The 1,153,433-nt window shown below is 39.8% G+C and overlaps 7 protein-coding genes, 1 long non-coding RNA gene and 5 pseudogenes across 23 annotated transcripts; 5 read left to right on the top strand and 8 right to left on the bottom strand.

The window, feature by feature from the left end:
* The first annotated feature begins 14,819 nt into the window (after nt 1-14,819).
* Nucleotides 14,820-16,389, top strand: LOC114221016 (importin subunit alpha-1 pseudogene; annotated as a pseudogene).
* Nucleotides 16,390-34,147: 17,758 nt separating this feature from the next.
* Nucleotides 34,148-63,181, top strand: MIER3 (MIER family member 3). Its single transcript, XM_028119137.2, has 12 exons — nt 34,148-34,183; nt 37,175-37,320; nt 44,398-44,532; nt 45,745-45,865; nt 46,819-46,904; nt 47,102-47,174; nt 49,372-49,523; nt 51,805-51,886; nt 53,525-53,619; nt 58,748-58,875; nt 58,959-59,101; nt 59,207-63,181. The coding sequence occupies exons 2-12, from the start codon at nt 37,222-37,224 to the stop codon at nt 59,662-59,664; spliced, it is 1,572 nt and encodes a 523-aa protein (XP_027974938.1). The 5' UTR covers nt 34,148-34,183; nt 37,175-37,221; the 3' UTR covers nt 59,665-63,181.
* A 3,512-nt stretch (nt 63,182-66,693) lies between these two features.
* Nucleotides 66,694-73,675, bottom strand: SETD9 (SET domain containing 9). Of its 2 annotated transcripts, XM_028119107.2 has the most exons (6): nt 73,519-73,675; nt 71,708-72,075; nt 70,375-70,498; nt 69,982-70,097; nt 68,971-69,076; nt 66,694-67,140 (listed from the first exon to the last, which is right to left on the bottom strand). In XM_028119107.2, the coding sequence occupies exons 1-6, from the start codon at nt 73,614-73,616 to the stop codon at nt 67,053-67,055; spliced, it is 900 nt and encodes a 299-aa protein (XP_027974908.1). In that variant the 5' UTR covers nt 73,617-73,675; the 3' UTR covers nt 66,694-67,052. The 2 variants fall into 2 exon arrangements, with proteins under 2 accessions (XP_027974908.1, XP_027974909.1); XM_028119108.2 differs by lacking the exon at nt 68,971-69,076.
* Nucleotides 73,389-146,341, top strand: LOC148164344 (uncharacterized). Its single transcript, XR_015768167.1, has 3 exons — nt 73,389-73,830; nt 113,977-114,076; nt 146,133-146,341. It is a non-coding gene; the product is annotated as an uncharacterized LOC148164344 (long non-coding RNA).
* On the bottom strand, nt 88,800-89,915 carry LOC114220988 (hsc70-interacting protein-like; annotated as a pseudogene).
* MAP3K1 (mitogen-activated protein kinase kinase kinase 1) lies at nt 116,092-190,556 on the bottom strand. Of its 3 annotated transcripts, none has more exons than XM_028119105.2 (20): nt 190,069-190,556; nt 149,113-149,263; nt 146,131-146,331; nt 142,428-142,628; nt 141,908-142,024; nt 141,394-141,542; nt 135,957-136,078; nt 135,283-135,364; nt 134,990-135,173; nt 132,765-133,043; nt 129,107-129,228; nt 127,484-127,575; nt 126,820-127,009; nt 125,224-126,505; nt 124,703-124,855; nt 123,793-123,955; nt 122,104-122,235; nt 120,892-121,034; nt 120,027-120,158; nt 116,092-118,693 (listed from the first exon to the last, which is right to left on the bottom strand). In XM_028119105.2, exons 1-20 carry the CDS (start codon nt 190,548-190,550, stop codon nt 118,544-118,546), a joined length of 4,527 nt encoding a protein of 1,508 aa, XP_027974906.1. In that variant the 5' UTR covers nt 190,551-190,556; the 3' UTR covers nt 116,092-118,543. The 3 variants fall into 3 exon arrangements, with proteins under 3 accessions (XP_027974906.1, XP_087879444.1, XP_087879445.1); XM_088023318.1 differs by lacking the exon at nt 190,069-190,556 and adding an exon at nt 188,970-189,346; XM_088023319.1 differs by lacking the exons at nt 116,092-118,693; nt 120,892-121,034 and having other exon boundaries at nt 120,040-120,158.
* A 30,898-nt stretch (nt 190,557-221,454) lies between these two features.
* On the bottom strand, nt 221,455-225,375 carry LOC114220989 (dual specificity protein phosphatase 5 pseudogene; annotated as a pseudogene).
* A 117,263-nt stretch (nt 225,376-342,638) lies between these two features.
* ANKRD55 (ankyrin repeat domain 55) lies at nt 342,639-834,256 on the top strand. 9 transcript variants are annotated; one of them, XM_088023314.1, is made up of 23 exons: nt 342,639-342,800; nt 450,152-450,301; nt 530,408-530,600; nt 558,160-558,310; nt 559,548-559,667; nt 560,757-560,836; nt 564,574-564,627; nt 567,531-567,946; nt 568,726-568,822; nt 584,989-585,209; nt 646,886-646,994; nt 703,152-703,306; nt 743,348-743,438; nt 768,306-768,428; nt 780,460-780,590; nt 784,174-784,283; nt 794,145-794,205; nt 804,785-804,913; nt 815,853-816,037; nt 820,149-820,316; nt 823,245-823,906; nt 831,604-831,696; nt 833,888-834,256. In XM_088023314.1, exons 13-23 carry the CDS (start codon nt 743,381-743,383, stop codon nt 834,007-834,009), a joined length of 1,842 nt encoding a protein of 613 aa, XP_087879440.1. In that variant the 5' UTR covers nt 342,639-342,800; nt 450,152-450,301; nt 530,408-530,600; nt 558,160-558,310; nt 559,548-559,667; nt 560,757-560,836; nt 564,574-564,627; nt 567,531-567,946; nt 568,726-568,822; nt 584,989-585,209; nt 646,886-646,994; nt 703,152-703,306; nt 743,348-743,380; the 3' UTR covers nt 834,010-834,256. The 9 variants fall into 9 exon arrangements, with proteins under 9 accessions (XP_087879440.1, XP_087879438.1, XP_087879437.1 ...); XM_088023312.1 differs by lacking the exons at nt 450,152-450,301; nt 564,574-564,627; nt 567,531-567,946; XM_088023311.1 differs by lacking the exons at nt 450,152-450,301; nt 558,160-558,310; nt 559,548-559,667; ... (1 more) ...; nt 564,574-564,627; nt 567,531-567,946.
* On the bottom strand, nt 432,981-433,064 carry LOC114221038 (U2 spliceosomal RNA; annotated as a pseudogene).
* On the bottom strand, nt 555,770-555,870 carry LOC114221036 (U6 spliceosomal RNA; annotated as a pseudogene).
* A 91,743-nt stretch (nt 834,257-925,999) lies between the features above and the next one.
* IL6ST (interleukin 6 cytokine family signal transducer) lies at nt 926,000-965,422 on the top strand. The gene is made up of 16 exons (XM_028119056.2): nt 926,000-926,089; nt 931,158-931,237; nt 936,422-936,727; nt 937,619-937,739; nt 943,643-943,809; nt 944,352-944,506; nt 946,255-946,414; nt 948,294-948,376; nt 949,040-949,250; nt 949,696-949,878; nt 951,982-952,083; nt 952,256-952,402; nt 952,731-952,871; nt 956,530-956,626; nt 959,466-959,547; nt 960,334-965,422. Exons 2-16 carry the CDS (start codon nt 931,174-931,176, stop codon nt 961,069-961,071), a joined length of 2,757 nt encoding a protein of 918 aa, XP_027974857.1. The 5' UTR covers nt 926,000-926,089; nt 931,158-931,173; the 3' UTR covers nt 961,072-965,422.
* Nucleotides 965,423-995,689: 30,267 nt separating this feature from the next.
* On the bottom strand, nt 995,690-1,044,119 carry IL31RA (interleukin 31 receptor A). The gene is made up of 14 exons (XM_028119080.2): nt 1,044,038-1,044,119; nt 1,031,427-1,031,544; nt 1,027,362-1,027,543; nt 1,025,080-1,025,231; nt 1,021,360-1,021,525; nt 1,015,421-1,015,500; nt 1,012,980-1,013,196; nt 1,006,838-1,007,020; nt 1,005,816-1,005,917; nt 1,004,810-1,004,956; nt 1,001,332-1,001,472; nt 998,732-998,825; nt 997,547-997,628; nt 995,690-996,139 (listed from the first exon to the last, which is right to left on the bottom strand). Exons 1-14 carry the CDS (start codon nt 1,044,093-1,044,095, stop codon nt 995,690-995,692), a joined length of 2,172 nt encoding a protein of 723 aa, XP_027974881.2. The 5' UTR covers nt 1,044,096-1,044,119.
* Nucleotides 1,044,120-1,078,437: 34,318 nt separating this feature from the next.
* DDX4 (DEAD-box helicase 4) lies at nt 1,078,438-1,147,499 on the bottom strand. Of its 5 annotated transcripts, XM_088023637.1 has the most exons (22): nt 1,147,428-1,147,499; nt 1,138,985-1,139,045; nt 1,127,420-1,127,497; nt 1,123,817-1,123,894; nt 1,116,202-1,116,252; nt 1,112,376-1,112,435; nt 1,106,136-1,106,158; nt 1,102,308-1,102,410; nt 1,101,290-1,101,370; nt 1,099,808-1,099,855; nt 1,098,048-1,098,095; nt 1,097,895-1,097,942; nt 1,097,531-1,097,673; nt 1,096,736-1,096,888; nt 1,094,967-1,095,121; nt 1,091,603-1,091,732; nt 1,089,969-1,090,135; nt 1,085,562-1,085,707; nt 1,080,717-1,080,816; nt 1,079,675-1,079,945; nt 1,079,209-1,079,319; nt 1,078,438-1,078,524 (listed from the first exon to the last, which is right to left on the bottom strand). In XM_088023637.1, exons 1-22 carry the CDS (start codon nt 1,147,497-1,147,499, stop codon nt 1,078,438-1,078,440), a joined length of 2,214 nt encoding a protein of 737 aa, XP_087879763.1. The 5 variants fall into 5 exon arrangements, with proteins under 5 accessions (XP_087879763.1, XP_087879764.1, XP_027974877.1 ...); XM_088023638.1 differs by lacking the exon at nt 1,106,136-1,106,158 and having other exon boundaries at nt 1,102,308-1,102,409; XM_028119076.1 differs by lacking the exon at nt 1,106,136-1,106,158 and having other exon boundaries at nt 1,078,438-1,078,515; nt 1,102,308-1,102,409.
* Nucleotides 1,147,500-1,153,433: the final 5,934 nt, after the last annotated feature.

Here is a 1,153,433-nt window from a genome sequence, read left to right as displayed (position 1 = left end):
TAAATTAAAAAATTGAGGAAGGTGTTGAGAGATGGCCATTCAAAGCAAATAAGAGGAAAAGAGATGAAAGTGAAGTCTGTATGATGTTAGCCAGAATTTCCTGTCACTGATCATTCTAGTTTGGGCTGCTTTTTGTAATCACAATACTGTTTTTATACAAAATCTTGGTTATCTCTTCCTAAGGGATTCTAAAACATGGGGGATTTTCAGTCCTCTTCACCCAGCCAGTTGGGGTCCAGGACAAAGTTTTTTGTAAATAAGGTTTCATTTAGTGTTTCTCTGAAACTTTCTTCCTTAAATTGTAAAGTAAGAAATTAACCTAAGAAATTTCCTGTTTTTCTCTGCTTTGATATTTACATATCAAAATGAGCATAATGCTGGAGTGATTTGTATGCTCTAAGAGGCAAAATCAAACCCCTACTTGGTGTAATTTACTCAAATGCCAGATTCTCCTGGGGAAACTGGGCTCTCTTTATAACTTGATTCAAATAACTACTCTGATTCTCAATAGCTTTTATGAAATTAGCATGTAGCGCCCAAATTGGTGCAGCTGAATTAAATAAATATCAGAGCTTAACATTCTTAATCGCAAACCTTCAATTTAACCAACCGTTCATTATAATCAAAAAGCAATCAATATGTTGATTGTGGTGACATGCAAATGGAGATAGAATTATTAGTAATTACCCTATATTTGTAGTTCAGTGTGATGGAGAAATAATTGGAAAGAAATTTTAAAGCACACTACAGTTAAAGGACTGGTTGCTATGTTTTGGAGCAGCATGCTATATTGATTGTAGTCTTTAAATAAATTGAATAACATAGGTTGCTGTCAAACATGTGAATTATTCATGAAACAGTTTGGAAACACTAAAACAGATACTGTTTATGAATATTCAAATGTGTCAATATATGAACAACTGACCCAGCATTCACCAATCCTTGCATAAAGGAAAAGTCTCAAAAAAAGTAGAGATCTATTAGGCAAACTCACTGTCTTGGGTCACTCACTTGAAACGTAATCAGCCAGGGTGAGAGATGGGTAATGAAGCCTGAACCCCAAGTCAGAGAGGCATTGGGTCAAGGAAGGAGGCATTGGGAACACTTAATGGCATTAAATTTTTTGCAGGTTCCAGGGACCTTGGAGTTTCTATGATCACATTTCTGGTGTGACTCTTGGATCCCTTCCTATCAATATTTGGACCTATATAGCAACACATCCTTGGTTTGCTTTTTCAGTCCTATTTATGAAAGGATGCAAGAAAATTATAGAGCATTCCATTTCTGAGAAATCCTAAATGACGATTTTCTTTTTTCTGAGTAAGTCTCCACAGTGCCCCATAAGTTATATGTTTTAATATTTATGAGATCTCATTAGGAACAAAATCCTTATTTCCTAAAAACTCTGGATATCATTGAGTCTTGGGAAGATATATTTTAGTAAATGATAAAATAGAGAATTTGTCTGAGATTATCAGACTATGCAGAGTCTCAGAGGGAGGCAGTGGTTTGTGACCAATTAGGGTAACCAACACAGGTTGCCTGGGACTCAGGGGGTTCCCAGGATGTGGGACCTTCAATTTTAAAACATGGTGCATTCTCAGGCAAACTGGGATGAGTTGGTCACTCTACCAGTCATACCAGTTTGACCAGAGGAATCTCCTGGGATGTGGGACTTTTGGTGTTAATACCAGGAAACTTTTGGACTATTGGCCACCCTACCCAAACCACGAAGTGAAATGGACAGATTTGGAGGGATCTACTCATGTTGATCAAGTTTCTAAAAGACTAATTTACAAAATTAAAAGCTAACCTTTTAATTTACAAAAGAGTAGAAATTTTACTGTGAGTAGAATTTTATGCATACCATTGAGGATACCCTGTTCCATCATTGACATGGCTGAGTTTTTAAATAGAACATTTCAAGTGTATGATTCCGGAAAGTTATTGTATATCAGAAGAACTGTAGGAACTTTGTAAGAAGATGGATCCTTGAACCCTACTCCTAGAGGTGTTCTTTTAGTAAGGGTTGGGATGGGGTTTGGGAACTATTGTTTTATAAGCTCACAGATAACACCAGTCACGTTTAGGACCAACTGATTGTGGACATATTTCATTCAGGTCAACGTGGGACTCGATGAATTATTCCTGTCCTGCCATAGGACACCTCTTGAGTAACCATGATTTTCATGTCCTGTGTGATTCAGTGAGCTCACTGACTTTCAGCTTCTGGTATCAGAAACCATTCGTCACCTCTGACACTGATGCTTAGAAACTGAAAATTTAAAGCAGGTCATTTGCACTCCCTGACCATCTGTTTCTTCATCCCTTAGAAGGATGTAACAAGGGTAGCTATTTCATAGAGTTGTTAGGGAATTAAATGATACAATATGCTGAAATATTTAGAAGCATGAGAGCCACAGGGTTCAATGAGTCTGATTTAATGTCTCTCCCTGAATAGTGATGAAGAAACTGCCAAACTCTTTCTCTTTTCTAGCTCTCTCTTTTACTGAATTCTCCGAAGATCATTTTCTATGAACACACTCTTTCTTCAGATAGAACGCTTCACCTTGTTAGGTTTCAGATTAAAATATTTGACTACATTAATGTTTGATTGTGCCACAATTTCGGATCTGTTGGTACAGTCATGTTTCTGAAGGGCGGACCCAAGTCAACCCAGCTCATTCTGGGTGTTATCAGATCCTCAGTCACCCGCATCTAGCCAATCTATTAGATCTCTGTCAGGGATCGCATGAAACATTCCATTCTGGCATGGTGATCATGAGTTGGTAGTTGAAAAAAAATAAGTCCTGGAATAAAAGACGTGGTTGAGAATGCCCTCCTTTTTAACGTCTATCTCATCCTCTCCTGTTCATTGCTCAAATACGTGGGATTTTGATATATTTCAGGAATTTGGGTTGGCTTCAGTAGGTTAATTTTCACGTCTTCATTTTCTACTTCTTGGAAGGCTGTCTCACTCTCACCTCCATGTACCATGTAGGGTTACCATGTGGGAGTCGTGCTCATCTTGGCTGCAACTGGCTGGTTGATTACCAAATTATTTTCCTTTTTCTTCCAGTCACATAACTAGATTTTTCTTAGTCTTCCTCACTGTTAGACATGGTAATATGACTGAGTTCTGGACAATGGAATTGGGTGATATTATGTGTTATATCTGGGAGCGGCTAGGAAAACCTCCTGTGCAACCCTACAAATTCTCTCTTCCCTCCCCTGTTGACCTAATGTAAAGAATCTAGTGAAGCCAATAGATTGAAAGAGACTTGGTTCCTGGATCACTGCTCAGAGAAGAATTGCTTAAGGGAGCTGCCTAGGGACAGCTGCATTGGACCACTGCATTTATAAAAACTAACCTCTCATTGAATTTAGTCATGAGATGTGGGGCTATCTGTTTCATCCTGTTAGCCCATCCTGACTTTTCAAGTAGGAAAGAGGGCTTGTGGATGTCTATGACAAACATTTGGCAAATAGCATTTTTGTCCTCTGACATTGTTATTCTTTTCTATAAACTGGGCTTTTAAAAATAAAGTTATGTAAGTCTTTACATATTTATTCTAGAAAACTTAGAAAGAAGGAAGAAAGTTAACATAACCCATAATTATACCATATATTCTTCTGGCCTATTTTCTCTGTATTTAATTTTTTTTCTCAAAACAGGCTCATCTGTCCTTAGTATTTTATAACTGTTTCCATTATTCAATGTTTAACGTAAACATTGTTACATTTCAATCATGTTTTTATTAAAGATTTTATTTATTTATTTGAGACAGAGAGAGAGAGAGCGGTCATAGCAGGGGGGGAGGAGGGCAGGGGCAGAGAGAGACGCAGAAGAGCTCGACAAGGGGCTGGATCTCAGGACCCCAAGGTCATGACCTGAGCTGAAGGCAGATGCGTAACTGAGCCACCAGGTGCCCCTCAATCATCATTTTTTATGACAGTATCATGGTCTATTTAGTGACCTGTTATTGAACATTTAAAATTGGTCTCAATTTTTCCCTATAAGACAAATCCTGCCAATGAATATCTTTGTATATTAATCTTTGTTCATATCTTTCTTTTCTTTTTTCTTTTTTTTTTAAAGATTTTATTTATTTATTTGACAGAGAGAGAGAGATAGTGAGAGCAGGAACACAAGCAGGGGGAGTGGGAGAGGGAGAAGCAGGCTTCCCACCGAGCAGGGAGCCCGATGCGGGGCTCGACCCCAGGACCCTGGGATCATGACCTGAGCCGAAGGCAGACGCTCAATGACTGAGCCACCCAGGCAAACTCACTGTCTTTATTTTCTTAACATAATTCTTTATTTTCTTAACATATCTTATTTTCTTAACATAAATTCATTAAAGCGGAATTGCTAATTTAACATTTCATTCTTACAACTAGTGCAGGGTTGCCTAATTTCATTGACCTTGACCAAACAACAGCTGATTGTAAGTGTGACCAAGGGAGGGTTTGCCAGCTTTAACTGTTATATCATGGGCTATAAGAAGAAAATGTCTCATTACTTAGAATTACAATCTCTCGCCACAAAATATTTTTAGAGTGGGTTTATTACAATGGAAATTCCTTGGAAAATGAGATGTGAGCCTAGGACAGGCTTGTTGCCGTTCTTCCACACATTCCTATGTCAAGGTCTGTGTGGAAGGATGCAGTTAAATACATATTAACCTAAGACACATGGACCCATATTAACCTAAGACACATGGACCCGTATTAACCTAAGTGTTGCATTTAACATTCTGAGGAAATCATTCTGGCCAAGAAACTTTTTATTTTCAAATTTGCTTAGGTACTTAAATGATTTTTAAAAACTTCCTTAAAATTTTGTTATTTTAACTATTAACACCAAAGTTAGATGAAAATATGAGGGATGAGGGATGATTTTATCTTAGGATGAACTCATGGAATGTTGTATATATTGCAAGTCATGCCATTTGAAGGTTTTTAAATCTTATGTGACTGGTGGATTTCAAAATCAGTTCTCTCAGGGAAAACAAGGCAGTAGAATGCATTTTTTAATTTCAGAAAGGACTCTGTGGTGACTTGTCCGTTCTCAATGACACTGTGCAATGATAGCAAGGCCACACACAGTTGCAAAGACTATTATCTTGTATCTGCAGATGACTTTGTGTGGCATTGTCAAATGATCCTCTTTGGAGGCTAAGTGACCTCGCTCTTAATGCCCTTTAACAGCTGGCTTCAAAGATGAAGAAGAGTGCAAGTGGTTGAAGGCACAGATAACGCGGGTTGTGGGCTCAATTGTTGGCATATGCGAGAGATATTTTTGGAAATCTAGAGGCTAAGAGCATGCTGCCCTAAACATTTTTAATCAGGATCACACACATATTTTTAAAATATTTTACATGGCAATACTTGATTTTGGTTTAAACCATTTGGATGGATGGATAAAATCCAAAGACAGATGATGGAACTTCTTTATGGAGCCCAGTTTCATAAAGTGCTCCTACTATCAAAAGGACTGGGCCATTTGCTTGACACGGTTGCACTCCCTTCACATCAGTGTTTCCTTCTGGCTGCTCAGTCACCAAAGCACAGTCCAAGAAGATGATCGTGCCTCATCATTAAGTGGTGTCTTAGTGGCCCCATGGAAAGTGTCACTCTTGGTGGTGTTTTTGCTTACAATAACATCCTGCTCTCTGGCAACCTAAAGCCAAGTAGACTTACGTATAGATCCTTGGAGTGTGAAGGATTGAAAAGAATTTAAACTGTAAGCAGAGGCTGTGGTTTTTATTTTGGTCTTTGCACAATGAAAAAGCTGTGGCTGTTTCAGTGTTGAGTGAGTTCTTGGCTCTTCACAGTAGAAATAAGTAGCCTTTCCTCTGAAATCAATAGCCATGTTCTTAAGACTTTGCTGTTGCTTCAGGAAAAGACATTGCAATGGTGGTGAGGGTTTTCATAATAGAGATCATAAGTCTTGAAATGGAATCTCATCTAAATCATTCCCAATTAGTGAACATCTCTTTCAGACTCTTCTTTGAAGCACCAAAATTGGCCTGTGACACTGGTTCCCTTTCTCTTGCTAAAGGAGATACTTCCCTGATAAACCATGCCCATCTGCTGTACTCTGTAGGCTTAGAGTTGTAGGATAAGGCTTAGTTGGCAGGAGGGCTTTTCAGACTGTGGAGGGGAAGAACCTAAAGATAGGACAGATCCATGGCCCCTCTACCCCACATTCGATGTGTGATCCTAGCATGCCTTTTTTCCCTCTTAATCAGACCATCTGACCAGTTCTCTCAAACTGGTGTTTTGCCTTTTGCAGAAAACAGTTATGTTTGCTGATTAATTTACATTTTATACTAACTACTTTGAATACTCTTGTAATTTTAGTAGCCATGCTAAGTATTTAAATGTGTGATATTGGACAAGTCACTTCACCACTCTGGACCTTATTTCTCTCATTAAATAAGATGTTTAGCTGAACTCTAAGGTCTCTCCAGACTCCAAATTCTATGGTTATAAAAACAACTAAATTGATTTATTCATCCATTTATTCAGCAGAGACTGAGTGGTAGGCATTGTATTGGACGCAAACAACTTCAGATCTAGTTCCTTGCCCTCTCTCTAGTAGCTGTTGTCTCAGGCAGGGAATAACAGAATCAGGGCTAGGGCTCCTGGGGCGTGTGTAGTTTGACAAAGCTCCCCAGGTGATGCTCGTACTCACCCCCTCTATCAGTTGAGAACTCGATATTCACTCTGTAAAGGTCAGCCACAATAGGTCATTAGGACACATTATTCCCCTGTGGATTGGCTAGATAAAATCCAGCTGGAGGCCACCTCACTCTGTATAGCCTCAATTTCACCATCCATCACGTGGCACATGTGTAGAATATCAGTGTAGCCAATGCTAGGTAGCTGGTCTTTCAGAGGCATAGGATTTCTTTTGCATGAAAGCATTCCCTGTATGCTCTGTGAGTGCTTCTGTTTCTCTCGTATTGTCAGGAGTTAACATAAGGGACTGTTGGAGAAAGGACTGGGTGAATGGTGAGTCCTTTGACTTGGGCCTCTCTGCTCCATACCCCATGGTTGGATGGGGGAAGGGGAGAGTTGAACATGACAGCTGCCAGCTATGAGGGTGCACCTGCCACACATGTCTGTCACCATCCTAGGGGTGAGGGTTTCCGAGGCACTTTGGGGCTTGTCAGTCTCCTGTAGTTTGTCATCAATCCCTCCGTCAGGGCCTGAGTAGCCCCTCCGTGTGCTGATTACGCCCATCAACTCTTTGATCTTTTCTCTCTGCATATACACACACACACATCTGTGTAATGATGGTTGCTCATTGCCATTTTCCTGTCATCATCATCATTCATTCATCAGTCCATTGATTCTTTGATTCATTCACTGATTTATTCATTTGGCCATTCATTTATTCGTTTCTCTGTAGACCAGTATTGAAAAGATTTATACACAGGGTGACTCAATCCTACCACAAAATGCTTCGGAGCATACCTGCATTCTCTTTATATAATTTCCTTTTCAGTGTTCTTTCATCTCAGACCTCACTTAGAGCTGGTCCCTTTTCCCTCCCTCCTTCTGTTCCTCTCATCTTCTATGTAGACATCTCTGATGGGCTTTGTTCAAGGAGATTGCTCACACGTTTAAAAGGTCAGGGCTGGCTGTGTAGAAAGAGCTCCATGGGCTGGTGCTGGTGCAAGGTGGCACCAGAGAGTGAAAGAAGTTGACTAACAGTCAACTGCAAAAAATACTGTAAATATTTAAGTTGCCCAAGTTTTCCTTTCTCTCTTTAATAATAGCTCTGTGGTGTGTATGACCTGTGAGTCTACTCCAGGGCAGCCTATGGGAAGGGAATGTTCTGGAACCCAGAGACTCCAGTGTGCCTGTTACTGTGCTCACAATGGGGCAACGGAAACCATCAGAGATCCCACAGCCTCCTGACCGTTGTTAACCCCCCATGCTCCTTTTGTTCAGTCTGAAGCCTGGTTTCTTCATTTTCCTCTCCCCACTGTGCAGCCTTTCTACTCCAGCAGAGCTACGACCGACCCACACAGGGATCCTTCGGCAGCACCTACTTGGTTCCTGAATTCTCCATCTACTTTCACAGGCTCCATTTCTTGAATGTGTGCTTCTGGATTTGAGCCCGTTTTCAATAACCTGGCTGATGTCCCATCTCTTATCCTTGGCCATGCCAGTCCAGCTCCCAGAGATCAGACTCAAAGATATCCCCCCGGGCTGACAGACTGCTGGCTTGGGGTCCTGAATTTCTAAGGGTGATCCACTTTGAATGCCCCATTCCTGTGCTTCACACACCTGCTGGGCTCCTGTTCCCCCTCAACCGCCTGCTCAGGCTGTCTGCAGTTGTGCTCGCCTGCCCCGCACAAAACCAGAATTCACTGCAGCTGCAGCTGCTCGGTTCCCTCTCCCTCCTTTGTGTTTGACCCATGGGGACCAACAAAGATGCATCCAAGGCCCGCTGCCTCTCCCCCTTCTATCCATCCGTGAGTATTGCCAGGCCTGGCTGAATCCCACAGAGTGACACAGGCGACTGTCATGCGTGAACTCAAGGTAATGGCATTTGCTGTTGTGTAGATCTGTGCCATAAAAAGAAGAGCCAAAACTTGAATGAGCAGAGAAATTTCGGGACCACATGCAAAACTTCTCTCTGTGAAATGTCTCCAAGAACAGAAAAGACAACTAGTTGTGTACTTTGATGATTTCCTAGTTTTGCATTCTGGAATGTGAGCATAAAAATGTCTTTAGGGGGGCGCTTGGGTGGCTCAGTCGTTAAGCGGCTGCCTTCGGCTCAGGTCACGGTACCAGGGTCCTGGGATCGAGCCCCACATCGGGCTCCCTGCTCCGCGGGGAGCCTGCTTCTCCCTCTCCCGCTCCCCCTGCTTGTGTTCCCTCTCTCACCATCTCTCTCTCTCTGTCAAATAAATAAATAAAATCTTAAACAAAAAATGTCTTTAGGATGCATGCTGTGCCGCTCCCTTTTATGCCAACCCTCTTGATAATGCGATTATTTTGTATTACTTTATCAAAATCATTTTCATGTGTCTTTAAAGAACCTGCTTAGTAGCAGGGTATCCTAGTGGAAAGAGTACTGGCCTGTGTTCTGGTCCAGTCTCTCTGGAACATACTAGCTGTTTGTGTGTTTTGTTCTCTTTTGTTTTTATTGAAGTGTAATTGAAATACAATATCCTATTAGTTTCAGATGTACATCATGGTGATTCTATGTTTTTATACATTATGAAATGATCCCCATAAGTCTAGTTACTATCTGTCACCATACGAAATTATGACAGTGTTATTGACCATATTCCCTATGCTGTACATAACATCCCCATGACTTAATTATTTCACAGCTGGAAGTTTATACCTCTTAACCCCCTTCACCTATTTCACCCACTCAACCCCTCCTCCCTCTGGTAACCAGCAGTTTGTTTCCTGTATCTATGAGTCTGTTTCTGTTTTGTTCTGTTTGTTCATTTGTTTTGTTTTTAGATTCCACATATGAGTGAAATCATATGGTATTTGTCTTTCTCTGACTGACTTATTTCACTTAGCATAATACCCTCTAGGTCCACCCATGTTGTTGCAAATGGCAAGATTTCATTTATTTTAGTGGCTGGAGATATATATATATATATATATAGAGAGAGAGAGAGTATATGGTATATATACATACATACATACCACCTCTCATCTATTCATCCGTTGATGGACACTTAAGTTGCATAAGTGGTCTGGATTAATTTTCTGGGAAAGGGGTCTGTTCCCCCTTTGAAGTCTTGGAGCCCAACTGTGAGGGTATACCCTCACTCATTTCACCCATTTAGTCAGTTTGCATGAATGTACCAACACATATTTATTGAATATTTACTATGGACCATGAAGTGTGTTAGGTGCTAGAGATATAATCATGAATGAACACCTATATGGTTCCTGTTCTCTTGAAGGGTTCTCCACCTGGGCACTTTTGACATTTTGTTTTGAGACTCTCTGGGGCACTGTAGCATGTTTATCAGCATATCTGACCTCTACCCACTAGATACTGGTACCACCTCTCTAGTTGAGACATCCAAAAATGCCGCCAGCCATTGCCAAATGTTTTTTAGGGGAGAGGGGGAAGGGGGGGCAGATTATCCAGGGCTGAGAACGACTGGTCTAGAATTATTAATGATTAACAATTACTGAGCTCTTACTAGGTGCCAGGTGCAGTGTTAAGCACAGCTAGCCAAAAGGTAGATAACAGTGGAAATTTGTAAGCAGTCCCTACTAAAACATCTATCACAACAATATTTACTAAATGTAAGAACACATGCATACAAAACAGTAACACTCAGTATGCAAGCATATACATACAAACCAAAAGGTGTTCATCATGCCCATTAGAAAGGTTGCTTGGGTAGGTTATGGGAGTAAAAAGGAATAAACGTAAAGGAACATACAAACAAAGGCCTTACATGGGATCAATGAAGATAAGGTGTCTCAAACTGAGTATGAGTAACTCAGCTTCCAGACTCTGGAGACCTAAATAAACAGATCAACGTAGTGCCCACCACCTGCCCCCTGAAAAAAACCTGAACACAGAAGCAGCCTCTTTGGAGTTCTTGAATAGCAAGTATAGGAGCAGTCTTCTGTTTTAAAAACAGTAGACATCTAGCCCACCCCTGGTCCTTTAAATTCAGCCCAACCTATCATTGCCCTTGTGTTGCTGCAAATACAGACCACCAGCAACGGCAACTCCCAGCACTATCCTAGGAGAGCTGCCTCAGGTTGCCCCACATGCCTACTCTCTCTCTCAACCCTCCCTTCTGGCTAGCTGCTGGGCTTTCCATTCCTGCCCTGGTCCCATGGTTCTTCCCCCCCGCCCCGAAATAACTTTATTGAAATGTAATTTACCTGCCATACAATTCACCCATTCAAAATGTACAATTCAATGGCTTTTAGTATATTCACAGAATTGGGCAGCCATCACCACAATCAATTTTTGAATATTTTTATCACCCCAAAAAGAAACACAGCAACGCCCAGTCCTTCTGTGTGCCACCTCCCTCCCCACCCCTCCCCCACTCTAAGGCAACCACCATTTAACTTTCTGCATGGATAGATTTGCCTATTCTGGACATTTCATACAAATGGAATTATATAATATGCGCTCTTCTGTGACTGGCTTCTTTCACGTAGCATAATGTTTTCAAGATTCATCCACGTTGTAGCATGTTTCAGTGCTTCATTCCTTTTTATTGCAAAATTATATTCTGTCATGTGAATATACCATATTTTATTTGTTTTTTTCTTCAGTTGATGAACACTTGGGTTGTTTCCAGTTTTTGGCAATTATGTATAATGCCGCTATGACATTTGTGTATAAGTTGTTGTGTGGACATACGTTTTCATTTCTGTTGGGTGTACATCTAGGAGGGGAATTGCTGGGTCACGTGGTAACTCTCTATTCAACCTGTTGAGGAACTGCCAGACTGGTTTTCCTCAAAGCAGCTGCAACATTTTACGTTCATACCAGCAGTATATGAGGGTTCCAGTTTTCCCCATCTCTGTCAACACTCACTATCATCTCTGTCTTTTTTTTAAAGTTATTTATATATTTATTCGAGAGAGACAGAGATAGCGAAAGGGAGCACAAGCAGGAAGGAGAGGGAGAAGCAGGCTCCCCACCAAGCAGGGAGCCTGATACAGGACTCCATCCCAGGACCCTGGGATCATGACCTGAACAGAAGGCAGACGCTTCACCGACTGAGCCACCCAGGCGCCCTCATATCTGTCTTTTTGATTATGGCCCCCTCATTCTCACTATTGGCTCCTGGCTCTTGTTTGGCTTACTAACCTTAGGTGTCCTGCATTTCCTTGATCTCAGGAATTTTTTGGTTTCTTGTAAAAGGTGTTTTCCATCACACTGGCAGAATTAGCCCTTGACTTCCCCCACTAAGGAAAAAGGCTTGCAGATGTTGGTGTTCTCAGATGCCACCCCCAAAATAAAAGACTAGAGAAAGAAGAAGGTGAATGTGACTGACAGTAATGCTTTTCTTTCTTTCATATTCCAGTTGCTGGACTGACCAGCTGAGGGGCTGAGGAGGGGCTGACCTGAGGACAGCAATCATTTTGGATTCCAACCTGAGTGTGCCAAGGATGATGACATGGCCAGTGCAATTTTAGGTTTAGAGGTAATCTCTCATTTCCTTTGTTCTTTTTATTTTCTGCAAAGGGAAAGATGAGGGAGAGGATTCTCTGCACTAGGTATGGTAATAATAAATAACTGTTTTTACTGACAGTAACTTACAATTGATAATGATAATCGTTTCTCTTATCAGTGACTTCTCTTTTATGACTGGTTTATTTAGAAACAACTGCTGGCGTTTGTACCATTTCTATGTGTTCCAGGCTGAAGAGTCCTAGTTGAGGGTAAGACAGATTTCAGTATTATCACAGCTAAAGGAGAAACGCTGTCAGCACAAAGAGAAAAGCTATCAGAAAAGTCATGGATTGTGTTTCTGTTTAACCCCCTTTTCTTAGACCAGGATAACAAGTAGAGTCTTCTGACTTGGAAAATTGACTTGGGTTTGGATTTCTCAAGCATACTTGAATTTTACCTTAGGAAACCAGGCTCAGTGAGTACACTTATTTCAGTAACAATTCTATACACAGCAGAAGCCTTTACTTAACAACAATTTAGATTCAGGAATAGATTAAATCCATTAACTGGGCGGGTGTTTTCTCCCTCACTGTGGTTATTAACCAAATTGCTAGCATTAGTTGTAACACAGATAACCATGTTTAAAGATAACCTAGACCTACTATCTTAGCATTTTTATCTTAATGGGCTTGGTTAGGAAATACATTCTTAACCTATATAGTTTTATAGAATTCAAGTATAAACTTTTATTTTGTTTGTTTAAGGGAGAGAGAGAGAGCATGTGTGGTGGGGAGAGGCAGAGGCAGAGGGAGAGAGAGAATCTCAAGCAGGCTCCAGCTTGAAGTCAAGAGTCAGATGCTTAACTGCCTGAGCCGCCCAGGTGCCTCTCAAGCGTAAACTTTTATAAACATCAACTCTCTTGAGATATAATTCACTTATATTTTAAGGGTACTGATCAATGAGCTATACATTTTTGTAACCACTACTATGCTCAATATATAGAGCATCTCCATCACTTTTTCCTCCTGTCCTTTGTTGTCAATTGCCACCCATTGTCTGGCCCCAGGCAAACACTAATATACTTTATGTCACTAGATTAGTTCTGCCATTTTGTGAATTTTATATAAATGGAACCAGAGTGTTTTTGAGATTCATCCATGCTGCTGCACGTATCAATTGTTCATGACTTTTTACTGCTTGATATTTCTCAGTGTATGGATGCACCAAAATGATAAAGTTTATCCTAGGAATGAAAGGTTGAAAAGACATTGGAGGGCACCTGGGTGGTTCAGTCATTAAGCGTCTGCCTTTGGCTCAGGTCATGATCCCAGGGTCCTGGGATTGAGTCCCACATCAGGCTCCCTGCTCCTTGGGAACCTGCTTCTCCCTCTGCCTCTCATGAATAAATAAATAAAATCTTTAAAAAAAAAAAAGAAAAGACATTGGAAATCACCATGTTACCAGAATAAAGGTGAAAAAGAATATGATCTTCTCAATATATGCAGAAAAGGTACATGACAAAATTCGATACCCATTCACAATGAATACTCTCTGCAGACTAGTAACAGAAGGGAAATATCCTAACTTGATAAAGGACATAAACAGGAAGCATGATACTTAATGGCTATATCAGTTATCTATTGCTGTGTAAAAAATTATCCCCCCAAATTAAGCAATAAACACTTATCATCTTACTATTTCTGAGGGCTAGGGATTTGAGAGCAGGTTAGTAGAGTGGTTCTGACTGAGATTCTTTCATGAGGTTGCATTCAAGATATCAGCTGGGACTACAGTCATTTGAAGCCTTGATTAGGACTAAAAGATCTGCGTCCAAGATAGCTCATACACAAAGCTGTTGGGACAAGGCTTCAGGTGTTTACTCATTATTTGATGGAAGCCTTAGGTCCTCACCATATGGATCTCTTCATAAGTCTTCTTGTGTGTTCCCAAGGCTTGGTAAATGGCTTCCCCAAGAGTAAGTGATCCAAGAAAAAGAGAAGGCAAGAAGGAAGCCCCAATGCCATTTATGATCTGATCTTCTGGAAGTCACAGTCCTTTCCAACAGAATCTATTCATTAGAAGTAAGTCACTAACTACTGCTCTCAATGAGAATTCAGGGGAAGGGGAAAAGACTGCACTCTCTGAGGGGAGGAGTATAAAAGAAATTGTGACTATATTTCAAAACCACCACAAAGGTGAAAGATGAAATGCTTTGCTGCAGGAATATCAGGAACAAGGAAGAATAAATACTCTCAACATTTTTATTCAACACTCTCCTGGAGGTCCTAGCCATCGCAATACAGCAAGTAAAAGAACAAGGCATATGGATCAGAAAGGCAGAAGTAAACTGTCTTTATGTGCAGATGACATATTTGTGAACATAGAAAATTTAAGGGAATCTGCCCAAAAGCTATAAAAATCTAAATAAATTTTGCAAAGTTGTATGATACAAGTTCAATATACAAAATTTAATTAAATTTTTATATACTAGCAACAATCAATGGTAAAGTGAAAATTTTCAATGCCATTTAAAATACTATCAAAGACACACCGTCTTTGGGGGTGATCCATGGTAGACATCTTGAGGGCAGCTGACCCGCAGACTGTGCGCCCCGGACCACCTCCTGTGGAAGCCTGAGCCGGCCGTGTAGCTTTCTCCCTTTGTCTCATAAACATGGCCACCAACGAGAATGCTAATTCACCAGCTGCCCGCCTTAACAGATTCAAGAACAAGGGGAAAGACAGTACAGAAATGAGGCAGCGCCGAATAGAAGTTAATGTGGAGCTGAGGAAAGCTAAGAAGGATGACCAGATGCTGAAAAGGAGAAACATAAGCTCGTTTCCTGATGATGTTACCTCTCCACTACAGGACAACCACAACAACCAGGGCACTGTAAATTGGTCTGTTGATAACATTGTCAAAGGCGTAAATAGCAACAATTTGGAAAGCCAGCTCCAGGCTACTCAAGCTGCTAGGAAACTGCTTTCTAGGGAAGAAGAGCCCCCCATAGACAACATAATCCGGGCTGGTTTGATTCCAAAATTTGTGTCCTCCTTGGGCAGAACTGATTGTAGTCCCATTCAGTTTGAATCTGCTTGGGCTCTCACTAACGTTGCTTCTGGGATGTCAGAACAGACCAAGGCTGTGGTAGATGGAGGTGCTATCCCAGCATTCATTTCTCTGTTGGCATCTTCCCATGCCCACATCAGTGAACAAGCTGTATGGGCTCTAGGACACATTGCTGGTGATGGTTCAGTTTTTCGAGACTTGGTTATCAAGTATGGTGCAGTTGACCCACTATTGGCTCTCCTTGCAGTTCCTGATATGTCATCTTTAGCATGTGGTTACTTACGTAACCTTACTTGGACACTTTTAAACCTTTGTCGCAACAAGAATCCTGCACCCCCATTAGATGCTGCTGAGCAGATTGTTCCTGCCTTAGTTCGTCTCCTGCATCATGATGATCCAGAAGTATTGGCAGATACCTGCTGGGCCATTTCCTACCTTACTGATGGCCCAAATGAATGGATTGAAATGGTTGTGAAAACAAGAGTTGTGCCCCAGCTTGTGAAGCTTCTAGGAGCTACCGAATTGCCCATTGTGATTCTTGCTCTAAGACCCATAGGAAATATTGTCACTGGGATAGTGAACAGACTCAGGTCGTAATAGATGCAGGAGCACTTGCTGTTTTTCCCAGCCTCCTAACAAACCCCCAAACTGATATTCAGAAGGAAGTTACGTGGACAATGTCAAACATCATAGCTGGTCGCCAGGACCAGATACAGCAAGTTGTGAATCATGGATTAGTCCCATTCCTCGTTGATGTCCTCTCTAAGGCAGACTTTAAGACACAAAAGGAAGCTGTCTGGGCTGTGACCAACTATACAAGTGGTGGGACAGTTGAACAGATTGTATACTTCGTTCATTGTGGCGTAATAGAACCATTGATGAACCTCTTAACTGCAAAAGATACCAAAATTATTCTGGTTATTCTGGACGCCATTTCAAACATCTTTCAGGCTGCTGAGAAACTAGGTGAAACTGAGAAACTTAGTATAATGATTGAAGAATCGAAGTTCTACAAAACCATGAAAATGAGTCTGTGTACAAAGCTGCATTAAACTTGATTGAGAAGCATTTCTCTGTAGAGGAAGAGGAAGATCAGAATGTTGTGCCAAAAACTACCTCCGAAGGCTATATGTTCCAAGTTTAGGATGGCACTCCCGGGACCTTTGGCTTTTAGATTGTACAGCTGAGGCAGAACGTTGTTTGTTGTGTACTCTGTTTGGTAGAAGTTTGTCTTACTCTTTCTCTTCTAAGAACTCTTTTTAAATGTGTTTTGTTATTGTAGCACTTTTTACAACAAAACTCTACTTGACGAGTTCCAAACTGTACAACCTGTATGAAGCTCCTCCTCACAGTGGGTTTCTTATTTCTATGTGGAATCTCCTCTCTTGCAGTGTCCTGTAAATAAAGATTAAATTCCACTCTTTTCTTTAAAAAAAAACTATCAAAAATACAACAAATATTTAAGCATAAGTTTGGTAAAAGGTGTGCAAGACCTGTACATTGAAAACTATGAAACATTGCTAGGAGAAAGTAAATAAGACCTAAGTAAATAGAGTGATATGTCATGTTCATGGATTGGAAGTCTCGTGGTTGCTCAGATGTCATTTTTCTCCAAATTGATCTATAGATTCAACACAATCTCAAGCAAAATACTAGCAGGCATTTTGTAGAAACGTATGAACTGAATCTGAAATTCATATGGAAATAAGGAATATTGAATAGCCAAAATAATTTTGAAAAAGAACAAAGATGAAGGGTTTACACAGTCTGATTTCAAGATTTATTACAAATCTTATTATTATAAGTCATCAAGAATTGTCTTATGACAGACATATAGAATAATGAATCAAAACATAGAGCCTAGTAATTGGCATTATACATGTAATTTTTCATATATATGAGTGAGAAATATATTTATATATATGTGTGTATATATCTATGTCTATATCCAGTTGATTTTTGACAAAGGTGCCAAGTTATTTCAATGGGGGAAAGCTTTTCAACAAATGGTGTTGGGACAACTGTGTATCTCTATTGAAAAAAAAAGAACCTTGACCCTTAGCTCACACTATATATAAAAATTAACTCAAAATGGGTCATAGACCTGAATGTTAAAGTTAAAACTATAACATATTTTGAAAAAAAAGATAACTGAGAAAATCTTAGAAAACTTGGAGAAGACAAAAAAATTACATAGGCTACAACAAGTACCAACCATAAGAGAAAAAAATGGATACATTGGATTTCATCAAAATTAAAATCTTCTGTTCTTCAAGTATACATGCAAACAAGAGAATAGCAGGGATCAGGGTGGAGAAGGCGGTGTGTACACTGGATCCTCCATTGGTGAAGGACAGTGGCCAGGTAGTCAGTAAATGAGAGTGACCAGGAATGAAGACAGTATCATGAATATTAGGATTCTCAGAGGTTGGAGCATCCTGGCTTCCTATCAGAGGATCAAGGACGTGGACCTCCCTTCCTGACCCTAGGTTTGTGCAGTCTGAAATGGTGGTGTCCTGGGTGGGCCAGGCAGGGAAGACCAAGGCGGGGAGCAGATCTCAGTAAAGGCAGGTGGTGGAGAGAAATGCCCAGGGAACTGGTTCAGGATGTAAGAGGTGTGTGGTTACAGAGTAAGACTTCCGGGGGCTTGGTATAAGAATTTGGGAGGATTAAGGAGGGCATGTGTTGGGATGAGCACTGGGTGTTATACGCAACTAATAGGTCACTGAACACTACAATAAAAACTTATGATGTACTATCTGCTGGCTAACTGAACATAATAAAAAAATAAATAATTTTTTTTTAAAAAGGAGTTTGGGAGGAAAATGAGACATGTTAGGAAGGAGAGGTCCTGAGGGTAGAGGACAGGAGAGACATGTTTTGGACCATGGATTTAGGAAAATTTAGTCCTCTCAGTCTCTCACAGCAGTGAGAGGTGTGTGAAAATTTTTTCCTTGAATAGTCTCACAAAAGAATTTTGAAAACCCTCTTTACTTTTGCTGTTGTTGTTTTTATTAAAATATAACTTTTCTAAGATACACAAATCTTAAGTGTACCAGCTCAGTGAACTTTTCCATATTTATACACACTCACATTATCGCCACAAAGATGGGGATGTAGAACATTTCCAGTACTCGGCAGGCTCCCTCCTGCTCCCTTTTTAGTGATACCTTCCCTTTCCCTCCCGTAGGTAACCAATATTCCGACTTGTATCACCATCCTCTCACATTTTTAAGTTAATGTGAAAAGTTTTCTATTGTAAATCTAAGGAATTGCAAAGGATGTCATTTCTGGCATATTATATAGTGTACCTTGGCCCGCAGACTTAACCAGTTTCATTTATGGTAATGTCTGCTGTGTATCTAAATGGCAAAGCCAGTCTTCATTGTCAAACCAATTAGCCAGACTGAATTTGCAGTTAGAAGAAGTCAGACTTCATTCATCAATTCATATAAACGTGTTCCTATGTCTCCCTGTGATGGATTTATCTTACTTTTGGACTCTAATTCTAAAACAGATAGATGGGGGCATAAAACTCAGAGATGTGCCAGACGGTTGTTACCTGCATGAAACAAGGCACTGATGCTTTCATATTCTTACGAAGCTTTTTGTTTTGCCCCCAGGGACTGCCTCACTGATTCTCCCTCCGCACAGGAGAGAGCCAAGCATTTTCCCCCTGTCCTTTCTTAGGTACCTCCTAAGTTTTTAGATGTGGGCATGCATATTTGGGATTTGGGAGAAGGGTTACCGAGAGAGAGGTTGGAAAGGAGACCTGGCTGGCTATTGCAGACCAAAGTCAGGAAAGGGTACACCTGGAAATTAAAGATGTGTAACCAGCCTGCCGCCAACAGTCCGTGCCCGCTTACCGCAGGGAAGATGACGCACACTGATGGGCGCAGTTTCTCCCTCCAAGCACTCTTGACATGTTGAGTCATTTCATTCTTTGTTATGGGGGGCTGTCCTGTGTGTTGTAGGATATTTAGCAACATCCTTAACCTCTACTTACCAAACCCTAGTAGCAACCCCCTCCCTCACACTGTGACAACCAAAAAGGTCTTCAGACATTGGCACACGTGCCCCTGGGGAGCAAAAAACCCCTGGTTGAGAACCACTGCCTTAGGGTGCTCCCGTTTGAGGACTGCTATCCTGGAAGATGGTAGCTTCACAGAACTCATCTGCAACCTGGACACCTGGAAACCAGAGTCGTAGTGGGGACCTGGTTTTCCTTCTCTTTTTAGTCTGCAGAAGGGGAACTCAAATCTCGTTTCCACTAGGCTAGATGGCAGCAGGAACAGGGAGCCCAGGAGTATAGGTCAAGTTGTCCTCCTTGCAGCGGTGAGCGGAAGGAGTGGGCAGTGGTTTTCACCCTTGCTTCTAGCCACCAGCACTGAGGGGAGGGCGGGGACCTCCTGTAAATGTAGTTTGATGACAGCATCAGAGATGTTCCTCAGAGACCCCGAGAAATAACTGAATAAGACTTTGGAGGGCTAGGGATCTTTTAGCAACAGAGAAGGGCAAATGTTAGAAAACTTCTTTTTGACTTTTATAACATATCAATCAACATACTGCTTCCTTCACTGAGAATATCTTGCTATGAAAGAATGTCAACTGAATTTAGTGCTTAATGACTTTAGTGTATAATGACATAGCTTATTTACGTTCTGGCTTCAGTTCTTTAACTTGCTGTGGCAGGAGTCCACACTTTGCATAGCTAGGTTATGAACCAACAGTCTTTAGAGGGTCATGAAATCAATTCAAGACTTGCAACCTTTGTTCAAAAAAAATCGAATGAAATGGAAAAATACCAGAGTATACGTTATAGAATAAGTATTTTATGAATCTTTTGTTTCAGTTGTATATGTGTATGTACGCATGCACACATGTGTACTGAGTCACAATGCCAAAAAATATATTTCTAAGTGTGGGTATTAGTGAAGTTGAAAAAAGTACTGGTCTAGGAAAATATGAAAGTGCAACTGTGCTGATTTAAGGCTGGATTGTGGTCTAATATGATCTTCAGAGCTTTTCCAGCCATCTGTCCGCAGTAGATGCTGCTGATGCTCGATCCATAGTCCTCAGTCAGTCCCAAAGCCACCTTCAGACGGCACCTTACACACCTGGTTCCTGCATTTCTCTGCCCAAGAATGTTAACTGGCTGAGACAATGGGCTGGGCCCTCCCAAAGGACAGGACAAAAGTCCCTGAGAGGTAATGCCAGGAATTAGCTTCAAATGGGGATGGGAATTGGTGGATATAATTCCAGCTTCCACATCCCTCAGTGGGACAATTCTAAAGTATTACACACTCTTGGGGTGCCTGGGTGGCTCAGTCGGTTGAGCGACTGCCTTCGGCTCAGGTCATGATCCTGGAGTCCCGGAATCGAGTCCCGCATCGGGCTCCCTGCTCAGCAGGGAGTCTGCCTCTCCCTCTGACCCTCTTCCCTCTCGTGCTCTCCATCTCTCATTCTCTCTCTCTCAAATAAATAAATAAAATCTTAAAAAAAAATAAAGTATTACACACTCTTTATAAGAGGGTTACAACACAGACTGAAAAGAGGAAACAGAGGTTCAGATCAATGCCAGTAACCTTTAAACCCAGGTCTGTTTTATTCCGATGTCCACTATGCCGTATCTGTGTTATACTTTTTCTCCCAAGGGACACTTCCCTGCCCCATAGAGTTATTGACATCTAACAATTTCCCCAAATTAACCTACTTTGTTTTCTGGGCCAGTCCTGAGCTTGTGCCATTAATTCCCTTGAACTCCTCCACAGGGCAAGGGCAGCAATTCCTACAAGCTCCATTTTGCAGGCTCCTGGGTCAGCTGGCTTCTTCTTCGGTTCAGGTAATGGGAGGCACTGGCAGAAAATCAGAGAGGAAGGGAGAAGCCAGGATACTTGTCCCTCTTTCTCTGTCTCTGGTTCCATCCCCAGTACAGCTCTGGCTAGGCAAGCACACCATAGTTCCAGCTCCCCCCACTCACTGGCCCCTGGCTGTGGTAACATTGATCATTCTTTGTTTCTCCAGTTTAGGACTGGAAGCACTTTCTGCTTCTGCAAATCTCCGGATAACTTGACAGTCGTCTGTTTGGAATCTCATCTCTTTCAGGACCTGTGCAACCGATTCGTGGTTTCATTTCCTCTATTTTAGTTTTTATTTTTATTTATTTATTTGAATTTCCTCTCTTTTAAATCTTAGAATGGTTTCTGTTTTTCTATTCGGAACTGACTGATATACTTTCTAATCTTACATTTCATTAAGAGTGATGATGAGTTTTCTGAACTCAACATATATCATGCAGGACCATGTTCTGGATTAACTGATAGTGTACTATCAGCCCCAAGATTCCTTGTCAATATTTGTCTCTAATTACCAGGACTTTTTTTTGTCTCATTTTCCATTTGTCGAGTGTGCCAGTGGTCTAGCGCAGGTTCCCTAGAAAACAGAGCCTGAGGCAAGGATTAAGTGATGATGTATTTGGGGATAATTGGTGATGCAAAGCCACGGCAACAAGAGTGAGGAAAAAGGGAAGTTAAACAGGGAAGGACGAGAAGCAATGCAAGGTGGTGCATAATTATGTTGGTCATTGTCTTATGAAAAAGTCACAGGAGGCCCAGCAGGTGGGCTGAGCAGGTGTGGTCTACTCAACCACGCTGGACATCTCAAGACAGGTTGCTTGGAGAACCAGTACCCCAGAGTCATCCATCCAAGGGAAGGAGAGAGGAAATTTAACTGCCTGACACTCTTCAGTCTCCCGTGTCTGCAAAATTTATTTCATATAGAATCAAAACTTTCATGTTTCTGCCCTACACCATCTAGCCCCTCCAGTAGTTACTCAAGAAGCCAGATTCCATGCTCTGCAGCTGGTGTATTGTCTGAGTACAGAAGTGGCAGAAGAAGCCAGATACCAGCATGCAGTTCCCTACGCAGAGTTGGTCATCCATGGCAGAAGCTGTGAGTCTGAGAGGCAGATTGGGTGGAAAGAATCTGAAGGGGGCACATGTTATGGCTTGAATTGTGTCCCCCCAAATTCATATATATTTTTTAAAGATTTTATTTATTTATTTGACAGAGAGAGACACAACGAGAGAAGGAACACAAGCAGGGGGAGTGTGAGAGGAGAAGCAGGCATCCCCGCAGAGCAGGGAGCCCAATGCGGGGCTCGATCCCAGGACTCTGGGATCATGACCTGAGCCGAAGGCAGACACTTAACAACTGAGCCACCCAGGCACCACCCCCCCAATTCATTTGTTGAAGTTCTAATTCTACAGAACCTCACAATGTGACTGTATTTGGAGATAGGGCCTTTAAAGATGTGACTAAGTTAAAATGAGGCCATTAGGGTAGGCCCTAATCCCATCTGATTGATGTCCTTAAAAGAGGACTTTTGGATACACAAAGAGACACCAAGGATACATGCACACAGAATGATGGCCATGTGAGGACATAACAAGAAAGTGGCCATCTAAAAGCCAAGGAAAAAGGCTTTAGGAGAAACCAGACCTGCTAACACCTTGGTCTTGAACTTCCACTCTCCAGAACTGTGAGAAAATAAATTTCTGCTGTTGAAGTCACCCAGCCTATGGTACTTTGTCATGGCAGCCCTAGCAGACTAATACAGCTCATAAATGCTTCTGATATAACCAGTTCCAGAAAGTCCTTCTTTCTACGTCTAAAAGTTCTGCCAAAGAATAGGCTTGTTCTTGGGGCACCTGGGTGGCTCAGCCGGTTAAGGGTTCTAGTCTTAATTTTGGCTCAGGTTGTGATCTCAGGGTCATAATATTGAGCCCCATATGAGGCTGTGTGCTCAGTGAGGAGTTTGCTTGACAATCTCTCTCTCCCTCTGTCCCCCTTCCCCATGTGCTCACGCACCCTTCTCTCTCTAAAATAAATAAATTTAAAAAAAAATAGACTTGTCCTTGCACAACTTTGACATGGTCATTTTGGCTAGAAATCCACTCAGTGGTAGGGAAGATTCATTTGTTGGAAAGATAAGTGTTAGGGTATAAGTATTTCAAAAGCTGAAATACAAGTTGGTGAGTGAGGAGAGCTGCTTTGCATTGTAGTTTTGTAGATCCCAGCACAGTGAGCTCAATATGTCCCTTCCTCTCCCAGATGGAAGGCCAGGTAGAGCTGAGGTGGCTTGTGTGGACAAGGAAAAATTTGCAGTTCTGGATGAGTGGAGGTTCCAGAGGGAATGCAGGGGGTGAAAGCCAAAGAAGCATGTTCCAGTGAGTCATAAAAGTAAGGGGGCCCTGAGGGACATTACTCTGTGCTGCGATATCACGGGGAGTTAGGCGTCTGAGGTGGGGGAGAGAGATGGACCACAACAAGTCAGAACAGGTGAGCAATGGGGCTGCCTGAATGCACAGTGAAGTCAGAGGGCCCATGTCCCTGGCTGGACTTCCTGGTCCATGCATTGCATGGGTGGGCCCAATCCAACCAAAGGCCAGGCACGGAAGTGATTTGTAAATGGATTAATGAGTGAATGACTGCTGCCTTTAAACACCCTTCCAAATGATGCATTAGGACACATTGCCTATTATCATCATATTGTATACTTTGGGTCATTTGGAAGTGGCTGTAGTTGAACTAGATCCTGATTCATTCATTCATTCAACACATATTTACTGTGTGTGTGCACTATGTGCCAAGTGGTGTGCTAGGCCAAGTGTATTCAAAGAGGGACTCGTTGGACACAGTCTGTGCTCTCTCAGCTTGCTATCTTTTAAGCGCTATATAACTCAGATTATTTTACCTAACTGAATGATTATTACAACAAGTTGATATGATACACATTTTTTTCTTTTATCCAGTTTCATGGCTTAATCCCAATGGGGTCCCTTAGTTTAGCATGTTTTTTCCTCCAAAAGAGTTTGCTTAGTCTCATTCATAATTACCAAGATTTCAACTAAATGCTTTTTTTTTTTTTTTTTTAGTAGTTCTTGGTTTCCCCATTGACATCTTGATATGAAGAAAAGAGCTCAGGCAGATTTGTGCCCAAATTTAACTCTGTCATTTGCAAGCTAGGTAAGTTTTAATTTCTGTTAGTTTCTATATCTATAATATAGAGATAATAACCACCTCCAAGGTGGTTGAGAGGATTATATGAAATAATATGCACTTAATAGGTACTCAATAAATGCTTATAATGTGGAATCATACTGCATTTACATTTAGTTTGTGCAAACTAAATGAAGAAAAATAAAGATAAAAAGCTATTTAAATGGCATACTTTTTGATATTCCTTAAACATTTCATAATAATTATTTTATTTATTTATTTAAAGATTTTATTTATTTTGAGTTAATCTCTACACCCAACATGGAGCTCAGACTCACAATCCAAGATCAAGAGTTGTGTGCTCCACCAACTGAGCCAGCCAGGCACCCACATAATAATGATTTTAAATTTTATGTATTTATTTACTTTTCTTTTTAAGAGAGAGTGAGCACAGGGAGAGAGGGAGAGGGAGGGGGGTACTCTCAAGCAGACTCCCTGTTGGGCTTGGAGGCTGACAGATTGGGGCTTGATCTTATAACCCTGAGATCATGATCTGAGCTGAAACCAAGAGTTGGATGCTTAACTGACCGAGTCATCCAGGTGCCCCTATAATCATTTTTTTAAAAAATTGAACTGAAGAAAGAAAGTATTAGGAAACTACCACATTGGAAGTAGACATAAAGCCTCTCAAAAAGTCCAATGGAGTCAATTTTCCTTCAGTATTAGGTGTCTCTTTAGTTGAACACCAGATGAAGAAGTTGGCTTATATTTGTAGGCCATGCTGTACCTCTGCCCCCAAAATTGTACCTTTAAACACCAGAATTACACTCAGTACAGCAAGATTCTCACATTGTGAAAAGCCAACCAAGAGTATAGAAGATGCAAGTCTTTCAACTCGAGCTAACACCAGAAAATTCATTGGGGGGATGGAGAGCAAAGTCACTGGTATTCCTTAAATTGTGCATTCTTTCTTCAAGACAATTTATAAGTCTAGTTCTGCTAATACCCTGGGAGATGATAATGATCCTCCATTGAGAGAAGACCCTGTTTATCCAAGCCCTGTGCATTCCATTGCAAACCCAGTTCTCCAAACTGGTTGCTTGTTACTTAGTGCTGAAATTCTGAAATTGTCAAATTAAGCTTTTTTAAAACTCTTTCTGGTTTCCATTCTAATACAGCACAACATAGAATTACGAAACACTTGTCAGTACTTAAATAGTTGTTTTGTTCATCCTGTTTTCTGTTTTGGTCAATTGACCTAGAGAAGTGAATTTTTTTTTTTTTTTTTACAATTAGAGTTATTAAGATATAAGGAGAAATCTTCCCAGTGTATTTTTATTTTTTTAAATTTTTATCTATCTATCTATCTATCTATTTATTTATTTATTTTAAAGATTTTATTTATTTATTCATGAGAGACAGAGAGAGGGAGAGAGAGAGAGAGAGGCAGAGGGAGAAGCTGGCTCCCAAGGAGCAGGGAGCCCGATGCGGGACTCGATCCCAGGACCGTGGGATCATGACCTGAGCCGAAGGCAGCCACTTATCGACTGAGCCATCCAGGCGCCCCTCATGGTGTATTCTTAGAAATACACATTAAAATGAAGGATATATAATAAGCTAATAGAACTTACTTAATGCATGTTAAATCTTCCTGTCATATATTTTTTAGGTTAAGCATGGTGTGAAGAATGGAGTATTTTGGTCCTTGTTGGGATTTTTTGATATCAGACAGTATGTTGTGGAGTGTAGATAGTGAGAAGCAGAATAATTTTCATTTAGTGACTTTATTTATTTTCTCTCCTGACCACTGTCAAAAAAATGCATTGCTCTTGAAGGAGGGTTCTAGAAAGAGCAAAGTAAAGCCAGCATTGATAGGCAATAGTAAACACTATTTAAACAAGTATTTTTCAAATAGTTTCAAAATACATTGTAGGCCATGTCTCCGAGAGGAAACTGAAAATTTTTTCAGATTTATATATATCTATGAACACTAGATAAAACTCACAGATAAAAATCCTTATGTAACTTCATCTTGTGATATTTTCCCACTTCTTATTAAAAATAAAAAGAAAGGCTAACTCCTGGACTGATTATTTTTAGCAGCACATACCTTCCTCTATCATCAAATATTAAGTTTGAACACAAATGAAATTAGTGGAGTATTTCTGATTTTTTACTCCTAATTCTTTTTTTCCAAAGCAAATACCGAAGTTCAATACATACATGTACACATTTGCTAAAGGATTACTGTGCCTTTTACCACATCCCTTGCAATATAAATAACTTATCAATTTTAGCTACACATTACATGAATGAAAATAAATGAAGTAATGAGGAACTGCATATTGATTATTCTTTATAACTTATGATACAATGAATAAATTCTATTAGATCTTACATCATTTTAATCTTGAATTGCCTGCTTTTACTAATCTATTTTATAGTAACATGTTTTGTGATTTATTTCCCAGTGGTTTTTAATATGCCTCAAAATATGATTTAACACACTCATTAGAATTGGAAAATGAAGTCAGACTTTTTCTGAAAGAAAGCAAATCTGACCTGGCAGTTTGGTTTCACAAAGAGGACAGTCTTTGCTAGTTGGGTTGCCTAGCAAATATTTTCCACAAACTGAATGGGCTGAATCTACAGCTCCATGGTTTTGACAAAAATATATTTAAAATATGTGACAAGATAAAAAGGATTTTATTTTAAAATACTACATTGACAAGAAAGTATTAAAATTAAGAATATTTCCATTTTCCCTCCCTTTTCTGAGTGTGTTGGCTTAAACATGTGCCTCTAAGAGAAAAAAAAGTAACCAGTACAATCAGTCATTTGGTAAGTCTTGTCAAAGTCTTTTTTGGTATTTATCAAGATTGAAGTGAATTATAGTGAAGGACCATTAAGGACTGGGTAACAAATCCTTTTGCAATAAGGTAGTTTTTAAGTCTTCACTTTCAACAAAATTGAAGACAATCAAAATAACAGTGTAAGATTATTAACAATATGTTTGATGGAAGATCACAGCATGATATATTACTAAGGGTTCAAAGAATTCAGTGATGGTTTAACAACAAAGCCCTTATTGTATGAATATGATTTCTCAGAGTTTACTTCTGTACACATAAGGAATGGAACCAATGTTAAACTCGTTCTCATTCTAGTATTCTGTAAAATGTATCCACAGGTACATGAACTAATTTTTTTTAAGGTCCCATTCATCTTATTAAGGGATTGATTTCAGTGCAGTTTTGATTTTCATTCAATAAGCTTTAATCAAAATTTGTAATACAGGTATATTGTTTTGATCAATTGTGAATTAATACTAGGACTAAAAATAATTGCACTGATAACTTAATCTAGAGGGAAATTATTAACTTTAAGTGTCAATTTATAGAGATATTTTTTGTTGTAGAAAAAGATAGTAGGGCATCACCAAAAAACTTTTAGGCTTGGGGCACCTGGGTGGCTCAGTCAGTTAAGCGTCTGCCCTTGGCTCAGGTCATGATCCCAAGGTCCTGGGATTGAGCCCCGCATCCCTGCTTCTCCCTTTCCCTCTGCTGCTCCCCCTACTTGTGCTCTCTCTCTCTGTGTCAAATAAATAAATAAAATCTTTAAAAAAAACTTTTGGCTTAAGCATATTACACTGGGATAAAATAGAATGGGAATATGAGTTCAGAGAGAAAAAGGAATTATAAAATATTCAACTGTTAAAGAAGAAATATATTCTCTATTTATAGAAAAGAATGATGGACATATCAGATTGCTATGGTATTTAGATTCCATTGCGTACATTTTATTTTAGTTTTTAAAAGACTGATTTGTTTATTTGAGGTGGGTAAGGGCAGAGGGAGAAGGAGAGAGAATCCCAAGCAGACTCCACTCCAGGCTGGATCCCATGACCCTGAGATCACGACCTGAGCTGAAACCAAGAGTCAGATACTCAACCACCCAGGTGCCCCCCCACTGCATACATTTTAAAGTGTTAAATAAAGGCTTTATTATTATTATTATTATTACCACCACTGTAATACATTGGGAAGTATAGCCTTTGCAACTCTTTAAACTTACAATGGAAAGATTAGATGTCAACTTGGATATGTGCAAAGGGGTATCAATATTCACAATTCTTTTGAGAATATCCCTTAAATTTAAAGTTACTGAGTTGAAGATCTAATTTGGATCACCTTACAAAGGTGTGTTAGCCTGATGCCTCCATCATATTTTAAGGACAGACTTGACTTATGGGTCATGTTCTCTTCTTTGTAATGAACTAAGGATTCATTCTCTTTTCATCTCTGTGAATACTCTTTTTTTTTTTCCTGAAGAGCATCTCCCTTCTGTTAGCAATCTTTGCTTAGTCGAAACTTATTATAGTGAATTAGTCTTCTCAGAGACTAGTCATTCATTCTAACAAAAAAAAAATACTTAAGTATCTCACAGAAGTGGATATATTTAGAAAAAATGCAAGTAGTTTAATCCAACAGAGAGCTGAATTGTTGGCATTACAGTCTTATTTGAAACCATTTTGAGAGGTAATATTAATTGGATATTCTATGTTAGGGTCTACAAACTGGAAGCTCACAGCATGATTTACTTAATGTGACTTATTTGGCCTACACTGTGTTTAAAAATTTAATTGACAAGTTTTAAAAAACAGATTTCATAAAAATATAACTTTCTAGTTGTTTTTGGAAAATTGAAATGTCTGGAAGCACAGGGCCCACATCCTTACAAGGCAAGAGCCAGTCTGAGACTAAGTTTGTGGCTGCCCCATTTAGGCAGGATTATTATCTATTGGTTTGCTATTGCCCCCATTTTTGCCTTCATATTAACTTACTTCACCCATTCATTATGCCTGCCTAACTACCATAGACATTAACATTGGATAGCCTATTATTTTCCCTTGGGTTAGATGGAATCTGTAGAAAGCTAAATATTTGCATTGCATTATGGTGGCCCTATTAAAACTACTTTCAGTAGGTCATACAGCCATATAGTACTCTCAACTTTCATGGATGGTCACTAAAGGAAACAGTGTTGTAGAACCTGCTAATGTATTTGAGGATCTGGTAGAGGGTATTTCCTTCTACATTACTATGTTACTATGTAGCTCAGGCAAGATATTTCTTTTAAAGTGTGCTGAAAAGCTTTGTTGCCATTGAAGAATTTGTATATTTCTCTTCAAAGACGATGAAAATCAAACAATTAATTGCAATTATTTATTTATTTGCTTTTTCTTCAGAAAGCTGCAAGCCAAATTTATAGTTTAACTCTCATACTGTGTTACATCTCATTATCTGAATATTCTTGTTCTTTTTCTCTGGTATTAACCTCCTGGTCCTCATTTTTCATATTTACATTTTCTTATTTTATTTTACCTATTTTTTCTAAAATGTCTCAAAGTACACATTTATAAACTTTTCTTATTTAATTTCTTTAAAAAAAATTTTTTATGGGAGAGAGAGAGCACGCGCACACAAATTGGGGGAGGAACAGGGGGAGAGGGAGAAGGAGAGGAGAATCTCAAGCAGACTCCCCACTGAGCGAACAAGGAGCCTCACCACAGGTAGGGGGCTGGGGAGGCATGATCTCACAACTCTGAGATCATCACCTGAGCCAAAACCAAGGTTGGATGCTCAACCCACTGAGCCACCCAGGCTGATTTACTTCATTTTTAAAGATGGCTGGAGGATCTGTTACATTTTGGTTCTCCTTAAAGGGTTACCATGGTTTCAGTTTTGAGTTTTCCTTCCTCTTCTTCCCATCCACCACATACAAGAATACAGTTACACTATAAGCTTTTGAGAGACAAGGAATCTTATGGTGATCCTATACTGCCCAGTGTCCAGCATAGGACTTGTTCTCTATATAATGTCATCGGTTGTGTAATGACAGAATAATAAAAACAATGGTAAAAAGCGATTTTTTTATTCCACTCCCTGGAACAAGGAGACTTTTTTTCTGTACCAACTCCTGGAAGTCTTGTCATCAAAAAGAATGAAAGATCCATGTACATAGGTAGACTTTACACACTTTATTGTAAGAGGAATGTGTTATGTAAGACTGGGCAATAAACTTTTTCTCTAGTGATTAGAAGGTGAGAAAATAGCTCTGCTTCTTTAAACTGAAAATTTATTTAGCTTCACTATTTTTCTATGAATCCTTAATACCCTGGACACAGACTACATAAACTATGAGAATATAAGCAGTCAAAATTACAAATGCCTATATGGAATCTTTACAGTTTATTAAAAAAAAAAGAATCTGCAGAAACTCTACTAAGTTCATGCAAATGAATGAGTCTCTATACTTCTTGGACATGGCAGAATGAAATCTAAGACTGCATTTATAGTTTGGATTAGCCAAGTTTTGCTATGAAGAAAACATTTTTCCTAGTATTAAGTACAAGGCAGGCTGTTGGAGACATTTTCTTCATGATTCAGATCCTTGACTTGGTCTGTGGTGGCTCATGCTGTGGGCAAGCAGATCAGGACACTGTTTAATGGCTCTGTCCACAGGGCATGCTCACCACATTTCTAAAGTTAATCACTTGCACTTAATTTCAAGCCATTTTTTTTTTAACTTTAAAAACTCTAAACGCCTCATTGAGGACAGTACATACAACATGTGCCAAGCCTCTGGTTTCAAAGTTCAGCTTTGGCTGGACAAAAGGTCGAAAGATATCTTTCACAGCAGGGAAAGTGTAATTTTCCATGTCTTTACGATGTTTAGAAATGGTTGAAGTGATTTTCCCCTAAAATTTCCATAAATAAATAACGTTTACCAGTGGAGTAACTTTAATTTTTAAGATGCCTTGGCCAAAATGTTGAAAGTAACTCTTTACCTTCCTATCCATAATCCAGTCTTCAGCCTCAGCCTCTGTATGTTCTCTTGGAGGAGAGAATCAAAGGTGACCCCAGCATAAAAGCAGACCTGTCGCGTGTGGACTAAAAGTATGGAAATTTTCAGCTTCTAGAAAGGTTCTCAACTTGTGAGCAAAAACCTCAACTCTGTCATTTAATATTACATGTTTTAGCAACAATTGGGAGAAGAACTCTGATGTCCGAGATCACTCTCCTCTGCAAGTCTCTGTAGGGTCCTGCCATACTTTTCTGAGTATTTGCATCTGCCTTATCTATGGACCGTACAGGAGACTTTTCTCTTACACATTTTTAAACTTTCTTTTCCATACATATTGTTATTTCTGGCTTCCTGCCTCAAGACAATCCTATACCAAGTCGACCTGACATAGTGACTTGAACTTGGAGGATTTACTTCTGTGGGCTACCCATGACTTGTTAGTGAATGTTTCTGTGTACTTTGCTTAAAGTTGTTCAGTGTGGATATGGATCTGCCAGGAGTTAGACTTACCTCTCCCAGTGAAGAGCAAATGGCCAGAAGGCACCTGTAAGAGTAGGTATGTCTGTTAAGCCTTGTCCTCCCGTCTCCACCCATCCACTTGACCACAGGACTAGTTTTCTTTTTGACCCTAAGCAAATGTTTGGCCTTCTGGGGCGGAGGTAGAGTTTTTTAGACTCAATTTAGGGCCTTGGATATACTGTTTTGCTCTTCTACAGGTCTATCAAGTGTGTACCCTCTGGACTATTTAGTAATTAATAACCTCTAGGATTGTTCTAATTTTGCGGGTACATGCGCAGTTTTTATTTTATGAATGTCTCCTCTGAACTGTGCAAGTCTCTTCATATTCTTTGCCTTGTCGATCTTTTGCCTGTTCTTCTGTACTGTCGCTATCTTCCAAAGGCTGTGTGGCCAAGGACCACTTCCACCGGCCACTCCAGGAGCCAGAATATGCCGGTTTGCACCCCGCATTCCTCAGGTTTCTTCGGGGAAACCGCAAAGTGCCTGGTCGCTGTCTTCTCATTCTGGACGGACCCTGCCGTCCATCAGTCACTTCTCCCATTTTCCGGGGCTTTCTCTTGTGCATCAGTCTACTGCACTGATCACCCCCCTTTCTTTTCACTTGGGGATGTCTGTCGAGTTGTCCCTCCACGTCTCCTGCCGGCCTCCCCCGCGTCCTACTGGACTAGAGTGTCCGTCCGTCGAGTCTCCGCTGCCCCGGCCGGCTCTTCGGCCTCGACTGCCTGGACGTGGGTCAGTCCCATGCCCGAGTTTCCATTCGTCCCCCACTTGCCTCCAATTCGGCAGGAACTTTACTCCAGCCGAGAGGAGAAGGGCCGGTGAGCGCCGGTGCGCATCGGGCCGTCCGCAGCGAGCGCGGGGCGCGGGGTGCGGCGTGGGGCTCCGGGCGGGGTGGGCGTGCGAGCGGGCCGGGGGCGTCGCGGGCCGCCCTGCCCTATAAGGGGCCGAGCCGCCTCCGCCGCCGGGCGGGTGCCGGGCGGACCGCGGCGGCGGCGGCGGCGGCGGCGGCTGCGATTGGCTCAGGCGCCCCATCCGGGGACTGGGCTCGGCGCTGCTCGTTCGCCCTAAAGGTACCAATATGGCGGAGGTGAGCGGAGAAACCGGGCAGGAGCGGCCGGGCTACAGCGGGCGCCCGGCGGTCCCCCGCGCCCCCGGAGCCCGCCTGGGGGATCCGGGGCCCTTCCCGCGGCCCCACGGGGGAGCGGCGCGGTGGGGCGGGGGTGCGGGGCGGCAGCGGGCCGTGGCGGGGCCGGCCGGGGGGCGGGAGCGGGCGCGGGAGCGGTCTCCCTCCGGGACTAGGCCGCGGCGGCTCCGGCCCCGAGCCGGCTGCGCGACGGGGCCGGACCGGAGGTGGCGACCGGAGGCAGCGAGCCCCGGCCTGGGGACGGCGCCGTGCCATGCCCCCGGGCAGCTGACGCGGGCCGCCGGAGCCTCCGCGCTGCCTTCTAGGGCCAGGGTGGGTGGAAACCGGCCGAGCCCCCCCCTCCCCCCGCTTCGCGGACGGATTGCAAAGCGGGGAGCGGGCTGCGCCACTGTCCTGCGGGAGGAGTGCTCTGTGCCCCCGGCCCACCGGGTCCGGGCTGCGGCGCCAAGGAGCCTCACGCTCCACTTTGCTCCGGGCACCGAGGCAAGCGGGATGTACGGTCGCCTGGCTTCGCGGGAGGAGAGCGGGACTCCTCGCCCCGCAGCCCTGGAGGTGGGGGAGCCCCTGGGTGTGAAGGGGGCAGTCCAAGACTCTCGACGTTATCTCTGGGGTCTCTCGGTAACCCCACTTTCTTCTGGGCTGAAGGAGGGAGGCAGGGCGAGCGAAGCTGCTCTGGTCGTGTCCCCCGGGACTGGTGAGCTGGGGGAGGGGGTGGCGCAGCAGGAGCCCCTTCGGCTGCAGCTCGCTGGGGCTAGGGGCTCGTTGGCGGGCCTAGGGAAGGACTGCACACCCTGGAAGGACCTAGCATCTCTGGGACCGAGGGGCCACGTCTCCAGTTTCGGGAGAGAGAATGGGGGGGTTTGCGCTTTGGTTTGGGGGCGGATGTCCAGTTTCGAGCTGGCCTGCGCTCAGGTCAGAGGACAGCCTCAGAATTGGGGCTCTCGGGCCCCAGGGGTAGACTAGGTGCTCGGAGGACGATTTCCTTCCAGGAAAGGGTATTGCTTTGGGAGGTGTTGTTTGGGTCCGTGGAGAGACGGGTGGGATTTGGGGGACTCCCGAGATGCCGGGCACTGGGGACCGATGCCGTGAGGCGACTGCTCTGGGTTTTGCTTCTCCGCTTTGTAACTTGCTGAGCTCCAAGGGGCGGCTTGGAGTTGCCTCTTAGACTCTGGGCTCCGTCCCGGGTCTGCGAGTTTGCACACTGGGGACTCGGGGAGGAAGGCGAGGCAGCCAAGAGGGGCCCGAAAGGGGCTTGGAGCGATTGGAGCGAAGCTACGTCTTGTACTTTTGGCAGCTGCGGAGGAGCTCTGGGCTCCGCCTCCTCTGCGCCCTGTTGCCGGCGCTGCCCCCCCCCCCCCCCCCCCGCCCTCCCCGGCTGCGCGATTTAACCGCACGTTTTCTTCTCTCTCCTAGGCTTCTTTTGGAAGTTCGAGCCCAGGTTTGTCCTATTTTCTTACCTCTTCAGTGGGTCCCAGAGGGTAATGTAGGGGGCTCAGAGATGTATTACTAAAGGTTTTCGCACAAAAATTTGTCCTGCGAGTTTTTTCATTTGTTTTTGAGAGTTTCAACGTACATTTGGTAATTCAGTTCGAGGTAGGAACAGTTATACTTTTCTTTTCTTCATGCTGAAAAAAATAACTAGTTACAAAGCTGCTAACAGACAAGTGTTCTTTTTAAGTAATATATCTTTAGTTATCACATACCGTTTTTTTCCTCCAAGCCTGAAACAGTTAATCTCAAATTAACTTTACACTAACTTTCTTAGGTTAGTTTAGATTTTCTTTTTCGAGAAATCAGCTCTTTAATTTGTCGAAAATTTGGGATTACTCCCCATCTCTCCTTATTTTGTCTCCTAAATTTTTCACAATTGAGAAATGACTATAGATTGTATTAAAATTGGAACTTGAGAGTTAGGTAAAGCTACCTTAAAAGTAACAGAATTCCAAGTTTGTCACAGGAAAGTGGTAATACAAAAATTTGAGGTGAGGCAGCCTTAGATCATTGAGTAGTGGTTAACCTTTTTGAAATGGGAAACACTTGTCAGGTTCTGATGAAAGCAAGGGACTGTCTCTTGAACTCTCCACATATGCATCATTGCATACAGTTTGGGGTTTCTGGCTCCCCTGAGTCCCATCATAGGACAGTTTGGTTTCAATCTCTCACCCCCTTTCCAGCCCTTTTTTGGCTGTCTCTTTTCCCTCTGATAGTCTACAGGAAAAGTACCTCTGAACTACTCCAGGTCCCTTATTTTTCACTGGAGAAGACTTTTTCTCTACTGAGAGTCACCTAGTTAATAGAGCCTGGAAAAGCTTCAAAAGCTTCCAAATTTTCCCTTGCAACATGTTGCCTTAGAGTGAACAGCCAATTTCCTTGCATATTATTTTGTGCATTTAGTTGACTTTTAAGGTCTCACTTGATTATCCTTCAAGGTATTATAAAATAATTAGTTACCAAGTAGAAGAAATTTGTGGTTATTTTTCAAATAGCTGTCTACATCTTTACATTTAAAAAATTGTTTTAAAAAGTTTCTCTAATTTTGAGACAAACATTTCTTTGTCATAACTGATTTCAGGAACAGAATATTTATATACATGATGCCAAACATCTGGATGATAATGGAATTTTTCCATTTTGCATCACTGTCTGCTTTTAAGAAGTTGTAATCTAAATAAAGAGCAAGAAGACATTGTGGCTTTGGTGTTTAAAAAAACTTTTATAACCTGTTTTTAATCACTTAGCCAATTTTAAAGAAAATATTAGAGCTTAGAAGAGGCTCTTGAGGTCATCTAAACCAACACTATGCATTTTACAAATGAAAAACTGGACCTGGGCCCAGAAAGTTTAAATGACTTGCCTCAGGTCTCAGCAGGCCAGGGACAAAGCCAGGAGTAGACCCATAGGCCCTTTGATTTCTGGCCCTTAACTGAATACCTTCCACTTTAAGAGGGAAGAGCGCTGTGACCAGTGATGTGGGGATTACAGAAGAGGACAGAGCTCTGCCTTAAAGAGGTGGAAGAGTTACCATCTGTTTCATCCCTGACACTTTATATACCGCAGAGGTTTCCAGGAATTCCTCAAAATAGGAAATTGATAATGGTGGATGTTGTGCTTTTGAGGTCTTTAATAAATTTCATTTTTTTCCTTAAAATTAAGTTAAACCATCTGTATTTCAACAGGTTTTAAAATGAGCAGATAATATCTTTCAACATTAAAAAAATAACATCATAATGTAAGCTTCCTAAAGAATTAAGTTCCATAGAAGTTGTATTTTTAGGACTAATGATTAGAGTTCTCCAAACTCAGAATCAAAATTATCGAATTATGTCTGTATTTTTTCTCATAGCGAAAAATCTTTGGTGTAGGTCAGTGTTTTGGTAATGATCTCATACTGTCCTTTAATGTTTGAAATTTAAAATATTAAATAGCTTTACTAAAAACAGACCAAACTTTTTATGTTAAATGTACTTCCTTCCACTTCACCCTTCCTCTACTCCAAGATTCTGGTGGTACTTTGCTTCCCTGCTCCGAGAGTTACTGGTCTAATTGAATTAGATACTAGAGTAAAACAGAGAATTCTGTTTTTCATAGATTCGATTTCATTCTCTTGGGATTATGAATCTTACTCATTTCTCAACTTTGTTTTCAGAGTATCCTGTTGACTTCACATTTGCCTATAAAAAGCATTATAATTTTATAAACCAGTATGAATTGGCCAAAACAACTTGCAGCAGGATACATCTTCCAAAAACCTGTAGCTATGATTTTTCTATATTTCCTTCACATAATCTTAAAAACTAATTACCTTATTAGTTGTATAAAGAAAAGCATGCTCTTACAGTTTAGTGCCTGTGTGGAGAGCTTGAAATACAGTTATAGACATGAAAAGTGACATACTACTTTTAGAGACTGACTTGCTGTATAGTTGCTTCACAAAAACTTGTATTTTTCCCCATGAACCAGATTTCTGTTGTGTTTTTGAGGGTTGCAAGTTGGGTAACATATATATTCTCTTTGCCTGAAGTGTTGAGCTTTAGTGGATAACAGATTCTTTTGAAATCTTCCATTAATAATCCTTCTTTCATTTTTCTGTTGCTTTGAGACAAATGCATTAAACTGACAAGTTTGACTTTTCTCTTAGAACATTTTTTTAGGACTCCTCCGTTTAAATCACTTTGCTGCCATTATAAGTTCTATTCTCATGGACTGGACTTCTTATTAAAGTGTTTTTAAATTACTCTGCCTTGTTCTTTTGCTGATTTAGATATCTTTTCAGAACTGTATGGTCTTTATAACCTGTTAACTATATAGTAAATGCATTTAATAAAGCTCACATATAAACATTAAAAGGAACTGGCAAAAGAACACAAATTATTTTCTTTTGTAAGTAGCGTTGTGAATGTGTAAAGTGATTCAGTTTGTTTCATTCCAGTTGGGTCTTTGTCTTCTGAGGATCATGATTTTGACCCCACTGCTGAGATGTTGGTCCATGACTATGATGATGAGAGAACTCTTGAAGAAGAGGAAATGATGGATGAGGGTAAAAACTTCAGTTCTGAAATTGAAGACTTAGAAAAGGTAAAGGATTTTACTTTCATATTTTAATAGCAAACTTATAGTAAAGATTTTGAAAATCTATTATAAATTTTATATTTTACAATCTATCTGAAATAAAAACAGGATCAGGATCTTCATTTTTGACCTTTTATGGACTGTCACTGATTTTCACATTATTTTAAAGGAAAGCCTAGTAAGTAGATTTTCATTTAATTTTTCAAAATTATTTTGTATCTCTTAATCTCATTTTTAAGTATTTGAAGCACAGTGAAGTAGGTACATGTGGTCATCTTACAGATGAGAATAATGAGGTATAGAGAACTGTGGGCCCTAAACTTGGTTCTGAATCGTAGCCCAGCCCAGTGCATTATACCACACTGTTCTGCTTAGTGTCACACTTGAGTTTAATTAAACACTGCAGTAGATAGAGGGAGAAGTCTTTTCCTTTAAATAGCTTGTAATCTGGTAGAATACTAAAAGAACATTGAAAGTGAAAAAGTTTTACTCTTTTTAATTGTAAAATAGTAATGTTCCATTTTCCATCCCTCAGCCATCTTTTAAAAGTTGGCAAAAGTAAATGTAGTTTATAACTTCTTTAACCCAAAATCAACAGAAATGGAAATGAACTGGATTTTAAACACATATTTATACCAGGACTACAGAGAGAGGTCTCCATAGGGGTCACTTGAAAAATGTAGGATTATACTTATCTATACATTAACCTTATTTGCACATTTCTGATCAGCCCAGAATAACAAAAGCTTTCAGGAATAATACTGAATAATAATAATCCTTTGAATTTTTATACCTCTTTTTCTTCAAAGAGACAAGACACATTCTTACATAATCTCTTCTGCTATCCTTGTGAGGCAGAGATGAATTCTTACTGCATTTCTCCCTTCATGTTAATATAAGGGAAACAGAGGCAGTCTTCAGGATCTAGACCCCAGGCTTACTCTGGTAGACCTGAAAATTTCTAAACATGTTCATTCACTTGACAAATTAATCCAACACAATTGCTGTTAGGTTTAATCATTAAAAAAAAAAAAACAAAAAAAACCCCAAACCAACTTAAGCCAAACAGATTTGAGAATATAGAGATAAAATGGTTGGGAAATACTTAAGAAAAGCTTTGGGTATTGATCCTTTCAGGGGTGTTGATAAAATATTGCCTTTTGATAAGAAAAGATGTCCAAGAGTCTTGAGTTCTGCCTTGGCTTTATTCGGGCACTTTTTCCTACCTCTTATGAATGGGTAGCCTAGAATAATTGAGAATTATATAATCCAGCTAACATTATCTCTCTGTCAAATAAATAAAAACTTAAAAAAATAAACACTGGTAATTAATTTTTTGCTTTGTAATGATATCTATCACTAATTTGAAGATTCAGAAAAATTAGAGGTCTTTAAATATTTCAACTTCTCTGTACTTGGACAGTTTTGCTTCTTGGTATTTTATGACATTCTTGGAAATTGGGACAGAAAACTACAGGTGATCTTTAAACAGATTCTAGTGAAGACCTAAGAACTGTGTCTCCACTTAGAAGCCTAATCTTTCTCTCATTGAACAGTGGATAAGAGGAGCTATTTCTAAGAGTGACTGACTGCCCACTTCCTCTGAACTATAATTCTTATCTATAGTAAAGCATAACTATGTAGATGTGGTCTCTATTCTTTGTTGATATTTAATGAAACATGAAACTGAATAAAAAACAGCAGATAGAGACACAAATACAAAGAGTAAAGATTGTTTATAGAAGAAATTTAAAATTATTTCTATATCATTTAATGTACTCTGTTCATCTTTTATTATTGGAACTTTGATTTAGGTATTCGTACATGTTCACAGTCTTAGGGGCTTGATGTTAATGTTTGTTTTTAGAAATTACAGGAAGTTTTTATACTCATAGTAAACTCGATAGTTTATAGACTGTGAATATGGTCTGTATTTTAGTGCTTACAAATTTTTAGTACGATATGTATTAAAAATAGATAAAAAACAGTTTTTGTATGGTAGAACTTTGGTATAGAAAATACATTATGTGACTAGATTTATGTTAAACGTATAAAATAAGGTTTACATTGTGTCTTACTATACTTTATTCATGTTATTGTTTTGTGAGGTTTTAATTTAATGCTCTCCAGCTATAACTTTTAGAGAAGTTCTTTACAATAATATGTAGATTTCTCCCTTGATATTCATTGTGAAGTGAGAAAATAAAAATCACCTTTTCTACCACTTACACTTTGGTATAGATCCTTCCTGTTTTGTGGGTTTATTTTTTAATTTTTTAAAACTATATGTATACTGTTTTGCAATACATATTTTAAGATATCAGACTGGCGTTTATATGAAAATTGTTCTACACTTCACTTAGACAATTTCTTTTGATCAATCCAGGAACACCATCAGGTGTATTGGATGAGTATTAGCATTTTTCCCTTGGTTAAGAGTCCTTGTTGATTGTGAAATGTACCATAGATTTAAAGAAATAATACAGATGGAGGCAGGGAAGAACAGTACTATGGGAAATGTGTACATTGGTAATGGGATGCATCCTAATTTCTGGCATGTGAGGTTATGCATCATAGGTTCAAGGAAATTATGATACTTTCCTATTTACAGATGAAGAAATGTAGGCGAGAGGAGTTAGGTGATTTGCCTACAGTAATGGTTAGCAGTTAGTGAGTCCTCTGCCTCTAGATTTTATGTTCTTCCCGATATAAAACCTTTGAGTTAGAAAATAGTTCATTTATAAGTATGACTAGACTCAAATATGCCCCTTAAAGTTTAAATAGGGTCAACAAAATACCTGAGAAAAAGAAGAGAAAAATTCTCTACCTGTGATAAGGTGCTGGATCAGACTTCTAAGCTGATCTAGCCACCACAGATCTCAGAGACTGAGGTTTACTCATTTGATTTTTTTAAAACACTTTTGTGGTTCAGAGGACTTAGTCCTTTATTAATAGGTCTAATAGAAAGCTCATTTGTGAAGTGCTTCAGAGATTAGATTCACCTTTTCTTAGTTTTGCTATACAAGTTTTTAGTACAAGTTATTTCTGTATTTTAGCATCAGCTCCCTTTAGGTAACTAATGTCATTCCTTGAATGTGTTGATGAAGTTCCATTAAGATAGTCACCTTCTTCCTCAACAGATGATTGTACTTGTGTCTTTATAGAGAAAGTAGCGTTTTCATGAGTGACTACCTGGAATCTCCTGTGTGCCCCACACATAGAAACTTAACTTTTATACTCATTCTTCTCTCCCTACTGTCCCAAGAGGATGTGCCACATCCTAAGCTAACTCTTAATTCCATCCCTCCTGCCCTAAGTCTGTCCTTCCCACTTATTTTTTAAAATCAACATAGAGAATCCTACTCATGTTTCCTAAATTTGGGAGAAATTCTTTTAACCTGTGTTGCCCTTAGTGATTCTCTTTTTATAGTGTATGTATTCTCTCCCCTCCATTCAGTTCATTCGTGTACTTTCTCCCCTCCATCGATTCAGCTTTGTTTCTCCCAGTAGGCTGTAGGATCACCAGTAATTCCTGCTTGACAGGTACAGAGAATTCCTGTCTCTCTTTATTTCGCTTGATTTCTCTTTGATATTTGGCCTAAAGTGACTATCTCTGGTCTCTCCACACTTGCTTCTTCCTTAGCTTATGTAATTCTGCTTTCTCTTAGTTCTGCTCTCTGGTATTTATGGGCCATTCTTTCTTTGCCCACATTTTAATTGATGGCATTTCCCAGAGTTCTAGCTTTTGTCTTCTCACTCTATATGCCTTTTCTGGACGATCTCATTCAAGCCCATTGCTTCAGCTTTTGCCTTGAATTATCATTTACTAACCCACTGTCCACCTTCAAGTTTGTCTGATGTTTCTGTCTCATAACGGTGCTATAGGTATTTAGCCTTCATAGGCCAGAAACAGGCAATCCTTTTAGACTCCTCTGTCACTTTCATTTACTTTATCAAGTAGGTCAAGAAATATTCTTTTCTCTTAATTTCGCTCAGATAATTCCCTTCCTTAGTTGAGGCTCTCATTCTTCTACTCCCCCTAGAATGTTATTTTCAAAATGCATATTGTGCTTAAAATTTTCCAGACATCTCCCATTGCCTGTAGGGTAATATATCTGGAAGTTCTTCTAATAAAGCATATATTCCCTTCTCTTTTCTTTTCTGTCCTTTCACCTTCTTTGGCTTTAGATATCATCTAGATGCTAACAAATGCCAGATTTATATCTTTAGCCCAGCCTGATCCTCTGAACACCAGGCTGCTGGCCAACTTGACTCTTCTACTTAGATGTCTCATAGTCCTCTCAGACTTAACTTGTGTCTTCTGCAGAACTTTTGTTTCCTTCAGAAACCTATCCTTCAGTCCTTTCTTTTTTTAATTTTTTAAAAAAGATTTTATTTATTTTTTTGACAGAGCACAAGCAGGGGGAGCAGCAAGCAGAGGGAGAGGGAGAAGCAGGTTCCCCGCCGAGCAGGGAGCCGGATGCGGGACTTGATGCCAGCACCCTGGGATTATGACTTGAGCCGAAGGCAGACGCTTAACTGACTTCAGTCCTTTCTATCTCAGTAAAAGTTACCACCATATAGGCAGTTGCTCAAATAGAAATCTGGAGAGACATTTCTCTCCCTTTCACTCCCACATCCAGGAACCCATTTGATTCCACCTTAGAATATATATCATCTATTAACTTCTCTCCATGTTTATATCAGTACCTTAATCCAGCATGAAACCCTTAGGTGGTCTCCCTGCTTTTCTCTTATCTCTCCACCTCCTCAAACTTTATGTAGCTGCCCAACATTTAAGAAGAAATAAAGTCATGGCACTTCCCCCTCATTCTCCCCCCAAACACTTTTTTTTAGTCTCCATTCACTTCCCATTACCCTGGGAGTAAAGGACACGCTCTGTCTTCCCTTTGACCCTGTGAAAGTAGACTCTCTACATTGTTCCGGACCCTGTTTATTTCCTTTGCATTCGTCATAATTGGCAGTTTTATATTTGTGTATTGTGATTATCCTCCTGCCCCTCCGCCCCCTAGACTGTGCGCTGTAGAAGGGCAAGAGCTGTTTTTCATACTGGCACTTGGCACAGTGGCCTGCTGGCACCCAGTAACTGCTCAGTCAGTGTTTCTTACAACACATCACAAGTCCCTAGTACACAGCCCTCATCTGTCAGATGCCTCTTCATCTGTCAAGACTTAGCTCAGTCTTTGCACCCGATGTGTCACCTCCCTAACCTCACGCATGCCGTTATTCCTAGAGTTTAGTTCTTCCCTTCTCTACCTACCAGTGTATACTACCATTTCTGGAATTGATTTTTGCAATCAACATATTATAATTGTTAACTTACCAGTTTCTTCCATTAAGACTTGAACTCATTCAGAGCAGGGACTTTCTGTATCTCCAGCTAGCAACCTCTGCATAGTACCTAGAACCCAGAAAATGGTGCATTGATGGAAAGGTGGATTATTAGTGTATGACACATGAAAATTGACATCTCCCCAGCTCATGGACAGAATCTGAAACTATGAGGTTTTGAAGAAATAATACAGACAGGGGTTTGCAAAAGCTTCAACCCAGTCTCCTCTTAGAACCAATATGAGCCACAGGGAATGGGCTGCATGGAATCTGCAAGGAGCAGGGCTAGCGAGACTGAATCTGGTTCTGGGCACATTTGAGGGGTTCTGTTCTTTGATTTGGGAGAAGAATAATTCACGAGGTTTCCCCATGGCATGGGTGAACTTCTGTCCATCCTGACCATCCAACTCCATTTGTGCTGACTCCATGCTACCAAAGCAGCTTTTTAACTGATTCCAATCCCAAGCTGAAAGGATTTCATGAGTGACATGATTGGTATGGTCACTGGAAAGGCACATGTCTCCTACTGCAAATTTACAGAGTCACATTCTGTCATAAACCTTTTCTAAGCTCATTTAGCATGAATCTGTTTGAATCAGGCACAGTGAAAAAATGTAAGTTCTAGACCTGTAAAGGTGAAGAAGGCCAGATTCTTGGGCACCTCTCCGAGCCTGACAGTGGCTTTCTAGAAATCATCACTGGCTCATTTCAGCTCACTTTGTGATCAGCTGAGGACATGTTTTAGCATTTTCATGCTTTTGCTTCATGACTGAGGCATTTTGCCTTAAAGGGAAAACGAAACCTATAAGCAAGCTTAATGAATTTCTTAATAGATGAGCATAAACATCTCTAAAATGTTGAGCAAATTAACTAGTCTGCAGATATATTATTTTGTATTTATATATTTGAATAGTTGTAAATAGCTGTATATACTTTAGTAGTTGAATTAAGATATTTTTAAAAAGGAAATACACCACTTATTTCCAATTGGATTAGTTGGGGGGAAAGGGTGCCAAAATGTGGCATAGCGTAGTTATTCATAACATAGGAAGCACTGCAGCCAAAGTATGTACTTTTATCAAAGCATCGCTGCCAGTAAGTGAACTGGTGGTACTGGAATTTGAACCCAGAACTAAGCCTCCGTTTTGTCACCTGTAAGATGGTGGTAATGATAATAAACTTCAGTAGGTGTTTATGGAAGAGAAACCTAAAATAATTGTATAGAATACAGATATGGTGCTAGTAAAAGAAAGGATAATTTTGAAGAGTAATACATAAATATTGTTGGTGTCAGTGGTTGCCCTTCAGCTGTCATCCAATTAACATAAAGAATTGAACCAAGTGGTCAACTGTTAAATCCAAGGAAACACACTGAGTATTATATGAAGTTATTGATTGATTACTTATAAGTTCCTTCAAGGTAAATCTTTATACTAATGTTGAATGCTTAAGAAAAAATCACTAAAGTAAATATTTGAGAATTTTTTAGAGTGATATGATGCTGGAAATAAAAATGAAGATGTTAATCATTAGGCTTTTGTTAATAAGTTAATAATAGCTCTAAGTGTTTGAGCCTATTTTCTAGCAGTAGTACAAAAAGAAAAACTAAAACTTGGCTTTGATACTGCTGTTTTGATAATGTGTTTTGTGAGCATTAAGGGCATCACAGTTTATCTGTGCTTCTGTATTGTGACATGTACTGAGTTTATGCTTGTGCCCTGGCTTGAATAGGAAGGAAACATGCCTTTAGAAGATTTACTGGCATTCTATGGCTATGAACCTGCAATTCCGGCAGTGGCAAATTCCAGTACAAATAGCTCCCCAAGTGAACTTGCTGATGAACTACCAGACATGACACTAGACAAAGTGAGTACAAGCATTTAAAAGAAAAATTCCAGATCCATTACCATTGGCTGTTTTTATTAGTTTCCTTTTCATTAAAAGCATTTTATATTTCTGAAATGTAAATTTCTTATTGACCCATTGCTCTTTATCATTTTGGTGACCGATTTAAATATTGTTTGGCTTTGATTACACTGCTTTAAAAGTACTAGTAGCTTCCTAATACTTCGTATGTTTGAGCGTTCTCCCATAAAGTTTTTCTTTCCTATGTTGACATAGTTCATCATACAGTATCTAAACTTAGATTTTGCCCTTTTTTTGATCCTCTGAACACTTGAATGCATTGATTAATAAATCCCCCCAGAGGCCTTCAATCCAAGCTGGCTTAGATGTGGAGTGGTTGGGGAGAAGTTCTGTTTTCTTGGGCTCTGTGAGTGACGGCAGCCACAGCACCCAAGGCCTTGGTGACCCATCTGTCATATTGTTGGTTGTGGGGAAGGTCTAGTCCCTGCTGAGGGCAGTTCACACAGCCACGGTCTCTGCTAACTTTCTGTGGTCTCTGGAAAGGGACTCTCAGACAGGGAGAGGAATCCACATCTTGGCACTTCTTCTTGTGAGTTTTGTTGTTCTCCCTTTTCAGTCAAGTGGTATTAACGTACCACACCTTTAATGACTCGGCAAATACTGAGTGCCTATGTACCAGGCACACAGATGACTCTAGATAAAAGTTAATTCAAACCTGTTGCTTTTAAAATTATATCTCTACTCAGAGTTTTTCATTGGTTAGATTTTTTAAATTATTGGAAGAGAAGAGTTTGGGGAATTTTTTGGTTTTATTTATTTATGTTGGTAGAAAGTGAGTTTAATTGTTAATCACTTAGATATAAGATTATTTTTGTTGTAAATTCACTAAAAATTAGCTTGCAGGTTCAGATAAGCTTTCTGCTTATCTATAAGTTAGGCAGATTGTTTAAGTGTATAATAATATAGTTGTTAAGTATTATATGTAATTAAATATTAAGTGTTATTAAATATGTATATGAAGTAAATTACAGGAGCATTTCAGATTTACTTCTCTCAAAAGGGGCCTTCAACAAGTTCTTAATTGTATCATAATACATAGTATGTTTATGAATAATATGAAATTGATGACGTCTAATTTCCTTTTTTTAAGTAAAAAATTTTTTATGAGATGTAGTAATTTCTAACTCTAGCACTGCATTCTTATTCTTACAGGAGGAAATAGCAAAAGACCTGTTGTCGGGTGATGATGAGGAAACTCAGTCTTCTGCAGATGATCTGACACCGTCTGTGACTTCCCATGAAACTTCCGATTTCTTCCCTAGGCCTTTACGATGTAAGAAACTCAGTCATTACTGATTAGTAGTAGCACTGATACTCTGGCTCAAGTACATTTTATGGCATTCACTAGTTGTTTATCAGACTTAAAGCAAAACAAAACAAAAAAAATAGTTCATCAGAATATTGTGTTTTACTTAATGGAAATACAATTCTATTACAATCCTGATACGTTTATAACTTTTTATTGGGATAGAGGTTAACCAACATGTTGTTTTAAAACCTAAAACATTTGGTTAGTTTTGCAAGGCTATTTTCTTTCCCAAGATTCATCTGTTGGTATGGTAACCAATCACAGTTCTTCAACCATGAAATTTTATGGACATTTTTTGGACTTGTTTTAAAAGACCCTTTACTTCCCTGGTTTTGAAAACCATCAGATGCTCAATAACTATTTTTTATCTTTTTAGTGATTTATTTAATTCTCTCTTTCTTTTTAGTTCTTGGTGTGTTATCCCTTAATGTATATCAGTAATATTTAAAAGGTCTTTGAAGTGAAATAATTTATCTGCAGCCTTGCTTATTTTTTAGTTATTTTGATCATAGAAAAACTGTTCACTTAACAAATGCAAATACACATACAGGTGTATGTGTGCAAAAACATAATTTTGATGGAGTTAATGTGCACCTCTTTGTGTCCCATTCTGGGTTAGCATAATAAGAACTCTGTTGCTTTCTGTTCTTTTTTAAGGTGACCGTAGTGGTTTCCCTTTTGCCTTCCCAAACTGTTTGACAGTAGAACAAAAAATTTTAAGGCTACCATACACTTTCTTAGTATTTTCAGTTTCTTGTTTTGACTAGTGTTAAAATGTGAGAATAGTACAAGAAGTTGAGTATATTTGTGCTAATCTTATTCATTCAAATGATTTTTTATAAAATGCCACATGCCAGTCACGTGCTGCAAAAATAGGCAATAAAAACCTTTTTAAAATTTAATTTTCTTTTTTTAAGCAAATACTACATGTGATGGAGATAAGGAATCAGAAGTTGAAGATGTTGAAACAGACAGTGGAAACTCACCTGAAGATTTGAGGAAAGTAAGTTGAGTTACTATCATAATAACTTAGTAGACAGTTTGGACTAAAGTAGCTTTTAAAAACATTTCTGAAGTAATTTTAAGATAATTTTGCTGTTGTAAGATGAACTTTCTTTTGACTTGTAGTAGCTCAATGAGTTGGAACTTGTTTTTCAGTATATTTTTATAAGTTGTTTTTACTTCTAAATTTTCTTGTAGGAAATAATGATTGGTTTACAGTATCAGGCAGAGATTCCCCCTTACCTTGGAGAGTATGATGGTGATGAGAAAGGTAAGTAAGACTTTTGTTTTTGATTTTGATAATATATGGTAGGCCAGGTTATCCCTTAATAGTTTGTTTAATTATTTGATTACATATCAACCTTGGCAGTATACATTAATTTTTTTTGAAAGATTTTATTTATTAGAGAAAGAGTGTGCAAGCAGGGGGAGCTGCAGAAGGAGGGGGAGTAGCCGACTCCTCACCGAGCAGAGAGCCCAATGCAGGGCTCGATCCCAGAATGCTGGGATCATAACCTGAGCCAAAGGCAGATGCTTAGCCAACTGAGTCACCCAGGTTCCCCTCAACCTTGGCAGTATAAAGATAGATTTGGAGTCAGCGAAAGTTTAAGCCTGACTCAGGAATAATATATCAGAATTAACGCTGAGACTCAGAGAACCACTTCTGTCTCTGTACAGTGCTTCTTAGCCTTACAGGTATGCTAAGGCGCCAGATAAAGTAGTGGAATGCCTCTGCAGGGACATCTGCTTGACCTACATCCCACTCTAGTATAAGTGGGTAGAATCTTATAACCTGAGATAATGTGCACATTAGAGATAAAATCTCTTGGAAAGAAAATTCCTGATGAGTAAAGAGACTAGAAGAAATTCTCCTGTGCAAGTCCTGAAGGAGAAGGTGGTAGAACACAAGGATTCTCTTTCTTTTTTTGTACACCCCTACTTAAGTGTAATCAGTTTTTCTTCGCACTTTTGGTAGATCCGAGTTATAGTTGGTCCTGAAAATATGGTGGAAAGTAAAAATACAGGTACATTTCCCTAGCTGAACTTGGGAAGCCTATAGATTGGCTGTGTGCACTTGACCTTTTCCCTAAGGAGTCGATTTGTCCCTGTGACATCATGGGGCCAACACAGCACAGTGACACAGCCCTTCCTGAGTTTTTCTTTTTTCCTTTGCCCTATTAGGTCATCCTCCATTTAAAGGAAGGGGAGACTGGCTACCCTAGGGTTGTTAGCATTGGCAGCCCCTAATAACAACGTTTTCCTAAACTGCTTTCAAAATGATGTTGTCCCAGGGAAGCAAAACAGTGGCTGATATTCAGATGACCCAGCCTCTCCATCCCCCCACCCAAATGACACACACCCTTGACGTCAGAACATGCTCAGCCACTGTCAGTTCTTAGATTAAACATAATGGACGTAATCCTCTCTTACTCGTACACATTCAGGAGGGAAGCTCTACCTTCTCTATCCTTAGAGGGGATGAACCCAAACTGTTTTACCTGTTTCAGTTATGACAAGGTGGAGAGGAATTTACATCAAAAGTCAGTCTTACTGGTTCATAGGCACATTTTATTTTTACCTTTCCTGCTCACCAGGAGCGATAATGCCTGCCTCACACAGTTGTGAATATAAAGCACTGATCCTGGTCCCTGGTACATAGGGAGCTTTCAGTAAATTATTAGCTGTGTTTAGTACTTATCCTACACTTGAAGAATGCATTGCACTTGCAGCAATGGGATAAATATTTGGGCCATCTGTGTTACTTTAGTGTGTGATGTAGAAGCTTTAAGTATGGTGGCAGTGTGTGCATTAATAATATATATACCTTATTTTAGTGACACTCTGCTTATTAATGTATCAACCTCCTTAAGAGATTTTGGAAAGTTTACTTCTCTTACTGTTAATCATTCTTTTCCATTTTTGATGGATGTGCATCCTCCTTTAAGTAAAATTCACCCTTTGGGAGGAAATTAAGTAAAGTAAAAATCTACCTTTCTTAGGTATTTCATTATTGGCAGATATTTTGGCTTTTATTTATTTTTGTGTGTTTTATTTGTTTGCAGTTTTTAACCTGTATACACATCATAGAGGCAGTTAGAGAGTTCAAGAGGCTATTAAAGAATTTATACAGGTTATTTTTACCCCCTCATTAGGAGAATATAAAACACCCTTCTGGGTTTTACATTAGATTTCACTAGGCATAGAAAGCCTTCTGATTGGATAGTAAATCAACCAGCGAGAAAGCTGCTTGCTCTAGCCACTGGAACACTTGGCCCTTAATAAAGTTAAAAAAAAAAAAAAAAATTATACCTTTACCAGTGAGTCACCTTGCGAGACAATCAAATTGCTGCTGTCGTCAGAGTTAGTTGTCCCAGTGTATAGCATATCAAAGAAAAGGAAGAGCAGTTTGTATGCATCTAGGAGTATGTTCACTATTTTTAATGTGTTAATGGGATTTTCTTTATCAGTGTATGAAAATGAAGACCAGTTACTTTGGCGTCCTGGTGTGGTTTTGGAGAGCAAAGTTAAGGAGTACCTTGCTGAGACCTCATTGAGAACTGGAAATGAAAAAATAATGGATAGGATATCTGTAGGAACACACACAAGGGACAATGAACAGGTATACTTTAACTTCTGTTGAAACAGCAGCTAACTAATCTCTTCTTGATTTCCCTTTTTTTTTGGCGGGGGGGCAACGGGGGTGGGGATCAGAGAGAGAATCTTAAGCAGGCTCCACGCCTAGCCCAGAGCTTGACGGGGAGCTTAATCTTACAACCCTAAGATCATGACCTGAGCCAAAATCGGGAGTCAGATGCTTGACCGACTAAGCCACCTAGGCACCCTTCTTGATTTTCTTATATGTGATTCAAGTATTTCTTACGTGTGAACTGGGTATCTCTCTTTCTATAGATTTTTAAAACTTGGAAAACACTGGTTAAAAAAAGTCCCAAGACCTAGTGATAACTACTCCATATTGTTTCACGTTTTCTCTTCTGGTCCTTTCTTCTCTGTGTATGCACATATCTTAATTTGAATCACTTATTTTCCTTGCCATTGAGAATTCTTTACTATCTAGTTCCCGATGACGGAATATTCCATCCTGTAGCTGTAATATCACTTACTTAAACATTCTCTATGGTCGGACTTTAGATTTTATAATAAAGGTATTTTTTGGATTATTCTTGAACTCTATTCAGGAAGTGTTGAAAAGTATTACCTATTAAGATTGTGTAAATTTGTTTAGGAGCATTTGTTAGGCAATGTGTACTTACAGTTGCAGGATACTCTTGATTGTATGTGGGATGGGTCTGGAAGTATTGCCTAGTAAGGGGTTTTTTTTTGGATGCCCCTGGTTTTACCTTCTGACGACATTTTGCCCCTCTCGTATACTTTTCACTCTGTGTCTTTAGCCTCAATGATCCTAACTGAAATGAATATCCAGAGATAGTTGGATTCAGACTTGAATTCCCAAGTAACATACAGAAGTCGTAGTAGTTGAATTTCAGAGTAGCTTTGCAGCTGTCAAAAAGAATCCCCACTAGGTTTTTGTACTGATAGTCCATTAAACTATAAATTAATTTTGGAAGAATTAGTACCTTTAAAACATTAAACCTTCCAGTTCAAGAACATGACTCTATGTATTTGACTTTTTTAATCAAATGTTTTTGTTTGTTTGGATATCACATGCATCTAATTAACTTAATTCGTCAATATCTTAAATATTTATGTGTATTTAATACTTTTGTTAACGGGATCTATAATAATTATATACTGTTAATATAGAGAAATACCAATTTTTTAAAAATTTAATTTTTCTCAAGCTATTGAAACTAATAATTTTTCAGTTGTGTTTATCAGGCTTTCTAGTCTTAAAGTCATAATTGAATTAAAGTCATTATTGAATTATACCTTGGTTCCTTCCTTACCATTTATTATATCTTTTACTCCTATTACTATCTTACTGCATTAGCCATAACTCTCAGAGACTTTTGGTAGTGGTAGTGATTTGAGGCCTGCTTTTGATGGGAGGTGATATATCTAAGGTTTTTACATTAAGAGTAATACCAGTGCTTTGTTTGATATAGGCTGTCTTTATTATACTAAGGTAGTAACCATCCAGTTACACTTACAATGGTTTTTGTCTTTTTAAAATTAGAAATGGATACTGCTTTTTTAGCAGCTGGATTGTTTTTTAATGATTGTGGTTCTGATTATTAACCTATTGATGTATTAATAGATTTACTAATATTGAGCCATCTCTGCCTTTCTTGGAAATTACTTGGGAAGGTGGATTATTAAATAACTTTCAGTTAAGTTCTCTCCACTGCTATTTAGTATATTTGTAATTCCAAACAGATTTAATGAGAAGAAATTCTAATTTTAAGAAAATGACACCCTTCATAGACCATGAGACCATTATAAACCCCAGTCACTCAAGTACCCATCCTTAACCTATTATTAACCTAGGCCTGCTGCTGTTCCCTCTTACTAATACTCTAAAAGACAGGGAGTAGGTGATACCAAGAAATAAGACCATAGTTCTAATTTTTTCCAATTAGAAAAAAATCATCTAAAATAGGGAAATTGCCCAGCTCAGGTGGCCTGGCAAAAAAAAAAAAAAAAAAAAGAATGATACTGGTGGGTGACTTTTGAGGGGTAGAGTGAAAATGAACAAACTCCTGGGATACCAGAGTCCATCACCAGGACAGTTAAGTAGACTAAATATTTCGGCAAACATACCCCTAAATGTCTTGCCTTTAGAGAGCATTTCAGACAGTATTTGTCAGGACTCTCGTACTAGTCCTGGTGTTTTTTTGTCTATTTGTTTTAATGCTGTTGTTAAGTGTGAATTTCTGGTAATTTTTATTGGATAGGCTTTTTTTTTTTTCTTTATCTTGTAGGCGTTATATGAACTTCTGAAGTGTAACCATAATATAAAGGAAGCAATTGAAAGGTACTGCTGCAATGGAAAGGCATCTCAAGGTAAGGAATTCTTGGGATCAAGAGAGGGAAATGAAAGGGGATGCTCATTTGGGGATTAGAATAACAGTATTGTAAAGGATGGAGCAGTCCTATTACACTTTCGTAAGATCTGTGTTCATCTTTATAGCCAATAATTTTTTCCTTTTCTTGCCCTCTATTTTTAGACGTACCAGAGATTGTTCAAATACAAATTAGTTACCCCCCTGTCACCTCCACTTTCTTGAAGAAATAGTTACAGAACAAAGCAGACCCCAGAGATGACAATATATCCAAAGTAATTAAAAAGAATGATTTTATGATTTCATTGAAAAGAAAAGTTGTTTTTTTTTAAACCAAACAGGAAATGAAAAGGAGATTAAAGATAAAAAACATGTATTATAATATATTACATTGAATTTATTACAAGGAAAGTATTTTTAGTAATCATGTAATAAAATTTTTACAATACTTAGGCTTTGTGTGTGTCAAGGAAAATGGTTGATTTCAGTAGTTTTGTCATTATATAAGTAATTGCATGCACCATAGCTTTCGTTCAGTATATATAGAGTGAAATAATACCTAGTAATAGTATATAAGTGATTTGGAAAAATAGAAAAGCTGAAAACAGTACATTTAAACTTGTAGGTTGAGATAGTCTGTTGAAATGTTTTCTTATAAAAGTTGCCCTTTTGAGAAGATTATTTTTAAGCTCTCCTAATCTCAAAAACTAAATACTGGTTTTTACTTTAGTTCAAACTATGTTTTATCTTTATGGTGGACTTCTCTTTTTTTTTTTTTTAAGACTTTATTTATTTATTTGACAGAGACACAGTGAGAGAGGGAACACAAGCAGGGGGAGTGGGAGAGGGAGAAGCAGGCTTCCTGCTGAGCAGGGAGCCCGATGCGGGGCTCCATCCCAGGACCCTGGGATCATGACCTGAGCCGAAGGCAGACGCTTAATGACTGAGCCACCCTGGCGCCCCTATGGTGGCCTACTCTTGATGGGGACCTGGTCCCCATTGTCTTCGAATGAAGGACTTCAGGTTTCCTCTGCCCCAAACAGATTTGAGGTCACTCACATTAGCGTCTTCTGAGAAGTTAAATGGGATTTAGTCTTGAGAGCATGGGCTGTTTCTTATTCCCATTGGTTTTCCAGAGTGTAGCACTCTGCAAACTGACTTTAAATAAATATGCATTGATTATTTATGGTCTTTAATTAAAAGCACTATGGTTTTGATATGATATCAAAATAAGGCTTTCTTTCCCCATAAAGAAAATAACCTTTTTTTCTGATTTGAAAAAATATATGCTCATTGTTTAAAAAAGTCAGAAAAACAATGTGTCTAAATTATAGAAAAACATTACATTCTTATCCTTCCATGTACAGGAGAAAACCCCGATGTTTATATTTTGGTATTGTTGATTTTTAAATAAGATTGCATTGTGATTACTTTTGGTAATCCTAACTGAAATCTCCTGCACGCAGAACTCTGTGTGTGTGTGTGTGTGTGTGTGTGTGTGTGTGTGTGTGTGTTTGTGAGAGAGAGAGAGAGCGAGAGGGATAGTTAATGGCCTTTTATAGGGGAAACATACTGAAAGTAAACTAGCAATTCATATAAAAGAGCTCTGAGGCCAATGAAGTTTCTTTAATTTCTTTAGAAGGAATGACCGCGTGGACAGAAGAAGAATGCCGGAGCTTTGAACATGCACTCATGCTTTTTGGAAAAGATTTTCATCTTATACAGAAGAATAAGGTAAGTTAGGCAAATTAGTACAGATTGCTTGATAATGACAGTGAATAGAAGCACGTAAGTTTTGGGCGCCTGGGTGGCTCAGTCGGTTAAGCAACTGCCTTCGGCTCAGGTCATGATCCCAGGGTCCTGGGATCGAGTCCCGCACTGGGCTCCCCGCTCGGCGGGGAGTCTGCTTCTCCCTCCGACCCTCCCCCCTCTCATGTGCGCTCTCTCTCTCATTCTCGCTCTCTCAAATAAATAAAAATCTTTAAAAAAAAAAAAAAACACGTAAGTTTTAAGTCACTTGGGTAGGGGAAAAAAAGGAAGAATTTGTTAATGCTTTCCTGATGTTAGCATTTCTTATATTGCTTTACACGTGACTGGGATTGGCCCCGGCCTGCTTGCGGGATGGCTGATAGAGGACTCACCTCTCTTTTGACATACATAGTTGTTACACTCTACTCATGGAGAATGGAATGGATTGACTGTTTTCTAGGTAGTCTTACTCTTCTTCCGTTTTCCTTGACTTTGATTTCTTTCTAAGCTATTCAGATGTTTGTGGCCTCAGAAATGTTTCTCTTTAGCAGCCAGAACTGCAGTTGCTGAAAGAAAAAACATTGATTACTAAAACCAACTATAAATGTTCTAATAACATCAAATGCTGGCGAGAATGTGGAGCAGCAGGAACTCTCATTCATTGCTAATGGGAATGCAAGATAGTATGGCACCTTTAAAAGTTTGGCATTTTCTTACAAAGCTAAACATACTCTTATGATCTAGCAGTTGTAGTTATTGGTATTTACACAAAAGAGTTGAAAATTTATATCCACACAAAATGTTAATAGCACATTTAATCATAATTGCCAGAACTTGGAGACAAGTAAGGTATCCTTTGAGGTGGATGGATAAATATGTTCTGAGAGGTGGATGGATACATCCCAACACTGGCATATAATCCAATTCTAAAAGGAATGAGCTATTAAGCTACAAAAAGACATGGGGGGCCTTTAAATGCATATTGTTAAGTCAAGGAAGCCAATCTGGAAAGGTTATCTACTGTATGATTTCAACTATATGACATTCTGGAAAAGGCAAAACTGTGGAGACAATAAATAGATCAGTGGTTTCAAGATTTATCATGGAGGGATGAATAGGCACAGTACAGAGGATTTTTAGGGCAGTGGAACTATTTTGTATGATACTCTAATGGTGGATATATGTCATCATATATTTGTCATTACCTATATGATGTATAATACCTGAGTGAACCCTAATGTAAATAAAGATGTGCGGGTGTAGATTCATCGATTGTAACATGTACCACTGTGGTGGGAAATTGATAGTGGAGGAAGCTGTGCATGTTTGGGAGCAAAAGATGATATGTGGGAACTCTGTATTTTCTGCTCACATCAGCTGTGAACCTAAAACTGTTCTAAAAAAATAAAGTCAATTTTTAAAAAAGTGTGTGTGAATGTGTATATTCCAATAGTTTGGAATAATTAAGTTTCATTAAAGTATGGTTTGTTTATTATTATCTCTTTTCATCCTAAAGGAACATAAGATTCTGAAGTATTTAGGTGGGTAGGTCAGTACTTTACTCCTTTTTCTTTTTCATTAATAGACTTCATTTTTTAGAGCAATTTATGGTTTACAGAAAAATAGAAAGTACCTAGGATTCCCGTATACCCGCTTTCCCCCATATACACAGCTTCCACTATTACTAATATTTTACATTAGTGTGATACATTTGTTACAACTAATGAACCAATATTGATATATTATTAACTGAAGTCCATGGTTCACTTTTTGTGTTGTATGGTTCTGACGAGTGTGTAATGACTTGTACCATTACATAGTATCATACAGAATAGTTTCATAGTCCTAAAAATCCCTTGTACTACAACCAATTCCCTTCTATTCCTCTCTCCCTTCCTCTAGCCCTACCCCAATGCCTGGCTTTTTACTGTCTCTATACTTTTGCCGTTTCAGAATGTCATATGGTTGGAATCATATACTATGTAGCCTTTTCAGATTGGCTTCTTTGACTTAGCAGTATGCATTTAAGGGTTTCTTCTTCTGTCATTTCATGGCTTGTTAGTGCATGTCTTTTTATCACATTTCTTTTTACTCCATTGTGTGGATATACCGGTTTATCCATTCACCTCTTGAGGCACATCGTGGCCCCGTTCGAGTTTTGATAGTTACAAGTTGCTATAAACACCTGGTGTGAAGGTTTTTGCATGGACTTAAGTTTTCAGCTCCTTTGGCTAAATGCCAATGAGTGGGATTGCTGGGTTCTATGGTGAGAGTATGTTTGGTTTTTTAGAAAACCTTCACCATGTCTGCTCAAGTGGCTTTACCACTTTGCTTTCCCACCAGCACGGCAAGTTCCTCTTGCTCCACATCCTTCCAGCATTTGGTGTTGTCAGGGTTTTGGATTTTGGCTGTTACAGTAGTTGTGTAATGTCTCTTGTTGTTTTCATTTGCGTTTCTCTGATGCCATAAGATGTGGACTATCTTTTCATTTGCTTATTTGCCAATCTGTGTCTCCTTTTTGTGAGGTGTCTGTTAAGGCCTTTAGCCTATTTTTTAATTGAGTGGTTTGTTGCCTTACTGTAAAGTTTTAAGTGCTTTTTACGTGTTTTGGATAATAGTCCTTTATCACATGTGTGTTTTGAAACTATTTTCTCCCTGTATATGGCTTTTCATTCTCCTAACAGTGTCTTTTGCAAAGTAGAAGGTTTTAATTTTAGTGAATTTCAACTAATCAGATATTTTTCTACTGATCATGCTTTTAGTGTTACATCTAAAGAGTCATTGTCATCCCCAGAGTCATCTAGCTTTTCTCCTGTGTTCTCTCCTAGAAGCTTTATAGTTTTGCATTTCACATTTATGTCTATATTCCATTTTTAGTTTATTTTTGTGAAAGTTGTTAAAATCTGTCTAGCTTCTTTCTGTCTGTCTTGCTTTGTTTTTGCATATGGATGTCCAGTTGTTCTAACACCATTCGTTTAGAAGGCTATCCTTCGTTGCATCACCTTTACTCTTTATTAAAGTTAGTTGGCTGCATTTGTGTGGTTCTCTTTCTGGGCTCTCCATTCTCTTGTGTTAATCTGTGTCTCCTTTTTCGCCAGTAGACCACTGTCTTGATTAGTGTAACTTTATAGTAAGTCTTGAGGTTGGGTAGTGTCATTCCTCCAGCTTTCTACTTCTCTCTCAATATTGTGTTGGCTACTCTGTTTTTTTGCCTTTCCATATAAACTTTAGAATTAGTTTATCAGTACTTACCCAGTAACTTGCTGGGATTTTGATTGCCCTGAATCTATAGGGTGAGTTGGGAAGAACTGACATCTTAACAGTCATGAGTCTTCTTACCCATGAACGTGGCATATCTCTCCATTTATTTAGATCTCTGATTTCTTTAATCATGGTTTTATAGATTTCCTCACGTTTGTCTTGCATGTAGTTTGTTAGATTTGTACCTAAATATTTCATTTTTGGGTTGCTAATGTGAGTGGTATTGTATTTTTTAATTTCAGTATTGGTTTTTCACTGTTGGTATATAGGGAAGCAATTGACTTTTGCATATTAACCTTGTATCCTGCAACCTAGCTATAATCATTTATTAGTTCCATGAATGTTTTGCTGATTGTTTGGAATTTTCTATGTAGATAATCATGTCATCTGTGAAGAGACAGTTTGATTTCTTCCTTCTCAACTTGTATACCTTTTATTTTTTTCTTGTCTTACTGCATTTGCTAGACCTTACAGTAAGATGTTGAATAGTTCAATGCCTTTTTGTATGTATGAAAACTTAGTGTTTTCTCAAAGATGAGATGAAGTATTTAGTGAGTAGATAAAACATTTTTCAAGAAGTCTGGGTTAAGTCAAACTAAAACATAAGTTTTGCAATGACTTATGAAATCTATTCATTCATTTCCTCAGTAATTAAGTTCTACCATTTACCAGACGTTTTAAGTGCTAGAGATACATCAGTGAATAAGGAAAGGTCTCTGTCCCCAAAAAGCCTATGTTTGCCACAAAGACTTCAAGTGTATGATGTTTATTGAAATGTATACTTTATTTCTTGGCTTAAAAAGCTTGTTCCTTATGTTATGAACTTATGTCATGCTCACTAATCAGGATAGAGACTCTGAAACTTCTTTATTGGATACTGATTAAGTAGTGGAGAAAGTATTTATTAGATAAGGATACAGAGTTTTGTCTGTATGTCTGAACTCATACCTGTAGCTGTATATAGTTTGAGCAGCCCTAGTCTGGATGTGGAGCCAAGTTGGCAAGGCTCAGATTTTATTGTTTTGTTGTTGTTGTTTTTACCAAACTCTGTTGGAGTGGTGAACCAAACCCATATTGAAGGAAAACACCCTGCCGTTAGCTAACAAATCATCTTAAACTGCAGATGCAGTTGCGTGCGGCTCTCTTTTCTAAGGGTTCTGCGTCTCTCTTGCATTATGGAACCCTTTGATAATCTGATGAAGCTGCAGCCCTTCTCCCCAGAAAAGTATACCTGCATATAATTTTGGAATTTAATAGATGCCAGTGAATCCCATTCATTGACCCTTCAGGGTTAAGAAGGACTGCTGCTGCACTCAGAATCACAGTGAGAGTTCAGTGAGGAAAAGTAAAGGTTGCCACTGTATTAAGATTTTCAGTAAAGGTGTAAGATCATTTCTGGATACACATTTATTTTATAAATGAATATATTCTTATTTAAATAACAAACCTTGAACTTTTGAAGGTATCCTTATTATTGAATAGTGTAAATGTAATGACATTTTACTATTAAATGTTCAGATTTTATAATTGGGAGGATAGAAAATAAGACCCATGGATTGAAACTACAGTGTTGTAAAAAAAAAAAAAAAAAAGTGGGGCGCCTGGGTGGCTCAGTTGTTAAGCATCTGCCTTCGGCTCAGGTCATGATCCCAGGGTCTTGGGATCGAGGCCTAATTGGGCTCCCTGCTCAGTGGGGAGTCTGCTTCTCCCTCTACCTCTGCAGCTCCCCCTGCTTGTGCGGGTGCACATGCGCGCTCTCTGTCAAACAAATAAAATCTTTTAAAAAAGAAGTTACTGAAAAAAGGTTTGGGTCTGTTGGTTTCTATTTAAAATTTTAACTTTTTTTTGTTAGGTGAGAACTAGAACAGTTGCTGAATGTGTAGCATTCTACTATATGTGGAAGAAATCTGAACGTTATGATTACTTTGCTCAACAGACAAGATTTGGAAAGAAACGATATAACCATCACCCTGGAGTTACGTAAGTACTGTGGGGTTGATTGTAGAGACTTCTGTTTTTAACTGTGATAGGCAGTCTTGAAATTATCGGGGTATGTTTTTCAGGGACTATATGGATCGTTTGGTAGATGAAACAGAAGCTCTGGGTTCAACAGTAAATTCTTCAGCCTTAACTTCTAATCGACCTGAGCCTCTTCCTGATCAACAGCTGAACATTCTCAACTCTTTCACTGCCAGTGACTTGACAGGTAAAATGAGCATCTTTTTGTGTTTGTTAGCCTAGGGCAAAATCGTGTCTTCTTTGTTTCATGACATGGGACCACTTCCTTAAACCATTTTCCCTTTCTTTTTAGCTCTGACCAACAGTGTGGCAACCGTCTGCAACCCCCCGGATGTGAATTGTTTGGATGATAGCTTTCCTCCACTGGGCAACACACCCCGTGGACAAGTCAATCATGTGCCTGTCGTAACGGAGGAGTTACTCACCCTGCCGAGCAATGGGGAAAGTGATTGTTTTAATTTATTTGAGACTGGATTTTATCACTCGGAGCTAAACCCCATGAACATGTGCAGTGAAGAGTCAGAAAGACCGGCAAAGAGATTGAAAATGGGCATTGCTGTTCCTGAATCCTTTATGAATGAGGTTTCTGTAAATAATTTGGGTGTGGACTTTGAAAACCACACACATCACATCACCAGTGCCAAAATGGCCGTCTCTGTGGCTGACTTTGGCAGTCTGTCTGCCAGCGAGACCAATGGTTTCATCAGTGCCCATGCTCTGCATCAGCATGCCGCTCTTCCCTCTGAGTGACAGGAGCGGGGGGCCCAGAAGCAGTGGGTGTGCAGTACCGGTAAACTTGAGGAAAGGCTCAGGTCTGCTTAGTCTTTCACTGGAAGTTTGAACCTTTTCACTATGACATCAGTGATGTCAGTATGTATAGAACTATATCTTGATTTATCAAGAGTATTTTCATTTTTCAATCCATAAATGTGGAAATGAACTATGATCAGCAGAGTTGGGAACTAAGATTGAACTCTGTGGTGCAGCTTTAAGCTCTGCTTATCTCTTCCTCATCCCCCAGTACCTCTTCTCCACTCCCTTCTTTTTCTATTCTTTTCTGTTCCCCACTGCCCTTACTCCCAGTTTTAAAACCTGTAGACAGAGGCCACCAGCTCAAAACCAGCACAGATGTTCTGAACTGAATGGAGTGGCTTCTTTTCATGTAAATTCCTTTTGCCGTAATGGATGCAGTGGAATAACAATGTTTACAGGTACCGATCCCAATCCCTGCTCAATGTAGCATTTTTTGGTTTTATTTTCTTAATTAAATAAAAGCAGGGGTAGGTTTCTTTAAACTGCACAAACATGCAAGGATTTTTTTAAAACGGAAACTTCTCTCATGTTATTCAACTAGAGCACTTCAGTTTACAAAACAGCAAGTCCATCTTTATGGAAGCCAGCACGAGGAACTGCGTGCAAATTATGAAGACGCTTGCTTGGATCCTGTTTTAAAATTCTAGACCAGGGCTACCTTACACAGAATCGGTCATTTTACTGTGGGAAGAGTTCTGTGTACCTTCGTTTATTGGCTAAAAATTTGGCATTTGAAGATGTATTCAGTTGGGGTTTTGTCCACCATTGTCAAGATTATAATTGTGAAAATCATACTGGTCGTTGATAATTTAGTTTATCCTGAGGCAACTGACTTGCAGGACACGGTCTACAAAGCCTAGGATGTTGCCACTCAATGGTTTACATTTTGGGACACTTCTTAAGTTGTTTGTAGCACTGCAGTTCAAAGTGTTAATATTTTGGAGGGACTTCTAGATTTTACACTTAATGCAGTAGAACCTTGAAGTATATTTAAACTTTTTTGTTTAGCTTGAACAGTTGGTGAGAAAAATGTGAGTTTCTATCTGAAATAGAATGGTACTTTACCACTTTAAGTTTTAAAAAGTGATAGACGTTCAGATGCATCTCAGACTCAGTTTTATTTTTATTCCAGACATGATGAATGAGAAGCCATTGTCCTAAGCTTTGGCCATTTTTGCTCTCTAGATATGCATCTTTAAGTTAAAAAGTGAATTCAAACAATATGTAATAACAGTATTAGGGTGTAATAAGCTTTGCTTTTATAGTTCAGTTAAGACAGAATTTTGCTTTGGGTTTTGTTTTTTTTTTTTTTGGCACCGTCTTAATTTCCAATTTCTACTAGTTGTCTTGCTTTGCAAAAAACTTAAATGTTTGGCTGCATTGCTCGTATTTGTAAGAATAAGCCGCTTCAAGGTTGTGCTGACGAGTAGATAGGTTGTAGTGACCTTAGTAGTGATGGAAAGGGAGGGTATTTATTATACAAACTGTGAACTGCAATGACATCCTTAGTTTTGGATGATGTGTATTCTTATTTTTCTTTGCAGCATTTTAATGAAGATTGCTTTGAAGTGTTTACGCAGTAGTATATTTACTATAAAATTTAGTTTAGCACAGTGGACAAAAGTAGTTAAATTAATAACTTAAAATCAGTCTCTAATTTATACATCTAAAGTCTAGCATTCCTGTATGCACACAGTAAATAATGGGTAGCCTGGGCTCTGTGTTGCTTTCAGATATTTTTATCCAAGTTCTCAGCTTCTTATTGCTGTGGTGTTGTGCTAAACTTTGAACCTTATTTCTTCTGTTAAAAATCAGTATACCTTTTATAATTTAGTAAGATACTGGCCATAATCTTCCATTGTTATAACTTTGATTTTCACTCTGGGTTTACAGTGGCTGGTTTGTCTAAAGTAATTTACACAAAGATGACTGAATGCTAATACCAGTTGCACTTAAATGAACATGCCCATTCTCAGTAGCTGACGCAGTAACATACTCAGTTTATCTATGCATTGCTGGGATCTTGATATAAGATGGAAACAGTGTTTCTTATCTAAAGTTTTGATTATCAGCAAGTTGAATGGACACTTTAGTTATTTAAATAAAGATTTTTGACCAAAATCCAGAAAATGATATGAGAGAAAAATAAATTCCAGCTAGCTTAATAGATTTTTAAATGTCATCTGATTTTAGCCTCTTAGAGAGCGCTAACTAGCTGGTAACGTTTACTTTTAATTCCTTGTTAAAATGAGGCAATAATTTGCAAGATTTTTGTATATATATGTAAATTCTTCATATCTTTTTAGATCTAATTCAATATTTTCTGACTGCTTCTGCCATGTATAATACCATTTTTGTGCATGTTTGATGTGACATTCATAAATTGTACCACTATGACTTTATCCATGTAAAATAGCTATTTATTGAATTTTCTTTTGAACGCTGGGTTTACTGGGTTGTTTTTTTCCTCCAGTTAAGCATCTTAACAGAGAATTTGTTACTGTTTATTAGAAGAATTGCGTTTGAGAGCATGAAAATTACTGATTTGCAATTTTATGAAGAAACAATAATGCCTTTATTAAGTGTTAAGCACAATTCTTATAACAAACTGTGATAAATTCTTTTTTTTCTTTTGCCTCATTATTTTCTTATGAACAAACCAAAAATCCATGGTGAGCTGTTGCATTGTTGGCTGATGTATCTTTTATGTACAGGGAATTTGAAGAGGACAGCGGATTCATTTAGAAGTGTAACTGGTGCTGTGATTATAGCAATACTTTACTTTTGTTAGTCGTACTTCATCTTTTCCATGCTAGCTTTTTAAATGTTTAGTTTTCCTCTTGTCATGGTCAACTGCTGAATTTACTTGAAGGATGTAGAATACTGTTTAAACAATACTAAAGTGTGTACAATTAGGTCAAAGAATTGTGCAATGTTTCCTTTTTAATTTTTAAAATTGAGGGTCATAAATATTTGAGAACATCAAATCTGGTAGAGCATAGTGATACTATTTAATTTAACCAAAGGCTCTAGTGAATATTTCAACTTTGAATGTAAACTAATGAATAAACCTGACCACCAAGGAGATTGTTCGCCCAGAGTTTCAAAGCACATTGCCTACAAATGGAAATTGAAATAATTTATAAAAATATTGACATTACTATGTTTTTTAAAAGGTTCTTAATTTTTTCACTAAAAGGAGGAAACTATTAGTTTTATTGTTAAATATGGTAGATATTAAAATTCCTCTTAGATGACCAGTGATTCCAGTTGTCCCAGTTTGAAATAAGTACCCTGTGAGTATGAGATTAATTAGTGACAATCACAACAAGTTTTAGTATCAGATGTTCAAGAGGAAGTTGCTATTGTTGCATTGATTTTAATATTTGTACATAAACACTGATTTTTTTGAGCATTATTTTGTATTTGTTGTACTTTAATACCTGGTGTACAGTTCCAGAAATAAAAATCTGGAAATCTTTTTTTTTTCTTGGTTCGTGTGAGTGTTTGCCATAATTGGATACTTATTTTATAAATCTTAAGCTATAACACATGGGTAGATACTTAGCCACTTTTCACTTGGATTTTGCTGTTGTAAATAAGCTAGGTAAGTGACAAAGTTGGTAGATAAAATAAGTTTTCTTTAAATCCTCTAAAACATTTTCATCTGTACTAAACAGCCATCCCAAAGTGAGGCTTGTTATACTTTTATTTTAATTCAGTAAATATTTATTCAATGTCTTTTATGTTTCAAACACTCTTCTAGGTAACTTTGTCTTTTAGGAAGACGTTATCTGAAATTTGATCGGGTGTTATTATTTGACAGAATATATTTATGGTAAACTAGCCTTTCTTATCCATAGTATTTTTAGTAGACTCTAAAAAAAATTTTTTTTTAAGATTTTATTTATTTATTTGACAGAGAGAGAGAGCGAGAGAGGGAACACAAGCAGGGGGAATGGGAGAGGGAGAAGCAGGCTCCCAAGGAGCAGGGAGCCCGATGTGGGACTCGATCCCAGGACCCTGGGATCATGACCTGAGCTGAAGGCAGACGCTTAACGACTGAACCACTCAGGCGCCCCTAGTAGACTCTAGAAATACCTTTAAACCTTCATCTTTTCAAGCTGATGATCTCGTCTTAGCCTAGTTTCACAAGTTTGTCCCCATATTTCATTTGCTCTGAGCAGAGCTTTATCTAGTCCATTCTTTTTTTTTTTTTTGGTAAGATTTATTTATTGGGGGGGAGGGGCAGAAGAAGGGGGAGAGAGAATCTAGTCCATTCTTAATATGCAGTGATCAGATTGCATATAAGGTCCAGATTTTGTACAAGGACACGAGGATAAAATGAAAGCAAATACTCTGACTCCTCTGCTTTGGTTACTTGTCTAAAACCACATTCCTTCATGCACAGACCCCACAGAACCTTAATGTGCAGGCCTCTGTGGTACACACATACACAGAAGTGCCTTCAGGTGGGGACAAGCACCAGTGTTTTGACTCTAGCCAAGAGAGCAGCCGCATACCATGTGAGACCTGCAGAGTACTTGAGGCTTTTAGGGGAGGGAGTAGAGCCTTGTGGGAGCAGAGCTTCTCGTGACTTGTAGACCTTACCCTTGGCCATAATTTCCATCGATGATAGGCTTTGAGGTTGCTGCTTCTCTGACTTCTCAAAGAATCTGTAGGTTGGATTTTTCATTCTATACACTCTGCCCTCATCCCTAGGACATATCACTGTTTACCATTTCCCATCCAGGTAGGTGTTCTCTGATCCTTTTTCTCTCTGTGTCTGCGGAGACTCTCTGACGAAGCTGGGCACAGGGGCACGGAATTTGTGGTTCTAGATCTGGAGCGCTCATGTGTTCCTAGGTTTACTACACTAGTTGACATTCACTTTCGAGAGACACACAGGCTGTTGTGTAACTCGGTTTTGATGAGATGTTTATACAGAGGAAAGGCTTGTACTTCGCGAAGTTGTTTCTGGTATAGAACTCATAAAAGCATTTCAGGATGTCAGAAATGAAATCAGCCATTTATAAATTTAAACAGTTAATCTAGTAAGAAAGATAGATGGTTCTGTTGTAAAATACCTATGTTATGTTAAAAAATGTTTTTCACCCCTCCAGTGCAGACCAAATCATGATACTAGGCAAGCTTTATACTCCACCACGAGCATTTTATGAGTAGGAACCATATTTTATTCTTTGACTCTCCCAGGGTCCTTCACATAGTAGGTATTCCCTAAAAACTTGATGACATAAATTACCCTTCAGCTAATGGTGACTTTGCCCCTAGCTTTAAAAGAAAAACTTTTTAAGACAAAAGTTAAAAGAACAGAATAAAGAAAAATCCAGATTGAGCAACTGACATTTTATCATACTTGATCTTTCTATATAACGTACCTTTTTTTTTCCTGAACTAGTTTTAAATTTATTTACATTGCAAGAGTTCAATCCTAAATACTTTAGTCCACCAAATACGTCCACAGGAGTTAGTATTTCTGTATTTTACTTAAGGTTCTGGGTAACAGGATCTTCTTGGTCAAGTGGTCAAGTAGATTGGCTTTTTTTTTTTTTAATAAGATTAGTTTCCCTGTTTTCCCAGGATCTTGGTGACACAAAGGACAAGTGAGGCTGAGAAAAGGAATTGGATTCTGTCACAAATATACATTTACTATCCATACATGATAAATCTGATAGAGAAAAAGGAAAGTGTAATGGGAATTTTCAGGGCTGGCAGTTGGGGATTGTAAATTTCAGTAGGCTGGTTGGGCAAGGTGACGGAGGGAGGGAATGAACCATGTGACTCTCTGGGGGAAGACCTCTGCAGGCACAGAGAACTAGAACAGAAGCCTGAAATGCGAGTGTGCCCAGCAGGTTCCAGGAGTGGTGAGGAGGCAGATTCGCCTGGGGTAGAATAAACAGGAGATGAGAGGTAGTGAGTGGGGCGCCTGGGTAGCTCAGTCTTGTTAAGTGTCTGCATTTGGCTCGGGTCATGATCCTGGAGTCCTGGGATCGAGTCCTGTGTATTGGGCTCCCTGCTCGGCGGGGAGTCTTACTTCTCCCTCTGATCCTCACCCCACTTGTGCTCTCTTCCTCTCAAATAAAACATCTTAGAAGAAAAAGAGGTAGTGAGTGGCTCTATCATATATGTGAAGCACTTGGGCATTTCTTCCACTGTATGAGGAGTAATCAGAGGGTTCTGAGCAGAGGTGGGTCAAGATCTGAGTTACATTTACAAGAGCCCTTCTTGGTGATCCATTCTGTAAAGGCAGCAGGAGTGGAAACAGGGAAGGCAATTAGGAGACTTGAAATTGCAATAAATGAAGTGAGAAAAGCTGTTAATGTAGCAGTTTAGGTGGTTAGAATCTGGTTATACAGGTTCCATGTTAGGATTTGAGGGGTCCAATAAATAACACCCTCCTCTCCATCCAAGTTTGGAACTGAGAATTAGATGCAGTAGTCAGGTCGATGGAGATCAAAGTAAGTATTATGAGTGAAACTCTCTGGAAAAGGTGACTTCAGAGCTGTGGCCAGGTCAGCTCACTAATACTCCACTCTGAATAGACTCACTGTCATTGGCTGGGCACAGCCCACAGAGAAGGAACTAGAGGGGTCTGGGCCATGGGGGCCTAGTTCTTCTCCAAAGAGAATCTCATGAAATCACTCTTCCTCCAACAGATGGAGAGAGAGGCCAGGAGCATCACTAATGTCAGCGCTCCCCACTGAAAGAAGAGAATGGGAATCCATGTCTCTCCCACCACCACTATCTTCTATTTCCATGCTAAAACCATCTCTCTCACTCTTTTAAACTTTGTATATATGTGTGAATATTCAAGTAAGAGTAAATTCCAATTCCCCCTTACCTAGCTGAAACAATCCTTAAATCACACACACACACACACACACACACTTCATGACAACACAACATATATTTTTTGCTTTAGTTTATTACATAAAAATACAGTTTTTACAGAAGTTTGTACAAATCAACAGTGCAAGAAATGATGATGGCTTGGCTGGAATTTTATAAACCACCACAGAGATATACAAAATAAAAGAACATTTGAAATGTTAAGTTCAGGTAGGTTTTAATTTAATAAGCTACTGTATATTTAGGGGAAAGCCAATTAAGATTGGAATTGTATGACAATTTGAAATTGTAATGAAGCAAATAGCTTTTATCATAAAAACGATATCAATAAAAACAAAAAATTCCCACTCCAATTAGGCCTCAAAATATTTGTTCTATAGGTAGAACTCAGATACGATGAACAAAAAACATTTAGAATGAACTCAATAGTAGAAAACCTAATTTCTAGTTCATAGTTAGCTGACAATTGTATAGTAGTTTGAAAAAAGCTCTTCTCCTTGTTTGATGTCCCTGAGTGCTACAAGAATGACACATCGAAGTGGGCTGAAAACAAAAAGAAAAATATACAAAAGGTGTAAGTATTAACAGATCCAAGCTCATTTTTTAATATAACCAATATAGATTTTATAGACTTTAATATAACCAATATAGATTTTATAGACATAATTTTACTGAAATTTCTTACTACTGTCCTAGTTATTTGGCTTCCATGAGGAAATAGCTCTTATCCCTGATGGAGTTATTTTATTATTTATTTAAAAAATTATTTATTTATTTTCCCTGATGAAGGTAAAGTACATTATGTCTATTCCATATCATTTAAAAAGAGCACAAATAAGTTAACTTTATACAACTGACTAGTTGTTCTGAATATGTTGTTTTTATGTTCAGGCTCCCAAAACTGGTATGACAAAAAGCATTTTAAAAATGACATTTATTATAGTTTAACATTTTAAAATTAATTTGTATCTTTGCATTCTGCAAAGCTGGAAACATTACTTAAAATTAATTGGAATTTTGGAGCACCTAGGTGGCTCAAGTCAGTTAAATGTCTGACCCTTGATTTCTGCTCAGGTCTTAATCTCTGGGTTGTCAGTTCGAACCCCGTGTTGGGCTCCACACTGGGCATGGAGCCTGCTTATGATTCTCTTTCTCCCTCTCCCCATCCTCTCTCTCTCAAAAAAAAAAAAAAAAATTGGAATTTAAAAAAATACTTTTACGGACACTGTAAGACATATGTAACCTTCAATGTTCCTACTCAGTTAACGTTTCCTATACTTGTTGAACAGTAATGACACTATACTCCAGAGTATATGGCTAAAAAACCCAAACTGTTAGCTACACAAACACACATGAATAGAGACAGAGAAGTTATTAAGTTTTAAGAAAATAGTCTAAGTTTTAAATCTCATTCATCTTAAAAGGACAATTTAATGGGGCCCATACAAAATAAAGTTTGCTAGTAACTGGCAGCTCACTGTCATAACATAATGATTATATCTTACTATAGCATTGATGATAAAGAACTCTACAGAATTACTTTTATGTAGAAATTGTTACTTGAATACTTTCAGTAGACTTTCCACTTAATGAACAGAAAATAAACCTTACATTACAAATATGTATCTTCTGAATATTTACCTTTTTTTCATTGTTAAGTTTCCAAATCTAATAGTGAAATGGGCAAAAGAACTAATAGTGTAATTTGGCTTTTTTGTTCAACTGGGTACTCTCAAGTGAAATGAAGAACATGATCCTTAAAATGATTAAAGTAAAAATGTATCTGAAGATTTTGTTAGAAAAATAACAGAATCACTTGAAAAAAATTTTAAGGTTGATTCTTTTAAGTAACACACAGAATAAAAATGGGTAACAAGAAGCAGAATGAGCTAGGTTAATGGAAAATTTTAAATTTCAAATAAGCCTACATTAACACATTCTGATATGATGAAAATCAAAATTTGTCATAATTTTTCACTAAAAAAATTACCCCAAGTTCTATATAGCTTTTTCCTGGAAAATGTTTTTTTAAAAATTTTATTGTTATGTTAATCACCATACATTACATCATTAGTTTTTGATGTATTGGAAAATGTTTTTGTGGTTTTTTTTTTTAAAGGTTTATTTATTTATTTATTTGAGAAAGAGAGAGAAGCCCATGAGCTGGGGGAGGAGCAGAGGGGGAGGGAGAGGGACAAGCAGACTCCTCGCTGAGCAGCTGAGTGAAGCCCACACAGGGCTTGATCCCAGGACCCTGAGATCATGACCTGAGCCAAAACCAAGAGTCGGTAACTGACTGAACCACTCACACAGCCTAGAAAATATGTGTTTTTTAAGTACAGCATAAGACAGGAGAGAGGAAAAAAAACGAACCTTTGTTTGTCACAGCTGTATGCAATGTTTGGAAGATATTGCTTCAGCTCTATAGGGAAAACTGCAGGCACATCAAACTCCTGATAGCAGACATTAGCTGCTCTGTCTAGGAATAAGTATATAATTTTTAGCAACAGCCATTTTATAAGGTCGTGGAAAACAGTACTGAATTACGTCACTTGATGTGTAGTTTTCTAAATTAGAAGAACATGCTCAAATAATCACTATTATGTTCCAGGCATTACTAGATTTTATATATATATATATATTTTATTATTTACTTTTTGAAAAATTTATTTTAGAGAGCACACATGTGTGAGTGGGGGGAGGGGCAGAGGGAGAGAATCTCAAGCAGACTGCCTGCCTAGCTCAGAGCCCAACTCGGGGCTCAACTCGGGGCTCAACTTGGGGCTCAATATCACAACCCTGAGATCATGACCTGAGCTGAAATCAGGAGTCGGATGCTCAAGGGAGTGAGCCACCCAGGCACCCCTATTATTTATAGAGGCTCAGAAAGGTTAAAGGTTAAGTAGAAGAGTCAGGTTTCAAGTTCACAACTCCCTAACACCAAAACCTATGCTAAATGTAGCCAGATCAAATTTAAACTTTTGGGAAAGCCAAGCCCTATGGGAAGGAAAGTGACTCAGGCACACAGCAACAGAAAGGGGATACCAGTCTAGTTTAACCTACAAGGCTCTACCGAGGCACTGACAGAATGATTTCTAAGTTAACTATTTAAAAAATGCTAAAATAATGATCAGAAGAGCAGTTATCAATTGCCTATATTTATTGCAAAACCAGAAGAAAAACAGTAAGTTATTCGTTTAATGTATATCATTACTTCCCCAGGTTCTTTGATATCTGCTCCCACAATGTTATAGTTTACTTATAGGCTTTGAATAGCTGAGATGTTAAATTTAACTGCCTCTGGCACTCAGTCATAGGGCAAAGGAGGAAAATTACCACTGCTGTATTTATATCTTGTCTCACAGACCCATGATGCCAACTTACCATTTGAACAATTGTTGACATACTGTCCTACAGCCAGTGGATTACAAATTTCTGATGTTAGCCATGTACTATCACTCATTTTGAAAGGACCAAGTCGATCCCTCCCATTGCAAGATCTGAAACAAGTGAAAGAATTAGCTAAGGTATTATTCTTTTATATTTTACAATAAAATCCAAAAGTACAAAATTAACCCTAGAACTGACAAGTCCAGTTTCTCTTAAAAAAGTTTTTTCTTTTTTTTTTTTCTTAAAAAAGTTTTATGTAGTCAAGAGGGCAACTGAATGGCTACTTAGCAACTGCTTAAACAGATTTTTATTGAAAGTAAAAAGGCTAGTGGTCATAAACATTTTGCTGTGGTCCTCTATTAAATTTGAACATGGGCACTAACTTACCTGTATACAACTTTTGATATTCCTTTGTCATTTCCATCAATGAGTACCCCATCCAAGCATCTAAAAATAAATGGATTTCCAACGGATTGGAAAAAGATTGGCTCATACTTCTGATATACTGTACCTATTATACAATAAGATAAAGACACAGCAACATGTAAAAATCATAAACATCATAAGGACCTTTCTCTGGAACATATATATAACATGAAAGAAACTGTTTTCTCTACCTTTTTTCTAATATTTCACCTCCAGTCTAGATTATCACATTCTCTTTGGCTACTTTCCTCCTTTGAAGAGTGCTCAATAGTAAATGGAGTGGAGGACCAACTTGTTCACACAGCAAAATAAAATGTGACCATCTTGGTTAATTAAAATATGAACACCACATTTGAGGTTCAGTTTTACAAAGTTGTGGGGTTTTTTTGTTTTGGTTTGGTTTTGCTTCTTAAAGTAGGCTGTGATTTGACATCTATTAAAACGCCTTTTAAGAAATGTATTTTGTTAATAACCGATAAAATAATGCAGACAAAATGGGAATAAATGAGTCTGACATTCAGGTTGTTTCTCCTTTCACTGGCAATGGACTAAAGGACAAAATAAATATTTGCTGGGCCTGTCCTATGTTCCAGGCATGCTATTTTATGAAATTTGTTTTAGTATTCATTTGTTGCTGGCTTGTTCTATTTAGTCTTTACAGAGTTAGGTTAGTTGTGTAGGAGGAAACCAACTTTCTTGCTTAAGAATGTAAAATTAGAAAATAGCAGAATGACTTGTTGAAAACATAGGTCTGACTTAAACATTCACACATATTTTGTACTACACCAAATAATATCATCTTAGTTTAACAAATAACATACTCTCCTGAACATTCTAGTCAATGGCCTTTTTGCAAAGAAGCTGCTTTACTTTCAAAGTGTAGAAATGGCAGGAAGGTCTTTATCCAGTGATTTATGGGTTTAAATTCTGTCTTTCCTGTTTTAACTCACACAATTTTTACCTTTAGTTACCAATTATGTAAGCCAAATGACTTATTCTCTAGTACTAAGTAATTCATCTTATCAAAGTAGGCCATACTATAGTCCACATTTAAACATTAGCTACAAAAATTTCCTTAAAAGAAAAGTGCATTTATTCCAACAAATACTCAAGGATGCTTTCTAACACATAAAATAATTTATGGTTAATTTCCAAATCAGGATTTAAAAATCTGTGGAAATCTGAGTTTCCAATTCAACCCCTTACTCGAAGGATTACAGGACCATGTATTTACTTGAACTTATATTAATCGATAAATAGGAAACTCTTGGCAAAGCACTAATTGTGCCATTACCAGGATACATAGATACAACCGCGCCTTTTGGTACCAATCCTCTGGTAACGAAGACGCCTTTTCCCGCAGAAATCAATGAGCTAGTTGCTTGGGCAACACTGAAACCCAATGTCTTATAAAGAATTTCTTCTGGTTTAAAGGTATTTTGCTGTTCATGTCTGTATTCAAGCGGTTTCACCCTTGGATGTTGAACTGACAGTAGGTCGTGATATTTTGATTTAACAGTTTCTGGAAGCATAGTCAAAATATCTGATTGCTTATTGAAATCATTTATGAATAGAGCCTGGAAAACTTTCAGTAATGTTCCTAGGACATCTTCATCTGAGATAACTTTGTCTTTGGATTCCTCTGGAACGTATCGGAGGGTCCTGAAAACAGGAAAAGTTTCTGTTCACTACCCTTCAACTGACAAAAGCCAGGCTTCATGCCTTCTGAGTCACTGGCCTTAATGATGATTATTCTCCTGTGTTTGAATACAGTAAAACTAAGACGTTCAGAAAAGAGTTGTTTGGGGGTAGTTCTAGTGACCTAACTCTGGACAATACCTACCCAAGTTAACAATAGCCAACATTTGTGAAAGCTCTAACTGTACCAAATGTTGTTGGGTCCTTACATTCACTATCTCCTTTTTGCAGACAGGGAAACTGAGGCTTGGAGATGTTGGGGAGCTTGCCCAACATCCTAAAGCTGTTAAGTGGGAGAGCCATGAGCTGAAACAGAGCTAGTATTTTTCCACTACATACATAGCCATTATGTGAACATCACGTAAGAATCCTCATACTGGAATGGCTCTTTTTATAGATGTCTAATTTCAAAGACAAATTTAACATTATACACGCTGTCACAGTCTCTCCAGGGAGTACCTACTTCTTTAATGGCTGTATCATTTTGATTTGCAAAATGGTATTATTTTTAATTCTTAACAAAAAGAAAGCAATTCCCGCCTCACGATTCTATAGTAAGGATGGCCCTGAATTCATTTTTCCGCCGAATGATACTTTGGAAAAGCTCTCTGATTATTAACTGGATTTCAGTAGCGCTAGTGTGCCCATTTAAATGAGCATTACGTGAACTTCTTCCAGATCACTAGCACGCCACTTACTAGAGCCGGCAACGACACTGACTCCCCGGCCACCCACGCAGCTAGATCCCTGTCTTCAGGCAAGGACTATTCTAAACCCAACCCGCCGACGTGCTTTTAGTGGCATTTTGCTCGTTTTTATGCGTCAGTCCAAGCTGCTATCCTCACAGCCAAGCTGGGCTGCTTTCACCACAGAAACCTCGGTTTGGGCTTCTCTAAGGAATTTCAAGCTCCTAACTATGCCTTAGCGGAGAGAAGACCACGCACCCTCACGCCGTAAAAGCTTTGTTCTTTTTCAAAAGCCTCTTCTCTTTTGCTGGGACAGAAGCCCGGGTCACCACAGACCTCTAAACGAGAACACGCGCCTCCGCCCGCGGGCAACGCCCGCCTCGCAAGCCTGGCAGCGCGGGGTACCATGGGAGATTAGGCCACAGGCCCCACCCTCCTAAGGCTCCCCGCCCTCGTCAGTATCCCAGCTCTCCTCGGACTCCACCAGCCTCGGCCTCGCCCACTTCGGGCCCCGCCCTCTTCGGGTTCCACCACCGCGGGCCCGCCCGCCTCGGGCCCCCGGGCCGCCAGAAGCTCCGCCCGCCTGAAGCTCTGTCCGCTCGAAGCTCCGCTCGCCGGAGGCTCCGCCCACCTAGGGCCCTCTTGCCTCCGGTCCAGCGGCTCGGGTGGCGTCGTGGGGCTGAAAGAAGGCGGCCCTGCTCTGCCGGTCTCGCCCTCTCACCTCGGGTTGCGGTTTAGGTTCAGCGCGATCCAAGGAACGAAGCGGTACTTGTAACGGCGCCATCGCTGCCACAGGCCCCGCAGCAGGCGGCCGGGCATGGCTGTCCCGCGGCGCTGTGACGAGGACAGCGCGGGAGAGGTGGGTCGCGGTCTCGGGCCCGCCCCGGCCCGGGGAGGAGCGGAGGCCACGCCGTCCCGCCCCTCCTCGCTCTCCGCCTTCAGTACGGAGCTCCGGGGCCCTGGTGCTCCCCTGGAGCCTGTTGCCGGCGGCGTCTGTGCCGCTCCTTTTTAACCCCAGCTGGCTGAATCAGAGGTGCGTAGAGCTGAGGGAAGCCCTCTCTTCCCCTTTACTTTCTCCATTCGCTCGTGTATTTACACACACACCCGCCTAGGACAAGTTTAGACCCCGCTTAGTTCCAGTGGATGCAAACTACAAGAATCTTGCAACTATCTTCAAATCACTAAGTGTTTATTAAGAATTAAATGTGTTGGTGCCATTTCCTCAGGCCGGAAACTGCTCTCCGCTTCTTTGCCTGAGAGTGAAGGTGAAATCCTAACCAAAAGTCTAAAGAGAACAGGTGAGACCTAGTGAAAATTCAGGTAAAGGCAGGTGGCTTTAGGACTAATTTGTTCAATTCCAAAAAGGAATACAAGGAGAGAAAGAATATCCGCCAAAGTCTCTATTTCACTCTAATATAATATAGGATATTGGTAAACTCTAGAGGCTCTGCAGTCAGGTGTTGTGTTTGGTAAATTGGCATCCTGCAGATTTACCTGATTTGCTCAATGGGGTCAATTCAGTTCCAGGATGTACTAATAAATGGCATTCAAAGAAAGTGATATTATGGTCTCTAAACTTAAAAGGAACCAAAAAGAACTAGTAGAATATTTACCTATAATAATATACTTTTTAAAAAAATGTTTTTGTATATATTTCCAGTGTTTTTAAAATTTTTATCATGTAATGTGATCATCTTTGTTGTCCATCCAGTACAGGGGACCACTTTGCCTAGACCCTATTTATTATTGATTGATGTATAATGACTTATAACATTATGTTAGTTTTACATGTGCAACATAATGATTCTATATTTGTATATATTGCAGAATGATCACCACAATAAATCTATTTAACATGGGTCACCATACATAGTTACATTTTTTTTTCTTGTGATGAGGACTTTTAAGATCTACTCTTTTAGGAACTTTCAGATAGACGGTATTGTTACCTATAGTCACCACATTGTACATTACATCCCCAGATCTTACTTACCTTATAACCACCCCCTACCCTGCAGCCCCTGGGAACCTCTGGCAACCATCAATCTGTTCTCTGAGCTTGTTTTGTTTTTTAGATTCCACATATAAATGAAATCATATGTTATTTGCCTTTCTCTGTCTTCTTTCCCTTAGCATGATACCCTCAGGGTTCATCTTTGTTGTCTCAAATGGCAAGGTTTCCTTTTTAATGGCTAAGTAATATTCCATTGTATGTGTCTATATTTGTGTGTGTGTATGTGTATGCATATATACATACCATGATTTCTTTATCCATTCATCCACTGATGGACACTTCAGTGGTTTCCATGTCATGCCTGTTGTAAATAGTGCTGCAGTGAACATAGGGGTGCATATATCTTTTCTAGTAAGTGTTCTCATTTTCTTTGGATAAATACCCAGCTGTAGAATTCCTGGATCATATAGTAGGTCTATTTTTAATTTTTTTAAAAGATTTTATTTATTTGTCAGAGAGTGAGAGAGCAAGAGAGTGCGCAAGCAGGGGGAGTGACAGGCAGAGGGAGAAGCAGACTCCCTGCTGAGCAAGGACCGCCACTGCTGAACTCCATCCCAGGACCCTGGGATCATGACCTGAGCTGAAGGCAGATGCTTAACCGACTGAGCCACCCAGGCATCCCTATTTTTAATTTTTTGCCAGCACTTGTTATTTCTTGTCTTTTTCAGTATAGCCATTCTAACAGGTGTGAGGTGATATTTCATTGTGGCTTTGATTTCAGTTTTCCTGAATATTAGTGATGTTGAGCATCTTTTCATGTGTCTGTTGGCCATATGTATATCTTCTTTGGAAAAAATGTCTACTTGAGTCTTCTGCCAATTTTTTAAATTGGATTGTGGTTTTTGTTTTTTTTTTCTGTTGAGTTGTAGGATTTCTTTTATCTATTTTGGATATTAACCCCTTATCAGATATATGATTTACAGATATTTTCTCCCATTCCATAGGTTGCCTTTTCATTTTGGTGATGGTTTCCTTTGCTGTGCAGAAGCTTTTTACTTTGATGTAGTCCCACTATTTATTTTTATTTTTGCTGTCTTTGCTTTTGGTGTTAGATGAAATAAAAGTTATTGTGAAGACTGATGTCCAGGAGCTTACCTCCTGTATTTTCTTCATCACCTAGGAGTTTGTTTCATGGTTTTAGGCCTTAAATTCAAGTCTTCAATCCATTTTGAGTTCATTTTTGTGTATGGTGTAAGATAGTAGGCCAGTTTCATTCTTTTGCATAAGGCTGCCCACTTTTTCCACCACTATTTGTTTAAGAGACCATCTTTTCCCCATTGTATATTCTTGGCTCCTTTGTCATAAATTATTTGACCATGTAAATATAGGTTTATTTCTGGACTCTGTATTCTCTTCCATTTATCTGTCTGTTTATAAGCTAACACTATACTATTTGGTTACTATAGCTTTATAATATACTTTGAAATCAGGGAGGATGATCCCTCTAGATTTGCTCATCTTTGTGAAGATTGCTTTGGCTGTTTGGGGTCTTTTGTGGTTCTATATGAATTTTAGGGTTACTTGTTCTAGTTCTGTGAAAAATGCCATTGAAATTTCAAAAGGAGTTGCACTGAATCTTTGGATTGCTTTGAGTAGTATGGACATTTTAACAGGGTTAGTTCTGCTAGTCCATGAACATGGAATATCTTTCCATTTATTTGTGTCTTCTTCACTTTCTTTCATTAATGTCTTACAGTTTTCAGGGTGCAGGTCTTTCACCTCCTGGGTTAAATTTATTTCTATGTATTTTATTCTCCCCCCCCCCCCACTGGGGAAGGTGGGGGTGGGGTGGAGGGAAGGAGAGAGAATCTTTTTGGGGGGGTGTGTCTAGAGAGAGAATCTTAAGTAGGCTCCATGACCACAAGTGTGGAGCCCAATGTGGTGCACCATCTCATGACCCAGAGATTATGACCTGAGCCAAAATCAAGAGTCCTACACTTAACCGACTGAGCTACCCAGGTGCCCCTGTATTTTATTCTTTTTGATGCAGTTGTAAAGGAGATTGTTTTCTTAATTTCTCTTATAGTTCATCATTAGGGTATAGAACCACAGATTTTATATACTGATTTTTTACCCTGTAACATTACTGATTTTGTTTATTAGTTCCAACAGTTTTTTGGTAGAGTCTTTAGGGTTTTCTAGATGTATTATCTGTACATAATATCATGTAATGTGCAAATAGTGACAGTTTTACTTCTTTTTCAATGTGGATGTCTTTATTTGTTTCTTTTCTAATTGCTTTGGCTAGGACTTCTAGTACTATGTTAAATTTAAATTTATGGTATTAAAATTACTTTTTAGTTACCTAAGCTGTTCATAAAAAACAACATTCTCCTGGTAACAAATAAAAACATGGAAGATAAGGCTAAAATCTCCTTTAACCACACCCTGTGACTTGAACTTACTCCAGGCCTGGTCCTCACTTGGTCTCCTCAGAAGTTATCAGGCTGATGTGTTTTCTGCGAGTCTTATTTCTATGTATTTATATACCTGTGTATATTCTTACAGAAAATCGTAGAAATATGTGTGTTTTTAAACTACTATAAATAGGGCGCCTGGGTGGCTCAGTTGGTTAAGCAACTGCCTTTGGCTCAGGTCATGATCCTGGAGTCCCGGGATCGAGTCCCGCATCGGGCTCCCTGCTCGGCAGGGAGTCTGCTTCTCCCTCTGACCCTCCCCCCTCTCATGTGCTCTCTCTCTCTCATTCTTTCTCTCAAATAAATAAATAAATAAAATCTAAAAAAAAAATAAACTACTGTAAATATCTGCAACTTCTTTTATTCAGAAGTATATTTTTATTCAGAAATATATTTTGGAGTCTCCCCATATTAGTTTGTATAATTCTACTTTATTATTCTGTTTATTTCTAAGGTTTTACCATAAAGTTTAATATTTACTATAATTTTCTGGTAGGTATACTTTATGAGTTTAAAGAGTTCTCTTCTAGTTTTGGTTTGTCAAGAATTTTTGTCTTAATTTTAAATGGTGAATATCACATGCTTTTCTTTGCTATTTATTGAGATGATCACATAATTTCTCTATGTTCTTCTGTTAATGTAGTGGATTATAATGACACATTGTCAAATGTCGCACCATCCTTGAAGTCTTGTGATAACTCATATATGAGTAACACTTTGGTCCTACCCTATAGGTGTTTATGTGCTTTTGTTGTCTCACATTTATTTTGAAGTGTGTTTTAAATTTTTCAGCCTCATGGTTTATTTGTAGTTTTGTTGTCAGGTTTTGGTGTTAGGCTTATGTTGACCTCATAAAATGTGTTGAGAAGTGTTCTCTACTTTCTAAAAAACCAAAAAATTTGTATATGAGTACTGTTTTTCCTTCCTTGAATGTTGATAGAATTCACCAGGGAAACCATTGGGCTTGTAGTTTTCTTTGATAATGAGTTCATTTTTTTTTTTAAAGTATTCCTTCAGGATAATGCTTTACATATTTTTTTCTAAAGATTTTATTTATTTATTTGACAGAGAGAGAGAGCAGGAACACAAGCAGGGGGAGTGGGAGAGGGAGAAGCAGGCTTCCCACTAATGCGGGGCTCGATCCGAGAACCCCGGGATCATGACCTGAGCCGAAGGCAGAAACTTAATGGCTGAGCCACCCAGGCGCCCCATGAATTCATTTTTTTAATTGAAGTACAGTTGTCATACAATATTATTCTCAGGTGTACATAGTGATTCAACATTTATGTACATTAGGAAGTGATCACCATTATAAGTCTAGCTACTATCTGTCACCATATGAAGTTGTTACATTATTATCACTTATATTTCCTATAGTGTACATTGCATTCCCGTCTTATTTTATAACTGAGAAGTTTGTACCTTTTATCTCCTTTCCTTATTTTGCCCATCTCCCCTGTGGCACCACAAGATTATTGTCTGTATCTATGAGTCTGTTTCTGTTTTGTTTTGTTTTGTTTTTAGGCTCCCCGTATAAGTGAAATCATCTGATAGTTGTCTTTCTCTGTCTGACTTACTTCACTTAGCATAATACCCTCTGGGTCCATCCATGTTGTCCCAAATGGCAAGGTTTCATTTTTTTAAATGGCTGAATAGTATTCCATTGTATATTTTTATACCATATATTCTTTATCCATTCATCTGTTGATAGACCCTTAAGTTGTTTCCATATCTCTGCTGTTGTAAGTAATGTTGCAGTGAACAAGGGGATACATAATTTTTTTTCTAGTTAGTGCTTTTGTTTTTTTCCGGTAATACCCAGCTGTGGAATTGCTGGATTGTATGGTATTTCTATTTTTAATTTTTGGGGGAACCTCCAGACTATCCATTGCAGCTGCACCATTTTGCATTCCCACCAACAGTAACCCAAGTTTTCCCTTTTTTCTATATCTTTGCTGACCTTGTTATTTCTTGTCTTTCATACTCACCATTCTGACAGGTATGAGGTGATATCTCACTGTAGTTTTGATTTGAATTTCACTGAAGATTAGTGATGTTGAACATCTTTTCATGTGTCTGTTCGCCATCTGTATGTATTCTTTGGAGTAATGTCTATTTAGGTTCTCCACTTTTAACTGGATTTTTTTTTTGATAGAGTTGTATGAGTTTTTTTTTTTTAAAGATTTTTTTTTAATTTATTTATTTGACAGAGACACAGCGAGAGAGGGAACACAAACAGGGGCAGAGGGAGAGGGAGAAGCAGGCTTCCCGCCGAGCAGGGAGCCTGTTGCGGGGCTCTGTCCCAGGACCCTGGGATCATGACCTGAGCCGAAGGCAGATGCTTAACGACTGAGCCACCCAGGTGCCTCTGTATGAGTTCTTTATATATTTTGGATATTAACCCCTTATTTGTTTTATCAGTTGCAAATATCTTCTCTCATTTAGTGGATAGGGTGCATTTCATTTTGTTGATGGTTTCCTTCCGGTTTTGAAGGAGTGGCTTTATGCAGAAGGTATCTTGTCAGGTCCAGTTGTGCAACCCCACCCCCCAACCCCTCATTACTTGAGCCAGGTGCCCTAGTGGTCTCCCCTGTTTGGACTACAGGTACCCTCCTGTTGTAGCTGGGTTGCACTTGGTGTAGACTCACTGGTGTGCAGGGCTGTTCCCAGGGCAGCTTTCTGTGAAGCCTAGCCACGTCGGCTGTGGATGTGCCTGTCCGGCTGAGAGTCCAGGCCATAACTACTGTGAGCATGCTCATGTGCAGGGTTGGCCCCTCATGCAGTTGGCTGTGAAGTCCTGGAGCAACAGCGGTGGGCATGTGTATGGATGGGATAGGCCTCCTGTGTGGTTGGTGGTGAGGTCCGGCTGTGACTGTTGCAGGTCCTCTCTAGTGTTCGGCTCTTTCCCCTGGGATGGAGGTTGCTTGGCGGGGATGGGGTAATGGGGAGGCTGGGACTCTGGTACAGCCGTCTCCACGTCCAGGTGTGGCCAGGTGGGAACAGCTTTGGGGGGTGCCAGGCTGGGGCAGGCAAGTTGGGCTGGTGAGGTCTGCAGAGGAAGGCTGCAGCCAGATGATTGGTGCTAGCCCAGTAGGTAGAGTGTTAGAGATGGCTGCTGCCAGGCTGGGCCAGCTGGGGAGAAGGGAAATGAATAAAAAAGTGTCTGTTAACACTATACTCTTTGGAGAATGTTCTAACAGATCGCTGCCCCTCTGGCACATGTCCTAAAATTGGTGAATGGATCTCCTTTCCGTGTAAGCCCAGTGCTTTTCCAACTGCAGCCTCTGCTCTGGAACTTGGAGCAAGTGACATTATGCACCTGCCCTTTAAGTGTCCTACGGCCTTCTGGGTCTTCCATACATAAGCACCACTGGTTTTCACAGCCGTTTGTAATGGGGGCTCATTTTTACCATGCATGTTTCTTGACTGGGGATCCAGATGTGGGGCTTGGATCCCTTGTTCCTCTTTGAGGGCCTGTATGTTCGTGCTATCCCTCCTGCAGGAGATCACTGTGCAGAGGCTCTGGGCCCTGACTAGATCACTTCTCTGCCCCTCCCACCATCTTGATGTGGCTTTATATCTGTAGTTATATAAGATCTGTTCTGGTAGTCTTCAGTTTGTCTTCAGAGATAGTTGTTTTGTATGTAGTTGGTGATGTTGGTATGTCCATGGGAGGAAGTAAGCTCAGGATCTTCCTACTTTGCCATCTCGATCCCTCCTCCTGAATTCAATTTCTTTGAATAGTGCTATTGAAAATTTCTGTTTCATCTTCTTTCAAGTTTAGTAAGATATTTTTCATGGAATTTGTTCATTTAATCTGGCAAATTGGTTGGCATAAAGTTTTCATAAATACAGTCTTATTGTCCCTTTAACGTCTATATTATTTATAGTGAGGACCCCATTTTCATTTCTGATTTTGGTAGTTTGTGTTTCCTTTCTCATTGTAACTGGGAGTTTTGTTTTTTTTTTTTTTCAAAGAAAGATTTTGGCTTTATTAATTTTCTCTTCTGTTTGTCTTTTTTCTATTTTGTTAATTTCTGTTCTGTATTATTTTATACATTCTTTCTTTGGTTTTACTCTTTTTTGAGCTTCATAAGTAGAACCTTACATCACTGATTTTAGATCTTTCTTTTTTGTTTCATGTTTTTATTTAAATTCCAGTTAGTTAACATATATTGGGATATTAGTTTCAGGAGTAGAATTTAGCGATTCATCACTTACATAAAACATCCAGTGCTCATCATAACAAGTGCTCTCCTTAATAACCATCACCCATTTAGCCCATCCCCCTGCCCATCTCCCTTCTAGTGACCCTCAGTGTGTTCTCTATAGGTAAAGGTCTTGTTTTTTGTTTTTAAGATTTTATTTATTTATTTATTTATTTATTTATTTATTTATTTATTTATTTAAGGGATAGAGAAAAAGAGAGAGTGCGGGGAAAGGAGCAGAGGGGGAGGGAGAGAGAGGGGGAAAATAAGCAGACTGCACTGAGCACAGAGCCCAGTGTGGGGCTCGATCTCATGACCCTGAGATCATGACCTGAGCTGAAACCAAGAATCCAATGCTTAACTGATTGAGCCATGCCCCAAAAGTCTGTTTTATGGTTTACCTCTCTCTCTTTTTTCCTATGTTCATCTGTTCTGTTTCCACATATGGGTAAAATCATATGACATTTATCTTTCTCTGACTGACGTGTTTCGCTTAGCATAATACACTCTAGCTCCATCCACATCATTGCAAATGGCGAGATTTCATTCTTTTTTATGGCTGAGTAATATTCCTGTGTGTGTGTGTGTGTGTGTGTGTGTGTGTGTGTGTGTGTGTGTGTGTGTGTGTGTACATACACCACAACTTCTTTATCCATTCATCTGTCAGTGGGCATTTGGGCTTTTTCCATAATTTGGCTCTTGTTGATAATGCTGCTATAAACATTGGGATACATGTGTCCCTTAAAATCAGTATTTTTGTATCTTTTGGGTAAATATCTTGTAGTCCAGTTGCTGGATTGTAGGGTAGTTCTCTTTTTAACTTTTTGATGAACCTCTCTACTGTTTTCCAGAGTGGCTGCACCAGTTTGCATTCCCATCAGTAGTGTGAGAGGGTTTCCCTTCCTCTGCATCCTTGCCAACATCTCTTGTTTCCTGACTTGTTAATTTTAGCCATTCTGACTGGTGTGAAGTGGTATCTTGTTGTAGTATTGATTTGTATTTCCCTTGTGATGAGTGATGTTGAGCATCTTTTCATGTGTCTGTTAGTTGTCTGTACGTCTTCTTTGGAGAAATGTCTGTTCATGTCTTCTGCCCAGTTCTTTACTGGATTATGTGTTTTACTGGATGTTGAGTTAAGTTCTTTATAGGTTTTGGATACTAACCCTTTTTTTTTTTAAGGTTTTTTTTTTAGTTTCATTGATTGTTTCCTTCGCTGTGCAGAAGCTTTTTATCTTAATGAAGTCCCAGTAATTCATTTTTGCTTTTGTTTCCCTTGCCTCTGGAGACATAGCTAATAAGAAGTTGCTGTGGTCGAGGTCAAAGTGGTTGCTGCCTTTGTTCTCCTCTAGGATTTTGATGGTTTCCTGTCTCACATTTAGCTTTTGAATCTATTTTGAATTTATTTTTGTGTATGGTATAATAAAGTCCAATTTCATTTTGCATGTGGCTGTCCAGTTTTCCCAATACCATTTGTTGAAGAGACTTTTTCCTATTGGATATTCTTTCCTACTTTGTTGAAGGTCAGTTGACCATAGAGTTGTGGGTCCATTTCTGGTTTTCTGTTCTGTTTTGTTGATCTATGTGTCTGTTTTTGTGCCAGTACCATACTGTCTTGATCACTACAGCTTTGTAATAGAGCTTGAGGCCCGGGATTGTGATGCCACCAGCTTTGCTTTTCTTTTTCAACATTGCTCTGGCTATTTGGGGTCTTTTTTAATTCTATACAAATTTTAGGATTGTTTGTTCTAGGTCTGTGAAAAATGTTGGTGGTATTTTGATAAGGATCGCCTAAAATGTGTGGATTGCTTTGGGTAGTATAGACATTTTAACAACATCTGTTCTTCCAGTCAATGGCATAGAATGTTTTTCCATTTCTTTGTGTCCTCTTCCATTTCTTTCATAAATGTTCTATAGTTTCAGAGTACAGATCACCTCTTTGGTTAGGTTTATTCCTAGGTATCTCACGGTTTTTGGTGTAATTGTAAATGGGATCGATTCCTTGATTTCTCTTCTGCTTCATTATTGGTGTATGGAAATGCAAGATTTCTATATGTTGATTTTGGTTTTGTTGTTTTGTTTTGTTTTTTTGGTTTGTCAGTTTTTCTTTAATGATGAATACAGAAGTTCTTCACATTTAAACTTTAAGCGTGGCAAATAGTTTCTTCCTAAATTCATTGTCTCAAAATCCAGTTAGTTATTCTACCCTTTGGAGAGGGTGAGGGAAATATGATTAAAATTTCCCCATCCAAGTCTTACTGTGTTCTTTTTTTTAATTTAAATTCAGTTAATTAACATATAATGCATTATTAGTTTCAGAGGTAGAGGTCAGTGATAATACCCAGTGCTCATTATATCACTGACCCTCTTTAGTGTTCACCACCCTGTTACCCCATCCTCCCACCCCCTGCCCTCCAGCAACCCTCAATTTGTTTCCTATGATTAAGAGTCTCTTATGGTTTGTCTCCCTCTATGATTTCATCTTGTTTTATTTTTTTCTCTCTTCCCCTATGATCCTCTGTTTTGTTTCTTAAGTTCCATATATGCGTGAGATCATATGATAATTGTCTTCCTCTGACTTGTTTTGCTTAGCATAGTACCCTCTAGTTCCATCCATGCCATTGCAAATGGCAAGATTTCATTTTTTGATGGCTGAATTGTATTCCATTATGTGTGTGTGTATGTGTGTGTGTGTGTGTGTGTGTGTATGTGTATGTGTATATATACACATACATATTACATCTTCTTTATCCATTCATTTGTCTATGGATATCTGGGCTCTTTCCATAGTTTGGCTATTGTGGACATTGCTGCTATAAATATTGGGGTGCATGTGCCCCTTCAGATCACTACATTTGTATCTTTGGGGTAAATACACAGTAGTGTAATTGCTGGGTCATACGTAGCTCTATTTTCAACTTTTTGAGGAACCTCCATACTGTTTTCCAGAGTGGCTGCACCAGTTTGCATTCCCACCAATGATGTAGGAGGGTTCCCCTTTCTCCGCATCCTTGCCAACATCTGTCATTTCCTGAATTGTTAATTTTAGCCATGCTGACCAGTGTGAGGTCGTATCTCATTATGGTTTTGATTTGTATTTCCCTAATGCCTAGGGATGTTGAGCATTTTTCCATAGATCTCTTGGCCATTTATATGTCTCTGGAGAAATGTCTGTTCATGTCTTCTGCCCATTTCTTGATTGGATTATTTGTTCTTTGGGTGTTGAGTTTGATAAGTTCTTTATAGATTTTGGATACTAGCCCTTTATCTGATAAGACATTTGCAAATGCCTTCTCCCCTTCTGTCAGTTGTCTTTTGGTTTTGTGGACTGTTTCCTTTGCAAATGCTTTTTATCTTGGTAAGTCCCAGTAGTTCATTTTTACCTTTGTTTCCTTTGCCTTTGGAGATGTGTCTAGGAAGAAGTTGCTGTGGCTGAGGCCTGTGTTCTCCTCTAGGATTTTGATGGATTCCTGTCTCACATTTAAGTCTTTCATCCATTTTGAGCCTATTTTTGTTTATGGTGTAAGGAAATGGTCCAGTTTCATTCTTCTGCATGTGGCTGTCCAATTTTCCCAACACCCTTTGTTGAAGAGACTTTTTTCCATTGGATATTCTTTCCTAATTTGTTCAAGATCGGTTGACCATGAAGTTGAGGGCCCATTTCTGGGCTCTCTATTCTGTTCCATTGACCTGTGTGTCTGTTTTTGTGCCAGTACCATACTGTCTTGATGGTTACAGCTTTGTAATAGAGCTTGAAGCCCGGGATTGTGATGCCACCAGCTTTGCTTTTCTTTTTCAACATTGCTCTGGCTATTCGGGGTCTTTTTTGGTTCCATACAAATTTTATGATTATTTGTTCCAGCTCTGTAAAAAAAGTTGATGGGTATTTTGATAGGGATTGTATTGAATGTGTAGATTGCTTTGGGTAGCATAGACATTTTCACAATATTTGTTCTTCCAGTCCATGAACATAGACTGTTTTTCCATTTCTTTGTGTCTTCCTCAATTTCTTTCATGTGTATTCTATAGTTTTCTGAGTACAGATCCTTTGCCTCTTTGGTTAGGTTTATTCCTAGGTATCTTATGGTTTTGGGTACAATTGTAAATGGGATCAATTCCTTAATTTCTCTTTCTTCTGTCTCATTTTTAGTGTATAGAAATGCAGCTGATTTCTTTGCATTGATTTTATATCCTGCCACTTTGCTGAATTCCTGTGTGAGTTCTAGCAATTTTGGGGTGGAGTCTTTTGGGTTTTCCACATAGAGTATCATGTCATCTGCAAAGAGTGAGAGTTTGACTTCTTTGCTGATTCTGATGCTTTTTATTTTTTTGTGTTGTCTGATTGGCTAGCTGAGGCTAGGACTTCCAGTACTGTATTGAACAACCATGATGATAGTGGACATCCCTGCTATGTTCCTGACCTTAGGGGGAGAAGCTGTCAGTTTTTCCCCATTGAGAATGATATTCACTGTGGGTTTTTTATAGATGGCTTTTATGATTTGAGGTGTGTACCCTCTGTCCCTACACTGTGAAGAGTCCTAATCAAGAAAGGATACAGTACTTTGTCCATTGCTTTTTCTGCATCTACTGAGAGGATTATATGGTTCTTGTCCTTTCTCTTATTAATGTAGTGTATCACATTGATTGATTTGCAGATGTTGAACCACACTTACAGCCCAGGAATAAGTCCTACTTGGTCCTGGTGAATAATCTTTTTAATGTACTCTTGGGTCCTATTAGCTAGTATATTGGTGAAAATTTTGGCATCCATGTTCATCAGGGATTATTGGTCTATAATTCTTCTTTTTGGTGGGGTCTTTGGTTTTGGGATCAAGGTAATGCTGGCCTTATAGAACGAGTTTGGAAGTTTTCCTTCCATTTCTATTTTTTGAAACAGCTTCAGAAGAATAGGTATTAATTCTTCTTTAAATGTTTGGTAGAGTTCCCCTGGGAAGCCAAATGGCCCTGGACACTTGTTTGTTGGGAGATTTTTGATTACTGCTTCAATTTCCTTGCTGGTTATAGGTCGGTTCAGGTTTTCTATTTCTTCCTGTTTCAGTTTTGGTAGTTTATAAGTTTCCAGTAATACATCCATTTCTTCCAGAGTGCCCAATTTTTGGCATATAGTTTGCTCATATTATGTTCTTAAAATTGTATTTCTTCGGTGTTGGTTGTGACCTCTCCTCTTTCATTCATGATTTTGTTTATTGGAGTCCTTTCTCTTTTCTTTCTGCTAAGTCTGGGTAGGGCTTTATTGATCTTATTAATTCTTTCAAAGAACCAGTTTCTAGTTTTGTTGATCTGTTCTACTGTTATTTTGGTTTCTGTTTCATTAATTTTTGCTCTAATCTTTATTATTTCTCTTCTGCTGGGTTTAAGCTTTATTTTCTGTTCTTTCTCCAGCTCCTTTAGGTATAAGCTTAGTTTATGTATTTGAGACCTTTCTTGTTTCTTGAGAAAGGCTTGTATTGTTATATTCTTCTCTCTTAGGACCTCCTTTGGTACATCTCAAAGGTTTTGAACAGTTGTGTTTTCATTTTCATTTGTTTCCATGAATTTTTTAAATTCTTTTTTAATTTCCTGGTTGACCCATTCATTCTTTAGTAGGATGCTCTTTAGCCTCCATGTATTTGAGTTTTTTTTCCAAATTTCCCCTTGTGACTGAGTTCCACTTTCAAAGCTTTGTGGTCTGAAAATTTGCAGGGAATGATTCCAATCTTTGGTACTGCTTGAGACCTGATTTGTGACCCAGTATGTGATCTATTCTGGAGAATGTTCCATGTGCACTTGAGAAGAATGTGTATTCTGTTACTTTAGGATTGAGTGCTCTGAATGTATCTGTGAAGTCCATCTGGTCCATTGTGTCATTCAAAGCCCTTGTTTCCTTGTTGATCTTCTGCTTAGATGATCTGTCCATTGCAGTGAGTAGGGTGTTAAAGTCCCTTACTAGTATTGCATTATTATCAATGTGTTTCTTTAATTTTGTTATTAATTGGTTTATATAATTGGCTGCTTCCATGGTAGGGGCATAAATTGTTAGATCTTCTTTTTGGATAGACCCTTTAATTATGATACAGTGTCCTTCCTCATCTCTTATTACAGTCTTTGGTTTAAAATCTAATTTGTCTGATATAAGGATTGCTACCCCAGCTTTCTTTTGATGTTCATTAGCATAGTAAATGGTTTTTCACCCCCCTCAGCATATCGATGGGTCTTGCTCCTTTATCTAATCTGATACTTTGTCTTTTGATTGGGGCATTTAACCCATTTACATTCAGAGTAACTACTGAAAAATATGAATTTAGTGCCATTGTATTTCCTGGAAAGTCACTGTTTCTGTAAATTGTCTCTATTCCTTCCTGGTCTGTGTTACTTTTGGGCTCTCTTTTCTCTTAAAGGATCCCCTTTAATATTTCTTGCAGCGTTGGTTTAGTGATCACAAATTCTTTTAGTTTCTTTTTATCCTGGAAGCTTTTTATCTCTCCTATTTTGAATGACATCCTTGCTGGATAAAGTATTCTTGGCTGCATATTTTTCTTATTTAGCACCCTGAATGTATTATGCCAGTCCTTTCTGGCCTGCCAGGTCTCTGTGGATAGGTCTGCTGCCAGTCTAATGTTTCTACCATTGTAGGTTATGGACCTCTTGTTCCACACTGCTTTAAGGATTTTCTCTTTGTCTCTGAGACTCGTAAGTTTTACTATTATATATTGGTTATTGACCTATTTTTATTGATTTTGAGGGGGGTTCTCTGTGCCTCCTGGACTTGGATGCCTGTTTCCTTCCCCAGGTTAGGGAAGTTCTCCTCTGTAATTTGCTCCAATATACCTTCTGCCCTTCTCTCTCTCTCCCCTTCCTCTTCTTCTGGGATCACAATTATTCTAATATTGTTTTGCTTTATGGTATCACTTATGTTTTGAATTCTCCCCTTGTGATTCAGTAGTTTATATTTTTTAAATCTATTTAAATGTTATATTTGCCTCCTACTAATAAACCTTTATTTCACTCAAACTGAGCAATAAATCTTCCACACTGAAGTATCTTCCTTGCCCAATTAATCCAAAGGAAAAAAACTGAAATGATTAGTAAAGGAAAATGTAGGGACTAACACACCCTTTTAATATGTTTTTAAATATTTTTAAGGTTTAAAAAGTGTTTAAAGTTTGTAATTCCTAGTAGGAAAACATCATCTGAATGAATACCCTAATGGCAAACCACTATAGAATGTTTCAGCTGCATGTGGGGTAGAGGGGTAGGGATTCTCTTCACAGCACCCCAGCTTTCTTCATGAGAAGGTCAGAGGTACACTGGTTTATATTATTGAGACATCTATTAGGTGATTGTTGCTTTTCCTTCAGCAAGGGCTTTATTTGTCAGAAGGGCATAATGCTTGACCTCCAAATTTGGCTGACAATTTACTGATGAGATTCATAACCTTTGGATTGCTCTGATATTTTGACATATTCGCTGGGTTCTGGGCCACATCCGGGAAGGCCACCATAACTTCTGGATCCTGCATGACTGCGAGAACCTCTGGATCACTAAGAATTTCATTGAGGCCAGGCATTCCTGCCTTCCAGGCATCCCCTCTGCCATTCCAGGTATTCCTCGAGGAAAATTACCAGGCATTCCCGCAGAAAGCCACCTGGGAAAGAGCCATACTGAGCTCCTGATTGTCATCTGGCTTCTCTCATGTTCTTCCCGAGCCTTCATAACCCTTTCTATTCTTTCTTTGATCTCTCGCTCTTCATGTTTTTGCTCATACTTTCTCTGATGTTCAGCAGTTTTCTGGGCCATCGGTTGAACTTCTTTCAGCATTGCACTAGCATCTTCATCGTAATCCAGTTTACAAACAAGGGCAAGATCATGTGCTGCTTCTTCCCAATGGTCCAGAAGTCTGTGTGCTTTCCCTCGCCACTGAGCTGAATCAGGATTTATTTCGATAGCTCTGTCACAGTCTCGAATGGCAGCATTTGGCTTCTATAATTTGGTGAAGACACTGGCTCTCTTGGCATACAGAATGGCCAAGCGAGGATTCAGTTTGATGGCTTCTGTGAACAAGTCAGTGGCTTTCGGTAGTTCACCATCATTTAGGGCATCAATGGCACCCACTCTTTTATCATTTGCCTGATCCATCATTTCCTCGGTTATCTCTACATTTTCATCTCCCATTTCTTGAGGGGCATCAGTATCTGGTTCAATCACACCTTCATTGTCAATTTCTAGATCACTTTCCTCACTTGATGGTTCGTCTGTCTTTATGTTTTCCTCCGCCTTCTTACTCTCTGTTTTTTCTTCCTTCATATTGTCTTCTGATTTAGTTTTATGAGTGGCAGGTGGTATTTTACCCCCCAATGCTCTCCACCCACTTCCACAGGAAGTGCATTTCCTTGGTGTGCAGAACACTTGGATCCTGCTTACACATTTTCACGAAGGCCTGAAGCTTGCTCATTTTGCGGGGGTCCATGGTCCAGAGGCGGTGGCAGGCAGCAGGTGGCAGGCGCGGCTGAGGTTGCGGCCTGATTCCAGGCCCGGGGACTAGCTCAGCGTGATCGTGTGGAAGGGGGCCGTTTATATTTCTTTTTCTCAGCTTCTTTATCCTCCATCATTTGGTCTTCTAGATCACTAATTCTTTCTTCTGCCTCATCCCAGCAGTTAGAGCCTCCATTTTTTATTGCATCTCATTAATAGCCTTTGTGATTTCAACTTGATTAGATTTTAGTTCTTTTATTTCTCCAGAAAGGGATTCGCCAGTGTCTTCTATGCTTTTTTTCAAGCCCAGCTACTATCTTTATAATTGTTATTCTGAACTTTAGTTCTGACATCTTACTTCTATTCATACTGATTAGGTCCCTGACAGTCAGTACTGCCTCTTGTTCTCTTTTTTGAGGTGAGTTTTTCTGTCTTGTCATTCTTGCAGAAAGTGGTTGCTTTTCTATTTGTAGAGTTGCAGCAATTCTTTTCTTAGTTCTCTGGTTGAGTTCACAGGTGTTCAGAATGATTTAGTAGCTATCTAGCTAAATTCCTGGGACCAGACAAAAACTAAGGTTAAGGTTATTAACTCTTCTTTAAATGTCTGGTAGAATTCCCCTGGGAAGCCATCTGTTCCTGGAGTTTTGTTTGTTTGGAGACTTTTGTTTACTGATTCAATTTCTTTGCTCGCTATTGGTCTGTTCAAGTTTTCTGTTTCTTCCATTTTTAGTTTTGGTAGTTAATATGTTTCTAGGAATTTATGCATTTCTTCCAGATTGCCTAATTTGTTGGCATATAATTTTTCATAATACTCTCTTGTAATTGTATTCCTGTGGTGTTGGTTGTTATCTCTCCCCTTTCATTTATGATTTTAACTATTTGGGACCTTTCTCTTTTCTTTTTGGTAAATCTGGCTAGGGGGTTATCAATTATATTGATTCTTTCAGAGAACCAGCTCCTGATTTCATTGATCTGTTCTGGTTTTTGTTTGTTTCTGTATCTTTTATGTATGCTCTAATCTTTATTATTTCCCTTCTTCTCCCGGCTTTAGGCTTCATTTGTTCTTTTTGTAAGGTTAGGTTGTGTATTTGAGATTTTTCTTGCTTCTTGAGGAAGGACTGTATTGCTATATACTTCCTCTTATGAGTGCTTTTGCTGCCTCCCAAAGGTTTTAGACTCTCCTGTTTTCATTACTATTTGTTTCCATCTATTTTTAAAGTTTCTTCTTTAATTTCCTGGTTGACCCATTCATTCTTAAAGAACATAGGATGTTCTTTAACCTCTGTGTATTTGTGGTCTTTCCACATTTTTTCTTGTCATTGACTTCAAGTTTCATAGCATTGTGGTCAGAAAATGTGCACAGTATAATCTCAGTTTTTTTGTACTTGTTGAGGTCTGATTTGTGACCTAGTATGTAATATTCTGGAGAATGCCCCATGTGCACTTGAGAAGAATGTGTATTCTCCTGCTTTAGGATGAGATGTTTCGAATATGTCTGTTAAGTCCGTCTGGTCCAGTGTGTCATTCAATGCCATTGTTTCCTTGTTGATTTTCTGTTTAGATGATATATCCATTGCTGTAAATGGGGTGTTAAGGTTCTCTACTATTTTTTTTAAATTTAATTTTATTATATTGTGTTAATCACCATACATTATATCATTAGTTTGTGATGTAGTGTTCCATGATTCTTTGTTTGTGTATAACACCCAGTGCTCCATTCAATACGTGCCCTCCTTAATACCCATCACCGGGCTAGCCCATCCCCTCAGCCCCCTCCCCTCTAAAACCCTCAGTTTTTTTCTGAGTGCATAGTCTCTCATGGTTCGTCTCCCCCTCCGATCCCCGCCCTTCATTTTTCCCTTCCTACTTTTTTTTTTTTAACATATAATGTATTATTTGTTTCAGAGGTACAGATCTGTGATTCAACAGTCTTGCACAATTCACAGTGCTCACCATAGCACATACCCTCCCCAATGTCTATCACCCAGCCACCCCATCCCTCCCACCCGCCACCACCACTCCAGCAACCCTCAGTTTGTTCCCTGAGATTAAGAATTCCTCATATCAGTGAGATCATATGATACTTGTCTTTCTCTGATTGTAAAGTCCTCTACTATTATTGTATTATTATCAATGAGTTCCTCTGTTTGTTATTAACTCTTTTATGTATTTGGGTCCTCCCAAGTTGGGCACCTAAATATTTACAATAGTTAGATCTTCTTGTTGGATAGAACAGATCCCTTTAGTATGATACAGTGCCCTTCTTCATCTCTTGTTACAGTCTTTGGTTTAATGTCTAGTTTGTCTGACATAAGTATGGCTACTCTGGCTTTCTTTTGGTGTCCGTTAGGTTGATAAATGCTTCTCCATTTATCCCCTCACTTTCAATCTGCAGGTGTCTTTAGGTCTAAAATTAGTCTCCTGTAGGCATCATATGGATGGGTCTTGTTTTTTATCCATTTACATGTAGAATGGTTCTTGATAGGTATGAATTTAGTGTATTACTTGTTAAGTAGTTGTTTCTGAAGATTTTCTCTGTTCCTTTCTAGTCTTTTTGCTTTAGTCTTTCTTTCCCACTGAGTCCCCTTTAATATTGCTTCTTTTTAAATTTTTATTTATTTTTGGAGGGGGAAGGGTAGAGGCAGAGGGAGAAGCAGGTTCCCCTCTGAGCAGGGAGCCTGATATGGGACTCGATCCCAGGACCCTGGGATCATGACTGAGCCGAAGGCAGATGCTTAACCTACTGAGCCACCCAGGTGCCCCCCTTTAATATTTCTTGTAGAGCTGGTTTAGTTTTGTTTGCCTGGGAAACTCTTTCTCTCCTTCTATTCTGAATGACAGACTTGCTGGATAGAGTATTCTTGGCTGCATATTTTTCTCATTCAGTATATTGAATATATCCTGCCACTCTCTTCTGGCTTGCCAAGTTTCTGTGGAGAGATCTGCTGCTAACTTTATTTGTCTTTCTTTGTAAGTTAGGGATTTGTTTTACCTTGCTGCTTTTAGGATTTTTTCCTTATCTCTGTATTTTGCAAATTTTACTACTATATGTCTTGGTATTGGCCTGCTTTTGTTGATTTTGATGGTAGTTCTCTGTGCTTCCTGGATATGGATATGTGTTTCCTTCCCCAGGTTAGGGAAGTTTTCAGCTATAATTTCTTCAGGTAAACCTTCTGCCCCTTTTCCCCTCTTTTCTTCTTCTGGGACTCTTATGATATGAATGTTATTATACTTTATGGAGTTGCTGATTTCCTTAAGTCTACATTTGTGATCCAGTATTTTTCTTTCCCTCTTCTTTTCATATTCATTATTTTCAGTAATTTTGTCTTCTATATCACTTATTCATTCTTCTCCTTCCATTCTTGTGGTCATTACATTCAGTTGGTTTTGCATTTTACTTATAGCATTTTTTTTTTAATTTTATTTTGGCCTGACTAGTTTTTAGGTCTTTTATTTCTGTGGTAAGGGACTCCCTAGTGTCTTCTGTGCTTTTCTCAAGTCCAGCTAGTGTCTTTATGATTGTTGTTTTAAATTCTGGATCATGCATGTTATTTATATCTGTTTCAGTTAGATCCCTGGCCATGACCTTTTCTTTCTTTGGGATGAATTCCTCCATCTTGTCATTTTTGTATAGGTCTTTGTCGTCTTCTCTGTGTTAGGAAAGCCTGTTATGTTTCCTGCTCCTGAGAGTAATGGTTTTAGTAAGAAAAGGTCATAAACTGTCCAGGGACTGGCGATTCAGAAAATGTTTCTGGTATATGCTGTGTGTACTCTGCTGCTGTGTTTTGGCTGCTCTTTTCCTCCAGTCAGTCCTCTGCAGAGTTTCTCCTTGCCTGCAGTGGGGAGTGTTTGCACTTTGGCCAGAGTGTGGTCAGTTTTAACTAGGCATGCTCTGGGCTGCTTGTTAAAAGAGACCTGATGCTATTTCCATTAGAGCTGAAGCTTTGCAGCACTCTGTGGTCAGCAGACTTGGTGCATGTGGGGGGATTTGGCTGGTCTTCTGGGTGAGGGGCCTACTGCTCTGGTTCTCATGTACACTTGCCCTAGTAAAGAAGCACATGCAGAGTGCGGGAGGCGGGCCTTACTGTAAGCAGCCTGTGCCTCCACTGTTGATGCTGTGCTGCTTACTGATGTTAGTTTATACTGAGAGGCTGGGGAGGGAAATGATGCCAACCCTCTCCCTTGTCTCTGAAGAGGGGAGTTTATGCCCACCACTGTCCAGGAAGCCCTCACAGAAGAGTGAACAGTCTCCCCTCATGTGTCCCAGGCCTCCCTCAGATCCCTGCCTTCACCCTGTCTGTGTCTGTCTGGGCTGTCTTCCTGTCCTGCAGCACAGTGCACCTGTGTTCTAACTCAGGGAGGCCAGCTGAGTTTTGAAACTCCCAACTATAGAGGGACCTGGTATGTGGCAAACCTGCACTTGTGCTCTGGGGGAGGGTCTCACTCTTCTGGGGCTGGTGCAGGTTTGTCCCAGAGGGGCAGTCGCACCAAAGCGCAGGAGCTTGGAGTTTGGAGTAAAGTGCAGCAAAAAGCCAGTGTCCAGGTTAGCCACCCAGGTTAGCAGGTGTCTCTGCACCTATGCTGAGTCAGGGGAAGGTAATGGCGTCTGTGGGCTCTTTTGTCCTTGGTGAGGCAGTGCCACCTCGTCCAGATGTGCTCCAAGAAGGGGAACCGTCTCTTCCAGTGTATTCGCTCGCTCTCTCATGCCTCTCTCGGTGATCACCACTGCTTCTCCTTTGCAACACCCACAATCCTTTTCTCCTCCAGATCTCGTCTCTGCACCTTCCACATTGTGGCCTCTTCTCTCTGCCTGGTTGTATAGTTTGCTCTTTCAGTCCTCAGATCGATTTCTTGGGTTTTCTGAATGATCCAGTAGTTATCTAGCCATGTTTGAGTGATGAGGCAAGCCTAGGATTTCTTTTTTCAAAATTGATATTGTTGCAGCCAAAACAGTGGAATTAACTGTACATAATAAACTATTATATATATATATACACATATATATGCACACACATACGTATATATGTACATATGTGTATATATATATACACAAACACACATTTTAAGTTATAGGGAATAAAGTTTATTTTGGCAGATAGTGTTAAACAAAATTAAAGTTGCATACATTAGTAACATAACTCAACATCGTTAATTTGGTATAAGTTTTCACTTAGATCCCTGGTGTGGTCTTGTTCTGTTCTTTCATTTGGGACAAATTCCTCTGTCTTCTCATTTTGTTTATGTCTCTGTGCTTGTTTCTTTGTCTTAGGAAAGTCTGCTATGTCTCCTGTTCTTGAGAGTAATGGCTTTCTGAAGAAGAGGTCTCTGCAGTGTAATGTCACCTGTTCCCTAGGGCCTGGTGCTATTGAGAGTATATCCATTGTGTGCTGCATGTACTCTGCTTTTGTGTCCTGGCTGCTTTATCGGGTCAGTCATCTGCAGAGGCTCTCTTTGCCTCTTGTGGGCAGTCTTTGGTCCCTGGCCTGAATGTGGTGAGTTTCAAGTAGGTGTGCTCTGGTCTGCTTGTGAAATGGGACCTGTTGGTGCCATACCACTGCCACAAGAACTGAGGGTCCCCAAAACTCCCACATTAGGAGATGAGGTGTGAGCATGGGTTTGGGCCAGTCTTCTGGGGGAAGGGCCTGCCGTGCTGGGACTGAGGCAGGTGTGACTGGGAGGGATGGCTCCACCAGAGTGTGGGGGTGCGGGGCTTGGTGTAAGTTAGGCAGCAAGTGTCTGTGCTGGTTCCTGCAGGTGGCCCTAGACTTATGCTAAGGGGCAGGATGGGAAACGGTGCCTGTGAATTCTTTTCTTCCAGGAGGAATCTCATCATGAATGCTGACTCTCTGTGATATGCTCTGAGATGAGGAACTAACCTCATCATGTGTGCCCCAGGTGCTCTTCAGATCACTGTCCCATGCTGTAAGTCTACAGGGTGTTTGACCTGCCTTTGCTCTTAGAGCAGCCCCAGTGTCCTCCGGAACTCTCTTAGAGCCAAGCATGCTGACCTTTAGAACTCCAGGCTTTAAGCCCGGCTGGTTGGAAGAACTCAAGAAATTCAGGCCCTCCTGCTTTCTAAGCCAATTGCTACGGGGATTCATTTTCCCCTTGCCCTCCGCTGTGTGTTAGCTTGTCTCTAGTCCTCTGCGACCATAGCTCCCTCCCCACTGCAGTGGCCACAATCTGTTTCTCTCCCAAACTGCGTCTCTGCACTTTCTGCCTTCTTCAATGTGGTCTCTACCTTTAGTTGTGGAGTTTCTTTTGTCAGTCTAAAGGTCGATTTCTAGCATATTTAAGATGACTTGATAGTTACCTAGTTGTATTCATGGAGTGAGGTGATCCTAGGGTCCTCCTACTCTGCCATCTTCCCCTGTCTCAAGAATCCAGTTCTTGGGGCGCCTGGGTAGCTCAGTCAGTTAAGCATGTGCCTTTGGCTCAGGTCATGATCCTGGGGTCCTGGGATCAAGCCCTGCATAGGGCTCCTTGCTCAGTGGGGAGTCTGCTTCTCCCTCTCCCTCTGCTGCTCCCTCTGCTTGTGTGCTCACTCTCATGAGTGCATTCTTTCTCTCTCTCACTCTTTCTTTCTCTCTGTCAAATAAAGAAAATCTTAAAAAAAAAAAAGCCAGTTCCTTTATTAAGCTGGAAATACTTGTGCAAAGCTATAAAAAATGCTGTTCTCACTACTTGGGAGGGGGTGGGAATTAGCTGTTTTTCTTAAAGGTATGTTCTCTATATTAAGATGTAATAGATTTTGAGTTTTTATTTTTAATGAATAAATATTTTAAAGCATTAGTTTTCATATGATCTAGGAAATATCAGTAGATATATCCCATATAAACAAAAGCCCCTTGAGGGCTCTTGATAATCTTCAAAAGTATAATGGAGTCTGAAGACAAAAATGTTTTAGAATCGACTGTTAAAACCACATATTGTGGTGCAAAATTTTGAGAAGGAAAACATATGATAAGGCATTTCATTGGATATTGAGTTAACACCAGTTCTTTGAATTACAGTAGTATATTACATATTGACAAAATTAGTCACAAAGTATTTGGAAGTTATTTTGTGCTGTAGGACCTAAAATATTGCATAAAAAGGAGAAGAAAAAAATGATCTGTTAGGCTTTAAATTAGGAAAAGCCACCACTTCCTCCAGACACTTTACTGCCATCTAGTGGAATGTAATAAATACACAAATCTATTAGGACAATAGTGTGAATGATGCCCCATAGAATTCTGTGGTACACTGTTGGTTGTGGCAGCTTTGAATATCAACTGGAAGATTCCATGCAGTTTGTTCTCAGCTGCCTCTCAGATCAAATTATGAGACCAAGAAGTTTGAGAACCATGCGCATGAGCAAAGGTACAGAGATCGGATTGAACATAATGCGTTCACAGAGCAAAAATATAATGATCTGAGTAAAGCAAAAATTTGCATTAGGAGTAGTAGGAAATTAAGTTTTCAGGCAGAGTAGAATCACACCATTGGAAATGTTGAGATCAGAGGTATAGGTGGTAGGGAGTCATTGAAGGTTCCAGAGCACTACCATGTAGAACTAGTTTAGGAAGCTCAGAGGAATAGTGGTTGCCAAGACGGATGGGGGAGGTGGGAGGGGGTAGATGAATGCCGGGTGGATGGGTGGGCACGTGGATGGCCAGCTAGGAGCGGGGTGGTTTTCAGAACAGGAGACCAGAAAAGAAGTTATCAAGTGTCTTGCTTGGTACAGCCTCTCCTTGGTTGTAACTGACTGTCAGAGGGGATGGGAGAATAGGAATGACCTATCAGATAATGAACATTGAGTCTAGATTTCAGATTGGAAAAATAGAAGTCTCAGTGAGAGCCTTTTGAGTTTTTTAATTTTCTAAGAGGAACACTGACACAACTGCTTTATTCATGAGAGAGAGGTGAGGTAGTCTGATTTTCAGATTAATTGGCAAAGTTTAACAAACCAAGATCATCCTTTAATTAAAGAAGAGTTTTACTCTGCTGCCCTCTTCTGGATATTAGGTAATTGCCTAAATAATTCTTAAACTGGTGGTCAATTAGTGTGGGCAGAATTGCCACTGAAATGCAGGAACTTAGCTGCAAAAGAAGGAAATCAAGGTAAAATGTAAAAAAAGAAATGGCAAACCAAAAACCGTACAAACTTAGAAATATTTTACCAACTTTTATTTGAAAATTTCTAACCTATGGAAAAGTACAATGAAAAACCATCTTAGTTTAAGCAATTGTTAATATTTTGCAAGATTGCCTCCGTTTGTCTCTCTTTTTTTCCTTTCCATTTGAACAGCTTTAGAAGAATAGCATTTTTCTTTTTCTTTTCTTTTACTTTATTTTTATTATGTTATGTTAATCACCATACATTACATCATTAGTTTTTGATGTAGTGTTCCATGATTCATTGTTTGTGCATAACACCCAGGCTCCACGCAGAACGTGCCCTCTTTAATACCCATCACCAGGCTAATCCATCCCCCTACCCCGCTCCCTCTAGAACCCTCAGTTTGTGTCTCAGAGTCTATCGTCTCTCTTGGTTTGTCTCCCCCTCCGATTTCCCCCCCTTCATTTTTCCCTTCCTACTATCTTTTTTTTTAACATGTATTATTTGTTTCAGAGGTACAGATCTGTGATTCGACAGTCTTGCACAGTTCACAGCGCTCACCATAGCACATACCCTCCCCAATGTCCATCACCCAGCCACCCCATCCCTCCCACCCCCCACCACTCCAGCAACCCTCAGTTTCTTTCCTGAGATTAAGAATTCCTCATATCAGTGAGGTCATATGATGCATGTCTAAGAATAACATTTTTCTATGTAATACCAATATCATATGCAATATCATGAATGTATAGTCCATATTTAAATTTTTCTTACCTCAAAAATGACTTGTTTTTAAAATTGGATCAGAGTTCATGCATTTTGTCTATTTTAATCTGCTCTAATTTAGTCTACCCCTGCTTTTGTTTTTCATGACATAAAACATTTATTTATTTATTTAGTTAGTTAGTTAGTTAGTTGGTAGGCTCCACATGGGGCCTGAATTCCTGACCCTGAGATCAAGACCTGAGCTGATGTCAAGAGTTGGACACTTAACTGACTGAGCCCCAGGCGCCCCAAGACATAAAACATTTATGAAGAAATCAGACCTGGTGTCTTGCATAAATGTTTTATGTTCACCATTTTTCTGATTGTTCATCATAATTCAACTTGGACACTTTTGGCAGAAGATAGACTTTTAATTTTGATGATACAGATCCTTATAATATATATATGATGTGTACTTACTGCGTTGCATCAGGAGTCACATCATTTCAGTCTGCCTGGTAACGTAATGCTACATATGAGCACTTTTTAAAAGTCACAACAGACCTCGACTGGAAGATAACGGTTTCCCATTATATTTTTAAGTAATCTCTAGAGTGATGCTCTGTGGCCATGAGAGGATCCTTTTTCCCAACCCGTCACTCAGTGGTTTCAGCATCAATGAGGATTTTTGCCTGAGTCCGTTACTACACTAGAGTTCATGAAATGATGTGTTTCTAATTTGATCCCCCTTTCTGTATTTTTAGTTTTTTAGGGTATTCTTTTGTAAAGGACAGTTTTCTTTTTCTCCTTCTCTGCCCTGTCATAATCACTGTTGCCTCTTGGATCTTTTTTTTCCCCCCAGCATATTAACATCATTGTCCTGTTTGATGATCAGATTGCCCCAAATTTGTTCTGTAGGAGCCCTGTTAAGCTGTATCCTTTTGACTTGCCCCATTAGGCTTATGTTTTAGGCTCACTTTCTATTTTATTGTTCCAGATCTGGAACTAGTTATTTATATAAGGAGCCCTGTTTCTTTTCATTTAAGATGTCAGCCTTAGATGCCAAGCTTGAGGAGAGAGGTGTGCTCATTGTTACTAAAAACTACATTTTAAAAACCATGAGTTCGGGGTGCCTGGGTGGCTCAGGCATTAAGCGTCTGCCTTCGGCTCAGGTCATGATCCTGGAGTCCTGAATCGAGCCCCGTGTCGGGCTCCCTGCTCCGCGGGAAGCCTGCTTCTCCCTCTCCCACTCCCCCTGCTTGTGTTCCTGTTCTCGCTGTCTCTCTCTCTTTGTCGAATAAATAAATAAAATCTTAAAAAAAAAAAAAACCATGAGTTCATGGCCAATTGAAATTTAATAACATTTGATTTTCCCCTACCCTCTACCATTCATATTTATATCTTCCTTCTCCCACAGTGAAAACCCTGTTTCTCAGTGGCATCAATATATTTACTTACTCTGTCCTACAGTATGCAAAATGCTTTGAGAATTATGACACTGCTATCGAAACCAAATATTTATTTGCTTTCTTTAGTTCTTGAATATATCCCACTAAGAATATACAGTCAGAAAACTGTTCTCATCAGTCACTTAAACTATAAATATTTTAGTTAAGTTAGAAATCAACTATTTTTTTAGTGAGTAATTTTTCCTTGCCATTTGGTTCAACAAACCAAGGCTGAGTCTGTTTCAGCCCCTGCACTAGTCAGTGAGGGCACAGAAATAAGATACTCTTCCTACAGCTGCAAAACTCCTAGTCTCTTACAGAAGAAATGTAATTAAAAGATTATAGCCCAGTGGGGGAAGGATGAAAAAGTTTAGTTATGCCTGCCAAAGCATTACAGGAGAGAATCATCTGACTCAGCATGGGTAGGGGTAACTTTCTAGAGGAACTAAGAGTAAGTCTTGAGGAATAAGTTGGAGTGAATCAAATGAAGAGAGGGACAGAATGTCCTAGGAGAGGAGTGTGATGATAAAAAAGACCCTTCCCCATGCTGGGAAATAGCAATGGCTGGGAAGGTGTCTTGGTCTTGAGAAGGTGATCGTCCAGGAGATGAGAGAGTTGAGCAGAAGTCAGACCATGAAAAGAACCTTGTAAGCCATCTAGACTACTTCCCTTCGCTTCTATGTAAGTTTTTTTAAATGACATATAGCAGTGTATTAGTTTTATAAGTACAACATAACGATTTGATATATGTATACACTGCAAAATGACCAGCACAATAAGTTGAGTTAACATCTATCACCACACATAATTACAATTTTTTTCTTGTGCTGAGAGCTTTTAAGACCTACCCTCAGCAACTTTCAGATATACAATAAGGTATTGTTAACTGTAGTCACCATGCTGTGCTCAATACTGTACATTCCTAGGGCTCACAGCTGGAAGTTTGTACCTTTTAACCACCTTGACCCATTTTGCCCATCTACAACCCCCAACCCCTGGCAGCCACCAATCTGTTCTATGTGTCTGTGAGTTTGTTTTTTAAGATGCTACATATTAGTGGATCATACCATCTTTGTTTTTCTCTGACTTTTTTCACTTAACATGCCCTCGAGGTTCATTGATGTTGTTGCAAATGATAGGATTTCTTTCTTTTTCACAGCTGAATAACACACACACACACACACACACACACACACACACACACACACACACACACACCACATCTTTATCCTTTCATCTATTTGATGGACACTTGGGTGGTTTTTATGTGTTGGCTGTTGAAAATAATGCCACAGTGAACATGGGAATGCAGATACTTTTTTGAGATAGTATTTTTGAGATAGTAATTTCATTTCTTTTGGATAAATACCCAGCGGTGGAATTACTGGATCATGTGGAAGTTCTGTTTTTAATTTTTTGAGGAAACTTCATACTCTTTTCTACAGTGGCTGCACCGATTTACATTCCCCTAGGTGATATCTCCTTGTGGTTTTGATTTGCATTTCCTTGATGATTACTGATATTGAGCACCTGTTCACATATCTCTTGGCCATTTGTATGTCTTCTTTGGAACAAACTATTCAGATCCTCTGTGCATCTTTTAATTAGATTGGCTTTTGCTATTGAGTTGTGAGTTCTTAACATATTTTGAATATTAACCCCTTATGAGATACATGACTTGCAAAGATTTTCTCCCATTTAGTAGGTTGCCTTTTCATTTTGTTTTTTCTTTTGCTGTATAGAAGTTTTTAGTTTCATGTTCCACTTACTAACTTTTGCTTTTGTTGCTTCCACTTTGGTGTCCTATCCAAAAAATTGTTGCCAAGACCATCAAAAGTTTTTATCCCTGTGTTTTTTTTTCCTAGGAGTTTTACATTTTCAAGTCTTATATTTAAGTCTTTATCCCTTTCAGGGTAATTTTTATGAGTGATGTAAGATCAGTGTTTGGTTTCATTATCCTGAAAATTGTTACCCAGGTTTTTCTATCACCATTTTGAAAAGAGTTTTTTTTTCCCCTTACTGAATATTCTTGACTCCCTTGTCAAATATTAGTTGACTGTATATGTGAGGGTGTATGCCGAGGCTCTTAATTTAGTTCCATTTGTCATTGTATCTATTTTGATGCCAGTACCATACCATTTTTATTACCTTACATATTTGCATTTCCCTGATGATGAATGATTTTGAGCATCTTTTCGTGTGTGTTGACTATCTGTAGATGTTTTTGGAATAATAACTAATCAGGTACTCTGCCCATTTTTTAATCATATTGTTTGTTTTTCAGTGTTTAGTTATATGAGTTCTTTATATATTTGGATATTAACCCCTCATCGTACATATCATTTGCAAATATCTTCTCCTATTTAGTACGTTGCCTTTTTGTTTTGTTGATGGCAGCCTTCACTGTGCAGACGTTTTTATCCCAATGGTTTATTTTTGCTCTTGTTGCCTTTGCCAGAGGGGAGAGAACCAAAAAGTACTGCTAATAAGACTGAAGTCCAAGAGTTTACTCTGTTTTCTTTTAAGATTTTTATGGTTTGGCTCCTGTGTTTAGGTCTTTAATCCACTTTGAACTTATTTTTGTATATGGTATAAAAAAGTGTTTTATTCTTTTACTTGTAGCTGTCCAGTTTTTCTAACACATTTATTGGGGAGACTGTCTTTTCCCCATTGTGTATTCTTGCCTCCTTTGTCATAGATTACTTGACCATATAAGTGTGGCTCTGTTTCTGGGCTCTCTGTTCTCTTCAATTGAGCTATGTTTCTGTTTTTGTGCCAGTACCATACTGTTTTGATTACTACAGCTTTGAAGTATAGTTTAAAATCTGGGATCGTGATAATTCTAGCTTTGTTACTCTTTCTCAGGATTGTTTTGTCTTCTCAGGGTCTTTTGTGGTTTCAGATAAATGTTAGGGTTCTTGTTCTGTGAAAAATGCTATTGGTATTTTTTTTTAAAAGATGTACTTATTTGAGAAAAAGCAAGAGAGTGCACACGTGTAGGGGGAGGGGCAGAGGGAGAGAATCTCGAGCAGACTCCCCACTGAGTGGGGAGTCCAACGCAGGGCTCTCTCTCACAACCCATGAGACCATAACCTGAGTCAGACGCTTAACCAGCTGAGCCACCCAGGTGCCCCTATTGGTATTTTGATAGGGAATGCACTGAATCTATAGACTGCTTTGGATAGTATGGATATCTTAACAATATTAATTCTTCCAGAGCAGGAGCATGGTACATTGGTATATATTTTCATTTATTTGTGTCATCTTCAATTTCTTTTATCAATGTTTTAATAGTTTTCAAAGTACAGGTCTTGCAGTTCCTTGGTTAAATTTACTCCTAGGTATTTTATTCTTTTTGATGCAATTGTAAATGGGATTGTTTTCCTAATTTCTCTTTCTGCTAGTTATTATCACTGTATAGAAATGCAACATATTTCTCTACATCAATTTTGTATCTCTCAGCTTTACTGAATTCATTTATTAGTTCTAACAGTTTTTTGGTGGAGTTTTAGGATTTTATGTATATAAGGTTATATCATCTGTAGACAAAGACAGTTTTACTTCTTCCTTTCTGATTTGGATGCTTTTTAGTTTTTTTTTTTTTCTTATTGTTTGGGCCAGGATATTCCAGTACTATGTTGAGTAAGACTGGTGAGAGTACGCACCCCTAATTGTTCCTAATCTTAGAGGAAAAGCTATCAACTTTTCATCTACACAACTAAGGTACAGCCCTCATCCTGGCAGCATATTTATGTAAAGGTTGAGAAATCTCCCTAAGTACATTGACTTTAAGGGAAAATAACAATTATATATATGAAAACTTAGTTGAGTGTGATGTTAGTTGTGTACTTGTCATGTATGGCCTTTATCATGTTGAAGTATGTTCCTTCTATACCCTAATTGTTGAGTGTTTTTTTTTTTAAATCATAAAATGATATTGCCATTTTGTCAAAAGCTTTCTGCATCTATGTGGCATATCACATTTTTTGATTTGTATATGTTGAACCATGCTTGTATCCCAGGAATAAATTCCTCTTGTTCGTGGTGTGTGATTCTTTTGATGTGCTGCTGAATTCAGTTCAATGTTTTGTTGTGATTTTTCACATCTATAGCAGGGATTTTGGCCTGTAGTTTTCTTTGCCGGTAGAGTCCTTATATGGCTTTGGTATCAGGCTAATGTTGGCCTCATGAATTGAGTTTGGGAGTGTTCCCTCTTCAGTTCTTTGGCAAAGATTGAGAAGGATATTAATTCTTTAAATGTTTGATAGAATTCACCTGTGAAACAATCTTGTCCTGGGCTTTTTTTTTTAAATTTATTTTATTTTATTATGTTAATCACCATACATTACATCATTAGTTTTTTATGTAGTGTTCCATGATTCATTGTTTGCATATAACACCCAGTGCTCCATTCAGTACATGCCTCTTTAATACCCATCACCAGGCTAACCCATCCCCCCACCCTCCTCCCCTCTAGAACCCTCAGTGTGTTTCCCAGAGTCCATAGTCTCTCATGGTTCGTCTCCCCCTCCGATTCCCCCCCTTCATTCTTCCCTTCCTGCTATCTTGTTCTTTTTTTTTTTTTTTTTTAACATATAATGTATTAAGCTACAGGTCTGTGATTCAGCAGTCTTACACAATTCACAGTGCTCACCATAGCATATACCCTCCCCAATGTCTGTCACCCAGCCACCCCAACCCTCTAACCCCCCACCACTCCAGCAAACCTCAGTTTGTTACCCGAGATTAAGAATTCCTCATATCAATGAGATCATATGATACATGTCTTTCTCTGATTGACTTATTTAGCTCAGCATAATACCCTCCAGTTCCATCCACGTCATTGCAAATGGCAAGATTTCATTCCTTTTGATGGCTGCATAATATTCCATTGTGTATATATACCACATCTTCTTTATCCATTCATCTGTCAATGGACATCATGGCTCTTTCCATAGTTTGGCTATTGTGGACATTGCTGCTATAAACGTCGGGGTGCATGTACCCCTTCAGATCCCTACATTTGTAACTTTGGGGTAAATACCCTGTAGTGCAATTGCTGGATCGTATGGTAGCTCTATTTTCAACTGTTTGAGGAACCTCCATACTGTTTTCAAGTGGCTGCACCAGCTTGCATTCCCACCAACAGTGTAGGAGGGTTCCCCTTTCTCCGCATCCCCGCCAACCTCTGTCGTTTCCTGACTTGTTAATTTTAGCCATTCTGACTGGTGTGAGGTGGTATCTCATTGGGGTTGTGATTTGGATTTCCCTGATGCCAAGTGATGTTGAGCACTTTTTCATGTGTCTGTTGGCCATTTGGATGTCTTCTTTGGAAAAATGTCTGCTCATGTCTTCTGCCCATTTCTTGATTGGATCATTTGTTCTTTGGGTGTTGAGTTTAAGAAGTTCTTTATAAATTTTGGATACTAGCCCTTTATCTGATATGTCATTTGCAACTATCTTCTCCCATTCTGTCGGTGGTCTTTTGGTTTTGTTGACTGTTTCTTTTGCTGTGCAAAAGCTTTTTATCTTGATGAAGTCCCAATAGTTCATTTTTGCCCTTACTTCCCTTGCCTTTGGTGATGTTTCTAAGAAGAAGTTGCTGTGGCTGAGGTCAAAGAGGTTGCTGCCTGTGCTCTCCTTTAGGATTTTGATGGACTCTTGTCTCACATTTAGGTCTTTCAACCATTTTGAATCTATTTTTGTGTGTAGTGTAAGGAAATGGTCCAGTTTCATTCTTCTGCATGTGGCTGTCCAGTTTTCCCAACACCATTTGTTGAAGAGACTTTTTTCCACTGGACATTCTTTCCTGCTTTGTCGAAGATGAGTTGACCATAGAATTGAGGGTCCATTTCTGGGCTCTCTATTCTGTTCCATTGATCTATGTGTCTGTTTTTGTTCCAGTACCATACTGTCTTGATGATGACAGCTTTGTAATAGAGCTGGAAGTCCGGAATTGTGATGCCACCAGCTTTGCTTTTCTTTTTCAGCAAACCTCTGGCTATTCGAGGTCTTTTCTGGTTCCATACAAATTTGAGGATTATTTGTTCCATTTCTTTGAAAAAAGGGGATGGTATTTTGATGGGGATTGCATTGAATGTGTAGATTGCTCTAGGTAGCATTGACATCTTCATGATATTTGTTCTTCCAATCCCTGAGCATGGAATGTTTTTCCATTTCTTTGTGTCTTCCTCAGTTTCTTTCATGAGTATTTTGTAGTTTTCTGAGTACAGATTCTTTGCCTCTTTGGTTAGATTTATTCCTAGGTATCTTATGGTTTTGGGTGCAATTGTAAATGGGATAGACTTCTTAATTTCTCGTTCTTCTGCCTTGTTGTTGGTGTATAGGAATGCCACTGATTTGTGTGCATTGATTTTATATCCTGCCACTTTACTGAATTCCTGTGTGAATTCTAGCAGTTTTTGGAGTCTTTTGGGTTTTCCACATAAAGTATCGTATCATCTGCAAAGAGTGAGAGTTTGACTTCTTTGCTGATTTGGATGCCTTTTATTTCTTTTTGTTGTCTGATTGCTGTGGCTCGGACTTCTAGTACTATGTTGAATTGGCAGTGGTGATAGTGAACATCCCTGCCATGTTCCTGACCTTAGGGAGAAAGCTCTCAGTTTTTCCTCAGTGAGAATGATATTCACTGTGGGTTTTTCATAGGTGGCTTTTATGATATTGAGGTATGTACCCTCTATCCCTATACTCTGAAGAGTTTTGATCAAGGATGTTGTACTTTGTCAAATGCTTTTTCTGCAGCTATTGAGAGGATCATATGGTTCTTGTTCTTTCTTTTATTAATGTATTGTAACACATTGATTGATTTGCGGATGTTGAACCAACCTGGCAGCCCAGGGATAAATCCCACTTGGTCGTGGTGAATAATCCTTTGAATGTACTGTGGGATCCTATTGGCTAGTATTTTGGTGAAAATTTTTGCATCCATGTTCATCAGTGATATTGGTCTGTAATTCTCCTTTTTTGATGGGGTCTTTGTCTGGTTTTGGGATCAAGGTAGTGGTGGCCTCATAAAACGAGTTTGGAAGTTTTTCTTCCATTTCTATTTTTTGGAACAGTTTCCGAAGAATAGGTATTAATTCTTCTTTAAATGTTTGATAGAATTCCCCCTGGGAAGCCATCTGGCCCTGGGCTTTTTTTTTTGGGAGATTTTTGATGACTGCTTCAATTTCCTTAGTGGTTATAGGTCTGTTCAGGTTTTCTATTTATTCCTGGTTCAGTTTTGGTAGTTTATACATCTCTAGGAATGCATTCATTTCTTCCAGATTATCTAATTTGTTGGCATATAGTTGCTCATAATAGGTTCTTATAATTGTTTGTATTTCTTTGGTGTTGGTTGTGATCTCTCCTCTTTCAATCATGATTTTGTTGATTTGGGTCATTTTTCTTTTTGATAAGTCTGGCCAGGGGTTTATCAGTCTTTTTAATTCTTTCAAAGAACCAGCTCCTAGTTTCATTGATCTGTTCTACTGTTCTTTTGGTTTCCTTTACATTGATTTCTGCTCTGATCTTTATTATTTCTCTTCTCCTGCTGGGTTTAGGCTTCATTTGCTGTTCTTTCTCCAGCTCCTTTAGGTGTAGGGTTAGGTTGTGTATTTGAGACCTTTCTTGTTTCTTGAGAAAGGCTTCTGTTGCTATATACTTTCCTCTTAGGACTGCCTTTGCTGCATCCCAAAGATTTTGAAAAGTTGTGTTTTCATTTTCATTTGTTTCCATGAATTTTTTAAACTCTTCTTTAATTTCCTGGTTGACCCATTCATTCCTTAGTAGGAATGTATTTAGCCTCCATGTATTTGATGTTGGTTGTGATCTCTCCTCTTTCAATCATGATTTTGTTGATTTGGGTCATTTTTCTTTTTGATAAGTCTGGCCTTATGTATTTAGCCTCCATGTATTTGAGTTCTTTCTGACTCCCCTTTTGTGATTGAGTTCTAGTTTCAAAGCACTGTGGTCTGAAAATATGCAGGGAATGATCCCAATCTTTTGGTACCGGTTGAGACCTGATTTGTGACCTATGATGTGATCTATTCTGGAGACTGGTCCGTGGTCACTAGAGAAGAATGTGTAATCTGTTGCTTTGGGATGAAATGTTCTGAATATATCTGTGAAGTCCACTTGGTCCAGTGTGTCATTTAAAGTCTTTATTTCCTTGTTGATCTTTTGCTTAGATGATCTGTCCATTTCAGTGAGGGGGGTGTTAAAGTCCCCCACTATTATTGTAATGTTGTCGATGTGTTTCTTTGCTTTTCTTATTAACTGGCTTATATAATTGGCTACTTCCATGTTAGGGGCATAGATATTTACAATTGTTAGATCTTGTTGGGTAGACCCTTTAAGTAGGATATAGTGTCCTTCCTCATCTCTTATTACAGTCTTTGGTTTAAAATCAAATTTGTCTGATATACGGATTGCCACCCCAGCTTTCTTTTGGTGTCCATTAGCATGGTAAATGGTTTTCCACCCCTTCACTTTCAATCTGGGGGTGTCTTTGGGTCTAAAATGAGTCTCTTGCAGACAGCATATTGATGGGTCTTGTTTTTTTTATCCAGTCTGATACCCTGTGTCTTTTGATTGGGGCATTTAGCTCATTTACATTCAGGGCAACTATCGAAAGATATGAATTTAGTGCCATTGTATTGCCTGTAAGGTGACTGTTACTGTATATTGTCTGTGTTCCTTTCTGGTCTGTGTTACTTTGAGGCTCTCTCTTGGCTTAGAGGACCCCTTTCAATATTTCTTGTAGGGCTGGTTTTGTGTTTGCAAAGTCCTTTAGTTTTTGTTTGTCCTGGAAGTTTTTATCTCTCCTTCAATTTTCAATTACAGCCTAGCTGGATATAGTATTCTTGGCTGCATATTTTTCTCATTTAGTGCTCTGAATATATCATGCCAGTACTTTCTGGCCTGCCAGGTCTCTGTGGAGAGGTCTGTTGCCAATCTAATGTTTCTACCATTGTAGGTTACAGATCTCTTGTCCCGAGCTGCTTTCAGGATTTTCTCTTTGTCTCTGAGACTCGTAAGTTTTATTATTAGATGTCGGGGTGTTGACCTATTTTTATTGATATTGGGGGCTGTTCTCTGTGCCTCCTGGATTTTGATACCTGTTTCCTTCCCCAAATTAGGGAAGTTCTCTGCTATAGTTTGCTCCAGTGTACCTTCTGCCCCTCTCTTTCTTCTTCTGGGATCCCAATTATTCTAATATTGTTTCGTGTTATGGTATCACCTTTCTCTCGAATTCTGCCCTTGTGATCCAGTAGTTGTTTCTCTCTCTTTTTCTCAGCTTCTTTATTTTACATCATTTGGTCTTCTATATCACTAATTCTCTCTTCTGCCTCATTTATCCTAGCAGTTAGAGCCTCCATTTTTGATTGCACCTCATTAATAGCCTTTTTGATTTTGACTTGGTTAGATTAGTTCTTTTATTTCTCCAGAAAGGGTTTCTCTAATATCTTCCATGCTTTTTTCAAGCCCAGCTAGTATATTTAAAATTGTCATTCTGAACTCTAGTTCTGACATCTTACTAATGTCCATATTGATTAGGTCCCTGGCAGTCGGTACTGCCTCTTGTTCTTTTTTTTGGAGGTGATTTTTTTCCGTCTTGTCATTTTGTCCAGAGGAGAATAGATGAATGAGAGAACAAAATACTAAAAGGGTAACAATGACCCCAGAAAAATATACACTAAACAAATCAGAAGAGACCTGAAACTGGGGGAAAAGAAAGGGAAAGAAAAAAAAAAAGATAAAAACAAACAAACAAAAAAACCAGAATACGATCAAATATGATCAGGCTGGTGCATCGATCAGTGCCACAGACTAGATTTTGGGCGTATATTTGTCTGTTAGAAGAAAGTGCCTCCCAAAATTTTAAAGAAAGAAAAACTTACACATGTACAAAAATAAGGGTAAATATGATGAAGGGATGGAATATGACTGTAAAGATGAAAATTATGAAAGATTTTATAAAAGGAATTGATAAAATAAGTTGGTTGATGAAAGAAGAGGATTAAAAAAAAAGGGAGAGAATGTGATCAGGCAGGAGAATAGAACAAAGCCATACACTAATGATTTAGGATATATTTTGGTCTGTTAGAAGAAACTATCCCAAAAATTTAAAGAGAGGACAACTTATATAGCAAAAATAAGGTTAACTATCATGAATGGATAGACTATGACTCTAAAAATGAAAAGTAAAAAAGATTTTTTAAAAAGGGATTGATAAGATGGGTGAAAAAGTGAAAAAGAAAAATTAAAAAAAATTAACTTTGAAAGACTAAAGAATCAGGGGGACAAAAGCCATGAATTCTATGTGCAATATTTCCCTAGCGCTGGAGTTCTGCCGTTCTTATTGATCTGTAAACTTGGTCTTGGCTGGCTGTTCCTGCTGATCTTCTGGGGGAGGGGTCTGTTGCCGTGGTTCCCAAATGTCTTTGCCAGAGGCGGAATTGCCCCGCCCTTGCCGAGTCCGGACTAAGTAATCTGCTGGGGTTTGCTCTCGGGAGCTTTTGTTCCCTGCAAGCTCTCGGTACAGCTTTGGAGGACCAGGGTGAAAATGGTGGCCTCCCAATCTCCACCCAGAGGAGCCGAGAACTTGGGGCCCCGCTCCTCAGTGCGCCCCCAGAGAAAAGCCATCAATCACTCCCATCTCCCCGGTCTCCGGCCGCACTCCGTGCTCACCCGGCCTGTGACCGAGTGTTTCTATCTCTGGCACCCGACCCCGTGTGGAGTCTCCAAACCCAGCAGATCCCTGCGGTGTGCTCCCGCGCTGCTCCTCCGGGGGGAGGAAGGGGAGTCTCCCTGGCTCTGCTGCTTGTTGGGTCCCTGCTGGAGGAGCAGTGGCCCCACTGGGCCGCGGATCACAGTTTATGGCAACCCCGAGCTGAGAGCCCGCGCCTCGGCTCCGTCTCTGCAGCCGACTTCCCCGCTCCGATACCTGGGAGCTCTGCCGCACTCAGGCACCTGTGGTCTTTCTGTGACCCCGAGGGTCCTGAGACCACACTGTCCCACGAGGCTTCTACCCCCCTCCCCCTTAGCCACTGGAGTGACGTCCCTCAGCGGAGCAGACTTCTAAAAGGTCCGATTTTGTGCTCCGCGGCTCTATCACTTGCCAGAAGTGGCCGACGGAGGCCCCCTCCCCCGCCGTCTATCCTCCCGAATATTGCCTCGGATTCACTTCTCCGCACGTCCTACCTTCCAGAAAGTGGTCGCTTTTCTGTTCAGAGAGTTGTTGCTATTCTTATCTTCGATCTCCCATTGAGTTCGTAGGTGTTCAGAATGGTTTAATCCCTATCCAGCTGAATTCCTGGGACCAGACGAAATTTAGGTCTCCTACTTCCTCTGCCATCTTGCTCCTGGGCTTTCTTGTGGGGGGAGGGTGTAGTTTTTTGACTACTGATTCAGTCTCCTTACTTATTCTCAGTCTGTTCACATTTTCTGTTTGTTCATGATTCAGTTTTGGTAGGGACCTGTTACACTGCCATGATACTGAGTCATTCTCCATAATTTTTTGTGTGTGTGGGACTTGAACTCCCCACTCAGAGGTCAAGACCTGAGCTGAGATCAAGAGTCATACGCTTAACCAGCTGAACCACCCAGGCGCCCCCCCCCTTCATAATTTCTTATCTGGACACTGCAGTTATTGTCTCACTTTGTCTTGGCTTCTTGTACCACCGTGTTTCTTTTTTCAAGATGCTACTAGAATGATCTTTACAAAATACAATTATGCCACTTCCTGCCAAGGATTTCTCAGTATCTCCCGTCCCTTGTTATTTCTCCTCCTTTCCTTTCTTTCCCTTTCACCCTAGTTACACCCTTATTCTCTCAGTATGTGTTTTTTTTTATTTTTGAAAGATTTTATTTATTTATTTGGCAGAGAGAGAGAGAGCAAGCGAACACAAGCAGAGTGAGCAGCAGGCAGAGGGAGAGAGAAGCAGACTCTCCACTGAGCAGGGAGCCCGATGTGGGGCTGGATGCCAGGACCCTGGGATCATGACCTGAGCCAAAGGCAGACACTTAACTGACTGAGCCAGCCAGGCGCCCCTCAGTATGTCTATACATGTTGAGAAATCTCCTTCAGCAAATTGACTTTAAAGAAAAATGGCATTTAATTATCTCTAAACTCTACTAGTTGTTTCAGCATTGTTGGAAAAGCTACTTTGGGGTGTGATGGCTTTACCTCTTACATCATCATGTTAGCTTAGGTTTAGCCCTATTGTGGCTGGTAAAGCTATCAGGGCCATGAGGCATGGGCTAGAGTGATTCCAGGTTCACTACGAAGTAATGAGGCTGGCTTCAATCATGGATAAGTTCTTTAGTCACATAATACAGATAGAGTATCTGTTGTCAAATAAAATTCACAAAGTTAATGATATCACAGTGATGGCATATTTGAATGCTACATATGCATAATTTGCTACATGATAATTAGGCTTTAGTGGTAAACACTTCACATTAGTGCATATAATTAGACATTAATTTTCTCCTCAGAGAATTGTTCTCTAGCATCTGTAATCAGCATCTCCACCTTCCCCTTTTCTTATAGCTCTTAGAAGACAAAAGTCAAGCGGAGATTCTCCTCCAATATTCTACCTTATTTTGTTTTATAAGCCTGGACCAAAATCAGAGTCAAAAAGTGGCTGGCCACAGGTCAGATCTAGCGTGTGAGTTTTGTTTAGCCTGTAGTTCCTAATCCAAATTTTAAATTAGTTTCCCATGTTTAAACACCAGGAAATTGCAGATAAAATGCAGATTTCCAGCTTCTTTTAAAAATTTATAGAGGCTTTGGCAACACTGTTAACTTATTTCTTCCCATTCCAGTGTGGCAAGCATGGACCCCCTTCTTGAACATGAATTTGGCATGAACTCTCAGGTTGGCCACAGGCCCTGCTAAGGACACTTCTAGCCACATAGGTATTTGATCTGTAACCTTTGGATCACTCATTCATTCAATTAAACATATATTGTGCATCCAGTGTGCCTGGCAATGTTGTAGGCCATTTACATAGGTTCTTTTACTTCACACAACACTGTCACTTTCGTTCTATAGAGGCAGAAGCGGAGGTTCAGAAGGTCAAATGTCAAGTGGCAGAGCCAGATTTGACCCAGGGTATGTTTCATACTCTGTGGTTTCCAGGTCCATCCTTATGACCTACTACTGTTCCCTAGAAACCTAAAAATTGTCATGATGTAGAAAGATGACAGTTTGCAAAAGTTTCTGTTAGTCACTGTTTTCCCCAGTGGCATCAGTATTTCATGCATTTGTTATAACAAGTGAATTAGGGTATTAGTTTCCATGTGCAGTCATTGGCATTTCCAGGTAAGCATGATACCCCACCATGTTTTTAGATTGTATCTAACCTGCAGACATGGTCCTTTTACACAATGATTAATGCCTTTTAAATAGAATCAAAGAACAACAGAATTTATTTTAATTCTCTAAGGCAAAAACCTGTTCTCAAAGGTAGTATTTTCTGGAAATGACAGAGATGTACCCTTTAACAGTAATATCTAAAGCCTATTTAAAAGATGCACATTTTGGGGGGCGCCTGGTTAAGCGTCCAGCTCTTGATTTCAGCTCAGGTTGTGATCTCAGGGTTGTAAGATTGAGCCCCATGTCGGGGTCCACACTGGGCATGGAGCCTGTTTAAGATTCTCTCTTTCCTCCCTGTGCCTCATCCCTGCCTCCCTCGCTTCCTCTCTTAAAAAAAAATGCATATTTTCATATTATACAGAACCTTTATGACAGAGAGACAGAAAATGCCATCTGAACTCACACTTACTTAGTGACATTACCTATTTTGCAGGGTTAAATTCATCTTGTTTCTGATTAAGTTTGATCCTGTGAGAAATGACTACTGGCAGAAAAACGAAGGATAAAAGTGGAAATGAGCACACAACCACAAGGTACAATCTAAGACTAAAACTGTGGGGCATTCCAAAGGAGTTCACTGGTGTAGCTTGAACTGCAGAATGATTGAAATTGGCTGGTTTCTGAATTTGTGAAATACAGTGTAATCACTGTTCCAAGGTATGCCTGACAAATTCTTGCTGGTGAGTAAATCTTCATTCCCCTTCTCAACAGTTTAACGTAAGAGGATAGTTTTTATTGTTTCTTTAATTCCACACAATATAAAAAGAGTTGTGTGTACAGAATCAATTAAGTTTAATCTGTGCTGCCTGGGAACAGTAGTAGTATTTGTGTGAAAGTATACATGTCAAGCCACATAAGGTAGATTGTTAAAAGAGTTATAATTTTCACTTAAGATTAAAAAAAATTAATTTTTTTGGAAGAGCTTTCCTTCTTGTCAAAAAGTCCTTAGATGTTGATAGTCGGGGAGGCTGTGAGTCAGTGGGGCCAGGAGCCATATGGGTAATCTGAATATTCTGCTCAATTTTGCTGTGAACCTAAAAGTGCTCTAAAAAAATAAAGTACATTGCATATATATATATGCTACAATATATATAATACAACTTTTAAATATACATGTAAGATGGCTTTAAAAAATATATACGGAACATATATATACTAAAGCCCACAGGTAAATGGGAACAAAGATAGTCCAGCAGGGGTTGGGCCCCATGCAGGGAAGGCTGCCTGTTGGGAATCAGATTGGTTACACAGGGGGTTGGGGTGGGGGAAAGGACTTGAACAAATGAGTCAATATACTGAGGTACATGGGAGTCAGGTTTTTCACTGTCCAGGAAAGGGTTAAAAATATGGAAAGAGGGGAGGCTTGAATGAACCTGGTGGTGGTAAACTGAAATTAGATTGGTATGAACTCATGGTTTGTGTGTGTCGGCATTATGTATATTTCTCATATGCACAAGAAATCTGTATAGTAGATATATAGTAGTTTTGTCTACATCTACCAGGAGGGCCTGGGAGCAAGTGACAAAGTGACACCCAAGAGCAATGAGTATTTTTAGCACCTTGTTTTTAAATACCAGTCTCCATCAAAGGAATCTTTGGAAAATGGCTGATCCCAGGGCTGAAGCAGAGAACACACAAGATGGGTCTCTATGGAAGTGTTCAAAGAATACTGGTGCCTTGCCAGTGGACAGAGAAGCTGGCTTTCAGAGGCACCCAATGGCTGAGTAGGACCATTTGAGCAAATAAATGATGACAGTAATCAATTTTCTCTCACTGAATAGGAGTCCACAAATCCACTCTGATATAAATGAATAATAAGTGGAAGAAGAGAAAGCTTTTCTTTATAGCAAAATGTCTATTAATAAAATAAAGAATGCAAGAACTAGAAAATCACCATTTGGCAACTATCAGAGTAATAATTCAGAATTCAAGAAAGCTAAGAGCAGAGTTAAAGTTGAATGAAGAACAAACTATGTAATCTCAAAGTATCAGCTCTGCAAAATACTTAACATAAAGCTAGATATTAATTACAAAGGGAAACAGTAACTTTATAGTGATGAAGCCTACTCAGATGATCACAGTTAATATCACCAGCATTGGGACAAATTGGCTTTGTAGCGCCTCCTGGTAAGACACACCAAGAAGAGCCCGGCATAGGGCTCCCTGCTCAGTGTGGAGTCTGTTTCTCCCTCTCCCTCTGCCCACCTGCCCCCCCTCACTCTCTCAAATAAAATCTTAAAAAAAAAAAAACAAAAAAAAACACACCAAGAAGAGCAGAGCATCACCTCTCTGATATTCCTGTCACAAATGCATACTCTGAATCCAGTCATGAGGAAGCACCAAACTCCAACGGAGACCTCTATAAAACAATAACCTGTAATCTTAAAAAATATTAAAGTCATGAAGGTCAAGAAAAAACTCAGGAAGGATTCTGGATTGAATGAAACTGAAGAAACTTGATGACTACAAGGAACACGTGATCTTGGTCTGGCTCCTTTAGCTATAAAGGACATAACTGGGGCAGCTGGCAAAATAAAAAAATTACCAATCTTTGTTCAAAAACTTTTATTTACTATAAAGACAAACACCAAAATAGGTACAAATACTATAAAATTGGTTCAATGGGGTAAAAATTTTAATTAAAATATCTCGATATATTTAAAATAACAAAGGATACATTTAAGCCAAATTTTCTTAACCCAGAGATTTTTTTTGTAACATTTGCTTACACAGTAAGGTGCTAATAGAAGTTAGCCCTTAAGCCCTGGAGGTCTTAGGAATTATAGTCACACAGCAAATATAATTTCATTGTGAAAGTGAACTTTGGTAGAAGAAAAATCTATAGGACACCTGAGGTAGTAGAACCTGGAATAAACAGCAGTAGACATTATTTACAACTTTTGAGTACCAAATAACATTAAGAACACAAAAATAATTACACAATACAATTTTCAGTCCAGCTTTGATCCAAAGAAAATAAGAATATTATATCACATTTGCATTGAAAACAAAACAAAAAACAAAACACCACAATTACCAGCAAGCTGAGGGAACTGCAAACAAACTCAAACAGTGGATTTGGACATCTAGAGGCAGTTTGAGTTTGAAATGTGGTGGGCATGGTGATCTACAAAGTAATACTGATTAGCTGAGGTTCCTCAGTTTATACAGTTTACATTTCTGTCAGACACAGTATTAATCTGACTAGTGATGATCTTCCAGTACATAAAATGGCAAGAGTGCATCCGTTAAAGCTTGCACATGAGAAACTCGGAAACAATCTTATTAGGGTTGTGAAAATTCTAAGTAGTCACACACATAAAAAAGATAGAAAATAAAAAAGAAAGTCAAGTACAACACATTTAGAGCTACCAAACTTCACATTTCGGTACTATTTTCAACTCTTCGAATATTGCCAATCTTCCAAAACAAAGGAATGTAAAATTTCACTAAGAGACACATTCACGTTAAAAAAAAAAAAAAAAAACCTGCCTTTTAAAAATTATATGCAATATATCCCTGTAAACTTATCTTGTAACTTATTTTACTTCCAATTTGTGATGTACATTTAAAATGTACTCTATATAGCTTATTTAGTTTATCCTGAGTCTTTGAGAATAACCAATTCTGTTTCACTCTGCAATAATTCAACTGGCTTCTGAAGAGTTAAACTTAACATCTCAAAAAGTCGTATTAAATATTTAATCAGTACTTGATTTAAAAGACTCAAAAAAAGGATAAAAGAGCTGCCATTTTCCTTCAGGATTCCATGCATCTGAATTCAACTCAGATGAAAACCATTAGATAATTGTGCAAAATCCAAGAATTAGTCAAATTCAATTTCACTTTTCATTCTGAACCATTTTCAGAGTTCCAAGCAAATTTATTTTGTAAAAACACTATTACTCATTGGTAGTTATTTTTCTTTATCTTTACTGTAAAGAAATAATGCATGGTAGAAGGAAAATAGCAGTTTAATGTTACTATTAGTGGTGATGGATGATGAATGATGGATTGTTACATACAAAATAAGACTTCAATGGTGTGAAGTTTCCTACAAAAGAAACCAATACAGTAAAAAAAAAAAAATCAAATTTCAAGGTAATCTTGATCTTGGTTTTGAGCTGCATCACAGAGAATAGTTGATTTTCACTTAATTTATATTTAATCTATATGAAAAGAGCAGTGACTGACTCAGTGAAGGTAGTATTTTATTATATTCCAATTTTAAAAACAAACAAAATTAAATCTGTATTAAAAAAAACCTCTTGCAATAGCAAGATATTTAATAAACTCTAGTTCACACCTAGTTCTATTTTTTTTTTCTGGTTTGAAAAGATCACCTTTCCCTGAATATTAAACAAAAGTGAAGGTGAAATGAAAATATAGAACCGTAATTTCCAAAAACGAAATGAATGGGCCAACAGTAAAATGCACAGTGGACCACAATTGCCCAGGCATTTAAAAAATAAAGGTCAACTGTGGTTCATAAAGAAGTTACCAACTTTTAAAAATATATTTACTGCTAGTTATAGCATATTCTGACCTAAAAGAGGCAGATACTGATTTATAGCCAGTGACAAAAAAACAACGGAATTGCAGAACCCCCTGCTTGTGATCACGATATGAAATGGAAGAATAATTGAAACATTAAAATAGATCCTGAGCCCCTCAGCTGCTAATATTGCTGAAAAAGTGCTCCAAAAAAACCCCAAAAATACGCTTCTGTTAATTAGTCATGCAAACTTCACTGCTTTCCTGTTTACCTATGGCCAGTTCTTTGAAAGGCACGGTTTACAGTTTCTGCACAAATTGTGGACTTTTGCATACTAAGCTTAGGTACAGATCATGATTTGTCAATCACATACTTAGGTTAAGGGTTCCCCACTGGTCTTGTTCATCGCTGTTCGGTGGCATGAAGGCCAGCATATTATCAGCGTGGTTCCCCACAAAAGTTTTGCCTTGTTGAGCATCCTGTCTCCATGAGAGTTTATAATTGGCTACCAAGTAGTACGGAAGACTGGATGCTTCAGTAGCTCTCTTGACGGAGGTCTGTCCTGAGGTTGAAGTTCTAAACACCGAAGAGCCACATCTCGTAAACCAGGAGACAAATGTGAAGGGATTGACGGAGCAGTAGTTGCACTTGCAATCTGTAAAAAAAACCACCAGCATGCTGACACCTGGCACAGTTGGAACTTCTGTAGTACACATGCATCCTGTACATAGAAGAATCGAAGCGGAAGTGTGTGGACTTTCTTCTGACAGAATCTATGGAAAAACTCACCTGCTGGATGGAAGGCTTCCTCCAAGAACCTTCAAATTTTAGGATTTTTAGAAATTTGACCAAATACATCCTGAGCAGATGGATCTATGGGTTTCCCTTATTGTCTCAAATGAACACGACTAAGTGCACCAAAATGCTTAAGTAGGTAAAGTATTCACTTTATACTATATGTTCGCCTACATTTTCTATTGTTCAGCACAGAGAGCTATTCAAAGTAAGAGTGTCCATTTAGTGCATCAGACACACAACTGCACCAAATGAGGAAGGGCTCTAAGTGTGGGAAGGACCGGAGGCTGTTAAGGCAGGTGGGAGGTGCCGGGACAGGGTGCTGGTACAGTGGACTTCACTTTACTCAGGCCCAGAGATAATTTGCTTATTCCCATAATAATCCCATGAAGTAGGTACTGTCATTATACCCATTTTACAACCAAGAAAACAGAGGGTAGATAGAATAAGTCATTTCCCTAGTCACAGGGCTATTAAAGGCTGGAGCCACGGTTTGAAACCATGTCTGTATCACTCCAGAGCCCGAGCTTTTTTTTTAAATTTAAATTCAATTAATTAACATATAATGTATTTGTTTCAGGGGTACAGGTCTGTGATTCATCAGTCTTCTGTAATACCCAGTGCTCATGACAACACATACCCTCCCCAATGTCCATCACCTGGTTACCCCATCCCACATCAGAGCCCGAGCTTTGAACTAGCACATGTCTGGATCAAAAACTAAAAACCTCAACTATTATACTCTTCTCTGCTGGAAATGGACAGAATGGATTTCAGAGTTGTCAGAAAGGTAGAACAGACAGGATTTGGTACCTGACTCGGGTGTAAATTTCTTAAATACAGAAAATAGTAAGTCAGATTTTAAAAATTGGCAGCTTATATACATAAAGAGCTCTATGTTTTTACATTTCAAAGGTGGATATATCTATTTACATGTTTCACCTAGAAACAATGATTCATCATTTGCTAACTCACTGTTCGCTGTGACTTTATAGAGCTTTACTACTGTGAAAAATGAGGACCAACTGTACATGCTGCCAACATTCACCACACCATATAAATTCCTGGAGATGTATACATGCATATTTATTTCAAGGAGGATATGCTTTCACCTGAGATTGAGAGTTAAGGAGAACCCATGAAAATCTGCCTCCTGCCAGTTTTAGCAGAAAGAAGTAATTTTTATATGTTACCTTAAATATCAAAGCAAGATGATTGGAGTGTTTTTCTGCGTTCCAAGGTGGTTTAGCACAAGCCATTTCTATAATGGCACAGCCAACACTCCATACATCACAGCTCCTACCATACTGCTGACCTCTTAGTACCTAAAATAGAGAGTTAATTTGGAAATATGACTCATTAAAAAAAGAGAAAGACATTCTGTAGTTATGGATTCTAGTTTTTTATTTCAGATCAAAACAGTGGTACAGACAGCAACTCCATGGACTAGCCTGATGTCTCATTTATTTCATCAACAAGCTTAATCTCCTATGTGGCACAAAAGTATTTTGGAGAATTCTGAGATTCTGAAAAAGAGTTGCATCATAGAATTTCCAAGCATCCCCAGTGCACTTAAGTAAACTATGGAGCCAGAGGACAACAATTATCACTACATATAAACACGAAGAGTTCGGAACACAACAGAAGAAGCCTGATTCAGAACAGCAATGCTTAGTTAAACTTCTTCCACTACTACTAAGACCAGCTTCTCTGTGCTCACCTCCCTTTGGAATAGGGAGAGAATAATGGTTGAGATTCCTAATTATGTGTTCTTTGGGTGTACTACAAAACTAATAGTACAAATTACCCCAAAATTCTTTGTTAGAAATAGCCTTATAAGCAAAACTATTAAAACCTGTCTTTAAAAATTTTGTCAAGACAAAGATGGAAAGACAGGTAAGGGTCTAAAATCAAGGATATCATTAAAACCTTATTTTAGAGCCATGAGCTTCTAATTGGTAAAGCATATACTGAATAACACTACAAACTAATTTGCTGTAATTCTGTCACACACAACTCCAGATATTTTCTTTCATCACACTGAAAGCTGCTTCTCACCTCAGGTGCCATAAATGCAATTGTCCCCAGTAACTGTCCCTGAAACTCTCCTGCACCAGTTCCTTTTGATGCCAACCTCGCTGCAGCTCCGAAATCTGCAATTCTCAGTCTCTGACCTGTGCTGTCAATTAGTAGATTGGCACCTATCAACAGAAACAGCAAATGACCTTGTATGTTAAAAACAAAAGAACAGATTAAAAACTCAGTAAAATACTACTCACGAAACAGGACAGTAACAAAGGAAGTGGGCATGGAAGCATTCAGAGAAATCTCCCCTCTGAATTCATTTCATTCTTGCTAAAGGCACACAGGTATCAACAGTGCAAAATAAATAAAATCCAAATCCTCACAGGGATGATCAAAGTAACAAGGCAGAAAGAGATAAAGGCAAACATTTAATGAAATAGTACTAAGTGCTGAAAACCTTTAATATAATGATTCCCAGCAGAAATCTTCCCTCAAAGTTAAAATTTTAGTGCAGTTTCCATTTTAAGACAAAGTGCTATTGAAACATACTCACCTAGACCAATTCAAAATATACAGTCCTTTCACAATTATAAAAAATTAATGTTGTAAAATTACTTGAATAGGTTACATCAAATACTAGCCACAGAGAGTCACGTCAGAAAACCAAAGTAGTTTTTTTTTTTTTTAAAGATTTTATTATTAGAGAGAGAGAATGAGCAGGGGGAGTGGGAGAGGGAGAAGCAGGCTTCCTGCTGAGCAGGGAGCCTGATGTGGGGTTCAATCCCAGGGTCCTGGGATCATGACCTGAGCTGAAGGCAGACACTTAACCGACTGAGCCACCCAGGTGCCCCCCAAAGTTCTTAATAAGATGAAATGCAAAAGATTTGAAAGGATTTTTCTCAAAAGTACACGATATCCCAATTATTCTAAGTAAAACCAGGAACAGGAACTTTTCGGGAGGCAGTAGGTCATGAGACCAAGACAGAAAATCAGAGACCTGATTTTTATACCTGGTTTGCCATCAATTAGCAGTAACACTGGAAAAGTCACAGTCTCTCTGAGGAGGGTAGATTACATGACTCCACAGGTTCCTTTCACTTCTATTAATTCTAGTGATTTGAGTTACCCAGGAGAAACAATCCCATAGTTGATCTCAAGTTAGAAACCATCAACAAAGGTCCAAGTTGTAAAACTACATTTGTTTTCTATTTATTACTAGTAGGTAGCAATTAAAATAATACCTACCTTTGACATCTCTATGAATGATCTGGTTTTCATGGAGATACGAAAGGCCACGAAGTAATTGTTCAGTATAGTTAATAACTACTGATTCCTTGAAGGCTCCGTATTTACTGAGCAAATGAGCCACAGATCCCCCTATAAGACAAACATAAAATAATTATAAACTCAAGGCAAAATTAAAACTGTTCACTACACTTTGGTTATATAAGCTTGTGCCACAAGTGCTCACATTCACATTTGAAATGTTAAATTTATCCTCTGCATCAGAAGTCAAACAGATTTTAAAACTAACACATTCCAGGAATCTGAAAACCTATCAATTAGACATTTTCATCAAACTTTCATGAAATAGTTTTTTGGAAGGTCAAGATTTCAGAAAACTTTAAAACTTAACAATTTTACATGGAACTATTTCTGCAATGTACCATTCATCTCTCTGTCTTTTTGACCAAGATATACAAAATACCTTTCTTAGTAAGACTTAGGTAAAGAATGCTAACATGTTATTCTGCAGAAGGTAGAGAGAAGCCAGACAAGAGAGGAGCCAGAAGATCCAGCATGAGGCTTCATATTCTACTATTTACCAGCTCTGACCTGGGACAGGTCACAAACTCAATAAACCTCACACTGAGAAGTATTTATAATAGTCAACTTAATCAACACAGCTATACCCAACATCAGAGAACATACTAAAGAACAGATATGTAAATAGAAATCCATTCCTTCAGTTGCAAAAAAAAAAAAAATCTAAGAAGTTAAACCAAGCACTTATCATTTATTACATCCCAAGTTACTTGTTTTACTGTACGTATGATATGATACCACATAAAATTCAGTTTTTATTTGTTCAAGTAGATAATTAGGTTCAACTTTATGCTTCAGTGCTAGTTTACCTACAATAATTTTTCCAAGTTATATCTTAATTTCATTTTTATACTGTCACGTTAAAACATCTCAAATCTGTCCCACTGATGGCCACCTGGAAAAATGAGTCTTACACATAGGTTTTAAAAAATTATTCCTATAAAACAGTGCTACACAATCATTTAAAAAGAAACACTGAAAAAGTTTGAAAGGTAGAGACAATATTTTTAAAAACATATAATGTATTATTTGTTTCAGAGGTACAGGTCTGTGATTCATCAGTCTTACACAATTCACAGCACTCACCATAGCACACACCCTCCCCAGTGTCCATCACCCAGCCACCCCATCCCTCCCACCCCCCTCCACTCCAGCAACCCTCAGTTTGTTTCCTGAGATTAAGAGTCTCTTATGGTTTGTCTCCCTCTCCAGTTTCATCTTGTTTCATTTTTCCCTCCCTTCCCCTATGATCCTCTGTCTTGTTTCTCAAATTCCTCGTATCAGTGAGATAAGATACTGAGACAATGAATATCTTATTTATATTTAAATGTAAGACAAAATGGGCAACCCAGCCCTCTTGGCTTCCCTCCGTCTTTGGGAGCTGTGTACTATCGCTCAATAAACTTTGCTTTGCTGCCCACCAATCAATCAACCAGTCAGTATAAGACAAAAAAAGTATTTCCGGTCGTATTATGTTAGGGATGATTTACTTTTAGAAAAACAACTAGTTATTAAAAATAAGTCTTTATTACTGTTTTTCCTAAACTTAGTATCAGCCAGAAAGTTCAATTCATGTACTATTACTGGCGATTTAAAACAGGAACATACCTGCCATCCATTCGATGAAGAGATTATAATTGCTCTTCTCACATGTGGCTCCCAACATCCTAATGATGTTGGGATGATTCAAATGGCTCATCATTCTGATCTCTTCTCTTAATGCTTCCACTACTTCTTCTTGCTCAGAAGATGTATTTCTGACATATGTCACCTGTTTCAATAACCATATTTACAAAGTTTTGAATTCTGATGAATTATTCTATTTACAGACTTCACTAACAATCTGGTCTAAAATGGACAAATTCAAATCCTTTTATAGATTAATAGGAGTTGGCATTTATGCTCACGGATACAATGTAGATACTTTATAAAAAACCAAGTCAAGCTCTTAGAAAGAAGAGAGTCTAGCTTAAGAAGCAGTGAAATATCAGAAAAAGGGAAAAAAATGGGATGTTGCCAATCCTCCAAAACTGTTTAAAGATAGAATGAGAAAAGCCTATTCATAGAAGAACCAACATCATTTAAAAATGAAGGCTTTATTTTTTCTTATCTTGATAAACATGCTCAATATAAAAAGTCAACTACAGAGATCCCAAGATGCTGCTGCACTGGTAACACTGCTAAAAGGAGTAGGAAACCCTAACTCTTGTTTATAAAAAGCACAGACCCAAACCAAAAACCACCTCTATGAGGCCCATCATGATGCTGCATCTTAAAATAATCATGCTTCAAGACTATACTTTCAGGGGTCATTTCTACAGTTCATTAAAATAATCATGCTTCAGCTTTTCATTAGAATTCATGATACTTTTGGTGCTTTAGCAGTATTTACTTTGAAATTCAGGTTTCTGAAAAAGAACTAAAACGTATACACACAGGGACATATCCTTTATTTTTCTTACTTGCTCATGCTTCGTTTTTATAATTTAAGTCATTTATGTGCTCCCTAGATATTTACCTGTTTAACAGCCATTAAAGTTCCAGTTCCCACATCTTGAGCCTGGTAACAGGAAGAAAATGCTCCAAGGCCTATCTGCTGACCTTTCAGCCATTCAGTGTCTTCTCTGTAAGGCTGTTTTGCTTTGGTATGTCCTGGTAGAGTTTCTGGTGTCTACATATTAAATGAAAGCAATCTTTTTACTGTTAAGTTATAAGAGGAAAAGTTTGTGAAATTAGTCTGGCAAAATATTATTCTTGTTCAGTCTGGCTTCCCAAACCACCTATAAAGTTGACCTCTGAAGGGACAGTGTTGGTGACCAATGTCAAATGCAGAAGTGATCACCATTACAGAAGCAACCAGAAATGCCTTTGAAATAGGCAAGTAGTGTTTGTGGTCAAGCAACGACACAAAATTGTTGCATAATTCTATGTGAAAAACTGCTTCTCACTATTAACTCATGTGAAAAGCATCATTTCTGAGTTAGATTTCTTTCAGCTTGGTCCAAGGAAACTCTCTAATCTCTTCAAGACTATACTTACATCCTGTTGAATAATGATGATGTCTTCTCCATTTTCAACTTGTAGTTGAGGAACTATGGGGAGGGCATCCTGAGATGCTGACATTGCCATGGCAATTGCTAAAGCTGCTTCTTCTTCAGCTTCCATTTTTTCTTTGCATTTCTGATTATGATTCACATCATCTTTGTAGGTATCATCATTTTCATCCTTTTCAGGAGAGAGCACAGCAACTTCGGACTTAAAAGTTACTGTTGTGTCACTTGAAGGCATAGATGCTTCAAGAAGGTCCTCAATACTGGAGTTGAGCTCTGTATTGACATCTAATCTGCATTTCTCTTCTACTGGGGTGAACACTGTCTCATCACTGGGTATGACAGCATTACTGCTATTGCTGCTGCTGCCAAAGCTGTCATCACATTTGGCAGGACTGTTCAGATCAAGTGTCATGCTATTCTTTGAGGCATCTCCCTGTTTACTTGTATTACCTAGGGTAGGTCGAGATGGCTTTGGCCTGTGTATATTACTAGAGGGCAGGGGTCTTGACTGAGTAAAGATAGGGGAAAGTTTATCTGAGTCTCTGTTTTCGGAACAGTTTCTCTGGAACTGTAGAGAAAATTTGCGCTGTGTTTGAGGAGATGCAGAAGGTATTTTGCAGGGAATGAATCCCTGAGGTCTATGCTTAGAGACATCTGTTCCAGTACCAGTTGGTGCAGAGGGGGCAGATGAAGAAGGAGTTGACAAGGGTGGAAACATTAATGGGGAATGATGAGATAAAGGAGAGGTGTTCAAACACTGACTGTGGGGTCTGCCTTTTGTTTGAACCATTGGCTTTGGTTGCTCCATTGTTGTTGAACTGGGAAGTCCTACTGAAATGCTGCCCAGTCTGTCAGTAATGTCCTCTGAATTGGCGCTCAGTTTTGTAGCACACAGTCCTTTTCCAGTTTTCTCCAAATGGTCTGTGCACTCAAGGGAGCTGTTCTCTGTGGTTTCTGGATAGCTGGAAGGGACAGAGGCCTGCGAAAAGCTGTCACGTCGGCCATCCGAAGTGTCTCCTACGCCCAGTTGGATGGCCTCAGCAATTTCCACCTCATCTGCAATAGTCATCAAACGACGACGCATCCTGGCAAAATGAGTGGAACTGGAAACATTCAGCATTTCTAATAGTTTTGAAAATACGTGGGGTACTGCAGTAACCATTCTTGCAGAACTCAAATATATCCTTCGGGAGAGTTTACCAACCATTGAGTGGGAATTATCAATGGACTGCAAAGCAAAGGTTAAGAGGGACAGCAGCTTTTTATACCTGAAAGAAAAAAAAAACACATTCAATTACTAGACAAGTCAAAATTATTGCAAAATATATGCAAATTAAAAAAGGTACTAATTTACAACTTACACATTTAAAAAAGAGCCGTTTCAGAACAAAGGATCTATAAATTTTTAATTAAATAGCCTAGACTTGAGGTTTTTATATCAATCAAAGATTAAGGTATTAGTGACCTATATATGCTCTGTAATTTCTGAATCTTTCTTGAATCTAAAATGTGTCCTCCTTAGGGGAGTGGGGATGGAGTAGAAAGGAAGAACAAAGTAATATATTTGCAGAAGAAAAATTACCTGACTTCAACAGGCTCAGCTTGTGAAACATCAGTACTGACAATATGAGGGTAAAATTCAGCAGGAAATTCCAACAGCAGTCTGTCTATAAGACAAAGGCGGCCCAGAAGTTCTTGCCAGTTGTTTGATTCAGTTTGGTTTCCAAGAATACAACTTAAGACATAATCAACACCACCAATACCAATGGATCCTATGAAAAGGAAAGCAAAAATAATTGAAAAACAGCGATATTAAAATCTAAAAATATGATCAAAATAGCATAATGCCAAGAATAAATGCCAAGAATAATACTCTAATTATATTCATTTTAAGAATTTCTTAGGGGTTGCCTGGGTGGCTCAGTCCGGTTAAATGGCCAACTCTTTATTTTGGTTCAGATCATCATCGCAGGGTCCTGGCATTGAGCCCTGAGTCTGGCTCTGCGCTCAGCAGGGAGTCTGCTCCCTCTCCCTCTGCCCCTTCCCCTGTGTGATCTCTCTCAGATAAATAAATCTTTTAAAAAAGAATTTCTTAGATTAATTCATATTTCTAATGTTAGCTGACTCAATCAATTTACACAATTACTCCAAACTCCCGTATACAATTGCCCTATCAGAGATGACGGGATTAGACAGTAGGCGAAGGAAAATGGTAAGACGTGCTATATTAAGTAAAAAGTTATTACCAGCTTTAAGTATTTCTCTGCCAACTGCCAACTCTCCTGCTTGGCCTTTGCATAATTCCAACAGTGTTGATATAGACAGTTGACTTGTACGACTAAAAATGAAAGAAGCAACATCAGACTTGGATCTTAGATAAAATACACATTAAAAGGACAATAGTAATGTAACGCTATGTGAAAAGGTGGGGAAAAAAGCTTCCACAAGTGTTTGCTTTTCCACCACTAAAATCACATTAACAATGTCCCTACAAATAATAATATTCATTATTTAAGGTCTAATTTCGTAAGTTTTATCTCATTTGTGGTAAGCACAGAACTTTTACTAGTGGCTCTTAGCAAATACTGATTTAAATAGCAAACCAGATAAAAGGCATATTTTGATGATTTCCTTAAAATAAAAAAGAAGACTCGTTTTGGTTTCTGAATTTTCAGTAAGACTCGCTTGCTTTAAAAATAAAACCTTCCCATCCAAAACTTTAGCCTGACTGAGTTCCAAATACCTTAAAATCTCTTTACTGTATTTTTTTTATAATGTTCTGTCATTGAAGGGACCAGGTAAACAACCTAATTTTAGTATTCGGGAGAGCACATGACACAACAAATGCCACAAAAGCAATGAAGTTATCAGAAAAATATGTACTCTAATCCTGAAAAACTGTAATTTTTCTATGCATTTTGCAAATTATTTGTTATTTTGCCTAATGTTGTTCAGGTATTATAGTATTCTCTCTAAGCAACAAGACAAACTCTAATACTTTCAATCCATAGGCTTGTGTAGAGAAAACAATGGAGGCACAAGACAGACTTCACGAAATGAGAAGCAAGTCAAATCTAAGCACCTAGTTTTTGAGACCATACAAACCTACAAACTATATCATGTGACTTAGGAAGACAAAAGTTGGGCTGAGCGAGCTCCAAACGGGTATAATGGCAGAGGCACAACAAAGGGGATTCAGTCCCCGACCCCAGAGAAGGGTGGGACGGGAAGAGGCGAGAATGCCCAAAGACCTTTGGCGCCAGCTGTACTAATTAAAGGAGCGGTGAGCGAACCAGTGGTCTCATAAAAGCACAGTTTAATTTTTACTACGATCGTGCCTCACTTCTCTGACTATCCTTACCGCTCCAATTAGCATTACTCTTGTTCTTGTCAGTTTTTAAGGATATTGCAGGGCTATATGGAATTTGTTGCTGTGGGGGTATTTTTTAGCATAAACTGTCATAGAGTAAAATTGCATTACACAGCAAATATGGAATTGTATTTTTAAGCAGATGCAATGATTTTATTGGTTCCTATCCTGTGTAACTCATTCTCTAAAATGAGATTATGTATATAACACCTATTGTTCTTTCAACTGGAGTTGAGATTAAGAATATTACTTTAAGATAAAAGAAAATCAATCACAACACAATAATATGGTTATCCATGCAATTTGTTAGCCTGTCATTAGTCCTTCTCCCTAGTGTTCAACAGCTTTAAGTGTTACATTTTAATTTCAAATCTCATATTAGAAAACAATATTCAAAGCCTCATGTAATAAATATGTATCAAATACTCACCAGGTATGAGGCTTGTTGCTAGGCTTTTAATATAAGAGGGTTTGAAGCAGTTCATCAATAGGGCCTTACCTATTGGCATCTGCACACTTGACTAGGATGGTGTCTACAACTGGCCGGAGAAGTCTCTGCAGTTTGATTCTTTCTGCCAAACTATGGCAAGGAGTATATACTAGCATGGCTCTCAACGTTTTCTGGGAGGAAAAAACTGAAGGTCAGTTTAATTGCATTTGAAAAGCATCAAAGACCCTGGCATAATCTGAGGTGATTTAATAAAATAATGATAGGAAAGGATTATAACCCATAAATAAATAATCCATGGATCCATACTGATACAAATAAATGAGTAAGTAAACAGATGGGGTACAAAGAAACTCTCTGAACTATTTCTGCAATTTTTGAAGTATGAATTTTAAAATGAGAAGTTAAGAAAGAGCTTCCAGTGCCAAAGTTGGAATAATATGAGCAACAAATTAAATGATGATAGTACTGGATTTTAATCCATAGATGAAAATAAATACCCATCAGCCTATATTGGTATAAATTTAAAAACTGAAGAAATACATAAATGGGGAGAGAAGAGACAGTTCCTCTTGATAGAAGAATTCCAGTTAATTAATATAGAAGGAATGAGGGAAACAAAATCATTAGAGCACCATAATAATGAGGTCTAATTCCATAATTTCGTAAGTTTTACCTCATTTGTGTTAAGTACAGAACTTTTACTAGTGGCTCTTAAGAGAGCAAATACTGATTTAAATAGCAAACCAGATAAAAGGCATATTTTGATTATTTCATTAAAATAAAAAAGAAGACTCGTTTTGATTTCTGAATTTTCAGTAAGACTCGCTTGCTTTAAAAATAAAACCTTCCCACCCAAAACTTTATATTCTCTTATATAGCCTGAGTTCCAAATACCTTAAAATGTCTTTACTGTATTTGTATTTTTTTTATAATGTTCTGTCATTGAAGGGACCAGGTAAACAACCTAATTTTAGTATTCGGGAAAGCACATAACACAACAAATGCCACAAAAGCAATGAAGTTACCAGAAAAATATGTAATCCTGAAAAACTGTAATTTATTTTCTATGCATTTTGCAAATTACTTGTTAATTTGCCTGTTGTTCAGGTATTATAGTATTCTCTCTAAGCAACAAGACAAACTGTAATACTTTCAATCCATAGGCAAATCCACTGACAAATGCTAAAATCAGTGGGCAAAATTCTTAAGAGAAACAGGATATTTGCACAGTCTCAAAGTATCTCCTCCAAGACATTTATTAATAGTAATTTATAGCAAGAAACCCAACAGACATCACCTTAACCAAATGATGAAAGACAGCATCACCAATAATAAGACACATCAACATCATGTACCCCTTGATACAATGCACTAAGAATGGCAACATCACCTCTCGTATTCTTATGAAAAATGCATAACTCAATCAAATCATGAGAAAATATCAGATAAACCCAAAAGGAGGGACATTCTTCAAAATAAGTGGCCAGCACACTTCAAAAATGTCAAGATGTATCCAAGACAAGGAAAGACTGAGGAACTGTCACAGATGGGAAGACATTAAGGGAGCATGGTAACTAAATGCAATGTGAGTTTCTGGACTGGATCCTAAAACAGAAAAAAGACATTAATGGAAAAACTGGTAAAAACTGAGTAAGGTCTGTGGCTTAGCCATAAAGGACACTTGCAACAACTGGGGATATCTGAATATGGATTTCATAAGTACATAATAATACTGTTATTAATGCTAAATTTCCTGAGTCTGCTGATTGCATTGTGGTTATACAGAAGAATGTATTTGTTCTTAAAAGATACGCACTAAAATATTTGAGGTGAAATGTCATGTGATGCCTGCAAATAACTCTCAAATGGTTCAGCAAACGAGAGAGAGGAGGGGAAAACAGGAAGGACAAAAGGGAAGGGAGAAAGAATGGAGAGCTTTAAGGGAAGGAGCCATTTCTGCCTCCACTGTGCATGGCACACGAAGTAATTATAGAGGAATCAGAATATAGTATGATTTTCAGAGTTCCTTTACTCCACAGCTCACAGACTACATGGGAAACTATCTGAACTTAAGAAGAAACAACCAGACAGTGAGGCAGTACACTGAACAACAAGTATGCCTGAAGGTTTGTGTTGGAAAATAGTTAAGAAAAAGAGGTAAAAAGTTGGGCCAAGAACATTGGTCTTTACAGTATGCTGGTCCCTGGATATTCTACATAAAAAAACAGACCATGGTAAGACAGATTTGGGAAATAATGCATTCTACTTCTTGCTCTTAAAAATTCCTAATGTACATTAGCTTACTGAAGGTTCCTAGAAGCCATGCAGTGAACAGACCCACTTAACTCGTGTAATTCATTGCTCAGCAATTTTAACTGAACACAGGGGAGTATCCCTCTTTCTTCAGGGGAGGTTTTCATAATCCTGCCAAACTGTCATGGAATATGCTTTTGGAAATGCTGCTAAAGCAACAGAATCCTCTTAAGGGTTTCTAACTTAGGGAATAATCAAAGTGGTCTTTAAGGAATACTGATGGCTACTATATAGTCAATGTTCTTACAATGTGCCAGACATTATGGCTAGAGGTTTTACACAATCTCATTTCAAACCTAAGAGGTAACATTTTCATTATTTTATATGTGAGAAAGCTGAAATTTAATGAGTCCTAAAGTCACACTGCCAGCAAATGGAAGAACCAGAATTTGAATCAAGGTCTTTGTAATCTTGACCTTATGTTCAGATTGCCTAGGCTAGTCCCAGTTTAACTAGCAGATCATTCAGGTACCCCAGTTAGGATGATAAATTATGAAAGCACTCAGTTCTGACTCCAAATTCATGTTCATAACCGTCAGGCTATATTACCTCTCAAAAAGAAGACTCACAGGGCATAGTTGTTATAGGATGGATTAGAGAAAGACTGAGAGTGGAAGCAGAGAGATTAATGAGTTTTAAAAACAAACTAGGTAAGAATTATTCTAAAGCAGTGGTTGTGAACTGGGCAATTTTGACCCTCAGGGGACACTCAGCAATGCCTGGAGACATTCTTGGTTGTCACGAAGCGGGTGGGAGGGAGAAGAGAGGTTTGCTACTGGTATCTAGCGGGTAGCGGCCAGGGATTCTGCTAAAACATCCTACAGTGCACAAGACAGCATAATTATCTGGCTCAATGTCAATAGTGCTGAGGTTTTTAAAGATATGTATACTCAGAATGGAGAAAGTCAAATTAGCCTCCAAAATTACAAATTAACCTCCTCATTCCATCCCACTCATGAAAGACAACTTATAATAGCTTCGACTAGAAAAACTCAGTCATCTATGTCATGTAACCCTCCTCTTTGAAAAGGATCCTGAATTTCCATACAATGTTCTCCTTAATGTCTAATATCAAATTTTTAAAAAAAGTAATTATCACTTGCTATCCCATAAAGCATTTTTAATTTGATCATGTGTAAGGTGTAAGGAAAATTTAAAGATATGAACAGCAAGACATGGCTATTTTAGGGGAGAAAGTAAACAGTATATAAGAAAACCTGAATAGATTAAAACAAGTAAAATCCAAGTGAAGAGATTAAATGGAAAATTGCAATTTCTTGGGATTATGATCAGGTAAAGTAGTTTCACTGGATCTTAAGAGTGATATCTATAAGCTCTAAACAAAACAAAAAACCCACCCATAATGCTTTGGTTATGTAATAAAGCTACTTACTAAAGCAGCAACGTACACTTTGTAGACAGGGTCAGCACAGACCATTGACAAAACGTTGCAGCATGCCTCTACCACGTCTCCTGAGATACTGGTCTGGGAAGACCCACTGCTGGCTCCAGCACTCGGGCTGCTTCTACCGTTGCTCCCAGAATTTCCAGTGCTCTCCCCATTTGCCAATAGCAGAGCCCCACTAACATCGTGGGAAAGACGCCTGAGAGCCATCTCTCTTACATTCCAGTTTCTAGAAAATAAGCAGCCAACGAGTTCCATTCCAAATACCTATAGTCAAACAAACACAATGAATTCAATGTGGAGAAAAACTAATGAACCTCAAGTATTTGAATATAAGCATGATTTTTGATTACTAAAGGAAAATTGTGGACATTTCTTAAATCTTCACCAATCTGCACAGTTTCAAATTATGTCTGGCCACTTAAAAATCAGAAGGAGGAATTTTATATTCAAGTTTAACTGCTAATTATCCAAACTCTTTTACATTTATTAGCTCAAATAAAATTAAGAGTGAACTCCATTAAGTAATTAGATGGATATGTATATGTTTCTGTACTCCTATACTTACGACCAAAAACATCCGTGAAGAACCCCAATTTTATATTTGTATTAAGGTAGTTAAACAGAGAAAAAACTGAAGCAAGATAAAGCCAAATCAAAAAAGGCACTAGAGTGTCCAAGAGATACAGAGTATTTCTCCTACAGATGACAGTGGTAAGTCAAAAACTTTTAATGTGATTTTTGTCTTGTAGAAAAAGGTTAAAGAAAAAAAAACCCTCAATAAAACAGATGGAACTATAATGAAGGGAGTGGAAAAATCTAAAGAAAAAAGAAAAAAACTCCTGTTCAAATCAGCAAATCACCATGCCTGCAAAGCCCAAGAGTCCCTAAATAAAGGAAAGGGTACATGGTTTTGACATTATGGGCCAATTAGGTAAAAGTAAACTTAAAACCTAAGATAACTTATCATATGAAAAATTTCTAAATTTTAGAGATGAATAAACACAATTTTAGGGCAAATAAATGATTTACTTAAATGTGTTCTGTTACAAGGTGACAGTAAAGGAGAATAAATCAACTAGAATATAGTCAACTTATTATATGCGTGGCACATAGTGTTAAAGAGCATACCATGGTTTAAGTCTTAATTCTCTTATGTCATATTCTTAGTAAAAAACTAGGAGTAGATAGTCCAGCCTAAAGCTTAAGCAAAACTGACTACACCACTGCCTTGAAAGAATGCGTCCAATAGCTCCTAGGTACCAACTTCGAGAGTTCTCTTGAAGACTCATGAAGGGGCAGGTGAGGGCCTATGTTCAATACCATTAATGAACCAGATAAAAAAAATAAACTATGTTTATTAAGTTTGCAAATTTTATTAGATTCATGATAGGTTACTTACATGCTGAGAAAAGAGAATTCAAAAGCTGCAGGACTGTAACAGTCATAAAAAGAAAAAGGAAATCCTAATGACACACAAGTTGAATGAGTTGGTGTGTCTGTTTACAAATTTAATAGTATTAAACAGAATTTAACAGATTACTGAAAACATTTTACTTAACTACTGTCTACTGGAGACGTTGTTTAGTTTGGGATTCTACATTTTAAAAAAAATAATAGACTAAGCAGACAACAACAAAGAAAATCACCAGACTCCAACCAACCAACCAATAGAAATTCCAATTTACTGAGGAAGAAAAAACATTTCATCAGAAGAGAAAGTAAAAATGGAAACTGCCCTTTCAAATAAAAATGGCTAATATAAGGTAAAAGCCATACATTTTTTTCCCTTATTCATCCACTCAGCAATTATTAAGCATCTACTATATATGCCATGAGGATACAGAAAAGAGAAATTGAGTTTAAATGGTGATAAATAAGAAAAATGATAGAAATTCTTAGTAGAAATGGGATTAAACATTTGATCAAGTTAGCATTGAAGGAGTCTAGTGTCTATCCTTAGATAATCCTGATGTCTGATGGTTCAGAGATTTTTCTAGAGATGGGAGGTGAGAGAATTTTCGAAGTTTAAACTCATTTATAATAAGCAGCAGAGTGTTAACACCAGAGGTAAAAATTTCAATCGAATTATCAGTCATGATGGAGGGAAGCAAAAGTACTTTCTTAAATTATAATATAAACAACTGGGAGATAGCTACATTAATTGGTCTTATAAAGGTTTATTTGAGAAATGAAGAGTAAGAACTACTTACCTGAATCCATGGCTCAGCTAAATCTTTGTAAGCAGGAGGAATCTGCTGAGTTCCATAATGAGTAAGGTTAAAATTGCTCTCCTGACTCCTTCGCTGTGACCCAGCCAAAGGCTGCTGCTGTATGGTTTGCTGCTGTGCAGCTCGCAGGGAAGAAGGGGAATCCACAGGGCTTGACAGCTCGTGGCTAAGCGAAATATTAACAAAAGCGTGTTAAAAGATTTAAATAACACTTTAAGAACATTTTTATCTTTTATTAAACATATCCAAATCATCAATTCAGAATTCAAAATTACCTGTAGAAATCATGAGATCTCCACTTAGACCTACAAAGGGGACATATTAAAGGTTCTCTATTTCTTCTACATTCTTCTGCCCCTGAAAAATTAAAGGAAAAAAACTTAAAAAAAATATAAATGCTTAACATTAAGTAGTTGCATATAATAATTGCTGCTAATGGCTAGTATAAGTTTATATCAAAGGAACCTCAAAAAATAATTTGATGTATTTACCTAGAAGCAAGCAAACACAGGAGGTAAAATTATTCTGATGCATGTACCTTTTGCAAATGCTATTTTTTTTTTTAGTTACAACATGTATTTTGCTATTTTTTAAAACATTCTGCCCCCTTGATTACCTGGTAATGTCATTCCAAAACTTGCTTTCATGTTACCCTGTTATGCCTGCCCAGGTCTTCTACCTCCTCACCTCCACGTACACCTTCCAGACCAGAATTTTTTTAATTCTGTGCATGCCTTCCATTACTACACGTATCACACTATATTACATTTCTTTGCTCACAAAGCTCATCTCCTAACAAATCCTAAACTCCAATTCGTTGAAAACTTTACGTAAGGGCCTAGATATACTTTTCTTCTCCCCCCAAAAGTCACGTTAAAATCCTAAATAATATAGTTGACTCCTAGAGTAACTGTGCTGAGGAAGCACAGGGAGAAAAAGAGCCACATACAGATTGACATGCAGTGGTGATGCAGCTTGTTCCTGCAGCCATCTTCACACACGGTAAGACTCTCTTCATCAAGCATGCCCAACAAGCAAATAGGACACATCTGTTCCTCCTCATCTTTTATACTATAAGGGGAAAGAAAAGCATTAAATGCTAAAGAATATAATACAGAATTAACACCATAGCTAAAAACAATTTTGGATTCTTTACGATATGAAAAAACTGATTAGAAATTCTTGTTAGGAGCATCTTTATGGAACTATTTGAGAAATATTTATTTCTCCTATTACTATACAGCAATTTTAAATAAGATTCACACCACTAGTATTTATAGATTGTGAGTATGTGTTAACCTTTCCTTGGTATGAATACAATTCAGTATACGAACTACAATCTTAGAGACCTATGTAGCCCCTCAATTCTGCTGTTGTACCTTTTGAACAAACTGGTATAAGGTTTGACTATATACAAACATGTGATATGCCAATAGTTTCAAGATTTCAATTACTGGAGAGGACCTTAGAGCCCATCACAGGCATTTTTTGTGGGTCCATAAACTGGTCCAACTTTCCTAGAAACTAAGCTAGAAATATATGTCACATTGTTAATAAGCAAAACCTTTCAACTAGACTTCTAGGAATATATCATAAGGAAACAGACAAAATAGTAAACGTGTGTGTGTGTGTGTGTGTGTGTATAAAAGAATATTCACTGCAGTATTATTTAGCATAAAGAAAAAAAATCAACCAAATGAACATCAAAAGAAGGTTAAAAAAAATAGTACACCACACACTGTGAAGCTTTTAAAAAGGATCTAAGACATTCATAAATGACAAAGACATCTACAATATACTATATGGTGAAAAAAAAAGCATGACAATTCTAATTTGTTTAGAATGATTCCAATTTATGGCAAAACTGCAACTTTATTGTGTATATTTGAAATACTCTTAATACGCAAAGTGCTTTTAAAAATCAGTAAGAAAAATATTAGTAATTCAATAGTAAAATGGGCAAAGAAGATAAAAAGGCAATTGAAATGAAAAATACCAATAGCCAGTTGAGTATGAAAAATGAAGTATAAAATGTGTATTAATGAAACCATATCCTTTTTTTTTTTAATCTGATTGACACAAATTGTATAGGTTGGTAACATCTGGCCTTGATATTGGCATAAGAGAACAAGTTCTCATATATACTGCTGGTGGGAGTAAAAACAAGTTTTTGGAAAGGAAAGTGCTAGTATTTCTTAAATTACTTAATGTATACATGCATGACCTAAAAAACCTATTTTCTAGGATGCTCTCCTACAGAGTTATTTGGAATATATAAACAAAGAAATTTAATAGGCAATAATTAGGTGTACTAAATGTCCATTAATTATGGCAATGGCAAAATAAATTGTGGCATATCTACATAATCTTATACAGCCATGAAAAGAAAGTAGTGTGTATTTTTCTACTGACTCAGGAAAATGGTCCTGGTATCTAAAGTTAAAACAAAAATAAAAAAGCAAGTTTCAGATCAAAGTATAATGAGAGAAGTACTGAGGAGTGTGTTGTGTCTATAAAAAAACAATGCAGGATAGAGTTTTACTTCCTTTATTTAATTTTTAAAAGTTGTATTAAACTGTTAACAGTAGTTATTTTGTATGCAGCCCAGACTGGAGAGAGGGGTTTTGTTTTATATTTTATAAATTTTTGTTGAACCTTCATGATGTCATGAGTGACTTTTAAAAATCAGTAACCAGGGCACCTGGGTGGCTCAGTCAGTTAAGCGACTGCCTTCGGCTCAGGTCATGATCCTGGAGTCCCGGGATCGAGTCCCGCATTGGGCTCCCTGCTCGGCGGGGAGTCTGCTTCTCCCTCTGACCCTCCCCCCTCTCATGTGCTCTCTCTCTCTCTCATTCTCTCAAATAAATAAAATCTTAAAAATCAGTAACCATATTTCCATTACAATATAAAGACTAGGTTCTGAGATGTTAAATAAACTGCCAGAGACATAAAATCAGTTTGTGGTAGGCTTTAATTTGAGGAGAATATCTCATAATCTACCTACCCCAACAAATTCGAGTCTCTACTAAGCTTAGGCTTTTCTCTGGGCCTAATATTATTCTTCTACAACCCTAAGCTATATAATTCCTAAAAAATAGGTCTGAATGACTGACAGCAAAGTAAGTTTGCTTAAAAAACTTTCATAAAAGCTGAACAAACAGGTGCAGCAGCCATGATGCATGATTCCTGAGGTAAAGGCACACATACTAGTCTCTTTCCATCCTGATTATCTGCCCCTTCTCTTTATCTCTTTTCATAATTATGGAGCTATGTGGAGTGGGGAAGTGCTGTCAAAATATGCATGTGGTTAATGACAAAAATTAACAGAACCATGGCAGAAATGATTTGTACAACAGTCTATAATAAAAATATTAATGGCAGAGATGATCCCAGGTCAAGTAACTTTAAAATTACACCAAAAATAGCTTAGAAGAAAAAAATAAAATTCCATAATTTAGTCCAATTGCAAGTACAATTTATTACTCAAATGTTTTTCTGACTTCAGCATCCATTTATTGTTGGACATGAATTGTTTCTGTATTTTCACATTTTAAGAAACCAGTAGAAACATTTTTGTACCCACTTCTTTTACATTTCACATTTTCTTTTTAGCATAGTTTTTTCAGAAGTAAAGTCACTTGAGTAGAGAGCAGGTATTAACATACTACAAGGGGATCAAATTAGCCTGTTCCAGCTTTTGTAAATAAAGTTTTACTGGAACACAGCCATACCCATTCGTTCACTTATCCTCTATGGCTATTTCTGCTACAGGGCAGAGGGGAGTAGTTGTGACAGAGACCTGATGAACCTTAAAGCCCAAAGTATAAAAAAGTCACCCATAATAATGCCATCTATTAATTAAACCATTAAAATTCTTACTCATTATGTATGCACCCACAATACCTTCATATATAAAAATTGGGTTCAGGCATAACATACAGTACTATAACCTAGATTTTGTTTCATGCCATTCAGTATTCTTCAGAAGCATTTTCTTTTTAAAGATTTATCTGAGAGAGAGAAAGGGCGCCTGACAGCAGGCGACAACAGGGGAAGAGGCAGTAAAAAGTGAAAGAATATGAAACAGACTCCCTGAGGAGCTCAGAGCCTGAGACCAGGCTCAGTCTCACAATCCTGAGATCATGACCTGAGCTGAAATCAAGAGTCGGATGCTTAACCAACTGAGCCACCCAGGCACCCCAGAAGCATAATTTTAATAGCTGCATGAACTATTCCTAATATGGGTATACTTTAACCATTCCCTTGCTGGATATTTAAGCTGTTCTCATTTTTTTCCATAATGCTGACAAAGAGTCATATATATAAATCTTGTGCATTTCTCAGATTAAATTTTTTTGTCAAAAAAAGTATATTTACTGTATCAACAAACATAAACATTTTAAAAACCACATTTTTTTTTCCAGAAAGGCTACAGAACTTGACATAGAGTGAAGCAAATCCTTATACAAGAACTAAATTTTCTCATGACAAAGTCTCTACTAATTATCTAAATAAATCTGGTATCTTTTTTTAATGATCATTTCCTTAGTTATTAGGTTAACTAAACCATTTTCATGTTTGTTAGCCTCTTGAAATTCTTTTGTGAATATTCTCTTCATGCCCTTTGCCCATTTACATACTAGGACCTTAGGTTCACTTTGTCCCAATTCTGGCTTTTGTTGTTTCTTCTATAATTTAGAATTAATTACAATGCAATCAGGTCTCCAGACAAATTTCCTGTTTTTTTTTTAATTGTAGTCTTTAGATATAAAAATCTGTGATTACATGAAATATTAACTTACTTACCTACACAGTATAATTACTCAGTATATCAAGATGACAGCTTCAGTGGTTCCCCCCATGGATACATTAATCCAAATGAATTCATAAAACCTCCATATTATGGCCAGCTCATATTTGGAAGGTATCTTCATTTATTTTAGAGAGAAACTTTCTATTTTAACTTTGGCTACCTGGTTTTAAACATTTTTTACTTTTTCCAAAACAAAAAGCTACAGGAATGTGAATCCAAAGGAGAAGAGCTCCAGAATAAGTTTGGGTCAGGAAGCGCAAGAAATAAAGCTCCTTTTTTCACCTATTTAGAAGAGATAAGGAGTAAGAGAAAGAGCCCTGAACTAGAAGTCAAGATACTGAGGTTCTGGTTCTGCCTTTGCTCAGCTGAGCTGCATGACCTCTTTTGGCTTCAGTTATCACTGAACCATGTAAACTAGAAATCTCTAATTCCCAAAAAACTTGTAAAACTCTGCAATTCTAAAATCAATAATCAAAAATAAGAAAATTTAAACATTTACTTTTCCCATAGGTCTCTCCATTCTTTTCTTCACAAATCCCTTGACCTGATTACTTTCTATTCTTCATGAATTTTGAAGTAGTAATAATACTTAAAAAAATTGCTGGGATGAAGATGGGACTTAATCACTTAGACTAGTGCTTCTCAAACAGGTGCCTCAGAACATATAGGAGGTACCCTTTTAAGAAAAGTAGCATTCCTTTCTGGAGTAATTTAAAAAGCTCATTTTTTACATTAAAACCAATGAGGAAACCCAATAACTTGGAAAAGAAAGAAAATTCACATGAGACTTGAAAATTTTTTCACACCTGTCATTTTGGGCTGTATCTCAGATCCTTCAGCATTACATGTTCATTCTTACTAGCAGCTAGGCAATGGAAGAGTCTGAGAAGTGCTGCAGATTTTCAATACCTGTGATTAACGGCTACTGTATCTCTTAATTACAAATGATTAGTCTGTTTAGAAGAGCATCCTTGTGTTCTCACAAGTAAAACAGCCTGTAATGAGGATTCTGTGAAAATATCTATGAAAGAAGTGGTGATGTCATACAATTTAAAGGTCCTACATTGGAAAGTGATTTTGGAAAACCACTTCGGCTTGTATATAATTTGTTTATAGAAGAACTAAAGACATATTTTTTACACAGTGTCTCAGCTTCATTGTCTGCAAAAGAGTGATAAAACATACATAATGAGGATGGTATATGAACAGAATGAGATACCATATTAGGTGCTTGGCAAAAGGTAATGATTGATAAACAGTAGCCACTTATATTTTATACTTGCCACCTGATTTTTCTTATGAAATGACTATTATATTCTGATTTTTAAGGTGCCATTTTCCAACAGTGTAGTTTTTCAGGATGAAAAGTCCATATATATGTATGCATATATGTGTGTCTACACACATATACTCAGATGACCTTTAGTATTGTTTACCCCTGATTTTAACTTCAAAGCCAAGACTCAGTAAGTAAATTATTTTAGAGCAACTTAACAAGTAGATACAAAAAATGACCTCTAAAATAAAAAAATAACACTGGATTAATGCTTTTAATTCCTTAAAAAGTACTAACCTGTTTTCTGAACTAGATGTAGAAGTACTAGATGATGACAATGTATGAGAATTTGACATGCGTGAAACAAACTTCTGGATGGTGTTACGAGATGGAGCTTTGATCCTTGAGCTACGTCTACTGTGATATTTCTGGAACAAACTTTCAACCTAACATTGAAAAAAAGACAGTAACAATGATATTCGCACCATAATATACATATAAAGAGTTCTAGAGAATGAATTGTCTTTTATTTCATAAAATTTTCATAAAGCCAATTTAAGAGCTTCAAAAATAAGAATATATATAGCTTACTAAGATTTACAGCAGGTCAGTGTTTACCTTCTTTTCAATCTGGAAGAAAAAACTAATCAGTCAATGGATTATAAGAGATAAGCCTCAAATAATTCTTAAATATCTTCACAGCTTCAAAATGACCACTGTCTATTTAAATTTAGAGCTCATGGAAAATTGTCAGGAATGAGCCATAAAAATCTGTTAGCAATTTTACTCTAAAGCATTTATTAAAAATTACCTCAAAATTCTTTAAAGTTTTTCTCCATAACATTGGGTCTGAAGGTTCTAGTTGAAATACCCGGAGCATAACAAACAACAGATGAATACAAAATGTTCCACGCCCACAGCTGCAGTTCTAAAGAGTTAAAAGAGAACCTATTGGTAATAAATCTGTGGTTCTATTAGAATTCCTAAGATGATCACTTTTTTTATATTTCCAAGTTTAACGAAGTTTCTATTTGCTTCACTTTTCTTATATAGTAAGATATATAAGGATATGTAAGAAAAGTCTATACTATGACTTAATCTCTTATTTTTGGTGAATTTATTAAATCAAATTTGTATTCTAAAGTATATTGAGTCATACTAGAGACGTTCACAAATACATTAAATAAAAATGTTTACTAGCCCAAAATATATTTTAAATTCACTTTAGTTAACTAAAGAGAATTAACTGATCTAAATTCAAGAATGTTGTAGTACATACATTTCACTTAGTACTAGATACTAATAAAATGTAAAATGGTGAAAAATCCTACCTGAGGCCCGATAAACACCCGGTATTTATTGTCTGGGCTGTCTCCTCCAATCAGGAAAGAGTTGGGTCCTATTTGTTGCAGTAAGTACAGCCTGGCCCGCATAACTTTGTTTACACGGCGGTTTGTCTCCTCAGGGCTATATGGTGAGAAGCCATCTGGGGAAGGGGCTCTTCGAGGAGGTGTGATTCGCCCACTCTGAAACTTCACAACATTGTTTTTCTATTAGGTAAATTGCTTACTTAACAACTGCCTAAAAAAGGGTCACACCAGATGGCCATGTGGCATTTTATATTCTGAAAAATGCCCCAAAATAAAATGGGATAAAATGTGTTTTGCAAATGCTTTTTATCTGACATATGCATCACAAGTAAACTTCTAAAATCTCAGTCATCCTTATAACTAATGATAAACATTTGGCTGAGTGAGACAACCATGTCGTAATTTTACAAAATGTAAATATTTGAGTTCTTTGAAAAGTACTATGTAAACCAAGGTTAAAAGCATAAAAATTCATCCATAAGCAAGCAAAATGACTTGTTTCTAGTGATAAAAATTAAACATCCAATTTCCTAGCTTCCACTGAATGTGTTACTAAATGCTCTTTTGCAATGGTAATTCATAAACACCTCCATGGAATTCCTCCTGTGGTACACTCTGCAGAGAACTAATGGCAAGTGACTTTCCCCAGATTAAGACATTTTACTGAAGGCCGACAAAATCTCTTGTGGTGAAGGTGATATATATCACTCATTCCACTCCACTGATTCCTCTAGAACTTGGTCTTTCTATATCAATGCCCAGTGGAAATTCTAATTCTTTTTGATGCCTTGTTAAAGATAATAAATGTTGGTGAGAACATGAAGGATTAGAACCCTCATACAGTGCTGGTGGGAAAATAGAATGGTACAGCTACTTTGGAAAACATGAGCCAGCAATTCCACTTCCAGGTATAAACCCAAGAGAAGTGAAAGATATGTACACAAACAGATTCGTATGCAAATGTTCCCAACAGGATTATTCATAATAACCAAAGAGTGGAAACAACCCAAACGTCCATCAGCTAACAAAGAGATAAACCAAATGTGTATATCCATACAAAAGAATGTTATTCTTTAATTAAAAATGGAGTACTTCCAAAAAGAATTACAGAGAATTGGGTCAATCGGAAATTAATTTTGAATGTTAAACAAACAAAAAAACAAGAATGATATTGCAGAGCTAGTATTTTTGTTAAGATATATACGTACACGGCAAAAATCAATGCATACACTGATAAATAAACATATTTTGTGGGGAAAAAACCCAGAAAAACCAAACACAAACAAATGGGGTACTGATACAAGTTATACCATGGATGAACCTCGAAAACATAACGGTAGGTGAAAGAAACCAGTAACAAAACACATATACTGTATGATTCCATTTACTGTTTATGAAATAACCAGAATAGGCAAATTATATATAGACTAACAAAACAGACTAATGGTTGCTGAGGACTGGGCAGAGACTGCTAATTGGTCTGGGGTTTCTTTTTGAGGTGATGAAAATGTTTTAAAGTTGACTGTAGTGATGGCTACAACTGTGAATAGACCAAAATCCAATGAATAGTACAATTTAAACAGGTGAACTGTACAGTATAGGAATTATATCTCAATCCGGCCATTTTTTTAATAAGCAGTTATTAAAAAGTAAAAGAAAAAACAAGTATACATGTACATGTTATATGACCTAAGCATTCAGACTATGGATATGCTTACAGATGTGTAAAATTATGTATGCATAAAAAGTATGTTTGCAGGACTGCTTTTTGGTAATGAAAAGAAGGACTATACATGTCCCTATTAGTGTGCAGTTGATTAAATAAACTATGATTTATCCAGATAATGAAATGCTAACTTGGTGTTAAAACGAATGAGGGGTAACTTTGACTAACATATACCCTAAAGTGGGGGAGTGAAGGGGAAACGCAATTCTGTATATACTTGTGGTAGACTTTTATACTTTGACGGCCCCTATAAACCATACCTCCCAGTATTTATACCCTTGTGTAGTCCCCCACCACACTGATTCTGGATATGCAACTAGCATGTAACTACCTTTGGGCAATAAGGCATTAGGAAACAAGGTAGCTTGATAAAAGCTTCCACACTGGACTTGCCCTCTTGATACATCTTTTTTTGGCTTAATAGAAATTTCTCTCATAGATCCAGAGGCTAGAAGTCCAAGAACAGGTGTCAGCAGGGTCCCCTCTGAGGACAGAGACAGAGAATCTGTTCCATGCTCTCTCCTAGCTTGCAAAACTTGGTGTTGCAACCCAACTTCCATAGTATGAAGAAGAGATGCCAACAGCCTCCAACTGTTCTGGCATCCCAGCTGAAGCACCAGACACATGAGTAAGGAAGCATCTTGGATATTCCAGCTTTAGCAGATACCATGGGGAACAGACATAAGTCATTCCTGCTGAGCCCCACCTAATTTGCAGATTCATGAGCAATAACAAGGTTGTTCTTGTTTTAAGTTTTAAAAAAAATAGCTCATTTAAAGCTGTGTCAACATAAAGCCAATAAATACTGTTGGGTATCTTGGGCTTTAATGTAAAAAAATTTACTTAAAATTTACTTCTGGAAGGATTTATATGCTGATCAAAGGAAAACCAAATCTCCCCCTGTGGTCATGATCTTAGTCATTCTACCACCCACTCATTTGCTCTTTGCTCTTCAAGTTTAGAAACTAAATTTTAACTTGCATTTCTGCCACTAGAAGTCTTACTCTCTCTCTCTCAGAAAGATAGTACCTATCATTTTGCAAATCTCTCTGATGTCTGATTTAATACAGAAGACAACTGGATTCTCATTCATGCTTCTGCACTGTGTCTACTGTGATAATGATGTTTGGTTAAAGTACATGAAGAAAATGTGGCTTCACAAATATATGCAGCTGGAAAAGGTATTTTAAAAGACTCTTCCAATAATTATGAACACTCTTCTCTGATACTAGTTCCAAGAAGACTGTGATATGGAATCTGAAACCACATCAACAAACTTTTCCTACTGTTACACATGAAAATCCAGATGGTCTATCTTACACAATGTGAATGGATCATTTACCTAAGGATGATTTTGTTTCATCATGCATTGGTCATTGGGAAAATACTGGTTCACCAAGTTATGCAGATCTCCTAAATGTTTACACATTTCACTGCAATACATTAAAAAAAAAAAATCACATTTGATATTATTACCGATCTCGTTAGAAAATTCAAGTATCGAGAAACTGTCAAGTTTACAGTGGGGGATATGAGTTTCCTAAAATTCTAATCTCACTAGTGAAAAAAAACATTTCAATTGTCTTTCTTGAAGTTCCTTCCTTCACTTAACTCATCTTAAGGAAACTGTCTGCCAAAAATACCCCAATTTCTGTTGTCATAGCTTTAATTTAGGTGAATGCATGAGCTTTACCCACCACTGTAAATGTTAATGCAGTGAAAGAGGCAAATAACATCTCAGTTTTATTACAAAATTTATTTTGATCTAATGGATCCACAGAAAGGGTCTCAGGACCTGCTCTCTTCCCCCAATCAAGGGTCTGTGGACCACACTTGGAGAAATGCTGCTCTAACAGATGGCTAGCCAATCTTTCCTGTGTTATAAATGTACCTAAAAATTGTAGAAACTTAACATACTTGTTGAAAACATTAACTTACAGGCACTGGGGAAACTCTTTTTCTCCGAACTCCTGGAGATTCTGACTTCACTGAGCGACCTGACGGGGTGCTGCCAGGAGAAGGACTGCGTCGGCCTTTGGGAACGGGTGACGCGGGGCTCACCTGGCCCTCTCCTTGAGACTCAGTTGCCAAGTTGTGAATTTCAGAACCATCTCCTTTAACAGGGATTGGTTTTACCACCTAAATTAAAATCCCAACATTCTGATTACTTAAAATAGAAAAAGTAAATTTGAATACAACAGACCAAGAAATGAACTCAAGTTTTCATTACACAATATTATACAAACATAACAATTTATTAACTTTTATTTAGTATTACTTCAAACGATAAATGTTAAGACTATTTTTACCCACAGATGTCATTCATTTAGGCTTTATCACTAAATTGTTATACATAATTTTAGAATTTAGTATTATGTTATTATGTGCCCTAAATCACTTAACATTCAAAATCAATAATCACAGGTTAGTAAACAAATGTGAAAAATAAGCACTTTTACATTCAACTAGATTCAAGATGTTTTCTTTTTCATTTCTATTGAGAAAATACATAATCTTGAAAACAATAATGGGCCTAATTTAAATGCCCAAATAGTCTGATTAATATAAAACCATTTTGCCTTTTTTTTGCAATGTTTTATTACAGTAGCTTAAGAGCAATCTCTTAAGCAGAAAGGCAGGTTGCAAGACGTGTTGTTTCTCAACAGACCTAATCTAGCTCTGACCAAAAGAGGTCAAACCCTGTAGCCTTATCTAACCTTCCCTGCCGTTCTCCCACTACTCTTCTACTGTTCTACTAGCTGGCTGCTGTGCCTATCAAACATGACTAACCTGTCGTCTTCCTGGGCTTTCACTCCCCCTCCCCCAACTCCACATCTCCAGCCTGCAGCACACCAGACAGCATACCTTCACCTGGTGAAAAACCCCTATCTTTTAAGGCTCGGTTAAAATCCTGTGTTTTACAAATGCACTTAACTCTATCAGCCTGATGTTTTTCTTTCTAAATTGTTCCTGCTGTCTTCCTACTCCACACATTTGGCATACAGTCACATACTGTTCTGTGATATTTCATGCCTTTATTTTTATTTATAAGTTGCATTTTCTTAATTGGAGATGTTTATACCTCACATTTCAAGAAGGACCTGATTTAATTTACATAAAACATAATAAAAACAAACAAAAGCAGACTTTCCAAGTAGACTATAAACTTCTTAAGGGTAGTATGAAATCTGTAAACTATGAGATGTAGGGTAGCATAACTGAACTTAAGGACTACATGTTGTCTTATTCCACACATCTCTTCCCTCTTTACCTCTGTCCTATATACAGATAATGTACTTGACAAAAAAAAGAATTTGGCCTTAGATAACTGAATGTCCTTAGTTTATATGTAATAAAGGACTGGCTTTATTGGCTTCTTTTCAAAAAGTTATGATTTCTGCTTTACGGTATTCTCAAAAGATCTGGACTCTTCACCAGTATAAGAAGCTCCAGAAAGCAGCACATCCACACTTCAGATGGTTTAAACTGCTCAAAGGTTCTTTATATTAACTAGGCAAAAATGTACCCCCTTCTGTAAGATGTTTCAAAAGAACTTTCTCTTTTCTAAGATGAATTCCTGATTTCTTCATCTGCATCCTCTGACATGATTACTAAAATGGTCAGGGGTTCTCACTATACTACTTCATATGAAAAACAAATGGAAGAAATGTGGAAGCTTAGCTGGAAAGGAAAGGACTCATGGGTAATGTAGCAGCTTAGGTTAAAAAGCTGGTATATAAAGAAACAATTAAATATATTCCATATTAGCTCCATGGATTAGCACCATTGTGTAGAATGTGCAAGACAGAACGCAGCTCAATGAGGGAAGTCTGTGTGGCTTTTGAGCATTGGAAACATGGCTAATGTGGCTGAGTAACGAAATTTTTACTTATTCACATTTAATTAATTTATATTTGAACTTAAATAGGCAAGTGGGGGACACCTGGCTGGCTCAGTTGGTTAAGCGTCTGACTCTTGATTTCAGCTCAGGTATGATCTTAGGGCTGTGAGATCGAGCCCCATGTTGGGCTCTGGCACTGGGCATGAAGCCTGTTTAAGATTCTCTCTCCCTCTCCCTCTGCTCCTCACACCACCTTTCTCTCCCTCTCTTAAAAAAAAAAAAAAAAAAAAAGGCAAGTGGGATGAATGTAGGGCTGGATGATCATACGCCTGAAGGGTTTCAATTGTCGAATGAGTAGCTTGCCCAATAACTTTTATGATTATACCCACCATCCCTTGCCCTCCCCCAAACCTAATAAATCTTAACTTGTCATCTTTACTTATAAAGAACAAAAAGCAAATAAAAACTTGCTGATACAGACTGATACTGGGACACTTAACAATTGAGATCTACTTCCTTTATAAGAAAGACAAGCACATTTCATAGTATTTGTCTACTTTAAAAGAAAATAACCATGGCAAAGGATAGAGTATGCCTTTCTTTCCTAATTCTACCGATCTAGGTTTTCCTTCCCCAAACCCTGGGCATCTTTTAAATTTACCTCAAACCCCATGAGTCTATTCAACCTTTTTGCTTTCATGGATGATTTCTGGAATTCAGATCTTTGGATCCTACCTTAGAGAAAGAATATCAAAATAAAATGAGAAAAAATGCTTTTCTTTTTTAAAGCACAATATAAATCTCTACTAAAAGGATTTTAGCTACTGACAGTAGGGGGCAGTGTTGCTTTAAGCATTACCTCCCCAACCCAACCAGTTTAGTTTCTATTAACAGTTTAAGGTGCTTAGTGAGCATAGTTTTAGCTATATTTTGTTCCAAGTGGCTAGAATATCAAGCAAATGAAACAACTGCATTTAAAATCAAGAAGAAAAAAAGCTTACAAGAGGATCTATTTATGCTCCATTTCCCACTTCCTCCTATGCTTTCTTCCTTACATCAGGTAACCCACAGCCACTTACCACAGGGCCTCTCCTATTTCTCCTTTCCAGCCACTCGTGCTTCCAGGCTGGCATACAGGTTGCCTTCAGTTTCTCCCTGATCATTCGTTCTTCTGGGCGATCGTCCATCTTGTGCAACCCCTTGAGAGTTTCTTTATTCTCCATCTCACGACTAAAATGGAGGGAGAAACAAGAATGAGATTAATATATAAAAAATAATTTCCAAGAACAGTATTTTATACTTTCATTGGACATGTAACTACAAAGGTAACTGCTAAAAACCCCCCAATGATTTAAGCCAAGTATCAAAGTATCACTGTGAATCACATATACACTATTGTTCAATGTTGCATGATGATGTGAGTTTAATAATGCCTTTAAAAAGAAAGGTTCTTAGAAGGTACAGACTTACTAATAATACTAATGCAGACCTTTGTTCCCAGGTAGTTAACAAAATGGATACCAAGACATTAAGTATGGCATTAACAAACACATTCGTGAACATTGCACTGTTTCCAATTATACCATTCTCACATCCTGAAGTATTTAACAGATATTTAGAAGAGTATTTTACTACTCTAGGATTTCCAATAATTTAAGGATTTCCAGGATTTCCAATAACTTATCCCAGCATTTTCAATAATTTAAGTCACTATAGATTGAATCTGGTGGATATGCTCATTTTCTGAAAAAAAGCTAAATAAATATTTAATAAGTTAAGTGTAACCTCACCCATATTCTATGATCCCACAATATTTGTTCAAAGCCTAAATGATTAAATTTGTATTCTCCCAACAATAATTCCGCATCAAAGCACTGGGGATACTTTGTATATAAAACGTAAAAATTGGTACAAACACCTGACCTTTACTCCATAATACAGTGTGGAGTTATCAGGATAAAACAATGTGGAAGCTAGTAACTTTTGAGAATTCTACAAAGCCTAAATGGTAAAGCATCCACTAATTTCAAATACACTTATATCCACATATGGATATATACAACAAATACAAAATGCATATGCATGGATTTTAAAACCTGTTTCATAAGGAAATAGTTAAAGCATTCGTACTCTGGGAGAAGCAACAATTTAAAAAATACTAAGCTAACTTCAATAACTATTTTGGACATTCTATAAAACTACAGAACAGTTATTTTTTTTTTTACACAGACAGGAAAAGGAAATACTCAAGGAAATACCAGAGACGATAACCGGAAGCTTACTAAAAAGTTAAATGCAAACTCCTTTAGGAATTTTCCAGCTAATTACAACCATAGAGCATCAGTATCTTCAGAGAACCAGCAAAAAAAAACCCCCAAAAACAAAAAAACTACTTAAAACTAAATGTGCACTAGAAAGGAAATGGTTAATTGGATTTCCTGAAGCATCAATTCTGTGAGGGCAGTGGAAATGAACAAGTTAAATACCCCTGTGCAGAGAAACTGGTCTAGATACTTTTAGGAATGCAAAAGAGCACGAAACATTTGAAACTTGCAAATGGGCATTAAGAGCATATAGAAGAGTATTTCCGCCATACAGGTATAAGAAAACTGTCGAAAAGAAAGAGCCTATATGAAAAGAAAAAAGGTAAAGAATGGAAGGAAGGAAGGAGATTCTTTTATTTACTTAGAAGTGCCTGGCCCTTTTTCCTGCTCTGATTATAGTATAAAATACAACTTTTTGGGTGTCTAAGAGGAAGAGTAGAGAGGGAGGAAGGAGTGGGAAAAGAAGAGAGGACAGGAAGGGGAAAGAAAGGGAGAGGGCAGGAAGAGAATGAGAGAGGAGTTGGGCATAGGAGGACGAAGGGAGGGAGGGTAGAGAAATGTTCTCCGAAATTTTATCCTGTTCAGTTACTACTTACCCAGGGAAGCTCGGATTTACAGGCAACCCAATTTATGGGCTGATTGCATACCAAAAATTCACTTAAAACTCTCTGGTTTGAAAAGCAAACACTTTCCCCTCCAGTAAAAATGTTGCAAGGCGTGGCTAGGTTCCCAGGCTAGTTCTCAAAAAATAAGTCACACTGCAGAACTGCAGTGCATTTTCACCCCAGAAGCTCCTGCACTCCTGGACAAAGGAGATTATCCTCCCTTTGGTCCTAAATGTCTCTCCTCCCCCAAATTTGTTTTATGAGTATCTCTTCTCCATTCTGTATTTTCAGTGTCTCCCTGGCACACACCCAAACACGAAGAAGACTCTCCCTGTCTAAACAAAGCTTCCTGATGATGTGGCCTCCTTAAAGTCGGCATGATTTGCCTCTTTCCACTTGTTGGAAAATACTGTAATCACTTAAACCAATTTCTCAATAAATAATAGGGGATAAGCATACTAGTACCTCAACTTTTACATACATGTAAGATTATTTCTTCCCAACAAATGCAGTGAAATGGAATTGCTGGGTCAAATTGTACACAAATTAAGATTTTTGGTGATACTGGCAAATTATCTTCAAGAAAATGTATCTTCTACTCCAACCCCCCAGGTCAAGTTGCCAACTTGCTGGTCTGTACTAACAAAACTCCTAAGGAGGCTTCTTCACTTTGTAATTTTTTTTAAAGATTTTATTTATTTATTTGAGAGAGAGAGAGAGAGAAACAGCATGAGAGGGGAGAGGGTCAGAGGAAGAAGCAGGCTCTCCACTGAGCTGGGCACCCAATGTGGGACTCGATTCCAGGACTCCGGGATCATGACCTGAACCAAAGGCAGTCGCTTAACCCACTGAGCCACCCGGTGCCCTTTCACTTTGAATCTTACTCCAATCCAGGCTTCACAGAGCAGCCAGGGTTACTTCCTCTATTAAAACCCTCTAGTGGTATCCCCCTGGGTTGGCCTAAAATTCAAAATGTTTAACAGGTCCTTTGTGGCCATGCACCATCCTGGTCTTACCTCAACTGAAGTCACTTAGACCCCCACCCCCCTCGTTGTGTTTCTTTCACTGCCTGAAAAACTCCAACATCACTCCTGCTCAAGACTTTTGCACAGACTGTTTCTTGTCTACTTTTCATCTTGTTCATCTCTACTCACTTTTCAACTTTTCTTCTACACCTCAGAGGTGGTCCCAATCTCAGTTAGGAATCCCTAGTTCCATTCCTTCACAGCACTGTACTTTTCCTTTAAAGTGCTCATTGCAATTTGCAAACGTATTTCCCCACCATGAACTATAAATTCCATGAAGGCAGGGACCAGTGTTTTATCCATCATTATATATCCAACATCTAACAGTGTCTGGCTTATGATGGGTTTCAAAGCATATATTAAATAAATGATCATTTATTAACAACTTTGCCAGCCGTAAGGACCTTCCTAGTTTTTAAAATTTAATGACTACTCATGTTAATCTTTTTACAGTTCTGTATTTAATTAAGACTACATTTGTAATTTAGATTTTATTCAGTAGAGCAATTTTTGTTGTTCCTAAATTAATCTGCAAATATAAAACAAAGTTATTTCTAATGTTTTCTTAAATAATAATCATATATTAATTCTAAAATGTGTATTTGTTTGCATTTTACTATCTGTGAAATCTGAATGCTTCTTAGAATCAAATGTTGTAATTTATGGTAGGGTTTATATAAGATAATGGTTCAATTTATAACCAATGGGATCTTAGATTCAATGAAATATACAGTAAATCCTATTCTACTTGCTAGGAACAAAATCATGTGTGTATGTATATAGCAGTCATGTATCTTCTTATCCAATTAATACTAAAGCTATAACAGGAAACATCTTTTTTTTTTAAACACAAACTAATCTAAACAGATGGTTGCTAAATCACCAGGAGATCAGAGGGCCTCTAATTCATTTTGGTTAAACATGAGTGTTTTGGAGAGTTATTTTTGCATTAGTACCTACAACAAATACCTGTTATTTTAACTAAAGTAATAGCTTGTATATTTCTGACTCTTTGACAAAACAAACATATTTTGAGAAACCACTTTGAAGACTTTAAAAATAAATGAAATTTTTGGGGCGCCTGGGTGGCTCAGTCGTTAAGCTTCTGCCTTTGGCTCAGGTCATGATCCCAGGGTGGAATCAAGCCCAGCATTGGGCTCCCTGCTCAGCAGGAAGCCTGCTTCTCCCTCTCCCACTCCCCCTGCTTGTGTTCCCTCTCGCGCTGTGTCTCCCTCTGTCAAATAAACAAATTCCTTAAAAAAAAATAAATAAATGAAATTTTAGCCAAATATGAGAAACTTAAACATTGTTACAAACTAAGCTTTATCTTCCTTTCCTGTTTATTTACAAAACATTTTTCTTGCTTTTTTTGGTTCTAAACATTCCTCAGAATGAATCTCTGATCAACCTAGAGCTTCAAAGAACCTTTCTTCTCTGAGGTTAGGCTTCTTGTTCTGGTCCCTTTCTAGACCTACAGAATTTGCCTGCAACAAATGAGATGGTTCAATGGTCCCTTCTTAATGAAGTCACTTGGTCCTCTGTCTGACTACCTGTGGTAGCAACTATTGTTGACTGGACTGTCACTCTTATAGCTCTCCTCTCCCTGAACTTCTAGGAGGTGATTTTTTCCCCAGTTCTGCTTCTAACTCTCTGACTGACCTCACTGGTATCATATACCAGACCCTCTTCCCGGAGCCCCTTAAACACCAGCCACCACTTCTCGAAGCACTAAAATACTCTTCTGAAGCACACCAAGGTATTTCATACCTCTCTGCTATTGCAGATGATTTTTTTTCCCCTGACAGAACTATCCTATCATCTTACATGTCTTCAGTAAAGAATTTCCTACTACCATTCTATAGCAGTTGCCACTCCCTCCCCACTGAGTTAATATTAATTATAATACATTATAAAGTTGAATATTAGTTTAAGTATCTGCTTCCCTCACCACACTGGGAGTTTTTCTGGGACAGGTTATAACATCTTACTCATTTTTCTATCATCAGTAGCAAATGTCTTCGACAGGCCACAAAAGGCACATGAACCAAAGCCAGAGGGCCTATCCAGCCATAGCCACCTCCCCTTCCAAGGATGGTGCCTGATGCTCGGGAGCACCGTACTTTATACATTTGAACCCATCCTGCAGTCCACAGTTGGCCAGTGCAAGAATGTGCCCTGATCCAAAGACCCTCTATACCAGATGGTAGTGTACATTTTAACCGTATCTGCCCACTATGGGTATGTGACTGCAAGATACAGAGATAGTGTCACTGCAGGAAGAATGGCATCGAAATAGAGAAAAAGAGCAAAATAGTAAGTAGGAACAATAAGACAGAAATTAGAGAAGAAAGAGAAATTAGAAGATGTGGTTGGCAATGGAAGGAAGGGAAAAAGCAATGCAAATAAACTTAAGAGTTGTACCTGGGCCACATGATATGCTGTTAACAATGATCAGAGCTACTTTTAAACTTCCCTGGTTGGTGAATAACCAAGTTCTCCAGAGGCCACATGTATGCGCTGCCTTGGAGGAAACTTCTTGGGTCCATTTTACATTGCACTGAAATAAACCCTACTATGTCTCTGTTCCCTGCATCCCCAAAGAGCCTGACTACAGCATTAATACAGCACACTGCTCTGGCACACAAAAGATATTAGAAAAACATTCAAAAATAGAATTCTACCAAGTTAATTATGATTTTTAAAAGGTATTAAATGGTTCATCTTTATCATGGAAATACGTCTGTTAGTCAACAACTAGTGATATGGAGAAATAGCTGCCAGACTTACGTCATAATAGAAAAAAATTAATGTTACATGCCAGGCAAGGTGTTAGGTGCTTTATAGATATTTACATGTACTTCACCCTCCCAATAACCCTATGAGGTCGTTACCATCTGAGGCTTCGAGAGGCTGATTTACATACCTGGGGTCACACAGTGTATAAGGAGCAGGAGCAAGATTCAAACCCCGGTCAATCTGACTCTTGTCTGCTATGGCAGGTCACTGTCAACTCTGATTTGGTTTTACAATGACTCAACATCAGATATCTGTGCTGTTTATCTAGCTGATGAGAATACAAAGTTTAAACAAGTTTTTACAATGGTGACTATTATAAGAATTTAAAAAGCACATTAATTCTCTTCATTAATAGAGCACTTCACTGTAATAAGAGTATGTAATGATCATATGAAACCATTCTGGAAATTAATAGAGTTTAACTTTAGTATATATAAACATTTCCAGAACAGTTCACATTATGGATAACTTTACATAGAAAGACACTCAATTCTGTCAGTGTCTAAGAAATCTTAAGGAACCCTGGAAAATACACTGAATTGTCTGGGATAGGCACAATTCAGAGCCACCCAACTGAGGTCTACTTGGGAAATTCTCCTAAGAGGAGGAATTCATATCTTAAAAACCGCAAGCTTTGTGACCAAGGGGAGAGGAAAGCAAGGGAGGAACTATCTTCCAAAACAAAACTAGTCTATTGTGGGACCCTTAAAATTTGAGTTTCCAGGTAAAAGTCAAGAGAAGGAAGGACTTAGGTAAGAATGGGGAGAGTGTGCAGTGAAGCATAAGGCTAACAACAGAGGCTAACAATCCCTTACCATGGGCAGGGCACTGTGCTAACAGCTCCACATGGGTCACCTCAGTCAATTCTCATGGCTTGGGACTTTTACTATCCCATTAGCAGATAAGAAAAAACAAACAAGGAGGTTAAGTTGTGTCCAAGGTGATAAAGTCTGTATGTGAAAAACACAGGATTGAAACCCAGACAGGAATGATTCCAGTCTCTTATATCCTAACAGGTCGAAAGGAAAATGAGTATTTACAAGTGCTTAAAATTTGCTGACCAAGATCTGAGGCCAAAATATCTGTAAAAACTATTTTCCCATAAGATAATTTCTCAAGAGATATGGGCTACTACTGGCATTTTCCCTCTTCTGAGCAGGAAGAATTAAATAAAATCAATGGTCAGTCCAACCCTTCCATCTTTATAATACAACTACAACATATCTAATTTTACGTAAGAAATAATAGTATATAAAGTGGCTCATGTGTGTATAATTAGTCCCCAAAAGACTTTATTCCAACTTACGCTCAGTAATATTTGACCCCGAAAACCAACGATGGCACAACTCCTATTTATTTACAATGAGAAACAGGCAATTGCTTTTTACCCATAAAGAGTAACCATGTTCTCTTTGTCACAACAAAGGACTACTGATTTCTTAATATGGATATGGCCATGGTATAATCAGTGTTATAATATGTGGAATCTCTATCAGAAGTTTTTATTGGGGAGGGGGGCAGCTATTTCTAGTATAGTACAAATCTTCCTATTTAGTCCTTTGAGGGATACAGGCACAGAATCTCACCCTCAAAAAGCCCACGTTCTGGTTAACAACATCAAAGGTTAAATAATAAGGAGGCCAAATAACAAAGACAATAATATAACTTATTGTCAATAATGATTATAAGTACTTTAATACCACCTTAGTGATTTTGACTGATTCTATTTATAAATTATTCCAAATTATCTGTACATACTAAAATTCAGTTTATCTGACCTCATGGATTAGTTTCTGTTAAAATGGCACCTCATCTGAGTTTTAAGATTAAAATTATTCAGCAAAAATTACAAGATTTTGAAAAGTTGGACATGGTATAGAAACGTGAAGAGTATATATGAAATTAACCAAAATTAAACTGATAGAATATATTAATGGGTAAACATACTGCAATTGCTTGTTCACTTGCTGACTTAGGCCAACGTAGACAAGGAAAGTGCATTCCCCTGGCATGTCCCGCAGCTACCAACAGAGGGCACCCGCAGCAACAGATGCCCTGGGCTCCATAAATAATTGCTGATTCAGAATCAGAAGTAGCTGGTTATCATTTCTAATAAACAAATTATCTGGGAAATAACACTGTGCAGATGTAGTACCCAGCAGACACACACAGCCTATTTTTTAACCCATAACTTCTACCATCAATTAGTATCTCTGGGACATAAAAACAATTTTAAAGAGAACAAGAAGAATATTCAAAAGGTTTTCTGACTTCTAAATTAGTAATTTGTAAAATATTAGCTTAATAATTATGCAAATATAGTAACAGGGAGTTTACAAAAAGCAAAGAGCTACTAGACAGTATCAAAGCATTTAAAAAAAAAGATTCATTTATTTTAGGTCGGGCAGAGGGAGAGGGAGTCTTAAGCAGATGCGCTGAGCGCAGAGTCCGACACAGGGCTTGATCTCACAACCCTGAGATCACGACCTGATCCAAAACCAAAAGTTGGACACTTAACCGAATGTGCCACCGAGAAGAGACGCCCCAGTATCAAAGCATTCGTAAAGGTAGCAACTCCACATGGAATTTTTTTGGCAGTCAATTACCTACAACCTAGTCTATGGAGTAAACTACATGCCTCAAAGGCTCCTTTTAGAGAATTCAAGCGAATCACAAAAAGAAAAGTGTATTTTGGGACACCTGGCTGGCTTAGTCGGTGGAACATGGGACTCTTGATCTTGGGGTTTTAAGTTCAAGCCCCACGATGGGTGTAGAGATCACTTAAAAATAAAATCTTAAAAATAAAAGAAGTCTATTTTAACTACATGGTTCTACATTATATGTTCTTATATATGTGATAAATATGTATGGATATATTTAAGGAAATTGATACTCTACAAACACTGAATAAATTCTAAGGGATTGATAAGTGAATTATTACTGGTAATTATAACTTTTAAATTCAGACACCATTAAAAATATTTTTTAATGTACATAACATATTATTAAGTGAAGAAAGAAAAGATTCTAGGTTGTTTTATGAACTGCATTTTTGTTTAATTCTACTCAAAACTGTTTTATGATTAAAAGGCACCTTTCTTTTTTAATTTTTTTATTGTTATGTTAATCACCATAATCATTAGTTTTTGATGTAGTGTTCCATGATTCATTGTTTGTGCATAACACCCAGTGCTCCACGCAGAACGTGCCCTCTTTAATACCCATCACCAGGATAACCCATCCCCCCAACCCCCTCCCCTCTAGAAACTTCAGTTTGTTTTTCAGAGTCCATTGTTTCTCATGGTTCGTCTCCCCCTCTGACTTACTCCCCTTCATTCTTCCCCTCCTGCTTTTTTTTTTCTTAACATATATTGCATTATTTGTTTCAGAAGTACTGATCTGTGATTCAACAGTCTTGCACAATTCACAGCGCTCACCATAGCACACACCCTCCCCAATGTCGGTCACCCAGCCACCCCATCCCTCCCACCCCCCACCACTCCAGCAACCCTCAGTTTGTTTCCTGAGGTTAAAAATTCCTCATATCAGCGAGGTCATATGATACATGTCTTTCTCTGATTGACTTATTTCACTCAGCATAACACCCTCCAGTTCCATCCATGTCGTTGCAAATGGCAAGATCTCATTCCTTTTTATGGCTGCATAATATTCCATTGTGTATATATACATCTTCTTTATCCATTCATCTGTCGATGGACATCTTGGCTCTTTCCACAGTTTGGCTATTGTGGACATTGCTGCTATAAACATCGGGGTGCACGTACTCCTTCGAATCCCTACATTTGTATCTTTGGGGTAAATACCCAGTAGTGCAATGGCTGGATCGTATGGTAGCTCTATTTTCAACTGTTTGAGGAACCTCCATACTGTTCTCCAGAGTATTTGTAACAGCTTGCATTCCCACCAACAATGTAGGAGGGTTCCCCTTTCTCCACATCCCCGCCAACATCTGTCGTTTCCTGACTTGTTGATTTTAGCCATTCTGACTGGTGTGAGGTGGTATCTCATTGAGGTTTTGATTTGGATTTCCCTGATGCCGAGCGATGTTGAGCACTTTTTCATGTGTCTGTTGGGAAAAGGCACCTTTCTTGATCACATCTCCATAGCAATATTCAAATATGAGTTTGATAAAACTGCTTTGCAGGAAAAATAAATCTTGTGTAATTAACACACAAGCCTTTGGATGGACTTCAGTAGCTTTCAAAGTTACTGACATACTGAAGGTAAAACACCAAGGTTGGACTTTCAGGTAGACACGTTTATACATGAGTAAATATTATCAAACTAAAGGGGCAGTGTTTCCTGTGCCTAAGAACCACATAAACCAAGAACAAGATACAGTGAAAAATAATGTTCAAAATCACTCTTAACACTTGCCTAGTCGCAGGAAGAATATAAAGCAGCAATGCAAAAACTTGGTTAAGAAGTTTCCTTGGTACATCTGTATCTCTCAGAAATGTAATGGCAGGTTCCATTAAAAACTACCACATTCAAATTAATTAATTTACCACAAACAGATCAGTCTAATATGCATTACTGATGACATTATGTGGTAATGGAACCATGATATTCTATCCAAATCTGGAAAAAAAAATTACTCTTCCTTCTAAATGTGCTAAAAGATGAATCTGAAAATCAATACATTTACATCAAATGAAAATAATTATATATACTTTATCAAGTTAGAGGATATGTAAGATAATAATCACATGTACTGACAAATGTGTAACTGACTGGTCAAGAAAATGTCTACAACAGAAGTTAAAACCTGCCAGGAGGCAATAAGAATTTAAAGAAAACTAAAGGAAATAAGACAAGTCAAGTTAGTAATCAAGTTAGTAAGGAAATAAAAATCCTACAAGATTAGCAATTTGAAATCAGAAAATATGTTCGTAAAAAAGCACTCAAAGAGAAAAAGCAGAGACAGTGCAGGCAGATATCTTTTCAAGGTAACACCCCCTTGTGTATCGGCATAAAAAACAAATCAGACTAAAGTGAAACACATGCTTTCAGTTCTATAATGACTCAAGTTCAGTGTAAAATGAAATGGTAATATTTATGGCAGACAAGTGAAAATTGTAAAAATGGTCAGAAGTGAACAGAAATGAGTTTTGTGATTTTCTAAGATTCACCAAACTCACAAAATATATGAAAATCTTACTGGGAGAAAAACAATGAATGCTACTCTTCTAGCAAAACAAGTGGACCGAAAAGTTAACTAGCTGCCAGTGGAATGTTTACCTTTCAAAAATACTTTTTTTTACTCATCAAAGTAATGATCTTTGTAACAATATTTCCAGGGAGAAAGATTCACATTATTCTTTTCTTCGCACCCACAAACTTGGGACATCTACCAGGCTTAATGTAAACTTTAGTTTCTGAGAGCCATTGTTTACAAAGGGAGTTTAGATCAATATGGTCCCATTTTTCATTTGTTCCTTTCCAGCAAAAACCCAGGAAGGCTTCAAAAACTTTTTAGCCTGTAGGTTTGTATTCTTTTGATATTCACTGCTAAAAATTCCACTGTTTATTCTTCCTTTGTCCTTGATACTTGACAAAGAACCTTTAGAAACCCTTTGAAAAAAATGGGACGTATGAGCATCCTCTTCCTTAACTGTTGAACACAGATCGTAAGCAAGGAAAGGATGCTAGTATTTTATAGTATTCGGCTAAACGTGTATTTCCTTTCAAGAATTCCCCTTTTGTGCTACATAACACATCTAGGGTTGGGAATGTCTAAATGACAAATGATGCGTAAGTATAGTGAGCTTTTACAATACATTAGAGAAGCAGATTGGAACTCCCTACACCACTATGGTGAGAGAGTTTCCAGCAAAGCACACTTTCCTCCATCTAGTACATAGTTCACGGTACAAAGCAGGTGAGGGGACAGGGGGTTGCTGAAAGGGGTGGCTGTTCCTTCACCATTTTGCTTTTCATCCAAAAGATCCCAAATCAATGTTATATGGAAGTTCTGCTGTATGCTTTTCTTTGGAACCTTCTCCAGTGGGTGTGCAACTGCATTTTTACTATGTCAATTATTTTTCAAAAAACATGGCAGCTTAGTTTGAGTTATTCTTTTAAGAGATCAAATGAGTAAGACTAATAATTGGGAAACTGGTCTGTTACTGTACATATTCCCCTCTTTTAAGAAAAGATGGTTTACAGTTAAAAATATAACACTGAGAGAATACCATCAATGTTAATAAAAACCCTTGGGCTGTTTATGTTTCCAGATTAATGGAGAAGAGAGTATAGCACTGGATTACAGCACAAAGCGCTCTTACAGCCTTTGCTAGGAGAATGATTTCTTTCAAATACCGCAGAACAGCTGATAGTATTTCTATAGTACTTCCTTCTAGCTGGTGGAAAGGCATGTTAACTGGGATGCTCAGAATGAGGAAGAATGACTTCCTGACAAATGCTGCTTTTCTTCTTTATGCTTTTAATACTAGAAAACCACTCTGTTCAATGAATGTTGGCACGTCTACTACATGGAAGCTCTGGGCTAGGCAAGAGACATAGAAATACAAAGTGGGATAAAGAAACAAAAGATAAATAAACATAGGACCTCTATCCCTCCAGGTGCTTAGTCTGGCACAACAGAGAAAATATGATGCCATCTCTCCTATAATGAAGTATTTTAATATATCATAAACAGTTGCAAGGATGGAGTGGATATCCATCCTTAATTTTATCTAGGGGAGTCCTGGAAAGATCCACAGAGGAGGTCATACCTGGATAATTTTAAAGGAAAGAACAGGATTGGCAGGCATGGTACTGATGAAGGCTGAAAGATTTTCTAGACAAAAGATATAACTTTGGTGAAAACAATGTTCTATAAAATACTAAACAGTTTATGATTCTGCTGTTAGGAAATGCGAGATAAGATGAAGTTAAACAGGTTATTTAAAAACCTATGTGTACTTCATTTTCCAAGGGCGGGGGGAAGAAGGTACACAGCATTCCTTACACTTATTTGGCACAGAAGTCCCTTTCAGCAGAACACCTTTGACAGAGTAGTGGTTTTGGGGATATACTGTGAGAAATCTGTACTGAATCATCTTTACAATCCCTTCTGGCTCAAATTAGTATGTCTAAGAAGAATCCAGTGAAGAAACTAGCTGTCTTACTGTCTTAATATAAGACTTCTCAAGCTATCACAAAATTCAGCATGTTTTTAGTACAACTAAGGCTCTAAGAATTCAAAATATGGGGGGAAAAAGATTACCTGACAGCCAGCTTCAGAGATGGGTAAAATCACCTGATACGAACCCATCCTAAGGGAAGGGGGTGTCAGATATTCAAACTTCGCCTAGTCTAACTATTAGCAGAGGCCAGAGTCACTAAGATTTGCCCCTGTCTACTCACTCTTTGTCAAGGACTTGGGTCTTGGGTGAAGATGAGACATCAGCCAAAGGAAAAAAACAAAAAACCTGACAAGCCATTTTCTCTCATCTCCACATGCCTTGAGTAAAGCCCCAGAATGTGAAATAAAATAGGGACCTGGGGCACAGTCTTCACTTCACTGCAAACTCCCGAAGCTCTGGCACAGTGGGAGCACTCTTGTGTCTTTGGCACTGATAGCCATGTTCCTGGCAGTGACTGGTGGGAAGGCGGTCAGAGCAGAAAGAGCATCAGTACCCAGGAGAAGCAGTGAGACCAATGTGTCTGGAGGAAGCAAAGGCAATGGACAAGGAGGCAGCACTGTCCAGAGACAGCTACAGGGCAACAGACCAAATGCATTCACGAGCCATGTCAGACCCACACTGGGGAATTAAAAAGTATTGCGGGGGGTGGCTGAGTGGGGTGTCTTAGGGGTACTGATGGGGGCAATAGCCACTCAGACCAGTAAAATCTGGGTTGTACACACAACAAAACCAAAGACTTTTTATTCACTAGAGAGGACATAATTTGAAGGATATGTTTCTAGGATAGGGTAGAAACAGAAGTCATAACCACACACATAATCAAAAAGTATGGCACAGTGATAAGGGGAATGAACTCTGGAGCTAGACTGCCTGGGTTCAAATCCAAGATCTGACACTATTAGCTATGGCTTTGGCCCAAGGTATTTACCTTCTCTGTACCTTAACTTCCTCACTGTAAAATGGGGATAATAATACCTACCATATAGTGTGACTAGTAGGCTTAAATAAGTTAATATATATGTAGAGTGCCTAAAAGGGTTTCTTCTGCAAAACGGAGATAGGTATTATTTATGATGCACTTTCCTATGTGCCTTTCACTGTTTTAAGCCCTTTGCATATAGTTCTCATCTCACAGAATGTTAAAGTGAATGAACATGAATGAAGCACTTAACAAGTTCCAATTACATGGTAGGGACCCAAATAAATTTAACTACTAAAATTACCTATTATTATTCATGATGTTGACGTTGATTAAAGCTACTCTTTAGGGAGCACCTCCTCTGTACTAGGTACTATGCTAGATGTTGTCCATATAGTGGCTCTAATTCTCACCACGGCTATAAGGTGAAACACACCATCTTCATGGTGGGGGGGGCACAAAGAAACTCTTGCAGAAAGATCAAGTAACCTGAATAAGAATTCATAGTAAGTGGGGTTTCTGAGTTTTAAAACTGGGTTTCTTTGGCCTCAAAGTCCCATCCAGAAAGTGGGACTAGTGGCCAGAAATGAGAAATGAAGCATGGATGCTTTGTGGCCAAGTCTCAGCTGCACTTACGACAATGGCCAAACTGAATTCTAAGCTGAATTCTAACTCCCATGGTTCCAGGGCTCTCTGCAGCCACACAGCCTGTTTTTTTCATAATCTGGTGTCATAATTTCAGAAGTGCTTGATCTGTGTCATAAAAGTGATGGTTTTTTAAAATGAAGAAAAGCTGGGATATGTTAATATTTAATGTGTCATTTTGAGTACTAACCTGAAAACCCAATTACTGCTAAAATATTTGTATTTTGTATTATTAAAAATTATGTTTTTTGTGGGGTACCTGGGTGGCTCAGTCAGTTGAGCACCTGACTCTTGATTTCAGCTCAGGGATCTCAGAGTCGTGGGATCGGCCCCACATCGGCAGGCTCTGTGCTCTGCAGGGAGTCTGCTTGAGATTCTCTCTCCCTCTCTTCCTTTTTTCCCTCCCCACCAGCTCGTGAGCTCTCTCCCTCTCAAATTAAAAAACATATATATGTTTTCAGAGACTATGTGTCATTCATTCAGCTAATTATCACTCCTTACTTATGTAGTAAGAGTAGACATCACTACAATTTACTTTTTAAGATCTACTCTCTTAGCTGCTATTCTTTAAACTGAAAACATGACCAACCTTTGGTTAATTACATCTGGTATTTAGGACACAAGCTTGACATGTTTGGATTAGACAACATAAACATTTTATATGGAATAAATTCTAATGCCCTACACTGTATATTTTTTTGGTTTTCAGTTCAGAATTTTAATATAAAATATCATTCCTCAGTGGGCTGTACAATTAATCCATCTACAACAGCAAGTATAAATTAATGTGTCATACAGTCTTGCTCCTCTTGAAAAAAATCACTCTCCACTTACACAGTCAACAAGTGGAAAAAGCTGCAAATGTTTGATGCCTAGCAATAAATTAAGCCAAAACACCACAAATGTGCCAATAAACTATAAATAATGGCCATGTAAAATTCTCAAATAAAATCTTTTAATTCTGTTACTCCTGTGTTTGCTAGTAGTGTTCATGTTCTCAGCCTTTCACTGATGAGATAACATCTTGTTCATAACTACCAAAAGTACCATATGGATTACTGTGAAAGAGGTATTTGGATTTCCAACTTGACTTCAGGAATCTCCCCAGATGACCTACGGCCAAGTTGTGATCAAATAATCTCTGTACTAATATTATTCTCCAGGTGACTGAGGTCTCCCCACCAGATGTTGAGACCAATGTCGTATGTTCCTTGCTCCCCTTCAGTTACTCGTTGGAATAATTTCTTTCCAGCCATTTGTTCACCTATTCCCACTCAATGAGTGTACACATACCCATCTTAAAACAAAACACAAACCTTTGGGCCAATCAATACATTAAAATCATGGGAAGGTTTTGAAACTTGCAAAGTGCTGATCGTGTTTATGTTTTATTTTCTACAACCGGTTTTGGAGGCACAAACTTCCTCTAAGAATACTAGCCACCCTATTTAATCCATTAGATGATGATATCAGGAGTGAACCTAACTTCTTTGTTCACTGGCTGGCATAAGCTACCTATTTGTAGTTGAAAAAAAGAATTCAAAGTGAGACAGGACATTCTAGAATGGAATGACAGGGAAGGGGGAAAAAAATCCTCATTCAGTAGGTGGCACTCTTTCCTTAAAAATGTAACTTAGGCGAATATTGGTATCAAAGATGTCATCCGCCCCATGAATCACTTTAAAGACACATTAATTCTGATATCCTGTTCCAAATATAGTCTGAATTATTACTTTCTACCTAAATAATGTCTTCCTCATTTTTTTTTAAAGATTTTATTTATTTATTTGACAGAGACAGAGATAGTGAGAGCAGGAACACAAGCAGGGGAATGGGAGAGGGAGAGCAGACTTCCCACCAAGGAGGGAGCCCGATGTGGGACTCGATCCCAGGACCCTGGGATCATGACCTGAGCCGAAGGCAGACGCTTAACGACTGAGCCACCCAGGCGCCCTGTCTTCCTCATTTCAACAGAAATGGAGGTGTTCATAAATATGCCAATTTTTTTTCACTGTAGCAAAAGCTATAATTTAGAAGAATCAAATAATTGCGTTTATTTTAAAATGGCAGGTTCTGACTTATGACTTAGCCTGGTATATGCCTCAAAAGACAGTCGTTATAATCATTTCTAATTTTAATGAATTCAGTTATAAAAAGAATAATCTGAATGGAAATGGGGCAAAAGATTGTACTTATATAAATTATATTATTGTGTTTATTGCTGTTTAAAAATGTGGCAGCATCTCTTTTTCATAAGCATGCATGTGAATATTCCCTTTACTTGGAGTAACTTCGACTCAGTTCATTACCATTCTGGCTGAAACTCAACCTCAAAACTTTTAACTTGAAAAATGGGAACAAAGCTGACAATAAAATGTAATTTATCTACAATACAGAAGAAGGAAAAGATAAAAATAAAATTTGTCTAGTTTTCCTTAGGCATATCTCTTAGTCTCAGTGCCCTGTAGTTGCTTCTTATCACTCAAGTTCTAGGGTCATCTCTACCTTAGAGAAACTGTCTCAGATGCTGCCTTTAGGCTTCCCCACTAGTCACAACCCCTCTAACTCAGTCTGAGGTTGGGGTGAGGGATGGATTCCTCTATCCCCACTAAGTGTAAATAGCACTACTATAATGGTCTCTTACTTATCTGTCTCCAACACTTGACTGTGAGGGCAAGAAATGATCCTTGAGGACAGAAATGGGTCTCAACACGTTCCCTGCCCTAGCAGAAAGCTTGGTACTTAATAAATAAGTGCTCAATAAAGGAACAGATTGATCTTTCCCCTTGTGCTATATTTTTCTTAAGGGTAAGGCCCATGTCTTCCATTCTAATATTATGGACCTTCTAATGCTTGGCACCTGTACGTAGCAGGCTGGGAAAAAACAATGCCTTTTCAATATAAGCCTTTAGACCAGAAAGATCTCTAGGATGTAAATAAGCTTCACTGAAACCTTTGTTTAAACCAAGTATCCACCATTAGTTCTAGGGGCTGCAGAAAGAGAGAAGAGCTGGGACCATCCCTCATGGAGTAAAAGATTTCATCCCCTGTAAAAGAAGTTAAGAACCATGAGCCTAGACATCTGTATTTCAGTGAAAAAACTTTTCCGTAACTTTGGAGCTTATCCATGACTCTAATTTTGTTAATGCCTGTTGATTTTCCTATGGTTAATAAGAATAAAAAGTCTTGAAGGATACCCCAACAGGTTTTGTGTCTGGGATGGGAGAGGCAGAAGCCATGAGACTACATCTTTCTGTGAAGCAAACTCAGAGGGAACTAGCTAAGGGGACCAACGAATAGAGTGTGTCCAGGGAAGGGGCAGTGTTGGAACCCCAAATCCAGACTCCTCAAACCTGGGTTCTCCTAGTTTAGGGGGATACAGCTGGAGGATGCATTTGAAGCCACAGCATAAGCATGAAAAACAGACCATCTATTTCTAGAATGCCAATTTCATTCTAAGATTTGGGGGAGGGGTATAATGCAAGTTTTGTGTTAAAAATACAAAGATGACAAACAAAATTCAAAAGAATTAATTAATGTGAACCATGAGCCTAGAGACCTGAGAATCAATTTTGTTCATGATTCCAAGTAAGCATTCTCAGGATGGCGGACTGCATGGGACACTCCTGGGTTCTTTCTCTTCAACAAGAACTGAATGGATGGCCAAAGTGTTCACCAATCAGCTAAAGCAGCTGTTCTCAACCACGTTCCAATCACAATATGTTTACATAAACAAGATACAAAACTTAAAAAAATTGTTGAGAGCGTAATTTGTCAATGGCACAACTAGCCATATCTAAGCAATAAGTCACCCTCTACCTAAGGCTGAGATAAGATAAACTGCATACCTGCCAAGTATAAGCCATCTCTCTACCACTTATCAAGAAAACCACCTACCAGTTATGTAACATAAGTAATATTTATAGGTATATTTCTAAATATGTCCTAAACTATTTTTTTAAAAATATGTAAAAACTTTGATACTTTATTATTACCAAGAAAGTATTCTTGCATCACCTCCCCAGGTGCGTCACCACACCACACCTTCAACATCAAAATCTGATTGGCTACCAGTCAGGTCTGCGTGCTGACCAAGTTAAAAATGGGACGAGGACACTATTTCTAAGAGGTAACTATGCGTGACAAATTGGAAGGGGTAGAGAAATATACGGAGCCACCGAGAGGGCTGGGAAAGAAAGCAATCTTCTGAACACTCGGGGCAGGGAAAGTCACTTAAAAAAAGTGTTCCTTGTCATCTGCAGGAAAGTCCATAAAACCTGACCAAAATGCACAGAGAAACCACGAAATGGGTTCCAAGCACACTTAAAACACTTCTGTTTTGTTAGAACATAATCTCTGTAAGAGCAGGGATTTTTTTGTCTGTTCCATCGCTGGTGTATTCCCAGTACCTGGCACACAGCCAGTTCTTAATAAATTCGTTGAGTGAGTGAATGTTTTGCTACGTCATGAACTGCAATAATTTAAACTCAGAGAAAATGCCTATCTACATATTTCATAACCATGGCAAACTTTTAATCACAGACTGGCTTCCTATTCCCCATTCAGTCAAGTGCCCTCCAAGCCTCCTCCTCAAGAAATGTCAGTGTTTCAGAAAAGCAAGCTCACTACTTGAACAACAAAACCTCCTCTCTTTGCTCCATCTCTTCAGCCTATAAGCATTCTTCCCTCTCCTACCCTTCTTTAAAAACCAACCAAATCAACCCTAAAATGCTTCTTTGCCTTTGCTAACCCGTAGGCATTCCCCTCTCTCCACTAGCTTTTTTTTTTTTTTAAGATGTTATGTATTTATTAGAGGGAGACACAGTGAGAGAGGGAACACAAGCAGGGGGAGTGGGAGAGGGAGAAGCAGGCTTCCCGTTGAGCAGGGAGCCCAATGCGGGGCTGGAGCCCAATGCAGGGCTCGATCCCAGGACCCTGAGATCATGACCTGAGCCAAAGGCAGACGCTTAACTGACTGAGCCACCCAGGCGACCCCCTCCACTAGCATCTCAAGAGGAGCCTGTGCCTCCTCACTCCTCTGTCACCCCCTAACGAGGCACAGTGGCTCCAATGCCCACCGCTGTGCTAAAACTGCTGGTCAGGAGACATGCACAGCCACCCTTGCATTCCTTGCCTAGGGGCACTGCTCCTGCAGACCATTTTCTCCTTGAACAAAGTCCTCTCCCCTGCCTTTTGGGTGTCATCTGTCCTGTGACATCTCAGGCTCCTTTGCAGGTTCTCCTCTGCTCTCCTTCCAGGAAATCCTGGCACCTGAGAAGAAGGAATCTGAGCTAGGATTTCCCTACCACTCTTTCAGAGGTCCAGATATGAGCCAGGGCCTATCTGTAAGGGAATTAAAATTGCCCACAGCAACTCCCCATTCATCCCTCAATCCTCAGCAATTGTGAAAGATTCTGAGCAACCCAGGGTTCAGTGAGCAAAGGTATCCTTAGAAACACTCACGAGAAGCCATGAAACTTCAATCCCAAAGTCGGAATTATTATCACTGTAATAAGATGTAAGATTAAGCATATCTTACTTTCCACAAGTTATTTTCTTAAAAGATGTATATAAATAAAATATACGTAATAAAATAATTTTCAGGAGTCTGATGCTGCATCATTCTTGATTTTTTTCTTGGGTGTGTGTGTTTGTGTGTCCCAACTTACATTTTTATTTAGAGGGCTTTCTTAAGGCGTAACAGTATTTCATTCCTCATTTTTTTTCTTCACTGCCTACATCATTTGTACCCTAAAAGGATAATCAATAGGCAGCATTTATGAAGCTGTCCTCATATCCAGTATATACATGGATACTGTCAAATCCAGGGAGAATGGACAACTACTACTTTTTTCTCCAAGAGTTCTTCCTGAAACTAGCTACCAGGAGTCAATAACTAGCTAGAGAACACAAGAACTGAATCTTTTTACCTCCTCAACTGAGTTTCTAGCCACAGTAGTATATACACAGTATGCCAGTAAACATGGACTGAGTTGAAATGATAGTGTAAGTTTCTATGAGCAGCACATATGTAAGATTTACAGGACAAAAAACACATTACCATTATTTTCAAGAAAACAAAATAAGGGAATAACACACAGTTAAGGGCAAAGATATTTATTTTGCCCTGAAGGAGATTTCATTTTTACCTGAGTGGCCTTTCTGTAGTTAAACTCAAAGATAATCTCCTTTGTTTGTGGGGGAGGCATAGGGTCAGGGAGATTACTGAATTCTCTCAAAGCCACTAAGCTCTTTTAATTATCAAAGAAGATGCCTGCTGAAAACAAACTAAAGATCCCACACTTGGTAGGCAGCCATTTGTTAACTTACATTACTAGGCAAGAACAAACACCAATTAGAGAATAAATGGACTAAAATTCATTTAGGCATACCTCTATATCGGATGGTAGCCTTAGATATTGACATCTTTACTCAAATTAGTAAAAAGGAATAGCCAACAATTAAAATACACCAACTAAAAGAATGCTAAAGCCTGAATTGAGCTTTAATTTAAAACCACTGGACATGAAAACTAGTTATTTTTTTCAGGACTCACTTACAAAGAGTTCTAATAATTACACTTAGGTATAAAGAAATAAATTTCAAAATGTCTGAAACACCCAAGACAGCTCCCTTAGAGCATGCACTAGGGCACTCCAGTGTAAGCTGAGGAGAGGCAGCATAGGAGGGAGTGGGTGTGTATACAGAAGAGAGTCAGACTTCCCCTCCGCCTCTTACGACTTCACTTGCGTGGGGAGGCTAACTGTTCTGAGGTATTCTCACTATCTGTAAAATGGGAATGATGGCTGTGTCACAGGGTGTGGGGGAGACAAAGTCTGTGCGTGTACTCTCTGAAGGGTGAAGGTTCCACAGTGTTAACAATGACCACTTCCAATGCAATATGCACTCCAAGTACATCTCCCATTCTGTGGGCAAAGTTCTGTGCGTTAAGGAATTCAACTATATTTGCAGCCTGGAGCCTACTCTCTTCTCTAGCACAGTAAATACAGTGAAGTCTAAATTTATTTGTGCTTACAACTGGCCTTATTTTATAAGAACGTCACATCACAATGAAAAATGTTAACGGTTCAATGATGCTTCCTGTGTATTCTGGAGCACCCAAACATAATTTAAAAAGTCATCACCAGATACAGTTTTTATTTCAATAAAAGCCAAGACAGAGAAATAACAGATAATAAACTGTGTGTGCTATTGTAACTCAAACCTATCTCCTGATTTTAAAATATATATATTATATATATATAAAATACCTATCATATATATATGTATATATATATCTTTTGTGTGTGTGTGTGTGTGTGTGTGTGTGTGTAAAAGACTATTTAAAGGTTAAGAGCACAGTCTTAGTGTCAAACTATGAGGGTTCACAGCCAGGTTTCACTGCCTGGCTAGCTGCTAAGTTACCTCACTTCTCAGAGTGTCTGCTTTCTCACTCGTAAAATGGGAATAAAACTGCACTTCACAAGGACAGTACAAGGCTTAAGTGAGAGAAACTATATAATGCACCCAGTGGACCAGGCACAGAGGAAGTGAATTATTACTGCTCTTTCCAATAAGACCAGCACACAGGAGTATATTGCTGAACTAGAATGAGCTGAGGGAACTCAGCACTGGCCAGCCGCCCCAGCCCCGCACTCCACGGCTCTGCTCAACCCCCTGTTGGTGACTGAACATCTCTAATGTTACTGTGCTATTTAGGGACGCAGGTGCTTTGCACTCTGGAATTCTAAAGTGCTGGGACCATAAATCCTAGTGCTTTATTTTTACCCTTTGAAAGCACTTTCATATACAACATCTCATTTGATCTTCTCTAATTCTAGAAGTAGGAAAGGTATTATTTCCAATTCATAGATGAGGACAAATTCAAAGAGGGTAAAGTACCTGACTCAATCTCCTGCAGAGTTGAGAAGACAGTACTGGGGACAGGCTAGCTGGCGTGAGCCAATGCTAATACTTAGTCTAACACAGTCAGCTCCTGGACAGCAGGTTAAATACCTTTCAACTAAAGACACATGAAAACTCCCTATACAACAGCTGAATGGGGAAACAAGGAATCAGATGCATCCTTAAGGAACTCTTGAATTTGAACTGCAATTTGATTCAGCTTTTAATTTTAACTGACACAGGAAAGAAAGTTGAAGTGCTGTATCAGAATAATATTGGTTTTCAAAGTATTTTCCACATTTTCTCACCTTTAAGTTGTGTTATTTGACTCTTGAGAGGTCAAAGAAAAATTGATTTGTTCCTAATTTTTTTCATTAGTCCTACATAAGCAATTGTAAATACCCTGAAAAAGACTAGAATATTCAAAGTTGTTTTTAATGTTTAAAGTTCTAAGAGAAAGAAACAATGAATCCAAATATCATTTAATAAGTGCTATCTCTCATTCTCTCTCTCAAATAAATAAATAAAATCTTAAAAAAAAATAAGTGCAGAAGTGAACACGCTACCAATTTTTTGAAAGGGCAGTCTAAAGGCCCACTGGTAGGTAGTCCAATTAAACTTGAAGTACAAAATGAACAATTAGGAGGAATACGTTAGGTTACAAATCACAGGTTAACAAAAAATTAAGGCCTGGGTCTTCTGTGGTCCATCTCCCTCTGTCAGAGTCTAACTACCTTGTAATAAATAAGCCTGACTGAGTTTTATAGTCCACTGGTTGTAAAGATTGATTCTAGCTGATGCTGCCACCAGTAACGGTCCCTTCTCTTCTCCATCCCATCCATTCCTGATCCAGTCTCCTAAAAAAGTCCCACTGGTGGCTTCTATGCTCCAGCAGGGCAGAACACATCAATATCCTGAGTGAGTATTATCCAAAAGCAGTTATGTGGTATCTGAACTGAACTGGGGCAGGGAGTCCACCCTGGCCTCAGCTGCAGCACAGCAGAGGACCCCTCTTTGCCCAGGATCTAGGGCAAGACCCAGTGATGTTTCACTTCCCAGACTTATAGGAGAGACCCCGAAATAACTACTGGGCTGCTGGGCAGAAAATGAGAGCCACAACAGCTGAGAGTGCTGACTTCACCATTTCCTCCATGACACACAATCCTGGAGGAGAGTTGGTGATGGCTGTCAGGTCTTCACAGTGCCCAAACCCCAAATTCGTACACATCAGCCTAAAAACCCAAGATTTTATCCCATTTTCACAGGTAAAAGTATTGTAGAATAAAGAGCTGGAATGGTGAAATTATAAAATTTCCAAGGATATTTTAATGGTTTATGGAAAGAAGAGAGAATATTAATATTGTATTTAAAAAGATTTGATTCATGTGGCTATAAAGCATATGGAAAAAACTGAATATTTAAAATATATCCCTTAAGCAGAAACTTTTTACAAAATATAAGTGCTATTATCAATGTTTTTAAGGCAGGCAATCTCCCTTAGTACACTTTAAAAAAAAGCAATCCTGGGGCACCTGGGTGGCTCAGTCGGTTAAGCGGCTGCCTTCGGCTCAAGTCGTGATCCCAGGGTCCTGGGATCAAGCCCCGCATCGAGCTGCTCAGCAGAGAACCTGCTTCTTCCTCTCCCTCTGCCTTCCACTCCCCCTGCTTGTGCTCTCTCTCTATGTCAAATAAATACCTAAAATCTTTAAAAAAAAATAAAAATAAATAAAAAAAGCAATCCTAGATTAGGTATTTAAAAAAATAACTAATTGATAGCATATATTTTTCTAGGTCTTTGGGCTAAATTCTGTGACAGAGTTAAAAACAATCTGGCTTCAGCCAATATAAAATGCAGCTCCTGTGCTCAAAGTAATATACTGGGGCAGAAGTAACTCAATAGCATGAGGACAGAAATCAGCCTAGGAGTAAAAGTATAGTATAGGTAACTCAAAGTGTAGAGGAGATCACAAAGACAAACCCTATCAATGCTCAATAAATAATTTATATTTATTTTTAATAAAGAACTGAGAAATACATGAAAATGTGTGAGTGCAATGGCATTATAGGAACCTTGCTATAGCAAAGAATTCAGTGTACGTGGCTTACTGAAGACCTTGTAATAGCAAGTCCCAGAACAACTTGTCAGCACGAATGAAAAGGCAAGACCTACATGTGTGTTTGGGGGCCGGGGGTGGGGCAGGGGATGGAAGGGAATATGAAACAGAGACAGAGCTCAGAAAAAATTTCATCTTGGCTCGGTGTATGACCAACCATATTATCTACTCAGATAAGAAATTTCTACTAATTTGTTTTTAGTAATTAAAATCTGCAACATTCAGTGTTTTGGGGAACCTTCAATAAGAATAAAGCATTATATTACACAATGTAATTCTGAGCACATTTCTTTACCAAGTTGCTGTATTTAGAGATAAGCTGACTTCAGAAACTAATGGTTTTCTATCTTATCACCAAAACTTGGCCCAGGAATTAAGAAGGAGAAGAGAAAGCAAGAAGTTCTTGAGTATAAACCTTTTCTCTTTGGTGCCAAAACTGCCTTTATGGATCTAAGCCCCAAGAGGGAAGGCTTTGTTCTCATGCATCTTTGACACTATTTAAAACTCCTAGCAATCCTCCTGCAGCGGAGGGAATGTTCCACCATGCACTTACAAAACTGAAGGATGATTTCAGTTTGCATTGTGCAAATGAGTCTTACCTGCCTTATTAGTGGTAACAAAAACTACTGCTAGTTACCACAATGAGTCACAATAAGCTAGAAGAATGGTGCTAATGCAACTGAGACTCAAAAGCACTTGCTCTATTTCTCATAGCAGCTGTGTCTAAATAAATCAGGTGCCCGTAGCATGTAGTAAGTGCTCTCAAATATGTGAATAACTGATCCCAACATTCAGAACTAAGTGTATGGGTTGTGATGAAAGCAGGAAGGGTCAAGTATTCCTCACTACCAGGAATCTAAGACAAACAGTAATTAGTGCTGGATGTGCTCAGCAATGACTTAGAAGCAGCTTCAGTTATGTGTATGAAGAATAGCAATGAGCCAGAGAGTTTTCTGTGGATATGCTTCAAGTTGGTACAATCACAATGATTAAGTCAGTTAAAAAGTCCTCTTCCAAATCTACTTGAAAGTCAACTGTTTCTAGAACTTGAGCCCCAAATTATTCGATTAAAAAAAAATTCACAGTGAAATTCATACTTACTAGGAATTGCCAACTCTATTCAAATTATGTGAAAAGAACCCCGCCCAATACAATTAAATTTGAATTTTCACAATCAGGAAACAATACAGCTAAGTGTCACCAAACAACATATTTTAAAGTTTTAACTAAAAAGGAAAGTATGTATACATATGTGCATTTATGGAAAAAACTTTATAAACACAGGAAAAAGTCCAAACAGGGCTTTGCTTATTAGAGGTCATCCCTGGGGATATCCATCCTTATACAACTAAAGCTGAAGTAAAGAAAGACAATTTTTAACAGTATAGTTACCAAAAATTAGATTTATTTTTTTAAAAGATTTTATTTATTTATTTGACAGAAAGCGAGAGAAAGCACAAGCAGGGGGAGCAGCAGAGGGAGAGGGAAAAACAGGCTCCCCGCTGAGCAGGGAGCCCAATGTGGGGCTCAATCCCATGAACCCGGGATCACAACCTGAGCCGAAGGCAGCCACTTAACTGACTGAGCCACCCAGGCTCCCCCAAAAATTAGATTGAAAGTTATTTTCAAAATTCCTCTCTAACAGAATCTGTTAAACACAAACATTCTAACTACTCAGTCCTAATTTCTCTCCACTTTGCAAGATACTATTCTCCCAGTATAGTTACAGGCTTTAAAAAAGTAAATATTTTCTCATCATTTAACAAATATTTCTTTTTTCTGAGCCTTCATTAATTCTCCTCTGAATTTCTCCTTAGAGTTGATATCCACGTTTAAAATTCCAAGAGTTGGTAAGTTCAAAAAACCAATTGTTGTTTCAATAATTACAACTAAATATAGCCACAAGAGGTAATTTTCCAATTAAGATAGTGGAAAGTTGCTAGCGCTTTAAGGAAACCAAGATATTATGTAAGTCAATCACTTCTTTTCACAGATGAGAAAACCAAACCCAGGAGACCAGCCTTATGTCCTCACAAAGTGATGAGATCCCTGATCTATGTACTAGCAATGATATGCTTTATCCCACATCACATAGTTTTGAAAGTTGTGTTTTCCATTATTCTAGCAAATAATTTCAAAATAATGATGAAAAATAACTTGCTCTCAAGATGATGTATAATCTATACACACTACCTTTGCTAAACTAATGGCAACTAGTAAGGTAAACTTGAGTCTCTTAACCTCATCCTCATCTGTACAAAGTATTAATTAGTGAGTCTTCATAGTTACTTGCAGTGATATTATTTGACAGTTAATGTTTACTGAGTAGTTTTCTGGGTCAAGAATCATGCTTCATTATCTCATCTAATCACTCCACTCACACCATTTTTGAGGTAGGACATTTGAAGTTCAGAGATGTTAAGTGACTTCCCCGGAGTCCAACAGTGGTAAGTGGCTAACAGGTCTGACTCTTAGAACGCAGGTTCCTAATCACTACACTGTGTCGTCTCTGAAATACAAATGGGCAGTTCCAAAACCACATTCAGGATCAAAGTGGATGGAATTTGTTTTACAAGAGAACACCTCTGAATCCGCGAACCTCTGAAACTTGGGAGCTGTTGGCAGTGCAAAGACCTGTGGCTGCAGACTATCTTGCACCAGCTCTGATGTAACTCCTTTGGGCCTCCTGACCCACTTCCTAGCACACCGTGATTACCTGTCAAACTAAAAAAGCTTTTTATTTTGTCCTAACCACAAAGATCTAAGGACTGGCCAGTGGGAACAATAAGGAAGCAGAGAGCTCTGCATGGCTCTCTGGACAGTCCCCAGCTTCGTTCCTGAGTCCCATCTACACCCTGCTCTCCACCCAGACAGAGGTATCTGAATTATACTTGCAGTTCTCCATGTCAGCAGAGGGCCTGCCCCCCCAAACTCCGCCACCCCAGTCATAAAACCTCTCGCAAGCCCCTTTCACCTGTTTAACAACTCTGAATTCTTTGAGACTTGGCAAGGACCTTCCATTTCCCAGGATACCCTCCCTATACCTGCCTCACTCCCAGCTCAAGAAGGCCTGCACAGCCCTTGTCATCAGTAGACTGTTACCTTGTTAAACTCCTTCATAGGCATCATCCCTGCTGGGTTCCTAGCACCTTGGTAGTCACTCAGAGTGCTCCTGAAGGCACGGACAGTGGCGGCATCAGAGGGCATAAGAGCACTGGCAATGGGCATTCGCCCTGGCATGTTTACTACTCTGCCCTTTGGTTTCTCTAGAGAGAATAGCCACAGACCAGACAAAAAGAGATTTCAAATGACCCCACATCTGACATGCCTATCTTCCTATAGCCCATCAGCTCCCTGGAAACTTGCCTGAGGGGGCCAGGCAGCCGATGTAAACCTTGTGATCATGTTCCCCCGACACAGTCAAGCCCTGCGCTTGCAGCATTGGAGCATGTTTGTTCTCTGACTGGAGATGGTCTTGGATTATTCTCAAAGACAGAAATACATTGTATGGCACCAAATATTTTCCTGACATTGCACCTTTGAAATTTTAATACAAATGGAAAAATCTGACTCACTTTACAATAATGTATACTTTCCAAACAACTCTTTGTAAACACTGCCGTTCAGTAAGACATGACCATGTATGCAGTGACAGGAAAAACTGAAGAGGTTTAAAAGTCTAATTTAAAAATCTAATTCAGATACAGAAGAACTCTAAAGAGTTCAGCAGAATTCACAATTCAGTACACTTCTCCAAATAGCCGCACTTATATTTAGTAGAATACCAATACTTCTTTATTGCAAAGGGAATAAAAACATTATTTAAAAACATCTCATAGTGGAGATGAAATGAGTATTCCAGATAGGGGAAACAGCACACTGAGAAAAAAGAGGGGCGAGCTGGGAAAACAATAATATGAACACGGAGGAACATGGATGTCTGGAGCAGGGTGTCCTGGAAGGGGGAGTGAAGAGGGGAGCAGAGCTGGTCACCAGAGGCTTCTGAGCTACAATAAGGAGTCTGGACTTCATTCTGAGGATGAAGGAAAGTTTCGTGGACAGAAGTGTCACGGGCAGACCTGCACTGTAGAAGCCCCACTCTAACTGCAGTATAGGGAAAAGACAGGAAGACATGTCTAAAAGCAGGAACCTAGTTACAAAGGAAGCTTTGCAAGAATTGGGATGAGGTGACAGAGGCATGACCCGGGGTCAGCAGCTGTGGTGTAGATTCTAAAGCTAGCAGAGACCTGGGGACACTAGAACTGGAGACTGCTTGGATGCTGAGGATAAGGAAGCCCGCAGAGTAGGGGCACAGTAATTGAGGGGGACGGTGGCAGGAATTACCAACAGGCATCCCAAACAACCAAGAAATCCGAGGGAGCGGACAGCAAGGCTGGGGAGGACAGGGATTCAGGTTGGACACGTGGCAGCTGCAGTGCCTGCCACAGCTGTACCTTCTAGAAAAGCTATCCCAGAGGCAGCTGGATGCAGGGTTCTGTCACTGAAGCTAAGACATTTCAGGAACCAAAATATTAATCAGAACGAGTCAGCAAACATATAGTTAATAATCTAATATATCCTTTCTCTTTAGTCAGTGACTTTCTTTTAATCTTTGTACAAAACTTGAAATGTGATTATTTATGAGTTTAGGCCCCTTGTGTAAGAAAAAGATCTGGAATAAAGAAATGCATTTGGGCACTTCCAAATGCTTGAAAATTTAGTGTATGATAAAGGGGATATTTCTTGTCAATTAACAGTGCTGGAACACCTACTCATTTGGAAAAAATTAAGTTAGAGCCCTCTGACACCCCTTAAACTTCAGATGGATCAAAGGTTAAAGTATTTTTTAAAAATACATAAAAATAGGGGCGCCTGGGTGGCTCAGTTGGTTAAGCATCCGACTCTTGGTTTGGGCTCAGGTTGTGATCTCAGGGTCGTGAGACTGAGCCCTGCATCAGGCTCCGCGCTCAGCATGGAGTCTGTTTGAGATTCTCTCTCCCTCTCCCTCCACCCCTCGCGTGCTCTCTCTCTCTCACTCAAATAAATATATAAAAATATATTTTTTAAATACATAAAACATATTAGAAAACACTGGTGAACTGTGATAATTCTGCACTTGGGAATAATAATAGTTATTACTTATACGGTGTTTACCATGCACCAAGCACTGTTTGAAGAACTATACAAACACACAGTTTTTGCAACAACTATGAAGTAGTATCTTCATGTCACAGCTAAGAAAACTGAAGTGCAAAGAAGCTAAGTAACTGTCCGGTTACCCTACTTGATAGTGGTGAAACTCGGATTAGAATTCATGCATCTGTACTCTTAGGTACAATTCAGCACTCCATCCCTAGTACATTCTATAAGACCTAGACAGAAATAATGAAAAGAAAGAACTGAAATTTGAAAAAATAATTAAAGCTTCCTTATGGAAAAATACTTAACTGAAATTCATAACTCACAACACAGAAGTGGAGGAGAACAATTCCAATACATGTCAGAGTTAAAATTCTAATATACAGAGGATGATTACAAACCAGTAAGAAAAAATGAATAATTCTTACCCATGTGTGAAAGGAAATATACCAAAAAATATGAAACTGATAATAAATAGGACAAGTTGTACAATGATGCTAAAAAGCTAAGAAATTTAAATTAGGATAAAAAACCATCTTTCATCCATCAAACTGGCAAAAAATGAAAGACTGATGATATGCACTGTTGGCCAAAATGTGGGGCCATGGGCACTCTCACATACTGTGAGGTATATATAAACTGTACAATGTTTGACAGGGCACTTCAGCTATAGAATTGAATTTTAAACATGCATGTCCTTTGAGCAATTCCACTTCTGAATATCTGTTTTATAGAACTAGATGCACAAATATATGAAAATGTATATACAATGGTAGTCACTGAAGCTTAATTTAACAATCCCAAAACAAACTATATAAATGTCTAAAAACAGGAAACTGGCTAATGTGACGTTCATAAGATGGAATATTATTCAGTCATTAAAAAGACAGCTCTATGTGTATCAAGATAACAAAATACTGTCAAGAAAAAAGCAAAGCCTAGGGGTGCCTGGGTGGCTCAGTCGTTAAGCGTCTGCCTTCGGCTCAGGTCATGATCCCAGGGTCCTGGGATCGAGCCCCACATTGGGCTCCCTGCTCTGCGGGAAGCCTGCTCTCCCTCTCCCACTCCCCCTACTTGTGTTCCCCCTCTCGCTGTGTCTCTGTCAAATAAATAAATAAATAAAATCTTAAAAAAAAAAAAGCAAAGCCTATAGTAGTCTACAATGTACAGTCCTTTTTGTTAAATGATAAAGATAGAAGTTTTAAAAAATAAATATTTGTTGCTTTCAAAAGGATTGTCTAATAATTTTATTAATGAGGTTTGATACCATAAATTCTGAATCCCAGAAACATTAGGACCTCATACAACAGCCTGAAGATGTCTGTGTACCAGAGTAATTGAAACATATTTTCCAAAATTCAAAACAAATTTAGCTTAAAACACTAAAACTTTTTCAGGAATATTAATATATACATTAATCTGTCACATCTTTTATAAAATTTAAGTTTCAATGAAAATAATCTTATTACACAAGCAAAATTTAAGAATACTAACAGAAATTCAGAAAATAAGAGATGTAGCCAACTCATTATCTTGAAGGAGAAAAAAGAAATGTGGAATGTGTTTCAAAACACTCTTCATCTTAGAGCATACAGACATGAAGAATGTTTTTGAAGTAATTAAACCAAAAAACTTGTAGTCACCAGGTAACTTGATCAATGTTACAAAGTTGGAGCTTACTGCCTGACTCTTCACAGTCTCACTAGGAGAAAGGTCAGTGTATACCAGTGGTGGTGATTAATAAGCACCTTAAAGAAACTGCAGGGTATAAAATGACTCAGGCTCACAAATAAAGCAAAAAAGATTTTCCCATACAGACAATCCACACGACATTTCTACTGAGTACCCTCCAATTTTATGCAATTCTAAACACTTCATTTATTCAGTATCATCAAGGCCACAGGACTACCTAGGTAGTTCCAGGTAACTTAAAAGCTTACCATTTTGAGGATCAAAATACTTTCTACACCTATCTCGAATGGAAATCTTACTTAAAATATAATAGGCCTTCTAATTCAGTTCACTGAGCAGACAGAAACACAACCTTGTAATGAGCCACACTTGCCATTATAAAAACAAACAATCCTGATCACACTAATTCTGCATTAAGGAAATTGGTACCCAAAAAGTAATGTGGAAAGTTCTGTCATTTAATAAGTTTATAATCTGAGAAGCTATCCGGATATGCGGAAATGAATGTTCCCACACCAGGTGTCCCCTGACAGCAATGCTGTGAGGTGCTCTTGTCCCTCCCTCTCCTCTTTGCTGTCAAGTCTCTCTGTCTACACTGCAGCCATCAGGGAACCGTCTCTTCCCGATACTTCTAGTCTTTCTAATTGGCTGCTTTTGATCACTGTGTGTTGGGGACACCAAATGGACAAGACCACAAGAATAATATCTTAAATAAGTGTCAGTGAATCCTAAGCCAATGCCCTTGAAACTCTTGTTAAGTGTAAAATCAAAGAACTTCAAAGGACAGATTTCGTTACACGCCCTTTGGCGGCTGAGAGCCTTTTTTCCTTACTTCTTAGTGCTAAATCATGTTCTAGATAAGGGAGGCTGTAGGATTTAGTTACCACCAGTAAACTTTAAAGTGTTTTCTGTTACGTGGGCTCTTGGTTCCTAAAATTTCATACAGTATTTGCTTAGCAAATCTTTTCTTCAATGCAAACATGAACTTCTATTTACTCCAAGATGAATTAATATTAATAAAAAATTAATTTTGCATGACAGTAGGGTTATTGGGACAAGAATCCCAGAAGTGGTATTTTAAGTTTACATTACATTTTGAGTACTTGAAAGAGAACAATTACATTAATGCATAACACCTTGCTGAGCATATTTATACTCAAAATATAAATATACTCAATAAATAAATAAATACTCAAGGGACAAGAACCCTAAAATGGCATCTTGAGCTTATATAACATTATGAGAATTTGAAAAAAATGAATCATTATAATAATACATAACACCTTTATGTGTATATTTATGTATATATGAATATGAACATGAGTATAGATATCATATATACATAAATATACATACACACCCATTTTCACCTCCTTAGTAAGTGCAAAAGAATCACATACAGATAGTATGTTTATCTGGATAGCAGATTATCACACAGTACAGCAGTCTCCCCTTATCCACTAGGGACACATTGCAAGACCCCAGACAGTCCCAAACCCTATGTATACAATGTTTTTTCCTATACATACACACCTACGATAAAGTTTAATTTATAAATTAGGCACAGTAAGAGAGTAACAATAACTGATAAAATAGAACAATTATTGCAATATACTTTTAAGTTATATGAACGTGGTCACTCTCAAAATCTTACTGTACTGTACTCACCCTTCTTGTGATGATGTAACATGATAAAATGGCTACACAATGACATGAAGTGAGGTGAATGATGTAGGCATTGTGATGAAGCGTTAAGCTACTAGTGACCTTCTGATGGCAGTGTCAGGAGGAGGGTCATCTGCTTTCAGACCGTGACTGACTGCAGGTAACCAAAGCCTCAGAAAGTGAAACCATGGAAAGGGGAGGCATGGACTACTATAGAGCTATTTCCTCCATGCCACATTAAGCTGTCCTACCTCACTCAAGGCACTTGGCAGGTCTTACAGTCCAGATACCTCCCAAAGAATCTATCACAAACTAAGAATTAGGCCACACCAATCATCTAGGCTTTTGCTGTGTAATCCTGTCTCAGCTAGGACCTAGACTACGTCTGCCCAAAGGTGTTAAACAAATGATCTATGAGGTTGAACTTGTCATGTCATTATTATCCTTACTCATTTATTCCACAAATATTTACTAACAGGCAACTCTGGGCCAGGCATTTTGCTAGGTGCTGGGTCGCTATCCAGCCACAGGCACTGCCCACTCAGGCCTTACAGTCTTCTGGAGAAGAGAGCCATTTATCAGATGAGATAACAAATGTAAAATCACAACATTGAGAGTAAGGACACTGTGCTATGAAGCCAGTCTGGGAGATCAGGGAAGAAGAGCTTCCCTGAGGAGCTATCAGGGAGCTAGATTTGAACAATGAAGTGCTGACTTGGGACTGGGGAAAGTGTTCCAGCAGAGGGAGCATGCAGTGCATGCCAAAGCCCTATGGCAAGGAGGTGGTGTGCTGAGTTTGAAGAAATGAAAGAAGGCAATCCTGCAGAGAACAAGGGCAAGTGTGATCTGAGATGAGCCTAGAGAGGCAGCAAGGGCCAGACAGGGCAGGGACTGAGTAGGGCATGATAAGGATTCTCTGGTCTTTAACCAAATGGCAAGCTTTTGAAGGTTTTTATACTTAATCTTATTTACTTTTCTAGAGGAACATTGTTATAATCAGATTAACATTTTAAAATGATCACTCTGGCCATATAATATGGAGAACAGATGGGAAGGGAGAAAGGACACAGGGAGCAAGTCAGGAGGCTACTACATCAGTCCAAGTAAGAGACCATGCAAGTCTGGCCTTGGGATGTGGTAACAGGGTCAAATCCCCAGGCTCTGATGGTGGACTAAATACAAGGAGTGGTCAAGGGTAACTCCTAGGTTCTGGTTCTGCCATTTCATGAGCAGAGAATATATTAGTAGGACAAGGTGTAGGGAAAACCCTGAATTTGATTTTAGATATCTGAGTATGCCTATGTCACACAGACAGTTAGGTGTAGGTCTGGAGTTTAGGAGAGGTCATGGTAGGAAAACAAATTCTGCAATCACTTGTGAATGGTCAAGAACTATCTAAAGACATTAATAGTGGGAATGGAGAAGACAAAATGACGAAGCCCTAGGATCACCCTAAGGATCTTTTAATATTTATGTTCCAGAGGGTGATGATGGACCACCAAGGAAGAACTGCCAAGGTTAAGAAGAAAATCAGGAAGGTTACCCATTAGCCCAAATAACTAGTCACTTCAAGTATCAGAAACTCAATTTTCTCAGTGTTTGACAGTTTGAGCATGACTCTAATTACTTTGTAACTACACTTAGCTATTAAAATAATTATTTTAAGTTTTACATTATATAAAATCAGTCAATATTATCAACCTCTGATTGCTAAATACCACCTACTGCTACTATATATCAACATAAGAAAGTTCTTGCCTTCAAAACTTGCCTTAAACTAGACGATGATTGAAATCTCATCAAAGTAAATTATTGTAATCTTTAGATATAGTAATTTAAAAATAACCACTTTGGGAAAATTAATTCATCCTAACATTTATGGGCACCTAATATTCATGGGTGTCAGACGCTAGTCTAGGTACTAGGCAGTGGAATACATAGAAGACAGAGCTCCTCATTTGTTAACAACGGATATTTAGTATCAGAATGCTGTAGGACCAGTTGAAGATTATTTGATAATATACCAGTTAAGTGACTATTTAGGCAATAACAAAAGGTAATGATCATGTCTGTCAGAGCAAAGTCTCCACCCAGTATCTACTCTCTCCTTACTCCATATACACTCATCATCACTATACTTTCATGTGATAAACTTAGTTAATGCCCTAACTACAGCACTGTGTAAGCTCCAAGGACCTCCCCCAATCTTCAAGAGGTCTGATGGCCTCATTAATAATTCCCGGGTGTCAGACTATACTCAGAAATATATGCTTGGTGGGTATTAATAACTTAACAGTTCTTGGCACTCTGATATCTCAATCTATTAAACCAAACTAACCAGACTGGTATTCCAAAGGATTCAATCACTAACAATACAGAACTCCCTTCCATACCTAAACATACCTAAACCAACTATGATATGCCACAGAGTAAATGAAGATAAGGATTTTTTTTTTATTATCTTAGACTCTAGAGCATATTTGACATTTCCTATTTTTTTTTTAAGATTTTATTTATTTGTCAGAGAGAGAGAGCATGCACAAGCAGGGGGAGTGGCAGGCAGAGGGAGAAGCAGGCTCCCTGCTGAATAAGGAGCCCCATACAGAACTCCATCCCAGGAACCTGGGATCATGACCTGAGCCGAAGGCAGATGCTTAACCTATGAGCCACCCAGGCATCCCCTAATGTTTTCTTAACTAGCAGAGTTGTTGTTACTAATAATAAAGACTAAATTTTAAAACCACCATTGGTATATATTGAGTTCCTTGCTCTCCATACCCCCTTTTAATGTTCTCTTTCAAGAAAGAAAAAAAATCACATCTGAACTCGCGGTTCCATACATATTCCTCTAAGAGTGTAGGCAGAAATAGTTTGAAACTAATCTATATCTAGATTTATTTTTCCATTACTCTGGAAATAGTAAAACTACAGCACATACCTGTCCTAAGAAAGCAGAAAGAGACCAAAGGAAAGGAGCAAAAATTAACAGCCCAAACACACAAGCAGAAAGCAGAACAAAGCCACCACCCTTAACTACTAGCCTGGAAGGCCAATTAATTCCTCAGGAAGTTAGGGAGATAACACTCTATTCATTCACTATAGGAATATAGTGTGGCAGGTTGTGGATAAGACTCAGGGCACAAGTTTTTAATCTGAGAGTCTCTCTGTATTCCCATCTCTCTTAGAGCACTTAATATGGTACTGTTAAACACGTTCATACTAGAACCTACCAAGAGAAACAGATCAATGATCTTTTTCTCTACCACCCAGACCATCATCTTGTAGAGATCCGTAAACCTTGGATGAATGAAATAAAAAATAATAAAGGAGCAGGGTACAACTGTACTGGAACAGTTTCTCCCCAGTGATGATTAAGATTCATGAGTGATGTTAATTTCACCTTCTTTAATTCCCTCCACTTATAATACAATCAAAATACATTGTATTATATCAAATTATGTATCAAAAAACAAAATACATTTGATTTGATACAAATCAAAAAATCTAACACTCAACGTGAATCAATTATTCGCCTTACCTAACACAATAAGGTGATCTAAGTACAGTCTACTTTATTACATTATACAAGGCCAGGTTACAGAAAGCTATGCAGTATATACATATAAAAAGACGAATATATTGGCAATGGCACTGGGTAAAGACCTATTATGTTTATTATGACTCCTGCAGAACAAATTCCTCCTTAAAAATTATCAATTAATTTAACTATTAATTTGGAAAAATAAAAGCAGCACTGATGGTGGAAAGAAATGAATTGTGGAGTCAGACTGACCTGGCTCTGTCTTCTAGTTATGTGATCACAGAGTTTTAGCATCACAAATGAGTTTCCCTCTCTTGAAAACAGAAATTACAATGCCTTGGAGGGCTGTAGTGATAATGAAATGAGATACTATATATAACTGGCCTGACCTGTAGAAGGTAAGAAAGGTGACTACTAAAAGGAATCCAAACATATCTGTATACTCAATGAACATGTTTTAGCCACGGCTAAAATCCTCTTATAATCTTGCTATAAGAAGAACACCTGACTAATCTCACTGTTTTGCAATGAACCATTTACTTTAATTCTGTTCCTGGTTACTTCCTTCATGTTTTAAAAATGTTCTTAAATTATTTGTTAAAGATAACTTGGGTCTGTTCCTAAAACTGCACATTTCCTCACATTAATCTTCTACCCATTAACATTTTTAAGTAGCTCTAACTTTTGACTTAGGATATAAAAAGAGGCAAGGACTGAGGAAAACCACCAAGTCTAAGGAATATACTTGGTATATCTGATATAGGCAAAGTATTTCCAAGGTTAGAGGTGCAATATAGTGTAGTTCTTAAGCAGCTTCTGGAGACCATTACTTTTCCATGCCACGTTTTCCTATTGCCTTTACAGAGAAATACCTCTCAACCCAAGAAAATGGGTAACAAATACAAAAGTTGTCCTTTCTCACTCAGAGTACTTCTGAATGCCCTATATTTTCCCTCAGGGGAATCCATTCACCATTAACTGCCTTCCCACCCCATTATTTCTTCTTCTGGAATGCTTATAGCCAGTGTCAAGGACTGATGACCAGACAGCCTAGGCAAGCTGTAGCTGGTTATTTTGCTCTCTTCAAAACAAAGAACACTCCTTTCTTTCCATGTTTTGAAATCTTCAAGTCAGTAAGTCAATGACCATTTCTAAGACATGCAACATATGCTTGAGGTGCTATAGAAGACAGGAAAGAGTATCAATGAACAGGGCTACTTCCTGGTTTTTGTATCTAACAAAATTGAGTTGTTATAGTGTATTGGAAATCATACATTAAGGAATGTTGGTTAACCAGTCACCCTTGCCAAAATCAGATATGAAAAGAAAACAAAAGTTGGCAACAACTATAGCTCTGATATTTTTCTTTCAGGATTACATTTATTAAGGTTAAGTATAATGAAGAATACATTAATGTTCTACCTGATTTAAAATAGAATTTGTAGACAATTCATAACTATGAAACTTATATATTCACATAAGTTACCTTATGTAACTACTTGTACCGTTTCATAAAATCACCAACTTAATTTTTTACAACTTATTTTTAGATAATAATGTTCCCATATCTCCTCTAGTAAAAAGTCACTAAATTATTATTTTTAACCTAGCAGCTTTTAAAAGGAAGTGAAAGCTGGGGGCTATATGAGGATATAAAAGCAGTCTATGAAATGGTTTTAGTTTTAAACAAAAACTAACATTAACAAGTACAGCATATCTTGTTCTTTCATGGGGCCAGCAAATTGATAGTTAGGGTTTTTTTAAGTTACAAAAATAGGATTGAGTAATTATATCTACCAAACTCACAACAGCCTGTTCAATGGAAAGTAACACTGTAATTTTTCTTCAAAAACAATAAATAGGAAGAAAAAGTTCCTAATTCTGTAATATAAGTTAAAATTCCAAACCCTTGGGCGCCACTTACAGGCACAAAACTTTCATTGATTTCAATTATTACCCTAAAGGAGAGGGACAGACATAAATCTTTTATTTTTAATATGAATATAACTTACAAAATTTATACTTCACAAATGTATTTTCCACATTTTCAGTTTCTACATCCAAAGATCAAAAAAACTGAAGGAAATTCTGAAATTAAAAAATCATAGAACTCTCTTAAAAATACAACAGGTCTTTAGACAGAAGGGAACCCCAGACCCGTACTACTCCTGAAACATAAAACTACTTCAAAATCTCAGTGCTATATTTTCCTCCAGAAAGTACAAATGAAACTACTGTCAAAAAAGTAAAATGTAAAGTTCACTGAACTCTTTAGAATCAAAGTATTTATACCAATAGATGCAAATGAACTTCAACCCCACAAACAAGGAACTGGAAGGAAAAATCACTGTATTTTCAAGCTTAGAGAATCAACATTTTACTATAAACGAAGTCTGTAGGTATTACATTTGGGGTGAACAAACAGCATTCTGGCTAGTGAAATTCATTTTTTAAAAATGATTATGCTGATTAGCTCCTTATTTCACACACTGCATTATAACCCACTCCAACAAAGAGGGCAAAACGACCTATGTTATAACATACAAAAATTAAACATGGGTTACTCAGTTCTTCAATTCTATCTGCCTCCACCTTAGTCTTATTTTGTGTGGAGGCAACTCTAAACAACTTCTATACATTATTTTTACAGTGGTTGCTCCTCTACTATAGTCATAGCTCATCAACAGGACTAGAATGCTGACACTAAATTATTTACTGTATTCAAAAAGTTACTCTCACAAGAACATAAAATTAACTTCTAAAATTTAAGGTTTAATATTTTTATCTGGAGCTCATTTGTAGTACTAACTGCCTTCAAAGAATTATTCTAGTGAGGTTTTAATCCAATCTTCACAGAAGCAGGAAAGTGTAGAGAAACTTAGCTCTTATAACACTAACATATTTACAAGTGCACACAGAAAACTATCACAGCCACAAATCTCCTTTCCTCTCAAGATTGCCATGGCACAGTGCTGATCATAATTTTTAGGGTTTTTTGTTTTTTTGGTGGGGTGTGCAACTTCCTGGTAATAAATGAACTGTGGTTTTAAATAAATAAAAATATCAAGCTCAAAAAGTACCAAAGCACTTTAGATAATTAACCCAAACCAAGGATTCCCATTGTCAAATTCGTCTCACAAGGGAAACAAATATAAAACACAGTCTTTAAAATACCCATAATAAATTTAGGTCAGGAAACTCTACAGTGCAACGGTTAACTATCACAAAAAACATTTCCAGCAACTCAAAATACTCATCAAGACTACAATGTGCAAACACTAGTCAGATTTCCTAAAAACAAGGATTACGACTGTCACACTTAAAAGAATTTCCTTTAACATAAAGATTTCCAGTTGCCAAAAAGGGGTCAGGCCAAGAACCGCTGGTCTATTACCTTACACGTACCGTAATGCATAGGCACGTAGGACTATCTGAGCCGAAGCCCACTTCACTGTGGTCCCTGGAATCCCGCAGTCGGCTGGTAGCCCGCGCAGCTGCACAAGCAGGAAGCACCGCACCCCAGCCGCGGTCCCCAGCCACGCCGGAGAAGCTGCGGGGAGCAGTCACCACTGCTTTGAAACTGAATGGCTGACACATCCGGTCCTGGCTCTTACACCACTCCGCCAAATGCAAACTTCAAAGGCCAAATTCAAACTCCAAACAGAAGTCACTCAAGTTTTAGTGGCGCTGTGCGCATTCCCAAGAACATGTAGAGCCCCTTGAGGGACGCAATGAGAAAACCCAAGTCCTAAAATATTCCAAGTCCCCGAGTTAGCAGCCCGCCCGCTCGCCCGCCCTCCCACACCGCTTTGACAGGCGTTACAGAGCCTTCCACCCGGAGCGCTCTGCGGTCGTGCTGCCTTTGGCCGGCTCCCGGCCGGGCCCGGGTACCTGACGAGGGGCTCTGCCTGTCAAGGTCCAGTGTACCTCACGCCGTTCCCCAACGCCCCACCCCCCCCCACCCGGCCTACGGCTGGGATCCGCACCCACCCCGCCCCTTTTTTGACCACCGCCTGTCTGCAGTCTCGGGCCTCACCCCCAGCGATCCCGGGACTCTCGTCTGGGGGCGCCGCCGCTGGGCTATTGCCCGCCCCCCAGCCCTGCCCCGAGGACAGCGCCAGGGTCCCGCGCCGGGTCACCTCGGAGAATCCCGATTCCGGGAGCCCCACAAAGCCAGTCCGGGGCCCCACACCTTATTTCAACGGGTCCCTGCAGCGCGGCTCGCACGCCTGTCACATGTCTGCAAACAATAACAAACTCTCCGGCACGTCCCCGCCCCGGGTCCCCGTTCCGTCCCCCAGGCCAGGTCCGGGCCGCCGCCCGACGCCGGAGGGGTCAAAGGGGGTGCCCGAGGGCTCGGATCCCGGCGAGCGGCGCGCAGCCTCGCTGCACGGAGCCCCGGGACGCAGTGCGCGGTACCCCGGGTTCATTCATTGCCCTCGTCCGTCCGCCCGCCCCCAAGTCCTCGCCGCGTCCCCGGCCGCGTTGCTCACCCGGCGGGGGCCGCTGCAGGAGGCGCCTCGGCGGCGGGCGTCCGCTTCTCCCCGGGCTCGGCCCCCGCGGGGCTCGGGGCGCCGCTGTCCTGTGCGGCCGCGGGCTCCAGAGGGTGGGCGCCGCCACGGTTCGCGGCTCCGTGAGACTGCGGCACCGCCACAGGCTGGAAACCGCTCCCGCCCGCCGCCGCGTCCGAGGGCTCCGGCGACGGAGAAGTGGAAGAGGACGACGGCGAGGCGGCGAGGAAGAGCGGCGGCTCCGGCAGCTGGTCCAGCTCCACACTCCGCACTTTGCGCAGCTGCCGCCGCCGCCAGTCAGCCCGCTCGCGGCCCCCGCTGCCCGCCTCCCGCAGCAGTCCCGCGGCTGCCGCGGGCGCGCTGCTCGCCTTGAGAGCCCCTCCGCCGCCGCCCGCCTCGGGGCTCGCCGCCCCGGCGCCCGGGAATCCCGACGACGAGGCGCGATTCCCCGCCGCCGCCGCCATTTTCTCTCGCGGGCTACATTCGCTCGGCCCCTGCGAGGGAGGGAGGGGGCGGGGAGACTGCAGGGGGAGGGCGGACCGGCGGGCGCTGCGCCGCTAGCGTAGAGCCGCCTGCGCCAACTGCGTGAGCAGGGCCCGCCGGGTGCTTGGCCTGGACGGTCGGGCAGGCGCACCGGCTTCGGCCCGGGCGGGGGGGGGGGTGGTGGCGCGGAGCAGGTGGAAGGAGTGGGGTGTGCGCCCGGCGTCGCGCGCGGGCTGGCGAAATGAACTGGAACGTAACCGCCGCAAAGGCGCCCTGGGCTTTGCGTGCTGCACTCGCTGGGCGCCAGGTAGTCCCGGGCTGCACCGGCGAGAGGAGGAGCCTCGGCGGCTACAGTGCGCCGCTGCCCCTCCGCCGCAATCTCCGCCCGGCTCGTCGAGAGGTCGCCCAACGAGAGTTGCAGTTCGAACTTAGGTGTGTAGCGCGTTAAAGGGGATGCAGGCGAGAGGGTTTGCGGTCTGTCATTCTCACTGCCCTTTGCAGTGGGCGTCGGGGAACCCGGGCGAAGACCAATCCTCCTCCCCCACTCCGCGCGCGACGCGCAGGTGGCGCCCAGGGTTGTCGCCTGATGCAAAGCGAAAGAAACCCAATGTTTAAGCCGACGTGCAGCCGCGGACCGCCCCCCCCAAAAAAAGTTTTTTGAAAAAACCTTTTCTCCTCGTTTGTCTTCCTCTCCCACAACACGAGCTACAAATAAATACTTCAAAGTTTCCTGGGATCTCTTGTTCACAACCTGAAGTCACCGATTTGGGACATCCCTCTTATCTTCTCCGCCCTCGCTAGAGAGAGACATGGAGGGGCGGAAGTCCTTGTACATCTTTATTTTTTCCTCCGCTGTTTTTGGGAAAGGCAGCAGTATACGGGACCACAAAGAGCATGTTAGGGGAAGGAACCTAGGCTGTGCCAGAAAGTGCTCGATAATGTCATTCTTGGCCAGGTTTTGGCCCTCCCCGAATCTGATGCCTCTGGCGGCACGTCCTTCTTCCCGGCAGGGTCGGGTCACAGTCCGTGTTCCATCCGCCCCCACCCCTGCAGTCCCCCCGAGTTGCCTAACGTGGCGTTCCGAACCCTTACAGTCCTTGGGGCAGTCTCGGCGATAAGGAGCCTTGGGATGGAAAAAGCACCATTTACATGTTAATGATTTTCGACCTTTCTTCTGGCAAGGAGAGCTTCTGTGTGGCGTTTATTTCTCCCCTCCCTTCTTTTCCTCGAGCTGATTTGTCTGTGAGGGGAAACCTCCCACAACCAGGGGTATGCATCCCCAGATTTATTTTGTGCACGTTAATTAAGACATGGGGGTGGGTGGGAGGGGGAGGGTTCCTCACGAACAGAAAGAGCGCTATCTTGTCAGTGTTCATAGAATTAGGCGTTAAGTCAGTACTGTCTACAAAATGATTCATTTGACTTCTTGAAACTAGGTAAAATGAAAGTCTCCTTCCCGACTACAAATGTTAACCGAGGAGGATGGTGATATTCGAGGGATTTTTTAAAAAATGGTATTGATTTTATATTAGCTCAATGTTTTGAATAGTGCTGCATCTGCCGTAAAACAGTTTTAGATAGTTACATTCAACGGTACAAATTTTGGAAAGTTTAGATAAATCTGTTAAAATTTGAAGTCTACATTTAGGCTATAATTATACACTCTTTTAATGGTTGCCAAGTGTATCATCCAAACTAAACACTAGTTATTTCCCAGGTCTTCCCAGATTGCCACACCCACCAAATCCTAAATTGAAAAGGATAAACTTTACTCTTTCCTATTTAGATCGAAAAACCTTTAAATGGCATACACATACTCTGGTACCTGTAAATGAGAAAAGCAAGTGGACGCCCTTAGCCTTTCAAAGTTGTTCCAATTTTAAAGTTTGGCCATAGTAGCAAAGTAGAACAAGATTCAAGCAAAACTCTTTATTTGTACCAAACACAACACTGTCAACTAGCCCCAGTTCTCCACACCACCATGGAGAAACCCTAGTACTGATCTTTTGCAAGTTTTTGATGCTTTAAGTCATTTTGCCCTTGATCTTCTTTGTAAATATTTGGGTTGTCATTATGCATCTATACACTGACAAACTGATTTTTTTTTTTTTTTTTTTTGGAGAGACGGGGAGAGAGAAATAATCAAAGGACATGCTTGACTGCAAAGGATGTTCTTCCTCTGTCATATGTTAATACAAAGTCTCTAACCCTGGGATTGCTACTGTAGTTTCTCCGTCTTAAGCATGGTTAGGACTCTAGCTCTGGTTTTGGTGCTTTTGGCTCCTGCTTTATGTTATTGCTCAAATGATTTCTTTAATGGCATAAAGGAGACGTGTCTTTTCAAAGGTTGTTTGTGCACTGAAAATTCCAGTTACTATTCCCAAGCTCTTTAGTTCTATCCTTTCTTAGTTACAAGCATTGCAATGATTACATTTATGCCATGAAAACTTTGCTAATTTTTATGCTGGTGCTTTACAAATCACTGCTTCTACACAGTACTTCTGGGAATTGTCACACTTCAGTTCCTACACCACGTTAATTTGGAGAATCTAGTTTAATGTTGGTGCATTTCTTGGTTGTGTATAAATATCACTGACCTTATAATGAGCAGATTTAGTATGCACCAGCAGAAATATTTCAGACTGTACATCATTCATCATATATTTATTAAGCACCTAGCCCCTACCATACACATGCAAGGATTTTTCCTCTTCTCTGGGGATAGTATTTGCTGTATTTCATATTTACAAAATTAAATAAAACGTTCCTATCTGCAAATATTTTTATTAGGTATTTATCAGGCTGACTCTTAGAGGATTTCAGATGTGTGTGTGTGTGTGTGTGTGTGTGAGTGTGTGTGTGTGTGTGTTTTCTTGTTTGTAAGATCTATGTCTTAGGTTGACATAAAGAGTACGAATGTAACCTGGAGAATGGAACAAATGCTTGTGTTCTATTAGGCTTATATATATTTATATATTTAATACAGAATACTTGCTGGAGAGTTGGGCTAGAATTTGGTTTCTCCACACTTTCTAGACACCATACTTCCAGGTGTTTCTACATGTTCTAAGTCAGCAAATCTTGTCATTTATGGGGTAATTGGCCCCCTACAAGGACAGTGTAGGTGACATTATAGTAGAAAGTTTCTTAAGCAGCCTCCACTTAGCTGACTCGTCCAGCAACATTCCCAGTGTGGCGTACAACATGCAGAGGGACGCCAGAGCACAATGAATGCTCATGGTGCCTATACCCTTCTCCCTCCAGGTGAATTGTGGGCCCCAAGAAAATCTACTTGTTCCCAAACCTGATTATACCTATTATAACTGTCCTTATGAAATTGAATTAAACACTATTAAATTATTAAATTAATAAAACATGGGTATGTGAATGCAAAAAGAACGTTAGAAAACTAAGTTAAATGTTTTGGAAAATGAAAGAAGGTGAGACACTGAAAAAAGTCTCTCTTGGGGCGCCTGGGTGGTTCAGATGGTTAAGCCTCCAACTCTTGATTTTGGCTCAGGTCATGATCTCAGGGTCATGAAATCAAACCCCCGGGGGGTCGGGCTCCATGCTCAGCAGGGAGTCAGATTGAGATTCTCTCTCTCCCTCTTCCCCTTCCCCTCCCCCCTCTCTCAAATGATATATAAATAAATCCTTAAAAAAAACTCTATCAAATTAGTTGTGGATGGGATAACTGTAAAAGATTGGGAAAGCAAGTATCTATCAGTTCTCACTTTGCTTTAAAAAACTAAAAGTGAAAATTGTAGACAGTGAGATATGTGACATAGATACATGAAACTCTAAATAGCAAACCCACACTCAACAGACCAAGGTCCTAGAGCCAAATACTGGTTAAAAAAAACCCAAACCATACAAAACAAAATCCTGTTATTTATGTTTTAAGCTAAAATAAGATATTTAAGATAATATATCTTATAAAGATACATAAACATATACATATTTATGATTGCTTTTTATTAACCAGCCGTCTAAATATTTTGCATATATTTGCATGTACTTAGAAACTAAATTTTGTTGTAAATAATGAAAAAAAGATGAATTGGGTTTTTCTACTTCAAAATAAAACTATAGCTTATGAAGTTGATCTCTCTCACAGTTAGCAAAATTCTGCTACCTTTACAACTCTGCACTGATTCTTTGAATTCTTTCAATGAGTCATGTTGGTTAATGTTTTTGATGTATGGTGAGGTGTTCTTTCTCCATTTGACTTTTGTGGTTTATTTCTGATTATTATTTTTGCAAAAAGTATTTGAAGACTTCATACACTATCCCAAGGTCCTCCTGTAATATTCAGTTACCTTCTTTGAACTGATGTCCTTGTTGGTTTCCTCTTCCTTTGTGGTCTGCTGGTTCAATTCTGTTGAATCCTACAGTGAAAAGGCTTTACATGTGAGCTGAGAAGTTCAGTACCATGTCCAGTGGCTTAATTAACTTCTGCATCTTTTGCAACATTTGAACTTCACTTTGCAATTGATTTGCATTGTTTTGGGGTGAAAACTGCTAAATAGGTATACAAAATTGGCATCTACTAGAGCAGTGCTAATAAAATTTAATGCAAGCCACAAATACAAGTCACATATGTGATTTAAAATTTTTAGTAACCACATTAAAAAAATAAAAAGAAAGAAGTGAAGTTAATTACAATATTGTGCTATTTTATATAATACATCCAAAATATTACTATTTCAATATGTAATCAATATATAAAATATTATTAATGGTAACTTTTACCATTTATTTTTGTACTACATCTTTGAAATCTCATGTGTATTTTATACTTCAGAACATCTTGAACATCATTTTGGACTAGCCACATTTCAGGTGCTCAAAAGACACATATAGCTAGTGGCTGTGATTTAGGCAGCCCAGTCCTAGAGCCGTTGTACCTAACACTTATGAGTTTGATGTACTCCCAAATGCCTGGTTAGGCCAGATTGGGGTATAATTAAAAATATCCATGTTTATGTGTTCAGGAAATAAAAAATCACAACAGATAGAAATTGGTAACATATAATAAGTAAATTACTTTCTACCTCCAGTGGTTAACCTTTCAAATAAATTTTAGGCACTATTGTCAGTTATTTTTCTAAACTGCAGTTCTGATTCTGTCCCTTCTCCTCAAACCCTTGAATGGTTCCACATCACATAGAGAATAGAATCCAAATTCCTTCTTTCATTCATTCAACACATATTAAGTGCCTTAACTCCTGTGTGCTAGTCACCATGCGAGGCCCAAGAATACCGTAGGATTGAAGTAGCAGATAAGCTTTCTACCCTCCTGAACCTCTCAATCTATCTCCTCCTTCTACTTTCCACCATTAATTGTTCTGCTCTCACCATTCACCCTGTCCTGAGGCCCGGGCTCCAGCCACAAGTATCTGTTCCTTTGTTCCAACCACAAGTAACATTAACCAACAAGTATCTGCTCCATACAGTTGTAGCTGGGAAGCAGCTGCCCGGCCAGGACTGTTTCCTAGCCATCCCTGCAGTTAGATATGGCCATGTGACTGGTTCTCATCAATAGAATGTGAACCATGGCTTTAAAGGAATGGCACTGGCTAGATACAGATGACTACAATGCCTCATGGGATAGCAGAGTCACAGAATGAAAGGGTCCCTGAAGGACTAGCTAGAGGACAGCCCCTCTAGATAGCCTGAATTTGTTTCCAGGAAGAAAATTCTATTGTCTTGTGCCATTACTTATTTAGATCTTTTTGTTAGAACAATTTAATCTACCATAAATAATACAATACAATTTTCTTTGTTCACTAATGCATTGTGATACTGCTTTCAATAGGAGAAGCAGACCGAAGAAGACTTCAGTATCAGCCAGGTTGGTGTTTGAATCTCACTTCTTCCGTTATTAGCTACATGACCTTTGGCAAGTTGTACACACTTTAGTCATCAGAAACATGGGGATTTTCTGTTGGAACCTCCCCCTTCTCCTCTCACTGTTACTGCTACTTCGGCGTACATCATCCAGATTTCCATGGCAGCTACATCTCTCTGGCCTCTGAAGTCACTTGGCTGACTATATAGGCTGCTGGAAGTGGACCCCACACTCCTATCCTGAGCAGTCCTTAACCAATGATGAGCATTGCAGTGGTGTACTGCAGATGGCTCTCCATCAGTTTATAAGAACCTGGAGGGCATATGTCTTCCCAACTTCAAGTTCAGTGATGTCACATTGGTAGCTTAAAGTTGACCATGATGAGTATATTTACATCATGGGAATTATTAGCAACTGCTCCAAATCAGAACTCTCATCCTCTACCAGAGCTGTTGGTTAAACACTGACCAATATACCAGAATTTCTTATCCTTGGGGTGAGATAATTCAGGAGTGTGCTCCACAATGATTTCCAGATATTTTCCCCCAGCAGGACTGAACTCCAGTTACCCTTAGTGATTGCCAGCTTGGAAATAGAAACTTTATTAGCTGTCTTTCCTGTCTCAGTTCTCCACTCCCCTGCGTTCCCCTCTCATACAACTATTTGCATTAAAATCCTGTCTCAAGGTCTGGTTTTAGGGGAACTCAAACTAGGACAGGGGCTAGCAATAAATAAAGTTGAAATTATGTAAAGTGCATAGCACTTAGCTGGTGCTCCACAAATATTAACAGTTCCCTGTACTGAAATAATATATGACTAAAACCAACTGAGCAGAATTATTATCAGTTAATTAACCATAATAGGAATTGGAAGAATGCATTTAAAACTCAGTTGGCCTAAATATATAAATCACCTCCAATGACTTATTTATTTACTTACTTACTTACTTACTTACTTTACTGGTGGGCAGCAAAGCAAAGTTTATTGAGCGATAGCAAAGTGATAGTACAAAGCTCCCAAGGAGAGAGGGGACCCCCAAAGGGGTTGCCCTCCAATGACTTTTTAAAACTTTCATTATTTTAAATGGTTTTATCATACAAAAAGAAACTATACATGTGAAAACTAAGGTAAATCTCTCACATATCCAAGGAGACAAAGAGAATTCAGGAATGCAGTCATCTCCAAGCTCCCTTTACATGCTAGTAGCTATAGGCTTCTAATAAATTTAAAGTCTCTGACCCCTTTATTCATTGATCTTGATTTTTCCCTAGCGACTGTCAGTTTTGTCTTATTTTGTTTTTTTTTTATTTTAGATTCTTATCTTGATCTCGTATCTTATGTCCCCTTTGAACAGTGATGTGTGCCAGGATCCCAGGATCCCAGTATTCTATATTTACAATTGTAATTTTGGAGCCATTAGAAAGCTCTTTCAAGAGGTCACCATTACAAAGCTATAACCGCTCTAAAAATACAGGTGTCCCCCGCTTTTCAAAAGTTCTCCTTACAGCTCTTTGCTTTTGCGAAAGACCTACACCAGTACCTATTTTCGCTAACCAAAAGATACATGAACTCAGACACTATACTCAGCATCTCAGCGTCAAGCCGCCATAGCTTTGAACTGTGTCTGTGAGCATCTATGCCTTATCTCGATTTATTTTGGCATCTGTTAGCAAGACGTGTCATCAGGTATCAGAAAAGCCTGAGAGGTTATTATTATTATTATTATTATTATTTGCATCAGGGAATGCTCAAAACTTCTCCATATAAATTAATGGTTGTTACTTTGTTTTATGCCATTTGGGCTTATAAAAGATTTCATAGCAAACCTCTACTTTTGTATAGCAGGAGAAACCTCTAGTCCTTTGTGATGTCTCTATGGTGATATGATGAATAACATTTCTTACCTTATTATATTTCAGTAGTAAATGGGCTCTTATCAGACACAAGGACTGAGGATGTTTTGGAAAATCCAAATGATCAGTTTCTGAAGAAAGGAGAGCATAATTTAGTAAGAAAAACACCAAACTCAGAGTCAGGAGTTCCAGATTATCGCTCCCACTGTCTGTGTCAGATTGGGTGAGTCATTCAGTCATTTCCCTTCCCTGGATTTTCATTTTCAGAGTAAGGATCCTGAACAAGATGTATTTAACATCTATTTCAGCGCTAACATTTTATGAAAGTCTAACATTTTATCAGAGACTGACACATATGAACAAAGGCCCCAATTCAAATTATGGACCCATCATTTGCTAGTCCTGTCTTAATATGTCAAGGGCTATAAGACAGTAGGAAAAGACTTCTGCTCATGTTATATGCTTGTTATTGTCTCTGTTGTGTCAATTACTGTGTGAAAATCAGAAAGTACTACCTTCATCTGGGGAAAAAGGGGGCAATGAAGTGTTTTTCCTTAGGGTTTTAATGTTAGAAGAAATGACCGATTCTTGATTATGGTTTACTTGCTGATGTTTTAAAGTGTTTTTTATATGTAACTTACTGATCCAGACTTGCAAATTAAAACAGTGAGATCTATTTCTTATCTATTTCTATGACAAGAATTAAAAAGGCGGGCAATGCCTGATGTGACTGAGGATAAGAAAAAACAGTCACCAATGGTAGGATTTAATCTGTATCTATGTAAACTGAAGTCCCCCCAAAAGCAGAGCCTGAGACAGGGGAACAGGAGTCGGGGAGTGAAAAGGGAAGAGTAAAGCCAGTCCAAGGGAGCCTTTTCTAGCTGGTCACCACCCTTGTAGGCAGTCTGGACTGGATCCCTCAGGGACCTTCTGAGGAGCTATGTGGATTGTGCCTCACAATTGCCCACCTGAAGAATGGGAGAGGGGAAGGAAACATTTACCCACCAGCTCCTGTCGTCATTGGATAAGAGTTGCACCAAGAAGTGTTGTTGGCCTTTCACATTTCAAGGTATGCACATGAGCAAAAGCTGATCAATGTCCCCAGGCATCCGTCACACAGCCTTGAGAGACCCTGGGGAGAAATGAGAGATAATGAGGTCGGGCGGGAATGAGGTGCTGGTATGCCGCAGACAGCTGCACGAAGCTGCCACATTAATGGAAATCAAAGGTGGTTGAGATGCAAGGTGGGCATAGGAGGCATCCAGTGCAGAAGCCTAGAGGGCAATGGGAAATACCTTTCAAAATTTTAAATAAAACCATGCTTTGAAGCAGCACAGTTTTCTATGCTGCAGAGAACCATTTCTATTCTACGGAAAATGGAGAATGTCCTTTAGAGCAGTGTTTATGTTCATGACAGAGTAACAATGCACCAGATGCCAATTTGTAGTGGCTAGATTTTTAAAAATTATGCTACCTAATATATATACAGTGGAATATTATGCAGCCATCAAAAGGAATGAGATCTTGCCATTTGCAATGACGTGGATGGAACTAGAGGGTATTATGCTGAGTGAAATAAGTCAATCAGAGAAAGACATGTATCATATGACCTCACTGATATGAAGAATTCTTAATCTCAGGAAACAAACTGAGGGTTGCTGGAGGGGTGGGGGGTGGGAGGGATGGGGTGGCTGGGTGATAGACATTGGGGAGGGTACATGCTATGGTGAGCACTGTGAATTGTGTGAGACTGTTGAATCACAGACCTGTACCTCTGAAACAAATAATACATCATATGTTAAAAAAAAAAAGAAGAAAAAGATAGTAGGAAGGGAAAAATGAAGGGGGGGACCTCAGAGGGGGAGACAAACCATGAGAGACTATGGACTCTGAGAAACTGAGGGTTCTAGAGGGGAGGGGGTGGGGGGATGGGTTAGCCTGGTGATGGGTATTAAAGAGGGCACGTTCTGCATGGAGCACTGGGTGTTATATGCAAACAATGAATTATGGAACACTACATCAAAAACTAATGATATAATGTATGGTGATTAACATAACATAATAAAAAAAATTATGCTACCTAAGTGAATATTCACTCATGGAGAAGAGTGAAATAACTTGTTGTACCTATTTATTGTATTGACAAAGAAAGATGTCTAAAATGTAGTGAAGTGCAAAAGCAAGTAGCAGAATAGGATAAAATTCTATTTCTGTAAAGCCTGTACTTATATTATTATATATATTATATATAATGCTAATATAATATGACAAAATTTTATATATTTCAAATACATATAAGATGGTTAATAGCAACTCTTGTGAGTTGGATGAAAGAACTTTAACTTTTTACTTCTATGTTGTTTGTCATCTTAAAACAGACATGGATCTTTTTTCAATAATAAATCCAAATAATACATACAAATATGAAATAATCTTTCAAAAAAGTATGTCTTATTATCAGTGATTTTGTTTTGGCTAAGTTTTAGTTAGAGTCCTATACCTTGCCTAACTTCTGAAAATAAAAGTGTTTCTATAACAAGTCCACTAATTTACATACATTATGAAGTTTACATTTTGGGTAGAGGAATAGTCATTATTTAATAGACATTAAATACTAGAATGCCGGGTTCCCTTTTGGAAACATAAAACTTTACTGACTTATTTTCCCCAAACTCTAGTGTTGAAACTTTGAGTTGGTTATGAAGCCTTTGCTCTTCAGTCTGAAATTACAACATTGAAGGCCAATCCTTGCCATATATCCAGCGTATGCTGTGGACAGCATGTTTTTGAGCATACTAAGTAACTAAATAAAGTGTTTTTTGCTAACTTAAAAAAAAAACCTAAAAACAAAATACAACTCATGAGATGGGGGAAACAATCTTCATTTTTGGACTTAGTTTAGTGCTTCTCTGCACTTCCTTGGAGGACACCTATCACTGACTTCCATCTCTAAATAAATTACAAATAAAAATAATTTCTGAGAAGAAAAAGTGTCATTGAATCAACAGCTCTAAAACACAGGCCATCTCTCTGGAGAGCCCTCCCCTTCACACATTTTATTGGCAATCCCAGGATACATCGGTTGCATTAGATGATTCTTGGCAGAGAATCTGCTGGGCCGAGCTGCAGAAGGACATGGCAAGATGAAGAAGCTAAGCAGAAGAATTTACTCTCCTCAGTTTGTAGACTACAAAGCAAATCAGGTCATATCCCCATCTGAGAGAGAGGCAAAGGTGAACTAACAATGGGTTTTCTTTGAGAAGCACTCCAAATGGTGGCAAAATCACAGAACTCTCTTCTTTATTGCTAAAGAGATCAGTGTAATGGGCATTACTATTCCAGCTTATTAGTATATATGAAAACATTGGAATGCCAACTTATTTTAAGACAAGAAAACACTGGACTAGGCAGAGTAAGACCGTGGAAACAAACTTTTGTTTTATTTTAAATCACTTTTCATATTGCAGAGGGTCTCAAAGTTATGTTTTAAAAATTCATCTCCTTCTTTAGAAATAAGATTGATAAAGTGAAGTGAACTAATTTGAAGAGTTAGGTTTTTAAAATATTTCAATTATTAAAATGATCAGGGATGGAAATTATACAGAAATATCAGTGGAGATCAAAACTCCTGAAATATAAGAACATTTCTAAGCTGATTTTTAAAATTGCCAGTTTTTGCTTAAAATAATTCTTTATCTTCCTGAAACAGTGGACCATATGTTGGAACTTAGGTTGTGTATTGAAGATTGAGGAGACCCGGGACATTTGCATTTTTCTATTCTCCAACTGCTTTGCAGGCTTGTTGGCTAGGACCAGTGTTCCTCACTGCACTTTCAGGCCCAGGCCCAGCTCTGCCTATTCATGTGACAATTACTGATCATCGGTTCTGGCAGGAGGGAAAGGATTGCTCCCAAACAGTCTGGCCTGTCTCATACTGGAGCTGTCAGCTTCCTTTGAAGCCGAGCATATGTTCAGAGTGGCCCCTTCTAACTCAGGTGATTTTTGCTTTTTCACGTGTATCTCTTCCCTTTTCCTCGGATTCTATTTTCATTTCATTTGAAGGAAGTATCCCAGCATCCGTCATAACTTTTCACTTTAATCTAATCAACAATAATAAGGTCAGCTCAGGTAACTGCCAAGCGGCTATCATTGAGGAGAGGATGGCATAAAATCATCATCAGCTGAGTTCTCTGTGAAATGCTGCAGCTGTCCTTAACCAGGGGAATTAATGCCTCCTTTACCAAGGTACACACTGTGAGTTTGCTAATACCTAAAAGTCAATCTTAATCATTTATATTGGCATCGTAACATTTAATATTCCTATTATTTTTGCTTGCATCTCTGTACTTTGCCAAAAATGAGTTGATTATTTTTAAGAGAAGAGGAATACTACATAATCCAGAAAACAAAATAAATAGATTAAAATTATTGGTGGAAAGCCTAAAAATTAAGGACAAACTTATTCATGACAATGAAAAATGTAGGATTCGATTCAACCAACGTTTGCTCGGGGCCCCTGTCTGTCAAGTGTTTTTGTATACTGTTGCCCACTTAATTCTTCCACAGGTCTTTTTGGAGACGGACACAGTTCTCCCTGTTCTACAGACTTGGAAATGGAATCATAGGAAGATTTTTTTTTTATCTTGCTGCAAATCACTTAGCTGGAAAATTGGCACGATAGGATGCTAACTCTAAATTTGGTCTTCTAACCATAATACATCACTGCTTCCAGGAAGAATAAATGTACTCTTTGTGTAACAATCAGGCATCTCTAATCAGTCAACAAATGTTTATCAAGTGCCTATCAGGTACCAGGCACTTGAAGGTTTTCTGTGTAATGATTGTGTAATCACTCATGGTCTTCAACCAGTCCTTTTTGAGCAGTAGCACAAAATTTCCTAGCAGGTCACTGGGTTAAAAGTTTAGTGGGGGGTAAAAGTAACAAAATTTCTTTTAATGATGCTGAGTAACTCAAACAAGGACCATGACTGTCATTTCAGCTCATTAGCATTATGTTCTAACTCATTTGAGTTATCAGGCTCTCCAAGATGGGCCTGGAATTCCATAACAGATTCTTAGGTATTTCAGTAGAATGATCCAACATACACACTAGGTGTTCAGGATACTCATATACTGATGTAACACTCTCAGTTTTGTATTTTTTCAGTTTTGCAAATTGAGTACTTCACATTTACCTTCTTAGTAAGTCTACTTCAAAGTTCAGCTCTTCATCTTCTTCTTCTAAAGATGCTCACATGGGGAGCCTGGGTGGCTCAGTCATTGACTGTCTGCCTTTGGCTCAGGTCATGATCCCAGGGTCCTGGGATCGAGCCCTGCGTCGGGCTCCCTCCTCAGCAGAGAGCGTGCTTCTCCCTCTCCTGCTCCCCTTGCTTGTGTTCCCTCTCTCTCTGTGTCTCTCTCTGTCACATAAATAAATAAAATCTTTAAAATAAAATAAAATAAAGATGCTCACATGGATAACGAAGGAAAAAATATCTACCAAAGATGCCAAGAAAACACTTTGGTTTATAAAGGCCTCATAACTGAAGGAATGCTAATCACATGTTCTCCCTAAATTGAGTTTTGGGCTGACTTCAATATGGAAAGCTCCAGTAAGAAAGGATGAGTCCCAGAAATTTGCAAATACTTGAAAACAGATAAGATTTTATTTATTCTTCATCTTTGATTCTAATCTTTTCTATTAGCATCCAGTAGGGCTGACACAAGTCCAATAGGGATAGATACATGGAGATGGATAAAAACAAACAAACAAAACATTAGCTGGTCATCAGTGAACACTAGCAGATAAAAATATCATTGTCCTTCAACTCTTAATTTTACAAAAGCCTTTGGGTGAAATGTTACCTCTATTTCCTGAAGTGCTTCTCTTTACCAAGTAATTAAAAATTTAATTGAACTCAAAAGGGCAGAAGAGGCCCTCAGCATTTTACACTTGAAGTATAATCAGCATCTAATTTGTTTAAATGTTTGGCCAAATGATGAGACATTATACAATAGCATATGGCGTATGTTTTTATCATTTTCCCCTCTAATATTTCTATGTCACTGAATTAGAAACAATATCATTAAATAGTGGTTTTAGGCAGATGACCTGAAAGCCCAGTTAGAACAACCCAAGTCTGGTTTTTCTTAAAATGATGATAAATTACTGTTGCTGCACTTGAAAACTCAGAAGTATCTCATGGTCAAGTCTGCCTTTTCCTACCCATCACAAGGGAAAAAGAAAAGGCATCTTTTCTACCCCATCTGTACATTCTTATTGCCAGCATGGTACCCTTTAGGAAACCTCTAGAGTTGCTGACAGGCCAGAAGAGGAAGTGAATAGCTTAAGATGGTGTTTGGTTTACTAACGGAACAAGGAAGAGAGCAGTTCTTATGAGCAGCAGATATCCAGTTCTGGCAGTGGAAGGTTAAACCAGTAGGTTTGGTAGAGGAAAAGAAAGGGATCCTTTAGCAAGGCATCTGTGACTGAGGCATCTCCCTCCTCGCAGCTTTTTAACTAGCTCCTCAGTGACCCATCAGGCCAGGGCTGCCATACTAGCAATTTGGAGTTTCAAGATCTCCCTACTGTCCCTAAACAGGATTTACAGTAGATAGAACATTCCCTTGCAGTGGGGAATTATATCCTGGAGCACGGAGTTGGAATAGGGGTGCTTTCCAAGGCACTGGCCCCTCTCTGGGGGGGGCGAACCCTTTCCAGGGTGCCTTGCCTTTCGTGAAGAAAAGATAACACTCCCTGGGGCTCCTGCCGGCTTCTCCAGGATCTGAGTTGGAATTATATCCATTATTTTCTCCAAAACAGTATTAAGCATGTTAGTTTGGTGCTGTAGGACTATTAATCTTGTACTATATATTGGAAGTTACAACAGATTTTCTAAACTGCAGGTCAAAACCAATTAAATGATTAGGAAATCATGTTATTGGGTTGTAACCATTATCAAAAAAATCAAATAGGATGGAAAATACCAGAGTGCATTGCCTGGAGTAAGGGCAACATGAATCTTTTATTTGTGTGTGTGTGTGTGTGTGTGTGTGTGTGTGTTTGTGTATGTGTGTTCATGTAGTTACACTGTAAAGCGTATTCCTTACCATGCATTGCAGTAAGTAGGATTCAAGATCATTGTGATGGGGAGTGTAGGACCTAATCTACATTTATACATTTCACTTCTATGTGTTGAATCAGGCCCATGTAGCAAAAGTCAATTCATTGATGATGAGTGAATTTGCCACAAGTTAATTCACTAAAAATCCATTCCATGAATGATTTATTCACGGACTCATTACTTCATTGCCTTACTGGGGACTTTTCCTATATTCTAGTTTCCTTAAAGCTTTGCTATAGTCCTGTAGCTAGAGATTTGTTAGACTTATCAAAGTATCAATTTTGGTTACCAATTGCACAATTTGGGTACCTCTGTCCCTTCTGCCCCTGGCCATGTGGATAAGCCTGTATGGTAACATAGCTGTGATGAATTTTCTGGTAAATTTCAGCAAATTTGTCATTTGGCAAATTAATCATTTGGTATATTGACCTATAGCAAACTGACCTATGACCCGTTCATATCGTTTCTACTTAGGAAATTCTTTTCCACTCATTTCCATTCACAGGGATCTCTGTTCTCTGGTTGCTTGAACATTCTCTCTCTGAATCATACTGCACATTGTGATATGCTGTGCTATTCTCTATTTATACCACATCACAGTGTCATACCATATTGCTAAGAACATATGACATACATATGTGAATGTAAACTTGGAGCAAGACCCCTGGGTTTGAACCTGATTCTGCAACTTAGTAGCTATGTAACTGTGAATAAAGTACTTAATCTCCAGGTACACTGGTTCCCTCCTCTATAAAATGGGCATAATAGTGGTACCTACCTTATGGGGTCAGTGAGAGGGGTGAATGAGTTAAAACATAAAGCACTTAAAATAGTATCTGGACCACAGAAAGTACTACCTAGGTGTTAGTTGTTCTATTTCTGTATAAAATAACATATATAAAGTACTTATAAATAAAGTAACCTTAGATTCATAGATTTGGATTTCTTTTTACTTACTAGCTTCCAACATTTAAAAACCTGTCTTTTCTAACTTACACCATCAATTAACCATGGATTGTTCGTAGAGAATCTATAATATCCCTAGCTATGTGGAACCAAGAAGGCATTTGAAAGTAATATAAAGCAAAAGAGTTTATAGTGCTGTTAAAAAATGATGATATGAATATGAAGCTGTTCATGAGGATGACAGTCCTGTACAAACAGGTGCTAAATTCTACAATTGCATAATTAGAAAACAACAGACTGTATAATGATGCACTGATCCTAAGAGGTGGACAATATGTGCAAAATAATTTTCCTCTAGGTACACACTGTTCTACCAGTAAACTGAAATTTTGGCCATCTCAGTGTCTCTCCTCCACATTCAGGCACTAATTCCTAAGAATTTTCCCAAGAAGGGGCACCTGGGTGGCTCAGTCTGTTGAGCGTCCAACTCTTGATTTCAGCTCAGGTCATGATCTCAGGGCTGTGAGATCAATGCCCCACGTCGGGCTTTGCACTCAGCACAGAGTCTGCCTGAGATTCTCTCTCTCCTCTCCCTCTGTTCATCCCCCTGCTTGTGCTAAATAAATAAACAAACAAATAAATAAATAAAATGTAAAAAAAATTTTCCTAAGAAATTGCTTTCAAAAAATTCTCTCCCACTTTCCCCCCGTTTCCATCCTTTCTATCAGAGTTCAGTTGTTCCTGGATTGTTATTGTTTACTGATTTATTTTCCAAACTCCTCTCCCCTCCTCCTCCTCTTTTTTTAACTTTATCAATAAAAATTATTAAAGGAATCAAATAGTTCCACGAGTTTTGTCATAAAAGCGGTGGTTCTCTGCCTCCCTTTCAGTACTCCCCCTTCCTCAGAGGCAACTGCATCAATGGTGTCAGGCTATGGCTGGCCCTGGTCTCAGGGTTGGTGGCACGGCCAGTGTGGTGGCACCAGGGAACCGTAGTCCTCAAGACACAAAAATAGTCAACAGAGATAGCCTAATGCCTGGTGAGGGAGGATCTGTTTTTTATTTTTATTTATTTTTTTTTTAAGATTTTATTTATTTATTTGAGAGAGAGAGAATGAGAGAGAGAGAGAGAGAGAGAGAGAGCACATGGAGGGGGGAGGGTCAGAGGGCGAAGCAGACTCCCTGCCGAGCAGGGAGCCCGATTCAGGACTCGATCCAGAGACTCCAGGATCATGACCTGAGCCGAAGGCTGTCGCTTAACCAACTGAGCCACCCAGGCGCCCTGTTTGTTTTTAAATTAAAATTTACACTCTACTCTGGTGAGGGAGTGAAACCAAGTTTATATTTTCTCAATTCCTAAAGTTGTGTGTGAAAACTTAGGTGAAGAAGGGTATGATAAATCTCTATCTCTATATATGTGCATCTATCACAGTATCATTTGCATACGTTAAAAATAAATGTACACTCCTGTATCATTATGAGTCATGCTTGTCTCTGTGTGCATGTTTAGTATACACGTGCTTTAAAAAATATATCCCAAAAGCCTATTATTAAGATATTTACTCAGTTTCAATTTGAGTGGTTCAACTGGAATTGTCAGAGATAGAGCACTTGTTCAAAAAGTCTCGAGAGTTTTAAAAAAACAATGCAAAGAGATGAGACCCTAATAAAAAGACCAATAACCCAATTTAGAAACCGATTCCACTTATATGAAATGTCTAGAAGAGGCAAGTCTATAGAGAAAGAAAGCTGACTAATTAGTGGTTGCCAGGGGCTGGGCAGAGGTGGGATGAGGAGTAACTCCTTAATGGGTGCCATTTCTTTTGGGGACAATAAAAATATTGTAAAATTGACTAGTGATGGTTGCACAATTCTGTGAGTATACTAAAAACCATTTATTTGTACACTTTAAATGGGTGAATTGTATGGTATGTGAAGTTTGTCTTGATAAAGCTGTTAAAAAATACATGCAGACAAAACAATATCCATTTTGTAAGAACACATGCAAATGTAGCCATACCTGTTCAACAGATCAAATATGTCAGAATGGCTGAGAAACTTTGAGGGAAAAGGAAGAATTGCCAACCTCACAGATGGGCTTTGTTTGGAAACATTGCTTTAGTCAGTTTCAGCAAGAGGAGCCTTGACTTTAATCAACCCAGAGAAGAGAAGGGCAGGACACCTCCACAAAGAGGAACAGGCAGTTTTACATGGAATTATCACTAGGACTTTGTTTCAAAATCAATTATAGAAAGGATATGTGGAGAAAAATGAAGTAAATTTGAAAATATATGCACCAAAACGATCTTTAAAAAGAATAAAATTGAAATACACTTCCTGATTTCAAAACTCACTATAAAGCAACAATAATCAAGATATTATGGTACTGGCATATGGAACAGACATACAGATCAGTGGAATGAGCTGACAATCCAGAAATAACCCCTCATATTTATGGTAAATTGATTTTTGACACAAGTGCTAAGGCAATTAGATGGAAGAAAGAATAATGTTTTTGACGAATGGTTCTGGGACAACCAGGTAGCCACATGCAAAAGAATGAAGTTGGATCCATACCTCACAGCATATATACAAATTTACTCAAAATGGATCAAAGGCCAAGTGTAAGAGGTAGAATAAAACTCTTGGAAGATAACATAGGAGGAAATCTTTGTGACCTTGTATTTCATAATCATTTTCTTAGATATGACATTGAAAGCACAAGCAGCAAAAGAAGAAATTAGACCTCATCAAAATGAGTTACTTTTTTGTTTCAGGATACTATAAAAAAATTGATGAGACAACCCTGATAAGGAAATTGTATCTAGAATATATAAAGATTTCTTCAGCACAATAATAAAAAGACCAATAACCCAATTTAGAAACCGACTAAGGATTAGAATAGACACTTCTCCAAAGAAGATATACACGTGGTCAATGAGCACATGAAAAGATGCCTAACAGTAACTATGGGGCAAATGCAAATCAATGAGAGGGCGCCTGAGAGGATGCCTGGCGGGCTCAGGGCGGGGGCAAAGCCTGTGACTCTTGATCTCGGGATTGTGAGTTTGAGCCCCATGTCGGACGTAGAGATTACTTAAAAATAAAATCTTAAAAAAAAAGCACAATGAAATACCACTTTATACCCATTGATGGTTATGATAAAAAAGACAGAAAATAACAAATGTTGATGAGATTGTGGAAACATTGCTGTGGGAATGTAAAATGGTGCAGCTACTTTGAAAAAGTTTGGCAGGTCCTCAAAATGCTAAACGTAGAATTACCATCTAACCCTGCAGTTCTGCTCCTAGGTATATATCCAAGAGAATTGAAAACATAGTCTATACAAAACTTGTACATGAGCGTTCATAGTGGCGTTATTCATAATAGCCCAAATGTTCATCAACTGATGAACAGATAAAACAAAATATGTCCATATGATGAAATATTAGCCAGCCATAAAAAGAGTACTGATTCATGCTACAACATGGATAAACTTTGAAAACATTATGCTTAGTGAAAGAAGTCAGACCAAAAGGCCACACATTTTATGATTCCACTTATATGAAATGTCTAGAAGAGGCAAGTCTATAGAGAAAGAAAGCTGACTAATTAGTGGTTGCCAGGGGCTGGGTAGAGGTGGGATGAGGAGTAACTCCTTAATGGGTGCCATTTCTTTTGGGGACAATAAAAATATTGTAAAATTGACTAGTGATGGTTGCACAATTCTGTGAGTATACTAAAAACCATTTATTTGTACACTTTAAATGGGTGAATTGTATGGTATGTGAAGTTTGTCTTGATAAAGCTGTTAAAAAATACATGCAGACAAAACAATATCCATTTTGTAAGAACACATGCAAATGTAGCCATACCTGTTCAACAGATCAAATATGTCAGAATGGCTAGCTGTGAGGGAAGAGGGAAAAGGCAGTGAAACATGGGGTTAAAAGGGAATAAGTAAATAAACTAAAACAAAATAAGCAAGGGGCATTGCGTGGTCCATGATAGTGTGCATGAACCAAGGTGTATGATTAAATCAGCCATCTATCTACACCTATGTTTAAAAAAGAGAAAAGAGAATTTAAAAAATTGAGTTTAATGGCACCATATTTTCAACAATTCAAGTGGTAGATGTTTTTGGTCTTCCTAAGATTACCCACTGGCCCTACATTTAATCTGCAAATAGTTTTGACTCGAGGGTTTGGTTTTAATATTGGAGCAAGGGAGCCCGCTCGCCTAACTGGTCTATGATTTGCCTGTCCTTCAGTATTTCTTGGTTAAATAATGAAATTTTCATGTACAAAATATTGTTGTGTAATGATTTCTTCCATTTATGAAAGCATTACTTTTATTTAGAGTATATGTCACTGACTGGACCACTGGTCATAAACTGCTGTCTGTTTTTGTGTTGTTTTCATATATTGAATTTATGTTTTTTTTAAAGATTTCATTTATTTATTTGAGGAGAGCGAGCATGAGGGAGAGGGAGAGGAAGAAGCAGACTCTTTGCTGAGCAGAAAGTCTGATGTGGGGCTCAATCCCAGGACCCTGAGATCATGACCTAAGCTGAAGGCAGATGCTTAAATGACTGAGCCACCCAGGTACCCCTTGAATTTATGTTTTAATGTACTTAAATCTTTTCTTTCTGACCAAATTATAAATCTCTTAGGGCAAAACTTATACTTTATGCTCTTTTATGTTTCACACATGATACTTTTCGTGTAATAGGGACTCAATAACACTGATTAATTGACAGATTGATAGTGTTCCTGGATTTACCAAATCACAGTTTCAAAAAGAGAAAAGAAAAAAAGACTTAAAAAAATGTTTCAAGTGGTATTTTACTCTACTATTGTGTATGATTCCTTTGGTGAATTTCTTTCTAAAAATCAGTATATAGACCTGTTTAGATTTATGTGATTTTTAACATATATGCTTTTTAATGTCTTTACATAACTGGAAAACAAGTGACTTGTTATAATTTGCAATTAACAAATGAACATTCATCCATCACCTAGTTGGTTATTATATAGAAAATCATAGAGAGTCCCTGCCCTTACTGAGTTTGCTAAATAAGTTTATAAAAATATAAAGCCCTTTAGCAAGATTGCATGGGTTTAAGATTAACTGTGTTAAAGCTGTACATACTTCTTGCAATCAAACTTATTTTTGAAACCTGAGTGTGCATATTCCCAAATGACCTTTATTTCCAGAGATCTGTAGCGCTGACTGGGAAAGACATTTCAGCTGTCTCATATTAGTGATCGCACCATAGCAAACACAACAAAAGCTGTCCCAAAGCTGAGCAGTATGGCCTTCTCAACAAGGGTTCATGTAGCATATTCAGAAGGTTGTAAATCCAAATTCCACTGATGTCTTATATCTAGTATTGTGAAAGAGGAGGGGAAATGAAAATTTCTATCTTAGGCTTCAGCCACGTGGTACTAATCATTTAAATATGTGAGTGTTTGCTGTTTCACACTAGAACCTGAGTCCTGAAGCCAGTGAGAAAGCTTACAACCTCTAATAGCTTTTCCTATTTGCTTAGAAGTTTTAAAGTAATGAGTTGCCTTAAAGGGCCCTTCAGTTTATTGATAACTGAGACAGTGTGGGATTAACCAACAGGTTATGACATGTTCAGGGCACCAGTAATGCAAGGGCACCCTCTCCCTAAAAATAACCAAGTTAACTTTGACATTTTCCCAGAATTTCACATTTAAAAATGTAGAAAAGAACTCTTAAAATTTTTTTAAATTTATCTATTTAAATTTTTTTATTGAAGTGTAGTTGACGCACACTGTTAACATTAGTTTCAGATGTACAACACAGTGATTCGACCAGTTTATACATTATGCTATGCTCATCAGAAAGGAATTCGTTATTTTGGCATGCATGGGAGTTTTCTGTCATAATAAAATTTTGAATTATCAATGGAGTGGGGCGGGAGGACTCCATTCTCTTTTCAATCTCCAAAGGGCACTGGCTGCAAGAAGCCATATACTGTATGTACAAAGTCAAGTGAAAATTCTCTAACACCCCAAATGAAAAGTGGATAATCTAATTTTTGCAGGTGAAAGTAAGGTAACGTTTTAGCAGCTGGGCATACGGAAGCTTTGTCCGACCGGGAAAAAATCCACTGAAATGAAGTCCTAGATGTGCCTGAAAGTTTGTTATCCTGCTTCAAATAGCTGAGTATCTAAGTAAGTCACTCAAGTTCTTTAAAAAAATCCCTGAAGCACTGGACAGCCATTTCTAGCTTCATTTAAATAGTACAATCTAGATGGATCCATGATAAATTATAGTCCTCTTTTCTTCCTTATAGCCTTCAATTTTATTTTACACCAGATAAAGATACAGAAGATTCTCTTTGCCACTCACCCTGCTCCAAAACCAACTAAAAGTGTTTTATTTGTACATTTAAAATTTTTTCTTCACAATTTTATAGATATCTGATATTGCAGTGACAATTGAGAAAAGTAGTTTGTTCTTTTCAATCATTAGTTTTTATTTTTTATTTTATTATGTTACATTAATCACCATACATTACATCATTAGTTTTTGATGTAGTATTCCATGATTCATTGTTTGCATATAACACCCAGTGCTCCAAGCAGAATGTGCCCTCTTTAATACCCATCACCAGGCTAACCCGTCCCCCCAGCCCCCTCTCCTCTAGAATCCTCAGTTTGTTTCTCAGAGTCCATGGTCTCTCATGGTTCATCTCCCCCTCCGATTCCCCCCCTTCATTCTTCCCTTCCTACTATCTTCTTCTTCTTCTTTTTTTTAACATATAGTGTATTGTTTGTTTCAGAGGTACAGGTCTGTGATTCAACAGTCTTACACAATTCACAGTGCTCACCATAGCACATTATTATTATTAGTTTTTAAAGAATACTCTTCTCATATATGCTTTATATGCTTGTAAATTTAGCTGATGACTTTCCTTGGAACAAAATTTTAGGGACACAAATAAATGAAGCTTATAATATTTTATATCTTATAATTTTATGTTAAACCATATAAAATTACAAAATTGGTGGCAATGGTAGGGCTAGATTCTGTGTAATATGTGCTAATATTTTGCTGCTCTTGCTTCACATATTTTTTTGAAGTATAAAACATAACAAAAATAAAGTCCTGCTTTTCCCATTCCTTTCCCTGAACCCCAAAGGTAATCACCATCCTAAAGTTGGTCTATATTTTTATGCTTTTACTGCATTTGTTTGTATTCATAAACAAAATATGATATTGTTTCATGGTTTGTAAAAATTTCCATAAATGTACTTTGAACTGTTTTGACATTTGCTCTTTTTGAAATTTACTTATGTTGATGCATGTGGAACTATTTCATATGTGGTAAGACTCTATTGTGCTCCATTGTGTAAACATACTTTAATTTTTTAACCTATTGGCCTATCAATGAACATTTAGATAACTTCCATTTTTTCCCCTAAGATAAGGGATGCTAACCAGAATATCCTCATATAGATTTCCATTGAAGATATGAATGAAGGACTCTAGATCAATTCTTAGAAGTAAAATTGCCAGTTTGTAGGATTTGTGCATTTTTTTAAAAGATTTTATTTATTTATTTGAGAGAGGGAGAGAGAATGAGCAATGGGGAGGAACAGAGGGAGAGAGAAAGAAACAGACTCCCCACTGAGCAGGAAGCCGGATGTGGGGCTTGATTCCAGGACCCTGGGATCATTACCGAGCTGAAGGCAGCCGTTTAACTGATTCAGCCACCCAGGCACCCCATAAACACCTAATTTTAATGTGGTCAAAAATTTTTTGAAGTTTTAAAAGTTTTATTTTTCGTACTTAGATCTTTAGTCAGCATTGATTTAAATATGTGATATTGTGAGGTGAGGCCTGATTTATTGTTTTTTTTTAAAGATTTTATTTATTTGAGAGAGAGAGAATGAGAGAGAGAGAGAGAGAGAGAGCACATGAGAGGGGGGAAGGTCAGAGAGAGAAGCAGACTCCCTGCCGAGCAGGGAGCCCGATGTGGGACTCGATCCCGGGACTCCAGGATCATGACCTGAGCCGAAGGCAGTCGCTTAACCAACTGAGCCACCCAGGCGCCCTGATTTATTGTTCCTCATTTATTGAGGCCTAATTTACTGTTCCATATGGAGAGCTAATTGGGATACTACACCTTTTCTTCCACAGATTTGTGAAGCTTTCTCTGTTATACATAAAGTTCTCATAGACACTGGACTTACTAATCTACTCCATTAATCTATTTATCTGCCACACTGATTTATCTCAAGTTTGATGTCTGAGAGGATCATCTTTTTCTCTTTTTTCTTCTTCTTCTTCAAAAAGTTAGATATTGTTGCTCTTTATTCTTGTTTCTCCTCTTCTATATGTATTTTAGGATCCATTGTGAGTTCAATGAAAATATGTATGGGGATTTCGACTGGAGTTTGCATTGAATTTATAGGTTAGTTTGGGGGAGAATTGACCTCTTCATTTTTTGGGGACTTTATATCCATGAGATGATATATCCTTTTATTTACTTAGTGTTCCTCGCTCCCCTCATATTCAAAAGGAAGACTAGTAACAGTACTTAGAGTTTTGGAGGGGGATTGAGAGTGTTAATTCACAAAGTGTAACTTAGAATAATGTGCAGCACATGGTAAGTATTCAATATTATTATGTGGTGCTGGGATTTTAGGAGATCATTAATTCTTTTTCTCTCCCAAATTTCTCTATTGGAGATACATAAATGGTGATTAAAATATCACCTTTATTATTGGTAAAAGTGGTTAGGGAATGTTGCTTTAGATTGGTGAAGATGTTTTAAAAATGCTATTAGGTGGTGTTGGGGCTTCTTGGCTGGTCCCCTAAGCCACAGTTAAGTAGGACTCTACTCACTCTCTGCTCATTAAAACGAATAATATCTTGACAGACGCTATCTTTGCTAAGTAGTTTAATAGTGATCCAATTCAGCAAAGATTTAGTAACACTATTGTGGACATTGTCCTGAAGAGGGAAAATTAAAGACAAGCTAGGCACAGCTCTCAGGGTGAAATGACAAGTTTAATAGGTAGTGTTAGAGAACAGTGGCAATTGTATCTGATTGCTGCAAGAAGCACCAAAGAACAACACTAATCAGCCAAATTAAAAAATATATATATAATATAATTATATATAATATGTATAAATAGTTAATATGTATAATTATATTACATATGTAGTTATAACAAAGAAAGTCCAGAATTCAACTTCTATAAAATCATCTTGTATTTGAAAGCATATAAAGTAATATATAGCAAGAATGTAAAACATATAAAGAATATAAAGCAATGGAAAAAAGACAAAATTGTATAGGATGTAGATGGAACCCATTACATTACATTACGTACATCATTAGATTTGTTAAAGCAATTCCACAGTCATTGTTTTGTCAGAGGTTTTTGTACCTTAAGCTATACACGGAAGTAACTGGGGTGGAAAAAAACACACATTTATTAGAGTGTGTGTTTGGGTCTGAGTGCCTGTAAGTTTTTCCAGCTTCTAATATAGGAAGGAAAATTTCAAAATTGGGCTAACATCCTGGTGCTGGTTTTTTTTTTTTAAGATTTTATTTATTTATTTGAGGGAGAGAGAATGAGAGATAGAGAGCACGAGAGGGAAGAGGGTCAGAGGGTCAGAGGGAGAAGCAGACTCCCTGCTGAGCAGGGAGCCCAATGTGGGACTCGATCCCGGGACTCCAGGACCATGACCTGAGCCGAAGGCAGTCGCTTAACCAACTGAGCCACCCAGGCGCCCCATCCTGGTGCTGGTTTGTGTCACTCAAAATGAAGAAAGAGAAGTATATGAAATGTCATGGTTTGGGAATATTAGTCTTGCAGTCTGGGTAACTTGTGTTGTAATGAATCATATTGCCAACGGATGTGTAACCACATATGTTTGATTGAGACTGGACTGAGACCTGGATAACTGGATTCCACATCATAGAAGGCAAGTCCATCATCATTTATTCACCTGTTTTTTGTTTTTTGTTTTTTCCTACAGGTATCCAGGCTAAGGTTGTAATGATACAGGTTTCCTGTTGACTCTAGAGCATGAGGGCAGATACTTTCTGTTTTGTTTTGAGAAAATATAAGTAAGGCTCCCAAGAGACATTATTTCTATAAACAACACTGCTATCTTTCCATTTTCACCTTTTTGGTTTCTTTAACAGCAAAGGATTGGAAGGCCCATGGGTAGGCCCAATATTCCTACCTGAAAGGACTTGGATAACATCAAGTTACTTTTTCTATGTTTTGGTTTGGCAGCGGAACAATATCCCATTAAGAAGAAAGTCTGAGAATATCTTTGTTGACAGGATACCCTTCTATCCCTATCTTAAGGACATACACATTTCAGTGGATATAGAGTAATTTTGGGTAAATTCATCGATCTGCCCATTTTTAAAATCTTTTTTTCTTTCATCTAGCCATTTATTCAACAGACACTTTCCAGATACCCGGCACTGTGTTTAAAGCTGTGGTTCAAATATAAAAGTACTTTAGTCCTTGAGCTCAAGGAGTTTTCATTCTAGCGGGAGAGGCAAACATTACAAAGCAACAGTTATAATATGGTAAGATACATGCCTTTATGAAGGTATTATGGAAACTAATGCATAGGCGCCCCTTCACTTACAGGTTAGTATGATAATAATGTGCCAGGCATTCAGAGTTTCAGATTAGCTAATGTTTAGCTCTAGATTGCCTGGATTTGAATCCCGTCCCTTCTCCTTTGTAATTGGGTGGCCATAGACAAGTTAGGTGACTAGTGTGTGCCTTGATTTCATTTATGAAGTGGAGATGATAATTATACTTCTTGCATAAGGCTGATACCAAGATAAAACAAGTTAATATATGTAAAGCACTAGAATTAGTAATATTTAGCAGTATTTACATATACTATATAAATGTTAATTATAATTATCACCCCTTATTTTCAAAATAGACTTAACATTCCATTAGAGCAGGTAGTCTCCAAAGATAATCCATTGGGAGCAGGAAGAAAATACTAGAAATTCTTTCCTATTTATTTATTTTTAGATTATTTATTTATTTATTTGACAGAGAGAGAGAGAGAGAGAGAGAGAGAGGGAGAGACCCAGAGGGCAAAAGCAGAGTGCATGGCAGAGGGAGAGAGAGAAGCAGGCTCCCAACCGAGCAGGGAGCCCGATGTGGGGCTCAATTCCAGGACCGTGGGATCATGACCCGGGCTGAAGGCTCAACCACCTGAGCCATCTCGGTGCCCCATCTTTCCTATTTATTTTTATTTTCCTTTTTCAATTTCAATTTTTGTGTGTCTTATAATATGTATATTAGTAGAGGAGTATACATATATATAGTTTATTAATCCATGAATCAATATGTATATAGATATTACAGTAAATGTTAATTTCTTTTAACTGGTACTCAGAAGCTTAGAGATGATCACATTACTGAAGTATATGACACTTCTGTCCACAGAAGGGACGTGGAATTTATAATTTACAAAGCATCTTTACATATATCACCTCAAGTGCCAAGAATATACTGAGCATATTAGTAACTATGTGCTTTTCATCAGCTTCTGATTCTTGCCACATCCAAGTGGACAAAAGTGAATGGTGCAGATACAGGCATACCAGAGTAAATGACTTCAGGTCAGTCCTTATACCCTTGATGAGCCATTTGCTAGGCTCTGCAGGTTGTCAGAGAAGTTGTCTCGTATTTTGCTGGCCTATGTGCTCATCACGCACACTCAGCTATTGCATGGAAATACGCAAGAAATAAAATCCATTGGAGTATAACTTGCACATATCATTGGTTAACATTTTCTCCAGTGTGAGGGTTAATGAATGAACTTTTTTTGGTGTTTACTTACTTAGACTTTAAAAGTTCTATGAGGCAAGTATACAAAAACATTTACTATGTAAAGCAATCTGATCTTCCTGTCTACATGACTCATTTTCAGATTTTTTTGTGTAAAAGAAACTGAAGACGCCACTAGAACAACAAACAGCTGCTTAGCTATAAATTATATAAAAACAAGCTTCTCTTGCAAAATTATTTTGGAGGGCTTTATTTAAAGCAATTTACAAATTCATGAAGGATTTCACTTAATACATTCACACCTGATATAGCTTTTGAAGGCATTTAGGGAAGGTCTGGGGATTACACAGGAGCACCCCCCTTTTCCGAAATTCACTGATAATTGGAAGGTTAATTTATGTAAACCAAAAGGAAAGCCATGTTTGCTAGAAATTCCATAAGCTCACTACTTATTTAATTGGGGTTCCATAAGACCCTGTTCATTAAAAAGGAAAGCTTCTCGAGTCAAAAGAGAGAGTTATCATCAACTTCTCACTTACTAGAAAGATAATACAGAGGAGATGGTGGTAATTAGTGGGAAACTTTGGGGCATATAAATTACTAGCTATGGAAATTCTGTTCTCAGTTAAAACAAAACAAAAACCTATTCCCTTTACCAAAGCTCATTTTCCTAAATTATTTTTTTCCTTTGGTTTTGTTTTGTATTTCTTGATTTTTAAGAAAAAATCCAAAGCATTTGTCTTAACCTAGAGTCTACTCTGCATTTGATGCAGACTCATGCCTGCCTTGGGCAAGTCATTACCTCCTCCTTCCTCAGTTTCTCCATCTGCAAAACAAGGATAATGACTCCTACCTCACAAGCTTGCTGCGTGAGTTCATTAGCTAATGTTGGTGAAGCATTTCTAAAGATGGAATGTACTGCTTATCATTACTTTTGATATACTTATTTATATAATTTGGGATATACACTCTGAATTTTTTAACGAGAGTAAATAAGCCTCAAGTTTCTCTTCTTTTGATTCTATATGTATGTCAATGTGATTTTGGTCTTTTAAGAAAAACAAATATTGTGACCTGGTTAATTTGTTAATGAAGTATGACTTACCTTGAATGTTTGACAGACTATTCCTATGATATTCATAATAATCTGTAAGTGTTGGGAAGCACAAAGAGCACAGTACTGTCTTCTTATGTCCTTGCTGTTTTTTAATTTTTGAAGATCCAAATGTTTCCTCTTCTTGAACAAAACAAAACAATGTTGGGAGTATGAATTTCAAATACTATTTTCTTTATGTGGGTACTTCCTTGGATAATTTCCAGACTTAGTAAATTTCATCCTTTTTACCTAATGGGTTTCTTTTTTAAGAATTCGAGAGCTGCAAAACACACCAGGCATAGCCTATTATCAATGAATTGATACACGCTTAGTGAACATCCTTTCTACTAGTCCTGGTATAGGTAATGTAGGTTAGTTGATCTCTAAGTGTAGTCTCAAGACCAACATCACCTGGAAACATGTTAGATAGGTAAATTTTGGACCTCACCAAAGACCTCTGGGGAGGGAGTTTAGCAATCTGTGTTCTTTAAGAAAAAAAAATTTTTTTAAAGATTTTATTTGTCAGAGAGAAAGAGAGCACACACAGACAAGTAGCGAGAGTAGCAGGCAGAGGAAGAAGCAGGCTCCTGCTCAGCAAGGAGCCAGACGCAGGACTTGAACCCAGGACCCTGGGATCATGACCTGAGCTGAAGGCAGGCACGTAACTGACTGAACCACCCAGGCATCCCAACAATCTATGTTTTAACAAATATTCTTGGTGATTCTGATGTTTGCTGAAGTCCAAGAAGCACTGCTCTGGAGGATACAAAGTTGATTAGATTGTTTATAACTTATAAACTATCCACATCTGTGTTTGTTGCCAGCATTTGGACTGATACAGTCTGTGTGTGCACACCTTCCAAATAAGTGCATCTATTTACTATTATATACTTGCACTTTTGGGTTTAGTTTAAGAAACACTCTGTATTATTACTTATTGCACCTCTACTCTATAAGCAGGAGTAGGTGTTGCTGTCGCCCTGGGAATATAAGATTCTCTTACCTGAATTCAATTCTTCTAGGATTCATGATCAGTCCTACACTGTAGGGTTTGGACAAGGGCCCACATCTGTGCAGAAGGATATTTAAAGGCTGTGATAAAGGCAGCGCTGCATTGGAGAGTAAGCCTGATTGGAGTGGTGGCAGTAGGAGGGGGTAGCCCTTGGTTTGTTTTTGTGATTCTGGCTCTGTTTTTTCTTTCTTTTTATTATTATTTTGTACTATAAACAACAACAACAACAATCAGTAATATACTGCTTTTCTTCACATTTGTATGGATTTTAGGGAATAACTGCTTTTACCCTTGAAGAAATAACCTGCAGACAAAAAAGCAGTAGTACCACATTGCAAAATCTGTAAATCCCCGAAGTCAACAGCTTGAAGACAACTCCTAGGGGCAGGGAAGAAAACACTTGTTGTACGAGATGAGACAAGCACATACAAGGACAACTAGCTGGGGAATATGACTGTTTCAGCGCCACCTGACTCAGACAGTAGGTACTTTTGTTCTTCTTCCACCCGCTGCCACCACCTCAAAGGCCTGATTTGGTATAAGGTCTGAAGAACGTTTTTCAAATGACAGAAGAGATGGTTTGAGGAGAGGTACAATAAGAAAGGCTCAAGTATGAATAAGAATAGTGCAAAGTCCAAAGTCAGGGAAGAACCCACAGGGGACAGGACACCCAGAAAGGTCAACATCTCACTACTTCAACCAATTGCCTCCATTGCACTCATGAAGGAGTCTCAAAAACATCTGAGGTTTCAAATCAGCATACAGACTGCGTCCCTACAAACCCTGTGGGGTTATTTTCCTGACTGGATGATGAAAACCTTATGCCCTGAAGCAATGGAGACAGATTCTGAGATTGCCAAAGTTAAAGGTGGAAATTGTGTTTCCTTTGAAATGAACTGGCTTCATAACTGCTTTTTCTCTTGATCTAGCAACTGCTTTTTTTTCCATTTTGCTACAGGTTATCTATTGCCTTAAGCTTGAAATGAAAAGGTGAACTAATCGGTGTACAGAGAAGTGCAGTCCTGAGAAGGCACCGAGTCTGGACAGTAGTCAGCACATGCTGTGCTCTCATAACAGCTTGACCTTCCTTCAGTCCCAAAAACCCATCCCTAAGGTTGGTCTGAAGTTCGTTTGCAGGCCTGGTGACTACTATCACTCACAGTGGGAAATAGTGAGGTTTTCAGTATTGTATGAAATGTCTGAGTCTAAAAAATAAAATCACAGTTGTTGGGATTGGGCTAATTCCCCTAGCCCAGTTTTTGCAGATGTGGCTGTGGCTGTGGGCTTCCTGCTGAGCTTGGAGACTGTCGCACGCATAGGCACTGGAACCAGCACTGAGGTAGGGAATGCGCAGTAGGAACCCTGCATATTAGGGCTCACTGTCTGCAAATGGGCCATGAATGAAGAGCTGGCTGCCTCTCCTTGGCAGGAGAGAGCCCGGGGGGTGGGTGTGGAAGGCAGGATCTCAGACTCATACCGCAGGAGCTGCTGGCCCACGAAGCCGAAGTTGGGCAAGACCACGCTCCTCCTCTGCTTGATGTAACCGACGGCATCCTTCAGGCAGAACTGCTTGGTCTTCATTAGGTAAGCTATGCAGATGGTGTGTGAATGGGAGAGCCCAGCCTCACAGGGGACCAGGACCTTGCTTCGCCTTTCCCTGACATAGTGAAGCCTACTGCTTCTTGAAAATGGGAGCTAACGTCAGCCATGTGACTGTCTTACACGGGTTCCATTTGTACTGCAGGTGAGTCATGCAGGATTCCAAGGTCCGCTGTGAGACATTCAGGAGGACTGTGATGTGCCGGTTGGCCAAGAACTCGCACTTGGATGCATGGTAGGCTCTTCCAAGGTGGAGCAACCGAAGGACTTCAACGGGGCTGCCCTGGTCACAAGCTGGCCTGTAGCAGATGTTGAGCACTGGTTTCGCACACTGGCTCATGAGGGCTTTCTTGGTTTCAACCTTTTCTTGTGAAATGGGTTTTCCATCCACGCAACACTCAGGATATTCTGAATAGAAAGCCTCCTACCTCCCTTTGAGGAAGTAGACCCGCTGCCCGCAGGAACCCAGGCGAGAAGCGAGGAGCGCCGGACGCCCACGTCGCTCTCTTCGCGCAGCCCCGGGTCCTACACAAGACTTTCTACCGCAGCAGCTGCGCATGCGCATGTCGCCTCCTCGGGCAGCACGCAGCGTCGCCACTGCGCAGCGGTGCCTGACGCAGCGCCACCCAATTGAGGTGGGCGTTGAGCAATGGGCTCTGGGTTTTTGGTCGTGCATTTTTGCTGGGTAGAGCCGTTGGATTCTCTCAGCTGGATTCTGCCGTCCCATGTGAATGAGATTTTTTTTGCCAGATGACGTGGCTTTACCCTCAGGTCCACTAGTATGTAGCTGCTGCTCTGGTCTCTGTCAGGGAAGGAATGGTCCAGAAGCTTCCTGGTAGCGTTTCATGGGACTGGTGGGGGTCTGAGATGTAAATGACCACCTCGTCTACTGATGCCCCTAAGTATGGGCTGTGGCTATGACAGTGTCCACCCTCCCGTCCTTTGTTCCTTCAAGGGCCGCTCCTACCTGCTCTTGGCTCCTCCGGGTCAGTCTGTCGTCCCTGAAGTCGGACTTTTCTCCTTGATGGTCTAGGATGACAAACACAAGATGTGTGTACCACCTGGACACATCGCTGATAGAAAAGTGTGCCTGCTTTGGAGATACTCTGGAAGGTCCCACTGGAGCCACAGCCGCTCAAGTCTCAGGACTCCAGTGAGGGACTGGGATTAGTCCTCATCGTGGTGAGAGCTCTTGGGAGGGAGGGTGAAATTTGGTTTCTGTTTCTCAAAGATGGATGGATTTATGGGAGTAACGTCTCCTTGGACACTTGTCTTTGATATGGTGGAGGCCCCTCTAGCGCTGATCCCGTCATCCTCCTCGGCGGAGGGGGGGGGAGCCGGGCCTGTTCTGCCTGAATGTCTGAATATTGCTCTGCTCTGGATTGTGTATTGGCCAGGCTTAGTACCACCTTCAAGGTCACTCAGGTGGGAAAAGAGGAGCTGGAATGGGTGTGTGTTTGCCCTTGGGGTGAGGGTAAAACTTGAATTGTTGAATAGGTGTCTGATTGGGATACAACCTATTCCCCTGTTCTTGTCCTTCTTTGTATCATAGGCCTGGGGCTGGCCCAAAGCTGACCTGGGCCTTGGAACATCAGTTCCTCACCATCTAGCATTCCCAGCCTCTTTGGAGTACTCTGTCATGCGCTAGCTTGGATGCAGGACACTAAGGCGTTAGCTACTAGTCAGTGTCAGTTGAGAGCCTGGGAATCTCGGTGTGGAGGATGTTGCTGGACACTGACCCTTGGTTGAGGGTTGGGCCTTTGGTCTCATAGAAGGGTTAAGTTTCTTCTTGTCGTTTAAGGAGCTTTCTGACTAATGACTGCTTAGCTTAATTATAGCAGCTTTTTTTTTTTTAAAGATTTTATTTATTTATTTGGTAGAGAGAGCGAGAGAGCACAAGCAGGGGCAACAGTAGAGGGAGAGGGAGAAGCAGGCTCCCGCCCAGCAGGGAGCCCGATGCAGGGCTCGATCCCAGGACCCTGGGATCATGACCTGAGCTGAAGGCAGACGCTTAACCATCTGAGCCACCCAGGCGCCCCTATAGCACCTTTTTAATTATCGTTAATAAGTTCTTTAACCATAGTGCCAGAGTTGTGGTCTCTTATATTAGATATGTATCTCTTAGGCAATACTAACATAAATAATATATTATTCCACTTATATGAGGTACCTAGAATAGTCAAATTCATAGACATAGAAAACATAATGGTGGTTGACAAGGCCTGGGCAGAGTGGGTAGAGACTGTTTAATTAGTATAGAGTTTCAGCTTAGGATGATGAAGAGTTCTGCAGGTGGAAGCTGATAATGGTACACATCAATGTGAACATACGTAATGCCACAGAGCTATACACTTAAAAATGGTTAGGATGGTAAATTTTATTTTGTCTATTTACCACAATTAAAAATATATATCTTAAAAACAAAACTGATATTGTTACAATAGTGGTTACTGTTAGTTGACAGGTGGGGCAATAGTGGCCATAGGGGAGTATGAAGGGAGCTCTCTAGGTTTTGGGAATGTTTTTAATCTGGGTGGTGGTCCCATGGGTATGTTCAGTTCGTGAAGATTCATCTAGCTGTAAGCTGACATGCACTTGTGTCTGAATACTAAAGCTCAAAGTTACCGTGGAAAAAAAAGCAGTGGCAAGTTTTAAAGCCCATTAATTCGTTCTATATTACACTACTGGGTGCCGTGGGCAAGGCACTCTCCCACTCACTTAGCTCTATTACAACACTCTGAGGGAGGTGCTGTTTTATGAAAGGAAACAGGAATGGCAGTTTCCAAGGAAAGGGTAATCACTTACAAGTTTGTAGTATGAGATATCAAATATTTCAGATCTTCAGGGTATACATCTCTAAGGGTGCATTCTCTTGCCTACTCAGTTTAAAGTTTTTCAATCTTTAAAATAGACCTTGTAATTATTAAATAAGACCTGGTGTTAAATTACATGTGCCTCAACCAGAAGGAAAAAATATATACAGTTTAAACTAAACATAAACTTTCTCACCCATGTCACTTTCAGGGTAAGCTGGGATCATAGGTTGGGTGATAGTTCAAAAGCAGTCATGATAGTCTTATTTTTTTATCTAAGTGATTTTTAAAAATTTATGATCCCTTTAAAATTTTTTAGAGGGTGGAGATCAAACTAGGAATTCATTTGGAAAAATGTACATTTAAAAATATACACAGTGTACTATTTTGTATTAAAATATCCTTTTCTTTCTTCATTCCTCCTTATTTTACAGGAAGGAGAAACATTCTGTTAAACATTCTGTTAAGTCTTTCCTTCTAGATTCTGCTAGATTCTTTCCTGTGTCTGTCTGCTGTCCCCACCCTTCTATTTCCATATTTCTCTGAGGCACATTTGTCCTTCCTTGCTTAGTTTTACTGAGCTTTGCAACAGTACCACATCTGCCTTCAGCCTCAGCCACATCCTCTTATCTCTGGCTGGCTGATCAGAACTCAGAGCAGCCGTGGGTGGGATCCTGCCGCAGTACAGAGGCATGTGCTGGCTGCTCTGGGCCTTGTTCTCTGTCATAGCCCATCAGATTTTTGAGACTGCATCTTGCCCCAGGGATTGGGCCTGGTTAAAATAAACTGTTCAGAACACTTTCACAGTTGTTATCTGGGGAGATTGGGAAAGAAGGCAAAGAAGGACAGTCATTTTGGCAAAGATAAAGAAAAGCAGTACAGGAAATGGGGAAGAGATAGGGGCAGAAGTTAGTTCTTATCACAGCCAAACTGGTTCATCTTGCTATATATCTTCTGAAATATCTCCTTTGACCAGCACTTTATAGGATGTCTGATGGTAACTCCTACTTATTTCACAATCCCGAATTCAAGGGTGCCCATCAGAGAAGAATACAGTCTCTATTGAAAAGACTCCCACATGAAGCCCATTGTGCTATCCCCTAATTTTAGCTCGAATTCAGGCATGCTAACATTTTAAATGGGGGATCTGTGTGCACCCTCACTCACTGTATACAAGCCATTCTCCTGCTATGTGGAAACCTCCCATTTCTCTTCCCTACTGTGTCTTTGGTCAACAGCTATAAACTCTTTCTCAGACAGCTGGTTGTATATTAAAGTCTATTTATAACAGTCAACGGACAACTGCTTGTTTATGGGGAATCATGGCAGTTTTTGCTTAGGAAGGACAATTGGGGCATTTCTTCTGTTGTGGATCGGGTTCAGCCGCTGGACTCCACAAACATTGCCTCACTTGTCTTCTTACATTCTGTGGACTGAGGTTACCCTGGGTGCTAATGATGAATTCAAACCCGGCACAGACTGCTGGTTCTTCAGTCAAGGTTTTTGGGGGCTGGACAATGGAAAACATGAAACAATTATACTTTGTGAGGAACAAGGAAATATAAAAGTACCCATAGTTGTGAGGAACAGCATACTATACTCAAAATCTGAGTACAGTTTATGAAAATGTAGATCCTTCCCCAACCCATATCCCCCCGCCGGCACTCCCTTGGCTCTATTTAAAATAAGACCATGTAATAACTTGTTAGCCTTGGGAACAAAACAAAATAAAATAAAAACTGTCTATTCTGGTAGGTCTTGAGGTGTTTTTTTTTCAGAATTTTTTTTTTTTTACTAGAATATAATACAAAACTAAAATCTGGATGTGACTGGGCAGTGAAATAAATATGTAAATGGGAAAAAAATCTGGATTCCTAGAAGATGTCTTAAATCATGTTTTTGTAAACCAACTCTAACTTCAATGTGATGACTTTGCCCCCTTCCCCAATTTTTTTGATAATAGAATGGGTAATGATATTTAATTTTAAAATAGCATGTATTGAGTTTTTAACATAAGAAAACAGAAAAAAATTAAAATGGGCTATATCCTTACTGCCCAGGTAACACTTGTTCTATTAAAAAGATACTGTCACTAGTATATAGTTAGAAAGCTCAATTGGACAGCTTTCAACTAAACATAACTGTTCGTGATTATCACCAGAAAAAAATTGTGTATGTGTATCTTACACACATATAGATATATCTGTATCCATGGAGAAGTTTTTTGTTTTGTTTTAAGATTTTATTTCTTAGAGATAGTGTGGGAACAGGAGGGGGGGAGGAGGGGCAGGGGGAGAGGGAGAAGCAGACTCCCCGCTGAGCAGGGAGCCCTCCATTACAGGACCCTGAGATCATGACCTTAGGCGAAGGCAGATGCTTAACTGACAGAGCCAGCTAGGAGCCCCTCCATGGAGAAGTTTTAAACAAGTCTATTTAAATACTAAAATGGACCTTGTCCACATCCTTGTTAACTAATTCTGATTTCAATTTATTCCACATCATTATAAAACTGAGTATATCTTTGGGCGCCTGGGTGGATCAGATGGTTAGGTTGTCTGCCTTCGGCTTGGGTCATGATCCTGGGGTCCTGGGATCGAGCCCCGCATCGGGCTCCCTGCTTGGCGGGGAACCTGCTTCTCCCTCTCCCTCTACTGTTCCCCCTGCTTGTGCTCTCTTGCTCTATCAAATAAATAAATAAAATCTTTAAAAAACAAAACCGAGTATATCTTATTCATTTTATTGTGTCTTTTCTAAAAAGTTATAATAATTACAGTGAACATGATTTTGAGTGACTTTTTATAGTTAATGTTATATAATTTATACATTACGTTTTTAAAATTCTTAGAGTCACTTTGTTTTTCAAAGCAGTAAGTTATCCCTAAGTAACTACTTATCCCAGTTTAGATGCTTTTGCTTAATTTAATAAATTTTTTTTAAAGATTTTATTTATTTAATTGTCAGAGAGAGAAAGAGCACAAGCAGGGGGAGCAGCAGGCAGAAGGAGAAGCAGGCTCCCTGCTGAGCAAGGAGCCTGATGTGGGACTCGATCCCAGGACCCTGGGATCATGACCTGAGCCGAAGGCAGACGCTTAACTGACTGAGCCACCCAGGCACCCAGTTTAGTAACTTTTTGAACCACTGTTAAACTCTTGTTTTCGTGTGTGTGTGTGTGTGTGTGTGTGTGTGTGTGTGTGTGTGTGTGTGTGTTTGAGGACCAGTTTGGACAAGAAGCAGCCTTGTGTTGCTGAAACAATTTGTTCTTAATTCTGTACATTTTGGAACTTCTTTCCAGAAACACCATGGTAAACCCTATCCTTTTTTTTCCCGTATGGCCTCTTTGAGATTTGGTCCTTGTGCATTTTTCTTTCCATCTCTGCAGCAAAAGGTAAATTAATAATGAGGTGCACATGAGTGAAGCCAAAGTCCTTTCAAGAGGAGACTGTACAGCAGGATCATGGTTTCAGTTCTTATGTTCTTCTTAAAGTCTCAGATTCTTCCGGGATGCAGAACTGCAAAAGCTTTCTGTAGAGGCTGGAATCGGTTTCAGGTTGTTCAGATAAGGTCATCATTCTCATTTCTGATTCTCACTAGAAGCACAGGTGAAGGTTGATCTACTTAAAGCTTTTTCTTGTGGCCACATAGATGTTAAACTGTCAAAGATGGGGAGAGAAAACAGTCACTTCATCTCAAAAGTCCTTTTTTTTTTTTTTTAAAGATTTATTTATTTGAGAGAGAGAACGAGAGATAGAGAGCACAAGAGGGAAGAGGGTCAGAGGGAGAAGCAGACTCCCTGCTGAGCAGGGAGCCCGATGCGGGATTCAATCCTGGGACTCCAGGATCATGGCCTGAGCCGAAGGCAGTCGCTTAACCAACTGAGCCACCCAGGCGCCCAATCAAAAGTCCTTTTTTTGTGGATTTGTCAGTGAAAAGTAGTGAAAGTTTTACATTCACTTATGCCTCTGTGAGCTATTTGAGGTGGAGATAAATAAATAAAATGGGAAGATAAAGATTTAAATGGGTTAAAAGAAGTATTTTCAGAATTGTGTTCCATATATGCATATAGAATAAGATAAAGGAGTAGTCAGTCAAAATAATAGTGGTATATCATTTTAAACAAAAACCTAGATACACTAGTTTTGGGCCATATGTTAATATGTTTTTATTGGTGAACAAATCAGTGTGGTTTTCCATTTAGCAGTTAGAAGATCTGAGATTTTTAAAACCTGAACACTTTTTGAGCAATAAGAACTATGTATAAATGTCTTCCACAGACTGTAATGTAACTTGTAGAAAACAGAAACTACTTCTCAAGGTCACGCAGTCCCCAAGATACAGAATGATCCTGTATCTGGAAGAACACCTAAGAAACCAGCAAAATTCCTGTCAGGCAATTTTGGAGCAGGAAGGGTCCGACAAGTTTTCCGTTCTTTATTCTTAAAAATCACTTATAGGATAGGTTCCCAGGAACAGTGAATGGTGATTTTGAGCATCCCTTTTTCTTTCCTTTTCTTTTATTGTCTTTTCTTCTCTTTTATCTTTTCTTTTCTTTTTAGTTTTCTTTTTCCCCTTTTTTGTTGAAACCACAGAGAGAGTGGTTTCCGAAACTCACTGGAATAAAAGAATAGAACATGTTTTCACCAAAGCTTTCTAGGGAACTTTGGAAGGGTGAAGGGGGAGGTAGATCATTCAGGGAAGTGACTTAAGGTCATTGGTGACAGAGCAGAGAATGAATGAGAGAGACAGAGAGAAGAGCAAACCTAGGACAAGAGCTGTAGGTGCTGCTGGTTGGAGTAGGAATCCTGGGGAGCTGAGGGGTTGGGGAAACCACTTGAGAATCCATTCAGAAGCTGTGGGTGGTCTTGGGACCATCTAACACAGTTCTTCTCCATGCTGGCTTAGTTGGGCTAAGTTGGGCTTGGGCCACCCAGACACAGTACAATAGAATCTCTGTGGGAGGGTTTGCTGTATTTAAAATCCTGTCTAGATGTGCCTGGATGGCTCAGTTGGGTAAGTGACTGACTCTTGATTTCAGCTCAGGTCATGATTTCAGGGTCTTGAGATCAAGCCACCTGTTGGGCTCTGCGCTGAGTGTAGAGCCTGCTTGGGAATTCTCTCTCTCCTTCTTCCTGTGCCCCTCCTCCCTGCTCTCTTTCTCTCAAAAAAAAAAAAAAAAATCCTGTCTATGTAATTTTAATGTACAGCCATGAAATCAGCTTCTGATCAGGGAACTTACATCTAGGTTTTGAGGGAGTGACTATTACAGAAAAGATCTTGTAAATTCCAGCATGGAAAGATTCTTAGGTGTTAACCTTGGGTAACACCCCAGCTAATGCCTACTTCATGGAGTTGTTGGGAAGAGTATCCTTTTGGTTGAGCTCAGAGGTTTGGAATCAGATACACTGGGTTCAGATCCAATTATCAGTCGTGTGTTGTTAGGCCAGGTTGTTTAATTTCCTTAAGCCTCAGTTTTCCAATTTGTAAAATGGGGGCAAAAATACTTGTAAGAAGCATTTAGTTCTTACCTGCCCTGAGTATTGTACTTGACATATGGAAAGCCTACAAAAATTATAGCTGCTCTCTTCCTCCCCATCCCCTCTTGTTACTATTATGCTATTTAATGCCTAACAAAATGTATAAAAACCTAAATGTTAACCTTTCTTTCCATTTCTTTTTTAAAAAAATATTTTATTTATTTATTTATTTTAGAGAGAGGGTGCCTGTGTGTGTGCTCATGTGTGTACACACGTGTGTGTGGGGAAGGGGCAGGGGGAGAAGGAGAGAAAGAGTCTCAAGCCGACTCCATGCTGAGGCAGGAGGCCGACAAGGGGCTCGATCTCATGACCCTGAGATCCTGACCTGAGCCAAAATCAAGAGTCAGATGCTTAACCGACTGAGCCACCCAGGCACCCCTGTGGCACATTATTTTATTATGATATGTATACTTTATAATGTGTAATGTCTTCTGTCTCTTGATTTTTTTTTCTTTATGTTGGCAGAATAGTGAAAGGATTAAATGCTGCTTGTCTTGGTGGGGTTTAAGCCAGATCAAATGTGACAACCCTTTCTAGGAAGAAAGACTAATGACATCACCACCACCTAGATAATAACTGACTATGCTAAGCACCTCACATGGACTGCCCAATTCAGTCTTTACAGCATCCCTTTGAGGACATTAATAGAATTGCCTCTATTTTTTTGATAAGAAAATGAAGGTTTACAGAAGTCAAGTCATTTGCCCAAGGTCAGAGAGCCAGCCTGAGGTGGAGGAGGAAGAATTCTAACTCAGGCAGGCTGGCTAGGATTAGCTCTGCCTGTAACCTCTTTGCTAAACAGGCCTCACTTGCTGTGGGTCAGTGTCAGGTTCAAGGTCCTCCAAGGCAACTCTAAGGGAAAAGGGAGCACCAAGAAGCCTTTTTCTCTGAGTTGCTAAGTATCAGTTTCCTCATATATAAATTACTACTTAATGGCACACTTTTTACACTGCTATTTTTGGGCATGGTATATTATGTTCCTGTGGTTACATTATTTATGTATATCTGCACCTCTCTGAAAACTTGTATGTAAGAAGAGTGATAAAAAGGCAATGAGAAGGGATGCTTGGGTGGCTCAGTCAGTTAAGCGGCTGCCTTCGGCCAAGGTCATGATCCCAGGGTCCTGGGATCGAGTCCCACATTGGGCTCCTTGCTGAGCAGGGAGCTTGCTTCTCCCTCTCTCTCCCTCTGCTTGTGCTCTCTCTGTCAAATAAATAAAATCTTAAAAAAAAAAAAAAAGGCAATGAGAAGACCTGAGAAAAATAATACTGATTTTATGTTTTAAGATTTATTTTCTTGTATAAAACAGGTACAAAAATCAGAATATAAGGCAGCATGTACAGTATTGTTGCCTATTTTAAAATGCATTTACATATAGAAATGTACAGAAGAAAGTAAATCCTAAATGTTAATGCCAAAATGTTGATAGTGGTTATCTTCTACAAGGTGGGCTTGGGTTGACTATCACTTTATTTTTATGACCTTTTGAATTTTTTTTTTTTACCTTAAAATAGGCATGTGTTACTTTTATGATCAGAAAAAAAAAAATGTCCATTGTAGAAAATTTGGAAAATCCAGAGAAGTATAAAGAAGAAAATAACAATTATCCCATACCTACCACTCAGTTAAAAATGCTAACATTTTGGCCAATTTACTTTCAGTCATCTCTTTACATATGTCTATTATGTGATCATAGAGTATGTATAATTTGGAGAACTCAGTTTCTTTTCTTTCTTTCCTTTTTTTTGGATACATACATTTTAAGCATTTTATGATATTAAAAACTCTTCTTAGGCATTAAATAGCTACATAATAAATTATATATACAGTTTACTTGACTGTTGTACTGTTTTTTTCTACTTTTTTATAGTGAGCATCAATGATATACTAAACATCCTTGTTCATGAATCTTGGTCCATGTTTCAGAATTTTTTCTGGATTCCCAGAATTACTGGATTAAAAGTTATCTGTTGCTATGGAACAGACTGATCCAAAATTGGGAGACTTAAAACAATTTATTGACATTCATGATTCGGTGGGCTGAATGAGCTGAACTTGGCAGTTCTAGTTTCTGATCTCATGCAGTCAAGTGGAGGCAGGGGCTAAAGTTATCTGAAGGCTTCAGTAGGCTGGACATTTAGCAGGGCTTCTTCACACATGTCTGGTGTCTCTATGCTCTTCCACATGGTCTCTCCCCAGTGAAGTGGCCTAGATTTTTTCCATGGCACTCAGGGCTCCAAGAGTAAGAAGGAAAGCTATCAGTCCCTTCAAGGCCAGGGCCCAGAGCTGATACAGTGTCACTTCTACCATATTCTGTTACTGAAAGCAGTAACAACCAGCCTAGATTACACTTCCTGATGGAAGAAGAGTGGCATGTACCTGCAGGGAGGGTAGGAATTGATGGCAGTCACTTTGGAGTTCAGCTACCACAGATGACTTTTGAAAACATATTCAAATATAGTTTGGTACAGTTTTAAGCAAACTTGTGAAGTGGTTGAATACTTATAAAATTACACAGAAATTTTTGTCAGAAAGAAATCTTAGTAATGCCCCTTAAAGGAGGATGAGGGAGAGAAGCAGACCTATCAAGACTGGCTCTCCTTAGCAGCCCTAAATATACAGTGAGGGCACAGCTGGGATGAAGTACTAACTAGTTTGAGATTCTGTTGAATGGCTTGTCATGCCTCAGGCAAACATGGGACTTTCTCATTATCTGAAGTTCAGCTCAGGCTGTCCCTGGCCAGTGTAGACCTCCAGGGTCAAACCACAACCTGCACAGAGGTGCCAGGAGAGAGGGTCGAGGATGTTCTGGGGCAGCCCTGTAGGGATGAAGACAAGCTGTCACTGGGAAGAGATTTGAGATAGGGCTGTGAGGGGAAGAAAGAGGGAGGGACAGGACAAGGTGATTGAGACAGAGACACTCAACTCTCGCCTAAAGATACAGTATATCTATAGTGCTTATCTTACAGTGGGCATAAGTCCAGTATGCCTGTCTTTCTGGAAATGGTTGTCATTTTATTTGGTGTGAACCCTCGACCCAAGGATCAGAAATCTAGCATTCTGACCTGGTGGAAATGCACCCACAAGGTATTGGGAGGCTCGAAAATACTTCAGGAACAAGAAAAGTAAGGACTCGGGGGGCAGAGCAAGATGGCAGAGGAGTAGGAGACCTGGATTTCATCTGGTCTCAGGAATTCAGCTGAATAGGGATCAAACCATTCTGAACACCTACGAACTCAACAGGAGATCGAAGAGAAGAATAGCAACAACTCTCCGAACAGAAAAGCGACCACTTTCTGGAAGGTAGGACGTGTGGAGAAGTGAATCCGAGGTGATATTCGGGAGGATAGACGGCGGGGGAGGGGGCTTCCGTCGGCCGCTTCTGGCAAGTGATAGAGCCGCGGAGCACAAAATCGGACCTTTTAGAAGTCGGCTCTGCTGAGGGACGTCGCTCCAGTAGCTAAGCAGGGGGTGGAACTCTTGCGGGACAGTGTGGTCTCAGGATCCTCGGGGTCACAGGAAGACCGGGGGTGCCTGAGTGCGGCAGAGCTCCCAGGTATCAGAGTGGGGAAGCTGGCTGCAGAGACGGAGCTGAGGCCTGGGCTCTCAGCTCAGGGTTGTCATAAACCGTGATCCGTGGCACAGTCGGGCCACTGCTCCTCCAGCAGGGACCCAACAAGCGGCAGATCCGGGGAAACTCACCTTCCTCCCCCGGGAGGAGCAGCGCAGGAGCGCACCGCAGGGATCTGCTGGGTTTGGAGACTCCAGAGGGGGTCGTGTGCCAGAGATAGAAACGCTCAGTCACAGGCGGGGTGAGCATGGAGTGCCGCCGGAGACTGGGGAGACGGGAGTGACTGACTGCTTTTCTCTGGGGGCGCACTGAGGAGCAGGGCCGCGAGTTCTCGGCTCCTCCGGGGCAGAGATTGGGAGGCCTCCATTTCCACTGTCGTCCTCCAAAGCTGTACTGAGAGCTTGCAGGGAACAAAAGCTCCCAAGAGCAAACCCCAGCAGATTACTTAGTCCGGACCCGGCAAGGGCGGGGCAATTCCGCCTCCGGCAAAGACATTTGGGAACCATGGCAAAAGGCCACTCCCCCAGAAGATCAGCAGGAACAGCCAGCCAAGACCAAGTTTACCGATCAATGAGAACGGCAGAACTCCAGCGCTAGGGGAATTACTGCACATAGAATTCATGGCTTTTTTTACCATGATTCATTAGTCTTTCAAAGTTAATTTTTTTAACATTTTTTTTGTATTTTTCTTTTTCCCTTCTTCAACGAACATCTTATCAATCCCTTTTTTAATAAAAACATTATTTTTCATTTTTAGAGTCATATTCTATCCCTTCATAGTAGTTACCCTTAGTTTTGGCATATATATATATATATATATATATACATATATATATATATATATATATAAGTTGTTCTCTCTTTAAAATTTTGAGATACAGTTTCTTCTAACATATCAAAATATACCGTAAATCTCTAGTGTATGGCTTTGTTCTAGTCTCCTGCCTGATCACATTCTCTCCCCCTTTTTTTCCTTTCTTTCCTTTTTTTAAATCCTCTTCTTTCTTTTTTTCAAACATCTTCTTATCAATTCCTTTTTTAAAATTTTTGTACTTTTCATCTTTACAGTCATATTCCATCCCTTCATTGTATCAATCCTTATTTTGTACATATATAAGTCTTTCTTTAAAATTTTAGGAGGCACTTTCTTCTAACAGACGAAAATACACCCAAAATCTAGTGTGTGGCACTGATCTATGTACCAGCCTGATCATATTTGATCATATTCTGTTTTGTTTTGTTCTGTTTTGGTTTGTTTTTATCTTTTTCTTTTTCTTTTTCTTTTTTTTCACTCTTTCTTTTTTCTTTCTTTCCCTTTTTTCCCCCCTGGTTTCAGGTCTTTTCTGATTTGATTAGAGTATGTTTTCTGGGAACGTTGTTAACCTGTTAGCATTTTGTTCTCTCATTCATCTATTCTCTGGACAAAATGACAAGATGAAAAAAATCACCTCAACAAAAAGAACAAGAGGTAGTACCTTCTGCCAGGGACCTACTCAATACGGACAAGAGTGTGATGTCGGACCTAGAGTTCAGAATCATGACTTTAAAGATACTAGCTGGTCTTGAAAAAAGCGTGGAAGTTATTAGAGAAACCCTTTCTGGAGAAATAAAAGAACTAAAATCTAACCAAGTCAAAATCAAAAAGGCTATTAATGAGGTGTAATCAAAAATGGGGGCACTAACTGCTAGGATAAATGAGGCAGAAGAGAGAATCAGCAATATAGAAGACCAAATGATGGAAAATAAAGAAGCTGAGAAAAAGAGAGAGAAACAACTACTGGATCACGAGGGCAGAATTCGAGGGATAAGCAATACGATAAAACGAAACAACATTAGAATACTTGGGATCCCAGAAGAAGAAGAAAGAGAGAGAGGGGCAGAAGGTATATTGGAGCAAATTATAGCAGAGAACTTCCCTAATATGGGGAAGGAAACAGTCATCAAAATCCAGGAGGCACAGAGAACCCCTCTCAAAATCGATAAAAATAGGTCAACACCCCGACATCTAATAGTAAAACTTACGAGTCTCAGAGACAAAGAGAAAATCCTGAAAGCAGCTCGGGAGAAGAGATATGTAACCTACAGTGGTAAAAACATTAGATTGGCAACAGACCTATCCACAGAGACCTGGCGGGCCAGAAAGGACTGGCATGATATCTTCAGAGCACTAAACGAGAAAAATATGCAGCCAAGAATACTCTATCCAGCTAGGCTGTTATTGAAAATAGAAGGAGAGATAAAAATCTTCCAGGACAAACAAAAACTAAAGGAATTTGTAAACACGAAACCAGCCCTACAAGAAATATTGAAAGGGGTCCTCTAAGCAAAGAGAGAGCCTAAAAGCAGCATAGACCAGAAAGGAACACAGACAATATACAGTAACAGTCACCTTACAGGCAATACAATGGCACTAAATTCATATCTTTCAAAAGTTACCCCGAATGTAAATGGGCTAAATGCCCCAATCAAAAGACACAGGCTATCAGATTGGATTAAAAAACAAGACCCATCGATATGCTGTCTGCAAGAGGCTCATTTTAGACCCAAAGACACCCCCACATTGAAAGTGAAGGGGTAGAAAACTATTTACCATGCTAATGGACACCAAAAGAAAGCTGGGGTGGCAATCCTTGTACCAGACAAATTAGATTTTAAACCAAAGACTGTAATAAGAGATGAGGAAGGACACTCTATCCTATTTAAAGGGTCTATCCACCAAGAAGATCTAACAATTGTAAATATCTATGCCCCGAACATGGGAGCAGCCAATTATATAAGGCAATTAATAACAAAAGCAAAGAAACACATTGACAACAATACAATAATAGTGGGGGACTTTAACACCCCCCTCACTGAAATGGACAGATCATCTAAGCAAAAGATCAACAAGGAAATAAAGACTTTAAATGACACACTAGACCAAATGGACTTCACAGACATACTCAAAACATTCCATCCCAAAGCAACGGCATACACATTCTTCTCTAGTGCCCATGGAACATTCTCCAGAATAGATCACATCTTAGGTCACAAATCAGGTCTCAACTGGTACCAAAAGATTGGGATTATTCCCTGCATATTTTCAGACCACAATGCTTTGAAACTGGAACTCAATCACAAGGGGAAAGTCAGAAAGAACTCAAATACATGGAGGCTAAAGAGCATCCTACTAAAGAATGAATGGGTCAACCAGGAAATTAAAGAAGAATTAAAAAAAATTCATGGAAACCAATGAAAATGAAAACACAACTGTTCAAAACTTTGGGATGCAGCAAAGGCAGTCCTAAGAGGAAAGTATATAGCAATACAAACCTTTCTCAAGAACAAGAAGGTCTCAAATACACAACCTAACCCTACACCTAAAGGAGATAGAGAAAAGACAGCAAATAAAGCCTAAACCCAGCACGAGAAGAGAAATAATAAAGATCAGAGCAGAAATCAATGTAAAGGAAACCAAAAGAACAGTAGAACAGATCAACGAAGCTAGGAGCTCGTTCTTTGAAAGAATTAAAAAGATTGATAAACCTCTGGCCAGACTTATCAAAAAGAAAATAGAAATGACCCAAATCAACAAAATCATGAATGAAAGAGGAGAGATCACAACCAACACCAAAGACATACAAACAATTATAAGAACATATTATGAGCAACTCTATGCCAGCAAATTAGATAACCTGGAAGAAATGGATGCATTCCTAGAGATGTATCAACTACCAAAATTGAACCAGGAAGAAATAGAAAACCTGAACAGACCTATAACCACGAAGGAAATTGAAGCAGTCATCAAAAATCTCCCAACAAACAAAAGCCCAGGGCCAGATGGCTTCCCAGGGGAATTCTATCAGACATTTAAAGAAGAATTAATACCGATTCTCCTGAAACTGTTCCAAAAAATAGAAATGGAAGGAAAACTTCCAAACTCATTTTATGAGGCCACCATTACCTTGATCCCCAAACCAGACAAAGACACCATCCAAAAGGAGAATTACAGACCAATATCCTTGATGAACATGGATGTAAAAACTCTCACCAAAATACTAGCCAATGGGATCCAACAGTACATTAAAAGGATTATTCGCCACGACCAATTGGGATTTATCCCTGGGCTGCCAGGTTGGTTCAACATCCACAAATCAATCAACGTGATACAATATATTAACAAAAGAAAGAACAAGAACCATATGATCCTCTCAATAGATGCAGAGAAAGCATTTGACAAAGTACAGCATCCTTTCTTGATCAAAACTCTTCAGAGTATAGGGTTAGAGGGTACATACTTCAATATCATAAAAGCCACCTATGAAACACCTACAGTGAATATCATTCTCAATGGGGAAAAACTGAGAGCTTTTCCCCTAACGTCAGGAACGCGGCAGGGATGTCCACTCTCACCACTGCTATTCAACATAGTATTAGAAGTCCTAGCCACAGCAATCAGACAACAAAAAGAAATCAAAGGCATCCAAATTGGCAAGGAGGAAGTCGAACTCTCACTCTTTGCAGATGATATGATACTTTATGTGGAAAATCCAAAAGACTCCACCCCAAAACTGCTAGAACTCATACAGGAATTCAGTAAAGTGGCAGGATATAAAATCAATGCACAGAAATCACTGGCATTCCTATACACCAACAATAAGACAGAAGAGAGAAAAATTAAGGAGTCGATCCCATTTACAATTGCACCCAAAACCATAAGATACCTAGGAATAAATCTAACCAAAGAGGCAAAGGATCTGTACTCAGAAAACTGTAAAATACTCATGGAAGAAATTGAGGAAGACACAAAGAAATGGAAAAACGTTCCATGCTCATGGATTAGAAGAACAAACACTGAAGATGTCAATGCTACCTAGAGCAATCTACACATTCAATGCAATCCCCATCAAAATACCATCCACTTTTTTCAAAGAAATGGAACAAATAATCCTAAAATTTGTATGGAACCAGAAAAGACCCTGAATAGCCAGAGGAATACTGAAAAAGAAAAAGCTGGCGGCATCACAATTCCGGACTTCCAGCTCTATTACAAAGTTGTCATCATCAAGACAGTATGGTACTGGCACAATACATCACAATAGATCAATGGAACAGAATAGAGAGCCCAGAAATGGACCCTCAACTCTATGGTCAACTCATCTTTGACAAAGCAGGAAAGAATGTCCAATGGAAAAAAGACAGTCTCTTCAACAAATGGTGTTGGGAAAATTGGACAGCCACATGCAGAAGAATGAAACTGGACCATTTCCTTACACCACACACAAAAATAGACTCCAAATGGTTGAAAGACGTAAATGTGAGACGGGAGTCCATCAAAATCCTAAAGGAGAACACAGATAGCAACCTCCTCAACCTCAGCTGCAGCAACTTCTTCCTAGAAACATCGCCAAAGGCAAGGGAAGCAAGGGCAAAAATGAACTATTGGGACCTCATCAAGATAAAAAGCTTTTGCACAGCAAAAGAAACAGTCCACAAAACCAAAGGACAACCGACAGAATGGGAGAAAATATTTGCAAATGACATATCAGATAAAGGGCTAGTATCCAAAATCTATAAAGAACTAATCAAAGTCAACACCCAAAGAACAAATAATCCAATCAAGAAATGGGCAGAAGACATGAACAGACATTTTTCCAAAGAAGACATCCAAATGGCCAACAGACACATGAAAAGGTGCTCAACATCGCTCGGCATCAGGGAAATCCAAATCAAAACCTCCATGAGATACCACCTCACACCGGTCAGAATGGCTAAAATTAACAAGTCAGGAAATGACAGATGTTGGTGGGGATGTGGAGAAAGGGGAACCCTCCTACACTGTTGGTGGGAATGCAAGCTGGTGCAACCACTCTGGAGAACAGTGTGGAAGTTCCTCAAAAAGTTGAAAACAGAGCTACCATACGATCCAGCAATTGCACTACTGGGTATTTACCCCAAAGATACAAATGTAGGGATCCGAAGTGGTACATGCACCCCGATGTTTATAAGCAGCAATGTCCACAATAGCCAAACTGTGGAAAGAGCCAAGATGTCCATCGACAGATGAATGGATAAAGAAGAAGTGGTATATATACATGATGGAATATTATGCAGCTATCAAAAGAAATGAGATCTTGTCATTTGCAACGACGTGGATGGAACTGGAGGGTGTTATGCTGAGTGAAATAAGTCAATCAGAGAAAGACATGTATCATATGACCTCACTGATATGAGGAATTCTTAATCTCAGGAAACAAACAGAGGGTTGCTGGAGTGGTGGGGGGTGGGAGGGATGGGGTGGCTGGGTGATAGACAGTTGGGAGGATATGTGCTATGGTGAGCGCTGTGAATTGTGCAAGACTGTTGAATCACAGACCTGTACCTCTGAAACAAATAATGTAATATATGTTAAAAAAAAAAGGAGAAGAAAAAGATAGCAGGAGGGGAAGAATGAAGGGGGGGAAATCGGAGGGGGAGAAGAATCATGAGAGACGATGGACTCTGAAAAACAAACTGAGGGTTCTGGAGGGGAGGGGGGTGGGGGATGGGTTGGCCTGGTGATGGGTATTAAAGAGGGCACGTATTGAGTGGAGCATTTGGTGTTATATGCCAATGATGAATCATGGAACACTACATCAAAAACTAATGATGTAATGTATGGTGATTAACATAAAATAATTTAAAGTGAAAAAAAGAAAATTCCCTTCTTTTTTTTAATTTTTTTTTTTTTAGATTTTATTTACTTGAGAAAGAGAGATAGAGATAGAGAGAGCACAAGTGGGGAGGAGAGGGAGAAGCAGGCTCCCCACAGAGCAGGGAGCCCGATGCGGGACTCGATTCCAGGACCCTGGGATCATGACCTGAGCTGAAGGCTTAACCGACTGAGCCACCCAGGCGCCCTTCCTTTCTATTCTTAAAAAAAAAAAAAAAAAAAAAAGAGTAAGGACTCCTCCTTCATCTGCGTCATATGTTCCTCTGCCCTGCTTATACCTCTCTAGAACTTCCTCCTTCCCTTCACTCCTGCCCTCCACGGAAGCAATGCCACCATCCTTAGTCCCAAGTCATCATGAAATCAGGGGAAGTAGTGATTAGGACCTTCTGGAACTCACTATTCAGATTCAAAGTCTGCCTCTACCACTTAATAGCTGTGAGTTTTGGTAACTTACATAGTTTTTCTGAGCCTTGGCTCTCCTATAAAAAGGGGATTTAAAGGATAGTCTTACCTTTTTGGTTGTAGTGAGGATTGAATGAGTTAATTCATATAGCTTCTTAGAACTGCTTGTGGCACACAATAAACACAACGCATTAGTTATTTTAACTTTGTATCAAATTTTTTTTGAGTTTTAAATAGATTTTATTGTTATAGAGCAGTTTTAGGTTTCCAACAAAATTGAGCAGAAGGTACACAGATTTCCACATTTCCCCTGCCGCCCAAATATGCATGGCTTCCCTCACTATCAACATCCCTCACCAGAGTGGCACATTTGTTACAATTGTTGAATCTCCAGTTGACACATCCTTATCACCCAGAGTTCATAGTTTATATTAGGGTGCATCCGTGGTATTGAACATTCTGAGGGTTTTGACAAATGTCTATTATGGTATCATGCAGCCTAGCTTTGCTGCCTTAAAACCCTTTGTTCTCCATTTGTATCACTTTTAATAACAGCTTGCCTAAAATTGTAGATAATAGACATTTCTTAGGTGTGCTTTTTTTCCTCTTCTAAACCAAAGCCGGGTTAGTTTATGTGACTTGTACAATCGCTCCACAGAGCCAGACACAGCACAATGCAAAAAGCATACTGAATAATTGGCCATGTGGGCAGATGAATGAACAAGATCTATGGATGGATATAAAAGACTCAAACTGACATGAGATTTTAATTTTTTATACTTAATATTTTCCACATTTTTCTCCTGTGAGCATATCATTTTTATAATCAGTAAATAAACAACATTGAAGGTGACTTTTGTGGGTTTTTTTTTTAAAGGCCTTAAACTTGTTCTTTGTTTCTCAGCCCCTTCCTCACTCACTAATTCTTAGCCCTGGCTCATCTTTTGGCAGTGAGCACCATGTTATCTGGGGCAGGAGGTACTGGGTTTTTCAGTTAGTGTTCACTTGTGTAGTAGTTAAGGGCATAGAGCAGAGCCAAATGCTTGGGTCTGAATCTCAGTCCTTCCGGTCCTAGCTGTGTGAACTTGGCGTAAGTAACTTACTTCTCTGTGCCTGCTTTGTCTCATTTGTAAAATGGGTAAAATGATGGTAACATAATCACTGGGATTTGTGAGGATTATCTGACTTAGTACATGTAAAGAACTTAGACAGTGACCAGCACATAATGTCTGCTTATAAGTGGTACCTCTACAGCTTGTTAGGGGACCCAGGATCAGCCCAAAGAAATTTCTGTTCCAGTTCAGCACTGTCAAGTGTCTGTTTGTGCCCTGCCCCATGCACTGCCACACCCATACAGAAGCCTGAAGAAGTACGATTCTGACAAAAGAAGTTGCATTTTCCAGTTTTTTTTACACATTTAACTGTAGGCTTCTGTTACCTTTTGAACTAAAGCTGCTTTGTAATATAATAAACACATCAAGAAAATAATTAGAGATTAGATTGCAAGGCAGATTATAAAGGGGGAATCTGCTCCTTTGATCCCCCTTTGGCCCTTTAATAGAAACAGCAAGATGTAACAAGACCACAGTGTGAGTTGAGCCACTGCTGCAATTGTTTGGTCGGAAATGGTCCAGGCAGGTCTTATCACTTTATGTCCCAGCTCATCTTGGCATGGGGTATAAGAATTTGTATGGTTAGAGGTTATCACCATCCCAGCCAAAGTGCCAGTCACTAGATCCTTCATTGTTAGAGAAATGTTCAATGTTGTGACTTCTGCCAACTGCAGTCAAACCCAAAGTTAAGTCCAAATCCAAACCTTTTTGGTTATTATTATGCTTCTGTTAGCCTGGGGTTTCCCCAAAGTTCCTACACTGATTTGGTCAGTATAAAAAAATCTCCAAATAAAATGGTCTTATTTGCAAGTAATGGCTGATGTGTTCCTTTACAAAAATGACCTCATTCAACAAATAGTTTTGAGTAGCTACTGGTTCCAGATACTGAGGTGGGAGCAAGGATACAGTGATGAATAGGCCAGTGAAAATTTCTTTTTTCATGGAGCTTGCAATCTGACCAAGAGTCAAAGACTGACTTGTTAATCAATGATATTCAGTGCCTCAACACAGAGATAAAATAAAAGCCCCACATCTTGCAGGATTTTTTTGTAAAGCCCCAGGGTTGTTTCCTGTGATTTCAGGTCAAATCTCAAATAGGAGGGTCTAATCAACTCTCTCTTTTCCCCTCCCCTTCTCTTCACCAACCCCTCTTTCTTTGCCACACTGACTTCCTGTTCAAAATCTGGGGATGGCGCTTTTGATTGGTGGATGTATTAGTCTGGATTTTCCAGAGGAACAGAACCAGTAGGATATATATGATTTATTGTAAGGAATTAGATAATAAGGAATGAGATTTATTACAAGGAATGTGTCAAATAGTTATAAAGGCTGAGGAGTCTCAAGATCTGCTGTTGGCAAGTCTGGAGACTGAAGAATGCTGATGGTATAGTCTCATTCCAACTCAGAGTCCTAAGAATCAGGAAAGCCACTAGTATAAGTTCCAGTCTGAGCCTGAAGATGGGAGAAGACAGATGTCTCAGCTTGAGGAAGGTCAGGCAGAAAGAACAAATTTTTTCTCCCCTGCCTTTTTATTTTATTCAAGACTTCTGTGGATTGGACAAGACCCACACATATTGGAGAGGGCAATCTGCTTTGTTTAGTCAATGGATTGAAATGCTAATCGCATCCAGAAACACCCTCACGGGCACACTACATACCCAGAATATTGTTTAACCAAATATCTGGCAGCCTGTGGTCCAATAAGTTGACACAGCAAATAAGTCATCATAGCCCAAATTCTAGCTGCAAGGGAGGCTGGGATAATAAATATCTGAACTTTGAAGCTTATATAATGAGAGATGGGTTCTGTGTCTTAAGATGAGAGATTCCTTAAACTTGTAAAAGAAGGGTTAGACCTTGGGTCACCTAAAAAGAATGGCAAATGTTTCCTGAAATCTAGAATCCAGTTTTCTTGATTCTAAGATTCTAAGTCTTGTGCCTTTTTTTTTTTTTTTTTTTTTTACTACATCCTGGTTGTCACTTTTTCCCCCTTTATTTTCAGAAAACAGGCTGGTGGGGTGAGAGAGCATGGAGAATTCCATTCTTGAGTGTGTACTTAATTATTTCTACACTGGAGCAAATGCCATGGATTGATCTTTTTTTTTTTTTTTCCATGGGATTTCAAGCTCCACTCTCTTTGGCAGAAAGTCCTAACTATTTTTGGAAGTTGGAAAAAAATTCAGAGAATCTGGTTCACTTTTGGTCATGTACAGTAATGTTATTTTTATGTATCTAGGACAGTGACATGGTCAGTGCTTATTTTTAATTGGCTTTTCTGGGGACACAAGGGTGGGCTGTGAGATAGGAGCAAGACAGGGCAGTCCCTCTCAATTGGCTGGGATCCTGTCTCTTAGGTCTGTGCTCTCTGTCACAAACCCTTTTCCACCTGAGTGCCTGAGACTGCTTCCCTTCAGAGCGTACCAGGCCTCTCTCTTTGGTCTTCCTCTTTCCTTTTGATTCCAACTAGAATGTTCTCCAAGGGTTGGGAGAAAGTGCTTTGGTCCAAGAATCAGGACACCAGCCTTTGAGCTGTAGCTCTTCCACGTAAGCACTGTTAGTGTTGAGCAAGTTACTTTACTCATGTGGATCTCCATTTCTTTATCTGTGAAACCAAGTTACTGAATTAGATAATGCCTCTACACAGAGGACTTTTGTCTGAAAATCATAATACCCAAGTAAAAATGACTTTAAAAATAAGGGACATATAATGTCAAAATAAAAAATTCTGGACTTAAGATTATTTCATGGATTGGTTCAACACCTCAGTGTTACGATCAAGGACAAAGACTCTTTTGTCTTATTGTGCTGTCATCTTTAGTTTGATGTCTCTCCTGATGGTTGCAGATGGCTGCCGTGGTTTCAGGCATCGAGAGTGTATTTCCTTGTAAGGTTTTGTGTGTGTGTGTGTGTGTGTGTGTGTTGTTGTTTTTAAATCAGGGAAGAAACCTTTCATAGAAAACCTCAGCAGACTTCTCCTTAGGTTCTCTGCTGTAGTCACAAAGGTAGGTAGGAAAATGACATTTGGAGCCTCCATAGTGTGATGTCAGGTTTTACCAATGAGAATAAAGACCCACCAAATCCTTTCAATTTCCAACATTCTTTGATGTTCTTCTTCAGTGAATACAAGGATCAGGCTTTGAAAGCATTGCTACTTGAGTGTTGGGTCTTGTGTGACTTTGGAAGAACAGGGGCCTTTTTTTTTTAAGATTTTATTTATTTATTTGACAGAGAGAGACACAGTGAGAGAGGGAACACAAGCAGGGGGAGTGGAAGAGGGAGGAGCAGGCTTCCCGCCGAGCAGGGAGCCCAATGTGGGGCTCGATCCCAGGACCCCGGGATCATGACCTGAGCCGAAGGCAGACGCTTAACGACTGAGCCACCCAGGCGCCCTGAACAGTGGCCTTCTGCTGTGAAAGGTACATGATGTGAATCTTGGCAATACTCTTCAGAAAGTTTTTCATGAGGGAAGTAATGAATTGCCTGTTTAGGGGTACAATTTCCCTTTTTAAAATACAGAAACATAGAGATACACTCAGTATATGTTTCTCATGAAGTTTATATTTTTTTCATATTTCTTTCTGTAATGCATCCTAATCACATGGCAAGGTTGTAAGTATCCCATTTACCCTGATCATAGGTTGGGTTCTCTGGAAACAGACCTTGAGACAGGGACTAAAACCTGTAGTTCTCTGTAGTATAATTCTTCCACTGAGACTTTCCATCAATTCACATGGCATCTTTTCCTATTACCGATAGTTCCAACACCATAGTGTCTACAGACCATATGGCCTTAGTGGCAGGGCTACTTTTACCACAGCCTGGACCTGCTATAGAGCCCTTTTCCATCTAGGCCACCCAGAAATCTGGCAGCCTTTTGTATCACCCAGTATGTGGGCTGGCAAAGTATCCTTGCATGTGAGTATGTTGTCTCCAGAACCTCAAGAGGTTCACCAGGCTTGTGCTTCTTGTTAATGGTGTAGCATCATCCTTTCTCCTATGGACTTGTCCACAACTTCAGTCTGTGGGTTTACTGGCTCAGGTCCAGAAACTGGGTAAGGAGTGTGACATTTTATTGGGATGAGTGCCCTCCAACTCCCAGTTATCTGTCCTTAACTTTCTGCTGGTATAAGTGGAATAGTATTTTTGTCTGCCATTTATTATTTTTGCTCCTTTGGATGCTGTGCTCTGAGTTAGGCACCCTAGACTGCCACCTCAGTTTTGCTGATTCCTACAATGACTGTAAACCGCTGGGTTCTAGCAATTCGGGACTGTATGTTCTGGAGCCCTACTATCTTCTTTGCTGTCAGTCAGCGCAGTTCTCTAATGGTCTCTCTTACCCTGGTCAGCCCTGGCCTACGAAGAGGAGCCAACACTGTTTTTTGTTTTACCCTTCTCACTGGTGCATACCTTATGGCTTTACAAATGGTGTGTCCTTTGGGCTTTCCTGTGGAACATAATCTTCTGATGGGTCTTCTGGCCATAAACAGTGTGTCCACTCCATTATGGCCCCTGTCCTGAGCCTCTGAACCCCTTTGTCTGCCGTCCGTCTTGGTAATTCTGGCGTTTCAACTTCATTCAGCATGTCCATCCCTTTTTCCAAACTTCTGGGAGCTATCATAGCAGTGAGTTTACCATTTCCTAGGGTCTTCTCCAAGGTGTTAAATCCTACATCTCAGAAAAAGAATCCCAAGTCCACATACGATTTACTACCTAATTTTATGCTCTAGCCGCCTTGATGAAGCACCTGGGAATCCAGTCCTCCTTGTTCTTCTCTGGACCTGCCCGCACACACAGGTAGTTCTTGGCAGTCCTTTGTGGTATAGTCCGTATAGTCCCTTTCATTCCTTTTCAGTTTGGCACCAAGGGACGTTTGGGTAACACAGCTCCTTGTCTCCCACAGTCCCTAACCCATTGTTTGTTATCCTAAATATAAAACACAGTGATATCCCTGGCGGAGGGGGAACTGTTAACTGTTGATATATACTAAAAGTCCTGGAGCTTTCACTAAGGGGCCATGTCAGTCAGGATAGATTAAGCAACATTTTGGTAATACAACTTAACAAATCTCATTGGCTTAATGGAACACGGATTTATTTCTTTCTCACATAAGAGTCTAACTCGGGTTAGGTAGTTTTTCTTAGCAGCTTGCATTGGGGCTATAACACAAGGATCTAGTAGGACTTTCCTCGTTTGACCATGTTAGCTAGATACACGGTTTCCCTGGTAACCACAAAGTGGAAAGAGAATGCTAGACTATTGAGGGTGATGGTTTTGATGACCAATGTAACAAGTGGCTTCAGTACTTTCATCTCTGTTTCACCAGTTCCCAACCTATCTGCAGAGAAAGCTGGGCAATACATTCTGTGTGCTCACAAAAAATGGTATAGTGAACATATAGTATTGTCTTTGGAACAGAAATCAAACACCAAATTCCCTATTTTCAAAAAAAAGCAACTTCTTCAATTCCACATTTGCATATGCTTGTTTTTGATTCAAGCCCCAGACATGACCCTTTGAATGCCCTTAGCAAGGACTGAGCGATTTAGGGGACCAAGTTCAATCTGTGAATGTGTATATGAATGACCATCTCTGAGGGAATCCCAAAACTAAGTATAGATTAGTAGAATTATTTGTGTGTCCTTTAAACATCATTGTGATAGCCAGTTGAGACTATTTCTTCCATTCTGTCTAGGGTAAGATTCTGGTTGTAAAAGGTCTAGTACCAACTCTTCATGTTCCATAAAGTCTTGGGTAGGTACCTCCCGAGGACAGTAGCCGAAAGAGTGGTTTGTGAGCACATACAAGACTGCAGCTCCTTTGTGGTTTCCCAAAAATAACTGGGGAGGGATGTACATTTCAGAGAGGCAGCCAAATATTCCATGGGTGCAGGTAGAGCAAAACAGGATTTGTACATTATTGATCTTCCTTTCTTTTTCTTTCTTTCCTTCTTTCTTTTCTTTTCTTTTCTTTTCTCTTCTTTTCCTTTCTTTCGGTATCAGTGGACTGGTAAAGTGTAGGAACATTTCAACTATATTAAATTATTTTTTTTTTGGTGTCTTGTTTTACCATTTTGAGTCTTTGTACTTTGTAGCATTGTAGTTAAGTGTTAAGATTTTTATATCAAAGAGGCATGAGCTAATCATAGCTCAGGCACTTACTATCTTTTGGTAAATCTCTCTTCCTGAGCCTCAGTTTCTTTGTTAGTAATATGGGAATAATAATACCTACGTAAATGATTGGGGAGAAAATAAGGAATGTACATACAGTGCTTTGAACATTATCTTCAACATACAGTTGAATAATGAAATACACATTATAATTATCTTCCCACCTCTCTTTTAGGCTATAATAAGGTAGGGACCAGGCTGTATTCATTTTTTTTAAAATCACTTACCATGTAGCATAATGTTATGAACATTGTAGACACTGAGTATTTAAAATAACTTGAAGTAACTTCAGTAGTACTTTAGTTTCCCTTAGTTGAAATGCCTTGTACAAATTCAAGATATAATAAGAATTACATACTAATTTTAGATCATGCTTTTGATTCCCTATAATAGAATAAACATTTTGGAAGTTATTTGACAGCAGTGTTAGTTTTTTTTTTTTTTTTTTTTGAGTCAACCCTTGATTGCTTGATAAGTACCCTTTGTGAACTTGGTGAAAGCACGATGCAAGATTGAGGTGGGGCAAATGGAGTGAAACCAATCGCAGCCACAGACACACAGCTGCAATTTGGCCTCATTAGCACAGTGCCCTAATTAAGTGCCAAGTAGTTATTATCAATAATTCAAGTATCTATAATGAGCTGATCGCCTGAGCAAGAGATGGGGGGGTCCAGTGGCAAAACTAGAAATAAGCAATAGTAGAAACTGCCACTGTTCTAATAAAATGGTTCACCCAGTATGAATGCTCTCTGAAATTCTTAATTTCATTTTTACCTGTAATTGAACGAAGCCTTAATAACACTGGGGCTTGGGCTACGCTTCTATCAAAGTATATGTAGTTCTATAAATCAGGATCCAACAGAAGTCTTCTTATAGAACAAAGACAGGGAAAACAAGGCAGCTGGGGTCACAGATCAATTCAAAGTAGCACATTTTAAAATATAAGTATTAAATTATAGAACACTTTCTATAATACAAATATAGACCTAACAATCAAATTGAAAGTAGTTAAGAGTTCTGCTTCCAGTCATTAATTATAGGTGATATCAGCATACTGTTGGATAGGGTAAAATGGGCAAGTGAATCAGTAGTCAAAATTTATTTTTAAAAAATGACCAAACACATGTTTAGAATATATTTTTGTAACTAAAAATATTAGTTTACATTAAAGCCACCATAGAAAAGCTTTTCTAGTAAACTTTTACTTATTTTCTCCTTTCTTGTTGCTGATATTTCCTCAGTATTTACTGTCATTATCACTCTTCTCATTAACTTCCCAGATATTATCAACAATATAGATTAAAAAATGGCTTGTATTTTTTTTTTTTTTTTTTTTTTGGTGGGGGTATGATGCAAGGTTGGTGGTGGATAGAGAGGTGGGATGTGAACCTGGATGCTGAAATCCCTCAGAATCCCTGGCCTAGAAGAAAACACATCGGGTTAAGAGTATTCAAATCTCAAATTTGTCCACTGACTTAACTAAGTTAGCTAAACCTTGGGTGCCTCATTTTCTCCATCTATAAAGTGGAATTACTTACAGATAGTACATATACCACAGGAATTGCTGATAGATAAATCATGTAGGGTATGTGAGGAAACTTTGTTACAGTGCCTCTTAAATATTTTCTGTACACAGCACAAAAGACCTTGTATATCCCTTACCCCAGCTCTTCCTTCTTATTACCCAAACTAGCACCAACAAAAATCTTATTAGAATCAAGAGAATGAGAGATGCTACTTCTGAATAATGAGTGTTTAAAAAATACAACATAACAAAAGAAATTCACATCAAAAATGAGAAGTGCAAAGTTACACTGTAAACATGTATTTTTGGACCCATACAATGAGATGTTTATTCAAAATCTGGGGGCCCAGTTTTGGGATGTGGGGAGGTAAGGAGCTACTTAGCTCCTCTCTTGAAACTTCATTGTAAATATGGGACTGGAGCATGGCTGTATGTGCTGAAAGAGATCTAAAAATATGTTAACAAAGAAGTCTTGCCAACTAAGCCACAGGGACAGGGAGGGCACCCCCAGTGGTATGTGGCATAACAGTGTCCTAATTGGAAATACCTAACTCATAGATGCTAGCGATATCTGCCCAAGTTCCCTTTTGCCTGAGGCTATCTGGAATGCCAGATACCAGGCCTTTCTTCCCTTCCTGGGGTTCCTGGCATTTCCACTGCCTACCAGATGTGGTAATTGGGTGATTGGGTGATTGGGCACTGGCTCCAAATCAACTATGTCAGGTCTGTCATTGAGATTTCTGGGTTCTTCCCGTCTCATCTTCCTAACTTTCTTCTGCATCTACCCCTCTCCACAGTCATGGTTACTATCATCTATCATATGATGACATACAGAGAGAGTAACACAATTTTTTAAATGAAAATGACATTTCAACACATACCATTTGATCCTCAGTCAAGAGTCTCCATTCTGGTAAGCCTTCTGCTCAGCAACCACACTCCAGAATTGCATAGCTGTTGTCTCCTAAAGAACGCAATTCACACATGATGAATTTTTATGTGAGTTGAGTCTACTCCACTGGTTCTCAAAGTGTGACCCACAGACCAATGGGGACTGTGAGACTTCTTCAGGGGGCCAGCGAGTTCAAAACAATGTTTATAATAGTAAGAGCTTACTTTTTATCTGTGTTGACATTTGCATAGATGGCACAAAAGCAATAGTTGGTAAAGCTACTAGTCACTCAACAGAAATAAAGGCAGCAGCACCAAACTGGACCAGTTGTAATTATGTTTATTATTCACCACCACACAGTTGGCACAGTTTTTTAATATTCTTTGTGATGAAAGGGAAGTCTGCTTCATGAAGCACTTCTGTTGTAAATTGAGGTATGTCATCTTGAAAAAAGGAAATTATAAAATTTTTTGAATTTGGAACACCATCTTTACTTGAAGGAATGGCAAACCATGGATATTTAAATTTGGGTATTTGGCAAACATTTTCTTTAAAATGAACAAAGAAAGACTGCTACTTTCAGAAAAACAACGGGCAGTATTTTTGCCAGTGTTAAAACCTGAGATTTCCAACAAAAAAGAAATTATAAAAACTTGTGTCTGTCACTGTGAGCTTGATAGCTTCCCAATGTTTAAAGATTTTTTTATGAGATCAGTGTTACATTAATGAATATTATATGCTAGCGTGATTATAATAAACAAATGTCAACTTTGGCTATTGTATAAAGAAATGTGTCAACATTTGGAAGATTTTCATAACTCCAGTGAATTAACACTTTCTGAATGATAGTGCGTAGTTTTACATTATAACATGGGTAAAAGACCAATGGATTTTAGTGTAACCGTATGAAAAATTTTTTTTAAGATTTATTTATTTGAGAAAGAGAAAGGGAAAGAGCATGTAGTTGTTGGGAGGGAGGGGCAGGGGAGAAGGAGAAAGAATCCCAAGCAGACTCTGCACTGAATGTGGAGCTCAGTGCAGGGCTCCATTTCATGACCCTGAGATCACAACCTGAGCCAAAACCAAGAGTTAGATGCATAACCGACTGCCCCAACCAGGCATGGCAATGGTATGAAAAATTTGTTGATAGGATTTTGTTTTAGATTCTACATTGCAACTAATTTTTATATTTTTTAATTTTTTAATTTATTTTTTAAAGATTTTATTTAATCATTTGTCAGAGAGAGAAAGAGAGAGAGCACAAGAAAGGGGTGAGACAGGCAGAGGGAAAGTAGGCTCCCCGCTGAGCAAGGAGCCTGATGTGGGGCTCGATCCCAGGACCCTGGGATCATGACCTGAGCCAAAGGCAGATGCTTAACAACTGAGGCACCCAGGCACCCCAGAGATTGTGTCTTTTTCACATACTTTAACAAAACAACGTATCAGAACAGATTGAATATAAAAGGAGGACTCAGTTGTCTATAAAGCCAGACATTAAAAAGATTGACAAACATTTAAACAGTGCCGCTCTTCTCACTAATTTTTGTTTGTTTTGGAAAATATACTGTTTGTTAAAATATGTTAACGTATAATGGGTTTTTGTAATGAGTAAATATTTAAAAATTTTTTTTAGTTTCCAATACAGTGAATATTGATAGATATAACCTACATAAAAACAAGTTATTTGAGGTCTTCATTAGTTTTTAGCAGTGTGGAAAGCTCCAAGACCGAAATATTTCACAAGCACTAGTCTGTTAGATAGACAGATGAATGGATAAAGTAGATGTGGTATATATATACAATGGAATATTATGCAGCCATCAAAAAACCCAAAATCTTGCCATTTGCAATGACATGGATGGAACTAGAGGGTATTATGCTAAGCGAAATAAGTCAATCAGAGAAAGACAAGTATCATATGATTTCACTGATATGAGGAATTCTTAATCTCAGGAAACAAACAGGGTTGCTGGAGTGGTGGGGGGTGGGAGGGATGGGGTCGCTGGGTGATGGACATTGGGGAGGGTATGTGCTATGGTGAGCGCTGTGAATTGTGTAAGACTGATGAATCACAGATCTGTACCTCTGAAACAAATAATACATTATATGTTAAAAAAAAAAGATAGTAGGAAGGGGAAAATGAAGAAGGGGAAATTGGAGGGGGAGACGAACCATGAGAGACTATGGACTCTGAGAAACAAACTGAAGGTTTTAGAGGGGAGGGGGATGGGGGATGGGTTAGCCTGGTGATGGGTATTAAGGAGGGCACATATTGAATGGAGCACTGGGTGTTATACGTAAACAATGAATGATGGAACTCTACATCAAAAAAAAAGCATAATTGGTTGAGTTCTATAGGGCAATTCTTAAGTTTGGAAATATGGCAAGTATCTATAATAAATAATTTTTGTATTATGATATATGATGTTGTTTCTCTCTTTGTGTTGTTTCTCTTCAGCAAAACATAGTCCAGTGCTCTGTGTAAAACCGCAATGAACATGTGCATTAACCAGATATTTATGTAAATCTCTGCACATACATCTCAGATGAGTGGCTTCAAATGACTTGTGACTCTGCTTTTTACTAAGTAAACCTATGCCTTTAGCATAACCAAAAAGAAGTAATCAAGGGAGTGTAGTCTGTATGTGTATATGTGTGTGTGTGTGTGTGTGTGTGTGTGTGTGTGTGTGTGTATAAAGTATGTTTCATACTTATTGGCCATCCTGTAGTTCTGACCCCACTCACGATGCAATCTTTAGCTTTGCCATTTTCTCCTTATGTTTGTGAGATAAATAAGAGAAATGTACTTTAGGTCCTTTATAATTAATCACTTTGATTAATGACATAATTGCTTTCCTTCTTTCTGATTCTTAGCTAGTGTATAATTTGCAATTGCTAATTTTAAAAGAACCATCACTCATTCTTCTGTATCTTTAGGAAGACTCGTGGTCTTTTGGTTTCTTCTCTCAAGCTAATTGTGTCTTTATTGCCTTCAGGTCCTGAGGAAAATGTGCTACGCTGGTCCAAAAGGATAAGATGGCCATTTGGCCTCTGGCAAGCAAATTGCCCTTGAATTACATTTTATTGAGAAATGTCTTTCTGAAATAGTGACTTGTCAGTAAAAGTTGTGATTTAAGACTGCAAATGGGATTGAAATAGATTGGGCTTTCTGTTTTCTGACTCGATAGTGTCAATATCCTTCGGCCCTTTCTTCCTCTGATTCACCCATAGTGTGAGCTCTCCAGCACTGGCACAGCAAATAGATGATTCTTGAATCAACGTGACCTCCTTTGGGGCTATTAATATTTTGTATGTATATAGAGCTACTCTCTACTTGCTGATGAAATATCAAGCCCAGAATGTTAAGAGCCTAGTTTTGTGGAGGGAAAGAAGTCATTTGGGAGGAAATTCAAATTGCTTTAGAAATGAAAATATGTTGATATTTTCCCAAACCCAGCTTTTTATTTTTGGGCTTGCATTATGACTAGCCATCCTTCAAAAAGAAACCTCAACACACCCCTAGATTTTACTTCTGGCGCTCGCTACTCTAAGTGGGCAAACTGAACTGAGTGGTTTAATAGAGGTATTAGTGATCTTCCATTTAGATATTGCACCCTTTCTGCCAAATATAATGATTTTTTTTTTCTTGGCAGTATTAGTTATAGACCCATATGCTTCTAATGACTACTCCAATTGAGACTGAATAAAGACATAGAGAGGATACTTGTTATAAGAAAGGGACGTGCTTCCAATGTACTGTAGTTCTATCAAGCAGTTTGGAGCAGACTTATTTGACACCATTCATGATGGGGAGTAGCAGGAACAATTAAAGTTAGCAAGTGAGCATCATGCTGAAGAGAACAGTGTTCCTGAGTCAGAAAATGCCACTTACTTTGTGACTTTGGACCTGTTAACTTAATTTTCTGAGTCTGTTTTCTTAACTGTGAATTGGAGATTATATGTGTCTCACAGGGTTGTTATAAAGATTCAAGTAGGTAATCCATGTAAACAAAGCATGTAGAACAGGCCTTGGCACAAAGTTAGGGTACCATAAAAGTTAGTGGGATCTATATATATGTATATATTATTATTATAACTATTACTTTGTAAGCAGATTCCAAAGAACTATTGACCTAGAAAATGTGTCTAAATTTTCAGTTTGGACTAAAAACAATTCATGCCTCTGAAATGATAGGATAATGAAAGATAGTGAATGCTGCAAATACTATAGTCTTACATTATTTAAAACAAACTTAGTAGTGGGATCATTATGCCTGAAGTCTCCTTATTCTTAATCAACTATACTTATTTAGAGAACCATACTATTTGATTTCAAGGAGGAATTTGATGGTCTGTTGGATAACTGGGGGTATAGAGGATTTCTTCCTTTTTGGCAATGGGGTGGATCACATTTGTGCCAATTCTGGGAGCACTATATCTCCTGAAGCTTTAATTCAGTTAACTAGATTGGCACCCTGGGGTCCACCAGACAGACCAGATTCTAAACCATTCTGGCAAGAAATCTTGTCCTAGAGGCTTTTTAAATTTTAGGCAATTAATCAGTCATTTTATAGTAGGTGAAATTATTAGCTCCCAACCTAGGATTATCCTGGAATTTACAAAGTAAAAAGAGACTATTTAAGGATTGTATAATTAAGTGAAGTAACTTGCCATCAGTGGAAATTTGTGCTATGGAAATTCCTATTTCACAACTCGTTTGGGGAAGACAGATTAATATGTCCTAAACTATGCATTTATTATATATTTTGATAGCTGAGTCAAAGTTTCTAAGTTAGGATTTTTAAAAGAGGTGTAGTCTTTCTGAAATATTTTCAATGATGTTTAGGGTTTAATTGTTATTTTGCTTTATGGTAGTCTTTATCAAACAAATTATAAGATAATGAATTTTACATTTAAGAGTACTCAAGACTGGCTTCAGCCCTTTATCATCTAGAAGTACATAATTAAGAAAATTTTAGATGAAAGATAATATATGTAGAGTGCTATCATTCATTAGATTGTTGTTACTCAAAGTGTGTCTATGGACTGACAGCATGGGCATCACCTGGGAGCCTGTTAGCAAGGGAGACTCTCAGGCCTCTCTAGACCAGCTGAATCAGAATCTGCATTTTAATAGGATCTCTAGGTAATTTGTATGCACTTTATATTTGAGAAGCACTGTTCTCCAGCAGGAAACTAATCAAATAATTTGAGGGGTGGCCTTCAGCCTTCAGTACCCTATCCCAGAGTCTCATTCTACTTGACAGTGAGGGTCAGAATAATTTTATGAAAACTTTCCTTCAAAACCTACAATAAATTAACAAAAATTAAGCTGAGACATTTCGGGTACACAAAAAGTACAGAAACTAATAGACTATCTGTAAACCTACCACTGGGTTTAAAGAAATAGTAAACTTGGCATTTTGCCATACTTGATTCACCTCTTTCTCCCCCTGAAGAAAAATTTTTATTGAGATAAAATATAATATAAAAAATACCATTTTACCTTTTTTTTGAGTGTACAATTCAGTGACATTAAGTACATTCACATTATTGTATAACACCACCACTATTCATCTCCAGAACTTTTTTATCATTCCGAAATGAGATTGTCTATCTATTAAATAGTAACTCCTAATTCCCCCTTTCCCCAGGCCTTGTTAACCACTATTCTACTTTCTTTTTGATTTGGCTCTTCTAGGTAGCTTATATAAGTGGAATAATACAGTACTTGTTGTTTTGTGTCTGGCTTATTTCACTTTGCATAATGTTTTCAAGAGTCATCCATATTGTAGCATGCATCAGAATTTCATTCCTTTTTAAGGCTGAATATATTCCATTGCATTACATTTTGTTTATCCATTCATCTGTCAACAGACATTGGGTTGTTTCAATCTTTTAGCTATTGTGAAAAATGCTGCTATGAATGTTGGTCTCCAAATACCCGTTTAAATCCCTCCTTTAACTTTTTTCAAGTATATACATAGAAATGGAATTCCTGGATAAGATAGTAACTCCATTTTTAATTTTTTCAGGAACCACCATATTGTCTTCCCCAGTGGCTCTACCATTTAATATTCCCAACAGCATTGCCCAAGGGTTCCAGTTTCTCCACATACTTACCAACACATATTTTTGTTTGTTTGTTTGTTTTATGTAATAATCATCCCAGTGGATGTGAGTGGTATCTCATTGTGTTTTTGATTTCCATTTCTTTAATGATTAGTGATGTTGAACATTTTTTCATGTGATTGTAGCCCATTTGTATATCTTCTTTGGAAAATTACCTATTCAAGTCCTTTGCCCATTTTTAAATTGGGTTGGTTTTTGTTGAGTTGTAGGAGTTCTTCATATATTTTGGATATTGATCCCTTATCAGATATATGATTTGCAAATATTTTCTCCTGTTCTATGGGTTGCCTTTTCACTCTGTCAATAGTGTTGTTTGATACACAAAATTTTCCATTTTAAAGTCTATTTTTTCTTCTGTTGCCTATGCGATTGGAGTCATATTCAAGAAATCATTACCAAATTCAATGCTGTGAAGATTTTCCCTTCTATTTTCTTATGAGAGTTTTATGGTTTTAGTTTTTATGTTTATGTCTTTGATCCATTTTGAACTAATTTTAATATATGGTACAAGGTATGAGTCTAATATCATTCTTTTGCATGTGAATATCCAGTTTTCCCAGCAGCATTTGCTGAAGACTGTCTTTTCCCCTTTTGAATGGTGCTGACACCCTTGTCAAAAATCATTTGACCATATATGCAAAGGGTTGTTTCTGGGTTCCCTGGTTTGCTCTACTGGTCTATATGCCTGTTTTTATGTGAGTACCATACTATTTTGATTACTACAAAAAAATGTAAATCTATCTAAAGGATTAAAAGAATTACAGGTAGAGAAAAGCTCTCTTCATCTTTCCATCTCTAGAGGTAACCATTTGTGAAGTCGATATGTGTAATTTCCATAAATGTTTTCATACATTTATTATATCTTTGTATGTACCCATTTATAACTTCTTTTGTATGTTAAGTTTTTGCTTAAATACTAGTGCTATGGTTAGAATATATGTGTCCCTTCCCCCATTCATATGTTGAAATTCTAACCCCCTAGGTTGATAGTATTAGGAAGTGGGGCTTTTAGGAGGTAATAAGGTCATGAGGGCTATCATGAATGAGATTAAAAGAGATTGCAGAGAGTCTTGTCCCTGCCAGCATGTGAGAACACAGCAAGAAATTTGCAGTCTGTACCAGAAAGAATGCCTTCACCAGAATCTGATCATGCTGGCCTCATGACGTTGGACTTTCCAGCTTGCATAACTGTGAGAAATTTCTGTTGTTTGTAAGCTACCCAGTCTGTTGTAGCAGCCCAAATGGACTTAGACAACTAGCATACTAAAGATAAACTTTTCCAGCTTGCTTTTCAACTTCAACAATGTATTTTGAGATTTATCCATCCTGATGTGTACATATAATTCATTCACTTTATTTGCTGTATGTCATTCTGCTTTATTTACATTAACTATAAATATCTAAATCCATTTCTCCAATGGGGGGGGGTTAAGTTGTTTCTTAACTTTTGAAAAATGTCAAACAACATTGCCACAAATATTTTTGTACATCTCCATGTGCAAGAATTTTTCTACGGTAGAAAACTAGAAGTAGAATTTCTGGTGTTAGAGCGTAGGTTGGGAAATGATAACTTTGAACAATGTAACCTAAATTTTTAGGACTAAGGTGGTTATAAGCAGTAAGGGACTATTTTTTTGAACTATCACTAGTTAATTGGTTAGATTATATATGTCATTTCCAATAGATTTATTCTAAGGGATGCTGAATTTATTGTAAATTTATTGTAAAAATGAGATGATGGATGAGTTTGACCATCTGGTGTCATCACTTGGTCACATGGTTGAATCTTTTAGGAAGCAATTCTTCTAATGGATCACTGCCCGCCTTGACCTTAAAACCTCCTAAATTATTTTGTCACTTGTTAGACAACTTGAGACTCTGATACTTGGAAGCTAATCAGATTGGTTTCAGACACATGCAATTGTAAGTACAAATGTATCCTTAATTTTTAAATATAGTTTTTTATTTTTTAAAATAGTTTTTTATTTTTTTATTTTTTATTTTTTTAAATTTTATTTTATTATGTTATGTTAGTCACCATACAGTACATCAATAGTTTTTGATGTGATCCACGATTCATTGTTTTCATATAACACCCAGTACTCCATACAGTATGTGCCCTCCTTAATACCCATCACTGGGCTAACGAATCTGCATTAGAATTGAGAGAGATGGGGTGTTAAAGAAGCAGATAACTCAGAGGCTGTTATTAAATGAAATCAGTTAACATTCTAACTTCTCCAAAAATGTGTTTGGCAGAGGGATTGTATGAAGAAGAAATCTTTAGAAATTAAAATATTTAAAAGTTAAATCATTCAGGTTACTAGAATAAATCACTGTTGATCCCATCACCACTCAGGCTAACTAATTGTCATCCTAGAAATAGGTAGACCTGTCCATGATGCAACAAGCTATCAGGAGAAGTCTCCATTTGAACCAGAGAACCAGTATAGTGGTAGGATCATTGCTTTGAGCCAGAAGGCCTGGGATTGAGTCTTGGTTCTGTCACTTACTATTTGGTTGGTTTCAGCTTGTCTGATTCTCAATTTTCTCATCTACAAAAGTTGATGACAAAACCATACTTACTTCTATGGACTTTTTAAAAAAGATTTTATTTAGTCATTTTAGGGATAGAGAGTGGGCATGCGAGAGTGCAAGGGTTGGGGGGGAGGGGGGCAGAGGGAGAGGGACAAGCAGACTCCTGGCTTATCCACCTGAGCTACCCAGGTGCCCCACTTCTAAGGACTTTTTTGAGGATTCAATGAGATGGTGCATGTTACAGTTGTTGAGGAACTGTAAAACCTGTAAATTGTTATAAACATTAATGGTTCCCCTCATAGTCATTGAATGCCCAGGTCCTGAGCAAGAGCAAGAGTGGTACATTTGGTATATACTGATTGTGTTGTTTTTTTTTTTTAAAGATTTTATTTATTTATTTGACAGAGACACAGCGAGAGCAGGAACACAAGCAGGGGGAGTGGGAGAGGGAGAAGCAGGCTTCCCGCCGAGCAGGGAGCCCAATGTGGGGCTCGATCCCAGGACCCTGGGATCATGACCTGAGCCAAAGGCAGACGCTTAACGACTGAGCCACCCTGGCACCCCCTGATTGTGTTTTAATAATAGGTATGTAATGTCATATTTACTGTTTCTTCTTTGATTCTCTGTTTTCTATGAGATTATACTTTTTGCCCATTTCAGTTTTGCTGACTGTGATGCAACTCATGGGACCTAACTCAAGCAGATTGATAAAGGATTATAGTATAGATTGAGGCCATGACCTTGAAAAAGCAATTTGTCTGAGTGGTGGGGATTATTATGTTTTTTCTTTTGTCTGCAGTGTAACCAGTTGTTTCAATAAGACATTCAAGAACTTTGAGATAAAGGCAGTTAAGCATCCCCAATGTTCAACCTATGAACTCTGCTCATATTATAATTAGTTCTAGCAATTTGTGCCTAGACACAAATTGCTAGAATTTTTCTTTTTGCCTAGATCCTGACAAATAAATATAAATTGTATTAATCCTGGAAGACATTCATTAGATGTGATGAACACAAAGCTCTCTTAAAATGAACAATACATGCACTATATGAAACAATACAAAAAATAAAACGTTCTATTGGGATGTTTTGATATAGCTAGTTTGCAGAAATCAATTTTGCCAACCATCCTCCCCCAACCCTACTCGCCAGCAAAATTCTTTGATTCGAAACAGGATTTCCTGTATGCTACCAAGAAGCATCTGTGACTTTTTTTTTTTTTTTTTTTTGGTCAGTTTGTTTAAAGTTCCCCATTTGTGCCTTTCAGTCTCCTGCCCACATTTTCCCCAAACCCCAGATGTGGTACGGTGTAGGCTGTGCCTTGCAGAAAGGCACCTGGCCAAAGTGAAGGAAGAGTGAGGACTGAAACCCAGCCGTGCACCTTCACGTCAGTTTGTGTTTGTTCAGAAGGGGTGCCTTTTCCTAATTTGCATAAGATGCTGTGGGGCTAGAGGAGGCTCTGTCATCTTCCTCAATGTCTTACTTCTTTCTGTTCTCCTTCATACCCTATTTTCCATTCCTTGGCCTTTAAACTGCTTATCACCACGCATCGGCCAGATCTCCTTCTAGTAACCCTCTCAGCCTCTGTGCCTCTCCAGCTGTCCCACAAGCCATTTTAAAGCACCCTCACTGTCTTGTCTCCAAAAAACCTCTTCTAATTCAAATACCTTTTATAAGATAGATTCAAGTGTACGTTTTTGTAGTGTCATTCGAAGCACATGAGATCAAACAAACTTCACTGGTTTGGTGCATTGATTTTTGTGACTATAAAAAGAATTAAAAGGATAAAAGCTAGGTTGAGTTGAAATGTAAAATTATAAAAAGCAAAACAGGAAACAAATGTTTGCTTGCCCAGCCATTTCCTACTGAGGCTCTCTGTGTAATGTGGTCTATGAAGAGTTCACTGTTCAGCCTTAAACAGATTGAAATGATCCGTGGGGGGAAATCACACCAAACCCAAGGACTGTGTGGAAGTGATGTGCAGCGCCAGATCCCTGAGCTGCTGTAGAAAGGCGGGTTGTGAAGGCTTGTGTGTCCGTGTTAAAGAGAAGTCTTTGAAAGCTATCTTTCTAACAGGATAAATGTGAAAGCCACCGGGGAGGGGAAAAAAAAAGCAGCACAAAACGGCCACTTGAGCATTGCTTCCTGCCCATGGAGCTCTAGCTTTCTGCTGACAGTTATTCTTAGGCCTTCTTTGGCTTCAAAGGTTTCCTCTTTTCTATTTTTGGTAGCAGAATATGGATTTAGATCTGCATAGCCCCTCTCAACTGCTAATCCATGCCCTGAAGAGAGTAGGGCTGCTGTTTTCTGTTAGCTATCAGTTCTCTTTTCAGCACCTCCAAATGATTTTTAATATTAAGGACACAGATTTATGGGAAGGAGTCATTGAGTTTTCAAACTGATTTGTAGTCTTCTAATTTGCACATTCCTTTCTCCAGCAGGGGCATCTCAGAGATCATCTCAAGTAATGGGGCCTGACTTCTGTGATGAGTGGAAGAATCCAGGTTGGTAAAACAGATGGCCATCAAACGACCAAAAAGTAAGCAAAGATGATTCGCATTGGAGTAACATGTTACAGATTAAGCACAATTCCATTTTGGAAAGACATAATTGATGCATGTGTAATCTAAGATTAGCTTAATCTATATAAACTGCAGCAAAAAGCTACAAGCTGTCCCAGACTGGAATGCTGAAGGGCCTCTGTAAAGGAAAACCATTGCCCAGAGCAAGCATTTTTAATTTTTCAGGTGTTTAATTTCATGCCCTCTAATTCTTTTTCTTGAGTTCCTTCTGTTTTGCCTGATCTCATGACTGCCTAACTTTGCTGGCCCACTAATAATAATTATCTTGCAAAAGTTGTCTTCTATCCAGATACCTCAACATTTTAAAAAAAGAAATATTAAGTGCTCAGGTCGTCCCATGAAAATATGGGACTACCCCCTTGGCTGAATGCAGAACTGGGGATCAGAAATGCCACCCCCTCAGACCAGCTGCCTCTGCCATGTGCTCTTAATTAGGGTCTCCCTCCATGGCTTAAAAAAAGTGACAGTCTTATGCTTGAGAAGGATTATTGAGGGACGGTGTAAACGGAAGGATCAAGGGGTCACCCCACCTCCTGAGGGTTACCCACACGTTTCTGTCCACCATGGCATCTGGTTTGAACTTCATAACCCTCTAGAAACCATGAATCCACACCACAAATATTATACGTATACCATTTTCTATTTTGTTTTGCAAAGAACAAAATGAGCAGAAGCATCTTGGGATTGGGGGAGGTATGGGACTTCAGAATTAATTCTAGGCACTTTGCAAATGGATAATTGGCAAGAAAAAGCCCAAATCTAGGCCATATATTGGGTTTTCATCGGTGGGAAGGTGTCTTTAAATATATTTTACATAATGGTTTTGAGCAGAAGACAGCATTGTCTGCTAAGTGGAGGTATTGACAATGAGCTAAAAAGCTACATAATAGGGTTAAAAAAGAAAGCCTCCCTTAACTTTTCCCCAGAGCATTTTTACCCTGCTGAATATTTTAGGGGTTATTTTAAATGTGTCCCGATGTCAGACTTGTTCAGAAAGAGAGCATTGTATCTCCCAAGAGAATGATGATTTTCTTTTCTCCTTTTTTTTTTTTTTTTTTTTTGTGGAGCAAAATGCTAACTTTTAATAGACTAGCCTTTTCCATATAGAATATGTCCTCCCTCAGAATTCCTAGGCAAATATTCAAACTCCCGGGTTGGGAAAGGTTAAAAGGAACTGAAAAAAATCTATAGTGGCTCTTTCTGAGATACACTCCAACACTTGGCAGGATGAGGTGTTCATAGCAGGTGCTGGATTTGCTATAAATGGACAATTTATAAACAGATCTGACAACTGGGAAAACAGAGCAGTGGGGAATGCTGGCATTCCAGGGGCCCATGGTTGATTTCCTATCAGATGGTCCTCAGCATGAAATTATTGATAGCTGCTGCTCTGAAAGAAGGCCAGTCGGCTGACGCCTGAAAGGGCTCTACCTCAATTCATGCCTCATCCGCTGCTAGATATTTTAAATAGGTCAGTGCAAATTAGCTTCTTCAGGTTGGTACTTTCTTAATTAGCAATTTAATTGCAAAGTCTTCTCCCTTCTCAACCTTGATTGAACTTAACTCTCCTACTCATCTGAAATGTGGAGGACAGAGACCTGAGAGAAGTATGACCAAAACAAAAGAGGAGCCTGAGGGCAGTGGGGGAGGATTCAGAGCAGCCTATATAGTGCCTAAGGCCAACACAGAACCTAGCTAAGCCCGTGTGCAACTGAGACAAGCATTTTTGGCTGTGTATCCTGGGGGAGAAAGGAACAGGACCTTTATGCACGGAGCCCTGGGGGAGAGTCCAAAATGTGCAGCAAATGAATCTCATTTTTCTTTTGCTGTTTGTCAAGGGCTGCCAGTACACTAGGATATTCCTAAGACCCCTTGGCAAGGTCTACTTTCAGAGTATTCTCATGGAGCATTCTAATGATCACATCCATAGTTTCCATTGTTTTTATTTATTTTTTGGACAGGCTTTTCCCCCATAGAAAAGTTTAATGGTGTCTGTATGGATGGTGTCGGATAGCATTCCTCCATATCTATCTGCAGCCTTGCACTGGCGTAGTTCTGCTCAGAGCTAGTGTAGTGGCCATACCTGTTTGTTCTAGCTATACGAGTAGTTTTTCCAGGAGACATTTGTTTGGCTGGGTCTCCACTTTTCTCCTGACCACACCCTATTGTTTTTCTCTTTAGAGAAACAGACTGAGGGCCTGATCCTGAAAGGAATTTTGACTTCCTGACAAGGACTGAAAATTGGGCAGATCTGAAGATTAGGTTATGGAATTGGATGTACACCCTAGCACAAGGGCTGGCTGGGCGTGAGGACTCAGAGTAGAAAGCATAGGGCTTTGAGGGCATCCAGAACAGGGACTGTTTGGTGCCATGTAATGGCTAACATAACTGGAGTAGAAAGGGATCTGAGGCATTGAGGCAACTAACACTTTTGTTACTTGTGGGAAGTCTTGTCTGTGAGTGAAAACTCCTGAGAATCTTGCCCGTGGGAATCTCAGTTTCATCAGCTGTGGTGAGTTCTCTGGTAAACGTGTGACAGATCTTACTGCAGCCTCTCTTATTTACATGGAACCATACTTGGTATAGGAGGTACAAGAAAGTATAGGTACAGTACTGCTAGCCAGAAGTTGATGATGTGGTTAGAAAGATACACTATATTCTTGTGAAAAGAAAGTAAGGGCGGAGCAGCAGAACAAGTAAAATTCGTGGACTACAAGGGAAAGCTCTAGAAGTGCCAAGGAAGGCGTGAAGGCTGGAGGGTGAGAGAATCCTTGACGAGCAAGATAGGGCTGGAGCTGGGCCTTGAGAAGGGTGGGAGAAATTCGGTAATAGACATGTGCAAGGGAGACTGTTCCAGGTGGGGGAATGTCATGCTGATAGCCCTGATGAGGAGGTGACCCCTGAGCTTGGGAGGAGAGGAAAGAAGAACGTCCTGGAGGGTAAGGTTGAGGAATCACACAGATCTAGAGGTCGCACAGAATTTGGAGTTCATCTCGGTAGAAATTTCTGATCAGGGAAGGGAGATGAGAAAAGCAGGATGTCAGGAAAGTGAAGACAAGAGAGTGGCAGTCAGTGCAGGAGGACCTCACAGGGTCCAATCCCCCAGTGACCAAGGCTTAGGTCTGTGGAACTGAGTGGACTGTGTGGTGTGTTCTACTGAGCCACTCTATGTAAACAGAGCCCTCCTTCCTTGGTGTCTCTCTTCCTCTCTTACAGTCCCTGCTCACCATCTGACTAAACTAGGGCCACATAAGCTTCTGCTTATGGAGTTTCCCCACAAACACAGAGCCAAAGTGAAACAAAGGCAGATTCATTTTTTTTTTTAAAGTTCACTGCTTTGACTCTTACTCGCTCACTCTGGGACTCCCATTAGTGTTTTCCTGATTGATTTGGCCTTACTGGATATTTGGACAGTTCCTTATTTTCATAACTCAAAAGGTCATCTCTGAGCTCTGGGAACATCTGCTCAACTTCACAGTTAGGGCAGAACCACAGACCTGGGAGTGGGGGTGTGTTCTGCCTTGGTCAGGGAGGGCTCACCTACCAACACTTCTGGGAGGACATGAGTGTGGGCCCTCTTTCTTGACACTTTCTCCCCCATTTTTTAACATTTCATTGTGTGACCTGCAGACAGCTTGGGCATCACCTGGGAAGCTCCACCTCAGACCTGCTGGATCAAGATCCGCTTATTTTGTAAGATCCTATGGGATTCATATGCCTATTAGAGTTTGAGAAGAGCTGCTTTTAACCGAGCTGTTTAGAAGGATCACCTGTGAGTTTTTAAAACATTCCGTGGCATATTGTCTATCCCAGATAAATTAAGTCAGAATCTCTAGGGGCGGAGCCCTGACACTGCTGTTCTTTTAAAAAAAAGTTTCCAGATGATTTTATGTGCTGCCTGAGTTGAAAACCACTGGCCTATGGTCTGTGTTAGCCACTCTGTTTCCAAGGCACCAAATTCCCCTCATGTTGTAAAACAAAACATGACTAACCTTTTAACCACAGATCCAGAAAGAGTAAAAATAATGTTAATTAAGCATTTATCCATAAGCTGGTTAGGAACCTCCTGGCCAGGAGCAGATGTAACCATTGGATTCACTTGTAAGTGTCAAGATGATAGCTTGTTAAGATTCCGAGTCTTAACTATTCTCTTCTGGCTCTGGAGGGTGGCTCCATGTAGAACCTGGAAGACTGTTGCCCTTGCCCCTAATCTTGATATCTAAGGAGATGTACCCAGGCCTGTGCTCTGAGGAGTCATGTTCCTTGTCTATTGCGCAGAAATGTACTGAGGAATTCAGAGTATTGATTTTCACACAAATGCTCACTTTTAGGAAACACGAAAAGGTTTAAAAGCAGTTTTCCACCTATCCTCAGGCTAGGGTAGATGTCACATTTTAAGAACTATGTTATAGTTATTTCAATACATTTTTTTCCCCATTAGGGCCTTTCAATTACTTCATACCAGAGTCTGAGAACCTTCACCCATGAATTTCAGTGAGTCTCAAGTCAGTCCCTGATTTTCCTCAGTCCCCCTCAGCTCTGCTATAATATCAGGAAATTTCTAACAACAGATTCCAGTTCTGAGCCAATCATGGTCAAGGCTTTGAAGGTATTAGCCACTCTGGTTCCTCTTGCTTTACACCTGACTTTCTCTGCCCTCGCTATGGCCATGAGCCTAGGCATTGTTATATGAGCTGTGGCCTTTCTTCTCATTCCTTAATTTTTGTCCTCTTAGAACTAGAGTTGAAGTACAGCCTGCTTAGCTGGAGTCTACACATCCTCCTCAACTCTTTCTAGAGACTTTTCTCTTCGGCAAGATCCTGCTTTGAACTAAGATATTCTAGAATACTGTGTTGATACTTGTCTGTCTGGGGTCTCCAGATGCTGCATCCACTCAGCATCTCAGAGCACCATTTATACTGCTCTGCACTGAGCTTGAGATTATCTTGCTCCTTTGCACACTGTGGTTTGGACTGTTGGTCCCTCCCCTTAAGGGCTCACATCTTACATGGTCTTGTTCCCTTAGCTTTGGCTCCCCCCTTTTTTGGTTTTCTCTCTTTTCCCTTTGGCTTGGAATTAGGGTCTCAGCACAGCTCACTGCTCCTACCTCACTCAAGATACTGCAGTAGCAGTACCTGTTCAAATGTGACCATGGGGAGGGACAGTGTCACCAGGACCATCACCATTCTCAGTAAAAATGGTAACATTATTTTTTGCTCATGAAGAAATGGATTTGGAGATGAACTAGACAATAGTTTTGAGAAGACCCAACTGTCTTACTCCTAGCTTGAAACATCTAAGGCTTTTTTAGTTCTACATCGTAACATCGCAAGTCAGGATGACCTCAGAAAACAATCTGAATATTTAAACTGATATTCAACACTGATGCTAACCTGAAGTGATATTTATGTTTGGCTTTGTGGTTGGCTCATGTATTTGTATGTGTATACATATGTACTGAAATTATATATATTTACTGAAAACATAACAGGGGTGTTTGTGAAGTGGGCACCAAGTCCAGAAATTAAGTGTTGTTTTACTGAAGGTAAAAGATAATCTGCTAATTGCCTTGTGAGGTTCCTAGGCTGCCATTCTGGCGGCTCCTTCTGGGACAGCAGAAAACTTACTTCTCTCTGGAAGAAAATTCATGAGGAAGATCAGAGGATTTTAGACATTGTTGCTGTCTGTAAAAGAATTTATAATTTGCACCTTCCTGTGCCCAAGTTGCTCCTAGGCACCCTTGCTCTGGTGCTTGAAGTTGGTATGTCCAGACAAGTAGCTTCTTGGGCTATTAATTATGTAATTAAAAGTCTAAACCTTTTCATTTTAAATGATAATAAGATGTTTAAAGGTATGCTGCTTGTAAACCTATTTTATTTTTTGTCTTTCTACTTTATTCCCATTTATTGAGGGCTGCTAACTGGCCAAGCCAAGCTAATTACTGCCCTCTTTTTTTAGGAAGACTAGGTGACACCAGGGCCATTAATGACTCAATAAATTGGAGCTACAGAAAAGCTTGGCTGCTTTCTTGTTTCTTCTCTTGTTAGTCATGTTGTTCTGCTTTGGCCAAATCTGAGAGGATGGGCACTGTGAGGCTGGCTATTAATAGGGCTGAAAGCACTAGTTGATAAAAAAAATATCAGAGTGAGTGGAGACTCCAGGGACCAGGGGAATGAGAGGGTCAGGGGGACTGCCAGAATGGGAAAAAGGGAAGGGGAAGGATTCCAAACTGAGAGTTCCACCCATTATTAGAAAGGTGTCCAGCTTCTGATTAAGATCCATGGCTTAGTCTAGTGTCGAATCAATATTAAGTTGATTCTTCATGTGAATTAGAATCCGTTGAGCACCTGAATTAGAATGAAACCCTAGGCAGTTCTAAAGTGTTTATGGAAAAGTTAAATGTTAAAGGGTCAGAGTAGGTGGCTAAGTCCCTTTTATTCCTGTCTTATAATTAAATCTAACCCATTCATAAAGAGAAAACAAATCCAGCAACATTTTTTATCCTGGACTCTTGGTATTACTACACTCTATAAATTAAAGACTGATAGTCTTTTTTTTTTTTTTTAGGAATAATATAGTGCCTATCACATAATGATACTTAATAAATTACAGAATGAATGAATTGCTGCATTCTTGAAAAAACTCTATTTACCTAAAAAATTATATTGGATACACCTTTATTTTATTTTTAGATTTATTTTTAAGATAAAGTATATTTTGGTAAATACAGAAGAGTGAGAAGAAAAAAACATTACTGGTCTCAAATACCACCTCTGTTAATATTTTTTGTATTATAGACTCTTTTGTTAAGAATTTTAAAAAAATTATTTTTTGGCACGGAGGGGCTTGGACATGCAGGATGTGGATATAAGGCACACAGTAATTTTAAAATTTTAATTCAGTCAAAATTAATTTGGATTAGGAGGCTTCTGCCATCATTTGGAATTACTGGGGATTCTTTAGCACATTGTAAATATTTGTTCTAAGAATTTAGAATAATAGACTTAGAGCTCAAGCAGAAAGAATGCTCATTGTTGATGAAGCAAGATGTAGAAAGTTTCAATAACCAGGTAGCTGTGTGTAAAGCCTCCTCTAGGACCCCCAGCCCATGTGTCCTCTTTTTTTCAAATAAATATCCTTATAGCGTACCCACAGCAAGGGGAGGGGAGGTAACCAGAGAAACTTCAAGACAGCCTGGAATTCTTGCCAAGTATCTTAATGTGAAGTAAACTGATTCCTTAGAGAAAATGAAGTAACCTCAAGTAACAGCAAAATGGTTAAAAGTGTGTGCTTGAGAGTTATAGTTCTGGGTCCAAATTCTGGGTCTACCAGTTACTAGCTCTGTGGCCTAGGGCTGGTTTCTTTAATAACTTTTTACTCACCACATATTTATTGAGTACCAACTACGTACTGGGTACTCTCTGTGCTGGGGATATAGCAGTGAACAAAGCAAAGCCTATTTTCCATGAAGCTCATATGCTAGAAGGTGACATAGACAGTGAAAATATAAATGTGTCAGATGGAAATAAGTGGCAGGGAGAAAAATAAAGCAGGGTAACAGGGAGAAGGAGTGTCAGAGAGGTTGCTATTTTACAAGGAGAACATCTCACAGATAAGATGACATTTGAGTAGAGATCCAAAGGAAGTCCTTGGTCTTCCCCAACCATAGTTTTCTCGTCTCTAAATGGGATAATGATAGTATCTGATTCTCAGATTATGATATTTGCACAGGGTAGCATTGAGAATTCAGTGAGAGAATGCATTAAAGCAAAATGACCCTCTGATGATAGCTATAGTTATAATTTCCTTCCTTCTGTGTCAAATGGAAAAATTATGTAGATCTGTAAGGATGTTGGTAGCAGTAACACTTCTGTGATGAGTAGTCTGACTTGCATGATTACACATGCTTTTGATGGAATCCTGGGCCTAATTCTTACTCCCTGTTTATACTTAGCCATATCTGCCAAAACTACCAACCATTTGACATCAGTTGGAGATCTTATGCATGGCTGAGAACAACTAAGCCATATTGAAAGGATGAGAACTCAGGGTTGAATTCCCTATGCAATATGACTTTTCACTGTAGCCGTTGAACCAAGATGCTATCTAGTTGGTGAAAGTAAATGAGATGTTTCTGTTCAGATTCATAAGGATGTTTCTGTGGATATAAGACTTGCCCTTGCTTGAAGGAATAATATTAAAACTCATTAAAGTTTTAGTACAATGGTGCTTATTATGGAGAAACTGAAAAAAGAGCTAAGAGCTTTGCCTGGTTGGCATTTCTAAAGTTAATGTATCATATTTAAAAAACAGAGCTTTTGAATTTCCATGGTCCCATGAAGTACTGAACTGAAGTCTTTGTGTTCATTACCCAAGGTCTGAGAAATGACTTTGGCTACATTTGCAAATTGAATAAAGTGCTTAAATTTGTATGAAAATGGTCATGTACCAGGAAATAGATTTTTTTTTTAAGTGATGGGAAATTGTTTTCTAAACAAACATTTGGAGAATTTCTCCCATGATTTCTGAACAAGTTTCTTTCTTTTGGTAAGAACTGTTTTCTCTAAGTCCTGTTGTGTTGGGATTTCACTAAGAAACATGGGTCTAAACCTCACTGAACAGCACTGATCTCCATGAATGTTTTGACTTGTCTGTTAACTTGATAGATCTGTTTTGTTTTGTTTTGTTTTTTTACCTGCTTTAACTCAAAGTGCAGAGTGGTTCTCTGTGAGGCTTTGTCAGATAATCTAGACTCTCGTATGCTTCTGAGTCCTCTTGATACTCTGGAGAGGAGCTTGCAGATCATTGCAAGAGTCAAATTTTACCTGACTGCTTTAGCTTGGCATTGTAGAACTTATTTCTGGCTACTTCCAGATCTATAAATAGATTTGTATTTATTGAAGAATTTGACCTTCCCATTTTAAAGACATTTCCCATTTTAAAGGTACGTGTTGGCCCGTGTTCCTTTTTTCATTCCTGACAAAGGTGCATTCATGGTGGTCTGAAAAAATTATTGGAATGAGGGAGGCTGAACCATTTGTCAGCAGTGGGTATATATAGGTTCATGCGCTGCCATTTCACAGTTGATGTCTGATTGTTTAAGGCTGTGCATTTCCCCTATTGTGTTTTCTTGGGCCTCTTCACTATGAGCCCTCCTGGAGTACCACAGGGACTTTAGTAGCTATAAATGATTTGAAGCTAAAGGTCCTTCAGTCTGTATTTGTAAGAATTTCTCCCAGAAGGAGGGCTAGGTTTCAATAGCTACAGATTCTATTCTTTCAATACTACTTCTTTTTTTTTTTTAAACAAAAACTTCAAGAATTAAGGGAAGAACAGGATAAGTGCTGTTTTTTCAGGGGTAAGAGAAATACCCAGCATGCCTAACCCTCATCAGGTAGCAAGAATCTCTAAAGACAGGAAATAATATGTGACAAAGACACAAGAAAGTTGTGTGTTTTTGTTGTTGTTGTTGTTGTTTGATCTTAGCATTTGGCCCATTTATTGGTCCATGTGCAAATAAAGACAGCTTTCACAGTGAGGGCCTCTGATATATTAACTTTCTTACATTAATGTTTGTGGCAATGGCAGGCTCATATGACACTTGCTTATTTAATGTACACCTCATTGTGATCTACTAGCCTTAGTCATGGACTTGACACTTCCAGGACTTACTGATTCACAATAATGCCATATTGCTTTTCCATCCTCAGCAGCATAGCCATTAATTACTTAAAAGAGGCATGTGGCTAAGGACAGAGGTCCCTAGTTATGTGATTGTGAGGCCCATTATGCTTCAACAATTTTCATTAATATATGTCTTTTTAGTATCTCTTGACAGAGAAATTACAAAACGTAAGCAAAAAAAGCTGTGTGAATTCAGGTACATGGTATCTGTTTAAATGTATTTATATATAGCTTCATTGATTTTTAGTTATATAATTAATATACGTCTACATTTTTATTGAGTAAATTAGATACAACCCATAAAGCTGTACGTTCCTTCTCACTTCTTGACCTGTGCCCCATTTCCAGTCCTCTCCCTGGAGGAATCTGCTCTTAGTACTATAGTTCGTATCCAGCCATACCTTTTCTCTGCTACTTATTAATATATAAAAATCTGTATATATTTGGTACTGCTTTTTATGTGTGGTACATGTGTTCTCTAAAACATCCTTTGTATATATGGGCCTCCTTAGGATTGTGTAGTCAGCTTTGGGGTAGGTACCAAGAAGACTTGCTGGGAGTTTTCCTTTTAAATGAACTCATATTTATTAATCAAAAAATCTAAATATTATTTGAAGTATAATAGAATATGTATGTTAAGGCATTATTTATTCAGCCTGAAGACAACGTCTAAACCCCCAGTTTAGGAATGTCTAGCAGAGTGGAAAAAGGTCGGTCTAGATGTTGTAGGCCTTGATTCATCATGCACTGGCTCTGTGACTTAAGAGGTCTGAGTGTCTTTCTGTTCCCTCATCTGTAAAATTGTGAGAATGAATTCTGTTTACCTCACTGTCATGATGGGCAAATGAGAAAATTACATAAAAGTTCTTTGGATTTGGGGGGCACCTGGATAGTACAGTTGGTTAAGCATCTGACTCTTGGTTTCAGCTCAGGTCATGATCTCAGGGTTGTGAGATCGAGCCCCATGTTGGGTTCAATGTTCAGTGTGGAGTCTGCTTAAGATTCTTTCTCTCTCTCCCTCTGCCCTTCCCCTCTGCATGCATGCTCTCTTCTCTCTCAAATAAATAAATAAATACATCTTTAAAAAAAAGTTCTTTGGATTTTTGAGTCCAGCATCATGACAGACTATTGTAGAAGCCCTGCACACAACAAAGACATAGGAATCATTAATTTTTTAAAAACTCATAAAATATTAAAAATAGAAAGTGGTACTCAAAGGAAGAAAGGGAGATCTCCAGGTACCAGAAGCAAAGAGGAAACACAAACCCAGAGTGGTAAGCTGATGAGCAGATGTCACCATGGCCCAGAAGAGAATTAAACATTGATATATGACCCAAATGTTTAGGTAGATGGTGGGGTTTTAATGCCCAAAGATCTGTCCTTGGGTTACTCAAGGCTCCTGAGATCCTAGTATGAGGCTACGCCCCATGCCTGCTCTTTCAATAAAAGGTGAACTTTAAAAACTCTCCACTGGTCCAGCAAAGCTCTCAGACAGTTCCTGAGTACCCTGGATCGTGGTAGAAAAAATAACATCCACATGAGTGTGCTGTGCATGGGTATAGAATCCAAATTTACCCCACCTGCATCTTGGGGAATCCCAAACTGAAAAATTAGTGTAGAAACTGTGGAGTAATGAAACCCCTGGGGCTTCCTTTATAGGAAAACTCAAAATCATTCTCAAAGTATTTTCTGCAGTTCACAGCATACAGAATTCACACACACATGTACCCCATGTGCCATAGAATGAAATGATAGGGAAACAAAAATTTGGAAAGTTTATATCCCAGGAACTTAATAAAGCAGTATGAAATTTAGGATACTATAAAGTATGTTTAAAGTAATGAAAGAAATGGGAGGTGGGGTATGGGCAACATGGGTGAAAGGGGTGGGAGATACAGTCTTCTGGTTATGGAATGAATAAGTTATGGGGATAAAGGGTACAGCATAGGGAATATAGTCAGTGGTATTATAATACCATTGTATGGTAACAGAGGTGAGTACAGCATATTGCACAGACTTGTCAAATCACTATTTTGTACACCTGCAACTAATGTAACATTGTGTTTCAACTATATTTCAAAAAAAAAAGATATGGGAAAAAAGATGTGGCATGAAAAATAAAATTAGGGGAAAATCAAATAATGGAATGAATACTAAAACAGAGAGCTTGTTCGTTTGAAAAATATCACCTAAAACTTTAGAAAGGAAAACTATAGCTACTGAAATTGTGCTTTGTAAATAACACACACGATGAAAGGTAGGGTTTATTAAGATATAATTATTAGTGATTAAATAGTGAAACTAAAGCAATGGTCCATATTAGACTATTACTAGTATGCTATAAATACTTGTAATGATTTCCTGTTCACCTAATTATTTATGTATTTTTTTTATTGAAGTATAGTTGACATACAATGTTATATTAGTTTCAGGTGTACAACATAGTGATTAAACAATTATATATATTACGAAATGCTCACCACAGTAAGTGTAGTTACCATCTGGCACAATACAGAGTTATTAGAGTATTATTGACTATATTCCCTAGGCTGTACTTTTCATCTCCATGACTTATTTATTTTATAATTGGAAGTTTGTTCCTCTTAATCCCCTTCACCTATTTTGCCATTCCCCCACTCCCCGTGCTCTGGCAACCATCAGTTTGTTCTCTGTATTTTTGTCTCTCTTTCATTTTTTTTTCATTCCACATATAAGTGAAATCATATGGTATTTGTCTTTTTCTGTCTGACTTTTTTCAGTTAGCATAATGCTCTCGAGGTCCATCCATATTGTTGTGAATAGCAACATTTCATTCTGTTCATGGCTGAAAAACATTCCACTATATATATGTGTATATATATATATATATATGAATATGAATGACATCTTCTTTATTCACTTATCCATTCATCTAATTTTAAGAACAAGTTCCCTTTATCCATAATAACCCACATAAATAATAACACCAAGGCACAGAAAATATAAATCAAATCCAAAGTCTTCATAAGTCTCTGGACTGAAGTCTCTGAGCTTTTTAAACATCTTTGATTTTTTTTACTTCTTTTATAGGGAATAAATTTGCCTGTGGAAATTAAGAGACTGCATCATGTAAATATAAAGTAATTCTGAAGGTAAAAGTAAAGTGCCTGTAAAAATTGAACTCTAAACCTCAGAAACATCTTGTGTCCCATCAGAACAATGAAGAAAATCTTGTTTTGCCTCTGAAATTTGGCATGGCTATTACCCGGGGAACTAGATCGTACTTCCCTTCAGCAATGAAGTTGTCCACTGTGCTTAGATTGCAAAGAACTTCTAGCTGATGGTGGTGCTAATGAAGCAGTTGCTTATATTCCATGCTGAAGTGACAGCTGGGCCCAGGAAGAAGCCCAAAGAATTTTTGCTTTATAATGAACAATCCAAGGACTCTTCTCATATATACTTTTTTGTTGGCTTTGCTGTTGGTAAGAACTATACCCTCCTCCTGTTTCACTGCTGGAGGGTCTAGATCTTTTCTGCATGATTGTCAAATGTTTTCTTGCTCTTTTAAAACAAGACTTTCCCAGGAATGCTCGTATTTTTGTTTCCACAACATTTGTAATGCCACATTCTGAACTGAGCAATAACATGAAATTTGCCAAGTATGAGAGAATATTATCAATTCTTGCCTGAGCTTTCCAATCCATCTCCTTTGCTTGGGAATGGTTTTGTGGTTGCTGTCTTTGATACTAATATTATTCATCAATGAGAGTAACAACAAATGCTAAGTGATTTATTAAAATGAGAAGATAAAGTTCTAAATTACTTAGGAAAGATAGCTTTTCTAGAGGTCGTAAGGAAAGTGTTGACAACTTTGATTTATTGGAAAGCTTTAGAACGAAGAGGTTAAGACATAGGAAAAAAAAACTGATATAACCAGCTAAAGGGAAAAGAAAGAAGAAATGAAGTTTAAAAGCGAGTGAACCCTGAAAAGGAAAAAAAAAATCCTGTTAGTTCATGTAAGAACAATTGAAAGTAAGACATGCACCATTCTATTTGAAAATAATAGAATTCATGTTTAAATTGCAATTTATTTTCAGCATTGAAGACTGTAGACTGGAGTGTGATCTTGGAACCAAATTCAGAGCTTGACAGTGCAGGCTGGAGAGGGCGGAGTGGCTGTCTGGTTGCCAACATTGAACTGTAAATAATTTCTTCTGAGTGTCTTTTGTTTTGGTAGAAACCAAAACATTCCATGGTGGTGTGTACATGATGCCAGAACATCTGAATGGAAATCAGAATACAGATGCATGCCTTACATCCATTCCATAGGTAGGAATAGTCTTCAGAATGGCAGCCCCATTTCAGCCAGGGATCAGGAAATGGCAGGCAACAGAGGGCTGTTTCCCTCTCCCAGCTGACACTCTTTGCGACTTCCATCTGTCTTCCCTATCTCTTGTTGGCTTTGCTCCTGCTAAGAACTGCACCCTCTTCCTGCTTCCCTTTGTCTTTGTTTCTCATCTAACTTCTCTGAGTCTCAGTTTTCTCATTTGTAAAATCCCAGTGCCTGAACCCTGCTAAGAATTTAAGAAATACTCATTCCTTTTTTAACATACCCTATTTCCCATCCACACAAGTAGTGGAAATGAAAATAGCGAAAAGGTGGAAAAGAGGACCAGAAGCTGATTCTTTTTTGTATACTATTTTTTATATATATATTTTAAATTTTTTAAAATTAACATTAATGTATTATTTGTTTCGGGGATACAGGTCTGTGATTCATCAGTCTTACACAATTCATAGCACTCACCGTAGCACATACCCTCCCCAATGTCCATCACCCAGCCACCCCATCCCTCCCACCCCCCTCCACTCCAGCAACCCTCCGTTGGTTTCCTGAGATCAAGAGTCTCTTATGGTTTGTCTCCCTCTCTGGTTTCGTCTTGTAGAAGCCGATTCTTATATAGGTTTTCTCCCTTTGCTATTCATGAGATCCCACGTGGAGGAATCCTCATTTCTACCTTATCCTCTCATTCTCCCTCCTTACCCTCCAGGGGCCCCAGTGATCAAGGGAGTTACTGGCATGGAATGCTGCTCTGAAATGTAGATGCCTATTTTTCTTTAGGCCTCTGTGTACTTTGAAGCCACCCTATTCCCTTACTGCTACCCTTGTCTTTCACAATAGGATATTAAAATTAAGGGGTGTATTTAGGAGGGAGCTTTTAACTTTCGTAGTATTCCTAGCAACACATGCTCCTAGAAAACCTCAAAAGGGATTTTGAATTTGCTTATAGGAAAGGGAAGGCTTGAAAAAATTTGGGAAGTGGACAAAGCCTGAGGAGTGTCACAAGATGGTGATGGTAGAAAGTTGAAGCAGGTGCTCAGTGCAGAGTGTCTGAAAGCCGACCACACTGAGGAAGAAACATGTTTCTCAAGCCCTTGAGCCTTTCTGTCACCACACTGCCTCTCCGAGTGTCCCAGAACTGCCCTCTGAAATCTTCACTCCTGCTGCTGGGTAGCTGAGGTGAAAGGTGAGGAAGTCCCTGACCCCACTGGTTCCACCAGTGTCCCGCCAGTATCTCTGCGACACTTACATGGTACTCCTAGCATGGCTTATGGTGCCTCAGGTCCTGGTCAGCTCTTTACCACTTGGAGCTTGTTTCTTGGGGAGAATGTTTTCCGGGAGCTCCAAACAACTAATTTGAAACCAGACATTGGGAATAATAGTTGTTAGAAAGTTAAATCCTACTGAGAATACAGTCACATATCCCGATTTTTCTAAAAGACTAGATGGTGTGATGCTAATCAATGCCATCTAATGGGATAAAAGGTTTCAGAGGTTTGCAAGTGAACGGCCAATAGCAGGGGATTCGGCGCCATCCCAAGTCACAACACAACTAAGCCAGCCTATTTTAACACTTAAAATCATAAACAATCTCTTATTCATAGGAGGTGAACTTTATTTGATTGTAGATATACAGGGATGTTTTGAGACATATAGCTGGGTTAGGTATCTTTAGTATTATACCATCAATAAATCTGTCCTGGTGTTCTTAAGTGTTTTCAACTTAATTGGCTGCACTTAAAATGTCTGATTTTGAAAAACAATAGAGAAGTACATTAAGAGTGAGTGCAATCAAATACAAATGGTTCAAAGTTACATTAAAAAGGGGGAAAATCCATATATTATTCCATTTAATGTACAGCACTCAGAATGTCAAAGCCTGAAAAAGAATAGTAATTATGTAGTCATTTAAAAAAATGTGTTTCAAAGAGTATTTAACGGCTTGAGAATATGCTGCCATTATAATTAGAAAAAAGCAGATCACAAAACTGTATTTTGGAATGATCCCAGTTTTGTAAAATAACTGAATACATGTATAAACACACACACACACACACACACACACACACTAACACAAAGAAAAATGAAAAGACTTGGGATTAATAAAGCAAAAGATTGTGATCATCCAGGTGGTAGGATTACATGTAATTTTATTTTGCCTCTTTGTATTTTTTTGTATATCCTGTAGTAGGCAACTTTTAGCTTGTTTTCATAGAAATTTTTTTAAAGAAAACATTATAGGAGAAAAGGAAATTAAATGAATGTAATCTAACTCTAAGATTAAAAAAATACATTGCAATGGAAAAAAAAATGCTTAGAAGTGAGCAAAGAGGCTCCTGAACAGTGGGTAGGGGAAAAGAGAAAGGAAGATTGTAACTGGGTCAAGCACATGTACAACTTTCTCTCCAAAGCTCAGGCATTTTTCTTTATACAACTGCATCCAACCTCTCCAGAATGGATTTCTGCTAATCTTAAGAAGGCAAGTTTCTGAAGTAATTGCAAGAATGATCACATTTGCTCCTGGCAGAGTGGCCCACGTGGCATTGCATTTGTAAACAGTATTTGTTTCAGAGTTGCTGACTGTACAAGTTGCTTTAGGGATCACTTTTTGGGAGCTGGTATTAGGCTTTCTGGGTTTTCCTGGCACAACAGTGGGCCCATTGGAAAATCCATGTCTGATTCTATCCCGGTCCATGTTGTCACACTATGATGCTCTGCCTCCCTACAGCCTGAACTGGCTTCCAGAATTGACAGTTGCTTCCCATTAACCTGTGGTCAGGCTACCTTTTTTTTTTTTTTTTTTTTTGTTCTGAGATACTCTCTTATTCAGCACCTCAGCTTTCATCCTGAGATTTGGATGATAGCCACGTGGTGACACTGCTCTGAGGTTGCCCCAAAAGCTGATCCCCAAAAAGAAATGTACACATCTCCTGTGTGGGAATGCCAGCCACACCCAACAAGGTTGGCCTTTAATATAAAGGCAGAGTGTGCAAATAAGAGCATGAGATTGAGACAAGGACAACTTCAGGGTTGGGTTTAGGGTACTGTTTTCTTTTAGCTTGTTTCTGAGCCAAGATTTAAAAAAAAAAACAACTCAGGGTTTGCAAAGCAGCTGATTAAGTGGCTATAATTATTTTGGTGAAATAATTTCTCTGAACATAATAATCTCTACCCCTGGATTCTGTGCTCTCGGCATGAAAGTAACAAATCTTTGTTGCAAATATGATTTTCAAAAGAGATAATGCATGTAAATGCTTAGCCCATATAGTGAACACTCAATAAATGTTAATTCCTTGTGGTTAGCTGAAGCAGTAGGGCAGTAAGCTGGCAACACTGGATGGTGTTTCCTCTGTGTTAAAAAACAGTTTTAACTACAGCAGTGGTGCTTTTGTTTCTAGACTAAAAATCTGTCTCAGCCCTAACATTTTTATGTTATTCACATTTTGAGCTCCTTACAAAGAACATTTTCTCTTAGAAGAATGGGCTATGGGGAAAGGATGGTGATGCATAACATGTCTCATCATTGCAGCCTACTTTTTCTGCTGCCCATGCCTCTACCCTGCCTTTCTGGAATGGCTCAGCTATACGGCTACCCAGAAAATTTCTCTTGATTACGAGATAGGCTTAATTCAGATCTCTTCTGGATGGCCAGAGGGATGTGGCAAATGACCTGGTGAGATGGGTACTTTATTTCAACAACAATCCTCTTTCCCACTCAGTGGGTTATTTACTCAACTTTTTTTTTTTTTTTTTTTTTTTTTTAATCTGGAGACTTGGAGGTGATCCACTGCAGACAGGATCTGAGTGCTGGGAAGATTTTGGAGGATGCCTATCTCTCTTGGAAAGAAGACACTCATTCCATTCTATCTTGGGTGGGGGGGATTAACATTAAGTTTGGTAAATTCCTTCATTAATATAGCTGTTATCTAGCAGTTGAAATGCAGAACTCAAAGAAGCATACATCCTTGGCAAAGCTGCTTCTCAGAGCCTCTCCTCCAGGGCATGAGGAATCTGCTCAGGGAGCCTCTTCCAACCCATGAGAAGCAGAGAAGTGAACAGTCTCTCCCTTTCTTAGGTTTCCCATTATATCATGCTGTTTCTTGAGATCCATCCTCTCGCCCCTTTTGTCTTATGATGGTTTTCTCCAGCGAATGGAATTAGGTATTTTTCTTACTCTTTTCTTCCCTCCCTCCTTCTGTTTCTTTCTTCTGTATATTGGTTTGTGTTTTCTTTTGAAGGAACACACTTTTCATTCATTCATTGCTTTTTTTTGAGCATTCTGTGATAGCACTTTATTTCTTATCATATAGAACAAAAGCATTCTGTCTCCTTGTTTAGTTCAGTATCTCAGAATATGCCCACCTATTGCTGGAAAAGGCATGTGTAAGAGATCAGTGAATATTCCACAGTATACAGTTTCTTTTGGGAAGACCGTCAGATTCTCTGCAAACTCCCATGTTCTTTCTCTGTAGAACAGGGTACTATCCAGAAGGAAAATCCATCTAAGTGGCACCATTACTATAAATGTCAATTTTTTTTTGTTTTCACCATAAAGCTTATGTTTGTCCATAACAGAATATTTGTGTGGTCACTTAAAAAATTTTTTTTAAAGTTTTATTCATTTATTTGACAGAGAGAGAGCACAAGCAGGCAGAGTGGCAGGCAGAGGGAGAGGGAGAGGCAGGCTCCCTGCTGAGCAGAGAACCTGACATGGGGCTCGACCCGAGATCCCTGGGATCACAACCGGAGCCGAAGGCAGACACCTAACTGACTGAGCCACCCAGCCACCCCTCACTTAAAAATTTTTAAAAACACCCATCTTTTCAGTAAAATATGTTCTCCTTGGCATGGAGTTTTTGTTCTCCATTAAATAAGGTGGTTTTTTATTTCTGGCTTAGAGGAAGGCGCCTTATCACTGAGCAGAACCCTGGGTGACATAACCATAATGGAGGCAGCTTTTACAATGCCTCCCTTCTTTATAGGAAAGGCAGAGATGTGAGGTTTGGTAAAAGTAGAAGGAAATGTGGAAGGGAGGTGAGGGGTGAAGGGATGTTGTTTTCCAAATATAAACTGTATATTAACTACCATAAAGATGATTCTTTCCACAAAGAAAGGCTGAGTGAAAACAGAAGATCATATACTTATAGGTAGTTAGGAACTTCTGAGTCAAAGCATGGGCTAGCGGGCTCAGGAATAAAGATGCTTCTATTGAGTGCTGGATTCAAAGTAATCTTACAACCTAGTGGAACCTCAGCCTACTTCATTGCTTCAGAAGATGCTCACAGTCCTATCCCGTTTGCCCTTCAATCCTAATTGGTGGTTGTTGAGCAGTGGTTCTCGTACCTGTGTATGCATAAGAATCACCTGTGGGGTTTATGAAACATGCAGCTTCAGGAGCTCCACCTTTGGAGCTTCTAATTCAGCAGGGCTGGAGGAAGGCCCAGGAAGTTATATTTATGACAACACTCTGTGCGTAGTTCAGATACAAGAGTCCACAGAATGAACTATGAGAAACGGTACTTGGGATTTATGCAGTTTTGACGAGGGAAGAAATATATGAAGAACAACTGGGAGGGGGTTGGGATGGGCTGCCATAATCCCATAGAAAAATCACTTAAAAATTAATCCACTGGTTTATCATCTCACTAAAGCAAGATTATACACATCTTATCATTGTATTCAACAAATGTTAGATAAGTGCCCAAGGGTCTTACCCCAATTATTATTGAAATAATTTTTAGTAATAGTTGGCTGATTGCTTCCTGGAATTTCTAGAATAGTGATGACTGAAAATTTTGTAACAACAATAGCATTCAAAATTTGGATGGGGGCTTTGAAATGAATAGATCCGTAGACGTTATCTCACTTTAATTAACATGTATTACATTTTCATAATAAGCCTTGCCCTAGGCCAATATCCAGGTTAATTTCTGGCCTAGGACATAATACCTCCATGTGTAGTGGTAGGAGACAGAAAGAAAGTGTCCCTGCTAATTACAGAGCAATGGGATGTAACTAGTGCCATAATAGATGGACTTGTAAAGAGCATGGGAAGCGAGATGAAGAAGCTAGTTTTTGTTACCCTAGAGATAATTCTTCATCAAAAACTTCTTTCACAGAGAGAAAATTGGGACTCAGAATTAGGAAGACTTCAGTATGTTCATTTCTTGAAAGGCCTTCAAAGTTTACATTATACTTTCTATCCCATGCACACAGACTCTGTAAATGGTACTCTAGGTTGTGTGTGTGTGTGTGCGTGTGTGTGTGTTGTATCCAAATGAAAGAAAACTGTAAATATTACTTTATTACATTGTTTTCCTTAGTCATCCTTTGGACCTTCTGAAATAATCATGGTCACTGGAATTGTCATATCCATCTTGTTTTAACTTGGATTGTTTATATAGTTGTGTTGATCAGCACATACATGCTTCCCTAAAACTTGATTTTCCAGCTCTTGGGGACTAGCTCTGTGGAGCTATAGAGATAGTGTCAGAGCTCAGATGTCAGGTTTTACTTTCTGACACTTTACTCCTTAATGAAAAGAAATGAATTTAGAGAAAGGATTTGGTAATATTTTGACCTGTGGCATGTTTTAAACCTAAGTACCTAAAGCAAAATAATGAAAACAAACAAACAGAATGAACAAAAGAAAGAAATGTCTCCACACTTTCCATTTCTTGTAAGTCTCTAACAGTGCCAGAAACAGGCAAGGAAAGATCTTTTGAACTGCGTATTTCTATAGATAGAGCCCCGGTTGATTTCTGAGTAGGAAGCTACCTGAATAAGGTTACACCAGAAAGATAAGCAGGAACAGAAGGCTTCCTTTAGGGGCAAAGTTGGAGCAGTTACCAATTGTTAAATCTCTTTTATGGTAAACTCTTATCTGGGGCTGACAGGGAATAAAAGGTTTTAAAGTTTTAAAGGAGAGCCGTTGGCCATATTGTTTCTAAAACAGACCGGCTAACAAAATTTAGACTGGGTAAAATGGGCAACTGCCTGATTTTGCTTAATCCAAATGCCAACATTTAATTTGTGGCTTGGTGACAGAGCAGAAGTGTGGTAAGTGTTGATAATCTACCTCCCCAGAAGCCCCTTTTTTTAAGCTCATCAGGGATCAGCTAGCTTTGCCTCTACTTTCAAAAGGAAAAAGGGGAGTTGCTAATTTGCTAAATATTTTCTGCGATATTCCCAACTTCATTTTGGACAGCTAGGCCAATCATGAACTATTTGGAGAACATCTCACAGAACAGTAGATAGAATAAAACATCAGAATGTTCCATCTGTGATTTAGCAGTTATGGAATGGGCCCAAATGAGGAGGCCTGGGTTCAAATTCCTGCAATGTGGGGGTGGGTAAGGCTTCAACATAAAGCTTTTAGAATTAGATCTAGCTTTAAATAACACCTGTTACTTTCTAGCTGGGTGAACTTGAAGTTACTTAGCTTTTGAAGCTACAGATTTCTTAACTATAAAATGGCAGGTAGGGAGTACTTGGACAGTTTGTTGTGAGTGAACGCTTACCTCACAGGGTGTTTAAGTGAATGAAAGCAATGAATTCACATGTAGCATTTAGGACAGTGCTTGGCTCATACATGGCATAGGCTCAATAAGGGATAGTTATTTTTCCTATTTCAAGCTACTGGATTTGTACAAATGTCTTACTCTGTCTTTATGTCTTTTTCTTTTATCTTAATCCTATACTTCATGGATTTTTTTGGTGAGAACGAGTGGAAAGAATTATATGAAAGGGCCTATCTCACAGTAGCCCCTCAATAGAGAGAGAGAGAAAAAAAAAAGAGAAATGGAATCTGCCCCTGGGTATCTGGGGTGCTCAGAGATTCTAATCATGGAATTTTGAATTACTAACTCTTTGTGCAGTCCTTCAGTTATCACTACTTGAAAGTGGGCAAGCAATGCGGAGTATGAAATACTTTAAGATGCAACACAAGAATGTGACCAAGGAAGATCAAACATATTTGGGGAGAATAGGTGAAGCCAGTGAGAGTGAGTTGATGAGGAAGGAGGCCTTAAAGGCTCTGGTTTAGTTATTTGGCAGGGCCTAGCAGGAGTAACTTTCATTCTAAAGATGCCAAGTAAACAGGACCTTAAGGGCCAAGAAAATATCATTGGTTCTTTTGATACTTTTTAGTTTTAGTAGGAGCACTAGCTGAGCACATAGTATGCAAAATATGCATGATTGTTGATGACATACACTCTCGGTTACATACTCAGTGACTGTTCTTTTCTTTCCTTTGGTGATAGAAACCTGGCTTTGAACATGGCAGCTAAAGTCCCAGCCTCAGAAAATGACTCATGGCTGGTCTAAATCAATCATAGTAATTCTGTTCCTTCTCAGTGATTGGTCGAGAAATGGTCATGTGATCCAGTTCTGGCCATGAAGACATGAGACATTTGTTGGCCATTTCTGGGAAATGTTTTTCTTCTGAAAAGAGAAATATTTATCGGGTGAACGTTCACTCCTCCTTCCCTTTTTTGGTTTTGCCCTCATCCTCTTACCTTACTGTTGTCAGAACTTGTAGTTGAGTGGCCATCTTGAACTCTGAGGGGAGACTTTGCCAGTACAATGGGAATGGCAAAGCAGAAGCGTGGGAGGAGCCTCGTTCCTTCATGACATCTTTGAGCTATGAACCAACCCTAGGGCCAAAAAGTGTCATATTAACTAAGTGACATATGTTCTTACAGTTTAAGCCACTGTTAATCAAGTTCTCTGTTAATTACCAGCTAACCTTGATATTAATAATAGGAATGATAATATTTAGAGTTCTTACTATGTCCTGGGATCTTTTCTGGTGCTTCATATGTATTGGTTTATTTACTCCTCACAACAACTCTAAAAGGTAGTTATTAGTACTATCTGTATTTATATGTGAGAAAACTGAGGCACATATGTTAACTTGCCCAATGTTACAAAGATAATAAATTAAGGTTAGCATTTACATATTAACATCTGGTTCTACCACTATATTAAACTATATTATATATATATATATATAAAACTGAATTATAACAGTGTATAAAGATAAATTGAGTTGTTTTATTTTTGGCCAGAGAGCAGCAAGAAAACACCTGAATGGTAATTTAATATAATATTAGAAATTTAATGGCCAAGAGCCTATGTAATGGCTGTTTCATAAATCTACCAAGGGAATTAAAAATAAATTTTCCCTACATTTCCAAAAATATATAGACAGAAAACCAAGACATATATTTGATTAGTTTCACTTACTATCTCAAGCTAGGAGTGGGTTGTCATGGGGATGAACTAGTGACTCAATATAGAAGGATACTGTATTGTGATTAGGGTAGAATGTGAATTATTCACAAAATGTTATAGATTGTGGTAACAGAACTAAGCACTGAATTAAGAGCTAAGAAACCTGGTTCTGTTGCTCATTATATCTCTCTGCTTAGTGGTAAAGTCTTCTGCAAAAGATGAAATCAAAACATGAATTGTTTTCTAAGGTTCCTTTTACCCTAAAATTCTACAAATCCTCATTTCATAATCTATTTATGGCATGTTACAATTTCTGAAGTTATCAGTCATTTTACATTGAATATGTTGTACCTAGATTGATTCCATACAGCATTCAAGAACCTTAAACTCATCAACAATACATTTTGCACATCTCACTGTGGAGTGGCTTACTTCTGGGACTGTTTTCTGTAGACAGTTTATGATTCTTGAATTTTTATTTTATAGCTGACATAGACAATTCTAGAGAAGGAAGTATATTAGATACCTCTGTATGAGGGTGCAATTGATTGAGATATGCGGGAGTCTATTAGAGTGTTTGTTGTTATTTTGTTAATGAATGCATAGTAGATGTTTAATATTTATATCTTGCTAAATTGATAAGCACTTATTAACATAATTATTACTTATATTGTAATATTTAATAAGATTCATTGTAACCAGTTCAATAAAATTTTGAATTTTGTGTGTATGGATGCTATTTTGAACAGAGAAATAGTTCTAGGATTTTTTTTTTATTAAAATAGGGTTAGAGGTGGTAGAAAAGATGGCAGAGGAGTAGGGGACCCTATTCCATCTGGTCCCCAGAATTGAGTTGGATATCTACCAGACCACTCTGAACACCCACGAAATTAGTCTGAGATATAAGAAGATATATCTGGATCTCTACAAACAGAATACCGCAGGCAGTTGGTTTCAAGGTCTGAAGTGGGGAGCCGTGATTCTGGGGGCACATATCCAAAGATAAACAGAAGGGGGAAGGAGCCATTGGGATCCTACATTGCCAGTGAGCGATAGCCTCCCATGCTGGGGACAGGGCCCAGACTCGCAGACTGGTAGCAGCGGGGAAAAGACTTTAGGGCAGATCCCTGGACTGAAACCTGGAGCAGTGGGGCCATGTGTGCAAACTGGGGGTGGCTGGCGGTTTTAGAAGCACAAAGGGCAGAGACGTGCCCCCATGCCCTGACCTGGAGGCCAGGACTGGGAGCCCTGCTGAGGGGCGCAAAACCCAGGATGCTGCAGTTTATAGCAGCACAGACAGAAATGGAGATAGTGTGGCCTGGAGAGCTCACTGAAGAACAGACTGCGGTCTCTCTGTTCTGAGGCAGAGGGCTGGAAACAATCTCTTCTGCTCTATTGGAAGAGATACAGAAAGCCATCAGGGAAAGCCGCCAGAGAGCAAAAGCCCCCCAAAATCGGTTTTCACTGAGCCCATTTCCCCCCCCAACAGGGGGCAGGGCAACTCTGCCCAAACAGGGTTACCTGAGCAGGCCCCTCCCCCAGAAGACAGGCTGGGAGAACAAGAGGCCAACAACCCTAAGATCCCTATAAAACAGGTGCATCTTGCTTGGGTTGTGGTCAATAATTTGGACTCTGTACATTCCCTCAACCACCCCTCAACAGAATGACTAGGAGGAGGAACCCCCCAAATAGGAAAGACTCAAGAGACTGTAACTTCTGCCACAGATGTACAAATGGATACAGATATAACCAAGATGTCGGAACTGGAATTCAGGGTAGCAGTGGTGAAGACAATAGCTAGAAAGGAGAAATAGACTAATGACAACACAGAGTCCTAAGGGCAGAAATGAAAGCTGAACTGGCAGAACTTAAAAATGCTATCAATGCAATGAGACCCAGTTTAATCAAGATAATCTAGATAATCTAATTGTTAGGGTAAGAGAGGCAGAAGAACGAATCAGTAATCTAGAAGACCAATTGATAGAAAAGGATAGAGGAGGCCAGGGAGAAAAAACTCAAAATCCATGAAAACAGAATCAGAGAAACAAGGGACACCATGAAACGTTCCAATGTCAGAATTACTGGGATCCCTGAGGAGGTGGAGAGAGAGAGAGGAGGTGGAGAGAGAGAGAGAGAGAGAGTGGACTAGAAGATGTATTTGAGCAAATCATAGCTGAGAACATCCCTAATCTGGGGAATGAAACAAACATTTGTGTCCTAGAGGCAGAGAGGACCCCTTCCAAGATCAAGGAAAGCAGGCCAATGTCCCAGCATGTGATAGTAAAACTTGCAAATCTTAGAACCAAGGAAACCATCTTAAGGGCAGATGGGGGAAGAGATTCCTTATGTACAGAGGGAGGAACATCAGAATAACATCAGACCTATCCACAGAGACCTGGGAAGCCAGAAAGGGCTGGCAAGACATATTCGGGGTACTAAATGAGAAGAACATGCAGCCAAGAATACTTTATCCAGTAAGGCTGTCATTTAGAATGGATGGAGAGATGCAGAGCTTCCAAGACCGGCAAAAACTGAAAGAATATGTGACCACTAAGCCAGCCCTGCAAGAAATATTCAGGGAGGTTCTATAAAAGGAGAAAGACCCCAAAAGTGATATAGAACAGAAATTTACAGAGACAATCTATAGAAACAAGGACTTCACAGGCACCATAATGACAGTAAATTCATATCTTTCAATAATCACTCTCAACGTGAACGGCCTAAATGCTCCCATAAAATGGCACAGCGTTGAAGATTGGTTAAAAAGACAGGACCCATCCTACAAGAGACTCATTTTGAACCTAAAGATACATCCAGGCTGAAAGTGAAGGGATGGAGATCCATCTTCCATGCTAACGGACCTCAAAAGAAAGCTGGGGTAGCAATTCTCATATCAGAAAAATTAGATTTTAAGCTAAAGACTGTAGTTAGAGACACAGAAGGACACTATATCATTCTTAAAGGGTCTATCCAACAAGAAGATCTAACAATTGTAAAGGTCTATGCCCCCAACATGGGAGCAGCCATTTACATAAGTCAACTTTTAACCAAAATAGTCATATTGATAATAATACGTTAATTGTAGGAGACCTCAATACTCCACTCTCAGCAATAGACAGATCATCTAAGCAGAAAATCAACAAAGAAACAAGAGCTTTAAATGACACACTGGACCAGATGGACCTCATAGATACATACAGAACATTCCACCCTAAAACAACAGAACAATCATTCTTCTTGAGCACACATGGAACTTTCTCCAGAATAGACCACATAGTGGGTCACAAATCAGGTCTCAACTGATACCAAAAGATTGAGATTATTCCCTGCATCTTCTCAGACCATAATGCTTTAAAACGAACGCAATCACGAGAAGAAATTTGGCAGAAATTCAAACACTTGGAAGCTAAAGACCACTCTGCTCAAGAATGTTTGGGTCAACCAGGAAATCAAAGAAGAACTTAAACAATTCATGGAAACAATTGAGAATGAAAACATATTGGTCCAAAACCTATGGGATACTGCAAAGTTAGTCCTAAGGGGAAAATACATAACCATCCAAGCCTCACTCCAAAGAATAGAAAAATCCTGAATTCACCAACTAACTTTACACCTTAAAGAACTAGAGAAAAAAAAAAAAAACAACAAACGATGCCTAAGCCATGCATTAGAAGAGAAATAATTAAGATTAGAGCAGAGATCAATGAATTAGAAACCAGAAACAGAGAAGCAAGATGGCGGAGGAGTAGGAGAGCTGGATTTCGTCTGGTCTCAGGAATTCAGCTGAATAGGGATCAAACCATTCTGAACACCTACAAACTCAACAGGAGATCGAAGAAAAGAATAGCAACAACTCTCTGAACAGAAAAGCAACCACTTTCTGGAAGGTAGGACGTGCGGAGAAGTGAATCCGAGGTGATATTCAGGAGGATAGACGGCGGGGGAGGGGGCCTCCGTCAGCTGCTTCTGGCAAGTGATAGAGCCACGGAGCACAAAATCGGAACTTTTAGAAGTCGGCTCCGCTGAGGGACGTCGCTCCAGTAGCTAAGCGGGGGGTGGAACCCTTGCGGGACAGTGTGGTCTCAGGACCCTTGGGGTCACAGAAAGACCCGCGGTGCCTGAGTGCGGAAGAGCTCCCAGGTATCGGAGTGGGGAAGCCAGCTGCAGAGACGGAGCCGAGGCACGGGCTCTCAACTCGGGGTTGCCAGAAACTGTGATCCGCGGCCCAGTGGGGCCACTGCTTCTCCAGCAGGGACCCAACAAGTGGCAGATCCGGGGAGACTCCCCTTCCTCCCGAGGAGCGGCGCGGGAGCGCACTGCAGGGATCTGCTGGGTTTGGAGACTCCACACGGGGTCATGAGCCAGAGATAGAAACGCTCGGTCACAGGCCGGGTGAGCACAGAGTGCGGCCGGAGACCGGGGACACGGGAGTGACTGGCTGCTTTTCTCTGGGGGCGCACTGAGGAGCGGAGCCCCGAGTTCTTGCCTCCTCTGGGGCGGAGATTGGGAGGCCTCCATTTTTCACTGTAGTCCTCCAAGGCCGTACGGAAAGCTTGCAGGGAACAAAAGCTCCTGAGAGCAAACCCAAGCAGCTTGCTTAGCTGGGACCGACAAGGGCGGGGCAATTCCGCCTCCAGCAAAGACATTTGGGAACCACGGCAACAGGTCCCTCCCCGAGAAGATCAGCACAAACAGCCAGCAAGCCAAGACCAAGTTTACTGATCAAGGAGGACGGGAGAACTCCAGCGCTAGGGGAATACTGTACATAGAATTCATGGCTTTTTTTACCGTGATTCATTAGTTTTTCAAAGTTAATTTTTTTTACTTTTTTTAATTTCTCTTTTTCCCTTTTTCAACCAACATCTTGTCAATCCCTTTTTTAAAAAAACATTTTTTATTTTTCACTTTTAGAGTCATATTTTATCCCTTCATAGTAGTTACCCTTATTTTTGGCATATATATATAAGTTGTTCTCTCTTTAAAATTTTGAGATACAGTTTCTTCTAACAGATCAAAATATACCCTAAATCACTAGTGTATGGCTTTGTTCTAGTCTCCTGCCTGATCACATTCTCTCCCCCCTTTTTTTTTAAATCTTCTTCTTTCTTTTTTCAAACAACTTCTTATTGTATCAATTCCTTTTATAAAATCTCTTATAATTTTCATCTTTACAGTCATCTTCCATCCCTTCATTGTATCAACCCTTATTTTGTACATATATAAGTCTTTCTTCCTTTAAAATTTTAGGAGGCACTTTTTTCTAACAGACGAAAATACACCCAAAATCTAGTGTGCGGAACTGATCTATGCACTAGCCTGATCATATTTGATCATATTTGGTTTTTTTTTTGTATTGTTCTGTTTTTGTTTTTAATCTTTTTCTTTTTTTTTCTTTCTTTTCTCTTTCTTTTCTCTTTCTTTCCCTTTCTTTTCCCCTGGTTTCAGGTCTTTTCTGATTTGTATAGAGTATATTTGCTGGGAACGTTGTTAACCTGTTAGCATTTTGTTCTCTCATTCATCTATTCTCCTCTGGATAAAATGACAAGACGAAAAAAATCACCTCAGCAAAAAGAACAAGAGATAGTACTGTCAGCCAAGGACCTACTCAGTATGGACATTAGTACGATGTCAGACCTAGAGTTCAGAATCATGACTTTAAAGATACTAGCTGGGCTTGAAAAAAGCGTGGAAGGTATTAGAGAAACCCTTTCTGGAGAAATAAAAGAACTAAAATCTAACCAAATCGAAATCAAAAAGGCTATTAATGAGGTGCAATCAAAAATGGGGGCACTAACTGCTAGGATAAATGAGGCAGAAGAGAGAATCAGCGATATAGAAGACCAAATGATGGAAAATAAAGAGGCTGAGAAAAAGAGAGAGAAACAACTACAGGATCACGAGGGCAGAGTTCGAGAGAAAAGCAATATGATAAGATGAAACAACATTAGAATACTTGGGATCCCAGAAGAAGAAGAAAGAGAGAGAGGGGCAGAAGGTATATTGGAGCAAATAATAGCAGAGAACTTCCCTAATGTGAGGAAGGAAACAGACATCAAAATCCAGGAGGCACAGAGAACCCCTCTCAAAATCAATAAAAATAGGTCAACACCCCGACATCTAATAGTAAAACTTACGAGTCTCAAAGACAAAGAGAAAATCCTGAAAGCAGCTCGGGACAAGAGATACGTAACCTACAATGGTAGAAATATTAGATTGGCAACAGACCTATCCACAGAGACCTGGCAGGCCAGAAAGGACTGGCATGATATCTGCAGAGCACTAAACGAGAAAAATATGCAGCCAAGAATACTATATCCAGCTAGGTTCTCATTGAAAATTGAAGGAGAGATAAAAAGCTTCCAGGACAAACAAAAACTAAAGGAATTCGCAAAGACGAAACCAGCCCTACAAGATATATTGAAAGGGGTCCTCTGAGCAAAGAGGGAGACAAAAAGCAGCACAGATCAGAAAGGAACAGAGACAATATACAGTAACAGTCACCTTACAGGCAATACAATGGCACTAAATTCACACCTTTCAATAGTTACCCTGAATGTAAATGGGTTAAATGCCCCAATCAAAAGACACAGGCCATCAGATTGGATTAAAAAACAAGACCCATCGATATGCTGTCTGCAAGAGACTCATTTTAGACCCAAAGACACCCCCAGATTGAAAGTGAGGGGATGGAAAACCATTTACCATGCTAATGGACACCAAAAGAAAGCTGGGGTGGCAATCCTTATATCAGACAAATTAGATTTTAAACCAAAGACTGTAATAAGAGATTAGGAAGGACACTATATCCTACTTAAAGGGTCTATCCACCAAGAAGATCTAACAATTGTAAATATCTATGCCCCAAATATGGGAGCAGCCAATTATATAAGGCAATTAATAACAAAAGCAAAGAAACACATTGACAGCAATACAATAATAGTGGGGGACTTTAACACCCCCCTCACTGAAATGGACAGATCATCTAAGCAAAAGATCAACAAGGAAATAAAGACTTTAAATGACACACTAGACCAAATGGACTTCACAGACATATTCAGAACATTCCATCCCAAAGCAACGGAATACACATTCTTCTCTAGTACCCATGGAATATTCTCCAGAATTGATCACATCCTAGGTCACAAATCAGGTCTCAGCCGGTACCAAAAGACTGGGATTATTCCCTGCATATTTTCAGACCACTATGCTTTGAAACTGGAACTCAATCACAAGAGGAGAGTCAGAAAGAACTCAAATACATGGAGGCTAAAGAGCATCCTACTAAAGAATGAATGGGTCAACCAGGAAATTAAAGAAGAATTAAAAAAATTCATGGAAACCAATGAAAATGAAAACACAGGTGTTCAAAATCTTTGGGATGCAGCAAAGGCAGTCCTAAGAGGAAAGTATATAGCAATACAAGCCTTTCTCAAGAAACAAGATAGGTCTCAAATACACAACCTAACCCTACACCTAAAGGAGCTAGAGAAAAAACAGCAAATAAAGCCTAAACCCAGCAGGAGAAGAGAAATCATAAAGATCAGAGCAGAAATCAATGAAATAGAAACCAAAAGAACAGTAGAACAGATCAACGAAACTAGGAGCTGGTTCTTTGAAAGAATTAACAAGATTGATAAACCCCTGGCCAGACTTATCAAAAAGAAAAGAGAAATGACCCAAATCAACAAAATCGTGAATGAAAGAGGAGAGATCACAACCAACACCAAAGACATACAAACAATTATAAGAACATATTATGAGCAACTCTATGCCAGCAAATTAGATAACCTGGAAGAAATGGATGCATTCCTAGAGATGTATCAACTACCAAAATTGAACCAGGAAGAAATAGAAAACCTGAACAGACCTATAACCACGAAGGAAATTGAAGCAGTCATCAAAAATCTCCAACAAACAAAAGCCCAGGGCCAGATGGCTTCCCAGGGGAATTCTATCAGACATTTAAAGAAGAATTAATACCTATTCTCCTGAAACTGTTCCAAAAAATAAAAATGGAATGAAAACTTCCAAACTCATTTTATTAGGCCACCATTACCTTGATCCCCAAACCAGACAAAGACCCCATCAAAAAGGAGAGCTACAGACCAATATCCTTGATGAACATGGATGCAAAAATTCTCACCAAAATACTAGCCAATAGGGTCCAACAGTACATTAAAAGGATTATTCACCATGACCGAGTGGGATTTATCCCTGGGCTGCAAGGGTGGTTCAACATCTGCAAATCAATCAACGTGAAACAATACATTAACAAAAGAAAGAACAAGAATCATACGATCCTCTCAATAGCTGCAGAAAAAGCATTTGACAACGTACAGCATCCTTTCTTGATCAAAACTCTTCAGAGTATAGGGATAGAGGGTACATACCTCAATATCATAAAAGCCATCTATGAAAAACCTACAGCCAATATCATTCTCATTGGGGAAAAGCTGAGAGCTTTTCCCCTAAGGTCAGGAACATGGCAGGGATGTCCACTCTCACCACTGCTATTCAACAGAGTATTAGAAGTCCTAGCCACAGCAATCAGACGACAAAAAGAAATCAAAGGCAACCAAATCGGCAAAGAGGAAGTCAAACTCTCACTCTTTGCAGATGATATGATACTGTATGTGGAAAACCCAAAAGGCTCCACCCCAAAACTGCTAGAACTCATACAGGAATTCAGGAAAGTAGCAGGATATAAAATCAATGCACAGAAATCAGTGGCATTCCTATACACCAACAAGACAGAAGAGAGACAAATTAAGGAGTCGATCCCATTTACAATTGCACCCAAAACCATAAGATACCTAGGAATAAATTTAACCAAAGCGGCAAAGGATCTGTACTCAGAAAACTATAAAATACTCATGAAAGAAATTGAAGAAGACACAAAGAAATGGAAAAACATTCCATGCTCATGGATTGGAAGAACAAACATTGTGAAGACGTCAGTGCTACCTAGAGCAATCTACACATTCAGTGCAATCCCCATCAAAATACCATCCCATTTTTTCAAAGAAATGGAACAAATAATCCTAAAATTTGTATGGAACCAGAAGAGACCCCGAATAGCCAGAGGAATATTGAAAAAGAAAAGCAAAGCTGGCGGCATCACAATTCCAGACTTCCAGCTCTATTACAAAGCTGTCATCATCAAGACAGTATGGTACTGGCACAAAAACATAGATCAATGGAACAGAATCGAGAGCCCAGAAATGGACCCTCAACTCTATGGTCAACTCATCTTTGACAAAGCAGGAAAGAATGTCCAATGGAAAAAAGACAGTCTCCTCAACAAATGGTGTTGGGAAAATTGGACAGCCACATGCAGAAGAATGAAACTGGACCATTTCCTTACACCACACACAAAAATAGACTCCAAATGGTTGAAAGACCTAAATGTGAGACAGGAGTCCATCAAAATCTTAACGGAGAACACAGGTAGCAACCTCTTTGACCTCAGCCGCAGCAACTTCTTCCTAGAAACATCGTCAAAGGCAAGGGAAGCCAGGGCAAAAATGAACTATTGGGATTTCATCAAGATAAAAAGCTTTTGCACAGCAAAAGAAACAGTCCACAAAACCAAAAGACAACCGACAGAATGGGAGAAAATATTCGCAAATGACATATCAGATAAAGGGCTAGTATCCAAAGTCTATAAAGAACTTATCAAACTCAACACCCAAAGAACAAATAATCCAATCAAGAAATGGGCAGAAGACATGAACAGACATTTTTCCAAAGAAGACATCCCAATGGCCAACAGACACATGAAAAAGTGCTCAACATCGCTCGGCATCAGGGAAATTCAAATCAAAACCTCAATGACATACCACCTCACACCCGTCAGAATGGCTAAAATTAACAAGTCAGGAAACGACAGAGGTTGGCGGGGATGCGGAGAAAGGGGAACCCTCCTACACTGCTGGTGCGAATGCAAGCTGGTGCCTCCAGTCTGGAAAACAGTATGGAGGTTCCTCAAACAGTTGAAAATAGAGCTACCATATGATCCAGCAATTGCACTACTGGGTATTTACCACAAAGATACAAATGTAGGGAACCGAAGGGGTACGTGCACCCCAATGTTTATAGCAGCAATGTCCACAATAGCCAAACTCTGGAAAGAGCCCAGATGTCCATCGACAGATGAATGGATAAAGAAGAAGTGGTATATATACACAATGGAATGTTATGCAGTCATCAAAAGGAATGCGATCTTGCCATTTGCAATGACGTGGATGGAACTGGAGGGTGTTATGCTGAGTAAAATAATTCAATCAGAGAAAGACATGTATCCTATGACCTCACTGATATGAGGAATTCTTAATCTCAGGAAACAAACTGAGTGTTGCTGAGTGGTGGGTGGTGGGAGGGATTGGGTGGCTGGGTGATAGACATTGGGTTGGGTATGTGCTATGGTGAGCGCTGTGAATTGTGCAGGACTGTTGAATCACAGATCTGTACTTCTGAAACAGATAATGGAAGATATGTTAAGAAAAAAGAAAAAGAAGATAGCAGGAGGGGAAGAATGAAGGGGAGTAAGTCGGAGGGGGAGAGGAACCATGAGTGACGATGGACTCTGAAAAACAAGCTGAGGGTTCTAGAGGGGAGGGGGAATGGGTTAGCCTGGTGATGGGTATTAAGGAGGGCACGTTCTGCATAGAGCACTGGGTGTTATGCACAAACAATGAATTATGGAACACTACATCAAAAACTAATGATGTAATGTATGGTCATTAACATAACAATAAAAAAATAAAAAAAAAAAGAAACCAGAAACACAGTAGATGAGATCATTGAAACTAGAAGCTGGTTCTTTGAATTAATAAGATCAATAAACCACTGGCCAGCCTTATCTAAAAGAAATTAGAAAGGACCCAAATTAATAAAATTATGAATGAAAGGGGAGAGATCACGACTAACACCAAGGAAATAGAAACAATCAGTAGAAATTATTATCGACAACTATATGCCAATAAATTAAGCAACCTGGAAGAAATGGATGCCTTCCTGGAAACCTATAAACTGCCAAGATTGAAACAGGAAAGAAATTGACAACCTGATTAGGCCAATAACCAGTAACGAGATTGAAGCGGTGATCAAAAACCTCTCGAAAAACAAGAGTCCAGGGCCAGATGGATTCTCTGGGGAATTCTACTGAACATTCAAAGAAGAAATACCTATTCTCCTGAAGCTGTTTCAAAAAAAGAAGGAAAGTTTCCAGACTCATTCTATGAGGACAGCATTACCTTAATCCCCAAACCAAGCAAAGACCTCATCAAAAAGGAGAATTTCAGACTGAGATCCCTGATGAATATGGATTCCAAAATTCTCAACAAAATCCTAGCTAATAGGATCCAACAATACATTTAAAGGATCATCTACCATGACCAAGTGGGATTTATTCCAGGATGCAAGGGTGGTTCAACATTTGCAATCAATCAATGTGATAGAACACATTAATAAGAGGAGAGAAAAGAACCATATGGTCCTCTCAATTGATGCAGAAAAACCATTTGACAAAATACCGCATCCTTTCCTAATTAAAACTCTTCAGAGTATAGGGATACAGGGAACATTCCTCAAGTTCATAAGATCCATCTATGAAAAACCCACAGCGAATATCATCCTCAATGGGGAAAAGCTGAGAGCCTTTCCCTTAAGATCAGGAACACGTCAAGGATGCCCAGTCTTGTCACTATTGTTCAACATAGTACTAGAAGTCCTGGCAACAGCAATCAGACAACAAAAAGAAATAAAAAGTATTCAAATTGGCAAAGAAGAAGTCAAACTCTCTCTTCACAGATGACATGATATTTTATGTGGAAAACCGAAAAGACTCCACCCCCAAATTACTAGAACTCATACAGCCATTCAGTAATGTGGCAGGATACAAAATCAATGCACAGAAATTAGTTGCTTTCTTATACACTAACAATGCAGCTGTAGAAAGAGAAATTAGAGAAAAGATTCCATTTATAATAGCACCAAAAACCATAAGATATCTCGGAATAAACCTAACCAAAGAGGTAAATGTTCTATACTCTAGGAACTACAAAACACTCATGAAGGAAATTGAAGAAGACATAAAAAGATGGAAAAACATTCCATGCTCGTGTATTGGAAGAAGAAACATTGTTAAAATGTCTGTGCTACCCAGAGCAATCTATACCTTCAACGCCATCCTGATCAAAGTTCCAATGACATTTTTCAAAGTCCTGGAACAAACAATCCCAAAATTTGTATGGAATCAGAATCACTAAGGAAATGTTGAAAAAGAAAACAAAGCTGGGGACATCACATTGCCTGATTTCAAGCTATATTACAAAGCAGTGATCACCAAGACACCATGGTACTGGCACAGAAACAGACATATAGACCAATGGAACAGAATAGAGAGCCCAGCTATAGACCCTCAACTCTGTGGTCAAATAATCTTCAAGAAAGGAGGAAAAAATATGCAGTGGAAAAAAGACAGTCTCTTCAATAAACGGTGCTGGGAAAATTGGACAGCTATATACAGAAGAATGAAACCCAACCATTCTCTAACACCATACACAATGATAAACTCAGAATGGATGAAAGACCTCAATGTGAGACAGGAATCCACCAAAATCTTAGAGGAGAACTTAGGCAGTAACCTATTTGACATCGGCCACAGCAACTTCTTTAAGATATGTCTCCAAAGGCTAGTGAAACAAAAGCAAAAATGAACTTTTGGGACTTCATCAAGATAAAAAGCTTCTGCACAGCAAAGGAACAGTCAGCAAAACAAAGAGGCAACCCACAGAATGGGAGAAGATATTTGCAAAGGACACTACAGACAATCCAAGATCTATAAAGAACTTCTCAAACTCAGCACCCAAAAAATAAATAATCAAGTCAAAAAATGGGCCAAAGACATGAACAGACACTTCTCCAAAGAAGATATACAAATGGCTAATAGGCACATGAAAAAATGTTCATCATCATTAGCCATCAGGGAAATTCAAATCAAAGCCACAGTGAGATACCACCTTACACCAGTTAGAATGGCAAAAATTGACAAGGCAAGAAACAACAAATGTTGGAGAGGTTGTGAAGAAAGGGGAACTCTCTTTCACTGCTGTTGGGAATACAAGTTGGTACAGATACTTTGGAAAACAGTGTGGAGCTTCCTCAAAAAATTAAAAATAGAGCTACCCTATGACCCAGCAATTGCACTACTGGGTATTTACCCCAAAGACACAGATGTGGTGGGCCATATGAACCCCAGTGTTCACAGCAGCAATGTCCGCAATAGCCAAACTGTGGAAAGAGCCGAGATGCCCTTCAACAAATGAATGGATAAAGAAGATGTGGTCCATATATACAATGGAATATTACTCAGCCGTCAGAGAGGATGAATACCCAACTTTTACATCAACATGGATGGGACTGGAGGAGATTATGCTAAGTGAAATAAGTCAAGCAGAGACAGTCAGTTATCATATGGTTTCACTTATTTGTGGAACATAAGTAATAGCATGGAGGACATTAGGAGAAGGAAGGGAAAAATGAAGTGGGGTGGGAATCAGAGGGGGAGATGAACCATGAAAGACTATGGACTCTGAGAAACAAACTGAGGGTTTTAGAGGGGAGGGGGTAGGGGGATGGGTTAGCCTGGTGATGGGTATTAAAGAGGGCATGTACTGCATGGAGAACTGGGTGTTGTACGAAAACAATCATGGATCACTACATCAAAAAGTAATGATGTATTGTATGGTGACTAACATAATAAAATAAAATAAAATAAATAAAATAAGGTTAAAATCAAAAAGAAAAAAATAGGTTTAAAATTTAATAGCTTAGTATACCATATTTTGAATTCTCTCCTTCTATAATGACACAAGATTAAGAAATGGATGGAATATAAAGGGTTTAAATCAGAACAATTTCATATGTTTAGTTTTAAGTGGAAAATTTGAAGCTAGATAGGGTACCTTGAGAGGGGGATGGTGGGTATAGAAACAGTCATGGTGGAAGAGTAGGAGGTGCTTTGGCTGTCTTCATGTATTTGTCTATAGAGGAAGGAGAAAATGCTTTTCTTGCTCTAGTGGGAGAGCTGGATGAGGATGCAATATGGTGTAGTGGAGATGAGTATGGGCCCTGGGGTGGAGATAACACTCTGGCCGTGTTCCTGAATTTCTGTGCTTTCACTTCCTTGTCTTTGTTGGATTTCTCTAGAAGGAAACCCCAGAGACCAGGTTTTAAGTGTAAATATTGGGAGATTATCCCAGGAAACACTAGTGGGGAGTGGGGAAGTAAGCTGATGAAGGAAAGGCCAATAAAGGCTGAGTTATCAAGCATGTTACAATTGTGGGCAAAGGCAGCTCCACCCTACTGGGGAACTCTGCGAGTGAGTATAGACCATATACCACAGATCAACCCACTTGAGGGGCAGCCCTCTCAGTCACTGGTTGAGGGAAGCTTCTGGGGAGTGTTAATTCTCTGGCACTTCTGGCTAAATATACTTCAGGAAGGTGTGCTCTGGTAGCAGAGAATGGTTTCTGGCCCAGAGAAGCAGGTGCAGGCAATGGGGAGTCCTGCCAGCATGTACTAAAATAGGGGATCTATGCAGGGAATGATCAGGGCACTGGCAGTATTTGCTACAGCTTTTACCTAGAAACTGGAGATGATGATGATGATTGTATTTACCACATAAGGTACTTATGAAGATTAAATGGTACGTGCCAAGCTCTTAGTATAGTACTTGGCATATAATAAGCACTTGATAATGTTATTATTTAATTTTTAAATATTATTAAAATTGGATCAGTTTATCTTTGGCAGAAATGCAATGAGCTATGCAGTGATATCATTTGCCCATGTCAAGCAGTGGGCTTGAGGGGGATTCCATCTGTCAGTGATCTGTAAAAGCATCCTGCATTGAGTGGGAGGCTGGATCAGGGGGCCTCTAAGGTGCTCCCCTACTCTGAATTTCTACCGTGATTCAAATCTGTGAGCCTGCAGCCAACACATTTTGTGCCCTGAGCTGCATCCCCTAAGCCCATTTGATTTCTGCTGCAGCTTTGGTGGACAGGTCTTGGTGTTGCTGCTGGGGGTGCATCTCAAGCGCATGCTGCCACAACTCTCAGCTTTCTTCTTTGGGGTTTTTTTCAAGGCAAGGCCGACTGGAATTAAATTTTTTTTTTTTTTTTAAGGCAGTGGAGTTAATGCTCTCCAGGATGGGGGTGGGTATATTAAAGCTGATGAAGAACTAGTTCTTATCCTCTAAAGATTGGTGGGGCTTGTGTGGAGTTAAAAAAACAAGAAAAGAACATGGGGTACCTGGGTGGCTCAGTCAGTTAGGCATCTGCCGGCTCAGGTCACGGTCCCATGGTCCTGAGATCGAGCCCCACATCAGGCTCCCTGCTCAGTGGGGAGCCTGCTTCTCTCTCTCCCACTCCCCCTTCTTGTGTTGCTCTCTCTCTGTCAAATAAATAAATAAAATCTTAAAAAAAAAGAAAAGAAATAATTGAAACGTACTTGCTACATTTGAGGTATGTTTGAGGTGCACTGAGTGGAGCTGGGGGAATGTTTGAGAGAGGCGAGCTTAATCATGAAAAATAGAAGTCAGAGGGGCAGAGAGGAGGGAAAGCTTTTCCATTTGGAGCGGCCAGCAGGTGCACAGGTGTGGTGAAGAAGAGCAAGGCCCAGAGTGCAAGAGGCAAGGAACTACCGGAGATGGAAGAGAAGCTGAGAGCCTCCAAGACTTTTAGTCAGTAGAGGAATCAGGTCTGTGCTTTACTAAGTTTGCTCTGACGGCAGTTGGGAGGCTAGATTGGAGGGAGTAGTTGCCAGAGGTTGGCAGATGAATTAGGAGGCCATTCCAGAAATGGAGGAGAGGAATAATGACAGCCTGACCTAGGCATTTGAGCAAGGGTGGGGGCTTGCAAAGTGATTTGCATAGTCAGAACTTTTAGGGGACAGGATTAAGGAGGCCAGAAGAGAAGGGAGGGAAGTGGCAACTTTTCTTCTAATAGACCACAACAAAGTGTTTAGGGGACAGCTACCCTGTCAGGTGCCTCCTCAAATGACTTGTAGATGAAACAAGTCTTTTTTGTTTTCTTCCCTTGAAATGGGCCCTAGAAGGACAGTCTGTATTCCATTTTAAAGTCTCCTGCCAACTCACACCAGATTTGTTTCTAGAAGTCTGTGGTTCAAGTGAACCAAACCAGTATCTCCTTCACAGGTCTTTGGACAGATTATTAGATTCCTTGGGTTTTCCTTTCTTGTTGTGGAGTTTTTTCCTACATGGTACATGAAAAGATGTTTTGGAACAAGATGTGTTGGAATATGAGGGAAATAATGTGGACTCACGCCAGCCATTTTTAAGAGTGATGAATGATTTGAGCAAAGATGCTCACCAAATTCATCCTTATCCTTAGAGGGTGGGTAAAATATCAGGTGCAATATAAATATAGTCCCTCAGGAAAAAGTCATGGAAGAGAATCTCGCCATTATAGATGAGTCTAAAACTCCTAAGTAGCCAATGCTTGTAATTATATGAAGACTAAAAGACAAGGCAAGGGATAGTTATTTTCATCCTGTAGAAACCCCAGAAACACATCTGTAACAGCTTATGATTAGAAGAGTACAGAGACACCAACCCTTGGAAATATTTATGTGATATATTCCCAGAACTGCAACGTTATATTTTATCCTTAATGAAATAATGAATTATTATGCAGTAAAGGAAAACTTATTCCAGCAATCCACTGATTTGTGCTTAATGACTATAACTTTATTTTTAGAACTTATCATCTCCAGTTTTCTTGGATGTGCTGTTTTATCTACAGATGAGCACATCATCTTGCAAATTACACTAAAGTAAATAAAATGAATGTTTGACATTTGAATACTATTTTGTAATACGTGCTTGCATATGTTTGTAATATAGAAAGTATTTTAATCACTTTTATATATCTCAGTAATAATGCATTTGATGTGGAATATTGTTGTCTGTCACACTGCTGCGTCTTTAATTCCCTACTGACTCTGGTTCTGGTAGTCTGCTAGTGAAATTCTGCAGACTTTTGACATTTTTCTCAAAACTGGAGGATTCACAGCATTTGGGGCGATGGCAGGAAAAGTTGGGCCATAAACATAGCACATCTTCCTTTAGTATGTTTCTTTGATCAAAATTGAAAAAAATACAGATACATTGTGGAATAAATGTAAAATGTGTATGCATTTCAGAGATAATATAAAATCATGATGAATTGTTTTTATCTAGAGCTTGGGAATAATTCCTGGTCTTCTAAACCTCTGTACTCCCTCACTTCCTTCTCCTATGTTTGCTTTCACTCTGTCTTGTTGCAGATGCTTCAGAGGAGGTTATTGAAGGACTAGCCTTGAGAAGACCCTAAAACTGGAGTCAGGATAGTCTTGTCTTGTCTTTGCTACTTGGTAACCATATTACTGTAAACAAGGACGTTAACCATTCTGAGCCTTAATTTTCTATCTGTAGAATGGAGATTTTCTTACCTATCACTCGAGGTCACTAAGATTGAAATATAATTAGATTGTTAATATTAAACTGGATTTTGGTCTTCTCCAGTGAAATGATTATAAAAATCTAAAATATAGATATTTAAAAAATCATTTGAAAAGCAGGCTTCTTAAAGACTGGACCTCCGTTTTTCTGTGTGCTGTTCCATAGTTTTTACCTTGTTTTATTTCATGTTGGTGTGTTAGGTTCTTCTGACACAAATGCCCCTTGCATATTAAATACTTGGAATGTTTTTTCCTTCCACATAGAGATATACTTTCTCAATGCTCACTCCTTCAGATCATTCAGGTTTCTGTTCAAATGCTACTTCATCAGAGTGACCTTCCCTGACCAATATATCTAACTCTTTACCCCATCTCTATACTCTTCCCTTAACCCTACCCCTGCTTTTTTTTTTCATTCTCATATTACAATAGGTCCCTGAAGGTATATTGTATATTTGTTTAAGATCTATTCTCATGAATAAGAAATAGCTTCCCAAGGGTAGAAACATATTCCCCCTTCCCCCACCCCCGCTATATCTGTTGTGTTTAAAACAATGTGTGGCTTCTAGTAGGCTGTCAATTAATACTTGTAGAAAGAAGGAAAGAGTGATTTTTTTCTTGAAAGGTATATAGCCTCTCAGGTCTTTCATGTTCCCATATTAGATAATGACATGAGAGGAAGTTATTTCTTGACTATAAAATACCAATATTGTAATTGTCATAAAAAATGGCAACTGGGGGCACCTGGGTGGCTCCATAAGTCAAGCGTCTTACTTTGGCTCAGGTCATGATCCCAGGGTCCTGGGATTGGGCCCGTATCTGGCTCCACTCTCACGGGGAGTCTGCTTTTCCCTCTCCTCTTCCTCTGCTTCTCCCCTTTGTGCTCTCTCTCTCTCTCATATAAATAAATAAAATCGTTAAAAAATGGCAACTGATGGGTGTGCTTAGATTAGGGGAGGCCATGGAAAGTGGTGGAGATGGTGTGTGGGGATGCAAGGCCCATCTACCCAGAAGGGTGGGGTGGGGGTCAGTAAGCTCTCCAGCTCTGGCCTCTTACTATATTTCAGTAGTGTAAGCCCGATGTTGCCATATCTGCTTGCTTGCTTTATTCATTATTTATTTATTTTTATTTTTTGAGAGAGAGAAGGAAAAAGAGAGAGCACGTGAGTGCACACGAGCAGGGGAGAGAGAGAGAATCTTCAGCAGACTCCCTACTGAGCAGGGAGCCTGATGTGGAGCTGGATCTCATGTCCCTGAGATCATGACCCTGAGATCATGACCTGAACTGAAACCAAGAGTCAGACATTCCACCAACTGAGCCACCTAGGTGCCCCTTCTTCTTTCTTTTAAAGAAGCTGCGAATCTCCATTTTAACATACGAAGTGTTTTGATTTTTAAATGTTGGTGCAAAAAAATTTATTTTTTCAAGTAATTTGCAGGCCAAACAAAATAATTCTGTGGGTTGCTTTGTGACCTCTGAGGTACATACTTTTCAGTCCTTAAGAAAGCCTAAAATACAGAGTGGGGCACATACACATGGCTAAAATGTCCTGATAGCCCATAGACCCTACTTGGGCTCCAGACTTGATAGGTTCTGGCCCCCAGTGGATGGCCTAATTGGGTGCAACAGGAAGTTATTATAGGTTATGACAGGTATCTGGGACTAAGAGCCTTAAACTCCTGATTCAAATGAGCTTAATCTAAACTTTCCTCCCAGGATGGCCTCACCTTACCATACTCCCTTCTGTACCTCCTTAGCACTTCCCAATTTGGGCCAATTTGGTTTTGCTTTTGCAAATTTATTAGTCTAGGACCACTTCACATGCATGCATAATTCCTTTGAGCCCTGACAGTATCCTGGTCAAGCTCTTAATGTGGTATTGGTATCTCCCTCGCTAGATGTTATGAAAAGTAAGGATTTATTAGTGGCTGTGAAGTACAGATCTTTGTGGCCCAACAATATCTACTGAGGAACTTTGCTTGTATGGCTTGTACAAAAAACATTGGTTGAACATGAGCTCTACCAGGGCAAGTTAATGGTATGTTTAGTTCCTAGAACAGTGTCTAACACTAGAATAGTGTCTTACAGTGGCATATCGCTGGCACTCAATAAAGATTTTTTGATTGAATGACTGCTTTCCTCACTCACATTTTCCTAGGTCTTCTGTCAACTGAGCAGCCTTTATTGGCCCTGAATATCCGTCACCCATTGCCTCTTCTGTACAGTCTTGACTTTTCCATGATAGTGTGGAGAACACCAGTTAACAGTAATAGATAAGAACATAAGCTTTGAAATTCTTCTGCTAGCAGAAGTTTAGCTTGAAGGACCAGTTTCTTTTAGGGTGTGATTTTTAATATTGATATTTATTAGGTAGGATATAATTGTATGCAATGCTGATGTGTTCCATCAGTTAGAAGAGTCTTCAGAGCTGAAGACAGGTCTTAATTTAATACCATCCATTCTCATGATAGGAAAGCATCAGCAGTTTCCAAACTTTGTTGCTCTGGTGGCTTCATCAAGGTACCAATACTGCTGAGTTACCATCTACTGTAGCAAGTCATACACAGCACCCTGAGGAATCACAGAACAGTTGTGCCCCTGAGGTGATTCACCCACTAGTTTCCTTAGCTTGTGTACACTTCTTTGCACCCGACAAGATTTCCTCCTTCTCTGGCCACACATATCCACTTAGCAGTGACTTTCAATATCAGCTTAATTGGGGGAAGGGCAGTTTTCCCTTAATGAAAAAAGTCAGCTTTGCATAGGTACAATGACCTGCCTCAATGAAGAAAGGCTACCTGGATGTCTACAACAGAACCCGGTTTTGTACAATAACCCTGGGCTGCAGTGTGAGGCTCCAGGAAATGTGATCTGTTTCCACATTGCCTAGTATTAGGGTACTGCTGCCACTCACTGTAAAGGTTACTATCTCTCTTTTATTGTCACAAAAGCTAACTGCAAAACCCGAAACCTTGCTGGGAAATTGCCTACCTACACAAAGAACACAGAGACCCTATCGTTTCAGAGTTCACTTCTTTCCAAGCTTCTTTATAAAGGAGTTTTTGTCTGCCTTGCAAGGCTCCAAACACATAGGAACTCAAATCCAGGTTAGCGAATGGCTTGTTTTAATGGTGGAAGCCTCTCTTTGGAGGTTTGCATATAGGTGCTTTATAGTTAGCTCACAATAGTTAAGTGACACTGCAGCCCTGATACATCTTAGGTAGAGGGAGGAGGGAGGGAGTCAAAGAGAGATAGAGACACACATAGATAGATGTGCGTGCGTGCACACACACACAGGGAAGCTAACAGAGGGAGAGTTTTCTACTAAATGATGTCTCCAGTTTTTTCAGACCCTATCAGCTTTCCTTAAGGGAGATGTTACAATGAATTCATTTTCCCACTGTTTGCTTTCACAGCCCTTGTGCTCAAGGTTTGAATACTATAATCACAATGTGGAGGGTGTTGGGAGGTACTTATTTTTATCCTGACTACCAGCATCACTCAGAGTGTATGTGATCCAAATTTACACTCTGCGTATACACACCATGTGGCCCTGCTGTCTGGCCAGCTGCTTTCTCCAAGGCAGAGATATGGTTAAGTTTCCTGTTTTGCCTCATCAAAAATGTGATAGCAAAAATACATGAGTGAAGTCTCCTCTCACAGTAGCTTACTTAACACATATTGAAATGTGTTCCAAACATGTTCTTAGTTGTTCAGTGGGAGCCAAGAATGGAGTAGGGCAGGGGGAGAGAGACAGAGAGAGAGAGAAAGAGAGAGAGACTGCGTGTGTGTGTGTGTGTTTGTGCATAGTCCTGTGTTGCAGACATAGCTAATGCTTTAAACTGACATAGGCTCTTCTCTCCTTGCCAACAGAAGCTTGCTTTCCCAGGGCAGCAACATGTTCAGCAAAGATTGGGTTTCCCTTGAGATAGGTGTGGCTCTGTGACCAGGCTTTGGCTGACTAGACTTGGGCAAAGTACTCCTGGAACTTCCAGAAAGGCTTTATTTTTTTAAGATTCTATTTTTAAGTAATCTCTGCACCCAACATGGGGCTCAAACCCACAACCCTGAGATCAGGAGTTGCATGCTCCACTGACTGAGCCAGCCAGGGATCCCCAGAAAAGCTTCTTAAAAAGGAGGGAGGATACTTTTTCCCTTAGTACTTCCTGTCTCCCTGCTAGCTGGAATGCTGATAAGAGGCTAGTGCCCCAATTAGCCATCTTAGATGTGGAGGTGACCTTGAAGACAGAGCTGTTTGTTGAGACATGGAGCGGGTAGGGTTCTTGGTCCTTGGAGACTTTGCTGAGTCATCATACCAGCTCTGATCTGCCTCCTCCAGAATTATTTTTTTATGAGAGAAAATACCTATGTGTCTTTGGGTCACTATTTTTGGATTCTGTGTCATGAGTAGCCAAGTGCAACTTCTGATAGATCAACCTGAGGTTTTTCATTAACTGAAGACTGATTCAATGAGTACACACTGAAGACAGAGAACAGTGCCTGTTGTGGAATAAGTGTGCATAAACACTAGCTGTTATTGCCCCTTGGGGAATTATTAGATCCACCAATCATCTCTGAGTTTACACTTAAATGTGGAAATACCCATTTTAATTAGGCTTTGTGTTGTAATTACAAGGCCTTTATAAAAGTGTCCTCCAAGCTTGGCTGTCTTCAAATCCATGAGATTTGAATGTGCATTAGTTTGTTTCTTCATTTATTCATTCATAAAATCTTTATTCAGTACCTGTTATGTGTGAGGCACAGCTTTAGAGGGTCCTGGAGGGTGGTTACATAAAGTAAAATGAGTGGAAGACTCTGGCTTCAAATTTACAGACTAGGAAAAGAGAGAATTTTTTTTTATAAGATTTTTATTTATTTAAGAGAGAAGGAGAGAGTGAGCAGGAGCAGGGTGGGGGTCGGGAGGGACATAGGGAGAGGGAGAAGCAGACTCCTCACTGGGCAGGGAGCTCTACACAAGGCTCCATCCCAGGACCCTGGGATCACGACCTGAGCCAAAGGCAGATGATTAACGGACTGAGCCACCCCCTCAGCCCCCCACCCCGGGGAAGGAGAGAATTAATACATGATAATAACAGCCAAAGTTTATGGAGTACTTTCAAATGCAGTAATTTACATGTGTTATCTAATTTAACATTGATAGTAGCTCTTGAAATACCGTGTTGACTTAAAAAGCAAAGCCAGCTCTTTTACTGGCAAAATGAGTTTATTTGGGAGTAGTGTAGAATTGCAATTTGAGACAAGCAAACCGTAATGAACCATGGGCAAGTCTGGAGAACAGAGGAGAGGGGCTTGTTTTTATTGGGGAAAGGAGGAAGCTGGAAGGGGCTGTTATGGGTTCTCATTGGTTGAGTGTGGCAGTTCCCAGTGGCTGGGCTGTTCCTGGGCACAGAGAAATTCTTCCTTCCTCCTGCTGGGGTATGTAAAGTAAACTTCCTTTTGGGGAATGTGAGGTATGCTTTTTACTGCTGGTGTAGTGTATGAGAGCTCTCCATTCAGGACTTTCTGACTCCGTTTTTTTTTTTAAGATTTTATTTATTTATTTGACAGAAAGACAGTGAGAGAGGGAACACAAGCAGGGGGGGTGGGAGAGGGAGAAGCAGGCTTCCTGTGGAGCAGGGAGCCTGATGCGGAGCAAGATCCCAGGACCCTGGGGTCAGGACCTGAGCCGAAGGCAGCTGCTTAACTGACTGAGCCCCCCAGATGTCCCTCTGACTCTATTTTTTTATTAGATTATTTTTATTAATTATGTTTTTACTAATTTTTTTCTTTAATTTTTTATTATTATGTTAATCACCATACATTACATCATTAGTTTTTGATGTAGTGTTCCATGATTCATTGTTTGTGCATAACGCCCAGTGCTCCACGCAGACCGTGCCCTCTTTAATACCCATCACCGAGCTAACCCATCCCCCCACCCCTCTCCCCTCTAGAACCCTCAGCTTGTTTTTCAGAGTCCATTGTCTCTCATGGTCCATCTCCCCCTTCGATTTACTCCCCTTCATTCTTACCCTCCTGCTATTTTCTTTTTTTTTTTTTAACATATATTGCATTATTTGTTTCAGAAGTACAGATCTGTGATTCAACAGTCTTGCACAATTCACAGCACTCACCATAGCACATACCCTCCCCAATGTCTATCACCCAGCCACCCCATCCCTCCCACCCCCCACCACTCCAGCAACCCTCAGTTTGTTTCCTGAGATTAAGAATTCCTCCTATCAGTGAGGTCATAGGATACATGTCTTTCTCTGATTGACTTATTTCACTCAGCATAACACCCTCCAGTTCCATCCACGTCATTGCAAATGGCAAGATCTCATTCCTTTTGATGGCTGCATAATATTCCATTGTGTATATATACCACTTCTTCTTTATCCATTCATCTATCGATGGACATCTTGGCTCTTTCCACAGTTTGGCTATTGTGGACATTGCAGCTATAAACATCAGGGTGCACGTATCCCTTCGGATCCCTACATTTGTATCTTTGTGGTAAATACCCAGTAGTGCAATTGCTGGATCGTATGGTAGCTCTGTTTTCAACCTTTTGAGGAACCTCCATACTGTTCTCCAGAGTGGCTGCACCAGCTTGCATTCCCACGAACAGTGTAGGAGGGTTCCCCTTTCTCCGCATCCACGCGAACATCTGTCGTTTCCTGACTTGTTAATTTTAGCCATTCTGACTGGTGTGAGGTGGTATCTCATTGAGGTTTTGATTTGGATTTCCCTGATGCCGAGTGATGTTGAGCACCTTTTCATGTGTCTGTTGGCCATTTGGACGTCGCCTTGGTAAAATGTCTGTTCATGTCTTCTGCCCATTTCTTGATTGGATTATTTGTTCTTTGGGTGTTGAGTTTGATTAGTTCTTTATAGATTTTGGACACTAGCCCTTTATCCGATATGTCATTTGCAAATATTTTCTCCCATTCTGTCGGTTGTCTTTTGGTTTTGTTGACTGTTTCTTTTGCTGTGCAAAAGCTTTTTATCTTGATGAAATCCCAATAGTTCATTTTTGCCCTCGCTTCCCTTGCCTTTGGTGATGTTTCTAGGAGGAAGTTGCTGCAGCTGAGGTCAAAGAGGTTGCTGCCTGTGTTCTCCGTTAAGATTTTGATGGACTCCTGTCTCACATTTAGGTCTTTCAACCATTTGGAGTCTATTTTTGTGTGTGGTGTAAGGAAATGGTCCAGTTTCATTCTTCTGCATGTGGCTGTCCAATTTTCCCAACACCATTTGTTGAAGAGACTGTCTTTTTTCCATTGGACATTCTTTCCTGCTTTGTCAAAGATGAGTTGACCATAGAGTTGAGGGTCCATTTCTGGGCTCTCGATTCTGTTCCATTCATCTATGTGTCTGTTTTTGTGCCAGTACCATACTGTCTTGATGATGACAGCTTTGTAATAGAGCTGGAAGTCTGGAATTGTGATGCCGCCAGCTTTGCTTTTCTCTTTCAACATTCCTCTGGCTATTCGGGGTCTTTTCTAGTTCCATACAAATTTTAGGATTATTTGTTCCATTTCTTTGAAAAAAGTGTATGGTATTTTGATGGAGATTGCATTGAATGTGTAGATTGCTCTAGGTAGCATTGACATCTTCACAATATTTGTTCTTCTAATCTATGAGCATGGAACGTTTTTCCATTTCTTTGTGTCTTCCTCAATTTCTTTCATGAGTATTCTATAGTTTTCTGAGTACAAATTCTTTGCCTCTTTGGTTAGATTTATTTCTAGGTATCTTATGGTTTTGGGTGCAATTGTAAATGGGATTGACTCCTTAATTTCTCTCTCTTCTGTCTTGTTGGTATATAGGAATACCACTGATTTCTGTGCATTGATTTTATATCCTGCCACTTTACTGAATTCCTGTATGAGTTCTAGCAGTTTTGGGGTGGAGTGTTTTGGATTTTCCACATAAAGTATCATATCATCTGCAAAGAGTGAGAGTTCGACTTCCTCCTTGCCGATTTGGATGCCTTTGATTTCTTTTTGTTGTCTGATTGCTGTGGCTAGGACTTCTAATACTATGTTGAATAGCAGTGGTGATAGGGGACATCCCTGCTGTGTTCCTGACCTTAGGGCGAAAGCTCTCAGGTTTTCCTCATTGAGAATGATATTCTCTGTAGGTTTTTCATAGATGGCTTTTATGATATTGAGGTATGTATCCTCTATCCCTATACTCTGAAGACTTTTTTTAAAAATTTTTTTTATTATTTTGTTAATCATACATTACATCATTAGTTTTTGATGTAGTATTCCATGATTCATTGTTTGTGCATAACACCCAGTGCTCCACGCAGAATGTGCCCTCTTTAATACCCATCACCAGGCTAACTGATCCCCCCACCCTCCTCCCCTCTAGAACCCTCAGTTTGTTTTTCAGAGTCCATCGTCTCTCAGGGTTCGTCTCCCCCTCTGACTTACTCCCCTTCCTTCTTCCCCTCCTGCTATCTTCTTCTTTTTCTTTTTTCTTAACATATGTTGCATTATTTGTTTCAGAAGTACAGATCTGTGATTCAACAGTCTTGCACAATTCACAGTACTCACTATAGCACATACCCTCCCCAATGTCTATCACCCAGCCATTCCAACTCTGAAGACTTTTGATCAAGAAAGGATGCTGTATTTTGTCAAATACTTTCTCTGCATCTATTGAGAGGATCGTGTGATTCTTGTTCTTTCTTTTGTTAATATATTGTATCATGCTGAATGATTTGCGGATGTTGAACCAACCTTGCAGCCCAGGGATAAATCCCACTTGGTCATGGTGAATAATCCTTTTAATGTACTGTTGGACCCTATTGGCTAGTATTTTGGTGAGAATTTTTACATCCATGTTCATCAAGGATATTGGTCTGTAATTCTCCTTTGTGATGGGGTCTTTGTCTGGTTTTGGGATCAAGGTAATGGTGGCCTCATAAAATGAGTTTGGAAGTTTTCCTTCCATTTCTATTTTTTGGAACAGTTTCAGGAGAATCGGTATTAATTCTTCTTTAAATGTCTGATAGAATTCCCCTGGGAAGCCCTCTGGCCCTGGGCTTTTGTTTGTTGGGAGATTTTTGATGACTGCTTCAATTTCCTTCGTGGTTATAGGTCTGTTCAGGTTTTCTATTTCTTCCTGGTTCAATTTTGGTAGTTGATACATCTCTAGGAATGCATCCATTTCTTCCAGGTTATCTAATTTGCTGGCATAGAGTTGCTCATAATATGTTCTTATAATTGTGTGTGTTTCTTTGGTGTTGGTTGTGATCTCTCCTCTTTCATTCGTGATTTTGTTGATTTGGGTCATTTTTCTTTTCTTTTTGGAAAGTCTGGCCAGGGGTTTATCAATCTTGTTAATTCTTTCAAAGAACCAGCTCCTAGTTTCGTTGATCTGTTCTACTGTTCTTTTGGTTTCTATTTCATTGATTTCTGCTCTGATCTTTTTGATTTCTCTTCTCCTGCTGGGTTTAGGCTTTATTTGCTGTTTTTTTCTCTATCTCCTTTAGGTGTAGGGTTAGGTTGTGTATTTGAGACCTTTCTTGTTTCTTGAGAAAGACTTGTATTGCTATATACTTTCCTCTTAGGACTGCCTTTGCTGCATCCCAAAGATTTTGAACAGCTGTGTTTTCATTTTCATTGGTTTCCACAAATTTTTTAAATTCTTCTTTAATTTCCTGGTTGACCCATTCTTTCTTTAGTAGGATGCTCTTTAGCCTCCATGTATTTGAGTTCTTTCTGACTCTCCTCTTGTGATTGAGTTCCAGTTTCAAAGCATAGTGGTCTGAAAATATGCAGGGAATAATCCCAGTCTTTTGGTACCGGTGGAGACCTGATTTGTGACTCCGGATGTGATCTATTCTGGAGAATGTTCCATGGGCACTAGAGAAAAATGGGTATTCCGTTGCCTTGGGATGGAATGTTCTGGATATGTCTGTGAAGTCCATTTGGTCCAGTGTGTCATTTAAAGTCTTTATTTCCTTGTTGATCTTTTGCTTAGATGATCTGTCCATTTCAGTGAGGGGGGTGTTTAAGTCCCCCACTATTATTGTCTTGCTGTCAATGTGTTTCTTTGCGTTTGTTATTAATTGCCTTATATAATTGGCTGCTTCCATGTTAGGGGCATATATATTTACAATTGTTAGATCTTCTTGGTGGATAGACCCTTTAAGTAGGATATAGTGTCCTTCCTCATCTCTTATTACAGTCTTTGGTTTAAAATCTAATTTGTTTGATATAAGGATTGCCATCCCAGCTTTCTTTTGGTGTCCATTAGCATGGTAAATGGTTTTCCACCCCCTCACTTTCAATGTGGGGGTGTTTTTGGGTCTAAAAGGAGTCTCTTGCAGACAGCATATCGATGCATCTTGTTTTTGAATCCAATCTGATGGCCTGTGTCTTTTGATTGGGGCATTTAACCCATTTACATTCAGGGTAACTATTGAAAGATATGAATTTAGTGCCATTGTATTGCCTGTAAGGTGACTGTTACTGTATGTTGTCTGTGTTCCTTTCTGGTCTATGCTGCTTTTAGGCTCTCTCTTTGCTTAGAGGACCCCTTTCAATATTTCTTGTAGGGCTGGTTTAGTGTTTGCAAATTCCTTTAGTTTTTGTTTGTCCTGGAAGGTTTTTATCTCTCCTTCTATTTTCAATGACAGCCTAGCTCGATATAGTATTCTTGGCTGCATATTTTTCTCGTTTAGTGCTCTGAAGATATCATGCCAGTCCTTTCTGGCCTGCCAGGTCTCTGTGGATAGGTCTGTTGCCAATCTAATGTTTCTACCATTATAGGTTACATATCTCTTCTCCCAAGCTGCTTTCAGGATTTTCTCTTTGTCTTTGAGACTCGTAAGTTTTACTATTAGATGTTGGGGTGTTGACCTATTTTTATCGATTTTGAGAGGGGTTCTCTGTGCCTCCTGGATTTTGATGCCTGTTTCCTTCCCCACATTAGGGAAGTTCTCTGCTGTTATTTGCTCCAATATACCTTCTGCCCCTCTCTCTCTTTCTTCTTCTTCTGGGATCCCAATTATTCTAATGTTGTTTTGTTTTATCGTATCGCTTATCCCTCGAATTGTGCCCTCGTGATCCAGTAGTTGTTTCTCTCTCTTTTTCTCAGCTTCTTTATTTTCCATCATTTGGTCTTCTATATCGCTGATTCTCTCTTCTGCCTCATTTATCCTAGCAGTTAGTGCCCCCATTTTTGATTGCACCTCATTAGTAGCCTTTTTGATTTCGACTTGGTTAGGTTTTAGTTCTTTTATTTCTCCAGAAAGCGTTTCTCTAATAACTTCCATGCTTTTTTCAAGCCCAGCTAGTATCTTTAAAATCATGATTCTGAACTCTAGGCCCGACATCGTACTAATGTCCGTATTGAGTAGGTCCCTGGCAGACGGTACTACCTCTTGTTCTTTTTGTTGAGGTGATTTCTTTTGTCTTGTCATTTTGTCCAGAGGAGAATAGATGAATGAGAGAACAAAATGCTAACAGGTTAACAACGTTCCCAGAAAATATACTTTAGTCAAATCAGAAAAGACCTGAAACCAGGGGGAAAGAAAGGGAAAGAAAGAAAAAAGAAAAAGAAAAGAAAAAGAAAAGGATAAAAACAAACAAAAACAGAACAAAACAAAACCAAAAAAACCAGAATATGATCAAATATGATCAGGCTGGTGCATAGATCAGTGCCACACACTAGATTTTGGGTGTATTTTGGTCTGTTAGAAGAAAGGGCCTCCTAAAATTTTAAAGAAAGAAAGACTTACATATGTACAAAAAAAGGATTGATGCGATGAAGGGATGGAATATGACTGTAAAGATGAAAATTATAAGAAATTTTAAAAAAGGAATTGATAAGGTGCTTGAAAAAAGAAAGAGGAGGATTTAAAAAAAAAGAAAGAAGGAAGGAAAAGGGGAGAGAATGTGATCAGGTAGGAGAGTAGAACAAAGCCATACACTAGAGATTTAGGTTATATTTTGATATGTTAGAAGAAACTGTATCTCAAAATTTTAAAGAGAAAACAACTTATATATATCTGCCAAAAATAAGGGTAACTACGATGAAGGCATAGAAAGTGTCTCAAAAAATGAAAAATAAAAATGTTTTTTTAAAAAAGGGATTGATAAGATGTTGGTTGAAAAAGGGATAAAGAAAAATTCAAAAAAATTTAAAAAAAGTTTAAAAAATTAACTTTGAAAGACTAATGAATCATGGTAAAAAAGCCATGAATTCTATGTGCAGTATTCCCCTAGTGCTGGAGTTCTCCCGTTCTCCTTGATCAGTAAACTTGGTCTTGGCTTGCTGGCTGCTCTTGCTGATCTTCTGCGGGAGGGGCCTGTTGCTGTGGTTCCCAAATGTCTTTGCCGGAGGCGGAATTGCCCTGCCCTTGCCGGGTCCGGGCTAAGCAATCTGCTTGGGTTTGCCCTTGGGAGCTTTTGTTCCCTGCAAGCTCTTGGTACAGCTTTGGAGGACGAGACTGAACATGGCGGCCACCCAATCTCCACCCCGGAGGAGCTGAGAACTCGGGGTCCCGCTCCTCAGTGCGCCCCCAGAGAAAAGCAGTCAGTCACTCCTGTCTCCCCGGTCTCTGGACGCACTCTGTGCTCACCCGGCCTGTGACCGAGCGTTTCTATCTCTGGCTCATGACCCTGTGTGGAGTCTCCAAACCCAGCAGATTCCTGCGGTGCGCTCCCGCGCTGCTCCTCCCCGGGGAGGAAGGGGAGTGTCCCCGGCTCTACCACTTGTCGGGTCCCTGCTGGAGGAGCAGTGGCCCGACTGTCACCGATCATAGTTTCTGGCAACCCCAAGCTGAGAGCCCGCGCCTTGGCTCCGTCTCTGCAGCCGGCTTCCCCGCTCCGATACCTGGGAGCTCTTCCGCACTCAGGCACCCCCGGTCTTTCTGTGATCCCAAGGGTCCTGAGACCACACTGTCCTGCGAGGGTTCCACCCCAGCTTCACCACTGCAGCTACGTCCCTCAGCGGAGCCAACTTCTAAAATGTCCGATTTTGTGCTCCGCGGCTCTATCACTTGCCAGAAGCGGCGGACAGAGGCCCCCTCCCCCGCCATCTATCCTCCCGAATATCGCCTCGGATTCACTTCTCCACACGTCCTACCTTCCAGAAAGTGGTCGCTTTTCTGTTCAGAGAGTTGTTGCTATTCTTTTCTTGGATCTCCTGTTGAGTTCGTAGGTGTTCAGAATCGCTTGATCCCTATCCAGCTGAATTCCGAGACCGGACGAAACCTAGGTCTCCTACTCCTCCGCCATCTTGCTCCACCCCCCCACTCCATTTTTAATGAGGTTTCCTTTATTTATTTTCACAATGGTTTCTATTATTTTTCTCATTACACAGGCAAGGATTTGGAGGTATAGGGAGATTTGGTAACTTGTGCAAAGTCATAGTGAGTGGTGAAATTGGAATTTGCAGAAGGTGTTTATATGCTCCTAATCTCTATGCAATGACTACAATAATTTGACAATTTATTAAACCCAATATATGTGGAAAGTCCTACATTGTGTTGTGGAGCATTGATTCTCAAAATGTGATCCTAGTTTTAGCCACTGCAGCATTGGCTGGGAAATATGAGAAATGCAAATTATTGGCCTCACCCTAGACTACTAAATCAGAAACTGTGGGTGGGGCCCAGTGATCTGGGGTTTAACAAGCCTTGCAGGTGATTCTTATACCTAATGAAGTTTGAGAACCTCTGCGGTAGGGGATGGATAGATAAGTGAGACTCATATAAGTTTGTAAAAGGGAAAACCAGGTAAAAAATAACTATAACTCAAGGGAGATAAGACAATGTGCAGAAAGGAAGATTAGAATCTTACTGAGTTTGAATTTGATGCTAGATTTTCTGATTTTTTCAAAAGTTAGGGATCCAGATTTTAATGGGAAATCTCATAACTTTAAATGTGGAGCTAATATCAAATTTTAAAAAAATAAACAGGCAGAATGAAACCTGTCTGCAAGGCAGGTACCAGCTTGCAAGCCCGCTGAGAACAACAGAGAGGCACGGAGGCTCTTCGTGGTCTTCCTGGAGTGGCATGGGAGTAAATTTTCCTAGGGCCATATGGACACTGGACAAGGGCAGTAAGAGACTAGTTCACTGTATTAGTTGGCTAGGGCTGAAAAGTACCACAAACTGAGTGACTTAATTAATAGAAACTGATTATCTCATACTTCTGGAGGCTGAAAGTCTAAAATAGATTTTTCTCTTTCTCTCTTTTTTTTTTAGTTTTCAAGAGGTAAGTTAATTAAAAGAAAGATACTGAGTGGCTTATAGCAGAGGTCAAATGTAGAAATGGCAAAAATTATGACAGTAGTGCTAGTGATCACCATTGACATGGGGTCCTTAATAAATGTCTTTAGAATTGAATTGTGGGGAAAAAGCCAAAGTTTATGGGTCTTTTTTGTTGAAGGCAGGAAAAAGGAAGATGAGGATCAGCAAAGAAAGGTGAGGTGGATAAAAGGAGAGGGGAAGTAATAGTAAGTTTACAGGAGATTGGAGTGAGGCCTGAAAGCTGGAAGTGGGGTGAATCAGAGCTGTGTGAAAAGAGAAGGAGATGAAGTCATGTTTTCCATAAGTGCAGTGTCAAGCATTGCACTAGATGTTTTATACACATTATTTAATACGATTGAGGGTGACGTAAAGAAAGAGAGCTTTGGGCCCTGAAGGGAGTATTGGAGGAAATGGGCTCTAAAACTGAAGATGGGGTGAAAAAAACATAAGAGATGGCTTGGATTTGTCTAAGGGGGATCTTCTTTGCGGCAAGGGCAGATGGACAGCGGGTATGGGATAGCTTTATTATGCAACGGCAGCAACTTATGAACTTTTTGTTTGTTTACCCACAATGCACTTCTCATAAAGGAGCTTCCTTCCAGAGGATTTGTAAACTGAGGTAAGACTATTATTCACTGAGATGTCAAAGCCCAAACCTATGTCGTATATAGCACTGTAGGGAGCAAGAGGAAAGATTGTTCAATTCTTTCTCTAGAGTTTACATTTCTCCTCTGACAACTTTCTACCTGCTCTATCTCAAATGTGATGGCAGCCTGAGGACTGGTGTGTGGGTGGATGCTGGGGGTGATGGTGTGGCTCATATAGAAGTCAAACTGAAGGTAGCAGAATGGCTTTCTTATTTGTATTGTGAAAAGTCAAATTAAGTTCATATTTGTGAGATAGAACCATAATAAAAGCAAAAAAAAGAAAAGCATTAATGACCCTATAAGCCTTCATATGGTACTGAAGATGTTACTGGCCCTTTAAGATTTGTTTTATGTCTTGATTCCAGATGACAATGAACACATTTCTTTACCATCACTGTTAGGGAATGCACTTGACTTCAGTGAGAAGTTGCTTAAGAAGAAAAGTGAGACTCAATCTATAGATCAGAATTTCCAGTTCCTTGGCATCTAAAACACAAAACACCTTTTTTAGTTGTATTTTAGGCCCATACTTTAAACACAGCAGCAAACATTTTTAACTCTTTCTCTGGAGAGTTTTAGTGATGGGGAAATCATCAGAAGCTATTTCAACAGTTTGACCTTCCCCTCTCCCATCCCAGGAACCAAACTGCTGGGCTTGGCCAAGAATAAATGGAACTTGAATTTTAAAACTTTCCTACCCAATAAGGTTTCAAATTTGTAGCCTTTGAATACTGAGAAGATATGAAATATAGCATACTAAATTGAACATTTACCAACAGTTGTTGGAAAATTCTCTTGTCTCTTTGGGCATATTCACAACCATAATTGCAAGAGCCCTCCTTTTTATTTTTCTCAGTAACTGGGACTGCTTAATATCTGAAGCTCTCTTATCTGCCTAGACATTCTTTGATCCACCCACCTTAAACAGAACAGGAAAAAGGTTTTGTTTAGTTTTGTTTTTAAGCATTGTCACAGCCTAAATGGAAAATTTTGGGGTTGCGTATTAGACTAGACAAATTAAAAACATCTAAAAATAACACCTCAGAATGTGTTGTTTATAATTTGATGTGGAAGTGAATAAAAAGTGAATTCAATCTGGGGTTAAAAGAAAGGTTTCATAAGACTTGTCTTGCTGAGGAAACTCCTTCCTGGCAATTTGATGTTCTTCTTGTCATGTTAGGACTTTAAAAAATAATACCAGTTCAGTTATTTTGATATTATTGAGTTTTTTGGAAAGGGAGGATTTGGAAATGATTTGTCAAAAAAAGGAAGAAACTCTGTAAGAGATCACTTAAATTAATTTCGATCAGTATTTTAGTCATAAAAGAAAGCAAAATGTATCTCCTAAAGAAGGAGATACATATGATAAATATGATACATATGATACATTACTGTCATATGTCCAACCAGTTTCCTTGGAATAGAATAAAGGCGCAAGGGAATCTTTGTTCTCTCCTGATTTTTCATATCCTTCCATGGTTATCTTTTTTCAGCCCCATTCATCCCTCCTCAATCCTGTATTCAGTCTAAATACTATTTAAACTTCCCATCCTGGTTTTTTCCATCCCACCTGACTTTCTTTATTTTTTTTCTTCCCTGCCACTAAATAACTTCTTTTATCCTTAGTACTTTGTCATTCTCTAAGAACAATTCAGGTATGTATGTTGTAAAAATATTGTGGCATGACAAATACTTTGCAAGGGAAAAATCCCCACATATGCTCCCTTTCAGTTCCTGTCATATATTTACATTAAAAATGCATTTTGTAAATCGCCAAGATGAAGATGTCCATGGACTAGTGTGGTGCAATGGATACAACAGAGGAAGAGGGAAGCCGGTTCCTCTTCTGCTCTGGTGACCATTGGTGGGTCCATTTACTTCTCAAGATCTCAGTTTCTTCATCTCTAGAATGAAGCAGTTAAAGAGATATTTCCTGAGGTCCCTTCCAGCTCTGAAAATTGTCAAAGAGTTAGTATCTTTATAAAATGGGAGTGTTCTTCCAGTAATAGCTAACCTGACAGTGCAGCTGACCACAGTATCATCATTCAGTTTTTTTAACCTCTCAGTTCCTCTGCACAGTTCCTTTGCACAGAAAATAAGCAGAAGACAGTACCCTGTAGGCACAGATAGGGTTGCTTTCTGCCAGATGGATAATTACCACTTGGCCTTCTTCTACCAGGCCCTGCCACTTGGGTCTGTTGATCTTTAGCCGCACTGATGCCCATGGATGGCTTCATGCCCTTGACCCCCCTTGTGATAGATCTATAACTGAGTTTGTAAAATGGCTGGATAGAGTTAAAGGTTTAAGCTTTGACCCTGGAAGGCAACAAATAAAATATTCTGTGTTGGGAACAGACTCCAAATATCTCTTTGCTGCAGCGAGAAGCAACAGCGGAATTTCATGAGTGCTGGTCCAATCTGATGGATGTGTCAGCTTTAGAGGGGTGAGGGTTGGGAGGGAAGATCAGAAACAAACATGTTTAGAAAAATGTTCCTCTTTATCCACTTCCCAGTTTAGTTTCTTTTCAGAGTATGGTCAAATGCTTCCCTTCCCCCTAATGAGAGTGAGCTGAAGTGCCAGCAGGACAGAGGTTTCTGTGTTAAGATGTTAATGTGAAGTCTTACTGTGTTTTCAGTGTTTAAGGAAAAGCTAATGGGAACTTTCCAGGGAAGATGGTGGGTGTTATTAACATGAAAATATGTATGAGAATTCTTAAATGAAGGCTTTATGGGATAGAGTTGGAGGCTAATAAGACCCTTGCTGGTTGGTGGTGGGCAGGGTGTGGGACCGATTGGGGGTGGGGGAGAAAGGGTAGGGAAGAAAGACTTCTTTTGGACTCTGGGGATTCTGGGCCTGTTGGAGGGCCTAGAATGAAGGCTGGAGGGGAGACTGAACAAAACAGGGGAAGTATGAGAGAAAGTAAAATGACTGGAGGATAGAGGACAGGCAGGAGGCCACTGGCCAGGGCAGGAATGGGGACCTGAAATTGGAGGTAAAAAATACTAGGAGCTATTAAAAACAACAAGAACAACAAGTAATTCGTAAAGGTAATGGTCACCCTGGGAAGGACCTTCTGAGTGAAAGGGAAGTGATCCCTTGGAGTCCCAGGGATGAACTTGACTTTGAACCTGTGCCAGGCCAATCAGTGTAGTAGTTGGCTTGGTGCCTTTGGCCTTGAGGCCTCTAACCTTTGCAACTAAGGCCACAGGTGGCCAGTTTGCCCAAGACTCTGGAGCTAAGCCTGTTTTTATAAAGATATTAGAACCAAGAGTTCTAGTTCATTGCTATCATGGTGAACTGGCTTCTCATCTCTACTGTAGGGCCTGCTCTGATTTGTAACTGGCCTTTTGACTTATTTCCTTTTGACTAAATCTCTCTTAGGTCCTAGGAGCTACCTCTTTTTTTTTTTTTAAAGATATTATTTATTTGACACAGAGAGAGAGAGAGACAGCGAGAGAGGGAACACAAGCAGGGGGAGTGGGAGAGGGAGAAGCAGGCTCCCCGCTGAGCAGGGAGCCCGATGCGGGGCTCAGTCCCAGAACCCTGGGATCATGACCCGAGTTGAAGGCAGACACTTAATGACTGAGCCACCCAGGCACCCCAGGAGCTACTTCTTTATCTCACAATAATATGACTAATATTTGATTGAGTACCAGCTATTTGTACTGAGGCTGCTGTGGTTTGTTTGTTTGTTTGTTGATTTTTTTTTCCCTTGCCCCAAATCATGAATCAGAGCCAAGGTTCCATCCAGGCAGCTTACTACCAAAGCCCAGTTGCATTATGTCACACTGCTTCTCTGCCCTGCTTCTGCATTTCACTCTCTGCCTTGTTTCTTTTTTTTTTTAATTTTTTATTGTTATGTTAATCACCATATATTACATCATTTGTTTTGGTGTAGTGTTCCATGATTCATTGTTTGTTCATAACACCCAGTGCTCCATGCAGAATGTGCCCTCTTTTATACCCATCACCAGGCTAACCCATCCCCCTACCCTCCTCCCCTCTAGAAACCTCAGTTTGTTTTTCAGAGTCCATCATCTCTCCTGGTTCGTCTCCCCCTCTGACTTATTCCCCTTCATTCTTCCTCTCCTGCCATCTTCTTCTTTTTCTTTTTTCTTAAAATATGTTGCATTATTTGTTTCAGAAGTACAGATCTGTGATTCAACAGTCTTACACAATTCACAGCGCTCACCGTAGCACATACCCTCCCCAATGTCTATCACCCAGCCACCCCATCCCTCCTACCCCCGACCACTCCAGCAACCCTCAGTTTGTTCCTGAGATTAAGAATTCCTCATATCAGTGAGGTCATATGATACATGTCTTTCTCTGATTGACTTATTTCACTCAGCATAACACCCTCCAGTTCCATCCACATCGTTGCAAATGGCAAGATCTCATTCCTTTTGATGGCTGCATAATATTCCATTGTGTATATATACCACATCTTCTTTATCCATTCATCTGTCGATGGACATCTTGGCTCTTTCCACAGTTTGGCTATTGTGGACATTGCTGCTATAAACATTCTGCCTTGTTTCTCTGTCTGCCTCTCTGACTGTGCTGGGACAGGCCTCCTGCATGTTCTTCTGTTTTCAATCCTACTGTTGAATACCCTCAGCATGTCTACTTCCATCTTTTGTTGATGACACCCTAGTTCTGTAGTCTGCCTGCTTTCTGGGTCTTGACAATTTCACATTTACTGCTGCTGCTTATAGAGAACCCTGCTGGTGGCTCCTGAGATCTCCTGTAAAGCCATGACTGTACAGGGTTCTCTCCAACTTTGCTTACTCTGCAATAAAGTTGAGTTGTGCTGGCACATAATTGCGGATAGGCTGGGAGCAGAGTTCAGCCAGATAAGATGTTGGCTAAACTGTGGGATCAGGCCCTCTATAGCCCCAGGTAGAAATGGTTTTGCAGGCTCGACTTCTAGATGGGCTGAGGAAGGACTTTTTCCCTTTTAGTGGTTAATTGGGGTTACTAATTGAAATCTTTGGTATGGCTGAAGGATTCTGCCAACCTTCACCTTGAGCATGGTCTGTTTGGAGCTCAGTGCCTGACAATGTACTCTGACTTCCTGTTTTGGTTATGGCAGAGGTTCTCGACCTCACTATACATCACATTCACCTGCAGAGCTCCTGAGCACTGCTGTATTCTGTACTCCGTTCTCAGAACTTTAGTTTCCGATGCTCTGGGGTAACATCTAGGCATTCAGAGTTTTACAAAAAGTGATCCAGGTGATTCTAATATACAGCCAGTGTTGCTATCCACTCTTGTGCTGGGTGGTTCTTGGGCTGAGTGTATCAACAGTGAGCAGGAGCAAAGCAGGATGGCATGAAAAAGAAAAAAAATTGTTAATATTGCTTTGCATTGTGAACCATGGATATCGTGGAATATCAGTCTGATCAAAGGAGGAGGGCCACATAGGTTTCTAAATTGTCTAAGACTGCTAGAGGAAACACACTTTGTACTTCATAGGTGCTGTGGTCCAGAGGTTTAGAGAGGACACTGGAGCTAGGTGGCTTTTTATTTATTTTTATTTTTTAAAAAAATTTTAAAAGATTTTATTTATTTTTATTTATTTAGAGAGTGTGTGCATGCACAAGCAGGGAGAGGGATGGAGGGTGAGAGAGAATCCCAAGCAGACTCTGCGCTGAGTATGGAGCTAGACACGGGGCTTGACCCCAAGACTGTGACCTGAGCTGAAATCAAGAGTCAGACACCCAACCAACTGAGCCACCCAGGTGCCCCAGGAACTAGGAGGCTTTTTAAAATGTAGTGGTTTTTGCATGATGGCTGTGATGGTCCATATTTGATGCCAAAGCAATAGAAAATCAAATAACTTTTCAACATGATTTCAGACACATTTACAAGGTCAGGACTTTTCTTAGCAGAAAGGCATCTGTGATGTTTACTCGAATTTGCTCAGATTTTATTTTTTAACTTTTTCAGTTCCCGTTTCTTAGCTCTTAATTTTAAGTATGGGCTTACAAGGGTCAACCTTAGGTTAAATGATATATTTTTTTATTCAAAGTTTTGAAATAAACCACTTTTATGATTAAAAAGATAGGTATAAATCCCTTATCACTATGGTTTTCATGTCAGACAAGGGGTCTCTGCCTATCCAGAGCTCTTTGGCTATATTGGCAGTAGTTTGTGCTTCTTCATCTTGTTGGTCCTGATCTGTAATTGAGGTAGTTGCAACTGTGACCTATAACCACAGAATAAAGAGTGACAACTTTTGTGTATCTCTTAGTGTATGACAGGCATTATGCTAAATTATTTAAATGAATTATTTCATTTATTCCTTACTATGACCCTAGGATGTAAGAACTATTCTCACTGCCTCTTTTTTTAGAGATTAGGAATTGAGGCTTAGAGGGGTTAAGCAACTTTGTCAAGACCACATAGGTAAATGCTAGAGGTGGAATTCTGATCCCAGACTCATGAATTGCTATGCTTATATGATTTCCCTAAAGAACTTTGTCACCACTTCATGAAATGAGTTTTGCAAGGCCAAGCGGTTGGTGAGCCTATCCTCCTAGGCAGATTGCCTTTTCCTCTGTACTGTGAGATAAATGACTACACCTGGTCAGAACTCTGTGGCCAAGAGGCTAAGCTAATTCCAGGTGTGGATTAACTGAATAAAAAGGACTGAGGTTAGCTTTTCTTGAGAACAGTAATCTAAGATTATGAGCTGGAAGGAACGCTACAAAATATAATCCGTTTATTTTATTTTATTTTTAAAGATTTATTTATTTAAAAGAGAGAGAAAGAGAAACAGAGGGGGGGTGGGGTGGAGAGGGCAGGGGGAGGGGGACAGAGGGAGAGGGAGACAAGCAGACTCCCTCATGAGCAGGGAGCCCAACACGGGGCTCGATCCCAGGACCCTGAGATCATGACCTGAGCCGAAATCAAGAGTCCGATGCTTAACCAACTGAGCCACCCAGGTGCCTCTCAGTTTATTTTAATAGCAATTTGTTAGTAGACCCATGTTCACAGCAGCATTGTTCACAGTAGCCAAGATGTAGAAGGAACCCAAGTGTCCATCGATGGGTGAATAGATAAACAAAATATGGGATATTACTCAACTTTAAATAGGAAGGAAATTATGACATAGGCTACAACATGAATAAACTTTGAGGACATTATGCTACATGAAATAAGCCAGTCACAAAAAGACAAATACTGTATGACTCCATTTATATGAGGTATCTAAAGTAGTTAGAGTCACAGTTACAGAAAGTAGACTAGCTGTTGCCATGGGCTGGGGGAGGGGAAGTGGGGAGTCCTTTAATGGGTACAGAGTTTCAGTTTTGCAAGATGACGTTCTGGAATTGGTTTGCACAACAATGAAAACATACTTAACACTACTGAACTGTACTCTTAAAAATGTTTAAGATGGTAAATTTTATATTATGTATATTTTCCTACAACAAACAAGTAACATTCCCCAATAATGATCAATGTACTGAAAAGAGGTCTTAAACCAAAATAACTTTGTCACAGAACTCTAAAGAAATGTTTACATTGTCTTTTGTGTGGGGAATTGCAAACATAGAAATTGTTATTCTTCTTGAATGTTAAGTTATTACTCTGAGTTTAGGGTGCATCTTTAGAGGCTAAAGGGGATGATGATTGTACTTACAACATAAGGAATATATAATACATTTAAAGCAGTTAGTACAGTAATCACACAATAAATCTTTATTATTGCTATTGCTCTCTTGAAAAATAAAATATTGGAGAATTTTTTTAAAAAGGCACTTTGCAGCGTGCATGGGTGGCTCAGTCGGTTGAGCGGCTGCCTTCAGCCCAGGTCATGATCCCAGAGTCTTGGGATCAAGCCCTGCATCGGCTCCCTGCTCAGCGGGAAGCCTGCTTCTCCCTCTCCCTCTGCCTGCAGCTCCCCCTGCTTATGCACCCTCTCTATCTCTCTGTCAAATAAATAAATAAAATCTTTTTTTTTTTTTTTTTTTTTTTAAGAAAAGGCACTTTGCTAGTTCTTGGATAGGAATACGTATTTTCTCCAAATTAATGACACCTCACAGTGATCAACCAGACTTCTTTTAACTCTAAAACTCTGCAAACTTGTGCTTATTACAACTGTTGTTTCTACCACTGACAGCATGGAATACTTCTGAGGAACTCTGGCTTTTTCGTTACTACTCACACAGGCAGGATGGGAGTCTATATGATATATGCGAAAGGTAGTATACCATGTTGATTCTAGAGCAACTGGAGACAGGGACTACAAAGAATTTTTTTAGGCTAGGTTTTGTCAGCAATTGGCTTTCCATGGAGGAGGCAGTACAGTGTGGGGAGGCCTGGGCTATCCTTCTAGTTCTTACTGGCTTGTGGGACATGGTACACAAGTCAGCAATTTTCTGAGCAATTACCTTTTCTCGTCTGTGAAAAGATAGGGCTGGACTAGTTGAACCTGTGTCTCTTTTCATCCTGTCCCTACTCCTTCTTTAGACTCACTTCCAGGGGTTTCTGGAGACTGTCCCTAGGGTCATAGGTATGCCCCTAGGGTCCCATAATTAGAAAGAGCTTGGCCTTAGAAAATATTACTTGGACGAGGAGAACCTGTTAATTGTGCTTTGAGATCTGTCTGGTTGGATACATGCAAATGAAAATATGAGGACCAGAACTTCTTTTCTGGATAATTTAATACAGAATTATGTAATGCCTTCTATACAGACGAGTGAGTAAAACAAGCTTTTCTGCGCTGTAGGTGGAAATTTAGATCTAGTTCTTCACATCCTGGTAAATTGTAACATGGGGGAACTGTCCCGTGATTATGTTTCCACATTTCTACAATAACTCTAGTTTCTCCTGGAATGTTTGCCTTGATGAACTTCAACTGGGGCTGAGTGTAAGATTTTTGAAAATTTCCGTGTGATTTAAAGTTGCTGAGTAATAGATTAGGAAGGAGGAGCCAGAAGAAACTGTCTAGTTAATCATGCCAAAAAGGGCAGATGTTTTAGTTTGGTTCCCCCAAAATCAGGCCTGAGAGAAAATCTTAGGTGCAAGTAGTTTATTTGGGAAATGAACCTCAGAAGCATGAGTGAGGAAATGTGGAGAGAGTGGCAGGAAGGAGGAAAAGCCAGTATAAAGGTGTATTGCTGTGGGCAACAGATCGGTTACACTCGTATTCTGAGAAGCATATGGGATGTCTCTGGCACTGTTACTTGGAAGGCTGGAAAGCTGAGGCATTTGTCCTGACTCCCATGCCCCATTACTTGAAGATTTTCAAGCCAGCTTGAATAGGGGCTGAATGGGCTCCTGCACTTTCGGAAGAGATCCTGAGGCAGGAAAGCAAAAATTCAACCTGAGATTTATGGAGCTTTCTGCCAAAACTGTGGCTGAAATCAGACATGCACTGAGGGGATATAATTTGGGCACCAGCAAATCACTAGTGTTCCTTTCTACTACTTTGTCCTTGTGGCTTATACAGGAGAGGTAGTGTGGTGTAGTGGTTAAGTGTTTGAATCCTGATTCCCCTAAGTTTACCAGACACATGTTCTTGAGCAAGATACTTAAACTCTCTAAGCCTTAGTTTCCTCATCTTTGAAATGGGGCTTTTGAAGTCTTTCTTGAAATGTTGTAAGGATGGACTGTATCAGTAAGTAAAGCACTTAGAATCCAAGTTTGACTTTACTATAAAGCCTTAGAAAAACTTAGAATGAGTTCATCAGAAAAGTTGTATAAGCTTTGTAGTCAAAATCCCAATAAGCTCATACTAATATTTCAGTTCTGGAAGAGATTAATGATCTTAATTCATGATATTAGAAGTAAGACTTTTCACCCACTCATCTAGGATGGATTTGGTAGATTCTGTAGACAAACCAGATGATATGTTTGTTACTGCATTTTTATTCTCACCTTCCTCAGGATGACCCTCAGTGTCATCTCCAAAATCATTGTCCCTATGGAGAGGAGCCTATTATATCTTAAGAAGATGACCCTGGCCTTCTCTACTGGGCTTTTGGTTTTGTTTGTTGGGCAATAACCATTGTCCTGTGCTGTGGTAGGGAAAAGTGAATCTCAGGGGCTGGTTGAGAATAGGCAAAGTTAATGTCCCTATGGCCATAGACCCCTTGCAGAAATATCACAGATATGGCCCCACGAAGTCAGTGATTGATATAAAAAGCCCAAATTTAATTTTGAGCCTGGAGTTCAACCATTTTTCCTACATTGGGAGTTTTCATAATGGAGATGAGATATAGGGTGTTCCACTAATTAAGGAGCACCTTTGCATTGTGCAACTACTTTTGATTATAGTGATTACTGAGGGACTAGGAACCCAAGGAGGAAGAGAAAAGTCACAGCCTTGCAAAGCCTGGGAAGATGTTGCTGTGTGTATTCTTGGTGAACTGTTCTGTAGATTGACTTTTATTTCTTTATTCTTTATTTCAGGATTAGAGGCTCAGCAAACACAATCATAAAATAAAAACCAAAAGACTTAGTAAAGACTACAAAATTCCTGAGTGTGTGGAATGAAACATTTAGGTTTGTTTTGTCCACTTTGATCAGTGGATCTATACATTTTAGATTATGATAATAATATACACTTATAACTATGAAATGCCTCTTTTGTTGGCTGTCATGTCTAAACTGCTCTAATCCTAACCTTAATACCTTCCCCTTTCACTAAAACAACTGTTTTAATATCACAGTTTTTGACAAACCACGTTATTTTTAAGAATCTACATATTGCATTATAGCAGAACAAACACTACTCTTAAAATCTTTGAGAATCTGATTCCAAATTACTATGAAAGCTTTAATCTATTCCCTGCATTTGTTTGTTATTCACAGTGATTCTGTCCATGTTTATCACCCATTTATGAATTTGGTTACCATCGTGGTATATTAAATTTCAGTGGTGATCTGACCTGTGTTGTAGTTTGGAGAGAGCCACTGTTTTCCATAAAATACACACTCCCTGACCTGGATTTGTTTTTAGTTTCTGTCCATCATCTGCTTAAAGCAAAATAAAGAAAGAGAAGGCACTGAAATAACAGAGGTAGGGGAAGCTTTGGCTGCCATGATGGGTGGTGCTGTAAGGGAATATATTTCTGGTGATGACCTTGACCTCTGGAGAGGAAGGCAGCATGGATTGAATGAACCCCTGGGGAAGGTTTGAGCACCTACTCTGAGTACAGCACTGTGATAGAGGATGAATAAGAAAGCACAAGAGGTCTGTCTTCCATGACCTTTGAATCTGGGTGGGAAAGAAATCATACACACTTGGGGAGTGGTTAAACCCCTTTGTAGTGCTCTATGAAATTGAGCCTGAATGAGTGCTGCATGGCTAGTGTCCTATGAATTCAAAGACCAGAGACTCTTGCTGTGGGCTGCTGTGCTTGAGCAGCACCATGAAGGGTGGGTAAAGTGCAGCTAAGCACAGATAGGAGGACCAGAAAGCAAATTCCCTGGGAATGACTTTTAAAGAAGTGATACGATCTGGAATTTTAACTAAATGAGTTCATACCACTGAAGATGCACACTAGAAGGCAAATCAAATCATTGTGCATGGGGTTGTTTCAAAGAAAAGAATAATCACCCTTCTTGCTTTTTTTAAATCTGCTACTGGCATAATACCAATGTGACACATAGAGTATTTTTACTTCTTCAGGTATTTTTGGTTACATTGGCCTCCTACAGATACGGTGGGAAATTGGAAATACTGCTGTTTTTCCGACAAAAGCCTTTTTTTCCATGGCCACTTTTTCTTGAAATGATACTTCTTTCTTGTTTATCCATGGCTGGAATGTTTCTACATGGATATGGGCTTCTTTAAGAATGACAGCAAGCTTATTTGGAGAGAAGTTGTTTGTGGGCTAAGACCTCTATCCCTTTATTCGGATTTTCTTGTGTAATATTTTTCTTATGTTTCCTACATTTTTACTTGTTCTTCCCTTCTTTACTCTTGCTCTACTTGGTGGTGTAGGCTATCTTGGATTTTTGGCTCCTTCTATAGTTCCATTTTCAGGAGAATTATCTTAGAATTCCTCACAAATGGGACATAGATATGCTTTTCTACCTTTCTACTGACTTTTCTACCAAAGGTCCTAGAGGACAGACCTACCTTGTCAAGTCTGAAATTTCTGGTCCATGCAAAATGGTACAACCACTTTGGAAGACAACTTGGTTGTTTCTTTAAAACTAAATATACTCTTAACATACAGTTCAACAGTTGTGCTCCCTGGTATTTACCCAAAGGAGTTGAAACTTATGTCCACACAAAAATCTGCATATGGATATTTATAGCAGCTTTATTCATAATTTCCCAAACTTGGAAGCAACTAAGATGTCCTTTAGTAGGTGAATGGCTAAATAAATTATGGCACATCTAGGCAATAGAGTATGATTCAGCACTAAAAAGAAATGAGCTATCAAGCAATGAAAAGACATGGAGGAAATGGAAATTAATGTAAGTAAGTGAAAGAAGCCAATCTGAAAAGGCTACATACTGTATGATTCCAACCGTATGACATTCTGGAAAAGCAAAACAGTGGAGACAGTAAAAATATCATTAGTTGCCAGGAGTTGAAGAAGAGGGGAAGGACGAATAGGCGGAGCACAGAGGATTTTTAGAGCAGTGGAAACACTCTGAATGATATTATAACAATAGTTACATGTCATTACACATTTGTCCAGATCCATAGAATGTACAACACCAAGAGTGAACCCTAATGTAAACTATGGATTTTGGATGATAATGATATGCCAACAGAGGTTCATCAATTGTAACAAATGTACCACTGTGGTGGAGGATGTTGATAATAGGGGAGGCTGTGCATGTGTGGGCACAGGAGGTAGGTGGGAAATCTCTGTGACTTTGTCTCAGTTTTGCTGAGAGCCTAAAACTGCTTCAAAAAATAAAGTCTTTAAATAGGAAAAATAAAATCCAAGAATGCCCCTGAATTGGAGAAATCTAGTAAGTAGACTCTTGTATAAGCTTTGAAAATCATGGTATTCATATCTGCATGTGATGTCTTTCCCAAATGTCTTGTGGAATTTCTTAAGTCATGTTTTACTTTCAAAACAAAATTCAGGCTAGATGTTTTCTCAGCAACTGATTTTGTTTTTAAAGGAAGGGAATAATAAAGATATTTTTAAAAAGCTCCATTATAAAAGCAATATATTCTGTGAAGCTCAAGGAGTAGTTCAGGAAGAGATACCCCACCTCCCCACAAGTGGCAAGTCTACAATTCACACTGCCACTTCCACTTTTTATTGGAAGGATGGTTGAAAATTGTCCATAGAGTATTGGATTTAATATTTGCTGTTAGTAAACTTGATTTTGGTTTTTAACATCTGTAAAATGCAAAGTATAGTAGGTTTTAGGGTATAGATTAAATATTACATGTTATCTACATAGGATTAGCAAGCCAGGTAGACATGTAATCAGGAGAGGGTACAAGATACAAGTAGGCATGTGCATCTATCTGTAGATGCATATATAGTATGTGCATCGGTCCAGTGGGCCTTAGAGGAGGACCTTGGCTGTGGACCCACAGGAAGACATATTAGGGGCTGGCCATGATGGGTGGGGGTAGTGGGGTGAAGGAGGGAGAGGAATGGGTCAGTTTGCAGGCTGCACTGAAGAGCCCTGTGGGACAATGAGAGCCTCTCTGAACCTCCAGACTTAGAGCTCTTAAAGCACTAGAGAAGAAGCTCTGTGACAGACCCAGACCCAGGAGCTGCACATTAGGGTGATGGGAGAAATGGACAATTGATATAATCTCTCTGGCCTCCAGTTTCTTACCCTTACCATGAAGAAGCTGGGTTGAAGGAGTGGTGCCCTTTTTTAAAAAAATTTTGAAATAAAAGATAAAATATTAAATTTAAAGGATGAGAAATAGCATTAACAGCTTCCCAGAAATTTCCTCTCATTCCCATCTTGAGTCCTGATTACAACCTTCTCTCACCCCACAAAGGAAACATTTTTAATACTTTATTGAAAATCATATACTTGTTTTTCTTTCTAGTTTTATTGTCTATATGTGCATCTCTAAACAATATAGTTTAGGAGCTACCCTATGACCCAGCAGTTGCACTACTAGATATTTATCCAAAGGACACAAAAATAGTGATTCAAAGAGTCACATGCACCCCAATGTTTATAGCAGCACTATCCACAATAGCCAAAATATGGAAAGAGCCCAAATGTTCATCAGTTGATGAATAGATAAAAAAGATATGGCATGCATATATATATATATACATATATATAATGGAATATTACTCAGCCATCAAAAAGAATGAAATCTTGCCATTTGCAATGACATGGATGGAACTAGAGTGTATTATGCTAAGTGAAATAAGTCAGAGAAAGAAAAATACCATATGATTTCACTCATATGTGGAATTTAAGAAACAAAACAAATGAACATAGGGGAAGGGAAGGAAAAATAAATCTATAAACAGAGAGGGAGGCAAACCATAAGAGACTATTAACTCTAGGAAACAAACTGAGGGTTGCTGGAGGGGAGGTGGGTGGGGGAATGGGGTAAATGGTTGATGGGCATTAAGGAGGGCATGTGATGTAATGAGCACTGGGTGTCATATGCAAGTGATGAATCCCTAAATTCTATTCCTAAAACAAATACTACACTGTATATTAACTAACTTGGATTTAAATAAAATCTTGAAAGAAAAAAAATGGTATAGTTGGATATTGCCTATTTTTAAATTTCATATAAACAGAATAATTCTGTTCTCTTTTGTGTCTTGCTTTTTACATACAACACTGTGTTTGCAAGATTCATCTATGTTGTGGCACAAAACTCTGGTTTATTAACTTCTACTGTGATACAGTTTCCCATTGTGTGAATTCACCACGATATATAGATCCATTGTAATAAGGATGGACATTGGTTGCTTCTGATTTGGGACCATTATGGACAACAGTGCTGTGATTCATCTACGGTCAATCTTGGGCACATATATACGAATTACTTCAGGATAGATGTCTAGGAGCAGAATTGCTGGTCACAGGGCATGCATACCTCAAACTGTTGTCCAGTGTGGTTCTAGTAGCTCTTTTCCTCCCTAAATAAAACCCGATACATGAGGCCAGAAATAAAGTAGATGACAGCAGGCTGCTATGTTTGAAACAGAGGAGTGGCAGTCCTTGGGTTGACCTGCTTTGTATGGTGTTCTCTTGGTGTTTTTTTGTGGGGTCTAACACACCTTGTGCTCCAACATTCTGTTTACTTCTGTATTCTGTATGTTGCTTTGGAAGACAGTGGATTCCAGTGATTCCCATTTTAAAGTCAAGAAGAGATCCTGACCTTCTGACCTCCAAATAGCATCTCTACTTAAGGATAACTTTAATTTGGGAACCCAAGATTCTACTTTTAAAATAGGTATTTCCTTAGACCCTCCCTAATGAAATTCCTATTCCATGAAGAAGTAGAAAATTTTTAAAAAATGCACAAATACTCCCCCTTGGGCCTATCTGTCCTTATTAAGATCGTGAATTAGCTTGGCTTGGGTCTTGGCTAGAAGTAGAAAAATTATATCCAATAGTCGTGTAAAAAAATAGCTGAAAGCAATTGGATTAAAATATTCAAGCAGTTTGAAGTGAGAGGATGAATCAAAATATTGAGTATTTCTGGAGGTGTAAGGAGAATATTTGTACAGCATCTGATACACTTGGATGTCAGTTGTTCTGTGGTCACGAAACCATGGTGGTGGTTTAAGGTTTAGAGGGAATCCATGCTGTTAAGAGTTATCATTCCAATCAAAATGACAAAATATTGAAATGGAGACTTTTCCCCATGTTGTCCTTTGCCAAAAAGTATAACACTAAAGCAGAATTGATGCTGGAACAGTCTGGGTGGTAGACAGGCCAATGCATGTAATGCATATCATTAAAAATAGTTAGTACAAAGAAATGGTTGTTATTGTGCTTCGTCCAAGTCGGACTTAGGAGCTAATTAAGTATAAGCTCTCTCTCTCTCTTTTTTTTCCATGACCATATGCAGTTTTTGAATTCTTACAACACAAATTGTTTTAAAGAAGAAGTTAAATACAGAATGCATTGAGTTTGGTAGAAAAAGTTTAAAGGTCTGCATTTTCCCACCAAAGCTATTTAATATCAGCTGCAGAGTGGGTGTGTGTGTGTGTGGAAAGGTTGTGACCTCCCTTATTTTTACAACCATTGCCATGATTTCATAATACTGGCAGCAGTCACCCAGAGTGAAGAAGTAGACTTTATTACAGTAATTATATGCCAGAATGTGGGTATTAAAACAGAAAACTTTTCTACTGATAATAAATGTCAAGGGAAAAAATGACTTTACCCAACAAATAGCCCTTCATCGGTGTTTTTATTATATTAATGGCCTCAATGAAGACCAATTTGTGTCCATAGGGTAGAAGCTCAGATTCTGTGTAGCCTTTCTGACTATTTACAGAATGGTAAGTAGAGCACTTGAAGGATAGAAGCATGTCTTAGCAAGTTGGGTTTATTTTTCTCCATGGCATAAAGTCAGATATATTTTCAGTTGAGCAGATACAGCTATTGTTTTTGCAGATAGGTTATTTATGACCATAACTGAATTAGTCTATTGTTTCTGGATCACTTCATTGCTTTCCTCTGATATTTTGGTGGGTTTTTGAGAACTGGGAGAAGTAAAGCAGCATGAGAACTTTGTCTTGAAATATGGTCATTTTCTGACTATTAAAAAGAAAAAGCTCAAATAAGGACAATAAAAGACCTGAATAAGTACCAGAAGGTGTAACTTTTTGAAAATGGACATATTCTGGACTACAGACTTATGGCTTCTAAATTATACTCATCAGGTATTAATTGTGGGGTTTATTAGTACATCTCTGAAATAATAAATGTGGTCTAAATATAGAAAACACTTAATTCACTCTGCAACTTGAATTTAGTGAAAGGTTGATTTATCCCGAGAAACACTAAAGTTATAGAACTTTTTATCTTTGACTTCAGTGGACTTGGAAGTATATAGCTTAACCTTTCTCCAAAGTGCCCTATTAGCTGGAATAGATTAAACAGAACATACGCAGAAAGTTGGTAGCAAAAATCAGAGCAAGATGTGGGTTCCCAGTCTTCATCTTGTAAGAGTCTAGAGATCACACTTTTCTTGGATTTTTAGCCAGTTGCTCGAGCCATACACACGATTTGAAGGTGACGTTAGACTTTTCTCTGAAATGCAGTGTTTACTCCTGCATACAGTTAGTGCTTAATGGATGTTTGGGGATGATGATGATGATTTTCACTTTGGGGCCTGCTCTCTCGCTCTGCTTGGTCACATGGAATGACTTGGGTTCAGAATCTCCTGGAGTTAATTGACTGTTTGGTGGTGACCTAGGCAGCATCTCAGAGGAGCTCCGGGAGGCATCAATCACTGACTCATAACAGCCTTAGGTGCTTGCCGTTCCCACTCAGTTTCATTGCTCAAAATCCAGACCAGTCCTCAGAACATGACACCGATTCCTCTTCTGTGTTTTCTCTGTTCTCGGCACTGGGTTTGTCTTTAACAATGAGCCATTCATGGGCACCCAGGGAGCTACCCAGGACCGGGGAGACGGCTGTAGGCCCTGCAGGCAGCTGGCTATGCTCCAGTCTAGATATTCTTGGGAATGTGGAATTATTTGAATCAAAGGGAAATAAATCTTTTGCAAATGTTAATACAAATGACTGTGGGCAGGGCTTGGTGCTAAAAGAGAGGCTGAGAATTCTTGGTGCCTACAGAGTTATTTTTTGGCAGGCATTAATACTCGGTTGCCATGGGAATGATGAAGACAAAATAATAGTCATATTTTTAATGGTTGTTCATACTGTGTCATCTTCAACTGCCCTAGGTCGAAAAAAACTTCTGTTTGAATCATTTGACTACTCTTGTCTCATGTTTTCTTTTTCTCTTGTATTTAAGTTTGCAGACATACCTCTCTAAATGAGTTTGTGAATCTGTTGTACCATATTTTCTTTGAGCATAAAGAAACCATTACTTTTGAAGTTTATACTTTTGATTATATGCTTTCCCTGTCATAGGTTTAAATTAGAAGAGGTGCACCCTGCAGATTTGAAATTCTGTGTACTTTTCTGATGGTATGGGGAGAGAAACTATACAAATGTGGGGCAAAGGCCAGCTGGCCTGTGCTGAGTCTCCCCTTTGCCACATCTAACTGTGCCACTTCAGGGTGGGTAGTAAACATCCCTGAACTAGCTTTTTCCATTTGTAAAATGGGGCTAAATGTGCTATGAACCCTATTGCTAATGTATGTAAAGTCCTATTATAGGGATCATGAATACTCAGCAAATATGAAGCCAATTCCTCATTCTGTTTGATGACAGAAATCACACACAACTCAATCCTTTTCTTAAGCCAAAAGGCAGCCTCAGACTACTTAACACAATGCTCTAGCTAGCCACTTTAACTTTGAACCCATCAGAGTTGGCATGTGAGATTTGCCAAAGCACAATCCTGGAGACTTGAAAGACACTCAGTGGGTGGTCGTTCTTAATGATTACTATTCTTGCTAGAATTATTACCAGGAGGCTGTAGGTATGATAAGAGGAAAAAACAGCTTCCTGTTTTTTGGAAGCTGTTTTTTGCTTTTCCCATTATAATTCAGATTGTACCCAGAATTCCGAAGCTTATATGCAACACTGGACATAGCTGCTCACTCGCCTGACTTGGAAATAATGGTCTCTCATTTTCGTATACCTCTGTGGGTCCTTTCTCCACTTTCTTTGTTGCTTTTCTCTCCTCTCACTGATCTCCAAACATTAGAGTATCTCAGAGTTCTTCTTTTCTTTTGTTTATCTACCTTTATTAGGTGACCTTATTTGGTCTCATGGCTTTCAGTATCATCCCTATGCTAACAACACCAACATTTATATCTCCAGACTGGATCTCTGCTCTGAATGCTGTTGCGTATTCAGCTGCATTCTTGAGACACATCTCTAACAGGATGTGTCTGTAACAGAATGCCTCTACTAATTGGATATCTAATATAGGCATCTTCAGCCCAACTAAGGTAGGGTTGAACTCCTGAATAATAACCTCTTCCCCTGCAACACAAACCTATTCCTCCAGTTCACCAAGAAATCCTGTGGGTTTTACCTCTAAGAATCTGACACTTTTTACCACCTGTACCACTACTGTAATAGTCCAAGCCGCCATTGTCTTTCACCTGTATTATTGAGATAGCCAATAATAGGCTACAGTTATTTTTCAACACACAGGCAGTGTGATTTGTTATGTGGAAATCAACATTTTACTCCTCTGTTCCAAACCTTCCATTGCCTTTCCATCTTACTTGAGTATGAGTCAAAGCCCCTCCAATGCTTTATAAGACTCCATACAATTGACTTCAGCCACCTTTCAGACATTGTTTCCTTTCACTGTCTCCCTAACTTACTCTGCTCTAGCCACACTGGCCTTCTTACTGTTCCAAGAATATGCTACTCCTGATTTAGACCTTAGCCCTTGCTGGCTCTCTTTAGGAGCCCTCTCTGGTTCCTCCAGATGTACACAAAGCTTGCTTTCGCATTTCTTTTGTCTTTGTTTATCAGCAAGGCCATCTTAAATATAATACATAACAACCACCCCTCCAGACCTCAGCCTGGCACCCACTCTCCTACCTCCCTTGCTTTCTGTTTCATCTCTGGCATGTATCAACATCTAACACATATGGCTTTACTTGTTGGTTTATTAGAATGTAAGATCCAAGAGGGCAGGAACTTTGTTCCCTGCTGTATCCCCAGCACCTCCAAAGTTCTAGGTACATATAAGCGTTTTTTTGTCAAACTATTAAATGAATGAAACAAATGGTTCTAAATCATGAGTTTTTCTGAATTACTAAGAAAATAGTTCTCTCCAGGACCACATAGAATTTATACAACTTTCTACATTTGATTAAATTTCAGTAATCTTATCTCAGTGTATTTATCACTGAAAGTAGAAGGCCGACAAGGCCACTGTAACTGAGGGTAAAAATATCTTTGTTTACTGTAATCTTTCAGTACCCTAATTGTTTATTTTGGTAAATAGATACAGAATTTCCCACATGGGAAAATGTTGATCTCCTAATTGATCTCCTTGAGGCTGACCAACTTTAGGTGGTTATAAAACAGACAGATATTTAAAATTGCCTGGATACTATCTGACCTTGTTTGCACTGGGCTGGACTTAACTGGTGATTCCTCCTGAATTTCTACAAAGGAATACTAACCTGGTTGGAGAGGAGATGTAGGTCCTTAAACCTTATTGACCTGTGAAAAACATCAGGTGCCTATCTCATAGAATAAAAGAGTGGTGAAAGCTGCTGCATGAGGCTTGGGATAGGGGAGGGAAGGTGGCAAAGCTCTCTGTCTCTGAGAGGCATAAACGTAAGAGATTTAGTCCTGCTAAGGAACTGGATGACCTCAAAGTAGGTATTTTATTTCTTTGGGCCTCAGTCACTGGTAAGGAACGTAGGATACTTTATTTATTTATTTAAAAGATTTGTTTAGGGGCACCTGGGTGGCTGAGTCGGTTGAGTGGCTGCCTTCCGCTCAGGTCATGATCCCAGGGTCCTGGGCTCGAGCCCCGCATCGGGCTCCTTGCTCTCCCGGAAGCCTGCTTTTCCCTCTCCCACTCCCCCTGCTTGTGTTCCCTCTCTTGCTGTGTCTCTCTCTGTCAAATAAATAAATAAAATCTTTAAAAATAAATAAATAAAAAATAAAAGATTTATTTATTTATTGAGAAAAGAGAGAGCGATAGAGAGAGAGAGAGAGAGCGAGTGCATGATCAGGACGGGCAGAGGAGAGGGAGAGAGAGAGAATCTCAAGCTGACTCTCAGCTGAGCACAGAGCCTGACACAGGGCTCGATCTCAAGACTCTGAGATCATGACCTGAGCTGAAACCAAGAATGGGATGCTCAACTGACTAGGCCACCTAGGTGCCCTAGGATACATTATTTATAAAGTTAATTCCAATCCTGTCTTTGAGTGGTACCATGGAAGGTCTCAGATTCAGACTCTCAGATGTAATTTCCATTTAAATTGGAAATCTCTTTGAGGTCTAATTTATATTCTATAAAATAGGGAGGTTTGGCTAAAACAGACTGTAAGATTTTCCCCAAGTCTAACATTCTTTGCTCCCATTGTAGTTTGGGATTTTTCCCCTTATTCTGGTGAAATTAAACATCTTAATTTAAAAAAATTTTGGAGGAGAGCATTTTTTATTTCTTTGAGGTTGTGGTCACACACACACACACACACACACACACACACACACAATGTGAGGCTGTGTCATATACATTTGTAGATGTAGTACATGTATTTTGCCATTGCTGTACTAACTGCCTTGAGTCAGAGTGTGGAGCAGAGATATATCTGTGTGGTTTGCTTTATGCTCTAAACCAGACAGTGAGAGGAAAGGAAATGACCCTTTTTTTGTGACAAAAAACTGAAATCTGTCTTTAACCTCAATTCTGGTCAATTCATATTGGAACTGCAGTATTTTTTTAAACTGTATTTCCTCTTCCCTTATTTCCCATTCCTTTGGTTTGTTTTAGGGTACCTAGGTGAATGATTCTGGCCCGGAAGCAATTCAGTCAGCTGAACTTCTCCAAAGGCCTGGTCACATCTGTGGCTTAACTTTGTGCCTCAGTTTCTACAAGTACAGAGAAATGGAGGAAATAGAAAGTACTACCTCCTTTCAGCACCATGTTTGAGATATCCTGATAAAAGCTTCACAAAAGGGACTGGATGTTAATTTTTAACAAATGTGTGTGTTGGGGTTGGGGACAGGGCTTTTGAAAGATACTTGCCAAATCTGCAGTCCTTTCTAACAAACTTCTAAAGGTGGAAACTCTTTGAGAAGAATTATTGGGATGGACAAAAACGATAGCATAGCTGATTAATTCTGGGTTCAAATCTGATTTTTGACCAATTTAACATGATTCTCTTTTCACAAAAAAGGTTCTTCTAAATTCAATTTGACAGACATGTATATTGAGTGTCTGTGGTGGATCAACATCCTCTCCCTGAGCCCTTTATACCCACTGTTCTATTTCAGTCTCATATCAACCCCTTGAGGTAGCTATTCTTTTCCTGACCTATGTCTAAAGAAATGGAGTCTCGGAAATGTTATGAGACTGTCCCAAAGTCACACAGAACAAGTTGGAATTTGTTTGTTTATTTATTTATTTTTCAAAGTTGGAATTTAAACCCCTGTATTCTGTCTTCATCTCCTTTCCTCATTCCCCAATAGGATAGTTGTATGGTACAGTGGGGAAATGGAGGAAAATATATGAATTTGAAAAACCCAATAATAACATTTTTTATCATCATATCATATCATCAGTATACCTTAAACTTACACAATGTTAAATGTCAGTTATATCTCAATAAAGCTGGAAAAATTATATTTATTTGAATATACATTGATGCTACCTTTGCAGATTTATTTTGGCTTTTTATCCAAGTATAAATCATCTGCTGTCACAACAAAAATTGTGAGAAATCAAAGTAGTGGAAACTTTCTAATTGCTTAGAATGGTTTTGTATTTTTCCTTTTTGTGGAGTGGCTTGTGGAAATCTAGAATTATTCTGGAAATAAGGTCAAAAGAGTTGACCATGACTATGAAGAACACTAGGCCTCATCTTACCCTGCTATGATCTGGCTATATGAAAAATGGCTCGTAGTCTTCTTTTTAATGCTGGATAAGGGCTTCTTTAGAAAAATTAACATTCTCCCACGTGTGTACTTTGGGGGTACTCTTGTAATTGAGATGACCCTTGTTAGTGGTGAGATCCTGGTAATGTCTCAGTGGTCCAGTTTGATGAAGTGATCTATCCTTGTTTATGAGAAGTTAAGGCAGACTGAGGTTGATTTTCAAAGAATTCAACTTTATTTCAGAATTTCCCCCAGAATAGTGAGTAGAGTATTTGGGCACCAGTTCCTTCAAGGAACTCAGAATCACACAGGCCTTTTACACATGGAATGATGCTTTAATGTTGAAGAATTGTGAACAAGAGTGCTTCTTTAATCACTTGCTTTTACCTGTCCAAAGTGGTCTCTCCCCTTCTTGCATTCCTCAAATTCTACTTATTCTTCCAGACATATCTGAAATCCCACCTTGTGAAGCCTCTGACCCCACTCCTGTTAGAGATTATATGTCCTTTCTCAAATCCTTTGCTTTTCCCCCATTCATTCGTCAGTTAATTGTTTATGGAGCTTGGATACCTCTTCCACTTACATATGAAATGATTATCTGGGTATTTTATTGTTTAACTTTGTGTGAGCTTGTATTTTATCTCCTTCACTAGATTAGTTTGGGGTAAAGAAACTAATTTAATTCCTTGGATCACTCAAGGCCTTGAAGATATCTGATACTCAGTAAACGTGTGTTTTTATTAGATTTGATTAAATTACCAATGAGAAAAAATGGACAAGAGTCATGAATTCTACCCCTAGGAAATAGATTTACTCTGCTTTCTTAGTAATTGCTTCTTCCCTCAGAAGAAGTTAGCTGTGAATTAGGTGTTTCCTAGTTCCTGTGTGGACCATAGTAACATGTGTTCTTTTGTGGGTGTGTGGCTTGAAGATTTTTAGGGAGAAGAAATCAAGTTGGAGAGGAACAAAGAAGAATATGTTTTGAGAGTCTTAAAGGAAAGTGGTTAAGAAAGTCAACATTTTAGGGACATATTTATGATATTTATACTTATGTTTATATTTATGATGGGTAATAGGGTAGTGAATCTAATGGAAGAGTCACTTGTAATCTGTCCCTTACTCCTGGAGTGGCTCTAAAAATGTATTTCCCCAGTACATTTGGGATTGGATTAAATGTCTTAATTGGAACCTGCTCATTGTAGGTTATTAAGAATACTGGTAATCAGAGAGCAGAGGTGCACATAGTGTGATTAGAGACCACCCGCTCAAGTAGGCAGGTAGCCAGTCTCCCAGGAAATCTGTTTCTGATAATTGTGTGGAGGAAGATGAGGCCAAAGGGTGGGTTCTGGATATGCAGAACTTGTGTCCTCTTCCCTTGAAGGCCTCAGGCAGTGATAAATAATTAGTCACCACGAAGCACCATCAACTTGTTTGCTCAAATCAATGAATATTCCCATTTCCACTGACTCAGTGGGAAAAAAGATCACATGTTTAAAAAGAGGGAGGGACGAATTTTGCAGTTTATTACAGTGTTTTTTTTCTCTACTATTTTATTACGATGTTCACACATATAGGAAAGTTGTAAGAATTACACAGTGAACACAATATACCCACTTAGGTTCTACAATGAATATTTTGCTATAATTATTTTATTATCTATTTCTCCAGTCTTCTTTCAGTCCATCTTAAGAGTAGCATTCTGTGAGTTTTGACAGAGGCTTTTGCACATGTGATCCAAACCCCTATCCGGCTATAAAATATAATATCCGTTTCAGAAAGTTCCTTCAAGTTCCTTTCCATATAACCCCTGCTGCCACCCTACCCCCAGCAACAACCACTTTCCTATTTCTTTTATTGTAGATTAGTTTTGCCTGTTTTAGAACTTTGTCTGAGATTTCTTTCACTCAAATCATATTTTTGAGATTCATCCATGTTTGTTGTGTGTATCCATTTTTGGGGGGCTCGATTTCACAACCCTGAGATCATGACCTGAGCTGAAATTAAGAATCGGATGCTTAAATATCTGAGCTATCCAGGCCAGGCACCCCTTGTTTTGTTTTTAAGTAGGCTCCATGCCCAGCATGGAGCCCAACATTGAGCTTAAACTCATGGCCCTGAGATCAAGATCTGAGGTGAGATCAAGAGGTGGACTCTTAACTGACTGAGCCACGCAGGTGCCCCTCATTTATTTTTTAAACCAAAGTAATCTCTGTTAGTATTTAGAAATTCCTGGGTTAGCAGCTTCTTTGGAAAGCAGTAGGGAAAATAAAGGATTTTTTTGTTTGTTTGTCTCTTTGGTTTTTAAAAAATGCAAATTGAAATGGACCCTACTGCCAGCTACGTTGGCCCCTAATATTCCCTAAGAAGTGGTTGAGGACCAGTGATTGCTCGGGGTCATGTAGACTAAGCTGAAACTGGAACCCGAGTCTCCTGACTCACTGCTCAAAACAGTTAGAAAGGCAGCTGAGTGGGGTGGTTGTTTTGAGCTGAAGCCATGTGAGACTAGAGAGTTTCGACAGAGCTTTGCCTTAGAGGATGTGAAACTACACTAACCTCATGTGACAAGGAATCCTTGGAGGCCTTGGTGTGAAGCCAGGGGAAAAAGTTTGATGCAGCTTCTGGTTACAGCTCCGAATGAGGACTCACTGGCCCTAGGTGACTTATGGTGAGCTTTCTGATTTGCAATAAAACAAGACATGGGACGGGGGAGGCTTTTCTACACTAGGATGCATAGACAGGGTAATGCTGAAGGAACAAAAAAAGGCCAAGAAAGGCACCTTCAGCTACATGGCCTTCCCATAGGAAGGGACCTGGAGCTGAAAATAAAATACGGAGGGAGGGATGCCATGGTACAGACAGAGCCTTTGTCTCCTATTCAGCCCAGGATGACAATGACCTGGCGGTGCCTGCCTGCCAGCTGTTGGCTGGCCTTTGTGAAAGTCCCCAATTTCTGGGCCAATGCTTAGTGGGCAGGTATCCATTTCATGAAGCCAACTGGCACTGCTGGCACCTTTGTTGGTGCAGTGAGCCCAGCGACAGGGAACTAAGGCTGCCGGGCCACTTTTGCTACCAGCTGGCAGGTGCAAACCCCATGCGCAGGTACCCTGCAGAGAGAGGGTTGATGTTGTCTTGGTAACTGGTCAAAAAAGGATGTTTCTTCTTCAAGGTCAGTTTGACCTCTTTTCTGCCAGGGGAATATTGTGAGGAAGAAGTGACTCTGTGGCAGCGAATGTGTGCCTCGTCTGTTTTGAATGTATTATTCCTAACTGGATCTTATTAATGTCACCTGCTGGGCAGATCTGGGGGTTGGTAGACTTCTTGGGGGAAGTCATCCTGGACGAAGATCAGGTCATCAGAGAAGTCCCAGAAGAGACGATCCAGTGTAAACCAAGTAGGACTGAACAAAGAATTCCGAAGGCGTTTCTAAAAGGCAGCCAGTCAGGTTTGACTGGTTTGTTGGTCTATTCCAGGATAAGAGATTAGTGCTGACTGTTTGAGGCATGTCACCCTAGATGTCCTTTGGCCAAACTGTCTTGGGCACAGGGGTGGAGGGACCTTTGTCAGCTTGCTGGGTGCCTCACAAATTTGACACAATGAGTTCATTGTAAAGAAGCAAGCTTTCCTTATCATTGTTGTCCTTCTCTATGTAAATCTTTCATCTTTAGCAAATACATTTTTCTGACTTTGATTTAAAAGTCCAGTTTCTCCTTGATATTAGTGGCTCTGATAAAAGCTGTGTTCTGATTCAGGTCATTGGTTGGGTGTCAGTATTTTCCCTATTTTGCATCTCTTGTGTGTATTCACACGGTAAGGTCCCCTTTCCATGGCCTGAGACTTCTGTTGGGAGAAATAATAGCATTATAACAGTGTGGGGAATTTTACTCTGTTCTGTCCACTGGGATGCTATCAAAATTATTCAGGGGTGCCTGGGTGGCACAGGCAGTTAAGCCTCCAACTCTTGGTTTCTGCTTAGGTCTGCACTCAGCGGGGAGTCTGCTGAAGTTCTCTCTCCCTCTGCCCCTCCCCCTGCTCACTCTCTCTCTCTCTCTCAAATAAATAAATAAATCTTTAAAAAAATTATTCAGCTGGGATGGCACCCTATCAGTGGGAAATGTTAATTATTCTGGGTAAATCCTGAACAACTAGCTTGCAAATATAAACATGGACATAGTCCTTAGCCTCCTAATGTGTAAAATGAAAAGATTATAGATTAAATTATCTCTTTGGGCCCTTGCCAGCTAGTTTTCTAGGACTTTGGATTTTAATGCAAAAAAGAAAAGCTCTAAATAGATTCAACATTTAAAAACCTGATCTTGCTTATGAATTTTTACACTAGACCCTTGTATTCAGTAAATGTTTTAAATTCATCCTCTAAATCTAGGCACTGGGGATATAGAAATAGATTAAGCATCATTTTCTATCCTGAAGGATCTCATGGTCCAATGGGGGAGGGATAGCAAGAAAAAATTGTTCTCAAAATTGGCAAGAGTTTGAAGGGAAAATTGTGCTTAGGAAAAGAAGTTATCTTTTGGTTTGGAAAACTACCTTTAAGGGCATATTTAATGTAGAAAGATGAGCCCCTGCCTCTTCCCCTCTGATTCCATCCCCACCCCCCCAGGGCCAGGAGTAGGGTGATGTGAAGCACTTGCCTTGGGTGCAGAAATTAAGGGGATGCCAAAAACCTTAGTGATTAAGGTAAATACTATTATAATATAATATTTAAAGTCAAAAATGATGAAAAAATCCATGGTGAACAAAGTATGAAAATTAAAAAATAAAGAGAAGATCTGAACCCACATGTGTATAATCTTGCCTTGCTTTCCTCACCCTAATTCTGGCCCTGGTTCCAATAAAACTATAGAATTTGCCAATTTTGATTTTTTTAATACTAATGCACTAAAATATCTAAAGGTTTAGACAGAGAATTTTATAACAGAGTTTAGGGTTTGGAGGGTTGTCATTGGAGAAAGCCCTTGGGGGAGAAGGAGTCCCTGGAAGATGATGGTGAGTGTAGTCAAGAAATTCTTCATGGTAGAGAATGGCTAATGAATATTTATGAAAGAGATGACTAATGAAGGTTTTGAAGTTGTTCCTTATGCTGTGCTGCAGTTACCCCCTGCTCTCCTCCCTTCAGTTAAAAGTCAGATACATACAAGAATCCTTGAATTCATGCAGATTTGAGAAAAAGGAAGGAAGAAGGGTGGTGTCTAGCATGGGAGGAAGTGGTCTAGGGAGAGGAACCAGGCAGGATGTAGCAAGGCCTAGCTCAAGAGAAGCCTCACCCTCTGAGCTCCTTTGGAAAGTAGATGGAAAGGGTGTTGGGTCTGGATTTTGCAGGGCATGGGATGTAGCCTTGAGTTCAGGCAATACACATTGGAGCCACACCTGTCAATCAATAATTATGTACTGGATTTTAGGGCCATTCACCATTCTTCTCCCTGCTTTCCTCTTGGGAAGCTGCCCTCTATGCACCACATCAAAGGACTCTCTTGTCTCCTGGCTTCCAGCTGGAATGGCCAATATTGAGCATCAGTAGATAATTGGAAGGAGGGAGGAGAGAGCATTGGCTCTTTTCCTGAGGGTTTGTTAATAGGCCAGTTGCATCCCTCTAGTGATCGCTGCAGCTTTCTCTCATCCTTTATCCAGGCTCTGGGAACCACTTTCTCCCATTACTTTTTCAGCCTAAGGGTGGTAACAGAGCCCCCTCTTATTTTCTCTGGGGTATGTACTATCTCTTGTAATTTCCTTATACTTTGCTTCTTTGTAAAGGGTCTCTGTAATAAACTCTCTTCAAATATAAGAGTGTTAATTGTCTCTTGCTGAGACCCTCGGGATACAGAAATGAGAAATACTAAGATGGATTGTTCAAAGTGTTAGAGGTTGACAGTAGGGGAAGCAACCAACTGTCCAGTGAGAAAGGAAGATGGGTGGGTTAAAGGGCTTTTCATGGGTGATATTTGAACTGAATGTTGTGGAATAAGATATTTCTCTGGGAGTATGGTAAGCCCCAACATGAACACAGCCAGGCAGGTGTCCATGTAAGTAAACTCAATGGTCTGCATGGTCATAAAAGGCAGTGATTATCCAATGGGCTTTAAGAAGCATAGGAAAGCTTACATAATAACAGAGCAATCACCCATATTCCTGTAATCTCTGTGGATAATCTGGCATGCTTTCCTCCTGACATTTTACAATTGAAATCATACTCTATTTACAGTTTGGGATCCTGATTTTCTTTAACATTACATAATAAGCAATTTTCCCACAACTGAAAGAAGCTGCACATATCTGCTCCTTTTAGAGGTAGTAGAACAGCTTTAAAGAACAAAGTACTATTACATCATATAGATGTACTATGATTTTTTTAAAAAAAATGCTCCAGTAATTTTGCATCTTTGTCATTAAAAAATTCTTTTTGCTTGCTTAACTAAAAAATTGCTACTAAAAAAACCTGACTAAAGATGTATCTGTGCTTCAGGATTGCTGAATTATTGTAGATTTTTTTTGTTTTGTTTTTTGTATTTTTTAATATCAAAGAAGATGGAGTTTTCCCTTGGTGGGTGGGAAGGAGAGGAAATGGTGCCTGGGACTCCATTCTGAGGGCAGGCCCAGTAACTTGACCGGAAAGGGACTCCTTATGGTTGGACATTAGCAACAGTGATGTCTGAATTAAATTTTATGCTGTAGTATAATTCCTTTCCAAAATTTCCCAAAGTGTCATACAATATGGTCCTATGTTGGTAATACCTTGTGTAAGGAAGGGGCAAGACCAGAGTATGTGTGAAGGACAAAGGGCTGTGGGGAGTGGACAAGAGGAGCAGATGGATTTGGAGGAGCCAGGAACAGAGTTTGGGGAGATAGGTGACTGTCAGTCCCCAGGAGAAGCATCCTGTGGCTGATCCTCTGAAGTACTGAGATGGGTACTAGACTTCTTGTGGTTCTAAGACTGCTATTTGGATATTAATGGAAAAGGTGATCCTGGAGCTTGGAAGTATAGTCCTTCCCATGGGAAGTAATAAACAAAGGCAGGAATGAATGAGGAGATATTATGAAGGAAGGATTTAGTGACATGTGGGAAGGTGCTGAGCATTAGAACTGGGTGAGGGATGTTATTTCATCACAACAGAACTGCAAAATGATTGAGTAGAGTACAAGATAATTTGAACAAGGTTGTTGGAAAGGGAGAGAGGTAAACTTCCTTTTGTAGGACTGAAATATGGCAAGGTAAGCTATGATCCAAGTTATTATTTGTAATAGGACCTTGTAGGAAAGGGATTACTATGAGCTCAAAAGCAATAGAATTACTTGAGTTTTCCTTCTAGTCGTTCATCCCATGATTAGACTAGTTCAAAACCTGAACTGTGAATTTTTTTTTCCATTAAAATCCCAAAATAAGTGACTTATTTATTCTCATGTTATTATCCAATTCATTTTTCAGCTCACACTCAACCTCTTTGAGACATGAAGCTAGGGAATGGATTAGGAAAAACATCTGATTTGAGACGTGCTTACATTTTTCACATGACTTTGCCAGAAGGGGTTTCTGCTTCAAACTGAGACTTTCACCCTAGAGGTGTCTTAGCTGAAAATTCAAATCTGCTTTGCAAGAATTTGGATATGGGATTCATGCTATTATCTGCAAATAATTTATAGAACGGTTCTGTTTTTCCCTGGGTAATGAACATATAGTGCCTCTTTAGGGAGGCTTTGGAGAACCCCAGCACAATAAGGGGTAAGGTTTTGGCATGGCTTTTAATGTCATATTGATTGGATTAGCTTTGATTTAGAAGTCTTAGAAAGGAGGACGTAGGATTTTGGCATGAGGGCTGTTTTAATAAAAGTAATCTTTTTTTGAAAGATCAGAGACCCATTACCTAATGCATAAGGTAGGTTAAAAGACCACTGCTTCTGCTGTCTCCATAGAATTTTGTGTTTGTATGGTATGAAAAACAATACTGACTACCCCTATCCAAAACTGACTTAAGGAAAATATAAAAATATTTCCCTATGTTCAACAGTAAGGATATTCTTTTATTTGAGGTTTCTCTGGGTTGGAAGGAAGGACGAGCTCTCAGGGTGCTAGCATCTGTTTTTGTTGTATTGATACGGTTTTGCACATGGCATTGAAAGATTTCTAACATTGGGTTTCAGGGCTCTTTATCTGAGCTTCTCAGTTTTGCCTTTGCTTTTATTAATAATTTGAATGAAATTACAGAAGATATATTTGGGTATTTATATAAATTTAGGAGGTTCTAATAACTGAATCAATATTCTTAAAAGACCTCCATATGTTAATTTGGTGGATTGATATGAAGGGGATAAAGTTTAATAAGAAATTAATACTAGATCTTAGATTTAAAAAAATTAATTGACTGGAGGTGACTGGCTTAATAGAAGTTCACGTGAAAAGTCTCATGAGTTTTATCACCAGGAAGTTTAGTGGGAGTCCTATGTCCCATGAGAAGCATCAACCCAAGAGTGGATTCATGGAGGTAGAATTCTATCAAGGGTTGGTAATGGTCCTGTATTTTAATCTTGGCCAAACCTCAGCTGAGTTCCTTATCATTACAGGGTCCAAGACAAATTAGAGTTTATTTAGACACGGTCAACCAGGTGGTAAAAATCAGGCAATAGATCATATAGGAAACTATTGCAGGAATTGCAGGAGCCATGATTTAGCCTACAGAGGAAAAGCTCAGGAGGAGGCATGAGTGACTGCTGTGTAGAAATATTTATCTGAAGGGTTGAAGATTTCCTGGATTAGAGTATGTAGCACTGGGGCAAGACCCAGTTCAATGTCTGGACATTGTCAGGAAATTATTTATGAAATTGGAAATTCTCCAATGAATAAGATTTGTTCAAAAGTGGAATGAACTGGCATGGGAAGAGGGGAGTCCCCTGATGCTGAAGAATGTGGCCAGATATCAACCTTCTGTCGGGGAGGTTGTGGAGAGATTGAAAGGTGAAGCTGTACTGGATTACTCTTCAGATTCTGTTCATTGCTAAGTAGTCAAAATTTGTCTCTGGAGCTGTCCCTTCTCCCCTTTATTCCAGATATTACTCTGAGAAAGGTAGGCTCACCTGCACCCCACCATATTTATCACTTACAGGGCTTGATGTTTGAAGCCCAGAGAAATTTATGCTTTGGTAAATTCCCACCAAATAAGCATGCTTCTATTCATGAAGACCACTGCTTGCTTCAACCTACAAACCAAAAGCATGTTACAAGAATGGGAGATTTTCATGTGCAATAACAAGCTGCTAGAGGGAGAGAGTTGGGTAGGGGTCAACTTGTACCTCTTAAATGAGAACATATAGGCATGCTTCTATATCCTATGGAAATGGGAAGCCAGAGACAATGTGTTCTCACCTGTATGTTCTGGACCATATGCTTTTCTGTTTTCCCAGGGTGGTAGCAATCATTACCCAATGGGCACAGAAAAATCAGAATCTCTCTACTGTCCTTTTGTGCTGTTGTGGGATTAAAAGATCAGTAAGAACAGAAGCTGTGATCTTGGTATTTGATGAGAATTTTTAGCCACCACTTCTTACTCTACTTGAGGTCACTTTATCTCAGCATTGGAAGTTGGCAATAAAGATACAGTGTTTGAATATGGCTGTAATTGTAAACTTTCTTTTCTCTCTCCCAGCCAGCAAGGAGGGTGGAACAGAGAACGTATTTGTGCCATAAAGAAGGCAAGATATCAAATATTTTTGGGGTGAAGAACCACCATCTTAGGAAATGAGAGAAATGCCTGGAAAGGATAAGGGAACTAGGGAGTATTTTCTCTCATCCAGGAGGCTCCTAGGGACCCCTTTCTGAAACTGGCATTCCTCCTGTTAGTCTCTTTGCAGAGATGTACAGGGACCCTGTGGAGTTCCTGAGGATTCCTGCAGCTGCTGGGGTCTTGTAGAAGATGGGCAATGTGTCTCCCGGTCCTTGTTAGTCCCACAAATAGCCCATTGAGGGGAGCAGGAGAAGGGAGAGGCATCCAGGGCTGTCCCTGGGGTCCCTCAATGGGGGCACTGTTCAGGCTTGGGTGGAAGCCAGCCCTGACACCATGCTAGTTGTTAAAGCCTCATTCTTCCCAAGGAGGCGGCTGGAAAGGCAGCAGAGCAGCTGAGGCTCTAGAAAAGGTACTTCTCTTGTTCTTCACAAGGCCCGACTGACACACGAGAGGAAGCCACTTCCTTTTCAATTATTTTCTGTTGTTCATTACATTTACATCCCAAGCATTTTTCCTCTTCCTTCTCACTCTCATTTTACTACTCAAGCCCCGAAACTGATGGGTTTTTCCTTTCTTTCCCCAGTCTCAACTGAAACTTAGAAATGATGTCAGATTTTTCTGTTTTGTACCATTCTCCTTGGGCAGCCCATCAGAGAAGCACCCTGAGAATGGCTGCAGTTTTGCTGTTGCTCTTGATCATCTGAGTAGTTCAAAGTCTCTTTTAAAATGAAGAGTAGGGCTTTGGAGATAGCAAAGTACTAGATGCCCACTGCAGGAAACATGTTATTTTTCCTACCCACCATCCATACTCATTCTTTCTCATAACACCACCTTGGTTTTTTCTTTTTCTTTTTTCTTTCTTTCTTTCTTTCTTTCTTTCTTTCTTTCTCTCTCTCTCTCTCTCTCTCTTTCTTTCTTTCTTTCTTTCTTTCTTTCTTTTTCTTTCCTTCCTTCCTTCCTTCCTTCCTTCCTTCCTTTTTTTTTTTAATAGGCCACCACCTTCCATGCTCAGCCCATAGGCATTGGTGAGGTTAACCAGACCATGAAGGCCCTTGGGTTTCAGGGTGGGCACATCCTGGCTTTGGGTTCAGGATAGTTGGGACCCAGACTGGGCTACATCAGAGTCGGTCTTGAAAGACTTTGGGGAAGTATTGGGTAAGAGACCTTCTGTTTTCACGCTGACTACATGGAGTATAAGTTAGGAGCTGCAGTGATCACCTTTGCTACCACATGGGAAGAGTCAGTGTAAGCCACAGAGAAAAACTGAGCCACGGTGACAGACCCCTGATGACATAAGGTATAGACTGGATTCAGCTGTGCCTGAAGTCAGCACCCTGACCTTTCAGTTATGCTGGTGAGTACATCTCTCTTCACCCCTTTTTAAAATCTCATTTAAGCTGAGTTTCTGTTAGCCCAACTAGTTTCTGTTAGCTCAACTCTTTCAGTTTCAGTGGAAAAGAATACTAACAGATACTAAGCATTTTTCCTGCTTCCTACTCCCTGTTCAAGCTATCCCAGAGTCTTGCAATTGCTCCAAACTGTACCAGAGCTAAAATGCACTAACCTTGTCCAAAATTTCAGCCTTCATGAAAACAGAGGACCCACTCACTCAGTTCTCTGATTCAGTAGGGTAACGGGCACCACTGGAATCACCACCTGCTTTTGGGTCTGTGCTAAGGACCCTAGCCTTGCCCATTCATTCAGCAGTCATTAATTCCGTATCTACTATGTGCCACAGGATTGCTTTAAAGAGCTGACAGTTAAGCAGAAAAACTGGTGTGAGTAGAAAGAAGTATGGCAGGCACCATGATGAGAGTCTATGTCTGCTTCCATGGGGACCCAAGGGCCAGTTCTTATCTTGGCAGCATGGAGAAAGACCTCATGGAAGAGGCAATACTTGAGCTGTATCTTCAAAGATGAAAAGAGGTTTTGCAACTAAAAAGAAATGTAGGAAAGGTAAACCAGTTCATCTGAAGAGAAAAATGTCAATTGTGAAATATTGTCTGACTTAAAAATCTATCACCAGCAGAATGGAGAAGGCAGTTCAGTCTTATGTGTTTAGCACATGCCTGACTGGTGTGCTATACTGCCCAGAACACAGCAATCCATGGCCACTGTTTTCTTCCCCTTCTTCCCTTTCCAAAATATGGAAAGTGCCTAAAGTTTTTTTTGCTGGCAAGCAAGGCCATGTAGACATTAGAGTTGATTGTAGTGGGTAGACTAAGCATTCCATGTCTAGTCTCCAGCTCTGTGGCTGATTCGCTTGTGGGGTAATAGCAGTATCAGTAACTGCAAAATCTGCCCTACATCAAGATCAGAGTTAGAATTGAATGCCCTTGAAATAAGTTGTCCAGTGGTGGCCCCTTGACTTTCTCTTTAGCCCATTCAGTGGTTTTATAAACACTCCATTCCCTACACTAACTCCCTTTCAGCTGGAAATATCTAGAGTGAGTTCTCTTGTCTGTGCTGAATTCTCACTGATACAATTCCCCACTGTGAGGTCTGGAAGGGCCAATACCTGCTAATCTTGTTCTCGATGGCATCCCCAATTACAAGCTTGGGTTTGGCAGTAGCAGGTTCTTAGTAAACCATTTCTGAGTAAGCACATTAGAAGTTGTAATATGTATATGGACATATGTATGTATATGCAAATAAAGCAATTCAAAAGATGCTATTGGGTTGCACATGGTCCAGATCCACCTTACTAACAATGAGCATAATGTTGTCATAGGCTAGTTGTTACGGTGAGGCAAAGTGTTCACAGAAGACTTAATAGAGAAGTCTTGGTGGAAAGGAACTGGATTCTGACAGATAAACAGAAATTGGATAAGAAAAAAAAAAAGAGTGGACATTTCACGTATTAAGACCTAGTGCTAATATTACTGCACACTGATGACAACTGTGCAGTTACTCCTGAAGTAAGGACTAAGTTCCCTTTGAAATGTGTACGGGCTGAAAAGTGAAGGGAAAAGGTCTTGGCATGAAGTTCTTGGATTTTGCCAAACCCTAATGTTGTGTTTGGAACCCTCCTCTGCCCTGTAGGCCACAAGAATTCCCCTGTCCCCATCTCATACCCACATCAAGCATGTTTCCGAATCTTCTGGGAAGCCACACAGTGAGCAGTCAGATGTTTGATCCTGCTTCAGAACAAGCAAGGCGAGTTCTGAGTTAGACCAGCAGAAATTTCCATGGGGAACCCTTGCCCAGGATGTTGGCTGACAGCCTCTGGTCCTCCTGAGCTCCAGGACTGGGTGAAAGGTTTGGTGGATAAATCTCTCTTCATTATACAGTGATTACAGGGAAAATGATGTGATTGAAGACTTCTCTAGATAGAGAAGTCAAGCTGATCACTGTCACCAGAAGGCCACTAGGCCTCTGAGCCCTCCTTTACATGGGAACCAACACAACCATGGCCAGTTTCTCATTTCATGGTTTAGCTATAAAAATAAGTCATTATTGCCTTTTAAAAATTAAATATAAGGAATCTCAGAATTGTGTTAAATAAGTGAATAAGAGTTTGCCACGGTGTTATGTATTGTAAGAGAGATAGAAATGTTTACAGAACTTTTGCAAGGCTGCAAAATCTGTCCTCACACAGTCACACAGCATTCAGGTTAATAAAAGGGGTGGATGGGTGAGACAGAAGCTCTATAGCTTCTAAACATTTTGTAAGAAGGGAACTGAACTCCTGAGAAGATGAGTACCTAAAAGCTGGGCTGTTGCTCTGAACCTTCAGGCTTCACTTAACTGATGTGAGTCCTCTTTCTCCTATGTTTAAATGAAATACTTTGGGTACTACGAGTTTAAAATTAGGAGACTCCTAATTATGGGGGAGAAATATGGGTATCTAAAGCTTCCATATTTGATATGCTCAGAGACCTTATTGCTTTGTCATTTAACCTGACCTCCCATTCTGTAGAGCTATTGATTACACTAACTAATCTCTCTAAACATCAGTTTCCTCATCTGTAAAGTACTTGTTGTGGGAGTTAAATGAGAAAATGCATGTATACTGGTTAGCCCAGGGCCTGACACAGTGTAGACTGTCAGTAGCTACACTTATTGTTATTTTTGACATATGGCCATCAGTTCAAAGAATCGTGGACAGATGAATTGCTGAACCACGCTAGATTAGAAATCATAAATCTTGAGATGTCTCCTGGTCTCTGCCCTTGGCTTGTTGGGTAACTTCAGTCACTTGTGTTAAGTCTAGGGGTGGTGAGAGATGGGACTTGGCATGATAGCAGGTCATATGATAAGGACTTGGAGGGGTGTGGTTGACCAAATGCTCCACAGGACCTAGGTAGGTGGCTCGCCTGAGTGACTCCGTCTCAGGCTGCATGTTTGTGGATCCATAACGAGGGAGGTGGTAGGGGTTGAATTCACCTTTGAACACTAGGCTTTGGGAAAAACGGGAATAAACTAGAGGATGTTATGGGATAATGAATGTTTTCTGAACCATACCTCCTGAGGTCAAGTGAAGGGGATGGAGAGATAAATTTGGGGCAGTGGGGGAGAGGGTAACTGACCCAAGCTTCTAGTAATTTGAACTAGGTTAACAACTAGGTTGTTCCAGGGTAAAGCTATGATCACTGAATGGGACTTCTGGGGAGGCTTTTTCAGTTCTCTTGCCAATTGGGATGAAGGTGATAGAACATTCTAGAAATTAGGTATAGAATGGGCTGCCTTGCAATGCACAGTCTCTAGAACTGTTAAAGCTGGGAAGCCTGGTTCCCAGCAAGGCAGAGGAAGGTTTCTGTGCAGGACTATATGGGAGAGATCTCAGGTCAGCCTTGCCGGTAGAAGTGATGGCCAAGGAAGATTTTCCCAAGGAAGAAGTAGACAGACAAGGTTAGAGGCATGAATGAGTTTGATGACTGCTGAGAACTGCAAGTAGCTTGCTATGGCAGGGTCATAGGTGTGATGGGAAGTGGATAGTGTAGAGAAAAGAGAGATTTTTAAGGGCCTTTTATGTTATCCTGAGGAGATAGGACTTTATTCTGAGGGTTTTTTGGGGAGCCACAGAAAGACATTAAGCAAGGGAGTAACATGGCCAGATGTTGTTGTAGAATGATTAGTCTCCATCAAGAATAGGATAAAGGAAAAAGAGAGTCAGCATTTTCTGAGAACCCACTGTGAAGTGATGCTTTAGGTAAATGAGAGCATCCCACACTCACAACCACCTTCTCGATGGATAATTATCTTAATTTCATAGACAAGGAAAGTAAGGACCAGAGAGGTGCCTAGCCATGAGCCATTCACATTTCATGTGACCTGCTGCTGTTAAGACCCTCTTTCTCTTGGCTGCAAATAATAGGCAAGGACCAATCTGACACTCTTTTTCAGGAATTTGGGATTGGAGTTCTGAGGCAGCCAGTTTATCTTATTATGTAGCTGGACACTTGGTAAGTAGGGTGCAGCCATGTTCTCCTATGTGGATGGAGAAGCAGAGAAAAGGCATTGTAGAGAGAGAAGAATACAGTACATAGATAAGCAGAGAGGGGAGATATAGATACAGTCCTGCCGAGGGCTTTCCAGTTCTTACAGTCCATCTGACTTTCCTGAGACTCCCAATATCCTTATCACATAGTTCTTTTGGTTAAATTAGCTAGAATTAATTTGTGTAAAAATGGAAAGAAATGGATTCATTAGTGGTCCTAAGGGGGACTGAGGAAGGCAGGCAGTGAGATAATGTGAGCTGCACTCCCACAGGACTGAAAACGGTGGGGAGCAGGTACTGGGGGTTGGAGCCCTGCTGTGCTTCACGTAACTCCCCAGAGAATTACTAAACTCACAAAATGCTGAGTGTGCCTGCATTTCTTGTGGGAATAGAGAAGGTGGTGGGATCTGAAGACTTCCTTGTGTGGGTTCCATTGAGATAGCGCATAGGGAGGCAGCAGGGCAAAGGCAAAGAGGAAGATTAGTGAAGGGAGAAAAATCATGGGGAGGGGATGGACCTCTAGGGGAGGAGTCCAGGCTGAGTGTAACAAATCCAAGAGAGTAGAAAAGCTTGAGCAGACAGACATCTGGCTTATAATTGAAATCAGAGGCTTAACTAATGATATTACAGCGTTCTGTTTAGTTTATTTTATTTTTTTAATAATTTTTTATTGTTATGTTAATCACCATACATTACATCATTAGTTTTTGATGTAGTGTTCCATGATTCATTGTTTGTGCATAACACCCAGTGCTCCTTGCGGAATGTGCCCTCTTTAATACCCATCACCAGGTTAACCCATCCCCCCCACCCCCCTCCCCTCTAGAACCCTCAGTTTGTTTTTCAGAGTCCATCGTCTCTCATGGTTCCTCTCCCCCTGCGACTTACTTCCCTTCATTCTTCCCCTCCTGCTATCTTCTTCTTCTTTTTTTTTTCTTAACATATATTGCATTATTTGTTTCAGAAGTACAGATTCGTGATTCATCAGTCTTGTACAATTCACAGCGCTCACCATAGCACATACCCTCCCCAATGTCTATCACCCAGCCACCCAATCCCTCCCACCCCCCACCACTCCAGCAACCCTCAGTTTGTTTCCTGAGATTAAGAATTCCTCATATCAGTGAGGTCATATGATACATGTCTTTCTCTGATTGACTTATTTCACTCAGCATAACACCCTCCAGTTCCATCCACGTTGTTGCAAATGGCAAGATCTCATTCCTTTTGATGGCTGCATAATATTCCATTGTGTATATATACCACTTCTTCTTTATCCATTCATCTGTTGATGGACATCTTGGCTCTTTCCACAGTTTGGCTGTTGTGGACATTGCTGCTATAAACATCGGGGTGCATGTACCCCTTCGGGTCCCTACATTTGTATCTTTGGGGTAAATACCCAGTAGTGCAATGGCTGGATCGTAGGGTAGCTCTATTTTCAACTGTTTGAGGAACCTCCATACTGTTTTCCAGAGTGGATGCACCAGCTTGCATTCCCACCAACAGTGTAGGAGGGTTCCCCTTTCTCCACATCCCCACCAACATCTGTCATTTCCTGACTTGTTAATTTTAGCCATTCTGACGGGTGTGAGGTGGTATCTCATTGAGGTTTTGATTTGAATTTCCCTGATGCCGAGCGATGTTGAGCACTTTTTCATGTGTCTGTTGGCCATTTGGATGTCTTCTTTGGAAAAATGTCTGTTCATGTCTTCTGCCCATTTCTTGATTGGATTATTTGTTCTTTGGGTGTTGAGTTTGATAAGTTCTTTATAGATTTTGGATACTAGCCCTTTATCTGATATGTCAGTTGCGAATATTTTCTCCCATTCTGTCGGTTGTCTTTTGGTTTTGTGGACTGTTTCTTTTGCTGTGCAAAAGCTTTTTATCTTGATGAAATCCCAATAGTTCATTTTTGCCCTCGCTTCCCTTGCCTTTGGCGATGTTTCTAGGAAGAAGTTGCTGCGGCTGAGGTCGAAGAGGTTGCTGTCTGTGTTCTCCTTTAGGATTTTGATGGACTCCTGTCTCCCGTGTAGGTCTTTCAACCATTTGGAGTCTATTTTTGTGTGTGGTGTAAGGAAATGGTCCAGTTTCATTCTTCTGCATGTGGCTGTCCAATTTTCCCAACACCATTTGTTGAAGAGACTGTCTTTTTTCCATTGGACATTCTTTCCTGCTTTGTCAAAGGTGAGCTGACCATAGAGTTGAGGGTCCATTTCTGGGCTCTCTATTCTGTTCCATTGATCTATGTGTCTGTTTTTGTGCCAGTACCATACTGTCTTGATGATGACAGCTTTGTAATAGAGCTGGAAGTCTGGAATTGTGATGCCGCCAGCTTTGCTTTTCTTTTTCAACATTCCTCTGGCTATTCGGGGTCTCTTCTGGTTCCATACAAATTTTAGGATTATTTGTTCCATTTCTTTGAAAAAGGTGGATGGTATTTTGATGGGGATTGCATTGAATGTGTAGATTGCTCTAGGTAGCACTGACATCTTCACAGTGTTTGTTCTTCCCATCCATGAGCATGGAACGTTTTTCCATTTCTTTGTGTCTTCTTCAATTTCTTTCATGAGTATTTTATAGTTTTCTGAGTACAGATCCTTTGCCGCTTTGGTTAAATTTATTCCTAGGTATCTTATGGTTTTGGGTGCAATTGTAAATGGAATCGACTCCTTGATTTGTCTCTCTTCTGTCTTGTTGTTGGTGTATAGGAATGCCACTGATTTCTGCGCATTGATTTTATAGCCTGCTACTTTACTGAATTCCTGTATGAGTTCTAGCAGTTTTTATTTTATTTTATTTTTATAGAAGCAATGCATGATGATATTATTGCAAAATTCCAAGTTATAAATGTACGTGGAGTGAAAAATGAAAGTCCCTACTTTATATGTAAACATTTACAAGTGAAATTATAGGTGGAACCTGGCCAAGTCCTGAGAGTCCAGGTAAGGGTGAAAAGTGACCTAGGCTGTAGGAAGCAGGTGAGAACACTGCCTGGGGCAGGATTTGCTTTTACTTAGCAGCTAACAAGCGTACATTAAACAGTATCTGTTCTCTCATTTTTTTGTTTTTAGAGAGGAAGGTACAGAGATTTCCTATGTACCTATTGTGCCCATACCTGCACAGCCACCCCTGTTATCAACATCCCCCACAAGAGTGGTAGCTTTTACAATCCTCAAACGTACATCTGTACTTCATAATCACCCATAGTTTACATTAAATTCACTCCTGGTGTTGTTGAATCTGTGGGTTTGTGCAAATGCAAATGTATAATGACATGTAGCCACATTATACTGTCATACAGAATAGTTTCACTGCCCTAAAAATTCTTTGTGTTCTACCTGTTCATCCCCCCATCCTAGCTCCTAGCAACCACTGATCTTTTTTACTGTCCAGAATGTCATATGGTTGGAATCATACTTTGGGGCAGGATTCTAAACTTCCTGACTCTTCCTGACAATATGTACAGTAGAGAGAGCAGGCCTGCTTGGTGTCAGAGTGGTAGGTGCCCCTGATACTACCCACCTCCCTGCTGATCTGTTCCCAGTTCTACCCTGGCTAGCCCCCACCATGAGGGAACAGGGTGAAGCTAGTGACTGCTTACTCCAAAACCCCACTTGATTGCCTATAATCTAGCCTCTTTCAATTGTTTCTGAACCAGTCCCTGGGAAAGAGACCATCAAGAAATTAATTTTGGTGGTGGGGGCGTGGGCCTGGATGGCTCAGTCGTTGAGCATCTGCCTTCAGCTCGGGTAATGATCCAGGGTCCTGGGATCAAGCCCCACGTCAGCCTCCCTGCTCAGCGGGGAGCCTGCTTCTCCCTCTCCCACTCCCCCTGCTTGTGTTCCCTCTCTCGCTGTGTCTCTCTTTCAAATAAATAAATAAAATCTTAAAAAAAAAATAAATTATTTTTTTGGTCTTTTGTTAACTGTTCTGATACAGAGTGTTTTTATCAAAGATTTTGGGGTGCCTGAGTGGCTCAGTCGTTAAGTGTCTGCCTTCGACTCAGGTCATGATTCCAGGTCCTGGGATTGAGCCCCGCATCGGGCTCCCTGCTCGGCGGGAAGCCAGCTTCCTCTCCCACTCCCACTGCTTGTATTCCCTCTCTTGCTGTGTCTCTCTCTGTCAAATAAATAAATAAAATCTTTAAAAAAAAAAGATTTTGCTCAGTTTGAAGTGTTGGTTAATTGGGACTAGTTAGGTGAATCCTGTGTTTGTTTTGGGGAATTCTTGGGCACCAGAAAGGAGTTAGCAACCAGCAGGTATAGCTGGAGGGTTTTTTTGTTTGGTTTTTATTGATTTAAAAATGAATGTTTTTTAGAAAAAATACACTTGGTAAAAAATTAAGTCAAACAAAAATTTTGGATAAAAAATAAAAGCCTCTCATCTTACCTCCAATCCTAATGCTGTGGATTATGAATATTTGTGTCACCCCAAAATTCGTATGTTGAGGTCATAACCTCCAAAGATTATAGTATTAGAAGGTGGCCTTTTGGAACTGATTAGATTAGGGCAGAGGCCTCACAAATGGGATTAGTGCCTTGTAAAAGAGGCTGCAGAGAGACTGCAGCCCCTTTGACCATGTGCGGACATGGTGAGAAGTTGCTGTCCTATGAACCAGGAAAGGGGCTCTCACCAGAATGCGACCATGCTGTTGTCTTCATCTTGGATTTTCCAGAATCCAGAATTGTGAGCAATAAATTTCTTTTGTTTATGAGCACCCAGTCTGCTGTATTTTATTATAGCAGTTTGAATAGACTAAGATGCCTACCTTTACCATTTTCTTTCCTAGAATTAAAAAAAATCAATGCAATAATGGCCTATATATGGATAATTTTTTTAAATTGCAAATGAAGTTTCATTGATCTTTGTACATGTATTTTTGGGTCTTTTATACCTATAGAATACATTTCTCATATTGGAATTTCTGGGTCAAAGTTTATGTACATTTTTTAAACTTTTCTAGATACTGCTATATTTACTTTTTCAAAGCTATGCTTATGGAGACTCCCACAAACAGTATGTGACTGTCTGTTTCTCCCTATCCTCATCAACTCTTGGGATTATTAAACCTTAGATATTTTCAAATCTGATAGGGAAAAACAGTGACTTGTTTTGATTTTTATCTTTTTAATGTTGAATGATGTTGTACAAGTATATCTCTTTTTTTCTTAATGAGCAGATAATTAATTTCCTTTGCTCTTTTGTCACACTGATTTATAAGGATTCTTTTTGTTTATTAAGAAACCAGACCTTTGTAAGTGAGATTTATTTCAAGAAATTTTCTCCAGTTTTTGTCTTTGGACTTTGTTTATGATTTGCCTCATATTTGCCATATGGAAGTTTATTTTTTAATCTAATTTTTATTTTTTGTAGACACATTCATCAGTCTTTTCCTTTATGATGGCCTGAGTATAATGCCCTATGCCGGGAGGAAGAACACAAAGATGGCCTTCAAGAAGAGGGAGAGATACAGCTTAGTTACCATGCATTATGATGGAAACATTGGGTCACCTGAGATTTTTTTATAATCATAAGGAAGAGTAGTGCAAAGAAACTTCTTTTTTCTACTTTGGGATGGGGTGAGGGGGTATTAAAGGATGGAGAAGAGTTGAGAGGAAGAACTCCACATGCAGCCTGGTAAGGGAACAGGAAAATAGAGGCTAAGTTAGAAGTGAAAGGAGCAGCCTGTTCTTACATTCCCAAGCTCAAATTCGGGGTGTGAAGATGGCTATGGATGGGTGCAAAGGAAGGTAACTGCAGGTCTGGCTTAACTACCTCTTCTGGTTCCACTATCTTGGTGAGTTCATCTTTCCTCTCTTCTTCATCTCTGTCCCCTTTTCTCTGCACCTTAACTCTAGTCTGGACAGTGAAAACAGTCACATCCCACAGAAGACCCTTTGCCCTTGCCCCGGTGTGAGTCATGCTCTGAGGACCAGTGTGACCTTGGGGTACTTGGGGAGGGAGGTTAATGATCCGTGGGGATGGAGGTTGATGTTGCTATGCCTCTTCCATTCTGGTCTTACCAAATGACACTTCTTACTGAAATGCCCAGAGAGGGAAGGAGAAATTTGCAAGATATAGAGATTATGAGAAGAGGCCATTTGGAACCCTGGCAAAATCCTGCATTTGACTGTGTCCTTTCCTGTTTAGAGGTTGACTTCCTAATTTGGACTGATATCACCCTTTGCTTCTTGTTTTTTCCTAGATTTCTGATCCTTGCGCATGTCATAGTTCAGGCTCACTCTACTAGAGGAAAATAGAGAAGGTACATTTCACACCAAGCATACTTGCCACTTTACTAATCACTCAAGAAGCCAATGTGTGGCAATAAGCCAATGCTAATGTCTCAATAAAGGTTTGGGATTATGTGTGAATTTGGGATCAAGCTAACAGCTGGGGATAGAGGTGGGAATAAAGGCAGAGGGGAGGATATGGGTGTGGCAAAGCAGTAGTGGGTGGAAATGAACAGAGGAGGTTGGCAGGTGGCAGCCTCTCTGCCTCAATCACTGGAATCACACCCACCATAGCAGTAGTGAGGTTTCTTGAGAGAAGACAGGCATCACTTCGTAACAGTTGACTTGCAGAACTTGTGGGGCAGTTCGTTATCCATTTTGGACATAGGGGTTAAAAAGTAGTGAGTGAGAGAAAATCCCACCCTGCTGAAGAGGGCAGAAAGGCTCAGCGTGTCCTGGGGATTGTTGTGAATGCAGACTTTTTCCAGGCTGATTAAATGGAATTAACTCCATGGTTTGGGATCTTACAACCTCCCGTTGCTCTCATCTCTCCAGACCCTTGTTTTACCTCTTCAGAGCCTCCTGGAACCCTGAGGAATTTATTAATGAGGTCCAATTACAGGAAATTTCAGGTTTTCAATCAACTCTGGATGCATGGCTGAAGGGTTCAGCTCAACCCCTCTGAGAAAATGTACATTAAACAAGATTTCAGATGAACCACACACTTGATTTCCCTGCTATTTTTCCATGTCTAGCCCACTTCCCCTTTCCAATCATCTGTAGCCTCTCTACCCCGCTCCCCATTTCCCTTCTGCCCTCATCTTCCCACCCCCAGCTTTCACACAGAGGAGTGGACTTCAGCTGCCCCTCTTATTAAAAATGCAGGACAAGCAGAGTGCAGCAGACTGATAGACAAGCTGGTTTCTGTCCAAGCCCTACCCAACCCTAATTTGTGGCTTTCATCTAGGTATGCTGGAAAGACTTTTCCTAGCCATTTCCACCCCACCCCACCCCCTCCTAGCAAACAACCTTTGTTTCCTCTTCAAGGATATTTTTGAAGACAGATTAGAGACTTGAAAACACTTGGAATAACTCTTTAAACAGGTTTTTCAAACACTGATAGACCAAAAATGAAGGAGGTGGGTGGGAGCATCAGCCCTGAATAATGTTCTGTTTATCATCCTGTGTTGCCTCAGGCACCGTGCAGCTTGGGTTCTCCTGGCAAGTCTGTGGAAATTTTATAGACTTCCGGGGCTTGGTCTCTGCAGAGGCTGCTCCTCACCCTGGGAGAGATGGGCCTTCCACCAGCTGCTGTGGGAATGGCACATCTGGCATTTCAGCAGCCACTTCCTCCCCAGGGAAAAGCCAGGACTCCACCCTGTGCAGTTTCACAAAGTGATGCTGTGGCCCCTGGGAATACAGGAGCGGTTGTGAGCTGTTAACATCCTCCCAACTCCTGTGGGGACTGTAGGCTCTGCTCAGCTGATTAAACATTCTTCATCTGGGGAAGACATTTAAAGGGACCATTGCATGGCATGGCCAGGTTTTTCGTAGTTGGAAATTCCATTTAACAAGGTGGGAAGCCCAGTTTAAAAAAAAAAGGGGGGGGAAGAAAAAGCGAAGCACCCTGGAAGATCAATCTTCAAAGGTGTTAACGTCAATCCTGCCTCTTAGATGAAGTCATCTTCATCTGCTTTAGCTGTCAGGGATCTCTTTAATAAGCCAAGATTCTTTTGGTTGCAGGTGACCAGAAAACAACTTGATCTATATAGATTGGACAAACAAGGGCATTTGTCAGCTCCTGAAATCAGGGCGGGAATATAGGTAGGTCTCAGGAATGAATGGAATCCATGTTGTGTTGACTCTGGCTCATACTGTTCTTGAGAGCAGATTGTTCAATTTGTAGGAATTTTGTGAGCCCTGTTACATACAGTCATTATTAAAAGTTAAATTATATAAACTCATTACTAAAAATTATATTAAACATAAAAATAATACATTCTAAAAACTCATCACTTCCTAATATTTTACTGCATTTTGAGATTTCTGTGCTTTTGAGATTGCCTATGTCTTTTGTATCTGTGTGATAGAAACACTGTATAATGGTGGGCTGTTTCTCATCCCTTCCCAACTCTGTTTTCTCTCTCTCTCTCTCTCTCTCTCTCTATATATATATATATATATATATATATATACACACATATATATGAGATATTAAATATTTTATTTACTTGTCAGAGAGAGAGAGAGAGTGCACAAGCAGGAGGAGTGGCAGGCAGAGAGAGAAGCAGCGTCTCCACTGAGCAAGGAGCCCAATGCAGGGCTTAAGGCCCAGAACCCTGGGATCATGACCTGAGCCAAAGGCAGACACCTAACTGACTGAGCCATCCAGGGGACCCACCCAACTCTTTTTTCAATGACGTTATGTTGGAAGCTTGAAATTGGCCACAGTGGAAGCATTTAAACCATAGACATTCACAAATGTTGCAAATTGGGGCTTGATCTAACGCTTTGTTGATTGTCTAGAGTCTAGACTTTAAAAAGTGATGGAGAAAACATTGATCATGCAAATCCAATGTAAAAGTATGTCATGTCTCTTTTATTACATTGTGAATGCCAACAAAGAAGATGAGAACATATTCTTTCATTTTTTTGAAGACTATTCTCTGCCGTCTTTGATCTAGGACAGATTTGCAAATGGCCACTTACCTGGAATTTATGTCACCAGTTGTCTCTGGCTGGTAGGAACTTTACTGTTTTTATTGCCTGTGTTTTACTCGGGGGATAAATAACCGTAATCCTCTCTTCACCATACTGCATTGCTTTTCTTGTGGGTGGGAAAGAGATTTAATTGAGGATTATCTTGGTGCCCTTCAAATCCAAGCCAGCATCTGTCTATCTCCAAGGAGTCAGGCAGCAAGTTTGGTGTGTGCACATTTTCCTCCTTCAGAATCTTTGGCCCATGGCCTTTATCATCATTGTTGTCCACTGATGCTGGCAGACAGACTTGGCCCTCTTTCCCAACCTGGGTCATGAATAGAGCAGTTCATGAAGTTCTTGTTCACAATCCTGATTACAGATTATGATCTCTGTGAAACTCCTTGAAGGAGAGCCATTGCTGCTGGGAAGGTGTCGGTGAGCCTGTATATTGGCAGAGGTGGTCGAGTGGGGCAGGGGAGGATGACCTTACACAGGTCATGCAGCCCAGCACTACTGAATGGGTCATTGCACCCATTACTCTGCCTCCATGCTATTTCACTGAAACCATTTAAAGAGCAGTACATAAAAGGAAGACTTAAAAAAAATAATTGTTTTTAAAAATACATTTCAATGCTTTATTGAAGTCTTTGCTTCTGTCCTATAAGTTGATTTCTCCTTACTTGGTTTTCCAGATACACACACTGTGTATCAAAATCATCGTTTGATCCTTGAAACATCCTCATCCTCCCTATTCTTCTCCTCTGAGCAAGACGAATAAGATTTTTTTTTTTTTTTAATTTTTAAGTGTCTCCCACAGTGATTAGAAGGCATCCCCTTCCAGACATTTGTTTTTTGTCTTTCAGGTACAGGTCTTGTTCTAATTTTTCTGATATTTTTCGTGTGTCCTTTTGTAAAAAATTAAAAGATTTGGCCTCAATGAAATCTTTTGTATTCTCTCCCATGCTGATGTCTCTCTTTGAAGTTTTTAAAGCTATGGTCAGTGCTATATAATTTATTTGTTTCTATTTGTTTCCTGTGTGGAACTCTTTTCTACCCTCAACCAAAGTGTAAGCTACGGAGGGCAAGGATAATAACTTCTACTTCTCTGTCCCTTAGAACCCACTAAAGTGCCAGAAAACAGTTACCATTCAAAAAGAACTTCTTGGTTTGTTGGATTATTGGCTGACAGCTGTAAAAAGTCTTCTTCCTTTTAATGTCTACACACTTCTGGTTTGCTGCTTTTTATCTACTGATAATAGGAGAAATCAAATGAAAACTTACTAGAATTGTGGACAAAGTAAGGGTAACTTAGCCCTGAGTGATATTCTGAAATATGTCTTGAATGAAATTCATGACTATTAGACAGAAATGTTCTTAATATCTACTTTGCCTACTCAGAAGCTCCTCCCAACTTTTGTCCTTACTGTTTGGTCAGTACCATGTTTTGAATTGATGGAGGTTGCTAGACAAGTTCTGAGTAAGTGATGTCACTGTCATGGCCTAAGAAGTAAATAACCTAAGTTTTTAAAAAATTTTTTTAAATTCAAATATAATTAACAGGGCGCCTGGGTGGCTCAGTTGGTTAAGTGACTGCCTTCGGCTCAGGTTATGATCCTGGAGTCCCGGGATCGAGTCCTGTGTTGGGCTCCCTGCTCAGCAGGGAGTCTGCTTCTCCCTCTGACCCTCCCCCCTCTCATGCTCTCTCTCTCTCTCTCATTCTCTCTCTCAAATAAATAAATAAAATCTTTAAAATATATATATATATAATTAACATACAGTGTTATATTAGTTTCAGGAGTACAATATAATGATTCAGCAATTCTGTACAGTACTCAGTGCTCATAAGTGTATTCTTTTTTTTTTTTTAAAGGTTTTCTTTATTTATTTGACAGAGAGAGACACAGGGAGAGAGGGAACACAAGCGGGGGAGTGGGAGAGGGAGAAGCAGGTTTCCCGCAGAGCGGGAAGCCTGATGTGGGGCTCGATCCCAGGACCCTGGGATCATGACCTGAGCTGAAGGCAGACGCTTAATGACTAAGCCACCCAGGCACCCCTCCTTAAGTGACTCTTAATTCCCTTCACCTATTTCACCATCTCCCCACCCATCTCCCTCTGGCAACCACTAGTTTGTTCTCTATATTTAAGAGTCTGTTTTTTGTTTATCTCGTTTTTCCCTTGTTTGTTTTGTTAAATTCTACATATGAGTGAAATCATATGGTATTTGTCTTTTTCGACTGACTTATTTCACTTAGCATTATACCCTCTAGAGTTTTTTTTAACACTTTGAAATCCAGGGAATAGGGATTCCTTTTGATTTTATAGTTCTTGATTGATAAATGGTTTGGCTGCATTTTTGGTAAGCTATGAAAAATCTGATGAAAATATGATATTTATAACGGAAGATATACAATTTTGTCTTCAGATAGCTGAAAGGACTAAGTATGTGCCTCCTAAAAATAATCCAGAAAGCATAGTAATATATATAAGTTTATACAACATAAGATTTTTTTAAACAAATCTCTGTAACTAATAACTTATCATTTGATATTTTAAAAAGTGTTAAAATCCAGGTGTCCCTAGGTGGCTTAGTTGGTTAAGCAGCTGCCTTCGGCCCCAGTCATGGTCCCAGGGCCCTGGGATCGAGTCCCGCATCGGGCTCCTTGCTCAGCAGGGAGCCTGCTTCTCACTCTCTCTCCCTCTGCTTGCGCTCTCTGTCAAATAAATAAAATCTTTAAAAAAAAAAAAAGTGTTAAAATCTGTAACAGTATTCGCCTTTGTTTACAAATAGAGGATGTAAGGGACTTAGAAAATCAACTTAGATATACTAAAGAGGGTTACAGTTGAACTAGTATAAATCTTTCATACCCAAGGATTAGCATTTATATGAGATAATATTGGACTTGTTTTTATGGGCAACCCAAGATGGTTTGGTTAGCGTGGGCATTGGATATATACTTTTTCCATAACAAGACAACTCCACTAACATTTATTCAGTGCCTACTTGGGCAGTATTCTCATGCAGACTTTCAGCCCAGTATTAACCAGATAAAACATTGCTTAGTTTCAAAGATCCAATGGGGAAAAAAAAGATCAAATGAAATTAGGAATATGAAGAATATGGTCTTATACTCTGAAGCAGATATTGAGTGCATACTGTGTGCCAAGAACTATAGTATTATCTTACATTCTTGATTATTGATGAGCAAACTGAAGCTCAGAGAGGTTTAAAATGATTTGTTTAAAGCTATGGTGTGTAGTCAGGTCTAATTCCAAAGGCTGAGCTTTTCTTTTCCTCCCATTGCCTCTAATGTGGCTGAAACTTGTATTTCCTGCCCTGATAGGATCCTTCTCCCCTTAATTGGGCTGGGAGTGGGGCTGTGCTCTGGGCAGAGTGTCACCCACAACTCCAGGGGATGGAGACAGAGGGCTCAGATCTCAGCAGTGGCCAAAATGCCTTGTGGTTGGGAATTCTAGCTCCCTAACTTAAAATCATTTTGAGAGAATTGGCACTGGTATTATCAAGAAGTGCTTTGAGCTTTTCTGATGAAAGGCTCTAGGTGAGTATAAAGTATGGCTATTAAAGACTGTCATGGAATTTTATATGAAGGAGAGTGCTTACTAATTATAAGATAGCTACTCATTTGTAGATTTGCTTTCTAGTTTAATCTCTCATTGGTGCTATTACAGGGGCTAGAAAAGTGTCTAAAGGTTTATGATCAAGACTCAAAAGCTAAGTTTGCATGTCTTGGATAGACCTATCTGCTTAACATAATAAAAATAATAATGGTCATTATAATAAATCCTGTTTACACCTTGTCTTTGCTTGAATGGCTTCAGTCTCTGCAAACTTCAGCCTTTAGTAACTATATTAATTCACTGGCCTATGACTTATCTGAGCATCTGAGAATATTTTAACAATAATAGGAACTGACAGGACCACAGCATTAATTAGGCATCGTCTCCATTTGGATCATACCTGTTAGGGAGTAGGAGATGGGAAAGCTGAATATTATTTTTATGTAGCCTAGATTGCCACAAATTTTCTAACTCCTTTTATCTTCCTAGTCAATGCTGGATCAGCCCTGGAGGTTGTTATTATAAAGTACCCCCAAGTTAATGTTTCCCTTTGTCTATTGTTTATTTTTAAATGACCCAGGCAGTGGCTCAGAAAGGAATGCAATTCCCATAAAACATTTTCCCACATTAAACAATTAAAAATTATTTGGGGGATAGATAGAGAGAGGGAAAGCAAGAGAAGGAACCTGGAGTTTTTCCTTTATGGAAATTTGGTTGATATTTTTCTTTTGTGGCTATATATAGAAAGCCAGTGACAGATTAAGTGCCATGGCCGCCGTTGTAAAGTAGAGGAGAGCCAATAAACAGGGATGGATATGGACTGACTAGGTCATGATGTGCAAATAGCACATGCTTTATTAAAAGCATTCATTAAAAGCCACAATTTGATTTTTTTTTTTCCTGGACTCTGGCTTCAAAGACTATTCAGAGATACGATCTGCTATTATTTTCTTTCTCCCAGCTGTTTCCACTTCTTATAATTCTCATTTGAATATTCAAAAATGCAGCCTGTGGGCTCCTCAGTCTTAATTAAGGTAATGATAGCTCTTGTAATAAATTCACCCCCAATTCTATATTGGCTTGAACACAATACACTTGTTTTTTCTTGCTAAAGTTAAGTTTAAAATAGATGTCTTAATAGTTAAAATAGATGTCCTGATTGATAGAGGTCTACCCTGCAAGCAGTGATGTAGGAGACTAAGTTCCATTTATCTTGTGGCTTCATTATCTTCCATATGTGGTTTCCAAAGTCACTCTGGGCATGAGCAACCAACCTTCAGATGGGAAAATAGCATAGAGGAACACAAGTGGAAGCTTTTTATGTACCTGCCTGTGGAAAGTGACCTACAACATTCTGTTCATGTTAGTTTGGCTAAAATTTGGTCACCTGGCCATACCCGACTACAAAGGAATCTGGAAAATGTAGTGGGTTGCATGTCTAGGAAGAAGACAGCCTGGCTTGGACATTTCCTTCAGCTTTGGTTTCTGTGGTTCCTTTTCCTTTCATCAGTTCTTCAGGGACACCTTTACTGCTCCTGTTCTTATATCCTCTTAGTAGAAAGTACAATTGACTCCATCTTAAGTTTCATTTTCTTTTTATTTATTTATTTACTTATTTTAAAAACTGTGGTAAAATATGCAGAACATAAAACTTCCCATTTTAACCATTTTTAAGTATATAGTCCTGTGACATTAAGCACACTCACATTGTTGTTCTGCCGTCACCACCATCCACTTCCAGAATCTTTTTCATCTTGCAAAAACCCAAAACTCTGTATCCATTAAATAAGTCCCATTTCCTCCCCTCCTCCCAGCCCCCGCCATTTTCCTTTCCATCTCTATGAATTGATCTTTTTTTAATCTTATTCCATAAAACATCACACTGGCTTACCATATTAATGACATGATGCTGATTGCCTCTGATAAGCAGGAGGTAACAAGTGCTTAATTTTTTTCCCACGCTTTTTTGAGATATAATTGACATATCACATTGTGTAAGTTTAAGATGCACAGGCCCACTTTCTGTGGGAGCCCTTTGGTACCCAGCCTTTTCCCATCCCCTAAATGCTGCATCTGTGGTATCCTGGATTCCCTCTCTTCGATCTCTCCTCATTGTATGTATCTTCTGTCTCACAGGAGAAACACTAAGCACCCTGCCCTCTTTCTTCAGCCTTCTCAGTGCCCAGCTGTTCCCTTTCCTTGGGTATCCCCCTTATCTCCCCCCAAGACCCTTCTGGCCTGACCTTCAACACTGTGTACTTTATGCCTTATTCATACTCTATTTAGTTGCTCTTTCTGCCCCATCCCCCCACATTCCTTCCTCAAATTCTGCCTACCTTCTCCCCATTTAACTTTTTAATCCCCAGTTATTTCAGGGGCTGTAGGCTGATGGTCCTTTTACTCCCCCAGTGAAACATAAGCTTCTGCCTGTGGTCTCCCAGGCCCTCTGAGCTGTCTCACTGCAGTTCTCGATCCTAATCACCATTTAGGTGATACCACTTGCATAACCCTTTTGAGCTGATAGACCAATTTCTCGCTTATTATTGTATGAATCCTGTAAATAATCTGAAAGATAAGTATCATTTGTGTCATTTCACTCATGTGGAAACAGATCCAGGGAGAAAAGTGATTTTCCCAAGGTGACACAGTATATACAGGATAAAGACTTCAGCTCAAAACCCCTCACTCCCTTGAGTTTCTTGGAGCTTAACAGTTTTTTTCCACCTAAACCATCTGTCCCAACTACTTACTCCTGCTGTCTCCATTTTCCCACTACTCCAGCCTCTTAACTTCCTCTGTTGTCTCTGGCCAAAAACTTAAACTCCTTCATGTCCTGCCTTCACATCTTTAAACTCAAGACTTCTCAGAACACAGTGGAATGCCTCTGGAAGGAGCATATGCTACATGGCTGAAACTCTGAAATGCTGAAAAGATTTGTTGACTGGTTAATTTTTTTTTTTTACTCTGTTGTAGGAAGAATGTGAGACTATAAACATTTAACAAACAAACAGATGAATACATAAAAGATTTATCCATCATTCAGACAACAGTTTTTGAGTCCCATCTAGTAACTTTTGTGATTGAAGTTGTGAATGATGGAAAGAATGAATGAGAGTCCCTGCTGTCAAGGAGCCTTAGAATAACAGGAGATAACACTAAGATCCAGATAATGCTGACAAAACATGGAAAGTGATAGTGCCAGCAGGAAGCACAAAGTTCACCTGTTACTTTAGATGATGACTAACAAGAATATACTCAGCTGGAGAGGTTAAAGGTCCCACTTATGAAGGAAGTAGAAATTTTAACTGGTGTTTACCTTCATTAATATAATTATTAACTTGGCAATTAATCTAAACACCTACTACCGGTTTGCTGATACATGTATGTCAAAGAACATAATACATGCTGTCCCTATCTTCAATGAACTAATTGTCTAGTGAGGAAGAAAGTCACCCCACTGATGACTACACATGTAAGTATTTTATGGCCTTAAGTGTTATGAAGAAAAATGACAAGGTGTATGAGAGTGTATCATAGGGAGATACAAAAGGGTTTGCCGCAGAGGGGCAGGATTTAAAGGGAGAGGGAGTAGGTAGAGGGAGATGTCTAGGTGGGCAGAAGAAAGGATGGAGCAACACAATAAAGCACTGTAGGTTGGAGTGGAAGGGGAGGTAGGCAAAGTATTACTACCAGCCCCCAGGAGAGCCTCCTCAGGTGTCAGGAATCTGAACTTGATTTATTGGAAAATGAGGAAACCCATGAAAGTTAAGGTAATCAAGGAGAACACTTGTAACCCAGACCAGAACAAGGCCACATGAGAATAAATTACACAGCCCTTGTTTTTGTATGTCCAACCATCCTGGTCCTTGTAAGAGGCAAGATGAGACGAGATTAGCACCATAGCAGTTGGGTTTCTGGTACCTCTCCATGGAAGTTCTTTCTGTAGTTGATGACTAAAAGTCTTGGTCTGTTTGCTTGTCTCACATTGTGAAGGGCAAGAGGCAGGAGCTTAGAAAGTAGATCAGGAAAGAGTGAGGAGGAATGGTTTTTCACATCCTTGCAAGTTTGCAACATGAAACAAACCTAAAAGGTGAGTACTTCCCACCACATCCCAGGTCAGTGCCTGGAACAGCCAAGGGAATGCTCTGCTTTTTTTTTTTTTTTTTTAAACAGCTTGGAGAGGACAGAAACGAGTCCTTTCTCTGGATCCTGAGAGTTTTCCTTTCGTCTTCCTCAAATGGAGGGGTTTGGCTGGGCCCAGCTGAGCTCTGTTCTGCCACAACTCCGCATAGCAGTTTTGAAGTGAGACTATTTACTGAGTGCAGAGAGACACACACCCCACCATTGGGAATATCACCAGGTCTCCGTGTGCACTTCTTCCAGAATGTCTTCTCTAGCTAGGTTACACGTGGCGCACAGACCCTATCAGTCACTTACTGCATTCTGTACAAGCCCATACCCAGTGGTGGGCAGAGTGGTAAGATGGCTGACCACATCTAGATGGTAAACAATAGAGGCAATTTTTACACAGTCATTAGCTTGTCAATTACATATTAACCCAGGTAGTGTATAAATGGGAGAACTATCCACTATTATTTTTTTCCTTCTCTTTCTCTGCCTTTTTCCCCCTAGAAATAAAAAGAGACTGCATTCTACCACTTTCTCAACATCATCACTGCTTCCAGTGTTCCATTTATGGAAGCAATCATACCAATATAGAAAGCTTTTTTTTTTTCTTTTACCGTGTTGAGTTGCTTTTACTAGGGCAAGTGTGTCTATGTACTGTAAATTATTTCACTTGCAAGCGCGACTGGCTGGTGGGGTAATATGGAAAACCTTTTAACGTGAGTGTTTATCTTTCAGTTTTTGTGACTTCTAATACAGACAACACTCTAGGGGATACACGGGGAGCTGAATTTTCTGTTTTCTATAGATCTATGATTCCTTTTCCACTTTTAGCTTCTTAGTTGAAAGAACCATGCTAATATAAAATATCATCCTGATTAGGTAATACAATTAGGTATACAAAGTATATTACATGTTTTAAAATCTCTTTCTAGTATGCCTATTTATAAGAACCTATTGCCCATTCATCTTCATCTAGATAGATGCCACCCAAAGATATCCTTATCCATTTGAAAACCAGTAATAGCTGCCTTTGTGGTCAAAGTTGATAAAAAAAAAAAACATGTGAGGAGCAGATCTGGAAGTAATTAAACAGCATTGTTCAGGGCAGATGGTGAAGTGGGTAGACTTTCTCTTTGATGCCTCCAGCCTTTCTTTTTTCCTGTGTTCATTCTTCCTTCAGTGCCCTTGACCTCTCCTTTTTCCTCCTCTTTTTCCAAAATTAGCTCTAGGAATTGATACATGTCAGTCGTTTATCCCTTTATGAGCATTAGTGAGTCCAGAGAGTGCTTAGTTTTGCTATGTTTACCCTGAATGCCTTACCTTTAATTGTGGAATGAAAGGAATTTCAGGTATCAAATCACAACTCAAAGTTCAAGTTTTCAAGTTCTATTCACATAGAGTTCAGAAAAAAATGATTTCTTCCTGGAAGGTGGGCAGTTTTAGCAGGCTCCCTTCCTAGACTCTAGAGGTGACTTGTCTGTATGTACATTCCCATCTTTGTGGAGCCTTCCTTAGAGGAGAGGGTATGAAGCTGGAATGCACAGGAAAGATAGCACAGAAAGATTTCTAAATACTGCTTGATAAGGTGTTTGAGACCTATTCCAGTAAACCCTAATAAATGTAGAAATAAGAGGAAATGTGGATCAGGAATATGAAAAAGATCTGTCAAAATGAGGTATTGACTCTATCCTTTGTATAGCAGGAAATTCCCCAGGAGGCATCGATGTTCACGGCAGCTCTGCTCCTTCATTTTGGGAGGAACCTAGAGTGAGGTCTTGCTTGCTTAAATTATCACATTGTTTCTAGAGAATTAGGAACATTTTCATGTTGCTGGGCATGAACTCATGAGCTCATTTTCTCAGATTTGGTTTATGCCAATAGAGTAACAGTGTATTCACTAGAAAGGGCCCAGACTTGGTGTTTCCTCTTGAATCTGTCTAAAGATATAGGCTAAGGCTTTTATTCTGGAGCTCAATTTCAGTACAATGGAGTTGACTAGTCAATCATTCAGGTTCCTTTCTAGCTCCAAAATTCTGATTAGTTGGTGCAACTTGATATAATGCCATTTAAGTCAAAATACTTAGGGTCAGAGTGCTGGTAAAAAGGAAAAACCAAGAATGTAAGGAATAGTGGCTATTTTCCAAGGATCATTACCTCCCAAATTGGAGCAATTTTAAGGTCATGGAGCAATTTTAAAGTCAATTCTAACTGCATCACCAGTAAGATTATTCAGGGAAGTATGCTTTTAAAGGGTAGGGAGGAACATACTGGGTCTGGGAGAGTAAAGGAGAGGCCAGTTTTTCTTAATGATAGTGTTTTGAGCTGAGAAATGACACAACCTCTTCTTTGGTGAAATAGTTAAACTGAGCCATAGGAGAGTTCCCTGAAAAACCAAGTCACAAGTCAGCAACTATCAGATGATCAGGAGTGTTTATTTCACAACTGACTGACTATTTCAAAAGTACTCTTAGCAGCCCAGATCTTTAGGTTAAAGGTGTCCAGTAAGCCCTTGACCTCATAAATAAATGGAGGACAATAGAAAAATTTAAAGAAGGGTGATGATTTCACAGTTTTTTTTTTTTTTTTTTTTTTGGATTTCTATTTTGGCAGAGTGTCTCCGTCTTCACTTCACTTCACATACTTTCTTCAGTAGTGCACCTGGTTAAAGACTGGTGTTAGTGAAGTCAAGGTCCAGTGTTGAACCATATGGGCCAGTCATATCTAATTCAATAATAATTGATCAGATCTCTATGTCCTTAGTATTTTGCCAGAAAAGACAGAAAAAAGAAGACACATTCACAAACTTGGAGGAATGTAGAGTTTAGCAGAGAATGGAAAAACATTTTACAGTGGTTAACAAACTTGGAAATCTTTTAGCCTTGCAACTGAAGAGTATGTGACCAGCCCGGCAAGCCATCTCAGGAATAAGGATCACGAGATGGGTTGAATGAGTTATTTGGACCGACCAGGGTAACCTCATCTTTCCAGAACTTGTATATTTGGTGTCTTCATTCCATACGTGAAGACTCATATATTTTCTAGTTAGAATGTTGATGGCTATTTATTTTCTCATTAATAAATATATGTATTTAGTGGTGAAATGACTGGCAATTGGGTTCAAGTTCCTCCAACTTTTAAAGGAAAAAAGTAAAGACCAGGAAGGTGTTCTATGCCACATAGGTAATAAAAATCTGTGAATCTGCCAATATTTATTGAAAATCTATTCTGTGAAAGGCTCTATGCCAGTTTGTGGATTCCTTTTATATTCCTTCCTCTCATAATCCTATGGGATGATGAGCCATGTGCCTTGAACCTCAGAAAGGCTCTGCCTATAGGCTGAAGCACAGTTTTATTGGCTCCTCAAGCAAAAGTTGGTTTTAGAAGCCAGAAGATTCATGGGTACCTGCAGACCCTCTCATTCCACCCTTGCCTGCAGGCAGGACTGTTCCTTCTGCAGACCTGGTGTAGACTCATTGAATAAGAAATGTGCCAATATTCCTCTTGCCATTAGCAGCTTTGGAAGGTTTAAATGTATTTGTTTTTTCTCATGCTGCTCCCTGCTTAGTCTCAGTGAGTTTTTCTCCCTTTAATCTTTATAGAACTCTTGTAAAGAAGAAAAAAAGAAAATCTTGTTTTTTACAGTTTGAAAAGTTTTAAGTTAACAGATTAAGAAATTCTTTTAAAAATTATGATCAAATTCCATTTATTCTAAGAATTCTAAGTTACTCTACAATAGTTACTACATTAACCAAATAAAGGAGAAAAATTTTATGATCATATAAATAAATGTGGGAAAATTTACAAAAAATAGCATCCATTCTTGCTATAAACTCTATAGGAAACAAGGAATAGAAGGAATTCCTTATAAACAGCATGTAGAAAAACCTATGGCTAAGGTCATCGTTTGTGGTGAAATGTTGAGTGTCTTCATCAAGGTCCTCAAAAGCAGAGATTGAGAAAGGAAATCTTGAGGGAGAGCTCTCAGGTGAAATCTCTAAGAAAGGGAAGGAAGCACGCTAGGACAGGGGAAAATATAAGGCAAGTGTAAGGCAAAGAACTCCAAAACATGAATAGTACTACAGAATTACTCCCCATTGAGGTAAGGTGGCAGGTCTTTATGGTACCCCATATCTGTTAGTCATTGGCTACAGTCCCCCCTCAGGGACAGGAAACAGTCTCCCACACATTCCATGTCCAAGTGGCTGCCACTGGCCAAGGGCAATTCTCAGGGGTGGAATGCAGCTGTGAGCTGATAGCAGCCCGCCCACCCTCCTTTCCACTCAGGCAACTGGGAGAAGGGTGCACCAGCCCAGTAAAGGGGGTCTGGGTGGGGCACCAACAGAGTCTACTAGATTGAGTTTTTTATATTAAAAAGAATTTCATTCACCCAAGGCTAGGAAAATCTATATTTTAACCATTTCTGGGGCTCTGTCTGGTTCATATTCCAAGTTTTGATCTAGTGTCATCTTCCTTCTACCTGCAGAGCTTCCCCTAACATTTATTTATTTATTTCTTGTAGTGTAAGTCTGTTAGTAACAAATTATCTCAGTTTTTATTTGTTTGAAAAGTCTTCTCTTTCATTTTTGAAATGAATGAAAATTTCATTTTCACTGGGCATAAATTCTGGGTTAATAGTTTTTGGTTTCTTTTTCTGCAGCATTTTGAAGGTATCATTCTACTGTCTTCTGATTCATGGTTTCGAATGAAAAGCCTACTGTTATTCTTAGCTTTGTTCCTCTGTATGTAATGTTTCCTTTTTCTTTGTCTTCAAGATTTTCTCTTAGTTTTCAGCTACTTAAGTATTTTGGGTCTAGATATATGTTTGTGGTGTGGGTTTTGTTTTTCTCTCTCTTGTCCTTTACTTTGTTATTTGTTTGGGGGTCCTCTGAGCTTCTTAGACCTGTGACTTATGTATATCATTATTTTGTAGGGAAATTCTCAGTTTTTATATCTTCAAATATTTATTCTACCCTACACCAGTGTTATACCCATAGTTCTAATGGCTCTGTTTAGTTTTTGCTTTTCTTCACTTGTTTTTCTCTTTGTGTTTCAGTTTGCATAATTTCTGTTGACCTATTTTCAAGTTTACTGATTTTTTTCTCACTTATTTTATCCTGTTGGCTTGTTGAGTCTCTTGATGAGCCAGTTGAAGGCATTCTTTATTTGTAGGATTTTTAAAAATTCATAGCACTTTCATTTTTTTCCTGTAGTATTTATTGCTCTGCTGAAATGTTCTATCTGGTTTTGCATGGTGTTCACCTTTTCCACTAGAGTTTTTAAGATAAATATGTTATTTTATCTATGTATTTACTTTATTTTTTTAGTCTGTCATTTTATTAACAATTTTATTGAACAATTCTATACATTATTCAGTGCTCCTCATGATAAATGTACTCTTAATCCCCTTCACCTATTTCTTTTATTTATTTTATTATGTTATGTTAATCACCATACATCATTAGTTTTTGATGCAGTGTTCCACGATTCATTGTTTGCGTACAAAACCCAGTGCTCCAAGCAATACGTGTCCTCTTCAATACCCATCACCAGGCCAACCCATCCCCCCCGCACAGAACCCTCAGTTTGTTTCTCGGAGTCCATAGTCTCTAATGGTTCGTCTCCCCCTCCGATCTCTCCCCTTCATTCTTCCCCTCCTGCTATCTTCTTCTTCTTCTTCTTCTTAACATATAACGAATCACTTGTTTCAGAGGTACAGGTCTGTGATTCAACAGTCTTACACAATTCACAGTGCTCACCATAACACATACCCTCCCCAATGTCTATCACCCAGCCACCCCATCCCTCCTACCCCCCTCCACTCCAACAACCCTCAGTTTGTTTCCTGAGATTAAGAATTCCTCATATCAGTGAGATCATATGATACATGTCTTTCTCTGATTGACTTATTTCACTCAGCATAATACCCTCCAGTTCCATCCAAGTCATTGCAAATGGCAAGATTTCATTCCTTTTGATGGCTGCATAATATTCCATTGTGTGTGTGTGTGTGTGTGTGTGTGTGTACACCACATCTTCTTTATCCATTCATCTGTCAATGGACATCTTGGCTCTTTCCATAGTTTGGCTATTGTGGACATTGCTGCTGTAAACATTGAAGTGTACGTACCCTTCGGATCCCTACATTTGTATCTTTGGGGTAAATACCCAGTAGTGCAATTGCTGGGTCATATGGTAGCTCTATTTTCAACTTTTTGAGGAACCTCCATACTGTTTTCCAGAGGGGCTGCACCAGCTTGCATTCCCACCAACAGTGTAGGAGGGTTCCCCTTTCTCCGCATCCCCGCCAACATCTGTCGTTTCCTGACTTGTTAATTTTAGTCATTCTGACTGGTGTGAGGTGGTATCTCATTGAGGTTTTGATTTGGATTTCCCTGATGCTGAGCGATGTTGAGCACTTTTTCATGTGTCTGTTGGCCACTTGGATGTCTTCTTTGGGAAAATGTCTGTTCGTGTCTTCTGCCCATTTCTTGATTGGATCATTTGTTCTTTGGGTGTTGAGTTTAAGAAATTCTTTATAAATTCTGGATACTAGCCCTTTATCTGATATGTCATTTGCAAATATCTTCTCCCATTCTGTCGGTTGTCTTTTGGTTTTGTGGACTGTTTCTTTTGCTGTGCAATAGCTTTTTATCTTGATGAGATCCCAATAGTTCATTTTTGCCCTCGCTTCCCTTGCCTTTGGCAATGTTTCTAGGAAGAAGTTGCTGCGGCTGAGGTCGAAGAGGTTTCTATCTGTGTTCTCCTTTAGGATTTTGATGGACTCCTGTCTCACGTTTAGGTCTTTCAACCATTTGGAGTCTATTTTTGTGTGTGGTGTAAGGAAATGGTCCAGTTTCATTCTTCTGCATGTGGCTGTCCAATTTTCCCAACACCATTTGTTGAAGAGACTGTCTTTTTTCCACTGGACATTCTTTCCTGCTTTGTCGAAGATGAGTTGACCATAGAGTTGAGGGTCCATTTCTGGGCTCTCGATTCTGTTCCACTGATCTATGTGTCTGTTTTTGTGCCAGTACCATACTGTCTTGATGATGACAGCTTTGTAATAGAGCTTGAAGTCCGGAATTGTGATGCCGCCAGCTTTGCTTTTCTTTTTCAACATTCTTCTGGCTCTTCAGCGTCTTTTCTGGTTCCATACAAATTTTAGGATTATTTGCTCCATTTCTTTGAAAAAAGTTGATGATATTTTGATAGGGATTGCATTGAATATGTAGATTGCTCTAGGTAGCATTGACATCTTCACAATATTGGTTCTTCCAGTCCATGAGCATGGAACGTTTTTCCATTTCTTTGCCCTTCACCTATTTCACCTATCTCCCACCCACCTCCCCTTTGGTAACCATCAGTTTGTTCTCTATAGTTAAGAGTCTGTTTTTTTGTCTTTTCTTCCCTTTGTTTATTTGTTTTGTTTCTTAAATTACACATATGAGTGAAATCCTATAGTATTTGTCTTTCTCTGACTTATTTCACTTAGCACTGTACTCTCTAGGTCTATCCATGTTGTTACAAGTGGCCAAATTTTATTCTTTTTTATGGATGAGTAATATTCCATTGTATACATATGCACCACATCTTCTTTATCCATTCATCTATCAGTGGACACTTGGGCTGCTTTTGTAGTCTGGCTATTGTAAATAATGCTGCTATAAATATAGGGGTTGCATATATTCCTTTGAATTAGTGTTTTTGTATTCTTTGCATAAATACCCCAGTAGTGTGATTACTGGATCATAGGGTAGTTCTATTTTAAACTTTTTGAGGAATCTCTTCTGTGTTCCACAGTGGCTGCACCAGTTTGCATTCTGACCAACAGTGCATGAAGGTTCTTTTTTCTCCACTTCCTCTCCAACACCTGCTGTTTCTTGTGTTTTTTATTTTAGCCATTCTGACAGGTGTGAGGTGATATCTCATTGTGGTTTTGATTTGCATTTCTCTGATGATGAGGATACTGAGCATCTCTTCATGTATTGGTTGGCCATCTTTATGTCTTCTTTGGAAAAATGTTCATGTCTTCTGCCCATTTTTTAATTGGGGTGTTTTTTTTTATATTCAGTTTTGTAAGGTCTTTATACATTTTGAATGCTAACCCTTTATCATTTTTCCTATTCAGTAAGCTGCCTTTTAGTTTTGTTGATTGTTTCCTTTGCCATGCAGAAGCTTTTATTTTGATGTAGTCCCAATAGTTTATTTTTGCTTTTATTTCCCTTGCCTCAGGAGACACCTAGAAAACTATTGCTGTGGTTGATGTCAGAGAAATTACTACTTGTGCTCTCTCTTCTAGGATTTTTATGGTTTCTGGGTTCAAATTTAAGTCCTTAATTCATTTTGAGTTTATTTTTGTGTATGGTGTAAGAAAGTGGTCCAGTTTCATTCTTTTGCATGTAGCTGTCTAGTTTCCCCAACCTGTTTGCTGAGAGATGGTCTTCTCCCCATTGCATATTCTTGCCTCCTTTGTTGAAGATTAATTGGTCCTGTACTTATGGGTTTATTTCTGGGCTTTCAATTCTATTCTCTTAATCTTTGTGTCTGTTTTTGTGCTAGTATCATTACCACAGCTTTATACTATATCTTGAAACCTGGGATTGTGATACCTCCAGTTTTGTTCTTCTTTTTCAAGATAATTTTGGCTATGTGGGGTCTTTTGTGGTTCCAAACAAATTTTAGGATTATTTGTTCCAGCTCTGTGAAAAATGCTGTTGGTATTTTGATAGGAATTACATTAAATCTGCTGATTGCTTTCAGTAGAAGTGGATATTTTAACAGTATTTGTTTTTCCAATTCATGAGCATAGAATATCTTTTTATTTGTTATTCATTTTCTTTCCTCAGTGTTTTATAATTTTCAGAGTATGGGTTTTTCACCTTCTTGGTTGTTTTTTCCCAGGTATTTCATTATTTTTGGTGTAATTGTAAATGGAATTTTTTTTCTTAATTTGTCTTTCTAGGACTTCATCATTAGTGTATAGAAATGCAAGAGATTTCTATATATTGATTTCATACCCTGTGGCCTTACTGAATTCATTTATCAATTGTAGTGGTTTTTTGGTGGAGTCTTTTGGGTTTTCTATATATAGTATCATGTCATCTTCAAATAGTGAAAGTTTTATTTCTTCCCTACCAGTTCAATGCATTTTATTTCTATTTGTTGTCTGATTGCTGTGGCTAAGACTTCCGGTAGTATATTGAATAAAAGTGGTGAGAGTGGACTCCTTGTCTTATTCCTGATCTTAGGGGAAAAGTCTCCGTTTTTCAGGGTAATATTGGCCTCACAGAATGAATTTGGAAGTTTTGCTTCCTCTTCTATTTCTTGTAAGAGTTTGAGAAGAACAGGTATTAACTCTTATTTAAAAGTGTGGTGGAATTCACCTAATCACCTGTAAAGTCATCTGGTCCTGGACTTTTGTCTGTTGGGAGTTCTTTGATTCCTGATTCAGTTTCTTTGCCAGTAATCATTTGTTCGAATTTTTCTATTTCTTTCTCATTCAGTTTTGGGAGGTTATATGTTTGTAGGAATTTATACATTTCTTCCAGGTTGTCCAATTTGTTGGCATATAATTTTTCATAATATTCTCTTATGATCCTTTGTATTTCTTTGGTGTCAGTTGTTATTTCTCCTCTTTCACTTTTTTTTTTTTTGAAGATTGTATTTACTTATTTGACAGAGAGAGACACAGTGAGAGAGGGGACACAAACGGGGGCAGAGGGAGAGGGAGAACCAGACTCCCCGCTGAGCAAGGAGCCCAACATGGGACTCGATCCCAGGATGCTGGGTTCATGACCTGAGCCGAAGACAGATGCTTAACAACTGAGCCACCCAGGCACCCTCCCCTCTTTCACTTCTGATGTTGTGTATTTGAGTCTTCTCTCTCTTTCTCTCTCTCTCTCTCTCGATGATTCTGGCTAAAGGTTTATCAATTTTGTTGATCTTTTCAAAGAACCAGCTCCAGGTTTCATTAATCTGTTCTGTTGTTTTTTGAGTTTCTATTTTGTTTATTTCTGCTCTAATCTTTATTATTTCCTTCCTTATACTAGTTTAGGAGTTTGTTTATTCCTTTTCTAGCTCCATTAGGTGTAATGTAAGTTTGTTTGTTTGAGATTTTTCTTGCTTCTTGAGGTAGGCCTGTGTGCTATAAACTTCCCTCTTGGAACAGCTTTTGCTGCATCCTAAAGGTTTTGGATGGTTGTGTTTTCATTTTAATTTGTCTTTCTATATTTTTTGACTTCTTCTTTGATTTCTTCGTTGACCCATTCATTGTTTAGTAGCATGTTTTTTTAACTTCGATGTATTTGTATTCTTTTCAGATTTTTTCTGTAGTTGATTTCTAGTTTCATAGCATTGGGGTCGGAATAGATTCATGGTATGACTTCCATCTTTTGAATTTGTTGAGATTTGTTTTGTGACCTGATACATGATCTGTTCTGGAGAATGTAATATATGCATTTGAAAATAATGAATAGTCTGCTGTTTCATGGTGGAATGTTCTAAATGTATTTGTTAGATCTATCTGGTTCAATGTGTCATTCAAAGCCACTGTTTCTTTGTTGATTTTCTGTTTGGATGATCTATCCATTAATGTAGGTGGGGCGTTAAGTCCCCTACTATTATTTTATTACTATAGATTACTTTCTTTATGTTTGTTATTAGCTGCTTTATGTATTTGGGTGCTCCCATGTTGGGTGCATAAGTATTTACAACCGTTATATCTTCTTGTTGGATTGTTCCCTTTATGACTATAGACTGTTCTTTGTCTCTTGCTATTGTCTTTGTCTTTTTGTTTTTTTTTATCTTTGTTTTAAAGTATATTTTGTCCGATGTAAGTATTGCTACCCTAGCTTTCTTTCACTTCCTTTTTCATGATAAATGATTTTCCATTGCTTCACTTTCAATCTGCATGTGTCTTTAGGTCTGAAATTAGTCTCTTGTAGGCAGCATATAGATGGGTCTTGCTTTTTTCTCCATCCCGACACCCTATATCTTTAGGTTGGAGTGTTTAGTCTATTTACATTCAAAGTACCTACTGATAGGTATGTACTTATTGACATTTTGTTACTTGTTTTATGGTTGTTTTTGTAGTTCTCTGTTCCCTTCTTCTCTTGCTGTCTTCTGTCATAGTTTGTTGGCTCTCTTTAGTGATATACTTGGATTCCTTTCTCTTTAATTTTTGCATATCTATTATTGGTTTTTGATTTGTGGTTACCATTAAGTTTATATGTAATATCTTATGCATAGAACAGTTTATATTAAGTTGATGGTCAGTGAAGTCTGAACCCATTCTTTATTCTTTTCCTCCCTGCTATGTCTTAGGTATATGATATCATACTTTACATCCTTTTATTTTGTAAATCCCTTGAATGATTTTTATAGGTATACTTAATTTTACTGCTTTTGTAATTCCTATTTTTTCTTACTGTTATGGTTTTTCCTCTCCCTTCAAAGAGTCCCCTTTAACATTTCATGTAAGGCTGGTTTAGGGGTGATGAATTTCTTTAACTTTTATCTGGGAAACTCTTTATCTCTTCTTCTATTCTGAATGATAGCCTTGCTGGTAGAATATTCTTGGCTGTAAGGTTTTTTCCCCCAGCATTTTGAATATATTATGCCACTCTCTTCTGGCCTGCCAAGTTTCTGCTGGGAAATCAGCTGATAATATTATGGAGTTTCCCTTGTATATAACTGTTTTCTTTTCTCTTGATGCTTTTAAAATTATCACTACTTTTTGCCATCTTAATTACTGTGTGTCTTGTGTGGACCTCCTTGGGTTGATTTTGTTGGGAGCTCTCTGTGCCATCTGGATTTCTGTTTCCTTCCCCAGATTTGGCAAGTTTCTAACTATTATTTCTTCAAATAAATTTTCTGCCCCCTTTCCTCTCTTTTCTTCTGCTGGGATCCCTATAATGAGAATGTTACTATGCTTGATGGTGTTGCTGAGTTCCTTTAGTTTTATTATTATTTTTTATCTCTCCTGTTCAGCTTGATTGCTTTGTATTACTCTGTCCTCCAGGTCGCTGATCTATTTTTTGTTTCTTGTAGTCCACTACTTATTCCGTCTAGTGTATTTTTAATTTTAGTTATTGAGTTCTTCATCTCTGATTGGTTCTTTTTTATGTTTTTTATCTCTTTGTTAAGGATCTCACTGAGGTCCTCCACTCTTTTCTCAAGTCCAGTGAGTGTGTTTATGACCATTACTTTAAATTCTCCATGACATATTTCTTACATCTGTTTCATTTAGCTCTCTTGCTGAGATTTTGTCCTGTGCTTTTGTTTGGGACATATTCCTCTGTCTCCTCATTTTCTCTAACTCTCTGCATCTGTTTCTTTGTATTAGAAAAGTCAGGTATGTCTTTTCCTCTTAAAAGTAGCAGTCTTGAAAGAAGAGGTCCTGTAGTGCCCTGTAGTGCAGTGTCCCCTGTTCACTAGAACCTGGAGCTTCATGGGTGTCGCCTGTGTGTGTTGCATATTCCCTACTGTTGTGGCTGTGTTTGCCAGTCTAGTCATCTGCAATGGCTCTCTTTTCCTGTTGTGGGCAGCATTTGGTCCCTGTATTGTTAGTGGCCAGTTTTGGGCTGCCTTTGGCTTGAGATGAATCAGACCAGGAGGTTGTTAGAGATTCAGTAGCACCGGTGCTTTCCCTATGTGTTTCCCTGCAAAGGTTTCTTTGGTACGTGGGGCCTAAAGTCAGACCAGATGTCTGCCCCCAGCCCACTACAGGGGCTGCAGCTGGACTGGTGTGTCTGATTTTCTTTCTCTCTCCCCTGGGTCCGAGTCACTTTGGAGTGGTGTTTGTCTCTAGTTGTGGACTGCTTCATACCCTACCAGGCTTGTGGCACTGCTTTGGATGGATTCCAGCCATGGATGTATTGGAGGGGACAGATCTGCTGGAGAATTTGTGGGGGCAGGGAGGGAGCTCACGGTTTTAGCAAGATTTGCCAATTCTGCTGTGGGAGGGAACCTGGGCCTGAGGCCTGGCTGGAGGAGGTGTGTCCATAGGAGAATCTGGGGGTGGGGCAGGCTGCTGGCAAGTTATGTAGGGAGTATTGACATTATGCTGGTTCTGGTAAGTGTCTATGTATCTAGGTTGGAGGGCAGTGGAGGGAAATGGCAGCCACCAGCTCCTTTCTTCCTGGAGAAGTTTCCCTACAATCCCTGCTCTTCCATTACATGTTCTGGGTTTGGTAAACAAATCTCCCTCTTGTATACTCTAGGTGTTCCTCAAATTGCTGCTTCTATGCTTTATCTCCACAGGGCTGTTGGCTTAACTGTCTCTTTAAGGGCAGGGGCTAAGGTTCCTATTGCCCTCCCTGGTAGTCTTCTGACCTTCAGAATTCCAGTATTAAGCTCTATGGATTATAAGGACTAGAGGAATTATGCCCCTTTGGTTTTCTTGTGGGTTCCCTGTGCCTGGGGTGCTTGGTGTGAGGATATGCTCTCCCCTCTCCATACTTGCAGCATCCCTCTTTCCCACAGACAGTCCTGCAGGTCCTTTTATTTCCTGACTGAGTCTCTGTCCTTCCTACCCTCTTCAATATGGCCTCTTCTCTGCCTTTAGCTGTGGAGAGTCTGTTCTGCCTTTGAGTCATTTTCTGGGTTATTTATACTGTGGGTGTTATCTAGTTGTATCTGTGAGCCCAGGTCCTCTTACTCCACCATTTTCTCTATAGGTCAGCTAATCAGATATTTTAAAATTTCTCTCTGAGAGTTATAACATCTAGTTTATCTCTCAGTCTTTTTTGTTGGTTGCTTTGTCTTTTGAAAATGAGTTGTTTTTCCTTAATTCTTTATGTATTGTCTAATTTTTGATTGAGTGTCTTAATCTAATGTGTAGAACAGTAGAGACTGAGGTAAATAATCTTTATGCCTAGAAAAGGACATGTCCCTTCTTCTCCGAGGCCATTAGTGGGGTAAGAGGATGGTAGTGTTGAGACAGTCTTGTCAAATGTAGAACTGTGTTTGTTTTTATTGTTGCTATAGTTACCTTCAGTATATCATTGGCTTCAAATTCTTCTAATATTACCTTGTGCATAGAGTGGTGGTTGAAATACTGGAGTGTTTTTTCAATGTTTTTGCTCCATCTTCAACTTCAAACCTTTCTTGTGCTCCTGTGCCACAGAGAAGAGTTTTCTCTCTGTGCTCCTGACCCTCAACCAACAGCAGACTCCTGTTTTTTGTTACTTGGTTCTTGCTAGCCTGGTGGTGGGAGCAGGGGGTTTCTCTGTTGTCCTGGTTCAGTTTTTGTCATAGGTAGGCCCTGTATCCCCGTATCTCTGGGAGCCTTTGAAAAAGCCTTTCTGTGTGGAAAATATGTCCAAACTAATTGAATAAAAGTGGAGCCTTGGCCATTAAAACCAAAGGATACTCCAACATTAGCCCTGGGGTGAGATCAACAAAAAGACTTTTTAAAAAGCCAGAGAATGCTTCTGCCCTTCTGTTTTTCATTTTGCTCTTATATAAATGTGAAGAAATAGTCTGGGGCAATGCTGGAAAACTCAAGGAAAAACTTTACACAGAAAATAATACAAATGGTAACTTTGTGGTTGTGCGACACAGTAGTCCTGGGCAAAGGCATATTCTAGGTCTATGTTGGAACTTCTGGGAAGTTGGTTGGGGGTTCTAGTGTACAGAGACATTTCTGGATATTCAACAGACCTCTCTGGCCAGTAGACTTTGAATTTTCTTGGAGTGATGGGATATGGTAGCTGATAGTGAGATGGGCAAAAAGAAGTACTGGATAACTTTCATGTTGCTGCTGAGGTCTTCTACCCTGTTAATCAATATGCAGTACCTAGGGAGATTTTTCTGCTCTATCCTTCTTTCAATTGCTTTATGACCCAGATTGGGGCATGCAAGTGTAGGGGAAGAATACCACTTCTGCTTGCTTATTCATGGCATAGGAGCTACTTTACTTTTTTTTAAGCTGTGTTGTGATGTCATTAATATTACATTTTTCAGTGTTTTTTTATAATAGGAAAATATTGGAAGCAGACTAAATGTTCAAAAATAGACTTAGGTAGAAATGTAGTATTTTGTAACTATTAATATTTATGACGACTTTTTAATGAGATGGGAAAGTACTTATAGTATAAGGCTAAGTGAGAAGAGCAAGTTTAAAAAAGTATATATATAGTTGTTTCTTAACTGTGTAAAAATATAAAGTTTGTCTAAGAAAAAAGCTGGAATGGAATCTACCAAAAAAATTAAGGTCATTAATTCTGGATAATGTGATAATAGATGATTTCTCTTTTCATTTTCTTAATCTTCTTAATTTCCCAGATTTTCTTTAATGAACAAGTTCTACTTTTAAAATCAGAAAAAGAAGAAAGGTAAATGTAAATGTGACATTTAACAGTTACTAAGGACTAGAACAAGTGGCATTATTTTTTTTTTAGTGATTGCATTCATGTGAAAGCCCTTAATTTTTGTTTAAGTTTTGAGAGAAAGCATATAATTGTTGCTTTGAATGTATTCATAGCTTTCTTACATAATGACCTTAGCCACATGATTCATCAATTCTTGTTATGTTCAAAATACACCATTTATACCTTTTATATAGTACATAGAAGGAATAAATGCTTTCTGTGTTAATATATATATTTTCCCTTCTCTTTTTTGATTGAAGGCCAAATCTGTGTGACTTAAATGATACATGTGTTTTGTTTTTTAAATATTTTTAGCATTAGGAAGCTCTTCTTTCTATCTAGACTAAATCCCTTCAACTCTTTGTTGGGTGGAGAAGCAGAACAATCAAGCATCATTTTTGTTTAACAAGTTACCCTAATGGGAAAATATTTCTAGTGAGTTCCAAAGAACATTGCAGAGATTTCTTTCACTTCTGGTGACACATGTCACTAGTAGATCAAGAAACATCTTCATCCTTAGGAAAAGATCTAGAAGCAATTGACATAGTGTCTGACCTGCAGGATGCCCTCAACAAATATTATTGTTATTGTTGGTATTTTTATTACTACCAAATCATTGTGTCTACAGATCATAATGACATCCTGTAGTAGGTATGATTTGGGCAGCCTATTTGTTGTGAGAAACAGATCAAGTATTTCTATATTACTTTTCTTTTTAAATCATTTAAGTTCAAGGTTTTATTTACTTGTGTTTTTCCAACATCTGGAAATTTACTTCTCTCCATTTCATTAAGGTGTTTTTTTGTTTTGTTTTGTTTTTGTTTTTTACCACCCTGAGATTTTATCTTGTTCTATCATTTGGAACATATTCCTCTGTTTCTTCCTTTTGCTTGACTCTCTCTGTTGGTTTCTATGCATTAGATAAAACAGCCACCTATCCAAGTCTTTTTTTTTCCCCAAAGATTTTATCTATTTATTTGACAGAGACACAGCGAGAGAGGGAACACAAGCAGGGGGGTGGGAGAGGGAGAAGCAGGCCCCCCGCCGAGCAGGGAGCCTGACACGGGGCTTGACCCCAGGACACTGGGACCATGACCCGAGCCGAAGGCAGACGCTCAACGACTGAGCCACCCTGGCGCCCCGCCACCTATCCAAGTCTTGAAGGTGTGTCCTCCTGTAGGAGATGAACCTTACTGTTCAATCCTGCCCTAGCTCTTGGTTTTCTCTCAAACTTTTGTGATTGTCCACACAGCCTATTTTATTTTTAAAAGCTCCCAATAGTTGAGGGTGTGTCAAGACCTGTCAGTGTCTCTGAGGGGAGGATCTTGGTCAGCACATGGATGCAGGCTGACTGGAAGTGAAACCCTCAGGCAGCAGCTTTCAAAGTATGCAAATATATACAGTCCTCTGGGACCACAAGTGTAAGCCTCATAAGGATAAACCCCACTTGCCACAAGAGCCCGCTGATCTGGAGGTGTCCCCTGGGCAGCATTCTCAAAAATCAGGGCTCCAGACAAGTGTATAATCTCCTTCCAGGGAGATACTGGTGATCTGTAGTGAGGCAGAGAGAGAGTGCATAGATGGCATCTCTTGGCGTGTGTTCCCTCAGAGCATTTCCACATGCACCTAAAGCTTACCCCTCAAGCCAAACTCCAGGACAAGTGAATAGGCCTCTTTCACAGAAAGATGGGACGTATTTCAGCCTAATGTCTGTGCAGTTCTCTGGGAGTGGTAGACTGCCACGAACTGTCTCTCCACTTGTTAAGAATTCTGTGTGATCCAGGAATGCAAGCATTGCCCTCCCAACCCCTACTCCTTACCCCAACCCCCAGCCAGGCAATTAAGGGACATCTCCTGGGTGGTAGCTGCAAAAACTGGGGCACTGGACACATGTAAAAACTCCACTCTACTCTCAAGTGAGGGTGAGGGACAGCTTATAGATGGTATCTGCAGGAAAAAGAGAAAAAAAAAAGGAAAAAGAAAAAAAAACCTTGCAATAAAAAAAAAAAAAAGTTGGTGCCCGCTGGCTAGAGGAAAGCCAAGGGAAAGCAGGAAGATGGTGCCCACTAGGTGACAGAAGGGCACCTGGGTGGCTCAGTCATTAAGCATCTGCCTTTGGCTCAGGTCATGATCCCAGGGTCCTGGGATTGGGCCCCGCATCGGGCTCCCTGCTCGGCGGGAAGCCTGCTTCTCCCTCTGCCACTCTGCCTGCTTGTGTTCCCTCTCTCGCTGTCTCTGTCACATAAATAAATAAAATCTTTAAAAAAAAAGATAAAAAAAGATAAATCTGGTTATTTCACTCCCCTAATTAAAACTTTCCCAGGATATCCCACAATATTTGGAATAAGATCAGAATCTTTACCTTAACCCTCAGAAAGCCCCATGACCTGTTCTCTGACCTCCCTTTGGTTGTCTTCTTGTGCCATTTTCCTGTATCTGCTGTGCTCCAGTCACAGTGGCCTTCTGTCTTCCACAGGTGGTTAAATTTGTTCCTGCCTTTGGTCCTTGTCTCTACTTGCTGTCTCTGTCACTAGTGTTCTTGCCACTTCCCTTTTCCTAGCTGGTTCCTTCTTATCAATCGGATCCCACCTTCTTAGAGATACCTTCTCTGATTGCCTAATTTACCCAGTGACTATTCTGTCCCTTTAGTTTTAATTCTTTGCATAATACTTTTCACCCTAAGTGACTTCTTATTTATTTCTTTATTGTCAGTCTCCTCTCCACTAGAATAAAAGGTTCATAAATCCAGGGGCTTTGTCTTGTGTTATGAACCTTTAATTCAACAGCCTAATAACAGTGCCCTAGAGGGCACAGAGTAGCCCCTCTAAAAATAATTGTTAAATAAATAAACGTTCGGGCGCCTGGGTGGCTCAGTTGGTTAAGCGACTGCCTTCGGCTCAGGTCATGATCCTGGAGTCCCGGGATCGAGTCCCATATCGGGCTCCCTGCTTGGCAGGGAGTCTGCTTCTCCCTCTAACCCTCTTCCCTCTCGTGCTCTCTATCTCTCATTCTCTCGCTCTCAAATAAATAAATAAAAATCTAAAAAAAAAAAAAAAAACGTTCAATGGAGGTAACAGTACTTCTCGTAGAACATGATTAGGATTAAATAAGATAATGTTTATGAAGTGCTTAAAATAGAAACCAACATATAATAAATTAAATAATTGGTAAGTATTATTGTTATTATTATTTTTGTCATTTCTTTGGTGATTTTTTTCTCTAATCATTTTAATTAGGAGTTTGTTTCATTTTGTTTTGTTTTGATGTAATTCAAGTCTTTTTGCCACAGTTATCTAATTTTCCTGTTTATAGGCCATGGAGAGTTATACTTCTGAGGTACTTGAAAATAACAAATTTAGCCCTTGGCATTCTCTCTTCTTAAGTTAAATAATTCTTCCTTATTAAGTTAAAGAATTCTAATTCTGTTCATTTTTTTATACTTGGAGAAAAGACTTTAAAAAATTCTTGTGTTATCCCCATTGGAGCCCTGTGCCAGGGCTACTGAGTGGAGCCATCACCACATACTAATTAACAAATTCCTGCACAGCTCAAATTTGTCCAGACATAAAGGAAGTTGCCCACACAATTTTCCCTTGAAAATGACAATGTTGCAATAGTAGTTCCACCTACTCTTAAGGGGTAGGAGTATCCATGCACACACATTTTCATATGTACTTTTAAAAAAATATATTGACAAGGGGTCTGGTGTTTATTGAAATCTCAGTTTGCTAGCTATTTTTAGAGAACTCCGTCCACTGCACCTTAGCTTCCCCATTCATAAATAAGACATAATAACTGAAATTAGAATCTGTGAAATTATTTCATATCTGAAGTACTATTCTACTCCAAAGGAATGGGAGAAGTGATCTGGTCTGGTTCTTTCTGGGATTTCTTTGTGTTTCATTTAGACTGTAAGGGTAGAAAACACTATGACTGCCATATCTTTCTTTTGATATTTTGGACGGGATTCAATTGGGGGGTGGGGCGGTCTTGACTTTGATAGAAAACAGTGGTTATTTCATTAAAAAAGAAAAAAATATATACAAATATCCTTGATATGTCAGAGGAGTTGATGAGACTTTTTAACAATCTGAACAGTATATAGTATAGCATTGTAGAATGGGAAGGGAATTTGTCAGCTCACTGGGTGTGGCTAAACTTACTCATGTTTGGCTATTTTCCTAAATTCTTTCTTGAAATGGAATGTGCATTTGGAGAAAAGAAACAAAATAAGAGCATGTAAAGACATTACACATGCCAATTTATCCTTTTACGTTTAAACTTTTTCCTCCTTTACCATAAAGCCAGTTACACTTTTTCTTGAGTTAAACTCCTCAATGAAGTTTTAAAAAATTGTAATATTTTAGGACATTTTAAATCTGAAATAATGTAGAGTATTCATGACTGTGGCCTGATTAGCACTGCCATTTTGTTAGTAAAAGAGTTACTGTGAAGCACCAAAATCTGTGAAATAAAGGATGGGATTGAGAAAAATCATAAAAATGGCTAAGGAAAAGGAATGACTTGCAAGAGATTAGAAAGGAATTATGGATACAAAGAATAGCCATTGGAGATCTAAGACATAGGAAATAGCAATTTATAGACCAGAAAAGAGAAAGAAAAAAAACGTATTCAGAGATGTAATAAAAGAAAACTTATCTAAAATTTAAAAAGACCTGAAAATCCAGATTGAAAGGGTTTATGGTGGCTTAGGAAAATTTAATAAATAACATCTCACATCAAAATGCATTTTGGTGGGGGCGCCTGTGTGGCTCAGTCAGTTAAGTGTCTGCCTTCGGCTCAGGTCAGGATCTCAGGGTCCTGGGATCCAGCCCCCTGTCAGGCTTCCTGCTTAGCAGGAACGTGCTTCTCCCTCTCCCTCTGCCCTTCCCCCTGCTGTGCTCTCTCTCTCTCTCTCAAATAAATAAATAAAATCTTTAAAAAAAAAGATGCATTTTGGTGAAGTTAATAACATCAAAAAAGAAGAAAAAATTCTACATCATTCACAAATAGAAACCAGGACAGGTCGCTCTCACTCCATTTCTCCCCCTACGTCCATAAACCTCCACTCATAAAAACAAAAACAGGTAAACAGTTCAGACTGATGTCAGAAGACAGAACCATTTTCAGATGGAAGATGAAGGAATAACATCTATGGAATGCCAAGGGGGAAAGAGTGCCACTCAGCTAAGTTATCTTTCTTATGTGAAGCCAATAGTAAAATATTCTCAGGAAAAATTATTCATGAACCCTTCCTGGAAAATTTCTTGCAAATGTAACTCAGCCCATCAGAATAAAAATAAAAGATAATAATAATGTCAAAAGAAATAAAGAGGGGCGCCTAGGGTGGCTCAGTCCGTTAAGCATCTGCCTTCTGCTCGGTTCATGATCTCGGGGTCCTGGGATTGAGCTCTGCATCAAGCTCCCTGCTTAGTGGGGGGAGTCTGCTTCTCCTTCTCCCTCTGCCCCTTTCCCCCATTCCTGTACTCTCTCTTTCTCAAATAAATAAATAAAATCTTTAAGAAGAAAGAAAGAAACCCAATTTATAAGTGAAATCAAAAGAACTGGAAAAAAGCATAGAATTGATTTAGATTTAAAGTTAAGGGCAATATTTTAAATTGACGGTGTGGAGAAATCTGTTATACTGAAATACATATTTATAAAATTATGACTGAGCTTGTAGTAAAGTAAGGGAAATAATTAGAGGCCAGAAACAGATGATAGAGTGATTCCACAGGGGGATGTGACTTCAGAGTGTCATCTGCCTTGTGCAACACCTGATGCTTCTCCCTGGTGGATTTTGCCCGGATTTTAATGGCCCAAGTGTTCTGAAGAGATAGGAGCAAAAATTGGAGTTTAATCAAGGAGAGGGTGGGTTGAAGAGTTCTGCATAAATTTGGAACTCCTAAAATATGTCACCTTCATTGGGTACAAGATCAATGAGGCAAGGAAGGACTATTCAGTTAAAAGTGGGGAGACAACTGGTTGTCTTTGTGAAGGATAAAAAATGGGAAATACTCTTCATGTCTTAAACAAAAATCAGTTCCAGACGGATTCATGACTTAAAAATTGAAAGGCAAAATTTAAAACCTTTCAGAAAAAGTAGAGATTATCTCTGGGACTTAAGGGTAGGGGAAGATTTACTATATGAGACATGAAAAGAAATTAATGATAAAGGAAAAGATATTTGACTACATTAAAATCAAGAATTTCAGCTCATTAGAAGACACTTTATTCATCAAGAAAGGGAAGGCATTTGCCCATATAACCATCTGGCACTAACCAAAAGGATAATATCCAGAATACAAAAAGAACTCTTTTGAATCATTAAGAAAAAAATGAATAAGCTAATAGAAAAATGGGTAATTGTCATGAACAGTCATTTTGGAAGAAGAGGAAACACAAATAGCCAAGAAACATGTGAAAATATTAACTTCATTATGTGTCCAATGTAAATAAAAACCACAGTGGCATTCTTTTCGTATCTACCAGAATAACAAAAATTAAAAAGTTGTTTAATATCAAATGTTGGCAAGGATATGGAGTAAAAGGAACTTTCAAAGAATGAGGGAATATAATTTGGTAAAACAGTCTGGCATTAACTAGTACAACTGAATATGTGCATAACCTATGATCTAGCACTTTGTCTCCTGTGTATAAATCTTAGAGAAACTTTCACACACAAACCAGGAGATGTTCAGGGAAGCATTATTCCTATTAAGAAAAATCTGGAAGTAATACAAATATCCATCAAGAATAGAATACTACAAAAAGTAAAAGCTAAGTGACTACACTGTGCACATCAACATATGTAAACACACACCTACACACACACATAATGTGGAGCCACAAAAAGTTACAGAAAAATACAAAAATACATATGGAATAATTCCATTTAGAAAAAGTTAAAAACCAGGCAAAACTAAAAACCATATTGTTTAGGCAAATACATAGGTAGTAAAACTATAAAGAAAAGCAAGAGAATGTTTAATGGTAATTCAGGATTAACTCAAGGGGGTGGAAGGAAGATAGTCCAGGAAGGAGCACAGTGGGTCTTCAAAGCCCAGAGCTTGGTGGTGTGTGCATACCACTTTATTATTCCTCATTCAGTGGTGTGTATATACTATGTACACTTTTAGTACAAATTATTTTTAAATAATAAATATTTTAAAAAGTTAAATTAAAAACTATGAAATGTGATCACAAAGTGATATTATAATAGAATGACAATAATACAAGTGCATTTCAAGAAAAATAATTTAGAGTAAAAAGCATCAGTAGGAAAAAGATGAATGATTTTATATCTTGACCCAATATGAAATTAAAAGAGCAATTATGAGGAGAATATCTATGAGACAAAAAGAGGCAGATTTTTAAAACAGGATACAGAGTCTAGAAACAGACTCAAGTACACATAGAAATCCAGTATGTAAAAACAATAGTTTACATTTATGTCATATTGCCTATGTATGTTGTTACTTGAATTTGAATTAACTACTGATGGATCATAGTATTAGATGCAAAGTTAAGATCTATCTATCATCTATCTACCTACCTACCTACCTACCTATATCTAAGGAGTTAGCTTAAACCTTACTTCTTCCGGGAAGCTTTCCTTGAGCTCCCTGGAAACCCTTAAGTGTTATAGGCTTGCATAGCAACCGGTACTTTCCCCATCATTACAGATAACATTCTTTATAACAGTTCTGTGTTCAAATTCTTCTCCTCATCCCTTAGGAGACTGTGAGCTTAGTAAAGGCATGGTCCTATTCTATTTTATTCATACTGTATACCTAGGAACACAGAGACTGCCTGGCATAAGCTATGTGCTCAGTGAATATTTATTAAATTAATACATAAATGGCCAAATAATATGGTTTTGATGTGGGGCAGGCCTATAAAATAGCATGTGGAAGCAGAAGTCATAAAAGCATATAATTGAAATATTTGACTACATCAAATTAAAAAGTTAAACCTCTGTGCTGCAAATGAAAGGCAAATAGCAAGAAAAGGGGGGGAACCGTATAGTATTGAAATGTCAGGCAATATTCTGAGTTAATATTAGAGTTAATATCCCTAATTTACAACATTTCATATAAATCAATAAGCAAAAGATAAACAAAGGAGTTTAAGACTTGGTACACACACACACACACACACACACACACACACACACACACACACACACAATTTATTGTTCTCTCTCACTGATCTGTTGGTTAACTCGGCCCAGGTGGGCCATCCTTGCTTAAGGTCCTTCATACAGTTGCAGGCAGATGTTGGTTGCCCTTGCACATCCAAGATGGCTCACTCATGGCCAGCAAGTGCTGCTGACTATTGGTTGGCATTCCAGCTGGGTCTGTTCACCAGAGTGCCCACATGTGACTTCTCATGATATTTAGGCTTCTCCTAGCATGGAGGCTACATAACATTCAAGAGGAAGCATCCCACCAATGAGTGTCCCAAAATACCAAGGGGTTGTTGCAAGGTTCTAATGAACTGGCAAAAGTCATTTTATTTGTGAACTTGAGCATCCAAAGTGTCCTTGTGTACAAGTCCTACCTTTGCTTAACTCCTATTATTATCTTGCTACAGAAGGTCATGCCAACTACTTAATTACACGGAGAGTTATGAAACAGCCAGGGCACCAGTACATTATTCAGCTGTGGGTTCCTAAAGGAAAATAAACTCTTTTTGCACTGAGTACAGCCGCCAATAAACCAGGCATGTTCGTTTATTTGTGGCCACATGTATAGCTCCCTTGTAGAAAGGGATGCTATGGCTGGGCAAAAATCCTGGATTCACCTTTCCTAACAGCACTAGCAGCTATAGTACAATAGAGCCATTTTAATTCAGAGAGAGATTAAATCTGAGTACTTCAAGTCAGACTCTTCCTTTCATTGAATGGAAACAAAACCTCTCTATGAAAGCTTTCTTGCTTCACTCAGAAATAGGCTAATATATTTCATGGTATACCCGTAATCAGACATCAGCCTCAATAAAAATGTGTTTACTGAAGAGATGATTATGTAGCTTAAGGTTCCCACCTGCCCCTCAACCATCTGCCTTCAGGAGGGAAGAATTTGTGCTAAGAAAATTCATGTTCCAGGGAGGTGAGCGTTTTTTGTTTGGTTTATCCTGTGGGGTTCTTCCAGTTTTCAGTCTGACTCTCACCTTGAAAACCTGTAGACTTTAGCATTTCATTCATTGCCTCTGCTTTAACTGCTTTATGCAGAAGAACATGCTAATTTTAAACAAGCTCTTTGCAATTTAGATGCTCAAAGAGAAACAAAAACAGACCTCTTGAGAAAGAGGTACTCTCCTGAAGAAGTGTTTTTCACAGGGCAGTGAGCGAGGTATCCACTAACTCTTCTACAGGAAACAGCTTGCCATCTTTTATTTCTCTAAAGGCTTTTGGAGGAAAAAAAAAAAATCAGCCTCAAATGCCAAAAGACAACTTTAACCCTCAAATCCCAGAACCCAAGGTCAGCCAAAGGTCACACATGCAGTTCTTAATCCAGAAGATTGGCATGCTCTCTCCAGGCAGTGTCTGGTCCTTCTGAAATCTATAGCTAAAACTGAAGCCATGGAAACACTGATCACTCGTTCTAAGTCAGAGGTACCTGTGATTTATTAAGTGGTATGAGGTGCTGGTGAGGACATTAAATTAAATATTGAAAAAGACTCCCATGGCTGCCCCTCCTTGAAACCTAAGTTGGACCATATCACAGTTTTTGTAAAGACATTCCTTTACCATTTTGCTGTAAATCCTGTCTGATCCAACCTTCAAATATTTATGTAAACTGAAATATGTCTGCAGGGAAGTCAAAACAAAACAAATATACCATACCATCTCTTTCCAGCGCTCCCTCCTCCCTCATTTACATTCAAGCCTAAACCTCTCCAACTAGCTCCCAGTTGTTAGGGCTGGTTAATTAGTGGGTAATTGCGGAGAATATTTCTTTGAATGCACCGATGGCTTATGTCTTGCAACCAATTTAGCCTGGAGTCTGCAGCACTTGTGAAGCGCGTTGGTAGCATTTTTTTAAAAAATCGTAACAGATAAGTGCAGTTGGTTTAGTCTTCCTACGATCTGCTGTAGCAATAATGAGTGCTTTTAAAACATCTACAGGTTGGTCGTGATGTGTTCCTTAAACTGTAAACTCAGGCTTTACTGTCATTAGAGTGGGCGGTTTCTCCTGGGATCTTTTTGGGTGAAGTGCTCTCAGTTTCAGAAGCAGTTTGCTAACGATAATTTGCGTCATTTGCAAGTTGTAGCAACATCAGGATCTCATGGTCTATCTTTTGGCTCATAATACCATGTAATTAGAGAGAGTGCAAATGGGAAAGAATTTTGAAGTGACTGTGTACTCGTATTACAATTCTGAAACCCAAAGGAAGAAAAGAGGAAACATTATTTGTGTTATTAATGGAAAAGTCTTATACTCTTTGGAAGGTACTTTGTAACCTTTGATATTGGGATAGAAAATGGATGTGGGCTTTGCCCTCACAAGTTGACTTGTTGATGTTATAGTGGTTTTTGGTTTTTCTTCATTCATCCAGCATTTTTTGAATACTTACCATGTACTATGCTTAGAGAGATAAGAATGAAGAATGGTGAATGTGGCACAGGTCTGACTTCAAGGGTTTTGTATACCGTATCTTATTTGAGACTTGCTGTAATCCTGTGAGGTAGGTAGGGCAGGTACTCATTATCCCATTTTACAGGTGAGGAAATTGAAGTTTGGAGAAGTGATTGCTCTGGGTCACACAGAGGTGAGAGCCAAGATTAGGAACCAAGAATCTAAGCTTAATCTTTCTTCCTTACATCTTGAGGTCTCAGTGGTAGGCAAAGGCAAATAAGCTTGTAAAAACAAAATGGCAGCCACAGTCACAGTTCACCTAACTGTTCAGAGCTATACACAGCAGAACTAGATCTTCTGGGCAGTGGGAAGTGCCAATAAATAGGGAAAATACTGGGAGGATGGGAGTCCCTTGAGACGGGACCTGAAAGCTTCACCCATAAGCATATTCCATGCCTCTGCTACATCCTTCTCTTACCTTACACCTCTGATATCCTGACATAAGCAGAAAGAGTACTCCCTTCTGCACTTGCCATGCTCTATCTAAAGTGCATTGAGCAGAACTTTGAAAAGACTGGGGTTTAGATGACCAGGACACCGAAGATGAACTTAATGGCATGTGAGACTTTAGTGGAGGATGATGACAAAATTATTTTCTTGGCTTGAGCAAGCAGGAGTGTAGCAAGAGATGGAGGCAGGTTTAGGAGTATTGGGCCAGAATGGTCATAGTAGTGGTGATGGCTCTGTGACCAGGAGCAGGGCTGGGCTCAGGAGCATGCAACCTGTGCAGCCAGCAGCTGGTTTAATGCTCTGCTATCAATATCTTGAAATTCTTCATTTTTGAATGAGGGTGCCCCACATTTTTATTTTGTACTGAGCTCTGCAAGTTATATAGCCTGTCCTGACCAGATGTTTTACGTTGTTGTTTATGCTGCTTCAGTGTTTGAGTATTAGACCAGTATTAGTATTACTGGGTGTTAAACCAGTTTGAGTATTAGATCAGTATTGAAAATTAGCATTAGATCACTGATACTCTTGAGGCTGCATGTTTGATTGACTGAAGAAATCAGGGGATGAAAGAAGAGAGACACATTTTTCTTATGTCATTTGGCATAAAATAACCTTAGCTTGGTGGAACAACAGGAGGGAAAAAAGTTAAAAGTACTCAATTTTTGGCTTTGTTTAAACCTAAGAAGTAGTAGCAGCGAGTCTCTATATAGGGAGAGAAGTGCTGAAATGATTTATTTGACCGATGCTATTCTTACTGTGTGTTCAATAGCCAATACAAATAGTCTTCTTATCCTGAATCTCTTGAATTTCTGAGGTGTCAGAGGAATTGCATAGTATGGTGTATAGGAGATACTTGGCTTCAGAGTTTTACAGAATAGACTTTTAGACAAAGACACATGTAGAGAAAATTTGTGAGATTTAGTCACATATTGGGGAAGTAGAGGGTAGGGTAGATGTTGTTGATCTTCAGTTGATAGGCATTGCTTCAAGTTTTGTCAGGAAAGTGTTGGCTGATGCCATTGACAGTGAAGATGGTGATGATTATAAATAACAGCTGCAATTGCAACAATGCTGACGGTATATTTGCTGAGTATTTACCATGTGTTAGGTACTTGTCTAAGTAATTTTCAAGAATTAACCCCTTTAATGCTCAAGAACTCTTTTAATGCTCACAAAAAGAGGTAGGTACTCTTCTTGTCATTCTCCTAATTTGACAAATGAGGAAATAGGCAGATATAGTTGAAGAACTTCACTCAGGGATGCATAGCTGGTATGTATTGGTGTTGAACTTGAAGGGGCTCTCTGTCTCTAGTACCTAATCTTTTAACTGAGCTGTTTTGCCTTCCAATGAATGTTCTTCTATTGATGTTTTTCCCAATAGATGAAAATATATTTAAAAAACATTTTCTTATGGTTTCAACTCTTAGATCTGAAGTCTTCATCAACACTTGCCCCACCACTACTTTTAACTCAGATGGTGCAGGGAAGGGGTGACAAAAAAATTAAATTTGGGTATTTGCTGTTAGTAGTGAGCAACTTGGGAGAAAAAGTCAGGGCAATGGTGAGCTATGAGGTATGGTCATCATTTTTTCTAATTGACTCTCTTCTTCCTATAAAGTTGCTTGGAGTGGTGAGGGTCATACTGCCATTGTGCACAGTCAGAAGACAGTAATGGCTGACTTGTCCAGATGGTCAAGGAGGGGCCTATTGAGGTCTTTGTGACCCATCAGTGTTCTTTAAGTGGGGCATCAAGAAGTAGCAGGGGCATCCAAAGTGGTGAGGCCCACCCAGGAGTCAGAGCCCTCTACTTGCAGATTTCTAAGAAGCTGCCTTTTCCTCTTTTGTTTTAGGACTATGAGTTTTGCTGTATGGGTCTTTTTATGGGTTAATGTCCTTTAAGTGGGTGCACAGTGTTCCTCCATTGATTTTTCTGTTGACATTACTCTATCATCCACTTCAATCAATTTAGCTTTGCACCATTCTATATAAAGAAACCAGTATTGAATTTCACTAAGAGTTCCATTTTAGGCTTAACTTGACCCTTATCTGTATGGTTTCGTAACTTTGAATAGGGTATTCTGCATTAAAATGCATGCTTTTAAGTGGAATGTTTATTCAGTCTCCTCAGGTCCAAAGGAAAGATTGGCAGTCAAAATAGATTTAAAAACAAAGAGCGAGAGTCAAAACAAATTTGAATAAACATTTGTGACTAATGTCTTTGAGTTTAGGCACTGTAAAGAAGTCATTCTGACTTAGAGGTTTGCTGTTTGAGTTTGGGGGTGCTTTCAGGTAAAATGGTACTCCAAGCTTCTCCTACCTGGGACCTACTTTTTTCCCCTCTTCCAGTGTTGTTTAGGGATCAGTTTGTTTGCAGTATAAAGTTAATAGGTGTGTCAGTCTAGCCCCTTAGGTCAGTTATGGAAGTAGACCCTGAGAAGAGGATTGAAGTACAAATGGTTTAGTAATAAAATGTACTGAGGAGAAATTAGGAAAGGAGTATATAGGAAGCAGGGCAGCTGAGAGGAAAAAACCCAAGCAAGTGTGTGACTTTGGGTTAGGTCCCATCCTTAGCCTGATGCCAAGAGGAGCCCTGACGTCTAAACTGCAGAGTTTGTCCTAGTTTGAGGCAAGAGAGCTGGGCCTTCACCCTCTTGTACCAGGCAGTCATTAGCCATGCGTAGCTGGGTGGTGGAAATGTAAACCTCCCCCCAGCCACTTCTGGCTCTGGCTGTTCCCAGGCTAAGTGACACACAGCTCAAAGTAGGTCTCTTGAGAAGACTGCAAATGAGGGCATTTAGGAGTGAAGCATGCAGAGCTGAGGATGAGCACATAGATCTGGGTAGAGGAGAATTCGCTACACACCTTATTCCTCCAAGGGCCGAACCTGGAGCAAGGGGACGGGTTTGTCCCTAAGTAGTCACGGAGGGGAGATCAGCGAGAGAGTTCTGGAAGGGGGAGGAATAGGCAAATGTGCTCGGAAGCATGACAGTGGGTGAAGGTTTCCTCAAACCATAGAGGTGACAGAATATGGGGAGCATCTCCAAAGTAGGAGGACTAGTGCTCTGGTGATTCCTGGCATTTCAGGGAGGTGGTAAGATATCTAAGGGAACTGGCCGCTTGTTTTCATCCCGCAATCAGCTTGGCAGGGAGGCAGGATAGCCGCTGGTTTTTAGTGGCTAATGAGCTTCTCAGAGCTGACCACAATGAGGAAAATTTAGAGGGTCTTCCAACATTTTGGGGGCACAAATCAAATCTCTGATTGCCCTGGATGGAGACTATGGATGGAGACGAAGAGATCCAAAGTAGGACTCCTGGTCCCATTCTGGATATGAGAATTTTTGTTGGAGCTCAGGATATGTCTTAGGGAATCTCAGTTGAACCCTTTCGACTCTAACTATTACTCTCAGCAAGTGAGACTCACAGAGTTTACACAGAACACAGCTAATTTCATTTCCTCCCACTGTTTCTTTAAGCCCATTCGGAGGCTGGACCCTCTCATACAAGTGTTATGGTCACTCGTAGTCAGAAAATCAGTCTGCGTTTAAAAATCATTGTGCCTAATTCAGTGTAATAATGAAAAATGTACCTTTCCTTCAAAGTTAAAGTTTTTCCCTGTCACTGCCACCCCACCCCAAACTCAGACCTGCCGTGGAGAATGGGGACATTTGACTTCTCCACGGTGCTGCCTTTGTGTTTCTCATCCCTTCTCATCTACTCTGTAGGCTGCCTCTGGCTCCTGTTCTGAAGCAAGGGGAAGGAAAGTTCTTACTTAACTAACACTGCAAAGTGTATCAGAACCTGCTGGTAGTTAAAGCCAGCTCTTCTGGGAGGATCTTTGTGAGTTCTGCAGGGATAGTCTCTGCATGCTGGCGGTGGCTCATGCATTTCTCTTCCTGGTAGTTTAGAGTTTCTCACCTTGGGACTCTGGTGACCCTCCTTCCTATGGCATCACTTTGTCCTACCAGACGGTCCTCTTGTTTAGGATCTAAGATAATCTCAGGCCAGATGTCCTGTGTGACTGATATCTGATCCCCAGGAGACAGTCAAGCTCTTCTAATCTGTCTGCAAGCACCATCCAGTCATGATGCAGTCATCCCTCTTTTATTCCATGTGACAGTAGCCTTCTTAGTACTTGCCTTTTACATGTCTCAGCCATAAGAGACACCAGTCTGCTGTGGCTTCTATATTCAGGCCACATGTATCATTCTCTTAGAGTGGACCATTTATGCCCCCTTCCCTTGACTTCAGCTAAGGGAGAAGCATGCACAACCTCTCCCCCTTGGAGAAGGACTGGGACTAATGGCATTACCCATAGTTGTCTCCAAAAACCCTCCTCTCTGAAATGCCCATTCGCCTTTTAATTTAGTAGTGTGTGGTCTTAATGTGGTAAAGGGCTCATGCTTTTATTTATTTTTTATTTTTTGGGGGGCTAATGCTTTTTAAAAAGTGGTTTGTAGATAATGCCTTTGCAAACTGTTTTGTAGTCTCACATTTCTTTTGGAGTGTGGTGTCACTTGTCTGGTCCCTCAGCCCAAATGAGACTAAAAGATTTCTGTCTTAATACTTAGTTACATTGTACAAAAGATGAGTGAAGAAATATTGCATGTATTGATTCTTTCATCTATTCAGTGAACATCAAGTACTTTTAATATACTGTTGTATTTAGAATATGGTATGGGGTGTTTGTGAGGATACATATTGTGTAACTGTGAAATCCCTTGTATACATAAAATGTATAAGTTACTGTGAATGGTATAGTTCTCATGTTGAGTAGTTTGGTGAGTATTTAGTATAAAATAAATACATTAATTAATTAATTAAGCGGGCCATGCATTGATTAATGATGAGAATGTGCCATACACCAAAGATTATAATTCATTTAATTTTGTGCACCCAAGTTAAAAAATAAATAAAAGTCCTCTTGGGGGACATTTGAATACAGACACTAAAAACAATAATCACTAACATTTATCAAGTATCTTGAAAAAAACAAATTTATCCAGCATGACTACATGCCTAAGTGTTATGCTAAGTGTTTTACAAACAATATATCATTTAGGCCTTTTAACAACCTTATGAAGTAAGTAGTTAATATTTTCTTTACTATTTACAGATGAGAAAACTGAGGTCCAAGGGGCAAAATACCTTAGCTAAATTCCCATGACAGACTGTGGAAAGAGATGCCAGGCTGCCTGACAACCAGCCTCACCTCTGCTTCTCAGACATAAATGTCCAGATATTTAGTAGTGTGTGTTCCAAGCCAGGGAAGAGATGGTGTGTTGGGAGTAGGAAGAGCACAGGCTTTGCAGTCAGTCAGAGCTTGCTTCAGAGCTGGCTCTACCATTTATTAGCTTTGTAGTTGGGACAAGTTCCTTATTCTTGATCTTTAGAGCCCACCTGTAAGATAGAAGATGATAATATTTATCTTTCAGAGTTTGTTGTGATCCAAGGTAATGACTCTAAAGAGGCTGGCACATTAGAGGTCTTCACATATCATACATATTATCATTTTAATTCCTACTCTTCACCACAAAATGTTTTGTGAATGCAGAAAAGGAGACTGGCCAGGTTTGGATCTTAAATTCCAGTAATCTAGAACTTTTCTGTTTTGGTAATCAAACTCCAATGATCTAGTACTTGTCTCTACTAGGGTTGATTCTGTTGTGGTTGTTAAGCAACGGTGGGCATCTAGGTTACAGAACAACCTTGGGGAAGTGCTCAAGACCCCAAATTTCTTTCTAACTTGGATTTCCTATGTATGGCATTCTTTCTCACTCCAGAATACATACATATTACTTCCCAGGACCTCGGCACCCTTGGACACTACATGATGGTATTTGGCAAAATTTCCTTTTGGCAGTAGAATGCTTGGGTTTTGGCTGGTTTGGCCATGATAATGCTCTTGAGTCACTCTGCAGGGGATTAAAGGAGAGAAGCCCAAGGAGTATCCCCCTGAATGTTCCCAGCTGACAGCTGAAGGAGTAACAGTAAGAGATGGTAGTTTAAGTCTGCCATTTTCCCATAGATCCACACAACTCTGCCCTGTTGTTGTCCATTGGCATTTCCTTTCTGAGACAGTGGCACTGGTGTGACCACTTAGAACTTGAGTTGTGATTTGGAGGTACAGTTTTTCTTCTAGCTCTGTCCCCAAACCTCCAGTTGCATATCCAAGTCTTTAGTTTAGAGCCAGGTGGCCAGAAGAGAGGACCTAGGCAAAAAGAAAAAAAGGTCCCACCCCACCCCTCCATTACCACTCCTCTCCATCTGTAGTACTCCAGTATTGGAACTGGGGTGTGGAATCCCTGGCATCTAGACAGCTGGCAGCTTCCTGAGGCCCAAGATGCTCACCTCTCCTCCTATTCGTTCTCCACATTTCACCCCTTTTTCCTCCCATTTAAGAACCTCTTCCAGATCTAAGGAATTGTGAAATACCTTCATAATGACAGTTTATACATTTAATTAGAAGCTGGGAGTTAAGCTCCCCAAAAACCACAAAACGAAAGCTTAAGATTCTCCCAATAAAATCCCAGCTTTCCATGAATGTGGGCTGACTCATCCATTTGTCTTTTACTCCCCACCCCTACTCCTTCGCCTAAGCCCTTGTCTTTCATGCTGAAGTCATCCACTTTCTTCATCTGGGTTTGGAAAACTGCTGAGGTCTAGTTCAGCCTCATTCCAAAGTTGTCCATCAAAAGTGGGGACATGGAAAGTAATTGCCTCTTGCGGGTAAAACAGGAGAAGGGCATACTGGTTGAGTTTGGGAGCCTCACAGACACTGTTAATAACTCATTTGAGTAGCCACTTTGGAAAACAGTATGGAAGTTCCTCAAAAAGTTAAAAATAGAGCTGGAGACAAACCATGAGAGATGATGGACTCTGAAAAACAAACTGAGGGTTCTAGAGGGGAGGGGGGAGGGGGGATGGGTTAGCCTGGTGATGGGTATTAAAGAGGGCACGTTCTGCGTGGAGCACTGGGTGTTATGCACAAACAATGAATCATGGAACACTACATCAAAAGCTAATGATGTAATGTATGGTGATTAACATAACAATAAAAATTAAAAAAAATAGAGCTACCCTATGACCCAGCAATTGCATTACTAGGTATTTATCCAAGGGATACAAACATAGTGATTCGAAGGGGCACATGCTCCCCAATGTTTATAGCAGCAGTGCCCACAGTAGACAAACTATGGAAAGCACCCAGGTGTCCATCGACAGACACATGGATAAAGAGGATGTGGTGTGTATGTCTATACATATACATATATATAGACACACACACACACACACACACACACACACAATGGAATATTACTCAGCCATAAAAAACCCTTACCATTTGCAACTACATGGTTGGAACTAGAGGGTATTAGGCTCAGCAAAATAAATCAATCAGAGAAAGACAAACACCATATGATTTCACTCATATGTGGAATTTAAGAAACAAAACAGATGGATATAGGGGAAGGGAAGGAAAAATAAAACAAGATGAAAATAGAGAGGGAAGCAAACCATAAAAGGCACTGAACTCTAGGAAACAAACTAAGGGTTGCTGGAGGGGAGGTGGTGGGGGGAAGGGATAATTGGGTGATGGACATTAAGGAGGGTACTTGATGGAATGAGCACTGGGTGTTATATGCAACTGATGAATCACTAAATTCTATCCCTGAAACTAGTAATACACTATATGTTAACTAAATTGAATTCAAATAAAGAATTTTAAAAAAGAAATAATTCAAAAAAAGAAAAAACTCATTTGAGAATAGACTTAAAGTGCATAATTAAATATGGAGCAGAAGGAGTTTCTTGCTCTTGTGATTTGATTTTAAATGTTACATCTAGAAGACTGGGTGATACTGAAATATGTGACTCATTTCCTTCTATGAGTTGAGATAAAATGGTCCTAATTTTCTGGCTTTGAGGCTCTGTGAAAGAATGTTTCTTCGCTTGCTTTTGGTGGGAATTGGATGTTTGTCGATTTAGCGTATGTTTAAAATATTTTGGCTGTGGAAAACTGCTCTGATAGCCTTTTCCCTCTAGTTAAAATTAATCTCATCTTCCTCTAGCTCTTATATCATGTGGCTTTAATACAGCACTTACCATAGTCTACTTTATTCTACTGTCACTTTTATTTCTGGTTGTCTCCTACATCAGATTTAGAGTTCCACAGGGGGGGAGAACTATGTCTTATTTAGTCTTTATTTACCTGAGTTTAGTGTAGCACAGTGTATATTATAATCATTCAATACATGTTAAATTAGATTGAATTCACACAAAGTGGGGCTCTGAGTGACAGCAACAACCATCTTTGTAAAAGTCGCCTCAGGGTTCAACTGTAGATAGCTGGGCACAAACTGACAACCTCTTGCTTCTCTGTGTCTGAGGGCATTCTCTGGTCATACACATGAGCTTAAAGGCACCCAGGTTAGGCTTCAAGTGCCAGGGAGTTATTACTTGGGGAGTAACCTTTGGCCAAGGAGGGACTGGCTAGACAAATAACCCAGCATCCATGCCCTCACTCTGAGGAATGTTCTACACAGTCTCCTAGAGGGTTCCTACAGCAGTAAATTCTAGTTACCCGCAGCTTCTTTTTTTTTCTTTTAATTGATATATAATGGACATACAACATTATATTCATTTCAGGTATACAACATAATGATGTGATATTTGTATATATTGTGAAATGATCACCACAGTAAGTCTAGTTAACATCTGTCACCATACAGAATTACAGAATTTCTTTTTTCTTGTGATGAGTACTTTTAAGATGTATTCTCTTAGCAAACTCTCAAATATGCAATACAGTATTATTAACTATAGTTGCCATGCTGTACATTATATCCCCATGAGTTACTTATTTTATAATTGGAAGTTTGTATTTGACTCCCTTCACTCATTTTGCTTATTGACTGACCTCTTGCCTCTGACAACCACCAATCTCTTCCCTGTATGTATGAGCTTGGATTTTTGTTTTGGTTTTAGATCACACATATAAGTGAGATCGTATGGTTTTTGTTTTTCTCTGTCTGATTTATCTCACTTAGCATAGTACACTTAAGGACCATCCATGTAGATGCAAATGGCAGGATTTCATTCTTCTTTAGGGCCAAATAATACTTCACTGTATATATACCAGTTTCTTTATCCATTCATCCATCTATGGACACTTAAATTGTTTCCATATCTTGGCTATTATAAATAATGCTGCAGTGAACTTGGAGGTGCATATACATTTTTGAGTTGGTGTTTTCATTTTTTTGGAATTAATATCATGTAATAGTTCAGTTTGTGATTTTTTTAAAGGAAACTGTACTGTTTTCCATAATGGCTGCACCAATTTACATTTCCACCAACAGTGCACTGGGGATTCCCTTTTCTCCACATCCTTGCCAACATTTATGTCTTATCTTTTTGAGAATAGCCATTCTAACAGGTGTGAGGTGGTATCTCATTGTGGTTTTGATTTGCATTTCCCTGATGATTAATGATGTTGAGCATTTTTCATGTACCTGTTGGCCATCTGCATGTCTTTTTTTGGAAAAATGTCTTTTTATATACTATGCCCACTTTTTTACCAGATTTTTTTTTTTTGCTGTTGAGTTATAAGAGTTCATCTATCTTAGATATTAACTCCTTATCAGAAAAGTGATTTGCAAATATTTTCTTCCATTCAGTAAGCTGCTTTTTTTATTTTGTTGATGGTTTCCTTTGTTGTGTAGAAGCATTTTAGTCTGATGTAGTCCCACTTGTTTATTTTTACTTGTGTCGTTTGTGCCTTTGGTGTCAGATCCAAAATATCATTGCCGGGATGTAAAAGGGCTTACTGCCTTTATTTTCTTCCAGGAGATTTATGGTTTCAGTCTTTTTTTTTAAAGATTTTTATTTATTTGTGTGTGTGTGTGTGTGAGAGAGAGAGAGAGAGAGAGAGAGCACAAGCAGGGGGAGTGGCAGGCAGAGGGAGAAGCAGGCTCCCCACCAAGCAAGGAGCCTGATGGGGGACTAGGTCCCAGGATCCTGGGATCATGACCTGAGCCTAAGGCAGATGCTTAACTGACTGAGCCACCCAGGCATCCCTATGGTTTCAGTCTTATGTTCAAGTCTTTAATCCATTTTTGAGTTAATTTATGTATATGGTATAAGATACTGATCCAGTTTCATTCTTTTGCATATTACTGTCCAGTTTTCCCAGCACCATTTATTGAAGAGACACTTTTCATCATTGTGTATTCTTGGCTCCTTTGTCATAAATTGACCATATACATGTGGGTTTTTTTCTGGGCTCTCTATCCTGTTCCATTGATCTTTGTGTCTGTTTTTATGTCAATACCATACCATTTTAATTACTGTAGCTTTGTAATATAGTTTAAAATCAGGGCGCATGATTCTTCCAGTTTAGCTCTTTTTTCCCAAGATTGCTTTGGCTATTTGGAGGTAACCACAGTTTCTTAACACACCCTTTATTGGTTTTCCTCTCTTTTCTCTTTTACATTCCCTCTCTATGCTTTCTTGGGATCAATAGTCAAACAAACTACTTCACCTAAATCCTTCCCTTAGAGAAGTGCTATAGGGGAACACAAACAAAGTCTCTGAAATGTTAAAAGTGTAGGCAATGATGACTAGGCCATCAGTGAGAAAGAGGTCAGTAAACAAAACCTGTCCCCTCTGCTCTCAAATGAATAACCTGGAGAGGTGCATAAGAAATGAAACAGGATTTTGTAGGTGAACCTGAGGCTCTGTGGAGCTTTTGAATTGGGAGAGAGTGAAATCCCACTTCTGGCTAGGAAATGGAGCTAATGTCTTGTTGAAAGGCTCAAAGTAGAAAAGTAGAAATGCAAGCTTTGACCCACAGGTGAAGGAACTCATTGAGGACTAGAAACAGCCCATGTTTCAGAGAGACCAAATGGCCAGAGGGGGTATGTGATGTCATGGAGGAAAGGGCTTCCAAATTCACAGCCACAGAAAACTTCAAACTTCAGGAGAGGGATGAGGAAGAGGCATCGATCACCTGGCACAGTAGGGTCTAAAGCCTGGATTGGTTGGGGGCAATTAGGCCATATCTGGGCAGGATCCAAGAGAGGTGGGGGGCAGAGAGTAGGAGAGGAGCTTGGGACCCCACGCCAGTGTAGCCAATTATGAACACAATCTTAGGTTTGAGTCTTAAGCCCCAGTGATCTAGAACTTGTCTGGTTTTAGCTGCTTTATATTCATTTCTTATTTGAAGTGTGTGTGTGTGTATGTGTGTGTGTGTGTGTGCGTGCATGCGCACACGCACGTGTGTGTTACTTGTCACAACTGAAACGTAGTGCAAAACACTAGATGAAACTAGTGCTTTTCTACTTATCTGTCAACACAAAGTCTAAGCACATCCTTAGTCCTGTGTGTGTGTGTGTGTGTGTGTGTGTGTGTGTGTGTGTGAGAGAGAGAGAGAGAGAGAGAGAGAGTCTCCCAAAGCCAAGGGTCCTGTGATAAAGAGAGGAGAGAAGTCAAATGGAGGGGATCTGCTGTGTGCACACATGTCCCTTTCTGGATGGGTTTTATTTGGTTATGAGATCCATTTCTGGGACAAATTTTAGGGTATTCTGTTAGGTGCTGTAACAGAGGCACTGTTGATGTAGAGATTTGAAAAATAATGGCAAATCCCCTTCCTGGGTTTGACAGCTTGGAGAAGTCTCTTTTGAAAATGAAGCCAGCTCCCTCAGAAGACAAAAATAAAAAAAACAAAACATTGTCCACTGATTTTTGCCTGTAGGAGTAGGTGGAAGGTATTGGAAGATCTCAGGGCTAACTCACCAGCACTGAGACCTTGAGCAAGTCATTTCACCATTCACCTCTTTCCTTACCTGTAAAACAAGGTCTGTGCCAAACCATTTGAAATAGCTCCTGGAATTCTGTCATTTAAGGTGAGATGATTGGGTTTGGAGAGGCTGGATTCAGGAGCTGGCCAAGAGAGCCTTGCCTATATGGACATATTCTATAGGACAGAGCTCGAATTCAGCACATTTGGTTGTCTTGGCCTCCATAGAGATGAAGATGTGAGAACCTTTCTGTAAATTCTTTTGATTAAAACTATTTGGGGTCTGACTTTATTTCTATTTCTATTTTCCTTTCCGTTCTCTTAAGCTGTTTCTTTTCCTGCTTTCCCCACAAACAACTACCTTGGTTCAAGTCTAAATGAATATGTTTAGTTTCAAGATAATCCCTCCCCTTTTTGATAATTTTCCCTTTTAAAGCAATTTCCCAATATTCTGTCCTGTGGAGAATGGCAGAGGGGAAAAGTAAAAGCTGTGCTTGAGTAAGGAGAGTAAGGAGCGTATGTGAGCCAAGTGTTTTACCTGATCCACTCTGATACCCCAGTTTTCTGCACTTGGAGAGTCCTGCTCAGACAGTGTCATCAATTTTAGTGCAAGATGGCAGGCCGAGAAAAAGGGGTTCTTGGTTGATCCTTTCACACATGTAACTGGGTTTCTCTGTTGGTGGTAGTAGTGTAGGAACATTTCTTATAAGGAACACTTGGTCTATCCTGAGCTCAATCCCTTGATTACAGGTATATGTTTCACAGTTACACACAGGGAATTTCATTGTGGGCCAGCTTCCTACTATCACCAGTCAGGTTCTTATACTGTTTCTTCAGGTCAGAAACCTACCCTTCCTCCTGGTCAATTCCAGTATCAGCCTAAATGATCTTTTTTAACCCCTCACTCCCCTTTTGTAATGGATGTTTGTTGTTATGTTTTTGGTGTATTGAGAAAGGTGGTATATACATTTTACAGATTTGGAAAATGTAGATGAAAAGATTTAAGCTATTTGTCCAAGGATCGAAAGTGGAAGCATGTTCACTACAATTCCACTTATCATTATCCTCTTTAAAAATCAGTGCCCCACCATTTGATGTGTTTCAGGCCTTTTGCTAGGTCCTACACAGCTAGACTCTGACACTGAATCCTCTTCCTACTCAGGCTTCATACCTTTGAAGTTGACTTCCAATTATTGAAAAATTCTTGGTTCCGTAGTTTTCTTAAACATTGTCTGTAAGCTACCTACTATGATTTTATGGTCTAGGTAAAACTTAAGCAACAATCAAAGTTCCTAGCAAGAAGTCTTGTGGTGGTGAGGGAGGAGGAGAGGAATCTTTCATGACTTAGTCTGTGGTAAACTATTACTACTGACATATTTGCATGATTAAATAAGAAGAGCAGTTGGGACCATGAAGATGTATGGTTCTTGAGCCCAGTTTACCTATTGGCAGCAGCCATGGGAACTCTTTTGATTTCCTTTTCTTTAGTCTGACTGTGGAGCCACATATCAATAGCAATTCCATCTTTTCAACATTTTTTGAGCACCTTCTGTGCTCTTGGCACTAGGGCCACACAAATGTCTATAAGATATTCTTGTCTTTGAAGGAAAGCAGACTTGCCTTTCTCATGTGCTGATTTTTAGGGGATTTAGAAAATGAGAGTTGCATGGTAGGGTTATAGTTTATGTAGCAGGTACCATTGTTTTTAGGATTCTAATAGCTCTTTCACTGTGACCCACTATTATAATAATGCTCATATTTGCATAATTCTTTGCAATTTATAAAGAGATTTGCATACTTAATTTCATTTGGTCTTTACAACAATCCTGTGAGGTAGGTTGTCAGGGTATTATTATTCTCAATTTATAGGAGAAGAAACTGAGGCATGAAAAGTCAATTGCCCAAGGTCCATAGCTAGCAAGATATAAAACCAAATCTCAAACACTGATCCTGTGACTCTTCTAATTCAGAAGTCTTGTTGCAATTTTCCCTCCTTTAGAAAAGAATGAGTTGCACTGTGAATCCATTGACAGTAGAGAGCTTGTCTTGGTTACCTCAGGTGCCTCCCTGCCCCCATATCCCCTAGCACAGTATCTGGTACACATCAAGCAATAATGCAGATTTATCGGGTGAAATTAAAGGCTTTCAATGTGAGAAGATAAAGAAATGGCCACCTACCCACTTTCACATTAGCAGACTGTAAAGATTCTGATAATCTATTCTACTTTGTTCCTGCCCACTAACCTGCATGGAATGGCCCATAAATATTTGTTTGTATGGAACATTTCATTTCTTAGCTGTCTAGGGCATTTCTGGGTAGACAGCCTGAAAGTGACACAACTGAATTTGTAGTATTCTTCATTCGTCTTATCTTCAGTCCTATGACAACTTTGGGGACTCCCTTGGAGAATTTGGACTTTGTGACTGCTCCAGAGACCAGCCAAGTAAATGATTTTAATAACTACCCTGTGAATGTCATAAAGGCAGAGAGGAGGTGGGTAGGAAGTTGTTAGCACTGTCTTTTTCACAACTGCCACTACAGAGATAAACCAAGTACTTGTGTCAAAGTTCAGGGATCCAGAAAATGCTCCTCTTGTTTCCACCTTCTGAAAACATCCTCATCAGAAGAGAATTTATTTTAGGCTAAAATAAGCACTTATTCTAGTCTGAAACTGTAGTTGCTCAGCTTCAAGAAATCTGGTTAACCTCAAGCAGGTGACATTTGATGCTTTCCTCTTTTGTATAAGATGTTTTTAATATTTCTCTGAGGTCAGCAGGCATCATGCTGATGGGTGGGTGCCCATTGACCTGAGCTATCCAACTTGTATTCAGCCAAGTACAAAATCTATTTCAGATGAGTCTCTATTCCCTTTCTGCCCTGTCATCAGGGAAGAAAGGGGACAATTATTTGGTGATAATTACTCTGATGGCAGTAATCTCTGGCAGCTGCTAGAGAAGAGACATAATTGCCTCCTACCACCCCCTAACCTTTTAGAATAGAGCTCTGAAAGCTTGATAAGAGGGGCGAAGATATGTGAACAACCTCAAAATAACTTTCTTTCCACTTCTATCACCCAGTCTTTAATTAAATACAATTCATACCTCTTCAGAATATTGAGATGATGCATGTTGAAAGAGCTTTATAAAGGGGTAAGGCCATACAAATGGTACATGTTATTGTACATTGTTCAGTTCCTTTTATCGTCAGGAGCCTTTCAGGGCTGCTGCCCTAGGAGCCTGGTTTTTCCTTTGGGGATGAGGCAGAATTGGAGAATTAAATTTTCTTTCTTTCTTTTTTTTTTTTAAAGATTTTATTTATTTATTCATGAGAGACAGAGACAGAGAGGCAGAGGGAGAAGCAGGCTCCCAAGGAGCAGGGAGCCCGATGCAGGACTCGATCCCAGGACCCTGGGATCATGACCTGAGCCGAAGGCAGACGCTTAACCATCTGAGCCACCCAGGCGCCCGAGAATTAAATTTTCTTCTGGACATTTTGGGACAGGATTTTGAAGTGAAAGATACCTGAGTACATATGGAAGATAAAATTTGGATAAGTACCACTGATTGACAATCTTAAACCTTAAAGTCCTTTTCCCCATGTAAATGAACTCCTCAAAAAGTAAAAAACCACCATCAGCCTTTTTAAAAGGGAATTTTCAGTTCTTTCCCAGTTTTCTGTGAAGTTTAGTTATCTTTCTTATTGTCGGGTTTGGAAGTAGAATGATGTTAATGCAGTTGACTATTGTAAATTTTCTGGCTGTTTTCAGAGAGGCAGGACAAAACTCCAACCACTGTTGGAGGTGGGCTGTGGGTGACATACATTGAGTTAGTATGCTGTCACATAAATAAATATGCCTATTTTTATGTGTTATACACAAACCTTGGGTATATTTTAAAAATATGAAAAAAAGTGTTCCGGTATAGATATATTTTTGCTCAGTTTAAACTATTTCATCAAACATTCTAATCACAACTTGTGAGAAATTTTCAGAAAGTCAGAGGGCCTTATGAACATACTTGAATATATTAAATAAAAATCAGAAACCAGTTTTTGTTGTTAGCCCCTCTCTACTTTTCTCTATCTCCATCCCGGCCTGAAACTCCACACATCATACTGGTCATGGCATGATTCATACAGAAATTGTATAATACCAGCTCTACTTCCCTCCTCATCCTCATCCCATGCTTCGTTCTGTTATCATTGCATTTTCCATCACATCTAGGTTATGATATGGTTTATGGTTGAAAGTTAATGAGTGTGGCCATAAATAACAAGAAGAACGAGACAAGCTTACCTCCCAGGACTTGTGAGCCCTTGAACACAATTGTAGACTTCTTGTTGGGGCCTTGGGTATATTGACATGTGAATTGATTGTCCCTGCCTCAAGAGTCCACCCCTGAATTGGGACCATTACTTTATCCAAGTAGGAGTGTGTCAGGGGATCTTTGAACAAAGGTGTCATTTTCCTGCCTTGGTGAGTAATGCCACAAAAAAGCACTGTCCCTTTATAGTTGTTTCATGGCTATGACAAAATTAATCTGTCTTCCCCTGACTACCCCAGAGAGCAATAACCCTTTATATTTCTGGTATTTTAAAACAGCCCTTCTCAAACTATACTGAGCACCTGGATCCTCTGCAAATCTTGTTAAAATGCAGATCTGTTTCTGTAGCTCTGGGGTGGGGCCTGAGATTCTGCATTTATAACAAGCTCCCAGTGATGTTAGACTTTCTGGTCCATGGGCCACACTTTGAGTAGCTCTATGAGATCAGCTATGGGTAGGTCCTCTTTCTGGGACCTACATTAAATGCTTTGGTGGCCCATCCTCAGACCTGGATATAGAAATTGGGCTTCCTTAAAGTACTTTAGGAAACTGAGAATTGTTGCTGAATTTAAAGAATCACTTGTTGGCTATTTATAGTGATTTTTATAGCATATTTCAGAAGAAGATTTTATTGCACATTTTTGCCAGTCAATACATTTAAGCATATGACTTGCTGTTTAGAAACACCAATTACCTTCAGCTTGTTAGTATTGCTAATGTGTGTGCTCTCTGTCCCCAGAACAAGTTATCTCATCTGGGAAACACTCATATCTGTGATGATTAACAATAACGTTCCTTTGGTGAGTGAGCCTACAGTTGGATCTGGAACAAGCATCAGTCAGTGGCCTGTGGTCTTTTTCGACCTCAGTGCCCATATCAGAGTCTGGTTATCTGATGGTCATATCTCTGTTATCTGTAAGGGATGGTTGACTTACAAATAATTTTCCTTCTTCCTCCTCAAAGTAATTACAATTTCCATTGTGTGTGCATGCATGCATGCGTGTGTGTGTGTGTATGTGTGTGTGTTTTGGGTTCTCACACCACAAACAATTCTTAGGCACCGACTGGGTGTTCTACCATTCAACTCAATTCTGACACTTTTTCCTTGGAGATAGCATCAGATCCCACAGATTAAGGGGTCAGTCCTGCACGGCTGCCCCTCACTCCCCACTTTCAGACACCAGTCACAGTCCTAGGTTATCACCTGTGCTTCTAATGGGCTATAGATTGGAGATTGCAATGACCCTGCCTTGGGTTCAGGTAATTTGTTAGAGTGGCCCACAGAACTCAGAGAAACAGCTAGATGGAAGAGATGCATAGGTCAAGGAATGTGGAAATGGCACAGGATTTCTGTGCCTTCTCTGAGTGCCACTCATCCCATATTGCCACCCGTTAGCCAACCCAGAAACTCTCTGAACAATGTCTTTTGGGGTTTTTATGGAGGCTTCATTACAGAGGCATGGTTGATTAAATCACTGGTCCTTGGGAGATTGATTCAACCTCCAGTCCCCTTTCCCTCCCTGGAGTCCTGGGGAATTGAGTGTATATGTCGGGGTGGAGGAAGAGAGCTGAAAGTTCTAACCCTCTAATCACGAGATTGGTTCTCCTGGCATCCAGCTCCTATCCTTAGGTTACCTAGGGGCTTTCCAAAGTCACAGTTAACATAAAGCTACTGATAGCTTTTAGCTCTCTGATTTGAGTAACTTCTTTTAGCGGCATCCTGGCTAACCAGTTTTAGTAGTATCTCTTGGGTGTACAAGGAGACAGTGGTACGGACAGCACATCCTTCACTGCAGGGGGTCAGGGGCTCCCACAGGATGTTTTAAAGAAGATCATAGAAGTCAGCTCAGCTTCTCTGTGGCCAAACCACAAAATGCTAAGATTTCCTTAAAGTTCCAGAATCCCACAGGCCCTCCCTGTGAAAAAATGCTGAGCTCTGTAAAATCCTAAGGGGAAAGGGACCAAGTCCCCTGGGAGTATAGACACATTTATCTGGTAAAGGGAATTTGGGTGTGAATTGAATCCTTAAGTGTTCATTATAGGGAATTGTAGTTTGTAGGCATAGAAATTATCTATGCCAGTGTGGGTCAAACTTTATTGTGTGTAGGAATCACTTGGGGAACTTGGTAGAATATAGATTTTGGTTTTCTGAAAACCAGAAAACTAGGGATAGGGCTTGAGATCCTTCATTTTCCAAGCTCCTGGGTGATGGACCACACTTTGAATAGCAAGGATCTTGTGTTATGCCTCCCCCATTTTCCTTGTTCCCCTGTCTAAGCCCAGTTGAGATTCATTTGCTTTGGGATAATTTTATTTAGGGATGCAGGAGACAAGAAGAAGGGGGTATGAAAAAATCTTGGGAGTAGATCTTGTGGAATCTCTATTGTAACATATTTTAGTTGTGACAAGATGTTGGTATATGAAGAGAATTATAAAAATCTGGTGGTGATTTGTAGTTAGATAAGCTTCAGGGGTTGTTGGGTTGAAAAATTCAAGTTTCTTTATTTCATTGACTTCTCAGAGCCTTTGGTTGGCTAATATGCATTGTGCCTCTCATAGGGGAATTTTTCTCAAATTTGTTTGACCAAAGAAAACTTTTTTAAAAGATTTTATTTATTTATTTGAGAGAGACAAACACACAGAGAGACAGACAGAGAGAGCACGTGCAGGGGGAGGGGCAGAGGGAGAGGAACAAGCAGACTCCCCGCTGAGTGGGGAGCCTGTCGTGGTGGCTCGATCCTAGAACCCCGAGATCATGACCTGAGCCAAAGTCAGATGCTTAACCAGCTGAGCCACCCAGGTGCCTCCAAAGAATACTTTTTTTGAGGGCCATATTAAGAGCATTATGTTCACCAAGATTGGCTGTTTTAGACATTTACACAGGTGACCACATGAGAGAAAGAAATCTTCCCTAAAATATTATGTAAATGTGAAATTTAGAGAATGAAAACAATTTCATATTTATATAGTAGTTTAGAAATATTTTAGATCAACAGGAATATGAGACAGGAAGGAGTCACCTAGAAAATGCTTGTATGTGGGGAGCAGTTAGTTAGGGGGCTCAGTCCACAAGGCTAGCAAGGGTATGGTGTGGAGAAACCCAGGAGACAGGAATTTGCCTGGGCATATTCCAGGCAATTATCATTCCTTTGGGATCACAGTGACTAAGCCCCTCTCCTTTAGAGGGAAATTCCCTACCTGATAAGGCAGAGCCTTCTCTCATAGAGAAGCTGAACACAGCAGACTCATGTTTTCTCAGCCTACTTTTGCAGCTAGGTTCTGGGCAGGTTAACCCAGGCTCCACCAATCGGAAGTACCTTTCTTAAGACTTTGACTCAGAGTAAAAACAGGCACCTGGTGGATCCCATTCTGGTGAGGGTGGGACAGCAGTGACACTATATTTAGTTTCTAGAGGCAACAGGAACTGTGGTTCCAGAGCCAGCATCTGGTGTCCAGTGCTGGCTATGCACATAGTACCTGTTACAAGGTCTGTGAACAGTAGTGATGTCAGCAGTGCCTCACTGGACCAGCCTTGTGGCCTAATTTGGGGTGTTGTTCTTGGTAGACAGCCTCTGGGCCTGGTTTCTCACTCTCCTAGGAACTCTGAGTTTCCATGCTTTCCATCAACTACTTTTCTGCTTAAATGAACAAGAGTTGGTTTCTAAATGCCAGCTTAGAATCCTGACAGACACAGAGGAGGAATGGAACCTCTTGACTCAGCTTCAGATAGCCCCAGAGAGCATTTTGTAATCTTTAACTCTAGGGTGGGCTTTGGGGTTTATGAAAAAAAAAAATCTGTGTGGCCTGAGGGTCAAGGTCAGAGGTACCCTGGGAGCCATGGTGATCTAGTTCAGTTGATAAAGCAGGTGAAGAAACTAATATTACTGGGAGCAGAGTTCTGACTAGATGCTCTTATATTTTTTTCTTGTAATAATTGTGTGAAATATGTGTTGTCACCCTCATTTTGCAGAAGGGAAAGCTGAGACATGTGAGGTATAATTAATTGTCTGACTAGGAAGTGTTGAAGCTGATATTCCAACCAAGGTCTGTCTGACTCCATTTACCACTGTGTCAGGCTGCCACTCAGTGGTTTGGTCCACAATTATTTGTAGAGTACCTTCCATGTGTCTGACATGATGATAATTTTAGGCAGGACTTGCCTTCATGGAGATTAAGATTTGGTGTAGGAGATACATACTAACATATAACTACAAAGTAGGAAAGAGACCTCAAATGAGACTATGTAATAGGGAAACCTGACCTAGATATAGGTGTGTAGAGGGGAAATGGTTTCCCTGAAAGGGTGCTGTTCGAGCTGTAGTTCAGTGACTTAGGTATGAAATAATTAGATTGAATGGAGAAAGGACAAGGTCTTTCTTAGGGAGAACTAAGTACAAACCAGACACATCCCATGCTTGGTTGGTGCCCTCAGTTTTCCCCAGGATAGCAAACTGGTTTTCTGGATTAAATGGTCATCTGCTCTGTTAAAGACAGATACAGGAGGGGCACCTGGCTGGCTCAGTTGGAAGAGCATGTGACTCTTGATCTCAGGGTTGTGAGTTTGAGCCCCCACGTAGGGTGTAGAGATTACTTAAATAAAAACTTTTTTAAAAAGTACAAGACAGATGCAGGAGATCAATGAAAGAGAAAGAATTAGAGTTGCAAAATCATAGTAGAAGATGGGAGAAAAACCTTGGTCTTTGGGGGAAATGGTCCTGGAATCAACTGTTTGTACAAGGCCTTTCTTGTTCTGTCTTAAGAAATGAGTGCCCTACTGATTTCACAGCCCTCCACAGCAGTTCCAAGCTTTTTACTGGCTGCTGTAGGCAGGCAGGCACCAGACAGTGAGGGAAGAGAGGATGGTACAATATGTGGGGAAGTCTGTCACCCATTTTTGCATGGGCTTAGGATAGAGTCAGATGAACTGGGCTGCTTGGTTCTATTTCTCTGGGTACTGGTACTTTTTCTCTCTTGGGAGATGTTCCTTGTCAAGGGACATGTTGCAGAATGATATTGGAAATACTATTATTATTATTTATATCAAAATTTGGGGGGTGGGGTAAAAATCTGAATATAGTGTTTAACTGGATGTTTTTTAAAGTGAAACTCCTCAATCTCTATGAAAATTCTGTGTGACAGTTAAGGCTCAGCTTTAAAGTCACCCCTCCAGGAATCCTTCCTTGATTATGTCAAACAGAAGTGATGTCTCACCCCTTGGACCTCTCAGTACCCTACAAGGCACCATTCTCTTGGGGTCCAAACCATATCTGATTGGTATGATAATTATTTGGGTCCATGTCTTATCTTCCCAGCCCTATTGCAGGTTTGATGAGTAGAGGAACTATGTATCATGGCATTGTAATCGCCAAAGCGTTCTGTATATAAGCGATGCTCTCTGCAAAAATTTGCAAAAAGAATGGAAACTGAAAGTCGATTTTCAGTAAGAGCTCTCTTTCATTTTGTCACTCATCTAAGTGCCTATTAAAGTGCAGAGGACATTATTATATAGAGAGCTGAAAAAAATAATTTAAAAGATAGGGCTTGGCATATATGCCTTGGTTTATTGTGTGGAATAATCAAGAAATGGAGCCCCCCTTTTAAGCCCTTTAATAAACCACTGGAGTATAAAGTGGAATAGGAAATCTGGATTTAAGTCTTGGTCCTGGTATTTGGTCCTCCTACTGTGATCTGAGGCAAGTCACTTAGTCTCTCTGAACTTTGATTTTCTCATTTGTAATGTGTAGGAAATGCTGTATCTAACTTGTGGGATTTCAGAGAACTAAAGAAATAACACAGAGGTACCCTTTTCCCTCACCCTCAGGATAATTCCTGTGGTGGATCCTAATAGAATGGAGGGAAGGACCCTGGTATCCAGTCTCATGATGCAGCATGAGATGCTCTGTTGCAGCCTCAGAGAGGAAACGTGAGCCAGTCAAGCACACTGTAACCATGGTTTTGAGGCTGGGGTTGTATACGTTGCTTCAGAGCAAACATGCTGTGGCTTATGATGCCCATTTGTGAATTAACAGGCAGGACAAGTTGTCCATTCCCCAGGCACTTTCATAGCAATAGATTGGTATCAGAAATTACCATAAATCACTTGTCTTCTGAGAGTAGGACCTTCCTTGTGTGGGATGAGGATACTAATTCCTTTGAAAATGGCTGAACCTATAGCACCAGTGCCTCTCATGATATGGGATTTATTAATAAGGGAAGTAGCCAGACCCATGTATGTTGGGGCACAAACTCTGGGGTCTGTAGCCATGGCCACACCTAGGGAGACTGCACATTTGTCTTGGGTTTGGAATAAAGTAGGCCATGCAGCAGTTCCAAAGAAGAGCCTCCAGGGAGCCCTCCCTCAGACGGACATTGTGCTCCATGCCTGGATCCAGGCTTCTACCCTCTCTCTGGAGTCTGGGGATCAGAGAAACCCAGGCGTACCAGGAAGAGCACAGCTTATCAAGCTTTGATAACAGTTTCAGCTCAGTGCAAGGATTGGGTAAGTTCTTGGTATCAGAGCAGAGACGTGTAGATGGGCAGGAGAACATGGAAGACACCAGGATGCAGAGATGGCTTCTGTTGATCAGGGTCAGTCTGAGCTGTGGTGTTAAGGGGGTTTCAGTAGTTACTGTTGTTTTTGTTGCTCTGGCAACCAGAGGAGAAATACATTACGCCCAGTGCAGGTGCACTTGGGTTGAGTGGGCCCATTTCCTCCAAACAACACTTGCTGGCCTTCAGACAGCAACGTCTGGGCTCCTCCCAGGATGGCTAGCTGAAACTTTTGGGGTGTGGAGACCAAAATGTGGAAAGTCTGAATTTCAGGCAGCTTTGGCTGCAGGGACTACTGGCAGAAGCTGGTGGTGCCCTCCCTGTCTGTACAGCAAAGCTGGGCTTGGGCTTGGAAGGGTCACCAAGATCTCCTGCCTTTGCCCAGTAGGCTTTCCCACCTCTGGCAACTGCAGTCCTAGCAATTGCATCCTGGATCCCCTTGAGGAAGCTCAGGGCTGGGTCACACTCTGGACTTGCAGCTCCACCCTGGAGTTCTGATGAGAAGCCACAGCAGTCAGGGAGGATGTCAGGTCTCCCTAACTTTGGTGCCCACTCCTGCTGAGCTCATGGACACCCACCAAGCCTTCTGCTCTGCACACCCCCAGGGGATGTCCCTCTATAAGGGGCTCAGGGTGATGGGCTCTGGGTTCTGGCTGACACTGACTCAGATCTATTTCCCTTTCCTCATCTGTGAAATGGAAATAGTCAAACCTACTGTAGACTTATAAGGAGGAATTTTTTTGTGAAAGTACCTAAGGCTGCAACTGGCACATAGCAGGTACTCAGTAAATGGAGACTTTGCCCCTTGCCTAAGCTCCAGAATTCAAGAGGCCCCCGTTTCTGATGTTTCAGTACCAAGAACATGCAGTCAACCCAATACATCAGCAAATCCTGTAGCTCTGTCTTCTCATTATATCCAGAAACTCTCGTCTCCTGCTACCTCTACTGTTACCACCTTATCCCAGCACCATCACCTACTCCCTGGATTACTGCAGTTACCTCTGAACTGGGCTACCTGTTTCTATCCCTGTCTACTCAATCTCTTCCTACCCAGCAGCCAAAGAGATCTTTCTACACCATGATTTAGATGGCATCTCTCCTCTGCTCAGAACTTGCCAGTCTGCCAATTTCATTCTGAGCCTACACTATCATGGTCCCCTCATCTGTGACCTTGTTTCCTTTTCCTTTCTCCTTGTTCCTTCTACTCCAACCACAATGGCCTCCTTGCTGTTCCTTGAGTGTACCAAGGTCACTCTCACCCCAGGACATTTACATTTGCTTTCCCCTCTGCATGGAGTGTTCTCTCAGATATCTTTATGGCTCATATCTCACTTCCTTGAGGTCTCTGCTCAGCTGTCACCTTCTCAGTGAGGTCCTCCATGAATGCCTATCTAAAATTCCCAGTGTCCATCACTTTCTGTCTCCCTCTTTACTTACTTTTTCTTTATATCCCAGGGCAGGGAATTTAGTTTCTTTTCTGCCAAATCTCCAGTGCCTAGAATGGTGCTTGGCATATAATATACTCTAAATGGGTATAAATTAAATGAATGAATGAAAGGGATGGAGGAAAGGATATGTACACATATATTTAAATAATCTATATTAAGTGAAAGTTTTATATGTTTCATCACCTTTTTTAAACAAACTTTTTCTAGGGATATTTTCTTTGGAGAGGATTTTTTTTTTCATTTTTTCTTTTACCCTTTTTTTTTTTTTTTTTTTGCATGATCAGTATGGGGGCAATTTCTCCACCATAGCCCTGTAATATTTAATACCCATCTTGGCCCTAGCCTCATATGGTGATGAGAACACTCTTAGGGGTAGTGGCCTGGGTGCAGGGATTGGAATGGGGTCTGTGCAGACTGTTTATGGGGACCTGTCTTTTAGATGCAGGAACACCACTGAGAGCTATATTTGTATTTGTTGCTTGCTGATCGGTGGCAGAAGCAGGGCTGTGGGAGGAAGGGAAGGAGACAAAGAGGCTATTGGAATAGGCAGGAAGATGGAAAGGAAGTAGTTGAAGTAATTTCCTCCATCAAGCCCCACCATGGGTATGAAAATTAATATCTGCCTATAGAGAGGTAAATTAGAGGCACCCAGTGGGGGAACGGAAATGTCTCCAATTAGGACACGTTCATATGGTTTGGCAGCTTCCAGCTAGATGCCACCTGCCGCCGGTAACACTCTGAGTGTTTTCTTCACTCCATTATATTTTTTATGAAGACCTGGTGTGGAGATAAGGTTAAGATTCCCTTAAAGTAATGTGAGAAAACCGTGAGAAAAGGAAGAGAGTGAAAACCCTGCCAATGGCAAGAAAGCTGCAAAGTTGAATCTTCTCAAACTAAATAGACTCTGAGTTGCATCTGGAATTGTGTGTGCTTGGCAAACCTGAGGTGGAACCCCTCTGAAAAACATCTGACAGGAATCGCCTCTTTGTCAAATGTGAAAAGAAGCTCCCACCCAATTATTAAGAGGCAGCATAAGAGGAAAGGAAAAGTTTGTGCAGCTAACATAACATGAGGCTTGCCAAAATCATCCTGCCCTAATTCTCTTGTTAACAGAGCTGCTTTTCCAAAGAGCAAGTAACTCGTGATTGGGTTTCTTGATTCTGCCTGCCATTCCTGCTGTACACCCCCCACCCCACCCAGGACCCCCTGCCCGGAACTCACCCTCACTCCGTATTTTCACTGGTGGGGTATCCTTCAAGGCTTGAAACCCCAGAAATTCCATTGAAAGACAATGATCTACACTCAGGATGCAGTGTAGAATGGCCACAAATGTCATATTGCTTATCTTGGTCCGTGCTACACCCAGCAGCTGCTGGTGTTTGACGAGGAGGCTGCACAGGGCTCTGAGAATTGTACTGTGTGTGCTTTGTTCATGCATTTTGCAGCTGATTTAAGAGCAAGAAAGGAACAAAACCAATCCAATGTCTTTACTCCAGAGATCATCCACATCCTTCCTAGGGCAGGAAGAGCAGGTGACTGGGACACTGGACATTTGGCAAGCTGGTGGTTTTCCTGCATTGGCATGCTTTGCCGGGGTTTTCATGAAAAGACAATGACCTTTACAGAAAACAATGACCTTTGCAGAGATCTCTAAACCCTGGCAACTCAGCAGCAAACTCAGTTCTGAAAGCATTCCTTTTGCCTTTCCCAACAGAGTTGAACAACTGGAAAGAAAGGAAGGAACTTAAAAAAAAAAAAATCACTGAAGTTTTTGGCAAACTTTAGGTGCTCTTTCCCCCACCCTGTAATTAAGGCAGAAGTAAACAGTAAGAGAATATCAAATTGCAGCTTGCTTTGGTAATAGGTGCCCAGGTGGAGCTGCTGCTTGTATGGACCTGTGTCTTGAGACAGAAGGGCAGCCTCTCTGGGGAGCACTTGAACAGGTCCCCAGATCTGACACATCAAGATTAAGACTTGAAAATTTGGAGCTGAGTGATAAGAAAGGGTGAGTCCTCTGGGGCATTATCTGTAAAAAGAAAAAGTTTCTTTCTCCTTTACAGTTACCCTCTCCCCATAAACTCTGAACCCCTTCCCATTTTTGGAGGTCATCTCCTAAAGATGGTACAGCTTCACCTGGAAGAGGTTGATGGGTTGAAGGAACCCAAAGCACTCTGCTGAGTAAAGTGTGTGTGTGAAAACTCTCTGTGAGACTGGCTTGGTCTATGTCCAACTGTATGAGCCCAGACAAATTGCTTACTTCCCTAAGCTTCAGTTTTCTCAACTCAAGAGAGTAGTACTTAGCTTATAGGGTCCCCATGAGGCTAAAATGAAACAGTGTAACGTGCCTGGCCCATAAGATCCCCTCAGCCATTGATATTATATGCCTTAATAGTTATTTCTTTTTATTGTTGAGTAGTACTCCATGGTATACTCTACCACATTTTATTCATTCAGCTGTTGATTTGATGTTTGGGTTGCTCTTATTTTTTGGCTATTACAAATAAAGCTGTTACTATTTGTGTGTAAGTCTTGTATGGACATAGTTTCCCTTTTCTCTGGGGTAAATACTTAGGTATAGAATGGCTAGATCCTATGGTTGGTATATATATAATTTTTTGAATAAACTGTCAAACTGTTTTCTGAAGTGATTGCATCATTTTATAGTCTCACCAGCATGTATGAGAGTTCCAGTTCCTCCACACCCTAGCCAACACTTGGTATGGTCAGACTTTGTAATTTTATCCATTCTAATAGATGTGTAGTGGTAGGTGATTCACATTTACTTTGAGTTGCAGTGAGGATACTTAGGTGAATGTTCTGTGCAAGAATACTATTCATTTATTGTGTAGTGCATAGAACTCAAGGTACTTTCCCATTTGATTTTGTTTGCTTGTTTTCCTTATTAGTTAAAAGATTTTGAAATTAAATGATTTTATTTTTTTAAATAAATTATTGACTGCCTCAAAGTCACCTGGTTCCCTTTCCCAGGGGTAACTGCTGTTACTGATTTGTTGCATATTTTTCCAAAGCTAACCTATGTGAATATAAGCAAATTTATGGGGTATATAGCACACATGTGTAAGCAGTTTTTTGAATGAGTTGTAGTTGGAGGGTATAAACAAGTAACTTTATTTCTGCTCAGCATCAACTCTTGAAATTTACTGTTGTTTCTTTGCCTGCCCATGGATGAATTCTCTGATACATCCCTTAGTTTTATTAGTCACTTTTAGGTATTAATAGATAGTCTCACTTTCATTTAAAGAGTATGGGTTAATATAGAATCAAAACATCATTCTCTCTTCCCAATGGAAACATCTCCCCTTAGCTAGCTGGGACTTGGCTCTGGCTCAGATGTGCTTTGGGGCTTAGCCTGGCTTCCCACATTTCCCAGCCTTGCTCTTCTGCTGCTCCTCTACACTCACCCTGTTTTCTCGGCTCTTCCAGGGTTGGTGGGCTGGGGCGGGGGGGTTGCCTCTGCAACTTTCTTTATGGGAACACCCTTGGGCTACTGTAGTCTCTTCCCCCAAAAGTGTAGAGATCTGTACAGGAACCTGGTAGTCTGGAAGTTTATGTCTTCCTCCTTTCCCTCACAGCTAGTGAGTGACTGGAACAGGAGAACAAAAGCCTTATTATTCCCTTGGTACAAGAGGGGACAAACTCTTGAGATGTAATTTATGCTCCAGAGTTCCCTTCAAGATCAGCATTGAGGCTGAGACTATGCTGAAAATCGTATCCTCCCTTGGCTTCTTCTCTTTTCCTTTCCTATCTACCCCTTCCCCACCCTTACCAGATTCTCTGAGTGTACTTCCTTAATAAATCACTTACTTGCACATGAACCCTCATTTTAGGGTCTGCTTCTCAGTAATCCAGCCTAAGACAACAGATGTCCAAACACTGACACTCTCCTGGGACACTGTTGAAAGTTCCTTAGAGTTCCCTCATTGAGGCTCTCCGACCACAGTTTTCTTGTCAGGGCTGAGGTCTGATGGGAAATAGTTACTTACAACTTTCTCCTTGTGTTCTGGCTTCCAGGGTCCACCCCTTGGATTTGTGGTTGGGGTCTTTAATTCTGACTGTACAAGAGCCAAACACAGTTGTACTGATGTCACCACGTATCTTCCCTTCTCCTTTACTTTAAATATGTTATTAATTTTATCACATATACATTCCCAGGATTTATAACATTTACCTTCTGTTGTGTAAATAAATGCCCATATTTGTTCTAGTTATTCTCCTTTGGTTGACTGGATGAAATACACAAAATAACCAGCAGTTCTTTTAATGAAGAATTTCAGTTCTTGTGGTTAAGTAATACTTTGTTTCTAGTAGCTTCCACAAGTGAAAAACTATAGCCACTGAACTCTTGCATTTTCAGAAGCGTTTACCTATTGTTTTTACACTTGTATTGGTGGATAATAAAATTCTTGGGTCACACTTTCTTTTCTTGAGGACTTTGTTGGCATTGCTTTACTGTTTTCTAGCACTGATTTTTTTTTCACCCTCTATAAGTGACTTGATTTTTTTTTCAGGATACTAAAAGGATTCTTTTTCATCTTTGAAGTTGAACAATTGTTCTGATATTTTTTCTAGGGATGAGATGTATCTTTTAATTTTAATTTGTAGATTAATCTTTCTTTTGGAAAAAATGTATATAGCTTTTCTACCTGAGGACTCAATTTTATTATCCAAACCATTGCAGTCTTGGGATTGGCTGATAGAGCTGCATTTGAAGAAGAGCTTGATTTGGTCTAACTCTGTAGAGAATGACAAAATCCCCCTGCAAGAACTAACTTGTCCTAGGAGGATGCTACCTGAGATAGTGAGTAGAAGTCACTTTGAATTGTATCTTGAAATATTTTTCTATTCCATTATTTGGGTTTTCTTCTTCAGGAATGTCACTTTCACTCATGTTTTCTTAGTTTCTTCCATATTTATCATCTTCTTCTCTGAACTTTTTTTTTAATCATTTTTTTACTTCCATTTTATTTTACTCACTTTTCTAACCACATCCTCCATGTGTTTTACTGTATCTGTGTCAGGGTTTACTCTCCTTATTGCTGCATTTAATGTAAACTTCGTTTGTGTGATACTATAATTTTTTTTCTACTTCATTTCTAAATTCTTCCAGTTCTTGTTTCATCTACTTCTGCCTTTTCATATTTCCTCTCAGTGCTTCTATCTCTATTCCCATGTTTTTTTCTTTACAAAGGGGCAACCCTGGATATTTTCTCTGCCAAGGAGCATATCACTATATTATCTCTGCTCTCTGCCAGTTCCCAGAAGCTCCCATAATAATTGAACTTTCCTAGGATGTTGGATTTCAGTTCTACTTGGGAGGAAACAAGGACCAGTGGGCTTGAGAATTAGACAGATTTTTATTCAAATCCTGACTCTGCTACTTAAAAGTTGGGTTATTATGAAGAGACTGGTCTTTCTGAGCTTTAGTCACCTCATTTGTAGGGCAGATATGATGTTACCTCATAGTGTTTGTAAGAAGATTAGATGAAGTAAAGCAAAGGGTCTAGCTCAGTGTCTGATTTACAGAAATTACTTAATAAATATTCTTTCTGTTTTATTTTTCCTAATTAAACTGATGGGTAGGTGTAAACAATATGACCATAGTAAGAAGAGACTTTGTCTTAAGTGCTATTTAACCTGTGGCTTTAAAGTACCCACCACAATAATATTAGAAAATATATATCAAAGGCTTTCCTTTTTTAATTTTTAATTTTTATTTTATTTTAGAGAGAGAGAGAGCATGCACTTGTGTGTGAGTGGTGGGGGGGCAGAGGGAGAGGGAGAGAGGGAATCTTAAGCAGGCTCCACACCTAGCGGGGAGACCCATGTGGGGCTTGATCTCACGACTCTAAGATCATGACCTGAGCCAAAATCAAGAGTCGGATGCTTAATCGACTGAGCCACCCAGGTGCCCCTATTGAAAGCTTTCTGTATTCTAGGAATTTTGCTAAGTTTATTACATATATTACTAATTTAATTGTATGAGGTATGCCATATCATTATATCTATTTTATAGTTGACGAAATTGAGCCATGAGTTAACTTCTTGCTTAAGGTAGTAAGTAACAGATCCACAACTTGGTCCAAACTGTAACTTCAGTGGCCATGTATTAATCACTAAAAAATACTGTTTATGCAATGTGATCCTTCCCTGTGCTAGGAGAAGCAAAAAAGTGTGAGTTATCATGCTTGGCCTTGGGAAGCTCACAGCACATGTGCATGTACATGTTATATAAACAGATTCATAAAAATACAATTGTGTTCACAGGCCTAGCACTTAAAGTAAGGACTCTCATTTGCAGTTAGATAGAATGAGATTTAAGATAGTACTTAGAGGATGCTTTCTTCCCTAGTGATTAGAGCCTTGAACTAGAATTTCTCATCCTTGTCCCTCTATTTTTAGGTGACCTAGTAAAAGCGAGTGAATTCTAAAACACTTAGGTTATTGGATTTTATCAGAATGTGGATATGTTAAAAATGTACCCACAATTTGTTCTTATCAGGTATGGTAAGACACACAGACCCAGAAATGATTGTTACAGAGGAAGAATTTTATACTCACAGATCCCTAGAAACACAAGGCATAGCATACCAGGCCATGCAAGGCCATACAGGGAAACAACAGGATTAATCAGGAGGCAGATAGGGCTCAGAACCTTTACTGGGATTTTGCTGGGAAGAAATGGGTGAAACAGGGAAGGTACCCTAAGTTTAGGATTGAATAATTTGTGTAATTTGGGTGGCATCAGGGTTATAACTGTGGTTCCTAGTTGTCTGGTACCTGGCCCTGGGGTGACTTAAGGCAAGGGGATCATTGGCTTGGTGTTTGAGAATTTGATGAAGGAGAAGTTTGGGAATATGGACTCTGGATTGGTTAGTTTGTTCATTAAAGGCTCTCTCCCAGGGAAGGAATGTGTTATCTCTAGGAATTAGTCCTGGGAGGGACAGTCTTACTAAGATCAGCACCCGAAATGCCAGAGTATCAAGACTATAGAAAATAAGAAAGTGCAGTCCACACAGTGGGTATCTATGCTTGTGTATGTATATGTATGCATGCTGTAAAGAAGTGGTTGGTTTTTCATGCCTCTCTTGGAGGGGAGTGATAGGAAGGTAAGTGGAGGGGAAAATTGGATAGGTAATGAGGACCCCATAAAATAGGCTATGCTATGCCATTTTTCAAAATAGTTTTTCATTTGGAAAATGGGGGCAAGTATTATCTGACTGAGTTGTTAAGGAAATTCCTGTAAGTACCCAGAAAATTAATGTTGTGCTCAGAAGGAACTACAGAAAAGCAACACAGTATTTTAATTCATTGTTTGGTGTGGGCTGGCTCTAAGTTGTTCTAGAAATGAGTTTTGTACTTTGACAGTTTTTTGGTGCATGCAGCATACACAAAGCCAAAGTGAAAAAGTACAGAATCTTAAGTACTGTATCATTTGGATTTCTTCAGACTAAACAAAGAGTTTCAAGTATGGCCAGATAAAAAGATTTTTCTGAACCTCCCTGTTCCCTCACCCAACCTTCCAAGTAGAGAACTGAATTTGCAATACAGTGTGAGTCTTGGATCAAGGGCCTTAAACTGTTTCTATTCATGGTACATGTCTTGGTTTTGGGCAGAGTGTGAGAACTCAAACATATCATGGAACAGGTTTGTTGGAATTCAGACAATGAGTGTTTCCTCTAGATTACAATAGATTCTTTCCATAAAAAATATTTTCCTGGGCAAGTAGTTCTATAATTTATTAGCTTCAAGGACCTACAAAGTGAAGTGGAGATAAACTTTGGTTGGGAGAAAATAAGTAGGAGTTTTTAGATGATGCAGACCACAGCCATTTGGGGAGCTATCATTTGCCATTGTTGTGGGGAATCCACTAACAGGGCAGTATGAATGCCTTCTGAAGCAGCACCTTTCTGCTCTCCCTTTGCCACCTCACAGTCTTATCTCCTGCAAGCCACTGTAAGTGGAAAATTGTAAACACAGATTTATCTGGCTGCTATTAAGTCACTTGTGCCTTCTTTTTAGTACTGAGCCAACTGAGTTCCTAAGATCTATTTTATTGCTTTTCCTTTCAGCAGCCTAAAGAACCAGTGAAGATGTCTTCACTTCAGAAAGCTTGACTTTACTAAAGTTACCACTATTTTTTCAGGTACACGTAGAAGCACTGGGTACTCTGAGTGGGCGCAGGACTCTGCTCTGGAGGCTGGTTCCCTGGAGTTGGCCTCGAGTCTCCTCAGCAGTAAATTCTGCTGGATATGCATTGAAATGCTCTGTATCCAAGCTTCTTGCTCTGCTTCTTTCGGTTCAGAGCATGACTTGGTCACCACAGTTCTGTTTATAACAAGCAGGCTACACAGGGAATCCTTGTGGAAATATTACCTCTTTGGTTGTTTTTCTCCTTCCTGTCTTCCTAGTTTCACTTCATCTCTTCCATTTTTTTCCTTCTTTTCTACTTCTACCCTTTCCTTCTTCTACCCTCTCTTCTGTAGATACAATTACACATCTGCTGGGTGCTAAAGAAGACCCAAAGATAAATAAAACAAAGTTCTTGCTATTGAGATATTCAATATAAAGGAGATTTTTATAACAAATAATGATAACATAGTATGCATTCAGAATACAGATACCATCATGCATGCCCCTGTTCCTTGTCCCCTATTTTTGTTAGTCACCATGTCTTTCCAGACTTTAAGGGTTCCTCAGGTCTCCATCGTGGTCTTTCCCTTTTCTTACTCTACATACTCTTCCTTGGAGATGTGATCTAGTCCTATTACTTCAACCTTAACTGTATGCTAGTATCTCTGAGGTCTGCCTTTCCAACCCAGACTAGTCCCCACTTTGCTGCAGATTCATAGAGTCAGCCCTCAGCTCAGGGACTGAGACACAGAGGAAGAGCATCAGCATGGCCAGAGGAATACAGGAGGATGGTAAAGAGGAAGTCCTTATTCAGTTGGTTTTATATGGACTTCTAGTAATGTAGATGGAGGAATTCAGGTGCCATATACCTGTTGGCTCACAATTATAGTAATTAGTAGTAAACTTAGGGTTTACACTTTAGGACTCTGGAAATTCTTCGTCAAGAATTCAGGTAAATTCAAGGCCCCTGGGAAGAGTAGAGCCCTTTGTTTCTGGAGTCTAGATGTTGGCAGGATTGTTTGGATTTGACCATAGCTAATGGATGGGAGGTTTCAGTGGCTCCAATTGTATTGAAAAAACTGATAGTACCTCCTCTTCTGTCTTTACTGAGCCCAATTTGCTTGGAAAGACAAACACCCCTTGGCTTGTTTCATTCTGTGAGACACAGCTTTCTGAAGTGAGAAAGGCACTACTTCTTCAGATGATAGACCAAGAATTCCTAACAACAAAGGCATCCATATGTTTGGCATTAATTACTTGACGACTGACTTGTAGAGAGAATGTTATAACTTGATTTTCTCCCCCCAGTGTTCAGTTTTTCCAGGATAAATGCAAATTTTCCGAAATGTTATTTCTCAATCAACTGGGCCATCTCAGCTATGTATGTAGAAAATTCACCTTTAAAATTATTTGTCTCTTGGTGGTGGGATAGTAGATGATTATATTTTCCTCTTTATACTCTTCCATGTTTCCCCAAACTCTGTGATTAATTTATATTAATTTATTAACAGGAAAATTTATAAATTTTATTTTAAAAAACTAAAAAGGTTCATTCATAGAGTGAGGGTGAGATACATGGTTTAAATGTGCATATGTACTCATTGGTAGAGGAATGATAACACTAGAATGAGATTGGGTGAGTTTCTCTCCTTTTTAAAAAAAATTCACAAAAGGTCTATTATCAAAAATGACTATTGTTTCCTTTAAAGAAGAGCTTGGGAGGTTTGTCACATATCTATAATGCTGCCATTGCTTACCACACTTTTTTTTTTAAGATTTATTTATTTATTTATTTTAGAGAGAGGAGGGAGGGGAAGAGGGGGAGAGAGAATCCCAAGCAGGCTCCCTACTGAGCATGGAGCCCATTTTGGGGCTCAGTCTCACAACTCTGAGATCATGACCTGAGCCTAAATCAAGAGTCTGACGCTTAACCAACTGAACCACTCAGGTGCCCCCACATTTGTTTTTTAATTTTTTTAAAGATTTTATTTATTTATTTGACAGAGAAAGAGAGAGAGCACACAAGTAGGCAGAGAGGCAGGCAGAGGGAAAGGGAGAAGCAGGCTCTCCGCCGAGCAGGGAGCCCGATGTGGGGCTCCCAATCCCAGGACCCCAGGATCATGACCTCAGCCGAAGGCAGCTGCTCAATCGACTGAGCCACCCAGGTGCCCCAACACCTTTTTTTTTTTAAATTACACTTTTGAACCATGGATATTTTAAAATTGCCTCAGTTATAGTGTATCATCCTCTTTAATGGTGGTTTTGATTTTGATTATAAGCTGGGCCAACATCTTTCTTAATTAAAGAAAGTTGTAATTATAAAATAATGAGTTTCATCTTATCTGTCACTGTATTACACTTGATCTTAGCCAAAAGGCCGAGAAGCAATTATTATCTGTCACTGTATTATGTGCCACTGACAAACTAGCTCTAGGAAGAATTTCAAAGAGGAGTTTTTGTTGGAATAAGTATCTTCCTAGGTATTATTTTAAAAGAATCAATATTCATTTAAAATTGACATGTCTTTATTTAATCTTATATTTTTACTAACTTTAGGGTATTCTGTCTATGTGCATACTTCTAACAGTTTATATTATAAGCTGATTTAAACAATTGTGTGTATGAGTGCTTGCTCCTAAAAGTCTTAAATAGCAAAGTTTGTCATTATAAAAATGCCACAAATACATAATATTTTAAAAGTCATTGGTATTTCTGGTGTAAGGTTATAAATGTTGAAGGTAAGAGAAGGTATCAGCATCCTTAGAAGTTGAGGATAATGAGACTGTGAACAAAGAACAATGGAATGGGATTCACCCACGTTTTATACATAACATTGTTTCTCTACATTAAAGCTTGTAATTCCTAAAACAAACCTTGGTTGTTGGCTCATTTAGAAAAAAAGAGTACAATCTTTGGTGAACACCAATGAGATGCTGATTGTGTCTTTAACAATGGATGGAGCCTGGTTTAATTCTGTTTCAAAGAATAGGAACTTGGAAGATATTTAGGAGAATTTCCCTGAAAACTTTGGTACCAAATACCTTCAGCTGGCACAGACTCCGGAGACGCACCAAGCCACCTCCCCACCTCATATTCCTATGTGCTTGGAAAACCTGTCTTACTAACCTCCCTTCCTTTATCTACAATGCTGGCTCTGACTCCACCCTCAACTAGACAACTACCCTAGATGCCATCAGTTCCTTGGTACTCTTTGGGGAAGAAATGATTCCTGTTGAATTATCTCAACTCCTTTGAAGGTGGTTTGGCAACCTTCTGTTTGTCAAGATTAGCCCCCTCTCTTAATCCCTCATCACATGTTTTGTCAAGCACGCTCATGAGAAAAAGGACAAGGGATTAAATTGGAGGCAAGGCACTCCCATCTCTGCACTCACTCACCTGTCTGTATGTAAGGCACCCGCCCCTGAATTTCTAGTTGAACCAGAAGTTTGTGTGTATGATTAGGAGTTGGCTCTCATCCGGTTCCACTCGCAAGCCCAGGCTGCGTGCCCTGGGCCAGTCACTGGGGCAAGTGTACTCTAGGGATAAAGTAGTTAATTCTTTCTGCAGCTGTGGCTCCTCAAATCCAGTTCTGCTCTATAGAGGACATAGTGAATGCTGCATAAATAGCAGTTGAATAAATGAATTGCTTAGTAATTCCCAACAGGGAAAGATGGGAGGATGTACGTCTCCAAACAGGACATGGTAGAATATTGAAGTTTATCTGGGTGTTCTGTGGAAGTGGAGTAGGAGGTTCTGCCTAATTATAAAAAAGCATTTTCAGTATTTTAATTCTGTTCAGTGTTTATTGAGGTGTAATTTCCACATTACAAAATGCAGACATCTTAAGTGTACAGGTCAAAGACTTTTTTTTACATATTTATATACTAATATGGCTATTACTTAGATCAGGATCTAAAACATTTCCATCACTCCAGAAAGTTACCTCATGCCCCTGTCCACTCAATAGTTTCCCACCTCCCCCCGCAAAGTAACATTTATTCTTACTTCTATCTCCATGGACTAGTTTTGCCTATTCTTGAAAGTCATGTAAAATTCTAAAGTTGTACTTTTTAGTGTCTTTTACTCAACATAATTAAAAAATATATATATCCATGTTGTTGTAGTCCAATGAGTTTCTTTTCGCTGCTGTATGCTCTTCCACACATGGAAGGTAGTCCCATTATAATATTATAATTTATTTATCCATTCTTCTCTTGATAGACATTTGTTTTTGTTTTTGTAGTATTAGGTATGATCTGGAAAGAGAATTGAAAGACCGAAGAAAAACTGAATTGCTGTCTGAAATCAAGTGACAAAGTCTCCCTGGTGCTATGAGGAGTGAAGAAAATGGGGTATTCATAACCTGGGGTGAATTGGGACGATAAACAGCAGCCCCAGGTCCATTAGGAACCAGAAGGCAGCAAGAGGTGGGCTGTGAGTTAGATGGACTTGAGTGTGGGGCCACCTTTCTTTGCTCTAAGAAGAAAGTGACCGTAAGAGTTGAGGTGGTGTCTAATCCCTTTAAAAGTTAGTTAAGGAGTATATTAGAGGGCAGAGAGTTGGGTTACATTTGAAAAACAAACAGGAAAAAAGCCCTTTTGTTTTTGTAATATAAATACTGGAGAAGACTTTTGTAGCACCAGCTCTTTCCCTTATGTTAGGATCTGTCTGTGAACCCTAGCACCATGTTAAAATAGGTAAGTTCAGGCAGAATGATCCATTAACTCTAATTAAACACTTTGAAATTTGTCTGGGTTTGTATAAGTCTACTGAAGTTATACAATATACTTCTCAGATGTTAGTATGTTCTTGGAAAAGCTTGGAAAATAATGTTAGGCTATTTCTAAAATGGCTCCCAATGATCCCTACCTCCTTGTATTCACTCCCTTGTGTGATTCCTTCCCCTTGTTTGTAGGCTGGGACTAGTGACTTACTCCTAAGGAATAGAAAATGGGAAAAGTGATGGGCTATCACATCCAATAGTAGGTTATCAGAGTCTGTGAATTCCATTTTGCTTGCACTTTCCCTCATGTTGGCACTCTCTCTTGCCCTTTTACTTGCTGTTTCTGATGAAGCAAGCTGCCCTGTTCTTAGCTGGCTTATTGAGAAGCTCATGTGGCAAAGAACTGAGGGCCATCTTACTGAGAAACAGGACTTCAGTCCAGCAGCCCATGAAGAGCTAAATCTTGCCAATTCAGTACCTTGACCGAGCTTGGAAGTGGATCCTTCCCCCCATTTATCAGTAAGATAACTACAGTTCCAGCTGACACCTCGACTGTAGGCTTCTGCAAGATCTAGAGCCAGGAGACTCAGCCAAGCCTTCCCCAGATTCCTGATCTACAGAAACTGGATTAATTACACAACAACAGATAATTAAGACAAATGGTGATATTAATGACCAGCATCCATGAGTGTTAACTACTTGTCAGGTACTGTGCTAAGTGTTGTAATGTGATTTCTCTTTTCATCTTCATGACCATCCAATGAAGAGGAACTGAGTTTTGTCCTAGCAATAGAAAATTAGGAAAGGAGCAACAATTCCTGGTGGGGGATGGGGAGAAAGAGGCTGACTCTTATTTTAGCTTTTATGTCAGCATATCACACTGTGAGGATGAAAACAAATCATGCTCTCCTAGAGAGAATATTATGTTGGAATGATCTCAAATATGTCTCAGTTGGGACCTCCAAGAAAAAAGGAAGTCATACTTAAAATATTGTGATGTAAAACAGTTATTGTGAAAATAACTATATTGCTTTGAAAAAGAATCATTTTGGAAATAGCTTTTATCTCTTTTAATATAACAAGTTGTTATTACATGCAGAGTATAATGAAAACATGAATGGAACAATTGAGGGAATTATAAAATGAATATCAACCCTATCTCACCCAATGATAATAACCAGATTCATAGTTTTTACTGTTTTGTCTCTTAATTACAGATAACTTTTTCACATCAGTAACTAGGTTGACATCATTGTTTGTAGTATTCCACTGTATGTATGTTTCATCATTTATTCGAAATAATCCCCTGGATATTTAAGTTGCTTCCAGTTTTCTGTAATAACTCCATGAGAGATAACTTTATACAGACATCTTGTGCATTTGTCTCATGATTTCTTTAGAATAAATATCTAGATGTGAAAGAGTTGGGTCAAAGGGTTTACATATTTTAGATTTTTATGGGTCTTGCCAAATTGCCTTTCAGTAAGGTTGTACCAAAATTAATCCCACCAACAGTTAATGAGAGTGCCCACTTCCTACACCCTCGCCAACAAAGGGTATTAGCATTCTTTTAAACCTTTGCCCATCTGATAAGTGAAAAATAGCTTCTTGTTGTTTTACTTTACACTCCTTTAATTCCCGGGAGATCAGGGGTGGCTGGGAGGCTCAGTGGATTAAGTGTCTGCCTTTGGCTCAGGTCATGATCTCAGGATCCAGCCCTGAGCCCTGTGTCAGGATCCCTGCTCAGTGGGGAGTCTGCTTCTCCCTATCCCTCTGACCCTCCCCACAACTCGTTCTCTCTCCTTCTCAAATAAATAAATAAAAACTTAAAAAAAAATTTCTAGGGAGATCAGGCATTCTTCTTATTGGTCATCTCGTTTCTTCTCTTATTAATTATCTTTCTATGCCATTAGACCATTTTTGCCATTGTATTGTTTATAATCTTTGTACTAAAAACTTATAAATGCAGGAATTTGACACTTTCTCTTTTCTGTTTGCTACATTTTACCCCACTTTGTATTCTGTCTTTCAACTGTGCTTTATTTGTTCGGTTTCTTGCTCTGTTGACATTTAGGATTTTTATGTCATCAATTCTATCCACCTTTGTATTTATACTTTCTGAACTTGCTATGCCTGGAAAGACCTTATTCTTCTGGCCAGATAAAATTTTACAAAGTATGAATGGCCATGAGGAACTAATATTTTGAGAGAGATTTGGAAAGCAAAATATGAAAGGCAATAAATTATAAAAATACTCTTCACTCTTAGAGGCTTTATGTTTCTCCCAGGGGCTCTTTCACTTGCTGTAACTCTGATTAATGATATTAAAGAAAACATCTCAAGAATTTTCATACATGTTGATTAGAATACACATTCCTGCCAAAACTCAAATGTTGTCCCTTGACTGTATTCTTTAATTATAACAATAAAGTAAATAGGTTGTAAATTTATTGGTTTATCCCATTGTTATTCTAATAACAGAACTGTATCCAAAATTACTTATATTCATATTGTGTTCAGTACTTCACAGTTATTTCACATGCACCATTTTGTTTAGTCTTCACAGCAGCGATAGTTAACTATTGTTATCTTCCCTTTACTGATGAGGATACCAAATCTCAGAGTGGCTGAATGATTTGGCCAATGTCACACAGTTAAATGAAGGCAGAGTCAGGACTCAAACTCATGCCTTTTAAACAAAAACCCACTGTTCTTCCCAGTTATTAAAATAATAATTATGATCTTTTTGGCTGCTAAACAAAGTCAATGGGAAGTTCAGAATTTGGTTGCCCTTCTGGAATATCAGCGACTTTGGTCTTATACGAGGAGCTACTTGGGTTTTAACCTCAATTTAAGTGGATTACTATTTGTTAGGCTATGATTGCTGTCTTCTTCTGAGTTAAGACTGTCCATAATGCAGGGCAGCTACTTTATTTAACATCTCATTTGGTGGAAACACATCTTTTTTTTTTTAATTTTATTTTATTATGTTATGTTAATCACCATACATTACATCATTAGTTTTTGATGTAGTGTTCCATGATTCATTGTTTGCGTATAACACCCAGTCCTCCATTCAATACGTGCCCTCTTTAATACCCATCACCAGACTAACCCATCCCCCCGACCCCCCTCCCCTCTAGAACCCTCAGTTTGTTTCTCAGAGTCCATAGTCTCTCATGGTTCTTCTCCCCCTCCAATTTCCCGCCCTTCATTTTTCCCTTCCTACTATCTTCTTCTTCTTTTTTTTTTAACATATAAGGAAACACATATTCTTTAGTCAATGATTATCTACGAGTAAATTGTGGAGCTGCTTCAGTAGTAGTAGAACAGGTTGGTAAGCATTTCTTCTATAAATGATATGGAAAGACCTCTTCTGGCAAGACCAAAAGTGGTATATGGTTTTACAGGTGAAGCACTTGCCTTTATGGACTCAAAGTGTTGGAAGGTATACAAGTCTTTGGTCTGAACAGATGGTTTCCCATATGGCCAGTTTTGCCTGGCTTTCTCCCTCTTTCCCCTCCCCTCCTTTATCTCCTTTCCCCTTCCTTTTTTACCCACTCATGTGTTTGTTCAGTGCACATCTATTGACAATCCACTAAGTGCCAGGCATCTTGATTGTTGTAGGAGAAAAGAGATGGGTAACATGCCTTCTCTGTTCTTGAAGAATGAAGCAGAGAAGCCAAAAATGACATAATCTGCGAGTCCAGTCTTGCAGGTATTGGGTCTGTTGATGTTATCCACATCAGTGGCCTAAAGTTCAACAATCCTAAACCTCTGTTTGTCCCTCAGAGTAGGAATTCCAGCCTTTCCCAGTTTTCCTCCCCCATAGATGCCCAAGAATCTACAAGGTATTTATTGTAGCAAAAGGGTTAGATAGTACTAGATACTCTCAAGTCTTTCTAATAAATCTGGAACTTAGTTTCCCTACATACAAAAAAATATCTGTGGATGTTGGATTGGAAGTTACATACCCAAAAAACAGGCCCCTTTCTGTGCTTTATTGCTTCTGTTGGCATTGGCCGGGGTGGGGGGGGGGGTTGGGGGAGTGGGAGCTGGAACAGATAGCCATCCAATTCTGCTTTCTCTATTTTCCTCATTGATAGAGGAGCAGCCCTCCTCACAGTCCTCACCTCGGGGAGTAGAAACTTTGTTCTTTTCACCAACTCACTCCAGCAGGACAGAACTGGCACACAAACCCGGAAGCACATTGGGCCAGCTCCCTGCCTAACCCCAGCGGCCAGGGTCAGCTCAGCCCCATCTAGTGGAACAAGTTCAGAGCTTCCAAGGGTGGGTGTCTAACCCAATTTCCTCAGTCCCTAAGAAATCTCCCCCACCCCACCCCTGTTTGCCTCTTCCTACCCCAGAAGCGACCTCCTCTCTGATGAAGGACACTAGCAGCACATCTTTCTTTAGAATGGCCTACCTCTTCTACCCCAGGGGTGTGGTACCTCCTCCACCCCAACAAGCAGGAACAGCATCTTTTGAAATTGGTATCCTTCCCTGCAAGTGTAATAATTTATTCTTATCCGTGGTCTCTGTCTATACTCCAGTACAGTGTGATTCATATAAACAGAAACACAGTGTGTCCTTCACAGAAGAGATACTATTTAAGCTGACTCTTAAAGGACGAGTGGGTGTTTCCTCAGGCATACAAGGCAGAGAATGTCACCTGTGACAGAATAATGGGCACATTCCAGGTATAGAGGCATAACAGTCAAGGAGGATGCATAATTCACTGTGATAGGAAATTTGGGTGCATGTGGGAATAGCGGGCAATGGAAGTGGGAAGCTGGGCACAGGCATATGTGAATGCCAGAGAGGGACCTGTGGCTGGTCAGGGTACAGATATGATGGACCCAGAATTTCTCCATATCCCAAGAGTAGCAACTGGGCCGTTTTAAAGAGAAGGGCAGAGGGCAGGAGATTATATTGAAGAATCCTCATGGTCTTGCTGTCACATCTGAGCTTTGATCCATTGGAACTCCTGTGGCATTATGTCTTTTTCTTTTCCTCACTGGCTGTGTATTCTCCAAGAACTTTGGTTCTCAGTCTCACTGTGGGGCCGCTGGATTGAGTGGGGCTATTGAGAGTCACAAAGTTTAGCAATAAAGATCATATCTTAACCATGCTCAAATGACTTCTCTTTCCCCTGGAATGAAATGCAAAATCCTTACCTGAGTCTTAGGTGATTAGGCACTTGCCTTCCTCTCTGATGCTGATACCATCTTCTGTTATTTCCCTTTTGCTTCTTGTATTCTAGCCATACTTGTCTCCTTGCTGTTCCTCCTGCATGCCTAGCCTGGTTCCACCTTCTAGCCTTTGTACTTTCTATTCCTACTACCATGCTATTCCTGGACTATATTTCTCCTAGGTGCCCACATGGCTTGCTCACATCATTAGGTTTCTGCTGAAATTCCATCTCCTTGGACTTTCTCTGATCACCCTATCCGAAATAACTCTGTGTCTCTTTAGCTTGCTTTCTTTATTCTGCATGCTGCTTATCACTGCCTGATATTAAATGATGCATTTACTTACTTGTCTTTCATCTTTTCCCTCATTAGAATATAATCCCCATGAAGGGAGCAACTTTGTCTTGGGTGTGCTGTATCCTCAGCTCCTAGAAAAGTACCTAACACATAAATAGGTGCTCAATAAATATTTGAGGAGTGAATTATTAAATAGAAGAGTCTAGCCCCCAACCCCTTAAAGAAAAGAACAGGGTGCAGAGTAAAGAGATTTTGGCCATAGGAAGAGAAAACCAAGAGGACACTCTGAGAGCACCGTCTCTCAGCCAAAGAGGCAAAAAATTATCATTTGCAGACTCTGGGAACTTCCCAACCAGTATTGTATGGGCTCCAGGAAGCAGGTCATTGCACAGACCTTTACAAAGTAGCCTTGGGTGTGCTCCACATTAGTTGAAGCATTAGTTTTTGCACTCTGGTTTGTCAAGGCACAAGACCCAAGTGGGAAGATTGCCAGGTCCCATTGTATTCAAGCTGAGATCAATGCAAGGAGAGATTACAAGCTGTGGATTTAGATGTCCTAACATTTTCTTTTTGGAAGTGTGACTTTTCTCTTGCTCAGACTTTTCTTCAAGGCAGAACTTCTTGAACTGTGCAGAATTCCTTGCTTAATCCTGGCTGCTCTTCGTTGGCACCACAGAGCTCCTGGGAGTTTGCCTCTTGCTCATTTACAGGAAAGAACCTGGGGCCACTCTTTCAGTTCATTGCACACTAGCTGCCCTTTCTGGACTTGGGTTTCCCTGCAAGCCCTCTGCATAGCCCCAATCAGCTTCTCATGGTGGGAAGTCCTGTTTACTGCTTACTCCCATTCACTGTTTATAATAAATAGACTGGGGCCCTGAGGGCCAGTCATGCTCCATTAGCTATGTGGATTTGTTGCAAGGATGGGTAACACTGGTTGGAGAGCATGGAGTTGGATAACAGGAGATAATGCGCCCCTTCTCCTCCCCCGAGATGCAATTTCGGTTGTTCCCACAGTATGTTTTCATTGTACAGTAGATGCAAGAGCTCCAGCTAGTGTGAGAACTGAGCTTGGATAAGAAAAACACAGTGATGGCACAGTTCCTGCAGGGCTCCCATGCTATTTTCTCAGCATTAAGAAAACCCAACAGTGTCTAAACAGCTGAACTTGTGGTGTGTTGGTAGGTTTGCACAATTCCCCAGAGTCATATTAGCATATGCATTTCAAGGAGGAGATCAAACTGACTTTGGAAAAAGCAAGACGGGTGCGTTTAAGAGTTGACTTCCATGTACATTGTCCCTGAGCCAGAGGAGAACAGTGACTGAAGTATCCCCAGGCATACTTACACATCCTAGGTCACAGCTCAACTCTCAGTAACACATAGAAACTCTTTTTTTTCTCTTACTGTCACTGGTCTCTTTGCTTGTGGATATCCTAGAATATGTTTGTTGGAAGTACCCCTCTTCACTGTCTTGCATCAGCCCCTTTCTTGCTCTTAAAAATATTAGTGAGAGTTGCTGAGTTGCTTGTCATTATAGAGCAATCATTCTTCATCAGCTGGGGTGGAATTCCCTGGTGGCCTTTTTTTTTCTGTCCACACAATATTCCCACATTTCCCATCTCATGTTGTAATCTCTCTGGTTACATTAAGCCTGCAGGCTTTTCTCAAGTTTTTGCTTATAAAGACAGTATTTAGAAATTGTTTATAGAGTTATTTTTAGTGTGAAGCTATGCAATGAGCTCTAATTGTCACCTTTCCAAAATTCCAGGAGGCTCGAAGGGCATTCTGCTTAAATTCTAGGGACCAAAGCCAGGGAAACTCCTCTCTGAGGTGCTGGCACCACCATTGGCATTGCCACTGAGCTTGTTAGCTACCACCAAGGCCACTGAGTAAGCCCCTCCGCTCTAAATTGACCATTGGTTGATGAGCTGGGCCAAGGACTAAATGCTGTATGAGGCAGGAACCCTGTCTGTTTTGATCAATGTTGAATACCCGTGCTCACTAGCACAATGCTTGCCGTAGAGTAGGTGCTCAAAAAATACATATTGAGGGAATGAATAGCTTTCCTATCTATGGATTGTCCATTTTACTACCGATGGATTTGAGACCACCAAATAAATAGCTATTGCTTTTACTATAAATGTGTATTTGTTTTTCTCTCTTGGTTACAAAGATGTGATTTTCTAATACTGTCTTCAGGAATAAACAATGCAGTGTTTAAAGTATATGTTCTACCAACTATAGTGTTAGAAATCAGCATAGTTGATAACCTTTGAGGTGGGACTGAATGGGACCATGATGCTGGAAAAGATCTGGGTATGTTCACTTTGTGAAAATTTATCAAGTGTACTTTTGATTTGAACACTGTTCTGTATGTGTATTATTATTCATTAAGAAGTTTGTTTTCATTTTTACCAAAAGCAGACTCTGGAGTTAATTGTCTGGGCTCATATCTTGGTGCACCCATTCATTTCTAGTTGGATAGCCTGGGACAAGTCACTTAACTTTTCTTTGCCTTACTTTCTTCATCTGTAAGTCAATAATAGTAATAATTTATCTGTATAACAGGCTTATTTGGAATTAAATGAGTTACACTATAATAAGTACTCAATAAATGTCAGTTAATATTGACAATTATTTTTCAGAAAGTGAGACTTTCAAATCAGGTAAAGTCAAGGACTAGGAAAATATCATGGTGAGAGGGGTCATTAGAGTACTCCACTCTCTCTAGGCAGAAGTGCTCTTAACTTCTCAAGACCTATGTTCTTAAAGGTCCCTTTTTATATATTCTCTTTTAACCACGTTCCAAAGTATACAGATTCTAGAGACTGAATTAAGTTTTAAGATCCACTATAATACTTGTTTTCCACATTTTTTACCTAGAGAAGTTCTATGAATCACAGAATGCTAGAACCAGAAAAGATCTTAAAAAATACCCTATCTGTGCCATCTAATATGGTAGCCACTACCCATCTGTGGTTATGTAAAACTAAATGTTAATTATAAATAAATTAAATTAAAATTAAAAATGCAGCTTCTCAGTTGCATTCACTACACTATAAGTGCTCAGTAGCCACATGTGGCTAGTGGCTTCCATACCTGACAGTGCAGATACAGAACATTTTCATCATAGCAGAAAGTTCTACTGGGTAGCACTGCTAGATCAAACTTCTCATTAAATGCATGAAAACATTGAAATCCAGAGAGGTAACATGATTATACCACAGTTACACAGGTAGTTAAGGACAGAACTATACCACAATTTGAATTTCTTCAAATTTGTACATCAGTGTATTTTCCATTTGGTCACCAAGACCTGCAGATCCGCAGGGCATCCCTTCTGGTGGTTAGTTTACAGGAGGTATAAAATATCTATCAATCAGTTATTTCTGAGGACACCACTTTGATGGCTCTAGATTATCCGTGTTCTGATACCATGTCCTTGAGTTTGAAGAAAGACTAATTCTCTATTACTAATTGAAAGCTGCATTTTCATTCTAGAGTCTCTTCTTCTAGGAAGCAATCAGTGAGTCACTTGCACACAAAGGTTAATAAGTTATAGTTAGTTAATGATAATTGCCAATATTTATTGAACATTTACTACCACCAGTCATTTCCTCAAAATGCTTTACATTTAATTAAGGAATGTAAGACACGGAAAGGTTATGTGGTATGTCCAGGGTCACAGCTGGCAAGTGTTAGGGTTGGGATTTGAACCCCAGGCAATTTGGCTTGCTTTTACTCACCACACTATACTGCACTTACTGAGCAGCTGCCTGTGTAGAGTATATCAATAAAGCTCAGTGAAAACTGAGAATGATGGCAAAGAGAAGGCAATGTCCTAGCTCTCATGAAATCAATAATCTTGTTATGGGCTGGCAGTGGAGAAACCATAGCATATCTAGGTACTTGATTTATGTATACATGGTAGTATTTATAATCATGCAAATACTATGGATTTGGCTTTATGCATCTCTAAATACATTCCCTTTCTTCTCTTTCTTTTTATGAACAAACAAAACCCCCAAAGCAAACATCTTTAATGGTAAATGCCCTTCAAACAGTTGATAACTGTTTCCCAGGCAGTACACCTTTACTTAGATCTCCTCTCAGTGTCTCAGATTCATCTGAATGTGCTCCTGAGAATCCATCTTTTTGACTTGCCATGGCTGTAGGTGAATGAAGGAAGGGGAGTGGAGAGATTACTTACTGCTTTGATTATAGCTCTAAGCTCCCCACCATGAGATTTCTCAGTAAAGTTTTTGAGTTAAGTATGTGATAAGAATGATTTTTACACAGAATCACTAAATAGGAATAGAGGCATTTTTGTTTGTTTTAGGAGTTGATAGAATTAGCAGTTAATTTCATGGCTTGGCAGAAATTATTTTCAGTTTCTAAAAAATATCCTTGCCCATACTTGCTAGTGAAACCACACTGGCACCCAGCTAGCAACAGCAGTGTTTAAACATGCTGTGGCTGGCACTATTGAAACAACAGAAAGGGCTCCAGTCTCTCAAAGCCTCCTAACAGTGCTGTGCAATCTCTTCCAAAATTTCAAATAGATGAACGAATAACGTACCAAGCTGCAATTACCGCTGTGAATTGGTCCAATCATATGATGCTATTACTGAGTTACTAGTGAAACATTATTTTTATTATTCATATTCCATCTGCTTTGAGATTTGAATTTGAATTGTTTGTGCTTAATGTCTTCTGTATTTGGCAGAAATTTTCAGTCAAGGTTACTGCAAATTTTAGAAGTTGTTCTGAATCACAGGTGAGTGGAACAGAGCTTCTGAAGAAGCCACTTCCCTGAACCTGCAGCTTCAGGGAATGTCATAATAAGATTAAATTGATTATTTAACATAAATTGTGCTTGCTTGCTTTGTCTGTCTGTCTTTGTCTTTCTTTCTTTCTTTCTTTCTTTCTTTCTTTCTTTCTTTCTTTCTTTCTCTCTCTCTCTCTCTCTCTCTCTCTCTCTCTCTTTCTTTCTTTCTTTTTAGGCTAGGAGGTAAATTTTGGTGAGTGTTTATAAAGAAATTGAGGATTAGGGGCGCCTGGGTGGCTCAGACGTTAAGCATCTGCCTTCGGCTCAGGTCATGATCCCAGGGTCCTGGGATCGAGCCCTGCATCGGGCTCCCTGCTCAGTGGGAAGCCTGCTTCTCCCTCTCCCACTCCCCCTGCTTGTGTTCCTTCTCTCGCTGTGTCTCTCCCTTTCATATAAATAGATAAAATCTTTAAAAAAAAAAGAAATTGAGGATTAGAGTGGAGGATTTATCAACTGACCTCCGCTTGACCTGCTCACTAGCTTACCTGACACTCATCATTTCCTCTGTACAGGATACTCTTACCTTCTTGCAGCCAAAAGCTCAGTACTTCTGCCCTCTCTGAATTTTAATTGACTGACCAATTACCTGATCCTGATTGTGCTACATAAGAGAGCCCCAGCTGTTCCTTTACAACTTGATAATCCTTTAATTTTCTTACTGTGTTTCATTTGCTGTATCAGGGAGAAAATATGTTGTACCTAGAAAGTGGCTCTGACCTAGGAAGGTACCAAGCTGCCAGGAGAAGCAAGACAGGCATTACCTAAGCGGTGTGGATGAGGAAGAACCAACCCAATTATTGGGCTGAGCCAGTGTTGTAGTCAGGAAGATGGTGCTGTGCATCAATTCTAAAGGATAGACAGAGGATACAAATAAGAGCATGTATAGAAAGGATGGTGGTTGCAAGAATCCGGACACAATGGAATGGAGTACTAAAACTGGATCAAGGCAAATGATTTGGAACTAAGCTTATAACTGAAGGATCTAAGTTGGAATGACCTTTGTGGGGGATGCTCCATATGGGAAAGGCTGAACAGTGTGAGCTAGTACATTGACCTCAAGGACCCATGTCAGGCTGCCATATAGGGTGTGCTGGTTGGAATGTCTCTGACAGGCTGATAGTTTGGGATTATGTCCACTGTTTTTGGATTTAGGCCATAGAAATTAAGATGGTGGGGGTACACATAGTGTCCAGTCCTATAGATGTTCAGAGGAGACAGAGTCTCAAGAACATGGAGTACAGGAGTCATTGTTTCCAGGGAAGGAAATAGAGGACAGGAAAAATGATTATGTGGAGATAAAGGAACCAAAGTTTGGTCCTTCACCTTTGATAAGGTTTGGATTTAACAATAAATCAGGAAGCCAACACATAATGGAGAAATTGTTCCAGAAAGAAAATCTGCCCAAGGGTCTTGAAAAGGCTTGAGTTAAAATCCCATAGATAAATCCCCAAAGAGATAAGAGAGCCAGCCATGCCTTTGGAGAGAGCATCAAATAGAGGCCAGAAGGAATTCAGCCCAAGGACATACCCTTCTTCTTAGCCTCCCCTGCTGAGAAAGGAGAGGCACCAATATGTGTTCATATCTTCTGATAAAATTCTGCACTTTAGCCATTAACAAACTGACAGATAATTCTCATTTGTATTTCTCTAGCTAATGTTAAGCATTAGATAATCAAACTTCATCAAAATCATTAGTTTCTCAAGTAAATAGTAGGGTGTGAATTTCTACCTACATTTGAATTTTACCTTTTAGCTTTTTCTTCTTTTAAAGATTTTATTTATTTATTTGAGAGAAATGGCACACATGTGTGTGCTCTGCACAGGCTCCGCATGGGGCTCAGTGCCAGGACCCTGAGATCATGAACTGAGCTTAAACCAAGAGTCAGTTGCTCAACCAAACGAGCCACCCAGGCACCCCTAACTTTTAGCTTTTAACACAGTTCTCTAAATATCGGAAGAGTTAACTGAGATTTCACAGATGATAATTTCACACTGGAGACCCAGGCTCAAACAATGCTTTTTCTCTACTGACTCCTGTAAAAAAGCATAATTTAATTCGGTGGTTAGCTTTTTCAATTCAAGTAGGAACGAAGTTATTTATTTATTATTTTATTAACTGTTCTTTGCCTTGGTTATTAAAGTGTTCTAATGATTTTGCTGAGGACATAGAAAATCTTGGTACAACTTGATAATCCTTTAATTTTCTTACTGTTTCATTTGCTGTATATTTATAAATTAAAAATTTGCATACCCATCTCTATAGATGATTTGGACCCTCTGCTGTTAGTCTCCTAGCAGCCATATTGTTTAGCAAACTGTATGTTTCTACTTGCTTATAACCTTATCTCATATATTACCAAAGGGTAACCTGTAGGGACTGTTAAAAATTCATGTTTTACCTTCCAGTCTTTGATTGGGAGAATGGAATTCCTCTAGAGGAGAGAACCACAAGGAAAGCACCTATCTTTCTCAAGAGAATGGAAAACAAGCCTTCAGGTTTGCAAGGGTGAGTCATTACAGAGAAGAGCAGTCTTAATTGGAGTAAGAATGGAAGAAACTGGAGGGGAAAGATCAAATAGGGCTGGAGGAGAAATGGACATGCTTTCCTTGCCCAGATGGAGGGTATGATGAGGAAAAACAGCAGAGATGTAGGTGAAGAAAGAAGGCTTTGGATGGGCTCCTGGGCAGGAAATGAAGCCCAGAAGTAAAGCAGTTGCAGAAGCTGATGCTGATGCTGATGCCTTGGCAGAATGTGAAAATCCTGTCTGTCTCTGATTTGGAGTGTTACTCAAGGGTGATTTTTTTTTGTAGGCACAGTACAGGCTTGATGCTTATTCACTGGTTTTCTGCTTATTTAATCTTTTTCCACAATGCTATATTAGTTCCTGGGCTGACCAGGTAGAAGTGCTTTGGTGAATAAAGTCCACCCACGGTTTTGAGGGAGGACGGAGTGGTTTCAGCTCATTTGACTTGATGGCTTTCTGAGAACTGGGGCTTCATCAAATACTCTACTAATTTCTTCTGAGTCTTTCACATGACCTTTCCAAGGGCATGATTTTAACTAAACATGAGACTGAAGCTAATTGGACTGTTTTAAAGTAATTACTCTGTGGTATCACTAAGGTTCATCTGGCCATTATGTCATTCATACAATATGGCTTACGGTAAGCAACTGCTCAGAGTCCTGAGAAACGGAAGAGGGACTGTGTCTTCACTGAGGCTACTTTAGGAGCTCAGACCACCCAGACACTCAAGCACACAGAGAATTAAAATATTTAGGGCAGATTTTGACATAGTGAACCATGTTTAAGCATCACAATCTTACTTGTGTTTATACTGACCAGAGACCTCCTTTTTACTCCATTTTCCCCTATTTTCTAAAATGCATCATTAAAATGACAGAACTTGGCTTAGCTTGAAACCAAGGCTAGACCTTCAGAATCTTTGATTTTGAATCAAAGTTGAATAAAGCGTTTTTAACTTACACTTAATATAAACATGATGTTTTGCCTCTGCTCAAACTCAGATCTTTCCTCCTTTTTAAAAGCCTTTATGGACTCTCATTAGCCTTATCCATAAATAGTTAACATGTGGGTGTCTCAGAAAGCTGTGTGTTGTTGTATTTGTGGATAGAGGTTTATAAGGAGTCATTGCACAGACTGAGATTTATCTTATTAGAATGTCACTCCTTAAGAGACTGGAGTCCTTCCTTTTTTGTGTGTGTCTACACCAAAAGTTCTTTTTTTTTTTTCTTTAAGAGAGGGAAGGGTGAGAGAGGCAGAGGGAGAGGGAGAGAGAATCTTTTTTTTTTTAATTTTTTATTTATTCATTTGAGAGAGCAAGCAAGCAAGAGCACCAGCAGGGGTGAGGGTCAGAGGGAGAGGGAGAAGCAGACTCCCAACTGAGCAGGGGCTCAGTCCCAGGATCCCAGGATCATGACCTGATTTGAAGGTAGATGCTTAACCGACTGAACCACCCAGCACCCTAAGAGTGAGAATCTTAAACAGGCTTCATGCCCAGCATGGAGCCCAACATGGGGCTCGATCTCATGACCGTGAGATCATGACCTGAGCCGAAATCAAGAGTTGGACAACACTTAACAGACTGAGCCACCAAGGCCCTCCTACACCAAAAGTTATCTTAATGAGGAAGGAGGGGAAAGTGGGAAAAGAAGAAGGCGGTTAAGTATACTGTTTCAGGTTTTTGATAGCTTTTATTGCTCTTCTGCTCCCTAGACAGATAAAGATCAACTTTCCCATGATCCTTTTCCTTCCATGATTTCCAAGGCTGGAGACTGTCAGGGAACAGAGGGAGTTAGAGTTTCAAGATTGGGGTATAGGTTGGTTAGAATTGTCTTCTGGTTCCTCCCCCAGTGACCCCAACTCTGGCTTTATTATTTTTTTTTATTTTTTAAAGATTTTATTTATTTCTTTGACAGCAAGAGAAAGCACAACCCCGGGGGAGAGGCAGAGGGAGAGGGAGAAGCAGACTCCCCACTGAGCAGGGAGTCCAATTCGGGACTCAATCCCAGGACCCCGAGATCATGATCCAAGCTGAAGGCAGATGCTTAACCGATTGAGCCACCCAGGTACCCCTATTTTTTAAATCAAGTCTCATATAAGTTGCTCTATAGGTTTGGAGACTAAGTGCCTCAGCAGAAAAAGGCCTTGGGTGAAAAGCATTGGAACAGACTTGGGCTCCTATTCTGGCTCAGAGACTGTTCCTATCTCCACTTTCCAGATAAGTATACAGCAGGGAGGAGAAAGATGACTCAACAGAAGCCTCCTTGTCCGTGTCTCTCCATTAGTGATGATGGGACAGGTTCCCACCCTAATAAGAGGAATCTGTTGAGGATATATGTAAATATTTAGGTAAAGTAAGTCCTTTTAGAACCTTGAATGATGTTCTAAAAATATCATGGAACACTGTAAAAGCAAAATATTCTCATGACTACAGAATATTACACTTTCCACGTACTAGACAAAAATGTTTCCCTGAATAAAGTGGATTGTTTTTATACAGATTTCTAGGCATGGACAAAAAAAAAAAAAACATTGCCATCTAAGGGTGTCTGAATTCATTTCTTACTTCTCTGCATTCCTATATCATTTTCCCAGTTACCTCCACCAGAGCCATTAGCACACCTGTGTTAAATTATGATCACTCATGTAGGTCTGTCTTACCCACATAATACTGAGGGCTAGAATCATGTCTACTTACTCCTATAGTCTCAGTAGCTACTAGTCCAGCCTAATTTATGTACACTAGATGCTTGTCAAACTTTACAAAACTAAAGCAGTAACTTCTCTGGTAATACTGTGGCTGGTTAGCTCAAGTGGAGAGCATGGTCTTCTCCTGATGCTAGGCAATCAGATTTGCTATTCTAGCCATGCTGATTCTGAAGCACAGATGTTCCCTTCACTCATATATTTACTCCTGCATTCAGTAAAATAAGTGTAAAATCAAGAAGGAGCAATAGCTCTGATTCACCTTTGCAAACTTTTATCACTCATTTGAGTTTACGCTTTTCTTTGATTTTTAAACTTGAAATTATTTTTATTTATAGGAATATAACTAATGGTAGAATATTTAGAAAATACAGACATGTATAAAGAAAGTAAAGATTAAAGGAATCCTGCCTGTAAATATTTTTGTTTGCTTGCATTTTCTTTGTTGTATTTTCTTCAAGTCTCTTGATATACACATGCAATATATATATATTTTTTAATTTTTTTATTGTTATGTTAATCACCATATATTACATCATTAGTTTTTGATGTAGTGTTCCATGATTCATTGTTTGTGCATAACACGCAGTGCTCCACGCAGAATGTGCCCTCTTTAATACCCATCATGAGGCTAACCCATCCCCCCAACCCCTCCCCTCTAGAACCCTCAGTTTGTTTTTCAGAGTCCATTGTCTCTCATGGTTCGTCTCCCCCTCCAACTTACTCTCCTTCATTCTTCCCCTCCTGCTATCTTCTTCTTTTTTTTTTCTTAACATATATTGCATTATTTGTTTCAGAAGTACAGATCTGTGATTCAACAGTCTTGCACAATTCACAGCGCTCACTATAGCACATACCCTCCCCAATGTCTATCACCCAACCACCCCATCCCTCCCATCCCCCACCACTCCAACAACCAACCCTCAGTTTGTTTCCTGAGATTAAGAATTCCTCTTATCAGTGAGGTCATATGATACATGTCTTTCTCTGATTGACTTATTTCACTCAGCATAACACCCTCTAGTTCCATCCACGTCGTTGCAAATGGCAAGATCTCATTCCTTTTGATGGCTGCATAATATTCCATTGGGTATATATACCACTTCTTCTTTATCCATTCATCTGTCGATGGACATCTTAGCTCTTTCCACAGTTTGGCTATTGTGGACATTGCTGCTATAAACATCGGGGTGCACGTACCCCTTCGGATCCCTACATTTGTATCTTTGTGGTAAATACCCAGTAGTGCAATGGCTGGATCGTATGGTAGCTCTATTTTCAACTGTTTGAGGAACCTCCATACTGTTTTCCAGAGTGGATACACCAGCTTGCATTCCCACCAACAGTGTAGGAGGGTTCCCCTTTCTCCACATCCCCGCCAACCTCTGTCGTTTCCTGACTTGTTAATTTTAGCCATTCTGACCGGTGTGAGGTGGTATCTCATTGAGGTTTTGATTTGGATTTCCCTGATGCCGAGCGATGTTGAGCACTTTTTCATGTGTCTGTTGGCCATTTAGATGTCTTTTTTGGTAAAATGTCTGTTTATGTCTTCTGCCCATTTCTTGATTGGATCATTTGTTCTTTGGGTGTTGAGTTTGATAAGTTCTTTATAGATTTTGGATACTAGCCCTTTATCCGATATGTCATTTGCAAATATTTTCTCCCATTCTGTCGGTTGTCTTTTGGTTTTGTGGACTGTTTCTTTCGCTGTGCAAAAGCTTTTTATCTTGATGAAATCCCAATAGTTCATTTTTGTTCTTGCTTCCCTTGCCTTTGGCAATGTTTCTAGGAAGAAGTTGCTGCAGCTGAGGTTGAAGAGGTTGCTGTCTGTGTTCTCCTTTAGGATTTTGATGGACTCCTGTCTCACGTGTAGGTCTTTCAACCATTTGGAGTCTATTTTTGTGTGTGGTGTAAGGAAATGGTTCAGTTTCATTCTTCTGCATGTGGCTGTCCAATTTTCCCAACACCATTTGTTGAAGAGACTGTCTTTTTTCCATTGGACATTCATTCCTGCTTTGTCAAAATTAGTTGACCATAGAGTTGAGGGTCCATTTCTGGGCTCTCTAGTCTGTTCCATTGATCTATGTGTCTGTTTTTGTGCCAGTACCATACTGTCTTGATGATGACAGCTTTGTAATAGAGCTGGAAGTCTGGAATTGTGAGGCCGCCAGCTTTGCTTTTCTTTTTCAACATTCCTCTGGCTATTCAGGGTCTCTTCTGGTTCCATACAAATTTTAGGATTATTTGCTCCATTTCTTTGAAAAAAGTGGATGGTATTTTGATGGGGATTGCACTGAATGTGTAGATTGCTCTAGGTAGCATTGACATCTTCACAATGTTTGTTCTTCCAATCCATGAGCATGGAACGTTTTTCCATTTCTTTGTGTCTTCCTCAAGTACTTTCATGAGTATTTTATAGTTTTCTGAGTACAGATCCTTTGCCTCTTTGGTTAAATTTATTCCTAGGTATCTTATGGTTTGGGGTGCTATTGTAAATGGAATCGACTCCTTGATTTGTCTCTCTTCTGTCTTGTTGTTGGTGTATAGGAATGCCACTGATTTCTGTGCATTGATTTTATATCCTGCTACTTGACTGAATTCCTGTATGAGTTCTAGCAGTTTTTGGGGTGGAGTTTTTTGGGTTTTCCACATACAGTATCATATCATCTGCAAAGAGTGAGAGTTTGACTTCCTCTTTGCATTTGGTTGCCTTTGATTTCTTTTTGTTTTCTGATTGCTGTGGCTAGGACTTCTACTACTATGTTGAATAGCAGTGGTGATAGTGGACATCCCTGCCGCGTTCCTGACCTTAGGGGAAAAGCTCTCAGCTTTTCCCCATTGAGAATGATATTCGCTGTAGGTTTTTCATAGATGGCTTTTATGATATTGAGGTATGTACCCTCTATCCCTATACTCTGAAGAGTTTTGATCAAGAAAGGATGCTGTACATTGTCAAGTGCTTTTTCTGCAGCTATTGAGAGGATCATATGATTCATGTTCTTTCTTTTGTTAATGTATTGTATCACGTTGATTGATTTGCAGATGTTGAACCAACCTTGCAGCCCAGGGATAAATCCCACTTGGTCGTGGTGAATAATCCTTTTAATGGACTGTTTGATCCTATTGGCTAGTATTTTGGTGAGAATTTTTACATCCATGTTCATCAAGGATATTGGTCTGTAATTCTCCTTTTTGATGGGGTCTTTGTCTGGTTTTGGGATCAAGGTAATGGTGGCCTCATAAAATGGAGTTTGGAAATTTTCCTTCCATTTCTATTTTTTGGAACAGTTTCAGGAGAATAGGTATTAATTCTTCTTTAAATGTTTGATAGAATTCCCCTGGGAAGCCATCTGGCCCTGGGCTTTTGTTTGTTGGGAGATTTTTGATGACTGCTTCAATTTCCTTAGTGGTTATAGGTCTGGTAGCATTGACATCTTCTATTTCTTCCTGGTTCAATTTTGGTAGTTGATACATCTCTAGGAATGCACCCATTTCTTCCAGGTTATCTAATTTGCTGGCATAGAGTTGCTCATACTATGTTCTTATAATTGTTTGTATTTCTTTGGTGTTGGTTGTGATCTCTCCTCTTTCATTCGTGATTTTGTTGATTTGGGTCATTTCTCTTTTCTTTTTGATAAGTCCGGCCAGGGGTTTATCTGTCTTGTTAATTCTTTCAAAGAACCAGCTCCTAGTTTTGTTGATCTGTTCTACTGTTCTTTTTGTTTCTAGTTCATTGATTTCTGCTCTGATCTTTATTATTTCTCTTCTCCTGCTGGGTTTAGGCTTTATTTGCTGTTTTTTCTCTAGCTCCTTTAGGTGTAGGGTTAGGTTGTGTATTTGAGACCTTTCTTGTTTCCTGAGAAAGGCTTGAATTGTTATATACTTTCCTCTTAGGACTGCCTTTGCTGCATCCCAAAGATTTTGAACAGTTGTGTTTTCATTTTCATTGGTTTCCGTGAATTTTTTTAATTCTTCTTTAATTTCCTGGTTGACCCATTCATTCTTTAGTAGGATGCTCTTTAGCCTCCATGTATTTGAGTTCTTTCCGACTTTCCTCTTGTGATTGAGTTCTAGTTTCAAAGCATTGTGGTCTCAAAATATGCAGGGAATAATCCCAATCTTTTGGTACCGGTTGAGACCTGATTTGTGACCTAGGATGTGATCAATTCTGGAGAATGTTCCATGGGCACTAGAGAAAAATGTGTATTCTGTTGCCTTGGGATGGAATGTTCTGAATATGTCTGTGAAGTCCATTTGGTCCAGTGTTTCATTTAAAGTTTTTATTTCCTTGTTGATCTTTTGCTTAGATGATCTGTTCATTTCAGTTACGGGGGTGTTAAAGTCCCCCACTATTATTGTATTGTTGTCAATGTGTTTCTTTGCTTTTGTTATTAATTGCCTTATATAATTGGCTGCTCCCATGTTAGGGGCATAGATGTTTACAATTGTTAGATCTTCTTGGTGGATAGACCCTTTAAGTAGGATATAGTGTCCTTCTTCATCTCTTATTCCAGTCTTTGGTTTAAAATCTATTTTGTCTGATATAAGAATTGCCACCCCAGCTTTCTCTTGGTGTCCATTAGCATGGTAAATGGTTTTCGACCCCCTCACTTTCAATCTGGTGGTGTCTTTGGGTCTAAAATGAGTCTTTTGCAGACAGCATATTGATGTGTCTTGTTTTTTAATCCAATCTGATAGCCTGTGTCTTTTGATTGGGGCATTGAGCCCATTTACATTTAGGGTAACTATTGAAAAGTTTGAATTTAGTGCCATTTTATTGCCTGTAAGGTGACTGTTACTGTATATTGTCTGTGTTCCTTTCTGGTCTATGCTGCTTTTAGGCTCTCTCTTTGCTTAGAGGACCCCTTTCAATATTTCTTGTAGGGCTGGTTTCATGTTTGCAAATTCCTTTAGTTTTTGTTTGTCCTGGAAGCTTTTTATCTCTCCTTCTATTTTCAATGAGAGCCTAGTGGATATAGTATTCTTGGCTGCATATTTTTCTCATTTAGTGCTCTGAAGATATCATGCCAGTCCTTTCTGGCCTGCCAGGTCTCTGTGGATAGGTCTGTTGCCAGTCTAATGTTTCTACCATTGTAGGTTACATATCTCTTGTCCTGAGCTGCTTTCAGGATTTTCCCTTTTCTCTGAGACTTGTAAGTTTTACTATTAGATGTCGGGGTGTTGACCTATTTTTTTCGATTTTGAGAGGGGTTCTCTGTGCCTCCTGGATTTTGATGCCTGTTTCCTTCCCCACATTAGGGAAGTTCTCTGCTGTTATTTGCTCCAATATACCTACTGCCCCTCTCTCTCTTTCTTCTTCTTCTGGGATCCCAATTATTCTAATGTTGTTTTGTCTGATCGTATCGCTTATCTCTCGAATTCTGCCCTCGTGATCCTGTAGTTGTTTCTCTCTCTTTTTCTCAGCCTCTTTGTTTTCCATCATTGGTCTTCTATATCGCTGATTCTTTCTTCTGCCTCATTTATCCTAGCACTTAGTGCCCCCATTTTTGATTGCACCTCATTAATAGCCTTTTTGATTTCGATTTGGTTAGATTTTAGTTCTTTTATTTCTCCAGAAAGGGTTTCTCTAATACCTTCCATGCTTTTTTCAAGCCCAGCTAGTATCTTTAAAGTCATGATTCTGAACTCTAGGTCTGTGATCATACTAATGTCCATATTGAGTAGGTCCCTGCAGACGGTACTACCTCTTGTTCTTTTTGCTGAGGTGAATTTTTTCATCTTGTCATTTTGTCCAGAGGAGAATAGATGAATGAGAGAACAAAATGCTAACAGGTTAACAACGTCCCCAGCAAATATACTCTATACAAATCAGAAAAGAACTGAAACCAGGGGGAATGCAAGGGAAAGAAAGAAAAAAGAAAAAGATAAAAACAAACAAAAACAGAAGAAAACAAAAAAAAACAGAATATGATCAAATATGATCAGGCTAGTGCATAGATCAGTGCCACACACTAGATTTTGGGTGTATTTTGGTCTGTTAGAAGAAAGTGCCTCCTAAAATTTTAAAGGAAGAAAGATTTATATATGTATAAAATAAGGGTTGATACAATGAAGGGATGGAAGATGACTGTAAAGATGAAAATTATAAAAGATTTTATAAAAGGAATTGATAAGAAGTTGTTTGAAAAAAGAAAGAAGAGATTTAAAAAAAAAGAAAAGAAAAAAAAGGGAGAGAATGTGATCAGGCAGGAGACTAGAACAAAACCATACACTAGTGATTTAGGGTATATTTTGATCTGTTAGAAGAAAGTGTATTTCAAAATTTTCAAGAGAGAACAACTTGTATATATATGCCAAAAATAAGGGTAACTACTATGAAGGGATAAAATATGACTCTAAAAATGAAAAATAAAAAATGTTTTTTTTAAAAAAGGGATTGATAAGATGTTGGTTGAAAAAGGGAAAAAGAAAAATTAAAAAAAAACAGTTAAAAAATTAACTTGGATGAACTAATGAATCATGGTAAAAAAAAAAAAACCATGAATTCTATGTGCAGTATTCCCCTCGCGCTGGAGTTCTCCCGTTCTCCTTGATCGGAAAACTTGGTCTTGTCTTGCTGGCTGTTCGTGCTGATCTTCTGGGGAAGGGGCCTGTTGCCGTGGTTTCCAGACGTCTTTGCCGGAGGCTGAATTGCCCCGCCCTTGTCCGTCGGGGCTAAGCAAGCTGCTCGGGTTTGCTCTCAGGAGCTTTTGTTTCCTGCAAGCTCTCGGTACAGCTTTGGAGGACCAGGGCGAAAATGGTGGCCTCCCAATCTCCACCTGGAAGAGCTTTGAACTCGGGGCCCCACTCCTCAGTGCGCCCCCAGAGAAAAGCAGTCACTCCCGTCTCCCTGGTCTCTGTCCGTACTCCGTGCTCACCCAGCCTGTGACTGAGAGTTTCTATCTCTGGCACCCGACCCCGTGTGGAGTCTCCAAACCCAGCAGATCCCTAAGGTGTGCTCCCGCGCCACTCCTCCCGGGGGAGGAAGGGGAGTCTCCCCAGATCTATCGCTTGTTGGGTCCCTGCTGGAGGAGCAGTGGCCCGACTGGGCCGCGGATCACAGTTTATGGCAACCCCGAGCTGAGAGCCCGAGCCTCGGCTTCGTCTCTGCAGCCGGCTTCCCAGCTCCGATACCTGGGAGCTCTCCTGCCCTCAGGCACCCCTGGTCTTTCTGTGACCTCAAGGGTCCTGAGACCACACTGTCCCGGGAGGATTCCACCCCCCGCTTAGCCACTGGAGCGACGTCCCTCAGCGGAGCCGACTTCTAAAAGGTCCGATTTTGGGCTCCGCGGCTCTATCACTTGCCAGAAGCGGCGGAGGCCCCCTCCCCTGCTGTCTATCCTCCCGAGTATCGCCTCGGATTCACTTCTCCGCACATCCTACCTTCCAGTAAGTGGTCGCTTCTCTGTTCAGAGAGTTGTTGCTACTCTCCTCTTCGATCTCCTGTTGAGTTCGTAGGTGGTCAGAATGGTTTGATCCCTATTCAGCTGAACTCCTGAGACCAGACGAAATCCAGGTCTCCTACTCCTCCGCCATCTTGCTCCGCCCCCTTCGCAATATATATTTTTGTACCATGTTCTTTTTACTTAATATTTTATCATAAACATTTTACATGTCATTAAAAATCTTGACCATTGAGTGTTCATAGCATAATTTTTAAAAATCTCTTTTAAAGATTTTTTTTAGTTTATTTGAGAGAGTACAAGCCATGGGGAGGGGCAGAGAGAGAGGGAGAAGCAGGCTCCGCATTGAGCAGGGAGCCCTACTACACAGGGCCCCATCCCAGGACCCTGAGATCATGAGCCGAAGCCATATGTTTACCTGACTGAGCCACCCAGGTGCCACACATTGACTGTTCATACCATAATTTACTGGCATTTTCCTATTTGTGTACACTGAGGTTGTTTTTAATCTTTGGCGAACATAAATAATGCTGTCTTGAAAAACTTTGGGCCTAAAACTTTATTTTTTGGTTAATTTCCTAGCATGGATTCTCAGAAGTAGAATTGCTGAATCAGATTACATGAATATTTTTAGGACTCTTCATACATGTTTCCAAAATGCTTTTCAAAATATTTGTGCCCATTTACGTTGCTGCTAACTAGATTATATTCCAAAACTACCGTAATACTTGTAAGTTTTTAAAAAAATCACACTGGACTTTCATTATGCAATTAGAGAGTGCAGTTTCATATGCAGGAACTCTGTCCTGAATCCTTCAAATAAGGGTCTGGTCCTGGAGCCTATTAGTTAGCTATTTAGTAAATAATTTAGTAAATTTATTTAATAAATATTTATTCAACAAATCCATCTACTTTTTTCCATCCATTGTATTGAATTTAAAAGGGAGGAATTTCCCTTATTGTTTGAAGGTTTATCAAACACTTGAGGTTTATAAGAAAAAGTACTCTTTTAGTGAAGTTCAGTACATTGTACAGTGCTAGGCACATTGCAGGCATATTTGTTTCTTCCCCTCTAATCATTACAGAGCTGCTATTAGCCCCCAAATTAAAAGGCTAGAAAAAAATTCTCCCCTAATAACATTCCGCTTTGAGATCCTTGGAAGGACAATCTATTCATACAAATAATGGTTTTTATTTATTCTTGTTACCACCCAGTGAAGTGTTGAAACTTTCCCTCAGAGCATGAAAAAAGGCCTAGAATTTTTTTCATCTCCACATTTTTTGCCAAGGTTAGTTAAGTTGATGAATAGCCAATTCCAAGCATTGTCACTGGAGATTTTATTCAAGTCCCTTTCAAGAAGACTTCAGTGTCATCAACTCTAAGATGAAGTTGATGGATTTGATGAATATTTAGGTTCCTCCCAACTTAATAATATTCTAGTTCTTTGATCACTTTTCTGAAGGAGATGTTTCTGGAGGTTTCAGATTTGAGATTTAGACATATGACATCTGAGAGAGGACCTTGCAGTTCAAATCTGGAAAACACTTGATTTAACTAGCATCTTGACCATCAAGAACAGTAGAATCTGGGCTCTGAGGTAGAGACCAAGTATTCAAAGAGGTAGAAAAACTGGACTATCTTCTCTAAAGTTGGGAAGATTGGTTTATCTTCCCAATCTGGTTGGAGATGGAGGACATCCGTGCAAAAGATAAATGACAATACAAGGCATCATGTGGTTAGTGTTGTTTTGAATAGGACTGCAAAATCTACAACTTTTATTTCTATGCACAGCAAAGAGGCAGATGAGGACACACATAGAAGCTCAGTGTCAATGGCAATGGCATCATCAAGGCTGTTAAATAAAAATTAGCCTTTGATACTTGAAATGTCAGTTGGAGAGAAGAACATACTCTGGAATATATGGTGAAAGAATAGTCTCTATCATTTGACAGTTTAGAATAGTGTGTACACAGACAACTTCATCAAAGTATTCTCTTGAAGCTTGAAAGAAAATAAACTCTGGACAATTAAAGAAAGTGCTGTTTCATATATGAATCCCCCAATTGTTAAGGTGTGACAGGGCAAAATTACTAGATTCAAAGTAGGGCAATAAAAACATAGAGTACTCTAAAGGGAAATGAAGAAGCTGAGTTTCCAGTTCTTTCTCTGAGAACAGTATCTCCAAGGTCATCCCTGCACATCCCTTCTCTCAGCCCCACTCTTTTCTATCCCCACTCTTTGTCTCTTTGGTGGTAGCATTAGAGGCAGAGCACTTGCTTAGAGAGACCAAGAATCTGATTCCAAAAGATAAACATTTTTTAAAAGATTTATTTGAGAGAGAGAGAATGCACGAGCGGGGGGTGGGGGTGGGGAGGGGCAGAGGGAGAGAGAGAGAAGCAGTCTCCCTGCTGAGCAGGAAGCCTGATGCAGGGTTTGATCCCAGGACCCAGAGATCATGACCCAGCTGAAGGCAGATGCTTAACTAATTGAGCCACTCAGGCGCCCCTAAACGTTTACTTTTAAACATCTAAGCAAAAGCCTCACACATAGTAAGTATCTAATATTGATGTAATCTGGAGAAGGAAAACACAAGGAGGGTCATTTATCATGGCTTAAGCTCAAAACACAACAAAACTGCCTTTCAAAAATGAACATAAGTAAAAATATCTGTAAGAACTTGAAGTCTGGTATTTAAAGAGTTTGGTCTCCGATCCAAAATGATTTGCCTTCTCTTGAGGTTATGGAAATTCCATTAACTTCCTGATGTGGCACTTCCTTATCTCCCAGAGAACTCCTCTGTAAACATGGTATGAAAGAAAATCCCCACCTTCCCACTCCAGTAGAAATGGTTTGAGTGGGCTAGGAGCAGGACCAATTTCATGTCTTTGTGATCCACTGTGCAAGCTGACTTTTCACTGGATGACTCTGAATAGACCCCAAAATGATTTGATTTGAGTGAGTGTGCTGTAACTGGAGGCAAGGCATAAAGTTTACATGTGATGACTTGGTTCAGGGGTCATTGCCAACTTCACCAACTTCATTGTGGATCTTATAACAGAAATGGATTTACGCTACAAAGTTTGACACCTGTGGCGCCAGAAGGTAAACAAAACTACAAGATCATTTATGAAAGTTGGTCTTGCAGGAAAAACAGAAGAATGTGTGGCTGGCCAAGATCTTTCAAGATCAGGCAGGTACTGACAGTGGCTTCATCTTGGATGTTCATGCCCTTCCAAAATAGCAGCAGTCGGGTGCAATCAGAGCAGCAGATCGGGCCAACCAACTCTGGCTGTGTGCTTGGTTTTCTGGTACCATTCAGGCCTAGCTCATCAGAAGCCTGATGGCTCATCAGCAAGGCAGCTCACCCATGAGAAACTTGCCAGTGAGGAGAGTGAGACCTACTCTCGGTGTGTTCTTTGATAGAGGGAACCGTTGGCAGTGAACTAGTGTGAGGAATATGTTTACTAATAGGAGGGAATTTGTTAAAGTAACACACATCCAAGTTTGACACCGGTTACCAGGAAAAGCTATTCTGGGACAACCAAAGAAAGGTTTAAATTGGACAGAATTTCATAAAGAAGAGATTTAAGTATTTGAGGCTTAAGGAAAGAAAGCTTTCTTTTCTTCTGGATAATCTGTGCAGCTATTGCCATTTCAGATTTATGAAGCTGCTAATTTCACATTTACACATGAGCAATTTGGTCCTTTTTTCTTTTGTTGCTATCTGGCAGTAAAGAAGAATAATTATATGTGTGTGTTGGCATCATAAATGTCTTTCCTGATTAGTTTGAGAAGTCCAGAAATTGAATACCATTTTTTTCTCTTTAGATTTGACTATATGGAAAGAGGAGGGCTCCAATTTCTGAAAACTTAGATTCTTGGGTTTTCTTGACTGTAGTTGATCAACTTACTTCATCCATATAGTAGCTAATGAAGCCAAGTTCACATGGTCAGAACCACCTCTTTGTGAAATCTCAGTGACCAGTTGAATGGACCTTGACATAACTTTGTGTGTGTGTGTGTATGTGTGTGTGCGGGGGGCTGGGGGTGGGAATCATGTTCCCAGAAGGGCTAGACCGGACTGTCTTGTGGAGCATCTTAGGCAAGCCTGGACTTGCCTAAGTATTTGGCTTCCTTATCCACACTGCCCTTGCCACCCTGCCCCTGGGCAGCCTCCTGTCTATACCCAGCCAGTCTGTAGGTTCTTTTCTTACTGACTTTGTAAAGAGATAACTTAAGGGAGTCAAAAAAGCAGAGGAGCCAGGGCTCAAGTTCCAGCCCTGGTACTACTTTGATTATGTGACCATGAGCATATTGTTCTTGACTTGGAGTCTTAGTTCACTTGCCTGTGAAACCAGGAGGTCTGACTCTGTACTTTCTAAGGAGCTTCAAATGCAAAATTCCTCTGATTTAATGCTTCCAAATTTGTTTCTATGTTCATGTAGCCTGCTTCTTCTTCATACCCCTCTCCCTATTGTAGAACTAACTTATCTTTAAAGATGGGGTTTTGGAGGCAGCAAAAGAGAAAGTGGGCAGCCAGTGAGGTGTGCTAGAGATGACTAGACATTCAGAGGTGATCTTGATTAAAATTTCCACCATCACACAGCTAAGAGGCTGGCAGGGCTACTCTGCGCTTTCACATGCATGCCTTATGCTACCATTTGTGACTTCTCCACTTCTAGGCTATTCTTAATGCTCATTCTAATTTGATTCCACATGGATAAAAAATGTTGAGAAAAGGCCAAGTTCACAGCAGGATTTTAGCCAGCCCTTGAACCCTTTTCAAAAACGACACATATTTCTGCTTAGGCTTGTAGATTAATGCAAACTATATTATGCATAATTCTATTTTCAGGAGCATGCAGTCAAGTTGGGGAGATAAGACAGATATATATGTGTTAGTTTTACCTTCATGTTTCAAATAAAATTATGAATCACTAGGTCTAATTTTTCCAGGTTGATTAAAAAAATCCATAGCAATCTTGCTGCTCCCTAGGTGGATTTATTCCTTACCATGGTTCAGAAGAAATCACTAAGGGCTGGTGGGGATTATAAGGGTGATATGGATGCTGACTTTCAGCTCTTCTGCTTTTCTCTTGGAGGAAACAAATTCCTTCATTCATCAAACATTAGGGTGTACTATATGTCCAGCACTTTTTAAAGGCTGACATATAAAATCTTTAGAGCCAGATACAGACTCGGATTCAAAGTTGGCTGTTCTCAAGATTTATGTGAACTTGGGCAATTAGTAACCTTCTTTTTTTTTAAAGATTTTATTTATTTATTTATTTGACAGAGAGAGAGAGAGACGGCGAGAGAGAGAACACAAGCAGGATAAGTGGGAGAGAGAGAAGCAGGCTTCCCGCCGAGGAGGGACCCCAATGCGGGGCTCGATCCCAGCACCCTGGGATCATGACCTGAGCTGAAGGCAGACACTTAATGACTGAGCCACCCAGGCACCCCAGGTTACTCACCTTCTTAAGCCTTAGGTTTCTCTTCTTCACAGTGGGAGACAGCAGTGCCTCCCTTCAGTGTTGTGAATATTAAATGCAATAAATTAGATATACATGTATATATATATATGCCTGATACTTGGAAGGCTCTCAGTAAGGGGCTTAAAAAAATATACATATATATAATATATATATATCATCCCTGGTTCCCAAGGATCCTAAATATAATGGTAGAGATAGACACACAACATTAAATCTCATGAAAATTGTGGCCTGTTGTCAATGGCACCTTACTGGTCATGTTTGGCGCCAGGTGAACATTGGTCCTTGTTGCTTTTCTGTATCTTTCATGTCAGGGGTCACCTCGATGGGTGTTTACTGCCTGTAGACATTTGTGACAGGCTGGCCGAGGTCCAGAGCAGGGTGTGGTAGCCCTTTCATCATCTTGTATAACTGCCAGTAGGGAGAAGAGAAGAAGAATTTGTTTTTGTTTTTGTTTTTGTTTTGCCTCAATGTGTAATTCTTTCTAATGTATTCACTTAAAGTGGCTATTTCAGGACACTTGCTTTCTTCCAGGAATTCACAAACTCAGTTGATGGGCAAGATAAGAGAAAGTGGCACTTTCTCTTCCCAATAAACTTCCCCAGCACTCTGCTGCACCCACTGGTTCTTTCTGCCAGTGCAAGCCTCACTGTGCAGAGGAATGCAGTGACAGTCCCATATAGGGAGGATGGACCTGACGTGACCTATCGAGTTTTAGGCTAAGTTCTTTACATGCATCATTTACTCTATTATACTATTATAATCCCTGCTTTACAGAAAAGGAGACTGAGGCCCAGAGAGGAAATAATGTGTCCATGGTCACACAATTTAGATTCGGGAATTCAGGGTTTAATTCTGAGCCTACTTCAGTAAATTCTCACCCCTAACTTAGTTAGAAAAGCTTAGAAAACTCATATACACATACCTAAGTATCGACAAACTTTCGTATGCTTAATCCCAGTCCTAGAGATTCTGATATAATTGTTAGCTTGTGTAGGGTCCTGGTGTCAGCATTTTAGCCAAAAGTTCTGGTATGATCAGCTGGGGTAAGAACCTTTGGCTTAACTCCAAAGTCACATTACACCACATTTCTACCCAAATAGTAGATTTACTCGCATTGAAGTATCAGGAAGTGCTTCCCAACCCACATTTTAAAAACAGAGTTTTTGGACAGTTTTGAACTTTTGGGAAATTTTTAATCATTCCCTGTACTCCTTTCAGTGGACAAGCATTTTTATGCTTCTGTGGTCTATCAAGCTTAGAGGGAATATTTGTTATTACAAATTCTAAGGGAAGAGAGGTCAGAAAAGATTTTCTTGGACCCTCACTTTTCTAAATCTCCGTCAGTCAGAAATGCTGACTGCCCATCATTTCTAGAGGAAATTTTGGCTGATGGTCAGCCTCCTCTCATCCACCCTGCTTGGTGATTTCCTCTTCGGTCTTCTGAACTTTGGTTGAATTTCTGTGCTCCACTTGGTTACCACAGGGAATAGTGCATGGCCCTTAGAGTATAAGAGCTACAACCTGTGTCCTGATGATCATTTGACTTAGTATGGCATTCCTTTGGAAACAGATCCAGACATTGCTATCCAGACACTCAACTGAGTCCCATATAGTAACTGCCACTCTGCTTCCACAGACACTGTAAAACTCAGTTCTAACAAAAATCTCCTGACAGGTTGGTCAGGCCCTGGCTCTTAGCATCTGGCTCTTAAGGTACATGAGGGCAGGCTATGCTGGTTATTTATGCCCTTTGACATGTCGAAGTATGTTTTTTTCTTCTGCGTTTAAAAGTAGAATTTTGAAAAACCAAATGTTTTTAGCTATAAGGCAGTATTTCCACAATTCCATTATTAAGTGAAGCACACTCTTTGGGATTAGAGGTAATTTTCATCTGAGCTGGCAAATTACTGTGGGCATCAACTTATCTATTAGGAAATCTCTTGGAATTGAAAAAAATGTATAGTATTTTATTTTTGTTTTTTAAAAATTGACACAAAGAGACACAAGAAATTATTAACAAGTTTTTGTCACTAGAGAAAAGGATGAGAAAATGTGGAGATATTTATTTTCACTTTATATTCCCTCATCATCATCATAACTGCAAACACATTGAAAGTAGTATTTATTACTATTTTGGTCCTTGATTGTGTATACTATTTCTCTTACTGCATTTATCATTTACTATTCACAGTAACCATATATGATAAATACTACTGTGCCATTTGGATCCATTCAACTGTAAGTAACATCAGACTGCCTTAAAAAACAAAGAAATTTATTACTTTACTTTGCAAGAAATTCCATGGTAGAGTAGCTGCAGGGGTGATAGATTCAGAGGTATCAGGATCTGATGTTTCTGTTTGCTCTGCCAATGTTCACATGGCTGGTGGTCCACAAGCAAGCTCCGCCCGTGGTCCTGAGAGCTGCTGCATCACATCCACACGTGGCAGCGTGTGTCTTCCCCAATGGGTCTCTTGTTAAAAACCTTTCCCAGAAGCCCTCCACTTCCCAGGATAGTACACATAATTGCTTTACATGTCCATTCCTAAACCAGCCATCCATTGCAAGGAGAAAGGGACCACCATGGTTGGCTTCCAGGCAAATCAGGCTTCATTGCTTTCCTGAAGCATATGGAGGAAAAAGGTAAAAAACTGAAAAAAAAAAAAATCACTTAGTGTTAAGAGAGCAGTTTTGAGCCAGAGGAAAAACATTTTCAAACCCATGCACAGACAGGGCTATTGACTGAGAGTATATATAAGTAATTTGCATTGGTACAATGCAATATCGAAATTGCCCCAGGCCTCCTTAAGGACCATAGTTTGGGGATTGTCCCCTTACTGTCATCACCAGGATCAGCGTTCTGTTACAAATAAGGAAGGGATGGATTCGATTACTAATTGCCTGCTAGACTGTTATTATCCAAATGTGTACAGATGAGGAAGTAGAGTAAAAGAGGTCTGGCAATTTCTTCCAAGGACACATGGTTAAAACATAGTAGAGCTGAGCCTTAAAATTAGATCTGCTTGCTGCAGAGTCTATCTATGCTTTAACCACTGTTAAAAAAACAAAATTCATATGAGTATATTGTGAAGTTCTTATTGGCTTTATTCATTGATTTGTGAATTGGGCAGTATCCACTCTAGCAGATAATAGAAAGAGGCTCTGAGAAGCTACACAAAATGGAAGACTTCACTGGTAGAAGGGAGCAGGAACAAGGAAGTTATATTAGGCACAAAATGGGTTGGTTATTGCAAAGTTACTTTCATTTAGAGGATGGTAGGGGTCTGTCAGTCAGATTACCTAACTAGTGCTGATTAGGAGATTCCTGATTGACTGACGGGTTTAAGATTCCATGTCTGGGAGAATGGAATCTGTAAGTCTCAGAGTCGTGCTTAGCATAAACATAGGAGATTTAGTGTAAGTGACTCCATTTTGGGTCTGTTGTCTTGTTTTTAATACTACTGTGATACTCTGCCTTTTTCTGTGCTATCGTTTATTACCTCTTTTTCAACATGTATTGCTTTATTAAGAATTAAAATGATTCTTTTAAAAAATTGTGCTTGTAATTTGTAGTCAGTTGTAACTATAGCTCCTCTAGTCTGGGAACTTCGGAAAACTATTTAAGCTCTTTGGACTAAATTTCCCTTATTGTTAAAATGAGAGTGCTCAGCTGGATGAGAGCTAACATCTTTTCTAGCTCTAAATTCTGTTAGTATATGGTTCTCTCATGAAAATCATTCAGAGTAGAGATTTAAAAAAAAAAAGCTTCACTTGTACAAATAATGTTGTCTATGAAAAAAAAGTAGAATTTTTAGAAACAAATGTGAGTCTTCCTGTAAAATGCACCTGCTTATTTGCCACCAGTGCAGATGGTGGTTTGTAACCCTTTACCACTAGGGATTTGGCCCTGATATCCTAGGGTGGTTTTTCTTTTCTCTCCTGTTTATCATGGTACTATCTCTTCCAATGATTCAGCTCTTGAGGTGTGACTATGCCTGGAAGCCCTTCTGCTGGTGGCTGTGAGCTGAGAGCTGCTCTACAGGACCCACCAGAAACCTTGGTTTCCGCACTGTGTAAGGAAGGACAGCGCAAGTGAGCAGATAAAGGAACTTGTGTCTAGGAAATATGTCCTCTCAAGCAAATGTATACTGCTTGCCCTCCCTGCAACTTCCAGCTGAGATCAACCTTCCCAAACCTCCTTCCAGGGACTTGGAATAGGATGAGGGTAAAGACAACTTGCCCACCCAGCATTAAAGCGTAGAGGAATAGGAATAGGCAACTGGGGCCGGAGGGGGGGGGGAGGAAAAGGGTTGAGGTATGTGCATGTGTGTGTTTTATTTTTTTCTCATTTCTGGAAAACAAGGAGGAATATTTACATAAGAGGAGAGAAAGTTTTCGCAGTTTTGTTCAGACCAATATGAGAATTTTAAATTGAAATTCTGGGCATTAGCAAGGCAATATTCATATCTGCGGAGGGACTTTCGATGTTGAAATATCTATAGACTTTACCATTAGACAAACATAATATTGTTCAACCTCTCACCTCAAAATGTGGAAAATCTGACGCATGTTAATTGGTAGTAGAGATGTTTTCAGAATTGCCATTAATTGCAGAGCTAGATACACATTGCCTCTATGCCAAAAGTAATCATAAAGTTAGTAGTAGATAACAAGCAAGACTTAGCGTAAACTTTATTGAATTTGTTTGCCTCCCTCCTGTTAGAACCAATAGGAGTCAGGGACATATTTCAGAATTAAAGAAGAAAATCATCCATGTTTGTCCATTCTGCCATTTATTGTGGAGGAAGAAGCCCTGTGTATGGAGAAAAAAAATTAAAAAACGTATAAACGGTAGCAGCCAACAATAAAATCAATATTGAAAATGCAATTTAAGGAGATGGTTCTCTCACTGTCGCTGACAAAGAAGGGGTTTCGGGATCCTTTGCTCTGGGCAACTGGGAAAGTTCTGGTTACTTTGAATGTGAGTTGCTGGCACCCTGAGCCAGGCACAGGTCCCATGACATTCATTTCACAGTAACTGAATTGATTCTTGAATAGTTATTCCAGAAGACTAAAGCAAGCATGTGCTTTTGGATTAAGTTATCCAGGTAGGGCTCTGATTTCCATTTTTCTTCCCCATACAAATTAAAGACAAAATTCTGTAGGTGATGGGAGAAATAAAATATGCCCCACATTGTCACCAAATTCTGTCTAAGATTTGTCCACATTCCCGTAGACTGCTCAAGACTTTGGATTCTGGCCCTCTTTGAAAGCCATGCCCCATGACACATGCTAAGTCTTCCTTCAGTCAAACCAGGGTGGTCCTTCAAAGACTCTGAGAATGCAGCTGCTACCCAGAAGGCCCTTTTGAATTGCAGAATTTCGGGCACTCACACCTCTTAATACAGCACCAAAGACAGCTTGGCTGCCTCACAGCCTCCATTGTGCTGGTACAGCTGTGAAGGAGCTAACTTTGGCAGCCATAGATCATGGACGCTTTGTCTTAGTTTCTCTCAGAATAGCTTTTCATCAGGAGACTCTCAACATCTCTCAAAACAAATGCAGGAAGAAAGGAAACAAACATAAATAGGTACTTTAAAGAAAGATATTATTTTGAATCTTTGGGTTTTGATCTATAGCTACAGTGTGTGGAATCCATCATTTCTGGTTTGTGAACAGTTCGATGTGGTAGAAAGAGCAGTAGATCTGGAGTCAGAGCAATTTGAATTCTAGGTCTGGCCTTGTCTACAGCCTTTCTACGCTTAGTTTAGCTTCTTTGACCTTGGTTTCCTCATCTGTAAAATGAGAACATTTGGCCAGATGATCTTTGACCTAATGATTCTATGAAAAGTGAATGTTGGAAACACATGTTCACCTTCTCCAGTTACCAGCTGTGAGTGTGTGACTGGACCAAATGGCACTAACTGTCGAAACGTTTTAGGCTGAAGGGAAAGCATTCTGAAATGGGACAAGGGCACCTCGTGTTGAAACCTGGAGCTGGTTAACTCTCCAAGGCCTGGGCCAACCTTTGCTTCTGCCTCCCACTCCTATTCTAGCTGGACCAAGAGGCACTCATCCAAGAATAAGTTACCTGAACCAGTACCTTTTGATAGGTAGCTTTATTAACAGTTATAAATTGGATGCTTGCCAAAACATTTTAACTTTATTTCTTGTAATTGATCTAAAATTGCTATCTAGCTTACAGTCTCACAGATAACCCAATTGCTTCCAGTTTACATCTGTCTGCTTTGGGTAAATAATGGGTTGTGTCAGAGTTCAAACTCCCTATCGGGACCGTATCTCTCTTCTCGAGAAAACCCCCTGGTAGCTCTCCTTCCTCCACATGGCTTCCGGTAGAAGGAAGCTTACCCTTCTTGAACATGGCCATTGGGAGATGGGTCCTTGGTTTGAGCAGTCCTCCAGGTCCTTTCTGACCTCTACTGGGATGTGGCTTTTCCTTCTTCGTGCCCTGGCAACCTGCATTGGTTTCTAACAGATGTGGTGGATTCCACTGGACTTTGGAAACCTTATGTTAACATCTGACGCTTTGCCATTAATTCTGGATTTGAAGTACTGGAAATTTGTGAATTTATTTCTTTGAACTCCGGACCTTGTTTGGTCCACCAGTTTTTTAGTACATGTCCACGCTTTGGGCAATAGGAAATTGTGAATCTCCTACATACCACCTAAGACCTGGGGAATCAGTGACATTATATCAGGTTCTTGCCTTCTGCCAAATTATTCCATGTTACAATTTCTAATCTACTTTAGCCTTCCTCATCTAATCTCACATTAGTACAGGGCATCTGGTGGAATTGTCTCCTCCCAGACTTCTAAATAGGAAGACTAACCCAAGGCTCCTGCTGCCCTGGCTCATTGTGAGAGTGCAGTGATTGATCAGTGGTTACTGGCACAGACAGGGAAGATAGAAATGGTTCCCTCGTGCTCCATATTTGCCATAACTTCTGCATTTATAGCACTGTAGCTCTTACCTTTGAATTGACATATTTCCCAAGTGGGGCTGGTAAGTATACATAGGACATGAACTGGGGCAGTGGTTCTCAAACATTAACATGTAAACAATTACCTGGAAGGCTTGTTAAAACACATTTCTGGACCCCACCCTTGGATTCTGATTCTGTAAGTCTAGAGTGGAGACTAAGAATTTGTATTTCTAACAAGTTCTCAGGTGATATTGATACTGCTTGTCCTAGGACCATACTGACCTAGAATCTTCAGGTTTAGAGCATAAAGACAGTGGTAAAAGCAATGCAATTTCTATGTACAACTTTCTGCTTGGAAACCTGAAGATATACAGTTTTTCAATCAGAAGGATGTTACTAGGATCTGGATAGAGAATAAGTATTAAAAAATTAATGGGTAAGCCATCACTTTATATTATTACATTAATTATGTTCCAATGATTTCTGTCTTTTTCCTTGATGCATTCCAGGTTACTACCCTACAGTGAGGGTAGTTATAACCAAGGTATGATTTGGGGTCAATAAGAGGACTTTATTTAGCTTTATGTCTAAAATACCTAGGTTACCTCTGAGCTCAGGTCCAAGCGCCTCTACACTTGCCGCAAGAGAGAGCAGGGACCAACCTATCTGTGCACAGGCTTAACATATTTGTTTTTTCTTGTATTGTATCCCGTCTGTTAACTTCTATGCTTCAAACACAAACTTCCCTATTAAACATTTTTAAATTAACAGCTTTATTTGTATACCATAAAATTCACCTATTTTTAGGCACAATTCAGTTATTTCAGTATATTTACAAAGTTGTACAACTGTCATCACTGTCTAATTTTGGAACATTTTTATCAGCTCAAAAACCTCATGCCATGTACAGTCATTTCTCTTCCACTCTTTGTCCTAGACAACTACTAATCTACTCTCTGTCTCTCTATATTTGCTTTTACTGGACATTTCATGTAAGTGGAATCATATAATATGTATTCTTTTGTGTCTGGCTTCTTTCTGAACACAGTGTTTTGGAGGTTTATCCATGTTGTAGCATGTATTGGTACTTCATCAAACGCTAACTTCTATCAAACCTTCTTTTGATGTGTACACCTCTTTCTTTCCATTTCTGCTGTGACTCTTCCAGTCTAGGTCTTGGTTACTCAAAGTGTAGTCCCTGACCAGTTGCATCAGCATCACCTGGGAGATACTCCATGCAGACATTCAATCAGGATCTTCATTTTTACAAGATTTCCATGGAATTTTAGTACATATTGCAGTTTGAGGAGCTCTTCCCTAGAAAAGGTCTTCATCCCTGTTGGAAGGCATTTGAGAGCAGCCTCCCGCTGCCTCCTTCCCTCCACTCTCCCCACCAGAGCACCCAGCATGCTGCTGACTAGTCCTGAGATTAGTCATCAAAGGACACTCCCCCACTACCATGCTCTATTTCTTAAACAATATAAGTGGCTTTCTGTTAGCTGTTTTAAGTGCTGAGTCTCTGTCACTCAACTGTGCTAGTCAAGGCTTTCTAAAGCAGCTTCTCTTTACCTACAGAAACTTCTCAACCTCAATGCTCCAACAAAACCTTTCAGTTCTTGACAAGCCAGAGATTTATTGCTAGAGAATAAGGGTTATTTCTTATAGGTCATTGATGTTGGTTACTAGAAGGGTCCTGGCTATATTGTAGGCATTTTATAAATTCCGCATGAATGAGTACAAGGCCAGAGGCAGGATAATAAAGTTTTCCCAAAAGGAAAGAAGTGACTCCAGTAGAGCTTGCATATGGAAACTGTTAAGGGAAAAATTATAATAAAAATATAACTACTACAACCATCCTGATATTTATTGAATACTGTATGAGATCTTTTGTGTATGTTATATTGTACAGTTTTCAATAGAACTCTATGAAGTAAGCACTATTGTTTTAGTGAGCTACTCTTATTCATTCCTGTGGTTGAGGAAACTGAGGCTCAAAGACATTGTGTAACTTATCTAAGACATACAGCTAGTTAAATGCAGAGCTAAGATTGAAACCCAAGTTTCTGTCTCTAACGACTATGCTGTCTCTCCATATTGATAAAGGGGAATTTCACCAAAGTTAGTATTGAGACATGATGGAGATAACTAGGGTCTTAGAGGTCATAACTATTTTTCCAAGTCAGGAAATGTTTCCACAGGCAATATTCCTGTTTTCTTTGGAACACTGGTGAGATTTAAAGTCACTCATGAATTTCCTCCTTTGCGTCAGAAAACATTCAAAGGGAACAACCCAACGGATACAGATGGACTCCACCAGCTTCCTAGGCCAAGTTCTTCTCGTTCTTGTTGTGAGTGGCCTAGGTGGACTGACTCCTCTCTCTCAATGTAATACCTTCATGAGATGACCAGGATAACAAAGGATAAACTCCTCTGGCACTCTAAGATTAGAGATTTAAGTAGAAGGTAAACTCATCCAGTCAGCTGCCTGCCCAGGTGTAATATGTAACTTGCTTCTATGGAATACCAGTGTTTTCAGTATCAGACTATACAAACCCTGAAAAATGTTTATTTCCCTGTTCCATGTTTACAGTTACTGCTTAGCAATTCACATTTCTTTCTAATGGTTCCTAAGTCACTAGACCAAAAAATAGGAAGACTTCCTATAGCTCACAGCTTCAAATATGATTTTCATAAATCTGCTCTCAGAATGAAGTAGAATGGAGGAATGTAGGAACTTGGATCCAGGAGAGATGGTAGGGACAATCCAGTTCTGAGGTCTCCAAAGGGCTCCTAAGTAGATGGCCATCTGTGGAGGTCTTTGTCAGCCACCGTAGGATGAGGGGAGTGTATTAGAATTCTGTTGTTATGTGACAAATTACCATACATTTAACAGCTTAAAACAATGTCCATCTTAGTAGCTCATAGTTCTATAGGTCAGAAGTCTGACGTGGCATGAGTGAGTTCTCTGTTTAGGGTATCACAGGCTAAATGAGGGTGTTGACTGGGTTGAGGTCTCTAGAGGCTCTGGGAAAAAGTCCACTTCCAAATTTACTCTCTTTACGGTTATAGGACTGAGCTCCCTATTTCCTTGCTGGCCATCAGCGGGGGCTGATCTCAGCTCCTAGAGGCCACCAGTATTCTTTGCCATGTGGTCCCCTCCATCTTCAAGCCATCAATGATGTGTTGAATCTTTCTTGTGTTTCAGGTCTCTGTCTTCCTCTTTGGCCATCAGCCAGAACAAACTCATTCTTGAAGGGTTCATATCATTAGGTCAGGCCCACTCAAATTATCTCCCTATCTTGAGTTTGGTGGATTTGGAATCTTAAATACATCTCCAGAATTCCTTTACACAATACTCAGATTAGTGTTTGACTGAATAGCTAGGAGAGAGTGTATGTACACTGGGGCTAGAAACCTTGGGGTCCATCTTAGAATTTTGTGTACCATAGAAGTAATCCAGGTGGGGTTAGACCCCCCCATTTTACTTCAGTCAGAGTTGACTTATTTTGATGGGTTTTCTGTTTTGTACCTTCATGTATATTTTTTCAGTGAATAAACAGTTAATTTGATTTATTTAGTTATCTTTTTAAAGATTTATTTTCTTTTTAGAGAGAGAGAGAGAGGGAGCGTGTGAATGGGGGAGGAGGCAGAGAGGGAGAAGGAGAGAAGCAGACTCCCCGCTGAGGGCGGAGTCCAGCTACACTAGATGGCACCACCAAGATCATGACCTGAGCCGAAATGAAGAGTCAGAGGCCCAACCAGCTGAACCAACCAGGTGCCCCTTAATTTGGTTTAAATAATATACCCTCTCCTCGCTCTGGCTCATAACCTATACTATTTCCTTCATTTCACAGATGAGGACACTGAAACTCAGAGAGGTGATGGTATGTCATAGAGACCAGTTTGGTTCGTGCAACTGCATGGTAGGCCTTCTGACTCCTGGGCCATTGCTCTATCCCCTGAGCACTACTGCTTCACCCTAAGAAAGCTGCTTTGATCTTTTCTCATCATCAAACTACCCTGAATTTCACATTAACTTAAGTAGTCTTCTTTATGATCCCGGAAAGGTGGATTATTTCCTTAGGTTCTGTCTAATGCAAACCAACGTGAATATTTATCTGTGTGTTAAGGTACTGCATGGAATAATTGTGGACATAACCAGGGGAGGCAACTGATTTCTTACAAGGGGATAGGTAATCACCCAATGCCTGCATGCTTCCTAGCTGTGCCACAGGTTTCCTCTTCCTGCTCTGAGCTTTTCCTTGTGCACAGTGAGCACTGCCATACAGCTCAGGAAATGCCAGGGGTTGAGTTGGAGATATGGTTTGCTGGGCAAGAAACATAAGAGAACATTGTGTTCTGTGATCTTTCTCTGAAGTCTAACCTGTGCCATACTCAGGGGTAATGGCAGTGCTAGCACACAGTCATTGACAAATCCCCACTGACCTTAATTGCCCATGCATCAGTCACTCAGTGGTTCCACTAGTTAAAATGTACCATTAACGCTGCTCCCTGAAGACGGGATGTGGTAACTAACCTAGGCAGGGAGCTTGAGAGCATGAGTCTTCCCCAAACTCTGCGTTCTCATATTCACACTCACTGTTGCTCTTTCCTCTTGTCAAAGTACACAACCAAAAAGTCGGGAAAACAGACAATCAGTAGTAACTGTTGCTCTATGAAGATTGGGCAAAAGCTATGCCCATTCAAAAATAGTGTCTCTTAAAGTTTTTGGATTACAACCCACAGTAGGAACAATGTAGCATTAAATTCAGTATGCTATACTTGTGCATGTGTATGAATACACATAAATAAATTAAAAGGAAACACATTTTTTAAAGATTTTATTTATTTGAGAGAGAGAAAGAGAGCATGAGTGAGGTGGAGAGACAGAGGGAGAGGGAGAAGCCGACTCCCCACTGGGCAGGGAGCCTGATGTGGGGCTTGGTCCCAGGACCCCAGGACCATGACCTGAGCTGAAGTTGGAGGCTTAACTGACTGATCCACCCAGGCACTATGGAAACAAAATTTTACTGAAGTAAAAAATACTAGTCGTATTTTATTATTCAAAACTATTTTTTAAAATACTGGTTGATATCTGTTAATGGTTGTAGCCTGGTCAGAAAAGGAGCTCCTGGATCCTCTTGAAGGCTTAGTGAATCTGACTACTAATCCACATTATCCCCATGGTAAGCATTATACCTGGGTCCTGAAGATTAGAGTTATCCCTGAGAAGGGAGTGTAGAATGCCAGGACTTGAGTTTCAGAGCTCTGGTTCATGTGTGCAATGTTGATGACATGATTTATCCTGACTTAATGTATCATTCATTCAATTATTGAATAAATGTCTAGTGAGAATTACTATATTCAAGACGGTGGGCATGATGACCTCTATAACTCTAGCTTATTGAGAAACTGCTCTGAATTATACATTATCTTAACTCATCTTTATGATCTCTAAAAGTGATTATTACTATTCTTCCAATCTCACAGATGAAAAAAATAAGGCTTAGAAAGTTTTTGGCCTGCCTAAGATGGTGTAGGGGTTGGAGCCTGTTGGTAGGAGAGCAGAGTTCTTGTTCCCCTCTATGATCTGGGCATTGGAAACAAAACATAGCATTTGGCTACTAGCCCAAGTTTTAAAGTTTACATTCAGGCACCCCTGAAAATATTTTAGGAAGGCCCATTCCATTGAAAACCCTGGAAGAAGAGCCTCTGTTCTTGCCCTCTAGCCTTTGGCATTCCAGGAACTACCTGGCCAAGATTAATCAACAGCCCTCAGAAGGGCTATTGGGACTGGGTGGGACATGGATAGAGGACAGTTTCAGGAACCCTTCTGCCCTTCCCATTTCCCAGTGGCCTCTGCTGCTGTCCTGACCTTAGAGTGAGAGTGAAGAGTTGAAAAGGAAGTAGGTGAAGTGCCAGGAAGGGGATGAAGGGCATATGGGCAGAAAGCAGTAAGTCAAGTAGGCTGGGATTCCGTGGGAAGTTCTTACCCTCTGATTTCTACCTCTCTCAGCCAAGCCAAACTCTACAGTGACACATATATTTTTAGTTGTGTTTAGTTAGCATCCAATTAACAACAGCCAGTTTGTGCTGCCTACCATTTTATGGACCTTTCTATTTTCTTTTGTCCTTTACAATGTGCCATATCAATTTATCTTCAAGCCTCTGAGACTCAGCCCTCAGAGGGAAGAGTAGTCTACTCTGAGTCAGAAAGACCGGGTTCTGCCCTGGGACTGTCATTTAAAAGTGGTTTGACTTTCTTTTTTTAGACTGTCTCCCCATCTGTAAAGTGAAGATAATAATATTATCCACCCTCTGACCACACACGGTGTATTGGATAATGATGCAAAAGCAGTTTTGCAAGATATTAGTCTTCGAAGGAAGAAGACTTTCAAATAGTTTCTAGCTACAACTTGATTGGCCTAAAGGTATTAATTTACATACATATATATTTTTAATTCTGTTAGGGGGCTGGTTGCTAAGATAAGATTTCTGTTTTCAAGGAAAGCCTATGCACTGTAGAAACCACGACTCTAATATAAGTTGACTAATTGAACCACTGCAGACATGTCCTATCCTCAGGCAGTACCAGAAAAAATACTGGCTGGTTCTGCTGAAATCGCGAACATTCCCTTTTGTCAACCATGCCAGTGTGGTTGGAACACAGTGGATGGGAGGGGAGTGGAATGAATTGAGGTGGGAAATGTGGGCAGGAGTTTCATCTTGTGGGCCTTTGTGTAGATCATGGAAGGAAACTGGACACTGTCCAAGTGCAATGGGACACTAGGTAGATAAAGCTATTAGGTGCTCTTTCTCCTGGTCAGAGTGTGCGGGTGGGGGACAGTTTGGAGGGACTGGGGCCTCCTCCATGTGAGAAGTCTTCCCCGGTGGACAAAGATAACCTATCTACCCTCAGGCCACCAGCTGCTCGATGATACTGACCTCCTACTCTCCTGCTACCTCCTCCCCAGGGTGAATGTGGTACACAGGGGCAAGAAGAGACTTGGGTGCATCTACCCACAGCCTCTATACAAGGGTCTTTTCCTCTTACCCCCTCATGACCTCTGGGATCTGTTTTGACTTGCTTTCCACTCAAGGGGAGAAGAAAAAGCCTGAGCAGAGTTGAAGGAGGAAACTGAAAAATACTTCCAACAACTACCCCTAGTTCTCAAGGTAAATGAAAAATCCTCTATGGTAGTGAATAAATGCCCCCCCCCAAAAGATGTCCATGTCTTCATTCCTACAGCTTGTGAATATGTTCCCTTATCTGGCAAAAGAGACTGTGGAGATATGAGTAAATTAAGGACTTTGAGAGGAAGACATCATCCCAGATTATCTGAGTAACCCCTAAATGTAACCACAGAGGCACTTATCAGAGGGCAGCAATACAGTCAAAGGAGCAATCAGGAGATGTTGTGGACCGAAGCAGGAGGTTAGAGTGACGTACAGAAGGAATGCCTCTAGAAAACGCAGGAAAATGGATTCTCCTCTCCAGCCTCCAGAAGAAACCAACTCTGTCCACACCTTGACTTTAACCCAGTGAAATTGATTTCAGACTTTTAGCTTCTAAAACTCTAAGGGAATAAATTTGTATTGTTTTAAATCACTAAATTTGTGTAATTTGTTACAGCAACCATAAGAAACTAATATATCCCTTTCCTAGGCTTTTCCTCGAACTTTCAAATGGCTAGATCTTACACTCATTCATTCTTAGCAGGGCTCCAGTCTTTTGGGAACTAGATCGTGGGGTATTGAAGCCTCCCAGAACTGGTTCTAGTCTCAGCTCAGCCATTGTCTGCTTAAGTAACCTTGGGTCAGTTATTTACGCTCACTCTCCTCATCTGTAAAGTAGGGAAGGTAATAATACCTACCTTGCAGGTCAGTTGTAAGGTTTAGAGACAGTGTGGTAAGAAACATAACATGGCCGTGACACATAACTGTCCCTCATACATGAAATAAGGATACACCCTCACCTTCATAATGCTTTCTTTGCAGAGAACATGGGCCTGTTTGTGGGAGGGGAAGGGACCCTAGCTTTGGTTCCTGAATCTGAGCTACTTCTGTGGTACTAGGAGCTCTGGAAGCTGGACACTTCCAGAAAGAAACTTCCAATGAAAAAGGTTATTTGTGAAACAAAATAAGATAGGCAAGTGTCACCTGAAGAACTGACTTAAAATAAGCCCCATGTCCAGGAACATGTCACCTGTCAGAAAAACAAGTACCATATAAGGAGTTGCATTAACCAGACACGGCAGGAAGGCACCCAACACACCTTTTCTGCCATGTGACTCATCACCAGGAGGGAGCTCAACCAGAAACAAGGGCAGATTGTTCTGTTATACCTAGCCTAAGGCTTCAGGAAGGAGAATACCCCCCCTTTTTTTTACCTCTCCCCATTTCTCCGTGGACAACCTAGCTAATCTCTCCTAAAGCCAATGCAAACTTTTCCTTCTACCTTCAAAATGCAACTTTCCCCATCGCCCTGTTGTTTGTTTGGAAAATCTAATGCTATAATCTAGAGTCTTGCAGTTGGGGATGTGCTTGGAGTCCACAGACTTACATAATGTTATACATAAGTAAATTGTGTCCTGTTATGTGACTTGTCAAAAGTTAATTAGACGGGCAGTAACAGATCAAGGGCTAGCTCTGAGCTCTGCTAAATCCTGCCTTTTGCTCATGCCCTGCAGCATGTGAGCAGTGACTTTGGACCCTTTAGGCATCAGTGCTAAAATGCGGTGGTATTTAGTTGATCAGATTAACCAGCTGTCTCCTAGCAGAGAGCAGACCCAAAGAGCTGAATCTAATTTTTGAAGCTGAGGATGGGTTTGAGAAATGTGCAGGCTTCAAGGCACTGTGCCAAAACTAACTTCTCCACTTTCCCTAAGTCTTGCCTTGAGCTTGTTGGGTGGTTAAACTTCTGTCCTTATTCTCAGGCCATTTTTCTATTCTATTCATTAGTAAACCAGTCGTATTTTAGAGCTTGAAAGGAAACTTAGGCATAGATTCTAGACTTTCCAAAATTTTCAGGAGAAAAAATTTCAGGTGACATCTACTCTTAATGACCTTTTGCTCACAAATGAGCAAATTGAGCTTCCAAAGAGGTTAAGTGACTTGTCTGTGGCAGTACTGTCCAGTAGAACTTTCATCAGTGTTAGAAACATTCTCTTTACTCTGTGCGTTATGGAAACCACTAGCCTCATGTGGCTACTGAGCACTTAAATGTGGCTAGTACTACCGAGGAAGTAAATTTTTAACTTTATCTAATTTGAATTAATTTAGATCTAAATAGTCACATGTGGCTGGTAGCTACCATATTGGACAACATAGATCTAAGGTCACAGAACTGGGATGCAACACTAGGTCACTTTGATTTTAAATTCTTTTCTTTTTTCATTACCCCCATACTGAACTCTAGGTTGAGGCAAACTTTTTCTGTGGAGCAGGAGCCTTATAAGGCCAGGTCCCTGGAAAAGCTTCCAAGGGAGCAGTAGTGGCTGCAGGTGGGATGTCACTAGTGGGGAAAAAATATATATCTTCTATTATTAGAATATAGGAACTTCCCAGGTGGGAGGGGAATAGAGAAGTTCATTCATTCATTCTTTCTTCAAGGAAATATTGAGTGTCTGCTATATGTCAGGTGAGTGCTAGCCACTGGGGACTACAATGATTACTTGACACATCCTCTGATTAAGTTTCCTAAAGATGAATGGAGTAAAAGTGCCACATGAGTTCAGAGGTGAGAGAACCATTTGTTGCTGGTGAAAGTCCCCAGCTTCCTTTGGTAAATACTCCATGTCATGTTGCAGAAACACCTGCCTATACAACTTCACTGGGTCAGTACTGATGAAGCCTGTGCTCACTCAGGCTTTATGTCTAATCTCTTAGGTAAACAGTGTATTTTCTTCTAGATCTAGACTGGTTTATTTCCATAAATTCATCCCAGGAGGATGTAGTATAATCATGGTTGGGAGGATGATCACATGGGCTTTTTAGGTTTTACTTTGGTTTAGGATAAGTTAGGTCTAAGCTCTATAGAGAATAAGCCACAGCATTACTCTGACATCTGTATCATATAAATTTGTTCCATCCTTTCTTGTGTGACAGTAAGTTCTCTTTAGACTATTTTGAGGACAGTTATTATTTATAAGTTCTTATTTAGGACTCCTAACATGCCTCTGTGTGTGTGTGTGTGTGTGTGTGTGTGTGTGTGTGTGTGTATGCACATGTGCATTAGGGGAGTGATGATGGTTAATACATAGTATTTTTAATGCTCATAAAATTTAAATATAGTCTGAAAGAGAGACAGGTATACAAATAACTTAAATTCACAGAAAAGTGGCATAAAAAGTAGCCATGCCAGTCAGCAGGAGGAAGTAGTCACTCTTGCTGGACAGAAATCAGGAAAAAAAATTGTTGACAAAATATCCTTGGAAATAGTCTGTCAGAGGAAGATGGAGATGAGATTTCCGATGAAGAAAATGGGAGAAGCAAAGAATCAGAGGTGGGAGAATTCAGAGAGGGAATCAGAAATGGAAATGGGAAGTTACACGATTTAATTAGAACAAGGAAACTTCAGATAGGACAGTGATAGCCAGTGAGAAAGGGAACCTGGGGCCTGATTGTCAGGCTAAAGAGTTTGGACTTTACTGCAGTCAGGTAGTCAGTGGGGAGCCATTGAAAGTTTTTGAGCTTTGGAGTCAATACAGTGAAGCTGAGTTCATGTTGATTAATCCAGTGACAGAAGGATGAATCATGGTGGGGAGAAGCTGTTGCTGGGAATCCATTCAGTGGTGATTTCTATAGTCCAGGGAATAGGTGATGTGGGTCTGAACAGGAGCAGTGGCAGAGGTAGATGGGTAGCTATTGTTTAGCTCTTTATCTGACTGAATGAAGGTAGAGGATGAGAGAAATGATGCTGAGATTCCAAGCCTAAATGACCAAAGAGATAGAGATGGCATGAAGAAACATAAGGAAGTCAGGAGAAACTGCTCCCCTGGTTTAGGGGAAAAGTTGACCACCCTGATGGAGATGCCTAGCACAACAAAATGAGACATTGAGAGCTGGATGTCAACCACTAGGGAGTAGTGGGATGGAGACGTAGCTCTCAGAGCTGAAGAGGAGGTTGTTCATGAACGAACCAAGTTCTCAAGAGGAGTAGGGGCTGAGGGTAAATCTTAAGAAATGGTGAAGGAGACAGATGAAGGGAAGGAGTTTCAGGGGGAAGAACAGAAGAACAAAACACCTCAGAGCCAAGGGAGGAGAAGTGATACAGAGTGGGCTAGTCAATAAGTCTCTATATCCAGCTCTTGTTGCTAGATCTTCTTTGATGAACAAGAAAGATGTGTTCCTTACCCTCATGGAGCTCACCATCCCCTGGTTAAGACAGATGAAGCAAGTGAGCAAATAAACTAATCAATAATTTCAAATAATACAAGTGATGAAGAAAATAAACTGGATGCTGTGATAGAGGACATGTCATCCTTTTACAGGGTGTCCTTTTAGAGGAGTGGTTAGGGAAGACCTCTTTTACCAGATGTCATTTCAGCTAAGATGTGGAGTGAGAAGAACCTGGGTGTACAAAAAGAGCGAGGTAAGCTTCCTGGCAGAGGAAAGGGTCCAGCAGGCTGGAAGTGCTGGCAGATGGCTAGGGAGACTGGGGACTGGAGACTGAGGGGGAAGGCATGTTAGATAAGACTGTAAGCGTAGGCAGGGGCCAAAAGATGTCGGCCCTCAGAATGAAATGTGGACTTTATTGTAAAAGCAAAGGTCAACAGCATGAAACTGAAAAAAGAGCTTAAAGAGAGTGCAGGTAGAGAATAGATAATGGGAGTCAGCCACAAGGATGGGATTGGTGATCTTCAAGGGAGTAGAAGAGAGGATGGTAGCTTAAGTTAGTCTACAATATTGGGGGGTTTGAAGCATCTGGAGACCGTTTCTTGGAGAAGTTTGGTGGTAATAGGGGGCTAGGAGATAGGATATTCTCAAGGATGTCAGTCAAGACCATGCTCACCTCAGACACTTTAAGTAGTCATGCCGAGAGTCACAAAGGCTTGTTTTTATCACTGTAGCTGAAGTCATAAAGGAGAAATGGAACACCTGGCCCCTGTTCAAAGCTGTTCCTGAAGTCCGCCAGGAAGGCATAGTAGACAGCCAGCATTCCTGTCAGATGTGAAGACTAAAGCAGAAGTCACAAGCAGGGCCTGCTCAGTTTCTGGTGAAGTGGCCTTTGCAGCTTGTAGCTGATAGCAAGGCCCTCAGGCTTTGGAGATGAATTAGGAAAGTCCCAGGCCTGGTTAGCCAGCTAGGGAACAGACTGTGCGATCCTGACTATCACTTCACACAGTGTGCTTGACTCATGGGTGTTGACAATTGCAGTGTAATTTTAATTATACTAGGCAGTATTTCATAATACCTCTGTCAACTGATATTTTGTAAAAGGCTATGAAGTTTTAATAGTTGGCTGTCTCAAGAGATTTCTTAGCTTTAAACTCTCACTGAAGAGACTTGAGTGAGATCTGGGTTGTAATTATAAGGGTTGGGAAGTGCCTGGGAATACTATAAATGCCAAATTAAAAAGAAACTCACCAACATGCAAGACCTGTTCAGGGAGAGGCACTCTGTCAACCCCATGCCTGCAGCCCCGTGTCTTTATTTCCTGGGACAAAGGGCAAGAATCTGGTTTCTAGTTGCAAAGCCCTCCTAAGGAGGAGGAAGAACCAAAATTTGCCTTCCTTGCCTTTCCTTCAAGGCCCAAGTTTATGTGCTGGGGTCTTTGAGTGGAAATCCAGGGAGAAATCGGTGGCAAAGGGAGATGGGAGGCCCAGCAGCAGTGAACCCTGGTCCACCTGGAATAGTGTTTGTCAAATCTCCTGTGCCTCACCATCATCACCTTTTAATAGCCTATGCCCTGGCCTCATCCCTAAACCAAACACATGAGAATCTTTACTGTGGGGTCCAGGCTTCAAAATTAAAAACAAAGAAGTTTTCTGTGGTAGGCTGAATAATGCCCTCCACCCCCAAAAGATATCCACATACTGATCCCTGGAACCTGTGAATGTTATTTTATTATTTTATTTCAAGTTTTTATTTAAATTCCAGTTAGTTAACATACGGTGTAACAGTAGTTTCAGATGTATATAATATAGTGATTCAAAAATTCACAAAACACCTGGTGCTCATCACAAAAATGCACTTCTTAATCCCCATCACCTATTTAACCCATTACCTATGCACCTTCCCCCTGGTAACTCTCAGTTTGTTCTCTGTAGTTAGGAATCTGTTTCTTGGTTTGCCTCCCCTTTGCTCATTTGTTTTGTTTCTTAAATTCCATATATGAGTGAAAGCATATGGTATTTGTCTTTCTCTGATTTATTTCACTTAGCATAATACTCTAGTTTCATCCATGTCATTGCAAATGGCAAGAGTTCATTTTTTTTTTGGCTGAGTAATATTCCAATGTATATATGTACCACATCTTCTTTATCCATTCGTTGGTCGATGGACACTTGGGCTATTTCCATAATTTGGCTATTGTAGATACTGCTGCTATAAACATTGGGGTGCATATAGCCCTTTGAAGTAGTATTTTTGTATGCTTTTGGTAAATACTCAATAGTGTAATTCCTGGATTGTAGGTAGTTCTATTTTTAACTTTTTGAAGAACTCCATACTGTTTTCCACAATGGCTACACCAGTTTGCATTCCCACCAACAGTGCAAGAGGGTTCCCCTTTGTTCACATCCTCGCCAACACCTGTTGTTTCTTGTGTTGTTGATGTTAGCCTTTCTGACAGGTGTGAGGTGATAACTCATTGTAGTTTTGATTTGTATTTCCCTGGTAGGGAGTGATGTTGAGCATTTTTTCATGTATTTGTTAACCATTTGTATGTTTTCTTTGGAAAAATGTCTATTCATGTCTCCTGATCATTTTTTAGTTGCATTATTAATTTTTTGGGTATTGAGTTATATAATTTCTTTATATATTTGGATACTAATCCTTTATTAGATATGTCATTTGCAAATATATTCTCCCATTCTGTCAGTTGCCTTTTAGTTTGTTGATTATTCTCTTCACTTTGCAGAAACTTTTTATTTTGATGAAGTCCCAACAGTTTATTTTTGCTTTTGTTTCCCTTGCCTCAGGAGACATATCTAGAAAGAAATTGCTATGGCCAATGTCAAAGTAGTTATGCCTGTGTTCTCCTCTCAGATTTTTATGGTTTTATGTCTCACATTTAGGTCTCCCGTCCATTTTGAATTTATTTTTTGTATGGTATAAGAAAGTGGTCCCGTTTTATTCTTTTGCATGTAGCTGTCCAGTTTTCTCAACACCATTTGTTGAAGAGACTTTTTTTCCCATTGGATATTTTTTACTGTTTTGTTGAAGATTAATTGACCATATAGCTGACCGTATCTTTTCTGGGTTCTATTCTGTTCTATTAATCTGTGTGCCAGTACCATACTGTTTTGATCACTACAGCTTTGTAATATAACTTGAAGTCTGGAATTGTGACACCTCTAGCTTTGCTTTTCTTTTTCAAAGTTGCTTTGGCTATTTGGGGGTCTTTTGTGGTTCCATAAAAATTTTAGGATTGTTTGTTCTAGCTCTGTGAAAAATGCTGGTGGCATTTTGATAGGGATTGCATTAAATGTATAGATGGCTTTGGGTAGTATAGACATTTTAACAGTATTTGTTCTTCCAATCCATGAGCATGGAATGTCCTTCCATTTCTTTGTGTCCTCTTCAATTTCTTTCATCAGTGTTTTGTAGTTTTCAGAGTACAGGTCTTTTACCTCTTTGGTTAGGTTTATTCCTAGGTATCTTACTATTTTTGGTGCAATTGTAAATGGGACTGATTCCTTAATTTCTTTTTCTGTGCTTCACTACTGGTGTATAGAAATGCAACAGATTCCTGTATATTGTTTTTATATCCTGCAACTTTACTGAATTCATGTATCAAGTATAGCATTTCTTGGTGGAGTCTTTTGTTTGTTTGTTTTTTTATAGAGTATCATGTCATCTGCAAACAGTGAAAGTTTGACTTCTTCCTTGCCGATTTGGATGCCTTTTATTTCTTTTTGTTGTCTGATTGCTGAGGCTAGGACTTCCAGTACTATGTTAAATAACAGTGGTGAGAGAGGACATCCCTGTCTTGTTCCTGAAGGTAGAGGAATTACTTTTGAGATTAAGGTGGGACAGATGTAGCTCTTTTGTGATAGAGACTACCTTTTCCCTCTGCCCTATCCAGTGTTTGTTTGTTGTTTAAGGGTTCCTTTACCTACTCTAAGGAGAAAAACCATATTATAGGCTCTTGGGGACCTCATCCGGAGGAGGTGGCTAGCAGGCAGGAAGTACTCCTCCAGAGGGGAGGCTCATTCTCAATTAGATTATTCATCTCAGGTCCTTAGTTCTGCCATGAGTTGAGTGTCTTTGGGTAAATCATCTAACCTCCCTGAGACTATTTCTTCAATCTCAAGTAAGGATAGTTCTATTTACATCAAGGGCTGGTGTGAAAATTGAGAGAGGTAATATACCTAAAATGCATAGTCTGTTACCCAAATAAATTGTAGATATTATTATTAATGTAGATCATTTTACCTGGGAATGAGATCCAGTCAAATAAACTAGAGGAAGATTCAGATCCTGGAGCAATTTTAGAAGTGGTTGAGGTGCTGGGAGATCTTTTCTCCCATGTTAATTTTCGAGAGGCTGACTATACAATCAGAAATTTTATCTGAAACTTGAGAACAAGGGAAAGAGAATACCAGGGATTCTTTCAGAGCTGGGTTTGGCTTTCCATTGTTTTGGCTGTTTTATAACTTTAGAGAAGCAGATGCTAATTAGTAGGCTTTTATCTGCTACAGATACAAATAATTTCTGTCTCATAGAACAAATAACCTAAAATCTTACAGTTAATGGCTCTGTTGGACATTGACCAGTTTTTTATCTGACCCAGCAATCTTATCCTAACATTACTTATAAATACATAGCTTCTCAAATGTTCTTTGAGCAATGTTAAATATTTGACACACATTAATTTTGTATTTGTAGGAGATTCATGATTTTGCCTTTTTGAAAATTACTGTTTTGAAAATGTCTGCTTATATGCAGTTTGTTCAAAACTTGGCCTCTTGGGAATATCAGTTTAAGAGTCTTATCTAGGTTTTATGTTACAGGTCTGTTTTTCCTGTTGGAGCATGCACAGGCAAAAAAAGAAAGGGAGATCCATAGAAATAGGAGTGTTTGTGCATTGATTGTAGTTATAATTTTATTTCTCATTCTCTTTGACTTCTCTCTTTATTCCTGTTGTAACAATACCATGTATGTCACAGCTAGATATTTATGTGTCTCCTTCCTCCACTAAATGGTGAGTTCTTTGAGGAAAGTGTGTCACATGCATCTTTGTATTCCCAAATAAGTACAAAAGAAGCACTGAGAAGCAAATAAACATCTAATTGAAATAAGCAGAGCTCTCTGGGTCCTTGCTACTCTAAATGTGGTCATAGACCAGGAACCTGGGCATCAGCCGGGAGCAGTCAGAATGCAGAATCTCAGGTCCCCTTCCAGACCCAATGAATAGGAATTAGCATTTCAATACAACCTCTAGGCGATTATGTACATTGTTTCAGGCTGTTGTCAGTTTCAGAGCAGTGGCTGATGCTATCAATGATGAATGAGATTCAGGTGAGGGAAGTTGAGCTAACTGTCCCCAATTGCCAGCAGTTTGGCGATGGACACAAAATTGAAATCATTGCCTCAACAGTGTTATTTTTGAGATTAAGGTGGAACAGATTGTGCTCTCATGGTAGAATTCCAGTTGGGTCAATAAAACCTATGGCTTTTGTATGGCAGAGCCATTAAGTGTGGTTTGGCAGGAAGGGTATGGCATTCTTTGAGAAAAACTACTAGCGAAGACCTTTCTGCCCTTCTCAGTTCTAGCTTGGGTGCTCAAGCCTTTATTCGAAAGGAGGGTCTGACTCAATTTCTGTTGGCTGTATGCCCAAAGCTACTAGAAACTCAGGTTGTCCTTTTGTGGAATCATGATGCTTAATCATACAATTTAAATTTCTATTTGTTACATCCAGAGCTTAAATTGTCAGGGATATTTGTCCAGTATCCTTAATGAAAGAGACAAAGACAAAGGAAGAAAGACAAACTTTAGGGAGAGTCTTAGGTACAAAATCTTAAAAAGGAGAGGTAGTTGTTGCCTGACTGAAATATACGATATCGTGCAGATAAGAATCTAAAGGGCAGGGATCTTCAAAAATATTTGCAAAGAGATTTAACTTCAATTTCCTATCAGAAAATAATGATTTTTCTTTTTGTCTGAGCCATGCTTCAGTTGTTCCTGATAAACCCACAAGCCTAACTGTAGAAGAATGAGGATTTTATTTACTCTTCAGACAAAGAGATTAAGCAATTCAGCAACCCGATAGAATCAGCATAGCAGAGTCTCGTAGCTAGAGAAAGCCCTCTGGATCATCTCATCCAGGGTCTGTAGTCCAAATGCTTTCAGGAGCCGAGCAAGTGAAGCAAATGTGAAAAGGCAGTCAGCTGGACCATGTTAGGGGTGGTTAAGCTGTGGGAACTGGAAAGTGCACGCTTAGAAAAGTCATTCACATTTCTAAAATAATGTTGGCCAAATAAAACACATCTGTGGACCTAAGTTGGTCTACTTATTTATATTTCAGAAACCTGATATCCAGAAAAGCTAAATTTTCTGCCTAAGATCACATAACTATAACTTAAGCATCGAAACAAATACTCCAACTGTGATAGCTCCTGATGTTTACCCATGGAGGGACATTCAAATTGTATTTGTATACACAACTCTCTGTGCGTGTTTAACACATGTTTAATACATGTGTATTAAACCAAACAGGCTTAGTTCTAATAATTGGTTATTTGGAAAATACTTAGTTGCTAACAACAGAAAGAAAGCAATAGCTCTAAACCACATGAGGTACCAGAGTGAGCATAAAACAAACTAAACCAGCAGTCTTTTCTAATCATCTGGCACACGTTTTTACAAGGCTATGTATAATTGTATTTACACATCTGGGATGTTTTTGAAACAGTAATAAAAATCTATATGTTTTAAGAAAAATACTCATGCATTTATAATTTAATTGGCCAATTACTTAGAAAAAGACTGCAAATTCTTCTGAGGAGGTGACAGTCAGTGGCTGGTGCTTGGTCAGCTTGCTCTGCCCCTAGTCAAGGCCAGAGTGTATCACCAGAATTGCCTCAAACCTGAGTCCAGAGAAGGTACAAGGATCACTGTTTCTCGCTTCCTGGTCAGTTATGTCTAGAGGCCCTCCTGGAGCTGGCTTTCTCTAAGACACTTGACTGCGTTTCTGTGAGCAGGTAGAGAAAGGCAGCAACAAAGCCAATCAGAGTGAGCCCTTTGGAGTGGGCCACACACAGTACCACATTCATTCAGTGGACACAGAGTTCTCTGTTTAGCATTGTTCTGTGTGTATACAGTATGGTTTTATTGCATTCCCTGTGGCAGGTACTTTCTGTGCATTTTTTTTTTTTACATTTAATCCTCACAACAAATCAAATATTAGTGCCATTGACACCCCCATTTTACAGATGAGGACAATGAAGTTTGAAGAGTTCAAGTAATTTATTTATGTGTTTGATTTGGGATTTGAACCCAGACCTGTATCCCCCCAGAGCGCAAGCTTTTAGGCACTATATTATCAGCTCTGGGCCAAGTGCCCAAAGGCAAACTTGACTTCCATGGTTTCTGTTTGTCTATTTGCTTGTCTCTAGGCTTTCTACGTGGCCCTTACCCATGTCTGAATCAGAACAGCAGTCTTCAGCCCAGGCTTTGGGCTCCAAATGTGGAGGGCGCCTTGATTCTGGTTATGGAGAGGTTAGGTATATTTATTTACCAAGAACCCAGTGTTAAAAAAAAATTAATAAAAATTTGAAGAGCTCCACTGGTGAGCCAGTAGAAATAGGTGTTTTTGCAGGACTCGTGTCTGAAAAGCGAATTTTCAAAAAGCAAATCCCATTGTTCTACTGACTTCTGTTATAAAATCAGAGGCACATTCCCACAGGCTGGAACGGAAAAGGCCAGTCCTTGATTCACTGGGTTGAAAACATTTGGCGAGAACTGACCAGACCTGGCCCGGGGAGGGCATAGCTCAGAAAGTTACACAGTCCTCTCTTGATCCTGGAATCTGTGTTGTAAGGCGAGCCCCCTTCCTTCTCTTTCCCTTTCCCTTGCCTTTCATCAAATTTGTAAGTGTCTCTGATGATAGTAGCTCTTGGCACTGATTCCTATGATTTCATTTACACTAGAGCAAGGGCTACAATATTACACTTTAACGCGGGTATAATAGTCCAATGCAGGTGTATTCTATTGGGAAAAATTTAGATTCCAGATTCAAGGCCTTGTTTTATGAATTCTGTAATCTCAAACACCCGTAAATTGGCCTAAAATATGTCTTTGAAAAAGTGGAGAATTTTCAATAATGACTTAGAATTTTTCATTTCATTAATTGCATTCAAATGCCATTTTCCTCAATGCAAGTTTTGTGGGATTAACTCTGAGCATGTTTTGGGGTCCCAGCAATTCAATAATAATCTAAATAGCAAACATCTAGAGATTTGGGGTGTCTTTTTTTTAGGCTATCACATCCCCATAATTTCATTTGAACACTCCCACTGTCTCCCCATTTCCCAGGACAAACAAGTATGCATTTTTTTTTTAAAGGTAGGAGGTAGAGATTTTGTCCTTGCTTGTTCTACCTGTAATGGCAGTCGTTATAATGGAGGGACTATCTGGAGGGCTGAATCCCTCTGTTGTTCCAGAGGTCTGCAGCATAAAATTGGCAAGAATACTGTACGGTGTACAAGGCACAGGTTTCAGAGATGAGAGACCAGGCTTTGACTCCTGCCTCTCACCACTTATTCGTCTCTGGGCATTAGTGTCCCCATCTGTCAGGTTAGGACAGTAGTGCCTGCTTAGAGGGTGACGGTGTACATTAGAAACTGTTGGCACACAGCAGCTGCTCAGTGATTACTATTTATTTTTTTAGAAGTTAAGCAGATAATAGGGATAATTCTCAAAGTTGAGGTTGAGGCAGAACATGGGGAGACATACTAATGCGTATATTTGAGCCCCTCAGGACATTTTTGGACACTTTCTCTCTGATTATTGTCATGCTTCTAGGGCAAAGTGGGCCTGGTTCCCTTTTTCTCTTTCACCCTACTCATGAGAGATCCATGCGGTGGGCTGGCTCAAGGCCTTAACATGATGGTGAAATAAAAGGGCTGAAGGGAATTTCCTTTAAATGGTGATGCATTATCAAATGCCAGAAGAAATGTGTTCACTACTCTCTAGTGCACACCCATAGACTCTCACAGCAATGCACATGACTAAGGATCATTTCAGCATTCAATATACTTGTTAAAAGCAGAAGGAAGTTTCTGTTCCTGTTGCCAGTCTCTGGAGAGTCAGCATTCTGACCCCAGAACCCCCTCATAAGTGCTTGATTCTGAGGGCCACAGGAAGCTGTGGGTCTGACCAGATTCAAGAGAAAGCCCTTCAAATGCCAAAGCAGGAGCCATCCAGTGCTGCTGAGCATGGCCTTGCCTCATTTCGGAGTTGGCGTGACCTCTTATAGGGAGGACAAGTGGTAGCTACCAACAGAGTGGGTGCGGTGTTGTAACCCAGTGCCAAGAGTTTCTAAAACCCAAACAGTTGTCAAATAAGAATGACAAGCACCACAAAATGCAGCTGCCTCACCTTCCACCCACATCTAGCGTTGGTACCATGTCACAGCAGAGCTCCCTGGCAGAAGCAGCCAGGAGCTACTCTTTGCCTTAGGCACTTCAGACAGCAGAACACTGTTCTTCCTTCTCTCTTTTAGTGACTGGATGCTCCTCTGGGTGAACCACAACAACAGACTGAGATGAGTAAAACAAACTAAAATTAGGATAGACATCTTTACAGCTGAAGGCAATATAATCACAGTCTGTGGAGGAAATAGGATAAAGAAGGAAATTTCTTTCTTGGTCTCACTGTTGCATCTCCCAAAGAAATGACTGATGCTATTGTGTATTGGTGAACACACATCCAGTTAACTCATTTTGTGCCTTTTTAGTTTCAAAACCATAGTTATTTGAATGATAAATTATACCTTATTTATGGGTCATAAAGCATGGAGTTTACCCTTTGCTGATTGGTGGGGAGATGGAGATAAGGTGGAAGGAGGCAGAACTTGGTATTAGGAGCTAAGACAACTTCTTAGGTGAATAGTAACCGAATCAAAATTATACCCAAAGGGTGCAATACACTCGGTTATAGTGGCGTTACCATCTGCCTCCAAGCAGGGGCCAGTGTGATCATGGAGATGGTGGATCCTCCAGTGGCAGTGTCCAGCTGGTCACTGTGCTTCCAGGGGATCCCCTGAGTTTGTAGCAGGACATCAGCCAGTGGCTGGGACTTGGGGGGATAAGCTCTCCCTTGGAATGAAGAATATTGACAGGAACCAGGCTGGGGTCAGAACAAAGGACCAGGGTGCACTTCAGGTATGTAAAATAGGCATACATAACTGGGGTTACTTGTAGGAAAAGACTGCAGTTTAATGGACATGGGCATCCAGAGGGCTGAGTCCCAGGGAAGCGTGCTGTGTTCATGCCAGGCACTTAACTATGTTATGGCATTTAATATTCACAGTAGTCTGAGAAAATGGGTGTTATGTCCATAAAAGAGGCAAGGCAGCCAAGGCTCAGAATTTAAATGATCTGCCCAAGATTGTGGAGCCAGGAAGTAGCAGAGCCAGGATATAATCCTGATCAATATATATCAAGGACTGTGTTCTTGTCTCTATACCTTGCTGCTTGAAAGGTAAGCAGTTGTTCAGGCCAACAAGTTAGGGAAGGGCATAGATGCAAAGTAATCAGAGATCTTGGTGCCTTCTGGATGGGGCAAGTCATTGGGTATGTCTATGATAGAAGAAGCATGTGGGAGAGTGGTGTGGGATTAGAATGGGAAGGCAAGAAGAGGTAGTACATAATGGGCCTTGGAAACTATGCTGAAGAGTTTGGACTCTAAGCTGTAGGCAATGGGAAGAAGCAGAAGAATGAGAGCATCCAAAATGTATTTTAGAAGGATCGCTTTGGCAGCAGGGTGGTAGCTGGATTCTCAAGGAGCCGTGGAGGTGATACCCCTTAAGAGGCCAGTCTAGAGAATAAGTCTTTCAAATGTGAGGACAGGACCATATCAGTCCCCTGCCTTAAATCATTAGATTCCCCACTGCCTTCTGGATAAAGTAAGAAGATCCTTGATAAATAGTCCTTGATAGTCCTTGCTACCTTTCTAGCCATCTCCCCATCCCATGCTCCCAGCTCACTCAGTTATGTTATTTCTTGAATATTTGCTGTTTTCTTTGCTATAGTGGCTTCCTCAAGCTTGGAAAACTTACTCTCAAGCTTTAATTTCCAGTTCAAATGTGATTCCCAATGGGAACGCTTCCTGCATTACCTGGCAGGGCTTGATTTTCCCTACTCACACAACTCTTTAAACATGCCCTTAGTAAAATGGACTTCATCTAGTTTTATAATGTTCCCCTTCTTGTATGTTTCTGAACTCCTTTTTTAAAAAAAGATTTTATTTTTTTATATGAGAGAGAGCAAGCACAAGCAGGGGGTGGGGGCTGGAGGGAGAGGGGCAAGCAGACTCCCTGCTGAGTGGGGAGCCCGTGGCAGGGCTTGATCCCAGAACCCTGGGATCATGACCTGAGCCGAAGTCAGATGCTTAACTGACTGAGCCACTGAGGAACCAAGGCAATGAATAGGTCTAGTTCATCTTTGATTCCCATTGATACATGTAAAACACACTTGATATATGTAAAACACATGTAAAATGATACATGATACATGTAGCTTGATACATGTAAGACATGCTTCATAACCAGCACCCTCCTCCCAACATTTGTGGCATTTGTGGCATTGGGGGGGAAAGTATAATTAGAGGCTTCAGGCTCCTAGCTCACCTCTATTCTCCCTTAGCCTAGAACCACAAGGGATTTTGTACATGTGTATATGTGGACAATCCAGCCCCTATATACAACCTCCACCTACTCCCTTACTCCACTGTAGGCAGCTATGTCTTGAACACCTTCAAGCTTTCAGATGTGTCCTCCAGTGATGCAGTATACTTTTGGGAGGATGGACCTACAGAATAATCCTTCATAGGCAGGCTTGGGCCATTTGAACAGGGAATCTGCAGTCCTGGGTATAGAAATATGGCCTAGAATTAGGGTATGTGGGCCCATGGTGGCAATGTCTCTTTGACCCTGGGTACTCCTTGACATGTTATTAGGGATGTGACCAGAGAAAGGACAAAGCAGAGCCCTTTAAAGCTGAGCCTACGTGGTTCAGCTTCTAGGTTGGTACTACTCTTTATTCTGTGAAATATATGAGATAGTAAAGTTATGAAATAAAGTAGTAAAATGGGAGAAGTAGGGCTACTTTTAAGAATTCGCCATTTAAGAAAAAGAAACCACAGATGAGCAGTGGGTGGTATGGGATAGAAAGAAGAGTGGAGGATTGTCACAGGCTCTGTTGGTGGGAAGAATGGTGTTGTGCTCTTAGCTCAGAAAGGAGGAACATGTGTGAGAGAGAGCTCAGTGTTAGATAAGGCAATAAATTCATGGGGAAACATTCAATAGTTGGAAATATGGGGTTTAGAGCCCAAGACAGAGGAAGGGTTTGGGAATATGGATTTGGGAGTCATCAGCACATAGGTGGTAGATAAAACTGTGGATATGGCCAACTCATCCCAGGAGAGAGTATAGACTGAGAAGAGGCTTCACTCACTGACAAAGGAGATCCATAAAGAGAACTCAAAAGAAATAGCCAGAAAGAGACATGGAAGTCCAGGGCAGAGAGAGTCATGGATGCTATTGTAGCTGGGCAACAGTTTCAAGAAAGGATGGAGGAGGTCACACTGCCAACAGCCAAGTCAAGCGTGGGAAGGCTGAAGAGTGCCCATGGGGTTTTAATAAACAGAGGTCACCTCAATAAAATATATTTTAGAGGAGGAATATTGGCTGAAGGCACACTGTATGGTATTTAGAAAGCAAAGTGAGACAATGTCAATTTAGTTCTTCAAGAAATTTGGATGTAGAAAAAGAACAGCCCTCACTTGAAGATGATACAGAATTTAGGAATGCTTATGTTTTTTGGTTGAGTTTCTTCTAAACATGGGAGAGCCTAGATTATAGGTGCTGAGGGGAAAGAGAAAAATGAAAAAGGAAGTTCAAAGATGTGAGACATAGAGGGAAGCTCAGTGAAAAAAGTCCCTGTGCAGGTGGGGTTCCCCGGGAAGTAGATAGACTGGAGGTTTGTTAGGCAATGCTCTTGGAATTGGTACCTGTGTGAGGAAGGGGAGGACGGAGGCTGGGGCTGAGGGAGAAGTTTGCTGGCAGGCAGCCACACTGAAGGCCTCAGCTGAGCTCGTGGGGAGCTCTAAAGCCAGACAGCCCTTCAGAGTTATCCAGAGTCAAAGCAAGGGGACTAGGCTTTTATACCTGATATCAGCCCATCATTAGATGCACGATTCCTTGGGAAGGGAATATGACCCAGGGCAAGGCGAAGATGCCCGAGAGCTGATGGCTTCTACTAGCAGCACTCCCAATAGCTGAAGCAATAAATCCTTCAGTTTCGAAGGGGCATCCAGGCTGCATCTGTATATCAGTCAGGGTTTAGCTAGAGAAGCAGAACCAGTAGGAGATATATATTAAGAGATTTATTTCAAGGAATTGACTTACACGATTATGAAAGCTGGCCAGGCAAGTTCAAAATCCATGGAGCAGGCCATCAGGAAGGATAGGCTGGAAATCTTAGGCATGGGCTGAAGCAGCAGTCAATTGGCCGAATTTCTTCTTCAGAGAAGCCTTAGTTCAGTTCTTACAGCCTTTCAACTTATTGACTGAGTCAAGACCACCCAGATTATGTAGAATAATCCCCCTTACTCAAAGTCAACTAATTGTGGACTTTAATCATAACTACAGAATGTCTTCACAGTGACACTGATATTGCTGGTTGATTAAATAACTTGGGATAATAAGCTAGTCAGGCTGACATATTTAAAGACCTTCATACCATTAAGGTATTCACTACAGTTCCCAAAGGCAGAAGTGAGTAAATATAATTTAATTTTCTTATATACATAAGTGTAGTTTAATGGGGCTCACTAATTTGTTTTGGTGTTTGAATTTGGCATTTCTGTAATCAAGCACTGACTCTCAAATATGTGAACAGTGACCACTTATACAAGGAATGATCAAAATATTAATAACGTATCCTGATTTTTATAACAGAATCTCAGTGAGGGATGATATTCAAAGTATTCAGCCACAGGTATTGCCATGACCCTAACCAAGGAGAGCAGACACCCGCCATGAACAGTTGCTAAAGCTACCAAAGTTTATCCTGCAGAACCAATCCAGTTCCCAACCACCGACAGAGCCAGCTCTCTCTGAATCCTTATTCCCACATGGTGAGTTCACCCAAGGTAACAAATGTATAGTATCAACAAGGCAACCAGTCTTGGGTTCAAGCCCCTTCACACACAAAGGGTGACCTCAAGCTGAGACACCTGAGTGGTTTCTCACACATCTGCTGGCTGGTGGGGGAAAACTAAAGCTATGTTTTTCATACTGTTGGTGCCAAGATTGTCTGGCAATTTAGGATATTTCTTTTTAAGTTTCATCAAAAAGTTAAAATCTTCTTTTCGTATCAGCAAGAGGGATGATCTGATCTGTCTTTCATTAAGGTGTCACAATTGTTGGAGCCATAGGTCAAACTCTGCATCTAGATTGGGCTTCTCTTCTCAGTGGCAATGTTACTGCGCAGCCTGAATATGCAATGCCTTGCCTGCCTTCAAGGAGCAATGTCCATTACTTCCTCTTCAGTGTTTTCTCCTCCAGAGCAGAGGAAACATTTAGTTGTCCTCAAAGTATCTCCTCCCAGTCCTCCTAACTTCCCTGTCTCCACTTATCTCAGCTCCCTGGGCTTCCCTCCTCTACCTCGTACCACCCACCTCAGCTACCCAGAACAAAAAGGCCCTATTTCTCCCCAGAACTGCTGTTCTAGAACTCTAGGCGCTTTCCTTTGCCCTCAGCCCACCCTCAGAGCCTCTTGAGTAGAGGTGAGAGAGACCTGGGCTGCCAGCCAGCCTTCACTTTGAGTCAGAATGGCTCAGCATAGTGAGAATCCAGCTTTAACTGGAGCTGTGTGAGGAACAGAGCAGTGTTCATTTTACCTTTGGGGCAAATGTAATTAAGAGCATATGGAATTTCTGTTTCAGACTTCATTTTAAGAGGTTTAAAATTTGTCAAACCGAATCTGCCACAAGCTTGGATTTGGAGCATTAAAAAAGTCACTCTCTAGCAAAGTTTGTGCTGTTGTTTAATCACAAATTTTGGGGTTCCATCCATTTTGTTGATTTTTAGATCAGAAAGTAGGCCTCTGGTACCACATGCTTAAGAGGCAAAGTGCTTCCCCCGCCCCGTCCCACCCCCCCAGTAATTAAAATGGCAAGCAAGCCAGATTGTGGATGTTTTGTTTACTTTGGGCAATTTTCCAAGATCAAAAGTAAAAACTGCTGAGATGCCAAACTTTAAATGTCATCATCTTTATAAGCAACTTCCCATACAGATGATGATTCTGCATGTAGGAGTTGTTTGTATCATACGTGCTATTACTGGCATGAACTTATTTTTGGCAGCTTCATGAAATAGGTCCCCTTTTCCTTCCTCATGTGACCCATGTCCTGACTCTTCTTCCATCTAAAGAGAAACCCACCTCATGCCCCATTGTATACAGAAAAGGGATTATGGAAAATTAGCTCTGATGGATTAGGGATCAGGATTTGGAAAGCAAAGAGTGAAACCTAATCTTGGTGATCTCTGGCTTGTTCTTGGTTTTAAAACAATGTCTTCTTAGAGAGCCAAGTTCCCCAGAGCGGTTGAGGAGTTGAAGTTTTCTCTCTACCTTAGATTTTCCTAGAGACATATTAACAGGAATTCAAAGCTCTTCTTTTAGCAGGTGAATTATAATAGGTATAAGGTAAAAAGAGCCAGCAGAATGGAACAAGTCAGGAATCTAGAGGTTATGTGAACAGATAACAAATTTAATAGTTAACGTGGTTTGGACTGTCTTATTTTTTGAGCATGTGCTCTTATCTACAATTATGTTTTTCCTTGGGATAATTGTGATTTTTTTTTTCTAGTTAAAGTACAAACTTTGCTACCCTTTTTCTCCATCTTTCTCCGCCACACCTCTCTTTCCTCATTTCTCTGTATTAGTTCATCTGTGGTAAATAAGGTATAAAGTAAAATGGAATCTGAGAACGGGACTGTTCCTTATTTAAATTTGCCAGTTTGGCTGAACTTGAAGTTAGTGTGTACTAACTACTGTGTCAAGGGCATAAACACAACCAGCAGCTTCTCCATGGCAGCCTACTTGTGGAGGAGTGGCATGTGGGCACAGAGTCTCCAAAGCACAAGCCCTGGAGGCTGGAGGAGGTGGCAAAGGGCTGCATCTAAGTGGAGCAGGCCTCTGAGTAAACCACTTCCAGAAAGGGGATGATCTGGTATCTTACATGTTGCTGGAGCCAGGAACAAGTGGGCGAGGAGGCCTGGCCCTGCCTTGAAGAGCTTCAGTGATTACTTAATTATGCCCCTGCTTATGCTGCTCTGCCCAGGAATCTAGTCTGCTTTAAAGGGCCCAGCACAGAGGCACTTGGGGCTGAGCTGGTTGGAACATGGCTTCAGCCACAGGTAGGGGTGAAGGGGAATCTGGAGACAAGGGCCATGCCTGCCTCTGTTCCCTTGAACTAGTTGGGGAACCTGCAGTAGGTTATGGACCCAGTTTGAACCTCGGTTTCCTCTCAGGGAGACAAGCTGTTGCAAGGACTAAGTGGGATAACACCTCACTCAGATGTTGTTTGAGAAAGTGCCAAGTTTAATTGTTGTATCTTTTCCTCTGTCACGCTGACCTCCACAGTGGTCCTGGGTCTTGTAGGTCTATGCCTGGGGACATAAGAATATTTCAGGGACCACAGAGGTTATCATTATGGAGACACAGCCCTCAAATCTCACAGACTGTCTTACTCTATGTTCTTTTGCATACAGGAAGTTACAACCAAGCTGTTGAAAACTCCATCTACAGAAGCATATCAGAACCAAAGTAACCAAATGAGGGTTGGGAAATGCAGTTTTCCTGTGATACTGAATTTTTCAGAATCATTTTAGAACTTTTCTCTGGGGATTGTCTCCAGGGTCAATTTACCGGACACCTAAGGACATTAATTACACCTTATTTTTAGCTCAAAACATTGTGACCCAGTTGGGCTATTCACCTTAACAATAAATGGCTTTTGAAAATTTCTGATAACCTATTTTTCAGAAGAAGACGTTTTCCCAGTGCTGAGGAAATTCGAAACAAGGTCATTGATCTCTGAAGGAAATTCCCAAAGAAAAATTCTGAATATTTTGAGTAAAGGTGGCAGCTTCCCAGGGGAGGGAAAACATGCATTGTAGGGTTTCGGGGGCCAGAAGACCTCGGTTTGGATCTCAACTCCCCGCTTTCTAGTGCTTAGAGATCTTATCTAACCTGTCTGACCATCAGTCAGAGTAATAGTACTGAGCTCGAAGGTTAAGGTAAGGACTCAATAAAACCATGTCTATGTACACATGCACACATGTACATGGTAATTCTTCCTCTTCTTACTGATCCTTTGTATATAAGCACATTCATTTAGATGTATGAACATAATAATAATATTAGCTAGTGATGTCAAATAAGAGCTATGTGCTGGGTCCTGTTCTAACTGCTAAGTATTAGTTTTTTAATCATCACAACAACCCTATATGTTAGGTTTATTATTATCTTATTTTGTAGAAGTGGAAACTGAGGCACTGAAAGGTAAAATAATGTGTCTCAGGTCATCGGGCTAGGAAGTTGCAGAGCTATGATTTCCACATCCGGGAATCTACGTTCAGGGTCTCTCTTCTGAGCACACTGTCACGTTGCACTTGTTAGAATATTAGGTATTACTTTCTCCTCATATCAGGATATCCGGGATGAGTGGGTGGGAGAGAGAGAGAGAGAGAGAGAATGTGTGTGTGTGTGTGTGTGTGTGTGTGTGTGTGTGTGTGTGTGTGAGAGAGAGAGAGAGAGAGAGAGAGATGTGGAAAGAAGGGAATCCAAGCAGGTGAGGTAGAAGCCTGGACTATGGGACAGCTCCTCGTGCGGCCCGTGCCCCACCACACCCTCTCACGTGAGGACAGGAGAGCTTTTCCTTGAGAAACTTCATGGCTGCAAACAAAGACAAGAGCAAAAGGCCTTCAACTGTTCATCGCCAGCAGCTGAAGCTGCAAGCAATCCCAAGTGTCATTTAGGACAGGAGACCATAAATAGTATTTGAATTAACCTAGTTGTAGGTAGAGGGATAAGCAGTGTTCTTTACAGTTTGCTATAAGTTTATACTAGTTGTCTCACATAATCCCATTTTGCTGATGTTGGTATGGAAGAAGAATGACTTACCAGATGTCACCCAGCTAGTAACTACAGAAAGCTGTCGAGTCAGTTTTCTTTCTGTCATATTGCACAAGCCTTCCCTTCTTGAAGGAATGAAGCTGTCACCTAATTCCTTCTCTGTGTTTTTATTTTCACTTTCACTCTCTTTCTAGAAGCCAAACTGACTCCTAGGAAGGTGAAGAATGTGAGGCAGAGAGGGCTGCATGGCATCAAAAAGAAAAGTGAAGGTGCAGCAGGGCCTGGGGACTGGGTGGCTGCTGTGGGTGGAGGCCCTGGTTATCAACTTTGGATGTCCTGTAAGCAGTTAAATGACCCATTTTTTTTTTCCCCTCTGCCCACATGGCTTCCATTGTTAATTCTGAGTGGCCACTGGCTGACTGCTGGATCAGAGCTCCAAATATGCTGTACAGACATGACCTTGACACAGCCCTGGAAAAGCACTCAGCTTGCGGCTCTGCATGGTTTTTCTCCAGTACAGCCTTGCACTGCCCTTCCTTAGGAAAGGAGGTAAAAACACAATGCAGAAGAGTGCTGTTGGATTTCCCAGGACTCCAGGCACGTTTTCATCCTGTCTGACTCCAGGTCAAGAACCTACAACCATTCCCAAATTTATGCCACTGTTTTCTGATTCTTCAGCCTTAAGGTCTGTCCGTCTTCCCAGGAGAGAGAAATAGAGCTGGTATTTCTGCTTAATCCTTAATTTATAAAGGGTTCAGTTCTGAGCATCATGCATCCTGTTGATGACCAAGGAGCTTGTCTTTCAGCAGATAAACTTGAAAAATGGAACTGGGAGGATGTGCAGAAATATTCCAGGTGGAAACAGAGCTTATTTACATAAATTTCCTCTAGAAAAAAATCTGTTGGGAAAGCAAGGGCTTAGAGCTATAAAGTACAAATACACTTTTCTCTAACTCTGTTGGTTATGTTCAATATCATCTTAGTATTTTTTAATTAAGCAATCAAATTTATTATGTTATTTTAAATTATCTTATTTTCCGATCGTCTCATCTGTTTTTCTTGTGCACTTAGGCAAACTCCTTTGGAGGTCATGGAAAAGACTCTTTTGTGTTTCCCTGTAATCTATATTATAACCACAGCCGACAGTTGTTATTCTTTTTGACCCCCCCCCCATCATCTCTAGTTTTTTCCTCTCTTTGGGGGAATCCCTTATCTTATAAGACAGAGCTCAGGTCCTCCTATTGAAGACAAAAATGCCAGACACCAGATTTCCCAGTCTTCCTTGCAGTTAGGACATGGACAGATGTCTAGGTTCCACACCCATCAGATGGTCCTTGGATCTGCTGTTCGTAGGAAGAAGAGAATGTACAGAACCCATGCTGGCAATGAGTGTTGGATACAGAAGCAACTGTTCCAGTTTCCAGAGGCGACAGGGTCAGTGATTCTAGTGTTGATATCCATGGACCAGTGTTGCTGGTGCTGGCCGTGCAAGGTATATTGTCTGGACACAGGGTAGTGAGTCTGCTATCTTCCCTGGATGTATCGTGCAGTGGATTTACAGTAGTGTTCCTGGCTGCACAGTCTTAAAGCCTTCTTCTCTAGACGCCCTAGAAATTCTTTGAGTTACCCAATGTCCTTTCAATAAATTCCTCTTCTTCTTAAATTAGCTAGAGCCTATTTCTGTTGCTTACAACAAAGCAGCCCAAGAGATACAGTGTTAAAGCAAACACTCAATAAATATTTGTTAAATGACTAATTAAGAACTTCTGACATCTCCACTTCTAATGAAATTCAAGACCCTCCTAAAGAATATGTATATAAATAGGGAGGCAGAATTGGACATAGACTATTTAGGGAACAAAGAATAAGCGAGTTTTGTTAGAGCAGAAAATTCATGTAGAAGAATAATGGGAAATGAGGCTGCAAAACTAGGTTGGCAGAATATTGTGGAGGATCTTAAAAAGTGAGACTAAGGAGTTTGGGATTGGACTCCAGGTTTGAGGTTTGTGTGAGAAATTGGAATAGTGCCTCTTAGTTACTTAAGAGAGTGCTTTAGCATAATATTTCCAAAATATGTTGTATAGAACCTGCATATATAGAATATTAACAAAGAATAAAGGATCTGTAGTCATGTATATTTGGTATAGTAGGTCAATTAAAATTCAAAAGATTTCCTTAGTCTCCTAACAGGATGAATTTCTAAGAGGTGGTATTCAGTAAGCAGTACTTCTCAAACTTAATTGGATATAAATTTCACCCAACTATAAATGGTGGAGGGAAAGAGGCCTGGTTTCTGTTATCAATCAAATCACTTATTTCAGTGAACTTTTTGTAAATCCAAATGAAGCACATTTGAGCTGAATGGATAAAACTGTGTAAGTCCTGATTATTGCTGCTTCTTGTGGCCACAACCTGGCCTGAGTTCCTCTTTTGCTTTTACCTAAGTGTTCCCAAGCACTTTATGATTTCAAGGTTGACATAGTCAAATGACTATTTCAGGGGTGTATAGTGGTCAGCTAATTGCTTTAATAAAGGAAAGAACTTGGCAAGGCTCTGAGTATTAATTATATATTTTTAAAGATTTAATTTTTTGAACTGTTTTTAGGTTCACAGCAAAATTGAGAGGAAGGTACAGAGATTCCCATATATCCCTGTCTCCCCATATACATAATCTCCCCCATTATCAACATCCTTTGCCAGAGTAGTATATTTGTTACAATTGATGAACCTACATTGATACATCATAATCAACCAACATCCATAGTTTATATTACAGTTCCATCTTGCATTGTACATTCTATGGGGTTGGATGCTTCATCATTATATTATCATATAGAATATTTCCACTGCACTAAAAATTCTCTGTGCTCTGTCTTTCTTCTCTCCCCTCACTCCCAACCCCTGACAACCACTGAACTTTATTGTTTCCATAGTTTTGCCCTTTCCAGAATGTCATATAGATGGAATCATATATTTGCCTTTTCTAATTGGTTTCTACTTAGTAATATGCACTTAAGTTTTCACCATGTCTTCATGGTTTGATAGATCATTTCTTTTTATGCTAATACTCCATTTTCTGGATGTATAACAGGTTATTTATCCATTTCCCTCCTGAAGGATATTTTGGTTACTTCCAACTTTTGACAGTCATGAATAAAGCTGCTATAAAAACCATGTGCAGATTTTTGGGTGAACATAAGTTTTCAACTCCCTTGAGGTAAATACCAAGCTGTGCAATTGCTGGACTGTATGGTAAGTGTATGTTTAGTTTTGTTAGAAACTGGCAAATTGTCGTCCAAAGGAGCTGTATCATTTGGCATTCCCACCAACAATTAATGAGACTCCCTCTTGTTCTACATCCTTGTCAGCATTTGGTGGTCAGTATTCTCGACTTTGACCACTCTAATAGGTACATAGTAGTTCCTCATTATTGTTTTAATTTGTATTTCCCTGATGATGTATGATGTAGAGCATCTTTTCCTATGCTTATTTGCCATCTATATGTTTCCTTTGGTGAGGTATCTTGTAAAGGTGTTGACCCATTTTTTAGTCAGGTTGTTTGTTTCTTATTGAGTTTTAAGAGTTCTTTGCATATTTTGGATAACAGTCCTTTATCAGAAGTGTCTTTTGCAAATATTTTCTCTGGCCTGTGGCTTCTCTTCATTCTCTTGATATTGTGTTTTACAGAAGTTTTCAATTTTAATGAAGTCCACGTCATCAGATATTTCTTACATGGATCAGACCTTTGGTGTTGTATCTAAAAACTCATTACTATACATAGGATCATCCAGGTTTTCTCTGCTATCTTCTAGGAGTTTTATATTTTTGTGTTTTACATTTAGGTCTGTGATCCATTTTTTTAAAAGATCTTATTTATTTATTTATTTGAGAGAGAGAGCACACAAGCAGGGGGAGGGGCAGAGAGGGAGGGAGAGGGAAAAAGAGACGCTCTCAAGCTGCCTCCATGGTGAGCAGGGAGCCTGACACGAGGCTCAATCCCAGGACCCTGAGATCATGACTTGAGCTGAAACCAGGCATCAAATGCTTAACCAGCTGAGCCACTCAGTCACCCCTGTGATCCATTTTGAGTTCATTTTTGTGAAGGGTGTAAGTTCTACATTCATTTTTTTTTTTTTTTTTACGCTTGGATGTTTTGCTGTGCCAGTATCATTTGTTGAAAAGACTTATCTTTGCTCCTTTGTCAAAGATTAGTTGACTATATTTATGTGGGTCTCTCTCTAGGCTCTCTATTATATTCCACTGATCTAGTCTTTTGCAATACCACAAAATCTCTATTGCTGTTGCTTTATAGTATGTCTTGAAGTCAGGTAGTGCCACTCTTCCAGTTTTGCTCTTCTTTTTCAATATTGTGTTGTCTGTTATGGGTCTTTTGCCTCTCCATATAACCCTTACAATCAGTTTATTAATATCCATAAAATAATTTTGGGGGGATTTTGATTGGGATTGTATTGGATTTATAGATCAAGTTAGGAATAAATGATATCTTAACAATCTTGAATCTACCTATACATGAACATGGACTATATCTCCATTTATTTAATTCTTTGGTTTCATTCATCAGAGTTCTGTAGTTTTCCTCATATAGATCTGTAAATTTTTTTATTAGGCTTATACCAAAGTATTTCATTTTGAGGGATGCTAATATAAATGGTCTCATGTTTTTAATATCCACTTTCTCATTGCTGGTATATAAGAAAGCAATTGGCTTTTGTATATTAACCTTGTATCCTGCAACCTTGCTATCATTACTTATTAGATCCTGCAGGGTTGGGTTTTTTGTTTTTTTTTTTTTTTGGTCAGTTCTTTCAGATTTTCTGTATAGACTATCATGTCACCTATATATACTTTCTTCCTTCCCAATCTGTATGCCTTTTATTTCTTTTTTTGTGTGTGTATTATTGCATTAGCTAGGACTTCTAATACAATGTCGAAAAGCAGTGGTGAAAGAAGACATCCTTACCTTATTCCTGATCTTAATGAGAAAGCTTTGAGTTTTTCACCATTAAGTATGATATTTCTTGCAGGTTTTTGGTAAATATTCTGTATCAAGTTGAGAAAGTTACTATTCCTAGTTTACTGAGAATTTTTTTTTATCATGAATGGGTGTTAGATTTTTCAAGTGCTTTTTCTGCATCTACTGATATTATCAATGTGATTTTGCTTTTTTAGTCTGTTGATGTGATGTACTATATTAATTTATTTTCTAATGTTGAATCAGTACTACATACCTGGGATAAGTCCCACTTGGTTGTGGTATACAATTCCTTAAATTTTTTTGGATTTAATTTACTAATAATTTGTTGGGGATTTTTACATTTTTGTTCATGAGAGATATTGTTCTGTAATTTTCTTTTCTTGTAATGTCTTTTTCTGGTTCTGGTATTAGGGTAATTCTGGCCTCATTGAATGAGTTCAGAGGTATTCCTTCTGCTTTTATCCTCTGAAAGAGATCGTAGGGAATTGATATAATTTCTTCCTTAATGTTTGGTAAAATTTACCAGTGAACCCATCTTGGCATGGTACTTTCTGTTTGGGGAGGTTATTAATTATTGATTCAATTTCTTTAATAGATATAGGTCTATATGGATTGTCTATTTCTTCTTATGTGAGTTTTGGCAAATTGTGTCTTTCAGGGAATTGTTCAGTTTCATCAAGGTTATCAAATCTATGGGCATACTTTATTTTCTTATTAGTCTAATAGAAAACCTGGGAGTATGACTATATTGGATCAGAGAACCAGAAAAGGGTGTCAGCGTTTGCTCAGTTAACCAAATCTGTGTAAGAAAGAAAGAAAGAGAAAAAAAATGCACATTACCCATGGTAGCAATTTGTCAATTAACCGTTTTAACTAGTCACTTCTTTGAAATTTATTTTGGATGGCTCACATTATCCTTGAGAATAACTGGACAGTAGCCTGGATAATTCAGGGCTTAATAGTGCCTGGATACTTGAAAAGAAAGGGGGGAAATGACAGGGACTATCAAAAGGGACCTAATCCTGGCCCTGTGCCATGTCCTTACCCTGAAGTTTTGCTTAGAGTAGGGCCCCCAATACTGGCCACACTTTCAGATGTGACTGACCTGACAAGATGAGTGTGGCACCAAGGCACTAAATGATGCATTACAGCAAATCTCATTTCAACAAGTCTTTATTTTATTTATTTATATTTTTTAAATTTTATTTTATTATGTTATGTCAGTCACCATACAATACATCATTAGTTTTTGGTGTAGTGATCCACGATTCATTGTTTTCACATAACACCCAGTGCTCCATGCAGTACGTGCCCTCCTTAATACCCATCACCAGGCTAACCCATCCCCCCACCCCCCTCCCCTCTAAAACCCTCAGTTTGTTTCTCAGAGTCCATAGTCTCTCATGGTTCGTCTCCCCCTCCAATTTCCCCCCCTTCATTTTTCCCTTCCTTCTCCTAATGTCCTCCATGCTGTTCCTTATGTTCCACAAATAAGTGAAACCATGTGATAATTGACTTTCTCTGCTTGACTTATTTCATTTAGCATAATCTCCTCCAGTCCCATCCATGTTGATGTAAAAGTTGGTTATTCATCCTTTCTGATGGCTGAGTAATATTCCGTTGTATATATGGACCACATCTTCTTTATCCATTCATCTGTTGAAGGGCATCTCGGCTCTTTCCACACTTTGGCTATTGCGGACATTGCTGCTATGAACATTGGAGTGCATATGGCCCTTCTTTTCACTACATCTGTGTCTTTGGGGTAAATACCCAGTAGTGCAGTTCCTGGGTCATAGGGTAGCTCTATTTTTAATTTTTTGAGGCACCTCCCCACTTTTCCAGAGTGGCTGTACCAACTTTCATTCCCACCAACGGTGTAAGAGGGTTCCCCTTTCTCCACAACCTCTCCAACATTTGTTGTTTCTTGCCTTGTCAATTTTTGCCATTCTAACTGGTGTAAGATGGTATCTCAGTGTGGTTTTGATTTGAATTTCCCTGATGGCTAATGATGATGAACATTTTTTCATGTGTCTGTTAGCCATTTGTATGTCTTCTTTGGAGAAGTGTCTGTTCATGTCTTCTGCCCATTTTTTGACTTGATTATTTGTTTTTTGGGTGTTGAGTTTGAGAGAAGTTCTTTATAGATCTTGGATACCAGCCCTTTATCTGTAGTGTCATTTGCAAATATCTTCTCCCATTCTGTGGGTTGCCTCTCTAGTTTGTTGACTGTTTCCTTTGCTGTGCAGAAGCTTTTTATCTTGATGATGTCCCAAAAGTTCATTTTTGCTTTTGTTTCACTAGCTTTTGGAGATGTATCTTGAAAGAAGTTGCTGTGACCGATGTCAAAGAGGTTACTGCCCATGTTCTCCTCTAGGATTTTGGTGGATTCCTATCTCACATTGAGGTCTTTCATCCATTTTGAGTTTATCTTTGTATATGGTGTTAGAGAATGGTTGAGTTTCGTTCTTCTGTATATAGCTGTCCAATTTTCCCAGCACCATTTATTGAAGAGACTCTCTGTTTTCCACTGCATATTTTTTCCTGCTTTGTCAAAGATTATTTGACCATAGAGTTGAGGGTCCATATCTGGGCTCTCTATTCTGTTCCATTGGTCTATATGGCTGCTTTTGTGCCAGTACCATGCTGTCTTGATGCTCACTGCTTTGTAATATAGCTTGAAATCAGGCAACATGATGCACCCAGCTTTGTTTTTCTTTTTCTCAACAAGGCTTTAAACAAGGGTTTTTATGATGTTGTTGTGGCTTAAATGTGAGGCTCAAATGTGAGGTATCCCAATGCCTCACACTGGGATAAATACGAGATAGTTCTCCCAAGTTAGAAGATTAAAGTCATGTTCTGATTTTGCCAATCTACAACTCTAACTTTGCTGAACCTCAGTTTCCTTAACCAACCACATAGAGAATGTATAATGCATATCTTACAAGCTCATTTTAAGTATGAGGGATGATGGTTGAGAAGATGAGGAAGATTGTGGCCTCCACTTCCTTATTTTAAAATGGTGATAATGCTGTTACCTCCTTAAAAGGTTACTATGAGAAATAAATGAGTGAATAGGTGTAAAGCGCTTATGATAGTAAAAGGCACACATAAGTACTCAGAAATGTCTGTCATTCTTCTTATTATTATTATCATGTATTAACTCAAATGTTTTTTTCTTAATCAGGAGACACATTTCTCTAACATCTTTCTTACAATCCTTCCACATTCTCTTAAGTTGCAAAATTCAACATTCAGAATGATATTATTTTTAAAATTGTTCAGGTTTATATGTTGATTAAGTAGAAGATGGCTAGCTCTTTATATACCTGTTTGTTAAATCTTTCCCAGAGCATATGTTTGGAAAAATATTAGAAGAAAGTATAAACTTTTTTTCCCCAAGTAGAACTCTCCATCTATTTCTCATAGTCACCCAAACCTGGGTATTAAGTGTCTAAATACTCTAGTATATTTAAATACAGAGGGTAGGTCTCAACTTCTCCTGTGTAAGCAATAGCAGCTATTGGTTATAACTCTAACTACTGTGGACTCACCAGAGGCACCTTTGAAAGAATGCTATATTGCCCTTGGGTTTCTGTAATGGTTGTATTGCTAATCAGCCTTTATGCATTACTGAGTTTTCTTTTATTCTCATTTTTGGTGATTTAGCCAGGATTGAAGATCACTAGTTCCACTTCACATATCAAAAACTAAGAGACAAAGTTGGTGAGGTCATAAGTGATTTGTCCAAACCATACTTTTTGGTTCAGTATTGGAGTTTGGACGAAAGCTGATTCTAGTGGCCAGTCCTCTGAAGTACACTGGATATTCAATCAGAAGGGACTCCTCTGTGAATTTTGTTCTTTTAAGTTTCAGGAGGTAAATCTGTGCTCTGCATTGAGGCTAGTCCAAGGAGAGGGTCATGCTCTGTCTTAAAACAGGAGATCTTAAGACCTGTGCAAAAATAACATAGGGCATTCATACCTGGCTTAGAGTGTAATGGCACAGATTTTCAGAAGCATAGAAGAGGAGTCTTTCAGGTAAAAATCTTGGAAAGAATGACACATAATAGATTAGAAGATTCCTTAGTATTTGACACATGTGAGTTTTCATCTGAAATGATTTGGCACCTGCCATTAATTCTCTTTCCCATCAGTAAATGGTAACCTCATAGGGATGGCATTTTTCTCTGCTGCTCCTAGGAATGGCCAAGGTCACATTCCAGAAAAGGATACTTGCCTTGCAAGGCATACCATTCCTGGGGAGAGATAGAGAGAGTTAATGTTTGAAGACATTGTCAACTTCATTAACAGCTAACAAAATTACCTATCTTTTACTGTTGCAATAACTTTGTTCCCTTTCCCAGAAAGTGATGATAAGAAGTGGAATAAGCCTGCTCAGACAATTAAAGAACAATGGTTTTATAGAATTCAATAGTCTTTTCAAGACTACTGTTTATATTTGGGGGCTGTGTGGGCTTTATATGCCATCTATTGAGTGTCTATTTTTAAAATTCAGTGTGATTTATTCAAATCCTGGACATTCTTTGTGCTTGACAATGCTGGACATTAAGGGAGATGGAAAAAAGAAAGAATGAGGAAGGATGTCACTTGTGGATTCCTTCTAGTTTTGTTGGGACTGCTTAAGTCAAGGAATCCTTGAATTTTAGAACTAGTTGGGAAGTTGAGATGCTGTCATCCAACCCACCCTCTCCTTCATGCAATCCATTGCACAACAATTCTAATAGCTATACAACTCTGCTCAGATATCTCCAGGGATGGGGCACTCAATATTGCAGGTGACTATGATGTCATTGTTAGAATAATTTAATTGTTAAAAAAAGTTATTTTTTATGTTGATACAATTTGACTCTGCAACATCCCCCCCACTGGCTCTCATTCTGCTTCTTTAATTATATACAATATATCCAATGCAAGGTGGGTGAACACTATAGGAGAGTAATGATGATTGTGGCTCTGTAGCCACATGGCCTGAGTTCAAATCCAAGTCCCTCACCATCTTCGCTGAGTGCCTGTGCTTCCGTGTCCTCACCTGAAAAATGTGAATTCTAGTTTTGCCTACCTCATAAGGTGGTTATAAGGAAGAAATGGCTTTATATGCGAAAAAATTTAGAGCAATATCTGGTATTTGGTAGACATTCAATTAATTAGCTATTGGCCATGTTATTTTTATCATTTCATCTTATATACTAATTCTTTTTTTAAAAAAGTGCTGTTTGGAGGATTATACTGAATGCATTCTAAGGCTTTGTTTGGTGAGTGCCATGGTTGATAAGTAATGTCTGCTAAGAGTTGAAGAAGGGAAATAATGTCACAGGCCAAATATGTGTGACTTGTAATCCATCCCTGATTTTCTCATGACAGTCCTTCAAATATCTAATACTTCTCTTTTTTTAAGATTTTGAGAGAGAGAGTGAGAGAGCAGCAGAGAGGGAGAAGCAGGCTCCCCCCTAAATAGGGAGGCTGATGTGGGTCTTGATCCCAGGACCCTGGGATCATGACCTGAGTGGAAGGCAGACACTTAACCGACTGAGCTACCCAGGTGCCCCCTAAATATCTAATATTTTTCTCTCTCAGCCTCCCCTCTTCCAGTCTAAAGTACCTTGTAGAAATACTGAACTCTATTAATTCTGTAAATGCCAAAAGATGGGCCCGTGAGGCATCCTTAAAATGGGCTTAAATTCAGAGCAAGGGAGATCATTTTATCTTTTCACTTATTACCCTTTTATTAAATGCTTCTGAATACTCAAGACTGCCATAATTATTTGAAATCTCTCCAAAAACACTGATGCACCATTTTTCACAACTTAATAACAAAATTACTTTTCTCTTTCCTACACTCACACCAGTCTTGCATTGTCCTTCCTGGTGGCATGCAGTGTGTTGTTATGGAAATAACCTTAGGCTGAGAATTAGAGGGTCTCATGGACTGAATTGTGTCCTGCCCCACCAAATCTATATGGTGAAGCCCCAACTTCCAATGTGACTGTATTTTGAGAGAGGGCCTCAAGGAGGTAATTAGGTTAAATGAGTTCCTAAGGGCAGGGCCCTAATCCAATAGGACTATGATCCCCAAAAGAATACAAATTCCCCAGAGAATCTAATTTTTTAAAATGAGGGGGGAAAAAAAGAAAGAAAAACAAAGACACTCTTTCCTAAAGACCCTTAACCTTACCTTGTTTACATTTTTTCAGGGAGAATCCTGGGACCATGGGGAATTTTTGGTTAGAAGGAGCCTCAGAGGTAGCCTGATCCACATCCATTCAGTTCATTGCCCCTAACATTTACTGGCGTTTTATCAATAATCATGACCATTATTATGTATTTATACCCATTGAGGGTTCAGGAAGGATTTAGGGTGGCTGTAATCACGGTAACAATAGCTCCCAATTCATGATCTACTATTTAATTCTTTTCTACAACATCTCCCAGTCCAGTGGCCTTACAGCCTAAAGAAACACCTCAGCATTAAATGTCCTTCCCTCTGGACCTTTCTGATTATAGTCAGAATCTTAGAGCTGGAGGGTCCTTCCAAAATTATCTAGCCCATTGGTGCTACTTTGAAAGTGAGAAATTGAAGTCTAAAACAATGCACTGATTGTCTCAAGTGTCACAGCTAGTGAGTAACAGAGTTTGTATCTAAACTCCCATCACCTGACACTCACCCTAGGGCCCTTTGTGGGCCTCTACTTTGTCAGGTCATCCAGCCCCTCATTACCCCCAGGTTATATCCAGACCTGCTCATCTGGTTGTCTCAGGTATTGTGTTTTTAACAGTATTATACAGCAGGAACTAGCCAATTTGCTCATAGATACCCCAGGATATCCAGTGGTGGAAAGTAGGTCTAGTTCATAGTGTTGGGTTCTGTTATTAATACAGGAAATAGTTTTATACCCTCTTCCCCAACTTTGTTCCCAGTCCCAGGATATTGTAAAGGCCCCTCCTCTGGCAGTCTTTGCAATGAGTAGGGCTAAGCCAGACACAAATGTGGGTTTAAGATGTAGGGAATGAGTTGGTGTGAGGAAGAGGAGATATCCTTCCTCATCCGCTGGCAGAGTCCTGAGTGACTTTTAGCCTAGGATTAGATCTATTTTAATATACCCTCTTCCTCTGTGTTCTCATAAACCACCAAAGCATTTCAAATTTCACAATTATTCAGAGACTGATCATCTACTTAACTAATTTGTAAAAATATTTTCTCAAAGTAACAAGAGTGATTTTGTTCCGAAATAAAAATGGACCTTATTTAGAAGTGAACCAGTTTCCAGAATAGGATTAATGTTAAATAATGCCTGTGGCTTTGAGACCTAGCTACTTCCTTGATTCTCTGACACTCTCCCTCCACCTCACCCCCACCCCACTAGACACTCCCATTGGTTCTTCCTGCTGATAATATCTTTAAAAGAATCGACCACAGTATTGTTATCAGTCCCATAGTTTCATTTCCCATTTGTGTCTATATTTAGATTGAAGGGGAAAACCTCTTTCCATTGCCTAGCAAAGAGACTGTTTTTTAAAAGAGCTAATGAATCTTTTACAGGAGAATACCAAATGTAGATGATGTCTTCTTGCTATGAAGGACTAGGTGCTAAAGCTTATGAAGTGTGGAAGTTGTTAGCTGGTGGAGTAACTGTGACTTTGATGGTCAGATCACAGGCATATGAACACTTAGATACACTCTTATGTATAGGCCAGGCTGTAGGGGTGGGGCAGGAGGGGAGTTTGGGTGCTTGTAGGTGGGAGCAAGCACCACTGTTGTGTGCTAATAAGAACACAGGTTCATTTTAGTCAGGAAGAATGTTCTAAACATGGTGAACAGTTCTAACACATAGTTCTAAAGAGCAGGCGCTAAAGGATTATCTATTCTAGATAAGAATCAAAGTCTGATATCAGATTTAAGAAAAAAACCCGTGAAGTAGAAAGAATCATGGATTCTAATAGATATCTAACCCAACTATTTAATTTTTTATATTTTTCCTTGCTGGCTTTAAGGCATTATTTTCTTTTCCTCCTTTATACCATTTTCACTGAATAAGATTCCTCCAAGATCCTTCCTACTCTCACCCATTCTTATGTAGAAAGGAAAGGACATCCCTTTGTCTAACCTATGAATGGGAAGATCCATGTTATGATTCAGAGTAGAATAAATCAAAATATGGAATGAGGAGGAAGCATCTGTAAAATGTTTTAAGAGCCATTCATCGGCCAGCAGGCAAAGAATGGAATATGCCCTTCCTTTTGTCCTGTCCCTGCCCCACCCCCCCACCCCCGGGTGCCATACTGTGACTACAGGAACTCTTTGTCCAGTCTCCACAAATCTGCCCCCCTTCAATATTGGTGATACCTAAAATTCATTCATACCAAAGGATTTCATTCATTTGCGTTATCTCTTGTCAAAAGTAAATTCTTAGAGGTCCAGAGCGTTAAGTCAAAAGCAGTAAACTTTTTTTTTTAGAGGATGAGGTCTAGAAAAACTAGTGGGGCCTTTTTAAAAATGTATGTGTCTAGACCTTGCTTCAGACTTGAGCTACTGATTGCTGGTTCCTTGACCTGACTCACGTTTCAGATGTTCTGGCTGCATGGGTCTCTAATGAATTTTGATTCTCAGAGGCAGTGTCCCCTTCTGGGGCCCTTTCCAAAGCCTTGTGAGGTTGCTCTTTTAATGTGTTCCCATGTTTGTGTGTTTTGCAAGAAATCTTATGTGAGATATTTCTACTCTCATTGGATGACATGGCTTCTGTTTCAACTCCAATATCCCCTCTCGTATAATTGTCCTCCTGTAGAGGTTGAGGTGGGGATGAGGATAGTTCTAAATAAATAGTCACTTGTAATTGACTTTACTTCCAAATAAAGATTTACTTAGATACCTAGCTATATCTTTGCAATTCAAAATCATTTTTTTAATTGGAAGCCCCATATTTTTCAGATTCCACAAAACCTGGGCAGGTGTCCCTGGATTTTAGGCCTCCTGAAATTGCCTCTCACATAATTCTTAATCTCACTTAAAATTTTCTTTCTATCCTGATATTCAGTTATTTCTAAGTTTCATACAAAACCTGGTTTTCCTGGTCCCCCATCATAACTTGACACAGATACAACCCAGCAAAGGGATAGGAAATGGGGAAAATGAAAAAATATTAAGTGAAGAGGAAGAGAAAAAATATTGAGAGGATAGATAAATTGCTACATGCATCTTAGTATTGGACTTCATGCCTAGAGCTTCAGAGGGGGAGATCCCTAATAAGTTTCTTTTAACAGCGGAAATAAGACATTGCCATGCTGGTTGGGAAGCTAAGTGACGTTCCATCCTGAGATGAAGGTGTGGTAAAGTAAAGGGAGGTGACAGGATGGTGAGATGAAATGAATTAAGGAAAACACATGGTCTTCCGAGAAGGAAATGGAGTTATGAAAAGAGATGGGAAAACCAGTTCTTCCAGGATAATGCCTTTTGTTGTGGCCCAGTGGGAAGCTCATTTGCGGAAGCTGGAAGGATACGATGGGCGCCCAGGTTACCTGACAAGAGGAAAGAGGGCTGAAGGGAAAGGCAAACAGTGTGGGAGAAGGACCAGGGGTCACGTTTTTCTTGGCATTGAAATATTTTCAAATGAGTTATTTTTCAAAAGTTTCCAAGGAGGATCCTCTACCAGTTTCCAACCTCCATTTGGGATTTGAAACCTACAGGAAACTAAGCCCCTTCCCATGACCTCTTTCTTCCTCCCTAAATTAAATTTGGATGCAGAGAGCTGGTTAAGCAGAGGCTGGAGCCTTTGGCTGTGCCTGGAAGTGTGGCCTCTCCCTAATGCAGTCTTAGGGGCTGGTTGTGCTCCCAATTAATTGTTATTTTGGCAGGTTCAAGGAAGTTGTTTTGGTTTTTGGCAAGTTGTTTGAAGATTGGCTTTCAAGTTCTTCCATCTGTAAAACAAGGAGTTTGGACTAGAATCACTGGTTCTTAACTTTGGTGGCGATGGTGGGGCAGGGGTGGGGGGTAGGGGAGGTGCTGGTGAGGGCTGGTGGTCAAAGTCCCTTCTCAGAATAGGATGAAAATTAGAGAACTACTCTCCAGAAATAGGCACCTATACCTGTTCATACATAATTTTGCATATAATTTCAACGGTTCATGGGCCCTTCAGTAAACTGTTCTCCAAGGTAGTTTTCCTCACAGGAGGATTACACTTCTTCACCCCATTTAACTCAGGCATGGGCCAATCAAATGTAAGCAGCAGTTCTGGGTGGCATTTCTGGGTTAGAGATTTAAGAGCAGTGCTTTCGTTTCTTTCTGCACTAAAGCCAGCAACGTTCCTGATAGTGGCTTCTCCATCAGGTCTAGGAATGAGGATGACAGTGGTGCAGCAGTTAAGTCTCCAGCCAACCTTGGATTATCATGTGACATGAGGAAAAGACAAGCCTTTGTTGCTTTTAGCTAGAGATTTTTGGAATTGTCTGTTACCACAGCATTATTTAGCCCATCCTAATTGATACAACCCCTGAATCTATCCATGGACGCTGGAGCTTTCCCTGGATCCCAGATCATCAATCCCAAATCTGAAAATATTAAAGTTTTTCTGAAAATTTATGAGTCTCTGAGGTGAACTTAATAATACATCTTCAGAATCTTGAATCACCTGGTTCACACAGAATGTTCATTTGGGTGAATAGAATATTTCACTTTGGGGCTAAGTAATAAAATCCATAATTGTGTGGGTGATTGGAATGGAAAGGTCACCTGGTCCAGCTTCAAAAAGCAGTGAAGGGTTGACTGCAGTCTCATTAGGGAATCTGCCTGCAGGAGGGAGGTAAGAGACTACTCCAGCCTTGTGCTGTGGACACTCCTTGGCTACAGTCTAATGGGCAGAAGAAAAGAACCAAGAAAACAAATAAAAACATACTTCTGAAAGCTTCAAATGACTAAAGAAGTCAAGAGGCAGGATGTCTGCACTTTGTTTCTATTTATGGAACACAAAGTTTAAACAGAACTCTCCACTCAGAATTCATCTGGCTATGAAAATTGCCTTCCAAGTTATTATCTGCAAGGAAATGGACAGCATTCAAATCTTTCTCTGCAGTGAGTTTGTATTTAGAGATGTTTCACATGTGTTTAATTCACTGATCAATTTTACCTTGTCAAAACAGAATGGTCTGTCAAAAACAGGATGAGGCTCATTAGTGAGACACAGGAGATAGTACAATGGAGGAGAGAATAAACAGACTACCAGAAATAAGGAAACAAGAGCCTATTCAGGAAGCAAGGGGTAATAGCAGAAAATGATACAGTAGTCATAGTAAACCAAAATCTAGTGGGACAGTTATATGGCACTGCTACTTAGTAAGTGATACTGATGAGAGAAAAAAAAGAGTGTCAGGAGAGTTTAGGAAATAAAAAGTTTTTAGCCCGGAGAAGAGAGCAGGAATTTAACAACTTTTTATGTGTAAGAAACACCCTAGTATATTTGTAAGAGTGCTGGACCGAGTGGGAGTCAGGAAACCCAGGTTCTAGAAGAAGACCTGGGTCTTCTTTGTCCTTCTGCTCTGAGCCTCACTTTGCTCATAAAATGAACAGTTCAGATTAAGATGACTGGTAAAGTCTTAGCCAGCTCTAGAATTTAGAGAGATAGTTCTAGGAAAATGTTGTTCAGTGACTCTACTTCTTCACAATCCAGAAATTTCTAGTGCATGAAAAGTTTCTTGATTAACATAAGGATGATTAATTATTTACTTAAATAAACCTCTAGTAGAATTTATAAAATTTTGGTAACTGTATCCTTAGAGGTTTTTAAAATTCAGATAGAGCCCATCTCTTTGAGGGTTAAGAGATAAACCAGGAGGCATGTTTGAGGTTTCTTCTAGCCATCAAACAATGTAAAAATATTTTATTGTCATCTTTTGAAGGAGATTTTCCTAATGACCAGCCCCTAACAGGAGGGAAACAAAATCCAAATCCAAAATTGTTGGTTTATTGTCCCTGTAACAAATGGGAGATGATACTGTCAACCTAAATAAAGAGGTAAACTGAGGCAAGTTCAAATGACCAGAAGTTGAATTTATTTGGGAATAGCAATGGAATTGCAATCTGGGAAATATTCTGTAGCAAGCTGCAGGTGAATCTGCTGAGGGTTTGGGTCAAGCTGTATTTATGGACAAGGAGTGCAAAAAGGGGGAAGTCCAGTCAGAGTTCAAGCAGTAAGTTCATTGGCTTGAGGATAGGGAAACATTCTTGGCAGATATACATTGGTCAAGAGTAAGCCTCAGTCTTCTGTAAAGCAGGCATTTATGTGAAATCAGTCTCTCAGATCTTAAGTTCTGTTCTTCTGAGGGCACATGCCTGAGATTCTCCATTTCATATCTTCTGATTCCATTTTAGATTGAAATCCTTTCACAGAACAAAGAGAAATCCAGCAAAAACAAGGCTCTAAGTTTGAGCCATGCTGTATTTTTACTTTGCGAGGCATGGTCATGTCTTACTCACAAGAACCTTGTAAAGGTAGGACCAATGTCTGGTGTCCTCCTGCCTCACAGCTGAGCCTGGGAGTTCAGAGGCTGGCCAGTGGAGGCGGTGCCTTAGCCAGCCTGTATTGCTGCCACTACCACGAGTGACCTGAGAGCAGGCAAGGTTTTATTTTTCCCCAGGTAAGATTCCTCTGACCTCCTGGAAGATGGTGCAAGCCCTATTCTACATGCTGGACAGGAATATATCCAATCAGGAGTGACTTGTATGTATCCTACTGTGCAGCTATTACTTTTCTTAAAAAGCAGCAAGAGAGGAAAGTCCTTTATTGCTGCCCTATTTCAACATGAGTGAAGTGCTGGGCACTCTATCAGCCACTGATTAGAAAATAATGTACAGCCAAGGGTGCAGTTGGGTTGGTGGAAGTTGTCGTTTGAAATGCCTCTGAAGGGTTAACTCTAAACTGAGAGAAAAGGAACTCCTCTAAACCATCAAGGCCCTAGAATGGTTCCTTTACTCCTATTTTTAGGAGTGGCTTCCTTAGGGCTGGCCTTCCGCCAAAGTGGGACATTTGAGGTCCCCTCTGCATTTAGCTTTCTGGCAGCTTCTTCTCTCTGGAGTCAACTCTTACCCTTCCGTGGCTGTTTACCATCATCTCCAGGTAGACTTGCCTTGCTGGAATTCATACTCATTAGGTATTTCCTAACGTCTGTGAAAATGCTGTACTTTTTGAATGTGAAAAAAATATCAATGATTGCCTTGTGACCGTAGTTCATGGTCTACAATATGAACACTGTATGTTCATATTTTTTGCCCATTTTTAGGTTAAATCATTGATAAGTGAGTACTTAGCAAAGCAGATTAATCAACTTCCTCCATCCTAGATGGTATGTGCTTTTCCCACGTGAACATTTCTGAAATCAGGATGGGTCTTAAAATTATCGATATGTAGATCTGGTGTGGTAGAATTTTCCCTGTTCCCAAGGAGAAGTCATTGACTTGATGGGTTAGCTAACAACTGAAAAGGTGTAAGAGAGAAACTATGGAAGTGGAGTCCAACTAATAATTTAAGTCGATATATTACATACAGCAGAAAATACAGGCTTAGGATTTTAAATGTTATTTATTTTTTCTAGATCATACCTTCATATAATTCAAAATTCAAAAGGTAGAAAAGGAATACATCAAAAGTCTCCTCTGTCTCCCATCTGCCCAGTTCTTCTACCTGGAAGTCATGTTACCGTTTTCTTTCATACTCTTACAGAGATGGTTTATTTATGTGTCAGCATGGATATATGTAATTCCCCTTATTTATTCAAATGCTAGAATTACTACACACATTTTTCCATACTTTTCTTTTGATGCAGTAATATACTTTGGAGAGTATTCTGTTGTACATTAAGAATTTCCAGTCCATCTTTTATAATTGGTAATATTCTATGTTATAGGTGTACACTGATTTATTTAACATGTTTCCTAAAGTGAACATCTAGGTTGTCATGAATCTTTTGCTATTATAAATACTACTCTAGAGAATGACATTGTATCCATATCATTATGTGCAGTGTGAATAGGATGAATTTTAGAAGTGGAATTGCTATGTCAAAAGATATGTGCATTTGCATATTTGATGGATATTGCCTGTTTGCCCTCCAGAGACACTTATTGTTTCATGTTTCTGTTAACAATATGTGAGAATGTCTATTTCTCTACATCTTGTCAGCACAGTGTGTTATCAAACGTTTTTATCTTTGTTTACTGTATTAGGTAAAAACTGGAATCCCTATGTAATTTTTAAAAATATTAATTGATATATGATATATTCATGAAAGTATATTTGTCATCAGTGTACAGTTCAATAAATCTTCATGAATTAAACACACTGTGTAATGCATACCCAATTCAAGAAACACACAGAACCTATAGCCCAGAAGCCCCAGAAGATTTTATTTATTTATTTGGGAAAGAGAGAGAGAGAGAGAGAACATGAGCAGGGGAAGGGGCAGAGGAGAGGGAGAAGTAGACTCCCCGCTGAGCACGGAGACCAACATGGGGCCTGATCCTAAGACCCTGAGATCATGACCTGAGCCGAAGTCAGACGCTTAACTGACTGAGTCACCCAGACGCCCCAAGTGACCATCTTTTTAAAACCATACATTTTTATTTTGCAATAACTTTAAATTGGCTTAACAGAAGTTAAGCATCATTTCATGTGTTTAAGAGTCATTTGTATTTCTTTTTCTTTGAACTGTATGTTCACATTTTTTGCCCATTTTTAGGTTAAACTGTTGATGTTTTTTTTCCCCTTGATTTGTAGAAGTGATAAGGAAATTTCAGTCCAGAGTAGAAAAGATATGAGCAGTGTGCTAGAATTTATCAACTCTGGTTGACCCCTAAGAGTAGATATTCAGCATTTGGAACTCTGGAAAACTAGTAATGAATAAAGCAGTTCAATAACTGGTATACTCAGTCCAGGGAGCAGGGCCCGAGGAGCCCATTGCTTCATCTTTCATTTAACTTGCAAGCTTGGTGGTCCCCATCTCACTCTCCAAAAAAAGCCTGGCGAAGTAGGTTCTTCTGTCAAGTGGGTGTTTTATCCTTAAACATCAAGCAATTATTTTTCAGGTCACCAGTTGAAAACTCTACCTTGTCAAGGGAAAGACCTGTTAAACAGGAATATCCGAGAAGACTCTCGGGAAACATTTGGAAAGAAGCCTTTTCCAGGAGAGAGCTGCCACTCCGGGATGACCACCTGACCAGTGGGTTCCCAGAGTACCTTGTCCCATGCAGCTCAGCCATCACATCAAACAAAGCATCACTCTTGGCCTGGAGGCACTGGTTCAGATAAAAACCTCCCAGGGAGTACACACACAGGAGGGGAGTTTCCCTTAAAAACAAAAGCAAGTAGGAGTTTTCTGGGTTTTTTTGTTTTTGTTTTTGTTTTTTTTCCCCTTTCCTCTTCCTCTGACTGGACAGTAACCTCACACCGCATGCCTTCCAGCAAACACTCATCACCCGATAAATCATGTGTCCCATTCTGTTTACTTAGAGGTGCTTGCCCAGCTGGGCCTCTTTTGCAGACCCTGGTCTGTAACCAACTTCAGAGTGGTTTTCACTGAAAAGGGAACTTCTGAGGACCAGATAAGGCAAGCTATTCATTTGCATCAAGGCGCCCTGCTAGGTCATTCCCTGGGGGGGCTGGGAGAACTGTGAAATGTGAGACAAGGTTTAAGAAGCTGCCAAAAAAACATCTAGAGAACACCAACCCTGTTTACTTCCTACACAATGTGGAGTAGCTATAGAAAGTCTCCTCTCAAAAGTAATAATGGATTCGGGTTTGGACCCTCATTTAATGTTTCACGTTCTGGAATCAACAAAATGCTAATCCAAACATTTTTCACTGAGTGCTTTAGCAAAACCACTGATTGAACTATTTTAAATCTGATTTAAAAAAAAAAAAGGAAAGAAGAAAGAGAGAGAGAGACAGACTACTTAGAAGAAGGTGGAAGCTGCTTTTGATGAGATGAACTGCCTGGCGCCGAGTGCTGAGCAGTGCATCTCAGGGTGGACCTGTGAACTCTCCATGTCAGGATCACCTGGGCTTAGTCCTGAGGAATTGGAACTGCAAGAAATTTGGCTCCAGAAATATGCTAAAAACAAATAAAACAATGATACAACCACAAACACACACACACACACACACACACACACACACACACTCACTCACAAACTATTTGGGGGAATGTTATGCTTCCTGACATATGAAAACTTAACTTCTAAAAACATTATTTTGAAGAACTAGAAATGGCCCTGTTGGGCCATGGACAACCAAGCTGTAACATGAAAAAACTTCTAGAGGGGACAGAATCTGCACCCTGTGATCCACCTTTATAGGTCTTTTGGCCTCCCTTCAGTCCACTTGCCAGCTAGTTATTCAAGATAAATAGGCACTTTATTCATTTTTTTACAAAAAGTTCTGGGCCACTTGGAGACTCCTTGGAGGGTAGATGTCTTGTGCTAGGACGAGGAGCACTGCAAATGCATCAGTGTCACGGTTTTGTGCAGATCCTGAAAGGAGGAGCGTCGGTGCAGGAACTGGAGAGGTGAGCTGAGTCTTCTAGACATTTACTCAACCAAACCATTACTTTGAATTCCCAGATATCATTTTAAAGTCTGTCCTGTCCATTGCCTCAGGACCCAGTTTCTCTCCTCTGAGTGAATGAATTGGGAACAGAATCCATTTACAAGTCAGAGCTGCCTCTTACTAACAACCTGGAGAGGGGTCTAGCGATGTTAAACTGTACTTCATCAGATTCAGGCTTGGAAACAAGGTCCCTGCAGCTCTCCTGCTACTCAGGAGCTTCTTAGAGGCTCCTAGAGGCAGCTGGGGATGGTGACAAGCCTGCGGCCATGTGGTGCCTCAGGGACACTGAACATTAGACTTTGAGGAAGCAATCTTTGGCAGAGTCTCCTCCACCCCCCATGTATACACGTTGTCCACTTTTGGCACTAAAATAGTAAGCTATCTTGGTATGAGGGACCATGGAGGCTCAGACAGTAAAAGTGGTAATCAGTGTGGATGAAAGACCACAAGGTTCTCCTCAGTGTTCTAGACTAAAGGACTGTATAATGTATTACGATTTAAGCTAGTAAGTAATAGAATACTCAAATAAAAGAATTTTGGAAAGTAGGGGTTTATTATTGCACATGTCAAGAGGTTTCAGGGTAGGGAAATCAATGATATAGTGACTCAGGGGACCAAGTGATGCTCTCACTCCTCTGTCAGGAGAACAAAATGACTGCTGGAGATCTATGCATCAGGCCTCACATGGACAGGTTCAAAGGGAGGAAGGAATGGAGCTTTGCTTCACATGCCTTTATTTTGATTAAGGTGGAACCTGTTCCCCCGAAGATCCTAGAATTCACTGTCACCTGCCCATTCCACACTATATAGGGAGGAAGGGTAGATTTGCTGGGATAGACTTAGACTAATTATTTTCCATTCACCTGGGTTTGGGGAAGGGTCCAACTTCCTTGAGTATATCGCTGTCCAACCCTGGAATAAAATTAGGGTTCTATCAACAAAGAGGAAGCATGAAATGGCTGCTGAACAGGCCATGGACTCGTGACAACATCTTTGTCACAGGGATTGTGCATTATCTTCGGTAGGGAGTTCCTTCTGGATGGCAAGAAAAGAAATGTCTTGTTCTGGAGCAAAGGAGTTAATTTGACTTTAAAAACATCACGTTTATCATCTGAGTGTTTTCTTTAATTTTCTGGCAGGAAAATTCATATCTTCCTGTCCTAAAGGTAGAAGTTTGGTGTACAGGTTAGAAATTGGGACATCTGAGTGAACTCCGACTTGCCAGAAAGTTCCTTTCCTCTGGAAGCCTCCAGCAGGCTCTCCCTGCTTGTCTTTCTCCATGTGCTCCTTTGCAGCAACAAGTGTGTGTTTGACTTGGGGACACTAACATGTATTGGCATTTTTCTCTAGGCAGTTACTAGTAATTTCTAAGTGAGTTTCTGAAACCTTCAAGCCAGACTTCCTTCTTTTCTCTTTTTCTCTGAAGCTAATAAAGCCTGAGTGGTGAAGCATCTTTTAAGAGTTGTGTGTACTCAGCAACTTTGGTGTGTTAGTTTGTCTTCCAATATGCCTTACTCAGGGTGCTTATCTCTTAGAAAGGGAGATTATTACCGCACAGACAAGGCTGGAAACCGCTTCGCTGACAGGTTTGAGTCTTAACAAAATAAACAGTAGAAAAGGCAAAACTGTGTGCAAAATGGCAGGCTTCATTCTCCCTGCAAGGGTCAACTGGGGAGGGAGGGAGCTGGAATCAAAACAAGGAGGACCTTTCAGGCATGCTTAGAGAGGCTGGGCTTCCTGTGGAGGAAGGTTGAGGTGGGGGAGATCATTCACATTTCTTTCTGACCAACCAGTTGTCTTTTTGTATAGAGACAACCGTTCAACTGACAAGCCATTCACCATACCTGTTGATCTGGTTTATGATTCATGCCTTAGAAGAACCCTAGAGTTGTGGCGATTACTCTTCCTGTTTTTCATACCCAGAAAGCTATACAAAAAATAGAATCATGCCACTGGGTTTCTCCTGATCTTGGTTTTGGGACCCAGTTAGGGAGTTATTTCTTTGGATTTGGCAGAATCAGATCTCTGACCGGTACATGCAAATTTGCAAGCAACTTGAGGACAGGATAGTGTCATTTATTTTTCTCTCTTTCTTCTCAGCATCCCCTAGCACAATACTAGGAAAATACTAGGTCCATAAATGTTTGTCATGTGATTAATGTTTGTCTCTGCCCAATGTGGGGCTCAAGCTCACAGCCCTGAGATCAAGAATCGCATGCTTCACTGACTGAATCAGCCAGGAGCCCTAGTAATTGAAAGTCTGAGTTCTTCCATTCTCTAAACGGCTTGGGAGATTCGGGTAGAACCTGCCATTTCCACCACAGTTCAAGAATTCAGGGTAGAGGGGTGCCTGGGTGATGCAGTTGGTTGAGCGTCGGACTCTTGATTTCGGCTCAGGTCATGATCTCAGGGTTGTGAGACTGCTGGAGTTTGGGGTACATGGTGTACACCCCATGTGGCGCTCCACGCTCAGTGGAGAGTCTACTTGAGATTCTCACTCCCACAGCCCTTCCCACACGTGCTCTCTCTCTCTCAAATAAGTAAATAAATCTTAACAACAACGACAAAAAGAATTCAAGGTAGAATTTGAGGGAATAGACAGCTCTATCTCCTTTTGGAAGAACTAGAGTCCAGCTTGTCCCTTTTAATCTAGATGAGAGACCCCTCTCACACTGAGCCTCTGGCTAATAGGCACTGCAGTAGTCAAGCCCTTCCAAAGAACATAGTGGTCATATGGCCTATTGTTAGGATTTTAGAACAGGAGTCAGGCAGGAATTGAATCCTGATTTCATGTCTTACTATGTGATCTTGAACTGTGGATTTTGCTCTTTTTTTTTTTTTTGGAGTTTGCTTTTCTAAATATTAATTTCCTCCCCCATGAAAGAGGGCTTCAAAAGACAATTGTGAGGATTAAATGGGATAATATATTTAAAGCACTTAGCATAGTTCCCAGCACATCACAAGCTCTTGTGACTGTTGTTGTTGTTGTTGTTATTGTTATGGCCAGCTCCCTATACCAGAACATTTAGAACAAAGAGGTTTGGGTAAAGATCATTTTGAACCTCTTCTCTGAGAGGGTGGGTCCTGAATCCATGAAAATGTATTTACTTGGTCATGGACCTCATTCTGCCTAATTACCATAAATGTGGGTTGAGGTTAGGTCAGTCAGGGATAAACTCACAACAACGGGGTGTGCAGCCCAGCATGGCCACTCTTTGGCCCAGCAGCTGGTAAATGACAATGTTTTTCTTCCTTAATTTTGTTTTCAAAGGGGCTTGTTAGGGTACATTTGCTCATATTCTGTTTAATTTTTACTACCAATCTTAACTCCCCCCGCCACCAAAAAAATTAAAAAAATAAACTGAAAAATAATAAAAGACACTATGTTTAAAGATGGTTTTTGCTTGAAACCAACAACCCAATCTTAGGGAAACAGCTGAGCTGGTGGAAAGACCCTGTAGCCTAACTAACATATGTGTGTGTGTGTGTGTGTGTGTGTGTGTGTGTGTGTGTGTGTGTGATCAACACCACTTTGGCCACTTTCTGATTGTATGACCTGGTACAAATCATTTGACCTTCCACATTCTTGGTTTCCTCATTTGTAAAATGGTTATAATAATGCTTATCTAATAAGGTTTCTTTAAGAGTTAGAAAGAGTATATATAAAGCACGCCTAGTAAAGATGTTAGGTGCTCAGTAGAAGTGGTAGCTGGTTCCAGGATTCTGGTTCTTTTTCAGTCCTACCCAAGACTTGGAGGAAACGGCTCCCCAAAGCATATTAGTAGCAAACACATGTACATATGGTGTGCCAGGAAATCCTCTGTGCCCTTTATATATATCAAGTAATTTAGTTCTCTCAATAATCCTGTGAGGCAGGTGGTATTATTACCCCACTTTACAGATGAGAGAAGTGAGGCATAGAAAGGCCAAGTGTCTTGTCCAAGATTCCGTATCTGGTAGTCATCTCAGGTAGTGTGATGCCAGAGTTCCTGCTCCTAGCCACTCTACCAGCATCTCTTTTGGACGACCAACATTCAGTGGGAGAGGAGAGGACAAGCCCACCACCTTACCCTCCAGATGATTTGTTGAGTGCCTTACGAACATAGACATGGCCCCAGGGTGTCTTAAATGAGGTCAGAGGAAGGGCCATGCCTTCCCATAGGGATTTCCCTTTGGTCCTATTAGGACTAAATCTAGCAAAATGGATACTATGCCAATAAAAATTTTAAAAGTCCTTTTGGAAAACAGAGCCCACTGCAGAAGTTCAGGATTCTGAGATAAGAACGCCCAGGCTGTGTGGCTTAGTGGGAAGTTTCCTAACCTTAGGGTCAAGCAAATCTGTGGGTATATGATATATATGATATTTGGGGGCTGTGTGACCTCTCTGAGCCTTAGTTTACTCATTTGTGAAAGGAGATTAATAAAACATACGTCTTAGCATTGTTCTGGGAATTAAATAAGATGATACACAGAAAGCTCCCTGTCCAGTACAGGAATACTCTGGGTACTCAGTGAAAGAGCATCATACTTTGTACCTTTAGCCATCTTGCATGATTTCCAGAGCAATTATTCTCTCAAGTAACCATCAAGAATTTTGGCACTGTGGCTCTGAAATTGGTGATTCACTGGATTGAAGACTGGACACTTTGCTTTATTAGCCCTGCCTTGAGCCTTGCTCCTGGCCCTTCTGACTTCTGACACCTCTGAGATCTGCTGCTAGCCTAACCTCTGCCAGGCAAACCTGGACTCCTTTAACAGGGCTCTGCTGATTTCAGAGGCAGCTTAAAGAGGAGGGTGGCAGGGCGGGGAAGAACTTTGGATATGGAACTAGAAAGCTGGCCAGTGTTTAAGTTCTATGTCTGCCATGAGCTACGAATGTGACCATTTGTTTGCTATTTGGGGCTCGAGTTTCTTATCGACTAGGAAGGGGAATGTATTAGAGCAGATATTACTGAGGCCACATCCAGCTCCTCCTCAGGCTAGTAGGCTCTTTCCCAACCAGATTCCCAATACCCTGAATTCACTAGGGAGATTGTGCTCTATGGCACAGTATTACTGTTTTGCGGGGGGATAGTGGAGAGGGAGGAAGAGAAAAGCAAAATGGCAATCCAAGATGAGTTTCCTGGACCTCTGTGAACTCACTAATAAAACAAAATCATGAATCAGTCTCCCACATCCACTTACCAAGAAAAAGAATGAATCTTTTTTTTTAATAGAGAGATTCCTGCAGCAGCAAAGAAAAGCCTTTAATTTCGGAACCAAAGCTATTTGTTTACTGTCTCAATGTCCTTTCACCGAGAGCTCATCCCACAAACAATAGCAAAGGCAAACGAAAGACAAATGTAGGAAACATTTATATTTATATCCCAAATGTAGGAAACAGCATGAAAATATTGTTAAGGAAACTCAGTAAGTCTCTGCTCCAGGGTATGTATATAGACTTGGTGCCAAAGGCAGCATGGCCAGATGTAAGAGGACATGATCCTCCTGCAAAGAACAAAGGATAAATATGTTGGAATTCCACTGGGGAGGAGAAGAGCCAGGAGTAATCATTCAAGTGCCCACACAGCAAGCTCATACAGAGGCCTTGCAGCCAGCAGCCTTTTCTCTGAGCATCAGTCCAGACACCACTGCCTGATAGCTATGGAATCTTGGGCATGAGTGTAATCTCTCTGTTCCTCAGCTTCTTCATCTATGAAATGGAGATACCAATAGTGCCTAGCTCACAGGGCTACAGTGGGAATTAACAACTTAATATATGTCAGTCATGTAGAATTGTGCTTAGTATGTGCTAAATACTTATAGCTAATATTCTTATTACATACAGGTGAAGGGAGAAGGTCTTCTATTGACCCCACTTTAATGATCTACCACCACTTTAGGGAGATGCTGTAGTATAAAGTAGTGTTGGCTCTGCTATTGGACAAACGCAGACGCAGGTCCTGGTTCCATCACTTCCCAGCCCTGACTCTGGGCAAGGCTGCAGAAACAGTGGGGGCACAGTGGCTCAAGGTTTAGGATGGCTGAGGAATATGGTCCTGCTCCAGGTAAGCTGTGGATACTGTATTGCCCTGACTGCGGGGCCCCTATTAAGCCTCCTTTCTTCATAAATTACCATTATCGTTGTCATTATCGTCACTATGATCAACTAGATAGAAGAAAAGTGGACATCTGTCATTTTCATCCTCCTAACTTCTCCCCATTCAGTCTTCCATTACCCAAAGAGTGACCCTTAAGATGGGAAGGACTTGAATAAACTGATCCTTCAAAGGTGGAGGATTTTTTTAAATTGAGGTAAAATTCACATAACATAAAATTAACCATTTTAAAGTTATCAATTAAGTGCCATTTACTACATTCCCATGTTGTGAAACTATCACTTTTATCTAGTTCCAAAACATTTTCGTCTCCTCCAGAGGAGACCCCGAGCCCATTAAGCAGTCACTCCCCATACCTCCCTTCTCCTTGGCCCCTGACAACCATTAATCCGCTTTCTGTCTCTATGGACTTAGCTGGACCTTTCATATAAATGGAATCATACAATATATGGCTTTTGTTTCTGTCTTCTTTCACTTAGCATATTTTGGAGGTTTTTCCATGTTGTTAGCATGTACTTCATTCCTTTTTAAGGCTGAATAATATTCTACATTTTGTTTATCCGTTCATCATCCATTGATGGACATTTTGCTTGTTTGTACCTCTTGGCTACTGTGAATAGTGCTGCCATGAGCACTGGTGTACAAGTATTTGAATACCTATTTTCAGTTCTTCTGGGTATATACCTAGGAATGGAATTGTTGGGTCATATGGCAATTCTAGGTTTAGCTTTTTGAGAAGCTATCAGTGTTTTCCATGCTGCTACATTACTTTGTATGCAGTAGGAGCACTTTGATGTTGAAAAATAGTCCTGGTGGCTGGAATTCTATTCTTTCTGATGCAGATTGGCCAGTGGGGTGAAGAGACTGACCAGTGGGTTGGAGGGACAGTAGGTTGGGGACTGGACCTTTCTGCTGCCTTTTTATTTATTTTATTTTTTTAAAGATTTATTTATTTATTTGACAGAGAGAGAGACAGTGAGAGAGGGAGCACAAGCAGGGGGAGTGGGAGAGGGAGAAGCAGGCTTCCCATGGAGCAGGGAGCCCGATGCGGGGCTCTATCCCAGGACCCTGGGATCATGACCTGAGCCGAAGGCAGATATTTAACGACTGAGCCACGCAGGCGCCCCTCTGCTGCCTTTTTAATCCTTAGTTGTAAGAAGGCACTAACTCTGCCCTTTGCAAAGCTCATTCTGCTAAACCAGTGGGGAAATGGGAGGGAAAAGAGGAGATGACTGTATAGAAGACTGAAGATGACCAAGTCTAAACAAGAGGCCATTCTGTAGACATATTATATGTAGATGGTTTTGAATCCTAATCACTTTCTTGTAAGAGAACTGTGATATTCTTGCGCATTTATTCATGGTAGTAATTGACCACAATCTTGAAGTCTCTTAGGTATTTGCTGTCTGATGTTGTATTATAAGCAACTTGAAGAGCAGCATATGTCAGAAACCCCTCCTGGGAGGCAGGAGCACATCAGGCCTCCCAGAAGCTCCTGCCATAGAGGCCCGATGGGTATAACATGGGAGCTACTGAGGGCAGGACTTGAGGGAGACTGTGGAGAGTCAAGGCCAGGGAAGTTGCATGTCTGCCATTAGATCTGAGGGCAGAGGGCAGAGTGGGAGCCGGAGACAGAGAGAGCTATTGGGAGTCAGGGGTCAGGTCTGCCATCCAATAAAGGCAGAGACAAGGGTACTACTGGCTGAGGCATCAGCTATGGATGGGGTTGAATGCTTAGAGCTCATTCTTCTCAGGGATTGTCCCATTGGGGGTGTGAGGACAGCCACAGTCAAAGAGAGAGTCTGAGAGGCAAACAACAGCCTTTCTCAACAGGTTCCTGTGAGAGCTTATTAAACAAGTGTTCAGAGAATAGTTTAACGTTACCCAGATGTCTTTGCAAAGATATCGATATCATGAATAGATCGTAAAACTCAGGACCTGCAAATGCAGAGTCTCCTTCGTCTGCAAATAGTCACCACAGTTCATATCCTTTTCTGTATTGTCCAAAACTGTAATATGAATGACTGCATCTCAAACAGGATTCTCAGTTTATTCTTAGGAAAGAAGTACTTCTCATTTTCCCGAAGCACTGTAGTAAACGATGCCCCGTAGTGGATAGATGGATATAAAAACCCCAGAGAAGTTCATTCCAGGCCAAAGGTGACCACTGCTTGCTGCCCTCACATCTTTCTCTGCTGTGAACTCTACCAAACCCCAAGATGTGGGAAGTCATGTGGGGGGTTTGGAAGGGTCCCAGGACCTTCAGGCTCACTAGAAGGCAGTTCCTGGTAGGTCACGAAAGCCTTACTTAGTAGGGCTAATGAATTTAGGTCTCCCAAACACCCTAGAACATCAGGGGTCTTTACTGCAACTTCTTTGTTCCTCTAGGTGAAGAGACAACTCTGTCCCTTGGAAAAGAGGGATGTTTATCGAAGAGTCAACTCAGAGACGTTGTGGCCTTAGGCGTGGAATACCTTATCCTGCTCTCCAAAGCACTTCCCTGCAGGCACTAAACTGGAGGAAATTCCTTCCAGAGCTCAAGCCCAGAAGGCTGACAATGCTGTTGATGGCAGTATACTGAGTAAGTAAGAGAAGTTTGGGAGATGGAATGTGGGGTCCAGGATCCTCCCTGGAGGGAAGAGATGTGAGCTCCTTGGAGCCCCCTGGAGTAGGGCTTTGGTGAACTGATGATAAATAGTGCCTCCTGCTGCAGGCCATACAAACAGCTAAAGATCTGACCCCTCCATGCCTTTAGTCCCCTGTGGGAGTCATGTACAATTTGGAAAGCAGATCAAGGGCATCCTGGCTCCCAGCTGACCACCCCACTTGCGGCCTGGAGGTCTGGAGGCCTGAAGACCCCCCACCCCAAGCCAGCAGGCAGAGGTCCCCAAGTTCACAGAGCTAGTTCCTCTTGCCCTGGGTTCCTGCTCTCTGGGGGACTGCCCTTTCCAGAACTTTTCCTCTGCAGACAGCTCTTTCCAAGGCTCTCAAGACTCCAAACCAAATTGTTTGGGGAATGAAAAAGTGAAAGCACACATCTTAGAGCAGCAGGGACCAGCTGCTGGGTCAACTCTCCCCAAAACAGAGCTTCCTGGGGAGTGCCTGGAGCATCTCAAAATCCTCCATCTGACCTCCTGCCCATGTTTCTAATTGTCTTTTTAAAAATAACATGAAAATAAAAAAGAAGAAGAAAGAGAGAGGAAAAGGGAAGAAATTAACTATTAAGATTCTCTGTCTCCAGGGAAGTTCAGGAGGAAATTTTAGGAACTTTCTGCCTGCTTTTTATTGTATTTACCGGGCCACCCTGCCAAGGGGAGGATGAGAACTCTTTGCGCCTGGTGCACCATTCAAAGCCCTGTGTGCTTAATAGGGTGACACAAATGTCTGTGTTTCTTTTTGCTTTTGACCAAAGGCTGTAGGGAGGGGCCGCCCCAGGGGACTGTCGGGGAGGGCCTTGCCAATTGGTTCCCGTTCCCCGCACCAAACTGGTTCCCAGCCCCAGCCAAGCCCGCCCCGGGCCGGAAGGGCCTATGGGCCGCTGCCGAGCGGCGGAGGGGCCGGGTGGGGGTGGGGGACGCGGACGCCGTTCCGCCTGCGCAGCTGGGAGAGACTCGGAGCCCGAGCTGGGCTAACGTGGGCTCTGCCGGAATCACGCCGTGTGATGCTTTTGCCAAAGGAAACTTTGGGAAGCCTGGGAAGCCTGGGAAGCCTGGGAAGCCAGGGCCGGGGTGGGGGGGGGGGGGAGTCGGCGATCCCCTGCCTCCTCCCATCCCTACCCTGCCGCTCTCCCTCCTCCCACCTCTAGCTCTCCTCGGCCGGGGAACAGCTTTGGGCCAAGGTCAGCTGGCTGCCTTTGTGGCTGCTTCCCAGGAAGGAAGAAGCGTTGTCTGCGGATCAGTTTATCAGCTGGCTTTCCTGTGCCGGAGCGCCGCCGTTTTCCGGGGACGGCTGCCACCCCCGTGATTCCCAGCCGGGGCTGCGGGTGGTGCGTGAGAGCCGGATAAATAGGCCATTGTGCGGCCGCTCAGAATCCAGGTTTCTTATCAAACTATCCACCAGCGAGAATGAAATTCCGCCCCTGCTGCCTGTTATCTTAGCTTCTCTTTTCACTCTCTGCAATTACAGCCATTTCAGGATTTATCCCCCACCCCCACCCCACCCCACCGCGAGTTTTGAAGGATATATTCAGAAAGCAATTTACTTGTGCAGCGTACTGTGTGAGGCAGAGACTTCGGGGGCGTGTCTCCTAACAGTGTTTCCGTGGGATCTTGGTGAGGGATGACATTGAGGTTTTAATGGTGTCGGTTTTTTGTTTTTCTGCTGCAGCAGCTGGCCTACTGTGGAGGAGTTGTACATAGCTGGTGCTTGACTTAGGAAGTTGTCATTAGCAGGCAAGGCTGGTTTTAGAGCCTCTGACCAGTGCCGTTGCACAGGTCCCTTGCTCAGAGGGGGACCCATGCTTGGGTTACTGTTCTGCTGTTAGCATCCTGAGATGCTTAATAAGTTCTGAAGAGGATTCTGCATTTTCATTTTGTACTTGGATTTGCAAGTTATATAGCTAGTCCTGTTAGTAGGAGCTCAGATTCATTCGAATGAGCTTGAATAATGGTTTGAATAAGTTCCTAAGGTCCAATTTGAGATAATAGCCCGTCGTTAGTTGATAAACTGCTGAAGCTGATTCTCCTACTTGTCAATATATCTACTGCAATTGTTCTGTTGGATTGGACAATGTTCTATAAACTAAACTGGGCCCCCGGCATCAAATCTGTAGTGAGCTGCAACAGCCTGTTGCCAGAACAAGAGCAAGCATTGGGGCAAGACTGGCTTCACTCTGGCTCCCTTAGAAAGCTGGGGATGTTCACCCCTCAGAGACCCAGAGAGTTTCATAGTAAGATGCTCATTGGTGCAGTTACCACCTCCCTTTCCTTCTATCCACTTTGAAATTCCTAGCTTCCACATCTGCAGGCCACAACAGGGTTGAAAATGGACTCATCCCATCAAAAACCTGTCATGGATTGAGACATTGTGTTTAACACTTTTAGCACCTAAACAACTCTGGGCAAATTACTCTGAATCTGGGACTTGGCATTCCTGACAGACAGAGGAGGGAAAGGGAAAATAGTTCATAATAAATAAGCAAAATGCTATTTTTCTAGAAATAATTTGTGTGGGAATTAATTGTTTTGGCTTAATGAGACAAATTTTCCCTTCCAAAGAGTATTCTTTCATTTGTTTACTCTTTCACTCATTAATTTATGACTTGATTTTCCATTCACTCAACAAAGATTCTATAGGAAATGTGCTAGAGAGATATTGTGATAAAGTGATGAAAGAGAGGAGATTCAGAATAGTGGGGATGTAAACAAGTACACAAAGAGTACAATGACAGGGTATAGGTGCTAAGATAGAAGTATCTATTAGGATGCTTTAGGGTCAAAAGGAGTTAATAGGATCAGTTCTTTTGGTCATCTTTCATGAGTTCCCTGGCTATGACATTTTTCTTCATGAGCCTTAGTATTATTATTATTGTTAATAGGTAACATTCATAAAGTAATTGGCACGTTCAGATACAAAGCTAAAAACATTGTATAGGCATTTTCTCATTTGTCTCGAAATATAATCAAGGTCCATGTAGAAACTCCATTGTATAGAAGCAATTGAGACCAGGACATGATATGGGCGCTCAAGGTCACACAGTGCCTAAGAGGTAAAGTCACTATTTGATTCAGCTGTTCTCCTCCAGAGTGTGCCTTCTCAAGGAAGCCTGCACTGCCTCCAACAATGGGGCTGCAGTGCCATGTGTAAGCATGGTTTGTACAAAGGATTGGAAAAATGGCCTCTCCTATTTCCCAGGATCGCTTTTCTTTTCACAAAATACACTGAGACTGGCATCTCCAAAAGGGAATTTTTTTCCCCTCTCTCCTCACTAGTAGGATCAGGCTTATTTGTTTCAACAACTTATGGATGCCAGGGCTACAAATGGCTCCCATGAGACCAGAGTAAATCCCTAAAATGTGGGCTGGGCACAGAGTGGTTTGCCATGGCTTCCTGTAGGGGATTTTGTGGGTGTTTCCATGCCTCCCAGTTAAGGAGTGAATTCCACCCCCAGGGAAGATTGTGTATTCCCATGTCCCCACTCCTTAGTGGTCAGTTTTAGACTCTTAATGTCACAAGTATTGGAAGCCAGACTTTTGAGACGCATTCCCAGAAACCCCTTCAGGCTCTGGTTGGTACTAGTGGCTCCTTGTAACGAAGACCACTTGGGTTTGAAGTTTTAGAGTGTTACACACTTACACACAACACTACCATAAGGAGAGAATGCCGGAGGGTGGCAGTTTGGAGCCAGGATAGGGCAGGGGGTGGGGCAAAGCTGATGAAGTGGCCAGGATAAGGTCACGAAGCATTGGAGTGAGTGCTAGAAATAGAACTCAGGTTTAGTACTTTCCCCTCTGCAAGGAACTGCTGCCTCGTAACCTGAAACAGGATTAGCCTGGGCAAAACAAAGCAAAACTGACATTTTCTTGAGGGAGGTTTTCTCGTTTTTTGGTTTTGTTTTTTTCTCTGCTGGAATCTAGAGACAGACTCCTTGGCTGGGTGCTAAGTGTTTTCAATGGGGAGAGGCCCTGTGTAAGCCAAATTCAGTTCCTCCCACCCTGAAATAGTTCCTTGCTCTGACCTTGACCTGAATGTTTAACAAAGCTGTGAAATGGAAGGCAAGACTAGAAAAGACCAGCAAACAGAGAAAAAAGAATCATTCATTGCTACATTGTGAAGAACTCAGGTGTCTGTTACCAGGCTCTCCATTGTTGCTTGGGCCACAGCACATGGAAGGAGCAATCTTGGTTGGATTTTTTAAAAAAGAATATTGTTATAATTTGAGTAGAAAACATAAATAATCATTCTGGTGGAATCTGATCATCTTTTTCAGCCTATGGTGCTGGTGAATATTGACCTCTAGTTGTTAAGTGGAAAATGTCAGATTTGGAGAGATCAGAAACATAGTAAGTTGTATAAAATAAAACACCTATATGTATAAAAACATTTGTTTTAGAAACAGTATGACCCCTTTCTACTGTCTTGGAATGGTTAGGCCACCAAGGAGACTGTAGTGTGCATCTTTGTTCCTTTAGTCATTCACTGTCGGGCAGGTAATAGTTGCGGTGCCCTCTGTGCTGTGCCCACAGAAGACACAAGCTCTTCTGTCCTCAGAGAACTTACGACGTCCAGGAAAGGCCAAAAAGCACATGAACTTGAGACTCAGACATGTCAGAGGCTGCATGAAGGACTGATGGGGCTGGAAGTATAGGGAACCCTCTCCCTGAGCTTCTTGGCTTTGGGGGAAGAGAGCCAACAAGCGTAAGGTTTGTGCTCAGTACTTGGGGGTTGCTGCGGTGAAGGAAGGAAAAAGAGGTCAAGCCAGGGACTATTCTCCAGGCTCACCACATTGGGTACAGATTAGTCCTACGGGGAGAAGGCTCTCTAGCTTCTAGGAAATATGGAAGGGATCCCTGCTCTGCAGGTATGCCCAGATCATGGTCAGGCTTTGATCCCAGGGAAGAACAGCCTGTCCATCAGGAAGAGTCACAGCCTGGGGAGCATATCCTAGGTGATGGCTCCCAGGACATGGATCTTAGCATTGTCCATGGGACCAGGTAGCAGCAGTGGAGACACTGGTGGTGAGAGGCACTAGAAGAGCCCACCTAAAGGAGGTCTAGAGCAGGAGAACGGGGGGCCTGCCTGAGGGACTGCTTGCTGACTCCCCATTCGGTGACACTTGGAGGTGAGCTGAAACATGGGACAAAGAGAGAGTAAGTTCAGATGATTGCAGTGGGGGGTAGTTCCATTGTACCCACAGGCTGGTGCAGCCCGGTAAAGGATTATATACAGACTTGAATTCAGGGCAGCGTGAGAGAAGCCTACGGTGGTCTTTGCAGAAACTAGATGAGTTAAGGTCCCTTTCAGTTCAAATAGTTTATCGTGTTATGAAGCAAGAACTGTGGAAAGTCAGGTAAGAATTTATTCAAGTGGTGGATCAGACATCGATTCAATTATGGAGCTCTCTATATCCTCTCCATTTTATGCAGATCCTCTGGCCCCACCTAAGGCTGGTTCTAGAGTCATAAATTTTATCACAATTAAAAAACAAACAAAAGAATAAGTAATACTCTTTAATTATGATCAGTATACTATACATTGATCTTAAATTAAAATAACAGTACTCTCACAGAACTCTTAAGAAATGTTTACAGTCTTTATGTGGGGAATCGCGAACTTAGATTTATTAGTTTTCTTGAATGTTAATTACTCTGAAGTTACGGAAAGAATTTTTGCAATTCGTAGCACAACAATGTGAATGTACTTAACACTTACTGAGATGTACAATTAATGGTTAAGATGGTAAATCTTATGTTATATATATTTTACTACAACTAAAGAGAAAGGTTAATTTAAAAAACAAAAAACCTCTGCAGGCTCAGAAGTTTCACAACTGTAGGGTCACGGAGAGAAAGAGACACCTAAATGTACTTGAGTACTCTGTATTGTTGCCATATGCATTTTAGGAAGCCAAGCCTTTTTCTTTGTCCCTGACCTTGATTATATGATACAGCACATGTACAGTTTCCATATTTGTCATAGAAGTCAAAAGGTGCTTTGTTTTCTTTCCTCACTGTGGTGGAGGCTGCTGGTGCCCAGTGGTATCCAAGGTCCCCTCTTTTTGGATTCCTGCTCATGGTGCTTCTTACTACCTGTGCATCAGGGCAAAAGCAGGGCCAGGAGATGAGACTAGTTCTCATCAGAGTCAGGGTGCCTCACTGAAGACCAGGCACCTTTCCCATGAGCTCTCTTTGCTTCTCTGCTGGCCAAATGGAGATTATTCCAAGGACTCAGAGGAAGATGGAACTGTCAGAAGAAAAGGGCCTGGATCCTGAAATGACTGCGTGGAACTTCACTGCAGTCTTGCATGGGACTGTGACAGAAATGAGAATAAACCTGTTGCGTTAAGCCACTGGAATTTTACTCTTGTTAACATCTAGCCTACTCTGAGTAACACAACCATAAAAGGTATTACAGAGACAGGATAGGATATACAGTGCTGTACCTGTAAGCTAAGGAAAGGTCAGACAGGCAAAGGAAATGGAAATGACAGGTTTAATGATCCCCAGGTGTAAGCGCTTCATGTTACTCATTAATCATGGGGCAAATATGTTTAAATAAACATAGACAAGCAATTCCTGTTCAACAAATATATCAAGGGAAAGGGGTTTTGTTGAGGCTTGGATCAGAACGTTAATGCCTCCCTTTGCACCCAGCACAGCAGTGGCAGCAGAAATCAGACTTCTCAGGGGAGGATGAAAATGCACCTCAAGCGGAGAGAGTCAGGAGCTCCCCTTCCCTTCCCTTCCCTTCCCTTCCCTTCCCTTCCCTCCCCTCCCCTCCCCTCCCCTCCCCTCCCCTCCCCTCCCTTCCCTTCCCTTCCCCTCCCCTCTCCTCCCCTTCCCTTCCCCTCCCTTCCCCTCCCTTCCCCTTCCCTTCCCCTCCCTTCCCCTCCCTTCCCCTCCCTTCCCCTCCCTTCCCTTCCTTTCCCTTCCCTTCCCTTCCCTTCCCTTCCCTTCCCTTCCCTCCCCTCCCCTCCCCTCCCCTCCCCTTCCTCCCTTCCCTTCTCTTCCTTTCCCTTCTCTTCCCTTCCCTTCTTTCCTGATATTTTTTTATTTTAGAATGGGGGAAGGGCAGAGGGAGAGGAGAGAGAGAATCTCCAGCAGACTCCCTGCTGAGCATTGAGCCCCACAGGGGGCTGGATCCCATTACCTTGAGATCATGACCTGAGCCAAAATCAAGAGTCGGTCGCTTAACTGACTGAGCCGCCCAGGTGCCCCAAAGTTGCTTTCAGAATTCTTGTTCCTCCAGGTCTTGGAGACTTGAGACTTATTTTTTTCTAAAATGATGATCAATGCTAACACCAGACAAAGGAAATTAAGGCACCCTGACCCCTAAGAGTTGCCCAAATAGTATCTATCCATCCTGCTCCTGGTCCCATCCCAAAGCTTTGGTTCTAAGTTGTTCTCATGACAATGTGTTGATGACTGGATTCTTGTCTGTTGAACTTGGCAGTAGGTTCCCAAGACAAGCCATCACCTCTGCCCCAACTTGGAAGAAAGCCTTCACTTTTGGCCCCAGTATGGATCTTTGGTTGGTCGTGCTGTCAACCCATTTGTCCTTCTCAGAGCAGCATGACTTCTCAGCTTCATACCTGTGGTTCTTGGAGATTAGGAGGGTACATTTTTATGACCCTTTAATGAGTTCATATTCACTTAGAATATAATTCTAATCATGCCCTCCAAGGTTCTGCATGATCTGGCCTCTGTCCTTTTTATTATCACATCTTGGGCTGCCTCGCCCCCTTCCTTACCACAGCTACCCTGATTTTTTGGTTCCTTAAAGATGCAAGCTCTTTCTCAGGGCCTTTTAACGTGCTGTTTCCGGTGCCTAGAAATGCTCTCCTCCCAGCTCTTGCTATTCTTAGCTCTTCTGTTCCATAGATTTCAGCCCTAAAGCCTTCTCCACAGAGAGGCCTACTCTGACCCACCCACCAAAGCCCCAATTCCAGCCATTGTGGTGGCATTAGCCTTGTTCAGGTGTCACCTCATAGCTTCAGCTGCACTTAGCTTCTCTCAGTTTCTGCTCCAGGGTTCCAGAGACTCCAGGGTTTTTCTGATGCTGCAGTAGGACCGTCACATGTGCAGCCTGGGATCGGGTAGGAATTGATAGCCCAGGACCAATAGAAGCTGATGGGCCAATACTTCTCTCTTCTGTCCCTTGGGTGGACAGTTTTGAGGAGCATTCTACACAGTTCCTTAGTGTCCCAGCCGGATCAACCCCATGGACCGTGGGAGTGACCAACTTGAAACTCTGCCCTGGTTTCAGCTTTCCTTCCTTCCTTCTTTTCCTTTCTGTAGTCCCCACTTCTCTTCTCTGGGGTCACTTCCCAAAATAAACTACCTGCCAATAATCCCTGGCCAAGCTTTCCATGGAGAACTTAGGTGAAGAGAGTCCCCTCCATTGTTTAATATCTTAGGGCCTTCATTTCTTTCATAGCATTTACCACAACTTACATTAATTTTATTTATTTCTACGATTTTGGGAGTGTTTCTTTTTCTTTCTTTCTTTCTTTCTTTCTTTCTTTCTTTCTTTCTTTCTTTCTTTCTTTCTTTCTTTCTTCTTTCTTTCTTTCTTTCTTTTCTTTCTTTCTTTCTTTTTCTTTCTTTCTTTCTTTCTTTTTCTTTTTTTCGTTCTTTCTTTATCTTCCCCTTTTTATAGTCATTGAATAAAATTTAGACTTGCACAGATATAGGATCCATTTTATATCTTCCAAATTTGTCAGTCCTTTAGCTTTATTTTCCAAGTATGCCTGAGATGAATAATATCAACCTAATGGCCCACAGCTGAGAATCAGAAGATTTAGGGGTGTGGTAGTGTAAACATTACACATCTTTGGTTCCCCCTAAGAAGTGCTTTAAACATATTTAGATTAATCAAAAGTAGACAAAGACCAGTGCTAATGTGTGGCGTGTTAGTTTCCTCCATTTCTTGTATTTTGCAGGGCCTACCTCCATGTGATTCTATTTTAAAGTTGTAACTAGAACCATTACTGAAAGATAGTTTTGTGGAATTGTAGTAACTTTTTTTATTATTATGTTATGTTAATCACCATACATTACATCATTAGTTTTTGATGTAGTGTTCCATGATTCATTGTTTGCGTGTAACACCCAGTACTACATGCAGAACGTGCCCTCTTTACTACCCATCACCAGGCTAACCCATCCTCCCATGCACCTCCCCTCTAGAACCCTCAGTTTGTTTTTCAGAGTCCATTGTCTCTCATGGTTCATCTCCGCCTCCGATTTCCCCCCCTTCATTCTTCCCCTCCTATCTTCTTCTTCTTCTTCTTCTTCTTCTTCTTCTTCTTCTTCTTCTTCTTCTTTTAACATATAATGTATTATTTGTTTCAGAGGTACAGATCTGTGATTCAACAGTCTTACACAATTCACAGCGCTCACCATAGCACATACCCTCCCCACTGTCTATCACCCAGCCACCCCATCCCTCCCACCCCCCACCACTCCAGCAACCCTCAGCTTGTTTCCTGAGATTAAGAATTTCTCATATCAGTGAGGTCATATGATACATGTCTTTCTCTGATTGACTTATTTCGCTCAGCATGACACTCTCCAGTTCTATCCACGTTGCTGCAAATGGCAAGATTTCATTCCTTTTGATGGCTGCATAATATTCCATTGTGTATTTATATCACTTCTTCTTTATCCATTCATCTGTCGATGGACATCTTGGCTCTTTCCACAGTTTGGCTATTGTGGACATTGCTGCTATAAACATCGGGGTGAACATATCCCTTTGGATCCCTACATTTGTATCTTTAGGGTAAATACCCAGTAGTGCAATTGCTGGATCGTATGATAGCTTTATTTTCAACTTTTTGAAGAACCTCCATACTGTTTTCCACCAGCTTGCATTCCCACCAACAGTGTAGGAGGGTTCCCCTTTCTCCGCATCCCCGCCAACATCTGTCATTTCCTGACTTGTTAATTTTAGCCATTCTGACCGGTGTGAGGTGGTATCTCATTGAGGTTTTGATTTGGATTTCCCTGATGCTGAGCGATGTTGAGCACTTTTTCATGTGTCTGTTGGCCATTGGGATGTCTTCTTTGGAAAAATGTCTGTTCATGTCTTCTGCCCATTTCTTGATTGGATTATTTGTTCTTTGGGTGTTGAGTTTGATAAGTTCTTTTTAGATTTTGGATACTAGCCCTTTATCCGATATGTCATTTGCAAATATCTTCTCCCATTCTGTTGGTTGTCTTTTGGTTTTGTGGACTGTTTCTTTTGCTGTGCAAAAGCTTTTTATCTTGATGAGGTCCCAGTAGTTCATTTTTGCCCTCGCTTCCCTTGCCTTTGGCGAAGTTTCTAGGAAGAAGTTGCTGCGGCTGAGGTTGAAGAGGTTGCTATCTGTGTTCTCCTTTAGGATTTGGATGGACTCCTGTCTCACGTTTAGGTCTTTCAACCATTTGGAGTCTATTTTTGTGTGTGGTGTGAGGAAATGGTCTAGTTTCATTCTTCTGCATGTGGCTGTCCAATTTTCCCAACACCATTTGTTGAAGAGACTGTTTTTTTTGCCATTGGACATTCTTTTCTGCTTTGTCAAAGATGAGTTGACCATAGAGTTGAGGGTCCATTTCTGGGCTCTCTATTCTGTTCCATTGATCTATGTGTCTGTTTTTGTGCCAGTACCATACTGTCTTGATGATGACAGCTTTGTAATAGAGCTGGAAGTCCGGAATTGTGGTGCCGCCAGCTTTGCTTTGCTTTTTCAACATTCCTCTGGCTATTCGGGGTCTTTTCTGGTTGCATACAAATTTTAGGATTCTTTGTTCCATTTCTTTGAAAAAAGTGGATGGTATTTTGATGGGGATTACATTGAATGTGTAGATTGCTCTAGGTAGCATTGACATCTTCACAATGTTTGTTCTTCCAATCCATGAGCATGGAACGTTTTTCCATTTCTTTGTGTCTTCTTCAATTTCTTTCATGAGTATTTTACAGTTTTCTGAGTACAGATCCTTTGCCTCTTTGGTTAGATTTATTCCTAGGTATCTTATGGTTTTGGGTGCAATTGTAAATGGGATTGACTCCTTGATTTGTCTCTCTTCTGTCTTGTTGTTGGTGTATAGGAATGCCACTGATTTCTGCACATTGATTTTATATCCTGCCACTTTACTGAATTCCTGTATGAGTTCTAGCAGTTTTGGGGTGAAGTCTTTTGGGTTTTCCACATAAAGTATTATACCATCTGCAAAGAGTGAGAGTGTGACTTCTTCTTTGCCAATTTGGATGCCTTTGATTTATTTTTGTTGTCTGATTGCTGTGGCTAGAACTTGTAATACTATGTTGAATAGCAGTGATGATAGTGAACATCCCTGCCATGTTCCTGACCTTAGGAGGAAAGCTCTCAGTTTTTCCCCATTGAGAATGATATTTGCTGTGGGTTTTTCATAGATGGCTTTTATGATATTGAGGTATGTACCCTCTATCCCTATACTCTGAAGAGTTTTGATCAAGAAAGGATGCTGTACTTTGTCAAATGCTTTTTCTGCATTTATTGAGAGGATCGTATGGTTCTTGGTCTTTCTTTTATTAATGTATCACATTGATTGATTTGCGGATGTTGAACCAATCTTGCAGCCAAGGGATAAATCCCACCTGGTCGTGGTGAATAATCCTGTTATTGTACTGTTGGATCCTATTGGCTAGTATTTTGGTGAGAATTTTTGCATCCATGTTCATCACGGATATTGGTCTGTAATTCTCCTTTTTGATGGGGTCTTTGTCTGGTTTTGGGATCAAGGTAATGGTGGCCTCATAAAACGAGTTTGGAAGTTTTCCTTCCATTTCTATTTTTTGGAACAGTTTCAGAAGAATAGGTATTAATTCTTCTTTAAATGTTTGGTAGAATTCCCCTGGGAAGCCATCTGGCCCTGGGCTTTTGTTTGTTGGGAGATTTTTGATGACTGCTTCAATTTCCTTAGTGATTATAGGTCTGTTCAGGTTTTCTATTTCTTCCTGGTTCAATTTTGGTAGTTGATACATCTCTAGGAATGCATCCATTTCTTCCAGATTATCTAATTTGTTGGCATATAGTTGCTCATACTATGTTCTTATAATTGTTTGTATGTCTTTGGTGTTTCTTTTGTGCTCTCTCTTCTTTCATTCATGATTTTATTTATTTGGGTCATTTTTCTTTTTGATAAGTCTGGCCAGGGGTTTATCAATCTTTTTAATTCTTTCAAAGAACCAGCTCCTAGTTTCGTTGATCTGTTCTACTGTTCTTTTGGTTTTCCTTTTCATTGACTTCTGCTGTGATCTTTATTATTTCTCTTCTCCTGTTGGGTTTAGGCTTTATTTCTCTGCTATAATTTGCTCCAGTATACCTTCTGCCCCTCTCTCTCTTTCTTCTGCTTCTGGGACAATTATTCTAATGTTGTTTCATCTTACGGTATTGCTTATCTCTTGAATTTTGCCCTCGTGATCCAGTAGTTGTTTATCTCTCTTTTTCTCAGCTTCTTTATTTTCCATCATTTGGTCTTCTATATCACTAATTCTCTCTTCTGCCCCATTTATCCTAGCAGTTAGAGCCTCCATTTTTGACTGCACCTCATTAATAGCCTTTTTGATTTCAAATTGGTTAGATTTTAGTTCTTTTATTTCTCCAGAAAGGGTTTCTCTAATAACTTCCATGCTTTTTTCAAGCCTAGCTATCTTTAAAATCATCATTCTGAACTCTAGTTCCGACATCTTACTAATGTTCGTATTGATTAGGTCCCTGGCAGTCGGTACTGCCTCTTGTTCTTTTTGTTGAGGTGATTTTTCTGTCTTGTCATTTGGTCCAGAGGAGAATCATGAATGAGAGAACAAAATGCTAACAGGGTAACAACGTCTCCAGAAAATATACACTAAACAAATCAGAAAATACCTGAAACTGGGGGAAAAGAAAGGGAAAGAAAGAAAAAAGAGGGGAAAAAAAGATAAAAACAAACAAAAACAGAATATGATCAAATATGATCAGGCTGGTGCATAGATCAGTGCCACACACTAGATTTTGGGTATATTTTGGTCTGTTAGAAGAAAGTGCCTCCCAAAATTTTAAAGAAAGAAAAACTTATATATGTACAAAAATCAAGGTTAATACGATGAAGGGATGGAATATGACTATAAAGATGAAAATTATAATATTTTATAAAAGGAATTGATAAGATAAGAAGTTGGTTGAAAAAAGAAAGAAGAAGATTTAAAAAAAAAAGGGGGAGAGAATGTGATCGGGCAGGAGAGTAGAACAAAGCCATACAGTAGAGATTTAGGGTATATTTTGATCTTTAGAAGAAACTGTATCTCAAAATTTTAAAGAGAGAAAACTTATATATATATACCAAAAATAAGGGTAACTACTATGAAGGGATAGAATATAACTCTAAAAATGAAAAATAAAAAAATATTTTTTAAAAAAGGGATTGATAAGATGTTGGTTGAAAAAGGCAAAAAGAAAAATTAAAAAAAAAGTTAAAAAAATTAACTTTCAAAGCCTAAAGAATCATGGGAAAAAAGCAATGAATTCTATGTGCAGTATTCCCTTAGCGCTGGAGTTCTGCTGTTCTCATTGATCAGTAAACTTGGTCTTGGCTGGCTGTTCTTGATGATCTTCTGTGGGAGGGGCCTGTTTCCGTGGTTCCCAAATGTCTTTGCCGGGGCGGAATTGCCCCACCTTTGCCGGGTCCGGGCTAAACAATCTGCTCGGGTTTGCTCTCTGCAAAGCTTTTGTTCCCTGCAAGCTTTCCATACAGCTTTGGAGGATGAGAGTGAAAATGGCGGCCTCTCAATCTCTGCCCCGGAGGAGCCGAGAACTCGGGGTCCCAGTCCTCAGTGTGCCCCCAGAGAAAAGCAGTCAGTCACTCCTGTCTCCCCGGTCTCCGGCCGCACTCCGTGCTCACTGACCTGTGACCGAGCGTTTCTATCTCTGGCACCTGACTTGGTGTGGAGTCTCCAAATCCAGCAGATCCCTGCGGTGCGCTCCCGCACCGCTCCTCCCGGGGGAGGAAGGGGGCTCTCCCCGGATCTGCCGCTTGTTGGGTCCCTGCTGGAGGGACTTGGCCGCGGATCACAGTTTATTGCAACCCCGAGCTGAGAGCCCGCGCCTCAGCTCCGTCTCTGCAGCTGGCTTCCCCGCTCCGATACCTGGGAGCTCTGCCACACTCAGGCATCCCTGGTCTTTCTGTGACCCCGAGGGTCCTGAGACCACACTGTCCCAGAGAGGGTTCCACCCCCGACTTAGCCACTGGGGCGACGTCCCTCAGCGGAGCCAACTTCTAAAAGGTCCGATTTTGTGCTCCGCGGCTCATCACTTGCCAGAAGCAGCCAACGGAGGCCCCCTCCCCTGCTGTCTATCCTCCCAAATATCGCCACTGATTCACTTCTCCGCATATCCTACCTTCCAGAAAGTGGTCGTTTTTCTGTTCAGAGAGTTGTTGCTATTCCTTTCTTCGATCTCCTGTTGAGTTTGTAGGTGTTCAGAATGGTTTAATCCCTATCCAGCTGAATTCCTGGGACCAGATGAAATCCAGGTCCCCTACTCCTCCACTATCTTGCTCCTGGAATTGTAGTAACTTTTAAAGCAATGATTAAATATTACATTGAGAAATGCTGCTGGGGTGAGGGTTGGATGCCATTACTGCTATGAACACATACCTTGGACTGGCCACTCTCCTGCCGTCTCCCTTTCTAGTGTAACAGGGGCAAGTTCCTTCTTTTCCAAGTAGAAAGAAAGAACTCTCCCATCAATATTGGCATTGTGTGGGTCACTCTGATAAGAAAATTTGTGCCTACCTAGGGGCTGGAGAATGTTAGTGCCTTGGTTCCAGCAAGCTCCTCTCCTCCAGAGTCACTGTAGAGAAAGAGGAAAACCCAGAAAGCTTGGGTCATAAGCCTCCATTCAGGTGACCCTTAGGGACACTTCCTAAATTCTTTCAACTTGTGGGAAAAAGAGGACATAGATGGTGGGTTTTAGTGCTGAAAGCTTCAATCAGAGACAAAGAGTCTGTGTGTCAGCACATGGGAGGGAGGCAGAGACGTGGATGCCTGGATTTGCTCTTGGGCTGCAGGAGGGCGACAGTGCTGCTCTGCTCCTGATATTGTTACTTTCAGCCTCCTCACCTGCAAAGAGCATGCCCCACTCCTCTCCTGACTTCCCTTTTAACTTCCTTTTCTTACTGATCTCAACCTGCAAGGACCAAGACAGGTGGCCAGGCCCTGTGGGTCAGAGTTGGGTAAGGCAGGTGGCAGGGCAGCATGATGAGGAAATACAAGGGTGGTGGGGAGAGAGGGATTGTGTCTCAGGACTTTCCTTCTCATATGGTGTTGCAGTACACCGTCATATAGTAAAAGCGGTAGAATAGGGAGACCAGAAAGTATTGTGGAATGTTGAAGAGAGGAGATCTGGGCCCTGATTCTGCTGCTGGCTGGTGCATGATCTTCTCTTTGAGCTTGTTTCGTGGAGATTGGACAGATGGTTTTCTAACTTGGGCAGGTGGTGATTCTCTGTCAGCAGAGTTTTAGCCCTTCACTTTGTATGGTCTGGTTCTGCCCACATCTCACTCTCAGATGGTCCTTGACCCTACAAAAGTCAGCAGGGAAGCTTATGTGGTGGCTTTTGCAACAGGAATCTAATTTTAGGTGCTATTATGTTTCAAGCACATCAAACTAATATTTTTAGTCTGTTTTTTAGTTGTTTTCTTAACCTAGAAGAATATGTTATGGAGTTGCACATAGCCTGAGACATGGTGTGTGGTATGGATGGCTGAGCTCCATAAAAATGATAAGATCTCCTGCAATTATATGTGTGTGTACATATACATATATGTGTGTGTTTGTATATGTGTATACATGCACGTGTGTGTGCGAGGGAGAGGGATTGGGTTTAAATAACATCACTTTTTCAAAATTCCCTCATGCTCTTCCATGTGATTTCAACACAATTTTGTTATATTCTCTTTATCTCCATTATTTTCTTGCCTCATTCCATATTGCTGCTCAAAGCAGAATTTTCAGAACACCTCGAGGTGTTTTTAAATTAAGCCAGTAAACAGCTTTAGTCGACACCTCCAGCGTGTCACAGTGACACAAGCCAACACAAACAGGGAGTGGGAGGTTTGCTGACAGCTCTGGGCGCTGAGACCTCAGGACTGGTTTGGTGAGGCAGACTCAAAATCAAGCAGGGACTCGTGGAGGAGCCAAAGAGGACTCAGTCATGTTGTCTCTTGTACCAGCTCCCTGTACAAGGAAAGGAAATTCTAGAAGAGGCTGAGCCCTTCTTTTAGTCAAAGCAAGAGAAGAAATATGCACGGCTGGGGCAGGAATGTACGTATACAGATGTTAACTCAGCATCTCCTATATAAGGTCTTAGTGTTGTGGCAGGGCGGGTTCCACATATCTTCTTTTGTGTTTGGTGTCTGGGAGCTATAACTAAAGCTCCAACATTATTGTGTGTGTTAATTAGGATATGGATCGGGCCATTGTAATGATAAGATTCCCAAACACAGTGGCTTAAATAAGAGAAGAGTGTTTTTTTCCTACATGGAAGCTCAGGTATCCTGTCTGGAGTTAGCTGGTACTTTATTATGTTGGGGACCCTGCTCATGTAAAGTGTCTTGCTCCCCTAAATATTCTTCAGCTATCCTGCTTAAAGATGAAGCTGTTCCATAGGCATACAGTAAGTAGAGAAGATCAAGCATGCAACCCAGTGGGTGTTGGTAGTATGGTATAGAGGTTACATGGAGCCTTACCATATGGTTTGTAATTTTTTCCTCTGCCACTTGCTAGCCTGTGAGCTTGGGCAGGTTACTTAACCTCTCTGTGCCTAATGTATAAAAAGATGATAATAGTACCTACCTTGTTGTCTTGCTGTAGGCTTACATGTATGAATGAGTTAATACATGCAAAGTGCTTAGAACAACACCAACACCATAATTATAACCCAATAGCAGACACTGTTGATGACTTACCTGTATCTATTGGTACTCACCATTTTGTAAACTCCAGATGGTTTTATACTATAAGAATTTGTGACTGTCTATCTCCAGCCTTCCTCTGGCCTCTAAGAGTGTGCTCTGCTGTGTGCAAGGCAAACCCTAAATGCCAAGAAGTTACAAGGGAGCAGGTAGCCCTCAACCAGGAGGTTGAACTGTCCTCAACAGCTTTCTTGTTCCTTGGGTGAGACGACTCTGAGGAGTTTTCTATCACCCCACAGAAGTCCCAGGACAACTGAGTCCTGACTCCTCACATTAGCTACCTGCTCATTGGCATATTCTGCATTGTTTCCTTGCTTTCCATGGTTCATTTTCCCACTTTCCTGATCTTCTTGACATTACCACACAAATTAACTACCTGTATTCAGGATCAGCTTCTGGGAAACCCCAACTAAGACACTTTCCTCTTACTACACACTGTTATCCAACTGCAATGGTCTTAGGATAAACTCTGATTCTGGCAGCTCTAACACTTCCCTTTTCATGCACCTCCATCTCCTGGTGTCCTTCTTTTTACTTTAACAATTACATCTGCACCTGGATGAGACAAAGGCAGACTCCTCTGCCCCTCAACCACTGTCTTTCCCTTGCCCCACACTGACATATATAGAGTCCCATGAAAACCAGGCTGCAAAGGAAATGGAATGTCGTGGCAAAGAATATTCAATATCTTTGGGGCTAGCTGCCCTGCCTAACTTCCTTCAGGCTTGTTCTCATTTCTCTTGGGGTCTGCACATATGGCATATTGCTTAGATCTGTGCCTGGGTTACAATTGCACATTCAATCTGAAACATGGGGGTGGACCCAGGTACACAGCTCTACATCCTGTTGTGATGGATGAGCATTCTCTTTCCATTTCCTCCCTGGGGCAGGGAGAGGATGGAAGTGTTTTTCATGAAGGTAGGAAATATCTTCACTATGCTTTGTGAACTAGATGGAATTATCCTAGAAAAGCAGGTCCACTGGAGTGAGGAAAGAAGGTATGTGGGTCGGGTTTTCAACTGAATGATTAAATGGTAGTGCTGTCTGTGGCCACACCCTGCTATTTTACATCTGTTGTTGGAGGGGGACAGCCTGGCGTGATAAAATCAATGCTGCCTTTTTAAAAATATGCTATCATTTCACTGGTACATTTATGCAAGACCCAGTTCCAAGAAGTGCAAAGATAATATAGGTGATCCTCATTTTGCATGATTCCAGTATGTGTGAATTTCAGTCACTACAGTTAGTTTAGTAAAATAAAAGCAGCCCCCCCCAACAACACAGTTAAAATTTCAGTTACCATGGCATATGAACTGTGAGTACTGGCACAGAGTATGAACTTACCTGCTAATTGGTCAGTATACAAATCACTTCTTAAATATGTGCATTATCATTAGTTATTTACCAATCATGTCAATTCTTTCAAACTCAGTTAGTGATTGGTCACCGTGCATCTGTTATTCATGTTACCCACAGACAGCAAAGTGTGTAGTTGTGTTGCCTCCTTGTCTTCAGTGATAAACCATGTGACAATTTACAGGATAATCAGGGGAATGAATTGGCGAACAAAAATGGAAGAGAAAAAAGAAAGGAAAAGTGATAACATAGGAAGTAAAATTGAAATTGAATGTTTAGGAAGTTTAGGAAATACAACTGGGAGTCTGGGAGTGTGGGAATGTTGGCCTCAGAGCCATTTTAAAGATTCAAGATAAGCAACCAAAGGAACTTAGTGAAGGTGAACTTATCACCAAAAATGAGGAAAATTACAAAATAATGAAGATGTCCCAGAGGACATGATGCCAGCAAAAAAAAAAAAAAAATCACATTAAAGGGACACATAGGTATTTCACAGCATTGAAAGTGCAAAGCATAACATGGTGAAACTGACCCAAATTTTGAAAGGAGACTAACAATTTACTAAGGCATGGAAAAGGTACTTGCTCTGTGTTTTAAGTTATATGACAAGAAGGGAGGCACTACTCTAATTACTCTAGATAAATTTTTACAAAGAAATAAAATACTTTAATTCTCAATATTTCCAATCAGCTAAATTACAGTGTGCTAAATAAATACTTGTTTTACTATTTTTTTCATTTCCCTATACATTTGTAACTGACAGTGAGAGTGTTTTTAATATTTTGACAAAGATTTCTAAAGGTCATGGACCAATTATAATTTCCCCCAGTGATTATTAATATCATTTTGCACAGTTTCAGCCTACATATCACTTTTACAATACTGCACAACAATGCAAGGACTGCCTGTACTTGGGGTTTTATCTTATTTTTTTTTTAAGATTTTATTTATTTATTTGACAGAGAGAGACACAGTGAAAGAGGGAACACAAGCAGAGGGAGTGGGAGAGGGAGAAGCAGGCTTTCCATGGAGCAGGGAGCCCGATGCGGGGCTCAATCCCAGGACCCTGGGATCATGACCTGAGCCGAAGGCAGATGTTTAATGCCTGAGCCACTCAGGTGCCCCAGGTTTTATCTTATTTATTAGGACTGTGAAAACCACATGGGCTTTGGATCCTGTGTGCCTGGGGTCACAGCCTTACTCTAACACTGAGCTGCTTGCTAGCCACTGCTGGTCCAATACACCAACCTATCTGAGATTTAGCATTCTTATTTGAAAAACAGAAATAATTATATTTACCACATAGAGTTCTTTTTTTTTAAATTTTATTATGTTATGTTAGTCACCATACAATACATCATTAGTTTTTGATGTGGTGATCCACAGTCCATTGTTTTCCTATAACACCCAGTGCTCCATGCAATATGTGCCCTCCTTAATACCCATCACCGGGCTAACCCATCCCCCCACCCCCCTCCCCTCTAAAACCCTGTTTGTTTCTCAGAGTCCAGAGTCTCTCATGGTTCGTCTCTCCCTCCGATTCCCCCCCTTCATTTTTCCCTTCCTTCTCCTAATGTCCTCCATGCTGTTCCTTATGTTCCACAAATAAGTGCAACCATGTGGTAATTGACTTTCTCTGCTTGACTTATTTCACTTAGCATAATCTCCTCCAGTCCCATCCATGTTGATGTAAAAGTTGGGTATTCATCCATTCTGATGGTTGAGTAATATTCCATTGTATATATGGACCACATCTTCTTTATCCATTCATCTGTTGAAGGGCATCTTGGTTCTTTCCACAGTTTGGCTATTGTAGACATTGCTGCTATGAACATTGGGGTGCATATGGCCCTTCTTTTCACTACATCTGTGTCTTTGGGGTAAATACCTAGTAGTGCAATTGCTGGGTCATAGAGTAGCTCTATTTTTAATTTTTTGAGGAACATCCACACTGTTTTCCAAAGTGGCTGTACCAACTTTCATTCCCACCAACAGTGTAAGAGGGTTCCCCTTTCTCCACAACCTCTCCAACATTTGTTGTTTCTTTCCCTGCCCAGAAGAATGAAACTAGACCATTCTCTAACACCATAAACAAAGATAAACTCAAAATGGATGAAAGACCTCAATGTGAGACAGGAATCCATCAAAATCCTAGAGGAGAACATAGGTAGTAACCTCTTTGACATTGCCCACAGCAACTTCTTTCAAGATACATCTCCAAAAGCTAGTGAAACAAAAGCAAAAATGAACTTTTGGGACATCATCAAGATAAAATCTTCTGCACAGCAAAGGAAACAGTCAACAAAACAAAGAGGCAACCCACAGAATGGGAGACGATATTTGCAAATGACAGTATAGATAAAAGGCTGGTATCCAAGATCTATAAAGAACTTCTCTCAAACTCAACACCCAAAAAACAAATAATCAAGTCAGAAAATGGGCAGAAGATATGAAAAGACACTTCTCTGAAGAAGACATACAAATGGCTAACAGAGACATGAAAAAATGTTCATCATCATTAACCGTCAGGGAAATTCAAATCAAAACCACACTAAGATACCACCTTATACCAGTTAGAATGGCAAAAATGGACAGGGAAAGAAACCACATAGAGTTCTTGAGGCCAGAGATGAGAAGGCCTCTGGAAATACACTTGACATTTAGGAAACATTCAATAAATAAGCTCCATGAAACTGGAGACCCTGTCTCTTTTCTTCATTGTAGTATCCCTGGCATTTAGGACAAAGCCTGATATGGAATAGTTGCTCAATAAGTATTTGATGCATAAAATATTGAAGAGTCACATTTAGTATTCAAAACATGTTAGTGACTTGGTTGTTTTCTTGTGTTCTTACTTTCTGGATGCTGTACAGCCTCAGAGAGTTGAAGAAATCAGGGCACCCAGTTCTACTGAGAACCCAGTAGGTTCGTCATTGACCTATAATATTGTCCTTCTCTTACAGTCATTTCTGCCTTGTTTGTCCCTGCCCATTTTGTTGAGGTGGCACTCAGCAAGGTTAACATTTTTCATATAAGGAACTCATACAAATCTCTAGGAAAAACATTAAGACTTCAAAAATGGGAAAAGAAAAGAACAATTTGCAAATCAACTTAAGAAATATTTGGAAAAGTTCAACCACACTAGTAATCAAGGAAATATAAATCAAAACCAGAAAATTGTTCTCTTTGTGATCACATTTTCACAGATTTCCAGAGGGATGGAGGCAGAGAGTAGTAAGGGTGAGGTGAGCAAACCCACTTCTCAACTGCTTTTTGCTTGTGAACATTACTATAATCCTTTTAGAAAGCAATTAGAACACAAGGATCATTGGCCATTGACTTAGTAGTTCTACTTCTGGAAATTGATCCTGAGAATTCAATGCAGATGAAGCTTTAGCATGAAGATTTTAATCACAGCATTATTTGTAGGAGTGGATGTGGGAAACTACATGTATGTCTGACAATGGGAATTGTTTAGGTGGAAGAAGGCATATGCACTTTCTATTCTGCAGTGTATGTCTATAAAGAGTTTGTGTATAAAGAGTATATGTCCATAAATGTGATAGAACACTGTATATAAAATGTACTTTTAATTACATGTAAAATCCAAATAACTGATGCCTAATGCCCCCTTGAAAGAAAATACTCCAAATGTGAATAATTACCATTTATTATGGCTCTAACATATTCCAGGGGCTTTGAATATTTTGTCTCTAATTCTCATAACAATCCTGCATGGTAAATATTGTTATGCCTATTTTACAGATGATAAAATGAGACTGAGAGAGCCAGGTAGCTTTTCTGAAGCCCCAGCTAGCTATGTACATCTGCCTGACAGTAAAGCCTACACTTTCCTGCCAAACAGGCTTGGTTGGAAGTTTGTTCTGTTTTGTTTTTTAATTATGAGAACAATTTTCTAAAATTTTCTAAGTTTTTATGTTTATTTAGAAGCATAGATGATTTTAATAATGATCATTAAATCTGGATAAAAGAAAACAGTGCAACCTTTGTAAGTCGTTTATTCACTCTGAGCCTCCATTGCTATCAAATAAAGAACCCCTATCCCTGCTCACTTGATAGGGCTCTATATTGAAATTTATGTGAGTTAGCAGACAACATGTATCAAATCTTTTGAAGTTATAAAAGGCAAGATGCTGAAGTTTTAAGTGCTCTTATACTAACTTCTTAAATAAAAATTTTTATTTACTGTAGTTACTTATTAACGGTCATTATTACTTTAAATCTTTTAAGAGCTAAAATCCTTCAATAAAATATGTGCTTCCTCAGTCACAGATTTAGTATCTGTCTTAGTTAAGAAATGGGGTGGGGGGGAGTCATTGTTTTGCATGGTTGATATGGAAAATGTAGCACATGTCCAGCATTCTTTGGGAAAGGAAGTAGAATGCCTCCCTATCAGATGTTTTGGAAAGAAGGTAACTGTGGAATAGGCTGGAAGTGCCAATCGGGAGCTTTCCAAAAGCACTTTCATTGATTCTTGTTGAATATTCATGGACTTGAAACTTTCTGCCTCTGATTGTCCATTCTCTGAGTCTGGCACACTGTAGCCAATGGTTTTCTGGTTGTTTTCCTGAGGATTTGGTGGTGGTGTTTTTGCTGCACATTGCATTGTGTGAGTGAGTGAGTGAGTGAGCGAGTGAGTGTTGTGTGTGTGTATGTTAGAGCACAGCCAGATCCTGGGCATTTACAGAGCATTGCCTTCAGGGACTGTTTACTCTGGACTCTCTCCAAGATGCCAGACTCGTTCTAGATGATTCCTCCTGATAAAAGGACAAGGCTTGGCTCATCCTCAAAGATTATTCAGATTATGCACCTTGCCCATTTATTTGCGTTTTGCCCCAGGGGGCATCCTGCAAGCCCCCAGAAGAACTTAGGAGATGTGAAAATTTTGCTCCTTCTGCACCCAAAGAGAGCCCCCTGAGCAGCTTCTAAGGAAGCAAGTAGAAATGTTTGGCCGGAGCAGCTACAGCTTGACCTTCCCACCAAGTTCAAAAGGTTATTTGGTCAGCGACTCCCTCCTGCAACCTGCTTGTGTGCAGCCACAAATTTAACCACAGGACTGCCTGCCACGCACATCATTTAAAGGAAGGTGCCTTCGGAGTGCAGTGCATCATGGGGAACCTGCTAAAAAGAAGTGATCTTTTTCTTCTTTGAGAGGGAGCGAATGTGGCATAGAGTCAAAACATCAATTAAATATACAATTGGCTCCATTTACATGACAAGCTTTGAGTCCTGCCTTAGTCACTGAATAGTAGCTTTCTCCCTGCTCAGGATTGCAACCATAAAGTGGAATCTTCAGGCTGGCCTACTGGAGACTGCTCAGGCCCTTCTCTCTCAGCTGTAATAACATTCACCGTGATGTACATCCCACCAACATCATTCAGCCCTGGAGGAAGTTTAGTTTGGCTGATTTAAACTTAAAAAGGGGAAAGAAAAGCTTTTTTTTCTTGTTTTTCTTCTCGATTAGGCTACGGTTTTGAATTAGTTTTTGTAATCACCTGTACTTATTTATATGTGGAAAAGGCAGTCTCACGTGTTGATCATAACCGTTGGCCAACTCTGGTAAGATCACAGATGAAGTAGGAGATGATTGTAAATTGTTTCCATGAGTGTGTTATTTTCTTATTGGACTCTTTGTCCATGTATAGCACTTGGTGTGTATGCAGGAATATGGTCAAGTGACAGGTTTTAAAATTTATGTAAAGAAGACAGTTTTCAGAGAAACTAGAAAAACGATATGCAATAATAAAGGAATGGATGTGTTCAAGAATGGCAAGAGTTTGCAAACTTTCTTTGGTAGGGCCCGATAGCATCATTTTAAGCTTGTGGGCCATTCGATCTCCATCACAACTACTCAGTTTTATTATTGTAGCACAAAAAACGACAGCAGGCTATGAGTGAGACTGTGTTCCAATAAAACTTTATTTACAAAGTCGGGCAGTAGTTTTCAGGCCCATAGTTGGCCAATTTCTTAATTATGGTGTAATCCATTTGATGAATGCATCTGGTATGTTGCTGTCAGCTGAAAGTAAGGAAAAACCCAACTAAGGATAGCCTAAAAATCACATTAATCTCACTTAAGAAGATTATCTTGAGTAAGAAGAAATCTCATAATAGGAAAGTCCCAGGGCTGGTTAATTAAAACAGTTTGATTATGTCATCAAAGGCCCAAGCTTTTTTCCATCTTTCTGCTCTCCCACCTTTGGCTCATTGGCTTGTTCTCAGGTTTACCTGCCTCATAGTCACAAGATGGCTGCCACAGTTCTAATGTTATAGGTAGATGCAATAACATCTAGTAGAAAAATTAGACTGCCCTCCCACAACATCTCTTTTTCTAAGAGCAAGAAAATCTTTCCAAGAAGAGCCTTCCATTTCATAGACCATGTCTTATTGACCAGAACTGGGACAGAACGTTTCAAGAATTATTTGGAGTAAGTTACTGTGTTAGTTGTCTGCAGCTCTAATGACACCAAACTCGGTGATATAAAACAATGGAAATTTATTCTGTCACAGTTCTGGAGTCCACAAGTCCAAAATCAGTAAAATTAAGGCATTGATAAGGCCGTGCTCCCTATGGAGGTTCTAGGGGGGAATCTATTCCTTGTCTCTTCCGCCTTCTGGGGGCTGTTGGCATTCCCTGGCATGTGGCCACCTCAGTCCAGTCTTCAAATGTTTCTGCTTTATTTTCATATCACCTTCTCCTTTGTGTGCCTGTGTGAAACCTCCCTTTGGTTCTCTCTCGCTTTTAAATGTGGAACTTTTCACAAATTCACTTGTCATTTTTGTGCAGGACCATGCTATCTTCTCTATAGTATTCCATTTTTGGCATGTGTGCTGTGGAAACCCTCTCTCTTATAAGGAAACTGATGATGGCAGTTAGGGCCATGCAGATAATCCAGCAAGATCCTTAACTTAATCACATCTGGAAAGACCCATTTTCTAAATAAGGTGACATTTACAGGTCCAGGGATTAGGACCTGATAGCTCTGGTGTCCATTTTTCAAACTACTACAGTCATGGAGAACTTTGACTGCCAAGTAAAAAACATTGCCACTTTCTGAAAGAAAGCCCTTACATCAGTTACTGGTTAAGAGAGAACTACCTTGACTGTTTTATATTAATGAAGATTTACTTACATCAAATAAAGGAGGTGGAGGCCAAAAAATACTGGATTCAGCCAGCAGGGAAAATCTGGAATCGGACCATTAGACAGGTAAACAGCAGTATCTGCTGTAGCATATGTGTTTGGCAATTGTGTTTAGCAAAAGCTTACAGTGATTTAAGAAAATAATGTGTATAAAATAAGGTAGGAAAAAACTTTTATCTATATTGTGGTCACAACGCAGCAAAATATTCTTGGGCATAAAAAAGATGAAGAGACAATAGAGATAATACACACTATTGGTTAGGGCACCTGGCTCGTTCAGTTGGAAGAGCATGTGACTCTTGATCTTAGAGTCTTGAGTTCAAGCCCCACGTTGGGTGTAGAGATGACTAAAAAAATAAATAAACTTAAAAAGAAAGAAATACTGAAAAAAAATTACTAGAGTTTGTGTGGAGGTGGTGGGAATATGGATGACTGATTTTTTTCCTCTCTTTTTTTGTAATTCCCAAAATCTTAATAAAAAGTATATATATTGCTTAAATTAAAAATATATTTTAATAAATCAATAGCATTATGTCATTAGATTATACTACTGTTTTTTTTAAAACTATTTCCATTTATTTTGTATCATTTCACTTAATTTATCTTTCAGTTTACTGTATCAAGAAATTATACAGATAGCCACAGATTCTGCCCAAATTTTTCTGCTTTCAAAGAGACCCAAAGCCCTCACCTGTCACTAGGTATCTTTCCAAAACACAGGTTGTGACATCCACTATGCTTCTCATCAAAACATTTAATGTCTCTCTCTTGCTTTAGAAAAGTTTTCCTTCCTTCCTCCCTTCTTTCCTTCCTTCCTCCCTTCCTTCTTCTCTACCCCCTCCCTCTCTCTTTCCTTCCCTCCCTTCCTTCCTTCCTTCCTTCCTTTCTTTCTTTCTTTCTTTCTTTCTTTCTTTCTTTCTTTCTTTCTTTCTTTCTTTCTTCCTTCCTTCCTTCCTTCCTTCCTTCCTTCCTTCCTTCCTTCCTTTCTTTCTTTCTTTCTTTCTTTCTTTCTTTCTTTTTCTTTCTTTCTTTCTTTCTTTCTTTCTTTCTTTCTTTCTTTCTTTCTTTCTTTCTTTCTTTCTTTCTTTCTTTCTTTCTTTCTTTCTTTCTTTCTTTCTTTCTTTCTTTCTTTCTTTCTTTCTTTCTTTCTTTCTTTCTTTCTTTCTTTCTTTCTTTCTTTCCTTTCTTTCTTTCTTTCCCTTCTTCCCTTCCCTTCCCTTCCCTTGCCTTCCCTTCTCTTTCTTGGCTCTCAGAGTTCTCTATGACCTCATCCACATCCTTTCTCAAAGTCCCAACACCGGATACCCACTACATTCAGTCATGTGCCTCTTGCACCCATCTTTGCTCTTCCCCAAAACGGGTCTCTAACTCAGGATTCTCACTGTGCTCCCAGATGGAGGGGCAGCATCAATTTCTACCTGGGAACTTACTAGAAATGCAAATTCTCAGGCCCCACCCCACACCTACTAAATCAGAAACTCTGGGGGTGAGCCTATTTATTGATGCATGTCTTAACAAGCCTTCTAGGCAATTTTGATGTGTGCTAGAGTTTGAAAGCCCCTGGGCTACCTCTGTCCAACTTTCTTCATTATTGCATTCTTGTATCTGTGGCAATCATCATTGCTAGAATAACCACTGTATTATTCTTCCTAGAGAATTAATTTGTAAATCAGTTATACAAGCATGTATGATGCCAGCAATTAGCCTTCCAGATGAATAACATACCTATATTACCTATGTTGCTATGATTTCCTTGCTATCTCAGTCATTTTATTCTTTAGGTAACTGTTCTTGTCCAGTTTTTATGTATTTTATCCGTACAAGTCAATGAACCTGAGAAATAATGAACATCCCTTCTTAATGATCCTCTGGATCACTTATTCTAAAGTCTAAATGTCTGCTTTGAGCCCAGCATTGTCTATGATTTAAAGCCATTGAATAGGCCTGGTAACACATGACCATCCCTCCGTTTCTTCTTTTTTCCTCAGCTAAACCAAAATTATACACAGAAGAATCATGGCCATTGTGTCTGGAGGCCTAAGAGAGCTTCCCCCCGCCAACTTCCTTTGTAATTTTATAATCTTGAGCAGATCATCTTTCCTCAGAATCTTGAATTCATCATTGGTAGAAGTAAATATGGTAAGGCTTTTTTCTTTTGCATACATGGACTCTCATGGACTGGCATTGATGTGATTCTACAAAGCTCTATGATGAGGGAGGACTCAGGTACTATTTTTTTGTCTGCTGGTATCTGAAGAAAGTGTGTTTTGACCTCTGATCAGCACCCAACCCCATGCCCGGCACATAGTAAGTGCTTAATAAACAATTGTTAGATAAATGGAAGAAATAATGGGAAGAACAATGGAAGGATAGAAGGGAGAAAGGAAGGGAGAGAAGGGAAAGAGAAGGGATTGAGAGAGGGAGAAATGAAAGGAGGAAGGGGAGGGAGGTGTGGGGAGAGAGCCGTGGAGATGTCCAAGTATAGATCGGACCTAGCTCCTGATGCTGAGAAATACTTGAGAGAAACAGATAGCATGGGAATTCTAATACCTATCCTGTCCTGGGGGCTGGGGGGCGGGATATGCTCTAACAGTAAATTAACTATTCAGTTTGGTTCCTTCCTTAGAGGGTATTTTCAGCAGTTCCTCCCAGGTGCAAAGGGCAAGGGCCCTCTGGGAGTCTGAGGAAAGGGCTTTGTGACTGTAAAGCAGGAGGCAAGTGTTGATTAACCAAGACGCCACGAGCAAGGGCAAGTCTCCTGAGCAGTCCTGGGACAGACTCATTTGCCTTCTTTTTGTCATTTGAGTTCTCAAAATTGTCCCCAGCTTAGACCAATCAACCTCAAATGTCTATGATTAAAATTTCCACTCTGAAATTCTGAGCAATTTAGGAATTGTAGGAACTGGACCATCTGGAGATAATTTATAAATAACACTTGCATTTCAAATCGCCTGTCTTCCCAAAGAGTCCTCTGTCCTGTCAGTGGGACTGCTGCCAAAGCCCAAACTGCTAAATTGGGCCAGTGACACTGAAGTTGCTGGTGGGAGCTCCTTATCTCTGATTCATCTAAGAATTTGGGACGCTTCATTGAAACATTCGTTTTTCCTCATGTAGAATGTAGGCGAAAAGTTGCTGTTTTTAGGTTGGAAAAGGTTTTCAGGATTTTAATGCATGTGATTTACTCAGCTTTTACTTTGTCTATTACTAAAATAATTAAAACTCAAATCAAATACTAAATAGAACCCCAAATATCCTGGTTACATGGTAAGGTTTGGGGGCATTGAAAAACGACAAAGCCCTCTGTTCCTCTTTCATTAAATCCTGTTGACATGAAAGGGAGCCATTAATACCATCTCTTTTTCTTCTTTTCTTTCAGGTCAGCACAACCTTAGCCATAGCAATGTGCTTCTGAAGAGTAGGTCCAGCTGTGTTAAACGATACACTGGTGCTTTACAGGGCCACGGCAGATTAGACCATGCAGAGTTGACCGGCCTGGGTAATGATCCCTTGTGCCATATGTCTGTGGAGTTGTCATATTGGTAGTCTTTTCTTACCTCTGCTAGCTGGAGCAATTGAAGCCTCATGCCTGTTCATACCCTGGGATTATGTTTTGTCTCCGACCTTGTTATTGCTCAGGGAGAGGCAAAGTTTAAAAATGATCATGTTCAAAGAGAGCCCTGCAACCTGTGATCTCTGGGATTCTATCGGGTCCCACTTCCCACCCCCAAAATACACACATAAAGCCCTTCCTTGCTCCTAGCTGGGGGCTCTGAGTTCATACATATGCCCGTAGTCAGGCTCTGTGGATTGGAGGTCTTTGCATTGCTTCTCAAGGATCTACTAATGGCAATTGACAAAATGGATGAGCTGGTATAGGAGAGCATCATATTAAACACATTGCATAAGAAACAAGAAATTTATAAAGCAGGACTTTTCTGGAGTTGGGGTGAAAACTGTTTTCATTTGGGCAGTATATTGCATACCATGCAGAGATGTGCTATTTCTAACCTAATGGGTTTGGTGTGCAGGTTGAGACAGAACATATACCCATTTCTGAGAACACTATTTGGCCAGAAAAGTATTCAAAAAGATAGTTTCATGATGGGACTCTTCTTTTTCTCTCTGTGTCCCACAGAATTGTTCTTCGTGTGGCCTTCACACCTTCCCTTTGTTACCCTGACATCTTATAGCCTTGTTTTTCAAATAGGTAAAGTTCCTATGGATGTGTATCAGCATTTCTAGAAGGAAATGTATGTATCCCTTAAAAATAAAAAGGTGTTTCATATTATAGTAAAATTTCATAACTTGAGAACCAATATAAGTCTGCTATTCCTGTCACGTAAGCAAACAAAGTAAAGTTTGACAAATTCTCTTAGCTGGAGGGAATCAGCATCAGTGAGTGAGCCTTCTGAGGGAGCACCTGATGGGGGCAGGGTCTCATCTCCCTATGAAGGTCATGTCAAGATTTTGCTGGGTGGTCGAGCATAGCATTTTTGTTTATAAAAGAGGAAAAAGATTTTTTTGAAAGGTTCAAAGCACTTCTGGGCAAAAATAATAACAGGAAGTGCCTGTATCTCTCCTGTAGGATGAACTGAGACAGGATTTCTCCTGCTAAGATAGGAGCAGAATACTCAGGACCCATGTTACAGGATCCAGAAGAGAAAGGTCAGTGTTGTGTGTGAAGACAGCCATGGCTTCAACAATACAGGCATTGCTTTCATTGCATGAATGCAGTTGTCCTCGGAAAATGGAAAGAGGATGGAGGACAGTGAGTCCAGCAAGGAGCCTCAGAATGGGGTTCCTAGGACCTTCAGAACTGGCAGCTGTGAGGCTGCAGTAGTTTTCCTTAAGAAACATCTGTGATGCATGTGGAGAGGGATGGGGGGACAGAGACTGCTTCCTAATCCCCACCGATGGTGCCCTGGGTAGCGGGTGGGGGCAGAGGCCCCACCTGAGCGAGCAAACAGCAGAGTTGGTTCCTGGAACCCTTAGCAGTGAGGGAGCTCTCTGTAGGTGACTTCATGATGTCAATTGTGCAGGGCCTTCTGCACCTACCCAGGCATGCTAGTCCATGGTCTTCATGAGTAGTGGCTCTGGGGGACAAAAAGAGTGCGTTGGATAAGAGTGGTGACACAGGAGACAGTATCAGAATCACAGGAAGGCAGATCTAACAGGTGAGTTTTAACAGTGAAAGGAAGAGAAAGCCCAGTGAGCAGTGCCAAATGTAACAAAAATCTCCACATCCTCATAGCTGATGGTGGGAAAGGTGCAGACCAATTGGACACAATTTTGGTAGAGAGCTGGAAGGACCCTGTGCTGGTGAGAGGTTATGACTTCCCTATCATGCTATGGAGGGATAGCAAGCAGGACCAAGGAAGACCAAGAAGCAGAAACGGAGGATGGGCACCAGTGGCACAGAAACCATTAGAGATCCTGCCTGAGCCATCCTGAGGCCTTGCACGAGAGAAGGGTTTTGGAGAATTGCAGTCCGGAGAGTTCCGTGGTGGGAGCTCAGCACTTAAGGCTCCTAGATTATGGTCTCAAAAGCTGATGTACAGGAGGCCTGGGGATGGGGCTAAGTACATCCCCATGGAATGGGGAGGAAACCCCAGGGGGCCCTAAGATACTGAGGACAGATTGGACAAGGAAAGATGTCCTTCCCTGCTAGGGATCCAACAAGAAGCATATTCTCCAAAGATTTAGGGTATTGCTAGGGTGGCACAGAGCAATCAGACCTCTTCATTTTAAGGAAAACTGAGCCATAAATTAGAAATACAAATAAATATTTTAGAAACCTCTTCCCATCTTCTTCGGATATTGATATTTAATGCAAGGATTGCTCTGACCTAAACTAGACTCTGCCCAAACCAAACCAGGCTGCTCTCAAGGCTCTGATTCTTTACCAGCAGCCTGGATGTGTTATGTAAAATAGCAGCCAGGAAAGAATGACCTAAGAAAATCTAGGTAGGGAGCACCTTCTTCAGGGTTGTAAAATACAAGGCAAAAAGTGACAACAGCCCAGGGAGGTGCTGTGACAGTGGGAGGAGCAGCAAGGAGCAATACTTTCTGGCACAATTCTGGCCAAAATGCTAACCAGCACAAAAATGTGAGGACCTGGGACAAATGAAGAAAAGAAGATGGAGCACAAATAGTATTTTATTGGGAATCACAATAAATAGGCTCTTCCTAAGCTCTTACCAACTAGCTTGGGACATTTGGGAAAGTAATTTAATGTCTCGAGATTTGGTTTCTTTCCGCACATGAGAGTTGAAGCAGGTGGTCCCTCGGATTCCTTCTTATCCTAACATTCTGTGAATCTGGGGTTCTGGGTAGTTTATGGACTGGAACACTCTCTCCCAGATTTTCCAGAGTGAATACTCTTCCTCTGATATGGTCTCAGCCAATACTCTGATTTTTCCCATCATCCCAGGGAATATATCCATTTAAAAAATGCTGGGGATGGGTCCTTTAGTACTGGACAAGAGATCTCACCCAGCAGTGCTAAATTTTCTCTTTGGCCCTGTATTTTCTATACATTTGACTCGCAACATGGTCGAAGCCATTCCCACCTGATTCATTTACCAAGAAATTCAGTGACATTTGGATGGACTATAGCACTGTTGCCCAGCCAGACAAGCCTCTGATCCAAAGTCCAGCATCTGAGAGAGAGACTGCTGAGTTTTGCTTGGCTTTTTAGTCCAGTAATAAAATAAAGTGTGCTGGGTAGACTTTAACTGTTATGTAACCCTTGTAATTACAGTGCTTTCTCTTTGGAGCCCAAGGAAAATGGTGCTCCGGTCTGAGCTCTGGGCCACCTGGGCCTCCCCTAGGTCATGCCTGGTCTCATATTCAAAAGTAAAACTATTTTTACTCTACTCACAGCAGTGGACTCTGTACCAGGACTTTTGGGGTGCATTTTATTTCCTCAGTCTTTTCTGGAACCCAGCATTTGTTCATTCATGCCCTCACTGAATACCTACTGTGAAGAAGGCACTTTGTGGGGTATTATGAAAATTACTCTGTTGGTGTTCCTGTAGGGTTTGTTTATCTGATCCTCTAACCCAGGGGTCAGCAAACCACAGGTCCTGTACCACATCCGGCCCTCTGCCTGTTTTATATAAACTTATAAGCTTAGAATAGTGTATACATTTTTATATGGTTGAAAAAGAATTAAAAAGTATATTTGTTAGATGTGAACATTTTACTCAATTCAGACTTAAGTGTCTATAAATAAAGCTGTAATAGAACCCAGCTGTGGTAGGCAGAATCTAAAATGACCCCCAGTGATGTTCCCCCTGTATAATCTCCTCTCCTTGAGGGTAGGCAAAAACTGAATATAATGAGGTTTCACTCCTGTGATTAGGTTACATTGTATGGTAATAGGGATTTTTGCAGGTGTAATTAAGGTTACTAATCAGTTGACTTTGGGTTAGTCTTTGGGGAAATTACTCAGATGGGCCTAAACTAATCATATGAGCCCTTTGAAAGTAAAGAGTTCTCCCTGACTGGGAATAGAAGAGAAAGTTAAAGATGTCCTCCAGCTGGTCTGGAAGAGAGCAACATTCATATTATGAACAGACTATGAGAGACCTGAGAGATGGCCCTGAGGACTGAGAATGGCCCCCACTGACAGGCAGCAAGGAAGCTGGGATATCAATCTTACAACCCCAAGCTGCAGGATTCTTCCAATACCCTGAGTGAGTATGGAAGCAAAATCTTCTCCAGGGCCTGCAGATGAGAGCCCTTCTGGCCAACACCTTCCTATCAGGCCTGTCAGACCCTAAGCCCACCTAGACTTCTGACCTATAGTACTAGAATTAATAAATGAGTGTTGTTTTAAGCCACTAAGTTTGTGGTCATTTGCTATGCAGCAATAAAATAGTAATAAAACAGCCATGGTGATTCATGTGCATTTCATTTATGACTGCTTTTCTACTGTATTAGCAGACATTAGTTGCAACAGAGACCGTATGGCCCACAAAACCTAAAATATTTACTCTCTAGCCCTTAATAGGAAAAATATATCAATCTATGTTCTAACCAAAAGTGTAATCTCATGTCAGGTATGTGTACTCAGAGGACTCAGAGTTGCCTGACCCAAGGTTTGCAAGAAATAGGACTTATATTCAGGACCACTCAGCAGGCATTCCTTTAATCCAACTAAATTAGGCCAAAAATCTAGTAGACACCAGGCTATCCTGCAGACCCACTCTCCATTCCAGTTCTTAAAAGGTTGGGGAAAGAGACAGAGAGTGTTCATATATTTAGAGTGAAAAAAATTAGAGGAAGGTGTACCATATTGGAGGTGGATATTTTCTACATTATGAATTTCTGTAATAGTTTAATTTGTATAATAAATTTTTACTAAATTAATCATAATTATAACTTTATTATTTTTAAAGGCTACACTGTGCTTTGCTTTGTGTTCCTTGGGGCAGTGGCCCGAAGAAGATAAGGTATAAAAACTATGGTGCTTTGTGATCGAATTTGAATTCATTCCACTGGTTCTTGATTTTTCTTCTCTTCATGTTGTCCCTTTTACCTTCTCAGTGGAGTAAGTCAAGAGAATCCAATTCTTCATTCACTAATATTGGTTATCTGGGAGAGTAATTTTCAACCATTTTAGAATTTTAATACCCTCTACCACTGGCACACACACAATAAAAGATTTGTCATTGTATGTATTTAGCTTTTTTCTTTTTCTTTTTGAGAGAGAGAGCAAGTGTGTGCATGGGGCAGCGGCAGAGGGAGAGAGAGAATCTTAAGCAGGCTCTACGCCCAGTGCAGAGCCCAACATGGGGCTTGATCTCATGACCCTGAGATCATGACCTGAGCTGAAATCAAGAGTCAGACACTTAACTGACTGAGCGACCCAGGCACTTCTACCTTTTAGCTTTGAATTGAGTTAAAACTCATGATTCTGAGTATTGGGAGAAGAAGCTGAAGAGGATGTATTAGTGTCCTAGGGCCGCTATTACAAATTACCACAAACTAGGTGGCTTAAAGACAGAAATTTATTCTCACAGTTTTGGAGGCCAGAGCCTGAAATCAAGGTGTTGGCAGAGTTGGTTCTTCTGTAGGCTCCAAGGGAGAATCCATTCCATGCCTTTCTCCTAACTTCTGGTGGCTGCTGACAACTGTCAAAATTCCCTCTGCTTTTAGCTGAATAAGTCCAGTTTCTGCCTCTGTCTTTACATGGCCTTCTCCTCTGTGTGTCTGTATCTCAGATCTCTCTCTGCCTTTATCTTATGAGGACACCTGTCAGTGGATTTAGATCCACCCCCAAATCCAGGATGATCTCATCTTGAGATCCTTAATTATACCTGCAAAGACCCACTTGCCAAATAAGGTCATAGTCACAGGTATGAGGGTTAGGACTTGTACATACTTTATTGGAAGTCACAATTCAACCCACTCCAGAGGTATTTAGCATGTTCCCAGAGCTGATAAGGAAGACTCTTTCTCAATCTCCTAAGTAACAATTGGAATCAACAAATCCATCCTATATTGTAGAAAAGTTCCTTTTTACTTCATGGAGCTATATGGATACGCAGCACCTTCTCCTGTAATCCTGTGACTATAGATTGGACAATTCCTCAATGACAAGGTATATGAGAGATGACAAACCTCCACACTATCCTATATGGGTACCCCATCTTGTCTTTCCCTTTTTGTCCATCTGGACAAAACCAAAGAATGAGGCAGCGTTAGAGCTGTCGAAAGTCAGAGCAATTATCCTCAAGTGTTAGATCCAGGATAGAATCCTGTGGAGTCTTTCTCTAAGTGGGAAATTGTGCTCTCTAGCAGGAAAGTTTGGGTCTCTCTGGAAGTGAGTCCATGCCCCTTATTGTCCATGTGGCCTTGGGAAAATCTGATGCTGTGATCTGGTTTCTCTCTCTGTAAAGAAGGCATAACAATGCCTTGCTACCTTACCACGGTGTTGTGTGAATTTGCTGACACCCATAAAGCTCCCTGAAAATGAAGAGGCTTACATAAGTCCCTGGTATTATTCACACAGCAAATGTTTTCCCCTGAGAATAAAGTAATAAATGGTACCATTGTACAGCTGGTGGAACGTGTTCAAAAGTTTCCGTTCACAACTAGTAGATCAAGTTGTGGGTGGTTGTATGGACTTTCTGTGCTCATGCCAAGCTGCATCCAAAACAGCCAGCACAATGGGCTATCCTGAAATGAAAAGCTGTACTGTAAGAGGCAGCCAGATCATGGCCTCACATCACATAGGACAGTCCTATATAGACAGTGACTTCATAAGCACCTTGTCTTTCCTGCACCTCTTCAGAAAGCAGAAAGAAGCAATAGCAGAGACAGTGGCCATGTGGATATCTAACATGGCACAGTTGAAAAGCAATTCTCTTCTTCTACCTCACTGACAAACTTCCCAAGGCTAAGGATGCTCATGATTGTGAAGGATTATAATTATAGCTTTTCTTGCTTGCTTGCTTGCTTCCTTGTTTGCTTGCTTATTTGGGGGGGCCAGGAAAGAAATGTTATAAATCAGATGGAATGTTCAGGTTAAGAACGTATTCTCTTTAAATGCAATTCGTTTGAGTGGGAGTGTGTGGGAACAGTCTGGACAGAATGCCACTGGCTGACATAAGAGACAGGAAAGGATCTTTTTTCTACCATTATAAGCCCTGGAAATCCTCTAGGACATGATACAGGGAAAATGCCTTTCCTCTTTTATTTATTAATTTTTAAAAAAGATTTATTTGTGTATTTTAGAGAAGGGGGAGGGGCTGGGGGAGAGAGAGAATCTCAAGCCAACTCCTTGCTGAGCGCAGAGCCTGACACAGGGCTTGGTCTCACAAGCCTGAGATCGTGACCTGAGCCGAAATTGAGAGCCAGAAACTTAGCTGACTGAACCACCCTGGCACCCCTGCCTTTCCTCTTTTAGCAAGGTTTGGGACTCTCTGTGCTCAGATGTCACATCTGAGAAAATGACAGATATTTTAATTAAATGAGAGGAAGATTAGCTACTGAAGACACTACAATTACTTTTTAAAAAGAAATCATGGTTAATTAGAGATGTTTGGGGATTATACTAACAGTCTCACTTGTATCAAGGCTCTTCCCCTGAATGGTGAATATTCTCACATTAAAAAGCTAAGGAGGAATCACAGAATAATGGAATTTTTGTACTGTGAGTGACCTACCTTGATACTGAACTATTTGATAACTTTTCAAATTCTATGGACAATCTGGCTTTTTTTTTTTTCCTTTCTTTTCAATGGCAACCATGGACAAAAAATCTTGAAGTTAATGAGCTTAGGTCAGCAAATGTAGAAAAAAAAATCTAAGTAAGTTTGAAGTTGGGTATAATCTTTTGATTTTAATGCAGAGGCCGTGGAAGAGTGCTGTGCAGCCCACAGCGTACATGGGATTCCCTTGAGCCATTCCCTCCCACCCTCCAGTCATATGCTGTTTTCAGACAATCTGTCATTCATTCATTCATTCAGTGCCCATTTGTTGAGCACCCACGATGCTAGAGGTAAAAATAACAGGCACAGTCCCTGTCCTCACGGGGCTCCTAACCTAGTGAAGAACAAAGTGACAAGTGTCCTGATGGAATCACGGTGAGACCTGGAATAACTGAAAGGACTTTCATCATGATGCCTTGCTTCAGGCCTCAACATTCAAGGTCCTGGCACCTTCTATTGACTTGACTTTTCTTCCTGGACTGCCTTCTGCTACACATATCATGAGAACCATGGCCCAAGATACAAGAAAGCATCACACAGCTCTCTCCTAGTTCAAGTGAGTTTCAGTTACCTCCTGGAGGATTTAAGCAGCACAGGTACACTGGTCAGAAGAAGGCTCTTGTTTCCAGGAAAATCACACAACAAGCCTGGAGGACATTGCATCAATATTTCTATGTGACTAGACCCATCTTAGGCACTTTAACTGTTGCCAGAGTTTCTTTAGCCGTGTACAGTATGAGGACCCAGAGGCTAGATGGTGCTGGGCATTGGTGACCAAGGTAAGAGGTTCTGAAGAAGCTATTTGCCTGCATGCCATAAGCAGGCCAAGCATCCTTATGAGCCTGAGAGACACAATCATTTGAACACTTGTAGTATGCTGTCTATCTGGTCAGCTTCGAGGAAGCAGACACTAATATCTCTGATGAACTCCCTGGGCTTCTGACCACAGTCTGCCTGCCCCTTTCATGTTAATCCAGTGGCCAGAGGCAGGCCATCTGGGAAAAGAATGGATGAGATACAGAGATGATTCATGGAGAAGGTGGTGCATTTCCACTCTGTTCCTAAGTCTTGGGGTCTTCATTCAGCAGTTTTACAGTAGACTCTATTAGTTGCTTATTCTGTATCCAACCCGGGTTTCTTCAGGAAAGCAATATGCCCACTTATTGCCTTGCTTTCCTAGCCTGTCTCACTGCTGGCAGAAGCTTATGACATAACCTGAGCCAGTGAGATGTAAACTGGAGTCAGGCTTGGACTTTTGAAAAAGGTTTTGTTTTCCTGCTAAGGGACCCATGTGTTTGGCACCACTCTTCCCATCTCCTCTTCTTTCTGCCTTAGACATCGGCATGATGTCAGGAAAGCAACAACCAAAGAGGCAGCAAAGATGAAGACAAAGCCAAGACTCCAAGCAAAGTGAACAGGAAGCTCCATTTATGTATGTATATTTTTATTTTAATTCTAGTTTGTTAATATATAATGTAATATTAGTTTCAGGTGTATAACATAGTGATTCAACAAATCCATACATCACCCAGTGTTCATCACAACAAGTGCCCTCCTTAATCCCCTTCACCTATTTCACCCCATTCCCCCACCCACCTCCCCTCTGGTAACCATATATTTGTTCTAGAGTTAAAAGAGTCTGTTTCTTGGTTTGTCTTGCTCTCTTTTTTTCCCTTTGCTTGTTTGTTTTGTTTCTTAAATTCCACATATGAGTGAAATCATATGGCATTTGTCTTTCTCTGATTGACTTATTTCACTTAGCATTATACTCTGTAGCTCCATCCATGTCATTACAAATGGCAAGATTTCATTCTTTATGGCTGAATAATATTCCGTTGTACGTATATGCCACATCTTTTTTTTTTTTAAAGATTTTATTTATTTGACATAGCAAGAGAGGGAACACTAGCAGGGGGAGTGGGAGAGGGACAAGCAGGCTTCCCGCTGAGCAGGGAGCCTGATGCGGGGCTCGATCCCAGGACCCTGGGATCATGACTTGAGCCGAAGGCAGACGCTTAACGACTGAACCACCCAGGTGCCCCTATACCACATCTTCTTTATTTATTCATCTATCAATGGATGCTTAGATTGCTTCTGTATCTTGGCTATTGTAGATAATGCTACTATAAACATCGGGGTGAATGTATTCCTTTGAATTCATGTTTTTGTATTCTTTGGGTAAATACCCAGTAGTGCGATAGCTGCATCATAGGATAATTCTATTTTTAACTTTGTAAGAAATCTCCATACTGTTTTCCACAGTGGCTGTACCAGTATGCATTCGCATCAACAGTGCATGAGGGTTCCTTTTCCTCCACATCCTTACCAACACCTTTTGTTTCTTGTGTTGTTGATTTTAGCCATTCTGACAGATGTGAGGTGATATCTCACTATAGTTTTGATTTGCATTTCCCTGACAGTGAGTGATGTTGAGCATCTTTTCATAAGTCTATTGTCCATCTAGATGTCTTCTTTGTAGAAATGCTTGTTCATGTCTTCTACCCATTTTATATCGTTTCTTTTCTTTAAGATTTTTTTGTCAGAGAGAGAGAGCATAAGCAGGGAGTGTGGCAGGCAGAAGGAGAAGCAGGCTCCCCCCTGAGCAAGGAGCCAGATGTGGGACTCGATCCCAGGACCCTGGGATCATGACCTGAGCCGAAGTCTTCACTAACTGAGCCACCTAGGCATCCCTCTTCTACCCATTTTTTATTGGATTGTTTTTTGGGTGTTGAGTTGTATCAGTTCTTGATATATTTTGGATACTAACCTTTGATTGGATATGTCATTTGGTGGGCTCTTTCAGGTTTTATATATATATATCATGTCATCTGCAAATAATGAAAGTTTTACTTCTTCCTTATTGATTCAGATTCCTTTTATTTCTTTTTGTTGTCTGATTGCTGTGGCTAAGACTTCCAGTACTTTTCTTTCTCTACTATGTAGAGTAGTAAAGGTGGTGACAGTGGACATCCCTTTTTCCTGACCTTAGGAGAAAAGCTTTCAGTTTTTCCCCATTAAGGATAATGTTAGCTGTGGGTTTTTCATAGATGGCCTTTATTTTGTTGAGGTATGTTCCCTCTAAACCTACTTTGTTGAGGGTTTTTATCATGAATTGGTGTTGTACTTTGTCAAATGCTTTTTCTACATCTATTGAAATGATCATATAGTTCTTATCCTTTCTCTTATTGATGTGATGTATCACGTTGATTGATTCGTAAATATCAAACTACCCTTGCAACCCAGGAATAAACTCCACTTGATCATGGTGAATGATTTTTTTAATGCATTGTTGATTTTTGTTTGTTAGTATTTTGTTGAGGATTTTTGCATCTATGTCCAGAAATACTGGCCTATAGTTCTCCTTTTTTGTGGTGTTTTTATCTGGTGTTGGTATCAGGGTAATGCCGGCCTCACAGAATGAGTTTGGAAGTTTTCCTTCCTTTTTTGTATTTTGAAGTAGTTTGAGAAGAATAGGTATAATTCTTTAAATGTTCGGTAGAACATTTCTTTTGCCTGTGAAGCCATCTGGTCCTGGACTTTTGTTTGTTGGGGGTTTTTTGATTACTGATTCAATTTCATTGCTGGTTATCAGTCTGCTCAAATTTTCTGTTTCTTCCTGTTTCACTTCAGGGAGGTTATATGTTTCAAGGAATTTATCCAGATTGTTGGCATATAGTTTTTCATAATACTCTCTTGTAATTGTTTGTATTTCTGTGGTGTTGGTTATTTCTCCTTTCTCATTTGTGGTTTTACTTGAGAATCCATTCGTTTATTTATTCAACTAATATTTATTGAATGTCCACTATGTGCCAGGAACTATTTTATTTTATTTTATTTTTGTAAGATTTTATTTATTCGTTTGAGACACAGAGATACAGAGAGAGAGAGAGAGAGCATGAGCAAGGAGAGAGGCAGAGGGAGAGGGAGAAGCAGGCTCCCCGCTGAGCCAGGAGCCCGATGTGGGGCTCCATCCCAGGACCCTGGGATCATGACCCGAGCCGAAGGCAGACTCAACCATCTGAGCTACCCAGGCGCCCCTGCCAGGAACTATTTTAGTTGCTAGAGATACAGAAGTGAACAAAACATATAAAATCATTTGCTTCCTTGAAGTTTGCATTTTAGTGGTTACAGGAGAGAAAGATAATATATACTGTATAATAAGTGAAAGATATAGTATGTCACATAGTGATAAGTACTATGGAGAAAAAAAAGCAGATGCACACTGGGTGGGGCCTCATAGGCTAACGTAAGGGCTTTGATGTTCCTCTGAGCAAATCATTGTAGGGTTGTGAATAGAGATGTGATGTGGTCTGACTTATGTTCTACAAGATCACTCTGGCTGTTGTGTTGAGGATAGATTGAAAGAAGAAAGAGCGAGCCAAGGCCCCCAGTGGCATCTGTGAACACTGTTAATAAACACTAGTAATCACCTGCTTCCAGAAGTCTTGTTATCTGTGGAAGATAACTCATTATTTTTTCAAGCTACTCCTAGTCAACTATTCTATCACTTGCAGCCACTCATTTCTAACTGATACGTAAATGATTACCATCATTTACTGAACACCTGCTATGGGCCAGATGTTGTGCTAGGTCCTAGGGACACAAATATGAAAATACATGTAGTTCTTATCATCAAGGAGCCTTGCAAGGTCCTTATACCCCAATTCTGGGAGAACTAACAGGCTTACCATTACACTGCAGTAAGGCAATTGCTTTGGCAAGATTTGTGTGTAGGATGGGGTGAGAGCACCTAAGCCAAGTAAAGGAATCAGGGGAAGCTTCGTGAGAGCTCAGCAGGTGTTTCTCAAGTGAACAAGTTAATGAAGGGCTCTAGTCCGGAGGAACTAACTGCATGTACGGTACAGAACATGGAGTGTTTGGGACCTATAAATACATCAGTATTCTTAGGGAACTAGAGTTTGGCATGGGGGAGATGATGGCAAGAAGTGACAGGAGGTTAGGCTGGAAGTGGATGGGAGAAATGGTGGTGGATTTTGTATGGGCTACAGAAGAGTATGATTTATCCTTTAGACAATAGGGAGGCAGGGGAGCCACTGCTCTGGCAGCAGGATTAACAAGCACTTGTAGGGGAGTGAGACTGGAGAAAAGGCAAGTTCAGGGATCCAGCAAACAAGCAGTAGAGCCAGAGCCAAGGCAGGGTTGGGATGGAGAGGAAGGGAGGCAGAGCTGGTAGTTTGTATGGGGTAAAAGACAAGGAGACCAACATACTGCATGTACCTATGCATGAATATCCAGATAATAATTTGGCCATAGAGATTATACCAGGAGACAGTGAACAGTTTTTTTATGGACTGTATTAAAGTATGACTGGTTTTGATAGAAGCGCCTGGAGATTGTGTCTGCTTGGTTGCTATCAGGCGATTCCACTTAGCTAGCTTTGTGGAAGCTAGAGTGTAGCCCTAACACCTAGTCCAGGCTGTGCTTGCCTTCTTCCATGTGGCTCTGTGTTCAGTCCACCATTTGAATGTCTTTTATATTCTCAACATCACTGCATACGTAATAATATTAACAATGGCCATAGTTGGGAATTAACACATGACAGACATAGTACATATACTCTTATAAATTTTGTAATAGCACTGCAAAGAAAGTATAATTAACTTGAGGCCCAGAGAGGTCAGAAAACTACCTTAAGGCCACATAGCTAGTGAGGCTGGATGTGATTTGCACCCTGGACCACCTGACAAAGCCTATGCTGCTTTTGCTATGTTGCAAGGTTATCCACCTCATTATAACCCGTTGTCCAGTCATGATCCAGAGGTCTGCATTTTGTCCACAATCACAGAGCAGAAAAAAAGTATGACATTTGCAAAATGCTTTCATATTCATTAAAGACAAATTCTTCCAAGCATGTTTTGCCTGATTTCCACGAAGGGATTTGAGTTCCTCAGGGTTCCAAAGTTTCCAAAGGACTAAAAAGTACATACTGACAAAACAAATTTAAGGAGCATATTACTTATTCTGATAAACCATACTTTACAAGACATGTAGCTCCTTCACAGAGAATGGAATCAGGAAGGGGTGCTTCAATTCATTAGCCATAAGAAGTGTAGAGCTTCTTAGGAAATGAACATTCAAGAAGCTAAATGTGAGCGAGACATGGAAATGATTATTCCAAATCTATCCACGAGTACTTCATTCAGTGGTAGTGCCCTATCACTCGGTAATTAATTTACTAAGCATCTACTATATTTGGAGTGCTGCTTTTGGTGCTGGGAAGATGAGAAGGATGGAGACACAAGAAGAAACAAAGTCATGGGTCTCATTCCTCTAGGTCTTTCAAATGGTTTTTGTCTAAAAGGTTAAAAAGCAACATAAGATATCTCAATGACACTACTCAGGACCACAGAGTTTAATAGCTGCGCCTAAGAAATCACCTTGTCTAACCCTTGAAGTTCACAGATAATGAAATTAATCCCAAAAGAGTTTGTCCCTTGCCGAGGTCACAAAGATAGCTGGTGTGAAAACTACCCCTCCCATGAATCTGTTTATATTGCTGTAACTTTATTCAAAAAATTGATTTAAAGTACATAATACATTCACTTGAAAGGGGGACAAATTTCCCTTCTATTTAATTCAGGAAAAGAACAACAACAATAAAGGAAAGAAATGCCAGTCTGTCATTTGATCATGGAGGGTTGGTACCTGTGTGCCAGGATCTGCACTGCAGTTTTTTAAAAAATAATAGCAAGGGGCACCTGGGTGGCTCAGTCTTGGTTAAGCGGCTGCCTTCGGCTTGGGTCATGATCTCAGGGTCCTGGGATGAAGCCCCACATCGGGCTCCCTGCTCAGTGGGGAGCCTGTTTCTCCCTCTCCGTCTGCTGCTTCCCCTGCTTGTGCTCTCTCTCTCTCTCTCTGTCTCTGCGTCAAAGAAATAAATAAAATCTTTTTTTAAAAAATAGCAAAATATGGGTAACAACCTCAGTTTCTATCACTAGAGAACTGTATATATTAGAGTCATCCACACAATGGAATATGATACAGCCATTAACAAAATGAAGCAGATTTATGTGTAACTGGTATAGGCAGATTTTAAGTGAGAAAAATCAAGATGTAGATCAATGTTATATGTTCCTTTAACCAGTATTTTTTACATAGTGAATTAATATAAAATAATTATTTCAATAATAACTAAAGTAGATATTCTCTTTTGCATTGCTCCAAACCTATTAAACATTTTTTTCAACTTTTAATCCCACAATTTAAATCCATTTTCCATGTAGAATAATAAACAACACTATATTACCATTTCCATGTCCCAAGTGAGAGGACATATAATATAGTTTCCATAAGGAAGATATATCTACAAAGACTTTGATTTAGAACTGTTGTTTAAAAAGGCAGGACTTGACCCCTCTCAGCAGAAGCAGTGTCTTGGAGGTGTGGTAGCTTTCTTTTTTTGTTTTCGCTTTTGTCTTCATTGTGGCAAAGGCAGAAACTCTTGAGGACAGTTCCTTAGAGCTCAGCCTGGAGTCTCATCAATCTTATCAGTGGTTCTGTATGAGCTTCCTATATCCCTAAATAAATCCCTTCCTGATAAAGCTAGCTAGAGTGGATTCTGTTGACTGCAACTAGGCAGTGTTATTGGTATAAATACTTTCAACTATACTCTGTCATAATCTCCTTTACCATTATGTAATGACACCTTGGGCAGGTCTCATAGTTTAAATAATTAAACTTTCTGTTTAGTTTACTTTAGACCTTCCATACATTTCCTTTTTAAGTCCTATATTCCATTGTCTACCGCATAAGGCCCACAGACAGGCAGGGAGTGAGACATGAGTCTTCTTTTCTTGCAGATACTCTCAAACTCTACCATGGTTCTTTAAGTGTCTACCTCCTTCATTTGTTAGTTAGAAAGAAGGGTTGGTAGAAACCTTGTATGAGAGGATGAAGGAAAGAGTATGGGAGTTGTTGGGTGGGGTCCAGAAATGGCCTCCCAGCATGAACACTGCATTCTTGGTACCTCTGATTTCTTTCCTTCTCTTTCCTCACCGGTTGTCTTGTTTAGACTGGAAAGAGTGGAGCTAGGATGGTGTTTGGGGTAAAAGATCCAATATTTCAGCCTTTTTGAAAAATCCCGAGAGGTATCTAGAAATCCTCCTTAAAATGCCGGGTACTCTTTGTTCTCAAGTCTGGGTCTTTTTGACCAGAGGTATGATATCAGGAAAAGTTTAACTCATTTTCCTAATAATTTCCAGATCCAAAATTTTATGGGAGAAATAGTCTGTTTTTTATCATAGAAACTAAACACTCAAGCCAGCCAGTCTCCCAATTACTTTTGCAGCTAGGATAGAGACATATGATCCGGCCAATCAGATCCATAAGCTGTGGGCTATGAAGAGGGAGTTGGTAATACTAAAAAGTAGGAACAAAGAATAAGAAACATTCTAGTTATGGGTGGCAGCAGCTGGGATGGTAAGAGTCAATTTCCAGAGCCAGTAGAAACTTTCAGGCAGCATGGGGTGGTCAGTGGCCTTCAGCTGATGCAGTGGCGCTTCAGAGGACTAATGGGAAGTGTGACATTGGCTCTGGGCTAGTTACAGCTTCATCCTTTGTTTTTGCATGTCGTGACTGTTTCTTCAGTCTTCCTTTCAATTCCGAGTTTCCCAGTAACCTTTCTAATATAAGCATTTCCCCCTAAGCACTGCTTTAGCTACATTTATGAATTTTGATCTATTGTTTTTTTTCATTTCCTTTGAATTCAAGATACTTTCCAATTTTCCTTGTGACTCCCTCTTTGACTCATGGGTTTTTTTATTTTTTATTTTTTTATTTTTTGGGTTTTTTTTTTAAGACTCATGGGTTTTTTAAAACATTTTTAACTGTCAAATATTTGGGGATCTTAAAGATGTTTTTACTGTTATTGATTTCTTCTTTAATACTATTATGGACAGAGAACTCACCTTGGACGATTTAAATCTTTTAATATTTTTTGAGATACTGCTGTTGTTGGGCCAAGTGTCTTATAAATGTCAATTAGGGTAAGCTGGTTGACAGTGTTTATGTCATCTACATTCTTACTAATACTCTCTTTGTTCTATTGGTGACTGAGAGAAAAATGCTAAAGCCTCTAACTGTAATTGTGGATTTGTCTTTTTGTCCTTTTACTTCTGTCAATTTTTGCTTCATGTATGTTGAAGCTGTCTTGTTAATTGCATATACATCTAGGATTGTTATGTCTTTTTTATGACTCAACCTCTTTATCATAATGTAGTGTCCATTCATCACTGGTGATAATTCTTTGTTCTTAAGTTTACTTTGATATTAATATAGGCACTTTGGCTTTCTTTTTACTAGTGTTTGATTAGTGTTTGTTTCTCTCCCTTTACTTTTAATTTATCTGTCTCTTTAGATTTAAAGTGGGTCTCTTCTAGATAGCCTATAGTTGAATCTTGCTTTGTTCTTTTAGTCCAAAGTGACAATCTCTGTTTTTTAATTGGTGTGTTTAGACCATTCACATACAGCGTGATTATTGATTGAATTAAAATCCATCATCTTTTTTTGTGCCTGCTTTTGGATTTATGACTCCATTTTATCCTGACTTTGAATTTTTTTTAACCATAGGCCTTTATTACCTAGAGAGATAAATACAGGTAGATAGATAGATAGAGATAATAAAATGAATATGTGTGCCCCACCCAACTGTATGTGGAAGCTCTAAGTCCCAATGTTTTGGTATTTGGAGGTGGCGCCTTTGGGAGGTAATTAGGTTAGATGAGTCATGAGAGTGGGAACTCCATGGTGGAATTAGTGTCCTTGGAAGGAGAAGAGGAGAGTCCAGAGCTCACTCTTTGTCCACTCTGTAAGGATGTGGTGAGAAGATGACGATCAGCAAGCCAGGAAGAGGGGTCTTGACAGGAATTGAATCTATCAGCACCTTGATTTTGGACTTTCCAGCCTCCAGAACTGTGAGAAGTAAATGTCTGTTGTTTAAACTGCTCAGTCTAGTATTTGTTACGGCAGTCCAAGCTAACTAAGTAGCTAGCTAGATGGATGGATAGATAGATAGATAGATAGTTTTGATTATTGCTTTAAAGGAACAGCTATTACCCTTAAGCTTCCAAATTTCACTTCACAGAACCTATGCTAGACAAAACATTAGCACAGGTGCCCAAAAAGGTATGTACAAGGGGATTCATCATAGCATTATTTGTAATAGTGAAAAATTTAACAATAATCCACATTTCCATCTTTTAGAAATAATCAAAGAAACTACTATACATCAATTCTGTAGAAGATTATGCTTCCCTTAAAAAGAATGAGATCAATAAATGGGTACTAATATGAAAAATATATCCAACTTAAGAAAAACTAATTGTAGTACACTACACAGAGTATGGCACAATTTAAGCATTAAACAAAAACTCTTACCAAACAAAATGTGTGCTTTCTTATGTTTGAATATATATGTGAATGTATATGGTTAGAAAAATTCTAAAACTATACATAGTAGATGAATGATAAGTATACACAATTGAGGAACAATGTAGGTGAGTAGGCACAGAGGAGTTTGCTTTATCTGTATTGTTTTAATTTTATCAATGAAAATCTGTTATGTAATTAAATATTCATTATGATGATGAGTGGTGACTAGGATTGTAGGCTTGAGAAGGAAAGAAAAAAGAAAGATACACATAAATCAGGGAATTTTTTCCCTTTAAGTCTGATGTTTTATTCATTTCATTGGGGCAGGACATTTGGGAGTGGGGAAGCAAAAATTGTCTGCTGCCTTTTGTCATACAACAGCAATACCAAAAAGCTCAGTGAGTGTTCCGGGAGTGCATACTGTGTCTGGGGTGTGTCCCAGTGTGTTTAGTTGTGCTCATTCATGCTGAGACATTATTTTTGCCCATAAAAGGAAGAATTACAACATCGAACCTGGATTATTCTCATTTCCAAACAGCCCCAAAATGTCAACACAAGGCTGTCAATCTTTTGTTCTGTTCCTCTCTCACAAACACTCCCTGGAACCCGTGCCAATAGTAGAAAACAAATGTAGGCAGGCACTGTTTTGACAACACTGAAAACGCCAGTGATTAGGAGTCAGGAGAGAGTAAAAGTGATTAATATGCTCCTAAAAGAACAGGGAGTGCACCTCTAGAAGAGATTGTTGGATGGGTCTCCCTACTTGTATACATTTTCATACCTAAACAAGGGCACATGTTCCCACACAGGTTTCCCCTAAGTAACCTCTTGCTAAGTGGTTCCTGTAGCATTTTCATAATGGTAAGGTTAGGTGTGTGGAAAGTTCTTAGAGGATGGGGGAAAGGTTGGAGGGTGGCAAAGGGAGTGAAAAAGTCTCTCTTTTACTGTAAAATATTCTTCAACTGATAAAGTGGATTTTGGTGTCTTTTTTAAACCAACAGACAAGGATTTTCCGATTTTAGCAGCAAGCCATGGGATATGGCACTTGACAGTACAATTACTAGTTCTTAATTTATGAGACAGAAAATCTTTGTTTAGCTCATTGCACATAAAGTAAGGTTGCCCTTGAGTAACTTTAATTACGTACCCATCTCTTTACCAAGTGGTTGTCTTTTTTCCTGTAAATATCCTCAGTTGTGTGTAGTTTGAACTCCAAAGGGCTGCACCTCTGTGAAAAAATGAACCAGGAAAAGACCCCACTGACCAGCACAGGGAAGCTTGTTTGTGTCTGCCAGAGCTGTATCTGGAACCAATATTTCCCCTGATAATTTGTATTCACAAGCCTCCACTTCATGAGTTTGAGGTTAACTATTTTTATATCTCTATAGTCTTAGAAATGCTAGATGAGAAATTATATTAAATATTGGTCTTGGGTCTGTGGTACACCAGGGTTACCTTATAGAAGTACAGGCATACTTTGGAGATATTGAGAGTTTGGTTCAGACCACCACAATAAAGCAAGTCAAATGAAATTTTTGGTCTCCCAGTGCATATCAAAGTTATGTTTACAGTAAACGGTATTTGATTAAGTGTGCAGTAGCATTATGTCTTTAAAAAAATGTACATATCTTAATTTAAAAATATTTTATTGCTGGGGCGCCTGGGTGGCTCAGTCGGTTAAGCGGCTGCCTTCGGCTCAGGTCATAATCCCCGGGTCCTGGGATCGAGCCCTGCATCGGGCTCTCCGCTCGGCGGGGAGCCTGCTTCTCCCTCTCCCTCTGCCTGCCTCTCTGCCTACTTGTTCTCTCTCTGTATCTCTCTGCCAAATAAATAAATAAAATCTTTAAAAAAATATTTTATTGCTAAAAAAATGCTAACCATCATCTGAGCTTTCAGCAAGTCATAATCTTTTTGCTGGTGGAAGTTCTTTGCGGGTGGAAGGACTGATCAGGGTGGTGGCTGCTGAAGGTTAGGGTGTCTATAGCAATTTCTTAAAATAAGAGAACAATGAAGTTTGTTGCATCAGTGGACTCTTTTCATAAACGATTTCTCTGTAGCATAAAATGCTGTTTGTTAGCATTTTACCCACAGTAGAACTTCTTTCAGAATTGGAGTCAGTCTTCTCAAACATTGCCACTGTTTTATCAACTAAGTTTATGTAATATTCTAAATCCTTTGTTGTCATTTCAACAATCTTCACAGTATCTTCGCCAGGAGTAGATTCTATCTTAAGAAACCACTTTCTTTTGTTTATCCACAAGAGACAACTCCTCATCCATTCAAATTTTATCATGAGATTGCAGCAATTCAGTCACATCTTTAGGCTCCGCTTCTAATTCTAGATCTCTTGGTGTTTCTTACTACATCTGCAGTTACTTCCTCCACTAACGTCCTGAACCCCTCAAAGTCATCTATGAAGGTTGGAATCAGCTTCTTCCAAAGTCTTGTTAAAGGTGATATTTTCACCTCTTCCCATGAATTCGGAATGTGCCTTAATGGTATCTAGAATGGTAAATCATTTCCAGAGGTGTTTAATTTACTTTGCACAGATCCATCAGAAGAATCACTATTTATGGCAGTTATAGCCTTATGGAATGTATTTCTTTAATAATAACACTTGAAAGTAGAAATTACTCCTTGATCTGCCAGCTTCAGAATAAATGTTATGTAAGCAGGCATGAAAACAATATTCATCTCACTGTACATCTCCACACATCTCTGGGGTGACCAGTGTATTGTCAATGAACGATAATATTTGAAAGGGATCATTTTTTTCTGGGTGGTAGGTCTCCACAGTGGGCTTAAAATATTTAGTAAACTGTGTTGTAAACAGATGTGGGGTCATCCAGGCTTTGTTGTTCCATTTATAGAGCACAGACAGAGTAGACTCAGCACAATCCCTAAGGGCCTTAGGATGATCAGAATGGTAAATGAGCACTGGTTTTAACTTAAAGTTACCAGCTAGGTTAGCCTCTAAGAAGAGAGTCAGCCTGTTCTTTCAAGCTTTGAAGCCAGGCACTGACCTCTCTCCTCTAGGTATGAAAGTTGAAATGTTCAGTATGGTTACTTTCATGAATTATTATCTTCTAGATAACTTGCTGCAGCTTCTACATGAGCGCTTACTACTTCACCTTGCACTTTTTCGTTGTGGAGATGGCTTCTTTCTTTAAACCTCAGGAACCATCCTCTGCTGGCTTCAAACTTTTCTTCTGTAACTTCCTCACCTCTCTTAGCTTTCACAGAATTATAAAGAGTTAGGTCCTTGCTCTGGATTAGTCTTTGTTTTAAAGGAATGTTGTGGCTGGTTTGATTTTCTGTCCAGACCACTAAAACTTCAGTGGACATTGAGATAGGGGACATTTCCTTGTACAGGACACAAAAATCAGAAACCATGGAGGAAAGATGGATAAATTCAAGCTTTATTAAAATGAAAAAACTTCTGTGGAAAAAAAAATACCACAAACAATGAAAGAAGAAAAAAAATAGTCTGAGGTAGATACTTGTACTCTATATAAAAAGGAATCCCATAACTTAATAAGAAAGTGATAGTCAATCCAATTGAAAAGAATATGAATAGGTCACATAGGAGGCAGTGTAAGTGGTTGATAAACATATGAAAAGATGCTCCAGTTCACAAGTAGCCAGGAAGTTGCAAACAACAACAAAAGTTGGCAAAGATGTCGGGAAATGGGAACACTTATGCATCTGAGTGTGGCATATTTTGGAACCACCATTGTGAGAGAAATTTAGCAGTACCTAATAAAGCTGAAGATGTACAGACCATCTCTCCCACCTGTCCACAGATGGCAGGTAGTTGGTGAATACCAACTGACCAACTGACTTAATCTGAAAAATTAAAAAAAAAAGGTATTTACATGGAGACAAATGGAAAAATTGCTTTTCCAAATGAATTTTTAAGTACCTGCTGTGTCTGCCAACAAGAAGAGAAAGGCAACTAATTGAAATTATGTATTTCAAAATAAGTGGGCATGAGAAGAACTTCTTCAGAAGTAAAAGCACTGCTCTGTGGTCATTTTCATTTAACAACTAAAGATGACAAAAGGAGAGGAGCCAAGTAGCTTATGACCTCACTGTGGAAAGGCAAAATAAATCAGCTCCAAAATTGTCTTACTCAGCAATAAAATTTATCCAAAGGTGCAATACTGAAGTCAGATTCTGCAGTGCAGACTAATCAGATGGTTCTTGAGCTTTAAGCTATAAGATGAAACTTTCAAATGCTTAAATGTATTTGTAGCTATTGAATTTCCTGATTAAAAAAAAAAACTCTGTTTCTATTGTAGGTTTTTAAAATAATTGACTCCTAAGCATCTTATTTTTCTTGAATTGGCCCTGGTACAAAAAGTTTGTTCATTGCTGCCTTAAGTATAACTGTGTGTAACAAGAACAAAGGCTTAAAGGAGGGGATTCACCTAATTGAGCAATGTTGGAGACAATGGGAAATAGTTTTAAAAGCAGTGGCCTTTTTCCCACTGGAAAGCATCTACCCAGTACTATCCTGCAGGCTGCATTGATTTGCCTCTTTATAAGACCAATCATTATAGGCACATAGAAAATAAAAACCTGCCCCAGTGATTTTGAGAAATGACCAAAGGGAAACTATTTGCTCTGCCACTCCCAAACCTGAGCATATGTATACTTTTGAATGAATGTATCTTTGGTCTGCGTGGCTAGCGGGAGATTTTTCGGTAGGTTTCCCACTCGGAATGAACACACAGTCCCAAGGGTAAGGGCAAACACTGAGGGCCTGGCCCTAAGGCCTTATTTGATCAGGTAAGCAAGTTTAAAGGGTTAAATAAGGAAATAATGAGTGAGTTGGGTTTATGAGTGGGGTTGCCTAGGGTTTATGATTTACTTTATCTACCTATACTTCTCCTTTAGCAACTGGTTTGGGGGGAGGGGTGCATGGTGTGCTACTCAGCCTGGTAACTGATGAAAATGATTGCCCTATTCTAGTCTAAATTAAATGGGGTTGAGATTTTAGAGTGACAGCAAGGTGACAGCTGCCCTTTCAGACCTGGGTTTTCAGAGAGGACAAGAGGAGATAATTAGGAAAAGGGAGCCTTATTATTATAATCCTGTCAGGCTTAGGGACAGGGAGGTAGATGTTCATGGGCTTTTGAAAAGAAAACATGTGTCAAGTCAGGCTCTTCAAGCTGATAGCAAACAGAGGCACATTTTCACAATACTAAAGGTGCCCCAGTGCTATATAAGGCACCTTTGAAGATCACTTCATCGGGGGTGGCTGCTTTGGACACTGGATGTGCACAGGTGCACCTTAGCACAAAAGGGCACCTACCTGGTGGGCATTCTAAGGGAGGAGAGTAATGTGCCCTTTTAAGCCTTCACCATCTGTTAATACTTTACAAATCCTTCATGGCCTTATCAACTCCTGCCGCCTCAAAGTGCCTTTCCATCCAAAATGCCGCAAATGTCCTGAGCCCTCTGAACACACTCTAGGTGGATACTGACCATTCCTTCACACCAGTAGCTCTAGGATTTGCCTCCAGGTCATGATAATCAGAGCATGTTAGAGCTTCAGTCTGTGGTCCGAAGAAGAATTTTGCAAATGAGAAAGTAAGGCCCAGATAGGTGAAGTGACTTGCTAAAGTAGTCACTGGAAGATCTAGCTTCCAAACTAGCTGCAGACTCAGTCTTGTGCTGGGGGCCCTATCCTCCAATGTCTAGGGATAGAGGATGTCCTGGATCTGGGAGAAATTCTTCAGGAAAAGGGTAGATTCCTGTCCTCCCGGTCAGGGCCTCCTATCCTCCACTGTCCCCACCCCCTGCAATGCCCCAAGCCACTTCCAACTCATTAGAGAATACCACCGACTTTAAACTCCACATAGCAGGAGACCTAGAAAATCCTGGGCCACGAAGAGGTCCTGGGCAGGAAAAAAAACAAGCGCCTGCAGACCCACCATTCCAGGTGGCGAAGTTACATCTCTGTGCAGTTTAATTACAAAATACTCTTTGTGACTGGAACATAGGGAGAGGTTATTCCTTTTTTTAAAGGGCCAGTTTCCCCCTCTTGGTAGCCCTGCCCCCCCGCCCCCCACCCCAGGCACGTCAGCTTATGAACACTTACAGGCAAAATGCACCTCTAAGTGTACGGCAGGAAAATGCACTTGGACTTCACAAACATTTCCGCTGGTGAAGCTAGGAATTCTTAGAAAGGCAGCCTAGCACAGGGTCTGAGCAGAGTGTGTTACTGAGAATTCTGGTTCTCATGTTTTTCTCAGTGTTTGTTTACGAAATCTGCAGATTTTATGTGTTTTCAGCTTTTAAAATGCATTATGATGGCCTTTAGAGGCCTTAGGTAGTGTGTGTGTGTGTGTGTGTGTGTGTGTGTGTGTGTGTGTGTGTGTGTGTGTGTGTGTGTTCCTTTAAGAGGCAGCTCTCTGAAAGACAGGGTTTCCCTAATTAAACCCAGAGAGCTCATTGGAGGGAGTGGCTGCAGGGCTCCGTGCATGGGGTGAGGAATTGTTTTTTTATTCCTGGGATCCTCCTTCTCCCTCTCCCTCCACTGTCCAGATGAGGAAGAAGAAGTGGGAGATTATTTACCTATTCACCTAGTGAAGAGGTACACATGGCATGTGGGAATGAAATCATCCATAGATACCTTTAGTCATCATAAGTAAAAAAGCTAATACCCCTATATCCGACAATTGAGACATTGTGGTTAGAAGAAAGATACAATTTTATAGGTAATTGAATTAGAAACATTTTTTACAGGTTGTACCTGCCCATGCCACTTTATTTCCCACTGCTCCCTTGTGTTGGCCCTGGGGTTTTCTTGGGCAGGGCCCTTTGCTATCCACTGCTGCAATGTGCTCGTTCCTCTCTCTGCCTTTCTTCAAGCCTCTCCCTCCTGCCTGGAATGGGCACCCCATTCTCTTTCTCCCTTTGCCTCTGGCCTAGCCAAGCCTTGCCTTGGCTCCAACCTGCTTCCCAGTTTATTTCCCCCCTTGGATGCTCTCTTAGCTAACTTTGTCCCTGCATATAGTCTGAGCCCCTCATTACAGTAAACAGCTACTGGCTGCTCTTATATTTGCCCGATGTCTCTTTACCTCTTCTCCTGATGATGTCACCTCCTCCTCCTTTGGGAGAACCGTGCATCCCCATTCTGTATAGCTTCCCTGATATGTGTTCCCCAAATCCTCATTTCTAACACTTAATACACTTTTTCAGGGGCCTCTCAAGAGAGTGAATGCTACTTAAGAGGGGGAGACTGCCTGCAGGGCTTACCGCTGTGCCCTCCATGCCTACCTTGCTGCCTAGCTCATAGTAGGAGCCCAAGGAATGCTTCGAGAAGGAAATGAAGAACCAGAAGTCAGAGCATCTTGACTTGCAGAAGAAAGAAGATGCCTTATTCAGATAATTCAGAGAAAACTTCACTTTGGCATAGACAAGTCAGTACTGTTCTCTTCTGCACATGTCAACATTTTTCTACTCTATGCTTCAGTTTGACTGCAATGATTAGGTCAGATTGAGACCTTCAGAGCTGAACCCCTTTGTAGACCAGACCATGTAGGAGGAAGCCACAGTACAGATGCTGGGCAGAGATTCTGTGTGAAACATAGGGAAACGCAAGGACGTTAGGGTTGCAGACAAGGGGAGAAAGGTCAAGGTGAGGAAGTATAGGTAGGGGGACAGTCTTGTAGTGCTCTGCAAGGGGAGTCTTGAGACATTTAGAAATGTCTAACCTGAACCTTGAAGCCACAGTGAAACCTCTCTGGCCTCCCTCTCAGTTGGGTAATTTTTTGTTTACATTTTTTGCATAATTATGCATTTCCAGTTAAGAGGCTGGAATGCCAAGGGCTTCTCTTCTTCCCATTGTTTCCCTGGGGGTTTATTTGGAAGAGCTATGAATAGCAGGATAGGCTCCCTGACCTTCCTCTACTTGATTTCCACACTAGAGTGGCCAATTCAATCTTTATCTGAAAACATCTACACTCTTTGGGATGAAGTCTTAATTTAGCAGAAACCCAAGAAAAGCCAAGCCAAAAAAGGAGTAGTCAGAAAAATTACAGATCACATGCCCTTTTAGGGATTATTGACTGTGAGCTAAAATGCAAATCACCTCAGTGCCCCCAGAACTCATATAGGTCCCCATTTCTTCTCCTTCCACTTCTACCCACCTCTCTTCACGTCCTCAGAACCTTCCTGATGGCTCTAATTTTCCTCTTAAGTGATGGAAAAAAATAATGTATTGCTTTTCAGGGGTACTTGGAATTTAGCAAGGGATAAATCCATAAGCCAAAGGAATGAGTCTCAAGGTGTAGGATTTAGGTATCAGGGGGGATTTTTCTGGGGTAAGAAACTTTTCTAGAGCTTCTGAAGTCATGCCATTTAGGTGCTTGCCAGTCAGCCTATTCTTAAGGCAACCCTTCCTTATAGGATATTGTTATATGCGATTTTTATTATTTCTGGCTTCTCAAGCATCCTTCCCAACCCTAGCACACTATATCCAGCAGTTTGGGGGCAGAGCAATCCTATTTCTCCAGGAAAATAAAATATCCCCTGGAAGTTTCAGGCCTTTCCTTTAAATTTTACTACACAGAAATTGTGTAGATAAGAGACTATTTCTTTTTCATGTTCAGGTTCCCAGTGCCTAGCACAGAGCCTGGCATCTAGGTGCCTAGTAAATTGAATGTAAGTGACTCTAACCACATTGGTATAACTAGTCCTTGTTCAGTTTAGAACAGATGCTGTATTTGCTGGAAATCTGTAAAAGCAAAACAGAATGGTGTTGATTATTAGTTTTCTCTTGAAAGCAAGCAACAGAATGCCTGCCTAAAAGTTGCTTACATAGAGGGGTTTATTTTTCTCTTCACCCAACAATTAGTCCAGAAGTAGGGTCTGTTCTGAAGCTGATGAGGACATCAAGGAGCCAGACCTTTCCATTTTTCCACTGCTTATTCCTCATTTGGTCAGAGGTGTCTTTTCTTATGGTCACAATATAGCTGCCACAGCTCCAAGCGCTACCTTCTCAGCAGCTGCATTTGGTCAGTGTGGTCCATCCTAATCTCTCTCTCTATCGGGGAGGAAATCTGCCCCAGAAACCTCAGTACACTTCCTCTTATACCTGATTGCCCCAAAGTAGATCACATGGTCCCTCTACACTAATCACAGTGTAGGGGAATGAAATCACCTTCAGGGGCTTCCGCAATCTCAGTCTTTCTGACCCAGGAGAGCAGTTGCTCTTCCCTGACCACCTTGGCCCCAGTACCTGAGCCCAGCGGACAGAGTGGGAGTACTTCTCTGGTAAATGACCAAGAGCGTCAGCCCAGACTCAATCATAGCAATATTCCTCTCAGGTTTTTTTCTGCAGATATAAATCCAGGTTGGCTACTTCTCAAGATAGATAGCCAGTTAATTGAGAAGGAGGAGACTTTAAGAGACCCAAGACTATATTATTATTTTTAATTAATGCCTTTTTAGAATTTATAGGAAGAGTTGAACTATCCTGCCACAAAGCGATTTTACTTTAAAGGAAATTGTCTTAGAATGTTTTCATAAGGTTAAATATCCCACTCAAATTTACTTTTCCTCTTAAAAGAGAAACTTAACAAACTTTACCATGAACTATACTTAATCCATTTGCATGGGAGTACTTGACATTTTGACTGGTAACAGATCTTTAATATTTGAGCTTGTTGTTTTTTACAGTGTAATTTTTTTTAAAATCCCATTCTAAATTCGATAGGTGGGTGTGAATGGGAAAAACATTCACTATTTTGGTTTGCTTCGGTTGGGAGGGAAGCACAGGAATCCAAGTTCCAAAGTCTGGTTTAGAATGTAACTCGAGACCTGTGAGGACATTGAGAAAATCACACTCTCTATTACTTCTGTGCATTGCTAAAAGTTGTGGAAGGAAAGAAACATGGTTCTGTGCATGCATGTAACAAAAGAATCTGACCTAGACCCTGAGGCCCAGGAAGGCTTCATCCGGAAGCGATACCTAGGGTGAGATCTAAAGAAGTAAAGTAGTTGAACAGGTAATGGGTGGGGTGAGGAGGAAAGAGGGCACTGCAGGCAGAACGAACTGCATTGTGAAAGTCCTGTGGTAGGAGAGGGCAGAGTGCTTCTTCAGGGACTACATAAGGCCTGGGTGGCTGTAGTGCTGGATTGAGGAGAGAGAAGTAGGAGATGAGGCTGCAGAGGAGAGCGGGGATCAGACCACAAAAAAGCAGAGCACTTTCTGGTGTCTCTTCTTTTTTTAAAATTTTTTATTCTTATGGTAATCACCATACATTACATCATTAGTTTTTTTTTAAATTTTTTATTGTTATGTTAATCACCATACATTACATCATTAGTTCTTGATGTAGTGTTCCATGATTCATTGTTTGTGCATAACACCCAGTGCTCCATGCAGAACGTGCCCTCTTTAATACCCATCACCAGGCTAACCCATCCCCCCACCACCCTCCCCTCTAGAACCCTCAGTTTGTTTTTCAGAGTCCATCGTCTCTCATGGTTCCTCTCCCCCTCTGACTTACTCCCCTTCATTCTTCCCCTCCTGCTATCTTCTTCTTTTTCTTTTTTCTTAACATATCTTGTGTTATTTGTCTCAGAAGTACAGATCTGTGATTCAACAGTCTTGCACAATTCACAGTGCTCACCATAGCACATACCCTCCCCACTGTCTATCACCCAGCCACCCCATCCCTCCCACCCCCCACCACTCCAGCAACCCTCAGTTTGTTTCCTGAGATTAAGAATTCCTCATATCAGTGAGGTCATAGGATACATGTCTTTCTCTGATTGACTTATTTCACTCAGCATAACACCCTCCAGTTCCATCCACGTCGTTGCAAATGGCAAGATCTCATTCCTTTTGATGGCTGCATAGTATTCCATTGTGTATATATACCACTTCTTCTTTATCCATTCATCTGTCGGTGGACATCTTGGCTCTTTCCACAGTTTGGCTATTGTGGACATTGCTGCTATAAACATCGGGGTGCACGTACCCCTTCGGATCCCTACATTTGTATCTTTGTGGTAAATACCCAGTAGTGCAATTGCTGGATCGTATGGTAGCTCTATTTTCAACTGTTTGAGGAACCTCCATACTGTTTTCCAGAGGGGCTGCACCAGCTTGCATTCCTACCAACAGTGTAGGAGGGTTCCCCTTTTTCCACATCCCCGCCAACATCTGTCGTTTCCTGACTTGTTAATTTTAGCCATTCTGACTGGTGTGAGGTGGTATCTCATTGAGGTTTTGATTTGGATTTCCCTGATGCTGAGCGATGTTGAGCACTTTTTCATGTGTCTGTTGGCCATTTGGATGTCTTCTTTGGAAAAATGTCTGTTCATGTCTTCTGCCCATTTCTTGATTGGATTATTTGTTCTTTGGGTGTTGAGTTTGATTAGTTCTTTATAGATTTTGTATACTAGCCCTTTATCCGATATGTCATTTGCAAATATTTTCTCCCATTCTGTCAGTTGTCTTTTGGTTTTGTGGACTGTTTCTTTTGCTGTGCAAAAGCTTTTTATCTTGATGAAATCCCAATAGTTCATTTTTGCCCTTGCTTCCCTTGACTTTGGCGATGTTTCTAGGAAGAAGTTGCTGCGGCTGAGGTCGAAGAGGTTGTTGTCTGTGTTCTCCTTTAGGATTTTGATGGACTCCTGTCTCACGTTTAGGTCTTTCAACCATTTGGAGTCTATTTTTGTGTGTGGTGTAAGGAAATGGTCCAGTTTCATTCTTCTGCATGTGGCTGTCCAATTTTCCCAACACCATTTGTTGAAGAGACTGTCTTTTTTCCACTGGACATTCTTTCCTGCTTTGTCGAAGATTAGTTGACCATAGAGTTGAGGGTCCATTTCTGGGCTCTCTATTCTGTTCCATTGATCGATGTGTCTGTTTTTGTGCCAGTACCATACTGTCTTGATGATGATAGCTTTGTAATAGAGCTGGAAGTCCGGAATTGTGGTGCCGCCAGCTTTGCTTTTCTTTTTCCACATTCCTCTGGCTATTCGGGGTCTCTTCTGGTTCCATACAAATTTTAGGATTCTTTGTTCCATTTCTTTGAAAAAAGTGGATGGTATTTTGATGGGGATTGCATTGAATGTGTAGATTGCTCTAGGTAGCATTGATATCTTCACAATGTTTGTTCTTCCAATCCATGAGCATGGAACGTTTTTCCATTTCTTTGTGTCTTCTTCAATTTCTTTCATGAGTATTTTACAGTTTTCTGAGTACCGATCCTTTGCCTCTTTTGTTAGATTTATTCCTAGGTATCTTATGGTTTTGGGTGCAATTGTAAATGGGATCGACTCCTTGATTTGTCTCTCTTCTGTCTTGTTGTTGGTGTATAGGAATGCCGCTGATTTCTGCACATTGATTTTATATCCTGCTACTTTACTGAATTCCTGTATGAGTTCTAGCAGTTTTGGAGTGGAGTCCTTTGGGTTTTCCACATAAAGTATCATATCATCTGCAAAGAGTGAGAGTTTGACTTCCTCTTTGCCGATTTGGATGCCTTTGATTTCTTTTTGTTGTCTGATTGCTGTGGCTAGGACTTCTAATACTCTGTTGAATAGCAGTGGTGAGAGTGGACATCCCTGCCACGTTCCTGACCTTCGGGGAAAAGCTCTTACCTTTTCCCCCTTGAGAATAATATTCGCTGTAGGTTTTTCATAGATGGCTTTTATGATATTGAGGTATGTACCCTCTCTCCCTATACTCTGAAGAGTTTTGATCAAGAAAGGATGCTGTACTTTGTCAAATGCTTTTTCTGCAGCTATTGAGAGGATCATATGATTCTTGTTCTTTTGTTAATGTATTGTATCACGTTGATTGATTTGTGGATGTTGAACCAACCTTGCAGCCCAGGGATAAATCCCACTTGGTCATGGTGAATAATCCTTTTAATGTACTGTTGGATCCTATTGGCTAGTATTTTGGTGAGAATTTTTGCATCCATGTTCATCAAGGATATTGGTCTGTAATTCTCCTTTTTGATGGGTCTTTGTCTGGTTTTGGGATCAAGGTAATGGTGGCCTCATAAAATGAGTTTGGAAGTTTTCCTTCCATTTCTATTTTTTTGGAACAGTTTCAGGAGAATAGGTATTAATTCTTCTTTAAATGTCTGATAGAATTCCCCTGGGAAGAACCTCTGGCCCTGGGCTTTTGTTTCTTGGGAGATTTTTGATGACTGCTTCAATTTCCTTAGTGGTTATAGGTCTGTTCAGGTTTTCTATTTCTTCCTGGTTCAATTTTGGTAGTTGATACATCTCTAGGAATGTACCCATTTCTCCCAGGTTATCTAATTTGCTGGCATAGAGTTGCTCATAGTATGTTCTTATAATTGTTTGTATTTCTTTGGTGTTGGTTGTGATCTCTCCTCTTTCATTCATGATTTTGTTGATTTGGGTCATTTCTCTTTTCTTTTTGATAAGTCCGGCCAGGGGTTTATCAGTCTTGTTAATTCTTTCAAAGAACCAGCTCCTAGTTTCGTTGATCTGTTCTACTGTTCTTTTTGTTTCTAGTTCATTGATTTCTGCTCTGATCTTTATTATTTCTCTTCTCCTGCTGGGTTTAGGCTTTATTTGCTGTTCTTTCTCCAGCTCCTTTAAGTGTAGGGTTAGGTTGTGTATTTGAGACCTTTCTTGTTTCTTGAGAAAGGCTTGTATTGCTATATACTTTCCTCTCAGGACTGCCTTTGCTGTATCCCAAAGATTTTGAACAGTTGTGTTTTCATTTTCATTGGTTTCCATGAATTTTTTTAATTCTTCTTTAATTTCCTGGTTGACCCATTCATTCTTTAGTAGGATGCTCTTTAGCCTCCATGTATTTGAGTTCTTTCTGAGTTTCCTCTTGTGATTGAGTTCTAGTTTCAAAGCATTGTGGTCTGAAAATATGCAGGGAATAATCCCAATCTTTTGGTACCGGTTGAGACCTGATTTGTGACCTAGGATGTGATCAATTCTGGAGAATGTTCCATGGGCACTAGAGAAGAATGTGTATTCCTTTGCTTTGGGATGGAATGTTCTGAACATGTCTGTGAGGTCCATTTGGTCCAGTGTGTCATTTAAAGTCTTTATTTCCTTGTTGATCTTTTGCTTAGATGATCTGTCCATTTCAGTGAGGGGGGTGTTAAAGTCCCCCACTATTATTGTATTGTTGTCAATGTGTTTCTTCGCTTTGGTTATTAATTGCCTTATATAATTGGCTGCTCCCATGTTAGGGGCATAGATATTTACAATTGTTAGATCTCCTTGTTGGATAGACCCTTTAAGTAGGATATAGTGTCCTTCTTCATCTCTTATTACAGTCTTTGTTTTAAAATCTAATTTGTCTGATGTAAGGATTGCCACCCCAGCTTTCTTTTGGTGTCCATTAGCATGGTAAATTGTTTTCCACCCCCTCACTTTCAATGTGGGGGTGTCTTTAGGTCTAAAATGAGTCTCTTGCAGACAGCATATTGATGGGTCTTGTTTTTTAATTCAATCTGATAGCCTGTGTCTTTTGATTGGTGGTATCTCTTCTTTTAAGGACACTAATCCTATCAGATCAGGACTCCACCCATAGGATCTCATTTAAACTTAATTACCTCCTTCCTTATATACCCTGTCTCCAAATATAGTCACATTTGGGGTTAGGGCTTCAACATGAATTTGGGGTGGTGGGACACAATTCTGTCTATAACAGCCAGTAAGGGAATCCATATGAAAATATTTGGTCAGTGGGTTCTCAGGGTGGTTCTAGGCCTAAAATCCAATTCTGAATCATTTCCTGGGTGCTGGGCATGAATTTCCCTCTGGAATGTCCAAGTGAGTAAGGCTCTGTTATTAACCACTACATTTGAGGTCACCTCGAATAAGGATAGAGTTGAATGGGAGGACAGGTTATGAAATGGCTGGGGTGACTGAAGTATCCAGGCAGGAGCTGGAGAAATGTCAGGTGATTATCAGAATCTCTTCCCCATGGATCTCAGATATAACTGGGAGGTGACTGAATGCCACCAGTCAGTGCAGAATGGGGGTCAGAGTTGGTTCATTTGGTTCTGGAAAAAAAGAGGTAACATACGAAGGCTGGAAAATCCAAGGGCAGTTGAATGAGAATCGTTGGTTTCTTTGATTCTATGACTGAAGTGTTTTTGGTATTTGCTGGAATTACAGTCTATAGGAGTTATTTCCTTTTGGCTGTGGTATGCATTTTCTGTTCCTTCTCTTTTGTGCATAAGATATATCTGTGGAAAGGAGTTCCTGGTGTAAAAAAGTGATGTGAATATTGTGGAATAATTATCCTGAGCCAGAGGAGGAGGCTAATTAACCTTCCAAGAGTGACCTCTCTCAGTTATGGGACTAATAGCTATTAGTTGTAAAACGTTGCTGGAGAGAGCCAATGATTGATGTCCCCGGAGGTAAAAGCCATGCAGAATCAGAGAGCTGGCCCTGGATGGAACCTTGAAACCATGGAGGGCAGCCTTCTCCTCTGGCAGCTGAGGACTGTAAACTCAAGAGGGATTTTGTGTTTGAGTCAAACTGTCAGTCACTGGCAGAGCAGTCCCTGACAGCTAGGTCCCCTAGGTCCCAGGCCCTGCTCTTTATTCCAGACTCTTTCAGGTAACTGCATAGGGGCTTGGAAATCCTTGCATACATAGACTTTCTTCTTTCAACAGCCTTTTAAAACTTGGGGCTTTGGAGGTTTTCATTCCCTCTTCCAAATAACATAATGATAAAACCAAAAGGTTGGACAACGCTTGTGAAACCTAGAAAGAGAGAAATTATAAATGGAAAAAAGATCAGGGTAAATCGAGATTACCATAAACTGACTTGGGCTTCAAATGAAATCAGGCACAATTTTTATTTTTCCTTGGCTCATTTTTCTCAGCTCTTCTAGTGATAATATATTTTGCTTGGTCAATTGCATTTTTGTAAGACATTCTCAATCTTCTATGAAACAAGGTTGAATGAAATAGGAGAAAAGAGAATACATCCGTGGACAAGGAGCAAGAATGGAGATGCAAGCACTTTCTGCATGCAAGCTGAATACAGGCACCATAGACATCACCCTTGGGGTCAAAGATAGATATGGGAATCTTGGTTTACTCTTGTTTTCCCATTTTCTTGCCATTTATGTGGCACACAGAGTCACTTGCCAAATCCCACATTTTCCAGGTTAATCCAGTTAAATCAGCCTTTAGGACAATGTTTCATTGTACATATACAGTAGGGTGTGTGTGTGTAGACATACTCTATATACTGTTAAAAACATGGAACTGGTTCAAGATTCTAAGACAAATAGACAAATGCAATGGAATGGAGATCTCAGAGAGAGAGATTGCAGACCCTATATCAGGGTACTTGACCTATGAAAATGGTGCTAATCCAAATCAGTAGAAGAGACAGATGGTTTAGTGGTGATGTTAGGAAATCTGGGTCACTACATTAAAAAAAATAAAACAGGATCAATACTTTATACCAATATAAAAGAAGACTTCAGCTAGATCAAAGATCTAAATGTGAAGGTAAAACCATACAGGTAATAAAATAAACCATAGAAGAATATTTTTGTGGCTCAGAATGAAGGGGATTTTAAAAAGACCCAAAACCTTCAACCACAGTGGTCAGAAATGGATGGCAGATTGAGGGAAGGATTACCATCATCAACAAAATCTTAATTGATAATGGGTCTATATGGAGAATATACAAAGATTCCTGAAAATCAATAAGAAAAAGACAAAAAAATTCAATAGAAAAATGGGCAAGGTATAAAGAAGAAATCCAAATGGCTAGCATATATGTAAAGACATGATAAAATGAATAGTAGTCAGGAAATGCACTTTAAAGCAGCCATAATATACTACTTTCTTCCCATCAAATCATAAATTAGAATTGTGATAATGTGAAGTGTAGGGGGAGGTAAATGGTGACACAGACTTTTGTATACTGGTGGGAATATAGCCCAGTTCAGACATTCTGGAGAACAGTGTGCCAGTGCTTAGTCAATTAATGTGTATGTATCTTACTTTTTGCAGTAACACTACTCTTGAGCAATTCTCACACAGGTCCTTAAGAATATAGACACATGTGTATCATTGCAGTTGTTGGGGCGATGGGGAGTTGAGGGGCAAATTAGGAGTCCATAACCAGGGAAATCAATAAGCAAAGAGTAGTGAATTATGGAATACATTATGTAGTTAGAAGCAACAAACTAGATACACAAATAAATGCTAAAATCATTAATGATGGGTGCAAAAATAAGGAAAAGAACAAAGTTTTTCTTAGCAATATAATTTAACTGAAGTGAAAATACACACATGCAAAAAATACCAGACAATTTACAAGGAAACAGTTTCCAAGATAGGTATCAAACCCATTCAGGGTGTAGCTTAATGGGGGAATGGGGATGGGGGTAGTTATTAAAGACTACCTAGGATGCATTTTAAAATGAAACAAGAGTGGAACAGGGTGTGAGTAATGGGGATAACATGTCATGAAATGAGGCTGATGATTCAACCAGCCCTCAGTATCTAAGGTCCAATACAAATACGTAAAATAAAAAAAAAATAATAAAAATAATCAGTGAAAGATCTCAGATGTTCATTTTAATTTTAAGGACTGCAGAAAACATAAATATTTGATGACATTTATTTAATGCCCCCTCTCCTTGGTTGTTTGATTCTTATTAGTAATAATTTGAAAAAAATTCTAATATGGGAGACACTTTCTAGCTCTCTTCTGTATGGTTTATTCCTTCTTCTGTAGTAAAAGTGCCCATTATTATAGCATTATTATAGAACATGTGGATATCTGAAATAAAGATGACATTCAAAGACCCCCCTTGCAGCTAGGTGGCTGTGGGATTACATTCTGGTCTGTGAGATGTGAGAACAGTATCTCTCTCATCAGCTGTATACAAGGATTTTTTTAAATCTCTGCATCCAATTCACTAATATCCAGCATTACCCATCTGTCTGGCTTTTTCAAGTCCAAGGATTTATAGATCCTGACGCAGACTAGTTCCTTAACTTTAATCAACAGTAAACCTTTATCAGCATCATAAATAGCACATCACAACATCAAAAATATCATAAATACGGCAAAACCAAAATTCACAGACTGATTAGATGCATCCTTAGTGTGGGTTACCTCTACAGAGACAGGGCAGGGGGAGAAAAGAGCTGCAACAGGCTTGTCCTAGGTGGCCAGTGCATGGGACTTGGTCTAAAGGCACCAACGTTGTAATTCCAGTTTGGATACCAGTTCCCACTGGACCCTAAGCAGGTCAATTCACTCCAGTCAGCGAAGTGAAGAGACTAATAACAGCCTCTCCTTGGGGCAATGAGAAGTGAAGTCTGTGAAGCACTTTGAAAGGAACGCTGCTGTTACAGTCTGCAGAGAGGGAAGCACTCAGAAACAGAGGCCGTGGGCTTAGCAGGGACAGAAAAGGTCAGCATATCCCAAACCGTGCACTGATCTAATTAATCACTGGGCAGCCCTCCCACCGGCCAAATTCAGATGTCTGTCTCTCTGTATAATGTCTAGAAAGTACAGATGAATATGAAAGAGTTTAAGTTTTTACTGAGAGATTAAAAGGCTGTGTGTATGTGTCTGTGAGCACGTGTGTGTATGTACACACATGAATGTATGAACAGTTATAGAGTTGTAATATAGGTCAGTATGCACCTCTTTAAGGAAATCTTCTGGGGCGCCTGGGTGGCTCAGTTGGTTAAGCGTCTGCCTTCGGCTCAGGTCATGATCCCAGGGTCCTGGGATTGAGTCCTGTATTGGACTCCCTGCTAAGTGGGGAGTCTGTTTCTCCCTCTACCCTATCCCCTACTCATGATCTCTCTCTCTCTCAAATAAATAAAATATTTAAAAAAAATAATTTAGGAAATCTTCTGGATTTTTGCCTACCCTTGAAACACACACAGGGCAGCAGGTAGCATTGTGTTAGGCCACAATAACAATAAGCTCTAATAAAAACATAGTGATTTCAACTCTATGCATAAACCCCTGCCAGAGGCATCAGTCCCTTCAAGCTTATGTGAGAGTCCAGTGCTTTCTGGAAAATGTACATTCCTATTTTTCTTACTATACAGTTCCATAGCCTTGCCTTATTATTTTGTTTTGTCTGGGCCAGAAACATTTAATGGACTACTGGAGACTTTCTCTTTTCACTTTCACTTCTTTTTTTTTTAAATCATAACTGTTAAATTCTGGGTTTCCTACAATTCTAGTGTCTGTGCTTTGCAGGACAAACTTCCAGGGTTTTCTTCTCCAGGTGAAAAGCATATCTTCCTTTCACCTTTGCACATGGAGAGACTTGCCAAAGCTGTTCTCTAGACAGAAAGAATTTAAGTCATGTAAAATCTGTTCCAAGGGGCATATTCTGTATCTTGCTAGCAGAATGACTTGTCTTTTTTTCTACAGAAAAAAAATGAACCCAAAGACATTCTGGCTTTATTAAAAGCATTTGCAAAAGGGAGACATTTATTACAGTTGCTGTAGTTCTGCACTATTGAGCAAAGGGCTTTAGTGTTCATATGCTTGTGGGTATAGTCCTATGAGCTTCCAGAGGAAACTGAGTATTAAAATACCAATAATATGAAAGTGCATTTAACATTAGTTGTCCCCAAAGTAAGGTTAAATTAGCAAAGTATGCAACTTAGGATGGCTATCACCTGGTTGTGCCAGGAGTTACTGAATCTTAGTGGAAGACAGCTAATTTGTGATAAACTGAATGTTCTATGATTTTTTTCCCCTATATTTTAAAAATGCCTTTCTAATTGACAGAGCAAGTAAAACCAGTTCATTCATATAGCAAACATTTTTTTAGAAAAGTATTTTATGCCAAATGGGGAACTTCAGCATGGAAATAAATAGAAATTATGTTGTTACTTATGTAATTATGAATTACTAAATTCATAGAAAAATCTATGAAAATATCATGTAGAAATTATAGAGCTGTAAACTACAGTATCAGAAAAGAAAAATGTGTTTAACTATAAGACTACACAGACCAAGAAAGAATCAGTGAATTTGAAGACAGTTCAATAGAATGAACCAAACTGAACCACAAGGAGAAAAAAGAGTGGAAAATAACCCCACCACTGAATAGAATGTTCTAGATATGTGAGACCCTACCAAATGGTGTCACAGAAGGATAGGAAAGAGAGATATGGGGCAGAAGAAACCCTTGTAGATATAATGGCTAAAAATTGTCCAAAGCTGATGAAAGATATTGACCCACAAATCAGAGTCTCTCAAGATCCTCCAAGAGTTTCCTATTACCTAGAATAAACCCCAAGTTCATAGAGTAAAAAAGTGTATATGATCTGGCTCCTGCCTCCTTTTTCTGCAGATTTTTTTTCAACTAAGTTACTTCAGGTGATCTTTTAGTTCTTCTTCCATATTTTCACCTGGCTGGGACCTCTGGATATTCAGATTTTAGTTCACATGTCAACTTCTCAGAGAGATCTCGTCTATCGTCTCTAAAGTTGTCCAACCCCATCCCCCATTCTCACTTGCCTATTACCGTGTAATTATTTTAGGGTTATGCTATAGCATATATAATTATTTGAATTTGTTTTAATTTTTTTCTGACTTCACTATTTTATTTCTTACACTACAATGTAAATGTTCTGAAAGCAGGAAGTATGTATTTCCCATCCAAGAGCATAATCTCATTCTTTTGAGAGGTATCTGGCACGTAGTGGGAGTTAAACATATTATACACATTATACATAAAATGTGTGTGTGTGTGTGTGTGTGTGTGTGTGTGTGTGTAAAAGAAACACTGAAGGTTTCAGGAATTAGTGGCCTCTTGCCAAGACTCTGAGTAGCTCAGCTCACATTTACTGATGCAACTCACTCTTCCAGCTTATCTTCACTTCCTCCTTCTGCTTTTCATGTTAGTGGGTTAAAAGAACATATTTTCACAATATATTACCAAAGAAGACACATAAATTTACCCCATCCACATAGATGCTCATCAAAGTCAAACAGAAAAGGGAATAGGAAGCTGAGGTTGTGTGGTTAATTTGTTTTATAAAGACTTACTGCCTGACTAATGACTGACTCAGACTTCTCTTAGAGTTGGAGCTGACTTTTCCAGAACTGACTTTTTCAGTCTTTTCTTATTGGCCACTTTTTCTACTTAGAGCTGCGTTTGGACCAAAAAAGGAAAAATAAACCATTTAAATAAAATAGTATACATTTGAATAGGTCTCTTAATTTTTATAAGTATTTTATCTATATTAACTCTATTCCTATAGAATCCATAAAAGAAAAGATAAGTAGGCCAATTTAAAAATATTTCTATCAAAGTTAGAAAACTTAGGTTTAGAGAGTTTAAGTGACCTTTCCAAGATCAATAGGAAAATATCTAAGTTCCAGGTATTTAAAATTATCTCAACTTTTTTTTTTTGCCAATATTCATCCTATTGACAAGATACATTTTTAAATTTTTTTTAGAGAGAGAAAGAGAACATGTGCATGGGGGGAGGGGCAGTGGGAGAGGGAAAAAGAGAATCCCAGGCAGGCTTCACACTCAGCAGGGAGCCCGATGCAGGACTCAGTCTCAGGATCCTGAGATCATGACCTGAGCCAAAATCAAGAGTCAGACACTCCACCGACTGAGCTACCCAGGTACCTCTATGTTTTCAACCTCTAAGTCTTGGGTTATCTCCTATTAATGTTTTGTATTCAAAGACAGGGCCTTTGAAAATCAGGGTATTTAAGATCTCTGATGGGGAAAGATGGAAATAGCAAGAAATTATCTTACCCCAAGGTCAGAATTAAGACCTTAACACTCTTGAAATTCATATCTGTCCCTTACTTCTAATATGGTTATCTAATATGGTTATCTAATACGGCCAGTTATCTTGCTTTCTTTCAGAAACCAAAGTGCTAGACAGTTATACCTGTTGTATCTTATATTATGCTTATCAAGTGGATTAGTGTTTTTAACCAGTAGCCATTCATTTGGCATATATAAGAGAAAATAATTCCGAAGTCTGCTATGCAAGGGCAGAGTTCAAGAAGGCATGCTGATGAAGTACTTGCTTCGGATGCCATCTTGGTATTTCTGTTTAAATATGTCTTAATATTTCTAAAACCTTCATCATTGTCATTATGAAACTATCGCCTCCAACATGAAACTTAGTTCTCCAATTTGCCCGCCTAGCAACTTTGTGTGTTCACCAAGCTTTTCATTTTATAAAGGATGACAGGAAACCTCCTTGGTTATGGCTTCAAGGAGTAATGATGTGGCTAGATAACATGGCATTGTCCCAGTTCATGCTCTAAATCCAGCCTGACTTTTTTTCCTGGGTGAGATTCAGCCAAATGCCTTGTCTAATGAGAACAGTGCTGGCCACATGAAAAGGAAATAGTAGAAACAGCCTCCAATTACAAACCGGTAGGAGAAATAATTTAATACATGTAATTGAAGACATTCATTCAAAAATTGCTTACTGTTTGCCAATTCCATACCCAGCCCTCACCCAGATTCTAGAGTTATAAATATGAATAAAACTGTCTTCACTCAAGGATTTCATAGTGAGGAAGACCTTCTCAAACTACCCAAACCCTGTAAGTAGACCTTTAACTACAGTGTGCTTAATGAAAGTCTTTTGAAGCCTATAAAAATGCTAGGCAAATGTTAAGGCATTTTAAATTCCATAATGAATGGAAAACAACCATGAAACACTTTTAAAAAAATCTCTTTATTAATCAAAAGCTTATTTTGTAGTCTTTTATCCTTAATCCTTTTAAAAGAGGTTTCAGATTCCTAAGATTCTATGAGGTTCTACCCAGTGGAAGGATGGCCAGCTTGCATTGTTAGAGTAATGCCAGAGACTAGCATACAGTTTCTGGATCATAATACACAAGCAGTTTTTGTTGAATGACTAAAGGAAGGCATGATTTGAGTAAGATACAGATGGGTTGGATTAAAGGAAGGCAGAATATGGCCATGGAGTTTTGTTGAGTATAAATATGCATGGCAGAGCTTTTCCTGCTCTCTTGGGACCATAATCTCATGAAAACAAGTGAAGCCCCATTATTACTCCAGATGTTTTAGGTATCAAGCAGAGACTTTATGGTACAGAGTGGAAGGTTGGTAACCCTTCAGAACTGGTAAAAGACAACTTTTTCATCTGATCTTCTTTTAGGGGAAATACCTCTGATATTTTCTTTCTTGTTGTTGCTGTGTCTTAGATGTCTAATTCAATGTGCTTTTCATTCACTGTGTGTAGAGATATTTAATTAGTTCAATAAATAAATCCAGAGGAATATCATCTTACTTTGGCAAAAGAAGAGAAGTGAGAATGACAGTGATACCTAGGAATGAGGATACTAAGAAAGGCCTCAAGAAAGGTTCGATTTACCAAGTGATGGCCATATCTGAGGAATTTAACTATGAAGACAGAGATCCTTCTTTGGACACAGTTGCTGGAGTCTCTACTAGAATAGTTATAGTCATTATTGGGGATTGGTCCCCCAAATTCTAGAGATACATGGAAAGATTAGATGATTTCAGAAAATAACCACTAAAGCAATGAAATCCTAGGAGGGATAAGGATCGGGTCTGAGAAAACATTTCTAGTTGTACAAGTTTAAATAATCAAGAACAAAGAAAGAACAAACCTATTTTAAAGATCTGAAAAAGTGAAATGCTCTGGAAAAAGGGCTAAAATATATCTTAAAAGTTCCCCAAAGCTAGTAGATTTTAAAGAAAAGAGTGAATCAACAGTGACAATCAGGTAAACTTCAGCCTTGAATTGTAGTCTCTAGGTCCCAGGAATAGGCGTCACAGAAACTCCATTGCTTTCTGGTTTTGAAATGTTGCCAGCAATGGTGTAGAAAGACATTCCTGAGAAGTAGAAGGTAACTGGCTGTCAGATAAGAAGTGGGACCCAAGGCCCAGGCCAGTGTTCTAATTGCACAATCTACTTCTCTGTGGAAGTGAATTGGGGCTGGGAAGGTTAGAGACAACAGTTGGAAGGACTCTCTGTCCACAGAGAAGCAACTGCCCGGATTCTCCCGTCAGAATACCATGGCCCAGTTGCTGCTTCCTTCTGTATGACTATGGGCAAGTTTCATCAGTCTGAGCCTTGCTTTTCTCCTTGACAAATGTGGATAACAGTTATAGTCTTGTCTCTGTCTTGTTGGGTGATTATTCTCTGTCACCAACTTAGGACATGGTGAGTGCTCAGTAAACAGTAGTTATTCAATATTGATGTAACTGCTGCCACAATTCAATAATATATAGGTAATCAACATATCATTACTATAGGCCTAAGGAGAGTCAGCTTTGAAAGCAGGAAAATAAATCAGAGCGGCACAGTGACTGAAGAGCATCAGAGGCTCTCCAGTAGGACTGCAGACAAAGGTCCACAGTGATCAGCCATGGGCAAAAGGCAATTCACCTTCATTACTGAAGGACCACTTCTGGTCAGAGAACCTAGTATAAGGACTCACACCAGAAGTAAAGTTTCTTATCTACTGAGAGACTAGGAATGATGACTGACACCCATATCTTTTATAATAAAAACATTAGCTGCAATTTTCTTGGACGAGTAAGTTGTAAATCCCTTGTGAGCAGAGCATTCTGAAGCTGGGAGTCCTGTGGGCCAAAGGTGATTCTAAACACTATAGGAACCTATAGGAAACTATAGGATTCTAAGACATGATTTTTCAACAACAACAACAACAACAAAAAGCCAATATAACCAAACATACTGAGATTTCTTACAGGGATGCTTAAAGAAATTAAACATACAATACAAACTTTTTGTCTGTTAGGAATAGCAGCATATTACACAAAGATGGAAAACCATCTTCAGTAATGTTTCTTTGTCTTCAGCTCTGGGTTCAAACTCTGTATGGTATGAGTGGCTATCAGTATTTGAACTTACTATATCTTTTCAAGCTCTTTTTCTACCAATTTTCTCTCTTTTTAAATAGTTTTTATTCAAATTCTGGTTATTTAACATACAGTGTAGTATTAATTTCAGGTGTTCAATATAGTGATTCAACACTTGCATACAATACCTGGTGCTCATCACAACCAATTCTCTTTTAACACCCAAAGTGAGCTTCCCCACTCAAGTCCCACATTGTTTTACCTCTGAGCCTTGGCTCACGTTCATCCTGTACCTACAGAGTCCTTCCCTTCATCGCTGTATGTCAACATCCAACCCATGGAAGGACGGTTTTGTCCCAAAAGTGTAGCCTGATGCACCAACTGGAAGCAACCTTAGTTTTTCCAGTGCCCACCAAACTATCTGTATCTCTTTCATGGAATCCACTTTCTCCTTTGCAGCACAATTATTTGACTAAATGCAGCCTCTCGTAGATTATAAACTCTCTGAAGGCAAAGTTCATTTCTGAGATACTTTAACTCAATTTATTGAATGTTTATTAAATATCTGTTTTGAACTAGACGCTTAGTTGATGTTCTGCCTCCTTAACAAGACCCATTAGTTCTTGGGATATGGTTACTAAATGAATGAACAAGTGAGATAAGTGACCAATCTCAGCCTATTTCCTTTGGCCCTTTTTCAGTCTGTCTTTCCAATAGTCCCTATAAAAAATCAATCCTAGCCTAGAACACACACACACACACACACACACACACACACACACACACAGGCACTATTATACTATGCCTTATTCTAGGTAAGAGAAGCCATACCATATTTTATCTGCCCAAAGATGATCAGGATCTGCTAAAACAAACTAAATTCTAACCACACCAAAAATGCACCTTTATGTCTTTTATACAGGGATTTTATTTGGTTATTTCCTCTCCAACTGAACTGTAGTCTTTTTATGTGGCATCTTATATATGGTAGGAACTTAATAATCTTTTTTGGTTATGTGTGACAAATTCAAATTTGTATTATGCAGTAATTTCAAACCATAAGAGAAGTACCATGTTCTATAAAGAAAGAAAAATCGGGCATGGGAAAAGTTTGGGAGGCTTAATTCAATATTGTCATAGATGTTTTAAAGTAATGGGAGTTGGTTCATTGGCTGACTTCAGGTTAATTTTAAGGAAAAAAATTAATTCAGATGTTTCAAGATTCCCACAAAGTATTGGTGGCTAAGAAAATCTTGTTTACCTTAAACACTGAAGGTTCATTAGATCTCACCAAGAGAAAATTCAATTTGCCCCTATCGTTAATGCCTTTCTGTAAGATCTCAATTTTTCTTTACTTTTTGTTAAGATGATTCCATGAAAATGCAAAGCAGCTGAAATGAATTATGTGTCCTTTCGGACCAGGGGGAGGAAAAAATATCTTTCCCCAGGGATACATTTTTTTTAAAGTTCCTCTTTCTATTTGAAATGCTTCCTGACTTGACAGCTTGCAAGAATTTCACAATCCCATGGGCGTAGGGAAGACCAGTTCTGCAGAATAGTGGAAGAACATTTCTTGCAAATTAGAAAATTATTTGTTTCTGTTGCTAATTTGCTAACCCTATTCAAGACTTGTTCAATGGTTTACAAATGCCACTTCCTCTTCGTTATCTTTTCCAAGGTTACTGTGTATGAACATACATAAAATGCCCTGTATAAAATTACTGATGCTAATTACAAGATTCAGAGGTCCTTAATATTACCAGAGGTGAATCACCAGCCAGGTGTTTGTTAATGAGTACATTAAACCTGTGATACCAAGTCACACTTCTAAGAGTTGTCAAGTAATAATTTTCAAGAAGTTGAAAACGCATCTCTTATACAAATATACAAATAGTGAGCATGTGTCAAAGATTTATTAAACCTGTTTATGATAGAAGTAAAGGGATGACAAAGCTGACTCAAAGGGGAAAATGAAAACTGATATGCAGAAAGAAAAATTCCAGTATAAATTGCAAATTTAGATGCCTAATAGGTTAATGCCACTTACAGGGCAATAAAGCCATAACCATTTTTCTGCCAGACAGAAATCAGTTTTTTTTCCAGATAGAAATCATGGTGCAATGTACCAGTTTTTTATAAGATAACATCTAACTTGGGGCGCCTGGGTGGCTCAGTGGGTTAAGCATCTGCCTTTGGCTCAGGTCATGATCTCAGGGTCCTGGGATGGAGCCTCGCGTTGGGCTCCCTGCTCAGCGGAAGCCTTCCTCTCCCTCTCCCTCTGCCTGCCGCTCTGCCTGCTTGTGCTCTCTCTCTATCTCTTTGTCAAATAAACAAAATCTTTAAAAAAAGATATCCTCTAACTTTACAGAGTTGAGATCCTAATAAGACAAGCAATGTCACCTTCCCCTAGAGTGTCAGATGACACTCAGGCAAACATATTAAAAAGACACACAGTAATCTTCTTTTTGTTATTTCCAAGGTTTGAATCATTTTTCTTAATGAATCTTAGACAAAGACGCAGGAAAGCCCAGAATTTTCTAGCAAGAGTATCGTGTTCCTATTTCTATTAGTCTGGTTTAGTTGGTGTTTTAATTTTTATGATGGAGACTCGAGATAAAGACAACAAATAGGAAAACTTTGTTGAGAATTCCCTCACTTCACAGTAGCTGCCTTAGAGGGAAGATATTAATGCTTCACATCAACTGATGTACAATTTAAACAGGAAATTGATCCCCAGCCCCCCTCCCAGCTAGGTGCTCCCTGAGGATCTCCTGCTGATGACAGTGCTCTCAGGGACTGTTCCGGGTTTGGAAGTGCTGCCTCCCCCAGCTCACTCCGCTCTCCAGTGCTTCTCCCATCCTCTCAAGCTCTCCATCGGGCACAGGCCCCTCCTTCCAGCTCCTCGTCAGCCTGATGCCTCTGAATTCCCTTACTGACCCTCACTGCACACTCTGGCCCTATTTTACTGTTTCCTTCTGATGTTATGGTTGCATTACACTGCAGTGTAACCAATATAAATCAATCCTTACTGACTCGGTTATGTGTAGAACACTTTCTTTGTACAAAGCCCCTGATAGTTTTTCATCTCTTTCTTTCTCAGTTCACACAGGGACCTGGCCTGATTGTCACACATTCATGGGACCTTAAATTCTTATAAACTGCTAGTTCTTGCACTATCAGTCCCTTCAAGCTAAAGATCAGATCTGAACCTCTTCTCGGGGGGCTTAAAATAGACAGGATGAAGAGAAATGGAAAAGCCAGAGAGACACACTGGCCCATCTTCGTTTTTTTTCAAGCCTGTGCTAAAGCACCTGTATTCAAGTAGCTCACAGAGAGAATGTTTAGGCCCAGGATGTGCTCACAGAGCTGCAAGCAATCAACAGCCACTGGGGTGGGCTTTCCAGAGGTAGGTAGCTTTTCATATTCACCAGGAATGTCTCTGCTCTCTTTTACAACCACCTGAGTCTTAGTCTCAAGACTTAAACTGCAGTTCTTTAAAAAACTTCCCGTGGTTTTTCAACCCACAAACTCCCATTCATCGCATGGGTCAGCCAGCTGGTACTAAGCACATGTGATGCGTCGTCCAAATTCCCTATCCTGTAAGCATGAATCATAGCTCCTGGTTGCATCTTGTACTTCATTCTACACAGTAGACATCACAGCTCTATGGGAGCTCAATACAAATTATTTATTTGAGGCTAGGGCTGGGAAAAGAAGTGTGAGGTTTGGAAAAATGAACTGAAAATAGTGAAGTAAAGACAGACTTGTAGAGTATGTGGAGTGTTGAGGAAAGGCCCACATTGCGGGAGGGCCATAGTGGGGGGGTGGAGGGGTAGCTTGAAAGGGATCACGTGAGCTCGGGAGAAATGTTAGGCTTAACCTAATCGTGTACTGCCTGGTACTGTGTTAATGAGCCCTTAGGGGTGTTTAGTGAAGAAGCAAGTAAGTGAGTGAATGAATGAATAAATGAATGAGTAAATTTTTTTTTAAGCTCCTCCTCCCCCAAGCTCACTAGATTTCCACCCTGAGGTTGACCATTGGGTCTATCATTTCTTTCTCCTTTCTCCCAAACCCCTCTCTGTTGGCTTCAATTCATTTCAGTCTTGCTTTAGACGATGTTATAATCTCTTTCCAAAATGTCATGAAAGTCTTGGTGACTTGCTTTTAAATGGCATAATAAGCACATTTCACCATATAACATTGCATAAGCATACGGTTTTAATGAACAGATTGACTGCTTGTCTTTTGGTCTAATATATATTGTGTGTATCAAAGTCCTTAGAAAAATACTCTCTGGATCCCTCAAACTGTAAAGCTGCCTGCCCAGAGTTCAGGCTGGCCTAAAACAGCAATCTGATTAATTATGTTGCCTTGGAGAAAAGATGGGGCCAAAACATTGGTTAGTTCCCTTTATTCCAAAGATTATTTTAAAATAAAATAAAATGAATTAACTCAGAAAATGTTCCAAATATTATGAGGAAAAGACTTTTTAAAAAATCTGTAGTTTTTTAAAATATAAGAATGTGATGGACTTTTTCTTTTTTTCTAGTTTTGCTACAGAACTCATATGTCTAAACTTCTTGGATAGGATCTATACTTTCAGAAAAGGTCCCCAAATCTTCTAAAGTGGGAGTTAAACTACATAAAAATGGGCAAGTGTGAAAATGTCCATGTGATTGTCTGAAAATACAATTCAAAATTTGTGATTCATGGCATGGTGATTTTTTAAAATGGCACAGATGAAGCACATTATTCAGTCAATTAAGGATGTAAAGAGGCCTGCTCCAGATCCTTTGAGCTCCTGTCTATAAAGTTTATGCTTTAATTGGTCAGTCAGCCTTGTGCACACTTCCAGGCAGCCTAACTGGTGAATTGTCTTTGATGAAATGTATCCCTAGACACCTGAAACAATACAGACAGTGTAGGAGACCCTCAATAAAAATCTTTGGAAAACTGAATATATGTGATTCAAACGTGGAGAAGTAGTAGAAATAAGATTCCAGACCATGCCTGTGGAGTTGGGCAGCCAACCTCATGCCCTTGCTATGCTGGTGCCCTCTGTGTGTATGCATTCATACTCTGCCATGAATAGTTAGCAAGCATTTCACATGTGCAAACCATTTCCTACCTCCTCAACCTTCACCTCCACCCCCAGTTGCAGGATCCTTGAAGTTGGGGCTGTGTTTGGGGGCTCCTCCCATTTCCGGCCATGCCCAGCAAGTCTGGACAAGAACTGGAACCCCTGCCATACCAAGTTTGGTTCTGGCCCCTCTGCTGAGCTGTTGGCCACCCTTCCCTAAGTCTCTCCATGGGCCTGTGATGGAGGATGAAAGGAGGAAAGCGTCCAGGAAAATTTTAGAAAGGGGGATGGTGGTAAAGGGAGGGTGTGGTGTAAATTGAGAGGAAACAGGTCAGGAGAGATGGTCCCAGGAGGAAAATGTCACCTGGACCATTAAGATATAGCAAAATGAAAGGCTTCCTTTTTTTCAGAAGCTCAGAAAACATGTTTTGGGAGCAACTATTCTTCTAGAAGTGAGAGGGGCAGCCCACACCAGAAGAATCTTTCTTTCTTTCTTTCTTTCTTTTTTTAGATTTTATTTATTTATTTGACAGAGAGAGTGCGTGAGCATGAGCCAGGGGGAGAGGCAGAGGGAGAGGGAGAAGAAGACTCCTCACTGAGCAGGGAGCCCAACACGGGTTTGATCCAGGAACCCTGGGATCATGACCTGAGCGGAAGGCACTTAACCAACTGAGCCACCCAGGCCCACCCAGAAGAATTTTTCTTAGGAGGATGAGGTCGTGTGTCCTTTTTAAACAAATTGGACCAACATGTGTTGGCATGTATAATCTTGCAGCTAGAAAAGAGTAGCCACAACACCACCCCTCCACCCCCAAAAAACAAAACCCAGCAATACTGATAGATTTCCATCCACCCATCCTTTTAGGCAGCCCCCTTGCATGACAGAGTACGGGCTGCCTGCGAGAGAAAACTTGGGGGAGTGGGTAAGGTTCTTCCCTTATCGCTGAGGACAGCATCTCATGGGAGGGGGCAGGAGGCGAAGGCACTTGCTTTATGTTCTAGCTCTGCCCTGCTCATCTGGTCCAGCATTTTGGCAAAGAGAAGAACACCAGCCGGGACCTTGCAGTCCCTCCACTCAGCACAAAGCTTCCTTAGATTAGTGCCCAAACTAATTTTTATGACATGTCATTCCAGTAAGGGCACTGCTGCATTTCACAGATGGGCTTCCCCCAGATAGAGACTGTTGATTGGCCGAGTTGGGATCTGGCTGGATTAGGGAAATTTAAACTGACAGCTGGTCTTTTTGCATGGAGCATAAAGCGCTTGTTGTTAGAGGAAGCGATGGGGGCTGGTGAGACCCCCTGGCCAAATAGGAGGGTTGCTCTTAGCTGTCGCCAACACTTCCCAAGCTGAGATGACTTTAAAAACAAGAATTGTGCAAATACAGTTACACTCTACATGCCCAGATGATCTCAGGCCTAAAAGATCAGAGCAGACAAGAAGACAGCCCAGTGGAACAGGATGTGGGAACACAGAAGCAATTTAAAGAAGCCCACTTGTAGGTGGAAAACCCAGAAGTCCCGGATTCCCTGGAGCAAGAAGTCATCTCGAAATCTCTGCTGGAAGTTTAGTTTACATTATCAGTAGGTATAGAGCAGGGATTTAGGTTTATTTGCCTGAGGAAAGACCTGAAAGTACTTAGAAATGAAACTACTAATAAAAGCATGTGTGTAAACACGTGCCAGGCATTGTGCTAAGTGCTTAATGTGCATTAACTCATCCGATCCTCACAGCGAAACTGTGAGATGGGCACCATTATTATCCTCGTTTTATAGAGGAGGAAACAGAAACAAAGAGAAATTAGGTAGCCCCCGGGCTAGTCTGAGACCCTAACCTACATTAATAACAGTGTTTTCTGAACTACAGGTCACAATCCATTTAAGATTATAAAATCCATCAAGTGGGTAGCAACTAGGCTTTAGAAAAGCAGAATAGAAAAAAAAATCAGCGTACGTACGCTACGTACGCTACGTATAGTAGGAATAAGAATTGTTTCCTTATCCTTTCAACTCATTTATGTATGTGTTATGTGCTGTCAATTGCGATATAAAATGTAGCCTGATATGTAACATAGGTTAATTTTGCCTTTTTGAACTTTGTGTAACTGAAACGATGTTACATGTGTTCTGTTATGTCTTTGGTGTCTGACTTCTTTTGCTTGGCACTGTTTTTGAGAGATATAATAATATAACATATAGTTGTGGTTTGCTCATTCTCAGTATTGAATTATATACAATATACATATTGCGGATTATATGACCACACATAGTTGTTTAAACCAGTTTCTTGTGGATGATTTTTGGGGCGTGTTCTTTTTTTACTATTACAGAGTACTGCTATGAACTTAACTACTGTGCGTCTTTTGGTAAACATATGTCCACATCCCTGTTGGCTAGGGGATCTAGCGAGGAATGGAATTGCTGGGTCATTGGGTATGTGGGGGATTCAGCATTAGCAGAGGCCCCCGAACAGTTTCCTCAAAATCGTCGTACCAATTTAAATATGTTTCTTACAGTGAATTATAGTCAAAGAAGTTAAAAAAATACTTTTCCAGATACAAATACAGCAATGACTGTGTATCTGTCTGATCATCTTTTCCTTCCTGCTTGCACCCTCTATCTCCAGCTGTGAGCAGGGCTGAGAAGGTGGGGGCAGAGACTGCGGTTTCTGAAACAGCTTCCAAGCAGAACAGAAGGAGCATGCACCTCTTGGGTGTGAAAGAGCTGACTGCCCAGTAATAGGTTGTGCTCTCTCTGACTGGAAGGAACCCTCTTGACACTTCTGTGAGCCTCCCTCACTAGTCAACCCTTGACCACCTAGGACACTAGGGAGACTACCTGGGTCCCCTGACCACTGTCTAGCTTCCTGTCCTCAGAAGCCCACCTTCCAGAGGTAAGACATCGGTGATAGAGACTACCACCTGAAGGCAGACCAGGGAGGGAGCTTTTCATGATCAAAAAGTAATGAAATGAAAGAGAAACTAATCCTACAGCCCCAAAGAGGACTATCTTCAGGAAGAGAGGAGAAACAGAGAAAAAAGTATGTAACTCATACCACCCAGGAGGCTAAGGACTGGAGACTTGCCTCTCTGCCTTTTTTATGCTGGCAGAGATGAGCACAGGGAACATCATTCTCTGTCCAGAACAGTTTCTGGCTGACACAGGGCCACCCACAACACACCCCCGAAGGGCCTACTCTCGTTTCCTTTCTGACAGAAACACCCAGGGTGAGCCCCCCTAACCCTGCTGGGTGCACACAACCAAGAACTGCGTGTAGGGGCGGTCTCTCCTATGTCCCCTGTCCTCCCAGCCTAGTCTTCCAGGGAGCCCACAGAGAGCTTGAGAGGGAAATGCAGGGCCATGTGTGTGGGTGTGGAGTCGGTGGCCTGAGGGGCGAGTGGGGGCTACTGCTGTGAACCAGAGGCACTCGTCATCCTAGAGCCAGGCCTTATTCTAACATCCATATAGGCTCCAAATAGGTGGAAAGGGTCTGATTCTTCCAGTTCTCCCAGAAACCACACTAATCCCCTTCTCCACTAGATTTCTGCGTTTCGAAACTGCCTCCAACCAAAGAGAAGAGTAAGACTGCAGGGTAAAATACACCACTTATAGTGGAATGAGGATATTTAGAAAGTTGACTTCACGATCACTAGACCCTAGCCACGTGTGGCATCAAGCACTTGAAACGTGTCTAGTTCAAACTCAGATGTGCTCTAAGTGTAAAACACACAGGGAATTTCAAGGAATTAGGTAAAAAATGTAAAATATCTCATTAATTATTTTCCTGTTGTTACCCGTTGAAATGATAATATTTGGGATACAGTGAACTAAAGAAAATATATTATTAAAATTAATTTCATCTATGTCAGTTTACTTTTTTAAAAAAATGTGCCTACGGATCATCTCAAATTACATATGTTCCTCACATGTACCTTTTGAGTAACACTGCTCTAAAGTCAGACCACCTGGGCTCTTGCTAATTGCTTGCATTTGGGAAGTAATCTAACTTCTTTGCGTCTCAGTTCCTTTGTCCATAAAATAAGAATATTCATGTACCTCCCTGATATTGTTGTTATGAATAAATGTATGCATATGCATCAAGTATGAAAGCAGTGCCTAGCACGAAGTAACTATTCCCAAAGTGTTAGATTTTTTCTTTTACTGTATAATTGTTTAATTTTGAGATTTAGGTAATTATACCTATTACAATGAGATATGCTATACATATAAAATATAGAGAGAACACATGACATATATCTAAATATATATGTACATATTCATGTCTTTTCTACATATCATATATATAGATACTATTATTTTTAACATCATCCCTCGTCCTCCGTGAGAGCAAAAACATGACAGCTTCAGTAGTTCTACCCTTGTCTCAGGGGAAGCCCAGTGCAGTCACTTCAGTCAACACAGATGGAATCAATCATTTGCACTCCTGAGATGCCTACAAGATTAATGATTATATGTCTGGGAATGCCTGTCCTTTGATATAGATGACATAGACAGACAGGATTCATGCTGTACTTTATGATAAGCTAGATCCCGATCCTTTGATGAAAGCAGATTGTGTCCTGTTCTCCCCAACCCAGAGAATGCTGCGGAGAATTTTCCCTATGGTGCCAGTTGGGCCACAGATGAAGAGCTGTTGTGGAAATATGCCCTTATTTCTACTTTAAATGATTACTACTAATGTTTTTAATTTATCAGAATACTAAGGTCTTAAAAAAAAAGTCATGATTAAATTTGGAAAAAGATATACCCCTTAAGAAAGAAACTGGAATCCATCTGGAACCTAAGAATATTTAATCTAAATCTTGAGCTTACATATAATAGTTCGTTATGGATTTTTTTCCCCCTGAATTGAATGTAGGACCCTTGCTTTGGGCTACAATGGTGCCTGTTGTTCCCAACTCATTGAAAAACAAGTTCTGATCTTTTCCTTTTAAAGTATTCTGTTTCCAAATGCTTGTCTTGTTAAAAAAAGAAAAAAAAAAGGAAAAAGAAAGAAAAGGAAAAAAAGCATATCCTGATGCCATAAATTGGAGGCTGCATTTCTTTCCAGTTAATGGCACATTATTTACTTTCTAGATGTGTAAATGAGTAATGAGTCCCTTGAAGGAAAGATAGTATTGAGGAGCAAATAAATTCCATGAATGAGATCCATAGAATTAAAAAAAAATGATTATAAACTCATGCTTCCAGCTAATAATAGCGTTTTGTTGAAGGATAAGAACAGTGAATTGAGTTACACAACTGCGGAAAGAGAAATACATTTCCATAATTCAATCTGAATTATAGAGGTTTGATTTCTATGTTCTGTTGTTTGGTTTAAAAAAAAAAAAATCCAAATTGTAAGGAGAATGACTCTGTAGAGAAGGCAAGGTTCTTTTCTATGAGATTTGTAAAGCCAGGGTGTTGTTTCTCCTTCCCACTCGGGGCATCACAAATTGCTTCTGTGATCCTGTAAAATATCTCCAGAGACTTATTAGCAACAGGCATGGCTAATTAACACAGCCAGGGTATGTGGCACCTTCCCTGGATTCCTGAGCCCTTTAATGCAGAGCCGGACCCACACTTCTTTGCATGTCCCAAAGCCATTAAGTATTTATCAGAGATCCAATTACTTTAGATCCAGGTTAAAAGGCAAAGCCAGACAAGGAATACTGAATTGGACACTCTTCTTAAAACTTTAAAATTTAGAGTGTCTAGAAGCACTCAGAAAATTGTGTCATTTATACAGAATTTTGAAGGAGATAGAAAAAGAAAGACCTAAGAGAAATGAAGACAGACTTGGGGCCTGACATAATTGGAGGCACAGGGACGATGAAATGACCTGTTTAAGTCCCATCCAACTCTATACCATGAGTGGTGTAGTGCCATTATCTTTACTGATCCTTTGGCGTCACATAAATTTAATTTCATCGTCCTAGACTCATTTTGTCTCTATAAAGAAATGTAATAATAAGTCAATACCTATGAATTCTGGGTCTTATAATTTTAAAATTATATGTGATGTATAATATTAAACTGCAAGTAGAAACTACAGAAGCAATATTCCTGCTTGGATAGTTTTTGAAAATCAGAATGTTGTTATTTCAGTAAAGCATTAAATAACTTTTGGCAAAATAGAGAATTGTACCACTGTTGAATTTTGTAGCTGATGGAACAAGCTAACCACAGGGACTGACATAATTGTGGGGACGTCCCTAGGGTATAGTCCCTTATTCTATACTCGATCATCTCTGTCTTCTCCAATATAGAAGGCAAGCTTATCAAATTTAAGCTGGCACCAAGCTGAGAGGGAGAGTAACTATGCCAGATAACAAAATCAAGGTTTGTTTTTTGAGAGGAGGGGGGAATTACAAAACTACATTTAGAAAATATAAGTGCAAAACGTTTAGAAAGCCACCTTCACAAATACCTGTTGAGAGTAACCTGCTTGGCACCACCGACGTGAAAAGGACCTGGCAGCTGTTGTGTCTTGGTTGAGAACCAGCCCAGTAGTCATGCAAAACACCCTGTGGCTGAATTAATATAAGAATAAAACTCTAGTGAGGTGGCAAGACTCCCACATCCTTTGTACTTGTTTTTTACCACATCTGGAGTGTGGTTTTCCTTTTTGGGCACCAAATTATATGAGACAAAAAGCTGGGGTATGATCAAGAGGCAGTAACCAGAATGATATTATATAAGGAACAAAAAGAAGCAGAAAAGAAAGGCCTTTTTGGTTGGCATGAGAGTTGTCTTCAAATATTCCAAAAGGTGTCAAGTTGTAGAGACAATGTTAGGACCTCAAGCACACATCCTTTGCGTTTCCTTGACTAGTGCGCTAGCCTTGCCTGTCCACCTGGGACTGTAAATTTCTGAATGGCAGAGGCCTCCTCTTTGACACCCCTGAACCCCTCATCTGCTCTCACTGGGCTGCTTTAATGCCTCCAGCGGCCTTTATCAAAGTAAGCATTTTGATACCTATATATCTCACTGTAACTATAATTTTTAAAAAATTTTTTGAAATAGTTTTTAAAATAAACATTCTTATGAAATTATTTGGGCATGAAAAATTAATTTTCTTTACAAGTAGAATATTTGGGAATCTTTGAAAAGTGAGAAAAAATCTAGGGGCGCCTGGGGGGCTCAACTCCTGATTTTGGCTCGGGTCACCATCTCAGGGTCGTAAGATCAAGCCCCACGTATGGCTCTGAGCTCAGTGCAGAGTCTACTTGTCCCTCTCCCTCTGCTCCTACTCCTGCTCGAGCGCTCTCTCTTTCAAATAAATAAATAAATAAAATCTTAAAAAAAAAGAAAGAAAGAAAAAGAAAAATGGCAAAATCTACCCATAAACTGCTTTTGAATGTAATGGGATTTTTAAATGTCCGCAGTTTTAGGTTGATGTTGCTGGTGGACATTTAAGTAACTGTTTCTTCATTTTGTAGTAAATATGTGTGTAAATAATTGCTATATACATTATAATATAAATACTAGGTTTATTTTCATAATCCTTTTCAAAGCACAGAGGTTCCAGGCACAGTAGCCCCGATGACAAGTGAATAAAAGATCACTGCCTGCCCCAGTGTTACATAGTAAGCACTCAGGAGGCATTTGGCAAATCAGTTAAAATACACTGATTTATCAACTAGAACCCAAAAATTTCTGGTTCACTTCTCTGCTAAGAGCTTGAGAGGGGGCATTAAAAGGAGGGTGGGAATGGGAGGGAGGGCAGCAGCTGTCCTCAAATTTCTGGTGGATCAGTTAGCCAAGAAAAGATACATCCTAATTTGGTTGTTAATTGCAGGTGTGATTGCCCCCAGTGCTGCACTGGAGCCATTTCATGTTAATAGCAGGAAGCATACTGTGATCAGAGGAGCAAACTCTTATTCAGTTCAGGAGTTGAGTCACTGCTCTTCTAAAAAGGGAGGATTCTAAATATACTGAAAGGGGGAGCTAGTCGGTGGATATTGGAAAGGGTGTCTTTTTGCAGGTCTTTTTGAAAAAAGGCAACAGATTAAGCAGTGGATCAAAATATAAGTGAAAGACTTGCCCACCAAGTTAAAAAGCAAAAAAGAACTGAACTAAAATAAAAATAGCTCCAACCCAGAGATCAAGAGGACTATTTTGTCCAAGGAAAGAATAGAAGTAGTCCGCTTACACTCTGCCAAGCCACTAGCTTCAAGTGCATCTTTGTGCGGATAGTCGAGGGTCTGAAAGGCTTTATTATTAAGAAGTTAATGCTTGACAGCGGCCGACTCCACCACAGCAAAATTGCCCGCCTTCGAAAGACGGCCTCCTATGAGTCTTGGGTTAATTACTCAAACCTCCAAATTATCCTTCAGGGAACAAAATGAAGCATGCAAAATCAAAAGCAGATCTGTAGCTGAGATTATGAAAAGGGAGTGGGTTCCTTTCCATTTTAAAAAATGATTATTTCTATTGTAGGAACTACAAGAGGGGAAAGGGAAAAAAACAACAACAACAAAAAAAACCTGCCCATGAACCAGGCAAGCAGTAAATGGCTGGCAGCTGTACAGCCCAAGGGGAAAACAAAATCTGCTCATATAAATACTCACAAGGCTGTTTTCTCTAAATTTCCAAAACAAGTTGCCATAAATCAAATTGCTGGAGAAGAATGGAGGTGCTGAGATGGAGACACCCCAAGTCTTGTTGCTAAAGAATATTTTCAGTGGCACCATTTTGTAAAACAGCAGAAGGTGCTCAATCAAGCCACATACGATCTACTGAAAATAAACTCCTTAAGAATTATTTCACCTTCTCTATATACACGTATCTATTTCCTCGCCCTGCTTCCCACTTCAGGACGTAAATTCATTTTTAAAATAATTTGCTTTTGTTGAGAATCACCATCACCACCAAAACCTTTCATTTGTTTCTCCGCTTTTTTTCCCCCATCAGTCATGGCTGTCAGATACTCCCAAAACTTTTTAAGAGAAGTCTTTCTTAAACAGAGGTAGGTCCCTGCACATGTTCTTGAACAGAGTTGGGGTGGGGTGTCCATGAATTAGTAAAAAAAAAAAATTTTTTTTTGAATTAAATTTGGTGTTGTCATTACGATGATAACTTACAATTATATCTTTATCGGTTCAACAAAACTTCCCTCCTGCAGGGGTAATTTGCAATTTCCCAGCAGTTTCATGAAAGAAGGCTTCAGTTGCTTAAATCAATGTTCATCAAACTAGGGTCTATGGATTTATTCTCAGGGGTAGGAGAAAAGTTTTATTCTTTTTAAAAAATCCTTACGCTTCAGAGTTTGAGAAAGTGAGCTACACTTTTAATCCCTTTTTCACAACCAGCGGACCCGAAGTCTCACCAACATATACCTGCTACTCCTGAAGCACGTTCATCAGGTTCATTGCAGGGGCTTCAGGTATTACGAGAGAATTCTTCTTAAAATCAGACTAGTAGGTAGGTGTCTGCACAGTCCTGGGTTGAATAAACTATAGATAGACTGGTAATATGATGCCTGGCACAGAATATTAATACTACTTTCATATTTAGTTTTATTATTGGATCTTCTGATCTCCCAATCTTACCTTCTCCCCTCCCAAACGGATGTGGGTTCTCTACGGTTATAGTGGCTGAGTGAATCTGGGTGATGCCCTGGAGAAGTGTATAGGGTTTGCCAGATGCTAAAAGCAATATTGACCTATGAATTTTTCCAAACAGATTAGGGCCAACAGCTAATTAACTCACTCACCATGGTTTTCATTTTTTTCTTTAAAAAAAAAATGGTGGTAACATATACATAACATAAAGTTTACCTTTTTAACTATTTCGAAGTGTACAGTTCAGTGGCATTACGTACATTTGCATTGTTGTGCAACAATCACCCGCATCCATCTCCAGAACATTTTTCATCTTCCCAAACTAAAACTTCATCCCCATTAAATAATAACTCCCCATTTCCTTTTCCCCGAGTCCTAGGCAACCACCATTCTACTTCCTGTCTCTATGAATTTGGCTACCTTACCACAGTTCTTTTTGAATGATGCTCTGATTCTTAAATCAAGGTGAACCAGGAACTCCCTCTGGTCCTTTCCCATTATCTTGTGTGGGCATAGGAATCACGTGAACCCCAGTTCTTAGGTGCAGTTCATTGACACATTTGAAATATTCCCCCCACCCCACCCCCCATTGCCTTCTACATTCTTATATTAGCCCAGCTAGAAGGACTGATCTGTCTGCAAGGCTGCCCTGCCTCTAAATGACCCACAAAGAAGGTGCACTGTATGCCAAGACACAAATGGAGCTGCTTTCCCTCAAGTCTGTGGAGCAGCTGTTTACAGTTGTTCTGCCTTCCTTATGGCAAGGTGCAATTTGATATGGGTGAATTAGAGATCCCGGTAGCCTTTTCTTGCAGCCTAGGTTTCAAAGGATTCCTCTTGGCTCATGCAGAGCTGAGAACTAGTAAGAATAGCTCTACCGTATTCTTTGTTTTGGAAATGGGCTATTGGATGGAGTGCTCTTTGCTGAAGGTCATCCTGTTCTATGCTAAACTCTGATTTGATGAGACGGGATGACATAATCCCCTATCATTGTCAAGATACACTAGATGCAAACCAAGAGATGAAAAGCTCATTATTACAGTGAAACATGAAGGGACACAACTTTCTTATTCTTAATGGGCTTTCATTACTTTCTACAGCATTTGTTTGAATACCCCTCTAAAGACCGTATGCTTAATTTCTCCTATGCCTACATTATTGTCTTAATTTGTTCTTGATTGATATGGGAAGTCTCAGATTAGACTAACCAGACTTAGTCAGTGAGGGAAGTTAAATTGCTTTGGAGAGAAACTAAGCAGAGAAGGGAGACTGGAAAGGAAACAGAACTATGCATATTTCCTTTTTCTTTATACATTTTATAAATAATATGCCAGCCATAGGGGAAGCAGGGGAATCTTAGAGAAATAAAATGAGCCATCATAGAGAAAAACCTTGTAGACTAAGAAAAAAGATTCCTTTAGTTATGTAAAGGCTTGGATTAACTATCAGGCGTCCAAGCTTAATCCCGACTTTGCTTTAAGAGCAATAGACTAGAGTCTGCAAACCTGGTTCCTAGGCTACACTTGGCCATTAACTCTCTTTATTACTTTGGTCAAGTAGAAGATCCTCTTTGAGCTTCAGCTTTCTTATATATGTAATGGAAAAAAATAACATCTGCCTCTGTCTGCCTTGAATATTATGTTACTTTGCATATAAGAATTTACAACAGTATACTTCCACTTATTCCTTTCCGTTTTTTATTATTCTTGTCATACATTTAACTTCTACATATTTTATAAACCCCATGATGCATTTTTAAAATTTTTGAAGACAGTTGTCTTTCAAATAAATTAAAGAGAAAAAAAAGACATCATTTATATTTACTCTTATAATCATCATTTCTGTCATTTTCTATGCCTTTCTGTAGATCTGAATTTTCATTTGGTATCATTTCCCCTTGGCCTAATGACCTTTCGTTAGTATGTTTTTATAGTGCAGGTATACTGTGACAAGCTATCTCAGATTTCATGTATTCAAAAATACCTTCAATTGCACCGTCATATTTAAATGATATATTCATGGATATAAAATACTGGGTTGACAGGTTTTGTTTTATTTCTTCTTTTCAGCACTTTAAAGATATTATTTTATTGTATTCTGAGTTGCATTGTTTATAATGAGACGTTAACTGTCATTTACACTGTTATTACCCTATATGTAATGTGCCTTTTTTTCTTTTCTGAATGTTTTCTAAATTTTCTCTGTGGTTTTCAGAAATTTGACTATAATATGCTAAAGTTTTCTTTGCATTATCTATTAGAGATTTTCTTTGCATCATCCATTAGAGACCCCCATTCTTAAATCTCTGGGTTGATAATTTTTAAAAATTTTAAAAATTTTCGGCCATATTTCCTCAAATATTCTCTCTACTCAATTCCTTTTCTTCACTCTTGCAGGGACTCTAATTGCTTATAGATCTCTTGGTGTTATCCCACAGATTATTGACATTCTCTTTTTTTCCTCAATTTTTTTCCTCTTTCATTTTACTTTGAATAATTCTTTTGACCAGTTTTTAAGTTTACTGATCCTTTCTCGGGCAGTTTCTCATTTGGTGTTAATTTCACCCAGTGATTTTTTTAACCTTCAAAGATTCTAGATTTTGGCTCTAGAATTCCACTTGGTTCTTTTCTTAGAGTTTTTATTTTTATCCATTTTTTATTCAACACAATCACCTTTTAAGGTAATGATTTAGTAGATTTATAGTAGTTGTTTTAAAGTCCTTGTCTGCCTATTCCAATAACAGTCATCTGCAAGTCTGTTTCTAATGACTGTTTTTTCTTAGATGTAGTTTGTTTTTTTTTTGTTTTGTTTTGCTTTCTTGCATGTAATATAATTTTGATTTTCGGACATTGTATATGAATATACTTATGTTGGCTCACAGCTTTGACTGTATCAAGTTCACCTGTGTTTAACCCCACCTCCCTCATCCCAAATTGCTATTTGATCTTGTCAGTAGTTGAGCTGGGTGAGGATTAGCTGACATTTCAGATATTTTTAGCTTGTCTACCTTTGGGTAAAACTCTGGCAGGGCTCCAAAATGTGCAGAGTTGTACAATTTCTTTCTGCTTATCAGTCATTCCCCCAACTGCTATTTTTCTCAGCAAACCTCATGGTGGATTGTGGTAGTATCAGAAGAATTGTCGGTCCAGGTGTTCTGTTTCTGCCTTTGGGGTTCTTCTAGACTCCAGACCCTCTAGTCAGGATACACTGTTTTACAAAATTTGGCCAATTTCCCTCCATCCCTGAAAGGTCTCCATCTGTACCTAGTTTCTGTCTGTACTTAGACCAGGTGCCCCCACATATAGAAGCTGTCACAACTTTCTACTTACCTATTAAAAGCTTATTTCCCTTGGAGTTAAGTTCATAAAGTCTTCATTGCATGCAACCCCCTTCCCCTGCCCTGTAGAAAAGTATAATTTTTATTTTCTGTGGAGCTTTTTTGTTGTTACCAAAGGAGGGATAGTCTTTAGCATCCTTCTACATCCTGACCAGAAGCAGAAGTCTCAATAGAAGGAGATTGTTATTAAGACAGATTGCTCTGGACTGGTGCACCACTGTGTAACCCAAGTGTCTGAGAGGCATTCATTTGGGAAGACCATCTACTTTCAGCAGGAAGCTATTTTGTCTGTGTACAGATCAGAGTATTACTGCCAGCTTTGTCCTGTATTGTTTGCATCTCTGGCCAAAGCTACTCCCTATATCTTTTAATATTTTTCCCTTCATCTAGCCATTCTCTGATTTTTAAAGTAAGATGATTTGTAGTAAGTACATAGGTTTGTCTTAGTTATAAAAACCCATAGGAAATCTGTAGAGCTGTGTTCTGCAATCAGAGGGGTGCCGGGGTGACTTAGTCGGTTAAGCCTCTGACTCTTGGTTTCGGCTCAGGTCATGATCTCTGGGTCATGAGATCCAGCCCTGCTGAGCGGGGAGTCTGCCTGAAATTCCCTCTCTTCCTCTCCCTCTGCCCCACTCCCCTGCTCTCACTCTCTCTATCAAATAAATAAATAAATAAATAAATAAATACATATTTTTTAAAAGAGAAGTATGTTTATTGCTATAGTGTAAAAACACATGGAATATCTGCTTTTTCAAAGGTACTGTACTTTGGTCCAGAAGCCACCCTTAGGGCATCTCATAAAACTTGCTAGTTTTCAGTCTTCTACTTTCTAATACGGGGTTTGCAAAAATGATGACTAAATATCTTCCAATTCTAAATTTCAGATAGAAGTGGCTCTAGATCCTCTTAAGAGAGGATAACTGAGTTGATAAAATTGATCGAAGTATGCACACCATGGCCCTTTAAGTTGTCAGTTCTGATTCAGCTGACCTATGACTAGAATTGGCCTGACCTGGTTATAGACTGGTGAGTTGTCCCATCCCTCCATTACCTTTTTTCTCCTCCAGCCTAATGGATGCAGAAGAGGAAGCAGCTTCTAAGTCCTGCCAATAAAAAGCCTTGCCAGACCAGAGTCTAATCAGGAGGCATCTGGATCCATTATTCTCTTCTAATTTGAACCTCTTTATACCAGAAAACAGTAACGGTAATATTTTAGTATCTCTTGAGGATTTGGTAATGTCATTTTTATTCAAGTAGCAGAATAATTTTTTTAACATTATAGTAGTAACACTATAGTATCCCTGAGGTGTGGCTCAAAAACTTAGGTAAATGCCTGGGTGACAGATTCTTAAGGGGCTCCTTAGGGAAGACAGGAAATAAGAGTTCCACTTTTAATATTTCAAGGAATTTGTCACCATGGCAACAGCTATGCTTTCCCACAGATTTCTCTTTCTCCCATGAACCCTCAGTTTTGCTGGGACTTGAAGCTCTTAATAATCAAATAATAGAAAGTCTTTTGAGGTTGTCTTATGAGCTTTGGATTTTAACAAGCTCATGGGTGCACCTTATCTCCTAGACTGATGACAGCCTTGTGTGATAGGACGCTAGAACTGGCTATGAATCTGGTCCATAGTGACATCAGTCATGGAATTCAACCAACTCAGCAAAATCAAGGTTCTGATTTGTGCTAGAGTGAGTATGAGTGACTGAAACAAGCTTTCTATTAAAACTTGATTGGCTTGATTCCTTAGAAAATGTGACATTTTTAGAGATCCTCTGAATAAAGAAAAGTCTTCCAAGGTCAAATATTTTTGGAAGATGATCATCTACTCTTGAAGAATCACAGTGGAGGGGTGCCTGGGTGGCTCAGTCGTTAAGCGTCTGCCTTCGGCTCAGGTCATGATCCCAGGGTCCTGGGATCGAGCCCCACATCGGGCTCCCTGCTCTGCGGGAAGCCTGCTTCTCCCTCTCCTACTCCCCCTGCTTGTGTTCCCTCTCTCGCTGTGTCTTTCTCTGTCAAATAAATAAAATCTGAAAAAAAAAAAATCACAGTGGATACTAGCATATTTATTAATGGCTCTTCAATAAAGAAAATTATTTGCCATTTTGTTCAGTCAACTGTTTCTCCAAATTATTTGATTATAAACACTTTTTTCCTACTTTGGAAGCATTGGAATCCTCTGAGGTTAAGTTAACCTGACAAACCCTAAGCTGGAAATCTGTGTGGAAGTGAAGCCAAGTGTATTCTTATAAGACTTCATCCCCCATGTGAAGGTATTCGTTCAAGCACAGGAGTAGACTTGGAATAGTAGAGTGGCTCTGGCAGTTAGATCTATGGCCAAGAGGGAGTGTGGTCCCTAAGCTTGTCCCCATCTCTCTCTTCTGCAGTTAACCTTGGTGACATAAGCTTGGGGCTGCATTTTTCTCAGATGTATGAATTGATGGAGCCAAAATAAACAAAACTCCAAATGTAAACAAAAAAGCTCATGAGTCCACTGCTGCTCTGTGCCTAAAGCAAGTTTCACACTTAATCACTTCTGTAAGTAGCTATTCCTACCTGGGCTGCCCACGGGAATAGGAAGTCATTTTGTTAACTGTTGTACTCTATAATTCTGAAGATGTAATTTATGAGCTGTTCCAGAGGCCAAGAACAGAATCGTTCCCAGCAGAAGATATAGCTCTTTAAGAGCAATGAAATCACCTCTCTATAGCAAAAGGAAAAAACAGATATTAAGAATCTTAGAATCTATTAACAAAATATACTAAGTGCACATGTACTGAGATTATGGCTAATGTTAATATTAGTCTAACTTGCCTATTGATGTTTTAATGTTTGACTGGTTAGGTTCTTTCCCATGTCTCTCTCACAGTTAACCTTGACTCTGTTGTTGACCTAACCTGAGTCTTGCATACTTTTTGCTACATCAGGAAAAGGTTAGGAATTTATAAAGCAAAGCAAACAAGTCTCTGAGATTGGTTACTGTAATGGTTACTTTCCTGTTGGGAATTTTGAATCTAAAACAAACCGAGGAGATCAGGCTTGTATATGGCAGGCAGCTTGTGAGTCTGCAGCACAGTTTATGCACAAGGCACTGCAGGGAAAGATTTGCAGAAATGGGGCCAGTTTGCAGTATTCAAAGGGCCAATCTGCTTCTAACACACACATTTCTGGACATATATTTTGAAATGGAACATATATTGACAGGGTATTAAGTTGCTTAAATACAAGCAATTTAAAGAGATGGGAAATGTATCCATAAACATGGAACGTGGAGAATATATCTATAATAGTATAAATGCTATTCTAAAAAGTACCAGCAGAACTGTTGAATCATTATATTGCACACCTGAAACTAATATAACACTGTATGTTAATTGGTATATGAGTACCTGGTTTAGCTTAAGTCCTGAGCAAATTGATATAAGATTTACAGGGTGAAATTCATTGGTACATTAGGGACTGTCTATTTTGATGACAGGCATCCCCTTGCTTTGTGCTCATTATTACATATTAATATGTAACATAGCTAAAATACTACGAATGATTAATTACTGAGCCTTAAATAAAAATAGGTGAAGTAAACAGTCTGATTCTGCTAGAAAGTATTTTTTCTTTTACAAAATTACCTTTTTCCACCTAATTTATGTCTTTAATTCTACGATTAGAAATAGGTTAAGGGTTAAGACATTAATCCCTATTAAGAAGTAAACAGAAGAGCTATTACAGTATGTTAAAAATAGATTCATGTATCACAGTAAACTCAATTACTGAAACTCAGGGAAAATAAATTTGTCAAATCTTTTTCTGAAATTAGACTTTGACAGGGAAGGTTAGAGTAATCTTCAGAACAGTAAATACTGAGGAACTCCCAGCAACAGGAGGTGAGAACATCCAAGACCATTTTTCCTAAGTCATAGTGTTTTGTTTTGTTTTGTTTTCCAGCAGGGCTTCCTATAAACATTTTCCTTCCATTTAAAAAGTTGATTCTAAAAAATCTCTGGAGCTGTGTTTACATTTTTAGAACCCTCATACTCTCAGATCTTCCCAAATACCAGCAGTTTTCTCACCTAGGAAATTCTTTAGGTTTCGTTAGCATCACTCAGTGCCTAATGTGTTCTGTACTGGTAGACCCTGCCATTCATTCAACAAACACCTGAGGATGATAAGATACTTCTGTAAGTCTTCCTGCCTGGCATGGGAAGACTGGGAAAGACACAGCCATTAACAATGTATCACTGTCTTTGTGGATTCCATATCTAGTCTTCTCTGAAATCATCATATGTGACCCTTTAATGTTTTCTTTAGTTTTATTTGCTTTGCTTTGAAAGTGCATCATTTTAAATTAATTAGACTTTTTGTGACTAAATGCAAAGAAAAATGCAAAGGTTTTCCTAGGATCTGTTGAGCTTTCTTGTTGACCATCAAATCAATAAGCAAATGTGATCTTAAGGAATGTACTTTGAGATTTCATTGAAATCTGAGATTCATTTATACAAATTTAACTTCACAATGAGTTGTCCTATGTATATTATCTATGAAAAAGTTTTGGAAAGACCTGAAGAATTGTCTTGCCTTTTGACTGGACTCCTCTGGGAGGAAGCCACAGCCTTGGATTCTTCATGTGTGATGCTAGATGGGCTGGATACAGGGGTCACCCAGGAGTCCTCTTGCTAAGTTTCCTGGTTTAGAACTCCTTTGACAAATGTGATTCCCATTTTTGGAAATAATTCACAACCATGCTGTATTTTTTATTTTTGCAAATGTCAAACATCACAGAATTGAGAAGGTAGAATAAATTTGAAGCCTGCTTGATTGTTGAGAAAATTAGAGTTCAGGTAATTGTAGAACTAGAACCATCTCCTGGGCCCAGAACTAAAACAACTTGCCACAGCTTCAATGGAAAGGGGTGCATGTGCCCCTTCAAATCACTATGTTTGTATCCTTTGGGTAAATATCTAGTAGTGCAGTTGCCGGGTCATAGGGTAGCTCTATTTTTAACTTTTTGAGGAAACTCCATACTCTTTTCCAGAGTGGCTGTACCAGTTTGCATTCCCACCAACAGAGTAAGAGGGTTTCCCTTTCTCTGCATCCTTACCAACATCTGTTGTTTCCTGACTTGTTAATTTTAGCCATTCTCACCAGTGTGAGGTGATATCTCATTGTGGTATTGATTTGTATTTCCCTGATGCCAAGTGATGTTGAGCATTTTTTCATGTGTCTGCTACCATTTGTATGTGTTCTTTGGAGAAATGTCTGTTCATGCCTTCTGCCCATTTCTTGACTGGATTTTTTTGGTTTTTGGGTGTTGAGTTTGGTAAGTTCTTTATAGATTTTGGATACTAGCCCTTTATCTGATAAGGCGTTTGCAAATATCTTCTCCCATTCCGTAGGTTGCCTTTTAGTTTTGTTGACTATTTCTTTTGCTGTGCAAAAGCTTTTTATCTTGATGAAGTCCCAATAATTCATTTTTGCTTTTGTTTCTCCTGCCTTTGGAGATGCGGCTAGCAAGAAGTTGCTGTGGCTGAGGTCAAAGAGATTGCTGCCTGTGTTCTCCTCTAGGATTTTGGTGGATTCCTGTCTTACATTTAGTTCTTTCATCCATTTTGAGTTTTTGTGTAGGGTTGTAGGAAAATGGCCCAGTTTCATTCTTCTGCATGTGGCTGTCCAATTTTCCCCACACCATTTACTGAGGACAATCTTTTCAACAAAGAAAGTTTTAAGTCAAGGCCTCACTAACTCCTACAGTGTTAGTAATGCATCTCAATTTTCAAAACTAACTTATTTTTAAAAGCTTAAACTTAACCTAAAAGACTTATAATGAAAATAAACTAGAATGAACAAACGTGAGAAATGTTCCTCTTTGAATTAGGGAACTAGGACCTTGAGTTTTCCAAAAAAAGTACATCTTCCCAATGTATTCATGGTGATGTGGCATAAAAGATCCATGTAATTTATTTAAAACTACTTTAACTCAGATAACATCATTCTGAAGTACACTACCAAAATGTTAATCGAGAAAAGCTGAAAATAGTTTTAGTTTACTCTATATCACATGCTAGAAGAAAGTTTGCATGGGAAACCACTGAAGAGGTAATTTTTTAATACAGATTTCACAAACTCATGGTCCAAAATGGGTCCCACAGCTTCCTCTAGAGTAATAATTACTTTTCACTGCTTGTTGGCTGCCTGTGAAAATTTGATTGCAATAATTCAAATGCTCCTACAAAACTAGCCATATCCACCTATGCTGTTCTGACTGCCGCAGCCAGCCCCATCACACCCATAACAATGACTCACAAACTGGCTCTCCAGGCCACTGTAAGAAGATGGGGCTGACACTCCCATGCCTTGCATCATCTGGCTGCTATACTCCCCATTGCTGGCCCCAGTTGTGGAATTCAGTGTTTGCATGCCATTTTTTTTCAACTTCCATCAGATTCAGTTTGTAATCTCAACTTTAAATTGATCCTACTGCTAATCAAAATGTCTTTATGGCAGAAGTGGACTAAAGTACCAGGCTGATTTTGGGAAAAAAAATAATTTTATCTCTAATGGAGAATTTGCAGCATCTTCTTCCAACATCTTTCATCCTGCCTTCACAGCCTGAATCATTCATCTCACAAATATGTTGAGCACCTAACATTTGCTGCTTGGAAATTTATGCTTTTCTTAATATATAAAGATGACAGACAGTCATTAGTCTATCATCAAGATATAAAATGTATTTTCTTCTAGCCTCAATGGTAAACTCATGCGGTGTTGTTTTCCAGATGCCAGTTTGAGGCCATGAGAGAGAGGAAAAGAGATCCATACAACTACCCGACCTGACCCTTGACTCATCATGAGCCAGCCAATGAGTTTTCATGCAAAAAACACAACCCTTTTATGCAGTGCCTTTAACTGTGGTTTATCGGTAGAGATTAAATTATGGAACCTCTAGCTGCATTACCAAATTTAGTCAAAGCATTTGCAATGAACTTTCTCTCTGATTCAGCAGTACTGAATTTTATTTTGTCTTTCCCGATTAAACAAAATGTCTCAACCATGACTAGGGAAGGAGGGAGAGGGGGAAATCAACCACTGAACCTTTCCAATATCGGGACAAACCTCATCTTTTCAGATTATATACCATACACGCACACACACACACACACACATGCACACACACACACATATAGTTTCTGTGTAAATAGTGTGTGTATACATTAATGCCTGAGGACTTGGAGGAGGTGATGACAGAAAAGAAAGCATGGGTTTCAGGGGCAGTCAACAATGCTCTCTGCTTATCCTGTATTGAGGTCTGCTTCCTGGCACTTCCTCTCAACTATGACAAATTCTGATGGCCCAGGCTTTGACTTTACTTCAGAACTTTTACATTTCTCATGTTGAAAATCTGTCTCCCTTGCCCATCTTCCTTCAATCTGGTTCTAATTCCTATGTTGCAACTTGATAGTCAGTACAGCGGGTAGAATAAAGAGTTACACGTTTGAAGCTCTACTGCCTAACTAGGCCTTGCAGAGGCTGGGTTGGTGGGGTGTTCTCTAGACATCACTCATAACACAGGATTGCCTCACCATGAATGGTCACTTGCAAAGATTGGGTCTGCCTAGAATTAGCGAAAAGGTTTATGGAGTTTCTATGTGGCTTATTTATTTTTTTATTTAGGTAAAATTCATATTTGTAAAATTCACCATCTGATCTGAAAGTGTGCAATTCAGTGGCTTTTAGTACATTCACAATATTGTGCAACCATCACCACAATCTAGTTCCAGAATATTTTCATCATTCATAAGGAAATTCCAAGCCCCTTAAGCTGTAACTCCCCCTGCCTCCTTTCCCCCACTCCCGGCAACCACTAATCTGCTTTCTGTCTCTATGGACTTGCCTATTCTAGATATTTCATATAAATGCAATTATATAAAATGTGACCTTTGTCTGGCCTCTTTCACTTGTCATAATGTTTTCAGGGTGAATTCATACTGTAACATATAGTGGTACTTCATTCCTTTTCGTGGCTGTATTATATTGCATTATATTACCCATTCATTATTTGATGGACATTTGGACTGTTTAGCTCTTTCGAGTACGTCGTGCCCCTGTGAACATTCATGTACCAGTTTTTGTTTGAACATCTGTTTTCATTTCTTTGTCGTCTATACCTAGGAGTAGAATTGCTGTGTCATATGGTAATTCCATGTTGAACTCTGAGGAACCTCCAAACTCTTAACAGCAGGTGTACTGTTTTACATTCCTATCAGCAATGTATGAGCGTTCCGTTTTCTCTGAATGTTTACCAAAACTTTGTTAATTTCCAATTTTTTTTATTATAGCCATCCTAGTGGATGTAAAGTGGTATTTTATTGTGCTTTTGACTTGCGTTTCTTAATTATTAACAATGTTAATTTTTTTTTTCATGTGCTTATTGACCATATGTTATCTTCTTTGGAGAAATGTCTATTCAAGTCCTTTTACCCATTTAAATTTTTATTCTATTAAAAGATTTTATTTATTTATTTGACAGAGAGAGAGAGCACAGCAGGGGGAACAGCAGAGGGAGAGGGAGAAGCAGGCTCCCCACCGAGCAGGGAGACTGATGCGGGGCTCAATCCCAGGAGCCTGGGATCATGACCTGAGCTGAAGGCAGACACCCAACCGACTGATCCACCCAGGCACCCCATCCTTTTACCCATTTTAAACATTTTTTTTTAAAGATTTTATTTATTTATTTGACAGCGAGAGAGACAGCGAGAGAGGGAACACAAGCAGGGGGAGTCGGAGAGGGAGAAGCAGGCCTCCCGCCAAGCAGGGAGCCTGATGCGGGGCTCGATTCCAGGACCCCGGCATCATGACCCGAGCCGAAGACAGACACTTGACGACTGAGCCACCCAGGTGCCCCTACCCATTTTTAAATGGAGTTTTTGTTCTTCTGTTGTTCAGTTGTAGAAGTTCTTTATATATTCCAGATACTAGACCCTTATCAGATATATGATTTGCAAACTTTTTCTCCCTTTCTGCAGGTTGTTTTTCACTTTCTGGACAGTGTCCTTTGATACTTCTGTATGAGTTGTACAGAGCTGGCCTCATGTGAAATTTGAAGGAGTGTTTTTAGTCACTTAGTCAGTGTCTCTCTCTCTCTCTTGCCTTTGCCCCCTTACACTTTTCTTCACTCACTTCCAGTTTCTTCATTTCTCTTATACTATATTCTCCAAGGACAAGGGGAAGAAAAAAAAAGCTTTCTGATAATTTTATTCACACTGGGGTGTAAATGACTGATAAGGCCTAATGACTTACCCTCCCACCAAAGGTGTCAGCATGTCAGTAACTGAAAAGAAAGCAAAGGAATTCATGAAATGTCAGACGTTGATGAACATAGTGGGCTGAGATCATGGGACACCTTTCTGTTGCTCCTGAAGTCACACTAAGTTAACACCTCCAGTTCTACTTAAAATAAGGATTCTAATCCCAGATCTGAGGTTTTACAAAGCCAATCACGTCCTCTGTAAAACTCTGTACTAAGCCTGTGGGGCTTCTATGGGCAGCCACTGTGCCAAGCACATTGGTAATTAAGCCTCAATGTGTTCTGTTCTTAAACAGTCTGTAGTTCAGATGCTTTTAGAAAATAGACACTCTCCTTGACTCTCACTTATAGGACTCCTAAGGTCACCTCTGAGCTCTCATCCTTATATATCTTCAGAGCACCATGAACTCCACTGAACATGGTTGCATTTTCTTATTCCCGAACCATATTGTCCTGGGGTTGAAATGAATCTATAGCCTCTTAGCCTTCCATACCTGCTTGGGCACCCACTGAGTCTTCTCCGTCATTCCCTGGACATTCTTCGTTTTAATATCACAGAGGCTGTTGACAGCTCTAATGATTATGCTTGAAGACAAAACCTAAATTACCCTAATCAGCCTGCTCTGAGGCTGGCAGGTATGTGGTGCTGTCACAGTGAGTTGGTGATATACAGTCTGCCGTGAATAGAGCTTTTTTCCAGCTGCTCTGGCAGGGCCACCTGCCGTCTGTGCCCCACTTCCTGCCAGGAAGCTCTGTGACCTTCAGTGGCCAATGCCAAGTGATTAGAAAACTGGTAGCATTTGTGCCAGGACCTTGGTCTCTGTGGGTTTTGTTTGCTGCGACAGAGAATCAGGAAGTTCCAGAAAACAACTACAGAGAAATTTTCTCCTTATCCAAAGATACAGGGTAAGGATTCTGCCTATATGAAGGTAATGAGAAGTAGCTCAGGGCAAATCTTTCCTTTCCCAGACTTGTGCAAATAAGATTTGGCCAACAAATCTCTCAAAATATGCAAGCACCTTTGAGCTGCTTACCCATTCAGCAATGAGAAAAGAGACAGAAGAATCTAATAAGATAAATCTAAAAGTTAAAAACCAGACCAGTTTAACAATGAATAATTGGAAAGTGAAATTTTTAAAAATACCATCCCAAAGATATGAAAACACAGGGATAAGTCTGACAAAAGATGTGTAAGATCTGTGCAAAAAAACACAACTAAATAAAAATAAAAACTGAGAAATTGAAGAAGACCAAAATAAATGAAGACATACATCATATTCATGAATCAGATGATTCAACATTGTAAAGATGTCAGTTCTCTGTAAAATGATCTATAGACTCAAAATAATCCTAATCAAAATCCCAGTAGACATCTGTAGAAATTAATGAGTTGATTTCAGAAACTTGTATGAAAGTGCTAAGGACCTAGAATAACCAAAGCAACTTTGAAAAAAGAAGAAGAAATTTGGAGGGCTAATGCTACCTGATTTCAAGACTTTGAAAGCTACAGTATGAAGATATTGTGGCAATGGTGTAAAGATAGATCAGTAGAACAGAATAGAGAGTCTAGAAATAGACCCATTCACATATGGTCAGCTGACTTTCAACAAAGTTACAAAGACAATTCAATAGAGAAAGTATAGTTTTTTCAACAAAAACGGCCGGAATAATTGGATATCCAGATGCAGAAATATGAATTTTGATCCACAGTTTGCACAATATGCAAAAGTTAACTCAAATGGATCATAAACTTAAAGTTTAAACCTACAAGAGTACAAAACTTCTAGAAGAAAACACAGGAGAAAATGTTTGTGACCTTGGGTTAGGCAAAGATATTGATCAATAAAAGAAAACACTGCCAAGTTAAACTTCATAAAAATTAAAGGCTATGCTCTTTAAAGATAACATCAACAAAATTATCAGACTAGATACAAACTGGGAGAAAATTTTTAAAATGTTTTTCCTAAAGGATTTGCATCAAAAACATGTAAAGAATGCTCAGACTCAATAATAAGAAAGCAAACAATTGCAAAAATGCATAAAAGATTTGAATAAAGTCCAAAACATTTAAAAGAAGACCATTATCACAATCAGTGTCAAGAAAGAACACACCCATACTCAGCCCTTTAGTACCATTGTCTAGAACAGCTGTAGCAGGAATAGTAACGACAAGCAGCTCTGATTTGGGGAGTGTTTCCACCCAATCCATTGTTTCACCTAAAGGTTCTCAACCTTTCCAAAGAAGATACAAAGATAGAAATAAACACATGGAAAAATGTTCAACCTCATTAGTCCTTAGGGAAGTGTAAATTAAAACTACAGTGAGATACCACTGCCTACCTATAAGAACAGCTAAAATTATTAAGACTGACCTTACCAAATGTTGATGAGAATGTAGAAGAACAGAAACTGTCATAAACTGTTCATTGGAATGTAATTTCGTACAACCATTCTAGGAAATACTTTAGCAGTTTCTTAAAGAGCTAAACTACTGAGAGATATTTTCACACCTTTGTTCATAGAACTATTCACAGTAGCCAAAAGTGGAAGCAACTCAAATATCCACGGGCAGATGAACAGATAAACCAAGTGTGATCTGTATACACAGTCGAATATTACTCAGCCTTAAAAAGGAAGAGAATCCTGTCACATGCTACAACATGAACGAAACTTGAGGATATTGTGCTTAGTGAGATAAGCCAGTCACAAAAAGACAAATACTGAATGATTTCGCTTATCTAAAATAGTCAAGTTCATACAAACAGAAAGTGGAACAGTGGTTACCAGGATTTGGGGGAGGGGGGAAAGGGAGTTGTCTAATGGATATAAAGTTTGAGATTTACAAGATGAAGTTCTGGAGATCTGTTTCATAATATGTGAATATACTTAATACTGCTGCATTTTGCACTTAAAAGTGGTTAAATTTTAAGTTGTGTAAAATTTAATGGTAAATTTCATGTTGTGTATTCTTAACCATAAAAATGAAGAAAAAGTTAAACATTCTTACTACATGATATAGTCATTCCACTGCTAGGTATTTAACTTATGAAAAATGAGAGCACTTGTCCATACGAAGACTTGTATAAAAATGTTCATAGCAGCCTTGTTCGTAACATCCAGAAGCCAGAAACAACCAAAATATCTATGAACAAATAGATGGATACACAAATTGTGCTATAAACATAACAGTTTCTGGACTTTTGGTTCTGTTCCGTTGGTTTATACATCTGACCTTATGATGGTGTCACACTGTCTTGATTACTATAGTTTTGTAGTAAGTTTTAAAATTGGGAAATATGAATCCTCTCCAACCTTGTTATTTTTCAAGATAATTACCTATTTTGGGATTGCATTAAATCTATATATCAATGTATCACTAACAATAGAAATCCAGAAGTCTCTCCCAGAAACCTCTATAAATATTAAACATGCCCTTTCATATTTTATCATTTTACTAATACAAGCCATTTTCTTTTTACTTTGTTCCTAAACTCTGGGTAATCCCTTTCATGAACTTAAAGAACTTTACTAAGTAGATTTACATCTTTCTCATTTGACATTATTTATCTTTATTACTTTCATATTTCATTAAAAACCTAGCCTTTCAGGGTCACCTGGATGGCTCAGTCAATTAAGTGTCCAGCTCTTGCTTTCAGCTCAGGCTGTGATGTCATGGCTCGTGCGATCCGGCCCTGAAGTTGGGATCCGTGCTCAGGGGGGAGTCTGCTTGAGATTCTCTCCCTCTGCCCCTCCCCCCATACATGCTCTCTCTCTTTTCCAAATGCATAAATCTTAAAGAAACAAAGCAAAACAAAACAAAACCTAGACTTTCACTTTTAGTTTCTTTAGGTTTCCCTTGGAATCTGCCACAATAGTTCTAAAAAGGAGATGGTAGTATATGGCTCTAAAGCCCACTACCAGCGTTGCTTCTTCATTGCTGTGTTGCCTTCATTTGAGACCCTTGAGGATAAGGACACTGTGGGATGAGCTATAGCAAATCCAGCTCAGATCCTGTTATGTTACTACAGAACATCCCAAGAATGCCAAATTTGTGTGTGCTAATCCTGAACTTGCACAGGCTTGCTTGGGCTTCCTGGAGAAGCCTCTTGATGGCTTCGGACCTTGCAAGTCATTGGGCTGCAAAAGGGAATAGTGACACGGGAGACAAGGACACATGGAGACCCTTTCTTAATAAAGCATTGACCTTCTCTCATCCATAACGCCGTCTGTCCTGGGTCAGCAAAGAACCCAGGACAAAGCAGTGTGCCCGACCAGGAGGCTGGAGTGGCGGAAAGGCAAGACCCCGGGGCGGGGGATTGAAGGGAGCTTCAAGGACAGAAAATTAGCCCTGTGAAGCGTGTCTCCTCCTTGCCTCTGCTATGTTGCCAAGCCAAGAAGCAACTGTGTAGAAATTGGAGGGCTTGTTGTTGGCTGGAGGTCACCAAAAATAGAAGATTCAAGAATGTTAATGTGCAAGGAGTGATGATGAAGTCCAAAACATTTAAAAAGAGGACCATTATCATAGTCAGTGTCAAGAAAGAACATGCCCACACTCAGCCCTTTAGTACCATTGTCTAGAAGAGCTGCAACAGGAAGAGTAACAACAAGCAATTCTGACTTTGGGAGAGATTCCACCCAATCCATTGTTTCACCTCAAGGTCTTCAACCGTCCCACCCCAGAATCTCACCATCATGCACCATCATTTTTACTCTCAGCCTTCAGGAGGGGAACTGTAGCCCAGGACATGGCTGACAGCTTCACTTGGAGAAGACTTACTCAGAGCCCTCTAAAGTATGTGGTCTTTGCTTTCCCTGAAGTGGTTTGCCTGCCAGGCTTCTGTGGTCCCAAAACAGTGGTATCTGCTAACCCTGTATTCACCTAAGGGGGCATGTTGTCTCTACTCTGGACTAATTTCCATGCCTGTCCTGCTGCCCAGTTACCTCCCCCTTTTAAGGACCTCAATTTCCTCCTCAAGAGGTTGGCCTAAGTTGGCTGTTAAGTTCTTTGCACATCGTGTGTCCCATGACATTTGGAAAGTACTTGGCTTGGGATCTCGTGCCAACTATTGCCTGCTCTTACCAGAGCTTTCCCCACTTTAGGTGCCCAGACCAAAGACCTTGAAGCCATCCTTGATTCTTCTCTCTCTCTCACACACATCCTTTGTCTAATCCAGCTGCTGATGCTGTCAACTCCACCTTTAAAATGTATCCCACATCTGGGGCGCCTGGGTGGCTCAGTCGTTAAGCGTCTGCCTTTGGCTCAGGTCATGATCCCAGCCCCGTATAGGACTCCCTGCTCGGCAGGTAGCCTGCTTCTCCCTCTCCCACTCCCCCTGCTTGTGTTCCCTCTCTCGCTGTGTCTTTCTCTGTCAAATAAATAAATAAAATCTTTAAAAAAAAAATGTATCCCACATCTAAACACTTTTAACCACCTTCATCCCCCTAACCTTCATCTCTCACCTGCAGTATTGCCCCAGCCTCACCATTGGTCTTTCTACTCCTGCCCTCTTTGGTGAATTCTCAACTTTGCAGCCAGAGTGATCCCATTACAGTGTGCGTCAGATCACATCACTCCTCCACTTAAAACCCACCAAGCCCCCCTATTTCACTCCGAGTAGAAGCCAAACACTTTCCAGAGCTTTTAAGGCTCCTGCCTCAGGGCCTTTGCACTTGCTGTTTTCCTTGCTTCTACACTTTATGCCAAATGTCCACATAACTCACTCCCTTACCTCCCTTGAGAATTTATTCAACTGTCACCTTCTTATTTGGGTCTACCATGGCAACCCAACTTAAAATGGCAATGCCCCCTACATTCCCTATCCCTCAGCCCTGCTGTACATCCTCCATAGTACTTCTATCACACCATGTGTTGCATTTGTTTTCTCCCTACCTCAATTAGAATATTTGATCAATGAGAACAGGGATTTTTGTTTCTTTGCTGCTGTATCCCCAGTGCTTAGAACATAGTCTGTTGTTCTTGGAAGACACTTGGAAGGCTCTGAGAACTATTTAACTGGATTAATGAAATGAGGAACTGCAAGTTCTTTCTTGCATGGAAGTATGGAGGTAGAGCAGTTTATACTTTCCTTCCCTCATTCCTCAGTCTCATTCCCTTATCTTAGCTTACATTTGCTGCTCATTTCTTAAACCTGATATTTCTTGGAAGTGGCATGAGGAGGGACCACATTCCAGTGGCAGTCTGCAGGGCTAGTCCTTGGACTAGAAGTATACCTCATATTACATAACACTGCATTTCTCTAGTGACAAATTCACTCCAGCCTCTCTTCTGTGTCTTGAACTTATTTGGATGGCTGGCATTCTTAGCTCATGTTAGAACTTGCCTGTTTGAGAAGCCAAAATTGAGATTTGGGGTTCAATATTTTGAAAGTCCATGACAAATACCCAAATAAATCCATCCAAAATGAGCTTCCAGTTCTCTTTAATTTTGAACTTCAAATCCAAAACGTCTTTTGAACTTCCAAGTGGAGAGGTTCAATAGGCAGTTAGGTATATGTGCCAAAGTCTGTGAGGAATGAAAAAAAAAAAAAAGGTCTGTTAAAAGAGTCATAATGATGAGAGCCTATATGTAGAAACTTGAGGTTGAATCAGATGTAAAAAGTATTTATATCTCAATTACTCCCTCCCTCCCTCACTCTTTCATTCATTTATTCACTCAATATCCATGTGACACAGTCTCTTCATGGAGTAACCTTCAAACAAACACAGCAACCAAAACTAAACTTAAAAATGATTTTTACTTTTATTTAAATTCAATTTAATTAACATATAATGTATTATTAGTTTCAGAGGTAGTATTTAGTGATTCAGCAGTTGCATATAACACCCAGGGCTCATTCCATCAAGTGCCCTACTTAATGCCCATCGCCCAGTTACCCCATCCCCCTCTCACCTCCCCTCCAGCATCCCTCAGTTTGTTCCTTATACTTAATAGTCCCTTATGGGTTTGATTAGAGAAGAGGACCCAGAAGATCCATGAAGCATCCCACCCCCCCAGCTTCCCTCTCTTGCTCCTAGGGAGGCTACCACACACCTGGAAAATGAGTTCTTCTTTCTCTCACATTGGGATTTCCTGGTGAAGAAAATTCCCCACTTCATTATATGTTACAATGACAAAGAGAGACAGTGAACCAATAGTTGTAAGTAGCTCAGAACTCCTATGGAGATATGAAGAGAGTTATGCTCTGAAACAGAAGTTCTCAACACGAGCTACATATTACCACCAGCCATTTTATCTGTTCTTTAGCATGGAGGAGTTATGCCCAAAAGAAGAACATTCCTGATTTCCCACAAAGCCATATAAGAAATGACCTAAAGAAACGATGAGAGACTCTGGACTCCAGGAACCAAACTGAGGGTTACAGAAGGGAGGGGGTGGGAGTTGGGGTAACTGGGTGATGGGTATTAAGGAGGGCACATGTGGTGATGAGCACTGGGTGTTATATGCAACTAATGAATTGTTGAACACTACATCAAAAACTAATGATGTATTATATGTTGGCTAGTTGAACTTAATAAAAAAATAAAAATAAAGTAGCTTCTAGAACACATAAAAAAAAAGAAAGAAAGAAAACACACCATCATATAGAGCTGGTCCTACCTCGGGACTGATTGGGTATGTACCTAACAAAGGAATAGGTCTTTTCACTTCCCTGAGTAGATACAGATTTAGTTTGCAATTTTTGCACATGTAACTACTGTGTTTGGGATTAATACCTCAGGACCATACCTCAGGACCCCTCAAAAGGAATGCTAATGAATATAATTCCACCTTGGGGTGCCTGGGTGGCTCAGTCAGTTAAGTGTCTGCCTTCGGGCTTAGGTTGTGATCCCAGAGACCCAGGATCGAGCCCTGCATCGGGCTTCCTGCTCAGCGGGGAGCCTGCTTCTCCCTCTGCTCCTCACCTAGATCACTCTCTCTTGCTCTCTCGCACTTTCTCAAATAAATAAATAAATAAAATCTTAAAAAAATGCATATATATAATTCCGCCTTGACTTTGAGTTTTCAGAGATAAAACCAAGACCCTCTGGGGACAGAATACTGGAACTATCCCATAAAAAGGTGTTCATCCTGAACAGTTACGCTATTTGGTGAGACAAGAGGTAGAAAATATCACATTAACAAAGAAAATGCAGGATTTGACTTTCATATTACTAAAAGCTACAGGAAAGAATGACCTTTATTACACTTTTCCCCATCTTCTGAGGAGCAGGGGCCATATCTCCGTAATAATTTTAACCCTCACAGCCTCTGAACAGAGTTTTGTTCATAGTATAATCATGTCCGGGCCACAGTTTGATTGGTGTGAAAGTCTCCATCCCCCCCTCCTTCTAAACATTTTTTTGTTTATCTTCAGCTTTTGTCTTTGTCTTCCAATCGCTAATGGTTTGGGAGAATTAATGGCCCAGGAGATAAACAGGTTTTGTTTCCGAGCATAACGGCTTTATGGTCCTGCCAACGAATTCTTTTTCTACACTATGTATTTCCCTCTTTTGCTGATGATGAAAATGATGCTTGCAGGAAATATTCATCTTCTCGTATGCCTTATGCAAGTCATGAGGGAAAGAGAAATTAGAATGACCTTAAATCCTTGCACCATATTGTGTCTTTACTTCAACCATTATGGTATCAGGGGACAGGGGAGAAGGAGGGGAAAGTTGTTAAAATCACGTGAACTTGGAGTAGAACTCGCCAACATAAACATCTTTTGAATTTCTTCTTTACTCTGAAATGAATCATTTGAAACAAGTCACTCTGTCATAACACATATTTTGTTTTACCAGGCCAAAGAGAAGAGATTTATTTTCAAACTGGAGCAGGAATTTGGGGTCACAAACAAAGCTTAGAAGTGTTTAGTGCTCCCAGAACATTTGATGCCACCTCTTCGAATTCATATAGTCAATAAAATATGTATATTCAACTCATCTAGTCCATATATTTTAAAGAAGCTCACCTTTGTATATGCCTCTGTATATACACATGCAAGCATTAACTCCTAATCAGTTGCCTTGAGGGATGGATGGGATACTGATGGAGCTGCTTTCACTAGAAAATATTTGCAAGGTAACTTCGCTTTTGAAATAGTAGAGAGAGAAAGTAATTTTCTTTTATTTTGTAAGTATTTGGGTACTTGTTATGAAACAGATACTTGGAGATATGGATAAGACATGATATGTGGCCGTGAGGAGCTTTTATCTGAGCTGGGCCTTGGAGCATGGGTAGGAGCTAGCCAGAAGGAAGGAAGAAAGGGTATTCGGGGCGGGGTGGAAATAGCACGTTCAATGACCCAGAAATGTGAAAAACTCTAGAAAGTTCCAAGAGGAAGGAGATCTTCAGAGTAATTGGAACACTTGATTCATATAGGAAAAGATGGAAGTCAAGTCTAAGATGATGAATCAGGAGGCAGCAGAGTATAGTGGTTGACAGCACAGTCTGGCCCGAGGTCAACTCCTGGCCTCTTCATTGAATAGCCTTACTATCTGCACCTTTTTCCCTCATCTGCAAAATTAGGATGATAATAGTATCTCATGGGGGCTGAGAATAGTGCCTGGCCTGATTTGCCAAATTAAAGCAACAGTTTATCCTGAGATGATGAGGACTAATGCTAAAATGATGTCAGTGGGAAAGAAAGGAAAGGCCAATAGCAAGAGATGTTTCTCAGGTGTATTTAAAAGGCTTCTCAAATGACTGGATTGGGGTGGGTGAGGAATAGAACAGGAAGGAAAAGGTCAAGAATGGCAATCGTGTTTTTAACTTGAGAAACCCTAGATGGTAGGGCCTGTGGTTGAGGTCAGAATATAGAAGGTGGAGATCTATTTCTGTCATGTTGTGTTTAAGGTTCCCACATACCAACCAGGTAGAGGCCTCTGTTAGAAATTAGTAATAAGAGTTTTGGAGTTTGAGAAATAATAAAAATAATAAACACAGTTGTCAGTACAGAAATGGTCATTGAAGTCAAAAAGGAACTTTAAAATGTGAGTATGTAGAGCAGGTTTTCTCAGCTTTGGTGCTATTAACATTTTGAGGTGGCTAGTTCTTTGGAATGCTGGGGGGTGGGGGGCTAGCCTGTACATTCCAGGATGTTGAGCTATATCCCTCACCTCCACCCACTAGATGTCAATGGCTCTTTACCCCTTTGTCAACAAACAAGGATGTCTCCAGATATCACCAAAAGTCCTCCCCCATCCCCAGGGCAGGGAAGGTGGTGGAGACTGGTCCCTTGTTGAGAACCTCCGGTGCGCAATAATGATGGTGGAGGGGGAAACTTGGGCAAATTATGTTCAGTTTCTGAATACATTAATTGCAAATAATTGTAGAAGTAACATAGATATTGTTGTAAGAGGCATTCTGAAGCAGTCAAATGCTGAGCAAATGGTACTTATTATGATTAGCCAAAGTTGAAAAAATCCATGTGTGTTATAGGTGAAACGGTGGGATTTTGGGGAGCCTTTCTTGTTATGGGAGTGGTTTGGGTCACTACAAAGAATATTCATCCATCTTCCCTAGTGTGGGCAGTTCCTCCTCACCTCACACACATGCTCAATTTCAGATGGCGAAGCCAAGGCTCCAAATCCTAAATTGCTCTTAGCCAAGGCTGCATTGGCCATTTAGCTGGATGAAGTATTTTAAGTCCCTCTTGTATTCTCAGCTTCTCAATTCTTTCTGCTCCTCCTCTATCCCCAGTAGGGCAAACCGATGCTAATGTCAGACAGCATGTCCACGGCGATTCATGAATCTTGGTTGTCATAGTTGCTGAACATGAGATTTGTGATATCATATATCTTGGTGTTACTAGGAAATATTTTAAAAAGGCAAACAAAAACAAAGTCAGACCCTGGGTCCTGGTTTTCAACAGCAATAACTAATTCCCTGTATTCTCTTTCACACTGGGCCCTTTTCCACATATAGTTCAGCTATATCTCAAAGGAGGGGCCTTAAGGACCAAACGGCTCCTGTAAATCAAGGAACTACCTGTAGAAAATGGCATAATCTCTATCTAGAAACTATTCCCCACAGCCTTTTGCCTTGGAGAATAATCATTAGTGAAGCTGGAACATTGCTCTTCTTATTTTAAATCCGTTTCTCCTCTTGGATGTACCTGAAAGTTGTTGGTCTTTTTGTGTGTTTTTTGTTTGTCTCTTTATTTTTCTCCCCCCACTTCCCAACCAAATAATCTCAAGGAGCAGAGATATACTGCCTGGAACTGAGAGTCACTGTTCACTCAACCAACAAAATCTGGCCTCCAGCTAAGGTCGAAGGCAACTGGCTGTGAGTGCCTCAACCTGTTGAACCTGCAAAGGCCCCACCTCCCACACCACTGGCCATCGCATGGAAAATTCCTGGGCACAGAAGGGTCAGCCTACGGACAAGGAATCAGCCAGCCATGCTCCTCTGGGCACAAGGACCTTGGCGTCTGGCCAACCACTGTCATTAAAAGTGGGGGCTTTTATGTTAGTTTTTCTTAAGTTCATGTTTCGGGCAGCTTTTTATTATGATGTGATTTTTTTTTTCCCCCAAGGCCAGGCCTCCACCCTCACATCTTTGGTGGAATGTGTTAATAATTTGCTCTAGGGAGATGAAAGCCTCTTTGATACAAGTAGAATAAACACATGGAACACTGCTCAAAGGTCTAATTTCCACAATAGGAGCCCAGTTTGGGGACTGAGAATTGGACAGAGAGAACAGTCTCATTTCTGAATCACTTTTCTCCCCCAGTGTCCCTCCTTTGCCTCTGCGGCTCTTTCCTGACTTGTCCAGCTTAGGACAATGCCGGCCTGTGCTCGAGGACTCTTCAGACAGTCGGCAGCCAACAAAGGCCATCACTAACTGTTGTGGTAAATCCCAACACAAGTCCTGAAACAGACTGTAAAGGCAATTTCCTTCTGCATGGGGTTACTTTGTGTGAGCCAAGGATCTTTCTAAGTGCTAAATTAAGACTTGCTTCGTGAAATCATAACATATTAGAGTGGAAAAGACATCACTGAGTCGAACCTCTTCATTTTATAGATGAGGATGTGAATGCCCAGGAAGATTACATGACTTGTCTAGAATCACACAGGTCTTCCAAATCCCAGCATGGCTTGTCCTCAAGACTTGTGCTGTTATCATCCCATGGTTCCCAAGGACGGGGCAGAAGTCAAAACAAACAAACAAACAAACAAAAACCCTTTTCAGGATTTCTCTAACTGCCTCTTTCTGTGCCCATCACCATTCTGAGGTGCTTCTCCCACCAAACTCTGGACACCACCTCAGGAGCCCATGAGCTCTCTAGAATCTCACTCAGTTGCTTGATCTCGGTGGTCTGGCACGCTGGAGGTGTCTTACTCCTGGTTCTCCAAAGCCTGCATCCTACCCCCTCAAGTCCCTGTTTTCTGAAGCCAAATGAATTCCCCAAAAGCCATCCCAGCAGATAGTGAGTCAATGTACTACGCATCTCAGACCCCAGGCAATTCATAGAAATTCCTCTCCATTCATAGAAATTCATCTGAACATCCTGAAGCCAGCCTGAAGAAGGCTTGAACATGGCTGTGGTTAGTATGTCTTGGTGACCTTTGTACTTGAGGCTCTTTGAAGTTTTGTTTTGATATTCACTCATTGGTAGGTTTGAGCACTTCAGAGGAGTTGGTTTGAAGGCAACTCATAGTCTGGTGGAGAGTCCCAGTTAAGGTTTCCAGAGGCCAAGGTCCAGGAAATGCTATCAACTATGCTTGACCTTATGAAGCTATGTAACCTCCCTGTGCTCTGCCTTCCCAACTATAAAATGGGGTTAAAACCTGCTCTAGGGGCGCCTGGGTGGCTCATTCGTTAAGCATCTGCTTCGGCTCAAGTCATGATCCCAGGGTCCTGGGATCGAGCCCCACGTCGGGCTCCCTGCTCGGCGGGAAGCCTGCGTCTCCCTCTCCCGCTCCCCCTGCTTGTGTTCCCTCTCTCGCTGTGTCTCTCTCTGTCAAATAAAGAAATAAAAAATAAATAAATAAATGAATAAATCTTTAAAACCTGCTCTAACAATTCTCAGGATTGATGTGAATCTAATTATACAATAGATATTAAAGTACTTCTTTCAGCAACTGGATAGAAAAGAGTCTTATTATTTATGGTGGGCTATTTTTCATCTAATAATCTTATGGATTCATAAGCAATGGATAAACAGTCTTACTTCTGGTGCCTATTTCATTAATGGCAGACACCTACTTTAAGCTTCATTCCATGCAGCACGAATTCATGTGTTTTTCTACATTATTATGATGACTTTTCTATGCAAAGGTCTGCAAGACTTTTTTTTTCCTGAGGCACCCAAATATCCACTTTTCGGCCACTTTGATCCAAAGGTTATTCCATCATTTCCTTTCCAAAGCTTGAGACATGACAGGAATCCTCTTTTCATCCAAATTGTGTAGCTTTGATCTTCATTATCTTAACATTCAAAATATATAGATTTTTTTAATCATCAAAGTCATAAAATGTGTTTTGGCCCAGACACCTCAAGAGATTGAGTTTACTTACTCAGTTTCTCTGTCAGATTTTTCCTCTGTAGCCGTCTCCCTGAGTGTCCTGAGGCTGCATTCCTCAGCGACGTCCTCCTCCTCAACTGCTGTCTTCCTTATCCCTCTCCCTCAACGCCGTGCTCTTAGTCCTTTCTAGAACACAGAGGTCAAGGATTATTTGAGAAAAAAATCCCACTTATGGGCCAATTGTTTAATTCTTTATGGCTTCATTTCATCTCAAAAACAGCAATTACTTTGTGTTTCTAAATTGATACCCTTTCCAAAGTTGCAATGTCCCTGAGAAAAATTAGCAGTGCTCTTAATCCACTGGGACTTAGTGGCCTTTTGACCCCTAATACTTGGCAGCCATGACAGTTTGAAACTTCTTACTGAAATCAGCTCCTTGACCATTTATGTTCAACAAAATAGTAATACTTTTTATTCTGTCCCCGAATCATACCCTTGCTACATGTGCTTTGAGAATAAACTTCCTTCCTCAGTTACCCCCGTGGAGAAAGGACCCACAACATGCTGCTCTTCAGAGCCTCAGAAACCTAGGTGCTGAGGTGCCAAATAGGTAGGGAGAACAAAAGGAAGTCACCAAGAATGCACCAGAAAGAGAGACAGGTAGCTTCTCTTGACCCAGCTGTGGAGTTGCCTCTGAAGCGCTGGGAAAACCAGTCATTTGTTCGTGTGTGCTGCCTCTACCCACGCTGTGTACTCCAAGCTGCCAAGCAAAACGGTGTGTGGTTTCTAAATCCAACTCAGTGAACTCCAGGCTCCCGATTAGCTTGAGATTAATTAGGGATGTCCCACAGAAACAGAGAAATCCCACTGACCTCCAAAGAGGGTGTGTGAATTCATTCTTGCTTTTTAGCTTGCTTAAAAGAGACAAAGCGTTCTGTAAAATGTTAACAAGGTCCAGCCTTGGGGATTTACAACTGTTTACCCCGAACCGTTGCTCCCGCTGCTAGTATGTCTTGTCCCTTGCCCAAGTCCTGCCCTTGTCTCATCGTCCCCTGACCTGATACAATACAAGAATGTCAATATGATGACCCTAATAATGGTCCCTTTGTGTTCATATCATTGCTTTTCACCCAAAGATCCTTCAGCCCATAAACTCACAAAGCCAGGATCCCACTGACATCTGTATCAGCCTGCCGTGCTTCTGGAACGTGGAACACAGGCGTGTTAATTCATATGAGACTGATGATAGACTACATTTTTCCCGCGTGTGGCACTGCAGGAGTTAAGTGACTAGTGTGAGACCAGAGAGGGAATAAATTGTGGCAGAATTCAGCCTGTTTCACAGTAAGCTCTGTCTGTGGAGTTATCTTCAGAAGTCACCCTCTGGTAAGCACCAGATAAATTCTGTTGATACTCACTATTAATTGATAACTAGCTGGGACTTTCCACTACAAGAAAATGGTAAAACAATAGCATTCCTTTGACCTGTACTTTTCTTCTGAATCAAATTAACTCTGGGGCCAGCCCTTCGAGGCAGTCAAGTGCCTTCATTTGTTCAATATGAATTTATTAAGTATCTGCTTCCTTTAGGGCCTCATATATGGGCAAACAAAAGTACCTTCTTGCAAGAAACTAGGTGTCTCACTGGAAAGAGAAAAGATCCAAATGTGGAAATAATAGTTCCAGGCAGTACACAATTAAATGCCAGAACGGGTCGCTCACTTAATGGGTGCCGCGGGGTCCCCAAGAGAGAAGAATGAACGGGAGACAAAGAGGTCTGGGAAAATTCACAGAAGAGTAGACACATTTCTGGGATTTAATGAACGATTAAAACTTACACAGTGAGCTGGGGAACAGACCAGTGTTCTAGGCAGGAAGCACTACTGAACATACCACGTCTTTACAACCGCCTAAACAAAATTTGGGTAAGGTGAAACAGAGCCTAGTAGTGGGGGTCACCTGACTGCTGGCCTGTGGCCAGGGAACTGGTGATCTGGTCTCGCTCTCAAGTTGGTCAGGGCCTGGTGCACTCCAAGGCTGAACCACACTCTCCTCAGCAAGCCGTGCCTACCAACCCAAGGCCCTCTGAGTCTCTGTAGCATCTCCCATCCAAACCTAGCCGCTGCTTCATCATCCTTCATGTCGCCACAGAGGGCCCCAGGAGGTTCACAGGCTTTTCCCACAGAAACCAGGGCACAAAACCTCAGGGCCTCCACTGCCTGAGTACTTTATACTGCAGACTGGTTTAGTGGCAGCTGGAAAGTTAGTTTCTTTCTGGGACCCTAAGAAAGTGAAAGCCAGCTTTCTTTGCCATCAGCCCTCCCTCTACCTATTCAAATACCTCCTAGGCCACAAAGGCTTTTTTTTATCTGACTCTTCCCTGCCCCCACCCCCTGTCAGGAGCAGGACTCTCCCCCTGCATCCTATCACTCTCCCACCATAAAACAGCAAATTCATGGCCTTATGGTCCTGGAAGAATGATTCTTTTCTACCCCATGGGAAGAACCAATAGAGTGTCTGAATCTTGGTTTCTTAAAGGAGAAAGATAACTTGTTTTCTTGAAAATCTACTCTCAAGACAGTAGCCTTAAAAATAAGTTCTATTTTGGACACCAGCAGCTGACTATTACCAGAGTTTTTATAATTGGAAAAGTCTTATTTTTTTTTATCCAGCCCCTCCCATTTCATCACTCCCCCGCTGAGGCCTACTTACAAAGATACCACCACTTTTGAGCATGCCTAGTCAAAAGGAGAAAATAAAGAAGTCCAAAAGCAAGAAAATAGCACATTCGCATTTTCCAAAGTTTTAAATGACATATGGAAGGAAAGTTAACAAGATTTCTTAAACTAATCCAGCCCCAGTGAGATTTCTGACACACGGAAACTTGGTCTACCTAGTCATCCAAACACCTAAGTGTTTGTTTTCTGTAACATGAAAGCTACATAGGAAATTATGCAAACCATTTGGAAAGAACATGTTCCTTCAGCAGAATGGGCCCTTTCCTTTCCAGATCTAACTTTTGCTTTTAGGTAACTTGTTTATGTTCCAAAATACCTTCAGTGTTAGGAGCACAATAGCCATCAAGACTTATTTTTAGATAGCACCACCCTATATTCTGAGACTCTTTTCACTCTGCTTTACCAAGAGATCTTATCTATTACGTTTAATCTGTCCACAGACTACACAAACACCTGATTCACAGCCCTTTGGCAATTACTGGTCTAGTGGTGACCACAATCTATAGAAAATTTTAATGAATCATAATTGAGTCTCTGAAATATCTAGGCCTCTACATAAAATTCAGTTCAGACTAATCAACTGCCATGGATTGAACTGTGTCCCCCACAGAATTCTTATGTTGAAGTCCTAACTCCCAATGTGACTGTAGTTGGAGATAAAGCTTTTAGGATGTAATTAAGGTTAAATGAGGTCATAAGGGTAGGGGTCCTATTCTGATAAGATTGGTAGCCTTACAAGGCTCTCCTTCCTCTCTTTCACATGTAAGAAGGAAAGGCCCTGTGAGGACACGGTGAGAAGGCAGCCATCTACAAACGAGGAAGAAAGCCCTCACCAGACCCTGCTAGAACCTTGATTTGAACTTTCCAGCGTCTAGAACTGTGAGTAAATAAAGTTACGTTGCTTAAGCCATCCAGCCTGTGGTATTCTGTGGCAGCCAGACTAATACACTAATCAACACGCAGGATAAGAAAGTTTGTTCAGGACAGAAAGAAGAAAGGAAGGAAGGAAGGAAGGAAGGAAGGAAGGAAGGAAGGAAGGAAGGAAGGAAGAGAGAGAAAGTTTTATTCAGCATCATCTTCAAAAATGGTCTTAAATACCATATTAGAAGTGTGTGTGTGTGTGTGTGTGTGTGTGTGTGTGTGTGTGTGTGTGTAGAGAAGATATTTTATTTTGCTCTGAAGTATGCTCCTGGATTTGTAAACATGTTTACTGAGAGTAAACTGTCGGTGGTTTCTGCATGTTTATTTTGACTGACTGTCGGAACACAGCAGTTTCTGGAATAGAGCTGGGGAGTACGTACTAGCCTAGTATCAAGTGTTGCTACAGCTTTTTTGCAAATCATCTCTATGAACTTTAGATAATTTGAGTTAAAATATAAGGAATACTGTGGGTTACTCTTAGGATGTTGATAGTAAAGAGGCTCATTCATTTATTTTAAAAAGAAAGAGGTAACAATTGGGGCAATTAGAAAGGGAGTTCTCCTTTCCTTGTTTCTAGTTTTTAAAAAAAGCGTGTATATGGTTGTACGTTTAGTTGGAACTAATACCTTTAGCTGCTTTACCTCTAGTAAGCCTCACAACAACCTGAGGAGGCAGATACTATGCTGCCTCTGCCACTTACTATTCACATGACCTTAGGCAAGTACTTTAAACTGGTTTTGCCTCAGGTTCCACACTTGGAAAATGGGGACAATATTAATACCTTTCTGTAAGGTTGTTGCGAAGATTACATGCAGTAATATATGTAAAGTCTATAGAACAATATCTGGTATAGAGTATCAGCTCAATCAGTGGTAGGCATGTCAGCATTATCATTACTATTATTTTTATTATAATGGTTATGTTATAGATCTGAAAGAGAAGTCTCAGAGCAATCAAGGGTCCTGCCTGAAATCACGTAGCTAGTAGATGACAGATCCAAGGTTCAAATCCAGATCCATCTGATGTCCAAGTCCGTGCTCCACATCGCCCACCACCTTACCCTGTCCAACCAACTGGACATGGGCACTGTGCTCTTTCTTACGAACACAGAGCTGAAGAATACTCAGTTGACTAGAACTCTTGTCTTATTCAGCAGAGGAGTCCTTGCTTATTGGACAAGAGCTGGACCTTTCCTTTCAGGGGTCAGCAGCTTGGGTCACTGCCTCAGAGCAGCAGTGCAGAGCTGCCTTAATCTTTCTCTGTCTGGCTTGCCCCCTCCCTTCTCCTCACCCCACCTCCTGGATGCTGATAAATCAAAGCAATAGCAACAAAATGGAAAGACTAAATACATATTTCTTTAAGGATCATATGAGAGGGGATTTTTCTTTTTCATTAAACATTTGATAACGACATCTTAGGCTTTTTGATGTTACTTTCCCATATTTTGGACTGGATGAAAGTATGTGACTCATAGAAATGACCATGGGAGGAAAAGCAAATGAGTCACCTTGCCCAGCCCATCTGGAGCTTCCCGTGGCCATGCCCCTGGGAGCAGCATCCCTGAGGGCCAATCCAGCCAGCACTCCTCATGCAGCAGTGGGGGCTGCATAGGACAAGGGTTTCTTCCGGAGACATTGGAATCTCAGAAAAGGAGTGAGTCAGGGAAAGTTAAACATCAGAGCCTGAAGGAGTTACCCTGTAACTTTTCCAAAAAACATTTACTGCTGTCAGCTTAGGGGTTTCTTGTCCATGTTTCATCACTTCCAATTCCCAGGTACACCCCCACGGCAGAACTCTCTCTCCTCAGTGCCATACACACTTCAAAGAGTTGCCGTCCATGGTACCCTCCTGCCCTTTTGAGCAAGCTCAAGGCACTTAGATTTGTGTATCTTTCCAACAGATAAATCTCTGTTCCCTTTATTGTTTTTATTGCTCTTTTGGAATCTGTCCAGCATGTATCCTTCTGGTACCAAAGTGCCCTGGTTAAGCCCACACTCCTGGCCTCGGTGTCTGGGAGTTGCAGAGAGAATTGCTACATCCCTCAGCCCACTTTGCCTCAGGTCTTTTGAAACTTCCTCCTTTTAGTCATCTAGTGAGGGAACCACATTTAAAAACCTAAGCTGCTGTCCATTTTTGTGCAACCTGAGTCTCTCTCTTGGTGTGCTGTTTCTCTACGTTCATGCCTTGTTTTTCTCAGTTCCAGCTTTCATGCCTGGGAGACCTTGAACTTGAACTCCTGCAGCCCCAATTATTTAGCTTATGGACTTTGGGCAAGTTGATCAGTCTGTCTGAGCCTTAGTTTCCTCATCTGGAACAAGAAGATAGTAATTCCGATTTCCTAGCATTGGGTGAGAATTTATAGCTGGGTGAGTTAGGACCATGCTGGTCCTCTCCAGTGGGCTTCTTGCAGCCCACATCATCCAATAACTTATTTTTCTCCAGGGACAATTCCCCTTGATAGTCACTCAAGGTGATTTTTTTAAAAAAATTTCTACTCATTTTCTCTCAGAAGAGATATTTTATTCTGTCTTTACCAGGATTTGTGATTATGCTATTTCTTTATTCCCTGATACCAACGGCTGACTTAAGTCTCAAATTGAACCAGTAGCTTATTCCTTTCACCCAAATCAAGAATAAAAATGAAAAATAATGTCAATTCTTTTGTTGGTGTTTTTACAAATCCACTTCAGACTTCTCTCTCAGAGAATTTATGCAACTTCTATATAAATGCAGACATGTGAATTGAAAAAGCAATAAAAAAGCTGCCATTACATGCACAAGTAAATTTACCAGGAACATTAAAACCCTCAGGTGACTTAAAAAATAATTCTTTAATCTCTGCTCAGTTAAGAAAAAAGCAAACAAAAGATATAAAGCTCTCACTATAATGTTGTACTTTCATTTTGTGAATGTTAATTTGCCTTAGGGATATTGATTTTTTTTTCACCTGTCCAGGGTATTAAGAGATAATTTCTTTGTAGACAATTTGCCTGATTTTTTTTTAAAGATTTTATTTATTTATTTGAGAGAGAGAGAGAGAATGAGAGAGAGAGAGCACGAGAGGGAAGAGGGTCAGAGGGAGAAGCAGACTCCCCGCTGAGCAGGGAGCCCGATGTGGGACTCGATCCCAGGACTCCAGGATCATGACCTGAGCCGAAGGCAGTCACTTAACCAACTGAGCCACCCAGGCGCCCAATTTGCCTGATTTTAAGTGTGATAATCTATTTCCTTCTTTTTAGAATGACAGACTTCCAACACTCAACTCTTAGATATTTGTGCAGAGTTCTCCAAAGAAACAAAGCAGTTATAACTATCATTTAAAATTCACCCAACAATCTCCCCTTCCAAGTAGGTTAATATTCCCAATGTCAACTGTGGAACAATTTCAAATTCAACTAAAAGAAACACAAAGGAGCTGTATTGGGATCTCTCTTTTATTTAAGGTGGGTTTTGTTTTGTTTTGTTTAATTTTGTTTTTATAGCTACACACCAAATCTACCCTACCTCACTCCCCTCCCCCAAATAGCAATGGTCAACAACCCTAAAGTAGGTTATATTTCTGTAAACTGTTCTGCTATCAACCCAACGACCGTCCTGTTGCTTGAGGGCTGCTTTTCTGTAAAGTGCTCTTAGTCCATAAAAACGATTTTAAGATTACAAGCCCAGCAAGCATTAATCCTAGGAAGAAATAGGAAAGCAAAGTTTTCACATTCAACAGCCAGTGTTCTGGATAGATTATCATCCCTATTCAGACTATGAATTATGACTAAACAAATGATTAGGCTAAAAATAAAATATGTATCTCAATTCTTTCATAATTAGACCATTACTTCTGTGAAGAAAGGGAGTTTCAGATAGAATTGGCTAGTAGTTTTCACCATGTTTAAAGTACGGTCTAACAACTGCTGACCCAAATCCATCTATTGAAGTCAATTGTTGTTATTAACATATTAATGACAAGATATAAAATATCGAAAAGATTAAATCATTATGCAGACCAGAGAAAGCAGGTGTAAGCCCCTTTGGAGGCCAGGCAGCTGAGTGAGTGAAACAGGCTGGAGGGTGAACTGGAGAGCTGGCCTCTGGGTAAGGGGACAGCTGTTACTTCATCCAGCGATTTCACGTCAAGTGGAAATGCAGGTCCTTCTGATTTTTTGAAGAACCACAAAATAAGAGATTTTTTTTTTTTTAGTGTGAACTCTGCTTATATTCAAATTTTTAAGCTAATTTGAATTTTTAAAGGATTCACTACCAGCCCAAAGGAACCAGAGCTGGGGATAACATTCAGCTTCCGTGCTGCTAATATGTGATGTTTAATTTAAATTATATGGCAGACACTGGCTGGTTGCTGACTAAACTTGTTTCCTCTCCTTTCTGAGCACACAGCTAAATTCTATTTCTCAGTCTCCCTTACAGTCAGCCCAAAAGAATGTGGGTGGACGCAATGGCCATCTCTACCAGGCTCTATCCTCCACTCCCTCCCTTTCCTCCCTTCTCTGCCAGCCCAGTGCAGAGGACCCAGGATGAGCCCAGAGTCCCAGATATAAGGACTCCAAACGCCCTTGTGGAGGAGACCCTCCCTCCCCATTCCTCCTACTCAGAGAGCCTTGCATTGGACTGTAAGAGCAAGAAATAAACCTTTTTAAAAACCCTTGCAATGTTGGGGTTTTTACAACATTTAGCTGATCTTGATGAACACAGTTTAAGAATTTCTCCATTATGTGTCAATAGCCCAATTGGACCTTTAAGCAGTGAAACCTCAAAAATGAAACTTTTTTCATGCTGAAGATGTACATGAAGAAATAATGCTAATATTTTAAGTCCACTTTGTTTTTTTGAGATCACAAATGGGAGTATGTTTTTATAACAAAACTGCCTCCATTAAGAAGCTTTACTGGTAGACATAATAAGCCTTCTCTCTGGATAAAATGCTCTTACAGCAAAGACAGGGTGAGTTAGAGATGACTGCATTCCGCAACCATATCCTCAAGCCCTTTTCTTCAGGTTACCTTTCACATTTTTGGCTGACCTAAAATCCTATCACTTCTTGAATAGCCTGAATAGCCATGTGTTGAGTAGAAATTATAGTGCTTCCTCCCTCCCTCTCTTACATTTAGTTTTTCTGTCTCCACCTACATAACTCCTATTTTTAGCATTCACCCCAGAGAGAAATACTAATGCATTAGAATGTTTTAACTATTCCTATTTAAAATCATTTCTTCTTTTGGAAACTTGAGCAATTTCTAAATCAGTAAAGAATGCATAGATAGCAAATAGGGAAAATATTGCAGAATGCAGTTTTATGACCCCTCTGCTTCATTCTCAGGATGAAGAATTCCATTCTCAACAACCCATTGGAACATAGTAAATTTTTTTTAAACATACTTTTATTTCTTTTAAAGAATTTATTTATTTATTTGGCAGAGAGAGACAGCAAGAGAGGGAACCCAAGCAGGGGGAGTGGGAGAGGGAGAAGCAGGCTTCCCGCGGAGCAAGGAGCCTGATGCGGGGCTCGATGTGGGGCTCGATCCCAGGACCCTGGGATCATGACCTGAGCCAAAGGCAGACGCTTAACGACTTAGCCACCCAGGCGCCCCATAGTAAAATTTTTAAAAATAGCAAAGTAGCCTTTGTAATGATGACATTTTCTTTTTTTTTAAAATTAATTCATTTATTTGAGAGAGAGAGGGAGAGCACCAGGAGCCCGTATGAGCAAAGGGAGGGCCAGAGGGAGAGAGAGAATCTCAAGGAGACTCCCTGCTGAGCAGCGAGCCCAAGGAGCCCAACATGGAGCTCCATTTCAGGACCCTGAGATCATGACCTGAGCCGAAATCAAGAGTCAGACGCTCAACCAACTGAGCCACCCAGGTGCCTCAATGATAGACATTTTCAAATGAATTAGTGCACTGGACATATACATATATATCTAAATAAAATACTTGCAGAATCAGAAAGTAAAGTTTAAAACTCAGTAGTGATATAGCCTGTGATTAGATTGGGCACCAAATGGGATATTAAGAGAGCAGTATAGAGCAGTAATAATCTTCTTATAATCACCATAAGTCAGACCCTTGGTAGAATGCCACATCCAATTGTGGTTCATAGTGCAGAAGAAAATGCAGTACTTGGTGAAAATTTAGAGGAGGATCACAAATCTGATTAAGAGAATGATAACAACATATACCCAGAGAAAGAAAACTTAAGCCACAGTTTCTAAGTATATGAAGGGCTTTCCTTCCTTTCTTTGGAGAGGGGGAATAACATACAAGAAAAAATGGACACAGAAGGTACACAGATGGCCAATAGACATCAGAAAGGATGCTTATTACCATCACTAATCATCAGAGAAATGCAAATCAAAACCACAGTGAGACATCACCTCACACCCATCAGAATGGCTAAAATCAAAAAGACAAGAAATAATAAGTGTTGGTGAGGATGTAGAGATGAAGGAACCCTCATACGCTGTTGGTGGGAATGTAAATTGATACAGCCACTATGGAAGACAGTATGGAGGTTCCTAAAAAAAGGGAAAAAAAATACCATATGATCCAATAATTTCATTATGGGGTATTTACTCAAAAAAACCAAAAACACTAAATCAAAAAGATACATGCACCCTTACATTTATTACAGCATTATTTATATAGTCAAGATATGGAAGCAACCTAAGTTTCTATCAGTAGACAAAGGGACAAGGAAAATATGGTGTATACACACACACACACACACACACAGTAGAATATGACACAGCCAGAAAAAAAGGATGAGACCTTGTTATTTGTAACAATATGGATGGACCTAGTGGGTATTATGCTAAGTGAAATAAGTCAGACAGAGAAAGACAAATACTTTTGTCTGCACTTTTATGTGGAATCTAAAAAACAAAAGAAATGAATAAACAATCAAAAAGCAGAATCAGACCTATAAATACAGAGAACAAATTGATGATTGTTAGAGGGAAAAGGGGTTGAAGGATGGGCAAAATGGGTGAAGTGGAGTGGAAGATACAGGCTTCTGGTTATAGAATGAGTAAGTCATGGGTATAAAAGGCACAGCATAGGGAATATAGTCAATGATATTGTAATACTGTTGTATGGTGTCAGATGATAGCTATGCTTTTGGTAAGTACAGCATAACATATGGAGAAATTGAATCACTGTGTTGTACACCTGAAACCAATGTAATATTGTGTGTCAACTATATTCAAATAAAAAAAATTAAAAAAAAAATTTTAAGTAGGCTCCACCCCCAATGTGGAGCCCAACATAGGGCTTAATCTAACAACCCTAAGATCAAGTCCTGAGCTGAGATCAAGAGTTGGACACTTAACCAACTGAGCCACCCAGGTGCCCCCAATAAGAATTAAAAAAAAAAAAGAAAGAAAGAAAAAAAGAAAAATGGACTCAATTTCCACTTTTTGGAGATTTGAGTTAGACAGTGGGCCAGACAGTGTTGGGGGAGCATTCGTGTAGCATTCTTGCCCACATCTGAAGAGTATATCTCTACTAATGTTACTGTACTGTTCTCTGCTCCTCATGCTGCCCACTGCCTAATTTAGATTACTGTCTGTTTCTTTTAGGGATATGCCCCTCTCCCAAATTTGTAGGCATCATGAAAAGTGAGTTGCCTCCTCATCTCTTCAGTATTGACTCCGAGGTGGGCAGAACTGATAACCGAGACCTGGAAAAAATTAGTGATAATCAAAATATGACAAATATTTTGTGATTCTATTATATTCTTTATTTTGTTTATCATCCCAGTGGATGCCCAGCATGACCTTACAAAGCGGGGCTTCTAAATAAGCACTATCATCCTCATTTTACTGATGAGGAAACAGAAGTATGGAGAGGTTAAGTAATTTGACTTAAGTTATAGACCGAGCAAAGGTAGAGCTGGGAGTTAAAACCAGGCAGTGTGGTTTTAAAATCATTTCATCTTAACTGTGAGACCATATGGACAATGCTACATAATTATTGGGAATGGGAAGCATCAACCATCACTGCATTTTAAGTCACTTGTGAACTAGGCTCATCTCTGCAAGCCAACCTTGAATAAGACATCTGTATGAGATATAGGTGGCTGAATCATGAAAAAATTCGGTTTTTAAGGCATTGTTTGCCAGTCCTTGGACTGGGGAAAATATGAAGAAATGTCTGAGAAGATCTAGATCAGTTCTGGATACTGGGAAATGAGCTGAGGATGACAAAGATCAGAGACAAAGCATGAGACCAAACCAAAACTGAGTATCTTATACATCATTTTGGTACTATCAGGTTGACAAGCAAAGCTTTATAAGTCAGACAATTGTGGGTTTCATTATTTCCTTGATTATTCTGCTTCTGGTTTTCATAGCTTTTAGAAGTCTTTTGCCAATTAAAAATAAGAAGTTTCATCAATTAACTGGCTTGTTTTGAGGCTAAGGGTTAGAGGACCCTAGATGATGCATGAGGTAAAAGCAATAACAAAAAGAAGGAGGATTTTGGTTTTGCCCACACTTGAACTCTGGAGGGAAGAAAGAGTAGGTTCATAAGTGGTTATAGCAGAGGAGGTCAATGTGGAAGAATCCCAAGGGGTGGGAGACACTCAAGTCAGGGACTGCTTGACTCAGAAATCATTCCATGAAAAGATTTTCCCTTGGAGTGGCCCTCATGTGTACCAATCTTGGAGGACATTGAGTTTCATGGAGGAAGTTGTTTCCTTTTACCTTCACACATGCTCAACTTTTCATCAGAACTGAATATGTCACAAGAGCTGTGGAATGAAGATCATCTCCTTTCCCTGTACAAACCCAGCAAGGAAATAGGTCCTTTCAAGAAGAGACTTCCTTAAAAGTCAGGATCAAGAAGGAGGAGGCTCAAGGTTTAAGAAAAATGCCAATCAGGTGGCAGGGCCCTAACAGTCCAAATTAACTTTAGAATCAGGTGCTATCAGTCCACTAACATTGTCATTTTTCAAGATTGTCAACTTAGGTCTTTTGTATTTCTATACAAATTTTAGAATCAGATTGTCAGTTTTTATATACCAAAAATGTCTGATGGATTTTAGTTGAGATTATGCTAAATCTATAGCTCAGGATTTGGCAGACTTTTTCTCTAAAGGGTTAGATAGTAAATATTTTAGATTTGGTGGGGTGGGGGTGGGAAGGGCAAAAAAGCCATGCAATAGATAAATGAATAGGCATGGCTATGTTCCAATAAAATTTTACTTACAAAAGCAGGCAGTGCTGGCCCATGGACCATAGTTTTTTGACCCGATAGCAGAGGAAAAAATTTTCCTTCTACTTTCCTGGATTCTACATCTGTGGCCCTGAAAAGTAAACTGATACAAGATAGATTAACAACAGAAAAATAAACAAATTTATTAACACGTGTGGTGCATATACATGTGGGAGGAACTCAGTAATGAAAAAATGGAAGGGGTGGTTAGAACGTGGGGTTTAGGTAGAATTTTAACAAAAGAAAATAAATTGTTAGAGAAGTGACAAAACAGGAAAAGGGATTTAGGCATTTAGGGGTGACAAACTGTGCTAAGGTAAAGATACAGAGAAGCTAATGGATGATAAGGGCTAGTTCGTAAGTTTTGTTTGTTTTAGACTGTCCGTGCCATCTCTCTCCAAGGATGAGGTGGTTCTCCTTCCTGGTAAGGAAGGGGGAGGAGGGAATACCTTCACAATGGGAGTTTATGTTTTGCTTTAGGGGGAGGACAGAGAGCTCATCTTGTGTGCTTTTTCTTAATTGCCTTTAGCTCAAAATAATCGTTATGCCAGAGAGGCATATTTTGGAGTGGCATACTCTAAACCTCTTTTTTTCTCTGTTATAGGTCAACTGACAGTGAACAATGTTAAATTTTCCAATCCATAAACATAGTATATCTCTCCTACTGAATTAGGTCTTCTGTATTTCAATTCAGCAATGTTTTGTTGTTTTCAGTGTACAAATATTGCACATTTTTGTCAAATATAGGCACACTTCATGAATTTTTTTGTAAATGGATTCAAATTAACTTCATATCAGTGAAGTTTCTTTCTGTAAAGTCTATTTTAGGGAATATGGGAATTTATAATTTATGCCTTATTGTCAAGAAGAATATTATTACTATTTTTTTTTAGTAAGCGATGTTCAAATATGGAACTGGAATAAAATTTAAAATCATTATAAACCAATCTGCCCTTAAAAATCACACTAATTTTTCCCTCTTTGATTTAGTGCTTCTAAATAAAGATTTTAGAAAAGCAACTGAGGAACAGAAAATAATAGAGTTAAAAGTGCAATGAATCTGTTCTCCACAAGTAAACACTTAGGGAGTATAAGAACTGCTGCATATTTTATTTTGAACGGCTGCTTAAAAAAAAAAAAAAGATTTACCGTTGTAGTTATATTTTGCTTGAAACAACCTTAAGATGAGTTTGTACGTATGTGCTTCTGGGTGGCCATGAAATTAGGTGTGGGATTAAGATGTTGCCACAAAAAATTCCCAAAGTAAAAAGCCATAAACAATGAAGAGTACTTTATGCTGTATGCATATGTGTGGTACAGTGGTAAAGAATGTGGGTTTGGACTCAGCGAGCCCTGGTTTCAGTCCTGATTCTGCTACTCTCACTCTCTGATATTTCGGCAAGTCATTTAAGACTTCTAAGTTCCAGCTTCCTCATATATAAGATAAAAACAGTGTTATTACCTACTCCATGAAGTTGTGGTGAATAGTGAATGAGATAATGTGTGAAAAATTCTTAGGTCCAGGAACATAGTAAATGATCAACAAAAGATAGAGACTATTATAATGTTCTTATTTATGAAGATGTTGAAATTGGTGAGATGATGACGACTGTTACAAAACTTATGTATATGACAAATTTGTTCTGACTTCCCCCACCAAAAACCTTAGCAAGCAAGAAAAATATCCGATAAATGTTTTTCGATTTTAGTAGTTGGCTGGAGATGGGTGGGGGTGCAGAGAGATGGGAGAGATTGATGTTGTAGAAGCAAACAAACAGTCATTCTTCCTCACTGGACTTCAACCTGAGAAAGGAAGGCCTAGAAAAGAGCAATGAAATCCAGTTCTGACACTCCTTTTATTCCATAACAATAGAAAGAAACAGAATCTCTCTTAAGGGTCTTCATTTCTGGTTTTTTGGACCCTAGATCCACTATTCTCTGTTTTATGGCAAAACCAAAAGTGAATACTAAGAGTTAAAAAAAATGCAGCTCATTGGGCTTCTTAGGAATTAGTATTCCCCCAGAGAGAAGTGGTTCACCTTCAGATAAGACCAACAATAAGCCAGTTGTTGATGTCTAGTGCTCAACATACAAAGACTAGAGGTTAAATCTGGAAGAGTTTAGAGAAGTCAATGCAAAAAGCCGTGAACGTGATAATGATTTATGTAGATAAATTTAGCCACTTTTAGTATGAAAAATGGTCTGCCATGCAACATAAACAGTTTTTTGTACAACTACTTTTTAAATACATACATTTATCTTTCATCATATTTTATTACTGCTGCATTTTATTATAAACATTATGAGCAGGATCATTTACAGGAAAAAGAGTCAAGAAAGTAGCACTTACTCATGAGAGGCAGTGATGAAATGCTGATACAAACTTGTGTGTGTGTGTGTGTGTATGTGCAGATTTTCACATCTTTTCTTTTTGTCTGCCTTTGCATATTCTAGGCTAAGGGATTTCCTTATGTAGAATTTCTATCAGAAATGCTTATTGCTTTCTTCAGAACTCTCAAGAGTTCTTTCCTGAATGAAGTAGTATGCCAACCACCTTGCCTGACACATCTACACATTTATTTAAATTTCCTTTCATTTAATTATGTTCACTTGAGCATCTCTCTAGGAAAGGTAATTTTTGAGGTGTTCATGGCAGGAAAAATCCTTCAGGTTTGAAAGATGACCCTTCTGAGCATGCCATGCCCACGTTGTCTAGGAGTAGCTCTACCTTCTGCTGTTTTCTGCTACCAGCATCATTTCTCTTGATTCCTGGCTGCTGTATACACCTTCCAGAGGTCTTTTACTCTCCTCCAGAAACTTGGGGATTTCCCAAAAGAATCCTGGGTGTTGGCTGTTAATCTGTTCTTTACCCCTACCATTGGCAGTTATTTACTGAATGCCTACTATGTTGGTGGCATTATGCTAAGCACCAAGGATACAATAAGACATATTCGGGGGTGGGGGAGGCACACGTGGAATCAACAATATATCATAGTATCAACAATTATAATAATGTGAAGAGGTTTATTAAATAGGAGTCTGCATCTAAATATGGAAGGAGGAAGTTAGAGGAATGTGTCTCAGAGAAGGTGATGTTTGAGAGACAATGTTCTGAAAGATAATTAGGAATTAGCCAGGTAGAGAAGAAGGAAGGAAGGAAGGAAGGAGGGCATTACAGGCTGGGAGATTAGCATGTGCAAAATTCTGGAGGCATCGACCAGTGGGTTGGTTGAAGAACTGTAAGTGACTCTACAAGTGAATGAAGAGAGGTTTAAGGAGTAAATGGAGATGGGGATAGCACGTAAGGTGCTAAGGTGCTGACCGCATGACTTAGGGGAGGTGATCAGATGCAACTTTATTTTGCCCTACCAGTGACCCTTCCAAATTTATTTAGTGGGATCATTTTCACCTGCTTACAAAGGACATAAGATCTGAAATCATGATTTCATTGCCTGCATATTTCTAGACTGTCTAGTCCAGTACAAGGGTTTTACTATTCAGTGAGAGGTGGGACTTCTCCCCACTCACCATGCTGAGACCTGGTTAGTAGTTGCCTGCTTCTGGAAATGTGGGTATGATTGACTTCAGTTCTCTCTGCCTCCCCACTCCGCCCACCCCCAATTAACTAGCTGTTCTTTCTGGCCCAGCCAGGACTGCAAAGGGCGGGAGAGAGAGAAGCAAAAGAAAAAGGCAATTCTTAGTTTACCAGATACATTGCAATTTGGGATCAGCAGATGGTTAAAACTAATTCCTTCCATGGGACTTTTCCATGGTTCCTTGTGATCTTACATTCCCCCCTGTGGTCTCTTGATTCAGGCAGATACATCTCTATTCTGGTGGTCATTTGTAGTTCTTTCCTGAGCCCTTAGGAATCTAGCAGTGACATTGGCACTAACATGGGCATACAGGTCTGTAGATTGGGAAACTAGAGACCCAGAAATGACAGGTTATGTGATTTGTATGTGATTGAGGTGGTATTACTAACCAGTGGGAAAATGGTACAAGTGACTTTCATAAAGGAAAAAATGAAGTTATATTCCAACTTAAACTATTCTCAAAAATGGATTCCTATTAGATTAAAAATCAAATGTGAAAAACCAAACTTTAAGGTAATAGTAAAAAAAAATGTATAGGAGAGTCTTTGACATGGAAGTAGAGAAAGATTTCCTAGGCAAGATACAGAAATATGGCTCATAAAGAACAAATCTGATAAATCTTTAAAATTTAAAGCTCCTCTCCTTCAGAATATAATGGTTAAGAAATCCAAAGACTTGTGGAAAATATTTTAACCATAGGTAACAGTCTGAGGATTAGTATTCAGAAATGTGAAGAACTACTGAAATAATAAGAAAAATATAAACAACCCAATGAACATGTATGGAGATTATGAACAGGAAACTCAGTGAGGTGGAAACCCAAGAATCATACAGACATTTTCTCAACCTCGCAAGTAATCTGGGAGGTGCAAATAAAATAATAATAAAATACTCTTTCATACCTTTTGGATTGACAAAGATTTTAAACTCCAATAATATCAGCAACTGGCAAGGATATGAGAAATGGAAAACATCATATACTGCTGTGGAGAGTACAAATTAGAACGCTCTCTAAATTTCTGAATAAAGTATATGTAACATACCCTGTGATTCCTAAGTGTAAATCCTAGAAAACAATTATACCTAGTACATTATACAATGTATTAGTTCCCTGTGGCTGCCATAACAAATTACCACAAACTTGATGGCTTAAAACAACAGAAATTTATTCACTCATGGTTCTGACGGCCAGAAGTTGGAAATCAAGGTGGAAGCAGCATTTTGCTCCCTTCAGAGGCCCAGGGAGAATTCCTTCCTTGCCTTTGCACGTTCTGGTGGCTGTTGCCATTCCTGGGCTTGTGGCTGTGTGTGTGTGTGTGTGTGTGTGTGTGTGTGTGTGTGTGTGTGTGTGTGTGTGTCTGCTCTGTCTCCACATCGCCCTCACCTCTCTATATGTGCTGTTGAATTTCCCTCTGCCTCTCTGTTACAAGGATCCATGTAATTGAATTTAGAGCCCATCTGCATAATCCAGGATAAGAGCTTCCTCTCAAATCTTTAACTTAATCACATCTTTTGCCACATAAGTTAATGTTCACAGATTGAAGGGATTAGGATATGAACAAATACTTGGGGATATCACTCATCCCACTACAGGGACATATACAAGGATGTTTATTAAGAATTGCTGTTAATACCCCAAAATGGGAAGCGACATAAATGCCCCACCCATTAGATAATGGATCGAGTGTGATTTGTTCATATGATAGAATATTATATAGCAATATAGAGCCCATTTCCTCTTTATATCAAAACATATAGATCTCACAGACTTGTAATAAAGCAAGTTGTAGGTACCATTTATTAATTTTTAACACAGAAATACAGATATTTAGTAAAAGTACAAAAGCATGAGCTGAATAGATACATGCAGATGTATGACAATGTTAGAAACGGGAAAGCATCAGCAGGGTAGAAGTTTGGGGAAGAACAAAGATGATTTCATTGTAACTTTTCTTTTTAAAAAATATACCAAGTAGAAATTCCAAAATGTGAACAGTTCTTAGTTCTCAGTGATAGACACATAGATATTTATAATTACACGTTAAAATTATTTTTAGGTGTTTTCTATTTTATTTTTTAATATTAAAAAATAGAAAATGTTTAATAGTTACTCTGATAACAGTATGGAGGATGGATTAGAAAAGGCAGGAGACAGAGGAAAGGAGGTCAGCTAGAGACTACTAAAAAGAGATAAGATGTTTGAAGATTTGACCTAAGAGAGTGACCATGAAAATAGCGAGAAAAGGGTGATTTGAACAACATCTAAGGGGTAGAATCTGTAGGACCTGTGACTGAGTTGATTGGTCAGAGTTCAAGGGCGATGCCAAGTCACTCACCTGAGGAACCAGATGAATGGTGGTCCTGCAGTCACAGGCAACTACTGATCTGCTTAATATCACAAAAGATTAGTTCTTACTTTCTAGAACTGTATGTAAATGGAATGCAGTGTACTCTTTTTGCCTGGCTTCTTTGTCTCAACATAATTGTTTTGATAGTCATCCCCGTTATATATAAGAATAGTTCTTTTTTATGGCTTTGTAGATGTAGTTTTATTGATTGCCAATCAACGTAGACTGTCCCTTCCTTGCTGATTTGCTCCCTGGCTTGTCACCACACAAGATTTATTCCCTCTTCCCTCACCTACCCCCTGCCCTACCATATCAAAATCCGAAGCTTCCCGAAATCTTCTTGTCATCATTTGATGGGCAAGGATGACACCAGAGGGATTTCTTGATAGATTGCAAAATGTTGCATTAACAAAATATTAAGTGAACAATATTCTCTAGGGGGTCGGATAAGGTAATCCTCAAAGTCCCATTCTCAAAAATTCTCTGATTTGCTGCACATCTGCTTAGTTCATGGTCCTACAAATGAACCATCATTTCTAATATGGATTTGCTAAAGACGCAAAGATAGCCAGTGCTAGTGAGATAAGGCTAAATGAACACTCTAGTTACCATGTTTGGAGTTGCCCTCACATTCATCTTTTGGTTGGCCTATGCAGAAAATAAACAACAAGCAAATTAATAAGTAAATGCCAGGAGACTGAGTTCCACATCATTATCATCTTGTGATTCTCAGGGCTACCACATGGATCAAATTCAGCTGGTATCCTGAGGACTCCAGTGCTGCCTTAGAAAAATAATTAGTCTGGCATACCAACATCTAGGCAGTCGGCTGAAGCCTGATTCCAGGAAATATGCACTTTGACAGAGTGACAAGCATGGATGCCCAAGGGAAGGAGAAGCCCTGAAAGAGTTGTTTTAAGTAGTTGCTTAATGATTGAGCACCTTGAAATGCTTTCACTCGGCAGGGCGAAATTATACTACCTGGGGATGTCTGGGTGGCATTTAAAGTTGACAGTAATGAGTGTTGGTTAAAAAAAGGACAAAGAAAAAGTATTTTATTGCTCTAGCAATTGCTAGACCTCCCGAAACATCTTCATTCTTCACACCTGTGCTAAGAAAAAAGAACAAAGCAAAGAAGGAAGGGGGGGCGGAAGGAAGGAAGGAAGGAGGGAAGGGAAGGGAAGGAAGGAAGAGTGTTTCTACCTTGGTCGCTTTGTTTCCAAAGACTCCTGTAACAGTTTAAAAGCTAACAGCAATTGATCTCTTATAACTCGCCAGGCTTTGTGCTCAGTACTTTACAAGTATTAGCTTATTTAACCTTCACAACTGTGTGTGAAGCATTATTTCTCATTTCTTTAAGTGCTAAAACCAGAGAAATCCTAGGCAAACAGATACAAGTTAGTTATTTACGGGACTGCACAAAAATGAATCTTCCTCTTTAACAAAGTTTCTCCAAGTGAAGTGAAGGGACATTATAGGGTGTAAAGAGAGAGGGCGCCACTGAGTCTTCATTTCCACTGCTAAGAGCAGCTAGACCTTGGACAAGTCACATGACCTCTCCGGGCTTCCGTTCCTTCATTCTTAAAAGGGTGGATAAACAGTCCCGGCCCTGGCTGCACGCTAGAATCGCCTGAGGAACTTTGAAAAACTGCCAGTACCAACCCCGCTCCCGCCCTCATTCCTGACTAACTGAATCTCAGAGTGTCTGCAGGTGGGGTAAAGTATCTGGCTTTACTGCAGGGAACAAAGTATGTATGTCCCTACCTCTTTTAGCTAACTATTTAGTGGGAGAGCAAAAAGGAAAACAAAGATCACATACATATACATATATATATGAAACACTTATATTCATATATATATCTGAGTATATATGAATATATACATATATATTTGTATTGATATATATTAATATATATCAAATATATATTATCTATATAAAACATTTGTGGCAAGTGCTATTAAGAAAAAGGGGAAAGAATGGTGTTATATAAGAGAGAGTAATAAAGAGAACACGATTAAAAGGGAGGTGGAGGCGTCTGGGCAGACCTTACTGGGTGTCAGAAGAACCGGAAATGGGAATTAGTTGGGCACAGTGCAGGGGAAAGAGCTTCCTGGGCAAAGGGACTATATCTTACTTGGTTGGATACATATCTCACTTGGTTGTCTCTTTCCATTACATATGCATACATATACACATACACACACAGATGTATTCCTATATGTACATATAGGATAACTTGTTTGAAGACCCCAAGCCGGACAAGCAAGGTGCAAAGGACGGGACAAAGTGACCGGGAGTGCTGTACGAGATTGGCCTTAGGGAGGTCAGCAGCAGCTGGAACATGTGATGGGTTGTATTGAGGATCTTAGTTTTTATGTTAAGTATACAATAGCAACAGCAAGCCAGTGATGGTTTTCGGCAGGAGAGTTACATATTAAGATTTGGGGGTACCTGGGTGGCTCAGTCGTTAAGCGTCTGCCTTCGGCTCAGGTCGTGATCCCAGGGTCCTGGAATCGAGCCCCACATCAGGCTCCCTGCTCGGCGGGAGGCCTGCTCCTCCCTCTCCCTCTCCCCCTGCTTGTGTTCCCTCTCTCGCTGTGTCTCTCTGTCAAATAAATGAATAAATAAAGATTTGTCTTTTTTAAAAGATCGCTTGTGATTAAATGCGGAGATAGGTTTGGTTGGGGCTAACGAGATAAGAGGGGGAAGTTAGAAGATATTGTCATAACCTGGTGAAGCTTTTGTTCCTTAATAATGCCAAGTTTTAGTAGAATTCTAGGTACCTGTGGAGACTGAATAAAAAGTGGAAAAACAGGAGGCAAGAAGTTGACAGAATGCAAGTGACATAATTCATTAAAAATCAGGAAATTGCTTTGTACTGAATTTAGAGTAGTGCCTTTGGCTTAATACACGCTCTTCTCTTCTCATGGGCTTACTCTGGTCCCAGACGAGCACCCCGAGTTGCCCTGCCCCCATTCCTATTCTCTTTCCCATTGTGTTTCTTCTTTCTCGTCATTGTTTGTATTTCTATTCCAAGGCTTAGGGTGCCATTCAACCCTGTAGCTCCCATTTTTCCATCCTTGCAAGGGTTTCCATTGTGCACTAGAGCATGGTTGGAGGAAGACACTAATTGTGCAGGGTTTGGCCAAGCATTGATTATGTAGCATTTTGTGCCCTGCTTGAGTGGCTGGTCCACTGGCTGCAGTCCATTTCCTAATGGAGAGGTGTCAGCTTCACAAAAACATCACCTTGATTGGCACTCATTACCACCTTTCAGAGCCATCATCACCCAAAGGCTCAGGAATGAAAGGTCAGCAGGAAAATGAACTTCCGCTCACAACTTCTGGGGTGGCCCCTGGCTTCTGATCATGCAGGGAGCAAGGGCTTTTGGGGAACAGGGCTCGCCGCCTTTCTGTTCTTACAGCAGATGTTTCTTGAGAAGCCAGCCTTATGACACTAATCTTCAGTTCCCCCACTGACTGGACTCACAGCAGAGCTCCGTCTTGTTAAATTTCTGGCCCTGCCCTGCTTTCCCAGTGATTCCCAGTCTCCGCACTCCCAGCCTCTAGAGGGTTCGGACTGCAGATGGTCCTGGAGAAGGAGATGGCAGTAGCACGCCTGTGCCCCAGCAGGTGTAAATTCACAGCGCCCACATCCTTATCCAGACAGTGGTTGAGCCATCACCCAAAGACTTCTTAAGTAAAAATAGCTCCTAGTCAAAGACAACTTTTCAGTATAGAAAGTACATTCACATGAGTTCTTTCCCTTTGATCCTCATGACACCTTGTGAGGGGCACAGGGCAGGCATTGTTACTAGCCCCATTTTACAAATAAAGGGATAGAGAACAGAGAGGCTGGTGACTTGCCCAAGGTCCCACAGTCATTTATGGTGGAGCTCGCTCACCAAACTGAACTGTTGTAAGGTGTAGGGGCATATGGATCAAATGAGATCACATGTACCCAAGCACTTTGAAAGCTGGAAAGCACTATGTATTTGTATTCGTTTCTTGAGGCTGCGGTAATAAACTCCCACAAAATGAGTGGCTTAAAATAACAAACTTATTCTCTCCCAGCTCTGGAGGCCAGAAGTCTGAAATCCAGCAGGACCTCTCTTCCCCCCGGGGAGCTTTAGGCGAAATCTGTTCTCTGCTTCTTCTAGCTTCCAGTGGGTTGTCGCCATTTCTTTACTGGAGGCCACTTCACTCCAATCTCTACCTATGCGGTCACGTTCCCTCTTTTGCTTCTCTGTGTGTTCTCTTCTGTCTCAAATCTTCCTCTGCCTTTCTCTTAGAAGGATACTTGTTATTGAATGTAGAGTCTACTCTCTAATCCAGGGTGATCTCCTCATCTCATTTAATTCCATTTGCAAAGACACTTTTTCCAAACAAGGTACCATTCATAGTTCAGTGATTGGGACATGGACGTGTATACAGCATTTAAGGCTGTCACTGGTGATGGTGCCGGTGGTAATGCTGCTGGGGATGTGGCAGAGCCCTGGCACTGTCCAGTAGTCCAGATGCCCCCCTTTTCCATCTCTGACAATCAGGCCAAGGCAACATAACCTAGTAGTTAAGAACATAGACTCTAGAGCCAGCTTGCCTAAGGTTCAAATCCTAGTTCTACCGCTTGATTATGTGACGTTGAACAACTTCCTTAATCTCTCTGGGTCTTCTTTTCTTCCCCCGTAACACGAAGGTAACAAAGTCTTTTCTCACAGGGTTATTGCAAGGACCAAATGATTTAATTATGTGTAAAGTGCTTAGACCAGTGTCTACACTACAGAAATATTAACTATAATTATTCCTTAGGTGGCACTATGACTCATGGTAGGTTCCTCACCTCACCTGTTTATCATTCAGTAATGATGTGGGTAAATAATGGACTTGCTCCTCTGGAGAAGTATGTTTTAATCAGTCACTAATTCTAAGCATTTATGGGTATGTTTTCTAAAAAGGAACATTCTAAATTATGTGTAGGGAAAAAAAAACCTAAATGCAATGAGAAGGGATGATTGTTTTAAAGTCTTCCCTTAGCTTCTCATTGATCTGAGTTCTGATGTCTTTTGAGCTCATTATTCAACCTAAAACTTCAGTTTGTCTTACTAGGATTTAGAAGAGTTCTGCAGGCTGACAAGTCCTTAAAATATTAGATAGAGACATTTAAGAGAATGCAGTGGTTTCCAGGAAGGATTAAGTGCTTGAGCAAAATGTTACAAAGTGGAATGATATTAGATTGACTCACTTGTGTAGCTTCAAGCCAAACAAGTAATGTTAGGTTTCCTGGACTAGAGCTGATAACTACTGTGCTTCTTTTGGGTTTTATTTATAATAAACTCTATTGCTTTTTTCTAAATTTGTCCAGTTTCTCCCACTTTAATCTCAGCCAGAGGCACAATGTCAGAAGAGAAGTAAAGAAACGAGTTTTTGCTCCTGAAATTAGGCTTACCAGGACAAGCATTAAGTTTGGCATCTCATTAGTGTATCCAAAAGAAAATGATGGGGGAACCTAAAGGCTGTCATAAAAATAAATGTTGACAGAGAACAGACAATCTGGAAGGAACCTTGGGTATCAATTTATACAATTCCCGTAACTTCATTTCTTAAAAAACTTTTTCATTGTGAAAGTAAAGTATATTCATCAAAAATTTTGGAAATCATGGAGAAGTGCCCCCCAAAACTAAATAAAACTATTTATAGTAGTCTTACTATCCAGAGGTAAATACTACTAATATTTTTATTTTCTTCCAAGATGTGATTTTCTTTCCATGGTTGGAACCATGCTGCTGAAGTTAGAAATGCTTCTCCTCTCTAGTATTTTGATCCTTTTTTATTATAACAAGATGATAACTGTTATTATAAAAGACAGAGACGGATCAAAAGAGTCTCCCTTTGCTTTGAGTCCTGTCTCATTACAGTGCCAAGGTGTATCCAGTTGTCCACACTATTCTGTCCTCTGCCCAAAAACAAGACTGTGCAACTGTCCTCCCAGGTCCACATAGCCCCTCAAGTGGATGAAGCGGGATTGTCTTCTGCCAGCTGAACAACAATACTAGAAGGCAGTCACGGATGCATGTCTTTTTCTAGGACAGTTGAAAACATTAATAATAATAGTTACAATTAACTGAAATCTTTCTATCTAGATACTTTGAATTCAGTAATTCATTTAATCCTGACAATATTCCATTTAGGTGATTTACCCTCAATAGGTGAGGAGTCAGGCTTTGAGCCCACAGTAGTCTTGCCTTTAACCACCTTAGAAGAACTCCTGTAGGGATTCGGGCAGTGTGATGGTGATACCAAAGCTGCAGAACATTCTAGTGATGAGGAGAAACTGGAGGAGGTTCCAAACTGAAAATCTGAGAGTGAGTTGGAAATTCAGGATTTATTAAAATGTGAGATGTTACCATACTTAGAGAAATTGAGTGAATTTAATGATATTGGGAAGTATTTTGTTTTAAAATAAGTCATCCATTGAAGTGATAATTGTAATATTAAATAATACTTAGGTTTATCTTCTTTTATATTTTCGAAAAAGAATAATCAAATAGAGAAGTCTGCTGATTTTGCCTTGGCCAACTCCCCCAAGGGAAGGCCATAGCTCAGGTGAGAGGCCACCACCTACTAGGGAGAGTCAAACAGTGGGAAGATCATGGGGCTTCAGATTCAAATTCCTGCTCCACTGTTTGCTAGCTAAGGTATTTACTAGGTGCCCCTTGTTCACCCTTTTTACAAAATTGCTTTTTAAATTTTTTTTTCAGTTTTAATTTTAATTCCAGTATAGTTAACACAACAGTGTTACATTAGTTTCGGATGTACAATATAGTGATTCAGCAGTTCCGTACGTCACCCGGTGCTCATCATGACACGTGCCCTCCTTAATTCCCATCACCTGTTTCACCCACCCCCCCCACCCATCTCTCCTCTGGTAACTGTCACTTTGTTCTCTATAGTTAAGAGTCTGTTTCTTAAGAAAGAGTCCTAAGAGTCTTCTTGTCTCTCTTTTTATTTTCCTTTGGTCCTTTGTTTTGTTTCTTAAATTCCACATATGAGTGAAATCATTTGTCTTTCTCTGACTGACTTATTTCCCTTAGCATTATACTCTCTAGCGCCATCCATTGCCATTGGAAATGGCAAGATTTCATTCTTTTTATGGCTGAATAAGATTCCATTTTGTATATGTGTGTGTGTGTGTGTGTGTGTGTGTGCGCGCGCACACGCGGGTGTGTGTGTGTATCTCACATCTTCTTTATCCATTCATCTATATTTGGACACCAGGGCTGCTTCCATAATTTGGCTATTGTAAATAATGCTGCTATACACATAGGGGTGTATGTATCCCTTTGAATTGGTGTTTTTGTATTCTTTGGGTAAATACCCATTAATGCAGTTACTAGATCATAGGATAGTTCTATTTTAACTTTTTGAGGAATCTCCATACTATTTTCAGAGTGGCTGCACCAGTATGCATTCCCACCAACAGCGCACAAGAGTTCCTTTTTCTCCACATCCTTGTCAACACTTGTTGTTTCTGTGTTTTTTATTTTAGCCATTCTGACTGGTGTGAGGTGATATCTTAATGGGATTTTGATTTGCGCTTCCCTGATGATAAGTGATGTTGAGCATCTTTCATGTGTCTGTTTGCCATCCGTATGTCTTTATGGAGAAATGTCTGTTTATGTCCTCCGCCCACTTTTTAATTGGATTATTTGTTTTTTGGGGTGTTGAGTTGTATCAATTCTTTATATATTTTGGATACTAACCCTTTATTGGATATGCCATTTGCAAGTATCTTCTCCCATTCAGTAGGTTGCCTTTTAGTTTCGTTGTTTCCTTCGCTGTGCAGAAACTTTTCATTTTGTTGTAGTCTCAATGTTTTTGTTTTTATTTCCCTTGCCTCAGGATACATATCTAGAAAAATTTGCTATCACCCATGTCAGAGATCCTTGCTCGTCCTTAATTTCCTAAATAGAGAAATGGAATAAAATCTCCTTTGCAGTGTTTTTGTGAGGATTAAATAAGACACTGTATATAAAGTGCCTGGCAACAGAAGTTAGTTAAGAAATAACTTTTATTATCTGTGCTTCCTCCTGACAGTTCATTGTTTTCAAAACATAGTATACCCAACAGGGAAAGAATGTCTTCATACATTCTAGTCTTGGCATTGCAATACGTACCATGGTGGATATGGTAATCAAGCAGGATGAATGCAGAGGTTAGAGAGAAATAGTATATACCCCTCCCTGATACAGTGCCCCTACTTACCCAGGCAGGGGCAGCAGCTGGGCCAGGAGGCTGAGAGCTGGCTGGCTTTCTTTCTTTCTAAAGATTTTATTTATTTATTTGAGAGAGAGAGAGAGAGAAACAGTATGAGAGGGGAGAAGGTCAGAGGGAGAAGCAGGCTCCCCGCTGAGCCAGGAGCCTGATGTGGGACTCGATCCCAGGACTCCGGGATCATGACCTGAGCCGAAGGCAGTCGCTTAACCAACTGAGCCACCCAGGCCCCCAAGCTGGCTGGCTTTCTGAGGGCAACTGGGATCAGATGAAAAAAGAGCAGAGAGGGGAAGAGAATCTCTCCCAAATGCTCTGCTAATCGGCTCCTTTTAAAGTCCCTGAATCTTCCCAGGCTCATCCCGAGTCTTCAGTCTATGCTCCCTATGTCCCTTGGGGAGGCAGATGAAGATAAAATAGTTGGAAATATGACTCAGCTACATTATAATATTACATATGAGAGGTCTGGGACAGGATGGTTGAGAATAAAGTAATTACAACCCCCACAGGATCTTGCCTTTGACATCTCTCCTTTGAAGAGTCCAAACAGCCTTGCCAATAACAGACTCATCCTTGCTCCCAACATTGCTAAGAAAAGGAAAAGGGACAAAAGGAACAGAGAGACTGTTCCAGGGCCCGAGTCAGTGGACCGCCAGTTATTGGGCTCTGAGGAGTACTAACAGCCGTGGAGGGGCCCACAAACTTTAAGCTACTGGTGGGGCCCAAATTAATGGAAGAGCTAAGTGGCAGAAGCAAAGGAACAGTGAAGTAGTTTCCCCTGAGACTTGAGTTTTGACTGTAGCAGGGTGAGGTGAAGCTTGATTTAAAAAAAAAAAAAAAAAAAAAAAGATTGTTGAAAAGTCCTTGAACTCATCGGAGAGTGGTGGGAGCAAATTTGCCTGGGAACTTTAGGGATCTTCTGTGAGGGAAAGGACCAAAGCCCCAACCCCTCTTCCCTGTGATTCAAAGTGACTGAAATCGCTTGAGGTGAACTAAGGGTTAGCAGGTGACCCTCGTCACCACCCAGGAACAAGAAAGGCAGGGAAGTCCCTGAAACAAAACTACTTGGAGGGAAGAATGAGACAAGAGGGAGGGGCTGGGTCCTGCTATGAGCCAGCTGGTTGAAAGGAGAGCAGCGGAGGAACCTGTTCTCCAGAGGGCTGACTGGAGCCTCAGGATGTGACAGTGAATCAATCTAAGCCAGTTTCACTGCGAGTCAGGCCAGGGTTGGTGTGGAAACCTCTTGCCTGAGAGTAGCGCCAAAGGGTGGAAGGTGAGGGATTATCCTCTTTTCTTCCTGAAGAACTGTTGCAGCTGATCCCTGAAGAAGGCTTTGCTGTGAATCATGGGGGATGGGAAGCAGAGCCCAGCCACGCCACCACCGGGAAGCACTCTTGGTTGAGCTAGGAGAGACTCTCTGCAGACCCCCTTGGCTTCAGCTGCTTCCAGCTTCCATAGAAACCGCTGCAAAGGTATTAGTTTCTGCTGGAGGGGCACAACAGAGAAAAGAGATTGGTTTTCCTGCTGATCTGAACGGCAGTGGGCTTGAGAGTTGTATTTTCGGAGGCCAGCTGGGTGGCCATCATTTCTATCCCCAAACTGATGCTGAGAGTGCCGTGGCCCAGAGCTTGGGCTCCGTGGTCAGACATACCTAAGTTAGAATGCTGCTCCCGTCACTCAGTAACAGTCCTTGGAGCCAGGGGCTTAAAGTTCCTCAGCTCGTTTCCTCCTGTGTTCTTATTTTCAAATGGGGACAGTAACGATGCCTATCTCATAGGGTTGTTATGAAAGCACCTAGTAAGCGTCAACAAATGTCCAATTAAACAAACAAACAAAGACCAAATCAGTGCCAGGCCCGTTCCATGGGAAGAGAGTTTGGCAAGCATCTCGGATGGATATAGCAAGTAGTGTGTGAGCAACGGTGAGCGGGATACTTCACTAACACGGAGAGATCATGCCGAGAAATAACGAGCAGTTTGGTGAGGAAAGGGCAAGTGAGTTTGGGACAGGCCCAGAGCATTCAGAAGAGGGGCTTGGATGACGAGTGGATTCAGACAAGAATCAAGGCATCCCAAGTCTAAAACAACTGCACCCTTTCTGGTGTAATTTTTCATTCCTTCTCCCTAAAGATTTTCAGTTCTGTACAAGGACATTCTCTATTTTAGCGTTTCCTCCACTTGTTTCTCCCTTCCCCCAAATCTCTCTTGAGGATTCTATTTCCATCGTTTTGTTACATCTTTTGATTTCAGTTTGCGTTTGAAAATAATACGTGTGCTGTTACTCATTTGGTCAAACGTGTTCTACGTAAGACATGAGCATGCACTCCTCTGAAATCTTTGGGCGTGAAGAACAAATGGTACCTCTCCCGGGATGGTGGTAGAAGAGTCATAAAGCTTCATACGTCAGGAATCTTCTTGACAGGACTTCCTAGGCCTGAGTCCAAGATGAAGCTGAGAAAAATGAAAAGGGATTTGGCTGACAAAGCAGATGACAGGCAGGGAGAGCCAGTGAAAGGGAACTGGCCAATGGCAAAAGGGGAATTGGCAAGGCTTTTGCGAAACCCCTTGCTGGAAAACCATAAACCTCAGATTGTCCGTCTGGCGCATCAGGCCTCAGAGGCAAATCATTTTTGCCTGTGGAAGGTGCCTGCCAGGAAGCTGCACCTCAGGGGGTGCCTTTGGAAAAGGGGATCATGTCTGGATCAGTGCCCAACGTTAAGTGGATGGGGATGAGAAGAAACCGCTCACAATGAGATCTCTGAGGGCTGGGAGATGGGGAGCCGCTCCAGTGGCTGACGCTTGTGAGTCACAACGATGGGAAAAGAAGTTGGGAAGCAGAGGAAGGGGACAGAATGTGGGGGGGGGGAAGGGGGGAGCAGCTTTGTGTCTTCAGTCAGAGGTTGCCAGGGCCTGTCCTCTCCTGTGACGGGCCTCCACTGGAAATTACTCATCGACCCTTTCGAAACTCAAGTCTGCCGCCTTCCTCCAGGTGAATAAGCCACTTATACGGGTCTCCCAAAGGAGTGCTTCCGCTGTGAAAAATCTCCCTCAGAAATAAAATGCATGCTTATGTACGTGATCCTGACTTCGGCTGCGCTGACACCTGGGAGCAGGGCTGATCCTTGCCAGTGAGAGAGCAGGGCCTTCACCGCAGAGCCCTCCGCCTTCCTCGATGTCCTTTGCCCTTGTCTTCGGGTCGTACCTTTGGCTTCCAGGCCATCCAGAATCCTGTTTCCGGCCTTCTCCTGTGGCCTCCCACTCAATTCTTTCCTTCCTGAGAGTGCTGGATCATGACCTGTATTTCCCTCCTCTCCCCTACCAAGATTTCCTGGATAATACATTTCCTTTACTTGGAGAATTAGGGGGAAAAAATCACGCTAAAGGGTTAATAACTGGTAGTAAGTTAGCGTGACAACCTCTGCTAGGCATGCTGTCCTAGCCTACTTCTGCCCAACCCGTTTTCACGTCGGGTACGCAGAGAAAATTTTTCCATACCCTGTGATAAATGAAAGTGAGAGACAATGGGCCACAGAGGGCTCGAAAGCGATCGATATTTCTGGGCTTCTAAAACCCTTCTGTGCACATCAGTCGGGAAGCCGTGTCTTAAGCCAGCGGTTTTTCAGAGGCGCTGCAGTGAGCCATAGCAGTCTGCACACGTGTCTCCAGAAGAGGGTGGGCCTGATCCAATGGGGCTTCCACTTCAGCTACAGCATCTCTGCTTTTATGTTTTTTTTATGAGACTTCCGAATAAAATTTTATGGAAAGGAAGAGTGTTGGCAGCCTAAAGTAGCTAGAAAATCACTACCTGAAATCCAACAAATAAAATCTTTCATGATAGACGCTCAGGCAGCCATAACAGAGTGATGAGGGATTTATTCTGAAGACAGGCGTTTTCTGGACCCTTCTACCATATCATTCCGGCAATACAGTTTACTCCACACAGACCTCCCTGTAGGCAGGCCCCGCACACGTGCATATCTGTGCATATCTTGCCCCTCTGGCTATAGAGGTTTTGTTTCTTTAAAAACTCCCATGCTTGGGACATCCGAGTGGCTCAGGCAGTGGAGGGTCCAACTCTTGGTTTCAGCTCAGGTCATGATCTCAGGGGTCGTGGGATCGAGCCTCACATCGGGCTTCGTGCTCAGCATGGAGTCCGCTTGGGATTCTTTCTCTCCCTCTAACCCTCCTGCTTGTGTGCACTGCGCTCTCTCTCCCTTAAATGAATACAAAAATCTTTAAAAAAAATTGAAAAAAGAGAAACTCTGATGCTTTCAAGTTCTCCTCGCACCAGCAGGTAGAAAATGCCAGAGCTTCCTCATGTCTTAGCTCAGTGAAACCAAAAACACCATCACTGTTCTTGCCTTTGGTACCTTTTGTATTGCATTTTGCATTTATTTCTGCCACTTTTCGGAAGCCATACAACATGTAGAAGATCCAAGCTGCTGAAAGAAAGCCGAGCAAAACCAAGTGCTTGTAGGTTGGCTGAGGTTTCCAAAGATTGAGGCATTGATTTGTTTACTATTATAATTAATTATTTTGTTGTTTTTACTGTATGTATTTCCATCCGCCCTTGTTCCAAAAATATTTTCAGAATGGGAAATATTCATTGAATTGTGTTCTGTAGAAGAGATTTAATCTCAAATTTCAGGTTACTTGGCATTTGATGAATACATAATTTCAAAACTATCAAGGATTTTTTTTTAAATTTTATTTATTTATTTGAGAGAGAGAGCGTGAGGCCAGAGAGCACAAGTGGGGAGGGGGGACACAAGGGGAGGGAGAAGTGGATCCCCTATTGAGCAGGGAGCCCAATGAGGGGCTCAGTCCCAGGACCCTGGGATCATGACCTGAGCCAAAGGCAGATGCTTAACCGACTGAGCCACCCAGTCACCCCCAAAACTAAGAAGGTTTATTGTGAAATTATTTTAGCACTTTCATTGCCTGATTTTCATTTTAAACCTTATATTAAAATAAAGTATCAGTGAGAGTTACAAGAGTGTATGTGTGTGTGTGTGTGTGTGTGTGTGTGTTTCGTTTATATTCCATGTCCTATGAAGAAAAACAATAGTTTTATAATTTAGGGTGAATGTCTTAAAATACTGGCAAAGTTTTACCTTTCAGCCAGGATTCACCAGTAACATTTTTCTATTTATGGGTGGAATTTTGATAACACACTTGAAATTTGCTTCTTCACCTTTAGATGTTTTTCTACTAGAGTTTTTTTTTAAATTGCTTTTCAGAAGCAGTGGAGAGACTGGAGATGCAGAATTAGAACAGACTTGTTTCTGTGACCCTTGCCTCAAATTCTCTTTCTAAACTTCTGAAAGCTCTGTATACAGTTGTCTGATTTATTCTGGATACTTCTGGGCCAATGAAATTCCAACCTTCAAAATAAAAAGTTTTAGGAAGAGGCCAATTAGGATTTATTTCTTATCAAATAAATCCGTCTCCAGCCAAGAGAACCTGTGCTTACAAGGATCTCATCACCTCCTGAAGCAGGATGCATGCTCTTGAAAACAAAGAAGTCAGCTAGTCAAGACTGTTTCTCTTGCTTCCAACTCTGGCCTACCCTCTGTTGCCTTTTTACTGTTCTCATGTGTTATCCTGTCTGTGTGGCATTTTATTTTAAAATATTTCAATACGGGGACACCTGGGTGGCTCAGTCGGATAAGTGTCTGCCTTCGGCTCAGGTCATGATCCCAGGTCCTGGGATTGAGTCCCACGTCGGGCCCCTTGCTGAGCAAGGAGCCTGCTTCTCCCTCTGCCTGCCTCTGTCTCTCTCTGTCCGACAGATAAATAAAATCTTAAAAACAAAAAATAAGTAAGATAAAATATTTCAATACGAACATTGTGACGTTGTCGTCGTATTTACAAGTTAACTCTAACCATCCTCCAAGTGCAGTTAGCTAGTCTTTAAAGTACCCTATCGTAGGCAGCTACCCTGTAGAAGTGGTTAACTGACCGACGAAGTGCCCTAGCTAGGATCAAAATCATCTATGATGGTCTCAGCATTGTAAATATAGTAAGCCAAACCTATGCTAGAAGGCTTACCGATTAGCATAAGGGATGTTTAAAATAGTTTTTAATTGGTGAAAAGAGTAGTATTCAAAACAGGTGGTTGGGTAGTAGTGCCGTGAAGGAACCTTCTGGAATGAATACAAATGGTTCAAACTTGAGGTCTAGACCTCTGAATTGGCCCCGAGTTCCTCCCCTTCACAGAGCACCTTGTGCCTGACACAGCACAAAGCTGGCCACACCTGCCATCAGAATATGCTTGCCTCAAATTCAGTTAAGCCTTTTTATGGGAAATGCTGAACAGGAGGCCGGAGTAAGAGAGGGCCCAAGGGTAAAGGGTGGGACTTCTCAGCTACTGAGCAGGCTTAAGACTATTTTTGAGCCTGTTCAGGTGTTGTCAGAATATTGCCCCAAACTTCTTTTCATTATAATACAACTCCTGGTAGCAAGAATGTGGGGAAAGGAACAGATAAGCTCCCCCATGCTCTCACCCTTCTAAATGGCTAGAGGCTATTGACATTTACCAGAAAAACTTTCTATTTGCCAGAAGACCGGTTTGGCTTGGATGGATGGCTGTGCCATACAAATTTCAAATCTATGCTTCAAAGTCCAAGAAGGGCTCACTTACAGATATCAAAGGTTTATTTAGATAAAGATGTTTAGCGCCTTTTTGTTTCTTTAAAGATTTTATTTATTTATTTGACAGAGACACAGCAAGAGAGGGAACACAAGCAGGAGGAGTGGGAGAGGGAGAAGCAGGCTTCCCGCTGAGCAGGGAGCCCGACGTGGGGCTCGATCCCATGACCCTGGGATCACGACCTGAGCCGAAGGCAGACGTTTAATGACTGAGCCACCCAGGTGCCCCAAGATATTTAGCTTTAAGGTTGTATTTTTTTTTCTTGGAATTTTGGGACCGATTTCATTCTGTAAATATCCCTTTCTCAATTGTTAGAACTGCTTGGAGGCCTTATACTTGTCCCTGAACACCACCACTGTGATTTCTGGGATATTTTCTGAACCCTTTTAAATCCTGGGACCCCACAAGTTTCCTTCTTAAGCAATAATTATCCTCCTTTTCTGTGGCATTTCCTTATAAAACACTGGATCCTGAACAGGTTGCCAGTCCAAAGCCACTGAGGAAAGGGGACAAGCTGGGTAGAAGGTTCCCTCATTCTGTGCTGGCTGTGATAGGCAAGCATTGCCCAGGGATCAGGGAGAGACCCATTGAGGACCCTAGGCTTCATGCCTGCAGGATTTCTTTTGAGATTTCATGCCTATCAAGTTCATCTTCAAAGAACACAATGCCCGTCTGATTTTTTGTTATTGTTTGAATGAGAGTCAACCACTGACTAATTGTGTCTGGAACATGTCAGGCCAGAGCCTGCCTTGGTGGGAGAGGTTAGACAAGATGACTGGGGCCGTGAGGGGGAATTGAGAGACCCCCCTTGTGGAAGCATCAGGGTAGAAAAAGGTAGCAGAATTTGGTATTAGTAATGGATTTTGTTTTATTCTGCTCTCTGAACTTTTTGGACCCTCGGGAGCCTTGGAGGGGCCTATTGGCCTAGAGTGGGTCAGCACGCTCCCGAGGGCTACAGGGCTATGCAGCAGGGAGCCTTTGGGGGGCAGCACTCAGGTGCAGATCTCAGGGAGACTCAGGGCTGCAGCGCTGGGCGGGCATCCAGGGGCCACCCTGTCCTGCTTCTCACGTAAAGATCAGGGCACAGGCAAAGACAAGGAACATCTTCCAAGCAGTCATAAGGTCTTGAATACAAGAAAGCAGGGAGCGAGAGCACATCAGCATGAAATAAGAACAGACTGGTGTGTCCAAGGGAATGCAAGCCAGGTTTCACCAAATTTTTATTGAGAACAATAAAAATGTTGATATGATGTTGGTATGAGAATCCTAAGGTATAATAATCATAACTGGGTCATTGTGCTTAATATATGGTCCTCATTTCATATGGGGATTCGGTCATTTTCTGTTTCTATTCTTTTCAGGTAATCTGGAGTTCTGTAACCATCCTGTCCTTATTATGGATAATGACCTGGCATGGTTGGCTTCTCCCTGCTTATGGAAGTGACAGTTCTGGGGCCACTAGCTGAAGATGGCTTTAAGCCATTTATTTCCGGGTCTCCATCACATCCCACACTCATCAGTTTTAACTATACTCAAAGAATTGTTGTCATGGTCCTGACCAGGCTGAGAAGTAAATGATCCGTCACTTAAATATTGTGTGAATCTTAAATGAGGAGATGAATTTTTAGATTACCTTTGAGAAAGCTTCAGAAGCTGGGTTATCTCTGACACAAATTGGTTCTCCCCTCTGCAGTACCTGAAAAGTATTCTAGAACCCAGCAATATTTCTGCCCTCACTTGAATTGCCTATGTTTCAGAAGTGATCTGGTGCTCCTACGGTGTCAGTTCTCTGGGTAGATTCACCAGTTCCACATTTGGGAAAAGCCCAAGCCTGGCCCTGGATTTCTGCCGGTTCTCGGAGACACTTACACTCTCATGGACCTTCCTACCTCTGACTTCTGGGACTATGTATGCCGTCTCTGCATCAGCCTCTGTTCATCCTGGTGCAATTGCCATTTTATATATTAAAAAATTCACTCTGTGTTTCATGAATAATACGTTATACTGAAGGCTTGCGACTCATGGGTCAGAGCACGTGCATGGGTCATATCCCCTGACAAGGCCTCACAGGGCCCTTGTGCCTCCCCTATTCCCCAACCTCCCTTATTCTTCCTGGGAGCTCCATGATCCTTTCCCTCTGTTAAGCAAATGAGCCCAGTTCCCTTAGCTCCTACCTGTACCCTTCTGTCAGTGACCTCACAGAACCAAGTGTCCTCTATATAACGAGACCCATGCTCATGAGAAAATACCTAGAAATATAAATAACAGCAACAGAAATTCAGTTGCAGGTATTTATTAGTTGATTGAAATCGAGTCTGAGTCTCCGCCTCCATTAAAAGGCAGCAGGGTGTTTGTTTGTTTGTTTGTTCTATCTCATTTATTTATTTTTATTATGTTATGTTAGTCACCGTACAGTACATCATTAGTCTTTGATGTATTGCATGGAGCACTGGGTGTTATACGCAAACAACGAATCATGGAGCACGATATTTTAGAAAAGGAGCTGAATTTAAAGTCAGCCCCCTGGAGTTCAGAGCCAGCAACACCCCTCACTAGCCACAAGCCAGCAATCCATCTGGAGTCTCAGCTCATCATCTGAAGAGTGAAGATGTTGCTAATATTTTGCATCTTTCTACTGATCCAAGGAAATGATTTTTGCAATGCCCTGTGAAAGGTTAGAGCAGTGATTCTCAGGACATTTTGAGCTGGACCACAGCTGAGGAGTGCTACTGGCATTTAGGAATGCTGACTGTCCTGCAGTGTGAGGAGATTCTGCATAACACAGGACTGTCATATTAGCAATGGCATCCCTGCGCAGAAACACTGTTTTTGAGCACAGTGTACACGAAAGGTTATGTTACCTCTGACCTTCTGCCTTTCACACAAAATGCAGGTGGATTTATACATGGTGTAGAGAATTCCTTAAAAAGATTTTCCTCATTCTGGATTATTTTACCACAATCTTTGTTCCAAGGTGGTAGTTTCTCTGGCATCTAGTATTCTGCCAACATTTTAATTATAATCTTGAGTCTTCTCCTATAAGGAGTGTTCCGTTTAGGATGTCTTTTTTAATCTTTCAGTCGAAACTGTATAACCCTGCAGAAGACAAAAAGAAGGAGAATCAATGATGAGATACATGCCGGGGGAATTTTGCAAACGGTAAAGGTACAGAGAAGCAGGGGATAAATGCCCTGGGCAACTACACAGGCCACAGAAGTCACCCCCCCAAGGCCTGCGTTATCTGGCATAAGTAACTGTTGAGCTAAAGGCAGGTCAGGTTTCCAAATCTTTCCCACTCACCCCCCTCAGCTGGCACTATGCATAGTAGCTGTTAATAGGACCCAGGCCTCCAGTCCCCAGGCCCTCAGGAGCCCCACAGTCCTGATTCTCTGGCTCTCCATCTGCCCATGAAGCTGTCGAGAGGTCCAACATCTGTAGAGCAGGCTCCTGACGTGCTGTTCTGGCCATGGTGAAGTGCTGGGGTGACCCGTCTACACTGTCCCTTATCTTCCCCTGGAGACGTGGGGCTCTTCCTTGTACCAGGGAGGCCGACTATGAGAGCATGGTGGGGAGAATTGGCATCTATTGTCCTTGGGCCAGGAGCTAGATGAGCATTTGTGTTCCTCTCACTGACTCTGCATCCTTTGGTTTGATGAGCTGCTTTGGAAGATGCTTGATGAACTGATATTTCCTCATGGACATTTTATCATTTATGTAAGCAGAAAACAAAACCCTGCTTTTATGGGCTTAAAAGGAATGTGCTTCAGATGAGAGTGGGAGGGCCTAGCTGCCTGGGAGGTTTGGAACCTGTAAGCCGGTTGTAATCCCACTTCCAGTCAATAGGCTGAACCTTAAGTTTCTGTTCCTAGATCACATGTCTGATTACTTTGTCAGTGTCACTTCTCCCTCGGAAACTTTCAGTGGCTTTGTGTGCCGATAATAATCTTACAGTTTCCTCGGGCTTTCATCCAATGTATCCATAATCTGAGTGCAACCTACTTTTCCAGTCTTCTCTCTTATAACGCACTTCACAAATCTTACACCTCAGGTCCCTTCAAGGAAAAAAACATACTTGTTCTTCCCTGAAAGCAGGTTCTCCAGCTGGTTCAACTGCTAATTAATGAGCAGTGCGGCCCTGATTAATCATTAATGTCTCCAAGTCCCAGGAGCCTCGCCTGTAAAATCCAGGGGTGAGGCCTAGGCTGATGAATTTTTCACAGGTTGCCCAGGTGGATCTAACACACATCAAAGTATGTGAACATCTGGGTCTAAAACTCCCTCCAACTCTGATTTTCCCACATATTACCCATGCATTGCAGTTCTGTGTCTCCATGTGTTTTAAAGTATCTTTTCCTGGGATGTTTCACTTTCCTTCTAGTTAACCGCTATACACCCGTGTGTACACGTACACGTGCACACACCAACACACACACACAAGTCAAGGTCCTTCAAGATCACCTCCAGTACCACGTCCTGCAGAAAATCTTGCCTGAGGGCTAAGCTTGTCTTTCTAGGCTCTCTTCAAACACCTCTACCACAACACTTAACTACAACCAGTTTTAGTTCTCCGGGGGGGGGGGGGGGTTTGTTTAGCTCACCATATAGACTATAAAATTCCTGAGCATAAATATTCCTTCTTGTTCATCTTACATATCCCACATTACTCACGGGAGTAGCTTGTGAGAGTTGGTTGAGTTGAGTTACATTGACTTGACACGACTTAACTGAGAGACATCTTGGTGAAGATGACAAGTTAGAGGGTCTTGGGAAGATTGCTTGTATCACTCTTGCTATCGTGGAACATTTCCTATCTCTCTATCCACAAGTGATTGTAGACTCAATAAGAAAAGCTGCAGCTGTTTTTTGTCAAAATCAGATGATTTTATATCTGTAATCTTGCAGGCAGAGCAGTTGAGCCGATATATTTAATGACTCACTCTAGACAGACGAAAGTCTGTTCTTGAGAAATGAGGAGGGGGAGCCATTAATCTTTTCTAAAATAAACAGACTTGTAATGACTCTTTAATCTGAAGAGTAGAGATCCTGAGCTGGAACACAACACCCAAGTACCCGCCAAATTCCCTCACTAGTACAGAGCACCCAGATGATAATTGATTGTGGGACCATTTTCCCTGTGGTCTCCGAGGGACATTCACAGTACCACCAGCATTTAAAGGGCCTTATCAACATAGCTGCTCCAGCTTCATGAGAAAGAACAGCTCGTCATCATCTGTGGCCTTTGGGACCCTTGCTTTTCTAAGCTTACTTCAAAGCTCTGGGGTGCCCACTCAGTCAGCATTTTGCTTTTGGCTGCCTACCCCTGTGTCCTATCCTGCCTGGACCCTCCCTTCCAACCACCCCATCCACAGGGGCTCCTGCTTCTCCCAGAGGCATGGGGGAGAGAGATTGTCTCCTCTGCTTTCCCAGTACTCGTTCCCTAATCTTTGAAACTGGCCAATACCCCCCTCAAGGTCATGGAGCATTGCCTTTCTTTGCTGCCAACCAGGCTCAGCAGTCTCTCTCCCGTGTACCCTGCTTGACTTCTCAAGGGCATGCTGGCCTGCTGGATTCTCTGTGCTGCCTTGCCTTCCAACCTGATTCACCTCTGCTTCTCTTCTCTAATTTTCTCACATGCCTCTTCCTTGCCTGTCACTTAACTAATGGCATCCTCAGACTTCTTTCTCACGTCAGCCTCTCTTCTCCCTGACAATGTCATTTATTTCCACAGAACTTGATGCCAAGGGCTCGCAAGCCCATAGCCCTCTCCCAAGCTATAAACACATTGTTTAAATGCCCTGATGGACATCATTTGGATGTTTTATTGGTATTCACTCACCATTTCCAAATCTACTGGATGATAGATCTCTTGTTCCCAGCTCCTCTTCAAATAAACTCCAGTGCCAATTTTCCATTTCCCCATTTCCTATAGTGGTCCCACAATCATCCCAGCCACCTTGTCTCTAAATCCTGGAATGTGTATGACTCCTAACCTCTTTTCCATTCCTCTCTCTGCGGAATGTCACTATTTACCAGATTCTTAGAGTTCATTCTTACAGATTCTTTGTCTGAATTGTTTCAAGTCTCTTCTTTCCACATCCACAACCATAGTTTAGGCTTTCACTAATTTTTGTCTTCACAATAGCCTTGTTACTGGTGATCCTACTTCAAACACCGTTCATACCTAGATACCAAGGTTTGGGGAGGTTCCCTGGCTAGCAGCACTTTGCATGTGTTCTTGCACATCGTTGCTGGAAATGAAGCACGTCTCCATGTGACTCCTTGGGGGGAAACATGTAGCAGCTTGCATCTGGTTTCTCCTGGACTTTACCCTACGGGCCTTTCCCTGTGCTGATTTTAATCTGTGGCCTTTCACTTAAATAAACCATACCTGTGGGCGTAACAGTTTCTGAGTTTTGTGAGTCCTAGCAGGTCATCAAGCCTTAGGGTAATCTTGCGGACCCCTGGCACAACACATCGTTCACAGAGTTCAATACTTTCATTTTAAAATTATCGATTGTTAGTGGTGACTTCATAACTGATTACAACCCACCAGCAAATCCTAACCCAAGGATGAGACTTTGTGAGGGGAGGGAATGTGTCTTTCTCATCATTTTATCCCCTATTGTGCTTTGCACAGAGACTAGCTCACAATAGGCGCTCAGATAACATAGAATTGTAAATATTAGGAGCAAGATGTTGAGCAAATATTAGAAAGTATCTCCCTAGTTTGTGTGTCATTCACAAGCCCAAGAAGCACTATATAAGGCTATACTGCATAACAAAGGGACTTAAATATACAGTGGCTTAAATAAGTCACACTGTTTGTTTTCCTCGTAAACCAGGCTTGAGATAAACAGTCCAGGTTGTGGTTTTTCCCCATGTGGTCATTCAGAAACTCGAGTTCCTTTTCTGTGTTACTTAGCCATCTCTTAAGGCAGAGGTCAGCAACTTACAGCCCATAGGGCAACTCTGTCCTACCACCTACTTTAGTAAACAAAGTCTTAATTAGAATACAGACAGGCTCACAACGTTATGTATTGTCTACGGCTGCTTTTGTGCTTCAAGAGCAGAGCTGAGCAGTTGCAACAGAGATTCTATGGCCCGCAAAGTCTCGAGTATTTACTCTCTGGCCCTTCACAGAAAAAGTTTGCTAAGCTGACAGGAAGAGGCAAGAGTATTGGAAGAATACACAGCTGATATTTTAAAGTATGTGTCACTTTCACGCACATCTAATCGGATGGCAGCTAGCTGCAAGGGAGGCTAGAAAATACCATCTTCAGCTCAGGAGTTGGCAAGCTTTTTCTGTAAAGAGCCAGGGAGGAAGTCTTTTCAGCTTTGAAGGCTGCATGGTTTCTGTCACAATTACCTGACTGTCAGCGTGGTGTGAAAGCAGACGTGGAATATATGGAAATAAATGAGAGCAGCTATGTTGCAATAGAACTGTATTTACAAAATGAGGCAGTGTCTGGTTTGGCCCACAGGCCATCATTTGCCAACTCCTTCACTAGCTGGATGGCCATGCGTCTGTGTTTATATATTTATGTTTAATAATAGGTGTTCCTATTATTTAAAAAGAAGGAGAAAAGAGAATGCTTGGGAAGGGGGGAGGGTGTCAGTCTCTGACACAAATACTTTTTGTGCCCAGGAGAGTCTTGAAAATAGTTATCCTTGATTTATTTGTTGGTGTGGATTGCATGCTGACTCTTGTTGCAAAAGTTATGTGTGTTGGAAGAATTGATCCATTTATCCTTTTTAAAAAATAGTCTCCCCTTGGTCTGAGTTCAGCTCCATACTAAAGAAGCGTGACAGTCTTCTCTGTTCAGTGTTTCCAGTGGTTTTCAGCTCATTCATTCTACTGGTTAAAATCCACAAAACCCAAGGCATAGAGGTGCTGGATATGGTTGATCAGTGCTCTGCACTGATTCCACCTCTTTCTACGTGACTTTCTGTCCTGGAGAGTCAGAACGCTAAAAGCTGTATTTCCTAGACTTTGCATCTAGGGTTCTAGATGCAAATTAGTTTTCACCAGCCAGATACACGTGGACACAATTTGAACCATAGAAGTAAGACAGAAGCTAGCTCCCTGCTGCTAATTCTGTTGGGAAGCAGGTTGTGGGGATGTGTCAGAATAGTGGAGGCACTGGATTCAGTGTTCTGTGATTTTGTCACCAGCTCTCTGAGTATTAAGAAGCAGTGTGGCTGCCATGCTAGGACCCAGAAGCCAAGATTGGAAAATTGCTGCTGTGGCCCTGGAGCAGGCAGAAAGCAACTCAGCAGACAGCCAATCAGTGCTAGAGATGCAGGCTGGGAATATACCAGATGGGAGCTCCGGGATTTAAGGAAAGAAGTCACCAGAGGCAAATGACCAATTTGCAGGACCATAAAGAGGTCTTCTTCCATGAGTATATTTTCTGGCCAAAGGCAGACAATGTGTTTTACTCTGATTTTATAGGCAAGAATATGTATGCAAAGTCATGCGTTTCTGACAAAGTTCTAACTATATGCCTCACCCTTGGGTTATTTATTATTTTTGTCTCACAATTATATAGGTTTCAGATGTCATATCACACCTTGGTCCTCAGTTTCTCAATCTGGCAAATGACAGCATAAGATAAGATGGACTTCCCAAGGACCTGTTCTTTTCTAAAATACTCCGTGCTATTTGTGTAATTAAATCTTGTGGCCTACATTCTTTTTTCTTCTCTTAGCCCTACAACACTGAGCCAGCCACAGATTTGTCTTAGTGCTATTGGTGACTATTATGGACTGACATGTGTCCCTTACCCCCAAATTCTTATGTGGAAGCCCTAACACCCAATAACTCGGAATATATGACTGTATTTAGAGATAGGGCCTTTAAAGATGTGCTAATGGTAAAATAAGATCATATGGGTGGGCCTTAATCCACTATGGCAGCGTTCCTTAGACGGGGAGAGGAGATTAGGAAACATATAAATACACAGACTGAGAGAAAAGCATGTATGAGAAGATGGCCATCTGTAAGCCAAGCACCGAGGCCTCACAAGAAACCAACCCTGTCAACACTTTGGTCACAGATGTCTAGCCTCCTGAATCATGAGAAAATAAATAAATTTCTGTTGCTTAAGCCACGCAGTATATGATACTTTGTTATGGCAGCTCTAGCAAACCAATATAGTTATATTAAAATGAAACTTTCTAGAAAGCTTTTGACAGCAAGACAGGATAGTATGAGGAATTTCATAAGCCACCCACACTGTGACCCAACAGGCCTTTGCCTCTGCCTCTGCAGCCAGCAAGCCACTTAGCTTCCACCTATGGGCTCAGCACTGCCCTCACTCAAGAGTGAAGCTTATTTCGGGCCCAGGTGCTCTGGTCTGAATATTCGTGCTCCCCAACAAATCCTTATGTCGAAACCTAATGTCCAATGTGATATTATTAGGAGGTGGGGCCTTTGGAGGGTAGAGCCTTCAAGAATGGGATTAGTGGTCTTATAAAAAGATCCCCTTCCCCTTTGTGAAGTTTCAGTGAAAAGATGAGGTCTGTAGATCAAGAACCAGAACCAGATCTGTCAGCAACCTTGATCTTGGATTTCCCAGCCTCCAGAACTATGAGAAACAAGTTTCTGATGTTCATAAGCTACTGAGTTTATGGTATCTTTGTTATAATAGCCTGAACAGACTAAGACACCAAGTGAATGTAAGTAACGTTAGTTTAGCATCAAGTAATCTTTGGTCCGCCTGTCTCAGATATTGGGCTACCGAGAGAGGTTAGTGGGTAGTGGGTAGTGACCTGCCCAAGGCTGCTCACGTGGCTAGTGGTACCCTGTTTTCAGGGCCATTTCACCGCACTAGGGAGCCCCAGGCTTTCTGATATTCTGACACATATAAGAATTATAATAGTTTATAACATACTGCTGTGGGGAGGGAACAACCCAACAACCCAAGCACCTTAGGACATGCTTGTGTTTTGAGAGTCATCTACTTGGGCATACCTGTAACGCATTCCTGTGGAGACATACAAATTGAGGACCATGATGCTGTATCCCACTGCATCCATTAATGGCAGTCGGTAGACCTTGTTGTCTATACTAGACCTAGTTGTCTATGCTATACTAGTTGTCTACACTATACTAGTACTTGAGGGTGACCATGAGATGTGTACCAAGAACTGAGAAATAAGTGAAATGAAGTTGCCTTCTGTACATTAAATGTTAAGATAAATACATATTAGGCCAGAAGAAGGATAGACAACTCACTTGAGAAAAATAAAAAATAGTATATTGCCCAGGTCCATTGTTCATTATAACTTGACTAAAAGCATAGAAGATATAAAGAAATAATCATCAGCATAGAAATTCAAAAAAACGGTGGGATGAATATCAGCTAAGACTAGTTAGGGACAGAGAGACTTTGTTATTAGCCTTCCATTTCTCCCTTTATCAGGACTCTCCCAATAGTGAGATGGATGCCCAGCTATCTCAGCCTCATTCTGTTAGCACACTTTATTTAAATCTCCTAAGCATCCTTCTCATTTTAATTGTGTCTGCCATGTGTTTTTTTTTTTTTTTTTTTTTTTAGGGGGGGAAATGAACTTATTTTAGGGACTTTTAAGTGTTCTGGTCCCTGGGATAGGGAGGTCTCTTGATAAATCAGTGAGATGACTTCTGATTATGACTTGGATTCCCAGGAAGCTTCTTATAGGGAGAAATTTCTCTGAACCAAGCCAAGGAGAGCTTTCTTGTCCATTTGATGACTATATATTATTTCATGTAAATTAATTTTTTTACATCCTCGAGTCTCATGAAAACTGTTTATTTTTATTCTTTTTATTTTTATTTATTTGGGAGAGAGAGAGAACACACAAGGGGAGTGACAGGCAGAGGGAGAAGCAGGCTCCCTGTTGAGCAAGGAGCCCAACGCCGGACTCGATCCCAGGATCCTGGGATCGTGACCTGAGCCGAAGGCAGGTGTTTAACTGACTGAGCCACCCAGGTGTTCCTGATGTTTATTTTTATTGGTATGGGTAACTCTTAAAGCCTGATTACCAGGCACTGCCAATGAGATTCTGAGTCTTCAGAGAAATGGATGGACCCTCGCATAAGTGATGTAATTGAAGGCCTGTAATGTGAGGAGGTATTTAACTGCCGTGGGACCTTCCTTAGACCACACTGCTCTCTCTGTTATATGTCTTGATTTCAGTGTAACTCATGTCCCTTTTAGAAATAAGATGTAGTCTTGGGGCATCTGCCTGGCTCAGAGCACGTGACTCTTGATCTTGGGGTCATGAGTTCAAGCCTCACATTGGATATAAAGATTACTAAAAAAGAAAAAAAGGTATAATCTTGAAACATATGAGTTGTGCTGAATGGTTCTGGTCTCTGTGTTCAGATGACTCTGAAAGATTATATATAGTCAGTAAATCTGGTCTACCCCAAATCTCTACTGCCAGAAAAAATAACAATGTGAGAAGTTTCCCTTGTAACATTGTGCCTTGCCAACTATTCATCTAGTAGGAGAAAATTGAGCGTTTTTCTAACCTTAGCAATTCTGTGTCCTCTGGAGCGGTGCTTCTCAAACCTGAATGTGCATATGAATCACTTGGAGATCTTCGTTAAAATGAAGGTTCTGATTGAGTAGGTCTGGGTCAGGGCATGAGATTTTTGCATTTTTCCAAGTCCGTAAGTGATACTAGTACTGCTGGTGGGCCACATTTTGAGTTACAAGGCTCTAGGAAACATGTATAAGTAGACCAGGTGGCCACGTAAACCCTGGGCTTGAAGGGGCAGGAATCAGGGCTCCCAGTCCTCTGCAAAGTATCAGTCGCACAACCTGTCATTCTACCATCATGGTTTTATGCTTTTGTCTCGGGAAATTTTTCTCATCCCAGGAATCCTTTGTTAAAATGCACAAACTCTTTGATGAAATCATGCCCTAAGTCCAGCTAATACCATGATCTGCAGGAATTAGCAGGAATTCCTTAGAAGCCATTTGGAAACAAAGATGGCAATGGGCTATAAGGAAGTTTGCAGTACGACCCTTAAAAAAGGAATATCAAATAAGAATGCTTTTAGTTGCAAGCAGCAGAAAACCCAATTAAGAGTGATTTAAGCAATAAAAACATTTATTCGGGGCGCCTGGGTGGCTCAGTTGTTAAGCATCTGCCTTCGGCTCAGGTCATGATCCCAGGGCCCTGGGATGGAGCCCCACGTGGGGCTGGGCTCCCTGCTCCGCGGGAAGCCTGCTTCTCCCTCTCCCACTGCCCCTGCTTGTGTTCCCTCTCTCGCTGTGTCTCTCTCTGTCAAATAAATAAATAAAATCTTAAAAAAAAAAACAAACATTTATTCATCTCTCCTAATAAGATGTTTAGCAGTTTAGGGCTCTATCATATCACCGAGATTCTTTCTGTCCTCTATCCCCCAGACTCTCCATCTTTGGTTTTTTATTCTTGTGCTTATTGCTTCATGGCCCCAAACTGGCTGCTGCAATTTCAGGCATCACTTCCACTTTGAAAATGGAAGGAAAAGGAATGAAATTCCCAAGCCTTATCTGTGCCTTTTACTAGGAAAGTGAAATTCTTAGCAGAAGCTTCAAGAAGACCTCTCCTTGCATCTTATTGTCAGAACTGGATAACTTGCCTTCTCTTAAACCAATCACTGGCAAAGGGGAATGAGGTTACCCTAGGTTTAAAGTAACCGTGACTCTTCTGAGGTTAGGGGAGGGGCCTGTCCTTCCCAATAACAAGGCAAATCCATCTACTGCAAAATCAGAGTGAAATGTGGGGTGAATGACACTGAGTAGACTATGAACACATTCCCTGGGAAGAAACAAGTTCAGACTCGTAAGGGAAGTAGCAGAACGCCAAAGACCAGTTCCAGCTGTGCATCCAGCTGAGCCAGGTACAGCCCTAGCACCCACCTCCTGATATCTCCCTGTGACTTCTTCACTTTAGAACAGAAACATGGATTTGTTTACCTTGAATTCAGGAAGGCTTGGGGGTGGGGCTGCACTGCAGAATGTATGATGAGTGCTTGATCCATGTTTGCTGATTGACCAAAAAAGGAATGGTAAAAGAATAATTTCAGGTGTTGAGAGAGTCATGGAAAAAGATGTTCAGAAGTAATGGGTCTGGTTCTTTGAATGAAACAAAGCTTCTAATAAAAACATTATTTTATTTATACCTCAAAACAATCCTATGAAGTAAGGATTATTTTTCACATTTTACAGATCGGAACTGAGAGAGACTCAGAATCTTGCCCGGAATCCACATCGTTTGTCATCGGAAGATTTGGGATTCCAGTGGGCTTTCTGACTTAGACATTCACGTGAGGGTCTCACTCAAAGTGGCTTTTATACTCTTGTTCAAGGGCTCTGCTTTGCTGAAAAAAGTCTTTTGACCCCTGCCACATGTGCAAACACACTCAGAGAGAAAACTGTATTACTTTCACACAGTTACATCTCAAAATGATGACTTTCCAAATCTCCAGCATTGAATGCACAGCCCTAACTCAGAACACATCTTACTTCTCCTCTCTACCTCTGTCTCTGCTCCACCAGTCATTGTTATTGTCTTGCTGTTACAAAATTGTCATAAGTTTTTGAAGGAAACACAGAATTTTGGCATAGAAACAAAAATATTCACTCTAGGACTACATTAAAATTTTCAGCATTTTATTTGCCTTCCTCAATTTTCTAGCAACTTTCCTACACTGGATTCCTATTCACTCCAGATATAAAACGTGTTCCACTGTCTCACCGGGTCTCTTGTCTGATGGAAATCCAACTCAGGCAATTAGAGAATGCTAGTGGAGGGCATCTCATATGGGCCAGCTTGTCTACCGATTTGTTTCTGCCCCCATTGACTAAATTTCTTTTGAGTTGCCTCCAGCAATTAGACCTTTAGATCCTCAAGGCAAAGATCAGCACTGTGAACCCCAAGAGAAACAGATGTCTAGGAAACATATCCTGCTCTTTTAACTTGGGGCCTCTTGGTTCTGCCTGGTGAGGAAATTCTGTGGCTGCTCTTAGTGTCTTCGGTCTTCCTTGGCCTGCTTGTCCCCAGGCCAGGCTATCTATCCCCTTTTCTGGGCTGCAGCAAGTGTTTGAATAGGATGAGGCTGTCCTATTTGTTGGTACAGTTCTTGTAAGCATTTATCTCCTAAGCATCGTCAACCTGAGATGCTAAATTTACACTGCCTTTTCAGGAGAAATAAGAAGCAGATGATGCCTTTTTTTTTTTTTTTTTTTTACAGTGCTAATATGAGCTATAACAAAAGGAAAAGAGAAGGAATGAGTTTGGAATTGGAATGAGGAAGGAAACTAACTCTCACCCTGTGCTAGGAACAAGCCTAGGCATTTTGGCATACATTATATCATTTCAGCCTCACGAGCCTGGGAAGGAGGGATTCTTTTTCACATTTTACAAGATAAGGATGTTAAGGCGGAGAGGCTGTGAAATTTGGCCAAGGATAAATTATAAGTGGAGAATACGGGATTTGAATAATCTCTCTGAGTCCTGAGCCTCTTGCCATAACGATTTGATGTTTTGGCCACATCGGACGCTGTTTTGGCCACATCGGACGCTGTTTTGGAAAAGGCATGGAAAAGGGAGACTCCATCCCACTATTTCTGCTACGGATTTCAAATTGTCTCAGTGTCTTCCTAGCAGTAACATGTAGATGATGGTCACTGGGATAAACCCCTGTCCAAACATGCTGTAGAAAGCCAAGACATGGCATTTTCATCCTTTGGCTGCAAAGATGAGAGCATAGGAATATAATATCCAGGACACAGGACTAAGATGAATGGAGATAGTCCTGGAGACACCTTTGGAACACTAATGTCCATCTAAATGAATTTCCCAGGCTCCAAACTGTAAGAATCCCTTTCACTTAGCAGTTGAGAGATGCAGTCTCTAATCTGGCCAGACCTCTGGCCCAGCTTCAGGCTCCCCTCTCCTGTATACAGGCCATAAAGCTGGAGCTCTACTGGGCTGGGAGTTGCAAAGCTGGGAAGGGAGGCGGGCCTTTCTCCTCCAGCTGCCTCTCACATACTTGGGAGCATCCTTCTCTTCTCTTACGTTCCCTCCCTTTCAATTCCATCTTCTGACTCTGTGGGTATAACCCCTATAAAGCTCTCAAAAACATAAACAGTGCAGATTTGCCTTTGGGTCCCATGGCAGGTACCCAGTTTTCCTTTGGGGGGAGCAAACTAATACCTGCATAGCTGTCTGTCAAAGTCTGGCACAGGATGACACTTGCTCGGGAGTGGATGGGAAGGTGGGATCTCCCAGGGACTCAAAACTATTCACTGTTGATGCTACTAGAGAACATTTTTTCCTGTCCCAACCTCCTCCTTCCCATATTGTTCCACTAAATGGCCTGAAAGGTGATGTACAGCTCTGTAGACAAGAAACAGAGGGACTTGGAGTAGGAACTGAGCTTAAAGCACTATCTGCACTCTTCCAACCGAGCACCAGCAGTCTCCTTGGTGATGGGGAGAGAGGGTCCCACAGAATCCATGTCCATGGCAAAGAAAGGAAAGAGGCTACTGGTGTGGACACAGAGGCCCTTGTGGAGATGGCAGACCTTACCAGGGTGTGCCCCACTGCCAACCACTTTTAGGGACTCCTAATTCAGTATCTGCAAAGCAGCTCTAGGACATCTGGCCAGAAAATACACAGTAAGCTCCTCCATGGTTCACCCCCGCACAAGCCATGTGTAGCTATCCGGAACCAACACAAGCCAGTTACGTTGGCTAGGGCAGTGTTTACACCAGAGATCAGAGGACACATGCAGACACAGACAGCACTGCTGGCTGGAAGTCCATACAGGATAGATGTGCCTTCTGTTCCTATATGGAAAGCTCCAAATTTCGAGGTGGGAGAGGCTAAGCTTTGTTTCAAGGAGAGAGAGTAACGTCTGGTGCCTACCTCCTGTCTTTTCCATTTTGCAGTTCTCTGAATTGAAAAGAGGGAGAGTCTCAAGAGCAAGACAAAGAATAATGCTTCAGATGCATCCTTAAAACTATGCAGAAGCCCCTGAAAATAAATGTTAGTCTTAATCCACTTAGTGACATAAAAATTACAAGACATAAATGCCCCTCTGAGGACAAACATTTCCAAGGTCAAATAATGAGTAGGGAATGCAAAATAGGAAGAGAAGAAACAAAACTTAGCCTCAACTTGTGGACACTTTGCTCTAAAGTAGAGCAAAGTATGCTAGTTGTAGAGTTGTTTCAACAGTTCTTCTAAGAACTGAAAATAGAAGCAATTGGGCAAATCAAATTGAGAGTCATTTTGCCCAACAGTTAGCCAAAACACTTTAAAAATGTCAGTGTTATGGGGCACCTGGGTGGTTCATTTGGCTAAGCAACTGCCTTCGGCTCAGGTCATGATCCCAGAGTCCCAGGATGGAGTCCCGCATCGGGCTCCCTGCTTATCATGGAGTCTTAAAAAAAAAAAAAAAAAAAAAGTTTCAATGTCATGAAAGACTACTGAAGAGTATTCTAGGTTAGAAGAACCAAAGAACATGACAACTAAATGCAATACTTGGTTCTGTACTTGTTCCTGGATTAAAAAAAGAAGAAGAGGCTACAGGATTCTTAGGACAGTATTAGCACAGTATTAGGACAAGTGGAGAAATCTGAATATAGAATGAACAATAGATAATATTGTGTTGGTGTTAAATCTCTCCCATGTGATATTTATAATGTAATTTTGTAGGAGAATGTCTTTATTCTTAGGGGAAATGCACTGAAATATTTAAGGGTAAAATGTCACAATGTCTGCACCTAACTCTAATAGTGCAGCAAAAAAATAAATGATGATGTTAAGACACACACACATAAGAGAGGGAGAGAAAGAGAGAATTAAGCAGATGTGTAAAACATAAATGTGAGTGAGTATTCATCGCTTTTAGTTTTGCAACTTTTGTTTCAAGTATTTCCAAATAAAATAAGGAGGGAGAGTTCAGGGGAATTGTTATAGATTAAAACATGCTTAAGAGACATAAACAAATGTAATGTCTGGGCCATATCTGAATCTTAATTGGAACAAACCAACTATAAAAAAGGATATTTTTAAGATAATCTGGAAACATTGAACATGGATTAGATATTAGATAATATTAAGGAATTGGTAATTCTGTTGGAAGTGATAATGGTGTATTGTGGCTATAGGGAAAAAAAACTTCATCTGTTAAAGAAAGCAAACCTATCATCTTTTACAAGTGAAATGGGATTTTCTCTAACATAGTCCAGAAAAGAAAAAAAATAGAGCTAAGTGAGATGAAACAACACTGACAGAGTGTGGATAATAGTTGAAGCTAGAAAATGTATATGTGGACATTCTTTACTTTGTGTCCCAAAAATCTTCATAATAAAAAGTTTTTTTTAAAAATTGAAATACAGGGGTGCCTGGGTGGCTCAGTCGGTTAGGCGTCTGCCTTCAGCTCAGGTCATGATCCCAGGGTCCTGGAATTGAGCCCCACGTGGGCCTCCCTGCTCAGTGTGGAGTCTGCTTCTCCCTCTCCTTCTGCCCCTCCCCCTGCTCATGCTCACTCACTCACTCTCACTCTCTCTCAAATGAATAAAATCTTTTTAAAAAAATTAAAATACATGCTAAGGAGTGCTAGAAAATAAAATCATTCTTTGTAAAAGATAGGGACAAACCATTTATATAGATTTGTAAATTGTAGCTTTTATATCTTAGTTTTAAGAATTTGAGTGGTGGCATGCGCGCACACTCACACACGCACACACATACACACACACACACACACACTTTTTTTAAATGCCCAAGACACTGTTGCCCACATTCCAGCCCCAGAGGTGATGATGTGATAGGTAGTCACTTCCCATTTGCCAATGAATTACTTAGCAGGTCAACAACAGCCTTCCAAGTTCAATGTTTTCTTAAATTTACTTTATGTTTAAATCTCTCTCTCCCTCATTCCCAAATCTTCTATCTCCCCCACTCCTAAAAACAAAATATATAAATATCACTCCCCACAGGGCTCCAGCAAGGATACTTTTCATTCCTGCTTAGTTAAGGCAGGATTGTAGCACAGACAGTAAGTTAGACAGGCTCACAGTGAGTCTGTGGTTGGGCTAAGATTAGGACCTTGGACCTTAGACCTCTGCTCTAGCCATTAGTCCACATGTCCTCTCTTGACCATCCATAATTAAGGTGGCTCTAGTCTCTATAGTAACCAATCTGCCTAAAATAGGAATTATGTGAGGAACAAAACATTTAAAGCCAGTTGGATCCATTCATACTCAAACAATGTCGATTTAAGGGCTGTTACCCAAGTTTTTGGCTTTTTGAATGTTCTCCCACCATGGGCTCAATGAAAGGAAGTGGAAGGGGGCTCCATATGGTCCATTCCATACAGAAACTCACATGCTGTCATCCCTTTTCCTTCTTCAAACATTTCTTTATGTCCCCAAGTCATAAGCCCTTAAAACAAACTTTTCATCAAGGCAGTTTTATGACCACAAGACTGAAACAAAAGTGGATCTCTGAGAATCTTTTATGGGCAAAGAAAGCTTCCCAAAGAAGAAATGGGACTGAGTCCAAATCCCTCACAGAAACCTGGCAACTTCATGCATTATTTTCCGTTTACAAGGTGGGGCTTTGAACACTTCTCCTACTGAGTCAGCTCCCCTGGGGGTCTTTGGGAAGGAAGTGGAATAGTGTTTGGTACCAGAGCTAACAGCACACAAAGCTGCGGAGTGAAAGACACCAGCCCCTCACAGTGAGCACCTGCCTCATAGGGTTTGTGAGGATTCACTGGGGATGCCCTGGAAGTATACTGGTGTGTGTTCCATGTAACTAACATGATTTCATCATCATCATCATCAGTATTACTTCTGTATGTTAGGCATAACTTTAGACTTCCACACCAGACAGTATTTATCCACCCTGTCCCTATTTTTTCATCTCTCATTTTGGAACAGTTTTTGGCTTCTGAAACACTGCTAAGTACAAGGAGCTCTATGACATGTCCTAATCAAGTCGCCCAAAGGTTGTGTTGTTTTGTTTTAATTTTCCCAAGTGGGAAAAGACAAGCAGTGACATTTCTTTTTTGACCTTTCTTTTTCTTCTTTAAAAGAAACATTTTTAAATTTTTCTTCTTTAAAAGAAACATTTATTGAATAGGAGCTTGGTGCCAGGCCTGGAGTCTAGCTGCTCACTTAGATACAAATGCCTTCAAGGAGCTCACAGAGCAGAGAAAGGAATAGACTCGTACACAGTTGAATTACAGCACAGCTACGCTTGCCAGACTTAGCAAACAAACATCAGGATGCTCATTTAAATCTGAAATTCAGATAAGTGATAAATAATTGCTACAGAATATTGTATGGAACCTATATATAATACAAATTATTCATCATCTGAAATTCAAGTGTAACTGGGCATCCTGTCTTCTGTCTGGTAATCCCAGCGTGCACAACACAACAGCTGCTGTCAGTGAATGTAAGTAGAAAGGGCTGTGGGAGCACAAAGACCTGAACAAAAACACCTGTGTCCTTCATAGAGGTGATGCCATAAAGGAGACTTTTAAATAAGGAATATGTTTGAATTTTTGGTAGCAAAACCAGGGAGGACCTGCATCTACCGGTGGCTTAAAGAGTAAGTCAGGTCGAATGTTGGGGAAATTATGAAAAGTTTATGAAAGCTGGAGCACGGGGGTCCATGTGGATAAGTGGCTTGAGGTCTGCTAGGTAGGTTGGATATTACACAATAGGCCACTCGGGTCCTCAGAAGATTTTATGCTGGGGAGTGACAGGGTCAGACTTGTTTTGAGGGTGAGAAAGGATGAGCCATTGGGAAGACCAAAAGGTTAAAATTGAGCAGTGAGATGGCTGTTAAAGTCAGTCAAGGAGAGTTCCCAATAAGGACTGAAAACTAAGCAAGTTCCTCTGCAGATAAAGAGAAGAAGGCAAATTGGGGTGATGATTAATCAATTAGGCTTGTCAGAATCTGTTGCTGGGCAAGGCAGTTGGCTGTGGCACGCATGCCTCTGTGGTGTCTGGCTTGGGAGGTGGGGAGAATAACGATGCTCTATTTGGCTGCAAGTAGGATGATGTATGTATACAAGTGAATTCCAGTTCAGCAATTTAGCAGCAGTTGGTTAACAGTCAAAGTATCTAATGAGCACTGTCCCCTTCAGAGGTAGTTAAAACATTGGAGAACTCCAGTCAGGAATCAGTATCTTTCAGGACTATTACTTAGCAGTTCATATAGCTCATCTTAATCTACCCCGGTGGGTTTGTTACTTAGCATAAGGGATAGGGGATCAGTTAGGAGTTAAGAGTCTGGCATGCCCAGTGTCAGATCTCGAGAGTCCCGCTGCATCTTTGAACTTCATGAAGAGCATGACCCTCTTGTAAGGCTGGCCCATTCTGCCTTTGAAATATCTCTGCATTTGTTTTTCATACTTATGAATAAATATTAATATATCTGCCATAATTGATCCAAGACTCACTATCATTTTAACATACCATACTCTCTGGTAGTGAGGTTGTCAATAAGGGATTATATACTTCTCCCTATACCTGCCTCTTACTCCTGGATGCTATAATAACATTAATATATATCAAAAGAACATCAGATAATTTTCTGAGGACCAAACTGGCTTAAGTCCATTCAAAATAGGTGCCATTGGAAATTGACTTAAGGTAGAAGTGAATTTTCTTTAAAAATCCTGGATCTCAACTTACATCCCACACTGCAGGTTTTAGACTCATCCAGAATATACTGTTAATGCCTCATGTGGGGATGCCCCTTATCTAGCCCTCAGAGTCAGATTTAATTGATGAAGTTCAGCTGAAGAAACATGATCATACATGATGACTTTCTCAAAAGTCTGAAAAGACTTAAAAAATAAAATAAAATGTACTCAGGCATCCCATCACAAATGTGGGCTCCAAATAGAAGATTTTATTGTAAACCTTCCAGACGTTCAGACTCCACTGTTATTTTTGAAAAGGCATTCCAATAACAGATGCCCCTTCAACTGGGGCATGGTTTGATACAAAGCAGCAGGCATTATTTAAAAGAAAAAAAAATAGGTCTCTTGAGACACGTCAAAACAAATTAGCGGTTATGCTAAAATTACTTCCTGTTGGGTTTAATAAAGTTAACAAGATAAGTAAAATGAAAAACAGCATTAGGAAGCAGGGAATAATTTCCTCCCCAAGCATGGTGCTCTTGCAGACATTGATAACAATAGATAAGAAATTTCATTTGTCTCTTTTTATTTACCACAGTGCTCTCATTCTATTTCTGTTTTTCAAATTTTCCTTCAAGATTTCTTTTGAGATGAAGTTAATTATGATACTACGCCTCTATTTTGAAACCTAGTTAGAAACCTGTGATTGAAACATTTTGCTGGTTTTTCATGTTCTGTTGCCACACTGAATGTAGTACCTCCAATAAACTGATAGACAGTAATTGAGGAAAAAGTTGAAGCTGTTATTTAAACGACCTTTGGACACTTCACGTGCCTTTCATTTAACCAAGTTTCCTTGGTCCCAATTAGCATAAATAATTAAGATTTGACAGCAAGCTAAAAAGACATGGTGTCTTCCCCCAGTAATGATCTAAAAATAGGCTTCTCCAAAGACAGTTTTCTTACTATTTCAAACCATTACTCCCTTAGCTTAGGTATAAAGAGCCTTAAGATTTAGGAAGACACAGGTCTTGAAGTCATCAGACTGGTTTCTAGTTCCAACTCTTTCACTTTTATTTAATCACTTTATCTCTCTGGTCCTTAGTTTCACCATCTGAAAAATGAAGGGGTGGAATCCCTGATAATAATCACCTTTCACTGAGCATTTAATAAGTGCTAAGCCCTTGACTAAGAACATTACACACATCATCTAACTGATGCTGACAAAAGCTTTTAAAGGTAACTGAAGCACAGAGAAATTAAGTAACTCCCCAAAGGTCACTCAGCAAGCAAAAGACTAAGCCAGTATTTAAATACAGATCCACTCAAGTCCAAAGACCGTAGCTGTTCTTAGTCACAATGCCTCCCACTATGAGATACTACCTCTGGATCCCTTCCAATCAAATGCCCATGGTCCTATGGTTCTTTGAGTAACTGTCACTTGTAAGGAAGGGAAAATACGTTTAGCAAGAGAGAGTCTGATGGTCCAATGGACAGAAATATGGAACACAATGGCCTAAAAAGGAAAACTCTGCATTCTGTCCTATTTTGTTTTGTTTTTCAAGTTTTTATTTAAATTCTAGTTAGTTAACATAAGTTGTAATAATGGTTTCAAGAGCAGAATTTACAGATTCATCACTTACATATAACCAAAGCTCAATACAAGAAGTGCCCTCCTTAATACCCATTACCCATTTAGCCCATCTCCTACCCACCTCCCCTCTATCAACCTTCAGTTTGTTTCCTATGGTTGAGGGTCTCTTACAGTTTGCTTCCTCTCTTTTTTTTTTTCCTTCCCCTATGTTCATCTGTTTTGTTTCTTAAATTCCACATATGAGTGAAATCATGTGGTATTTTTCTTTTTCTGACTGACTTGTTTCACTTAGCATAATACGCTCTGGTTCCATCCATGTCGTTGCAAATGGCAAGATTCCTTTCTTTTCAATGGCTGAGTAGTATTCTACTGTGTGTATATATATATATATACTACAACTTCTCTATGCATTCATTAGTCAATGGACATTTGGGCTCTTTCAGTCATTTGGCTGTTGTTGTTAATGCTGCTGTAAACATTGGGGTGCGTGTGCCCCTTTGAATCAGTATTTTTGTGTCCTTTGGGTAAATACCTAGTAGGGCAATTTCTAGGTCAGGATAGTTCTATTTTTAACTTTTTGAGGAACCTCCATACTGTTTTCCACAGTGGCTGCACCAGTTTGCATTCCTACCAACAGTGCAATAGGGTTTCTCTTTCTCCACATCCCCGCCAACATCTGTTGTTTCCTGTGTTGTTAATTTTAGCCATTCTGACAGGTGTGAGGTGGTATCTCATCATGGTTTTGATTTGTATTTCCCTGATGATGAGTGATATTGAACATCTTTTCATGTGTCTGTTGGCCATCTGGAAGTCTTCTTCGGAAAAATGTCTATTCATCTTGTGTGCCCATTTCTTAACCGGGTTATCGTTTTTAGGTGTTGAGTTTGACAAGTTCTTTATAGATTCTGGATACTAACCCTCTACCAGATATGTCATTTGCAAATATCTTCTCCCACTCCATATGCTGCCTTTTAGTTTTGTTGATTATTTCCTTCGCTTCGCAGAAACTTTTTATCTTGATCAAGTCCCAATAGTTCATCTTTGCTTTTGTTTCCCTTGCCTCCAGAGACTGTCTAGTAACAAGTTGCTACGACTGAGGGCAAAGAGGTTTCTGCCTGTATTCTCTTTTAGGATTGATGGTTTCCTGTCTCACATTTAGGTCTTTCATCCATTTTGATTTATTTTTGTGTATGGTGTAAGAAAGTGGTCCAGTTTCATTCTTCTGCATGTTACCATTCCATTTTGATGTGAACTTGATACGTTGGCAGGTACGTCTAGCAGGTATTTGGAAATTCAGACTAGAGCAAGGGACAAAAATCAAAGCTGAAGATAAAGAACTGAATCCCCTGCAAGAAGACACTGATTGAACTATGCAAATGAAAGAGAGTGCCAAGGGACAAGGTGTAGAAAAAGAAAGGGGCGACCGCTAAAAGCAGATCCCTATGGGTATAAAATCAGAAGGGGGAGCCAGAGAAGGGCATATAGAGAAGGAGTAGGGCAACCTCAAAGGTGGTGTTGCTGAAGGCAAAGTCTGGGGAGAGGATGGCCTGCAGTGTCAGGCGACATTCTTCCAAAGTCAAGAAGATTAAGAGCAGGTAAGAAGTCCACTCAGTTGGACCGTTTAGTGATCCATTTGTTGATGGGGAGTCTAGAGTCAAGAAATACATTATTACCTTAATTCTGGACCCAGATATTTTCTTTTATATCACACTACTTCCATATCAGTAAAACCTTTCTTCAACTTTCTTTCAAGTAATTAACCCATTAGATTTTGTAATATGTATGGAGGAAGGGAGGATTTGTATTTGTCTACCTTTATAAGGTTAATATTTCCATTTTCCTCATACACATGATGCTCGTCATATTTTGCCTCACTGTTACCTTGCTAAGGCTGTAAAGCCACAAATAAGAAGCTTGAATTCAGGAAACAACTTGCTAAATTAATACAAGACGAGATGGATCATTGATTTTCCATCCCCTGGATCTCCTTAAGGTCAAGGAACTCTACTGATCTTTAGCTGCCTACTCACATGGCAACACTCTGGGCTCAGTCATTACCTAGAGCTTCCCTCATGAACCTCTGACCTTGCCCACTCATATCTTTATCCTGACATACCTGCTCTTTCACTTCATGGGGACCACAAATCCTTCATCTTCTGCTTTTTTCACACCCATCAGCCTGTTCCAGTCTGAACTCTTCTCTTGCAGATTCTTCAGCTCCCTTGCTCTGTAGTCCTTGCCCAGCAAAACTCAAGAGCTGACCAGAAACACAATAGCCTGCCTTGGCTGCTCTTTTTACCCTGGCTGCTAACGCCACTGCAGTATCATGGCCTCCAGTGCTTCTCTACCCATCAGTCCTTGGATTTATCTGGCATAAGCTCCTTCATGATCTCTAAGCTGTAGTCAGTTTACAGGTGCCTTCCCTCTTCTTCCCTTATGTCCTACCTGGCCTCCTACTGGACAGAGAGAAATCAAGGTAATCAGGAGGGATCTCCTTCAACTTCCTGCCCCCTTCACTATAAATGTATTAATATCTGTACTTTTCCTTTTTTCTTTTTCCCTAGTTTGTATGGCTGAGATCTCCCTCTTCTTGTTTAGAGTTTGACCTCTGCCACGAACCACATACTGTTCTTTCTGCCTCTCTCTGCTATACCCCCAGCCTCTTCCTCTCTCGGGCTACTTCCCCCCACCTTCTAGCTATGAGAGCACTTCTCCAGTCCTGAAAGACCCACCCCTTGACCAGAGGCTCCTCTAGCTTCTGTCAAATCTATTTCTTCCCCGTCTCACCTAAACTTCTAAAAAATGTAGCCTACCCCCTTGTTCAAGTGCCAGTTCCTCAGCCCACTACAATATGACTTCTGTCCTCCTTCCACAGCTGAAACAGGTCTCCCAGGCTATGAACGACCTCCTACCTGCCAGCCCAATGGATATTTGCTCCTCCCTACTTGCCAACCCCTCTGCTTTGGCTACATGGATGATTACTCATTCCTCAAAACTCTCTTGACTTCTGTGATTCAACACTTTCATGATTCTTTTCCTAACTTTCACTAATCCACCCATTCACTCCAAAAGGCATTTATTTGGCATCTGCCAAAGTAGGATTAATCCAAGGGATTGCAAGGATCAAGAAGTGAGGAAAACGTGATGCCTACCCTCATGGAGTGTACTGTCCAGTGAGAGAGACAATATAAACAGGCAAAAAAACCCCAAACATACCATCAGTTCTCATGATTCTTGGTATATTCTAATAAAGTCACCACAAAGAGTGAATTAGCAAATATTAAGCCATTGCTCCTAGAAGAAATTCAGGATCAGATTCCTACAAGCCTCTGGGCACATTTTTGTCAACTGATCAGTACATAGACTTGTTTTATGTTATATTCCTGTTTAAAGACCCCTTATTCAATAATTCAATGTATATTTCTTGCTAATAATAAATTCTGTACAGGATTTCCTTAGAAGAAAACATGAACTGAGAAGAGTTTAAGGCTTTCCTGATTCTGGGTATTCCCCTGAGGCCAGAGTCTCTGTTCATTAAAATCATTTCCTGAGCTGCTCTCTCATTGTGCTCCAGCATTCGGGACCACTGGCCCTACACTGATGCTTTCATTAATGTGCTGAATTTGTTTATTTCTCTCTCTCTCATACACACACACACACACACACACACACACACACACACACACAGACTTATCTTTCAACTCAGGTCAAATTATCAGAGCTTATGTCTCATCCTACAAAATCATCTTGACACATTTATTTCTGCTTCTCTAACTATAATTTATAGGATGTTGTGATTAAATTTGAACCTGACACATCATATTTCCCTGAGCATCAAGATGACATTGCATCAGCCAGAGATGGATGTGAAGATTACTGTGGAGTCAGTGAGGCGCCGGAGTGTGGAAACAAGAGTGAGCTCCAGACTCCGACAGACCTGGGGTAGGTTATGATTGTCATTTGCTAACCAAGACTTCAGCTTAGGTACTAACTTCCCTGAGCTGTAATTTTCTCATCTGTACAATGGGAGTAAAAGTAGCTAAGAAGAATACTGTGAGGACTAAATATACATTGCATGTAAATTTCCTGGCCCATAGTCAGGGCTCAAATGATGCCACTCTTTCTTTTTAAATTTTTGTATTGTTATGTTAATCACCATACATTACATCATTAGTTCTTCATGTAGTGTTCCATGATTCATTCTTTGTGCATAACACGCAGTGCTCCACGCAGAACGTGCCCTCTTTAATACCCATCACCAGGCTAACCCATCCCCCCACCCGCCCCCCCTCTAGAACCCTCAGTTTGTTTTTCAGAGTCCATCGTCTCTCATGGTTCGTCTCCCCCTCCAACTTACTCCCCTTCATTCTTCCCCTCCTGCTATCTTCTTCTTTTTCTTTTTTTTTTAACATATGTTGCATTATTTGTTTCAGAAGTACAGATCTGTGATTCAAAAGTCTTGCACAATTCACAGCGCTCACCATAGCACATACCCTACCCAATGTCTACCACCCAGCCACCCCATCCCTCCCACCCCTCATCGCTCCAGCAACATTCAGTTTGCTTCCTGAGATTAAGAATTCCTCATATCAGTGAGGTCATATGATACATGTCTTTCTCTGATTGACTTATTTCACTCAGCATAACACCCTCCAGTTCCATCCACGTTGTTGCAAATGGCAAGATCTCATTCCTTTTGATGATGCCACTCTTTCTTGAGACTGTTTAGTTTTTAGGACCATCTCGATGTCCACTCACCTGGGGTGATTTCGCTGGGCCCACTGGAGTACAATCTGGTATTAAGAGCACCCTATGGCACTGCGGAGGAGGAAATCCTCATGGCTTAACTGCAGAGGAAAGGCTTAGAAGAGGAGGCAAAGATCTTGGGAAAGGAAGACATAGGTGCAGAGGGGCAACAAGCCTGTCTTTAGCATCTTAGAAAGGGGGAGAGGAGATGATGAAGAGGCACAGTGATGGGAAGAAAGGGCTGGGAAAGAAAGAAAAGAGTAGGCCTAGCAAGGCCATCAGCCTAAGTGGAGTAAGCAAATGGACTGTCACCATGTGAGTTTTCATCCCTCAGCACCCAGAGGAGCCAGGTACCCCCTCAGATTCGGCCCCCAAGAAGGTTAACACTGAGGGGGAAGGCCAGGCAGGCCTCATCACAGCCCGCAGAAAGGGAAGAGCTGCTCTGTGGTTTGTTCCCACAGTTGGGGTGCTGAACCCCAAGTGTGGAGAGAGATGGGGCAAAAGATGGAGTCTGGAGAAATGGGGACTCAGCTACAAGGCCCGGCTGCAGTGGGTCTGAATCCAACTGATTTGAATACAAGGACCCAGATATGAGTCAAAAGGATGCCTCCTCCATGAAAGCACTTGAACTTACAGTTACATAGTACACAAATACTGCTTAGTACAAATGTAGATTTTGAGGGTCCCTTTCAATGATGTCAGCAGTCTGCCAAAGGATTCAGAGCCCCTGGTTCAGCATAAGGTGCAACTCCAAGAAAGAGAAGAAAAACTCCACACATCTTTTATAGTTCTTTCTTCTTCAGTTTTCCAAAGGGGGAATTGGGGTCACTTCAGCTCTGGAGGGGAAAGGACCATCTCATCCCCTCTTCCTCTGTGCCCCGGAATGGCGGAATCTGACCCTCATAATTACATTCTGGTCTCACTCAGTTTCATCTCATTCATTCCCCACCCCCCATCCCCTTTTGCCAAATTCCTCTTCCTGATGAGTCAGGGATTAAAAATGCTTGGCATCCTTGCTGAGTAAATAGTATTTGTCCACAGTGATACTGGTCAGTGGCAAACTGCCTTTGCTCTGTGATGAGAAGGTGTAAGCACACAGTTAGCAAGTTGACTCTTTAGGACCGACAGGGCCAGGACAAGGAGCAGGATTGTGGTCCCACATGAGCATCATACCTACCATGCCCTTGGCCTTGCTTGTACTCTGCTCTGACTTAACTGGGCTGACTTGCACAGAAGAGAAGGAGAGAAGGAAGGAGGGAGGACAGGGTGGGAGGGGAAATAAATATGCTGATTTTATAAATCTCCAACCATTTGATCCTACCTGTGAAGCTGTTATGATCATTCCCATTTTACAGATCCAGAGAAATCAAGTCACTTGTCAAGTTTGCAAGTGTCAGAAAAGCTAGAATTTGAACCCTTGTATTTTTAGTGGGAGCCTGTTGTCCTTTCTACCACATCAGGTTACAGATGGAAGTGAGCAGGCAATTGACTAAAATTGATTCTGCCTCCCTTGGGGCCTTAAGGAGATGGTCTGCCCCAGATATAGTGGAAGTTGCAATGGGTATCAGACAGCATTTGCCTCTTACCCCTTGACCTGGCGTCAGACTGTCCCAGAGGGGATTTTTTGTGTTTCGGGGGACCTGTTGTGTTTGAGCCAGCTGTGGAAGAGGCATTTCCCCTGGAGTGGTGGACACAGCAGTCTCCTGTGGCCCCAGCATATCCCACGGGGGTGGGGGTTGGGGGGTGGGAGGGCCGGCCATGACAGGAATTGTTTACTTCCTTTAGCAGGTTCTAACCATCTTAGGTGGTCGCGTTAGCTCAGGAAGCTGCAATGTCCTCTGCCATGTAGGCTTTTTGTATTTTTCTCCTTTCCACAGATTCATGCACCTCTTTGAATGTTCTTTAGGACTCAGGAACTGATAGGTCATGCACTCCCAAAGATTCCATTTGTATGCAAGCCCAACATTTTATGCACATGGTTAACCAAAGTTCGGAGAAGGGAGTTCCTCAAGGTCACACAACCAGTGAATGACAGAACCAGGGCCAGAACCAAGACAACTGACTATGATTTAGTCAGTCATTCAACAGAAATTCCTTGAGGGCTGATTATCCGCTGGTAGTAGGCCCTGAGCTAGGTGCTGGGTGCCCAATGTTTTAGTAGAAACATGCTATGCTACTATGGCTGGTGCTTCCCTGCTCCTCCCTTCTGGATGTTTTCCATTCCCAGCCCCAGGCTAACCCCAAGACTCCCAGGGCCACTCACCAAGGCATTCCTAAAGACTTAGAAGAGGTGCCTTTGTGTGCAGCCTTTTCCTCCAAGACCCTGGAATGCACGTTACGGGACTTGCTGATTTATAGCCATGTTGCCTTTCAAAGAATTCCCTGGCCTGCGTTAAGTCAACAGATATGAGAAAAGGCTTGTTAAAAGTTCTGTCACGGGAGCCAGTTGCTCCTTGTGTTAGCAGGATGCTTTCTTTAACCCTGGGCCCCTCGGGCCTGCAACAGCACACCCTGGTCCTACCATAAACTGCTCGGAACCTATGTGGAAGATTTGGAAACTCCCCGAAATATAAATGTATTCGATGCCATATCCAACCTTGCCATTCTTTCCCAAAGCCCTATGCCTCTCTTCTCCCATTTGCTGCTTTTTGTTTTATACTGAAGTGTCTTAAAGGTTTCTCTATTGACATTGACCTATTTTCTATTTTTACACTCTTGTCATTCTGCTTGTCAGCTGAAACTAGTGGCCACATCCTGTCTGTGCTTGCTGACCTTTTGGGAAAGGAATTCATTCATTCATTTGTTCATTCATTCATGTATTTGCCCATCCAGTCAACAATTCTGGCCCTCTTCTGGGAGCTGGGGATACAGCAATAGACAAAGATCCGGCTCTAGTGGCTGCTGCTGGAGTGTACCCACCCAGATCCCCCATTCAGGATCACACTGCTCATTCTCCAGGGGCCAGGAGTGGTGCCAGGGGCTGCCCCATGACTGACTCCTCCTGGGAATTGCCCTTGGCCAAAGGGAGCTGTGTTACCCAAGGTAACGTCCCTTCCCTGGTGCACCCTGCATCCAATGACTGGTTGCCATGGGGGTACAAAGACCCAGCCCCTTTTCTTTCAATTCAGGACAGCCAGAAGCATGACCCCAGCTTCCGAGCTCCCCTTGCGATCAGCTGAGACCTGTGTTCAACTGCACTCCACTCTGCCCAGCCCTGCTTCCTCAGTCCCTTATACCTGCTGTTCCTGGGAGCACCACCCACCCCAGAAGCATTCTGCACACAGATCTCCACCTCAGAGGTTTTTCCCAGGGAACTTGTCCTACAATGCCTGCCTTTGTGAAGTTTATATACTGGACAAGGGAAACAGAAAATAAACACAATAAATAGTAACACAGTATGTGAAAAGTGGCATTGCTATGGAAGAAAATAGAGGGGGGGTCCGGGGATCAGAGATATGGAATGGAGAGATAATTAATTTTCATTTTTGATATAGTGATCAGAATAGGCCTCTATGAGAATGTGACATCTGAACAAAAGCTTAAAATTAGCAAGCTGAATGGTCAAAAGCTTCTGAATCCAAACTTGTTACTGTTATCAGTAAGGATTTTCCAGAGAAACAGAACCAGTAGTGTGTGAGTGTGTGTGTGTGTGTGTGTGTGTGTGTGTGTGTGTGTGTGTGTACATATATATTCACACACCCCCTTAAGGAGATTTATTTCAAGGAAATGGCTCAATCTGGATTTGTTTTCTACTTCCTCATGATTAAATTTAAGTGAAATTATGTATTCTGGGCAGGAATATCAGATGTGATGACGGGGTGTTTTCATGGAATCCCATAATATGACATAGGATCTTGGTTTATCCTATTACTGGTGATGTAAACTTTTGAGCTCCTGCGTAGCATGGTATCTACCAGGGGTCTCTACTGTACAGTTACTCTTCTCTCCTTTGCAGTTAATAAGGGTTTTGTGGGCAGATATTTTGAGGCTATGTAACTACTCCAACTTTTAGAATCTATTGATACTTTCTGCCTAAAATCATGATCACTTTGGGTCTCAAACTGTGCTTTTCTAATTCCATAATTTCTTGAACATTTATTAGCAGGCATTATACTATAGGGAAGATTATTCTTTTCCCCTTACATGTTCATTTACTTATTAATATCAGGAAAAATGAATGGATGCCCATTTTAATCAATTGGACTTAATCTGATGCTATGATTTCATTTATATCAAATCATCCCAAACTGGACCATTTGGCACCCCTTTGAGCTATCTTCTGCGTCCTTTGGCTATGTCTTCATCATTCTTTGATTACTTGCTTATCTTCTGGAATTATGAGATGTTCTAAACTTGTCTTATATTTTTCCTGTTCCAGCCCTGAAATCAATGCTTTTCCCTTTTAGTGGAGGCTGGTGTTGAGAAACCAAGGTCTGGGCTCTAGGTAGACTCTTCATTATTGGGCTCACTGCCCGCACGCTCTCTCAGGGATAGAGCTAGGAAATATATGGATTTGTGTGTATGATGTATGTATGCATATACATACATATGAAGATATAGATGTATTTGCATAATACACAGAAATGCCCATCAGTATTCATTTCTGTATCTAACTCTACATACTGAGAATTCTGAGTTTACACCGAACTTCCAATTGTAATTCTATGCCACATGATTCATTCCAGCCTTCTCCCTTTGTTTATTTACCTTCCCTTGTCTAGTGAGAAACCTGGTTCTCATCACCTTACTATATTGACTCATTTTCTAAAATCCTCCTTATCCCCTGCTTTTAATTTGTCTCTCAAATCCAGTGAGCTACCACCCCTGTTTGGCCATCTTCTTTGAGCTGCCAGAATCCTACCAGGCCAATACTCTCAATTAAATGATAAAAATACAGACTTGTGCACTAATAGCCTGAACACATTTCCTTTGTAGAAAATGCTACAAAAATTATGGTATAACAGACACTTTGAATGTGTTTGTTTTTTCAGGCAATTTTGATGGATTGGCTAAGGTGAAAGTCCGTGGCTCTGAAAGTGTTTTCTCTAAGAAAAGCTGACTACTCTGTGGTTTTAAATCTGTGGGTTGTACAACGAACGTATCCCATGAGCCATTGTCCAGTGACTCCTGGTGTGCCACAAAAGAGAAAGGTGGCCACTGTTTTCTTCCAGATTTTTACTTTGTAGAAACAATGAAATGGATGTTATGGACTTTCTAAGGAGCTCACATTTTCCCCAAGGCCCCAAGTTAAAAAGGGAAGAAGTGTACATGGGGTCATGGGTGGGCTTCTTAGTATGCAATTCAACAGTTAAAAATTATTTAGGAATATGTTATTTAATTTGTTGCTAGTCCTTGATAGGAAACATATCTTTTTTAAAAAAGATTTTATTTATTTGACAGAGAGGGAACACAAGCAGAGGGGAGGGCAGAGGGAGAGGGAGAAGCAGACTCCCGCTGAGCAGGGAGCCCGATGCGGGGCTTGATCCCAGGACCCTGAGATCATGACCTGAGCCGAAGGCAGACACTTAATGACTGAGCCACTCAGGTGCCCTGACAGGAACCATATCTTTGTAGAATTATTGACTGTAGTTTCAGGAATGGTTCATTCTGGGCTAATCAGACATTATTCCTTTTTCTCTTTACTACATGCATTCTGGTCTGAGCATGCTAGATGATAGTGCTAAATGATTTACTCTTAAACCTGCCCTGGAATCACTGGTGTGCTTACATGTTTAACAAAGTCAGCTTGCTTGATTTGCAGTACTTGCTCATTTCTGTGGTGCAAATACTCTCCCCATGGCCAGTGTTAAGCTACCAACATGATGTTGCTTAAGTACGTGGTAGGAAGAGATGTACACAATCAGCTCTCATGAGTAAGCACCTCCAGCCTGGGTGCCTGTGTGACCTATAAACCCCTTAGATCTACCCATACACTTAAGCATTGTCTTCAAACTGCCGCTGACTTAGAAGGAGAAGTTCTTAGAAGGAAAGTTCTGTGCTCTGAAGATTTGAGGGTTAGGGATGTAGACTCGAGTCATTGCTTCAGTGTATTTACATGCTTAACCCTGAGACATGACCTCCCTGTGTCCGCGACCAGCAAGGAGGGCTCTTGCTAGAAGCACATAGGGTAGGAAGAGAATGCAAAAAATAAAATAAAATAAGCCAATTGCTTTGAAGTCAGAATCAATCCTTATGGTAAAGCATCTGAGATCAGATGCCTCCTATGTTCTCATGGTTCTGCTCTTCCTGAAGACAAGGGTGAACTCAGAGGGAGTTCCAGCTGGGTTCCGGTTAGCGGGATTTGGAGATCTTGAGGTTAAAGGTGCCAAGCAGTAGACACTAGCTGGACTCTGTCTTAGACATAGAGCACCTCTGACCCCCACTGGCTGCTGGCATGTGTTGCATCTTGGGGATGGCCAGTTCTTTAAACTCATCTATTTCTCGTCTGGAGTGGTAAATATGTCTTCTATCATTATATTGTATATGGATTTCATTCCATGGGATCCAAAAATAAGCCAAGAGAAAGGTCTGAGCAGTTACATTTGTGGTGGGTTTTGGTTTCTCTTGTTCTGGTCCTTTGGGTGACAAACACCAGGTGTTGCTTCTTTGTTTATGAGAAGCCCTTCAGCTGGGTCAGCACCTGAGCCCATGCTTTCTTGTGCTCCCTGGGGGAGAGCAAAAGCACTGGCTACAGACACAAAATCCTCCCTAAATCTCTGTAGGGAGCCAGGGCAGGCAGTGAACAGAAGCTGGGGCCGGTGGGCCACAGAGACCAGTCTATCATCTGGATGCCCCACCTACTGAGCACATTTGAGTGTTTGATTCCATCCATTCATTCTGGTATTTCTCTGGCATCTCTCACCAGGATACCTTGGTAATCTGGTACATACGTTAAAGGGAGACCAGGGAGGGGCACCTGGGTGGCTCAGTCAGTGAAGCGTCTGCTTTCGGCTCAGATCATGATCCCAGGGTCCTGGGATAGAGCTCAGCATCGGGCTCCCTGCTCAGTGGGGAGCCTGCTTCGCCCTCTGCCTCTGTCTGCCGCTTCCCCTGCTTGTGCTCTCTCTCTCTTTCTCACTCTGTCAAATAAGTAAAATCTTAAAAAAAAAAAAAAAAATAGCAAGCCCAGGGAAAGGCAGAGTGTTGGTGGGTAAGGAGCATACTTTCTGGTGGGTTTGCTCAAACCAATTTAGCAATCTCTACTGACTGCTGACCCTGCACTAAAAAGAAAACAATTGTACATCACAGGTATTCCCAATAGGATATTTTTTTAGTACTCTGTATTAGGGTAATTTTGATTTTTGAATCGAGACCTGAATCCAGTTGTTAATCCCCTTTTCAGAAGATTTATATTGTTATTTCTAGCTTAGTCTTCTCTCACTGTTTTGAATCATCACCCAAGTGTGACTGTCCCTGCTAAATAGCAATATTCTTCTCTCTCAGTGTCTTACTTTCAAAAGACAAAATTCAGGGTTTCTTATCCCGAAGAACAGCTTTCTGTCTTGTTTCTCATGGCCAGCAGAGGGCGCCAGGGTAAGGCTCACAGGAGTGTCAGATTGGGCTACTCCCAAGTGGTGAAAGATCTCCTACCTCTCCAGAGAAGTGACATTTCACCTGAGGGTTTCTCAGCACACACAAGAAAGGCCTGAGAAATAGAGCTACATCTCCTGGGACCACAGGTAAAATAATCTTGATTTGGGACTGAGAAGAGCTTTGCAACCACATCCACCCCTGGCAGGTGAGAGAAAGCCGGTTAGCGCTTCTTTGGAGAATCATAAAAACGAAAGGAGAAAGCAGCAGAATCCTGGATCTGGGTGATTATTCATCATCATCACAAAACTCGGGGCTGGGGTGTGGGGAGCAGAGATACTTGGGAGATCAGGGACCGACTCAAGCTCTATGGCTGATAAACTATATGAATATTATTTTGTCACCTATCACATTTTTTCCTGTTCTGTTTCTTCCTATCCTGTAGATAATCCCCAAATTGTATAAAAGTAATCTCTTCGACTTAGTAAAATGTATATTATAGTCATACATACTACTCTGTGAGTTTTGAATGGCCAGTCTGATGATCAGAAAACTTTATAAAGTTTCCTGGCATGTTACAATGGCATCTTCAACCAGTGTCTATGTGCCTTTGCTAAAAATTAACTTGTGGGTCAGTTTTACTTCTTAATACTGGGTAAGACTGAGCAATAAAAAGCTATGGTATACCTATCATGTTCAAGGAGCACACAAGGCAATGCAAGGGCTACAGATAAATTCAAAATATGGTCCCTGAATACAAGAGGCTGACTGCCCTACTAGGAAGAGGCAGCATGGCCCAAAAACGTACCAAAGAAGTATCAAGTAATCTATTTAATGATAATGATGGTAATAATACTAACTACTGTGTATTGAGTGCTTACTCTTTTCCAGTCACCGTGCTAAATGCTTTATATACATTTTCTCACTAAATCCTCAAAACTTCTTTGTGAGGTAGGTACTATTATTATTGTCATCTTAAGAATAAAGTAACCGAGGCACACAAAGTTTAAATAACTTGCCAGGCTGTGATTCCAGACTGTCTGACGCCCAAGACCATGCCCTTAGAGATCCAGTGATCTATAGTGCTTCCTGAGAGCAATGGGAGTTCTAAGGTAGGAGATCAGTGTGGGCTAGAGGAGGCTTTCTCAGAGGAAGGCTTGGCAAGAGGGCCAAGTGTGGGTTCGGGCCAAGTGGAGAAGGAGAGGGAGTGAGAGCACATACAGGCAGAGAACTGAAAATGCACAAGGTAGCTTGGGCTTCCAGGAGTAAAGCTGCTGCCTGCTGGAGATGCTTGTGCATGTACATAAGTGAGCGGCAAATGGCCGCTTGGGAAAAGCAGGTTGAAGGCAGGTAATGGAAGGACCTCCTGGAATAACCCCTTTAGAAACTGGGGTTGAAAGAGGTAGAATTGGAGCAAGACAGACAATAAGTAGATCACTCCAGTGGTTCTCCATGTGAGGCAATGAAGGGAAGTCCTTGAGTGCTGGGCAGGAAATGACAACAGGAGAGGAGATGTCCCCAGTGGGACCTGGCTAAATTCTGACCCCAGGCACTTTATATTCTAATCCCTATCAGGAAGTATCACCCACTAGTGTATTTTACAATTTTGGCACATTCACCTAAAAAACAAAAACTATCTCTGACAGGTACTTTTTTAAAAAAGATTTTATTTATTAATTTGTCAGAGAGAGAGCAGGTGCACACAAGCAGGGGGGAGCGGCAGACAGAAGGAGAAGCAGGCTTGCCGCTGGGCAGGCTCCATGCTGAGCAAGGAGCCCAATGCAGGACTCGATCCTAGGACCCTGGGATCATGACCTGAGCCAAAAGGCAGATGCTTAACTGACTGAGCCACCCAGGCGCCCCTGACAGGTATTTTATTAAGTCCTTTTCATATCCCTGTCCCTGTCACAACAAGTGGGCTTAGGAATTATCACCACCACCATCATCATCATCACTGTGTTACTGATGGGGAAAGTGAGGCTCAGAGAGCACATGACTTACTAAGAACCTCCCAAATAGGAAATAACCGAGACAAAGCTCAAACCCAGATCATCGCACTCCAGGACAGTCATGAATGCACTCTGCAAATTATTGACTGAGCAGTCACAATACGCCGTATGCCTGATGTTGAGTGTCCAGAGATAAGTCACTCTACCCACCGCTTTAGGGAACTCACAGCATTTAAGGGAATAAAGCCATACAATTGCTAATGATAGGTGAGACAGTCTATTCCAAGCGTCTCAACATTTGTAATTGGGATGAATGTGTATATAAAAATGAGAGCACTTTCTTAAAGTAAAAACGTTAATTCACACGCAATTTCTTTCATCTCTCACTTCATGCCTGGGAAGAGCTGAAAAGGGCCAACTGCCCTTCCTACAGAGTGCGACCAAAATGGGATGAGTCTGGTTTGTAGTTGGCCAAGAAAGTCGTTCTCACCACTTCAGTCGCTGCTTTAGGAGAGGAGGCAAGTGCTGACTGTTACCAGCCCGCCCCCTGCTGGAGCCAAGCAGAACTAACCCGCAATTCCAGGGAAGAGGCAGGCTCCTGTGAGCAATCTAATTACGACTCTTCTCTTCTTTGGACCTTAGGGCTTGGGTTGACACACTCCATAGTTGCTCCCAGCCACCCCTTTTAATAGATTCAGCTTGGTGAAGTGGGACCCTGAGGAGGCTTTTGGGAAAGGAAGTCATAAAGATTTTGTAAGCTGTGGAGTCAGACAGACCTAAACACATTTCTAACTTGGCCACTCACTTGCTATGTCATTTTAAAGATACTAGTCAGCCTCTCCAAACCTGTTGCATTGCCTGTAAGATGAGATTCCTGGCCATCAAATATGTGTTGAATGAATGAATGAAGAGAATGCATGAATACATTTTTGGTGGTTGGATTAGAAAATATATATATATATATATATATACACACTTATATATATATTTACATATATATATAAAGCACACACACACATATATAATATATATAAAAGAACTTTATATATATTTTAAATATATATAAAGCACCTATTGTAGCGTATGACACCAAGACAAAAATAAATGGTAGCTAGGAGGTATTATCAGTAAAGCAGATTTGTAACCAAAACCAAGTTCATATGCCTGCCATTCAGCAAAGCAGATCACTGAGACAGCGAGTATGCAGCAAGGAAAGGATTTACTGGAGAGACAGCCAGATGAGGAGATGGAAGGGCAAGCGTCAAATCCACCTCCCCTGACTGAGATTAGAATAAGTTTTACAATCATAGCAGTTGGGATTATATACATATTGAAGAAAAGGGTGGGGAAATATAATACTATTCATGAAGAAAGATGGAGCATCTACACTGAGCAAACATCTATGTAACATACATCCCATGTTCACTTTGGGGTGGAGATTTAACATTAAAATGAGGCAAAATTTGGCCCCTGACATCAGGAGGTGGTGTGTAAGACAAGGAGAGGGTTGTGCACATGCTCCAAAAGGTGGTATAAACTGGATGGGGTCTAGGGCTCCTTATCTCTGGGAAAGAATGCAGAGCCTAGCTTGTTCGTAGGCTAGAATCATATCAGTGACCTTCATTTGTGTCAGCCCAGGCCTCTGTGGAGACAGCTAGTGGATTTGTTAGTGAGGTCTGAAAAGAAACAATAGCTGATTAGGGAGAAACAAGTCTCTGAAAAACAAGCTTTAAATTTTCTCTTAGTCTCAACCTCCTTAACCCTATGGGACACAGTTTCAGAAGTTATATAGGAATACAAGTCTAGTGGGAATTTTTGGAGGAATAACCCGTGGATTTTTGCATTTAAGCCTTACAACAATTCTAAAAGCCAAATACTATTATTTCTTCATGTTGCAGATAAAGAAAACAAGGCTCAGCAAATTCAAGTATGGTAGACACCGGTGGTTATCTACCTAATACTCTTTCTTCCTTGTGGTCAGAGTTCACTTTTTTTCAAATGCCCATCTCTCCCCAGGTGGCTTTGGCTTATATACAGATTCTAGAGGCCAGTCACAGGAATCCCATTCTCCTTACTGGAGATTGGCTTAGGCGGAACAAGGGACCTAGTTATGTTCAACAAATCATGAAATGAGGTATGCTGGGGTGGGGGGATCCTGGGAAAGGATTACTAGCTAATAAAAAGAGATACATAGGAAGGAAAATTTCCACTTTTTCCTTCAGATATTGTGTCTGGATGTAACTCAGGGAACCAAATAGCTAAAGACAATACCAATACATATAAGATGGCCGAGGAGAAAGATGGACAGAACCTGGGTTCTTTGTGATCTTATCAGGCTATTGAATCAACCAATCCTACAGAAGTTCTATCCTGACTTCTTAATATATGAGATAGTTGAGTTCTTCTCTTTAAGCCTTTGAGGCTTAGTTTCCTATTACTTGCCCTGGAAAGCTTCTTAACAGATTGATTAAGTAACTTGGTGCAGTTCACACATCTAGCAAATAGCAGATCAACCTCTTAATCTCCCCACCCTCCTACCCTCCCCCCTCCCCCCCAGTTCAGGTCCTCTGGACAGGCCTGGGAGCACAGAAGTGGGAACCCTGAGCAGCATCAGGACTCTGGTGCCTCTGAAGAGTCACTGACTAGAAGAGGAGGAGACACAGAAAACTGGATTGGATCATTCCTGGGATGACCCTGTAGCCGTTCCTATTCTTTATACCAACGTTCTTCCAGATCTGAGAAACCCACCTCCTTAAGAATTTCCTGTCTACTCTTGGGGTGCCTGAAGGTTCAGTCGGTTAAGCATCTGCCTTCAGCTCGGGGTCCTGGGATTGAGACCTGCATTGAGCCCCACATGTAGCTCCCTGCTCCGCAGGGAGTCAGCTTCTCCCTCTCCCTCTGCCCCTCCCCACCACTCATGCTCTCTTGAGTGCACACGCTCTCAAATAAATAAATAAAATATTTTTTAAAAAAATCTTTGGGGCGCCTGGGTGGCTCGGTTGGTTAAGCGTCTGCCTTCGGCTCAGGTCATGATCCCGGGGTCGTGGGATCGAGTCCTGCATCGGGCTCCCTGCTCGGCGGGAAGCCTGCTTCTCCCTCTCCCACTCCCCCTGCTTGTGTTCCTTCTCTCGCTGTGTCTCTCTCTGTCAAATAAATAAAATCTTAAAAAAAAATTTAAAAAAATAAAAATTTATTAAAAGGTTTTCTTATCTGCTCTTTTCCTCTCTGATTCACCCTCCCTATATTGCTTATAAAACTTTCTTGCCATGAATTCTTAAGAGTTGACTGCTCTAAATTACTTTTATCACAAAGTTCTAGGACAATTATTTTTACTTTTTTTTTTTACTTTTGACCAGTGTTGAACACTGTGGATATGCCCAACTAAGAAATAAAAACTTGACGACTTATTTTTGAAAACAATTTTCAGAGGAAAGTTGTGGAGCCATATACGAGGTCATCTTTTTTCCTTTGAAAATGAGTAAGAAGCAGCATGAGTTTTGATTCATTGAGTTCTCAGGGTTAATCCTTTAAATATAATTTTCAACATGTTTTCAAAGGTTAGGAAGCCATTTGTGCATTGTCTAAGCTCCACTTTCCAGCACAGATCATCCTCAATGAGTAATAATGGATCTTTTCTCGTTTCTCCCTACATCCCACCCCGACCTCAGGTTGTAGATGACGTGATACTCTCTGAGAAAGGAACGTAGCACAAGTTTAGTTCTGCTTTACACAGCCTTAGCTGGCATCATACTAACACTGTCTTCAAACACCACCAAAATATTGCACAAAATATCTAAAGCAATTGTCTGAAGGCACTGGAGACAACAAATCCAGACCACACTTGAAGGAAAGCCCATGATGTGAGCTCCACATTCCTCCCAGATACTTTCCTACAGACATTTGCAAATTGCAGAACGCGGCATACAACAGTAGTCTCGCTGGACTGAAGAGGCAGAAGTCAGAGTTTGGAGTAGCTTGGAGTTTGCTACTTGGGGAGCCAAGTCCTGGAGGAGGGAGGTGAGCAGAGAAGGACACTGAAATCCTGCATATACATTTCCTCTGAAATCAGAGATCTCAGTAGTACTAGGGAGGCAGAAGTCATAATTAAAGCCTTACTAAGATAGCTTGGCACAAATCCCAGGCTTTGAATCAAAACCTCAAGAGTCCTGCCCTGAGAATAAGAGGCATGCTGTAGGAATAAGGACAAATCCATAGGAACAGGAAAAAACTGAAATGGACTAGCCCTGAGAAGCATAAAATCAAGTTTTCTCAAGATCTCGACTATCTACCTGCCAGAAGAGAACTTAACCTTGGAAGAGGATAACATCATCTCAAGTCTTTACAAATTTTCATCTATGACTTCTGGCATTTAGCCAAATATGATGATGCCTGTGAAAATATAATAAAAAATAAAGGGGATCAAATTACTGAAATCCATGTAAAAAATATGGATAATAGAAAAAGATTTATAGGCGACGCAGATATTGACATTAGCCCACAAGTAGTTTAAAATAATAATGATTAATATGTTCAAGAAAATGTAGGAAAAAGGGATGCCTGGGTGGCTCAGTTGGTTAAGCGGCTGCCTTTGGCTCAGGTCATGATTCCAAGCCTGCTTCTTCCTCTGCCTGCCACTCCCCCTGCTTGTGCGCCCCCCCTCTATATATATCTCTGACAAATAAATAAATAAAATGTCTAAAAAAAATAAAGAAAAGAAAATGTAGGAAATGGTAGCCAGAAGAGCAGTTGGAGAATTTCAACAGAGAAATAAATCTATTTTTAAAAAAGAAGCAAACAATTAGATAGTAAAATTTTAAAAGCACCAAAAACATCAATTATAGAATAGATCTAATGAAAGACATATAGTACTCCTATACTTACAACTACAAAAAAGTACTGAGAGAAGTAAAAGAAGACCTAAATAAATGAAGGAAGATAACATGAACATGGGATTCAAGGGTATAACATTAAGATATCAATTCTCTCCACATTCATCTCTAGAGTCAGTACCATCCCAATAAAAATCTTAGCAGCTTTTGTTAATTGGTGGAAATGGACAAGCTACTTATAATACATATATGGAAATACAAAGGATCTAAAAGAACTGAGGCAATCTTGAAGGAGAAAAACAAAACCAGGTATCAATGTGGTATTAGTATAAGAATAGACAGTAGACAGTGGAATAGAATAGAGTTTAACAGATCCACACTCATGTGATCAGGCACTTCATGACAACGACATCACAGCAGTTCAGTGGAAGAAGGACAGACGGTTTTTTATAAATAGCACTGGCTATTTATAATAAATAAATAGCACTGTCTCAAATGGAAGAAAAAAAAAAAGAAGCTTGGCCCTCACCTCAAACCACACACAAAAATTCATTCAAGATGGATCATATACCTAAAGCTGAAAAGTAAAAAAAAACAACCAAACTTGTAGAAGAAAACACAAGAACTATCTTCAGGACCCCAGGGAGGCCACAGTTTCTTAAATAGGACACAGGCACTACTGATAAGTTGGATTTAATTAAATTAAGAAATTCCATTCAATAAGTGACACTATTAAGAAAATGGAAAACCAAACCCTAGATTGGCATGCACACACGCAGACATCTAACAAAGGATTTATATCAAGAATATCTTTTTAAATATTCTATAAATCCATAAGAAAACAATAGCACAATTTTAAAAATTGGACAAGAATTCTGAGGAGGCACTTTGCAAAGAGGATATCACAATGGTCAAATAGCAAATGAAAAGGTGCTCGGCATCATTACTCATGAGGGAAATGCAAATTAAAACCACATCTTGATACCATATGTTGCTCATAGTCCAGAAACACCCGTATTTCTCCTTGAAAAAACAATTGCAAAACCACAGCTCTGAATACCAGAAAGTGAGTTAAAATAAGTGTTAATAATTATAAACAGCCTAGTTTAATTCAAAGAGTGAGGTTTCTCTTAAAGGTTTTCATGTTGCAGTGAAATGAATTTTAATTCCCCCGTGTAATTATTTCACCAGCGTAGTGCAAAAAGTGAAAGCCTATAACAGAAACCTCACTCTTAGAATTAGTGACTGTTTGCAATTATTGAAATCTATCCAAATTCATTTCTTGATATTTAAAACTGTGGTTTTAAAATTGCTTTTTGATGAAGAAACATCGGAGAAACCTGCGTGCACAATCTTAAAATCCCTCTCTGAGATGTGGGACTTCAGGGTCACTAGATGTAACAACAGTGCAAAAATATGTCTATTTAGTGAGCCATGAGAAAATCTACTTATTACGGAGCAATGAGAAAAACTAGTACATGGACATGCGTGGCACAATGAAAATACATACAGTTTACAATCTCTGGGAATGAAGCATAGGGTTGGGTGAGCTGTAGAGATATGAGAAGCAGTTTGGGCCCCAATCCACTTGGTTCCCTATAGCTCTGGCCCCTCGCTACCCACTGCTCTTCCCCTCCATGTTACTGGTTCTCCTAACCAACTGAGCCACCCAGGCACCCTCCATGTTACTGGTTCTCAACATGGTGATATTTATGATGTGTTAATATAGAAGCTTATACACCACTATATGACAACATTTTAAAACTTTTTGTACTATGTTGTTACGTAATTGGTTTCTTTTGCAATTCTGTGCTTTTTATTTTACGCATTTATCCTGATAAGGAGTCCGTAGGTTTTACCAGACTGCCAAAGAGGTCCCTGACACAAACAGAAAAAAAGATTTACGTTCCCACCCTAGCTTATAATTGATCTATTACTTATTATGCATTACCACATAATGTGTTGCTAAACAGGTCTTCAGATGTCTAGGCTAGAAGCCCCATCCTTCATAGAGGCTGGCCGAATGGCTTGCCTATAGTCAATACTCAAAGTGTTTTTGTTGGTTTATTAATAGTATGAGTCAGTGCTTAGGCCTGAACTTAGACTGCTCGATTCAAAATCTAGCTCTTGGACTTTGGGCAAATGACTTAACCTCTCTAAACCTGAATTTTCTCATCTGTAAAGTGAAGCTAGCTATTAATACTACCCATCTCATGGGGCTCCTGTGAGAATTAAATGAAGGAAAGTATACATAAAGAGCCTGGCATAGCATCTGACCCATTGTAAATCTTAATGCAAATTATCTATTAATTATGAACATATTATTGTCTATGGAAGTTTTGTGTGCAATACTGTGGCCACATAGCAACTAAGGATCATGGGAGTTAAAGGGAATTGAAAAGGTGGGGGGAGAGTCAAAGGGTCAGGTTAGCTCCTTCAGAGCAAATTCAGATTTGGGGGCCCAGTGAGGCAATCAGGGCTGACAGGGCTGACTCACACCTAGTCGTAGACATATCTTTGTGTTGAAAAGTGGGATAAATTATTCCTGTCCCTCACATTGCCCAGTTCTCAGAGTTGCAGGTCTTTGGCTAGGAGATCATCCCCAGAAGGCACCTGTGATAGTTAACCAATGTTGATTTCCACCCACAGAGCAAGAGTCGGCGTGGAACAGTGGAGAAAGCACTGGCCTGGGTCAACACACCTCTGTGTGTGTTGGTTTTGGTTTTCTCTTTTGTACAATCAGGGTGTTGGACTGGCTGTCCTCCTGATGTCAGCATATCTGAAGGAGTCTGCTGATTTGAGAGGATGATTATGTTCTAACCATAGAGCTGGATCTTAGAATAGCTCACCACTGGCACCTGCCTCACAGTTGCTGGCCTTGAAGAGGAAGTATAACTGGCCAAGGGGCAGGAAAGGTTCTGAATACACAGGACTTGCTCCAGGAGGTGGTCTAGAAGCATCCTAATTTGAGACTTAGGAGCCAGCGGAAGGGACAAAATGTACCCTTAGTTTATACCTATCCATGCAGAGAAATTGGACTGAAAAATACTTCTCCTTTCTGATTATTAGGAGTTTAGGGGTACAGCAGGTCTGAGAACAGGCAGCTCATTTCTGAAGCATGTTGGGATAGGGAATAAATGACATCAGACATCAGGCCGGGCACTCAGTGAGTATCCAATCCATACTTCTTGATCAGTAGTCAATGAATGATCTTCTCTAATATATCATTCTAACTCAGCTATTTGGTTTTTCACTCAGAAAACCTTAAGAATTCTGATTTGGACCTCTATTTGTACATGGTAAGCGTAGAATTTAACACACAGGAATATGTTTCATGCAAACAGAATTACACAAATAGCACTTGAGTAGCACTTAAACAGGCTGATTTCCTCTTGTGGAGACTATCATTGCCAAAGGGGGATTCAGAGATCATCATAGCCATGTCTATTCCCATCAATTATTAGTTGCCTGGTAATGAAAATCCCTTTTCTCATATCTCAATCTATCAGGCAAATAGCTAAAGCCTCTCCTGTATGTTCTTTGTATCTTAAGTTTTAACAAAGAGAGTATATAATCAAATGACAGCTCTATTCCTATGCCCCTAGAATTTCAGTTTGTTTGCTTAACTGGATGAAGGAAAGGTTAAGCCTGTTGTCTGGTTGGAGATTCAGAGATTAATTTAGATTTAGCTCTTAAAAATTATTGTTTTGTTTCCTTAAACCTCATCCGGCATAAAATCTCATGCTGCAAATTAAGATCTCTTTTTTCCTTCTATTTCTCAATTTGGGTTTCAACAGAATTCGTTTCCCTGAGGGAAAGAAGGGGGAATGTCAGAATATAAGCCCTGGAAGCTTAGATCCTGCAAACAGATGGTATGCTCCACCAAGCGAAAGTTGCCTAAAGGCTGATATATTGCTACATGTATAACTTCCACAGCACATCTCTCACTGACAGATAGGACAAATTAGGCCAAAGTAGGACTCAGGCATTGTTTTACCCAGAAACATGCAGCCTAGTCTATATGATCCCCCCAAAATGGCTACTTTAGGGACCCAAAGCCTACCAAACCAGTTGTTTAGCATAATTTAGACGAAATACAATACATAATGGTTTGGCTAAAATTTTTAACTCTCTGCTTTGTAAGCTTAATATAAATCTGTTTGCTCCAATGCCACTTTCACTGGAGAAGAAAAAGAATATTTTTAATTGTGACTCACAGAAAGAAATTGTGAAATCCAAAAAGGGATTGCTGGATATCAACTCAGCATTTCAAAACTGTTATCTGGCACGAGCTCATGTGAAAACATCCTTTTGGACAACGTGTAAAGGAAACCCCCAAAGCCTTGATGTCATTAAATTGTTGATGCTGTATTCATGCGATGGGAGTGTCGCCTCGACCAGCCCAGCAATAATCCAAACTTCCTTATTTTTCTTCCTACAAATGAAAGAAAATTATTTTCTCTGATGATTATTGGTTTAGTTATCAGCTCTCTGAGTCTGTCTGTAAAATGAGAACAGTTAAGATAATTTTTTGCTCTAACGTATTTTATGGTTCTCTGAACATTCAGATTGTTTTTTCAAGACATATGACAGGAGGCGTTCAGGGGTTAAGGTTCTCCTGAGAGGAAAAAGAGATTAGAAGCAGAGCTAGAAAGAGATAAGATACATTTTAGATGATACCAGAGAAAAACCAGACTGGCTTCAAGCGGGAGAGGATTTCATTTGAGCCCCATTTCTTTATTTAAAGGGTCTGATCTGGGTCCTGTGACCAAGTTCATCTTCCTGCCTTAATCTTCCTTCAGAGACAAAATCCTTTCAAAGCCCCTGGGTTTACTCACTCTTGCCCATAGAAGCCTGACTTACAGGCTCAGACACAGGACCTCCTTTCAGGCTGTCAGAGTCAGAACCAACCTGGATAACTGAAACCATCAGCATAAAACTAAGAAGGCAAGAGTCCCGAGTGATTTGCTGGGAAGTAATTCAGTGTAGTTGAACAAGTATTGGTGAAGCATCTATAATGATCTATAATGTGTAGGCCAGAAGAGGACTTGAGCCCGGGTCTTGTGTTAATGAAGTTCACCCTTCTTTCCACCATACCACATTGCCTAGGCTACACTGCCAAGGGCCTGCCTCTACCCCCAAAATAATCCTGGATGCTTAAGAGGTAGAAGCCCTGAGATATGTGGGAAATGTTATTTGAGCCTATCTGTTTTTCATAGCAGGCATTACCGACCAGCTCCACCAGCCATAGGTGCAGCCCTAGATGAAGTGAATCCTAGCCGTTCCATCAGAACTGGTGTCCAGTCAACAGAGTTATCTGCATAGTAGGGCGTGCACTGAGCAGCTACAGAACTGAAATGTAAACAGACCAAGGGAAGATTGGATGGTCAGGAAGGAAAGAGCAAATGTAGGCGTCCCCCCGCCTCAAAAAAAAAAAAAAAAAGCACGCTGGGAAAGTAAAAGTAAACCTGTTTGAAGGAACATCACAGTTTTGTTTTGTATTGTTTCAGTTTGTTTTTTAAGGATTGAAAGATGTGAGCCTACATGTGGGCTAAGGAAAAGGATCTCGGGGGAAAAGGATGAAGTTGCAAAAGAGATGGAATAATGGATGGAAATAATAGTAACTATATATAAGAATTACTATGTATAAGGCATTGCTTTAAGAGCTGCACATATTTAAATCAATTTAATTCACTCAAAAACCTTATGGGAAGTCATTAATATGATTCTGACTTTCCCGATGAGGAAAATAAGGCATAGCTTAAACAGCATCAAGTTCCAAGACTGGGACTTGAACCCAGCCAGTCAGGCTGCAGTCAAGCTCTTAATGGTTGTGCAAATCTGCCTCGCTAGGGAAAGTTTTTGTGTAGAATGAGGTACACTAGTGGTAGCCTAGCATTCTCAAGGAGAAAAGACACTTCTTTCTTTGCAGCAGAAAGGATTTAGAGGCTAGGGGAATGTACAGAGAAATTTGGAGGAACAGGAGAGAGGAGCTGAGGGCATTCACATTAGATGGCGAGGCTGATTCTTAAGATCGCTTACGTTCAGATATATGTTGTTGGCACAAATACACAGAGGGACATTACCTCCCTACTTGGTGTGGCAGGTGCCATTTCCCAATTAATCTACCAGCTACAATTATTTTGACAAATGTGTGAAAACTTGTGACTGTAACACAGACCTATTTTATAGCACTTGTATATATTCTCTCTCTCCCTGTTCCGATTTTCACTGGACAAACTTTGAAGAGACATTTAAGATGTTGGGATCTATCCTGAGATTGTCCAGGTTGGCTTCTGATTTTTCCTGTGAAAGGAATCAAAACTCTTGGAGCAATGAACTCCAAAAATTCTGAAATTATGCTCAGTAGTTTCTTTGGAGACCTCAAAATCAAGGCATTGGTCAATCACGGGATATGGCAGAATGTGTTCATACCTCTGTGCCGGGAATGGCCAACAATCCCTGTACCGACGGATGAACGATTACTCCAAACTTTGCCATGAAAGAGAGGAGAAGGCAAGGGGGTCAACGCTCAGAGATGAAAACCCTTTGCTCTTCTTTGCTCCCGCCTTTATTGGTCCTTCAGGATAATCACAAATCCTTATCGCTGTTTCTCAAGTACGTGATGTGTGACAATTGGTCTCAATGAAACTGGGAGGATTTATGGGAAAGATAAGATATGCTGATCTGTGTGTTCTACTAAACATAACCTAGGGGACAATGCATACATCTTAGATCCCAGGGCAGCTGTTGGGCTAAGAGAGCTTCGGGAAGGTAACTCCCAGAGGCATTCCAACAGCAGGGTGATCACGCAGACCCCAGCATTCCAAAGGCCCACGCCCTTCTCCAGAACCCTCCCTCGCCCCCAGCAGCCTCCATGTTACATTTTTTAGCAAGCCAACTATTATGGCTGATGTCTTCATGCTCTACATTAACCCCAACACCTCTGCAGCATCCAGTTTCAAAAGACCCACTCTTGAGAAGAACCCAATTATAGAATTTATTGAAAAAGAAACTGGTATAAAATATCCAGTGCTAAAGGATGTGTTTCAAGCCACAAGTGCTGGAAGAATTAAGGTAAGGTAGCTAAAAAGTATTCATATTTATCAAGTTCTTTGGGCACTAGGTAATTTACACAAAGTGGTATGCTGGTAAATCAGCTCTCAAAAAAAAAAAAAGAAAAATAGCCCTTACTAGTAGCATTTGCCAGTTTCCCTGGTGTAAATATTCTCATCATTGCTAATTTCAAGCTATCAAAGCACCTCAAAAAATTCCTCAATACTTCACAGTTAGTTCTAGAGAGCCAGTAGGCACTGACTTCAGTGCACCACTGTTTTGTTATCTCATTTCATCCAACAACCTTTTAAGATAAGGACCACTATTCTCTCCAGTGTACATATTGGGAGAAATATAATTTGCCCAAATGCAAAGAACTAGAATGCAGACAGAATTCTGAAGGAAGCTCAGGCTCTATGACCCTAATAACATCTAGCTATAGGCCTGTACTCCTTCTTTAACCTAAAAACAGCCACAGATATTCCAGGTGGCAACCAATCCCCACTCTGGCTCACTTCTATTATAGATGCATTTTCTGTGGTCCCTGGGGGCTTAGTTAATATTACTAGGTTTTTACTGTCCAGTAGAGAACCTAGGTGCCAAAGCCCACTAAGTGTATATTTTACTTAGTATTTGAAATATTTTCTGGCCCCTTGCTACCTAAAGAATGGGCCAACTAGCAGCAGCATCTGGGGACTAGGGAGAAATCCACTCTTTCTTACTCAGATCTACTAAGTCAGAATCTGCCCCGTAAGATGATCCCCAGGTGATATGTATGTCCATTAAAATTTAAGAAGCATCGCTTTAGCCTACAACGATCATACTGGGGCTCTCATGTACCAAGAATGGGTCACATTGTATGTTGTTTTGCCGTTGGCAGTGACTGGCACTGATACAACACACTTTTTGCTATCCCATCCCCTTTGTGGTCGTTAGGGGTAACAGTCTGTGGTCACAAAACAGAGCGACTCTATGGATTGAGACTTGGCCTCATTAGCAACTATTCTGAGCAAACAGCCACAGGCTTCTCCTCCATTAACCTGCTTAGTAACCTCAAAATTTTTTTTCTAATTCTACAAGAACTTTGGAGAGCCAAGTTCAACTAGATTCCTCACAAGGATTTCCTCTCAGAAAAATTAATGCAAAGAAAAAATAACTTCTAAACACTTGAGAGTCTGTCAGGAAGTGGTGGGGAGGAGTGAGCTTGCTGGAGCCAGACCTCTCTGACATGCTAACTTAACTCAAACCACAGGACTTCACTGAACTTGGCCAATTATTCATGAGTTGAAAATAGAAGGAAAGGATATGTGGCCAAAGTTAGAACTTTGAGAAACATTTTTGAGATGTTCAGTAAATTCGCCATCCACACAGACATTTAAAAAGCATCGTGGGGGCGCCTGGGTGGCTCAGTTGGTGGGGTGACTGCCTTCGGCTCAGGTCATGATCCTGGAGTCCCAGGATCGAGTCCCGCATCGGGCTCCCTGCTCAGCGGGGAGTCTGCTTCTCCCTCTGACCCTCTTCCCTCTTGTGCTCTCTCTCTCTCATTCTCTCTCTCTCAAATAAATAAAATCTTTAAACAAAAATAAAAATAAAAATAAAAAGCATCATGGGTTGGGTTTCTATTATGTTTTGTTTTCTGTATTTTCCCAAACCATCAGGTTGGTGAGGAAATGGCCAGAACCCAGATGCAATTGAAGGTAAATCCCCACAGTTTCCAGTTGAGATGGAAATCTAGAAATGAAACAAATGCAGTTCAGAGAAAAAAATTTAAAAAAAAAGATCTATTTGGGATTTTAAAATAAAGGCCAAAATTATTCTAATCTGTGGAAATCCATGGTATTAGTGCTCATCAGAGAGTACTAGGCTAAATACATCCAACTGGGATAGCAGGGTGAAAATTCCCTCAGTGTTTTTCATCTGGCCAAGGTAGGGTAGCAAACGTGCCTTCCAACAGAAGGAGAGAAGGAAGAGCAGTCTATTATTTAATAAAAAGGATAAAAGGAAGAGCGTTCTGTCTGCCCAGGTATGGGGAGGGTTATTGTGTTCTTACAGAAGGTGGTCATTCAGAGATATTTCTTCAGGCTTCTAGTGACCAAGAATAGCATCCAAGGGCTCTGAAGTGCCAGGAGGCCACAAAAGGTAGCTTCGTAAATCATCCCTAAACTGAAAGGTTCTTATGAATGGGGACTACATGTCTATTTTGGTCACCACCATGGCCCCAACACCAGCACCATTGCCTGGTACATAATTAGCGTTCAGTAAATATTTATCATCTGATGGATGAATGAATAAAGCCATTGCTCCAGATTAACCTCAGCATACTAGAAATGCCTGGTAAATACTCACCAAGTTCCCACCGTGATGTGCATGAACGTAAAAGGTTACGGTAGCCTGGGGCACCTGGGTGACTCAATCGATTAAGTGTCTGCTCCTTGATTTCAGCTGAGGTCATGATCTCATGGTCCTGGGATCGAGCCCCACGTCGGGCTCCCTGCTCAGGCTCAGCAGGGGAGTTTGCTTCTCCCTCTCCCTCTGCCCCTTCCCCTGCTTGTGCTCTCTCTGTCTCTCTCTCAAATGAATAAATAAAAATCTTAAAAAAAAAAGTTGATGGTAGCCTGGAAACTAAAAATAAAGGGAAAACATAGGGTGAAGTCAGAAATGAAGGTGTCTGCACTAAATAGGAACGGGACCATGCAGACTGGGAAGGGGAGAAGAGAGGCACTCACTGTGGAGTCAGAAGGCTCCATCACCCAATTCATCATTTTGCAAAAAGTTGGATTTGCCCATTTGGGCCTTTAGCATTGGGCATTTAACAAACCAGTACCTTTACTGGCCATGGTGAGCATAGCACTCTTTTGGCACTGTGAGAGACGAAAGACCTATCATTCAGCTCAGGCCTTCTGGGAACTTAGAATTTAGTTGCAAACGTAAGTCTAACATGATCATATAACAAATTTTAAAAAACACCATGCAAAATATTAATAATTTATGATTAAGTGCCAGATAGGGTAATGAATGTTAAATGGTCAAAGAAGTCTTTGTAAAGGAGATATAGTTTAAGCTCTAAGAGTCCCTGGCACATAGTAAGTGCTAAATGTTTGTTTGTGTGAATGAGTAGGTAGATGAGTGTTAAAAGGTACAAGTTATAAGGTCAAAGTAACATGAAAATTATTTTAAGAATAATGTATATATATGTATACACACACACACAAATATATATAGAGAAAGAGTATACTGCATATTTTATAGGGAGAAAGTTCATATTGCTGCTTCCTGAAATGAGTGGGTAGAATATAAATAAACGGTTGGAGATCCAAAGTGACAGAGACCATCGATTTCCAGTTCTTCCACGATTTCAGACAAGAATATACTTCTGAGTAAAACACTGGGAACTCTTAAGTATACAGGCTATCAATCCTTAGGAAAGGTCCAGATAAGCTTCTGGACAGTATCCACTGATTTCAGAAGTAGTTTAGAAACCCCTTGACTCCAGGTATAGCAGCAAAGACTCTTGTCCGGTCGTCCATGGTTCGTTTCCACAATTGATAATATTCTTTTTTTTTTAAGATTTTTATTTATTCGACAGAGAGAGACACAGAGAGAGAGGGAACACAAGCAGGGGGAGTGGGAGAGGGAGAAGCAGACTCCCTGCCGAGCAGAGCCTGATGCGGGCCTCGATCCCAGGACCCTGGGATCATGACCTGAGCTGAAGGCAGACGCTTAACGACTGAGCCACCCAGGCGCCCCCAAAGTTGATAATATCAACAGCAGCCACGACTTCTTCATCCCCAACTGTGCTGGTTCACAGAAGCTTCTAATCAAGGATCCGGTGGGGATTAACATCAACGAGAGAAGTGGTGTGGGTTGGGAGGGGACCAGGGAGAGACGGGGCATTGGGCAGTGGTAAAGAGAAAGCAAACCTCACCGAGAAGCAAGCCCAGTTCCACAGGGACATAAGCTAAAGCAGCCTGTAGACTGATACCATGGGAAGGTGATGCTTGAAGGTTGGGTGACTGACTCGTGTCATATAATGATAATGATAATGATGAAAATGATGATGGCTTCTTGGGGCTCTTCAGGGCTGATGCTCTTCAGTGTAGCCCTGTTTCCTCTCCTCCTCTATCCTCTTTCAAACTGTGCCCCATCAGTCTTGCTGGAAATCAGTGATACGGCTGAGCCAGTCAGCTAAACAGCCTTTCCTTAAGATTACCTGGAGTCCCAAAAGCAGCTCGGGAGAAGAGATATGTAACCTATAATGGTAGAAACATTAGATTGGCAACAGACCTATCCACAGAGACCTGGCAGGCCAGAAAGGACTGGCATGATATCTTCAGAGCACTAAACGAGAAAAATATGCAGCCAAGAATACTATATCCAGCTAGGCTGTCATTGAAAATAGAAGGAGAGATAAAAAGCTTCCAGGACAAACAAAAACCAAAGGAATTTGCAAACACGAAACCAGCTCTCCAAGAAATATTGAAAGGGGTCCTCTAAGCAAAGAGAGAGCCTAAAAGCAACATAGACCAGAAAGGAACACAGACAATATACAGTAACAGTCACCTTACAGGCAACACAATGGCACTAAATTCATACCTTTCAATAGTTACCCTGAATGTAAATGGGCTAAGTGCCCTAATCAAAAGACACAGGCTATCAGATTGGATTAAAAAACAGGACCCATCAATATGCTGTCTGCAAGAGACTCATTTTAGACCCAAAGACACCCCCACATTGAAAGTGAGGGGATGGAAAACCATTTACCATGCTTATGGACACGAAAAGAAACCTGGGGTGGCAATCCTTATATCAGACAAATTAGATTTCAAACCAAAGACTGTAATAAGAGATGAGGAAGGACACTATATCCTACGTAAAGGGTCTATCCAACAAGAAGATCTAACAATTGTAAATATCTATGCCCCGAACATGGGAGCAGCCAATTATATAAGGCAATTAATAACAAAAAGCAAAGAAACACATTGACAACAATACAGTAATAGTGGGGGACTTTAACACCCCCCCGACTGAAATGGACAGATCATCTAAGCAAAAGATCAACAAGGAAATAAGGACTTTAAATGACACACTGGACCAAATGGACTTCACAGACATATTCAGAACATTCCATCCCAAAGCAACGGAATACACATTCTTCTCTAGTGCCCATGGAACCTTCTCCAGAATAGATCACATCCTAGGTCACAAATCAGGTCTCAACCGGTACCAAAAGATTGGGATCATTCCCTGCATATTTTCAGACGATAATGCTTTGAAACTAGAACTCAATCACAAGAGGAAAGTCGGAAAGAACTCAAATACATGGAGGCTAAAGAGCATCCTACTAAAGAATGCATGGGTCAACCAGGAAATTAAAGAAGAATTAAAAACATTCATGGAAACCAATGAAAATGAAAACACAACTGTTCCAAATCTTTGGGATACAGCAAAGGCAGTCCTAAGAGGAAAGTATATAGCAATACAAGCCTTTCTCAAGAAACAAGAAAGGTCTCAAATATACAACCTAACCCTACACCTAAAGGAGCTGGAGAAAAAAGAGCAAATAAAGCCTAAACCCAGCAGGAGAAGAGAAATAATAAAGATCAGAGCAGAAATCAATGAACTAGAAACAAAAAGAACAGTAGAAGAGATCAACGAAACTAGGAGCTGGTTCTTTGAAAGAATTAACAAGATTGATAAACCCCTGGCCAGACTGATCAAAAAGAAAAGAGAAATGACCCAAATCAACAAAATCATGAATGAAAGAGGAGAGATCACAACCAACACCAAAGAAATACAAACAATTATAAGAACATACTATGAGCAACTCTCTGCCAGCAAATTAGATAACCTGGAAGAAATGGGTGCATTCCTAGAGATGTATCAACTACCAAAATTGAACCAGGAAGAAATAGAAAACCTGAACAGACCTATGACCACTAAGGAAATTGAAGCAGTCATCAACAATCTCCCAACAAACAAAAGCCCAGGGCCAGATGGCTTCCCAGGGGGATTCTACCAAACATTTCAAGAAGAATTAATACCTATTCTCCTGAAACTCTTCCAAAAAATAGAAATGGGAGGAAAACTTCCAAACTCATTTTATGAGGCCACCATTACCTTGATCCCCAAACCAGACAAAGACCCCATCAAAAAGGAGAATTACAGTCCAATATCCTTGATGAATATGGATACAAAAATTCTCACCAAAATACTAGCCGATAGGATCCAACAGTCCATTAAAAGGATTATTCACCACGACCAAGTGGGATTTATCCCTGGGCTGCAAGTTTGGTTCAACATCCGCAAATCAATCAACGTGATACAATATATCAACAAAAGAAAGAACAAGAATCATATGATCCTCTCAATAGCTGCAGAAAAAGCATTTGACAAAGTACAGCATCCTTTCTTGATCAAAACTCTTCAGAGTATAGGGATAGAGGGCACATACCTCAATATCATAAAAGCCATCTATGAAAAACGTACAGCAAATATCATTCTCAAAGGGGAAAAGCTGAGAGCTTTCCCCCTAAGGTCAGGAACGCGGCAGGGATGTCCACTATCACCACTGCTGTTCAACATAGTATTAGAAGTCCTAGCCACAGCAATCAGACGACAAAAAGAAATCAAAGGCATCCAAATCGGCAAAGAGGAAGTCAAACACTCACTCCTTGCAGATGATATGATACTTTATGTGGAAAACCCAAAAGACTCCACCCCAAAACTGCTAGAACTCATAAAGGAATTCAGTAAAGTGGCAGGATATAAAATCAATGCACAGAAATCAGTGGCATTCCTATACACCAACAACAAGACAGAAGAGAGAGAAATTAAGGAGTTGATCCCATTTACAATGGTACCCAAAACCATAAGATACCTAGGAATAAATCTAACCAAAGAGACAAAGGATCTGTACTCAGAAAACTATAAAATACTCATGAAAGAAATTGAGGAAGACACAAAGAAATGGAAAAACATTCCATGCTCATGGATTGGAAGAACAAACATTGTGAAGATGTCAATGCTACCTAGAGCAATCTACACATTCAATGCAATCCCCATCAAAATACAATCCACTTTTTTCAAAGAAATGGAACAGATAATCCTAAAATTTGTATGGAACCAGAAGAGACCCGAATAGCCAGAGGAATGTTGAAAAAGAAAAGCAAAGTTGGCGGCACCACAATTCCGGACTTCCAGCTCTATTACAAAGCTGTCATCATCAAGACAGTATGGTACTGGCACAAAAACAGACACATAGATGAATGGAACAGAATAGAGAGCCCGGAAATGGACCCTCAACACTATGGTCAACTCATCTTCCACAAAGCAGGAAAGAATGTCCAATGGAAAAAAGACAGCCTCTTCAACAAATGGATTTGGGAAAATTGGACAGCCACAGGCAGAAGAATGAAACTGGACCATTTCCTTACACCACACACAAAAATAGACTCCAAATGGTTGAAAGACCTACACATGAGACAAGAGTCCATCAAAATCCTAAAGGAGAACACAGGTAGCAACCTCTTCGACCTCAGCTGCAGCAACTTCTTCCTAGAAACATCACCAAAGGCAAGGGAAGCAAGGGCAAAAAGGAACTATTGGGATTTCATCAAGATAAAAAGCTTTTGCACAGCAAAAGAAACAGTGCACAAAACCAAAAGACAACCAACAGAATGGGAGAAAATATTTGCAGATGACATATCAGATAAAGGGCTAGTATCCAAAATCTAAAAAGAACTAATCAAACTCAACACCCAAAGAACAAATGATCCAATCAAGAAATGGGCAGAAGACATGAACAGACATTTTTCCAAAGAAGACGTCCAAATGGCCAAGAGACACATGAAAAAGTGCTCAACATCACTCGGCATCAGGGAAATCCAAAGCAAAACCTCAATGAGATACCACCTCACACCAGTCAGAATGGCTAAAATTAACAAGTCAGGAGACGACAGATGTTGGCGTGGATGCGGAGAAAGGGGAACCCTCCTACGCTGTTGGTGGGAATGCAAGCTGGTGCAACCACTCTGGAAAACAGTATGGAGGTTCCTCAAACAGTTGAAAATAGAGCTACCATACAATCCAGCCATTGCACTACTGGGTATTTACCCCAAAGATACAAATGTAGGGATTCGAAGGGGTACGTGCACCCCAGTGTTTATAGCAGCAATGTCCACAAGAGCCAAACTGTGGAAAGAGCCAAGATGTCCATCGACAGATGAATGGATAAAGAAGAGGTGGTATATATACACAATGGAATATTATGCAGCCATCAAAAGGAATGAGATCTTGCCATTTGCAACGACGTGGATGGAACTGGAGGGTGTTATGCTGAGTGAAATAAGTCAATTAGAGAAAGACATGTATCCTATGACCTCACTGATATGAGGAATTCTTAATCTCAGGAAACAAACTGAGGGTTGCTGGAGTGGTGGGGGGTGGAGGGATGGGGTGGCTGTGTGATAGACATTGGGGAGGGTATGTGCTATGGTGAGCGCTGTGAATTGTGCAAGACTGTTGAATCACAGATCTGTACCTCTGAAACAAATAATACAATATATATTAAGAAAAAAAATAAATAAGAAGAAGATAGCAGGAGGGGAAGAATGAAGAGGAGTAAATCGGAGGGGAAGATGAACCATGAGAGACGATGGACTCTAAAAAACAAACTGAGGGTTCTAGAGGGGATGGGGGTTGGGGGATGGGTTAGCCTGGTGATGGGTATTAAAGAGGGCACGTTCTGCGTGGAGCACTGGGTGTTACGCACAAACAATGAATCATGGAACACTACATCAAAAACTAATGATGTAATGTATGGTGATTAACATAACAATAAAAAATTTAAAGAAGATTACGTGGAGTCCCATAAAATAGCAGTGTCTGGTAGAAATAAAATGCAAGCCACGTAGGTAATATTAATTTTTCTCGTAGGCAGATTCAAAAATAAACAGAAACAGGCAAATTAATTTTAATGATATATTGTATTTATGCTGGTATGTCTAAAATACTATCATAATATATACTTAATATAAAAATTATTAAAACAGGGCACATTTTAGATTATCTTTTTCAGATAAGTCTTCAAAATCCAGTATGTGTTTTACACTTCCAACACATCTCAGTTTGGACTAGCCACATTTCAAATGCGGAATAGGCAGATATATTAGCTGATAGCTACCATATTGGACACTGCAGCCTTAGAAGCTCCGCAATGACCGCTTACAAGGATCCATCCATTAAAGTCTCAAATAAAAGTCTTTATAAGAGCACTAATCCTGTTCCTGACAGCTCCACTCTCATGACCTAGTCGGGTCCCTAAGGCCCCCATCTCCAAATGCCGTCATATTGGGGATTAGGTTTCGACACATGAATTTGGGGCAAAAACATTCATCTACAGTGAGCACTGTGGAAAAAATTATGAAAGAAACTTGAATTATTTAAGTCGGCATTAATTAAAATTATAATTGAAACTACACATCATGAATCTTAATGCAAAGTTTTAAATAAAGAAGTTGTTGACCTAAAGTACTTTAAGAATGCAAAGTTGTAGCCTTTAAGAGATATTAAAATAACAAGATTCAAAAAAATTATGTGCCAATTTCCATAAAGTTTAAATTTAATCTAGACTTAGATGTCATATTGGTATTATAAAGTTGAGTTTGCTTACTAAGGGGGGAGAGAGATAAAATATTGAAGGTTTTGTTTTAAAAAACATCCAAGGATTTTTGGCTTCATAATATTATATTTATTACAAGAAACTACAAGATTTAGCAAGTTTGTGGTAGAGAACCATAATTGTTCACCTAAAGTTATAACCATGTTCGTTTTGAGAGATTAACTTTTCTCATGAGTCTTATGAATAATTAACCTACTAACTGATTTCTTTGGCCTAGTTTTAATTAACTCAACCAGGAAAAAAAGACTATGGGTATTCTTCTATAATCAGAAACAAACCTAAAGGCATTTATTAGTAATATAGATAAGTGACTTCAATAAATTTCTTTAAAGCCAGAGCATGATCTCAATTTTCCATAATAGTATTTTACATACATTACTGGGTCTTAATGCTTACCACAACACTATGAGTATTTTTGATCTTCATTTGTAACTGTGGTTAAATGATTTGCTCAGTATCACAAATGTACTGGAGATGTGCTTGAGCTGCGACCTAAACTCAAGGCTGCCTGATGCCCAAGGCCCTGAGCACTGCCTAGGCTGCCCCTGCTACAGCCCTCGCCTCCCTAACTTGAGCACATTGCAGGGAAAGCTCTAGTTTTGCCTGAATAAAATGTAGAACTACCTAAAATTTTTCCCTGAGTTCACCTTTGGTTTACAGCACAATCAGAATATCATTAAAATCTGAAATTCTCAAATAGATGATTTCTTGTTTCTATGGGAAATTTTCATCACAAGTTCTTACCAGAAAGTACTTAATATGGAATTACCCCAAAGAGTGATGGTTCATTGGGTTTTAATGTAACAATTATCATTTTTGGCAGAGAGAGTCATTCAATGATGTTCATTCTCAAAGTATTCAGTGAAGTCCTTCATTCACTAAATATTTATTGAGCACCTCCTTTGTGCCCTGCTGTGTGCTAGACTGTAGGGACACAGAGTGGACAAAGCGGACAAGGGCCCTGCCCTTGTGAAGTTTACCCTCTAGTGGAAAAGGGTCTTAATTTTGGTTTCCTTAGCAGCAGATCCCGAGACAACAATTCTAACGCAAGTAGTTAATTAAAAAGTGCAGGAAACTACTGGTAGGAAAGGAGGGAAGTCACACAGGGAGGGACCAGCAACCCATAAAAAGTGTGTTCTTAAATCAGTTAACACAGGTGGCAACGGAGCTTAGTCCTAAATGGGAAAGCAAGTCTCAGAATCATTATACCCAAAGGCAACGCAGCTGGTGGGGATAGACCAGCTCCCAAGAGTCACTGGTTGAGGGCTGCTGTTGGTTGGGGAGGGCATGAGTAAGCCCCTGCAACTTCTGACCTACCCTGAGAGCTAGCAGAGTGGCCTTCTGAATTCTGGAAAAATACCCTCAGACCAAAATACAGATATGGGCATTTGAAAGTTGGAACTGAAGCACATTGAAACTGAAGCACATTGAAAAGATCAGCTACAGGGAGACAGATAATGAAGACCTAACAAAGTACAAGTTAATTACAGATAGTGACAATCATAAGAAGGGAAAATGAGCTCATTGTATTAATTGTAACTGGGATGGGGCAGGGAAGTGGCCACTGCTTTAGGTGGAATATGGAGATCAGTAAGGACTCTGAGCTCAAACCTTAGGATAAGAAGCAGCCCCCTATGGATGGGTCAAGGGAAGGGGGATTTAGACCAGCCCTAGGCCAAGTCTGGGGCATGGCTCGTGCCAGTCCAGGAACTGCTTGTCATCAGTTGGAGGCAAGGTATGTACAAAAATTGATAGTAGTTCTAACTGTAATCATTTAGAATTGGTTACCGCAATTTGACATTGCTCCAACCTCTAAGCCTGTGGTGATGGATTTGTCTCCTTGAACATTGTGTAGACTTGTTTGGGTATTGCCAAGCTTGCATGGAAAGTCATGCACAGTAGAACAGTATTAAATATGTGATATTTTAAGGTTAGCTTGTCAACTATAATCTAAAAGTGTATAAAAATCTGATATAAGCACTTACTTATTTTTAAAACTTGCTATTTTCAGTTTAATTTTTAACAAATGTGCTTTAAAATTTAGGATAACATTGTTAGTTAAATTATAGAGGTAAAATTTGTATTGTTGACTCTTTCAGCTTTATTGAGATATGATTTACATAATCACCTTTTGAGGTGTTTGCTTGGTTATAGGAATTTGACAAAAGTGAACACAGAGCGTGTAACCATCACCACGATAAAGATACAGAGCATTTCTATCGCTCCAGAAGTTCTCTCTGTACCCTTTGTAGTCCATTCCCTCCCCTGGAAAGCACTCCTTTGATTTCTGTCTCTGTGTTTGTGGCAGGAATGCCTTGTAAGTGGAATCATGTGGTATATAGCCTTTAGTGTCCAGCTTCTTTCCCTCAGTGTAATGCACTTAAGATTCATCTGTGTGTTGCACATATCAGCATTTCTGTCCTTTTTATTGCTGAGTAGTATTCTATTCATGTGTCTCCTGTTTGCTCATTCACCAGTTGACGAACATTTGGACGGTTTCCAGTTTTGAGTGATAATAAAGCTGCTATAAACATTCATATGCACTGTGAAAACAAGTATTTTCATTTTTCTTCATTGAATGCCAGGGAGTTGGATCACTGAGCCATATTTATGTTTAACTGTCTAAGTGACTGCTAAACTATTTTCCAAGATGTCAGTGGCCATCTGCAATCTGCCAGAGATCCCCCACCCTTACCAGCACCCAGTGCGTTGTTAGCTTTTTTTTAAAGCTCTTCCAATAGGTGTGTGGTGGTATTTCACTGTGATTTTAATTTACACTTTTCTAATGATTAATAATGCTGAGCATCTTTTCATGTACTTATTTGCCATCTATGTCTCTTCTTTGGTGACATGTCTATTCAAATTTTTGCCCTTTTTAAAATGGGGTTGTTTGTTTTTTCTTACTAAGTTTTGAGGATTCTCTGTGTATTCTGGATACAAGTCCTTTATCAGATATATTTTACAAATATTTTCTTCCTATCTGTGGTTTGTCTTTCCATTTTCTTACAAGCACTTCTCAAGGAGCAAAAGCTTTTAATTATGACAAAATACAATCACAGTGGCCATAGTGATTGAGGAAACAAATTTTTAATTTTAATTAAATTTATATAGCTACATATGACTAGGGGCTACCATAATGGACAGCGCAGCATATTAATGCCTAAATGTACTTTCAGTGAACAATGTGTACATTTTTTTATAATTCTTTTTTTATTCTATGTTTGTTTTGATTAATTTTTTTAAGATTTTATTTTTTTATTTGAGAAAGAGCAAGAGAGAGCATGAGTGTGGGGATGTGGCAGAGGGAGAAGAAGGCTCCCTTAGCAGGGAGCCTGATGCGGGGCTCGATTCCAGGGCCCTGGGGTCATGACCTGAGCCGAAGGCAGATACTTAACCAACTGAGCCACCCAGGCATCCCTGTTTCAATTATTTTTATTGACATATAACTTTATGGCTACTGAATCTAATAAATATTGGGACTGGCATTCTAGAAACTTTTCTTTTTCTATCATTAATTTTTATCACATTTTATTAACGTATCAGTCCATGATGTTTTGGAAATTTTAAAAACTTGGTCCTTTGCCACAGGTAGTCTGAGAAGCACAGCGGCCCAATCTCCCTGACAGGGGTATCTCTCATTGTAAATCCGCTAGTGGCATTCCAGAGAAGGAAGTGACTGGTGGGGTGAAGGACCGGAGGACTATTTAGATAATGTGGTCAGGGAAAGTCTCTCTGAAATGGTGACATTTGAACTGAAGAAAGACACTCCAAATGGAGGGACCGAATGGCAAAGTTTTGCAAGGTTGGGAGAGGGCATGGCATGTTCATGGAACAGAAAGGAGAGCAGTGTGGCTGGATGTGAGGGTTGAGAAAGGTGGTGGGAGATGAGCTGCAGGGGAAACCAGCAGCCAGGTTTTGCAATTACAGAGACCTCTTCTCTTTTCCCCTCCTACATTACAGATAAGAGTTAATGAACCACAGGCACCCCGTTTGTCTGAATAAGGGCCTTATTCAAAATGTACTTGAAGAAACAACCAAATGTTATCTTTTTTTATTATTATTATGTTATGTTAATCACCATACATTACATCATTGGTTTTCGATGTAGCGTTCCATGACTCATTGTTTGCGTATAACACCCAGTGCTCCATGCAGAATGTGCCCTCCTTAATACCCATCACCAGGCTAACCCATCTGCCTAGCCCCCTCCCCTCTAGAACCCTCAGTTTGTTTCTCAGAATCCATAGTCTCTCATGGTTCGTCTCCCCCTCCGATTTCCCCCCCTTCATTCTTCCCCTCCTGCTATCTTTTTTTTTTTTTTAACATATAATGTATTATTTGTTTCAGAGGTACAGGTCTGTGATTCAACAGTCTTACACAATTCACAGCGCTTACCATAGCACATACCCTCCCCAATTTCTATTACCCAGGCACCCCATCTCTCCCACCCCCCACCACTCCAGCAACCCTCAGTTTGTTTCCTGAGATTAAGAATTCCTCATATCAGTGAGGTCATCTGATACATATCTTTCTCTGATTGACTTATTTCACTCAGCATAACACCCTCCAGTTCCATCCACATCGTTGCAAATGGCAAGATCTCATTCCTTTTGATGGCTGCATAATATTCCATTGTATATATATATACCACATCTTCTTTATCCATTCATCTGTCGATGGACATCTTGGCTCTTTTCACAGTTTGGCTATTGTGGACATTGCTGCTATAAACATCAGGGTGCACGTACCCCTTCGGATCCCTACATTTGTATCTTTGGGGTAAATACCCAGTAGTGCAATTGCTGGGTTATAGGGTAGCTTTATTTTCAACTTTTTGAGGACCCTCCATACTGTTTTCCAGAGTGGTTGCACCAGCTTGCATTCCCACCAATAGTGTCAATGGGGAAAAACTGAGAGCTTTCCCCCTAAGGTCAGGAACACAGCAGGGATGTCCACTATCACCACTGCTATTCAACATAGTACTAGAAGTCCGAGCCACAGCAATCAGACAACAAAAAGAAATCAAAGGCATCCAAATCAGCAAAGAAGTCAAACTCTCACTCTTTGCAGATGATATGATACTTTATGTGGAAAACCCAAAAGGCTCCACCCCAAAACTGCTAGAACTCATACAGGAATTCAGTAAAGTGGCAGGATATAAAATCAATGCACAGAAATCAGTTGCATTTCTATACACCAATAACAAGACAGAAGAAAGAGAAATTAAGGAGTCGATCCCATTTACAATTGTAACCAAAACCGTAAGATACCTAGGAATAAACCAAATGTTATCTTACACTTGGCTTTAGTTGGATAGCAAGAATTTTCTCTATGTTCGAAGCCCGGGAGCAGACTCAACAATAATATCTCTCATGAGAAGTTAGGAGGTGTTGTTTTCTTGCCACAGATTAAGACAGTGAGGCTCTGAAAGTTCTGTAACTTGCTTTAATCACACAGCGAATGAGAAACAAGCTCAAACTCATATCCTTTCCACTCTATTTGACTGCCTTTCTTCAAAATGAGCCCCAAACAGCCCTTCTACCCACATGAAATTGTCTATATTTTAATTTGGTTTTTGGTAACATTATAAATGGGTGCAGAAATGTAACAATTATTGAGACTTTGCATTTATTTTCAGTACCTCCTCTGTGTTAATTTCTTGACACTGCTGTGACAAATTAGCACAAACTTGGCTGAAAACACAGAAATTATTCTCCCACACTTCTGAAGACCAGAAGTTCAAAAATCAATCAACCAGGGAATGTGTTGTGCTCCCTCTGAAGTCTCCAGGGGACAATCTGTTTCTTGCCTCTGGAAGTTTCTAGTTGCTCCAAGGGTACCTAGCTTGTGGCTGCATCATTCCAATCTCTGGTCACATGACCTCCCCTTCTCTTTGTGTGACTCTTCTAAGGACACTTGTCATTGGATTTAGGGCCCACTCAGATAATCTAGGATGATTTCTACTCGAAATCCTAACTTAATTACATATGCAAAAAACCCGTTTTCCAAATAAGGTCACTTTCACAGGTTCTGAGGATTAAGACGTGGATGCATCTTATGGGGGACCACCATTGAGCCCGCTGCACCCTCCCTGAGCTCCAGCCTGGAGACCCTATAGGCAGTCAGCTTGGGACCCATCAGACTCAGCTCATCTGTTTCTCTTCTTCCAGGAATCACTACCTGCTATCTGAAAACCATTGTCTGAGATATTTTGCCAATTTTCTAGTTGTTTACACAGTAGGTAAATCCAGTCCCTATGACTCCACCTTGGCCAGAAGCAGAAGTTGCACCCAAGAGTGTTAAGATCATTGAGTGTGGAGACCTTGCTCATACCTGCATCATCATGAGCCTATAGAATTGACTGGAATGTGGTAATCCTTCCATAGCAATTGATGAATCAATGAACAAACGAATGAAAAGGAAATTAATCTAAATCCTTTCGCCTCAGTCATCTGGGCAAGCCTGAGCCATCTTTCCTTAGCTGGGTATATACTAGTATGAGTCACTTTATTTGCCAGTCACTGAGCCTTCTCACTTCGGCTTTCATGGCTAATGCGAAAAAACAGCACTGGGAGATTTAAGAGATTTACTTATGGAGCACATTTTGCATAATGATTTATGAGAAGTAGGTTCTGCTCGTGTTTTAAATAAAAAGAACGCAGGGCATTTGGGGGGGAGGGGCTGATGTGGGAAAGGTAAGTGAGCAGCAATATTGCCACAGGGAATTGAGGCCAGATGATGTGTTTAATGGAAAATAAATGATAAGGCAGTGAGAAAATATAAGAAGCAAGAGATAAGAAAGAAGCTTGTCTATCGAAGAACACGTCATAAATTTTATCAGTCCATATCAAAACAAATTATGGTCATATATGAAGAAAAACGGTTTCTGCTTTCATTTCCGCATGCACACACAAAGTTAAAAAGAAAATATTACCATTTTCAACAGCATTTAGGTGAGCACCTGTTGTATGGCTGTGTGATTTAGCCCAAAATCAAATTATCTTGAGTATAGAGCTTTGTTAGTTTTCTTTGAATTTATTACATCAGATTTTTAATGACAAGTAAAAAAATAATAGACATTTGTTATAAGACTAAAAGTACAAAGGTGGATGGAATTAGAAATCTACTACTTTAATTGCAATCCCCTGAGGTAACCAATACTAACAGTTTAGTGAGTATCTTTCTACATCTTCCTTGATGTTCCTTAGAACATATATAAATATATTTACATATACAGTGGGTGGTTTTGGTTTTATAGAAATGTGAACAAATGAAATATATAACTTTTTTTTCATTTAACAATAGATTAGAGACATCCTACCAGATGAATACAGAGAGAGATTTACCTCACATTTTTTAATCTAGAGATGAATTTACTATCATTTATTCAACTGTTCCTCAAATGATGTACATTCTGGTGTTTTCTGGGTTTTTTTCCACCACAGATAATACTGCACTGAACACCCTTGCGATTGCAGACTGTTCTAATTTCATTGTCATGGGTTTCTGAGCCTTGAAATCTAACCTTTCAAATGCCACTTGCTTCCCCTTATCCTCCCTGTCGTTTGGAGACGGAAGCTAGCTGAAGGGGGACACTGCAGATGAGCTAGGAAAACGGGTATTCACTCCATACCGCACATGGTCAGCAGCTTCCTGCTACACTATTTACGTCCTAGTCCATTGAGATGGCACTCTCCGCTCACATGACCCAAATGCAGCTCGCACTCCACCAAGAACACAGCTGAATCCAACTGCATTGGCAGCTTTGCACATGCTCCGTCTGGCCCTGTGAATCCTCACTCACCCATTGAGATTTCTTTTGGTTTAAAGCAACATTCCAGCTGCTGAAGCTCCGTGACCTCCAGTGTTTTCCTGGCTCTGATCCAAGGCAGGTGGCCCCCTGCAAATGGTGTGTTTTCGAGTTTGAGCTTTTTTGTTTATTTGTTGGGGGTCGGACGGTGTATGATAATTACCCACAAGCTTAGCTGATGAATGGAGCCATTAAGAAGTAACTCTTTTTTTCTGGCAGGTATTGTAGGAATAACATTTACTTATTACCATCGTTTGCCTTGACAACAACCTGCAGCTCTAATGCACATTTAATTCTCAAACAGAGGTCTTGGCGACTGATGCTGTCTGTATCTGACTGATGTGTTGACTATAACATGTGAGGTGGTGTTTTTTTCCTGTCTAGAAACCTGGATGCTTTTTGCCATTCTGATGATAAATGATGAGACAGGCAACCATGGATTTCAGCACTCCATCCGTGTTTGATCAGCAAAAAGGTAAAAACGCTGTTTTCATACATCCTTTGGTTCTTCGCATCTTTAGTTCAGTAGTTGAGATTTTGCAATTCTAAAGGGAAAGAGTAGTGTGTGTGAGAGAGAGAGAGCGAGAGAGAGGAGAGAGAGAGAGAGCAAGAGAGAAAAGAGGATTTCACATAGAAAACCTGTTCTAAATGTTCGCTTCGTATTTGATAAGCATTTGGAAGGGAAAAATAAGCTTCTGGTCTGTTTGTCTTGTTAAAATATTCTGATCTACAAATTTTAAAAATTGGGTTTCGAGCACGCCAGCTATTTCAGATACAATCATCTTTATTCTCATTTGATTTTTTTCAAATCTTCTCAAAAAATGTTATAGGAAGTAATATAAAAAGAATAAATCACGTATCTCTTTTCAGTCTATTAACCCAGTATCTCATTGCTCCAGTTTCATAAATACTTCTTGATTCCCTTTTAGGAATAGATGTTAACCTAGATTTATGCTGTAGTGATATATTATCTCATCCGGGGTTGTGGTATGACTTATCACTATGTTATTATCTGTAATGACGGGATATATCTTTCTTACTCATAACTTGCAGAGTGGAGGTCATTTTCCACATGAAAAGATTGCTGTGGAATCAACCCATCCTCATAAAAACCATGTATTCAGCCATATAGTTTATGTGTATACATTTTGCATGTGAAGTGTTTACATGTATGTATACGTAATACCTTTGTGCAATTATGCACCTTTTCTATGCATGTACAGGAAATTCCACTCTGTAAATGTCATAGATATTTTTTTAGAATATTTTAAAAAATAATCTGTTACCTAAACCACTTTCTGTTAACCTGTGAGTATTCTTCAGGATCCTAAAATTCTTTGGTCATTTCCTTGTTTTGGGTACAACATGAAAATGGTGATTTGTGAAAGCCTCATTAAGAAAATTCATTGCTTCTTTCTTTTTCCCTTTTCCTGCTTTAGGCCATACTGTGTTTACTATCCTTCAAGCTACATCTGGTTTCATGGGTGAATTATTTTAGTTCAGTGCTTTCTCAAATATTAGATTTACATTTAGATCTCTGAGTAACTGTATGTACAGGTATACACAGACACACAGATTGATCTCCACTCCTTACCTCATTTTGAATTGTGTGTGTGTGTGTGTGTGTGTGCACCTTCAGAATGTGCTGGTTCACACTGCCTTGGACGATGAACACCATAGAGAAAATGACTGTCATGGCCGTGCCCACAACCATCCTCTCCCTTGTGTATGTCTTATATCACTGAAGACAATCAGGAAAAGTGAAAATATGCCCATATCCAAAGACCTAAAACTGGCTAAAAAATGACATTGCTGAGCTATGCAATCCAGAGAGGAGCACAGTGGATTTATTTTGTAAGCCTAATTTGAGGAAGCTGGAACCAACTGCGAAGAGCTGGCCCTTCATAAAGAATTCCTTGTGTTCTAGGGTTGTGTCTCCTTACAGGACTGAGTCTAAAACATAACTAGTTAACATATTAATTTGTAATATTTATTTTCTTATAGTATCTTTCATGTGAGCAATTCACAGCATTTCCTCCACCCCAGTCCTGACTCTCCCTCGTCAAAGTTAACCTTCTCCCTGCCACCTCTATCTCTAGTTCTCAATCCTTTCTTTCTAGATGTGCCGCAGTATGGTGGAAATAGCACAAGCTGGAATGGCAGATCGACTTCTTAACTGTGTGACCTTTGCAAGTTACCTAACCTCTCTGGGCCTTATTTTCCTCAGCAATAAAATGGAGGAAATAATGCTGGCCTAGGAAGGTTGTTGTGAGAACATAAAATAATTTGTAAAAAGCACCAGTCACATTGCTTAATGTGCCATAAGTACCTTAAAATTGTGGCTGCTTTTTTTTATTATTGTTGCTATTATAATTATTACTACCTTGGACTGTGAGTTCCTCAAACGTGAAAGGCTCTTCGCTTCTCTATCTCCAGCTTGAATTTATCCGTCCTCAGAACAAATGAGAGTTTGGTTAATACTAGTTGACTAGAAAACTTTAATATTTTTTCAGAACTCCAGGGTACCATTCAGAGCAATCCCCTAGAATAATAAATTGAATGATACCTGAATAGTTCTGTTATCACATTAACCCTTCCACCCTCTTAAAAGCATGAAAGGCCATAATGGTTTAGACCATTATATAGATTTCAAATACCAATATTGTGTTGTTGGGCAAACCATGGCAAAGTGACTTTTTATAAGCTGAGTGTGGGCTTTATTTGAGGGCTCAGTATCTGGAAGGATCTTAGAAGTCATGTAATCCACTGGTTCTCAAACTTAGCCGCACATGAGAATCACATGGACAGGTTTTGAAAATGCTGATGCCTAGATCTCCAGTTTAATTGGTGTGGGGTGTGGCCTAACAAAAGCTCCCCAGGAAGATCTCATGTACCCCAAAGATTGAGAACCACTCATCCAACCCATCCCCCTAACATCTCCAGTGGAAAGAGTAAAGCACAGAGAGGTTAAAAGGCGGGCCCTGTTTGTACTAAGACCCCCAGCTAATGAGTAATAGAGGGGATTGAGCCCCAGGTGTTCACTCTCCAGACAATAGAACAATGAGAAATTTCTCTTCATGGGTGGTCTCTGGCCCCAGGAGCTACGATGGGGTGGTGGTAGGGCTCAGGCTGCTCTGGTTTATGGGTTCCCAGAGAATGCTTAGCACTTGAAAAATACGACACAGAATGACCTTCAGGGCTCAAATGATGTGGATGTGCTAAGTCTGAATCCCTCCAATGGCATTTTTCTCTATTTCTCTTTGGTAGAGGTAACGAGGCATCCTTATGCTAGGGGCGTAGGGATGGATGGCAGTTGCCCATGTTCTGTCTCAGTTTTCTTCTCATTTGCATGCACCTGGGCAGACTGATCTCTGGGTTTGAAAAATGTGCAGGGGCAGGGCTGCTGGGAGGCTTAAAGATCTGGTTCTCTGACTGGCCAAAGGCATGAGAGCCGGGTTTTTGGCTTGCTTCGTGAAACTGTGACACAGAGAGCCTGGGTCTTCAGAGCTCTCCACTCCTGCTCTTTGTGCTGTTTGCTTTCACCATAGCAACATTGCTTCTGGTCCCACGTGCTCTTCCTGGCTGTCTTCCCTCTCAAAGCCCACATGCAGGAAAGGACCTGTAGTAAAATCATTTACTACGGAACACAAAGGTTCCTACTGCAGTAGAGAGGTTATATAACTGAAGAGATTTGCATTTTTAAGCTTTGTCTGTAATTGTGGAAGGAAAAGGTCTGCGATGCCTGAAGGAGGAACCTGAGGCCCCAGAGAGAGAATGGGAGCTGGACAAACGTTCCCAAGGGTCTTGCCTACACCTGGCCCTGCCCAGGGCCTGGGAGGTAACGTGTTTGATGAACAGTGTGTTTGTGGACACCTGAGGGGGTTGGGGCCCACCCCACAGGCTTTTCACTGGTAGAGGTGCTGAGACAATACGAGGAGGGCAAGGCCCTCCGATGCAGATTCAACCGCGGCAATAGGGTCCTAGGGCTGCCTGACAAAGCACCAGAGGTTGGGTGGCTTAAAACAACAGAAAAGCATTGTCTCACAGTTCTGGAGGCCAGAAGTATGAAATCAAAACACTGGCTTGCTCCTTCTGCACTTCCCAGGGAAGAATCCTTCCTTGCTTTTTCCAGCTTCTGGCTGCTTGTGGCCTCCACTCCAGCCTGTGCCCCATCTTCACATGGCCTTGTCCTCTGCGTGTGTCTCTCTTGTGAGCATCTGGCTTAGAACGCTCTCTTCCTCTCTCTCATAGTACCAGTGCATGGATTACACTGAGGGCCACCCAGATAATCCAGGATAAACTTTTACTCTCGACAGCCTTAACTTGATCACATCTTTTGACATATAAGGTGATATCCACCCTTTTGCCATATACAGTAAAATGAACAGGTTCCGGAGATTAGGGCGTGGACATATCTTCAGGGCCACCATTTAGCTTGCTACATGGCATGAAAAGATATCAAATCTCAAGTCCCTTGTCAGAAAGTGTCGTGACTGGGGTTTTGGTACAAATCCATTCTTACTGAAACTAGAGGGAAATTTGGCATTTGGGAGGGAAGATGGAAGGGGCATCTACTTGGTGCAGACTCTGCAGGTACTTTACGTAGATGACATTTGAAAAGAACAAATGTTTATTGAGCACTTAGCAGAGCCAGGCTCTGTGCCACGTGGACGTAGACTAGCTCATTTAACCCTCATATCTGCCCCACTATTATTCCCCCCCTTTTACCAATGAGGGAATTTTAAAAGGTTATGACTGACCCAAGGTTATGACAGATAAAATGGCAACGCTGAGATTCAAGCATAAATCTGCTTGACTTCAAAACCCATGTCTGATCTAGGCAGTACTCTTCCTTCATCAGCCATACATTTTAATGAAGTAGAGATTAATGAAAATTCAAATTAATGAAGCAGTATTTTCACAATCAAGCTGTTCTTCCATTGTGTTGTGGATTTTTAAAGCTCCTACACACAGATGTGATGGTTTTAATTTCCAAGTTTTCATCCAAAATGGGAATGCTAAACAAAAAGAATTTAGAGTGTACAGATTTGCACTTTGCTGAAAAAGCAAAAGTGAAAATTCTGTGTGACATCCAGATGCCTCCAAAGGAAGAGTAAGCAAATTTTCAAAGAGGTTTGGGAAGAGAGCAAAGCCAGGCAAAGGAGTCAAGACAGAGAGGGAATGATTTGGGCTCACATGATGATTTTAGGTTCAAAAACCTTGAGTGGGTGCCTAGACTAAAACCCAGGAACACTGAGGAGAATGCTGTGATTAATTTTCAGACTGATGGTCCAGATAAAGGAAGATTAGCTGGTAAATCATCAATCCACAGGTTTAGAAGCAGAATAATCTGTGGCCTCTGGAAAATGATTAGCCTTCTCCCTCTTTTGGTGAAGGAAGAGGAGCAGAGGGAAAATGAGAGATGAGAGAATTCTTTTTCCAGTGTTACTGCCCACTCAAGACCAAGTTTAGTCAAACCGGTTTGCTGGAAGCCTGCCCTTACTTGCTTCCTTGCTGTCTCTTTGGCATAGGAACCTCCCTTCCCATCAACCAACTCCTGGGAAAGGTTGTGACAAGCCAGTCCACTCCTGGCTCCTCTTGTGAGCCTAGCTGGAGGGAAGCCCTGGACGAATCTTATCCAAACAATTACCATTCACAGCCTTAGAGAGAGCCATGAAAATGCTAGTGATTCAGCAGGTTGGGGATTAGGAGAGTGGTGTCATTGTCACTATTCTCCTCCAGAGGACAGCCCTACTGTCCTGGGGAATGGGGCCTCCTGCCCTAGGATGCATCCCAAGGAGGATCCAGGAGTGGTAGCCCGAGGGAATGGAGGTGCACCAGGTCCCTTAGGTCTGTGTCAACCCTGATGTTATGTCCCACAACGTAGCCAGATCAATTTCAGAAGGCAAATCCTCTATTCAGCCCCTTTTTCAGAAGTCAGCTAGGCCACCACACTGAGCTTTTCCTGCCATCTCTATTCATTAACTCCACATAATTGATATTCATGTATTTTCTCTTTAAGGCAACCATTTGGATGCAAGGATATTTTAACGGAATCTGAAAAAAAATTTCTACGCATGTAACTACTGTTATTACCAAACACGTATGAAACAAACATCTCACCTATCCCCAAATATGAGACAAGGTGAGAAGGTGAGGTTCTAGACACACGGGCATGCAAGACTGGTGTAGAAGCTGTGTACAGATACCATCTTGCAGAAAGACCACATCCAACCAGGAGTCGTGCTTAGCACTTCTACCAGGAAGCCTGTCTATCAGTAAGGGCAGAGTGTTGGCTGATTCTGAGAATCCACTTGTAGAAGAATGATCTACCTCTCAGCTTTTCTGATTTATCTCTTAAAATCATGGTGGTTTTACCTAATACTTACTAGCTTTCAACTAATAAATAGATTTGTGTGCCTAATAAGGGCCCTTGGTTTGTTTTCTTTTTTTTAAGATTTTATTTATTTATTTGACAGAGAGAGACACAGCGAGAGAAGGAACACAAGCAGGGGGAGTGGGAGAGGGAGAAGCAGGCTTCCCGCCGAGCAGGGAGCCTGATGTGGGGCTCGATCCCAGGACCCTGGGATCATGACCTGAGCCGAAGGCAGACGCTTAACGACTGAGCCACCCAGGCGCCCCTAGTTTGTTTTCTCTTTGCAAAACTTAAAAATGTCACTGACTCATCCATGATCTTGTTTTATTGGGTCTGTTGGGGAGGAGGAAAAGGGAAGACTGTCCTTTTACACAGGAGATATTTCTATTTCTAAATGTTCCTCAGAATTTTAAAATGTACATGTACAATATTTAATAGCATTCTAATTCTTTTTTAACTTTTTCAAACTTAAGGAAATGTTGTAAAAATAGTATAAAGAACGCTTGTGTCTTTTACACAGATTCACCTAATTTAACATTTTGCCCCCTTTGCTTTATTGTTGGCTTTCTTCTCTGTCTCTCCCTGTCCCACATCTCCCTGTCTCTGCCTCTCTCTGCCTCCCTCTGTGTATGTATATGCGTATGTGTGTGTATACTATAATCTGTCTGCATTCCAATTTTGTCTAGTGAGCCAGTAACATCTTTCATAGCATTTCCTCCAGTACTTGATCCAGTCTAGGATTAGGTATTACATTTAGTTGTCGTGTGTCTTGTGTTTCCTTTCTTCTGGAACATTTCTGCACACTTCCTTTGTCTTTTATGACATTGACATTTTGAAATTACAGTCTCTCTCTTTTTTTTTTTAATACTGAGTTCCTCTTTCTGGGTTTGTCTGATGCTCCCTCATGACTAGTTTTAGATGATGCATTCCTAGCCAAAGTACCACAGGGTGATGTCTCCATCTCAGGTTATCACAATATCATTTAAATCTTTTTAAATGGTAATTTGAAGTGACAGGTATTGCACTACTACAGATCAACCAGTTCTTACAATGGTTTTTTTTTTTTTCTTAATATACTGGGATTTTTTTTCCTATTATAAAATTAATACCACCTTCTTCAAAATAGTCGAGCAATACAAAAAGGATTTCAGCATAAAAAGTGTTGTATTCTAGCAATATGAATGTTATGTAGCTAGCGAATGTGAGCCCAGCCTGTCCTCAGCTTCTCAACCACCAAGATGGACTCAGAGTAACTCACCCTCCCTGCTGGCGCTGGGAAGTAGCTCCCAAAGGGAGATAAAGGAGATCAGGCCAAGAATATCAATCAGCATCATTAATCAGAAGAAGAGCAATAACTGGCTAATTAAGCAGCTCGCATGTGCTAGGTGCTGTGCCAAACTCTTTACTCCTTACACTTGAACCTCAACACAGCCTATGAGATATGTCCCATCTTTGGTTGTCTGAGGTTACACGACTTGGCCAGCACCACATAGGACAAGGGCCAAGCTGCCATTTTAACTCCAGCTTCTGAAACCCAAGCCCTACTCACACTCCCCTTCGCCACAAAGGTAGACTTTGTGGTCTCTGATAGCCCACCCCATCCACCACCTCGTGACTCCTAGCACAAGAAGGGAAAGAAAGGTAGTGGCACCTCCAGTGGGACTGGCGGGAGCTGACAGCCCTGAAGTGGCTAACCCACGCTGCACGTCCAGTTGCAATGAGCTCTGCCCAGTGGGTACTGCTCATTGTGATAGCCTGACCTTTTCCAGGGTAGCAATGGATCCAGTCTCCATGGCAGGCTGCCTTGGGAGCAGAGAAGGGCACCAGCATCTTGGGAGAGGAGTCCACAGCTAAAAGGTTGGGGTTACACAGCAATGTGACCCGTGGAGCTGATGTGATAGGAGCTGGGGATTTGCAAGGTCAAGGCTTGGGTTCCATCACAGAAGCTTCAGAAGCCAAGTTCTTCATCATATTCCTACTCGGCACATTTGTTCTCTGCAGCAACCTGTTGATGTTTCTCCAAAAGACAGTTCAGGGAGCCCAGTCCCGAAAACAGGGTCACACATAAACAGCATTTGACAGAAAGAAAAAAAGAATTATTTGGACATCGATATCCTGTGGTTTGATTGTGAATAACCTTGAGACCATTTCTTTGTTCTTTAACTCACCATAGTAAATCAGAACACAGTCTGCTGTTTTGTTTTGTTTTTTTAAACTTATTTTTAAGAACTGTGAGAGGGACACCTGAAATTCATCCGAATTGACACTTTTATCCTTCTGATTACTTAGTGCTATTAAAAAATGGTGTTCTAGAGTTCTGGCTACAACTTGGCTGACTCAGCATGACCAGGAAATATAGAGAGGCGTCAGGATGGGCTCACAGGCATCTGGTTTCAGGTAGTCAGAGCAGAAATCAATTTCAGGATGGATCCTGGAAGTGTTTTGACTTAGAACAGTCGTATTTTGGAATTGGAAGGAACCTCAGTCTGTAATCCAACTCCCTCACTTTTTATATGTGAAGACTGGAAACGTAGAGGTATTGATGGGGATACCATGTAATGCCGTAATGGCCCCTGGAGCCAAACTGAACAGGTCAAGGCCAGTGCCATGACTTACTGTGTGACCCAGCTGTTTAACATCTCTACAGCTCACTTTCCTACCTTGTAAACGAAGATGAAGCTACTTCAGAGGATTGCTTATCTAGACTGAATTGATGAATACATACAAAGCCCCTGCAACCATTCCTGGCTCACAGTAATCATTCAGTGAGTGCTAGTGGTGGTTATAGGATTGTTGTAAAGATGGTTATAACAAGGATTGTTCTAAAAATTTAATGAATACATACAAAGCAGTTGGAACTAGGCATGGCCTAGAGTAATCACTCCGTGATGCCAGTGATTCTTATAAGTGACTCACATAAGGTCACATGGACAACTGGTCTTCCCAGGTCAAGAGAACATCTTACCCTTTAAGCTGGCTCCTCCTTAGTAATGAATACATGGCATAGCACCACTGTTTTTTGTGGAAATTGGAGGGAGCAGAATTTTCCTGGGCAGGAAAACCACATCAGAAGGAAATGAATTCTCCAGGAAAGCTCACACAACTTGGACTAATTCCACTTTGCCTGTCCTCTGTTACTGGTGTTCTGTCACCTTCCAGATAAAACTCTTCCCTTTGCCCAAAAGCCAGTCTACCTGTTAGCTTTCACTGTCCATACTGGTGCCAGGCAGGCCTCTGGGCTCTCTACATGGTTCTGGGAATTATCTGGTTTTGAGGCAGAATCTCATTTTTTAAAATTTAATAGTTTTATCATGTTTTACGATTTGGTAGAGGAAAACTCCCTCAGTACTCTTTTTTTCCCGATTTTATTGGATATTCTTATTCATTTTTTGTTTCCTTTTTTTTTTGTTTATTTATTTTTGCATTTGGAAGATACTACATTAATACATGTTCAAGGTGTAAAACAATATCCAGTGAAGAATCTCCCACCCTGCCAAACTCTCTAACCATCCGGTTCCCCTCCCTGGAAGCAAAACAATATAAGCAGTTTCCTATGTATTCTTCTAGAGAGATTCTGTGTAGATAAGAAAAGAAAAGAAAAATATAATCTTTTTTCTTCTTTAAAGCATAAAGTTATCCATTTGTTTTTACAAATTAAAAGTAGTGTCCTTTTCCTGAACCCGACCCCCCAGAAAACTATTGAAACTTTTATTGAAATGGTGTTAAACTTACAAATGAATCTGTACAATAATTAAAATTTATTATCCTATTTAGTTTGTCCTTTCTGGGAATATGGCGTATATCTCCAAGAATTCGACTCTGCTGTTATATTGCTCAACACAATTCTGTAGTTTTCCTCAGTTAGATTTTAAATATTTTTTCCTGGGCATTTTATATTTTCATTGTAATAAGTTATTTCCTGCTTATATTATTTATTACAGAGAACTTTCTAGTTTTATATTTTATATTTTATTTTAAAATCTGCTAACTTAATCAAATCTCATCACTTCTAATAGTTTTGTCATTAGTTCTCTTGTGCCATCCTTGTGCACAGGATGAAACCTTAATGGCAAATCCTGTTCTGCCAACTATGGGAAAATTATTAAACTTCTCCGTGCTTCAATACCCTCATCTATAAATTGGAATAAAGATACTACCTACTTCATAAAATTGTTGAGGCAAATAAATAGCCTAATTCAAATGATACTGTTGGGACAGTTAGCTATTATTAAAACTATGATAATTTTCCTCTCCCTTTGCGATTATTATCTCTCTCTCTCTTTTTTTTTTTTTGCTTCATACTTACTGCGTTAGATTGTCTTCTTTCTTCTCTATTGTTTTACTATTAAATATGGTATTTGGAATTGATTAGAAATAAACGCACTTAACCATACTTAGAATGTAAGCTTTCAGCTGTTAAGCATTTTTTTTAGATCCTTACTCACATTATCATGTATTTCCCCTTTGTTCTAGTGGTGTGATATATTTTATTAATAGATATCAATACATCAAAATGTTGTGGTTTTGGAATATAGGTGAAGTTCAGTGGGGTGAGGTCTGGAGCTGGACCAAGAAAGAATTCTTGAGACATCTTTGGTGCAAAATGGTGGTTTTAATTAAAGCACAGGGACAGGAGCTGAGGGAGGGCAGAAAAAGCTGCAGCACCAGGGTCCTGAGGAGTGTTGATCACATACGGGGGGAGTTGGGGGAAGTGAGGAAAAGGGAGGTTTCAAAAGAACTTTCATATGCTAAAGAGGACCAACCTGCAAGATACCTACAAGATACTGGAGGCCCTTGCCATGGTCAAGTTAAGGTTGTTTTCCCCTCTTGCAAGGTATTAACATTAAGATAGTTGGGAGAGCCCTGGAATACTGTCACACAGGTCCCACCCAGGAGTGGGGTGGGGGAGGTTGCAGGGTGTCAGCTTGTGCTTTGTCTTCAGCAAGCCTTCTGCTCCCTCATCAGAAACATCTTTATAAATGATTAACTATTTGATCATGGTGTATTATTCTTTCAATATCCAACTGAATTTTATCTGGTAGAATTTAATTTAAAACTTAGAATTCTATGCTCACAAGTTGAATTCTTCTGTAGGTGCCTGTGTGTGTGTGTGTGTGTGTGTGTGTGTGTGTGTTTTACCAGTTTTGCTGGCCTTAGAAAATAAATTTGAGGGGATGCATGGCTGGCGCAGTTAGTAGAGCATCCAACTCTTGATCTTGGGGTTGTGAGTTCAAGCCCCATGTTGGGTGTGGAGATTTTTTTTTTAATTTAATTTAGTTTTATTATGTTATGTTAGTCACCATACAGTACATCATTAGTTTTTGATGTACTGTTCCATGATTCATTGTTTTCAAATAACATCCAGTGCTCCATGCAATACATGCCCTCCTTAATACCCATCACCGGGCTAACCTATGCCCCCCACCCCCCACCACTCTAGAACCCTCAGTTTGTTATTTAAAAAGAAATTCTTTAAAAATAAGAGAAGAAATTAGCCAAATTTCCCTTTCTCTGTGCTTCAGTTTGAGAATTATTTGTTCCTTGGTCATTTGATATTTATCTTAACAAACTAAAAGAATTCAGTCAACCTCACTTTAGAATCTTTATGCACAAACAATGAATCATGGAACACTACATCAAAAACTAATGATGTAATGTATGGTGATTAACATAACAATAAAAATTATTTTAAAAAATAAAGAAATTATTTGAAAAAAAAAAAGAATCTTTATGCTATTACCACCAACTTTAGTTCTCTCTCTGGTGTACAACCAACTCTTCATAGATACATTTCCAATTTTCAGTTGACACGTGGATTTTATTTTTGCTACAGATGAGTTTGAACTCCAGGACAGTGGTGTCTGACAGGCAGAATGCTGAGCCAAGCAGCTTGTGCAGCAGAGAGTAGATGCGGGCACAGGCTCTGTTAGAGCGAATGGAATGTAGAATGACCATCCAGCACCAAAGAAAGGTCACAAGTTCACTGGAATATGTGAGAGCTTTGCCTCCTGAGTGAAAAGGCAGTTATATACAATAGTACACATGGGTCAGAGGGTAGAATCTGAGGCCTGGCAGCCTGCAGCCTTTTCTGAGTTTCACCAGTTACTACCTGTGTGACTTTGAGTAAGTCACGTTCCTGTCCTATGCCTCAGTTTCCCCATCTGTAAAATGGGCATAATTTGTAGTACCTACTTCATAAGGTGAAAATTAAATGAGCTGATTTACAGAAAGGGTTTAGTACAGTGGCTGGTGCATAATAAGCATGATGTAACTGTTAACCGTTGTCATGACTGTTCTTCAGACAGTGACAGAGACATGAAGGGCGCAGTAACAGTGGATGCGATCATAGTGACTGGGAGACATTGTTGTCCTGTAGCAGTGCCTGTATCATAGTTTTTGCTAACTCTGGGGTTGTTCTAAGTTTTTTAATTGCTTCACATATGCTACCAAAAATTCTAGAATTCAAAAGTCTGCTGGAAAGACAAAAAAGCTCAGAACCTTGACTGTGGACTGACCACAAGACTCTATGGAATGTGCCTGAGGTGCACTTTGGCTATATCCCCAAGTTCATGTGTGCACCATGGCAGAGAGGGCAGGTCTGGGCCTCTGCTTGCCAAGCCACAGTTTCGGTGAACAGGAGGTAGGAAGAGCCTCCTGTAGGGAGTTAATAATGATTTAGTATATGATAAGGTTGCCATTACAAATTAGCAAGAAAAGGGAAAATTATCCAATAATTGGCTATTTGGGAAAAAATTATAGCATACAAAAATATAGTTTAGAAATTCCACATTAATTATAGTTAAATATTAACATATAAGTAAGCCTAAGGTCCCACAAATTCTGACCTCTCTAGTCATAAAAGCAATGCAATAAATTTTGTAAATGCAATATCCATACATTTTGAAGATGTGTTTTTCAAAAACCAACAAAACACCTGAAAACTTAAGTAGCAAACAGGGAAAATAACTGCAGCATAGATAACAGGTGAAAAACTGCTGTCCTTACTAATATAAAAAGGTATTTCAAATCAATTAGATAAGGATAAATGCCTGGAAATAATAAGATGTAAGGACACCAATAAATAATTCATAAAATGGCCATAAACAGTTGGAAAAACTTTTCTCTCAGGAAAAATAAAAGAAATGACCATTGAAAATTATATACTATTTTCTCCTTTCACATCAATGTTAATTTAAAAAAAATAATGTACAGCGTCATTAAGAAAGATGAAGTATGTTTTCTTAAGCCCTGCTTGGGGAGGGTATGTTGGTTTAACTTTTCTGGAGGCCAGTTTGACAAAGATTCAAATGCATTGACTCCCATGTTCACTTCTAGGAAGATGCCCACAGGAAATAGTCAAAGATGTGGAAGAATATATATATGCAAGAATATTATAGCATTATTTGGAATGGCCAAAAAAGCTTATGATTCTCCAGAAAAAAAGAGAAAACATTTAAATGTCCTATAATAAGAAAATGATCAAATCAATTGTGTTAAATTCAGTCAATGGGATTTTATGCCACATTTTATAAAGAACATTTTAAAATCTTACCTTGTGACATGGGAAGACATTTATGATCAAATAGTAAGTGAAAAAGGGCAAAAATAAAAATTTTATGTACAGCATGATCTTATTTTTGTGAAAAATAAATAGATGTGTAATTCCAGCCCTATGCTCAGAACTGCTAGTCATTGATTGTTACAATATTAAAATATCTTGGTACCCTCAGATCAATAGAGACCACCCATCTTCCTGTACCGATCATTCCCCAGGAACACATACACATTATGCACAATTTAGCAGCTAAAAAGTTATAGATCCCACTCCAGCTATTAGGCCTGCCTCCGTTCTGATGGAGGTTCTGATAAACCAGTTGTTGGATCCTCTTAATATCACCCTTGACTTGGTCCCTTATTATGGAAGGGGATTTTGGGGTGGGGGGAGATACAGAGATTCACTTAATAAATAAGCAACAAAATGCCCTTACTATTAGCCAAACTCATGCTGGATCTTAGAAAATTTTAGTCTTTTTTTTTTTTTTTTCAGGTTCTATCATTGTATTCCAAGCCATGGAAAGATCACAGTGTGAGCTCTTTTAAGATTTGCATCGCTGGCTTGGTCCACTAGTCCTGCCCCACCAGCTGCCACAGGCATAAAGCCACTGTCCTTATCCCTGAGACTCAGCACCTCAGGGTGCTGTAGCACCTTCCAGAACTTTTTTTGTCACCAGGCCTTGCAGCTTTTTGGATTTTTTTTATCCCCTTTGCTTGCTCCTCAGGAACTTGCCTTCTCATTTATACAGCCTGTGAGTTGGGTTACCACTCATTTTCAGTCATGTCCATTTTGAGTCCAGAAGGGAGGGCAGGAGACAGTTCAGATTTTGAAGGGTAAGATGGAAAGGGCAGAGGTTCACAACTGCTCATTCTGAAGCAACCAGATCCTCAGGCTTCCAGGCTTCAGCTTCTGCTGGTATTTCTCCATACTCCCTCATTACTTTACACAGGCAGGTAGAGGAACAGAGGCTCCAGGAAGAAAGTAGGTGGGCAGGAAGCCCATGGTGCCACATAAGTCAAGTACATACAACAGGTCAGCATCTTAACAGTGATTATCTTTAAGGATATATGTTCTTTTTATCTTTTAACATATAAAATGACAGATCAAATGAATCAAAATATCTGGGGATAGTATTTGGGCATCAGTTTTTTTGTTTGTTTGTTTGTTTGTTTTATGTTATGTTAGTCACTGTACAATACATCATTAGTTTTTGATGTAGTGATCCACGATCCGTTGTGTTCGTATAACACCCAGTGCTCCATGCAGTACGTGCCCTCCTTAATACCCATCACCGGGCTAACCCATCCCCCCACCCCCCTCCCCTCTAAAACCCTGTTTGTTTCTCAAGAGTCTAGAGTCTCTCATGGTTCATTTCTCCCTCCGATTTCCCCCCCCCTTCATTTTTCCCTTCCTTCTCCTAATGTCCTCCATTCTATTCCTTATGTTCCACAAATAAGTGAAACCATATAATTGACTTTCTCTGCTTGACTTATTTCACTTAGCATAATCTCCTCCAGTCCCATCCATGTTGATGTAAAAGTTGGGTATTCATCCTTCCTGATGGCTAAGTAATATTCCATTGTATATATGTTTTTGTTTTATTTTATTTATTTATTTGACAGAGAGCACAAGCAGGGGGAGCAGCAAGCAGAGAGAGAGGGAGAAGCAGGCTTCCTGCTGAGCAGGGAGCCTGATGCAGGTCTTGATCCCAGGACCCTGGGATCATGACCTGAGCCAAAGGCAGGCACTTAACCAACTGAGCCACCCAGGTGCCCCTTGTTTTTGTTTTTAAGTTCCCAAGGTGATTCTAATGTATAGCCAGTGTTGAGATCCAGGGATGTGGTCACCCTTTCAATTTACAAAATAGATAGCTGAACCCAAAGTGTTTCACAGTAACACACTTGGCTAATACGCTCATTGTGCAGAGGATTCTTTATGAGATTCAGATTTAACTGAGAAGTCAAATCTCTTAGTTACTGAGAAGTAATTTCTGTTGTCACTCTTTTAGACCCCACAATATTACATGCTCAAAGTTCTGATAAATATGGTTTAAACCAGCCTTACTTTAACCCTATATCCATACTATATGACAGTTGATGGAAGCTGTTCATTTACTTCAACTCTACTTAAAATCCTAGTGATATGCCTTATAAAATTGTTTAAAGGAGCAGAAGACACCTTCTTGCACCACTTTTCCTAATTCTCTTCCCCAAAATCATGAAAAATGAGACTTCATTTTTCTACTCTTGTTGATTTGTCAATTGGAAAAGAACATGCCGATTAAGTCAATAAACATATTTATCAATTATCTACAATAAATCCAACACTACTCTAGCTTCTACTATCTAATGTTAGAGATTTTTTCCCCTGTAATAAAGACAAAGCCATACTGCCAAAATTCTAGTGCAATCATATAAAGAGTGATTATTCACTAGGTTTGATTTTATTCTTTACCTTTTATAAAGCAGTTATCATATGGTTTCACTCATATGTGGGATATAAGAAACAGCGCAGAGGATCATAGGGTAAGGGAGGAAAAACTGAATGGGAAGTCATCAGAGAGGGAGAAAAACCATGACTCTTAACTATAGGAAACAAACTGTGGTGGTTTCTGGAGGGGCGGTGGTTATGGGGATAGGGTAATTTGGTGATGGGCATTAAGGAGGGCATGTGATGGGATGAGCACTGGGTGTTGTACGCAACTGATAAATTATTGAATACTACATCTGAAACTAAGTATGTACTATATGTTGGCTACTTGAATTTAAATAAAAATAAAAATAATTACCAAAAAAAAAAAAAAGCAACAAAACCATGGCAGGAAGTCTGCCACAGTTCCATTTCAATTTCTTCAGGCATCTTTAGAAACACATGAGACAGTTATTCAGGAACTTACTGTCCATCTGTGACTATGGACAGAGAGCAAATATGGACATTTTTGGGGTCAGAGCAATTTTAGAGAAATAAGTAAGTAAGAAAAGTATGTAAAGTAAGAGATCAATGTCCAGTCCAGGAATGGATTACTAATAAAGAGGGAGAAAGCAGAGTCGAGACAATAAGAACATCCATGGAAGGCCAGCTGGCCTGCAACAGGGACTTCAGGAGCAATGCAAAGCTGAGGGACTGCAGGGTGATAGACTTGTTCCCTCTTTGACAATGCCATTCAAACTACGTTTGTTTTCTTAAACTGTTTTCAGTGGATCAGGCACTAGGAACATTTTTGTAAGTGGCCACAGTAGAGGGCTACTCAGAGGAAGCCTTTTAGAGGACCCAAGGAAGACCTCCTTCTCCAAATCCCTTCCAGCCCAATAGTCATCATTCATCAATAATAGGTTATTTGTTACTTGCTTCTCAGCAGATGTGAGAAAGACACATAGAACACCAGTCATGAAAGGAAACTTAGAGGTGAGCCTTCCACTCAACAAAGGTATCTAATCAAGAGCATTCAAAGCTCTGTTTGGTCAGAACCCACTTAAACATGGGCAGTTATGAGAAGCACCCTAGCTCACAAGATAATCTCTTCTAGTTCTGAATAGCTCTGGTCATTCAAAGTCTTAATTAGCTCAATTGCTGCCCATTAGGACTAGTTCTCCCCATGCATCTACAGAAAACAAGTCTAAACCCTCTTCCAGTTTTTCCAGTATTTGAAAATAGTTGTCATGTCTTCTCCTAGCTAACAAACTCGGCCTCCTCACCTGTTCCTCACCTTCCAGAGTCCCCAGTTAAAATGGCAAATAGTTGATGTGGAAACCTGTCATTTCTGGGAAGTGAAAGAGGTAGTTGGAGTGATATATTTGATCCAGAAGCAAGTTAGGGAGATTGGAGGAAGGGTGGTTGAAATAACGGCACTTGGCTTACTTTGCAATTTCCGAAGACCAACTAGGCTAGTACAGTCCTTCACAAAACTCATTTAAAATTTATACCTGCCTAATTGCCAAAGAACTTATTGACACAATATTTTAACATCAAGGAGATTTCCACAAGACTCCAATGGATGAGAAAACCCATTGAACATGTATGCTACATCACTCAATCGATCCATTCACCGTACCTATCCTCAACGCCCTATGCAGTGAAGATTGAGATCTCACTTTTTAAGAATTGGTATTATTAAGATGAAGTTCATTCTATGAAAATACATTCCAGAGAGGCATCATTACTGAAGTTCAACACAGATATGCTTCTTAAAATAGCAAATTCCATTTCCCGGTGCCCCCATACCCCACCCCACCACCACCCCAGGTCCAGTAGAGATGCCAACTGTGGAATGGCATTCACAGGTCAGAAGAAGCACCCCGAGGGACACAGTGATGCTGAGATTCAAAGAAACACAACATGTGCCGCATCACAAATCCAGTTACTAAGAAAGGTCTGATTGTGGCCAGATACTTACCCTTGAGATAATATTGTTGCAAGACTTCCTCCCCAGAGAATGAAATCCCCTTTTCCACTCCCAGGGCATGAAAATTCCTTTGAGTACTTGTTCTCAACTTGTTCAGCTGGTACATGCAGAAAGCTTAGAGTTATTTTTCTCTTTAAAATGTTAGAAAGAGACTCTTTTTCCTCCTCACATATGACTGGCACTTTATAAAAACTCTTAAAAGCCTCAGCCAATATACCCTGAGGGACTGGAGGAGAAAACAGGAGAAACAGCAAAATGTTTCAGCTCACAAGATCTCTGTAGCCTGCTCAGCAACGTGAAAGGTCTCATTGAGGACGTAGAAGACAGAGAGCCCTATCTATGTCAAAAAAGTAATATTCATAATAATTGGCATGGATTGAATACTTACTCTGTGCAGGCATTGCTCGAAGCACCTTGCATGGATTAACTCATTTAGCTCTCAGAACAGCCCTAGAAGGTAGTTACTATTCTTATCCCATTTGACAAGTGAAGAATAGGAATGGAGAAGTTAAGCAACTCTGCTAAAGTCACACAACTTGCAGGTAAGTGGCAATGCCAAGATTCAAACTCCGGAGGTTGGGTCTGTGTTCTTAGTATTTTTCTACGGTGCCTCCAAGTATGTATGCAATGTGTCACATGATATATATGATGAGTCATATGAAACTACTTTTGTTTCAATGCCAGCCAGCTGTATCAATGATCTTAAACTTGTTTCTGCACTGCCAGAGACTTCCAGACCAGCTTTTAGTTCTCTCCAGCAGAACTGGTACCATCCTGGTTCCGGGACCAGGTCAAGGCCCACAGGGACTCTTCATCACCAGTGGGTGGCAATGTTGTCACATGGAGCCACCAGGGTACAGTGTAGGCTTGGCATCCTCCCGGAAAGTGGAAGGGCCTCCCCACCCTATACAGGTCATTCCACACAACCCCTGAAATGGACTTTCTCCACTGTCCCTGGAATACTCAGGCTAATCCTGCAGGAGGAAGGAGGGATGCACAGGGAACTATTCATTTAAGGGATTCTTCCTCTGTCCTGCCATATCCCTGGTGTATCTCAGTTGTCATTTACACACTGTCTTCCCACCAGGACATGTCTTTCTTAAAGACAGAGCCTGTGCAACATTTGTCCCCACAATTTCACTAGCCTACGGTAGATGTCAAGTAAATGGATGGATCATTAAACTTCAGCTCTTCACAGGCAATCAATTCCACTATAAGGAACAGTCTAAGGAAGATCTACAGAATCCTCTGTTGTTAGCCAAAATGAACCTGACCTGGACTTCATGGTGATTCTAGGGTGGGTTCAGCCACCCAAGGATCCTCAGACTAGAATGAACTGAAGAAAGCCTCTCAACACCGTTCTCGTCTGGACTCTTGAAACTTCAACACCCAGTCTATCCTTACATTGATCTGACTCTTCCACAAAATGGTCACAGCTTAAGCAGACCAAGTGTCAAGCCGACCTCTGGGTAAATTTCAACAAAATAGGCCAGTAATTGATGCAGGCAATGGCTTTCCCAAGCAGCTCCGCAATAATAACTCAAGGGCAGAATTACTCTGTGAAGCTTCTAGAAAAGAGGCCTACATTTGTATAAAATCTGAGAAATTCTGAGGCAGGTCCTCAAATCCCAAACATCTCTAGAAGCCTGTCATATGTCTGAAATCCCACTGTTAAAGAGCTGGGCACTTGGGATTAGGTGGATAATTTATGGCACGTGCAGAAACCTTTTAGGGTTTTTAACCAGAAAAATGAGGGAAATAGATGACTGCAAGAATGTCTATCCTTTCAATTTTTAGGTAAAACTTAACAAAAACTTAATATATGTACCTATTTGTTTAATCTAGGGAATTCAGAATTAGAAAAATACACATATTTTTTTCTTTTTCAGAACTTTGTCAAATATCCAGGACTTGTTTTCTCAGTTACAGACACACTAGGCTCTGTTTACCCTTTTAGTAGTAGCAGATTAATGTAAAGCTTATAAGACACTTTCCTCAGCATTTAAGAAAAAAAAAACTTGGTTTACTTTGATGATTTTTAGGAATATAAACTCATTATAGAAAATTTGGAAAATATAGTATAGAAAGCTCTAAAGAACATCTAAGAGATGATCTCTATTGACTTTTTGATGCATGTTCTTCCAGTCTTACATATTTCATATTTATACATACATAACATTTTATAAAACATAATTTACATGTATTCACATGCTTCTTTCTTCCTACTTCTTTGTCTCTTTTCCATTTTATCTACTTTTAGCCTCTCCCCCTCTGTGAGAATTCTGGAATTTCTCTTTATGCACCCATACATAAGTCTCTCTGTTTTACTTTCACACAATTAGAGAGGCTAGAGCCATTGAAAACATGCTCCAGATGGTAGTTAGATAATACTAGATAGAAAAATAGATAGATGATAGATATATACAGAGATAAGAAAAGAAGGAAGGAGAGAAGGAAGAATTCATGTATTGTTTGTTTATTTAGATACAGATCTTCCGCATGTAAATGGTTTCGTGACCTTTGGTAGAACAAATTTTTCTTGCTTCTATTTTAGATTCTTTCAAGACCATCATTCATCCTTTTCTTTGTACATGTAATTTCTTCATCGCACTTTCTCATTTCCACAGAAATTCTTTGTATAGTCTTAAGTTTATACCTAATTATTTGCATTGACTTCAACTTAAATTGGCTGTTTCTACACATCCTCTGTGGAAACCCCTTCATTTCCTATTTCTTAATGGCTCCATTGTTTAGTATGATAGTTCAGGGCTAGAAGGAACTCTGAAGTAAATTCTGTTCTGCCTCTCACATCTTCCTGTCCCCTTACTGCCTCTCACATCTTCCTGTCCCCTTACTGCCTCTCACATCTTCCTGTCGCCTTACTGCCTCTCACATCTTCCTGTCCCCTTACTGCCTCTCACATCTTCCTGTCCCCTTACTGCCTCTCACATCTTCCTGTCCCCTTACTGCCTCTCACATCTTCCTGTCCCCTTACTGCCTCACACATCTTCCTGTCCCCTTATGCTGTGCCTCATGCTGTGTGAATTCCTTCCATAATACACTTCCTTAGTGGCCATCTACCCAAGATTGGCCATCTTCAATGTCAGGAAACTCACTACCTCTTAAGTGACCCGGAATATTTTTACATTGCTTTAACACTTAAAATACCCTTTTCTCTGTCACTCTCGCTCAGTGCTATTTCTAATTGCTGGAGTTCCACAAAACAATTAAACCATAAAATAATTTGTTTAAAAAGTTCTTTGAAAAACAATTCTATTTACAACACCAGCATCAAAAAAAAAAAAATATTTAGGAATAAATTTAGCCAAGGAGGCTAAAGACTTACACACTGAAAACTACAAAATATTGCTGAAAGAAATTAAAGAAGACACTGATAAATGGGAAGACATCCTTGTTTCATGGATTAAAAGATAATATTGAGATGTCAGTGCTACCCAAAGAGATCTAGAAATTCAATGTACTCTCTATATAAATTCCAATGATACTGGATTAAAAAAATGGATAATAAGGAAAGAAGAAAGAAGAGAAGGAAGAATTTATGTATTGTTTACCTAGATCTTCTGCATATAAATGGTTTTGTAACCTTCTGTCAAAAAATTTTTTGTTTTTGTGAAATAGAAAAATCCATCCTAAAATCCACATGGAATCTCAAGGAGCCCCAAATAGCCAAAACTATCTTACAAAAGAAAAACAAAGTTGGAGTTCTCAACACTTCCAGATTTCAAAATATACTAAAAACCTAAGGTAATCAAAACTCTATAGTACTGGCATAAAGATAGACATATAGATCCATGGAACAGAACTGTGAGTCTAGAAATAATCCCATGCATTTAAATCAACTGATTTTCAACAAGGGTGTTATGACCATTCAATGGGAAAGGATAGTGCTGGAACAATCGATAGCCATGTACAAAAGAATAAAAATCAGACCCTTACCTTAACACCATATATAATAATTAACTCAAGATGGATCAAGGATCTAAACATAAGACCTAAGACTATAAAACTCCTAGAAGAAAACATAGGAGAAAAGCTTTGTGACATTAAATTTGACAATGATTTCTTGGATATGATGACAAAAGGGCAGACAACAAAAGAAAAAATAGGCAAGTTGAGCTACATCAGAGTTAAAAGCTTTTGTGCATCAAAGGACATGATCAGCAGAATGAAAAGGCAACCCACAGAATGGGAGAAAATATATGTAAATCATATATCTGATAAGGGGTTCATATCCAGAATATATAAAGAATTTCTATAACAACACCAGAAATTAAACAACCTGATTAAAAATGGATAAAAGACTTAAGGAGACATTTCTCCAAAGAAGATATACAAATAGCCAATAAATACATGAAAAGATACTCAACATGACTAATCATTGGGCCATGCAAATCAATACCATGAAATATCACTTCACACCTATTAATCCCTATTATTAAAACAAACAAACACATAAAACAATAACAGGAAATACCAATCGTCTGTAAGGACATGGGAATATTGGAACCCTTTTGTGCTGTTGGCAGGAATATAAAATGGTGCAGCCACTGTGGGAAACATTATGGTGGTTCTTAAAAAATTAAAAATAGAATTATCATATGCTCCAACAATTCCACTTTTAAATTTATACCCAAAAGAACTGAAAGCAGGGTCTCAAAGAGATGATGTCCATGATAGCATTATTCAAAATTGGCAAAAGGTGGAAACAGCCCAAATATCTACCGATGGATGAACAGATAAACCACATGTGGTCTAAAAATACAATAGAATATTATTCAGCCTTGGAGAAGAAGGAAATTGTGACACATGCTACAACATGGATGAACCTGAGGACATTATGCTGAGTAAAATAAGCCAGTTGCAAAAGCACAAACACTGTTAATTCCACTTAAATAATTCCTTAGAGTAATCAAATTCATAGAGACAAAGTGGCATGGTGGTTTCCAGGGGCTGTAAGAGGGATTAATGGAGAGTTACTATTTAATGGATACAGAGTTTGAGTTCTGGAAGATGAAAAGAGTTCTGAAAATGATTGATGGTGATGGTTGCTCAACAATGTGAATGTTGAATGTACACTATGAATGTACATAATGCCCCTGAACTATATATTTAAAAAGGGTTGAAATGATAAATGTTGTGTTATATATATTTCACCACAACTTTTTAATTAAAAAAAAAAAAGATCTTCAAATATCTGAAGGCTGCTGCTATCATGGTCCCATGGAATAATCTCTGGAGTAAACACATAGACATAGACATAGGTGGTTGTCATAATCGTCCTCATCATCATCATCTCCATTTTATTATTATTATTTTAAAGATTTTATTTATTTGAAAGAGAGAGCATGAATGAGGGAGAAGGGCAGAAGGAGAGCAGAGGCAGACTCCCCACTGAGCAGGGAACCCAGCACAGGGCTCAATCTTAGGACCCTGGGATCATGACCTGAGCCAGAGGCAGACACTTAACCAACTGAGCCACCCAGGCACCCCTCATAATTTCCATTTTAGGAACAAGGAAACAGGTGCAGAGAGGGTAGTTTTCAAAATCACAGAGCTAGTTAGTATAAACCAGGACTTGAACCCAAGTTGTGTAGCTCCAGAGTCCTCATACTTACCACGAAAGGGGCATTTGACGTTGCTATCTCTCACCTCCTACTTCCAGCCCCCAGGGAAATGTGCAGGTGAGCCTGCTTTAAAAACACCCCAACAACAACAAATTTACTGTGGATAAATTAGGGAACAGCTACTCACTTTACAAAGCAGCTTGTTGTCATAAGTGAACCATTTTCAATAACAAGCTCCTCCTGGGACAGGTCACCTAGTTAAAAAAGTCACTAATGACTTCCCAGAAGTACTGGAGCAGAGAAACCAGCCAACAGGTTAGGATCACCGCCAATTAAAGATTAGAACGTTAAAGTATTTCTGGTGTAATGTCCACATTCATAGAAAAACACAGTTTTAAAAACTTTTCTTGCACACATATATTTTCCCTGAATAATGGCTATGTGTGGGAGAAACTGTAAAAGCAGAGCGGCTCTGCACAGTGCCTCACTAGGGGTCTCCACATGAGCATAGTTTGCCTCCCAGCCCTTCAGTGCTCCCCTGGCATCACTTGACCCAAAGTTCTGTTCTCACCTTTGGTAGTACTATTAGTTGGTTCAGTCATGCACAAAGATATAATACAGGTGGCTACCAAATTCTAAGGAGTTGCATATAGGTCTGTTCCTTCTGGAAACAGCATGTCATGAAACCCCAACTGGTTTTGTGAAGGGACTACATACAGAGATGAGGCAGGGTGGAGAGAGTGGTGTTTGTTACCAAAGGGAACCCAGTAAGAGCTGGTTCTGGGGAGGAGGAAACTCCTGGTGGAAGAGAAGCAGCTACTGTTAGACACTACACCAGGAGAAGGCAGAAAGAAATCCCCTACCTCTCTCTCTTCTCCCCACCAGTCTCTTGCCAGTGTCTCCTTTGGGCAAACCAGAGAGCGAGGGGGGCTGGGTGGTACAGTCAGCAAGTGTCAGCCCTCAGGGTACACAGCAAGAGGGGATGGGGTAGAGAGTACATCAGGAGAACAGAAAATAAAGAACACAATATCTCTATCAGAGTTGGGTAAACTGAGTCATTGAAAGGAAAAGTCTAACGTGTTTCAGATCAAAGAGGGAAACCTAGAACCAACATAAAGGTCCCATTTTCCTCTCTGGTCTCACTGATTTTGAATAGCCTGAAGGCCTACAGAGAATCATAAAATCTCAGAGGACATCTAATCCCTCAGACTCCTTCCCAATATATGGTGATGTTACAACATGGCCCACAGGGGTCCTCCTTTCTTCAGAAGCATTGAGGGTGCTTGTGAGGAGGATGACTCAGCCTCCTGCCTGGATTCATCAGAGAAGTTTTCATGAATCACTTGTATGGGAGATGTTGTGGGTGTTATTCTTTCAGTGAATTTGGTACACACACTAAGTGTATCTCTGTTTGATTCATGAAGGTGACTCATCTGAGGAAGTCGACCTGACCATGGTTTATCAGGCAGCTTCTAACGGAGATGTCAATGCTCTGACTTCAGTAATTCGGGAAGACCCTTCCATCCTAGAATGCTGTGACAGTGAAGGTGAGCTTTTTATGCATTTTTAATTCTGCAGAATGTTCTGTCCTATTCTTTTAGTGATGGTCTTCAGAGGTGAACAATGTTAATAAAATTATATATGACAGACCATTTTGATACTGGAGGGACAAGGAGTATCCTGCCTCTGTGGCTGAAAGTCCTTTAGTAATTCTTTACATGATAGTTCTGGACACAAACCTTCCAATTCTTTTATATCACCTTGTATAATGAAGCTAGTTGGTTTGGGTTTACTTTCAACTTCTTTGTATGAATAACTAAAGTAGATAGGACAAGTAGTTAAAAAAGGAGTATGGAAAGAGGGCTATTTTTGGTAGCATTGGATGTTGGGAAAGTGTGACTATTAAAGCCAGAAAGCAAAGATTTGCTTCTCAGAAGATGGAGTGGATGTACTTTTTTCTATTCCTACTCCTAAATATAACTAAAAATCTTGGATGTTGTGTATAATATAAACATAAGAACACTCTGGAAAGTGGAAAGAAAATGACAGACTAGCTGGGACCATGGGACCCAAGGAATGACATGGTGGTAACTTTCCTTGGTTTTCTTTTTTGCCTCTTATATCCCATACTTGGAGTTGAAAAAATCCAACAGCCCAGAAAGGCTAATAGTCACAGACAAACACACACACACAAAAAAAGCCTGCTCTTTAGCCAAAGAACCAGGAAAGGGACCACATAGCAAGACAGAAAACTTTTAGACAATAATGAGTCTACTCCAACCAAACATCACACAAACACACAAGCAAACAAGCAAACTAAAACTTGCCGCCCTAGCCCCATCATTCCAGCAAAGACCAAGTGGAAATCTTGGACCTCCACCCCCAACTACTGAGCCTCCCTACCCCTACCTGTTGGGGTGGTGTCAGAGGAAGCCTTTTTGAGAATTAGTATTTTTACCACCACCTAATAATGAAGAGTCTTCTCCCTCAGATGTCAGTGGTAGCTAAGTAGGGAACCTGGACTTCTAATCTGACCTGGCAATGATGAGGTGGCACACACACACCCCTACTCCGCTTTGGAGCAGTGCCAGAGAAAGCCAACTAAAATAGAGGGTTTAAGTAAGATTAGGCAACTCAACACAATACCCCAAATGTCCAGGTTTCAATAGAAAATTGTTTGTCATATCAAGAAACAGGAAGACCTCAAACTGAATGAAAAAAGACAATCAATAGATACCAACACTGAGATAACAGATGTTAGAATTATCTGACAGATTTTGAGGAGGCCATGAAAAAAGAAATGCTTCAATGAGCAATTACAAGCGTGCTCAAGACAGAAGAAAAAATAGGAAGCCTCAACAAAGAAATAAGAGACATAAAGAAGAACGAAATGGAAAATTGTAAAACTGAAAAATACAATGATCACAATTTAAAAATTCAGTAGATAAGCTCAGCAGCAGAATGAGGAAGCAGAGGAAAGGATCAATGAACTTGAAAATAGAACGACAGAAATGAGCCAATTTGAACAACTGAAAGAAAATAGGCTTCTAAAAAAAGAGCACCAGGGATCTATTGGACTATAACAAAAGTTCTATCATTGTTTTTTCTGTCCTAGTACTTGTGGGAAATCATTAATGATTTTTAACCAGTGTACCTGTCCAAGAAGAGCTTAGGAGTTCCTTATCATGACAGCAAAATGTTTTGTAAAGTGAATAGTTGCCCCTGATTATCCATAGTAGTTCTATTTGTTTGCTTGTTAGTTTTTAAATCAGACTTCCATGTACATCTGCTTTGGGGCTAGAAATGGAAAATGAGGAGAGACAAATGTTAAATACCACTTGTGTAATAATGCAAGATCCAGACTCTTTGGGTTCAATCCTAGCTTCTACTGCCTTTGAGAGGAAATGAACATATAACATCTTAAAATTTGTGGGGCACAGCTAAGGCAATACTGAGGGAAAGCACTAAATACATTTATTAGAAAAGAGGAAAGGTATTAGTCAATTATCTAAGTTCTTACCCCAAGAACCTAGAGAAAGAAGAACAAAATAAATCCAACGAACGAAATAATAAAGAATAGAAATCAGTGGAATTGAAAACAAAACAATAAAGAAAATCAATGAAGTGAGGAACTGATTCTTTGGAAAAAAAATCAATAAAATTGACAAAATTCTAGCAATACTGACAGAAAATGAAAGAAGTCACAAACTACCACTATCAGGAGTGAAACCAAAGATATCACTACGGACCTTGTGGATATCTAACCAATAAAAAGGAACTACAACAAAAAAGCTCTACACACATAAATTTGACTACTTAGATGAAATAGATCAATTTCTCAAAAAAGTTAAATTGCAACTCATTCAATAGGAAATAGACTATTTGAATTCCCCTATAACTATTAAGGAAAGTGTATTCATAATTTTTAAATTCCCAGAAAAATACATTTTCAGGCCAAATGGTTTCTCTGGAATCTTCTACAGACTTTGAAATAATAATTAATATCAATTCTAAATAATCTCTTCCAGAAAAAATGAGAAGGAAACTCTTCTCAGTTACACTTATGAAGCAATATTACCCTGATATTGAAAACAGGTGATATAAAAGATGATATAAAAAAAGAACCTAAAGACCAATACTCCTCATGAATGTAAAATATAGAAAACCTTAGCAAAATATTAGCAAATATAAGTCAGCAATTTATAACTAGAATTATATACCATCACCAATTGGGATTTGTTGTAGGAATGTGTGATTAGTATTTCAAAATCAATCAATATAATCCATTATATTAACCAGCTAAAGAAGAAAAATCACATGATGATATCAATGAATGCAGAAAAGCGTGTGAAAAAATTTTATACACATTGGTGATTAAAAACTCAAAAAAATAGGAATAGAGGGGCACATCCTCAATTTGATCTATAAAAAAATATAAAAAACCCTAGATATAACATTTTACTTAATGGTAAAAAAGACTGAATGCTTTGCCCCTAAGATCAGGAACAAAAGCAAAGATGTTCACTCTTTTTTTTTTTTTAATTAACATAATGTATTATTTGTTTCAGGGGTACAGGTCTGTGATTCATCAGTCTCACACAATTCACAGCACTCACCATAGCACATACACTCCCCAATGTCCATCACCCAGCCACCCCATCCCTCCCACCCCTCTCCACTCCAGAAACCCTCAGTTTGTTTCCTGAGATTAAGAGTCTCTTATGGTTTGTCTCCCCCTCCGGTTTCATCTTGTTTCATTTTTCCCGCCCTTCCTCTGTGATCCTTTGTCTTGTTTCTCAAATTCCTCATATCAGTGAGATCATATGGTAATTGTCTTTCTCTGATTGACTTATTTCGCTTAGCAAAATACCCTCTAGTTCCACCCACATCATTGCAAATGACAAGATTTCATTTTTTTGATGGCTGCATAATATTCCATTGTGTGTGTGTGTGTGTGTGTGTGTGTGTGTGTGTGTGTGTGTGTACACACAGATGTTCACTCTTACTTATATTCAGCAGAGTGGTGGCAGTTCTAGCCAGTGCAAAAAGGCAAGAAAAGGAAATAAAAAGCATATCTATTGAAAATGAAAAAATAAAACTATCCCCTTTCACACAGCTTGATTGTCCACATAGAAAATCCTAAGGAAGCTACTAAAAAAACTTCTACAACTAAATAAGTTCAGCACTGTCACACTGTCCAGAAAAACAAATTATATTCCTGTATACCAGAAGTGAACACATGGACACCACAGTTAAAACCATAATACCATTTGGGATGCCTGGGTGGCTCAGTTGGTTAAGCGTCCAACTCTTGATTTCAGCTCAAGTCATGATCTCAGGGTTGTGGAATCAAGCCCTGCATCTGGCTCCATGCTCAACATCGAGGCTGCTTAAGAATCTCTCTTTCTCTCCCTCTGCCCCTCCCCCTACTCACTCTTTCTCTCTCTCTCTCACTAAAACAAACAAACAAAAACAAAACAAAAAAACTACAATACTATTTGAAATCACTCAACAAAGAATACTTAGGTGTGAATATAACAAAATATGTACAAGATTTGTATACTGAAAACTATAAAATGCTGATGACAGAAATCAAAGGAGATCTAAATAAATGGAGAGACATCATGCTCATGGATTAGAAGACTCAAGATAGTAAATATGCAGTGCTTTTCAAATTCATATACAGGTTTAATGCAATTTCTATCAAACCCCAGCAAGATTTTTTTTGTACACAGAATTATCTAAAATTATATAGAAAAGCCAAAGAATTATTAAAATTAAATCAGTTTTGAAAAAGAATAAGGTGCAAAGGAGAACTTAGGAAGATGGAGGAGTAGGAGGAACCCGAGCTCACCCGATCCCATGTTTACCAGATATCATCCACATCCAAGTCAATAAACTGGAGAGTGATCCAAAGACTGACAGAATAAACTCCACAACTAAATATAGAGAAAAAGCTGTCTCTGAAAGGTTAGGAAGGTCAGAAAGTTGGGGGTGGGGGTGGGGAAGCTACCTGCAGGAGGGAGAGTGCTGCACATGGAGAGGACACAGAAACAGGCCCTTACACAGGGAGCTCACACAGGGAAGACCGATCCCCATAAGGCTTTTTCCTTAAAAACCAGAGGGGCTGAATTCTGTGAGTTTTTAAAACCAGTGGGACTTGGAGCCTAGAGCTTTAAAAGTCAGCTGACTCAGCTCTGGGTGAGCTTGGGAGGGTAAGTGATAGCTGGCTTGACACCCTTAAAGAGACAGCAGACTATGTGGAGAGGCAACAACAAAATGGCAGCTTACATAATGTCAGGGGCAAGTGGGAGACAGATCTGTTCATACTGATTTCTGAAAATGAGGGAACTGGCAAGCACCATTTTCCTCCCCTGTCCCCCATTATAAACAGAGCCATCTGAGGGAGGTGGGGCTGCACAGACACTTGTAGTCTTGGCCCAGAGCTCAAGGCAAATTTTGTTAAAGCTTCGCACATGCCCTGCCCAGCAGCCAGGTACACAACTGTCACCTTGTGCCCCACCCAGCCACAGCACAGCACCCAGCCAGCCGCATGCCCCCTGATGCCAGGGCACAGCTTCCAGCCACCACAGTACTTCAGGAGATCCAGCATAAGACTTAACGGTCCAGTACAAATTTTGCTAACACTGCCATCCCATTCCCATGTGGGCATGTGGGCATGCTCCCTCAGAGCTGCCCTGCCTGGGTCCCACTAACACCACAGAGAGCAAGCACATCCCACAAAAGGCAGAGTCAGTGCAGAGGACTGCACTGAAAGGAAAAGTGACTCAGATGCAACAGCAGGGCATAAGCAGCACACAGGATGCTCTTCTGAAGGGCCAGGCTCTGGTAAACAGGGGACACTACACTGCAGGGCACTCCAGGATCTCCTTTTCATAAAGTCACTACTTTCAAGAACAAAAGACATAGCTGAGTTTCTTAACACAGAGAAGCAAACAAAATGAGGAGACAGAGAAATTTATCCCAACTGAAAGAACAGAATAAGGCCATGGCCAGAGATCTAAGTGAAACAAATTTAAGTAACATGTAGAGAATTTAAAGCAATGATCATACGGATACTCACCGAACTCGAGAAAAGAATGGAAGACACGAGTGAGACACTTAATACAGAGATAAGGAATAATGTAGCAAAGATAAAGAGCTTAGTAAACAAAATGAGAAATACTTTTGGTGGAATGAACAGCAGGATGGAAGAAACAGAGGAATGAATTAGTGACCTAGAAGACAGAGTAATGGAAAGTAATCAAGCTGAACAAAAGAGAGAAAAAATAATTGCACAAAACAAGAATAGACATAGAAACTCAGTGACTCCATAAACAATTACAGGAATCACAGAAGGAGAAAAGAGAGAAAAGGGGGCAGAAATTTTATTTGAAGAAATAATAGCTGAAAACTTCCCTAATCTGGGGAAGGAAACAGATATCCAGATCCAGGACAGAGAATTCCCATCAAAATCAACAAAAGCAGACCTACACCAGTACATATTGTAATTAAATTTGCAAAATATAGTGAAAAAGAAAAAAATCTTAAAAGCTGCAAGACAAAAGAAGTCAGTAACTTACAAGGGAAAGCCCATAAGGCTAGCAAGAAATTTCTCAATAAAAACTTTCCAAGCTGGAAGGGAATGGCTTGATAAATTGAAAGTGCTAAATGGGAAAAATCTGCAGCCAAGAATACTCTATTCAACAAGGCTGTCATTCAGAATAGAAGGAGAGATAAAGAGTTTCCCAGACAAACAAAAACTGAAGAGTTCATGACCACTAAACCAGCCCTGCAAGAAATATTAAAGGAGAGACCAAAAGTGACAGTTTAAAGGCAGGAAACACAAAAGCAGTAAAATGAATATTTCTGTAAAAAATCAGTCAAGAAACTCACAAAAAAGGGTATAAAATATAATAGCGTGTAACTAAAATGTGCGGAGAAGAGAAAAGAATACGTTCAAACTTAAATGACCATCAACTTAATATATACTGCTACATGCAAAAAAGGTTATATACAAACCAATATATCAAACCATATATCAAAAATCACTAATAAACATGGAAAGAATAAAGAGGAAAAAATCTAAATATATCACTAAAGAAAATCAGCAAAACATGAAAGAGAAAGACAAGAAAGGATCAGAGAAAATCTTCAGAAACAACTACAAAACAAGTAATAAAATGACAATAAATGTGTATCTATCAATAATAACTTTGAATGTAAAGGGACAAAACACTCCAATTCTGTCACATAGGGTGACAGAATGGATAATAAAAAAAACAGAGCATCTATATGCTGCCTACAAGAGACTCATTTCAGACCTAAAGACACCTGCAGTTTGAAAGTGAGGGGATGGAGAAACATCTATCATGCAAATGGATGTCAAAAGAAAGCCAGATAGTAATACATATATCAGACAAACGAGACTTTAAAACAAAAACTGTAAAACATAGAAAGAAACTATATAATAGTTATAATAATAAAGGGGACAATCCAGCAAGAAGAAGATATAACAATTATAAATATTTATGCACGCAACATAAGAGCACCCATTAATAACAAACAGAAAGGAACTGATCAATAATAATAAAATAATAGTAAGGGACTTTAACATCCAGCTTACATTAGTGATTAGATCATCTAACCAGAAAAATCAACAAGGAAATAATTGCTTTGAATGACACACTGGACCAGAAGGATTTAACAGATATATTTAGAACATTCCATCCTACAACAGCAGAATACCCATTCTTTTCAAATGCACATAAACATTCTCCATACCATGCATATTTTCTGACCACAATGCCATGAAACTAGAAGAACAAATCTGGAAAGATCACAAATACATGGAGGTTAAGTAATACGCTATTAAACAATGAATGGGTCAACCAGGAAATCAGTGGAGAAATTAAAAAGTACATGGAAACAAATAAAAATCGATACACAGGGGTGCCTGGGTGGCTCAGTTGGTTAAGCATCTGCCTTCAGCTCAGGTCATGATCCTGGAGTCCCAGGATTGAGCCCCACATCAGGCTCCCCGCTTGGGGGGGGAGTCTGCTTCTCCTTCTGCCCTTCACCTGACTCGTGCTCGCTCGCTCTCTCGCTCTCTCTCTGTCAAATAAATAAAATCTTTAAAAAAAAAATGCACAATGGTCCAAAACCTTTGGGATGCATCAAAAGTGGTTCTAAGAGGGAAGCTTATAGCAATGCAGGCCTACCTCAAGAAGCAAGAAAAATCTCAAATAAACAACCTAACCCTACACTTAAAGGAGCTAGAAAAAGAATAACAAAACCTAAAGCCAGTAGAAAGAAGAAAATAATAAATATTGGAGCAGAAATAAATGATATAGAAACTAAAAAAAAAAACAACAGATCAGTGAAACCAGGAGTTGTTTCTTTGGAAAAAAACTCAATAAAATTGATAAACTTCTAGCCAGACTTATCAAGAAAAAAAAAAAAAGACTCAAATAAAATCACAAATGAGAGAGGAGAAATAATAACCAACACCACAGAAATACATACAATTATAGAAGAATATTATGAAAAACTATATGCCAACAAATTGGACAACCTGGAAGAAATGGCTAAATTCCTAGAAATGTATAAACTGCAAAAACTGAAATGGGAAGAAACAGAAAATCTGAACAAACCAATAACCAGAAAAGAATCGGTATTCAAGAAACTCCCAACAAACAAAAATCCAGGACCAGATAGCTTTACAGGTGAATTCTACCCAACATTTAAACAAGAGTCAATATATATTCTCCTCAAACTATTCCAAAAATAGAAAAGGAAGGAAAACTTCCAAATTCATTCTATGAGGCCAGCATTACCCTGATACCAAAATGGGATAAAGACACCACTAAAAAGAGAACCACAAGCCAAAATCCCTAATGAACATAGATGCAAAAATCCTTAAGAAAATACTAGCAAACCAAATTCAACAGTACATTTTAAAAAATCATCCACAATCAAATGGACTTATTCCTGGGTTGCAAGGTGGTTCAATATTCACAAATCAATCAACATGATACATCACATCAATAAGAAAAAGGATAAGAACTATATGATCATTTCAATAGATGGAGAAAAAGCATTTGACACCAATTCATGATAAAAACCCTCAACAAAGTAGGTTTAGAAGGAATATACCTCAACAAAATAAAGGCCATCTATGAAAAATCCACAGCTAATATCATCCTCACTGGGGAAAAACTGAGAGCTTTTCCTCTATGTCAGGAATAAGACAAGGATGTCCATTCTCACCACTTCCATTGAACATAGTACTGGTAGTCCCAGGTACAGCAATCATATGAGAAAAAGGACTAAATCAGTAAGGAAGTAGTAAAACATTCACTATTTGCAGATGACATCATATTATATATAGAAAACTGAAAAGACTACACCAAAAAACTGTTAGAACTGATACATGAATTCAGTGAAGTTGCAGGGTATAAAATCAATGGACAGAAATCTGGTGTATTTCTCTATACCAATAATAAAGCACCAGAAAGAGAAATTAAGGTAGCAATCCTATTTGCAATTGCACCAAAAGCCGTGAGATACTTAGGAATAAACTAACCAAAGAAGTAAAAGACCTGTATTCTGAAAACTATAAAACACTGATGAAAGAAATTGAAGATGACACAAAGAAATGGAAAGCCTTTCCATGCTCATCGATTGAAAGAACAAATATTGTTAAAATGTCCATGCTGCTCAAAGCAATCTACACATTTAATGCAATCCCTATCAAAATACCAACAGCATTTTTTACAGAACTAGAGCAAACAATTCTCAAATTTGTATGGAACCACAAAAGACCCTAAATAACCAAAGCAATTTTGAAAAAGAAAACCAAAGCTGGAGGCATCATAATTCTGGACTTCCAGTTATATTATAGAGCTATAGTAGTCAAAACAGTATGGTACTTGCACAAAAGTAGACCTATAGCTCAATAGAACAGGATAGAAAACCCAGCAGTAAATCCACAACTATCTGGTCAATCTTCAATGAAGCAGGAAAGAATATCCAATGGGAAAGGGATAATCTCTTCAACAAATGGTATTGGGAAAACTGGATAGCAACACACAAAAGAAAGAAACTGGGCCACTTTCTCACACCATACACAAAAATAAATTCAAAATGGATTAAAAACCTAAATGTGAGACCTGAAGCCATAAAAATTGTAGAAGAGAACCTCTTTGACATTGGCTGTAGCAACTTTTTTCTAGATATGTCTCCTGAGGCAAGGGAAACAAAAGCAAAAATAAACTATTAGTACTACATCAAAATAAAAAGCTTCTGCACAGTGAAGGAAACAATGAACAAAACTGAAAGGTAACCTATGGAATGGGAGAAGATATTTGCAAATGACATATCTGATAAAGGGTTATTGTGCAAAATAGAACTTATAAAACTCAACACCCAAAAAACAAATGATCCAATTTAAAAATGAGCAGAAGACATGAACAGACATTTATCCAAAGAAGACATACACATGGCCAACTGACGATTGAAAAGATGTTCCTCATCACGTATCATCAGGGAAATGCAAATCAAAAGTACAATGAAGTATCACCTCACACCCATCAGAATGGTTAAAATCAACAGCACAAGATACAACGGATGTTGGCAAGGATGTGGAAAAAAAGAACCCTCATGTACTGTTGGTGGGAATGCAAACTGATGCAGCCACTGTGGGAAAAGGTATGGAGGTCCCCCCAAAAAGTTAAAAATAGAACTACCCTATGACCCTCAAAAATACAAAAACACTAACTCAAAGAAATACATGCCCCTGTGTTTATAGGAGCATTATTTACATAGCCAAGCTATGGAAGCAGCCCAAGTTTCCATGAATGGGTAAAGAAGATGTGGTATACACATACAGTGGAATATTATTCAGCCATAAAAAAGAAAGAAATCTTGCCATTTGCGACAACATGGATGGAGCTAGGGAATATAATGCTAAGCGAACTAAGTCAGAGAAAGACAAATACCATATGATTTCACTCATATGTAGAATTTAAGAAAAAGCAAATGAGCAAAGGGAAAAAAAAAGAGAGAGAGAGAGAAACCAAGAAACAGACTTTTAATTATAGAGAACACACTGATGGCTACCAGAGGGGAGCTGGGTGGGGGGATGGGTTAAAAAGGTGATGGGGATTAAGGAGGGCACTGGTCATGATGAGCACCGGGTGACGTATGGAAGTGTTGAATCACTATACTGTACACCTGAAACTAATATCACACTGTATATTAACTAACTGGAATTAAAATAAAAATGCTAAAAAAAAAGAAAGCAGGAGGAATCAGTCTGCCAAATTTCAAGACTTAATTGTATGGCTACAGAAATCAAGACTGTGGTAATGGCTGAGGGTTACACACATAGATTAATGGAAAAGAACAAAAAATTCAGAAATAGACTCACACAAATATACTCAACTGATCTCTGACAAAGGTGCAAGTGTAATTCAGTGGAAGAAAGCCTCTTCAACAAACAGTGCTAGAGCAATTCAAAACCCGCAAACAGAAAAACAAAGACAGAGGGAGGGAAGGAAGGTAGGAATGAGGGAGGGATGGAAGAAGGGAAAGAGGAGAGAGAGGAAGAAATAAAGAAGGAACTATTGTGACTAATGAAGACATAGTGCTTCACTGCTGCTTTTACCCAAAGAGCATTGGAAGGGAGAGATTTGCAGAGCAACTGGGTTGCCAGTGCAATCTTTCGGTGAGAACAGCGGTCCCACCATTTGTCCATTCTCAGGGATCTCCTGGGGTCACAGCTTGCAGGTTCGGAGGAAGAAGGTGTGAATCGCCAATGAAAAGACTTGTAAACAAGTCTCAGGTTGGCAAGGGACTGTGTCTGAGGTTTGGTTTCTTCACCTGAAGGAGTGTGAAGCACCTGGATTCTGCCTCACCAGGCTAGCTTGTTCCAGCAGGCCTACAAGTTAATCAGAATGTGTAATTTCATCTCTGTTTTTGTTCAGAAAGAAAAGACATGAAGAACCAAATGCCTTGGCTTATATTAATAACCAAAACAGAGAAGTATTTCAACAAAGGTGGACCCTTTCCTTAAGACTGTATGCAAGCTGAGGCTAGGCTGCCATCACTGCCGTTTATCACCCACCAGCTCTAATAAAAGTGTGCTGGAACTGTCTGCCTGGCTCGAGTTGCTTTCCAGACACTTCCAGATTCTACATTGTTCAAGCCAAGTGAGGATAAACCTGCCCGTTAGTCCCAAATTGTACTGATTCTCAAGGTAGTGATGAGGAATTTGTATCATTGGCACGAAATGTTTTAATCAACCAATTACTGCAAAATTACAGAAGATTTAATAGAGCTAGAAAAAAATACATAGTTTATATAAATGTAGCAACAATCATCTTCATTTCTCTTAGGTCCCATATATAACTGTAGCAACAATCATCTTCATTTCTCTTCAGTCCCATGTAGCTCAACAGCTGGGTTTGTGTTGAGGGCAGCTCATTTATCTGCAAAGAGCATATATGGGCAAAAAATTTTGCCCATAAATTTCACAAGTCAAATATTATTAAAGGCTATTGAAATGTCTCCTTCCAGGATGTACACCCTTGATGCATGCAGTTTCTGGACGTCAAGTGGACACAGTGAAGCTATTGTTGAAGATGGGGGCCAATATTAACATGCAGGATGCTTATGGTCGCACAAGTCTATGCCTGGCAACCTATCTGGTACCAACTCTGTCTTTGGTGGCTGTCAGGGAGTGGGGAGGGCTAAATGTGTTGTTATGGGGTCCCCCTTGTGGAAGAGTATTCTTGGATTTATGCAGCTAGCCAGTGGAAGCAGAATTTGAATCTTTGCTCTAATCATCTCTGACAATTATAGCACTACAAAGAGTTGGCTTTGTGGATCTGAGTCATTCTGGATCTTCCTAACAATCCTCCAAGATAGAGGCAATATTGCCATTACAGAAATTTTACTTTCCATCTTAACTGCATCAGAATTTGCTTTGGGGCATTTCTGGACATACTTGGTACTCCTTCTAAGAACACAGTCCATTAATACCCTGAGGGGGTGGTAGTCCTTGAAGCTACAGGTAACATTGTGGGGTAGGATCAGTTGCGTGGAAGCTGGAGAATATGGGGAACATTGGGAACTGAGAAAAGTGGGGAGGATAGGAGTAGGGGAGACATGTCAGGCTATTAAGTGGCAATACCAAGCATAGGACTCAACCCACAATCAATACTAAGTATAAAAATTATATAGAGTGAGTCCTCGTCAAGAGATTTCAGCTCAGCATTTTCTAACATTAGAGCGAGTTTGGTTAAGCTTTACTGAAAACCTTCAAGTTCCTCTCTTTTCAAATCCTCCCTCAAATCCTTCTAAGAAACCACAGGGCTACCCTGAGTCTATGTCAAGCAAGTTCTTAGTGCCACACGTGGGTCATCATTCTCCTTTACTCCAGTGAGGCTCCTGGAAATCTTCCTCTAACTATTGTTGCTGCCAAAGCAGATTCTTGGATTTGCTATTGCTGCCCATTGACAGCAGGGGATTTGCCCTGAACAAGCGCCACTGTCTTGCAACTGTCCTGCTGAAGTAGGAATGTCCCTTCCCCAAACACCACACCTTCCTGCCACGATCTAGCAGAGACTGCATGAGGCATTGCCCAATTCTTGCAGAGATTGTCTTTAGAAACTACTTTTTCTTTTTCTATTTGCATGTCCTCTTTCTCTAGGACTTAGACATGAAACTAGAAAGAATTTTTCAAAGTGCTGGAGTACTTGTTTCAAATGCACTTTCCAGGAGTACACCCTAGACCTCCTGAGTCAGACACTGTGAGCAGACACGGGTAGTGGGGGGGCGGGGGAGGTGTCTGCATGTTAAAGAAACCTCCCTGGCCATTTTTGTACTCACTTAAGTTTGAAAACCACTGGTCTATGAGTACTCATATCTCAGAGAGACACAGGAATCCCCTTCTAGCCCCTTCCCTTCTGAAGCATGCCCTAATAACTGCTCCTGCAATGAAGGAGGAGTTTTTTTTTTCTTTTTTTCTTTTTTTTTGTATCCAAGCTAAGGAGAAGGGAAAATTTGGATCAGGGGGTGGAGGAAGTGAATAGAGATGGTTTCTAAAGTTGACTGCTACTTGCATAGAGAATAGACGGAAACCAAGCTGCACTTCATTCAAAATTCTAAAGTTCCAGGATTGGGAAGAGGTATCTTGTAGATCAGAGTGAATAATGAGCCTAGAGAGGTGCTCCCTTTGCAGATAGCTCTTCCTAGGAATGCATTTTAAGGAGCTACATGAGGGAAATAGGCCTGCATGACAGCATGTGGCATCGCCCTGTTAATGATGGCCCCTCTTCTTTGTGGTAACCGAAGGAAGGACCCATCCCTGTTTCTTATGAGGCTCCCTGGGAAGGGTGAGGGGTGGTCCTGGGGATTGCATTGTGGAGCCCACCACTCCCTTCTAGCAACATTTGAATTCAAGTATTAAAAGAGAAACTTGGGAAAGCGGGCACTTAGAAATTAAGTGTCCATCACAGCTCCAAACTCAATATACAAATATACTTACCATGGATGTGTAACCTTAGGCAAATCACTCTACCTCTTTGTGCCTCCTTCCTCATTTGTAAAGTGTAGTAAAAAATAATATCCTATGTGTATCACAGGTGAAAGAGAAACACATGTGGAACCACCCAGCACATAGTGAAAAATGTACTTGCTGGTTCTGAATAGTGACCACTGGTTTCAAGTATATTCAGTGATTTTCTGATTTCTTTTCTGAAGAAAAAAAGAAAACCACATACACACAGTTCCAGGAAATGTTGCAAAATGACAAATATGTTTCAAACCCTCCCCCATCAGATCTGTTTTCAAAAACTATAAAACTTAGGCAACTCTAAAATTTGTCCAGCATGCCTTTCTTTTGGATTTCCCAGTCATATTTTTTCTTTTAATTAGAGATCTTGATGACTTGGACGTTAGAAACTAAAACCAGATTTAATACATTAGGAAACTATAACTCAAGACTGAACAACATTTGCTTCTACTTAAGACGTATATTATCGGTCAATTGAAAACGATATTCAATATTAGAACCTATGAATGTGCTCTTACTGAAAGATTTTTTTCCAGAATTTCCAGAACCAAAAGCTTCTTTTCTTATTATCTTTCTTCTCCTTTCATTTAGTAACATTTTGATTTTCATTGCTTCCAGTATTGTGAGGGAAAATCAGTCATTCTCATCTGACTGGGTAGTCTTGAAGCTTAACTATACAGGAATGGAGGAAGGTGGGAGAGAGAGTTATATATATTATTCTTCATAATAATAGTTTCATCTACATATATGTCTCCTCATAATTGAATGAGTAACCCCAGTGGCTCTGGATGAATGTAGGAGGCACTCTCCTTAGCCAAACTTGGTTATCAGTAGGGTTGAGTCAGTTACTTAAAGTAATATAGAACAGAAAGTGAGGGAGGACTAGCTGTCCATTTTATCTGCCCTTTGAAATGAGAGATAGTGGGGAAATGACCCAGCCATAAGTGCTAACCAAGAAGGCGACAAGCATGAGCTGCAGTAATATCACTCTCAATCTGGAGAATCAGTGGACCGCAGGGAGTTTACATGAAGTTTCTTGGGGGAATTCATAGTGAGCGAAACACAACTAAAGGGAACACTTAGAGGGTTCTGGTGATAGCCCCATATTCAGCATCAGAAAAATCATTCAACAAGACGGCAGGGACCCAGCCATTGGATTAGGCCTCAGGTTAGGGTTCTAGATATTGGGAGGAGACAGACTAGAATAAGCAAAATATTATCCTCGTGGTTACTAGAAGGGGAACTTGGAAAAGTGGACCAAAGCTTGTTTGTCAGATATAGATAAACTGAGGCACAGAGTGGCAACTGGAACTCAAAAATGACATAGGAGCCGAATTTTTGGAATTGGACCATGGCACCTGGGTCAGACCATTGACAAGCATGATTTGGAGCTAAGCCCATAGAATGAGAGGCTAGAGCTACTATGTGCCACATTTAGCCCTAAGAACTCAGTATAAAAGTGGAAAACAGCAAGTAAGAAATGGGAAATGGGAGACAGGGGAGAGAGTCTAGGAAACTCAGGAATCCACACCTCAAGACCTTCAGCCTTCTGTTGAAGTGCCTAAATTGGAGTTGTGATCCTTAACCACTTCAAATCAATAACACATGTTTTTAGCCACACTGAAGAAGAAAGAGAAAGAAAATTGGAGAAAGTTTGTTGGTCTATGTTATACCAGGCTCTGTTGTATAATGACACAGTTGCTCTTGTATTTCAGGGTTGGCTGGAAGGCTGTGTGAGTCTGCTTAGAAATGGTGCCAAGCACAATATCCCAGATAAAAATGGCCGTCTGCCACTGCACGCTGCCACTGCTGAGCCCGACGTGAGGTAAGTAGCCAGGTTCACACAATGCGCACACTGGGAGGGACTTAGCTTGGATTAGAATGTAACTTAATCAGCCCTCAGTGGTGAATAAAAACAAAACCTGTCCATTTTTTTGGAGTTGTAGCAGACAGGACCACATTTCAGTCAATCAAAATATCCTGGAAGAATCTTAAACTCTAATCTCAATTCCCCCCCCCCCATTTCAATAAAACCCTTTCCTCCTAATCTCTGATTTAAGAAATGCTATTTTTCATTATCTGAATTCATATATTCATTCAATCAGGCAGTTATTGATTCAATAACTGTTGAGTGCTTATCATGGACCAAGTGCTATTCTATGCCCTAGGGGTTCCCAGTAAGCATGACAGTGTCTCTGACCCACAGAGCTTACACTCTACTGAAGGAGCTAACTGGCATACTAGTAAACAAATAAATAGGGTAATTTCAAAACAAATAGGATAATTTCAAATAGTGGGGAGGGGAGTGGAAAAGCACTGACTGGGCATAAAGATTCGTGTCTGAAGTCAGAGTCATGCCAACATTCTTTTTCAAGATTTGTTTATTTATTTTAGAGAGAGTAGGGGAAGGGCAGAGGGAGAAGGAGAGAACTCCCAAGGAAACTCCCCACTGAGCGGAGCCTGATGAGGCGCTCATCCCAGGACACCAAGATCATGAACTGAGCTAAAATCAAGAGTCAGACACTTAACTGATTGAGCCACCCAAGTGCCCCGGAGTCATGCCAACATTTATGGGTTGGAAGGAGGCAAGGGACCCAGCAAAGTAGAGTGAGACAGGGAAATGAGTGGGTTAGAAGGAAAACCAGGCGTCTGAGCTGCTGGGAGCTGTATGAAGAAATATACTCAAAAGAAGTTGGATGATCAAGAGAGTCACATTTTTGTAAGACAATTGAGCAACAAAGGAAAAAGTTTTGTCCAGACCAAGTATAGCTTCCCCAATCCTCTGTGTCTAAAAGGCCTCAGTCTACAATCTTTTGAAAGCCCCTTGGAGCACCTAATAACAGCATTTCCTACTGTGGAATCAGCAACATTCTGGGCACTTCCTTAACCTCTGCAGCATAGAACATGCCTCTGACAGGAATTTAGCATTCCCCAGAGCTAGGTGTAGGCCAGCACCACAGAGGGGCATTCTGGGAGCCTCATCCTCTAGAGCCTGTGTCCAGAACTAAAACTAAAGCTCTGTGGGGGTTCATGAGACCAAGGTTGAGAGGTAACAGGATTTCTTCATTTCATTCTGTTTTACACTAAAAGGGTTTGGGAAATTCCAGAACTAATCCCAACCAAGCATTGCCTCTTGTTATCATTGGATTATATCCAGGAATAATAAAGAACTAGGATTTACTCAAAGCCCAACAAAACAAGGAAGTTTAGAGAAGAAACGGCAAGCTCAGAACTAACAATCAATAGACATCATAAAGGGATGACTCCTCTTTGATGAATTGGGAAAAAGAAAGAATGACTTTTCTAGACAGCCCACAAAAATATTTAGTCACAAAATCACACTGTTTTCCCAAGAATAATCTTTAAAAAACTATATTTAAAAAATATCTTTAAGACTATTCTGCCTTGATTGGCTCTACTTCTTGGTTCTACCTGCCTCCCCCAGTGATCATTTTAAAATCTGCCTGATTCTGGAAGATATATGACTGCTTTTCTTATGGTGATTATAGCTTTTGTAACACATTAAACCCAAAGCTTTCATGTTTTAACACAGGAAGAGCTTTGTCCAATGTAGGTATTCCTGGATTGGGGGTGGCTCCCCTCCACATGGTAACTCAGGGATCTAAGTTTCTTCCATCTTGTGGCTCCACCATCCTCTAGGATCAAAGAATTCTCTTTATTCAGCCTGGGAATGGGGAAAGAGTAATGTGGAGATGCCCCCCCTTATTTCTTTAAAATCTCAGCTTTTGATACAATTCACTTCTGCTCACATTCTTTTAATAAGGACTAGTCATTTACCATACTGGTCCTATACTACACATGGGTATAAGGAGCACTTGGGAATATAGAATAGAATCCACCTCCTGGTAATGACTCTAATCCAAGAAAGGAGGTCATAAATTTTGGTGAAAGCTGTCATCATGCCATTGCACCTGAGGGGTGAACCAAGACTTGTCAGTCAAAATCACACTCAAGGTCAATTTGGTCAGTTGATTAGGCTCATCATCTCAAATCACTACAGTAATAAATTGAACACCAATCCAACTGTACTTCCTCTTTGTGGACATATTAGTCTATTTCTTATTATGCCCAGCAATGGCCCTAAATCTCCTAGGATTTACATTACATCACTATAACTGAGATAACACAGAGTTGTTGTTCCCCCTTCTCTTGACATTATACCTAATGACCCAGCCACCACCTTCAGAAGAGCTGAAGCCAGAAAAATAAACATCCTTCTGTGTGCTGATGATACAGTTTTATTGTCCTAAATGGACACTTTGCTGATTCTGGAAGATAAAATCCTGCTTTAGTTATGATAATACTAGCTGCAGTAACTAGGTTAAGATTAACTATTCCAAAACCATCATTTGTGGTAAATGTTCTCCAAAAATGAATTGGGTTAAACCTCAACAACTCATATAGCAAAGCAACTGGCTTTGTTACCTAGAGAACATTTAGAAACTAGCTTGCCTTAAAGAATTCCCTCTGGAATTACATTGCTTAAAATTAGATATTTTATCATTGTTTTATGAGAAAAGTTATGTCCATGTCAGGGTTTGATAGCATCTGCATTCAGTGTTTTAAGCAGAAAGCAGCCAAGCCAAGCTCTCTGGGACAAAAGTTGGCCTTCTCTCTTCCATTTGTTTGTTTGTCAGCATGAAATTGTGATTGTTTTCTGGAAAAAAAAAATTGGTCTGGCTTGTGGGTACTTCTTAATCCTACAGACACAGTGCAGAAGGAGTGACCTTCCATTAGGCCATGCAAACCTGTTTGCTTAATTTTCCTAAGTGGATACAACTTTAGGCTGGTTCAGCTAACCACTAAGCTATATAGGCCTGCGTTTACAATGAGGAGGAAAAGGAGGACAAATAGCACTGATTATTTACCATGTTCTGAGCAAAGTTCTGAGTGCTTTCCATGTATTATCTCACCTAATCTTGACCACACCATTATGTGATAGGTATCTCTATCCCCATTTTATAGATAAGGAAGCTGAGGCACTAAGAAGGTAATTTATTATGTGTGAGGATAAGTAACCTGCCCAGGGGACTTGCTAGGCTCCTCGGATCCACTGCTGTGGACCCTATAGAATGTATTTTAATGGCCACATTCTGTCATTAAGCCCTACCTTAAGAAGCTTTACAAAATTCCTTATTGTCTCATTGTCAGGAAATACTTTGTTTGTCATAGCATCTAAAAAATGAGAAGCCACAAAAAATATATCTACTAAAGGAGGAATTGCTGTGCTGCTTCTGATAAATTATTTATTTTTACTATGTGGACACTGTGACTTATGATTATGTTTTTCTCTCTGTATGTTTAAAAAACCCAAAGCCCAATTTGTATCCCACCTTTGGAACACATGTAGGACCATAATTGCATCGTCTTTATCCGCCCTTGTTTTCTCTTTGTCTAGTTTCTTTACTTGCAATCTTGTTTTACTATATGTATCTGAAAACCACCTAAAATCCTTTTTGGATTGAGGTAAAGGGTGGACAGGCGTGCAAGCTCTGTAGTCAGATTGACTGAGTTTGAATCTGGTCCACCTCTTAATGACCATATTAACTTATCAAGACTCAGCTAGCTTTCTTTCCTAGAAAGTATGAATAACACAGTATTTATCTCATAGTAAATAGGCAGAATAAATGAGAAAACATGTGAGAAGGACCAAACACTGTCAATCATCACTGTTCAATAAGTGTCGGTGATAATGATGATAGTAGTGATGATCATGATGAAAGGTAGATAGAAATAAAGAGATACCATAGATCAATGCTAAAGAATGAATCCCTGCTATTCCCATCTCATCAGTTCTCACCCCAGTCTTTCTTACCTTAGCACACACAGGTCCGCAAAAAATATGTCCATACATACAGGTGTGTCGGGGAGGAGGAGTTTCCTCTACCCTTCAGAGTTCTTCTAGCTGGACTAAGCACCAAATTGACAAGAGACAGATTCACAGGAAAAACTAAAATTTTGTAGCATATGTACTGGGAATCCACACAGACATGGAAATTCCAGAGACAGTCAAGCAACATGATACTTATCTAAGGAGAGGGGTTGGGGTCTGAGCATACAAAGGGAAGGAAGGCCATTAGAAGGAAGGTGAGAGGAGATGTTTGGAAAACAAAGATTGAGCTATTAGACAGGTAAGTTTCTTAGGTAAAAGGGAATCTCTGTTAATAGCTCACTTCCCGGTAAAGGCAGGCAGTTGAAGGGGAGCTAAAGAGCTTTTTCTGAATCTACTGAGTTTTGATTGCTTTTAACTCAAAGTAATGTCCATGCCAAAGTAGACCATCTTGGGGTGGCCTGCCTTTGGCCCCTACAAGACTGTTGCTAGACTTTAGAATCCAATGAACATCAAACTCAACCATTCAGCTCCCCTGAAACTCCCTTCCCTACCTTGCTAGTGCACATTCATCTCTACTTGTCCCCTGATCATAAACATATGTATGGGCCACATTATGTCCTTGTACTCAGGTATTCATACTCATTTTAAAATCTACTAACCCTTAGATTTCCAAATAGCATGATCCTTCTACTCAGTGCTCAACTGGAGGTTATTTAGAGTGAAGCCTCAGACTGTAGCTGCTTATAAACAAGCCAAGGGGACACCTCAATTAGCCCTTTGCCCCCAGCAAGATTCTGTGATGGAAACAACTCACGAACAAACCAGCCAGTTCCAATACACCGCCTTAGCTAAGCTGCAGCTCAGTGGGGATTTAAGCTGATGCAGGAATAAGGGATTTATAATTACGAACACGAAAGCAAGTTGGTGGATAAAAGCAAAGGAGTGCAGGTTTTATCTCATGGTTCCCTTTCCTGCTTTGAACCCTCAGCTTCTCAGTAGGTCCATATTTTCTTCCTTTCAGCTTCCCATGGCTTTTCTTGCTTCCTTGGCTTGGACATTTGGAGGGCCCCAGTGTGAAAGAGGGGGCATGATCGTTAAGATGAAGCTCCAAAGAGAAAGGAGTTGTGTTTGTACAACGCTGCACATGCTAGCATTGGAAGGCAAGCAGCGATTTCTTCTGAAAGCAGTCACAGGGCTCTCTGAAAGTCTTTTTCATGGTCTCCATGGTTACTGGCAGATTCTTTTTTTTTCCCTGCCAGAGTGCCTGCGGCTCTGCCTCTTTTCATGGCTCTTGATGACAGACAGAGGGAGGAAGGAAATTATTTCTTTGGAGTCCTGTTCTCGAGGTACAAGGTGATATATTCTAACCTGTGGGTGGGTGTTATACTACGGGATACTCTCACATCGGCAGCTTTAGGAACAGGAAGACAGACAGCTAGCTTAGAGACCCTTTTCCCCAGTCATCACTGTGCTGGCCAGATTCAGGGCTGAGAGCCCAAGGAGCCAGCAAAACAGAGAAGCCCACAGAGACAAGCTGCCCTCACCCCAGCACACACCTAGCTGATCTCTCTCTGTCCTCCCAATCACCTCATGGAGATCAGGGGATCCCCAAACATAAAGAGTAGGAGCTTTTTAAAAAATTATTAAATTAGGGGTGGCTGAGTGGCTCAGTTGGTTAAGAGTCCAACTCTTGGTTTTGGCTCAGGTCATGATCTCAGGGCCATGAGATCCAGCCTTGCATGGGCTCTGTGCTGGGCATGGAGCCTGCTTGAGATTCTCTCTCTCTCCCTCTGCCTACACGCCACACACACACTCTCTCTCTCAAAAAAAAAAAAAGATTATTAAATTATAGAGAACTTATTACAGCATGTAAATGTCATTCTAAGTGCTTTGTATGTATTGACACACTTAAAATCACAACAGATCTTTAAGAAGTAGGTGTTATTATTATTTCTATTTCAAAGATAAGAAAATATGGGCACTGAGAGTTTCCTAGCTTGCCTAAGTTTACTGGCTGGCTGGTAATGGAGCAGGGATTCTAATGGCCCCAGCATTTGTTGTCTTACCACTCACCATGCTACCTGTCTGGGAGTGCTCCTGCTGGGCATCTGCACCTGCTGTCCTGCTACCTGGGATAAGGTAGGCTTTGCACTGCTTCCTAGAGAATTGAGAACAGGACAGAGCCGGTGCTAATAAGAGACTAGGCTGGGGGTTGTGGGGGAAATATTCCTGAGCCACCTTAGCACAGAACGAGAGCTCTGAGAAAACAAAACTAAGAGGTCTGTGAGTCCTCTGGTAATTAAGACAGATGTGGGACCAGCATCTGGCAGATGACCCCCGTACCATGGAACAGCACAGAAGCCCCAGGCTGGAAACTAAACACCTGCTTTCTAGTCCAGTCTGGATCACCACCACAGCAATGCATGATGGGCCTGCAAGCAAGGTAAGGGCTCATGTCATTTGCTCTCACAAAAAAAGAGAGCGAGAGAGAGCATACTTATCTGTAAATTTGTGTCCATCTTTGAAAATTGATGAATCTGAGACACTTAGGAATCAAATGGAATCAAGCAATATAGATTGGCATGTATCAATTGGTCATAAGAGGAAAGTCATGGAATAATAGAGGGTAACTGTAGAAAGCTTCATGGAAGACTACTGAAAATTACCTCACAAGAGATAGTAACAGAATTCCCCACTTCCACCTGCCCACCCCCCAAAACAGGAAAATGTTCCACCCCTAGGCCGGAGGGACAAGGAAGGGAGCTGTTATTGGAACCTGCTGAGAGTCTTGGCTGGAGAAGAGGATCCACCTGGCAGGAGCCATGGCCTTTGGTAAAGAAAAGAAGTCATGGTCAGAAAAGGAAGTGGCTTCCCCCCCTCTCTCCTGCCAGTTCTCCTGGCCAAACCCAGAAAGAAGTCAGAGGGCAAGGGAGCCTGCACGATAAAGACATTGCAGGTCAATCTCAGAGTAGAACATTGAAGGGTAGCAAATGGATTTGAGAAGCAAATAGAGAAATATCCAGGTACAGGATTCATCCCATGACCCTGGCATCCCCAGGATGTGACAAGAGGTCTTGCTCTCCCCTCCCTCATTCCCATCTGGTCAGCACCCAACTTCCTTCAGTGTGATCACTGCTCTGGAGCAGCCCCAGAAGATGCTGTCTGGCTACATATGATCTCAGTCTGCTTGGGGTTAGCCAAGGATAACCAGATTGGACCACAGCCGACCTCTTGCCTTTCCCTCCCACTCTCCCCCCACACTTCAGACCAAATGAGCCCTAGAGATTGGACAATGGCCAGTAAAGAGATAGAAGAAAATCAGTTACTAGTTGCCTTCCAGCCTTATAAAGCAACTATAAGGGAAAATATATCCAGTAGTGAAATATAATTACCAAGATAAACACAGCGTTATCCACAAGTGCAATTACTTTTATAGCCTCATCCCACTAGATGGAGGAATTTTAGAATTCAGAAAGCTTGCATTTAGAGCCACTCTTCTTTTCAAGTCGGTGTACTAAGAGCTTTATGCCTGTTATGGTATTCAGTCCTTACCACCTGTTATCCCCATGCTGTTATCACCATGATAAACATGAGGATACAGAAGCTCAGAGAGGTCACGCGGTAGTGAGGGCAGAATTAAATCACAGCATTATCCTGGCTCCCCAAAAGACAGTGATAAGATTTAAACCTTAGGCTTCCTGGTTATTTCACCTCCACAGCAAACAACTAGAAGGGCACCCCTAGTTAAGCTCTCTTTGTGTTACATTTACCACTAATGCAACATAATCGGTCCCACTTTCTTTTCTTCTGTTGTAGGTAGCAATTTAACACCCAGGACTACATGTCACCTAAGCTGAGAGACAATGAAAATCTGACTGGGGGAAAGGCTAAACCATTTCATTTTTTCAAATACTCCTTCCAAAATTAATTTCCTTCACTGTCTCCCCATAGACATGCCTTTATCATCTTGATTGGGTATGTTAGATTGGTAGGACTTCCATAACAGAACTGCAAAGACCGGATGGCTTAAGCAACAAAAATCTATTTTTTCAAATTTCTGGAGGCTGGAAGTTCATGAGTGAGGTGCCAGAAGGGTTGGCTTTCTCTGAGTCTTCTTTCCTTGTCTTGCAGATAATCACTCGCCTGAGGCCTTTTTACATGGTCTTTCCTCTGTGAGCCCCTGCACCTGGTGTGTTTCTGTAGGCCCTAATCTCTTCTTCTGAGAACATCAGTCAGATTGGATTAGGACCCACCCTAATGGCTTCATTTTAACTTAATTACTCTTTAAAGGCTCAGTCTCCAAATACAGTCACATTCTGAGGCATTGGAGGTCAGAGCCAAATGAATTTGGAGGTTGTTGGTGGGGTGGGGGGGACAATTCAGTTCATAGCAATGAGTATCCATTGATTAATTTATTCAGTACCTTTCTCAGTGGTTTTCAGACCTGTTTACTAGAATTTCCTGAACAGCCCTTTTAAACTGTGAAAGCTGAGCTTCTCTCCAGACCTACTGAGTCAGAAACCCTGAATATAGAATCCAGGTATTTGTGGTTTTAAAAAATTTCCCCTGGAGATTCTGAGATGGAGCCAGGGTTAAAACTTCTAGGGTTGGGGCGCCTGGGTGCTTCAGTCGGTTAAGCGTCTGCCTTCAGCTCAGGTCATGATCCCAGGGTCCTGGGATCGAGCCCCTCATTGGGCTCCTTGCTCATCAGGTGAATCTTTCTCCCCTTCCCTCCCCTCTGCTCATGCTCTCTCTCACTCACTCTCTCACTCAAATAAATAAATAAAATCTTAAAAAAAAAAAAACACTTCTAGGGTTAAGTGTTCTAGAAATAACACTTGCTGTGTTCCAGGCATGCTGTAAATACTGTATGCATTAAGTCATTTAATCCTCACACTGACCTATAAAGTAGGCACTTTTCATTAACTCCATTTTACAGATGAGGACGGTTAGGCATAGAGAGGGTAAGATACTTGCCTGTGGTCACAAAGCTGGTCAGTAGCAGGGGCTGGGATGTGAACCCGCACAGTCTGGCTCCAGATTCTGGGTCCCTAACCTCTGCACTCAGCCACTTCTCTCCCATAATGTTGACTGCCGTCAACCAAGTGTGGGACCCAACTGAGATAAAAACTTGAACTTGAGAATCACTGATAGTTGTTTCACACTGATTAGTGTCATTTCATGCTTAGATATTTGTATGTTTTATAAAAAATAAGCGAAGTTGTAAATGCTGTCTCCTTATATAATCTATACATTTAAAAGGCACAACCCATGTACTGATGGTGAAGCAATTTGAAAGCATTGTATACAGTTAGGTAAAAGAATAAAGAATAAGTACTAGAGGACTTTAGTTCTTCAATGCACGCATAGGTACACAGGTCTGGTGAATAATATAAGCCTAAAGATTCACCTACTCCTCAACGTCCATCACCCATCCATACACTGGGGAGGGTATGTGCTATGGTGAGCGCTGTGAATTCCATGAGACTGATGAATCACAGACCTGTACCTCTGAAACAAATCATACGTTATATGTTAATAAAAAACAAAAAATTTTAAAAGATTAAAAAAAGATTCACCTTCTCCATGCCCTTTGTGCCCCATCCCCACCCGAGGCACCGAGACAGAGAGGAGGTTGGAGGGGAAGAGAGAGAGGGATCCCCCCAGGTGCCCGCTCACGGATCACACTGTCTTCTTTTCTATGGCTCTTTCCCCTAGATAAACAGAAAGGGCCCATCTTCATTTGGAGGCCTTCAGTGGACTGTCTTTCTAGCGTTATGTTCTCATACAGATTCTGTTCTTTTGAGCCTCTTCTCCTGTTTTTCTTCACAGGCTCCTAACAGTCTTGGTGCAACAGTCAAATCTCAGTGAGATTAATCACCAGGACAATGAGGTGAGCCTGCCCTCTCAAGGAACAGTTGGCCATTGCACCTGTCAGGGTAGAAGGAAGGGCTTCTCTCAACTGGCGCTTTCTCTCATGAAGGTTCAGGGAGGGGATGGAGCACATTTTGGGGTTCCTACCCAGAGAGGGGAGCGTGTGTCTCTACTATTAACCCTCAGGCAGAAATTTATCCCCACCCTGGTTATGGGTAGCTTCTACTAGGGAAGGATTTCTTGCATTAAGTACTTAAGCATCTATCTATCATACCACTGAAATTTTGTAATTTCCCCCTGGATATTGAGAAATAAATGTTGCTCTTTCCTGTCTTCTTGAGTCCCAGAAACATCAAGGGCAAGCTGTGGCTGCCATTGCTCTCCCTTTGAGAGAAAGATGACAGATTGAGGATAATTCCAGGCTCCATGCTCTGGAGGCCACATCATTACTGCCAATGATCACAGTTGCTGTTTCCTTTATGTGGCAGAGACAACATAAGGCTTCCAGGAAGACAATACAGACTCTCAAGCAAAATTCCTGCAGGACTGTTACCAGATACCAGGCAGAGCTGCCCCAGAGTAGCTTAGGATCTTATTCTAGCTACTTAACTGTTTTAAAAAAACAGGACTGATTATCATTACCGAGCCTGTTTTCTTTAACAAACTTCCTTAAACCGATTTAAATACCTGGTTTTTAATGTTGTTGTTTTTTTAATATAATATGTGCTTGGTTTGGCTTCACTTTACTAAGAATGCCTGATAACCTTGAGAAAGCGTGATAGCATTGAAAATGCATATGCATGAAAATCCCAAATTATACTGTTTTCAAGGAAGCCAGGTGGCCAGAGACAGCAGTGTAGGAGGAAGTGCCCTAACCGGGGCTGGCCCCTCATCTTTCTTGAGCTTTCTGATTACAGGGTTCCTCCCAGCTGGCTTGGCATCAATGACCACACCGAAAAGCCCCTTCTTCACAACCTCAGTCTGAGGTTGGACACCACCCGGACTCCATGGTCACATGCTGCTTTCACTCCCCATGTCTTCAGTGGCTTAAAGCAAAACCCTCGGAACGAGGGGATTGCACTGCTTTAAACTTCTGCTTTAAAAATGAGAACCAGCAATGAGAAAGCACACTCTGACTACTCTGCCCATGGTATGAAAGTAGGGAGCTTGAGTGGTGCAGTTTTGTTTTGTTTTTAAGATTTTATTTGTTTATTTGGCAGAGACAGGGAGAGAGAGCACAAGCAGGGGGAGTGGGAGAGGAAGAAGCAGGCTCCTACCTGAGCAGGGAGCCCGATGCGGGACTTGATCCCAGGACCCCGGGATCATAGCTTGAGCCAAAGGCAGACGCTTAACCAACTGAGCCACCCAGGCATCCCAAGTGGTGCAGTTTTTGCCAACTGATCCCAAACTTCTAGAGTTTGGGAAAGTTGACAACCACTTCCTCTACCTCCACTCGTACCCTCACCCAGCAAAACTGGTGTTTCTTAGAAAGGGGGCAAATTCAGTCATTCATACCCTAAAGCTTAACTCCTCTTATAGACCTCCAACTCTGTTCCGTCTTCAGCTAAAAGAACATCCTCCAGCAAAGTGATGGTTCCCTATTCTTCCCCACCCTGCAAGGCCCCTGGCTGCTGGGGACAGTGACATTAGACCCAGATCTTTCTAACGGTGGTAATTGTTACACTTTTCAGATAATATGTGCTAAATATTGGAAATGTCTCCAGTTCCTTCTCATGCAAAGTAACCTCTCAGAGGAGATTCCTCCCACTGTTACACCAGCATTGTGACCCAGTGGCCTTTATGTACAGAGAGCAGGACCTCAAAAAGGACACTACTGCCAGTGTTTTAGCTTCCTCTTTGGGACGTGTCACAGCACATATGAAACCCATCTAAGCCAACTGCTAGTGCTTGTCTATTTTAAAATATATATATGTATATATTATGTGTGTACACACACACACACACACACACACACACAGCAATGATATATATATATGATTGCTCGTATGAGTCAATTCGTATAAATTTATAAGGGCTAGAAGCTCTTTACAACAAATTCTGACATGGAAAGAGCACAGCGAAGGCTCTTTTTCATTCACTACCTTGGTAGATTGCCTACACTGGGCTTCTCAGTGTTCTGAACAAGCAACAGCCCGCTTTCCCCTTCCCTCAATCACTTTGCCAATGAGCTCCAAGCACAACGCAGTCTCCATTATATATGAGGGGATAACAGTTAAAGCATAGGCACATGCACACCCTGGATCTGCTAAATAACAGGAAGGAAAAAGATCAAAGGCAAAAGAAATGAGGGAAACGGTAAGTTAACGCTGCCAATGAAGCATTAGGGTTTTCTAATACAAGAGGAAAGAGCAAGGCATACCTCTACATAGTCGGAATGAAATTATTTTCCAAGAGTAACAGAGGGACTCCCAAGCTTATCACAGTAATGATTAAAGATTAAAGGATTAATTAGTAGAAATCTAACTTTGTTAAGCGATAGATTAGATTATAAACTGAAACTACAGAATAGAGAGAGGAAGAAAGAAAGCCTCTCTCCTCTGTTGAAGTAAAATAAAACATGAGGTAGTACTTCATATCAGGGAAATGATTTATCACTTTAGTAACTGTCCTGATCTGAGGTCAGTGACTTAAAACAATTTTTTTTGCATTATTAATTTTTACTTGTATAAGTAATATGTAAACACATTTGCTTTTTAAAAATTTAAATATTACAAGTAATGATAGTAAGTCCTTGATTACTTCCACCCTATCACCTTAGCCCTCAGGTAATCACTGTCTGATGTGTCTCCTTCCCAAAGTCTTCTGTATATTCACAGGCACCGTGGACTGTAACATAAAAGATATCACCCTCCATATGTTGTTCTACAACTTTGGTTTCTCACTCAACAGTTTGTCTTAGAGCTCTATTCATGTTGATACATATAGATCTGGCTTATTCCTTTTAATGGCTTCATGATGTTCCACACTATGAAATTACCTCCATTTATATTGGTATTCCCCTATGAATGTATATTTAGATTGTCTCCAATTTTTCACCATCACAAACACTCCTTTAAAGACTGTTCTTATACAAGCCTCCTTGAGTATTTTACACAATCGTTTCTCTAGAAACCAATGTTGGGAACCAGGGTGTACATTTTTATTTTCAATACACACGACTGGTGCTTCTCCAAGATGGCTGTATCAATTTATAGCTCTACCTGCAGTTGAATAGTGTGCTGGTCATGTTTTCTTGTTGTTTTAATTTGCATTTCCCTGATAGCCAATGAGTTTGAGTACCATCTCATAGACGTAATGGCCATTTTTATATCTTCTTTTGTGACTTGCCTCTTTAGATTTTTTTGTCCATTCGTTTATTGGGTTACTTTGTCATTTTTGTATGGATTCATAGTTTATTTTCTATTCTGAACATTAATCCTTTGCTGCTGTTGGATTACAAATTGTTTTTCACAGTCCATTGCTCATTTTAGAACTGTCTGTGATGCCTTTTCCAGTACAAAAATTTTAAAATATGATATAATCTAAGTGATCATTTCTATTCCTTACTGCTTTTGCTTTTGATGTCTTTTTAAAGAAGGCCTTCCCTAACCCCACAAGACATAAGTACATTATGCTAAGTTTTCTTGTAATTGTTCTGTTCTAATGATCTGTTTGTTTTTCCTGTTTCATTGACCACAGAGCTTAATTGTAAAGTGACTTATTTACAAGCTTTAGACACAGAGGGAAAGGCGAAATGGGTCAGATTGTTCTTTGTGCCTTTGTTCTTCTGGACCTCAGAGGAATTACTGACATAGAGAGCTGCTGTCTATTGCAGTTACAGGGAGTTGACCGGTTGCTAAACTCCTGGAATCTAACCTCTCTTGCCCTCATTTTAGCTTTGACAGGAAGAGTGCCCCATCAAAAGGGGCTTCAAACTAATGGCATCTGGTTTAGGACTTTTAATGCATTTATCCAGAGAAGCGCTGTTTTTAATTGTATTTAGGATATATTATTAATCCTATGTTGAATGCACATTCTGATATAAGTAGATTTTTGTGAGTGATCTGACAACCCAAACTTTCGTTTTAACAGTGCTCTGAGAAAATAAATCCAAGTTGCAAAACCAGATGTGAACCTTTGGATATAAGTCTTAGCACTAAATTCACTTACAACATCCCTAAGACATAACCATAAGCAGAGACTGTGCACTGTCAAGGCAAAATCAATAGAAACAGTGCCTGACTCTAGAAATTATTTTACTTTACAGTTAGCAAAAGGTAAAATAATAAAGTAAAATTTTTTCAATGCTTCAGAATTTGTATCCTAAAAACGAACACCTTAAAAAAAATGGAGTAGAGTCACTGCTACTTAAGAACCCTCACCTTCTCCTTTCCCTGTGCATCTAGAGGCAGGCCATATCTTTTTTTTAATTTTTGGATCCCTAGACTCTAGCTCAGTAACTTGCACATAGTAGAGCCCTCACCCCAAATATATACTTGTGTATATAGAGAATTACTAAATTAAAAAAAATCATTTTATTTTATTGGCCCTCTCTGTTTTGTTGACCCAATTCAGTTACCCATTTTATTTATCAGACTTGACTCTCCAGGTGACTTTTAATTATTGCCAAAAATCTACTCTCAAAAAAAAAAGATGTTGTATCATTTGGGATCTTCAAAAAAATGTGCTGTAGACTCTAGGCCAGGAGTCCTTGTCCATTTTTATGACATGGACACCTCTGGTGTGCTGGTGAAGCTGATGCATCCATCTGTAGAGAAATGTTTGAAACTACATAAAATAAAATACATAGGATTACAAAAGAAACCAGTTATTCTGAAAAATAGTTATCAAAATATTATAAAGATCAAATTTGTAATGGGTGATATGCAAGCTTGCTTTATTTGTCCCACCACTAAAGCTTGCATTAAGATTTAGTGGTGGGACAAATAACACTGCACTAGTGATACATACAAACAATATTCTAAGATATCTGCCCTAATTAATGCAATACAAAAGTATCTGTGATTTATATCATTGGCAAAGTTACAGGTATTGTTAACAGTGGTTGCCTATATTCATATTTAAAGAAGATGCTAAATTTCAATTTGAAGTTAGTGACCGAAAGGATGTACTTTATTTCTTTGATCTAAGCTCACACAAAGCCTGATTTCTATCCATGCCTAGAACCCCTGCTGCAGTGGATATTCCAAAAAAAGATCTTCCAAAAACATTTTGATCAACAAGGCCTAATTGTAGGCCTCCCAGGGTGATCTACTTGGAATGGGAAAATCGTCATTTTATTCATTAAAAAATATTTACGTACCTACCTTGTCTCATATAGGCTTGATTCCTGCTCTCATAGTTCACAGTTGAGTGCAGAATGTAGATGTTCTGTTTAGTTGAAAAATAAATATAACAACGTAGGTCTCTATTCTCAAGGCTTTGCTTTAGAAATTTGCCCTTTTACTTCCATGGCCTGAGTTACTCTTTGTTGCTTTTCTTGTGTTAGTGTCTCATTTAAATTATAAAAGTCTCCACCCTAAAGATTTTTATGTTTTTGTTGGATACATTGTTTTTGTCATTATTACAGGGAGAGAGTGAGCATTTTTAAAGAATATCATCATTAGTAGCCATTCTTACTGTCCTAAAATCCAATATCTAATTATTTTCAGTCTTCAGTTATAATCTTTGGCTGTTATGATATACACAACTTACCCAGATAGGAAAACTCTAAAACAAAGACAATGAAATAATTTCTTAATCTTTTGGTCTAAAATTCTAAAATATTTTCTAAATAAAAATGAAAGGAAATGGCTTTCATTCCTGTACTTCTAACCATCTATTTTTTAAAAAATCTTTTAAAGCACATCATTCATTCCTAGTTTTTGTCTAGAGGAGACAACTTTTGTGAGGAGTAGTCATATGTGATTGGGAGATCAATAGTATGTGTGTGAATTTTAAAACGTCAACCATAGGCGCAGCTGGGTGGCTCAGTTGGTTAAGCGTCTGCCTTTGGCTCAGGTCATGATCCCAGGGTCCTGGGATCGAACCCCACATTGGGCTCCCTGCTTGGCAGGAAGCCTGCTTCTCCCTCTCCCACTCCCCCTGCTTGTGTTCCCTCTCTCGCTGTGTCTCTCTCTGTCAAATAAATAAATAAATAAATAAATAAATAAATAAATAAATAAATAAATAAAACATCAACCAGAGCCAAACTGGACTTCTGTGAAATTCTAGATCCTTTAGAAGATCTAGATTCTCTGAAGGACCCAGAATTGTTTTTGCTACCTCTCAGCACTTGATATAATTTTATCCCCCAGGATAAAAAGTTGAGGGGTGCAGCAAATGCCTGGCCACATCACATATTTCTCTCTCTGTGCCTTTCAGTGTCTGCTAACGCCAGTCTAAAGGTGCCATAGTGAGCACTTAACAGATTTCTGGTTCAGAAAACACAGAAGTTACAGTGGTTTGGGGAAAAAAAAAAAGTTCTGAGACATTGATAGGACTTGTAAGCCCTTAAATTTCATCTCAAGGCACAGAATTACTCATCTGTGTGAGAGCGCCGTTCCAAAGCAACCTGCTAGGCACCCAACAGTCATGACATACATGTAGTCCTTTTAGAAACCTCGAAATGGATTCAACGCCAACTAAAACTGAACATTTCTGTTCAAAACATTTTGGAGACCTGTGCTCTTAGGTGCATGTGAGTTCCTTTTTAGTCTCAGAGCCAATACTTTTTGTTTTTCAAAAAAGTGGAGTTCTACTCTGAGCAGGGCCATCTGGGTGTTTGTTGCAACGTGTCTGCAAGTGACTCCCAGATTTTCAGCCCCTCGATGCTTCAGAGGCCCAACTGAGTCCTCAGTGAAATTGCAGGAAGCAGCTGTTAGAGAAGGTCTCCACAGTTTGGACACAGAGGGCTGGCCTGCATTTGACAGACTCTCGTATTTTCTACTCTCCATGAGTCCAAGGGAGCCTTGATAACCTGTAATTCACTAATTCTTCCTGTGAGTATTTCTTTAACACTTACTGTGTGCTCGGGGCTGTACATATCACGACAAAGAAGCCACGGCCTCTGCCTACGTGCATCACAGCTGAACTGTGACCTGTCACCACTCAATGTAGACGCCAGTCTCCGAGCCTGAAGTCAGCCCCTTAAATGGCCACCAGCCTTCGCATAATACAACTGGGATGCCTTCCGGCTCCCCGGACTGGAGGGAAAAGGAGGCAGTTGTAGAAAAAAAGCCTACTTTCCTAATCAAAGTATGTTGTGCAATGCCAGGGCCTGCACTGAAGCTGATTTTGAAAGTTTTGGTTTTCATATTACTAACTTTAAGGGGTTTTATTTTTATTTCTCACTAGCCCAACTGAAAAAACAGTAATGGAAAAGTTCCCTTGACTTGACTGTTTGCAACTTGTTGTAGTGTAATATAAACAATGTGTGTGTATGTGTTTATAATTATTATTATTTCAAGAAGGAATGGAATGATTCAAGTTTTGATTTAGGGTCAGATGATCACCCAAATTCCAGGGTGGGGGATGGGAGAAAATCTATAGTTCAATACCTTACAAAAATAAATACTCACCAGCTGTGGTTTTAGTAAGAGCCTAGAGGCAATGCCAAATGCAACAAATAATAATATAGGATGGTGACCTTTTCGCTAATGAAAACCACCATTCCAAAAAGTTAGATGACCCTGAATCCAGTTAAAATCACAAAGAAAAGAATTCTCCAGCATTTGAGCTCATTTCCAAAATGAAAGCCTACCAGCCTGATGTGTGGGAAGAATGTTATTCTCCAGGATTGAAGAGACCTGGATTTGAATCCCAACTATGGCATGTACCCATAGCCTTAGGCAAATTACTTAACCTGTGTTTCAGTTTCTTCACCTGTAAAATGGGCCTACAAATGCCTACCCCTTAGGATTGTGTATATATATAAATATCCAATGAGGTAATATATATAAATTTCTTGACAGGAAGAAGGTATACAAAAAATGCTAGTGCTCCACCCCACCACTTTACCAGAGCATGCCGAAGTTGGGTTTTTAAGGTTTTCTCGGCAGGGGGTGGGGTTGTTTTAAGGAAATAACTCTAGAAGTTTAACGGTTGTGTTTAGGAGACAAGGATTAGCAGTGCATAATCAGAACTTAATTCATAACCTTATTTTCACACTGAGTTCTCATATCAATAAATCATACCTATGCATAGAATGATTGCCATATACCTATTTGGAGAACTGATCAAAAATTCTACCAGGTTTCAGTTGAAGAGTTGGTAACAATGACCATATCAGACAAATTGATTCTCTATAAAGGAGAAGTCATGTTTTGCCTTTTTTTATTTATGTAGTTTTTAAAAGCAAAGCTAAATTTTACGAAAGCAAAAAAATTCAATCAAGGACAGTTAAGAAGTCATTCATTTTAAATAACAACTTACTCAGCACCTACAATGTCCTGACATTGTTCTAAGCTCTAGGGCTTCAGACAGCAGACAAGGACCTACCCTCATGAAGTTTACACTAGAGTGTCTTCAAGTTTTCTTTGATGTCTTTAACCCTGAGTACTGGTAGCACTTCATGATGAAGCCAATGAGTCTGAAGCAAATGGGATTCAGCACTGGGAAGGGGAAATCCAGGCGTAATAAAGATAATCTGATTTTCTTGAGTCCAGATTTCTAGTTCCAATGGGCCACACTTAAAATGAAGAGGACTTACTGAAATGCATGGAGTTATTCTGAATCCTAGTAAATATTCAGCTGTCAGAATAAGAACAAGAAGTTCCCCTGCTTTTGTATTAGCATTCTTTTCCATATGGAACCAATTTCTTGAAATATCCTCAAGAGCATATCTCTCTTATCTGACTCGCACAACTTGAAAGCAGACCATAATATAATGATTTAGAATTTTCAAAGTGGTCTTAGGGGATTAACATTCTCATCCCAGTGCCCCGTAAACCTCAAACCCTAGATTCAGTTCCGTGCTCACTCACAGACTTGGGAACTTCTCTAGAGCTCAGCTTCCTCTTCTATAAAACGAGAAGGACAGTGGCACCTGTCAGAGTTGGCCAACCGCTATAGCAATCAACTCAAAATATCAGTGGCCTGACACAGTAAAATCTTATTTCTTGCTAGAATCATAGTCCAGTCCTGGTTGACAGGATAGCCTGATTCTCCCCCATCAGTCAGGGTCCTGGGCTTCAGAATTATATGGTTCTGGAATCTTCTCTAGTCTTGTTCTCTGCATTCATTTGTTGGATGAGGAAAGAGAGAAGGTGTGGGAGACCACGTGGGTTTTGTTTTCTAGGCAGGCCTACTAGGGGCTTCCACCCGCTCTGTCCGCATTGCAATGATCAGGGCTCAGTCTCAAGGCCACCCCTATCTGCTGGGAGGCTGGGGAATGTACCCTCTGCACCCTGGAGGAAGAGGAGGTAGAGTTTGGGGAACACATAGTAGACTTCAGCACAGTACTTAATTCAGAAGATTGTTTGGAGGATTTGGTGAATTAATATACATAAGAACTCAAAAAGACCATTGGATTGATAAGTATTAGACTCTTACCTTTATGTTATCTGCAGAGGTGATTATGAAAAAAACTTAAAAGCTGCTGCCCATACTCTTTACCCGCTTTACCAAGCATCTTAATCTAGAGTCATTTTAGAGATATTTTGTGTAACTGAGAGGTGTGGGCAAGGAGAAGAGGCCATCTTTTCATAATACACTCCCAAATAATACCAGTCCTCATGGTTACCTTTCCCAGCATAAGTTCATTGTATTATTAAATGATGTCTAAAGCATGTGACCTTAAGCTCTGAAAGAAGCTGAGATTCACCAGATGATCTCATACAAGCTGCCACAGAGTGATTTCTTCTAAACAGGGTAAATCAGATCATGTCAACACCCACTTAAAACCCTTCACTGTCTTTCCATTGACTTTAGAATAAAATCTAAATGATTTATACAGAGATTGTATCCCCCATCCCACATCCCAGGATCAGCCCTGCCTCCCTCTCCAGACTCATTTCACAAGGTTCTCTCTCCCTCTCCATTCATTCTTTCATTCAACAGCTATTTACCTAGTCTCTGTTGTAGCCACTGGGGATACTGCAGTAAAACAATGCCCCTCCCCCTGTGGTGGGATATGGCAGCTTAGCGTGACCCCAGTCACAGGTGGTTGCCTCTGTGGCTTGGTGCTCGCTACTCTGTTCCCCCAGCCTGGCTCATAGAGGCCGTGCAGAACAGTCACTAAGCCCACAATCAGTCCCTCACCCCACGCTGTATGCATTCTTTATAGCATGGCACCATCTGGAAAATCCTTTTGCTCATTTGCATTTGTTCTCTGTCTTCCTCTACCACACTGCAGTTCCTACGAGGGCAAGGATCTTGTTTATCTAATTCACTGTAGAATTCTCCATCCCTGTTTTCCTGGCACAAAGCAGAACCTCAATAAATATCTGTTGACTGAATGGTTTAAGGAATGAATGAACTGACTGGCAGCAACCAACCTATCTGGTGATGGCCCTTGGGTCTGGGGAGAAAGTGTGAGCTCCATTGTCCTTCCTGATAGCCTGTGCTCACCTCTCCCCTTTCTGACTGTGGTTTTGTAGGGAATGACACCACTCCACTGGGCAGCTTTCCACAACCGGCCTCAACACACTCAAATGCTGCTGAAAAAGGGAGCAGACCCTACTCTTGTGGATAAAGACTTTAAAACAGCTCTCCACTGGGCAGTCCAGGTGAGAAATTGGCTGGTAAACTTGTCTCCAGTTTAGATGGTGTAAAGCAATGTTACAGGTTCTCTGGGTGTGTCAGACCTAAAAGGTGGAATTATCAAAGGTGCAGCCACTGCACTGATATGGAGATTATATGTGTGCTAGAGCAAGGAAGATTCACGCTGCCCTCCTCCCGTCCCTTCAGAACCAAAGGGTGACAGCAAACCTGTCCCTTTGGAGGATTTGGGTGCATCAGTTGGGAAGAAGAAACCCCACCAAGATACAGAGGGGGAAGAGAGCCTGCTTTGGCTGTTTTACACACACACACACACAAACACACACACACACACACACACACAAAATACCTCTCTTGCTTGCTCTCTTTCTCTCTCCATCCCCAATCTTGCTAAGTAGCTCATGGTACACCAGGATGAACCTTCAAAGTTTTATTAGGAAAATCCCTTCAAAGTCTTTGGACCATAACTCTCTTCTTCCAAATCCTCCAAAGCAGAGTTATTCCAGGTGACGCTGAGTTCTCTGCTGAGCAATGAAAATCATGCCTCTTAACACTATCCCATGATCACAAAAGGGAGTTTATCTCAGAACACATGACCAAAGAAATCAGAATAAGCCCCAGAAATCTATAGCCCAAAGAGGGGGAAAGTGAATAAGGTGAAAGAATGCCCATAGCTCACATTTATTGACGTGCTTTCTATTTTAGAAGAATAGATTAACTCAGAGTTATCTACTCCATCCTTCAGAGGAGAGTAGTATTATGTATCGTTTCAACAAACTTGCCAGCCCATTCTGTCTTTTGATACCCAAGCAGAGACCCCTCCACTGTTCATCTTCATCAGCCCAACAAAGGCACCCTTGCTGAGCTGCGGCCGGGATCCTTATGAGAGGGGTTTCTGCCTGCCCTGCCCGTGGTTTCACCCAGTTGTTTCACGTGCCAAGCATGCCAGAGTCGGGCACCTGGCACTTTCAGGCCTGAGGTAAAATTGAAACAGAAGTGATTTGGAAACTGCTCTGGTTTTGTCCCTCTAACTTTGGCTGTTCAGTTACTCTGTACCGAGACTAGCTCTGGGCAAGACTGCAAAGTGAGCAAAACTGGTTTTGTCCTTGCCACCTGCTGTAGCCTCCTCCTACCTACTTTCAGTATCTAATCTCCCACCCCATCCCCCCGCATGCCCCTCCCTGCCCAGGGCCCCGTCCTCTGGGTGGGCCACCATGTGTGCTGGTGCTCAGCTGAGGTGGGAGTGGTCTCCAAATCAAGCATTTCCTGTGTTCACTCTCATCACCCTTGCGTTCTGATTCCGCAGATCTGGGATGGGGCTCACATCTCTGCTCCCACGGCCTCCACCCTGCCCCCAGTGTAGAGCTACTGCTCTAGTCCCGGCCTTGCAGTGGAATCAGCCGCAGTGCTTGTAAAATGATAGGTTCCCAGGCCCCACTCCAGACCTTCTGATTTGGACTCTTCGGGGGTGGGAACCCCTTCTCTTATTCTCAAAGAGGCCGTTTGGCAAAATGAAAAGAACACTCAGCACTCAACTCAGAAAATCTGTTTGCATTGAGAGACCTGGTTTTGATCTGAGAAAAATCACCAGTCCCTCTTGGCATAACTCTCAGTGTGTCTTTGGGGTATGAATGAGAGTGTGCACATGACAGCAATATGTAATGTGCTAGGTAATTAGAATAGATAACCGTTTTTGTTATGGTTCCTGATTTCCTCCACAACAACTTAATTATCATACCCACATCTTCTTATTCTTTCTCTCTACTAAATGATAGAGCTTTTAACCTGCTACATTGATCGCAGTCCTGTCTGCACTTTAAAATTATCTGAAGAGCTCTTAAGCAATACTGATATGCAAGGCCCACACCCTTAGATTTTCAGCTGTTCTGGGGTAGAGCCCAGGTATCCATATTTTTTTAAAGTTTCCCTTCACCCCAGGAGATTGTAATGTGCACCGAGGGTTGAAAACTGCTATGATAAATGAATTCATATTAATGGGTGCTAAAACCTTATCTACTCCTACTTCAAATATCTTTATTTGCATTTTGACCATGATTTGGTGTAAGCATACTGCGTCATTCATTTATTTACTCAGTTGCTTAATATATATTTCTTGAGCACCTACTGTGTTTCTGGCATTGGGGGTAAAAAGGACTAACAAGACAGGTCCCTTCTAAAACCCCTACAACTGTATGAAATATGCTATGTGTGAGTGTGTGAATATGTTAGCAAACTTTTTTCTGAGGAAGTCATCCACGACTTGTTCAATTCCTCAGTGAGGATCGGTGACTACCCCTAAAAGGTTCAGAATCACACTTGTAGGAGAACCACGCACCCTCTCTGTCCTTCTAGTTAGCAGTGAAATTCAGAAGTGGTGTGTCCTGCCCTTTAATCTGCAAAGAAGACTAAGGGTAATTCCAAATGTCAGCTGAAACCATGATTACACTTGCCTCCTTTAGCCTTCTGGTTCATTTATAGCACAGGACCAGCATTGTGCTCCTTTTACAGTTTTTCCACGTGAATGAGTCTATTTCCCGTTGTCATTTATTCCTTTCCCCAAACTTCCTGCTTTTCTCTTGGACCATATGAGCCCATATTTAAAGCTATAGCACTTTAAAATAATAAAGTCTCCGTATTTCACCCAGATAACCAGGCAGGAAAGATTGGAAACATTAGGCCCATGAAGTGATTTGGGGTTGGGCTTCTGCCCCATCTCCCAGGGGCTTTGGTAGCTGGTGATGCCCTCCTGTGGGCCCGTCGCCCTCATTCACCTCCCCTGTCTGCCCAGGAGACCCTGCAGAAGTTCCGTCCCCAGTCTTTTTCTTCCTCTCTTCCTCAGAAAGCCCACTGTATCAACTATCATTCTATTCGGAAGATTCTCAAACCTGACCTCTCTCTGAAACTCTAGACTCACATTTCTAGCTCTCTTGGGCATCTCCACATCATTTCCCAGACACTTCAAACTGGACATGTCCAAACTTAACCCATGGTCTTCCCTTCCCATCACATTCTCGTCCTCAGAGTAGCCCAAGCCAAAGGGCTTTGCATGGTCCACACTCCTTCCTTATCACCCTTTGTATCTAGTTGGTTATCAAGACCCCTCAATTCTACCTCCTCAGCTCTCACATCTCTGTCACCTCCTTTCTATCCCCACTGTACTGGTCAGGGTCACAGCAGGAAACATAGCCCAGTCATGATGGGATAAATTGGGCAGAAGTTCCTGAAGAGGGTATTCGAATACCACAGCAGGTTGCCATCTGGGCCTAAAAGGGCATGGGAAGGGGTGGTTACTAAGACACAGCAAAAGATGGAGCTGTAGGGGAGGTACTAGATGGGCAACTCAGGACAGTAGGTGTAGCCTTCGATGGAATGACCACACCGTGGCCCGGCAGAGAGAGAACTGAACGATAAACACCCTGATCTCTGTCCTCCTACACCCATCTCCTGTCAGTGTCACTCATTGGCCAAACCCAACCAGAAGCCATAGGGCAAGGGAGCCCATCTGATGTAATTCATACAGGCTAGAGGGAAGAGCAGGATGGAAAAAGATGGGAGAGTAAACCCAGAAGAACAAATGAAGGCAATTTTGCACACCCACTGTCACTCTCTTAGATCAAGCTTCTACCATCTCTCATCTGAACAGTTTCAGGATCTGTATTCCTACTTTCAGCCCTTTCCTTGTCCCTTCTGTTCTCACACTGCCACCAAGGGTTCTTTCTACAAATTCCAGAGGAATGTATGAACACAATTGTTGTTCCACCAAAACAGTTATTATGGTCACTGTTGGGCCTTGGCTCAAAAACCTTTAGCGAGTTCCATTTTTTGGTACAGAACAAACTCCCTGGGCTGGCGTTGGGGGTAAAAAGGACTAACAAGACAGGTCCCTTCTAAAACCCCTACAACTGTATGAAATATGCTATGTGTGAGTGTGTGAATATGTTAGCAAACTTTTTTCTGAGGAAATCATCCACGACTTTCTTCAATTCCCGAGTGAGGATGGGTGACTACCCCTAAAAGGTTGTAAACAAATACCCCGTACCCCCCACCCACTCCCTGACCTCTCCTCTTCAGCCCATATAGGCTTTACTCCAATCACACCGAAATATGAATGATCCCTTCAATACATCACAGAGATTCATTCTGTCTCCGCCTTAGTCACCCTCTTCTGTTTTGGTGAAACCCTTCTTGCACTTCTCACATCATCCCTTCCACCTGAAGAATTTCTGCTTATTCTTTCTTATTCCTGAAGCCCCAACTGAATGCCGCCTTCTTTGTTGAGCTCCCTTTCAGAATTGTTCCCTCTGAGTTGCCCATCTAGTACTTTCTTATGTCTAGGACTGGTGTTGCAAGCAGTGGGATGGCTGATTCTTCCCCTCTAGACTATGTGCTTAAGGGCAATGTGCTTTATTCGTGTAGGTGCCTCTCAAGACCCAGAATAGATCTTTGTGAGTCTTAGTTCCTCAAAGAGGTGTTCACTGAATTCAGTCCAATAAATTTACCCATCTCAAATCAACGAGATTGATGGCTTATTGGGTTCTCTTTGTAGAACACCATTTGTTAGCTTAACTGAGACTTGCAGGAGAGTAATGCCTTAATACCAGGGAGGTCTTTCTAATGGTAGGAATTCTAGGATAGATATGATGGCAGGTCAATGAGGGGGGCAGGTATCAACTGCCCCTCAAATCTCACCACTAGCTCCCTCCTCTGCTTACTAGGAAATGTGTTTCTTTGGAATCTTCCTTAGAAATACTTTTTTTCTTTCAGTGCATTTTTCAAGGGAGGGTAGAAAGAAAAGAACTGCACTGACATAAAACAACTATTTCATGTTTGTTCATTCAGTGTGTGGTTATGTGGTTAAGGAAATTAAACATGCGCACGCATACACACACACACATACACCCTTCAATTTCTTTATAACCTTTAAGCCTTTAGTGCTTGAGACTGGTTTGATCCAGTATGAAATCCTCCTCCTTCCTGTGGTGAAGATCTGTGGTCAACATTTTGGATTGTGTCAAAATCTTACAAATATATTTTTACCCGGAATATATTCAGAACGACAACGGATAAATGTCATATACCCGTGGGTCCAGTTCATAAGATGAAAGAATCTTAGAGCTGGAAGGGACCATATTAATTCATTTAGTCCCACCACCCAGTTCACAGGTAAAGAAACTAGTGCACTGGAGGTTGGCATTGGACCAAGGACACCCAGCACCCACCAGGCACCCAGGCCATATCTCCCAGTGCTTGATAAGAGGAGGACTACAAAGCCACTAAGCCTAGAGTAAACAAAAAGAAAGTCAAGTTTGTGAAATCCATACCCTGGGAGCAAAGGCCAACCCACCTAGGAAACTGCAGGCTTGAGGGGCAACCTAAGTTTAAGTGGCCGCATGGGTCAGCTCCCCAGCTCTTGGTTATAGACAGGAAGGGGTGCAGTAGAAGGAGAAAATAACAAGGACTCACCTAGGAGTGAGTACAAATAAAAAAAGAAGTGAGAAGAGTAAAAGGGGGAAATATAATGAGGAAAAGAGACAGAAGCTAAAAAGGATGGCTCTTTGGCTTTGCTTAGAGTTCGTCAGGCTAGTTTTACTCATTTATTTATTGTTCAGCAAATATTTATTGAGAGTGACTCTCTGCTAGGCTTCATTTCAGCAGAAAGATTCCCAGTCAGACATTTAGCAAAGGACAAGATAGAGCCCTCCTGGAGATCTCCATCTTGTCAGACAGCCAGTAGAATTCAGCCCTTTTTTACACACTAACAGAGCAAGAAAGGAGATTTTTTTTTTTTCTCTACAGTATTAGAGAACCTATGAAATGAAGTAGCTCAGCAGTGGAGGGTCAGCATGCCTCATGCCCCATCCCCCCTGATTTCCGTCTTGCTCTAGCTCTCCAGGGCAGTCAGCCCCAGGCTTTGGGGTACAGTGGCCTCTGGAGTCAGGCGAAGGAGTAAAGCTTGTGTCCAAAGGGGCTAAGCATGAAGATGGTTCAGACTTTAGGCTATTAGGTACCTTTTTTATCTGGTTAGCCCCAGGCTCTCAACTCTCCAATGTTCACCTTGTGTAGACTGGTAGATGTTCCCTCGAAGCTGCATTCCCAGTCTGATGCATCTGGCTCTGGCTTATGACCTAAAATCCTAGCCTCCCATTCATCTGGTCACCGTCATGCAAGAAGTGATGCAAACGGGCCACTGCTTCCAAGAGAAGGAAGGAGGTTGGAGTTCCCTCTAAGAAGAAGCCACAATAGTACTAATTCTCCAGACATGTGTTAGCAAATAACCAACTCGTCCTGAATCTCCCACCAAGACCCTTTGGAAGGTCTCCTAGAATAAAAAGCGTCTGCGGTCAGAACACTGGAATCTTGTTTTTTTAGTAGTCCGCCTGCAGCAAAATTATATATTAGTTCAACTTTGTGTGTGGGGGGGGTGGGCAAGGTCTTTAAGAGTGTTTGAGAATTCAAGACAATTCTGACACTTTCTCTCTGGAGATGGCATCAGGTTCCACAGGTGAAGGATGCAGTCCTACAAGGCTGCATCTCATGCCCCACTTCAGACACCAGTCTCAAGGGGGCTGTTACCTGTGCTTCTGACTGACCAGCTACAGATTGGAAGTGCCACTGACCTCCTCCTTAGATTCAATTAATTTGCTGGAGCGGCTCGAAGAACTCAGGGAAACACTAACATTTACCATTTTATGAAAGGATATGATAAAGTGTAGGAATCAACAGCCAGTTAAAGGGATACATAGGGTGAGATCCCAAAGAAAGGAGCTTCTGTCCTCATGGATTTTGGGGTCTGGTTTGGTAGCACATGGAAACCTTCTGGTTCCCCAAGCATGGAAGCTCTCCGAGAAGGGCCTAAAAATTGCTCCCTTGAGTTTTTATGGAGGCTTCACTACACTGTCATGATTAATTAAGTCCTGGGCCATGGGCTGATTCAACCTCTAGCCCCTCTCCCCTCCCTGGAAGTTTTGGGTGGGGGTACTGACAGTTCCAACCCTCTAATCACAGGGTTGGCCCTCCTGGCCACCAGCCCCACCCTTGGGTGGGGTCCGAAAGTCACCTTCTTTAATAACAAGACACCCATTTCACCCATTTATGGCTCTGAAGCATTTTCAGGAATCTGAATGACCATATATATATTTTTTATAAATCATTATATCACACAAGGCTTCTTATGGACCCTCCCTCAGGAGGTGTAAAGTGATAATGACTAGCACTATAGTCCCCAGCAGTTTTCAGAGCACATGAAGGCAACTGTATGAATTATCCATGAACAGAAACAGAACCAATGTGACAGAAAACAAAGAAACGAATCCACAATCCTCATCTGGTCATCCAGTGCAGAATTCCAGAGCTCCATAAGAATAAGATCTGTACGATATTGTTAGTTCCCCTGTTTAATGACATTTCTCCCAAGGGGAAGCCTACTCTCCTTTCTTCCTGAGGGCTCTTCCGGGCACCATCCCTTTCCTTCTATACTGCTTCTTGGTCTCTGTAACCCCTTCTGGCCTCCCAGGCCTAGAGCCTACCTTTGCCTGATATAGCCAGCTTGCCAAGAAGGAAATGCGGTTACCAGGAAACCGGTGAGCCAAGGCCCCAGCTCACAGACTAGTGCTCTCTCGGGCCCCTCAAATTCCTCTGAGGGTGCACCATGGCAACCCTCAGAGCAGAGGCTTTTAAAGACCTCATGTTTCACTCTGAAAAAGGTCTCGTTTGGCCAGGCACACATCATTGCTACTGCTGTTGCAGCCTAAACAGGAGTTTTTTACTTTCGTTTCTCCACTATGAATATGAAAGATCAAATAAACAGACGGGGGTTCCTTTTTATTAGAGACAGAATGGTGTAGCCATGAGGCACAAAGGCTCTGGAGACAGACTGTCTGTCCTGCTACGTCACTTCTTGGCTGTCACCCTGGGCAAGTTACTTAACCCATGTGCCGCCATATTCTGCTCTACGAAATGGGAATCAGAGGAGGATCTACCCCACAGGGTTGTTGTCAGGATGAAATGAACTGGTGTGTGAAAATGCTTGGAACAGTGCCAGGCACACAATGTTCACTCCGTAAAGACAGCTTTTCCCATTATTCCTGGGAGTATCTTCCTATCAGAGAAAAGAAGATACAGTGCCAATGTTGTATAAGTGAGAGCTAGGTGTAGAGACAAAGAAGTTCCCTGGAAAATTCAGGACAAAGGGCCTTCTGGAGGAAAAAGATAAGGGGTTGGAGTTCTGGAGTGCGTGACCCACTTCAGCTCCCAGGGGAGCTGCTGATGGGTCCAGAAGAGGCAGGTGCAGAGGTCCTGGGAAGCAGCCTGGGTGTCAGTGTTGCCACTTCCAAAATGGCTGCTCTCGGGGTTGGGAGAGGAGGAAGACACAGGGTGAGGAGATGGTCTTTGTTTTTTCTATCTGTGCTTGACGCTCCCTCTTCGACTCAAAGGGAGAATTGTGACAGGGCATTTTGCCCTTGGAATCACCTTGGCAACCTGAATTCCTTTGCTCTTCCAGGAAATTGTAAACAAAATAAATTCACTGAACTGACAACTCTTTGCTTCTGTTTTCCTTCTCTAATGGTTGGTACTTTTTTTAAAAGGTGTGAGTGTTGGCGGTGGGGGTGGGGGCTCCTGATTGTTTTAAATGTATTTTAGACTCCTTCAAATTATGTTTAAGTAACATCAGGTGAAAGAATCTTAGAAAAGTTGATAAAGCAGGCACAAAAGCTTGGATGTGTTCAGTGTAGCCAACTTCTGGTAACAGGCATGCCATAGCACTTCACCAATTGATCCAAATAATTTAAAGTCATTAGCGACAATGGAAGGATGGAGGGAGGAAGAGGGAAGAGGGGGTTTGAGTGGAAGAAAAGGAGGAAGCTTGTGGGTAGGGACCGCTCAATGGGCATGTGACCAATACAGCCCTAGTGGGCCCCATTCTCAGAAGGGAGCCCTGTGCTTGGGTATAATGCTTTGTGGTTGCCATCTGGAAATTCTCATTAATTTTATCTTTGAATTTTTGTTTTGTTAGTGAAGTCAGATAGGACAGTGGCACCCTGACTCACAGTATCTGCCACCCTGCCTCCCTAGGACAAACTCTCAGCCCCATGGTAAGGGGTCTGGACACAGACTTGGGGAGGGTCAGGATCAAGCATGTGCCTGGTTGCAAGAGGGGGAGATAGACACCCGTGAGGGTTTGCACTAATGGGTGAGAATCTCCAGCCCAAAGGAGCACAACACTAAATAACAAATAAAAATCACTGTGACATGTCAAGAAAGACACCAAGAAGGAATAAGCTTGTGCCCTGCTGTGTAGATAGAGGGCTCCATATTTTCATTTTGCCCTGAGCCCCACACATGATGTATCTGGCCCTGGTTGTAGCATTTAACACCCACTGATCAGTCTTCCTGAGAGCTGTGAGGGCTCCTGGCCCTTGGTCCTGCAAGAGGTTTCAGGACTGGTGTCAGCTGCTGTCCCCTCATGCACTGGAAGCACACCCAAGGGGTCACAGTGTAATGGCTCATTGTGAAGCCAGCAGCCAGCTGAGTAATGAGAAATCCGGAGAGCCAGAGAGCCCAGAGTGCAAATAGACAAGGGAGGGAAAGGAAGAGCAAAGGTGAAATGAATGAGTGCCATTCCATGGAACTGTGAAAACCGATTCAAGCTCTAGAACGCAACCTTGGGGGTCACATTAACAGGGTAACAAAGTGGGAAGAAGATCAACAGGAAATTTTACATGGAAAAATGTATCCGGAGGTAGCCATTGAACAGCGCTTGAAGCACATCAGAATTACTGCTTTTTTAAAAAATCTCTCTCTCTCTTTTGCCCAGATCTCTGACCCCGGCATGTGGCCCAATGCTGGGCTTCCAGAATAACAACTTGCCTCTCCCATTTCCTTAACTTGCTCTGCATGCCTCCGAGGGACCTCCATTCCACCCATAAGGCCTAGTGCATGGAGTTCCAAGGTCTCTCTGAGGATTCATTGAGAAAATTAAAATGCTAATGAATTATTTGGATTGTTTTATGATATTTCCAGAGATACCAGGAGAATCTGAAAGATAAGACTTTTTATTGCATGATATAAAATGAGAATTTCTTTCATTCGCCCCCCGAAGATTGATTGTCATCTTACATTGCAAATGCTCATGCAACGTTTTTTGTTTTTTTTTTTGATTTTTCAGGTCAATAAAAGGTACTCAGTACCAGTAATATGCAGATTTTACTTACCTGTTTGTGCAATCTGAAGAGATATAGGACACTCTCTCGAGGAAGAATTGGTGGCTTTTAAGGCTGGAACAGGTTACTTAAAAGAGGGCATAATAGCCTCCCTTCAAAGATAAAAAGTTTATTAGATTTGTATAGAGAGATAGGCCCAATTTACATGGATGCCTGAAGCTCTTTCTTTCTCGTATTTGTTGATTTCTTTATTGATTAGCTACTTAATTATGATCCATTTCCTTTCACCAAGGAGTTTTGGAGATTAAATTTCATGAAATTTGTAGCCATTTGACCATTACTGGATCATCTCAGTCATCATTATGCCACCAGTGAGTACTTCTCATGGTCATTTTGTTAACATGAGAAGTCCCTCTTCCAGCTTCTCAGGGGTCTGCCTCTGCCACAGGCGGGGAAAGAAAGCACAGATTTGAGCAGCAAGTTGCTGGGTAGGTAGCCCCTGCTTGGACCAGCTCCGACGTCCGTCAACTATTCCTGTATTTAACTGAAGTCCTTCTTAACTGGCTAACCATAGAAGACAACTTAGCTCTGGGGAATCAAAAATCCCGGCAGTGACAAGAGACTAGTGGGAATGTGTTGGAGGGTTTGATAAAATGTGTTTACTTCCTTTTTGTTTTTCCTTTTCTTTTCGAATTTGTTTTCCTCTTTGTATTTTATCTCAACATGTGTAGACAGGGAAGAGCCCTGGGCTCTTCCTCATGAACTCCCTTTGACCTCTCTTCCCCAGAGTGGAAACAGAACCCTGTGTTCCATCATCCTGAGCCACCACCAGGGTCCGTCCATCATCAACTACGACGACGAGAGTGGGAAGACGTGCGCGCACATTGCCGCAGCCGCGGGCTTCAGTGACATCATTAATGAGCTGGCCAGCGTGCCTGAGTGTAACCTGCAGGCTCTGGATGTGGACGACAGGTATTTGTGGCCACTCAGGACGTGTCGGGGACTCCCAGTCGTCTCCGAAAGCTAATCTTAGAATAAAGAACATGGTGAAGGGGTTATCCTATATGAGTATCTCCTCACTGCCAGTGAGGTTTACCCATGTGCTGGGGACAATAACAACTGCTCTATTTTAGTCAGGGCAGGAAAAATCATTGTTATGGAGAGAAATGCTGTGACTGTACGGTACTGTCAGATTTTCCACCTTTGGCTAAACGTTCTCAGAAGGCTTTCTGTAGGTCAACTTCCTGCTATATGTTCTTTTTTATTCTTAACAGTAAGTCTTATTTTTTTTTCTTCATTCCTGGATTATGTCATAAAGTCAACAAGTTCTTGTTATCCAGACAAGATCATGATAGAGGTTTTGTATTCAGAACCAGATAGGACTTTATCAAGCTTCCCCTCCCATCATTAAAAATATATTGGCAGAGAAAAGGAAGCCAGATCCAGAAAGGGGAAGAGACTTATCTCAGAGGTAGTTAGCATTTAGAGGAAGACTTGGACCCTCGTCTTCCAGAGAACTTTTCATCCACATTGCTTTTCACCCCCATAATCAACTATTAGAGCTTTTCAATTACACTCTTTATCTAATCTTTCTTTTGGTTAAGCATTGACTCAATGGAAATACAAGAATAATATAACAACAAACAAGACTATTGAAAATAAGTGAGAGGCTTACACACTATGTATTTTTTTTTTACCCTCTTGCAACATTAGCCACCTATTTATCTGAACTTCAGATAAACTCCAAGAAGCACCTCCTACTCCCTGATACCTGAAATCCTTGCAACACGGGAAAAATCTTGGATTGCATCTGAGTCTCAGGAGCTGGAGATGGTTAACATGATGACTATAATTAAAATTAAAGTATAGATCATTGAAAGTAGATCTTTTCCTAAGAGCAGATGTTGATCCTGAGCAGGTAAGACAGTAGCGGGACTAAAGTTACATGAAGAGAAAAGGTGAATGATCCAAAAGGTGAAAAAAGCAACACATTTGGGGTGCCTAGGTGGCTCAGTCGTTAAGCGTCAGCCTTCCGCTCGAGTCTTAAGAAAGGAGGGCTGGAGGTGATTAACATAACAATAAAAAAATTTAAAAAAAAAAAGAAAGGAGGGCTGGAGAAAGGTTTGCCTAGTTCAGAGTACCTTTAGAACCAGCTCTGAAGAGGGTATTTACCATTCGGCATCATTACACACTTGGCAAAGAAAATCCAGTTCCGCAAGAACTCAGGAAGAGAGTAACGCCAAGGAGAGAAAAATAGTACAAAAGATAAGGTCCAAGGAGAGTTCAAGGTGAAGTAAAATCTCAAGGAGGATATAGTTCCTGCTCTCAAGCTCTGCTCCTGGGTAGCCTGCGCTGACAGATCCTGCCTTCTGTTTTGTTTCACGTTTTCTGCTTCGTGCAGCTGTGCCTTCACACTGAAACTGTGAGCTTGTCTCAGTAGTAGAATTTTTTCAAAATTTTCATAGGTGTAAGTACCTTAAGCATTTGTAGTAACTGTGATTTCCTGTCTTTTCCTTCTTCGCGGAAAGTGTTTGAAGAAAAGGAAAGAAAAATAAGGCAGTGATTAAAAAAAAAATAGAGGGGAAATGTGGGGGGCCCTAGTCCTCCTAGATATTAAAGTACTTTATAGATCTATGATATTTAAAACATGGTGTAGGGGCGCCTGGGTGGCTCAGTCAGTTAAGCGTCTGCCTTCCGCCCAGGTCATGATCTCAGGGTCCTGGGATCGAGCCCCACATTGGGCTCCCTGCTCCGCGGGAGGTCTGCTTCTCCCTCTCCCGCTCCCCCTGCTTATGTTCCCTCTCTCGCTGTCTCTCTGTCAAATAAATAAATAAAATCTTAAACAAATTAAAATTAAAATAAAACATGGTGTAAATTAGGTACTTCTGGGTCACGTGGCACAGCACACGTGACCCAGAAGTACCTTATGTAGCATAATTGTCCCAAGTTTCATCAGCCCCTGGGGTCAGACTTAATACCCAACCCATTTATCTTCAGAAAAGACAGTCTTCTCTCAAGTTCCCCTCCCTACATGTTTCTGGGAATTCTCTAGGGGATGTTTACATGTCCTATAAATCATTCCATAGCTGCTGATACCTCAATCAATGCTGCATGCTCAGAGCCATCATTTCCTGCCATTCAGAGACTACCTCCTCAGCCATCTCTAATGAATTTCTTCTCATCATGGGCTCTGCCCCTCCAACTCTGCACGTGATGGCTGAAACCAGTCTGCTGTGTTTGCAGGAAGTTTAGAGATAAGAAAGGAATTACAGTTGAGATCACTTGAAATTGGATACTACAGATGGCCCACAAAGGCTCTATGTGTATTACTTAGGAGTTGTCTATATACTCCCCTTGTTTTTCCGAAAAATATTTTGTTTCCCCACTGTTCTTCCGGACCTCTTTTTCCATGTTGGTAGTCTGAAGAATTAAAACAGTCAGTCTTCACAGTTGTTGTGAAGAAATATTTCAAGCTGCTCCAAAGTGGGTGGTCATGTGTTAGCAAACCTGACAAAATTGATGTCCAACCCTTCATCTACTGAATTTATTGGCAATATATCCTCTAAACAGGATGGCATAATCTGGCTGGTGCCTCATCCTATTTCATAATAAATATTGTCTGGAGACCTCTCTCAAGTAGGGTGGAATGAATCACATCTGCCACATATTTAAATAAGCACTGTGATTGATCACTATATTGAAAAAAAATATGGTCCTATTAAGTGATCTCAAATTGCTGCCCATAGCATAATCTGAGGTGAAGGATGCTTTGACTGACAGGAGATACAATCCACACCTCAGGGCACTGGCCACACTGGGGACAAGGCTACTCTCCAAATATTAAGGCTCATATACCTTCATAGATTGCCCCAACTGAGCCCTTCTCTGTCGAGCCCTTCAGCTGCCTCCATGTCTGAGAGACCACTTGGCTGCCCTTCTGCCCAAGGTTGAGGCCCCACCACAAAGCCGAGGGGAAGCTGTCCATGCCCTTCCTTCCTGCCTCAGGACTGAGCCTTTCCCAGGGCAATTTATAAATTACAGTATTTTCTCCCAGTCTCTTGCTTTTTTTTTCCTAAGAAAATACTGGTTTTACAATTTAATAAAGGCTTAGATACTGATGAATATATACCTACCTTCTGGCTGATGAAGGGCTTTCTAAGCATAAAGTTATGAAAGAAACGAAAGTGAAGAGATGATTAATGTTTTTTTTTTTAATTTTGTGGAAAATCACTGAAAAATTAAAAGTCAAGTAACAAATTAGAGAAAATGTTTGCAAAAAGATTGATACCTTTAATACATAAAGAGCCCACCTAAATAATAAGAAAAACTAATAATCTAACAGAAAAACAGCCAAAAGACGTTAAGAGTCATTTCAGTGAGGAGACTCAAACGACAAAAATATATTTCAAAATTTCAACCTCGCTATTAAAGAAATGCAAAAGAAAACAACCCTGAAGTATCATTCTGCCTACCAAATTGGCAGAGATTTTTGAAGGCGCCGATAACACTCAGTTTAGGAAGGAATAGGGACCCAGCTGGTAGGTGGCTAAATTGAGTCAGTGTTCTTAGAAGACAGCTTGGCCCTATGCATAAAGAGCCTGAAAATTATCCATAGCCTTTGACCCACTACTTCCTCTTCTCTTTTTTTTTAAAGATTTTATTTATTTATTTGAGAGAGAGAGAGCATGAGAGGGGGGAGGGTCCGAGGGAGAAGCAGACTCCCCGCTGAGCAGGGAGCCCAATGCGGGACTCGATCCCGGGACTCCAGGATCATGACCTGAGCTGAAGGCAGTCGCTTAACCAACTGAGCCACCCAGGCGCCCCCACTACTTCCTCTTCTAAGACATTCTCAGGAAGGCCAGAGAAGGCAGAAGGCCAGGGGATGCTTAGAACTGGAGGACAGGCTCCGACAGACACACCATCATCCTGAAGCCCCATCTAATGCTTACTACCACTTCCACAGCGTACATAGCAACGCGTGTTTCAGGCCGTGCCCAGACTTTGAACAGGACCTGTCGCCGGCTAAGCAACCTGGGCCATGTCTGTGCTCTGACCCTTGTGTTGTTCCCCTGTGGTCCTCCAGGACCCCGCTGCACTGGGCTGCAGCTGCAGGGAAGGCAGACTGTGTCCAGTCACTGCTGGAGCTGGGGATGGACAGCAACCTGCGAGACACCAAGGAGAGCACGCCCCTGGCCTACGCCCTGTACTGCGGCCATGCAGCCTGCATCCGACTCCTCTCCCAGGAGAGCAGGTGAGTGCACCAGCAGGCACTGGTTTTCTTCCTCTCAGCGATGTATAAAATCGGTTAAAATTGTTGAACTTGCTGATGTACAAAGCCAGCGCTACCTTAATATTGTCTTTGCCATTGTCTAACAGAGGGTGACATGTTCTCGACTCTGTGGAGCAAAATGATAGTCACGAGCCTGAATCCATCAGCCCTGATGCCCGCTCGACTGGCCCTTCTTTCTTTTTTCTCCCTTTCTTCTTCCCTTTATGCCATGGTCTCTTCATCTTCTTTTTTCCCTAATCAACAATTCTCAAACTTTTTGTTCTCAGGACCCTTTTGCACTTCCAAAAACTGGGAACCCCAGAGAGCTTTTGTGGACATGAGTTACACCTATCGATATTTATGGCATTAGAAATTAAAACAAATTTTAATAAACTATTTATTTAGTTATTCACGTAAAGCAGTAATAACCCCATTACATTTACATGTTGACATAAATACCATGTTTTTAGTTAAAAATAACCTATTCTCCAAAACCAAAAACAAGTTGTTATGAGAATAGCCTAGCTTCACATTGTTTTGCAGATCTCTTTGATATCTTAACAGAAGCCTGATACAGTACAGCTGAACTCCCATATCTACTCCTCTGTTCCATCTCTTGCAATACTTTGTTTTGATTGAAGTGTCTGAAAAAAATCTGGCTTTGCGTAAACATGTAGTTGGAGAAGAGAATGTTTCAGTGGTGTTGTGAGATAATTGTGGATACTTTCCTTTGATATTACACCAAAATTTGACAAGTGTTAGCTTCCTAAATGTTAGTTGCAATGTGGACTGTCGGCATATCAATGAACTTTTTATACTCTGTTGTATCAAAATCCATTAGTCTATCTTGCACTTTAAATGGGTTTTATACCCATGCATGACTTTATAACATCTTGCTCTGGTCATTTGGAAAATACTGGTTCAGTTAGTTGTGAATATCTTCCAAGTGACACATTTCATTATACAATTTTTAAAAATCACATTTGTTAATATCACCACTGATCTTATCAGAAAAGACTTTATGTATCAGGAAGCTGTCAAGCTTACAGAGTGCATACAGGTTTTTCAAAATTCTAGTTTTTGCTTGAAAACTGGACTTTTGTCATTGGCGGCAATTCCTGTCAATTGTTCACCTTGAAATGGCAGGCTTATTTTATTCATTTTTGAGAAAATTTCTGCAAATAGCCAACTCCAAATAACCATAGGTTGTCTATGAATCATAAAAATGGTGTTCTGCGAAAAAAGGAAAAGTGTCTGGGTTAGCTGGCAACTCAAACAATTACACAAGTGTTTTGCCTCAAGACAACTGTCATAATTCATTATATAGTGGAATTGCTTATGAGTACTTCCTGTTTTGTCAAAAAATGTATACTCGAAGGTTAATATTTAATAAAATTAATCACTTTTACTGGACATTAATAAGTTAAATGACAATTTTTTTAAATGTAAGTCCATTGATGCTACTGTCTTGATTTGTTCCAAGGAGCTCAATACTTTCACCCACTATCTCAATTGTACCCTTGGAGCAAAAAGCAGCACAGTGAAAAAGACATCTTGATATTATTATGAATATAGTTTTAACCTCACAGAACCCCTGAAGACTATTAGGGACCCCACCCGCAGGGTTCAGTGGACCACACTCTGAGACCCCACTGGCCTAAATCACAGTCTGTAACAGAAGGAGGAGAGATTGTAGAAGATACTAATGTAGGATTTAATTCACACCGGGGCATTCTCTACAGGTCCACTTTAGAGAATGTTAGAGATCCCCTGGGGCTCTCTCTGGTAGTATCAGGGGTCCAGAAGTTGTGTTCAATAGTTCAGAAAGCCTAGTGGAAGGTGAAAGAAGGAAGATAAAAATACATCATGGAAGTAAAGATTCAATTACACACTGTGTGACCTGTGAAGAAAAACATGAATTATATGCAGCCAAGTGGTGATGTTTTTCAAATTACAGATTACAATATCTCACTCCGAAAAGTAATGTTGCAGGCTGGCTTTTAGGACATGCACATGGGTCAGGTTTCATCATTAACTCATACCACAGAAAGCACTAAGTCAATTGTGGCCTCAAAAGAGAATAACAGAATTTTCCAAGGAACAAAAACAGAATGGTGCCTCAGGGAAACTCTCCACAGAAGAGGAGCCAGCCGGACAACTGCTGACCTTTTTTTCTTTAGAATTTGCCTGCCCATTGGGCATTGCTCACTTTGCTTCTGCTGCCACGCCCAATCCCTGGCATACACACTTCCTCTTGAGCAGCTGAAGCCCAGACAAAAGCTTCTTCCCTTGGTTTCCCTTAGTATACTTTTTTTAAAAGTATTTTTTCAATAGGAAATTCAGTAAAAACTGAAAGGGAAGCGAAGAACATCCAAATAGCATAAAACGGGCCAGCTTCCTGAAGTAGATAATGTCCGAGCTCTGCCCAGATCTGCTGGGATCTCTTTCGGAGAAAGCCCAAACCACACTTCCCCCACCTCTGCGAGCACACCCCACTCCCACTAGTTGAAGCCTCAACTCACGGTTGGCCTTCATCTCTGTGACTTAAAACTTACACTCCCACTGACTGTCTTGAGAAGTGAGGTTCAGCTGAAAGGAGATTCTCTAGAGGTAAATTTTGTGAAAGGACAGCTCCTGAGGAACTAAGAGGAATCTAAGAAATAAATGGGCCGAGAAGTGACTATGGCAAGGAAGGGAGTGACAAAGGGTGTTGCAAGTTCCTCCACGTCACCTTTGAACTTGACACAGCTTTGGGGTGTCTTTGGATGACCTCAGACAACCTTCTCAAGCAGATGGAACAGAAGGAGGTTTTTTGGGGTTTTTTTTTGTTTTTTTTTTTGTTTTTTTGGTTGGGGATTGTCTCCATTTCCTATCGTCTCATAGCATCCTTGTTATTTTATATCCCCATAGAACAGAGCCTACTCGACTCCTTCCTTCCCAGAACAGTAGACCCCAGAAGAAGGAGGGACGATTCAGCATGCTCAACCAAATCTTCTGCAAAAACAAAAAAGAAGAGCAGAGGGCCTATCACAAGGATCACAGCAGGGACCGACACAGGGGGGAGCACACCTCGGAAGTCGATGACATCATCACCACCTTCGACAGCATCCCGGAGACCAACTGCCAAGAAGAGCCTGGTGATCAGGTGGCTATGATCGACTTTAAGAAGCGGACCTCGGAGAATTCAAAGTATCTCTTGCCAGAAAAGAAGCCTCTGGCCCATAAGGGGCTTCCACCAATCAGGACGCAGAGTCTCCCACCCATCACCCTGGGCAATAACTTCCTGATGGCTTCCCAGGGGGCCACTTCCCAAGCTGGCCTGAGCTCCAGTACTCATCAGATGGCCCAGCGATCTCAGAAAAGCCGAAGTGAGCAGGACTTACTGCACAACAGAACTGGCTGCCAGACATTGCTAGATAACCCCTGGAGAGGTGATTCTAACCAGGTGTTCTGTAAGGCTTGGACTGTGTCTTCTTCTGATAAGCTGCTAGACAGATTGCTCACCAGCAGGTCTGGTCACCAGGAGGTCTTGGGGCTGCCCCATCTTCCTCACCTACACAATCCTTCATCAGGTATTGTCCTTGCTTCCTTCTCCCTCATTCTGGGCAAGCTCTCTCTATGTGAGAAATGTTTCCTACAGTTCTGGGTGAGGAACTGGCCTGACAGTAGTAGCCTAGAGGGCAGAGCCAGAACAAAATGGTGATTAGGGCCAACTTTTTTCCTTGAATCCATTGGATTCAAGATCTCCAGGCTGTGGAAGCATTCTGCTTTTCCACCCTGAGAGCAGTCATCATGTTGAAGTATGTGCCTTCTCATCTTCCCAGCAAATGTGTGGTGACTGGCAGATTCGAGAGGGAATATTAGTATTTCCGGTAGCAAAGGTTCTTAACCAGGGGTAAGTGGCAAAATCAGTTATGAGGGGTTGATTTGTTCGTGTGATGGCTTGTTTTTAAATCAGGTGTTCAATCCCTACTCCAGACCTACTGAAGCAAAATCTTGGTGAGGGAAGAGGGAAAATGGCAATGCTTTCTGTGTATCCACGTAGAAAGGAGACACATTCACACATTAATGGTTCAAGTCTCCACACATTCCAAAGGCTCACATTGCATTTCTCCCACCTGTCTCTTTCCCCAGCTACATGGCACCCCACATCAAAACTACTGATGTTATTTTTTGTTTACTCTTCCAGAGATGTTTTATACATGTGTCTGTGCACACACATATACACACACACGAAATATTTATACATAAGTACATATCCCCCTTTTAAATAAATGTATCATACTAAAGAATTTGTTTTTATACACATACAAACAATATATATGTATCTAATCACCCCTTTTAAATAAATGTATCACACTAAAACATTTATTTTTATTTTTTAAATGGTCCACAGGTGATTCTGATGCACACCAGAGAAAGGGAACCATTGTTGTAAAGCAGAGGCTACAAAACAGCTTCCCAAATTAGTTCATTACCACCATGTCTTGTCTTGTTTTCAAGTGAGTTAATTGCTAATGTTTAAAAATCATGAAGTTTTACATAAAAATCGAAAATTCTAGCTTCTCTTGAGAAATTAAAAAGTCAGGCAACACTGAACCCAAATCCCACTTGGTCATAATTGGCTGGATGTGAATAACCACAGTCCCCTTCAACACCAGTTGGACGTTCCTGTCCCCAGTTCAGCGCAAAATCCACCACACTCCCTAGTATCTCTCCGTGGAATGTCAGTTGTTTTTATCCACGGGTTTCTGTTGTTTTTCTTATAGTAGGGTCGAGAGGGAGAAAAAATGATGTATCTTGAACCCCTATTTCTGTCAAACACAGAAGAAGGAAAGACCAAGAGGAGGAACATATGTATTTGGAAATGTAAAATATTCCTTTGTATTTAATATGCAGCATGAGTCTGGCTCTCTTCCCTCATTTCTGGGTGCCTGGTGTCTGAAACATGTAAGGTAGAGTATGGCTCCCCACATACAGATTTATATGTACTGAAGCACAGGATAAATATGGATGAGCACAAGAAGGCTATTTCCCAGTATCTGAGAAAAACTCCACCCAACATTTTACTTCCTCCACAAAGCACTAAAGTATGTGGTTAGTGGCACAGGTAGTGTTTTTGCTTTGGTTCTACAGAAGATAAAGGAAGGAAAGATACTGGTCTTCATTTTTTTGGACACTTTAGTGGCCTCCAGGGCCTCAACCCAGCCTCCTTTCTGGATTTGGTCCTGTCCTGGCTAATAACCTTCTCTCTCTCTTTTTTTTTTTTTTAAAGATTTTATTTATTTATTTGAGAGAGAGAGAATGAGAGAGAGAACACATGAGAGGGGGGAGGGTCAGAGGGAGAAGCAGACTCCCCGCTGAGCAGGGAGCCCGATGCGGAACTCCATCCAGGGACTCCAGGATCATGACCTGAGCCGAAGGCAGTCGCTTAACCGACTGAGCCACCCAGGCGCCCAATACCTTCTCTTTTGAAAAGCTTTTGAAATTTGTGAAAATCCTCTTCTTTTTCTGTTCCCAGGACAGCCTTGGTCTGTCTTTTCTCTGTCAGTTATGACTGGGCTCAGCTGCCTGTAACAGAAACCAAAGTAGCAGTGGCTTCAATAACATTGGGGAATTTATTGCTGTCACGCGAAAGAACTCTGAAGTAGGCAGTTCCCAGGTGCTCCATCATCACCAAAGGTCTAGGTTCCTTCCATCTGCGTGCTCCACAGCTTCTGTTATGGCTAACTAGAGAAGGAGGAAAGGAGCACAGAGAGGGGAAAAATGGATATGCCCCCAGCTGAATCAGCTCTCAATAACTATGTCCCCCATGTCTCTCTCACATCTCATTGGCCAGAACTCTAGTCACATGGTCATGCCTATCTGCAAGGGAGGCTGGGAATTGTAGTCTTTTATCTCGGCACACGGCTGTCCCTCGAAAATTGGATTTTTGTTTCAAAGAGGGAAGAGAATAGATATTGGATCGTGAACTAGTAAATTCTGTCACTGGTGCCATCTAAAACCTTCTATATTATTGGAAATAAAAGGAAATTCAATAACTTGCTTTGAAAATTTGCTTCATTTGCCAGTGAGGTAACTTGAAAAGTCCTGGGGTTGCAGAATAGCAGAAAAGAAGCAACAAAATTCTCCAAGGGAATCTTAAATAATTAGCTGTGGCACATCAAAGCATTTATTTTTTCAAACCAATGTTTTTAAGCACTGATAATAACTAGGAGTCATTCTAGGCAACTGAGTTGTGATAAGATAAATCTCCCAAGAATCTTCAGCCTATAAATGAATTTTTAAAGATATGGATTCACTAAAATGATTGTGCAACTGACTTTTAAGCAATTTTCTTCTCATGTTTAGATAGGAGATTATATGGTCTTTATAATGGTTAGAGTCTCTGTCATTCTAATTTGTCAAGAGGCAGAATACTCCAGTGGTTAAAACATCTGGGTTTAAATTCTAGCCCTGTCACTTACTTGCTGCTACTTAATCTCTCTGGGCTTTTGTTTCTTCACCTGAAAAAAACCGGGAGGAAAGACCTAACATAGGACTGGGCGTTGCTGTTAAGATTAAGAGAGTAAAGTACTTAGAACAGTGATTTGAATATAGTATTATACACACACAGAAGTATTTGGGTTTTTGTTTTTTGTTTTAAAAAACCATGTGCCAGGCCCTATACCAAGCACTATGCTTCAGATACAAGGTAGAAATGACCTTGTTTTAAAGATAATGAAATTTAAGTAAATGTGCCAGTCAATTGCTTCGTTGCTTTCACATCTAGTCTTTTCCCTCCAGCTCTCTTCTGTCTCTCAGGGAACAACCTTCATAGACTCCCTTGAAGCTGCTTCCAGGTACTTTGGCCAAGTCCCAGGAGGCACGGCAGAAGAGGAAGACTAGGAGAATGAGGGAAAGCAGTGTAGTTGTACACAATGTCCCTCGGCTTCCTCTGGAAGCCCCAACAGCGGTTCCATCCTCTCCTTCCTGCTCCCCGCCCCCCACACACAGCTGCTCACTGGGGCTCTGGCCCCCACGATCTTCTACCTCCTCTTCCTCTCATCTCACCAGCCTAAGGGGGGGTTGCTTTTTTTTTTTTTTTTCCATATAACAGCTCATCTCTGGATTGTCCTTCTACCCTCTCTTCATTTGGCTTCTTAGCTTTTCTATCGCAGACATAACCAACAGTTTGTACGAAATTCCCTCTGTTTGAAAGACCAGGAGAGGTCTCTTTTTTCCTGGATGAGTCCTCATTGATAAAGCAAGACATGTCATCTCTCTGAGCGAGTTTCTAACTCATCCAGAGGCTGAGACCATTGTGTCTCCTGAGGCCCTTTTCAGTTATAATTCACATGGCCTAGAATAGTTAAAATGGTTTGCTCAAAGTCTTACAACTGATTAATGACATAATCAGCACTCGAACCCAGATCTCCTAAATAGCAAGTATCACCATGGCAATGTATTTCTCTCCTGAAATCTCAAAGTCCAGTTTATTAGTATATTTACCAATTTACCCACAGTGCAATTTGCTTAGAAATTACGTTGTCCTTCCCAAAACAAAAAGATTTTCCTGTCTTATGGATTTTATTTTTGTGGACATTTTTAACCCAATTTGAAATGTTGTTTTTAGAACTACTGAGGCTTCTGGACTACAGTTATGAGGGTTCACTTAAGTGGTTTAAGTTGTTTATCTAGCACATTTCAACAATGATCTCCCATATTTGATATGAAGTCTAATACGAGAAAGCAGTTGGATACTGTAAGTCATACCACTGCACCCACCACTGATTTGAACTTGGATAGTCCCTTTAGCTTTGGATTTTCTCTTTTCCTGCCCTAGCGTTTAGTAGAAATAATAGGGTCTAGCAGTGCTACTGTTTGAATTCCTGGCAGCCAATATCCTGTGCTTGCATCAGCAACTCTGAACATTTAGCTGTAATGATTATTACTTAACATTCACTGAGACCTGTCAGTGGGCTAGATGGAGAGAGATGCGGGATGAGGCACTTAACCTAATGAGGAAATTTGGAGCACATCAGCTTAATTCATTGTGAGCAGCTTTCAGAGAAAATGGAACAGAAAGCTCTGTGGTGTTTGCTACCAGCCTGGTTATTTAGAAGCCATCACACGGAAAGTAAGAAAGTACTTGCTTCCCTTCTCCTTCAAGAGAGAACTTCCTTCTCCCCAGTTTTCTAGACTATCCCAGCAGCAATGTGCTCTCCTCCCTGATCCTGTAGGATCTGATCCTGTGACCCCTCTGTTTAAACTCATCAGAGGTGCTGCGTCTTTTCCAGGACAAAGGTCAGATTCTTTAGCTGGTAGACAAAATGCTCCCAGCATGACTGGGCCTCGCTTCCCATTCTCAGTGTCTGTGCCTCACATCTCCTATCCTTTCTCCCGTCCCCTTGAACACTTCCTTGAATATCTCTCAGTTCCCTGATAACCCATACCTTTCACTCTGTGGCATCGGTGCCCATGTTATTTATACCTTCTGTCCACTGTGTGCTTCACAGATTTGTACAGTCTTTTACAGAACCAGCTCAAAAACCACCCTGTCTCGAAGTCACCCTGACATCTGTAGGAGCTGTGGCTCTTTCTTACTATGAACCATAAAAGAACAGCTCCACCTTGTTGAGCCTCCTGTGGGGCAGATAGTGAAGTGCATACTTCCCCTTTGACAGCACTTCGGGAGTTCTTAATGCCCATTCTGGAAATGAGGAAATGGAGGCCCAGAGAGTTTAGCCCACCTGCGTAAGGTTACAGAGCTAGGTAGGAAGTGACAGAGCAGACATTCAGGTGAGCTCTGTGGGATTCAAGATACCTTCACCTCTCTGGACACCTCCTTCCTATGTGATGCCCTCACACCACCACGCTTGGGCTCCAAAAGAATAAGTTAACCCGTTTTTCTTCCAACATACACTGTAATCCCCTCCTGAGCACCTTGCCTTGTCCACTTTGTGCTCTAGGCTCAGGAATACAGTGAATACACAATAGATAAGTGCTGAATTTCTTTAGTTGCTTAACTAAATTCCTTTGTTTAACTGTGAAAACCCCTCCTGCCTTTTGAATCTAGGACAGTGGTCCTTGACCCTGTCCCCAAGGGCTGGACGCTCCCCGAGATGCCTGCAGCACAGATAAAAGAGCTCTGGGCTGTGCACAGCTCCACCCTGTCCTTCAAAACTGAGCCAAATGCCAGTGCAGAATGAAGTCAAGCTCTCCCCCCACCTCCCAAATCACTGCCACGTCCCCTTTCTGCCCATCTCACATCCTGTCAAAATGGCTTTGGCTGCTAGGAAGGCAGGATGGTCTCTATGTCAGACACACCTAAGTTGGAGCCCAGGCTCTGTCACTTTCCATTATGTGACCCTGAGCACATTTGAGAACTCCTCCAAGCCAGGGTCCTCATTTGTAAAATGGGGGTGATAATGGTATCTATGTCACAAGGGAAAGTGATTGTTAAGATTCAATGAAATCATGCCTATAGCATTCAGCCCAGTCTCTGACAGTCATAAGTTCTCAGTAAACATTATCCATAATTATCATGATCTCATTTCTTGGTTTTGCAAATTTCTGCTCAAATGTTCATGGATAAATAAGGTATGACTTGATATGGGTACTTGCTGTAATTACTTACTGTTATTCTACTCAGGGATGTTTTCTTTTTAAATAGTAGCTCATGAAGTTATTTGACCTTTAGCATACAAAGGAATAAAAATATAATATCCACCAGAGAGACTGGAAATTTTGCTCAATTTTCATCAGATGGCAGTGCTCAGATGTCTGCCCTTACAATATGTCATCGGACTCCCCTATGCAGATGGACAGTGGATCTTGGCTAATGCTTTTTTTCCCCCTTATTCTAAGGAGTACTTGGCCCAAGCAGAAGAATTAAACCCATGAGCAGTCCTATAGTTGTTTTGATTCTTACAAGACTATGAGGCAAAAGATCGAATGAATACATTCTCCACTCTCCAGGAGATCATGTTAAACACTTCACAGAATAAAACTGTAATAATTACTAATGTTTCTTGAGCATTAACCTTGTAAGCTAAATGCTTTACATTTGTTCTCCTACTTAATTTTTTTTATTTATTTATTTGAGAGAGAGAGAATGAGAGATAGAGAGCACGAGAGGGAAGAGGGTCAGAGGGAGAAGCAGACTCCCGGCCGAGCAGGGAGCCCGATGTGGGACTCGATCCCGGGACTCCAGGGTCATGACCTGAGCCGAAGGCAGTCGCTTAACTGACTGAGCCACCCAGGCACCCAGTTTTCCTATTTAATTTTTATGACAAGTGATAAAGACAGATACAATTATTTTCACCATTTTGTATATCAGGAAATTGAAGTTTAGAGAGGGAGCATCTCTTGCCCAAGCTGGCAAACGAGTCTAATCCTGTCCCATTTGGTCAACTATTTAAAAGGACCTAAATAACTTGGGTATTCCTTTCTATTTTCAGATATTTAGATCGCTCTTTTATAATCAGTAGTGTGTTGATAAATATTTAACAGCTGGCTCTCCAGGAGAAAGATCCGTGCTTGCTGATTTCCATGGTGTAAATACTTCTACCTTGACCGATGCCTAGCCGCCACTGTGATGTCAACCCCCTCGCTAAAGTCCTGCAATTTTCACCATCGGTTCCCAAGAGCCAGTACACATGGCTCCAGCACAGCACTGCTTATAGCCTATAGTAGAGAATAGCCATCTCCCAGGTGACTTCACCCAGATCCCATCTTCTAGGGCAGTGATGCTCAATCCTATTGCACACTAGAATCCCTTGGGAACTGATAAAAATCTGATGCCCTATTCCAGCACCAGAGATTCTCTTTTAATTGATCTGGGGTTTGGCTAGGGCAGCAGTGTTGTGGTTTTTTTTAAAACTCCTCAGATAATTCCTATGTGCAACCAGCATTGAGAAACACTGATCTAGAAAAATATATCTCACTTATCTGTGTCATTCACCACAGATTTGATTGATATACTTTATACCCTATTTTATTTTTTCAAACTTTTAAGTTTTATAGAGTGGGTGGCCAACTGTGCTTGTTTGTAAAATTTTATTTCAATTAATTTATTCAAGTTGATTTCCCACATCTTTTTCTTTCACTGAAACAGTGACTGGCATATAATAGAAACTCAATAAAGTGTAGCTGTTATGATTTTGGTTCTTGTTAGCATCTTAAACTCGGCGATCTCTTAACAACTTCATATTCTCTTATCCATTGGATTTTACGATTCACCCTTGGTTATGTCTCAAATGATTGATACCATTCTGTTTGTCCCCAGGACAAAATTTTCAGCATTTCTCCCCAAACAGAGCCCAGATCAGGGACCTTCCTATCACTCGGAACAACCTAGCTCCCCTGCCAGACCAAAAATGTAAGTATTATGAATCTTCTTCAGCTTCCTTTGCAAGTGTTAACATGTCTAGACGCAACTAACTCTTATTTCAGTTTACTTTCATTTTTTGAGAGAACATCAGGCACCAAAACTTGTAAATTACAGGAAAATACAAGAGAAGCAGTCTTTAAAGCTTCATCCAAGTTGGTAATGCTTGTTTAGGAAAAAAAAAAAAAAGAAACTCCCTCCCTTGAGGAATTTTTGTGTTTGGATTGTAAAAACAATGACTGAAGTTTATTTAGCTATGTACTATTTAATGTGTTTAAGAGCTTTAAAAATTCTTCTCTTAAGACTGGTCTCTTGACATTGGTTTCCTTACTATAATGAACAGGTACAAATATGTGTCATTCCTGTACTCAGAAGCTATGCATCCCTAAACAGAAAGGAATAATCATGTAGATGCTGTTCATATTGCTTTTGACATTATTGATTTATTTTATAATATTTTGTACAAAAATTTCTTACAATATAAAATATTAAATATAGTCCGTTCAGCAGTGATCTTCAAGTCTGAGTGTATTTAAAGTATTACCTGGGATGCTTGTTATAAAGTAGATTTCTGGGCCCCACACCCCAGAAATTCTGAGTTTGTATATCCTCATATCTGTAGTAGGAGGCAGGTTCTATTATTATTCCTATTGTACAGATGAGAAAACTGAGTTCAGAGAGGTTACATGATTTGCCCAACATTACCTAGGTAGTAAGTAGCAGAGCCGGGAGCAAAACTGTAAGACAAAGAGTCAGCTGACTCATGCAAACAAGTAATACTGGATTCTAATTGCCTTCCTTTCCTTTTCTTTCTATCCCAGCCCCGTCATTTATAACAGGTATGCGAGCATGCACGTACTCTCTCTCTCTCTCTCTCTTTGCTGTCTCTCTCCATACCCTCGTAATTGGAGAGGTTGGATGATTTAAGAGCTGCCCTGTTTCAGACAAGTTTCTTTTTTTTTAAAAGATTTTATTTATTTATTTGAGAGAGCGAGAATGAGAGAGAGAGAGAGAGAGAGCACACATGAGAGGGGGAGGGTCAGAGGGAGAAGCAGACTCCCTGCTGAGCGGGGAGCCCGATGTGGGACTCGATCTCGGGACTCCAGGATCATGACCTGAGCCGAAGGCAGTCGCTTAACCGACTGAGCCACCCAGGCACCCTCAGACAAGTTTCTTAACCTTCAGTTTCCTCCCTTAGCCTATAAGTGCCAGCCTGATAAAGTTGTTGGGAGGATTACATGAGGTAACGTATGGAAAACACTGGCAACTGTTTGCATGGAATAAATATCCAACATGTCTTTTCTGTCCCAGGCTGTAGTTTGGAAGGGACCAGTCAAGAATTCTAGGATTCCTTAGGTAAAAACAGTGAACCGTGGGGTCTTAGTAAAACCCTATCCTTCTGCAGAGAAGGAAAGGGAGAGGTGGAGATATATGCCCAAACTCACACAAAGAGTTTGTAGCCGAAACCAAAATCTCTTCCTTAACAGATCCATTCCTCTGCTTTGACTGATTTGTGTAAAAGTGAGGGTTTGGGATGGTGTGAATTCAATCACTGGATGAAATTCAAGCCTGAAGTTGTCTTTAAGCAGAAATGACTCACAAAGATACCTAATTAACTAGTCACTTGGCCTTGAATCCTGGTAGGGCTTGGAGAAGCCAGAGAGGGGGTTTTCTTTGGCAGAGCCCAGGAGCTTTTTGCTCTTCATAATTAAATGTACAGAGAGAAGCAAAGATAAAGATCTTTGATCGACTTCAGCTCTATGAAAAAGAAATGGAAAGGTACAGAGGACTTTTCCTAAGAGAACCCTGAGAACCTTTTGAGGTTCGCATAAAAGGGTAGTACAGATGTCTTGGGGCTCATTTAGAGCGTTATGCTGACTTGGCCATCAACAGCTACTCCACCCCAGGAAAAGAGAGCTCTGCCAGGCACGCAAGGCCCAATCATGTTTTGATCAAACTTGGCCCTGTCTTGTATTTGTGCACATTTGACATCCCTGATGACTTGTGGGAAGCCTGAATGGATACAGAGACACAGCTTTATCCTGCAGCCGGGCTCTGAATGAGACAAGCTCCTTATAAATGCCTCCACTCCTTCAGAAATAACCTCGTTCTCCCACAGCCATTCCTCAGACTCCGAGAGAAGCAAATGTTGAAAGTCTCTTGTTCTATCCTTTCTCCCCAGTTCTATCTGGAGGACCTCTGCGGACCAACCGAGTGCTTCCTGCTATTCCAAGCCAACGGGGACACAACACAGCAGCCGAAGACAGTGAAAACCTGGCCAATCCCGCCACTGATGAAAATTAACTGTGGGTCCCTGGTTGTAAAAATAGAGATTATATATATTTTCAACTGTCAAAGGATGAGATTACTCTAGTTTGTGAGAACAAAGACTGATTTAGTAAATTGCGTTCTAGAAGCCATTCACAGTTTTATAACATTCCAATGATATTTCCCAAATAAGCGCTTGGAATCTTTGATTGTATATATATTTTAAGTCTGTGAGTTTCTGTGATGTCTCCATGCCAAAATAAAAAGTCACAATATGTTATCAGCAGGGAAACTTTGCTATGTTTGGTTTGCATTGTGGTGTCAGCAGATTTTTTTTTTCCCTGAATGATTTTGTTTTAAAAATGTATGCTTTGCTGAATAAAAAAACAACAGAAAAGCTGTTGTTTCCATACTTTTTCTTCACATTTATTGCAATTCTACCTTAGGTTGATGAAACTTAATTAAAATTAAAGTAGCAAATTCCTTTAATCAGAGTTTATAGCTTTTAAATGTACAGGCTTCTGTAAAATATTTTCTAATATCTTCTCATCCTGGCTGCAGCCCAAATCATTTGCCAATGTTTATGTATCTTCTTTGTTATTTGATTATTTCCACTTATTGTCATTTTTAGATATGATTGTTCTAATAGTGAGAATATCATGTGAGTTGGAAGGGTCTACATCCTGGCTTAACAGAATGAGATAGGCATTTCTCATACATTCCTCAAATACTCTATGTATTTAATCATTCTTTTTTCTGTTTGAAAATAATGGTATCTGCCTACTCAAGACATTCCCAAACTTATGACTTAGTAAAGTTTGAAAGACTACTACTAACTGTAGATCTTACTAAGATGTTTGTGTGTTGTTTGGACTGATTTAAATTTCAAGGTCTAGTCATATAAGATCATAGTCATTCCGTGTTATTTCTAAGCCTATATTTTATTCTGTAGATATCTCAAGTACAATGCTTGCCATTTTATATCAACATTATTTGTTGATTATTATTATTATTATTAACTAAATAGCAGCTCCTCTGAGGCCAAATCATAGTTCTTTGGCTTTGCTCTTCTAGAAGTGTATACAGTTCCTGGCACAAAGTAGGCAGTCAGTTGTTGTTTTTTCCAGGAAAGAAGGAAGGGAAGGAAATAGGGATGTAGAGAGGGAGGTAGCAAGGTAGAGAGAGGTAGGAAGTGGTAATAAAGAGGTTATTGGTCCACAATCTCATTTTGCCAATGATAGTAGTCTGAATTAGGGATTATAGAAGAGAAATGACCAGTCACCTAGTAGGCTAGACAGTAGCTGGTGGTAGGGAAGGCAAATCCTGGTGCAAACAGAAGAGCTCTCAGGACCTAGATTCTGAAGGGTTTTCTGTTCTGTTCTGTTATGTTTTGTTTTGTTTGTGGGCTGCGTTCTCTGTTAAGTATCAGTTAGGTGGTTCTATTATGTCACCTGGTTACTTCTGAATCTATGTTCGTGCACAGTAGATACCCGGCCACAGACTGCTTAGCTTAGTCAGGATAGGCCAGCCTCTGCCTCAGTAACCAACAACCCCAAAATCTCATTGGTTGACAATTCTCATTCACAATACCTGTCCTGGACGAGCTAACAGAATTGGCTGATGTAGATTCTACTGCAGCATGCATCTCATTGGTGACAAAAACTGAGGAAGTGCGAGGTGAATCTCAACACTTCCTTTCACACTTCATTTGCCAAATCAAGTCATGTGGACATGCCTAACTCCAAATGAGGTAAGCAAATGCAATCCTTCCATGGACAGAAAGGGGAGAATTGGAATATTTATGAATTATCCAAGAAAATTACCACACTAACCAAAGCTCAGTCCCTAAGTGATCATTTAAGTTCCCTTTACCAAGTGGGTAGCTAAGAGGCTAAAGCAATTTAAAAAACAAAGAAACCACATCTGTCTATAGCTCTGGAAAAAGCCACCGTCCCTCAACACCGTCCCTTAAAAAATACACATAGCATTTTTTTTAAGATGTATTTATCTTATTTTAGAGAGAGAGAGTGAGCGAGCATGGGGCAGGGGCAGAGGAGAGGGAGACAGAGAATTATGAGCAGACTCTGCTGAACATGGAGCCTGATGTGGGGCTCAATCCCACAACCCTAAGATCGTGACCTGAGTTGAAATCAAGTTGGACACTCAACAAACTAAGCCCCCCGGGGATCCCCACATATAGCATTTTCTAACGTTAGGCCTGCCCATTAAAGTTGATTTAAGGATCTTTTGTTAGCTATGAAGAAGTAATATGCTGCCCACTACCACCTTTTTAAATAGAGCAGTTATCCTTTTGCCACCAAATAAAGTGGCTTGTTTAGGGTAGATTTATCCTCAGCCAATATTTTACTGATGAAATCAGATATAAGGTATTCACTGATTTGTGCCCAACTTAAAAAAAATGTCAAGCAAGTTTTTCTTCTAAAATGACTTTTCTCTTATTTTACCTCTTATATTTCCCTTCCTTGCTAAGGGCATATCATTTATGTACATACATAAAAATCGTAACTTTTCATCCATTATTTCATTGGGAGCATTATCTCAACCTTAATTCTCCAAGTACAGACAAGGAATCCAAGGCAAAGAAAGAAGTTAACTAATTTGTCCAAAGTCACACAGTTAATGGCAGAGTCTTTCTAGTCCCATAGTCTACATACATAATTCCCAAATCATTGTTTTCCTGTTCCAGAAATTTCATCGGTGTGATACACCTTTGGCAAAGCGTCTGTACAGGCAGAGTGGAGCCAATGTTAATATTTGTGGAAAGAGTTCACCAATTCAGTAATTTGTGCTAGCCAATTAAAGTTGTTGGAAGGTAGGGTTTCCCCCATTTTTCTTATTTCCCTTCGGTAAGCACCTGGTGCAACACAGGTGTTCTTTCTCCCTGTAAACACTAACCTCTAAGGCTCTCATTTTCATAGAACTCAGCCAATATAAATAGCTTTCTGTGACTCCAGCTTATTATCCTTTCCAATTCTATCAAACCACAGCTTGATACACAATTTTAGAAAACCTCACCAAGTGACCGATTAGAAACATTGTGCCTCCCAGAAAGACAAACATAACCATTGATTTTGCTTTTGTCCCTACTCTTTGAAGTTTACCAATGCATGTCTCTAAGCAAAGGCATCTTGGCATTTTAAAGGCAGCCTTTTGAAAACAACCCTTTGGAATCTACCATAGGGCCAAATGGGGTAATTAAGAAGGAACATATTTGAACTTAGCATAAAATATAACACTCAATTTAAAAACTAAATTAATTAAAAAAAAAAACACACCACATGATAGCAGCTCTCACATGTAGCAGTTAGCCTCTCTTAATGCCTCCAGGGAAAATGATCTTTCTCCTTAGGGGCGCCTGGGTGGCTCAGTCGGGTTAAGCGACCGGCTCTTGATTTTGGCTCAGGTCATGATCTCAGGGTCCTGGAATAGAGCCCCGCGTCGGGCTCCATGCTCAGCACAGAGTCTGCCTGTCTCTCTCTCTCTGCGCCTCCTCTCGTGCGTGCTCTCTCTCTCTCTCTCTCTCCAATAAATAAAATCTTTAAAAAAATAAAATCAGGAAATTCCATCAGATTCACATATTTCCTAGACGTTGGCATAGAAATATTAATACTGATAGATGAAGGCTGTCAGCAAACGGTATGTTTCTATCAAAACTTTTCAAAGAAAATGCCTTCCAATTCTGACCTCTATTTTAGTCCATCCAACCTTGGTCTTTTAGGCAGCTGAGCTTCAAGAATTCCCCAAAGGCCAAATATGAAAAGTCAATGAATAAATTGTATCAAAACCTCAAGAGTTTCCAGTCAGCATGGTATACTAGCACAACTGTCATCAGAAGGACAAAGGTAGTTTTCACACTTGTGTGTGAAAAACAGGAAGTAGCTTGTTAATTATTAAATCCCTAGTAAAAAATTTATTAATGGTGAATGGTAAATCACCTTGCAATTACTCGTGGTCCACAGCTAGGAAAAATGAGAGCAAAAGAAACACTGCTTGTTCCCTTAGCAGGACAAGGTAGACTCTAACATGTTGTCTTTACTAATGGGAAGCTCGAGTTTGGAGATTTGGAGATGTGGGGTCAGCTGTAAAGTGAGAAGGTGGAGTGAAGGGTGCACATGGTCAGTGAACGCAAGAACTGAGCTCAGCTTACAGACGATCATGAACAGTATCCTGGGTGCACTGAAGGTCAATCACCACCAGAGACATAGCAGTGAGTGACATAAAGGAATGAGGAAAGGAAATTATCTCCATCATTTCCATTTCATGTGATGTATAAAAGTACTCCAAAAAAGCTTTTAAAGAGAAACCAATTATATTTACCAACTATTTAGAGGCCGATAATAAAAAGACAGTTTATGAAGAAGCAAAGCCACATCTTAGAGCCCAAAGAATTGTTCTCTGCGATAAACACAAGAACTGGTCTCACCCACAAGATGACACCCATTTCCCTTGACTAACACTTAAGACATTGCTCCAAGATGTCCCAGGAGGTACCAACTGTAACTTCTCCGCTTCATCAGGGTTCAATCCCACCTACTGATGAGATACGGAGCCTACAGGCATTATGCTCAATCAGGTTAAAAAAAGAAGCTTAAAACCCTAAAAATGGACTTCGGGAGCACCACTATGGAGCCCAACACTAACCATATTTGAAACTATAACTTATTCAAGCTGCAGAGCTAGACGAGAAGAAGTTTTTCTGAAAGTATGTAAGAGAATAACAGACGGTGAGGCCGATCAGCACTGTGGTTCAGGGATAGAAGGAGGTAGCCAGAGGACTTTTCTCAAATCTCTATGACAAAACCAAGCAAGTGCTTGAATTCCAGAAAAGCTAAAAACCAAGGGAATGTTATCATGTGTTGAAATAGCTCGCTCTAAGATATCTACCCCAGTATTCTCTGAATAAGTGACTTTGAGGAGGAAAAAATACAAATGCAAAGAAAAAAGGAAAAGATTCAAAGAATCTCCATTCCATTGGATGTCTAGCTCCTGAGTTCCTGAGAGCTAGCCCATTCAATCTCCGCTAGTGGAAAGTTTAGGGAGCACCCCCTTCCCTTTGTCACAGTCTACTATCCCAGGATGAAGAGTCAAATTTCCATAAAGCCCTTTCTTACTGTTCTAACAAAGGCTTATATAATAAATAAGATTTTGCTTCCTTGGATGTGCTGGAGCCAGCTCTTACCAGCTTGTAAGAGTTGATTGTTAAATCCAGGATTCGAGAAGTCTGTTAACTGGTCGTTCAACCATTGGTGGCTTGACATTGGCCCTGGTGGGAACATTTACACCACGGAAACTGGAAAACACTACAAATCAGGGCTTTCTTTTATTTGAGATCTGGTTTACCAGCATACTACTGGGTATAACATTTTGGGGGGTAATCTTTTAGCTATAAGAGCACTTTAATTTTATTTTCTGCAAAAGCTTTATTGTTTCCATTTGGTCTACGGCTTGGGAGAGGGCTCCAGAGTGAACCCAGCCCTGGTGGCCGCAGGAAGAGGCTCGGGCAGAAGCCCAGACGCCAGGGCGGTGTCAAGGGGCCCCTCGGAGCAAGGCTCCCGGTGGTGCCTGAAGGGGAGCCGGGTGCGGAGACCCCCGCCCGCCCCGCCTGGGGGCCGCCCGCGGGGGTCGGGCCGGCCGTGGCCATCTTCTCGACGGGCAGCACCTGCGCCGCAAGGCCGAGCTTGGGCAGGCGGGCGGCGGACCCCGGGGGTCCGTCGGGTTCCTCCCCGGACCCGGGCCGCTTCCTGGGCGTCCAGGGTTCGACCCCGCTGGCAGACGCGGCTTCCGCACGTCCTGGAAGAGGCGCCGCCGCCGGCCGCTCGGTTGGCATCCGCAAGCGACGACGCCGGGGACCCGGGAGCTTCTCCTCCGGCCCGCGAGCGGGAGTGGCCCCGGGCAGAGTCATGTGCTCCTGGCCGAGCCGCAGACCCGAGACAGGTCGGGGGGGGGGCGGGGGGGGGGCGGTGGCGCAGGGCCAGGCGGGCCGGGCGTCGACGCTGCCTCCCCCACTGGGTGGAACCAGGCGGACGAAGGTGGGAGGGGAGCTTCTGCTCCTGGGGGGACACTACAGGGGCTGCGACGGTGTTGGCGTCGGGAGGCAGAGGATGGCGGATAAGGTGGTTCCGAAGGTTGCGACTGAAAAAGAGGTTGCAGGGTGCGGGGGGCCGGAGGAAGGGGCGTCCTGGGCTCGCTGTTCCTTACAAACACTGTTGAAGCAAGAGACAGATACCTGGAACTGTGTAGCAGATTGCGATATTTTTAAATTATATCCTTTTGCAAGCACTGATGCTGAGGCACAGGAATCATGCGTATGTTTTACTGTATTAAATTTTAATATTTTGTGGGATAGAATATAATTCAAGGTCAATGAAACCCATTTAATACATGTATGCATGACAACACTGCGCTAAGAATGGGATTTCCCCTTAGAGCTCATCATGAGCCAGATCACACCATAATGAGTATTCATGGATGAACAGTTTCTCCCTGTTACCTTGTGAGCCTCTTAACAGCTCACAGCTCAGTTTAGTCCATTTTTGTGTTCAAGGTAGGTAGCCTGGTGGTAATGTAGGCAGGACTCTGTATAACTTCATGTCTGATCTTGTAGTTACCCCACAGCCTGTAATACTCAGGAAATGCATAGTTTCCCCTTTAACTGCACTCCTAGCTAAGAGATCAATGCCAGCCCCTGGTAAGGAGTGAAAGGCAGGTAGGAAATGAATGTGACAGTGCCTTTCCTTAGGCCAACTCTCCTAGAACCAAGGGGATAAACAGGGTTCTCCTTATATTTATAAGCCAGGCAAATTATGGATATCTATGGGTCTGAACTGCTTGGCTGATTGCATAACCACTCACTGTTGGTAAAGAGAAAGGTTAGTTTAAATCATGTGACCCAAGAACGCAGACGTCACTCAGAGAGGCAGGAAAGCCTCTTATGGATTCAGTTCTTATGTCAAGATCTGGAAATTATCTCCATTTCCAGCCCCTCTTCTCCATTCTTGCCTTAGCTTGTTTTGCACCAGAAGCAGATGATTGTAATGCATTTATGCTGTCATTCATTCTCTCAGCATTTATTGACTGTTTGCTCTGTGGCAGATGCTATAGGAAAAAGAACGTATAAAGTGTAAGGGATAAAATACATTTATATGAGGTTAAGTTATGAGGATTTTCCTGTATTTCTTAGAAGAAAAAAAGTCATTGAAATTGTGTACTCTCTGTTTTGGTGTTTTTTAGAATTTAAAGCCAATAAATTATCTTTTAACATGGGAACCTTAAAAATAAACTAACCGGTTTACCAGCAAAAGGAGTTTATTTGGGAATAGGGGAATTGCAATTCTGGACATGCAAGCTATGGCAACCATGGGCAAGTCCAGAGAATTAAGGAGAGGAGTGTTCTCTTATAGGGATCCGCAGGGTGTTGGGAGGGGCTGTCGGAAACAAAAGTCCATTGGAAGAGAGCAAGAGTTTGGGGTTGTGGCAGCTTCTCATTGGCTGAGTTGCTGGAGTTGTCACTGCTGGCCTGTCCTGGGCAAGGAGGAAACTTCCTTCCTGTTGTGGAATGGTGAAGTAAGCTTGGCCTCCTGGGAAGTTTGAGCTATGCTTGTTCCTAGTGGGGTCTGCAGACAGGGGCAGTGTAGTGTGTGACAGCTCCCCCTTCAGGTTTTCCCGACTCCCCTTTAAATGAGGTTTCCTTTATTCATTTTCCCTAGTAAAGCCAAATGTTAACTCTTAAATTGTTTCTCTACTTTTATCATTTATTTAAATTATTATATGGCTATTTATTTATTTGTAAGTAATCTCTACACCCAACGTGGGGCTTGAACTCACAGCCCCAAGATCAAGAGTCTCACGCTCCACTGACTGAGCCAGCTGGGCACCTCTATAGCATTTTATTTAAAAAAAAAAAACAAAAAAAAAACCTTCACATTTTCCTAGAATACATTTTCATGTTAGAAATTCCCACAGTGGGAAAGTAACAATTTAATGAAATGATAATCCAGAGTATTAACATTGTACCTCTTCAAGATCCTGAAAATGAAAGCCAGAGGTAGAAGGTCAGAGTTTGAGAAAATCTAGACTGGTTCTTATAAAGTGGTAACCTTACTGGTTAGGAAAAAAAAAAAAACAGCAACAACAACAAAAACCACCCAAAACCAAAAACCTGACATATTTGACAAAGCTGTGCCACTCTCCAAAGTGTTGGCATTACTATTTCTTTCTCAAAATGATACTTTGTGCTAATTTGACCTCATTTCCTCATCAGTAGATCTATTCAGGAAAGGATAACCAACTGCTGAGACTCTGTAGAAGTGTCAAGAGGGTGGTGAGGGGGGTGCACATGGAAGCTCATACTTTCACCAGCCCCAGTCTCTGCTATTCCTGGCCCAACCCAGGGGCCAAGGAGAGAGTTTCTCAGGGTGGAGGGACAGAAGAAGCAATGGTAGTTACCCCAGGAAAGAGGAAAGAGGTGCTTCTCATACTCCTGAGCCATGGCTTTTTTTTTTTTAATGTAAACTCAGCGAACATCATTAGTTTCAGATAAAGTATTCAATAATTTATCAGTTGTGTATAACACCCAGTGCTCATGACATCACGTACCCTTCTTAATGCCCATCAACCAGGTACCCCATCCCCCACCCACCTCCCTTTGTTCCCTATAGTTAAGAGTCTCTCATGGTTTTTCTCCGTCTGATGACTTGCCATTCAGTTTTCCCTCCCTTCCCCTATGATCCTCTGCACTTTCTTATATTCCACATACGAGTGAAACCATATGATAATTGTCTTTCGCTGATTGGTTTATTTCGCTCAGCATACTACCCTCCAGTTCACAGCTTTTTTAATGGATTATCCATTACCTTCTCTGAACACAGCTGCTCACAAGAGGCAAAACAAACTGATTTCTGTGATCCCATTTCTCTTAACCTCTTAAACATTCTGTGGGTGTGCACATGAACTCTGGAAAAGGGAGAAGGAAGGAAAGAGGCCTGGAAGATCTGTCAACTTTGAAAGCAGTCCCCCAATGATAGAGAACTGGCTTTGAGTAGCATAGACCTAAGTATGTGCACATGCAGACATCAAGCATAAAGTTAAAAATTATCTGTCTCTTCTGTGTTTTCAATGTAATGTTGCTTCTTATGAGAAAAGAAACTTAGAACAAAATGTCAGGAAGCTCCTCAAGTGTGTTTTATCTTCAACGTTTGAAAGGTGACTGTACAAACCATTTTAAAATCAGAATTAACTTAACAGAGCATAATGCTTTGCTCTGAGTTTTTTTTTATTACTTTAAAATTTCCCTGGCAAGAACATATGGGTAATTGCTTTTTTTTTCCAATTAAAGTGAATCTGGAGAGGTGTCTTTCTGACAGTTTTTAAGAGAAAATGAATAATGTGATGAAGAAGAATGGCCATTTAGATCCTAAGACATACATTTTTATAAAATGTGCTAGCCCTTCTAATACTACTAATATAGTTTTTGATGCAGGGAACAATACTTCTTAATAATGACTTTAATCTTGTAATTAAAAATTCCATAAAAGGTTGTGGCAGAGAATACCAGAAGAAACTAAATAGTCTTTCATAAATGTTCCCTTGTTTTCATTTACCATTTACCTTCTGCTGCTAACTCTCCCTTCTCCAGGCAAAGATTGATTATTTTAGCGAAAAAGTTATGTATACCCATTATGGGCATTGTTCCAGGGCGAGGAAGCGACCGTTGTGAATAAAACAAAATGCCTACTTTTATAAAGCTCATTGTCGTTGAGGGTGCCAACCAAAATTCTCCAGGTTGCATTTACATGGGTAAGGCAGTGACAAAGACTGTTAATTATCTCAGGTTCTATTTTCTCACTTTGTCCCATCAGTGTCCAAGGAACTCCATGAAATCTGATTGCCAGTTACTAGCATCACTGCTGCTAATAGCCCTGTTTTTCCTGGGGTAGATTTCCTGTGAGAATTGATGAAATATACAGAGAGAAAAGTAGAAAACCAGAGGGGACCAGGCCATTTAATTTAGAAAGATTCTTTAAATGGGCAATAAAGACACAGTTTCATTAAGAGGAGGTTTTCACGAGGTATTTGATGGTGGGGAGGGAACTGGAGGCCAGAGCATAGAGCATAAGCAAAGGAGATTTTTACAGCCAGAGGGTGTGTGATGGAGGAAATTAAAATCCAGAACGGAAACAGCCATACACAGCTGCAACAAAGAAGAAAACAGGAAATAAAAGGAGAAGCAGATGGAGGTCCGTGAAGGACCTCAAATATTAGAAAAGAACATTTTTAGGGGCGCCCGGGTGGCTCAGTCGGCTAGGCACCTGACTCTTGCTCTCAGTTCAGGTCTTGATCTCAGGGAGCTCAAGCTCCGTGTTGGGCTCCATACTGGGCATGGAACCTACTTAAAAAAAAAGAAAAAGAAAACATTTGTAGTTGAAGCGATCAACACCAGAGAAGAGAAACAAAAGCAGCTCATGTTCTTCTGTCAGGCCTGGTGTAGGTGGTGTAGGTGCCGCCCATTCATAAAGAGCTACCGTCCCTCAGTCATTTCCTATGGTGCAGCGGCAGTTCTAAGTCCAGTACTCAGGGGGGGTCTTCTTGTGGAACCCTCACAACAGTCCCATGAGATAGGACCATTACTCTGCCTTACAGCTGTAAGGGGCAGGGCCAGCCTCCTTGCCCAGGCCATGTGGCTCATTGTCCCTGCACACCCCGCTCCCCTCCCTGCCCCAGGGAGCTCACCTGGTTGCTGCTGAGATCGCAGGTGCCACCAACACTGTGGTGTCCTCTTCTTCCTGGGCACAGGGCAAAACTGCTTGTCCCATGCTGTTGCAGCGGGGTGAGGCGTGGGCTCATTGTGACTGTGAGTGGCCGTGATGTGTCCAAACTCCCTAGAACCTCTCATAGGGCCATTCATGCTCTCTCTGTTCCGTTGCCATGAGTAAGACGTGGAGGCCCCGGTGGAGAGCTCTGAAGCCATAGACGATGACGAAGCCACTACCTGATGTGGTCTGAGTCCAACTGCTGAGGACCCAAATGGACTTCAGTGTTTTCAAGAAATAACTCATCTCGTCTTAAATCACTGAGATTTAGGAGTTACTACTGTAGTAGCTTTTTGCTGTTAAGACCTCCTCTTTTTTTCTGGAAAAGCTCTTTGTCATCTTGTATAGGGAATCTCAGCAAACCAACAGAGTGGTTGTAGAGCTAACACTTCAGAATTCTTGGTGACGAGCAACCTGGACAAGGTCACTCTGGCAACTTGTACACTGTGGAAGGCCAAGGAGACTTGTGAGCCCAGAGCTGGTACGAGCTGCATCTTCTCATAAAGTCAGGCGGAACTGGGGCTGGAGGACCCCTGTGGCCACAAGAGGGGTCTTGGTGTTCAGGTCTCCTCCTCTTTCAGTCATGGAGACACCCTTGGATTCTATCCGTGCATTGCCCAAGGGATTTCTCAGGGAAAGTTCCTCACATTCCTCACTGTGCTCAGTATTTTTCTGAATATCCAAGGCCTTGACACATAGCTACAGACAATTGCCTCTTTCCTCTGACATTTTAACCACTCAGTCCCTACATCTACTTCTAGACCTTAGGGGCCTAAGAAGAAAAGGGAAAAGGGATTCGGATTTTTGGTGCTCCGTCAAACATAGAATGCTTGCCAAGCTGCAAAAGAAGATACCAATCTCTTCCCACTCCCACCAATCACCATAATACACATGGTGAGTGGTTCATGAGCAGTAACAGAGAGAATTTGGTGATGTTAAATGGAGAACTCAGAAGGAATGAGATTAATGGACTATGGTCATTGTCTACTTTTCTGTTTTCCTACCTAAAGGTCTTTGAAATATCCTTCCACTTTTGCCTCTGCCTTTGGGGTGGGGTGAAAAGCTCAGGGATGCAGAACCAAGGTTCTATAGAAAGACTGACATCTTGTAAACCTGCAAGCCTCAGTCTCTAGGCAGGTGAGACCCAAACGTTCTCTGAAGGTGAATAGAAATAATCTTATCTAAAACAAGGGCAATGTTGGACTCTTGTTTTTAGACTCCCGGGCTTGGCTCTTGGTCAAATATTGCAGTTATTTAGGCTGACAGATCCCCAGTCTATTAAAAAAAGAAAGAAAGAAAGAAATGCAGCAAGCATCCTTGTGTCTCCTGCAGAAGCAGTGAACCAGCTGGTGTCCAGAGCACCTCTCCAACACCAGAGGTTACTTCACTCTGTTTTAAGATAACCTAGTGTACATCCATAAGAGAAAAGAATGGTTTACAGAAAAGACCCCGAATAGCCAGAGGAATGTTGAAAAAGAAAAGCAAAGCTGGCGGCATCACAATTCCGGACTTCCAGCTCTATTACAAAGCTGTCATCATCAAGACAGTATGGTACTGGCACAAAAACAGACACACAGATCAATGGAACAGAATAGAGAGCCCAGAAATGGACCCTCAACTCTATGGTCAACTTATCTTTGACAAAGCAGGAAAGAATGTCCAATGGAAAAAAGACAGCCTCTTCAACAAATGGTGTTGGGAAAATTGGACAGCCACAGGCAGAAGAATGAAACTGGACCATTTCCTTACACCACACACAAAAATAGACTCCAAATGGTTGAAAGACCTAAACGTGAGACAGGAGTCCATCAAAATCCTAAAGGAAAACACAGGCAGCAACCTCTTCGACCTCAGCCGCAGCAACTTCTTCCTAGAAACATCGCCAAAGGCAAGGGAAGCAAGGGCAAAAAGGAACTATTGGGATTTCATCAAGATAAAAAGCTTTTGCACAGCAAAAGAAACAGTCCACAAAACCAAAAGACAACCAACAGAATGGGAGAAAATAGTTGCAAATGACATATCAGATAAAGGGCTAGTATCCAAAATCTAAAAAGAACTTATCAAACTCAACACCCAAAGAACAAATGATCCAATCAAGAAATGGGCAGAAGACATGAACAGACATTTTTCCAAAGAAGACGTCCAAATGGCCAACAGACACATGAAAAAGTGTTCAACATCACTCGGCATCAGGAAAATCCAAAGCAAAACCTCAATGAGATACCACCTCACACCAGTCAGAATGGCTAAAATTAACAAGTCAGGAGATGACAGATGTTGGCGGGATGTGGAGAAAGGGGAACCCTCCTACACTGTTGATGGGAATGCAAGCTGGTGCAACCACTCTGGAAAACAGTATGGAGGTTCCTCAAACAGTTGAAAATAGAGCTACCATACGATCCAGCAATTGCACTACTGAGTATTTACCACAAAGATACAAATGTAGGGATCCGAAGGGGTACGTGCACCCCAGTGTTTATAGCAGCAATGTCCACAATAGTCAAACTGTGGAAAGAGCCAAGATGTCCATCGACAGATGAATGGATAAAGAAGAAGTGGTATATATACACAATGGAATATTATGCAGCCATCAAAAGGAATGAGATCTTGCCATTTGCAACGTCGTGGATGGAACTGGAGGGTGTTATGCTGAGTGAAATAAGTCAATCAGAGAAAGACATGTATCATGACCTCACTGATATGAGGAATTCTTCATCTCAGGAAACAAACTGAGGGTTGCTAGAGTGGTGGGGGGGGTGGGAGGGATGGGGTAGCTGGGTGATAGACATTGGGGAGGGTATGTGCTATGGTGAGCGCTGTGAATTGTGCAAGAATGTTGAATCACAGATCTGTACTTCTGAAACAAATAATGCAATATATGTTAAGAAAAAAAAAGAAGAAGATAGCAGGAAGGGAAGCATGAAGGGGGGGAAATCGGAGGGGGAGACGAACCATGAGAGACGGACTCTGAAAAACAAACTGAGGGTTCTAGAGGGGAGGGGGTGGGGGGATGGGTTAGCCTGGTGATGGGTATTAAAGAGGGCACGTTCTGCATGGAGCACTGGGTGTTAGGCACAAACAATGAATCATGGAACACTACATCAAAAACTAATGATGTAATGTATGGTGATTAACATAACAATAAAAATTTAAAGGGAAAAAAAAGAAAAGAATTGTTTATTTCGATATCTTTTATGAGTGGCTATCCATACTGTAAAATCACAGAATGTTGGAACTGAAAAAACTTAATGAAACTTAATTTTCCTGATTTATGAAATGAGTATGTTGGAGTAGAACATCTGTAAATATGCTTCCAACTGTAAAAGTGTGTGATTATGTATGTATGATATATATGTATGTACATACCCATGTACACATAAAAAGAAGCCGTAAAGTATCAAGCTGATATTTTTTTAGCAAATATTTCAAAATGGCTACATGACCCATTTCTTTCAAGATGTATGTCTCAACTGACGGTGAACATGAAAGCAATTTTAATGTTGCCCATCATTCCCTAGTAGACAGAGACCATTTTTCCAGGCTCTAGATAAAATCTCAGGCAGGTCCCATAGCTTTCCAGGTCAAAGAATAGTCTTTGATGTTCAAAGTTCAGAACAGTTTAACATCTTAACTCCAACCTAATTCTCATGAACACAAGTTGGCCTCAGGCTAGGGGGCCTGCTGTGGAGAATTGGGTGAGGTTAGCTTCTTCTCTCCTCCTTTATTTATCTCTTCTCCAACCTCCTGTCACTTGTATTGACCCCTCAGGGTCAGGGTCACCTTATGGAGAGAGGGGATGAGGGAGCAAAGATGCATTCCCGAAAGTCTGATAGAGTCCCGCTCTGGCCCCTGCGCGCACCCCCCTCTCGCCTTGGCCCTGGCCGCGGCCCCACCCGGGGTGATGGCCATGGTATAGCTGCCTCTCTCCAGTGCAATGGCTTCAGGTTTATCTCCTTTGGTCTCTCTTGCTGAGAACAGCTCTCCTCTGGCCAGCAGCTTGTCTTCCCACCAGCACCAAGATCCCAACTGCCTACCTTTCTTTTGGGGTCCCCTCTCTACTCTAGGAAGTTCCCTTGGGCAAGATCCATTTGTATTAGTCTGTTCAGCCTAAGAAAGTTGGAAGAACTAAATTTCTGTTGTTATAAGCCACCCAGTCTGTGGTACTTGGTACAGCAGCCCAAGTGGACTAAGACAACACCTTTCCTCCCAGTCTGAATGGTGGGGTAGGGAAGCATTAAATGCAACAATTTCTTCTCTCTGAAGATGAAATGGAATAATTTCATCCAGGAATTGCCTGGCTTTTCCTGTTAGGTCTTTGTGAACTTTTTATAACAAATGTGGATAAAGACGCGGGAGATGGCAATGGCCAGTATCAGATATGTAAGTTACAATATTATTTATAGCTGCTGTCAGATATGCTCAAAACCTCACATGTAGAAACATCTGTTTGCTCTAGGAAATCATCAAAAATTCCACTCACTCGGAAGTAGTGACTTCATTGTGCCCCACAATGACCTCCTTTTTCCCATATTAGCAATTAATATTAGTGTATCATATTAGCAATTGCATTTCTACAAGCAAACCAAAAGATGGCTTTAGTTTATTAATTATTTAACTATGGGAATTAATTAGAGATGGGAAACGTGGTCCAGTTCGACCAGTTGAAAAACAAGCCCTAAACAAGTATATTTTTAAGTGGTGATGATTTGGCCTTAACACTTCCAGGCTTCTAATGAATGGTTAGATGCACATGGTCAAAATATGTCATGGGTAACTAGGAAATCTATCCCTCTGAGGTCAGTGTTACTTAAGGTCAGTGATTAGTTCTCAGGGCTTCTATACGCCCGCCCCTAGAAGAATGATCTCAGTTGTAATCACCACTGAAATAAAGAAAAATGAAAGTGACTTTATTTAAATACCATTTCAGTGGAATAAATAAGGAAGTGGTCTGGCTTTTTTCCCTACCCTTGGAAAATTGCATGACACACAGTAAGCATTCAATGAATATTATTCTTGCTGGTGAAAGGAACATGAGGACAATAATGTTAGTGTTCTCAGGACAGGCCATCTCATGGAACCACTCTTGGCGTTGGTTGGAATCACGGTGGTTTATTCGGCAAGCATTTGTGTCAGCACTGTGCAAGGTGTTAGAAACGGTACAGTGAGCCAGAGACGGGCTTGCCCCCGAGGTGCTTATCACTAGCAGGCACTGACAAGTAGTGTGGTAAGACTCTTGATGGAGGTGCTCTATTGGCTCTGGAGCCACCTAAAACTCAGAGAAGACTTTAGGGTGGGATTCATATCCCTAACCTGGGATCTGATAACGAGCTAGAGTGGGCCAGGAACAGGAGAAGGAGAGTCTATGGAACGGCTCAGACGAAGGTTAAGAGATGAGAAAGGGTACTGAGGACACAGCCCGATGGGGGAGCAGGAGGGACGACAGGAAAGGAGACAAGAGAAGCAAGCAAAGAACTCAAGCTGAGAGTCCTTGAAGGTCATGTGGAGCAATCTGGACTGTGTCCTAAGGGTAATGAAGCACAATCAGAGGGGTGTAAAGTGGAGGAAATGGGTTGCGTGCTCTGATGGGAATGTGTGGAAAGAGTGATGTGGCTGCAATGTGAAGAATGGAAGAAAGGGGGGAAAATGAAGTCGAGGAGACTAGTTTGGAGGCCGTTGGATTAACCAGATGAGAGATAAAAGAACTCAAACTAACATAGGGACAATTGGGAGAGAGAGAAATAAATGGATTTGAAAAATTGAAGAAGCAAAACCGATAGTAGGCCTCAGTGACTGACTAGATGTGGGGAATGTGGCAGAGGGAGGAGCCGGGGACACCATCGAGACTCTGACCCCTGTGGCCCCGAGGGACAACAACAGGGATGACGGTGTGGCTCATTGAGAAAGGGAGTACAGTGCGGGAGTGGGCTTGGGGCAGAGGTGTGATCGCAGTTTAGGATATCCCCGTTCTGAAATTCTGGTGGATATCCATGTGGAGGTGACAAGCATACTGTTGAATTTTCTGTGGATTCTGCAACGAAGAGATAAATGGAACTGGAGCCCACAAAAGATTCTAAGAAACTGCGGTGGAAAAGATAAATATCACTAAAGCCAAAGGAAAGCAGTTTCAAGAACACAGTGGTTACCAGTATCAGAGGCTGCTTAGAACTTAAATCAAATAATGCCAGAAAAGCCGCCTTAAATTTTTTTTTAAAGATTTTATTTATTTATTTGTCCAAGAGAGAGAGACAGAAAGAGCACAAGCAGGGGGAGCGGCAGGCAGAGGGAGAAGCAGGCTCCCCACTGAGCAGGGAGCCCGATGTGGGACTCGATCCCAGGACCCTGGGATCATGACCTGAGCCGAAGGCAGACGCTTAACCGACTGAGGCACCCAGGCGTCCTGAAAAGCCGCCTTAAATTTTAGCAACAAGATTGTTAGTGATCTTGACAGGAGCTGTATAAGAAAAATGTTGGGAGAGAAGCCAGATTTCAGGAGAACTTCAGAGTGGAGGGTAAGGAAGAGGTGATGGTGAGTGTAGACACCTGTTTCAATATACTTGACTGAAGCCAAAAGTAGACAGGTAAGGAAGTAGGTGGATGTTTTAAAATTCGGTTTCATTATTACTCCAGTAATGGGAAGGTAGCAGATCAGGAGAGCACTGCCAAGAAAAACATAGTTTGTTCCAGATCCCCAGAGGAAGGGCACACCGGCCGCACCGGGCCCTGTGGCAAAAGCACCAGGGTCAGTGAGGAGGCAGAGGGAGATGGGGGAAAACACGGGCAGAAGACTTTCTTGTGGATTTTACAGGCAGGCAAGGCAAGGCTGGGTGAGCAGGCTGAGGACTGATGAGCAGGACCAATACCAGCAGGCTCTGGAGCAGAGGGGCTCTCTGTAGTTGTCTGGTACCTGGGCCTGGGGTAATTAGGGTAGGAGATGAGTGGGCCAAGTGTATCAGTCCTGTGAGAGCCACATAAAAGAGGTGGGTAGGGGTATGGGTTCCGAAATGGCTAGTTTACACAGGACAGGTGAGTAGTTTTTTGTCTTTAGGAATTAGCTAACCTGGAGAGAGGTGGACCCTCCCTGGTCAGCAAGGCCTCAGATGCCAGAGCATCAAGAATACAGAATGATGAAACTATAGTTAATCCATTAGAAAGAAATGTAGAAACAAAGGAGGGCATTGTTTTGGGGATGGGAGAAACTTGAGCTGGTTTCAATGCTGATGGAATGAAGCAATAGCAAGAGAGGCAGCAGGAAGGAGGGGGACTGGAACGGAGCAAAGCCCATCAGAGAGAGCCTTAGCACTGACTGTGGCAATGAGCAATCTCTTCACCTACGATGGAGGGAGCTGACGAAAGGATGGCGGGAGAAAGGTGTGTGGCAAAAATTTGAGAGTTTCTCTCCAGGGGCTTTTATTTTCTCTTAAAGAGTAGAAGAAAAATTCCCCCACAGAAGACTGACTAAAAATACAGATAGATGGATGCCAGCTTTATGGCCACACATTTTCTCCGAATGTGGTTTCACTTATAAGTAGAAAACATGACAAATCAAACCTTGTCATTCAGTCATTCTCTTTCCTTCCTTTAAAAGGTAGGTCTTAACTCCCAGCCACCGACTATAGTCCCAGGGCAGGCTTTAGCCGAGCTCCGTCAGCAGCAAGGGGACCGTCATGGCTATTGACGAGTCCTGGGCACCACCTCAGATCATCGGTGTGATGGCTGTGTGCTCAGAGAGCCTCCAATCGCTGGAACGTTGGGGAAGGACAGAGAAAGGAGGGTTCCTGAAGCCCAGGAGGATCTGGTGGCCCAAGGAAAAGCTTACTGAAGAAGTGGGGCTGACCTCAGGAAGCAGAGACCAAGGGGAAGGAAAAAAGAACCTAGAGGTAGAAGTCCAGAAAGGGCCAGCACAGTCGGCTCTTAGACCAGGGCAAACAGTGCAGTGTATCTAGAACTCGAAGATGAACACTTGTCCTTTCTCTCTCCCTCCTTCTCTCTTAGGTTTATGTTTGTTTTATGATTCGTTAGACCATTTTCCATATTCCCTGGCTTCAATAAAGCACCAACCTGCTTTATAGCCCAAGTGATTATTTCTTGTTACTTAGTTGCTTTCATAATATACTCGCAGAAAGCTGAGGCCGCCTCAGATGCCCAGGCCCCACTTCCCAGTGTAGCTTTATACAGGAAGGGGACTGTCCACCCCACACAGCTGATATGAAGACTTCAGGTAGCCCCACATGGGCCCTAGACCCCATCCCGGAGTGTGCATCAGGAGGGCCTGCACCTAAAAGCAGTGTTCAAGGCTCTGCTTTGCTTTGACATTCTCAACAATCTGCTTTCCAAATCAACCACATAATAAAGTGGCGGCAGTGAGCCACCATTATTTGCCAAAATGGCCAGACCTCCCACTGGATCTTGAGGAGGAAGCAGAGAAGCTTTTCCCATTTCCATGCTCTGCCCCTACTCTGAGCATCAGGTTTTTCTCTACCACAGGGAGGGGAGTCCTTGAGAGGCCACCTGATCTGTCACCAGCACCAACCCCTCCCCCAACATACACAGGCTCCCTAAACTGTTGCAGAAGAAGAGAGGCTCAGACCCACTTTGGTAAAACCTCTGGATGAAAAGATTTCATAAATTTCCACAGTGACTATTTCAAAACCAAATAACGTTCTGATTTTGCCAGCCACTGAAATGAAAGTAGAGAAGGAAAGTGGAGGGCAGTGGGGGTGCAGAGAGATAAGGAGGGGAGCACCACTGCCAAAAGGGAAAAGAGGAAACAATCATTTAGAGGGAGAACCAAACAATAAAAACGTTTAACTGACCCCTAAATTAAGAATTTTGTATGAAAGTATAAAGTCATCTTTTTTCTCCCCTTTATTACCTATCAACCATGTTTGGGAAGAATGAAATGAGACCTACTGCAGCACTAGAAATGTAGCTGTTGGAGAGATGTTTCCTTGTTAAAAAACAAACAAACATGAAGAGATTGCTCATGGCCACAGTCAGTGCTAAGGCTCTCTAGGTCCCTTGCTGACCAAAGTCAACAGATATTCGTATCAGATTGGAGTAGACTGTCCCCTCAGGATTTCCAGCTCACACCCCCTGCTTTCATGACTATTTCTCCACTTCTCTCTTTGCCTAAAGAGGGGTCAACATGTTTAGAAATCCTCTCTGTGCCTGGAATTTTCATGTTCTCTGACTGCCCTTGACCCAGGGCCTCTGATTTAAACACACAGCTGTTCCAAAACTTCCCACCAACTCCATTCTCTCCCTGCCCCAAGCTGCCCACCTCTTCCTCTGCCTCTGAAATGAAAAGTAGATCCTGCTCTTCCTGGCTGGTTTGCTGGAGGGTCTCAGCCAAGAAAATTCCCTGTAGACATTATGGCAGAGAGTATGGCCCAAATCCCTCCTATTTCTCAGTCTAATAAATGGAAATGTCTTTTTTCTTCTACCCCCCACCCCCACACGGCGGGAGTAGCCACTGTGAATCATTTACTGCCTTGAGACAGACCATCTGTCTGGAGCAGGAGGGTGGGGAGTGGTGTGCTGGACCTTACCTCACTTAGGAGACCGGGATGAATTTGAGAGGCCCTTGAGTTCATGGAAGTTAGGAGAAGAGAGTTTTAATTTCATTCAAAAATGGTGGCCACTGGGTGCTGCTACCCATAATGAAGACTCAGAGCCCTAAGGTCAAAGATTTCCCCCTCAGCTTGCTTTATGGGCTCTGGGGCTTCTGTGGCTGTACCAGCAGCAGCTATAGAGAGAGCCGTACAGGTTCCCTGCTTTATTGGAAGAGTCAGACCACCCAAGGGTGTGCCCACATGGAGCGCCAGGAGAGCAGTGGTGGGCAAAAATCACGGTGCTGTTCAGTTGCCCTTTTTCCTCTCTCATTTTTTCCTAGTGCACATATAGTTGATTTTCCAGAGGTTAAATATCATGATGACATAATTCCAGACAGAGGTTTGAAGAGTTTGATTTTCTTTAGTCCAGTTTCTTGTCCTACTTTGTAAAGTCTCCTCAGGGTTTCTACAACTGCTCATATGGCGCTAAAACTTTTTTTTGGTATAATAAACCAATTGTTTATTACACACTTAATGTTTGCCAAGCACTTCCTAAATATTATAACCAAGCATTAAAAATAGAGTCTGCGCTCTGAGAAGTGACAGCCAAGTTGGAAGAGAAGACCCTAGAATGGTGAATTGCCTGAGAATGATACAGGATGACTTGCAAGCAGATGCCATCTTGGTTTGTGACGAGAAGTGCCAAGGCTGTCCCCAGAGGCCTGAAATCACTGCAAGCTAGGGGTCTGGGTGTGGGTGTGCCCTAGCTGGGAGGCAGGGGCCTCAGATGAGGCTGTCCTGGCTGAGTGTTGCCTCCGCCACTTACTAGCTGTGTGGCTTTCAAAGTCTCAGTTTCACTTCCGTTGATGAGGACAATAATAGCACATACCTCGTAGAACTTTGATGAGGATTAAAGAAGATCGAGTATACGAGAGCCTGGCATGCAGTGAGCGCTCAACAAATGCTAGTAGGATTGTTCTGAGCAGGGCCCTGCAGGATGGGTAGGACCTGAACAAGTGGATAGGTGGAGAAGGTAGAGCCCGGGCTTTGAGGCCATCTGGAGTGAAGATAACGGGAAGGAAGTGCAGCCCTGATAAAACGGATGTACGTTCTGATCCTGGTTCTCCTCTTTTCTTGTAATCTGGGGCAAGGACGCTCTGTGCCGTAGCTTCCTCATCTGGTAACAAAGAAAGTAATAGTAGTAGCCACGTAGGGTTGTGATGAGGACTACATGTGGTGATGTATTGTAAATGCTCAGCACACTCTCTTGGAAGGCAAACGTCGGGGACTGGTGAGCCAAGGTGACTCTGGGCAGAATGTTTAGGGAACAAGAATGGAAGACCCACTTTATGAGCATCTCACTCTGTGCACTTCGGTTTCTTTTAAATGTTTTAGTGGGTGGAGATTACCAGTTCAGAAAAAAAAAAAAAAGAAATCTCAAAAAGCATTTGCAGAAAGAGATCAGTCCAGAGCCTGGTACATAGTAAATACAAAATGGGAAGCAGCCGTTATGTGATGATTGCTGCAGTATACTAACACCTTCTACGCGGGGTAAGACCACATTCTTTCTCACCTGCAAAAAAGAAAGAGTGCAGAATAAGCTCAAGAGATAGAATCCATCAAAGCAATACTTTGCAGAACAAATGCTGAAATCACATTTAGCCTTCTGAAGGAAACAAACCCGAGTACTTAAAGTAATTTTAGCATCTATTTTATAACACTTAATTGACCCAGTTACACTTCTTTCCCCCTCTAAGCATTTAAACACTCCCAGGAGGATTTCTGCTTGCTTCCTCTGCCCTTTAACTATTAAGGAATGTGCCTTAAAATAAGAAATTTATGTTTACTTTAAAAATTAATGCATAGTTTGTGTTTTTATCCACAGCAGACCCCTTTGACACTATTCTGAGTTACTGAGAGTTCACTGTAGTTGAATGCTTCAGAGCTGTCCATCAGTGTTTCTTCTCCATACTTTAGGCTTAAACTGACATTTACTTTCTTTTCCTGCCTTTTTTTCCTTCTTATGTATCATCTCCGGTTCCTTTCCCATGAACAGTGATCCTGTGGATCAGCTCGGGAGGTTCTCATTGGCAGATCTACAGCCTTCTAAGTGAAGACGTCAATTCTAAAAGGCTTCCCTGATTTCTCCAGAGCCCCCTGGGCCAGGAGATTGACTAATGAGCTCTGAGAACCCCAGGCTTTCCTTTCTGGGCTTGGCTCAGAGCCCAGCCTCCCCCCTGCGCACTCACACTCGCCCAGTTTCCCATCTCGCACCACCTTCCAGGGACCTGGAGGGACTCACTGACATTCAGCAACTGCCAGGAGCTCAGTTACTCCAAGGCTCCACGGCAGGCATGTAAGGGAATCTTTCTGTGTTAAACCATTTGTTGATTTCTTAAAAATCTGACCACTTTACATTTTGTGTTAATCATCAGAGGGCCTTGCCTTCCTTCAGTTAAACTCAACCTATGACTCTTTCCTCTCACCACCGGAAATCTATTGTGTAGCGAATATGCTAGCATGGCTTAAATTCCAGAGTACAAGTACAAGAAGCAAAGAGGAAACAATCTCAGCAAAACCTGTGTCCTTGAGGTTTCATTTTTAAATTCTCATTTTTCTGAGTCATTGGCAATATTTTTCTAGAAGTAGATTTTAACTTTTTAGATTGGCGATTGTTTTTCCATCTGGCCTTTCCACTTTCAAATTCATTTGGAACAAAGCTGAAGTCAAAATTCTCACAGCTCTTCAGTGGCAGCTTGATTACCGCTCTTCATCCAAGAAATAAAAGTAAAATTGATTTGAATAGAGGAAAAGATGTACAGAAAATACACTCAGAACATCAGACTTTCCCAACTTCCTGCTGTTTGCCTCACAGAGGAGAACAGATCTCACATTCCTCCTCCTTGGCCCCAAACACTTCTCTGGAAATTCTCTTGCATGAGAGCCAAGGATACCCCATATTTAGAGCCTGACATGTGAATAAGGGCAAATGATCACTTTAAACAGAGCAAGATGAGGAGCTATTATTTCTTCCAGACGGATAGGGAGTCATTTTCAAAGAAATAAAGACATTGATTTCTTTGGGGTCTTGTCAATAACAGTTCAAAGTTTGCATTATCAGAGGAAGAGAGAAGCTTCCTCTTCTAGGAAAAGCTGGTAGACCCGTGACGGGAACTCAGAAGATTTCTCTGTAAAGCTATGAATTAATGAAGGTTAAGCTGCAGGGCCCCTTGCTTACCCAGGCCCCTGCGAGTGCTGGGAGTTCATTGCTGGTGGGAAGGGGAGGGCAGGTTGTAATCAGGAAGCTTTTCTTTGTAAGCATTTCTGGTAAATTACCTAATCTCAGAAGGAAAGGACTCAAATCTCCATGGCGCCAGGAACTTGTTGTGATTTATTTTCTCTTTATGTATATTTATTTTTATACAATTTTTATATTCATAATTTTGTATTATTTTCCCTAAAGCGAGTGCCCCAAATTGTATAAGCTTCAGGACCCACAAAATCTGGTTTACTATTATATAAGAGTGAATCATTTTTCACTATAATTTATTGCCTGGTTTCCTGAATTGGTGGCTTCTTTTTAATTTTAAAAACAGTTATTATAGTATAATCTTTCCTTCACTCAGCCAAGCCGTGGAATGCAAATTTAGAGAAGTGTGTGTGTTGATGGGGGAGGGAAACAGTGATATGAGGGCTTCTGAAGACAGGACTTTCTTTTTCTTCTAGAAGATGGACTCTTAGGGTTTTTTTTCTCACTGAAACATTGAAATGTCTTAAATTGGCAATATGTTTCTGGCTTTCCAAAGTTATGAACACACACTGACATTTCAAAGAAACCACCACCCACCCTTCCCCCGAGTAGAATTTGCTATAATGAAAGATGCTGTTAGAAAGAGCTTATCATTGGATCTCCTGTAAAGATATGGTTCCATGTCCACATTGTTAAACATTTCACACTGTCCCGTTGCAGAGGACTCTTTAAAGCATTTGTCTGGTCTTAGTACCAAGAATAATTGGCTTATTTTGGGCCACTGGCCTGTTTATCTTATCAGCTATGTGAACAGTATAACCAGAGGCACTCTCCACTTTGAGTTGGTTGCTGGTAAGCCTAGAGTTGAGTTTGCCGCTGAATCACACCTAGTGCTTATGGCACACTTTTAGAGTCATGCTCCTGGCTCTGTTTTATGTTGTCTCTTTTTTTTCCCCTTTATTTCTAAAATTGTTAATGCTATACAGTTGGATTTTATATCTCCTTTCTCGAGAGAACTGGGATATGAATTAATACAACATTCTTTCCAAAGCATTCTGGTTATAGTTTTATTACAGGTATATGAATTTGAAGCAAAAATTCTTTACTAAACACACCAAAAAAAAAAAAAAAATAAAAGGATTTCGAAGGGAAAGTAATTGAGATATGTAGCACCCTTCTTGTTTGCTCCCACTTCCCCCTCTTCGCATTCATACTTCCACTGGCTCACCAAGAGTGTTAGGTGTGCCTTTTGCATCATCCCAGTGTTATGTATTTAACATCAAGGGGCACTAATGGTGCCACTTCTTTCTAACTCCTCCTTGCTACACTCAGAATTTATCCCTCCCCCCCGCCCCCCGTACCCCCATTCCTGAAAGGTCCCTGACTCTCTTGAGAGTAGTTACCAAGATCCAAACTATACTCAGGATATAAATTAAATGCACTCAGGGCAGATGGATACAAAAGAAACTTCAGGGAAGGTTCTCAAAAGCCTGAAAAGGGGGAGCACCTGGGTGGCTCAGTCGTTAAGCATCTGCCTTCAGCTCGGATCATGATCTCAGGGTGCTGGGATCGAGCCCCACATCGGGCTCCCTGCTCCGCCGGAAGCCTGCTTCTCCCTCTCCCACTCCCCCTGCTTGTGTTCCCTCTCTTGCTGTGTCTCTCTCTGTCAAAAAATAAATAAAATCTTAAAAAAAAAAAGTCTGAAAAAGGGTGGGAGGACATTCCGGTCCTAGGGAAAACATCACAAATAATTAAGACAGAAAGGAGATCTGACTGTGGGAGTGGTAGGCCCAACCTCCCACAATCCTCTGCAAGACTTTAGCTATCGTTGTGGGGACACTGGACCTCCTGGAAGAAGCAGGCAAAGAGTGATACGCCCCGGAGGTTAACTCTGCTAGGGTTAACCCTGAAAGGGACAGTCTTCCTCTGGACTTGTCTGAGGAATTTAATAGCCTTCATCTTTTTTTTTTTTTTTTTTGAGAGAGACAGAGAGAGCGCGCACGTGCAAGCAGGTGGGAAGGGACAGAGGGAGAGTCTTAAGCAGGCTCCATATCCAGCACAGAGCCTGACATGGGGCTCGATCTCACGACCCATGACACTGAGATCATGACCTGAGCTGAAATCAAGAGTCGGAGGCTTAACCAACTGAGCCACCCAGGCACCCCCAATAGCTTCCATCTTAAACTTCTAATCACTCAAGATCTCAGATTCAGGTCAGAGTGACAACTCAATCTAAGGGAGAGGTATTACCATTACTCCACATTTCTAGTTCTGATGGCCTTTGCCCCAAATGCCCCTCCCATAACATATTCAGCTCCCAGACTGCCCTCCTGTAGCATCCCCCACCCCTCTGACTTCACTGTCCTAGAAGCCCTCTCATGGATAATGCTGACCTCTTTCCTCTATTTCAATCAGAGATACCTTTCTTAGACTTTTCCTCCTATTCCTGAAAAGAGGGGGTGGGTTGACTGTGGGTAAATTTGAAATTCTACGTGAATCAGGATGATGTAAGTGTTTTATTTCCACCCACAAATTGGAAATGACTACTACTGAATTATGTCACCTAAGAAAGGAAAGTCAGCATTCAAAAGTACTCTAAGACTCAGATGGAGAGCAATACTGCACGGTGTCTTAGTCAATTTGGGCTTCTATAACAAAGTCCCATAGACACGATGGCTTATAAACAACAGAACTTCATTTCTTACAGTTCTGGAGGCTGGGGAGTCCAAGATCACGGTGTTGACAGATTTCATGTCTGGTGAAAGCCCACTTCCTGGTTCATCCGCTCTGCAGCTAAGGTTGCAGACACCCAAACTGTGACTGTGACAGACATACTTGTTGCCTCCCAGTATTCATCCCCCCACATTTTCCTTTGCTAATACAGTCCCATTTGGTTCACATATTAGATAACCACATGTTTCAGAAACACAGGGCTCCTCCCCGTTCCAGGGATGAATCCTGCTGAGTCTAGGCTGGTCATGGTATTCTCTTCTGACCAAGGCTAGCATAGGATTATGAAGCAACTGAGGAAGGGAGTCTGTCAGGGGACTTCTGCAAGAGTTTCCATCATCCTTACGGTGGCACATGAGGAAGGGACATGCCTCTTCCCCTCTTCCAGCCTAAAGACACAGTGAGCTATGGCAGCTGTGTCAAGAACATGAGGGGGTGTACCTGAGAATAAACTGAGGATGGCAGAACAGAAAAGTGGAAAGAACCTGGCTCCTTGATTACATTTTTGAGCCTTTGAACTAGTCAACTCTGGAGTCTCCGGGTTTCTCACATTTTAATGAAAAGTAATACAACTTTCCTATTATTTAAACTATATTCAGTTCTGTTTTCTGTTACTTAAATCAAAAGCATATTCATTGGTATAATAACCCAAAATACAAGAACAACAACAGCAAAAAACCCAACACTCAACATTCACCCTGGTGAGAAGAGCTAAGAGGATGTGTGTTGGGAACAATTAAGATTCCCAGCAAGGCCAAATAGCACCGACTTAATGTTTTATAAATATTACCCTTGACAATTTATCGTTTTCATTATGATTCCTTTGCCCAAAGTTATACATGTTATTCAGTAGTTTTCGCCGGGTTATTTTATACTCGCTGCTTTTATTCGGAGGCAGGGACAGCTAATTATACTCTAGAACAGGAGTTAGTAAACTTTTTTTGTAAAGAGCCAGGTAGTAAATATTTTATGCTTTGTCGGCCATATGTCTCTTTCGCAACTTCTTCTTAACTCTGCCATGATCGCTACAAGAGTAGACATAGACATTACAAAAATGAACGAAAGTGGTTATGTTCCAATTAGACTTTTTTTTGTGGATGCTGAAATTTGAATTTCATATACTTTTCGCCTGTCACACAATATTATCCTTTTGACTGTTTTCAGACATTTAAAAAAATGTAAAAACTGCACAAATGACTACATGTAAAATTGGGGAAATCTGAACAAAAATCAATAGATTATATCAATGTCAACATCCCGGTTATATGATGTATAGTTTTTAAGATGTCACCACTGGGGGAACCTGGAGCATACATGGGATCTCTCTGTATTCTTTTTTTTTTTTTTAATCTTGGTAACATACACATAACATAAAATGTATCATTTTAACCATTTTTAAGTTTATAATTTAGTGGCATTTAGTGGCATTACAGTGTTGTACAACTCTCACCACTAACCATCTCCAGAACATCATCATTCCAAAACAAAACAGCATCCACTTAAGAAAAATTCCTCATTCTTCCCTTCCTGCTGCTCCTTTTTAGTCTTTATGAATTTGACTATTCTCAATACTCTAGAACAAGTGGAACCATTTGTTCCAGTATTTGTCCTTTAGTGTCTGGTTTTCTAGGTTTACCTATATTCTGGCATATATCAGAATTTCATTCCTTTTTAAAGATTTTATTTATTTGTTTGTTTGTTTATTTGAGAGAGAGAGCGAGAAAGAGCACAAGTGGGGGAAGGGGCAGAGGCAGAGGGAGAGGCAGAGAATCCCAAGCAGAGTCCTCACTTTGCACGGACCTGGACACGGTGGTTGGGGCTTGGTCCTACGACCCTGAGATCATGACCTGAGCTGAAACCAAGAGTCAGATGCCTAACCAACTGAGCCACCCAGGTGCCCCCAGAATTTCGTTCCTTTTTGAAGCTGAATAATGTTCCATGATATCTATATCCCACATTTTATTTATCTTTTTATCCATTGATGGACATTTGAGCTGTCTTGGCTATTGTGAATAATACTGCTGTGATCCTAAGTATACTAATGTATGGTCAAGTCCTTGCTTCTCATTCTTTTGGATATATAACTAAAAGTGCAATTGTTGGATCATGTGGTAACTCTGTTTTTAGTTTTTGGAAGAGTCCCCATAATGTCTTCCATGGCAGCTACACTATTCTACATTGTTACCACCAGTACATAAGAGTTCCAGTTCTCCACCTTCTTGCCAACACTTGCTGTTTTCTGAGTTTTTTTCCCTGATTTTTCATAGCCATCCTAATGAGTGTAGGTGGTCTCTTGCTGGGTTTTTTTTTTTTTCCTCACTGTGGTTTTGATTTGCATTTCCCTAATGATTACTGATGTTGGGCATCTTTTCAAGTACTTATTAGCCATTTTTATATCTTCTCTGGAGAAATGTCCATTCAAGTCCTTGCCCTTTTATTTTTAAGAGAGAAAGAGCGGGGGAGGGGCAGAGGGAGAGAGAGAATCCAAAGCAGGCTCCACCCCCAGCATGGAGCCCAATGAGGGCGAGGTGTTCAATTTCACGACCCTGAAATCATAACCTGAGCTGAAATCAAGAATTGAACGCTCAACTGACTGAGCCACCCAGACGCCCCATCCTTTGCCCATTTTTTAATAGGATTGTCTGGGGTTTTTTGTTGTTGAGTAAGAATATATATTTTGGATATTAATCACTTATCAGGTACATGATTTACAAATATTTTCCATTTCTGTGAGTTGTTTTTTCATACTTTTGATAGTCCTTTGATGAACAAAACTTTTTAATTTCAATAAATCCAGTTCATCAACTTCTTTTCTATATTCTTATACCTGTGGGTGAATCTACAGTTACCTCAAATTTAAAAGTTGAGTCAATCAGGGGCGCCTGGGTGGCTCAGTCGTTAAGCGTCTGCCTTCAGCTCAGGTCGTGATCCCAGGGTCCTGGGATCGAGCCCCGCATCGGGCCCCCTGCTCCGCGGGAAGCCTGCTTCTCCCTCTCCCACTCCCACTGCTGTGTTCCCTCTCTCACTGTGTGTGTGTGTGTCTCTCTCTCTCTGTCAAATAAATAAATAAATCTTTAAAAAAAAAAGTTGAGTTAATCAGACAAAATGTACAAACCATTCTTAGCTCACGGATCATACAAAAACAAGCAGCATTTGGCCCAAAAGCAGTTGTGTGCCAACCCATGCTACACAATAGACATTGGAGTTATTGCCACTGTTTCTCTGAATTCAGAAACATCATCTAAGCCCTCATCCTGCTCCTAACCCACTACTTTGGGGGCTCAAGAGCTCAAAATACTTCAGCCATATGTATTGCTACGTATATGAATATATGTATGTACACGGTTCCATCTAATTCCAAATATCACAGGATTGTTTTAAAAAAGTGGCTGCCCTTCCATATTTAACTCTAAGAAGCCGAACACCCAAGGTTTTTAAATGCCTCTTGAAAGCTTTGCTCTTGTATATCTATTCTATTTGTTGCCTTGGAATTTTTAGGATTTTTAAGATTTGAAAACTTAGGATTTAGTATTGAAACCTTTGCCAAGTCACTACCAGCTTTCCTCCCCTCCTGTGACGACCCGTCCCCCCACCACACCCTTACCCAGACCTCAGCGTGGTCTCCCAGGTAGCCTCTCCTATTGTGTAAAAGCTCTGATTGTCAGAAAGTCCTGATAGCACTGCATTCCGAGGAGAGTTTCGAATCCCTTTTTTAAAATTGAGCACAGTGGGACACCTGGGTGGCTCAGAAGGTTATGGTTAAGCATCTGCCTTTGGCTCAGGTCATGATCTTAGATCCTGGGATCGAGCCCCATGTTGGGCTCCTAGCTCAGCAGGGAGCCTGCTTCTCCCTCTGCCTTTGCCTCTCCCCCTGCTTGGGCTCTCTCTGTCTCTGTCTCTCTCTCTCTCAAATGAATTAAAAAAAAAAAAAATCTATAAATAAATAAATAAATAAATAAATAAAGTTGAGCACAGAGCCTTGTTCAAAGAAGGTTTTCATAATAGTAATGTTCTAGTCCTGAAATAAGGAGATGACTGCATACTTTGCCTGATGTGCTAGAATTTATCTTAATGTTACATGAATTCTTTTTTATATATTGAGTATTTTTATAATAACAAATCTTAAGAGGAACAATTCATCATTCTTGTTTCTATTAGAAATATTGTTATATAAAAGGTCTCTGTGCAAACTATCTCAGGGCTGTTTGGGGGATAGAAGAGAATATCTCCAAGGCTACAACCCAGCCCCTAGGGAGTTCTCCCCAGCAGTCCAGCAGGCTCCCCACAGTCATACACAACCCCCTCCCATCTCTTCTCCACATGGCAGCCAGACTCATTTTTTTTCTTTTGAAAGTCTTATCTGATTATGTCCCTCTCCTGCGTAAAACATTTTAATAGTCTTTCATCAGTCTCAGAATAAAGAGCAAAATGCCTACCGTGGCCCACAAACTGAGAGTGTCTCTCGCCTTGTCTTGTCTGCCCCTGCCCTCCATGCTCCGTGTCCTTAGCTCCTCCCATGTGTCATGCTCTTGAAGGTGCCATTTTGTCTGCCCGAACACTCTGTTTCCACCACATGCACCACTCCCTACCAGGGGTATATGTTTTCATTTCTCTTAGGTAAATACCTAGGAGTGAGATTGTTACGTTATATGCTTAGTATTGGTTTAACTTTATAAGAAACTGCCCAGTTGTTTTCCAAAGTAGCCGTACCAGGAATGGACAGCAATGTATGAGTTCCAGTTGCTTCAAGTCCTTGCTAGCGCTTGGCATTGGTAGTCTCTGTTATATGCTATATTTTTAACAAATCATAGAATGATATCTGATGATGAGGTTCTGTGAAAATGCATAGAGGCTGAGTAACTCCTTTGAATTCATTTCAGTGAGAGCGCTTGGTCTCCCCCTCCAAGCCTTCATAGTAATAACCTTTCGCCAAGCTGCTGTGAAAGCACAGGGGGATTTAACATGCTTAACCACAGAGATTGTTTTTCAGACTGAATTGATGAAGTACAGCAGCTTCAAAGTCTTACCTTAACATCTCTATAAAGCCCTGACCACGACTTGTCTGTTGGAATCAACGTGGTGAGTGTGAAAGTCACATGTGTGGAAATGTCACAAAGGGTGTGAAGACTTCCGGGAACGGAAATACTTTTGAAGGTTGGTTAACATATTTTCCAGATCACCTTCAGGTTTAACTCCTCAGAAGACTACCAATGAATTCTTTTTTTTTTTTTCCTTAACACAAAATCTAAATGTTGATAAACACAGGAAGATGCAGGTACCTTTGACAACTCTAGTTTGCAATACTGAGTATAAGTGTGGCTAATATTATACCAACTAAAAGGCTGACATGCACATCGCTTGGGGTGTTTTATAGACAATTTGCTTTTTGTGTCATCAGAATATTCCAGTGAGAATGTTTTTGACTCCGAGGTAATAGAAGCCTGGCTCTGGAGCTGGCCTTTGCTAAGGTAACATATTAATGAGTCATCAGAAGCTATAAATAGAACTCAGTGTGAACTTCTGTCCACAAGTACACCACTGTTCCCACAAAAAGAGCTTTTACTAATGACAGAACATGGTCTGCTTGCCACTGTTGCAACTAAGGGGGGGTGGACCTAGATAACCACAAACTTGTGGGAAATGTAACTTGAGGTATGATTTGCCAAGATGTCATTATGTACTTTCTTGGTTTCCCTTACAGGCAGTGAAGAAGCGCTTGTATTGTTTTCCTTAGGGATCATCATTATGTAGGCCAGCCAAGATTTTCAGTCTCTCTCACATGATAAATCCCAGACAATAACTGCCTTAAGGCAGTTATTTATCTTCTTTCTCTTTATCTCTTCCCCCTTTCCTCCCCAGCATATAGTATACTAATCATATAGAACAATAACATTTGCATAGGAGGGCTCCATAATTATTTATTGAATGCATAGATGGATGGGTAAGCATGTTAACTTTATGCCTCCATATAATACTCTGGAATTTTGACCTTTCATATATACAAGTCAATAGAGTCAAGTCAATTTCCTATGTAATATGCATTATGTTCCCCCATCCAAAAATATATCTCCACGAGACTCCCTACCATGTTTCCTCACACTTCTGCCCTGCTCATTTCTTGAGGTTATAGTGGGGATAGAATAAAATACCACCTGCAAGTAGAGAGAGGGTGCACATGTTAAGATTCTGCCGTTCACCAAACCTTAAGTCCAATTTCACACCAGTTCTAAAGGGAAGATAGCATATAGGAAAAAGAAGATTGAAGAAAGAGGAGTGGTCAGAAATGGTCCAGTACATAGTCTTGCTGAGGTAGAAAGCCACAGAACTCTCCGCCCTGGAAGTCTATAAAGGCACCAAGCTCTGAGGGAAGAAGTCCAGGAAGGAAGTTAAAGAGGCAGCCAAGCCAGTTATCTTCCCTACGAATTTCCCCCTGGTTGTCCCTTCTCCTCATGACTAAGTCTGTAGTAACTGCTCCTGGGCCTACATCAGCCTGAGAAAGCAGGGGAGGCAGGAAAGACCAGGTGCATGTAGAGGGCTGTAAATTCCTTTTTGCTCATGGTCAGATGCCGACTGGGTGAACAGGAAGTTCAGTCAGTGATCTCTCTTTTTTTTTTTTTAACCAGTTCCAGTTTGAACTGTAACCTCCTCGTGGTCCCACCCCCAGTTCCCACACCTCTCCTTTCCCCTCCCCCACATCATACAAAGTATCTTTCCTCCAGGCCATCCTTCCACCTCTGCTTTATTTTAAGTGCAGTCTTGTCTGCCTTTCTCCTAGTCATGTTTCAGTTCATGAAACCTAATGGGGAAAAGGCAATGATGCCCAGGCAAGTGGAGAAGACAAGCGTCAAAAATTCTGCAATATTGACACCAATTTATCTAAAGAGGCTTCCATTCAGGGAGAAAGGAAAAGGTAGAGAAAAGACTCCCCTGGCAGACTAGGGCAGTGTCCTCTGGAGCTAGTAATAAGGCCAAAGTATGTCTTTTTCAGATTCTAAGACTCAGTCCTCCCAGAGATGCGCAGAGCTTGGGATGACACTTGCCTTTCAGAAGGACTCCGCGAAGCCCGCTGGGGTGGTGGCTTCGGGAAACCCTAAGGGACCGAGCTCGACTCTAAGCTCCAGTTCCCAACTACCTTCTTCCGCTGACTTGTTCCCTCATTGACAAAGCAGCTGGGAACACACAAATCCCGGAAGAGGAAGGTGTTCATGTAGGAGGATCCTCTGGTTTCAAAGGTGACCAGAAATACAAGTGACACAGGAAAGACAAAAACAGAAAGCCTAAGGATATAGGGATGTCGATGAAGGAAACAGAGCCCAAAGCAGGATTTGAATAGGTAATGGAGGACCAGAGAGACCCAGAGAATCTTCTCTGTCTCCCTCCACTTCAGTGTTTACAGCGAAAGATAAATCCAGAACTAAGGTCACTTATTTCACTGTCCTATGCTTTTTTTAATCTCACAACACTGCCTGGCTGGTTTGGCTCATATCTGCAGGGCTAGCCATACTCTGGCACAGTCAAGGTTATGAATGTAAGGTTGTCTGTGGCACATCTTGTGTCAATATAATGAGGGATGATCTATTCAAATGTTGCAGTAAGCAGTTGTATATCTACTGGTGGAAATAAAAACCCCAGGGGGGTGGGAATTGATAGCCAGCCAATACCAAGCATCTAAAATTATTCTGTAAAATGTCTCAGCAGACTCTACAGCTGGCATGTCCTTGGTTAATCCTCCGTGAGAAGAATCTCAGCCATACTGCTTGACTCCAGGAGAAGCTGGACCCGGGCTTGATGTCAGTTCCTTAGACTGGTTAGACCAGAGCAGAATTGTGATGACCTAGAATTCTGCATCCATTCAAACCAGGAGCAACCTCCAAGAGGGCGCTTAAACTACAGGTTTACCTTCGAACCACCAAGACTTCTTAAGACTCCCCAAACTTTCTAAAGAAAATTCAGTTTGTTACAGATTCATGAGTTGAAGATAGGGCCCAAATCTCAGTCTGTTATCCTGAGGTCAGCCTCTAACAAGTACAGACGTCGTGAACATGAAGCCCACTCAGATACAGCCTCCCAAGATCAGGACTTTCAAACATCAGAATCACCTGAGGAGCACCTTTTTAAATTGAGGTAAAATTTATATAATGTAACATTCACTGTTAATTATTTTAAAGTGTACAGTTCAGTGGCATTTCATATATTCACAGTGTGTATATCCATAGCCTGTATCTCTTTCTAAGACATTTTCATCACCCTAAAAGGATACTCTGTACCCATTCAGAATTCATACCTGGGAAGAAATCAGAGAGGGAGGGGCGCCTGAGTGGCTCAGTCATTAAGCGTCTGCCTTCGGCTCAGGTCATGATCCCAGGGTCCTGGGATCGAGCCCCGCATCAGGCTCCCTGCTCCGCGGGAAGCCTGCTTCTCCCTCTCCCTCTCCCCCTGCTTGTGTTCCCTCTCTCGCCGTGTCTCTCTCTGTCAGATAAATAAATAATGATAATAATAAAAAATCTTAAAAAAAATAAAAAAGAAATCAGAGAGGGAGACAAACCATGAGAGGCTCTGGACTCTGGGAAACAAACTGAGGGTTGCAGAGGGGAGGGGGTGGAGGGATGGGGGGTGGGTGTTAAGGAGGGCACTTGGATGTGATGAGCCCTGGGCGGTACACGCAACTGATGAATCGTTGAACACTACATCAAAAGCTAATGATGTACTGTATGTTGGCTAACTGAACATAAAAAAAAAAGTAAAAGAATTCATACACGGGGAGCATCTTAAAAGTACATATCCCAAGGCCCCACACCCAAGAGATTGTAGTTCAGTGAACGTAGACATGTTTTCCACAAGATTCCAGGTATCCTGTTTCTGGATATTCTCTTCCCAGAAGAAATGAAAATGTATGCCCACCAGAGATCTACATATAAATGATTATAGCAGCTTTATTTACAGTCATTCAAGCTTGGGAATAACATAAGTATCTCTCAACTGGAGATATAAAAACAGACTGTGATAAATCCTTGTAATGGAATGATACTCAACAATTAAAAGGAATAAATTTTTGATACAAAAACAAGGATGAGTGGAGCCTGGGTGGCTCAGGCTATGAAGTGTCCAACTCTTGATTTCGGCTCAGGTCATGATCTCAGGGTCGTAAGATTGAGCCCTGCATTGGGCTCCATGGTGAGCACGGAGTCTGCTTAAGGTTCTCTCTCTTTGGGCGCCTGGGTGGCTCAGATGGTTAAGCATCTGCCTTCGGCTCAGGTCATGATCCGGGGTCCTGGGATCGAGTCCCGTATCGGTCTCCCTGCTCCTTGGGAGCCTGCTTCTCCCTCTGCTTCTCTCTCTCTCTCTCCTCCTCTGTCTCTCATGAATAAATAAATAAAATCTTAAAAAAAAAAAAAGATTCCCTCTCTTTCTCTGCCCCTCCTCCTGCTCATGTGCACACTCTCTCTCAAAAAACAAAACAAAACAAAAACAAAAAAAACAAGGATGAATCTTCAGTGCATTATACAAAGTGAAGGAATCCACATTCCATATTGTATTCCATTTATATGACATTCTGGAAAATGCAGATTAGTGGTTTTTTAGAGGTTAAGGGTGGAGAGCAGGTGGTTTTGGGTAAAAAGAGGTAGCACAAGGGAATTTGGGGAGGGGTGGTGAAACAGTTTTGTATCTTGACTGTGATGGTGATAACAAGCGTTTGTCCAAATGCATAGAACTTGACATCAAAAAGTGAATTTTGCTCTATTTAAAGATTTTCATTTATTTTGAGAGAGAGAGTATGCATGCACACGAACAGGCACACAAGCAGGGGGATGGGCAGGGGCAGACAGAGAGAGAGAAAATCCCAAGCCGTCTCCAGGGCAGAGCACAGAGCCCTATGCGGGGCTCGATCCCACAACCCTGAAATCATGACCTGAGCTGAAACCAAGAGTTGGACACTAACCCACTGAGCCACCCAGGCACCCCTTACTTTATTTAACTTTAAAAATAAATTGGAAAACATTTTAAACCTCTCTGGGTGTTTATGATGTGTAGCCTGTTTGGGAAACGAGTGCATAGATAATGCTGGACAACCTAGTTATTCTATAACCCAGTCGAGTTGCACTTTGGACACCTGGGACCAACCAACTTACCTTTACTATTTCTCTGGTTATCACCACAGTATTTGGACAGTTCCACAGACTAGAAGTACAGCAGTAAGTTGCCATGCCCAAGAGGATGGTATGTATCTAATTGTTGATAGATCACAGGACACGGGCTATGCAGTGGTTTTGTGGCAGTGTTTGCCACACCAAATGTGGTGACTTTAGAACTTTATTTTTAAAATATGAGTTATACTTTATCTCTTAGATTAATTGTAATCAGAACAATATAGAAATTATTTCCAGTAATGGAGATTAGAATGCAAACTATGAATTTTCCAAGAACATCATGTTTAACAACTGAAACATCATATTTAACAAAACATCATGTTTAATAATTTAATTTTATAATCAACCCCAAATCAGAAGCCAAAGACAAGTTTTTATATGATAAATCCAATGATCCTAACCAACTCCATCGTAGGTCACTTTGGCTATTTTCCTAAAATTTGATACCTGTTTCACATAAAGGAAAACAATGACAATGACTCTCTCACAGTCCTGGATCCCTTTATTTGTGAAAATCTATGGAAAACAAATGATAATCACGGTCAGATATTTATGTAGGACACCAGCCCCGTTAGTTGTGGGGCTAGCCTTGTGCTCAATCTCACTTGAAAAAGAAAAAACAAACAAAAACCCATATCCTGCTGCGGCTGATCATCTACTCAAACAAGTTGGCTAAAATACAAATAGAAGCTCCCAGGTAAAAGAAGAAAAGAAGCAAGAAGTAGGCAACGGTTAGATTCGAAGATAATGCTAATTGCAACTGTGAGACTAAAGGGGGGGGAAACACCACAAAACAAAACATGTAGTGAGATAGATCCTATCTGATGTTTCTATCCCTGTAGAGTATATTTTCTAATTTGCAAATCTCTTTGCTTGCCCTAATCTCAAACTGTTTCTACCACTCTTGCTTCCTCATCAGTTTGCAAAGCTTAGCTACTGCTCTCTCTGAGGCATTCCGTTCACATTGCTTCTTTGTTTAGAGCTGCTTATGCCTGAGAGGGAGGAAATGGAGCTACAAGTGTTTCCTTTCCATTCACAACTGGCACTTTATTGTAGTGGGGGAGGTAGCTGAGGGCTAGCAGCTTGCTCCCAGCAGCTTGAGATAGCACCGAGTTTTCTTTCCTCTAAGCCTCTCTTGAAGTCCTTGTGTGACAAATTATTTATAAATTTTATCACAACCTCCGGGAAGCAAGCTGGACCAATTTTCCTGGTGCCAGATGGCTCAGCCGACTTTTCAGATGTTGGTACTCTATTGGACATCCCAGCTTCTATTGCCCCACACCCCAAAAGTACATCCAGCTAGAAAGCCCATAAAAAGGTCATTATTTCATGTGTTCCCTGCGCAAAACTTCCTCCACGAAGAAGGAGTTTGACCCTTCCCCAAACTGAGAATGGGGAGTGTTCCTTCATCTTTGCCATCTAAGCACCTCTAAGTGGGGAGGAGTATGTACAGATCTGGGCACCTAGCTATAGGCAGGTGTTCAATTATTATGTGATCCACATATATATATATGACCCATATATATATATATGATTTAAAATAAAAATAATGGGGAGTTGTACAAATTTGATAGTAAACAGTGACTGCTCAGGAAAATTGCCCTGTATGCTATATAAGTCAGAATTCTTTTGGGTGTAAGTGACAGACCGTATGCGAACTAGGTCAGAGAGCGAGAAGGGCATCTATTGGCTCATGTAACCAGGAAGCACGAGGAAAGGAGTGACTCAAGGGCCTGAAACCCCTAGTTCACTTTTCCTCCCTGCCTCTTGCTTCTGCTTTTCTCTTCAAGTGAAGGACAAGGCAGGATTTGGGGACCCACAGTTCAGTCTCACCAGCAAAGAGGAAAGAAAGAATGTAGCATGCATGTGTATACACACACACAGACATTCCGATCATATTTGGAATATTTAGACAGCATATTGGAGCAATGGGGTGGAAAGGACCTCTTCCCCCAAAAGAAGAGGGAGAGCACAGACGTGGTCCCTGTGGAAATTGTTCTGAGCCAGAAATAGATTATTTTTCTCTTGAGGCTTCATATTCTCCAGAATACATTTGGGTCAGTTTGAGAAGCACAGACATATGTCATATGGTTTCTCGGACGGCCTCAGACTTGATGGCCTGTGAAGATTTCCCTAGTGAAACACTGTATTTGTTCTCTGATGGGACATTTTGATGGATGGTGAGAGCTTCAGGAATCTGTGGGAGACAAGACAATGAGAAAGAGTTAAAAACCCTTTTTAGAAATAAAAGTTAAGCGGAGTGTTGGGTTATGGGAAGAGAGAAAAGGATGGAAGGAGCAAAGTGAGAGAGAAAAAAGATTCAGTGTGAACCTGGGCATTACATTAAAAAATCTCCAATAATGAAAAAGCCAAGGAATTCCTAACTTAGGCGATGTAACATTAAATTTGAAGTTGTTTGTGTTTCTGTGGTATAGATGCTATGACAGAGAAAGATTTGGTGTTCTACAAAATACCATTGTCTTCCTGGGCTCCAAACTAGTCCCAAGGACTACATTTCCCAGCCTCCCCTGTAGGTAGGTACAGTCACATGACTAGGTCTAACCAATGGGATGTTGGCAGGAGTGATGCCGCCACCTCCAGGCCTGGTTTACACAACTACCACCCTATCCTCCACCCTCTTCCCTCTCCTGCAGGCTGGCTGCGGAAGGTCAGGCGGAGGGCTCCATGACCCCCGCAGATGTTAGAGCCACCAGATGACCAAAACCTCTGTCAGTGAAGGACTGTATGGATCAGGCCCCTTGCCACCTCCTCAGGACTATGATATGAGTACAAAAATATCCTTTTGCTATTGTTAAGTTATTGCAGTAGAGGTTTGTTTGTTATAGCAGTTGACTTATCCTAACAAATGCAAACTTCTTCACTGTCCCCCCTCAGATCTTCACAATACATTCAAATGTCCTATGAGAGTGGGAGTTCTGTGGCAATCATAAAGGAGGCTGAGTTTCACATCTGGGTTAGCAGGGCATGGAACAGAAACCACATTTACAGGAAGAAATATATTCCATAATTGAAACCCATTGCAAAAGCAGGAGGCCAAGGCCAGAAGTGACCATGAGAGCATAAACTCCTTGGGAATTTGCAGAAGTGTTGGAGTGGGCTATGACTTCTGCAGAGCGTGGAATGAGGGAGGTTTTAGGAGGTTATCGAGATCTGCAAGGAATGACATGTGGATTATGTTATTTTTTGCGGTACAGGGTGCTAGGAGTAAAAAAAGGTTTTGACTCACATGTCGCAAGGATGGAAACTGAATAATGCTTCTGACCACAAAATCCTGAAATAGTACTTAAATCCCTTGGATGACTGCAGAATTATTTTACTTAGAGAAATCCCTGACAGACAGCTGAGTGGGGTCTGTTTAACTGGCAGTGAAAGGGCGGACAGAATCTGTACTTCCCTGGCTGTCTGACCGAAATTAGATTCCCCCTGTTTTTGTCTCCCATCGCTTCTGTGGTTTTCCCTTAAGGCATTAATTAGGTATTCGTTATGGCATTTTTTTAAAGGTGTGTTTCCCCCGCTAGACTCTAAGCTGCATGAGGACAAGGACTGTGTCTCTTTCATCCCCCAATATACACCTGGCACCTGGCATAGTGCCTAGCACACGCTTCATGAATATTTGTTGCCACAAAATGAAATCTGTACATGTGAGATCCTCAGATAAGCACCTTTTAGCCTCCGAGAATTCACTTCCTAACTTAGGTTTGGCAATCAGATATTTTTTAGCTGTTTGATAATTTCAAAATGCATTAGTACCTTTATGTAAAGAAAAAATGGCCTTTATCATATGTGACTATGATAAGAGTTCTCATATGTGAACTTGATAACAGCGATAGCTATGTAGGGTTGTTATTATTGTAATTATTGATAACATCTGCTTCTCCCTAGAAAATATGTGAATCCTTTCCCCATGGGTTCTAGCCTAGTCTGAGTTTCAAACTAAGAGTGTGTCTTTCCCCTCAATCCCGGCAGCACGTTGTTAAGTAAATAGCTTTCCTGGCTGAACCTCAGCTGACCTGCCTACTGGAACCTTTCTTATCAGAGTTCCAGGAATGATCACCTTTGTTTTTTAAGAATAAGATATTGAAAGAGCATAGTGGTGTCCTTTTTTTTCTGATGGCTTTGTGTAAGTCTGGCAGTTCTACCTCAAATAGTACAGCTTAAACTCATAACTTTGCTTTTCCTCACCATTTCCCACCCTCCCCCAGCCACTGGAATCCAAAAGTCCAAACTCCTACCTTCATACCTTTTTAGCAGGTTTTAATCATGTTGTGCAAATTTATGTTGAATATATACTTTTCGTTTGTTTGCTTATAAGCTTTTGGGGCAGATTCAGCAAATACCTACTGATTTTCTTTATTCCTTCACATTAAGTCCCTAGGATAATTATTGTTTTTTATAATAGTAGAAAAAAAATGAAGAAGAATATCTTGGTTCCTAACACAAAGAAGATGCAGATCTGTGGTTGGAATGATTAGGATTTAATTCTGAGGTGACACTTGATCAAATGTTTAGCACATAGTTAGCCCTCAGTAAGTATTAGCTTATTGCTAACTTCTCTCAGTGGCTTTCAGAGCCTAATAGTGAGAAAGATTATAAAGCCACTTCTAAGCTCAGAGGGAAAAAAAAGAGAGAGAAATGGAACATCTTGTTGTGGATCTACAGTCTAATGCCTTAAACCTAAGCAAGCTCAGAATAACTTACTGAGTTAGTAAAGTTCACAGCGAAGCTGAACAGAAGTGAACTTTCGATGACTTTAAACACTGGTAGAGTCTCCAAACGTCATTTACTGCCAGGAGCAGCACTGTGCAGTCCAGGAGCCAGTAGCCACATGTGGCGATTTGAATTCATTAAAACTAAACTGGAGGGGGAGACGAACCATGAGAGACTGTGGACTCTAAAAAACAAACTGAGGGTTCTAGAGGGGAGAGGGGTAGGAGGATGGGTTAGCCCGGTGATGGGTATTAAGGAGGGCACGTATTGAGTGGAGCACTGGGTGTTATACGCAAACAATGAATCATGGAACACTACATCCAAAACTAATGATGTAATGTATGGTGATTAACATAACATAATAAAAAACTAAATGAAATTTGGGGTGCTTGGCTGGCTCAGTAGTAAGAGCATGAGACTCTTGATCTGAGGGTCATGAGTTTGAGCCCCACATTGGGTGTAGAGATTACTAAAAATAAATAAGTAAACTTTAAAAAAAATAAATGAAATTTAAAATACAATTCCTCACATTTTAAGTGCTTGCTAGCCACATGTGTTATTGGCTACCTTATTGGATAGCACAGACCTCTCATCATCTCAGAAAGTTCAGTCAGACAGAGATGCTCTCTAGGAATAGTTAGAAAATTGTGCCCACAGTACCAGTATTTTACAAATTTGTTCAATTAGTGTGTACACTTTTTTGTTGAGTGTGCACACTTTTTAATCCTTGAAGAATAATGTGTTGAACTGTCCCTGTGCTAGCTATTGAATATTTAAAGCAGGCTGTATGGTTGACAACACTATGGTTTCACTTGCTGGGGAATAAAGCTGAGAAAGATGAAAATCAAAAGATTAACTCTTACCTTCTTGCAAGTGATAAAAAGAAGTAGTCATCATAGTTAAGGTTTTTGAGGCTGAGTAGGTGTTTGGGGTTTGGGAGCTAGTCACTACCACATGAGCAACATCACTATTAAATATTTACCTCACAGTGAACAAACTGGAACTATTAACCGCCCTTTCTCGTTATAATGTGTGTATAAGTGAACGAGGCTGATAAGCAAGTATTTGTTGAGCTCTTTTTGTGTGCCTAGCATTATGAAAATACTAAGAATTTTTTAAAACACAACTATATGTCTTGCATGAATACACTTTCATCCAAATTCCAATAATTAGAAAAATTGTGTTCAGCCTATTCTGCTTATTAAGATTTCAAATAATAATAGCAGGTAACTTTGTTCGGTACTCATTATGTGCATCGTGCTAGGTACTTTACATACATTCATTTAACCCTGGAAACAACCCGGTAAGGTGCTATTATCCTTTTACGAATAAGGCAACAGCATTCAGAGGAATCATCTTGTCTTCTGAGATCACACAGCTGGTCAGAGGCTAGCTGGCGCTTGAATCCAGATGTGTTTAACTCCAGAACCTGGACCTTTGGCTATTGCTGCATGCTATCCTTCCTATACTTAAGACAATTTGCAAAAACTAGGTCTAAAAACAGAAACGCTTCTAGCTAATTCTCAGTTGATCAGAAAAGTAAACCAGCCCTTCCTGCCATGCAGTTTGCTCCGTGGGATTGCTTTGTATTACAGACTCACTGTCTCTTTGATCTTCTCAAGGGCTCATCGCCCTTGACTAAGCTGAAAATGTGCTCCCATGTGGACTGTCTACTTTGGTACCTATACAATATATGTAGGAATAATGAAAACAGTGTTGCCAGATTTAGAAAGAAGAAAAGATACCCAGTCACATGTGACTTTCAGATAAACAACAAACAGTTTTTTAGGATAAATTTATATCTTTTGCAGTATTTGTGTTTTAACTGGCAACCCTAACTAAAGATACCAGTAGTGCCATACTAAAGGAATCACTCACCCTATCATGTGATTTATAAGAAATTTTAATGGGGACATGCTAAGTTAAAGATGGACACAAATTCTTTGCTTTTCCTCCCATTGAGAAGATCACTTTATTCCCCTCCTTTTGAATCTAGGTTGGCCTTAGCGTCTCCCTTGACAAATAGAATGTGGCAAAGGTTACATTCTGTGATTTCTGAAGCTAGGTCACAAGAAGCCTTGCAGCTGCCACCCAGGTCCCTTTGAACACTCTGTCTAGAAACCCTGAGCCACCAAGTAAGAAATCCAACTACCCTGCACCCACCGTGCTAGAGAGGACACAGGTAGATGCGCTGGCTGGCAGTCCCCGCTGAGCCCAGACTTCTAGTCAACCCTGTCAAGCCACCAGATATGTAAGCAAAGCCATCCTAGGTCCTCCTGACCAGCCTACCTGACAGGTGGATAGCACCAAGTGACTCACTTGATACCGCATAGAGTAGAAGAAACACCTAGCCAAGCCCTGCCCAAATTCCTGACGACAAGATCATGAACTATAGTAAAACGGAGTTATTTTAAGCCACTAAATTTTGGGGTCCTTTGTGACATAGCAATTGGTAACCAGAACAGAAGAAAACAAAACTATTTTATTATTTAATATTTAAATAATTAAGTGTACAGAATGCTATGAATAGGGTGTTTTCTCACATTAATAAGTATAATCTCATTTGAACCAATGCCAAAAGCATACTTAATGGTGAAGCAGAAGAGATCTCTCCATTATCATAGAAAATTAAAGAATGATTACTCTCCAAATTACCATTTAGATTTTCTAGAATTTTAGGCATATTTCAGTGAGCAGCAACACCAAAGTCACTTACTCGTTCAGGATTCTGATACCTCTGGTGGCCCAGCCTGTGATCCTCTCGATTCACCTTTTGCCCCAGCCATGGCTGAGCAATCTGTTTGCAGGTGAAACCTGAAAGCACCTGCTTCAGCTGCACCTCGTCGCTCTAGCTCTTCTGCTCTGGACCTTCGCAGATACTCTGACACCCAGTGGGATGCCTGCAGCAAACTACTTGGTCCCCAGGCTTGGTACTGAAGGCATGAGGACTTGGCCATGAGACCTGTGCTGTGGCACAGGGCCTGTGCTCAGAATGGCCCCAGGCTTGGTGCAGGCTCATCTATCACTTTCTGGAATTTCTTAATACTTTTTGAACAAGGAGTCGTAATTTTATTTTACCCTGGGCCTCACAAATTATATATCTGGTCCTGCATACACCCATGGAAAGGCGAGTCCTTGACCAGAGCTGCAAATCAGATCGGGTGGGTAGATACCCCTTCCTCTGTCCCTTGAATGGACGGTTCTGAGACTCATTCTGCATAGTTGCATAGAAGATGCCGATCACCATGATCCCCGGTCCCCTGCAGTGGCCACATGAGAACAGATATTACTATCGGCGGCATTCCTCCTTTCCTGGGATCATGTCCCAAAGTGCATGCAAGCCCTGGGAGCAGACTCCATTTTCTAGGAAGAACTCAGGCTGTTCTTCACATCCCTTCCATGCCACCATCCTAGATACCAGGGATTCAGATAGAAACACAACAAAGTTTCCTGCCATCATAGAGTTTATATCCCAGGTGGCAAAGACATAGCAAATAAGTGAACAATAAGCAAAATTATTATAGATTGTGGTAAGTGCCATAAAGAGCACAAACAAGATGCTCTGGCTAGGGCAGGGTGGGGATTTGCATATTGGATATGAGGCCTGAACACAGGCCAAGGGGCTGGGGTAAGAATGTTAGGCAGAAGGGTAGAAAGTCCAAAGGCTCTTGGTGTGTTCTAGGGACAGAAAAGAAGGCCGAGTGGTGGGAGCCCAGAAAGCAAGGGAAACAGAGGTGCTACAAGATACTGGAGGTAGGAAGGGACCAAGCACATGGGGCCATGTTAAGGAATGTGTGTTTTATTCTAAGTGGCACAGGGAGCCACTGAAAGGCTTTTAATAAAGGTGTGCATTCTGATTTTGCGTGTGTTTTGTTTTGTTTTGTTTTGTTTTTTAAATATTAGCCTGTGAGGAGAATGGATTGGCAGGGAGCCATTTAGAAAGCTATTGTAGGGTGGGAGTGGGAGTTGCTGGTGGCTCCGAGGAGGGCGGGAGCAGGGAAGATGGGGAGGAGGGAGGAAATGCATCAAGGAAAATGCACTAAGGGCCCTTGCACATGATCCGAGGTCCCACCTTTTGACCAAAGACCAACAAGTTCCTACTGGAACGAGAAGCATGTTAGCAGCTTCTCTCCTCAGTGCAGAGGCTTTGGCCACTGCCATGTCCTCAGGGAGGGAGGATGGAGAGAAAGGAGCAGGAGTCCGGCAGAGGGAAAGGGGACAAGGAAGGTTGCCGATGACTGACCACAGTCCATCTGGAACCAGCGCTCAGGGCTACAGAAACTGCTACCCGGCGGCCTCCTTCGCCTGTTCTCAGATAAGCACCATCTCACTCCACTCTCCTCTCCCGGCCCCCACTCTGGTTGTTGTCAGAGTGGAGGGAGCAAGGAAGGACAGATTGCTTTAGACATTGTGTCTTACACACATTTTCAGCAACTGACAATATCCATGAAATAGAAATAGGAGATAAGTTTATTTGAAAAAAATTAACATTATTTCCAGATGATCTGATTATGTACCCAACTGACTCAACCAGAAACCAGAAACCTTCTAGAATTCCTAAGAAACTTCTTCAGAGTTGTCAGATACAAAGTATCCAGAAATCTGTATATGCCCCATTTACCAGCAATAAGTTAGATCATATAGAGGGAGAAACAAGTCCATTTATAATACAAAAATATTAAAAGCTGTAGAAATAATCCTAGCAAGAAACGTATAGGCCTATATGAAAACAACCACAAAAACAAAAACAGCAAACCTATAGAATTTTTAAAATAAAATTATAATCAATGAAGAAATATTCCTTGTTCCTAAAACAGAAATTAATTTATGGGTTTAACACAAATTTAATTAAAAGGATTTTTTTATGTGTGGGAACTTGATAACATGATATTAAAATAAACTAAAAGAATAAGCTTTCAAAAACTTCTAGGGGCACCTGGGTGGCTCAGTCATTAAGCGTCTGCCTTCAGCTCAGGTCATGGTCCCAGGGTCCTGGGATCAAGCCCCACATCAGGCTCCCTGCTCAGCGGGAAGCTTGCTTCTCCCTCTCCCACTCCCCCTGCTTGTGTTCCCTCTCCCACTATGTCTCTGTCAAATAAATAAAATAAAATCTTTAAAAAAAAAAAACTAAAAAATTGGAAAGAGAAAAGCTATCAGGTATTAAAACATAAAGCTAGTATAATTAAAACACTGTCGGGTTGATGCAAAAATTGGAATCTTTTAGTGAATCTCAAAACAGACCGTAGAACATGTAAAAACTCAATTTATGAATGATAAATTACATACTACAAATGAATGTGGGAGGAGGGCTGGATTTCAAAGCATAAAAGCAATAGAAGAAAATGTCAGAGAAAATATCATATTTGACCACATAGAAGTTTAAGCATTTACGTCATGAAAAAAAAATCATAGACAAACATTAAAAGCAAATTACAAACAGTGAATAATATTTGCAGTATAGATGACATGCACAAGGTTAATATCCTTAATATACAAAGGACTCTAACAAATCTCTAACAAGAAAACACCAACCCCAATTGAGAGAAGTCAATAGGTAGGAATAGACAATTCACATACACACATACAGAATGGCCAATAAGCATAAAAAAATCTTCATCATCACTAGTAATCAAAGAATATAGTTTAATACAACAATGAAACAGTTTTTCATATGTCAAATTGGAAGAGAATTTTATTTATGATAATAGACCAGCATTTATTGAGTACTTACTCTATGATAGGCACTCCTGTATTTACTTGTAATATATCATTTAATTCTACAAAATAAGTAGTACTGCTATCCCCACTTACTAGAAGAAAAAACAAGTCACAGAGCAGCTAAGCAAGTTTTTCCAGTCTATACAGCTAGGAAGTGGTCCAGTTGGGATTCAGTTCTAAACAGTTTGGTTTGGGAGCCTGTATCGCAGTGAGAAACTGTTAGGCAAGAATCACTGTTGAGTGGCTGTGTAGAAGAGGCACTCTTTATGCTGCCAGTGGTGGAATAAACTGGTAATGCCTCTTTGAAAAGCGATTTGACTCCAAGTATCAAAAATCTTAAAAAGATTTGTAGTCCTTGATCCAGTAACTCTACTTCCATGATTCAATTCTAGGAATATTAGAGATAGAAATAGAGAATCATGTTAAGAATATGTGTTACAGAATTCTTCTTCCCCCCGCCCCAAATCCCTTACTGTGGAATTATTTCTAAAACTGAAAAATCAGAAGCAAATTCAAGTGACCAAGAGCAGAAAATCATTTAAATAAGTGGTAGAACATCCATAAAATAAATATATATATATCTTTTAAAATTCCAAATGACCATGGGAAAATGCAATAAAATAGAATGCTAAATGAAAAAAGTAAGCTATAATTGTGTATATATATATATAATATTGTATGTATAGTATGGCCTAAGTATTCTAAATATAGGACAGACAGACTTGAGGAAACACATGAAGATATTCACAGTCATTATCTCAGATGAAAGTACAGGGGAACTTGATTTTCTCTTTATACTTTTCTGCACCTTATAAATTTTCCACAAGGAAATCTGTGGGATTTTTCTTATAACCGGGAAAAAGCCAATGGACATTAAAACAATGTTTTAACAGAATTATTTGGAAAATTATTCTGATGGATATTATTTGAACACTGGTTGAGACCTCATCTGCTCAAACCTAAGAGCACCAGCTGTAGTCCTTGGTCATTTCTGTCAAAGGCAGAACTGCAGAGGGAAAGGGACTACAACTCTGTCCTTGTGGAAATTAAAGCGAGAGGGCCAGGAACCACCTGGACTGCCCAAGCTTTGAGCAAGGGATGTCCACGCTTAGAGCCCTACTGAGACAAAACAAAATAGTTTTATTTCATAAGCACAGCCAAGGTTCAAATAAGATAGATTCATATTCTGGCTGTTTTATTTTTAATGCATACTACAGAGGAATTAAAGCCAGAAGACATGAATTCACTTCTTTTATCAGCTGTATGACTTTAGGCCAAGCATTTAATTAGGCTCTCTGAATCTTAATATTGTCACTTCTCAAATAGGGATAATAAAAGTGCATGGCCATTCAACTCAGATGTGTTCCAATGTGTAGGAGTCATTTGAAATTGAAAATACCCAGATGAAGGGAGATTATAATATAATTAGACCTATGTCTCTGCCCGGAAGAACTATCATTGTGGAATAGATGGTCTGTTGTCAAAGGAAACACAGAAGCTGCAGAGAACTACAGGTGTGCTAGATACCAACGCTATGTACTTAGACTGTGATCTTCTGAAGTCCTGCCACCTCTTCTCCCAATCCCTTGGGCCCTTAGGCATGTGAGAGAATATGAGCTCCATTACTAAGCTGCAGCTTGGCCACCTCTGCCCAGTTTCAAAGTGCTTCCTTCATGTGACCTGAATAGACTTTTAATGCAAATCAACATTGTGTTTGAACCTCATAGGACTATATTTGCTTTTAGTCATACGTTTGTCTCATTGGGGTGAATAACAGTTTGTAAATATCAAAGACCTCACCCCAAAAATGTTATTATGTACTTTTTCTTTGGTTAATAAGTGTACTTACAAGGTGGCTATGTATATTTTTTAACCAAATGGTTTTGCCTTATCAAGCCCAGATGGAGCAGGATCTAGGCTGCAATGAGGCAGGAATTCTTAAAGCATTCTCCAAAGTCGTCCTAGCAAATTCAGGAGGCCTCTGGCAGTTAATCCACAAATTGGGAAACTTAACGTAACAAATAAAAGGGTATATGCCCAAGATTTTAGAGAGCCAAGGTCTCAGCAAAGTGTTATGTAAGTCTGTAGACCTCAGTTTCTCCAACTGTAAAATGAGGGCTGGATGACCCTTAAGGTAATTTCTTTTTTTTTTTTTAAGATTTTATTTATTTATTTGACAGAGAGAGAGAGAGAGAGGAGAGCACAAGCAAGGGGAGTGGGAGAGGGAGAAGCAGGCTTCCGCTGAGCAAGGAGCCCGATGCGGGGCTCCATCCCAGGACCCTGGGATCATGACCCGAGCCGAAGACAGATGCTTAATCGACTGAGCCACGCAGGCACACCACCCCCCCTTAGGGTAATTTCTAACAACTATCTATCAAGGTCCACTTACTTTTTGGCCTAAATTCCCACACTGAATCTCTCTATCTGAACCAGTACAATAAAATTCAATTTCTCCACTTTTCCCTGAGCTCCTTTGGGGAAAGGTGACTATCCTTGGAGCTCAAGGGTATCCCTGCCCTAAGGACGTCTCTTTAAATGGACTCTAGCTTTTCTCTGGTTGCCTTCCTCCACACAGATCAAGGAGTCTGCAGGCCAGGGGGTGTTGCCCACCAGGAGCCCACCCCACACTCCCTATATTAGTCAGCTTGTACTGTCATAACAAAATGCCACAGACTCAGGGGTGCTTAAACAACAGAAATTTAGTTTTTCACAGTTCTAGAGACAAGAAGTCTGAGATCAGTGGTATGCCAGCATGAACAGTTTTTGGTGAGAACTCTATTTCTGGATTGCAGATGGCCACCTTCTGTCTATGTCTTCACATGGTCTTTCCTCTGTGTAGAGAGAGGGAGAGAACAAACTCTCTGTTGTCTCTTCTCATAACGACACTAATCCCATCGGATCAGGGCCCCTACCTTATTCAACCTTACTTACTTTCTTAGAGGCCCCATTTCTAAATAGGCCATACTGGGAGTTAGAACTTCAATATATGAATTTGGGAGTTGGAGGCGGGGGACACAAATATTCAGTCTATAACACTCCCCCTCCAGAATGAGTTCCTGGTACCCAAGACGATGGAATTTTCTGCCCAAAGAGCTCAGGCCACATTGCTGGATATCTGCCTGAGACTTCCCTGAGCCGGGTGGCACACTGCCATCACCGGGATGTGTATGGGGTGGGAGTTCTGGGGTTGACCTTGGACACTGAGGCAGGAAAAAGAAGGAGGAGGGGGAGGGGAGGAGAAGGAGAAGACAGGAAGAAAGGAAAAGGCTTGGAGGGCAGGGTCTGGGGGCCAGGGGCTGGACGCTGGCTCTCTCTGTGCCTTCAGCTTCCTCTGGCATGGAGCTCTGAGAATTCTGCATTCCAACCTGAACTTCCAGGTTGTTGAGAAGGCATATTTGTCAAGATTGGAGGATAGAAAATGTTTAACAGTTTTTAGCTTGATGGATAACTTTTAAGTATTTAAAATATGGTAGGTAGCTCCCAGTGCCCCACAGATGTGAGGTGCTGACCTGGTGGCAGCTTGTTTGTCCCAGTTCCTTCTGGACTCCTTTTACAACTCCAGCTCTGATGAACTAGCCAGTGTTAATCAGGCAGTGAAGTTAAGGAGAGTAATACTAATCTGATTCTACCTGAGATCAGGTTCTTAACTCACTACTTTTTCTGACAGGAATTCTATGTCATGATTCTTACATCATAGTATTAACTGATACTTAATTCCAGGCTTGCCATTTGCCAGTTACTCTTCTAAGCACTTTACATGTGTTAACTCATTTGATTCAGCAACCTGTAAAATAATATCATTACTATTTTCATTTCATACAGAAGGACATAGAAACACAGACAGATTAAGAAACTTGTCTGTAGATTTGAACTGGAACAGTTTGGCCTTAAAATCCTGCCCTTAACAATTATGCTATAGCTTCCTCAAATAAGAGCTAATATTTATTGAGCACTCCCTATAGACCAGACCCTGTGTTGTTGCAATACTATGAGGTTGGTACTATTATTTCCCCATTTTACAGGTGGAGAAACTGTACTTTAGGAAGGTGAAGAAATCCATCCAGGTATACATCCCTAACAAGCCATGTTGGTAGATTTGAACATGGGTAATCTGGTCCCAAGCACATGCTCTTAACCAGACCCATTCTGCTTGCTTGATGACCTTTCCTTGAAGGAGAACTCACAGGTAGTGAGGAGAGCCTAGACATATCACTGAGTCAAATGGTGATAGTTACCACAGAGGAAATTCATCTATGCTCAATGAAGAAATAAGCTGTTTTGAGTAATACAGCAATTTGAGGAAGTTAAATGGATTAAGATTGCAGGTCATGTTTCACATTGGGAAATGTACCTGCATTTTTAGTTCCTGTGGCTTTTATATGAAATCTCAGAGTGAATCATTACCATCATATTCTGACTTTAAGCATGTCTTCAGTCCCAGTAAGAGTGATTTATTCCTCAGGAATTTATGACCTATTTGGACAGGTAGGCTCTGAAGCAACCTAACCTTTGGGTCTCTGATATTATAATGGCTTCCTCCACAAGAAAAAATTTTGAATCTGCATTCTGGTTTGTCAACCAAGAGGTTTTTCTTATGATACCACAGTTCTCCTACTTTGGGACATTGCTCACATCCTTGTTGATGTGATTGAAAACTGGAAATAAGATGATATGAAGAATGTCCAAAAACACGTGTCATCCCTCCTCCATAGACTCATATCTAAAGATTCTCTCAAAGCCACAAGGGTCATTGAGGGACAAAATGGATGACAACACCTCAGTCTTCTGCCCCAACTCTCATGACCACAGCAGTCTGGCATGACATCATCTATGTTATTGTTGTAATTGAGAACCCAGCGGATTCCCACGAGACGTCTTGGGTCAGGTGGCTTTCGGTGTTTTCCAGTCCCTTTGTCTAGTGTAGGGCCTTGTTTGCTGATCTTTATTGTCTTTGAACACATTATTTGATTATGGGGAAGAGCCTGCCTAGAGTAGGTTAAAATATTAACTCATTGTCAATGCAAAAAGAGCGTTAGCTCAAGGGTAAAAGATGGCTGCCCATATGATGTGATTTCCTGAGGAGTCTTTATCTCAAAACAAAAGTACAACCTCAGCCCTCACACCCAGAGTCCTTCCTGGTTAATGTCTGACTTTTCTATTGCCATACTTAACGTCTTTAGCTAAACAGAGCCCTATCTATGCTCATGTTTATAATGAGGATGTTCTCTTTATCAGAAAGGACAAGTACCTAACTCAGTTATATTCAAGTTACCAAGTTTAGAATCCTATGGGTTAAGTTAGGATTGCAAATTTTACTGTGCATCAGAATCACCTGGAGGGCTTTTTAAAACTTCGATTCGTGGACTATACCCTTGAGAGTATGTCTAGAGTTAGGCCTGAGAATTTGAATTTCTAATAAGTTCCTAGGGGATACTGATGCTGCTGGTGTGTGAAACACTTTGAGAATGACTGGACTGATGGTTCTCATGCTTTCTTCTCCACATTAACGCTCCTGGTGGAGGATGCTGGGGATGGGGTGCTGTCACCTGGATCACTAGGGCAGTGGTTCCGGCTGCAATATTAAAAGCACATGGAGGGGCGCCTGGGTGGCTCAGTCGTAAAGTGTCTGCCTTCGGCTCAGGTCATGATCCCAGGGTCCTGGGATCGAGCCCCGTGTCGGGCTCCCTGCTCGGCGGGAAGCCTGCTTCTCCCTCTCCCACTCCCCCTGCTTGTATTCCCCCTCTCTCGCTGTGTCTCTCTCTGTCAAATAAATCAATAAAATCTTAAAAAAAAAAAAAAAGCACATGGAGCTTTAAAGAAATAATGTCAGTCAGGATTGTATCTCAGACCAAAGAACCCAGAAAGCCTGGAGGTGGGACCCAGGCCTGGGTAATTTTTTTTAATTCCACAGGTAATTTTATTTTATTATTTTTTAAAAAGATTTTATTTATTTATTTGAGAGACAGAGTGCACACTAGTAGTGGGGAGGGGCAGAGGCAGTGGGAGAGGGATATGCAGACACCCCACTGAGAGGAGAGCCCCAATGGGTCTCCATCCCAGGACACTGAAGTCATGACCTGAGCTAAAGGCAGACACTTAACCGACTGAGCCACCCAGGCGCCCCTCTATAGGTAATTTTAACGTGTAGCAGGGGTTAAGAATCTTTGCTCACATGAGTTCCTTTGGTGGGGGATGGGGAGGGGGTGGGAGGGTAGGAGGCAGAGATTTGTGTTTTAACACCCTTCCTGCACATATTTTTGATACATTCCCATGGGGTAATATTCCTTCTGCCCGTTTTGTAACCAGGTTGAAAATCCCCAGACGAAAATGTCCAAAACTTAAGGCCTGGACATGGCATTCCCAAAAACAAAATGGTCAGGGTCACATATCTAGAATTCTTTTGTGATTATCATTTTCCTTTTTGCCCCCGCCCCCCTGCAATTGCATAGGAGAAGGTCACATAGCAAGTTGGGAGCTGCAGTAAGATAAAAGAGTTGAGATAAACATGGTTGATTCCTTCTTGTGGCCTCTTCTGCTGCCCCCGCTTTTACCCATATACCCTCCTTCTGTACTTGCTGATACCTGGGCCAGTTGGAGGGCTGAATCTCACTGGCAAAGGCAGATAGCCTATAGCACCCTGAGAACTTCTCATACCTGAGGCAGGCCTTTTGACATCAAGGACGTGGACCTCAGAAACAGGTGAGGTCTGAGTGGGTATGACAGTGAAAGCCCCCTGGCTCACAGGGAGGCCTGGAGCCAAAGGTGTGGGACCTCTTAGAGTAATTAGATCAGAGATCAGATGTTGCTAGACAATGATGCTGAAACTCAAGGTTTCCATTCCACTATTAACACTCCCTAAGTGACTAAGGGTAAGCCATCTGTCTTCCCAGAATCTCAAATTCCCCCACATATACAGTTAGGAAACATAATTTATCTACTAGAGAGGTATTGTAAGACCAACTAACATGTTCTTACATAATCATAAAGGAAAAAAAGAAAAATGCTCATACCACAGCTCTATTCTTTGGATCAGAAAATACTGCCATTTTTAACTTCATGATGTTTCTAGATGTCTAATTCCACCTTTATAAACACCTAGGAATTCTAGAATGCACAATTCTGTAACAATATTTTCAATACACATACATATGATCCAGACTTCTGCGTAACAAGCAGTCCATAAATATTTGTTGACTAAATGATGGGTGATTAATCAATTGATTAAATGAAGGCATTTTCAAAATCAGATGTACCACTAATAAATAAAATCACAAGTGTTTTTCTAAATGAATAACTCAGGGAATACTTCCTAAGCTGAATTAATTACCACAGTCTACAACAACTCTACATTAGAAATATTAAATATGTAAAATATGTATTAAATTTCCAAGTTAATCAGTTTACTCGGACCTAGGCTAAAATGGTCAGGGTCACGTACCTAGAGTTGAGACAGCAGAAACTGAAAAAGTGACAACTATGTTGACGAGATCCAGTGATTCCTGCTATGTTGTGACCAGAAGATGTAGCCCCAACACCCCCTGCCCTGCTCTACTTTTTCTTGTTTTTCATAGCATTTAGTGCCTGCCAAGATAGTATATAACTGACTTTATATTATATAAACCAACCAGCCCTTAGAGTTCTCATTTGTATAGTGAAATATCAATTTTCTTTAATCTTCTATCTTTTCCCAGATGATCTCATACTTGGTAACTTAAGAGCCTTCTGGATTTCAGGGCCCAGAAAGAAGCTCATCTTAAAAAAAATGCAAATTTTAGGTGACCCCAAGTTTAACTGGCATACAATGTGTTTCTGAAAAATCAAAACCAACATTGTATTATGTATGGCCCACAAGGACATATGGAATCTAGCTCATAGATAATAATGTTTCAGTGTATTCTGCATTGGTCGGAATGAACTTAAAATATTCTGTGTTCTATTCTAGACAACATTATTTTGATGAGACAGGCACAAGCTGAAGTGATCTCAAAATGGTCAGTCTAGACAGCGATCTGGAAATTTTATCACTTAAAGAAAAATGGAACTCACTCTGAATTTTCATTTTAAAGACTGTAAGTGTTGGAGTGGGCATGATAGTTGATAGTTCTCGTATAGAAAAGGCAGTACACATAGTCTTAGCCAGCTCAGGCTTCTGTAACAAAATACCATAGACTGGGTTGCTTAATTAACAGAAATTTATTTCTCACAGTTCTGGAAGCTAGAAGTCCAACAACAAGGTGCCAACCTATTCAGTTTCTGGGCAGTGTTCCTTCCCTTCTCTGCTCACTGTGTGCTCACGTGGCCTTTTCTCAGCACTTGCAGAGGATAGAGCTCCCTCTATTCCTTTAAGGACACCAGCTCTACTAGATCAGGACCCCATCCATATAACTCATTTAATCTTAATTAACTCCCACATTTCCTTTGTCTAAATTCAGTTACATTGGGGGTTAGGGCTCGAACATACAAATTTTGGGAAGACACAGTTTAGTCCACAGTAGAGTCTGTTGCCCTCAACAGTAAACATGGTGGGATGCATGTCATAACTCACTGTAAGAAAACTTGCTAGCTGAAGCTGTTCAACCATGAAGCCAATTGCCCACCCTCTGAAGCTGTGGCCTTCCTATCACTGGAAGTCAGAATTCAGTTCAGAGAACCATTCTCACAGTGATGTTGGGGAGGAGATTCCTATAGTGAATGGAAGTGTAGAACAGAAGAGTCCTAGGGACTCTGCAATTCAAAAATTCTACCATATTTAAACTTCTTTAAATGTTGCTATTCTACTAGATTCACCCCAAGTTGTCCTTCTCTCGAAGGATTGAAACCATATGTGGTTATTTTGGCATAAGAAGAGAAGTTCAGTAAAAGGCTTAAAACAACAAAATTCAAACAATTTTGGATTAAGTAAAATTTCACAATTCTTGGTTTTGCAGAGAGCAACGATATGTCCATGATTCTCATCTGGATTGGCTTGGGTTTCTGATTTTGTGTGGGGATGGGAGGAAGTGGTTTAAGTAAATTCTTAAACTGCATCCCAAACACGGTGTGTTATCAGTTTCTTGAGAAACTCAAAAAGGTCATACTGGATTCCATGAATAAGATTAGAGCTGTCTAATATGTAAGATCATTTCATGTCTAATGTTTGGTAACCTTTAGGTAGAAAAAGCCAAGAAAAAGAAACTAGATTAAGAAAGAAAAATAGGAATATTCTTTCACTACTTTTCTTCCAGAAATTACGGCCTCCTAGTATGACTGCCAGATATAGTAAATTTTCAATAAAAACTTTCAGTTCTGGATGAACCAAAAATATTTGGCAACCAACACTATTTATTAATTCTGAACTCTGTCTTACTGTGAGCTGCATTATGGTCAAAGTTTTAAAAATATGATAGTTTAACTTAACACAAAATATGTTTTGTATTTTCCTAAAAATTATGTCAATGAGCATAAGACAAAATGACTTAGTTGGAGTTTATGCCTTACTATTTAGTAAAATGAGTTATACTCTTTTTTTTTGATGTAAAATCAATTGTGTTTATTTTTTTGCATTTTTTTAAATTTTTTATTCTTATGTTAATCACCATATATTCGTCATTAGTTTTTGATGTAGTGTTCCATGATTCATTGTTTGTGCATAGCACCCAGTGCTCCACACAGAATGTGCCCTCTTTAATACCCATCACCAGGCTAACCCATCCCCCTACCCTCCTCCCCTCTAGAACCCTCAGTTTGTTTTTCAGAGTCCATTGTCTCTCATGGTTAATCTCCCCGTCTGAATTACTCCCCTTCATCCTTTCCCTCCTGCTATCTTCTTCTTTTTCTTTTTTCTTAACATATGTTGCATTATTTGTTTCAGAAGTACAGATCTGTGATTCAACAGTCTTGCACGATTCACAGCTCTCACCATAGCACATACCCTCCCCAATGTCTATCACCCAGCCACCCCATCCCTCCCACCCCCCACCACTCCAGCAACACTCAGTTTCTTTCCTGAGATTAAGAATTCCTCATATCAGCGAGGTCATATGATACATGTCTTTCTCTGATTGACTTATTTCACTCAGCATAACACCCTCCAGTTCCAGCCATGTCGTTGCAAATGGTGAGATCTCATTCCTTCTGATGGCTGCCTAGTATTCCATTGTGTATATATACCACTTCTTCTTTATCCATTCATCTGTCGGTGGACATCTTAGCTCTTTCCACAGTTTGGCTATTGTGGACATTGCTGCTATAAACATCAGGGTGCACGTACCCCTTTGGATCCCTACATTTGTATCTTTGTGGTAAATACCCAGTAGTGCAATGGCTGGATTGTATGGTAGCTCTATTTTCAACTGTTTGAGGAACCTCCATACTGTTTTCCAGAGGGGTTGCATCAGCTTGCATTCCCACCAACAGTGTAGGAGGGTTTCCCTTTCTCCGCATCCCCACCAACATCTGTCGTTTCCTGACTTATTAATTTTAGCCATTCTGACTGGTGTGAGGTGGTATCTCATTGAGGTTTTGCTTTGGATTTCCCTGATGCCGAGCGATGTTGAGCACTTTTTCATGTGCCTGTTGGCCATTTGGACGTCTTCTTTGGAAAAATGTCTGTTCATGTCTTCTGCCCATTTCTTGATTGAATTATTTGTTCTTTGGGAGTTGAGTTTGATAAGTTCTTTATAGATTTTGGATACTAGCCCTTTATCTGATATGTCATTTGCAAATATTTTCTCCCATTCTGTCGGTTGTCTTTTGGTTTTGTGGACTGTTTCTTTTGCTGTGCAAAAGCTTTTTATCTTGATGAGATCCCAATAGTTCCTTTTTGCCCTTGCTTCCCTTGCCTTTGGCGATGTTTCTAGGAAGAAGTTGCTGCGGCTGAGGTCGAAGAGGTTGCTGCCTGTGTTCTCCTTTAGGATTTTGATGGACTCCTGTCTCACGTTTAGGTCTTTCAACCATTTGGAGTCTATTTTTGTGTGTGGTGTAAGGAAATGGTCCAGTTTCATTCTTCTGCCTGTGGCTGTCCAATTTTCCCAACACCATTTGTTGAAGAGGCTGTCTTTTTTCCATTGGACATTCTTTCCTGCTTTGTCAAAGATAAGTTGACCATAGAGTTGAGGGTCCATTTCTGGGCTCTCTATTCTGTTCCATTGATCTGTGTGTCTGTTTTTGTGCCAGTACCATACTGTCTTGATGATGACAGCTTTGTAATAGAGCTGGAAGTCCGGAATTGTGATGTCGCCCGCTTTGCTTTTCTTTTTCCACATTCCTCTGGCTATTCGGGGTCTCTTCTGGTTCCATACAAATTTTAGGATTCTTTGTTCCATTTCTTTGAAAAAAGTGGATGGTATTTTGATGGGGATTGCATTGAATGTATAGATTGCTCTAGGTAGCATTGACATCTTCACAATGTTTGTTCTTCCAGTCCATGAGCGTGGAACGTTTTTCCATTTCTTTGTGTCTTCTTCAATTTCTTTCATGAGTATTTTATAGTTTCCTGAGTACAGATCCTTTGCTTCTTTGGTTAAATTTATTCCTAGGTATCTTATGGTTTTGGGTGCAATTGTAAATGGGATCGACTCCTTGATTTGTCTCTCTTCTGTCTTGTTGTTGGTGTATAGGAATGCCACTGATTTCTGTGCATTGATTTTATAGCCTGCTACTTGACTGAATTCCTGTATGAGTTCTAGCAGTTTTGGGGTGGAGTCTTTTGGGTTTTCCACATACAGTATCATATCATCTGCAAAGAGTGAGAGTTTGACTTCCTCTCTGCCGATTTGGATGCCTTTGATTTCTTTTTGTTGTCTGATTGCTGTGGCTAGGACTTCTAATACTCTGTTGAATAGCAGTGGTGATAGTGGACATCCCTGCTGTGTTCCTGACCTTAGGGGAAAAGCTCTCAGCTTTTCCCCATTGAGAGTGATATTCGCTGTAGGTTTTTCATAGATGGCTTTTATGATATTGAGGTATGTACCCTCTATCCCTATACTCTGAAGAGTTTTGATCAAGAAAGGATGCTGTACTTTGTCAAATGCTTTTTCTGCATCTATTGAGAGGATCATATGATTCTTGTTCTTTCTTTTGTTAATGTATTGTATCACGTTGATTGATTTGCGGATGTTGAACCAACCTTGCAGCCCAGGGTCGTGGTGAATAATCCTTTTAATGTACTGTTGGATCCTATTGGCTAGAATTTTGGTGAGAATTTTTGCATCCATATTCATCAAGGTGAATAATCCTTTTAATGTACTGTTGGATCCTATTGGCTAGAATTTTGGTGAGAATTTTTGCATCCATATTCATCAAGGATATTGGTCTGTAATTCTCCTTTTTGATGGGGTCTTTGTCTGGTTTTGGGATCAAGGTAATGGTGGCCTCATAAAATGAGTTTGGAAGTTTTCCTTCCATTTCTATTTTTTGGAACAGTTTTAGGTGAATAGGTATTAATTCTTCTTTAAATGTCTGATAGAATTCCCCTTGGGAAGCCATCTGGCCCTGGGCTTTTGTTTGTTGGGAGATTTTTGATGACTGCTTCAATTTCCTTAGTGGTTATAGGTCTGTTCAGGTTTTCTATTTCTTCCTGGTTCAATTTTGGTCGTTGATACATCTCTAGGAATGCATCCATTTCTTCCAGGTTATCTAATTTGCTGGCATAGAGTTGCTCATAATATGTTCTTATAATTGTTTGTATTTCTTTGGTGTTGGTTGTGATCTCTCCTCTTTCATTCATGATTTTGTTGATTTGGGTCATTTCTCTTTTCTTTTTGATAAGTCTGGCCAGGGGTTTATCAATCTTGTTAATTCTTTCAAAGAACCAGCTCCTAGTTTCATTGATCGGTTCTACTGTTCTTTTGGTTTCTAGTTCATTGATCTCTGCTCTGATCTTTATTATTTCTCTTCTCGTGCTGGGTTTAGGCTTTATTTGCTGTTTTTTCTCTAGCTCCTTTAGGTGTAGGGCTAGGTTGTGTATTTGAGACCTTTCTTGTTTCCTGAGAAAGGCTTGTATTGCTATATACTTTCCTCTCAGGACTGCCTTTGCTGTATCCCAAAGATTTTGGACAGTTGTGTTTTCATTTTCATTGGTTTCCATGAATTTTTTAAATTCTTCTTTAATTTCCTGGTTGACCCATTCATTCTTTAGTAGAATGCTCTTTAGCCTCCATGTATTTGAGTTCTTTCTGACTTTCCTCTTGTGATTGAGTTCTAGTTTCAAAGCATTGTGGTCTGAAAATATGCAGGGAATGATCCCAATCTTTTGGTACCGGTTGAGACCTGATTTGTGACCTAGGATATGATCAATTCTGGAGAATGTTCCATGGGCACTAGAGAAGAATGTGTATTCCGTTGCTTTGGGATGGAATGTTCTGAATATGTCTGTGAAGACCATTTGGTCCAGTGTGTCATTTAAAGTCTTGATTTCCTTGTTGATCTTTTGCTTAGATGATCTGTCCATTTCGGTCAGGGGTGTTAAAGTCCCCCACTATTATTGTATTGCTGTCAATGTGTTTCTTTGCTTTTTGTTATTAATTGCCTTATATAATTGGCTGCTCCCATGTTAGGGGCATAGATATTTACAATTGTTAGATCTTCTTGTTGGATAGACCCTTTAAGTAGGATATAGTGTCCTTCTTCATCTCTTATTACATTCTTTGTTTTAAAATCTAATTTGTCTGATATAAGGATTGCCACCCCAGCTTTCTTTTGGTGTCCATTAGCATGGTAAATTGGTTTCCACCCTTTCGCTTTCAATCTGGGGGTGTCTTTGGGTCTAAAATGAGTCTCTTGCAGACAGCATATGGATGGGTCTTGTTTTTTAATCCAATCTGATAGCCTGTGTCTTTTGATTGGAGCATTGAGCCCATTTACATTCAGGGTAACTATTGAAAGGTATGAATTTAGTGCCATTGTACTGCCTGTAAGGTGACTGTTACTGTATATTGTCTGTGTTCCTTTCTGATCTATGCTGCTTTTAAGCTCTCTCTTTGCTTAGAGGACCCCTTTCAATATTTCTTGGAGGGCTGGTTTCGTGTTTGCAAATTCCTTTAGGTTTTGTTTGTCCTGGAAGCTTTTTATCTCTCCTTCTGTTTTCAGTGACAGCCTACCTGGATATAGTTTTCTTGGCTGCATATTTTTCTCGTTTAGTGCTCTGAAGATATCTTGCCAGTCCTTTCTGGCCTGCCAGGTCTCTGTGGATAGGTCTGTTGCCAATCTAATATTTCTACCATTGTAGGTTACATATCTCCTCCTGAGCTGCTTTCAGGATTTTCTCTTTGTCTCTGAGACTCGTAAGTTTTACTATTAGATGTCAGGGTGTTGACCTATTATTATTGATTTTGAGAGGGGTTCTCTGTGCCTCCTGGATTTTGATGCCTGTTTCCTTCCTCACATTAGGGAAGTTCTCTGCTATTATTTGCTCCAATATACCTTCTGCCCCTCTCTCTCTTTCCTCTTCTTTTGGGATCCCAATTATTCTAATATTGTTTCGTCTTATGGTATCGCTTATCTCTCGAATTCTGCCCTCGTGATCCTGTAGTTGTTTATCTCTCTTTTTCTCAGCCTCTTTATTTTCCATCATTTGGTCTTCTATATCGCTGATTCTCTCTTCTGCCTCATTTATCCTAGCAGTTAGTGCCCCCATTTTTGATTGCACCTCATTAATAGCCTTTTTGATTTCGACTTGGTTAGATTTTAGTTCTTTTATTTCTCCAGAAAGGGTTTCTCTAATAACTTCCACGCTTTTTTCAAGCCCAGCTAGTGTCTTTAAAGTCATGATTCTGAACTCTAGGTCCAACATCGTACTAATGTCAGTATCGAGTAGGTCCCTGGCTGACGGTACTACCTCTTGTTCTTTTTGCTGAGGTGATTTTTTTCATCTTGTCATTTTGTCCAGAGCAGAATAGATGAATAAGAGAACAAAATGCTAACAGGTTAACAACGTCCCCAGCAAATATACTGTATACAAATCAGAAAAGACCTGAAACCAGGGGAAAAGAAAGGGAAAGAAAGGAAAAAGAAAGAGAAAAAAAAAGATAAAAACAAAAACAGAAAAATACAAAAAAAGCAGAATATGATCAAATATGATCAGGCTAGTGCATAGCTCAGTGCCTCACACTAGATTTTGGGTGTATTTTGGTCTGTTAGAAAAAAGTGCCTCCTAAAATTTTAAAGGAAGAAAGACTTATCTATGTACAAAATAAGGGTTGATACAATGAAGGGATGGAAGATGACTGTAAAGATGAAAATTATAAAAGACTTTATAAAAGGAATTGATAAGATAAGAAGTTGTTTGAAAAAAGAAAGAAGAAGATTTAAAAAAAAAAGAAAGTAAAAAGGGAGAGAATGTGATCAGGCAGGAGACTAGAACAAAGCCATATACTAATGATTTAGGGTATATTTTGATCTGTTAGAAGAAACTGTATCTCAAAATTTTAAAGAGAGAACAACTTGTACATATATGCCAAAAATAAGGGTAACTACTATGAAGGGATAAAATATGACTCTAAAAATGAATAATAAAAAATGTTTTTTTTTAAAAAGGGATTGATAAGATGTTGGTTGAAAAAGGGAAAACAAAAAATTAAAAAAAAACAGTTAAAAAAATTAACTTTGATGAACTAATGAATCATGGTGAAAAAAAAAAAAGCCATGAATTCTATGTGCAGAATTCCCCTAGCGCGGGAGTTCTCCCGTTCTCCTTGATCGGTAAACTTGGTTTTGGCTTGCTGGCTGTTCGTGCTGATCTTCTGGGGAAGGGGCCTGTTGCCATGGTTTCCCAAATGTCTTTGCCGGAGGCTGAATTGCCCCGCCCTTGTCTGTCCGGGCTAAGCAAGTTGCTCGGGTTTGCTCTCAGGAGCTTTTGTTCCCTGCAAGCTCTCGGTACAGCTTTGGAGGACCAGGGCGAAAATGGTGGCCTCCCAATCTCCACCCGGAGGAGCTGAGAACTCGGGGCCCCGCTCCTCAGTGCGCCCCCAGAGAAAAGCAGTCACTCCCGTCTCCCTGGTCTCCGGCCGCACTCCGTGCTCACCCGGCCTGTGACCGAGCGTTGCTATCTCTGGCACCCAACCCCGTGTGGAGTCTCCAAACCCAGCAGATCCCTGCGGTGCGCTCCCGCGCTGCTCCTCCCAGGGGAGGAAGGGGAGTCTCCCCGGCTCTGCCGCTTGTTGGGTCCCTGCTGGAGAAGCAGTGGCCTGACTGGGCTGCGGATCACAGTTTATGGCCACCCCGAGCTGAGAGCCCGTGCCTAGGCTCCGTCTCTGCAGCCGGCTTCCCCGCTCTGATACCTGGGAGCTCTGCCGCACTCAGGCACCCCCCAGTCTTTCTGTGACCCCAAGGGTCCTGAGACCACACTGTCCTGGGAGGATTCCACCCCCTGCTTAGCCACTGCAGCAACGTCCCTCAGCGGAGCCGACTTCTAAAAGGTCCGATTTTGTGCTCCGCGGCTCTATCACTTGCCAGAAGCGGCCGACGGAGGCCCCTCTCCTGCCGTCTATCCTCCCGAATATCGCCTCGGATTCACTTCTCCGCACGTCCTACCTTCCAGTAAGTGGTCGCTTCTCTGTTCAGAGAGTTGTTGCTACTCTCCTCTTCGATCTCCTGTTGTGTTCGTAGGTGTTCAGAATGGTTTGATCCCTATTCTGCTGAATTCCTGAGACCAGACGAAATCCAGGTCTCCTACTCCTCTGCCATCTTCAAAATGAGTTATACTCTTAAGAATGTTTAGCAAAAGGGTATCAAAATCCGTATTTACGATGAGGAGAGAATAGTTTCCATACAAATTAAGAGCAATGCTTCCAACTCACATCAGTCGGGATCCAACAGCATAAAATATGGTTCATAGTGATGGCTTTTTTTTCTCTCCCTCTCTTTCTTTTAGGTCCTTGGACACAGGACAAAGAAGAGATCTCCAAATTGGTACACATATTTTGTTGATGAGTCCTAGTTCATTAGCCTGTGCTGACTTATAAAAAAGGGTCTTTCACTTGAACTTGATCTCCTGGCTTCCTATAGTAAGGTAATCATGTAATTTATATGTGAAAATGACCAAGACACTTTTGAAAGTGAAAGGGGACATAATTAGACTAGCTTAACAGGCATAAACAGAAAATGTGCCAGGCAAACCAGAATATTTGGTGGCCATATCATAGGACACGTCACAGCTTGATGCCCCATCCTGCATTTCACCCCAAATGATATCCTAAGATGGTAGTCTTCAAAGTATAGTCCCAGACCAGCAGTACTAGCATCACATGGCAACTTGTTAGAAATGTAAATTCTGGCCCCAGACCTTTGGATCAGAAACTCTGAAGTAGGCAGGGCAGCAGTATGTGGCTTTTAGAAACTCTCCCGTTGATTCCAAGGAAGGCTAAAATTTGAGATCCACTGGTGTAAGCCAATCATAACGTTCATTTCCTTCATCAGTGATGGGTTTAGAAACAGGAAGGCCTAAAGCCAGTTTGAGCCAATGAAATATAATAAGAGGCCAGCTGGAGATTTCTGGAAAAAATAAATCAATCTCTTGTTGAACGAGGGAATATATTGCCTTACGGGTTGAAGACAAATGACTCTGGGAACTATAGAGCAGACACTTGAAAAGGTGCTGGCACTGTTTGCCTGCTGGACCAAGCAATCCAGAAGTCCATCCAACCTCTGGATTATGTGAAAGAATTCATTGGTTGAAGCCCTTTCAGTTTCAACCAGCTGAAAGCATCCTTCTACACCAGCACTCATTCCCACTTGTCTTGAACCTGCCTTTGCACCATTATCTTCTCCCACAGTGCCATCCTGTCTTACTTTTCTCTCTTCTATCCCCACCCCCTTTCTCCTGGTCAGATCCCACTCCTCCTTCAAAGTCCAGTTCACTGCCTTCCTCCTAAAGGCTCTACCCCAACTTGTCTCTTCTTCAGAATTCAGTTTCACTTGCTTTCTGAACCACTGATCTGTGTTCATCATAGACTACCTCTTACTGCTTTGTCTCCTGTTGAAGTGCCTTTTCATGTGCAAGGATGTAGCCCCTGGCATTGGGTGTGACACTCCAGGATGCTCAGGAAATATTTGATGTAGATGATGGTTCCACTGGTCCACGGAGATGAGGGATTTGGTGTGGCACCAGTTTCTGCCACTGTTAGCAACTGCCTTCCCCAGGTCACAGGCATTCCTTGACTATGACCACCACATCAAACCCTGCCTTGATTACAACTCTATTCCTGCCTTGGCCTAAAGCTAGAGTTAGACACCTTTATGACATCCATGAGCCAGAAACTCCAGGAGCAAAAAGAGATACCGGGTTAATGCTCGCACAGAACAGGACTTCATGGCACCGAGGAAGATCTATGCAGTGAGTAGGAAATGGAGTTGCCAGACCATCACTAGCACCCTTCTTGGCATTTGCTTTCTTCAGAAACTGGATACCACCAACCAAGTTGTATTGGTGGCAGGAAGTTGAGAGTGAGGATGGATGTGAGCCAGAGATTACTCTGGCCCCTAAGAAGGCAGCATAGCTTACCATTTGAGGATGTGGGTTTTAGAATCAGACCACCTGGATTTGACTCTTCATAGAGTCTGATGTCTACTTATAATCTTGGGCAAGTTATTTGACATCTCTGACTCTCCATTTCCTCATCTGTAGAATGGGGATACTTATCATACCTCATTTTCTGACATGAAATCAATAGGATCGTGTATGTAAAACACTTGGCATCACTCCTGGTACCCAGGAAACACTCAGTAAACAGTAGTTCTTCTTAGTGACCCAGCCTCTCCATGGCCCAGTGCTGGCTTCCCTCCTCCCTGGGGATGTGGGAGGAGGAGGGCCTGACACTTCCTTGTTCATAGGCAGGGCAGTGAGTGAATAGTGAAGAGAGGAAACTGGAATCTCAAGTGCAGCTCCTGGCTTCCTGCCAGCACAGCAGCTGTGGTTTAGCATCTGAATATAAAACAGACCCATATCCTCCTCAGCACAACACTTCTTCACCCCACCTTCCCTAGCCACCACCCTCAGAGAGAGTCACAGGCAAAGCAAGCAAGTGCTGTGGTTGACATTAACTCCTTGCATTTACGCAGCACTTTGCAGTTTAGAAAGTCCTTTCCCATCTTTTCTCTCATTTGGCCCCCATACCATCCTAGTGCTGTAGCCAGGGATTGCCCTTGTTAGCCCCATTTTACCTGTTAGGAATCAGAATGATTGGGTGACTTGCCAAAGGCTGCAGAGTCAGGAAGTTACAGAGCCAGGACTCAGAGAAGCTCTGTCTCCAACTTAGTCATCGGCCCGCCCCCTTCATGGCCCATATGCCCTGCACATGGAATCAGGTTTTCCAAAGAAAAGCATAATTCGTATGTTCTACAGGTAACGTTATTTCAGCCAAATAGTCAAATAGAGAAAAACTTCTCACCTCTCTCTCCAGGATCCTTTGCTTAATGTCCAAGTATGTATATGGTTCCCAAGAAAAAGAGGGGACAGGTCTGCTTTCAGTTAGTTATGCAGAAAGTATTTACTGTCATGCCTTAACCCTAAGCAGGAACCAAATCCTATTTCACTTGAGTGTTTGCCCAGATCTCAACTTCTTATGTTAATTCAAACCAGACTTCCCATATTTGACTGTCATGGTTCTTTTCTTTCCCTTCATATTCAAGGAAGGAACCTGAAGTGTTTATGAAAACTGCAAGGGGACAAAATCAGATGGAAAGATTTAGAGATCTAGGGTCAAAACAGTGTGAATTCACTGCAACAGGGAAGGATTCTAAGAACTTGTTTGAAACAGAGAATCTTAGTGTGAATCACGTTAAGCAAGCAACTCTGGTTTGGCACAGCTGATTCTTGTGCAGAAGTCTTGTTCTCAGACTGGCTAGGAACTGAAAATGTGGCCACCAATGGAACAACCAGTCTTGGTCTCTGAGCCATCCATACCCACTACTCTAAGTGGTGTAAAGAGCCTGGACTTCAAGATCTTACAGACCTGACTTAGAATCCTGCTTCTGAAATTTCCCAGTTTTGTGACCTTAAGTAACTTCCCTAGCCTCTCTGAGCTTTGATTTCTTTTTGTTTTTTTAAGGATTTTATTTATTTACTTGAGAGAGAGAGAGAGCAAATGAGAGGGAGAACACAAGCAGGGGAGAGGGGCTGAGGGAGAGGGAGAATTAAACTCCCGGCTGAGCAGGGAACAAGACATGGGGCTCGATCCCAGGACGCCAGGACCATGACCTGAGCTGAAGGCAACCACTTAACCAACTCTGATTTCATCTGCAAAATGGGAGAGTAGTACCAACCTTCCAGACTGGTGGGAGGATTAAGTTATCCAATTTAAATAGAATACTTGGCACCAAATGGGTGATTAATAAATGGTAGGGATGACTTCTTAGTTTAAGCAGTTAACAAGAATTTTCTAAACAGCGTTTTCTAAACAATATCCTTACAGATAATACAATTTAATGATATCAAAAAAATGACAAAAATCCATTGGTTATTCTCAGCCCAAACAAGCCCTCCCTGGCCTCCATCAGGTTCAGCCAGCTACTCAAGAAACTCAATTATTTGCAGACAAAAGATTCTGCATCTCCATGTGATGAAATCACTTTAGGATTTAACATCAGATCTAGGCTGCTCCAAGTCGTTCATTCCTGTATCACATTTACTTGATGTGGTCAGCCTGATGTCATCCCCCTTCTGCCATTGACTATTTGTTTGAACCAAGAACTAATTGGAACTAATTGGCAAGTCCCAATTTCCTCATCTGCAAAGAAGTTTGGACATACAGTAAATTTTCTGCAGTCTCTACCAATTCTTTAAAATTGTGATTCTGAAATCTAGAAAGAATCCTGTCTTGACTGCTTGGCGAATAGGTAGCGAGAACTAGAAAGATGAAGAAATCTACCTCATCTTTACCAGGGCACCTACTAAACAAATTGCTCAGAACGTGTGTGTGTGTGTGTGTGTGTGTGTGTGTGTGTGTGTGTGTGTGTGTGTAAAGATCTGACATTTATGTTTTTGTTGTTATTTTGAGACCCTAAACTGCAGACTCCTACTAAGCTATCACAGTTTAATGGTCAGTATGTAGGTCTTTCCATGACTCAGCTTAATAGTAATAATAATCATAATGCAATGATAACATATCTTCCCGTTTATATTATTTTTCCACATAAAGCAACTTTACATATATATCTTATTTAGTGGGGTATAGCTCAGTGGTAGAGCATTTGACTGCATATATATCTTATTTAGGTTTCATAATAACTTGCTGAAATAAATTGTATTCCCATATTACAGAAAAAGAAATGGAGGTTCAGACGAGACAAGTAATGCACCTAAAGTTATAGAACGAATAAGGGGCAGAACCGTGTAGTCTTCTGTCTCCCCACCCCGTGATTCCTCTCCAACCCATCATCTTAAACAACAAATCATTACCGATTGTCCAGCATGTACAAGGTGTCGTGACTGCCTCTAGTTGCCTAACTGGTTGCTTCCACCAACGCCTGGCAGAACAGAAACCAGAACCCTCAGCCACCCATCCCATGGTCAGTGCCTTGCACCCTTGTACACAGTGTGATGACTAGGAACTATACTTAGAAACTAATACAAAATGTGACATCGGAAGGCACAAAACAACAATTAATAAGTCTATCGGGGTTATTCCCTTTCTTCTAGAATGTTAGCTTTACAAATGCTATCATAGATTTTCCTCTAAGGCAGCTTCAATGATGTGACCCATTTCCTTGTGTGAGAAAGGCTCAAGAGTATTGGAACTCATTACTTGCCTCAAAGAAGAAAATATTTTGTTTGGCACGATGTCGACTGTTGATCCACAAGTTCAACCTGACTCTTCTACTTAGAAGACGCACAAATGAGTTTAGCTCCACAAATTCAGGATCTAAAGTATTCTGGCCAAATACTAAAGAAATTGGCCCCCTTACAAGTGAAAATTCCAACCAAAATGAAAAACACTTTGCACAGAGGCCATACTGTATATTTTTAGAGATGATGCCAGGGCCATGCTGAGGGTTTTCAGAGTTGTGCAATGATAGCACTTTCTACCCACGATCTGTCATACTTCTAATTAATTTTTCCCATTGTTTGGTCTTTTTACCCCAAGTAGCAAGTTTCTCAGGTCATGAGGGAACATGTGTTGGTGTCTAAAGTTGTTCTGTTGGGGAATGTGGGGATGGGGCCAAGTGGGCCAGACTCTTCTGGCAAGTCTGAGCCTTCCGTCCTCTCTTCCTCTCCCTCACAAGCCAAATCCCAGAAGCCAAGCAAAGAGGGGCTTGAGGCGTGGCTGTAGGAGAGGCAAGAGTACTGAGGCGCAGTCTGGTATCTGCCCCCTTCCAAGACCAGACCCGGGCTAATTTGAAGTTATCATACCCTCCAGCTATGTCTTCTGCCAAGATTTATATCTGTGGAATCTGTTAAAAGATTTCATTGAGCTAATAAAAGCATTATGAGTGTAGTCAGTAAAATGAGCTTTTAACAACCTGGGAAATTGCTTAGGCCATAATGGTAAATGAAGAAACAAAACAAAACGGATATATAAGTAAAAAATATTCTTAGAAAATAAGATTTGTGGGGCTCCTGGGTGGCTCAGTCTTTAAGTGTCTGCCTTTGGCTCAGGTCATGATCCCAGGGTCCTGGGATCCAGCCCCGCATCGGGCTCCCTGCTCCACGGGAAGCCTGCTTCTCCCTCTCCCACTCCCCCTGCTTGTGTTCCCTCTCTCACTGTATCTCTCTCTGTCAAATAAATAAATAAAATCTTTAAAAAAAAAGAAAAGATTTGAAGAAAAGACACCAAAATGTTAATACTCTGGGTTGGAAGGACTGTGGACTGCTGTATCCTGCCCAGTATACATTCTCCCTCCAGGAAGCAATCACCTATATTTGCTTTGGTGAACCACCCTCCCCTCTTTCTCAGACAAGTGTCTTGGGTAAGCTGCCAAGGTGGGACCCAATGGACTAAAGCTAATCATCTTATCTCATTCCCCGTGCCATGGTTTGTGCATGGACATGTAGCTGAATTCAAGCCAATGAGACACGAGGAGATGTTTGCTAGAATTTTGGGGAAAAGCGGATTTCACTGTTCTCCTCCTGCAATGGTATGTGATGCTAAGTTTCAAACTGTAGCAGTCATTTTGTCACCATAGAGTGAAAGCATGGTAGTGACTCGGGTGACCCCTGCATAGAAAGCCCAGGGCTCCAGCCATACTGTCCAATCCGAGTAAAGAGATGGAGAGAAGCCAGGTTCTTGGTGGCATCATTTGAGCCCATGGATCAAAGCTTGCCTGGAGCCTCTGGACTTCTCAGAAGTGGTATTGGGTTATTTTGTCGCTTGCAGTATAAGAAGCCCTAATTGATACAGAAATTGATACTGACTGTATTTTAAATTATAAAAGTAACTTTTCACTCTGTATTTATGAATAGCTGTTCCCACAGTGTTTAAGAGCACAGTCTCACTATTCAAATCCCATAGTCCCTATTAGGAGCAATGAGACCTTGGGATAGTAGCATTTCCATTCTGGGACTCAGTTTTCCCCTCTTTAAGAGGAGGATAATAATACCAGTTTCACAGAGTTGTTGTGAGAATTGCTAATTAAGATATAAAGCACTTAGAAAAATGTCTAGCACGTGGTAAACACTAAGTGTTTGTTATCACTCTGATTTTCACACACAGTAATCCCCAGAAGGAGCAGCGTGGCCGAACATTGTGGATAGAAAAGATTTTTCTTCCAACCCTCGCTATCCCATTACATTTTTGACAAACTCAAAATATTTAAAATCATTAGAGTGAAATTCACAATTGAATTTCACAAATTTCAATTCACAAATGAAATATTTGTGAAACATGTGGTGAGGTGACAGTGTGGCATCATGAAAGAGCATGATTTTGAGAGCAATAAAGACTTAGGTCCCAGTCCCCATGAGCGAATATCTACTGGGTGGCCTTGAGCAGCTGTTTAAATTCTCAGAGCTTTGCTCCCCCGTATATAAAATGGGAATGACAACAGCTTCCACACTGGTTTATTGCAAAGATTAATTGGGATAGTAGGTGCCTAGGACAGTGAGTTCCATGTCACACAGCCGGCACTCAAGGAAGGGTAGTATTATGACTGGTCATTTAGGCACTGAAAGTTTGTCTCTGATCAGTTGGAGAAAATAGCGCAACTTATTCCTACCTGGAAAAAAAAAATCACTTTATCTTCTTCTTAAAATCAAAATCGCAGTGTAAATGATTTGGAATCCTTTTCTGTATATAAGGTTGGATCATTCAGTCCATTGGTAGCTAGACGCTAGCAGTTTAAAGATATACCGGGTTTCCCTTCTCCCACCTCCGACCATTACAGGTAAACATGTGAGAGGAATTGTCCATTCTTTCATTTCTTGTCTGGCCTTCATGCGTGCCAAAAAAAAGCAGCATAGGAAAATACAGTCACGATAATGATATCAAGAGGTAAAAGGGGGAAGAAGAAAGGAAGGCAGGAAGGAAGAGCCAAGGGAGGGAGATGGGTGGCGGCACATCGGGGCTTTGGTGACCCTCTCTCACACGGCTCCGCAGGCAGAACCAGAGCTGGACACAGAAAGTTCAGTGCCAGGCAGCTTTTTTATTTTTTTTCCTTTATTTACCACAATCAAGAGTGTGGGCTGCCTTGAATGTCCCTGGAAATTTTCTACATGACCTCTGAGGCTCAGCTCCCAAGTCAGTCAACCCTTGGGGAAAATGCTCCATTTTAAGCTCTGGCCCCGGGGAACTTGAAAGCAAGTTTTCATCTGGTTGATCTCTCCCCTCTTCTCATTCCCTACACAGCAAAAATCACATTCAGGACAGCAGACACTCTTTATTCTAATTTAGGGTTTCTTATCTATGACTGTCTTGGCAGATGGGAGAAGAGGGAACATGGATTTGGAAGAACTAAAAACTTTCTTCGGGCATGTCAAGTATTTTAGTCAAATTCATTCCAGATTATGCTTTTTCTCTTTGCACTCCCCATTTAGTAAATTTCCCCCATTGTTTCAGAAGAATTATCACAGCATTAGTAGGGATTAAAGGTGTCAAACTCTTGGCTTTCAAATTCCAAAGACTTGGTCAGATATAAGAAGGATTTGGGAAGAGTGTTTGCTGACCAGTTTTCATTGCCCCTTCTGGTAACATCAACCTCCTGCCCACACCCACCTCCGGGCCAGATAAAGACTTACCAAGTTGGGGAGATCAGAAGTACATAAATGAGTATAAGCAAGAGAAGTAGAGGTAGTAAAGGAAAAAAGGCTCCTCTACCATACCCTTTACCTTGAGGTTAACTCCAAGGTGAGGAAAGATGGTGGAGGCTCATGATGATGTTGGGGATCTGTTACACTGTGAAATCCTGGGAGGCAACAGCCCAGCAGTGTTTCCTAGCACACAGTGTTTTGACAGTAGTAAGTTAAAGATGGCCGCACAGAGTAGGGGAAGCGTAAGGCAGCCCTTCTGAATCTCTAGCAGCCCCAGAGAGGCATAGGTGAAGAGCTGAACTGCCCCTAGATCCCCAAGAAGGGCACAGAATTTAGCTGACAAAGGGCGCAAGGGGTCTTATAACGGAGTCATGAAAGTAGAAAGTGGCATGGATTGTGCACATCATGAGTCCAGGTGAGTCAAAAACATCTTCATGGGTGCCTACTGTGGCGGCCATGACACACAGGAACCACAGTGGGTTGTTGGTCATCTCAACAGATGCTAGGCCATGTCAAGACTGAGGACAGAAGCCCTTTCCCATTGCCCCAGAAGTTAGCTCACTCTGGAGAAAAGAAAGTAGAGGAGATCATCTGGACTCATTTGCATACTTTTGCTGTGAGTTTCTCATGGCCCAGAGCACGGGGAAGTCAGTTATATTTCTGGGGTGGAGATAACTCCTAAGATGAATATTGAAAGATGGTAATCAAGTTAGGAAATGAAAGTAAAGAAGGCAATGATAGGGCAAGGGAACAGCGTGAAGCTCTCTTTTCTTGGCATAGAAGCAAGAAACAGTATATTGGAAGCTAGCCCAAGAACCATTAGCAAATTGGCACTATGACAGCCTGGAGTTGGAGGTTATGATAAAGATAAGGTTGGAGAAGTAAGTAGAGGTCAGGTAATGGAGGACTTTTATGACACACAAAAGTGGCTTAGGTGATAGAAAGGCATTGAAAGAAATGGTCAGATTTTCAGCATTTGTGCATGATGGATTTGAGGGTTTCATCCTGGTTGTTTATTTCTCCCTGACATAACTTAGTGATTTAGAATAACATTTTATTATGTATTGGAGTTTTGGAGGTCTGGAATTTGGGCAGGGCTCAGGTAGGCAATTCTTCCGCTCTATGTGGCACCGATTGACACCACAGTAGTATCCATCTGGCAGTTGATGTGGTATGGATGTTACAAGATGGCTTTATACTCATGCCTGGTGACTGGGCAGCTGGGCCCCTGCCCCTCTCCATGTCATCTCAGCCCTCTCCATATGGTCTCACAAGGAAGTTGGACTTCTTCGTGGTGGCTCAGGACTTCCAGAGACCAAGGTGAAAGCTTCTCTTAAAGGTTAGCCCCTGAACTGGTTTTTTTCTGTACTGTATTGATCAGTGCCATCCTCAAGCTTAGCTAAATTCACTAGGAAGGGAAATAGACTTCAGCCCTCCACAGAGAAGTATCAAAGAATTTCTGGCCATCTATAACCTACCAGAGTGAGAGGATGTGAGATTGGAGGTAGAGAGAAGTACAAGAGTTCTTATAATCCCCCGTTCCTTAAGTATTCCTGTGCGAGCACTTCCAAATGTTCTCTTAATACCTTTCCCATGGCACCAGGACATGGCTGTAATTACTGGCTTATTTACCTCTCTCTCTCATTAGACCTTGAGATTCTCAAGACCAACACATGTGTCTTACTCAGATCCATATCTAAGTGCCTGGCACATAGTGGATTTTCAGTAATTGTTTATGGGACAAATGAACTGAATAAATTGGACCATTTATTGGACCAATAAATAAATCTCCTTAATTCCTGGGTCTTTGGAATACCAGAGCAAGCTCCTATTTGATAAAATTCCCTTCTCCAGATCCAGATCTTCTAACTGACTTAAGAAATGCTGGATTTAAATGTGTAAAAATAACATTCAGTATGAACATATATGTAAATAGCTTTCAACTTTTGCCTCCTGTGTTGGTTTTCTATTGCTGCACAACAAATTACTACAAACGTAGCATCTTAAAACAACACACATTTATTATCTCACAGTTTCTGTGGGTCAAGTGTCTGAGCACAGCTTGACTGGGTTCTCTGCCTTGGGTCTCACAAGGCTACAATCATTTTGTTGGCTGAGGTTGTTGTCTTATCCGAGGCTTGACTTGGGCAGGATCTGCTTTTGTTGGCAGAATTCACCTCCCTCAGTTGTAAGACTGAAAGCTTCAGTTTCTTACTAGCTGTTGGCCAGAGGCCACCCTTCATTTCTTGATACATAGATCTCTCCATATGACAGCTCATAGTATGGCAGTTTGCTTCATCAAAGCTAGCAAGGAAGAGTGAGTCTCCTCACAAGAGAAGTATTACAATTTCATATAACATCGAGGCCACCACATGGCAATTTGATTTTTCAAAGCTACAACAGAGAGACACTAGCAAGATGGGCACTGCAATCTTGCATAACACAGTCAAATCACACAAAGAACACCGAGAACCCAGAGGTCATAGAATTTGCACTAAGAGTCTGTCTATCATGCCCACTTACAGCAAACTAATGATTCTCATAATTTGAAATACGAGCTAATCTAGCTCATATTTTTCCCAGTTTCATTTGACTCTGACACTAAATTCCGTTTATTATTTGTTGATCCTGGAAAATGATCAAACCCTAAAATTCTAAAGGAAAACCGGAAAGAACAATTTTCAAAAAATTCCAGCTATGTCAAGAAGTATAGTCATTTAATTTTTGCCTTTTCAGTGGGTACTGCCAGCTACCCTTGAGGAGACAGACACACATTTGCCTAAGCCATTATTTAATCCAATTAGTACCAAATCACTATCCAAATTCTAGGCAAAGGGCTGGGAATTCTTGGCCATACAAGCCCATAAAATAAAATATATATTTTTTTAAAGTTCATGTTGGTACTTTCTTATTTGTCTGGTTTTAGTATAAGTATCAGACTTGAAGCCAAGGAATCTATTTTGTAACTGAAAAGTATTCCTGCATATGAGGGTCAACAAAGGAAGTACCTTGGCTTCTCCAAGAGTTGTGTCAGTTAACAAAAGCAAAGTGTGGTGAAAATCCTCAGGATGATATTCTGAAGCTAGTCTGGGCTATTGCAAAATTACAGTCCCAATACCTGACTTCCTTATCCTGTGTATGTGTCTGGGAAAATGGTTCTCCCTCACTGCTGCTCACATTTCTGCACTGGCCTTTCCTGCTCCCTGAAAGCCCAGGGCTATTTGACAGGGTTTCCCAGAGGTCTAGTGTAACAAGAAGCTAAATGCCCTCTGCTTCAATTTGCGTCTGTGTTTAACCTTTATACAGAGTAGTATTTATTTCATTTCTAACTCTCTTGCTCTACTATAGTTATCCATTACAATGAAATAAAATAAGCAAATTCTAGTAAGATTAAGAAGTTTCTGCTAAATTCTCAATTTTAAAATGATAGCCATGAAACTATGGTGTTAGAAGTCAGAATAGTGGTCACCAGTGGCTTTGCAATCACTAGAAGGAAGCAGGAGGGGGTCTTTGGGGGGTATTGGTCATGTTATTTTTCTTGATCTAGATGCTCATTATATGGCTTTGTTCGGTTTGTGGAAAACTTTCAAGTTGTGTTCTTACAGTATGCCCAGTGATTATGTGAAATTTTTTGAAATGGAGTTACGTTATTGCTTAGTTTTGTTGCTGTGAAATGAATTTGTCATGTTTTTGAGCTTGGAAACTTAGCTACAACTTGATTTAAGTTCCTGTTTCATGCTAAACTTATTAAGTAGATTACAGTGTGGCTGAAACTGCTTCATTTTTAAATTTATTTTGAATCACTTTTCATTCTGCTTGGTGAATTAGATGCTATTAGGTTATTACAAAAATTTTAACACATACAGAAACACTGTCCCCGACTCACCATTGATTAAATATTTAATTTTTAAATTTTTCTAAGGTATTTTATGCCAATAATGATAAATGTAAAACTAGGGGACTGAAATTGGTAAGGAGTGGGATCAAGAACGCAGAGGAGGAAACCTTTTTAAAAGAGTAAGGCAGTGGGAAAAGAGGGTAAGGCTATATACACTTGCCTCTTAAATTGGAGAAAAGTGAAGATCGCTCACAAATGATGGTACTGGTTTTTTCCAGGGAATAATGAAACAAGGTTCTGTACTAGGAACAGATGTTGGGGTGGGGCTGATAGTTCAAGGACAAGGGAAATAGTTAGGAAATAGCATTGATAAGGTAAACATGGCTGAAGGTCAAGGGAATTGAAAATACTAGTGAGAGTGCAGTTTCAAAAAAGTCGATAAAAGGGTTCCCACAACTTAGGGAGGTAAGCAAAGGTGGGAAATAATGGATAAACTTTGAGAACAAAGACTGGAGGTCACGTTGAGGACAAACCGTAGACACAATGGGAGAGAGCCAGTAAAAGAGATACAAGAGTATGTAGCTGTGGGTAGAGAGAAATTTAAAACAATTGAAAATTTTGCAGGTGGAGTGATTTCATCTGATGACTGGATTCAAGGAGTAACTACATCTGTGGGTTTCTGATAGAGATGAAGTTGAAGATGATTGGAAAAGAGAAAGATGAGAAACCATGAGGTCTGAGTCATTATCATGGATGCTGAAATCATTAGGCTGGGACAGGACATGCAGATCATTCCAAGGCTGACACAGAGTTTCAGAAAAACAACTGGGCACAGGCAAGGAAGTAAATGGCTATCTTGGTCATGGCCAACTGTATGCAAATAGCAAGCGGGCAAAATTGGTCTTCGGCATAGATTACCTTTATTATGTAGCATTTTTTTCCTGGCTTTGTTCATCTACTCTGAGTAACCTCATTGTCCTCATGTCGCTCTCTCACTGTACACTTACCCACCCTATGCTTTTGATATATGTGAAATCCCAAAGGACCGTAAGGCATACGTGGCAAGTTCTTTATTGATATGTCACTTTTTCCCACTTACTGTTGCATCTTGACAGGGTTTTCTCATGACAAATCCTTAACTGCAAAGTGGTCATTTCAGGGCCAATACCCTAAAGAGGTGTCTGCAAAGTCATGCAATTCCAGCCCAGAGGGGAAGGGCTCTTCCTCTTCTGAAAAATCTTTCTTCAGTGTTGATTCATTTTTTTAGCCCAGGACTTCAACCATCCCCACAAAATGTGAGTTTCTTAGAGGTTAGAACTGGGTTAAGCCAATCCAGAGATACCCATGAAAGGACTGACTCAGTCTTTTGCTCCCTTGACCAGTGCGCAAGGCAGACTAGTGTGCTGTGAGATATCGATTCCCTCCCCATCTTTATTCCCTGTACCAGTAAAATACCATCATTTTCAATATATGCTTTGATGTAAAAGGTTTGGGAAGCCCTGACATAGCAGACATTCAATAACAGCTGGCATGTATTGAGCACCTACTACATACCAAGCACCTCATATATTTTAACTCATTTAACCTTTGTAGCAATCCCATTAGGTTGATACCATTATTCTCATTTTGCAGATAAAGAAACTGAGATGACCTGCCCACCATCACAGACATAGGAAGTGGCAGCACCAGGATGCAAAATCAGGCAATTTGCAACCAGAAAAGTACACTTAGCCACTATACATTGCCTCTAAATAAATGTTTGCTAGATCTAAATAAAAATTTTAATTTAAATTTTATACGTTTGTTTTAAACTTCCCTATAAATGGCAGAACTAGAATACAATCCAGTCACACTCTGTAGGTTAGCTGTAGCATGACAGGGAGCAGCAAGAGCTGAACACAGTGGAGCTTTGTCTCTCTTACATCCCCAGGTTTGCTTGGAACTCCCTTAGCACTAGAGCTGCTTTTCCCTGTTTTTTCAAAATTATCTGATCGACAAGAGATCATAATTTGTTCTGTGTTTTTCTCTGTCCGCATCCTCAATATAATGAAAAACTTTGTAATTGTTAATTTATGAGTATAATTTGTTCAAGTCCATTAAACCATTATTGCCCTCCGACAGCCTGCCATTCTTCCACAAAAGTCCCTGGCCTCGGGTACACACACACAACCTTATCGTAGAAGTTTCCCATCTTGCTTTTGAGGGGAATAAAGAAATCACAGCCTTAAGGTCCATTTCCCAGGCGGGGGAGGAATATAATGGAATTAGTTTTTGCTAGGTATTTAAATCACAGACTGGGAGTACAAACCGCAAAGAACTAGCTTCTTGGCGTGTCACACCAGCTCTGGGTTCACTGATAAATCACAGCCAAACTCATTTAGCAACTTAAAAATATATGTCGTGGCAAGGTTCATTTATGTAAGACTTGGACCGAGGCCGCCGCCACCACGATCTGCGGTAATCTCGTGTGGAGTCACGACCATCGAGTCCTTCACTTTCCGTGAGAAACTCCCACGCCTGCCCTGTCCCCACGGGAGCCCGGTAGTCCCTCGCGGCTCTGAGTCCCTCGGGGAAGGACGCGAAGGCAGGCCGCGGGACCGCAACGAGAAGGGAGAGCGGCAGGCGTACAAAGCACCCGGGCTTCAATTCACGACCCTGTTATTCCACGAAAAAATGGAACATTCCGCTCCTTCCGCCCGCAGAGGGGAGGTGGGGGGAACCCTTCGATCTGGTCTAGGAAAAGCGACGCGGGCGCAGCCGCCGGAATCCCGGACGCCAGGATCCGCGTTACGGGAATCGTAGCTGCCTGGAGTCCCGCCCCCTCGCCGTCGGGCTACCGCCCGGCCAATACCCTGGCGCGCCGGGTCTCTCTGGAGCCAATCAGCATAGAGTCCCTAAGTCCGGGGGCGGGGCGCGGCGAGGGCGCTGCGGGGCGGGGTTGGGGGGGCGCAACGCCCCGTCGTGGGAGGAGGGCCGCGTGCCGCGTCTGCGGGAAGGAACTCGGAGCGACCCGGAGCAGAAGCGGGGAGCCGACAGGCCCGCGGAGCCGCGCGGGGAACGCCCGGGCGCAGCTGAGCCGGAGGCCGCGGCTGCGCGGCCGACGGGCCCGGCCCGGCCTGGCGCGGAGGGAGTCGTGCGCTATACAGACGCGAATGAGAGAGGCGCCGCGGCCTGAGGTGAGGAGGTGCCGTGGCCGAGTGAAGGGCCGTGTAGCGGGAGGGTGAGGGCTAGGTCGGGGAGTTCGGGCCTGGGGACTTGGCACTCGAGGGGGCCACCCTTCCCCGGGAGAGGGGCGCCCCAATACCGTGTCCGTCGCAAACTTGTTAGTTCCAGCCTGGAAATCCCCACATTCCTCCTTCCTTTCCGTGTTCACACACCTCTGAATTTGATTTCTACAACTTTGTCATCTATATTTCTCAAACGTAAGCGCAGACCTTATCTCCAGCACACACACACACACACCCTTCTTAGGCCCACGCCCCCAAATCCCCACTTTTTGCCCTTTTCCATCTCCCCTTAATTTCCACTAGCCCCGCACTCGATTCTTCATTTTCTAACCGGAGATTAGTATCTCTTCACCAAAGCCATCTTTCATCCTGAAGTTGTAATGTTTCACAGGGTTGAAAGTTCACCTTAATTAAAATATTTTAAACTAACGTCTTTTTTCTGCTTTTTACCTCTTACGTGTACCCGTCCTAACGAATCCTACATAACAGTATATCTGAGAAGCACCGAATCCATCTTTAAAAGTTCACCCCTCCCCCAAGCTTAAAGGTTATTCCAAGCGGCAAGGTTCTGTTTTTCAGTAGATGAACAGCATTTTATTCATAACTCCAACTGAAAAAATATCACAGGTTAGAACTAAGACTTGCCACTTTTGTTTTTTGGGTTTTTCCTCCCTTAAGAACACCCATTTCGGTTTAATTTGTGTAGCATTGGCATTTTCAACAGTTACGCTGCTTTAAAATAATTAGTGATTAGGATGCCAGGATGACTCTTATAAAAGATTGGAGCCTTTGGTTAAGTCAGTGCTGTAAACAAACCCTTTAGACTGTGTGACTGCCAGCTTCAAGTTGGAACAACTCTTAATTTGAAATTCCTGACTCAGATCATCATATGAGCTAGCTGTTCGCCATTATCTTAATTTCTTAAATTCATGATAATTCCCATTTGGAAGTATTTTTGAACTGTAAATGGAATTCTGCGTTTATAGGACCAACTTGATATTAAGTTAAATCATGTTTTCCAGCTATTTGTTTTGGGAGATTATTTTGAACATTTGTTTTTAATCACGTGGAAGAAAAAAATTACCTGATGGAGAAAGTGTGAGAAAAGGAGAATAAGTTTTGTAGTGGAATTTTTCCCTCAAGTCTGTATAATTGACAATGCTATACATGTTTAATTTTCTCATAGGTAATTTAGAATATTATAAATACTGCTGCCAGCTAAGTTAATATATTTTCTTATGAAAAACATGCACAGTGTTCTCATTTTTATTTATGAGTTGCAGTGTTTTGAGTTTATTTAAAAATTTTCCCAAGGGAATTTGCACTGCAGTTAAATTTTAGGGTGAATGTCGATTATTATATACTATGAAGTAAAATGTTGTGATGTCCTTTATAGAGAAGGAAACTGAGGGTTAGGGTCCCTTTGAAACCTAGATCTGTGTAATTCCAAATCCTGTACTCTCAGTTGGTCATTTTGTCATGCTGACACATTTCTCCTAAAGGATCCACTACTACAGTTTGGTTTGGGAACTTGCCTACTCCCCATAACTGATCTGCAAGGAGGGTTTTTTCCCCCACAGAAAGAAGCAAGAGCTTCTCATTTTAACAGGAGTCGACTCCCTGGCCCTAATACATTAGCAGCCTGGCTCCCAGAGAAGTGTGGAATGTTCTCACAGTCTTCTCCATTTCTTTGATTGCAAGGTTGCATGATCACAGTTGAAGTTTCTACTCTTATTATTTTACACAACAAATACTAAACACTTACTGCTGGCTATAGGAATTCACAAAGATGCATGAGGTATTCTTAGGACCTTTATAGAGTTTACAGAAATTGGGCTGACAGATGTATGAAAAATTGCAAGGATGCAAGGCAGTTTCAATTAAATGTGGAATGATAGGGAAACTGCTATATTTAAATTAGGGAGTGATTTTTTAACGGTTGGAATGATCAAAGGATTGAGCAGAGGTCAGACTTGAAACCTTTATGAGATGTGGATAAAGACAAAAATGAAGGAAACCCATTCCAAATAAAGATCTATGTAGAAAGAGTCAGAAATAACCAAGGTATATTAATTATAATAGACGATACATATGTAATACTTATTTTGTGCCAGTCACTGTTCTGAGCACTTTGCCCGTATTAATTCTTTTAATCCTTATAACCTGAGGAGGTAAATGTTACTATCTTCCTTTTACAAAGAAGGAAACCAAAGCAAAGAGAGGTTAATTTGTCCAGTGCCACACAGTTATTAAGGGGTAGATCTAGAATTCCTACATAGCCTGGCTTCAGAATCTGTGGTCTTAACTGTGATGCATATATTCCCTCTTCATATAGTATACTTGACTGGCAGTGACTAGAATAATATGTCCATTCCAGGAGGTCTTTTAAACCCACTCTTAATTGTCCTCTATGTGCCTCAAAGTATCTTAGATTCTGAGGATATCAAGACATAGAAACAAATAATTACAGTGTTATCAGTCCTGTTACAGAACTGTACACAAGTGCATTGGGAGCAAAGATGTTTGTGGGAACAGGGAAATTTCACAGGGGAGATGATGTTTCATCGAAGTTATACATGGTGCAAAGCAGAGCCTGGGAAAAGACATTGTAGAGTCAGGGGATAGCATATGTAGAAGCAAACTCAGAAATAACAAAGTGCGTTAGAGAAAGTCTAGTAGTTTACTGTGGCTTGAGCTTAGTCTGTAGGAGTAGGGAATGATAAAAAGTAGACCAAAATGTGAATGGCATGATGAGGTCAAGGAAAATAAGAGCTTAAATATTTGCTTTGCATATGGGAAACTACATAAATAATTTCAGCAGATAGTTTGCTATTCTCTTTAGATGTACAGTGGTGGGGTGGCCTGAGGGAGCAGCCTGAGTAGAGGGGGTTTTTATAATAGACTTTATTATTTGTTTAAGTAATCTCTATACCCAACGTGGGGCTTGAACTCACAACCCCAAGATCAAGAGCCACTTGCTCTACCAGCTGAGCCAGTCAGGCCCCTCTGGAATAGATTTTAAATACTGGAGAAGATAGGTTAGACAGGCACATGAAGCCAAATTTTTAGGTTCTTAAATAGCTAGAATACTTGGCATTATTATTGACCCTTTAAAAAGCTTTTGAAGATAAGAGTGATGAGTTTAAAGTAGTGTTTTAGATAGATTCATCTACCTATAATGTCAGAATGATTTGGAGGATGCAAAGAGCCTGGAAGCAGGAAGGCAGATAAATAGTAAGGTGATCGGTGCCTAAATTATGTTAGTCATGGTAGAGGGTAGAAAAGAGACAAGTGGGAGAGACATCATGAAGGAAGATAAGCTATAATTTAATGGAAAGGTAAGAGGCAACAACTGACCCCATTGACTTAGGCAGTTCAAGAAGGGTGATCTTAGATGGGGGAAAAAGATAACGACTTTTCTTAGAAGTCAGTGCATTTATATCTATATGTGTGCACCAGCATGTGTGTATTTTTGTATTGTTTTTAGACCTTTCTATTTGAGTCAGAAGCAGAATATCCAAGACAATGATACATAACTGGAATCAAAGATCCCAGCCAGAATTCTTGAAATTATTTTGTTTAAAATAGTGATACTTCAAGTCCTGTGTCTTCATATGTTGGTATTTTTAAAAAATAGTAGATTCCAAATACTTGGGTACTTTCATAGCCAGGAGGTAAACCCTCGCAGAGAATTCAGTGAAGGAGACAAAGAAGCTAAATGAAAGAATTCCAACCATATGATATCATTCGATAGAAACCAGGAGATAAGAGAAATTCAAGAAACAACCGAAACAACCGGTCACCATGTTCAGAAACATTCCTGATATTGTTACAATGTCTACAGTTTCTTTTTCATTCTGTGTCTGTCTAATATATCTTCATGAGACTTAATGAGGAATTAGTTAGGTAATGGATCTTGACTAAGAGAGCTATATGTGTTGAAATGTGGCTGTAGCATAGGTTATTATTTTAAAGTTTTATGTTTACATATTCAGAGCAGGAGCTTTATTCCTTTCAGCGCAGTAAATCTGTAGCCCTGTTAAAATTTGGATGTTCTGCCTCCAAATTTTCATTTTCTCTTTACTCGGACTCATCAGTTTCATCCTGTGCTCGGAGGTAGATTGGTTTCATCATTACTTCTGAAGAGTGCATTTCATATTGGTTGTCTACACAATCTGTTTTTGTTTGGATGTTCTGTTGTATGTATACCCTCACCTCCATTCCCTAATACAAAGTAAACTCATCAGAGCTGTGTTTCAGATAGCACAGCTCTGGTTTGTACACTGGCATGTGCTGGAATTTTGCCATTGATAATCTTCATTTGACATTCAGAGTCAAAGATGACTTATAGCTCATGTGTATGCTATTTTCTCTGTTTAGGAAAATCTTCACTTGTATTTCATTTCTGGGCCTTCCCGGACCCTTTGTGAATTGGGTTATTCTCTATGCTTCTGTAGCATTCTGTGCATATTCTATCTCTCTAAATTTTAAACTTCTTAAGAGCAAGACCTGTTTATTTGGCTTCAACTATGTGTTTTGTTTTATTTCTTAAGCTGTAGTGAAAACATAAATAGTCATCAAAATACTCTTTAAACCTTTTCATATGTGTAAAACAGTCAGTGATAATGTGTAGGGGGACTTGCCTGACTCTAAGGTCATAAACATAACTCTGTATTTTCCTCCCGTACTCGAAATCTAAAGATCCTTAATCTGGAGTGTGTATGTATGTGTAATGAAGTAGAACTCCATCTTTTTGCTTGTGGAGCCAGTTGTCCCAGTACTATTTATTAAATGGTCCTTTATTTCCCCAGTGATACGAGGTGCTTTTTTTTTTTTAATCAGATGATTAAATTCTTAAATATATATGGGTCTGTTTCTGGATTTTTTGTTTTATACCGTTGATCAGATTATTCACATGCAGTGCACTGTCTTAATTACTATAATGTTGTGGTGTGCCTTAATAGATGACAGGGCAAGTATTTTTTTATTCTTCCTTTTGAAAATGGGCTTTTGTTTATTATCTAATGTCTTATATGACATTTTAAATTGGTTTGTAAAGTTCTATAATAAACCACTTTGTAATTTAGGTTGAAGTTGTGTTACATGAAGATAATTTGTGAAGAACTAATGTCTATACTATGTATATTTTGCTTTCCATTCCATGGTATTTAAGTCTTAACTGATGAGCTGTTTAGTAAGGGTTTATAGTTTTCTGTATAAAGTTATTACATAGTTCTGATTAGATTTTTTCTTAGTTATTATAGTTTTTGATGTTGTGAATAGGATTTTTTCTTTTACATTTTAATTGGTTATTGCTGGTATATAGGAGAGCTATGTTTTTTGATGATCTTTTGTTTAACTATTATGTTAAACTCTCAGTAGTTGTGGTAGTTTGTCATTTGATTCTTTTTCTTAAAAAATAATATCATCTACAAGCTTTTCTTTTTCCATTTTTATATCGTCATTTGTTCTATTTTTGGTTAAGCCATCTAGAACAGTGTTGAATAAGTGATGACTCCAAGCATCTTGTTTGAATTTTGACTTTGATAGAAATGCTTCCAGTTTTTATTTTTGAATATGATGTTTGCTGTAGGTTTCTGATAACGGATTGTGGCAGCAACAGCAAGAGCGGCACTGATTAACAACAGATTACCGTTTATTGAGTACATACTATGAGCCAGGTAGATTGTAAGTGCTTTATGTTTATTGACTTATTCAATCTTCACAAAAGTCCTAGGTAGTGTGTGGGTAGGTGGTGGTGTTATCCTCATTTTACAGATAAGGAAAATGAAAGTGAGGGATATCAAATAACTTGGCTAAGATGTTTTACAAAAAAATAAAGAGTTGGGATTTGAACAAAGGCAGTCTGATTCCAGAATCTGTCCTCTTCTTTGTTACACTTCATCAAGATAAGGATGGTGTCTTTCAGTCTTTGTTTTTTTGACACTTTTGTTATTATTTTTAAATTTTAAGTGAACAGTTGTTGAATATTATCAGATGATTTTCAAGCATCTGTTGGAATGACTGTATAGTTTTCTTAATACAGTGGGCAATATTTTATCTTTTTGCTTAATGGACCATACTTATACTTTTAGCCATTTTTTTTAAAGATTTTTTAAATTAATTTATTCGCGGGAGAGAGCACGAGCAGGATGGGGGGAGGGGTAGAGGGAGAGGGAGAAGCAGACTCCCCACTGAGCAAGGAGCCTGACTTGGGGCACCAACCCAGGACCCTGGGATTATGACCTGAGCCCAAGGCAGATGCATAACCAACTGAGCCACCCAGGCGCCCCTATTTTTAGGCTTAATACTTGTTAGTATTTATGGGGGTTTTTTTGTTGTTGTTTTCATGTATGTTGCTAAAATTAATTTGCAAATGCTTTAATTAGGATTTGTCACACCAATATGCGTAATAGTTTGACAGTAGTTTTATCATGTAATCCTTGCTTGATTTGGTATCCAAACGACTAGGCAGCTTGCACTTAGGGCCAAAATGGGATAAGGAGGGTAAGATTTACCCTTCTGCCTGAAACAATCATAAAACAGAAAAACACATGAAACAGTGATAATCAAGACTTGACACTGAATAACGAAAGGCAGTGGTCTTGATAGATGGGAAACAAATAAGATGAATCCTGTGATTGCACTAGCCTACTACCTTGAGAAAGTTTCCAGGCCATGGCACAGGTAGGGGGAATCCAGGGTCAGCTCTCTGGATTCTCTTTGACCTGTGGAAATGGCTGGGAATACCAAAGGAGCTAGAGTTCACAAAACAGAATACTAGAGGACTCTTGAAAGCTTCAGAGGTCCCATTCAGCTATTCACCTGAGTACTGACCAGTGCATGCATGTAAAGAAATTACTACAGACCAGGGAAAGAACCTCCTGGAGGCCGTAAAGGTAACAGGACTTGGTGCTTCCATTGGGTCAGGAAAGGTTCCTGTCCTCACCAGCCAGGTTGGAAACCATTTGACTCATGGGATATTGGATAGAGACAAAGAAGGATCCTGCCTCAGTAGTAGGAAATAAATCACCCTAGAATAAGCATTGCTCCAGTCCCACCCAGTATATTTTAAGTTTTTGTTTAAATTCCTGGGATTTGAACATGATATTAATTTCAGGTTTACAATATAGTGATTCAACGCTTCATACTACACCCAGTGTTTGTCACAAGTGCACTCTTTAATCCCCATCATCTATTTCACCCATCCCCCCATGCATCTCTCCTCTGGTAACCATCAGTTTGTTTTCTATAGTTAACAGTCGGGGGGGCGCCAGCGTGGCTCAGTCAGTTAAGCATCTGCCTTCAGCTCAAGTCATGATCTCAGGGTCCCAGGATCAAGCCCTCCATCAGACTACCTGCTCAGCAAGGGGTCTGCTCCCTCTCCCTCTGCCTCCCCCCCCCACTTATGCTGTCTCTCTCAAATAAATAAATAAAATCTTTTTTTTTAAGTTTGTTTCTTTGCCTTTCTTTTCTTCCCCTTTGTTTTGTTTCTCAAATTCCATATATGAGTGAAATCATACGGTATTTGTCCTCTCTGACTTATTTCACTTAGCATAATATTCTCCAGTTCCATCCACGTCATTGAAAATGGCAAGATTTCATTCTTTTTGATGGCTGAGTAATATTCCTCTGTGTGTGTGTGTGTGTGTGTGTGTGTGTGTGTGTGTGTGTGTGTACACGTGTACATATATATGTATGTATATATGTACACACATTTTCTTTATCCATTCATCAGTCAGTGGACACTTGGGCTATTTCCATGATTTGGCTGTTAAAGATAATGCTACTATAAACATCGGGGTGCATGTATCCCTTTATATTAATATTTTTGTATTCTTTGGGTAAATACCTAGTTACCAGTGTATCTTAAAAGCAAGACCTGGGGGCGCCTGAGTGGCTCAGTTGGTTAAGCGACTGCCTTCAGCTCAGGTCATGATCCTGGAGTCCTGGGATCCGAGTCCCGCATCGGGCTCCCTGCTCAGCAGGGAGTCTGCTTCTCCCTCTGACCCTGCCCCCTCTCATGCTCTCTCTATCTCATTCTCTCTCTCAAATAAATAAATAAAATCTTAAAAAAAAAAAAAGCAAGACCTGAAAGGACCATACTGTTTCCAAGTAACTTAACTGTGTCCTGGAACAAAGTTCAAGAGTATAGAAATACAGGGGCGTTTGGGTGGCCCAATTGATCTTTAAAAAGAAAAGATTATAGAAATAGAAAAAAACCCAGTACAGATGCAGTAGCAAATAAGGTGAAATTCAGTATGCAACATCCAATCAGAAATTATTAGGCATGTAAGAGGCTTGAAAGTACAATGTATAATAAGAAAAATTAATTAAAACTAACCCAGAGCTGACATAGATGTTAGAATTACCAAAGAAATTAAAAGTTATTATAACTGTGTCCTATATGTTCAAAAAGTTAGGTAGAATTATAGAATATATGAAAAAGACCCAATTAAACATTTAGAGATGATAAATATGTGTGAAATGAAAAATACACAAGTTAGGATTCATGGCAGATTAGACATGCAGACAAAAAGATCAGTAAACCTAAAGACACAGCAGTAGAAATTATAAAACAGAAAAAAAGGAAAAAGTGGACTGAGCTTCAGTGAGCTGGGGGACTACTTCAAGCATCCTAATAATACATGTTATTAGATCCTCAAGGGTAGGAGCAGGAGGGTCAGAGATAAATATACTCAAAGAAATAATGGCCACAATTTTTCTAGATTTGATGAAAACTATTGAAACTAGCAGATCCTAGAAGTTCCACAAACTCTTAAGCACCAGAAACATGACGAAAACTTTACCAAGGTGCATTACAGTCAGATTGCTCAAAATTAGTGATAAACTAGTTATAAAAAAACTTATATGCATCCAGAGGAGAAAAGAGACTTTTCATACAAAAGAAGAAAGATAAGGATGATAGTAGATCTCTCATTAGAAACAGTGCATGCAAGAACTTAATAACTACATTTTTAAAGTACTGAAAGAAAAATGTATTGATTGAGAATCTATATCTAGTGAAAATATCTATGAAAAATAATAATGAAGTATTTTTAGATATATAGAAACTTAATCCATCACCAGCAGACCCACACTTAAATAATAATAAAATAATAATAATCCTTCAGACAGAAGGAAAATATTAGACGAAAATGTAGACCTTAGACGTAGGGTGAGAAGCTCTGGAAATGGTAGTAGACATGGATGTATACACAAGATATTTGTATTATTGAAATCTCTTTTAAAATAATTTAAACAAAAACAATGACAGTATGGTTTACAACATATATAAGGTACATCTGAAGTTTATAAAATATGTAAAAGTAAGTTGTATGCCAAAAATAGCGTAAAGATCCAGAGGGGAGAAATGGATGTGTACTCTAGTATACTTTACTGTGCATGAGGTGCTGTAGACTGATAAGTTTAAGATGTATACTATAAATCTTAGAGTAGTCACTAAGATAACAAAACAAAGAATTAATAGCTTATAAGCCAAAAAGAAAGACAAAATGGAAATCATAAAAAATATTCACTTAACCCAAATGACAGAAATAGAAGAAGAGAGAGAACAGAGATCAAATAGGTAGAAAGCAAATATAAAGATGATAGCTTTAAACCTAACTATATCAAGAATGATATTAAATATAAGTGGCCTGAAAGCAGAGGTTATCAGATTAGATACAACTGTACGCTACCTACCAAAACAAAACATAACAAAAAACAAAGCTCTTTAAATATGAAGAAAGAAATAGGTAAAATATAAAAGAATGGGGAAAGATATACCATGATAACTCTAATGGAAGAGAAGATTAGATGTCTATAATGATGTCAAAGTAGATTTCAGAGCCAAGAATATGACCATTGGTAAAGAAAGTCATTGCACAATGATATAAGAGTCACTTCATTGAGACCTTACATTTATGTGCCTAATAATGTAGCTTCAAAATAGGGCAAAATCTAAAGAACTGCAAGAAGAAATAAATAAAGCTACAGTTATATTTGGGGATATCAAACCCCCTTTTCAGTAATTGATAGAGGATATAGACAGAAAATGACTAAAGATATAGAAGATTTGAATAACACTATAACCAGATTGGCCTGATTGACATTTATATAAAACTCCATCCAGCAGTAGCCATGGTTTTTAACTACACACAGAACACTGATTTCAATACTTAAAAGTAAATAGATCAATGGAACAGAATAGAGCAGAAATTGGGTAATTAGAGCTCACAGGTAAAATCCAGGGTGCCTCCTATTTTTGTAAAGTATTGTTAGGACACAGCAACACCCGTTTGTTTATATATTATCTATGGTTGCTTTTGTGCTACAACAGCAGATGGTGTAGTTCCAGCAGAAACATTGTGGTCTACAAAGCCTAAAACATTTATTCTCTGGACCTTTACATGAAAAGTTTGCCCGACCATGGAATAGAGAGGACATAAATAGACCCACACATATATGGATAACTGATTTTTGATGAAAGTGTAAAGGCAATTCACTTGAGAAAGGGTAGTTTTTCTACAAATAGTTCAGAAACAATTCGCTACCCATATGTAACAAAATGAACTTGAATACCTGCTTTATACCATATATAAAAATTATCTCAAAATAGTTGATAGACTTAAATATAAAACCTAAAACTATAAAACTTTTAGCTAGAAGATATAGAAGACCTTTGAGACTTTGGGTTAGGCAAGGATTTCTTAGATACAATACCAGAAGTACTAGTTAATAAATTGGACTTGATTAAAATGAAAATTTCTGCTCTTTAAAAAGCACAGTAAAAGAATGGGAAGATAAGCCACAGATTGGGAGAAAATACTTAAAAAAGGATTTTCTAATAAAGACCTTGTATATAGAATTTTATTTTTTAAAACTTTCTAAACAATATTGAGAAAACAACACACCCAGTTTAAAAACGAGCAAAATATTTGAACAGACACATCACCAAAGAAGAATATGAATATATACCTACCATAGATATGACCTAGCTAGTCTACTAGGTATTTTCCCAAGAGAAATGAAAGCTTATGCCCATACAAAGACTTGGGACTAGTTATATTACAGTATATTTATTCCACTATTATGCACCTGCTTACAGCAAGAAAGTCAGTTTATCTATTCAACAAAGATACTGAGGTGCTTACTATGCTGGGTGTGATTCTTGATGGTAGGAAGGTAGGAGGGAACAAAACAGACAAAATTTCTTGCCTACTTTGCTAACATTCTATTTTAGGTGCACAGACAATGAGTTAGTTTCCCAGGGCCGCTGTAACAAAGTGCCACAAACTGGGTGACTTAAAATAACAGGAGTATATTCTCTTAAGGTTCTGGAGGCCAGAAGTCCTTCTGAAACTCTGGATAGAATCATTCCTTTCCATAGCTCCTGGTGGTAGCCCTTAGTTAGTCCTTGGCATTTCTTAGCTTATAGCTACATCACTCCAGTGCCTGCTTGTGTTGTCACACAGCATTGTGCCTGTTTGTTTCTGTTTCATAACAACAACCAGTCATACTGTATCAAGGGCCCACTCTGCTCCTTTATGACATCTTAACTAATTACATCAGCCACAGCCCTATTTCCAAACAGGGTCACATTTTGAGATACTGAGGGTTAGGACATCAACATATCTTTAGGGAGGAAAACTCAATTCAACCTATGACAGCCAATAAAATAAGTAAACTATTTTAGAACAGGGGTTGGCAAACTATGGTCTGCAGTCCAAATCTAGCATGCATCCTATTTTAATAAATAGTTTTATTAGAATTCAGCCATGCCCATTTGTTTACATACTATCTATAACAAAGTCGCCTAGTTGCAACAGAGGCCTTAATAGCCACAAAACTTAAAATATTTATTATCTGGCCCTTTACAAGAAATGTTTGCCAAGTCATTTTAGAAAGTGGTAAGTGCCCTTGAGAAGAAATAGGAAAGGGGGATAAGCAATACTGGGTGGTCAGGGAAGACCTGTATGAGAAAGTGAATTTGAACAAATGCTATAAGTAGAATTAATTTTTATGTATTGACTTAGAAATATATCCAAATGTAGTAAATGAAAAAAGCAAGTTATAGCACATTTTTGTGATCCCATTTTTGTAAAAGTATATATTTATACAATGTTGTAATATATAAATAGAAAATTTTGCAAAAGTATTCACCAAATTGTTCACATTAGTTACCTTGGCGGGATTATAGGGGACTTCTACATGATGTATTTTCAACTTCTCTTCATTTGAGAACTTAAAAATAATTATTTCTTTTGCATTTTAATATATCATTGTAAATTTAATTTCTTATATATTAAATTATATCAAAGGCATAATATGTGTGAAACAGTAATGGAGGATTGAACTCCTTGCCTAAGTTTGAAGTTATCATTTACATTTCAAAGAGGAACCACCATTACTTACACTAGAATTTAACCTAGTACTGAAATATAAACTGAATTTTTATGTCTGTGTGCATAAAATAGTATGGCAGTTGAAGAGTCAGTAGCTTTAACTGCTAGTGAAAGGTAAAAGGTATGATTCTCTTAAAGATTTGCTTTAACTGCTTTTGTCAGATTCAACAAAATGTCCCTTTCATGTTTCTGTGATATTAAATGAACATCAGGGAAGTTTGAAGTAGGCATGGAGGAGCTGATAATGTTTCCAAGTATTTTTTCAAAACAACAGTGGGATGTTTAAATATTGTTATACGAGTGTTTATGGGATTGTTTTATACTGAGGTTCAGAAGGTATCTAAAATGGGATACTTTCAGGAAGGCTTACAGCAGGCAAGGATTTAAGAAGAATGCATATTATTATCAAAGCCAGCTTTCTGAACAAGGCTCTCCTCTCTTTATAGTGAGACCTAATGAAAAGAGCATGACTTTTGGAGGCAGAAGACTTAGTTTCAAGTCCCTGTTTCTTCACTTCCTAATTTTGTGATTTGGGTAAGTAACTTAACCTGTCAGAATTTTTCTTTTGTGAAGTTCCAGTAATTAATCCTTGCCATTCAAAAACCATTGGATGTACAACACCATGAGTGGACCCTAAGGTAAACTACAGACTTAGGGTGGTTAAAGTGTGTCAATATAGGTTCATCCGAGGTAAAATATACTGTTCTGGTGAGTGATACTGATAATAGGAGAGGCTGTGCATATGTGGGGGTAGAGGGTATGTGGGAATTCTCTGTATCTTCTTCTCAATTTCATTTTAAGCCTGAAGCTGTTCTAAAAATATAAACTCTTAAAATAATAAAATAATGATTCCTGCCCTACCAGCCTCCTTCTCTAGGATATTAGGAGAATCAGGTGGAGTAATTTACATAAAAGCACTTGTGTAATGTAAAGTAGTATACAAGTGTTACTATGAATTAATAATTAGTAATAATAGAGCAGAGTTGGATAATTTTTAAAATAATAATTAGTTAATATAATGTAGGTATGACTAACTCTTTGCAGATTTATTCAGACTAACACTGTAATGTGTGTACATGATACCATATTGAAATTTTCCTCATCCTGATCCCTACCCAGCTTATTTATTCAACAAACATTACTTTGCCTTCTTTTTGGCAATTGTAGTTCATCTACTAGTAGTTCTACCATTATAGGAGTAATGTTACCATAGTAACTAAGTTTATATTGACATTCTTCCTCCCCTGAAATCTATATCTAAATATATTACTCATACTTTTTCATTTTGTCCTTGCATCAAAGTAAAAAAAAAGACTCAAAAATCGTAATCTATAAGTAACAAAAAGAATTTATGAAGGGCAAAACTATTAAATATTTATCAGTTATAACTCCAGTGCATTTTCTCCCACTTAAGAAAATTCATGGGAATGAAAATGAATAAGAGTGATCAACTATAGGGATAATCTTGATTTGTTTTAATTTTTAAAAATCATTTGTAAACTTTATTACTTTAACAATAGTGAATTAGTTGTGATGCATCTTACAGCACCTTTCAGCACATTACCGTGTTTGAACCACCATAGTTGAGGAGGTGCCACTCTAGAAGGACCACTCAGTGCTTGGAATAAACCTTCCCTGTATCTCTGCTTAGTAGTTAATGTTTTGGTTTCATAGAATCTTCCAAAATAAGATGCAAATTTCAAGGAAAATCATTGTATGCAATATGTGGTTATAATATATACATGGAAAATTCTGCCAGAGATGCGGGAAGATAATGTGTACTGTTGTCAAAATGAAAAGAGAGGAACAGTATGCACTATACTGTCAATTTTGTCCACTTTAAAACAAGATAAGCCCCCAAATGAAGTTGACTATATTGCATTTAATATTTTAGGTAGTGCTACTGTGTTCCATCTCTTAGGTTGGGACTTTGAAAAGATCTTTCTTCATCACATCTCAATGACAATCCTTTAAAAATTAGGAAATGTTACCTTTTTTTTTTTAAGATTTTATTTATTTGAGAGAGAGCGTGCGCACAAGCAGGGGAGGGGCGTAGGGAGAGGGAAAAGTAGACTCCCGGCTGAGCAGGAAGCCTGACTCAGGGCTCAATCCCAGGACCCTGGGATCATGACCTGAGCTGAAGGCAGGTGCTTGATGCTTAACTGATGGAGCCACCTAGGCGTCCGTCCCAGGAAACGTTACTTTCTAACTATTAAAATGTGAAAACTTCTTTGCCTGTTTTCCTTTTATATACTGTGTTTCATGGCCCTGCTTAGATAAATCTAATTGCTTTGTGGTAACTATAAATACCTTTATGGGACCTCTTGTGTCAGAGTTTTGTTCTAAGAATATAGTGCATCAATGAAAAGATTGCCAGTTTCCAGGAACTATAGAGAATCCTCTCCACAGTGTGAACAAGGTACTTGGTGTGGGTGGTCAGGGTGGCATGACCACATACTGCTCTACCAGCATGCTCAGATATTTTCTTCATTTTGTTTTGATGAACAGTTGAATGATGTGGATTTTTCTGATACGGGACTATTTGAAGTTAGGAAGTAAATAAAACAGGTGGAGGAAAATGGTTCCTACAACTTCATTCTTTTATCCTGAGCAAATTATAGAGTGACTGTTACATGGGTAGGGAGTACATAAAGTCAAGTTAGTATTGATATTTAATAAAAAAACACTGTATTCCAAATGCAGTACTGTGATGAAGCCCTCATCAAGAAGTTGATAGTTTTATTTGGGAGAGAGTTTACACAAATATTTTTTAATTTAAATTTAGTTTTTGACTAAGTACTGAAGTCACATGGTACAACATTGGAAAGGTGCAAGGAGTATATGGTAGAGCATCTCCTCCCTACCCTGGTATCTCATCCAGTGGCAGCCAGTCTTTGAGTTTTTATCCTTCTAGAGGTATTTTATGCGTATATAAGGAAATGAGTGTGTGTTTTGTCTTTTTTTGGTTTCTCCCCACAAATAAATACACTGTTCTCTACCTTAACAGTATTTTATTTTTTTATTTTATGTATTTTAGATATCATTACACATCTCTAGGTAGAGATCTAGAGCGTCCTCATTTTTTTCGTAGCTACTTGTATGCTATATTTGGATGTACCATAATTTAACTAGTCCCCTATTTGTGCATCAACCTTTTATTATTAAAAACTGCTATAGTGAATAACCATATATGTATTGTTCTGCTCATATCTGTAGGATAAAATACTAGAAGTAGAATCATTAGATTCAAACATATAGATATTTTAATTTTGATCGATAATGCAAAACTGGGCATACACCTTATCTGGATAGTTGTTTTATTTATAATTGAGCTCTAATTTACAAACAGTAAAATTCAGTTTTAAATTCCCACAGTTTGTTGGGAAGCTTATGCCATTTTAGACTGTAAGTGCAGAGTTGAGAATGCCTTTATGTCATAGTCCCAAAATACTGTGTTGATAGTTTTTTATTTTTTATATTTTTGCCAAAACTGGAAATGATACTGGGGTCGTTTTGTTTTGTTTGTTTACTGTTTTTTACTAAGTACAACTTACATACAATAAAGTCCACAGATCACAAGGTTATAGCTCAGTGAATTTTTAATCACCATCTAGTTCAAAGTATAGAGCATGTCCAGCATCCCAGAATGCTCACTTCTGCCCTCTTCCCCACTCCCCAAAAAGGATAACCACTGTTCTCTATCACCACAGATTACATTTGCCTGATTTTGAACTTCATACACATTTTTGTCTCATTTCTTCTCTGTTATATAGGAAATTCAGTCATATTGTCAGTACCTGTAATTCTTTTTTCATTGCTATGATTGAGTTACTTGAATTTTTCTGTTCTACTGTGTTTGTGTTTTTGGTTGCTTCTACTTTTCAGTACTTAAATAAAACTTGTATGAACATTCTTGTACATGTCTTTTAGAGGAGTGAAGCACTCATTTCTTTTGACTACCTTGCCTGGGTAGATTCTGTTGGGTTTTAATTGAGGTCTAATTTATAAAGAATAAAATTCATCAATTTTTAGTGTACAGTTTGTTAGGAAACAATTCCCCATATGTCTCTTGAAGATTTGTTTACAGCCTTGGAAAATAGAGATAGTATCTGTCTCCAGAGTAAAAGGCAGGCATGCTTACTCCATTTTAAAAGATCTGGGTCTCTTAAGCTCAGTCTTCCCCTCCTATAACATGACCCACTGTGTGTACAGGTGTTACCAGTCCCTCTTCACAATGCTCTGTCGGAATTGGGGCCGAGGCAGCTGGCTCAAGAAAATGCTGATACTCTGAGAATGCTGCTCCTGGTATGAGTAACAAGGTCCTTTGTCTCTGACACAGGAGTCTCATGTCTTCTCCCAGTATCCATGGAACTAGCAGGTTAACTTGTTCGCTTGCAAGTAGGGTAGAATCTCATTGCTTTCATAATTCTTGATACAATTCAGTGAATTTTGACAAATTATATATAGAGTTTTATCACTACCCCAATCAGGTCATGGAACATTCCTGTCACCCCTGAAAGTTCTTTTGTGCCTCTTTACATTTATTCCCCTTTTCCACTTCAGCCCAAGCCAGCCCCCTGATCTGCTTTCTGTCACCCTGGTTGTGCCATTTGTCAAATACCCTGTAAATGGAATTCAGCAGTACATAGCCTGTTTTGTGTGTCTTCCTTTATTCAGCGTAATGCTTTTGAGATTCATTCTCATTCATGCTCTTGCAGGTATCACTAATTCATTCCCTTTTATTGGTGAATGGTATTCTATTGTATGGATATACCATTGTTTGGGTATTTGTTTATCCATTCTCCAGTTGATAGACATTTGGGTTGTTTTTAGTTTGGGACTGTTACGAATAAAGCTGCTATGAACATTTGAGTATAAGTCTTCATGTGGATGTGTATTTTTAGTTCTCTTGGATACATTCTTAGTGGAAATATGGATTATTATGTACATTTAACTTGGTAAAGAACTGCCAAATTGTTTTCCAAAGTGTCTGTATCATCTTGCATTCCTTTCTGGGGTAGTTTAATTTGTACCTCTCATTATGAGTGAGGTTGAAAGTATCATTTCATATGTTTTAAATAATTTGTATATTCTTTTCTATAAATTGCCTATTCAGCTCACCTTGCTAGTTTTTCTACTAGGTGTTGGAATTTTTTAGTGATTTGTAGACATTCTTCATATAGCAGGGGATATTTTTGGTCATGGTATGAATTAGAAACTTTTTTTTCCATTTTGGCAAATATCTTTTGAGGTTGCTTTTGGTGGGTTTCGCCATGTAGAAATTTGTCTGTCTGAAGTACTGTCTCATACAGTATTTACTAATAGTGTAAGTCTTCACATAATAAAGAAACAGGATTGCTCTTTTAATTAATCTTAAAGTATAAGTTGTGTTCCATCACTATTTTACGTAACCATAACTCCAGTGGGAATAAAGGAAAATATTCTGAAGATTTAAATTTGTTTTCTGCATTCTCATAAAATTTTACCACCTTTTAGAAGACAGCTATCCAGTGGAAACAAGAGCATTAGGAATTGTGTCTTCACTTACTGTATGTAATAAGAGGAAAAATAATAAAAATAATACTATATGTGTCTTTTACAGAAATATCTAATGCAAGATGTTGGCATTGCAGACTTGGATAGTGCACGCATTGTTTATCTTCTTCACCACTGAATCTGTAGGTAAGGTTCATGAAAATACCCTACCTCCCAATCTCACAAATCAGGTTTATATATTTTTGTATAATTATATAATTAAGCGGCTTCATAATTATGTAATTATGTTAATGTTTTTATTTTTTTTAGGCTCACTATTGAGAGAATAATGCTGTCCTAACCTAAAAATGATTTTGAAATGTAAAAATACTCCTGATAAATTACAGTTTGAGTAGAAACAGTCACCCAGTAATCCTAAATGCTGTTTAGGTATACTAACAATAACTTTAAGGTGGGGGGGGGAAATATGTTGTTGGTTTTTTGGGCATTTTTTTAATACATAGGAGAAAATCTGTTAACTTTTAGCACTTCACTTTTTAATAGCCAAAGTTGTCACTGAACAGCAGTGTGATCGTGATACCAGAATAAAGAGGTCTGGAGCAGTACTGCTCAAACTGGTCCACAGCCTGATGCCTGTCTGAGAACTGGTTGTTATTAATTCACAATGAGAGCAGTACAGAAATTAAGAATATATGTTTAGAAACTCTTAACAATTTGACATAGCCGTGACATCCAAGCATGTGATCACTGGACTTAACTCATTAAACATGGTATAGAGCAAAAGTGTAAGTCTGTGAAAGATTGGGGGTAAAAAACCAAACCGATCTTTCACCACAGATAGTTTGAGAAGCACTGCTGTAAATCATCCCCTTTCTAAATCTAGGAATGCGACTTCTTTTTGAACACTTCAAGTGACATAAAACTGATTTTGGAAATTGTTGTTTAGAAAATCTTCCCTTATTCTTGAGCACAAATTTTCCTTCTTGTTACTTTTTCCCATTATCCCTAGTTCTAGAGTAATCCTACTTTCTCTTCCCACTGTTCAACACTTGGAAAATATTGAAGGACTGCTTTCATGTGTCTCTAAGGCCTCTCTTGCCCAAACTAAACTTACCCAGTTGTCCTCATTTTTCTTTATAGGACTTGGCTTCTAACCCTGTACATGCTGATTACCCTCCTGATTCTTCTCTTGGTTGCCCATAGCACATTTGAAATACTAGACCATCACACCTCTTGCACTTACTAGCTATAGGACTTCGGCCAGTCGCTTGATCTGTATCAGTTTCTTGATCTATAAGATGGAGATAATAATGATTCCTGACTCCTAGGGGTATTGTGAGGATTAAATGAGTTACTATACACAAGGCATCTGGACAATGCCTGGCCCACAGTAAACATTATAAAAAGGATAGTAATTATAGAATTATTATTGAGGTTCTAATAAAAATGCACTTAAGAAAAAAAATTAATGTACCAGAACTGTACATGGTCTAAGTATAGTCATTTTATTACTTACTTTGATCTGAACATCATTCTTATTCAGTCAGCCTAGTTTTTTGCCAGCTAAGATAGACCATAGTTTCTTGTTAAGCTACTGGTCAGTGAAAATTCTTAGGTTTTCACATGAATTACTTTTAATCCACTTCTGCCTTACCCTATATTTATTTAATCTCAGCCTAACTGAGCGATATTTTCTTCTCTAGCAAATTTCATTATATTAGTTTTGGCCTTTTGGTCTAATCTTTTAAAGTAATTTTAATTCTAATACTAACATCCAAAGTGTTGGCAATCCTTCATAGTCTTGTCCTTTGCTAATTTTGTATGTGTTTGTGTGTGTCTGTTTTCTGCCAAATTACTGAAAAAAACGTTCAAAATAACAGAAGTATGTTATTGCCGCCTCACAAATTACTCTAAAACTTCACGGCTTGAAATGACAGTAATTATTATTTCTTACAGTTTGTGTGTGTGTCAGGAATAAAGTTGGGCATAGCTAGACTATTCCATCTTTGCTCTGTGATGTCTGGGGCGTTACCTGGAATATTCAAAGATTGGGGACTAGAATCATCTGAAGGCACATTCATTTATATGTCTGGTGTTGATGCTGGCTGTAGGCTGAGGGCTTTGCTAGGCTTGTTGGCCAGAACACCACATGTGGTCTCCCCATGTGGCCTTGGCTTCCCTGCAACATGTGACTGGGTTCCAAGGACAAATGTCCCAAGAGAAAAAGAACACTAGTCGAAAGTTGTGTTGTTTTAACAGTCTAGATAGTCACATAGCACACTCCATTGGCTGGGGCAGACATAAGCACCCACACACATCTGAGGGCAGGAGGGGAATGTTGACCCCATTTCTTTGTGGAAGGAGTACCAGTCACATTGTAAGAAAAGCATGTGGGATAGGATAAATATATAGGTGTGACCATGTTTGGAAAATACAGTCTGCTGCAAGGATTGAAAGCAGGTACTTCAGCATACTTTACTTAGACCTCTCTCGCTGACTTTTTTTTGTAGTATTTTTTTTATATATGAGTAATCAACCAGTTTTTTTTTTTTTTTAAGATTTTGTTTATTCATTTGACAGAGACACAGCGAGAAAGGGAACACAAGCAGGGGGAGTGGGAGAGGGAGAAGCAGGCCTCCCGCGGAGCAGGGAGCCCGATGCGGGGCTCAATCCCAGGACCCTGGGACCATGATGTGAGCCGAAGGCAGACGCTTAACGACTTAGCCACCCAGGCGCCCCGAGTAATCAACCAATTAAGAATCTCTTTTTTGAACCTATTAAATTTCTGTTTTTGTAGATCAAGAACAGCCGGGTATCAGCAGTTTTGTAATGTTAAGCTGTTACCTGTTATGGTATATTCTAATCCGTATATCTTCATCTTGTCTACATGATCCCAACTAAGTTTATCAAATACCTTTTTAAAATTAAAATGTTCTCTTTCTACAATTTAATCTCAAATAGCTTAGTAGCCCCGTAAAAATGGGATTAATTTGGCATGGGAAGATTTTAATGAACCTATGTTTCACTTTGGAACATTGCTCATTTCTAGTATCTATCTTACTCTGTGTGATTAAAAATTATTAATACTGAGTCTGTAGTTGTGTCTTATGTTCTTTAGTACTCTATATTTCATAACTCTTTAGTTATGAAGTATATCAAAGTATACTTTAGTATATATATATGAAGTATATATGTATATATATTTCATATTTACTCTTCCTTATTACTTTAGAGAAAGTAAGTAAAACAGGAGCGATTTTACCAAGGAAATAAAGTGAGGTCTAGGGAGTTGTAAGGACTGGCCCAGTATCACAGGATAACTTACTAGTATCCCACAAGATGAAGTTCCATACGTATGGAAGTGTGGAGTAATATGTGCACTGGGATTTACTGTAGCTATGTATAAATAATAGCAAGGTCATATAAAGAGCCCACCTTGTAAGTTTTGAAACAAAGAAATACACTTTCCTACTCGGGGCATTATAGATTTTATGAGGTTCCAGGATTCCATTTGGGAGTATAGTTTTAACTGCAAAAAACTGTTTTTAATTCTTCCTGCTGACTTTGAGAGTCTTCCAGACCCTATCAGTGTGACTTGATATTCTTTGGAGAGTAATAATAATTATGATAGGCTACCATTTGTTATTGGTGGACTATTGAATATCGGGCATTGTGATAGGTGCTTTATATAAGTAATTTTTAATCTCAAAAACTCTTCAAGATAGCTTTTATTATGGGCGCCTGGGTGGCTCATTTGGTTAAATGTCTGCCTTCGGCTCAGTTCATGATCTCAGGGTCCTGTGATTGAGTCCCACATCAGGCTCCCTGTCCAGCGGGGAGTCTGCTTCTCCCTCTGCCTGCCATTCCCCCTGCTTGTACTTTCTCTCTCTCTGTCAAATAAATAAATAAAATCTTAAAAAAAAAAGATAGGTTTTATTAACTTCATTTTCCAAGTGAAAAAACTGAACTTCAGTTAGGATGGGTTGCCATGCAAGAACCCATTGGCAAAAGGATTCACTAGGGAAAGTTGCCTTATGTTTCTGGGCAATGAGGCTCGTGAATCAAGCCAAGTAATTAGGATTTTATCTTGATGGTGTAGGCAGCCATTAAATAATTTAAAATACGGAAATGGCCTGATCATTTTGAATAGTAACTCTGATAGCAACATAAAGGATAAACTGGAAGGAGGTCAGACTGCAGTATAATGGCCTGAGCTTCAGGAGGCAAAAAGGGCTGGTGAGAAAGAGGTTGATAGACATATTAAGAATACAGAACCAACAAGACACACTGCAATATTGTGAAGTTGGAAGAGGTGTTGAAGATGACTACAAGATAGTAGATAACTGGATATAAATAGTGCTGTTAGCAGAAGTAGAGAAATAAGAGTAAGTTTGAAAGGGACTGTGATGCATAAAGTTTTAGATGTGTTCTTTTTTTTTTTTTTTTTTTGAAGATTTACTTATTTGAGAGAAAGAGCGGGTCATTGGGGGGAAGGGCAGAGGGAGAGAATCTCAAGCAGATTCACTGAGCACAGAGCCTGACGTGGGGCTCGATCCTAGGACCCATGAGATGAAAAACCTGAGCCAAAACCAAGAGTCAGACGCTCAACCAGTTGGGCCACCCTGGTGCCCTTTAGATAGGTTCATCTTAAAGTACTTAGGAAGTATCTCAGATGGATAGGTCTCACAAGTTATTGAAAACAGTAGGAAGTTAGAGCTGGAGATAGGGATTTAGTTGTCATCAGCATGGAGTTAGGTGATAGTTAAAGCATACAGCTGTGGTATAGTTACTTTTTATACAGGCTGATTTTTTTGTTTTTAATATGGGATTTTATCCCATACATTTATTGTTAAAACTAATAATATTTGACCATCTTGTTCTAGTTATGTTTTTTGTTGCTCTCTTGCTATTTCCTTTGTTGTCTGAATTTTGATAAAATGAGCAATGTATACTATCTTCCCTGGCCCCATCCACATCCCCAACACCATGCAGGACTAGAGAGGGATAAAGCCTACCACTGCCTGTTTGCTGGAGGGTTTTAGACCCTGGGTCTGAATAGAGGAACAGAATTGGTGGTGGAGTAAGTGTGAATCATGCTGCAGGCAGTCTGTTTTCCTAAAGCAAAGTTAGAATATTATAAAAAGGGCTGAAGCTTGCATAGATAGGTTTTTTTCATCAGCCTTATAATTTGTATATTTCTTTACACTGTGAGGCACTGAATTCTCGCCATATTATTTTTCACTGTGTAATTCTTTTTCCCTGTCTTCAAGAGATATTTTAGTGAAGATTGAGGGACTGCATTGATATGAAATACCATTTTATACTAGAATAATTCAGTCCATTTTTATATTTTCTCTTGTTTCTTTTCAGGTGAACTTCTAGATCCATGTGGTTATATCAAACCTGAATCTCCAGTTCTACAACTTGGTTCTAATTTCACTGCAGTTTGTGTGCTAAAAGAAAAATGTATGGATTATTTTCATGTAAATGCTAGTTACATTTTCTGGAAAACAAACCATCTTACGGTTCCTAAAGAACAGTACACCATCATAAATAGAACAGCATCTAGTGTCACGTTTACAGATACATCTTTATTAAATACTCAGCTCACTTGCAACATTCGTACATTTGGACAGATTGATCAGAATGTTTATGGAATCAGAATAATTTCAGGCTGTAAGTTTTGTTTTTGTCTTATTTCAAACTTTGTTATGACTCTTGAATTTCATTTGTAATGTCTGTTGGTCTTCATGAAGTGCAGTTATTTTTTGGCTCATTGACTTTTGGACATACTTGTTTTTAAAAAAGGTTTGAAGTGGAATTCCATTTGTTGTTACTACTATACAAAAAGTTTGAAGAGTAACATAAGATTTATATCTTTCTTGAAAGTCAAGTATCTCTCAGTTTTCTAGAAAACTTTTTACATGAGACCAGCAAAAAGGCAGTGTTGAATTGAAATTTGTGAGTGTATTCATAGTAACTTTCAGTATCCTTTAATTGCTGAAAAGATGCGCATATAGAACAAACTATCTGAAGAAAGTGAATAAATACTGGAGAAAGTCCTTCTGTGTCAGAGTAAATAAACTTAGTATGATCCAAGAGTGCATTGTCAAATTGTTGGATCCCCAAAACCATAATTTTGGTATTTGCTTTTTCTCCAGCGGAGTTTCAGAAAACAATAGGAAGAGAAATATGTGAATCATTTGTTTCCATTTACTTGGCTTTTACTAACATGCAGTAATACTTTTTAAAATACACTTCATGGAGAAATCAGTTAATATTCTTATCCAGTTATAAATGAAGTTGATTTTGTGTAGAAAATTAATTTGAAACATGCTAGTTAGGGACAGTTATAGAAAATGTATATTACTTAATCTAAAAAGTACGAGTTTAAATAGAAATTATTTTTTTAGTCACTAGTCGAATTTCATTATGTCCATACATTTTGCTCATGTTTGTTTGTTTTTTTCCATCTAATTTAGATTGCCTATGTCTTGGGTAGTATATAAACTGCATGTTATTTGTGGATATAAAGCTTTTTGAAAATGGCTCATTTTTCCCTTTTAGTGCCTCCAGAAAAACCTAAAAATTTGAGTTGCATTGTGAATGAAGGAAAGAAAATGATGTGTCAGTGGGATCCTGGAAGGGAAACATACCTGGAAACAAACTTCACTTTAAAATCTGAATGGCAAGTTGTTTTTAAATTTTTTGTAGATTGAACTTACTAATTTAGTCATTTGTGCTGGAGTATTTCTTCAAGTGGAAATATTAAATGCAAATTTTTAAGCTTTTAAAGCATCTTAACATATAAAAGTGGAAAGAATAGTTTAATAAATTCCCATGTGTTTGTCATCCAGCGCATGACCAGTCTTCTATATACCCCATCCCAAATTATCTTGAAGAAAATCTCAGACGTCATATCATCTCATCCATAAATATTTTAGTTCATATCTCTAAAAGATAGGGATACTTTTTTAAGACACATTATATACCATTATAATATTGAAGAAACTTTAATAGGTTACCCCATTTTCAGTTAGTATTCATGTTTCCTCAGATGTTTCATGAATATATGTATATACATATTTTTTAATTTTTTTGAGTATAGTTGACATACAGTGTTATAATAGTTTCAGCCATACAACATAGTGATTCAACTTCTCCATATCTTAGGCAATGCTCACCACAAGCATAGCTTCTGTCATTATATAACACTGTTAAAATATCATTGACTGTATTTCCTATGCTGTGCCATGAATATTTTTTTTAAAGATTTTATTTATTTATTTGAGAGAATGAGAGAGAGAGCATGAGAGGGGGGAGAGTCAGAGGGAGAAGCAGACTCCCCGCTGAGCAGGGAACCCAATGCGGGACTTGATCCCAGGACTCCAGGATCATGACCTGAGCTGAAGGCAGTCGCTTAACCAACTGAGCCACCCAGGCGCCCTGTGCCATGAATATTTGTATATATTTTTACAAGTCATCAAATCATGATCTAAATAATTTCCATGCATTGCAAATTGGTATGTAAAAACATATCACAGTTTTACCATAGATTCTGCCTGGTTTTCTCATCTTTTTCTTTGCAATTCAATTGTTAAAGTAACAGTTAATACATTGTTTAACATATTCCTCTGTCCCTTTTTTTTTCCCTAGAAATTGCTGTTAGATCTAGACACTTGATTAGATTAGGGTTTGATCTTTTTTTTCCCGAAAGTAATCCGTAGGGGTGGTATATACTTCCAGTCAGGATCCACCACAGAGTGTTAGATTCTTTTTCTTCCCTTTTTCTTCTTTTCTTTCTTTTTTTTTAGGTGCACACCATATTTTATCTTAATGTAACGTGGAGTAATAAACAATTAGACAATTTATGTCTATTTCTGTCATTTTTATCTTTTCCAGTTTTATTGTGAAATCATTGATACACATTACTGTATAAGTTTAAGGCATATAGCATAGTGGTTTGATTTACCTAAATTGTGAAGTGATTCCACAATTGGTTTATCTAACATCCTTCTTTTTGTATAGATAAAAAAGAAGGAAAAAAATTTTCTCCTTGTGGTAATTCATAGGCTTTACTCTATCCACACCTTTCCTATATATCATACAATAATGTTGGCTATAGTTATGTTGTACATTATCCCTAGTTCTTAGTATTTTATAAATAGAAGTTTGTACCGTTTGACCACCTTCCTCCAATTTCCCCTCTCCCCACCCTCTGCCTCTGGTAACCACAAGTCTTATCTCTTTTTTGTGAGTTTGGTCTTTTTGTTTGTTTGTTTCTTTTAGATTCCACAAACAAGTGAAATCCTAAGTATTTGTCTTTATCTCTATTATTTCACGTGGCATAATGCCTTCAAGGTATACCTATGTTCTTGCAAATGTAGGATTTCTGCATTTTTTATGGCTGAATAATAGTCTACAACTTCTTTATCCATTCATCCATTGATGGACACTTAATCCTGTTTCCATGTCTTGGCTGTTGTAAATAATGTTGCTGTGAACAAGGAGGTGCAGATACCTTTTTGAGATAGTGTTTTTGATTCATTTGGATGTATTCCCAGAAGTGGAATTCCTGGATCATACAGTAGTTTTATTTTTAATTTTTTTAGGATCTTCCATCTTTTTCATAGTGGCTATAGCACTTTATAATTTCACCAACAGTGCATAAGGGTTCCCTTTTCTCCATATGCAAACAAACATTTGTTATCTTTTTGATCATGGCCATTCTCACAGGCATGAGGCGATATCTCATTATGGTTTTAATTAACATTCTTCCCATGACAGGTGATGCTGAGTGTCTTCTCATGTACCGATTGCCCTTTCATATATCTTCTTTGGAGAAATGTCTGTTCAGGTCTTCTACCAATTTTTTATTTGGGTTGTTTTTTTGCTGTTGAGTTGTAGGAGTTGTTCTTTATATATTATGAATATTAACCCCTTATCAGATCTATGGCTTCCAAATATTTTTTCCTATTCTGTAGATTGTCTTTGCACTTTGTTAATGGTTTCTATGCAGATTTTTATTTTTATTTTAAATTTTTTTATTTATTTGACAGAGCAAGAGAGCACAAGTAGGGGGAGTAGCAAAGGGAGAGCCCAACATGGGGCTCGATCCCAGGACTCTGGAATCATGACCTGAGCCAAAGGCAGACAGATGCTCAACTGATTGAGCCAGGCAGGTGCCCCACATTTTTAGTTTCATGTAGTTGTACTTGTCTCTTTTTTATTTTTGCTTGTGCTTTGAGTGTCATATCCAAAAAATCAGTACTATGACCCATGTCACAGAGCTTTATTCCTGTATTTTCTTATAGGAGTTTCATGGTTTGAAGTCATACATTTAAGTCTTTAATCTATTTTGAGTTCATTTTTGTGAAAGGTATAAGATAGGGGATAATTTCATTCTTTTGTAGGTGAATATCCAATTATCCCAGCACTATTCCATCAGGAATTCCCCTGGCTCCCTTGTCAAATATTAATTGGCATAATTGAATTGTGTTTGGGTTTATTTTCAGGCATTCTGTTCTGTTCCATTGGTGTGTTCGTTTTTATGGTAGAACTGTTTTGATGACTTAAACTTTATAGTATAGCTTGAAATCAGGAAGTGTGATGTTTCCAGCTTTATTCTTTTTTTCTCAGGATATTTTTGACTATTCAGTCCTTTGTGTTTCCACATAAATTTTAGGAGTGTTTTTCTCTACTTTTGTAAAAAATTGCCATTGGAAGCTTGATAAGGATTGCATTGAATCTATAGATGGCTTTTGTGACGTTTTAATGGTATTCGTTCTTTGAATTCATGAGCACATTTATTGTGTCTTTGATTTCTTTCATCAGTGTCTTGTAGTTTTCAGAGTAGAGGTCTTTTACCTTCCTAGTTAAATTTATTCCTATTTTATAGTTCTTGGTGCTGTTGTAAGTGGGATAGATTTCTTTCTTTTTCAGAAAATTCATTGTAAGTGTATAGAAGCACTACTGATTTTTGTATTTTAATTTTGTATTGTGCAACTTTACTGAATTCATCCATTAGATCTAACAAATCTTTTGGTTGAGAACTTTTGTTTTTCTGATACTAAGATTGAGAGGTGGTTTCAGGTGCTGTCAGCTTGATACATTTGTTATAAAATTTCCTTTTTTTTGTTTTTCAAAGATAGGTTTTTGTTTTTTGGACTTGGCTTTGACATGACTGACACACTCTGCATACATTAGTACAAATTGATCTAAAACAGTTCTTACCAGCAGTTTTTATCATATAAAAGCTGGAGGAACTTCACAGTGAATGCTTATACAGATCCATCACCTAGATCCTACAATTAACATTTTACTGTGTTTGCCTTATCACATATATGTTTATCTCTGCATCCTTCTCTCCACCTGTCCATCTTTTATGTATTTGAAAGTGACTTGCAGGCATTAGTATACTTCATCCTTAAACACCTCAGTGTTTACATTATTAATTAGATGTAATTAGAATTTATGTGCATCTTTAAATATACTTAGATACCTTAAGTGTATCAGTCAATGCCTTTTGACTAGTACAGTTATGTAACTCAGACCCTTATCAAGATATAAAACATTACTCATACCCCCAGAAAGTTCACTTCTGCTCCTGCCCAGTCAGTCCTATCCACCACCCTATCTCACCCCATCCCACAAGGCAACTACTGAATTGATTTTCTTCACTATAAAGTTTTGCTTGTTCTGAATGTCATGTAAATGTAATGATACAGTATGTCCTCTTCTGTGAAAGGTTATGACTCAGCAGAATGTTTTGAGAATTTAACCGTGTTGCGTCCCATTAGTTTTTCATTTAAAGGTTTGAGCCATCAGCGATCATTATTTGTACATGAGGTACAAAATAGTGGTATTCTTTTTTTTAAAACCTGATATACTTAAAACTTTCAACTGTTGGTTACCCTGAGGGACAGTTCATATAGAGAAGCAAAATGGTATTAATGTTTTCCCTTTCTAACCAATTTTATAAAGAGTTAGTTCTCTAGCATCCTCCAAAGGATGAGGGGTTTTTCCCTTCATTATGAATTTATATTGAAGAATATTTGATGTGTTTCAGTCCATTACCATTGTTTTTCTTGATACTTATGTTGTCCCATCCTTGGTTAGTAGGAACTTAGACTCAGGTTGGCTCTTCCTTTTGACTTCATTCATTAGTCTTGGACAGCTTCCTTCCTTTCTGATATGACGTGATTTTCCAGATTCACCTTCGTATATATGTCCTGCCCCAGACCTAGAATCAGCCATTTCCCATATAGCCATGGTTCCATTTAGTAGGAACTACTGTTTAGAGACTACAGTCTGGGTGCTAGGGGAGCTTGTTATTTCTAGGCTTTTACAGCAGAAACAGCTAGGAAATGTTTTTAAGGTAAAATACATCATGCGCTAATACTGGTATTTCCAGTTTAAAATCTGGACTACCTGTTTTTACTTAATTTCATCCATCTAACATCTACATCTTTCTTCTGTGCTGAAAACCTTGGTCTCCAGAAGCACCAATATAATAACTCATTTGCTTTATCTCAGTAAGCATAACAGCTGCAGAATAGCAATGCCAGTATCGGTACCAACAATGTGAATACTAAAAAGAATTTTAAGATTGTTTTTCTTCACTAAGGATATAGTTAAATTACTGTTTTAAAAAGCTACTTAAATTTTAAAGCTACCTAAAGGGGCCGCCTGTGTGGTGCAGTCGGTTCAGCATCTGCCTTCGGCTCAGTTCATGATCCCAGGTTCCAAACCGAGCTCTGAATCAGGCTCCTTGCCCAGCAAGGAGCCTGCTTCTCCCTCTCCCGCTCCCCCTGATTCTGCTCTCTCTCTCTCTGTCAAGTAAATGAATAAAATCTTTAAACAAAAAAAGACACTTAAAATAGTTTTCTGTGTGTTACAGCACCAACTCAATACAAGAGTTCATGTTTTCATTTTGCTTTTGAGTTTTAGGAATTTTTAAAGTGAGATATAATTGATATACAGTATCCTGTTTGTTTCAGGTATACATCATAGTAATTCATAAAAGTTACCTGTTGTGGTTTTGACTTACCCTTTTATTTAAAAAAAATATGTGTATATGTCTTTTTAATTGATGCATAATTTAAATATAAGTGAGTAAATAGTATTATCCACTTGAAACTTTTTTGGTGATAGAAATCAGAAAGTGTTTACCTGGGTTTGACTGGAAAGAGGCTAAGGGGATTTTCTGGGGTTGACAGAAATACTTATCCCTGTCCTCCTGTCACCTCCTAGCATATTGTGCCTAGAAAAATCATACTGTGCTTAAAGAAGGACATTGCAAGTACAGTAAGGATTCTGTTTCAGGAATGGAAAGAAGATCACAGGAAATTATTTTTGGAGAAGGGTCATTGGGGATAGAGTATAGTATTCTAAATGTAATGTTCTTGGAGTAAAAATTTGAAAATAATATGTTTTAAGATATAGATCAAACTCAGTTTTAAAGGAAAGCATGATAGTTTTTAAGAAATTTTATTTTAAGCTGTAACAATCTGGGTCTCATCAAGTAACCTTTTTTACTCTAATTTTTTAAAATCTGTTTTTAATGACCGATTCTTCCATTTTTGTATTTAGGGCAACAGAGAAGTTTGCTGATTGTAAAACAAAACGTGATACTCCCACCTCATGTACTGTTGATTATTCTCCTGTGTATTTTGTCAACATTGAAGTCTGGGTAGAAGCAGAGAATGCTCTTGGGAAGGTTACATCAGATCATATAAATTTTGATCCTGTAGATAAAGGTAGTTATAAATCTGAATTTGAGAATTTATTAGGATATATGCAGTGGCTTATTAATTTAGTTTTTAGATTTTAATTAATACAGAAATAATCATTATTTTAGTGATTTTTACAAATTTATTTTATCAACATTAAAAATAATCTGGAAAAATCTTAATAATCCAACTATACTACAGTGGTTTTCACTTTGAATGTTATCTGCTAGTATTTATGCAATTATCAAACATTTTACAACATAGCAATTATAGTACACGTTTTTTTAATTGTCTTTTTCTTTACATATATCATAAATATTTGTCTTTTGATAACTGAACCTAAAAAGATTAACAAGCATACGATTACTTGACAGAGAAAACTAAAATTTCTTTGGAAACCTTTCCTCTCCAATATAATAGTATGACATCACATTGTTTTCAAAAAAATTAGTTCATTTGGTAAGAATAAATAAATATTGTGAAATAAAATATAAGTAGTATGTTTGAGTTTGTATAAGAAGTTGTAAAAATAAACCATGATAAACATTCGGATTTATTTTATTCTTCAGTGAAGCCCAATCCGCCGCATAATTTATCCGTAAGCAACTCAGAGGAACTTTCCAGTATCTTAAAATTGACATGGATCAACTCAAGTATTCAGGGTTTTATAAGACTGAAATACAACATTCAATATAAGACCAGAGATGCCTCAATTTGGAGCCAGGTAAATTGCAAGTTACTGTTTATGCAAAAAGTCTTACAACCCTCTAACCTAAAAGTCTCAATATCCTAAGGTGGTGGTTATATGAAATATTTTGCTTGACACATCTTCTTGATCTGTATTTCATGCAAGGGCAAACAGGAAGACATTCAGATAGAAAAAACAGTTTTGCTGAGTGCAGTAGCTTTTAAGTGAAGTATGGAAGTGATACCAGGTGATAAGGACTAGTATTTTTGATGGGAGGTGAAAGGAACACAAAACATAAGCAAATTAAGTGGGGAGTTCATGAAGAGATTATTTGGCTAAGGTAGAGCAGGGGTTGGCAAACTAAATCTGCAGGCCAATTTCAGCCTGCCATCTGTCTCTATAAATAAAGTTTTATTGGAACACAGCCACACTCGGTTTTTTGTTTTTTATTGTCTTTGGCTATTTTGTGCTGCAGTGGGCAAGTTGAGTAGTTGGAACAGAGACTATCTGGCCCACAGCCTAAAATATTTACTATCTAGACCTTTTTTAGAAAGCATGTCAACTTCTTAGTAAAGGAAGGAGTTGTGGGGAACTTACAAGACTGAAAAGGAACAGAACACGTGTATCCAGAGATGATGCTGTCACCAAAAGAAGTACTTAGAACTTTTAAAAAGACCAACACCATATAATTGCGCTCCACAAAATATTCTTTGTTATAATTTCATTTGGCACAAACACTATGCTTTTGCTTTTTCTTGTTACAATAATGAGCTCATAAGGGATTTGAGCCCATGATGTTAATACTTCTGCTCTCCATTCCACTTATCTGAAGGGCTGCTCAAAATAAAGTTAGAAAAAGCAACAAATGAAAATGGATTCATGCTTCATGTTGTAGAGAGGATGCATACCTGAACTTCAAAATAGTTTTTTAATATCATAGACTCTTAATTCATTGATAACAAAAAAAAATTGACACCTACTTTGTATTCAGTATTGAAGTCTCAGAGTAGTAGAATCAGTTATTTATATTCTCTCTTTTCCTGAAAACCAAGTTTGTATACAATGATACCTTTTGTTTTTCTTGATTGAGCTGGATATCTTCCTTTTTCCTATTGAGAGCTGCACTGTGCTCTTCTCTTCTCTACTCTTTGTCTTGGAATGCTGACCTGTATGGATTTCATCTGTGGGTTCACATTCTCTCTGGTTTCCTAGTGAATGTGGTTAATGGGAGCAGGGGGTCTTGGCAAGAGGGACAAGTGAGATCAGCATTACTTATTTTCCCTCCTTCCTCCCTGGGGCTGCCCATGTCTCTCAGCCTAAGGTCACTGCTCCTCTCAAATTAACCCCATCTGACCCTCTTCTCCCAGTTTCTGGTACCTCCCCTCATCCCTTTTGGCCTAGGGGTAGTAACAGCTACAAGCCCCTGAGTAATGACCACTATCTAAGGTTTCCCTACACTCAGCCCATACTTCCTTTTGTGTAAACCCTTCTTGAATTAAATTCTACTTGGAGTATACCATCTTTTTCCTGCTGAGACCCTAAGTGATACAGGCCCCATGGAAGAAAAAAAATAAATAAATGAAGGATTAATAATAGATGTTTTCCTTACTTCCCAAATCTATTTACTTCATTAACTTAGACTGCTTTTTGATTTGCATTTATATCTCCAGAGCTTAATTTATTAGTCTTGTTTCATTAAATCAGTTTCCAAAATCTTGGAGAATTTAGAACAGTTAAAATAAATGCCATCGGGTTTTTTATTGGTTGATCTGCTTTGATTTCAGATTCCTCCTGAAGATACAGCATCCACCCGATCTTCATTCACTGTCCAGGACCTTAAACCTTTTACAGAATATGTGTTTAGGATTCGTTGTATGAAGGAAGATGGTAAAGGATTCTGGAGTGACTGGAGCGAAGAAGCAAGTGGTATTACATATGAAGATAGTGAGTAACTAAGATATATGAGGAAGGTTTTGGAATTAACGACTATGAATTGTGTCTGGTTTTAATAATACAGACCTCGTTCCTTCTTATTTTGTGATCATTTTATTCAAACTTGTATTTTACACTTTTATTCTCTTTAAGGACATCAGGATATAAAGTGTGCATTATTGATGGTATAAATCTATTTGATTCCTAATAAAATTATCATGGAATGACCAAGAGAAAACCACTGACCTAACAGTTAAGTCCAGAACATTTTATTAAAGGACAGTGGTTCAGAGATATCCCTAGAGAATCATATCCCGACTCATTAAAATGATACTAACAAAATATACCATAGTCCCTCACTGTCAGAAATAATGTTTGTACTATTATTTGTTTATTTCTACCAGCACTTAATAAACCCCTGGAAAAGAATCCTGGAGTTTTGGTTTATTTTCATTTTCCTTTTTTTCCCCCCACGATCATATAGGGCATATAGTACAGAATCCAAAATTCATAAAAGGGTATATGGGGTCCAAGGTAAGATCCCTGCCCATAGCAGTTAACATCAGTAATTTCTTTTGTAGCAGTCAAGAAATAGTCCTGTAGCATACAGATTTTTCTTTTTGAACAGTTTTCTTCCATAGTTTCACCCTTCAGGTGTCAATGGCAACAGCTCTGGCTTTAAAACCTCCTGTACCACCTCTATCCCTTCACTTCCAGCTCCACCAGAGGTTTAGATAGTGAAATGAGAGAGGCAAAAAAGTAAACTACCTTTCTCCACTAAGAATTTTCTCTTATTCTCATAAATGACATGAAAGAAAGCAATTCTGCTATTGCTGATTTGGGGGTCTTCAACTGGATTTCTTTGTCTCAGCCAGGAATTCTTAAACTGGGATCCTTGGGGCCTTGAAAGCTGGTGGGTCAGTTGCAGAAGGGAGGCGAGAGGAGGGTGGTTCCTGAACTACTTCAGGTGTGGGCAAAATATTATCATTAGTGCCTCTGTACGTTTTCTGGGGAGATGGTACATAACCTTTGTCAGAAAGATACCTGGAAAATTATGAACCATTAGATTAAGCATTTCTTCAACTTAATGAATGATTCCTCTAGGTTCTTTTTATGTTAGGAAGTCTTTCTGGCCTGTAACATTTTCATTATAGTTTCTTGGTCTTTATTTTGTATACTCATGTATGTGTATCTCTTTGAACCTCCTATACGGGCAGCCTTGTCCCCAGTCTTGCCTCTTTCTTTTCTCTCTTTTGTTCTCTGTAATCCCTCTTTATAATCATCATATCACTGCTTAGATTTTATTCTATTGAACCATATCTTATAATTGCACTTAAAAAAATTTTGAAACATCAGTTGATTCCATAGGAATTTTTAAAACCTAATAGCATTTGATACTTGGTTTTATAAAGTGGATTTTCATTTTTCACATTGTTGGTGATTATGATAACAACACTGTGAATTCATTTTTATTATATCCTGTCAACAGTCATCCTAACATAAGGTAATAAACTTAGCCCACATTTATTCCCATTTATTTTGTTTTATATTCTTACATACATACATTTAGGAGTTTTAAGTATATATTTAAATAAAATTTTTCAGTTTGATTTTTAGCAGTAAGAAATGGTGATCCATCTTTGGTTATACTTTGGATATGTTTGTAGCTTTACAATTTAAAGATTAGGAAAGTATCCCGATATAATCTAAATTATCAAGCTTCATCCTGACTAAAGAAAGACCCAGGCATAGCATGCTAGGGTGGGGCAAATGACAGTTTAAACAGTGGCTGAAGGGCAAGAATATTAAGAACAAAGGAAGAGAATAATTTCCAGGATTATATTTTATTGTTAAAAAATTTTATTTTAAAAAGTTTATGTCATTTCTCTAGGACCATCCAAGGCACCAAGTTTCTGGTATAAGATAGAGCCATCCCATACTCATGGCTATAGATCTGTACAACTCATATGGAAGGTAAAAAATTGCATGTTTATGTTCTTTTATCACTTAACATAAATACATTTTATATGGCATTGTGAGTGTAGTTTCACTTAAATTTTTATTCATCTTAATATCAGGAAAACATTTGATAAATAGAAACACAAAGCTTTGTATTTACTACATAAGAGAGCCATAAGCTGCAGGTTTTATTTCATAAATACTTCATCACAATTCCATTTAAAGTTCTATGAGAAGGATCTTATCTGTCATTGAACTTTCCTGAGTGCCTCATAGAAAATAATTATTAAAGGTTTTGAGTAATCAAAATGTATGCCAATAATAGGAAATACAAAATTATTGTCAACTCCATAAGTCTGCAAGCATATCATACTAAAAAAAAAAAATAGAAAAATACTCAGGCATAAAATATAATTTAGGGCCAGATAGCCACAGTGCAGGTACTATACAGAACTAAAAGCTAATGAAATAGTGCTACTTTCCCTCCTAGTCAGAGTCATGGGTTTACTCTTCATTACTATGTAGTAGTTTTACTTAAGGTACTTACGTGTAAATGAGGTTGTCAGGACCTTTCAGTTAAACATTTAGAGGTTTGACATAACAGTAGAATTTGTGAACATGGAGAAAACTGATTAACTTTTATTAAATACATTTTTAAAATAAACTATTTTATTGTAGACATTGCCTCCTTTTGAAGCCAATGGAAAAATTTTGGATTATGAAGTGACTCTCACAAGATGGAAATCACGTTTACGGAATTACACAGTTAATGACACAAAATGGACAGTAAACATCACAAATGATCGTTACATAGCAACTCTGACAGCAAGAAATCTGGTTGGCAAATCAGATGCAGCTGTTTTAACTATTCCTGCTTATGATTTTCAAGGTTTGTGTCTGTGAGATGGAGTCGACTTACGGATGGGAAAAGGTGGTTCCACATGTAGAAGATATTCTGAGGCATAGTGCATAATTTTCTAAGTCAACAGCCAAATAATTTGTTCCATTATTATGTGGCTCACTTAAATAGACTTTGGAGTAAACTGCTTAATTCATTTCGGCCTTTTCTGATTGCTTACCTGGTTTTTTAAATATTAAGGCTCTGGGAACCAAAGGTGAATATGACTTAAATATATTGTTCATTGCTTTCAAAGAAGAAAAAATGCCATTTATATGTAGAAAACATTTGAAGAATTTTAGTTTCAAAATAAATTGTAAATGGAAATACATATTAATATGTGCTACAAAAACTGGTTATGGAAATGTAAAATATCAAAATTTCAAGTTTTTTTAATGTTCATTTATCATATCAGTATTCAAACTTTGTTTTAAAGCTACTCGCCCTGTAACGGATCTTAAAGCATTTCCCAAAGATAATATGCTTTGGGTAGAATGGACTGCTCCAAATGAATCTGTAAACAAATACGTACTTGAATGGTGTGTATTATCAGATAAATCGCCCTGTATCCCAGACTGGCAACAAGAAGATGGTACTGTACACCGCACCTATTTAAGAGGTATACCTGGCTAGAAAAAATTTTAAGTTGATATCCTTTAGACAGATTTTTCTTTTACATATTTTTGTGTGCTTTACAGATGTTGTGGTCCCCTGAAAAGATTTTTAGTTTATCAGTTACTAGTTATATCTAGTTTGCCAGATGTGTGACTCTCACCAAGTCACATATAACCTCATTCAATTGCAGGGTCTGTTTATTGACAAAGTGGGTCTAATAGTATCTTCTCTTTAGAGTTAAGTGTTTTGATCTCAAAGGAACACTTAAAACACTGTAAAGAGAACTATAAGATAATATGACTTCTGCTTGTAATTAGTTGCATTTTTTCTATACCTGATTTAACTCCTCATCCTGCAATGAGAAAATATTTTCCTGTAGCATCTGAATGACTTGTTAAACTCTTAAAGCTGTTGAATAGGGGAAGCAGAATTAGAACTCAGATTTCCTTATGTCTTTTAACTGGAAGTTGTAATGGACAGAAAGTAATGATGTTGTAGAGCTCCAAAATAGTGATTGCCCTGTGTTTTAAGGTACAACTTACTCTGTGGCTTTGAAGTGATAAAACAGCTTTAAAGAGAAAACACTCAGCTTGTATGTGTTTTGTTTTGTTTTAGTAAAGAAGGAGAACCATTAGAATTCAGCTATGAATAATATGATTAATTAGAGAAAAGCTGTAAACAAGGACAAATCTGCCATAAAGTTTGTTTTATTTATAAAACAGGCTATTTGGCCCTCATTAACCTCTTATTTAATAAACAATTTTAATAAGATTGGTTAGTTTATCAGCCTTATCAAAAGCAAGGTGGAGCTAGAGAGAAGATGCATGTTGGTAGTAACTAGACAATAGAAATGTTTTTAAGAAAGCATAGCATAATCTCCAGAGACCTTCAGGTTGCACAGGGAGCCCCAATAGCTCATAGTTCTGATAACATCACTATTACAGCAGAGTTCAACACTTAATTTATCTTCTTGATAATATTGAGTCATCAAGAAAAAGTAAAATTACTCTGTTTAAGAAAGCAAAGGAGCATATATAACTTTATGAGTAATAGTTAAGGAAATAAAAGTTCTTGTTGAATGTATAAACTTCAGTATAACAAATACCTTATTTTCTGATGTGGACAGATAAAATTCTATATAAAAAGATTTAAAAAAAGATTTTACTATTGTGTATTAAAGGAATAGATTACTTTGTTAATTTGAAGAGATTATAAATGAGGTATTCAAGATAACTTTATTTAAAAATTTTTTTTTACCCTTTGGGGGAAATAGTACTAATTCTTTTTTTCCCCAGTTACAAACCAGGGCCATTTCCCTAGCTCTTACCAGTGGGTCTTTAGGCAGTTTTCTGAGAATTAGTTAAGATGTACAAACACTGAAGCTATAAGACCAAGGATAATTTGAAATCAATGTTTTATAAGTCCTGATATAAATATAATAATTACTTTTACTGATAAATATTTCCACCATATTGGCAATAAAAGTAAGCTTATATTTTCATAAATAGCTTTACTCTATTAAGCTTGAATCCAGGACACAAAAAGCAATGCTTTAAAAGCTGCAGTTTGATGAGTGTTGCTGGAGTGGTGGGGGGTGGGAGGGATGGGGTGGCTGGGTGATAGACATTGGGAAGGGTATGTGCCATGGTGAGTGCTGTGAATTGTGCAAGACTGTTGAATCACAGATCTGTACTTCTGAAACAAATAATGCAACATATGTTAAGAAAAAAGAAGAAGAAGATAGCAGGAGGGGAAGAATGAAGGGGAGTAAGTCGGAGGGGGAGATGAACCATGAGAGACGATGGACTCTGAAAAACAAACTGAGGGTTCTAGAGGGGAGGGGGTGAGGGGATGGGTTAGCCTGGTGATGGGCATTAAAGAGGGCACATTCTGCGTGGAGCACTGGGTGTTATGCACAAACAATGAATCATGGAACACTACATCAAAAACTAATAATGTGATTCACATAACAAAAAAATTAAAAAAAAAACTGCAGTTTGAAAAGAAAGTTCAATAACCATGAAATTATAGTGTAAAAATAAATAATGGAGTTAGACTTTTTTTTTATTACGGGAAAAAAACGCTTACTCTCCTATTCTTTCTTTAGGGAACCTAGCAGAGAGCAAATGTTATTTGATAACAGTTACTCCAATATATGCTGATGGACCAGGAAGCCCTGAGTCTATAAAAGCATACCTTAAACAAGCTCGTAAGTCCAAATTCATTTTCTTTGAAATATGTTGAGTTTTCTATTAACAAAGACATTTTATCTTTTTTAAATAAGAATATGTCTTACGGTGTTCAAATATAATAAATTTTAGTAAATTCTAGTGATATACTGAATTATAATGATTTTCAGTTATCAAATACTTCTATTCTAGCACCTTCCAAAGGACCTACTGTTCGGACAAAAAAAGTGGGGAAAAATGAAGCTGTCTTAGAGTGGGACCAACTTCCTGTTGATGTTCAGAATGGATTTATCCGGAATTATACTATATTTTATAGAACCATCATTGGAAATGAAACTGGTAATAAAACTATCAGTTATTAAGAATTACTGGTTTTTTTCTTAAGCTTTTAAATGTTAAGTCTCACGTCCTTAAGTTATATATCTTAGAGTATATTATCATCAGAAAAGAGACATCTGAAGAATATGCCTTATGGTTGCTTTCATGGTCCTATTAAAGAAATAACTGCATTGTGCTTATGGGAGAAGAATATTATGTCAGAGATACGAAAGTTATTTTCTGAAAAATATATTTTTTTCCTTTTTAATTCTTTTGCAATGTCAAATAAAAGCCAAATCAAGCAGAGACATTGAGCAGTTGAATAAGCCACACTTATGATTTCTTCTAGCTGTGAATGTGGATTCTTCCCACACAGAATATACACTGTCCTCTTTGACCAGTGACACTTTGTACATGGTACGAATGGCAGCATATACAGATGAAGGGGGAAAGGATGGCCCAGAATTCACTTTCACTACACCAAAGTTTGGTAAGAAAGAATGATGTTTGCTCTTTTCTCCTCTTTTTTTCTTTTTAAAATTTATTTATTTTTAGATTTTGTTTATTTATTTGAGAGAGAATGAGAGACAGCACGAGAGGGAAGAGGGTCAGAGGGAGAAGCAGACTCCCTGCTGAGCAGGGAGCCCGATGTGGGACTCAATCCCGGGACTCCAGGGTCATGACCTGAGCCGAAGGCAGTCGCTTAACCAACTGAGCCACCCAGGGGCCCCTCTTTTTAAAATTTAATCAGACTAAAAATGGACTTAGTTAATCTAAAATTTTGTTAAAAATGCATCTTTGGATCATAGAAATGCATTTTTCATAAATTATGGTTTTTGTATTTATGTGATTTTGGTTGTTTCTTTAAACTGTCAAAACTCACCTCTGTTATTTCATTAACTGCTTCTCACTGACTTCATCTATACTCTACAAATGGCAAAAGAATTTGTGTATCTTTCTAAATGGGCTCATACGTTCACTGGCAAAAATCGAGTGTAGTCTCTTTCTTCCTTCTCTTACTCCTTTTTATAGGCAGGTTGCTGGAAAGATGAGTGCACATTTGCAGGCTCTACTTCCATTCCTCCAGCTCAGTCTTCGACTTGCTGAACCCAGGCATCCAGCCCACCACGCCACTGAAATCTCCCTGATGTCACTCAGGGAAGTCCTCTTAGTTATGATCTCCAGGGCCTGCTTTTTAGTCTTTTTTCTGTACTTCCTCAGCATTTGACTCTGTTGGCTTCTCCATCCTTGAAACTGCTTCTTCCCTTGGTTCTTCTAAACTTCTTTTTGTAATAGCACTCTCCTGAATCTTCTTCCTCTCTGGTACTTCCTTCTTGGCCTCCTGTTCACTCTTCTTTTTATAAAATGGTTTGTATTTTCCAGAGCTCTATTCTCAGCCCTCTTTTATTATCTACCTCTTCACACTACCTGTCCGTGACTTCAGCCATCCTTTCTCTCCTTCCCAAATACATTTCTCTTTTCTGTGACACAACCATCCGAGTCTTTGCCAAAGCCAGAAATTTAGATAATGATAGTAAACTTCTTCCTATCTTTTTTGCTTACATAAGCCAAGTATAAAGTCCTATTGATCATGCCTTCTAATTACTGCTTTTGCATGCCCTTTGATAGTCTCTTTCCTTGACCCTAAGCTTCTCATGACTTTCTCCATCTTTTTCTGCTTTTCCTAATGTGTAGCCCTATGTTAGTTCCTCACCTTCCCTTGTTTTGGCTCTTCCTTTAGCCTCCCTAATGCAGACTGAAGCTACATTCTTTCTTGTTCCCACATTTTGAATCAGTATAGAAATTACCTTATTTTATTATAAAGTATTTGTAACCTCCACCGTGATTGATAAATAGAAACTACATATTCCTTATTGATTGAATGATTACTGAATGAGAAAATGAATGAATAACTACATAAAATAGATAATAAAAGATCCTGAGCTTTGCTGTGATAGCCAGTAATGAACATAGTTTCTGGAATAAGATTTGTGGTGACATGTTAATAAAATATATATGTAACAAGTAATAATTGAAGTTGATCTTAAAAAAAAGCTTTTAAAATATTATCCTGATTATGAAAGTAACATTCTATAGAGCAGAAAAAAAGTCCACTCCTAATCCCTCATCTAGAATAATCTCTTAATATATTTGTATATCCTTGTATATCCTTCTGGTATTATCTATGCATATGTTTTTTCCCAAAAATTAGAGCATACTTGTTAGGATTTACTTCATCATCTGCTTTTTTCACTGATTTGTTTATTGTTTTGTGGAACTATTATGGCTTCTTAATATAGCGTGGGTCTTGCTCCCAAAGGACCTTACAGTGTATTTGAAGAAATACAGCATAAGTAAAGTAACTGAATGGAAAGGCATTTGGGCCATGGAGGCTGTAAATAGAGTAGGAATTTAAAGATAATTAGTAGGGGGGAGTTTCATCTTCAGAGATGATTTTATAAAGGAGACAGTACTTGAGCCTCGAGGTTAGGTTGTGAACAAATAGGAAGAGGGCATCTTAGGACAGAATGAGCAAAGGCCCAAGATATAAAAACCTAGTAAGTTTAGCAGCAGTAAAGAAAATGTTCTGCCTGAATTTGATTTGGTATGTATATGAAACCTGAGCATACAAGAGTTAGTATTTGCCAGTCTACACTTTATTCCTGAGCATTGATCTGACTTACTGATTTGTGTTAAGCTTCATAGAAAATAAAGTTACTTGCAAAGGGATATGTGTGGTGCAAAGATTAGACTAAGTGAATAGCATATGATTGCAATATTACTTTTACAAAGTTTTCCCATAAAAGACTAATTAGAAGGAGACTGGAGGAGTTAACTGGAAACAGCCATAAGGTAAATCATTAAAAAATAACTCCAGTATGAACTATCCAATTAATGATTCATTTGATTAAGTAAGCCCTCTTTTAAATGCAGATTAGGTATCATCTGCTATTTAGAAACCTTATGCTTACTGATTCGGTGATACTGTTCCTACTACCGCCACTCCTTGTACTCAAGATTCTTAAAAATTTTGGGGTGCCTGGGTGGCTCAGTCAGTTAAGTGTCTGCTTTCTGCTCAGGTCATGATCCCAGAGTCTTGGGATGGAGCCCTGCCTGCTCCCTGCTTAGCAGGGAATCTGCTTCTCTCTCTCCCTCTGCCCCTCCCCACTGCTCATGTTCTCTCCTCTCTCTCTCTCAACTAATTGAGATCTTAAAAAAAAAAAAAAAAAAAAAAACTTATAAATTCTTAGCTGTTTATCAGATATGCCATTTTTTTTTTAAGATTTATTTATTTATTTGAAAGCACACAACGTGGGGTTGGGGAGTGCAGAGAGAGGGAGAGAGAATCTCCAGCAGACTCCTTGCTGAAATGCAGAGCCTGACTTGGGGCTCGATCCTACTGCCCTGAGATCATGACCTGAGCCAAAATCAAGAGTTGGACACTTAACCAACTGAGCCATCCAGGGGCCCTGACGCCATCTTTTTGAAAATAGTAAATAGCTACTAAAAATTTTGCCTGAACCTTTTATTTTTATTCCTCATAGAGGATCATATTTGTAGTTTCAGTTATTAAGATTGTTTTACAACTTTTCCACTTCTCCCCAAAGATAAGCTTTTGTTAAGATTCTGCTGGCAGATCATAAATGTTGGGCGCCTGGGTGGCTCAGTCGTTGGGCGTCTGCCTTCGGCTCAGGTCATGATCCCAGATCCTGGGATCGAGTCCCGCATCAGGCTCCCTGCTCAGCGGGAAGCCTGACTTCTCCCTCTCCCACTCCCCCTGCTTCTGTTCCCTCTCTCGCTGTGTCTCTCTCTGTCAAATAAATGAATAAAATCTTTAAAAAAAATGTAATAAATGGTTAGGTTTGGGAGCTCTAACTTCTAGATTATCTGTCCAATAAAATGAACTTAGTCATTTTATTCCCCTAACCAACATCCTGTGGCCAGGTTACAGTGTAAGGTATAAAGGGCTAGGATATCATTTACCAAGAAGAGGGAGAGGGGAGAAAACAGCCATTTAAGTTTGAAAAGGCTATAAAAACAGGATGGTATTTCATCTCTTCAACAATCCTCTGGCTGGGAAGTTTTATTATTTGTGTCAACATATGCATTGACCATTATTTTCCTTCTTACCCCTTTCTGTTTTTTAGCTCAAGGAGAAATTGAAGCTATAGTTGTCCCTGTTTGCTTAGCATTCCTCTTGACAACCCTTTTGGGAGTATTGTTCTGCTTTAATAAGCGAGACCTGTAAGTACCCCTATTTTTATTTTTGCAATTTTTCCCCTGGATTTATGCTCTATTCTCTCCCTCAGCCTCTGGCCCCAAGTAATTACTGATTTGCTTTCTTTGTAGTTTTGCCTTTTCTAGGATTTCATATAAATAGAATCAAATAATAGTGTTTTTTATATAACGTCTTTCATTTCACATGTTGAGACTTGCATATACTATTTTTCTATTTATTGAATAGTATTCTATAGTATAGATTTATCAAAATTTGTTGATAACATCTGTTACAGAAGTTCAGGTTGTTTCTTTGAATTGGGGCTATTGTGAATAATGTTGCCATGAATGTTCACCTACAGATCTTTGCATGGGCATGTTATCATTTGTCTTGTGTAAATACCTAGTAGTGGGATTGCTGGGTCAGATAGTAAGTGCATATTTAACTTTATAAGAAACTGTCAAACTATTTTTCAAAGCACATACACCATCTTGTATTCTCACCAGCTCTGTGAGCCTTCCAGTTGTTCCATATTATCAACTCTTGGTACTGTTACAGTTTTTAATTTTAACCACTTCCTTATCAGTGTGTAATGCTATTTCATTGTAATTTTAATTTCCATTTCCCTAGTAACTAGTAATGGAGCTTTTCATGTGCCGTTTCTATATATTCTTTTGTGATATATCTTCTGAAATCTTGCCCATTTTTACATTGGGTTGTTTGCCTTAATATTGAACTTTAAGAGTTCTTTATATATTCTGATTACAAAATTATTCTCAAATGTGTTTTGGACAATCTGGTCTTGTGGCTTTGCCTTCTCATTTTCTTCACTGTGACTTTAGAAGAACAAAGTTTTTAATTTTGATGAAGTCCATTTTATCAGGTTTTTTGTGATTCTTGTGTTTTATGTCCTATGTAGGAAATCTTTGCCTAAGTCAGTCACAAATACGTTCTGCTTTCTTTTCCTCTAGAACTTTAATTATTGTAGCCATATGTCTGTGGTCTATTCAGAATTTTTGTGCATGGTATAAGGTCAGGGTCAAGGTTCATTTATTTTTTTTTTCCATAGATACCACTTAGTTGTTCCAGCTTTATTTAGTGAAAATACTTTTTTCCCCATTGTATTAAAGATATCTATCTTTGCCAAAATCAATTATCCACATAAGTCTGGTTTTTTTTATGAACTCTCAATTCTATTCCATTGATCTGTCTGTTCATCCCAATACCATACTGTCTTAATTTTTACTGCTCTATAATAAGTTTTGAGAGCAGTTAGAATTCTATTATTTTTCAAAATTATTTTGGCTAGAATCTTTGATAAGCTGATATTAATATTTATATGAAAAGGAAATTTCTTTTTAAAAAAATCTTGTACATCGTTGATTGAGATTTTATTGAATCTGCAGGTCAATTTTGGGAAGAACTGTAATCTGAACATGAGTTCACATCTTCATAAGTCACATGTTTTTCAGTTCAGGGATATGTTAAGAACTCTTTAGGTTTTAATTTTCTTTTGCAGTATGTTGTTTCCATTAGATAGACCTTACACATCTTATGTTAAATTTATTCCTAAATATTTTTTATACAATTCTAAATGGCATTTTCAGAAATTTTTATTTTCTAATTGTTCATTGCTAGAAATAGAAATGCAGTTTAAAAAATACATTGTCCTTGTATACTAAGATGGGATACATTCATCTACTCTAGTACCTTTTTGGATTTAGCATTTTCGCTGCTAACCAGTAAAGATGGTTATTCTGATGTTTGTTTTCAGTTATTTTTCTTATTATACTGGTTAAGTAAAACTTTACATTATCACCAGTTTTAAGGGAGAAAGCCGTTCAGTTTTTGATTATTACATGTGATGTTGGTTTTAAGTTGAGGAAGTTCTCTTATATTTCTATTTTGCTGAGAGTTTTTGTCATGAGTGGGTGTTGAATTTTGGCAAATGCTTTTTTGGCATCTGTTGATGATCATATGATTTTTCTCCTTCCTACATATATGGTGAATTTTATTCATTGATTTTTTTCACACATTAAACCGTTCTTCCATTTCTCAGACTTTTCTGGATTCAGTTTAATTTTTGCATTTATGTTTATGAGTGACACTGGGTTTTTTTTGTGTTTTTTTGTTTTTGTGGTGTCTTCACCTACTTTTGAAATCAGGGTAATAGTGATTACCTCATCAAATGAATGGGGACATGTTACCTTCTCTGTCTTCGGGAGAGTTTACATAGGATTCGTATTATTTCTCTTTAAGTGTTTGCTAGAATTTACCATTTGAGCCTGAGATTTTCTTGTGGGAAGAATGTTAGTTTACTTCAAATTTTCTTTCAGTCTCTTTCAAGGAATTCATCCATTGACTGGTTGCTATTTTTGTTTAGGTTAACTTTACTGCTTTTTGTATTATACCCAGATTTTATAGTTGTTTCCACAGGAGAGTCTGTCGAGATCTTACTACTCATTTTTATTTTTATATTTGAACTTATTCTAAAGATGACTCACTTCCTGTATACTTATATACACTTAGGGATCTCTAACTTTGGGTTAGGAACTATATTAAATACTCTTGTGAAAAAATGAAATTTATTTTTTTTCTGGTAGTCATGTGAAAATTTTTTATGTGGTTTTAGTTGGAAATTCAACATTTTTGCTTTTTTTTGTTGTTGTTGGGTAGGGGTGTACTCTAAGGTTTTGTGACCTGGCTCAACTTTTTAATTGTTTTTTACTGCAGAATTTTATTTCAGTTTAACTTGAATACTTAACAGTTTTTCATTATGCTAGATTAAGCTCATGTTTAGAATCAGGGACTATTCGTTGTTTATTAGTTGTGGTTTTACAGACATTATATTTCCTTTCTCTCCAGAATTAAAAAACATATCTGGCCTAATGTTCCAGATCCTTCAAAGAGTCATATTGCCCAGTGGTCACCTCATACACCTCCTAGGGTAAGATACAATTTTTCTGACTTGTTTATACACGGGCATGTTAGGGTACATTTATAGAGTTGACCAGATGATGAGCCCAAATTGAAAAGTAAATGATAATAAAGTATTATCACAACATATTCTGATATTCCTTATTCTGTTCAGTAAACATGAAAAGAACTTGATTGAACTTGCAAAATAGAAAAGTTAATGTATAAATACTGCTCTGTGGTAACTGTGTTGTAAGACAAGCATTTTATATAGGATATTAAAATCAAATTTAACAGTATACCAGTTTAATACTGTTGAAATGATTTCTAGAAACCTAGACTAAATTCTTTGAACCTCCTTAAAGGTGAAATGACTGAACTTCATTACCTTCTAATAATCCTTGAATTTAATGTTAAAATATAGAACACATTTTAATCTTACCTTCTATGAGACTTAAGTCATTTGGGTTTGATTTTTCTAGTTTTTATATCCTGGTAATCCTAGGCTGCATAGTCTAGTAATGAAGTAGTCTTTGTACACCAGTAGCTTATCAAAATTGAACAACAGTATTAATTTGGAGTTCTGGTGAAATACAGTCTGATTCATGCTTCTCAGAATCATTTCCACAGTATCTGTAGTTCAGCTAGTTGACAGGGCTCAGTGATCCAGCTTATCTCCGCACCATAGGAATTACTGAGAAGTTTCAGAGATGCATTTCTCTGTGGTTTTAACTAGAATTTGCCATATATGTATGTTTCAGAGTTTCTGAATGAACATATGCCAGAGGTAATAATACATTTTTTCTTTCTTTCTTAGCATAATTTTAATTCAAAAGATCAAATATATTCAGATGGTAATTTCACTGATGTAAGTGTTGTGGAAATAGAAGCAGCAAATGACAAGAAGCCTTTTCCAGAAGATCTGAAATCACTGGACCTGTTCAAGAAGGAAAAAATTAGTACTGAAGGACACAGCAGTGGTATTGGAGGGTCTTCATGCATGTCCTCCTCTAGGCCAAGCATTTCTAGCAGCGATGAAAATGAGTCCGCACAAAACACTTCGGGCACTGTCCAGTATTCCACAGTGGTGCACAGTGGCTACAGACACCAGGTTCCATCGGTCCAAGTCTTCTCAAGATCCGAGTCCACCCAACCCTTGTTAGATTCTGAGGAGCGGCCAGAAGAGCTCCAGCTGGTAGAGAACACAGAGAGCAGTGTTGGCAGTCTGCTCAGGCCACAGTATTTCAAACAAAACTGCAGTCAACGTGAAACCAGCCCAGATATTTCACGTTTTGAAAGGTCAAAGCAAGTTTCATCAGTCAGTGAAGAAGATTTTGTGAGACTCAAACAGCAGATTTCAGATATTTCACAGCCCTATGGATCTGGGCAAATGAAAATGTTTCAAGAAATTTCTGTAGCAGATGCTTTTGGCCCACGTACTGAGGGACAGGTGGAGAGATTTGAAACAGTTGGGATGGAGGCTGCAGTTGATGAAGGAATGCCTAAAAGTTACCTACCGCAGACTGTCAGACGAGGTGGCTACATGCCTCAGTGAAGACTAGTTCCTGTTACAACTTCAGCAGTACCTGTAAACTAAAGCTAATTTTATCTGTTATTTCAGATAAAAATAATCTTCACTCACTGAAGATGATCATTTGCCCTTGAGGACAACAATAAACTGCCCTCCCACATGGGCTGTTTCCCTTCCAGAATATCTGGGATTCTACTTTCAAGCACTACATGAACTCATTTCATCCTCTGAATAGCTGAATGATTTTGTGCTGTTTCAGGATGTTTGCACTGAAGAAAAACAGAAAGCTTGTCTGAAATTTATAAAGTAAAACTTTGTTTTGGTAGCTAGAAAACAGAGGGTATTTAAATAATAAGCAGTGATATACTTAGTACAGCTATACCGATTTTAAGGAGAATAGGCACCAAATAAAGTGGCTGAGATAAACAGATGAGTGAGATCTAGACGCTCTACTTAGCTGACAGCGTAGAGCTGCAGGTGGCATAATTACAAGAACCCAGCTTCTGTTGTCTGACCAAAACCAACAAGAAAAAAATAGTGGGTTTAATTATAATATCGCCCACAGGAGTAGTAGACATTCTCTTCCATTGGTAATGATGCTGCCAGTTATTAGACAAATGGAATTCGAGTGTGAATTTTGCAAATTAAAAATATTTTTGAATATTATATAATCCTAAGTAATCTAAAATTTTCAAAATTTGCTTTCGGTCGTTATTTACAAATTCAGCAGAGTGCCCAGTTAAGAGCTAGGAATGAATGCCAAACTATGTTAGCCATCTTAAAAATTCTTTGCCATTTATAAAGACTTAAATTATTAACATTTTTCTATATATATAAACATTGACCCTTTGTTAAAAATGCTGGAGAATTTGGTTGATGAAGCACTTTATACAATGTTAAATTAAAACATTTTAAGGTGAAGATAAATGTTTTGTTTTTATTTTTAAGTAGGCCAAGATTCAAAGGTTTTTGTTTTTTTTTTCTAGTGTTTGAAGCAAACGAGGAGCACATGGGCACTACTTACCAAAATAAAGCACCATCCAAAAATGTACATGTTGATGTTAGTAAATGTCACAGCGTATACCCTGTTATAAAGGCACTTAAGGGATAGTATTTTAATATCTGCCAGTTCTGAGGTAAGTGGAACTTACTTAGTTCCACATTGTGATTTAGATTTTAAACCTCTCCCTGCAAGTTCTTTTCTTCCCAGAGAGAAGTGAGCCAGGCTCGAGTTTAGCACTTAACCCCACTTTTGCATTTCTGCCATACCCTACCCACCACATTTGACAAGGAGGCAGGCTAAAGACAGGAACAAGAAGTATGAAGAGATTGTCATAAATCATTAGTGGCTGACCAGTGCTACAGGTACATTTGCAGAAAGTATGTTTCAGTTTTCTGTCATAATTAAATCACCAAAACCAGGACAACTTCAAATATTTTGTAGAGGTTATTCAAGAATAAAAGGCTAAGAAAAGTTGGTATCCATTGACACTTCTCTGGTTGAAATTTAATTCTACTCACTACACTCTCAGAATATTGTTCCTGTTAGACCTTCTGTTTATTAGACCTTATCCTTCATATTCTTGCCTGCTGTGTTTCAGAGCACTTTCACACACATGGTCTTTGTGAGACAGGGTGGAGGCAACATGAGAGTGGCAGAATGACAGGATGAGAAGTACATGAGGAAGACTGGACACAGAGAAGCCAAATAGGGACAGAGGGACCCCAAAGTCACACTACAGGATAATGGCACCACCACCATTTAGGTTGGTCAAAGCCTGATCCAAACTAGGATTACATTTATCTTGCTAAGAATCTGTCAAGAAATATGTATCAGCTTTATTTTTCATTTCCTCCAAGTAAGTAGCCATGTTATTTGTAAAAATGGTCAGCTCTGCCCTTCCTCATGCTAAATAGCAGTGTTACGAATAATTCTAGGGTGACGTTTGTACTTGGGGGCATGGGAGCAGTTATAAAATGTAAACTCACAATCTAAGGGAATGAGAATGAAGTCATTGAAGAAAGAATACTGTATAAGCAAGTCTTTTGAAACTTGTATAGAACATGGTGCCCTGAGTGCCCCCCCCCAGGTGCAAGAGCGCTATAGACATACTGAATGGATGGTTGCTGAACCAATAATCCATTCAGAAATAGCCCTAGAATTGATTACTAATACGTGATAGTATTATTAGATAGGTCTTTGCCCAACAAAAGAGAAGCATTCATGAAACTTGTTTAAAGTACAAAATTACTTTCCTAAGCCATGTCTTAGGATAATTTGTGCGGTTTTCTTCAGGTTTTTAAGATAATTTGTTTTGAGGCATGTAAATTGTATTTTACATAGAGAAACAAATCTGGTTTGTATGAAAATTAGTCTATATATGTTAATAGATGTGATCCTCACTAAATCTTGAGTATCCAGAAATTTCCTTTAAAGTAATGCTGGCAAAGCCTCTCTATGGACAAAACTAATGCACTGCTTCTGATGCACTTGGCCTCACAGAGGAGTAAAAAATAAGCATGTGTGCCACAGGTATTGCCATCGTAGTTTGACTGTTACTGGTGTGTTTGGTACCCTACCCTCATCCCTTATAAAGGCATGATGCTGAGCAACTATGGGAAAACTCCCAAACTTAAAACCCATTAAAATCTAAAAAAAAAAAATTTTTTTTCACTTGGATCAGTCAGCACTCAGGAACATACCCAACATGTAAGTAAAAGCAGGGGAAAAAGAACCATTCACACGTTCTGTGTTCACATCAGTTCTCCACCTAGCTGTTCATTTAATTTCAACCTTACACATGAAGTTACCTAATCTTCCTAGCTTACTGTGAAGTTCAAGGTTCATGAAGTAGAAATGTACTTGTAAAACATTTATTTATGAAAGCTCATCCTTTAAGTAGAACATCTTAGTTTCGTAAGTAGAAATCAAAAAAAAATTTTTAATGTCTTTTTTCTATCCACAGAGTTAACTAGTAACATCATGACAAATAATGTAGAAGTAGGATAATATCATACAATTCTCTAAAATTTGTTAATTGGCATGTATTGACCAAATATAAGTCAAATAGGAGAGCTCTTCCTCCATTCTGTTATATTCTACATCATTTTCCTATGTTTGGTTTTAAGAAATTTTTAAACCATATACTTAACGTTTTGTTGAAATGGGTAATAATGTAATAAGCTATATAACATTTTTTAAATCAATTGCTAAAAGTTAACTGGGATAGCTTTCTGTTGCAGGTCATGTTCAATTCTATTGCCTAAGTAAGATTGCTTTTAAAAATTCATTGCCCTTTTCTGTATATTGAGAATGTGGAGCCGTCAAATGGCAAATGTTTATGTTTAATGTAGAATTGGTGATTGTCGGGGTGCCTGGCTAGCTCAGTTGGAAGGGCATGTGACTCTTGATCTCAGGGTCATGGGCTCAAGCCCCACCTTGGGTGTAGATATTACTAAAAAAAAGTTTTAAAAAATAATAAATTTGGTCATTCTCATGGATTTCAAAGATGGTATAAACTAGCAACTTACAGCTAGTTCTTCTTTCAGACAGTCTTTTGACAGCAGTTCCTTTTCAGAATACTTATAAACAATTGAGATGTAAGTCAAAAGAAACTTTCCAGAGCCAAATGTACTATCTTTTCGATTAATCTTTTTTTTTTTTTGTCGTATGTGCTACTAGTATGCATTAGCATGATATTCTCGTATACATTGCATTCAAAAGAAAAAGAAGGCAACTTGGTGTGTGCCCTACTGTTGTCCATTTTTTCCTAAATTTTTAAGAGCTTTTTGCAGTCAGCATCTCCTTCAAGTGGATTAGTTATTTAACTTCATTACCCAATGCTTTACCCTTGATTATGATGAAAATGCATTGAAGACCAATGGAGATAGCTAGATGTTCTAGATCTTTTATCCCTTAGAGACAAGCTTTGTCAATGGTAACTACACGTTTCAAATGCTGTAACATGAATACCAAAATGTGATGTCAAAGGGATATTTTAAAGGCAGATATTTGAAAATTCTTTAGTCTCATATGTTACTGAGTATACTCTAAATAAGTGTGCAATTTGCTAGTACTACAGTACAGTGATTAGCATTAGGTGTGTATCCTGTTTATATCCTAGCTATGTACCTTTTACTTGTAAGTGCAATCCTTTGAAGTTCACTTGCTATTTTACCCCCCGCCCGTCTACTTCATATAGGTTTGTCTAGAGAGAGTATTGTATTTTTACCTCTGTAGTGAGTTGCATGTGCTAATTGTTACCGTAGCTATCGGTCTTATGTTAACATAACTCTAAACGTTATTGTAAACATTCTTATGTATCAGCTCTAATCTTTCAAGTAAATTTAAGAAATAAATTCTTGTTTAAATTTTTTTCTGTGTGTGATCACTAGTGTGATGTCATTACATGTAATGCTTGAGTTAACAGTGTCACTCCTGCTGTTGGGTCTTAGTGTGAACTAGATGCTTTTAGAGGGTTCTGTGGCTTTTTAAATGTCCATTTAGCATAACGGAATAGGTTTTAGAAGAAAATCGATACATTATCTTGGTCTTAATAACACAGAATGGACCAAGAGATTGTAAATCTGGAAAACTGGTAAATGAATTTGCCAAGATGAGTTCTGGAATCCCAGCACCGTCCCACCTCCCAGTGGATTTTTTTTCTATTGGGCTGCCAAGGGACCAGCCAAGTACAGAGGTACTGCGCCATCTAGTGGCTGGTCTGTAGCCACGCTGCTAAAGTCTCCTTAACAGAGAGGCATGAAGCCAACTGATAACACAGCATCCCACTGCTACCCCGAGGTTAGTCTACAAAACTAAGGCAACAATTCCACCTGGAAGAAAATCCTGAACTATTAGATTTGCACATCTTCACATTGTGAATTTATCTAAAATATGCAGTGAGTCAAATCCACAAACCAAGTTAACTTCATCCCTTCACATATATACTACAGGTTACAAAAATCTGGCTTTGGGCTAATAAGCGTTCCTTTGTTTAAAATCCTTCATTTGGCTCTAACACACTCAGCCTGACTTCTTTGTGGTACCTCTCGTCTTATCCTGATTTATATTATGCATCTAGTACATCCTGCTTCCAGAAAGATGACAGAGTTCCCTCAGAGCATTGTTGCCCTAGCCCAGGGGCAGAGAAACTGTTTAAGTTCATGTTTAAGTCGGATGCTTCAGCCAGTTCCCAAGTAAGCAGAAGAGCAGGAGGAAAGCAGAACTCAGGTAGAAAAAGGAGAGCGTGCAGGGAAGCAGCAGCTCAACCCACCAAATCCAGGTCAGCAGTTCGTGGCCCTGTTGATGCTTGGTTTCTCAACAGCTTAAAATAGTTCTGTCTCCACTGAGGGAGAAAATCTGCCTTTAAATGCAAAGTCCATTTAAACGGCTTCAGATTTAAACAGACGGGACAGCATAGCTTAGTTTTAGAAATCTTTCGTCATCCAAAACCTCCATCTTCTACTTTCATTCTTTGTCACTATGGTTATGTCCCTTAACATATTAGAAAAGTCTAATTAGACCTGTGTTATTCTTGAACTTTTAGTGAGAATTATCTCCCACTTGAATAGTATTTCTTGATTCCTTTATGCATTTGTGCGAAACTGCAACCTTACTAGGATAACATGGTGAGATATATAGGGGAATCCTCGTACAAAAATGAAAGTGGGGGAAAACAACCCCACCTCCGATGAAGTGTATCTCACTCCAAGGGCCCCATCATCCAGGGCCACGCACAATCCTTTAGAGACAGAGTAGCCAGAGTTACCCAGCAATCGCTAGTTTATCCCCCAGAGCACTCGTTCAGATGCTGAGCGACACCCTTGGACTGAGTCCAGACCCCCTTGGATAAAATTGTCTCAATGAACAGGTCCATGCTACAACCAGTACGTCCACATCTCGGTCGCGTCCCTGTAGGAAACTGTTTCCCATGCAGTTCTGGCTACATCCATGAGAAGCCTGTGGCCTAGTGACAGTTTTTAAATGAATTACTATAAATTTCTCTGGAGTTGGTTCTGTAAGCTTCCAGGAAGGGGATCATGCCTTTAAATGAATCACCTAAAAGAATATTTAAGGAAGAAGGTTCTCAAAGGCACTGAGATTCTGACAACAAAAAACCTAACGCTGCAGGAGCACACAAAGAATGGAAAGGCAGCCATTCTTCCCTCTCAGACCAAGCCAGCGTGGATTTGACTTATGAACACCTGGACTCCCAACTGGCCTCAGAGCCTAGCTAAGGACCCCGGAGAAAGTAGAAGCTCCACGTGCAGAATTTTGACTAAGTTTTGGCTGCTCATTGCTGGGCTGCATGTTCACTGCAAGCCCGACAGTTCTCATTACCTACCAGGGGCCACAGGCTGGTGCGGGTGTTTAAAGGTGAACACGTATGTACCATCTATGAAACACTCATGTTGGGTCAGTAAATCCTTAACTCTTCTGAGGTAAGCATCAGAATTATTGGCCGACTCAGGTTTTACAACTTGCTCAGCGTCATATGTTAGACAAATAGTGCAATGGGGTTCCAACTCTAACCTGACCCCAAAGCCCACATCCTTTGCTGTGTACACCATCTGTCCCTAGCTGCTTTTAGTGAAAACCTTGCTCATCAGCACCTCTGCGGCCGGCGTGCACAGTGAATCACTTCTGTTTCCTAGACCTTGCTAACTCTTCAGAGTTTCCCCCCTCCTCACCGCAGCCTCTGCATCACCAGCTCCTGCCCCCAAGATTCCCCGTTCCCAGCCCTGAGCCCAGAACAGTGTTTCTTCATCAGGATCCCCTTAGGCCCTCATCTGAGTTGGCTCAGAAGCCTGCCTTCCCCCTCAGCTCATGCATTTGCTCTAAGCACATAGAGCAACACCTGCAAGGGAGGTAAATGTACTGGAATTTAAATAAAAACAAAAGAAAGAAAAAGAAACAAACAGGGAGGGAGGGAGGAAGGGAGGAAAGGGAGGTAAATATGTCCCTCTTTCCTCAGAATGCATTTTAACACAACTCCTACAGTCTCATTTGTCCCAAGGAAATGTCCTCTAATGGTGGAATCGGGCCCACGGCAGCTCGTGACCAAAGGGCCTGGGGGCAGGACACCTTCCCTGAGTACTCAGATCCCACACATCCTGTCCCCGGCTGTTCTGCCACGGGATGCCCACGTCTGCTGCCCTGTGCACAGATCCATCCCCACTTGTCCACCTCTGGGGCCTCTCCTTCAGGATGGCTTCCCCCAGCTCCCTCCCATCTCCTGCCAATCCACTAGGGGGCAGCACCAGCAGCATGAAAGGCTTGCCGCTGTCCCACTTTGACCCATGGCCAACATTTGCGTTTCTGGCTGCATCATCTTTCCAGAGATACACTCTCTAGTTGCTGGAACATACTGTTTTCTCTTACCTCCCAGCCTATGCACAGGATTTGTTCTTCTAATATGTTCTCCTAGTCCTCGTCCCAGTCCCTCGTTTAGCTAGAAAATTCTTACTTATTAATGAAGAAACTCAAACGATCCTCCTGTATGAGACCTTTCATTCTTCTCTCATTTTCTCCCCAGACTTAAGGGCCTTCTGTGTCTTGCAACCACACTGCTGGCCAGTGTTTGACTCTCTCTAACCTAGGAGCCACACCCCCTGGAGGAAGGTTCCTGGGTTTTTTTCAATCTCTGGGTCCCTGGCACCTAGGACGCCAGTAGATATAGGTGCTTGGTAGATCTTGTTTAGAGGAAGAAATGGAAGCATGAGTAGACAGAACAGATTTCCAAATATGTTAATGAAATTTTTTTTAGCCCTGGTCTCAGGTTTCTTTTTACCCAGGGGTGCATAGTGCCATGGGCAGTCAGGGATTTGGCCTCTTTTTCACCGCCAACATGAAAACGTCTCCTGATACCCAGCCCTACACACCAAGGGCTTAAAAGTTTTAAAAGCAACATAGACACTCAGTAAGCCAAAACACAAAAATTCAAAAAAAAAATTTTTTTTAAAGCCAGGATGGATCCTTACAGATCATCTTATTCCATCTCCTCATCCCACAGACAAGGACCATGAGAAGATAGACTAGCAACCGTTCCCACACCACAGGAGGGGAAAACTCCATTTGGGAGGGGTTACAGCAAAAAGACAACAGCCCTGTCCTCAGATGTTATTCTGGAGAGGAAGATGAAGTAAACACGATTGGCCTCAGCCTTAAAAAAGAGCACATCAGAAAAGGCACATTAAGTGCAGACTAGGGAAATCAGGTTCTTAGTTATCTCAGGGCTTGAATATAAGGCAGCCCCAAATACACAGTCATCTCCCAATTTTCCAGTGACGAGATCTAAAGAAAATTCTTGAACATGAATGTATACATTTTATAAATGTTGATTAAACAGCTGCATGTCTACCTATTGTTGCTATTTTAAATCAGACCATATCCAATACCCAAATATACTGATTTTTCCCTCCTACTTATGAAATAATTCTATCCAGATCTTAGCGTGCTCGTGGACAACGCATTTTTCCGTGTCATCACTAGTTCCTCTTTTTGAATCAGCAGTTTTCCAGAGCTCATTTCTGTCCCTGCCATGCAGCTGTTGGAGAAACAGTGTGATGAAGCTGTCGCTGGAAACAGTCTCCCAAGTCCTGAGTACCTACTTTTGTAATATTAACAAGTTTCACCAACTACCTCAGAAGTGCCTATGTATCATCTCCATAAGGTAACTGCTTACGCATTTTGCTTTTTAAAAGGGTCTTTAAAAAACTTGTTTAAAATGAAATCATATATATTTCATAGTGAGCTCATATCATGGGAGTCATGACTAAATCTTTGGGTTTGCCTTTGGCTCCTTTTATGGCAATTCTTCTGGAGATCTCCACTATAACTCCCAAACTAAGCCCAATTGAGGTCATTTTTGTGAATGGGTCTTTCCCAAACACTCCCATTTTCAAAGTAATTGAGAAAGAGCGTGTAATAAGAGAAACTTTGCAAGGAATTTATTATTAAGGAACTCCTCCTTTTCTGGGAAATGATTTTAGGGAAAACACTCATTTGATACTCAGGCAAAAATCTGTTCATCAGGAATGCCTTCCTGGGGGGAAAAAAAAACTTTCTATAAAACTTTGAAGTGATGGACATGCACGGGTCGGAGGAGAGACCAGTATGCGCACACTGTTCTCAAGTTAAAGCTGCCTCACTTCTCTGGTTCAGATTCAACTATGATTCTCTTTATAGTATGAGATTTAAATTTCAAAACCATAAGATGAGATCAAAATTTCAAAGGAATTTTGTTGTCCTTTTTAGAAACACCCAGATATTACCTGCCCTACTTCTAGCACACAGCCCAAAGTGTGATTTTTCTCAAGCAATCAAGGACCCTCGGGGCCCTAACACCATTACTCCCAGGCCGGCCACCGTCAGACTGATCCACAGTCCACAGTCATATGCCAGGGGGAGGTTATCCTGCACTTTTCTAGTCCCAGGACAGAAATAGGAAGGCCTTCTAATCAACCGAGCAAGGCTTAAGAGAAATATCCAATTGCAACCTTTTTCCTGAATTTGAACAGGATTCTCTCTTCTCCAAAAGAATCATGGAAAGCAAACCTGCCCCATTTCCAAGGAACAAGGCTCTGTGCAAATAATTCTGCAGGTGAGAGTCTCCCCTGATCCTCTGATAATCCAAGTGTCAGGATTTGATGATGTTGGACAGCCTCCCTAGGGCCTCCCATAGCACAAAGGGGGTAGTCAGAAATAAAGTGAGCAGGACAGACAGGAACTTGGTGAGAGGCTGGCGGCTGAGGCCATCCTGACACTCAGGATACCTAAGTAAGGGAAGCACTTGGTGCACGTGCATGGCTCTGGGGGTAAGCAGGTGCCTCCCTTGTTCCTGTCATGGTTGGAGATGGTGGAGTTCTGGGTTTTCTGTCATCACATGAGACAGGGAGTATTCCTGGTTCTCCAGCTGGGCAAGTGGGGTAACCATGAGATTATTCTAGCACTTGACTGAGGAATGGACAAAAGAGGGTAAACTGGGTGGGTAGGCAGTGGGGGGAGGGAATGACAAACTGTTACAAAAAGTTTCATTGATGCTCATGAAGACTGACACGAGCTTAGTCCTGGAGGAAAACAGGAAGGCTAAGATAACTCACCAGACATCCCAGAAGCCACACTGCCCATCAGGAAAGAGATAAAGGAAGTATATCTGGGTAAATGAGCCAATGAGGTGAGGGACAGATTACAGGCTTTTTGATGCTGTGGATAATGTGTCCAAGGAGAGACATCCTGCAGATAATGAAGGAAGACTAAGGATCTAGGACCCTGACTTATGAGACCAGGTCCTATGTCCCTTCTTTAGTACTGGCAGGTGTCTGTCTTGGGGAGGCAATTTTATTGATTTCAGGGGCTCATGTCTATGCCATGTCTCTGGCTGTGCCCACCAGTTGGGGAGGGTAAAGCCAACAGGAAGGAATGGTTTCCTGGGTGTGACTAGATAGGGAATCTCGCAAAGGTGTCTCCACGCAACCACTAATGGCAAAGAGCTGAGAAAGAGCTCATTTCCTTTTTTAACACAATTGTAGTCAATACCTCTGCCCAGTCAATATCTGCCTTTATCTGTCCTTCCAAGGTTCCAGCATCAACTGCCTAGCCTCAGGCACTCAGTACCCTGACACTACAGGCCTCCCCTGAGGTTCTGTTTGTGGAAAGCATCAAGAAAGACAGTAGTGATGGGTGTGGGGTGGGGGGTAGGAAACTGTGGGACTCCTGCCCCAGCTGCTCCCCAGGTTTTTAGTAACAGCCAGGTTCACACCCCATCCAAATTTAGCTGTCCCTAGTTACACACACAGACCCACACAGAAGTCAACAAACTATGCAAGACTACCCATTAGGATCAGCACGGGCTTTGGAGGCACACTAACTTGGTACCACTTCTCTGACCCTCATTTACCTTATCTATAACAACAAGAAGCATACAGCAACCAACTAGACAACCTCTAAGACATGGATAAATTCCTAGAAACACACAACTACCAAGACTGAATAATGCATAGAAAATCTTAACAGACTGATTACTAATAAGAAGATTGAATCAGTAATCCAAAATCTCCTTAAACACAGAAGTTCAGGACCAAATGACTTCCCTAGTAAGTTCTATCAGTCATTCGAAGAAGAAGTCATACCAATCCTTCCCAAACTCTCCCCCCACGCAAAAAAAAAAAAAAAAAAGAAGAGGAAGGAGCACTTCCAAACTTATTTCACTAGGCCAGTATTACCCTGAAACCAAAACCAGATGATGACACTACAAGAAAATTACAGGTCAGTAGCCCTGATGAACATAGATGCAAAAATCCTCAATAAGTCTACAGCCATACCACCCTGAACTTGCCCAATCTCATCTATCTTGGAAGCTGAGCAGGGTCAGGCCTGTTAGTGCTTCGATAGGAGAAGTATTGAATCTCTGTATTGTGCACTTGAAACTAACATTACACTGTAGGTTAAGTAATTGGAATTTAAATAAAAATTTTAAAAATTCTCAATAAAATATTACCAAATTGAATTCAACAATACATTAAAAAATCATACACCATGACTGAATGGGCTTTATTACAGAGATGCCAGAAAGGATCAACATTTTGACAAAAGTCAACATCCACTTCTGATAAGAAACTCCCAACCAAGTGGGAACAGAAAACACATACCTCAAAATAATTAAGATCATATATGACAAACCCCCAGCTAATATCCTACTCAACAGTTAAAATTTTAAAGCCTTTTTTTTTCTTCAGGAATAACACAAGGATGTCTACTCTTGCCACTTTTATTCAATGAAGTATTAGCAGTCCTAGCCAGAGCAATTAGGCAAGAAAAAGAAATGGCATCTAAATTGGACAGGAAGAACTGTCACTATTTGCAGATGACATAGTTCTATATATAAAAAAACCAAAAGACTATCAAAAAGCTGTTAGAACAAATTTAATAAAGCTGAAGGATACAAAAATCAATATAAAAATCTCTTGCATTCCTACACACTAGTAACAACCTAGAAGAGAAATTAAAAAAAACAATCCCATTTACAAGTGCCATAAATAAATTTAACCCAAGAGGTGAAAGACTTGTGTTCTAAAAACTATAAGACACTGATGAAAGATCATGAAGGCACAAATAAATGGAAAGATATTCCATGCTCATGGATTGGAAGAATATTGCTTAAAAGTCCATACTAAGAGGAGTCCAAGATGGCAATGTAACAAGACTCTGACCTCCTCCAGTGGACTCACCAACTCTACCTACATTTAGAGCAACTCTTCCTGAAGAACTCATGGCTGACTGAACAACTTCTGTACATCAAAGGATGGAGGGACCACAAAGAGAACAGCAGGAGACATGGAGACACAATAATAACAGGAACCGCAGCCTCAATGCTACAAATTTCAGTAGGAGGGATATCACTGAAGGGCCCACATACAGATTCACTTGACCAGCAGCACAGCAAAAAGAAAAAAACAAAACAAAACAAAAAACCCAGCTGTAAGTGAAGGAAAGCTGTTTACTAACCCAAGACAATGCCCTAAATGGTAGGAGAGCTGCTACAACTTTCCTCAGGGTTGGAGGTGCTGCTGAGTGCTACTGTTCGCATTCCCCCTCCACCTTGACAAAGCACATGGAAGCAGGGTCCAAGCACTCTAGCTGTCCCACAGCAGCCCCAGCCATCACCTCAAGGCATCACCCCCACCCATGCCACCTGAGCTACAGCCATCCCACCAAGGTTGCCGTGGTACAGCATTCCCTGGGAAATCTTCAGCCTGTGCCCACTACAACTCCATCCATCCTGCCAGGTGTCCCGGCAAAAAGGATGCTGGCCAGTGTCTGCCCTGGCTCCAGCCATCCTGCTAGGGTGGCCCTGGCATGGAGCACCTGAGGATCTGCCAGGACATACCCACTTCAGTTCCAGCCGTCCCAATGTGACACCCCCTGTGAGGAATGCCCCAAACCATACTTGCTGAAGCTCTAGTCATCCCAGCAGGGTGGCCCCAGCATGGAAAGGCCCAAGACCCTGGCCTACACCCACCCAGATCCAACAAACCAGCCAAACCTGCCAGGCATATGCAGTCTACACAAGGGAATTCCAACACAAGCCCACTCGGTCAAGACAGAGAAGTAGAGTTTTCACCTATTTCATAGGAACAAACAAAGTCAAATAAAATGAAAAGGCAGAGGAATAGGTCACAAAAAAACAACATAAAACTTCAGAAAAAGAACAAAACAAAATGGAGATAAACAATCTACCTGATAAAGAGTTCAAAGTATGGTCATAAAGATGCTCACTCAATGTGAGAGAGGAGTAGATGAACTCAGTGAGAACTTCAAAAAAGAAACAGAAAATGTAAAAAACAACCAGTGTTAAAGAATACAGTAACTAAAATGAAAAGTCCACCAAAGGGAATCAACAGCACATTAGAGGATGCAGAACAGATCAGCTATGTAATAGGAGGTAGTGGAAAGCACCCAAGCTGAATGGTAAAAAGAAAAAGAATTTTTAAAAAATTATAAAGGTAGGGGAACTCTGGGACAATATCAAGCATGTGAACATTCACATTATAGGGGTCCCAGAAGGAGAAGAGAAAAACTAAGGGGCAAAAAACTTATTTGGAGAAATAATAGCTGAAAACTTCTCTGACCCAGGGAAGGAAACAGATATCCAGATCCAAGAAGGACTGAGAGCCCCCAAAAATATGAACCCAAGGAGAGCCACACCAAGACACATAGTAATGAAAATGGCACAAATTAAAAAAAAAAAAAGAGAGAGAGAATCTTAAAATCAGCAAGAGAGAGAGGGGAGGAGAAAGATGGCGGAGGAGTAGGAAACCTAAATTTTGTCTGGTCCCAGGAATTCAGCTAGATAGGGATCAAACCATTCTGAACACCTACAAACTCAACAGGAGATCAAAGAAAAGAATAGCAGCAACTCTGAATAGAAAAATGACCTTCCTGGAAGGTCTTCCTGGAAGATCTCTTCTGATTTGTTTAGTGTATATTTATCTGGGGACGTTGTTACCCTGTTAGCATTTTGTTCTCTCATTCATCTATTCTCCTGTCGACAAAATGACAAAATGGAAAAAAATCACCTCAAGAAAAAGAAAAAGAGGCAGTATTGACTGCCAGGGACCTAATCAATACGGACATTAGTAAAATGTTGGAACTAGAGTTCAGAATGACGATTTTAAAGATACTAGCTGGGCTTGAAAAAAGCATGGAAGTTACTAGAGAAACCCTTTCTGGAGAAATAAAAGAACTGAAATCTAACCAAGTTGAAATCAAAAAGGCTATTAATGAGGTGCAATAAAAAATGGAAGCTCTAACTGCTAGGATAAATGAGGCAGAAGAGAGAATTAGTGATATAGAAGACCAAATGATGGAAAATAAAGAAGCTGAGGAAAAAAAAAAGATAAACAAAAGATCATGAGGGAAGAATTAGAGAGATAAGTGATACCATAAGACAAAATAACATTAGAATAATTGGGATCACAGAAGAAGAATGACAGAGAGGGGCAGAAGGTATATTGGAGCAAAATATAGCAGAGAACTTCCTTAATTTGGGGGAAGGAAACAGGCATCAAAATCCAGAAGGTACAGGGAGCCCCCCTCAAAATCAATAAAAATAGGTCAACACCCCAACATCTAATAGTAAAACTTACGAGTCTGAGAGACAAAGAGAAAATCCTGAAAGCAGCTCGAGAGAAGACGTATGTAACCTATAATGGTAGAAACATTAGATTGGCAACAGACCTATCCACAGAGACCTGGCAGGCCAGAAAGGACTGGCATGATATATTCAGAGCACTAAATGAGAAAAATATGCAGCCAAGAATACTATATCCAGCTAAGCTGTCATTGAAAACAGAAGGAGAGATAAAAAGCTTGCAGGACAAACAAAACCTAAAAGAATTAGCAAACAAGAAACCAGCCCTACGAGAAATATTGAAAGGGGTCCTCTAAGCAAAGAGAGAGCCTAAAAGTAACATAGACCAGAAAGGAACACAGACAATATACAGTAACAGTCACCTTACAGGCAATACAATGGAACTAAATTCATATCTTTCAATAGTTACCCTGAAAGTAAATGGACTAAATGCCCCAATCAAAAGACACAGGCTATCAGATTGGATTAAAAAACAAGACCCATCCATATGCTGTCTGCAAGAGACTCATTTTAGACCCAAAGACACCCCCAGATGGAAAGTGAAGGGGTGGAAACCCATTTACCATGCCAATCGACACCAAAAGAAAGCTGGGGTGCCAATCCTTATATCAGACAAATTAGATTTTAAACCAAAGACTATAACAAGAGATGAGGAAGGACACTATATCCTACTTAAAGGGTCTATCCAACAAGAAGATCTAACAATTGTAAATATCTATGCCCCTAACATGGGAGCAGCCAATTATATAAGCCAATTAATAACAAAAGCAAAGAAACACATCAGCAACAATACAATAATAGTGGGGGACTTTAACACCCCCTGACTGAAATGGACAGATCATCTAAGCAAAAATCGACAAGGAAATAAAGACTTTAAATGACACACTGGACCAAATGGACTTCAGATATATTCAGAACATTCCATCCCAAAGCAACGGAATACACATTCTTCTCTAGTGCCCATGGAAACTTCTCCAGAATAGATCACATCCTAGGTCACAAATCAGGTCTCAACTGGTACCAAGAGATTGGGATCATTCCCTGCATATTTTCAGACCACATTGCTTTGAAACTAGAACTCAATCACAAGAGGAAAGTCGGGAAGAACTCAAATACATGGAAGCTAAAGAGCATCCTACTAAAGAATGAATGGGTCAACCAGGAAATTAAAGAAGAATTTAAAAAATTCATGGAAACAAATGAAAATGAACACACAACTGTTCAAAATCTTTGGGATGCAGCAAAGGCAGTCCTAAGAGGAAAGTATATAGAAATACAAGCCTTTCTCAAGAAACAAGAAAGGTCTCAAATACACAACCTAACCCTACACCTAAAGGAGCTAGAGAAAAAACAGCAAATAAAGCCTAAACCCAGCAGGAGAAGAGAAATAATAAAGATCAGAGCAGAGATCAATGAAATAGAAACCAAAAGAACAGTAGAACAGATCAACGAAACTAGGACCTGGTTCTTTGAAAGAATTAACAAGATTGATAAACCCCTGGCCAGACTTATCAAGAAGAAAAGAGAAATGATCCAAATCAACAAAATCATGAATGAAAGAGGAGAGATCACAACCAACACCAAAGAAATACAAACAATTATAAGAACATATTAAGAGCAACTATATGCCAGCAAATTAGATAATCTGGAAGAAATGGATGCATTCCTAGAGATGTATCAACTACCAAAATTGAACCAGGAAGAAATAGAAAACCTGAACAGACCTATAACCGCTAAGGAAATTGAAGCAGCCATCAAAAATCTCCCAACAAGGGCGCCTGGGTGGCTCAGTTGGTTAAGCAACTGCCTTAGGCTCAGGTCATGATCCAGGAATCCTGGGATCGAGTCCCACATCGGGCTCCCTGCTCAGCGGGGAGTCTGCTTCTCCCTCTGACCCTCTGCCCTCTCATGCTCTCTCTCTCTCTCTCTCATTCTCTCTCTCAAATAAATAAATAAAATCTTTAAAAAAAAAAAATCTCCCAACAAACACACGCCCAGGGCCAGATGGCTTCCCAGGGGAATTCTACCAAACATTTAAAAGAAGAATTAATACCTATTCTCCTGAAACTGTTCCAAAAAATAGAAATGGAAGGAAAACTTCCAAACTCATTTTATGAGGCCAACATTACCTTGATCCCCAAACCAGACAAAGACCCCATCAAAAAGGAGAATTACAGACCAATATCCTTGATGAACATGGATGCAAAAATTCTCAACAAAATACTAGCCGATAGGATCCAACAGTACATTCAAAGGATTATTCACCACGACGAAGTGGGATTTATCCCTGGGTTGCATGGCTGGTTCAACATCCGCAAACTAATCAATGTGATATAATACATTAATAAAAGAACCAGAACCATATGATCCTCTCAATACATGCAGAAAAAGCATTTGACAAAGTACAGCATCCTTTCTTGATCAAAAGTCTTCAGAGTACAGAGATAGAGGGTACATACCTTAATATCATAAAAGCCATCTATGAAAAACCCACAGCAAATATCATTCTCAATGGGGAAAAAACAGAGCTTTCCCCTAAGGTCAGGAACACGGCAGGGATGTCCACTATCACCACTGCTATTCAACAGAGTATTAGAAGTCCTAGCCACAGCATTCAGACAACAAAAAGAAATAAGAGGCATCCAAATCAGCAAAGAAGTCATCAAACTCTCACTCTTCGCAGATGATACGATACTTTATGTGGAAAACCCAAAAGATTCCACCCCAAAACTGCTAGAACTCATACAGGAATTCAGTAAAGTGGTAGGATATAAAAGCAATGCACAGAAATCAGTGGCATTTCTATACACCAACGACAAGACAGAAGAAAGAGAAATTAAGGAGTCGATCCCATTTACAATTGCACCCAAAACCATAAGATACCTAGGAATAAATCTAACCAAAGAGGCAAAGAATCTGTACTCTGAAAACTATAAAATACTCATGAAAGAAATTGAGGAAGACACAAAGAAATGGAAAAACGTTCCATGCTCATGGATTGGAAGAACAAATATTGTGAAGACCTCAATGCTACCTAGAGCAATCTACACATTCAATGCAATCCCTATCAAAATACCATCCACTTTTTTCAAAGAAATGGAACAAATTATCCTAAAATTTTTATGGATCCAGAAAAGACCCCTAATAGCCAGAGGAATGTGGAAAAAGAAAAGCAAATCTGGCGGCATCAAGCCAGTCCAATTCCAGATTTCAAGCTCTATTACAAAGCTGTAATCATTAAGACAGTATGGGACTGGCACAAAAACAGACACATAGATCAATGGAACAGAATCGAAAGCCCAGAAATGGACCCTCAACTCTATGGTCAACTAATCTTTGACAAAGCAGGAAAGAATGTCCAATGGAAAAAAGACAGTCTCTTCAACAAATGGTGTTGGGAAAATTGGACAGCCACATGCAGAAGAATGAAACTGGACCATTTCCTTACACCACACACAAAAATAGACTCCAAATGGTTGAAAGACCTAAATGTGAGACAGGAGTCCATCAAAATCCTAAAGGAGAACACAGGCAGCAACCTCTTCGACCTCAGCCACAGCAACTTCTTCCTAAAACACCACCAAAGGCAAGGGAAGCAAGGGCAAAAATGAACTATTGGGACTTCATCAAGATAAGAAGCTTTTGCACAGCAAAAGAAATAGTCCACAAAACCAAAAGACAGCTGACAGAATGGGAGAAGATATTTGCAAATGACATATCAGATAAAGGGCTAGTATCCAAAATCTATAAAGAACTTAAACTCAACACCCAAAGAACAAATGATCCAATCAAGAAATGGGCAGAAGACATGAACAGACATTTTTCCAAAGAAGACATCCAAATGGCCAACAGGCACATGAAAAAGTGCTCAACATCGCTCGGCATCAGGGAAATCCAAATCAAAACCTCCATGAGATACCACCTCACACCAGTCAGAATGGCTAAAATTAACAAGTCAAGAAACGACAGATGTTGGCGAGGATGCGGAGAAAGGGGAACCCTCCTACACTGTTGGTGGGAATGCAAGCTGGTGCAGCCACTCTGGAAAACAGTATGGAGGTTCCTCAAACAGTTGAAAATAGAGCTACCATACGATCCAGCAATTGTACTACTGGGTATTACCCCAAAGATACAAATGTAGGGATCTGAAGGGGTACGTACACCCCGATGTTTATAGCAGCAATGTCCACAATAGCCAAAGTGTGGAAAGAGCCAAGATGTCCATCGACAGATGAATGGATAAAGAAGATGTGGTATATACATACAATGGAATATTATGCAGCCACCAAAAGGAATGAAATCTTGCCATTTGGAATAATGTGGATGGAATTGGAGGGTATTATGCTGAGTGAAATAAGTCAGTCAGAGAAAGACATGTATCATATGACCTCACTGATATGAGGAATTCTTAATCTCAGGAAACAAACTGACGGTTGCTGGAGTGGTGGGGGGTGGGAGGGATGGGGTGGCTGGGTGATAGACATTGGGGAGGGTATGTGCTATGGGGAGCACTGTGAATTGTGTAAGACTGTTGAGTCACAGACCTGTACCTCTGAAACAAATAATACATTATTTGTTTAAAAAAGAAGAAGAAGAAGAAGAAGAAGATAGCAGGAAGGGAAAAATGAAGGGGGGGACATCAGAGGGTGAGACGAACCATTAGGGACTATGGACTCTGAGAAACAAACCGAGGGTTCTAGAGGGGAGGGGGGTGGGGGGATGGCTAGCCTGGTGATGGGTATTAAAGAGGGCACATACTGCATGGAGCACTGGGTGTTATATGCAAACAATGAATCGCGGAACACTACATCAAAAACTAATGAAGTAATGTATGGTGATTAACATAACAAAAAAAATCAGGAAGAGAAAAGCAACTGGTTGTGAACAAGAGAAACCTCATAAGGCTATCAGCTGATTTTTCAGCAGAAATTTTGCAAGCCAGAAGAGAGTAGCAGGATACATTGAAATGTGAAAAGGAAAAACCAACAACAAAAATACCCTAACTGGCAAAAATAGTCATTCAGAACTGAAGGAGAGAGAGTTTCCCAGACAAACAAAAGTTAAAGGAGTTCATCACCACTAAACAAGCCTTATATACTATGCAAATTATGTAGAGGGGAAAGATTAAAAATGTATTGCTTTTATAATGCGTTCAAATTTAAGTGACTATCAACTTAATAGATATCTATATACTTAGGACATAATAGATGAACACTGTACCACACAACAAACCTATTACAGATACATAAAATAAAAAGAAAGCCAAGCATAACACTACAGAAAGTTATCACAAAGAAAGAGAGCAAGAGGGAAAAACTGCAAAAACAACCAGAAAACAATTAAGAAAATGGCAGTAAGTGCATAACAATCAATAATTGCTTTAAATGTAAATGGTGTAAATACTCCAGTCAAAAGACACAGATTGATGTAATGGATTAAAAAAAAATAAGACCCATCTATATGCTGCTTACAAGGAAGTCACTTTAGACATAAAGACAAATACAGATTATAGTGAAGGAAATGAAAAAGATACTTTACCCAAATTGAAATAAAAAATAAGCTAGGGTACCATGACTTTTATCAGATAAAATTGACTTTTTTTTAAAAAAGATTTTATTTATTTGTCAGAGAGAGAAAGAGAACACAAGCAGGGCGAGTGACAGGCAGAAGGAGAAGTAGACTCCCCACTACACAGATCCCCAAAATTTGGAGTTTTGAAAACTAGCCTCACTCAACACTAGAGAACTGTGCTGCCTGGCTAGGCACACAGCTCAGACACAAACAGGGTGAAGGCAGGGATTTGATGGAAGCTGGAGACACAGGAGGGGTGACTGTTCTTCTGTAAGGGCTTCCTGAAGAATGGTAGGTGTGAACTCCCTGCTCCAAGAAGGAGAGAGTGGGGCAAGGCCATTTTCCCCCCACCCATCAGCACTGACCAACTTCCCTGAGCAACAAAGCGCCACCCAGTGGAGGGTGGAGCCACTTACACTAAGGCCCTCCACCCTGTGCCCTGCAGGTGCATCCTTACTAGGGCAAGTCTTCCCGAGACTCAGCACAGCAGGCCCCTCCCCCAGCAGATCAGCACAAACCCCTCACTTGTACTACTTACTGTTCCTAGAGTGCTGCAAAGCTTCACCTCTAGGGGAAATAGGACCCAGCTTTTTTCTTTTTTTTTCCCCCTTTTGGATCTAACTTCTTGTAACAAGCAGACCAAAACACATCTAGTTTAAACCTGCCACACAGTGGACAAGGGCCAAACACCACCCCCACCCACCCCGCCCTACCGCAGTCAAGGAGCAACTCCTCAAAGACTGACCTGAGGGAAGGAGCAGCCAAAACACAACAGCAGAGTGTACATTCTGAAACACCTTCTGAAGCCCCAGGCCCAAGACAGTATAGGACCTCTTCCTAATATAGTCACTACTCTCAGGAGCAGAACTATAACAGGCTTTCCTAACTGTCACACACACAAAAAAACAGTGACCTAGACAAAATAACAAGATGGAGGAATTCACCCCAAAAGAAAGAAAAGGAAGAAGGAACAGCCAGGGATTTTATCAATACACATTTAAGTAAAATACCTGAACCAGAATTTCAAAATGACAATAATAAAGACACTAGCTGCACTTGAGAAAAGTATAGAAGATTCTAGAGAATCCCTTACTGCAGAGATAAAAGAACTAAAAACTAGTCAGGCTGAAATAAAAAAAAAATGCTATAACCAAGATACAAAGTCAACTGGATGTAATAACAAGGATGGATGGATGAAGCAGAGGAACAAATCAGTGATACTGAAGGTAAAATTATGGAAAACAATAAAGCTGAAAAGAAGAGGGAAAGATTTTGTATCATGAATGTATACTTAGGGAAATCAGCGATTCCTTAAAAAGTAGTAACATTTGTACCATAGGAGTCCCAGAAAAAGAAGAGAAAAAGGAGCAAAAGACTTATTTGAGCAAATTATAGTTGAAAACTTCCCTAATCTGGGAAAGAAAACAGACATCAAAATCCAAGAAGCACAGAGGACTCCCATTAAATTCAACAAAAGCAGGTCATCACTGAGATACATCATAGTCAAATTCACAAAATACACAGAGACAAGGAAAGAATCCTGAAAGCAGCAAGGGGAAAAAAAGATCCTTTACCTACAATGGAAGACACACCAGGTTTGCAGCATAACTGTCCACAGAAACTTGGCAGGCCAGAAAAGAGTGGTATGATATAGTCAACGTGCTGAATGGGAAAAATATGCAGCCAACAATACTTTGTCCACCAAAGCTGTCATTCAGATTAGAATGAGAGATAAAGAGTTTCCAAGACAAGCAAAAAATAAGGAGTTTACCACTAAACAAACCCTGCAAGAAATATTAAAGGGGACTCTTTCAGTGGAAAAAGGAAAGAATAGAAATGCCAACTTTACAAGTAACACAAAGGAACTAAAATCTTATCAATAATCACTCTGAACATAAATGGACTAAATGCTCCAATCCAAAGACATAGGGTATCATAATAGATTAAAAAACAAGACCCATCTGTATGTTGCCTACAAGAGACTGATTTTAGACCTAAAGACACCTGCAGATTGAAAGTGAGGTGATGGAGAACCATCTATCATGCTAATGGATGTAAAAAGAAAGGCAGAGTAGCCATACTTGTATCAGACAAGCTAGATTTTAAACCAAAGACTGTAGCAAGAGATGAAAAGGGGCATTATATCATAATTAAGGGGTCCACCCATCAAGAAGATCTAACAATTATAAATATGTCCCCAACTTTGGAGCACCCAAATATATAAATCACTTAATAACAACCAAAGGAACTAATTGATATAATAATAGCAGGGGACTTTAACACCCCTCTTATAGCAATGGACAGATCATCTAAGTAGAAAATCAACAAAGAAACAATGACTTTGAATGACACACTGGACCAGATGGACTTAACAGATAAATGCAAAACATGTCATCCTAAAGCAGCAGAATACACATTTTTTTTTTTTTGAGGGCACATGAAACATTCTTCAGAATTGATCACATACTGGGACTCAAATCAGGCCTCAACAAGTAGAAAAAGTTTCAGATCATACCATGAATACTTTCAAACCACAACGCTATGAAACTTGAAGTCAACAAGAAAAAATTTTGAAAAGACCACAAATACATGGAAGTTAAAAAACATCCTACTGAAGAATTAATGGGTTAACCAGGAAATTAAAGAAGAAATAAAAATACATGGAAGCAAATGAAAATGAAAACATGACAAAGAGGTAAAAGACCTGTACTCTGAAAACTATAAAACACTGATGAAAGAAACTGAAGGTGACACAAAGAAATGGAAAGACAGTCCATGCTCATGGATTGGAAGAATACTGTTAAAATGTCGATAGTACCCAAAGAAATCTACACATTTAATGCAATCCCTATCAAAAGACCAATGGCATTTTTCACAGAATTAGAACAAACAACCCTAAAATTTATATGCAACCACAAAAGACCCTAAATAGACAAAGCAACCTTGAAAAAGAAAAGCAAACCTGGAGGCATCACAATTCCAGACTTCAAATTATATTACAAAGCTGTCATAATCAAAACAGTATGATAGCGGCACACAAAAACAGACACATAGATCAATAAAAGAGAATATAAAACTCAGAAATAAACCCACAATTCTATGGTCAATTATTCTTTGAGAAAGCAGAAATGTATATCCAATGGGAAAAAGACAGTGTCTTCAATAAATGGTGGTGGGGAAACTGGAAAGCAACATGCAGAAGAATGAAACTGGACCACTTTCTTACACCATACACAAAAATAAATTCAAAATGGATGAAAGACCTAAATGTGAAACCTGAAACTATAAAAATCCTAGAAGATGGGTGCCTGGTGGCACAGTTAGTTGGGCGTTTGACTCTTGGTTTCAGCTTAGGTTGTGATCTCGGGGTCCTGAGATCAAGTCCTACGTTGGGCTCTGTGGTCAGCATGGGTCTGCTTGGGATTCTCTTTCCCTCTCACTCTTTTTCACCCACATGCTCTCTCTCTCTCTCTCTCTCTCTCTCAAATACATAAGTAAATCTTTTTAAAAAATCCTAGAAGAGAGCACAGGAGGTAATTTCTCTGATATTAGCCATAGGAACTTTTTTCTAGATAGGGCCCCTAAAGCAAGGGAAACAAAAGTAAAAATAAACTATTGGTACTTCATAAAAATAAAAGGCTTCTGCATAATGAAGGAAACAATCAACAATGCTAAAAGACAACCTATGGAATGGGAGAAAATATTTGCAAATGGTATATCCAATAAAGAGTTAATATCCAAAATATATAAGGAACTGACACAACTCAACACCCAAAAACCAAATAATCCAATTAAAAAATGGGCAGAAGACATAAAAAGACATTTCTCCAAAGAAGACATCATGGGATTGGGTCCTGCAATGGGCATCTCCCTCAGCAGGGAATCTGCTTGAAGATTCTCTCCCTCTGCCCCTAAACCCTCCTCTCTGAAATAAATAAATCTTTAAAATAGTAATAATAATAAAATGTTCATTCTACCCAAAGCAATCAGATTCTATACAACCCCTATCTAAATTCCAATGGCATTTTTCACAGAAATAGAACAATTTTCACATGGTTAAGGAAGCACAAAAGACCTCAAATAGCCAAAACAATCTAGATAAAGAACAACAAAGCTGGAAATGCTCTGTTTCCTGATTTCAAACTGTATTATGTAGCTACAGTAATCCAAATAGTATGCTATTGTCATAAAAACAGACACATCCATCTAAGGAACATAAAAGAGAGCCCAGAAATAAACATATGCATTCAAGGTCAGTTAATTTATAACAAAGAAGCCAAGAATATACAATAGGGAGAGGATAGTCTCTTCAATAAATGGTTTTGGAAACACTGGGCAGCCACATGCAGAAGAATGAATCTGTACCACTATCTTACACCATACACGAAAATTAACTTACCAAGTGGATTAAAGACTTGAATGTAAGACCAGAAACCATACAACTCCTGAACTAAATTCATTTAAGCTCCCAATCCACTCTGCACCACACCAAAATTGTGAGTTTGGTTTTAAGATTTTATTTATTTATTCAACAGAGAGAGGGTGCGAGAGAGCACAAGCAGGGAGGGGGGAGTGGCAGAGGAAGAAGCAGGCTCTCTGCTGAGCAGGGAGCCCGACCAGGGGCTCCATCCCAGGACCCTGAGGTCATGACCTGAGCTGGAGGCAGATACTTAACCGACTCAGCCACCCAGTCATCCCAGAATTTTTAAGAATCTTAAGCACAAGGAGTGGCAGTAGTAGGAACTTTAAAATGAAAATGATGGGGCACCTGGATTGGTTCAGGTCAGGGTCCTGGAGTCCTGGGATCTAGCTCCCTGCTCAGCGGGGAGTCTGCTTCTCCCTCTCCCTGCTCATGCTTGCTCTCTCTCAAATAAATAAATAAAATCTTAAAAAAATAAAATGAAAATGATTATTGAACTCACCTCCTGGAATTGTTGTGAAGCTTAAATGAAGTAGGACCCATAAAACTTTGACATGGTGACTGGTCCCTAGTAAATGCTCAATAAATGGCATTTAGTGTTGGTAACATTATACATAAGGTAGGAAGAAAGAATATAAAACCTGGATTTCTAAGTTTCCTTTTCCTTCCTAATATACCTCAGGGAGGCTGAACATTAAAGAACACAAAATGGGTGGGAGTATTACTTTATCAGGAGGTGAGAGCAGGTCCCACCACTGTTGTTCCAAACATAATCTTGAAGGGAGTTGAGCAGAGAAGAAAGTACAGGCTGCCCGCACAAAGACCCCCCCCCCCCCCCCCCGCCACCGGCCCGGCAAGCCTTAAGAAAGTCACCGCTAGAGGCACGTGGGGGCTGTGGCGGGGCCTTGGGTCGGAGAGGCCAGCAGCAATGTCGGTGCCAATTAGGTGCAACAAGCAGGAACAGAACAGTGAAAACACCGCTTTATTCAGGGGGGAGAAATGCTTGGTATAAGGTAGGGTGCGCGAACAGGCAGGGACAGCAGTGGGGAGGCTGCTACTCTAATTCAGGGAGAGGCAGGAAAGGCTCCAACGGTGACCACCGGGTCAGAAAGACAAAGAGGAAGGGATGGAGAAGAAAGGGTATTGATGAGGTGGGATCATCAGTGTGTGATCGGGCGATGACATACGGGGAGGAAGGGAGAGGGGCCACGCCGGCTGCTTTACCGAGCGTACAGGAAAGGAAGGTGAAGGGGGAAGAGGCGTTGGGGACCTCCCCAGGACACACTGGATTCAAAAATGTGTATGTGGCAGGTGCAAGATCACACCCTGAATTCCATTCCCTCCACCTGAGGCCCCCCCCAACCCCGAGTGACCAAGTCCCACCTCTCACTCTCCAACCGCCTCCCCCTCCCCCTCCCACAGGAGAACCTCCGCGCCCTCATCTACGCTTTCGTTTGATCACCGACACCTCCCCACTTTCTCTGTCAGCTTCATGGGTTTTTACCCTCACCACAAGTCCGCCAGGGCCTGTCCCACCCCGCCACACGCACGTGCACGTGACATCCTTCCCTGGATAAACCTCGTTACCAAACTCACACAGGGCCCATTAGCATTACTTGTTTATGAGTCCCATTTAATAGCCAGGCTATTGGACGGAAGAGAGCCTACATCCAGATCCCATCAGCCCCAGCGGTACTGTCCTGCTTCCCCACCCACAACACGAGCTGACTCCTGATCCCAAGGCCCTCCACCTGGAAACAGCCTGCCTCTGAGTAAACAGTGTTGCCCCATTTTCTTCCAGGTTCCATTTTCAAGATGTTGGACTCCACAGCAGTTCCTACTTAGATGCCAGTTGGGTATTTTCAGTTAGAACACTCAGGCAGAGATATTCTACACTCTAGCACTAGAGGTGCAGTATCCAAGGCCAGGGAGTTTGTCAGGAACCTATGAAAACATATGCATCCTTAGAAAAACAATTATTGGCTGAAGCCAAGAAAAGAGCGTTGCTAAGTTGAAATATAAGGATATTTAAGTAAGTAGTTATAAAACAAAATAACTTCATTATTTTAGAAGTTAGAAAAATGTTATGTTGGTAAAAATTTTGCAAATTAGAATAGATAGATTTGCTAAAGTCATAAGAATCCCTATAGATACAGGATGATTGCTGAGAAATGTAATCATAAAATAGTTACATATAGTCAAATAATTTCAAAAATGAAACAAAAATCCTTACAAAATTTTTATGGAAAAAATATTATAATTAATGTGAATTGTGGAAACTTCAATGTATTTGACAGTATGTGGGCTCGCTAAGGTCTATGAAAGCTCTCAGGGGGCCCAGGTTTTAGCACATTTAACATCTCCAACCAACATGCCCCAAATGCTGAACCAAATTCTGGCAGACCAGCCAGAAATCAACCTATTCTTCATCGTGTTGCAGGGGATGGTACATTTGACCAATCTAACCTGAGAGGGCCAGTCAGAGCCTCCAAGAGCAGACAAGGTTGCACACAGCAGACTTTGCCAGGGGCTTGGCAGGGCTGTGGGTCTGTTGGGAGGAGCAGATGCTTCTGTGGCACCCGTGCCCTCCAGGAAGGACAAGGGGCCGAGGTCGTCCTAGGAGATGCAACAGGGCAAACCCTGAGATCTGTGGTCCCACACCCAGCTGGCTCAAAGGCAAAACCAGGTTAAAATGAACACTGGCTACAGGGGGGGAAGCCAGAGGATAGAGCATAGCCCATTTTGTTGCTGTTGTTTAAAAAAAAAAAATGGAATGAATGTGTCATGGGGTGATTTTCTGTGACATGATCAGGTGTACTGAGGGGGCCAGCTGGGGCCACAAGGAGCATCATGGGTATAGGGAGGGACACCAGAGCCTTACTGGAAGCTGATCGAACCTCAGGAGCAAGCCTGCCAAGAAATGGGGAGTAATGGCCGCCCTCATAACCCCAGCTGATGTTCCAGTTAGAGGATGGCTCCCTGAGGGTATGGTCACAGAGCACAAGCTGGCTGAGGGCGTGGTGGCAGGACACATCAAACTGTAGGTAACACCAGCACAAGTACATAACTTTAAAAGAGGGAACGAGCCCACGGAACTACAGTATAGGATCACGCTATTCGGGTTCATGTCCTGAAAAACGCCCCAGTCCCACACAGCTGGGCACTCTAACCACAGGCCCGGCTCCACACAGGCCCTCAGGAGCTGGGGACACACCTGGGCAGGAGCGAGAAACTGGTAGCCACATAACCCTAGAAAAGAGGGCTTTGTTGCCTGGGTTCTGTAGCCTTGATGGTGAGAATAAGCCAGAGAATCCCTGCTTTGTTATTGGGCCTCTGTCTAATCCCACCAGAGTGTGGCCTGGGGGCGCTAGGGTGCCGGGGTGCAAATGCCCCAGAGCCTTCCCCATCGGTCATTTCCTCCCAGGCTGCTACACGGGATACGCCCCGCTCTCCCCTGAAACCACAGGCTGAGCAATGGACAGAGGCAGCAGGCAGCCAGAGGGAGATGAAGATCAGGTTCACACTTTGTTCTCTCGTAACATGGGAGTGACCTGAGCATGTTTAGAAGCTGATGGGAAGGAATCAAGGGGGAGACGTTGGAAAGTACAAGAGAGCCAGAGGGAGGGATTTGCGCGAGCAGGGCCACCTCCGCCTCTGAGACCTTCCCAGAAGTCTGGCCTGAAGGAGAGAAGAGACAGGGGCTGGCGCATCCTCCATGAAATTGGGAAACACGTCATCTGCTGAGAGCAGTGAGGGGAGACCCTGAGGGAACTTGAGGAGCTGGGAGTTTGAAAATGCTGCCAAGAGGAATCAAATAGAGAGTGAGAACTGCGGTGAGAGGCAGGTCCAACCGAATCCCTGGTGGGGTAATTCCTACTCATTCCTGCTCTCCCGTAGCTCTTCTGTGTGTCCCCTTAACCAAGAGCCTCCCTTGATCTCTACCAAAGGTGGATATTTACATTTTGAAGTCCCATTTTTTAAACACCTGAGTGGGGGCGCCTGGGTGGCTCAGCCAGTTAAGCGCCTGCCTTCGGGTCAGGTCATGATCCGGGGTCCTAGGATCGAGCCCCGCATCGGACTCCCTGCTCAGGAGGGAGTCTGCTTCTCCCTTTGCCCTTGCCCCTCCCCTTCCCTCCCTGCTCTCTCTCTCTCTCAAATAAATAAATAAAATCTTAAAAAAAGAAAAAAAACCCACACCTGAGTGGGTAAAACTTTAAAACAGAAGTGTAGGTTTACGTGAAAATGTTATTATAGCTTTATTACCTGAAAGACTGAAATACAAACGCATTTATAGTAAAGCATTTTAAAGGCTGTTCTCATTATACTAAAACCCTGTTTTCATACTCTGCTTAGGAGGACAGAACTGCCAGGCACATGCATTACACACTGTAACGATTTATGAACAATATGTGGAAAAGACAGCATGCACAGCCTACAAAGAGTGGTTCTCTCGGTACAGAGGTCCCATCTTCTGCATTACTATCATCATTCAGAATATTCTGCACATCCATTCTGATTTGCACCTTTTGACTTCTTTTTCAAAGTCCAGGCCTCAGGCTACTTTCCTCTCATTTTACCCCACACATATAGTGAAGTTGGGCAGGACAGAGAATCTGGCTCCTAAAAATGAAATCAGCAGTAGGTGCACCTAGATTCCCTTGAATAACCATCTGAGGCATGTGGCTGCTGGCTTTGTGCCCTCGTGGGCTTCCTCCCCTTGCCCTTCTCCCACACCATTCTCCACAGCAAGGGGCAGGCATGTCCGGGCTTTTGCCAACATGGACTGGGGCTGTTTGTGCTTCTGAGCAAACTCTCTCCCTGCTGACCCCAAGGTCTAGTAAAAGCTGCAGAGAGATAAGAACTGCTAATGATGTGTCATACGTGGTCCAGATACCCTCCACCCAAAAGTGCAAGACACAGGTAATGCCACATACAGTAATTACAAATAGACCTTGTCACTAACACAAAACACATCAATGTGAAATTTCTTTTTAAATGCTCTACAAAACCCACATATTTTAAATAGTCAAACAAATGACAAAGTCAACCAGTTGTAAAGTTTGGCTGAGGGCCTCTAATGTCTAGCAGCTCACCTGCTCTCTCAATGCCCCAATGGCTTGGAGGTAGAACATTCTGTATTGTCAACAGGTGGACATGTGGACTATAAAATACACATGAGGAAGTTTGCCTTCACAATGACTTAAGCAACACAAAAACTATGAACTGTCTTTAACCATAGCCAATAAATTGACAAAATTCAGTTTACAGCAGTAAAGAGTTGATTATCATTAGCAAGGACAAAGGAGGCCCCAGACACCCCTAGTGATACTGCAAATCATTGTAACGTTGAGGACAGAGTTGTGCAATATGTGACAACAACTATAAAAGTTTGACCCGGCAATTCCACCTTTAGAAAGAGCCCCCACGGAGTTAGGACAAAGGTGGGAAAAGAAATTGTACAAAGAACAACATTTATTGAAGTTGCTCTCTATACAAAGAAGACATTTAAAACAATCCTATCAACTAAGGGGCCTTAGCAAAACATAATATGCAGGTACACCATGGAGTTCTGAGTGTCCATTCAAAATGCTACCACGATGAACTTTGTTTGTGCATGAAACTTTAAACAGGAAATAGTAAGTGAAAGTGACGGTAAAATACAATAGAATCTATAACATGCAATGAGATAAACATGTATATTAGCGCACACAGATCATATAAGGGACTAAAAATGATACAGATAATTGGTATTTAGAGATTTTTGTTGTTGATGGTGTTGTTATAGTGCATACAGTCCAAAACAAATTTTAAATTTACCAAAAAAAAAAAAAAAAGAACACCTGTGAACGATGAGTAGGACCCATGCAAGTGGGCAGACGGAGCTCAGCCAGGATTTCTAAATCTCGATACTACTGAGGTTTGGGGCCAGAGAATTCTTTGTTGTGGGGGTATTTGGTGCATTGCAGGGTCACTACCAGCACTGCAGGCTTCTACCCACTAGATGCCAGCAGCATCCTCCCAAAACTACCTCCAGGCAGTGCCAAATGTCGAGGTAGGGGACAAAGTAAGCTCTCTCCAGAACCACTGGAGGGGCACCCGGGTGGCTCAGTCGGTTAAGGGATCGAGCCCCGCATCGGGCTCAGTGGGAAGCCTGCTTCTCTCTCCCTCTGCCGTTCCCTGTGCTTGTGCTTCTCTCTCAAATAAATAAAATCTTTTTTTAAAAAAATCTTAAAAAAAAAAAAAAGAACCACTGGAGTAAGTGATAACCAACCATCAACTCTCCACCCTAGCTATGGGCAGTTGTGAGGCCTGGGACGGGGAGCCAGTGTGTGCCTTTCCTACAGAAGCTGTTCCTACTCAGTTAGAAATCCAGAATGACCATAACATTTTTCTTTCCTTAGCAGCTAATTCAAAGTTAAAACACTTTGTGGGCCAACACTGTGCCATCCGAGCCTCGTGTCTGCGGGCTACCCAGGCGTGAGCGAACTTTCTCTGCACAGGGCCAGGTGGTGAACATTTTAGGCTTTGTGGGAAAAATTCTCTCTCACAACTACTCAGTTGTGGGAGGAAAGCTGATGGATGATACATAAACAATGGGCGTGGCTCTTTTCCTATGAAGTTTCATTTATGGACACTGAAATTAGAATTCCATAGAATTTTCACATGTCATTAAACATGATTCTTCCTTTGATTTTGTTATCCGGCCTTTACAAATATCAACAGCATTTCTGGGTCATGGGCCTTGGAAAAAACATGGCCCAGATTTCGCCCGAGGGCCAATGTGCAGTCAGCAGGCAGTAAGCAGGGGCGTGCCAGGAGAGGGCGCTAGAACCCCCTCGGCGTGATGGGGCAGCCAGGCACAGGCTTCTCCCACACAAAGCGGGGGAACAGCAGTGGGCATCCCAGGACACACACAGGATGCCTCTCAGTTCCCAACAACCTCTCCCCATCTCCTGCCTCTTTTCAAAACTCAGCTTTCCGCCCGCCCACCCATAGTCTGTGTACTGGGTGTGGTTTACTGCTGCCTCCTGAGAAACCACAGAGTATCACTTTTTTTTTTTTTCCCCAGACACAGATTGGCTTTTCTGCCATTCTTTTAAAATTTTCCGGTATTATTAGAAGGGCCATTAAAAAGGCACTGACAAAGCTGCTTACACGATTCCCAGAGCCCCAGAAAACTTCATTGGGGATGTTGTCAGTTTTTAATGAATTTACCCAAACACAAGTTTTCCTGTTTGTGTTCTGTCTGTTTGACATAACAGAGAAAATGTAGATGGCTTTTTCAGACCACAGAGGCAGACCAGGATGCTGCGAGTGGGAACGGTTTGAGACTCAGTCCCAGGAAAGAAAGGCCACTGTGGCCTCGTATATTTTAGGCCTGTGCCCTATCAATGTGCTCTGGAGAGAGCAGTGTGTGGCCCGCTGCAGGAGCTTCGGGGGTCCTGCTCCCCTTACTGGCAGGAAACACTGACTCCTAGGCCCTACCTTGGGCCATCTAGGACACAACACTGAGCCCGTTTCCTTAGCCCTCAAGGCAGAAAAGTCAGTTGAAAAATGATAAAAGGAGGCTAGTGGGAAAGGAAGAAGAAATGAAAAGAAAAGAAAGCAGAAAACACTGAATTTAAATAAAATTAAATTAGAAAAAAAAAAAGGAAGTGTTAAAAAGATGAGAAGCTGCTGGGAGAGGCGGGAAAGCCAAAGACAGGAGGCAAGAAGGGAGGAAGGGGCGAAGCAGAGGAGGGGCCAGGAGTGTGGCACTTGCCAACCGTCCACCAGAAGACACCTCAGGCTTTAATGAGTGATTAAGGGAGGGGGAGCAGAGGGGAATGGCTTCACCTCTGAGACCCACTCACAGGAGCCATCTGGGACCCCTCCTCTCTCCTCAGACATCTCATTCTTGGGTTTTAGGTTCAAAAGCCTCATCCAGGTGTAATACAGGTAAGATTGGGGGAACTCGCTCCAGGCACTCCCTTCCCCCTCCATTTCACCCCTACAGAATTTGAGAAGACCCCTCAGCGGGAGTGGGCAGATGGCCACAGGAAAGAGAACAGTTGTGCGGTACAAGGCTAGCGCCTCCCTATAAGTTCACAAGTCCAAAGGCACAGGTGGAAAGGGCCCCATTGGGAACTCGGGGGACAGGGGGCTCACAGAAGTGCCTGAGTCACCACAGATGGGCTGGGGAAGACAGGGCAGAGGGAGCCTACCACAGCTGGATCCAGGGGACCCCTTCTGTTTGGCTCCGTTCTACTCCCAGGACAAAGGGGCAGTTTCCCCAGTGCCCCGCCCCCGGCCTCCCTCATTCCTTGCCTCCTAAGTGGTCACTGTTCTGTACACTAGGCGTGAAGAATTCGGCGCAGGGCGGGAGATCACTGTGTGTGGGAAGGTGCTGCAGACACTGGAGATTTCACCGGGAGAAAGCTCTGGGAGAACAGCTCCGCCTGCTTGTGCCTGAGGTAAGGAGGCAGCAATTGGCTGAGGAAAGCGGCAGGTGACCCAACAGGGGGGGCCACAGGCACGTCTCTAGACCAGAGTTAGGCAGACACCAGATGGGAGAGAAAACCCTGCTGCCCCTCTGAACACCCCACCCTGTGGCACTCACAGTCAGCCCCAGGGTGGACGGGGGAATCAGAATCCTGAATGTGACTGAGTTACACACCCAAAGACACTCAGAAACCATCAAATTGGTTACCTCAAAATATCCAGGGCTTGGGACAGAAATTGATTTCAGTTTTAATTCCAGAACTCTGGACAGTAAAGTGATAATTTTGCACACCTGAACTGGGAGCCTGTGAAGTTCATGTCTGCTACTCAAGTACTGACTTCTCAAGCCCTCCTATGAAAAAATACCGTCAGCCTTTCTGGCTGGTAAATGCCAGGTTCACAGCACCTCAGCCGCTCGCTTGCTGCCTGGCCTCCCCCGATCTCACCAGGCTCTCAGCCACCTCCACCAACAGGCAGATCAGTCAAAGCCACACCCTAGGAAGTCATCTGGCATCACTGTGGTCAAGATGCGAGGTCTTGGTAACTGAATCCTGCCCTTGACTGTAGTAAGCTCTGTGTTTGGCTGAGGCAAAGGAGAGAGGAGTCCTGGTGTCAGAGTGTTTCCACAGCCTACTCAGGTCGTTCTGGGAAGAGGCCTTGGAAGGTCGTGCTCAGGAAGCGTTCCCAGGCTCTGAGGCCGCATGAGGGGCCAGAGTCCCTGGCTAAAAGCAGGGCAGTGTTTGGTGCCTTCCTGCTCCCAGGCTTGGGTGCAAGATAAAGCGGCAGCAAAGGCCTCTGGGAATTGTTTCCAGGGCTGGGCAATGTGAAGACTGGAGTACACTCCCCAGTGTCCTGCTGAGACCTCCCCACATTCCTTGATTTACCAGCAGCCAGTGTGCTGTGAACTAGGGCCAAGAATCCTGGGTGGAGTTACAGCTGCGGACACTTGAGATTTATGAAGTAAGGAGAAGCCTCAGGCAGGCACACCATCAGGAAGGCCTCTCCACTGCCCCTGCCTCTATACGGAGGGAAAAACAAAATCACGAAAGTGAGATTTCAGTGCTGCCTTGGAGGTAGAGCCCAGACCCCAAGGGAGATCAAGGTATAGAGACCCTCACCTCCTATCAGACCCTGTCCTCTAGCAGTGGGGAGTCTGCCGGAACTCTGAGGGGTAGCTTCACCAAAAGCTGTGACAATGACTTAATTCCTAGAAGGCCAGACAAATCCACCTTAGGGGCCCCACTGTCCCTTAAAGTCAATGTCAGAGGCCTCAGTGTGAAATTGAAAAAAAATAAATACATAAACTGCTTTTCCTGGGCAACGTGCTCAGACATATGACCATGTTACACGTTTGTGCCAACCAAGCTCAACAAGCCACTTGGGTGTGTGAGAGTTTCTCTAACACAAGCAAGGGTGGGGGGACAGCCAAGGAAGCTCTTCTGGCCAAGTCATGATATATGCTCTCTGCAGGAGTCACCCAAATTGAGGCCCAGAGGGATTTGGGCCACAGCAACAGCTAAACTTCTCTTCTGGCTTCGTCTTGAGGTTTTTCAGATGTGACAAATTCTCTGGTTGTCACTGAATTTTTCAAGTATGGATTTGGTTCTCCTTCCTCACAGAGATGCTCTGGCCCTAAACTCTGAACAGAAGAGAGAGGTTGCTCTTTGGTTTCTGAGCAGGTCCCTTCTAATATTCTAGAGCACAGTTGTTGGGATTGTCTCTGTGGAATCTCAGTTGAAACGGGAGGACGATAAGGCCAATATGGAGAAGTCACATACTCATTCTTCTCCTCTCTCAAAATGTTATCCTGACCCTTTCCAGGTTCCTCTGGGGAAACCTCTTCCAAAAAATTCTCAAAGTTCACCACCAACTTGTCAATAAAGTCACTGGGGGCCGAGTACGGTTTTAGAACCCTGTCTTCTTCCACGTTCACAGAGTCATCAAACTCCTTCAGATTTAGCTTATCCTGAAAAAGAGAAAGGGACACCTCCAGTGATCATTTGGGAGCTTCACACGAGGTAGTCAAAAGCTCATTAGACTTGGAATAACCAATGTCTCACCTCTTAACCAGCCCCCTACATTCCTTCCAGAGACCAGAAGGGATGTCCAATCACCTCCACATGCCCTTCCAAAGGAGCTTGGCAAGACTGGCCCATTTCCTGAGAAACGGCACATGGTATTCAAAAACTTTTTTTCCTCTAGAGAGCTCAAGGCTATTTTCCACACAATCATAAGCTCACAAAACCCCAGTTGAGATGGGAGCATCAAAATTAGAGCTCTTACATAAGATGAAAAACCACAATCATGAAGACAAGTGACTTGCCCAACATCACCAGAAAATCAAAGATGGCCACCTGGGCAGAGACAGTATCTTTGTCATCTTTGTGTCCCCAGAGCCTAGCTCACTACTTGGCATTCAGTGAGTGATTAATATGTGCATGCTGTCGAGGCCAGCCCTATATTATTCAAAAAGCATTTTAGACATCAGACAATACTGCCTATAAACTCATTTACTTTCGTAACAACTTTTAATAAGTAGCAAATAGGGTAACACACAGCTGATAAAGGAGAGAAGAAAATAGAAATAACACAAATAACAAAAATTTAAAAAAATACATAAAAATGTCCATGTTTAAAAAAGACTTCTGAGTTGAAACAAGCAAGGGCTAGTACTAAAAATTCCTGCCTCAAGAAATACTAGAAACAGTCTTTCAATAATAAAAATTTAAAGGTTATATTTGATAGGGCTTATTTTTACTTAGCTAAGAAATTATACCTTAAAAATTGCAAAACAGTTTTCAATTTAAACTTATGAAAAAGGAAGTTTTATACTTATGGATAACTCACTAAAAAACCTTATTACCAGTTAAAGTCTGACTATAACTTCCCCAATCTGAGAAAAACAACTGGAGGCAGCCCTGTCAGCCTGTGGATGGCTGTGTACATCAACATCCCCTCACGGTCTCTGGTGGTCTCTAGACTAACTTGCTCTTGACTGTTTTTTAAACAGTCTTGAATTTTATAGCCAGGCTATCTCTTGCTCCCTAATTAAACAGTCAGGTCCTTGAGGGTAGGGCCAGTGTCCTTCAGTGGCACCCCTTATAGGACCAGTTCCATGCCCAGCACACACCGGGTCCTCTGAGCCTAGTCAAGTCCTTTCTGCTGGTTCAAGAGGATGAGGGCCAAAGTCATTCCAGGAAGGCTCATTCCACCTGTCCTGCCAGCCATACGCTGGGACTTCTTAACCTCAAGTTCTATTGCTGTGAACCCTGACAAATCTCAGCCCAGGACTCCTCCCCACCTCCATCGCCCTTCCTTGTCTTCTGCAACCAACCTGCTCAATGATTTCCTTAACAAAAGCAGAAGTATTTACCTTGAAATCATCTCCACGCCATGTGGCTATGCTGCTTTCAGCAGGGTTGGGGACATCAGGCCAACATAAGTGCTTCAATTTGCTAATAAGAGATAAGATTTTAAAACAGGAAGTCAGTTCAAGAAGTATCTTACTTACACTGCATGGCTCTGCCAGAAGAGTGGAGCTTTGCTACAGGCAATAAATAAGGGCAAGCTTCTGACCTCCTAACAGAAGCTGAGAACACATAGTCTGGAGAGTGAAATTCCAAGTCATCAATGGGATGTGATGGAAAGACACCTTTCTTACCCTCTCCTGCCCCTGCATCCCCATCCCAAGACCTGATGCTGGAAACTACACCATCACAGAACCATGTCTTTGAGATTTATTCTCCAGGAAGGGTAATGCTCTAAACCTGAGAGGATACCCACACTTTAGTGCAGTGATTCTCAAAGTGTGGTCCCAACCAGCAGCAGCTGCACCACCTGGAAGCCTGTTAGACATGCAAAGTGTACAAGAGTTTGGCTGGTGGCTTGGTTTCTACCTATGGTTGGGAAATGAGGTTGACATTCACTTCACTAGAACTAAGCATAGCTGCTTGGCAGAGAAGGCCCTCAACTGTGCAATTCCGGAGAGAGAGGTCTACCAGGGAGGGAGCCCTTGACCAGCAGGGTAGCATGAGGCTCTCTGGGAAGAGAAAGCACAAGACCCTGAAGACAAGCTTCCTTTCCCACAGTGGCCCGGGCACGCAGGACAAATGTCCCCGCGGCCAGCCCTCCAATACTGTGCTACGAACAAGGAACAAGTCTATGCTGGGCATACTGCTGGCCAGTGCTCTAATTCCATGGGTACGTTCCCTCTCTACCCAGGAGGGAAGCAAGTGGCCTGGGGCCTCTGCTGCTGAGAGAAACAACCTTCTCCCTAACGTTAGAGGCAGATGCCAAATACGGAAGATAAAGCCTGTGGGGCGGCTGGTAATCCCCTGGCATAAGCCTGCTGCGTGGGCTGTGGGGAGTGAAAGTCCTCTCATTTGGTCAGTTCTGATGAGCAGGGTATGGCATATAAATAAACTCAGTCAATATGTACCAAATTAATAAACGAATCAACACCCCCTTAATAAGAGAGGGCCCTCTCCACCCACGAAGATTTCCACCCATTTCGATCCCTGCTTTTGAGGGTACGTGCTGTTGTTGCCTATAAACTCACTTGGGTTTTTTGAGACCATATGCCACTGTCAACATGATGAGAATGAGAAGACCACCTCCAACCAAAGAAGTTAAAAAGAAAATCTCAAGGACACCTTTGGGAATAGGAGAACAAAAGTCAGTAAAAGGATGAGCTCCTCACTTTCTTGACAAAAATTAAAAATTAATTTTTTTCTTCCAGTAGTTTCAGCAACACGTTCCTTATGAGTTTTCTTTCAGTTCAATTAAAATGTATTCATAAAAAGAAACTTGGCATTCATGGCTCCTCTTCTACCTGAATAATAGTGATATTGTAATAATCATAGATCACGACTGGTTAATAATTATGTTCACCAGGTTCATTCTCCAACTTCATTCCTTTAGCACATATTTATTGAGCACTTACCATTTTCCAAACACTATTCTGGGTAATAAAACAAACAGCAATAAGGAAGAAATACAAGATCCTTACTTGCATGGAGCCCACATTCTGGTAGAAGGATTCAGACAATAAAGATTATTTCAGATATAACAGGATGATAGAGTGTGTTTAGGCAAGACAGTTAGTAACGTTACATATCAGCAAAGGAAGACTTCTCTGAGAGGTGAAATCTGAGCTAATGTTAATAATGAGAGAAACCACTCATGCAAAAATACGGAGAAAGCATTCCTGGCAGAAGAAACAGCAGATGCAAAAGCCCTGAAGCAGGAAGAAGTTAGCACAAATGGAATCAGAACATGGTAGGAGTTGAGGTCAGTAAACCCCAGCTCACGAAGGACCCTGAAAGCAATGGGTAGGAATTTGTATTTTATTTAACACAAAACAGAAGCCACTGGGGGTTTCAAGCAGGGGGCTAGGGTTTTAAACTCTGACTGCAGTGTGGAGAATAGACTGCAGAGGAACACAGACAGAAGCAGGGAGATCTGTAATCTGCAGACAAGTGTAAGAAATATTGAGGCTCCAAGGCAGGCTCTTGCCTTAAATTTGACCCATGGAGAAAATTCTAGTAGATGATGCAATCTGTGCCTAGTGCTATGAAAATACAATATGAGGGCACCTGAGTGGCTCAGTTGTTAAGCGTCTGCCTTTAGCTCAGGTCATAATCCCAAGGGTCCTGGGATCGAGCCCCACATCACGCTCCCTGCTCACCGGGGAGCCTGCTTCTCCCTCTCCCACTCCCCCTGCTTCTGTTCCCTCTCTAGCTGTCTCTCTCTCTGTCAAATAAATAAATAAAATCTTTAAAAAAAAAAAAGAAAGGAAAATACAATATGATTTTAAAAGATTCTACAGAACAGTATCAAAAAGAACTCCAAAAAAGGCAGTATTAGTCCATAAAAACAGAACGTATTTTCTATATGGAAACACATGCTATATTCCCATTTTCCAGAGCCATAAAGATATTTTTATTCTTTTCAAAATGTGATGAGCAAGAGGCTTTCAAGAGTACTTAAACCAGGGGTGTCTGGATGGCTCAGTGGGTTGGGCGTCTTGATTTTGGCTCTGGTCTCAGGGTCATGAGGTTGAGCCCCACAATGGGCTCCACACTGAGCGTGGAGCCTGCTTAAAATTCTCTCTCTCCCTCTCCCTTTGCCCCTCCCCACCCTCTGCTCACACACTCTCTCTCACTAAAAAAAAGAGAGAGAGAGAGTACTTAAACCAGAATATTTTTAATTTTTACTGCAAAAATTGGCAATGCCTCCTACTTTTAATATAAATAATTCTTAAAACAGTTCTAGTATATCTTTAAAATCAAATCTCTGCCCCTCCCTGGGTGGCTCAGGCCATGATCCCAGGGTCCTGGGATTGAGCTCCGCATTGGGCCCCTGCTCAGTGGGAAGCCTGCTTCTCCCTCTCCCACTCCCCCTGCTTGTGCTCCCTCTCTCGCTGTTGCTCTCTCTGTGTCAAATAAATAAAATCTTTTTTTAAAAAATTAAAAAAATATCTCTGCCCCTCAAGGACTTGAGAAAATTAACATATCTCTGTTTCTCCCATTCCCCTTCTTTCTTTCTTCATCTCTCCTCTCATTCTATCTTCTTTTCCTCTTGAATATTTCCCATAACCATCATACAACACTATATTGTATTTTATATTGTTATTAAATTTTTCTTGCTATTTTTTAATGTAAAAGCTGATAAGTAGAACATATTAGGTACTTTTTTGCTCTAGAATCTCCACAAATGATGGAGTAAATCTTTTTGCTCTAGAATCTCCACAAATGATGGTAGTAAGTCCACCTATGGACAATGGTACTTGTTCTACCAAGGTTTTCCCTCCAAGGCCCCACTATGTAGTAAACACTGAAACACAGAAACTGGAGACTATGAACATGGGGACAGCTTTGAAGCAGGGGCTGGTTTGTACTGAGAGTGAAGTTGGAATTAACTTGAACCCTTTTCCTCAAGGTGACATGGGACTACCCATGATGAAAGAGAAAAATGACCGGTCTTTTCAAATTCAGTTCTCAATGTGTTTGCTCTCCCTACTCTCTCCTCACTTCCTACTTCTTCCTACTTATGTACTTCTCTTTCATTAGGCTTCCCCTGCCTTTGGCAAACATCATCTCTAACTGGCCTAAGAGAAATGCCAAGGAGACTTATCCAAGGCATAAAGGAAATACTCACTAATTGATAATGTCTTGAAGTTTATCTTGGTGCCGTTGGTTCCCCCAGCACTGGTGCTGGCCATGACTTGAAGAGTATAAGAGGTCTTTCGTGTCAGGGACTCTAGGCCATACTGCAGGATGTTGGAGTTGACTGTCTTGGCTAAAGGAAAAATACAGAAGTCAAACATGATAGCCAAGCCCAAGTAAAAATTGTGCTTTAGGAAGAGTGGAATAAGAGGGACTGGGACCTGTACCTCCAAGTCAGCCAATCTAATACCCCAATCCTTCTGTCCATGTTCCGCTTAACATTAGGCTATAAAGATATATCAAAGACCTAAACATAAAAGCTAACACTATAAAATTCTTAGAAGACAACATAGGGTAAATTGTGGCCTTGAACTTGGCAGTGGTTTCTTGGATATGATACCAAATACATAAGCAACAAAAGAAAACAGATTAATCTGGACTTCACCAAAATTAAAAGCTTTTGTGCATCAAAAGACATTATCCAGAGAGTGAAAAGACAATCCACAGAAAGGGAAAAATATTTGCAAATCATATATTTTATAAGGAACTTTTATCCAGAATATATATATATAACTCTTATGACTCAATAACTGAAAGACAAACAACCCAATTTAAAAATGGGCAAAGAAATTGAGCAGACTTTCTCAGAAAAGATGTACAAATGGCCAATAAGCACATGCAAAGATGCTCAACATCATTAGTTAAGGAAATACAAAATTACAGGAAATACAAAACGAAATCACACTGAGAAACCATTTCACACCCACTAGGATAGTTATAATAATTTTTTTAACAGAAAATAAGTGTTGGTAAGAATGTGGAGAAATTGTAACTCTCATCCATTGCTGGTGGGCATGTAACATGGGGCAGCCACTATGGTAAAAGAGTTGGGTGGTTTCTCAAAAAGTTAAACTAGAATTATCATATGGGCCAGCAATTCCACTCCTAGGTAAATGCCCCCAAAGAATTAAAAGCAGAAACTCAAACAGTATTTGCATACCCACGTTCACAGCAGCATTAATTACAGTAGCCAAAAAGTGGAAACAACCCAAATGCCCATCAACTGATGAATGGATAAACAAAATGCAGAATATCCATAGAATAGAATATTCTTCAGCTTTAAAAAGGAATGAGATATTATTACAATCTACAAGATGGATAAACTTTGAAAACACAATGCTAAGAAGCCAGATACAAAAAGCCTCATATTGTATGATTCCATTTACATGAGATAGCCAGAATATGTAAATCCAAAAGATGGAAAGCAATTTTGTGGTTTCCAGGGACTGTGGGAAGAAGACAATGAGAAGAGATGATTGGTGCAGTTTTTCTATTTGGGGTGGAAACAGGTAAAGATGATGGTTGCACAACATTACTGATATACTCAATGCCACTAAATTGTACATTGTTCAATGTTTTAAGTGGTAAATTTTATGTTTTATGTATTTTATCATAACAACAAAAAAAGTTAGCCTAAATAGGAATCCAAGCCTAGCCCAGAATTTAGGATGTCAGTAGATACTGTGGATTCAAGACAAAAGTATGACTTGGCAGTGGGCAACAGGAGTCAGGGTAAAGAGTCCTGCACTGAGGTAAGTGTCACCACTCTACTCTTTAATCCAGGCACATCCCACTCTGCGTTAATAATTGGAAAGTTCCCAGGAGACCCACTTGTTCACAGCCTGACCAGGACAAATTGTATCAACTCCTGTGGTTCCTACAGGATTCTTAAGTACAGTCACTTCATTCTCATTTGACTCCAAAAAGCTCAAGAGGTAGGGGCGCCTGGGTGGCTCATTTGTTAAGCATCTGCCTTCAGCTCAGGTCATGATCCCAGGGTCCTGGGATTGAGCCCTGCATCGGGCTCCCTGCTCAGCAGGAAGCCTGCTTCTCCCTCTCCCACTCCCCCTGCTTGTGTTCCCTCTCTTGCTGTGTCTCTCTTTGTCAAATAAATAAATAAAATCTTAAAAAAAGAAAAAGAAAAAGCTCCCTTAGTCGCAGCAACTTCTTCCTAGAAACATCGCCAAAGGTACGGGAAGCCAGGGCAAAAATGAACTACTGGGATTTCATCAAGATAAAAAGCTTTTGCACAGCAAAAGAAACAGTCCACAAAACCAAAAGACAACCGACAGAATGGGAGAAAATATTTGCAAATGACAGATCAGATAAAGGGCTAGTATCCAAAATCTATAAAGAACTTATCAAACTCAACACCCAAAGAATAAATAATCCAATCAAGAAATGGGCAGAAGACATGAACAGACATTTCTCCAAAGAAGACATCCAAATGGCCAACAGGCACATGAAAAAGTGCTCAACATCGCTCGGCATCAGGGAAATCCAAATCAAAACCTCCATGAGATGCCACCTCACACCCGTCAGAATGGCTAAAATTAACAAGTCAGGGAACGACAGATGTTGGCGGGGATGTGGAGAAAGGGGAACCCTCCTACACTGTTGGTGGGAATGCAAGCTGGTGCAACCACTCTGGAAAACAGTATGGAGGTTCCTCAAACAGTTGAAATTAGAGCTACCGTTCGATCCAGCAATTGCACTACTGGGTATTTACCACAAAGATACAAATGTAGGGACCCGAAGGGGTACGTGTACCCCAATGTTTATAGCAGCAATGTCCACAATAGCCAAAGTGTGGAAAGAGCCAAGATGTCCATCGACAGATGAATGGATAAAGAAGATGTGGTATATATACACAATGGAATATTATGCAGCCATCAAAAGGAATGAGATCTTGCCATTTGCAACGACGTGGATGGAACTGGAGGGTGTTATGCTGAGTGAAATAAGTCAATCAGAGAAAGACATGTATCACATGACCTCACTGATATGAGGAATTCTTAATCTCAGGAAACAAACTGAGTGTTACTGGAGTGGTTGGGGGTGGGAGGGATGGGGTGGCTGGGTGATAGACATTGGGGAGGGTATGTGCTACGGTGAGCACTGTGAATTGTGCAAGACTGTTGAATCACAGATCTGTAGTTCTAAAACAAATAACGCAACATATTTTAAGAATAAAGATAAAGAAGAAGATAACAGGAGAGGAAGAAAAGGGGAGCATGTCAGAGGGGGAGACGAACCATGAGAGATGATGGACTCTGAAAAACAAACTGAGGGTTCTAGAGGGGAGGGGTAGGGGGATGGGTTAGCCTGGTGATGGGTATTGAGGAGGGCACGTTCTGCATGGAGCACTGGGTGTTATGAACAAACAATGAATCATGGAACACTGCACCAAAAACTAATGATGTAATATATGGTGATTAACATAACAATAAAAAATTTAAAAAAAAAAGAAAAATCTCAAGAGGTCAGTGCTCTTGGCCTCATTCTCAGAGAGGATCAAAGAGGCTAAGTGACTCATGCAAGATTGTAGGGCACCAACCCCTATGGCAGGTGTATCCATAGCATCTCTTTGGGGCTTGGGGGTTTTCCAACTTGGCTACAAGCACACTTACAGAACTCCTTTCCATCTTCAGCTTGGTAAAATATGGTGTAGTTGCTGATGAAACCATTTCTCTGACTCTTGGGAATCTCTTTCCATGTGACTGTGACTGTGTTCACACCGATGTTGTCTGCCTCAGTCACAGGACCCACTGATGGAACTTTACAGGCCAGGGAGAAAAATAATAAGAACTGAATCACAGCTGAGTAGATCCTTTCCCCACAAATGTTGTGGCTAGTACTCAAAGCAAAATCAGTGCCAGAGGTGGGAGGTAGGGGCAGAGTAGGGATGCAGTGCAACACCTTGTTTGGGAAGAACATAGTTTTCTGGAATTACCCATCTTGAACAGAAGAAAAGCACTGTCAGAGGCCTGCAAAAAAGTACTTTCTTACAGAGCCCTCACTCTCAATTGGCATTCACATACAGTTACACTCTCAATTGGCATTCAGCTTTCACTCATATCGGTAACAGCTATTATCAGATATAGCTGAAGGACATGCCCCTATGGGTTACCTTTGAGCAACAGGATATATTTTCTAATGTTGAATCTGGAAAAGGTTAACTTCCAAGTGATAAAAATAAAGTCTGAGCAATTCATCAGTACAACCCTTGATTACTGCTACACAATTAAAAATAATTTTTTTAGCATCTCCAACTTATGATTAACTCTGTAAGTCCCTAACTTGGTCTTTAAAAAATGTTGTTTCTGCTTACAGGGCTATTGGCACTAAGCTCCTTTGTGGGGTTGGACAAACTATTTCACCTCTCTGAGCCTTGATTTTCCACTTGTAGAATGAGGGGCTTGGACTTGAGGAGCTCTATATTCTACGCCAGCTTTGAAATCCAGTGAACCTACAACCTGACCACAATTGTGTCAAGCATATGTAGCTTACAAGCTGAAGGTGCAGCACAGCTAAGCACTAAGGCAACTGTGAATGAGCTACAGACATTCACAGCCTTGTCTGGATGTTGGACAGGCCCCAGGGTTTCCTCGCCCCATGGGGCCTTTCCATACATACTGCCTTCTCGGACATAAGCCTGGATGGAATGCGACTGGCCCACTCGGTCTCCCAACACTGGATACACAGAGATGTTATAGCACCAGAAGGGCTTTAATTCATCTGTAAAAAAGAGAGAGAGGGAGAGAGACAGACAGAAAATAAGCCTTAAGCTCAGAGCCTGGCAAAGGAGAACTGTTAGACCGAGTTACATCTACGACTACGGGACATACTCTATTTCTCTACAGTTTCCACATCTGGAAAATAAGGAGGTTAGGTTGGATGGTCTCCAATGTCTATTCCCGTTCTAATCTTTTTAAATTAATTCTTAGAACTAAGTCTTCACCACTCCGATGAAATGACAAAGCCACCCAAGAAGGGAAAAGTAAGAGATCCGGTCCCTCTTCCACCATGGATTTTGTTACATGATTTGGAAGCACTACAGAATAAAACTTCATCCTTCTGTCAATAGCATATCAACCTGAGAACTCAAGTACCATGAATTCTAGCTCCTCTACCATGAACCTCTGCATGAGTATAATTCTTTATATGGGTGCCATTAAGTATTAAGAAATGGTTGGACAGACAGGATTGGGAGGGTGAAACCTCACTCATCTGTCTTTCAAGGAGCAGGGACTTTCTTAAAAAGAAGACTATTCTCTATATCATTGACCTGGAGAGGGGACCTAGATCTTAAACAGGGAACCAGAACTAAAAGGGTAGCCTGGGAAGGACTGATGAGAGACAAACTCTAGTGTTACCCACATGATCAAGATATCCAGGAAGGGCTCTCTGATGGCGAGGTCAACATGGTGTTTTCCACTTGGAAACAGACCAGATACCTGGTCTGATATCCATGGCTTCCTGACCCAGCCTAAGTGGGAACCACCAAGAAATAGGGCAGTTCACTAGGCTTGCACTCACTTTGTCAAATGCTATTCCCCCATATCTACAGCTTTGAAGTCAAAGTTAAAGATTTTAAAACCAGTGGAAATGAAACTGAATCCTATATAGAGGGAACTTATGGGGTCCACAGTGGCTACCTTTCCGGATTGTCCAGTTCCTGGCCTGAGACACAGATTCCCAGGAAAAAGTGGAGGGCTCTGAGTCCAAATCTGGAAACCATTCAACCATCCATGTGTCCACCTCTGGAGCAGAGCTTTGCCACTCCACCACCAGCTGGTCCCGAGTGAGGCAGGCCTGCATGGCCTCAATGCACTGAAATGCTAAGAGAAGGGAAAAAAAAAAGAGAGAGAGAGAGAGAAAGCTGCCCAACTCATCCTCCAAATGCACCAACCACACTGGCATCCATTCACTGCCCAAATCATAAAGAAGGTCAAAATTCAGGATCTCCCCTGCAGCCTCCGCTTATGGTTGTTTCCATCCTTTTTACTGTATCACTTTTCCTTGCCTCCCACTTTTGATGATTAAGTACCTTCTTAATCTTTCCTTATGTCCCCAAAATTTACCTGTTTCCAAGAAAAGATCTCACTAGAGAGTTGCTGACTCACAGGACTTACCTTCCACAGGTGCCTATGCAAGTAAAAGGAAGCAAGTCTAAGACAAAGAATGGATCTCTAAAAGCAGAATTTCAGGTACCTGAATTCTACGGCTGGGAGCTGGGAAATGGTGCCCTTACAGTCATACCTGGGAGATGGCTTCAAATTTCGACTATCTAGGCTGGCCCCACACAACCTGGCTATGGACTGCTATCCGCAAGGCAGTGAAAATTGTATCTGTACCAGAAAGATGCAGACACACCCTCCAAAGCACCTAGGTATGGACTGATATGCAAATGACAACATTTTCTGCAGGCCTAACCAAAAAACTCATGTTTGGAAACAAGCAACAAGGACTCCTTTAATAGAAAAGTTATAAATAAAATCCTAAAAAATGGGGGGAAGGTCTCGCCTGGGTGGCTCAGTTGGTTAAGTGTCTGCCTTCAGCTCAGGTCATGATCCCAGGGTCCTGGGATCGAGTCCCGTGTCAGGCTCTCTGCTCAGCAAGGAGCCTGCTTCTCTCTCTCCCTCTGCCTGCCACTCTGCCTGCTTGTGTGTGCTCTCTCTCTCTTTCTCTGTCAAATAAATAAATAAAATCTTTAAAAAAAAAAAAGGAAAAGTTGAACATGTGAGTTCAAATACAATACCTAGGATTTAATTAGAATCAGAGAGCTATCTTATTAAAAATGTTCTAAGTAAGAAGAGAGGAGAACTACTGGAGGGCAGTGTGGCAGAGAAGGAGGGCACAAAAGGGGTGGAGCCCAGAAGATCACAGAGTTCCACTCTCCCCTCTCCTTACCACCCACAACATCCCTGAGGCTTCAAAATTGCAATTAACAGAAAGTATGATTCAATGAACACAAAAGACAGTCCTGGATAAAGGCAGGAAACAGTGTCTTTCAAAAAAATAAAAAAGCCTTCTGAAGCTAGAAGCCTAGGCCAAGCACAGGAATTTGGTGTGAGGTCTGGGAGTACTGAATCCTGCTATTTCTAGGCAACAAGCCCTAGCAAGCTGTGTGCATATTTAGGAGCCTCTGTTCTTGAAGGTCACAGTTTATGAATCTTTTTCTCAAACTGGGCCTTTATGAGACACTCCAGCTGCTAGTCCCAGAAGGAAGGCCAGGTAACTTGTCAATTTCCTGAAAGGGTCAGGAAAAGCAACTGAGGCATATAGGAAATGTGAAGCTGGAATAGGTGTGGGCGCCAGGACGTCAACCTCGTGTGATCCCTAGAGCTCCTATTACCCCACCTCCCACCCCCCCCGCTCATAGCCTCTAAGCATCCTCATTTACCATTCCAGTCAGGCTATAAAAGGCATTTCTAGAGCTTCTAGAATCCTCCCTAACCTCTGGTAGTGGGTAATGTTCATGCTCCCTGATCTTCTCAATTCCTTCTTACTGTTTGTGTGTGTCTGTATATTTTGCTTGGTTGGAAGAACTGTGTGATATAACTCACACCCCAGAGTCCCTTTGCAGGTCACGCTGGAACCACCCTCCCCAAGATTTTTCTTGCAAATTGTACCTATTATGGTTGAACTCTGTCCCCCCAAAAAGATATCCTCAGTACTGCAGAATGTAACCTTATCAGGAAATCAGATTGTTGTGGATGTTAGTAGTTAAGACAGTGGGTCCTTAACCCAATATGACTGATATCCTCATGAGTGGAATTTGGACACAGAAATAAAGAGACATAGGAAGCTGGCCACATGAAGACCCAGGCAGAGACTGAAGTTATGCTGTTACAAGCCAAGGAATGCCCTGCCAATATCTTCAGTTTAGACTTCTAGCCTCCAGAACAATGGGACAGTAAATTTCTGTTGTTAGAAGCCACTCAGTCGGTGGTGCATTGTTACAGCAACCCTGGGAAGATCACACACCACCTTTGGCCTGGCCAACCCCCCTTCCCTGGCCTTGATTCCTTCACATCCTTTTCTGGTCTCCCAGAGGCACTTTCGTAATAATTACTTGCACACAAATCCTGACCTGAAGACAGGAGTGAGTGTTGGTTCCTAAGCCCACACTCCTTTTCTTTACCAACACTGGCTGTCTGCAGAGCAGGTGTCAGGTTGAAAGAGCCAAACATGCTGCAGGGATGAAGGGGACAGCCCAGGCTCTGGGCCAGAGAGGAGTGGAAAAGGTTCAATTAAGTCATAAGTCAACAGTGAAAGGGCCTGGGCAGGGCTAAGGGTGCTGAAAGAGAAGTTTCCAAATCATCACACTGCTGTGTGTAAACTCACTCCTGAATTCTTCCATTGTTCAACAAAAACATCTAAACAATTTCTACAAATACAACATACCCCCAGGTGTAGTAGAAAATCCATATTCTTCCTGGGAGAGGTGGAGAGGGGCTTTGACTGCCAACACCTTTAAGTTCTTGTGGTTTGCATGAAGGCAGTCACTGTGGGCCATCAAATACAACCCTCAGGCACTATGGTGCCTCACCTTAGCTGTCCGAGCCTACCCTCAGCTCTGCCCCAGTCTCAACCGCCTCCTCACCCTGCACCACACAGTGGCTGCGGTCTTCTGGGCCCTGCCTCAGATCACTCCAGGGCCACCTGCTGGCTAAGGTCCTTTAAAAACTCAGAGATGTTCAGGGCAGAAGGAATCTGAAGGTGTATCTATTCCAAACCCTTATTTTAAAGATGGTAAAATGGAGGCCCACAGAGGTAAAGAACCGGTTCAGTGTCAAACAACATCAAGTCCAAGATTCTGATATATTGTACAAGTTTGGATCATGCAGACTTGGGTTTGAATTCCACCTGAGCAACCGTGGGCAGATTCCTAAGCTTTCCTGAATCTGAGCTTCATCATCTATGAAATGATTCTAATAGCATCTACCTTGTGGACCATTTCAGGATTAGCATTAAATTAACCTATGTCATCTGAGCACAATGCCTGACATATACTAATGAACAGTATATGATAATTGTACTTACTTAGTGATTGTTACATTTATAACAATTATTATTATTATTATTATAACTATTCTCTAGTTGACTCCACCTTATTAAACAAAATTCTGTAAAGCATTACTTTCTTATATGTCTAAAACAGGAGTCTTTAAACTTTCTCTGTAAAAAGCCAAATAGTAAATATTTTAGGTTTTATAACACCTGTGGTCTTCGTCACGATTCAACTCTGCCACTGTTGCACAAAAGGAGACATAAGCAAATGTAAACAAATAGGTGTGGCTATGTTTCAATAAAATTTTATTTACAAAAACAGGTATCAGGCCAGGTTTGGTCCACAGCTGTAGCTTGCCTACATCTGGTCTGGGATTATTATAACCGATGATCATGCTGACGATTCTGACACAAACCAAGTACCTTCAGAATTGGGAAAAATTAACAAAAAACCCTATGGGAATTTAGCATAACTTTAGTTAAAATATTATTTTATAGTATTTTTAAAGTTGATAATCCCTGACTAATAAAAATTTAATCATTCAGAAATTTTATTAAGAATAACAATGGTGGGATGCCTGGGTGGCTCAGTCTGTTAAGCGTCCGACTCTTGGTTTTGGCTCAGGTCATGATCTCGTGGTTGTGAGATCAAGGCCCCATTGGGGTGTGCTCAACACAGAGCCTGCTTCAGATTCTCTCTCTCTGCCCCTCCCTCCTACACTCTCTCTCTCTCTATCTCTCTCTCAAATAAATAAATAAATAAATAAAATCTTTTTAAAAAAGAATGACAATAGTAATAATTAGCATTAGGCAAATCATTTTAAATACACAATCTCATTTCATCCTCACAACGGCTCTGTAAAGGAGGTATTACTATATAATAGCTCCATTTTACAAGTAGCTGAGTTTTAGAGAGGTTACATAACTTGCCCAAAGTTTATGGTATCTAGATATCATAGTGAAAAAGCCAAGATATGAATACAGGGCTGTTGGACTCCAAGACCCATGTTTCTATCCCCTATTCTTTACTGCCTCCCACTCCAGGGCCACACCAAGAAACTGGCTTTACCATGCACCAGTGCCTCTGCTAACAAAGAATGTTCATTCTATGACACATGCATTTGTCAGGAACCTCATCACTAGAGGTCCTGGATAGGCAGAAAGTAGGATGCCAGGAACTAAGGATGGTGGGGAATATTATTAAACACTACAGTAATGTCAAGTGTAGCTCAAAACACAGATTATGTATACAATTGACCCTTGAACAACACGGGGCACCAACCCCCCTGGGCAGTTGAAAATCTATGTATAACTTTTGACTCCCCCAAAACTTAACTACTAATAGCCTACTGTTGACTGGAAGCCTTACTGATAACAGAATGGATTAACACATATATTGTATGTTACATGTATTACGTATTGTATTTTTTAAAACATTTTATTTATTTATTTGACAGAGAGAGAGAGCACGCACAAGCAGGGGGAGCGACAGCGAGAGGGAGAAGCAGGCTCCCCGCTGAGCAGGGAGCTCGATGTGGGGCTTGATCCCAGAAGTCTGGGATCATGACCTGAGCTGAAGGCAGACACTTAACTGACTGAGCCACCCAGGCGCCCCTCTGTATTGTATTTTTACAATAAAGAATGCTAGAGAAAGTAAAATGTTATTTAGAAAGTCATAATAGAAAATACATTTATACTATTGTACAGTAAAAAATTTGCATATAAGTGGACCCACCCAGTTCAAACCCATATTGTTCAAGAGTCATCTGTGTATAGAAGTTCTAAAATGAGGCAAGGGAAGAAACTGGTTCAGTTTAAGGGGAAGAGGAAGAAGGGAGTATAAGCCAATAGGTCTAGAGCTGGTAGTGCAAAGGCCTGAACCAGTCTAGGTCTAAGTAAAGAGAAGTAAAAAATCGGAGAGTGCGTTACCTAACTATGATGTGTTTTAACAAATAGTTACTGAGCACCTTTTCTCTGCCAACTGCTCTATGCCTGTTCTGGGTGCTGCAGGCGGGGAGAGTGGTATGAGGAAGAGGAAGAAGAGGAAAAGAAAAACGGACAAAAATCTCTGCACTCAAGGAACTTGCATCCAACTGAGGGAGAAGTAGGTATTAAACAAAATAAATGAGAAAATCTATGTAATGAGAAACAGTAAGATTTATAGAGAAAAGAAAGTAGGAGAGAAGAAATCCCTTGCCTGCAATTCCTTGCCTAAGAATCAAAGAAGGTATTTTATTCTAATATGCGATTTAAAAGATGAGTTTGCCTGGGATCGGTAAAATGTTTAAAACTACTTAATCAAAAGTATAAGGAGCACTTTATTGACAAGTATAAACATCAGAAATTTTCTTAACTTAGGAGTCATATGGAAAAAAGAAGAACATGGAAGAGTGAGCACACACAGGCTGGGACTTTGTCAATACTGTGAGAGGGAAAGCTCAAAAGAGAAGTTTCTGCCACTGAGGACAAACGTGGTTTATCAGACAGTTTTATATGGCTCACTCAGACCAAAATAAGTACAAGCTGCTTGTAGAACTTTTAGGTGTATGACTTTGTCTCATATGACTTTATGAAGTCTCTGCTTTTCAACACAGGCTTTGTTCCAAAGGAAGTGTATTTCAAGGGGCTCGTTAATTGCCACAAGATTTTGGTCTCCTCACCATAACCTAAAAAGCTCCCACTTCATTTTCATTTTGACTTGAGAGAAAGAGCAATCCTTGAGGGGACTTCCTGGCCAACTCGTTGGGACCAGGCATCTAAGTAAGAAGTTTACACTCTACTTACACTTTTCATCAATAGCTGGAATCCTCAGGGTGGCCACTGGAGATTCCCCAAGAGAATTATAAGAAATCACATATACCCAATGGGTCTTGCCTCCCAGATACAGTTCATGCGTCTGGTTAGTGGTGTTCACTGTTTCTGTGAGATTAGTGTTGTTTTCTGGAAAGTACCATATGTTGTAGCCAAGGGCCTTCTCCAGGACCGGAGCTCCGTTTGCCTTCTGAACCCAAAGGAAACAAAATGTATTGCCAGAAACAAGAAAAGATAGGCACTGAGACGGTAATAAATGGTGAACATGAGGGGTGAGGGGTAATGTTAATTATTAGGTGCTAAACTACAATTAGGTCATCACCCTTCTGGGATGAATAACACACCCCGTGTTGTGTTATTCATCCTTCAAGGGCCAAAAGAGATTTGATAAATGGTCCCTTGGTATCAACCCTTAACAGAAGTCTAATTCCATGAGGCTTAACTAGGAGAAGGTGCAAGCCAATGTAAGCAAGTCATTCTGATGCTTATCTTTCTTTCCCTCCCACATGCACAGGACAGTATAAGCTAAAAATGTGAGGCATTCACTCCAAGAATCCCAATTCTGTTCTAGCCCGGGGTCATCTCTTCTCTGGAAGCTTCCAAGGGCCGGAAAGTACATGCGCTGTTACATAAAAAGCAGCACACCTCCTCCTTTGAGAAAGGAGCTAGCTTCCCTGGACCAGCCATACCAAATATCCCAGCTAAGAGGCCTAAAACATTCACAGTTGCCCTACCAGTCCTAAATCTGTGGTGAGAAGCCTAAGGTGACCCCAGAGATTCCAAGCCAAACTCTTCTTTTCCGCCTTGAACCTGAACCTAATGATCCTATGTTTTTGCCTAGGGTTCAGCTTGCTGAGTATTTCCCAGGAATTATAGGGCTTTCCAGTTGTTCACTTTGTGTTACTGACAGCACACACAGATGGAGTAAAGTGACTGAATGTAAGGTCAGACAGGACTTTAGAAGTCACTTTGTCCCACTGCCTTTCCAGTTCAGGAATGGACAGAAACTTCGTAATGACTGGGAGGTTTTTACCTCTTAGGACAATGCATTCTCTTTTGTAAACAACAGCTTTATTGAGATGTACTTCAGATACCATAAAATTCACTACTTTAAGGTATATGGTTAAGGGATTTTTTTTAGTGTATTCACAGAGCTGTGCAACCATTACCACCATTCAGTTTTAGTCCAATCTCTTTAACCAACTTTAATTCTTAGAAACCTCTCCTACTGAGGCAAAATAAGGACCAGTCCCCAGGTGAGGAGGAGAAGGAGGAGGGCATTTAAGTCCATTTCACCAACTTCACATGTTGGCCTACTTGACCCAACACTCTGTGGGTGGGTGCATATGTGGATATGCACCATTGTTTGCTTTCCTTCCCCAAAAATATGTTGACTGAGTGATTTGTTTCCACACTTAATCAGTGAGAAAGAAACCACAACATCTGGGATTCACACAATCTTGATTTTCAAAGGTTTCCCAGTGTGCCTGGTTGAGCGCCCCCCCGCCCCGGCCTGCTGTCCCTACAACCTGAGGGTGCCCCATAGCCCCAGGGCTGTGAAGGGAGTGGGGAGATGCAGGGGACATAATTGGGATTAGAATATCATTTGGTAAAGCAGGTGATTTCTTCATTTTCTGAAGGATTTTAAACTTGCCTGGACTTTAGCAAGTACGAAATAATATGATGACTGTTTCCTGAGCACTCTGGACACCACGACAGGGTTCGGACATCTCATTGCTCTCCTCCCCCTTTTCTCTCCTGGTTCCTGGCTGGGTTTTTCCCCCTCATATTTGCCCTTTTCCTTTCCTGTTTATTCCTTCTTCCCCGCCTTTTCTGTTCTTTGTCCAACCTTCTCTTCTCTTCTTTTCTCCTCTCTGCATGATGCCCGCACCTTCTCCTTTATTCCTTAACCCCAGGCCTCCATCCTAGAAAGGACCATTTGGCCCCCGTTCTGTCCTTGCACCCCACTATACCAGTACTCAAAGGGACACGTGTGCAATATATGTCTTCAATGACCTGAGGACACATTAGTGAGCTGACCCCAAGTCAGTGCTCTTCTCCCATGTCGGGGTGGGTGCTATACAACATTACACTGCCTTCTAATGCAGCCAGCCAGGAGGGTTTCCCCAGAAGGTCAGTGTGCCCCCTGCATGTGCACTTTGTACCTTAAATGTTAATGTTTCAGAACAAAGAAGAGAGGCGGCAGCATCTGAAGGCACATTTAGGCCAACTATAAGATGACCTATGAGGCTTTGTGAACTGAGAAACCACAGTGAGATTTGGGGCATTTTAAAGCCTCCAGGGAAGGAAATTCAGGAGGTAAAAGTTCAAGAATTACAGTTCTTGGAGGTGTAAAAGACCAAGGGTTTTAAACAGAAAAACAAAAATCAACATCAAAAAAACTGTAAGGTCACCTTCCACATCAACTGCACTGGCCTTCTTCCATCGACCCTGGCTGGTCTCAGGACTCTCCACAGATCCAGGCCATAGGGAGCTGTAGGGAAACAAGGGTGAGGTGCTCAACATAAGACAGAAGGGAGCTGAAACAGAATACAGTGGAATTAGCTGGGCTGCCTATTAGTAATGCAGTTGGGAAGGGTTTGCTGGAGGGAGTCAGGAGGAGTAAAGTGGTTGGTGGAGGGATGGCAGCATTGCAACAACCCACGATGTCTTCATTTTGTAGCCAAAGGATTGGCATCAACCAAAGTAAAAAATAAAACTGCTCTTGGATCTGATGACTTAATGTAAGGTAAAAAAAAAAAAAAGTACAATAGGTAGTACTGTAATATAATTTATCACTGATATCTGGATTGAAAGGTAACATCTCATGTCCTGTAAGATATAACATCTATATACGTTAAAGCTGGGAATGACACAGAAACTGATAAGGAGATAGATACATAGATAGAGATATATTATTATATTAAATATACTCTTTGAGGGTGTGAAAGAGAGAAAGAAAGAGGGAGGGAGAAAGAGAGACCAAGATCTACTCCCAAAAATGTTAAGATGTTATAAAATATAAGAAAGAATTAAAGAAGAAAGGAGCAGAGAAATAATCTTTACTAGGTCATTTCCTGAGCTTTAAATTCAATGCTAATCTTTGTGGCAGAAAAAGCAAAAAAGGATCATATTGAATTGCACGTTTCTCATAGCATGACAAAACACAACCATATGAAGGAGCAAGTATTTTCTGGCTAGCGGAATGAATTAATAAATGGAATTTATCATGGGGATGCTCTTAAAAAGACAATGGGAAACATAAAGTCCAATGTCTGCAATCACAGTTGAGAAATATGACATATGTACGTTTTTCATATTTGTATTCTACAAAATGCAAGGGCATAAGGTTAAACCTAATTTATACATTTCTCCAATGAATAACATAATCCAAGACAATACAGTTCAAGTGTGTTAGCTTCTGATGATCTAACCAGACAGAAATAATTTCAAAATTCTGAGTTTCTGATTTAAGAATGACCTATGCATGTTAGCCATGAGAAGAAAGCAGAGAATTCTAAAGAACTGCCCAGAAAGCTAGTGGCCTGTAATTTGGAGAAGGAAGGAAATGTCTCTAATTGAAGATGCAGTTAATGAACTCTGAATTTTTTCTTGAGGAAACCACATGGCTGAAGATAATGTAAGTAGGTCTGCAGAGAATGGGGTCAACCACTCAGGCCAAGATCTAAACTATTTTAGTACTGACAGACTGTTTTCAGGTATCTGAAATCACACTTCAGGTAACTGCTGTCTTAGGGTGAAATGAGCCAAAGGGCAATTAAGTCAGTAACCTGTTTTGTCATCAATGGAGAGTCACATTTCTACAACCACTCTTGCAGAAGCTGAAACATGGGTAAAACAGTCTAACTGGTAGGTCCCGATCTTGATGAGATCTGTAAGTTGCATATGAGGAAATTGGAACTATTTAGACTTTAAACATGACTTCATTTGTACTCCACTAAGATGTTGTCTTACTGTCTTACAAGCTCTGTCAGAAGTTATCTGATTTCCCAAAGAAATCAATATTCTTCAATATCAATGTCTTCAAACCGATTCTTCAATAAAAAATCAGAAGACAGACAGCCTGTACTCAACTTTCTCAGACAGGGAACAAGAGGCTGGTTTCAACCTGTCTACAAGCCAATGAGATGTGAACAGACAGAGTTCCTCCTGGCAGATAGCTTTAGCACAAGGCTCCAGTGTTGCGAGATGTTCAAAGGCAACCCACGGAATTGGAAGGACTCTCACTCCATCTCTCACTTTCAGAATTTCTCTATTCCCATTATGTTCAGTCAGACTCAGAGATAATAGCACTGAGAGTAAGAAAGAAAAAAATCTAAAGGCAAAGTGTGTTTTACAATCCAGCCCCGAATATTCATCTAAAGGACAGAGGCAAAATAAACTGATTATTAGATAATCAATCATTGCAAGGACTTGGTTAGAAATAAGAGCGAAATTCTCCTTAGATTTATCCCACAGGCAGGCATTTAGTTGTAGTAGATGGTGATGGCAAATGAACTTAATCAGGTATTTTCTCCTTTCACTGAGGCCACTATTTCCTGCAGATAAAGGCCAAAAGGGAACCATCTTCCCACACTATCAAATTCCCACAGATGCAGCTTTTAGTAAAGCCATTACCTGAGTAGCCTGTAAATCTTCTACAATGAACAGCAATTTTCCATTAACCATGAGCTGGTAATGGCTTTGCCATATAATCAAAGTTAAAAAAGTAAGAATTCTATATTTGTAAAAGAGCAAAATTAAATTTTTCCAAATCCATCAAAATATCTACATATTCAAAGGCATCAATTCTTTGGATGCATTAGCAACAATTTCATGCTATTTTGCTTCCATTGCAATCTAGGAATGTCCACAAGTACCACCAGTCAGACATGTCAGACAACCTGGTGCCCTTGCTGACGACCAATAATAAGAATAGTGAACTTATAGCCAAGTGTCACTATGCTAAGCATTTTACCCGATTCACCTCACTGAATCTCCACACCCTTATAATTAGGTAGAGTAGTACTGTCATCACCATTTCTGAAACACAGAGAAGCATGTTTCAGTGCTACAAGCTTTTAGATAATAAAGCCAGGATCAGAATATAATTACATCTGTGTCATGTAGTAGGTACTTATATGTTTAAATGTGGGTAAATTGCCCCAATAATCAATCTATCGAAATCCAAATGAAAATAAGTAATGTTTCACATTTGACTTAGAAAATTTCAAATTAGAAATGGTTTGAGGTGGTGTATATTAAACAACTGGCATTTCATTGTGAAATAGGGAAACAAATTATTTATGAATTGGAAAAGGGGACATTAGGATTTGCTGGGAGCCAGGGGTGTGTCTTCATCAATTTTCTCTGGGATCCTGAAAAAATGAAGAGAAACAAAAGCAAAAACTCTACAGGAGTGACTTTGAGAAATAAGTGGTTTGATTTAATCAGCCACAGGCACAGACAACACCAGCATCTAGGGCTCTGCTAATGAATCCCAGCCCAACTAGCCGAAATAACAAATCAGCCGAAACGGTAAATCTTGTTTCTGGCAGCAAAACAAGTGGATGAAACTGAAAGTGAAACTGACATGAGAGAGCAGCTGGGCTGTCGTGAGCTAACGGAGGACACAGAGCCACTGTGGCACCAGGAGGTCACTGGAGAGAAGACTGCCAACTACAGGGCAGGGAAGGGCCATGCAAAACAGGGTTATACCTGAAGTAGAACTTAATCTCCCAGACCTGCTAAAAGGTATAGCAAAGGCAGAGGACACTTCACCCAACAATACTGCATGCATTGCTTTCTAATCTTTTCAAAGGGAGGGCTCAGTTAAGACAGACAACAACCAACTACTCCTACAGATTATAAACAATGGGCCATTTTTTTGCTGTGTAATTTATGTGCTGTTCAGTATTTGTAAACTATATTTGTATTCATTTGACACTTTGAGGTGATGTCTGTAGAATGTAAATGTGTTCCCAAATAGTGTATGTAATTTTAATCAAAAGTTACATGAGATCCACAAACTGACTAGTTTTGTTTTAATCATGTCTGTATTTCTATTGATGTAAAATTTATACAGCCCTTACTATTTGTAAGGTACTGTTGTTCTAAGTACTTAAAGACGTAAAGATTTGGGATTTTCTATGACTTTTTCTTGGACTGCTAGAGCCTGACATAGAAAACTAGATGCCTGAATGGCATAGATGAATGGAATCTAAGGGTAAGAAGGGCCTTCAGAAATTATCTAGCGTGGGGCTCCTGGGTGGCTCAGTCAGTTAATCCTCTGCCTTCGGCTCAGGTAATGATCTCAGGGTCCTGGTATCGAGCCCCATGTCAGGCTCTCTGCTCAGCGGGGAGTCTGCTTCTCCTTTCACTCTCCCTCTGTGTTCGTTCTATCTCTACATCTCTCTCAAATAAATTATTTTTTTTTTAAAAAGGAAGTCATCTAGCCCAATTTCCCATGCGCTGCATGAACCCCTGTTGTGTAACCACATCCACCAAGGGTAGTTTAGACTGAACTAACACAAACATCTCCAGTGGGGGCTACAAAATTCAGAAGACGCTGGATTATTTCCAGACATCTGTCCATATGGGGCGAATGTGTTAAACAGCTGTTAGTACCAACTTGGTCTCATAGGAAACTCAAGCAAGATCCAGAGGAATAAATTGTTGTCATATGGACTAGGGAGCACAGAAATTGACTTCAAATGTTACCTGAGATCTGTGTGGTACTTGGCTATAAGACTGAATAAGACTTACAAGAATATGACTGAAATTATGGCTGGGTGTGCAGCTGAGGAAAATTCAGGGTCTAGAACCCATGTGTCTTACAAACAAATGAGAGTAAAGCCTCAGAAGGTTAGCAGGATCAGCATTTTGCATTTCTTCTCCTTATTTCAAAAGATGTGTGGACATACCAAGTATTCAACTACTCATTCATTCATTCATTCATTCATGGTGTTAGGCTGAAAAATGTACCCCAAAGATCTAAGTCCTAATCCCTGCCATTTGTAAGGTTACCTTATATGGCCAAAGGGATTTGCAGATGTGATTAAGTTAGGATCCTGAGTTGGGGAGATTATCCTGCATTATCTGGGTGGGCCCTAAATGTTTTCACAAGGTCATTATAAGAGTGAGGCAAAGAGATTTGACACAGAAGAAGAGAAAAAAGTAATGTGATGATGGAAGCAGAGATCAGAGTGATATGTTTAGTTGATGGGGGAAGGGGCCACAACCAAGGAATACAGCCAACCACTAGAAGCTGGAAACAGCAAGAAAACATATTCTACCCTCAGAGTCTCCAAAAGGTAAACAACCCTGCCAACACCTTGACTTTAGTCTAGTGAAACTGATTTTGGACTTCTCACTTCCAGAACTGTTAGAGAAAAAAAAATGTGTTGTTTTAAGTCATTAAATTTGTGATAACTTATTACAGTGGCCATAGGAAACTGATACATTCATCAAACATTTATTACTACTGAGGGACAGGCACTGGGCAAGACTCTTGATTTACAAAGAACGGTAACACATGCTGAGTGACCCTGAGCAATTGGCTAATATGTCTGAAACTCAGGTCCTTCACCTCCAAGTGGGGGTGACTCCAGATACTTTCTAGGGCTCCTAGAAGGTTTAATAAAAATAATAGAAAGCCTGACATTTATTGAATGTTTATGGTGAGCTAAATACATTATGTCATTGAATCTTTAAAATAACACTAAAAAGTAGCTACTACTTTTAACTCAGTTTTATAAATTATATTCCATTATGGAAAAGGGGAGTAAATAGTGAGAAAACTAAGGGTTAGAGATTAGGTATCTAGCCCAAAGTCACTCCACAGCCAGGCTGGGATTTCAGCCAAGCCCACGGAGTTAAAGTATTGCTCTGAATGACCATACCTGACTCACAACAAGCATTCACTCATCGTACAATCCCTTTCTCTTTCTTTTCCTCACTGTCATTAAGAATCTGACTTTTTTTTCCTCATTAATTATACTTTTATCTACCTTTTAGTGGTAGCTCCAGGGTTTACAATCTATAGCTTTAATTTATCATAGGACACTTTTAAATGATATTACACTGCTTCATGTATAGTATAAGAAGTTTCTAAGAGTATTAAAGATGTGATCATTTGCCTTTGGGGAAAAAGATGCTAACTAAGGCCATCTGAGGAGCGCTGGCTTACCGTGTGGGCTCAGGTGGGCACAGTGAGTGCCCTGTGGAGAGGTAATGTACAGACAACGAGAATCGATGAATCCCAAGTACAGAGCTTGACAAAACCCAAAAAGGCCAGGCCCAGGCCACCCGAAACCAGACCAGGCAGAAAAGGAATTGCAAGGGACCAGCTTGCCTTCTTCCTCAGTTGTTCCCACTTTCTCTTGGCTCCAACCACTCCAGAACATGGACTCCGCAGGGGCACATCGCAGAGCTATAACATACTCTGTAAAAGCCTGCAGCCCTGTGAGATTGTAGGTCTCATCTCTATCGATATCTTCTTTGGTGAAGTTGACTTCCATCTAAAAGACAGAGATGACCCTGAGCTGGATGGGAGAACCCCTGTTATCTTTCCATTTTTCTTCTCCACTCCCCAACCATTTCAGAACTAGAAGCATTGTACCTAAAGTTTTAAAAAATATAGTTTTCGTTAATAAACCTCCATGCATGCCTGGGGATCATTTGCGCCTAAGCAGATGTGAGTCGCCCCATGAACCACCACCCTCCCCATTTCCCATCTCTGAGCTTGGAAGGCAGAGATTCCTGCCTATGGGCTGGACGTGAGTGAGTAGTCGTGTTGTTCTGGAAAATACAAGGTGGAGTCCTGGGACCCAGGCAACCCAGGCCTCAGTTCAAACACAGCAGGTGACTCCAACACCTAGATATAAGGCCTCACAGAACAATAGGCAACAGAGACTTTAGTGGCATCACGTTCAACCTCAGGTCATGGACAAGACCTCAAAAGTTAAGTGACCACGAACTACCTCAGTGTTTGTTATGAGCAGAACTGGGATCAGAACACAGATTTCCTCCCTCCTAGACACTTTCCCTTTACCCAAATCTTCCACTGCAAATTACTGGTCTTTGGGTGACCAGTAGGTCTGCTAAGGATCTCAGCAGCCTGGATGCATGAATTCATTTTGACATTCTCTTGGGGCATGGAGGGGGAGAGGAAAATAAATCACTTCTCCTTTCTAGACCTCAGTATCCTCACTAATAAAATGAGCACATTGCTTTATATAATCCCTAAATTCCCTTCTGGATCCAACTTTCCAAGAGAAACTAAAAATTCAAATATTTGTTTTTGAGCATGATCACGGTTGCTGCAATAAGAACTTTTAGCTGTTGGTTTATATAAACTCATATCGAGTTGATTAATAAACTGTACTAATGGGCATATCTATTTTGTGAGTATGCCCACTAGTCCCATAAAACCCTGTGAGAGAAGGAAGTCCTGACATTTCCCATATGCATATAACAGCTATGAAAATAAGTACATAATTATAGGTATTGAGCCTAAAGGAAACTGGGCAAAATGACAATGTATAGCAAAAAGCTGAACATCCCAGCTGCAGATGGACATTTCTGAACTCCCAGGCTAGTAAGATGGTGCTGGGAAAAAGACGTAGGAGCCAGAGGTGAGGAGAGTTCCACTGCTGAATCCAAAGTTCCCTGAGCTCCCTCCTCCAATCACCCGTGGAAATGTTGCAATGGCAGAACAAGGTCACTGGGACAATCCGTCATCTCTGGGACAGTGGCCTCCCCAACTTAAGCCTAGTTATGGGGCCCAGGTGTAACCAGATTAAGACCTTTAGAAGAAAGCCAACCACATGGTGACTTCCATACACAAATCAAAGTGAAAACTATACTAATCTACAAAATAAATGCAAAGAAGCCTAATAAAGTTCTGTTTTCCTTTTATGCTCTTTTAAACATATAATATTCTTTTAAAACAATCTTTCAAAGTTCTCTTCCTGCATTACTAGCATCCTCAAGCGTATGCTTGGCCTGTGTGTTGAGGCTCCTCGCATTCATGCTCATAAAGTTCTGTCTAATGTAACTATGCTAGCATGTTCTGTTCAGCCCTACCCCAAAGCAAAAAAAAAAAAAAAAAAAAAAAAATCTGCTCAGTCTTTCAAACAGTGTGCCTGTCTGAAAGGCTTCTTTTAGTTTGGCTTTTTGTCTGGGCATGTGCCTTTGGCCCACACAAGGTCCAGGACAAACTGATCCTCCCTATACAGGCTTAACTAAAACTTCCCCAGCTCAACACAGACAAAGGACTCTTAACAAAACACTAATTAACTTTATCAGATTTGTTTCTAACAATCTATACTTTGTGCCAAATCCTAGTTCGCCCAAAGTGTTTATGTTCTAAGAGATGAGTCAAAAGTGTTGGTACAAAGCCTAAGCCTGAATCAAACTTTTTTTTTTTTTAAGATTTTATTTGACAGAGAGAGAGACAGAAAGAGAGGGAAAAGGGGGAGTGGGAGAGGGAGAAGCAGGCTTCCTGATGAGCAAGGAGCCCCGACGTGGGGCTGGATCCTGGCATTATGACCTGAGCCGAAGGCGGACGCTTAACGACTGAGCCACCCAGGCGCCCCTGAGTCAAATTCTTAAAACAGTCTTGAGATCCTTTGGCAGAGTGCTCATATGGTTCCATTTTATAAAGGTGGAAACTCCTTAGAATAGGCAACAGGAAGATGGTCTAGAGATTGCTAAAATATGGTCAAATGAATGACAGCTTGGAGTTAGAAAACCGGGGCTCCGGTTTGCAACTTACAAACCTTGCAATCTTGGACAGGTGATTTAAGCTCTCTACATCAGTTTCCTAATCTGTAAAAATAAGAATAGTGATGCCTCATTGACAAGATATATGCAAGAATTAAATAGTCTGGAGTATAAGAAAGTACTTTGCAACCCACATAGCATCATACAAACCTAAGTCTTGCTATGTGATCATAGTGGGTATTTTTTTACAGTCTAATGCAGGGAGAGATGACTTTAAATGACTGTGCTGAATGTTAAGTGCAGTGACAGAGGAGGAGCACCTAGCTCAGGTTCTCAGAAGGAAATATGTCAGAACTGAGTTCTGAGACATGAACGATTCAACATGGTTTGGGGAAGGAGGAGAGGTGCAAAAGCAGAGACACAGAATAGTGAAACGACATAACATAAGGGAAACTAGCAGTTTAGAACCACTAGAGAAGCAAGCCAGGGCAGGATGAAAGATGAGGTCAGAGGGATTGATAGGGGCCAGGTCTTGGAGGTTTAAGGATTTGGACCTTTCTCCATGGAAATGTTGGGTTGGTATAATTGGGCTTAGAACTGATTGTGTGTGAAAGCTGAAAGGAGAAAGATACTATATAATGGAATACAACAATTAAAATGTATAAACTATACAACATGGATGAACCTTAAAAGTACAATATTGAAAGAAGCCAAATATTTACAAAATACAAAATGTATGGGTTCCTATCATATAATGTCTCAAACTATGTTGTTCAGGGATGCAGGTTTAAATGGCAAACCCATAATAAAAAGTGAAGAAGTATTTACCATGAAAAATCAAGATAAAAGCTCTAAGAAGGTATGGGGATTGTCTTCAGGAAAGAACAGGGCAGGGGACCTTGGCATGCTATTTTGGGCCTCCCTGGTTTTAACATAATGTTGACTTAATAATAATTCATTAAATGTAATATTTATGTTTTGTTCACTTTTCTAACTATAAGTCATATATCACAATTTCATAAAAGGTTGGAAAAATAAAAAAGGAAATGGCCAAGCCATAGAATCTCTGGCCACCAACACATCTAGACACAAACCAGAGTGGAATGCAAAAGTAAATTTCTCACTTTTTAATATGTCCCTGTGTTTGGAATGCAAGACGCCTAGAGTGAAACACTTATCCATTCTAAAAGGCCCAAATGGGAAACTGGGAAGAAAAGTACTCACTGTTATCTGTCTTTTATTTTTTAAGGTAGAAAATGGAAAAAAAATGATTCCAGGTCAAAAAAAGGTTATCAATAATTCTCTTCTTTGGGCCCTGTAATGGAAACACTGTAATGGCATAACTTACCCAGTGGGCACTATTTACTGTTCTGAATCGAAGAGTATATTTTAAAGTAGATGAAAAAGGAGCCAACACAGGCCTTATCCATTTTATTTGAAGCATTCGTTTGATGCCCAAAACTGATTTCACACTGAAAATCTCAGGTGGTTCAATTTTCACTGAAAATAAAAATCATAAATTTCTCACATTTGCAAAAAAGATCAGAAGGTGCTAATAACATCCATCTAAAACTGAAAAAAAAGAAAACTAGAAAGGAAATGATAATGCATATTTTGTAACTCACCATATGCAGAAGGCATTAGGAAGGCAGGGCAAAAGGAATGGTGCCACCCCCACTTCTCTCACCCACCCCCAACCAAAAAAAGGAATGGCCAATGAGGAGAAGATACATTTCTATGATTTTTCTGCAAATACACCTTTTACTGATTGGTTCAGATCTTATGCCAAGAAGAAAGGAGGTCAAAAGAAAAGACTACACAGCTAGAAAATGGGCTGTTTCTCTTATCTCCATTCCCCTCAACCTCTCTTTCCTTGACCCCCAAAAGTGTCCAGTTAAAAGCACCTCTCATTTCCCTTGAACACTACAAACATGATCACTCAAAATCTCTCTCTTTCAAAAACATAATATTTTTCTGGTTTTAAAAGTAGCATATGGTCATTCCAAAAAATGTTTTAAATATAGAAAAATACAAAGAAAAAGCTTAAATCATCCATAATGCCATTAACCAGAGCCATTATAACATTCTGGTGTATTTCCAGGCTTTTATCCTATGTAAGTATTTGTATATTTTTTAAACAAAATTGATATTATGCTAAATAAAAACTTTGTCTTCTTAAATAACACTATTCATTCAACATACACCCTCTTGCATTAGAAATTCTAGAAACAATGAATTTAATAAGATTGCAGGATATAAAGTTAATATACAGAAATCTGTTGCACTTCTATACACTAGTAATGAAGTAGGAGAAAGAGAAATTAAGAAAACAATCCCACTTACAATTGCATCAAAAAGAATAAAATGCCTAGGAATGAATTTAAACAAAGAAGTGAAAGACCTGTACTCTGAAAACTATAAGACACTGATGAAAGAAATTGAATATAACGCTAACAACTGAAAAGATATACCATGCTCACAGATTGGAAGAATTAAAAATTTTTAAATGCCCATACTACCCAAAGCAATATACAGATTCAATGCAATCCCTATCAAAATAACAACAGCATTTTTCACAGAACTGGAAAAAAAAATACTAAAATATGTATGGAACCACAAAAGACCCCAAGTAACCAAAGCAATCTTGAAAAACAAGAATAAAGCTGAAAGTATCACAATCCAAGATTTCAAGCTATACTACAAAGCTATAGTAATCAAAACAGTATGGTGCAGGCATAAAAACAGACACACATCAGTGGGACAGGATCAAGAGTCCAGAAAGAAACATATACTTATATCATCAATTACCATACGACAAAGGAGGCAAGAACATACAATGGGGAAAAGACAGTCTCTTTGCTAAATGGTTGGGAAAACTGGACAGTTACATGCAAAAGAATGAAACTGGGTACCACTGTCCCACACCATGTACAAAAATAAACTCAAAATGGATTAAAGACTTAAATGTGAGACCTGAGACCATAAAACTCCTAAAGAAAACATAGGCAACAATCCCTTGGACATCAGCCTTAGCAACATTTTTCTAGATATGTCTCCTCAGGCAAGGGAAATAAAAGCAAAAATAAACTATTGGGACTTTATCAAAATAAAAAGCTTTTGCAGAGTGAGGAAATCATCAACAAAATGAAAAAAGCAATTTACTGTATGGGAAGAGACATTTGCAAATGATATATCTAAATAGGGGCTAATATCCAAAATATATAAAGAACTCATACAACTCAACACCAAAAAAAAAAAAACAACACAATTTGAATTAAAAAATGGGCAGAAGAGCTGAATAGACATTTTCCAAAGACAAACAGAGGGCCAAGAGATACATGTAAAGATGCTCAACATCACTACTAATCGGAGAAATGCAAATTAAACCACAAAGAGATATTACCTCATAGCAGTGAGAATGGCTAATATCAAAAAAAAAAAAACAAGAAATAACAAGTATTGGTGAAGATGTGGAGAAAACGGAAGCCTCATACATATCCACAACCTTGCTGTACCTACTATATCCTTGAGCTTTGAGTTTACTTTTGTGTTTGAATCTCTTCTGAGAAAAAGAGGGGAGGGGCTTATCTTTTAATAATAGAGTATATAAGAATAAAAAATGATACTTACTTATGGCATCTAAGTTCCAATGTGTTATATCAGATTTAATTATACCATCTGCATTTTGAGCTTCCACTTGAATGGTGTAATTATCTGGGTTTGTTATTGTTGGAGGAAGAAAGGAGCAAGAAGCATGATTTCCCCTTGTAGAATTATCAGTTGGACAAATATCACTTTTATATCCATAAGAGCTTTGAAGGCAAAAGCAATTCAACATGAGTTTAGTACAGCAGTTTTGAAATAAAGCCATACTTAATATATTAAGCATGTATTTATTAGTTTCAGTCTGGGTTTCTCTTGAGGACTATATCATCCCGAAGATGATGCCCTTCTCTCCAAATTCCCTCCTCATCTCTTCTAAGGAGAGATCAAAGTTACCCGTTTCTTGCCTGAGATGCTATGAGCCATGGAGACTTCCTTGGAACTCTCTGTAAGTCCATCAAAATCTATGCTTATAATACATTTCCACTTGGTAAGAAATACTGACTAGGATCCTGAAAACCCCAGATTCTAGCCTTGAGAAGTTATTTTTAAAAGAAAAATAAAATCAATGAGGATTTGTTATATAAAGTATGGTAGATACATAAATAGAATTAAAAATACAGTTTTTAATACATCTAGAGTTATTGATATGGAAAGATGCCCATACTCTTATTGGTGGTAAAAGAAAAAAAAGGATGTGTATTTTGTACAGAATAATCACATTTATATAAACATATATTTATATAACTATTCTCAGAGATGTCTGGAAAAGTATTCATCAAAATGTTAAAGTTGTTATCTTTGGTGGTGGAATTTCAAGTGATTTTTTTACATTCTTTATATTTTTCAGATTGAATTTTTTACCACTGCCATATATTGTTTTCAGAAAGCTCATTAAATTTTTTTTCCTAGACATATAGATAACTTAAATCCTATCAAGTTATAACTTAATGAAGACAAGTACAAAGATTGGTAGGAATCAGATGTGTGGGTAGAGCCATAATCCCCATGGCTGTGAGGATGAGGGAGGAGATGAAATAGGCAGAGAACACAAAAGGCCCCACTTTGCAAGATGCCAAAGCTGGCTGGGGCTGGGGGCAAAGGAGCAGAACTTAAATGTATAGAATCATAGAATTTTGAAAGTAGTAAAGACTTTAAAGTCTTTCTACAGTTGTTGTACAATATAAAAACGGCCTCCAGAGCAATGTTGGGTCGTGGTTACAAGCATGAGCTCTGGAAGCCGACCAGGTTTGAATCTTGTGCTTTGGGCAAGTTTCCTAACCTCTCCATGCCTGAGTTTTCTCATCTCTAAAATGAGAATAGTAATGTACCTATAACATAGCACTGTTATGAGGATGAAATGAACTAATATACATAATGTCAGCCACTTAGAAACGTTACTATCATTGTTATTAGTACTATTAATATAGCTGAATATTTTTGCCTTTATTCATGCTATAACCTTTAAGAAATAAACTTTCTTCCCTTTTCTGCACCTCTAGGGCTCCTTCACATCTCAGTTCAAAAGTCAGTACTTCCTTAAAGGTATCCCAACTCCTCTTATTGTTCCCCAAGGAAAAATCCATTCTTATCATATCTGAGCATCAGTAGGTTTTTTTGTTCATACCACTGACCCACCATCATCTGTCCTCAGGGTTGACCATCCACAAGAAATTCTTCCATTCTACATGGAAGAGATATTCTCAGTGATAAACTGACAAAAGTACAAACCAGTCTGGGAGTCCTGGAGAGCCCAGCAAGCTTGAGGCCATCGACATGGATTGTATACAGGCCTAAGAACACCTAGGCGTGAGGCACCTGCGTGGCTCAGTCAGTTAAGCATCTGACTTTGGCTCAGGTCATGGTCTCAGGATCCTGGGACAGAGCCCCACGTTGGGCTCCCCACTCAGCAGGGAGTCTGCTTGACCCTTCTCCCCACCACAGCCTCTCCCCTTTCCTCCTCTCCCAGTCCCCTTCCCCACACTTGTGCTCTCTCTCTCAAATAAGTAAATAAAATCTTAAAAAAAAAAAAAAGAACACCCAGGCATTTCCCACTTCTACGTGACCAGTGGGTGAGAATAATGATAATACACGGGGAGTGATGGAAGGGGGTAAATGACTCCTTAAAAGAGAAAAATAGGAGTACACTTATTGGTTTCCAGATTTTCGTTCTACTGGTACTTCCTATTAAACACTGGGCCTTTAACTGATTAGTCTGGGAGAAGATAAGACACAGAGACCATGGATTGTTGGGCCTTTATCACTCTGATTTTCAGAAGCAGGGCTCAGGAAACTAGGCCTGCAGACCAAATACAGCCCATCTCCTCATATGGTGCATAACAACCATTGTTAAATGGTTGGGGAAAATACATAAAAAGAAAAATACTTTGTGTCATGTGAAAATTATATGAAATTCAAATTTCAGTGTTCACAGATAAAGTTTTATTGGACAATAGTCCAGTCCATTGGTTTACATATTGTTTAGGTAGCTTTCCTGGTAGAGCAGCAGTGGTGTTAAGTAGTCTCACAGAGACCCAATCTCCTCTAGGCCTAAAATATTTACTATCTGTCCCTTTATAGAAAAAGTTTCCTGACCTCTGTTTTAAATCATCTCTCTGATGTATCACTGATACATGAGTAATGCAAGGAATAGTGTTCGCTTTTATCTTTTTCTTCTACTGTAAAACATGAAGTAGACCTCCCTGATAACACTAGTTACCAATTTTCTAAGGAGTGGGGGAAAAAAGAATATGTATGAGATCTTATATTTAAATTTTTTATTGTTATGTTAATCACCATATATTACATAATTTGTTTTGGTGTAGTGTTCCATGATTCATTGTTTGTTCATAACACCCAGTGCTCCACGCAGAATGTGCCCTCCTCAATACCCATCACCAGGCTAACCCATCCCCCCACCCTCCTCCCCTCCAGAAACCTCAGTTTGTTTTTCAGAGTCCATCATCTCTCCTGGTTCGTCTCCCCCTCTGACTTACTCCCCTTCATTCTTCCTCTCCTGCTATCTTCGTCTTTTTCTTTTTTCTTAAAATATGTTGCATTATTTGTTTCAGAAGTACAGATCTGTGATTCAACAGTCTTACACAATTCACAGCGCTCACTGTAGCACATATCTTCCCCAAAGTCCATCACCCAGCCACCCCATCCCTCCCACCTCCGACCACTCCAGCAACCCTCAGTTTGTTCCTGAGATTAAGAATTCCTCATATCAGTGAGGTCATATGATACATGTCCTTCTCTGATTGACTTATTTCACTCAGCATAACACCCTCCAGTTCCATCCACGTCGTTGCAAATGGCAAGATGTATGAGATCTTATATTTAAAAACAAAACAAAAACTTGGAATTACAGACTCTTTCTGAAATGGAAAAGATTTAAAGATCATCTTTCAATATTTCCTAATGCGGGCTTCCTTATTCTTAGGGGAACATGAAGGACATAAAGGGTTTCATGAGCTATTTTCAAAATTTCAAAAAATTCCCTGCACAAACTCACTAAAACATCTAGCTTTTGGCTAGAATTATAATAAAAACTTTTAAATTTTTATTCTTATTAGAATAAAAGAGGATGCTTGAGGTAGTGAAAAATTTAGGAATCACTGTCCTGGTGGAATACTGTTTGACAGAGGTCACACAGCAAATTAGTGGCAGACTGAGAAAAATTTGCTCCTTAGTTCTGGGTTTATAACCCCACTTACTATAATTGGGTCCATGAAGAAGGAATAGTTTTATGACGCATTCTGGAAAGAGGACAAATATAGCTGAATATAGTAAATAAGCAGATTTTTCCACTGTGCTTATAACTGGTGACTATTCTCAGCCAATTCAGTGCCTCTCAGAGAAGGTCTTCATGAATCTACACCCCACCCCACCCCACCCCCCATAGCTGCAGATCCTGTCACACACTTACAGCAGCCAAGGTGTCACCCCAGACACTGGGCGCAAATAGGGGTCACTCAGAAGCTGTAATGAAGAAAACGTTTCACTTCATAAGTGATTTGAATCCTGAATGAACCAGGAGCCTCTGCCTCCTTCCCTTACTCCCACTGATAGCACACAAGCTCCCATACTTACTACGTTCTCTTCACTCTGTACCATGTATAACTGGCTTCTTTCTCTGGACTCCAGGTGCAGGTAAAATTTTCCTCATAGTAAAAGACACAGGAAATGTTCTCAGGCTTAGCTGGCACAACTATATAAATAGATAAATAAATACATACATACATACATACATACACAAATAAATACATAAATAAATACATATGTACGTACACACACACACACAGTGAGAGACACAATCATTTCATGAAAATAAGCAGATCAAAAGCTGGTCTTTTTTGGTTAGTTTATACATATAATAAATTCGCCCATTCAGGACCAAGGAAAGAATCTAACTCCCGCTCTTTAATTATTCCCCTTGAAGAATTAGATTTTTGCCTTTCAAAAAAATTATATTCTCACTCAAAAGCAACATTTGAGAAGCAAAAATCATTAAAATACCAGGAAATATGAAGTGTTAGTGAAATACTAAGTAGAGCATCAAATGATGGAACCGGTCTGGGTAACTGGGCAATGGATGATATGTGGAAAAGAGAAAAACACAAAATGTTCAACTATGCCACATTTCAACCTTATGTATCAATAATTTTCCCCAGAAGATTACATTAATAGGGAAAATTTCTGAAATATATTCATCTGTATTTCATAGCTTACAAATCTTGCTCTTTGTAGTTTCTCACCCAATAACACCTATCCCTTCATAGGGAAAATAGATACAATCCAGAATATGGAGCTAGACCCTGCAAGGGTCCAGAGATACAATCTATTGGTACATGAACTTAAAAAGGAAAATTTTTCACATACCTGTTGTTGAAATTTACAGTTTCCTTCTGTCATAAATGTAGTCAACAACCTACAGTTGTATCATTACTTGTTACTTTGTCACCATTAAATGTCAGAGTATTTTCATATTATATTTCAGTTGTTGCAGATACCTTGATGTATCGATTAAGAAGCACATATAGTACTGTCACAAATTTGTTTCCTTAATACTTTCTTTTTCTCTTTTTATTTTTATTTGCATTTATTCTGTACAGAATTAACTCCCGGCCGTCAGTTTTTGTTTCTTCAGTTTCTTCCGGGATATCTTTTTCTTCTGTGCAACCTCTTCTCCTGGTTTAGGAACAATCTGCTCTTTTTAAGTAAGGATCATCTCTACATGGCAGGGAGAGCTCATGTATGGGTTAGTCCAACCACGAGCCCTGTACGTTCTATGCCGCATCTTGGGGGCTTTGTTCACCTGGATATGCTCAGTGACCAGAGAACCGACATCTAACCCTTAAGTTCAGCATTACTCTTTGCATTTTTAAGCATGTGCAGTAACAATTCAGCACTCTTCTTGGGCCACCGACCCTGTGTCCAGCCCCACTGTTTGGCCGGGGCACACCTACCAACTCCACCATTGTAGCAACGGAATGGCACATGCTGCTTCTGCAAAGTGATGTCTTTCAGATACTTGGGGGCTTTTCGGATCTGCAGACCCGTGATGGCCTGGGCAGTTTCACGTGTGTTCTTAAAGTGAACACGAAGTTTTGAACCTCTTGATTTGCATGATTTCGTAGGGTTTTCTGGGTCAAGCGAATAGCAAGCCATTTTCAGAGGTCACCTCAGGCCGCTTAGGGGAAGAGGAAGAGCAGTGGCTCCTGGGAGAATTCCTGTTTCCTTAATACTTTGATAACATTCTTTCATTATATTTGAATTCCTTTGTAATCCTATGTATACTATTTATGCACTTACACATATTGAGAAGTGGTCCAGATGTTTCACCAGATGCCCAAGGGGTTAATCATACATGCTCATGCATTCACATACACACATACATAATTAAGAACAAAGACAATTTTACCCTAAGGGGCAATGTTCAATTCTGAGACTCTAACTTCTTTTTGAGTCTTTGGTAAAATCAGTCTTAAGAAGCAGGCTTTTTCCACATGCAGAAGAAGGAAACCATTTCCTTACACCACACACAAAAATAGACTCCAAATGGTTGAAAGACCTACACGTGAGACAGGAGTCCATCAAAATCCTAAAGGAGAACACAGGCAGCAACCTCTTCGACCTCAGCCGCAGCAACTTCTTCCTAGAAACATCGCCAAAGTCAAGGGAAGCAAGGGCAAAAATGAACTATTGAGATTTCATCAAGATAAAAAGCTTTTGCACAGCAAAAGAAACAGTCCACAAAACCAAAAGTCAACCGACAGAATGGGAGAAAATATTTGCAAATGACACATCAGATAAAGGGCTAGTATCCAGAATCTATAAAGAACTTCTTAAACTCACACCCAAAGAACAAATGATCCAATCAAGAAATGGGCAGAAGACATGAACAGATATTTTTCCAAAGAAGACATCCAAATGGCCCAACAGACACATGAAAAGGTGCTCAACATCGCTCGGCATCAGGGAAATCCAAATCAAAACCTCAATGAGATACCACCTCACACCAGTCAGAATGGCTAAAATTAACAAGTCAGGAAACGACAGATGTTGGCGGGGATGTGGAGAAAGGGGAACCCTCCTACACTGTTGGTGGGAATGCAAGCTGGTGCAACCACTCTGGAAAACAGTATGGAGGTTCTTCAAACAGTTGAAAATAGAGCTACCATACGATCCAGCAATTGCACTACTGGGTATTTACCACAAAGATACAAATGTAGGGATCCAAAGGGGTACATGCACCCTGATGTTTAAAGCAGCAATGTCCATAAGAGCCAAACTGTGGAAAGAGCCAAGATGTCCATCGACAGATGAATGGATAAAAAAGATGTGGTATATATATATATATATATATATATATATACGATGGAATATTATGCAGCCATCAAAAGGAATGAGATCTTGCCATTTGCAACGACGTGGATGGAACTGGAGGGTGTTATGCTGAGTGAAATAAGTCAATCAGAGAAAGATATGTATCATATGACCTCACTGATATGAGGAATTCTTAATCTCAGGAAACAAACTGAGGGTTGCTGGAGTGGGGGTAGAGTGGGAGGGATGGGGTGGCTGGGTGATAGACATTAGGGAGGGTATGTGCTATGGGGAGCGCTGTGAATTGTGCAAGACTGTTGAATCACAGATCTGTACCTCTGAAACAAATTATGCAATATATGTTAAGAAAGAAAAAAAAACAGAGGAAGATAGCAGGGGGGAAAGAATGAAGCGGGGGAAATCAGAGGGGAAGATGAACCATGAGAGATGATGGACTCTGAAAAACAAACAGAGGGTTCTAGAGGGGAGGGGGGTGGGGGGATGGGTTAGCCTGGTGATAGGTATTAAAGAGGGCACGTTCTGCATGGAGCACTGGGTGTCATGCACAAACAATGAATCATGGAACACTACATCAAAAACTAATGATGGAATATATGGTGATTAACATAACAATAAAAAATTTAAAAAAACTAATGACGTAATGTATGGTGATTAACATAACAATAAAAATTTAAAGAAAAAAAAGAAGCGGGCTTTTTTTTAAAAGATTTTATTTATTTATTTATTTACTTATTTATTTGACAGAGAGAGAGAGACAGCGAGAGAGGGAACACAAGCAGGGGGAGTGGGAGAGGCCTGCCGAGCAGGAAGCCCAATGCAGGGCTTGATCTCAGGACCCTGGAATAATGACCTGAGCCAAAGGCAGACGCTTAACAACTGAGCCACCCAGGTGCCCCAGAAGCAGGCATTTTTGAGAGACGAAGACAACTTTACATATCAAAGTAAAGCTCTAGTCCGTCCAGGAAGGAAGCCCCTACCAGACGAGAAATAGGAAAAAGCCCATCAATTCTAGCAAGTAAAATAGGGGGTGGGTAGGTAGATAATGAAAGTAAGAGTAAGGAGCTCAGATGTCAGTGTTCTTAATAGAGCAGTAGAAACACACAGATGGATCTGTGAAACTAGATCATCTGGGCTGGTGAGCTACTTCACCAGGCACAGCCTGGGGCAGGTCACAAGCCTTTAGTCTAAAAGAAGGCTCAAGTTCCATTCAGCTTCAACTCCAACATAATGCAGAAGTCCTAACACTGCAATGGCACAGCTCTTCAGAGAAGCCCCACACAGGCAAGTGTAGCATTCTGGGATCCAGAAGTCCCTGGTATCTCAGGGTGGGGAGTGGGTATAGACGTGTGAGGTTGGTCCAAGCCTGGGATTCAGATGAAGAGACTGCTATGCACAGGGGACTTCAGAACCACAGGAAAACAAATGGGACATGAACTTCAGGAATAGGTGCCAATATGATGCCCCAAAGTCTAGGCAAAGCCAGCTGTCCTGCAGAGGAGGCATGAGACCAAAGCAGGCAGTCCAAAGGAGACCAGAAGGCAACACAAAGACTTTCTTACATAGATTCACAATCCCTTGCCAGAGGTTCTTCATTCAGTCATATAAACCCTGCTCATGTACCCAGACACCATCTTAAAAAGGAGCAGGAGAAAGGCAGGAACTCTGGAAGGTGGGCATTTACTCCAGAGAGACTGAATTAGCTAAAAAACACTATAAACCATAGAAAATGAGCTGATGTTAACAAATAAGAGTGCTACCCACCCTCTCCTCTTCCTCAACCCTGCCTGGCTTTCCAGGGGAGAAGGAACTTTTGGAATTGATTGGCTTGATCATAAACTATAAGGATGTTATATGTTCTCTGCACACCTAACTAATACTGTATTTATTTCACCACTGTCAGAGGTATTACCTTCTAACAAAAAAGCAATAGTAAAAGCTTCCAGAATTGATGACATTCACTGTTTTGTTTAGGTTTAGGATTTTTAAATTTGTATATATATTCATATATTTGTTTTATGAAATGAGCATTATCCACAGGGGAAAAGTAGCCCCTGGAAATGATAAATAAGAATGAGGGAGAGCTAGGTGCCTGCATGTTGTGTCAACACTTCCAGCTCTTTCTTGAGAAGTTGCCTTCCTCTGAATGCTACACCCCATCCTTTTTTTTTAAGAGTTTATTTTTATTTTATTTGAGAGAGAGAGAGAACAAGCCGGGGGGAGGGAGAAGCAGACTCCCTGCTGAGCAGGAGCCCGACATGGGGCTCTATCCCAAGACCCTAAGATCATGAGCCGAGCTGAAGGCAGACGCTTAACCAACTGAGCCACCCAGGCACCCCTACTGCTGCACCCCATCCTTGAAGCACCCATTAGTAGTGAAGTCAAAGATTTTTTATCTTGTGCTTTTGGGAAGATGGCAGAGTAGGAGGACCCTAAACTCACCTCGTTCCACAGATACAACTAGGTAACATTCACATCAGCTTGAATATTCCAGAAAAAGACCCAAAGACTGACAGAACAAACCCCACAAACAAAGGTAGAGAAAAGGCCACATCGAAGAAGGAGGAGATGCGATTTGAGACCTAAAGGGATTGGGGCCATCCACAAACAGGAGGGAGCTGGGAGTACAGTGAAAGGCAAGAAACAGACAATCACACTGGGGACTCAAAATGGGGAAGACGAAACCCCATAACATTTGGCTTTGAAAACAAGAGGGGCCTGATTTTGTGAGTTCTTACAAACAGTAGGACTCACAGCCTGGAATTCTTAAAATAAGGTGTTCGGCTCTAGAAGAGCTCTGGGGGCATTAGGAAGCTGAGTCCTCACCCATAAAGAGGCAGCATGACAAGCAGCCTGAGCAGATACAGTGGAGGACCAGCAGTTTGAAAACCACTGGGTGGCAGGGCCTCCTATGAGGATCAGTCACTTAGGTGTCTGACTCCTGATATCAGCTCAGGTCATGATCCCAAGCCCTGTGTCTGGCTCTGCACTCAGCACAGAGTCTGCTTCAGATTCTCTCTCTCTCTCTCCTCTCCTTCAACCCCTCCCCCCACTTGTGTGCTCTCTAAATAAATAAATAAATAAAATCTTAAAAATAAATAAAATCTTAAAAATAAAAAAAAAAGGAAAGAAAAACACTGGTGGCAAGTGGGAGGGAGAGTGATTTACTCATTACAGAGTATGTCCTGGAGAGCTATGGATCTCAGAAAGACACCTCCAGGAACAAAGGAGTTTGTAGGTAAAATTTCCCATCCCGGCCCACCAGCATAAACACGTAGACGCCTATGGGAACCAGTACTTTGCCCACACTCCCTAGCTAACTTGCTTGCACCAAGCCCCCCACCCCATGCTTCAATGTATCTGCCCTTTCCAGTCACACTTGCCTGGTCCTAGCAATGCGGAGCCCCTCCCATAGAAGATCAACACAAACCTCACCAGCACTGCATCTTCTGACCTCTGCCTTTTGCAGAGCCCTGGTCTTGTCGGTGGCAGGCTCTGCAGAAGCCTGAGGCCTTGTTAAAAGTGCAAGACCTTCCCACATGCCTTTTGCAGATCCCCTTAGGCTGGCCAGTACCAATAGCAGCAGCTCCAGGTCTCAATTAGCAAACAGACCAGAGTGTACCTTGTTTAAATACAGGTCACAAATGTCTGGAACCAAACACTACCCACAACAGGCACAGAGAGCCACTGCAGACAACTGAACCAAAGCAAAAAGAGACAAGAACATAAGACACATGCAACACCCAGAGGAGAAACTCCCTGAAGGACTAGGTCCTTGGGAGCAGGAGACAATGCACTGCAGGGTAATTCAGGACCTCTTCTTCCTAAAGCCATTACCTTCAAGAACAGGAGACATAGCTGACTTACTTTACACAGAGAAACAGACACAGACAGTTACAAAAAATGAGAAGTCAGAGAAATATATCCAAGTGAAAGAATAGGACCAAACCACAGAAAAGACCGACGCAAAACAGACATAAGTAATATGCCTGATAGAGAATTTAAAAAACGATCATAAAGATATTCATTAGCCTGGAGAAGAGAGTAGAGGACATCAGTAAGACACTTAATTAAGAGATAAAAAAAGAATCAATCAGAGATAAAGACCACAATAAATGAAATTAAAAATACACTTGATGGAATAAGTAGCAGGCTAAACGAAACAGAGAAATAATGACCTGGAAGACAGAGTAGTAGAAAGTAACCACACTGGGCAAATGAGAGGAAAAAAATTATGAAACTTGAGAATAGTCTAGGGAACTCAGTGACTACATCAAGTCTGAAAAAAATACTTGCATTACAGGGAGCCCAGAGGAAGAAAATAGAGAAAAGGGGGCAAAAAATTTATCTGAAGAAATAAGAGCTGAAAACTTCCAAGAGGCACAGAGTGCCCTTTGTAGGTCCAAGAGGTACAGAGACCCACATGGAACATTCTCCAGAATAGATCACATATTAGGCTGCAAGACAAATCTCAAAAAATTCAAAAAGATCGAAATCATAGATAACATTCCCTTTTTTCTGATCACAACACTATGAAACTAGAAGTCAACCACAGGAAAAAATCTGGAAAGACCACAAATTCACAGAGGTTAAATAACATGCTACTCAACAATGAATGCGTCAAACAAGAAATCAAAAGAAGAAATAAAAAAATTACATGGAAACAAATGAAAATGAAAACAGAACGGTCCAAATCTTTGGGACACAGCAAAAGTGGTTCTAAGAGGGAAGTTTATAGCAATACAGGCATGCTTCAAGAAGCAAGAAAAGTCTCAAATAAACAACCTAATCTTACACGCAAAGGAGCTAGAAAAAGAACAACAAATGAAATCCCAAACCAGCAAAAAGAAGGAAATAATAAAGATTAGAACAGAAATAAATGATATAGAAACTAAAAAACAGTAGAACACATCAATGACGAGGAGCTGGTTCTTTGAAAAGATCAGTAAAATTGATAAACCTCTAGCCAGACTCATTAAAAGACGGGGGGGGGGGGGCTCAACTAAACAAAATCACAAATATAAGAGGAGAAATAACAACCAACACCACAGAAAGATAAACAAATGTAAAAGAGTGTTATGAAAAATTATATGACAACAAATTGGACAACCTAGAAGAAATGGATAATTTCCTAGAAACATAAAACTACTAAAACTGAAACAGGAAGAAATAGAAAATCTGAATAGATCCATTACTAGAAAGGAAATTGAGTCAGTACTCAAAAAACTCCCAACAAACAAAAGTCCAGGACCAGATAACTTCACAGGAGAATTCTACCAAACATATAAAGAAGAGTTAATACCTATTCTTCTCAAACTATTCAAAAAATAGAACAGGAAGGAAAATTTCCAAATTCATTCTATGAAGCCAGCATTACCCTAAAACCAAAACCAGATTAAGACTCCACCAAAAAAAAGAAAACTACAGGCCAGTATCTCTGATGAATATAGATGCAAAAATCCTCAACAAAATACCAGCAAAGTGAATTCAATGATACATTAAAAGAAGTTGTTCACCATGATCAACTGGGATTTATTCTAGGGTTGCAAGGGTGGTTCAATATTCTCAAATCAATCAGTGTGATACATCACATCTATAAGAGAAACTATAGATGGGGTAGGGTGGGAGGGATGGGGTGGCTGGGTGATAGACATTGGGTGGGTATGTGTTATGGTGAGCGCTGTGAATTGTGCAAGACTGTTGAATCACAGATCTGTACCTCTGAAACAAATAATGCAATATATGTTAAGAAAAAAAAAAGAAGAAGATAGTAGGAAGGGAAGAATGAAGGGGGGGAAATCGGAGGGGGGAGACGAACCATGAGAGATGATGGACTCTGAAAAACAAACTGAGGGTTCTAGAGGGGAGGGGGTGGGAGGATGGGTTAGCCTGGTGATGGGTATTAAAGAGGGCATGTTCTGCGTGGAGCACTGGGGGTTATGCACAAACAATGAATCATGGAACACTACATTAAAAACTAATGATGTAATGTATGATTAACATAACAATAAAAAATAAAATAAAATTATTTTCCATTCCACATGAGCTTATTAATGGAGCTACATTTGTCTTGCCCTTACTGCTTGGAATATGGCAAGAAAGCAATATTCTTATAGAGATATTGGTGTATAAGAAGAAAAAATTCCTATTCCTTCTACCCTCGTAGGTTCTGCAGCTAGGGCCTTATAAAATAAAATAACAAAAAACAGATTAAAAAGAAAAAAACACTATATTAATGCATGCAGCACACATCATGCAGGAGAAACCTCAATAAAGAGTAATCCAAAGAGGTGGTTAGATCTTGGGCTCACATAGCGTCTTAACAAAAACACAATAAATTTGTGCAGAAGAGACAGGACAAAGGAAAAGGAATTTAGGTTTCCAAGGGTAGCAAACTGCAGGAAGGTAAATACGTGTGGGAAACTAATGCAGTAGCCTTCATTTCTGCATCTGTTGAATCTTATCTGCCTCCACATCAAAATAATCCCCATGTCAAAGTAGCATATTTTGGAATGGAATATTTTAATCCCTTACCCTAGTATTACAGAAGAGATCTGTGATAAATAAAATGTGCATTCAGAAGTATTTCCAGTGCTCGGGCACCTGGGTGGCTCAGTTGGTTAAGCGACTGCCTTCGGCTCAGGTCATGATCCTGGAGTCCTGGGATGGAGTCCCGCATCGGGCTCCCTGCTCAGCAGGGAGTCTGCTTCTCCCTCTGACCCTCCCCCCTCCATGTGCTCTCTCTCTCTCTCTCGTTCTCACTCTCTCAAATAAATAAATAAAATCTTTTTTTAAAAAAAGAAGTATTTCCAGTGCTTATCAATATCTCCCCTTCTTGGACATACAGCAAGATTTTATTTTCTTGCCCCTTTGAAATTAGGCATGGCCATGTGACTTGCTCTGGCCAAATGAGTGAATCATTTCAGTTCTGGTGCATGATTCTCCTTTCTCTCCTTCCTGTGTTCATGCACACCCTGCAAATCCATGCTGAGATGATAGTGTCTTAGGATGGTAGAGCCTTCATCAGTCTGGGCTCCTGCTTGCCTCCTGCTGTTTTAAACACTGAGATATGGGGCTTGTTTATTTTTACAGCATAAACAACTTTTCCTGACTAATGTAAAAAATAGACCGTCTGCTCTGAAAATCCAGGATTCTAAGACTTGGGAGAAGAATTCATTTTATCAGTAGTTTTCTCTCTTCACGTGTCCTCATGACATTCGAATTCTGCGTATGTATCTCAGGTCATTTGAGATTAGTTTTATCACAATTAAGGTTAGGAGGAACTGGAATAAGAAGGAACCAGATGAATAAACAATATTAGGCTTCACTTTGACTTACTTGCTTTACTTACAATTACATTTCTGCCTGTTATCTGGTGTGACCCTGCATGTATGAACTGCTTTTACTTTACATAATGGAACCACCACTATTCTCAAAGCCTATACATCTATCATCCTCTCTTTCCACTTGTTGGAAAACAGGGTGCTGATTTTAAGCCTTATCCATTATCTCTAGTTAGAGTATCAGCTCTTCATCTGAAGACTGTTACATGTGATAGAGCACAAAGGGCACTTCATTTCTGTTATACTTTTTATAAAAACCCAGGAGTACGGGGTTTTACTTGAGTACTTGAGCAAGTACTCAAGAGTGTTAAGGTCATGAGAAACAAGGAAAGACTAAGAAACTATCACAGACCACAAGAGACTAGGGAGATACGATAATGCAATGCAATATGGTACCATGAATTCGATCTTGGAACAGAGAACATTAATGAAAAAAACCAGTGAAATCCAAATAAAGTCTGGAATTTAGTCTACAATAATGTGTCAATATCACTTTCTTAGTTTGGGCAAATGTATTATAAGATATTAACAATGGGGGAAACTGGATGAGGGGTATACACGAACTCTCTGTACTGTCTTCACAAGTTTTCTATAAATCTAAAACAATTCAAAAACAGAATTTTTATTTTTATTTATTTTTTTAAAGATTTTATTTATTTATTTGTCAGAGAGAGAGAGTGAGAGTGAGCAGCAGGCAGAGGGAGATGCAGGCTCCCTGCTGAGCAGGGAACCCAATGCAGGACTCAATCCCAGGACCCTGGGATCATGGCCTGAGCCGAAGGCTGACATTTAACCGACTGAGCCAACCAGGTGTCCCGCAGAACTTTTATTTTTTAAAAATAGACACCTGAAGGATAGATTTACCATTTGTGCCTATCTATCCTTCCCCCACATCTTCAAAAAAAAAAAAAGCCATAACTATATTCCTATGTTTCTAAAAATTACTATTTCTCCTACATCTAGAAATAAGGGGAAATATTCATTAACCTTCCTCTAAGAAACATAAAGAGAATATTCTTGCTTATGAGAGAATTTCCCACATGCAAAAAGAACATTTTTCAAAATTCATTGTTCTTGATTTCCCTTCTTCCATATATGCTCATATCACCTAGAGCTGTTGCAAAATTAGTGTTTTGAAAAATGTCTTGAACGAGAAGAAGGGCAGGGCTGATTGAGACCTAGGGAAGGATATTCTAAAAGGGAAGTCAGGTGGAAACTGGAGCCAGTTGTTGTAGGACATGGTATAAGTAAAAGGTAATAAGAAGAGAAGAAGCCAGAGATAGAAGACAGAAGAGGTAAGTTGAGCAGAAGGGTGAGTTGATAGGAGCCATGATGCATATAACTTCAACTGTAAATTGCATAACTGGGACCAATTTTTGGTCTCTGAGCTGGCCAGGAGAGGCTAGATGAGACAGAGAGATATAGGCCTACCTGCCCATAGTGTCTATAAAACTCCTAAGCACCACAGGTATACCCTAGGGGGCTACAAGTCAGTCCAAGCCAGGGGAGAGGTCTGGAAGACATTATCTGTGGGTTATGGCGGCCTTTTGGTCACCCCCAATTACTACATGTTACGGTCTTAATTATATATGGCCAAATTCATATGTTGAGGCCCCAACCCCCATTACCTCAGAAAGTGACTCTATCTGGAGACGGTTGGAGACGGGTTTTTAAGGAGGTAGTAGTTAACCCGAGGCCATTAGGGTAGGCCCTAATCTAATCCTACTGGCGTTCTTAGAAGAGAAGGAGATTAGGACACACAGAGGGATGACCATATGAAGAGGAATCAAGAGGAATGTCATTTATGCACCAAGGAGACGGGTGTCAGGAAATCAACACTTTGGACACTTTGATTTTGGACTTCCAGTCTCCAGAACTATGAGAAAATAAATTTCTGTTCTTTAAGCCACTCAGTGTGTAGTAATGAGAGCCCTAGCAAACTGGTACATGACGTGATGCCTTCTCTAAATTCCGAGTAACCAATCCCCACTTTTCCTCTCTGGTCTTTATTTTTTTTAATATAAGATGCAATCTAAGTAATGGATAATAAATCTGCAAGGATTTTAGGATATTAGGCCCATAGTCTTAAATTGGACCATTGTAAAAATGTGTTATTTCATCATTTCCCTTTATATCCTTGGAAATTATTGAAAATACTGTGAAAGTCGTATATTTTTGTTTTTATGTGTGTGTTTTACATGAAATGACTGCTCCTAACACAAAAACTATTGAGATAAGAACTTACTACCACACTAAAACAGTGGATCTGGGCCTTTTGGGGGGTCATATCTCCCTCTGAAAATATGATAGGACATCTTGCCAAATTTACACACACATATGTATACATCAACATGCACACACCCATCCACAGAAATTCAGGGAGTTCACAAATCCCTTTTTGCTTATCCACATATGCCCAAGCTCCAGGAGTCCCTTTGCACTCAGATTCACAGTTCTTGTCCAAAGAAGTTAGTAAGAATCACATAATCCGTAAAAGGGCACCTGTCAACCTACCTGCCAGGCTGAATTTGTAGAGTAGAAGGAACATCCACAGTGCCCAGGCCCACATCATCCCCAAGTTAATGCAGGCAGGCTGAGGAGAGAACTGAAAATGTCATCAGTCAAAAGTTAGTTTCCTATCTCTTTTAAACAACTCTATTTCCAGTGATAGACTCTGGGGGTTTTAAGGAAGAATCCTTTTTTTTTTTTTCTCTTATTTTATATTTTTGGCTATCATCACATAGATCCCTTTACAATTACTTCATCAGCCCCAGTCACCATTTAATTTGTCCATAATTCATTCCACTATGTAATAGGAAAAGTACACCAGCCACCAAGAAATAAAGTACTATGAGTCATATAGATCTGAGACCATAATCTGGTCTCTGCCTCAGGCCCTAGCACTATGGCCAAATGGAATGACTCCTAATTTCCTCAAAGTGCCATGGTATTTCACATCCCTTATTCCTCTTATTCCTCTAAGTAAGTACCTACTGATACAAGATAGACATACAATATTGTTAATGGAATTAATTAGAACAAAAAGGCTACTGACTATCTCATCCCACAGAGAGATGGTGGGATAATCTAGAGTTAAAGCAAATGTAAAAGCAATAACTCATTTCCGGAAAAAAAAAAAGGACTCCAAATTTCATCCAACAGATCATTATGGGAAAAAAGAAACAATTCTCAACAAAATAAATTATTTGAGAAAAAAATCACATGCATCATTTCTGGAGAAAACCACCAGGATAAAATTTTCTCACCAGGATAAAATTGAAACACCTTATTAATTGAAAATGCCTATGGCAATAAAGCAGAATGAGAACTTGATTTAAATGAGTATAAAATAAAGGGAAATTTTTTAATTTTTTAATGAAGAATAAGTGTGTTCTTCAAAATTAATCGTTAACACCAACAGTATTTGTCAGTGCCTAATTATTCAGAACATTGTCTTAATTTTCTCCATTTCTTAGCTAGAAGACATAACTTTATAGTAGTCCTAAAAGCATTCTGGAAAGGGAGGGAGGTCCAACCATGAAAACTCTATAAAATCTATGAAGCTCAAATTATAAATAAATAAATAATTATGGATGTGAAAGCTAAAATTGTTATTCTGACATGGGGTTTTATTTTTTAAAATCTTATCAATATTAACTGTTGAATAAAACATTTTAAAATTAATGGAAATTACTGCTTGCCTCCTTTAAAATGAGAATACTCATCTATTATTTGTGAATTTTAAAAAAATCCTTCTCAAAAAAAATCAACAGTATTAAATCATACTCAGAGACAAAATTAGAAAAATTGCAGTAGTTGGAGAGGGGCATTCTAGAAGATGACACTGCCTAAGTGTTCTAGCCCTGGCACCCCCTTGAATCAGCTGGTGACCTCAGGTATTCTCTTATTCATTCAGTAGTGTCCCAGCCATACATTAGGTGCTTGGAATAAAAGATGATCCTGTCCCCAACCTCACTGTAGTTCAATGGTTTTTAACAAGGAGAAGGGAGTCAGAGGATGGGGAAGATGCCAAAGTAAGCTACTGTTACTGACGGCTCTGTATCATATCCCTCCAAATGGGTTTGAGAAGAAAAAAAGGTTGAGAACCATCATTCTACTTGCAGAGACAGAAGCATGAATGTTGATGGTTAAAAAAAGGAGAAGTTGGCTGAGTTTATCAGTACTATCTCCTGGAGGAAATGATGAAATTTCCTGGTACTGGAGTGATATACTCCAAAACCAGGCAACCCATCAGACCTAACCACAGTCTTGATGAAAGGAAACTCAAAACCAAAAATCTCCACCATTGCTGTGAATCTGTGAAGCCTTCTTTGATGATTAATTTAGGGGAGGAGACCCTGAACAAGGGACATGAGTCATTAGAAAGACTACCCTTGGGGAACCTGGGTGGCTCAGTCTGTTGCGCAACCAACTCTTAGTTTCGGCTCTGGTAATGATCTCAGGGTTGTGAGAGGGAGCCCTGAGTCGGGCTCCATGCTCAGCAGGGAATCTCCTTGAGGATTCCCTCCCTCTGCCCCTCCCACACTCATGCTCACTCGCGTTCTCTCTTTCTAAAATAAATCTTTAAAGACAAGAATCCCCCCACTCCCTTTGAGCACAGTAAAGGTGTCACCTGTTTTCAGGACAGTAGTCATATCCTTAGTGCCTCTTCTAATGAGACAATTAGAATTCATGGTTTAAAATCTGGGAAAACCCTGAAGGAATTTTGTGACCATCCCTCCTTGTTAATGAAGCAAATTTTACACAAGATGGACCTTATATTAGTGCATCTTCTGATGGCACTGTAAAGATCTGGAATATGAAGACTACAGAATGTTCAAATACCTTTAAATCCTGGGCAGCACTGCAGGGACAGATACCATAGTCAACAGTGTGATCCTGGTTCCTAAAAACCCAGAACATTTTGTGGTGTGCAAACAGATGAAATACAGTGGTCATCATGACCATGCAAGGTCAGATTGTCAGAAGCTTCAGCTCTGGTAAGAGAGGTGGTGGTGATTTTGTTTGCTGCGCCCTCCCTCCCCGTGGTGAATGGATCTACTGTGTAGGGGAGGACTTTGTGCTCTACCATGTTAACATAGTCACTGGCAAACTGCAGAGAACTGGGACAGTTCACGAGAAAGATGTGATTGGTATCGCACATCACCCTCATCAGAGTTTGACAGCTACCTACAGTGAGGATGGACTCCTAAAGCTCTGGAGACCCTAATTCCACTTTTTTTTTTTTTTCTAAACTCGCTTGAGAGCATGTACTTAAGTGGAGACATATTCATGTATTGGTTTTTTTTTTTTTTTAGGCTACCTTTTCTCAATAATTATCTGAATTTAGGCACAAGAATAATTTTGTGAAAATTCATGTTCAAAAAAAAAAAAAAACCCATCAGTCTCTTGGAGTCTAAATGAGGTAACTCACCCTCCTTAATGCTGAGCAGTTCTGGGGTGTAGCAAGACTCTGGGTCCTAGGAAATTCACAAAGATTATGCCATGCTCACAATGTCCACAATAGCCAAACTATGGAAAGAGCCAAGATGTCCATCAACAGATGAATGGATAAAGAGGCGGTGGTATATATATACATATATTATATATATATAACATATATATATATATATATATATACACACACAATGGAATATTATACAGCTGTCAAAAAATGAAATCTTGCCATTTGCAGCAACATGGATGGAACTAGAGGTTATTATGCTAAGTGAAATAAGTCAATCAGAAAAAAGACATGTATCATATGATCTCACTGATACGAGGAATTCTTAATCTCAGGAAACAAACTGAGGGTTGCTGGAGTGGTGCGGGGTGGGAGGGATGGGGTGGCTGGGTGATAGACATTGGGGAGGGTATGTGCTGTGGTGAGCACTGTGAATTGTGTAAGACTGATGAATCAGACCTGTACCGCTGAAACAAATAATACATTATACGTTAAAAAAAGAAGAAGAAGAAGAAGAAGAAGAAGAAGATAATAGGATAGGAAGGGAAAAATGAAGGGGGGGAAATTGAAGAGGGAGATGAACCATGAGAGACTGTGGACCCTGAGATACAAACTGAGGGTTCTAGAGGGGAAGGGGTGGGGGGATGGGTTAGCCTGGTGATGGGTATTAAAGAGGGCACGTATTTAATGGAACCCTGGGTGTTATACACAAACAATGAATCACGGAACACTATATCAAAAAAAATAAATAAATTTTTTAAAAAAGATTATGCCACGCTCTGGAGAAAATCAAAACCATATTCTGCATTCCCCAGGTCATCAACCCTAACTTCTAAATGCTTTGAAGAACTGTCTTCAATAAAAGGTCACTTCCTAGAAATATACAGTTTCTCATTAGTGGGACCTCATTTGAATACAGCATTTAATGGAGACCCAGAATTCTCAAACAACGCTATGAATATTCCACATTGGACTAAAGGACTCTTGGAATATATAGTGATGCCACTTAAGTAACCTGTGGTATCTTATCTTTAAAGGTGTAAACCCAGTAGTAGCTACTGTTACGAGAAGAAGGACTGAAAACACATCCTAGCAATTACTGCACACTATGCACAGTGCCTGGGGAAAAGACAAGAAGCAGGAAACAAAGGAGAAGATGCTTCCTCTGCCAGTTTCTGCTAAAAATGTTAGCATGTTAAATTATCCCTGCCTTCCCACATCCTGTCTCATAGACCAAAGCAAAGGAAATAGTGTGGGTGTTCTACTCTGTAGCAGTCCCCCATTACACCCACCCACTCCCCCCACCCCAACACACACAAGCTGGCCTTTGGCAGTTCAGTAATTCCCACTCAAGGCTGCATCCTAGATGCAAAGTTTCATCTGAATACACTTGTACAAAAATGTACCACCATGTGATTTTTTCCCAGGGCTGGTCCTACTTTCATTCATTCATTCATTCATTCATTCATTCATTCATCCATACATTCACCTAACTAACATATATTGATACCCATTCTGTGCCAGGAACTGTGCATAGCATGGAATCAGGTTTTTAAAGGATGGGCAAAGAAGGAATAAATTCTAGGTACAGCACTCTGGCCATAAATTTAATTAAGAACATGTGAACTCTACTGATGGGAAGGAGGAAGCAAGCAGCAAGTTGCCCAGCCTCATTCAGTCCCACTACATTCCTTAACTATGTATAGTAATGGAAGTTAACTAGACTTATTGTGGTGATTATTTCATAATATATATAAATATCAAATCATTAGGGTGTACACCTAAAACTAATATAATGTTATATGTAATTATATATAAATTAAAAAAGATGTCAAAGAACAACATTCAGTTTCAAAGTCTATAAAACCCACTTGAGGTGCAGGATGCCTTCACACAAAGAACATTTTGAGATGCCAGCAGCAAGACGGGCAAAAACATAATCGTGATGTGATAGTGAGAGTCTACAAAGTGCTGATTACATTATAAAAATATCTTGCCCTTTTTAAAAAAAAAAAAAAGATCTTTATTTATTTGAGAGGGAGAGAGAGTACACAAGCAAGGGGGAGGCGCAGGGGGAGAGGGAGAAGCAGGCTTGATCCCAGGACCCTGGGATCCTGACCTGAGCTGAAGGCAGACGCTTAACCGACTGCACCACCCAGGCTCCCCGTAGCTTGCCCTTCTAAAAATCCCTGTGGACTTGTATTATCTCCACTTCACAAATATGGAAGTTGAGGCTCAGAGATATTATGTAATCAGTCCAAAAATCATTTTTGGCATAGCTGGGATTTAAACCCATGACTGTCTTATTCCAAAGCCTAGACTCTTTCTACCAAAATCAAACCGTAGCTTTTAGCAATTTACTGTCCCTCAGCCCTCCTGCCACAAAACACCAGTACACAAAAAGGATCTTCTTTTGAAGCTCCTAGATCTAATTTTCTCTAGAGTTTCCAGAAAGATATCCATTATATATATTCACATATTTTCACCATCCCCTGAACTTTGACCCCCATAATTCCCCACCCCTACCCCAACAGTTTAAAATATTAACTCCAAAAGATTAGATTCCCCATAATTAGCAAAGACCAGTCTAACTAAGGAGTAATTCACATGGTGGGTCCTGACCCATAATTTCACTGAAGAAAGCAGAAAAAAACCCTCACATAATAGGAAAAAAAGGCCTAATTTGCAAGGGTTTGAGTTCTCAGACTCCTCTAAAGGAATGTGGCACTCACCTTCCTGTGGTGTTCAGATGTCCTGCTGGTTCAAAAGCTCCCCATCAAAGGTGTTCTGTCCCCTACAGCACAAGTCAAGACAGAGAGGGGAATTTGAAATTTATCTGCATAGAGATGTGTGAATATTTCCTCTCTGGTTGTCTGGGAGATTTCTCTTTGCTTTTAAGCAAAACCCAAGCCAGGGTGGCACTCAACCCATTTATGCTGGGAAGTGAGGTGCATTATGGTAACTGGAAAGAATCGGTTTCTGTGAGACTACTCAACTTTACAGGAAAAATACCATCGGAAAGTGTCATAAACAATTAAAAGGAACAACTAAATTTTAAATTTTCTATTGGGAAATCCTTACAAATGTGGTAATGGATGAAATGCTGAGAATATCTTTAACTGGAAAAGAGAAATATGTAATCATGTGATTAGCTTTAAATGAAGAAGGAGATGAAGGGAAGAAAATAATAGTAGCTAACTTGGAAAAGAGGTTTGTAATTCTTCTTTATGTGTAAAGCCCAAACTAAGCCACTTATTTCTCTAAGCTTCTTATTTAGCAGTTTATTATGATAATGATGATTAATAATATGTGGAGCTCTTACGGTGTGTCAGGCACTGTACTGGGAATTTTAATTACCTCCTTGGATCTTCACAACAATCCTAAAACACTGATAGTATTTTTATTCCCATTTTACAGAGGAGGAAACTGAGGCCAAAACAATTGAGAAACCTGTCCAACGTTAGTGGTGGAGCCAAGAAAGGAGCCAAGGCAGTCTTGACCCTCAGTTCCCTACAAATCGAAAGTTTAAATTACATGATTTCTGGGACTCCTGTGAGCACTATAATTCTACATTCTTTTATAATGAACAAAATCATAAAGGACATAAACAGACTAAGGAAGAGATTACAATGCAAAGGTAAAGGAACATAAGGGTTTTTTGGTTTTTTAAAGATTTTATTTGAGAGAGAGAGAATGTGTGGGAATGGGAGAGAGTGGCAGAGGGGGAGGGAGAGGAACAAGGAGACTTGGTTCTGAGCTCTGAGCTCAACAAAGGGCTCGATCCCAGGACCCTGAGACCATGAAACCAAGAGTCGGATGCCCAACTGACTCAGCCAACCAGGCACCTCAGAAATATGTTTTAAAACAAGATATGTTTTCCAAACTCATGTTATATTTTAAACTCCTGCCCTCACCTTCCTCAGGCAATGTTCCACTAAGTAAAAAAGTTTAGCAGAAGTAAGGAGAGAGAGAGGTAGTCTCTTAAGTAGTAGATTATGAAATATTAAAAACCCTATTGTAAGGTATTATCTAGCAGAGCTACACTTGTGCATAAAAATAGCACTTCTTTAATTTGTTCAAACAGTACTTAGTAAACCTATTATATGTGTCACACTTGACTAAAGGTGTTGTGTATGAAATAAAATTCTGGTTAAGAATTTGTGATTAAACATAGATATTTATCTGTAATCTCTCAGGAAACTCCACAAAAATTACAGGAAAGGTATAGAGACACAAGACAAAACAAATGGGAGCAGAGACAGTAACACATGGAATGAAAGACGTCAACAGGTTTTTGGAAAATGAGAAGTGAATCAAATGGTAACTGAGTTGGTGAAAATGAGAAAACTGAAAGCTAAAAATGCCTAAGAGAGATGCCAACAAGAATTGTGTCTCATAATGGCTCAGGAATTTGAGAGACCAGGTGGGCACGGTCTATCGTCATTATTCATGGATTCTCTGTTTGCAAATCCACCTACTCTCTAAAATTTAATTTCTACTCCCCAAATCAACATTCTAGGTGTTTTCACAGTCATTTGCAAACATATACATTGGTGAAAACCCAGTCACCTGCATGCAAAAGTTCTTTTCGTGATCTATTTAGAGCCATGTTTTCTAAATTTTTGTAGGTGGTTTTGTTGTTTAAAATGGCCCCTAAGGACAGCACTAAAGCATTGGCTAGTGTTCCCCAGTGGAAGAAGTGATGTGCCTTACAGAGAAAATACCTATTAGGTAAGTTTCATTTAGGCATGAATTACACTGCTATTGGTTCTAAGTTCAAGGTTAATGCATCAACTACATATATTAAAGTATTTTAAAGCCAAAACACACATAGAGCAAGGTTATATATTGATTAACTGATGAAAGCATTGTAACCAGAGGTTTGCAGGAACTCAACTGTGCACTTCCCCTAGGGATAACAGTTCCTTCCTTACTCGATATTTTAGTGTTGTCAGTGACTTTATAGAACACAATTACCACAAATAACATCTGTGTAACAGGGAAGATCAATGTGAACTGAGGCAGGAGAGTAACTTGAATCTGCAGGGCCCATTAACATTATAGCAGCAGAAGTATGATAACAAGGATTTAAGTATGTGGTGGCCACATGAGAGGTCTGAAGACATGGGCAGATCTGAGCATGTGGCAGAACACAACAGAGCCCAATATCACAAAGAAGTGACTACAACAGATTATTAATATGCTTGAATAAAGTAACACTGAAGTTGGAGAAGAGACTCGATCCATGCATTCCAGCATGTCAACCCAATTCCACAAACATAATTTGCCATCAGGTCCTGTGGTTGGCACTGTGGAAACAAAGCTGAGAAAGGCAGAGGCCCCCTCAGAAAAAGTTCACAACTTAAGTGGGAAAAGAGACATGTAAACACAATCCTATAAACAAATATGGCAAGGGGTGCCAAAGAGGGGTGTATAAAGTGCAACAGAAAATGACAAAGGGAGCCATTAATTCTACCCTAAGGGAAGTGGATCCCAGAAAATAAGAAAAAGGGACTTTTAAGTGGAACACAATACTTGGAAGTAAATATACAAAATTATAAACATTCCTGGTAGAGAAATGTGTAACAGCCAGACATTTGCTGGCACCTGGGATGGGGTCTAGAAGACATACTGGTATCCCTTCACTATACCTTCTGAAGTAGGTTGAATGTTGGACCCCCACAAGATGTATCCAACCAGAATCTCAGAATATGACCTTATTTGGAATAAGGGTCTTTGAAGATGTAATTAAGAGACAGATCTCTAGATGTGACCATTCTGGATTAAGGTAGATCCTAATGCCAATGACCAGTGTCTTTATAAGAGACAGAAAACACAGAGAGACACAGGAGAAAGCTTTGTGACTAGGAAATCAGAGATCAGAATGATGTGTCTACAAGTCAAGGAAGCCTAAGCCTGCCGAGCCACCAGAAGCAAGGAGAGAGGCATGGTACAGGTTCTCCCTCAGGGCCTCCAGAAGGAACCAAGCCCACTGACACCTTGATTTTGGACTTTGGAATTCCAGAACTGTGGGAAAATAAATGCTAGTTTTTAGTCACCAAGTTTGTGGTAATTTGTTAGATAGCCCAAGGAAACTAACATACTCCTCTATCCCAAATTACATGAGATTCACAGGCAAAGCTGACCCATCAAATTCTTTCATCTAGGAATATGGAAATGACTAGACTAAATGAGGCTAGACTGTGGTGGACAATGAAGCTCTCAGGTCATGGGTGCTGGCAGATATGTTCTAGACATGCAAGAAAAGAGAGAAGGTTAAGAAGACAGTGAAGCAAAGCAAAGAGATAAGCAAAGGGGAGAGTTTGTGTGAGGAAAGTTCAGTACCTGATTTCCCAGCTGTTTGTGTGGAACACATGAGACTCTGGTGCATTCTCTGCCTGTGGATGTCCATGACATTACCTGCTATGTCACTCCAATAATCTGCTGCTAAGTTACATTTCAATACATTTTTGTTCCTTGCAACCAAATGATCCCCAATATAACAATGATGCTTGGGAGTAACTCGTTTTTAAGAAAATAGAAGGAGGTGGAAATAAAATGGTAGTTACTAAACAAATGAGTCATTTCAAAGTGTAAACTGATTAGGAAAGAAAAGGTAACAGTTGGGAAATGTTACCAATGAAAAGCCACACTGAAAAGCAAGCAAGCAAGTTTTCTTTTATAAATACAACATTGAGGGTTTCAGGCCCCAGACTATATATTCACATCAGGGGAGAAGTTGGAAAAAGAGAATATCAAATGGTCCAAAGACTGAAATAAGCATAGCTCTACTAAGCACCGTTCACATCCTTCCACAGGGTAGGTCTTGTAGTCCTTCTGCCTTGGATTTGGTCTCAATATCTTATATGCCAATTGCTCAATTCCTTCAGTCTCTGAAAATCTATTAGTATGTACTCTGTGCCAAGGACTGTGGTAGGTCCAATACGGTAGCCACTAGCTACAGGTGGCTACTGAGCAAGCAAAGTGCAATTCCAAACTGACATGTGCTGGAAGTGTACTATACACACCAGGTTTTGAAGGCTTAATACACAAAGAAAGTAACATTCTTATTAATAATTTTTCTATTGATTACCTGTTGAAATAATATTTTAAATACATTGGATTAAATATATTATAATTTTACTTTTTTTTTTTACTTCTTTTTTTAAGTAGGCTCCACCCCCAGCATGGAGCCCAGTGTGGGGCTTGAACTCACAACCCTGAGATCAAGACCTGAACTGAGATCAGGAGTTGGACCCTTAACCAACTGAGCCACCCAGGCACCCCTACTGTTTTTTACTTTTTAAAATGAGGCTTGCATTATATTTATTGGACTATAGCTACTCTAGTTTTAATCCAGCCTTGCCTCTACCTCTCTCCACCCTTACTCTTCTTCTGAAAATCTTCAGCTATACTTTTATACTCTCAAAGTTTGTAAATTTTCCATTATTTTAATTAGGTCATGCATGCTTTTCCTATACCTTGATTCTAAAACTTAAACATTAATAAAGAGCATTTCCAATATTATGACTATATAATTGGTAATCACAGCAGAATCAAGTAGTGTTTTACACAGAAAAAGAAATGGAATCCCATGCCCCTCAAATTGTCTTGCTAGACTGAGTATATTTCAAAAATCAAAGTCAACTGGATTATCTTTTCCTAAACTCTATTCCTCAAAATCATGCCACATTTATTCCTCCTACTTGGACAATGACTTTCTACTAGAGCTTTTTATTTTTCCTGAAGATTTTGTCTGCTATTTTCTTGTTGATATGAGGAGCCTATACCTTCACCTAATACTAAAATCATCCAAATTATTCACCATACATTTTGTTAAAATGGATGTATTTTCTTTCTGAAGCATCTTCTTGGAGCTAGCTACAATGAGGTTTTGGCAGCAGGAGGTGGATACAACAGGAGGGGTGCGTAGGAAGGGAGGAAACAGCATGTCTCCTAAAAGAAGCTTAATTCTGAAATGAACACTGTGACAAAAGGCCACATTGGTGGGATGCAAGGTAGAAGAGAGGGTATGTGTTTATTTGTCATCCCAGAATTAAGAAGGGGCTTGAATGGACCTATCTGTAGACTGAAGTCCTCTCCACCTGACAGCCTCAATCTCCTCCACTAAAATAGGAAAAAGGGCCATCTGCTAAGAAAAGGATCCAAGGATCTCCTTTCTCTCGTGAGAAGAGCACAGTAGGGACCAGATCCTGCTGAGGACAAGGAATAACTGAGTGACACCCAGGACCCTACATGGCTGAAGAGTGAGCACTGGTGAAAAACATCCTCAGATTGCTGTGGCACTCATCTGAAGACTCAGCTCTTTATTATTTCAAGAGAAAATAACTATAACATAACAATCAAGGAATATGTTCCTGGCACAGATCAAAGGGAGATTTCTGTTTTCATTATTGTTTCCTTAACTAAACTCTTGACTCCCTCCCTCTTCCTGTTTTAATAATTATAACAGGAGGTAATTACACAGCAATCTGCAAATTAGTTCCACTAAAACTAGAAGAATCTCTGGCAGCCTTTCTTAACTGGGCTCCTCATCTGAACTACAAACCAGAATTTAAATGACTCTTCCATTTCACCAAGAATGGAACATAATTAGTACCAATCCAGATACAGAGAAGTTCATTTACAAGATGTACAATATAGTATTACATACAATGGATGCCTTTAGGGCATTAAGCTTAATTCTCTCACAGAACTCCAGCTGAGAAAGGCCAGTTGAGGTGGATATCCAAAAAAGTAGCCGGAATTACTACTGAATTTTGAGCAATTACAATATTATTGAAATACTTCGGTGATCTTGTAAACTGACACCCTGAGGAATTAACACTCCTTTAGATTAACAAATTCTGATTTTCAAAAAAATAAAATCTATTTAAAGATTTTATTTATTTATTTGTCAGAGAGAGAGAGCACAAGCAGGAGGAGAAGTGGCAGGCAGAGGGAGAAGCAGGCTCCCTGCTGAGCGGGAAGCCCAATGCAGACGCAATCCCAGGACCCTGTGATAATGACTGAGCCGAAGGCAGACGCTTAACCAACTGAGCCACCCAGGCGTCCCCAAAAAATAAACTTCTAAATTGCATAGTTATGCCTTCTATAGTGATTTTTAAGATTTTTTTATTTTTTTTAAGATTTATTTATTTATTTTAGAGAGAGAGAGCATAAGTGGGAGGGGCAGAGGGAGAGGGAAAGAGAACCTCATGCAGATGCCGCACTGAGCGCAGAGCCTGACACAGGACTTGATCTCATGACCCTGAGATCACAATGTGAGCCAAAACCAAGAGATGGATGCTTAACGACTGTGCCACCCAGGCACCCCTGTTCTACAGTTCTTAACTCTAACTCTATACCTGCAAAAAGCAATGATCCCACTTCCAGGGCTTGGGATTTGAATAGGCTAATGAAGGAATGGAATGTAACTCCACTGATTTAACAAGGAAACCTACAGTAAAACTCCAAAACCATTGTGCACACAATCACACTTCCATAGGAACAATGATGTAAATGAGACACTTTAAGCGGAGGGGCTTGACACTAAACCAGCCCTACAAGATTTATTAAGGGGGTTTCTGTGAGTGGAAAACAAAAACCATAGTAAGAGTGATAAATATAGGAAGCACAAAAGCAAAAATTAATCCTATCTGTAAACATCAGTTGAGAGAAACACAAAGTAAAAGGACATAAAATATGATAATCGAATATCTGAAATGTGGAGGGGAGAAGAGTAAAGAATGAGTTAAAGATTAAGCAACCAACAGCTTAATATAGACTGCTATATGCAAAAGATGTTATATATAAACCAAATGGTAACCACAAATAAAAAAAATAATAGATATGCAAAAAAGAGGGAATAAAGAATCCAAGTATTTCACTAAAGAAAGCTAACTAATCATGAGAAGACAGCAGGGAAAAAAGGAATAGAGAGGAACTACAAAAAAAATACCAAAAACAAGTAACAAAATGTCAATAAATACATACATATCAATAATTACTTTGAATGTAAATGGACTAAAACCTCCAATCAAAAGACAAAGGGTGACAGAATGAATAATTAAAAAAAAAAGACCCATCTATATACTGCCTAAAAGAGACTCATTTCATCCTAAAGAAACATGCAGACTGAAAGTGAAGGGATGGAGAAATATTTATCATGCAAATTATCATGTTAAAAGAAAACCAGAGGAGCAATACTTATATTGGACAAAACAGACTTTATTTTTTATTTTTAAAGATTTTATTTATTTATTTGACAGAGAGACACAGAGAGAGCACAAGTAGGAAAAGCAGTAGGCAGAGGGAGAGGGAGAAGCAGGCTCCCCACTGAGCAGGGAGCCCAACATGGGGTTCGATCCCAGGACCCTGGGATCATGACCTGAGCTGAAGGCAACTGCTTAACCGACTGAGCCACCCAGGCGCCCCTGGACAAAACAGACTTTAAAACAAAGGCTGTAACAAGGGGCAAAGAAGGACACTATGTAATCATAAACAGTACAATCCAACAAGAAGATATAACAACTGTAAATATTTATGTACCCAACATGGGAACACCCAAATACATAAAACAGTTAATAACAAACATAAAGGAAATAATAGTAAAATAAAAACAGTAGGGGACTTTAACACCCCACTTACGTCAATGGACAGATCATCCAAACAGAAAATTGACAAGGAAACAGTGGCTTTGAATGATATACTGGACCAGATGAATCTAAGAGATATATTCAGAACATTCCATCCCCAAACAGCTGTACACACATTCTTTTCAAGTGCACATGGAACATTCTCTAGAAAAGATCCCATATTAGGCCACAAGCCAAGTATCAACAAATTCAAAAAGGCTGAAGTCATACTATGCATCTTTTCTGGTCACAACACTATAAAACAAAAACAACCCCAAGAAAAAATCTGCAAAGCACACAAATGCATATAGTTTAAATAAAGTGCTAGTAAACAATGAATGGGTCAACCAAGGAATAAAAAATTCCATGGAGACAAATGAAAATGAAAACACAATAGTCCAAAATCTTTTGGATACAGCTAAAGCCGATCTAAGAGGGAAGTTTATAGCAATACAGGTCTACCTCAAGAATCAAGAAAAATCCCAAGTAAATAATCTCACCTACATCTAAAGGAAGTAGAAAAATAACAACTAACAAAACCCACAACCAGTAGAAAGAAGGAAAAAATAAAGATTAGAGCAGAAACAAAATAGAAACTAAAAATATAGTAGAACATATCAATGAAACCAGGAGCTGGTTCTTTGAAAATATCAACAAAACCAATAAACCTTTAGCCAGACTCATCAAAAAAGAGAGGAATCAAATAAATAAAATCAGAAATGAAAAAGGAGAAATAACCAACACCACAGAAAATACAAAAAATTATGAGATTATGAAAAGTTACATAGCAACAAACTGATAAATAGAAATAAATTCCTAGAAACATATAACCTCCCAAAATAAATCAGGAATAGAAAATTTCAAGACTCCTATTACAAGAAATGAAATTATATTAGTAATCAAAAATTTTCCAGCTAGGGGCATCGGGGTGGCTCAGTCGGTTAAGGGTCTGCCTTGGGCTCAGGTTGTGATGCCAGGGTCCTGGGATGGAGCCCTGTGTCCGGCTCCCTGCTCAGCAGGGAATCTGCTTCTCTCTCCCCCTCTGCCCCTCCCCCCTTCTCATGCTCTCTCTTGTTCTTGCTCAGATAAATAAATAAAATATTTTTCAAAAATGTATTCCAGGGTTAAAGGGTGGTTCAATATTCACAAGTCAATCAATGTGATACATGACATCTATAAGAGGAATGATAAAAACCATATGACCTTTTCAACAGATGCAGAAAAAGCATTTGACAAAGTACAACATCCATTCATGATAAAACCCTCAACAAAATAGGGATAGAGGGAACATACCTCAACATAATGAAAGCCATACATGAAAAACCCACAACTGATATTATATTCAATGGGGGAAAACTGAAAGCTTTTCCCCTAAGGTCAAGAACAATCCCGGGATGTCCACTGTCACCACTATTATTTAACATAGTACTGGAAGTCCTAGCCAGAGCAGTCAGACAACAAAAAGAAATACAAACATCCAAATTAGAAAGAAAGAAGTAAAACTTTCACCATTTGCAGATATGTTACTATATACAGAAAACCCTAAAGACTCCTCCAAAAAACTACTAGAACTGATGAATGAATTTAGTAAGGTTGCAGGATACAAAATCAATGTATGGAAATCCACAGCATTTTTATATACTAATAATGAAGCAAGAGAAAGAGAAACTAAGAAAGCAATTCCATTTATACCTGCACCAAAGATTTTTTAAAAAATACCTAGGAATAAGCTTAACCAAGGAAGTGAAAGACCTGTACTCTGAGAACTATAAAACATTAATGAAAGATACTGACAACAACACAAATGGAAAGATATTTCATGATTATGGATGGAAGAATAAATATTGTTAAAATGTCTATACTACCCAATCTACACATTTAATGCAATCCCTATCAAAATACCAACATTTTTTACAGAACTAGAACAAACAATCCTAAAATTTGTATAGAACCACAAAAGACCCTGAATATTCAAAACAACCTTGAAAAGAAAAACAAAGCTGGAGGCACTGCAATTCCAGATTTCAAGTTATAGTACAAAACTGTAGTAATCAAAATATTTTGGTATTAGCACAAAAGTATGCACATAGATCAATGGAATAGAATAGAAAACTCAGAAATAAACTCACGTTCACATGGTCAATTAATCTTTGACAAAGGAGGCAAGAATATGCAATGGGAAAAAGACAGCCTCTTCAACAAATGGTGTTGGGAGAACTGGACAGCTACATGCAAAACAATGAAACTGAACCACTTTCTTACACCATATACAAAAAGAAATTAAAATGGATTAAGGACCTAAATATAAGACATGAAACCAAAAAATCCTAGAAAATTACAAGCAGTAATTTCTCTGACATCAGTTGTATCAACTTTTTTCTACATATGTCTCCTGAGGCAAGGAAAACAAAAGCAAAAATAAATTATTGGGACTTCATCAAAATAAAACCCTTCTGCACAGCAAAAGAAACAATCAACAAAATTCAAAGACAACCCACTGAATGGGAGAAGATATTTGCAAATGATATCTCGATAAAGGGTTATTATCCAAAATATATAAAGAACTTATAAAACTCAACACCTAAAAAGAATGTAATCCAATTAAAAAATGGGCAGAAAGGCTGGCTCAGTCTGTTAAGCATCTGCCTTTAGCTCAAGTTCTGATCCTAGGGTCCTGGGGTCGAGATGCATGTTGGGCTCCCTGCTCAGGGGGAAGTTCTCCCCTGCCCTCTGCCCCTCCGCCTGCTCTCTCCCTTGCTCTCTCAAACAAATAACATCTTTAAAAAAAAAAAAAGAAATGAACAGATATTTCTCCAAAGAAGACATCCACATGGCCAACAGACACATGAAAAGATGCTAAGTATCACTCATCATCAGGAAATGTAAATCAAAACTACAATGAAATATTACGTCACCCCTGTCAGAATGGCTAAAATCAAAAACACAAGAAAAAACAAGTGTTGGAGAGGATGTGGAGAAATAGGAATCTTCATATACTCTTGGTGGGAGTGCAAACTGGTGCAGCCACTGTGGAAAAGAGTATGGAGGTTCCTCAGAAAGTTAAAAATGGAATTACCCTATGATCCTGTAATCACACTATTCAGTATTTACCCAAAAAATATAAAAACACAAATTCAAAGGGATACATGCACTTCTGTATTTATTGCCATATTATTTACAATAGCCAAACTATGGAAGCAGCCCAAGTATCCACTGGTAGATGAATGGATAAAAAAGATGTGACACACACACACACACAATGGAATACTATTCAGCCATAAAAGAATGAAATTGGCCATTTGCAACAACATGGATGGAACTAGACAGTATAAAGCTAAGTGAAATAAGCCAGTCAGAGAAAGACAAATACCATATGATCTCAGTCAAATGTGGAATTTAAGAAACAAATGAGCAAAGGAGACAAAAAAAAAAAAAAAGAAGAAGAAGAAGAAGACAGAGACAAACCAAGAAACAGACTCTTAACTATAGAGAATAAACTGATGGTAACCAAAAGGGAGGTGGGTGGGGGGATGGGTAAAATAGGTAATGGGGATTAAGAGTGCACTTATTATGATGAGCACTGAGTAATGTATAGAATTGTTAAATCACTATATTGTACACCTGAAACTAATAAAACACTGTATGTTAACTATATGGGAATTAAAACTACTAATAAAAAATTAAATTAAAAAATAAAGTGGGGTTTTGAAATCTATTTTTCTGAAATATAATAGAATCATATAACTTTCCAAGGACACTTACAAATGGATCCATTACATTATCATGCCAAGAGCTAATGCAGTATTGTGCTTTCTGGGAAACTCTACAAGCCTTTCAAGAATTTACCTCATTAATTAACTTCAAAAATGTTTAAGACCCATGAATGGAAAACATTATTTGCATTTTCATATAACTAAGCATGTCTCACAAATACCAAATGGTTTTTCCACATCATTACATCTAAACCATTATAAATTTTAAAAAAGTCTGTATACAGGTAACAGTCACGCTTTCTTCTCTCACTGTGTTACTACCAGCTGAGAACTAGTCAATGTGTGCCAGAATGTGGCTTTTCAAAGTAGAGTCTAGGAATCAGCCATGTGAGTATTAACTAGGAGCTTGTTTAGAAATGCAAACTTTTAGGATTTGTTGGACCTGCATCATCTCAGTTCCAGTTATCCTTCTGCCCAATCCTGCTTCCTACCCCCTCCCTTTCAGAGACATTGATAAGCATGCTATGCCCCAAAGTAAAGCAACCACAGTAAATTCCCCCAATAAAGATGAAGTTTTCCATGTTTACTTGGAAAGTGTATTGGGAGTACTGGCACTTTGCAGTCTATCAGCTACTGCATAGATATTAGTTCAACGAATGCATATAGCTGTCTGTCTTGGAAATCTAAACAGCAATCTTTCCTATCCAAATTATGTATTTTGTATAGTAGTGGTTCCCAATTTTACAAATCCACCCTCACTTTTGATAAACACAAAAATATAATTCATTCTCGCTCTTAGAGACAACACACAGTCAGTGATCCCTCTAGTTGAAAATCTCATATATTGAAGAATGTCAGTCCTCTGTATATCCCATAAGGCCAAGAAGATTTGGTCTAAATTTATTTTCTGTAATCTGTATCATGAAAGTAATAGACTTCTTTTGATTTTAGTTTTAAATAAATGAATCGTTTTCTTCAGTCACTTTGCAACCCTCCATCTCTTACTTGTTCATTTTCTATAGACAAGGCATGCCACTTACATAAATGCATCACAGAGGGCCCTGTACTTAAAAAAATCCCTTCATTTGGGTTACTACCTTGCTACTGCTGTCTTGAAATTCTTGATTATTTTTCAACAAGGGGCCCCACATTTTCATTTTGCATAAAGCTCTGCAAATTTTATAGCCAGTCCCATCTGCAGATTTGTTTCTTAATGAGGGGTGGTAAAATCATTAGTGAAAGACATTTTTCCCCAAATATATATATATATATATATATATATATATATATATGCACCAGGGCCCCACCTCCTGAAATTCTGATTCAAGAAGTATGGGGTAGGATTTGTACAGGTATAATTTTTAAAACACGCATATTTAAGAAATAGTCCTCTGTACAAATTCTACCTCATAAGTAATCACATTGCCGTAAATAAGTTCTACTCAAATAATAAAAGAAAGCCTTTCATGGCTTTTAAGTATGAGAGGAGAGACATTACTTGGTCTCTAATAGTATTTGGAATTGATCACTCCAAGCTCTAATTGCTTCTCAGTCTTGGGAGACCTCCCTTCCGCCCATCCACTAAATATTGACTCCTTTGTGAGTTTTGTCCTGGGTCTTGTCTTCTCTTCCTACATCCCATTCCTTAGAGGCTTCAATCACCATCTGTGGATATTAGCTATTTATAACAATATATTCTATCATATAAGTCATTTTGATTTTTCTATTTGAAACCCTTATTAAATATTTCAATTTTTCTTTTTTTAATTCCAAGTATAATTAACAAACAGTATTATATTTGTTTCAGGTATACAAAATAATGATTCACCAATTCTATACATTACTAAGTACTCATCACAGTAAGTGTACTTTTAATCCCCTTCACCCTTCAAATTTTCTTTTATAGTTTATTTACAATATCAATTGAGAGGTTTTGAGATTTTTTTTCATTATACATTTAAATCTTTACAGATTTAAATACCTACTCTATACGGAATTTGCTTTGTATTCATCTATGATTTCTTATTCTACTAAATCAAAGTATCATTCTTATCGTAATGAGATTAATTTCTGGATTTTTTTTTTCCAATTCTAAGGATATATGTTCTGGAAGTCTGTAGTATATGTGAGGGGAAAGGGAAGAAGGAACAAATTTGTTACCCAAAAGAACCTGTCATAATGTGGAATGGGAACTGATCTACGATATGCACACACTGTGCATTTATTTTAAGGGCCAGAGGAGCAGATAAAAAATAAAGGTCTAGGTACTAGAGAAGCATAGGATCCAAACAGTCTGTATTATTATTGGTGTGCTTATTTTATTTGATGTCAGCAAATCGGCTTTGAGCAAGTTAGAACTAAAGCCAGAGGGCATAGGACTCAAACTGCAATTTACTATGGAATTCTGAAAAAATGGAAAAAACAGTTGACACAGATAGCATCCTGTATGATGGATAAACTAAAAAACTGAAAAATATTTATACAAATAATAATTATCTTGAAGACACTAAAAACAAATATTAACCAAGTTGGGATAAAGGTTCCTTTCCTGGCAGATTTATGTATACTCCTCATCTTATTACAGGGTGTGCGTTGCTGGTGCTGCTTTTGTTTTGGCAAAAAGCACTCTGTGAGATTCCACACTAAAGTGGGGAACTTTAGTGTTCTGTTTTTGTAATACAACCTTTGCCTCTGACATTACTTATATTTATGTTTGTGGAAAGTATCATTGCTGATTCAATGTTATAGAAAACTGAATTTAGCCTTCCGCTTAGAACGTAGAAAACTGCAAGAAAATGTAACTTCCAGCTTAACAACAACAAAAACAGCCCTTACTACACAAAAACTTTTCTTGAGCCCATCAAAGAGCTGAAGTCCTAAGGCAACCAATAAAAGGAATTCTAGAGAGGGACAAGTTCCTGCAAGGAGAGACAGAACACACAAATTGTTGCACCTTTAACAAGGACAGGAGAAAGAAGTGGCCGCCCTACAAGCAGGTAAGAGGTCGGCAAGATTTGTAATGAATCCTTAAAGCCAAGTGTGGGCTAGCATGTCTTTTCAAATAGTTGGAGAAGCTGGGCACAGACAAGCTCTTTACCAGAGAGTATTCCGCAAGAGTGTTCACAAGAAAGACTGGAGATTGGGTGGGAGATGGATCTCACCCACCCCCACCCCCTCCTCAGCGAAGCAAATGGCAAGATATAATCAGTTACCAGTATCGGAGGACAAAGAACCCTCTCACCACCAAAGCACAAACAAAACTCCGCTGCCTCTGTAGGAGGAATAAGTGCAAACCCACTGCTTCTGGAAGAGGACAGGAAATCCTCTTACACAGGATACAGGAGAAGATCCACTGGCCACTGGGGAGGAGGTAAAAGCAAAACCTCTCTACTCATCGGGGAGGGGCAAGAAAGAATCTCTGGCCCAGGATCTGGCACTAAGATCCGGAAATCTGCTACCACTGGAAAAAATAGGAGACTGTCTCTTGCCCAAGACCAACTGCAGATCTAAGGCAGAGTTTGGCTACAAAGGGTAGGAAAGGCAGAAATGCTGAGAAAGCCTCACCTCCAAGGCCTAAGAGTACAAGCCTTGTCTAGGATGACTTAGGTCATGCTAAGATGGCTACAAGCCTAGCACCAAGCAAGCAGCAACCAAGGTCTTCTGCTGGGGGAAAGGCAAGAGCGTGTGGAGAGAGAGAGAACCCCTCTGTGGTGGACCTGTGCAGAGCAGCCCAGACCTCACCCTAAGCACAAGGTAATAGCAGCCCACAATTAAAGGAATTTGCAGCCTGCGGTACACTGAAGCCCAGACCCATCTCAAAATTTGGCCAAGTTAAATCAACTCCGCATACCTTGATGGCCTGCCAGAACAAGGACATCTATTTCCAGGCATAAAAACTATTTACCTGAGTCTCTACACATGACTGGAATTTGAGCAATATTTGTCAAGACATAGTTAGCAGAACCAAACTAAGACACGACTCAGATATTGGAGCTATCAAACAAATTTTAAGATGATAACCATATGAACAGCTTGGTGAAAAATATTTAAATGGTGTCTAAAAAGTTTTTCTCTTTATATGTTGTCCAACAGGATAGTTTGGGATGTTAATATTCCACTCTTATTTTTCCTTTCTTCCCACAAGAAACCAGGATCACTGTTATTTCTTTAACTTAGGAATGTGAACAAACTGGAAATGTCCACCTGAAGTCCATGACTCTTCCAGTCTTTAGGGAGAGCCCAGATTAATGGAAAAGTTACCTCAAGGAAGGGCGAGGGAGTGCCTAGAAGGGCAGCAGAGAGTAAGAGTAAGGAAGCTCCCACCCAACCTCAGACTGGGGAGAGATTAAGAATTTGTAGGCTCCATGAGCTTGATGCAAAGGGCCTGCCCAGGGCTTTGATGGTGCTCATGACCTAAAATCTCAGCCAACTCTAAGTTTATGTGTTGAGTGAGAGTGATCCCCAGTAATGACTGAGATAAGGTTCCTACTATTCCAATTGGATAGATGGAGGATTAAAGATAAATTTTTCATTTGTGATATTACATTCAAGAGTACAGAACAGGATTCACATCCATACCCACGTTTTCACTTTTATATCATTATGTAATAATGTATATTCTGTGGTACACAGCTTCTAAAAAGTCTCCCACTGATCTTGCCTTTTGTTATTCACATGTTATTCAATGCTCTGTGGAGTTCGAGTTAGAACTAGTAACTCACTTCTAATTAACAGAATATAGCACAAGTGATGTGATGTCACTTCTGAGATCAAGTTTTTAAATTCTAACTTCTTTCTCACACTCTCTTCCCTCTCGATTGCCCTGATGAAGCCAGCAGCCATGTTGTGGACTGTGCTACAGAGATGCACACATGGCAAAGAACTCACAGGGAAGCCTGTGATCAAGAGGTTGTGAGAAACAGGCCTTCAGTCCAACCAACCTGAGAGGAACTAAATCTTGTGAACAGTAATTTCGGCGAGCTTTGTAGCAGATCTTTGCCCAGTCAAGCCCTGATATGACTACATCCCAGCCAACACCTTGACTACAGCTTTGTTAAACACCCAGAAAGAGGACTTAGCTAAGCCACACACAATTCCTAACCCACAGAAACAGTGAAATAATGTGACTTTATGCCACTCAGTTTGGGGGTAATTTATTATGCAGCTGTAATTAATTTCAAGAGAGAAAGTAGAAAATTTATTAATTACATCTATCTATATGTGATATTTCTTTCTAAAGTAGGTCCGGCCAGTAGTCAAGGGTGCATATCAGAATAAGCCAGGGCTAAGGGGAGTGGTAGAATAGAGAAATACACGGGAAAAGTAAAGTGGGGGTAACAAAAAAGGAAGACAAAGTCCATTTTATTCCAATGGGATTCCAACACCTGAGCCTCTGGCTCAGTCCATGGCAGGCAAGGCTGTCAGGGCCATTGTCCCAGGATTTGATCTCCTTGTTACAGTAGGGCCCTCGCTCACCACGTTCCTTATGTGGTCCCTCAGGATTCTTTGGTTTCCTGCTTCTATCTACCATTTGGATTTGGTTTCCAAACTGCCCTGAAGACAAATGAGACTAAAGGGGGGGTAGCACTGTGGTATCATCAGAATCTTATACCTAGACCTTATTCCAGGACAGTTTTAGCAGTTGGATTTTAGGAAAAGGCTCCAGGTAATCCTACAAAAGCTCATAGAATATTCCATGGTTTAATTCATTTGTTCTGCTCTGGCAAAGCTTACGCAACAGCTCACAGCAGTCCTGACACAGAATACAGTGAAATGTCCTTTCATGTGTGTAGTCTCTTTACAACTCCTTCAGGATCATTGGCTAGCCATATGGGGCAAGTTTCATTTTCAGCCATGTCACATTTCCCAAAAGTACTAAGCAAGATTTCAAGTCATTTCCAGAAAAGGTTGGCATAGTTAGAGCTTCAAACAATCCCTACAAAAGGTAAATAAACATAAGGGGGGGGGAGACAACAAAGATTTGATAGGTGTTTTTAGACTGGTGACCTTTATAGGGTAAGGGCCTTTCATCAGAAAAAAATAACAGAAAACTTACTCTTCTTAGGTGGCTGAGAAAATTTACTTAATTATGGGAAGCTCTCATAATTAAATATGGGGTAACAACCATTAAAGTTCAATTAGACATTACCCTTTCTGCTTGATAATATCCCATTATATTCTCTTCTTCTTCTATACCCTATACATCAATCTATCTCATCAGAACATGCTAAGAAAGTCTAAAATGGAGATGCCAAAGACATAAAATGCCAACAAGACATGATATAGGTAGTTTATGAAGATAAGACAATACAAAAGGATACTACATCTCATCAAACAATTCCATTTGTAACTGCACCAGAAAGAGTTAAATGCCAGGAATAAACTTAACCAAGGGGGTGAAAGACCTCTACTCTGAAAAATATAAAACACTGATGAAAGAAATTGAAGATGACATGAACAAATGGAAAGATACTCCATGCTCATGGATTGAAAGGATTACTATTGTTAAAATGTCCACATTACCCAAAGCAATCTACAGATTCAATGTAATCCCTATCAAAACACCAACAGCATTTTTCATGAAACTAAAACAAATAATACTAAAATTCATAAGGAATCACAAAAGGCCCCGAATAGCCCAAGGAATCTTGAGAAAGAACAAAGCTGAAGGAATCACAATCCCAGATTTCAAAATATACTGCAGGGGTGTGGTAATCAAAACAGGATGGTACTGACACAAAAAAAAGACATAGAGCTCAATGGAATGGAACAGAAAGCCCAGAAATAAGTCCATGCTTACACAATCATTCTACAATATAGGAGGCAAGAATATACATTGGGGAAAAGACACTGAAATCGAAGACTTTTTGATGCTGGTACTTTTGATTTTACCCAAAGGTGTCAATGGAAGGTTTCACACAATTAGATCACAACTGTTACCTGGCTACCTTTGTTACTGTTAGATCATGACTGTTACTACCTTTGATATCCTGATATCAAAGATACTCAAACATAGGAAAAATGTACATCCTGCAATAGATGAAAGTAGTTTCAAGTCTTTAGAAGAGAAGTGATTTCATACTTGAAGAGTCCAGCTTCTGGCCAAAAAGAAAAAAAAAATCTCTGAAATTTCAGGACTGAACATAGGCCATTACAAAGGCTTTACCTGGCAGGCCTCATAGGAGAAAGCTGTCCTTGCCACATCAGATTTGGTGTAGAGCCAGTGCACTTCAATCTCTGAACGTTGTTGCAATGAAGGACGCAGGCCCAGGTGACTCTATTTGGAGGTCTCCTTATGGGGGAAAACTGGAAAACACTTTCCTTCACTCTGACTTAATGCATTTTCACTCCTAGCCCTCCCTTTTTCCTCTTCCCTAGTCCATAAATCTGCAGAAACCTTTTGTTTGTGGCTCACTCAACAGTGAGACAATACTCCATATTCGTGCTGTTGCAACTGACCCTCAACCAATGGGCCATTTCACAGGGATAAGTGGAACAGGGGAGTCTTTCTCTGGTTTAGACTCCTGTGTATACAATTACAGTAAGTGATTAAAAGCTTGACTGTCACTTTCATTTTGGCTTATTTCATCCAGTACTCCAGCACATGGGAGCTCAGCTGAGTTTGTGCCATCAGTCGAGTAGAATGCAGTAAAGGAATTTGAACACAAAGCATGGGAACAGTCAGAGGTTCCTAAGATGGTTTATCAGCCAGAACTTTTGGATTGTTCTCATTTTCTGGGGACTCAAGAAAATGTTGAGCAACTGGTACTTATTAAAACACTGAGTTGGATGTGCTAGACGTGACAAAATTTATTGATCAAATGGAAACAGTTCACAACACTGTAGTTATGTATTTGGATGACAAAATATTTGATTCTCATGAGAAAAGAATTCAAGGAAAGAAGGTAGCCCCTGAACTATGGTAGTCAAGGAAGGCTTTATGGAAGAAATGCATCTTTGGTAGAACACTGAACTAGTACAATTTGGGTAATTAGTGGACAAAACAAATGTATATTAGAGTACAATATCCCCATTTTTAAAGAATATAAAGAGTTCTTTTCTAACACTGCAGAACATTTTCCAAGTTAGATTTTTTCTTTATTTTTTTGTAAATTAGAGGTGTATGCCCCTCTAACAACAAAGTATTTTCCTCTTCAGAGTGACATGAAATGGAATGTTTGATTATTTTTCATATTTTCAACCTTGTTTTCACTACATTCATTATCCTTTGATTTGTATACCCCAAATCCAAACTAGTGGATTACAGAAAGGGCATCTTGAATATTTTCCCCCACAGTTGTTTAGCTAATCCACCATGTGGCAATTAATACGTAATTTGACCAGTTACCAGCCATAAGGTTGGAAAGAGGCATCTTCCAATAAGGTAAAGCCACTCTGGTCTAAATAGCTGCACTCTGAAAACTAATTAGGAATAATTAAGTTTTGGAAAAGAAGCCTGGCTTCCCCCCAGCTTAAATTAGCTTATTTATTATGCCTCACTTTCAACTCCATATTTTCATTACTTGAAAATATGTTGATGATATTTTCAAACCACAAATATCTGAGTACTTTCTCAATGACAGAGAGAAGGACATGCTTTCCTAGAGCTTAGAGTTCAAACTCAGTCTAGACTCTAGAGCTGCACTATGGATACAGAAGCCAGTGGCCCACACATGTAGCTATGGAACACTTCAAACGTGGCCAGTGCAACTGAGAATATAAATTTTTATTAACCTAAATTTAAATTTTAAAAGTGAGACTTGCTTCAGCTATCGGAAAACTTTTAAGTCTGTTTGGAACAACTTGGGTATGTGAACCTATATTGGATATGTGAATCACAATATAGATTGTGTATATTTTATAAAGATTAAATACTATTGAAGTATTTCCAATGAAAACCACATCCAAAATGAGATGTGAGCTAATTATAAAATGTGCAGTTGATTTCAAAGATTTAGTACCAAAAAATGTAAAATATCTCATTAATTTTTATATTGATTATATGCAGAAATATTTGGGATGTATTGATTACATATATGGCTCACATTGTATTTCTGAAGTACAGCACTATCCTAGAGCAACACTGCCCATAGAAACCTTAAACAAACAGGGCTACTTAGGAAGCTCTACTGCATGGACCTCAACTCATGCTCATTTTCTTTGTTCCCTTTCTTCTTTCTTCCCTTGTTTTCTTTTCCCTCCTCCCTCTAACAATGATGTGCACTGGACTCTTAATTGTTGACCCAGGGTTTAGAGAATTCAAGGTAATCCATCTCTTACTGGTTCAGAATATAACAATTTTTTAAAAAGTTGAATGACTCAGCAACTCTAACATATTAGGAGTATCTTAGAAACTTTAGGGAAAGGTGTTAAAGAAACAGCTTTGCAATTCCCCATGGACAGTATCAGAAGTCATTTTCTAACAAGCCACTAAAAACTTCTTACATCACTTTAAGTTTTAAAATCACAAAGTCCTGAAATATTAATAAAAGACAAAGTAGTTACCTTATTCTAAATTAATTTTATAAATATCAGATATTAAATAAATAAAATTATAATGGAAAAGAGATTTCAGCAAAGCATTTTAGCTATCACAGAATGGACTCATTATCATTATCTGTACTTCTAATAGTCACTCTCCAACTCCTACAGCATTGTCAGGCTACACAAAAAGAATGGGAAGTGTCTTGCTTAACAATTTATACAGATTCATTGCTATTTGAAGCTAACAAAGAAGTTCAGTCTTTGTCCTGACTCGGTTTAATACAGAAATCCATTGACTATTCCTAAAAACATACCATTTCATCACTATTGGTAGAGACTGCTGGCCAATTCCCAACTTCCCGGGCACACAGATAAGGCTACTTTTTCCAGCCTCCCTTACAGTTAGATTCGTCTGTGTTCCCAACACTGGAATATGATGAAAAGAGACGTATATGCCATTTCCTTGCCTAACTCATCAAAATCTTCCATATATGCCCATGTCCTCCCTCCCCTGCCCCAACTCTTCCCTTCTCTGGCTTGATGAAGAGAAGCATAAAGACCTTGGAAGCCATGTATCAAAGATTACAAAGCTACATGATGGAACAAGCCTAGAATCCTAAATAAATATTTGAAAGGCCACCTACCTACCAGGAATTCCCTCCTTGGACATTCATGGCGGGCAAAAAAAAAAAAAAAAAAATTCTCTCTTAAGTCACTGAAGTCTTAGGGTTTTTAACAGCAGCTAGTGTCACCCTAATAGATATAATCAGTAACCCTAAGTTTAAGGACAATTTTTACAGCACTTGGTGTCACCACTGAGCAGCAAGATAGCACCCCATCTCTTGATTCCATTTTTTCTCACTCCCTTTTCCCACTCAAGGTGTACAGTTTACACAATTTGACTAGGTAAATATGTAAACAGGTGTAGAAAGACAAAAATGTCCAACAGGCATATGAAAAGGCACTCAACATCATTAATCACCAGGTAAATATAAATTACAACCACAGTAAATGACTAGAATTAATAATACTGGAAGTACCAAGTCATGGTGAGGATGTTGAGCAAATTAAATATTCTCAAAACACTGGTGGCTATGTTAAATGGTACAACCACTTTGGAAAACTCTTTGGCTATTTCTAATAAAGTTAAACCTAAACCTACCTTTTGACCCAGCAACTCCAGCCCTAGGAGAACTGAGTGCTATGTTCACCAAAAGACTTGTACAAAATATTCATAGGAGCTTTATTCATAAAAAACTGAAAACAACCCAAGTGCCCATCAACAAGAAATTGGAAAAACAATTTGTAACATATTCATATGACAGAATACTACACAATAAAAAAAGTGAATAAACTACTGACAAACAAAACACAACATGGATAAATTTAACAGATTTTATGTTAGCCAAAAGCCAGACACAAAAGAGGGCATACTCTATGATTCCATTTATATAGAGTTCAAGAACAGGTAAATCTAATTGTCTTAATAAAAATCAGAATAGTAATTACCTCCAGGTAGGGATTTGACTGGAAAGGGGCAAGAAGGTGATACAAGTGTTACATTATCTTGATTTGGGTGTTGGTTAGAAGTATACACAGGTGAAAATTTAAGCCATACACTTAAGATTTGTGCATTTTATTATATGTAAATTTTATTTCAAATAAAGAAATTACACAGTTAACTTGTCCCAGAGCACACAATTATTAGTAAGAAGTTGAGCTGGGGTTCAAACTTAGGTCAACTTGAGTCTTTTCACTACAGTAGTGTTCATTTTCCTACCACATTATACACAGAGGAGAAAACTACAAGCTTCTGTTATCATTTAGTTCAAATTAGTGATTAGCATCACTCTCTATATAGTTTATTCCTAATATCCACACTATGATAAACTATACTTATTTTGATACTACATTCTATGTCAAATGCTGGTATTAACTTTGTGGCACTGTACTTATATTTACAGAATTGGAATGAATTACTGCAACTAAATTTTCTACAAACCCAGATGACTGGTAACACAGTAAGATAATTCAGAAGAACAAATATATTAAGATGAAACTGTCAGAACCTGCACTGCATTTACCTGGCAAGAACACACTGGCTGATTACCATGTGTGAATGATCATAATAAATCTCCAGTGGTGAACATATTAGGAATGATTGAAAAAATTAACAGATGAGGTACACAGTAAGATGCCAAAATGGTCAATTAACAAGCATCATTCATGCCTGTGTGGTATTTGTAATAGAGATTCAACCACTAGAGCTGCAAATGTGATCTGACTTGTTTCTCAACTATCCATTTAACACTGACAAAGCAGCTAGTGCAATACTAGACTAAGACTTGAACATTAAAATACAAGTGCACCAACATTTAGCTATGATACTCTGCGTTTTTATACAAGGCTGCCTCTCTTAAAAAATACTTTATTGTAACTGCATGCATTATGTGACTTCTTCATTGGCTGGAGATGAGCAGGAAGAAAAATCCAGTTATTGTCTTCTTTTTATATATAAGAAAACCAAGGCCTAAAGCAGATCACTGTGTTAGACAAGTCAACAAATAAAGCCAATGTTAAGTTTACTCCAACTATTTATTATAAAGCATCATGCCCACCTTGTTATATAGGAGCTTCTCCTACATAGAAGTTTTTAAATAAAGTGTTTGGATTTCTGTTGAGAATGTTTTAATCCCCCACATGGTAACCCCCCTCCTAAAACTAAGACAAAAATCAAATTAAAATAGACATATCAAAGACTTTGGGATAATTAGTAAGTTCATATATTCAGAAGAAAATTAGTTTTTGTTCCTGAATAGTGAAAAGGAATCCCACAAACCCATTAGACTCCAAATCCATAAAAACACTAACTAATGGAGACCAAAAAAAAAAAAAAAAATCCTTTGGTGGATTCTCACACTGAAAATTCCCCCACAGGAAAAGCAAATTCCAATACTCTACTTTGACAATTTGCCAATCATCCCTTAAATTACAGCAAAACAATTAATGAATCATTTAAAGGGTTAACAGATTTACCTGAACCACCAGCCCACAAACTTGAGGACATATCATTAGCTCACTTCAATTTCCAGCGTAAGTGTCCCAGCACACCACCCTGTTGTTCCCCCGTGCTCTTCTCACCTGAGTGCCTCATGGCACTACCACATCTGTCTCTAGAGTAGGAGTCTTCATCTGTGGTTCCGGACCCTTTGCGTGGGTCTATGAATTGATTTGACAGAGGCTGATAAGATCCCTGAAACCTAATGTACAAGTGGGCTCTGTAATTTATGTGATCGAAAAAGTTTAGGAATGCTAATGAGAGAGTCCAGGGAAAGCCACAGGGCCAGCCCAACACCGACCGGCACACCCGTCGCCCAGGCACCCACCCCTCCGCAACCGTTCAGCACCCTGGATCCCCTCAGGCCAACCTCCCGCTCCGCCCCGAAGGCTCCCTGCGCCCCACGCCCTCGCCTGCTGTCATTTCCCGGCTTCGGTTTCGCCTCGGAGTGAGCTCTGCCAGGTCCAGGAGAGCGGAAGGCCCACCGGTTGGGGCCGCCCCTGGGAACAGCCTCCACGAGCCGGAACCAGGCAGAAGCTGCTTTCCAGCACCGGCGGCTTCACGGTGGCCACAGCCATCCCAGAGCCGTCTGACTGCCGAGGCTCAGCTCTCTCCTGGCCTGATCGTCGGAAGAGAGCGCCTTTCCTCACTGCCAGGGCCTCAGGACACAATGCGGTTCCACAGTGGACGAATTTTTACCAAAGAGGTACTAAGCACGCAGTTCGGCTTGGGGCGCGACGGGGGAATCAAGCCGACACTGAGCGTAAGCAGCGTCTGCCAGCCATAGATGACAGCCGCACGCTGGCGAGTGACTGAGAAAGAGCCCTCAGAAATTAAAGACTTAGAGAGGTACCCTAGTTTCAACACATTTAAAAATCTTTGAAGAGCACACAAATCAAACAAAATGAAAAGCTGCTTTCTCCCAAACCAGAGGATCAATAAAGACATAACTGTGCAAACTGGGTAAGTGTAAAGTCCTGGGAAGGGCGGTAAGGGAAAACTTCTGACCAGGGCTGCTGCTCTACATAGAGATGTTATCCATGCTAAAAAAATCAGAAAAACCCTAACTCCTCCCCTCCAAGAACCTAAGGACAGATGGAATACCTCGGTAAATCTACCTTAAGTGGAATCAGGACCTCGCCTCAACTTTATTTGCTACTACATCACCATTATTCCCAACCTTCACATGATGCTTTATATTCCACATTTTGAGCTTCCTGCTTTGGCTTAGGCCAGAGCCTTTGGCTCATTAAAAATGCAGAAGCCTTTAGTAAAGGAAGCTAAGCTTTATTACTCACATCTCAACCTATGCCTTCTCTTGAAAGCAGGCCTTTTCATATTAGAAGAGCACTCAGACTACAGGGGCTCCAGGGGGAAGGTACAGATTGCTGAACATGAGTAAAGCCAGCATTCAAGAGACATACAACTTTATAAATTGATAAAGACTTAAGATTTCTGATGTCAAGCAGCAGAAAAATAAATGCTTAATGTAAGAAAAATTATATTTAGGTTAAATTCCTAAGTGAAGCAAAAAATTCACTATTAAATAGCAACACTGAATAAGAGAAGAAATGAAGACAGCCCTTGGAAATAGTAATTGCTAAAAAAAAAAAAATCACAGGGTTGAAAAATAGTAAAAATTCTACCAGAACATAAGCAAAAAGATGAAAAAAAAAAAAACATGAAAGATATGAGAAATAGAGAGAATGAAGAAAACTTCAGAAAAATTATCAAAGAAACAATACAAAACATTTCCAGGACCAGAAAAGAACGGTCTGCTAAAATACCAAGTACTAGCCTGAATTTGAAAGCCCACTCATAAAATTTAAAAACATCAGTATCTTTTGGGATCAATACAATAACATTGAACCTAGAAAGGTAATAAGGTGGAAAGAGCATGTTTCCTCTCCTAGAAAAAAAAAATACAAACTATAGGATAGACAAATTGCTCAAAATGAGTATGATGCAAGTTTAAAGCAAGCTGGTATGTGGAATGGTTTTGATCAATTTTCACTTCACCCTGACATTTGTAATTCTCCCTGGAAACACAGATCATAAAATTGGAAAAATAAGTAAAAGAAAGGAAATCAGACTGTGTTAATTGGTCCATTCATCAAACAATATTTATATAATGTAAAACCTACCTACTGATTTCCAATTTAGAATCAACCCATAAATAAAAGAAGAGAGACTTTATGGTTATAGAATAGAGTGGACATTTTAACTCTGGAAATGTAAATGTACAATTTACAGATGATACAGGGTAAGAGCCATAAAAAAGAGAAAGGGAGCCTTTATCATTACCTCATAAAGTATATCTCTTACTCTATTAAAGCTACCAAGAAAGTGAGAGTGACTTAAGTTAAATCTTTACCTATTATAGGGAAAGCCAAGAGAAATCTAAATTTGTTGAGACAAAAATAAAACACACAATACCAACTACCAGAAATCATGAAAGCCTGCTGAATATGGGATGTGAAATAGCAATTAAGAAAGGGAGATGCAGGAGAATACTGTTTCCTATTATAAACTCTTCTGTGGCATTTTATTTTCTAATCATACTTGTACCTGATTTTTCTAATTTCTATTATTTCTAATCATACCTTATTTTGATATTTTTTAAAGAAATCATTCAAATGCATACCTAGAAATGCAGAAAGTAAGTGAACATAGGAACATTTATAGTTGGTTTGTAATGATAGTGGAACTAGGTACAATATTCTTTCCCTTTTTACATTTGATTCAGTAATGCCATTATGGTAATTTTACAAATCATGCAAATTCAAAAAATTTCTAAAAGCAATTAGGCCAAAAAACTCTTTAAAGAAATGGGAGAGGGGGGAGACAAATGGCCTATAAATTCTCTTCATAAACAAAACAAAATGGAGGAGAAAATTAAGACACACAGGTATTTTGCAAGTAACGACCCAAACACTTTCCTTCATTTAACCTTTCCCCGAAATGACATTACAGAATACAAGTTAAATATTTCCCATATTTTCATTACTTGAACTTTCCTTTTTTGAGTTGTCCGTTCTTTGTTCCATTTTTCTACTGGTATTCCTACATATCCATATATAAAGAACTACACATTGATAATCCATTGTAGTCACAGTAATATTTTTCCTTGTCTGTTGTTTACTCTTTATATAAGCAACTAATCCTTTTGTGCTCAAATCTGTTGTTTCATGATTTCTGACCTTTGAAATTAAGTCAACTCTCATCCCCAATTCAAAGGTTTCATATTTAACTGTATTTTTTGTAGTTTTAATTTTTAATAATACATGTGGAACAGATTTTGAATATGGCATGGGGCAGGCATCTAGTCCTAACAACATCTGTTGAACAGACCTTCTCTTTTCATATGTGATGCCTCATTTATTAACCAAATTCATGTAACAAGATATACGTTGGGGATAGATTGCTTTGCATTTCTTAAGTTAACAATAACATTAATAATTGACCATTTTTTGTCTAATATTTACATCTCACTTGTTTCATGTCTTAATATTCTGGTTCATTTATTTAATGATTTATTAAGAAGTACTTCTTAAACTTAGTATGTCTAGAATGTAAGATATATACTAGTAAATGAAAAAAGGATTCTCTCATTAATCTTTTTTTGGGGGGGAGAACTTTTCTTTCTTTTATTGTTATGTTAATCAACAATTCTCTCATTAATCTTAAAATATCAAAATATTAATTATGGCAAGAGTGAACAGCATTGTGTTTTGTTGACAGAGTATGAGTTTGAAGAATGATTTTTACCATTACATCTGTGTATTAATGTCTATTATACATAAATATCTAATGTTTTATTTATGTATATTTATGTAATACCTTGTTCACTTCATTGGTTTTACAAGACTCAAAATTTCAAAATATAGGAGAACTATGATATGCCAACAAAGAAAAATTAAAAGTGCTCTTGGAAAACAAAGGGGGAAACATGTTTCAACCTTTATTTTCAAGGAAAGTCTGTATAGAATAAAAACAAACATTTGTTATGTCATTGAGTACAGAGCTCACATTGCATTTAACCATTTTCATCACATATCTAATGATCTAAAACCAAAATCACCTTAAAAGGCTTATGTCTTTCACCGTCTGCTACATGAAAATCATGTTACCATGTTTCAGTGACATACTATTGCTTTAAAGGCTCCTTTTAAGCAAAAAACGAGACTCAGTAATTTCTAAACAAAAGTTTATCATAAATCCTACTGCTTGTTATAGGATCAATAAACACCACACTAAGATTAAGCATTTAGACATGAAACATGTCTAAAACCCCTGAAGAATACAGTAGAAATAAGCAAGACATTTAGAATGCTTTAATCTTTCCAGTTAACACCATTTGTATCAGCAACTGCAATGTTGTAATTTTTAGCATTTCACATAACTAGTCAGTAAGAATATTTTTTAAGGGTGGGAGTAAGAACAGAAGGACAGAAGATACAAGAATGTCAGGTTTCACACTTCTGTTAAAAACTCAAAAATCAAAACTATTTTATTCTCTGCATCAAAACTATACCACAAACTTGAAGGATGTTTTAGCTTTAATCCCATGACTCATCGTCTACTGGACTGGGAGCTTGTGAAGAAGAAAACCCTGCTGTGTTCAAAGTGCTCTTGCCCTGGTAATTCTTTAAAAAGAAAGAAAGAAAATAACATTTAATTTTACATCTCTAAAGTTACATTGCCCAGACTCAGAAAGGGGACTCACCCACCATGTATTCCCCAAATATATAATAAAAAACTTTTTAAACTAAATTTAATCCATTTGAGAAAAATAAAAGGCCCATTATCAACCTGGGAAGTCTAAATTGCACAAAATATTTTAAGAAAAAGCTTTCTTAAACCAGTATTTGGCAAATGGAAAAAGTGAAAGCTCTATACTTCAATAAATAAGCAAAAATATTAATGATTAGTATGCTCGTTTCTGAATAAAAGTGGTGCTGCTTATAAAATGACATATCAAAAAAGACATGCAAATCATTACCTCTAGTATTTTGTCTTACTTAATAATACCATCAGAATTCTAAAAACAAAGAATTCTTATAGAAGGTTCAAAAGAATCCAAATTACAATTTTAAATGCCAGCAAATTTGGGAAAGGAGGATGTTTGAGCATAAACATTGTTAATCCCTCATTTTTAAGACCAAAAATATATACATACATAAAATTTTAAGAAATATTAATCTCCTAGATGTGAAAGAAATGGTTCAGATAATTACTGAATTATTATAGTTACTTCACATTATTAACCACAACATTCACAAAGAGTAATTTCCTGGAAGCCAAGTTCAGAATTTTTCCCCTCAACTAACCTTTCTAGTATCAACTGATGCAAACACATTTCCTCTTGCATTACCACTGAAGCCAGGAACATATGTACTAAAGGCAATTTCTTCCAACCATGCAGGAACATCCTGTTGAGCCTTTAAAAAACACATTAATTTCATATACAACATGCATCAAGTCTCAAAGATTGGAACAGTATACTTATCCTAAATATACATATATATTTAATGTCTACTTTTTTAAGATTTTATTTATTTATTTGACAGAGAAAGATTGTGAGAGAGGAACACAAGCAGGGGTAGTGGGAGAGGGAGAAGCAGGCTTCCTGCTGAGCAGGGAGCCTGATGTGGGGCTCGATCCCAGGACCCTGGGATCATGACCTGAGCCGAAGGCAGACGCTTAACGACTGAGCCACCCAGGTGCCCCTTAATGTCTACTTTCAATGATAAGGTAAGAATACTATCCATTCAGTTTTAAACATTTAAAACTTACATCTGACAGTACTTTCACTAAAGGCTGTGCCAAATGGCTATCTGATTCAGGATCAAAAAAGGAAATAGCTCGGCCAGTATTCCCACAACGACCAGTACGTCCAATTCGATGAACATATTCATCAATGGTAGAAGGAAGATCAAAATTGATAACATGTTGAACATTTTCAATATCCAGCCCCCTGGCAGCTACTGAAGTAGCAACAAGAACTGGGCACTTTCCACAGCGAAAATCTCCAAGAGCTTGCTCTCTCTCTCTCTGTTCTCGGTCACTAAAAATAAAAGCAAGCATGTGTTAAGACAGCGCTTAAGAAAATTATTACAGTGAACCATTAAAGTTCAACATATATATATTTTTAATAATAGTAAAAATAGCAGCATTTAGTATTACTATCTACTTCTTACATACCAGGTATTATACTCATTCTTTTCAAGCCATAATTTCATTTAATTCTCAGAATAATATTTTGAGGGTGGAACAGTTATCCTCATTTGCACACAGAAGGTAACAGGTAGTACAGAGAGCTAAAACACAAACTTAAGTATGACAAACATCAAATCTCACCTATTAACAATCTCTTTCTAGTCTTGACAAATAATATATGACTATTTGATTAGAATATCAAAAAAGTTTTTTTAAATTATAATCTCAGATTTCTGTACATTCATGGATTAATATTTTAGATCCACTAGTAAAGTGCCAATAAAGTTGTGTTAATGACATTTTTATGCAATTCAATAAAAAAATGTCAAGCAAGAGAAAGGTTGGATTCTGAAGGAAAACTTAGACCTAAGGAACAGAGAACCTTAAGCAAGCTCTCTTGAGAAGTTACCATTCCTCATGATGAGGAGTCTAAGACAGACCTTTAATCCCATCACCTAGTTGTTATAAAAACTTAAAATGAAAATAACAGTTTAGATCTTGAAAACTCTGAATCCTAATCCTAGGATTATGTGATGTTAGTTATACACACTGATGTTTCTTAACTGATGGCAAATACAAGTGTCACCTCCCTACTTTGAAATCATATTAATCTACTCACCCATGAATACTTGTTGTTGATATTTTTTCTTGACAAAGAAAAGTAGCAATAAAATCTGCTTTTTTCTTAGTCTCAACAAAAACCATAGTTCTTTCATCACCTATAAGACAATGTAACAGTAATTAATATTCCAACTACAAAATTAGGGAAAGGAAAAAAAGGCAGAGAGGTGTTAGTAGGAAATGGTCTCATCCACCACTGTATTCCCAAGACCAAGACCAGGCCTGATAGGTAATAGAAACTCAAATATTTCCCGAATGAATGAATGTCAAAGTTAAAGAATCAAGGACTATTTTTCTACTTTAGGGACCCAAAAAAAAAAAAAAATTAGCTTACCCACTGCCCTCCCAGTCCAACACCAAGGTAGAGATTCAGGGCAAAATAAATGATATCTACCTGCCAACTCTTAGCAGTTCATTTCAGGACCTTTATTTCCCTCTCTAGTTAAATAAATGCCTTTGCTCCTTACCTCCCAAGATAATTCAATCATTCATTCTGCCTTGATTGCCCTAGGTATTTATAAGGCATCCAACCCAGGGTTGACAAATTCTACAATATTCCATGTTCCAACATTCTCTCTTAAGTCAAACCTCTTTATTCCCAAAGTATCATATATCAAGAAAATTAATAAACTTTATCCTAGGGTCTTAATGAGTCAAAAATACTTATTGGTTAGCTAAAAGTACTTAATGGGTAGAAATTCAAGCATAGGCCAGAGATTTTTTTCACATATTTCCCTATGTTAGAGAGGGAAGAGGATAATTTATAGTAATGGAAAGAAAACTGTATTACTGTTCATAATCTCTCCCCCATCTCCTATTAGTTGGCTTCATTTATTCAACAAACAGTGCCTAAGAAACGCCAGTCACTATTCTAGGTGTTGGAAATACTGCAATAAAATAAAGCCCCTGCTTTCATTGTGAAGAGGCACATAATAAAAATTATGCATTAAGTCCTAAAAAGGAAATAAAAAACCCACAAGGATAAAGAGTCTCAAGAGGGTTACTTCAGATGTACCCTAATTAGATGACATCTGAGTAGAAATAAAACAATATAGTGAACTGAAATAATTGGGGAAGCACGGTAAAAGGCACAGGGAAGGACAAATATAAACACTCTGAGTTATGGGTGTTCCTGATGTGCTAAAAAGAAAAACAAACAAACAAACAGAAAAGAGGCAAGTACAAAGGCCATGAAGCAGAAGTGTGCCTGGTGCATGTAAGGAACAGTAATGAACAATCTGGCTGGAGTTGGATGAGCATGAGAGCAGCAGAACATGAAGACAGAGAGGTAATGGCGGTTAAGTCACATAGTGTCTTGAAGGCCACTGAAAGAAATTTTTTTAAAGATTTTATTCATTTATTTGACAGAGAGATACACAGAGAGATAGGGAACACAAGCAGGGGGAGTGGGAGAGGGAGAAGCAGGCTTCCTGCTGAGCAGGGAACCTGATGCGGGGCTCGATTCCAGGACCCTGAGATCATGACCTGAGCTGAAGGCAGACTCTAACGACTGAGCCACCCAGGCGCCCCTGAAAGAACTTCTTTTGAGAAGGGAAGCCACTGGGTTTTGAGCAAAGAAGTGATAAGATCTGATCTTTGTTTTATCTGAGGAGCTAATATATTTTGATGGTAAAACCAAAATTATTTTGATGGTAGAACCAAAATTATTTTGCTAACAGATAAGATATATGCAGTTAGAGAAAGAAATGAAGGATGACTCCAAGACTTTGTGCCTGAACAACCGGAAAAATGGAACTAACATTAACTGAGATAAGAGATCTGCAAGAAAAAAAGGCTCAGAGGTGGTATTTCATTAAGTCTCAGATCTATTAACCAAGCAGAAAAATCAAAATGGCAACTGATTCCTACAGTTATAAGTCAGTTAAATCTTTCAGACTTAGTCATTTTTATTTAAATTCATTTTATTTAAACATTTCCCCTAAAATTTCTTTGGCATGCCAAATATTCTAAAATAACATATTACCTTTATTTTGCACGCCACAGAAACAACCACACTTCCTTATTAGCATTTTTTATTATGAACCCTCTCATCAAATCTTCTATATTTAACAATTATCAGTAACAAATTAACCATGATCATTAAGTCTTGTTTTCTTTTGATGCTTTCCCAAATACTGTGCTGTAAGCTAGATAGCACAGTTTGTTATCTTCAACAAAGGACAGACTCTCCAAGCCTTGTAGAAAAAAAAAAAACAACAAAAAACCTGTATCAGGCACTTCAAACTATCAATATTTCAAAAGAATAGTCTTGGGTAGAAGGTTCTATGCTGACACTGCTTTAATGACTTTTAGACCATATCACTGGACAAGGAGAATTTCTAGAACTAGTTCAGAAGCAGAAAGAATCATGAAGGCATATTGCCAACAGATGTAATGGAATAATTACATGAAATATCATGGGGACACGGGGACCTTTAGAAGATAGGAGCTCACACAAATTTCTAGGTATTACAGATGTAATTTGACTGAGAGTTTCCCAGACTTAGTTTCCTATCTAAGAAAAGCCTATAGAGGCTTTTAAAAGGTCAATGTCAGATTTCTTACACAAACTTTCAGAAAGAAGTTAATTTTGTGATCTTAGTAATTACGCAGTATTGTCTGGCTCTAGATTTGCAAAGCAAACTCAAAGAGGCCTATGCTGTTAATTAACAATCTTGCTGCATCTATGCAAATAAGCCAAACATGAGACCAACCTTTCTTGTGGCCAAGAATAATCTCTGAGATTGTTGTGATCATGAGAGGATATAGGCTGTCAGGAAAAACTGTGAAAGACTTTGAAATAAGCAAAAAAAATTACTGTCTGGAACACGTTTCATGGTTATGCGTCTTTTACTCTTTTTTTCTATTATACCTCTATTGCAACTGATAGCAATGCAAGTGATTCTTATCTATAAAAATATAAATGAAGTTTTCTCCTCAGGAGCAGCTGATTATTGCTTTGTGGATATTGACCAATTTCACACTTATGTGTAAATTTATTTGAGCCTTTCTAATAGCCTCCACATACATGTGTTCTTTGAATTCTTCGAACTGGCTGTAACATCTTACTAGTTCTCCTATTAACTAGCTCAATAAAATCTTTGATACATGTTCAATTAAAATTAATTTATGAAAAAGGCAGTTGGTTATACTACTATAAAATAATGATACCTATACATTTTAAAGGTGCAGAGGATAGGCTAGAAGATTTAAGAGTAGAAAAAAAGATTATATTAACAAAATATATAAAATTTGAGGATATACTGAATTCCATGCAGATTTTTTAAAATATACATACATACACTCATACACACATACATAAATTGCAAGAACAATGAACTCTAAGGTACAAAACATTTAACAGTTTAAATAATACAGAAGTATACCGATAGTGCTCATACACTGACCTCAAAGGTTTCTCAAAGGCAAAACAGCACTTCTGAAAAATTCTCATTAGGATTATTCTTAAAATAATCTTTATTTCACCAATTCACAGATAAAAATATCTTAAGGTTATTACACTAGAAATGTGCTCTAACTTCAACAAAACTACATACTGATCATCTCTTCCACATATGGAACTTCAATTAATACCAGGCAAGTCACTTGACCTCTCTGTATTTCAGTGTCCTCAATGTTAAAATGTGGGTAGCAAAACCTACCTCAGAAAGTTGTTTTGAGAATTCAATGAGTTAACACATGTAAAACAATGAGAACAGTATGTGGCCCATAGAAGTCATTATTTTAATTTTATAGGCCATATATGCAGTATATTATGAAACATCAGATGAAGCAAACCAATAATATTCCTCAAACTCAAGATGAATATTTGGTTTTAAAAAGTTTTTTTTTTTTTTTAATAAGGCTCAGCAAAAACTGAAGACTACAAGCCTATAAAAGTGCTTTCGAGGGGTGCCTGGGTGGCTCAGTCAGTTGGGCATCTGCCTTCAGCTCAGGTCATGATCCCAGGTTCCTGGGATCAAGCCCTGCATCGGGCTCCCTGCTCAGTGGGGAGTCTGCTTCTCCCTCTGCCTCTCCCCCTGCTTGTGCTGTCAAATAAATAAATCTTTAAAGATAATAAATAAATAAAAGTGCTTTCTAAATCAACTTCCTTTTTTCCCCCCTCATTGATGGAAATTAGATGGTGTCCTGCCCTCTCTTCTCATTCCCCCATCCCAACAGTGACATTCAAATTGAAACAATTACTAAAATGAAGGAGGGAAGGGGGAATGTACAGCATGTAAGTACACTTAGCTGGTGATATTGAAAAGTTCTATTTCCAGGCACAAACTAAGTCTATCTCAATCAAACAAAGAAATACGACCTTCTATAAAAATCAGTGGGGTTTTTTTTGGGGGGGGGTGAGAAATTTCTCATCAGTATTGTGAAGAAACAGAACTAGATCTTTAAAGTCCCCGTCAGCTCTAAAATTCTCTGAATCTATGATTATGGGAAGTCTTGGTAAGCAAAAACTGGGAACTAAAAACAAAGAATTCACTTTTGGTGGAGTAAACACAGTTTGATGTAAAGATATGTTAGTAGGCCTTTTTACTTCTTAAAACAAAATATACATATATTTCTACTGGAATAGTTTTTAGTCAAATGCTGTTTAAGTCTCAAATCCTTCCTATTTTTAATCTTTATGAAGAAAGGACTATACTGCTACATAATTTACACAGGAAATTGAATCATAAAACCTTTTAAAGAAAGCTTCAGAGAAAAAGCAATAAAAACCCACTTATTTAAAAGCTCATGCCAACAATTTTTAGAGTAATTTTTAAAAATTAGTCATTTTTTAAAAATCAAAATCATGAGAAAAAATAATTATATCAACGTAAGATACCTATGTTTCGTAGAATCTCAACAAGTTTTTCTCTTTTGGAGTACTGGCCAACTTGGAGAATGGTCTGCTGAACATCTCTACATGCTCCACCCACTTGTCCAACAGCAACAAACAAATAATTCGACTTTAAAAACTCCCCAGCCAACCTTAAAAGACAAAAGATTATTCCTTAACTTATCCTCTTCCATTAATACTCGTAATATGCACTGAATTTCTGCAAGTGTTACTTCAATATTGGATTGTAACAACTAAATTAGGTAAATAACTTATGTCATCCAAGGACTAATTCCAAAGATCAGTATCAAATGTTAAGATTTTGTTAAATACTCAACAACTGTTAGTGAAAAAATTTGTGTGAAATTATGGATACAATAATTTCAAGTGGATGTGGTGGCCATGTAAAACTATATAAAATGTTGTTATAATAAAAATTATGCTTAAATATCAGACTACAACAAACAGGACTTTTTGTTAAAAGCTGAAATGCAAGCCTAGGGCAATAATTCTGTTCTTCACAAATGCTTTTACGTATATTATTGCTAGGAGTTATTTTCTGATAACATTATTTGTTAAATTACTATACTTTGAACAATTATGAGCAAACCAGATCTTAGGTCAGTGCTTTTCATGCCATAACACATATAAAAATGATATTATTTATAAAGTACAACTGAGCAAAAAAAATCAGACAAGAGGTGAAGGGCCTAGGGGCTGGGGCTCACCCCACAGGTTGAGGGTATCAGCATGTTGACACACACATAACTCACTGACAGCACACAATTAATAAGGTCTGCTTTAGATCATCCAGAAACACAGGGAAGGAGAGAAAGGGAACTGCCAAAGAGCTGAGTGTTCTAGGATTAAGGAGAAGGTCCATATCTATCGTCAGTCCTCCTTTCTCCCAGTTAGCAGTCCCTTACTTTCTAGCTGCCTCCTAAAATATCATGAAAATAGTTCAAACTCAGCATTTCCAGAACTTTAATAAATCACTGCTGCTTCTTTCTCCTTACCTGCTCTTACAATAAAAGAAAAAGAAAAGCTTCTTTTTGATATCCCTCCTTCTAGAGTCAAGCACCCTCCCAACCACAAATTTCAAAATCATCTGGAATTCTTTATTATCCATCATCCTTTTCATTCACTAAAACATTTAGTGAGTGTCTGTGTCAGGCACACATGGTGCAAGGTACTGGGAGTACAAGAATGGATATGATGTTCTCTGCCACTGAGATGCTCACATCAGCAAGATAAACATAGTTATATAATAAATAATTACTATATTTTAAGTATTTAACATTTTAATATTTGTATAATCACATTAAGCATTTTAATATTTAATATATTTTAATATAATATTCTAGTTTTAATAATTCACATCTACTGAACACTTCCTATATTCCCAAAAATGTGCAAAGTGTTTAAAACAGTTTCACAAATACAATGGCAGGAAACAGATGAAATGATGTGTATTTGGAAGAGCTTCCCAGTATGAAGCTGGATCTAAGCAGCAACAAGCAAGAAAGTAGAACAGTGGTGATTAGGGAAAAGCATTCTGAGCAAAGAGAAAGAAGAAACAAGAACAGATAATGAGGAGAGACAGAATTTGGCCTGCTCAGCCAATAGGAAATAGTTTTAACAGACAAGAAATACATGATTCCAAGTAATAAAGTAGGAGGGGAAGCAAAGATTACAACATGTGTCGAGTTTGAAAATGGTTAGTTTCTGGAGATGGGAAGACCTGGGAGGGTTTATTCTGAATAAATGTCTAAAAAAGCCCAGACTTTACTTTGGAATCATTACTAACACAAAATTGAGATTAGAGTCCGGGGAAACAGGTTAGAAAGCCACTAACAAATGAGTAGAAGGAAAAGTGAAAAGGACTTAAATTAAGGTAGGAAACAGAGAAGAAACTAACAGATTTGAAATATTCTAGAGATAACTACTAAAATGAGTATTTTTGAAGGGAGAAAGTTAAAGCAATATGAGGGAGGAATCAACAGGATTCAAAGGATTTTGGCTTAGAAAGACCATGCTGCCAATAAGGAAAACTGGATAGGAAAGAGGGTATTGAAGAACAGCTTCCATTTTGGATATAATGGACATTAGTTACTAGTAATTAATCTAAGCAGAAAATATTCTTTTTTTTAAAGATTTTATTTATTTGAGAGAGAGAGCATGAGCAGGGAGCAGGGATAGAGGGAGAGGGAGTAGCAGATTCCCTGCTGAGCCGAGCAGGGAGCCCAATGTGGAGCTGGATCCCAGGACCCTGAGATCATGACCTAATCCGAAGGCAGACACTTAACCAACTGAGCCACCAAGGCGCCCTGAAGAAGATGCCCTTAAAGAGTTAAAACCTTAAGTTTGGTGCTCAGGAAAGAGATTAGGGATAGAGATAATAAATCTGGGACAGTTATAGAAAAAAAACATAAGCCACAGAAATGGATGCTGCAATGGTTTAGTGACATGTGCAATGATCAAAGTGTACTTCCAACACAGCAATGGGCAACTTGTAACATTTGAAAGCAGAGAGTGAAGCAAGCAAGGAGTCTTCAGTAACTTAAGACTGTAAGCAACTCAAGGTCAGGGCTTCTATTTTGTTTACCATATATCCCCAGGACTTATAATCAAATATGGCTCATAAAAAGCACTCAACAAATACTAGTGATGAGAGTACACATTAGTCATTTTGACTGGCCAATATCCAAATACCTTCCTATTTCAGGGTGAATCAAAAAACAGAGAGGCAACAGAATATTACCTGCTATTTAGGTAGATAATTACCTACCCACTATTAATTGCCAAAGATGAAGAGGGAAATGCAGATACCAATTTTCAAATTTAAGACACCATTTAATATAAGAAACTATTATTTTATATACTAAGAAAGAAATCCTAACTGACCAAATGCTTTATTATTTAGACATTTTCCCCAATAAAGAGCTCTTTTTAACCTTACAGAGAGAATTTTTAAATCCTCTCTTAAGTAAACCAAATCGATAGCCAGCCCATCAGATGACTTGTGAAGTGTCTGATCCCATGTAACACTCTATCAGACAGGGAGACCCACTTTACAGCAAAAGAAGTAATGGAGCAGGCCCATAACCATAAGGTCTATAGATCATATCATACCACTGAGTAAGGAAAGGGTTAAGGTATAGGCAGGGAAAGATAGGGAGCCCCTGGCTAGGCTCTGAGACTATTCCTGGCGGGCAGAAGCACTAAAACAGAGTGAACAAGGTATAAGGAAACAGACCACCTGGCCTTGGATGTTAGGGAGTATTCTTCTTTGGTGGCTACAGTGTATCACAGAAAATGACCAAGCCTCAAAGAATTAAGTCATTAAGGGGGTTATCAATAGTCCTTGCTCAAACCAAGATGACACAAGAATCTGAAGGACACAAGCTTCACAGTCAGTTCTCAATAAAAGACTGCCACTAAAAGCCCTCAGTAGCAACCCATTTGGGACCCCTCTCACTCTAGAGAGCTTTCTCTGTATCCTTACTTAATAAAACCCTATTACTTTACTCCCTCCTTTGTCCACGAGATTCATTCTTGGACACTGTGAGACAAGAACCTAGCTCTCCCGCTTCACCACAACACTCAGAAGCTGTCAGCCTGACAGAAAGTGGAACATCCACTTAAAGAACAGCTCACAGGCCAGCTTGGAAGTGTTTCTTTACAAGATAGCACATCATTCAACAGGGCACAGTAACTTTCAATCAGAAATCTTTATATGGTGCATTCAGTCTGAGAGCCAAGCAGTACAAAGCAAGAGTGGCCCCTTTACCATCACTCCCAGTGACCCACATAGGAAATCTGTGTTTCCCATTCCCCTTAAGCTATAGATTCTGCAGGTTTGGAGGTCTTGGTTCCCAAAGAGCAAAAAGTTCTGCCAGAGTCAACAGGAGGAGTCTTACTGAATTACAAGCTAAAGCTGCTTTCTGGTCACTTCAGGTGCCTTGTGGCCAAGGGAGCAGCAAGCAGGAAGAAGAGTCACAATTCTAGAAGGGATGTGTCTTCCTAATCTCAGAATTCACCAAGCCATATAGTATATATAGTAAGATATTCAATACATGTCAACAATTGGTTACATGAATTTTCTAAGAAAGGCCCAATTTTCCCAAGCTCTATAATTCTGGTTTGAAGAGAAGACATAAATATAAAAATAACTTCATTTAGTAAGCACTTATTAAATCCTAGCTAGGTCCTGTGACCCTAATGCAAAGCCAGGGATAAAGGCAAGAAACAATGAGATGAAAAATACAGTAAACTTTTTAGGAATACATCCACTTCTATGTTGAAATCTTCACATTAAAAAAAACCCTCAAAAATAATATATTCGCATTGCTTTTCCTTTCATAAAAGCATTTATGTACAAAACAATTATTTTTAAGAAGAAAAAAAAGTTACCTTTGAATTTCTTCTGGAAAAGTTGCACTAAACATAAGGGTTTGACGCTGTTCCTTTGATGGCATTCCAGGGCAGGAAATTAACTTCTTCATTTCTGGTCCAAAACCCATATCCAGCATGCGATCAGCTTCATCCAAAACTAAATATTTGACTTGTTTGAGACCAATCTTTAAGAATATTTTCAAGAGTTAGAGTAGAAAATGAATATTAATCAATATATTAAACTAAAATGCTCCTCACAATTCCAACTACTAATTAATTCTTAAGCATGAAGATTAGAAATCAATGCATAAAATAATGAGAATTGTTATGCTTAGATAACACTAGTACTGTTTAAATATTGATGAACAATTCTTGATCTTTACTAACATGTTAGCCACTAGCCACATATAGCTATATTAAGTAGTTGAACCACAGCTACTATGCCTAAAGAACGGAATTTTTTATATCATTTTTAAATTTGTACAGCCACATGTGACTACTGACTACCATATTGGACTACACAGATTAGATCTTATTATCTGATAAAATCAGACTTTTTAATGTAAGGAAAAATTTCCTAACAGCATGACATATTCAAATGTCTTATAAGTGTTAAATTTAGCTCTAACACTTTAAACTCTTAATAAATCTGCCATTCTCTAATCACTTGGGAACAACTGAGAAACTTCTGTCACCTTTGCATGAATACTTATTACTTACTATAAGGAGAAGCAGACATTTTCAAGGAAAACAAATGAATTTGGTACAACCATGTAAGTGGTTTAGTGAGAAATCAAGGTGGATTTCTCTGGATAGTCTGAATAAGTATCCAAAGAAAACTACCTTTATAAAGAAAGACCATGTTTTGAGTAATTCCTTCAGAGAAGAGTCTAAAAAAAGCAAATGAGGTTCATCAAAGTGAACTTAAAGCACTGATTTACTGATGTGATGTGTTATGTGAATACCTAAAATAAGTACATAAACCTAAATGTCTTTTTAAAGATTCAGAAATTTAACAATCATCCCTGTGCTTAAAGAGACAAATGCTAATAACCAGGCTTTCTTTCAGGAAGAAAAGATGTCATCACGACTTACATGAAACTAGATAGAAGCATTTACTCCATTTCTCCCGGTGTAGTGGAATATGGGATACAGACTTGAGTCAGATCCAGATTCTAACCCTAGCTCTATCACTAGAGCTAAGTGAGGGATTTTAAATAAATTACATAATTTCATTGTCTTCTCAAATACAAACTAGGAAATACTATTTATCTACTCTTGGAATTATTTTACTAATTACGTAAGACCGCATTCAAAAAATGCACTCCTGGGTGGCACAGTCAGTTAAGTGTCCAACTCTTGGTTTTGGCTCAGGTTATGATTTCAGAATTGTGAGACTGAGCCCTGTGCTCAGCGTAGAGTCTGCTTAAGACTGTCTTTCCCTCTCCCTCTACCCCTTCCACCCCATGCTCACGCTCTCTCTAAAATAAATAAATAAATCTTTAAAAAAAGAATGCATTCAGAGAATCTTATGGGGGCCTAACATATATGGTGCTCTAATAAACCCCTATCTCTTTGCATCATTCTTTCCCTTTCCCATTCAAAAAAAATTATTAATCAATCCACAATTTTATTACCTATCTAGGGCCTACCTTTTCTTTACCTATGATATCCATCAGTCTCCCAGGAGTAGCACATAATATATTACAGCCTTGTACTATTTGTCGAATTGAATGCCCCAACTGGGTTCCCCCATATATAACAACAGCTCTTACACAGGTCCTATTAACAAGAAAAATGCACGTTATTTTCTAGTTATGTGAATAGCATACATTTGTTTCTAACAAGATATAAAAAGAAATCCATAAAGAAAAAAACCTAACACATTCAACTACCTGAAAAAATTTAAATTCTTCCTAGGAAGAAGCTGAAAAGCAAATGACAAATGACGAAAAAAAAAACCCTGCAATCTATCCAATAAAGGGCTCTTCAAAAACAATAGTAAATACAAATACCACCTCATAAAAATTGGCCAAAAACATGAACAAGTGGTTCATAAAAAATATAAATGGCTTTTAAACATTTTTTTAAGGTCAACATTAAAAATGAAGACAAATGAAGACTAACACATTTTTCCTTAAGTGTAATAATACCACATTAGCCATGGTGTGGGCAAATTGGCACTCAAAAGGATAAACTTTCACAATTTTAATCTCTTTCACAATTTTAATCTCTCTTAAAATTTAAAAACTTTTCTCTTGTCCCAATAAATTCACATGTACGAATTTACCCTTCAGTTATGCCCTCACAAATGGGGAAAGATGACTTTACAGTAATATTCACTGCCAGCTTTATTTTTAGTATCAAAAGACTGAAAACTAAGTAACAGTAGAAAAGTTCTAACTATAGTCCAGTCATCCAAAGGGATACTGTGCATTCAAAAAAGAAAAGGGGTATAATACATTCCAGATTAAGCATTATCTCCAACATTTACCATTAAAAAAATAGAGTGACAACAGCTTAGTATGCTACCATTTGCTTAGAGGAGGATTAAAGTGCATACATGTGCACCAGTTATTTCTATACTAATTCATACAAAACTATTATGAGTAGGTGGCTCTATAAAGAGGAGAATTAAGTAAGTGGGCGGAGGTGAAGAGAACAGGACAATTTTATGGGTTTTTTTTTTTCAAGTTTATTTATTTATTTAAGTAATCTCTACACCCAACTTGAGGCTCAAACTCATGACCCTGAGATAAGAGTTGCATGCTTGGGTCTCCTGGGTGGCTCAGTCAGTTAAGTGCCCGACCCATAATTTTGGCTCAGGTCATGATCTCATGGGTTGTGGAATCAAGCCCTGCATCAGGCTCATACTGCTTGAGATTTCTCTCTCTCAAGTAAATAAATCTTTAACAACAACAACAACAAAAAATGTTGCATGCTCTACTGAATGAACCAGCCAGGCACCCAAAAACTTTATTAAATAAACTCATTACTTTAAACAGATTCTTTGCTTTCTCCTATTGCTAGGCCTAAATAAGGTAATACATAAAAAGTACTTATAACTTAGTAAATGCTAAGGATTCAGTAATTTAGTTATTACCGTTATTATTCTAAGTGTACCATAACTTAACCAGTCCTTGAATGACAGACATTTAAATACTTTTGTCTTCTGCCACAACGTTACAACAAATTTCCATGTACAAATATTCATTTTGTACATACATGTTATCTGAATTTACCATGCAAATGTTTTTGTTTTTAAGAGAGAAAATATGTGTTATTTTTTACTTGACTTAAAAGCCTAAAGGCAACATAGTACACTGGCCTAAGCAATATATATCCACTTTTTCAAAAAAAAATCTGTTAAGCTTGACATTAGATTTTTTAATAACTTTAGTTTTTTCTTCTCGTTTTAAAATAAACTGACTCAGGGGCACCTGGGTGGCTCAGTTGGTTGAACATCTGACCCTTGATCTCAGCTCAGGTCTTGATCTCAAGGTCTTGAGTTCAAGCCCCACTCTGGGCTCCATGCCCAGCGTGGAGCCTACGTAAAAAAATAAAATGAACTGATTCACAGAAAATAAAATGTTAATAATTTCTACATAGAAAGCTCTAAAAAAAAAAAAACTGCAAAAACAACACTAAGATCCTATCAGATAAAGTGATAAATAACAATGTTTAATTAACAAAGGAAAATTTATTAAGCATTCCAAAAGTAGTTTAACCTCTTAATAAATAAATGAAAAAAGTGAAGCTACCTGTGGTGGTTATACACAAAATTCTTCCATATTCCTTCCTTTCTTCAAATATAGATCCTAACTCTCTTTCCCCTTAAGTGTGTGCAAGGCTGGCTTCATACGTGTGCAACCTGTGCAGTCACATAGGGTCCCAGGGTAAGAAGAGCTCTTAGCTTGGTTTAATGCTCTGCGACACACTGTCTTAAAATTCATTAATAATTTTTGAACAAAGGACCCTGTGTTTTCATTTTGCACTGGTTCCAGCAAATGACATAGTTAGTTCTGAGTATGGGGTAGATTTAGTAACCTGCTGAGTAATGAACACAATATGGCAGAAGTGACAGACTGTTTTTAAAAGAGCCACTGTAGCTTCCTCCTTGCTCTTTCTCATTCATCACTCTAAGCAGGCCAGATGTCACTTCCTAAGAACAACCAAGGATCCTTACAGGAGCAGTACAGTCAAGCCTTCAGATGACTACAATTGTTAGCTGGTATCTTGTCTGCAGTCTTATAACAGACCTCAAGCCAGAAGCACTCAGCTAAACTGTTCCCCAATTCCTTATCCCCAGTAACTATTAGGTAATATTTATCATTTTGAGCAACTACGTTTTAGGTAATTTGTTAGGCAGCAATCAATACAAAATGTTGGCAGAATGTATAGTGAAACCGGCATTCTCATATACTGCTGATAGAAATATATATTGGTGAAAGCTGTAAGGTCATACCCTTTAAGATTAAACTTGTAAAATCCTACTCTAAGGAAACAGTTAAAACATAAAAATAGAAAAACTTTATTTAGCAAGCTGTTCATTATTTTATTTATAGTAGCCCCAAACTAGAAACAACCTAAATGCCCCAAACTAGAGACATAAAATATGTACACCTAAACAATCTTAAAAATGATTAAAATTTGGGGTGATTATGATATAAGCATTTTCTATATTATGAAGTTACATGTGAACAGATTATTACTAGGAACACCCTAAGTGCATCAAACATGCATTTAAAACAACCAGAAAAAATACCATCAACATATTCACTATTTTATCTTTCTACTTCCATTATCATCTGATTTTTAATATGCATGTTTCTTTTTTAAAAATAAACATGCTTCTTTTAAAGATAAAAATAAACAGGGATTCCATAAAGATTATGAAAAAGTACACTTCAATCAAGTAACACTAATTACATGACTGCACTGAGTTCTTCCCAAAATAAGTGAGAAAAATCTCTATAAAGAAAAGCTTGTTTTGAGTGGCATTCCAGATGTACATACCCAAAAGAAAACTTTCTGGCTTCCAGATAGATCTGATTGATTAATTCTCGAGTTGGTGCTACAATAATACACTCTGGTTCCTGCAGCTCTTTAAAACGACTGGCTGTTATTCCATCACGCATCAAATGTGCCAAAATTGGCAAGAGAAAAGCTGCCTAGAAGTTGAATTACATAATTTACAAATTTATAATACGTCATCCTTCTCCCTGTAGAAATAAACCTATTCCTTATTCCCTTACAGCTTCTAGATTCTTCTTCCACCTTGCTGGTAAATTTAAGATGAGAGAGGAGAACAATTTTTATTTCAGTGAGTTTTTAACACTTCAACTTTTGATAGGTATATTTCAATTATTTAAAAAGCATACCCATGAATTCTAAATACTTAACATAAACTTATTTACAGAGGGTAATGTACACATAACCTGATATAAATCACTGCATTTAGGAATTACTCTAAATGAATTCCTTCTGGAGTAGAGCTACAAATATCACAGAATGCATGACAAAGGTGGTACACAAACAGCAAAAATTGGGAAATCATTCATTTGGATTACTCACCCTTAGGGAAGGTAATGTGGCAAGAGTGCTAGAGTTTTCTCATTAAGCAAATTAGACAGTAAAATCTACCTCCAAAATCGTGTAAGTCATTCATCAGCAGCTGTATTATACAACTCATTTATTATCCTTTCAATTCTACTACAGAGGCTGATTAAAGCTAAACTAGCATGAAACACAATTCTTTGATTCAGAAAGGATAGGCTTTAAGACTCATCTCAGGGAACCCTCTTTAACAGATCCCAGAGGTAAGTCCCGAGACCAACCTGATCTCATCAGAGTTCTTTTAGATAACATAACCTGAAGTTACTTCATATTATAGACCAGGTACAATGAATATTGCGATTTCTCATTCTTTTGACTCCAAAATTTTATCAGCTTTATTATGCAACTGATTTTCTCTCTTTCTCTGCATTTTATAACCTCTGGTGCTTTGACCCTCAATCATTCTGTTTTAATTATTTGAGGCGGGGAGGGGCAAAGACAGAGGGAGAAAAAAAAACCCAAGCAGGCTCCATGCTCAGCATGGAGCTCGATGAGGGTCTCAATCTCACAACCATGAGATCATGACCTGAACCAAAATCAAGAGTCAGACACTTAACTGACAGAGCTACCCAGGGCGCCCCTTTTGTTTTAGACACTACCATCTTCCAGGAGGAGTTAACAGTCTTAAAATGGACTAAACATCTATGAACTGCAGCACTACTCCAGAAATAGTTCAAAATTCTTTCTTCAGAAGTATATAAAACTCCCTTGGGGCGCCTGGGTGGCTCAGATGACTGAGCATCTGCCTTTGGCTCAGGTCATGATCCCAGAGTCCTGGGATCGAGCCCCCCACTTCTCCCTCTCCCTCTGCTGTTCCCCCTGCTTGTGCTCTTTCGCTCTATCAAATAAATAAAATCTTGAAAAAAAGTATACAAACCCCAATAAAACCAGATTTCAGAAGCAAAAAAATTAGTATTTTTTTATGTTATGTTAATCACCATACATTACATCATTAGTTTTTGATGTAGTGTTCCATGATTCATTGTTTGTGTATAACACCCAGTGCTCCATTCAGTATGTGCCCTCTTTAATACCCATTTTAACAGTTCACTGAAATCATCAACCTCCCATCCAACAAAAAAGACTCAAAGTACTTGAGAAGAACCAAAGTTCAAAAACTATTAATAATTTGATTATGGGGCAGAATACATGTGAAAAAAAGGACTTACAGTCTTTCCAGACCCTGTCTGAGCACAAGCCATCAAATCTCGTCCTGCTAGTATAATAGGAATACTGTATTTTTGCACAGGAGTAAGCTTAGTATAACCAGCTTTAGCAATGTTGTTATTCAGTGTCTGACAGAGATTAGCTTCCTCAAAAGTCTAAAGAAAGGGGGGGAAGAGTATGATTAAATTCCATATTATCATATGCAGATCATTCCATAAACATATTTCATTTGAGTTAGTCTCAAGTTTTTGTTAATTCCACTTTATATACTAAGGTTACTTTACCAATATGCCCCCACTCAAAAGTACTATCTACAGCCTGTATATTATTACTTGACGGAATTAAAGAGTACCCTTACAGACACTAGTTCTAAAGACATTTTTTCCTGGCCCCTTAAAACCTGTAAAATATAAATATCCTGATCAGTAACAATGGCCCATTAACAACAGGGGACTGTAGGAACCTCCCACTCCTCAGAGTATCATTCTCCTAAGACAGACTTTCTCACATACTTAGGAAGCAGAAATCTTCAATCCCTAGGAAAAATATCCTTTTTAGTAAGTTTAAATGAAGTTCTCATCCCAGTTTGGGAATGTGAGGATGAAATTTAATACTCTTTCAACATAGCCATTAATTCTACAAATAGTATATGGTAGATGTGGTTCTTAATTTCTAACCTAAACCATTATCTGCTAAAAATGAAATTTCTGTATTCAGTAATAACAACCTACAGAAATGTACCATATACATGACGAAGTTTGCTTTACAGTCAATTCAGAAATGATTATCACACTAACCAGAATTGCTGGTGGCGCATCATGCCCAGATACTTCTACAAGAATAGTATCATATTTGTCAAAGTTGATGCCTGTCTCATAGTGTGCGAAGATGGAGTCCTCGTCCTCGGGTGGAGGTGGCGGGATGTAGGTCACCTTTGGTCCTTAGGATTCAAACAAAAGACAGAGCTTACATGACAAGGACCAGAAGAAAAGTGAGAGAGAAAACAAAAACTGAAAATCAAATTGTAAATACTGAAGAACTTCCCACTGTTTACCATTAAAATTCACTTCAAATTAAAAAAAAAGGTTAACTCTGCTCTTATTTTTCATTTTTATTAAAATGCAACAGACGTTCACATGGCTCACACAAAAATTAATATACCTTGAGTGTCACCACTTTCTCCTCCTTCAGCATCTGACTTCCAAGAATCTTAAAGGGAATCAAACCCAAAAAAGAGATAAATATTTTTTTAAATGAGGGATGAAAGAACTTTCACTATAAAAATCAAATACCTTATTCTAAAGTAAAACTTACTTTTTCCGGAGCCTGTTACTACTTCTTCATTTAAACCTTTGTAACCACCTAATTAAAGAAATCCATATTGATAATTAGTCAAGATACAAGGCTGTGCACATCTTTATTTTCATTGCTTGTCTTCAAAGAGAACAAATTCTAAAAATGGACAAACATCTTTAAAGTCCTTCATATGAGTAAGACAATTAAGATTAATAGAATCCTTAACAATTTTAATATTCAAAATGCTGATTTTATGTGTATGATACTGTTTTATGTTATCAGTTTTTGTTTAAGCTGCTCAGTCCCTTTCCTAGTTGCTATATGCCTCAGCAAAGGAATGTATTTTCTAAAATGAACTAAAAGTCCAACTGTATTGGGGTATCCCCACTACCATTCCCAGGTTGTATGATTCAGCAGGACTCAGAATATAGTCATACTCACAAACTAGGATTTATTACAGTGAAAGGACAGGGAGCATGGGCAAAGGGAAAAAGGTGCATGGGGCAAAGTCCAGAGATAAGCAGACACCAGCTTCTAAGAGTCCTCTCCCACTGGTTCACACAGGATAAACTTAATTTCCCTAGCAACAAGTTGTGACAACATTTTTGGAAATGCTGCCTACCAGAGAAGCTCATTAGAGACTCAGTACCCATGGTTTTTATTAGAGGCTGAAAATGTAGCCACTTTCTGCCTGGCACATACCAATATTCCAGACTCCTGAAAGAAAAGCTGGTATTAAAAGTACATTGTTGTAAAAACACTCCAGGCACAGTAAGCCATTCGTAAACTAGTTAGGGTGGAGAGAACCCTCCCCAAATCCAATTTCCCAGATGCCAGGAAAAAAACCAACTTTGTAAGCAGGATATTCAAAGAAAAGCAGTCAGGCCTGTCATGTTAACACTTTTCCATACATGACCTTCATGGTTTTAAATAACTAGTCCTCTATTGTGCCACTTTCTGGTATTATCACAAAAAAGAATAAGGACTGCATTAGATTTGAAAATCTAACTAGATACATTTTTATATGTAAGCTCTCTTTCTTGTCCTGAACGTCCACAGGTTTTGGAATCCTTTACCCAACAAGATTTGAACATTTGTAGATATGGTTTAACTAACCATTAATAACCTCTTTCTATAATGAAGAATCTAAGAATCAAGGTGGGGTAACAGAGGCAGTTCAAGGGAGTCGTCTCTTTGAATGCTCTCAGACTACTAATGATCACTGAGGATTTTTCAGAGACATCAAGTAAGTTTTATTATTTTCCTAGTCTGGAAAGCATTTTAAATTTTATATTATGACATTTAAATATTTATAACTCTGAAAAAAATTTTCATAGTACAAAATCATGTATACTGAGCTTTCTTTATGCCTTATACCAAATAACTATCCCATAAGAAAAAAACATATTGTTTTAATATAAGAACATGCACATACAGACCTATTTCAATCTTCAACATCTGCACAACATCCCATTTTAGGGTGATATGATTTATTAAACCATTATTTATTGATATATTTTGTTGCTTTTCAGTTTTTTATTATAAATGAAGCTTTAGTGAACACCCTTGTGCATACATTGAGCAAATACATCTATGGTATACAATTCCTATAATGGAACTGTTACGCTGAGGAATATTAACTCTCCAAAACAGACTGAGTATATGTCTACTCCTCAAAATGTATAAAAGCAGTAACAGTTACCTGTAATATCAAAAATGAAATTAGGATTACTATAATGTTAATTAACCATATATAGGTAAACCAAGTTAGAACTTACCTCGTCCACTTCCACTGCCACTTCTGCTTTGGTAAGTGTCACCATTACCTGTAATGCATTTTTTTTTTTTTTTTTTTGCAGATTATTTAGAGAAAACACAGCTCACCTTTTTTTTTTTAAACACAGCTCTCCTCCTTGAACACATAAACCATATAGCTATTTGTATTCAAATATTGAGTGCTAAGGATTCCTGGCCCTTTCATCCATCCATCTCTTAATTCTACATTTAATTTAAATCTTTTCCTCATTTGAACATTTTGTTTAAAGATTCCCCCCCACCTTTTTAAAGAAAGTTTTAGATTTACAGAATAATTGAAGGAAAGGAACAGAGATTTCCCATACACTGGTAGCCTCCTGCCCCCACATTTGAACAGCCTCCCCCATTATCAATATCCCCCACCAATGTAGTACATTTGTTACAACTGATGAACCTAAGCTAACACGGCATAATCAAAGTTTACAGGAGGGCTCACTCTTGGTGTTGTACATTCTAGGGGTTTGGACAAATACAAAATGACATGTATCCACCATTAATGTATCACAGAGTGTTTTCACTGTCCTAGAAAAAATGTTCCATGCTATTCATCCCTCCCCGCAATGACTGGCAACCACTGATCTTTTTACCCTTCTCCAGAGTTGCTTCTTTTCCAGAACATCATACAGTTGGAAATTATACAGTATGTAGCCTATTCAGATTGGCTTCTTTCATTTAGTAATATGCATTTAGGGTTCCTCCTTATCTTTTCATAGTTTGATAGCTCATTTCCTTTTGGTGTTCAATAATATTCTATTGTCTGAATGTACCAGTTTATCCATATTTGCACATTTTTATCAACAAATGTGGTGGGGTTTTTTTTTTTCATTTTCTCCTCAAATCCCCTCAGAGTTCTTTTTGAAACCACTACAAACTTAATTTTCCTTCCTCTGATTAAAGGTATACTTTACACCTCAAATTAACTGGTAGATAAGAGAGAAGAAATAATTCACAGTGCACAAATTTTCTAAGGAAGGCAAAGCTGCCCACTTATTTTTGCCTGCAGATCTAAAAGCAGAGAAACTCATGAGCTAACCTAGTATACTTAAATGTATCTATTCAGTTACTAATTGTAGAGCTAAAAGCATATATGAATTGTTAACATTCAATAAGAAATTCTATTTCTGGGGCGCCTGGGTGGCTCAGTTGGTTAAGCATCTGCCCTCCTCTCAGGTCATGATCCCAGGGTCCTGGGACCCAGCCCCACAATGGGGCTCTTTGCTCAGCAGGGAGTCTGCTTCTACCTCTGCTTCTCCCCCCCAGCTCATGCTTATACTATCTCTCTCTCTCTGAAATAAATCTTTAGAAAAAAAAAAGGAAGGAAGGAAAGAAAGAGAGAGAGAGAGAGAGAGAGAGAGAGAGAGAGAGAGAGAGAGAGAAAGAAAGAAAGAAAGAAAGAAAGAAAGAAAGAAAGAAAGAAAGAAAGAAAAAGAAAAAGAATTTCTCACCTGTGCCACTTAATGCTGGTCTTCTAGAACCAAAAAGGCCACCAGTGCGCTGTGTCCCCTCATCTTGTTCATATTCACTATCTATATTTATACATAATAAAAATGAGATTATGTTACTTTTAAGAAGTTTTAAAATCATACAGTATAGAGAAGAAAATCAAGTCATAGTGCCAGAAGTTAAATATGTGAGGCAAAATAGTTTAAATTTTAAAGGAATCACAATGAGCAATTTTTTGAAGTACCATACAAAGAATTCCTCCACATCATCTCCTTTAATTACAAATTACTTCCTCAAAGTTTTATTTTATTAAAATTATTTTATAAAAGCATTAGGGCCAATGCTATGTTAAAATATCATATAAGCAAAAGTTAAATAACCTCTAAAAAGTAAACTGTTACTACCCATCATCTCATTACTTATTCTCCAGAATAGCACCCCCTTGCTCCCACTGTTGCCAAATCAAACCTTCCAAGTCCTGAACAATAACCCCTAGACCCCTACACTTTTTTAAAAGTGACAATTCACTAATCTCCTACACATTTATTAAATCATTATTACAGATTTAATTTTAACTTCCAAAACCACTAATCTATCCTCCTCCATTAAGAGACAAATGCAATCCAACAGTGACTTCTGAAGTCAATACCCCTAGCTCCAAGAATAATTTAAGGTAGAAAGCTACATTAGTGAAAAAAGTTATATTGGAGGGGGAGAACTTTAGAGAAGGCCACCTCTTTCTAAGGTTGGCTGTCATTATCAAGGCTCTAAAACACTTAGAATAAATAAGATTAAAGAGCTGAGTCACAGAAACTTCTAGAAAGATTCATATATTCCAACTAACAAGTATGCAATGAGATATGTGTCTAAAAAATAATGTTATATACAATGTAGGTGATTATGTACCAGTCACTCTAAGCTGTTCTCATATAATCCTCTCAACAACCTTATGTATAAAAAGGAAATGATGAAAAATAAAATCTAACAGATAAAACACACTATTTGCAAGTCACTACTAACTTGGACTTCCTAGACCAAATCCTCCATGGCAACCTCGGAAACTACTTCTTCCACCTCTTCTGGATGACCCTGAAGCCTCTGAATCATTTCCATCTTGATAGCCTATAATATTAAAACACACACACAAGAACAATACAAAACAACAACAAAAAAATCTTGGAGAAATGGTGGCCAAATTTAATTTAAACCTTGCATAATTCAATGACTTTAAATATTTTAAGGCATTAACAGTTACTAAAAAAGAAATGCCATATTTGAACTATAAATGTTCAACTTAAACAGACATAGCTACAATTAAAAAAAAACATACATATTGCTTGCTTTGAGAATCAAACCTAAAAATGACTAGGGGTTGCTGGCTGGCTTAGTTGGTCGAATACATGACTCTTGGTTTCAGGGTCTTGAGTTCAAGACCATGTTGGCAGTAGAGTTTACTTAAAAAAAAAAAACAAAAAACTAAAGATTACTGAAAGGAAAAAGTGTTACTTGTAAAACAATGAAAGTTGCCATGACTGCATCATTAGCAAGATCTCTACAATGTAGAGAAGGATTAGATAAATCTAGGCTTATATTTGTTCCTTATAGAAAATAGTAAAACATCTTAAAGCACAGACATAAAAGCATACATAAAGTCTGATTTCCTGCTATAAATAACATATTAATTCAACTGAATACCAAAAATCAGTATTAACAGTTCAAGTAAAATTTGATCCCACCTAGAGCAGAATGAGATCAAATCAAAACCAAAATGTCAATTTGGGTTGACATTGGGCAGAAAATAAAGAAAGTGAGATTTAGTTTATGAACTTGCCACTATTTAGACCCAAAGAAACTGACCAAGATAAAGGTAAAAATTCTCTATATATTTCTTGATATTGAATTATGTGTTTTCAAAACCTATTTATAAAATAGGGCAGACTTAATTCAAGGTAGATTCAGAGTTATACATCTACTACCTAAAACTTACAGATCCTCAATCAGGCAATAATCAATAATTACATTTACACTTTAATTCTAAATTATTTATTTGTGCCTCTTTATCTTTGAATAAGCCTTGTTGGGGTTTATCTCTTCTCAAGAAACAGTTTATCTTTCTGATCTGCTTCTTTTTAAGGTTGTTACTTTGGTGTATGCACATGAATAACTAAAATATATAGAACATATATATACAAGTTTAAAATGTAATAAAATGAAAACCTATGGACCCAAACTACCCAGCTTAAAACTAAGAATGTTCCCAATACCTCTGAAGCCCGTGGATAGTCTTTTGCCCTGTAAAATTTCTCCCCCTTTCTCAACCAATATCCTGAATTTTTTTTCATTTCCTTGCTCCTATTTTAATTTTACCAACTATGTACATAACTTTTTGTAATGTATTATTTAGTTTTGTGTTTGAGCTTTATGTAACAGGATCATATAGAATATATTCTTTGTCTTGCTTCTTTAATCCACGTTTGTTTCTGTTGATGTGTGAAAATGTACTTCATTTTTACTACATTCCACTGTATCTGTTTCATTCATGTCTATATCTTTCTAAATTTCCTCTACTGAGTTTTTAATTAAGTTGAATACTGAGCTCACTAATTTCTTTTCTACTCCATACATTTAAGATTGTAAACTTTCCTCAAAAAGTTAGCTGCTTTAGCTGTATCCCTTAAGTTTCCACGTTTTAATGTCTATTCAGGTCTAAATACTTTATTATTGCCAGATGAATTTTAATTCATAAATTGATAAATTCAGTTTCCAAATCACAACGGTTAGGCTTTTCATTACAGATTTCTACTTTCATGAAACTTTAACAAGAGGACATAGTATGTGATAAATTCTATAGTACATTTTGGGACTTCATTTTGACCTTAATAGATGGTAAAATTGTGTGTATTTTCAATACATTGCAGAAGAATGTGTAATTTATAATATGGGGTTTATTATTCCAAACAGAAATATTAAATCAAGCTTAATAACTGGTATTCAAAAATTCTAGAGTCTCCATAGTCTTAATCATTTCTGGTCTGCTCATTCTTTTTTTAAAAGATTTTATTCATTTATTTATGAGAGAGCAAGAGAGAGAGAAACAGCACGAGAGGGGAGAGGGTCACAGGGAGAAGCAGGCTCCCCACTGAGCTGGGAGCCTGATGTGGGACTCGATCCCAGGACTCCGGGATCATGACCTGAGCTGAAGGCAGTTGTTTAACCAACTGAGCCACCCAGGTGCCCCATCTGGTCTGCTCATTCTATCAGTTCTAAGGGGAAATTAGTGTGGGGGGGGCACCTGAATGGCTCAGTGGTTCAGCTTAGGTCATGATCTCAGGGTCCTGCGATCAAGCCCCATGTGGGGCTCCCTGCTCAGCAGGAAGCCTGCTTCTCTCTCTCCCTCTGCCCCACCTCCTGCTCATGCTCTCCCTCTCTCTTCCTAATAAATAAAATCTTGAAAAAAGAAATCCCATGATTAGTGGTTTAACTAGAATTTGCAAATTTTTCCATATAATTGTCTATTTTTGCTTTATATACTTAAGAATATCTTGTTAGATTTCAAACCATGTTCCGAACTGTTATTATCTTCCCAGTGAACATGACTTCTACCATTAAGTAATTACTTCTTTATTCCTAATATATCCTCTTTAGAGTCTATTTTGTCTCCTATACTTCTATTGGGGTTAACATTAAACTGACATTTTTTCTCTTTATTTTCAACTCTGCATTGACATACGTTTACTGTTAATATATATTATGATTACTAATGTATCAATTTCCTACTTCAATCATCCTACTTTGTGTTTTCCCTTCCCCAAGTTTTTTTCAATGTTTTTTGGTTTTCCTTTCTTTCCTTCTATTGATTTCCCAAACACTGTATTTTATGCCTTTACTGATATCCTTCAATTTCAGCATGAATATTTAAGAAATATTTATTTTCAACCTTGTCTCCTTCCTCAAAGTCCTAGCCTTCTATCCTATTGGATTTCCTCCACTAATAAGTTATACATTATATTTTACCATACCAATTTTACCATTTTTAAGAAATTCTGAAATTAGTTTCAATCTGTTTTCTTTCCTACTGAGCTGACAAAGAACTTAAGTCTTTTCATTTGCTAGTAGTTTAGTTTTCTTATTTCTAAAACCCCTAAATTAATGACATTATTACTATCTTCTAAAGCCAATACTTATTTAGGTTTACCAGTATGTTTACCAATTTTAAAATGTGTATTTATTTAGTTATGCTCATCATTGCTTCCTACTTCTTGTTGCATTCAGTTTCCTTCTTGTTAACACACATGATTCAGTAGTTCTTTCCTCAGTGGCCTGACAGTACTCAATACTATCTTTATCTAAATGGTGTTATTTCTCTATGACACCTAAATTACCTGGATATAGCAGTTTCGATTCAGAACTATTCTCCCTCAGGATTCTACATTCTACTCTATTAGGTTCTCTACCTTTATTGGAAAAAAAAAAAAAGTTCTGCTGCCAATCTTTTGTTCTTTTATACATGGATCTTTTTCTCTGTTAGCTCTAAATATTTTTATCTTCGTACTTTTGCAATGTCAATACACATATAAGAATGTGAATTTTTTTTAATTTGCTCATGATTCTTGTTCCTTCTTAACTCTGGAAAAGCTTCTCAACTACTCTCTGAATAGTTTTCTTTTCCCTCTCTCTCCTGCTCCCATTTTCTCTGTTCTCTTCTCAGGAGATATTTAGACATATGTTGGAATAACAGAGCTTCTTATTCTATCTTCCCTAACTGTTAAATGCTTTCATGCTTTCCATTCCAAAATTTAGAGAATTTCCTCAGATCTATCTTTGGATTCACTTACTCTACTCATCTTTGTTTAATCTGTTTAATCTATTCACTACTGCTTTCTGTAAATTCAATTTGGTTCCTTTTCCAAACTAGCTTCTCTACTGAGCAAATGACTATATAATGACTCAGTACCTCTAGTATCTATAGCTTAATAATTCCATACACAGGAGAAACGCAAACATTTAAATGAACATGCTCTTTTTTTCCATAGCTGATGCCAATTTCTAGTTATGTAAGAAGTCTAATAAGTAGAGGTGAAAAGAATATGGAAGTTATACAGAATTAAAAGTCTGAATGACTTGTTAGAAAGTAGGGACAGAAACTCTACGTATCCTACATGGTGTTAAAAATAATTTGTTTTTAAATAAATAGGTTAAATGGTAAGTAAAACACTATAAAAGTTAAAATGAATGAACTAGATTAAAAAAAAGTCACAAAAATGCGGGGGGTGCCTGGCTGGCTGAGTCGGTAGAGCATGCAACTCTTGACCTCAGAGCTTTAAGTCTGAGCCCCTCAATGGGTGTAGAGATTACTTAAAAATAAAATCTTTTATTAAAAAAATCACAAAAAGATAGGTATAATAAACTTTTATAAAAGTATGAATAGGAAGTATACACTACACACCAATGTTAAAAAAAAAAGTTACCTCTGGGAAAAAAGGAGATATAAAATACAAAGGGGAAGATGGGTCTTCTAACAATAATGTAATTTTTTTTCTATATTTGAAGTATAAATGACAAAATGTCCCTGTTAAATCCAGGTAGTGGTATACAAGTGTTTGTAACAGAATAGTCTCTGCTTTTCTGAGTTTCTGAAATATTTCAAAATTTACCACTTTAAATGTCACTTTTCATAAAATAACATTAATATATTTTTAAAGGTGACATTAGTCCTTCCATGAATTCTGCATTTCATAAGGGACAGGTGACAATCTCTTGCAGCCTTTTAAAGATGTTTGGTAACAATCTTCAGAAAGGAGTAAGTTTATAAATCATTTAAACTTTGTGTAAAAGAAATATGAACATCTTCTCTTCATTTAAAAGAGTACTTACCATAAATTTAGCGAGGTCACTCAACCTTCAATATACAAAATTCAATTGTATTTCTATATACTAGCAAACAAAATGAAAATTTTTAAATGATATGGATCACTGACATCAGCAAAAATGGCAAAGTAAGAAACTCCGAATTCTGCTACTCCAAAAAATAAAATGCACAAAAACTGTCAGAATTAACATTTTCTAAAATGAAAATTAATCAAACTTGCAGTAACCCAGAGAATATTTTTTAAGCTGATTCTCAGAACAGTGAACTTTGTGGCATATTTCAACTTAACTTCAGTCCCATCTCCTGGCAATTCCACTTCTAGGCATATATTCAAAAGGTGCAAAGACAAGGACTCAAACAGATAAATACATATGAATGTTCACAGAAGTATTATTCACAATAGCCAAAGTAAGTAAAAACCCAAAGTTTATCAATAGATGAATGGGTAAAATGTGGTATTATACATACAATGGATAATTATTCAGCCATAAAAAGAAATGTACTTTGTTCAGATACATGCTACATGAACGAACACTGAAAACATTATGCTAAGTGAATTAAGCCAGACACAAAAGGGCAAATGTTGTTATGATTCCACTTGTATGAAATATCTAGAATAGAGGCAAATTCAAAGAGAATATAGAAGAGAGTTTACCAGAAACTCAGGGGGAGAAGATAAGGGGATGTAATATATAATGGATATAGATTTCTGCGTAGGTTTCTGCTTTCAGTTTTGGAAACGGATAGTGGTGACAACTGCGTAACACTGTAAATATACTTAATGCCACTTACAGTTAAACATAATTAAAATGGCAGATTCTATGTCATAGTTATTTTACCACAAAAAAAGAGCAGAAAATTTCTCAAATTAGATGAAAAATTTCAATTCAAACATCCAAGAAGCTTAACCAACTCCCAGTGGAATAAATTTAAAGAGATTTACACCTCCACCCTATCAATATAAAACAAGAACAAATGGTGCTAGGACAACTAGATATTCACATGCAAAAGAATTAAGTGGGACCCCTCCCTCACACCATATATAAAAATGAAATCAAAATGGACCAAAGAGCAAAACAATAAAATTATTAGAAGGAAACACAGATGAAAATCTGCATGACCTTTTAATAAGCAAAGGTTTTCTAGATATGACACCAAAAGCACAACCAACAAATGAAAAAATAGATAAACCAGACAGCATCTAAATTTAAAACTTCTGTGCTTCAGAGGACACCATCAAGAAAAAGGTAACACAAAGAAAGGAGAATATATCTGCAAATTGTCTATCCAACAGCACATGTACCAAGACACAAAGAATTCTTTAAACAATAAAAAAACACAGTTTTTTTAAATAAGCCAATGATCTAGACAGACCTTTCTCCAAAAAAGATATACAAATAGCCAATACACACGGGAAAAGTTGTTCAACATAATCGTCATCAGGAAACCCAAATCAAAATGACAATGAGATACCATTTTACACCCACAAGGATCACAACCACCAAGAAGACACACAATAACAAAGCCTGGTAAGGATACAGAGAAACTGGGACACTCATGCATTGTTGGAAGGAAGATAAATTGGTGCAGCTGCTGTGGAAAACAACTTGGCAGTTTTACTCCTAGGTATATGCACCAGAAAAATTAAAACATATGTTCACATAAAACTTGTACACAAAGGTTGATAGCAGTATTAATCATAATAGCCCAAAAGTAGAAACAACCTAATAATCAATCAACTGATGAATAAACAGAATATGGCATAGCTACACAGTGAAATACTACTTAGCCATTACAAGTAATTAAGTACCATCACATGCTACAACATGGACAAACTATGAGATCATCCCAAGTGAAAGAACACAGAAAAGATCACTTATTACATAATTCCATTTATATGAAATGTCCAGAATCAGCAAATCCATGGCTACAGAAAGTCAATTAATGGTTGCCAAAGGATGGAGATAAGAGAGAAAGGGGACTGACTGCTAATAGGCACAAGGTTTTGGGTGGGGGGGGAGAAAGAAAATGTTCAGGAATTAAATAGTGATGATAGGCATACAATATAGTGAGTATATTTAAAACTATTGAAGTATATACTCTGAAATGGTGAAACCCATGTTATATGGAGTATTAGATAAATAAAAAGCATATGCATCACAAAATATCAAATACTAATGTAAAGAAAGAGGTGTAATGACTCTAGTGAAAAGTGCAACACATAGCTAGGAAAAACTAAAGACCTACTTAAACAGGGATATTCATGGATTGAAAGGCTCAGTATTGTAAAAATGGTCAATCTCCTCAAATTCAATGCAATCCCCAAATTATCCCATTAGGTTTTTTCCAGGAAATTGATAAACTGATTCTAAAAATTACAAGCAAATGCAAAGAACTAAGAATAACCCAAGTAATACTGAAGAACAATAAACCTGGAAGACTTACACTACCAGATATTAGGATCTATTATGAAATTGTAGTAACTAGGCTATATAGCAAAGGTGCAAAAATATAGAAACTGACCAATGGAAAGGAAACACGTCCAGGAACAGTTCCACATATATACTGTCACCTGATTTAGAACAAAGATGTCCTTGTAGTATAGAGTGGAAAGTCTTTCAGTAATCAACTGGATACTCTTATGGGGAAAAAATGTACCATGATCCCTATCTTACATCATAGACAAAAATAAAGGCCAGATGAATTACAATCTGAATGTGCAAGTTAAAAAGATAAAATTTTATTTGTTTTTGTTTTTATTTTGTTATGTTAATCACCATACATTACATCATTAGTTTTTGATGTAGTGTTCCATGATTCATTGTTTGCATATAATACCCAGTGCTCCATTCAGTATGTGCCCTCTTTAATACCCATCACCAGGCTAACCCATCCCCCCAACCCCGCTCCCCTCTAGAACCCTCAGTTTGTTTCTCAGAGTCCATAGTCTCTCATGGTTCGTCTCCCCCTCTGATTTTCCCCCCTTCATTTTCCCTTCCAAAAGATAAAATTTAAAAAAAAAATAGAAGAGACTATCTTCACGACTTAAGAGGAAGCAAAGAGACTCCCAATATAAATGTTATCCAGGAGTTACTTTTACTAATCTTGCAAATTTTCTGTAAGTTTTAAATTATTTGCCAATGAAAAGGTAACAACAGACACCCAACAGAAAAGATGGCAAAAGAATGGAATCAGCACTACACAAAAGATGATGTACAAATGGCCAGTAAACTTATGAAGCACTGGATATTTCATTAGTCCATCAAGGAAAGGCAAATTAAAACCACAATAAGATATACCACCACATACTCAGCAGAATGGTTAAACTTTAAAGAAAAAGAAAATACCAAACATTGGTGAAGATGTGGAAGTATACCTTAGTGTATCCATCTTGAAAACATTTCACAACAGCTATTAAAGCAAAATATATACAAAATCTATGAAGCATCAATTTTACTTCTGAATATATATCAATAGCACCAAAAGAAATGTACTAGAATGTCCACAGCAGCAGCTTCAAAACAGCTTAAAGCTGGAAGACATCCAAACAGCATCATTAGCATAAGAGTAGAACCAGCAAGCCTATATAGTAACGGTAATGATCTACAACTGCAACCAACACTATAAATGCATCTCACAAATACATTAAGCAGAAGATGGACACAAAAGAGTATGTTGTATGATTCCATTTATATCAAGTACAAAAACAGAAAATTAACCTATGCTGCTAAAAGTCAGATTAGAAGTTAACCATGGAATGGGAGGGTTGCCAGTGAAAGAAAATGAGCATAAAAGGGACTTCTAGAGGTGCCAGTAATTTCTAGGTCTTGATCTGGATGCTTGTGAACACAATAAACCCCAGTGTGTTCAGTTAGTGAAATATCACTGAGCTATTCAGGTACAACGCATGCACATGTCTGGTGCTATATCAAGTCATATTTCAATATAAACTTAAATATGTTTATATTTATGCACATATATTTGTTATTTACTGAGTGACTGCCATGTGCAAATTTCCTACCTTCAAATGTATACAGCTATAGAGAACAGCAATCAGGGATATGCAAAAATGACTGTTTCCCTGCTAGTCACCCTGTATTAGTCAATAAGCCACAATCAAGCACATAGAGCTGCAACTAGCTTTGGACCACCTCACTTAAACATGAATTAGATTAATTTAAAGAAAACACTGAGGAAGATATTCACTGTTCTGCAGAAAACAACCAAAAATTTAAAACTAAAAGCAATGTTTTAAGAACATTAAGTGCTAAAAATTGCTTGTTAAAGGGGGAAAAAGGGCAATTCTAAAAGATGAGTCTGGCTTTTTCTTATAGCTAAATTTCCTCCACATCATTACATGCCCCCCTGCAATTATCACTAAAAAAACCTCAATTTATGAGACAAATAGCCAAACCTCCTTCACCACAAAATTCCTCCCCACCTCACTGCTCTAAGAATGCTATAGAGAAGTCCCCACAAGTCCTATCGGCACTAAGAGGGTCCTGGTATTCAGTGGACTAACTATCTAATGGGCAAAGGAAAATGATGTTCCCAAGTTACTGTAAAAACACTGATTTATCGTGATTATTGTATAGTTCCTACAAATAAACTTTTATCATAAACAGATTCGCACAACTTTAACAATTTTATAAGTTCACTATGTTTTTTGTGGGTTTTACTGTTGTTCTTTTAACATGTCTACCCATAGGTTATCAAGAATTAAATATGGTGGGGCGCCTGGGTGGCTCAGTCATTAAGTGTCTGCCTTCAGCTCAGGTCATGGTCCCAGAGTCCTGGGATGGAGCCCCACATGGGGCTCCCTGCTCAGCAGCAGCCTGCTTCTCCCTCTCCCCCTCCCCCTGCTTGTGCTCTCTCTCTCACTGTGTCTCTGTCAAATAAATAAAATCTTTAAAAAAAAAATTAAATATGGTAATGTTTATACCATCTCAACTCAACTTTATTAAAGGCAGGATTAGCAGAGTATGGTAGAGCACTGCCAGACCTGAACAAAAAGTAATCTACAATTTCTTCACTCTCCCGCATATCCAAATATTCTATTCAGAGACAAAGACATCCCAGTTCATAGATATTGTGACTAACCAGAACTCACAGTCCCTATTCTGCACTTCATAGCACATTCTGGAGATCTTTGGGGGGAAAAAAAAATCCAGTGACATTAAAAAGTGTAAGTATAAATCGTTCCAAAATGTGGTCCTTACCGCCTCTCTTGGAAAACCCTCTGCTCCGTGTTTGATTATCTTCACAGTCATTATTAGATTCTTGAATAAAAATTTAACATGTGAATAGCATCTAAACAATTAACTTTAAAGTTGTAATATCTAACGAGTAGCACTATCACAGGATAAGTTAGTGAGAAAAATAAGTATTTTTAAGTTAAAGTATGAACACTTTAATTCTTGAAATAATTTTAGCAACAGAAATATAAAGACATTGTTCAGTCAACTCCCTATAAATCATTTAACATACCTAAATGTTAAGTGTATAACTGAGAATTCACTATTTCCCAAGTGCTACGCACAAGCCAAAAAAGAAGAATTTCATCAATACTGGTATGACTAAAAATGGTTTCAGAAATACCTAAACTATTAAAGTAGTCAAGTGGTTCTTAAATGTAGGCCATAGGCCACTAGAAATACATGACTATTCCTTTTATAATACTGTCAATATTTCTGTAATTTGCCTTTCTTACTATATCTCAGACATTAATGGATTTTTTAAACATATGCAAATTTTTCCCCAATCATCCTAATGAAACAATTGGGGGATATCTTGGCTTTTCTGTTTTTAAGATGTTATCAAGTAACATTACCAGTTTCTCAACAGTGAAATGAGGATCACTACACTGAAGGCTGCCTAAGAATTAGCTGGAAGGTTTTTTAAAAATAAATTCCTAGAAAAAAAATTAAATAAACAGATAGATCCCTAGAATCCACCCTCAGAGACATTTATTTTTTTAAAAGTACAGAGTGAGAGCAACAAATAAGTAATTTTTAAAAACTTAAAAATGTTACTAATATGACTTGAAGTAATAACTTTAAGCTCTCTAGAAGATTCCAACAAAGCCACATCTGGGGAATACAGAAATGATTTCAAGGGACCTTTGTACATGTCATTAAACGTTTAAAATCTGAGAACTTTAAAAGTCGTAGTAATGACATCAAGTGACTAGACCGCTTAGAAGCTATGAGTTAAGTTCCCGTGCAAAAGTACTAATCTACTTAACAACTAATATTGTTTTACAAGAAATAACCCAGAGTTCTTATTGCAGGTTCCTACTTGGAATGAAGTCAACAACTACTAAATATTCCTAAAGAGCCATTTAATATCAAGACAACTATCTGGAAAACAGGATTTAATACTACAAGGGAGCTTAACAGGAAGGAAAGAATTTTGAAAAGAAGGCTGCTGGTCCTGGAATAATGAGGACAACTAACATTTATTGCCTTATGTAAGAAAAACCTATAAATTAATTTGAGACCTGACAAGGACAAAGAGGTCTCAGATTAACTTTGTCCAGTTATTCCCCTAAAACAAACCTATATTTTGACCACACTGGGAATTAAAAATAGGCTGACAGTGGGAGAAGTTGGGTGATGAGTACAATTACATTAGGAGAGGGGTGAAGGAAACTCTCTGTACTATTTTTCTAACTTGTAGTGAGCCTTATACTATTTCAAAATATAGTTACTGAAAAAAAAATCTGTAGAGTTAGGAAATAAAGCCAAGCACCAACAAAAAAGAGATATTATCCCAAGATTAGCTACAACCACATTATATTACATAAAAATTACAGAAAATATATAAAGCATATATAACATGTATAAAGTATATTTAAAAATATAAACATAAATGATACATTAATTATATTAAATATATATTTAGTACATAAATATATTAGGTATCTAAGTATATATTCATATAAATGTTATTATTAACTAATAGTAATGACACATTTAGAATTCAGTACAGTCTAGCACTGTTCTAAATGAGTAATATGTACTTTTTTTTTTTTAAGATCTCATTTATTTTTTTAACAGAGAGAGACAGCGAGAGAGGGAACACAAGCAGGGAGAGTGGGAGAGGGAGAAACAGGCTTCCCGCAGAGCAGGGAGCCCAATGTGGGACTCGATCCCAGCACGCTGGGATCATGACCTGAGCTGAAGGCAGATGCTTAACGACTGAGCCACCCAGGTGCCCAATATGTACTAACTTTTTAAATCTTCACAAAAACCTTGTGAAGTGGGTATTATCCTCTTTTATAAATAGAAAAAATGAAATACAGAAGTTACATATGTTTTTGCAAGATAATACAACTGAGAGGAGACTCTGGGTCTCAAACCTAGGGTGTCCAAATCCAAAATCAACAGTCCTTATCACTAACTATACCAGATGGAGGAAACTAGACTACAGGGAAAATAACAACCACAAAAGATGCTATTTGTGTGCAGAATAAAAGCTTCTATCATGATATCAAAATCTGTTTCTGGGCTTGCCAATAACAATTTTAAGAATGAAAGAATTCAATCCATATATATAGAGAAAGATACATATAGAAAATAGACCAAGGGAAGAAAGCAAACCATTTTGGAGAAAAGTTCTCTCAGGTGCCATAAGCAACTAGAATTTGTGCTCAAAAGTGCTCTGGTCTACCACAGGTAGGAGTCAACTGGGGAAGAAGGTCTTGGTTAACTGAAAATAATCTTGAATATTCACTGATTTTTAAAAAGGGAGATTAGGTAAAATACAAATGGAAAAGAATAAAAATGGTCAGTTTTTTCTTCTGTAAAATATTTGTTCTATGTTATGTACATTTTCATTTGAATAAAATGAAAAAAGCATAGAAAATCAGGGAGAATGAGACTAACAATAACTTAGGGAAAACAGTTTTATTAGATATATTAAAACCCCATCTAATTCCAAAGGGTTTTAAGGTGATCTAAGCTTGGTTTTGATTTTGAGAATCACTGTTAAGAGTATAATGAAATTAAGACTCAAATATTTAATGAAGATAGATGGCATTTACTGTTTACCATGAATGTGTCTGGTATTGAATTTCATATTTTCATACACATTTTCATTAAGTCTGCCTAACAACCTATAATAGAGATGTCCTCCGTTCTGCAGAATAGCAAACTGTGGCTCTGAGAAATTAAGCAACTGGCTCTAAGTCATTCAACTAGGGGGGCGCAGAGCAGGGACAGGAAACAAAGTCTGCAACTCCAAAGTATATTATGTTATTAAGATTCCACAGATAAGGGCGCCTGGGTGGCTTTGTCGGTTAAGCGTCCAACTCTTGATTTCAGCTTAGGTGATGATCTCAGGGTTCTGAGATGTAGCCCCAAGTGGGCTCAGCACTGGGCATGGAGCCTGCTTAAGATTCTCTCTCTTTCCCTTTGCCCCTACCCTCTCCTCTCTAAAAAAAAAAAAAAAAAAAGATTCCACAGATAAGTGATGACCAAACAAAAAGGCATCAGAGTCACCAGGGATGCTTTTTAAATACAGGTTCCAAGGCCTCACCTTAATCAGATTCTCCTAGGAAAGCACTATTAATTACTGTAATCTATATTCTGGTAACATTACTCTATTCACATCATCCTCTGTATTCCTCCAAATCAGTTTGTCAGTACCTTTGACAGAAATGTCTTGATTTCAGTAGTCATCTACATTCTCAAGAATCTTCTTCCACTCTCAAGAATTATGTTAGTCTGAATAGGGACCTGCATGTCCCAAACTGCATGTATATATGGACATGGAGTTTTGATTCTTGACACGTTCTTTCCATTATCTACTTTTTCTTGAGGTAGCAAACCATTCAAAGTTGCACCTCATAGATTAAGGCAGGCTCAAAAAGGTCAAAGTAGGATGCCTGAATTCTTGGTTAAGGCTCTGGCAACAGCTGCTTTATAAACCTGGGTTTAAATAAATTAGAACTGAAAAAGACTATGACACTTAATCTTAGTTTCTCTTTAGCATGTACACTGAACATTAAATTTTAGAAGCCACTACAGAAAACACTAAACTTACCTCTCCAGAAACCAGAGCTATCACCTTCTTCAAACTTGTTATATGAAAAACCTATACAAAATAGAAAATTAAACATGCAAATTTCTGAAAACAATGACCTGTACCTCTGTGGTAAACCAAAAACCAAAGGGACTACCAGTTATGGTGCCCCCTTAAAATAAACCACACAGAGCTATATATATGTGTATCTATATAGATATAGATACACATACATACACTGAATGAAAACTCAGGTTGCATTATGACTTCTGCCTTGTGTCAATTAACTAAGGTAAAAGGTCCAGCCAGTGTTCTATTACCTCAAATGTCATATATATGTAGATGGTCAGAACAGCAACATATATCAACATAAACACTATATACTTTCTATTCAAAATGTCAAAGTTTTTAAAATCTTATGAATTAATCTCTTCATCTGCCAGAGGACAATACAACTAAATTATAATCCAATATTCAGTAATTTTTCCCATTTCAGTAATAAGGAAATCCTTCCATTTTTTGTTTACAAAAATTTTTTTGTATCTTTCATTTAGTTCTGCTTTCAAATTTCTCATATAATAAAAACCTGTATCTAGATTTATGTGTCTCTGGGGCATACAGATACATCTCTAATTTTAAAAGCATTCATCAGTAGTATTTCACAAAATTTTTAAATATTGAATCTTAATAAAATGATCTTTAGTGCAAAGATAGTCAGGGACTAATATCCATTAAAATTAAAGGCCAGGCAAGGCTATGTTGGGAGACTCAGGGTGGCTCTAAGAGACCTGCCTGCCCGCTGGGACTCCTGTCATCCTACCTGGGATTTTATTAAATGGCCTGTGTTGGATGGGTGATGCTGAAAAGATGGCGGAGGAGTAGGGGACCCTATTCCAACCGGTCCCCGGAACTGAACTGGATATCTATCAGATCACTCTGAACACCCACGAAATCAGCCTGAGATGTAAGCAGATAGATCTGGATCTCTACAAACAGAATACTGCAGATGGTTGGATTCTGCAGGCAGATATCGGAGGTCAAACGGCAGGGGGAGGGAGCCATTGGGATCCTACACTGCCGGGGAGCGACAGCCTCATGCGCTGGGGATGGGGCACAGACTCGTAGCGAAGGGGAAAGGACTTTAGGGCAGCTCCTCGGACTGCGGGGCTGTGGGTGTAAACTGGCAGAGGCTAGCAGTTTTAGAAGCACAAAGGGCAGAGAGAAGCCCCAACCTGGAGGTGATGACTGGGAGCACTGCAGAGGGGCGCACAACCCAGGACGGCAGTTTATAGCAGCAAAGACACAAACGGAGATGGTGTGGCCTGGAGTGCTCACTGAAGAACAGACTGTGATCTCTCTGTTCTGAGGCAGAGGGTTGGAAACAGTCTCTTCTGCTCTGACTCTCGGAAGAGACACGGAAAGCCACCAGGGAAAGCCGCCAGAGAACAAAAGCCCCCAAAAAGTGGTCTTCACTGAGCCCATCCCCCCACACAGGGCAGGGCAACTCTGCCCAAACAGGGCTGTCTGAGTAACAGTGTGGCAGGCCTCTCCCACAGAAGACAGGCTGGGAGAACAAGAGGCCAGCAACCCTAAGGTCCCTAGAAAACAGGTGCATCTTGCTTGGGTTGTGGTCATTAATTTGGACTCTATACATTCCCTCAACCACCCATCAACAGAATGACTAGAAGGAAGAACCCCCCAAATAGGAAAGACTCAGAGACTATGACTTATGCCACAGATTTACAAATGGATTCAGATATAACCAAGATTTCAGAGATGGAATTCAGGATAGCAATTGTGAAGACAATAGCTAGAATGGAGAAATTGATGAATGGCAACATAGTCTCTAAAGGCAGAAATGAAAGCTGAATTGGCAGAACTTAAAAATGCTATCAATGAGATCCAATCTAATCTAGATAATCTAACAGCTAGGGTAAGTGAGGCAGAAGAATGAATTAGTGATTTAGGAGACCAATTAATAGACAAGAAGGAAAAAGAGGAGGCCAGGGAAAAACAACTCAAAATCCATGAAAATAGAATCAGAGAAATAAGTGACACAATGAAACATTCCAATATCAGAATTATTGGGATCCCAAGGGGGTCGAGAGAGAGAGAGGACTAGAAGATATATTTGAGCAAATCGTAGCTGAGAACTTCCCTAATCTGGGGAATGAAAGAAACATTCATGTCCTAGAGGCAGAGAGGATCCCTCCCAAGATCAAGGAAAACAGGCCAACACCCCGGCATGTAATAGTAAAACTTGCAAATCTTAGAACCAAGGAAACCATGTTAAGGGCAGTTAGGGGGAAGAGATTCCTCTACATACTGAGGAAAGAACATCAGAATAACATCAGACCTATCCACAGAGACCTGGCAAGCCAGAAAGGCCTGGCAAGACATATTCAGGGTACTAAACGAGAAGAACATGCAGCCAAGAATACTTTATCCAGCAAGGCTGTCATTTATAATGGATGGAGAGATGCAGAGCTTCCAAGACCTGCAGAAACTGAAAGAGTATGTGACCACTAAGCCGGCCCTGCAAGAAATATTAAGGTTTGGGTCTATAAAAGGAGAAAGACCCCAAGAGTGATACAGAACAGAAATTTTTGGAGACAATCTACAGAAACAAGGACTTCACAGGCAACATGATGACAATAAATTCATATCTTTCAATAATCACTCTCAACGTGAATGGCCTAAATGCTCCCATAAAATGGCACAGGGTTGAAGATGAGATAAAAAGACAGGACCCATCCATATGCTGTCTACAAAAGACTCATTTTGAACCTAAAGATACATCCACACTGAAAGTGAAGGGATGGAGATCCATCTTCCATGCCAACCAACCTCAAAAGAAAGCTGGGGTAGCAATTCTTATATCAGACATATTAGATTTTAAGCTAATGACTGTAGTTAGAGACACAGAAGGACACTATATCATTCTTAAAAGGTCTATCCAACAAGAATTACAATTGTAAATATCTACACCCCCAACATGGGAGCAGCCATCTACATAAGCCAATTGTTAACCAAAATAAAGAGTCATACCGATAATAATACATTAATTGTAGGAGACCTCAATACTCCACTCTCAGCAACAGACTGATCATCTAAGCAGAAAACCAACAAAGAAACAAGAGCTTTGAATGACACACTGGACCAGATGGGCCTCATAGATATATACAGAACATTCCACCCTAAAACAACAGAATACTCATTCTTCTCTAGCACACATGGAACTTTCTCCAGAATAGACCACATACGGGGTCACAAATCAGGTCTCAAATGATACCAAAAGACTGAGATTATTTCCTGCATATTCTCAGACCATAATGCTTTAAAACTGGAACTCAATCACAAGAAAAAACTTGGCAGAAATTCAAACACTTGGAAGCTAAAGACCACTCTGCTCAGGAATGTTTGGGTCAACCAGGAAATCAAAGAAGAACTTAAACAATTCATGGAAACCAATGAGAATGAAAACACATTGGTCCAAAACCTATGGGATACTGCAAAGGCAGTCCTAAGGAGGAAATACATAGCCATCCAAGCCTCACTCAAAAAATAGAAAAATCCTGAATTCACCAACTAACTTTACACCTTAAAGAACCACAGAAAAAGCAACAAACAATGCCAAAGCCACATATTAGAAGAGAAAGAATTAAGATTAGAACAGAGATCAATGAATTAGAAACAAGAAACACAGTGGATCAGATCAATGAAACTAGAAGCCAGTTCTTTGAAAGAATTAATAAGATCGATAAACCACTGGCCAGACTCATCCAAAAGAAAAGAGAAAGGACCCAAATTAATGAAATTATGAATGAAAGGGGAGACAGCACAACTAACACCAAGAAAATTGAAACAATTATTAGAAATTATTATGAACAACTATATGCCAATAAATTGAGCAACCTGGAAGAAATGGATGCCTTCCAGAAACCTATAAACTCCCAAGACTGAAACAGGAAGAAACTGACAACCTGAATAGGCCAATAACCAGTAAAGAGATTGAAGCAGTGATCAAAAACCTCCCAAAAAAACAAGAGTCCAAGACCTGATGGATTCTCTGGGGAATTTCACCAAACATTCAAATAGAAGTAACACCTATCCTCCTGAAGCTGTTTCAAAAAAGAGAAACAGAAGGAAAGCTTCCAGACTCATTCTATGAGGCCAGCATTACCTTAATCCCAAAACCAGGCAAAGACACCATCAAAAAGAATTTCAGACCGATATCCCTGATGAATATGGATTCCAAAATTCTCAACAAAATCCCAGGTAATAGGATCCCACAATACATTAAAAGGATCATCCACCATGACTAAGTGGGATTTATCCCCGGGATGCAAGGGTGGTTCAAAATTTGCAAATCAATCAATGTGACAGAACACATTAATAAGAGGAGAGAAAAGAACCATATGGCCCTCTCAATTGATGCAGAAAAAGCATTTGACAAAATACAGCATCCTTTCCTGATTAAAACTCTTCAGAGTATAGGGTTAGAGGGAACATTCCTCAAGTTCATAAAATCCATCTATGAAAAACCCACAGTGAATATCATCCTCAATGGGGAAAAGCTGAGAGCCTTTCCCTTAAGATCAGGAACACGACAAGGAGGTCCACTCTTGCCACTATTGTTCAACATAGAACTAGAAGTCCTAGCAACAGCAATCAGACAACAAAAAGAAATAAAAGGTATTCAAATTGGCAAAGAAGAAATCAAACTCTTTCTCTGCAGATGACATGATACTTCACGTGGAAAATCCAAAAGACTCCACCCCCAAATTACTAGAACTCATACAGCCATTCAGTAATGTGGCAGGATATAAAATCAATGCACAGAAATCAGTTGCTTTCTTATACACTAACAATGCAACTGTAGAAAGAGAAATTAGAGAAATGATTCCATTTACAATAGCACCAAAAACCATAAGATACCTCGGAATAAACCTAACCAAAGAGGTAAAGGATCTATACTCTACGAACTACAGAACACTCATGAAAGAAATTGAAGAAGACACAAAAAGATGGAAAATCATTCCATGCTCATGGATTGGAAGAATAAACATTGTTAAAATGTCTATGCTACCCAGAGCAATCTATACCTTCAACGCCATCCTGATCAAAATTCCATTTTTGAAAGTGCTGGAACAAACAATCCTAAAATTTGTATGGAATCAAAAGACCCCGAATCACCAAGGAAATGTTAGAAAAGAAAAACAAAGCTGGGGGCATCATGTTGCCTGATTTCAAGCTATATTACAAAGCAGTGATCACCAAGACAGCATGGTACTGGCACAAAAATAGACATATAGACCAATGGAACAGAAGAGAGAGCCCAGATATGGACCCTCAACTCTGTGGTCAAATAATCTTCGACAAAGCAGGAAAAAATATGCAATGGAAAAAAGACAGTCTCTACAATAAATGGTGCTGGGAAACTCGACCATTCTCTAATACCATACACAAAGATAAACTCAAAATGGATGAAAGACCTCAATGTGAGACAGGAATCCATCAAAATCCTAGAGGAGAACATAGGCAGTAACCTCTTTCACACTGGCCACAGCAACTTCTTTCAAGATACATCTCCAAAGGTTAGTGAAACAAAAGCAAAAATGAACTTTTGGGACTTCATCAAGATAAAAAGCTTCTGTACAGCAAAGGAAAACATCAACAAAACAAACAGGCAACCCACAGAATGGGGGGAAGATATTTGCAAATGACATTACAGATAAAGGGCTGGTATCCAAGATCTATAAAGAACTTCTCAAACTCAACACCCAAGAAACAAATAATCAAGTCAAAAAATGGGCAGAAGACATGAACCAGACACTTCTCCAAAGAAGACATACAAATGGCTAACAGGCACATGAAAAAATGTTTGTTATCATTAGCCATCAGGGAAATTCAAATCAAAACCACATTGAGATATGCTGGAGAAGTTGTGGAGAAAGGGGAATCCTCTTACACCATTGGTGGGAATGAAAGTTGGTACAGCCACTTTGGAAAACAGTGTGGAGGTGTCTCAAAAAATTAAAAATAGAGCTACCCTATGACCCAGGATTGCACTACTGGGTATTTACCCCAAAGACAGAGATGTAGTGAAAAGAAGGGCCATATGCACCCCAATGTTCATAGCAGCAATGTCCACAATAGCCAAAGTGTGGAAAGAGCCAAGATGCCTTTCAACAGACAAATGGATAAAGAAGATGTGGTCCATATATACAATGGAATATTAGCCATCAGAAAGGATGTATACCATCATTTGCATCAACATGGATGGGACTGGAGGAGATTATGCTAAGTGAAATAAGTCAAGCAGAGAAAGTCAATTATCATATGGTTTCACTTATTTGTGGAACATAAGGAACAGCATGGAGGACACTAGGAGAAGGAAGGGAAAAATGAAGGGAGGGAAATCGGAGGGAGAGACGAACCATGAGAGACTATGGACTCTGAGAAACAAACTGAGGGTTTTAGAAGGGAAGAGGGTGGGTGGATGGGGTAGCCCTGTGATGGTATTAAGGACATGTACTGCATGGAGCACTGGGTGTTATACGAAAACAATGAATCGTGGATCACTACATCAAAAACTAATGATGTATTGTATGGTGACTAACATAATAAAATTAAATTTAAAAAATATAAATAAATAAATAAATAAATGGCCTGTTTTGGGGTGCCTGGGTGGCTCAGTCAGTTAAGCGTCTGCCTTTGGCTCGGGTAGTGATCCCAGAGTCCTGGGATCGAGTCCCACATGGGGCTCCTTGCTCAGCAGGGAGCCTGCTTCTCCCTCTGCCTGCTGCTCCCCCTGCTGTGCTCTCTCTTTTCTCTCTCTCTGACAAATAAATAAATAAAATCGTAAAAAAAATAAAAACAATTAAATTAAGTTAAAGGTCATTATAAGATGGCTGTCAATCAGTATTTAAGCTAAACTACAAAATACTAAATATATTAAGTCATGGCTTCTGCAATAAAGAGACTAATCAATTACTGTCTGACAGATGTCAAATTTATATGCAGAATGTATACATAAAGTCACTTAATATCTCAAGTTCAAAAAATTTAACATCCCTTTTTAGCAGAGAAATTTAATACACAATTATGATACAAAAGTACCCTAAAGCCTCAATATATGATTAGATGACAAAAAAGTTTTTCCTTGAAAAGATACATCATTTCAAAATAAACACAATCTGTACAAAAAGAGTATATTACCACAAAACCTAAGTTCTGAGTTATTTAGTTCCATTTCAGAATTTGCAATCCTTCAAGTTGGTTCAGAAAAGGATTATATTCTATCTACTGCCCTCCACAACTGCCCCTTCCCTCCCTTCTACCCTCGACTGCTAGGTTTCCAAAATGCTTTGGAAGTCTTCAACCTATACATTATTGGTCTTGATCTTAAATTATGTTCCAGTTCTGATATACAGTTTTTAAAGTTTTTAAGGAAAAAAAAAACTTCAAAGCTTCTACTGGTTCTTTGCTCATCTAGATGGAGATTGAAATTTACCTTTGGAAGTATATAAGATGGATCTCTTGTTGCAGGGCACAGAGGAAGGGAGTCATGAGTAAAGGAAAAAAAACTAAGGTTCACTCAAATTGTGACTATAAGATATCATAAGCAGTTTACCTCTGTTTCCAAAACTCTTTCCAACTCCAAAACCACCCATTGTGGATGTATTCTCTCTTTTATTAGACTCTCCAGCATCTGAAAGCGTTCAGATAGAGTTAAAACTCTTTAAAACATAAAATTAACTGTGTTATCAAAAACTAGGAATTAAACCAATCTTTGGGATTACTTAAAAATAAAATCTTTTAAAAAGTGTGGGGGAGGGCACCTGGCTGGCTCAGCTGGTAGAGCATACAACTCTTGATCTCAGGGTGGTAAATTCAAGCCCCATGCTAGGTGTAGAGATTACTTAAAAATAAAAATTTTAAATGAATGAATGAATCTCTGACATAAAGGGACTTCCAAGGATGGGGGAGAAAGAATTTCTTTCTCATCTTTATAAGTTAAGATAAAATATATGCTCATATATTTTATCATTGCCTGATTTCATATCAGTGAAATCAGGCAATGATAAAATATCCTGCAACTTCTATTTAAAAACTCCTGAATTATAAAACCAACATAAAAACATAAACATACTACTGATGAAATACAGCTTTCTACTAGTTTTTATTTTACTAGTGACATTTTATCAGGAAATTCAACTCTGTGATTTTCTGTATATTAAAACCTCACCCTGATTAGAGCCAGCTATTTATGCCCCTGTAAGAAAGTCCTGCTATTGAAAATTTTATACGCTTGTCTTGTTTTTAATTATTTCTTATTCATTTTGTTGGCATTTAAACTGCTCTCAATCTTTCCACTTTTAAAACTCAAGTTAGGAAGGAACTACATAATAAATAAAAACTGCAACTACCACTCCCTTAGTCACATCTCCACTCCTCCAGGGTCTTTCTTCATGTTATCCTTGTGAGCTTTATCTCCCACTACACAATGGTGAGCGCCCAACATTTTAATTCACACCAAACAACTTCCCTTCTCCATACTGTGAACTTCAAATATTTTCTACATTCGTATACACCGTTAGTTAAGTATGGCATTCCCTACTTTCCTATTTTTCCTATCAAAATTCTTTTCACTCTTCAAAACCCCAGTTCAAAGGCTACCTCCTCTATGAAGTCTTCTTTCAGACCTCTAGTCATAATCAATCCTTCCTCCACATTCCCACTCTCTTTATTTCTTTCCATGTGTTTCTCTACCACTAGTTAAGAATTTTGAGAGCAGAGTTGCTATGGCAAGAAGCATGGCTATTTAAAACAAAAAACTGGAACAAAAGACATCCAAAATGACATAAACTGCCACTTCAAACTATCACTAGACAAATTAAAGCATTATCTTGTGGTCTTCATAAATTGTGTCTTATCTAACTGTATAATATCTTAATACAGGGCAGTTAAAGGATCGCAAAACTCCTAAAGCCATGTGCAAAATTATGTATGAGCAATTATCCATATTTTCATCAAATTCTAAAGATGCGTGTGATTCAAGAAGTTAAAACTATTTAGGTCACACTTTACAGAACATGAAAAGTGATCAATTCTATATTATAAGCAATTAATAGTCAATTTCAAAAACAAATTACTAGCTATGAAAGCTCTGAGAAAAAGTTATCATAGAGACTGAAACTAAAATATTACATTAACAATAAGGGAAAGAAGTTACATTCGTGGGTCTATGAATTTCCAAGATTGTATGTAATACAATGGTAACTTTTTAAAGTATTAACATTCAATCAAGAGTTCTGATCAGAAGTTTAATGTGCTTTTCAACCTAAACATAGGGACTTAACAATGTATAGTAAAATGTCTCAGTGATGGTTTTCTCATTTAAAAACCCTTTATTCAGAGATAACAGGCTTCCAGTTACAGAATGAGTAAGTCATACAGATAAAAGATACATCAAAGAAAATATAGTCATTAGTATTGTTAATAACACTGTATGGTGACAGATGGTAGCTACACTTGTGGTGAGCATAGTACAACCTATAGAGTTGTGCAATAGCTATGCTGTATACCCGAAACTAATATAACATTGTGTCAACCACACTTCAATTTTTTTTTAAAAAGATGAAAAAAGGGGCGCCTGGGTGGCTCAGTCATTAAGTGTCTGCCTTCGGCTCAGGTCATGGTCCCAGGGTCCTGGGATCGAGCCCCGCATTGGGCTTCCTGCTCAGCAGGAAGCCTGCTTCTCCCTCTCCCACTCCCCCTGCTTGTGTTCCCTCTCACTGTGTCTCTCTCTGTCAAATAAATAAGACCTTTAAAGAAGAAAAAAAGCCTCTTCAATTAATGTAAAACTTAAACAAGATATATGAATATACTTTCTGAATTTGAAAATTTAAAAATAGCTAATTAATTTAAAACATTTCTCAGGGTGCCTGGGTGGCTCACTAGGTTAAGCATCTGACTCTTGATTTCAGCTCAGGTCATGATCTCAGGGTTTTGAGATGGAGCACCACACGGGGCTCCCTGCTCAGCAGGGAGTCTGCTTCTCCTCTCTGCCCCTCCCCCGGCACATGTGCGCCCCATGGCTCTCTCTCCCTCTCTCAAATAAATAAAATCTTGAAAAATAGATATATCTATAGATCCACATCTGTATTAACTGAATCTAAACAAGAAATTAAGTTTTCCAAGTACCGAAATACCACACAACAACCTTTAGTGTCTCCAATGAATAAAAATACCTAGAAATAAAGTTTTTCAATTAACATCTTATGAATTCAAGATTAAGTGTTACATGTATTTAAAACTACCAATTAATGTAATGTATGGTGATTAACATAACAATAAAAAATTAAAAAAATAAAACTACCAATTAGCCCTAACTTAGGCATTATAAAAGAAATAAGTGGTCATATGGATTTTTAAATAAATTGGAGGTTCTAATATTTTATGGCACTAAATTAAAATATAAAGCAGAATACTATCAGCATTTTATTATCAAATTTAAAAATGGACTATAGGAAGGTGTCTTGCTATATCATTATCTGCCAAATCAAATACTGGTTGTTCTAAAAATAAAAAGTTCCAAGCTTGGGGAAATAACCTCGGAATACTAATAGGCTAACAGAAATGCTTCCAAATTGCCTTTTCCTGAGAAATAAAAGCTTAAAAAAGAGATTGTTCTCACCCAGATCTCTGAAGCTTTTACAAACATTCTTCCTATGCCAATTGTTGGATATCAATAATCATAAACACATTAAGAAGTAGCTCTGTAAAGCAACTATCTTTAACCAATCTATTAAACCCATCTATTTATCAATTTAACTATTTCCTACTATCCCAGAAAAGGAAAAAGCAAAAAGAAAACTGTTAATTGAAAAAATTATAAACTCATTATTCCAAAGTCTATTGTGTGGTGATTTATAACAGATTTAACTTTGCACTAAACCGTCATAATAATGTCTATTCTTTCCACCATTCAAGTTGATAAGATTAAGGAAAGACAGAGCGCTTGGGTGGCTCAGTCGTTAAGTGTCTGCCTTTGGCTCAGGTCATGATCCCAGGCTCCTGGGATCAAGTCCCACATCGGGCTCCCTCCTAGGCAAGAAGCCTGCTCTCCCTCTCCCACTCCCGCTGCTTGTGTTCCTGCTCTCGCTATCTCTCTGTCAAATAAATAAATAAAATCTTTTAAAAAAAAAGATTAAGGAAAGACAAAGATACTTACCTCTGTTTCCCATACTCCTTCCAGAGGCAAATCCACTTCTCATGAAATGATCTCTTCGAGAAGGTCCATCATCCATTTCTAAATCAAGTAACAATTTGAAGCAAGTCAAAGTAAGTATCTTGGTGGTACACAAACTTTAAACCTGGCCACCCCACACAACTAAGGAAGAATTCTATAAGTCATTAAGAAAGACAAACAGCCTAGCAGCCTACCTAATGTAGTTCTCCAAAAGAAAAATAAATGGTGACTAAATCTTACTCAGTTAAACAAAATGGAAATCAAAGGAAGGAGATAGCTTTTTTCAACCATATGATTGACTGGAAAACAGTTTAAGTTTGCTAATACCAAAAACCACTGAGGACATAGGGAAAACAAGCACAAATCATATACTATAGTAAAGCCACAAACTAGATATTGATCCTACCTTTAAGAGAATATACTTTTTGAAAGTATATTAATTTCTCCTCTGGGTAAACAAACCAAATTGTCACAAAGAAACTAAATCAGTACTTAAATCTCTGTATCATGCCTAGATATAGTTTTATAGGTGACCAAACTCTCAAAGAATAAATCATTTCAATGACATATAACCCTCCCAGGAAACAGAAAGAGGAACTATTCCCCAATTCATTCCACCAAGTCAACCTAATTTTGGACATGTCAAGGACAGAAGAAAATCTCCCTTACTCACAAGAACATGTAAAACCTCCATAACAATTATTAGGAAAACAAAACCAACAGGAAACTGAATAGATAAAACATTATGACCAACTGGGGTTTATTCCAGTATGCAAGGGTATCTTAACATCACATCTTTAAAAGGTAATTAACATTAACATATTAAAAAGAAAAAAACTGGGGCGCCTGGGTGGCTCAGTCGGTTAAGCGGCTGCCTTCGGCTCAGGTCATGATCCCAGGGTCCTGGGATCGAGCCCCATGTCCGACTCCCTGCTCAGCAGAGAGCCTGCTTCTCCCTCTCCCTCTGCCTGCCACTCTGCCTACTTGTGTTCTCTATCTCTCTGTCAAATAAATAAATAAAATCTTTAAAAAAAAAAAAGAGAAAAACTACCTCCACAGATAAAAGTACATGAAATAACTCAACATGATCTATGACTTAAAAACTTATAATTAGGAGGGGGAGGAGTAAGAGACCTGGATTTCGTCTGGTCCCAGGAATTCAGCTGGGTGGGGATCAAACCATTCTTAACACCTACGAACTCAACAGGAGATCAAAGAAAAGAATAGCAACAACTCCGAACAGAAAAGCGACCACTTTCTGGAAGGTAGGACGTGCAGAGAAGTGAATCCGAGGCGATATTCGGAAGGATAGACAGCGGGGGAGGGGGCCTCCATGGGCCGCTACTGGCAAGTGATAGAGCAGCGGAGCTCAAAATCAGAACTTTTAGAAGTCTGCTCCGCTGAGGGACGTCGCTCCAGTGGCTGGGGGGTGGGGAGGTGGGGGGTGGAACCCTCGCTGGGACAGTGTGGTCTCAGGATCCTTGGGGTCACAGAAAGACCAGGTGTGCCTGAGTGCAGGAGAGCTCCTAGGTATTGGAGCGGGGAAGCCAGCTGCAGAGATGGAGCCGAGGAGCGGGCTCTCAGCTCAGGGTGGCCATAAACCGTGATCCATGGCACAGTTGGTCCACTGCTCTTCCAAGCAGGGACCCAACAAGTGGCAGATCCAGGGAAACCCCCCTTCCTCCTGGGGGAGGAGCAGTGCAGGAGCACACTGCAGGGATCTGCTGGGTTTGGAGACTCCACACGGGGTCATGTGCCAGAGACAGAAACGCTCGGTCACAGGCTGGGTGAGCATGGAGTGCAATGGAGACAGGGGAGATGAGAGCGATTGACTGCTTTTCTCTGGGGGCTCACTAAGGAGTGGGGCCCCAACGTCTCGGCTCCTCTGGGGCAGAGACTGGGAGGCCGCCATTTTCATTCTCGTCCACCAGGCTGTAGGGAAAGCTTTCAGGGAACAAAAGCTACCAAAAGCAAACCCCCCTGAGCAGATTACTTAGCCTAGCCCTTGACAAGAGCAGGGCAATCCCACCTCTGACAAAGACATTTGAGAATCTCTGCAACAGGCCCCTCCCCCAGAAGATCAGCAAGAACAGCCAGCTAAGACCAAGTTTACCGATCAATGAGAACAGCAAAACTCCAGACCTAGGGGAATACAGCACATAGAGTTCAGGGCTTTTCCCCCATGATTCTTAGTCTTTCAAAGTTAATTTTTAAAATTTTCTTTATTTTTTTCCATTTCTATTTTTTTAGTTGAATTTTTCTTCTTCCCTTTTTCAACCAACATCAATTCGTTTTTTAAAATCTTTTTTAATTTTCATTTTTACAGTCATTTTATCCCTTCATGGTATTTAACCTTATTTTTTGTGTATATATGTTTTCCTTTCTTTAAAATTTGGGGATACAGTTTCTTCTAACAGACCAAAATATATCCTAAATCTAGTGTATGACGTTGTCCTAGTCTCCCACCTGTCCACATTCTTTTTTTATTTTTTTCATTCTTTTTTCAACCAACTTATCAATTCGTTTTTAAAAATCTTTTTTAATTTTCACCTTTACTAAAGTCATATTCCATCCCTTCATTGTATTTACCCTTATTTTTGTACATATATAAGTTTTTAATTCTTTAAAATTCTGGGAGGCAATTTCTTCTAACAGAACGAAATATACCCAAAATCTAGTGTGTGGCTCTATTCTATTCACCAGCCTGATTTCTTTTTCCCTTTCTTTTCCCCCCGGTTTCGGGTCTGTTCTGATTTGTTTAGCGTATATTTTTCTGGGGTCATTGTTACCATGTTAGCATTTTGTTCTCTCACTCTATCCTCCTCTGGACAAGATGGCAAGACAGAAAAACTCACCTCAAAAAAAAGAACAAGAGGCAGTACTGACTGCCAGGGATCTAATCAATACAGACATTAGTAAGATGTCAGAACTAGAGCTCAGAATGACGATTATAAAGATACTAGCTGGGCTTGAAAAAAGCATGGAAGATACTAGAGAATTCCTTTCTGGAGAAATAAAAGAACTAAAATCTAAGCAAGTCGAGATCAAAAAGGCTATTAATGAAGTGCAATAAAAAATGGAGGCTCTAAATGCTACAATAAGTGAGGCAGAAGAGAGAATTAGTGATATAGATGACAAAATGATGCAGAATAAAGAAGCTGAGAAAAAGAGAGATAAACAACTACTGGATCACGAGGGCAGAATCTGAGAGATAAGTGATACCATAGGACAAAACAATATTAGAATAATTGGGATCCCAGAAGAAGAAGAAAGAGAGAGAGGGGCAGAAGGTATATTGGAGCAAATTACAGCACAGAACTTCTCTAATTTGGGGAAAGAAAGAGGCATCAAAATCCAGGAGGCACAGAGAATCCTCCTCATAATCAATAAAAATAGGTCAACACCCCAACATCTATCTAATAGTAAAACTCACAAGTCTCAGAGACTAAGAGAAAATCCTGAAAGCGGCTTGGGACAAGAGGTCTGTAACCTACAACAGCAGAAAGATTAGACTGGCAGCAGACCTATTCACAGACACCTGGCAGGCCAGAAAAGACTGGCATGATATATTCAGAGCACTAAACAAGAAAGAAATGCAGCTAAGAATACCATATCCAGCTAGGCTGCCACTGAAAATAGAAGGAGAGATAAAAAGTTTCCAGGACAAACAAAAACTAAAAGAATTTGTGAACACCAAACCAGCCCTACGAGAACTATTGAAAGGGGTCCTCTAAGCAAAGAGAGAGCCTAAAATCAACATAGACCAGAAAGGAACACAGACAATATACAATAACAGTCACCTTACAGGCAATACAATGGCACTAAATTCATATCTTTCAATAGTTACCCTGAATGTAAATGGGCTAAATGCCCCAATCAAAAGACACAGGCTATCAGATTGGATAAAAAAACAAGACCCATCGATATGCTGCCTGCAAGAGACTTGTTTTAGACCCAAAGACACTTCCACATTGAAAGTGAAGGGGTGGAAACCCATTTACTATGCTAATGGACATCAAAAGAAAGCTGGGGTGACAATTCTTATATCAGACAAATTAGATTTAAAACCAAAGACTATAACAAGAGATGAGGAAGGACACTACATCATACTTAAAGGGTCTATCCAACAAGAAGATCTAACAATTGTAAATATTTGTGCCCCTAACATGGGAGCAGCCAATTATATAAGCCAATTAATAACAAAATCAAAGAAACACATTGACAATAATACAATAATAGTAAGGGACTTTAACACCCCCTCACTGAAATGGACAGATCATCTAAGCAAAAGATCAACAAGGAAATAAAGGCTTTAAATGACACACTGGACCAAATGGACTTCACAGATATATTCAGAACATTCCATCCCAAAGCAATAGAATACACATTCTTCTCTAGTGCCCATGGAATATTCTCCAGAATAGATCACATTCTGGGTCACAAATCAGGTCTCAACCGGTACCAAAAGATTGGGATCATTCCCTGCATATTTTCAGACCACAATGCTTGGAAACTAGAACTCAATCACAAGAGGAAAGTTAGAAAGAACTCAAATACATGGAGGCTAAAAAACATCCTACTAAAGAATGAATGGGTCAACCAGGAAATTAAAGAAGAATTTAAAAAATTCATGGAAACCAATGAAAATGAAAACACAACTGTTCAAAATCTTTGGGATACAGCAAAGGCGGTCCTAAGAGGAAAGTATATAGCAATACAAGCATTTCTCAAGAAATAAGAAAGGTCTCAAATACATAACCTAACCCTACACCTAAGGGAGCTGGAGAAAGAACAGCAAATAAAGCCTAAACCCAGCAGGAGAAGAGAAATAATAAAGATCAGAGCAGAAATCAATGAAACACAAACCAAAAGAACAGAACAGATCAACGAAACTAGAGCTGGTTCTTTGAAAGTATTAATAAGATTTACAAACCCCTGGCCAAACTTAGCAAAAAGAAAAGAGAAATGACCCAAATAAATAAAATCATGAATGAAAGAGGAGAGATCACAACTAACACCAAAGAAATACAAACAATTATAAGAACATAGTATGAGCAACTATATGCCTGCAAATTACATAATCTGGAAGCATGGATGCATTCCTAGAGATGTATAAACTACCAAAACTGAACCAGGAAGAAACAGAAAACCTGAACAGACCCATAACCAGTAAGAAAATTGAAGCAGTAATCAAAAATCTCAGAACAAACAAGAGCCCAGGGCCAGATGGCTTCCCAGGGGAATTCTACCAAACATTTAAAAAAGAATTAATACCTATTCTTCTGAAACTGTTCCAAAAAATAGAAATGGAAGGAAAACTTCCAAACTCACTTTATGAGGCCAGCATCACCTTGACCCCAAAACCAGACAAAGACCCCATCATAAAGGAGAACTACAGATGGATAACCCTGATGAACATGGATGCAAAAATTCTCACCAAAATACTAGCCAATAGGATCTAACAGTACATTAAGAGGATTATTCACCATGACCAAATGAGATTTATTCCTGGGCTGCAAGGTTGGTTCAACATCTGCAAATCAATGTGACACAATACATTACTAAAAGAACAAGAACCATATGATCCTCTCAGTACATTCAGAAAAAGCAGTTGACAAAGTACAGCATCCTTTCTTGTTTAAAACTCTTCACAGTGTAGGGATAGAGGGCACATACCTCAGTATCATAAAGCCATCTATGAAAAACCCACAGCGAATATCATACTCAATGGGGAAAAACTGAGAGCTTTTCCCCTAAGGTCAGGAACACAGCAGGGATGTCCACTATCATCACTGCTATTCAACACAGTACTAGAAGTCTTAGCCTCAGCAATCAGACAACCCAAAGAAATAAAAGGCATCTAAATTAGCAAAGAAGAAGTCAAACTCTCACTTTTTGCAGATGATATGATACTTTATGTGGAAAACCCAAAAGACTCCACCCCAAAACTGCTAGAACTCATACAGAAATTCAGTAAAGTGGCAGGATATAAAATAAATGCACAGAAATCAGTTGCATTTCTATACACCAACGACAAGACAGAAGAAAGAGAAATTAAGGAGTCGATCCCATTTACAATTGCACCCAAAACCATAAGATACCTAGGAATAAATCTAACCAAAGAGGCAAAGGATCTGTACTCAGAAAAATATAGAATACTCATGAAAGAAACTGAGGAAGACACAAAGAAATGGAAAAACGTTCCATGCTCATGGATTGGAAAAACAAATATTGTGAAGATGTCAATGCTACCTAGAGCAATCGACACATTTAATGCAATCCCTATCAAAATACCAACCACTTTTTTCAAAGAAAGGAACAAATAATCCTAAAATTTGTATGGAACCAGAAAAGACCCCGAATAGCCAGAGGATGTTGAAAAAGAAAAGCGAAGCTGGTGGCATCACAATTCCGGACTTCCAGCTCTATTACAAAGCTGTCATCCTCAAGACAGTATGGTACTGGCACAAAAAGAGACACAGAGATCAATGAAACAGAATAGAGATCCCAGAAATGGACCCTCAACTCTATGGTCCACTAATCCTCAACAAAGCAGAAAACAATGTCCAATGGAAAAAAGACAGTCTCTTCAACAAATGGTGTTGGGAAAATTGGACAGCCACATGCAGAAGAATGAAACTGGAGCACTTCCTTACACCACACACAAAAATAGAGTCAAAATGGATGAAAGACCTAAATGAGAGACAGGAATCCATCAAAATCCTTGAGGAGAACACAGGCATCAACCTCTACGACCTTGGCCACAGCAAGTTCTTGTGAGAAACGTCTCCAAAGGCAAGGGAAGCAAGGGCAAAAATGAACTATTGGGACTTCATCAAGATAAAAAGCTTTTGCACAACAAAGGAAACAGTAAACAAAACCAAAAGACAACCAACAGAATGGGAGAAGATATTTGCAAATGACATACCAGATTAAGGGTTTGTATCCAAAATCTATAAAGAACTTATCAAACTCAATCCCCAAAGAACAAATAATCCAATCAAGAAATGGGCAGAAGACATGAACAGACATTTCTGCAAAGAAGACATCTGAATGTCCAACAGACACATGAAAAAGTGCTCAACAATCACTCGGCATCAGGGAAATACAAATCAAAACCTCACACCAGTCAGAACAGCTAAAATTTACAGGTCAGGAAATGACAGATGTTGGAGAAGATGCAGAGAAAGGGGAACCCTCCTACACTGTTGGTGGGAATGCAAGCTGGTGCAGCCACTCTGGAAAACAGTATGGAGGTTCCTCAAAAAGTTGAAAATAGAGCTCCCATACGACCCAGCAATTGCACTACTGGGTATTTACCCCAAAGATTCAAATGTAGTGATCTGAAGGGGCACCTATACCCCCATGTTTATAGCAGCAATGTCCACAATAGCCAAACTATGGAAAGAGCCTAGATGTCCATCAACAGATGAATGGATAAAGAAGATGTGGTATATGTATACAATGGAATATTATGCAGCCATCAAAAAATGAAATCTTGCCATTTGCAATGACGTGGATGGAACTAGAGGGTATTATGCTAAGCAAAATAAGTCAATCAGAGAAAGACAAGTATCATATGGTCTCACTGATATGAGGAATTTGAGTAACAAGACAGAGGAGCATAGGGGAAGGGAGGGAAAAATGAAACAAGATGAAACCAGAGACGGAGACAAACCATAAGAGACTCTTAATCTCAGGAAACAAACTGAGGGTTGCTGGAGTGGTGGGGAGTGGGAGGGATGGGGCAGCTGGGTGATGGATATTGGGGAGGGTATGTACTATGGTGAGCGCTGTGAATTGTGTAAGACTGTTGAATCACAGACCTGTACCCCTGAAACAAATAATACATTATATGTTAATAAAATTTTTTTTTTAAAAAGTAGCTTAGCTTTTGGTTCTTGTGAGTGAACAGGTTCTTCTGAGTGAACAGTTCTCACAGTGAACAGGAAAGGGAAGGTAACATTACAAGGACAAGGACATAACCAGAAAAATTAGCAATTCTCTAAACACCAACTTCTAATGTTTGCCAGGCTCTCCCCAAATATACAAGATGAGAACAGCCATGCTTAAGCTGGTTCAAATTTTAAAGCTATGCTGTGTAATACTACCATCCTTAGCCATATGTAGCCATTTAAATTTAAAATTATGTTAATTAAAAATAAGCAAAATCAAAACTTCAGTTCCTCAGTTGTGCTGATTAGTCACATTTCATGTGCACCCTGTGGCTATATTAGACAGTGCAATTAAAAAATATTTCCATCCAAATAATGCAATATATGTTAAGAAAAAAAAAAGAAGAAGATAGCAGGAGGGGAAGAATGAAGGGGAGTAAATCGGAGGAGGAGACGAACCATGAGAGATGATGGACCCTGAAAAACAAACTGAGGGTTCTAGAGGGGAGGGGGGTGGGGGGATGGGTTAGCCTGGTGATGGGTATTAAAGAGGGCACATTCTGTGTGGAGCACTGGGTGTTAAGCACAAACAATGAATCATGGAACACTACATCAAAAACTAATGATGTAATGTATGGTGATTAAAAATTTAAAGATTAAAAAAAGATATATTTCCATCATTGCAGAGAGTTCTAGTGAACAGCACTGGTCTAAGATTGGTAGTTCCCAAGCTGTGGCACAAAGATATCAATAGAAAAAGGAGTAAGGTGTTCAGTCATGTTTCCATCTTGAATCAACACATAAAGCTGACTTCAGTACAGTGGTACTCAAATACTTAAGAAAGTAACATATATAAGACACTGCAAGCTCTTAAGAGTCAACAGGAATTGTTTTACCCTCAAGTAACAGACTAAAATATCCTTTACTCAACTAACTGAAATTCCTGTATATGTTTCCCAGGATTTCCTCTATCTTTTGACATTTATATTACTTCACCATTACTGATTTTTTTCCTCTCTCTTCATCTGCTGTAATTTCAAGTAACTCTTCATCTAACCCACATTGCACTTAAGATCCACATGATACATGTCCATTTGGTTACTACAGTATCTAGATCCACACTTCTCCCAAATTCTATGACAAAAACCCAATTACTAAGTTGGAAGGCCAAAAATTAAAATTACCATAGAAATAAGTGTGGGGGAGGCAAGAGGATAAATGATTTCCTAATAAGAGCATGGAATCTTGTATTCTGAAACCTCCCTCAAGTCAAGCAAATTTAATTAAACAGGTACGAGCTATACAGTATTATGCCTATTAGTAAAGAAAGGGTCAAGAGTATAAAAGCTTTGTAAGCACTGTAACTGCTTAACTAAAACGCCTATGATGCTGTTATCATGCAAGCCTTAGCCACACTTGGAATTGAGAATGAAAACCTGATATAGTTATATTCCTATACGGCTTCATCTATTTTAATAAATTTTCAACCATGTCTGGAGAGAAAAGCAAATTCTCATTATATGTAGTTTCTTTCTCCAACAGTTATATTACCTGTTTGGCCAAATAAAGTACAATAGATCTAATCAAACAACACAGAGTACTGTCTCCTTCAACAAAAGCATTCTACATTGGTATACAGCTTTATACTTTACAAAATGACTTTACACCTCATTTGATCTTTATCCTTGTCAACCCTGTTAGGAATCAGGGTAGGTGCTGCCAAGTTTGTTTTTAGAAAAAGATGAAATTAAGTAAAAATCCCAACATAACAGAACCTATAGGTGCTAGGTCTAGAAGGCAGGATTTCCATCTCAAAACTGTGCTCATCTATACCCATTCCAAAAACAATTTAAATTATGTGAACTTACAGCAGACATAAAAAAAAAAAAGAGTAAGCTAACACCCAAAGAGAAAAACTTAAGATCCAAGTAGTTTATTACCATCAATTCAAGATAGCTAATTGTTACCAGATGTGTGCAAGAAAATTATCATTTGAGGACCACAGATACCAGGTATAATGCTACATTAGGCCTTTATATATATTAACTAGCTTATTTAACACATATAAACATAAAAGGTATTACCCTCATTTTAAAAATGAGAAAACACATAGTTTGGAGAACCTAGGCAAATTCACCAAGGTCATCCGGCCAGTATGAAGCCTAGACTTCAATTTGAACCCAATTAACAGACTTAAACACCTATTTATTGAAGACCTGTACACACTCTCTACAGTAAATCTGTGAGAAGCACCTTGCCATCTCCAGATGGTAAATCAGAGGATAAAGTTAAAAATAATTTTGGAAAAGACCCCATTAGCCATTCAAATTTGAAAAGTAAAACAGAGGACAGATACAAATATTTTTAGGAGTTACAGAAAACAGCATGCAAAATTTTTAAAAAGCTCAAGGTAGAGTCTAAAAATGATGGTCCAAAAATAGAAGGTTCTAATAAAGAATTAACCCATCTTGTCTTTTTTGCTATTAGCATACAGTCAAGAGGAAATAGGCAAATTACTCCCTTTTAGTTAATTTTTTTAAATCGTTTTAGGGATTGCTGCTCTCACTTTCATGAATTTAATGATACGCCATCACTGAATTTTATCAGGTTCAAGTCCCATCATAATAAACACACAGTAAGAGAAATATCAAAGAAGTCCATGATACTAATAAATGATGAAGTATAGTTATTTTTCTTTAGTGCTCTGAAGCCTATCAAAACAAATCAAAAGAAATAAAAATAAACTCCTCTTAAAATGAAATTAATGAAAGCAATTCCCACTAAATGACCAAAGAATATGTCCCACATATAATCACATTTGGACCAGATCCAGGAAGGAGGAGCAAATTTTGAACAACTTAAAAAAAATCCACATATTTAACCCCCAAGCAAAAGAACAAAGAACTATGGTACTTCACTATGAGCCCTAGTCCTCCTGTAATCTTCCATCCTTCCTCCAGAGTGATCCGCTTAACCCAAAGTGAAAGGGAAGATGAAAAAGACTTGGTGGCAAAAGTTCTGAAACAACTTCTCAGTATTTAGGGCTGCCAGCTGTCCTAACTTCTAGTCCCCTTCATTATCCCAAGTAGCTTAAAGACTAAACTTTATAAATCATCAATGTTCAGTCTTCCAGAGATAATGTAATTATGAAAGTAACGTGCACAAGAATTGTCTGGGAATCTTGTTAAAATGTAGACTGTCATGCAGTAGTTCTGGGTGGACCATTAGACTCTGCATTTTTTTTTTTAAGATTTTTTTTCATTTGAAAGAGAGCGAGCCCGCACAAGCGAGGGGCAGGGCCCGAGGGGCAGAGGGAGAGGGAGGAGAAGCAGACTCCCCGCTGAGCAGGAAGCTGGGCACAGTGCTCTATCCCATGATCCTGAGATCATAACCCAAGCCAAAGTCAGATGCTCAACCAAATGAGCCACCCAGGCACCCCAGACTCTGCATTTCTAGGAAATTCACAGGTGACATCAATGCTACTTGTCTGTCAACCGCATTCCAAGTAACAATGTTCTAAAACATCCAAACAATAAATTCTCACAGAAATTTCACAAACACTCTTTACAAGATGTCTACTAATCTGCTCTTCATTCACTAGATGAAGCCCTTTACCTTAAAAAGGGTTCCATCTTTTTGCCTTAACCCATACCTGATGATGAAGCTCGAGTCCTGTTAAAAGTGTCTCCATTTGCTCCAGAAGAATACCTATCCTGTAAGAGGGAAGAAAAGGTTCATTTTCTATTTTGAAAATAAAAATGCATCATCATAAATAGTAGAAAATTTTAATAACTGGGCTTTGTTCCAAACAAAACAAAGCAGACTGTAAGATTTCCAGGTCACTCATTACTTTATTAATTATTCCAAAATCTCTTCACTTTAACACTGAATGCATAGCATTTTTTTTTGAAGATTTTATTTATTTATTTGACAGAGAGAGAGACAGCAAAAGAAGGAACACAAGCAAGGGGAGTGGCAGAGGGAGAAGCAGGCATCCCACTGAACAGGGAGCCCAGGACCCTGGGATGTTGACCTGAGCAGAAGGCAGACACTTAATGACTGAGCCACCCAGGCGCCCCAAATGCATAGCATATTAACATATCACTTAAAACAGCGATTAGCAAACTAGAGCCATGAGCCAAATCTGGTGGGCCACCAGTTTTCATAAAGTTTTACTGGAACATAGCCACCTTCGTTCATCTAGGCATGTCTATAGCTGCTTTTCCACCACAACAGCCAAGTTGCAACAGAGATCATTAAGCCTGCAAAGACTAAAATATTTACTATCTAGCCCTTTATGGGAAGAGTCTGCTGACATCTGACTTAAAAGTCTACCCACCCATATACTTGAAAAGTATAATTATTATTATGATATAAATAAAATCTGACCAAAGTAACACTGAATAAATCAATGCCTTCCAATATACAATATATTTTTTAAAGTTCAGTATTTCACCGTATACTCAATAATACCACACAGAATAAAATAGAACACAGAAAGAGATTAAGAGGTAACATTTTCTACAGCAAAGTACTACAGGATTTTATTGTTAACACTTCAGTTGTGGGACATGCAGGTGGCTGAGTCGGTTAAGTGTCTGCCTTCGGCTCAGGTCATGATCCCAGGGTCCTGGGATCGAGGCCGACATCGGGCTCTCTGCTCAGCAGGAGCCTGCTTGTCTCTCTCTTCCCTGCTTGTGCTCTCTCTCGCTATCTCTGTCACTATCTGTCTCTGTCTCTCAAATAAATAAAAATAAAATCTTTAAAAACAAAAACAAGGTGCGCCTGTGTGGCTCAGCCGTTAAGCGTCTGCCTTCGGCTCAGGTCATGATCCCAGGGTCCTGGGATCAAGCCCCACATTGGGCTCCCTGCTCGGCGGGGAGTCTGCCTCTCCCTCTCCCACTCCCCCTGCTTGTGTTCCTGCTCTCGTGAACTGTCAAATAAATAAATAAAATCTTAAAAAAAAAAAAAAAGAAAACACTTCAGTTGTATTGAAGCACCTGGGCAGCTCAACTATTAGTATTAGTTGGTTAAGTGTCTGCCTTCAGCTCAGGTCACCATCTCAAGGTCTCAAGGTCCTGGGATCGAGTCCCACATTGGGCTCCCCCTTTGGCAGGGAGTCTGCGTCTCCCTCTCCTGCCCCCCCCCACACTTGTCCTCATGTGCACGCACTCTCTGTCCCAAATAAATAAAATCTTTTTTAAAGAAACTTCCATTGTGTTTATATAAAGGGAAACAAATTAATGTGTTCATGGTTTTTAAAAAGGAGTTCATTCTAAAAATAAAGAAAACATCACTGATGCACTAAAAACAATATACCTATATATACATATACATTCCAAGTACAGTATAAATACAAAGAAGTGGCTCATGTCAGTTACAGAATATTCACAATTAATTTTAATCAAACTTGTCACAGCAACAGTTGGAGACTGTTGCTGATGCTCTCAAATACTGGCTGTCCCATTTTCCCTACCTTAGTCTCCAAAAAATGTATTTGCTATTAATGCATATGTATTACATTTGCAGTGGCATATTTGCATTTCTGTGGGGCTCAGAAAATTCAACTTTTGTTATTAAATCAACAGCTAAATGTCAAATTAATCTGGGAATCTTTCAACATTTTTCAGTGTATCTCTGTGTTAACAACAACTTGAATAACTTTTTTTTCTCACTTGGAACTCCTAGGGTGCCCTTATCATCATTGACTTAATTTCCCCTCACATAAGCTTCATCTACTTAGGACAAAACTTACAGAACAGAACACCCAAATTCTTGCACATGAAAAGCAGAATTCAATAATTTAAAAATGACAGGTGACCTCCAATTTACAGATGATATCTTAATTAAATGACATTAGAATAGTCACATTCCTTCAAATGAGTTCCTTTAAATAAACCAAAAGCTAGAGGTAGTGCACTAGTCATACTTATTTTCTAAAATTTCTTTCACAAAACACTAAATGACTTTAAAAACCACTTCTGTAAAGCTCAAGAGTCATCCAATTATTTTCTGAGTTATTAAGAACAGAAAGGCAATACACCATCATTGAAATGCCGGGGGCTTTTGGTAATTACTACAGTAAAAAGTTCCAATTTATGATTACCATTTAAAACAAATATCCTGTGAGATAATTAGGTTTTTAAGAACCTGACTGTGATGAACTAGAAAGTCAGAGTACAAGACATAGCATGTTTAAAAATTTTTTTTAAATAAACAAGAAGAGTGATCCAGTTTTCCTTCTTTAAAGTGAAATTCTGAAGACTTTTTTTTCTTTTCTAGTGGCCAAAGTATTATTGGATGAAGAGAATCTAAAAAAGGGCTGGTTTAAGCATTATAAAACTAATAAGGGTAATGAGGCACTTTAGCATTCAAGAACTTAAAAACTATTAGTATTAGATAATCTTCAAGCTGTGGAATTTAAAATCCCACATACACAGAATTTAAAAATTTCAAGGCAAATTTTGAAATAAAACATCATTAAAAAACCTTAACCTTTTTCATTACCTTAAGAATAAATTAACTTCATATTCCCCTTGGCTACTATACCCATTTCTCTACCTCTCTTAAAGCAAAATGTCAACAGTTGCTGCCTCCACTTCCTTATACCCCATTTTTTGTTTAAGCCACTCAAGTCGGGAGTACCCAGGGTAAATCTCTTTAAGTCTGTTTTACACCATGCAACTTCACCCAATCTCAAAACTTTAAATCCCATTATTATGCAGATAATTACCAAATTTATATCTATAGCCCTGATCCCTCTTCTAGGCAACAAATTCATATAACCTACTGACTGGTATCTTTACTTATGCTTTCATAGGAAACCCAAATTGAACACAACAAACACAACATTCTTTGTTTTGACCCCTCCAAAGCTTGTACATCTGTTGGCTAACTGAACAAAATATAAAAAAATTAATTAATTAAAATAAAATTTGGGGGCACATAAAAAGAGAAAAAGCTTGTACATCTTTCATAGATTCTCCATTTCGGCAAAGGGCGCCATCATCCATCTAGTTGCTTAAATTAAAAAAACCTATGGTACAGCATAGGGAATACACTCAATGGTATTGTAATGCCATTACATGGTTACAGATGGTAGCTACACTAATGAGCACACCATAACATACAGACTTGTTAAATCACTACTGTACACCTGAAACTAATATAACATTGTGTTTCAACTATACTTCCTAAAAATAAATAGAATTTAAAAACTTAGCCATCATCCTTGATTACTCTCTTTCACTCCCCATATCCGGTCAAGCCAGTCCTATTAACTCTTAAGTCCACAATTACCTTCAGTCTCCTCTCCCTCTCCTCTTCCCCTCTCTGAGTTCATTTTCTACCACTGTTGTCTTATCTCAGTGTACTTTAGCCATACTATCTATAGTGGGCTGAAATATGGCCACCCAAAAGACATTAAGAACTAAACCCTGAAACTTGTAAATGTTACCTTATTTGGAAAAAGAGTTGTTGCAAATATAATTAAATTTAGGATTCTGAAATGAGGAGATTACTCTGGATCATCTGTGTAGGCTCTAAATGTCACAAGTGTCCTTATGAGAGGCAAAAAGAGTTAAGAGAGAGACACACAGGCAGCCATGGGAAGACAGAGTAGAGAGAGATGGAGCCACAAGCCAGAGAATGCCTATAGCTACCAGACTGCTGGAGGAGGTGTATCTCCTAGAGCCTAAGGAAGAGAGCCCTGGTGACACCTAGATTTCTAACTTCTGGCCTTGGAAAACTAATACCTTGTTATGCACTTTATCTATCATGTTCACCACTATCCCCAACACCTAATAGGGCTCAATAAAAATTCATTGGATGATTCAAATAAGCCAAGTTAGAATTTTCAAAATGTTTTACATATAAGGGTTCTCATATGCAGCTACAAAGAATCCATTTGCATTTTGGTGAACACATTTCTTTTGACCTTGTATGTACTCAGTATTTTCAATTCTGGAATATCACTTTTTTTTTTTTTTAGGTCTTTTGTGTTTTTAAGCCAATGAATACTTCCATCAACATGGTAAGGTTTTGATCTCAAAAACTTGTCAGGTCTGCTATCCAAATGAACGTACAGATGAACAGTTTGTGAACCCTGAAGATGCCTCTTCCCTGTCCAATGTGGGGTCCAATGCAGACAGTTCCATGTTTTCTTTCCCCAGCCCCTTAAAGTTCTTAGCAAATATCTCTTTCATCTTATACCCAGAATCCCCTGAAATGCATCAAGAGTATTTTATCAATTTATACAGAATACCAAGATCTCATTTCCTATTCTAGGTTCCATGTCAAATAAAGCTGAGATAGGTTGTCCAAATAAACAGACCACACAGGTTATGTCAGATAGTGTGCTGCATAAAATTTTAAAAATTTAAATTTCAAACAAAGCATGTCTCCTTCTTTGGTCTGACACAGAAATTAAAGTCCCAAAATACAGACAATATTATCCTATATCCCTTCTTCTGATTGATCAGTCCTAGCTAGGTCAGCCCCATACACAACCCCAGTTGAAGTCTGGTCTTTTTTCCCTTTCTTCAGCAATTGCTACATGAAGACATCTAAAATTACTGCAGCTACTTCAGCACTTCCAGAGCTGAAGAACTCCAACTCCTGAGTCTCACGTATCACACACATACCCAAAGTTCAAGAGAGCTAGCATGTCACAGAAAGAGCAAAGAACCTCAAAATTTAGAGATAACTACCAAAGCCAGGAACAAATGTGACGGCTGCAAGAGCTCACAATCTAGGCCCTAATTTCTATATGTGAGAGCATTTTCCAAATAAAAGTTATTTCCCCAAACAAAAACATTTAACAATCAAAACTCATAGTGAAATCATCTACCCCATATTATGAGAGAAAACTAGAGCAAATGAGGACAGAGTATAGACAGAGAAAAACAGAAAACAAAAGGCTCTCTAGTTTCACCTTCTCTCTGGTGACAATCTATCAGTTGACTAGAATCCATTGGCTGTAAGCTATTAATCTTTTTCAAAAGGATTCAGTTTTCTCTATCTTCCAGACCTGCTCCACCAACATTTCTGCCATCTTTGCAATTTCTTTAGCCTTCTCCTCAGCCTTCTCATACCTTTCTATCACTCTATTCTCAACTCCATTATTTAGATTTTAAAGAGGAGTCAGAGATCTTTCCTCCAAGCTTGCCACCTGGACTTTTATTTGGATGACCATTTTGACTGGCTTCCACAAGTTGCATGTATTTAGCAAGAAACAAGAATTTCTCTGCTTTCTAATAGGACACACAATATCCTCCCACATCTTGGTGGTAATTATAAGCAGAAACTGCTCACAATCTTCCACAGACTGTAGCATTTCAGCTTCCTTAGTTCTGCCAACTCAATGATGTCCAAGGGCCACATTTTTTCCTGCTACTTCAGAACCATACTACAAATGTGAACAGAGAACACCCAAACTTTATTTTCTTATCTAGACAATTATTATAAACTTTGCTACTACTGCTTAATAAAATTATAATTGTGGGGGCACCTGAGTGGCCAGTCAGTTTAAGCATCTGATTCTTGGTATCAGCTCAGGTCTTATCTCAGGGTCGTGAGTTCAAGCCCTGCATTGAGCTCCACACTGGGCGTGGAGCCTACTTAAAAAAATTTTTTAATTGTGGATGGACCAATTATCTCAAGCTAGGTTTGCTTTAATCCCAAGAGTATTTGCCTTCTGAAATGTGCCACCAAAAAGGCAGATAGATGAGACAGAAGCAATCACTGTGGAGACTTACTTCTATGGTCATCTAACAAGCAGTATTCATTACACAGCTAGTAAGCAAATCCAGTACCTTGTTATTCACCATACTCATCCCCTCCAACACTCATCTCAAAAAGCTTACATGCAATGTGCCATTGCCTAACAACTGAGATGTATGGACTACATCATTACTAGATTATCAAATTTTTCTTAACCTCACATCTTTCACTGTTCCACACCCATGTGGTACACCAACTTCAAAATCTGTATTTGGGAAGTTCCAACAGCTATCAGAACAGTGGCCTATTAGTTCAAAATTATATAAGCATGGGTAAATATTAAATCTCCAAAAAAAGATCCTGAAAAGTACTCAGAAAAGGCTGATCAGATATTGTCTGATATCAATCCAAGACAGTTGCAGAGCCAAGACATTTTAAAAAACAAAAGCCCAGCTGTCTCTTAAAATAGAAATTCAGAACAGCCAATCAAAATGGTATCTTTAAATGAAACTAACCTGAATAAAAGACCTCAGATCTCTCCCACACATACATATCATATATTCATCCTCACTTTCTGCACTTTTTTTATCAACCAAGGCAGACAACAAAGCCATTGATTGCACCATGTTCCTTCAAGTCAACTAGGCCAGATACCTAATTGCATAACCAGCACCAGGAATTAAGTTTGCAGACAATGCAAAAAAATTACAAATTGGCCCCACACAAATGTATTGAGAATCATAAGGTAAAATTAGCATTAACATTCAACTTAGTATTCCTAATATTAAGAAACAAGGTAGGTTACTAAATAGCAAAAATATTTCAAGAAAGGTAAACTGAAAGTTCTGACAGTCAACCATCCCCAATTTCAGACATCCTATGCAATAAATATGCACAACATGCTACAGTCTAGTGTAGTTTTGAAGAATACTTAATGAAGACAAAAATCTCAGACTAAGAAGAAATAAAAATTAGGTGACTGTTAAAGTTCAAGTGAAAAAGTCTGTATCTGTGAATTAAACTTTGTAATATAATAAACCTACTGAGAACCAGGGGTAAAAAGAACCATAAAATATCTTTTGACCGAGTACTTTCTTTCAAAAATGGAATTACCTGATCAAAAATAAGCTGTAGATATTCATGACAACATTACAGTGAAAAGCTAACATCTTAAATTCCCAACAACAGAAAATCAATATTATGGTAGATCCATTCCATGAAATATTATGTGACCATAAGAAATTACTTCTAGGAAATTAGTAATAATATGGAATAGTGCTGAAGAGTGAAAAAGCTGGAATCAAAAATACTATTATGTATATCACTGGGGGAAGAAAAGAAGAAAATTTACTAAAAATTTATGAGAGTGTTTGTGCTAATAAGACTGTTAAGTGATTTTTCTCCTCTTTTCCCAATGCTGTAATAGAATTTTATGGTAGGCAGAGGACTATAAAAAAAGTAACACACAAAAGATGTCATTTCTAAAGTAAGTTCCACAAAAGGAAACATGACAAATTCAGATTATTATCTTCGGTATTTTGAAATAAACTTTACATACAGACCAAATCCAGTTAAGACAAATATAGGATTATGTATTTTATACGTTTGTGTGATGTAAGAACTTCCACAAAGACATCACTTGAAATAAAGTGTTTGTCAAAATTCATCAACATAATGCATAAATGCAAACTAGAAATTCTAAAAGAAAGAAAAGAAAATCAACTTTTGGAGACATTTTCAAATAGATTACACTTATGCAAAAACAATCCCTTAAAATATTTTAACTTCTAAATAAATATATAAACTTCTAAAATGGAATTTTTTAAAGTCAATCTTCAAGTCAGAACTGAAACCCAAAAACCTACTCCAAGGCCTCTTCTTGTGAATTACAATGTAACTCTCCAAAAGCCACTAAGGAAAAAGATCTGAAGATTTGTACATTTGAAAAGCAAGGTGCTGATACCATCTCAATCAGCCTAACAGATTCATCTTGAAAGATGTATGAAACCAATTTTCAAAATTCAAAGAATCACCCAGCACCAGACTGTATTCTTCAATTTTCAATACAAGTGTCTCTCAGACATATTCAACCACATTTGTACCAGCCTGCTTCCACCCACAGTAAGTCCTAAATCACCGACATTTAAATTGTTAATAATATGACATTTATTTTAATTATCAAATTACCTATTTTATTTTGTTTGAGGCTTAGAGTGCCTCTTCCTCATTGTCCCTAAGATAGTTAATAACTATCAGATGGAGATAAGCACAGCATACTGAAACAGGCTGTAATTTATAACATTCCTGCCACAGTGATTTTTCAACTTCAATAAAATCTGTAGCATTTAACAACCACAAACTTTCAATGTTACTACCTTCTCGAATACAGGAACATAAGAAGACATATGAGGTTTGATTATTTCTGCTTCCCAATCTTCATCTCCCATGGTGGCTTCCAGTTCTATTTTTATCTTAAAAAAAAAAAAAAAAAAACAACACACACACACATTTGGCCTTAGATCAGAATCATATATTTAAAAGCATAAGTTATCATAATTTCACATACACCTCCTGAAACTACTGAACTAGCTGCTGATCTTCCCCAAGTGTTTCCAAAAAGAGGGAAGTTTTGTTTCTTACCTTATACCCACCTTTTTTACCTTTAAAAATGAGTTAAACAACTTAATCATTCTAGTAATCATCATGTCCTTACTGATGCTTAGGGTTTTCCCTAAAACCTGTTCATTGAATTTACCCTCGCCTTCCAAGGGTCCCCAAACAGCTTACTGGATATTAAGGGCAAGGGAAAATTTTCAACTACTACTTAAAGTTTCTCTTCGCACATCTTTGTAAAGACGTTTGGTTTGTTATCTTTGATAGTTTAAGGGAAGAGAGAGAGCTGGGGCCAAGCCTTTTAAGTTTAGCGGGGTAGGGGACATGGGTTAGATGGCCCAAATCCTTCCAACAATGGACAACCAGTTACTCCAAAGAGCGTGCGTACACAAAAAGTACTAGGGCCATTCTTGTTCAAAGAAAAACCTGCACAGGGGCTGGGCAAAAAAAGCTCCTTTGCCTCCTCTGTAGGCCTTGAGTCCTTCGGGCGCCCACTCGGCTTTAAGACCTACACAGGCAGGAGAAGGAAAAGCCCCATAGGACGGCCCCAAGCCCCACCTGCCCCATCTATTCTTTGTCTAGCCCAAACTCCCGCCCCTGGGAAGCCCAAAGGGGCAGGTGGAGGCCCGCGCAGGAAAGGGAGGCACCAGGCCACTCACCTCTCCGCCGCTTGCTCCCCCAGGGCCCTCGCAGGCGCGGACGCCGCTTAAACGGCTGCACGTGCAGGACGCCGTCGACTGCGTCAGGTGCGCAGCTTCAACAACAAATGGCACCAGGCGACGGGCGCCACCAGCCAATCAGCGCTCAGGCAGCCGGCGTCGCCCCGCCCCACCTCCGCCGCGCATTCCCTACTTGTTCGCATTTCAGGTCGCTGTGGTGAGACCCACTGTCTTGCTCCCATAGTGGCCCGTTGGGCCTTTGGGTACAAGGCTGGCCATGAGCCACTTCTCTCTAGATTCTTCGGTGGGGTCTTCAATCTGGAGATGCCCTAGATTTTCTCTGCGCAAGTACTGCAAGCCTCCCTTTTTCTAACACCAAAAATAAAAGGGAAGATGGGTAATGCCCTCCCTCCAACCTGTTGAGCTTTCTCTTTCCTTTTTTCCTACTGCAGTCCCAGGCATTTGGCCCCTCTGGTTCTTCGTTTCTGAGGCGCTTACTTCACATCTGGAGATTTCTGCTGCTTCAACATATAGCCTAGGCCCATGGAGCTGGCAGATTTCCTTTTCCTCCCAGTGACGTCTGGGATGAGGTTCTGTCTCGCTGTTGTAAAGAAAGCCTGTCGTGGAGAGTCAAGGGTCCACGTCCTTGGAAAAGAGATGCCCTCTGATGAAGAAGAAACACGAAAATTGTGCTAGAGTAGGTCGTTCAACAAGGCTTGAAATTGTGGTCCACAGGTTTATATCCCTAGGGATACTAGCCAAACCTAAGAGTGACCAAGGGTCATTTCCACGCTTAATGTTCTCACCGAGCAGATATTCTAGTTTTGCCTCACAAAAAATAAATTTCTCAGTATTTCCCCATTCCACCAAAAAGCCTAACAAAGGGATGCTTTGAATGTATAGTTTCCATTTTTTATTTTCATCATTTTCTGTTCTCTAAATTTTTGAAGAAATACCTGAATATTTCATTCAGTAATATAAATCCCAACATAATCTGACACTCAGACAGAGAGGATGACACACTTTATGGGTTCAGCTTCATAGTTTTCATCTTTAGAACCACCATTATTGTTTCTGTCTCTTCCACCAAGAATATGTCAATATTTATCTAGTTAGCTCTATTTTCAAGGTGAATTGTTTTTAAAAGATTGTATTTAACAAAGATAAACCCAGATTATATTTTAACATAACTGTCATTTTTAATAATTTCTCTTCTTAAACCAAATTTTCACATCCTACCCTTGAGGAGGCTAGTATCTTAAATCACTACATGTGTATGGGAGAGCCACCAATACTCCCGTTGCTCTGAATTTGTAAAAAGGGGCCCTCTAACGTGTTTTAACTCACTTTGAATTGAATGTGTTGTTTCAAAATTTTTTATGTCATGGGAAAATATTACGCAAAAGGAGTAAGATAAGAAATTGCATTGATAGAATGATAACCAAGTAGATTCTTTTTCAGGTACAGAAAACTTGGGAGATATTTTCTAAAATGAACTTTTTTTCAGAATTGAGCTAAAGATAATAACTTTCTTTAATTTGAGCATAGTTGACACACACTGTTACATCAGTTTCAGATACACAACATAGTGATTCAACACGTTTATGTATTATGCTATGTTCACCACAAGTGTAGCTACCATCTGTCACCATACATCGCTATATTCCTTATGCTGTGCCTTCTATTCCTGTGACATTCATTCCATAGCTGGAAACCTGTATCTCCCATTCCCCTTCACCCATTTTGCTCATCCCCCCAACTCCTTCCTTTCTGGCAACCATCAGTTTGTTCTCTGTACTTATAGATCTGATTCTGCTTTTTGTCTTTTTTTCCCTTATAGACTCTACATATGAGTGAAATCATATGATACTTGTCTTTCTCAATCTGACTTATTTCACTTACCATTATACTCTCTAGGCCCATCCATGTTGTCTCAAATGCCAGTCTCATCATTTTTCATGGCTGCATAATATTCCATTGTGTAAACATACATAACTTCCTTATCCATTTGTCTATCAATAGACACTTAGGTTGTTTCCATATCTTGACTATTGTAAATAATGCTGCAATAAACAGAAAGGTGCATATATCTTTATAAATTAGTATTTTCATTTTCTTTGGGTTAAAGAAAACACTTAGCAAATATTTTCTGCTATTCAGTCTTAGAACAAACAGATTGTTATTGCTTTCGGGTATTGCAATTAAGCAGTTCTTTATGAAACATTCTATATAATTTTGGGGAGCTATCCCTGGTTAATATAAAGTAAATTCTAATGAGAACTTAAGTTCAATATTAAGGAAAGGATAAATAAGAGATGGATGAAAATAATACAATTCAAAAATTGAACATAAACAGTGAAAAAAGACAAACACAGTTAAGTAAATACTTGCTCCATGATGTGTGTGCCAAGAAAGTAAAGCAGTATGGGTATCTCCCGTGTTTAGAAAGCTCACATTCTGCCACTTTGCTTCTATGAAAGACCTACATTTGGGCCTGTTTTCACAAACCAAAAATCCAAAGAGGATTTCTGCTTTTAGGAAAAAGCAAAAGCAAAAATAGCATTCAGTGTTTTTTCTGCAGTGATGCCTTATGGAGGCAGCGAGTAGCACCAAGCTCCCTCCCCAAGAGCTAAGCATCTCAGCATCATGCCACTGTTGCTTTAGACTGTGTTTGTGAGCATCTTTGATTTAACTCAATTTATTTTGGGCATCCATTAGCAAGATGTATCCTAAGATATCAGAAAAGTATAAGGGAGGTCATTTTTTGATCTGAGAAGTGTCAAAATTTTTTCATAGAAATTCATGGTAATTGCTTCTTCACTTTACACTATTGTGACCTGTGAAAGGCTTCATAAGAACACTCCACTTTCAGATAGTGGGGGACACCCGCATTTCTATTTTCCGTGTTCCTTCCGACAGATCTGAAATTAGTGACGGTACTAAATTGCAACATGGGGAAAATGCAGGAATTCATTTAGTTATTCATTTAGTTATTGAATTGGCTTTAATTGAACACCTAATATGTGCCAGGTACTATGCTAAGTGCTACAAGTAAAATTAGCCAATTTCTCAAGAAACAGTCTAGGAAAAAGAATGGTAGTGGCTAATGGAATATAAAACTTTAAGATTTCTGTCTCAGAAGATTCACTAGAAAGCTTATATACAGTTTATCCAAATTCTGTACATCCCGTGTAATAAGGTTTTCTCAAAGATTTTTCACAGTTTAGAATCAAAGTTTGCAGTTAATATCCTTTACTCCTTAGAAAGAAGCATTAAATTCTCCAAAGAGAACTGATATTTTAGACTTATGTTTTCAGTATTATTTCCACATTATTCAAATGATTTTTTAATTCATGTAAACTGTGCCTAGTATCATATCAAGCCTGTTAAATTTTTCTTTTAATCTACCCAGTAGGCCAAAAATGGGTCACCTCAAATGGGGGAAAGTAGATATTCACTCCTAGGTACTGAAAATATCTGAGAATCTCTTACTATGCACATAACCACACAAAAGATTTTTTTAAAATAAATATTACAGAGACACCTGAGTGGCTCAGTTGGTTAAGTGTCATGATCCCAGAGTCCTGGGATCAAGCCCTGTAGCAGGCTCCTTGAGCCTCCCCTCTGAGCAAGGAGCCTGCTTCTCCCCCTCCCTCTGCTGCTCCCCCTGCTTGTGCTCGCACGCTCTCTCTCTTTCTCAAATAAATAAAATCTTTTATAAATAAGTAAATAAAACAGGTTGGAGTCCTGTAAATCAACACAAAATGGAGGAGGGGGTAGGTTTATAGCATCTCTAAGATACTATGGCGCTAGTAACACATCTAACGAAGAAAGTCATCAAAGAGGGGTTTTCAGCATACCAAGCAGGATTCAGAGAGACGAAACTCTTTATTTTTCCAATAATAATTAAGGCAATATTTACCAAAGTGGGGTACACATGCCACTGATTTTAGGCAATTTATGGACAATTTTCATTTTAATCGTTATTTGAGTGTTATACTTAATATTTATTTTAATGTTTCAGAAAACTAACAATCATAGCAAACCTAGTATTTCAGAAATATAATTGCTTAGAATGAAGCTAAATAGTTAAGTTTTTAAAAAGTATGTTCAATTAAAGAAAAAGTATATATTAATGGTATGCAGGAATGACAAAAATCATGAAGGTGGTATTCAAATGACTAACATTTGGAAAACACTGGTGCAAATGGAAAGACTTTGGATATGGGGATTGGTCACTAGATAGGTTTTCTCTTTTATGAGGTAATGATATTTCATCAGCACATGTTCTGATTCTATGCTCACTTAGCAACTTCTTAATTAATAATTCAACTTCCCAAAAATATTTTGATAGTAAGAAAGGAGGTGCAGTGGATAAGACATATAAGCCTTACTTGCTCCCCATTATGAATGAATACATTGAGAGTCTAGTTTAGATATCAGTCTTGTTTAAATAGTGTTCCTGAAAGATCCTGATATCAGTCTTGTTTAAATAGTGTTCCTGAAAGATCCTGATTATAATCAACCAGACCTTCTAGAGGACGTATTACATTCAGTAGTCCCTAAGTACTTTTACAAGGGTATTTAATGAGAGCTAGAAGTAAGTGAAGGATACAAGTCAAATACTGTGTCAGGGTACATTGAACCTAAGACTAAGGGGTCTTCTTGGCCCTTCACTGTAAAACGGTGTTTCATCGGTGAATTATGTATGGAGTACGGTAAAGAGTCAAGAGGAAAACACAGTATACCAAAGTCTAGCCCTTTCCATTCCCACTAGATGTTTGCTATACCTAACAACAACAACAACAAAAAAGCTGACTTTTCTGTGTCCCAAATGGCAAGGCAATGTGATTTGTGAAAGTCATTACTGTCAATCTTCCTGGGTATAAAAGAGGGAAGTATTTCACCTCAAGAGAAGTAGTGACCAGGTCCTGTCAATGAACCTCAGCCAGGGATAAAGCTCTTTCTACCTATGCTTACTAAGACTAAAGAGTTGGAGCTTTCAAACAGGGAGGAAGAATTACTAGCATTTTACTGAGAAGTCAGTATTGGTAATCTCTAGTTATCCATTTATTAACCATAGGAACTTGGGCAAGTTATTTAATCACT

The sequence above is a fragment of the Eumetopias jubatus genome, unplaced genomic scaffold, assembly GCF_037043125.1.
Source record: "Eumetopias jubatus isolate StellerSeaLion01/CBP00866 unplaced genomic scaffold, mEumJub1_p1.0 scaffold_5, whole genome shotgun sequence".
Taxonomy (NCBI): Eukaryota; Metazoa; Chordata; class Mammalia; order Carnivora; family Otariidae; genus Eumetopias; species Eumetopias jubatus.
This window is presented reverse-complemented; position numbering and strand designations above follow the sequence as displayed.

Bases quoted from the DNA above. Each gene is read 5' to 3' on its own strand.
- MIER3 (XM_028119137.2), top strand. From the start codon at position 37,222: ATGTTGGTCCATGACTATGATGATGAGAGAACTCTTGAAGAAGAGGAA. The intron at 37,321-44,397 runs GTAAAGGATTTT...TGGCTTGAATAG, and splicing joins AAATTGAAGACTTAGAAAAG to GAAGGAAACATGCCTTTAGA. The intron at 51,887-53,524 runs GTAAGGAATTCT...TAATTTCTTTAG, and splicing joins CAATGGAAAGGCATCTCAAG to AAGGAATGACCGCGTGGACA.
- SETD9 (XM_028119107.2), bottom strand. From the start codon at position 73,616: ATGCCCGGCCGCCTGCTGCGGGGCCTGTGGCAGCGATGGCGCCGTTAC. The intron at 72,076-73,518 runs GTGAGAGGGCGA...TCCTGTTTTCAG, and splicing joins AACCTAAACCGCAACCCGAG to GACCCTCCGATACGTTCCAG. The intron at 69,077-69,981 runs GTAAGTTGGCAT...ACTTATTCCTAG, and splicing joins TGTCAACAATTGTTCAAATG to ACAGAGCAGCTAATGTCTGC.
- MAP3K1 (XM_028119105.2), bottom strand. From the start codon at position 190,550: ATGGCGGCGGCGGCGGGGAATCGCGCCTCGTCGTCGGGATTCCCGGGC. The intron at 149,264-190,068 runs GTGAGCAACGCG...CCTCCATTTTAG, and splicing joins CCTGCAGCGGCCCCCGCCGG to TCGTGAGATGGAGAATAAAG. The intron at 142,025-142,427 runs GTAGGATTTTTC...TTAACTCTTTAG, and splicing joins GGGTGTTTATCGGGCCTCAG to AACTGCAGCTGTGGGCGTGG.
- ANKRD55 (XM_028119121.2), top strand. From the start codon at position 743,381: ATGATGAGACAGGCAACCATGGATTTCAGCACTCCATCCGTGTTTGAT. The intron at 768,429-780,459 runs GTGAGCTTTTTA...GTCTCCTTCCAG, and splicing joins AGAATGCTGTGACAGTGAAG to GATGTACACCCTTGATGCAT. The intron at 804,914-815,852 runs GTGAGAAATTGG...TCTCTTCCCCAG, and splicing joins CTCTCCACTGGGCAGTCCAG to AGTGGAAACAGAACCCTGTG.
- IL6ST (XM_028119056.2), top strand. From the start codon at position 931,174: ATGTTGGCATTGCAGACTTGGATAGTGCACGCATTGTTTATCTTCTTC. The intron at 948,377-949,039 runs GTAAAAAATTGC...ATTTTATTGTAG, and splicing joins CTGTACAACTCATATGGAAG to ACATTGCCTCCTTTTGAAGC. The intron at 949,879-951,981 runs GTATACCTGGCT...TTCTTTCTTTAG, and splicing joins ACACCGCACCTATTTAAGAG to GGAACCTAGCAGAGAGCAAA.
- IL31RA (XM_028119080.2), bottom strand. From the start codon at position 1,044,095: ATGATGTGGGCCTGGGCACTGTGGATGTTCCTTCTACTCTACAAATTC. The intron at 1,013,197-1,015,420 runs GTGACCTTACAG...CTTTGGGTTCAG, and splicing joins CAGTGCAGTTGATGTGGAAG to AAGGCAAACGGAGCTCCGGT. The intron at 1,007,021-1,012,979 runs GTAAGTAGAGTG...CCCTTCTCTTAG, and splicing joins TCCAGCTATTGATGAAAAGT to CATTTCAGTGCATTGAGGCC.
- DDX4 (XM_088023637.1), bottom strand. From the start codon at position 1,147,499: ATGGGAGATGAAGATTGGGAAGCAGAAATAATCAAACCTCATATGTCT. The intron at 1,099,856-1,101,289 runs GTGAGAAATTCT...AATGCATTACAG, and splicing joins ACCAGCATTAAGTGGCACAG to GTAATGGTGACACTTACCAA. The intron at 1,085,708-1,089,968 runs GTAACTTTTTTT...TTGTCTTTTAAG, and splicing joins TTTCCAGAAGAAATTCAAAG to GTTGGCTGGGGAGTTTTTAA.